This window comes from Schistocerca americana, chromosome 1, assembly GCF_021461395.2.
Source record: "Schistocerca americana isolate TAMUIC-IGC-003095 chromosome 1, iqSchAmer2.1, whole genome shotgun sequence".
Taxonomy (NCBI): domain Eukaryota; kingdom Metazoa; phylum Arthropoda; class Insecta; order Orthoptera; family Acrididae; genus Schistocerca; species Schistocerca americana.
The window spans coordinates 275,853,067-276,855,212 of record NC_060119.1 but is presented as its reverse complement, the minus strand read 5'-3'; the positions used below and the strand labels follow the sequence as shown (position 1 = coordinate 276,855,212).

Below are 1,002,146 nucleotides of genomic sequence, written 5' to 3'. Positions count from 1 at the left end.
ATGTGGTGACAATAATAAGCATGTACTACAACAGTCATTAGACTCATTGCCCCCTTTTTTAAGTTTCAGGAATAGTCAGAGTTAAGTATTTCTGTGTTTGTTGTAAGAGTATAGCACAGTTGGCATTATAATATACTGTTATATGCTGCTGTAAGAGTCTGCTTGATCCCAAATCCTATTTTTCATGATTCATTGAATAACTCAAATACAACCATCTAAATGTCAAAACTGTTTACACTTGCTCGTGACTCATTTCATATGCTGTAAGTAAACAGTGCACTCATCATAATAAGATATGTAATGATATGAAATACTTACCTTCTTTTAGAAGAAGAAGATAATCAGAATCAATTAAAAAAGCAAGCAAAATGGAAACACAGTGAGGTTGGTGATATGGGCTTCGCTACATTATGCTTAAAAACTGTAAGTGAGGTGTGGAACATAAAACGGAAGTTCTCAAAAATCACCCAGTTTATTCATATTCCCTCCAAAGTCAGGCACAATATTAATGCAGTTGATAAACTAGTCTTCCTTATAGATCAGTCAGAAGATATTTATCATAATTTTTGTTGGCCAGTTCTACTTTACTCTTGACAAATGTTCAAGAAGTTCCTCACTGGCCTCTAGACACACATTTCTTGTCCGATTATGAATTGTCAGATGCCCCTGGAAGTTGTCAAATAATTTACTAGACTTCCATGTGACACTGATGACTTTTGCATACACTAGGAGTGTCTTCTGCACTAAGCAATTACTTTAAGTGGCTCCACATATTGTAACCCGAAGGATTAGTGTTAAGAGTTATATGCAGTCCATGGAACTGATTCCCCCCTACCTATCAATCTGTCTTGATAGATGTCACCCAGTGCATCTCAAACAACATGACTGAAATGAACTGTAGTCGCAGCTTGGAAAACAGCCAGTGGACAAAATATGGAAACACCAGAAGCATAACACATTACCATGTGTAATATTGCGTAGCAAACATGTTCACATTCAAAATGGCTTGTAGCCATCATGGAATAGATAAATACAGATCGTGTTTGGTTTTCAGTGGTATCTTATACCATTCTGCCTCCAATATAGTGGCAAGTTCAGATAATGATGGTGAAGGTGGACAATGGTAACACACTGTTCTCACCAATGCATAGTGCAAGACTCAATAATATTGAGCTCTGATGACTGTCAGATGGTCAAGGCAGATGCGATAATTCACCCATGTTCTCACGAAACCAGTTCTGGACGATGTGAGCTGTGTGAACAGGGGCCTTGCCGTTTTGGAACACAGAATCGCCAATGGGGAACACACATTGTACCGTAGGAAGGACCTGATCAGCCACAATGGTCGTATAATCCTCAGCAGTAATGCTACCTTGCAGAGTAGCCATAGAGCACATGGAACATATGGCTTCCAAATCATCACCAAACCTCTGTCATATTTCACTCTTGGAATGTAAATTAGACCAGAAATTGGAAACAGTGTGCAACAAGACTCATCTGACCAAATGACTTCCTTCTATTACTCCACAGCGCAGGTTTCTTGGCTTAGGCACCACGTTTTCCTGTTATGGGCATTTGTATCGCTGGCGAATAGTTTTGAAATTCCAGCTATCACTGAAATTCCTAGCTAATGGAGCTTCCTTTGTGTTGTATTGGTGCTTACAAGTCCGCAGGTGCGGCTTCCAGTTGTTGCCCTGTATGTAATATCAATCACAGATACAATGTCTCTTGAAACCCCAAAAAACTTCGCCTACCTGGGTTATGGACACACTCACCATACGAGGACCAACAACTCGCCCACGTCGAGTTCACTTTGTTCTGACATAATGAACTTGCAGTTACAAAGCACCGTGTTCTCACCATGACTGACATTTGCAACGTTTTGAGGACATTCCGCAGGTGTCGTTCGTGGTCCAATACAACAGCCCAACCTGAAGGATTGGCTAGCATTTGCATTTATGTTCAAAGATGGATTTGTTGTAATGTTACATTTTTGTTCAACCCCTGTATGCGCTGCAAACTACAAGTGACTAACACTCTTTTTTCCCACAGTATTTATTGGCCATCAAACTTTAATATAACTTAAACCACTGGCACCTGAATAATTTGAAGTCCACGAGAAATTAATCAACGTAGAGCAAGTCGAAACTTGAGGTTCGAGACGCTCAGTGTCTATCACAGAGGTAATCAGTGACACTTCATAATAAAATAAGCAAGTTCGAGGTTTACCACACGACCTAGGTTCAAGTACGCTGAGGAAATGTTTCAGAGTCTAAAACCTGTAACGAGACCTGCCAACGAAAGTGGCAGTACATCCGGGCGAGACCACGAATTCGGCGAGTCTGATGGAGTGGAGCTATATCATAGACAGTGTCCAACGGCAGTGTCCATGAGACGCCCGTGACGTAGCGTAGTGTTGCTGGCGACGACTAGCTACACGGTCAGTGGCCAGTTATATTGCCATCTCCTTTCCCCATGCGACCGGGTTGTGTGGCCTACTATTACGGACACGTGGCGTAGCTACAGATAACGCTTGTGACGAAGCCGGTAAACCAGTGTGTCTGTCATTGACACGTCTTTGTCCACTGATGACAAAGATATAAGAATATGCTTCCTTTTTGGTGGGATATCTCCTGTAGAAAATCTTGAGAAATGTCCTTAGCAATATTGTTGAGAGAACCTGAAATACATGGTGTGAAAACACATTTATCAGTCAGACGTACGAGAGTTGTAGTTTTAATAGTAGCAGCTATTTACTTACAACTTATACAAAATAGATACATGTTTCAAAGTTTGTCACAAGACCTGAAGTCCCGAGAGTGTTGTGGGTGGTACAGTACTTTCGAACACCATGGATCGAACAAATCAATCGCAGCTTGCGCCATATGTGCCCGAGCTTTTTCCTGCAAAATGATAGTCGTGTCCTGTAAGAAGTTTCGCTGCTTCCTTCTCTAAAATATTCATTTTTAGAACACAACCTGCGACTAGGCTAGAGGAAGAAGCGGCGACGCTTTCTGCTGGACGTGCCCATCATTTTGCGGGACAGTCCTCGGGTGTCTGTCGCAAGTTGCGACACATTTGTTTGATCGGTGAGGCTGGGAAATACTGTACCACCCACCAAACTCCCTAATCTTAAACCCTTGTGACTTCAAATTGATTCCTAAATTGAAAGAAGCACTTCATGTCATCTCTTCACAGCTGTTCCAGAGATTCGTCGGGCAGTACACGGCTCCACTCTAACTACCAACACAACTGGCGCTGCTAAAGGTATCCTACGACTTCCACATCGCTGGTAACCAGCTATACAATGCTGATGACTTCTTCAAAGTATAATTTAATTTTGAAACATGACTCTCTTTTTTAAATAAATAGTTGCTCCCTTGACCAGACGAAACGACTTTCGTTCGGCCGTAACTGTGGGTTCTTTGAGTGCTCTGGGAGAAGGCTCATCAAACTTGAAGATATGAAATATTAGTTCACTTCATTGCATAAATGAATAACAGATTTACTCAGCTTCAACGCACTTCTTTGCCACAGGAGTACTGAATAATTTACAACTGCCATTGACTATGAAAGCATCACTTGATGCACTAAGTAAGAAACTGTTACCAGGAGGTACACTGTTCGATATTTACAACAGTACAAGCTCATCTGAAACTTTAACAACTCGTTGGTCTTGCTATATGATGCTGACAGCTGCACAGGGCACGGTTCTTGCATGCTCTACGCCTTTGGTGTGAGGCTGCCACTGTGCTGATAGGGAAGCCGTGGTCTTCACGAGCGCCGACCACACATCACTGTGAGACCTCGTCTCCGGTTGTATAAATTCGCGTTGCCGATTTTGGTGTAGCCGCAATTAAAGTTCCAACATAATTCTAGCCTACATAATTTTAAATTAATTGTGGTATATAGCTTGCATTGTATCATGTTTTCATCTACCTACAAAACTGGTTATGAAAATTTACCATTCCATTCCTTGTAAGTAAAACTTCACGTGCAATCAAGACTGAAGACACGACCAACAAATTGGCAGTTTCCGAAAAATATCGTGCATAAAATTTCTCTGGTCGTTGATCGGCGAGTTAAAGTTTCTGCCCGCGCATGTCAAAGGTGATACATGTACATGAGCTGTCTGTGAAATGTCTTCCATGCGGCGAATGGGCTGTTACCAAATGTTCGCAGCTACATGTGGTGTGCTGATGCCTGTATCTTCAACAGCCTGCAGAATACGTTCTTCCTGATGCCATTTTGTCCAAAACTGACATGGTGAGACCGTGGCTGTGTACAATTAGTGTAGGTTAATTCTTACAAAGAAGCCACTATTAATACTGCTATTTATTTAGGTAAATAGCGCCGTAACCGGTTTCGAACTGGTAAGTTCATCATCAGACGGCTGTTCACATGATTTGCAAGATACACTTTACATAATCGTCAGTGGAAGAAAGAAATCGAAAACTGACGATTATTGCAAGATTTGCAAATCATGTGAACAGCCGTCTGATGATGAACTTGCCAGTTCGAAACCGGTTACGGCGCTATTTACCAAAATAAATAGCAGTATTAATAGTGGTTGGTTGCTGTCTTCTTCTTTGTAAGAACTAACCTACATTATCGTTCTTCCTGGATCCTGTGTCAGTAGCACGATGATAAAGACCAGTCAAGTTTGGATGACTCCGCTGTCTTCTCTAGAAGCACGGTTCCATTACCATTACCATTCCCATGGTTGTACCTATAAAGTATAGCTGACTGTTCATGAAACGAATGTTGTGCAATGGTTGAACCAAAATACTTACCGAGTAACTTACTACTGCTGCTACTACTACTATTACTACTACTACTACTACACAAACGATATATTCAAGACAGAGTAACCTCAGATCTGCATAAATGTCAAAAGTAAGCATATCTTCTCAAGAATCGAGGATACAGTGGTCACTTCAGCACTCACTTATATCGATATCATACAGTTATCTGAAAATAAATGAATTATTGGTTACAAACTTAATATGTCGGAATGTAACTCTAGAATCGTTATACTTTAACTAACAAAATGAAGTTTAACTTGAATTTATCAACATTGTACGGAATTTGTTGTGGTCTGCAAACGTGTTACACAGTTATCAATCACTTTTATTTCCCACTATTTACTAGCACGATGATTTTGCCAGCATGCTGGCATCATCAGGTGCTTCTCAGTTACATGTACATCAATTTCTATTTATGGAGTCCTTTGGAGAGAGATGAGATCTATTTGCTGGGTGTGCCAGTGGGGTTGAGTATTAAATTTGCCCCCATCCAAATATTTATTTTAATGTACAACTTTATCCATATTGCTTGCTTAAATAATCAAAGTGATGTAGGTCCTTTCTTTTCTGCTAAATATATACTTATCTGGTACATAGAGCGAAACAACAAACACAACACAATCACTTCACACTTTCATATACCGCTGTTTTATAAATAAAAAATGATTTTTTCCTCACATATTTATGTGGACATCTTTTCACCTTCGTGAAAGTCTTTCTGGCAGTCTCTATGCACCCGTTGGTACAATCAACGTCTGAAAGTAGATGTAGTTCGAGTATTATGGAATACCGTTTGCTCCTGTACTTGTATCACCAAATTGAACTCAAGTTTAACTCTCAAACACACTTTATCATAAAATTAAAAAGTTCCGCAATAAGCATTTGCATTCACTGTAATAAATTTAAAAAAAAAGAGCACAACAAAATTTCTAAAAAAAAAAAAAAAAAAAAAGTGCACTTAGAGGCTAATACGGAATGTGCAGAAAATATGGAACAGGATTGTAAAAATGCAGGTAATCGTGTAAACCTCGGAAAAAACATTACATGTACACAAAATGCAAGTGAGATTGCTCTTTTAATTTAAATTCTTAAAATAATTATTTATTTGTGTAGTAGAGGTCATTGGTTATGCATTCATATATTTACGGAAGTCTCAAAATCTAATCTTCGTTCTAAGCACCTGCACAGTCTAGTACCAAGTTTTCCATATGTCATCTAAGAGTTCACAACACAACCAACCTACATGCATAGTACAAAACCGAGCAACACACAATCATCTACATAATTGAGAAGTTTTAATCATTAGTTTACATTTTCAATAATTATTGCAAATTTTAAAAAACTTGTCTCTAAAGGTGTCGAACTGCGAAAACAATTTTTCCGTGCCGTAACTCTCACGATATCTGGAGACGAACTGGACTTGCTACAGAGCATCGTAGAAACATTTTGAAGTAGATCATGCGTCTCCTGCTCGGGAGCACCACTCGACGGATGACAAATCCCAGTATTCCATACTGCACCATATTCCATAATAACCGAAATTGATATACCCAATAAAAAGAAATATGTAGGAAAACATCGTACAGTAATTTTTTTTCGGTGGATTGTAGCTTATACTGTCTTTCTCCAATTGCTTTGGAAAAACAACAAACACTATGAACGACGAATAACAGAGGACTCCTTTTTAACCTATAACTTCCCATTTGCAACGAAGTTATCATATCCGGAACACTGGTTAAGACTTGGGAAAGAGCGGCTGCATTTTGCTTTGTTTTGGGTCCATTCAAGCATTCACTTCAGGCACTTTAATGAAACCACAGAAAATTGGAGCGAAGGTTGTCAAAATTGGTCCATTAATAACGATTTACACTCAAATGTTCCACATGAGTTCTTTGCCCGTCTTTACATACACTACACTATATTTTCTTCATCATAAGAATAAACCTGATGTAAACAAATGCAAACCCGATGATTGGTCAAAAGCTGTCGCAGACGTAGATTGATGTTACGATCTTGGAAGTAGGTCCTACTTATGTATTAGATATATTATTACTAAGTTACTTTAAATGAAACTTTAAGATATTCTAATGTATCAACTGCCATCAACGTTTTGCTTAGTCACTCTTTAGCTATGTATTTATTTCAAACATTGTGTCACAGTCTCTGTACTGTTTTGCTCTGATTGTTGCGCTGTTAATACGCAGTATGAAAATGACTGAGGCTGCTTCTTGTATCGTAGTGGAACAGGGTTAAGAAGTGCCGAGGAATAGGTTGTACTTAATGTTTTCATAAATTTAGAGAAAAAAACAGTTTTGAAGTTTTCCGAGGGACTGTATTTGTTACAGTTGAGATACAAATATATATTGAATATATAGCGGACTCGGTAGTGCAGTAGCTTGACACTTTAGGTTGCCTAATTGAAATGTGTTTCTCGGCTTCTGGTAAGGAACGAGCTAAGAGATTACCAGAGGACTAACTGTAATTAATACCGTCAGTGGCTCCAGCATTCAACAGTATAGTGAAATCCCTGAAGTACGGTATGCTTTTGTGTCACGCATAGCTCGCTCGGAAAAATTACCCTGTGTTTAAGTTAGGAATTTTCATCACTCTTGGTTGTAATAAGAATTCTATGTTAGGTGAGAGAGAGAGCATTTTATGCTTTCCATCTGCTCATCTAAGAAGCGCGCAGTAGTGCCGGACTTTTGCCGAATATTATGTCATTCTCTTTAACCTTCACGCGCTCGCGCGGGGGGTGAAGTGACCGCCTATTTGAAATTTCGCGCCATACTTACTCCACAAAGGTAACGAGGCGGCGGGAGGGACATGTATTCTCTAGTTGCACCTTTTTCCGACAGATGCTGCTCAAAGTTGGTCCAAGTCGCACCTCTCTGCCTCTCAGGACAAGTTCAAATAGGTCCGAACACGTTCGGCGGTCAGTTTACCGGCTCGCGAGCGCTTACGGCACTTAACAAACACGGCCAGTTTACAGCCTTGCAAGCGCTACTCGTCTACTTCGGAATGTAAGTATTTCTTTTTGTAATTTCCCTATAATTCCTCAATTTCATAGACTCTTCCAATTCTCTAGTGAATGTGCATTACTTTCTATAAATTTTGCCATTCACAAATACTGTTTTTCTGTCTACTTTCGCACTTCGTCATTCTAAGAATTTTCTGTTGGCAAAAGTAACAATTATTTTTATTTTTTAAAGGGAACGACGAAACCTTACGTCTGATGACACACATAGAATCTTAGCTGAATTGGAGAGAGAGGAAGCAGAGGGGAAAGGCCGTGAGGAATCCCTAGAAGATGACGTTTCCGATGACCCACATTATGAACAAGAAGGGATTGAAGATGATATACTTCAAGGTGAATCGGAAATTGATTTGGAAAACGGGGGAGAAAATGACATAGATCAACAGGAGCTACCAACAAATGGCATCAGAATTTATATAGGTAAGGACATGGAAACTATTTGGGCTAGTAGTGCCAATATTACCAGCACAAAATCAAAGTAAAAAAATATAATCAAAACTCTACCACGTCCTAGAGGTCAAGTCAGACAATGTGAAACTCGACTGGAAAGTTTTCAGTGTATAATAACTCCCGAAGTGGTAGAAGGATTCGTAGTGTGCACGAATATTTATATTGAAAGGAAAAAATTGGCACGTCAAGCACTGGCAGAAGGAAGCAGTAACTCTGAAGTACGTGGGAGGGACTGTAAGCCGACAACGACGGCTGAAATGCTAGCATTGTTTGGTGCTCTTTTTTTTATTTCCGTGAAAAGAGGAAACCATGCAAATTTCTCTGAATATTTCAATAGCAATGGAACAGGTCTGACAATTATGCGAGCCAATTTCATCTTAAATAGATTTAGATTTTTTCTACGAGCTATAAGATTTGATGACCTAAACACGAGATTGGAACGTCAAGCAACGTACAAACTTGCTCCTATACGAGAAATTTTGTCTTCTTTCATTGCTAACAGCCAAAACTCATTCAGTTTAGAGGAATTTGTCACTGTTGATGAGATGTTGGTTGCGTTTAGAAGACGATGTCCATTCATCCAGTACATGTCTCAAAAACCAGCCAAATACGGGTTAAAAATGTATGCATTGTGTGATGCATGCACTTTTTATACATATAATTTAGAAGTGTACTGCGGAAAACAAGTGCCAGGCCCTAACGTACTCTCCAACAAACCATACGACTTGGTCGCTAGATTGGTTGAATGCATAGAAGGAACAAATAGAAATGTAACAACTGATAATTATTTTTCAAGTTACCCGTTGGCTGAATACCTCCTTAGCTAAGGCCTCACTTTTTTAGGTACAATGAGAAAAAATAAAAAAGAAATTCCCCCAAAATTTGTGACAGTAAATGGAAATGCAGTGGCAGGAGACTACATGTTCAGTTGTCAAGATGACAAAACTTTGGTTTCTATGATTACAAAAAAAGGAAAGAAAAACCTGTACTAATCACAGACTAAAATTCATTCAAAGGTGGAGTTGACACTGTAGACCTCATGTGCTCCAGGATTTCAACATCAAGAAGAACACAAAGGTGGCCTGCATGTATATTTTTCCGCTTACTTGACTTGGCAGGAATAAATTCGTTACGCATTTTTCAATTCAACACAGGTAATATGAAAGAAAAAAACGAGAAGACAATTCTTACATGCGTTATCTTTGGAACTGATGAGCGAAAACCTGAAAGAAAGAGCTACATTGAAGCATTTACCAAAAGATTTGTTAGTATTTTTGGAAAATTACCGAGAGAGTGACGTAGTTTATCCAGCTGTATCAAACCCTACAAGGAGAGGAATATGTTATTTGTGTGGCTCAAAAAAGAATATAAAAACAAAGCGAGAATGCGGTGAATGTGGAAGAAACGTCTGTCTAAGACATTCACCCACGACAGTTACGTGCAGTAATTGTTGTCAGCCTCAAAACGAAAATGAAATGGATACAGACTGATCAGCATTTTTCATCTGACAGAAATGTTTGTGACCGACCGTCCGCGCCAGCACTCACGTGACTATTTCCAGCGCGAGCGCATGAAGGTTAAAATTAAATGACATTCGAAGCTATACTTCTGAACTGCAACTGCTCATATAATTAAGGTTAGTGGGACCAGCTGGCTGGCTAGTGCTGTCCAAGTTTAATGCACCGGTAAAGCTGTTATCCCGCATCATCGCTCATCTATGTGCGTGCAACACGGCACAAAACATATCCTTATGAATTACTGCACAAAGATTGGGTTCCGCTCCACGTGAAACATAATCCAATGAGATTCAAGTAAACGCGTAAGAATACATGGCGTAATGTTTACATCAGGTTTATTCTTACGATGAACAGAGTATAGAACAGGGTTGCTGAAACTTTTCAGGCGTTAGATCGGCTACATGCAGTTTAGTCCATTTAGAAATCTACGGACGGAAAAATTTATAAAGGTTTAAACAAAACACAATACCTCAGCCAAAACTAACTGTATTAATTACACAAAATACATAAGTGGTAATTTTCTCTCCATCAAAAGTCGATGATTTACTACTCAGTTTTCCTAGATATTACACATATGGAAAAAATTAAAATATACACATTGTAAATGTCGAAAAAATTTCGTTAGAAACTTAATTTGCATATCATTCACAAGTTTATTATAATCTGGTGAATAATTTGTCAGATCCAACCTTACAGAGTCTGAAAAATGAGGATCAGTCAGTTCATGTCTACACTTAGATACCACTACGTTCATCGTCGAAAACACTGCTTCACGCTGATAGGGTGAACCAATAAACGATAAAATAGTCGATGCTACTTTTACAATGTTATGTTAATGTAGGTTTTTATACTAACTAATAACCAAAATTTATCTTCGTTGTATTCTTACTTCAGGGAAATTTCATTCTGAAATCGAATTCAGTCTCACTACAAGAGAACGAGTGCTGACTTTATTTGTAACGTTTTCCACGTTTACTTTTTGGAAAGGTTGTCTATGGCAGCTAGAACAGGTTCCATTGCCTTGAAATCTGTAAATCAGTTTACAAACTCTTGTCTTCCTTTTCAGTTTATTGACTTTTCAGCCCATTTAGCTATCGCAACAGTAATGTCAATTGCGGCGATACAGCAGACACAATACCCAGTCCGCAAGCGAAGAAAGCCACCCGGTCCGGCCGTTTGACCGAGCAGCTACTGTGGAGGACCAGACTCTGTCTTCTGTGGTGTCACGGTTGCCGTATACTTCTTTACATCATCTTGATCCAGTGATGTTTGTTAATCTGACAGTTCTAACTGTAGTTGAGGAAAGTATTTCACATTTCATTTCTGTAACCGTGCTATCCAATGGCCAATTTTTTTCGCGAAGCACTTTATAGAAGTCATTAGCGATATGACTGTTTGCTTTTTCCCTTGAAGTTCTTTAACTCACCTAGTTTAACCATCATATCAGATACAAATGTCAGATACACCAACCAGCCCAAACCTTACAGTTGTGAGTAATCTCGCGCTCTTTTCACACACAAAGGATTTCATCACTGGCAGAAGTTCTCTAAATCATTCAGAACCATACCTGAACTCAGCGATCGAATGTCCGTATGCAATTGCAGGTCTCTTTACTGGCTACCCAATTCTTCTAATAGTACTCCAAACTTTCTGCTCTGTACTGACTATCAGCGAACTGAATTCCCAGTTTTTGTGGGAAGACTCATAATGTGTCGAAATACGTCCACAAAGCATTTGCTGATGCAAGATACAATGAAGTTTAAAAAAAGGGCGGGAAAGATTCGTCGCTCGCACAAAAGGTAGCAAATCCAGTGCGTCTGCCTACAATGCAAGGCGCTCCATCAGTAATAATGGATACAAGTCTCTGAATTGGCAATTCATGTTCAGAAATGGATGTTCTGAATGTATTGTAAATTTCTTCTCCTCGTGTAGTGTCTTTCAAGGCAATAATTATAACCAAGTCGTCTTCCACGCTGAAATCCGAAAATACCAATCTTGCAAAAATCATACCTTGAGGAGAATTGACTCCATATATTGATTGGTCTAATAGCTGTGAGAAATACAAGCTGGACTGCAATTTTGTTATCAGTCGCCCTTTTACATTTTCCGTCATTAACTGACTTTTCTTGTTATAGCAGGTCTTGACAGAGTTGTATCTCTGATGGCTGATATTATTTGTGACTTGATTTTAAATGTGGAAAACAAGGACTCACTAGCTGAAAGAAAGCACACTTTAACAACTGCGCCATCGTCAAATGGTTTTGCACGTTTCGTCATTAGTTGCGTTACACGAAATGCTGTGTTTCACAAAAGACTTTTTTGTACGGGCCTTACTAACAACGACAGGTGTTTTTTGTCTTGTTCTAAGGCGCAAAAGCAACTAGTGTCATACGCGCCCATGTCAGAACTATAGAACACGGAGGCAAAGAGAGGAGTTAAAATCGACTATACGTTAATCCCAAACGACGGAGGAGAAGACAGCTAAAAACAGAAACGTGGAGAAAGAGCTGTAAAATACTCCATAGAGAAACGGAGATTCTCAACTAAAGGTTAGATTCATTTGCCATACTACTGCGCCGGATACAAAATAAAACGTGGTCGACACCCCGCAACGTCTTTCGTTAAAGCGGCCGATAACTCAGTCGGCAAACACAAATAAGAAAGTACGTGGTTAAAAAACGGGCATTCCGTCGGAAAATGGCTAACCGTCAAAGGTTGAGCGTAGAGAGAACAATGTAGTGAGGGAGCACCGCCTAACAAATGGCGATGGCTAAAAAGACAGTCCCCGATGCGCAACCTACCTCAAATCATCTCCTAGTGGCAAATGGGTCGAGAGGAGGTCGTCCAAACCACTGTGAGAGGTTTAATAACCCGCAGCTTCTTCCCGTGAAGGAAGGACCAGTGGTGATGCCAAAGTGACACCACCTGGTGACAGACGGCAACACAGAGATCATCGGAGGGAATGTAAGAACTAACAGACTGAGATACGAGAACTGCAGCCTTGGCAGCAGCCTCATTTCCTGTCAGACCGACGTGATCAGGAACCCACATAAACATTACAGTGGCTCCATCAAGAGTGAGCAAGTGACAGCTTTCCTGGACCCTTTGCACTAAGGGATGGACCGTGAACAGTACACAGAGGCTTTGAAGGGCACTGAGAAAGTCGGAGCAGATGATGCAATTGAAAAGGCTGTGTTGCCGGATGTACTGCGTGGCTTGATACCGGGCGAAAAGCTCTGCTGTAAATACTGGACAGTGTTCTGGAACCCAATACCGAAAAAAGTAGATACCAATGACGAAGGCACGCCCAACACCACAGTCAGTCCGAGAGCCATCAGAGTACACTATGGTACTGTCGTGAAACTGAAGGCGACAGAGCGAGGCTGGAGTAGTGTCCTTAGAAAGAAAATGAAGGCCAAGGCGAACATGAAACCAAAGTGATGAAGGGTTCACACCCATCGGAAAAGTTGCAGGTAGCGCGAAACTGAGCTACCAGAACAAGAGCCAAAAGTGAACTCCAGAATGTAACAGAAAAGAGGGATGCGCCCCACACTGGTGATGAAAGAAGTTCAAATGGCTCTGAGCACTATGGGACTTAACACCTGAGGTCATCAGTCCCTTAGAACTCAGAACTACTTAAACCTAACGAACCTAAGAACATCCCACACATCCATGCCCGAGGCAGGATTCGAACCTCCGACAGTAGCGGTCGCGTGGTTCTAGACTGTAGCGCCTAGAACCCCGCGGACACTCCAGCCGGCATGAAAGGAGTCATCGAAGAAGGAGGCATAGGTGGCTATGCATGGCAGACAAACGCATGCATATCTGTTGAGGAGAAATGAAAAGCGGTAGGACAATGGTAGTTCAGCAGCTTCTGTATACAGATATTCAACCAGGCTAGTGTAAAAGGCGTCAGTAGCTAAACGGATGCCACGATGGCGGATAGTATTAAGACGGCGTAAGAGGGACGGACGTGCAGATGAGTAAACGAAACATCCATAGTCTAGTTTCGAATGGACAAGAGACTGGTGCAAACGGAGGAGGGTGGTGCAGTTTTCTCTGCAAGAAGTACCTCTGAGGACACGTAGGACATTGAGGCACTGTTTACGGTAGGCTCACATGTAAGACACGTGGGAGGACCAACGAAGTTTCCTATCGAGCATGAGCCCGAGGAATTTCGTAATTTCAACAAACAGAAGAGCAACAGGCTCAAGATGTAAAGACGGTGGAAGAAACCAACTGCGCCGCCAAAAAGTCATAAAAACGTTTTTGTCAGTGTAAATCGAAAGCCATTGTCGATGCTCCATGAACAAAGGCAATCGAGACATCGCTGAAGACGCCAATCAATGAGACAAGTTCTTGGTGAACTGCAATAGACCGCAAAATCGTCAACGAAAAGGGAGCCAGCGAGGCCCCTACGGGAGACAGGCCATGATAGGGTTAATGGCAATAACACAGAGGACGACGTTCAGGACAGAACCCTGAGGCACACGTTTTTCCTTGATAAAGGTGGGCGACAAGGCAGAACCCACATGGGTCTTGAAAACTCGATCTTTTAAAAATTCCTGAAGGGAATGGGGCAGGCGGCCACAGAAACTTCATGGGTAGAGATTACAGAGGATACCAGTCCTCCAGCTGGTGTCATTGGCTTTCTCCAAATCGAAGAACACAGACACATATTGGATTTCCGCAGAAAACCATTCATGACATGGGTGGATAAAATGACGAGATGACCAACCGCAGAACGTCGCGCTCGAAATCCAAACTGTGCAGTGGATAATAAATAGTGAGACTTGAGCGACCAATCAGCTGGGCATGAATCATACGTTCAATCACCTTGCAAACACAGCTGGTGAGAGAAATGGTGCGGTAGGTAGAAGGAAGATGTTTGTCCTTACCGAGCTTAGGTATGGATATGACAGCTGCTTCACGCCAGCGTCTGGGAAACGTGCCCTCAGGCCAGATGCAGTTGTACATATGAAGCAACAAGTACATGCCCGCCAGATAAATGTGCTGCAACATCTGAACGTGAACATCGTCTGGCCGTGGGGCAGAGGATTGGGATGAAATGGGAGTGTGATCTATCTCCCTCATAGTAAAGGCAGCATTGTAGCACTCACAATTCTGAAAAGAGAATCAGAAGGAGGAAGGCAGGGTGATAGTGTGAGGAGCTCAAAATATCAGCAAAATGGAGGCTCAAGGTCTTTTGAGATAGCAATAGTGTCCTCTATGACATTGTCTGCTACTGTCAGGCCGGAAATTGGGGAATGGATTTTGGTCCCAGAGAGCCAATGGAGGTTGGCCAACATGACAGAAGAGGGAGTGGAACTGCTAATAGAACCAGTGAATGAAATCCAGATAGCTGTTTTGCTATCGTGAAGAATGCGACGACACTGTCCACACAACTGTTCATAATGAATGCAGTTTCCTGTCGTAGGATGACGGTTAAAAGCGCGAAGAGCACGTCTCCACTCGCAAATTGCGTTGCTGCATGCCTCAGTCCACCAAGGGAACAGGGTTTGGTATGGTAAAGAAGATGTGCGAGGAATGGAACATACTGCGGTAGTAAGGATTATGATGAGAAATAAATATGTAGACATGACGAATAAAGCTCTAAAATGTTAATTCCGTTTATTACTCTTATATGTATTTAAATAAAACATTCACAGTAATATACGACTCAAAAAAAGTTTTGCATCACCCCAGTTCCCAGAACCGAAGATAGACGTTGACTGTGGATATTGTATCACAGACACAGTCCCTTTGACTGTTCAGAGATGTCACTAAAACCGCCCACAGATGTAAACAACCACCTACAGATGTAAACAATCATGCATGAGCAGCGCCTATTAGACAGAGCGGGTCCGAGAGCCGATCAGTTCCAGTCATTCCACCAGGAAGAAGGTACACGGCTCGTGTTGTCTGTAGTTCAACAATGCCTAGATGGTCAATACCGCGGTACGATCGCGTCAACATTGTTACTTTGTGCCAGGAAGGTCTTTCAACAAGGGGAGTTGTCGGCGTCTCAGAATGAACCAAAGCGCTTTTGTTCGGACATGGAGGAGATACAGAGAGACATGAACTGTCGATGACATGCCTCGCTCAGGCCGCCCAAGGGATGACCGTTACCTATGGATTACATCTCGGAGGAACCCTAACAGCAACGCCGCCATGTTGAATAATGCTTTTCGTACAGCTACAGGACGTCGTGTTATGGCTCAAACTGTGCGCAATAGACTGCATGATGCGCAACTTCAGTCCCGACGTCCATGCTGGTGTCCATCTTTGCAGCCACGACACCATGTAGCGCGGTACAGATGGGCCCAACATGCCAAATGGACCACTCAGGTTTGGCATCATGTTCTCTTCACAGATGAGTGTCGCATATGCCTTCAGCCAGACAATCGTCGGAGACATGTTTGGAGGCAATCTAGTCAGGCTGAATGGCTTAGACACACTGTCCAGCGAGTGCAGCAAGGTGGAGGTTCCCTGCCGTTTTGGGGTGGCATTATGTGGGGCCGACGTACGCCACTGGTGGTCATGGAAGGCGTCATAACAGCTGTACGATCACGTGAATGCCATCCTTCGACCGATAGTGCAACCATACCGGCAGCATAATGGCGAGGCATTAGTCTTCATGGATGACAATTCGCAGGATAACGACATGGCTCGACTAGAGTGGCCAGCATGTTCTCCAGACATGAACCGTATCGAACGTGCCTGGAATAGATTGAAAAGGGCTGTTTATGGACGATGTAACCAACCAACTGCTCTGAGGGATCTACACGTTACATTTAATGGCATTATATTTCGGATCATCTACAGCTTTGAGGATCTCTGCCTCCAGCATTGGCAGACATGCTTCTAGAAACCTGACTGCATATCGATACCCCCGCACCCCAGCCAGATTCTCAGTTCTAGTGAACGATATATGCCCCTCAAAGGCCCTAGCAACAGTCAAGTATTTTAGAGGGGTCATGACGCTGCTAATCTGATGCCCTTTATTATCAGAACAGCAGAGTGCAGTACTGTTAGCCACAGGTTCATTATCATTAACACTACAACTAGGAGACAACTGCATCCACCTGGTGGATGATAGTGTTGGGGAGGAAGCGCCTTCAGGGGGGAGCGATATGCACTGAGACAAACATACCTTTCGCTGCCAGTGAGGGCTAACAGCCGGAGCTGGAGTAGGAGGAGGTGGTGGCGGTGAGCTCCTGTTGGAGCAACCAGACTGTGGAGAGGGCGCTTGTTGACGCTGCTGCATATTGGAACCTTCACCATCGCCAGCCTGTGGGGTGGGAGATCGTTGTTCTGTCTGAACCACCCACGGATACCAGAGGGTGTGCAATGGTGCGGGGGGCCTGCACAGCAATAGCTGCAGTTGCTTCCACCACCCCTCGCACGGAAACGAGCTGTGCTTTACATGGCAGTGTGCATTGCTCACGTGCATGTTTGATACCTGCCCCCACACCCACCATGCTAGGTGCACGTGCCACAGTAAGCTCTTGTGGTGTTGGTGTTGGTAGCACCTCTGCAACATACAAATAATGGAAAAGAAATTAAGTAGAATGCTCAAGATTTTTTTTAAATATATGCTGTAAGCAAATCCCAATGAAGTACAGCAGCATTCCAGTATAATAATTATATGCTGTAATGATGACAGTCGCACTGTAATCAACTTCTACACTGAGCAGTTCAGTGGATCTTCTGCTAGCTCCCCCACCAAATCAAATATTTCCTCCTTGTCATTCAAAAGGACGAGATGACACTGATTTCAGCAGCCACCATCTCATGCTCTCACCCCAGATTTCACCCTTGCCAGAATTGTTGTTGTGGAGCCATTAATCCATCTCGTGGAAGTCGTTTACAACAAGATATTGATTACAAGAAACAACAACGAAAATCTGTACTGAATTTGCCGACACTGAGATACTGCTTATACATAGCTACGAAGAAAAAAATAAAAAGTTCATACCAGATGGAAGTGATGACTCCATGTCATCATTCTCGATGCATCCACCTGCTAGATTCTCATCCTCCTCTTGATCCCTAGCAACAGCTACAACAATGAAGGATATATGCCTCACACAAGTGTAAGCAATAAAAAAAAGTCTAACAGCAATATGTTACAAATGTATTTACATTCTTGCTGCATTTAGACCTCCAGCAGCCACTCAGTTTCTGTCAGCTGCTGATCTAATGCTGCAACAGCAAAATTAAAATTTTTTTAAACAGTTGCTACGAGCTGTTTTCTGAACATTTAGACTATCAAACAGAATTTAGAGATATACTTATGGGATGGTAGAACAACCTCTTCAGCTTGCTGACGACTTTCAGCTTCCAGTTGGAGCTTTTCTAATGCTAGAACAACAGTAGAAATGTTATAAGCACATGTAACAATCTTAATATTTTACAAGATATTTTCTGAACAGACCATTACACATCAGGCTATCACACACATAACTTTGAAATGTACTTACATGATAATAGCACAACCTCTTCAGCTTTCTGGCGACTTTCAGCTTCCAGCTGGCATTCTAATTGAGCCAACATTTCGGGAATGAATGCTGAAATAGCAAGAAAAAGAACTTTTATAACCTCTTATTAAGAAAATGTATTAGCCTCGAAAAAGGGGGTGGGGTGAGAGAGTGGGGGGGGGGGGGGAGAAGGGGGCGGGGACCCACGTGCTGGCTGAGGGAAACCCCCCTTACCCTGCTACATACTTCTCGTTTTATTGCTCAATTGGCAATGATTCAATGACAAATAATGCATCCAGTGTTATTTAAAATGAATTGATCATGTAAAACAACAAGGGAACTTTATCTTACAGATTACTGTGGCATGCCAAGAAACTTTTACTGAAAGATGCACAACATGTCAAAGTGACATACATACATGACACTATTTTTCAACATAGTTGCCATACCTCTGTAAATAGTGGTAGGAACTATCTACCAATCGTTCAATTCCTCCACCATAGGAATCCGCTCCTTGCTCAAGTGCCATTCGAGAACCACTGTATGACATCCACATCATCAGAAAATCCCCAATTGCTGTGGATCAGTTCAATTGCCTGATGTTCTCGTCTGTCGACGGCCTTCCTTCCCAATAGCCATCACCCACATCTGTGCAGCCTTGGTCAAACTGTTGGTTCCATTGGCGACGTTGCAGTTGGTCCATATACCGCCACAACTGCACAGTGAGTCGTTGTGGCAATTAGACGTTTTTTTCCACAAGTGTCACATTGTCCCGCATACTTCAGCTTTGGCGTATATTTCCATTTGCCACTCTATTTCACTCCGACAGTGTGTTGTACGTGTTACTGGTGCTGTGGCAGAACTGTTTCTGCAAAAGACCCAGAATATATGCTCGCTTCTGACAATGCGCCATTCTTGTTGCGCTATAGTCTTAGCGTGGGGCGAGGCGTGTAACACTTTTTGAAATCTCTTTGTACGAGGCGCACTCAAGTTCTAAGGCCTCTGATTTTTTTTCTAATTAACTACTCACCCGAAATCGATGAAACTGGCGTTACTTCTCGACGTAGTCGCCCTGCAGTAGTACACATTTTTGACGACGCTGACACCATGATTCCATGGCAGCGGCTAAGGCTTCTTTAGGAGTCTGTTTTGACCACTGGAAAATCGCTGAGGCAATAGCAGCAGGGCTGGTGAATATGCAGCCACGGAGAGTCTCTTTCATTGTTGGAAAAAGCCAAAAGTCACTAGGAGCCAGGTCAGGTGAGTAGGGAGCATGAGGAATCACTTCAAAGTTGTTATCACGAAGAAATTGTTGCGTAACCTTAGCTCGATGTGCGGGTGCGTTGTCTTCGTGAAACATCACACGCGCAGCCCTTCCCGGACGTTTTTGTTGCAGTGCAGGAAGGAATTTGTTCTTCAAAACATTTTCGTAGGATGCACATGTTACCGTAGTGCCCTTTGGAACGCAATGGGTAAGGATTACGCCCTCGCTGTCCCAGAACATGGACACCATCATTTTTTCAGCACTGGCGGTTACCCGAAATTTTTTTGGTGGCGGTGAATCTGTGTGCTTCCATTGAGCTGACTGGCGCTTTGTTTCTGGATTGAAAAATGGCATCCACGTCTCATTCATTGTCACAACCGACGAAAAGAAAGTCTCATTCATGCTGTCGTTGCCCGTCAACATTGCTTGGCAACATGCCACACGGGCAGCCATGTGGTCATCCGTCAGCATTCGTGGCACCCACCTGGATGACACTTTTCGCATTTTCAGGTCATCATGCAGGATTGTGTGCACAGAACCCACAGAAATGCTAACTCTGGAGGCAATCTGTTCAACAGTAATTCGGCGATCCCCCAAAACAATTCTCTCCACTTTCTTGATCATCAGACCGGCTTGTGCGAGCCCGAGGTTGTTTCGGTTTGTTGTCACACGATGTTCTGCCTTCATTAAACTGTCGCACCCACGAAGGCACTTTCGACACATCCATAACTCCATCACCACATGTCTCCATCAACTGTTGATGAATTTCAATTGGTTTCACACCATGCAAATTCAGAAAACGAATGATTGCACGCTGTTCAAGTAAGGAAAACGTCGCCATTTTAAGTATTTAAAACAGTTCTCATTCTCGCCGCTGGCGGTAAAATTCCATCTGCCGTACGGTGCTGCCATCTCTGGGACGTATTGACAACGAACGCGGCCTCATTTTAAAACAATGCGCATGTTTCTATCTCTGGAGAAAAAAAATCGGAGGCCTTAGAACTTGAATGCACCTCGTAGTTGTATGAAAGGCAAATGCTGGACAGATCTTCATTGGAAATACCTTGAGAAAATGTAGTCCAAGCACGAAAAATGTAGCTTACAAAAATCTTCTTTGGTTGATTCTTGAGTATGTTCAGTAGGCTGGGACTCTTATCATGTGGTTTTAATTGAGAAAAATGGAGATTGTCGAAAGAAGAGCACTGTGTTTCACCATTCACTGTGTTTCACCATTTAGCGAACGCCAAATTTTCACACATACTTATTCAACTCCAGTAGTAATGCTAGATGAGCTGTGCCTTACAGAGAGGTTTACTGTTAAAATTCTTGAGACCATGGTACCTAGATGAGCCAACAAACTCATTAGTTTTTCCAGCAGTCAAGTCCCAAAATTCCCGTGGCCATAAAATCAGAGTAATTCAACATCATGCGGAGACATATCAACAGGCTTCTTTCCCAGCACCATTCCCGAATGGAACGAGAAGGGAGATATACCTTAGTACTATGTTACGCCATTTAGCGTTAAGTACACATCGTCTGTCCAAAATGTTCTGCGACTGATTTTATTCCTGGCGTTTATGCGACGTCAGCGCGGGTAACACGAAGGCACCTTGAACTGTAAACAACAGATGTGCGTTCCAATAGTTAGTTTCAGCAGATAGTGTTTACCGTACGTAGCGAACGTGTGACTGTACTGTGTCAACATTGTTGTGCAACAAATCGCAATGGAATATTGAAAGGTGGCTACACTGAGCCACAGCGCCAGAGATTGCGCCAAAGAGTATTATTTCGCCGCCTCCACTGGCAGTTCTTATCGAGAAGTCGTGGTGGAGAGTGCTTGTTGAGATGTTGCAGTAGCGAGTCGTAGTTGAGAAGTTGCGGTAGTGAGTGCTTGTTCAGAATTTGTAGTATTGTTTTGATGGGCTAGACACCAAATGTTATTGGATTGGGGATGCTGTAATGATCAGACTGTGCTTTTCGTCAATATATATGAAGGTAAAAAAATTCCTTTTTTTTATTATTTCAGTGTCTTAAACAATAATGCCTCTTGGTCACAGGTTCAGTCAACAAAGCATCTGGCTCGTGTTCTTGTATTAGACTGTATTTCTGGTTTCTATGTGCAATTATAGTATTTCAGGTTTTTTTTAATTACTTCAGTATAAATGGTGTTTAAAATACCTGGTCTTATTGAGGAAGAACCGTGCCAGATGTGTACGTTGAATCACACTTCCACACACAGAACAGCTACACTTGTGTTTTGTTGTTTCCTAGGATTTATAGTTGTTGGGGACTTAATTAATTGTGTTAACGGAAATTTCGTTTCATTCTTTGTTGTTGTTCTATGCAGTCAGATTGCGTACAAATACTAGTCAGGGCCAACCGTTTACGAGACTTCGTAGCCGGACATTCAGCTACTAAAATTAAAATTATTTGCATAATATTTAATTAAGCCCCCATGCATGTGGCGACCGCTGCTTCGGATCGTCCCTTGGAATTATTGTGATTGTAAAAATAGCAGACTGTAGTATTGTTGTAGTAATTTGTAGTTTAGTAATTGTAGTCTATATTGCATGTGTAGATTTGGTAATTGTCATTCTTCTAATGGTATTTTTTTTGCAGAATTTAATTTTTGTTGTCTTGTATACGCATTTGACAATTTTGTGCAATTATGAAGATTTCAATTGTTCGTTAATCGTGTTTGAGGGAAGCATTTCGTGTGAATGGTATTGTTGGTGATAAAGTGTCATATTGTGTTTATTTTTCGTATAGTGACGAGTTTTGTATGTTTTGTAAATGATTACGCGATCGATGAAAAAGGCAAAAATGATGGATAGTGAGAATGACGAAATTGTTAACATGGCGAACTCGCCAACAGAGGAAAACAGTATCATGAATAATGAAGTAGAAAGCAATTTAATAAGCAGGGAAAATAGTCCAGAACCAGTTCAAAACTTTTCACAATTAAAGAATTTTCAGAATACGAGATTAATGACAGAAGATTCTGGAATAGTATCGAACACTGATAGCTTTACAGCTATGACGAAGGAAGCTGGTTTTGCGGGAAATGTTAGGGGCGAAAGGAATTTCGAACCAGTCAATGTGGAGCAGTTGATGGGTGCAATATTAGATCTGGGATCACAGTTGGGATCTGAATTAAAAGCAGTGGGATCACAGTTACGATCTGAAATTAAAACAGAGATAGGAACAATTAAAACTGATATGGGAACAATGGAAAAACGGTTAGACTCACTGGGATCACAGTTACGATCTGAATTAAAAACAGAGATGGGAACTTTGGCAACACGGTTAGAAACTGATATGGAAACAATGGAAACACGGTTAGACTCACGGATAGGGACTTGTTTCAAAAACATGAAAGATGAATTAAAGAAAGAAATTAGAGAAGAAGTACAACCGATTTTGAATTCTCACAATAATAGATTATTTGCAGTAGAAATCAGACAAAAGGAACAGGATAGAGAACAGGAAGAAAGAGATCGCGTGATAGTACAAAAATTTTCAGAGTTAAATTTACAACGTGCACACGATAAGGAAGAAATATTTGAAAGAATCGAGGAATCCGTACCAAATGACAGAATAAATAACCTAACACAACAGTATGAACAGTTAACTACTAAATGTGTCAAAACTGAAACCCGAGTCGCGACACTTACGGAAGACGTAAATAAACTGAAAGAACAAATAGGTGACTTATCGGAAAGAGTTGAGGAGATTTCAGATAAACTGACAAGTCTTAGTTTAAATGGGGACAGAGATTCAAATGATACAGCTCCATTGCCATTTGCAGAAACCGAAGAGTACCAGAACATTAATAAACATGTTGAAAATCGAGGAAAATTTAATGAACGCGTTAAAAGGGAATTTGAGGCATTACGAAAGCAAGTCAAACAAATTGAAAGCGAAATTGTAGGAAAAGACAGCAGAAGAAATTTGGAATCACAGATAGCAGAGGGGTTTGAAGAAAGTAATTTATTTCATTTACGAGAAGCAACAAGAGAGCGCCGGGCGCGCGAACTTGACAATAATCGACATTGGGACAGGGACAGACGCGGTAGATCTTCGTCGCCACGAGGAGAAAACTTTGACTATAAACACTTCTTAACTGTTCGGAAATTTAAGATATTTCGCAATTCTAAGAACGACATACATCCATGTTCATGGTTAGATCAATTTATGTACGCACTTCCACCAAATTGGCCACTAAGTCACAAACTGGAATTTATGTGTGGATATTTAGAAAACGAACCGGCGACGCGCATGCGTGCACTTATTAGAGATTGTAATAATCTAAATGATTTTTATCATGCATTTCTATCGGCATATTGGTCCGAAAACACTCAAGACAGAGACAAACGTAGTCTTATTATGCAGCGTAATTTTAAACAGTCTGAGTTCCGCACGCCAGCAGTATACTTTGAAGACATGATTCGAAAGAATCAATTCCTGTCCAACCCTTATAGCCCGACTGAATTAATTCGCATTTGTTTAACTAAGCTGGCACAATCAATAAGACAAATTACTATAGCCGGAAGATGTAAAGACGGCATTGAGACTTTTAAGACTTTGCTACAAGAACTTGAGTATGACAACGAGGATGGGACTTCTTGTAATTTTTTCAGTAACGGTAATCACAATAGATTTTCAGAGAGAAGGGATAATGATCGGAACGGACGTTATATGGGTAATTTTGAGAATGACAGACGAAACAGACAGGACAATAGATACCAGCCTTATGACAATAACAGACGGTCTAACAGAAATTACACAGACAGTTATAATAACGGAAATTCCTACCGGAATGATCAATCATACGGAAACAGTAATCGGTGTCATCAAGACAGAAATTATTCATACAATAATAGAAATTCTTACTACAGAAATAACCAGTGTAGTAGATCTAACAGTAATTTCAGAAGTGACAGTCGAAATTACACAAGAAGTAGTTTTGCAGACAGACAGGAAAATAGAAATTTTAATAACAGACATAACCAAGAATTTGTATCCAACAGACAGGAAGGACCTAATTGGCATCCTCCACGTGACAGAACTTCAGAGAGACAAGTGCAAATCGTAGAAATTGATCCGCGAAATGACGCGAATATTCAAAGACGTGACGCAAACAATCGACAATGACTTGTAGCTTCGGCTTCTGGCAGCAATATAGACTGTTCAGAAAGTATTGACACTACGACTATACACTACGTACGCCTGGAAGACATGAGAGACATTTTGCTAGACGAAAAGGAAAATAATGTAGATGCATTTTTACATCCTGTTATTGAAGTATGTGTGGGTAAGAATAAGTTCGCTGCAGTTTTAGATTCTGGGAGCCCATTGAATGTCATTAGTGAATCAGTTTTTCGTATATGTGTAAGAACTATTGCTTGTCCTGTCCTGTGTTACCTGTTTCTAAAACTACAATTCGAGGCGCTATTTCTGGAAAAAGTGTGGAAGTCAAACAACAGACCAACTTAAATTTCATTTGTCAAGGATACGAATTTTCTGCGAATTTTATTATTGTTCCATTACTCAGTACACAAATTATATTAGGTATGGAGTTTCTTAACGCACATAAGGCAATTTTAAACTTTAAAGAAGGAAGTGTGAATTTGACTGTTGCCAGAATGCCGAAATGTTTGAAATTTTTCGAGTGTTTAATAAAATCTGAATGAGACAGAAAATGTTTAAGGTTTCTTACTTCTGATGTTTTCACTGAGTATTATGACGACAATGTGTTCATTCATGACAACGACAATAGATACAGAGACGGGATGGATGATATAATTAATAGCGAAGAATTAATTAATGAAAAGGTTAAGAAAGCTGAAGTGCCAGATGACGTTGCAAGAGAAGAACTGCACCAAATTTTGACTTCACATGCTACAGTATTTAGTCATCACACAGGAACTATACAAGGCTTACAATATTTATTTAAAGTAAAAGAACACACACCATTTCGAGGAAAAACGTGCGCTATTCCTTTGGCTTACAGAGACAAGGTTAAGAGTGAACTTCAATACATGTTAGATCAAGGCATTATTCAGCCAGCAGTCAGTCCTTATACCAGCCCATTACATGTAGTTCTTAAAAAGGATGAGTCAATTCGTTTGGCTCTGCATTCCAGAAAGATAAATAATATCATAATTACTGAAACTGACCGCCCACAAAATTTAGATGAACTTCTTCAACATTTCCCTGGAATTAAAGTTTTATCCACGATTGATATGCGCGCTAGTTTTTGGCAAATTGAACTTCACCCTGATTGTAGAAAATACACTGCCTTTTTTAGACTTTGGTAACTGTTATCAGTTTCGGAAATTACCGTTTGGACTTACTATATCTTCAGCAGCATTCATTCGTAGTTTAAACGAAATTTTACCTGTTTATCTTCGTGACAATATTACTTCATATGATGACGATATTCTTATTGCTAAACGTTCTTGGAGTGAGCACAACAAAATTTTGGATTCATTATTACGTATTTTTGCAAGAGTTGGCATTACAGTGAACTTGGAAAGATCTGAATTTGGTCGTTCTCAGGTGAAATTTCTTGGTCATATTATTTCTACAGAAGGTATTCTTCCTGATCCAGAGAAGCTAGACGCTATTCGTTATTATGCTGTTCCTACTACAAAACGTGATGTTCGTAGTTTCCTTGGTGTCTGTAATTTTCTTAGACGCTTTGTTAGATTGGACAATTTGGGCACACCTCGTTTATGTGAACTATCTGAAAAGAATTCTAATTGGTGTTGGGATGAGGAAGCTCAGTCAGAATTTGAACAACTTCGTGATGCTTTAGTTGCTGCTCCACTTCTTTCACATCCGGATTTATCTAAAGATTTTTGTTTGGCGACGGACTCATCATACAAAGGCCTAGGTGCACGCTTATTTCAAGAGATAGAAGAAAACGGCGTTGTAGTACAGAAGACTATTGCATTTGGAAGTCGTGTTCTCTCTAAATCAGAAATGAATTATTCGATTACGGAACTTGAAGCCTTAGCTGTTGTTTGGGCTTTCACAAAATTTCGTATATTTTTGTATGGCAGACATACTAAGGTTTACACCGATCATCGAGCTCTGGAATTTCTAGTTGTTGTTGTTGTGGTCTTCAGTCCTGAGACTGGTTTGATGCAGCTCTCCATGCTACTCTATCCTGTGCAAGCTTTTTCATCTCCCAGTACCTACTGCAACCTACATCCTTCTGAATCTGCTTAGTGTATTCATCTCTTGGTCTCCCTCTACGATTTTTACCCTCCACGCTGCCCTCCAATACTAAATTGGTGATCCCTTGATGCCTCAGAACATGTCCTACCAACCGATCCCTTCTTCTGGTCAAGTTGTGCCACAAACTTCTCTTCTCCCCAATCCTATTCAATACTTCCTCATTAGTTATGTGATCTACCCATCTAATCTTCAGCATTCTTCTGTAGCACCACATTTCGAAAGCTTCTATTCTCTTCTTGTCCAAACTATTTATCGTCCATGTTTCACTTCCATACATGGCTACACTCCATACGAATACTTTCTGAAATGACTTCCTGACACTTAAATCTATACTGGATGTTAACAAATTTCTCTTCTTCAGAAACGCTTTCCTTGCCATTGCCAGCCTACATTTTATATCCTCTCTACTTCGACCATCATCAGTTATTTTGCTCCCCAAATAGCAAAACGCCTTTACTACTTTAAGTGCCTCATTTCCTAATCTAATTCCCTCAGCATCACCCGACTTAATTAGACTACATTCCATTATCCTTGTTTTGCTTTTGTTGATGTTCATCTTATATCCTCCTTTCAAGACACTGTCCATTCCATTCAACTGCTCTTCCAAGTCCTTTGCTGTCTCCGACAGAATTACAATGTCATCGGCGAACCTCAAAGTTTTTATTTCTTCTCCATGGATTTTAATACCTACTCCGAATTTTTCTTTTGTTTGCTTTACTGCTTGCTCAATATACAGATTGAATAACATCGGGGAGAGGCTACAACCCTGTCTCACTCCTTTCCCAACCACTGCTTCCCTTTCATGCCCCTCGACTCTTATAACTGCCATCTGGTTTCTGTACAAATTGTAAATAGCCTTTCGCTCCCTGTATTTTACCCCTGCCACCTTTATTTCTTATGTCAACAAAATTAACACATGGAAGATTGTCACGATGGGCGCTGTACCTACAGGAATTTGATTTTAGTATTGTTTACATACAGGGTTCTTCAAATATTATTGCTGATGCTTTATCACGTGCACCTATGGGTTTGAAACAAAGTGCTGAAGAGGACTGCAAAGGAAACAATTATTGTTTGATGTATATTCAAGGTGTTGCGTTTGAGAATTTTATTTCGTCTTCGCTCCAGGACATCGCTAAGGAGCAAAACAAGGATCCAATCTGGAAGGACATTAAGGAGAAGTGGAGGAGAAAGGAAAGCGTAGCGATTAGACAGTATTATTTAGTTCGCAATGATGTTCTTTTTAAACGAAAATCGGTCGACAACTCTGTTTGGTTAGTTTGCATTCCTGATGAGTGGGATAATAAATTGATTTGGTATATACATTTCAGTTATGCGCACTTTGGTCCCAGAAAATGCTTTCATAAATTACGAGAAAATTGCTACTTCAGTAATATGGAAAAACGTATTCGATCTGTTCTTGCCAAATGCAAATTATGTCAAAAGGCTAAGCCGCCAACTATTTCTCACAGAGCACCGTTGTTTCCTATCATTCCAGCGAAATTAAAGGAGATGGCTGCAGTCGATTTGTTCGGTCCAGTGGTTCGTTCTACTAATGGTTTTGCGTACATTTTGGTAGCAGTGGAATTGACATCAAAATATGTGTGTTTTACACCTTTATGCAAAGCAAAAGCTCGTTCAGTATCTAACGCTTTCATCAAACATTTTCTTAAAGAAGTGGGTCATGTTGATAAGGTTATATCAGCTAATGGATCACAGTTTCGCTCTAAAATTTGGCTTCGTACTCTACGGCGTCGTAAGATTAAACCAATTTTCATTTCACTTTTTCACCCTCAATCTAACGCTTCAGAAAGATGGATGAAGGAAATCAATAAATTGTGTCGACTTTATTGTCATCAGAATCACAGAACTTGGGATCAGTATCTTCATATTTTTCAAAACATTCTGAATGAACTCCTTAATGATTCAACTTCTTTACCACCTATATTGATATTAAAAAATAAAGCACCGACAAATCGAATTTCTGAAATTGTTCCTTTTCCGCCTACTCGGAAACTGCGGCATTCTGAAGTTGTCAACCTGGCTCTACGAAATATTGCGTCTGTGGCTGCTAGAAGAGAGAAATCAGCTAAACGTCCTGGTCGTTTAAAAACCTTGTCAGTTGGTCAAAAGGTGTTAATTAAGTCTCACCGTTTGTCTCACAAAGGAAAAGGCTTGTGTCGCAAATTTTTTCTGCTTTATAACGGTCCATATAGGGTTCGCAAAATTATTCATGATAACACTGTCGAAGTAGAAACTCTTAAATCTCGGCGCTCTAAGGAAATACATCATATATCAAACGTTAAAATTTTTGTGGAATGACATACTTTTGAGAAACTAACAGTTATACGTAAACACACGGAGAGTACAAGGATACCGCGCCGTGTTCCGGCGGCGGCACATACTCAAAGCAACAGTCAATTCTGCGCGCCGCACAAGGCAGTCGTTGACCGCAAACAATCACTTTCTACGTCACGCGCTTACAGCTGATCGAGCGCTCAGTGCGAATGCACTGACAGCCGTAAACAAATACACAGTCTAATTTCTCCGAATAAATTCAGTATAAAGCTAGAGTGAGTTGATAAATTATGTTATTAACGTTCAGTATTTTTCAGGATACAGATGTATAAAATATTTAAGAACTTCAATTAAATTCTGTGTGTGTCCGACGTTAAGAGGACTTGCTATCGAGAAAATTTCAGGAAGAATGTAATTTCGAAGAAGAAAATAATAAACTAAAAAGGTAACTATTAATTGAGTTTATTTTTCAGGTAACATACTTCCACTTAGGTACGTACTTTAGACGTAATTTGCTGCTCGCGATTACGTGATTTATACTTTGTGCTAAATTTTATGTTCTATGAATTTACTTGTGAAGCGACGTGCTTGCGTACATTAACTGATTTTGACAATGATTGATTAATGAACAGAGTTGTTAATTATGTATATTATGCATCGCTTGGCTGCACTGCTTTTTCACTGATGTAATATTTTTCTATTATGTGCCTGCTGTGCTTATTTATTTAAATTATAATTGTCACCTGATTAATTGTGCTGATGTGGTTATGTATGTAGGTTATACTTTGTGATTTATCTGCTTGCGCCTTCACATTTACTTATTAAGATTACATATGAACATTTATTTGCTTATGCTGATATGATGCTAATGACCTGTTTATTATGTAAGATACATATTTGCTGCTTTGCGTATGGATTTCATATTTACACATTTCTGTTTTGTTGTCATAACTACTCTTTAATTTGGTATATAGAAATGCTAATATACGGTGTACGAACATGAAGTTTGGGTCACACCATGGTATTAATTACAGATTGTTTGCTTGGCAGAGCCTCGTTGTAGGGATTGTGCTTGACATTCTGTTCTCTACTGGTATTATTTACTCGCTATTGCATGTTTTGCTTACGCTCAGTTTGATATTTTAAGATAAGAAAATGAACTGCTATAATTTTACGAACGACATTGGTACAAGAAACTTCATTGAAGTCACATGAGCTGGAGGTTTTATGGAAGCTGTATAAATTTATGCTAATAGAAAGGAAGCTAACGACATGACATACCAACACTAGGTTCAGACCATTGACTGTTATTACACTGCATTCTTCGTGAGCAACTGAAATAGTAAGTGACACTTGACACAAGAAATACTCCACATGTTTGCTTCTGTTTTGCCATGATTCTTGAAGTGGTGTACACACTGTGAAATATTACGATTTATTCATTCAAAGTCTTATGTGATCTTTCATACTACGTACTCGCACCTACTTACTGAAAGTTATTCGAACTAAAGGCTGTTAGAGGTCATGTATGCATTTATTTTATTTTATGATGGACAAAGTAACCAAAATGTATTTTATAATTCATAATGAGTAGAAGATTTGGCTCAAGTGGACTACACAGAGGTTGTGTGTGGACATTGTGTCTTCGGATTGCATGGGATGATAAATTGAAGTTTGCACTAGGATTTTATCTGTACTTGTTCGAGGAGACTGACTAGAGGAAAGAGTTGTTATGGAAGTGAAATGATATTGGTAATAAGGTTTATATGTATCGACGTATTGAAGAGATATTGTTGAGGTATTGAGATTGTGTGAAGTTGATGATTATTGGAGTTTTGGTGGACAAGAGGCAAGGTAAATGATATTGATGATAAGGTTTATATGTATCGACGTAAAAGTATTGAAGTATTGAGATTATGTGCTGCTGATGGTTATTGGAGTTTTGGTGGACAAGAGGTAAAGTAAGTGAGGAGCATATTTTTTTTGTTGGTTTATATGGAACAAGGAGGATGAAGATGGCAGACTAGTACACTCAAGTAGAAGGAAGATTGTCTACACACACACACTTTGTTAAATCACTAAGCAGTATATACTTTTTTTTGGAGAGAGGAAGAATTTGCATATCTTGGCACACCGACAGTTGTTCAGCAACCGTACATTTGATTTGGCTTGGCAAACATTGGTCTTGACATGATGACTATGACGTTGACTAACTGTTATTGACTGTTACACACTGCTGCCATTACTATTTGATACACAAGTTGAACATCAAATTTTGACAGAATTGCATTTACACAGTTAACACTATTCAATTACACAGTAGTACTTAATGTGGATGAAAGATGAGTGAGTGAGTTTGGAGTGTGTTCCTTTCCTATCCCAAATAATTGGTACCGACCTATCTCCTAAATATTATTTTACTTCTTTGTTGTGGCTTGCACTGACACCCATAAATATTATAGGTTTACTGATAATTGTGTATTTGTAGTATTTAAAATGACAATTATCTGATATCATTCGTGTGTTTATTATTATTTGTATGTTTAGTGTAAGAGCATTGATAATTATTTTGTAAAAGCAATTGTGTGTGCCTTCAAACTGTTGTTCGTGCTTGCACTTATACAACATTGCTGGGTGCCACTTGGAAATGTTTAATTTCTGCTGATAAACTCTGATGAACTGTCTGATTAGTGATAGTGAATATTATGGACTGTTTACCTGCACCTGTTCAACATTGCTGGGTGCCACTAATGGAACTGCTTCTACTGAAATGATGTCACTTGTTAGTGCCTGCACCTGCTCAACATTACTGGGTGCCACTGATGGACTGCTTCTGCTGAAATGATGTCACTTGTTGGTGTCTGCACCCGTTCAACATTGCTGGGTGGCACTGATGGACTGCTTCTACTGAAATGATGTCACTTGTTGGTGTCTGCACCTGTTCAACATTACTGGGTGCCACTGATGGACTGCATCTATTGAAATAATGTCACTTGTTGGTGTCTGCACCTGCTCAGCATTGCTGGGTGCCACTGATGGACTGCTTCTACTGAAATGATGTCACTTGTTGGTGTCTGCATCTGCTGGGTGCCACTAATGGAACTGCTTCTAACGAAATGATGTCACTTGTTGGTGTCTGCACCTGTTCAACATTGCTGGGTGCCACTGATGGAACTGCTTCTACTGACATAATGTCACTTGTCGGTGTCTGCTCCTGCTCGCCATTGCTGGGTGCCACTGTTGGAGCTGTTTAATTAATGCTGATGAAATATTATGAGACCGCTATTTGCACCTGTTCAACATTGCTGGGTGCTACTGCTGGAACTGTCAACTACTTGTTTATTGATATATTGACAAGATTTTATGTGAATATTTGTATAAACTGATTTTTTGTGTATTTACTGTTTATGAAATGTTATGAGACTCTTACCTACACCTATTTGTCATTGCTGATGCCGTTGATTGAATGATACTTGTGTAAAGTATTATGTAAATCTCATGTATGCAAGCATTTGTATTCCTTACTGTATTTTATATATTAGGATATGGAACGGTCAGTGCAAAGCCAAAATTTTATCTAGTTATGTGATATTTAATTATTAATATTATCTTTTATTTTTGTCTGTATTTTTTTTGACGAATTTGGTGGTATTTTCACCACCAATGCTGGCAAAAATACCATCAAATTCTGGCCCGTGGAGGAGGGGCATATGAAAGGTGCCTACACTGAGCCACAGCGCCAGAGATTGCGCCAAAGAGTATTATTTCGCCGCCTCCACTGGCAGTTCTTATCGAGAAGTCGTGGTGGAGAGTGCTTGTTGAGATGTTGCAGTAGCGAGTCGTAGTTGATAAGTTGCGGTAGTGAGTGCTTGTTCAGAATTTGTAGTATTGTTTTGATGGGCTAGACACCAGATGTTATTGGATTGGGGATGCTGTAATGATCAGAGTGTGGTTTTCGTCAATATATATGAAGGTAAAAAAATTCCTTTTTTTTATTATTTCAATGTCTTAAACAATAATGCCTCTTGGTCACAGGTTGTCAACAAAGCATCTGTCTCGTGTTCTTGTATTAGACTGTATTTCTGGTTTCTATGTGCAGCTATAGAATTTCAGGTTTTTTTTAATTACTTCAGTATAAATGGTGTTTAAAATATCTGGTCTTATTGAGGAAGAACCGTGCCAGATGTGTACGTTGAATCACACTTCCACACACAGAACAGCTACACTTGTGTTTTGTTGTTTCCTAGGTTTTATAGTTACTGGGGACTTAATTAATTAATTGTGTTAACGGAAATTTCGTTTCATTCTTTGTTGTTGTTCTATGCAGTCAGATTGCGTACAAATACTAGTCAGGGCCAACCGTTTACGAGACTTCGTAGCCGGACATTCAGCTACTAAAATTAAAATTATTTGCATAATATTTAATTAAGCCCCCACGCAATATCTCTAAATCAAATTTTCAAGACATTATCCCGAATGTTTTGAAGAAGAGAGAAGTGTGCGCCAAGTTTATCCCGCACACCTTGGCTCCTGAAGAAAAACAATGACGTGAGGACGCCTGTTATAACTGAAATGGAAAACGCGAACAAATCATTTCTGGAAAAAAAATCATCATGGATGATGGGACTAGGGTTGCCATTATTTCTGTCTGACAAACCTGGACATTTCTCTTAAACTGATGCTAAATGGACGTAATTTGGAAAGCAGAAATGGAGCAAACCGGGACACTTTCCTTTAAGGGGACATTTTATGTCCTATGCCACCAATGTTAAACTATCGAATTTTGTGACCCATTATCTTGGAAACTTTTTAAGACACCAACTTACAATTTTCCATAATTATCGAATGCACCTTTCACACTTAACTAGAATTACTACTAAAATTGTATTGTAGGGCATGTCATCTTATTTTTTCAAACACTCAGTTTTTTGACAGAATTTTGTAAATAAATGAACATGAAAACAAAACAACTCAGGATATTTTAATTAGTCTAGTTCCATATGTGTTGAATCTCACACTTGGCATGCTGTGAAAATTTCATGTCTCTATCATCAGTACTTTTTTAGAAAACAGGTCATTTATAGCAAAAAATGTAGTTCAGGGATATTGAGGTTTAAGACCTTTTTATTACAATTTCCTATACAGACTTACATTTCTGCATCTTTTATGCACTAGAATTGCCCTGGCCCATAGTCTGTGTTTTCTGCAGTGTCACAACAGCCCTGTGCTTGCCTCCTCCTTTTCTTTCTTGCTTCTTTTGTCATTTGCTGAGCAGCTAACTCTGTTTCACATACACGAAGCTCATCCAGTTCCCGCAGTCCTTTAACGGTGTTATGTCCAAATCTTACCCCTAACTTCTGCAGAACCTTAAGTCTTTCATAGTTCCCACCATTAAAAGTTACTACAGCATCAGACACTGCTAAATTTAGAGTCATAAGACAAACAAATACATTTTTAGGCACATGGCACCACACTACATAACTGAAGGAGTCATTCACATTCTAGGTCTTCCCATGTCAACACTGCTTTAGTAGCTCAGCATTTGCCAAATCTCTGTAAATAGGTTTGAATGCCTCCATTACTGCCAAAGTAACAGAATGTTTATGTGTAAATTCATGCAGGGTGCGGGAAAATTCAGCTCCCTATATTTACACAAAGTGTTTGGTGGAGGTGGACACAAAGCTTGACATGGATTTTCATTGGTTGATATTCGATGAAAGAAAGAGCTCCACACAGCTCCTTTCATCTTATCTAAATTGTCACAGTTCTCTCTAATGGCCTTCCCATACTATTCCTGTAATTCACCAATTACTTCGTCCATTAGTCTTCCAGCACATTTTATTGTCTTGCCATCAGACAGTTTTGTGTTACCCAGCTCGGTTTTTAGGTTACGCAGACGTATTTACATCCTTTTCTTGACGTGTTCTACACACTCAAGTTTTTGTATAGGAACATCATATAGCTTACTGTTTTGTACTGCAATGAAAGCCTTGCTGTCTCCATCATGTAAGTAATTCACATATCTGACACCTCACTCCTTCTGCGAAAATGTTAACTGTTCCTTTTACCTCCATTCCTCCACTTGTGCCATCATAATTTTTTATACACTGCTGCTTATGAAGTAATCTGTTCTGCTGGTTCAGTGTATAACCTTGGCAGTACTAACTGAGAACCTCAAAATCCAAAATTTTTCCAGTGTCAATACTTATTGTAGATATAAAACCATTTTTAGAACTAAACCCACGCTTTTGCCAGGATCCATCCACAGCAGTGCTGATGTCTGTGTCACCCTCATTTTGTTCAACAGCTTCTGATGTAGCGGCAACCATTGAATCTTCAGCCACAGCATTTAGAGTCCCCAACTGCTGTTAGATATTTTGTATACCTATAAGGTGGTTTCGCAAATTCAACAGAGTGCAGGGAACATTACCAGCCATTGCACCTTTCCAATGCATCTAAGGCCATAGAACAGTCTCATATTCGTTTCATACAAATCATTACTTGAGCACTTTTTCGTTTTTGCACTTCTGACCTTTGATAATTAATTTAGACACAACGCCTATTCTAGCTCCAATATCCTCATAAAGTTTAACTTCACCACCACAAAGACAGCAAGAGACACTTTTAGAAAGAACTTGTGAAAGGATTTGCAGATCAATAATGACGTTGTCCATATCATTACTTTTACCACTGTCACCCGTTTCTAAAGTTACTTTCCTTTTTGATGCACTAGGGGGCGAGGTCACTTCAGGAACATTATAGTGGTTTCCTTCACAGCGGGCACACATACTTCAGAAGAAAATGGATGTCTCACATATCTGTTACCCGCAAATTTGCTTTTTTTGAAGTTACTTTTACGCTTAGTCATTTTATTTACGTATAAAACGCAATAGAAGTTAGCTTACTACAAAAATAGCAGATAATCACACAACTTTCAACGAAAACTATCAGAAAGAAAGGACTGATTTGTTTATTCGTAACGCCAACTTCTGAGACATGGCAGCAGGCACAAAACAAGGCAATTCACAGCCTTCTAGACTGTGTAGTTCCCAAGATGTGACTGCTCAACTGTGGAAGTATGTGCGTAGCCGCGAAATTTGACTGTCAGACGTCAACATTCAAAATTCAAAATATTATTTGAAGGTCTCACAACTGTCTGATTTTAATGTATTGTATACCAAAATGGTCATGAAAGTCCAAAGTATATTATGGAGTAGAAAACAGAAAATGTCAAATTTCAACGAATTTCACGTTCAATGTACCCTTAAGTTTAAAAAAGCAAATCGCCTATTGCAGTCAGGAGATTGCGAACTGCTGCAGCTAGTTGCTCATGCTAGGAGAGAAGTGGCTCACACGAGTTGGTCCTCTGTCCAGGCACCTCATATTATAACAACTGCCCTTCAGTTAGTGATTCACAGCTGTGTTTGAGGGGGAGAAGTTTCCGCAGTGGCCCAATTAAAAAAAGGAAGAGGAGGAGAAGAAAGTTGTGGAGTCACCACATTACTGTCAAAAGACTTTTTAGGATTTTTTTTTTGGTCGTCAGTCTACTGACTGGTTTGATGCGGCCCGCCACGAATTCCTTTCCTGTGGTAACCTCTTCATCTCACAGTACCACTTGCAACCTACGTCCTCAATTATTTGCTTGATGTATTCCAATCTCTGTCTTCCTCTACAGTTGTTGCCCTCTACAGCTCCCTCTAGTACCATGGAAGTCATTCCCTCATGTCTTAGCAGATGTCCTATCATCCTGTCCCTTCTCCTCATCAGTGTTTTCCACATATTCCTTTCCTCTCCAATTCTGCGTAGAACCTCCTCATTCCTTACCTTATCAGTCCACCTAATTTTCAACATTCGTCTATAGCACCACATCTCAAATGCTTCGATTCTCTTCTGTTCCGGTTTTCCCACAGTCCATGTTTCACTACCATACAATACTGTACTCCAGACGTACATCCTCAGAAATTTCTTCCTCAAATTAAGGCTGGTATTTGATATTAGTAGACTTCTCTTGGCCAGAAATGCCTTTTTTGCCATAGCGAGTCTGCTTTTGATGTCCTCCTTGCTCCATCCATCATTGGTTATTTTACTGCATAGGTAGCAGAATTCCTTAACTTCATTGACTTCGTGACCATCAATCCTGATGTTAAGTTTCTCGCTGTTCTCATTTCTACTACTTCTCATTACCTTCGTCTTTCTCCGATTTACTCTCAAACCATACTGTGTACTCATTAGACTGTTCATTCCGTTCAGCAGATCATTTAATTCTTCTTCACTTTCACTCAGTATAGCAATGTCATTAGCGAATCATATCATTGATATCCTTTTACCTTGTATTTTAATTCCACTCCTGAACCTTTCTTTTATTTCCATCATTGCTTCCTCGATGTACAGATTGAAGAGTAGGGGCGAAAGGCTACAGCCTTGTCTTACACACTTCTTAATACGAGCACTTCGTTCTTGATCGTCCACTCTTATTATTCCCTCTTGGTTGTTGTACATATTGTATATGACCCATCTCTCCCTATAGCTTACCCCTACTTTTTTCAGAATCTCGAACAGCTTGCACCATTTTATATTGTCGAACTCTTTTTCCAGGTCGACAAATCCTATGAAAGTGTCTTGATTTTTCTTTAGCCTTGCTTCCATTATTAGCTGTAACGTCAGAATTGCCTCTCTCGTCCCTTTACTTTTCCTAAAGCCAAACTGATCGTCACCTAGAGCATTCTCAATTTTCTTTTCCATTCTTCTGTATATTATTCTTGTAAGCAGCTTCGATGCATGAGCTGTTAAGCTGATTGTGCGATAATTCTCGCACTTGTCAGCTCTTGCCGTCTTCGGAATTGTGTGGATGATGCTTTTCCGAAAGTCAGATGGTATATCGCCAGACTCATATATTCTACACACCAACGTGAATAGTCGTTTTGTTGCCACTTCCCCCAATGATTTTAGAATTTCTGATGGAATGTTATCTATCCCTTCTGCCTTATTTGACCGTAAGTCCTCCAAAGCTCCTTTAAATTCCGATTCTAATACTGGATCCCCTATCTCTTCTAAATCTACTCCTGTTTCTTCTTCTATCACATCTTGCCTGCACTTCCTATTTATTTCATTCCTCAGCGACTTGTATTTCTGTATTCCCGATTTTCCCGGAACATGTTTGTACTTCCTCCTTTCATCAATCAACTGAAGTATTTCTTCTGTTACCCATGGCTTCTTCGCAGCTACCTTCTTTGTACCTATGTTTTCCTTCCCAACTTCTGTGATGGCCCTTTTTAGAGATGTCCATTCCCCTTCAACTGTATTGCCTACTGCGCTATTCCTTATTGCTGTATCTATAGCGTTAGAGAACTTCAAACGTATCTCGTCATTCCTTAGTACTTCCGTATCCCACGTCTTTGCGTATTGATTCTTCCTGACTAATGTTTTGAACTTCAGCCTACTCTTCATCACTACTATATTGTGATCTGAGTCTATATCTGCTCCTGGGTACGCCTTACAATCCAGTATCTGATTTCGGAATCTCTGTCTGACCATGATGTAATCTAATTGAAATCTTCCCGTATCTCCCGGCCTTTTCCAAGTGTACCTCCTCCTCTTGTGATTCTTGAACAGGGTATTCGCTATTACTAGCTGAAACTTGTTACAGAACTCAATTAGTCTTTCTCCTCTTTCATTCCTTGTCCCAAGCCCATATTCTCCTGTAACCTTTTCTTCTACTCCTTCCCCTACAACTGCATTCCAGTCGCCCATGACTATTAGATTTTCGTCCCCCTTTACATACTGCATTACCCTTTCAATATCCTCATACACTTTCTCTATCTGTTCATCTTCAGCTTGCGACGTCAGCATGTATACCTGAATTATCGTTGTCGGTGTTGGTCTGCTGTCGATTCTGATTAGAACAACCCGGTCACTGAACTGTTCACAGTAAGACACCCTCTGCCCTACCTTCCTATTCATAACGAATCCTACACCTGTTATACCATTTTCTGCTGCTGTTGATATTACCCGATACTCATCTGACCAGAAATCCTTGTCTTCCTTCCACTTCACTTCACTGACCCCAACTATCTCTAGATTGAGCCTTTGCATTTCCCTTTTCAGATTTTATAGTTTCCCTACCACGTTCAAGCTTCTGACATTCCACGCCCCTACTCGTAGGATACAGCTGAATAAAAGACTTAATGGAAATGTAAATTTGCACATTTATTGCTTAGTCTACCAACTGCACTCAGAAGTATTCAAATGCACGGTGCACAAATTTAAATCTATTTGGTGAGCTAGTAGACCGAAAGTGTATTATTTCCACTTTTTTCCAAAAAAACGAAAGTCAGCTATCTAAGCACACAGACGAAAGTTTACAGATTCCAATGTGACTCTCTAGAAGCAGTGCAGTGCAATAGTACGGAATTTAGAGCTGGTTCTTTATTATTATATTTATCGCGCTTCCATACTAGCGATTTCTTATTAGTAGACCGGCTCACACACCAGGTGGTCAACAATGCAACTTGTGGTCAATCGGTTACACACTTCCTGGCAAATTAAAACTGTGTGCCGGACCGAGACTCAAACTCAGGACCATTGCCTTTCGCGGGCAAGTGCTCTACCAACTGAGCTACCCGAGCACGATCCACGACCCGTCCTCACAGCTTTACTTCCGCCAGTACCTCGTCTCCTACATTCCAAACTACACAGAAGCTCTCCTGCGAACCTTGCAGAACTAGTACTCATGGAAGAAAGGATATTGCGGAGCACTTGCCCGCGAAAGGCAAAGGTCCCGAGTTCGAGTCTCGGTTCGGCACACAGTTTTAATCTGCCAGGAAGTTTCATATCAGCACACACTCCACTGCAGAGCGAAAATCTCATTCTGGAAATCGGTTACAAATTCTTTCGCCATATGTAATGCGAGTAGCAGGCGACTGCAGAGCCGAAGCACTGCCTGACTTGGGCACGTCTGAACACTCACATTGGATTCAGTGTATTGAGGATCGCTTCAGTTGACTGCAGCCGGCCCGCATTCTTTCGCCTGAAAGACTCAAAGCAGCATTCAGCTGATCTACTAGAATAAATAACACACGCTTAATACTATGTATAGCTAATTTAATAAAACCAGAGAAAGAGTATTGTAATAAGAATGCATGGAACAACATAATAAATCACGCAGATATTTCTTTTAACATCGTTGCATTATGAGACACAATATTAAATGCTGAAATATACCGAAATGCAGAGTTCTGGTTGTACACAACCAACAAACTTACAATTAAATGCACATTTGGTATTTATCGGATTTTATCAGCTTTAGAGAGAAGATCCTGCCGCTAGAACAGCTCATTTCATAATTAGAAACACATTTCACTGTTCCTCAGCGGTTGATATTCGTAATCTACACTCCTGGAAATTGAAATAAGAACACCGTGAATTCATTGTCCCAGGAAGGGGAAACTTTTTTGACACATTCCTGGGGTCAGATACATCACATGATCACACTGACAGAACCACAGGCACATAGACACAGGCAACAGAGCATGCACAATGTCGGCACTAGTACAGTGTATATCCACCTTTCGCAGCAATGCAGGCTGCTATTCTCCCATGGAGACGATCGTAGAGATGCTGGATGTAGTCCTGTGGAACGGCTTGCCATGCCATTTCCACCTGGCGCCTCAGTTGGACCAGCGTTCGTGCTGGACGTGCAGACCGCGTGAGACGACGCTTCATCCAGTCCCAAACATGCTCAATGGGGGACAGATCCGGAGATCTTGCTGGCCAGGGTAGTTGACTTACACCTTCTAGAGCACGTTGGGTGGCACGGGATACATGCGGATGTGCATTGTCCTGTTGGAACAGCAAGTTCCCTTGCCGGTCTAGGAATGGTAGAACGATGGGTTCGATGACGGTTTGGATGTACCGTGCACTATTCAGTGTCCCCCCGACGATCACCAGTGGTGTATGGCCAGTGTAGGAGATCGCTCCCCACACCATGATGCCGGGTGTTGGCCGTGTGTGCCTCGGTCGTATGCAGTCCTGATTGTGGCGCTCACCTGCACGGCGCCAAACACGCATACGACCATCATTGGCACCAAGGCAGAAGCGACTCTCATCGCTGAAGATGACACGTCTCCATTCGTCCCTCCATTCACGCCTGTCGCGACACTACTGGAGGCGGGCTGCACGATGTTGGGGCGTGAGCGGAAGACGGCCTAACGGTGTGCGGGACCGTAGCCCAGCTTCATGGAGACGGTTGCGAATGGTCCTCGCCGATACCCCAGGAGCAACAGTGTCCCTAATTTGCTGGAAAGTGGCGGTGCGGTCCCCTACGGCACTGCGTAGGATCCTACGGTCTTGGCGTGCATCCGTGCGTCACTGCGGTCCGGTCCCAGGTCGACGGGCACGTGCACCTTCCGCCGACCACTGGCGACAACATCGATGTACTGTGGAGACCTCACGCCCCACGTGTTGAGCAATTCGGCGGTACGTCCACCCGGCCTCCCGCATGCCCACTATACGCCCTCGCTCAAAGTCCGTCAACTGCACATACGGTTCACGTCCACGCTGTCGCGGCATGCTACCAGTGTTAAAGACTGCGATGGAGCTCCGTATGCCACGGCAAACTGGCTGACACTGACGGCGGCGGTGCACAAATGCTGCACAGCTAGCGCCATTCGACGGCCAACACCGCGGTTCCCGGTGTGTCCGCTGTGCCGTGCGTGTGATCATTGCTTGTACAGCCCTCTCGCAGTGTCCGGAGCAAGTATGGTGGGTCTGACACACCGGTGTCAATGTGTTCTTTTTTCCATTTCCAGGAGTCTATTTTCTGATCCACATTCTTCGAAAAAGGAGCTCTTGGAATGGAGAGAACAATAAGAAGGGCCTAATAACAGGAACTGCATACATAATTTACTTTTCAAGTACTTGGTAACGTTTTTGGTAGAATAACTTCTTGTGGTGCACCACTTTAATTACTTAGACATTAAGATGTGATTATACATTTCCCTTATCTGCATTGTTATCTTTAGTGTACTATTTTTTCTGCTTGAGCTATGTCATGTTTAGATATAAGCTGCTGTTTGCCAGGCATAGTGCTACTGAACTTTAATTTGTGTTACTCTGCTAAGCCAGATTTATTTTTTTGTTTGCTGCGCATTGCCTCATATTAGTTGTAATGTTGAATTGCTTGGTAATTTAGATTTACTGTAGCTTGCTTTGCAATTTTCCATTTTTTTTCATTGCTGTTTATATTAATTGTTTTATGTGATGCTGCATTGCCTCGTCCCTTGGTTTAGCATTTGAGCTCAGTAGATTTAAGTTAGCTTAAGAGGCTTAGATAGTACTATTGGGACTAATGATGAACAAAGGGAGATCTCCATGCAAAATACTGCAGTAAAACAAACCCTGTCCTTTCCTTGTATTTTTCCACTATATGTTTGTGTACCCTTGTGTATTTGTTTTCTTCCTGTCTCTGTGTACTGTTTCATAGAACTTTTTTCTCTTCTAATACTAAGTTACATTCACTATGATGAGGAGTACTGTTATCCTCAAATACAATTGGCATTAATAATGTGTTATTTACTTTGTAAAAGTGTTTAGACATTATTTATTCTGTTTTGTGTTAATGCTCATGTGTGAAGTTGGTGTTTCGAAAGTTATTCTGATCTTTTATGTATTTACTTATGTCATAATTCCTGTAACACTGATGTATATGTTAGTTCGATTCTTTTGTAAAGCCTGTACCACGAATGTTATCTGTATTGTTATGTTCTTTAATGATGTATTTTGTACCTTTGTAATTGTATTCTTATGTTATAAAATTGTAATTGACACCAGTTCATCAAATGAGAGTCGCTTCTGCCTTGGTGCCAATGATGGTCGTATGCGTGTTTGGCGCCGTGCAGGTGAGCGCCACAATCAGGACTGCATACGACCGAGACACACAGGGCCAACACCCGGCATCATGGTGTGGGGAGCGATCTCCTACACTGGCCGTACACCACTGGTGATCGTCGAGGGGACACTGAATAGTGCACGGTACATCCAAACCATCATCGAACCCATCGTTCTACCGTTCTAAGACCGGCAAGGGAACTTGCTGTTCCAACAGGACAATGCACGTCCACATGTATCCCGTGCCACCCAACGTGCTCTAGAAGGTGTAAGTCAACTACCCTGGCCAGCAAGATCTCCGGATCTGTCCCCCATTGAGCATGTTTGGGACTGGATGAAGCGTCGTCTCACGCGGTCTGCACGTCCAGTACGAACGCTGGTCCAACTGAGGCGCCAGGTGGAAATGGCATGGCAAGCCGTTCCACAGGACTACATCCAGCATCTCTACGATCGTCTCCATGGGAGAATAGCAGCCTGCATTGCTGCGAAAGGTGGATATACACTGTACTAGTGCCGACATTGTGCATGCTCTGTTGCCTGTGTCTATGTGCCTGTGGTTCTGTCAGTGTGATCATGTGATGTATCTGACCCCAGGAATGTGTCAAAAAAGTTTCCCCTTCCTGGAACAATGAATTCACGGTGTTCTTATTTCAATTTCCAGGAGTGTACTTATTTAATAAATCTGTTGACAGAAAGTGTTCACATTAGCAGATGCATTTAAGTTTATTTTATAAAACCAATGCTGCAACACAGCTGGAAACCAGATATTAAAAAAAATGAGCAATCTCTTAACTACAAAGACAATAGATGTAAAATGTTTCTAATCATTTCATTAGGCATTTTAGTAAATATCATAAATTACGAGCTCCACGGTATGCTTTCAACAAGGAAATGTCAATAGCGAGGACAATGGCCTCCCCTTTCTTTTTTTTTCTACCTGTGCCGCTGAAAGGCTAATGGCTTTTTTTCGGGCGGTTGTCGCCCAGGTGGGTGCCCGCGACGCATTACGTGCAGGTGGTCACTTAACTTTCTTACGGAAATATTTACGACAGCAGTTTCCGCTACAGTGACAGTCTCACATAAAAATATTTCACAGGTCAAGAATTAGCGTTGCAAATCTGTAGAAAGAAAATCCTATAAATATAAGTGTCCAAATAAAATATTCATCAGCATTGTGATACAGTCACGCATTTACGCACATTTCATAACTCTTAAAGTACGATTCTTGGTTTCCAACATACTTCTTATTCCTCATATACGGTAGCATCATCTTATTGATCATAAACATATCTCAACAGCATAGTACACATCGTCGTCGTAATAATAACATCATAACACCTCAGTCAAATCTCAAAATCGTCGTAGCTTCCTCCAATAATTTCAAAACCTAAAAAAAATTCTCTGCTCATTTCAATAGTGTCATCTACCTCAAACGTACTTTAAAATCATGCTCCCTTACCAAATATATCATTCAAAGCTCTCAAAGTATCACAATGGTTCCAAAAAAATATGAACAGTTTACAAAGTACAGACAAAATACAGTTTCATAAGTGTGAAGTTACCCAACTGTGTATTGCGTAAACATGTGACACTGATGTAGTAAAAAAATGTTTATCTCTCAGTTAAATGATCAGATAGCTGTGTAATTTGTGTGTTAGAGAAATATGGTACCGGTGTGTAAAGTTGTATAAGCAAATACCATATTAGCTAGGGTTCCTTGTGGTTGCCACACATATGGTACACAAAGTAAGCGTGTACCCCCCTGAGGATTAATGTAATTATACCCTCAGGTGTTACAGATTACAGCAATGGAATGAAATGTATCATGGAAAAACTTCGTATCATTGTACTTCAAATATCTTTAAAAATAAATGTTTTAAGTACAAAATTAATCACTCAAATGCGTGTCCTGTAGCGCTAAATGTGCGTCTTGCTGTAAGATAATTCTGTGGAAGTGTCGTAATTATCGTCCTCCGAAAGCTAAGTTCTGCAGAAGTCAATGTACTTACCCCATCATAAACGAAAGTGAAATGCTTTGTGTATAGATATCGTAATTATTATGTACATTACTGTGATCAAGAAAATACTATATTGTAAAGTATTGTTGTGCTACGAAAAAGGCCCTCACATTGTAGCTTACTACTAAAACATGTTTTGCTTTCCAGAAGAATTCAGAAAAACTGTGCGGATATAAAACAGATACACCGCAAAAGCAACATTGTAAATTGTCACTCATTAGTAGCGTCGTGATATAATCGTGTATCTGTCAAAGAAACCAAATGTTAAGTCATCATTAATTCCACAGAAAGTACTTTAAATCCAGAATGTATTTTCAAGTAAACCAAAATGTTGCATTAAAATCTCATTAGCAGTACTGGTAAATGTTCTAAGTATGTGAGCCTTATAGTCGTTACGTAATTGTGCAACTAACAAGCAAGAATGTACACACACAATAACACTGTGACGTCTGTTCACTATAACAATGCATTCGTCATTTCTGTTTCAATAAGTTCTCTTGGTTCTTGACTGGATATTTAACTTCAAACATTGCTGCATGTTAACAGATTCTAAGTCTGACAAGCATACTAGTAATGTAAAGTGAAAAGTTTTATGGCAATGACAAAGTTAAAAAGCAGATTATCTTTCAATAAACGGTTTTACATGTGAAATGTGGTGTAAACCTTTACTCTTCCTAGTACGCAGATTTTCAACTTCAACGCAATTATCATGTGGTATACGTCGTTAAACAATACTGGAATTTTTCTTAAGGTTAGCGTCTATGTCATTTTTCTCTGAGCCAGCCGGCGCAAGCGGCTGCCTGCGGTGCGAGTCATTGTCTGTCCCTTTGTTGGCGCGCATCGTTATTGGGATTAGGAGACCTAACTTCTACAAATTCACTGTGACGAGAGGGCCCTGCTCTGTTTGAATCCCGCCAGTTCTGATGCAATTCAGGTCTGTCGTTACGATCATATCGTCTGTCGTCATGTCGGTAGATTCCATAGTTTCTTTCTTGTCGGTCACATGGTGGAGAATTTCTCCCTGAATCATAACTGCGCACTGGTCCGTTGCGTCTATTCTGTCTCCCTTGATAGTATTTATTTTGGTTCCCATATTGTCTGTTTCTCTTATTGTCTCTGTGATAGTCATTACCACGGAGAGGTGATCTTTCCCTGTAGTTATTACTACTCTGCCAACGGTTGTCATACGGGTGTTGTCTGTTTTGGTCACGATTTGTGTTGTGAGAATAGCCTTGTCGTGTCAAGTTATTACTTCTTTCATCGCGGAATTGCGACGGATGTGACCTGTAGTGATTGTTTTCCTGTTTTCGCATCCCGCGACTGTCTGTGTCAATTTCCAGTTCTTGTAACAGTCCCTGAAAAGCCTCAATGTCTTCTTTGCAACGTCCTGCTAAAATAATATGTCGTAAATGTTCAGGCAATTTGAGTAAGCAAATGCGGATGAGTTCTGAGGGGCTGTATGGGTTTGAAAGATACTGATTCTTATGCAACATGTCTTCAAAATATTTCACAAGACTGGAAAATTCAGATTGTTCGAAACGTTTCATCATTATGATGCCATGTTTTACTCGGTCTTGTGTAGCTTGAGACCAATATGCTGAGAGGAAGGCATGGTAAAACTCTCCTTCACTGTGGCAATCGTGAATTACCGATCGCATTCTTACAGCTGGTTCATTCTCCAAGTAGCCACACATAAATTCTAATCTGTGTTCTAACGACCAGTTGGGAGGAAAACAATGCGAGAATTGATGGAGCCATGCTTGTGGATGAATGTCGTTGCCAGAATTCTTAAATGTTTTGAATTTACGTGTTGTAATGAACAGCTTATAGTCAAAATCATCATGTCGGCGAGTCGCATATCGGTCATTGTTAGGTCGTGTCGGCCGTTCCATCTCAAAATTCGGTGCACATTGCCAATTTCTTTCATAACTTCCGAAATGCCCTGTGTTATTATTTTGTGGCTGTTCCGTATTACTGTGTCCCTCTTCCCGTATTGGGGCGCGAGTATCCTCTGAAATAGGTAATTCTTGTATTACCTGTGTCAGCCGATCTTGTACTTCCCGGATTTCTCTTTTGTACTGTGTATTGATTTGATTTTGATTTTGTTTGAATTTTCTAATTTGTTCATACTCTTCTGTGTCAGTGAAGGCTACAGGTCTTGTGTCATTCAGATCATCATCTACCTTTGTAGATAAGTTAGTGACCTTATCCGAAAGTTCGGCTACTTTCTCCGATAGTGAACACATTTCCTCAGTGTGTTTTTCTGAACCAAGTTTCAGAGTGTCCATTTGTGTTGAAATCGAATCTACTGTGTCCTTTAAGTTTTCCTGAGTTTTTGCAAGTTGCGTAACCGAATCGGTAGATGCAACTGAGTCAATTTTAGCCTACAAGGTCTCATGATTTTCATGAACAATGGTTTGCAGTTCTTTTATGGCTGCTTCGTGATTCTGTAATGCATTTTCATGCCGCGAAAAAATAGGTTGAAAATGCTCACAAATTTGTGTTTTTACGTCATTACAGACTTTTTGACATTTCGATTCAATGCTATGTAACTCACTAGTTAAATCTTCATGTGTTTGTTCAAGCGTGGTGTGAAGATTTTGTTCCATTGCGTCTAACTGTTGCTGTGTTTGTCTCTGGTGTTGTTCCATTGTGTCTAACTTTTGAAGCTTTTGCTGTGTTTGTCTCTGATTTTGTTCCATTGTGTCTAACTTTTCAAGCTTTTGTCCTATTTGTTGCATTAATTGTAATAACAATGCACTGGTGTCTGAAACATGTTCCTCAGTGCTTTTCGGCAGTGAATTTGCACCGGCAACATTCACATTTTGACAAGCGGAAAATGTGTCTTGACTCATTTGAGAAAACGGTGAGGACGCAAAACCTGAATCTACAGTATTTGCAAAATTGTGTCCTGTCATTTCGGATTCCTGAGGCGAGCTGTTGCCGACCGATCGATCGATAATGCTTCCCTCTTCACTAATTGTTTCACTGTCCACGCCATTGTTTGCCGCCCGCTCCATTTCCCTATGCACAATTACCAGATTACTACTTTGAACATCAGTTAATTCATTACTCGGTGGCGCTAACACACTGCTTTCATTTTCACTGTCTTTTCTCAGTTTACTTTGGAGCCTAGTATTACGTTTTTCACACGCCATTATTGTCACAGTATTTCACACGACAACACAGAAAAACACAATTTGAAGATCAAAAATAAGAGAACACATTAACATAGCACTGAAAAAATATCTAGTTAATTGCACGTGCTGCTGAGAAATACTTGGTGTAAAACTGCATGCATGCTACAACTGTTTTACTGTACCACAATGAAAGACTGCAACTACAAAGGAGATTCTCTCTACAATTCGCGCTAGCAATAAACAATAGCTACTCTAATTACACAAACTACAAGAAAAAATCAGAAGATTCCAGTGAGGTATCCTCGGCTAAGGGTCGACATATGAAACGTCCCCTTAGAAAAATTTATACAAGACTGTGCTTAACCTAACACACAATATTTTTAGCGCAACGCAATCTGACTTTCAAAAAATCCCTACGAAAGAATGGGCCCTGACTAACAGTAAACTATACCTTTCACAAATCACTTACCTCACAAAAATCTTCGCTACTCAAGCTACTGCAATACAGCGAGCGCCACTACTGCCAGCTAAATAAAAGATTCAAACTACTGAAGGCACTAACTACTGATAGGGATAGTTAGCAAATGAAAGATATTAATAGAGAACAAACAATGTATTTACCTTAATAGTCATCATATATAAATATAGAAGTTCATGACAAATTTCAAAACTCCGCCATCTCTCTCCCCACATCCACCACTGCTGGCGGCTCACCTCCAACTGCGCAACGCTACGCGCTGTTCACATCCAGCTGCCGCTGCCCAACACTACAATGGCGAGTATTACAACAATGCAAAGCAGCCACAGACTGCACACAGCACAGCCAGTGATTTTCATACAGAGGTGGCGTTACCAATAAAAAAACCTAAACAGCCTACTTACAGAGGTTATACTTAACAGCCGAACTAAGTTAATAATTGGCTCCTTCTACCGACCCCCAGACTCAGATGATATAGTTGCGGAACAGTTCAGAGAAAATATGAGTCTCGTAACAAATAAATACCCCACTCATACGGTTATAGTTGGTGGGGGCTTCAACCTTCCCTCGATATGTTGGCAAAAATACTTGTTCAAAACCGGTGGTAGGGAGAAAACATCATCCGAGATTGTCCTAAATGCTTTCTCCGAAAATTATTTCGAGCCGTTAGTCCACGAACCCACGCGAATTGTAAATGGTTGCGAAAACACACTTGACCTCTTAGCCACAAACAATCCAGAGCTGATAGAGACCATGACTGATACAGGGATTAGTGATCACAAGGTCGTTATAGCTAGCCTCAATACCGTTTCTTCCAAATCCACCAGAAACAAACGCAAAATAATTTTATTTAAAAAAGCGGATAAAGTGTCACTAGAAGCCTTCCTAAGAGACAATCTCCATTCCTTCCGAACTGACTATGCAAATGTAGACGAGATGTGGCTCAAATTCAAAGATATAGTAGCAACAGCAATTGAAAGATTCATACCTCATAAATTGGTAAGAGATGGAACTGATCCCCCATGGTACACAAAACAGGTCCGAACGCTGTTGCAGAGGCAACGGAAAAAGCATACGAAGTTCAGAAGAACGCGAAATCCCGAAGATTGGCTAAAATTTACAGACGCGCGAAATTTGGCACGGACTTCAATGCGTGATGCCTTGAATAGGTTCCACAACGAAACATTGTCTCGAAATTTGGTAGAAAATCCGAAGAAATTCTGGTCGTATGTAAAGTACACAAGCGGCAAGACGCAGTCAATACCTTCGCTGCGCAGTGCCGATGGTACTGTTACCGACGACTGTGCCGCTAAAGCGGAGTTATTGAACGCAGTTTTCCGAAATTCCTTCACCAGGGAAGATGAATGGAATATTCCAGAATTTGAAACACGAACAGCTGCTAGCATGAGTTTCTTAGAAGTAGATACCTTAGGGGTTGCGAAGCAACTCAAATCGCTTGATACGGGCAAGTCTTCAGCTCCAGATTGTATACCGATTAGGTTCCTTTCAGATTACGCTGAGACAATAGCTCCCTACTTAGCACTCATATACAACCGCTCGCTCACCGATAGATCTGTACCTACAGATTGGAAAATTGCACAGGTCGCACCAGTGTTTAAGAGGGGTAGTAGGAGTAATCCATCTAACTACAGACCTATATCATTGACGTCGGTTTGCAGTAGGGTTTTGGAGCATATACGGTATTCAAACATTATGAATCACCTCGAAGGGAACGATCTATTGATACGTAATCAGCACGGTTTTAGAAAACATCGTTCTTGTGCAACGCAGCTAGCTCTTTATTCACACGAAGTAGTGGCCGTTATCGACAGGGGATCTCAAGTTGATTCCGTATTTCTAGATTTCCGGAAAGCTTTTGACACCGTTCCTCACAAGCGACTTCTAATCAAGCTGCGGGCCTATGGGGTATCGTCTCAGTTGTGCGTCTGGATTCGTGATTTCCTGCCAGGAAGGTCGCAGTTCGTAGTAATAGACGGCAAATCATCGAGTAAAACTGAAGTGATATCAGGTGTTCCCCAGGGAAGCGTCCTGGGACCTCTGCTGTTCCTGATCTATATAAATGACCTGGGTGACAATCTGAGCAGATCTCTTAGGTTGTTCGCAGATGATGCTGTAATTTGCCGTTTAGTAAGGTCATCCAAAGACCAGTATCAGTTGCAAAGCGATTTAGAAAAGATTACTGTATGGTGTGGCAGGTGGCAGTTGACGCTAAATAACGAAAAGTGTGAGGTGATCAACATGAGTTCCAAAAGAAATCCGTTGGAATTCGATTACTCGATGAACAGTACAATTCTCAAGGCTGTCAATTCAACTAAGTACCTAGGTGTTAAAATTACGAACAACTTCAGTTGGAAAGACCACATAGATAATATTGTGGGGAAGGCGAGCCAAAGGTTGCGTTTCATAGGCAGGACACTTAGAAGATGCAACAAGTCCACTAAAGAGACAGCTTACACTACACTCGTTCGTCCTCTGTTAGAATATTGCTGCGCGGTGTGGGATCCTTACCAGGTGGGATTGACAGAGGACATCGAAAGGGTGCAAAAAGGGCAGCTCGTTTTGTATTATCATGTAGTAGGAGAGAGAGTGTGGCAGATATGATACGCGAATTAAAGCAAAGACGTTTTTCGTCACGGCGAGATCTACTTACGAAATTTCAGTCACCAACTTTCTCTCCCGAATGCGAAAATATTTTGTTGAGCCCAACCTACATAGGTAGGAATGATCATCAAAATAAAATAAGAGAAATCAGAGCTCGAACAGAAAGGTTTAGGTGTTCGTTTTTCCCGCGCGCTGTTCGGGAGTGGAATGGTAGAGAGATAGTATGATTGTGGTTTGACGAACCCTCTGTCAGTTGGAAGTTGCAGGGTAGTCATGTAGATGTACTTCACTTTTCAATTTCTCGAACACATTGTTTGTGCAATCTCATTGTACTGCTCCAAAATTAGTGTTGCCATTGTCACCACAAAACGCTATGCACTTTTATTAATTTTGTTTCTCTCTAAGGCAGTGACGCATATATTAAGGGGAGCCGGAACGATCCATCTCCTCCATGTTAATTTTAGCAAATAGGAGGAACATTTTTTTTCTAAAACCATTAAACATATTGCTCTGAAATTTGGACTACATGTTCAGTGAATATTTCTCTACTAAGTTATATTGCCATGTTAAGAAATATTTATTGGTTTTTGTTTTACAATTTTTTTTAACACATGCTTATTTTTTCTCTAAAATTTTGCACTTTTTCTGCTCTAACTCTTGAATTATACAAGATTTTTTTACAATTTGTTATAAAAATGAAGGAAAAGAAATAAACAATATTGTGTATAAATTTCATTGATATACTGTTAGCACTTTTTGAGAAAATGTTCCTCAAAGATGAAAATTTTAAAGTTACGGGAAATGGCTTCCAAAGCTTTTTAATACATTCCTGTCCCATATGATGGATTATCAGCATCCTCTTCTTTTTCCAGTGTTAGTTTCCTTTTCACTGGTCTTTTCTTCCCTTTTGCTGCATGTTGTCGGCTTTTGTCTCTTTTTCCTGCACCGCTTAGTCTTTCTTCATCAATTGGGCGCATTGTGGAAATGGCGTTATGTCTTGGTTGGAAACCTAAACGTTTCAGCACATCTCATTTAATGTTTCCTTCATTGTACTATGCCACTGCATCATACATTCCCAAATACAATGTTTCCATCTGTACAAACACTCTTTTGGGAATCCTAATCCAAATTAAATTATTTACACTTTCATTTGGATTTAGTGTTTTCCCATGTAAACACTTTTCCAATAAATTTGGCTGTGATAAATCTCTGAATATGGGCTTAATTACATCAATTACAGCATTTGGCAAACTGTTCTGTGGGCATATTCCTTTCCTGATTGGTACTTACACCATGAGTCATCACCTGTGTGGCACAGTGCATGTTGTGAGTACCCATTTGTTGATGCAGTATGAAAAAATAATGCCCATACTGCTCTCCTCATATGGTCAATGCTTCTTGTATTTTGCCTAATTGCACACCCATAATACCTCTGCAATCTATCAACTGCTTCTTCTGTCAATCTTCCTCTTCCTCCAAGCGTCTTACTATCACTAAGCTTCTGGGATCCTAATGTCTGCTTTACTTTACGCAAGCGAGCCGCCATGTGCTTCTGCACATGTCCCCTGCACTCATGTTTTTTTAATGTGTATTTCATTGCCATAAGGTTTGAGTTCATCTACAGCTTTATATCGCTCATAATCACCATCTCCTAGATAGTTAGTGTATCATACATTATACTACTCCTGTGATCTGGAAAAAATTGCTTTCACTCCCTCTACTTCCATCGCTCCACTCGTGCCGTGAAAATTTGCTTCACAACTTTCACTATGTTCTTCTTTGGCATTGCCCTTACATCTACAATGTTTTGAGAGAATAGCAACATCAATTACTTTGCAACTGTCTCCATTAGTAGCTGTCACAACTCCATTTAGAGATTTATGACCTCTACGTTGCCATGATCCATCTAAAGCAACAGCTAAATCTCTACAATTCCCATTATCTGTCACAGCTGCTTTCTTCGTTGTTGATTGAGCAAGATCTTCAGTAGAAGATCCCACCAATTCATTATAAAATCCGAACTTGGTTGGTGCTTTTGGCAAGTTCATAATTCCACATAACATTGTCTGTGCAGCACTGCCCTTGCCAATGCAACACAAGCTGTACACTAGCCTAACATTTATATAATTCACCTTCTTTCCACTATTACTGCTACAAGGAATACTGTTAGAATTAGAAAACGAAACTTCTACTGCACATTTGTTACACTTCAATAACATTTTAGCCTATATGCAAAACCAATGTGTGAAGTTATTTTCAATTCCAGTCCTGTTTCTTTGCAAGCTTGGCATAATACATTATGTTTCAAAATATCAGAGAGCAAAGAAATGTTAATTATTTCATTCACATCATTACTGTCACCTTCATAGCTTTCATATTTTTGTTTGCTGTCACAAAGTTTCTTGCTGGAAGAAGTTCTATCACATTCATTTGGAGTAGTCGGTGAAGCAGTCTGAGCAGCATCTCCCTTCGAAACAACAAAAGATTTTCTTCCACTCATTGTGCCTTTTCTTATACACTCGATTGCTGAAACGGGTCATATTGATATCCACAAACCAAATACGTAAAACAGGTACGAGCAAAATTCGTCAAATACAATTGAACAGCTAAACAACTCAAAGCAAACTCCACAAGTCAACACACACGGTATATCGTTTATGTTTACCGATATGAACAGTCACTTGACACAGGGATGAGGCCATACAACGTTGGAAAACAAAACATTGTCTAATTCCGCAAAGATGCCCTGCTCGCAGCCAGCGGGCGGCGCCGTCAGAGGTGACACACAAGTCTCTACAACTGTTTACGTGGCGCGTCAACTTTGCAGCGATAAAAATACACTTAGAATTCACTTAGAAAGGTGAAACTTGATTTGTTTTCTGAATAAAACTCCAAATAATTTTATAATGAAAAATCTAAAAAAACGTTAATTTTGTCATTTTCATCGTTCTGGCTCCACTTAAAGAGGCAGTTTTATTTGGCAGAGAAGTTAACTTTACCCTAGAACACTAAAGGATGTGAAAATGTACGTTGTTACTAAACCATCGTAAGTTTTACTACTGCATATTTCCTTCAAAAGAAGTCATGCTTTATGCACTAATTGATAATAACTATACGATGTCCAGAGGCATGCCACATACAAAATAAGTACAAACTGTCCTGTTTTAGATCCTATATTAACAATACTAGATTGACGGGAACCGCTAATTGGTATAAAATGCAATCGCAAATTTTACAAGGGTTTAGTAATCTAGCGTTAAGTTATTTAACTCCAATGTCATTTTTCTGTGTACAGTTAATGGAAATATTTTCATGACTCTGTATTACTAGCGTCTGTAGCTATATCAAAATAAGGCACCTGTCAAAGATGATCACATATTTGTATAACAGTGGCAGGCGCTACAACTGATCTTATAGTTGCTGTTCATTTTGTTCCGTACAACGACACATTTTTTGCTGCTTCAGAATCATTAAAAAAGTTCGGAGCTTAGCCCAGAAGTACATTCCACCTATTTCAAAGACCTATGACGTTTAACGGTATCATAGAACGTCGCTAAGTCCGCTACTGTTACTCATTTACCCTATTTAAGTGAATTTGAAGCAAAATAACTGTCCATTTTTAAGTGCTTACAGAGCACACGTTTGATTTTTGCTCTACTTTAGGCAAATGAGCCTTAACACCTATTCTCCCCTAATGTGCAATGGAAACATAACACAAATTGCACATTCAGCTACACAGTCACTTCTTACTCGTATTATGAAAAACCAGTCTTCTGACTAATTTTCTAGGAATGAATGCTTTCTCTTTGGTATCCTGAGTTCACTAGAAACAAAGACTTCAATAATGAAATAACCGCGATACGACTGAGACAGAGAAACAAAGAACCACCTTGCTGCAAAGCTTGAACTGAACTGAGGTAAAGGACAATTATGGAAACTCAGCAGCGTCAGCGCGCAGTTAGTTGAAGTAATGAAAACTTGCGTTATTTAGCTTGACACCTGGATTTAAAACATCCACTCCTGTTCAGAATAAACCGAGCACCTTGAACGACTAGAGATAGGATGTTCATATTCACAGGACATTTACATGTTCTGCAGAGATGATTAGCATTTGAACTATGTCAGCCCGCAGGTTCAAGGTTAACATCGATATCACAGTGCAACACCACCGGCCGATAAATTGTGTCTGCGGCTCTCGTTGTCACTCTAAACCAAAAATAATGGATCATTGTGACTGGAGCATACGCGCAGGATGCCTCACAGGCGTATGGGCGAACCGTACCGTCAAGTCAATGAGTTTGAAAGAGGGCGCATTAGTGGCATGATAGAGTGTGATGCACCCATCCGGAAAACTGCTGCTCGTGTGGGGTGGAGTGTTTCGGCAGTACAACACGTGTATGCAGAATGGTTCACGAAAGGCCTTAGAAAACGACGACATCGGTCAGAGTGCACCATCGAGACAACCCCCCAAGAAGTTCGACATCTCATTGGATTAGCATTGCTGGACAGATCTGCGTCCTCCTCGGCTCTGACGCGGCAGTGGAAAAGTGTAAACGTCGTACATTATCAGGGGTGACGGTCCGTCATCGTTTTACTACGGCATAGGTTACATGCGCGTCACCCACATCTCCGCCTACCTTTGAAGAATGTCAGAAACATGTTAGATGGCAGTAGTGTATGGAACGACATCACTTGGGACAGGAATGTTATCAGATGGTGTTTTCAGACAAATACAGGTTCTGTTTGTTTGAAAATGATAACCGCATTTTCGTTTGCGGCAGACACATGGAGAAGCATCACAGTGACTGCATTCACACAAGATCTACAGCGCCAGCTCAAGGCTTCATGGTGCAGGGTGCCATTGGGTACAACCACGAATCACGACTGGTGCTTGTCCAGGACACTGTGACCAGTGTGTCATATGTGAGTGACATCCAGCGATGGCCGCACGGGGTAGCTGTGCGGTCTTAGGCGCCGTGCCACGGTACGCGCGGCTCCCCCCATCGGAAGTTCGAGTCCTCTCTCAGCCATAGGTGTGTGTTGTCCTTAGCATCAGTTAGATTAAGTAGTGTGTAAGCCCCATATGAACTTACCACAAATTTCCAATTTCCAACATCCTGCGACCCATTACCATACCCTTTCTGCACAACGCCTCAGAAGCCATTTTTTTTAAGCAAGACAATGCGCAGCCACATGCTGCTGCACGAACATGTGCCATCTTGGTGCCACAGAATGTCAGTCTTTTGCTCTGGCCTGCCAGACCACCAGACTTGCCGCCAATCGAAAATGTGTGGGTTATGGTGAAACGACAGGTGCAGTGCTGTGAGCCACTGCCATCCACCACAGATGAACTTTGGAACCAGGTGAATACTGCTTGGATGGCCATATCACAGGACGCCATTCACGCTTTATACGCGTTGATGCCCTCACACATGGAACAAGTTATCAGACCCCATGGTGGAACCTGTGCTGCTAGGCAAGAGGACACCTGCTGAACCGAGTTGATTGAAATGCTAAGAATTTCTGCGAATATGAATGTCCTATGTTTAGTCATCCAAGGTGTTCTGCTTTTACTTATCATGAGCCTATATCCACACAAGAATGTGGAAAAAATGATAGTATGAGAGCATTCCTCTGAAATCCGAAATCTGGAACAAACTTCTATCCAGAAAGTATTTTTTGGGACACCGATTTCTTTAATCTGAACACTGCAATACTGAAACATCTGGGAACCCTAGATGAGACTGTGTTATCTGTTGTGTATCACTGTACACAATGGTAAGGAGAGGTGGGCTACAGAGTGGGCCAGTGGGATGTGCAACTGTCCTCGTAGGAAAGCTGGACAGGAGCAGACATGATTAGCACACAAATTAACACATTAAACAGAGATTTACTTAACTTGTATTTTTCCAAGTGTACGAAGACTCATTAGAAATCATGCAGCAAGAAACAGGGTCCGGCTCTCAATGTCAACAAGGAAGAGGCTCTCTGCAGTAAAGCACGAACGACAGATTCAGAGCTGCGACTAGGTCTGCTTAGTGTGTTGTATTGAACAGACTCCACATATCAGTGGGGTTCAGTGGCTGCTGCCGACCATCCTGTATTGCGGCGGCAGAGGGTGCTTTAGCCTAGAGCTCCTGAAGGAGTGGCTCAGCAGGCAAGCACCATTGGGTCTACCAAATCCCGCACTACCGTTATAAGCACCAAGTGGAAACATGTAATCCTGTTGTCAACTTAAGGGCTTAAGGGCATTGGTATAGAGGTATTGATACATGGTACCACATTATCAACGTGAACATACAGTACAAACAAAAGACAAAGTGCATAAATTTACATGAAGGGTCAACACCTTGACAACATAATCGACAGTCAAGCCAATGCAACTCCAAAGTTGGACGAAATCCAAAAGAAGGGCTTTCTGACAGCTTCACATGGTTGTATGAACTTTTTGTTCATGGTTCTCAAGTGGGGAGAGATTCTGTAGAACATGTGAAGCAGTAAAAACACTATCTAAACGTATCTCTATTTTTTTATTGATCCAGTCTCGAAATTTCTTGGACTGCTATAGTACATCTACACTGCAGACTGGGTAACACCGGAAGGCACTGTGCAAATGGTGGACAAATTTAAATACCTGGGAGAATTTATAACAGGAAGGAACAGGAGCAAGGAGAGAATAACAGAGAGGTTAAGAAGATGAGGTCAGCCTTCTGCATGACGAGAGAGATATACAATAAAAAGAATATATCCACAGAGGCAAAAATAAAACGCTACACTGCTGGACATCAAAACTGCGACATCCCAGAATGGTGCAAAATGATCGTAGGTGAACAGCGATGTTATAGTGTGTGCGCCCGTAAGAATGGAAAACGAAAAACGCCATCGAAACAGAGACGCTCACAAACGAACCATTTCCTCTGATGTAGCGACACTGCGAGGAACTTGTTTGTTGATGTGCAGAGCGGCGCGGTTTGAAGTCCAATCGGCCGCGTTGCGCCTAACCCCTTCACTTGGTTTTGCGAGGCACAGCGCGATGTGGCCGGTGTGGACGCGGCTTAACCGTGAACATTTATTGTTACTCTGTTACTGATGCACAGGGATTTGGTAGATTACAGCATTATCAACTTGTTCTTTCCTGATACTGCAGTGATTTCCTTTCTCAATAGCCACTTAAATGTGACATGAACCAATACTATTGCAGTATTGCTGGTTCTTTCATGCTAGTGGTCTCTGAGACCGCACCTGAGACCTTGTGTTATGGATTCAGTAGCCAATTCTTCATCTGCTGTTTGTGTTAAGGACCCTTACATTGAGAATACTGTTTAAAAATGGTTTGAGGATAGTTCGGGAAGTGATGCCTAATTACATAGTGATGACAAAATGAAAGTGAATATAATTCAGAGTAGGAACACTGAAAATGAAGAACAGTTTGTTTTGCCACCTGTGAAATCCTTTAATGAAGCAAGTGATCAAAGTGATGAAAACAGAATTAGAGAGATTGAATCTTTAGTTAAAGGTTCTGCTAGAAATATATTTAGTTGAAACAAATATCGGTGGTCATCATGACCTCTTCCAACGATGATAAATGGCACTATTTTTTCGTATGTTGGATATAAGTGGAATGAATGGAATTTTCTTTCACACTTCCTACAAAGACGATACTATTTTTTTTAAGAAACTTGCAAACTCGTTGGTGACACCACAGATAAAAAGTGAGTCAACAACTATCACATAGCCCATAAACTTCGGGTATCCATTCACCATGTTTTGGATGTAGCAGAACCAAGAGTAGAAGTCATCGTAGAAAGATTGGAAAAACGCGAAACATGCTCCACCCTTGACCCAAAAAGAAGAGAAAGATATCTTATACGAGGGCAAGTCAATTATTATAAGCAAAGAAATTATAAAATTTTATTGTAATCAAATAGGAAACTTACAAGAACATCATATTTCGACGTAGTCTCCTTGAGTTTCAATGCACTTGATCCATCGTTGTACAAGCTTCCTGATGGCCTCATAAAACAAGGTTCTTGCTTGAGCTGTGAGCCAGGAATGCACTGTTTCTTTCACAGCTTCGTCTGAGACAAATCGACGGCCCTGTAAGGCCTGTTTGAGTGGACCAAACAAGTGATAGTCACAAGGAGCAAGATCGGGACGATATGGAGGATGATCCAGTACTTCAAATTTGAGTTTCTGGAGCGTTTCAGCAATGTGGGCAGCAGTATGCGGATGGGCATTGTCGTCCAACAACACAACACCTTTTCACAACAATCCTCGGCGTTTGCTTCGAATTGTAAGCTTTAGCCAGGCAGTAAGCATCTCACTGTAACGCACACTGTTTATTGTTGTGCCTTTTTCCCCATAATGTTCCAGTACTGGACCTTGTGCGTCCCAAAAAACCGTAAGCATCAGTCTTCCTACAGACGGCTGGGTTTTAAACTCTTTCTTGCATTGCGAATTTCGATGTTTCCGTTCCATACTCCGCCGTTTACTCTCCGGCTCGTAGTGATGGATCCATGTTTCGTCGCCTGTATTGATCCTGTCTAAGAAGTTGTCCCCTTCGTTACCATAGCCATCCAAATGTTTTTTGCAGATGTCCAAGAGTGTTTGTTTATGGAACTGTGTGAGTTGTTTTGGAACCCATCTTGCACAAACTTTATGAAACGCAAGTCTGTTGTGGATGATTTCGTAGGCAGAACCGTGACTAATTTGCAGACAATGTGCCACTTCTTCAATAGTTAATCGTCTGTCTAGGAGAATCATTTCATGTGAACACTCAATGATTTCTTCATTTGTGGCGGTAAAGGGTCGTCCGGCTTCTTTCTTCGTGCGTAACACTTGTGCGACATTTCAGAATTTTTCAATCCATTCACAGACACTCCCTTGTGGCAAAACACTGTTGCTGTACTGCACCAAAAGTCTTTTATGAATTTCGGCCACTGATACGCCTTCCGACCACAAAAAACGGATCACTGAACATTGCTTCTCTTTGATGCATATAGACAGCGGAGCACCCATTTTTAACAGCATGGCGTGATAACGAAACTAATCTAGCAGCTTGAAAACTGCAAAGATATAACAACAAATAAACAAAGCATACGTCAACAACGTAAAAAGACAGTACTACAAAATAAACAAAAATATAACTAAATTGCGGATCATAATTGACTTACCCTCGTATTTATCATTGTTGCAAGAAGCTAATCTAGTTTGGTTTCTCTACAAAAATTTCCACAGAGTGCAAAGAAAACCTGTCACTAGCGTAATTTTCATTTTTTAAAAATGTTTATGAGAATTTCTTGTTTTCGTTATTATATGTATAATAAACAATAAAAATATAGCATAAAGTAAAATTTAGAGTGCAGAGTATTCGAGTTTTCATAACATTAACATTATTATGTAAATTGTAATTTTGTGCAGTTTTTTGTTTAAATGCCTTTTTTCCATAAAATAAACTTTACAGTTTATTTGAATATATTTTTGTGCACTATTAATGTAACCTTTTACATAACAAACTGAACTGCCTCACTGAAAATGCTGAAGTCAATGTTTATGGCTATTTGAACATAGCGGTCTGTCAGACCCCACCTGGGACAAAGTGCGAAAATAAATAAATAAATAAATAAATAACCAGGCAAGCCAGAGTTTAACCCCACTGGGCATCGTGTCAAACTGAGATAGGTTGACATATACTGGTATGTTATTCCACACTACTCAAACTCTGTGCCAGAGTTAATCAATGATAGCGCCAGTCTTTCAATAACCCATGATCAGATGTTTTAAATGGATGATCGATCTGGAAGGCACACTGACTATGGAGACAGCAGAACATACACTATATCAGTGGTTCCCAAAGTTTCTGAGGCCATTACCCCCAAGCACAGCCATATATTAGGTACAATTCCTACCTCTGCCCACTCATCAAAATTAGCGCCTGAGTTTTAGAATGAAAAAGAATTTTCCTTCAACACTTTTATGTTTAGAATGATATAAGACAGATGATATTTAATTTTTGTAAGTACTTTGTTAAACCACAAAATAATGAGTCAATGGACAGACAATGAGACAATTGGTACAGCTTATTTCTAGCAACCTTTTTTTTCTTTATAGAATACATACATACATTAATCCTTATTCCGTAGATCATGAATATGACATTTCATGATGATGTGGAACGCATCACTTTAACGTAAGTTTTCTTTACACAAAATGATTTTTTTTCTTTTTAACAGTTACTACTTTGTATCTAAAAATTCAACTACTGAGTAGGAGTTGTGATTCAGGAATTCTTTTACTTCGCTTTTAAATGTTTGTTGGCTATCTGTCAGACTTTTAATGCTATTTGGCAAATGACCAAAGATTTTTGTGGCAGCATAATTCACCCATTTTTGTGTTCCAGAGTGAGATTTAATACAGAAGAGTGAAGATCATCCTTTCTTCTAGTGTTGTAGCTATGCACTTCACTGTTATTTTTGAATTGGGGTAGGTTATTGACAACAAATTTTGTAAATCAATATATGTATTGCAAAGGTACTGCAAATATCCTGAGTTCATTAAATAAATGTTTGCAAGGTGCTATTATTCTGATTACACACTTCTGTCCAATCAATACTTTCTCTCTTAATGACGAATTGCCCCAAAATATGATGCCATATGAAAGCAGTGAATGAAAATAGGCATAGTAAGCAAATTTACTGATATATTTATCACCAAAATTTGCAATAACATTGATAGCATAAGTAGCCGAAACTAACTGTTTCAGCAGTTCATCAATGGGTTTCTTCCAATTATATTTCTCATCAATGAACACATTCAAAAGTTTTGAATATTCTACCTTAGTAACAGACTGCTGTTCATAATCCATATTTATCAATGGTGCTATGCCACTTACTGTACGGAATTGTATAAACTGGTTTTTCTCAAAATTTAGTGAGATTCCATTTGCAGAGAACCACTTAATAGTTTTCTGAGACATTATTTACAATTGCCTCAGCCGATTTTTGCTTGGTGGGTGTAATTAGTATACTTATATCATGAATTAAAAAAACTAGCTTTGAATCTTCATGAATATATAGTCGAAAGCCGTTAATTTATATTAAGAACAATAAGGAACCTAAGACTGAACCCTGTGGGACACCATTATTGATAGCTCCCCAGTTAAAGGACTCTTCTGATTTTTGCAGACTACCTGTACTGTTCATTTCAAACTTCTGCATTCTTCCAGTTAAATATGAATTAAACCATTTGTGCTCTGTCCCACTCATACCACAATACTTAAGCTTATCTAGGAGAACTTCGCAATTCACACAATCAAAAGCCTTTGAGAGGTCACAAAATCTCCCAATGGGTGATGTTCGGTTATTCAACGCATTTAACATTTGACCAGTGAAAGCTTACATAGCATTTTCTGTTGAAAAGGCTTTCTGAAAAACAAACTGATATTTTGTTAGTACTTCATTTTTGCAAATATGTTATGCTACTTTTGAATACATTACATTTTCAGGAATTGTGGATAAAGCTGTTAGAAGTGAGATTGGGCAGTAGTTGTTAGCATCAGACGTATCCCCCTTTCTTAAGCAATACTTCAACAATACCGTATTTCAGTCTATCTGGAACAATGCGCTGTTTCAGTGAGCTACTATATATGTGGCTGAGAATCCTACTTATGTGTTGGGAACAAACTTTTAGTACTCTGTTGGAAATGTTTCAATCCCATGTGAGCTTTTACTTTTGAGTGAATTTATTATTTTTCTAATTTGAGTAGGAGAGGTGGATTCAACCCCAATTTTACCAAAATGCATAGGTATTGCTTCTTCCATATAACGCCTTGCATTTTCTAATGAATTGTTGGATCCTATTTTCTCTATGACACTTAAAAAATGATTATTAAAATTGTTTTCTACTTCTGACTTCTTGTTAACAAACTTTTCATTGAGTTTGATAGAAATACAGTCTTCCTGTGCTCTCAGTTGCCCTGTTTCCCTATTAACAATACTCCAAATTGTAATTTTATCATCAGATGTGCTAATCTCAGACATAATGCACATACTTCTGGACTTTTTAATAACATTTCTTAATACAGTGAAGTAGTTTTTATGTTTCACTGTTTCGGGATTATTACTCCTCCTAGCTATAAGACTCTTTTCCCTTTTCTGTTTACAAATTATTTTTATCTCTTTAGTAAGCCATGGCTTTTTACATGGTTTCTTACAATTATATTTTACTGTTTTCTTAGGGGAACTGTTTTCAAATATACCCACCAAGGCATCAGGAATAAGTTAAATTTTAAATTAGCATCAGGTTCCCTGTACACCTCATCCCAGTCTAATTGTTGCAAGCTTACCCTAAAATTTTCAATTGTTAAATAATTAATTGAATGCACTACTTTGGACTGTTTTGCCTTACTGTATGGAGCTATATCATATACTGTAAATAGCTGTGCACCATGATCAGACAGACCATTCTTAACAGGGAAGGTTTGTATTTGATTAAATTTATCTTGGTCTATGAAAACATTATCGATCAGTGTGCTGCTTTCCTGTACCACCTGGGTAGGAAAATCAATAGCTGATGTCAAATTGAAAGAACCAAGTAATACTTGAAGGTTAAGCTTTCTATCAGACTCTTTCAGAAAATCTACAATGAAATCACCACAAACAATAATTTGCTTTCCTCTGTCTGACAGATAGCACAACAAAGAATCCAATTTTTTTCAAAAATAGTTGAAAATTTCCCAATGGCTACAATTATAAAAGTGCCTTTATTTAGTTTAAGCTCACGTGCACAAGCTTCTATGTGTTGCTCTACACAAAATTTTTTAGTTTCCAAATTTTTCTCACTGTGACAGATTTTAACATATATGGCATCTCCTCCTCTCTCCATAGCATCTCTACTTACATGTGCTGAAAGCTTATATCCACCTACATTTACCATTTCCATACCTGTGACTATATGATGTTCAGACAGGCATAGTACGTGTATTCCACCCCCATTTGTAAATCTTCTAAACAAACAAGAAGCTCTTCTAGTTTGCTTTTTAATCCCCTGATGTTCTGATGCAATATACCAACATTACTTTTCACTGTCCTTTTGAGAATCTTGTGATATTTTAACATCTCTAGTACCCGCCTGTCTGAACTTTTCGTTAAGCTTAATTTCAATCAGTGTGGATGATTGGACACTGATCTTAGCCTAAAAAAAGAAGTACACCCATGAGTTTCAGTGCCCCCCCCTCCCCCCCCCCCCCCCATTGCAACTGCTACCTACAACTCCACCTCTGAATAGAAATATAACCACATTTAGTTTAGAGACTTGTTACAAAATATGGTTTCTCTGCGCCTTTCCTCTCCCTAGCAACACTTGCTTATCCCGCACTCTGCATCACCATTTGAAATCAACCGAGTTAAGATGTGTACACTATACCAGCACTTAATGTTTCTAAGTCACATGATTGCTCAAATCGTAACTTCTGAAATGGCAGAAATTGGAAGTCTTCAGGCTGCCTGTGCTTTATGCTCACCACTGCCACTAATAATAATAATAACAATAATACTGTTGTTGTTGTTGCTATAATTATAATAAAGTGTAGGCCCTACAGCAGTGTACTAGCCATTAAATAGATGCTGTTGTGTTGTGCTGTTAGCAACTTCGTTCATTGTTGTGAACTGAGTAATGAAGCAATTTCTTGTCTGTTGCTGCAACTACTACAGTTCATTGTCATGAGATATTTTAACATTTTTATGTGATACATATTTTACTGTTTACTGTCAATTTTACTGTCTTACTAAGGAAGATACTCATACATTTGTTTCGCCAGCTGTAACTTTCACCACAGTTTGTAACACATTAATGCCAGTATTTGAAAAAACATAATGATTGATAATTTATGTAATTAGTATTAGTTTTATGAAATACTGACAATACGAGGAGCATTCAATACATATTGTAACACTTTTTTTTTTAAAGTGAAAGTAGGTTTGATTTATTACTCCTCACTGTCTGGTTACAAAACTCTATGTTTCAGCATAATCTGCGTACAGTCGGAGGGCCTTACGCCACCTTACTAGAGGGGCCTGTACACCCGCATGATAACACACTACTAGTCAACGTCAGAGCCATCTTCCTGAATTAATAACCTCCCCATCATCGACGAACTGCTTCCTGCAGAGTGCATCCATCATTGGGCCAGACACATGGAAGTCGGAAGATGCGAGATCTGCATTGTAGGGTAGATGAGGATAAGACAGTCCAATGAAGTTTTGTGAGCTCCTCTTGGATGTACAGACTTCTGTGAGGCCTAGCATTGTCATGGAGAAAGAGAAGCCAGTTTGCAGCATTTTGGTGACAAACACACTGAAATCATTTTTTCATTTTCCTGAGGGCAGCAAAATACACTTCAGGTTGATCATTGTACCATGAGGGAGGACATCAATCAGAATAACCCCTTGAGAGTCCAAGAATACACCACCATAATTTTACCAGCTGAGAGTATGACTCTGAATTTTTTTTGTGGGAGAGGTGGTGTGGCATCACTCCCTGGATTGCCGTTTTGTTTCTGGTTCGAAGTGATGAACCCTTGTTTCATAATCTGTGATGATATGTGACAAAAAATTGTCACAATCAGCTGCATAATGTGCAAACAATTCCACACAGATTGTTCTTTGTTGCTCGTTACGGTCTTCTGTTAGGCTGCGAGAAACCCTGTGGGCACACACCTTTGAATATGCCAACAGTTGGACAAGTTTGCCAGCACTACCAACAGAGACATCCAGTCAAGCAGCGAGGTGTCAATCACTCAAATGAGAGTGTCCACGCCTTCCAACACTTCAGGAATCACAGCTTCGTCAGCCAAACGGCACACAGGATGTCAGTCAGGTTTCTACAACCTTGTAGGATACTGATGGACACCTTGTCCAATGACTCACCTTGCTTTTGTTAAGTGCCAGGTCTCAGTAGATATTCTTAAGTCACCTACAAATAGATGCAATGCTACAGTTTTCTACCGAAATGAACTCAATGCCAACAGCTCTCTGCTTGGAACGTACCACCATTGCAGATGCCATTTTGAAGGCTACAGCTGCAGGAACTTTGGGAAGCTATAGGGGCTGAAGCTTTGGGGAAATATTTCACGATGTCCAACAGCAAAATCCGCATTTTTTCAGTCAAAATTGGCCAAAGAAAAAAATGCATTTCATTACATATTCAACACTACTCATAGTAATGACATTCTCAGAATAATGTAGTTTCATGACTGAAACACAATTGAACTTTTTTTTTACCACTCAGAATAGAGGCAGGTCAGGATAGCATGAGCTACACGCAGTCTTGTGTAATCTTGTCAACAGATGATGTCAGGGTGGCCTCGAAGGTAGAGCACAGCCATTGGTCTTAACATGTGAGAAATGTAGCTACCACTGTCCAAATTACCGGCTATGCAAACCAGAGTTGTTGTTGATGTGTACCCAATTACATTCTCTACCATCACGGTGCGTGCTGAGCCAGTATGACAATGAGGAACGCTATCTGGCAATGTTCATTCCCCACAGAGCTACCTCACACAGATGCATGCATTGTGATACTGTACACAAACTTAAAAGTTGATATAGTGCCACTTATGTGTTTAGTATTATTTTTAGGCACACCACTGTCAGCACATCTCTCTCTTCCGCCAAGCCAAGAAAAGCAACTATGTTCGCTACACTGACAGCCCATGGTGCTTCAGATATCCTGCCACCATCTGTGAGAGTACTTGTCTTTCATCACACAAGACTATTTCCTCACTCAAGTTACATAACATTGCTGTACGATCCTCCATGGCTGAGTGAACATTACGTCTGTCTTCTCAGGCACTAACAGTGTGGAGCTGCTGAGGTCCTGCAACGCGTTAAGTATATCCTGCTGAACCCATCAATTTCATATCTGTATTACAGTCATGGCAATGTCAGTAGCAACATCTTAGTGTAAAAGAATGTTGTCTCGATAGGCCACGATACTGCCACTGATCAATCCTGACACATTCTGGTAGATATTCTTCTTACATGAGACATAACATGATCTACTCACAACCAAGCTAATTTATGGATGAGAAACGCACTGGGTAATCTTTTCTTATATACAGATGTAGAAGGTGCTACATCCACCCGTACTTCGTGTAACTCAGCTGAAATACTAGTCACTTAGTTACCCAGGCACACAGTACACTAAATACCAATTTTACATTTCTTGCATATCATCTTCAATTTAATGGCCAGCAGTGTAGACAGAGACGTTATAAATGTAGACCAAGGGAAAAAATGGCTCAAATGGCTCTGAGCACTATGGGACTCAACTTCTGAGGTCATTAGTCCCCTAGAACTTAGAACTAGTTAAACCTAACTAACCTAAGGACATCACACACATCCATGCCCGAGGCAGGATTTGAACCTGCGACCGTAGTGGTCTCGCGGTTCCAGACTGCAGCGCCTACAACCGCACGGCCACTTCGGCCGGCGACCAAGGAAAGAGAGAGACTGTCAGAGTGTTGCAGGTATGAGAGCAACAGTCACTGGAAATCTGGTGTTTCTGCAAATGAGCTCACATGTTTCTGGCTGGCAGCATAGATATCTGTTAGGGGTGAGTGACTGGTATAATTTGAAGATAGTGGACAGATAACACTGTAAAAATTATGCCTTTCCATTGTGGCATATTTCTACAGCAACCAGTTTCAAAGTATTTCAGAAAAAAGTCCTGGATGTGAAACTGTTTAATATGAATTATATGTTTCAAACTTTTCGGGAATCAACAGTTAATTTGACACAATCTGATAACGCCCCAAAAGGGTGAAATGCTTCATTGATATTAAACAGTTTCACAACCAAGACCGCTTTTGTTCAGAAACAGAAGTGGCTCAAACTGCTGGACAAGTTACTTCCCTTTGACTAGGTGACCTAAGGCCAATCCCCTCAAAGTAATTCCATAATGAGGGAAAAATAGTACTGTCTTACAAAATACTGATAACAATAAAGAATTTTAAAAATAATTTAGTTTCTTGACCAAAACCCAACTGCCCTTCATTGTGTGAGATAGAGAAGTCATCTTTAGATATTCTGGTTTGAATGTTGTCCTGATAGTCATCATTGATGAATGAAGTGACAGTGTCATGTAAACCAGAGCTCTATGGAGACTGGTTATTAAGATATTGGCTACTGTTATGACTGCATCTCAGATTGGATTCCTCTCAATTTATATTGGTCACGGGGCTTGAAGATGGTGTAATGGAACACCAAAACTGCTTGCAGGTGCTTTAATTTTCATGAGTAACAAGGTGTTCAGGCTGCCATTAAAGCATACAGGAAAATAAGAATTCAGAAGCAGTTTGTCTACATGAAATAACACCTCAGCAACCTGGCATCAGCAGAGAAATGGCTGGAGGAATATTCTGGAAGTATACAACTTATCACCAAGGAACAGCGAGCTGTATATCTGCCAAAACAAACAATGAAGAAACAAGGAAATTGGGTTTACATTTTATTCACGATGTTAACTCTTGCTACATGTCAGAGAAAAATTTGAAGAACTAATCTCACAATGAAATTATTGCACTGAAGTTCTGCTAACTAACGCAATGAGAAGTGGAGATAACATCTAAAAACAACAAAAAGTTTTCATCAACAAAATAATGACATTTATTCCAGAGAATTTGGAAAAATATTTAGTAATGTATTGTAACAGACATGACTAACAGCCATTATCAAGGTGAAATCATAGGCGTTAACATTAAAAATTGATAATAACCTGTAAAAATCTATAGGGAGTTCCTACTTTGTATTGGTTACTTCCTTTAAAATATGTCGTTGATGTATTTTCGTGCAACTGCCGGAGTGTTTCTGCATATATGTCTTGCCCCAAGTCATAGCAAATGTGGAATACAAACATTTTGGCAGAATATAACATACCATACTGGAGGGCACACACAAGCTATGACTGGACAGTGATTTATCCTCCTCAAAAATGCGTCTGAACAAATATGGGACCTGTGTCAGACAACACACAGTCTGGAACCTGCCAACTGTTTGCAAATTGCCCAAGTTAGTATGGGACACAGTGCTCAAAAGCATACAACTGAGTTTGAGCGATGAACTGACTTCGAAATTTTATTGTAGTATTAGTGCACAATTTAAGGATAAAATTTCAAATGACCCATAGAAAAACTGGGATGGAATAACAACATTGTGGGAAAGACAGTCTGATACCAACCACATGGATTACGTGTTGGGTGGTAGACAGGTATATTGAAGAAAAAATAAAATGCTAGATATTATTTTCGTCACTGGGCTAGTCAGGTGTACACACACAGACATTGTCATTTTGTGTGTGTGTGTGTGTGTGTGTGTGTGTGTGTGTGTGTGTGTGTGACTTGAAACAGGTTACCTGTCTCTATACAAGTAAATGTTGCACAATGATTATCACAGTTTCTAATATGTGCATTTTATTTTATAGCAACGAAATCTCCTTAACTGTGTGGGAGTGGACAACTTTTTTAAGCCCCTCCACCTCTGAGGAAGAAGTTATACTCTTTCAGCTATAGTTAACTATTCAGCTGCGAACATCTTGATGGTAAGTACACTGCAGAGACGATATTTCATTTATTATTTTTTCTCCTAACAGGTAAATTGTGGTTAAATTCAATAATACAGAAACCATGAATTTCATATAAAAGCTATGCAAACCAGTTTGACAAATAGGTATAACCGCCCACTGGTCAGCATCTGTTGGCTCTGTGAACTCACCTGTGACAGAATCTTTTGCAACACAGAATACTAGTCTGAATTATGTGAGATCCTTCAGGATTTCATAACAAAAACCTCATCACAAACCAAAAATCATGACAGAACAATGGCACAGAGTTCACTACCCGGGGCCTAGTCAATCAGACTGGGTACCAGACCTGATCATAAGATTCTAGTGATAAGGCATATCATGAAGAGAAGAACAGGAGCCTCTCAAAGACCCTCGAGACCAAGAGAATATTTTATACAGGAACAATCAACACAAACACACCACTGAAACTAGATAAACTGAGACAACTCACAAAAAAATGGTGCAAATGGCTCTGAGCACTATGGGACTTAACAGCTGTGGTCATCAGTCCCCTAGAACTTAGAACTACTTAAACCTAACTAACCTAAGGACATCACACACATCCATGCCCGAGGCAGGATTCGAACCTGCGACCGTAGCAGTCGCGCGGTTCCGGACTGCGCGCCTAGAACCGCGAGACCACCGCAGTCGGCAGACAACTGACGAACACTGTGGATAAATTTTGTATCAAAATACTGGCAATACAGGAAACACAATTCTCAGATGAGAGCTGTTTTAATTGGAAAAGATAAAGAATATATGAGGGGAAACAGGCCATAATCATTCCAGGAAGAAATCTGGAACTCTTTGGAACAGGATTTTTAGTGCACAACTCGAAACTGGACTCTGCAACAGATTTCACATCAAAATCAGAAAATATACCCTATACACTATTCAACGTGCAAGCATCACAAATAACTAAAATAAAAGCTCTGCAGATGATAGAAGAATTCTGGGAGGATCTGGAAGAAACCATCAAAAAATCCCCACGAAGCATATACAAATGTTACTAGATTTGAAAGAAAATTCAGACACACAACAGGAAAACACATCACCCAAAAAGGACAAACAAAACTGGGGAGAACCTAATAAACCTCTACAGGAATTTTGTCCTCAAAATCATGTCAACGCAATTCCAGAAGTGTGAAATATTAATACAATTCTTTGACACACTACGTAACTGTGATAAACCAATACAGGTACTACTGTTCAGAAAACCAAAACTTAACCTGAATTCCGAACTCCCACTTGTGAAGAAATTGTGAAGATAATAAAATCATTAAGAAATAACACAGAACCTGGAGAAGATGGGCTGATTTAAAAATTCTGGAAAAAAGAACAAGAAACATTGAGTCCATAATACATAGATTCATCCAAAACATCTGGGGAACAGGAAAAGTACCATATGAATGGAAATCAGCACTAATACATTCCCTTCGCAAGAAAGGAGACAAAGGACATCCTAATAACTATAGAGGAATTTCACTGCTACTTCTCACATATAAAGTTCTACCCAAAGTTGTGTTAAATTTGATAGAGCATCATACATATCCACAGAATATCCACAGATAGGACAATACTGAGGAGGGGTCAGAAGTGAAGATTATGTAGTGAACAAATCTGGTGCTGACAACAATATTAGCAACATGGAAGTCGAGGAGCGCCATGATAATGTTTGTTGACTTCAAGGCTCCATAGATGGAGAAACATGCTTAAACACAATGGAAGAAGTAAAGGGGGATGACAAGACCAAAAAGCTAATCCAGAAAATATTAACAGATACAACATCTGAAGTGAAGTACATGGGAAGAATCTTGAAACAATTCGAAATCAACACAGGAGTGGACACGGAGATGGCCTGTTACCCATTCTATTTAACTTAATATTAGAGAAAAGAATCAAGACAAGGAAAAAAGGAGTCAACAGTGTAAACATGGAGAGACACAAGAATAAAACTCAACATAAAATGTCTGGCATTTGCTGACGATATAGCCAACATGACAAATAACAGAAAAGAAGCCAAAGAAGCTCTAGAGACTTTCACAAAGTCTCAGCCAAAAAAACTACAAATCTCATATGGACCCTTCCAACACCCCTTGGATTAACAAGAAGATCCAGTGAAGTTAGTGGGAACATTGTAGTAGTACAGAGTGGGACAGTGGATGATGTATCCAGTCATTATAATCTAAACTGAAAAACAACAAAGTTTGTAACATGGTACCAGGACCCACACCACGTGACAGACTACTTCACCAGAAAATGTCAAGTTATAGTCACCGACAAGGTCCACAATTACCCATGTTGGGCATTTATGACCATTTAAGGGGTGCACCAGAAGCAATTCCACATGAAATGGGGATGAAAACAAAGAAGCAGCCAGGAAAGAAGATGAAACAAACAAATGGCTGGACAACCAGAGGAGGAGGTTCGGATATCTCATGCATGATATGCATTAAGGCCTAGGAAGTAATCTTAATGCATTACTTTACAAGAGTGCTTTCTTTTTTTGTGTCTAGTATGGTTGGTTGATATTGCTTTACTTAAAAGAGTGTGTTAGTAGTTAGTTATGATTATCTATGGCACGCAGACACATGCTGTTGTGGTTAGCAGGCTTCTGAGAGGAGGGAGGCCAGTGATTGGGGAGGGGTGGGGGGGGGGGGGGGGGGGGTGACAGAGACCTCATGTTGCCGTATTGAGGAGGACCAGACGAGAAGAATGATAGTGTTGCAGTGCTGTAACTCTCTGCTGGAGGTGGAGTGAAGATGCTGCAGGATTATCACCGGGATGTGGGAGTTGTATTGTCCACACATAGTTGGTCGCTCAGCTTAGCGTTTAATGTAAGGGATCTATGGGACAATGTAAGCAGGCTTGAAGAAGTGTTCTCAGGGGTGTAAGAGTTAGCACGTAGTGATGAGATGCTTAGAGAAGTCACCAAGGAGCACAGGAAGTTACTCAGAACATATGCATGTTCGAAACACCAGATGAAAGAAGTGATCAGAGCTGTGCCAGCAGTCGGCACACTGCACATGCATGAAGCCAGAAGGATAAGAAGGGGATGGATGGATGGATGGATGTGGGCAAGAGGGGGGGAGAGGATAGCATACAATACTGAAAAACTTTGTTTGGGATAGCAGACATAAGTGACATGAATAGTTTAAATGAAACTGCAAGAGCTGCAAAAGAGATCGCTGAGGTGAACAGAGCAACACGATGTGTTCAGATAGATAGTAAGCTGTCCTGGAAAGCCCACATTCTGGCTCTTGTTCAAAGACTTAATACCGGCATTTTTACCATTCGAATGGTATCAGAAGTGAGTGATCGTTCGACACGAAAATTAGTCTACTTTGCTTATGTCATATGGTATTATATTTTGGGGTAATTCTTCTCATCCTAAAAGGACATTTTTGACTCAGAAATGGGCATTTCAGGCAGTAAGTGGTGTAAGTTCATGAACCTCTTGTCGACCCCTGTTCACGAGTCTGGGTATTTTGACATTGGCCTCTCAATGTATATATATTCCTAACTGTCATTTCTTGTTAACAATATTAGCTTATTCCCATGAATAAACAGCTTTCACTCAGTTAATACTCGGCAGAAATCAAAGCTGCATTTGGATCGGACTTCCTTAACTCTTGTGCAAAAAGGTGTGCAGAATACTGCTGCATCCATTTTCAATAAGCAACCACTCTAATTCAAAAATCTTAACAGTAAACCAGGTGCTTTCAAATCGAAACTGAAGGGTTTCCTCATGGGTCACTCCTATTCTGTTGAGGAGTTCCTTGAAAAATTAAGCTGATTCTTATTGTATTGTTGATTGCTTTTACTTAAACTTATGGACAGATTTTTTTTTTTTAGTTCATAAACATTTATTTTTATCTGTTCTTATTTTATGTTGTAATTTCATGTACTGACACGTTCCGTAACCTTGGAAGTTTGCTCCTCAATTTGGTCTTATGGAACATGATGTGTAAATACATAAATAAACAACACACAAATGCTCCTGCAGCTTACCAAAGAGGTTATGGAGTACTCTTGGGCCTCAGCTATTATTTTAAATGAAGATTTGGAAACCATACAAGCATGAATACAGGTAATGGATGTGAAGTAATACTGAAAAGATAGTTGCAATCTTTAGGTGACAGCATTTGGGATGCAAGAGTGCAGCCAACAAATTTACAGAAAGCCTTGCCTCAGGCACTTCACACCAGCTGAATCTAGTCTTGTTGCCCCTGACCATTATTTGAGGGCATTGAGGAAGGTTCAGGTAGAGTTAGTGCTGGAACTGCAGCCAGTAGTAGAGGTGAGTAGCCAGAACTCGCTATTTTACTACTGTAGCACAGCTGTGGTCATGACGACAGATAATGCTTTACTGTGTCAGCAAGCAAGCTTTCAGTATTTAAATGTTATGCAGTGTACACCTGTCTGGTGAAATTGGCAGTACTGGGGAAGTGAAGAGGGGGTGTTGCTAGTAGCAAAAGATGGGGATCAACATTTGGTGATGACCAATAGTGAGATTCAGTAGTGATAGAGTGGGTTGTTGTTGTTGTTGTGGTCTTCAGTCCTGAGACTGGTTTGATGCAGCTCTCCATGCTACTCTATCCTGTGGAAGGTTCTTCATCTCCCAGTACCTACTGCAACCTACATCCTTCTGAATCTGTTTAGTGTATTCATCTCTTGGTCTCCCTCTACGATTTTTACCCTCCACGCTCCCCTCCAATACTAAATTGGTGATCCCTTGATGCCTGAGAACATGTCCTACCAATTGATGCCTCCTTCTAGTCAAGTTGTGCCACAAACTTCTCTTCTCCCCAGTCCTATTCAATACCTCCTCATTAGTTACGTGATCTACCCACCTTATCTTCAGCATTCTTCTGTAGCACCACATTTCGAAAGCTTCTATTCTCTTCTTGTCCAAACTGGTTATCGTCCATGTTTCACTTCCATACATGGCTACACTCCATACAAATACTTTCAGAAACGACTTCCTGACACTTAAATCTATACTCGATGTTAACAAATTTCTCTTCTTCAGAAACGATTTCCTTGCCATTGCCAGTCTACATTTTATATCCTCTCTACTTCGAGCACCATCAGTTATTTTACTCCCTAAATAGCAAAACTCCTTTACTACTTTAAGTGTCTCATTTCCTAATCTAATCCCCTCAGCATCACCCGATTTAATTTGACTACATTCCATTATCCTCGTTTTGCTTTTGTTGATGTTCATCTTATATCCTCCTTTCAAGACACTGTCCATTCCGTTCAACTGCTCTTCCAAGTCCTTTGCCGTCTCTGACAGAATTACAATGTCATCGGCGAACCTCAAAGTTTTTATTTCTTCTCCATGGATTTTAATACCTACTCCGAATTTTTCTTTTGTTTCCTTTACTGCTTGCTTAATATACAGATTGAATAACATCGGGGAGAGGCTACAACCCTGTCTCACTCCTTTCCCAACTACTGCTTCCCTTTCATGCCCCTCGACCCTTATAACTGCCATCTGGTTTCTGTACAAATTGTAAATAGCCTTTCGCTCCCTGTATTTTACCCCTGCCACCTTCAGAATTTGAAAGAGAGTATTCCAATTAACGTTGTCAAAAGCTTTCTCTAAGTCTACAAATGCTAGAAACATAGGTTTGCCTTTTCTTAATCTTTCTTCTAAGATAAGTCGTAAGGTTAGTATTGCCTCACGTGTTCCAACATTTCTACGGAATCCAAACTGATCTTCCCCGAGGTCCACTTCTACCCGTTTTTCCATTCGTCTGTAAAGAATTCGTGTTAGTATTTTGCAGCTGTGGCTTATTAAACTGATAGTTCGGTAATTTTCACATCTGTCAACACCTGCTTTCTTTGGGATTGGAATTATTATATTCTTCTTGAAGTCTGAGGGTATTTCGCCTGTCTCATACATCTTGCTCACCAGATGGTAGAGTTTTGTCATGACTGGCTCTCCCAAGGCCATCAGTAGTTCTAATGGAATGTTGTCTACTCCCGGGGCCTTGTTTCGACTCAGGTCTTTCAGTGCTCTGTCAAACTCTTCACACAGTATCTTATCTCCCATTTCATCTTCATCTACATCCTCGTCCATTTCCATAATATTGTCCTCAAGTACATCGCCCTTGTATAAACCCTCTATATACTCCTTCCACCTTTCTGCCTTCCCTTCTTTGCTTAGAACTGGGTTGCCATCTGAGCTCTTGATATTCATACAAGTGGTTCTCTTTTCTCCAAAGGTCTCTTTAATTTTCCTATAGGCAGTATCTATCTTACCCCTAGTGAGATAAGCCTCTACATCCTTACATTTGTCCTCTAGCCATCCCTGCTTAGCCATTTTGCACTTCCTGGCGATCTCATTTTTGAGACGTTTGTATTCCTTTTTGCCTGCTTCATTTACTGCATTTTTATATTTTCTCCTTTCATCAATTAAATTCAATATTTCTTCTGTTACCCAAGGATTTCTATTAGCCCTCGTCTTTTTACCTACTTGATCCTCTGCTGCCTTCACTACTTCATCCCTCAGAGCTACCCATTCTTCTTCCACTGTATTTCTTTCCCCCATTCCTGTCAATTGTTCCCTTATGCTCTCCCTGAAACTCTGTACAACCTCTAGTTCTTTCAGTTTATCCAGGTCCCATCTCCTTAAATTCCCGCCTTTTTGCAGTTTCTTCAGTTTCAATCAGCAGTTCATAACCAATAGATTGTGGTCAGAATCCACATCTGCCCCTGGAAATGTCTTACAATTTAAAACCTGGTTCCTAAATCTCTGTCTTACCATTATGTAATCTATCGGATACCTTTTAGTATCTCCAGGATTCTTCCAGGTATACAACCTTCTTTCATGATTCTTGAACCAAGTGTTAGCTATGATTAAGTTATGTTCTTTGCAAAATTCTACAAGGCGGCTTCCTCTTTCATTTCTTCCCCCCAATCCATATTCACCTACTATAGAGTGGGATGGTTACCATATGCCTGGCACACGAAATCACCACGGGTGAGAGAGCATATGTCATGCATTTATCCAAAGATAGAGCGGAGGGACGTCCGTGTTGGAAAGAGCTGAAACTGTATTTTCAGAGATCAGGTTTACACTGGATATACTCAGTATAAGACAATTTGTAGCAGTAGCCAGTTGCTACGAACAAGGGAGGCTCATGGGAGCAAAATGCTTAGAGTTACAGGGTAGTGGATTGTTGATAAATGGGAGTATGTCAGTTTGTAGCCATGAAGGAAGGGCAATACACAGCAGAACAATTGCTGCAGCATATACATCAGTATTGAAATGGCAGACATCAAATATCCATGACCTTAAAGTGACGCAATTCTAGCACTATAATGAGGCGTACAAAGGTCTGATCCAGAGGCATTTTGAATTACCATAGACTGGATTCTCTGAGCAGGAGACGGAGGGTGGTTTGTTAAGTTCACATAAAATCTTACAATTGTCTAATAAATAGCAACAACTGGACTAGGAATGACTGTATTTGTCTGCAGAATAATGAGTGGAGTTGCCTTAATGGAAGATTGGTCAAAGTAAGACATGAGGGGCCAGGTCTTCTCCATACGGGAGGACAATGTAGTGCTGCTACCCAGTCTCTGGATAAAAAATTTTAATGCTTTTCCCAAAGTAAGGAGAAGTAATCTGGAAGCTGCCACAGAGTATTGTGTTAACAGCCGTGGGACAGTAGCCACCAATGTGGTGACATGTGACTCACAGTAACAGATGTGCCACTGGAATGCGAAGCTAGGATACCAAGCTCAGTGCAAAACAGCACTACACAGCAGTAACCACGTAACAAGTGGAGCAGTTTCACCACACAAGGGCAAGGCTCTTGTTGCGGCAATGTGACAGTGTGCTGGGATTAAGTGAAACAAATGAGCACTGGGTGCATATAAGTAAATCTAAATTTTAAGGCAGGGATCAGTTCACATCACTGAAAACCAGCACCACCATCACGATGCCAGAGCAACACTGGACAGTGAGACAACTCAGCACTGCCAGCAGCAGGGTGCCTGCTGTCTGCACTATATCCTTCATAGGACGTGGTGCCACAGCTCTACCAAATACCTGTCTGTGCCTGCTACCACTAACATTGAGTTCTTAGTGGTACTTGGCACCACAGTACCAGCCAATGTCCAGCTCTCCTGTCTGAAGGCCTGGGTTGAACACCCGCACACCAGACTCCACATACGCCACCACAGTTGCATGCGGAGCCATTTCCTGAATGGAACTCCACCTTGGCAAAACACACAGCTGTGGCCTGCAAAGGCTGCCAGTCCCAGCAGTGAATGGCAGAAGCTGCCGTCGAGGCATCAGTGCCGACCAGGGCCAATGAGGAGAGGCGTGGTTGCTTCACTGTGCCATGCATCGATAAAAGTAATGTGTAACAGTTAGCAGTGTTTGCTCTGGGCCCCACACCCTGTCTCTTCCATTCAATCATTCCCCATCATGCACAGCATGCTTCAGTACAAAGAGAAGTAATAGCCAAGTCAGTGGACTGACTTCGCAGTTCCATGAATATTAACACGTTTTGATCTGTGGCACATCCCAGCCCCTCCATCACAATGTTTTCCCTTGCGAGGTGCCATTTCTGAATATGCCAGTAGAGAAGCTGTGATTAGACACTGAGGTGATGGAAATCAGGGGATACCTCCTAATACTGTGTAAGACCACCTTTTGCCCAGTGTAATGCATGAACTTGACGTGGCATAGACTTAGCAAGTTGTTGGAAGTTCCCAGTGGATATATTACGCCTCATGTTGGGTGATCTGGGTGGCAAAATCATTCGCTCCGACTGTCCAGAATGTTTTTAAAACCAGTCACTAAGAATCGTGTCCCAGTGACATGGCACACTGCCGTCCACACAAATACTATCGTCGTTTGGGAACATGAGGTCTGTGAATGGCGGCAAACGGTCTCCTGGATAGCTAAACATAACCATTCCCAGTCCTTGGTCAGTTCAGTTGGACAAGAGGACCCAGTCCATTCCATCTAAACACAGCACCACATCACTATGGAGGCACCATCAGCTTGCATTGTGCCTTGTTGACAAGCTGGGTCCATGGCTTTCTTGGCTCTGCACCACACTCAAACCCTACCATGAACTCTTACCAACTGAAATTGGGACTCAACTGACCAGGCCACTGTTTTCCAGTCATCTAGGGTCCAACTGATATGGCCACTAGTCCAAAACTGCACTGCAGGCAATGTCGTGCTGTTGGCAAAGGCACTCGCTTGGCCTTCTTCTACCATAGCCCATTAACGCCAAATTTCACAGTGGTGTCCTAGTGGATATGTTCATTTTAAGTCTCTCATTGATTTCTGCAGTTATTTCACGCAGTGTTGCTTGTCTGTTAACACTGGCAACTTTACAAAAACACTACTGCTCTCGGTTGTTAAGTAAAGGCCGCCAGCCACTGCGTTGTCCTTGATGAGAGGTAATGCCTGAAATATGATATCCTTCACACACTCTGGACACTGTGGCTCTCAGAATATTGAATTTCCTAATGATTTCCAAAATGGAATGTCGCATGCATCTAGCTCCAACTACTATTCCGTGATCAAAGTATGTTAATTCCCATCATGCGGCCATAGTCACATCGAAAACATTTTCACATAAATCATCTGGGTGTAAATGACAGCTCCACCGTGCACTGCCCTTTTATACCTAGTGTATGAGATACCACCACCGTCTGTATATGTACATAGCACTAATCCATGACTTTTGTCACCTCAGTGTAATACCTTAAGATATAAAATGAGACAATGGGAACAAAGGTTTGGGTGTAGTCTTGGCGATCCAGGGTCTATGAATTGATCAAGGTGACTGCTTGCAACAAGTTGACATTGATTCAAATCCTGCTCCACCGCAAGTTTTCAACTGAAATGAGAAAGAAACTTTGGAAAAATTTCCACTGACGACACCATGTAAACTCAGCAAAACAACAAATTGTATGAAAATAAGGCTTTCATTATTATATATGTAATAAAGAAAATGTTATTTATCTCTGTGGCAAATTGAAAATATTTTTCCGGTGATGATGTACTGAGGCAAATACGTGTATCACATGGTGTATAGCTGCCCCACATTACTTTTCATACAGTCTGCATGTCCGTAATTGTGAAAATTTGAAGGTGGCAACACCCAAGCTGAGTACTGAGCTATCCTGAAAGCAGACTGCTTTCTATCGTCATTCTCCATGTGCACAAAGTCTCAGTGTGGTACTTGAAAATAAGGAGTTTGTCATCAGCTCTTGGAGATTCCAAAATAACAAACAAACAAAAAATGTTGATGATAACCTTATTCTTTCCATCCAGGGTAAGCTGCAGAAAAACCTGGAAACCCCAGGCCTCACAAGGCATCCAACTGCTTCCATACAATTACAACACCCATCCATGCACCCCATTTTCTACCTACTTCCAAAACACACACACACACACACACACACACACACACATACACACACACACCTGAGCCATCCCATGGCAGCCAGCTTTAAAGACCCATTGACAGTCCTGGTTGATCAGCACCTCCAAGCAATTGCACTGAGCCTCTCACCTTACATAAAAACATCAATCACTTCCGTAAACTCCTTAAATACGTACTCACCTTTCTCTCGCATGGTATCTACATTTACACCTGCACTTCACAAATCACTGTGAAGAGTATGGCAGAGGGTACACTCCATTGTCCCAGTTATATGGGTTTGTTTCAATTCCATTCACTTACGGAGCATGTATGCTGTAATGAATTTACTCTTGTCCTCACGATCCCTATGGAAGAGATAAATAAGGGTTGCAGGATATTCCTAAAGTCTTCGTTTAAAGCTGGTTCTTGAGACTTTGTAAGCAGGCTTTCTCAGGATAGTTTAATTCTATCCTAACGAGTCTGACAGTTCAGTTTTTTCAGTATCTCTGTAACACTCTCCCAAAGCACAAACAAATCTGTGACAATTTGTGCTAGCCTTCTCTGTATACTTTCAATTTTGCTTGTTAGTCCTATTTGGTACACATCCCACTCACTTGAGAAACATTCCGGAATGGTTTGCGTAAGTGATTTGTGAGAAATATCCTTTGTAGACTGCATGTCCTCGGTATTCTACTGATTACATGAAGTCTAACAACTGGTTTACCCATGATTGAGGCCATATGATCTTTCATTTGCTCCTGTCATGTGCTGAAAGTTTCTATATTTCCTCACCGAGATATGACACTACAGTTTTCTTTTAATCTTTCTGCTTGCTTTAGTTGCTCTTTGCACTTTAGTAATCATTGTTGCCATAACTGCCTCATGGTCACTGACACCACTTTTGATGTGGACATCCTCAAAGAGGTCAAGTCTATTTGTTGCCATTAGATCTAATGTATTTCCATCATTAGCTGGGTTTCAAACGAACTATTCTAAGTAGTTTTCAGAGAAGGCACCTAATGATGTTTCACAGGCTATCTTATCACACCCACTACTAACAAAACTTTTATTTTCATAATTGATTGTTAGAAGAGTAAAGTATGATTTGGAAACTTATGTAGAAGTGAACTGAGGTTTTCCCTAATGCTTTCAGTTACATCACGAGGTGAGTACGGTGGGCGATGAAGGATGGAATTACCATTTATGCTCACCTCCAATACTAAGTCTTGCCCAAACAGTCTCGCAAGCAGCTTCAGTTTCTATCTCGGTGGATCTGAGTTTCTTGTCTACTTTGACAAATATACCACTCCATTTCCCTTTAACCTATCCTTTCAATGTGTGCTTAAATTTTCCTCAATAATCTCATTACTTTTTACTTGTGGTTTTAACCAGTTTTCTGTACATAGTATTATGTGAGCAGTGATTTTCAGATGTGTTTCAAACTCTGGCACTTGGCTGAAAATGCTTCTGTGGTGAAACTACTAGGACATTAATACTCTCATCTGTGGAGGGTATTCCTTGGAATCTCACAATAATACTTCTCGGTCTCCTACAGCTGTCGTTATCTGGACTGGAGAGACAGACACCTAATCTAAAAAGACCTGTGTGCACTCCATATACAGTCAACTAGCATACCTCACCCATTTTCAGGAACTTTATAGTTCTCAACCCTGTAGTGCAAATCCAGGAAGTTGCAACCTGGCTTGTAACAGAACCTTTGAAGTCTCTGTTCAGTCTTTCCACTCTACTCTACACCAAGTGGTCTACAATCAGTTCTAGGGACAATGCTGCAAATTACAAATTTGTTGAAACTCCTTGCACAACGCTGGTCTTCTCTACATTCTCTGCCAACCACTGGAATTATCCACGTCTATATGACAGACATTTGTTCCAACGTGCCCTAATATCTGCAATTGGTCGCAGCCTGTTTCCTCAACATCTGCCAGAATAGCCTCTTCAACTTGTTGAATGAAGCCCCCAGGCATAACTCTGAATGCATCTGGTGTTCGTTCCTGTCTCTTGCTGCCATTTTCCTAAGGTGTACCACTATTCGTCACACATTTGAACTGTTAACAGTAAATAGACCCCTACCTTTTTGTGTTTGCATTCTCTGTACATAGAATTCAGCAGCTTTCCAACAGGTAGAATGGGTACCACTGGCTCACTTTCACTTTCAGTGAAAGACAACAAGTCAGACTTGTTGGTTAAGGGGAACTGTATAAGGCCCAAAGTTGTTCCGATTGCTGTCTTCCCTGTACAGCCAAGACGGATCCATAGGAAATGAGAGTAATTGAGGTAGTGTTGCTATTTGTGGTTCACAAATCTGGGGAGCTCTCCAACACACCAATTAACAGCAGCTCCAATTGTCTGAATGTTGTCACGGTGATTTACAATCAGTTATGAACATCAATAAATTCATCCCATGTCTGAGACCCGCATTCCCAGTGGGGTTGCATGGCACTGGTGCAGTGCTTTAGGCCAGTAAACAAGTAACTTGAAACTATGCATGCTGAACTTTCTATCTGCCAAGCTAAAATATTACTAATTGCATTTAAGGACTGAAATAATGAGTGATCAAAACGAGATTTCTATTAAGGCAACAAGAAAACCTACGGTAAAAATTACTAGTTTCCTAAAAACTTGAAAATAGCATTAATTTATGGTAAATATACATAAAATACACTCTCTTGAAAGGGAAAACAAGTTTGATTGTGTGTTTAAAAAATCCACTCACCAAGCGGTGGCAGAACACACACATAAAAGCCATTTGCAATTGGCAAGCTTTAAGAGCACATGGCTCCTCCTTCAGGCAGAAGGATTGAAGGGGAAGGAATAAGGGTGAAGCAAAAGGACTGGAGAGGTCTAGGAAAAGGGGTGGATTTCCAGAGAGAGACCCAGAACCACGGGTCAGGGGAGACTTACCATATGGGATGAGACAGAATTCTCCAATTAAATAATTTTATCAGTTGTCAATAATTGATTGTTTTCATTGCAATATGATAGTTGTAACATGTTCTACAATAATTAGATCATAAATACTGATTTACTACAAAAACTTACGCACACAACATACCTACCAAATATGAGGGTTGGAACTTTAATAGAGGCAACTATTTACTTACAGCTTGTACAAAATAGATACGTGTTTCAAAGTTTAACTGACCTTCAAAGTAGTCACCAGCAATGTGTTTAACCCATTGCCAGCGATGTAGAAGTTGTAGGATACTCTTAGCTGTGCCAGTTGTGTTGACAGTTTGAATGGCGCGGTCTATTGCCCGACGAATTTGTAGGAGTTCTGAAGCGAATGCTGTGAAGTGTTTCCTTCAGTTTAGAAATCGAGCTGAACTCACGACTGCTTAAGTCAGAGGAGTGCAGTAGATGGTATATCACTTAGCAGCCCCATCACTCCAACAAATCAGTAACAGCTAGCACTGCACGTGCTTGAGCGTTCTCCTGCAAAATGATGGTCAGGTCCTACAGAAAGTGTCACCACTTCTGTCTCTAAGCTGGTTGTAGGTTATGTTCCAAAAATGAACAGCATATTTGTTTATTCATGTTGATATGCACTGGAATTTGGGGTGAAGTATTCTTTGACAGTGACTGTAAATCACAAATGCTGATTTGCTGTGAAATAAATTATCCACAACACTAATAAATTACAAAAATATACTTTTGTAAGCCTCTAAAATTTTTAAAAAATACACCTGTTTCACAGATAATTCGACAAAAAAACTAGGGATTGATTCTTTCTGAATGAGGATACTACTGTTGTCAAAAATTTCTAAGAGAGCATAATTTACGTATAGATCTACAACTGCCAATAGATAATAGTACAAGTTTATCATGACACACGCAAATGTTCGACATTTCACAGTACACAATATTCACACGATCAATGAAAGATTATGCAAAAGCGATGTGAACAGTTAAATGTTAGAATCTATAATTTTGAATTGACATACAATTCTGGCACATGCGGTCTCTCGCAGAGGAAAATCCCAGAGTCAGCTAACATAAGTAAATAATACGTAAATTCTCATTGTTATCATCCATGTCGCCTTGCTTTACACAAGCATCCCACATACGAATGATCTGTCATCCCTAGAAAACTCTGAAAGGTTCATAAAAACTCATTTATTGTCGCCCTTGCCACTTTTATCCCTACTCATTGAGGCTTCAGTTTTGAGGGTGAGATATAGAAACAAATCAGAAGGAATTGCTAGGGGAAGCAAGATAACCCCATCCTATGCCAACCTATTCATGGCACACATGGATATAGTGCTCCTCAATACCCAGAAGTTAGCTGTCCGATCTGTTACAGATTTAGTGATGATTTTTTGTATTCTGGAATTCTAATGAAGAAGAACTACTTTTCTTCCTGCAACAATGTAACTTATTTTCCCAACTTAAATTCACATGGTCCTTTTCCAAATCCAAAGCCACCTCCCTAGACATTAATTTATACCTTGCTGAAGCCCACATCTAATCCTTTGTTCACACAAAAGCAAAAATAAGCAAGAACACCTAAACACTGCCAGCTGCCAGCAATTCCACATCAAATGCTCTCTTTCCTACAGCCTAATCATCCATGGCAAACTTATCTGCTCTACCACTGAATATTTCAACACCTACAATGAACCCCCATCCCCAGGCTTTCCTCTCCCCCAACTACTCCACAGATCTTATTCACAAATATATCTCCTGGGCAGTATCCCCTTCTGACCAATGCAGTTCTCACATCCAGAAAACTAAGAAGCAACACCTTACCACCCTGGACTCAAGTGCCTCAGTACACTACTCTGACAAGGAAACATGCCCTCCAACATACCTTCCCATCATTATCTTTGTTAATACATCCTCCCCCCCCCCCCCCCCCCCCCAAATCCCAAAAAATCTTTTTCACTATATATTTTCCTTTCCTCCTCTCTTTCCACTTTTCTGTATCTATTGTAATTGCACTAATTATTTCTTTTCACCCAAATCCATCTTTATTTCTCACTCTACCCTTATTATCTTAGGAATGAAGATGGCACAGTGCTTACCTATTTGTCATCTCTGATGCTTACTCCTTCATGTTTGTCTACCTTCGTTCTCTCTGTAGATTGGTTCCTCTCATCCTGGGATCTGAGTGATCTACTTTTCCTTTTTAGCTTTCCCTACTCTGTCTTTCTCTCCTCTTGGAGACAGTATGTTATCATAGGTTGAGGCTGGGATAATTACGAGAGTGGAAGATGTGTCGAAGAATAACTCCCATCTGCACAGTTCAGAGAAGCTGGTGGTGGGTGGGAGGATCCATGTGGCTTGGGTGGTGAAGCAGCCATGAAATCAAAGGTGTCATGTTCACCCGCATTTTGCACCACGGGATGGTCTACTTTGCTCTTGGCCACAGTTTGGCGGTGGCCGTTCCTTCTGGTAGACAGCTTGTTGGTAGTCGTATCAATATAAAAAGTTGTGCAATGATTGCAGCAAAGCTGGTTAAATTACATGGCTGCTTTCACAGATGGGGTAGGATACAGCTGTGACAGGACTGGAAGTCATCCTAGTTACACTCCATGAGCTACACACACACACACACACACACACACACACACACACACACACACACACACACACGGTCTACGAACTTTTGGGTAGCACCTTGTATGTATTCCTGAATTTCATTTCTTTGCTTATATGTTTGTACCACAGATCTGATGATAGGGGATATCCTGAAATGCGTATTCAAGAGATGTTAACAAATATTACACAGGTGAGAAAGGTGAGTACAATTTAAAAAAAAAACACAAAATGTTAAACAAAAGAGACAAAAATCAACAAAACTTTTAAAACGAAGGAAGGGAACAAGGCAAGGAACACCAAAACAAAAATATGAACTCAACAACAGTAAAAATGAACAAATACTGAATGACAAAATTACAGATGCTGCAAGTAAACAAGCTGATGACCAGAAAGAGGAAGAAAGTGTATGTAAAATAAACTACAGATGAAACAACATGGCTTAATAAATCTTCTGTATTTATTAGTTTGTAAATACCATTTATTCATATTTCTTTGCCTTACTGTGGTATGCAGTCAATGAAGTTATGTATACAGAAATGTATAGCATGATTTCTCCTTGAACAAAATGTGATATCTCCAGGAAACCATACCTTATGTCTGACAGTAAGATTTTACAAAGTACAATGTGAGTGAAAAATATAAAAATATAAATTTCAGCTCCCTGAGTTTGAGAAAACCTTAAACAGTGCAGTTTAAACTTGCAAACAATCAATCACTAACTTCTTTTCTCATAATTCAGTAGCACCATATTTGTCACTATAAAAGCATAATGAAGCTTCAGTTTCCAAGTGATACTTCTAGTTTTGCCTAAACTGATTCTCCTTTCTAGAACTACTGTATCAGAACACACAAGAACAGAGGAACAAGGTTTTCTGACTTTTCTATATGGTTTTCTGGAGATAGTAATAAATTCCAATGTAACATTACAAAAAGGTACTAGTTTTTCCAATTGTGTCATCCTGCACTAAATGCAGTACTATCTTTTTTTTTACCCCTAAATTATATCTACTAGCATGTATGAGTTTAAAAGACAATATTAAAATAATGTACAGATCAGGTATACGAAGGCAATGATTCTTTTCATCCAGGCAGTGTCAGAGGTGAAAACTACTCATGAAATGCTCAGCAATCTGACATACATTACATTCACACCCAGTAAAAAAATGAACACAACAGCCCTATTTACAACTCAACAATAAATTATGTAGACATTTCCTACATCACTGGATACACAGTGAATCTCACTGTAATGATGGTACCAAGTAGTTGCTTTTCTTTACCCCATCAAAACTGAACAACATTATTAACATACCATTTGCACTAATGAAAACCACATTGTATGAGTTCACTAGAAACAAATATTGTGGTAAAAACTGCTCACATGCTATAAACATAGGTAAAATGTGATCTGAGTATTTAATAAGCTTTCATTATGAGTGCAAACTGTTACTTTGGAGTCAATTATTGTCCAAATGGACCAACTGACGTCTTGGTCAGAAAGTCAGCATTGTCGGATTTACATTAACTATAAAATTCTGCAAAGTAACTAGAAGAACACAAATAAAACGCTCATTATTCCCCACAAATTCTCCATGTGTTCTACGGAAATATCTTATCATAATCAGCTAAGACCGTGGAGTTATTTTCCACCGATTCTGTCACAGCTGATGATAATATCTGTGTGACATTACAGTGCTTTGAGTCTCTTTTTCATCATGGTGAGTACATTCCAGTAACCATTACATATTTTTCTTAAATTATCTTCTACTTTCGTCATCACATAAACAGCAGCAAAAGTAGTCACAAAAATATTGTCACCTTTCATTCAAATTTCTTTTGAACTTCTTTTCTAATGGACATAATTAACACCAGCAGGAGGCTATGGAGGCATTTTCTGCACTTGCACTGTGAAATAATGAAAAAAGAGCACTGCAGATGTGGACACTGCTATAACTTGTCAAATGCACAAGATTAACTTCTGTTACATCCAAGATTACTGTTGCCTTTATCAGATAATAACTAACTATACCATATGCCCAGCATTAAATAAAAAATTATCACTTGACACTGATAACTGTAATGTCACAATACAAAATTAAAATAGGTATTTAACTTACAGTTATCTGTGAAAAACAGACCGGAACAGTAATTCCAATACACCAAGGTGAAGTTCTCTGTTTATGTTCAAGTTCACATAATGTCACCTCCGGATAATATCCCGAGTCATATTTTAATTAAAACACACAAAAATGGAATATCCCACAATACATACAACTTTCCATCTGACAAGCATCTACCGCAAACGTAATATTTCTCTTGTAGCAAGTTTACACAGTAAGTGAAAGTCAACATCCAAATGTGCACGCCAGAACTTGCAGCGTCCCCAGATGTTTGCAGGAAAGCATGGACTTGCAATTCCATGGAAGATTCGAGCTACAGAGCGGCCTGTGAATGTGGTGTCTTTGTAGCTACATACAAGATAGCGAGCATCAGCACAGATTTGATCTTCAATTACTGGTATCTCCTAAAAATAAATAATATGAAGTAACAATTATTTTACACATTACATTTGCAATAATTTTGGTGGCAGAATGTTATAATTATCTGCTAAATGAAAACATTGTATTCATTCACCAGTATGCCTCCAGATTAGTAAAAATAAGCATGCTTGCTAAAATTTGTCATATACATGCCTCAGATGTAACTCCACTGCTGGGGACTTGCAATTCTTCTGTAAAGTAATGCCTTATAATTTCCTTCAATTTATTACTATTTTCAAGGTCTGTATCATCTGACATATGACTGTAACTTGGGTATGCCACACTGAAAACAAAATACACATAACCATTAAAATATTAGATTAATAATGAGTAGCAGTGCACAGCCAGACTTAAAAAGTCAAAAAACTGCATTAAGCTTTGAAGTCATTAGTCTTCTTGTATTAGCGCACGCACGCGCGCGCGCGCCCACACACACACACACACACACACACACACACACACACACACACACACACAGAGAGAGAGAGAGAGAGAGAGAGAGAGAGAGAGAGAGAGAGAGAGAGAACATTGCTGTCACAAAATTATTTATTTTTTCTGCTATTTTACCTGCTAAGAGCATCAAAAATTGCTTCTAGCTGCTTGAGTGCTGTCTTCTCCTGTCTACCAACTCTTTCATGCAGTGAGTCTAATGCATCATCAAGTTCTGTTGCACTCAGATTACCAGGAGCAATGACATGGAAACCCAATTCACTGAATTCCACATTCATACCAGTCCGCCTCCATTTTTCATTAACTACAAAGAAAAGAAGATGAATTACTTAAAATCAACCACACTGTACTATCACAAGAAAATAAAACGTTAAAACATCTATGAGATGAATCAAACCTGAAAAATTTCATATTCAATCTTGTTTGATTAATCACTTACATAGTTTAAAGGTGATGGTGCCTTTTCAGAGCCAAAACATCAATAGCAAAATTATTTAATAAAATAGGTTACAGATGAATTTAAGAAATATGGTTCAAGAGGAAAAACGTTTTTGTCATTATGAATAGACTGTTGAAAATGATTTTGTCAAGAGAAACATAACAATTGATAAAACGAAACAATATGAGATGTCAATGTCTTTTAATTGTGCCTGTCTGCAACTTGATGTGTCTTCTTTACGGTACATAGCAACCTGTCTTTTCCTACATTGTTGACATTCCTACCTGGAGTTTCCATTGTTTAATATGAGAAGAAAGAGGTTCTCTTAACCAGTACTGGAAAAAATGTAGGAAAATGTTTATTTTGGAGTGACAAGATATGCTATCCTGATGAAACTTTAGTTCTCTAACTGGTTGTGTACTTTAACTAACATCTCTGGCATATTTTTGCTATTTTTTAAACAACACTAAACCAACTGAGACATCCTAACATGTTTCATAGCACACATTAAAACCTTCAATTTGAAACTGCTACTCTTGTGCTTTATGTTGGTGACTCAGAAGCACAAGGAAAAAAGGAATAAATAATCCACTATGGTTCAAACAGAACAATGATGTATATAATTAAAATACTGGAAGGATAAATTACATTCATTACTCCACATTAATGTTATCATTTAACCACTGATATAAAATGTCAGACCTGCAGCCAAGTAAAATCTGAAAACAAACTGATAAAGTTTCTACTTGGCAGCTCTTATTCTGTAGAATAATTTCTATTATACAGGGTTATTACAAATGACTGAAGCGATTTCACAGCTCTACAATAACTTTATTATTTGAGATATTTTCACAATGCTTTGCACACACATACAAAAACTCAAAAAAGGTTTTTTTAGGCATTCACAAATGTTCGATATGTGCCCCTTTAGTGATTTGGCAGACATCAAGCCGATAATCAAGTTCCTCCCACACTCGGCGCAGCATGTCCCCATCAATGAGTTCGAAAGCATCGTTGATGCGAGCTAGCAGTTCTGGCATGTTTCTTGGTAGAGGAGGTTTAAACACTGAATCTTTCACATAACCCCACAGAAATAAATCGCATGGGGTTAAGTCGGGAGAGCGTGGAGGCCATGACATGAATTGTTGATCATGATCTCCACCACGACCGATCCATCGGTTTTCCAATCTCCTGTTTAAGAAATGCTTCTGCTTTAGCCTTTTCCGTAAGATTTTCCAAACCGTCGGCTGTGGTACATTTAGCTCCCTGCTTGCTTTATTCGTCGACTTCCGCGGGCTACGCATGAAACTTGCCCACACGCGTTCAACCGTTTCTTCGCTCACTGCAGGCCGACCCGTTGATTTCCCCTTACAGAGGCATCCAGAAGCTTTAAACTGCGCATACCATCCGCGAATGGAGTTAGCAGTTGGTGGATCTTCGTTGAACTTCATCCTGAAGTGTCGTTGCACTGTTATGACTGACTGATGTGAGTGCATTTCAAGCACGACATACGCTTTCTCGGCTCCTGTCGCCATTTTGTCTCACCGCGCTCTCGAGCGCTCTGGTGGCAGAAACCTGAAGTGCGGCTTCAGCCAAACAAAACTTTATGAGATTTTCTACGTATCTGTAGTGTGTTGTGACCATATGTCAATGAATGGAGCTACAGTGAATTTATGAAAGCGCTTCAATCATTTGTAATAACCCTGTAGTAATGTAAAAAAGGTAGTGAGTAGGAATTACTAACTCACATCTGTATGTATCTTTCAAAAAACTTAGAAATATTCAGTGTATAATCATACTTCAAATTTATTTGTGATGTGAATGTAAAATGACTTGTTCCACATCATTATCGCTCAAATGATCCATGGAATATGAAACTAACTAACTACCTAACTAACTATAACCAACCGATAATTACTGACCCAGTTTTCTGTTATGATAATTAAAAGCAGTTGATATATTAACATTTCTGTGTGGGTGCAAGTGGTGGCATTCCATCATCAGACAATGTTAAACTTCTGTTTCTTCCTGTAGGTATGTTTCGAACATCTCGTGTAAGGAGTGACAATGGTAATCTACTATACAGGGTGTTACAAAAAGGTACTGCTATACTTTCAGGAAACATTCCTCACACACAAATAAAGAAAAGATGTTATGTGGACATGTGTCCGGAAACGCTTAATTTCAATCTTAGAGCTCATTTTAGTTTCGTCAGTATGTACTGTACTTTCTTGATTCACCGCCAGCTGGCCCAATTGAAGGAAGGTAATGTTGACTTTGGTGCTTGTGTTGACGTGCGACTCATTGCTCTACAGTACTAGCATCAAGCACATCAGTACGTAGCATCAACAGGTTAGTGTTCATCACGAATGTGGTTTTGCAGTCAGTGCAATGTTTACAAATGCGGAGTTGGCAGACGCCCATTTCATGTATGGATTAGCACGGGGCAATAGCCGTGGCGCGGTACGTTAGTATTGAGACAGATTTCCAGAACGAAGGTGTCCTGACAGGAAGACGTTCGAAGCAATCTTAGGGAGCACGGAACATTCCACTCGCGACTGAGGAAGACCGTTAGAGAAGTTGCTGCTGTACAAGGTAACATTGACCACGTCACTGTATGGAGAGTGCTACGGGAGAACCAGTTGTTTCCATACCATGTACAGCGTGTGCAGGCACTATCAGCAGCTGATAGGCCTCCACGGGTACACTTCTGCGAATGGTTCATCCAACAATGTGTCAATCCTCATTTCAGTGCAAATGTTCTCTTTACAGATGGGGCTTCATTCCAACGTGATCAAATTGCAAATTTTCACAATCAACATGTGTGGGCTGACGAGAATCTGCATGCAATTGTGCAATCACGTCATCAACACAGATTTTCTCTGAACATTTGGGCAGGCATTGTTGGTGATGTCTTGATTGGGGCCCATGTTCTTCCACCTACGCTCAATGGAGCACGTTATCATGATTTCATAGGGGATACTCTACCTGTGCTGCTAGAACATGTGCCTTTACAAGTACAACACAACATGTGGTTCATGCACGATGGAGCTCCTGCACATTTCAGTCGAAGTTTTCGTACGCTTCTCAACAACAGATTCGGTGACCTTCATTCATGGGGGCATTTGAAAGCTCTTGTCTACGCAACCCCGGTACCAAATGTAGAGACTCTTCGTGCTCGTATTGTGGACGACTGTGATACAATAAGCCATTCTCCAGGGCTGCATCAGCGCATCAGGGATTTCATGCGATGGAGGGTGGATGCATGTATCCTCTCTAACGGAGGATATTTTGAATATTTCCGGCAACAAAGTGTTTGAAGTCACGCTGGTACGTTCTGTTGCTGTGTGTTTCCATTTCATGATTAATGTGATTTGAAAAGAAGTAATAAAATGAGCTCTAACACGGAAAGTAAGCGTTTCCGGACACATGTCCACATAACATATTTTCTTTCTTTGTGTGTGAGGAATGTTTCCTGAAAGTTTGGCTGTACCTTTTTGTAACACCCTGTATACATAAATCAAACTACAGAAAAATTTGAAGTATGGGCTGCTTCAGCTTGAAAACATCTAGGTGCAAGTGTTTTATGGTTGTATTTGTTGCCACAGTTCACAATCACTTCCACAGCAAACATTCAGAAGAATACTAGTTCGTTAAATTTCAATCACTGTGATTGTGATTAGTTATTATTACTGTATGGTTGGAGTAATTACCAACAAATGTGACAGCACCATTACAAAAACTGGTAGAGGCAAAGGTCTTTAGCATAAGAAGACTCACACTCGATGAGTACTGGACAGCATAGCAGTTACGGGAAAGATCCTTTACTAGGATGTCTATTGTGGTCTTCTCCCAACGTGCTACGAAATGTCATCATCTGAACCACTATGTTGTACAGTTGTGTAACGGCATGTGTATCAGAAAATTTGCACTGTTGGTTGTTGTCGTAGTCTTCAGTGCAAAGACTGGTTCGATGCAGCTCTCCATGCTACTCTACCCTGTAAAAGCCTCTTCATCTCCAAGTAACTACTGCAACCTACACCCTTCTGAATCTGCTTACTGTGTTCATCTTTTCCTCTACGATTTTTACACACCATGCTTCCTTCCAGTACTAAATTGGTACCCTTCATGTCTCTGAACGTGTCCTACCTACCAATCCCTTCTTCTAGTTGGGTTGTACCACAGATTTCTCTTCTCCCCAATTCTATTCAGTACCTACACATTAGTTACATGATCTACCCATCTAATCTTCATCATTCTTCTGTAGCACCATATCTCAAAAGCTTCTATTCTCTTCTTGTCTAAATTGTTTATCGTCCATGTTTCACTTCCATACATGGTTACACTCCATACAAATATTTTCAGAAAGGTTTTCCTGACACTTGAATCTATACCTGACGTTAACAAATTTCTCTTCTTCAGAAATGCTTTTTTTGCCATTGCCAGTCTATATTTTATGTCCTCTCTACTTTGACTATCATCAGTTATTTTGCTTCACAAATAGCAAAACTCATCTACTATTTCAAGTGTCTCATTTCCTAATCTAATTCCCTCAGCATCACCTCATTTAATTCAACTACATTCCATTATCCTTGCTTTGCTTTTGTTGATGATCATCTTATATCCTCCTTTCAAGACATTGTCCATTACGTTCAGCTGCTCTTCCAGGTCCTTTGCTGTCTCTGACAGAATTACAACGTCATCGGTGAACCTCAAAGATTTTATTTCTTCTCCCTGGAGTTTAATTTCTACTCCACATTTTTCTTTTTTTTCCTTTTGTGCTTGCTAAATATACAGATTGAATAACACTGAGGTAGGCTACAACCCCATCTCAGTATCTTCTCAACCACTGCTTCTCTTTCGTGCCCCTCGACTTGTTTAACTGTCACCTGGTTTCTGTACAAATTGAAAATAGCTTTTCGCTCCCTATATTTTACTTCTGCAACCTTTAGAATTTGAAAGAAACTATTCCAGTCATCATTGTCAAAAGCTTTCTCTAAGTCTACAAATGCTATAAATGTGGGTTTATCTTTCCTTAACATACCTTTTATGAGAAGTCCCAGGGTCAGTATTTCCCTGCGTGTTTCTACCTTTCTTGGGAATCCCAAGGTCAGCATCTACCAGTTTTTCTATTCTTCTGTAAATAATTCGTGTTAGCATTGCACTATCCACCCAAGCTGATGAAAATTTATCCTACCACTTAACTCAAACCACCTATTTCCTGATCAGGTGCCATAGCACTAACAAGCATTAGCAAATTCAGCTACTGAGGGCATGTCATTTAAAAACTTTAAAATTCCAACACTGACAAGAAAAAATCTTTGAATCTCAGTTGCTCACTTCCCGTCTCATTCCACATACTACCATAAGCTGCAGTACATGCAATGTGAAGTCTCGTGGTTAGCGTTGCTGGCTGGCATACTGCAGGTCACCAGTTCAATCCCACCACCAGTAATTTTCTGTTATTTTGTATTTATCATTTATGGAAGTTTCTTGAAATATCTTGTGTTTCTAATGTCTGTATATCTGGAATATTTGACATCTGTATAAACACCAGCATTCTGGAATATTCAATGTTTGTACAAATAGCTACAATCTCCAGCCAGGAGGTCAATACTGTTCTGGCTGTTCACAGGTTTTGTTATAAATGTGCTTTCATTTTTAACAGTAGTAGTTCACTGACAACGCTGCTTTTGGATCTGGACTTGAGTGTGGCTACTATGTGAGACTGTTTGGTGGAGGCACTGACTATTTCAAGACATACAGGTCCCTGGGACTCCAGCTATGCAATGTAAAACTGTCACCTACATGGACAGGAACCAGAATATAAGCAGTATGGTCCATATATTCAGGAGACCAGAGCCCAATGGATTCCAAGCAACCATGAAGTCAGCTGCACATCATGCATTTATAAGTGTTCTCCACAGGTGATGGTTATATCTCAACAAAATAGATTAAAGAATTCAATCAAGGCACCAAATACGACAGGAGGGATGGGGTGATGTGTTTAATAGATGTATACTTTTACTTGGTGGCACAGCCCATCATTGGTTCCAGAGCAACAAAGAGACCTCAATAACTGGGACAAATTCCAAGTCAAAGTGAAGAAACTGTCTTGGTTACAATCAATAGCAAGTCCTATTAGCATACAAACAATTGAGGAATAGGGCCTAATGTCATAGCAAAATGACAGTCGTACATGTGGACTGTTTTGACGCTTTGCAACATTGTGAAAGCAAATATGACAGGAGCCAACAAGATCTCACTTATGGCAAAAGGAGACATGGAAGACAGACTACGCTTTTATGGTAAAGGTGGTTGTAACAACAGAATGCATCAAGTGGTACCAGCCCATTGAGGAAATGCAACAGAAAAATTAGACAAAATAAGTGTGAGCGGCTCTCGAATGCAGTCCCTAAGGCAGTTGTCAAAGACTATCATTCCTAACTTCTGTAACATGTTATGTTGTAAGAGAAGACACACAGCATTTTAAGACGACCAGAATTGTCGGACAAGTACACAAGAGATAACGGCCATTAATCTCACCCCATATGTCTAGAATAATAGAGAATGTTAAAGAAGAGATTTATCAATCTGTGGAACCAAACACCATCACCAATAGAAAGTGCCATGGAGATTGCACTTGGCTAACTTGGACTTATGAGCTACCATCAAAAGACAACCCAGCACCTGAACAATACAGATACAACTAACTCCCCAACCAAGTACAAGGAGCATTGAATAAGTCATGCAGCACATTTTTTGGCCAATTTCAATTGAAAAAATGTGGAATTTATTGTGCAACATCATGCTATAATTTCACGAAGTTCCAATAGGTGGAGGGGCTATACGTAGCTTTCAAAATGCCATTAACATCTAAGCAGAGATCTGTCACTGAGTTTCTTTTGGCGGAAAACCAGAACATTACAGATGTTCATAGGCACTTGCGGAATATTTATGGAAACAGTGAACAAAAGCATACTGAGCTGTTGGGCGAGGCATCTGTCATCATCGCAACAAGGTCCTGCAAACCTGTCAACTCTCCTGCTTTTCAACCAACCCCACACAGCTGTGACTCTTGCAATGCTGGAATGTGCGGACAACTCAAGGTGATTGATGGATCATAAACACACAACTCACTGCTCAATTGGACATCTCTGTTGCTACTGCTAACACACTCATCCACCAGTTGGGGTACACATAGGTGTGTGCCCCCAGGGTTTCTCAAAGCTTAACAGAAGGCCATAACAAGCAATGACGGTCCATCTGTGTGGAATTGCTTGCATATTAGGAAGCTGATGGTGACAATTTTTTGTCGCACATTGTCACAGGTGATGAAACATGTTTTCATCACTTCTAACTGGAAACGAAACAGCAATTCATGGAGTGGTTGCACACCACCTCTCCTCTGAAGAATTAGTTCAAAGTCATGCCCTCAGCCAGTAAATTTATGGTGACGGTCTTCTGGCACCTTGAAGATGTTATTCCGTTTGACATCCTCCCTCATAGTGCAATGATCGACTTTGAAGCATATTGTGCTATCCTAAAAAAACTGAAGAAACTACTGCAGCATGTTCATCGTCACAAAAATTCGAACAAACTTCTCCTTCTCCATGACAATGCAAGGCCTCACATCTGAGAGAAGCTTACAAAACTTCATTGGACTGTTTTCCCCCATCCATTCTACAGCCTGGATCTTGCACCTTCTGACTTCCATTTGTTTGGCCCAGGAAACAGTATGTAGATGAGGGGGAGGTTATTGATGCGGCAAGGTGCTGGCTCCGATGTTGACTAGTAAGTAGTACCATGCGGACGTACAGGTCCTCCCAGGAAGGTGGCGGAAGTCAGTCACATCAAATAGAGATGACGTTGAAAAATAGGGTTTTGTACTATGAAAAAAGTGTTGTGTTACTTATTGGATGCCTCTCGTAGAACGCCCCACAAAAAAGCGGTGCTGTCAGAGTTTGTAAGGAAGAAGAGCCTGCTTCATATTAGCTACATAAGTAAGCCACTAAAAAGAGGAGAATAAAACCACAACTAACAAACTTCGACTCATTCCAACAAGATGCCATTTGTCGCCATATGCATGGATATTACAAGAGAAAAGAACATCCAAATATATATAAAAACTGTGTGTTACTCTGCTTGAGTGAGAATTATTCAGTGGCAGCAAGTCTTTGTTAACAGTTGTCATAACTGGAAAAATGTGTGGACAAAAAAGTGTATGGAAAGAGGTGAAATCGCAGCTTAGTGTTGTTGATTTTTAAGAAAAATTGTCAAAGTGCTATTTGAAGACATTGTGGAGTTCAACTAAACATAGATAAATGCTGGTCATTCTGTCAGAAAAGACTGGATAGATTAGAGTAAATGTGGACGTTCTGTTGTTTCCATGGGGAGGGGCAGAAGATTCCTTGTGTTACATGCTGGAATTTCATCTGGTTCCATTTCTCTCTTCTCGTTTACAAATTGAGGAAAGTAAGCAACTACCCTGAAAGGATGAACCAAGATAGTTTACTGAAGTGTTTCAAGGGGAAACTAGGAAAGCTTAAATCAGCCATCTGTTACTATGAGGGATAATGCCCCATGCAAGTTCAGGACAATTTGTGCTAGGCGGAGCTCTCGGAACTAGTGGGGGGGGGGGGGGGGGGGGCGGACTAAAAAACACTGTCTTAGTGTTCTTCAAAAATGTTCAAATGTGTGTGAAATCTTAAGGGACTTAACTGCTAAGGTCATCAGTCCCTAAGCTTACACACTACTCAACCTAAAGTATCCTAAGGACAAACACACACACACCCATGTGCGAGGGAGGACTTGAACCTCTGCCGAGACCACTTAGTGTTCTTATGCTTTCACCTTACCACTACTACTTCAATGCCTTCAAAATGATCTAGGTGCAGTTAAACATGTGTGGCAATAAATAAAAGCTTCACTGTTACAGAAATTCAAAAACTGTTAGAGGTAACAGTGGCACAAATAACGTCGTAGAAGTGGAGTAATGTTATATACCATACAAAACAGTTGTTAAAGAAACATGGAAAACTGAAGTAAGCGTAGAAAGTAATGTCGAAAATATAATTAACACTGAAAATATACTTATATCCCTTGGCTATTCCAGTGCGTGTTCCGCGAACCAGAGCACCGATATAACGATAGTGTTGAGAAAGAAAGTGACTCTGAACTAAGTGGCATTTACCTTTTGCCATCATTCTTCTTTATTTTTATGTTTGTGTTTCATATTTTAGACTGGATGCTGTCTATGACACTTCTACAATAAATCTCATCTTGCTGTTAAGGAATACTCCTTCGCACAAGTATGACGTACTCCATGCACAGTACACTTAAGCAGTTTATATTATTTTAATGCTGTGAGTTACTGTATTTATATGAATGATTCAGATCCATTTCAGCACCTCTTTTATAATGAATACCTCAACTAAATGTGAATCATTCCTATTATTGTTGAGATACAAAAATAATAGGAACACGGTATCATTCGATACACAGGAGTGCATTTCATTACGCAACAGGGATATTATGATCCCGTAAAGCGAACACAATACTGCATTTTGAAAGGCAGCATGAGAAGGCAGTCAGAACAGAACCACATAGCTGTTACTGCTACAGCCATAGCGCACGCATGCAAACTGGTGAACCAACATCACCATCCTCTTCCACACTCAACTGGGCTTTGCTGCCGACCACTTTGATACTCTGATCCAGGTACAACAGTAGCATTGAGTAACTTGAAGCAGTGAATTACTGGTACCACTTGGATGAAAATAAAATTGAAAGTACAATGATATCAGTGGAACAAACAATGTGTACAACGGTATAGTTACCTTTTGTCCATTCCAGTTGCTTCAGGTGGTTCTTAACCATTCCACTGTCCCAGTCAAGAGCAGCTGCAATTTCAACAACAGAAAATTCAAGACGGTTGTTGTTTGCATGAGAAATGCCACGGCGCTGGTCCAATGCTGCAGCCATAGCAAGGACTGGACTCTGTAAGATAATACAAGTTAGTAGTACTAACACCTGGAAATATTAAGTTACATTCATGATTCACACAATATTGTATCAATTTAAATGAATATACAATGTTAGTGTGTGTGACTTTATAGCTATAGTAATTAAGTGCTACACTTACGAAAGCAAAAGCTTGCAGTTCAGTCTCAGAAATTCACATTGCATATGCCTCTGCAGGTAGGTAGCAAATGTGACAGATGGAAATTAGACAATGCTCTGGACTCCACACATGAAAGCTTTTGAAGGCATTTCACCCACAGTCACATGAGAAACAACAAGGTTTAATGTTCCAGCAGGGTCATTAGGGATAAAGCTCATGCTCTGTTAGATAAATATATACGAAAGTCAGCACTAGATTATTCAACAGAACATTTCAAAATGGATTCTAGTAAGTGGACATGAATACTGCATTATCCAAATGTGAGCCCAATGCCTTAACTGCTGGACCACATGTTCAGCAAAAACTTTAGGAGGTGGTATAATTTTCCTCTGTGGCCAATTCCTATGAAACCTCGTCATAGGAATGCGACTGCAGCAGTTCCTTGGTGCATAGAACTGAACCAATTAAATGAACAATAGGAATTTTGTACCTGAGGCTTAGCACTTTCATGCAATGTGAAACTACCATGAAATCCAGAAATATCAATATATTTTCTTTCCAGTTATTGTTTATATGAAATGCTGCTCACATTATGGATGGCAGGCATGCAGTGGAAGAGGCCAGTAGGGAGTCAAATGTATGGGCCTCCACTGAGAACAAGATTTTACCTACAATGAGGCAAGCGAGGGACACCCGTCACTGCAAATGGGCAAAGGGAGAATCAAGAAGGAAATGTAGTAGGCTGAGGAGAGAAAATATGAAGAACAGTTTGGAAACTCTAACAGGCAGGAAGCCGTTGGCAAAAGAATGCAATTAAATTACAGCAGAGAGATTTCAAGCAGATGTGTGAGTACAGAGGTTGGAACAAGATATTGACACTGTCACAGAACTCAACTTAATTACATATCAATTGGTATGAGGGGCAACTATAGCTGTGACAATACATTTCAATTGATAAAATCTGAAACCGCTGCTTCAAAATGATTAATTAATCACGACTTGTTTTGTGACATTATAGTCATGCCTTCAGTTAAACTGTTGACCTAAGATACAATAACCGTAATTAGAAATATTTAAAACAAAGCACCAAACTGACAAAATTCTTACTGATGTGTAAGATATAAGGACCTTCCAATACATAATGCCCATACAATTCTGTAAGGATAAAAAATAGCAGCTTCCAGTACGAAATTAGTGTTGCGAAGTATGCAACCATCACGAATAAAATAACCAGAGAAAGACAAAGACCTAAAAACAACAATATCTGAATAATAACAGCACATTTATAGTGGAAACACACAACCCCCACTCTCAAAACATGCTTACCAGACATACACATCTTGCCAGGCTGCAGACAGCAACACTAGTATCTTGTAGACAGAACAAGCAACTCCCAACCTACAAAGACTGCATAATGGTATAAGTGTGGAAACCAGGAGAATCGACATAGCAAGCCAAGAGTCACCAACTGATGCAAAAAGCAATGACAAAGTGCCCAACTATACCAATTTAAATACGTTAGTACGCATTGGAAGACAGGGAAATGTCTGTACACTGATCAGCCAGAACATTATGACCACCTACCTAACAACCAGTATGTCCACCCTTGGTGCAGATAACAGTGGCGATTCATCATGGCATGGATGCAATGAGGCCTTGAAAGGTAGCTGGAAGGAGCTGGCACCACATCTACACACACAAGTCACCTACCTGCCATAAAAATGGGGAGGGGGGGGGGGGCGGTGAACTCTGATGTCACATTCAGTCACATCCCAGAGTGTTCAATCAGGCTTATATCTAGTAAATTGGGTGGGGTGGGGAGGGGGTGGGGGGGTTGCAACACATCAAGTGGAACTCTCCATCAAGGTTCTCGAACCAGTCCACCACATTCCTGACCTTGTAACGTGGTGCATTACCTTGTTGAAAAATGCCACTGCTGTTGGTTATCATCAGCATTATGAAGGGGTGTTTGTGGTCTGCAACCAGTGTACGATACTCCTAGGCTATCATGGTGCCTTGCACGAGTTCCACTGGACCCATGGATGACCATGTGAGGGTTCCCCAGAGCATAAGGGAGCTGCCACCACCTTGTCTCCTTCCTGCAATACAGGTGTCAAAGAGCTGTTCCCCTCAAAGACAATGGATTTGCACCTTCCCATCGACATGATAAGGAAGGTATTGGGATTCATCAGGCCAAGCAATATTCTGCCACTGTGCCAACAACCAGTACTGCTGACCACATGCCCATTTCAGTCATAATTTTTGATGTCATGGTGTTAACATTGGCACTTTCATGGGTCATCGGCTGCAGAAGCCCATCGTTGGGAGTGTCTAGTGCACTGTGTGTTCAGACACACTTGTACTCTGCCCATCATTCAAACCTGATGTTAAGTTTCGCCACAATTCGCCACCTGTTCACTTTTACCAGGCTGCCCAGCCTACAACAGCCGACATCTGGAATGGCCGCCCAACCTCACGAACATCTGGACGTGGTTACACCTTGGTATCAACCCATGCTGAGGACACACCACAGCACTCCTGGAACACACGACAAGGCATGCAGTTTCTGAATTGCTCATGTGGAGCCTTCAGGTCATCAGAATCTGCTCTCAGTCAAACTCAGATAGATTGCGTGCCTTCCCCATTCTACACATGGACAGCACATTCACTGATACTACTTGCACTGCTCACATGTCTGACTAGCACCCATTTCTCACCAGATGACACTGCGATCACCTGGAGGGGTTTATATATAGGTCAATGGTCACACAGTTCAGACTGATCAGTGTGCAAACCAAAGAACAGGATCGCAGGTGTAAACAACGTTACAAGTACCAAGTTAAAAGTTAAACAAAACAGAAAGAAGATACAAACAGAGCCATGACAGACACAAGCAGATGGTAAACGTACTTGTTATGCCCCCCCCCCCCCCCCCCCAAATCCAGTCGTGTTTTGTGCAGCCAATCGAAATTTCATAAAGGGGAATGATGACATAATTCTACCTGCACATTAGAGATAAACTCAGGAATACTTTTAAGGCATTTCATTATTCCCACCTCTTCTGAAATGTTAAGCAGATAGGCCTTAGACTAATTACGCAAATATTTAGATTTGCGGACATTAGTAATACACTGTCCATTTGCATAGATGTGTAATAGAGCCATTGTTGAGTTGTTCTTATCACAGTGTTCTCTTCAAATCTAAATCTGAAATCTCTCCCCATCTGGCCAACATATTTTATTAGGTAACAGAGGCAAAAAATCTTCCACACACACTTACTACTGAAGAGGCCAGACCCCGATGTCTCACAGAAACACTACGATTCTTGGGTATGAAAGTGGGTATAACATCTATTCACTGCTTTGACTGCTGTATCATTTATGGAGTGCAGAGATGGGTACACACCTCACCCACAATAACAAATTAGTGAATAAAATCAGTTTGATTTTTCTTAAATCAGTTCAAGCTTTACCAAGAAATATATTCAGTCACTGCTTGTTGGTCAGCATTCAACAACGGTAGGGTTTGCACATCAGAACAATTTTATTGTATATATTGAAATTTTTTTAGAAATTTTAGCAGGAAAGCTCAAAACAGAAGGCAGCCATGGGTTGGTGTGTCAATCGGAATGTCAAAAAAGCCTCACCTTCAATGTAAGAGACGCCAGAGGAAGAGGTCAGCATTGGCACACAACCTCAGTGAGGCAGACAGAAATGCATATGTTGCTGTGCTACGTAACAAAGAACTATGAGGTAACACTACATAACTTCAACACCCAAGCACCACTGCAAAAACAAATGCATGCAGAAAGAACCAACCTCAGCGGCTGAGAATAATTACCGAATTACCACAGTGAGGCAAGGAGCACTGACGGGACTGACAGATGGCGGCAAATGTGTTCATACAACAAGAGCCATGGTGTCATAGGTGTGGGCTCGGCCTTTAAATAACAAGGTTTTTGGACTTCAGAGACACATTCAGTGATGCTGTCCACCACTCTGAAAACTCTTATAACTCTGTTCATTTTACATGATAAATAAAAGTTATTGCATTGTGTCACTCATGCCTTCAGGTGTAAACTGGATCACTCACTATCATTCCAAGGTTCAGCTTCCTATTCACAACATGACCCCTGCTCCCCAGGTCGCAACAGTAGCAACATTTTGCACAAAGCTTTCTCATAGTTAAATAATCATACCAAATGTGTATGTCTTCTGAAATTCGTTGGCCACGTGCCCTCAAATAAAATTTTCATTATTGATTGCTCAATGGCATACTTGTGTGTGTGTGGACAGTATCAGTCATCTGACTCGTTTGCTGTGGTCCAACATGAATTCCTTTCCTGTGTCAACACATTCATTTCAGAATAGCATCTGCATCCAAAGCCCTCAATTATTTGCTGGATATATTCCAACCTCAGTCTTACACCACTGTTTTTACTCTTTACAAATTTCTCTGGTAGCTAGGAAGTCATTTCTTGATATCTTAACACGTCTTTACACCCTGTCCCTTCTTCTTGCCAATGTCTTCCATGTTTCTATTCTTCTCCAAGTCTGGAGAACCACCTCATTTTTTATCTAATCAGTCCACCTAATAATCTTCAGCATCCTTCTATACCAACACATCTCAAACTCATCAGTTCTCTTCTTCTCAACTTCACTCAAAGTCCATGATTCACTTCCATAAATTCTATGCTCCAGCCGTACATTCTCAGAAATTTCTTCCTCCTTATAAAGCTTAATTATTTTTTGACAAATTTTTGTTGGCAATAAACTGTTCAAAAGATTTGCATTACATATCCATGTGCTAGATAATTCAATTTATCAAGCTGATTGTAGACTTAACAGTTACTGCACAACATGTACCAAAGTAAAGAAAGCAGCACTATATCATTGGCATTAATGACATACAAGGGACAATTTGAAAAAATTTTCATTATCCTCATGTATTACATTAAGAAACAAAAAAAGTTACAATTAATTTATCTGCCAATATGTGTAGTGTCCCCCTGGTGAAGTTCAGAAAAGCTCAGAACTTTTTTTAATTTTAACTAATCATGTGACACTGCTTCATTTTTCAGTCAATTCCATATGGCAGGATAAAAATAAAATAAAATGAAATAAAAAAAATTAAAAAAAGGAAGAGGAGGAGGAAGGGGGTAACAAAAAGGTTAAGCTCAAAATACATCTACATACAAGCAACCGATGATGCTCAGTGAATATTACTGTTATGGAATATGGCATTTTATACTGAGTAGGGAAAATGACTATATCACTAGGAGCATACTATGTATTTATTGCTAACTGTGTGAGATAAACGTAAACACTTGTCTGTGATCCACATACCTTTCTTATTGCAGCCTTTAATGCATTTGCACCTTTGTAACTTAACAATTTGCATTTTGTGTAGGCTGGTGACAAGAGTTTTATCCACGATTTGGGATGTAATTCCAGGTAACATAACATAGTGGAAATATTTTCTTGTGGTATGTCTAATGCTCTCACAGTTTCATCAACTGAGAATGCGACTTCATGACCAGGACATTTAACACCTGTCTGTTTTTTGGGAACTTCCTGATCAGTACAGCTTTCATGATTTCTAATTTCAGTCTCAGAATCATGAGTTGGATCTTTGAGGTCACTGGCATTTTCAAAGTTTACATTTTCCAACAACTCTGAAAGTCTTGCACATCTGCAGGGAATAAAAACTCTCTGCAACAATTTTCTGATTGTGTGACGGTCAACAGAATCTCCATGAATGTGACGCCGCAGCTCCCGCTTATCACCACCCTGTAACAATTATGACATTAAAAATTCAATTTTAAATAAATAAACTACTTAATAAATACCTCTCAAACAAAAGTAATTTACAGTTTATTAACACAGTTTTACTTAGCATTATAAAAGATTTACAGACAAGCAAATTGTGGTGGTGATGGTCATAGTAGCAGCAGTAGTAGTACTAGTAGTAGTGGGAGGGGGGAAGGGGGGGGGGGGGGGAGTGAGTGAGAGGAGAGAGAGAGGAGAGAGAGAGAGAGAGAGAGAGAGAGAGAGAGAGAGAGAGGGGGGGGGGGGGGATATGTGTCTTTCACTGTAATTTACAATTACAAACTGACACAAAAATTTAATGTTCACTCGTAAAATCCACAAGGACTACAGACAAAATATAGGTATGTTCCATCACACTCTTACATCCACTTCCTATATGCAGGGAAGCATACTTAACATTGTTTCATAGTGCAGAATTTGAAGACAAGTGAAGTCAAAAAAATGTGGTGTATTGTGAAAAGTTGTTGCAATTTATTGCTGAAAGAGAGGTGCAGTTCAGACACAAGATTTGGCGGCATTTATCTGCCTTAGTAAATTTCCAAAACCGCTGCATATATGCATCCCATCAAGTAAGTGCCCATCATAATTACCCTTTTCCTGATCAAAGGGTTGCTACCTCGTGCATAGTATCCTGGCTATCCACTACTGGCCTAATATCACTGAACGAATGAGTAAGATTTTGCAGGAACTGAAACAGTCTTGATCACGAATTCCTTTATTTAATTCAGTTACCAGTTTCATTACGATCATTGTCAGATTAATCTGTCTCAAACTTAGCAAAATAAGCAAATAAAATCATTGCTAAAATTTGTATTTGGTTCTTTTAGTAAGCATTTGAAGACGGAACAATCATTAAAACCAGTAACTGAATTACATAAAAAAATTTGAAATCAAAGATTGTGTTAGTTTCTAGGAATTCCTAAACACTTGTGCACTACACTCTTCAAGAACATAATATGCCAGCCCTCATCAAAATGTGTTCCTACAAATTACTGGGTGATCTGTCACTTGTATGACTGAAGTTACTGATATACAACTACAGCAAAGTGGTGAAACTTAATACACTCTTATGGGCAGTATCTTAGGGAAAATATAATATTCAAAGACTTGAATCTTACTCGATCACCAAATCTATCCGAACCCAACATTTTCCTACAGGATGTGTTAAAAGGATGTGAATAGAATTAACCCTCAGGCAGCCGAACAACTGGAGACTTGCTACAATATTTACCCACGTACAAGCCTATGCCATTTTTTAAGATTCAACTTCAGAGGATTTTATTTTTAAAATATTATGATTAATCAAAATTACAAACTGTTTTACTGATATAAAGTTTCTACTTAAGAAAGTAAACATTACACAATACTAGTTATTATCTACATTTTGTTAATACAAAGGGAAATAAAGTGAACAGAAAGAAATGGTTTACATTAATTTTTATCTTCATTTCCTTTCTTGCTTACTTACTATCTAAGCCAGTCGTCTATGGTATCACATTTTTTATCATGACACCACCACTAACTTCATATCATTATCTTCATGTTTAAGCCTACTGATATTTCTTCCTTTCTGACCCTTCACCCTTGGCATGTCCTCTTCCGAGTCATTCATTGCATTGGATATGCAGCACTTTTTAAAACCTTTCATAACAGATTCACTTGAGATCCTGTGCCAGGCACTAAGGATCCAATAGCCCAGCATGGATATTGAGGGTCTCTTTAACTCCCCTCCTCCCCCCCCCCACCCCCCCCCCCCCTGCCCCTGGAGTGAGAGCACAGTCTCCCTGGAGAAGGCTCACTGAAAATCCACTGCAGACGAGCCTTAAAGTGTCTATCCACAACAACATCCGTTACTTGACGTTGTGAAGTCATATTACCAAGAATTATTAACAAGTCTGTACATTTTTTTGCTATCAGATCCTTAACTTCCTGGGCAAGGTTCCCCCTGAAAGAGTCCAGCACCAACATTTTCCTTCCATTTAGCAGAGAGCCCGGTATTCTGTTCCAAACAACCAATACAACATCAGGTCATTTGCCACCCATCACTTTTGGAATCTAAAGATACATCCTGCAGGCAGTTTTTCCTTTGGTACGGTTTTTCAGCAGAGAATCACATACGGGAGGAGCTTCCTTCCATCTGCTAGTGCACCCAGCATTACTGTTAGTCTGGCCTTTTCACTGTCAGAACCTTGTATAGGAATACTTTTATTCCCTTCAAATCAACAGTAACATTTGATATCAATCTCAATAAACAGGTGAACTAAGTTAAATACAGGAACAGAACACACAAAGAAAACTGAAAGAAATACAAGAAACGAAATAAGGAAGACAGATATAATTGTGTTACTTACTCAGCTTGGAGACAAAAGTACATACAAATTTTTGTTTTATTTACAATTCTTGCAAGTCAGTTACTAGGAAAGGCTCCTAATTTAGGTAAACACAGAATGACTACTCACTTTACTATCAAGAAAAAGATGACAGAAAGCTGGCTGACCATCACGTCCAGCACGACCAACTTCTTGCACGTAACTTTCAAAGCTTTTTGGCATATTGTAGTGAATGACAGCACGAATGTCTCTCTTATTTATTCCCATGCCAAAAGCAACTGTTGCTACAACAATTCTTAGTTTTCCTGAAAAGTAGAATAAAAATTAGGCATATCTAGCTTTCCATAAAATCACCCAAATCTTCCAAAGAGATTATTCAATTCCCTAATTACAATAATATAGCAAATGCAACTATTAAGAGACAACATAAGGAGATACCCTTTTCTAAGTGAGAATACAATGGAAAAAAGAAGGCTAAAGCACAAATCTGAGTGGTATAATCTAAACCCTGTTTCTCTGCACTCTTCTACACAAAATCTGTAGAACAGCACATATAATAGGTCACCATGTAACATATACTAATAAATATGAACCTGTAGTCCACTGCGCAAACATGTGGACATCACATGGGGTCAATGCCATGCCAACTGTAGGTAGAATTATCACTGAGCACCACTTGGACAACATCAGAGAGAAGTCATATGGAAAGATCCAGTGACTTGCCTCGGTGTGAGAGGAATTAACATTCAGAAAAGCAGACCACCTTTTCATATGAGATTCTGTTACTATAAAGAACGATGTAAACAGGTCATGTTGTCTTCTCTGTTTTTCGGTCTATTTTTCATCTGTTATATAGGTTATAGCATCTTTTGCTACTGTAATAGAAGTCTTACTAAGGTATTATGACAATATGCATTTAGCTTTATTTTATAGCCTTTCAGTGGTTACTGTAACAATATCATTTTTCTTGCAGTTCTATTGCTATGACTGTGAACAATTCTCGTGTTTTAAGTTACTACTATAAAGAGTGTTAAATTATCATTGTTATGCTACTAATGTCCTTTTTATGTTCTTCACACACGTGTGATAGATTTTGTACACAGTACTTTCACCGACATGCAATATATTCATGATTTTTTGTTAGGTCCATTGCTAGCTCATCCTTTCGTGTATTTTGTTTTGATATTGTGTGAGGTGGCAATCTTATTTTGCCAGTAGTGTGTGTGTGTGTGTGTGTGTGTGTGTGTGTGTGTGTGTGTGTGAGAGAGAGAGAGAGAGAGAGAGAGAGAGAGAGCGAGCGTGCAATTGTAGACACTCTCACTACCACCAAATCAAAACAGAAAATGATCACATCCCACAATACTGAAATAAAATACACATAATTGAGAGATGGTAGTGGACATCCACAAGAAAGAAATGTCAATGAAGGTACCATGTACAAAAATCTAACACTTATTCAGAAACAACACAGTCCCACTATGAGTAATGATAGAAATACATTAAAGCATGAGACCTGTTCAACAGCCTAGCAAACAGAATTGTAAGAAAATTTGTATTGTTACAGTAAGGCATTGTTATATTAGTTGCAAAACATAGTATAACCTATTATCTTGATTCATGTTATTTTGAATCTGGATGCTCATATCACTGACAGTGTCTGAAACAACCGCTGATACTTCCAACACTTGGCTTAAGGAAACACAACTTGGGCTTTGGTGTTACATCTCAACAGTTGCCATCAAATGAGTCCAAATCAGCTGGTCCGAAAACCAACAAGGACTTGCTAACATCGAGTACTGAGTTTCCGGAAGAAAGGATATTTGACCCCTTATGTTTACAAATTACTACTATTACTACATATCACGGAAGGCAGGATGAGGATCGCTTCTACAGTGCTGAAACGAGTCTCTAACCGGGTTCACACAATGAATGTATATCACACATTAGTAACGGTAATGTGAAATAGTAATCAAAGGTATGATCTGAAAACATGTAAATTAGAATAAAAATGTACATTTCAGAAGTATTTTCTGTTACAACCATAGTAGACTAAAAACAACAGGAACCACAAACTGGCATGTTAAACCCCTATTACACAATGCTGGTAAGATGTAATCCTCTGCAACAGTACCAAAAGCATACACGTTTGGAACTGCAGATCAGTGCACATCGACCGATTACATGATAGACGCGGGATACTCGCAGCACAAATCTGTGTGTGCACTAGGTTGCAATAATGGGCGAAATTGGAGGGAGAATGTCCGAAGTCTTGTAAAGTTGTTCACTCAAATAAAAAATATCTGGGAGGTCAAGGTTCTTATTTATTAAATAAACAATTCTTGTTGTCTTATGAAGCTATCACAGAATTGTGCTATTACTGTTCTTAATTATGGGTTCAACTGTTCCTTTTATATGATGAGACTTGTTTCCACAAGGATATTTGATCTAAATTGATGTTTATATAGAATTTTGTACATGGAAAATGCAGTATTTTCGGAGCTATTGCTCTGACAGTGTCTGTAACTCTTGCAATTAGGGCAGAACGATGAGAAGCAAAAAAGCAGACATTGTTGGATTGGATGCTGGCTGGGAAGAAGGCGAGATGGCCTTAATAAAGGAACTGAGGCCTGAAATTCCAAATGAATTTCTGAAATTTGTGAGAGCGGATGTGGCTTGTTTAGACAAGCTGCTGACGATGATACAGGAAGGAATTCGTTCAAGTGACACAGTAATTTGGGGAGCCATTTCATCTAATCGGAAGTTAGAATCAAACCACTTGTTTATTCATCTTGTGAGCAGACACTCCCACTGACTATAGCCAGTTCTCCTTCCTAGCATGGTGAAATAAAGGAAAAGATGTAGTCAAATCAAACAAAAACTTTCATCAATTAAGGTGCTACATACACAAATTGAAAATCACACACGTAAAGTAACATGCATATTTACTCAGAAATAAATGACTGCTAATGTACCTTATTATGAAACAGTGGGTCGTGAGGATCATACAGGTACTGTAGCGATTTGAGAATTTCTGTGTAAATTGTAGAACCACTCAGCCTTCTACCGTCTTGGACACACGATAGTCTGGATATGAGTGTGGAATGGTAGAATCCTACCTACTGTGCGTCACATGTTTGTGTGCGCAGGTTTAAAATCAGTCGCGCGAAGATAGTAGACGCGGCGGTCGGACGGCACCGACAAGTACCTGGCAGGCAATCCATACACGTTTTAAAAAAAAAGTACTCATGTAGACTCTTAACGCAACCTTGTTAGAGGCAAGACTCATTTTATGATTCACGTTAAGAAAGATCATGATATCCAAGTCAACTTTCTTTCAAGTATAACTCAATTTGTTTCTAATGTCCGACAGTCCGAGAGACTTGCAGGAAGTTACACATTCATGTGGAAAGTGAAATTTTTATTGTGTATGGAGGTCAAATACATTGTTAGTTGACAAAAAGTAAAGTTTGTAGGTCTACTTATTTCATAAGTAGAAAGAATCTAAAAATTCCTGTACCTAGCGTTATTCGACGGAGAAGTTGTCAAGCGGGTTTTCAGCAGCCTGATATTCGGTAAAGAAGAGTGGCTGCAAATTCCAATTAAGTCATCTCGTAAAGAAGTGGAAGGTGGTTTGGGGGAATAGGCAATACAACCCAGAACCACACTCACACTTTAAATCGTCAGAACGTTAAAACGTGGCGACCTGTGTGAAAGGACCGAGAAAACAGGAATTTTAAGTCAAAAACAAGAGAAGAAGTTGGTATGTGTTGTCATAGAAACCAAACATAATAAGACAAGGGAATTATCCAAGACATTGGAAATTGTTCAAGTATCCAATGGAACGAAATTTAAATGGAAAAGCATCGAAGAAATGAAAAATTCAGAACGATAAAAACAGTAAAGAAGATTTCGACATATTTGTCTAAGAAGAAGTACGTATAGAACACTTCAGCTAAGAAGATTCAGTGCAGGGAGTATACAACTTTCACACACATCGCAGGGATGCAGACACGGAAACCAACATACATCCAACGCTGCCGGCACCAGCTGCTGTTCACTCATGCTGACCTGCCTCCACATCCGCTCACCTACGCAACGAGAATTCTACGCCGGGTGAGCGTGAAATAAAACTTGATTACTTTAGTACGAAGTGGTACAAGATACTATTGAGTGAACTGTTATTGTGTAATTATCATATTTAGTTTTAAATGCATAGAAGAGCTAAGGCATATAAAAGTATATGGAAAATATACAACAGGTTGGGGAAACTCAAGACCCAGCAATAGCCATGGAGATTAGCAAGGAAGTGCCTGACGGGGCTGAGTTGATAAATTTAACAGGAGCTCAGAGTCTTAAATTAAACTCATTAAACTCTCAATTAAATGCTCAGAGTTTATCCAAGAAATAGACTTGGTAAATTCTCAATTAAATACTCAAACGACAAATTTAGGTTTATTAAATGCCAAAGTCTACTCTCAAAGCAAGGAATTTAGTAATCTTTGCGGATCCATGGGCGATCTGGAGACTGAATTTGACGCCATAAGTAATTAAGTAGAGAATTTAAAAATAGATTAAAAGAACGAGTTGACACATTCTTTGACCACTCATATAAATCATACGTTTACTGACCTTAGTCAGAAACAGAATGACACTTTTCGCAATTTATCAAAAATGTTAGAACTTGACATTGAGAACAAATGTAATAATGTAGAATCAGAACTTATCGAAAAGTTAGGATCTTTTGAAAACATGTACAATATTAAATATAATTATGTAAGACAGAGAATGAATACTTTGAATGATTGGCATTAATTCATTATGCTTATCTACACTCTCTTTCAATCGCAAATTACAGGTGTCAATACATGGGTAGATAATGTAGAAAGGAATTTCAAAGAGAAAATAGCTAACTCCAATATTATAAATGTAATTAGTTTGGGGGAACAATTTGGAGAAATTATAGATCGAAAGGTTACCGAGAGAATAACACCCGGGAACGTACTGCCTATTCCTTCTTCCGAACTTAATGATACCAGGAAGGGTATGGACGAGAAGGTAGAAAAACAGGTAACTTCACCTAAGATAATGTTAACTAGTGAAGTGGTGACTGATTTGCAAAGGGGAGCTAATTCAGGGTTAACTAGACAATTCCCCAAATTTAAGCCAGACAGAGATGTACATCCGACCCCTTTCTTAAAGATTTAACCAAGCTTTGTCAACAAATTGGGAAGATTCCAAGAAGATCGAATTTGCTGTGGGGTATCTTCTAGGGGAAGCCTCAGAATAGGGAACAGTAAATATTGAGAATTTTTCCTCTTGGGAATACTTTCAAAAGAAATTTGAAAAGAAGGACTCGTCTGCCAGTGCTCAAGAAAAGTTAATATCAAATCTATGAGACCCAAAATATTATAATAATACTTGGGGTACTATAAGGAAATATTTTGATTGGCATTTAACACAAGCAAAAAAAAGGGGGGGGGGGGATACAGTGTTAAGGGTGTAAAATTGTATATCCCCCAGGGACGTTAACATTCTGAGTTAAAGGGCGGAGTAATGACCGTCGGATCCCGAGTTGTTTTCGGTGTTTTTTCCAAATAGTTTCCTGCACTGAATTTCTTTAAAATCTAGAACTATTCTGTAATCTTATTGCTTAGAAAACCGGATATGATTACGAAATAGAGAATAACCTAAGAGAATCACAGAAAAAAGTGATATCTAGACGAAATAAACTGAGTAGAGTATTATATTTGTGGAAAATATAATAAGATGTGACTAGCTGAACACCTGTTATACCGTAATGTACAGATTTTCCATTTTGTATAGAGTATTTTATACCTTTTATGAGATGTGATACAGATGGGTGGGTTTGTATAAATTTTGAAAGCAGTGGGTATTGTAGCTAAAAGCACGATTTACAAGAACAGATAAATCATGACTAACACAAAACACACATCACACCTTTCAAACAAGCCTCACAAAGAAGTGTGCCTGATATTTTATCATTTTCCGTTTTCATATGGTTGCTATGATTTCCTTCGGGGACCTAAAAGTGTGAAGGTGGGACAAGTCCTTTCTGTAGGAGACGATTTAACACCAAACCTCCTCCGGTGTCTCACTCAAGTACCTAAGGGGTAGGAATCCTAGGGAAGGGAGGTGGGAAGGGTTTCCTGTCTTTGGGGCTATCTTCTTTCTCTTCGTTGATCCTACCATCCATATCTATTTTTTCCTTTCTTACTTCTCATTTGAGAACCTGTCTATTTTTTTCCCTCTTTCCATATTCAAAAACTTCTATCGCTGAAGTTCTTCCTTATTTCCATGGTTACTAAAAACCTAAATCTTATCTTTAGATAAGAAGGCTGAAGAATCAGACTATACAAACACACATCCACATATACACAAATATACACTTCTACACAAAAATAAAAACACATAAGAGGAAGCCTATCACAACGTGAGAATCGCCAAGTGTAGCAGGGAAAATGTGTGTACATATGGAAATATGCGCACATATATAAGAAGTTATGACGATTCTACATCAAATATTCGTAACAAGAAGTGCACATACATAACAAACAACTATAAAGTAGTACTGAGTAATGGATAAATAAGATAGGCACGAGCAAATGAAGAAAACGAAAAGTAGGAGTAGAATTAGTCATGTTTATCATTAAGAAACGTCAGCGTAATGAATATTCTGATGAAATGAAGGATAGTGGGACGTAAATAGTATATGTAGACATAGTATCTACTGAAAATATAGAAGTTGATAAGTAGAGGAGGACTCTAGGGAGTAAATGATATATTAAAGAATGAATGCGAAATTTAAGATATAAATCTATCTTTACCAGAAGATACTGAATTAGGGTATACATAGAAATGTATACAAGGGTATTGAACCGTGAGGTCTACTCAGAAAGGATAAGGGGGGCATACCTGGCATTCACTAAGAATAAAGGGCAGGTGTATCTACGTGGAGATATGATAATCTGTGGCCTAAAAAATAGGGATGTTTTGTAAGGGGCATACCTACCAGAATGGAAAGAGGAAGTGCTCTCATAAGGTCAACCACAAGAAAGGAATAGGTGCTGATCTTAGGACAAGGGAACAGTAGCGTGACAAAAGTCACAAATTTTATAGGGATTATTCTGGGTAGTGTGAATTCTATGAACGACTAGCATTATTGTGTTTAGTGGAACTAAATGAGAGTCCAAAGAACACTTTCATTTCGGCCAGAGTTCCTCCAAGCTACAAATAATGAAAATAGTACATACTAGGAAAAATGTAGTACAAAAGATACGAATAGAAAATAGTTTACTCATGCGTCATAAACAACTGAGGTTCACAATTGAAAAAGGAAAAAACAGGAAAAAACAGAAAAAAGGAAATAAAGAAAAGAAGAAGAGTCCTCACGACTCCTAAATATTAGTAAAGCTGACTAAAACCACGAGTAAATGCTTATGTCTTAATAACAAAGTAAAATAAGATAGGAATAGAGAAACAGTAAGCGAAACATTGTTTAAGCGAGAACAGAGAATTGTTATGGAAAGGAAAGATATGTATATAACTATGTGTACGAAATGTATACTGTTAAGATATGAAATGTTATTATGAGTGATATTATTTGCATAATGATTATGTACAAAATATTGAGTGTTTGATCTGAGGGGGGGAGGGGGGGGGGTATGTAGTGATTCGAAAATATCTGTGTAAATTCTAGAACCACTCGGCCTTCTACTGTCTCAAACACACAATATTCTGGATATGAGAGTGGGATGGTAGAATCCTACCTACTGCACATCACATGTTTGTGTGTGCAGGTTTAAAATCAGTCACAGGAAGAAAGTAGACGAGGCGGTCGGACGGCAGCAACAAGTACCTGGCGAGCAATCCATAGATGTTTTATTGAGTGCGTAAGGAAGAACCATGGAGTTTATATGTAGCTCTGTGCTTATTGTGTCATTGAATATTGTTATTAAAACAAGAACAGTTTTAAAAAAAAGTACTCTTGTAGACTCTTGACGCAACCTTGTTAGGGGCAAGACTCATTTTATGATTCTTATTAAGAAAGGTCATGGTATCCAAGCCAACTTTCTTTTAACTGTAACTCAAACTGTTTCTATTGTACAACTGTAAGCGAGACTTGCGGGAAGTTACATATTCAGGTGGAAAGTGAAACTTTTATTGTGTATGGAGGTCAAATACATTAGTTGACAAAAAGTAAAGTTTGTAGGTCTACTTATTTCATAAGTAGAAAGAGTCTAAAATTCCTGTACCTAGCGTTATTCCATGGAGATGAAGTCAAGAGGGTTTTCAGCAGCCTGCTATTCAGTAAAGAAGAGTGGCTGCAAATTCCAAGTAAGTCATCTCGTAAAGAACTGGAAGGTGGTTTGGGGGAATAAGCCGATATAACCCAGATCCACACTCATACCTTAAGTCATCAGAACATTAGAGTACTATTACTTGCTACACACCTGGGCTAGGATGTTGAATGCTTGTTTGGTCCACTCCATTATTAGAATATGAAGCAATCGTACAAAGAATCTATAAAGAAAGTCTGCTGGCAAAAAATATTGCTTTTGTTTAATTACTTCAGTTATGAAAATTTGCTCACTCAAATATATGCAAAAATCTCCCGCACAAAAACCTGAAGATAGGCCACAGATGTCAACTGTTACAATAAAAACAATAACAAGAATAAAGCAATCTCCGAATATCCCCTTCTGTGTATGTCTGCATTACCGTCGCCTAGCGCGTACAGCAGATTCATGGAAGTTTACAACCAGCGTCTATTTCCACAAATGGAAATATCTATTGATTCTCTTAGTTCCACCCTTTCTACATCCAGGTGATCGACATGCTAGACCTGTACTGTTCACTGTAGATCGCTGTTTAATACCACCTCTAAAAAAATATAAATGCAAGGCCCTACACATCACAATGAAGAACTGCAGCAACAAAATATCAACACACAAAATGACAAGGGACTGATCATCACCAAAGCCTCTCATCACTAAGTTAATACTTGCTAAATTATTGATTTATTTGAAGTATCTATGTACTGTATAGCAGTTTTTGAACACTTACCTGCCATGAAAGCTTGCTGAACAGTTTTCCTGCGAAATGCAGTAAGGCCAGCATGGTAGGCCTCAGCATTCCAAGAAACACGGCCTCGCCTCGCATTTGATTCACGTTTGGTGGGATCCTGTAAAATTTAGGTTCATTACAAGTAATTTATTTTCTCTGTGCAGCACTTAGTTATGTTAAACCCAACAGTATATGTTTCTAATGATCTGACTCATTTTAATATTGTGACTAGAAATTACAAACCAAAGTAATTACCTGTAACACGATATACTGATGAAAACAGAGAATAAAAATGGTAAAAACCAAGGTAGCACCAGAAAGTTCAGTGCCTAGAAAGCAAATTACTTTTGTTTGAGTTGTATCTTTGCTCACGTAGTCCCGTACAATTCACATAGAAAGAAGTAACAACAACAACGATGATGATGATGATAAAAGTGTGGAGCAGAATCACTGGTTGGATACGTGATGAAAAAGAATGGAGGTTAAAGTAGCTTCTATTTAAATCATGTATGGCATAAGCAGTGCAATGAACCAAAATATTCTGACATTCTTCAAGTCATCATACCCTGACAGTGCACATGCTCTGTCAAAAAAGGAAAGAAGGAAAACTAAGATTTAACATCCTACCAAGAATGGGCCCAATACAGACAGAGCAAAAGCTCGGTTCAGTCAAGAATGGAGCAGGAAATTTGCTTTTTAGGTTACAGAGAAACCAACTTGCCATTTGCTTTTGGTGATTTATGGAAACTGTGGAAAACGTAAACGTGATTGGTTGATCGGGGACTGTAAATCCACTCTTTCCAAATGTAAGTCCTGTTTCTTATTCACACCCAAACTTTCATCATGCATGAAGGAAACAAACATGATAAAGGATGCTTAAACATTAAAGTGATCTTTTTCTGGAATTTCACAACAAAATTCCTCCTTCACCTAATGGAAGAGGAGGATTAAATTGAAAGTATACTAGCCAAGTGCAGGGCACCACTTGACATAACTATGGAAATCAAGTAGCTGATACAACATTACTGTTGGCTGCTGTGGCACCACTACCCAGAAGATGTTCATCATCAAAAGCAACCTCAGATGAGAGACTCAGAATCTGGCATAAAAACCAGCTCCAAAGGAAACCTCATTCTAAAAACTGACAACAGAAGGATCCAAATGCAACCTGCAGAAATGTGCTTTCACGCAACCATCTCTCACATTTTGGAGTGAAACCTTCTGTCATTGGGTTAACATCAATAAAGGACCAATTTGTGGCCCTCACCCACAAGGAAATGATGTCTAATGTCCTATGTGGTTTCCTAGCAACTTACAGGATCACCCTGATTGATGGCCACAGCCCAGTGGAGCGGCTTCATGGCTGTTCATCATCATCACAGATTCTTTAAACAAGCTGTGCCTGCCACCAGCACATGTCATTGCCTAGCCCACTCCTTTTGGGTGAGCAACCCAGCGCAGGTCCCCAAGCTCAAACACAACCTGATACATGCCTGTGGAAACATCTCTCCATGATTTTTACTGTGGCCTGAAAACATGGACTTTGGTAACACTTCCACAGTCACAGATCTATAGAGGCTCAATAAACTTCCAAGCGGGGTCTCGGCTGCTGTGGTGCCACTAACAAATGAATGCTTGTCATCAAAAGCCCCACAAGTTTCATGTGTAACTCATCTTTAACAAAAGTGATAACAACTCCGGCTCTATGACACGTGCAAATAGAACTTTGAAAATTTTTGTAGTTGGGGAAGTGTTGGTTTTCTAACCATGGAGGAACTACAGTAACTACTAATGCAAATCACACAGTGTTAACAGAATCTAACGATAGCTATATTACAGGCAGTGTAAGCATTACTGAATATACCAGGAACAACTCCAGTGCCACCCATGTTCATGGCTTTCCCACCATTTAATGAACAACATGAGAAATGCAATGCTTAGAACCAACATTCGCAGTTACACTTTTTTGGCTTGCCAAGTCTTCAATACGGAAAGACAAAAGACCAGGCTTCTGTCAGAAATCCCGAACTCCACTATAAAATCTAGAACCATTAACAGATCCAGCAGAACTTTGAGTTGCCTAGAATATTTTCTTTACTCCAAGAATATTTTTCAAAAAAACAGATGGTATTGCAGCCAGGTTAGATGTTCAGCTAGGGAAAAATGGTCCCAATCAATCTTGCAGACTGGACTGACAATCTACATGGATTAAGTAGAAATAGCAATTTCAAATGTATGCATGGGCAGAATTACGTGAACACTCTAATCAGGGACATTATAGTGCATCTTACACCTGACTTGAAAGTGAGGAACTTCTTCTTCTTCTCCTTCTTCTTCCTCTTCTTCTTCTTCTTCTTCTTCTTCTTCTTCCATTGGCACTACAATCCGGGATGGGACTTGGCCTCCTCAATAATAAGTGAAGAACCATGCACTGAGGAAACCGGATCTATCTCTGAAGAGTAATGAGATAAGTTTCGGCCTCTGAATCTATCCACATACTCCAGAGTTTATTTATGATGAAAGAATCACATCACCTCCGGTGGAGCCCCACTTGCTCCAAGGCTCTGGACAACATTGTCAACAATCACACCAGGGGTGACAGTCCGCATCAGAAGCAATACTGTTGCCCGCCTGTAAACTTTGTTTCCTTTGCCATGCACTAAGCGAGTGCCCCCGTAAGTGCCAATCACAACACAGTGCAGCAATAAGAGAAATTCGCAAGAGGTATACTGTAGCAGTTCCAAGACAGAAACCCTCCAACTTATGGAAGTATACCAATTGAGTGATAAATCTGCAAAAGTGCAGACTTCTCATGATGTAATCTAGCTTTGGTTGGGCTACTCTCCATCCAGTCCACATAACGACAGCTGTAAAAGACCCAGAAGTATACACTAAGGTCCAAAAGAATTCCCCCTATAGGCAAGAGTATTATAGACCTAATAGCATTTGCAACAAGTGCTCTTGAAAAGCACAGAAACTCACATAATAGTAGGTACAGAAAGGTGGTTGAAATCTGAAATTGCTTGCAGTGAGATTTTTGGAGAATATTTAAGTATTTGCTGGAAGGTTGGGCTCGTGGCAAACAGAAGTGGTGTATTTGTAGCAGTAGACAAGAAAGTCAAATACACCAAGACAGTAATTGAAGTTGTATGCAAGACTGTTTGGGCAAGACTCAGTATCATAGTTGGGCATCAAATGGTAGCTGGATCCTTCATCGCCCACCAGACTCACCTCCTAATGCTTAAAAACTTTAGAGAAAATCTCAGTGTACGTAAGTCCCCAAATCGTACTGTAATCATTGGTGGAGACTTTAACCACCCACCGATCAACTGGGAAAAAGTGATAAGGTGTCCTGTGGAACATTATTACTTCTCTGAAAACTACTTACAACATGTAGTCCAGATCTCCACTCATGATGGAAATAAGTTAAATCTAATGGCAATAAATAGATCTGACTTCTTTCAGTATGTCCACATCAAAATTAGTATCAGTGACCATGACGCAGTTGTGGCAACAATGATTATCAAAGTGCAAAGGACAATTAAAACAAGCAAAAAAATATATAAGTTCATTGAACTAGATGAAAGAGCAGTCCTGTCATATCTGAATGAGGAACAGAAAACTTACTGCACAGGACAGGAGCATGTAGAGGAACTACGGCACAGGAGAAAGACTAGCTGACCATGCACTGATTAAATATACACCCAGTAGAACATTTCATAATGGGAGGGACCCTCCATGGTCTAGTCACTTTAAAGAAACTGCTAAAGAAACAGCGACTACCACATAATAGGTGTAAAACAAAAAATACGGCTAAAGCTAGAGATACGCTGAATGAAATGCATTTAGTTGTCAATAGAGCAAATTGTGAAGCCTTCAGTGACTACTGCAGCAGATATTTTCGAAATATCTTTCCCAAAACCCGAAGAAATTCTGATAGCATGTAAAGACTTCTCGTGGCACCAAAGTTAGTCCAGCCATCCATGGACATGACAGGAACTGAAATTAGCGAAGCAAAAGCAGAAATGCTTAACTCTATTTTCACATGTTCCTTTACAAAGAAAAACTCCCCAATTTAATTCTCATGCCCCTGAAAATATGGGTGAAATAGTTATCACTGTGAGTGGCATTGACGAACAGCTTAAACTGAACACAGTTCGAGCACCCGATGTAATTACTATCCGATTCTATTCTAAATTTGCAGCTCAGTGAGCCCCAGTAATTGGAAGAAACCACAATTCACACCTGTCTACAAGAAGCGTAAGAAAATTATTCACAAAATTACCGACAAATATCCCTGACATCGACTCGTTGTAGAACCTTAGAACATATAATAAGCTCTAACATAATGAAGCATCTCAAACAGAATGACATCATCCATGCCAACCCGCAAGGATTCCGAAAACATCATTCATGTGAAAACCAACTCACATTTTCCTCACAAGATATACTGAAATCTTTGGATCAAGGCAGTCAGGTAGATGTAGTATTTACTGATTTCTGAAAAGCGTTTGATTCAGAACATCCATGCTTACTGGATGAAGAGTCATCATCAGATGTAGAAGTAACTTTGGGTGTGTCCCAGGGAAATGTGTTGGAACCCTTGCTGTTCATGTTGTATATTAATGGCCTTGCAGACAATATTAATAGTAACCTCAGACTTTTTGCAGAAGACACATTTATCTATAGTGATGTACGAGGTCTGGTCAAAACATTCCGGTACATTCATAATTTCATGCCAGTAGTGTCTTGGAACGAAATGTGGTTGACATCCCTGCACACGCCTGTGTTTAATGTGTAACTGCCGAAAGTTTAATTGTTGTATGTCTATTAGTTAGTTGTATGTCTATTAGCTATTGTTCAGTACTGTACTGAGTAGAACGTTGTGTAGCACAGTTTGCCAATTTTGAGATGGCACGACTAAAGCAGCAACATGCCTGCATTAAATTCAAGAAAACCTTTGCAGAGAGACACAAAATGATGCAGGAATCCTACGGTGATGAGTGTTTCAGCCGTACTCAGTGTTATGAATGGTCCACACGGTTTATAAATGGCCGCACAGAAGTTAAAGATGATCCTCATTCATGACACTCTTTGATGTCTGCCGATGACGCTCATGTCAGGTACTTTAACAAAATTGTGGATGCCAGTCATAGATTGACTGTCTGAGAGATTGCAGAAGAATGTTAACATTTCAGTTGGATCATGTCATGAAATGTTAACACAGCCTCTTGGAATTGAGCGTGTTGCCACCAGGGATGTCCCATGGCTCACAAGTCAAGACCAAAAAGCCCTTCACCTCGCAATCTGTGAAGACCTTTTAGATCACACAAATGAGAACAAGATATGTTCCTTAAGAGAATCATAACTCGTGATGAGATGTGTGTCTACGGTTACAATGTGGAGACCAAGGCTCAATCTCGGCAATGGATCGGGAAAGGTTCTCCAAGATCACAAAAAGTTCATCAGGTTAGATCACATGTCAAAGCCATGATGCTGAGTCTTCTTCGACTTTGAAGGATTCGTTCATCATGAATTCATGCCACACGGATAAACTGTTAACCGATGATACTATCAGAACGTGTTGCGATGCCTGCGAGAAAATGTGACATGGAAACAGCCTGAAATGTGGTGAGACAATTCATGGCCCTTGCATCATGATAAAGCACCCGCACATTCATCCTTGTTGGTGCATGACTACTGCACAAAAAATGAAATCGCTATGCTGCCTCATCCTCCAAACTCTCCAGACCTTATCCTGCAGATTTTTAAATTGAAAACCCCACTGAAAGGACGAAGATTTGCAATGACAGATGAGATAAATGAAAATTCACAGACGGTGCTTTGGGCACTCCAACAAGAGGTGTATTAAGACTGCTTCTGGAAGTGGGAACGCCATTGGAAGCAGTGTATCAATTGTCAAGGGGAGTATTTCGAAGGAGAAGTAAAAGGTAAGCGTGAAAGAATTTTATGGACAAAGCTTCTAAAATTGTTTGAACAGACCTCACACTGTAATTTCTTAGACTTTCCTGGCAATTTTGTGACATCTCACTGAATCGAGTGTATTGCCGGGGGTCTGCGTTTATCTAACACAATATTTCGACGTTGTACCTCGGCGTCTTCATCAGGTGCTTCCTGTAACTGAACGACAGGATGACCATGTCCCGTATTTATGTCTGGACAATGTCTGGCATTCCCTATGCTATCTGCTCCCGCTGCAACCATGTTGGTTGATCGCCAGATGTTCCATCTTCCGTCCGCACCCACTCCCGCTGTTTTCCCTGGTGGGGGCCATTTCAAGGCGTACCCTACTAGGTCCGCACCCACCAGGCGCGTTCCTAGCACTGTCGACAAGCTGTGTTTGCTGTTGGTGATCATTCCGACTTTCTCTAGAGAGACCGTGTCGGTTGGTCGCCAGGTGTTCCATCGTCCGTCCGTTGGTCTGGTCAATGTAAGATAGCCTGACGTTCAGTCACAGGAAGCATCTGATGAAGACGCCGAGGTACGTCGAAATACTGTGTTAGATAAATAAACACAGACCACCGGCAGTACACCCGATTTAACGAGATGTCGGACCTCGTACTGTCTGAAAGAAGTTGCAGAAATATTCAGTCAGATCTTGGTAAAATTTCAAAGTAGTACAAAGATTGCTAACCTGCCTTAAAAGTTCAGAAAGGCAAAATTGTGCACTTCAGGAAACAAAAAAATTTAGTACTTTATGAGTGCAATATGAAAGACACAATTGGAGTCACCCAACTCCTACAAATACCTGGGTGTAAGACTTTGTAGGGATATGAAATGGACTGATAACATAGGCTCAGTTGTGGGGAAACAAGTGACAGACTTCGTTTATTGGTAGAATACTAGGAAACTACAATCAGTCTACAAAGGAGATTGCATACAAATAACTCATGCTATCCATTCTGGAATATGACTCAAGTGTGCAAGCCCCTTACCAAGTAGAATAATGGTAACAGAGCATACTGAACGCATATAGAGGACAGCAGCACAAATGGTCAGAGGGTTGTCTAACCCACAAGAGGGTGTCATAGAGATGCTGAAGAAAGTGGTCTGGCAAATTCCTCAAGCTCTGCTTGTATTTCAAGCGCAAGGCCAGCAGTCCTATCACTTCCGCCAGCCGCCTATATGAACTGAGCAGGGCCTCAGAACTCATGCAACAGGCATCGTTGGTGCCAATGTGAGCCACAAATTGCAGACGACAGCATCCTGCTCACTCGACAGTCACAGGCAAGGCCACCTCCACATCTCTGATGAGGCTCCCCGACAGACACACTGAGTGCACATTGGCCTTCTTTCCAGCCCTGAGCGCTATCTGCTGAAGGGTCTCCATAACACGCCTAACGTTGGAGCTCTTGATAACTAGTAAACCTCTCTCACAGTGTGCCTGCTCGGATCCTGCTGAAGGAGTGGCCACCTGTCCATGTCAATGGATATGGCCAGGTGGCCTGTCTCCGCATTGAACCTCCACGCCGAGTGACACAAATGCATTAGCACTCGCCACTTACCCTGCTATAAGGATGGATCCATCAGAACGGGTGCACTAGAAGGAGCCTCAGAAGCAGAGCCCATGGGCAAAACAAGCGACGCTTGAGGTGTCCCATGCAATGCACAAGATTCTCCACCACCGCTGCACCCCGTGGCTGTATGCTGAAGGTGACTGATGGTAGCCAAAAGTTCATTCAGCTGTTTGTGAACTGCGGCCACCTCCTCCTGCATCCACACACAGCATGCACACATCCTAGCCATCCTAGCAAGACTAAATGAAGAAGAAAACTATAAAAGCAGACAATCCTAGATATGCAATTTGCTACCCTCCCAATGTGTCACCGATGGACCCTTATGCATTAATGAGCTGGCTGTTCAGTGAGCAACTACTGCCCTACAGAATGAATGAATTCATTTACAAAAATACGAGATTAAACCTCTTAAACAGAAAAACAAGCGAAGTTTAATAAACACACAACGAGGAAAGCACAGTTAAAAAGAAAAACACTTAACTTTTCACACTGTAGACATACCAGCCAAGAGCTGTAGTCTGCGTGTAACTTCTTAATTTCATGTTTCAGGAATAAATTCATCCAGAAGGTTATTATAGCAACATAAGGAGAATAATATTTCTTTATTTACTTTAAGCATGAACATTTTCAGCAAACTTTATATCCTTTTCTTGTCTGCTGTTTGTGTTCCTTCACTACTTTCACTTTTAATTTTAAAAAATCTATTTGCACTCATTTTGTGGCTGTATACAACAGTGATGTCACATTAATATTTTTGTAGTCATATCAAAAGGGTGATGAAGGCTTTTACACAATGGGTTGGTCTAGTATGCAATATTAAAATATTTTTAGACTTTTCTGTTAACCTGCAAGTTTCATTATGAAATTAACCTGCTGGGCTTTTTCTTGGAATTCTGTGAAACGATCCTCCTGCTTTACATCACATAACTCTGAAGCCAGGACCCACAGAAGTTAAACGCACTCCCTAATTACTTTCGGCAAGAAATCTGCTTCAGTATTTATGTAGGTGTAAGAGGAAACAGCCTTTTTGTACAAATAAGTGGATGAGAAAGGTATAGTTGTTACTATTTTATTTGATAGTATTGGGAACTCCACCTTTAAGTTTAACTAGAAATTTCTATGTGATAAAAATTTGTAATGTTTTTATAACTTAAAAGTCACTGGAAACCTACAGCAGCTGCTTGCTTCAATTTGAACTTAACGTGGATTTCAAAATTATATTCTCTTCTAAGAGATTGCGGATCCAGTTGTTATTACCAAACAGAGCAGGGAAATACTCTTTGAAAGCTTTTCTAAATCCCTTTATCACATGTTCTTTAACTATGTTCTTGACATTTCCATTTGAAGAAAGATGAATGTTTACTAGAGAATTGTGAAGTCATCAAAGCACTCAATTTCACTGGAATGTTAGACATGTCTCAAACTGTGGTCTTTTTAATGAACATTTTGATACAGTCTTCCGTAGTACAAAAGCTTGGACTTAGTCCCAGAAGTAAAAAATTTTAACTGTTGATTTTTTAACTAGAGGGAAAAAGAAGAACAAGAAGACTGCAAATAAACCACAGTCTGCAGCCAGACATTGACTTGGGAAAGTTGTAGCTAGTGAGAAAAAGATAAACTTCATACAATATGAGAACAATTCTGCCACTAGATAGCCATCTGACTTCTATGTGTGTCAACAAAAATTTAGGAATACTTGTCATTTCCTCTTATAGTATTGCAGCAGAAATTCAATAATTAGTGAGCTGCCATTTAATAAAATTAATTGCTCTCTTTGTATCATGAGGCACAGAATTATTTTGCATGCACGTAACAATACACTGACTAACCAATTTCAAATGAAGAAAATTTAACCCTAGAATAACAAGGTGGGGTAAAAAATTATCCCAGTCCGTATATATTTTTTATCCTATGTTAGTATTACTGGCTTCTCGGGAGGAAGTCACCGTTCACCTTTCCATACAGTATTATTGTTCACACTGAGAGGGCTATAACCTCTCAGGCTTTATTCTCCATCATCCTTTAACAGGAGTACTTCGAAATTTATCTGTCGGGGTAAAAAATAACCCTGCCTTGTTATTTATGTTATATTTTTTTCTTTACAAATTAGGTGGTACTTTCTTTTGTAGACATAGAAAATGTCTTCTGGCACAATATTAAAACTCCAGAGGAAATAATGACAGAATTTGAGCATCAGAGGCTGAAAATGTACCTTACAGCGACTCAGACGAAGATGTAAGAGAACCTGAAGACAGCCGTATCACAGACGACAAGGAGGGTGACGAATTCGATTTAAAACCATTTGAGGTTGATTCAGCAGATAAATGTGGTCGCCAAGTAAGGAAAATTTTATACGGCAGAAATGGGTATTGTTGGAACACACATTCCTTATATAAAAAGCGTTGAGAGTGCCAGTAAAGAATATAGTGGTAGAAGTATCTGGTGCACTACGTGAGGCAACAAATGAAACATCTCCTTTGAAACTATTTGAACTGTTGTTTATTAATAACATTGTTTCACTAATAGTTACATACACAAACCAAAAACTTGTTGATTCGAGGGTAAAATTCATATCACTACAACAGCATATTGGAGATACCGACCAAAACGAAATAAAAGCATTGTTTGGTATACTTTTTATGAGTGGACCTCTAAAAAATGCCCATGTCAGTTGTACTGATGCGTAGTCTGTAGTATACTGGTCCCCATTTTTCCAAGGAGTTATGATGAAAAATCAATTTAATTTTTTAATCAATAATCTAAGATTTGATGACCAACATACTAGACTGCAAAGAAGAGCAGCAGACAAGTTAACCACATTTAGTGATTTATGGCATATGTTTGTCAAGCTGTACAGTCCCTCTGCTCTCCTAAATATTGATGAGACACTCCTCAGCTCCCAACGCAGATGCCCATTCAGTATTTATCTGCCAAGCACGCCGAAAAAATATGGACTAAAGATAATTTCATTATGTGATGCGAAGACATATTACTTTTATGGGGTGCATCCCATACTTGGGAAATGATACTAGAGATACATCTGTTTCAATTCCTACATATTATGTGATGAAATTATGTAAACCTATATATACGAAACAACATTACAATGACAACAGGTTTGCTTCTTTAGCAGTCGACAGAAGGTTGACAATGGTTGGCACATTATGCCAAAACAAACCAGAAATCCCAGGATTCCTGCTTCAAACTGCCATGAATAGGACAGTTTCTTCATTTGTATTCATTTACAGGAGAGAAAAAAATGTGGGAGTCATACATTCCGAAGAAAAATAAAAATCTTATTCTTCTGTCAATGATGCATGAGATAGGTGAAATATATGAGAAGGCAAAGAAATCTAACACAATACTTATCTACAATAACAACAAACGGGGAGTCGACGTATTTGATTTACTACGCAACAACAAGACCACGGCATGAAAAACTAGGTGCTGGCCAATTCGATACTTGATGGGCTTTTAGATGCCTATGGCCTATGGCTTGTATAAGAAGAATGGCGACACAAACACCCGAAACAATTTTCTCAATCATTTGCTTTTGGGGTGGTTGAAGCAGAAATGAAAGACAGACTCACAAGAAAAAATTTACACAAAGAGCTTCTCATAAGCATGGAACAGATTTTGACACATTTTGGGAGCGATATTCCAATCTCAGCAGCACAACCAGAAATGATCTTTTTTTTAAAAAAAGTGGATGATGCTTTCTTTGCAGTCAGAAAGAAGACTGGAAAAGTTCCTTTGAATGCAGCGTGTGTCTGAAACCAGTGTGCAAAGACCATTGGAAAAATATTTGTCAAAGTTGCCATAACACTTTAGTTTGAAAATGTTTGATGTAGTCTAGGAAAAGGGGTAGATTTTGGGAAAGACACCCAGAACCATAGGTCAGGGGAGACTTACCATATGGGATAAGAAGGAAAGACTGATTCACATTCTTATCCTGCATGGTAAGTCCCCCTAACCCATGGGTCTGGATGACTTTTCTAAAATCTACTCCTTTTCCTAGATCTCTCCAGTCCTTTTCCTTAACCCTTTACCATTCTTCTTTCCCCTTCAAAACCTCTGCCTGAAGAACAATCACAACAGTCTTTTATATGTGTGTTCTGCCGCCGCTTAGTGAGTAGATTTTTTATCTGTCCAATTAAATAATAAAATACATTGATATTATAACTGTTAGTTGTTTTGTCATATTGTAAAACATCAACAATACTTTGTAATAAATGTTGCATACTGTTTCATTGCTACTTTATATTATTCCAGAAGCATTTTTTTAACAGAGATAATTTAGAAAAATGTGGGGTAAATTCTTATCCCAGCCTGTTATTTATGTCTTGAGAGTCACACTTTTTTACTATAGGGTTAATGAATCACCTTGTTACCAATGTTAAAGCCATCAACTAATTTAATATATAACTAGAGGTGAAATACTGTATCGGTAAACATTGTGCAAAGTAAAAAACTACTTGCGAACAGGCCAAAGAGATCACGTTTTGCACCCGTTACAGTGTAGTTTCTGGCTGGCACCTGACTTGACAAGCAGACAAGACACATGGGCATCAAGGCGGACATGGACTGTGGCAGAGCACCACAAAGCCCAATGGGTCTCGGTGCGGCTCCGTCAGCTGCCCAGGCAGCCCAAGTCAAAGATCACCCATCACTCACGGCTATGGTCCTAGGCAGGCCACGCAGGCTCAACGCACGCTTCTGCTCCTTGTTTGCGGACACAAGGAGAATTGTCCACTGTCCAGAAACAGCTGGAAACTATGCTGGACCGGCTCAACAGGCTTTCGGCTACTGCTCAAAGCTGGAAAACACTGGGGCACCAGAGGCGAAACCTAATTACCCCACTGTCACTCTGACTTCCAATGTGAATCATCTGACAAGTGTGTTTTCACCTGAAGTGAGTTGTGGACAGTGGCAGATTTGCTTATTTCTGGGCAGAGGGCAAAACTGGGAACTGGCCGCACAGATGGCTCCTTATGCCTCAGCAACAGGTACAAGGTGCTACCCTCTATTGATCACACATATGAACCAGCGTACACTGCCTCTCCTGTTCGGCTAGCGGCCAATTTTCCTGCCCAATTCTGACAAGTGCAGAGGGCGGCTGTGCTAGTCATTGGCAGCTCAACCATTAGGCGGGTAATGGTGCCCCTCAGGGAATCAGCAGGTAGGTCAGAAAAGAATGCCATTGTGCACTCCGTATGTTGCCAGGAAATCTCATCTGAGATTTGGAAGAGGCTCTGCCAGCGGCCATCAAACACACTCGGTGCAACAGGCTGCAAATCATGGCTTGTGTCTCCATGAATGACATCTGTCACTTGTGTTGTAAGGCCATTATTGGTTCCTTTTGGTGGTTGGCTTATTTGGTGAGGGCACCACCTCACAAAGGGTACACGCTAAGCTCACTATCTGTAGCATCGTACCCAAAGTCGATCACAGTCCTCTTACTTGGAGCAGAATGGGATGTCTAAACCAGAGGCTCAGGTGATTCTACGATGGTATCAGATGCAAATCTCTCAACCTCCATTATTGGGTGGAGAACTGGAGGATCCCCCCTCATAGGTTAGGTGTACACTACATGCAGGAAGCAGTTACTTTCTGTACATATTAGAGGAAACTCCCTTGGGATCAGTGACAAACTGCCTGCTAAAATCAAAGACACATCAGCCACATTATTTTCTGAGAGCGTTTGTCCTTGCAAATCAGAAATGGAAAATTACAATATGGTATTAGTAAACTGTAAGTGCATTCAAGGTGAGATACTATAATTACAATTGCTTACTGAAGGTAATAATGTCCAGATAGCACTGGAAACAAAAAATTGGTTGGACCCAAAAGTGAATGGCAACAAAATCCCAAATATACATTGGAATGTGTACTGTACAATTACACATCAATGGTGGTGGCATATTTATTGCAGTGAAGAATTAGAAAATATTAAGTGAAGTTATTACAGATTCAAAATGTGAAATAAATGGGTTGCACTTAAGCATCTAAGATGGATCACACATGGTATGGTAACTGGACGCTTTTATAGTCCGGCTGTGTCAGGAACTGTAATAGCATGGTGCTTCAGGGTAGAATCACAAAATTTCATGAATAAGTTTCCTTATCACAGTAAAGCAGTAGGGGGACGGTTCAATTTGTCAGAAATAGAATGGGAGAGCCATTCCATCAAAGTATTCATGTGACATTATTCTGAATTTCTTCTCTGAAAATTACTTCAAACAAACACTTCTAGCATTAATTTTCCTCAACAGAAGTAGTCAACACCAGAAATATCTTTCAATTCTGAATAGGTTAATTTTATGTCACCTGTTTCTCTAAAACATTTCATATGATTTTGTACACAATGTGTTATATTTCAAGCTAAAATAAAAAAAAAATTACTTAATTTTCTTTATAACAAACAATATGCACCAGCTCTGAATGTACAGCTTAAATTATTTTCTTTTAGAAACATTTGAAACTACGAAATACTGGGCACACTTAAAATTTCTGTTACTAATTACGCAATTTAGTACTGTTCATTATGTTTATCTCTGGATTCTTTTATAAAATAATAATATAAATTAATAGAAAATCATTTGTCAAGAGGATTTGTAAGCCCTTTGGAATATTGTTAGTACCGCAAAGTGAAGGAATAATGGGCATGCCTCCGATGTGGTTAGACATGTTTTGGTAATTTGGAATAACAATGTAATTTCGGCTTTGTTAATGTGAAAATTCAAGACAGTGTGTTACAAAAAAATGTCGGAGAACAAATTATTGTGAAGAAAACAAAAAATTCAGAGCAGGTTTATTTCAAACTTATTATGTCAACTGGCACCATGAGAACCTACAATTTCAAAAATGTTGGCTTCAAGAATCAGCCCCCAGACTTGAAGAACTGGAGCCAACTACGAGAAAGGAAATAAGTAAAGTTTTTTTGTAAATCTCACTCCTCTCGAAGCTTATTAAAAGAAACTTCCTGGCAGATTAAAAATGTATGCTAGATCGAGACTCAAACTCGGGACCTTTGCCTTTCACCAGCAAGTGCTCTACCATCTGAGTTATCCAAGCACAACTCACGACCCGTCCTCACAGCTTTACTTCCACCAGTACCTCATCTCCTACCTTCCAAACTTCACAAAGCTCTCCTGCGAAACCTGCAGAACTAGCACTCCTGGAAAGAAGGATGTTGCAGAGACATAGCTTTGCCACAGCCTGGGGGATGTTTCCAGAATGAAATTTTCACTCTACAGCAGTGTGTGCGCTTATATGAAACTTACTAGCAGATTAAGACTGTGTGCTGGACAGGCCATGAGTCGTACTTAGGTGGCTCAGATGGTAGAGCACTTCCTCACGAAAGGCAAAGGTCCCAAGTTCAGGTCTCAGTCCGGCACACAGTTTTAATCTTCCAGTAAGTTTCATATCAGCGCACACTCAGCTGCAGAGCAAAAATTTCATTCTTATTAAAAGAGTTATTTAACAAATGATGCAAGGGAGAGGTAGATTACAAGTGGTGGTGTCATCCGAGATCAATTGGCTAATAACGAAATTTTGTCTGTTGCAGAAGAAGGGAGAGTGATTTGTGTCGTTTGCAGTTTATGTATGAAATAATTTCCAATCACATGAAGAAAAAAGAATGAGGGCTGCCCAACAAAGAAAACAGTACCAAGAGCGAAGATGTACTACCAACAATTACAGAGCGGTTCAAATGAAAAAGGACTTTACAACTATAACCAGGGACATCTTAAAAGAAACACAAGTACAAACTATTTGTGTCACTCTCAGAATGTTAATTTGTTTGTGGACTCATGTGCTTATAAACAAAACGAACAGAGATAAGAATAGGAGTGAGGTAGAAGTGAAAGCTGTAGGATACAGTCACGACATGTCCAAGCCAAGTGAAATTGTAGTCACTAAAGAAACAATAAAAACTGATATTCTGCAGTTGATTTTGGCAAAGACAGTGGAACTGAAGACAGATAACAATAGTAAATTGGACAGGGTACTAGATCAAATGGACCAACTAAGTAATCTAGTTTCAGAGCTAAAAAACGGGTTGTCAGAGGTTAAAAAGTGTGAATGAAATAGTTGATGTTTTAGAAAATAAATTTATTGTTTTGGAAAATGACTTTATAGTTGAATCAGCAAGACAATCAAAGAATGTTAATAACATCAGTGTTGGACAGAAGGCCGTAGAAAAAAATCATCAGTTTAGACCAAAAAATTTTAAATGTTGAAACAATATGCAAACTAATGTAACTGTTTTAGGTCAAAAAAATTCAGTAGTTCACAACATGTGTGAATGAAAATCTATGTGCAAACAATGGTATTGCATGGTCCAACATTCATATCAAAAGTTTTCCATCAGACAATTTACATCCAGTGTGCCTCCTGCACCACTGTAGAGAGCGTTTTGTGTCAGGTATGAATGACAACCAAAAAATTAAATTTGTTAAATGATGTTTGAAGGCAAAGCTCTATCACGAGTAAATTTAAATTTAAGTCATTGGGAAACATCAAAGTTTAAGAAAAACTTTTTAGATAAATTTTAATCAGAATCTGAACAGGGGAGGATTAAAGATGAATTTTTGAATGGTACTAATTATAGGAATAGGTATGGTATTTCGAAAGACTTTTTTAAGAATCAACTTAAAAAATTAGCAGAGCTTGATGAACTATTTGATGAAATGACCTTTACTGATGCACTTAAAAGGAGATTGCCAGAAAGGTTGCACAGTGGGATTTAGTACACAGGCCTGACAACTGTCTAGAACAATTTTTACGATATGTTGTCAGGCTGGATAGGGCAGTAGAAAGAAGTATGTACCATAATAATTGGAATGATAGAAATCACAATAGGAATAACTACAGAAACAGAGATAATGGTAACTTCTGTCAGGATCAAAGTATCAATAGAGAGAGAAATTTTGAACATCAGCAGGATAGGAATAATGGGGATAACCATGGCCATTTTAATAGAAGAAACAATCATAGAAGTAAACACTCGTGAAACGGCAGTTCGCCTCATTGAAGGACCACAGTTTTGGGGTGACGAAACACAACATGCACAGGATGCCCCAGTTACACTTGCAATTAGACAATAATAACAGTGTTAATGATATGGCACATGTATCTGAAATTGAACAGAAGGAATATCAGATTTCTCATTTATGTTTTGATCAAAAGTTTTGGAATACATTTAATTATGGTGATGAAGGTGCTAATCTCAAACCAGAATGTGAAAGTAGTGAGAATTTTGATGTAGTATGTACTAATGATTTCTTCTCTTGATCAGAAAATAGTGGTATTGATGTATGTAAATCGGAGCTGTGAAATAACTGAGGTTGGTAAGTCTGAGACTGGTGACTTATTGCAAATGAATGTAGGCAAAGTAAGTGACTTTGATTGTGATGAGACTTGTGTTGTTAGTGATGTTGTTGATGAAGTAATTTTTGGGGATGATGATGATGATGATGATCAGGTGTTTGTGGAGTTTAAGAATAATGAAGTTTCAGAGTTACTTGTGAATGAAATTGACAACATTGGTAAGGTAAATGATATGTGTGGTATTGCAAGTGCGAGTCGTAGAATATCAGTCCAGTCACAACAGTTTTTCACTAATGTCAAGTAGAATAATGATCCAAACAGTAAAGGTGAGATATCTGTGAGTCTAGAGAATAAAGGCGAAAACTTCTTAAAGCCTGTTCGAGACCAGATTGATGCTAACATAGATAAATGTGCATTCTGAAATAAGTTAGCTCTGGTTAGTTAGAATTTGTATGCAAATTGGTGGAATGAAGTGAAAGAAAATCTAAGCAGGAATTTTAATTTTGACAGTAATATATTTTGTGTCTCTTCTGTAACAAGTGACATTAGTTGTGGCATTGTTTTCAGTCTTTACCTGATAATATGACTAACCGAAGTAATGCTATGATACCAGTAAAGTTGATAAAACCGTATAAAAACAGTGTGGATGTAGCATTTGATCAAATTGAAGGTGATCTTTTGCATGAAGTGTCTGACAACAGAGAAGATGATTCAGATTTTGGGTGTCCTTACATTAAGATTAAGATTGACCAGTGGGAAGGTAACTGTTTGATTGATACAGGAAGCCCGAATTTGTGGTATATCTGAACAATTTAGAGATAAGATTAGGTATAGGAAGAATTTTGTGGAAAAGATCATTGTAGGTGTAAAGATTAGAGGAGCTACAGGTAAGCAAAGCAAATTGGCAAAATCTCAAGTATTAACATTTAGTATACAAAAAAAGACCTTTGAACATGGATGCATAATGATCCCTAGTCTGGAAGTAAATGTACACTATGTTTGCAGCTTCATACGACTACACAAGTGTTTTTTGTTTGTCAGGAATGTAGTATGTAAGATCATGTGATTTCTTAAGTTCTGTCTTATCTATTGACTGGGTAAGAGGTAAATTTATTGCTCTGTGTTCACTCTGCACCCACTGATGTGAGGACCTGTTGGGAATGACGCAATCTGTCTAACTTTCAAAAAGAAGTGTGTACCCTAAAAGAGATGGCCGGTAATAATGGTTATAACTCCAACATAGTCGATAATATAATTGAGCGCAAAACGAAAAAGACAGTTTCCACGTTAATGAGGTCTGTGGACAACAGGGACGAATGTAAGAGATTTGTAGCTATTCCATTTCTAGGAAACATATCTTATAAAATGTAATGTGTGCTCCATGAACATGATGGTAATGTAGCATTTTCCAACACCAATAGCTTAAAACGGAATTTTGTTTGTTTCAGCAATAACAATTATAATAAGCTATTGCAATCAGGAGTTTATAAACTGAAGTGTAACGTTTGTTCGGCATATTACATAGTGCAAACAGGTAGGTCTATAGCCATAAGATATAAATAATATATGCCATCGAGGATGGGTATGAATAAGAAAGGGTTACCGTTTGCTGAACACATAACTGAAGAAGGACGTATGCCCCAACCTGTTAATGACACCGAACTATTGTGTAATGAAGCAAAGGGTATGAAATTAGATTTATTGGAGGAGGTGCACATATACAAGCACAAAAAGTCTGACAGTAGGAATTTACTAAATGATCAGTGTTATTTGAAAAGTTCCAGCTACCTTGAAGGTTTTCTGCCCGTACTGGGCATAGCAGATAGGCACTAGTGGTTACTCGATTGTGCCACATGATTGTAGGATTACCTTTTGAGATAAACTAGTGTTTTAGGACAGTGCTCCAGTAGGAATTTGTCATAAAGAGTCATGAGCTGCTTTTATGTTAACAGTGGTTCATGTTGAGACAGATATGTTAATGTGTCCTTTGTTATCTTGTATCGTGTTACCGCACTCATGCACTAGGGTGCTAGTCATAGAAATAACGTCAATCATTGGTAGTGTGGCTATGTGCAACGACTACAGTCAGCAGGTAGAATTAGCCCTATAAGTTACTAGAGCGTATAAAGTAAACTGAAGTTTTATTTGCATATGATAGTCTCGTTTTTGAATCATGCATCAAATAGTGATATGACAAACTTTTTTTATATGAAATTATTAATGTTCTACCACTCTAGATATCGTACGCAACAGTATTTCATCAGTTGGACATTTCTATTAATAGTATATGGCCCTTCATTTGCACATATAAGCATGTTGTTAATTTATTGTCGTACATAGTGACTAGTTGCCTGATAAACAGTGCAACATAGCTCAATGTGGTGAGCGCCACCTATGGCGCGAAGGAGTGCAGCACATTTGACAACCGTGCACCCAGCATAACAGAGGTAGTGGCAGAGGACATACAGTGCCATATGTAATTTTACTTACGTTCGAAACAGGCTTATGTCTGTTGAAGTTATTTTATTGGTCTTGATGCAGCCCCTGGGCTAATACATTTTTCATTTATTAGTGTTTATGTAAGTAATACGTTATCACTTACCTAATTTTGAAGTTTATGTGTAGATTGTATCACTGGTCTAGATGTTACTTTGATCATTTTTAGGACTTTTGAAGAAGGCTATATTAATATAGCAGAAACCATGGTCAAGGTTTAAAATAAACATAATTTAGTGCAACTGTGGGCTGTTTTTCATTCGAGACAATTTCGTAATGGTTGCTGTTGTCGCTGCCATGATGAAAATAATAGAGCAGTCTAGTACTCAGTGCCGATTTTTCGTGCGCTGCCTTGCACCACTGAAATAATATTGTAGAAGTTATCATATACTCTTTACAAAATGTGACACCAGACACTCGACTATGGAGTGCGGGCTTCATTCAGTTGTAAGTCAGTGTGCCTTCCATAACAATGAACATGCTCTTTTACCTTGGATCAAAAAAAGAACGAAAATGGCCACTCATAAGTGCCGTACCAACTACCTTTGCATGCGTAATACCCAAAAAAAAAAAAACCTTGCCTTTTTATAAGTATGTCTTCTGCTGTTTATCAAAATAGTAAAGTAAGCTGATATGCCCTTTTGTTACCTGAAAAGATTTATGTATTACATACCATGTAATTTTTACATAATTTACGTAATTATATAACACATTTTAATTACCGGTCGTGGACGCTGAATAGAATACAAAAAGAACTAGAAGTCCAGCGTTCAAATTAGGCTTGGAACAGCTCTATAATGGGCATGCGCTGCGAACGAAACGAGCAACAACTCAATACTGAACTAACTAGGAGCAGTCGGCAGTGGAACTGGGATGAGTGGCCACATGAAGAAGGCTGAGACTGGGACCGGAACTTAGACTGAGTCGGGAATGGGACCGGGAATGCGGCTGGAACAAGATTGATCGTTTCCCGTTCTCAGGAACTATAAGTAGAAAGCCGCGACCAAAGTGAACGACTGTTCCTTAGAATTCTTTCCTCACTCCTTGCGTTCATGTTCGTGAACCATTCGTCTGGACCCGTAAGTTCACGAATGACCGTTCTCTACAATAAGCTGTGGTAGCATCAAAGACTACGGGTATTATAAAGACTGTTAAGAAAGATAGACACATTTTTTTTCCTTGGCAAGAATTACAAGATGCAAATTTCAGAGAATCTGAGTACTCAACTGAATTTAGTGTTGCAGACAAAGATGTGGAGCACAAATGAATAAAATTTAAAAGTGCCATTAATAAACCTCGGATGAGTTTTGTGCCTGGAGTCAAAAATTCCTTGCAGATAGAGTTCAGCACGTCCCTCTTAATAGAAGAAAATCAACAAGTGTAAAGGTAAATTGACAACAGTATGATAGGACCATTACTGTTTACAAATATGTGAACGATCTTGTGGAGAATGTTGGATCCACCATGAAGCTGTTTGCCAATGATGTGGCTGTCTGTAAGAAGGTAGCAATATCAGAAGACTTGCAAACTGCAAGACAACCTCCAAAGGATTAATCACTGGTGTAAAGACAGTTGATCCCGAATGTAAATAAAACGTAACATATTGCACCTACACAGGAGAAGAAATTTATTACTGTACAATTACACTATTGGTGACAAACTGCTGGAAGCAGTAACACCATAAAATGCCTAGCAATAACAATCTGGAGTGACATTATGTGAAACAACCACATAAAATAAACAGTATGAAAAGCATACGGCATACTGAGATACATAAGAACAATCTTTAGGAAATGTAATTTGTCCAAAAAAGATGTGGCTTGCAAAACTCTAGTTTCACTGATTCTTGGGTATTGCTCAAGAGATCAACAAGATCTAACAAAAAGTGGAGCATTTCATCATATCATTTAGTGGCTGTGAGAGCATTATGATGGTGTTCATCAGATGAAACGAGGCTGGCATTGTGCATCATAGAAAGGTTTACTACTGAAATTCCAAGAGAGTACATTCCTGGAAGAATCTGACAGTATATCCCCCCCCCCCCCCCCCACACACACACACACGTTTCCCAGAATGACCACAACAAGTAACTACAATAAATTAGAGCCAGTATGGAGATTTACCAACAATCATTCTTCCCATGCATCATTCCTGAATGGAATAGGGAACGAGGGATCAAAAGTACACTCCGTCACATGCCATCACGTGGCTTGCAGAGTAAAGTTGTATGTGTAGATTGACACCATTGCTGACACTGTATCTAACAGAATGTAAACAGAATATAACAACAGGGCTTGTTGTGGACTAGTTGCTGTGGCAAATTGTGACAAACGAGTTAAATTAGTGAGTAATGTGAAGTGCAAGTGCTACGTGCAAATAGTGAGCAAAGTAATGCAGTCAGTTATGAGCATTATGCAGCTGGTACATCACAAACATATCAGCTGACAAAGAATTTTCAACCAACATTTACAATGGTGCAGAGGAGGGGGTTGGGATGTAGGGGGAAGAGACCAAACTGTGAGGTCATCGATCTCATCAGATTAAGGAAGGACGGGGAAGGAAGTCGGCTGTGCCCTTTCAAAGGAACCATCCTGGCATTTGCCTGGAGTGATTTTGGGAAATCACGGAAAATCAAAATCAGGATGGCCAGATGCAGGATTCAACCGTTGTCCTCCCGAAAGCGAAATGATGCAGAGGACTCAATACCAAGTGGTAACACGACATTACACAACAGTGTAGACTTAGACTAAAGTAACAACCAACAAACATAGTTAGATATAGTATTAACATATACTACAGACATATCACAAACACTAGACGTAAGCCTGTATGTGTCCCTTCCAATACCAAACATGAGAATAATATCAAAGACTTGCCGTCTGGAAATATTAATAACCTGTAGATATAGCTTGTGCAGAAACTGGACAAATACTTCTAAGTTTCAAGAAATTAGTGTCGCAAAGGCATTCCACACTCTGACTGATTAAGTGGCTCTGTCACCCAACCCACCTCCTGTCTATTTTATTTTATGATAAAAAAGTTAGTATATTAACTTGTTTCATCCTCAGTTAGTTTGGCAGAGATAGATAATACCAAACAATGGAAACTCCAGGTAGGAAGATCGACAATATAGGAAAAGTGTTTTTTAATTGTGCCTGTCTGCAACTTGAGCTGTCTTGTTTACGGTAAACAGAGATAGATAATAACATGACAGGGCTAAAGCCACTATTCACAAGAAAAAGAAGAAAAAGGAAAATTAGTGTAATTTTTTGTTACTTCTCCCTTTCTTCTCATCCATCTTTCATATCCAACAACAGCTTTTGTTGCACCAGCTTCTTCAGTTTATTCACAGATGTATTTAGTTTTATGATTTCTGGAGATTTCCTAGGATTTGTATCGTTACTAAGTAAACTGACAGTAACAAATAAAAATATTCAATGTAATACTGCCCACTTTAGGTAACTGCACACTGAGCCTCAAACAAAATATAACAATAAATAAATAAAATAATAATCATCATATAACGCTGAAAATCACCAACGTAAGTTTCAAAACAGCACACAATTCGGGGTAGACTGAAAGATACATTACAGAAACTATACCTTTGGCTGTGGCTAGCTCTTTCCTCCAAAACATGCATGGTATGAAGAGATTCTGTATGTTTAAAACACTGCCCACAAAAGGTAAGGTTCTACGCTCGAGTACTGGTCGCGCACACAGTTTTAACCAACCAGAATTAAGTTTTAATGGTGTAAACTTTTGCTTTAACATGTTCCGCTACACTCTTATACAGTATAATAAAGGTATAACTGCTTGATTCATTTTTTACGTACTGCATCAAGACAACACTGCAAAATGAACCAAAATCTCAAAAGAGTGAAATGTAATAACTGGCATACAGCACAAAATGTACAACCTACCTGCAAGAATGTCCTGAGGAGGGTGGCCAGTCTCTCACATTCCTCTCTTCTTGTGCAGTATATGATAGCAGACTGACAATCCTTAAAATGGGTATTAGTGAGAAGTTTGATTAGTGCTTCATCCTTGTTCTCATCTTTAGAAACTGTCAGTACAAGATTGTTGGGAAGAGGAATGTCCTTGATCACCCCCTTCTCTCCATCTGGAATGTCTAAGTGCTGAACTATACTAGCACACGTCGAGTTTGTTGCAGTAGCAGTCAGTCCCAAGATAGTACGGACTTTGAGTTTCTCTCGTAACACCTGAAATGTAAAATAATAAAACTGAAGGTAACTACATGCAGAAGGAAATTTACTAATGTGATGCGGAGATTAGTGAAAACTGAAGGGATCAATGGAAGCAAGTGCTAACTGACGATGCCATCAGTTAGAACTATCACACATAAGTTGGTTAATTTGGCAACAAGAACATAACAATTTATACAGACATCCCTCTGTACCTGTACAAATTAAACTTCTTGTAATCAGCATGTGGTGCATTCAAAATCACAACACACAGTGTGATCAGACAAATCCGACTACTGAAGGTTAGCTGTTTTCTCCCCACCCCTTCAATTGTTCTAAAACGTTTTTAAAAGTAACATTTTCACTTAAAAGTAAATTACATTAACCCTGCTGTTCTGTTCGGGTCTATATGACCCGAAACGAATATGAACGTTATTTTACATTATGTAAATACCAATATATATTTATGAAACTTTGTGACTTTGTCTGAAAATGGATGAGCAGCATGTGTTTTAAAAGGTTTTAAAAAAGTTTAAGAAGTTTGGGCTTCAACTGTAATAGTTGCATATGTAATGTTCGGGTCATAATGACCCGACACAAATATGTTTAGTGTAACTCGTATTTATTTCTAAAATCTGGAAATGGCGAAAATTATTTTTGTTGTGTTGTGTGGGAATAGTGACTGCATCATTCCAACTTACTCTCAACAATCACCTAAAGCTCCATGCGTTCACAACAATGGGCTTGTTTGTTGCTTTCCCCAGGAAATAATAATTGGCAGTTCTCAATAATTGGAATGCTTTGTTTCTGCCCAGTTTGACTTGTGACACCATGGCGATGAGACCATTGAATGATCGTGAGTTGGAAGAAATAGTAAATGCCTCACCAGATGAAGGATCACTTTCTGAGTTTGAAGATCACATCAGCAATGCATCTGAAAGCGAGTGTTCCGATGACAGTTACGACAGTCCACAGCCCATACAAAATAGTGTAGAGACTTTTCTTTCTAAAAATGGGAATATAGAATGGCAGTTGCATCCACCAGCACAACATGGTCGCCTACCAGCTTCGAACATCATCAAGAGTACCCCAGGAGTTACCAGGTATGCAGTCAGCAGAATATCTGATGTAAAATGTTCATTTGAAGCAGTATTTCACACAGCGCTTCAAAATGAAATAATAGAGATGACAAATATTGAAGGGCAGCGAGTTTATGGTGAACAGTGGACAGATATTGATGGTTCTGTTTTCCATGCATACTTAGGACTCTTACTCCTAGCGGGTGTATATCGATCTCATGGGGAGTCTACAAAAAGTTTGTGGGATAAAGATACTGGGCGAAACATATTTCGAGCAACCATGTCTCATGAAACATTCTGTAAGATATCACGTGTCCTGCGATTTGACAAGAAATCTACTAGAGAGGAAAGACGACGTACTGACAAACTTGCCGCAATTCGTAGTATTTGGGAGAAGTGGGTAGAGGTCCTTCCTAAACTGTATAATCCAGGAGAAAATGTTACTGTTGACGAGCAGTTAGTAGCATTTAGAGGTCGCTGTCCATTCAAGCAGTATATCCCAAGTAAACCGGCAAAATATGGGATCAAAATATGGACCATGTGTGACAGCAAAACTTCATACGTACTGAAAGCCCAAATTTATACAGGAAAGGTGAGTGGAGCGGCACCAGAAAGAAATCAGGGAATGAGGGTGGTATCTGATCTCACTTCTGAGTTACGTGGTCAGAATATCACGTGTGACAACTTTTTTACGTCGTACAATTTGGGGCAGCTGCTTCTGAAAAGGAAATTGACTATGTTGGGAACTATACGGAAAAATAAGCCGGAGCTTCCACACAAAATGACCAACAAGGAGGTACACAGCTCTTCATTTTACTTCACAAATGACACTACTGTGGTTAATTATATTCCTAAGAGACACAAGAATGTTGTACTTATGAGCACTCTCCACCATGATGCGGAAATCAGTGACAGGGCTGATAAGAAGCCAAAAATGATTTTGGACTATAATTCAACCAAAGGTGCTGTAGACACGCTTGATCAGTTATTAGGTACATATACATGCAAACGAAAAAGTAATAGGTGGCCAATGATAGTTTTCTACAATATTCTTGATGTTTCTGCTTATAATGCATACGTTTTGTGGATTTCGGTTGACCCTAATTGGAATGCAAGCAAATTGACTAGAAGGAGAATATTCTTGGAGGAACTTGGAAAGTCACTGATAAAAGAACATATTGCATCAAGAACGCATTTCCCAAGAACAGAAGATTCTTTGAGAATGGTCACAAGCATCCAAAACCCGAATGATGTGGGTGGTGTGTCAGAATCGGTAACAACAAGAAAATCTACAAAACGTGCACGCTGTAAGTTCTGTCCATCAAGTAATGACAATAAAACAAACATGGTGTGTGGAAAATGTAGTAAACATATTTGCAAGAAACATGTAACCTACTTGTGTCCACAGTGCAAGCAGTAAGAAAAGAACTGTAGTATTTTATAAGATGATTGTATTGAAAATTCTGTTGTTTCAAATTTATGTGAATACTTGTGCCTAAACTACAATCAGTAAGAAGAGAGGATTCTAAAGTTGTAGTGCTTTCTATGTTGGAATGTAATAAAAAAACTGTAGTGTGTTCTGTACTGTAGTGTGCTCTAAGATGAATATCTGTAATGACAACTGTCTGTTGTTAGAAAATGTCAATACTTACGTCTAAACTGTCAACAATAAGAATAGAAGTATGGAAAAACTGTAGTGCTTTCTAAGTTGAATGCCTGTAATGGAAACTGTCTGTTGTTTCAAATTTATGTGCATATTTAAATGAAAAATATCCCTCAATAAAGTTGTATGCATTGTTATTATTATTATTATTACCATTATTATTATTATTATTATTATTATTATTATTACTAACAAGGTACTGGAATAGAACAACAATGTCGATAGCTAAAACTGTACCAAAATTTATGTTTCTAAAGCATTTTGATATGTCGGGTCATATTGACCCGAACAGTATATATGTCAAGTAAAAGTGAACAGAACAGCAGGGTTAAATAAAGATTATGAAGTAGTTCTTGTTCATAAATATGAACACACCCTTTATGTAATATATAATAATATATAATAATATATAATATAATATAATATAATATAATATAATATAATATAATATAATAATATATAATATATATAATAATAATATATAATAATATATAATACGACTTGTGGACTTTTCAAAGTAGGGACTGCTCCAAAGATTATCATTTTCAATCAATGTAAAGTACTTGTATAAACATAGTGCGAAAAAGGCAATGAAGAAAGTACTGAAAAGTAAACAACAGCAGAAAACAAAGAGAAACTAGAAAATGGGCGAACGGACTGAATGGACAGCAGCCAGGATATTGTTAGCTGATAGCGTTCTGCAGAACAGCAAATGCTTTAACAAAAGTATTAGATAAAAACATCTCTCCACTCTCAAATAGAGAGACGGAAAAATGACTGTCAATAGACCTCTGCACAAGCCCTAATTTCTCTTATCTTCATGGTCCTTAGACAAAATGTACGTCAGCTGCAGTAGAATTGTTTTGCTATCAGGTTCATATGCCGGTTCTTTAAATTTCCCGCATAACGTTCCACGAAAAGAACATCATCATCTCTCCAGTGATTCCCACTTGAAATCACAAAGCACTTCCATAATACTCACAAGTAGATCAAACCTACCACTCTAGCAGCTTGCCTCTACATTGTTTCAATGTATTCCTTTAATTTGACCTGGTGCTTATACCAAACACTCACAAATGGGTCGTACTAGTGTACTATATGCAGTCTCCTTTACTGATGAACCACCCTCTCCTATATTTCTCCACATAAAATGAAGTCGGCCATTCACTTTTTCTACAACCATGTCCTTATGGACTCCTTCCATTTCATATTGCTACGTAACATTACATGTAGATATTTGATCAATGTGACTGTTTCAGTCCTGCATTTGACCATCACGGAATTGTTTTCCCTACTCATCTGCATTAACTTATATTTTTCTCCATTTGTAACAAGCTGCCATTCATCACACCAACTAGAAATTTTGTCTATGTCATACTGTATACTCCTACAGTCACTCAACGATGATGCCTTCCCGTACAATCATCAAACAGCTGCAAACTGTTGCTCACTCTGTCTGTCAGATCATTTATGTACTTAGAGAATAAGAACGGTCATATCACATTTCCTTTGGCCTCTGCTGACAATATTCTTGTCTCTGATAAACACGCTGCCGAGGACAATGTAGTGGGCTCTACTAGCTAACAGGTCTTTGAGTCACTCACTTAGCTTGCAACCTATTCTGTACGCTTGCACTTTCATTAACAGTCAACAGCTCAATAGTGTAAATGAAGGACTAGTGACTCTTTTGAAAAGTAACCGGTTTTTCTGCATTTTAAGACTCATAACCAGTGTACACATTATTAGTGAACAATCAAGCCTGACATATAAGAGAATAAAAATAGGAACGACACAACATACAGAAGCGCCTATGAACAATAATAATAGCAGTCCAAAATAATTAAATTAAGCATCTTGATAACTGGTATGGTAGGTACTGTAATATAAGGAATCTATTGTGACTGTTACGATGAAACGGATACTGAAACTAATTATTTTTCCAGTCAATTGAAATACATGCAGCTGTGAAAAGTCACTTTGCTTATGATTCTATAACATTTTTCACAGTATATCAACTCTAGTTGTCAAGTGGATTAAACCAGATTAATGTATCAAAACTGTTGATTCTGTGTGCATGGCCCTTTTTGAAAATCTGTATTTTGCAGAGCACAGGCTGCTTTTTAAATTCATGTACACACTACATTCCTCGCTTTTCAGAGTGGTTCATCAGCTTCAGTGCAGAGTTATAGTGTGAATGTTGTTTTAAAGGGATCTCTGATGAGCCCAAACCTATTATGATGGCTAGTGTTGTTATGTTCTGAATCATATGTATCAAGGAACAGTTCCTGTATGATACTGATCAAAACAAGGTCACACAAAAGTCTGAAGAACTGCTCTGTGTTCGCCTTATTACCTGTAGCTAACAGGTTTGTAAGCATACAATGACTTCTTCAAATAATCTGCGGGAATGTGGCAAGGTAAATTTGTCGAACACCAACGATATTTCAGTAGGTGAACCCTGTCATTTGAAAATGAAGACATGCTTCCATATCCAAATATCAGCATGACCTGACAAATTTACTCAGCCACATTCCCACAATTTATTTAAAGAACGTGTACACTGTGAAGAGCTTATGATTCTCATGGAATGCCATTATTTCAAACCCACACATCATAGACAGTTAATTTGTTCATAAGGAAATGAAAGATCCAGAAACTTGCCAACAAAGGATATCAGATTTTTTTATATCCCGTAAAATCCAATTTTCAGCTCAATCTCTAATAAGCTCATTGGCAACAAGCCATTAAAAGCCTTTATCTTCCCTCTTTACTGAAGTTCATCAAATAATTGCTATGTCAGCCTGTCACTTTCTCAGCCATCCATCATTTGCACATGATTTGTCTGTAGGGTACGAACCAACTTGTTGGTTAGCAGCCCCTGATGCCGGCTACAAGCGCTTTTCGCTTGCTGTGTTATGAGATAAGAAATTTGGCCAGTAATTAATTGTTTTTGCTGTATATTCTATAGTATTTACGTGTATTAGTGTCACATAGACTTGATAAATGGAAGGTTTCAGTCTTTATTTGCGCCTGAATAGGAAAAGCAAAGTTTCTGTTTACGACAGTTTCGCTTGTACGCAAACGTTTGTTTACATTCTTAACTGACATTAAATATGCGGAATTATCAATTAATTCAGTCTACAATACTCAGTATTTACATTTATTAGTGTCATTTAGACTCGATACATTGAAGGTAGCAGTTTTTATGTTTTATTACGTCATTTTTCGCATGTGCGTAAATATTTGTTTACATTATAAATACGAGGGTTAATCAGTTTATGTTAGTGTACAATACTCAATATTCAAGATATGAATTAATAGAGGGAAACATTCCACATGGGAAAAATATATCTAAAAACAAAGATGATGTGACTTATCAAACGAAAGCGCTGGCACATCGATAGACACACAAACAAACACAAACATACACACAAAATACTAGCTTTCGCAACCAACGGTTGCTTCGTCAGGAAAGAGGGAAGGAGAGGGAAAGACGAAAGGATTTGGGTTTTAAGGGAGAGGGTAAGGAGTCATTCCAATCCCGGGAGCGGAAAGACTCACCTTAGGGGGAAAAAAAGGACGGGTATACACTCGCGCACACACACACACACATATCCATCCACACATATACAGACACAAGCAGACATATACAGAGGCAAAGAGTTTGGGCAGACATGTCAGTCGAGGCGGAAGTGCAGAGGCAAAGATGTTGTTGAATGACGGGTGAGGTATGAGTAGCGGCAACTTGAAATTAGTGGAGATTGAGGCCTGGTGGATAACAGAAAGAGAGGATATATTGAAGAGCAAGTTCCCATCTCCGGAGTTCAGATAGGTTGGTGTTAGTGGGAAGTATCCAGATAACCCAGACGGTGTAACACTGTGCCAAGACGAGCCACGTGTGAAAGCACCCACGTGATTTACCAACTGACCTGCCTACACTGTGACGCATTCTATGTGGGAATGACCAGCAACAAACTGTCCATTCGCATGAATGGACACAGGCAGACAGTGTTTGTCGGTAATGAGGATCACCCTGTGGCTAAACATGCCTTGGTGCACGGCCAGCGCATCTTGGCACAGTGTTACACCGTCCGGGCTATCTGGATACTTCCCACTAACACCAACCTATCCGAACTCCGGAGATGGGAACTTGCTCTTCAATATATCCTCTCTTCCCGTTATCCACCAGGCCTCAATCTCCGCTAATTTCAAGTTGCCGCTACTCATACCTCACCTGTCATTCAACAACATCTTTGCCTCTGCACTTCCGCCTCGACTGACATCTCTGCCCAAACTCTTTGCCTCTGTATGTGTCTGCTTGTGCCTGTATATGTGTGGATGGATGTGTGTGTGTGTGCGAGTGTATGCCCGTCCTTTTTTCCCCCTAAGGTAAGTCTTTCCGCTCCCGGGATTGGAATGACTCCTTACCCTCTCCCTTAAAACCCAAATCCTTTCGTCTTTCCCTCTCCTTCCCTCTTTCCTGACGAAGCAACCGTTGGTTGCGAAAGCTAGTATTTTGTGTGTATGTTTGCGTGTCTATCGACGTGCCAGCGCTTTCGTTTGGTAAGTCACATCATCTATGTTTTTAGATATACTCAATATTCACGTTTCTTAGTGTCATTTAGACTCATTACATCGAAGGTAGCAGTTTTTATAAGTTTTATTAGGAAAAGTGATACTGACAGTGAATTTCTGACCTCACTTGCATATGTTTTGACTAGCACAACCTGTGAGCACTAACCGTTTTGTTTTCTTGTTTGGGAAAGCAAATAAAAGTGTCATTAAAGAATATCTTCATCGTCACCTCCGAGCATTCACCGCGGGACACAAAGATATTGAGCATCTTTGGTCGGAATTTAAAGGTATTGTCCACTATGTGCTACAGAAGTATGTGCCTAGCAAAAATATAGGGGAGGGAAAGGATCCACCTTGGTATAACAAACATATTAGGACGTTGCTGAGAAAGCAGAGAATTTTGCACAGTCATTTTAAACATAGTCACTGCTCTGCTGACAAACAGAAATTATGCGAAATGAAAGCAGCTGTCAAAAGGTCAATGAGAGATTCTTTTAATGAATTTGAAAGTACTATTTTTTCTGCAGATTCGAAAAATAACCCCAAAAAATTTTGGTCATACATAAAATCTATGAATGGTACAAATAATTCAATACCTTCTCTTCCTGTCAGTATGGGTAATGTAACGGATGATAATAGACAGAAGGCCAAAATTCTAAACCCAGGTTTCAAAAACTGTTTTACGATACAGGACTGCAACACCATTCCCTCCTTTCAATTATCGAACAAACGCAAGGAGGGCTGACATAGTGTTTAGTGTACATGGGGTTGTAAAACCCTTCCTTAGATGCCAGGAAGGCATCTGGCCCAAACGATATCCCCGCAGGATTTTATGTTGACTAAGCTACAAATATAGCACCATTCTTATCCATCATCTATGAGAGATCATTGGAACAGCGGAAAGTTCCACGGGACTGGAAGAAGGCCCAGGTCATAGCAATCTATAAAACGGCAGAAAGTCGGATGCACACCATTACCGGCCAATTTCACTGACATCGATTTGTTGTAGAATCATGGAACATATTTTGTGTTCAGACATAATGACCTTTCTAGACTCTGAGAAGCACATCTCCAGAAACCAGCACAGTAACAGGAAACAGCAGTCATGCGAGAGACAGCTGGCCATCTTTGTACATGATATACAACAGGCTCTAGATACCGGCCCCCAGGTTGATGCCATATTCCTCGACTTCTGAAAGGTGTTTGACTCAGTTCCAAACCGTCGGTTGCTCCAAAAAGTGCGCACTTACGGTCTATCCGATGACATATGCAGATGAATAGAAAAGTTTTCTAACAGACAGTGAAAAGTATGTTGTCCTGAATGGGGAGACTTCAATACAAATAAGCGTAACATCAGGTGTGCCCCAGGGCAACGTAACAGGTCCGCTGATTTTTACGATTTACAGAAACAATCTGGTTGATGGTATTGACAGCGGCATTAGCCTGTTTGCCGAAGATACTGTAATCAACAGGAAAGTAGTATCACATGAATGTTAGGAACAACTCAATGAGGATTTGCAGAAAATAAATGCATGGTGCAATGACTGGCAGTTATCTCTCAACATTAGTAAGTGTAACCTACAGAATATAACCAAGTGAAAATCCCGATTAATGTACAAGTACAAAATAAATGCCCAGTCTTTGGAAGCGGTAACATCTGTCAAGTATCTGGGTGTGACTATTCGAAATCTCAAATGGAACAATCAGATTACACAAGTAACGGGTAAGGCGAACTCTAGATTGTGGTTTATTGGTAGAATCCTGAAGTGATGCAGTCCTTCAACAAAGGAAATAGTTTGCAATACTTTAGTTCACTCAGCCTTACAGTATTGTTCGTCCGTATGTGACCCTTACCAGTTGGGTTGGTTCAAGATATTGAGAAGGTCCAACAAAGAGCGACAGGATTCATGACGTACTTTTAGCCATCGAGAGAGTGTTTCAAATCTCATAGAAAGTTTGAAGTGGGACATGCGCTAAACAGAAGGGGCTGTTCACTAAATTTCAAAATCCGATCTTCGCCGAGTATGTAGAGCATATATTATTACCACCAACTTTCAAATCACGCAATGATCACCATTCAAAGATAAAGATAATTAGAGCTTGTATTGTTCAGACAGTTGCTTTTCCCTCACGTGATCCATGAGTGGAACAGAGGGGGGAAATATGATTTTGGTGCGAATAGTGATCTCCGCCACACACCACTTGGTGACTAGTGGAGTATATATGTAGATGTAGATATGCAGCTATAGAATCTTTCACTTGGGGACAATTGTACCTTCATAAATTAATCACAATTACACCAGGTCCTTCAGGGAACATTCTCAATGTCAAAACTGTCTGACAAATTGTTAAGGCCTTATTATCTAAAGGCATACGAAACTAATGAGCCAAACAGAGGAAGATGCTGCTGGCGATAATACACAAATTAAGACCTGTAAAAATAACAAAATTTCCGAATTTACCGCCCCACAAGAAATTTCTCACACTCAAATGATTCTCAGCTGTCTGAAACCTGAAGTAGAAAGCTCTGAGATATTTAGCTATTCATGGAATGTGTATCGAAAAGACGGATTAGATGCCATTGGAGGGGGAGTCTTCATGACAGTTAACAAAAATACTGTTTGTGTTGAGGTAGAACTTAGTACACCAGTGACATCATGTATAACAGGTCTACGTAAAATCAAGTTATTGTTGGATGTTTTTACCAGCCACCCGATTCCACTGTGACATTATTAAGAGTCATTCAAAGATGGTCTATGGTCACAAGTGAAAAAATACCAGATCACGCAAGACTAGTTGGAAGCGACTTTAGCCTATTGAGTATGACTCAAACATCTAGCGATTCACTGCAGGAGGTACAGACAGTCTTGCAAAGTATTTTTGAGTACACTGAAGTGCCAATGAACTGGTTTAGGCATGTGTACTCAAATACAGAGATATGTAAACAGGCAGATTAAGGCACTGCGGTTGTAAACACCTGGATAATACAAAAAGTGTCTCGCGCAATTATTAGATCTGCTACTGCTGCTACAATGGTAGGTTATCAAGATTTATGTGAGTCTGAACGTGGTATTAATAGCTGGCACAAGAGTGATGGGACATAGCACGTCTGAGGTAGTGATGAAGTGGGGATTTTCCCGTAAGACCATTTCACGAATGTACTGTGAATATTAGGAATCCAGTGAAACATCAAATCTCTGACATTGCTGAGGTCGGAAAAAGATCCTGCAAGAACGGGACCAAAGACAAATGAAGAGAATCATTCAACATGGCAGAAGTGCAACCTTTACACAAATTGCTGCAGATTCCAATGCTGGGCCATCAACAAGTGTCAGTGTGCAAAGCATTCAATGAAACATCATCAATATGGGCTTTTGGAGCCGAAGGCCTACTTGCGTACCCTTGATGGCTGCATGGAAAAAGCTTTACACCTCACCTGGGCTTGTCAACACTGACATTGGACTGTTGATGGGTGGAAACATGTTGGCTGGTCAGATGAGTCTCGTTTCAAATTGTATCGAGCAGATGGATGTGTAGGGGTATGAAGACAACTTCATGACTCTAGGGACCCTGCATGTCAGCAGGGGGCTGTTCAAGCTGGTGGAGGCTCTGTAACGGTGTGGGACACATGCAATTGGAGTGATATGGGATCCCTGATACATATATATACGACTCTGACAGGTGGCATGTACGTAAGCACTCTGTCTGATCACCTGCATTCATTCATGTTCATTGTGTATTCTGACGGACTTGGGCAATTCCAACAGGACAATGAGACACCCCACACGTCCAGAATTGCTACAAAGTGACTCCAGGAGCACTCTTCTGAGTTTAAACACTTCCGCTGGCCACCAAACTCACCAGACATGAACATTATTGAGCATATCTGGGATGCCTTGAACATGCTGTTCAGAAGAGATCTCCCACCCCTCGCACTGTTACAGATTTATGGACAGCCCTGCAGAACTCATGGTGTCAATTCCCTCCAGTACTACTTCAGACATTAGTTAAATCCATGCTGTGTTGTGCTGTCGCACTTCTGCATGCTCGCAGGGGCCCTACATATTAGGTTGGTGTATCAACTTCTTTGGCTCTTCAGTGTATGTTATCTGAAAACTGTCTCATGCAACTAGACGAAGAGCCCATGTGCAATGGAAATATTTTAGACCTTGCAGATACAAACAGGCCTTGCCATATCAATGGCGTCGTACAGATACAGGAATCTGAGCTCATGATGTCAGCACAGTGAAGTTAATAAATCAATCCAGAAGGGTAGGTGAATATTTCTGCTAGACAGAGCACATAGGCAATTGTCAGTATCCCTCTTTGAGAATGAACAGTCATTATTTAGTTCCAGTCATGGACATAGAGGAATTTCGGGCAAAGTCAAAATGGATTACAAACTGTACGATGGAGAAGTATGTGCTGAGTAAGTGAATTAAGGACAGAAAAGACCCACTGTGCTTTAACAAAGAGACTGCAAAATGTTGAGGAAGCAAGACTGTTGCACTCTCAGTTCAAAAGAGAAAGCACAAATGATGATAAGACTAAAGTTAAGGGCAATTTGTCCATCTGTAAAAACATCAATGCGCAAAGCATACAAATATGACAGTCATACCTTAGCAGATCTTGCCGAGAACCCGAGAAAATTATGGTGCTACATAAAATCACTATAAGTGGGCTAAGGCTTCTAGCCAGTCACTTATTTGCCAGTCTAGTGTGGCAACAGAAGATAGCAGAAGAAAAAACAAAGTTTCAGATTTTGCATTTAAGGAATTGTTCGTGGAGGAGAATCGTACAAACATAATGTCACACACCCCTGGCATAGAGAAACAACTGAAAGCACAGTAAATGAATAAGCTGCCAGTCCAGATGGAATCCAAATTTGGTCTTACAAAGAATATTTTACCACTCTGGCTCCTTACTTAGTTAGCGTTAATCGCAACCTCTTGCCCAGTGGAAAATCCCAAGCAACTGGAAAAAAGCATAGATGACTCCTTTATATAAGAAGGGTAAAAGAACGGAAGCGTAAAATTACAGACCAATATCTTAAACATAAGATTTGCTGCAGAATTCTTGAAGATATTCTCAGTTCAATTATAATAAATGGAAAAACTTATGTCCACAAATCAGCACTGTTTCACAAAGCCCCATTTGTGTGAACCTCAGCTTGCCCTTTTATCTGATGCTATCCAGTGAACTACAGATGAAGGGCAAAAGGCAGATTCCACATGCCTAGATTTCTGAGAAGCATTTGACACCATGCCTCACTGCAGACTGTTAATGACGGTATGAGCGAACGGAATATATTCCTAAATATGTGTGCAGCTTGAAGAACCCTGTATGTTGTCCTCAACAGCAAGTGTTCATCAGATACAAGGGTATTGCCAGGAGAGCCACAAGAAGTGTGTTAGGACCACAGTCCTTTCTATATCCATAAATGATTTGGCACAAAGGGTGAGCAGCAATCTGCAGCTCTTTGCTGTGAAGCTATGGTGTTCAAGATGTTGTTGAGAGACTGTAGGTGGATGCAAGATGACTTTACACAAATTTTCTAGTTGGTTTGATGAATGGGAGCTAAACCTAAACGCAAAAACATGTAAACTAATGGGATGAGTGGGAAAAAGAAACCAGTAATGTTCAAATATAGTACTAGTAGTGTAGTGCTTGACAAAATCACGCTGATCAAATACCTTGGCCTAAAGCTGCAAAGCAATACGAAATGAAATGGGCAAGTAAGGATTGTAGTAGGGAAGGCGAATAGTCAGCTTTGGTTTATTGGAAGAATTTTAGGAAAGTGTGGCTCATCTGTAAAGGAGACCGCATATAGGACACTAGTATGACCTATTCTCGAGTACTGCTCGTGCATTTGGGATCCAAACCAGGTCAGATTAAAGGAAGCCATCAAAGCAATTCAGAGGTTGATTGCAAAATTTGTTACTGGCAGGTTTGAACAACACAAAAGTATTACAGAGATACTTCAGGAAGTCAAAATGGGAACCCTCGCAGGGAACACAGTGCTCTTTTCAAGGAACACTATTGAGAAAATTCAGGGAACTGGCATTTGAAGCAGAATGATTCTGCCGCGAACATACATTTCACATAAGGGCCATGAAGATAAAGTGTAAGAGAGGCATATAGACAGTTGTTTTACCCTCACTACATTTGCAAGTGGAACAGGAAAGAACATGATTAGTAGTGGTACAGGGTACATTCCACCAAGCACCACGCTGTGACTTGCAGAGTATATAGACGCAGATGTAAATGTAAACACAGATATGATGGAGCAGATCACACAACATACAAATTCGTTAATCAAGGCATTGTCTCTTTCAGCGGACCTACAGAAGAACCTGCAGAACACAGAACTCCTTGGCTGTATGGATTACTGAAAATCCATAATGATGATGTATCACTAAGACTGATTGGTGTTCCCGGCTCAGTGACATGCTTGGCATCTCTGCTTCAGCCACATGTGGGGAAGACAGGAGCATACGGAAGAGCCTGGCTACGTTTCACTGAGAAGCTGAAGAAACTAAAACTTGTACCAAAAGACATCCTGGTCAGCTATAATGATGTTTCTTTGTTTACAAAAGTGCCATTAAATGATTATCTGGCATATTCATTCCATATTCCCACATGACATTACTAACCTCTTTCATGCACATCTTACCGTGAATGACTTCATATGGAATGGCAATTTAAGCGAACAGCTGGAAGGTGTTGCTATGAGCAGTCTAATTAGTCCAGTGGAGGCCAATTTCTTCATGCAGCATTTCAAAAGACAGGCCCTGGACTCTAAAAGTACAGTACAGGTACATCGATGGCACCTTCATCATGTGGAGCAATGTTGAGGAACAGCTCAGTGATGGTTATGAGGAATGACGATAACCTAGTACACAATGTGTATCAAAAACCCACACGGACTGATACTTGCACAAACTATCAAGTCATCACGAGAGCCAGGAAAGAGAAACGATTAATATGCTCACAACACACAAGACAAATATGTTAGCTGCATCATCTTGGATGCCAGATACAACGCTTTGAATTATTCTGAGAAGTAGCACGTACTCTACCAGTCGCATAAAAGAAGTGTCATTAAATCTAACACTCAGCGAAGTGGTATGTTGCAAGAAGAAATTTCAAATAGTGCCTTTCTGCCAAACATCCACAGGGTGATGGACAGAATTGGCCATATTTTGAGGAAATATAATGTAAAGATTATTTACAAACTGACCAAGAGGATCAAAGAGCGTCTCAGATCCACAAAGGACAAAAGGGACCCACTTGCAACATCAGTAATATGGACACCATTCACGATCCCGCAGCTGTAAATATCCATGACGAAATGAAATAATCACTGATTCGAAATAATTTCAATGTGGAGTCAAAATTTAAGCCAGACTAGAACTTGAACTCACATTTCCCACTTCTCCCACTCAAATCCCCAGCTTGTCGCACACTGAAAAGATATTATGGCCGTCAAGCTGTATATACATTTACACATGTGTGGTGTCTGTTGTTTTCAACATGTTCAAAAGAAGATACCCCAGTCATGATCCTGCAGCCATACATATACATGATGAAAAGAAATCAAATTAAGTGAAATGAAACGAAATAATCTCAGACTCGACTGGTATAAAGCATCAAAGTTGTTTCAATGGTGATGAGTTCGAGTCCCGATACGCCACAAATTTTCACTCGAAACTTTTCGTCACTGAAATTACTTCAGTGCCTAATTGCAGCAGAGTTATAGGTTATTCCATTTCATTTCATGACAAAAATGTGAGGCTGCAGGACCATGAATGGTGACACCTCACTGACGGCCACAATGTCTCTTCAATGTGACTGCACACGCACACATGCTCTCTCTCTCTCTCTCTCTCTCTCTCTCTCTCTCTCTCTCTCTCTCCTGAACTCCTGTGGGACCCCAGCGAATGCAGCCAAGCAATGAGTATGATAGATAGGAGTGCCATGTCAGTAATGTGAAACAAGATGAAAATCTGAGCCAGACAGGAACCATGTCCAGATAGCCAAGGTGGTTGAGGCGACCATTCGCAAGAAGCATGAAATTCAGGTTCGAGTCTCTGTCTGACACAAATTTTCACTTGTCACCACCGAAATTGTTTCAATGCCTAATTGCAGCCGAGTCAGAGATTATTTCATTTCATCCCATAACAACATTCTCTTAACAGGCAAGAGACTAAAATGCTTGGTTACAAACCTAGCAGCATGCTATTTTTTTAATGCAAAAAGATGATGTCTCTCTTAGATCATTTGATCACTCCTCATTTTAACGCTGTAATCCAGGCTCGTCCAAACTGTCCCCCTGGGGCGCTAGTGACCGCCATCGCCCACGGCCAACACCCCGGGCGAATTCGTATGTTGCTGCAGTGGCCGAGCCGCCTGAACGCCAGCTGATAGATATATTTGTTCGCCCATTTTCCCTTCGGGCAGAGGACATCTCACAAGAGCTTCAACTAGAGCTGATTGACCTGCAGTGCCATATCCGCCTGAAGGACCGCTTTCTTATGTGTAAAACTTTGGATGACTTTTACAGCTGTCTTGCACGAGAGAAATATCCTCTATTGCACAAACACGCGGTCAAAGTTCTCTCATGTTTGGTTCCACGTATATTTGTGAGTGCTTTTTCTCCCTTTTAAAGCTTGCTAAAACTAAGAACCGTTCATTCCTTAGCGATAAAAATTTGATCAATTCTTTGAGGTTAGCAGTCTCTCAGAATATTGTACCAAGCCTAGACAACATCGTTTCCTCGAAAAAGAAAAACGTGTAAAATGTTGTCTTCTTTAACAATGTTGACTGTAAGAATTAAGGAGCTTTATAACCTTAATTCTATTTTAATAAGTTTTCAAACTTGGTCAGTTAAAACTATTACGTACAAAACATCAAACTAAGGATCCGATTTCTAAACTCTGAAAAGGGATACAAAAAATTGTAGCACGAAGTATAATAAAAAATACTTACTTGTAACTAACAGTAAGAATGAGACTCTATATCCCTTACATAAAATTAATTCTAAAATAGAATATTTTGTTTACGTTAGATCTGACCGCGGGACAGTCCAGCGCAGAGCAGTGCTGTGTAGTCAGTCTCTCTCTCTCTCTCTCTCTCTCTCTCTCTCTCTCTCTCTCTCTCTCTCTCGCTCCTATGGCGACGCTAGTGACACACGGTTGCGGACGGGGCACTGAACTACACTGTCATGCGCCCGCGGGCACAGGCGCGCCCGCCGGGCGCAATTCTTGGATGAGCCTGCTGTAATCACTCACAATAAGGATCGCAATACTGTGATCTTGAGACTGAATAAATACCCTAAGCAGCAAGCCCCTGTATTTTTTGACCTCTTAAGTACAGGTATTTTAAGAATCTTTTGTATTATCTTTTTCATTTACACACACTTCCTCAGAGTTCAACATCAAAACTAAGGTATTCAGCACATCTTGCCTGTTATTGATTTTAAATGTTCATTTCATGTCACACTGCTTTACAACTTCACATAAATCAGTTTGATTTTCCTCGGAGGCATGCTATTAATGCTTTGATCATGAACCATGTCTCCACAATATCCTTTCTTCCCAGACTGCTAGTCCTGTCAGCTTAGTGGAGGAACTTCTATGAAGCCCGGAAGGTAGGAGATGAGGTACTAATGGAAGCAAAGCTGCGAGGACTGGTCACGAGTTGTGGCTGGGTAATGCAGCTGGTAGTGAAGATTGGAAGCTAGGAGATGAGGTACTGGCGGAAGTAAAGCTGAGAGAACAGGTCATGAGTTGTGCTTGGATAGCTCAGCCAGTAGAGCACCTGCCCACAAAAGGCAAAGGTCGCAGGTTCGAATCCTATTCTGGCACAGTTTTATCAGCCAGAAAGTTTTGTATTAGGCAAGACGTCATTTCTAATCAGATGAAACTGAGCAAGAGCAGGACAAATTTGTACCAGATGTCTGGGAGTAACTGAGGCACTAGCTTTTGTCACTGGACTGTCCTATAGTGGCTTACAGAATGTCTAACAGACTGGTAAAGACCCGTTCCATGATAACTGTTTCTGATTCAATCAACAGCCATTGCAAATCCCAGATGACCTGATGTCAGAGCACTGTGAACATTCTTGGTCAATGATACGGCACTTTCTTGGTTTCCTGGTAATACCTGAGTCGTGAGCATATTTTAGCACAGTTGTCAAGGGCTTACATGCTCCTAAAATGTCTTCGAGAAAACAGTGTCATCAAGATGTAAGAGGTGTTATTTCTATTTGAGATGCCAAGCAAGTTGTCCATCATGCATTTAAAGGTTGCTGTTACATTGCACAGACTGAACAGGACTGCTTTGACAGAGGCCATCAGGAGCTATAAAAGCTCTCTCTTCCCAGTCAGCCTCATCAACCTCAATCGGGCAGTAGTCAGTCTGCATATCTATAGCACTCCCTTCCGACAGTTCAAGGTGTTAGCAATTTGTGTCTATGGGAATACATTCTTTTTCATAATTTTGGCAGATGCTGGTAATTACCATCCAGTGCGTATAGTTTTTTTTTGCCCTGGGTTGTCTGAAATGCCTTTTCTCCACTCTCAAATTGAACATGTTCAGTGCAAAAAAACTCACCGACATCATGCCTCAGTGAAGGTAGAGTTTATTGGAAGATGGGTAGTAGATTCCCTTTGTATGTAATCTGTAACGGTAGCTTAGCATGGTTCTACATTGACAGTCCCTCCTGGACTAGTTTGGCTGTCCCTATGCACATACCCTTATGGATGAGTTAGTAGTTGTCAACAGCAACTGGTGACCGAGGTATCTCCTTGTCCACTTGTGATAATTATGTATTATGGTCGTCACTAGCATATATATTTGCTTTATGAGACTGAATACTTTCTTGCTTTTGATTACAGCTTCATAGTTTAACTGAATGTCCAGACTACAGACCTGAAACAGTCTCACTGGTGATGGTGGAATGTGTGCCTCTTCAACAGCTGGTGAACATCAAGAGCAATTGTTGCACAAGACCTTGCCAGAGTAGCTTCATAATACTGGAGCTTTGACCTATGAGTCTATGACTGCTTGGTATAACATTATGACTGCATTCCGGTAAGACAAAATATTCGAAGAGCGTTGTTCTATCACTGGTAGTTACTCTCAGAACGTTAGTTCCTGCTCCTGGATATACTTTCCATTTGCAACCTTCAGCACAAGAACCTTTGAATCTCAAATGTAATCTTCAGCTGGTGTCAGTGTGTGTCTGACACAATAGAGAAAGGCCCCCGTCCAGAATCGACCAGTATCAGGGTACTCTGCTTGTCAATGGTGACATCGATACAAGTCCCTTACATCTCGGTAACTCTCATCCATGGAGGATTTTCATCCTCCATAGATGACTGCACTTCTTAGTTTTCTGATTTCAGTGGCTGGGCAATGTAGCGGGACTTTGAATTTCGCCGCGCTACACTCGTTCCCTCAGATAAAAAATATCCCGTCGCAGCGGTATGAGCGCTCGACGGCAGAGAAAATACTAAAATTGTAACTCTTTTTTTGTTTTCTATCCGTTTCTTGATTGTCTCTTGATAGCTGAAGCTTAAGGCAGACGTGATCTGATGAAGACGTTAAAAAAACTTATTAGCTAGTCTTGATCTGATTTTAATGTGTAGACACATTGTGGAAGTTGTTAAGAAATTCGGAGGATGGAATTAGCAAAGTAAATTAAATTGCATACAGTATCAAGATGATTTTAATTGGTATAAATTAGTGATTCCTGGACGACTGCAAGATTTCGGAGCAGACTTTTCACACAGAAATGAAGGAGATTTTTGAAGACCTGCACGCCGCGCGAAAGAAGACAAGTTAACCTGGTAAAGGATGAACTCTTATCTACGCCACTTCCCCCTGTCAGTTACATTTTGTTATCCTCTGTTTCTTTTCAATAATTTTTGTAGTGGAAATTGGTTTAACTTTTGCTCAAAAACGCCACAAGGACCACCCCAACAATAGCTTTCCTGAATCACGAAGTCCGATAGCTTTTCTGTAATACGAAGTCCAATCTGCATTCCTCCTTTCTTTTCCTTTTTCTCGGTCATTAACGATTTTAAAAAAAACATTTTCACTTACAATTTCTTCCCACATTTTCAACCTTTTTCTTTTTCTTTTCTTCTCCCTTTTCTTTTTTTATTAACCACTACAACTGGCTCCCGCAACAGGGCGCAATTTTCAGATGTGTCGTTTTTGAGCAAATTTGAAACTTTAATTTGTATTTTTTCCCAACAGAGAATAACCAAAAATCCTGAAGTTTAAAGGGTAACGAAAACACCAACTTTATTGTACCTAAGCAAATGATTATACAACAATATTGTAAAGAATTTTTGTAACTAATTCAATCTGTTTTCTTTTCATGGCATATATTGATGCAAAACTGTTATTTTGAGACCTTTTGGTGATTATCCGATGGAGATGTATTAAGAAAATCCATATTTTGATGAATACCATTTACGCAGAAGTGTTTGACCAGCCGCTGCAGGACAGAAAATTTAATGGCGAGTAACACAACTATGTTTCATTCAAACATTCAATAGCCAACTGCAGAATCCATTTTTCCCTTTCCACGCATCCTGTAGTTTTCTTCTAGATTTTTCCAAAATTATCTATCTCTATTGTAGTTTGTGGTAATTATAGCATTGTTGTAGCATATGAAGATCGTGAATTTGACCGCCAAACAGTCATTTGCTACAAAAAATTTTGTCCGCCCTGCTGCATCTTTCTCAACCATTGTTTGCAATAGAGCAATCATTTACATTGACGAGAAAATATTTCATCCTAAATTTGAGTCAAATCTTTATTAATCTGACTTATATTATTCCCTTTTTGACTTACGATTATACATCCTATTACAATGGAAAGCGGTAAGGTAGAGATAGTTACGAGTTCACAGATCAATGCAATGATTTTGCCTCACACTCGCAACATTTGTGATAATACATAGATGGCGACTTTAAATGACGAAATGTGGAATGGACGCGAGACTATACCATCAGCGCCATTGTTAACATCAATGTCAGAACCGAATATGAGATAAATTCAGCAATGTGACACAAATCGGACACAGGAAACTGACAAACTGGACCGACTATTAGAGTTATTTGCAGTCATGAAATGAGACGTTAGTCAGAAAATTGACATATTAAACCATACTATGACCGAAAATTTTGAACGAACAACAAAACAGATGACAGAATTATATAACATCACTCAACAGCTCAGCCAGCGATTTGAGTCATTGTCCGACCGAGTCACTAAACAGGAAGAAACTTTGGTTACATTCACACATGAAACAAAAAACAATATCACCCGATGTGAAAATCAGTTAACTTAAATAGTTAAAGTGCAGCAGGAAGTGAACACCCGTGTGGAAGAGTTAGCTCAGGCCCACACTTCACCTAGCTCCACCCAAGAAAAGCTGACTGAAGAAGTGGGAAATATTACCCAACAGCTCACAATGGTAGTTCTTGAACAAACCGACCTCAAAGAAAAGATAGAAAAATTAGAAGACAGAGCGGACCTCGTGTCACTAAACAACGACACCAACATGGCCGAAAGAATTGTACATGAATGTAAATTGTGTGACGAGTATCCGGACAAAAAACTTGAAACAATTACACAGGACATACTTTCAAAAACAAAGACACATGTTAAAGACGAGACAAAACACATAGAAGATGAAGTGACAAAATTACAAGACAATGTTGTGCCGTGTTTGGCGATTGGTGCAAACGCATCGTCGGGGAATGACAAAACAGCTAAAACCATGGCTAATGACACAGACAGAACACCTATTGTGGAATCACCTATTTCCAATCAAAATTACAATGTGCCGCTTTCTTTTCCACCAAATGAGCAATGTTACGGTACAACACCTGGTGTAGCAAGTGACACAAACCACGTCAATACCGTTATGCCAACCAGCATGGCCGATGACACGTTTGTAAGGCATTGGTATTTCCAGACATTTTCCAGTGAGGACAAGCACAAAGTCCGCCCTATTGTGTTTATTAGATCATTTGACGGTGTTTTTCCACGTAGTTGGTCAGAAGTTGATAAAATCAGATACGTCACCAATCTCATGAGAGGACGAGCAGCTAAGTGGGGTGCCGCTATGAAGCGGCGGTGCCTTACGTTTAAAAAGTTCGAACAAGCCTTCTTGGACGAATTCTGGTCCGAGAATGAGCAACAGAGTCTAAGGAGAGAAGTGTGCAACCCCGAGGCCTATGACCCTAAAAAAGAGACATTAAGACAATACTTTGAGAGGTACCTAGACAAGACACTGTACTGGTCCAAACCAGCTGACTTGCCAGCGATAATTGACACTTTAAAGAGCCACTTACCCTTTCCATACCGAGACAGATTAATAGGAGTACCGGAGAATGACGTTAAGACTTTCTTAAACTTCTTAGATCAAATGGACGTAGTTTACAGAGGCGATTCACGCCATTCAAATTTTACTCGTATTAGTAACCAAAATCAGCACCCACCCCAAAGGAACCGTAGTGACGATGGTTGGTGGAACCATCCCTCCGCGCCGCGGCGCAGTACGATGCCTGCGCGCGAAACATATTCAAATGGAAACGTGGTGGTGGTGGTTGTTGGGATGTGTAAGGGGGACTAAACAGCGAAGGTCATCAGTCCCCCATTCCAAAATCAGGCGAGCCGAAAATCTACGGAGCAGGTAAAAACCAAAGGGGGAGGAGACGTCCCCCCCAGGCGCGAAAAGAACACAAATGCAGCAACAAACACTACAGACAAGAACAGGACAGAGGAACACCAGACAGAAAGAAACAGAAGAAAGGAGGATGGCCGGAGACTGGTTGACTGACCACGAGAAAAAAAAAAAAAGGGAAAGAGTCAACCATCTGACGGCACACCAGAACAGCAACAGACACAAGGACAAAAGACACAGAAAGGGAAAGGCGCAGGACCTCCCTAAATCGAACCATAAAAAGGACTACTACGGATAAAATGTAAAACATTGTCAGCCATGGAGGCATCGTCGGATAAAACCAAAGCCAAAGTGCCCGGGAGATTAAAAGATTGCCGGAGTGTGCGCAGTCGAGGACACTCCAGCAAAATGTGGCCGACCGTCAGCCGGGACCCACACCGACACAAGGGGGGATCCTCCTGACGCAACAGATGGCCGTGCGTCAGGTATGTATGGCCGATGCGCAGCAGACACAGGACTACCGAGTCCCTGCGAGAAGCCCGCAGGGAGGAACGCCACACATCAGTCGTCCCCTTGACAGCCCGCAGTTTATTCGGGGCTGTCATGCCACGCCACTCAGCAGCCCACATCCCAATCAGCGTACGGCGCAACACCAGCTGCTGGTCGCGAGCCGTAAGGCCGATCTCCAAAGCCGGGGCGTCGATGGCCCCTTTGGCCAGCCTGTCTACACGTTCGTTCCCTGGGATGCCAACATGACCGGGCGTCCAAACCAAGACCACCGAACGACCAGAACGGGCAATGGCGGAAACAGACTCCTGAATGGAAGACACCAGAGGAGAGGAGGGATAGCAGCGGTCGATGGCCTGAAGGCTGCTCAGGGAGTCACTGCAGATCACGATGGACCTACCTGAGCAGAAACACATATGCTCAAGAGCGCGCAAGATGGCCACCAGCTCTGCAGTAAAAATACTGCAGCCAGCCGGCAAGGAGCGCTGCTCAACATGGGCAGCATGAGCAAAAGAGTAGGCAGTGCGACCATCAACCAGGGAACCATCAGTGTAGACAGGCTCGCAGCCCGGAAATGATTCGAGGAGCGCAAGAAAACGGCGACGGAGGGCCACAGGCGGAACCGAGTCCTTAGATCCCTGTGCCAAATCCAGACGAACGGACGGCCGGGACAAACACCACGGAGGCGTAGGTGTACGGACCCGGAAGGGAGGCAGAAGAGGGAATGACCCCAGTTCTGACAGCAGGGACTGGACACGGAGAGCTACGGAAAGCCCAGACCTAGGTCGCCGTTCGGGCAGACGGAGGACCATGGCAGGGAAAAGCAGGCAACGATTGGGATGGCCTGGCGAGCAATGGACGTGGACAGCATAGTCGGCGAGCAGACGATGGCGGCGAATCCGCAGCGGGGGAACCCCGGCCTCCACCAGGAGACTATCCACGGGGCTAGTGCGAAAAGCGCCAGTTGCAAGCCGAACCCCACAGTGGTGTATGGGGTCTAACAACTTCAACACTGAGGGTGACGCAGACCCATAGGCCAGGCTCCCATAATCAAGCCGGGACTGCACAAGGGCTCTGTACAATCGCAGCAGCGTGCAGCGATCTGCACCCCAAGACGTGTGGCTAAGGCAGCGGAGGGCGTTGAGGTGCCGCCAGCATTTTTGCTTCAGCTGAGTAACATGAGGAACCCATGTCAGCCGGGCATCAAACACAAGTCCCAAGAAGCGGCAAGTGTCCACCACCGCAAGCAGGTGGCCGTCGAGGTAAAGTGCAGGATGAGGGTGGACAGTCCGGCGCCTGCAGAAGTGCATAACTCGAGTCTTGGCAGCAGAGAACTGAAAACCATGAGTCAGAGCCCATGATGCTGCCTTGAGAACGGCGACTTGCAGCCTGCGTTCGGCGACTCCCGTAGTCGTGGAGCTAAATGAGATGCAGAAGTCGTCGGCATACAAAGAAGGAGACACTGACGACCCCACTGCTGCAGCCAAACCATTAATGGCCACTAAAAATAAGGAGACGCTCAACACCGAGCCCTGCGGGACCCCATTTTCCTGTATATAAGAGGAACTAGAGGTGGCACCGACTTGCACCCGGAAAGAGCGGCGCAATAAAAAGCTTTGAAGAAAAGCCGGTAGCCGACCACGAAGACCCCACTCATACAACGTGGCGAGGATGTGATGCCTCCATGTGGTGTCATAAGCCTTCCGCAGATCGAAAAATACAGCAACGAGATGCTGACATCGGGCAAAGGCCGTACGGACAGCAGATTCCAGCCGCACCAAATTGTCCACTGCAGACCGGCCCCGACGGAAGCCACCCTGGGATGGAGCGAGGAGACCGCGCGACTCAAGGACCCAACACAAACGCCGCCCCACCATACGTTCGAGCAATTTGCACAAAACGTTGGTGAGGGTAATGGGACGATAGCTGTCCACCGCCAGTGGGTCCGCACCGGGCTTCAAGATGGGGACAATAACACCCTCTCGCCATTGCGACGGGAACACGCCTTCGCTCCAAATGCGATTAAATATCGCGAGAATGTGTCTCTGGCAGTCCCTGGAGAGATGCTTCAGCATCTGCGCGTGGATGCAGTCTGGGCCTGGTGCTGTATCAGGGCAATCGGCGAGGGCAGCGAGGAATTCCCTCTCACTGAAAGGAGCATTGTATTTTTGAGAATGACGCGTGTGGAATGAGAACGGCGTCCGCTCGGCTCGCTCCTTTAGAGAGCGAAAGGCGGGGGGATAGGATGCAGTCGCAGAGCTCTGAGCAAAGTGTGCGGCTAGCCGTTCAGCAATGGCGGCAGCGTCCGTGCAGACAGCGCCGTCCAAGGAGAGCCCAGGGACACCCATAGGGGTCTGGGATCCATAAATCCGCCGGATCCGGGACCACACGAGCGAGGAGGAGACACGGGAGCCCAGGGAGGAGACGTACCTCTCCCAGCACTCCTGCTTACGCCGTGCAATAAGACGACGGGCGAAAGCACGGAGCCTCTTAAAGGCGATGAGGGTCTCCAGAGACGGGTGCCGCCTATGACGCTGGCGAGCCCGCCTACGGTCGCGAATAGCCTCAGCAATCTCCGGCGACCACCAGGGGACAGCCTTCCTCCGAGGGAGGCCAGAAGAACGGGGGATGGCAGCCTCGGCCGCTGAAATGATGGGCGTGGTTAAAACACGGACCACCTCGTCAATGTCTCTCTGTGGGGGAGACTCAATGGTTGCAGCGGAAGTAAAAGCCGGCCAGTCAGCCCTGTGGAGAGCCCAGCGGGGCAGGCGCCCAGAAGTATGGCACTGTGGCAGTGACAAATAGATGGGAAAATGGTCACTACCACACAGGTCAGGATGCACTCGCCAGTGGAGGGATGGGACAAGTCCAGGGCTGCAAATAGAGAGATCGATGGCCGAGAACGAGCCATGGGCCACACTGAAATGCGTGGGAGCACCGCTGTTCAAGAGGCTAAGGTCGAGCTGAGCCAACAAATGCTCCACGGCCCGACCACGGTAATCAGAGACAGTCCCACCCCATAGAGGGTTGTGGGCATTGAAATCGCCCAGCAGCAAAAAAGGTGGCGGCAGTTGGTTTATCAGAGCAGCCAGGACATGCTGCGCAACAGCACCATCAGGTGGAAGGTAAATACTACAGACGGTAATAGCCTGTGGCGTCCACACCCTAACAGCGACAGCCTCTAAAGCCGTTTGTAGAGGTACAAACTCGCTGTGAAAAGAGTTAAGGACATATATGCAGACGCCACCAGACACCCTTTCATAAGCTGCCCGGTTCTTAAAATAACCCCGGAGGGCGGGGGTTCGCATTGCTGGAAACCAAGTTTCCTGCAGAGCAATGCAAAGGAAAGGATGAAGGCTGATAAGTTGGCGGAGCTCAGCTAGATGGTGGAAGAAACCGCTGCAGTTCCACTGGAGGATGGTATTAGCCATGGATGGGAAAGGCGTGGAGGGACTGGGGAGACAGATTACGCCTTTGGGGCCCCTGCTGCTACTGAGTCACCACCTGGACAACAGCTATCTATTGCAGCCGAGGGACTGGCGAGATCCATGTCCTCAGCGGATGCCAGAATCTCCACCTCATCCTCAGACACAGAGCTTGTAGGAAGTGGTGGAATGGGTGCCACCGCAATGTTGGTAGCCTTGGGGAGTTTCTTCTTCTTCTGCTTCTCGCGCTGTGCCTTGGGTGGCGCAGGCTGGGAGGGACAGACGACGACCGTGTGTCCCTACGACCAGGGACCGGCGGTTGTTTAAGCCACTTGCGGCTGTCGGCCGTGGTACCGGACGGAACTTGGGAAGGGAGGTCCCCAAGGGACCCCTTCCTTACGAGAGTAGCCGAAGAAGTCTTACGCTTCTCCGGCTGGGAAGGGGGGACTGATGCCCCCGATAGTTGGGGGGGTGTTGCTCCTGAAGTAGATGGAGCAGGAGCAACCGGAGGTTTAGTGCCCCCCACCATCAAGGGGGCAGGTGTGGGACTACGACTCTGAGAGCTGACGGGAGCGGATGGAATTGTAGAAGGAGTGACAGTTGCGGCATAAGAAGCTGTCATGCGCACTGGATGAAGCCGATCATATTTCCGCTTCGCCTCAGTGTACGTCAGGCGGTCGAGAGTCTTGATTTCCATGATCTTCCGCTCCTTCTGCGAAATCGGACAGTCTGGCGAGCAAGGCGGATGGTGTGCACCACAGTTCACACAGATTGGAGGCGGGGCACAGGGATGATCAGGATAGGATGGGCGACCGCAATCGCGACAGACGAGGTCGGAAGCACAGCGTGAAGACATGTGGCCGAACTTCCAACACTTGAAGCACCGCATCGGGGGAGGGATATACGGCTTGACATCACAACGGTACACCATCACCTTGACCCTCTCAGGTAACGTGTCACCCTCGAAGGCCAAGATGAAGGCACCGGTGGCAACTTGACGATCCCTCGGACCCCGATGGACGCGCCGGACGAAATGGACACCTCGGCGCTCCAAGTTGGCGCGCAGCTCGTCGTCGGACTGTAAAAGGAGATCCCTGTGAAAGATAATGCCCTGGACCATGTTCAGACTTTTATGGGGCGTGATAGAGACGGAGACATCCCCCAGCTTAGTACAAGCGAGCAAGGCCCGCGACTGGGCGGAGGATGCCGTTTTTATCAACACCGATCCGGACCGCATCTTGGACAAGCCCTCCACCTCCCCAAACTTGTCCTCTAAATGCTCTACAAAGAACTGAGGCTTCACGGATAGAAAAGATTCCCCATCAGCTCTGGTACAGACAAGATATCTGGGCGAATACGTCTCACTGTCACGCAATGCCTGTCGTGCCTCCCATGGTGTGGCGAGGGAGGGGAACGATTTGGGGTCATAAACGTTACCTTTAAAATGGGCCCTCGAACGCTTAGAGACTGCTGACGGCTGGCTGCCAGCGAGAGATGATGTACCACGCTTCATTGCGGGTCATCCGCCCCGATGCCACCTACTCCGACCAAGGGCCCTCCCCACGGGCGCCACCCAGCCACAGCAAAGGCCAACTGGCAGGATGGCCATTGCCGGGAGTCCTGATGCCCCAGGGAGATGGGCATCTACTCCTTGGCATACGTGGGGAGTTAACGGCGCAGGCATCAGCAGAGCGATCCCTGTGTTGTCAGGGGGCTACAACCAAGAGGGTACATGGCGGCCCCACCACAACGGACTGGCTACCGTGCTGGATGTTAGGTGACATGTGGTCCATGGGCGTCGCCAGTGCAGAAAATGGCCCTGCACAGTGCTTGGCAGAAAGAGCACGCAGGAGCGCATCCATGCCCAAGCGATGGAGAGCGGGCAGGACTGCAATGCAACGACGAATAAGATGGCGAAAGTTCTCAACACAACATGGACACAATGCACCAAGTAAGGCGCCCTTCCCCAATCGGCTCGCTCTTCGGAAAAATTTGGAGATATGGAGGTCAAACCCGACAGGGGACCATCACATAAGGCCGAAACGTTTGAGACTCCTTTTAGTCGCCTCTTACGACAGGCAGGAATACCGCGGGTCTATTCTTACCCCCGAACCCGCAGGGGGGATGGAAACGTGTATGACGGTAGGAACAACCGCAGAAATTCGTGGAATAATAATAATAATAACAACTTGTAATGAACACTATGTGAAAGTGAATACTGTGCAAGATCGTCATAACACTGCGAATTTGAAACTGCCGCACGCCAAATTCAGCGATACTATTGCGCATGCGCAAAGACTACATGCTGCCAGAGATGCATTGGGAAACCAACGCTGGAAGCGCACAACATTAACTGAGCTGGCGAGCAGCTTGTTCAAACAAACTGTATGTAAATATATATTAATTGTGTAAAAAGAATCAAAACTGTAACAATTGTATGTAGTATATAGATTTAGAAAATAAGTATTGACAAAGATAATCCCCTACAAATGCACATGGCCTTTCCTATGAAAATATGTATAATTGACATTAGTTATATCTATTCTATTGTTTGCTAGCCTGCCACGCTAAATGTTTTAGCGTTACAGTCGAGGGGGCGATGTAGCGGGACTTTGAATTTCGCCGCACTACATTCGTTCCCTCAGATAAAAAATATCCCGTCGCAGCGGTATGAGCGCTCGACGGCAGAGAAAATACTAAAATTGTAACTCTTTTTTTGTTTTCTATCCGTTTCTTGATTGTCTCTTGATAGCCGAAGCTTAAGGCAGACGTGATCTGATGAAGACGTTAAAAAAACTTATTAGCTAGTCTTGATCTGATTTTAATGTGTAGACACATTGTGGAAGTTGTTAAGAAATTCGAAGGATGGAAGTAGCAAAGTAAATTAAATTGCATACAGTATCAAGATGATTTTAATTGGTATAAATTAGTGATTCCTGGACGATTGGAAGATTTCGGAGCAGACTTTTCACGCAGAAAGGAAGGAGATTTTTGAAGACCTGCACGCCGCGCGAAAGAAGACAAGTTAACCTGGTAAAGGATGACCTCTTCTCTATGCCACTTCCCCCTGTCAGTTACATTTTGTTATTCACGGTTTCTTTTCAAAAATTTTTGTAGTGGAAATTGGTTTAACTTTTGCTCAAAAACGCCACAAGGACCACCCCAACAATAGCTTTCCCGAATCACGAAGTCCGATAGCTTTTCTGTAATATGAAGTCCGATCTGCATTCCTTTCTTTCTTTCCCTTTTTTTCACGGTCATCAACGATTTAAAAAAAAAAAAAAAAATTCACTTACGATTTCTTCCCACATTTTCAACCTTTTTCTTTTCTTTTCTTTTCTTCTCTCTTTTCTTTTTTTATTAACCACTACAGCAAGCAGATGGAACCTCTGGACAGCATTGGGGAATGACTGTGTTGTATTCGAGAACAATGTCAATGATGATATGACCACTGGCTTCATCCTATGGATTGGCTGAAGTCACCTGGTATGCACAAAAATGCCACATTGTTTGATGTCTTACAGCATATAGACATCAAATACTGTTCATTTTTTTAAAACACTATATGGCATGGCAAGAGCATTCACAATACAAACATACAGGCTTGTTTTCATCTGTACGTCCACATATCTGTGTGGTGATCAAATTGACAAGGGAGTGGACTGTATCTGTGTCATTAAGAATTGTGTATGTTGTCCAACAGTTGTGGCAGTAGTCTATGGTTTCTGATTATTCCCCCGCATTTGTCTGCCTTGAAAAGATCAGTACCAATTCTTGAGTCAATAATACTACTTCCTCCTGGTTGGATTTTACATTCAATGCTACTACTTCTGCCCATCTAGGTTCAACATTAACAGGTGAAATATACCCTCGTACCTCGTCTATGACTTTGCAAGGTCCTGATGGTCTTCCACGACTGCCATCAGTACAAAATTCATAAATCTGTCCAATGTCTTTCAATATACTCTTTTCTGGTACATTGCCTCATTGTGCTGGCATCACATATTTAAGTCCTCTGCTATGATGACAATCCCTGAGACACATTTCAAAAAGTCCTCAGTATACGTCCTATGCCACTTGTTTCACTGTGTGTGAAATTTTGTTAATTTACATCATATGTGGGATTACTATGTGAGTGCCCCAAAACAGAGTATATATTATCATGTTGCCTCCCTGGTGTTGGGCCCTGTTCTTCACTTCTTCACCTTTGGGGATCCGCTGTTGATTGTCATCAAATGTCTTCTTAATTTTCGAGTGAAATTTGTAACCTGTCCAGGCCATGAATCACTGTACTATTCCAGTAAAAGTACACGTTGGCAAGACATCATGTCATCTCATCTGTAGTATGCAGCACACTTTCAAATTCCTTTGTCCATTCAGTTGGGTCCTGGCCAGTGTCTCCCAAAAGCAATACCAGATGGCTGATGAGCATCTGAATCACCAGTGCCTTTAGTACCTTGACAATGCAGACCATCTGAGGAATGTACTGTTTGTATTAGGGATCCTGGATACAATTGGAATGGCTTTCACACTGCATTAATGGAGCTACAGCAACACTGATGTCCGAGCTATCCAGTGTCTCCAATAAACTATGTCACATGGAACCAAGTACCTGTTATGAAAGTAAACTTGTCCCCAAGAACTAACACTTCACAGTGACGGCATACTTAGTGAGCAAATACGTACAAAGTACATGCCTGCCTCAGCCAAGTGTACTCCTATTTGTACAAATATAGAATGTTCCAGTGAATTACAACATTTTGTAGGTATGGCTAATGCCTGGTGAATGTCATCTGCCAGCATGTGTAGTGCCAACAGTAAAATTCGGAGGTGGTGGTGTTATGGTGTGGACGTGTTTTTCATGGAGGGGGCTTGCAACCCGTGTTGTTTTGCGTGACACTAACACAGCACAGGGCTATACTGATGTTTCAAGCACCTTCTTGCTTCCCACTGTTGAAGAGCAATTCGGGGATGGAGACTGCATCTTTCAACGTGATTGAGCACCTGTTCATAATGCAAGGCCTATGACAGAGTGGTAACACAACAATAACAACCCTGTAATGGACTGGCCTGCACAGAGTCCTGACCTAAAACCTACAGAACACCTCTGGAATGTTTTGGAACGCTGACTTTGTGCCAGGCCTCACCGACCGACATCGATACCACTTCTCAGTGCAGCACTCTGTGAAAAATAGACTGCCATTCCCCAAGAAACCTTCCAGCACCCAACTGAACGTATACCTGTGAGAGTGGAAGGGGTCAGGATAAGGGTGTGCCAACTCCATATTGAATTCCAGTATGACCGAAGGAGGACACCACGAACTTGTAAGTCATTTTCAGCCAGTTGCCGGATACTTTTATCACATGGTGTGTGTGTGTGTGTGTGTGTGTGTGTGTGTGTGTGTGTGTGTGATCTTTCAGATATGTCTGAAAGAACAGACACTGTGTGTGTGTGTGTGTGTGTGTGTGTGTGTGTGTGTGTGTGTGTGTGTGTGTGTGTTTTAAGGTGAGATGGACAACGATCTCTTCAGTGCAGATGCACAACAGGCGTGCCTCTTATGGTAATCGGAGAAATGCCGCAAATAATGAGTATACTGGGCAATAGGCACTACATTAGTAGTGTGTCGATAGATTGAGAATTTGAGTCAGAAGAGAGGCATGCTATGGTAATTTGTACAGTTGCACTGATCACTTGCGTCCAGATGGCTCAGTGGTAACAGCATCTGCCTAGTAAACGTGAGTCCTGAGTTCAGATCCCCGCCCAGCGCAAATTTTCAATCTCCCCCATTGATTTCAACCCCACATCTCTTTCAGCCAATGTCTGTAATTCTGTTGTTGTGTACTAGAAGTACTTGTTATTGGTGTGGTCTTCAGTCCAGAGACTGGTTTGATCCAGCTCTCCATCCTACTCTATCCTGTGCAAGCCTCTTCATCTCCGAATAACTACTGCAACCTACAAACTTCTGAATTTGCTTAGTGTATTCGTCTCTTGGTCTCCATCTACAATTTTACCCTCCACGCTTCCCTCCAATAGTAAATTGGTGATCCCTTGATGTCTCAGAATGTGTCCTACCAACCAATCTCTCCTCCTAGTCCAACAGTGCCACGAATTCCTCAGTACCTCCTCATTAATTACGTGATCTACCCATCAAATCTTCAGCATTCTTCTGTAGCACCACATTCTGAAAGCTTCTATTCTCTCCTTGTCTAATCTATTTATTGTCCCTGTTTCACTTCCATACATGGCTACACTCCACACAAATACTTTCCGAAAAAGACTTCCTGACACTTAAATCTATACTCGATGTTAACAATTTTCTCTCCTTCAGTCTTCAGAAACAGTTTACCTGCCATGGCCAGTATACATTTTACATCCTCTCTACTTCAATCATCATCAGTTATTTTGCTCCCCAAATAGCAAAATTCATCTACTACTTTAAGTGTCTCATTTCCTAATATAATTCCTACAACATCACCTGGTTTAATTTGACTATATTCCTTTATCCTCATTTAGCTTTTGTTCATGTTCATCTTATATTCTTCTTTGAAGACACTATCCATTCCTTTCAACTGCTCTTCCAGGTCCTTTGCTGTGTCTGACGGGATTACAATGTCAACGGCAAACATCAAAGTTTTTATTTCTTCTCTCTGGATTTTAATTCATACTCCAAATTTTTCTTTTGTTTCCTTTACTGCTTGCTCAAGACACAGATTGAATAACATCAGGGATAGGCTACAACCATCTCTCACTCCCTTCTCAACCACTGCTTCCCTTTCATGCCCCTCGACTCTCATAACTGTCATCTGATTTCTGTACAAATTGTAAGTAGCCTTTCGCTCCCTGTATTACAAAGAGAGTATTCCAGTCAACAAACATAGGTTTGCCTTTCCTTCACCTATCTTTGAAGGTAAGTCATAGGGCCAGTGTTGCTTCGCATGTTTCTACATTTCTACGGAATCCAAACTGATCTTCCTGAGGTTGGCTTCTACCAGTTTTTCCATTCGTTTATAAAGAATTCGTGGTATTTTGCAGCTGTGATGTACATGATTATTCGGGAATTTTCACACATGTCAACACCTGCTTTTTTTGGGATTGGAATTATTATATTCTTCTTGAGGTCTGAGGGTATTTCGCCTGTCTCGTACATCTTGCTCACCAGATGGTAGAGTTTTGTCAGGACTGGCTCTCCCAAGGCTATCAGTAGTTCGAATGGAATGTTGTCTACTCCGTTGGCCTTGTTTCGACTCGGGTCTTTCAGTGCTCTGTCAAACTCTTCTCACATTATCATGTACCCCATTTCATCTTCATCTATGTCCTCTTTCATTTCCATAATATTGACCTCAAGTACATCGCTCTTGTATACACCCTATATATACTCCTTCCACCTTTCCGCTTTGCCTTCTTTGTTTAGGACTGGTTTCCCATCTGAACTCTTGATATTCATACAAGTGGCTCTCTTTTCTCCAAAGGTCTCTTTAATTTTCCTGTAGGCAGTATCTATCTTACCCCTAGTGAGATAAGCCTCTACAACCTTACATTTGTCCTCTAGCCATCCCCGCTTAGCGATTTTGCACTTCCTGTCCATCTCATTTTAGAGACGTTTATAGTCCTTTTTGCGCGTTTCATTTACTGCATTTTTATATTTTCTCCTTTCATCAATTAAATTCAATCTCTCTTCTGTTATCCAAGGATTTCTACTAGCCCTCACCTTTTTACCTACTTTATCCTCTGCTGCCTTCACTATTTCATCTCTAAAAGCTACCTATTCTTCTTCTACTGTATTTCTTTCCCCCATATTTGTCAACTGCTCCCTAATACTCTCTCTGAAACTCTCTACAACCTCTGGTTCTTTCAGTTTATCCATGTCCCATTTCATTAAATTCCCATCTTTTTGCAGTTTCTTCAGTTTTAAACTACAGCTCATACCCAATAAATTGAGATCAGAGTCCACATCTGCCCCTGGAAATGTCTTACAATTTAAAACCTGGTTCCTAAATCTCTGTCTTACCATTATGTAATCTATCTAAAACCTTCCAGTGTCTCCAGGTCTCTTCCACATATATAACCTTCTTTTATGATTCTTAAACAAACTGTTAGCTATGATTAAGTTATCCTCTGTGCAAAATTCTACCAGGTGGCCCCCTCTTTTATTTCTTACCCCCAGTCCATATTCACCTACTATTTTTCCTTCTCTTCCTTTTCCTACAGTCGAATTCCAGTCCTTCAAGACTATTAAATTTTCATCTTCTTCCACTATCTGAATAATTTCTTTCATCTCACCATACATTTCTTCAACTTCTTCATCATATGTGAAGATAGATGGCATATAAACTTGTACTACTGTGGTAGGCATGGGCTTCGAGTCTAGCTTGGCTACAGTAATGCGTTCACTATGCTGTTTGTAGTAGATTATTCGCATTTCTATTTTTTTTTATTCATTATTAAACCTACCCTGCATCACCCCTATTTGATTTTGTATTTATAACCCTGTTTTCAACTGACCATAAGGCTGCGTTTACACTGCCAGCCGGGCCGAGCCGAGCCTGGCCGGGCCGCCGCCCGCTTCGATATCAAACACATGGTTTTGAATTGCGGTGTTCACACTAGCGGCTGGGCCGCGCCGACACGGCGTGAGCCTCCCGGAGCCGAGCCGATGACATTCCGAGTGTTTAATACTGCCGGCGCGAGCCCACCGCAGGTGCGAGCCTGTAGAGCAGCACTACAGCTTCTGCAGTACACGCATCACACGTCTCCCTTCTGCTTTCTTCACAAGTGTGACTGCACACGTCTCTTATTTTAAGATGTTACCTCACATTTCACAATCAGTGAGGAAAAATTACGTTTATTATGATGATACATGCGAAATTACTTCTATTTCATTTATTTAATCTACCGTATTTACATGCATTTACAACAATAGCTTGCCAGCAATCGCGGTATTGCCGCCACTGAATAGTGCGCATTTACTTGTAAACGGAGACAGATATGAGTGTCACTGAGGGACGGAAATGTGTCCCTACCAGATGATAATGCATTGTTAAGTCATGCTGTGGCAGTTCCTTATCAGTGGAGATAGAACCACTGAGTCAAAGGGCATTATCTCAAAACTCTTCGCCTATCAATCTGTCTATCTCACAAGGTAATGAAAAGAATTCTGTGACGTCATCAGTGGCTCCACATGATGAACCATCACCACTGCCAAGCGCTGCATCATGAAGAAAAAAGAAGAAAAAAGTTGGAAAATTCTGAAGGAGTATTTCTGCGATTCTTCGTTGAAGGCACAGCAAGACATTACCCAAAATGACGAAGCTAATTACTTCCTAATGATTCTCAGGAGTCCCATAAACTCTCTTCCCCTCAGAGGTTAGCGTTTGTGAAATTTAAAATACAAAAGCATGACTACAATTAACTGGAGGTAGCGAATGCTGTACAAAGTTCTACTGCAAACCAAAAAGTGTGTACTAACGAATCTTACCTTATCGTTATACACAATTTTTCTTCTGCTGTTATACTTCTGCGAAAATTTGTGTTCTGTTTAGAAATTTTGTCTTGAATGTTCTGCAGCACATACTGAAATGTATTATGATTCATTCTGTAATTTGAATAAAATTTTTCAGGATAGTTTTTAAGTTCTTCATATAAAGAAAAAACCTCTCCTAAATGTCTGTCGCTATTCATAGGATGAATCCATAACCTCCTAGTTCTTCTGTACTTCAAAACTCGACGAGTTACTGCAGAGTCAAAACAATACCAATAAAAGAGTGAAGACATTGTTCTACACGACAGCACAGACTAGCTAAAGGCGAGCAACTGTTGACTGCAGCTGCATTTTCTACTGACTTGCTTGTCAGCTGTCGAAGGGTGGAGATCTTTTTAAATTTATTTATTTGGCCTCCAGCCAGCCATTTAGCCAAAGAGTGGCGATTACCTTGACAGTGCAGCGCAGCCCGCCAAGGAAGAAAAAAAAAACAAAACAATGAAGAACATCTGTGCCGATCTACAGTAGTTTCATTAACTCTCCATTATTTTTTCTGTCAAAGTAGACAACGAGACTACAGAATTGCGCTTCAGTTACCTTTTAGTTCGAAATACGACATGTACATCATACTAATTGTAGGATGTTGATGACGAATAATTGTTTGTCTTTTGTGATGCAACGTGTGGCCAATTATAAAAGCATAGCAGATGAATTGTCCAGTAGCTGAGGGAAAAATTCTTATACATTTGGATTTATCTAGAGAATGAGACCATTAAAATAATAAGAGGGACCGGCATTAGGTCTGCGCTGATCACTAGTAATTATTTTTTTTCTGTCCTGCATTATATGACTACACTAAACCGAGCTGTAACCGCGCGAACTCCGTGGCTTGCAGACGCGGCACTGACGCCACTGAATAGCTCGCATTACTTGAGACCAGTGACAGATATCAGTATCATTATCATTTCAAAATCTTTTTGGTACATTTAGCTACATTTCATTCCCAACAATGTATGGTCTAAAACGGATCTAACAGTAAGCTAACCGCTACATAACTTTTTCACTACAAGATTTGTAAATCAAGTGCACAACGTTGACAAATAGCATCATTTCACAATGACTGTTACGAAATATGGAAAGATAAATGATTCAATACGAAGCTAAGCTGTTGCACTACCACGTGTACAAATATCAGATTCTTTAGCCGCATACTTTCTTCAAAATCGGTTGGGAAGCGTTACGAAACTAAGAAATCACGCGAAACGAAAAGTAGACTTTTTCTTTTATCACGACGTAAGTAACGCTTTTAAGGAAAAAATAAGTTCATAAAACGATGTGGCGAAGTCTTATATACCGCTAAGAATTTTTAAAACATGAAAATCGGAGAAGTGGATTTTCCCCCATTTCGCCGTCCCGGCTCAGCGCGGCGCGCAATGTGAATGCACTACTCGTCGGCCTAAGCTGGCTAGGCACGAGCCGAGCCAGTACGTGTCAGCCCAGCTCGGCCCGGCCGGCAGTGTGAACGCAGCCTAAGTCTTGTTCCTCCTACCACCGAACTTCACTAATTCCTACTATATCTAACTTTAACCTATCCATTTCCCTTTTTAAATTTTCTAACCTACCTGCTCAATTAAGGGATATGGCATTCCACGCTCCGATCCATAGAATGTGTTTTGTTCCTCCTGATAAAGACGTCCTCCTGAGTAGTCCCCACCCAGAGATCTGAATGGGGGACTGTTTTACCTCCGGAATATTTTACCCAAGAGGACGTCATCATCATTTAACCATACAGCAAAGCTGCATGCTCTCAGGAAAAATTACAGCTGTAGTTTCCCCTTGCTTTCAGCCATTCGCAGTACCAGCACAGCAAGGCTGTTTGGGTTGATGTTACAAGGCCACATCAGTCAATCATCCAGACTGTCTCTCCTGCACCTACTGAAGAGGCTGCTGTCCTCCTTCAGAAACCACATGTTTGTCTGGTGGCCTCTCAACAGATACCCTTCCATTGTTGTTGCAGCTATGGTACGGCTATCTGTATAGTTGAGGCATGTGAGCCTCCCCATCAGTGGCAAGGTCCACGGTTCATTGGGGGGGGGGGGGGGATTGACTAGAATGTATGTTTTAAAAATGCATGTCTATGTTGGTCACAAAAGTAGCTATGTAACTGATCTCTCGCCAAAATCGAAACATTACTCAGCTAGTGTTTTGAGGTTACCTGGTACTGGGAGTCCTGTTTCACCATTCTTTTGCCACATTTCTACATTACATAAAAACAACGTGTACAGGTTGTGAAATTTTCACCAGATGTTACTACAGCTAGTTAGTGAAGAAGTATTAAATGTGTAATGAAACTGCTCCCATGAATGTACTTCAACAGACAATTCCTTCTATCAGTCTTTCCTGATGTATTCATAACCACAGCGTCATTGCATCACTTGTTTACTCACACATAAATCATGAAGTCTCAACATCATATCATCCTTACACAGTACAATATGCTGTGCAATACACTGAGTGAGTGATAATATTTCTACAGTTCTGCAGTCTCCTAAAATATATTGTACAAAGTGTCAGATACTGCTCTTAGCATTGTGTAATAAATGCTGAGCATGTGAGGGCCCCTTAAAGATAACAACTCAGAATGTAGTTGAGGTAGACAGACACGAGTAAGACTGAAAATGTTGAGCTTTCAGACAATGTCTTCCAGCTGGCTGTAGCAGAAAGCTCCAGTTCTTTTTCAGGGCGTACTACACACTTGCTGGAAAATGGAGCAACATTTTCAGTATTGTTTACGAGGCTATCATCCAATCAGCACCTCAACTTTTTACCTTTTCCACTATTTATAGAGTATCAAGGACTTTCCATTACCATATTTATTTTCAAATTTCATTACTTTAAGTCAATGGAGTAACTGTATGCTGGAACACAACAGCTGAATGAACAACAGGCAGTTTGCAATGACTGATTATCATCTACAGGTGAAGAAATCTTATACTTCTTACCTTACATATTGAAAGATAAGATGGTCTGAAATTGTGCGACCACTGAGACACACAATGAGCTTCATCAATACATGCAAATGCTATTGGAGGTAGAAGTTTCAGAAGGCCACCAAAACCTTTTGATTTTACACATGATGCCACTGCTTCAGGGGAGACTAACAATATTTGCAGTTTTCCTGACTTCACCATATCAGTGACCTTTTCCCTTTGTTTTTCTGTCTGATTGGTATGTAGACACGCTGCTTGTAAACAGGAAGATATTCTCATCACCTGTAAGAAGAGTGAGTGAAAACTATAATTTCATTCCAGCTGACATGATGTCTGAGAACATATTTATAAAATAAAATAATGGTATATTAGGAACAATTTTTCATCAAAACTATTGATTGTAATTTCTTTCACATTATGATGTCAAATTAAAGTGAAGTAGTGTCATTATTTTTACATTGTAAACAATCATCACTAACAAAAATAATTAATTTCCAGAACACACCTGATCTTCCATTAATGAAACTAGTGGAGAGATAACTAATGTTATGCACTTGCTACGCTGAGCAAACATATAAGCTGGTAACTGATAGCACAAGCTTTTTCCCGAACCTGTTGCCAACATTAGTAAAGTTGACTTCCCAGAAAGTATCCTCATTATTGCTTCCTCTTGACCATGACGAAAACTGTCATGTCCAAAAAGTTTTAGGGCTTCATAAACTTCCTCTGGAGTATCTGACAACAGTAAAAATTTGCAGTTTAAGGCAGCTGTAATGATTTCACACATACCAACAAACAGTTTAAATTTCTAATCATAGCACAACATACCATACATTTTTAAGTGGACAGATAAAAAAAATTCTCACCCCAAGTGGCAGCAGTAGAACACAAATATAAAAAGAATTAAAGTTTGTAAGCTTTCAGAGCCAGTAGCACCTTCTTCTGGCAGAAGGGGTGAAGGGGAAGGAAGAGGGTTGTAGAAAGAGGACTGGTAAGCATTAGGAAAAGGGATAGAATTGAGGGAAGTCACCCAGAACCCCCTGCTAAGGGAGACTTACCAGACGAGATGAGGAGGGAAAACTGATTGTTGGCAGTCCCTAACAAATCAGTCTTTCCTTCTCATCCCATCCAGTAAGTCACCTCTGATTTGAGGTTATGGGCAACCTTTTCAGACTCTACCCCGTTTTGTAAACCTCACCAGTTCTGTTCCTTCACCCCTCTTCGTTTCTTTCAAACCTTTTGTCAGAAAACGGTACCACCAATTCTGAAAGCTTGCAAACTGTAATACCTTTTACATGTGTGTTGACCTGCCACGGCTTGTTGAGTGGATTTTTATCTATCCAATTACATTATAGTTTAAAAAATTGATTATTTTCATTGATACACTACATATATCTGGTACATTATGAACATGTGTGAATTCCTAAGGGAGCAAACTGCTGAAGTCATCAGTCTCTTGACTTACATACTACTTAAACTAATTTATGCAAAGAAGGCAACCACACACACACACACACAAACGCACGCCCAAGGGAGGACTCGAACCTCCAGCGGGAGAGGCCGTGCAATCAGTGACATGGCGCTGCCAACTGCGTGGCCACTCTGGGTGGCGTTATATTATCATGAACAGACTATCAAACACAACTGAAACAAAAAGAAATTACTTGCTTCTTTTAGAAGAAGACAATATGTGAATCAATAACGAATAACAGATGCCACAGTTTTGACTTCAGGTAAAGATAATTCAACATAACTTCCTTTACATTATGTTATTTGGTTCTGAATAATTAATATTATTCCTTTTTCTCTAATTTGTAAGTACTTGCCTTATATATTGACCTGGTAAAGTTAAAGCACTTTAAAAAAAGATGTAAAACAAAACTGATAATACTCATTAAAACATTACAGGAAAAATATACAGCAGTTCTCATTCCACATGTTCATAATACTCTTTTTTTTCTTACTGTACACATTTAGCATCATGTTTAGCAGTTCAAACTAAATGGAAAACATGGTGAATAACTACTCCATAATTCCACACAAACTCAAGCTTTATTCAACAACGACATTATTTGTGTTTCCTTCTCTTTCTTAACCATTCTGCACCTACAGGCAAACATGTATGCCCAGCAATTAGAATGTACAGACAGCTACAGACATAGCCAGGAAGGTCTGACAGCTAAGGGCATTCAGGTATGCCCAGGTGTGGGAGCTACAGGTAATCAGTGACTCACTGCTGTCCACGTTTGAACATTTCTGCGAGTGCTGTCATTATATGGCTCTTTTCCATCTGCTACATTGTTTTAGCTCCCTCTACCTTTTTCTTCCTGTGTTGTCCATGTTTTACCGCTGACACCCTGCTTCATCCCATGCTTCGGCGTGGGTGAGCACATATTTTTCAACGATTTTTACCCGTGTTTTATGTTCCGTTTTATATTCCTGTTCTGGGATTTTTCTTGACACCCGTCTCCCTATGTTACTGAACGGGCGCTGAAGACCTTGCTGTCGTGCACCCAAAAAACCCCTCTATTACTACTACTACTACTTCTTGATTATGTCAGAAAGTGGTACTGCTTTTATCTGCTCCTGGGTCCTTTCTGATTATGAGCCTTGTACTGGGCCAGTCTTATTTCCATATTTGGTGAGCCAACAATGTTTGCCTGCATTGCCTTAGCAATGTCGAGACGTAATTTATCAGGACAAGGAAATAATGGAATTCCTCATAAATGGTAGTGATACTTCGGACTTTTTTTCAGATGAAGATTTGGATGTGTCTGGGCGTACTGGTGATTCTTCAACATCACAAGAAACTTCTTCAGAAGATTCTTCTCCTGGAGAGGGAAAAGATGATGAAGCAGTAGGAGCAAATTCGTCATGAAAAAGAATGATAATTGGTCAGAGAATCGTCCTATGATGAAATGCCACTGTTTCGTGAACATATTTAGCATACATGTAAATGTAGGCTTTGAAGATTCAGTAAGTCAATTTTGTACTTTATGTCATTTGAATTTGTTTCTGCCATTTATAAAGAGATAAATAATTATTACATATTTCTTAATGAAAAAAATAAAGACAGCGCCCAGCAGATTCGCATGTTGGAAGCATATAGAGCTTGCAGAATTATATTGCTTCTTGGTACATTCCAGGCTTATGCCAAGAACTAAGAAGCTAGAAGTAAATAAATATTTTCAACAGATTCTTTACTTCAAACACCAATATTTTCTCACATAATGTCCACAGACTGGTAGAAACTGATTTACTGCACTTTAGTAACAATTTGACCACATGTCAAGCTATTTTGGTGAAAATGCAGCTGATTGTACAACATACAAGGAAAACAACCCATAGAAGCCATACCTCTTCAGAAAAATTTTAATAGATGAAAGTTTGTTTCTTTTCAAAGGAAAGCTACAATTTAAGCTGTACGAAATAAAGAAACATAGCCATTTGGTATGAAAATTTTAGTTCTTTGTGATGTGTAAAATAATCACATTTAGATTACAATGAATACACTGATGTCACCATGGAAATAGACTGTGGAAATGCTAATGGGAGATCAGGCACTGTTGTAAGTTTGTTATTGCCATTTCTCAAAGAAGGTCATACCATTTGTTTAGACAATTGGTATTCAAGCCCCGAATTATTCCTATGGCTCCAGGAGAAATGTACAACAACATTGGAACAGTACGGAAAGAAAGGGAAATGTTTTCCACCATTGCCTGGCAAAATGAAAAAAAGTGGAAAAACAATTTAAGTCCTTTGGAACACTGTCGGTACCAAACTGAATGGACAACAAAGAAATGTGGATGGTTTCCACCATAAATAGACCATATTTTGTTGAAACCTCAAAAAAGGAACACGAACCAGGCCAAAATAAATTGAAATACACTTGTGTAGTGAACTATAATAAGTTAGTGGGTGCTGCTGATAAGACAGGCATTATGCAATGCACAGTGCATCTGAAATACAATGAACTGGAAAAGAGGCTATTCTCTCATTTGACTGACTTTTGTGCACTGAGTGCAAAAACAATTTTTAAATAAAAAGGTAACAGAACACACCACCAGCAAAATTCCACTTTGAACTAATCTGCCAGATGCTATATAAATTTAATGGACAAACATGTAAAACTGAGGTTCAATGGATATCAAAACAAGACTCCCTTTTGACTGCAAAATAAAGAAGGGCTTTACTCGAGGTTCCTTAGAGCAATAGACAAAAAACAAGTTCCCCAGAGGCTCTATGTAGTATGTACTGCTTATTCACCATGAAAAAAGAAAGGCAGATAAAGAGCAAAAATTGTCATGTTGCTCTTTTCATGGTGCCATGTTTTGAAAAATATCACACACTAAGGAAATATTAGGATGTTTCAGTGACTGAGTATGCTGCAAGAAAAGGAAAGTAAAAAGAATAAAAAACTGAAAAGAAAAAGTACCAGAAAAGGTTCTTTATTCAGTCAATAGCAGTCTGCGTCAAAAATGAGGATGAGCAACCACAAAACTAAATTTTACAGAATGCAACAAACTGAAAGAGGGAACAGTGAAGAAGGTAGGATCTTATTCTCAAATTTTTTACTATGGAGAATCGAGTTTAGACTTCAATTATAAACAAAGCAATACGCTTATCGCAAAATGGGTTGTACTGAAGTTTCTGATGTTTAATTCAGTGTGAGACACAATATGCTTTTAAAGTTCAATAATTATTCTTTATTTATGATTATAGTAAGAACCGTTGGCCCAAGTTTCGGGCACCTTCACTACAAATTGCTCACTTTAAACATATACATCTTAAAATGTATTCGCCTGGTGTCAATGAAATTTTAATGGGTTACAGACAAATACATTGGTAGTCTAAATAGCAAGTTACAGAATTTTTCAGTAACAAATACAAAAGTTTTTCATTTTTCTAATGTACTTTTTTCTCAGCTCAGGATAAGCTTATACTACAAAGTATGTGTTAGTTTTCAAAGTTCTCTTTCATCGTTCTCAGAAACTGAACCACAGTGACCTTACAGAGTGATACAGATTTTATAAAGAGTACTATCAAAGAATGGTTCTTAGTGTGTTGAACTTGCAATTAGCTGACAATGGCTGTAGCCCGCAGTGCTTGTCAGCTGAGTCAGCCACCGGCTGGTCCGATATGTTTACCCCTGTCAGCCAGACAGGCAAGAAGGACGCTCAACCCTCGCAGCCCCAAAAGGGTTAATCAGCTGAATCCATGTCCCAGTTCATTTCTAATAGTAAGCCATTAATTATGTTTGTTAGTACCGTGAAGCACGTGTGAATAAAATATGCACTCTAAAACTGTGGGGTTACAGAATAATAATACAGAGCACAAGAACTATCAAATGTAAATCATGTTATACAGTCCTATACTTACACCTGTACACAGTAAGTGATGCACAACAAGATTGCATGCCATAGCATTCTAACAAACTTTTTCTTTTTCTAGCACACAAATACCTACATCCTCAGGTCTTTTGAAAACAGAATGTGTAGTGTTAAAAAATCCCTCTGAAGTTAACAACCGTAGTTGTAAATCGGAGCTTGCTCCAACTAAGGTTGACAACCGTCGAAAGTCAAAAACGGAAAGTTCTTTTAGGAAAAAAATTCCACCGTCCTGCTCAAAAAGACAGGAAAAGGCTACATCGGATTCGGTGGGTATTCAACTAGAAGATAGCAACGAATCGGAGTGTTTGCAACCATCCAAATGCACACTAAAATACAAAAAGAAGAGTAAACATGAGCAAATAAATTATATAGCAACACACAACATAAACTCACTACTTCAGACCGGAAAACTCAAGAGGCACACAGATGAACTAAATAAACAAAAAATTTTAGTAACAGGGATCCAAGAAATGAGAAACACCACAGAGGACCCATTCGAATCACAAGGATACAGAATTTATAATGGGAAACCAGGACCGAGGGCAATGAAACAATGTCTCCAGTTTGGAACAGGGTTTTTAGTAAACATAAAAATAATAGATTCAGTAACGGATTTCCAAGCAGCATCACCAAGAACTGCGACTCTAAGCTTTAAAAAATGAATAAAACCTATACAATAATGAATGCTCATGCCCCAACAAATGAAAAAAATTGTCTAACAAAAATAAATTTTGGGACCTTCTACAACAAACTGTGAACAGAGTAAATAAAAAGAATGTAAATATCTTATTGGGAGATTTCAATGCTCACTTGGGAAAAGAAAGGAAATATAAAGATATAATTGGAAAATGGAGTCTACATAAATTTACGAACAAAAACGGTCAAAGACTTGTAGAACTCTGCAGAGAAAACAACCTCATATCTAAATCAACATACTTTAGAGGAAGCCAAGTAAATTTAAAACATGGAAACATCCAGACTGGAGGAAGGGCGAGTGGCAGCTAGACCATGGCTGTATGGACAAAAATTTTCATAAGGAGATCCACAATGTTAAAGTACTGAGAGGAGTAGACACAGGCTCAGACCATTATATGGTTAAAATTAAAATCAAATTCACTCCGTTAAAGAAGAGGACCAGAAAAACTAACAAAATAAAAAGGAGGTTTGACCCACATCAGCTAATTACAAATAATAAGTACCAACAAATAACACAAACCATCAAATTAACAAATGATCTAGAACAACTAGTGCCTAATCTTAAAAAAGAAGCAGAGAATCTAGCTCCCTTGAACCCACGAAGGAAACATGTATGGTGGACATCAGAATGTGACAAATTCCATGAAGATAGACACCAAGCATAGTTAAAGTTTCAAACACATAAAACTGAAGAAAATGCCATCAACCTAAAAAATGAAAGAAAAAAAATCACACAAAATATTAGAAGAATCAAGAGAGGATTTCATAAAGATATTACAAACTCTATAGAAGGTAATTATCATAAAACCAACTCCATGAACTACTATAAAATCTTTGGGAAACAACTACAACAATATGAGGCCCCTACAATAATACTGAAAGATGAAGATGGAAAAATGACACACAGTAACATTGAAAATGCAGAAATCATGGCAAAAGCATTTAACAAACTTCTGAATTGCGAGGAACCCAAAGAATCCTTACAAATCAACATAAATACCCCAATAAAACCAAACCTAACAAACTAGACCCTCCAACTTTCCAAGAAGTAGAAAAAATTCTTCAAGAACAAAAAAATTATAAGGCATGTGGAGAAGATCAGGTTTTTGTGGAAATGTGGAAATATGCAAGTGACACAGTCAAGACCTCCTTACATATGGCTCTAACAAAAATTTGGGTAACAGAACGATTTCCCGAACACTCGACCACAGCTGTCATCCACCCACTATACAAAAAGGGAGATAAGAGCAACCCAGACAACTACAGAGCAATCTCTCTCCTAGATTGCACATACAAAATTCTATCCAAGATCCTATATGAAAGAATCAAGGAGCAATTAGAACAGGAGTTAGGGGAATATCAGGGAGGTTTCAGACCATGGAGAAGCTGTGCAGAACAGATAATTAGTTTAAAATTGATTATGGCATACTACAAGAAATGGAACAAACCTCTGGCAATAACATTTGTAGATTTTAAGAAGGCATATGACTGTCTCCAGAGACCTTCAGTATTAAAAATTTTAAGAAATTTAGGACTCTATCCAAAACTAATTAAAATAATACAACTCACTCTAACCAACACCAAATCAAAAGTGAAGTTTAGAGGAGAAATTTCGGAACCATTCCTCGAAAAAACAGGCTTAAGACAAGGTGACTGCCTATCACCATTACTGTTCAACTGTGCACTGGAATACATAATAAGAGAATGGTACAAGGACAATCCAAAGATGATAAGAATTGGAAGTGCAAAAGATGATATTAGCTTAAACTGCTTGGGATTCGCTGATGGTCTTGTTCTCCTAGCCAACACCGTTCAAGAAGCAAGGCAACAAGTGAAATCACTACAAGAAATAGCAGAGAAAGTAGGCCTTAGAATATCATTTGAAAAAACGGAGATTATGCTAACTGATCCACCACTTGCAAACAAAATTACAATAGGAGAACAGGAAATCAAAACTGTTGATAAATTTAAATATTTAGGCGAAATAATAACACACAATCTAAATGAGAAGCCATCATGGCAGAATAGAATAAAAAAACTGAACTACGCAAATTACATTACCAAAACTACATACAACAAAAAAAGCCCATCTATAGATGCAAAATTACAACACTATAAAACAGTTACACAACCAGAAATTACGTATGCAGCTGAAACTATCTTCAAAACAACTAATACAGCAGAAATTGACAGAATACTAAAAACAGAAAGAAGAATAATTAGGACATGTATAAATAAACAGTATAAAATAAATGGACATTGGAGAATAGCATCAAATGAAACAGTATATAAGAAAATAGACCCAGTCATGAGCACAATCAGGAAGAAACACATCTCATTCTTTGGACATCTGATGAGAACTCCAGAAAACAGAAATAGTAAAAAAATAATACAAAAATTGTGGAATAACAAGAGCGACATTAAATGGATCACAGAAATTAAGGAAGATATAAAAGAACTTCAAATTACAGTAGATGACCTTAAAAACCAGACAGAGAAAACCAGAATACTGCAAGGCCCACAAACCAGACTACAAATGAAAATCAATAAAAGGAGTACAGGAAGAGTGGTCTCAGATGAAGAAAGAAACAAAATATCTGAAAGAATGAAGAAATATTGGGCAGACAGAAGAGCAAAACACCTTTCATACAAGAATAGACTCTAATAATTATATTACCTAAATATCATATTAAGTTATTGTTGAACCAAATTGTATCCCTGTGTAACAACTTGTTTACAACTTTATATTTTTGACTAGAGTGGTCCAATGAAGGCCATAAAACAAATAATAATAAAAATAAATAATAATAAATTCTGTAGTTGTATGGTGTCAACATCTAGTTTTTATAGCAGCACCAAATCTACACACTCAAGTAGAAATTCTCAGTCTGCTGCTTCTACAGATGAATTGGTTAACTTATAGTCTTTGGATTTACATAATACTTTGAGTAACGAGGGTGACTTCTGAGCCTATCAAATTTCATAAATCTTATCATAATTTCCTGGTTCGAGTGTTTCCGCTGTCATCAGGAACATCTTTAAAACAATATTTTAAGTAATTGTTCACTACACATGCAGTGATGCTGCCAACAGGCAAGTAAATAGTTAAAGCTATATTTATGGAGTTCAGTGTTTCTAAATATGTGCGTGACATTTAACTCATAAAGGGAGGCCACAGTGTTTGACACTAGTAATAGTATTTCATACATAATACATTTAAAAGGTAATGTGGCCAAAAGACATGTATTTGCCAGAACTTTTATTGAATTTCCAACATTATCTGGTTGTTTGGTAAATTTATTAACACTACAAATATTATATTTATAATTATTGTCAAGTAAACAATCAAATGTATAACGTTTTCCTCAAAACGTAAGCCTGTCAAGATTTCTGAAATCCCTTACATCTGCACTCCAGTATTGAGAACCACTACACACCTGGATACTTCGACCTGCAGACACAGGCTTCAAGGATGAGGGACAGATTAAGAAAGACCTAGTCAATCACTGGTATACAGAGGTGTAAATAACTTTATTCAATAACACAGTGAATTAAAATAGGCCAGAACATGAGAGTAAATGTCAATTAACCCTCGGATGTGCTTTCAACATTACAATTTGCAGGATAATATTTTTCATATAGATGCGGAAAACAAATTCAAATAGCATCTACTACATCGAATGAATGCAATTTTTCCACACACACACACACACACACACACACACACACACACACACACACACAAACAGAATCTTCAAAGCCTCTAAGAAAAAACAAAGCTCACTGACATTTTGAAAAATTTCTGTTTCTTCTGACAACTTTGAAGCAAACTGTGTGTTATGCAATGTTCTTAAACTTATTGGTGGCTAAAACTGGCAATGCGAAGCAATTTCTCATTCATTGTCAATCAAATATGGACAAAATTGACTGTGCTGTATAAAGTTTCTAACTTTCCTATACAAATAAAAGTTGCATAATATTTGTTGTAATAATTAAAATTAGTAAACAGCAGGATAGCATTGGAAATCAATGAAAGTTCATGCAAATACACATGTCTTTTCATCTTGTTACTTTTCAAATAATCATTTAACCATACAGTAAAGCTGCATGCCCCCAGGAATACCACCTGAAGGTGGCAGATACAAAATACAGGGAGCGAAAGGCTATTTACAATTCGTACAGAAACCATATGGCAGTTAAAAGAGACGAGGGGCATGAAAGGGGAGCAGTGGTTGAAAAGGGAGTGAGACAGGGTTGTAGCCTATGCCCAATGTTATTCAGTCTGTATACTGAGCAAGTAGTAAGAGGGGAAAAAAAAAAGAAAAATCTGGAACAGGAATTAAAATCCACAGAGAAGAAATAAAAACTTTGAGGTTTGCCAATGACATTGTAATTCTGTCAGAGACAGCAAAGGACCTGGAAGAGCAACTCAATGGAATGGACAGCTTCTTGAAAGGAGGATATAAGATGAACATCAACAAAAGCGAAAGGAGGATAATGGAATGTAGTTGAATTAAATCGGGTGATGCTGAGAGAATCAGATTTGGAAATGAGACACTTAAAGTAGTAAACGAGTTTTGCTATTTGGGGAGCAAAATAACTGATGATGGTCGAAGTACAGAGGATATAAATCGAAGTACAGAGGATATAAAATATAGGCTGGCTATGGTAAGGAAAGAGTTTCTGAAGAAGAGAACATCAAGTATAGATTTAAGTGTCAGGATGTCTTTTCTGAAAGTATTTGTTAGGAGTGTAGCCAAGTATGGAAATGAAATATGGACGATAAAATAGTGTGGACAAGAGCAGAACAGCTTTCGAAGGGTGATGCTACAGAAGAATGCTGAATATTAGATGAGTAGATCACGTATCTAATGAGGAGGTACTGAACAGAACTGAGGAGAAGAGGAATTTATAGCACAGCTTGAATAGAAGAAGGGATCCGTTGGTAAGACACGTTCTGAAGCATCAGTGGATCACCAATTTAGTATTGAAGGGAAGTGTGTAGGGTAAAAAACATAGAGGGAGACCAAGAGACGAGTACACTAAGTAGATTCAGAAGGAGGTAGGTTGCAGTAGTTATTCGGAGATGAAGAGGCTTGCACGGGATAGAGTAGCATGGACAGCTGCATCAAACCAGTCTCTGGACTGAAGACCATAAAAACAACTTTTCTAATAAAATATGTACAAAATACGATGACAAGTCTTGAAAAAAATATAAATTAAAAAAAGATGGGCGGGACCCGAGCCAATGATCCATCATTATGGAGTTTGAACACTAACCACATTACTGCTGCCATACTGTGCTCAGAGTCGCGATGCATCAGTACATCACTAACGCATAAAACTTCTCTTGCAATTTCCTCAAAATTGTCTATATAGTATGCCTTAATTCTGACGGATGAAATGGATCGCAAGGGGATTCTCATAACCGGACTTCAAGAAATGAGAAATACTGATCAGGAGCCGATAGAATCACAAGGATATAGGATTTATAAGGGAATACCAGGGAAAAGAGTCATGAAACAGTGTCCACAATTTGGAACAGGATTCGTGGTGAGTCTGAAAATAAGAGAGTCCATAATAGAATGTAAAGCACAATCTCCCAGGCTCTCAACATTAACTCTAAAAGCTGCAAATAAAATGTACACAATAATAAATGCCCATGCCCCGACAAATGATAAAAATAATAAAAAAGAACACAGAGAAGAGGTAGAAAAATTTTGGGAGCTCTTAGATCAAACGACGAATAACATTAATAAAAATCACATCAAAATTTTAATTGGAGACTTCAATGCCCAGTTAGGAAGGGAAAAAGAGATATAGAGACATAATAGGGAAATGGACAGCACAAAGAAGAACAAACAAAAATGGCATAAGACTAGTGGAATTTTGCAGAAACCAAGACATGATCTCAAAGTCGACGTATTTTAAGAGAAGACCAAGTAAACTAAAAACTTGGAAACATCCAGACTGGAAAAAGGAGAATGGCAACTGGACCATGTCTGCATGGATAAGAATTACCACAAGGAAATTTACAATGTGAAAGTACTGAGAGGGACAGATACCGGATCAGATCATTACATGATAAAAATTAAAATTAAATTAACCCCATTAGCAAAGAAAAAATCCCACCAGAAGAAGAAGAGAACCTATGACCCTCATAAACTGATACAAAATGAAGATTATGAAGCACAAACCAGGGATATAAAAATAACAGATGATCTGGAAGAAATAATTCCCAAATTGAAACAAATAGCTGAACAAGTTGCCCCTATAAATCCAAGGAAAAAACACCAGTGGTGGAACGATGAATGTGATGAAGCAATGTTGGATCGACACCAAGCCTGGTTAAGGCATCAAAATGAAAAAACAGAAAAATCATATTTGGAACTCACAAAACAAAGGAAGACAACACAAAAAATAATAAGGAGAGGTAAACGTCAGTACCAAAAAGATATACTTCTAATGATAGAAACAAATAGTGAAAAAACAAACTCAAGAGACTATTACAAAATATTTGGCAGACAATTACAAAGATATGATCCTCCAACATTAATGTTAAAAGATAAAGATAATAACCTAGCCCATAGCAATAGTAAAAATACAGAAATTCTAGCAGAAACATTTAACAAGTTACTAAATTGTGAAGATCCCCCAGAACTTCTTCAGATAAACACAGAAACCCCAATTAAAACACCAGCAGAAAATATAAATCCACCTACAATTAATGAGGTCTACAGAGCTTTGAAAGAACTCAAAAACTACAAAGCAAGTGGAGAAGATCAAACGTTTGCTGAACTTTGGAAATATGCAGCAGAACCAGTAAAGATAGCATTACACCAACGCATAGTAAAAATCTGGAATGAAGAGAAATTACCGGAAAATTGGACTACTGCTATAATACATCCATTACATAAGAAAGGAGAAAAATCAAATCCAGACAACTATAGAGGAATTTCCCTTTTGGACTGCACATATAAGATCATGTCAAGAATACTATACAACAACTGTAAAGATCAATTAGAACTGGAACTGGGAGAATATCAAGGAGGATTTAGATCCTGGAGAAGCTGCCCACAACAGATAATCACCTTGAAGTTAGTTATGGATGTCTACAAAAGAAGGCAAAAACAACTAGTCATAACCTTTGTAGATTTCAAAAAGGCGTATGATTGCATCCATAGATCTTCAAGATGAAAATATTAAGGAATTTTGGACTTCATCCTAAATTAATAAAAATGATACAGTTAACCTTAACAAACACCAAATCCAAAGTAAAATTTAGAGGAGAAATATCTGAACCATTTACGATTAAAACAGGGTTGAGACAGGGAGATTGTTTATCACCATTGCTATTCAATTGTGCTCTTGAATATGTAATGAGAGAATGATACAAGGAAAATCCTATGATATTAAAATTGGAACTAAGAAAGATAAAATAAACCTAAATTGCTTGGGATTTGCTGATGACCTAGCATTACTAGCTAATAATATTCAGGAAGCCACGAAACAAATAACAAGCTTACAAAATATAGCACAAAAATTAGGACTCCAGATATCATTTGAAAAGACTGAAATAATGGTAATGGATCCACTTGTAATAGATCACATCACAGTGAACAATAGGGAAATTAAAATAGTGAAACAATTTAAATACCTGGGTGAAATTATAACACATAAATTGGACGAGAAACCTGCATGGCGAGCAAGAACTAATAAAATGATAAAAGCTCAAAAACTAACATGGTCTACGTACAATAAAAAATGTCTATCAACTAAAACAAAATTAAAACATTACAAGACAGTGGTTCAACCAGAGGTTACATACAGAGGTGAAACTCTTTTTAAAGTCACCCAGAAAAACAGGATTGACAAAATTTTAAAAGTAGAGAGAAGAATTGCTAGAACATGCATAAATAAGAAATATCAAAAAGCTGGGCAATGGCGGATAGTTCCAAATGAAGTGGTATACAGAGAACTGGAGCCCATCACTGATACTATACGAAAGAAAAGGATCTCTTTTTGTGGTCACATTCTGAGGACACCAGAAACCAGATTATCAAGGAAAATTATTGAGAAACTCTGGAATTTGAAACATCAAGGAGGATGGCTCAAGGAAATAAGAGAGGATATGGAAGAACTGGAAATAACTCTGGATGATTTGCAGAACAAAACGCCAAATTTAAAGAAGTTGAGGGACACAGAAATAAGATTTAAACCAAAAATTGACAGACGACATACAATGAAAAGGGTATTTACAGATAAGGAACGACGAAAAGCATCGGAACGAATGACGAGATACTGGGCCACTCGGAAGGGGAAAATACCAAAGAAGAGGACCAGAAATGATTGACTGAAGTGGTCCAATGAGGCCGTAAAAGCAGAAGAAGAAGAAGTATGCCTTATTACTTGCACATTATGTTGTCCTATGGGCTATTAAAAGTGCACAAAATTTGCTGTGAAGCTGTGATCCAAATGTCATGGGAATAAAAACTAATAAGAACTGTCTTAGCTAAAATTCAACCTGCGGTCTGGCCAATTGGGGTGAAAAATATGAGAAACGTCGAATAACAATGGCGACTGAGGAATCAGTAACTGAAATTGAGCGTATATAGATGGAAAGGCATAATACAGAACAGCATGGTGAATCTTACAGCGTGTGTTGCAATCCTGATCACCGCAGAACTGGATATAGTAGAGGTGACCACCACAAGCTAGAGCAGGGCACAAAGTGACACACATGGAGAAGGAAAGTAAATAAGCAGGCTACTAAATCAGTGGGTCGATGCTACAGCCATATAATAGGACAACCACGAAGTATAGTGAAAGGGACTAGCCTGGCTGTTTACAAGAAACTGAGCTTTAAACATAAGCTCAGACAGTATACTATGAAATGATGTAACTAAACCAAAGATGCATAAAATGTAAAAAATATGGTAAGACAAACAGCCCATTTAAGAGTGTGAGTGAGAGTGTGTGTGTGTGTGTGTGTGTGTGTGTGTGTGTGTGTGTGTGTTTTCTGTCAGACATGTCTAACAGGGGAGGTGCCCGAAGCCAGATGTCACACTTTCTGGAAGCAATTGCCTTAACTGCTTTGGCTATCTATGGACACTTTGTGGCCAACCCAAATTCTCAACTTATCGTACACTACTAAGTAGTATCCCTGTTCATTTACCTCATTTGCTCACAGTGTCTCCTGTATTTTTGCAAAACATTCAAACATTGACATATGCACTGCCATATACTATATTCACTGCAATACAGATACAAATGTAACTGGGGTAAGAGACCAAACGAAATGCAATAATTCCATCTGTGCTGATGGATACTGAGGGACCCTTATACCAAAATACAAAGAAAGTATCTCTGATCAATCTGTGAAAGTTTGTTGGTGGAGTTCTGGTTCACACTGTATATCGGTGATTTTTCAGACAGTGAAAGACATGGAGAAGAAGTTCTTTGCTGAAGACACCAACAACATACTGATAAAACACCAGAACCCCTAACAAAGAAAGCAAACAGAACCATTACAGATGTTTACAAGTGGGCAGTACGTAGTAAATTAACAATGAACATAAAAAAAACAAACAGCATACACCTCAGCACAAAGAGGGAAACCAGCTCTGTGGCACTGAGCACAGATGATAAACCTATAGATTATGTAACAAATACAAAGTTTTCGGAGATGAACATTGGTTGTCGATTAACACTGAATGAACACAAAGATACTAGCAGAAAGGATGTCATCAGGATGTTATGTGCTTATGCTTCTTGCAGTCATTCGCAACAGCGAAAGTTTGTGGTGACATAACATTCCTAAAGCCACTGAGTTCTTAGCTATGGGATTGTTCTCTGGGGATGAAAGGTTAGCCTTCTGCCGCCGAGCAGTGTGTCAGCAGTGCACAAGTAGCAGCTTTACTGCATTTACTAGGCAGTCTTGTATTTTAATAACAGTTTAAATTTTGTGTCTAATTGTTTGTGTTCTCTGTAAATTAGTTCAGACGTTCTTTGCACAACAGTATTTAGTATGGATAGGGACTGCGACTGCTGCGTTCGGATGTGGGTTGAGTTGGCATCCCTTCGCTCCTAGCTTCAGGCAGTGTTGGCTTCGGTCCCACAGCTTGAGAATGTTGCCAATGGGCATCACTGTGGAGGTCCAGACGGGGGTTTGTTGGGAATGGCGAGCTCGTCCCACACATCCCCCGATTGGACGACGACTGTGGCTGCCCGGGATACTGCCCGCATTGAGGATGACCTCTCACCCGTGGTAGAGTGGGAGGTTGTCTCGAGGTGTGGCAGGGGGCAAAAGACATTCCGGAGGGCTGAACAGAAGGCCTCTCCAGTTTGTCTGACGAACCAGTTTCAGGCTCTGTCTCTGGCTGATACTGATCTTCGGCCGGACATCGCTGCTTGTCCTGTTCCAGAGGTTGCCCTTCAGTCTGCAAGATCTGGGCGGTTGCAGAGGGTGGGCTTACTGGTAGCTGGGAGCTCCAACATCAGGCGTGTAATGGGGCCCCTTAGGGATATGGCTGCAAGGGAGGTGAAGAAAACCAATGTGCACTCTGTGTGCATACCAAGGGGAGTCATTCCAGATGTAGAAAGGGTCCTTCCGGATGCCATGAAGGGTACACGGTGCACCCATCTGCAGGTTGTCGCTCATGTCAGCACCAATGATGTGTGTCGCTATGGATCAGAGGGAATCCTCTCTGGCTTCCGGCAGCTATCTGATTTGGTGAAGATTGCCAGTCTCGCTAGCGGGATGAAAGCAGAGCTCACCATCTGCAGCATTGTCGACAGGACTGACTGCGGACCTTTGGTTCAGAGCCAAGTGGAGCGTCTGAATCAGAGGCTGAGACGGTTCTGCGACCCTCGTGTGGGCTGCAGATTCCTCAACTTGCGCCATAGGGTGGTGGGGTTTTGGGTTCCGCCGGATAGGTCAGGAGTCCACTGCACACAGCAGGCGGCTACATGGGTAGCAGGGGTTGTGTGGTGTGGACTGGGCCGTTTTTCAGGTTAGATGGCCTCAGGTAAGTACAGAAAGGGCAACAGCCTCAAAGGGACTAAGCAGCAGTCGGTATTGTAATTGTAAACTGTTGAAGCTGCATTGGTAAAGTACCCGAACTTCAAGCGTTGATAGAAAGCACCAAAGCTGAAATCGTTACAGGTACAGAAAGCTGGCTGAAGCCAGAGATAAATTCTGCCAAAATTTTTACAAAGGCACAGACGGTGTTTAGAAAGGATAGACTGCATGCAATGGTGGTGGCGTGTTTGTCGCTGTTAGTAGTAGTTTATCCTGTAGTGAAATAGGGGTGGATAATTCCTATGAATTATTATGGGTGGAGGTTATATTCAACAACCGAGCTAGGTTAATAATTGGCTCCTTTTACCGACCTCCTGACTTAGAAAAATCTGGAATACATTTCACATAAATTTCCTCAGCATGTTATAGTCTTAGGTGGAGATTTCAATTTACCAGATATAGACTGGGGCACTCAGCTGTTTAGGACAGGTGGTAGGGACAGAGCATCGAGTAACCTTGTACTGAGTGCACTATCCGAAAATTACCTCGAGCAATTAAACAGAGAACCGACTCGTGGAGATAACATCTTGGACCTACTGATAACAGACAGACCCGAACTTTTTGAGTCTGTAAGCGCAGAACAGGGAATCAGTGATCATAAGGCCGCTGCAGCATCCCTGAATATGGAAGTAAATAGGAATATAAAAAAAGGGAGGAAGATTTATCTGTTTAGCAAGAGTAACAGAAGGCAGATTTCAGACTACCTAACAGATCAAAACGAAAATTTCTGTTCTAACACTGACAATATTTAGTGTTTATGGAAAAATTTCAAGGCAATTATAAAATGCATTTTAGACAGGTACGTGCCGAGTAAATCTGTGAGGGACGGGAAAAACCCACCATGTTTCAACAACAAAGCTAGGAAACTACTGCGAAAGCAAAGAGAGCTTCACTGCAAATTTAAACGCAGCCAAAACCTCTCAGACAAACAGAAGCTAAACGATGTCAAAGTTAGCGTAAGGAGGGCTATGTGTGAAGTGTTCAGTGAATTCGAAAGTAAAATTCTATGTACCGATTTGACAGAAAATGCTAGGAAGTTCTGCTCTTACGTTAAATCAGTAAGTGGATCGAAACAGCATATCCGGACACTCTGGCATGATAATGGCATTGAAACAGAGGATGACACGTGTAAAGCTGAAATAGTAAACACCTTTTTCCAAAGCTGTTTCACAGATGAAGACCGCACTGCAGTTCCTTCTCTAAATCCTCGCACGAACGAAAAAATGGTTGACTTTGAAATAAGTGTCCACGGAATAGAAGAGCAACTGAAATCACTCAACAGAGGAAAGTCCACTGGACCTGACGGGATACCAATTCAATTCTACACAGAGCGCGCGAAAGAGCGAAAGAACTTGCCCCCCTTCTAACAGCCATGTACCGCAAGTCTCTAGAGGAACAGAAGGTTCCAAATGATTGGAAAAGAGCACAGGTAGTTCCAGTTTTCAACAAGGGTCGTCGAGCAGATGTGCAAAACTATAGGCCTATATCTCTGACATGGATCTGTTGTAGAATTTTAGAACGTATTTTTTGCTCGCGTATCATGTCATTTCCGGAAACCCAGAATCTGCTCTGTAGGAATCAACATGGAATCCAGAAACAGTGATCGTGTGAGACCCAACTTGCTTTATTTGTACATGAGACCCAGAAAATATTAGATACAGGCTCCCAGATAGATGCTATTCTCCTTGACTTCCGGAAGGCGTTCGATACAGTTCCGCACTGTCGTCTGATAAATATAGTAAGAGCCTACAGAATATCAGACCAGCTGTGTGGCTGGATTGAAGAGTTTTTAGCAAACAGAACACAGCATGTTGTTCTCAATGGAGAGACGTCTACAGACGTTAAAGTAACCTCTGGTGTGCCACAGGGGAGTGTTATGGGACCATTGCTTTTCACAGTAAATATAAATGACATAGTAGATAGTGTCGGAAGTTCCATGCGGCTTTTCGCGAATGATGATGTAGTTTACAGAGAGGTTGCAGCATTAGAAAATTGCGGCGAAATGCAGGAAGATCTGCAGCGGACAGGCACTTGGTGGACAGGGAGTGGCAACTGACCCCTAACACAGACAAATGTAATGTATTGCGAATACATAGAAAGAAGGCTCCTTTACTGTATGATTATATGACAGCAGAACAAACACTGGTAGCAGTTACTTCTGTAAAATATCTGGGAGTATGCGTACGGAACGATTTGAAGTGGAATGATCATATAAAATTAATTGTTGGTAAGGTGGGTGCTACGTTGAGATTCATTGGGAGATTCATAAGAAAATGTAGCCCATCAACAAAGGAGGTGGCTTACAAAACACTCATTCGACCTATACTTGAGTATTGTTCATCAGTGTGGGATCCGTACCACGTCAGGTTGACAGAGGAGACAGAGAAGATCCAAAGAAGAGTGGCGCATTTCGTCACAGGGTTATTTGGTAAGCGTGATAGCGCTATGGAGATGTTTAGCAAACTCAAGTGGCAGACTCTGCAAGAGAGGCGCTCTGCATCACGGTGTAGCTAGCTGTCCAGGTTTCGAGAGGGTGCGTTTCTGGATGAGGTATCGAATATATTGCTTCCCCCTACTTACACCTCCCGAGGAGATCACGAATGTAAAATTAGAGAGATTCGAGCGCGCACAGAGGCATTGTGGCAGTTGTTCTTCCCGCGAACCATACGCAACTGGAACAGGAAAGGGAGGTAATGACAGTGGCACATAAAGTGCCCTCCGCTACACACCGTTGGGTGGCTTGCGGAGTATAAATGTAAATGTAGAACATGGGTACAGTTTAGAAACTTAAAGGGCCATAAGAGTAATAATTGAAACTATCAGCAGGGCTCTTTTAAAACAACTGTTTTCAAAACCTAGGTATTCTCACTGCACCAAATGAGTTCTTCACTAATAGTTCTACACATATTCATGAAACAAGAGCCAGTTTCGGCTTGTATTTATCAAAGAAAAACAAACAAAAAACTCAAAAAGGCATTCTATATCAAGGAAAAGAATTGTGTAATAAATTTCCCAAAGAAATGAAAAGTTTACTAAAATGTGTCTACTTAAAACTGGCAGCTAAAATATACTTCGGCAATAACACGGACTACACAACTGGAGGTTATTAGAGGACTCAGAGTAGAGGTTAATGACAAAAGGGGATAACTACAACACCAGTCACATTACTATGTTGTTGTTGTTTTTGTGGTCTTCAGTCCAGATACTTGTTTGATCCACCTCTCCATGCTATCCTTCCTGTGCAAACTGCTTCATCTCCAAGTACCTACTGAAACCTATATCCTTCTGAATCTGCTTAGAGTATTCATCTCTTGGTATCCCTCTACAATTTTTACCCTCCACGCTGCCCTCCAATATTAAATTGGTGATCATTCGATGCCTCAGAATATGTCCTATCACTGATCCCTTCTTCTGGTCAAGTTTGCCACAAATTTCTCTTCTCTCCAATTCTATTCAGTACCAACTCATTAGTTAAGTGATCTACCCATCTAATCTTCAGCATTCTTCTGTAGCACCACATTTTGAAAGCCTCTACTCTCTTCTTGTCCAAACTATTTTATTGTCCACGTTTCACTTCCATATATGGCTACATTCCACAAAAATACTTTCAGAAAAAGGCTTCCTGACACATATATATACTCAATGTTAACAAATTTCTCTTTTTCAGGAACACTTTCCTTGTCATTACCAGTCTACATTTTATATCTTCTCTACTTCGACCATCATCAGTTATTTTGCTCCCCAAATAACAAAATTCATTTGCTACTTCAAGTGTCACATTTCCTAGCTACTTTAAGCGTCACATTATCTAATCTAATTCCCACAGTATCACATGATTTAATTGGACCAAATTCCATTATCCTCGTTTCGCTTTTGATGATGTTCATCTTATATCGTCCTTTCAAGACTCTGTCCATTCCTTTCAACTGCTCTTCCAGGTCCTTTGCTGTGTCTGACAGAATTACAATCACTCCCTTCCCAACCACTGCTTTTCTTTCATGCCCCTCGATACGTACAACTGCCATATGGTTTCTGTACAAATTGTAAATAGTCTTTTGCTCCCTGTATTTCACCCCAGCCACCATAAGAATTTGAAGGAGAGTATTCCAGTCAACATTGTCAAAAGCTTTCTCAAAGTCTACAAATGCTAGAAATGTAGGTTTGCCTTTCCTTAATCTATCTTCTAAGGTAAGTCGTAGGGTCAGTATGCCTCACATGCTCCAACATTTCTACGGAATCCAAACTTATCTTTCCTGAGGTCGGCTTCTACCAGTATTTCCATTCATCTGAAAAGAATTCGTGTTCGTATTTTGCAGCTGTGACTTATTAAACTGATTGTTTAATAATTTTCACACCTGTCTTTAACACCTACTTTCTTTGGGATTGGAATTATTATATTCTTCTTGAAGTCTGAGGGTATTTCTCCTGTCTCATACATCTTGTTCACCAGATGGAAGAGTTTTGTCATGGCTGGCTCTACCAATGCTATCAGTAGCTCTAATGGAATGTTGTCTACTCCCGGGGCCTTATTTCAACTTAGGTCTATCAGTGCTCTGTCAAACTCTTCACGCAGTATCATATCTCCCATTTCATCTTTATCCTCTTCCATTTCTATAATATTGCCCTCAAGTACATTGCCCTTGTATAGACCCTCTATGTACTCCTTCCACCTTTCCACCTTTCCGCTTTCCCCCCTTTGCTTAGAACTGCTTTTCCATCTGAGCTCTTGATATTCATACAGGTGGTTCTCTTTTCTCCAAAGGTCTGTTTAATTTTCCTGTATGCAATATCTATCTTACCCCTAGTGATACATGCTTCTACATCCTTACATTTGTCCTCCAGCCATCCCCACTTACCCATTTTGCACTTCCTGTCAATCTCATTTTTGAGACATTTGTAGTCCTTTTTGCCTGTTTCATTTACTGCATTTTTATGTTCTCCCCTTTCATCAATTAAAATCAATATCACTTCTGTTACCCAAGGCAGGATTTCTACTAGCCCTCGTCTTTTTACCTACTTGATCCTCTGCTGCCTTCACTATTTCATCTCTCAAAGCTACCCATTCTTCTTCTAGTGTATTTCTTTTCCCAATATTTGTCAACTGTTCCCCAATGCTCTCTCTGAAACTCTACAACCTCTGGTTCTTTCAGTTTATCCAGGTCCCATCTCCTCAAATTCCCACTTTTTTGCAGTTTCTTCAGTTTTAATCTACAGCTCGTAACCAACAGATTGTGATCAGAGTCCACATCTGCCCTGGAAATGTCTTACAATTTAAAACCTGGTTCCTAAAGCTCTGTCTTACCATTATGTAATTTATCTGAAAACTCCCAGTGTCTCTAGGCCTCTTCCACGTATATACACAGTCCGGATCAGTCAATCATCCAGACTGTTGCCCCTGCAACTACTGAAAAGGCTACTGCCCCTCTTCAGGAACCACACGTTTGTCTGGCCTATCAACAGATACCCCTCCGTTGTGGTTGCACCTGTGGTACAGCTATCTATATCGCTGAGGCACGCAAGCCTACCCACCAACAGCGAGGTCCATTGTTCATATTACTATATGTGATTAAAATGTACTGCTTTTACAAGCAGATGTGTATGATGGTAATTTCTTGCCATTCTCAAGTTCAATATCTCACTCACCATGAGGATGATGAATACGTTTTCCAGATGGACTGGAGGAAGGACATGGAGTGATGCATGTTCAAGATCCCCGAGTCAGCAGCAACAGCGGAAAGGTCGGGGAAGAAGACCAGTGTTCACTCTGTCTGCTTGCCGGGGGGGTCTCATCCGAGATGTGGAGGTAGCCCTGATGGTGGCAACAGAGAGCACTAGGTGCACCCAACTGCAAATTGTTGATCATGTTGGCACAAATTGTTGCTCGTGTCAGCACCAATGACTCCTGCCGTCTGGGTTCAGAAGCCATCCTCAGTTCATACAGGTGGTTGGCGGAGTTGATGAAAGCAGAAAGCCTCACTTGCAGGGTGGAAACTGAGCTAACTATTTGTAGTGTCGTTCTCAGAAACGATTGCGGTCCTCTGGTTTGGAGCCGAGTGGAAGGCTTAAACCAGAGGCTCAGACAATTCTGCAGAGATCTGGGGTGCAAATTTGTCAACCTCCGCTATCGGGCGGAGAAATGTAGGGTCCCCCTCAATAGGTCAGACGTGCGCTATACGCAGGAAGCCGCTACAAGGGTAGCAGAGTACGTGTGGAGTGCACATGTGGGTTTTTTAGGTTAGGGAATTACCTCCCTGGGCCCGACAAGATGCCTCCTGAGACACGACAAGGTAGCAATAGGCAACACGCAACAGGGAATGACAATATTAATATGGTAACAGTAAACTGCAGGAAAGTCTATAGAGGCAATAGTCACAATGCCCTTATAGCACTGGGGACGGAAAGTTGGCTGAAACCAGATGTAAACAGTAATGAAATTCTAAACTCAGATTGGAATGTTTACTGCAGACACAGGTTGGACAGTGACGGGGGAGGCGTGTTTATAGCGATTAAAAGTGCAATAGTATCATAGGAAATTGACGGAGATTCGAAATGTGAAATAATTTGGGTGAAGGTCACGGTTAAAGCAGACTCAAACATAGTAATTGTATGTCTCTATAGGCCCCCTGGCTCAGCAGCTGTTGTGACTGAACACTTAAAGGGAAATTTGGAAAATATTTCGAGTAGGATTCCCGAACATGTTATAGTTTTCGGTGGAGATTTTAATTTACCAGATATAGACTGGAAGACTAAAAGTTTATAACAGGTGGCACGGACAAAGAAACCAGTGAAATTTTTTTAAGTGCATTATCTGAAAACTACGTTAAGCAGTTAAACAGAGAACCAACTTGTGGCGATAACATATTAGATATTCTGGTGACAAACAGCCCCAAACTATTTGAAACAGTTAACACAGAACAGGGAATCAGAGATCATAAAGCAGTTATAGGATTGGTGATTTCAACCGTAAATAGAAATATTAAACAAGGTAGGAAGATTTTTCTGTTTAGCAAAAGTGACAAAAAGCAGATTTCAGAGTGCTTGACGGCTCAACACAAAAGTTTTATCTCAAGTACAGATAGTGTTGAGGATCAGTGGACAAAGTTCAAAACCATTGTACAATATGCATTAGATGAGTATGTGCCAAGCCAAGATCGTAAGAGATGGAAAAGAGCCACCGTAGTACAACAACCGAGTTAGGAAACTACTATGGAAGCAAAGGGAACTTCACAGCAAACATAAACATAGCCAAAGCCTTGCAGACAAACAAAAATTACACGAAGTGAAATGTAGTGTGAGGAGGGCTATGTGAGAGGCGTTCAACGAATTCGAAAGTTAAGTTCTATGTACTCACTTGGCAGAAAATCCTAAGAAATTTGGTCTTATGTCAAAGCAGTAGGTGAATCAAAACAAAATGTCCAGACACTCTGTGACCAAAATGGTACTGAAACAGTGGATGACAGACTAAAGGCCGAAATACTGAATGTCTTTTTCCAAAGCTGTTTTACAGAAGAAGACTGCACTATAGTTCCTTCTCTAGATTGTCGTACAAATGACAAAATGGTAGATATCGAAATAGATGACAGAGGGATAGAAAAACAATTAAAATCACTCAAAAAAGGAAAGGCAGCTGGACTCGATGGGATACCAGTTCGATTTTACAGAGTACGCAAAGGAACTTGCCCACCTTCTTGCAGCAGTGTACCGTAGGTCTCTAGAGGAGTGTAGAGTTCCAAATGATTGGAAAAAGGCACAGGTCATCCCCATTTTCAAGAAGGTACGTCAAACAGATGTGCAGAACTATAGACCTATATCTGTAACAGCAATCAGTTGTAGAATTTTGGATCACGTATTATGTTCGAGGATAATGACTTTCCTGGAGACCAGAAATCTACTCTGCAGCAATAAGCAAGGGTTTCGAAAAAGACAATCACGTGAAACCCAGCTCGTGCTATTTGTCCACGAGACTCAGAGGGCCTTAGACATGGGTTCCCTGGTAGATGCCGTGTTTCTTGACTTCCGCAAGGCATTTGATACAGTTCCCCATAATTGTTTAATGAACAAAGTAAGAGCATATGGACTACCAGACAAATTGTGTGATTGGAATGAAGAGTTCATAGATAACAAAACACAGCATGTCATTCTCAATGGAGAGAAGTTTCCGCATCATAGTACCATAGCTATTCACAATATATACAAACCTTGTCGGTAACATCGGAAGTTCACTGAGGCGTTTTGCAGATGATGCTGTAGTATATCAAGCGGTCGTAAAAATGGAAAACTGTACTGAAATTCAGGAGGATCTGCAATGAATTGACGCATGGTGCAGGGAATGGCAATTGAATCTCAATGTAGACAAGTGTAATGTGCTGCGAATACATAGAGAGAAAGATCCTTTATCATTTAGCTACAATGTAACTGGTCAGCAACTGGAAGCAGTTAATTCCATAAATTATCTGGGAGTAGGCATTAGGAGTGATTCAAAATGGAATGACCATATAAAATTAATCATCAGTAAAGCAGACCTCAGCCTGAGATTCATTGGAAGACTCCTAAGGAAATGCAGTCCGAAAACAAAGTAAGTAGGTTACAGTACACTTGTTCCCTCACTGCTTGAATACTGCTCACCGGTGTGGGATCAGTACCAGATAGGGTTGATAGAAGAGATAGGGAAGATCCAATGGAGAGCAGCACACTTCGTTACAGGATCATTTAGTAATCGTGAAAACGTTACAGAGATGATAGATAAACTCCAGTGGAAGACTCTGCAAGAGAGACTCTCAGTAGCTCGGTATGGGCTTTTGTTGAAGTTTCGAGACATACCTTCACCAAGGAGTCAAGCAGTATACAGGGTGCTCCATTGACAGTGACCGGGCCAAATATCTCACGAAATAAGCATCAAACGAAAAAACTACAAAGAACGAAACTCGTCTAGCTTGAAGGAGGAAACCAGATGGCGCTATGGTTGGCTGGCTAGATGGCACTGCCATAGGTAAAACGGATATCAACTGTGTTTTTTAAAATAGGAACCCCCATTTTTTATTACATATTCGTGTAGTACGAAAATAAATAAGAATGTTTTAGTTGGACCACATTTTTCGCTTTGTGATAGATGGTGCTGTAATAGTCACAAACATTTGAGTATGTGGTATCACGTAACATTCCGCTAGTGCGGACAGTATTTGCTCTGTGATGCATTACCCGTGCTAAAATGGACCGTTTACCAATTGCAGAAAAGGTCAATATCGTGTTGATGTATGGCTATTGTGATCAAAATGCCCAACAGGCGTGTGCTATGTATGCTGCTCGCTATCCTGGACGACATCATTCAAGTGTCCGGACCGTTCACCAGATAGTTACATTATTTAAGAAAACAGGAAGTGTTCAGTCACATGTGAAATGTCAACCACGACCTGCAACAAATGATGACCAAGTAGGTGTTTTAGCTGCTGTCGCAGCTAATCCGCACATCAGTAGCTGACAAATTGCGCGAAAATCGGAAATCTCAAAAACTTCAGCGTTGAGAATGCTACATGTGTGTGTGTGTGTGTGTGTGTGTGTGTGTGTGTGTGTGTGTGTTTGAGGTTTACGGGCGCTAAACAGCGGGGTCATCAGCACCCAAACGCATAAAAACAGGAACACATGCAGTGAAGGGACTAAGACGAACAGCGAACAAGGGGAACAGCTAAAAGACACAGACCTGACGCAGTTCCAAATCCTCACATACAGAGGCGAAACAAGAGGAGAAAGAGTGCACTAAAAAAGGAAAGGAAACACAAGGAAGGGAGGACAGAAACTGAAGGGAAACAAGGAGGTATTCGTGACTGGCGGAAGTCTTACCTAAAATCTGGGTGAGCCAGTCATCCAGCAGCACATTAAAACCCTCTCCCTAAAATCCGTGGCAACAAATTGGACAGGACACAAAACCGTAAAACCTTAACCACAGACGTCGCGTCGTCTTTCAAAATAGAGGTCAAATCCAGTGGCAAAGAAACCACCGCCCTCTGGTCAGAGAATAAAAGACAGTCAAGTAAAATGTGGCGGACAGTAATCTGGACGCCACAAGCACTGCAGATTGGGGGATCCTCCCACCGGAGTAAAAAACCATGTGTGAAGGGACTGTGCCCGATGCGGAGGCGAGTGAGGAGAACCTCATCCCGCCTGCATGACTGGTAGGACGTTCGTCATGGCCGCATGGTGGCCTTGACCAGACGCAGCTTATTTTCACCGACGGCCAGCCACTCCTCTTCCCATTGACGCATAACGCGAAAACGCAGGAGGGAGGTAACAGCGTGGAGGGGGACGGCACAGTCAACAACGTGAGGGAGGGAACATGCATCTTTGGCAGCCACATCCGCCAGTTGGTTTCCCCTAATACGCACGTGCCCCGGCACCCAGCAGAAGGAAACCTCCTTCCCCTGCCGCTGCAGGTGGAGTAGGGCACCATGGATGTTCTGGACGACCGTATCCGCTGGGTACAAGTGTTGCATGGTCTGAAGGGCACTCAGGGAGTCAGAACAGATGAGGAACTTACGACTGGGAACACATCTCATCTGCTCCAATGCCCACAAGATCGCAAACAATTCGGCATCAAAGACGGTAAACGCCGCAGGAAGCCGTAACTTGACGAGTCGATCAGGGAAACCAACAGTACAACCAACAGAGTCCCCCTGTTTAGAGCCATCCGTAAATACTGGTACATGGTCGGGATGCTGGTTTAAAATATCATAAAATAAGGAGGTAAAAACAAACGCAGGAGTGCAGCTCCTCCGGTACTCCGACAAGCCTAAAAGGACGCTGGGCCTCTGGAGCAACCAGGGAGGCAGGCGAGTAAAACCTTGTCGTTGGGGGGCCACACGCTCCACACCAAGGGACTCAAGCAAATGCTTGGCACGAATCCCAAATGGTCTCGTTGCCCTGGGACGACTGGAAAAGAGACGTTCCATAAGCGGTCGGGCAACGGTAGGGTACGCAGGGGAGGTAGGACAGGCAAGGAATTGACACACACGTCGCACCACGAGGAGTTTCCGCCGGATGGCGAGCGGCGGTTCCCCTGCCTCAGCACACTGGGGATGGGACTGGTACGGAAGGCACCAGTGGCCAGCCTGATACCCTCATGGTGTACTGCATCAAGTATCTTCAGATACGAAGGCCTTGCTGACCCATATACGGTGCAACCATAGTCAAGACGCGATCGCACGAAAGCCCTATAAAACTGCAGCAGACGCGCCCAATCTGCTCCCCAGGACCGATGGCTCAGACACTTCAAAATATTCAGTGCCTTCAGGGCCCGCACCTTGAGGTCTTTAAGGTGAGGCAACCACGACAGTTTGGAATCAAAAGTGAGGCCCAGGAACCGCACAGTGTCGCTAAAAGGAAGAATGGTGTCCCTCAGACGCAATTCAGGGGAGGTAAAAAGACGTCGAGAACGATTAAAATGAACACACACACACACACATTTGTCTGCAGAAAAGGTAAAACCCGTCTTCGCAGTCCATGCCTCTAATCGCTGTATCGTAAGCTGCAACTGCCGACTAGCAGTGACAAGACTGGAGGAAGAACAGAAAACAGCAAAATCGTCCACAAACAAGGAGCATTGGGCAGGACTCCGGATAGTGGACGTGATACTGTTAATGGCGACGGCAAAGAGGGTGACACTTAAAACGCTTCCCTGAGGAACACCATTCTCCTGCACATACAAATCAGATAGCACATTACCAACCCTATATCGAAAGAGGTGGTGGGAAAGAAAGGACCGAATGAAGATGGGGAGACGGCCACGAAAGCCCCACTCATGGAGTTGATTGAGGATATGGCGGCACCAAGTAGTGTCATACGCCTTATGAATGTCAAAGAATAAACCTAGACAATGCTGGTTACGCAGGAAGGCCTGTTGGATGGCCACCTCAAGCAGGGTCAAGTTGTCTATAGTTGAACGACATCTCCGAAAGCCACACTGAGAAGAGCTAAGGAGCTGCCTGGTCTCGAGCAGCCAAACCAGGCGACGGTTGACCATGCGTTCCAACGTCTTCCCGACACAGCTCGTCAAAGCAATACTCCGATAACTACTGGGATGCGTTCGGTCCTTCCCCGGTTTGAGGAGGGGAATCAAAATCGCCTCCCGCCACGAGTCAGGGTACGTGCCGGATAACCATATCATATTAAAACAATTCAGGAGAACTTCCTTGGCAGGCAGTAACAAGTGCTGCAGCATGCTGTACCGGATTTGATCATGACCAGGTGCAGTATCATGAGCCACAGACAGCGCCGAATCCAGTTCCCACATTGTGAAGGGGCAGTTGTAGGGCTCAGAATTTGGAGACCGGAAGTCCAAGGGACCCCTCTCGATGGCAGTGCGGTAGCGGCAGAAATCTGGATCACAGGTAATAGTGGCGGTAGATGCTGCAAAATGCATGGCCAGTGTCTGGGCAATGTCTCTCGGCGCCGTGAGAAGACTTCCCTGATGCAGCAATGCCGTGACAGGTAGTTGGCTGCGTTTCCCGGAATCCTCCTGATGGCTTCCCATACTTTCGTAGAATTAGTGGAGCGGGAGATGGAGTTCAAGAACGAATGCCATGACCGTCGTTTGCTCTCTTTAATCACGCGCCGCGCTTTGGCCCTTGCCACCCGAAAGGCCGCAAGATTGTCAGCTGAGGGACGGCACTTGAAGCGGCGCAGAGCTGCACGGCGGGCTCGGATGGCTGAGCGGCACTCAGTGGTCCACCAAGGGACAGGACGCCTCTTGGGATGACCGGATGACCGTGGGATTGACAATTCAGCAGCATGGGAGATCACGGCTGTAACATGGTCTACCCATTCGTGGACGCTGGCACGGTGTTCCAAAACAGCCAGTTGGCTGAAAAGTGTCCAGTCAGCTCGGCAGAGGTGCCACCGGGGCGGCACTGGTAATGCCATAGCCTCATCCAGGAGGCGAATCCAAAGAGGGAAGTGGTCACTAGAATGGAGGTCAGCAGCAACCTCCCACACAGCAGAATCCGCTAGTGCTGGAGAGCAAAAGGAAAGGTCAATAGCTGTTGATGATTCAGAAGCAGTACAGAAATGAGTGGGAGCACCAGAGTTGAGGAGGCACAGTTCTTCAGACATCATGAGGCTTTCCAGAATGCGACCCCTGTAGCAAGTAGTCGAAGAGCCCCATAAGACATTACGAGAATTGAAGTCCCCCAGAAGAAGAAATGGGCGGGGGAGTTGGCTAATAAGGTCTGCGAGAGCCTCAGAGTCTATCGCATCCTGAGGTGGTAAGTAAAGTGAACAGACTGTGAGCCTCCGACCCACAAGAAGGTCAACTGCAACTGCTTGCAAGTCTGTAACGAGAGGGAGCTTAGATGAGGGGTGCATGTCACGGACAAAAACCGCAACACCACCCTTTGCTCTTTACCCCATCAGATCATCTTTCCGATAGACGGTATAGCCCCGTAAAGAAGGAGCAGCAGTGGCCCGAAAATGTGTCTCTTGGAGACATAAGCACAAAGGGCACTCTCGTACAAGGAGCTGTAATTCGGCCACATGCGTCCTGAACCCATTCAGGTTCCACTGTAATATGGGAGCCAGTGATCAGGGGGGCTGAACTCTCACCCTGCCTCTGTGCTTTGGAGGAGAGCCCGTACTGGCCGGAGATTTATTCCTGGGGCGAGAAGATCGCCCCCGGTCGACGTCAATGTCCATCAGCTCCGATGACGACCCACGGGAGATGTCAGACAGTACGAGGGCCTCGTCATCGGACCAACCCTGATTAGTCTCCGCAGGTGGCAAAACCTTCAGCTTCGGTGTCTTTGTCTTGGGGGGCTTAGAATGCAGAGCCTTGTCAACAGGTGGAGCATTACTGCCTGGGCAGAAGGCCCCATATGGGGAAAGGGAGGAAGTACCCCAATGTCAGCAACCACAGCCTTGTCCGACGTTGCGGGGAGAGCCGCAGGTTGCAAAACAACCGCAGCAGCACAAGTGCACTGGCAAACGCAGGTATTAGTGCTAACACTAGCAACCTCCGTTTGCGTAGCAACAGTGGCCATTTGTACCGGTTTTTTCAGAGCGGAAGCGTAAGATGTAGGAAACACAGGAGGTTGCATGGCCTTAAAGAGCTTCTTGGCCTCACCATAGGGGATGCGCTCAGATGTTTTAATCTCCTGTATCTTCCGTTCGCCGAGATAGATGGGGCAGACCCGGCTCCAGACAGGGTGACTCCCAGAGCAATTCACGCACTTCACAGGCGATGAACAATCAGCTCCTTCATGGGCAGGCTGACCACATTTACCACAAGTGGCTATCCCATTGCACCCCAACGTAGTATACCCAAAGCGCTGACATTTAAAGCAGCGCATTGGGTTGGGGAAATATGGCCTTACTGGCAAACGCAAAAACCCCGCTTTAACATGCTCTGGGAGTCGTGGGCAACTGAACGTGAGAATAAACGAGTCGGATTTGACTAGGTCCCCATCGACTCGTTTCATAATATGCTGCACGTCAACAATACCTTCATCAGCCCATTCAGATTTTAACTCGTCTGTGGGGATATCCACCAAGTCCTTACATGTCACAACACCCTTACTGTAGTTCAGAGTGGAGTGAAGCTCGGTCTCGATAGCGTACTCACCAAGACAGGTTGCTTTCCGAAGAGAAGCGACTTGACGGGAACTAGATGTCTCAACTAACAGAGTCCCATTGCGCAGTCGCTTCACAGATTTAAGTGTTCCTGCAATTCCCTCAAGACCCTTGTGGATGTAAAAGGGAGAAACCCTCTCAAAGCAACCCTCCTTCCGTTTAATAATCAAAAACACATTATGATTATCAGCATGTGCTCTGTTACGACAGTCTGACAAATCTCGATCAACACTAGGCGCTGGAGGACTCGCAGCACGAAGTCGCTTCTTCGATGGGGAGTGTTTTCCTACCAGTGGCCAAGCCACTGGTAGGGGGAAATGTAGAGGTCGAAGGGTCCATTGCGGTCCCACGAGCAGCTAGGGAACTAAAGGTCCGTCCAGACAGAGCCCTGCGTGCCTGAGTAAGCCTGATACAACTGGGGTGCGGCAGGTGCCCCAGAGGTTGCCCGCTTGCAACTGTTCCACCTCAACAGCCATGCATCTCATAGGCGCGGAGCACACCGGAAGATTGAGGGGTTTTTATAGAGGTCGGCCTTCCTCGCAATCCAGGCGATCAAACCAAGATTACCATTCCCCGCAGCACACAACATTCCACCGCCGCGCCATCCGGTGGTTGCTGAAGCATGTCCGCGGGTTACAGTGACAGGAGACTGGCGGCGCCGACCAGTCCCCAGCTCAGGACCCCGGGGTCGCCAAGCCCTTACTCAGCAAATGAATGCTGAGCCCCTGGGGGCGAGAGAATGCTACATCAACATTGATTGCACCCGTACCATATTTCTATACACCAGGAATCGCATGGCGACGACTTTGAGCGTCGTGTACAGTTGTGCCACTGGACACAAGAGAAATTACAAGACGATGACAGATTTTTTCACGTGTTCTATTTAGCGACGAAGCGTCATTCACCAACAGCGATAACGTAAACTGGCATAATATGCATTATTGGCCAACGGAAAATCCATGATGGCTGCGACAAGTGGAACATCAGCAGCCTCGACGGGTTAATGTATGGTGCAGCATTATGGGAGGAAGGATAATTGGCCCCCATTTTATCGATGGCAATCTAAATGTTGCAATGTATGCCGATTTCCTTTGTAATGTCCTACCGATGTCATTACAAGATGTTTCACTGCATGACAGAATGGCGATGGACTTCCAACATGATGGATGTCCGGCACATAGCTCGTGTGCGGTTGAAGCGGTGTTGAATAGCATAATTCATGACAGGTGGATTGGTCGTCAAAGCACTATACCATGGCCCGCACCTTCACTGGATCTGATGTCCCCGGATTTCTTTCGATGGGGAAAGTTTAAGGATATTTGCTTTCGTGATCCACCGACAATGCCTGACAACATGCGTCAGCACATTGTCAATGCATGTGCGAACATTACGGAAGACGAACTACTCACTGTTGAGAGGAATGTCGTTACACTTATAGTCAAATGCAGTGAGGCTGACAGACATCATTTTGAGCATTTATTGCATTAATGTGGTATTTACAGGTAATCACGCTGTAACAGCATGCATTCTCCGAAATGATAAGTTCACAAACGTACATGTATCACATTGGAACAACTGAAATAAAATGTTCAAACATACCTACGTTCTGTATTTTAATTTTAAAAAACCTACCTGTTACCAACTGTTCGTCTAAAATTGTGAGCCATATGTTTGTGACTATTACAGTGCCATCTATCAGAAAGCGAAGAAAGTGGTCCAACTAAAACATTCGTATTACTTTACGTACTACACGAATATGTAATAAAAAATGTGGGTCCCCATTTTAAAAAATGCAGCTGACATCCGTTTGACCTATGGCAGCGCCATTTAGCGGGCCAACCACAGCACCATCTGGTTTCCCCCTTCAAGCTAGACAAGTTTCATTCTTTGCAGTTTTTTCATTTGATGTTTATTTCATGAGATATTTGGCTCGGTCACGATCATTGCTCCCTCCTACGTGTGTTTCGTGAAGAGACCATGAGGATAAAATCAAGAGAGATTACAGCCCACACAGAGGCATACTGACAATCTTTCTTTCCACGAACAATGTGAGACTGGAATAGAAGGGAGAATCGATAGAGGTACTCAAGGTACCCTCCACCACACACCGTCAGGTGGCTTGCGGAGTATGGATGTAGATATAGATGTAGAAGTGTCCAAAGTGTGTGCATTGGTACAGTGCAAAACTATGGTTTTATTTTATTGCATTGGTATAGTGCAAAATTATGTTTTTATTTTAGGATATTTGGTGCAAAACATCATTGACTAAGAGAACACTGTACAGTAGGAACGAACAAAATGAGGACTTTTGTAAACCCTCATCGCCAGTTTTGATAAAGGCCTCATCATTACTGCTGTGGAGGCCGAGTTGCCACTGCTGTTATGGTAGGCTGAGATTGTGAGTTCGTGAAACGGCTTCTGGTGCAGTACACTGCTAAGGTAACTTCTTCCTGCCACTATCACAAACATATGCCCAGGGTCAGGTAACAGGACAGAAGAACAAAGGTTCTACAACGCTTCAACAAATTAGTAGCAAAGTCACATGAGTAAGTTAAAAGGCTTTACTTATCTTTGTGACTAGTTAAATGATTTAGTCTGCAACATTTACATGATCTATAACCAAGTGGGCAGGAGTTGCTCTTCTATCTTCTGAATAGGCTTCTGTCCGTTGTCGTTCGGTCATTAGCAGATTGTACTCAGCCAGCAATTGGTCGAAGAGAAGTCAATATCTTCATCCTCAGTGCCGCCCTTAGCACTCTTGGAGCTTGTGCAAGTGGGGAGTCCATGGCACTGGGGCCAGCTAGCATCTTTGTGGCTGTGGTGCTTATTCCCTGGCCATATCTTGTTCGGACGACACAGCACTGACTTCATATTCAGGAGGAGTGAGTTTACTCTGTCTGGCCACCTTTGTTTTGATTTATTATTTCAGACAAATGTGGTCATGGGAGGCCACCTACTCTATCCACATAAACATATATCCTGTATGTATGTATGTATAGCGGAGCTGTTTATTTTCGTTGTATTATAGTCATAAACCCTGTTTCATTGTGAAACAATTTCTGCATGAATAGTACATAAACGAAATATATAGAAAAGTACACCAAAGAATCTTTTGAAATGTGGTGCTACAGAAAAATGATGAAGATTACATTGGTAGGTCAAGTGCCAAATGAAAATATGTTGAATCAAACTGAAGAGAAAAGAAATTTATGGGACGGCTTCACTAAGAGAAGAAATATGGTGAATGGACACAAAATGAGCATCAAGAAACAGTTCTGTTGGTAATGGAGACATATGGGGTTAAAGTTGTACATAGAGGGTGAGGTTTGAATACAGTAAGCTGATGTGGAGTGGAGTAGCCATACAGATATGAAAAAACTTGCAAAAAAATGTACTAGTGTGGAGAACTGTATCAAACAAGTCTTCAGACTAGCAACATACTATGGTATACAAACAAAACAAATACTTACCAACTACAGTTCCATCTTCTTTCAAATCATACAAAGGAGGCACAGTACATGAATTTACATTATTAAATAAGTTTAGCTCTTCTACAACAGCAGGTGGCAAATTACCAGCTGGATTCCCATCACTTATCTGCCCATCCTGTAAGAGATGAAAGCATAATTAAAATTGAGTATCAAGATACCATTTACTGCAGACCTTTAAGGACAGGAATATGAAAGGCCCACCCTCCTCCAAAGAAAAACACGAAAAACAAAACAAAACAAAAAAAAATTATAAAGAACTAAGAGGTATTTGCTGTATCTCTAGCCTTCAATAGCAAGGTTGATACCCCGCAATGTTCACTGTTAAAAATGCCTCTGGCAGCCTAGTAAGAGCTATCAGTGGACCATCACAAGATGCCTGGCTACTACATCAAGGCAGAAATAAAACTTGGCACCATGTCACTGGAAGACACTTTGAATTGTGATTTGCTAAAATCTCTACCTCACTTACGCCATTCCTGCATGACCTGAATGTTTACTGTATTTCAATTGTAATAACTTTTGGATTGCTGTTCTACGGATTACTGACAGATGTCTTGGCTGTCTGGATTGTCCTCTTGGTGTGTTTGACAATTTACAATGAGCAAGTGGGGACTGGATTTGTGAACTATCGAATGATTTCCGTGTATCCATACTTTCCGTATAATAAAGAGTGTGCTGCGCTGAAGCAGGTGTAATATTGGTGATGAGGACTCAAACTTAAGAGTGTGTGTGAGGACTAGAGACTAAGTTCAGTGATCATGGATACAGAATTCATGGGCTTGTGGCAGCAATGGCTACAAGTTCAAATCTAACACAGGCACGAAAAGAAGAACAACAAACACAACAGCTGCAACTTCAAAAGTAACACCAGGCATGACACGGAGAACAACAGCAACAACAGCTGAAACTTCAAATGTAATATTAGACAAGGTAAGTAGAGCTACAAAAGCAAATTCTGGAACAGCAGCAGCAGCAGCAGCAGCAGCAACAGCAGCAGGAACAACAACAATTACTACTACTACTACTACTACTACTACTACTACCACTACTACAGCTAATCAAGCCAGAACAGCATCCTCCACCACCACCACCACCACCACCACCAATCAAGCCATAGAAAAGACAAAGCCTGAAACTCATGCTACAGACGTTTGTAGCTCCACTTCGCAGTGGGCAGCATAATCAATGTTGCTAAACTGAATGCCCTTCTGCTACTACCCCTCAAATACTATGTCTTCTACAAAAATTATGTCCTCTCAATAAACGTGCGTGTTTATATTTGTCTAAAATCCATAGTTCACTCTCTAAGCCTGTTGGCTGAGGATGACACAGTGTTCCGTTGGTACCACTGGGCTTCCCAAGGCCCTTTCGGATGGAATCACAGTCAGCTAAAGTTTTCTGCAGCATGTCACTACTTAGGAACTAGCCCACTGTTAGTAGGACTGTGAGATGATCTCAAGTCCAAAACAGACCATCTACTGCAACAAGACATCCTCACACCCATCACTTCCAGTCAATGGACAACACCAGGTAGTGCTATGAAAATCGCATGGCTCCCTAAGTGTCTTTAATGATTTTACATGAACTATAAATGAAGACTCAGAAAGTGAGGTCTATCAGATTCCATAAACAGAAGGGCTCATGTCAAGACTATCACCAACAGACAGTACTTCTGCAAAATTGATCTGTATGAAGCATATTTAAAATTAGCACCAATTTATGATTAGCAACACTTTATTTAGATTGTACAGATAAACCACATTGCGTTTTATAATTGCTAGTGCACCAGTGATTTTCCAATAGGTTTTGGAGCAGATAATTCAGTCAGTTATCTAGATGACCTTTTAGTAAGCTGCGCTACAAGATAGCAATAATTAGCGAACTTGCATCTGCTGTTCCATGCACTAAAACAAAATCGATTGAGGTACAATCTATAAAAGTGTGAATTCTTTCAAGATCAAATGAAGTATTTTGGCAACATATTGAGTTGTAAAGAACTACAACTGACTCAGCAACATGTGGAAGCCACAGGAAAAATCCAAGTGCCTACAAATTTAACTCCTCCATTTATTTCCCACCAAAATAAATTACTGAACAAAGTTTATACCAAATGCTGCCCAACAAATCTACTCAAGACTGGTGCAAAATATGAACAGTCACAGCAGTGCCAGGAGGCTTTTCACAAGTTAAAACAGTATCTAGAAGTTTGCTCCTTTTCTGACAACCTAATATCCATCAAAACATCTTACCCTTCTCAGCAAATAATCAACTCACTGTCTGATGACAACACATGCTAATGCCGATGTCCTATCCACACTATCTACGGAACCAGATCTCACATCTGACTCTCGAGAAACACTGTGCTTCCAACAGATATGTAACAAAAATCCCTCCAAGAGTAACCTGCCACTGCACCTGTCATCGTGAAGGAATCAGCTAAGGCTACCCTCAAACAAGCTACAAAACATGTTCACCAAGGTTGGCCAGAATGACTCCTACCCCATTCCTCTCCATAACTCTGCACATACTTTCCCCTACAAATAGTACCCAGACGGTACAGTGAGATGGCTTTTTTTGTGTGTGTGGGGGGGATGACATCAGACAATGACAACTGCCAGGTGGTCACTCTCCTGCCACTGCATCAGTATGTGTCATATAGTTCCTGCATGCTGACCACTGAGGAATGACATGCATGAAGGAACAAGGTGGCATGCCTACTGCCCCACCATCACGCGGGACATTCGATAGGGCATCCACCTCGTGCAACATATGCATTTGACTATCAGCACCTTTGCAATGGCTCAGTGCCTAACCAGCTCAGTAGTGCCCATGGGAACAAGACCATGTGGACTTCATCAACTCCTTCCTCAGGGAGATGTATCTCATCATCATACAGTCATTTTCCAAGCTTTGTTATGTAGTTCAAATGTCAATGGGTAACTGTAAATGCCCTGTATGAACTACTGGCCACTGAAGAGGTTCCAGACACATTACTGAGCGAGGTGGCGCAGTGGTTAGCACAGTGGACTCGCATTTGGGAGGACGACGGTTCAATCCCGCGTCCGGCCATCCTGATTTCCGTGATTTCCCTAAATCGCTCCAGGTAAATGCCGGGATGGTTCCTTTGAAAGGGCACGGCTGACTTCCTTCCCCGTCCTTCCCTAATCCGATGAGACCGATGACCTCGCTGTTTGGTCTCTTCCCCCCCCCCCCTCCCAGACACATTAATTTTGGACAACTGACCTCAATTTTTATCTGGTACATTTCAGCATTTCTGCTGTCAGAAAAGCGTAATGCACCTGACGACAGCACTGTTCCAACCAGCCAAGTGATTTCTCCACACCCTTAAGTTGCAGAAGCTGTCAGTCGCACCCAAGACTGGGATCCTGAGCCAGTTCCTGGCCTCATAATACAGGACTACAGTGATACGGGGGCACACTCCTCACAAAGCAAACCAAGGGGAGACGTAACCATGTGAGGGTCGTCCGCTAACATCTGGTACAAGGAGAGTTGGAGGGCACATTTAGTGCGAAGGACCAAAAGGCAGGAGCAGTCCAGTAAAATATGGATCACTGTGAGAGAGGCCCCACAAAGGGTGGTGCAGCTCATTACAGAGAAAAAAAACCATGGTTCAACCTGCTATGCACAATACGAAGACAGTGCATGATGGCAGATTCCTGTCAGAAGAGGCTGAGGGAAGAACATCACATGGTGGGAGTGCCCTTAATCACACACAGTTTATTAGACAGGGGAGTGCAGCACCCATAAGTTGGCCAACAACTGAGTGAAAAAGAATTTGATGTGAAGCCGGTAATTGACTCCCGGAAGGGTCACAACAGCAAATATGTGGAAGGTAGGAGGTGTACGCTGTCCCCCCCCCCCCCCCCTGCCCCCCCCCCACCACCACCACCACCACACGACCAGAAAGCTCGTTACCCGGATTATCAACGTGGCCAGGAACCCAAAGGAAATCAACTGAACAAATGGCACGGTAAAGATTGATGAGGAGGTCGTGGATGGCAGAGACCAAGGAGTGGCAGAAAAAACACCAAGTAAGAGTCTGAAGGCCACTCATCGAGTCTGTACATAATTAAACACGGGTGAGGGAGGACCATTTGATAAAGCTGAGTGCCTAGTAAATGGCCATCACTTCCTTGGTAAATACCCCACACATGGCAGGCAAGAGATGGTGTTCCACGCCAGCAGAGGATGTGAAGGTATATCCCATGTGATTGGTGGATTTAGAGTCATTGAAGTAGAAAATGAAAGCAGCTTGAAACTCTTGTAAAAGCATGTGGAACAAACAATGGAAAAACATCAGAGCTTGGAGGCTTTCGGACCCTGGTAGAGATCCAGTCAAATCCAGGGCTGAGAAACTAACCACAGGGTAAGAGGGACAGGAAGGGGGATTTGGGAGAGAAGGCAGGGAACAAGGCAAAGAAGGAAGATGCAAATCGCAGTGGAGATATTTAAGGTGGAAAGGGAAAGAGCGGATAGTGATGACATATGAATCCAGGAGCTGGGTGGGACCACCAAACCAAAAGGACGGGGGATCACAGGTCAACGAGAAGACTATCGACAGAGCTAATGTGAAAGGCATTGGTGCCCAAATGGATACTGCAAGGGTGGACTGGGCCCAACAAGCGCAATGTGGAAGGGGCAGATAAGCCATAAACTTGACAGCCCTAGTCCAGACAGGACTGATAAAGGCACAGAAGAGTTGGACAATCCATGCTCCAAGAAGCACAGGCAAGGAAGCAAATGAAATCGAGTTTATAATAATAGCTACTCTTTATAAGGAATATATGGGGCAACCAAGCAACCTTGTTGTCAAAAACGAGACCCAGAAATGGAACTGGGTGACCACAGTCAGACATTGGGCATTGAGGTAGAGCTGTGGGCCGCGATGGACTGTAGTAAAGCAATATAAATGCACCACCTACAATTCAAGGGGGGAGAATTGAAAACCATATGAGAGAATCCAAATGGCATCCTGGAGCTGCTGCTCTGCACAGGCCACCGAGTGGGGGCTAATCCTGTTACAGAACTCAACCAAATACAGAATGGGGTTGACCAACAGCCTGACAGAGGCCACGAGCCCAGTAATAGTGATGAGGGAAAGAATGACACTTAGCAGAGAATCTTGTGGAATGTGGAATATTGTGTCTGCTGAGAGATGACAACAGAGTCAACATGAAGTCAGAACAACCGGTGGGACAGGAACCACCAAACAAAAATTGGGAAGGGGCCACGAAGACTGCACTCAGGGAGTGTAAGTAAGATGTGATGGCACCAAGCAATGTATTAGGGATTACAAAGATCAAAGAAAACTGCAACAAGATGACTTCACTGAGAAAAGGCCTGCTGAATTGTGATTTCCAACCTAAGCAGATGATGCATCAGAGATCATTCCTCCCAAAGGCTTTGATGGCAAGGAGGACCCACCATAGCCAAGTAGCCACTTGCAGAGGACTTGGGTCAGACTGACCGGCCAGTAACTATCAAGGGACGACGGATCTTTACTGGGCTTAAGGACAGGAACCAAAATACTTTCTCTCCATCGAGAGGGCAAAACACCTCAGACCCACATACAGTTGAATATCCACAGGAGATATTGTCATTGTGGAGGACTGAAGTGTTGAAATGATTAATAATGGATGGAATTGGGGTCAGGGGTTGAATCCTGGGAAGAGGAAACAGTTTCCATTCAGTAAAAGGTTCGTTGTAGGATTCCACCCAACAAGGCTAAGACATAAGTGGGAAGTTCCAGGCCACGGATTCCAGAGGAGGCAGGTGACCAGACACCAATGGATCCATACGAAGACCACCTGGGATAACACGGCTTGGAAGGGGAGACAGCAGCCATTAGCAGCCTTGGAAGGTGCACAGTGCAGCCCACACCCATGGTGATGAGATAGATAAATCTAAGGAAGAGATAAAGAGTTCCCAACACACCCACTCACTCCGTTTGATTAAATAACAGGCTTTGGTGTAAAGATGTTTAAAGATAATAAGACCAGCAGAGGACAGGTGCCATATTCTAAGGCTCAACAGCACTCACAGATGGTGATAGCAATGGAGAGAACAGAAAGAGGGGTCGATGGATGTTAATGACCCAGTAGCAGTAGAGAAGTATGTTTGAGTACTCATGTTGAGGATGCACAACTCGTGAGACGTCATGAGGCCCTCCAAAACCCAATCCCAAGGGGAAGTATTGGTAGAGCCCCACCAGACACGATGAGCACTGAAGTCTTCCAGAAGGAGGAATGGTCGTGGGAGTTGTGCGGATCCGTGAAAGCCTCAGAGTCTAGTGCATATTGCGGAGGTAAATACAGTGAGCAAACAATGATCCTTCAACACACATGAATTTGAACTGCAACTGTTTGCAGGTCAGTAGCCAAGGGGAGGGCAGAGGAGTGGTGCACATTAGTGACAAACATTGTGACACCTCCCTTGGTCCTTTCCCCCTATAGGTCATCCTTGTGGTATAGCGTATATCCCTGTAGCACAGGGACATCTATATCTTTAAAATGTGTTTCTTGTAAACAAAAGCATGAGGGGCATGCCTGTGCTAGGAGTTCCAGTTCCTCCACACGAGTCCTGAAACCATTCATGTTCCACTGTAGTATGGAAGCCATGTCATCAGCATGGTTTTAATTTTAATCTTTGCACCAGGGAGGTGAAGCACTTGAAGAGCGAAGGGGACTGGAGGACTCCCTAGATCCAAGGCATCTAACTCCTTGATATCTTCCTCATTAGTCAGACAGGATAGAATGACGTCTAACGGTGCTCGGGACAGATTTTGACCCAAAAGTCGTGAGCCTTTCCCTGCAGCCTGTCCCTTTGAGGATGAGGGGGAAAGTGGTCATTGAGAGGCACTCTGCTTTTCTTGTACCTTCTGGATGCTCGCTGCAGAAATGTTGTTCGTCTTTCCTAGTGCAGCTGCCTGGATTGCTTTGTCCTTACTCTTTTTCCCTTAACATGTACACATGCAAGAACAAGTGCATGTGGTGGATACTGGTACACTAGGTATCGTCTGTGTCGAAGTGTCCGCCTTGAGAATAGGTTTCTGCACCATGGAATATTCTCTTTTGGCTGCGGCATAGGGGTCCACTTGGTCACCTTTATCCCATGTATTTTACGTTATTCAGCAAAAACAGGGCAGTCTCAGCTCCAGCCTGGGTGGTTCCCACAGCAGTTGATGCAGATCTCTGGAGATGGGCAGTCAGTCCCAGTGTCATGAGCAGCTTTTCCACAGTTCCTGCAGACCACTTCACCTCCACAACTCATAGCTGCATGGCCAAAATGCAGGCATTTATAGCAACGCATAGAATTTGGAATGTAAGGTCGAACATTAAGTTGAAGGAACCCCACCGTAAGATGTTCAGGCAGTGTCGAAGGATTGAATGTGACAACAAAAGTGGCAGCTTTTTCAGTTGCTCCATTATTCCTGCACGTTCGTTGCTCCACATTGACTATTCCTTGGGATGCCCATTCTTCGTTCAGTTCTGCTATGTTCATGTCCATGATATCTCGGCATGTGATAACGCCCTTACTGGAGATGAGAAAGGTGTGCATCTCAACAATGATACCATAGTCACCCACTTTCTGTGATTTCTTAAGAAGGTCTACCTGCTTTGACCTGTTAATTTTGACCAACAATGAGCCATTACGCAATTGTTTTATAGATTTTTAATGTTCCAGCAAGGCCTTCCACACCCTTATGGATAAAAAAGGGGAAAACCTTTTTCAAATGTCCCCTCCTTCCTCTTTATAACCAGAAACACATTGTTATTCATGACCACATGAGCACTGTTACTGCAGTCCAAAGTTTTCTTATTATCAGGAGGACTAGCCTCTCTCATTCTTCTGGATGAATACATTGTTATTCATGACCACATGAGCACTATTACTGCAGTTCAAAGTTTTCTTATTATCAGGAGGACTAGCCTCTCTCATTCTTCTGGATGAATGGGTGCGAATACTCTCAGGCGGTACACCCTTCCCGCTGGGAGGAGAAGAAGATAGGGTTCCATCTTGGTCCCACAAGCAGCTAGGTAAATAAGGGTCCACTCAGACAGAGCCCCGCTTGCCTGAGTAAGCCTTATACAACTGTATGTGGTTTTCTGATTTTGAGGTGTTCTGTTTATCCTGTGGAGCATGTGTGTGAAACTGGCATATTTATGCACTGTTGGGTGGCTGGATGAGCTGTGGATAACAGTGCTTGTGGATGTGGGTTTTCTGTAGATGAAGAATTCATGTTGGTGGTTGTTCCTAGTGATTGTGAGATCCAAAACATTTAGTTTCTTGTTTGTTTTTCTTTTTTTTTCCTATTTCCATATGTCATCCACATATCAGTACCAGTAGATTATTTTGTACCCACCTTGTTTAACAATGTTATCGACTATTGTGGTCTCTATATGGTCCAAGAAAATGTTGCCTAAGGTTCCACTGACCAAGGACACAAAACAAAAAGCAACCACACGCAAAACAACCGCTTCCCCATCACACACAGAGACATAAATAGGGCACAGAAGTCATCATAATTTCCGCTCCAGTTTTCATGGCCTTTTCGCAACATGCGATACACCTCTCAAGGCGTGCACAAACAGCAAGATGGCGTAATGTTCTCGGTCATAAGCAAAGTGCGGAAGTTTTGTTTTTCTGTATACAGAATCAGCTAAATGCCATCCATCGAACGTGAGAACACGAATAACTCATTAACAGCCCAATACACTCCAAAACTGGATTCCACAACACTACCGCAACCCCAAGTGAATATTGCTGACATGCTAAGTTCACCTTTTAGTATTTGTTTACTAACAGCCATTCACACAGCTGCAGATGACATGATGTACACTGACAAAAAACGGCAACGGAAAAAAGCATAGAAAATATGCCACAAACAGTGAGAATAATTCTTAAACACATTCCATAACATACAATAAATAAGATAGTATGAAAGTATCCGCAGAAAACTATACGTCAAAAACCGAACAGTAAAAACGTAAAAATTTGTTACTGTGTTTTATATAACCGTGCCATTTTTCTGCATGTTTTAGATTAAAAAAAACTCACTGATGATGGTGATATTTGTCACCAAAACTAGTCCGGGAAAATAAATAAGTAAACAAATAACAAGGTGTTTTGCATCAAGGACGACTCAATTTCTGATACTGCTGGCAAAGAAACACTCTGACAAGTTTTTATTTGCAAAGGAAATCTAAAATATTGTGGGTAGTTCCTACTGAATACACACAGAAATAATAAATAAAATGCTGCATGTACATTTAGATGACATAATTTAAGTCATTGTACTGAAAATCAAAGCAAAAACTGACAAAAATGTCACAATAGGTACTTGCCTCAGTGAAATTGTAAATGTCTGTCCTCCTCCTGTTACTATACTCTGGTTTCTCAGCCATTGCCGCTGCTTCATCAATAGTGGGGAATGGGCTGTCATCATCAGCATCAATATCATCTAATGGCAAAAGCTTGTCTCCTGCAAAATGCCAAGAAATTGGAGTTTTTCAACAATTATTTACAAGTATCTGGAAGCTACTTCTCTAACTTCAAGGTAAAATTATTGTTTGATTCACACAACGGAGCTACAATAAAAAAATTTTCTCAACAGGCTGTGAGAATATGACATTGACAACATTAAACAAACTTAAACTTTAGTCAATATGAAATTCTGAGAAAACAATAATCATCATGAAAACTTTCACCAAAACAAAATGACAATTACAAGAACTTGCTACCAAATAGCAGCAGAGAGAAGCACACGCAAACAGATTACAGGAAACAGATCAAGTTAGAGAAAAATCATGAGTGTCATTAAGGATCCTGGGAAACAAAATGAGAGACAAAACAATGAAAACCCTTCAACAGATTAAAATAAATAAATAATTTAAAAAAAAACGACACAACTCAAAGTTGGAACCTTTTATATGTGGGCACCTGACAACACAGCAAATAAAACGTACTTGACAGGCATGAGAGGGGGGGTGGGGGGTGGGGGGGAAGAAAGAATAAACAAATAGCAAATAAAAAGCACCAAAGACAGGAAAGACAGAAGAATCCACTGGTGTTAACAGGAAACAGTGATGGAAAGGGAAAGCGGAAGAAAACAATGTCCATGTCAATGCAAAGGCACAGAAAGTCAAGCGAGTTCACTGAGCAGACAGTCGGAAATTTAAAGAATGTCAGGAATATAACAGGTGCTGTAGAGAAACTTTACACGTGTGAATTCATTTTCTTCAGATGCTGGAGGAAGAAATGAAATGAGTATACGGCATTGTTGGCCGGGAGGCCCCATCCCGGAAGTTCGGCCACCAAGTGCAAGTCTTACTTCAGTCGATGCCACACTGGGCGACTTGCGTGTCAGTGATGAGGATGAAATGATGATGAGGACAACACAACACCCAGTCCATGAGCTGAGAAAATCTCCAACCCAGCTGGGAATCGAACCCGGGCCCGCTGCATGGGAGGCAAGCAAGTAACCACTCAGGCGGATGTTGGAGGAAGAATTTTAACTGCACAAAAAGCAAAACAATCATCAAGGTTATGGTCAGCATCACAGAACATACTCAGTGGTTCAGTATTGAGATTTAAAAGGACAGGAATACTGTGTATGTCTACAAAACCTGAATAATGGCTTACTTTTCAACACATAAATGTATGAAGTCAAGGTAAAAAATACTCAGCCTGTCTGTGAGACTGGATTTTTAGGCCCAAAATATATTTGCTCTTGAAGTGGTCTTCTTTTATGTCCACAAATTTGCTCATGGTCTTAACAGGGTATGAATTCCATGACAAGTCTTGTTCTAAAATGTGTCTGAAGTAACCAACCGCAGATGTGATAACCTCTTCGTTGTATTCAAGAACAGTTTCCTCGGTCATAACTTTCTTTGTGGAAGTCAGAGGTGTCAAATGTCATGGATAAGAAGGAAGTTCCTCAAGAAACCACTTCAAATGCCTTTGTTTTCCCACTGTCAAAGTACTTCGCTGTCAATAACATGACTTTTTCCATTTTGCAATTTTTCCATCCTTTCACTTAGGATTTTAGGCCAGAAGACTTTCACAGGATTTGCCAGTTGTTGATTTACACTTTGCAAAGTTATAAATGAGAAGAAAGTAAACTATAAGAATCAGCATACTGGAAGATGAATCCTTGCACGATTCACAGATGTTGTTGGTCGTTACTTTTCTGACGTACAAGTACAGAACTGCCATCCTCTTTTGCATATCTGCCCATCAAAGATGAAATAATTACTGAAGAGTATAGAACAGACAAGACCAAAGGGAAAGTATATTATCAGATTTGTTTCCCGTGGTGTTTTACTGGTCCGTGGCAGAGCAACCATACAGAATGGAAATGTCTTTATGAAGGGAGGTGACATCTCTAGTGCCTAGCAATGTGTGAGGTGGAAAAAGAGCAGATATATTTCACATATTATTAGCGAATACTGTTTTCAGCATGTGTTGGCAGCTCTTGAACAACACACTGTCCATGTTGATAAGCCAGAGCTAACAGACATTTTTTCCTCTAACTTTATTTCAAACATAAAACAGAAAGTCAACACTGCCAGGAAAAAAAATTGAAACACCAAGGAGGAGCTGTGTGACATAAATGAAAACTGGTAGGTGTGTTTCTACTATTCAAGTTTTGTATCAGTCGCATGCGAGTGGCCCTATGAGGTTGCAGAGCAGGTTTGCTTAAAATACATGCAGTGACAGTCATGAGTGTTAGTTACCTTTGAGATTGAACTTGGTGAGCTGATCTTAGTCAAGAATGCCTTTAAGATGACAAAGATGCCTTACTGAGTTTGAACGAGACCATGTAATAGGGCTATGAGATGCTGGACATTCCTTCCCATAGGCGATAATGAGGTTTGTGTCCTCAGCTGAGGGCCTCCCTTGGCATTTGTCAGTATTATTGAGGGCATTGGATCCATGAAGCACAGAAGTACATGAACTACACGTTACTAACCATCACCACTTTATGCTAATAATAATGTGCTCACTACGCCAATCCATCATAACTGTGTCTGACGTCTTACCGAGAACAAATGCAAATTTATCAAGAGTCCATTGTGGGGCGTAAAAGACATAAATTCCATCTCGAAATCCCACCCATTGGAAACAGTTCTGCCCAAGCAGGCGCACAACGACGTGACACAGCTACCGAGTGCATGGAGGTGCTCTGTGGCCAGCATATACTGACACCGCAGTTCGTCAACATTCCACGATAACACCAGCTCACATTCGTACTCACATGTGGTGGCTGGGTCCAAGCCTGTGATCCGTACATTCTGTGATATTGCACAGAGACTTTGCAGGAATGTAGCCACTGTTTACGATTGCTTGTAGTGAGAATGTATGGTCACAAGAAGACTGGACTCTGGACGGCCACATGGCATTACTGAGAGGGAAGACCATTCTGTTCAACGTATGGCTTTCGTGCATCGTACTGCATCTGCAACAGCACTCTGAGAAGCAGTTTGCACCACAGTGACACAACAAACTGTTACAAATTGGTTACTTCAAGGACACCTATAAGCCAGACATCCTGAAGCATGCATTTCAAAGACCCCAAACCACAGCCATTTGCGACTTCAGTAGTGTCAAGTGAGAGCTCACTGGAGGACAGTGTGGAGGTCTGTTGTGTTTTGTGATGAAAGCTGGTTCTCTCTCAGTGCCAGTGACGGCCGTGTGTTTGTTAGGAGAAGACCAGTTGAGGGCTTGCAATCAACCTGTCTACATACTAGACAAAGTGGACCCACACATGGAGTTACGGTCTGGGGTGTGATTTCATGTGACACTGTGGTTATCCCGTGCACTGGGACCGCAAATTTGTACATCAATCTGGTGATACGACCTGTTGTGCTGCAATTCATGAACAGCATTCCAGGGGATGTTTTCCAACAGGACAACACTCACCCATATACCACTGTTGTAACACAATATGTTCTACAGAGTGGCTACATGTTGCCTTGGCTTGCTCAATCATCAGATGTCTCCAGTTGAGCGCATATGGGACATCGTTGGATAACAACTCCAGCATCACCCACAAACAGCATTAACTGTATCTGTGTTGACCAACCAAGTGCAACAGCATGAAATCCATCCCACAAACTGACATCCAGCACCTGTGCAACACAAGCAAGCATATCTGCTTGCTTGCATTTAACATTCTAGCAGTAAAACAGGTTATTAATGTAACAGCATTTCACATTTGCAATGGCTTATCTCGCATTTACATTAACCTGTGATCTTTCAGTGTTACTTAAATACATTACCTAGACAAATGTATGCCTAGAATTTCACTACTCTACATTAATCATTTCTTGGTGACGTTATTTTTTTGTGTCAATTTATTTGTCATAGACTTCTGTTAAATTCTAAAAATACGTTATGTACTTAAGAAAATGTGACCAACATACTGATGATAATATATTTTAACATACCTTTACTATTGTTACAGTTCCTTGCAAAATGACCAACGTCTCCACACTTGAAGCAGGTGGAAAGAGATGAACCACTATAATCATTATTACTGGCATTTGCCTTCTTCTTTTTCTTCCATTCCATCTTCTTATACTTCGCAAAATTCATTGTCTTCTTTCCTCGAACATATACTTTTTTCTTTATGTTTATCTTTACAAAGTTTTCATTTCCTTTCCCAGAGACAATTTTATTTTCAAACTTCTCTTTCTTACTGCATGTTTTAGTACCCTTTTTTGATTGTGAAGGGGCACTATCTCTGGCAACAATACTACTAGCAATAGCATCAATATCAATCTCTTTCACATTATTTACTGATTTCCGAGTTTCTGAGTCTGTTCTCTCACTCCCAGTACTTTTAGAACTTTGGTTAGTTTTATGAACATCCACTGAATCTGAAAAATGTTTACTCTGAATGCTCAATTCTATATTTTTTGGCACCCCACAGTCTGAGATTTTCGAGCTCTCCACTTCAGGTTGTATCATATTACCCACATAGTTCCCTTCCTGACATCTATCACGCAGTCCAAAATGAACCTCTGTCCCTGTGAGTTGCGAATCATCTGCATTTGTAACACATGAGGCCAAACTACTGATTTGATTAACCACAGAATTGCAACTGGAAATCAAATCATTCTCCAGCCTCATTTTCTTCACTGCTCTTGATTCAGTAATGGACACATCAACAGCATCTGACCTTTTAATGCTAGATGAAAATTTTCTCTTGGAAATTAGCTTCCTTTTGCGCTTGATACCCGTCTCATCTTCAGATTCACTGTTGTAGACAACATCCTCATCACTGTAAAATGCCTGACTGTGGGCATTTATGGAATTGCTGATACACATTTCTTGGGACTCTGGTGGAGAACAATTTGTTAAACCAACTATCCTAGTATCTTCTGAAGATGAAGAGTTCTCACAATCTTGGGAGCTGAGATTTGACACACCACTATCATAATCAGTATGTCTTTCCACCCAACCTTTGTCAAGTTTCCTTTCGGACACTAACACAGGTTTCATACTGCCTGTTTCCATGAGAGCTTTGTTTATTATGTTTGTGGCTTGGCAATTAATTGGAAGGGTTCCAGTTACTATTCTGTACCTGCATTCTTCAACATTTTGTAAAGCTGGTGTCCTACAGTCAATGCTCAATGAATTTTCATGTACAGGGGTGTCTGGATTCCCTGCAGCCACAACAACAGGTTCCTTATTTTCTTGGTCCTCCATTACTGAGTCTCTTAGCTTGCAAGCTGCAATTGATTTGCGTTGTGAGAGCGATTTTCTAGGATTGCGTTTCGAAAATTTTGAACCAGAAAAAAGTTTCTCTGAGAGTACAAATGAAGAGGAACGTTTTAATGAAGGTTTTGTACTTATCTGTCCAATATTAACGGATTGATTTTGAGATTTATTAAGATGTGCACCCCACACAGTCTCAGTATTGCATACAAAGCCCGTGTCAAAAGAGGCTGAACCACATTTTTCCTCTGACAAAGTTTTCTTTTTCTCCGAATCATCATTTTCATTTTGAATGTCCTTAAGAGCAGGTCTGAATACCTTGTGCTTTTCATCAGAAATAAGAGACTTTACGGAACACTTGGGAATGTCAAACTCCGCTATAGGCAGCGTGGTCTCTAAGCTGCTGTCACATGACACCGACACAGAGTTTTCAATATCATCTGAAAATGATTCTCTTAAAGATTCTTCTAGAGCTAGAGTCTTTAGTTTGTAATATATCTTGTATGCATCTCTTACATGGGTCGGTGCTAATTTGATATCTGCCTGCAACAACAAAATATTGAATTATTAGTTACAAAGTAATAAATGAAATATCTTCATCTACATTAGACATCTCATTTTAACAAGAGTGCATATTCTGTACTGTAACATTAAGTAATAAATAACATTACACTACCTTAGTATGAATTATTCCACAAGAAGAAAAACATGTGGGATCTTGATTGTCTATTTAAGAATACTACCCAGACTAGTGTTCACTGCCTCTAAACTCCCTAGTCCTCAAACAACAGCCACAATATCGTTTTTCAAATGACATCATTTACTTTCAGATTTGATACCGGTGTATACTGAGTGTCCCTCCCTACAAGTCGAGCACATTTTCTCTGATGTTTGGCAGACATTTCCAATTTCGTATTAGCAATGTGTAGCAAAACTCAGCCTAAACAAATATTGGTCATCAAATCTTTTGTGCAACGTCCTTTGTCAATGGGAAGTGTTGGTTTGTTTCCTGTTACTAACAAAATTATTTAACAGGTGCAGTAAAAAATGAAGTGTAACCAATACTCCAACGACGACTCCGCCCTGGCCCACGCTAACTGCTGCAGTGCTGCTTAGTCACAGCTGGAGTGCTGTTTACTCTGTCTTTTACCGTCCTTGTTAATACACATCAATAAAATGAATACCATACTGGACTGAACTGGGTCTGCTCTACTGAATGGATACACAAAATTACATTTTAAAAATCATTTTGTTTGTAGTGGGAAACAAACTGACACTTTCTGTTGACACTGGGTGTCGCATGACAGGTGGATAAGCAGAATTCGTTTAAGCTGATTCCAGCTACACCCTGCAAATACAAAATTGCAAATATCTGCCAAAACACCAGAGAAAATATACCTGACAACCCTTATAAGCAACACCCCCCTGTATATCGTAATAATGCACGCCTTCTGCAGATCCGCCAGCTTACAATTCAGGTACATAATGTGTTCAGGCATTCGTTTCTGTATTAAAGTGTCGTGACATACGGGGTGGAAGTTTCTCTCTCCACAACACTCTCCCCCCCCCCCCCCCCAAAACTCACCAAAATGAGTCAAAGAAAATCTGAGAGGAGTTTTGGAGTTAATGTTCTGTGATGTTCTGACTGTGTACAATCATATAATTTTCGATTAAAAACGTCAAAAGTACAGCTACATTAAAATTATCCTGTGGTTGGGTGAATTGGAGTATGTCTCTTTTGTTTCAATATGATTATTTGCACTAAACTAAAATCTCATGGCTGGCCGGTGTGGCCAAGCAGTTCTAGGTGCTTCAGTCTGGAACCGCGCGACTGCTACGGTTGCAGGTTCGAATCCTGCCTCAGGCATGGATGTGTGTGATGTCCTTAAGTTAGTTAGGTTTAGGTAATTCTAAGTTCTAGGGAACTGATGACCTCAGAAGTTAAGTCCCATAGTGCTCAGAGCCATTTGAACCATTTTAACATCTTATAGAATAACACAATTTGTTCAGAAATTTTGAAACAGGTAATTTTGCCAAGATAATCAGGAGTAGAACAATTAGTATAACTTTGAGAGGCAGTGAAGGTACATGTCATGCAGTGTGTGAACTGCAAATGAGCAAGAACAGAGTTGAAGAATGAGTTACAAATGTGTGGCCCAGTACCTGAGTCAACTTGTTGATAAGATAACAATAATCAGTACTACCCTTGAAAATGTGAACACTGTCTATCTTGGCTTTAACAATCTCTATTAACAAGTATTAACTTATTGGTTTAATTTCTTCATACAACATAGATGGGCCTATAAGAGATTTGCATATGTACAAAATATCACAATTACTTAAACAAAACGTTTTCAATTCCTTTGTGCAGCAACTGCTGCTCATTCACTTTAAAAATTAGCCATAATCATGATAAACATTATGAGGTGTGATCTGCTTTCGCATTAGCATTCACGACTGATTTGATTTATTCATCCAGAAACCATCTAACAATGATACAAGATTTGTCATTGTAATACAATGAAAATAAATAGCTCAAAATACACACACACACACACACACACACACACACACACACACACACACACACACACACAGAGAGAGAGAGAGAGAGAGAGAGAGAGAGAGAGAGAGAGAGAGAGAGAGAGAATACATAAATACGATTTTATGAGAATAGGACAAGTAATCAACTGCGGCCTTCATGAAGGAACCATCCCCGCATTTGCCTGAAATGATTTAGAAAAACCAAGGAAAATCTAAATCAGGATGGCTGGGCAGAGAAAACTTCACTCTCCCAAATGTAAGGTCTGTGTCTTAACAACTGAACAGCCTAATTTGGTTTGTTCTTCTTGCAACATGTTCTTTGATTTGCTCACAGTTTCCACCAGATATATTAGGAAAATATCTATTCATAGATACAAATGAAATTTATGCATGTAAAGGGTGAAGGCAAGGAGGGGCCTGACCATATGGGAGGTTTGATCCATATCTGGATCTGCCAACAAATGCTTGTAGCATTGATTTTAACAATGATTAAGAGTTACACTGGAACCCAGCCATGCCTCTGTTGACAGTTACGAGTGGAAAATGCAAGTATTGCCCATGATGCACACTTTTTTTGTTTCTTCACTAATTTTGTATTGTGTCTCCCTTTGTAGGGTACTGATTGAAACACAGTAGGCCTACCACATGAACATACAAATTTTTATTTGACAAGTAATTTCATTGGATATGCTGACCTAAACATCCACTTCTACACCTACATCCATAGTCTGCAAACTATTGTGAAGAGCATGACATAGGGCACTTTCAATTGTACAATTTATTACGGCTTCTTCCTGTTCCATTCATGTATGGGGCATGTGAAGAATGACTATTTAGATGCCACTATGCACACTGTAATTAATCTAATTTTATCCTCTCAATCCCTACATGAGCATTATGTAGGGGATTGTAGAGTCCTAGAGCATTTGAATCCACTTTTTCATACTCAGTCAGCAGGCTTTCTTAAGACAGTTTGCTTTTATCTTCATTAGTCTACCAGTTCCGTTCTGTCAATATCTCTGCAACATTCTCCCATGGGTCAAACAAACCTGTGACCATTCATGCTGCCTTCTCTGTATATATTCAATATCCTCTGCTAGTTATATTTGGTTTGGTCTCACATTAAAACTCCTCCTGAACAGGCCATGAAGGCCCAACCGCACCGATCGGCCACCATGTCATCCTCAGCCCAGAGGCGTCACCAGACGCAGATATGGAGGGACATATGGTCAGCACACCACTCTCCCTGTCGTACGTCGGTTTCTGAGACTGGAGCCGCTACTTCTCAATCAAGTAGCTCCTCAGTTTGCCTCACAAGGCTGAGTGCACCCCGCTTGCCAACAGCACTCAGCAGACTGGAAGGTGACCCATTTAAATGCTATCCCAGCTCAGCAGCGCTTAACTTTGGCGATCTGACGGGAATTGGTGTTACAACTGCAGCAAGGCCGTTGGCTTTGGGTCCCACATACTTCAGCAATATTCTAGGAAGTGTCATATAAGTGATTTGTAAGCAATCTTCTTTGTTAACTGATTACACTTCCCTATTATTCTAGCACTATCCACATCAGTCACTAACAAATATGGGTACTGGCCTTATGGCCAAGCCAGCACAACAATAACTAACATCTTCAGAGTTACTGTAAACTGCATGTTACGAACTTTTCCTGGTTATTAAAGAACGCAGTTTTCTTTTTTACAATTTTTTTCTAGACTTTGTTAAATTCTACGAGTTGTTCAGTTCCAGTGTGTCTGTTTTGGAAATCTTAACACTGTAGCAATAAGAAGAAGACCTTATGCTGATGGGGAAATGAAACTGGCCTGTTTTTTGTGATAAATGAAAATAAAAGCATAGTGCTTCAAAAACTTCCAGTTTAGACAGAAAGACCTTACAGCATGGTGTAACACCTAATTATAATTCAGAACACGTTTCCTGTAGTGCTCAGAAAAGCCATTGGTCAATTATCTGAAAACGACAGATAATCATTATAGTTGAAGCCCAAAAACTGCTAGTTTGGAGAAGATGACAACATTTGGTAAAAATGATGTCTAATTAGTACAATATAAAACAAGCATCTTACGTCCGGCTGAGAGGTTTCTTTCTACACAAGCAGAATAAGTGTCACTGTGTAAACCCAAATCTACAATCATAAAAAGAGCTATTGCATTCAATGGGCCAACTGTTGTAGAGTTTTTTAAAAATATGAAAGAGCTGTAAACTAGACAAAAACTTAAAAAAAAACTGACTTTAATGAATTTTGAATGTTGACAAAAACGAGGTACCAACAGTGTACGTACCTTGAAAAGCTATTGCTAAAAAGTATTCAGAAGTTACGTTTCGATATAGATGTACCTTGAAAATCTATTGCTAAAAAGTATTCAGAAGTTACTTTTGGATATAGATGTACCTTGGTAACTATTTTTTGTGATATATCTGCCATTGGAACCTCTAATTTTTTTCTATATCTAAGAGTGAGAGTACCTGATCTCACAACCAAAGATCCCACCTTCAGGATGTAGATTTGTTGCATATGCTAGAAGTTGGATGACTGACAAAAATTTTGAACTTTACCGAGGCCAGTTTTGAAGTACACTACATGTTCCAAAGAAAAACCTTAGTTAGTTATGTCAGACACCTGCGATCAACACTTAACTCTCACATAAATACGAAAGTAGCATCATATTTCTGAGTATTTCACCACTTATAAGTCTCTGGATGATGGAGTATTTGGCTCGTTTAAGGTATCTTCAGTCAAGCATATAATGGATAGATACAAAGGGAATCCCAAAAGTGAGGTCTCCTATTTATTTATAAGTACATAGACCTGTTTATTTCTATAACAGTTTAAAACAGTTTACAGCTTGAACATTTAGCTATTTTTCGACATAATCACCATTTCTGTCGATGCATTTTTGTAGACGCTGTGTTAGTTTTTTCTTAACCTAGGGAACAGGTGATAGTCACTGGGTGCCAAGTCAGGACTATAGGGTGGGTGGGTGATTATGTTCCACTGAAACTGTTGCAGGAGAGCAACAGTTTGCCAAACGATGTGTGGGCGAGCGTTGTCATGGAGAATGTGTACATCCTTGCTCAACATTCCTCTTCTCCAGTTCTGAATTGCCCGTTTGAGTTTTTTCTGAGTCTCACAGTACCTGTAAGCATTAACTGTGGTCCCATCGATTCAGCTCCAAACGAGATGAAAAAAGAGGTTCATAACTTTCTGAACAGCATGGCAGCAAGCTGATATGACATGGGCATACAAAAACTGCCACAGCGTCTACTAAAATGCATTGACAGAAATGGTGATTATGTTGAAAAACAGCTAAATGTTCAAGCTGTAAACTGATGTAAACCATTGTAGAAATAAATAGGTCTATGTACTTATAAAAAATAGGACATCTTACTTTTGGGATTACCCTCGTAGTGAGCAATCCTAGCCACCCTAAACAAGTTCAAGACATTTGGAACCAATAGAAAAACTTGTGTCCAATCAATGACAACACAAAACATATTAAATTGAATTTAAAATACTTGAATTTATTCTTTTAAGTCGTCATTATTTACTTATGTAATTGACTGTACAGTTGTGGTAGAAGCCACTGACAGAAGTGACACCTGTAGGCCTACTTCCTCTACACAGATTCTCATGCCTTCTGGCTCACCTTATCAGTCAGCAGAAGGTGTAAGTTTAACTGAATAGACCGTACACCCTTCTGCCTCACACTGGATTTCAGCTGGTACTAGTCCCGTATGTCATACTTCGCCTAGTGAAGGTCTGACATCTTCAATGCCTTCAGTTGTTTTTCTCAAAGATATTAAACCTAGGAGAAAGTTTAGAGACAGAGGAAGAAAACCAGGAAACGCCCAAATTTTGACAGATACCTTCAACACTGAAAAACAAACAGAAGAGGAATTGCAGAAAAGAGCAGAATTACAGGCTTAGGTTTTTTAAATATAAAATGTACAAAGGATGATAGTGACAGTAATTGTACAATTTAATTTTTGTGATTGTGACTGTGACCTAGAAGTATTTGAAAATGAAGTTCAGAACTACAAATGTGACATACGTGTTTTTCTCTCAGTGAAAATTTGGGACAAGCAGTCAAAGGCGCACTATGCAGAAAAAACAGTGGCGCACTAGGCAGAAAGAACACTTGCCAAAGAAGCCAAATAAAATTACAATGAAGTAAATGTTCTGAGACTGAAGGCTACAGGACACATATTTATACCCAGAAAATAAAGGTAAATCCAAAAAATGTTCAAATGTATGTGAATTCCTAAGAGACCAAACTGCTGAGGGCATAGGTCCCTTGACTTACACAGTACTTAAAATAACTTATGCTAAGAACACCACACACACTCATGCCCGAGGGAGGACTTGAACCTCCAGCAGGAGGGGCAGTGCAATCTGTGACATAGCACTTCAAAGCGCTTGGCAACTCCACGGGGCAGAATATATCCATTTCTCCATGCAGAACACTGTATTTAAATTATCTGTCTCAGAGAACACACGATGATAGCAGATGTGATCCACGAAACTACAACTCCATGTCTTTGACAGAGATTTATTGTGGACTCTTAGCAAATTTTCTTTGCTCAAACACAACAAGATTTCTGTAATGGAATAATCCTCTCCATGCCAAACAGCATGGATTCTGAAAACAATGACTATGTGAAACTCAAATTGCACCTTTCTCACAACATGCTGAAAGGCTTGGTTCAAGACAGTCCGGTAGATGCAGTATTTCTCGATTGCAAAAAAGCTTTTGACTCAGTAGCAGCCCTATGCTTAACATCAAAAATATGATCCTATGGGTATCAAGCAAAATTTGTGGAAGGACTGGGGATTTTTTGCTATGGATAACACAGCAATTTGTCTTTGATGGACAATAATCAACAGGTGTGTGTGTGTGTGTGTGTGTGTGTGTGTGTGTGTGTGTGTGTGTGTTGGGTCCCTTGCAACATTAACAATAGTCTCAGACAGATGATGCCATTATCTACAATGAAGTACAGTCCGAAAGAATCAGCACAAATATTCAGTCGGATTCTGATAACATTTCAAAGTGGCACAGATTTGGAAATGTGCTTCAAATGTTCAGAATCAAGTAGAATTGTGCACTTAAAAAATAAATAAATAAAGAAGCATAATTCTGTCACTGCAATACAAGCAAGTCACATGGAATCGGCCAACTCATGCAAATTCCTGGGTGTAGCGCTATGTAGGGACATGAAATGGAAGAATCACATAGCCTCAATCATAGATACACCAGGTAGCAGACTTCAGTTTATTGATAGAACACTAGGGAATTGCAATTAGTCTGCACAGGAGACTGCTTGCCCTATAACATTACCCAAGTGTGTGGGATTTCTAAGAAACGGGAATAACAGGGAAAATTGAACGTATACAGAAAAGGGCAGAACAAATGGTCACACGTTTCTTGACCTGTGGGAGAGTGTCAACTGTATGAATATACTAAAACCCCCTACATAATACTCCCGCAGGGATTGTGAGTACCTGATTAGATTAATTATAGCATGCACAGAGGCATTTAAACTCATTCTTCCCGCGTTCCGTAGGTTAACGGCAAAAAGCCCTAATAACTGATACAATGGGACGTACCATCTGCCACACACTTCACACTGACTTGCGGAGTATGGATGCAGATGTAGATGTATTTAGTGTTAACAGACTACATAAAGGATAGCTCTTAAAACAAACTTTGATTTTTCCCTATTTATGATGTTAAGTAAAAGCAGACAGCAATTCAAGTTAACAACCTGCAGTAAATCTGTAGAAGCGTTAAAATTCGGAAATGCCTTAAATGTAAGCCAATATAAATGTAATTAATAAAAATATAAAGTTAAATCTAGGTGGACAGGTTATTATAAACATTTCACAGCATCACAGTAACTGTCAAAACTACTTTCCACACATTTCTATCACATCACCCAACTTTGTGAAATTCTGCAAAATCTTATTTATTAAAAGTATGATTGGGTCATTCCATATCAAATCACACAACAAAAAAATAAATTTTACACCTACCTCCTCAGATTTTCATGAAATTTGGCTCAAATGGTTCTAATACCATCCTGACAACACCTGCAAATTTTTTTTTGCTGTATCTCTTATAATTTTTTTTAATAGATTTTTAAATTATGTTTTGCGTTTTCCGAACCTTCGGAAATGGTAAATTTAATTTGTATTCAAAACTTTAAAATTGCTTATCTTAAAAACTCTTTTAGGTAACATCATGAATTTTTGCAGCAAGTTTATTTATTATACATATTTGAAGATAAAAATGATACTATTAAAATATATCAATATTTTCTATGAAAAAATATATATCTATTTTTTTCTTTTTTTTAACGGATGTTTTGTTTTATAAGAATTGCAATATCTAGAGTCTCAGACCTGATAGAATGCTCAAATTTGTTTTAATTTACTCTCAAACATACAGGCTACTTGATAAAACAAAAATAATGATGGCTTTTTAACATGTTTATTAATTATAGTAGATTACATTAGAATTATGTACAAAGATAGTGTACTTACGACACTTATGTATAACCCAACTGATTGCTTGAAACATTGAATTTTTTGAGTAATTTTGTCTTTTTAATAAACATTAATGCTGATTCAAACTGTTTTTCCACTTCAAGAGCTTTTAGTTCTTTTGATACAGTCTTTTTGAAGTAATACATTCTTCCAGTGCCGCTTGATTGAGGTGCGTCTGCTACATAGACTGTGTGCTCCAAAGGCACAATGCAAGAATCTTCTCTTTCAGGTCAACAAAAAGATGCAGCTGGTCCTGAAGGATGTAGAAATAGAATTTCTGCATCTTCTGTATCATTGAATATTGTTTTTACTAGTCCAAAGTACCAGTTACCATCATAATTTGCAGCCACATAGCTAAGAAGAATGGAAAGAAAAGACTAAGGAGGGTTTTACACTATCTGTAGTCCTAATTTCAAGGTTGTTTGTTGGAAGTGGTTTGAAGTTATGAAAACTTCTTGTTCCAGGAATGGTTCGGGTTGCTGAAAAAAGTTTTTCTAGTTTTAACCATAGCAAATCATAATCTTTTTTGTCAATAAAGTGAAAATGAATGTTTTCAATATTTTTTTCACAAATCTTGTACACATCGATTGCTGTCATTATTTATTCTTCGTCTGAAAGCTGTAGACTGGCTTTCCTTAAAATTCTTTTAATAGTTCCTCCTAGGCCATCACAAATTGACTTCCCATGACTTGTTGCAAAAAAAAGTGTGTTGGGCCTTCAAATTAAAGTTTCTCAAGTGTTCAGTCAAATTTTTAAAACTGTTTCTATTTTTGTACTGCCCAGCACAACTATCTGTAAAGTAGTGAACTGAGTCAATGTCAGTATGATGTAATGACAGCCACTTTGTAATTTATTTTTGTACAAAGTTAACAAAACCAGTGTCATGTTCTTGGTCATAACTAATAAAACAGTGGTTGGAAACAAAAAAACATTGTATTCCTCATTTCTTAGAAAAACTCCAACTGGGTGTAGAGCACAACCACCTCTATTCCAGTGGTAACTTTGGATCTCATTTTGTATAACAAAGGAATAATTTTCACTGAAATCCATCACAATAATTGCTGTTTTGGGTGGTGGGTCTTCTTTCAATCTTTTAAAGGCTGCTGATTGGGATATTGCTATAAACGAGTGCGGGGTGAGCTTTTCCAATGACCTAACCAATAAAGAAATGTAGTCTTCAACACTGATAGACTGTTTGATCATTTCTGCCCTGTCTGTGTTAACCCACTGACTGATTACAATTTCTTCTTCTAAATCATAATCTTCACTTAGTTTTTCACTTAAGTACTCAGTTAGTGCAGTATTTGCAGGACAGCTGTCGCAATGATGTAGCATGCAGTTTTGGTTTTCCGTGTTGCACACAAGCATCTTAATTAGGTCTTTATAAGATTCTTCAATTTTCACAGCATCCAGTAATAGTTTAACATTCTGGTGGATACTGCATACACATACAGTGTGTGTGCCTGCAGCACCAGCAAGGATACACCATTTAGGTCTCAAGAAACAAAATTTTGAAAATCCTACTTCTACCTCGGGATTCTCCCATTTGAAAGAATAATAGTGTTCTCTCAAATTACACAAAATGAGTCTTTTGCATGTACACATTTTTTTTGAACACTTACTTTGTCTTTTGTTCCAGGTAGCACTCTGGAACTTTCATCCTTTTCATAAAAATCTGTTACAAGTCTTACTGTATTTTCAGAAAGAGTTTTACCTTTTTTTGGACCAGGAGTTTCCAAAATACCCTTTTCAGATTTTAGCTTTCTAGCTTGTTGCACCATGTACTCACTCACCTTAAATTCTTTCATCACTTTATTTCGACTTCAAGAATCTGGAGCCAAGGTCAGAATCTGGATTTTTCTAGACCTCCCAACAGATGAAATCTTCTCTTTCATAAGAGAAATCATTACATCAAAATCCTTTGCTTTCTCAACCACACTTGTATCTTCTTCGTCATCATCAGAACTTGGTGCATCATATTTTAATGCTTTTGAAACCGCCTTTTTTTCAGTCTTTTCAATACTGCTAACCTTCCTTTTAAAATAAGACCCTTTACTTTGTTCTGACAAGCCATGAAGCTTTATCGGTGTTAAACCTAAATTATCAAGAGCAATGTTTGTTTGTACAAGGGATTCATTTCTGGATTCCAATTCAACCATGACTTCATCATCTGTTTCACTTTCATTGACTTCAACTCTTAATTTTTCCTCACAAAAGTTACGGCATGTTGAGCAAAGCTTTTGTCCAGGTTTTATGCTAATATCTTTTGTCAATAATTGTTTATAAAGATCCAAGCCTACACTTCTCAACGATTTTTTGATGGGATTTTTTTGTGTTTTTTTAGTGGGTCTACACATGTTGTTTGATACTTTTCAAAAACATTTAAAAAGTAGTAGCTGTGGTGTGAACATATATTCTTAAATTCACACAGATTAATTCCAGATCGTAAGTGGATCAAATCTTTTTCTTCCTCACTCAATTCAGATACCGGTTGTAACTTATTTGAAGGTGTGTAGGTTGTTTGAAAACAGTCAGATTTTTTAAATAACCCTACACTACAGGTTTGAATATCTGACATACTGATTTCACTTTTGGTCTGACTACTATTCTGGTTACTTTTATAGGAAATCGGAAAAGAATCTCTGTAAACTAAGTAACAGTACTTACTGAAAGTTCGAATAAATTTAATAAAATACTATCCAAGCACTATTTAACACCGTAATAATTTTTTACTTCAAAACACAGGAGTAACAAAACAAAATCCAAGCGTACATTGTTACTCCATGAAGACAAAAACTTATTTTCGGTGTCTAAGTCACTTGGTACTTTTTATTTTTAAAATATAACTAATATTATTTTAAAAATTAGATAACTATTAAACAGGTTAAAAAGCCAACATAATTGTTCTTTTATCTAATAGCCTATACAATTAAGAGTATTTTAAAACAAATTTGAGCTTTCTATCAGGTCTGAGACTCTAGATATTGCAGTTTTTGTAAAACTAAACTAGCTAAAAAAAAAAAAAAAAACTTGTAATTTTTTTCCATTTGGAAGATTTTAATATATCTTTACGGTAATTTTTTTTTAACATTTAGATATAATACACATACTTATTCCAAAATTTCATACTGATATCTTGAGTAGTTTTTAATATACAAATTTTTTTAGTTGTGAGGACACGTTTAAGCTACGATTTCTGACTGCTGAAACAACGCCAAATCTAAAAACTTTAAAAATTTATATAAAAAAAAATAATTATAAGATACAGAGCAAAAAAATTTTACAAGTGCTTTCAGGATGATAAAAGAAGTAATTGTACCAAGTTTCATCAAAATCTGATATGGTTGGTGTCAAGGCCTGGGTGACTTGACATGGAATGACCCGATTACAACAATACCCTTCATCTCAATGTAAAACTGGATTATGATCAGCAGAAAGGCACATTTAGTAATAGATTAAGATATCGGACGAAGTCCTTCCTCAGATGTACACAAACTCACACCCCCCCCCTCCTCCCCCATGTCAATTTTGACTGCACAGATCAAATTAATGTAACAATACCAGATGTCGGTGCCATCCCATGACGTACCGGCAGTGTGGCATGTGACATCAGAACATAAGCATGCAAACACAGAGAGAAAATAACACAATTTTTTTTACATCTATATTATCTGACTACACCACATGGTGATCACTTCTTCTTTCATATCAAAGATAAACAGTGATGTAGGCTTTACAGCACAGCACATCATCTTCCGAAGCCTAACAAAGAACAATAGACTTTTCAAATTGAAACATGTAATGGAGCCTTCCCCCCTCATTATTTTTAATGGAAGGTGCCAATGAATTGTAGTTGACCTTTTCGTTATTTATACACTAGTATGTTGAGGCAGTGAAACAATTAGCATTATATGCTAGTTCAACAAAAAATCATAATTCGAAGTACCAATGTGTCTACTCATTCCAAATAACACATGCTTTGTTGGGATATATATCACTAACTTAGGCTTCACTTTCATAGATTATGCCTGTGTTTGTGTGTGTGGTTTTTATTTTTTTTTTTTTTTTCCTTTTTTAAGTCACATCCTTGCATTACATCTTTTATCATCATGACTAACTACTACACGCATCTATGTAACACGAACACACATAATGAAAAAGTGAATTGCTAATGAAAAATTGAACTGATAAATACAGGTTAGTTTGAACATAATTAAGTGACTGGGTTTGGCTCGAGGGATGCAATACAATCTTCCTCAATAGAAATTATCATCAGTACTCATACAAACCAGTAGGCTGCAAGAAGCAGTGAAATTTTGCTGTAAATCACAATATATTATTGTATATGTTAGAGGAATATCTATCTCCTGCAGTTAAATACTTAGATTTCATATGACAAAGCTATGATACCTAATGTAAAGAAAGCAAAGTAATGAGAAGAATTCTATATCAGAAGCAGCTACCAGGATTTCTCTCTACAACTGATAAGACAACAATTCGTTGGTATCTGTACGGCAGTAACTTCATGTGACACGAGATTATGGCTCTAAACCTCATTGGAAGGCCATCATTGTCATTTACCATCCACCGATGTATTAAAAAGCCACACTGTAATCCAACATTACAATAGGATTAAGTATAAACTGTTAAGATACAAACGTGATAGAGGCTGTTGTATTGCATTCACTCCACTTAAAACTGATGAGGACTCATCTTGAACATCAAATTGCTTTGGGCTAATCAGCACATGTAGCAAAATATTTTCACATAAAATAATGTAAAGAGGGTACACCTACTAACTTAAGAACTAGAGTTATAATTAAATTTTCGCATTTATAGAATCCCCCAATGTTCGTATCTCAATTGCATCTTCACTCAAACCAACACATTTAAATGTCCCACGAGTATTAAAGTCTTCGGCATTTGTACAAAAACCTATACATATTGTATGAAAATGGATTATCAAACCTACAATGACTTGCTTGATAGTTCTGTTTCCTTCTAGAACTGCAACGCTTTTCACTTATAACAAATTAATCAGAACTGAAAACTGACATAACTGCTGGACTAACCTTCGTAGGATTACATCCATTTTTCTTCACAAACTCACTTTCCCAGAGCCTCACTTGCCGCTTTGATTTTTGATATTTAGACTGGAAGCCTGGATCGTCTAACAAACCCATTTTTCTGGCACTAATATGTGTTATTACACAACTAACTTTTCATGTGTACACACTTATTCTATTTACGTTACTTCGCCACTTCCCGCGTTTCACACCACGCCACAGAGGCACAGGTAATCACGCACATCTGACAGCTGTGAAATAATATTAAGAACTCTTAAGAATATGCAGCAGTAGTTGATTGACTTCGTTCCTATTTGCAGAATTGCAACATAAAAAACAATCCAAACCCGTATCTCGCAGGAAGCGAAAGTTTTAAGTTAACTACTTTTGCACAAAATTTGTTAACTTTCGATATATACCGCGTTGATTTGAAAAGTCGACTGTCGCATGCTTATACGAGTCGCGTCGAGGTATCGATTTTCAGTTGTTGTCAGGTAGTGACATCTGGTTTAATACTTCGCGAGATTTCAAGATGGCAAAAGTTGTTACAGGGTGGTGTGTGCAATGAGGGTTTTGTATTGTTTATGAGTGTAGTTGAATGGATTGACCATGGCGGAGTATAATATAGACATATCAAAGCTTCCTGAAGACGTCAGGGACAAACTAGCAGAGCTGGATTTGGAACTATCTGAAGGTAATGTATATTTACATCGTTTTAAATGTTGCAGTGCTATCACAAGTTATCACAAATCGATAGTTTGTATGTTCACGCTGCAAAATTTGCGGTGAAAGTACCTTTTAAAGTAGCGAAAGTCAGGCATCTTTGTCATTTTCGGTTTTAGCGTCGGAATAATTTTATACTTGTAAAAAAATTGGAGGAATGTAATAGCATGTAGCATCTATGAGTCACATAATGTGTGTTTCTGTTTATTTGCTTCTCAAAAATACTCTGTTTGATTATATACAGAGTGTATAGTTTTTGTTGTGTGTGATGATGTGTTGCTTTGGCATGTGGAGCGATTATTCTCCTTAAACTGTGACAGTAATGAAAGCTGTAACATTCGAAAATCATACACAGACGCCGCACCCGCTCACCTACTACATCTTTTCTACAGAACGTCTTACAGGATTTTAGTGTAATTTCTTTGCAATATGTAGTTCTTCGGTGGAGCGTATATCATAAACTTCGTGCCCATATGCCGGCATCTTTTCTCTGTTTATTGGTATGGTCTGTCTGTTAAATCAGTTTTTATATTTATTTTGTATGCTCATTTGCAGTGTACACAAAGTTTCTAAACATGGGATTTACAGCTCTCATTAGCTTATTTACCTCCCCTTCTTTCTCGTGTAACGTACTGTAGATTCGGAAAGATTAGCCGCGGAAAACACGCCGAATGTACTGTTGCTGGAAGCTCACTCTTTTTTGGTTAAACCATGCCGGCGTATTACAAACATTTTCTTGCATCGGCATATGTTGTTAGATTTCCACACTGGCGTTATCCATAACATCTCTCTGTATCTGCGATTGCAACTTTACAAGGCATTCCAGCGAGACTTCGCAACACACACACACACACACACACACACACACACACACACACACACACACCTCGTGGCGTTATCAGGAACGGTTTGTATATCAACGTGTCATATTGCCGCCCACTTGTCAGCCTTCCCCTTGTACGTTGAAGAAGCTTACAGTATCAGTTTAGAAAGCGTTTTGGATCATACTTTCCGAAAGACATGTGGCAAACTATCGTGTTTATGGTAAATTGCAGACCAAATGCACCACAGATAAAACTGTCGTCAGTCATTTTTATTTAGTAACTTCGTGCTGTAGTTTGCTGGTTGTTCCATCGATGATACTGTATCAACTCCAATCATGACTCGGGTTCACAAAGTCGCTCAGTAGATCGAGTACTTTCACATGGAATGTCGATGAAAGACAGTCTTCATCCCCTGCCATTCAACCCTGTAGAGAAACCTCTTGCTTACATCATCTCCTGTTATTTGTGCATGGTCAAAGACGTCGTCTACTGGAGAAAACGTCAGAAATAAAAAAGTGTTTTGAAAAGTATTCTCTGCAGTCGAATTCATAAAATACATTTTTAGGAGTGGTATAGAGATTTGTCATTATAGTGTGCGAGAAACATTTGAAAATGTATTTTATCAGGCACTGGAATATAGTTTGCGTATTCCTTAGATGGTAATCAGACGACATGAGACTGCTTATAAACAAGAAATGCGAAAAGATACAATCCATTGAAATGGAGATATCTTTGCATTGTGATAAATGCGTAGTAATAACTGAAAATTTGTGCCAGACTCGACTTGAACCCATATTTACAGCATATCTTAAGCAATCGCCTTAGCCACTAGACGAACTACGCTTTCGGGCTTGAATCGAGCTTTTCATAGTCACTGATGTTTACGCCTATGCTTTCCAAACATGAATCATAGCGGGCTAAAGTCCCGGTCTCGCATAGATTGAGTGTTCATTAATTTGGAAATTGTACAGCAGTACTGTAAGGAGAACTACGGCACTACTGTCAAATAGCAACAGCACAATAGACAGCACGAAGCAAGTTCTTCCCGCGCCGTGTCCGCAAATGGAAGTGGCATAACAGGTAGTCCGGGTAGTGAGCGGCCCTTGCTGTGGTCCAGAGATTACTTACAGTTATCTGCTGGATTCTTCGGTTTTTTTCTGGACTTTAGACAGGGGAAGCTATTGCATTGTAAATGAAAGTAGGTAGGTTTGTAATTGGGAGGGTATTGGTTTAGTTACTGTAATAAAGTACCTTCATAGTGGTGTGAATGCGGGACATCAGGAAACGAAACATGTTGATTTGTGTTTCGAGCATCCTACATCGTATATGGGAACGGATTCCATTCATTTTCTTTTATTGAACCACCGCATTGTGTTTGTACCTCTTGCACTTAATCCTAGAACTTCATATTTCCTAACAATTACTTTTATGCTTGATATTAACAAATTTCTCCTCTTCGGAAACGCATGTCTTGCCATTGCGTCTACACTTTACATTGTATCTACTTCGGCCATTATCGGTTTCTTGCTGCCCAAATAGCAAAACTCATTTGCGACATTTAATGTCTTATTTCCTAAGCTAATTCCTTCAGCATCACCAGACTTAATTCGACTACTTTCCATGACCCTTGTTTTACTTATGTTGTTTATCTTGCAACCTCTTTTCAACGCATTATCCTTCCATTCAGCTGCTCCTTAAAGTTCTTTGCTGCCCCTGACAGAGTTAAAATTTAATCGGAAAACCCAAAGGTTTTTATTTCTTCTCCCTAAACTTTAATCTCATCTGCAAATTTCTCTTCGGTTTGTTTTACTGCGTGCTCCTTGTATACATTGAATAACGTTGGCAGTAGGCTACAATCCTGTCTCACTCCATTTTCGTCCACTACTTGCTTTTCATGTCCTTCAACTCTTAAAAACTGCATTCTGGTTGCTTTACAAGTAATAAGTAACCGTAAGTCTATAAAAGCTATGAGTGTAACCACCCCTTTTGTCAGTTTACATTCTAAAACAAGTTTTAGGATCAGTATTGTAATATTATATATAAAAGTCTGATTACTTTTAAAACTATAGCCACATACAATAGAAGCATTTGAGATGTGCTACGGAAGAATGTTGAATGTTAGCTGGACTGATACGGTAAGGAATGAGGTGGTTCTGTGCAGAATTGGCGAGGAAAGGAACATCTGGAAAACACTGACAAGAAGGGACATGATGATACGAATAAGTTGCATGGTACTAGAGGGAGCAGTAGAAGGTAAAAACTCGAAAGTAAGACAGATAGAGGGATATATTCAGCAAATAACTGAGTACGTAGGTTGCAAGCGCTACTCTGAGATGAAAAGGTTGGCACAGAAGTGGAATTTGTGGCGGGCCGTACCAAACCAGTCAGAAGACTGATGACTCAAAAGAAAAAGCCGCTTCAAAGTTTTCCAAATTATATTTTCCTTTCTTGTACGCACCCCATATGGATACGAGATACGCAACCAGTACACGCAAATGTTGAGCCTTTTTTTGTTTCGTTAGTATTTCCTGACTCCTTTGGCCTCCAGAAAACAACTTTTATTTGTTGGCAAATTTTGAGAAAAATATGAGAAAAAGTTGAATACCCTCTCCGGAATTGAAACCGTGTTCTTCATTTGGGAGAAAAGGTAGAGTCAGACACAGGAAGAACAGTCGCAAACAGAAAGTAAAAATTTGTTGCCCAATTTCATTTAAGTAAACGAAGTCACAGAAAATCACTCTTTCCTCAGTTAGTAGTTTCACACACTAGTCATCCCTGTCATAAAGACGTATTTTAGGAATTTATATCGGTTCAAATACCAATATTTTTAAACAACTTTTAGCGTTTTTCTGTATAGACTTTTTCCTCTACCTGTCAAGCTTGCTGGCACCACTATGCCGATTTCGTTCCACTCTGAATGTGTAATAATGTAAGGTAATTTTTAAAATGCAAAACATCTGTTACGGGAACACGCTAGCGTGAATTACTTGATAATAATTCTAGTACGTTGGAAGTCCTTGCCAAACAGACCACCAGCCTCCGTAGCCGAGGTCGCTAACACACGCCTGTGGGGTGGCGCTCGGCGTGAAGGTAGGCCGGTTAGAGTCCCGGTGGTGAATGAAATTTCCACTGTCACTTGGTTGTGGCGTGAAGTTTCTTATCACCAGTTTTTGGGCCAATGCCGTGGATTAAATCCAAACCTCTCCACAGTGTCCCATGAAGTGTAGGCATTTGACATTGCTGACGATGATACTTCCGTCGGACGTGGTCGTTAAGCTCGGCGGCCGCTTTGATGCTTTTCGAGAGTAGTAGGCAACGTGCCGCTACCGGCATATGTGTATATCATGTCGCCTAACTTAACAGATACCCATACGCACACAGCTGTCATACTTTGTGAAAGATAAGGAAAACCTTTGCAGTTACATTGATGAACCTGCCCGCCGGGGTCTTTCAGCCATTCGTGTCATACGACTTCACTTTATCAAGTAGACTTTCCAGCGACATTGAATGAAATCAGAGACATCGCCAGAATCGTAACAGATCGGCACAGCCGACACGAAAGTGAAACAGTGATTCCCGGGGAGTTGAAATCGGAGTTTCTGGATGAAATGCGACGTTTTTTGCGTGAACTGAGAATAGTCAAGAACCTTATAGCTGCGACGCAGCAGTAACTTAAAACAGCTGACCCTTAAATTTCTTATGCTGCTGCATGTTAAGGGAAACTCTGATTTATCGCCGAACATCAGCAGCGCTTTCGCCGTATCTAAATAAACCGTGCGAGGAAAGGTTTAATCTACCCTTAGCACTAAGTGGAGTATTTTCTGCCAAATGGAATGGTGCGCAAAGAAAACGTGACGCCTAAATTTCGACACCCCTCTCTCTCTCACTCTCCATGAATTAAGAACTGTAGGCATGGCCATCCTCCGCAGCGAGCACAGAAATATATAATATAAAAAAAACGATTAGCCTTGATTGCGGTAATTAAACCAACCTTTATCTAGGTTTCAGCCCAAATAATTGAGCCTTCTTCAGAAAATACACCTGAATCTATAATTTGTCTAGGAGGGCATGGTCTAGAAATAAAACTAAAACAGTGTGATAGTTTCTTATGTATTAGACTATCACGATTGCTGACTGTGCTGCAATGTTGAAAGTACAAAAACAGAAATATATGTTTGGTGAATAAAAAGCGTACTTTAAGGCATGATGCCTCAAAGTGAAAAAGGCGAAACGCATCTGGGAGAAGTAAAATACAGTTCAGCATGAAAATACGGTTTTTGTTTATAAAACAAATTAGAATTTTCCACACACTGTTCACACCAACACCAGAACAAGTATTGTACAGCAAGCAAACGGGCGTACCATACACGTTTCCTGTGTCAACCGTAGTCACTTCAGTGGCGAGAGAGACGTGGTTCCTGCAATATGTATTTTTCCAGCCTCGATCTGTATCTAATTCAGTACGTGTTCCCATTTACGTCACGTTCATATTTGTTTGTGTGTGGCAAGGTGAGCCACTTCTCTTCAGAGGACTAACAATTCAGTTTTCCCTGTGGCTTTTTTCCTTCGTTGCCTGCCATTTAAGACAATTAACCATTTCCGTGACGCTATAGCGTTGATTGAACACAACAGCCAAGACCAGTAGCTCTCTTCTCCAATCACATGTAGTGCATGGACAGAAAAATGGCTGTACCAAGCGATCTACTTATCAAGTACTTTGCATTTACTATTACTTCAAGTGCAGAGTTCCTTTTCTTTCCAGCAAAAAACCTTTTTCCTTGGCGGCATACTTCGTTGTGCTGATTTGAATGATCAACGGTTGCTGCGGATTTGTTCGATTCTCAAAAGCATACTCGTTTAACAGCAATTATCACGTCAATTTGTTTAGTTTTTGTGTGCACCATTCGTCCTAAGTGAAAGCTAATCAAATGGTTGGTGTTCGTACAGAATACGTCAGCGAGTAACCAACTGGCAGAAGGATGTAATCTTTTTTTTCTCCTTTTTCGGAGACGGAACATCGTCTTCAACAATCGTCCAATTTTTCTTTATATGGATAAATGTTTGCTTTTTCGGTGGGGAGCATCTCATCCTTACTCATCGCTGTGAATCATTTACAGGGTGATTCAAAAAGAATACCACAACTTTAGGAATTTAAAACTCTGCAACGACAAAAGGCAGAGCTAAGCACTATCTGTCGGCGAATTAAGGGAGCTATAAAGTTTCATTTAGTTGTACATTTGTTCGCTTGAGGCGCTGTTGACTAGGCGTCAGCGTCAGTTGATGCTAAGATGGCGACCGCTCAAGAGAAAGCTTTTTGTGTTATTGAGTACGGCAGAAGTGAATCGACGACAGTTGTTCAGCGTGCATTTCGAACGAAGTATGGTGTTAAACCTGCTGATAGGTGGTGTATTAAACGTTGGTATAAACAGTTTACAGAGAATGGGTGTTTGTGCAAAGGGAAAAGTTCTGGACGGCCGAGAACGAGTGATGAAAATGTAGCACGCATCCAGCAAGCATTTGTTCGCAGCCCAGGAAAATCGACTCGCAGAGCTAGCAGAGAGCTGCAAATTCCACAATCAACTGTATGGAGAGTCCTACGAAAAAGGTTAGTTATGAAACTAGTACCTGAACGTCAACTACCCGAGGCGATGGATCGGCCGCCAGGCAGCCCGTGACAGAGCACTTCATCACTGGCCTCCAAGAAGCCCTGATCTTACCCCCCGCGATTTTTTCTTATGGGGGTATGTTAAGGATATGGTGTTTCGGCCACCTCTCCCAGCCACCATTGATGATTTGAAACGAGAAATAACAGCAGCTATCCAAACTGTTACGCCTGATATGCTACAGAGAGTGTGGAACGAGTTGGAGTATCGGGTTGATATTGCTCGAGTGTCTGGAGGGGGCCATATTGAACATCTCTGAACTTGTTTTTGAGTGAAAAAAAACCTTTTTAAATACTCTTTGTAATGATGTACAACAGAAGGTTATATTATGTTTTTTTTTTCTTTAAATACACATTTTTAAAGTTGTGGTATTCTTTTTGAATCACCCTGTAGATCTTCCCTCGATAGCCAGCTGTTCAAACATCTTAAGTCGACATGCAGTTGGTGGCGAGGGTGGTAGAATTTGCCATGGAATAGTTTTCTGCAGCCCATCGCACCTCCGTTGCAAGGGGTTTGGTTTGATGAAGTGACTAGGTTGAGCGGAGCACTGTTTTCACTTACTGCCGGAGTTTAGCTAACCACATGAAGAAATAAACCCAAAATGAAGGTTAGGGAATGGTGTTTCCGCAGGAGGAGGATTCGCGCCGTTTCGATCGTAGTGTCCGACCACGGGAGCGCGGTGTCTTCAAATAGGTGGGCGTAGCTGATTGCCTTCTCTGTTTCCGTCAGGCTGTTCTGACAATTTTCATACAACTATCTTCAGAAGTAGCTTTGTTTATTTGTACTTCAGAGTCCTTAAATATCTTCAGAAATGGTGTGAATAGAATGCCCAAATTCATGATAGTGAATAATGTATAAAAGTGGCTTGATATTTAGTACTCCTAGATGGGGCTACCTGGCCAATAATACCATGCGATCATTTCATTCGGTATTTAGAAGAATATACCCACGCTTATGTTGTGCAAGAATATAAAACTACTACACTACTGGCCATTAAAATTGCTACACCAAGAAGAAATGCAGATGATAAACCGGTATTCACTGGACAAATATATTATACTGGAACTGACATGTGATTACATTTTCACGAAATTTGGGTGCATAGATCCTGAGAAATCAGTACCCAGAATAACCACCTCTGGCAGTAATAACGGCCTTGATACGCCTGGGCATTGAGTCAAACAGACCTTGGATGGCGTGTACAGGTACAGCTGCCCATGCAGCTTCAGCACGATACCACAGTTCATCAAGATTAGTGACTGGCGTATTGCGACGAGCCAGTTGCTCGGCCACCATTGACTAGACGTTTTCAATTGGTAAGAGATCTGGAGAATGTGCTGGCCAGGGCAGCAGTCGAACATTTTCTGTATCCAGGACCTGCAACATGCGGTCGTGCATTATCCTGCTGAAATGTAGGGTTTCGCATGGATCGAGTGAAGGGTAGAGCCACCAGTCGTAACACATCTGAAATATAACGTCCACTGTTCAAAGTGCCGTCAATGCGAACAAGAGGTGACCGAGACGTGTAACCAATGGTACCCCATACCATCACGCCGGGTGATACGCCACTATGGCGATGACGGATACACGCTTCCAGTGTGCGTTCACCGCGATGTAGCCAAACACGGATGCGACCAGCATGATGCTGTAAACAGAACCTAGATTCATCCGAAAAAATGACGTTTTCCCATTCGTGCACCCGAGTTCGTCGTTGAGTACACCATCGCAGGCGCTCCTGTCTGTGATGCAGCGTCAAGGGTAACCGCAGCCATGGTCTCCGAGCTGATATAGTCCATGCTGCTGCAAACGTCGTCCATCTGCTCGTGCAGATGGTTGTCGTCTTGCAAACGTCCCCATCTGTTGACCCAGGGATCGAGAAGTGGCTGCACGATCCGTTACAGCCATGCGATTAAGATGCCTGTCATCTCGACTGCTAGTGATACGAGGCCGTTGGGATCCAGCACGGCGTTCCGTATTAACCTCCTGAACCCACCGATTCCATATTCTGCTAACAGTCATTGGATCTCGACCAACGCGAGCAGCAATGTCGCGATACGATAAATGGCAGTGGCGATAGGCTACAATCCGACCTTTATCAAAGTCGGAAATGTGATGGTACGCATTTCTCCTCCTTACACGAGGCATCACATCAACGTTTCACCAGGCAACGCCGGTCAACTGCTGTTTGTGTATGAGAAATCGGTTGGAAACTTTCCTCATGTCAAGACGTTGTAGGTGTCACCACCGGCACCAACCTTGTGTGAATGCTCTGAACAGCTAATCATTTTCATGTCACAGCATCTTCTTCCTGTCGGTTAAATTTCGCGTCTGTAGCACGTCATCTTCGTGTTGTAGCAATTTTTGTGGCCAGCAGTGTATAATGTTGTGGGAAGCCTGTTGTCCACGATACGAACAGTAATACTGCTAATTTTGACGTGGAAATATACTCTAGTGATAGGCACCAAAACAAATTGGGAACAGTGCAGTATTTTTCTTTTTCTTCCTAATACAAAATTAAAAATGTTATTGGTTCTGAGTAATTTCTGTTAAAAGTAGGTTACTGCCATTAAAATTAAAAAAGGAAGTTTTAGGACCTCCACTCTTCCGGGAAACTGCGACACATCATTCATCTTGCTACATACAATTTTTTTTCCGATTGCGAACGTAACAGTGCTCTCAGAGGAAAAGCTTTCTGTGGTGCACGCAATATATACCGCAGCATAAGGTCCGCCCGCTGTCTTTGCTGAATCGACCTCCTCCTCCGTTTTCTCACCGTCTCGTACGACGCTATCGTAGATCAGGTGTCTCCAAACTTTTTATTCCGCGGGCCACGTTGACTCCTCCACGAAATCATAAGGGCCGAGATCTACCTAGTGGGATTAAAGCACCCTAGCACTCCATGATCACCGTAATGTAAGGCTAAAGGAAAGATGAAATCGCAAAAATCTAAGGTTGTGGGAATAGCTAGCACTGAAACGAACTACGATTTTTATTTAATTACATAATTTTGGTTGGTGGACGTACCTGACCGAATTTCTGGCATATTTTATTCTGCCGAATTTTACCGACAAAAAAGTATATCACTGCACATTCTGTATGTATTTTGCAACGTAATCAAAAGAAAGTGAAACCTCGTTTAAGAAGTATCTTCCATAATGATTGATTACTAAGGCTTGTCGCCGAAGTGGCGTCCATTTGAAAGACTTGCACCAAACTCGTGAGTAGAATAAAACGCAAAGAATTTTTTTTACTTAAAATGTTTTCGCCAAACTAGTCTGTTAACCGTTCTTTTTTTTTCACTATCGCACGGAGAATGGTCTGTCTGTTTATTGTGGATAGCCACAAGTTTAACCATGACCTTCCGCTTTGTAAAGATAGGGCTCCCACAATGTCGCGATAGGCCTCGAAACTCAATTGTTGGCAGTATAGGTACCACCTCAAATATTTGGCCGGCCGGATACCGGGGATGTCCGGTCAGCTAACGCGGGCTGGTTTGCAGGCCCTCGGGGGCCGGTTTCGGCCCGCGGGCCGTAGTTTGGAGACCCCTGTCGTAGATAACTGGAGCAGGCGCAGCGCTCCGTGTCTCTGATCTGTCAGTTAACCGCATCTGCTGGCAGCCTCTAATTTGATAGTGTGCCCAATTGTGCCGAAGTTCGGGGCTTACCACCTGAATACTTCCCGAGAGGCGGAGGTGGTGCTCAGATTTGTACTTCGAACTATCCTGTAAACATTAAAATCTCCGGAGAAGAATGACAGAGTGCTTTCAATTTTACAGTCAATAAATTTTATCAAACCCTCCTAAAGCCTTTCTGTGGGCAGCCACCGTAGCGCTCTGCATCACTAGGCGTCATAAAATCGTTTTAAAATCTCTGTATCGTACAAAAATCTCGCAGACTTTCTGAAATCCATATATAGCATAGATCACCATAGGGTCCCAAAGCATGTCAGAAATCTGTTATTAATTGCGGACATAGTTGTTAATTTTTTTTTAAACTTGCGCCATTTTCCCGTCGAGAAAACAGTATCAAGCTTTCATGTCACATCGCAGAAACTATTGAACCCACTGATTGTTTTAAATAAACTAAATACTTCGCTTGGCAACTGATCTTTCGAAGTTGTGTATGGCACTGCGTTTGCCATACATAAGCGTCGGTAAAGGTACATTTTTTACTTTTGTGTACATTTAATTCGTAACAAAAATGAAATATTGCCTCTATCTCCTAGAAAATCGCGTAAAAATTCTCAAATTCACACAAGGTATAGATAGATACCTGTAACGTCTCAAAGCTTGTCAAAAACCTGTTGTTGACAAGTGCTGAAACAACGTTTGTCCTTTGAAAGAGGTGAAGTTTCCGCACTAATGTTTGCTTACGTGAGAAGAGGAGGCACAACTATTTGCGCAATGGAAACGGCAGTCTTGAGAAAGCCGATGGTGTCAGTCTCTCATTGGTGTGTGGGTAGCGCGAACGGCCCAGCCGGTATTCTCTCAAATGTCGACTATTTTAAATCTAGCCATAAGGAATGGCGAGAGGATTCCTTCGAGTCCATCGCGATTTCTTCCCCGTCTGCAAACAAAACTGCGGGAATGGTGTGATAAGTGTTGGACTCGTGTAGGATGGAGGCGGAAATGCATGAGGCAGAAAATGCGGGCGGAAATTAGCCAAGTGCTGGTCAACGCATGCCCGTTATCAGTCCGGACGAGCGGCAGTTAGTTGATGTATGAGCCTCCGGCGACGATGTTAAAGTGTACCGAGGAGACGTCGCCTGCGCAAAGGCGGAAAGGCGGGAACGGCTGAGCAGCGGTGTTTTGCCGCCAGGAATGACGCTATTTCTCTGTTACATCACGCTAAGCAGTGCGTCCTCTCTGCGAATCCACAACTCTTGTGCTGCATTATCGCGCTTCTAGACTGCTTACTCGAGAGAATGTTGCATGTTCCACTACTTTCATGGGAATTTAGGGAACTAAGTAGAGCTGCTAGCAACCAGAGGGTTAATTGGAACGCTGCAGTCCTTTACGTGGCGCACTGCTGTCAGAAGTTTGTGCCCTTGCCTTCCTCTGGTCTGAGAACCGTCTCATCCAACAAGTCTGCAGGGAATTTACCAGTAGAAATTATATTTTTGTAACCTGTCACATGTGATAATATATTAAACAGCCAAAACATTATGACCATTAGCTTGATAGCGGGTTAGTCCGTCCTTCGAACGCAGTACAGCAGCGAGTCTGCGTGGTATGGATTCTGTAAGTCCGTGGCAGGTTCCCGGCGATATGTGACACCAGATGTCTACGTACGGTTTACGTAATTCCCGTGAAATATGAGCCAGCGGTTTGTGGGCGCGGAGTTAGCTCCCGATAATGTCCCATTGCGTTCAATGCAGACGAATTTGATGCTCAAGACATTAGCATGAGTTCACTATTGTGCTCCTGAAATCACCGCAACACTGTTATGGCCTTTTAACACGGACAGCTGGAAGATGCCATCGCCGTCGAGGAAGACATCAAGGGAGAACGAATGAAAGTGATCCACAATAACGTTAACGTAATCCAAAACCGTCACGGTTCATTCCATTTCTTTCACAAGCCCCATGGAACCCAGATCCACATTTAATTGCTGGAAGCTCGGCCATATGTCTTCCCGCTGTACTTCCAGTGTCACAAGTCGAGATTGTGGACGCCCATCACATCCAAATACTCCATGTGCCCCACCTCCCATCTGTGTCAACTGCGAAGCGCACCATTCGCCAGACTGCAGGATTCTCCAGAAAGAAAGGAAAATCATTGCGTACAAGACCCTGGACCGACTGACCTACAATGAGGCTAAGAGAAAATTTGAACGCCTGCATCCTTTACGTATGACATCTTACGCCGCCACTACAACAGTTCTGGCACCATCAGCTCTGCCAATCCCCGTACCTCTCAGAGCCGGAGTACTAAACCTGCCCCCTTGATGGTGGGGGGCATTTCCTTCCCTGTTGCTCCTGCGCCACCTACGTCGGGAGCAACACCCCCCCCCCCCCCCCCAACCATCGGGGACGTATGTCCTCACTTCTAAGCCGTAGAAGCGCAAGTCTTCTTCGGCTTCTTTCGCTAGGAAGGGGTCCTTTGGGTCACACCCTTCGCAGGTTTCTGCTTGTGAGAAAGATGATATCCACCAGTGTCTCAAGAGCTCAAAAGCAGCTGGTCTTAGGGCTTAATGCTCATCCTCAGTTCCGGAGACTGAGCCAATGAAGTCCTCCCAGCCAGAGGAACCCAAGGAGCAGCGAGAGAAATCCAAAAAGACCTCTGAGACAAAGGAAATTGCGATGGAACCCAAGCTCTGCGTCTGAAGATGGGGTGGAGATTCTGGCGTCCGCTGAGGACTTAGATCTCGCCGGACCCTCAGAAAAATGGATATAGACTGCTCAGGCAATAAGTCGGTGGCAGCAGGTGACCCTGAGGTGTAAACTGCCTCAATGAATGTTCCATGCCTTCCCAGTCTCACGATGACGTCATCCTCCAGTGGAATTGCGGCGGTTTTTTCCACCGCCTGGCTGAGCTACGGCAACTGTTTAGCTTTACACCTGCTATATGCATTGCCCTCCAGGAAACCTGGTTCCCGGCAATGCGGACTCCTGCCCTCCACAGCTATAAGGGATATTACAGGGAAGCGTAGCGAGTGTCAGGTGGAGTCTGCGTTTATGTCCTAAACTCAGTCTGTAGTGACACTGTGCCCCTTCAAACCCTTCTTGAAGCAGTGGCTGTCAGAATGACGACGACGCAGGTAATAACTGTCTGCAATGTATATCTTCCTCCACGTGGTGCAGTACCCTGAATTTAGCTGCACTGATTGAGCAACTCCCTGAACCTTTCCTAATTTTAGAAGATTTTAACGTCCATAACGCCTTGTGCAGTGGCGCCGTGCATACTGGTCGAGACAGAGATGTCGAAACTTTACTTTCTCAGTTTGACCTCTGCCTCTTAAATACTAGGGCCGCCACACATTTCAGTGTGGCTCATGGTAGTTACTCGGCCATTGATATCAATTTGCAGCCCAGGACTTCTCCCATCTGTCCACTGGAGAGCACATGACGACCTGTGTGGTAGCGATCATTTCCCCATCTTCCTGTCACTGCCCCGGCGTCAGGCCCACGGACGCCTGCCCACATGGTCTTTAAACAAGGCGGACTGGGAAACTTTCACCTCTGATGTCACCATTGAATCTCCCCCACACGGTAACATCGATGTGATGGTTGAGCAAGTGACTATCACAATGGTTTCTGCGGCAGAAAACGCGATCCCTCGCTCTTCAGCGTGCCCGAGGCGTAAGGCAGTCCCTTGGTGGTCGCCGAAGTCGCTGAAGCAATTAAGGAGCGTCGGCGAGCTCTACAGCGGCATAAGCGGCACCCTTCTCTGGAGTACCTCTAAGCCTTTAAACGGCTCCGTGCCCGCGTTCGCCTACTTATCAAACGACGGAAGCAGAAGTGTTGGGAGAGATACCTCTCGACCATTGGGTGCCATATGTCACCTTCCCAAGTCTGGACAAAGAGCAAACGTCTTTTCGGGTACCAGACCCCAACAGGTATTCCCAGTCTTACATAAATGGCGTATTATCTACCGACGCAAACGCGATTGTCGAGCAGTGAACCCTATGACGCACCATTTACAGAGTGAGAGCTCATCAGTGCCCTTGCACATTGCCCCGACACAGCTCCTGGGCCTGATCGCATTCACAGCCAGATGATTACACATCTCTCATCTGACTACAAGCGACATATCCTCGTCAGCTTCAACCGGATCTGATGCGATGGCGTCTTTCCATCGCAATGGCGGGAGAGCACCACCATTCTGGTGCTCAAACCCAGTAAAAACCCGCTTGATGTAGATAGCTATCGGCCCATCAGCCTCACCAACGTTGTTTGCAAGCTGCTGGAACGAATGGTATGTCGGCGGTTGGGTTGGGTCCTGGAGTCACATGGCTTGCTGGCTCCCTACCTTCGGTATTGGGCGACAGTGCCTCAGCAGCAGCTTTAGTTTTACGTTTTATCCGTGAGAGTGAGTTTTATTCTTCTATGCAAGTTTTATCAAATGTCCTTAGTCCCTCTGTGTGCTTCACCCTAGTGCTTTTAGGGTGGAAGTTTTAATGTGTTGCAGAGTGGCTGGCTTTTCCTTTTTATTCTCGTGGTCGCCCAGCCACTGTAATCTGCTTTCATGTTTTACTCTCTGTTTCTAGCGTCTCTGTTGTTTTCCTGCCCTCTTTTGTTTCTTTTAGTGTTCGTTGCCTTTCCTTCGTTCTTGTGGTTTTTCCTTTCTTTCCGTTTTGTGTTATATGTCTCGTCTCTTTTATTCTCACACTTGTGGCATTGTTTTATTAGGAACAAGGTACCGATGATCTAGTAGTTTGGTCCCTTCCCCCCTCTTTTAAACCAACCATTCTGCGACGCGACTCTGGATAGAGTAAAAGTGGAACGGTATCATTAAATCTATTCTTCTTCACCTTATTCTTTTACCTTTTCCCATTCTTCCACGAGTCGACATTGTTCAGAGACTGAAGGAGTGCTAGTGGCAGTTGCTGGCCGGATCTCCTTCCTGAAGCCACCACTTCCCCCAGGTGTACCCCATCTGTCTGCGTTTAGAGGAAATTCAAGTTTGAAAACGTATTCTAATTGTAGGCTTAGTATGTATCTGTAGCGGCACCTGGATACCAGCTCGGTATTTACGTACATGAATGTGGGAAACCGCCTGAAAACCACATCCAGGCTGGCTACCTTACCAATCCACGAGGCAGATTCGATTTGGGACTGGCTGACCTCCGCCAAGACGAAAAAATACAGGGTGTTTCAAAAATGGCCGGTATATTTGAAACGGCAATAAAAACTAAACGAGCAGCGATAGAAATACACCGTTTGTTGCAATATGCTTGGGACAACAGTACATTTTCAGGCGGACAAACTTTCGAAATTACAGTAGTTACAATTTTCAACAACAGATGGCGCTGCAAGTGATGTAAAAGATATAGAAGACAACGCAGTCTGTGGGTGCGCCATTCTGTACGTCGTCTTTCTGCTGTAAGCGTGTGCTGTTCACAACGTGCACGTGTGCTGTGGACAACATGGTTTATTCCTTAGAACAGAGGATTTTTCTGGTGTTGGAATTCCATCGCCTAGAACACAGTGTTGTTGCAACAAGACGAAGTTTTCAACGGAGGTTTAATGTAACCAAAGGACCGAAAAGCGATACAATAAAGGATCTGTTTGAAAAATTTCAACAGACTGGGAACGTGACGGATGAACGTGCTGGAAAGGTAGGGCGACCGCGTACGGCAACCACAGAGGGCAACGCGCAGCTAGTGCAGCAGGTGATCCAACAGCGGCCTCGGGTTTCCGTTCGCCGTGTTGCAGCTGCGGTCCAAATGACGCCAACGTCCATGTATCGTCTCATGCGCCAGAGTTTACACCTCTATCCATACAAAATTCAAACGCGGCAACGCCTCAGCGCCGCTACCATTGCTGCACGAGAGACATTCGCTAACGATATAGTGCACAGGATTGATGATGGCGATATGCATGTGGGCATGGGACGAAGCTTATTTTTACTTGGACGGCTTCGTCAATAAACAGAACTGGCGCATATGGGGAACCGAAAAGCCCCATGTTGCAGTCCCATCGTCCCTGCATCCTCAAAAAGTACTGGTCTGGGCCGCCATTTCTTCCAAAGGAATCATTGGCCCATTTTTCAGATCCGAAACGATTACTGCATCACGCTATCTGGACATTCTTCGTGAATTTGTGGCGGTACAAACTGCCTTAGACGACACTGCGAACACCTCGTGGTTTATGCAAGATGGTGCCCGGCCACATCGCACGGCCGACGTCTTTAATTTCCTGAATGAATATTTCGATGATCGTGTGATTGCTTTGGGCTATCCGAAACATACAGGAGGCGGCGTGGATTGGCCTCCCTATTCGCCAGACATGAACCTCTGTGACTTCTTCTGTGGGGACACTTGAAAGACCAGGTGTACCGCCAGAATCCAGAAACAATTGAACAGCTGAAGCAGTACATCTCATCTGCATGTGAAGCCATTCCACCAGACACGTTGTCAAAGGTTTCGGGTAATTTCATTCAGAGACTACGCCATATTATTGCTACGCATGGTGGATATGTGGAAAATATCGTACTATAGAGTTTCCCAGACCGCAGCGCCATCTGTTGTTGAAAATTGCAACTACTGTAATTTTGAAAGTTTGTCTGCGTGAAAATGTACTGTTGTCCCAAGCATATTGCAACAAACGGTGTATTTCTATCGCTGCTCGTTTAGTTTTTATTGCCGTTTCAAATATACCGGTCATTTTTGAAACACCCTGTATGAACGTAACTGTAAATTTTGAAACCAAACAGATTAGTTTACGTCACAGACAAGGGAGGTGTAATATGACTGTGCATTATCTTTTATCCTGATTACACTTCGTAATTCTTGTGCTCAAGAGTATCGCCGAAGGGGTTTCTGATAAAAAAAACGTGAACTTCGCAAGTCGTGGTGGAAAAAATATTTTGAAAGATTATTTACAAACATTTTATACACTGGGGTGACAGGTCATGGGATACCTCACAATACCATGTCAGACCTATTGCCCGGCGTAGTGCAGCAGCTCGACGTTGCATGGACTGAACAAGTCGTGGAAGCGACCTGCAGAAATACTGAGTCATGCTGCCTTTACAGCCGTCCATTATTGCGAAAGTGTTTCCAGTGCAGGATTTTGAGCACGAACCGGCCTTTCGATTGTGTCCCGTAAATGTTTGATGGGATTCGTTTCGGGCGATCCGGGTCGCCAAATCATACAATCGAGCTGTCTCCAACGTTCTTCAAACAAATCGCGAACAGTTGTGGCACGGTGACATGGCATCGTTGTTTGGGAACATAAGGTCCATGAATGACGGCAAATAGTCTCCAGGTAGCTGAACATAACCATTTTCAGTCAATTATCGGTTCATTTGGACCAGAGGACTCAGTCCATTGCGTGTAAACACAGCCCACAACAGTATGTAGCCACCACCAGCTTGCTTAGTGCCTTGTTGACAATCTGTATCCATGGTTTCGTGGTGTCTGCGCCACCCTCGAGCCCTGTCATTAACTCTTACCAACTGAAATTGGAATTCATCTGACGAGGCCACGATTTTCCAGTCAAATAGGGTCCATCGATAGGGTCACGAGCCCAGGCGAGGTACTGCAGGCGATGTTCTGCTTGTAAGCAAAGGCACTCGCGTCGGTCGTCTGGTGTTATAGCCGTTTAACTCCAAATTTCGTGGCCCTGTCGTTATGGACATGTTCGTCTTACGTTCCACATTGATTTCTGCTGTTTCACATAGCGTTGCTTGTCTGTTAGCACTCACTACTCTGCCCAAAAGCCACTGCTCTTGGTCGTTAAGGGAACGCCGTCGGACACTGCGTTGTGCGATGTAAGAGGTAATGCTTGAAATTTGATATTGTCGGCACACTCGTGACACTGTGGATCTCGGAATACTGAGATCTTTAATGATTTCCGAAATGAGTGTCCCATGCATTTAGCTCCAAGTACCATTCCGGGTTGCAGAGTCTGATAATTCCCGTCGTGCTGCTATAATCGCGTCGGAAACCTTTCCACATGGATCACCTGATTACAAATGGCAGCTCTGCCAATGCGGTGCCCTCTCGCACATTGTGTACCGATACTACCGCCATATTTATATGCGCATAACGCTATCCCATGGCTTTTGTCACCTCAGTGTAAATGCGTGTAGTGCTGATTTGAAATTTCTACTGGAGTCATTCGAAAAAAATCCTATCGAGGAGCTGGTGGGCGATTAGCCAGCCACACATGGGTTACTGTTTGAAATTGTCGTAAAGCTTTAGTTTCCTTGTCGGAAATGAATTTTCCTTTGTAATTACTACATCCTTAGCGTATGGGTGGGGCGGTGGGGGGGGGGGGGGGGGGGGGCAGGTGGAAGGTAGAGAGAGCGGAAGGAGAGAGTAATTCAGCAGACTCATGGCTGCTCTGAAAAGGCTTCATGTTATTTAGCGCATTGACATTGATAACACTCTTTAAAATCAGAGTATGCCGTATAGCACTCGTTGTACGTACTTCGTCAAAAATGCTTTCACGCAGAAGTAGGCACCCAGCGATACCGGTGGCAAACATCTCATTTGGTTTAACTCTTGTTCATTGGACGTAAACAATTTAATCATACCATCCCTGTTTCATTCCGAATAATTAAGACAAATAAAAACGTGGTCACAGAAGACGCGCTGATCCCCAATTTAAATCGCGACGCTCGAAGGTTTGTGCCAATGGAGAAAAATACTCGTTGCTGACTAACAAGACCTTGCGCTTCCAACTATGCTGCATTTTCTTGATGGAATAAGGTGTACCGAAATTCGGGACGACTCACTCCCTATAGCGGCGCCAAATCTGCCGTTGCAGCTAGTGTACAAATAGATCGTAATGAAGCAGGTGGGAATTTTCTTTTTTTTTAAAAAAAAAAGAGATCGTTGTATCGTATTTATGTTAATAGAAATTGGAGTTTTGTTTGGAGATACGTATCCATGAAATAATTTTATACTAACAGTGGTGTACCGTAAAGCATCCGAACCCCGATCGATCGAAACAGTTAACGGAAGACACTGCAATCAGCAATTTTAGATTTTAGCGCGTGTCATGTGGAAGTTTCGCTGGTGGGATAAATATCTGGACATCTGGAGGCCAAATAAATACTATATACGAGGTGTCGCTGGAGAACAGGGACGATCATTCGAAGCAAAAATAGTCTAGAAAACATGGATTCTTAAAGGATACATTAAGAGCTATCATCACTTGGTCAGTAGAAGACGTGTTTTACTGTAGCGAAGAGGAACGAGTGTTCATAGCTCTTAAGGTAGGCGCTCTAGAGCCCTTGTTCACTGGACAGTTTTTTCTTCTTTTGGGTCATATACCACCTCTCAGAGTACGGAAAGCACATATCTTGCAGCAGAAGAGTTTCGTTTCATAGAATCGGAGAAGCTCATAGCTAGCTCTCAAGGCAGCGTTTCTCAGCCACTGTGTCACGACAAATTGGAGCGTCGCGAGTCCATGGCAGGTATATTGCGAGATTTTTAATGTCTTACAATCTCCCGCAGGTCGAAGATCTAGAACATTAAAAAGTAATCGCCAGATCATTTCGTGGAGTAATAAATTTGTATATCATAGTCCTTCCATGATGACAGAGGTATGTAATTTGTGTGCTGTTTTGTATTTATGGAAAAAAATCAAGTGTAAGGGTGTTGCGAATGTTTAAAACATACTTTGGTATGCCCCAAAGGAAAAAAAAGGTTGAAAACAGTGTTAAGACCGCATGCGTTTTAGAGCCATGTTTGTTAGACATTTTTACTTCGAATGATCGTTCCTGCCCTATCGCTGAATATTGACCAATTCTCATGGAACAGCATGTATAATTGCAGTCCGCAGCTCGTGGTCTAGTGGCTAGCGTCGCTGCCTCTGGATCACGGGGTCCCGGGTTCAATTCCCGGCCGGGTGGGGATTTTCTCTGCCCGGGGACTGGGTGTTTGTGTTGTGTGGTGTCACCGCCAGACACCACACTTGCTAGGTGGTAGCCTTTAAATCGGCCGCGGTCCGTTAGTATACGTCGGACCCGCGTGTCGCCACTGTCAGTGATAGCAGACCGAGCGCCACTACACGGCAGGTCTAGAGAGACGTACTAGCACTCGCCCCAGTTGTACAGCCGACGTTCATAGCAAAGGTTCACTGACAAATACGCTCTCATTTGCCGAGACGATAGTTAGCATGGCCTTCAGCTACATTTGCTACGACCTAGCAAGGCGCCGTATTCAATTGATAATTTATCTTAAAGCTTGTACAGTAGCGAGAGATGTTCTACAATTGTGGATTAAAGTTAAGTATTATATCAACTACTTATTTTATTTGCAATTCTCAAGATATTGTCCTGTTCCAGACCTCACGCCAGTCAGCGTGTAATTAAACGCGTGCATTTCGGCCTCCTCTAGAAAAACAGTGTTGGCTCTTCTGCCAACACTACATGTTGTACTCATCATTTCATCATCATAATCATCATTTATGACGGTGGCTAGATTGGACTGTGAAAGAAACTGGACTGTGCAAACATTGCGACTTTGTACGGGCGCTGATGACCACGCAGTTGAGCGCCCTACAAACCAAACATCATGTATAATTGCAGAAAATTTCCGCTGTCACTAGACCGGCCAGGCGGCTTTCTACCCCGCCCCCTACCCCACCACCCCACCCTTCCTGTCAACCATCATTGTTATTGTTGTGCCATTCTTATAAGCGACCAAATGTAAACTCGTTGTTCATAGCATTTCCGCTAGTTTTAAAGTAGTACACTGGTTGAAGATAGATACTAGTGAAACCAGTTCGTAAATGTGGAGTTTGAGTATCAGATGTTAAAAAGAGCACCAAATAACGGTCCTCACTTCCTGATGGCACACATGGTCGGCCGTGCCCTGGTGTACGGGATACAGTTTCGGTCACTATAAACTGTCGCCACATTCGAGGAACAACAGAACGATTTACGTTAAGCCATCGGGCTATATGGGTTTCGACTGTTCTGCTTCCGTTCTTCCTTTGCACCTCCACCGTAGGTAGCCTGTTAGGCGTCTTCTCTGTGCCATATTGCACCGTCTGTGACGGCACACAGCGATTGTGGATGTGGGACTGCCCGACAAACATTACTTCGTTTGATAGGTGACCTGATGTCACCATTGGCGTGGTTTTCCGGTGACCGGAACGTCATCTTCCGTGCAGAACACGATCGTACGGACATACGTTGACAGTTTGTATGATTATATAGTGAATTAAACACAGGATGGGGAAAAGCGGTTTGTTGCTTTAGTTTGACACCATTTAACCCAGATAGTCCTGATTTTTTTTTTTTTTTTTTTTTTTTTTTTTTCCAAAATTGATTTATATCTTATCTACGTTCATTCACAAGGTTGTAAGGAAGAAAGTAAAAACAATTTTGAGTATTTATTTTTATTTAGTATTTCCAAAAATGGGCGTCCTTCCAGAAGGACGTCAGGACAATAAGGGAACATGTTTTTAAAGTATATGACATTGCGCAATTAACTTGTTTCGGTTTTTATACTTTCAAATAAACATAAATAAATTTGAATTATAGGCTAAAACAGCTAATAAATACAAAAAACAAAGAAAATAACCTATACACATATTTTATGCACTAGTATGATAAGACAAAAAGCAACAAACATGAAGTGGTTCGTCGCATTTTATGCACATAGTAGTAGTTTTTTTGTGGCAACTTCGACATTTCAGCTGCTGCTTCTTTTTTGTTACCTCATCTGTTGGTAATTCAGCAACATAATGTTCTCTTCCATCAAATCTAGAATCTAGTTTTGCCCTCTTACTAGGACGTCCTCTGCTGGTAGTGACTCTTTTGTGACTTTCAAGAATTGCAGTGACAATTCGACGACGAAATGTCAGATCTATGGGTTCTTCGTTGTGCTTGTAGATCCCAGGCATTTTGCTCTGCAATGTCTATAAAACGTGCAATGATCGGGAAATACCACTTTTTCCCCTCTTATAGAGCATCTATATAGGGATACATTTTGGTCAGCTCGATCTATGCCTCCCATATGAGTACTGTAGGAGTGTAATAAGTTAGGTTGAGGCACGCAATCCTTTTCTTTTGTTCCCTGGAAAATCTTGCTACAGAGCGTAGTGGTTGCACTCTGTCAAAGTTGGTGGCTACAGTAACAACATTGTTATCATTCCAACGTACAATGGATACCCCGGATGCTGAGTCAGAACAAACTTCGTATGATCCTTTATTTTCTTTTATCATTTTTTTTCTACAGGTGATAGAGTACAATTCTTAACTCTGTTTCCTCTTATTGTTCCTGTTGCTTCCACGCCCCTCTCTTTTAGGTCATGTAGTAGTTCAACGCTGGTGAAGAGGTTATCAAAGTATATTCGATATGGAACATGTGGAAGTAAATGGTCAACATAAGTCATTACCACACTGTACCCCATACCTTTCGTTTCATAATCCTTACTACACATGCCAGCCCCTTGGTAGGGTTCGAGCCAAATAATATATCCACCACTTGTGCCTCCACACCAAAATTTGAATCCGTATCGGATTGGTTTCCCTTTTATGAATTGTTTGCACCCGTGACTTCCGATGTATGGGACCATCGATTCATCGACAGAATGATGCCGCACGTGAGGCGCAAATTGTTTGAATCTATCATTCAGCATACACAGTAATGGGCGGATTTTCCCAAAACGGTCTGATTTATCTAAATTGTCATTGTTGCATACATGCAAATTGGAAAAGATGAAGTCAAATCGATCTCTGGACATGGCATTTGTTACAAGGTCGTTGTGACTGTCTTTATCTGATTGCCAGTACATCTTTCTGCGTGACACTGTTACATATCCACTTAGCAGAAGTATTGCAATAAACACTAACATCTCATCTTCTGAACAATCACCTAGTCTATTTCTCTTGGCTGCGTACTGATTTGTGTATGTGACCATCATTAGAAGCACTTCGTTATCAAAAAACTGTTGAAAATATTCAAGCGGTGTTCGCCCTTTCTTCATTCCAACTGTGAACATTAGAGGCCATACAGGTGTTGGATTAACAATTTCACCACTTTCCCAGTTATATTTCTTGAGGTTTAGAACTTTATTCTTCGATAGCCTTGCTGGTTTGTTTGTGGTTGTTGTTGTTATTGTTGCTGTTTTTGTACTGCTGGAGGGTCCTGGAACAACATCAGAGGTGAAGGATTGTTTCCTTGTTGCATTCACAGCATTACCATTGGTAAAAATGGCCAAATCACAAAGCGCAGTAGCATTGAGCTGACTTGCTGGTAATTTATCTACACTTGGATTTTCTTCAGCACCAGAATCTTCATCTGTTACGTCATCAGTTGAATGTAGAGGAGGGTGTAATGTTACATGCACACCAGTATTAGGTATTTCCTCATCTTTTGATTCTGACATGTCCAAAAGTTCCATCAGTGTAGATCGTTTTCTGTGAATACAAAATGACAACATATTACCCTGACGTCCTTCTGGAAGGACGGTTGAAAACATAATTGAATTACAACTGACGAAAACTTTCTATCGTAATATAAACCCATAAATAATATAGGTTAATTCTTTAAGATATTATTTGACAAGTTTCAGAATTATTGACGCAATATGAAAGAAAATATACATACCCATCGATGACAAGGTTAGTCAGTTCGTCCATGGTAAAATCGGCCCTATCTTCAAGACACAGTTTCTCACTCACTATGAACGACACCGTCAAACTGACTGTCGCAGCGCGCAACCGGCTCTGCCTACTTCATATAACAATGCGTCACAGTCCGTTGCAACAATGCGTTATTCGCAAAAATAAATAATTTCAACAGTGAGTGATGTCGTCCTTCCAGAAGGGCGTCAGGGTTATCTGGGTTAATATGTACCGTTTTGTGCTAAATTCCGTGTTTCGTTTCGTATTCCTATTAACGCTGATAAGCAATGTTTTCCGTTAATTGATAGTTTACTCGAAAAATCAGTTATTCCAAATAACCCTCGGCTCCAGTTGTTTCGGATAATCAATCCTCTAGTCTAGCAAAAATGTCAATGAGCTATTGTTCAAAACAAATGCATCGTAAAACAGTTATGTTCGTTGATATTCTGATGGAAAAGACATTCGGCACGACTGTACCCGTGAAGAACTGCTGTTTAGGACGTGGTGGACGCCTCTGTGCTTGTCAGTAAACCTCCATACGGGACGTTGAAATACAGGTTGTAATGTTTCTTTTTTGTGGCTGCCACGTGGTGCAGGCCTATATACATGATAAATGTGCTTATCTTCACATGTTCACTACGATTAACTTTACTGCTTCCTTTCATATACATTCAAATTTGAGGATCACCTTAGAAAGACAAGACAACTGAGTAGGTAGGAAATAGCTTCCGCACGTCTCTCTCTCTCTCTCTCTCCCCCCCTCTCTCTCTCTCTCTCTCTCTCTCTCTCTCTCTCTCTCTCTCTCTCCCCTTCTCCTTTTCTCCTTCTCTCCCTTCCTCCCTCCCTTTTTCGCGCCTGATCCATGCGTTTTTCGAGACCATTGTTTCCTACCCAATGTTGAAACGAATTTGTCAGACTGCTTTGCTTCGGGAGTAACCGACTTTCCCTTGCGACCCAGCATGCCCGTTCCTTTTCTTTACCCTACTTGTTCTTACCGTTAGCGGTCGAATACTTCCCTCAAAGCAAGAGCGAACACTTTCTCGATTGGAAATGGAAGACCGGAAATTGCAGCTTTTTTGAAGCGTAGTTAGTGGCACCTGTACGTCTGTGACATTCAGAGGTGGCTACGATAACCTCTCAGTACTCCATGAATCAAGGTTGCAAGATGATCTCTGATCGTTGTCCTCCGGTGCTTTTGCTGCCACTGTAGATGTGACATGGTATTGTAATCTAAAATTACTATTTTGTGCGTTTTCTGCAAGAGACACCCACTCATGTTACGCCGAGGTGCTCCACATAAAATTGCGTTGCAAAGCCACACTACACAATTATGGGAAGATCATAATTCAGCATCCTGGGCCACCATCATGGTGTGTGATGTGTCGTTGTTTCCCTAAGCTCTCTTAACAGGAAGTGCTCTTTGTGCTAAGCCTTTTTGCCTGCTTGTATCACGTCACAATATCGAGGGAGAGAGAGAGAGAGTTGTGTGTGTGTGGGGGGGGGGGGGGGGGGGGGAGAGAATTAAGGTTTAACATCCCGTCGATGAAGAAGTCATTGGGGACGGATCACAGGATATGATGAAGAATAGAATGGATAAGGACATTGGGCGTATCCTCTCTGAGAGAATCATCCCGACATTCACCATACACAGTTAAAGCAAATCCCATAAATCTAAATCTGGACGCAGATTTGAATCCCCCTACTTCCGAATGCGCATCCCGCTTAGTGGAATTCTCAGTAGATAGAAGCAAAACACTGACGCCCTGACAAAAACCGACTTTTGTCCCGCTGTTTTAACATCACCTCTTGATTATCTGCGTTACGTTGCCCATAAAAACACAGTCCATAAGAAATTCTTTTTGTCTAAATGTCCGTGAAATGTGGGTGTGTGGGTGTGACGTCAGATCTGTTTAGTTTGTGACCTTCGGGTAATGTTTTCGTCACGTAGCGTGCGCGCGGATGCCGATAACCTGATCCGCCTGCCTGTTTCGTTCTTGACACCAGAAGACATTGTTAATTACTTTCATTAGCACCGGACGAAATTCCCTTTTGATGGAATTTGGGATCGACAGGTTCATTTATAAATCAGTTTTCATCGTATTATAATTGTATTGAAACAACAAGAAGAGAAGAAAAATGAGGAAGAAGGAAGAGTTTGGATAAACAATATGATAGTGCAGACTGAGTAAGAGAGGAAGGACAGGACTTAAGGTTGCCACTCTGTTTTCATCGTCATCATTGGAGGGGTAACACACTATCACTGGCCGAAGGATGAGAAGAGAATCGGCAACGCTATACTGACCACCTGGAAAGCATCCAACAGCAGCAGTCACGTTTGTTTGAGTTAGCCGAAGTGACTATTCTTGGCAAAACTGAGCCGTTGCCATAAATTTGAGACTTTATAACTTTATAATAAAATTCATAAACTATTTTCCCAATAGCTTTTTCGTACCTGTTTCCCTATTGACTAATTACGTTTTCTTTACTCATGAAGACAAAACAACAATGGCCCTGGTTTCCTGTTGTCCACACCAAAACTAAGTTGGTTGTGTGGTTTTTTTTTCTCCGTTATCCTAGTAAATCCAGACAATACTCATGAATAGTAGGAGACCCTTTACTTGGTCTTTGTTACACAATCTCTTCACGAATTACTGACCCATATATTTTTTGTCTTTTGGTCTCAATGTTTCACATGGGAAGATTAAATGTGGCGCGGTTTCATTCCCCACACCACATCTCCTGCACTCAACGGTTTCTTTCTCTATACCCGTCATGTGCAGGCGTTTCCTGGAGGCAGTCAGACATACCATGAGTTTAATGTGCATCTTGTTCAAGCCCAGGATTGCAGAACTTCTCCTAAAACCTGCTTTCGGCGTCATTAGCATGGCATGTTTTTGTTTTCGAATCAAAGTCTAATATTCTGTGTGTTGCCTCCTAGTACAGCTACGTCCTTCCTGTGTGACCAGGGGCCCACAGGTGGTTTCCGCTGGTGCCTTCCTCCAGCCTCCCTAGGGATTCATCGTATTCTGAGACGATCTTCGATCTAATTGCAGGGCTGATAGAGACTTCAGAGCGACTTGATTGTCTGAATGAATGTAGATGTCTCGATCCTTGTAGGACTTACGCAGATTCTCTTCAACCTGGAAGACGGTTGACAGCTTTCCTAGAGACATGGCGCTCTCTGGTCTAGGCTGTATCAGGTATACATCGATCCCAACACCTTGATCTCTTTTCGATGAGTCAGTAAACCAGACAGTGTCTCCTGAACTGTATCCTTGTTAACTCTTCCACTCCATCCTACAACCAGTTCTGACACTGAAAGGTTTGCTGAAACTGCTGGAAGTTGTTTAGTCAGCCAGAATTTCCCCGACAATTTTATGTTTACCATATTTATTATATTAGTGTGGGATTGGATTATACTAAAGTTTTCCAGTATTTTCCAGTTTTTAACCCGTATGCTCTGCCGCTGCCTCCGTTATAACCCAACGATTTTATGTGGGCATGTCCTGCATTGCTCCATTCCAGCAGTGGGTGTTCTACTATAGCGCGTTTAAAATTAGTTGCGACTTTCGACGTTTGGCTTAACGGCGGGGACGAGACGCCGTTGCCCAGGTAACACCAATGGCGAGCCAGCTTTCCCTCCCACGCCGTCAGCAGTTCTGTTGGTAAAGCGCCCTTGTTGCCACGCAGTGTGTAAACTGTACGACGTGATGTCACGCATCAGAAGCGCCTGCGTACATGACGTCTCGTTGTAAAGTGGTGTTGAAGTGCTCTGCAGTCGTCAGGTATTGTGAACGAGTGTTTCGTGTTGGCGCTGCATTAATAACAATGCAGTACGTCTGAGAATACAAGATTCACAATTAGAGATGGGCAAACTGAAACACGTAACTGTTTCGAAACAAATGAAACAGTACAATGTAATGTTTCGATACGCTGTTTCGAAACAGTGAAACAGTTTGTGTTTTGTAATCTAATAAACCTACACATTTTATCATCTTGACTGTCTACTGTATAAGTATGTCCACATAAACACAAATGAGGTGCGAGAGCGCTAATCATATCGCAGAAAGTATGAAATTATCACTTAGGCGTCTTGGCAGTTTCGTATTTCTGCAGCAAATGCGCTGCTTTTGTGTCGTGTGACTTTCATATTTTTCAATTGGCTGAGGACAGCCATAGCTGAAGGCAGAAGAGCCACCACGAACGGAACTGGGGGTGGGAGCAAACTGCAGAAACAACGGATATGCTACTGGGATTCCCACATTCCGTTAGTATGGGTGATATACCCATCCTGCTAATTTCCATGCACACAAAGGGAATCATTGAGGGTAATAGGCACAGTGACTATAGACTCACAAATAACGCCAAATAATTCGAATAAATAACAAAATATAACAGAAAAAATGTTGTCTTTCAAGGTGTTTCGAACCGTTACTATAAATTCACCATGCTTCCTAGTCCTTCCCGTTCACCATTACACTATCAGTGATGTGAAACAGATTGCTTGTAATTATACCTACATCAAATTTATGTATATGTCTAATAACTGTCACTCTAAGCCTTTTTTTATTCGAAATGTTGTAGGCTTACTTACGTTTCTTAATATGATTGCTGTACATGAACAGAGAAGTGTATGTTATCAAAAAGTGTAATTTAACTGAATGATTTTCACATATTTATTATTTTGAATGTGAATAGTATGCGTTGTTTTATTGCTTGGTTAGTGTTTATAAAGCAGATGTTACGCCATTTCGGAATATGACGGTCAGCTAGAAACGAAGCTTTATTTTCGGATATCTTAAGCTTCATGCTATTGCTTGTCAAAAAGATTTTGACACTCTTGAAAGTGTTTCATGAAGTGGTATGTTAAATGTGTTTCAGTACCTGTGCCGAGCCCGAATCTCATCCGACACAGAGGGGAATGAAACATCACTGTTTCGATACAATTAATCCGTTCCAAGCACTGGTGGACTGAAACAGCCTTATTCTGAAACAATGATACAGTTTCTGTGTCTGGCTCGAGACCGAATCTGGTCCAGTTATCCGAGACAGGGGTGGAATGAAACAACACTGTTTCGAAACAGTGAACCGTAGCCGTTCCGAAACACTGAAACAGTACCACGTATCGATACACTGTATCGAAACATAGAAACAGTGGCCAAGTCTATTCACATTAAAGTGGACGTTCAGGAACACATTCACTGGCTGTGAAAATAATGTTCTGCAGCAAAATATTCCTACGAATTCGACAATAATTATGGACATTGTGCCGCACCACTCTGGTGCAAATGGTTCAAATGGCTCTGAGCACTATGGGACTCAACTGCTGAGGTCATTAGTCCCCTAGAACTTAGAACTAGTTAAACCTAACTAACCTAAGGACATCACAAACATCCATGCCCGAGGCAGGATTCGAACCTGCGACCGTAGCGGTCGTGCGGTTCCAGACTGCAGCGCCTTTAACTGCACGGCCACTTCGGCCGGCCACTCTGGTGCAGATAAAGCTACAACAATGCACTGGATACAAGCGGATATTGGGCTCTGAGTACAAAGAAATGTTCCACTGGATGAAGTTGAACGTAGCATGTATAAGGCGAAGTTAATGGAACGTGGAGTGCTGTACAAGCCAAAAACCCCACGGTATCAGGTCGACAAACTGGCTGACGCTAAAGGGCTTAGTTTGATCAGCTTTCGTCCGTATTACGCTGATTTAAATCCGACTGAGAATACGCTCAGCGAAGATGAAATGCTGAAAGAAGAAGCCATTGGAAATGTTACACCACAGGACAGGTCTCAAGTTGTCAGCCATACCAAGAAGATAATTGAGGAAACTCTAGAATTTTCCAAATCTATTAAAAACTGTGGTAAAAATTGAGGTAATTAACTATAAAATTTGTTTTTTCTAAACATGAAGTTCAAAATATAACAGTTCATTCGTTTTTTCATAAATTAAATAAATTGTAGAGTTTCACACACCTGTGAGTATGGTATGTATGCTGTGCAAAATTCATCGAAGAATCTCTCTAACTAATGAAGAAAAGTGTGCCTGTAGCAACAAATGCAGCCATTAGTAAGTGAAAAAATGATAAAATTTCGCACGTAAAAAAAAATTATTTTGTTACGTTTTCGAACTTCCACTACAATGGGTGTGAATCGTGAATCCTTCCTGGTGATGCTGACATGGTTTTATGAATTTATTTGTAAAAGTATAGACACTGGAAATTAAAATGTCCTGTGATGCCTCTCCTGCTCCAAGTCGGCCCGTTTGACGTCCTACCCCCGTTAAATATGAGGCGAACGTTCACCTCGTGTTATGCCAGAGATAAGCCGTATTGTCGTTGCCACTTTTATTGACTCGGCCAAGTCTGTCAGTGTCACCTTCCAGCCTAATCTTAGATGACGGGCTACAAGTCAGCTTGTCGCTTCATCCAGGATTTTAGAGGGACCATTGGGGATGTTACACTGTCACTCACTAACTGCGTGCGACAGGCTCTTGGGATGTGGGTGCTGGTGTGTTGGGATGTACCGCCGCAGAGGCATGCGAGCAGAGTCGCGGACCCCCTAGGGTAGCGTTAAGCCGGCCGTGGCCGCGGCGTGCTGACGCGCGACGTAAACAAGAGCCAGAGGACGCCACCCTCGCACTGGCGCCTGCTCGCCTCTCTCTGACGAGTCTCGTTAGATCGATACCGCTCACCCTTCACCCTCGCACTTTTTCAGATAGGTATCCCCGTTTCCGGCGGGGAACCGGCGGCACAGGGGGCCCCGCTGGGCTACCGGTTTCAGAGCATTTGTACTGTTAGACGAACAATGCTATAACTTTCAAGTACTGCAGTCTGCCGGTACGCCCAAGAATGAGAAGCGGTGTTATGGGCCTGGAGGGGGGAGGAGGAGGACTGGAGGAATGGGTGCTCTCTCCCGGAAGAACAGTAGAGCAGACGTACAAAAAACTCGATCAGACCCTGAAGACCACGCGAGTATACTGCAACGTGCGGTGGTTTACGTAGAGTCTTAATAAGCCGGTAGGCTTGCACAGCCATTATCGGTTTGAATGAAGTCATTTCCGGATTTAAACCGACTATATAACGAAACCGACATTTCGACCATCTTTGGGACTATCAGCTTCAGTGAACGTAAGAACTAGCATTTAGTCGAGACGAGGGGACGATGGCAAAAGTACACAAAAGAATCACTAGTCGAGTTCGCTAAATTCACATCATTCGCCAGACAGACAATGACAGATAACTGATCTCCGAATAGACGGCTTCGACATCACCTGTAAAATTCTGAAAGAAATACGTCATCGTATAATACCAGCTTTGTCTCTGCACTCAACGTCTTTTGTTCTTATATCAGCTATGAGTCAGTACTGATACGTGTTTATTGTCCATTTATCGTCGAACGCCTAGGCAATTAATGCTCCTTCCAGGAAATTGTCCCTCTCCCTCTCTCTATCTCCATTGCAGACTCCCAGAAATGAGAGTATTGTTTCCTTTCCTCTCTGCTGACTTAGCGTCTGCAATATTGACAGTCTTGTACAGTGTGTATAATAAATCTCAACTGCAATCATAAAATAAGCTCCTGCACATTTTTGTAGATATCAAACCCAAAAAGGAATGGAACGCTCTCCCATAAGTCGAACAAACCTGTGACCGTTCGCGCTATCCTTCCTTGTATACTTCTAATGTCCCCTGTTAATCCTATTTCGTACGGATCCCACACACGTGAGCAGTATTCTAGGATGGGTCACATAAGTGGTTTATAAGCAGTCTCCTTGGCGACTTAATGCATCTCTCTAGTATTCTACCAATAAACCGAAGTCTGCTACCTGTTTTACCTACGACTGTGACTCTTTTATCGCGATTTAATGTCTCTACGAAGTGTTATACCTAGGAAATTCTATGATTGGACCAGCTCCAGTGCTGATTCACTATTATTATAGTCATAGGAGACTTTTTTTTTTTTTTTGCGTGCACAGTTTCATATTTCTGAGCATTTAAAACTTGGGGTAAAATGTGCACCACTTCTAAATCTCATCAATATCTGACTAAATATTTGCGCAGCTTCATTCGGGCGGTACTTTACTGCAGGTAACTGCATCATATGCGAAAAGCCTGAGGTGACTATTAATATTGTCTGCAGGGTCCTTAATATACAACGTGAACATTGAGGTAGGCAGCACACTTCTCTGGAGCACACCTGAAATACATCTGCTGATGACTCTCCATCTAAGATAACATGACGTCCTCCCCACCGAAAAATCCATTGTCTAGTCACAAGTCTCACTTGCTACCCCATAAGATAATACTTGTGGTAACAAGTATTATCGTGGTCCGGTGTCAAATGTGTTTCCGAAGCCAAGAAACACTACACAATTTGTAGTGCTGGAAGATAATGGCAGCAGTTACGAACAGGCGTTGCTGGGAGTGCCAGAGACTACTGAAATGCATCTACAGAAGATCTAAACATGTCACGCTTACAGTATCGAGTAAGCTAGAAGTACCCACTAAATATTTTATGCACAACTTTGTCCTCAAACTTATAAGTGACACGACAGGCATGTAAAGGAATGTCGACAAATTCTTGTTCTGAATTAGGCGTGCGATTTGCGGTAATCCATTCGCTGCTTAGTCACTGGGCATCACGGCTCGTGAATAAACGTACCAGTTAATGCACGGTGTGCTTCAGAAGGTAAAACAAGTACCCCACTTGACTGTTGACCTGACGAATATTACTTGAACACAAACGGGCAAAGACCACTCATTTCAAGGAGGATAACCTGGTACCCTGACAGGAAATTTCTTCAGATAATGTTCATTCCACGGTAGTGTTGCCGGAACAAAGCAAGTAACACAACGACGGCTTAAAGTCAGTCGCTGTCACGACATTTTCCTTTGCACAGTTATTGTGCGTCTGTATCGTTGCGGCAAGATAACGTAAGTCTTTTCATAAAAAAGCTTCTACGTGTAATCACAGTAAAGCGGTACGTAGGGAGTGAGGTCCACACGTTCTATACATATGTCTTACTTTGTGAGAAAAGATCGCTTTCCGCGGATATAGTTTCCTATTTGCAACATAGATAAGCATCTTACATGTTCATCGAAATTATTCGTCAAGCATGCTAATTCTGTCAAATAATCGCTGAACCTGGCGAATACAGTTCACCTTTTATTACGTGAGGCGTGTTATCATATTTTTTACCTTAGGTGCCCGTTTTTGTAGATGTGCTTAGCTGCGTTGCAGATTTGTCTGTATCACGTGTTAATGTATGTATCATGTTTTACAATGCTTCTAGATATTGTAGAAGCGACTTAGTATATTTTGAAGTAAGTTTGATGATCGTACCACCTTCAGAATTCCCGCTTCACGGTACGCACACAGGGGAGACAATGCCCTCTGACCTATCTGCTCTACAGGAATCCATGCCATGGACTATGTTTGGAATTCTTGTCGTCGACTTCTCTTGTACGTGATGAAGGGCGTCCTCTTCGAAGTCACGTGTGAGGGCGCACTTGCAGCACCAAAGTCAATCCTACTATTAGTAGCAAACCCACCAGTTTCTCGCTGTCGTAACTTATTCTACATCCAACAGATGTATTTCCAGGCGTGGGTTCCTTATCTGAAACATTGTCTACAAATAACAGAAGCCTGTAGTAGGACTTCTAAGACACCTAGTAGAACAAATTTTCCTTATTTAGTTGTAACGTAAATCATTGTAGATTTACTGCGTTGATGTATCGGCGAGTCAGTGCCAAGAAACTTCATCTAACAAGTGTAATGAGATGACAGCTCACTCGGAGGCTATAAATTGCAATTAAGTCTCACAGGCAGATGGCTGCAGTTGTCAGCGTGTTTTTGGTTTTATTTTGCGCACGTACTGTCGGCAAAACAGAACTTCAAAGGGCTATCTTTGTTTCTGCAAGATTCACTTCATTGTCTGCTGCTGCAGGTTTACGACGAAACTAAACTTCGTGGCCAAACGGCTGTAGACAAGAAATGGCCATTAAACGGGACACTAGATGGAGACAGTTGATAGCAATTAATGGAAAGAAGCAAATAGTTTCGAAGAGGGTAAATTCAACAATGGAAATTGAGCCTGTAAATAAAACATTGCGGGGGGACGTCTATGTTCTCCCATTAATTTCGACTTTTTACCGGAAGTGCACATACTTTATTTTACCGTACTGCCCGAAATTTTAATGACGGTGCGATGCGGTGGAGAGGTCACTACACTACACTTGGTTTGGGAAGACTGAATTTATTTCCTGCTTCGGCAGACCTGCTGTGCGTACCTCGCGCGATTTCAAAATTGTGGAATTGAGCCTTTGTAAAGAAACACGTGACTAATGCTCTGTCTGTTGTGAAAGAGGCGACAAGGAAGAAGTGAATGTTGCAGAAATTATTTTGCTAGATCTCTAAGAATCCTTACTTTGGCGTCAAGAACCAGCCAGAGAAATCAGTTTCTTCAGGCACCATTTATGCGAGTATGTCGTTTTGACTGAAAAAAAAGCAACGCATCCATTGTAAAGTTCACAGGGATTAGTCGATCGCATCGAGTGATTGGAAGAACGGTGCGTGTACTTGGAAGTCATGTTGCCCAGAAAGAAACTGAGTCGGTGTTTCCTTTTTTTTTTTGCCCCCAGTATGTTAGGGCACATAAAAGTGTATCGTCCAACTGTGGTTTGCAGCAGGGACGTAGATCTGTGTCCTATTTTTCAGTGTAATCCTCATGACGGGACGGTTTATGCACTTGCGGTAGTCGAACAACTGTCTGTTATCAGGCGATACTACGTCCTGCCCGGTGAACTGATCCGTGACGTTCGATGAAACTTGAATTTCTGACAGTTAAAAAACTAAATAATAGACCAGAAAATGATTACACTAGTTTCCATACATAGTTGAAAACTAAATCTAATGAAGGGCGTAAAAAATTGTCGTTGGTATATCTCCTTCTTAGCACTTTTTATACATTTACAGGTACATTATATAGTCCATCGCTGTAAAGAGGATGGCAGAACGTACGTTTTATTGTATCATTGATTATCTCTTCAGTTCCATTCGTGGATGGAGCTTCGAAATATTGATTGCTTACATACATCTGTGTCAGGTGCTATTAGGCTAATTTATTTTTGTCTTCATGGTCTCTCCTGAATGTACTGTTTGGGGGCTGAAGAGAATTGCCCCATGAAAACGAGTCTGTCTTCCCCAGTCGCGGCTATGATACAAGCCTGACACAGATCGCGTTGCGCGGCATTATACACGCTAGGTGTTCCTGATCACTGTGGATCACACGCACTGAAGCAATATGATAATTTTGATGTACAATTGTTCGCATGATTGTGATATTTGCGGTCCACTGCTCCACACATTTTTTCAATCAAGAACTTGTATCCAGAATGAGATTTTCACTCTGCAGCTGAGTGTGCGCTGATATGAAACTTCCTGGCAGATTAAAACTGTGTGCCCGACCGAGACTCGAACTCGGGACCTTTGCCTTTTGGAAGGTAGGAGACGAGATACTGGCAGAAGTAAAGCTGTGGGGACCGGGCGTGAGTCGTGCTTCGGTAGCTCAGTTGGTAGAGCACTTGCCCGTGAAAGGCAAAGGTCCCGAGTTCGAGTCTCGGTCGGGCGCACAGTTTTAATCTGCCAGGAAATTTCAAGAACTTGTATGTCACGATTGCAGTTGTGACACGTTAACCATGTATTCAGAGGTTACTATTTCATCTTTAACTGTGGTAAAATACAGAAATTTATTTTTATCCATGCTGAGAGAAAGCTTGTACTGTAGATAGATTATTCCTCAAGATGCAGCTGTGCATTACTGGAAATGATATTTCCTGCCAGTTTAAACTGTGTGCTAGCCTTGGAATGGAACGTCAGTCCTTGGTTTTCGCACTCACTATTTTTACTGGCTTAGTTGTCGAAGCAGTATTCACAACTTACTGTTCTATCAGTACGTCTCTGCTACTTTCCAAACATCACGGACGCGTTCCAGTTGCATAATTGTGGTAAGCCACAGCTTATGAACATCATTCTTAACGGAGAGAAATCACAAGATGTAAAAGAAGCTTTGGGCGTAACCCAACAGTGTTTCAGTATCATTATTGTTCAATGTTTATAAAAATAAGAGTGTTCGCACAAGATACTGTTGTCTACAGATAAATTACAATGCTATAAAATTGTAGCAGAGGACAGGAAAATCTGCAGAATATTCACTTTAATGCGGGCATTGGCACTTGATCATCAGCGTAAACAAATGTAATGTATTGTACATAATTAGTTGGCAAGGCCTATCAGTCACCCCTCGTATCAGTATTTTAGTGGGCGTGGAAGCTGAGCAGGTGGTGGTAACGATACTGGTGCAGGAGACCGAACTCGGGAGCTGGTATTGGTGGCTGTCATATGACGTAAGGGGTCACTGAAACAGCACTGCCTTGAAACATATTTATTATTAGTAATTTACAGTACGGATTGTTTTCTCGAGCACGGGGGAAGGCGCGCTGATTCGCACACTCGCATGCGACAAGAAATGTGAACACATAGTGTCGGCTTTTGCCGTCGTGCGGATGAGGGCCGACGGTGGAGATGCCCAGATGGCCGGAACAGAAGACTGTAGGCACAGGGCTAGTGTGGCTCACTGGGAGTTAGTGCGACCCGCCTCAGCATTCTCGAAGGTGGACGTGCTCTTAAGCGGGTGGCAACAGCATGTCTCGGTCAGCGGGCGTTGTGAAGACGAAAGCCCAGGACCTAAATCAGCAACGCTGCGTAAAACCAGGGAGACGGTACTATGCATAGCCAGGGCGGCAGTACTCAGTTGTCTCGCCCAAAGGGCTACAGGCACTAATTTGCAGTCACTTGGTATGGCCCTTTAGCAGGGGAAGGCCCAGTATCGTCCACATCATCTTCAAACACGGTAGCTGCCAAGTAGGAGTGGCAGCTTGCAACGGCTAAGTCCTTCTACAGTCAGCTGGCTGTGGCCTCGTAGGCGAAGTCTTCTATAAGCTGCAGGCGGCACGTCACGATTTGCCAATCAAAGTTACCCTGTAACTGGGGCATACATATGGGATGACCAGACACTGCACCTGAAGCTTTGGAAACGTTCGTATTTAAGCTGGAAATATCATAATACCCGGTGATGCGGTCATTTTCCATCATTATCCGAAGGTGTCAGCGCACTTGGCCCCACAGTGCTGTATCAGTTATTATCAGTTCCCTTTATAAAATGAAATTTTCACTCTGAAGCGGAGTGTGCGCTGATATGAACCTTCCTGACAGATTAAAACTGTGTGCCGGACCGAGACTCTTAATCTCCCAGGAAGTTTCATATGATCGCACACTCCGCTGCAGAGTGAAAATTTCACCCTGGAAGCACCCTCAGGCTGTCGCTAAGCCATGTTTGCGCAATATCCTTTCTCCAGAAGTGCTAGTCTTGGCAAAGTTTGCAGGAGAGCGTCTGTGAAGTTTGGAAGCTAGGAGACGAGGTACTGGCGAAGTAAAGCTGTGAGGACTGGTCGTGAGTCGTACTTCGGTAGCTCGGTTGGTAGAACAGGTGGCCGCGAAAGGCAAAACGTTATCCGGCCGAGTCTCGGTCCGGCACACAGTTTTAATGTGCCAGGAAGTTTGAGTTCCCTTTATGTTTGCCCTTCACATCAGTGCTAGGTTGCCGTGGCTGAGCTCGGTGGTTGCATGTTAAGGCTCCGTGCTGCAAGGCTCTCAGAATGACGTATTTGGTGCTGTCATACTGCGCCGTTTGCCCTTGCTGATAACGGCTGGCTTCGGTGTGGAACGATTTGAACGTTGCAGAACAATCACTGGAAATAGTCACATTCATTACATTGTTATGAGTACGCGTGCAGAGCGATTTAAAGTGGAACAGTTACAAACGACCAGTCGTACGAAGGCAGATGCAGAGTGAGATTCGTTGGAAGAAACCTCATATCTGGTATCCGTGCGAGGTAGGGTTGATACATCAAAAAGAGAAGCACCAAAAGGAGCAGTGCGTTTCGTCTGAAGTACGTTTAATGAGCGCGAAAGCTTCACGGACATGCTCAGCCTACACCAGGTGCCGAGAGCACATATTCATAGAAGAATCAAGCAACATATTCTGCAAGCCATCATAAGGTGTATGACGGACGGAGGGTACCCTGTCCATAGCTAGTCATTCCCTTTTGCAGTTCGACTCGCTAACGGAGCTGGGGGGGGGGGGGTGGGGGGGGGGAGCTGTCTATAATACTTTTGTACAAGTCATAATTTCTCGTATTTTGTCACCACTTTTTCTTACGGAAGATGTATGTTGGTGGCAGTAGGATAGTTCTCTAAACATTTCAAGAGTGTGTCCCGAAAAGAACATCTTATTTCCCACAGTGATTGCTATTTGTGTTAATGTAACATCTCTGTAATAGTCGCGTATTGGTACAACCTGCCGGTAGTAAATCTAGCATCATTCCACTGAGTTTCTTCTATGTCTTTAATTCAGAGGTCAGCAGACGTTTTTCACAGCTAACCGGTCAGCTGACAAAATGACGAGCGCGGGCCGCATCGTCATTCTCGTACGGTACTTGCAATCCAGAACGAAAGCTATGGCGAAAACAGACGAGAAACTGAAGTCATCATTCCGTGTTAATCATGGATGATTGGCATACAATGCATAGAAAGCGACGACAACTAACATATTTATTTACTAAAAAGCTGTCAAAGAAGACGACGTTAGCAAAAAGGTAGATCATATCTAATCTGCAGATATCCAAATCTCACCAATGTAGGAGCAATAAACGTTAGTGAGATTGGTGAAACGAACGTTTGGCTTTCTAGACATCAGTGTTTGGTTCGGTATTTTAGCATCCATTTAAAACGTACATCAGTCAACTCGCTCGATGTGCTGACATACAATCATTTTTTTAAACATTTGCTCACAGTTAAAAGTCGTTCAGAATACAGATGCCACATGAGCAACAAATTTCTTCGGTTTAGAAAACCCAACATCAGGTAAGCATCTGTAAGATTCAACATTTTTTCTCTGTGCTTCCTTTTCAACAAGGCATTTGCTTGCAAATCAGTGCGCTCCAATTGCAGCGTTGCTGATTTAGATCCTGGGCTTCGGCCTTCACAACGCCTGCTGACCGTGACACGCTGTTGCCACCCGCTTAAGAGCACGTCTGGAACAGAACAACGTCATTTTTAGTTCCGCAAAGATCTGAAAATCTTTCGAGAAAATGCTTCAATTCACGATTAATTTTTTTCCGAACATCAAGATTGACGTCTTCGGGGATTCTAGCACGAAGGGCTTTGAAATGAAAACGTTAAAAGTTTTCTCTCTCCAGTTATGCTTCAAACAGTAACAGCTTTCTCCGAAATCCTTCGATGGTCCTGTAGAGCACAGACGAGGTTATCCTTTAGAGAATGCTTTAAATTTAAAGTTCAGTTCATTCAAGTGGCACGTCCTGCCGATTAAAAATCACAACTTTGCCAGCATCTAACAACTGTAGATCAGCTTCGTTTTTCAGTAAGAAAAATATCTATTTCTTTTCGGAGCTTGTAAAAACGAAACCGCAGGACTTTACCTTAGCTGAGCCACCTCGGTGCTGTGTTATAACGCATGTCATAGAAGTCAGAACCAATGTCCTCAAGAAAATCCTTGAGGATTGAGTGCATGTCTCTGAACGAATATCATACTAGACAATAAGGTACCAGAACCAGTGTACACAGTTGTTTGACAGAGGCTATAAGCAACTTGACATAAAGGAACATCCTTAGATTCTTGTGTATAAAGACATCGGGCTCCCTGTGTCGGGATGCAGGCAGCGGGCGAAATTTAGAGATACAATTTCTGACTTGCTGAAATAGGAACGAAAGTTCTCGTGGCAGGTTGCCATGTTATCGCTTTAAAAATTCTGAAAGGAATGTAAGTGGTTCACCTTGAACGAAGCTCCAGTATCGTGTTTAACGGCTGATCGTATTCGTAGTAACACCAGGGGTAGGGTACGTACCTGTCGTGGGCCATACTTCTCATCAAGCAAATTGAAGTCCCGTCGGCTGGCTGGATGAACTGACGTCACCGCGGGCTGTTCTGTGGTGACCCTGTTTTAATCCGACCTGGTGGAGGATCCTAAGCAGTGAAGCAGTACTCACGAATGGGTTACGTTAGTGATCTTACACTTACCTAAATTCTCCCAGTACACCGAAGCCGACGTTCCGCCTAACTTGCTCTTCCCGTTTCGTGTCGCTTTGCAACGCTAGGCCTAGATATTTAATCGACGTGATTTCGTCAAGTAGCACGCCACTAATGCTGTATTAGAACATTACAGGTTTGTTTCTCCAACTTAGATGCATTAACATACATTTTCTGATGTTTAGAGCAAACTGTCATTCATCACACCAAATGTAAATTTATTCAAGTCGTCCTGTATCCTTCTGCAGCCATGAAACGACAGCAGTTTCCTATAATTTCATCAGCAAACAGTCGCAGACTGATGATCACCCAACCTGCCGGAAGTATCACAACAGCGCACGGATCATTGCAGAATGTACGAGGGAAGATCGGAAAGTAACGCACAATAATTTTACCGCCGAAAAGTTTAGTAGGAAACAAAACAAAACAAATCACAAATGAACATACATCTTTTATCTAGTTTTCTACAGTCACCAACGTTCTCAGTACATTCCTCCCATCGTGGTACCAGTTTCAATATGACCTGTTCGTAGAGGTCCGTTTTGTTGGAGTAGAGCCACCGGCGAACTGCTGATTTCAGTTTCGCATCAGTCGCAAAGTTTTGGCCGGCCAGGAATTTCTACATGGGCGAAGCAGAGGAAAGTCGGACGCTGCAAGGTCTGGACTGTATGGTAGTGCTGGAGCACGTCTCACCCAAATTTGGCGATTTTTTCTCGAACAGGAGCAACAGAATGAGAGCAAGACTGTCATGAAGAAATTTGACATCGACAGCATTAATTTTGTGGCGTTTGTCACGAAAGGCACGACGCAAATCAACCAAAGTTTTAATATGTTCTGCAGCATTCACAGTGGTCCCATGTGCAGCAAAGTGTTGCCCTTCTGCGTCGTAGCGCGCAAGTGATCCAAGCTTTTCATCGTTCGCAGACCCTTATGGTTGCCTGTCAGATTCTGAGGCATCCAGCGAGCACTAAGTTTACGAAATTTCAAAGTATCGTGAACAATAGCGTACACTTCATCACAGGAAATGTTTAACTATCTCGACAAGGTTCGCAGTTTCACGGTCATTCATAATTGCTGCCTCAGTCACTTCATTATTCTACGGGGCGTGGCGACTCAATAATATTCACACGGCGCTCTTGGAAGAATGGACACCGCCTGAAGACATTGCTACTGTCCATACCGCCGTCTCCATCCGCGCCACGCATGTCCCTATGAACTGCACTCGGTTTACGCGCTTTGGCCAACAAATATCGAAATACACTTCGCTGCTCTTCACAAGTCAGCGACAGTAACGTGCACGCCATTTTTGTTTGGTAGTTCAGGCTTGCCTCACTAGAGCTGCACATGAGAACAAATTACCCTCTGTAGCGTAAAATTCAAACTATTTTATCGGGAGATTCCAACATTCCAGCTGCAGTAGAGAGAGAGAGAGAAAAAAAATTGTGCGTTACCATCGAATCCGCCAGTGAATGTTAAAAGTGCGCCACTCTTGGCAGACAATCATCATTCATCGCTGGGCGAGGGTGCGCCAGTTGCAAGGTGGTGGTGTGTGCAGCTGTGTGGTGACGCGGTGGCTGTGTTGGTGCGGCGAATGGCAGGGTGCCAGGAACGGCGTGGTGGTATGCGACCTGCCGCACACCTGGCAGGCGCCGGCCCGAGCCCCGCCTAAATCGGGAACAGGTGGCAGCGCGCGGAACCTGTGGCTCCCTAACGTAAACACTCAGCCCAGCCACCCACGTCTGGCGGCATCGCCAAGTTGATCACACACTATTAAACGTCCCTCGATCTGCTGGTATACACATGGTGATTCAGAAGTAACTGTACACATTTTGTGGATGTTACCTAGGCTATGCATCACAGTAAGAGTAAAATGTTAAATAAAGCTTTGTCTAAATTGCTTTTTTCTCAGCTATGAAGCATAATGTCATTTGTGGTAGGCATTACATCATGGGCCAGTACAGACTTCTGGCGTGTGGTGTTCGCCTGCATATCGACTGGTTTTGCTTTGTTCATACCTCTACACTGCTCGGTTCGTTCTGGCCTTTGTTTACTTGACTTGGGTGTGGTCCATTGTACTGTATAGCGCTGTTGTAGTGTAGTGGCACAAGACATACTACATACATTAATTCTGTCGCTAATTCATAGACTGCAGTCGTTGCGTACCGTATGATGGCGTACTCAAACAGTGGACACGCTGGTATGCACCTCTTTTACGGTGCAGGAGAAGGCAATACACGGCAGCAAGACGACGGTGTATGGAAATGTACCAGACCATCAGACTTTCATAGCTATGGATAGGCGTTTAAGGAGATACGGCATTCGTGGTGCCCCACTGTCAGATCGGCCTCAACTGGATGGAGTTGGTGGTAACATCGTGGAAATGGTAGATGAAGATGCGATTATAGCTGCCCTCCGTATAATTGCCATTGTAGGGGTCCCTCAGTGGTCTGTATAGCGCCTGATTCGGAAACAATAATTTTACCCACTTTACCTGCAAAAGGTAGAGGAACTGACACCTGTAGACTATCCTGACGTCAGAATTTCTGTCAGTGGTTATTCGAGCGGCATGATGCTGATTCACAGTTCCGTCATCGGGCACTGTGTACAGATGATACTCTCTGCGGGTATCGTGAACGCTCGTAACCCGAACGTGTGGGCGTATGAGAATCCCCGCGTAATTACAGTAGCAGGACATCAAAATCGCTTTGCAGTGAACACTTGTTGTACTACAGTGGACAGTGAGTTTCTCTGACTGCTTGTTATTCCATAGCACCTGACTGGCAGAGCGTATCGTAAGTTTTTGTAACATGAATTCGGTGGTCTTCTTCATGATGTACCACTCGCTACACGAAGCAACTTAAAGGTTTATGCGCGGCGATGCCCCAGCACATTTCATTCGGGAGGCAAGAGAGAGTCTCAGTGTTTCTCGTCCCAGTAAGTGGACGGGCTGTGCAGGACCAGCTGCTTGGACCGCCAGACCTCCAGATCTTAAGCGTCTGGACCACTAGCTTTGGGGCTATCTCAAGTAGCTCGTGTATGTCGCTGCAACTAAGAATATAATACAACAACAGCAGCGAAGTAAAACTGGCTGGGCAACTGTGCAGAATAAGACGAACGGAGCCTCAAACATTCAGAGAGCGGTAAGACGTCGAGCACATCACCGTCCTCATCTACATGGACACCATTTGGAACATATCCTGGGGTAAACGTACAGTACGTAGTTGTCGGATTTTGGGACCCTTCCCTTCGTTGCTTTCTGAGAATAATTAATTTTGTGTTGTTGGTTTTGCACTTATGATCCCTACTCTACAACAGAACTCGGAAATTAAGCAGTTTTAGAGAAGACTTTATTTAACATTGACACTTATTTTGATGCGTACTGTTTATTTTGAATCACCCTGTATACGACACAAAACCTCTGCTGACAGTCAACAAAGATAGTAAAATAGATCCTAATGTCGCGAAGAAGAAATGTGTGATTCTAAAAGTACTTCACAAATTTTCGACACACACAATATTATTGAAGTGACTTATACAGGTAGTAGAGGTGTCATCTTGTAGCGAAATACTGCAAGTTTCATGCCATACTTACACTTTAACTAATAACAATGTTCATTCGCCGCTAAAAACCGCTTAGTATGCAATGTCTCATCCTCCTCGATTCGTCGTAACATTTCTACACAAAATGCATTGCGTGCCTCCTTATTTGCGTCACTGTGTGATTATGTGGCAATGACAGTCTGTATGGCTTCAGGTGCAGTCTTTTTCGTAACACTCTCCTGATAGTTGACTGAGGAACTCCAAGCTCTCGCGACGAACGATGGGTTGATTTCTTGTGACTGTGAACAAAACCCCTCTCACTCATGCTCGACGACAGCCTCAGAAACTCGTGGGCGACTTAAAGATTTGTTACAACGAATGCTAGAACCAGTTGAACGAAATTCTGATGCCAGAGTAAATTGTATGAAAGCTTGGAAGTTCCTTATGGTACTCGGTACGAAATTTATGTTCATCCCTCGTTGCTAACATTGTTTCTTACATCGAAAACACGCAACGAGCACTTTCAGACCGTGTGAAGGTTTCCATTTTGATTTTCAATTTTCTCTGTTGCTACTGCAGAGGACGATAACAGTTCCTTGGGGAAAGCCAGATAGTTCTTCCTTTTTACTCGATGACTTTCCATCAACTATCTGTTAACATCTCTCACGCATGTTTCATCAGTGGATTTCGTGTCTCCTTAATCGTTGTTTTGATGTTCGTTTTAGTTTCGTGACAAATTTCAGTCGATGCTTGAGGACGTGGATACTTTTTGTTATGACCGTTCTTCCACAAATTATTTAGGGTTTACAATATCTGGACAATATAAAAAAATGAATGCATTCTGGATAAATACGAATGTAAATACAGGGTGACAGTTACTGAACTATATGAAAAAAAACGTAAATTAGCTACAAACTACAACGCGCAGTCACTTCATTCAGCATGCAAACTTCACTACAGATACTTGGATTTTCGGATTTAGGTTTGACATGTTCCAATATGACTGCTACCATTGGCGATGATGTGGCGCGAAATTTTGCATGAGCCGTTGAAGTTTCGGAACATCGATGCTGTCGATGGCTTTTATGAGCTCAGCAATGATTTTGGGGTTATTGCTGTACACCCTGTAATTAATATAGCCCAACAAAAAGGAGTTGCATATGTTATGATCCGGAGAATATGGCGGCCAATCGAGGCACATGCCAGTGGCCACTGGGTACCCCAGAGCCAGATACCGTTCCCCAAAGTGCTGCTCCAGGACATCAAACACTCTACTGTTTTGATAGGGTCGAGCTCCTTGATAGAACCACATCTTGTCGAAATCAGGGTCGCTGGGTATAATGGGGATGAAATCACCTTCCAACTCCTTCACGTTCAGTAGTCACCATGCTATTAAGGAATATTGCACCGATTAATCCGTGACGGGACATAGCACAACACACAGTCACCTGTTGAGGGTGAAGAGACTTCTCTATCGGAAAATGCGGATTCTCAGTCCCCCAAAGGCCCCAACTTTGCTTATTGACGAACCCATCGAAATGAAAATGGGCGTCGTCACTAAGCCAAACCATAATGCGCTTGCTAATTCCCATCATGCCGGCGGCCAACCGTCCAGTTTGAGCGTCTGAACGAAAACCGTTCAGAAAGTATGACGATTTTATTTAATATAGTTCACTAATTGTCACCATGTAGGAGAAACATCGGTCTCTCCGATGTCGATCTGTTGTAGAATTTTGGAGCACGTTTTATGCTCCCATATGATGACATTCCTGGAGACTGAAAACCACCTATGTAGGAATCGACATGTGGTCCGAAAACCACCTATCGCTGTCCATGGAACGAGTTTCCCGGACCAGGAGCTTTCACGCCACTTCTTTGAGAAACTCTGACGTGATAAAGGAAGTGCGGGAAGTTCAAATCGCTGGATCGATCTTGCCGGCCTTGAGTTTTCGTGAGAAGTTTGAACACAAAAATCTTCAGAAATTGCCGTATTTGTGTGTGCTTCAAAGGAAAAAGAGGTGCAGAGAATCAGAATACTCTGTTGTGTACCAAGCAAGAGGTACACAACAAATACCGCGATAGACCGCCACAACAGAACTGCCTCTCCTGGCATCTCTCAGTTCCGTGCAGCTCACAGTGCCAAAACTCTTCTTGCTTCCGCACCGCTTCCTCCAGGGCGTCGTCTATGTCCGCCGACAGTGCTGACAGCCGCCGTAGGAAGTGCTGTCAACCGCGGACTACATGCTTCCGCCTTGTACTGGCGGACCTGGAAATCCATCCGCCTGCAAGCACCAGAAGACGACGCGCCGTGGACACTCGGTTTAGTTCAGCGTCTCTAACTCTCTCAGCGCAGTATTGTGAACACTATCTTCCAACTCGACAGTCCCTATTTATGGAGAACTTGGACTGTACGTAGTGTCTGCAACATTACTATCAGTTGTATGTGATAGGACTGCCAAGAGGTATTAGCTTAAGACGTCAAGCACTACGCATCAAATTAAGTACTGTTTTGTAACGTACGCTAAATACGTGCTATTTGTTATTTCTTATTTTCTCGTCACCTTTTTTTGTTACGAAGTGCCTTGTTAGAGAAGTGTTTGATAATAATGGGGTGCAAGGGCTCCTATTATAGAATAACAACAACGAAACCATTTTTTGCTACTGTGGATGTCGAACTGAATTAATAGTAACCTTCAGTTACGACGTTCACAACATATACTGCTATCTTTTGATGGCATCGGAATAAAACGTCCAAATTCATACCAGCTAATCGATGTTTTATAATTTAAAGTCTCCCACCTCATTTTTATGCCGTTGTGTAAAATGTTAGATCAGAAACTACTGTTGGGGTTATGATACTGTTTGCACTGATAGATACTGTAGATCACATCGTATAAACAAGTCGTCCGGCCATAGATATTGGGCTGGTGCATACGTTCGTAGCGTTTTTCCACGAGTTTATGTTTATTAAACATAAGAGATACCCGTAACAGAGACTTCAGTCACCAATAATATATTCTCTTTCACTATTTACAATAGTCTGCCATCGCTGGGATGACTTTTGCAGTCCGTAACTGGAGAAATCACGTGGTTTTGAGACGACGAACTCGTCGAGCCGTGTTCGGAGCGCACTTTCATCCGGAAAGAGAGTTCCTTTAAGGTTGTTCAATAGAGAGCGGAAAACGTGAAAATCTGAGGGCACAAGATCGGGTCAATAAGGTGGGTGCGGAATGACTTACCAGCTCAACTCTTGTATACAGAGTTTCTTGATAGTCTAGCAGAGTGCGGGCGGGTGTTATGGTGGAGTAGCATCACTTCACGCAGTTTTTCTGGTCGTTGTTCTTAGACTGCGTCTGCAAGACGTCTCAGTTGTTAACAATAAACTTCAGCACTGTTAGCTACACCTAAAGGAAGCAATTCGTAGTACACCACACCGTCGCTTTTCAACCAGATGCTTAGGATTATTTTTCGTGGATGCACACAGGTCTTCGTATGGAGAGCTGCTGCTTGTTTGGCCTCAACCATTCCTTTTTTTCCCCTTAAGTTAGCACACGTCTTGTTAGCAGTAACGGTACAAGATGCACATTTGGCCACCCTCAGATTTTTGTGATTTTGGCTTAGAGCATGCGGTACCAATACACCCGATTTTTGAACCTCCCCCATTGCGTGCAAATGTCGCACGTTGGTGCAATGATCCGGAGAGTCACTAATGTCAAAACGATCCTTATTAAAACGAGAAAACCATTTTCTTTCCGTGCTCTGTACAATAGCATTACAGCCATACACGGCGCAAATGTTACTGGCAGCCTCCGCTGCTGTCACCACTCTATTGAACTCTGACTGAAGATTATATCGGAAATGTTGCGATTTTTCCACTTGGAACTTAATTTTCTAGCGTCCACAGCTCCACTCACTATCTTCAAATGACAAAATGACAGTACGTAAACTCCAATAGCAACAGTGAACTACAGATAAAAAATGACAATCGATGAATAAGCTCATACCAACTGGATCAACAACATGTAAAACAAAAACGGTACGAACTTATGCACCAACCCAATGCTGAGTGTTACCTCTGCAAAGGTGGTGTGGGTCACTAATTGCGTTCAGAACTAGCTTTAGGTTTAGTAGAACATATAATTATAAGTTCTGTTTTCTAAGTGGACGAAACTGTCATATTGGTATGGAAATGGATGAAGATTGCTATTGAATTCTCCACTGTTAAGACAAATCCTTCGCAAATCCTTTACCAAAAAAAAGAGAAGTTGTCGTCCTGAAGGTTGGTTTAGCGCTACAGTGCTTTAGTGTGCATGGTCCTGTCGCCCCTACCTTCCAAATTTGGAACAGTCACCCATTTTAACGTTGTACCCATACCGCTGTGCTACCATTTTTTATATTGAAAGAAGCGTAAAGGAAAAAGAAAATCAGGCTTTGAGCCTGGTCTACTCGAAAATACTTAAGAAGAACACCGTACTAGTGTAACATTTATGACATGTAAACAGGTAATAAAGTAGTGTGGAAGATCAAATCCGTTACCTGTTCGGCGTCTGATTCCCTTGTTAACATTAGCGTGTTTGAGAAATGAGTGAGGTAAAAGGCGAAAAATCGTTGGTCATTTACCCAGCGATGTAAATAATGTAATAAAATCAACTTCAAACACAAATTGGAATCACATCTGCTTGACAATCCTTTTACTCCATAGAAGAATTTCTGTATGTCAAATTGCGACGGACTGGGACTAGAACCCGGATTCCCCGTTTTACGCAAGCTGTCGCCTTAACCGCTTTGGCTATCCGTGCATGATTCATGGCGAGACCCAAACTTCCGTAAGTCCTAGTGGCCACGTCCCATAGTGCTCGTACACAATTCGTATGATTCCCGCACAGTGAGAAACATTGTTCTCGCTCGTCAGATTGCCTTGCTTTGGCAGGAAATGCAATAGGGAAGTGTCTGTATTTTCCAGTGTAAAGTTCGATGCAGTATAAGGAACATTGCATAGAACTATACAGACACTGCCGTAGTGAATATTAATTACCAACGGGTGAGCAGCGGCACGAACTCTGTCCCTCTGTCGTTTGCACATGGGGGAGAGCAAAATTCCAAGCAGAATTTAAGCGAAAACTTGTCCGTATTAATAAGGTCACTTGTTAATTTAATGTGAACTGCTTCCTTAATGGTATTCCAATAACTGGAAGTGCACGCCAGGATCTCTCTGTAGTTATACGCCATAGAATGACCCGTACCAAGGCAGTGTTCTGCGATAGGAGTTTGCTCGGCTGTTGTAAATAGGTGTGACGTTTATGCTCAAGTACATCTCACTCCCACGGTCCTTCTCGTCTGCTCAGCTGTGCAACATTGCCGCAACTGCCATCTACACGGATAATAAGGATATCAAGTTCATCCCTTACAGACTCTAAAAGGCCGTAATGATGGATGGTTGTCGGTAAACACACTTCACACCGTATTTCCACAGAATACGACGAAACCTGTTGGAAATGCTACCTGCGTCAAGCAAAAAAGCCGTAGACTTAGAAGCTACGTCGTTATTTTCATCACTTGTCCGACTACGGTTGGTTGATAGTGCAATGCGCGTCTGGTATGTCTTTCACTGTAATCATTCTAAAAAAAGATGACTTTAAGGTGGGCTAACTCATCTGAAGGACTTTTACAGTCTGAGATGACTTGGGCCCCATGAACCAAGGTACGAAGTACCCCTTCGTGTTGAGCCAGATGGTGACAACAGTCAGCCCCAATATGTTTCTTGGTCGCCGTAGAACCGCCTGTCAAGGTTCAATATCGCCTTGCACAGGGTTCTGTCGTTGCATTAGGGTCTTGAAAATGACTGATCGTCTACCTGTCGAAATATCGGCGTTGCCGAAGACGTCACCCGGTTGCAGTTCCTTAAGTTGTTTGAAAAGGATCCACGAACTGGTGTGGCAAGGAACACTTGTGGCCGTTCTATATATGTGCGGCGTTCCAACGCTAGTCGCTTTGAGGTGCCGCGACGGGCGGAAGCGGTGAATCCCTCACCATGCGTACACCCAGCCCCGTAAACCCCACCTCCTTTTCCACCCTCTGTCCCGTGCCGCGACAAAAGTGCGTCTGCCCACGTTGGTGGCATAAAATGATAGAATTCGCCTCGTGTGGGCGCAGTGTCTACCAGGTGTCCGTATTTTCAAAATGACCGCAGATGATTTGTAAATAAAACCGAAACGAGTCTGGTGTAAAATTACCTCTAACTAAGTGCAGTAAGCTTCAGACAGGGCGTTCAATAAAAATAGGTTTAACAGCCGCTGCGGAAGATGGCCTTGCAAAAAGATATATTAAGTTTCTTCTGTATATTTTTGCCAAATAGAACTGCGTAACTTATTTCCACTATTGGCTAATTTTGATGTTGAACAATTATAAAATACATAGTGTAACGGCGTAAAGAAACACGCATGTAAAAGTGAGAATAATACACATACCAAACGGGATGAGTATATTCGACAATGCCATACAGAAACGAAGCAAAGCTCAGATAGTTTTTATTTGAGTTCCATCCGTCACGTCACTTACACCTGATATCCCCCTATTAGGTGAAAATGTTTTATGGACCCGAAACAAAATGTCCTATCAATATTAGGAAACGAATAAGCCTCAGAAACGTGCACAAAGCGAGCAAAGCACATGAAGTACAGTTACCACTTGGTAGTATATTTGCAAAATAGTGCCGGCCGGTGTGGCCGTGCGGTTCTAGGCGCTTCAGTCTGGAACCGCGTGACCGTTACGGTCGCAGGTTCGAATCCTGCCTCGGGCATGGATGTGTGTGATGTCCTTAGGTTAGTTAGATTTAAGTAGTTCTAAGTTCTAGGGGACTGATGACCATAGATGTTAAGTCCCATAGTGCTCAGAGCCATTTGAACCATTTTTGCAAAATAGTTACTAGGTGGGAAAGACGGAGCTGCCTTGTTCTCCAGCGAACATTTCGATTCCGAAATACTTTTGATAAAGATCAGTATTCTCATCAGTTCTCATTGCTTTAAGACACGTAAAGAAAGCTAGTGAAGATAGTAAAGATATGAGTATTATGAAGTTCACAGTTAGAAGTCCCCCCAGGGGGCTCGCCACTCTGGCGGGTTCGTGCTTGGCTACCACGGGGTCCCAGCCTTGGCAGCATTTTTTCCCTTCCGTGCTGCATGTCTATCCTCTTGGTATTGTTTTTCCCTTGCCTTGGGGAACATGTCTGGGGTGTTATTGGGATGTTCTGCATAGTCTGTCGCTGTCGTAAGAACAGTCTCGCCATTGTTTTTTCACTGCCTTTCCCTTCCTTTGTTTCCCTTCTCCTCTCGTTCCTCCGCTTCGGCGTTTGAGATACCTCTTTATCTTCTTCCTCCCTGTGCGCTCCTGATGGCCGTCTGACGCGTAACAGGTGACTGGGTAACACGTAATTCCCGGTCCTGGGTCGACAGGTGCGGTTCGCACATTCCCCCTGGCACAGGCAAGGCCCATGGGGGGGGGGGGGGGGGGGGGGGTGATTGCCTGAGCTGTAACCTTCGCAAATTGCCAGTTGGTCCCTCTGTCAGGTGTTTCGGAGGCGTGAACGATCACTTAAGGCGGGTGTGCCCCCTTGTGAAGGGGGACTCCCTGTTGGAAGGAGCGCGCCATCAGAGACGCAGGCAGTCGTGGAGGATTTTCTCGCAATGACTCAATCATCTTCACAGTCAACGTCTACAAAACGTAAACTTAATGAGCCTAACGATTCAAAGACGCTTTCCGCTGCACCACGATTCCTAGTGGTCACACGTACTGAAGGCAGTCAGTCTTTTGCCACAGTAAATCCGTTTATTATTCAGAAGCGTTTTGATGTAATTGCCGGCCCTGTGAAATCCTGTTCTCGTTTACGGAATGACACTTCGTTTTTGGAGACTACTTCTGATTCTCAAGCACAACAAATGCTTGCACCTCGCTTCTCCACGGCTACCTTGTTCATGTCGAGGCCAATGGAACTTCGAATTCTCGTGGCGTTATTTACACTAGGCTGCTCGATGGTCTAACAGAGGCCGAAATCCAGTCGTACCCCTCTGATCAGGATGTCATTACCGTCCATCGTATAATGCAAAAATAGATCCCTCCTTAGTGCCCACACACACTCTTTTTTCTCACCTTTAATAGAGTGGTGCTTCTGTCCAAGATTAAAGCAGGCTATGAAATTATCACAATCCAGCCTTATATTCTGAACTCAGTGCACTGCTACCAGTGTGATCGTTTCAGCTGTACTAGAAAGTCTTGCTGACATCCAGTCACATGTGTAACCTGTGGTAGGGATGCAAACGAAGGCGATTGTCTGCCTCCTCCTTCTTCCTCCTCCTCCCCACTGTATCAACTGCAATGGCGGCCATGCCGCCTCCTCTCGGGATTGTCTCGTGTATCTTGACGAGCGGGCTGTCCAAGAGGTGTGGGTAAAGGAAAAAGTGCCTTACTCAGTTGCTCACAAGTTATTGGCTAGTCGCAAACCCCGTGTTCTCCCGTCTGCCACCTATAATTCTGTTCTTGTTACAGCTCGCTCCATGAAGGACATGGCCACACAGACATGCGACCTCCAATTTAGCCCCGACGTTGTGAAATCGCCCAGTGTCAAGGTAGCATCGCCATCCCCCCGTCCAGCTGTGTAACATGCCATCAGACTCTCGCCTCAAGGGGCGACGCCACCAACTAAACAACTGGTAGGCCGAAAGGTCAGAAGGAGTACTCCCGTGAAGGCTTCCTACATCCCTCAAGCCAAACAACTCCCGAGTCTTCCTCTAACCGGAAAGGCTCAAAGAAGTCCACCAAAGGCAAACGGTCTTCTCCTTCACTGACTCAAAGATCCTTTTCGACGGTGTTGCCACATACTACCTTAGCCCGGTCGGCCTCTGTGTCACTAGTGCACACCACCAACCATTTTTCGCTGTGGGACTCCACAGGCTGACTGCACAAGCTAGCCAATGCTTCTGTGGACCCCATGGAGCAGGATCCTCCTGCTTCTGTGCCCTGTAGTAATGACTCTTCATAGGCTGTCACTCGGCAGCTGCTGAGGTGACACCCGAACATCTTTTCCTCATCATGACTCTCCTTCAATGGAACTTTCGCGGCCTTCGGTCCCACAAAGAGGATTAATGGCTGCTTTTAGCATCGCAGCGTCCCCTTGTACTCTGCCTTCAGGAAAAGAAATTGCGCCCTCAGGGCTGCTTTGAGCTTACACATTTCTTACCGGTTTGTTTTGACCTTACCCCAGAGGGCAGCATTCCATCTCATCGGGGCGTCATGCTGCTCATACGGCATAACATTCATAGTCAGCCCATCTCACTGACTGCCCATCTTCAAGCTGTTGCAGTTCGGCTTTTCCTTCCCCACCTGACTTTTTCCCTGTGTACCATTTATGTCCTTCCATCATTCGACGTCTGCAGGGCAGACTTCCTTCAGCTTATTGGGCAGCTACCTCCCCATTTCTGCTACTCGGTGACTAATGCACGTCATCCCCTTTGGGCTTCTCCCAGGACCTGTCAGAGGAGTGCCCTCTTGGCTGACCTTCTTAACCAACTTAACCTCGTCTGCCTTAACACTGGGGTACCCACTTGCCTTTCCGACTTCTCGCACACCTATCCCCGTTTGGACCTATCCTTCTGTACTATCCATGTTGCCCATCATCTTGAGTGATCCTTTCTGTCTGACACCTACTCGAGCGACCATTTCCCGTGTGCAATCAGTTAGCTGACTCTACCCCATCTGTGTGCACACCCAAATGGCAGCTTACTAAGGCTGACGGGCAGCTTTACTCCTTTCTGGCAACCTTCGAAGAACAATATTTCCCCAGTTGTGATAACCAGGTGGAATATCTCACAAACCTTACCATTACTGCTGCAGAATGTTCCATTCCTCATACTTCCTCTTTAGCACGTCGTGTCCCAGCCCTTTGGTGGGCTGTGGCATGCCGCACCACAATTTGCACATGCTCTGCGTTTTTAACAGTCACCCTACGATGGCAAGCTGCATTCATTATTAACAGATGCGTGCAAAGTGTCGTCGCGTTCTTCGGGATAGCAAAAGAGCTAGCTGGATCTCATTCACTAGTTCTTTTAACAGTTCCACCCCTTTCTCTGTCTTGTGGGCCAACCTTCGACGGCTCTCTGGGACCAAGGTCCATTTGCCAATTTCCGGCCTGGCAGTAGCAGACAATGTCGTGAACCCTGTTGCTATCTCCAACACCTTGGGCTGCCATTTTGCGGACATGTCGAGCTCTTCCCGCTATCGCCTTGCCTTTCTCCATCGTAAACGAGCAAAGGAGGCTCGGGCGATACCCTTCTCTTCTCAGAATCGGGAGTGCTACAATACCGCCTTCACTATGAGGGAGCTAGATCATGCTCTCAGTTCATCCCAATCCTCCACCCCAGGGCCAGACGCTGTCCACCTTCAGATGTTGCAGCTCCTCTCTTGTGGGCAAGATCTTTCTGCTTAACACGTACAACCGCATCTAGACAGAGGGCACATTTACCGGATGTTGGCTTGAAGCCACCGTCATACTTATACCTAATGCCGGTAAGGGCAAAAACCTTCCTTCTATCTACCGCGCCATCTCTCTCACCAACTGCGGTCGCAAGGTGATGGAACGTATGACTCATGCCCGGTTCGTATGGTGGCTCGAGTCTCACAACATACTAATGAATGTACAGCGTGGATTTCGAGCACGGCGTTCTGAAGTTGACCAGCTCGTTACTTTGTCCACCCACGTCATGAATGGTTTTCTGCGGAAATCCCAGACTGTTGCCATGTTTTTCATTTGGAGAAGGCTTCAGACACGTGCTGGAGAACTGGTATCATCCGTACTCTTCACACGTGGAGCTTCCATGGGCGCCTGCTCTGTTTCCTTAAGGAATTTTTAAATGATCGGGTTTCAAGATAAGTGTGGGTTCTGCCTTGTCGGACACCTTTTTCCAGGAAAACGGTGTGCCTCAGGGTTCTGTCCTGAGCGTCGTTCTCTTTGCTATCGCCATTAACTCTATAACGGCCTGTTTCCCGCCAGGCACCTCCGGCTCCTATTTTGTTGACGATTTTGGCATCTATTGCAGTTCTCCACGGGCCTGTCTCACTGAGCGGTCTTCAGCGATGTCTTGATCTTCACTACTAGAGCATCGACAATGCCTTTAATTTCTCCGTTGACAAAATCGTTTGTGTGAATTTCTGGCGGCGCAAATGGTTTCTCCCACCATCTTTACATCTTGGCTCGTTGACCTTCCGTTCGTTGAAACTACGAAACTCCTGGGGCTCATGCTCGATAGAAAACTCTCTTGGTTCTCCATGTGTCTTACATGGCAGCCCGCTGTACACGGTTCCTCAATGTCCTACTACGTGTCCTAATAGTACTTCCTGGGGTGCCGATGGAACCACCCTCCTCTGTTTGTACTGGTCCTTTGTCCTTCGAAACTCGACTATGGGTGCTTTGTTTCTGCGTCTGCACGTCCATTCCTCTTAACGCCGTCTCAACACTATCCACCATCGTGGCATTCATTTGGCCATTAGTGCATTTTACACTAGCGCAGGTGACAGTCTGTATCCTAAAGCTGCTGAACTACCACTGTCCTACCGCCGTCACTTTCTCCCCAGCTGGTATGCATGCCGTTTGTCTGCCATGCGTGGCCAACCATCTTACGTCTCCTTCTTCGGTGATTTCTTTGATCGCCAGTATCGGGCGCGTCCCTTATCTCTGTTACCTCCTGGAGTCCGCTTTCGACTCTTATTACGGCGGCTTAAATTCTCACTACCTGCAACTCTCACGGTAGGTGTGAAGCCTTCCCAACTAGGCTTCGTGAAGCGGCCCATGTTAACCCTGACCTTCATTCGCTTCCTAAGGATACTACTCCAGCCGCGGTCTATCGCCTCCAGTTTCACGACCTTCGCATGGAACTTCGCTACAGTACCTTCGTATACACTGATGGCTGTCGGCAGTGCCTTCGTTATTGGCGCCCTTGTGTCTCAGTATCGGCGTCTGGCATACAGCTCAGTATTTACAGCCGAGCTCTTCGCCCTGTATCAGGGCACGGAGTACATCCGGCGACATAGCCTTTTCAATTGTGTCCTCTGCTCATATTCATTTAGCGCCCTTCAAAGTCTATGTGCGCTGTTCACCGCCCACTCCTTAGTGCAGCGGGTTCAGGAAAACTGTCAGTTGCTCACTCTTAATGGAGCCACTGTGATGTTTATGTGGGTTCCTGGTCATGTCGGTCTGCCAGGAAACAAGGCTGTGACGCTGCTGCCAAGGCTGCTGTCTTCGTGCCTCAGCCCGCTAGTTCCTATATTCCTTCCGACGATCTCTCTGTTTCCTCCCGGCTGGAGGAGCTTATTTTAACTAGGCACTGCCATTTTAGCCATCGTCATTTGATAAGTGGCACTACCCCACCACTTTGTACCCATTGCGTACAAGTTTTAACTGTCCGCTACTTCCTGAAGGAATGCCCTTTTTTTAACGGTTTACGTTCCCGCTTGGGTTTACCGTCTGAGTTATCAGCCGTTTTAGCAAATGACGCGCGTGCTGTCGAACGCGTTTTATTTTTTATCCGCCAAAGCAATATGGCGAAGGCCATGTAATTTTTAGTTTTGGACCTCCGTTTATGTACGATGTCCTTTTTTAGCTGTTTCTCCACGTGCCTGCTTTTAACTGTCTTCTCTTACGTCAGTTGAGAGTAACATATAAGTAGTTTTTTAAGTCCTCTCTGTCTTCGTGTTCTATAGTTCTGACTTGGTCGCGTATGACCCCAGTTGTTTTTTGCACTCTAAAGCAAAACAAAACTAAACAGTTATAAGTATTCCTACAAGAAAAATATAAGCAATGGGTACTAGCCGATGATACATATTAATACCATACTTTTTTGAAGTTGTGAAATCGACTGCTTGCTTGCCTCGATGGAGGAATCATCCTCACAGACTGTCTCGTGTCTACAACCTTTATACTACGTTCTTAAGTTAGTATTGTAATAGACCTTAGAAGGATATTAATGTGGATATTAAAGGAAAACGACAGTGATAAATTGAACGTTGATATTGAGACGTCCCATGTGAGGCTGCATCTGTGATTTCGAATTCTCTGTCTTGCCACGAAATAGTGTCACGCATATGCAGAGTTGTTGCACAATGTAGAATTGTGAATAATACCGTTACAAATCATCGTGAGAACTAAATGCCTGCGAATACATGCGCATCTTGTTCGAATATGTTGTTACACCATCAGGCACGAATGTAGTTGGCAGTAATAAAAAGAAAAACACTCCAAATATAACGGACTGTTCTGCTGTTGCAGAGACCCGTGCGAGCGGTTGTGCGTACGGGCCCGAGAGTTGGGTTGTGCATTACAAAGGGGCCGGTTAGGCCCGTTATCCACGGAACGCCTGCTCTACCTGCCGACACTACACTGGTCCGGTGGATCCGCACCCATTGTACAGACTGCCCTGCAACTCTCTGTTCGCTTCGGACCGTTATTTGATTCTTATTGAAAGCGCCGTTTGGTCAGTGTTGTTCGAAGAAAATTTGAGTCTTCCAGAACGGTTATGTACTTGGAAGATGAAGGCGAAATAGTGACAAAGAACTGTGAGAAACAGCCCACGTCACTGTCCTGTGCGACTTGACGTTACTGTATCACCATTGCTACGAGATACCAGGTGGTGCTTCTGTCGTGTTTGGTGTGGTAGCTTACCTATATTAACGGCTAGTTGTAACTGCCCTCTGACGAATACATTGTCGTGGGCGTCAGCGCACTAACTACAGTGGCAGCTTTAACTAACACTGTAAACAACAAATGTACGTTCGACCAGTTGATTGTAAGCTGGCAGTGTCAGGTACTGGACGTGCGACCATTGTTGTGTTACAAATCGCAGTGGAGCAACATTTCTAAATCAATTGTTCAAGAAACCCCCCCAGGATGTTTCGAAGAAGAAAGATGTGTGTGCGAAGTGCGTCCCTCACGCCTTGACCCCGGAACACAAACGACGCATGGACGCCTGCTGCAACTTGATGGAAATGCAAAGCGCGAACAGTTCTGTGCCAGTACTTGTAAGCAATACTTGGTAATCACACAAAGCTGTAAAGTGGTGTAAAAGCCCTCAGACACCTACGCAACTAATACAGTGTCTGGCAGTGTCGGCGTATTGACCAGTATTAAAGCCAAACTGTTCTCAACCTTATGGGTGGTTGGAACACGACCCTGCTTTACTGGTAGTAGCCCCGAAACTTTCTGACAGATTAAAACTGTTTGTAGAACCGGGTCTCGCAAGCCACTATCTTACCGACTGATCTATCCGGGCACGACTCACGACTCGCTTGAACAACTACACTTCTGCTAGTACCTCTCTCCTACTTCTCAAAATTCATAGAAGCTCTCCTCCATGCCTTTGCGCTAGCGCTTCTGGAGTGGAAGAAAGAATACCGCGGAGAATTGGCATAGACACAGCCCAGAGGAAAGTATTCGGGACGAATGCAGCTTTCATTCTGCCAGGAAGTTTCAAATCAGCGCACACTTGGCTGCAGAGCCGTGGTTGGATTGGTGGTGGTATGGCTTGGCCTTCTTCCGAACTGACGTACCCAGCCATTGTTAGAGGGACGTCCAACTTAATGTGAATCCCAGACCATGGTGCAGCTTGATGTTTGACACGTATAAAAATCATTGCGAAAGACAAAAGAAACGACAAGTGACGGAAAGTAAGTTCCAGAATTGACTATACATTGAGCTCTGAAGTTTAGATTTTCAGTCTGACACACACTTAGCCACAGAGCCACATTCTATAATCTGTGTATTGTTGAATTCTCGAAATTTGGAAGTTAAACTACGCGTGACATTATTCGTCCGAAAGTTAGCAAAACATGGTTACTTTGTTCCCACTAGCGGTGAAATGCACTCGTCTATTGGCTATAACGAGACATCGATCTGTCAAGTGAAACCAAAGCAGTACTTCTCGCTTGTTATTTGTTACGTGACTAAAGCGAATATCATTCCAGTGTGGTTATACATTTAAAGTGCAGTGCAATAAGTTTCAATACTGGGTTCATAAAAAATAGAAAAAAGTTTACATCGTTACTTTCGTGCTTCTGGTGTTATACAGTCTACAACGCACGGAACGAAATTGTTAGAAAAGTCTTCTTCCGCGTTACATTGACTTTGAATATCGGTTACGTCGTCAAAGCGTTGACCTTACGCGTCATTTTCTGCACGTTGTCGTTTTGTGACTGATTCGTATTGATAACCCCAAGTATCATCACTCATAGTGTGGAAGTCGAATGTTTCACATTAAAAAATCAGTACCAGAATGGCTCAGAATTTATTTGGAAACTCTTACAGATTTTTAAATAAAACAAACGTTATTAAGATTCTACATCTTTATTCTTCGCATTTCCATATTCGTTTCTCAACGTAGACACCCTGGCGACGAACACATTTTTCGCAACGAGAGATATGTTAGCTGATACCGTCACTGCAGAAAATCTTTGTTGACGGAGCCTCAACCTTACTTCTGCTTGTACCGCTTCATCACAAAGTGAAGTCCTCGGAAGTGTTCTTTTTCGCTCTGGAAACAAGTGAAAATCTGATTGGGCCAAGTCAGGACTGTATGGAAGATGACTGATCAGAGCGAAACCAAGGTGTCGGATTGTTGATGTTACTCTGCCTTGTTACATGCTACAATTCGTAGCCTTCTAACGGCAGGGGGTTGCAGATGTATAGACATTAAGAATAAAGATGTAGGTTTTTAAATAGAACAAACGTTTTCACATAGAAAATGGGAGGCATAAAATGTAACTGACTGAGGACTGAACCCTAGGTCCTTAGACTCGTATTCCAATGTTATGTCACTTAGCCACCAAGACACACAGAAAATGGATTAAATACTTACAGACACTGTGTGTTGTGCCCTAAATGAATAATTTTAATAATGTTTTAGGCCAACTATTAAAATCATTGCCGGCCGCGGTGGTCTCGCGGTTCTAGGCGCGCAGTCCGGAACCGTGCGACTGATACGGTCGCAGGTTCGAATCCTGCCTCGGGCATGGATGTGTGTGATGTCCTTAGGTTAGTTAGGTTTAAGTAGTTCTAAGTTCTAGGGGACTGATGACCACAGCTGTTAAGTCCCATAGTTCTCAGAGCCATTAAGATCATTGTGGGACAACTCTTTGGTAGTGAAAATGTGGTCTTACTATTTGAGCTTGTGCTCGCAACTTTTAAATTCTACACTGCAACACTGAATACCTTGAAACAATAATAGGTACAAAGAATGTTGTTGATTTTTATTTCGTCTTCCCTGATTTTTCAGAAATGTTAGCCACCGTCACCATAATTTTTACACCCAATGGTGGAACAATCTGGAATACTCTTTATTGCCCATTAAAATTACGTACGCCATATATTAGTTACATTCATTAAATCCATCCTCAATCAAAATTCAGTTTACAAAAATTGGTGTGAACGTTTAATGCAACAGCCATCGCTGCAGATTCGACTTAAAAATTATCCTTTTATTGACGTTAAGGAAAATTAACGTGAAATAAATACACGCAAAAGTTCGCCTACATCCGTACTGTATTTCTGTCTGCAAATGATTTAAACTCTTGAACAGGTATTCGGAGTGATAAAATCGTTCTACAGTGGCATCATCACGCTGCTCCAGCCACAGTAGACACAAGACATGTAAAAGCAGGGTGTCCTGAGCTCTTTCTCCCTCTCTCCCTCCCTCCACCCCTTCCCCCCCCCCCTTCCTACACACACACACACACACACACACACACACACACACACACAGTGTTTGCGTGTTAGGCAGAGAGCAGGTTTCAACGCCATGGTTCTATTGCAATGTGTAGGTTATACGATAGGCCACCGTGTAGTAAATCCTCCAGCGGGAAGAACGAGGTGGCGCCGGTGTGCGGCGCCTCCCCCTGCGGCTGAGCGGCTTAGCCAGCTGGTACCATGTGGCGCCCGAGCATCACTTTCACCACGAAACACTTGCTCGGCTGGCCGCAGCTGCACGAGCCAAGAACAGCCCGGCAGTGGGCTTAACAGTTCGACCACCTGGTTTATACCAACGCTCTTAACGGGTAGCGTCGTTAGCATCACATATTATGTACATCTATTTTAGCTCTCCTCACGGAACGGTTTTTCCAGAGGCGGAAGTTTTGCTCCAGTTGAATAGTAAGCGATGATATTTCAAAAAGCTGGCTTCATGGTATTTTTTTACCTTCAGCTAGAAAAGAGCTAACATTGCAATAGTTTATAGCAACTTCAACAACGTGTTCGCTTGCGATGATGTAAAGTATAACAACTGTACTGCTTTCCCGTTCAGAACTGTTTCGTACGAGTTCTTGTTTAGTCTGATATTTTATGTGCGAATATTGTAGTGCTAGATAGAATAGAAACTGCGGGTTGCAAATGAATTCCCTCGACGCTTGCATTGCGTCAGTTTGCGTGTTGACCGACCTGCCGATAACTTGTGCAGGTTCTACAAAGGAGCCGGTTCTTACAGCAAACGCGCTCACGTAGTGTCTTGCGAAATATGTAAATGCGCGGCATGGACACAAGCGTGACACAACCCCTCGTTCTGTATCTGGTTAGCAATTTTTGATGCCTGAAAATATATTGTTAAACAAAAAGTGAAATTATCAACCGACAAAGCGTAATTTTTTCGTCTCTTTCTTTGTATTTCTAATAAACAGGAGCTATCGTGGAATGTTCACAAAAGCTCTCCCCTCGAACATATTGGAGCTATTTTTTAATTTTTTATCGTATTTTTGTTTATAGCCTTTGATTATTAAAAGAGAAGATTTCGAATCCGTTGTGTTGTCACCATTATGGTTTTGTTTTGTTGGCCACAAAGTAACAAAGTACTTTTGGTTTCTTATTCAGTGCTGCTCAACGTTCTTTGCTTCAAGTTTTACGTGGCACCACTACACCGTTCAGTTGCCAATCTCCAACACTAAATATCTCGTTGCTCTTCGGAACGTGAGTGTTTAGTCAGCCTAAAATTACTCGTTAAGCCTCCCTGTTAAAATGTAACGAGAATTGTTTCTTCTTATTTTTATAAAGGTAAACGAGCTATGCTTTCGTTAACACCCGTGACTGGGAGATAAATTCCTTAACATTACGCATTTTTATTTGAAATTTCACAAGTTTTGGATACTCATCCACTAATAATAATCCGCGCTTCGATCAGCCAACGTAATGTGACGTATATGACCTCAAAAATTTGGAACAGACCCGGATAGTTACTACTGTAGTAAACAATTACACAAACATTTGCGCGTGATGTGGTATCTGTCTCGTCTTGATACTACGTTTAAGTCTAATTATTTAAAATTTTCTGCGAAGACTTCGTGGAAACGCAGCATTTCTCCAGTTTGCAGTAGAAGCTACAGTGTGCAGACTAAACTAAAATATACAAAAATACAGTTCCAGAATAAAAAACAATATTTTATTCAGAACGAATGTTTTCACTCTGCAGCGGAGTGTATGCTGTTTTTAAACTTCGGAATTTCGTTTCCGCAAAACTATTCAGCCAAAACGTTACAGCTAACTATTTAGCATGGGAATCAGCGCTCCCATGTTAAAATAGAGGATAGACGATGCAGCGCACAATGTGAATGTTTGGTTGTGGTGGCGAGGCACAGGAAAAAGTACTTGTTCAGTGCCTTTAGTAGAGATTTAGATACGCCGTTGGATATCACAGACAGTAGTTTCTTGTAGACGTTACCAGGAATTCATATAAACCACCACTGCAGGTGAACTACGGAGCACAGATAGCTACACGGACCCGGATATGCTCTCAGAATGGTTTGTATCGTTATCTGGAACGACCTAATTGCTGGGCCGTCGCTATCGGCTCAACTCAACTCCCTACGCTTTGATGTTTCCTGCATATTAGTCGACTAACAAGTTTTACGCAGCTGCTGAGACCCATTTCGTCAATGAATATCACCTATTGCAATCACTGTGAACTGGTTGGATTATTCCTACGACGACTATATGCTTTCATCTTAACTTACAGGGCTTTAGAATTACCCTGCCTTACAAAAAAGAAGTGAGACGCCCAGGAACGGGGAGGGTATGTGATGTTATTTCAGTGATAAAAAAAAGTCTAGTCGAATTACAAATAACTTTGCTGTGTGAGCACAGTTACTGGTAGGAAGCTGCAGCTTCCCCCCCCCCCCCCCCCTCCCCTCTAATCTGGATGCATGAACTCACTCGGTTGGTTGCGGTGTCGTAAAGACGTGGTATTCTCTTACGAGGCAAGGTGGCCCACAGCTGCTGTAAATGGTCCCTGATATCCTGCATAATTGCACTGGGACGGAGTTTCGTTGATTTGGTTCCACACGTTCTATCAAGGACAGATATGGGAATCTTGCTGGTCACGGAAGTACCTCAACATCACGCAAACAGTTCGTAGTTCATGTGTGGACGATCATTGTCCAGCTGAAAAATGGCATCACGATACCGTCACATTAGAGGTAACACACGAGGACGTAGGATGTCCATGACACACCATTGTGACGTCAAGAATCCCACAACTACTACCAGTTGTGAACTGATGTAATACTCGACGGCCCGACACACCATGGCGCCAGAAATAATGCCCGTATTACAGCGCAAAAGATGTTTCTAATCAACTTCTTTAAAATCTTTTTTCATGAAATGAAATGAAGAACTATGCTTCTTGACACAGCGTAGGGGAACGATGCGGGAGACCCGCACTGCCGTACTAGGCAAGGTCCGAATAGAGGTGGTTTGCCGTTGCCTTCCTCCGACCGTAATGGGGATGAATAATAATAATGATGAAGACGACACAACACCCAGTAATTCCCGTCAGGTGAAAATCCCTGACCCCGCCGGGAATCGAACCCGGGACCCCGTGCTCGGGAAGCGAGAACGCTACCGCGAGACCACGAGCGGCGGATTCTTTTTTTCATATTTTTTATAAAAGTTTGAGCGTGGTTCTAGCTACTGTTTGTCAGTCAAAGAAGATTGACAGTATAAAACAGGCCTAACACCGCTCCGAAACATTGTGTATGGACCACTCTGTAGTGGCACCTCTGTAGGGGATAGTACGGGTGTGGTGCTGCAGTGAGTAGTGGGGACAATTCAGCAATTTAGCGATATTATATCTTTAGTTCTACATGGGGCAGGCACGCCTGAGCTCTGGACGGTGCATCTGGCCACGACTGCTCGGACAGCCCCCGGCACCGAGCGAGGTGGCGCAGTGGTTAGCACACTGGACTCGCATTCAGGACGATGACCCGCCAACTCGCGTTCGGACATCCTGATATTTTTCCGTAGTTTCCCTAAATCGCTTGAGGCAAATGCCAAGATGATTCCTTCCAAAGGACACGGCCAATTTCCTTTCCCATCCTTCCCTACCCCGATGAGACCGATGATCTCGCTGTTTGGTCCCCTCCCCAAGTCAACCAACCAACAGCGCCCAGCGATGCTGCGTCAAGACTGCGGCTCGGCGGCGAAGGCAAGGCCACGGCCAGTTGCGACAGCAGCGCTTCCCGACAGTGTGACAGGCCAGGCGGTGGACCCGCTGCTCTTCGCTCTGCCGTGGCGGAGGCAGCTGTGTGCGGGTCATGACCCGCGCCCCTCGGTCAGGCGGCGTGCGGAGGCTGGCGTCGTGACGCTGGATCCCTCCCTGGGCATCAGCGCCGGCGACAGCAGGCACGGACAGCAGGTGTCCTATTCTGTATCGTTCGTACCGATCGGTGCAGTACCTCAGCCTCGGTAGTGACGTCATTTTCGGTTCTTTATCCGAAGTTGCTATTCAGTAAGCTGCTGAGACCTGTTACCGATCGGTCCTCCTGCCTATTTTTTGACAACTCCACACAGGGATTTCGGTATGGCCCTCTAGTTCGGTTCAGTGTGGTTTCTTTACACCTAGAAATTATTTTAAACATATTGAGCGGTTTTAGCTTCGGATTTAGTGTATTGTGTCACTGGAGAATCACCAAAAAAAAAGTGGCTCATAGCACTATGGACTTAACATCTGTGGTCATCAGTCCCCTAGAACTTAGAACTAGTTAAACCTAACTAACCTAAGGACAGCACACACATCCATGCCTGAGGCAGGATTCGAACCTGCGACCGTAGCGGTCACGCGGTTCCAGACTGAAGCACCTAGAACCGCACGGCCACACCGGCCGGCGAACAATCACCAGGACGTGTCCAGGTGGAAAGTGACTTCATAATAGACTATTTTCCTTTGTTAGAAATATGGTTTGTATTGTTGTTACTGTGAATTATTATGACATAAAAACAGTTTCGGTCAATATTTTCGCAAAATACCTGTTATTTTTACGCAATTAAGAGTTTAAAAAATCATTAAATTTCAAAAGGTCAGCTCAGCTTACGTATATCACTAGTGACTTCGCGTTCTCTTTTCCGCAAATGGTTTACGTATTAATCATCGAAATACGTTTAAAACTTTTAAGTAACAATGCAAAGGAATTTTGTGAAGCCTGACAGAGGAAACCTTCCAAAATTTCGTGCATTTACGGCTTGCACCAGCATCATTCGGCAACGAAGTCAGCCTGCGTGTCTCTCGACTGGAATTAATATGACACAAAGTGCGGCACAATGTTGTAGCACAGTGGGTATGGCAACGAACTTCTATGTCATAGGTCGTATGTTTGCGTACCGCCGGATACCAAAATATTTTTTCTCCTCGTGTTTGTAACACATTCTGAGACTTCGTTAATCGTCAAAGTTAAGCATTTTTCTGATATATTCTTTGTTATTTACATGCAAGAGCGCGCTTTCTAAGTAATGAATATCTTCGATTTCGTGACTTCCATATGCTTAAGAAATGAAAGATGAAATTGCTGTGCGTGAAACAACTGAGTGTGACATTTATACTTTTTCTTGTCACAAATAATTCACCGTTTTTTTCTGAATGTATAGTGATTTCCGAGTGTGTGGTCAGACAGGAATCTAAGAGCACAAATTATTGCAAATGAAAGTAGCAGTCTTTATAATTTAGCTTGTCAAAAGTATTTCTGTGATTGAATCCTTAACAACTGTAGACAGAGATGAAAGATTCCCGCCCAAATATTTTTAGACTGTACCACCATGTATGAAACATTTTGATTCATCAGAGGCATGTTCTAAACTACAACGAACTCCTATAGCTGCGCTCGCCACACGCTCTCGAAAAGACGTTTTTTTTTTAAAAAAAAATTTCGTTTTTATGAACCAAAACGGTGGTGTATCATTCAGGGAAGTAGGCTACTTCATCATTTGGATCTCTAGCAACGAGGCACAATCACATTATATGCATGTTTTTATTCTTTGACACTCTCTGAAGGCAGTTTGATGCCTCACAAATAAAAGCGAAACCAGTATGACAGTAAAGAAACTGTCTTCATATTAGTTATATAGACGGAACATACCTCCATGAATTTTGAAGCAACTAAGGAACGACGGAAAACAGAAAAAAATGACATTTTTCCTCATGTTTCGACACATATATTTGTGCAATATGTTACTACACTCCATTCCTAAAGGTTTCAATTGCAGGCAAAGAAAATGAAAGCAGCCTCATGTAACAAAATTCCAAAACCTTCAGTTGGACAGAATGTTAGAAAGTACCGGATGTAGAAAGGGCAAAAATTGATGCAAGATCTATAATAGCAGTAGTGATAAATATTCAGGATGATGAATTTTATCAACTTCGTGACAAAGCTGGTAAACTGAAGTCATGGTACACTAGAAACCAATTTACATTTTGCAAGGAAAATTTTATCAACGTCGAAGAAGTATCAAGAGATGAAATTAGTCAATAGGGAGTGGTTCGCACACAATATTTTGTTGGGGGACAGGGGTTCAACAAGTGCAATTGCTTAAAAAAGTGCTCAACTAACAAATGTTTGTGTAAATCGTCTTCCATATAGTGTAATTCGAAATGCCACGATAGTCAGCCTTGTTATAACAAAAATTAACGTTCAGAAGGTAACATTTTTTACAACATTTTTCACTAACATGGAATATTGCTCATTATAAGCACGTCGGAATGCAAGAATGTTTAAAATGCATAAATTTGAAATAAATACAAACTATTTCAGTAAATTAAGCTGCTCATATTTGGCGTTTTTACATTATGACTTCACGTCTTACAAATATTGCTGTTTCGGAGTAGCAGCAACATATTGATTATCTCTGGAAAACACTTCGTTATTTATACGATTTGCTGTAATAAAATGACTTCGCATCTGAAAGATATGGAATACTTCGTCTTACTTTAATAGAATAATATTCTGTAATATTCGATGTTACGCAAATGTAAGTCTTTAGAGAGAGAGAGAGTTTGTTCGATTTTGTGAACATGTCTAGGAACAAAGGTCAACGATCTGCAAGATTACTTTCTACCTGACTCTATCACAAAACAGCATTTATTTTTTTGTCCATAAAAGGTCTAGATTTTTGGATACGGAATTCAGGATATTTGCGCTTTCTTGTTCAAGCCTTGTGCTTCACAGATCTAAAAATGCTGCTATTGAACAGAAGTACTGATCTAATTGAGTATAAACTTAGGGTTTTACAAAAAAGTGAGTATGATCAAATAGTTGAAGGGTTTCTTACAAAAACAGCGCTTGTCCAAAATTTACAAAAATTGAGATATTTGCAGAATTTATAGAAATAACGATGAGCTACGTACGTTTAGTATTAGTTTTGGCAAAACAAACCCACGCTACGAAATACTTGTGTTCAAATAATTCCATAGTCTACAAAAACAGCCCTTTTACATTCTTTGTCTACAAGAGTGCCCCTTGCCCAGGGCTGTTTTTTTCTTGTGGAAATGTTTGTTATTCTGAAACACAAGAAGACTGCTTCCATTTCAAGAGTTAGTCAGTTCCATTGTTTTGTTACATTATTCTGTTGTGCATTGTATGTGCATACATCCTTTTCAGTATGGATAATGAGGCGAATGGTGCAAGGGACATTTAGAAGCATGCAAAGAAGAAAGTATTAGAGATGCGAAATTAAGGGGACGAAGTCATATTAAGACTGCACTCGTCTCCAGTGGAATGACGTAATAGCAAAATGTCGAAAAAGAAGCCCATTTACATTTGTAAGCGTTGCACAAGAAAATATTTTCAGCATAAAGAAATCTGTAGGTCCTTCGCTTCTGGAAACTCCAAAACCACCTCTTGTGCTGAACGAGCTCAGAATGTACAGGGTTGACAGGCATAATCCATTTGTGGTGGTGCGAGACACTTGTACTGGAACATGGAGGGCATGCATCATACGAAACAAGGAACAGACACCTTCAGAACTTCATTTTCCCTGTCTGTATACAGGACCAGTTCGTATCGGAGGTGCAAAAATGGATGACGCAAAGCCATATCCCATAATGACAGAGAAGGGACGAAATTTTCTATGGACAGATAATAGTAGCAGCGAAGTCCAATGAACTGAAGCCTGGAAGAAAAGTATAGGAAGCAAATTTCGTTGTTTTAGCACTACTCAGTTATGTTTTGTTACTAAAAATTAACACAAAGAAAGCTGTAAGTAAATCATTTATGCTCTACTATTAAAAATTAATACAAATGAAGTACAAAAACAGCCCATATCCTTGCGTAGTAGTTGCGTTTACTGTAGTATATCTTCATCATAATAAATTAAGAATAAATCTATTCACAGGTCAGAATATAGATTTGATAGTCTAATTAGAGTATAATCGGAGATAATTTAACTATATGAAAACTGTGAGTTGCTAGACGGTATTTTTGTATCTCCAGAAAAATTGCTGACAGTGGACAATGGCTGTTTTGTAAAAAAAAAAAATCAGTGTTATGTGGAAGACTGTTGTAAATTCGTGTCGGCGTGTTAAGAGTCAAACGTTTAATAACTGCTGTCTTTGCTGAATGGACATGTGAAACTTATAACGTGTTCATGCATACTGAAGTTTTTATTTATATATACTACAGACAGAACAGCATGATTAGCATATGGACAAGAGTCCGTTTTAATAGAAATGACGTAGGAATTTTACACTCGTCCATTTTTGTAAACAAACTGTGTGAATATTGTCACATGTAGCGGACAGTTGCCGCGAGAGAGCGCTGGATTCTGTCTGAAATCGTGACGTTTCGTCTTTCTGATACTCAAGTTTAATTTTTGTTCATGGTTTAGCGAGATTTATTTACTTCCCCCCCCCCCCCCCCCCCCCCGGACATACACACACTCTCACTTTTGTTGCGTCCGGCAGACTGTATTTTTTCTGTGCACTTACAGGAAGCTCGTTGGGACTGCAGCCTGCGTCTCAAATTGACCGCTGTTTCGCCACTGCTTGCCGGGTGACGTTTCCAGTCCTGCCGCCCGGCTCTGGTGTTTATTTCTGTTTCTCCGCCAGAGTCCGGCGGCCGGCGCAGTGTGACAGGACGCTTCCGGATCGGGCGCGCGTTTGTTTCGCGGCGACGTTAAATGCTACCTTGCGTTCCTGTAACTCGCTGGTATTTCACGCTGCCTACAAAAGGAAGCGTTCACATTGCGGGCGATATTTCCGACTGCCTCCAGTTAAGAGTCTCAAGTGTGCCTCTCTGGAACGACGTTGTTTCCGCCGACGGCTCGTTAAGGCTTGTCAGACACGCGTATACTACAGCGCGCCTCTTTCACGGCGCGGGCGCACTTGCGAGACTTGCAGACGGCCAGATGTCAGCTCTTCCGAAGGCTGCTTCACACAGTGCAATGTAAGCGTATAAGCAGCATCCGGAGGAGATTAACTTATTAACGTGTGTACAACATGAACTCTGCTTCCACTTACTAAAATACTGTTTCCTCTCCTGAGACAATCTACATTTATTTATTTCATTATCACTACAGAGTAATCCACCACCTTGAAATTTAAGGTGGGTCGGATGCTTCTAAATCTAACAGCAGAGACTTCTCATTGTTACAGTCTTCTTGGTATACAGTTGTTAATGCTTTTCTTTAAAGACTGTAAAGAACGTGAAACGTATATAAAGATTTCTCAAAGGTTGCCGCGAACTGAATGCTTAACAATTGTTAAAATGGGTCGTTATAATTTGCTTCTGCCTAGTTGATGATAATATAATTTATATAATGCAAATAAAAAAGAAAATGTCATAGAATGAGTGTGGTGAAAATAATTCGCAGTATGTAGAGGAAAGTGATACACTGTATTTAGATGCGTAAAACAGTCTATGTACTAGCATGTTGGTTGATAATGGCTTATTTCTACTTTTTTCAGGTGAGGTCTCGTTATAACCTCGAGCTGTTATCACCTGAAATGGTTTGTGCTTACGTATGTTTACTGTGTTTATGTGTACTGGCATATAACTGGGAGTGTTGCAAGTCAGGACACTACAGGATATTCAAAAGCTGTTTGTCCGTTCTGTTGTTGGTAGTTGTGGTATATTCTCTGTGATAGCTTAGATACAAACACCTGGTGTTATATAGATTAAATACTGATTAAGCATTTGATACATGGAATACATGAATAGTGAAAATGGATTGTAGTTCATCAGTATTTGAATGCCTTACTCTTTAAATAACTTAGTGCATTACATTTTTAGTTTTATACATACATTATACAGAGAATACATTTGATAAATAAAATTCATTGATTGTAGCTTTGAATAGAGAAGAGAATATACTTCTGTCTACACACAATAAGACGAACAGTACATTACTTCTTATGTACAATATACTTTAAACACTATGCAATGTGTCGTTGGGGAGGAGGAGCCTCGGAATGAAAGTTCTTCGAGCCTTCTCCTCCCGAGCGACGTTACCTTATTACTACAGTAACCTGTCTTACGATATGACAAGAACTTCAAAATTTTACACGTTACAAATATGGACTACAGGTTGACAGTAAGTTAGCAACCAGCCACTATCATTCACTCATTTTTTAGGACGTTTTATCAGTTCTGAACCTCGAGACTATAGCTGCAGTACATGTTTATTAGTCTTCTATTTCCTTAAAATGAATAGAGCAGACTACATATACTTTCACTCAACCATGATTACGTATAGTTTTCGACAAGATAGCATAAACAATAACGCTAGTTGTTTACATCCCCCCCACCTGTATTGTAGAAGAATCTACTGTATATCGTCTTAGAGTCCTGTATTTTACACCCTTGTGGCAAACTATTCTTTCAGTGTTATTTTAGTGATGAGATTTTTTCTTGAGTTGCCGTGGAAATTTTGTCAGAAATTCTACGTTGGGTCGGTATCGAAGATTGCTACATACTGTAATGTGCCCACATTGTAATTATCTTTCAGTTGCCTCCGCCAAACTATTATTCACCATTTTGATCTGTATATGGGAAATTGTCACTGAAATGTAACAAGCACATATTTGCATCATGCCTTTGCTGTTTTCAGTAAAACATACTTTTCGCTGAATGAAGTATTTTATCCTTCCTCAAAAATACAGCTACGTGTAGCTGTCATATTCAGCGTTTGGCCATGGTTCCATCACATCACGATCTGCTGATAATGATACGAACTGCAGACTTCGCCGCATCTTTCTCAAGGTTGCGTTTGTTCAGTGTTTACGTTCCTTAAATATCATTTTGAAGGCGTTGAGGCAGACATATTGTCAAAATCCTTTTGTCATGTAACGAATTTCGCCCATTTGTTTTACAAAACTCTTGGAAAATTTATGCTACAATTAACATCAGAAGTTGCATGTCATATTTGTATTAGTATTTCCGTTGCTATCAGCTATGTGTTTATTTGGGACACGCTATGGCCGAGAAATACACGAAATCTAGCCATATAGTGGAAGTGAGTGCGGCTTCCTGCATTTGCGCTCCACAAGAAAAAAAGTTAGTAAGTAAAAGGGAAATCGATCTTTGTGGATGTGTTCTTTTTTAAGTTAGCTAACTGCTTCCAAAACTTACAATTCATGTACGGATGCTGGATACACGCCTATTCGAGAAAGTTGAGGCACGATTTTGAAAATTTTGCTAAAGCATTGACTCGAAAATTTATAAGAACAATTCCAAGATCAAGGACTGTGTATCAGGTAAGAAGCAGATAGGCGATAGCCCTTCAGATTTTTGGCCACTGGTGATTCGCACTGAAGTTTGATGTACCTATAGGAACCAGATGTTGTAAAGCTTGGAAGGGCTCGAGGAATTCGTTAAGGTAGTATGAAATAAGAATCGAAAAGCAATACTTTGTTTAGGCGGTGCTGGAGAGGTTAGATAAAGGTTAAAAATTGCATCATGTAATATACAACTGTATTTTTATTAAAAGCGACAAGGTCGTAGAACTGACCGTCTTCAGGTCATAAAAAAGGTTTTCAGAAATGCGTTACACAACTGCAATACCCAATGAACCTTAAAATGTTCGGTTCTTAATATTGTTAGCCATGCATAAGTCATTACTAGTAAATATCAAACACGCTTGTAACAGCCCTTGTCTGTGACTGAACCGATTTTGCATACACACATACAAGATGCAGTGGACTACGCTAACTGCCGAATGGATGGCCGCGCGGGATTAGCCGAGCGGTCTAAGGCGCTGCAGTAATGGACTGTGCGGCTGGTCACGTCGGAGGTTCGAGTCCTCCCTCGGGCGTGTGTGTGTGTGTGTGTGTGTGTGTGTGTGTGTGTGTGTGTGTGTGTGTGTGTTTGTTTGTTCTTAGGATAATTTAGGTTAAGTAGTGTGTAAGCTTAGGGACTGATGACCTTAGCAGTTAAGTCCCATAAGATTTCTCACACATTTGAACATTTTATTTGCCGAATGGATGTGTTGTCTCAACTGCTGAATTGGTGGACGTCAAACGAGCCCTTAGCCATGCTCGTTATTGCACTGGCAGCCTCCACGCTATAGACCAGTGTTACACTCGTCACCCATTACTCACGGCTATCCAGGATCTTCTTTCTGATCTCCATCAAACTGGACGACCGGTCATCTTTGTTTGAATCCTGGAAATGTGGGAATCTGAGGAAAAGAGGTTGCTGACCGGTTGGCAAAGGTGTCTAACAGGATGCCGATTTTGGAAAAAGGGGGGGGGGGGGGGTGTTCCAGAAGTGGACTTTTGGTCGACTCTACGCCATCAGTTGTTTGAAGTCTCGCGCTCGTAATGGTCTGCCCTGGATTCCCCAAACAAACTAAAGGCTATAAAAGAGAACAAGACCATGTGGCAACCTTCCCTTCGCCCTTCTTGCAGGCGATCCACCGTCCTTCGTCGGCTACACGTTGGCCACACTTGGTTATGACCACGTTCTCCGATGTGAGTACTTACCTTATGCCGGTGTGGTGCCCGCTTGACAGTGGCCCACGTCCTACTAGACTGCCCAAATTCGACTGCTTTGCGGTGATGCGTTAAACTTCTTCAGACGTTACCCCTGGTGCTCGCGGACGACGCCAAAGCGGCTTACTTGGTTCTACATTTCACCCGGGGTAGGCTGTTTCTACTCGTCTTTGCGTGGGGCACTTCGGCCTCGTTGACCGACTGAGGGGTGCAGGGGCACCCCTAACCTGCTCTTGCCCAGCGCACCAACGGCAGCCTTTGCTCGATGGTCCGACCTGGCTTCTACCCTTTTCATTTTTTTAATTTCATTATTCTTTTATATTTGTTGTTTTTAATGTTTTATCTTCCATAACATTTTATTATCTCGTGTGTGCTGTTCGTTTCCTTGGCGAAATAGAGGGCGACGTAGTGCTGGTCAGATGTAGAGGGAAGGTGGATCTGCCACAGTATACCATCCACCAGAGACCCACTGCATTCTGGACTGAGCGACTCGCCCATCTTAGACCTTACTCCTGTCCTTCTACTTGTTTTTATGTCTTATTGCAGCTTGGTTACAATAGGGCTTCCAAGGATTTGCCTTCTGCATCCTTCCTGTGAAGATTATTCGTTGTTCGATACATATAGAATAAACGAACTGATGACTTCTCAGTCTGGTCCCTTTTACTCCTAAAAACCAACCAGCCAGCCCTTTCTTCTATATTGCCACATGATGGCCGTGACGAAGAGACAGTTGGAAAGTTATTGTCCATGAACACGGAAAGAGGTAAGATGAAGCTTTAGAATAGTTCAATGTCGAGAACGTACACTATGTGATCAAAAGTATCCGGACATCTGGCTGAAAATGACGTACAAGTTCGTGGTGCCTTCCATCGGTAATGCTGGAAATCAGTATGGTGTTGGCCCACCCTTAGCCTTGATGACAGCTTCCACTCTCACAGATATACGTTCGATCAGGTGCTGGAAGGTTTCTTGGGGAATGGCAGCCCATTCTTCACGGAGAGCTGCACTGAGGAGAGGTATCGATGTCGGTCGGAAAAGCCTGACACGAAGTCAGCGTTCCAAAGGTGTTCTATAGGATTCAGGTCAGGACCCTGTGCAGGCCAGTCCATTGCAGGGATGTTATTGTCGTGTAACCACTCCGCCATAGACCGTGCATATGAACCCAGGTCCTCGAACATATTGAAAGATGCAATCGCCATCCGCGAATTGCTCTTCAACAGTGGGAAGCAAGAAGGTGCTTAAAACATCAATGTAGGCCTGTGCTGTGATAGTGCCACGCAAAACAACAAGGGGTGCAAGACCCCTCCATGAAAAACACGACCACACCATAATACCATCGCCTCCGAATTTTAATGTCGGCACTACACACTCTGGCATTCGCCATACCCACACCCTGCCATCGGATCGCCACATTGTGTACTGTAATTCGTCACTCCACACAACGTTTTTCGATTGTTCAATCGTCCAATGTTTACGCTCCTTACACCAAGCGAGGCGTCGTTTGGCGTTTACCGGCGTGGTGTGTGGCTTATGAGCAGCCGCTCGGCCATGAAATCCAAGTTGTCTCACCCCCCGACGAACTGCCATAGTAGTTGCAGTGGATCCTGATGCAGTTTGGTATTCCTGTGTGATGGTGTGAGAGATGTCTGCCTATTACACATTACGACTCTCTTCAACTGTCGGCGGTCTCTGACAGTCACAGACGAGGCCGGCCTGTACGCTTTTGTGCTGTACGTGTCCCTTCACGTTTCCACTTCACTATCACATCGGAAACAGTGGACGTAGGGATGTTGAGGAGTGTGGAAATCTCGCGTACAGACGTGTGACACAAGTGACGCCAATCACCTGACCACATTCAAAGTCCGTGAGTTCCGCGGAGCGCCCCATTCTGGTCTCTCACGATGTCTAATGACTACGGAGGTCGCTGATACGGAATACCTGGTAGTAGATGAAAGCACACTGCACCTAATATGACGAAAGTATGTTTTTGGGTGTGTCTGGATGCTTTCGATCACATAGTGTATGTAGAATAAGATTATAGTTCACTGCAGATCTTCAACGACGGTCGGAGCGAAAATAACCTGTTTGAAAGTCTATGTACAACTTTCTGTGTTCCAGAACTCTGGATGTAAATTGACGAATAACATTTATGAAATTCGTGGCTTTCTTGTTTGCCCTGTTATGTATTCTTGTAGACAACAAACAAATAGAATCCCTTTACGTCCGCGCCCTAAATTTCGAATTACGGCGAATTAATGTTTCACAGTACGTGACTTCGCACTGCGGCGTTGTTGACGTAGGAAACCTGTAGACAAGGACAGTGGTAGATACGGCCTGGCCCTACGACCATACAGAGTAATCTCTACCCTTGTTCACACCACCAGCAGACCTGTGCCACACATAGGTAACTAAATGCAACATCTAGCTTCATCTGTAATATTACCGCCAATACTGTAACATAACCACGTATCGCGGCCACATAGCGGAAGTATTGTTGGCAACACTACTGCGACAACACATCATCGTAAAATTTCGCAGACGTAAACCTATAGTAATACAGGCTTCCATCTTTACGTAGCGTAAACGCCGTCCACGGATCTTGGTGGACCCAACGGCACCGACCGACCGTCACGTCATCCTCCCCCAGTGGCTTCATTGGATGGCAAAAGGGGGGGGGGGGCGGAGTCAGCTCACCACTCTCCCGGACGTCGTCAGTTTTCGTGATCTCGAACCGCTACCATACGGTCAGATAGTTCTCACAAGGCTTAGTGCACACTATTCCAGTCCTTCCCCCTAGAAAAAAAGAGTCCCTGACTGTAACGGGCCTCGAACCCGGGTCCTCCGCATCTCAGTCATCCGCCCAGAGCCCAGACCACTCAACTGCAGAATAGTATTTTCTACGTTGCAGCGTAAATTCCATATCTCTGTCCTTATTTCCGGGTATTTTGTTTTCCTTTCTTTCGTGTGTGTGTGTGTGTGTGTGTGTGTGTGTGTGTGTGTGTGCGTGTGCGCGCGCTACACTTTGACCTTTCATCACACAGAATATTGCTATAATATTTTTTTACTATTTTTCCTTGAATGCAGAACACAGTAGAAATACCAGCTGGTTGTAAGTAACGTCTCGGTCTTGGGTGAATTCGTTTTCAGGTCATAGGAAAGTACTCAAGGCATTATCCTGAAACACATTCGACAGCGGGGCTCATAAATGGTGAAATGTTTCTGTGAACGATGTGAACCAATTGTTATGGCGGCGCGAAACGACTGGCTTGAAGCGCAAATCGGCGGCGATCGCGTGATGGGGCGGACGGGCCGACTGCCACTGTTCGCTTCCGGCGGGCGGAGCTCGTTACCGCCAGCCATTACCACCGCTGCGGAAATGCTGCCGGCGATTGGCGGCGCCGGAATAGCCGCGGCCGCGGGCGCCGCCGGCCCGCTGTACAGCACACAATAGAAAAGAGCCATCACTCATATTCACCGAGTGAGTGTGTTCCAAATGCTTTTCATCAGTCGGCACAGCTTCCGCGAGACTCGTATTTTCTGTTTTAGATACATGGAACTTGCCATACCCTGGACTTCCGTAAGACAGTGTCGGGTTATGATGTTAATCAAAATTTTTAAAATAAGAGCAGGTAAAATACTTTAAAGTCCTCGATGATAAACTGCCCTTATATGTCCAGTAAAGTCCTGGTTTGATGCATCTCTCCATGCTGCTCTTTCCTGTCAAAGCCTCTTCATCTCCGAGTAACTACTGTAACCTACATCCTTCTGAATCCGCTTAATGTATTCATCTCTTGATCTGGCTCTGCGATTTTTATCCTCCATACCTCCCTCCATGACCAAGTTGGTGATCCCTTGATGATGTCACAGAATGTGTCCTATCAACCGATCCCTTCTTCTAGTCAAATTGTGTCACAGACTTCTTCATCTCCAGTTAAGGTCATTACCTCCTCATTAGCTACGTGATCCATCCTTCTATTCTTCAGCATTCTTGTATAGCACCACATTTCAAAAGCATACAAATACGTTCAGATGAGACTTCCTAACACGTACAAACTTACTTGATGTCGATAAGTTTCTCCTCTTCAGAAACGATTTTCTTGCATTGCCAGTCTACATTTTATATCCTCTCTACTTGGGCCATCATCATTTATTCTGCTGTGTGTGTGTGTGTGTGTGTGTTGTCCTTAGCGTAAGTTAGTTTAAATTAGATTATGTAGTGTGTAAGCCTAGGGATCGATGACCTCAACAATTTGGTCCCATAGTCCTTACCACCAGCAAATTTCGCCGCACTGCCCTAAAAGATACGTTCGTCATACGTCCCACATTGATTTCTGGGGTTATTTCGCTTAGTGCGCTTAGTGTTGCTTGGCCGTTAGCACTGACAACTCTACACAATTGCCGCTGCTGTCGGACGTGAAGTGAAGGCCATCGGCTACTATGTTGTCTGTGATAGAGGTAATGCCTGAAATTTTGTATTCTTGGCACAATCTTGACACGGTGGATCTCGGAAAACCGAATTCCTGAACAATTTACGAGATGGAATGTCTCATGTGTCTAGCTCCGTGTAGCATTCCGCAGTCAGATTGTGTTAATTCTCGTCATACAGTCATATTCACGTCGGAAACCTTCTTATAAATCACTTGAATTCAAATGACAGCTCTGCCAATGCACTGCCTTTTTATACCTTGTGCACGTGATATTACCGCCATCCGTATATGTTGATATAGCTATCCTTCGACTTTCGTCACCTCGGTGCATGGCATGACTTCATTTCCTTGACTCTCCGCAAATACTTGAAATTCTCTCCCATCCCCATCCCTATTCCTCTCCGTCTTTCTCTTTACCGTCCTCGTTTCTTCCTTAGTTCGGACAGCGGACACGGACTGTAATTCCACAAGGAAGTGAGTTTGTTACAGGAATGTTTTTATCACTAAAATGTCTACTGCAAACTCTTTTGTGCATGCATCTTTTGGTGGGGATACGTGTAATTCTTCAGTCTGTCGAGATCTCCGACTTGTAAATGCTGCTTCTTTCGTTTTATTCGGACTCCAGTATGCGTTCCTCAGCACTCGATTAAATAAAAAAAAAAACGCATTTTCGACGCTTTTCAATGACAGTCTCACCATTATACATTTTAGATTACAATATTGTGTTACAGCGCCAATATGTTGTTATGCAATGTCCTTCAGACATGCTTTGCAGCTGTGACGATCCACAGCTACAATAAATATTACGCAACTTACTCGCAGGTTGGAGGTTTTGATTAGTCGAGGCTGCGTGCACTGATAGCCGAATTTCTTGTGGAGACCACTCGCGTTAAGGGGAGCCGGAGGTGTCTATGCTGCCCATGTTAAAATCACTAAGTTTGAGGAACATTTATGAATAAACTACCAAATAGAAAAATTTGAATTTTTTTTACATATAGAGTGGTTTAGTATTGCAGTTATGACACAGGGATTTTGGAGTATCTTTTCTAGTTTCCTTCCAATTATTTTTTTATTAATGACCCAAATTTTTTTACAAATAATTGTTTTATAATTGAACTGAAATGAAACTACTGAACATATTGCCAAATGGCTGTGTTACAATGTAAGTTTGACCACTAGGAGTGCTGTATAAAAATTTCATCTCTCTAGCGTGAGTGGATATTGAGAAAATGTTCCTTATATTCGAAAAATTCTAATTTATGGGAAATGGCTATCAAAGTTTCTCAATACATTCCTGCACTATAGGATGGATTATCAGGGTCTTCTTCTTCATCCTCCAAAAGCTTCCTCTTCTGTCTTCTTTTCTGGCCTGTTGTTCCATCATACTTCATATGCCTTTCTCTTCTTTCTGCTCCTCTTATCCTTTCTCTGTCAATATTTCTTAGTGCTCGTACAGTGTTCACCCCAGCTGTAAATCCTAATGCCTTCAGAACTTCACACTTCACACTGTTCCCTTAGTTGTAGGTTGCTATTGCATCATAAATGCCAAAGTGCAGTGTTTTTATGCTTACAAACACCCTTTTAGGAATCACTTTCCAAATCAAATTGTTTACGCTCTCATTAGGATTCTGCGTCTTTCCGTGTAGACATTTGTGTAACAATTCTGGGTGTGCTAAGTCATGAAAAATTGGTTTTATTGCATTTATCACAGCTGCTGGCAAACCATGTTTGTGATCATAGTCCTTTTTTGCATTATATTTGCACTAGGAATCTTTTGGGCACAGGCTGTGTTGAGGGTATTCATTGGAAGAGGCAGTACGAAGGAACAATGCCCACACTGATTTTCGCATGCCACTAACATTACTAGTATTTTGCCTTATAGCATACCCATAGTATCTCTGTAGACGTTCAATCACCTGCTTTTCGCATGTCACTAACATTACTAGTATTTTGCCTTGTAGCATACCCGTAGTATCTCTGTAGACGTTCAATCACCTCATCAGTAAGCTTGCCTGTCCCTCCTATTGTCTTTCCATCACCGAGCTTACTTGAACCCAAAGTTTGTTTGAGCCTTCGAAGCCGTGCACCCATACGCTTTTGCACATGCCCAATGCATTCCAACTTTCCAACTACAAATTTATTTCCATATGGTTTCAGTTCCTCTGTAGTCTTGAAACCTTTGGAGTCACCATCCCCAAGGTAGTATTTGTACCTAACGTTGTATCTGGGAACTGAACGTTCAAAAATTTGTTTCACTCCATCCACTTCCATTGCTCCACTTGATCAACTAAAATTTGCCTCACAGGTTCCACTGTGCTCTCCTTCGATTTTATTTTTGCACCTACAATGTTTTGATAATATTGCAACATCTACCACTTTTGCACTATCACCACAAGTAGCAGTTACAACCCCATTCGGGGATTTATGACCCCTCTTTTGCCAGGAACCATGTAATGCCACTACCAAATCCCTAGAACCACCGTTCATTTCTACAGATTCCTCCACTGCTTCCTTCATGGTTTCCAAAGCCACATCTTCAACAGAGGATCCTACCAGTTCACAGTAGTACCCAAATTTGCTTGGAGGCGATGGCAAGTTCACAATACCACAAAACAGTTTACCAGCAGCAGACCCTTTTCCAATGGATCGAAGACCATATACAAGTCGAACATTCACATCAAACACTCTAGATCGTCCATTTTCACCAAAGAGACTGGCATGTGAATTGTAGAAAGTCACTTGATACTTGCAACATGCACAGATTATCTTCATCTCACAAGCTAAACCAAAGTGCTTCGTTATCTCTAGTCCGACTCCTACACTTGAACACATTTTGCACAGAACACTTTCTTTCAGCACAGAAGATAATAATCCAATATTCAGTACTTCGTTAATACGATCACTGTCACTAACATATTCACGAAATCTGTCACTTCAACCAGTCAGCTTCTTGCTAGAAGATGTCACAGGGCTATGGACGGCCATGTGTTGCTTAGCAGAAGAACGCACTGTTTCAGTAATTGTAGTATCGCAACTTGGTATTAGTGTCAATTTTCTTTTCCCTACGTTCTTCCTCTTCTTATATACACGGTTACTAAAACGTGGCATCGTAACCAGAACAACGCTTTACACAAGAAGTGTAATACTACCAACAGGCGCAACACTGAACTAATTCGAAACGGTAAACAGCAAAGAGACGATGTTCCGCGCTCTTGGCGCTTCATTTGTCACAGAAAACAATGTAGCCAACCCTTGCACACTTACTGTATGCGTAACATAAGGCGCTGTATGCGTAACAGGCCGAGAAAATCCCAAGAAGTTCGCGAGGAAGTCACGAGAGGGTGATAGATGCATTCAGCGGCCGCCCATTACCTCTGCAGGCGTGGGGGAAAATGGGAATAACTCCACTTCTAGGGCGAGTAGAACAATAATTCAAAGTTTACATTAAAGAGGAATGTTCCAATTAATTTTCGGTAGCAAAAAAAATCGTAATTTTTTGGATTTGACCACCTCCGGCTCCCCTTAAGCTGGAAATCCAGGCTCGAGTCCCGTTTTGCAGTGTGCTAATCAGTTTTGTAATGATACCTAGTTTAGTTTTCACCATGACGTACTTAAGCATTTATCAGCGTCTTAGCGCCGCTACTGCAGTGTCCTGTAACGCTGTTATTCTGAAATGTTCTCACTATAACGCTGTAACTATTAATAATCGTGTAGCCATTGTGAAGTGTATAACAACGATTTGCAAGACTCAACATTCTCAATAAGTGTGCGCCATTTGCTTGCGACGAGTTGCTGCAGTCTGTCTTTGACGACCTCGTCGACCCGGAGGTTAAACGTTAATACTGTCCTTTTACCTCTTTTCCTTTCTCAACCGTCTCCACATCTTCACGTGTACAGTCGACTTCTTTGAAGCGATACGGATGACGCAATCATTCCGGAGGTGGGCTAAATCCGTAGCGGCGTGGGGAACAGTGCTCTGCAGGCAGCGGTCGCATTAAGCCCGACGTAGCGAAACCCCCCTCAAAGTTTAATGGCATTCCTGAAATAGAGCGGATTGGAATGACCTGCTTCGATCGGCCGTTGCGCCATGTAGTCAGTCGTCGACCCATATGCGTCAGTTGCACCAGCTACTGCAACCACTGTACAGAAACAGTAATAATTGCTCCTACTTGTATTAGCGCTCTGAGGGTTCCGTACAAGCCTAATTACGTATATAGATAGTTAATCCATCCCGGAAATCGAGAATCCCGATGATTTTTGCCTGTTATCGACTTTGATGCTGGAAAGATATCGGTCTGGAAACTCAAATAATTTAGAGTGTGTTTTAATTTTAAGCCTGAAGTCGGATAAAAAAGAACAAAATAAATTTTTTGTATGTGACATAATTGCAAATTATAAATTTTGTGATACTTTTCTTGTTTCATCAAATCTTGTTTCCGGGCAAATTCCATGATTCTAGGCCAAAGTGAAGTACCCTGTAGGATTTAATGAGTGAGTTTGCGAGTGTCAAAACATATGACATAAATAGTCGCTCTTTTGATTGCGCTGACTTGGAAGTTTCAACTTCTTACACCGCCAAGGACCCATAGATCTCAGTATGTGACACAAATTTCAGAGTGTTACGTGTACTGATTAATTAGAAAAAAAGGTTTGAAAGGGTTGGACAGACAGACGGGCGGTCGACGGACGGACGGACGGACGGACAACAAAGGGATCCTATAATGGTTCCGTTTTTACCGGCTGAGTTACGGAATCCTAAAAATAGGACTACATTTGTAATTTGTAGGACACTGACTTGATGAGGGCGATCACAACGAATTCCCTTTTTGTGCTTTCCGTAGTACACACATAGGGTATTTTTACGTACGTAAGTCATACGTACAGTACATTCTCACGCATTATGAGGACAGAAAACTTGCTGCTGACGATACCTTCAGTCAAATAAATCGATTATAGCCGTCTAAAGATGGCCATAATGGCGCGAAATAACGCTGTTCTAAAAGCATTTGTGGCTGATTTCGGCGCCCTTAACGATCTTTAATTGATCAGCTGCTACGGAATTGGACAAAATCTGTTACGGATTAAACAACACACCTAATTTATGTTAAAGTGATACCCATTGTTGTTTGACTTTTAATTCTGCATAACGTCATACGTCTTATTGTTCTTAAGACAAGATACCACTAATCTACACCACTAAACAGTGTTTCGAGATGGCAATAGCTTGTGGTTTCAGTTATTTTATTTCCACAACTGCTGTAGATCATGACTTCTGGCGTCATGCACATGGTTGTTAACCCTAGAACAATAAAGGAGCGAAAATGTTACATTGATACGAAACCATCGTGAATTTTACTATTGCATAGTTTATTCAAAGGGTGTCACAATTTATAGTTTACGCATGAGTTACAGGTCTCCAATGGTATGTCACATACAAAATGCCCTGTTTTACCACCGAGCGAGGTGGCGCAGTGGTTAGCACACTGGACTCGCATTCGGGAGGACGACGGTTCAATCCCGTCTCCAGCCATCCTGATTTAGGTTTTCCGTGATTGCCCTAAATCGTTTCAGGCAAATGCCGGGATGGTTCCTTTGAAAGGGCACGGCCGATTTCCTTCCCAATCCTTCCCTAACCCGAGCTTGCGCTCCGTCTCTAATGACCACCCTGTTTTACTCCCTGTACCGACAATACCAGTTTGACGGAAACCGCGAATTGGTACCAACTGCAATCGTTAAGTTTGTTGAGGGTTTAGTAGTGTAGGTTTAACTACAGGTCTTTGTCAGAGTTCACTTTGAGTTAGGTAAAACTCATATGCTTCCCGGTAATGGCATCTTGGGAAGGAAGAGTTCTCTGCAATGTAGGGGAAGTAATCAACATTAGAAGACGGCGCCATCACGGCCCTGCTGTCAACACGTGACTAGTCGATACGTATAAGTGGTGCACGAACTAGTCGTAAGAACACCGCATGGCCGAGAAGTGAATTAACTTCATTTCGAGCATAAGCTAGAATTATTTGACATGCTGTATTAGTGTGTGTTATTTCCCATTAACTCTGCCTTACGCTGTGACGACTTCCACCGAGCGATGTGGCGCAATGATTTGCACACTAGACTCGGATTCGGGAGGACGAGAGTTCAAATCCACATCCAGTTTCCTACCCTATCCTTGAAACAACCCAACTTTGTCTGTAATTACTTCGATATCGACGGGACGTTAAATCCTAATCTTCCTTCCTTCTTCCCTTTTTTGCTGCAGTTTACACAGAGTTCAGTGGCACTGAACGGTTCATTTACTACAAACATGTTCTTATCAGCCACGAAATAAGAGGTCTTACAAACGTAAAGAGAGTTTTGGCTGCAAACTTCTGTAAATAAATTCGTACGTCGCACTGGTAGTAATCTACCATCTTCTTTAAAGTAGAATCCATTTGAACCCACGGTGATCTGCAGTTGTTTCTTCCTCTGTTCAGAATATTTCTGTGCATTTCTTCCTTCGCTGCGAAAGATCTCCAGCTGCTTTTTGCCTTTCTCCGGCTCGCAGGAAAAGGTCTGTAGTAAATTATTTGGGCACTGTCACTGAAATAATCGGTTTTGATAAACCCTGCGAAAGCGTAAGGGCACATGTAAAACTTAAACGTGATCTCTCTTTCAATCATCGTATCGTCTGACAGACAATATACTTGTCCCATGGATGATAAGATTGTGCGGATGAAGAAACATATCATAGATTTTTTCAAGATAATTGCCGGAAGTATTAGAAAAGGACTTCCGGGAGTGATAGAGATCTGTCCATTACATCAGTCAAATTCAAAAAGTCCGGGAACACTTTCAGTTATTTATAGCACAAGAATCAGACATTATACAGATACCATACTTACGTCATTTTGAAGGGAGGTCCTGAAATTTTTTCTTTTTTTTTAATGTCTAGCGCCACAACCTAGTTTGGTAATCTGCCGATGTTGTTGTTGTGGTCTTCAGTCCAGAGACTGGTTTGATGTGGTTCTCCATGCTACTCTATCCTGTGAAAGGTTCTTCATCTCCCAGTACCTACTGCAATCTACATCCTTCTGAATCTGTTTAGTGTATTCATCTCTTGGTCTCCCTCTACGATTTTTACCCTAAACGCTGCCCTCCAAAACTAAATTGGTGATCCCTTGATGCCTCGGAACATGTCCTACCAAGCGATCCCTTCTTCTAGTCAAGTTGTGCCACAAACTTCACTTCGCCCCAATTCTATCCAATACCTCTACGTGATCTACCCACCTAATCTCCAGCATTCTTCTATAGCACCACATTTCGAAACCTTCTATTCTCTTCTTGTCCAAACTATTTATCGTCCACGTTTCACTTCCATACAAGGCTACACTCCATACAAATACTTTCAGAAACGACTTCCTGACACTTAAATCTATTCTCGATGTTAACAAATTTCTCTTCTTTAGAAACGCTTTCCTTGCCACAGCCAGTCTACATTTTATATCCTCTCTACTTCGACTCTCATCAGTTATTTTGCTCCCCAAATAGCAAAACTCATTTACTACTTTGTCTCATTTCCTAATCTAATTCCCTCAGCATCACCCGATTTAATTCGACTACATTCCATTATCCTCGTTTTGCTTTTGTTGATGTTCATCATATATCCTCCTTTCAACACACTGTCCATTCCGTTCAGCTGCTCGTGCAGGTAGTCAGGGCTATTCGCAAACATGGCGAGTTCAGGTGCGGAGCGAGCTTTCTGTGTGTTCGACAAAAACAAGTGTACTACAGCTGTTAAACGGGTGTTTAGAACCAAGTACGGTAAGAAGCCACCAAAAAGGAAGGTCATTTACCACTGGCAGAACAAATTCGTTACGACGGGTTGTTTGTGCCCGGCAAAGAGAAGCGGACGTCCGAATTTGAGCGAAGTGTCTGTGGATTCTATGAAACCACTCAAATTGGAGCTAGTGCAGAAGCGCAATGACGACAACAAAGACAAGCGTTTCGAATTTCGTTCGCAGTTGCAACAATTGAATTAGGATGGGGATGGCATTGTTGATCGCTCAATTTTTAGCAACGAAGCCACTTTTCACACTAATTGGAAAGTGAACAGGTATAATTGTCGAATCTAGGGTACAAAGCATGCACACGCATGTACTGAATTTGAACGTGATTCCCCAAAGGTAATTGGTGTTTTTTTTTCACATCGAAAACTGTACGAGCCATTCTTCGTTGCCGAGAGCACTGTTACTGGATATTCCTACTTGCAACAATGGCTGATACCTCAAATGCAATCGGACTCTCCGTTCATCTCTCAGCAGGATGGGGCTCCACCCCATTTTCATCGTGAAGTTCGTGGGTGCCTGAACACGGAGCAGCCGCATCGATGGACGGCCGTGCTACAGAAGGCGACAGCAGTTTCATGAAATGGCCTACCCGATCACCAGATCTCACTACGTGTGACTTTTTTCTGTGGGGATATATTAAAGATCTGATGTATGTACTGCCTCTACTACGTGATGCAGCAGAGCTGCAGGAGAGAATACGGGAAGCGACTGCCACAGTCGACGATGCCGTGCTGGGACGGGTATGGCAAAAATTCGATTACCGTATTGACGTCTGCCGGGTCACTCATGGTTCGCATATCGAATGTTCGAAAACTTTCATCAGAGTTTCTTTTCTAAATGCAATATGTATGACATCTGTACAATGTTCAGTTCTTGTGCAGTGAATAATTGAAAGTGTTCCCGGACATTATGTACACCCTGTATTTCGGCGCCGTGGGAAACTTACTTTTTCAGGTTAACTCTCTTGCCACTGTGTTGGGGTCGCAGCGCCGCTTGTCGCCGCGAGTGCGTCCTTCAGAAGGGGCCGTTAGCCATTAGCGGGCTACAGCTAGTTGCCGGGTCGTGTCGCATCGATATTCGCTGCTCTGCGTGAACCAGCGACGCAGGCTTCTCTCACTGCTGCCTCGCGCTGGCGGCCTTAAGCGCTTCCAGTCAGTCCGGAGGCGGCTGCTGGCTCTTTGCCACAGCTCTTCCCAGGCATTCTTGGGTTCGCCTGACTTCATTTAGATTTCTGCTTCGGACACACTGTTCTTTCAGGAGCGCCGTTCATATCTGGGTTTGTGTAACACCTCCTTTCTACGGCGATCCTGTGTTAAACCATTTCCGTGTTTATTTGATCTTCTTCTGAACACAAAACGCTTTTTGGTGGACATGCATCAAATCGCGAAGGGGATTTGTTTTCCAGATTCTAGTCACGGCACCGTTATTTTTCGCACTGGCAGACGCTGCTCTGATCATAACATTTCGCCATTCGTGCCTACAGCATGGAAGCGGGCTACATAACGACTGGATGAGATAGGAAAACCGACAAACGACAGTCATGCTTGTGTCAGCTTACAGCAAGCGCTGCCATACTGAAGCAGACCGACGAAACTTGTGCAACTTCTTTGGCCGACACCTGCCAGCATAGATGCCTTTGGGACACCTCCCAACTTCGGTGTTGGGCATTGAAGCTTCCACATTACGACCTCGCTGAAATACATTTAAGTGCACAGATTGTGATATCCGACGTAGAGATATCACATGTGCAGTGTTATTATTTCAGATATAAAACCACGCTTTTAGCAAGTCAAAACATCTGAGAATATTTACGTGCCCAGCGCGATTCCTAGTCCTTCCGCATTACGGCACTTTGAGTCAGTGCATTTACGGCCCTCTATTTATGCCTCCTTACAAAAATGGTTTTTATCAGACTTATCTTCAGAAGTATTAAATTCTCATTTTCCAGTAGTGTACGACATTCACAGAGTAAAGTGGTACAGCGTATAGAACAGGTACCCACTTCATCTTGAAGCAGATTCTGCATACAAATTACTCCTGTCAATGTCCAATGTATCTAGACATTGACATTCGGCATTCGAATCGAAATCCTGACACTACGTACCTTAGCCACTTGGCCTGGCATTTTTGGTTTCAGTCTGGTGATGTTGCTAGTATGTAATACGCAGGCGTTCTCGGAAACCTGTTTCTGGGGTCCTCCAGCCTAAGCCGAATTCTGCCATTAGTCATCTGTAGATCTTAGATCCTCGAGAGAATTCGACCTTTATCGGTACTTGTCATTGATTCTTGACGCTTCTGTGCGAAACTGTGCCTCAGTTTGCGGTATATTTGTTCTATGCTCTCGGGGAAGGCAAGGGGAAACTACAGCCGTAATTTTTTCCGAGGGCATGCAGCTTTACTGCATAGTTAAAGGATGATGGCGTCCTCTTGGGTAAAATTTTCCGGAGGTAAAATAGTCCCCAATTCGGATCTCCGGGCGGAGACTACTCAAGAGGACGTCGTTATCAGGAGAAAGAAAACTGGCGTTCTACGGATCGGAGCGTGGAAGGTCAGATCCCTTAATCGGGCAGGTAGGTTAGAAAATTTAAAAAGGGAAATGGATAGGTTAACGTTAGATATAGTGGGAATTAGTGAAGTTCGGTGGCAGGAGGAACAAGACTTTTGGTCAGGTGGATACAGGGTTATAAATACAAAATCAAATAGGGGTAATGCAGGAGTAGGTTTAATAATGAATAAAAAAATTGGAGTGCGGATAAGCTACTACAAACAGCATAGTGAACGCATTATTGTGGCCAAGATAGACACGAAGCCAATGCCTACTACAGTATACAAGTTTATATGCCAACTAGCTCTGCAGATGATGAAGAAATTGATTAAATGAATGATGAGATAAAAGAAATTATTCAGGTAGTGAAGGGAGACGAAAATTTAATAGTCATGGGTGACTGGAATTCGAGAGTAGGAAAAGGGAGAGAAGGAAAGATAGTGGGTGAGTATGGATTGGGGAGAGAAATGAAAGAGGAAGCCGTCTGGTGGAATTTTGCTCAGAGGATAACTTAATCATAGCTAACACTTGGTTCAAGAATCATGAGAGAAGGTTGTATACGTAGAAGAATCCTGGAGATACTAGAAGGTATCAGATAGATTATATAATGGTAAGACAGAGATTTAGGAACCAGGTTTTAAATTGTAAGACATTTCCAGGGGCAGATGTGGACTCTGACCACAATCTATTGGTTGTGAACTGTAGATTAAAACTGAAGAAACTACAAAAAAGTGGGAATTTAAGGAGATGGGACCTGGATAAACTGAAAGAACTAGAGGTTGTACAGAGATTCAGGGAGAGCATAAGGGAGCAATTGACAGGAATGGGGGAAAGAAATACAGTAGAAGAAGAATGGGTAGCTCTGAGGGATGAAGTAGTGAAGGCAGCAGAGGATCAAGTCGGTAAAAAGACGAGGGCTTGTAGAAATCCTTGGGTAACAGAAGAGGTACTGAATTTAATTGGTGAAAGGAGAAAATACAAAAATGCTGTAAGTGAAGCAGGCAAAAGGGAATACAAGCGTCTCAAAAATGAGATCGACAGGAAGTGCAAAATGGCTAAGCAGGGATGGCTAGAGGACAAATGTAAGGATGTAGAGGCTTATCTCACTAGGGGTAAGATAGATACTGCCTACAGGAAAATTAAAGAGACCTTTGGAGAAAAGAGAGCCACTTGTATGAATATCAAGAGCTCAGATGGAAACCTAGTTCTAAGCAAACAAGGGAAAGCAGAAAGGTGGAAGGAGTATATAGAGGGTCTATACAAGGGCGATGTAATTGAAGACAATATTATGGAAATGGAAGAGGATGTAGAAGAAGAGGAAATGGGAGATACCATACTGCATGAAGAGTTTGACAGAGCACTGAAAGACCTGAGTCGAAACAAGGCCCCGGGAGTAGACAACATTCCATTGGAACTACTGACTGTCTTGGGAGAGCCAGTCCCGACAAACTCTACCATCTGGTGAGCAAGATGTATGAGACAGGCGAAATACCCTCAGACTTCAAGAAGAATGTAACAATTCCAATCCCAAAGAAAGCAGGTGTTGACAGATGTGAAAATTACCGAACTATCAGTTTCATAAGTCACAGCTGCAGAATACTAACGCGTATTCTTTATAGACGAATGGGAAAACTGGTAGAAGCCGACCTCGGCGAAGATAAGTTTGGATTCCGCAGAAATGTTGGAACACGTGAGGCAATACTGACCCTACGACTTATCTTAGAAAATAGATTAAGGAAAGGCAAAGCTACATTTCTAGCATTTGTAGACTAGAGAAAGCTTTTGACAATGTTGACTGGAATACGCTCTATACGCTCTTTCAAATTCTGAAGGTGGCAGGGGGTAAAATACAGGGAGCGAAAGGCTATTCACAATTTGTACAGAAACCAGATGGCAGTTATAAGAGTCGAGGGGCATGAAAGGGAAGCAGTGGTTGGGAAAGGAGTGGGACAGGGTTGTAGCCTTTCCCCGAAGTTATTCAATCTGTATATTAAGCAAGCAGTAAAGGAAACAAAAGAAAAATTCGGAGTAGGTATTAAAATTCATGGAGAAGAAATAAAAACTTTGAGGTTCGCCGATGACATTGTAATTCTGCCAGAGACAGCAAAGGACTTGGAAGAGCAGTTGAACGGAATGGACAGTGTCTTGAAAGGAGGATATAAGATGAACATCAACAAAAGCAAAACGAGGATAATGGAATGTAGTCAAATTAAATCGGGTGATGCTGAGGGGATTAGATTAGGAAATGAGACACTTAAAGTAGTAAAGGAGTTTTGCTATTTAGGGAGTAAAATAACTGATGATGCTCGAAATAGAGAGGATATAAAATGTAGACTGGCAATGGCAAGGAAATCGTTTCTGAAGAAGAGAAATTTGTTGACATCGAGTATAGATTTAAGTGTCAGGAAGTCGTTTCTGAAAGTATTTGTATGGAGTGTAGCCATGTATGGAAGTGAAACATGGACGATAACCAGTTTGGACAAGAAGAGAACAGAAGCTTTCAAAATGTGGTGCTACAGAAGAATGCTGAAGATAAGGTGGGTAGATCACGTAACTAATGAGGAGGTATTGAATAGGACTGGGGAGAAGAGAAGTTTGTGGCACAACTTGACTAGAAGAAGGGATCGGTTGGTAGGACATGTTTTGAGGCATCAAGGGATCACAAATTTAGCATTGGAAGGCAGCGTGGAGGGTAAAAATCGTAGAGGGAGACCAAGAGATGAATACACTAAGCAGATTCAGAAGGATGTAGGTTGCAGTAAGTACTGGGAGATGAAGAAGCTTGCACAGGATAGGGTAGCATGGAGAGCTGCATCAAACCAGTCCCAGGACTGAAGACAACAACAACAACAACAACAATGCTCCCGGAGATTTCCCCGGTGGCATGTCTCAATAAAATTCTTGTAGTTTTGACTGTTATCACCGGCATCGTCTTAAAAAGTTAAAACTCGGCTTGAAATCATACATTTGTAGCTGTTGTTCAGTCATGGAAATAAGACAAAAGTTCCTGTGTATGTGTGTATTTCTGATGCTGTGGCAGACGATCGTTCACGAGCAACTGTCGCTTGCTTCACGAAATCCCAGAAAGCGCCGCATGTTGAGACATTTTTCAAATAACCATTCAGACATTGAGATTAGGTTGCCCTTGGTTTTCCCAAAATAGTTTTAGTTGAATGCTGGAATAATTTCTTTGACCAGGACATGGCCGATTACCCTCCCCATACTCATCTCAATGGAGCCGTGATCCGTCTCTAATGATAAGATTTTAAATCCTGATCTTTCCTTTTCGTATTTGAAAGTTGCGGTATGATTGATCTACTGTCATGTACTCTCCTTCTGGTATGTGCCACCTACTGGAACAGTGTGTGGCACGGAGTTGTGACAAATAGTGTTCATTTTTAAGAACATTTTTTTCTCGATTAAACTTCACACATTATAATGTGCGAATGGGTTCGCGGCTATTCAGTAATACTCCAACCAGCACGGAAATCAGTAACAACAGCAAAGCAAGACAAAATACTGCAGGGTTAGATCTGGAAGAAAACAGAAATTAAATACACAGCGGCTTGTCCGTGGCAAGCACCGTTTATACACTGCTTGAAAATTCAAAGGCAGTGACGGCCGACATGAAACGCAGTTCATACGTGATAGATGTTGAGTGGTATATTTACAACGAAAAATGGTTTACATTCCACCACATCAGAAAGCAGCATAACAGACATAAATAACGTTATGTTTGACTCAAATCAAAGTTCTTACACAATGTTAGTTATCGGACTCCCAGTAAGGAGTGTGCCCTCCTCGGGCCCTAACGCACCTGTTATTCATGCTGACTACCAAACTGCTGAGGACTCCTTGGGGGAGATACAGTCCCACTCCTCTCGAGGCAGTTTTCAACACTTGGAACGGTTCGGGGAGGGGATGTTCCTTGAAAAACACGTCTGCCCAGAGCATCCCATGCATACCCTATAGGATTTAAGTCCGGGGAGTACGCAGCCCATTGCATACTTTCCGTATCTTTACTTTCCACCGTGTCCAGTATCTCAGCGGTTCTCTGAGGGTGGGCGTTGTCGTCCTAAAATAGAAAGTCAATCGCCGCGAAATGGTTCTGGCAGACACACGTTTACTGGTAGCGGTTGCAAGATCTGCAAGGATCTGCCTAGGAGGAGTGAGCTGCCTGCTTGTTTCCGTCACTAGGGCTACATAGCGATCGTCTTGCGATGTAGTGGTCCGTCTGCGACGAGCGCATGGTTTCACGTAACAGTTCCATCTTGAGCTACCTTTTTTAATCGCGAGATAACACATTCGGTCACACCTATTACTGTGGCTACAGTAGTGACACTTTGACCAGCTTCGAGCCGGCCAACATCTTTCACGGTCGTAAACATTCAAATTACGTGTTGCAGACATGTTGCCGTACCACACCGAACGTCGCACTAATCGGAACCACCATCACCTACGTCAACCACCGAACTGCGTAAACTGTCGAACGCATGCAGGGCGGTCGTGCGCACACTTCGCTGCAGTTAGCAGGTCCTGCCCTCTACATTAACTGTCATTGGTCGTGTGTTTCTTAGCAAGTTGTAGTTGTTCCTTAGCAACTATCAACCAGTGTAAGCGTGTGTGTGTGTGTGTGTGTGTGTGTGTGTGTGTGTGTGTGTGTGTGTGTGTGTGTGTGTGTGTGTGTGTGTTTCATTAACCATCAGAGCTAGTTAAGGTTCAGTTAGAACTGTTTCTTATGGAATGTGTTCAACACCGGTTGGAATTAGAAAGATGTTAGCGTTTGAATGTGGCTCAAGTTTTTGCACTTCAAGAAATATCTTCGTGTTAAGTTGGTTGGGACAATGAAACACACAATTTTTTGGAATCCATTGTGAATTAACGAAAGAATAATAACCACTTCATTATTCCCCACTTTTCCCCTTCCCCCCATGCAGCTGTATTTATTGATTACAATTTTTTTATGCTGTAAATTTCTGAGCCAAATGCCTTTATCCTTAGGCAGCGTCCAAGGATGGAGAAATCAATCTAAATACACTCTTTATGTCGACTGAAACGTTTTTCACGAATTATCGGAAGCCCAGAGACAGATCAATCACACAATGACCCTTACGACCAGTGTAATTATTGTTGGATGTGGGTAATTGACCTGTCTCTGAGCTTGTGGTGATTCCTGACAAATAGTTCAGACGATATAAATGGCCCGTTTAGATTGATGTCTTTCTACTTGGAGGGTACCTAAGGATGAAACCATTTTCCTCTAAAATCAGTAGCAGGAAGATACAACATATTAAGTAGTAGGTAAAGAAAGTCGAAAAAGTGGGGAACAGAAAACTATTTTTCCTCGTGACTGCTTAACACGTGTTATTACTGGTACCTTGTTCCAGTACTTGGATTGGGGAGAAAGCGGTGTAAATAAGGATTGTGGGAGCGACGCCGCACCTGTGGCGTGAGTAAGAGGCGAGCCGACGCTAGGTGACGTCATGAGCGTGCCGCCGCAAGTGATGTCATTAAGGGCCGTCGGACGTCGCCAGCTTGGACGTGTCTGACGCAGGATTAGCCCGCAGCCACGATTCTGTGCTCCGTCAGCGTGGAGCGCCGCAACCAGTTTGGCAGCCACGCCTTCGTTGACTCACACTTTCAGTGGCTGTCGTCTTTCTCTTTGTGCCTATGTCAGGAGCATTAATTCTGGATGCAAGTTGCTAACCGCGCTTTCCAGCAGAGAGATTCTCTCCTGGGTATCTGTCTAGTAGACTTAAGCGCCTGAGATTTGCTTGTGGAGATCCGACATTACTTTGAGTAGCAGCGCACATAACGGATTGCGTTAGAGATATTTGTCGTCCCTGACAAAGGAGTGCACACGTACGGGAAATGTTCCAAGGCGTAATGTAACTCCTGCAACACGTTAAAACCCTTTTTTTCCCCCAAACGAGGAGGAATGATGTATGTTTCAAAGGAAACAGACGCAAACACACACAGTTTACGGCGTTCGATCAGCATCAGAAGGAACTATATTCGACAGTGCTTTTGAGGTAACTAAACTGATCTGTTAACCATTTCTCAGGTAAAGACATGCTACTTTCAAAGGGCTACGCCTAGCAAATAATGTATTGTGAAATCAACGTTTCGGTTCCCAACTGCTCTTTCCATATGATTATTTGTGTGCAGTACTGCAAGGTTATCATATCTGAAACTGAGTCACAAAGACCAAAATGCTTTAAGTTAGTCAGGAATAGCGAGTGGCAAATGTTTCAACTGCTAATTAGTAAGTAGCCCAGTGATGAGTGGTCAGGAGGGTGAGGGATGGGGAAAAATAGGAAGGGATAGTAGTAAGGTCAGAGATCTCGGGGGAAGGAGGTGGGTGAAGCGAAATATATTGTCTACCCTTCTCATCACAGACGTATCTGTTACGTAATATTTGTGTACCAAGAATGGTAGGCCAATCATATAAAACCATTTTACTTGTTGGTTTTGGAAATATGATGCGGAACACGAGACTGCAAATATAAGGCAAAGAATTCGAATTACGCTGGAAAGACAACTGATGATTCATCTAGCACACAAGGGTAACGTAATGTAAATATTAAGTGGCAGATGGTCCTCTGTATAGACGATGTTTTAGCGAGACAATAGTTTTCTGGGTAACTTCCGCAAGGAATACGAATAAGCAGGGTAATGTGTATGCCGCCATGCTGTTTCCTTCGTATGATTGGTCACTGCGTTAGACGCAGATTCCGTTTTGACGTGCAATTTTAGACACTTTTATTTTGTACATACTTCTGTGAAAGTTCTGGAGGAAGCTGCACCTAGAAAGTAATTAGATGCGCCTGGAGAAAAAAGGGAAAAAAAGCTAGTTGATCGTCACACCAAAGTAAAAGTGTAAGTAACAAAGGTTTTTCCTGTCTGGCATCAGTTTCATTTGTGTTACATTTGCGCTTCAAATGTTTTAAAATGCTCTTTTGTATTGTGTGCACTGCAGTGCATAGTGACAGCAAAGTCTTATCTTCCTAGTACGTTCTGCCACGTGTTACATTTGTTATCTAGACTTACTGGAAATTTGTGGTAAGGACTATGGGACCAAACTGCTGAGGTCATCGGTCCCTAGGCTTACGCACTACTTAATCTACCTTAAACTAACTTACGCTAAGGACAATACGCACAGACACCCATGCCCGAGTGAGGACTCGAACCTCCGACGGGAGGAGCCGCGCGAACCGTGACAAGACGCTTTAGATCACACGGCTACCCCACGCGGCATCTAGACTTAAAACGATTGTTTGTGACACATGGTACTGTTTTGACTTGAGCGCTCTCTTAATTTTTTGATGTGATGTTCTCTGTACGCTGAAACATATTGCTTATTACGTATGTTAAAGATGCTGTGTAGACGGAAATCAGAATAAAGCATACGAATGTGATAGCAAACTCTCGTGTTAAATTTATTACCTTTACTGACAGTTTCTTAAAGCTGTTCACCAGATTTTGACGGCTGATACACAATTAGATTATTGAGTGTTACCAAATAACAAAGTAATTGCATTCTTTAATACAAACTTCTTCCCGTTGATATAAGTGATATTCGACACGCAGTCATCGTTAATCGACAACACTTTCATATTTATAACCTCACGGATTAGACAGAAAATTGTAGTGTTCTACGTCCACACACTAAAAGTATGGCAACATGTATTGTGGCTCTCTTTTGGGTGGCGTTGGCAGCCTGAAAGAAAGGTACCATATCCTTCAAGCGTTCTCATGAATAGATTCATCTCACTGTGAGACAAAACGGCCAGTGCTTTCATGGAAAAATGTTTGCTGCTGCAGAAGAACCATGATTGTATCCAGGCGTGCACCTCTTCTTCCGAAGGAAATTGACGGCCACGAATGTCTTTCTTCAGGGTTCCAAAAGTATAGAAATAGTGTGGAGAGAGATCGGGGCTGTGCGGAGGATGTGTAATGGCTTACCAGCGAAACTCTTGTAGCGTACTCCTAACAACCTTGGCCACATGGGCGCGGGCGTTATCCTCCAACATAATGATGCCGTCCTCCAACGTCCCTGGGCGTTTGGACTTGATGGCGCGCTTCAATTTTTGTAAAATGTCCGCGTATCGCTGTGCGTTAATTTTGGCGCCGTATTCCAGAAAGTCAATGAGCAGTGGGCCTTTTCCCTCAAAGAAAAAGGTCATCTTGACTTTCCCGGAGCTGACGAGGCTTTTGTTTTGCTACGGGGCATAAGTTTCTCTGGGAAGCCCATACACACGCTCCATACAACCCCGATCTCTCCCCATGCGATTTCATTCGTTTTGAAGCCCTGAAGAAAGAGACTGGTGGTCGTCGATTTTCTTCGGAGGAAGATGGGCACGCCTGGGTGCAATCACGGTTTCGTAAGCAACTGCAGACGTTCTTCCATGAAGGTACTAATCGTGTGTGTCACAGCAAGATAAGTATAGTACATTAATAGTTATGGCGTTTACTTTTGCAATAATGAACAGTTTACTTACCTTTTTTCGATCTGTCTCGTCTTCATTTGAGTGCCCCTTATACTTCCTAGGGAGGAGAAAATGTTCACAAGCATACGTGCATTTGAAAATAAGCTAAAGCTCGAAGCTGGTCAGTAGCGCAAAATAAGGTACTGATTTAAACCGAGCAACCTGGTGGAAATTATCAGTCTTTGAACCATAATAGAGGCCATAACAGAAGGATAGCATGATACATTAGTTCAACTTCGCTCCAGCTTCGAAATTTTTTTATAGGAAAAATTACGTGCACGTATTTTCGGTTCCCATAATACCAGGTTAGGTAAATGGTTCGCGATCATTACAGTGCTTTTCAGTTGCGTTTCTGAGTTTCGCGCTACTGGCTGCAAGAAATGTAGTCAGTACATCGACAGTATTTTCTTATTTAATAGTGCTTGGTCCGCAAATATTACAAACCTGAAGGTTATGGCTTCGCTTCTATTTTGTTGCTTGCATTTTTCCTAACAGTCCTTAGTAAAAGTGAATTTGCCTTTTGATCAAGATTATACAGTGAATTGTAGGCACTCTACGAACGTCTGGATGACCCAGTTCACACTTCACTGGAATGACCAAACCACATGAGTATCCCGACAACATCTAGATCGATGGTTCCTTTTTTTATTTAATTATAAATAATGATCAGTGTCGTCAAAGAATCCCCTGAATACACGTGTGTCCCTCACAGCCTTCCGGAATCCCTGATCTGTTATTATGTATGTTGTGTCTAAGCAAGACAGCCTAGACACAATGAGAGGAAGCCGAAAGGCACGCGCTTAAACTCACGCAGGCTGGCGTGAGGTCTGAAACAGGATACGTAATGAATGCTATAAAGAAAAGTACGTAGCTTCTGGAATAACTTTAATCCATAATTGTAGAATATCGCTCTTGATGATACATGCTTCGTATAATAAATATCAATTGAGTACGGCGCCTTGCTAGGTCGTAGCAAATGTAGCTGAAGGCTATGTTAACTATCGTCGGCAAATGAGAGAGTCTTCGTCAGTGTAGCATCGCTAGCAAAGTCGGCTGTACAACTGGGACGAGTGGTAGTACGTCTCTCTAGACCTGCCGTGAGGTGGCGCTCTGTCTGCGATCACTGACAGTGGCGACACGCGGGTCCGGCGTATACTAATGGACCGCGGCCGATTTAAAGGCTACCACCTAGCAAGTGTGGTGTCTGGCGGTGACACCACAATATAGTCAATGGCAGATCTGGTTCCCCTGCCTTCCCAAGTATACCGGTGAATGTTCTTATGTTTAAAAAAGGAGTTTGTGTGTACTAAGCCCATACTGGCACAGAAATCCAAGAGTTGTTTCCTGTTCCTGTTGGCCTCCATATCATCTCCAAATTTACCCATAGCCTTTTCATACCCTTCTGTTCGATTGTTAATGCCAGGATTGGAAATCGAACAGAAGGGTATGAAAAGGTTATGGGTAAATTTGGAGAGGATATGGAGGCCAACAGGAACGGGAAACAACTCTTGGATTTCTGTGCCAGTATGGGCTTAGTAATCACAAACTCCTTTTTTAAACATAAGAAAATTCACCGGTATACTTGGGAAGGCAGGGGAACCAGATCTGTCATTGACTGTATAATAACAGATCAGGAATTCAGGAAGGATGTGAGGGACACACGTGTATTCAGGGGATTCTTTGATGACACTGATCATTATTTAATCTGCAGTGAAATTGGGATTGTGAGGCCGAAAGTGCAGGAGTTCAGGTCCATATGTAGGAGGATAAGAGTGGAGAAACTACAGGATAAGGAAATCAGGTACAAGTACATAACAATGATCTCAGAAAGGTACCAGGTAGTTGAATGTAGTCAATTACAGTCATTGGAAAAGGAATGGACAAGGTACAGGGACACAGTACTAGAAGTGGCTAAAGAATGTCTTGGAACAGTAGTGTGTAAAGGTAGGATGAAGCAAACAGCTTGGTGGAATGACACAGTCAAGGCAGCCTGTAAAAGGAAAAAGAAGGCGTATCAAAAATGGCTACATAATACAACTCAGGTAGACAGAGAAAGTTATGTTGAAGAAAGAAACAAAGCCAAACAGATAATTGCAGCATCCAAGAAGATATCTTGGGAAGACTTTGGAAACAGGTTGGAGACTTTGGGTCAAGCTTCTAGAAAACCATTCTGGAGTGTAATTAGCAATCTTCGAAAGGGAGGTAAGAAGGAAATTACAAGTATTTTGGACAGGTCAGGAAAACTGCTGGTGAATCCTGTGGATTCCTTGGGCAGATGGAGGGAATATTTGGAAGAGTTGCTCAATGTAGGTGAAAATAAGATCAGTAATGTTTCAGATTTCGAGGTAGAATGGGATAGGAAAGATGATGGAAATAGCATCACATTTGAGGAAGTGCAGAAAATGGTCATTAGATTGCAGCGCAATAAAGCAGCTGGGGTGGATGAGATTAAGTCGGAACTCATCAAATACAGTGGAATGTCAGGTCTTAAATGGCTACACAGGGTAATTGAAATGGCCTGGGAGTCGGGACAGGTTCCATCAGACTGGAAGAAAGCAGTAATCACACCAATCTTTAAACATGGAAACAGAAAAGATTGTAACAACTACAGAGGTATCTCTTTAATCAGCGTTGTGGGTAAAATCTTCTCAGGTATTGTTGAAAGGAAAGTGCGAGTATTAGTTGAGGACCAATTGGATGAAAATCAGTGTGGGTTTAGGCCTCTTAGAGGTTGTCAGGACCAGATCTTTAGCTTACGGCAAATAATGGAGAAGTGTTATGAGTGGAACAGGGAATTGTATCTATGCTTTATAGATCTAGAAAAGGCATATGACCGGGTTCCTAGGAGGAAGTTATTGTCTGTTCTACGAGATTATGGAATAGGAGGCAAACTTTTGCAAGTAATTAAAGGTCTTTACATGGATAGTCAGGCAGCAGTTAGAGTTGACGGTAAATTGAGTTCATGGTTCAGAGTAGTTTCAGGGGTAGGACAAGGCTGCAACCTGTCCCCACTGTTGTTCATATTATTTATGGATCATATGTTGAAAACAGTAGACTGGCTGGGTGAGATTAAGATATGTGAACACAAAATAAGCAGTCTTGCATATGCGGATGACTTAGTTGTGATGGCAGATTCGATTGAAAGTTTGCAAAGTAATATTTCAGAGCTAGATCAGAAATGTAAGGACTATGGTATGAAGATTAGCATCTCCAAAACGAAAGTTATGTCAGTGGGAAAGAGATATAAACGGATTGAGTGCCAAATAGGAGGAATAAACTTAGAACAGGTGGACGGTTTCAAGTACTTAGGATGCATATCCTCACAGGATGGCAACATAGTGAAAGAACTGGAAGCGAGGTGTAGCAAAGCTAATGCAGTGAGCGCTCAGCTACGATCTACTCTCTTCTGCAAGAAGGAAGTCAGTACCAAGACTAAGTTATCTGTGCACCGTTCAATCTTTCGACCGACTTTGTTGTATGGGAGCGAAAGCTGGGTGGATTCAGGTTACCTTATCAACAAGGTTGAGGTTACGGATATGAAAGTAGCTAGGATGATTGCAGGTATTAGTAGATGGGAACAATGGCAGGAGGGTGTCCACTATGAGGAAATCAAAGAAAAACTGGGAATGAACTCTATAGATGTAGCAGGCTTAGATGGTGGGGTCATGTTACACGCATGGGAGAAGCAAGGTTACCCAAGAGACTCATGGATTCAGCAGTAGAGGGTAGGAGTCGGGGTAGACCAAGGAGAAGGTACCTGGATTCGGTTAAGAATGATTTTGAAGTAATAGGCTTAACATCAGAAGAGGCACCAATGTTAGCACTGAATAGGGGATCATGGAGGAGTTTTATAAGGGGGCTATGATCCAGACTGAACGCTGAACGGCATAATCAGTCTTAAATGATGATGATGATGATGATGATGATGATGATGACAGGCAGGTCGGGTACAATTTCACTGTGATACGAAACTTGGGAACTGTTTTCGGTGATCTGGCTGATTGAATTTTACTCTGTAAACATCGCATAATCTCTTGTAACTGATGAGGTTTGTCTACATTTGCTTTCAAGAAACTTCAATATTGAACAGCCGTATATGAAGCAGTACTAGTTTGTGTTTGTTAGACTGGTACTGGCTATAAAAGACGAGCAACACTCAAAACCACTACAATGCAAGTCTAATTTATATAGTTCAGTATTTTGTACAAATTTATGTATTTAATCACTTTATCAAGTATAGAACCTTAGCTCATCATCAAGCAACAATTTAAAGTACATTACTATAGTAACAATAAAAGTAATTTCATATAGTATTAAATTTCCCTGTCTTCTTTCCACATCAAACTCCAGACAACGCTTGGGTTAACTGTAGAGTTTTGTAAATCAAATGCGTGACACCGTGACTAAAAGTTTTCCGAGGTCAGAACAAGAAACTGTAGATGTAACGGCGTTGTAGGCCACATCACGCTTCAAGGGGTAATGGCGCGAGCAGATGCACGTGTCTCCTGGAAAGTAGCTCGACTTCCTGCTGGCAGCACGCGGGAGTAAGCGTGGAGTGAGGTCGCCAGCGGCTCGCAGCCCCCCTGCCTTTGTGGCGGTAATGAAGCTGGCGCCAGCGGGGACGGCGGCTGACACACACACACACACACACACACACACACACTCTGCTCGGGCCACCGCATTAGCTTTGCCTGCCTGTGACCCAACAGCGATAAACAGCAACTGGTGTAGTACCCCAGCGCGGTAACCCTGGACTAAACACCTAATCGTCCAGACTTCCTTATCATATACCAATTAGGTGTACTGGGTAAAACCGAAAATTTTGCGACGCTCCGCTCTTAGGAACACGGGAGAGGGAGAGAGAGAGAGAGAGAGAGAGAGAGAGAGAGAGAGAGAGAAAAGTGGAAAGAAACACGACGACACAGGAGCCGCTAATGCTATTGTTATGATAACATGTGTGCTGCATATTCCATTTCGTATTTCTCTGAAGTGATGCACCTATATTTTGCTCGAGAAATCCTAACACGGAAAGTAGGAGAGAGATGGTACTGGGTGTAATGGAACTGTGAGGATGGATCGTGCGTCCTGAACAGCTCTCCCGGTAAGAGCATTGACCGAGAATGGCAAGGTTCCGGCTTTTGAGTGCCCGGTCCATCACACTGTTTTATTCAGCCAGCAAGTTTCAAATTGCCTCACTCTTCGCCGCAGACTGAAACATTCATTCTCCAAATCGTCCACTCTTTATTACTGTCAATTAATTATTCTGTGTAGTTCAAGAGAACGGTAGTGGTCATAAAGACGATACACCACCTATCGCGGATATAATGTTTGTAGTTTAAAATCAGTCGAGTGTTTGTACTTCTGTAAAATTGTCGATGGAAATCCATTTAAATTTACTTTGTTTTACGGTCCTATAGTGTCCCCCCTAAAGAACACAACTATTTAGTGAATTATAACGTACAAATAAATAGATGAAATTAACTAATTTGCACATTATTGTATCTGTGATTGTGTATGGAATATGATATTACCGCATTCCTGCCACGACTCTGCAGGCACACACTCGTTCCATCGATGAAATTTTCCTTAACTTTTCAGCATAGCGTTATTGCACCTCTGGTTTTGAAATGACAAAGGGGATCTCACCGTTGAATTGTGGAAGTGATCGTGGGGTGTTGGCGTACACACGAGATTTCATATACGACCATAGAAAGAAATCGCATGGTGTCAACTAACAAGATCTGGGCTGCCAGTTATTGTCGCCGTTGCAGGAAGTCACTCAGCTAGGGAATTTCTCGTACGAAGTCCATTGTTGCAATCGATGTGACAGGTTGCGCCATCTTGTAGAAAATAAACCTCTTCAGCATTCACACGCCCTAGTTGAGGCCACAAAAACTCTTTCAACATATTGCGGTAGCGTTCGCAGTCCACTGTTAATGCGCCATCTTGGAAAGAATAATGCCCATTTCTGCCCTGAGCCAAAATGCCACACAGAAGGAGTCACTGTGCGAGATCTCTTCCCCCATTATTTCTCAGGGGTTTTCTGTACCCCTAATCCTGCAGTTTTGCTGTTTGCCGTTCAACAGAAAATGCGTCTCGACAGTTAACATCATTTTCTTGATAAAATTGTTGTCCGCTCTTAACTTCCTAAGCACCCAATGGGCAAATGTTGGGCGTTTTTCGTGGTTTTTGGCTCCTATTCAACTGTCAGTTGGATTTCATAGGCCCAGATGTGCAGATGTTTCAGAATTCGTTACTTGATGGTTATGGGAATGTCCAGTTGTAGTGAACGCAGGCGAGTAGCGTTCACCAGAGTTAGAGCAACATTATCACTCACGATGGGGATGTTTTTCCCAGAAGGAATAACACGAATAACCGAATAGGTTTTCTCAAATTTATCAACTAGTCTTTGTACAGTAGAGTTACTAGGAGCATTATGTTGGCCAAACATCTCACGGGGGTTTGCAAACGGTCTGTAAACAACATGCACCACATCCGTAGTAAGTTTTCATCATGACAACAAACTATTCCGTCGTGAAGCGCTCCATTACTAACCTCAAAGAATCTTACAGCGTTCAGTTCTTCCATGTTAATAGAACAGAAATGGCGGGTATAAAAAGAAGTTGCTTCCTTTACGGGGCACTCTTTATAACACAATTATATGAAATTACTCTCACCAGCTGCGACATCGTCGCGTATAACGAACAGTGATCCAATACTGTCAAATGTTGTTTATTATAGTCTTTGATCACAGTATCAATTCTTATGACGATGACCGGTTTCAGTCCGTAATGACCATCCTCGGATTTATTCTACACCATGTCCTTAAGTGATAAGGCCATAATGGCATCGTCAAAATATATAAATATAATCAGCACAGCATCGTCGCATAGATCTAAAATAAGGTGTAGAATAGGTCACATCCACACAGTGATGGTTGCAATAATGACTGTAAACGCAATTGCTTTCAAGCAAGATGATCACATCGATATTATAATAGTAGAGTGCGAATCTTGTAACTCTGTTTACGGGCCGCAAGTTCTTCTAAAGGTAAATGTAATACTGGACAGCAAGACTTAAAGTATAATTCCGTTTTGTTACATCAACGTTACGTTATCTAGTCTGTTTAGTTTTATGGAAAACCATACGCTAAAGAATGTGAACGCCCGTGAAAATAGCTCTGCGTTTAAGAAATCATCAGTAATTAATGGAATTTCATTGATTTTATGTATAATAATGTAGAGGAACAATAGTGTTTGGAGCAATCAAACAGTAAGTCTAAAGTTGTTGGGAATGCCAGACACTTTGACATGAACCAATACGGGTACTGGAGTGCATGCAGAGAGCGGAGGCGACGAAGTAGACATAACGTACGGTGGCTACGTTAACTTCACTGACAGTATCCATTTTATCTGGGTATATGAAGCACTGACATGGTCAAATAGATGGATGTTGTAACGTAAACAAGCATTTTTGGTTACTACTGTTAGATTGCGTCAGAGATTCTCCAGAAGTCGCAGTAGTGCGTGTGTTGTTGCAAAATTAACGTAATTTGCATGCTTGTTTCCTTCCTTCCTTCCTTCCTTCCAGATCAGGCAGTTTTTTTCTGCTGGCAGTTTGTGTTTTGCACCCTACTGAAAATTTATGTCAAAAACATTTCTTTCTGTTTCAGGTAAGCTGAGCACCCGCGTGCTTCCGGCTTGGTGAATGTTGCAAGGTACAGCAGTAGCTTAGCTGGCGAGCAGAGCGATCATGGCCTTCGATCGGAATTGGCGCCGCCCCTTCCCCTGCTCCGGGCTAACAGACACAAACACCTGCCGTTATTGGATTCTCCCCTTGCAGCCAAGTTTCCGGGAGCTTTGTGCCGACGTGACACGCTCCTCCCGTGAAAGGCTCTCAAGCTCATTTAGGGGCATCGCGCGTTTGTATTAGGTGTACCGATTACTAATCTCAGATATTAGATTGTGACTTGGTTTACCGATTTCACTTAGCCGTGGGTGGCCACAGAAAAAAGGGTTTCATAACATGCGGAACATTAATAAGCTTTTTAAATTTTTTTGTATTTTTTATGAGAAACAACTGAGGCAAGGACTTCGTAATTTCGCCTATGCAAAGTGAGAAACTGTCCGCCGCAAGAATTGTTTCCAATATGCTCTCATTAGCATTAAGAATTTGTTGCTCGTCATTACTTCTGTAAGCCATAGTTTAATTGTAAGGTTTTAGATAATGTCCACTATCTAATTATTTCCGTGTGACGTGGGAGAACCTGAGTTGAGCAGAACTCTGAATACTTGCCTTTCACGCGTTTTCTTTAACTACCATTTTGTACTGCCAGAGTTTGGCATTATTGGATTGTCATTGTGGTTTAAGATACGATAATCTATTTAAACGCCATTATCGTTTCCTGCAGACGCGGTAGTGGTTCCAGTGAATGACAGTGTTGTTTAATTACTCATGTGGGCACAGTAACAAAAGGACAGAGTTAAATTTAGACGAGCTGAAAATAACGCTTTGGCTTTCCGGGTATCCTCTTCCCACAAAACAGGCAATAATTTGTCTTCGTTTGCTCTTCCATACACATTTTCCACTTGTGTGTCGTCATCCGCTGCGCGGGATTAGCCGAGCGGTCTAGGCGCTGCAGTCATGGACTGTGCGGCTGGGCCCGGCGGAGGTTCGAGTCCTCCCTCTGGTATGGGTGTGTGTGTGTTTGTCCTTAGGATAATTTAGGTTAAGTAGTGTGTAAGCTTAGGGACTGATGACCTTAGCAGTCAAGTCCCATCAGATTTCACACATATTTGAACATTTTTTGTCGTCATCGTCGTGCGTCTGCCAACTCTATTAAAAAATATTGTGTGCACTCAGTCTTTATGCAGTTAGTATTTCAGACTCTTACTTGACTAGTTTCTTTATATTGTTGATAAGTCCAATGCTTGTATTGAACTCGTTAATTTAGCGAAATGTATTTTTCTAGGCACAGTGTATGGAGTGAAAGTATGTCAACTGCAAGACGACGATGAAACTTCCGTTGATTTTATTATTATTGTACTTTCACTGCAGCTACGAGTATTTAGGGCGTTAGTAGCAAATGAAAATTGGAGCAAATACGACACAGTGGCAAGAATTGTGCGTTAATCTGCACCATTAGTGGGCAACTGGTGGCCCGCGGACCACACTTGGTCAGCGATTGGTTTCATTCTGGCCCACGGAAGAAATCATGGATGAAAAAAAAAGCGTGTTTTGAGGCATAATTCGCTGGTTTGGCTTGTCGGGGAATGGGTTCCATTCATATCGCGTGTTACATCACACAGCATCCACATCAACGTCACGGACATTGCAGTTCCGGTTTTACGCGCGAGGAGCGCTGCTGTCGTGCCGTGTCAAATACGAGGCGGCCCGGCAGCTTAAGTCGGTGTGCGATTCGGGCCCGCGGGTCACCAAAGGTTGCCCCGGTCTGATCTGCCTGATGACTTTTCTGCCCACGAAGTATGACTTTTAGTTCGACAGATGATTAGAGTTCGATGTCCTGTCTCTTAGTGTCGATTTCCTTGTGCGCATGCGAACATACCCTACGGAAAAATCTAAGTTTATAGCAACGTGAATAGCTAGAAATAGACCAAATTTTGTCAATGAGAAACTTTCATAAATACTATCAGAAACATTGTAAATATCGGCACGCAAGTATTTTTGAATAGTTTTATGCCCATGGACTGTTATAGCAACTGATTACATTCTTCTTACGGACCTTCTATTTTCCTGTGATAAAAAGGTACTGACAAGTTACGATCTGAGAAGTGGGAACATCACATGCCGCTCACTTTCCGTCCATGAGCATTACACTTACATGATGAAAGTCTTAAATTGTGGGATACCTCGTAATATCATGTCGCACCTCCTTTTGTCCAGTGTAGTGCAGCAGCTCGGCTTGGCATGGACTAAACAAGTCGTTGAAAGTACCCTACAGAAATATTGAGCCATGCTGCCTCTATGGCCGTCCATAATTGCGAACGTGTTGCTAGTGCAGAATTGTATGCACGAACTGACCTTTCGATTATGTCTCATAAAAGTTCGATGCGATTTATGTCGGGCGATTTGGGTGGCCATATCACTCGCTCGAATTGTCCAGAATGTTCTTTAAATCAATCATGAACAAGTGTGGCCCAGTGACATGGCAAATTGTCATCCATAAAAATTCCGTCGTTGTTTGGGAACATGGAGTCCATGAATGAATGGTATCCGAGTAACCGAACACAACCATTTCCAGTGAATGATTGTTTCAGTTGGACCAGAGGACACAGTCCATTCCATGTAAACATAGTCCACACCATTACGTAGCTGCCACCAGCTTACACCCATGCCTTTTCGACATCTTGGGTCCATGGCTTCGTGGTGTCTGCGCCATACCCGAACCCTACCATCAGCTCTTACCAACTGAAATCGCGACTTACCTGACTAGGCCGCGGTTTTCCAGTCGTCTAGGGTCGAACATACACGGTCACGACCACAGGAGAGGCGCTACGTGTGATGTCGTGCTGTTAGCAAAGGCACTCGCGTCGGCCGTCTGCTGCCATAGCCCCTCAACGATTAATTTCGCCACACTGTCCTAATAGGTTCGTCTTATGTCCCACATTGATTTCTGCGGTTATTTCAGTTAGTGTTGCTTGTCTGTTCACACTGACAACGACCAAGAGCAGGGGCATTTGTGTTGCTTTAAGTGAAGGCCGTCGGCCACTGCGTTGTCTTTGGTGAGAGCTAATGTCTGAAATGTGATATTCTCGGCAAACTCTTGACACCGCGGATCTCTGAATATTGAATTCCCTAACGATTTACGAAATAATCCATGCGTCTAGCTCCAGCCACCATTCTGCTTTCCGAGCCTTAATTCGTCATGCGGCCTTAGTCACGTCGGAAACCTTTCCACGTGAATCACCTCAATACAAACGACAGCTCAGCCAATGCACTGCCCTTTTAAACCTTGCTTACGCGGTACTACCGCCATCTGTATATGTAAATATCACTATCCCATGATTTTTGTCTCCTCAGTGTAGAGCTAAATAACGACTGTGCAAGTCACACTTCATTGTTTACCGAAGGGTTCATTGAACCAATTTCACAACATTTCTCGAACGTTCTGCTCTCGGATAGCACGTGGAAAAATTTCCTCAATACGAGCTGCAATTTCTGTGATTTTATTATGATGCTTATTTCTACGTATGAAGGTGGGAACCACTAAAATATTTTGGCATTTAGAGGAAAAGTGAAATTTCTTAAAAAAGATCTCGCCGCAATGAAAAGCACTTCGGTTTCACCATTACTATCCCAACTCCAGTACCATGTTCGTGACACACTCCCATATTTCGCCCTCCTTTGACCTTTTTGGGTGTCCTCCCTCAATCCTATCGAGTAAAAACCTCTTAATGCGCAGCATTACTGCAAAGGGGAACGCACATACGTCGTATGGTAACTTCTTTAGCAGACTTTTTTTTCAGCTTCTAAATGTTCTGTCGATGAAACTCAGTCATTGGTTCACCTGCACCCAACATTTTATTTGTCATAATTTCAATTTGTTTGCAATCGCAAGGTATTCAGTTGAGTTGAAAACCGTTAAATTTTTGTTATTTATTTGACGGAGTTTCTGTACTCACTTGGAGGACTAACACCACAGGTGCCTTTGGCAATTACTACGAACTGTGATCGTCTGACAGGATATCTCGAATCCAGTCGCACAACTGAGACGATACTCCATAGGCACGAAATTCGATTAGAAGTCGCTTTTGAGGAATGGTGTCAAGTCTTCCGGAAATCGAGAAATGCGGAATGGAGTTGAGTACCGTGACGATAACGGTCATGACTTCGTGCTAGTGAATAGCTATTTGTATTTCACAAGGAAGATATTTTCTGTACATGTTAACATGTGGTTTTCTTCAGGGTGTTTCATAATACTGCAGCACAGTATATGCTCCAAAATCCTACTAAAAACAATGTCAGTGATAAAAGTCCATAATTCACTGAATTATTTATGTTTTCTTTCTTGTAGATTTGTATTACCTGTGCAACTTCCAGGCTTTAGGTACAGATCTTCGATGTAGCGAGCGGTTGTGTACTATTAACAAAAGTGGCTCTATTTAGTCTGCATACTCAGAAAGGAATATGAATGTTTACACGGTCTGGACAGGAAGGGTTGTCGTCGTTAAGTGACATAAGTTGTTTCCCTACACCGAGGGTATCTACTGACAGTTACTGATATTGACAGCTGTTGTTTATTTAGATTCTGGAATTTTTACTGCATGTTCTTGGGTGAAGGTACCTAGGAAAATCGGTAACTATGGTGTCGCGGCGCTGTCGCAAGCAACATTACCATTACCATTGTCATCACGAAGTGAAGTGATTGTGTAAGTCCGCTGGTATATTTTACGTACGACGGGAATCTCTTTGGATTTTCTGCCAAATTTTGAGAGCATTATCGGCATAGTGATATTTGGCTCGGCGTGATTTGCGTTGTGCACAAGCATAGGATGGAAAATGGGGAGGGGGGGGGGGGGGGGCACGACCACATGCTGTCCACGACCACGTTACCATCTGCCGAAGAATCAAACGGCCGATAGCTAGCCAGCGTGGAGTAACTGGTTATCTGATAGGGCGCCCGCATGTTTGAGCAAACACGGGATAAGCGACCGACGTGGCTGCTCACTCAGCCTTCCTGTATCTTGCTAGCTTTGCGGCCCCTTTACAAGTCACCGAGACTGGATAATGTTGGTCTGCGCCACCGTGTCGCTGTCGCCGGAAATCTGCTGCCGGCTTTTGAAATTGAAAACTTTAATTTGTATGGTGTAGGAGATACTGGACAAAAGATTGAGGCACAATGTCAACTGAATCGAGTTTATCTTGTGCTTCTATAGAAGATAATAGAGATCAGTGGTCGTCAGACGTTTTTGCCCAAGAACCAGTAGTGATATTGTGGGATGACACCTCGGGCTGCATATGTTCCGATCTTATTATAAACTAGTACATGCACGGATTTCATTGTAAATTAATGTGTTTTTAACTCCAAATGGACTAACTAAGGGCGAGACTAAGTGTCCACCGGACCCACAAGTAATTACCGGTACAATAATCACCGTAGGAACACTTCACTTCGAATGTTTTCTGTTTCAGATAGCTAGCACGCTGAGAAAGCGCGAAGTTTCTGTGTGAGCGGATGATTAATTGATTAGTAACAGTAATTGTATTCACATTTACATGCAGTAGGAGAACGTTAATTAAATATTTTGACGCTCATTTTTCTTCTAGTAATTGCGTTGTACTACGACAGCCTTAATTAATGTTTCCGGCTACAAATAAGTACCTCACTTAAAGACGAGCGCTTCTGTAATGAGAATTATTGAATTCATGTTACTTTCCTGTCAAAATTTGTACTGTAGCAGCTGTTCGGGACGAGTCGCGCATGCCCATGAGTTGAAGTACTGAAAGACGGTAAAATATTCCCCCCTCTCACATTGTCTTACCCCGTAATGTGTATGTTACTTACCCTTTTGCCCGCGAGGTAAGCGGCCAACTTTACTTTGCTTAACGCCGAAATTGGCCAACGTCGATTAAAATTGAGCACATTTAAAAATGTTACTCTCTCTGTAAGCAATTTTCTTCACACTCTTAAGAAGCTCTTTGCGTTAGTTCACATTTTTCGATTCAGCTGGTAGTTGCTAGAAGCATATTATTATAAAATACGGCTGAGAAGCACGTGCCCCATAAATACTTCAGCCGCGACACATTTGCCCGTAGTGCTGCAATTTGACAACCACTGATATTTAAGTTTAATCAAAAAGTTTCGTTTCGAAGGCCGTACAGTCCAAAATCGGTGTGCCAGTCAGGCAAAATCGCCGTATGCATTGACGCAATCATCGCACCGACGCATCAGACTGAAGGTACCAGTTTGATTAAAAAAAAAAAAAAAAAAAAAAAAAAAAAAAAGTGTCCTGTCCCGTGAAGTAGTCCGTTAACAGCCTGCTGCACGTACCCGACCGACTTGATTCGTTGACCCTCCAAGACCTTTTTAAAGGGACCGAAGGCGTGACAATCGCAAGGAGAGATCAGGATTGTAGGGCGGTTGGTTGAGTATCTTCCACTTCAGCTGACGTAACTTTTGCGTTACAGCATTTTCAATATGGGAACTTGGCGCACCATTCCACAACGGTGATTTTCGAATTTCGACGCATTTGGTAATAATGTCGCCATTGTTTACGTTTCCGCGCGAACGTCGGAAGATGCGAATGCCACACCAATTTCTTACCTACACGTCGGTGCTTACACATTCGCATCGGAGTCGCGCTACGTTGCTTATACGCTGCTGCAACGCCCTCAGATGTAAACTTTATGAACGCCCCTTATAGATAGATAAGTCGGTCAATATTATATTGCTTTGGCTCGTGTCTGTAGCGGATGTCTCTCCTAAGAGTTGTAAGGCATATTTTCTGTAGTGTACCCGCAGATATTTGCAATTCTATTTTCGTAATGAGTAGAATTTGTAAGTCCAAATAACTACTGGCTCGTTATACGCTTCATGCGACGCCCATTCAACGGAAATCGTCAATTTGTTTTCGGCTTCAATATTTTTGGAAGTGTTTTCTTTTTATGTGACCATGCTGTAGAACATTCCTAAATTAGTCTAGTGTGATATTCTTTTTTAACGATATGTTTTAACAGGGATAAAAAACACGAAGAATGACCGTACGTCAGCAACAACTGAGAAGAGAAGCATACATCCAACGAGAAAAATTACGGGACCCGAACGCAGTCTTGAGTACACTTAGAGACTGATACCCTGGCCGGTAACGCTCGCATCGCTGCTCGATGGCTAGTGCTCTACAAGCTCGTGAAACTTCGAAACTCGACTTGGCGAAAACACTTGAGACACCTATCATACTAGAAAACATTTGCTGCATGTATGCATGTGCCATAAGCGCAGAAATTCTGGTATCATAGGGCATTTCGTTGAGAATGTGTCAGTTATCGCACTTTTCTTTATAATCTGTAACATTGGGCGATGGGGAGGCAGTAAAATTTCTAATAATGAGTTACTTAGGCACTCGCAACGTGAGTTTGACGGTCCTTTTGTAGTGATGCAGCTGTTAGGGGAGTCGCCGAAGGAATTGAGACAGCCAGTGCTTTGATTATAAAAGATGGACATAGTCCATTCTAAAATGTAACATAAATTCACATGCTCGAGAAATGTAAATGAAAGTGAATGAACGGAAGACTTCCTCCTGCGTGGAGATCGTAAACTAGAGAAGCAGACCGATTTATAAATTCAGACGCCTTTTTCGTGCTACTACATACTGTTTAATCTCCAAATGCGTTTCGCCTCTCACGTTAAATGCTTCTTCAGATTTTTTTCTGGAAAACGCAGCTTTTTCATATGATACTTCGGTTCTACATTTGTTCTAGGTGGTGTTCCTTGCAGGGTTCGTTCGTTTCTTAAAAGTGTTTAAGAGTACGTGATTTTTATACTGTGCAATAAAAGCCCTTATAAGTGCTTATTTTGTCCATTTTTTATTACAGTCCTTATAAGTCTATATTTTTGTCTTGGAAAATGTATTCAGACTTAAAAATTGATCAACTTGTCGAATTTAGAAAGGTGAAAAAAAGACTACATGTCCAGGTCGAAGGCCAGAGCAGTTACGAGGATCGCTCAGGTTGATGTGTAGGGCGAGAAGGCTAAGGCTATCCCCGCCTGGGTCGTGTAGAATAGAGTGGGGGTAGGATCACCCTCAGGCATGTAGAGTAGAGTGGCAGTGTGGTAATACGCAGTCGTGGCAACTAACACAATTTGCTGTATGTAAATTCACTGTTGCCTTGCCGGTAGTGGGAGATAACTTCTATGGGGGAGCGCAAAATATACAAATTACTAAGCATTGATTGGCGTCTGCATCTTCTGCAAGGAAAAAAAATACATGACTTATCGTGAGGAAAAAAACGAAGTGCAGAAGACCAAGAAACTATCAGAAAGGAAGCACAGATTGCAAGAGGAGTTGGAAGGCTTAAAGCAAAAAAGAATGCTCCTTGATTCTGACATTCCTTCATTGCACAAAGCACTAATGAACTTCCAGAGGTTGCGGAAACGACAGGCCTCATTTCGTATTGCTCACAATTTATTACAATAAGGAAAAAGGCCCATGAAAAGAAACAAGAGGCTCAAGCATTAGAAAGCCAGATTAAGGAAAAGACTGACAAAGTTAAAAAAAATGTTATGTTTTACTGCCTTTCCTGCTATTCCGTGGCTTTTTAATTTATTTTTTAGGGCTTGTAAGTTTCTCTTATTGACAGTTCGTTGTCAATTTCATTAAAATTCACACGTTTGGAATTAGTTTTATGCGTTATTGTATAATAGAAACTGCAGAGAGGACTATAAACTGTGACATACTTACCGCAACTGCTTTAATAAAAAAAACTTTTATCGAAGATCGAGCAGACGTCCAGTGAAGGATATTGTTGATAATTTATTAAAGAATTTGCCTTATTTCTATTAAGACGATTCTGTTGAATTTTATTATAGTGATGCTATATTGCAGTTATCATCTATTTATGCCTCTTTATTTCATTCTTGACCTCACTACAGAATTGAGTGCCACTACTGTCAGTAAAGAAAATGCTTAAAAGTCCTTAATTTAGGTTTTGTAAATTCAGTACGAAACTTACCATGCCTTCCTCAGGTGGTTTAATGTGCGCTCCTTAACCACAGTTTAGTTTGTTGTTTTGTACATTAACAACAAAACTTTATTATTCCAGAAAAAATTACTGAAGATGCGAAGTGCATCTGGAGAGCAAATACTGTAGTGCTGCAAGAAAAGGGCATTTGGAAGAGTAAAGCGAATATTTAAATAGTTACTTTGGGAAATGAACACATTATTTAAATCAGACGCTAGATCTTGTCTGCTGGGTCTGTCTTAGCCGTTTCTTACGAGAAATCTTAGTATAAGAAAATTACAGGCGTATACTGATCTAAAGGCAGTTTGTTCTTACCCCTTTCTAAACTGAAATAAAAACGAAAGTGCATCCCAGTATTACGAAATAATTTGCACCTTTCGCTGTTACGTATATTTCCGATGTATTTAATATTGGTGACACATTGGTCACGAAAAGAAAAATGGTAATTTGTGTCCCAGTGTCACACACTGCTTAGAGTACAGTTCATAAATTAAAGCGTAAACGCGAAGAGTGTTTGTTGTGTATCAACGCTTCGTACGGAAGATACATCTGGTGACTAGCAGGTTGGTGATTGTGATTTTTGTTTTGCACGATATTTCTTCAGGGGATCTAGTGGTCCTTATGCGGTAAACACGTTACAGAGATGGTCGTTGAACTTGACAGATTGCAACCAATATGCAAACTCGAGAAATCTTATCTTCAATCAGTCACACCTAGAAGACGCTATAAATCACTTCAGCCCTTATAGATCTGTTATCACATCGACATAATATTAACATCAGCTTGGTAAAAGAAAGACAGACAACTTGTGGGGGAACCGAGTGTTTTCGTCTCTCGCCTTTCAAGAATACTCTCAGACGTGACTGATAACGAAACTGGGAAATAGGGTTTTGGTTCCGTAGGATATGCTGATGGCACTTAAAGGAGGAAGTGAAGAAATGTTGCGTCAGCCTTATAAATAAGAAGACAATGTAAAACTAACTGAATATTGCTGTAAAAACCAATAAATATTTTGATTCGGGTAAATGAAGACCATGGACAATTAAGTCAAGAAATGAGAACGTAAGAAAATAATGTAGATTTTTCAGTGTAGCCTTCACCTATCAGCGATGTGAGGAGCCAACAGAAGCGACACGTGGTTCGTATTACACTTTAAACTGTAGGTCCCTTTCCCCGGTTGGATAAAGGGGGTAGGCTCGGGACTCGCAAGTCGCTGAAGGGGCGTTCAGTAGAAAGACCTGCACCAGATCAGTGAGCCACGTTATTATTATTATTTATTATTATTATTTATTATTATTAGCTAGTTTGAAATACAGCATTGAAGTATCTGTTGATCCTGTGGTCTGCAAGATAACAAAACAGGGCGTTGCCCAAAGTGAAATCCAAAAGTGTTGCAGTAAGAAATAAAATTGCTGCAGCACAGCAAGAGGGTAAAGTTAAACACTTCTGCAAAGAACAGAGGCCTTCATCGAATAGAAAACAAAGTACTAGATGGGTTGACGACGTGAGATAATACTAAAATGCCCTTGGCTGTAAATTAGGATTCCATCAATTGGTAGATCGTAACTAAATCTGGCAACCTGAAGATGTCCACAGAAACGAAACCTGTCGTAGCGCAATAAATGTGTAAAAATACAGCTAAGGTGGTTTTCGTTGATCATTAACATTTGGATTTGTTTCCTGTCACTTCGCGGCTGTGGCACAGAACCGCACATGTTTATCTTACAAGCGATAAATTGAATACGCCTCGGCCCAAGGCCGCGCGGTCAGCGCAGTGGCTCGGCTTGGCGCTCCCTTGCCGCGAGCGGCCGAGCTGCTCGGCGCCTTGGCGGTCGGTCACCTGTTGCACGCTGTCCCTTAAAGCAGCCAGTCTGAACCGACTTATTACCGCGCAATTAGCCGCCCTTACCGCCGCGTGTGGGGCCGGCGCCGGCCACGTGAGAGTTGCCAGCTCTCTGTTCGGCCTTGCTAAGACGCCGGACTAACATTCGTTTCCGTGATCTCCCTACATCGCATAAGGCAAATGCCGAGATGGTTGCCTTGAAAGCGAGATTGTCGAGTTCTTTCCGTGGTCAGGCTATTGCTCCGTGTCTTTCTAAGCAATAGAACCCAGGACATTGTCTTGGACGGTAAGTTTTCATCATAGACGAGGTTATCGTCAAATGTACTATAGTGTTAAAGGTCATAGGTCCGCGCTTTTCTCTATCCATGGCGTCTCAGGAGGAATGGCCGATATTCGTGAATATGGCAGCAACCCTCATTTGAAGCAAAAGCTTCATGTGGACAGTGCTGTATTCTGAATGGTTTCCGAGATAGATCATGTGTAATGTACATTAGTTTTTGGGCTACTGGTGCTCACGTGTCTTACCTTCCCAGCCTCATTGACGTTTCATTCTAGCCCAACCTACCTCGTTGCTTTCAACCGCTTTGCTCGGGATGGGATGGCTTTCTTCCATTAAACTAGCCCGTTGAATTTGTCCATGGTGTGTTGTGAATGAAGTTTAGCGAAGGACTGACATTGTGTCAGAGAGAAGCATCAATTTTTCTTTTATTTTTCAATGCATGCTTTGGAAAACGCATGTCGTAATGTGTACTAAATGTTGTACATGTATAAACCTGACAATGTACTGAATAATACAGAAAATAAATAACAATGTACATTAGATGTGTTCTACCTCGGAAACCATTCGGAGTACGGTATAGATAAGACTTTGATTCAAGTTACGATTCCTGTCACATCCCTGAATACTGACCAGTCCTTCTGCTACACGCTGTGCAGCTAAACGACCTGACTAATACGGGGATCTCTGCATGTTTGGCGATGAGGTGCAGTCTACGATGAAGTGTTGCCGTTAATTGACTGTAGGATGACACAGAGTGAAGAAACAATTTCTGTTTGTTATGATGAATGGCAGCTTCCAGAATGAGATTTTCACTCCGCAGCGGAGTGTGCGCTGATATGGAACTTCCTAGCAGATTAAAACTGTGTGCCGGACCGAGACTCGAACTCGGGACGTTTGCCTTTCGCGGGCAAGTGCTCTACCATCTGAGCTACTCAAGCACGACTCAGGTCCCGTCCTCACAGCTTTACTTCTGCCAGTACCTCGTCTCCTACCTTCTGAACTTTGCAGAAGCTCTTCTGCAAACCTTGCAAAACTAGCACTCCTGAAAGAAAGGATATTGCGGAGACATGGCTTACCCACAGCCTGGGGCAGGTTTCCAGAATGAGATTTACACTCTGCTGCGGAATGTGCGTTGATATGAAACTTCCTGTCAGATTAAAACTGTGTGCCGGAGGACGGGGCGTGAGTCGTGCTTGGGTAGCTCAGATGGTAGAGCACTTGCCCGGGAAAGGCAAAGGTCCCGAGTTCGAGTCTCGGTCCGGCACACAGTTTTAATCTGCTAGGAAGTTTCAATGGCAGCTTGCTCTAAATCTAGAAATTTAAGTTTATGCAGAGGAGTAGGGAAAACAACCCTATAATGTTTGAATACAGTATTAGTGGTTTGCTGCTTGACACACTCTCATCGATTAGGTATGTAGGCATAACGATGCAAGCGGTATGAAATGGAACGAGCCCGTAAGGTCGGTTGTTGAGAAGGCGAATGGACGGCTTCGATTTATTGCGAGAATTCTAGGAAAGTGTTGCGCATCTAAAAAGGAGACTGCGCATAGAACAGTAATGCGATCGATTCTCGAGTGCTGATAGAATATTTTGGATCTCGACCAGGTCGGATTAAAGGAAGCACCGAAGTAATCTAGAGGCGTGATACTAGATCTGTTAGCGGCAGGTTCGAGCAGTACGTGATTACGCCGGCCGAAATGGCCGTGCGGTTCTAGGCGCTGCAGTCTGGAACCGCGAGACCGCTACGGTCGCAGTCCTGCCTCGGGCATGGATGTGTGTGCTGTCCTTAGGTTAGTTAGGTTTAACTAGTTCTAAGTTTTAGGGGACTAATAACCTCAGAAGTTGAGTCCCATAGTGCTCAGAGCCAGTACGTGATTACTACGGAAATGTTGCACGAAGTCAAAAGGGACTCCTTAGTTGGGAGAAGCATTATTGAGAAAATGCTGAGAACCTGTATTTGCACTTACTGCAGAACGATTAAACTGCCACCAACACACATTTCCGGTAAAGACCGCACAGACAGGATATCAGGGCTTTTACGGAGGCATGTGGACAGTGGTTTTTACCTCGCTTCATTTGCAATTGGGACAGGGAAGGGAGTGATTAGCAGTTGTCCAAGGCAGAGGGTGTGCTACTGTGAACAGTTCAGTGACCGGGTTGTTCTAATCAGAATCGACAGCAGACCAACACCGACAACGATAGTTCAGGTATACATGCCGACGTCGCAAGCTGTAGATGAACAGATAGAGAAAGTGTATGAGGATATTGAAAGGGTAATGCAGTATGTAAAGGGGGACGAAAATCTAATAGTCATGGGCGACTGGAATGCAGTTGTAGGGGAAGGAGTAGAAGAAAAGGTTACAGGAGAATATGGACTTGGAACAAGGAATGAAAGAGGAGAAAGACTAATTGAGTTCTGTAACAAGTTTCAGCCAGTAGTAGCGAATACCCTGTTCAAGAATCACAAGAGGAGGTGGTATACTTGGAAAAGGCCGGGAGATACGGGAAGATTTCAATTAGATTACATCATGGTCAGACAGAGATTCCGAAATCAGATACTGGATTGTAAGGCCTATCCAGGAGCAGATATAGACTCAGATCACAATATAGTAGTGATAAAGAGTAGGCTGAAGTTCAAGACATTAGTCTGGAAGAATCAATACGCAAAGAAGTGGGATACGGAAATACTAAGGAATGACGAGATACGTTTGAAGTTCTCTAACGCTATAGATGCAGCAATAAGGAATAGCGCAGTAGGCAGTACAGTTGAAGAGGAATGGACAGCTCTAAAAAGGGCCATCACAGAAGTTGGGAAGGAAAACAGAGGTACAAAGAAGGTAGCTGCGAAGAAACCATGGGTAACAGAAGAAATACATCAGTTGATTGATGAAAGGAGGAAGTACAAACATGTTCCGGGAAAATCAGGAATACAGAAATACAAGTCGCTGAGGAATGAAATAAATAGAAAGTGCAGGGAAGCTAAGACGAAATGGCTGCAGGAAAAATGTGAAGACATCGAAAAAGATATGATTGTCGGAAGGACAGACTCAGCGTACAGGAAAGTCAAAACAACCTTTGGTGACATTAAAAGCAACGGTGGTAACATTAAGAGTGCAACGGGAATTCCACTGTTAAATGCAGAGGAGAGAGCAGATAGGTGGAAAGAATACATTGAAAGCCTCTATGAGGGTGAAGATTTGTCTGATGTGATAGAAGAAGAAACAGGAGTCGATTTAGAAGAGATAGGGTATCCAGTATTAGAATCGGAATTTAAAAGAGCTTTGGAGGACTTACGGTCAAATAAGGCAGAAGGGATAGATAACATTCCATCAGAATTTCTAAAATCATTGGGGGAAGTGGCAACAAAACGACTACTCACGTTGGTGTGTAGAATATATGAGTCTGGCGATATACCATGTGACTTTCGGAAAAGCATCATCCACACAATTCCTAAGACGGCAAGAGCTGACAAGTGCGAGAATTACCGCACAATCAGCTTAACAGCTCATGCATCGAAGCTGCTTACAAGAATAATATACAGAAGAATGGAAAAGAAAATTGAGAATGCGCTAGGTGACGATCAGTTTGGCTTTAGGAAAAGTAAAGGGACGAGAGAGGCTATTCTAACGTTACGGCTAATAATGGAAGCAAGGCTAAAGAAAAATCAAGACACTTTCATAGGATTTGACGACCTGGAAAAAGCGTTCGACAATATAAAATGGTGCAAGCTGTTCGAGATCTGAAAAAAGTAGGGGTAAGCTATAGGGAGAGACGGGTCATATACAATATGTATAACAACCAAGAGGGAATAATAAGAGTGGACGATCAAGAACTAAGTGCTCGTATTAAGAAGGGTGTAAGACAAGGCTGTAGCCTTTCGCCCCTACTCTTCAATCTGTACATCGAGGAAGCAATGATGGAAATAAAAGAAAGGTTCAGGAGTGGAATTAAAATACAAGGTGAAAGGATATTAGTGATACGATTCGCTGATGACATTGCTATCCTGAGTGAAAGAGAAGAAGAATTAAATGATCTGCTGAACGAAATGAACAGTCTAATGACTACACAGTATGGTTTGAGAGTAAATCGGAGAAAGACGAAGGTAATGAGAAGTAGTAGAAATGAGAACAGCGAGAAACTTAACATCAGGATTGATGGTCACGAAGTCAATGAAGTTAAGGAATTCTGCTACCTAGGCAGTAAAATAAACAATGACGGATGGAGCAAGGTGGACATCAAAAGCAGACTCGCTATGGCAAAAAAGGCATTTCTGGCCAAGAGAAGTCTACTAATATCAAATACCGGCCTTAATTTGAGGAAGAAATTTCTGAGGATGTACGTGTAGAGTACAGTATTGTATGGTAGTGAAACATGGACTGTGGGAAAACCGGAACAGAAGAGAATCGAAGCATTTGAGATGTGGTGCTATAGACGAATGTTGAAAATTAGGTGGACTGATAAGGTAAGGAATGAGGTGGTTCTACGCAGAATCGGAGAGGAAAGGAATATGTGGAAAACACTGATAAGGAGAAGGGACAGGATGATAGGACATCTGCTAAGACATGAGGGAATGACTTCCATGGTACTAGAGGGAGCTGTAGAGGGCAAAAACTGTAGAGGAAGACAGAGATTGGAATACGTCAAGCAAATAATTGAGGACGTAGGTTGCAAGTGCTACTCTGAGATGAAGAGGTTAGCACAGGAAAGGAATTCGTGGCGGGCCGCATCAAACCAGTCAGTAGACTGATGAAAAAAAAAAAAAACAAAAAAAACAAAAAAAGTATCCTTCGCCATGAACCGCACGGTCGCTTGCAGAGTGTGTGTATAAATGTAAATGTAACGACCTCGTTGTCGATGGGACCTTTAACCCTGACCTTCCTTCTCGCTTCCCCTTTGTCAATAAACGTATACAAAACACTTCAGTAACCTTTGTTACTTTTGATGTGGCAGATTATTTGACACGTATCGGAGAGTAAGTTGATAAGCGTGGTAGTTTCTCAATGGAATTATTGTCATTAAAACTTTTGACCGAAAACCCTGGAATTATACTAACTAAATATTTTATGTATATACGAGGCGTGTTTTTTAAGTAAGAACCGTTTTGAAATTAAAAAAAGACTTGCTAAGATTTTTACATGAAAACCTGTACCTTGATCTACGCACTGGCGCCATTACTGTCTGATTCTTCCTTGTCTACTTTGGGTACTGAGTGTTTAAGATGCCGACTGTGAAGTACGGGCTGTTATAAAATTTCTTAGTGCTAAAGGCGTATAAGCGATCGATATTCATCGTGAGATCTGTGCAGTTTACGGAGAAAACATTGAGTGATGGAATGGTAAGAAAGTGGGCGAGAGCATTTAAAGATGGCCGCACAAATGTGCATGATGAACAACGGAGTGGGCGTCCGTCGGTCGTTAATGAAAGTTTGGTGCAGGAAGTTGACATTAAGGTGAGAGAAAACAGACGCTTTACCATTTCCTCTTTGCGGGATGACTTTTCTAATGTTTCTCGTAGTGTTTTGTATGGCATTGTGACCGAACACTTGAATTACCGAAGATTGTGCGCACGTTGGGTACCGAAAATGTTGACGGATGTGCACGAAACCAAACGTTTACACAGTGCATTGACTTTCCTTGAGCGGACCACAACGACGGTGATGATTTCTTAAGCCAAATTGTTACGGGCCATGAAACATGAGTGGCCTACGTCACACCAGAATCAAAGAAACAGTCCATGGAAGTTGAGCAAGGACATCGTTTTGCTGCAGGACAATGCCCGTCCGCATGTGGCGAATCAGACCAAAGATCTCATCACATCTTTTCGATGGGAAACTCTAGATCATCCTCCACACAGCCCCGATCTAGCGCCCAGTGACTACCATCTGTTCTTGCACTTGAAGACGATGACAAAGTCAAAACAGTAGTGATGCAGTGGTTAACAAGTCAGGCGGCAGACTTCTATGAGGAGGGTATTAAAGAACTGGTACAAAGTTATGACAAGTGCCTCAATATTGACGGAAATTATGTAGAAAAGTAGATTAAGGTACGGCCTTTCATGTAAAAATAAAGTTATTGAGATATTTCAGCACGTCTTTTTTTTAATTTCAAAACGGTACTTACTTATAGAACACGCCTTGTATTATATCAAAATAAGAAAGAGACTTTTTTAACTAACGTTAGTGAAGATCTTGCAGGAGTAATGAAACACGTAAAATACTTAGATGAAAATATGAAAGTTACATGTGAAGTGCAGGTGCAGAGTAAATCTAAATGAATACGAACTTTAGCCGGGCATCTTCTCTGCGGCTCATTTCGTCAGATCTGCGCGCATAGCCAACAGACTAGGTTCGATCGGCGTCTGGCGTCGGCCTCGGCTGGGGCGGCGGCGCCGGGCGTCTGGCCCCTTCCGCACGCTGTCTCGTCTTGCCGCCCACCACCCTTCAGTGTGGAGCTCTGTCCCTGCAGTAGCCTACCGCCGCCGATAACGTCCTGCCGGCGTCATCTGGCTTCCCTGTGCGGTGGGAGCTTCAGCGAAGAAAGTCTTACTTTGTGGAGGCCTTTTTATCCTCAAAGTTGACATGAACTGTGGTCGAACTAGATGATGTTAAGTGTCTGAGGAGGCGAGGGGCACAGCAAGTGGGAGCTGTCCTGTGCGAATACACAAAAACGAGTCTAGATGTCGTAACGGCAAACATAAGCCGGCCCATTGTACTACATAATGTCAGATTTTAAACATACGGTTACCGAAGTATAGACAAAAGACTCTTTTTATTGTAACATTTAAAACTGTTTTTGTGCTATCTTAATTACACTTATTTTAATAAAACCCTTGCAGTGTTTCGTATGTGTTATTGTAGACATCAGAAACTACCTGAGATACGGCAGAACAGCTATTGAAATTCTAATAATTTTACATTTGCAGCAGCAGTTGTACCCCGCAGACCACTATACGGTGCATTGCGGAGGGTACCTTGTACCACTATTAGTCTGCAGTATTGACTTACACGAGTGCATGAATAAAATGTTCACCGGCGATGGGTCCCTCTAAGATCCCCAGCCAACACCCTCTGTTCGTGTATAGAGACAACACTTGACCGACGATTAGTAGGCGCCTGTGGGCAGGCAACCACTTTGACACAAGGCAATTGAATGGCGTTACACAGCTGCTCTAGCACTTGCTTGCCAGCATGCATAATGTGAGAGGTGTCGAACGAGTTACCTGCCTGCAGCATCAAGGAATCTGTCAGGGGTTATCTATGTACTGGCAAATTTTCAAAACGCTCAACAAATATGTACGGGTGACATCTTGGGTGATGACGAACTGGTGTGTCTTACAGGGACTCTTCGCCATCTTCTTTATGCACAAGTCAGTGTTACAGACTATTCCACCCTCGCCTCTCCACGATCAGATCACAGAAGGAAACTCCCATCACTGCTTCGGATCACATTCAAATTTCGTCGAATGTTTTTGAACTGTCTCTGGTAGTTCTACTCCGTATACCAAAGTAAAAATTGTAGTTACGCTGCACCCCGAAGGGGTCAGATTACGTTAAATGTGGTTGTTGTCCCAAAATGTCTTCAGAGAAAGATTGAATTGTCCGGGGATGCCAGCAGGCCAGACGTGTCAAGAATGTCGTCGAGTTGCTAATCGCATTGCAGACAGTCGAAATTTGTGTAAATGAGTGTTCCAAGAGAAGGGGTGGTTTCATTGACGTCATTTGTGCCTGGCTCGTTCATTGCAGCCGAGCGATATCTAGCAACGATAAAGGCACCGATCATCTAGTTACACTTTTCCGAAAATAGCATAGGGTTAATGTCGGGATGGTTCCTTTAAAAAATAATACGGCCAATTTCTTCCCCAAACGTAACAGGTGCTCCTCGACGATACTTTAAACTTGATATCATCTTTATTTCGAACCGAAAAGTGCCCGCAACAGTTGAAAATCCACAAGGTCTGCCTTTCTGATCAACTGTGTTGGTGAGTCCAATCCCATATTGTTTGACTGTTCTTATTAACTTTGGTTCAGTTAAACGAAAGACGATCCTGCAGACGGCTGGGTAAACTGCTCCTCTAGTTGGAAGAGTGCGAATGATTTTAACTGTCACTAAGTCGCACGCTGTAATTGTTTTCGAGAGAGTGAAAATGTCTCACCTCATTCCTTACTAACCGTTAATGGGATTTCATCTTTCATTCTATCATGTTGCTCGCAAGATAAAAACATGATAATGGATATCACCACTTCAATATTGTCAGTGAACGCCTAAACAAAAGATACCTTCATCGTTGGATTGAAGGGTTAGGTATTGTCCCATGGGCAGCACGATCCCCGGATGTCACCCATAGATTTTTTTGCAATCGGTTCGAATAAATTTGGTGTAGGAAATCCCAGTAAAAACAAAAGAGGAGTTGGTAGGTGATTACTTAGCTGTTGTCTCACAACTCAACATGAAACACTGATGTTTGTGAGTGTATGGTAAATATTTAATTAAATTCTTCATTAATTCATGCATTCATAGTTTGTGCCTGGGGATTGTTATTTTTAACAGTAGCTCTGTGGTTACGTTGTTGCTGCAGGGTGTAAATTGACGGTATAAATGAAATATAGATGTTAATTTCCGCCTGTCAGTTCATTATTTCACAAGTTCTAATATAATGAAGCTACTGATACCGCTCTTCTCGGCTTTCAACCATGACATAATGATGATGTGTGACGTCAGCCGTGAGGAGACAGAAAACATTCTTTCCTAGCTTTTATCACTTCTTACAGACTCATCGGTGCGATATTAACCATACAGAAAGCATTATTTTAGTACACCCTTCATATTAAGAAATACTTAAATCGTATACGGGGTGATCTGTTTGAGGTATCAGGAAAGTAGACCTGGTACGTTATATTTATCAACTTAATGGATATATCCCTCATCAGTTTTCTGTAATGTACGTGAAAATGATGGGAATTTACAATGAATGACTCCGATGATGATGGAGGCAAGCCAATAGGGCACAGTTCACAGCGCAAACACCGAATGTGAGAAACACACATGGAAGCGGAACCAGTAACCCCTCTCAATATGTCTCGATTGTTAAATGAAAATGGACGTTACGCCACAACAACGCGCGCATTATGTCATACCGTGTCTTAACTGCATCCATTCCATATTCAGCGCACGCAAGCGCTTATAAGTTCGACTCCAATTTACTATGACACTTTGTCAGTGGCAGGAAGTGGAAAATCAGTGGTCAAACTGATCGATGTTCACTAACGAATCCACATTTCATATGAGTGGCGGAGTCAACATGCATAACTGACTATATTATGTGGGGCACGGAGAGTTCATGTTTCTCATGCGACCTCGACATGGTGAATGTGTGGTGCGTAGTAATTCTGGAGAAAGTCTTCGGCCCATTCTTTTTTCGTGGACGAGACTGTTCGCACCGTCAGTTACCTTGAAATGAACGACCGATATGTACCGCTCAGTTACAGGAGGAGCTGCTGGACAACATTATCTATCAGTAGGACGGTACTCCACTCCATTGGGGTCTCATCGTGTGGGAACAATTAAACTGTTGCGGCCATGTGAGATCTATCCCGTGGCCTCCTCCTAATCTCGTCCTAACGCCTTCAGATCGCTTTGGATGGGGCAACGTCAACAGTGAATGCACAAAGATCGCAGAATGTGGTCGACCTACTGAGGCGGGCTACAGCGGCCTTTCAACAAATCGCGCCAGAAAGGGTGCGCGACGCGTGGCGCAACATGGGAGCAAGGTCTGAAAGTTGAGTGCCAATGTGCTGTAATAAAAGCTTCAGACACAAACTCCAGACTACACCATACATCTATGTACGTCAGTAAATTAGCGTAGTTTGTTGTATACAGACTGCTCGGAATTTCCGATAACAAACGTCTAGGACTTGTAGAGGGGAGGGAATACATGATGTTTTGAATATGAACCCATGCCCCGGAACGTACCGCTTTCGTTATACGACAGTTTAAGTTGAGATAAAATTGAATATAAATAGTCGCAGCCGCATGCTTACCTGTTTCGGTCTGTTTTAGACCATCCCACACCATGGTATAGATGGTGGCTGTGAACTGAGCAGGCGATACACCTGTACGAACACTGACTGCTAATGTTAGCAGTTAGCGTTCCTGGAGGTGTGGCGCCTGCTCAGTTCAGTCACCATCTACCATCACGGTGTGGGTCTGAAGATTGTCTAAAACATATCGAAATCGGTAACATTATATAAAAAAAGAAAAAACTAGTTTATTGTGGTTGTGACTGTTTATATTCAATGTTAAATACTTACTAAACCGCTGTATTCCAGAGAGACATGTTCTCAAAAATTACTTTCAGTTCATATGTTTAACTCATCCATTTCTGCTTGAGGAATTGAATTAGGTGTGACACAGTACAGTTATTAGGTAGAAGTTCGAAAAGAAACATAGCGAAACAAACATTTCTCACTGAAGCAAAAATCTTTTCATTACTGCTTAAAGAATTTGTGTTTACTTTATTTTAAAAAAAGACAGGATACTGTACGTACAGAACAGTACTGATGCATTACAACAGCGGCTCGATGTGGCGACCACCAACGTTGTTCAAGACATTGTACCTACGAAGCATGTTCTGGTATACTGTGTCCATTCCACCTGATCTGTCTTTGATTTCTACTGCAGCGGCCAGAACTCGTGCCAGCATATCTTCCTCTGTCTCTACAGTAGTCTCGTAAATAAAACTGGGTGTACGATCCCACGGGAAATAGTCCATAGAAGTTAAATCCGGCGATCGCGGCGGCCACACTGTTGGACCACGTCGGCCTATCCATCTTTCACCATATCGTATGTTTAGATGTCTCCGAACCGCACGTGAGAAGTTAAGGTGGCGCACCATCATGCTGAAACCACATTTCCGGACGTACATTCAATGGCACAGCTTCCAAGAACGGGTCCATTACGTTTCATAGGAATATCAGGGATGCAGGACCAGTTAATGAGTGGATAGAGGTTATGGCCCAACCACGGGACCGTCCAGACTACCTGCTCAGTTAATGCCAAACCGGTGTTGAAGTCCCTGAACACCTGTGGCACGAGGGTATTCCTCTGCCTAGACATGGCTGTTTCGTGAATTCAGAACACAGTCCCTAGTAAACATAAATTCACCTGTAATCGGAAATTAACATGGAAAGAGGGGTGTGTCGATGCAGCGGCGCAGGAACCACGTGCAGTAGGCAGCGCGTGGAAAATCGACTGGACGCTTAACCTGTACCCTTTGTAAGTGGGACGGATGTAATTGTTGTTCAGACAGAACGTTCCAGACAATACTGTGACTAACGCGCACTGCACGCGCAATTGTTCGATTACTCGTTGACGGGTTCTCTTCAACACGATGCAGTACATCGTCTTCAAATTCGAGCGTGCGGCGTTGCTGTGGAACACGACAGCCTCAAGGTGAAATTACCTGTTTCTCGGAGCCCCTGTGTAACTTCGGCAAAAAGTTTGTGTAATGGCGTGCTACGTTGCGGAAAACGTTCGTGATACAACCGACTAGCAGCTCTTCTGTTACTTCGAGCTTCGCCATACACAAGGAGCATGTCTGTGTGTTTCGAAAACTTCGGAAACGCATACCGAATCATGTTAACTGCAGCGGAGGTGCACAAGTTTTGAATAAGTCTCGCAGCAAGGCACACTGATCGTCTGACGTAGTACACGTCATCCTGTCCATCTTACTTTCCCTCGGCAGACGTGGACATGTTAGGCATATGAAATGAAACCGTCGTAGAACGGAAAGTATACGTTTCCGGACATGGGATCCTATTCAAAATGTTATGTGCTTACTCCTATCTACAAGTCCCAGAAGTTTGTATGGGAATTTACGAACACCCTGTGTAGTGTTTCTTTCTTGACATCTCTAACAGATCATCCTATACTTTTATGGCCTACCTGACGTCGCTCAAGCGGAAGTGTTCACTAAAATCTAGAGCTCCAGAATTCTCCACCATCGGAAAAAGGCGAAGACCCAGCAATCTTCAGGCGGCGTGATGCAGGGTGTTTTTTGGGATTGCCGTGGTGTGGTACTAACAGATTATGTTCTTGAAGGACAAGCAATCACAGGAGCATCTCCTGACGCGGGGTACTGCCGAAGGAGGTGCTTTTGTTTCGTATCAAAGCCTCCAGCTCTCACTGCACACGAGGCAGCTACACATGTTGCATCTTCGGGCTATTAAATTTTGCCGCAAATCTCCCAATCTTCGTGACATGCCACCCAATGAGTTACTCCTCTTTCTCTGGACAGAGAAATTATTGCATCGCAGACACTTCCGGAATAACGATGCGGTGGTTTTCAAGATGGAACGTTTCCTCAGTAGCAAGAATGCAGACTTCCAGAAACAAGGTCTCCGCGGAGTCATCTATTGTCGGCAAAAAGACTCACGTTGATAGATTAATGACATACTAGGAGACGGCACGACCGTGGGGTCGGGGATTTGTCCGCAATTTTGTGTGGTGAAAGAGGGCCCCTAACACCTCACGTAGTGAAAATATTAGGACGCACTACTCGGAAAATCCCGAGAAAAATCGATCCAAAGTTTCTTAGGTGCCGTATGAGTATAAAATGTTAGTCCATTGCCGAGCCGCCGTTTGGCCTACATGGTTAGCGTTCGGACCTTTATGCCAGAGGTCTCGGGTTCGATATCCTCCTCCCGCACATTGTTTTTCTTCTGTTGCTTGCAAAATTGCGGCGCATTGTTACGGGAGAATCGTGAAATTAATTCCCGGGAAGATTGTATAAAAATTGATTCTATAATTCACCATCAATTATCGTCACCAATATTACGAGACATTATTCAATATTCCTGGTTTGCCTCAAAATTATCAGAAACTCAGAACATTTTCGTAAATGTTAATGGGGCATGTTTTTGTACAGATTTATTGCAAACGCCCTGTGATTGTAAAAAATCCGCTTTCCTATGTTGCGCAAGATGTCGCAAAAACTACTGCTTTGTTTGTTTTTACGATAATTACCACTGCGGTTCTTGTTTATAATTATAATATGTATAAAAATTGAATGTTTCCCAATCGATTTTGCTGTTCTGATTAAAAACCCAATGTTTCTCTTCATATACTTTAATAATTTTTATTCAATAATGTAACTAATTTGTTAAAGATAGTGTAGGTTTGGGAAACTTTCTGAATAATTGGTGGAATAACAAAAGAAAATGAAACAGAAGAAAAAAAGTGCCGGAGGAGGAATCGAACCCGAGACCTCGGGCGTAAGAGTCCGAGCCCTAAACATCTAGGCCAGACGGCGCCTCGGCAAAGCACTAACATTTTATACTCATACGGCACCTAAGAAACTTTGGATCGATTTTTCCCGGGATTTTCCGGGTAGTGCGTCCTAATATTTTAACCACGTGAGGTGTTAGGGGTCCTCCTTCAGCACACAAAATTTCGGACAAATCCCCGACCCCACCGTCGTGCCGTCTCCTTGTTAGAGATGAAGCAAACAATCGTGAAGTTTCGCGGTCGCAGATTGATTTTTCGAAATGATCATTAAAGCTTTACGGCTGCCGTTCGTGGGTTTCGCGTGTATCCCTTTCGGCCCGTCGTTCAGTAGGCGATCTGGAGACGGCGCGTTGCGCGGGTGGGCGTGTCGGCGCCTGCTGGAGGCTGGGCGCGGTGCCAGCGCGCGTCAGCCGGCGCGTCCCACTGCCGGGCCGTCCCGAAATAGTCGCCCGCCAGCGCCTCCGCCGCGAGCCGTCCGGCCCCCGCTCCAATCCGTGCGTCACGGCCCGCCGCCGCCGCCCGCTATCGACTGCGAATCCAAACAGCTACCGGCTGCCACCCGGAAACAGCTGCGCCGCTTCAATTTCCCGCGGCCCGCAGCTGCGTGATCACGAGCCTGCTGCAAGCATTACCGAACAACGATCGGTTACGCAACGCGAATGGTCGACGTAAATTGAACGTGTTTGTAATGATGATGTGCTGACCTAAAGTCGTTAAATCACACTGAATTAACTTTAGTAAGTTAGTTAAAAGCGAATTCATAGGCAGAAGGATAACATTTAATTTACATATGATTGACGATCAGCAGCTGTGTGAAATGTTAATCCAAATCATTCGCTGAATGCGAATTTCATGACCTCAGTTGCAATGCGTATAAGTGTATTACCAATTGCGACATGTGAAAATTCATGCTAGACTGAGGCTCCAAACCCGGATTTTCCGCGTGTCGCGAGCGGTTCCCTTAACAACTTCCGCCTTCTGTGCAGGCTTCCCGGGCTGACGCAAACCTTCATACGTTACAGTCCACGTCCTTATATCGTAGTCTTACGTGTTCGCACTCAGCGAATAATTTCGGATAATACCGGTTGATCAAAAAGTCAGTATAAATTTGAAAACTGAATAAATCACGGAATAATGTAGATAGAGAGGTACGAATTGACACACATGCTTGGAATGACATGGGGTTTTATTAGAACCGAAAAAATACAAAAGTCCAAAAAATGTCCGACAGATGGCACTTCATCTGATTAGAATAGCAATAATTAGCATAACAAAGTAAGACAAAGCAAAGATGATGCTCAATATTTCCACCATCATTCCTCAACAATAGCTGTAGTCGAGGAATAATGTTGTGAACAGCACTGTAAAGCATATCCGGAGTTATGGTGAGGCATTGGCGTCGGATGTTGTCTTTCAGCATCCCTAGAGATGTCGGTCGATCACGATACACTTGCGACTTCAGGTAAACCCAAAGCCAATAATCGCACGGACTGAGGTCTGGGGACCTGGAGGCCAAGCATGACGAAAGTGGCGACTGAGCACACGATCATCACCAAACGACGAGCGCAAGAGATCTTCCACACGTCTAGCAATATGTGGTGGAGCACCATCCTGCATATACATCGTACGTTCCAGCACGTGTTTATCAGCCAGGCTGGGGATGATGCGATTCTGTGACATATCGGCATACCTCTCACTCGTCACAGTAGCAGTTACAAAACCACAATCACGCATTTCCTCGAAGAAAAAAGGCCCGATCACGGTAGACGTGGTAAATCCAACCCATACCGTGATTTTCTCGTCGTGCAATGGAGTTTCCACGACAGCTCTAGGATTTTCTGTAGCCCAAATTCTGCAGCTGTGGGCGTTGACAGACCCTCGGAGCGTGAAATGAGCTTCGTCGGTCCACAACACGTTACTCAACCAATAGTCATCTTCCGCCATCTTTTGAAACGCCCACACCGAAAATGCCCTCCGCTTCACTAAATCGCCAGGTAACAGTTCATGATGCCGATGGATTTTGTACGGATAGCATCGGAGGGTACGCCTCAGTGCCAAGCAAACAGTAGTGTATGGAATGCCGGTGCGACTACACGAGCGCTGACTTCCCCGTCCATAGACGAACCCGCTACAGTCTCCATTTCGTCCTGAGCTGTCTAGGCAGCATTACGCCTTGTGCTCGGTCGGCCACTACGGGGTCTATCGTCGAAACAGCCCGTGCCTTCGAACTTCGAAATCATTCCCGCCACAGCTGCATTTCTCAACGGACCATTACCCGTTCGAATCCCCTTCCTATGGCGAGAGGATCGTAACGCTGAACTAGCACATTCCCCATTCTGATAATACAATTCACTAAAAGCGCCTTTTCAGGTAACGTCGACATGCTGCGACTGCTGCCGCATCTGATTCTCTCTCTCATTACAGCTCCTTATATACACGATTGTCATGCCCAGTCACTGACGTTTTGCTGTCCAGCGCCATCTGTCGGACATTTTGTGAACTTTGTTTTTTTTTCCCTAATAAAACCCCATGTAATTCCAAGCAAGTGTGTCAATTTTTACCTCTCTATCTACATTATTCCGTGGTTTATTAAATTTTCAAATTTGTACTGACTTTTTGATCACCCGGTATTTCATACAGCTGCAGGTCGTCGAATCATATGTTAAGTTTCGTAAGCCGAGACTGGGCATGCAGCGATAAAAATAGTCTCGATGCCTTGTGGCGGTTTCGTTTTCCCTAAGCGGGAATCGAGTGTTGTCGCGAGGTTAAAGGGAGATATAAATAAGACTACGACATAAGGACGTGGACTATGACAAATGAATGCTCGGGTCGGACAAGGAAGCGTGCACACAGCTGAAGTGGTGAAGGCTACCATGTGGTGTATGCAGCACATCCGGGTCTGACACAAATTTTCGTCTATGATAATTGAGCAATCATCTATACCGAAAGTTGACTTTTACGTTTATCACATTTTCGGACTGTACGAAATATTTCATTGCAAACATTAATGATTGTTTAGAAGGTAGTATTCACATATGATGTCCTTAAATGAAGTCAATCGCCCTACTCACAAAATTCTTATTTAATGACTCTCATATTACTATAGGTTCACTGTCTCGAAATCATTTGATCTATAACAAATTAGCAGCAGGTATGGTAACGTGGAAGAGTTACAACATAAGGCTCGAAGAAACGTTAATGTCTTTTTTTTATAAAACTTTTTTGTGGATAGTCTTACGCTCGTAATACAGCGATACTTAAGAAATGGGTTGCGTTATTTGTGAACTGAAAATTTTAATTCGTACGCGGCTGATACCTAGGTATTTGTTTACTTTCACTTGCACTCATTCAGTCACAAACAATTTCTACCAGACACAAGTTTCAAAACGTGAGCTGCATTAGTTCGCGATTCAGAGAGCTGCTTCTTATTTGTAGATTTTCTTGTTCAAAGGTGATTATCTGAGGACGGACGTCATTAGAACGAGCGAGGTGGTGCATCGGTTAGCACACTGGACTCGCATTCGGGAGGACGACGGTTCAATCCCTCGTCGCGGTCATCCTGATTTAGGTTTTCCGTGTTTTCCCTAAATCGCTGTAGGCGAATGTCGGGATGGTTCCTTTGAAAGGGCATGGCCGACTTCCTTCCCCGCCCTTCCCTAATCCGAAGAGACCGATGACCTAGCAGTTTGGTCTCTTCCCCAAACAACCCAACCCCATGGACGTCATTGCCAGCATTTACGATCATGAGAAACTAAATGGCTTGCATCGTGAGCAGCAAAACTTTACAAGTCACTTTACTTCCACTGAGGGATACGCGTGACCGATTTCGAAATTACCATTTGCAAACGCACGCTACTTCGGTACTGTAGAAAAAAATTTTATGTATGCCAAGAATATTCTTTCCCGTGGCTACACGTACACGTACACTCCCTATCCGGACGAAACATCACTACCTCGTAAACTATCATCCGTAATGTAGTAACATTAACGTATGATATAGAACGTCTGGCCACGTATTTTGCAAGATACTAAACTGAATCAGTCCCCTATTCTTTTGGGATTAGCCACTAAGCCAGTCAGCGGTGCGTGCAAGATAGAGTTGACTAAGTCACGATTCTTGCCTAACCTTCACAATTGGAAGTCGCGTGTTGTAATGGTACGGGACAGCGGTAAGTTAAACTTACCCTCGCAGAACTATCGTCTATATTGTGTATCGTCCGTTAACCTCTCTTGAAGCGCTTACAGAGTACGACGGTGTTTACTGTTTGTAACCTATACCTGTGGGAAGGGCGCGCGGCCGACGGTACCGGGACTGCTGTAGACACTTACAGGCAACGTAGTCCTGCAGTCCAGCCACGTATAGGCAAGGCCATAAACAGTGGTGCGCCACAGGCGGCATACGTATGGTCTGCGCCCCAACAAGCAGCATGCGATGCAGCGAAAGCAGTTTCTTTTGTCGCAAAACAAGCCCATCATATCCCGCCAGCTATCGGTCAATAACCGTGGCATCCGCGACCATCGATCACGCAATTGCCTCAGACGACCTTGACTCTGCTGCACCTGACTGCGCACAGTGTGGCCGGAACTACTACTCATACTGCCGACCGTTGTGGCCGAGCGGTTCTAGCCGCTACAGTCTGGAACCGCGCGACCGCTACGGTCGCAGGTTCGGATCCTGCCTCGGGTCAGTCAGGTTAGTCAGGTTTAAGTAGTTCTAAGTTCTAGGGGACTGATGACCTCATAAGTTAAGTCCCATAGTGCTCAGAGCCATTTGAACTACTAATACTACTCAGGAGCCACTCCTGTCTCGCAATACCGCACGTGAAGGCGTACAGCACAAGTAACTGCCTGTGTGCTTCGAGAGAGACTTCAAGCCTCAATATTTTGCACTAGGGACGCGCGTTACGGAACATGGGTTACACAATCACCGTCGTGTAATTCTTGTGATTATGTGCCTGAAAAAGTCACTTGATGGACGTAGATGGAGTGAAGGACAAAAAGACTACTAGTTGCAATTGTAGTGTCTTTGTTGCCCAGTAGGATAAGCGACACTGTGAAACTTGAGACAGTGACGGAAGCGTCATGTACGAATACTCTTCTGCACGAACGTTTCTTTCTGCGAAGTCTTTTAATCTGTAAAAAACAGCTAACTGTAGAGATATCACAGTTCTAATTAAGAGACTACTGCATAACAAATATCAATCAAAATGCTATCTCTTGTGATTTCTTCGCCTTCAGATTCATTGACCGTCCTCAACGAAGGGAATCTATAAAGTCCGCAATAAATAATTTACGATCACCTTCTCCTGGACAGCTGAAAGAATGTTCCACTTACCGTCTTCGTTTGTGTGTGAAGTGAGAACAATTTCAATATGTTCTGTTTTTTTTTTTTCTCTTTTTTTTTTCTCCATACGTTTGAGATCTGCGGCAGAACGTCATCTGTGTAGAGAATCTTGCTTACGTGCGTACAGCAGACTGTCCCAAGTGGAGAGTAGTTGTACTGGGAAGCATTGAGACGATCTTCCAGCCCAACGCAGTAATTGTTACCCATTAGAATCACAATACAACTTAATGACAATTATCGGTTTCGCCTTTTTGCCGTATTCAGATCATTCCATGTACTGCGACAGCAATGTGTGTTCATACATTGAGCGTGATTCGATCTGTAATAAAAACCGAAACCAATTATAGCAGTTAAAATCCAATAAGTCTGTGTTAAAATGGAAGGAAGGGTGAATATTAGAGTTCAACGTCCGGTCGACTAGTTTATTAGAAATGTACCACAAGCTCGGGTTGGGAAAGGAATTGGAAACAAATCGACAGTGTCTGTTACAGAGGAATCATTCCGGCATTTGCCCAAAGTTGTTTAGGAAAACCACGGAAAATCTAAATCTGGACGGCTGCGTGGGGTTTGAACTGCTGTCCTCTCAATTACAAATTAAGTATCTTAGGACTATCTTCTATATTGTAAAAATTGTCCACATATACGTGGAAACTGACTGATACACTAATATTTATTTCTGGCAACAGTAACTCCAAAAGATACACATAACTACGAGGGTGAGTCAAATGAAAACCTTAATTTTTAAAGAAATATTATTTACTGTTCAGAAGTGGTACAAAGCTGTATCACTTTTCAACATGATCTCCCCCACGCTCAATGCAAGTCCTCCAGCGCTTACAGAGTGCATAAATTCCTTTAGAAATAAATTCTATTGGTAGTCCGCGCAACCACTCATGCACCGCGTGGCATACCTCTTCATCAGAACGGAACTTCTTGCCTCCCATTGCGTCTTTGAGTGGTCCAAACATATGTCAATCACTTGGGGGCAAGGTCTGGTGAGTATGGTGGATGAGGGAGACACTCAAAATGCAGGTCTGTGATTGTTGCAACTGTTGTACGGGCAGTGTGGGGCCTTGCTTTGTCATGTTGCAAAAGGACATCTGCTGACAGTAATCCACGTCGCTTTGATTTGATAGCAGGCCGCAGATGATTTTTTTAGGAGATCTGTGTATGATGCACTGGTGACAGTGGTCCCTCTAGGCTTGTAATGCTCCAAAATGACACCTTTTTAGTCCCGAAAGAGAGTCCGCATAACCTTCCCTGGTGATGGTTCTGTTCGAAACTTCTTTGGTTTTGGTGATGGGGAATGGCGCCATTCCTTGCTCGCTCTCTCCGTTTCCGGTTGGTGGAAGTGCACCCAAGTTTCGCCCCCAGTAATGATTCTTGCAAGGAAGCCATCACCTTCTCGTTCAAAGCGCCGAAGTAGTTCTTCACAAGCATCGACACGTTCTCTCATTTCAGGAGTCAGCTGCCGTGGCACCCATCTTGCAGACACTTTGTGAAACTGGAGCACATTATGCACAGTGTGGTGTGCTGACCCATGACTAATCTGTAAACATGGTGCAATGTCGTTCAGTGTCACTCGGCTGTTTTCCTTCACTATGGCTTCAACTGGTGCAATGTTCTGTGGAGTCACAACTCGTGTTACCTGACCTGGACGAGGAGCATCTTCCACTTAAGTCACACCATTTGCGAACTTCCTACTCCATTCGTAGACTTGCTGCTGTGACAAACATGCATAACCGTACTGAACCTTCATTCGTCGATGAATTTCAATAGGTTTCACACCTTCACTACGCAAAAACCGAATAACAGAACGCTGTTCTTCCCTGGTGCAAGTCGCAAGTGGGACGGCCGTCTTTATACTGATACTGGACGGTATGTGTGCATTTGCATTATGCTGCCACCTACTGGCCATTCTGCCCGCTGTTTGTAGCACGCTTACCAACTTGAAGGATAACGGCGGGAAATTTCGACTTGTTATTACAAATTTAAGGGTTTCATTTGGCTCAGCCTCGTAAATTAATTCCGTACCACCTATATGTTACGTTACTATACAAACGTGATTAGGATTACAGAACAGAAAATACTGTGGCTCAAGATTCGTGTGTGGCGTTCAGTCAGCTTATTTAAACACAGTAGCGTGAAAAGAAAGTTGACGTGGCTTGGTTTTTATAGTATCTCTCTCCGCGGAATTTGTATCGCATCACCAATGGCTGCTGGAGAATCATGACAAACAAATTACAATCCAAACATTGTCACAGCGTTTTCAGTGGACGACATCTCTTTCCAACACATAAGGAGTCCCTCTGCCTCGTATGATCGAACGTTGTCGTGCTGAACTATGGGATGTCGAGTTACCTGAAGGAGAGGTAGTATCTAGTGCGCCAAAATCTTCCGGATTAGGCGGTAGCTCTTCATATGGCCTTCTGTACATAGGACTGTAACACGAATGCTGTATCCGATAGCGCTCTAAATCATTTCACTAGTTGTTCGCTCTCTTTGCCGCTCGGTATTGCAAGCTGCTAATTTGTGATCGCCCAACACTTTAGTATCAAATTCGTTGAGTAAGGATGCTGATAACGTCGCTGTTGAGTCCTCATTTTCACAAGTGATAGCACAAGAGTGACGAAAGTCTAATGCATGCGACAATATGAGATGTGTTGCTGTTTCAAGACAACAAAACCAGATAAAATTGTGTATATCCATCAGTCCATCTTGCAGCCGACTGCGTTGGAACGTTGACACCGATTGGTCCACTCCAGTTGCAGAAGCCCAGCGTCAAACCAAGCTTACACAGTTCGTTCGGGCATGTGTACAAGATGTCGGTCATTCCGTGCGTGCTTCAGCCGCCGCTTACGACACTACTCTGCCCACTGGTTCTACACAATCATGACTGTTGTCGTGGCTTCTTCTATTAGGTTCGAAATGTGTGTGATGACCGCAGTTCACGGAAAAAATTGAGATCATTTGTAAGTCAAACATAGTGAAATTCCACCATGAGTAAAATATCGGATAGAAGAATTTTGAAATTACTAACCTACGACGAAATGAAATAAAGACTCCTGGTATTGTACCATAAAGAAACAGTCCCACAAACATCGTGTGGACCAGTCTGATGAGAACGGTCCCTAATTTTTCGAAAAACTGCTCGTAGGGACGACAGATGCTGAACTAATCTCGCATTGCCTGGACTTCATAGGGCAGCACATACAGCGCTTTGAGAATGCCCGCATTCTCCGAAGCGGTTCTCAGTGCATGGAACTTGGGCGCATATGTCAGAGTTCACAGAAGTCGAATAATTTGCACTTCCTGGAAGTTCTCGTCCGCTAATAGTCTGGGAGCGAGTGTGTTCGAGCACTGCTTTCATTTTGCTCATAACTGTGCCGTTTCAGGAATTCGTCGCTAATTGTACCAAATGCTGGTGCTCACTGCTCCCACGAAATAGGTGCTGCAGTTAACATGCTCAGTTCACATGATTTCAGTTGTTTCTACGTGGGTCCTGCTTACCTGACGATTTAGTGCATGTTCCCTGCAATATATATAGTCTTATTAAAATTACCTGTTCGTTAACGTCTCACTTGGGCCACAGCGTTGCCACATCGGCAGCAATCTGCCCCTCTGTCGTAGGCGACACACAAACACGACTTGTTACATCACAAGTGCTGTTATTTAACACGTGACGTGGAGCGGCCATTGTGAGTATGAGGAATGCGACGTGCTCTGTCGATAGCTGATTTTAATGACCAATGATTGAACTTCGACAGCCGTCGCGTTTTGAAACTCTCCACTCATGTCGTAACGTAAACACAACGTTGTAATGTGCAGTGTATCCGGGAAAAAAACTGGAAGATCGGCAAGTGATGATGGAATGGAGCGCTGTGTCAAAGATCTACCGGTTCGAGTCATTGAATGCTGTCTCCTATTTTGACTGGAGCAGAGGTGGGAATCTTCGTACACGGCAGTCAGGGGACCTGAAAATGGCCCAATATATCGTCGAAACTGGCTATTCAATAAAATAACATTTGGAAATTTAGTACATTTTGTACTGAGCAGCCTGGGTTCCGCAACCGTCTGTAGAAAGATGGACACAATGTGTCCCCGCCCCCCCCCCCCCCTCCGTCACCCTTACGTTTCACGGCCGTGAATGAAGAGTCCAAGTAATTACTGCCTTAAAATAAAAAGCTTACCTGGTCTTTTGTGAGGGTGCGTACCCACCTTTTATTTTTATTTGGAGTCTGGGAAACTGTGGATGACAGCCCCACTCTCGCGCGAGAGCTCTTGTAGCGCAGCAGGTAGAAATACATATACACACACACACACACACACACACACACACACACTCAGGAAATGTACACGCTCTGGTGCGGCTGCAGGCCGGCGCTTTAAATTAGGGACGGACGGCTAGCAGCACCTGTGTCCGCCACATCGCCTCTTTCAATGCCACTTCCTGCAACTCTGAACAGCTGCTCCTAGTACTATATTGTAGGAGCAGCCTCCACGGCGCACCTGTTCAACGCTGAAAATACAGTTACACTTCGTGTACCAAGCGTTCCACAGAAAGAAGCAACAGTTACATTGCTAATAACGTGTACCAAGCGTTCCACGGAAAAAAGCACTATCTGCAGTAATAGAGCGACCCTGCCACAGCAACTGGACTGCTACTCTAAACGTGTCACAGATTTGCACGATAATGCTGAACACAGTGGTTGGGCAGAACAGTTTCCACCGCTTAAACCTTTACCGCGCGGAATTTATCATGTTATTCGATGTATTTCACTAAATCAACACTCGTTAACCGTGTTATTCTCAGTGGCATCGGAAATGTAATGATCAGGAAAAGGAACAATGTATGCGACAGTAAATTAAGATATTACTTGTTTATTTGTACGTTTATATAATTGTACTTTTATCCAGCCTGATCAAATTACAGCCCTCAAGGCCTCCCTTACATCATCCCTTGAGAATGGACGTAAACTATCCAACGAAACAGGACGTAACTAATTTCAAGAAGCAGTATTCAACGACGGATCTAGGAATACACTCCTGGAAATGGAAAAAAGAACACATTGACACCGGTGTGTCAGACCCACCATACTTGCTCCGGACACTGCGAGAGGGCTGTACAAGCAATGATCACACGCACGGCACAGCGGACACACCAGGAACCGCGGTGTTGGCCGTTTGTGCACCGCCGCCGTCAGTGTCAGCCAGTTTGCCGTGGCATACGGAGCTCCATCGCAGTCTTTAACACTGGTAGCATGCCGCGACAGCGTGGACGTGAACCGTATGTGCAGTTGACGGACTTTGAGCGAGGGCGTATAGTGGGCATGCGGGAGGCCGGGTGGACGTACCGCCGAATTGCTCAACACGTGGGGCGTGAGGTCTCCACAGTACATCGATGTTGTCGCCAGTGGTCGGCGGAAGGTGCACGTGCCCGTCGACCTGGGACCGGACCGCAGCGACGCACGGATGCACGCCAAGACCGTAGGATCGTACGCAGTGCCGTAGGGGACCGCACCGCCACTTCCCAGCAAATTAGGGACACTATTGCTCCTGGGGTATCGGCGAGGACCATTCGCAACCGTCTCCATGAAGCTGGGCTACGGTCCCGCACACCGTTAGGCCGTCTTCCGCTCACGCCCCAACATCGTGCAGCCCGCCTCCAGTGGTGTCGCGACAGGCGTGAATGGAGGGACGAATGGAGACGTGTCGTCTTCAGCGATGAGAGTCGCTTCTGCCTTGGTGCCAATGATGGTCGTATGCGTGTTTGGCGCCGTGCAGGTGAGCGCCACAATCAGGACTGCATACGACCGAGGCACACAGGGCCAACACCCGGCATCATGGTGTGGGGAGCGATCTCCTACACTGGCCGTACACCACTGGTGATCGTCGAAGGGGCACTGAATAGTGCACGGTACATCCAAACCGTCATCGAACCCATCGTTCTACCACTCCTAGACCGGCAAGGGAACTTGCTGTTCCAACAGGACAATGCACGTCCGCATGTATCCCGTGCCACCCAACATGCTCTAGAAGGTGTAAGTCAACTACCCTGGCCAGCAAGATCTCCGGATCTGTCCCCCATTGAGCATGTTTGGGACTGGATGAAGCGTCGTCTCACGCGGTCTGCACGTCCAGCACGAACGCTGGTCCAACTGAGGCGCCAGGTGGAAATGGCATGGCAAGCCGTTCCACAGGACTACATCCAGCATCTCTACGATCGTCTCCATGGGAGAATAGCAGCCTGCATTGCTGCGAAAGGTGGATATACACTGTACTAGTGCCGACATTGTGCATGCTCTGTTGCCTGTGTCTATGTGCCTGTGATTCTGTCAGTGTGATCATGTGATGTATCTGACATGTATCTGACCCCAAGAATGTGTCAATAAAGTTTCCCCTTCCTGGGACAATGAATTCACGGTGTTCTTATTTCAATTTCCAGGAGTGTATATTACAAGATCCTATATATTACACAGTGGGCATCGTGAAGACAAGATAATACTAATTACAGCGCGGACAGTGACATTTAAACGATGAGTCTTCCCACGCTCCATACGTGAGTAGAACAGAAAGAACCCCTAATAACTGGTACAGTGGGAAGTACCAACTGCCATGCTCTTTAGTGATTTGTGGAGTATAGGAGAGCGCCGTGCAGTATGGGCCGGCTTAGGTTCTTTGACATAACTGTGTAACTATGGTTGCTAATCGGAATATTACTATACTATTCTCTTACCTCAAGACATGTTCTGTGAAAAGCACATGAAACGATTTTTATAGTACGTAATTTCATCGAAAGTGAAAGAACCACAATTATAAGATTTGTAGAAAGTGTCTTGCAGTGCCGGCCATAGTCTTCTTTGGGATAATACCGGTTGTTAATGATACACTGCACTGATATTCATTCAATAGTAGTAGAACACAAAAGCATGAAAACGGATTGTTACTATGTCAGCTCATTTCACCATTGTTCAGCTCACTATTTTACAGCGATCGAAAATAAAAAAAAAAAATATTATTTCCATCCACATACCCAACATATGCCCAGGCTCTGCACGTGTTACACAGTACCCATTTTTCTTCAGATGACTCCAAACACATTTTCACTTTGTCACTTCTGTTGACCCAGTAAATTCCAATTTTCTTCGCTGATTTGTATTTGTCTCTTCGTGGCAACCCTGTGCCTGCTATTTCATTGCCGGCCGGAGTGGCCGAGCGGTTCTAGGCGCTACAGTCTGGAAGCGCGCGACCGCTACGGTCGCAGGTTCGAATCTTGCCTCGAGCATGGATGTGTGTGATGTCCTTAGGTTAGTTAGGTTTAAGTAGTTCTAAGTTCTAGGGGAGTGATGACCTCAGATGATAAGTCCCATAGTACTCAGAGCCATTTGAACCATTTTGTTTTTTTATTTTGGAACACGCGAGTTAACTTCAGTTTTCTCAGCTCTCTTTGAGACTTCATCTGTCCTGCTTTTATTGTCATCGTGGGCGATTGTTCTTTACTAACTATTGAAAAGGCTTCAGCTGCCTCCCTCGCGGTCATTTTGTTAGACATAAGCTTGCTCACAGCCATTTTGATGCGGTCATCAGTCCATTTTTCTCTTACTTTCTTCTCTTTTCCGCTTTTTTGATCTGAAAATAATTAAGAAGAAGAAAATCTAATTTAAAACTCGATATTACTTCCGATCGATACTGAAGGCAGTCGGTGGCGGGTACTGAACGACAAACATGCAGTAAGGTCTACTCATATTGTACGTTCTTTTATAGAAATTTTAATGAAAAGTTTGTTAGATGTCATTCCTTACATAACATTACGAAACTAACTAAACTCCGTCTGAACAGGCCATTAAGGCCCAACGGTAATGACCGGCCGTCATGTCATCCTCAGCCTACAGGCGTCACTGGATGCGGATATAGAGGGGCATGTGGTCAGCATACCGCTCTCCCGACCGTATGTCAGTTTCCGAGACCGGAGCCACCACTTCTCAATCAATTAGCTCCTCAATTTGCCTTACATAGGCTGAGCGCACAGGCTTGCCAACACCGCTCGGCAGACCGGACGGTCACCCATCCAAGTGCTGGCGCAGTTCGACAGTGCTTAACTTCAGTGATCGGCAGGGTCACTGGCCCTTACATAATACAGATAACCTAAATATAGAAACGAAATTAATCGATTATTTAAAATCAGGTTCCAGAGTCCTCAAAATATCATTTGCTCTCGAGCTCTCACGACAGACGAAACACAGAGATGAAGATACGCGAGTCCGGTCCACGTAAATAAACCAGCTTGCTTCTGCTTACCGTACATTTCTACAGAGAAACGACAGTGGTGACCGGTACCGCACGCCGGCCGATGCCGCATCATTCTCCCCTAGATGTTGATACCGAGAAATCGAATGATTTCACACCTGTAAAACATCCTGCACTAACGGTATTTACTGCTTAATTAATTTATAATAATAACAAAGTTGTATAAAGAAAGAAATACAAAGACTGAGAGAGTAAAGAAAGTAGGAATTCAAATGAAATTTGATAGACATCTGCAATGTTGAAACATATGCAACTCCCCAAGGGGCTCGCCAACCTTTGAGGGTTTCGTGCTTGGCTACCACTGGGCCCCAGCCTTTGCAGCATTTTTTCCATTCCGTGCTGCATGTCTATCCTCCTGCGGTTCTTTTTCCCCTCCCTTTGGGAACATGTCGGTGGTGTTATTGGGAGTGTTCTGCATTGTCTGTGATACCTTAACCTGGCCAGCCTCCGTGACGCCGGTGCGCACAACCAACCGTTTTCAGCGTTGTACTCAACAGACTGACCGCACAAGCAACCGATGCTTCTGTGGACGCCATGGAGCAGGATCCTTCTGTGCCTTGTAGTAGCGACTCTTCACATGCTGTCACTCGGCAGCCGCCGAGGTGACACCCCTACATCGATTCCTCTTCATAACTCTCCTCCAATGGAATGTTTGCGGCTTTCGGTCCCTCAAAGAGGATTTACGGCTGCTTTTAGCATCGCAACGTCCCCTTGTATTCTGCCTTCAGGAAACCAAAATGCGCCATCACGAGCACTTTCAGCTTTCACATTTCTTCCCGGTTCGTTTTTATTTTCTCTCTGAAGTCGTCATCCCATCTCATGGGAGCGTCATGCTGCTCATACGGGATGACATTCAAAGTCAACTCATCTCCCTGATTACCCATCTTCAAGCTGTTGCAGTTCGCCTTTTCCTTCCCCACTTGACTTTTCCCCTCTGTACCATTTATGTCCCTCCGTCATTCACCGAGCGAGGTGGCGCAGTGGTTAGCACACTGGATTCGCATTCGGGAGGACGACGGTTCAATCCCGTCTCCGGCCATCCTGATTTAGGTTTTCCGTGATTTCCCTAAATCGCTTCAGGCAAATGCCGGGATGGTTCCTTTAAAAGGGCACGGCCGATTTCCTTCCCCATCCTTCCCTCACCCGAGCTTGTGCTCCGTCTCTAATGACCTCGTTGTCGACGGGACGTTAAACACTAATCTCCTCCTCCTCCTCCTCCTCCTCCGTCATTCGACATCACCAGGGTAGACGTCGTTCAGCTTATAGGGCAGCTACCTCCCCCATTTCTGCTACTCGGTGACTTTAATGCACGTCATTCTTTTTGGGGTTCTCCCAGAACCTGTCAGACGGGAGCCCTCTAGGCTGACCATCGTAATCAACTCAACCTCTTCAGCCTTAACACAGGAGCACCCACTTTCCTTTCCGACACCTCGCACGCCTATTCCCATTTGGACCTCTCCTCCTGCACTCCCCAGTTTATCCATAGTCTTGAGTGGTCTGTTCTTTCTGACGCCTACTCGAGCGACCATTTCACATGTGCTGTCCTTTTGCTGACTCGTACCCCACCTGCGTGCACGTTCAAATGGCGGCTTATTAAGGCTGACTGGCGGCTTTACTCCTCCCTGGTGACCGTCGAAGCACAAGGTTTCCCCAGTTGTGATGACCAGGTTGAATATCTCACAAACATTATCCTTACTGCTGCGGAACGTTCCATTCCCCTCACTTACTCTTTACCACGCTGTGTCCCAGTCCCTTGGTGGACTGAGGCGCGACGCGACGCAATTCGCGCACGTAGACGTGCTCTCCGCGTTTGTTACCGTCATCCTACGATGGCAAACTGCATTCATTATAAACAGATGAGTGCAAAGTGCCGTCGTGTTCTTCTGGATAACAGAAAATAAGCTGGATTTCATTCACTAGTACTTTTAGCAGTTCCACCCCTACCTCTGTCGTTTGGGCCAACTTCCGACGGCTCTCTGGGGCCAAGATCCATTCGCCAGCTTCCGGCTTGACAGCAGACAATGTCATCGTGGGCCTTACTGCTGTCTCCAACAACTTGGGCCGCCATTTTGCGGACATTTCGAGCTCTTCGCACAATCACCTTGCCTTCCTCCATCGTAAATGAGCAGAGGAGGCTCGGGCGATACCCTTCTCTTCTCAGAATCGGGAGTGCTACAATGCTGCCTTCACTATGAGGGAGCTAGATCATGCTCTCAGTTCATCCCGATCCTCCACCCCAGGGCAGACGTCGTCCACATTCAGATGTTGCAGCACCTTTCGCTTGTGGGCAAGCGCTTTCTGCTTAACACGTACAACCGCATCTGGATAGAGGGCACATTTACCGGATGTTGGCTTGAAGCCACCGTCAAACTTATACCTAATGCCGGTAAGGGTAATAACCTTCCTCCTAACTACCGCGCCATCTCTCTCACCAGCTGCGGTCGCAAGGTGACGAACGTATGACTCATGTGCGGCTCGTATGGTGGCTCGAGTCTCACAATATAGTGACGAATGTACAGTGTGGATTTCGAGCACGTCGTTCTGAAGTTGGCCATCTCGTTACTTTGTCCACCCACGTAATGAATGGTTTTCTACGGAAATCCCAGACTGTTGCCATGTTTTTCATTGGGAGAAGGCGTAAGACACGTGCTGGAGAACTGGTATCATCCGTACTCTTCACACATGGAGCTTCCATGGCAGCCTGCTCTGTTTCCTTCAGGAATTTTTAAAAGATCAGGTTTCAAGATAAGTGTGGGTTCTGCCTTGTCGGACACCTTTATCCAGGAAAACGGTGTGCCTCAGGGTTCTGTCCTGAGCGTCGTTCTCTTTGCTATCGCCATTAACCCTATAACGGCCTCTTTCCCGCCGGGCACCTCCGGCTCCTATTTTGTTGACGATTTTGGCATCTATTGCAGTTCTCCGCGGGCCCGTCTCACTGAGCGGTTTTCAGCGATATCTTGATCGTCTTCACTACTAGAGTATCGACAATGGCTTTAATTTCTCTATTGACAAAACCGTTTGTATGAATTTCTGGCGGCGCAAATGGTTTCTCCCACCATCTTTATATCTTTGCTCGTTGCCCTTCCGTCCGTTGAAACTACGAAATTCCTGGGGCTCATGCTCGATAGGAAAATCTCTTGGTTCTCCCATGTGTCTTACATGGCAGCCCGCTATACACGGTTCGTCAGCGTCTTACTACGTGTCCTAATGGTACATCCTGGGGTGCCGATGGAACCACCCTCCTCTGTTTGTACTGGTCCCTTGTCCTTCGAAACTCGACTATGGGTGCTTTGTTTCTGCGTCTGCATGTCCATTCCTCTTAACGCCGTCTCAACACTATCCACCATCGTGGCATTCATTTGGCCATTAGTGCATTTTACGCTAGCGCAGTTGATAGTCTGTATGCTGAAGCTTCTGAACTACCGCCGTCACTTTCTCCCCAGCTGGTATGCATGCCTTTTGTCTGCCATGGGTGGGCAACCATTTTACGTCTCCTTCTTCGATGATTTCTTTGATCGCCAGTATGGGGCGCGTCCCTCATCTCTGTTACCTCCTGGAGTCAGCTTTCGACACTTATAACGGCGGCTTAACTTCTCACTACCTGTAACTTTCCCGGTGGGTGTGTAGCCTTCCCAACTTGGCTTCGTGAAGCGGCCCATGTTAACCTTGGCCTTCATTCGCTTCCTAAGGACACTACTCCAGCCGCGCTCTATCGCCTCCAGTTTCACGACCTTCGCATGGAACTTCGCTACAGTACCTTCGTATACACTGATGGCTGTCGGGTGTGCCTTCGTCACTGGCGCCCTTGTCTCTCAATATCGCCGTCCGGCACACAACTCAGTATTTACAGCCGAGCTCTTTGCGCTGTATCAGGGCTTGGAGTACATCCGGCGACACAGCCTTTTCAATTGTGTCCTCTGCTCATATTCATTTAGCGCCCTTCAAAGTCTATGTGCGCTGTACAACTCTCATCCCTTAGTGCAGCGGGTCCAGCAGAACTGTCACTTGCTCACTCTTGATGGATCCACTGTGATGTTTATGTGGGTTCCTGGTCATGTCGGTCTGCCAGGAAACAAGGCTGTGACGCTGCTGCCAAGGCTGCTGTCTTCGTACCTCAGCCCGCTAGATCGTATCTTCCTTCCGATGATCTCTCTGTTGCCTCCCGGCTGGAGGAGGTTATTTTAACTAGGCACTGCCATTTTCGCCATCGTCATTTGAGAAGTGCCGCTACCCCACCACTTTGTACCCATTGCGTACAAGTTTTAACTGTCAGCTACTCCCTGAAGGAATGCCTTTTTTTTTTTTAACGGTTTACCTTCCCGCTTGGGTTTGCCGTCTGAGTTATCGGCCGTTTTAGCAAATGACGCGCGTGCTCTAGACCGCGTTTTACTTTTTATCCTCCAAAGCAGTATGGCGAAGGCCATTTAATTTTTAGTTTTGGACCTCCGTTTCTGTATGGTGTCTTTTTTGGCCCTTCCTCCACGTGCCTGTTTTTAGCTGTCTTCTCTTACGTCAGTTGGGAGTGACGTAAAGTTGTTTTTTAACTCCTCTCTGTCTTCGTGTTCTATAGCTCTGACTTGGTCGCGTATGACCCCAGTTGTTTTTTGCGTCCTAAATCAAAAGAAAACAAAATATATGCAGAGGTGACAAAAGGCGCTTCGGGAGACACGCGAAGACCTTCGTGTAAGGCCTCAGTGGGGCTGGAGAAATTAAGATTAAACTGTTTTACGAGAGAAATATATTACAAAATGTCTGAAGAAAAAAGTGTTAGGCTTCGAGATGGGATGAATTTTCCTTTTCACATGGACATTTTCCCTCCTACGACTGTGGAAGATATACCTGACGTTTTAAAATTTTTTTCTACTGTGATAAACTGCAAAAAATAGTAACTTTGGAAATTTCTAACGGTAAAATGTAGTACAGAGAAACAAAATTTCACGGGTATGGGGATAAAGTACGCGAAAGGACTACTGGCAAAGAATGATACAACTCTCTATGGAAAGAGGTTGAAGAACACAGGAAAATGTCGTTCTTGTTTTTAGAAGATTGGTCATTTGTTGTGTTTTTAAGTATGGAGAAATCAAACAGTCATGGTGTATTATAAAGGATTTCAAAATCTGTGTTTCAATTATCCATTTTACTTTACAACACTTGCTCGAAAATGACACCACCATATTCAATGCAAATGCAAGGTAACCTGAAGAAATTGCGATAAAATCACATCAGTTAACTATGCAAGTGGCTTTTAATATGTTAGTGTAGAAAGCAAGAATACGAAGTTAATTTCGAGCGCTGCTTCACCGCTCACCAGGTAATCTAAGGATCCGGCGTCTGCACTGCGAAACGAAGTGGTGGCGGCGGTACGGGCTATTCTCTGCCAGGAGGCTGATGTCAGCGCGGCGCGTGACGAGCATAGACAACCACACCGACAGCAACTGGGCTCCGCCGTATCTACTCCTTTCGCTGAGAAGGCACATTAATAAGGCGCTTGTACTGATTCCCCAGTTCTAATCTCCAGCTGCATTTCTGCTCTTAAAGAGCGTGCTGTAGCCGAGATTTATGCAACGTTTGTTCTTCGCAGAGGAAAGTTTATTATTCGACAACGTTTCCGTTAACCGAGATACTGACGTGTAAACGTGATGTTTTAAGATTACCGTTCCTTCTTAAGGCGACGTGGATGTCATGATCTGTACTTTTTGCTACTGTTCCACAACACAACAAAATTTAATAGATACCTAAACGAAACGTTAACCTAATAACTAGTATATTATGACGTCTACGTGACAAAGATTTGATATTGTGAAATTCGTAACTGAGTGAAAATTTATTTTTATCTCACACACTTAATTATGTGTAATTTTTTATTTTAAGTACATGTGTGGCCAGACTATCCAAAATAAAAGATCAAAACATTTTATTTTTACGGTTATTATTAACTTATTGAAAGAATAAAGTAAGAATAATGGCCAATTTTGTGTTTTGTGTATAAAAAAGAGTATTTTAGAAGTCAATTTTTTCTCCTCATCAATTAAGAAAGTACTATACGCTTCAGCTTAAAATTTGTAATTCATTGTTGAATGACTTGGTCCACAGTGTAGACAAGCAAAACTATTAATATTTATGCAAAATTTTGTTTTCGTAGCTTTAATACTGAGTGAGATAATGGTACGTAAGTATGCCAAAAAGTTGATTATTGGAAATTGAAACTAAAGATGTGCGTTTCATTTTCTCCTCAATAATAATATCTCAAAACCTTCCTTCTCCATAATATTGTTTATTCTGAGTGTCCTTTTCATCTTCCTTAGTTTTTTTTGTATGTGATTCTGGCCTCTTTTGTCACGCTTTCAGCAGCTTTTTTAGCTTCAGCGACACGTTTCCATATTGTCCCCCAATTTTGATGCCTAATCTGCTCATGGTTTTTAATATTCTTGTTACTCTGTTGTTAAAACTTTTCACGGGATCCAACACACCAATCTGAAACGGCGACATGCCAAAAAAACAGTTTATGGCAAGCGCTTCCAAATGCGACTATTGAAACTTTCATTTGGGCCCTGTGTTTTGCCAAGTAAACATTTTTCTAGAGGTTTAGAATCTGAAAGATATCTCTTTGTTGGCTTTAGTTGTGCCACAACAGTTTCTGTCGTGGGATGGACATATGTGTGTTTTGTGTTCGACAGTAGTGACACCTAGGCATTTAAAAAAACACACATCTGCTTTAAAAAGGCGTTTAAACTCGAAAAAGATTGGGTAATACATATAAAGTATACATTTTTATAATCATGAAGGTCACATGTGACTACGTAGGCTTTCCCGGCGTAATAAGTCTTGAAAGTCTTTTCGGGTTTGCTGCCGGATCCTAAAATCAACTTGACTCGATATTTCGGCGATCCAACTGTTCGCCATCTTCAGGAAATGCTGCTTCTGCTGATGAGTCCCGCTGAGAACAGTTCTGCCTACTTAGCTATTCCTTATTGCTGTATCTATAGCCTTAGAGAACGTCAAGCGTATCTCGTCATTCCTTAGTACTTCCGTATCCCACTTCTCTGGATATTGATTCTTCCTGACTGATGTGTTAAACTTCAGCCTACTCTTCATCACTACTATATTGTGATCTGAGTCTATATCTGCTCCTGGGTACGCCGTGAAATCCAGTGTCTGATTTCGGAATCTCTCACTATGATGTAATCTAACTGAAATCTTCCCGTATCACTTGGCTTTTTCCAAGTATATCTCCTCCTCTTGTGATTCTTGAACAGGCTATTCGCGATTACTAGCTGAAACTTGTTACAGAACTAAATTAGTCTTTCTCCTCTGTCAGTCCTTGTCCCAAGCCCATATTCTCCTGTAACATTTTCTTGTACTCCTTCACTTACAACTGCAGTCCACTCTCCCACGACTTTTAGATTTTCATATCCCTTTACATACTGTATTACACTTTCAATATCCTCTGTATCTTCATCTTCAGCTTGCGACGTCGGCATCAATACCTGAACTATCGTTGTCTGTGTTGGTTTGCTGTCGATTCTGATAAGAACAAACCCTATCACTGAACTGCTCATAGTAACAAACTCTCTGCCCTGCCTTTCTATCCATAACGAATCCTACTTCCGTTGTACCGTTTTCTGCTGTTGTTGATATTACCCTATACTCATCTGACCAGGAATACTAGTCTTTTTTCCACTTCACTGACCCCTACTGTATCTAGATTGAGCCTTTTCATTTCCCTTTTCAGGTTTTGTAGTTTCCCTACCACGTTCAAGCTTCTGACATTCCACGCCCCGACTCGTAGAACGCTATCCTTTCGTTGATTATTCAATCTTTTTCTCATCTCTGACGCGCAAGTCGCCCAATGTGGCGTCGAATGCAATAAGTACTTGCCCTCGGCGGCCAAACTTCCATGAATGGGGGACTTCCGGCCCACAATGCCGTAAGCTCATTTCCATTTCACTGGCGGAAGTGAATCTGCCATCCTTGACTCGGCAAGAACTCTCGAAAGGCAGGGTTCCGATCTGCCACACAATTTTAATTTGTTGTTAAGTATCATCAAGTGATAAATAATATTAAATACCGCTACCCTCCTCCGTTCCACCACCCTCAGCTAAGAATATGTTGAAAACTTGAGTTAGTCGCGGACATTCATAACCCTTTTAAAACGCGTAAGTCGCAGGGGACACCAACTTTTATTCGAAATAAGTTTTTACTGTTCACTGTTACTCCGTATATGCAGCTCCGTGTATTGCACTGGGGGAAATAGACATGTGTGCCGTGCTGTGAAAGCATTCAGCATTCAAATCTTCCTCGTCGTTTGGTTCTCTCTTTGTGAAATTTTTAAGCTTTTTGCACTTTCTTCTGACATTGTACGTGCCTCGCCGCGTATTTTCGGCTCGCCGTTATTATGGTGTAGGAAACAGCAATCGATATTGCTGTGGCCTGGATCCGCTCTCATTAAATTATGAGTGGTTCGAAAGTGAATCGAAGGTCTGTGTGACGCAAGTCTGCTTCCTCAGAACGGCTATTCACTATTCAGAGCCCCATACCATAGCCGTAGTTGGAGGCGGGGAAAGCTGACCTCCTATAGCTCCGTCGTTAAGCGTGGACGCGCGCTGCATGTTTCATAACACTAGCCTTACGGGAACAGCCTTACGGAACGATCACTGTGAAGCTCAGGCGCTCACCATCCATTAAAACGGCCGTTAGTGGTACCGTCTCGTACTTAACCTGTGAATGCAGAGACGTCAATAACCGCCAGTTGCCCATTTGCATTAATAGAACCACCTGTGCGGATTGACACACAGTACTATTAACACCTGCTGAAAAGGTACGCTGTTGGTCCTCGTTTTGCGTGAATTACAGCTTTAGTTCGACGAAAGATGGGCAAATACAAATAAAGTACATCACTCAGACGGTTATTTAATCATTCCTCCTACGTGAATGTCGCCAATTCAGTTTGTGTATCTGAAGTAGGAGATTACAGGATACAGATCAGGCCAGTCATACAAGGCGTGTTACTTTGTGTTATTTAAAAAAATACAGCAACCAGCCACTTTTTAATGTATTTTTACTTACTTCAGTTGACATAATACGTATTTCAATCTTCACGTAGTTCGTAGTTAAAAACATAGACTGCAGTTTGTTTGCTGCAGCTGGCCTGTGCAAAATAAGTTTTGATTAGCTACTATATATCGCGAGTTTTATTTTTACGATATATTACTCGTTAGTTGTACTTACTTTCTAGTCTGCTTGTTGCTGTTCAGATTAATATGTTTATAATCGCGGCACAAACATTTTTTTCAATTGCACATAAACAGCGCAGTATCCGCCATGTTGCCAACTGACATGTTGTTTACATCGTAAAATTATGTCTGTGTTTAAAGTTAAATTTTACTTGCTTGTTCCGAAAGTGCCATTTATAGTTTAAATTTCTGTAAGACTAAAAAATTGAAAAAGCGTAGCATGAATCTACTGAGAACTATGCATGGTTATTTAATGTATTTATTAAATTTATTTAATACGTGCAGTAGTGGCTGCTTGGCTAAACTGTGTTGAATATTACAAAAGCAATTAATTTAGAGAATCCATTTCAGTTGTACTAATATTTATTCAAACGACGACCGGTTTAGAGGTATCAAAACCTCATCTTCAGGTGTATGACACAGTATTTGGTAGTACATAAGATGCGGTCGGGCCAGTCAGTGCAAGAGTGCCAATCACTGCGTGTTGGCGAAAACTTTCCGCCGCTGGGCAGCCGCGCCAACCACTGCTGTTACCATCCCTATCAGTTGCGGACGTCCTACGTACCAAATAACTTTCAGATAGAATGATAATAGAATTTTAACAGAGCACAGACAGACCAGAGAAGAAACAAGGTCCAGGAAGTACACAACATTCCATTAGAACTACTGATAGCCTTGGGAGAGCCAGCCCTGCCAAATCTTTCCATATGATGAGCAAGATGTATGAGACAGGCGAAATACACTCAGACTTCAAGAAGAATATAACAACTCTAATCCCAAAGAAAGCAGGTGTCGCCGGCCAGAGTAGCCGAGCGGTTCTAGGCGCTACAGTCTGGAACCTCGCGATTGCTACGGTCGCAGGTTCAAATCCTGCCTCGGGCATGGATGTGTGTGATGTCCTTAGGTTAGTTAGGTTTGAGTAGTTCTAAGCTCTAGGGGACTGATGACCTAAGCAGTTAAATACCATAATGCTCAGAGCCATTTGAAACAAAGCAGGTGTCGACAAATGTGAACATTACCGAACTATCAGTTTAATAAGCCAAGCTGCAAAATACTAACACGAATTCTTTACAGGTGAATGGAAAAACTGGCAGATTCCGACCTCAGGGAAGGTCAGTTTGGATTCCGTAGAAACGTTGGAACACGTGAGGCAATACTGACCCTACGACTTATCTTAAGGAAAGGCAAACCTACGTTTCTAGCTTTTGTATACTTAGAGAACGCTTTTGACAATTTTGACTGGAATACTGTCTTTTAAATTCTGAAGGTGGCATGAGTAAAATACAGGGAGCGAAAGGCTATTTACAATTTGTACAGAAACCAGATGGCAGTTAAGAGTCAAGGGGCATGAATGAAAAGCAGTGGTTGGGAAAGGGAGTGAGACAGGGTTGTAGCCTATCCCCGATGTATATTGAGCAAGCAGTAAGGGAAACGAAAGAAAAATTTGGAGTAGGAATTAAAGTACAGGCAGAAGAAATAACAACTTTGAGGTTTGCTATCTACACTGTAATTCTGTCAGAGACAGGAAATGACTTGGAAGGGCAGTTGAACGGAATGAACAGTGTCTTGAAAGGAAGGTATAAGATGAACATAAACAAAAGCAAAACGAGGATTACGGAATGTAGTCGAATTCAATCATGTGACGCTGTGGGAATTAGATTAGGGAATGAGACACTTAGAGTAGTACTTGAGTTTGCTATTTGGGAAGCAGAATAACTGATGATGGTCGAAGTAGAGAGGATGTAAAATATTGGCTGATTATGGCAAGGAAAGCGTTTCTAAAGAAGAGAAATTTGTTAACATCGAGAGTAGATTTAAGTGTCAGGAAGTCTTTTCTGAAAGTTTTTTTATGGAGTGTAACCATGTATGGAAGTGAAACAAGGACAAATAACAGTTCAGACAAGAAGAGAATGGAAGCTTTCGAAATGTGGTGCTACAGAAGAATGCTGAAGATTAGATTGATAGATCACGTAACTAATTGGGAGGTACTGAATAGAACTGGGGAGAAGGAAATTTGTGGCACAGCTTAACAAGAAGAAGGGATCGGTTGGTAGGGCACATTCTGAGGCATCAAGGGATAGTTAGTGAGTTAGTTGGTTACTTAGTTAGTTATGTGTTCCATTGATCAATAGCACGGAAAAACCGTTATGATGTAGAACGTGTCAAATACACAAGAAATGCGCACAGGAAACAAGTTTTTTGTTTACATTATAATGTTACACCTAAATATTTTTATTATCTATCCCATTCCCTTAAATGACACAAGATGCATATATTATATCTCCAGATTTATTTACTCATATTCAAGAATTCATCATGGTATAGAAGGAGTTGTCAAGGAGGTATGATTTCAATTTGTTTTTGAAAGTATTGCTGCTGTCTGTAGACATTTTATTTCATCTGGTAATGTATCAAAAAGTTTTACAGCAGCATATTTTACCCCTTTCTGTGTCAATGATACGTTAAGTAAAGGATAGTGTAGGTCTTTCTTTTTTCTCATATTGTAATCATGAATGTTGCTGTTGATTTTAAACTGGTCCATGTTGTTGAGAAAAAATTCATTACTGAGTAAATGTACAGTGAAGCAGTTGTAAGAATTCCTAACCTTTCAAACAGAAGCTTACAAGATGAGCAACACTGAACCCCACACATTATTGTAACTACTTCCTTTTGAACAGTGAATACCTTTTGCCTAAGTGTTGAGTTGCCCCAGAATATTATTCCGTATGACATCAGAGAGTGGAAGTATGCAAAGTACGTTAGCTTACTAATTTCTACATCCTCAAAATTAGCAATTATTATGACTGCAAAAGTTGCTGAACCTAGTCGCTTTAGGAGATCCAAAATATGAGTTTTCCAGTTCAGATTCTCATCTATATGTACACCCAAAAACTTTGTATGCTCTACCCTGGCTACTGACTTCTTTTGATGTGTTATGTTTATTGAAGAAATTATACTTTTTGCAGCAGAAAATTGGATGTACTGTGTTTTGTCAAAGTTCAGAGCAAGCCCATTCGCGGAAAACCAATGAATAACTTTTCCACAGACCTTATTTGCATCATTTTCTATCGGACTTTTGTTACGGGATTAATAATTATGCTTGTATCATCAGCAATTTACTATTGGAGGGCAGTGTGGAGGGAAAAAATCGTAGATGGAGACCAAGAGATGAATACACTAAGCAGATTCAGAAAATGTAGGTTGCAGTAGTTATTCGGAGATGAAGAGGCTTGCACAGGATAGAGTAGCGTGGAGAGCTGCATAAAACCAATGTCTGGACTGAAAACCACAACAACCAACATGGTCTATCCTGATCCAGTACTCTACTTGCGCACCTAGCGTACAAATGTTGTTGTAGACTCACGATTGTTGGAAATGTCGTTGATTAAAGCCTCTGGACTTGTTTTTGTGGGATTACGGTTACGAGGTTAGTGGCTCAGTGACACCTTCACCTCGGAAATAGTTGGACCCAGCCCACCACGTGGAATAAAACTGGCCACTGTCTGATTTCTCAGTCATCGAACTTACGAGATTATTTTTGCGCCTCTCCCGCCCTCGGAATTACCAATTGCGCCTCGTGCGTCCACTGCCGGGACCTCTGCCTGACGCCCCTGGATTTTCAGCCCTTTTGTTTCTGCAAGCACCCCCTTGGTTAGTATCTAGACAAAGTTCGTAGCTCCCATGATCTTTCGGCCCCTTTTCCTCTCAGTTCTTGTGCAATATGAGAGTGCTACAGTCGTTCGCGCTGATGGCTCTTCAATCATGAATAGGACGGGAAATCCTTTCACGTCTCCCGCCGGTGACGAACATAATTTATTCCGGGGTATCGACAACCGCCGGCGCGAAGATGAACGCAAGAGTAGGGAAGGCTGTGAGATGACCTCAGCCATTAGTTCGCTGACCCGGATCGCACCACCATAAGAGCAACCTCTACCCGCAGAGAATATAAGCGCCGCCCCTGTCCGCCTCGGCCGGACAGTAGAAGACGGACATTAGGGTTGGGGTTGGGTTATTTGGGGGAGAGACCAACCAGCGAGGTCATCGGTCTCATCGGATTAGGGAAGGACGGGGAACTCACGGAAAACCTAAATCAGGATGGCCGGACATGAGATTGAACCGTCATCCTCCCGAATGCGAGTCCAGTGTGCTAACCACTGCGCCACTTCGCTCGGTGACGGACTCTAGCAGATAGACCTGGAATATTATTGATATCAACGATAGCAGTGACTTATGAGCGGGTGTGAATAACTTGCATCGACATTGTAATTAGCGAAGGACTTTGAATACTCGTATTTTCATGTTCCCCATCGCCTACGACACTTTCTTGTAAACCAAAGTTAACTATTGTCTATCTAATTTATTGAAAGAAAAACCATTAATATGATTTGCTTGAATTGTTGTATAGGTTTCCGAGAAAGCAACATCCTTTAGGCATCCTATAAAAGACGAGTGGACTGGACTCCAATGTTTAATGTTCCTACAGTGGAGCAGATAGCCAATAAGAGACTCCTATGTTTTCTTAAATAGTATCCCTCGACCGCGTTTTTATTTGTAGTGTTTCAAATGGCTCTGAGCACTATGGGACTTACCATCTGAGGTCATCAGTCCCCTATAACTTAGAACTACTTCAACCTAACTAACCTAAGGACATCAGACACATCCATGCCCGAGGCTGGATTCGAACCTGCGACCGTAGCGGTCGCGCGGTTCCAGAGTGAAGCGCCTAGAACCGCTCGGCCACACCGGCCCGCTATTTGTAGTGACTCAGTGAGCAGTCTCCAGGCTATTGACCAATGTTACTCCTGTCTCCTTGAGGTATTTGCTATTCCTGACCTTCCTCACACTACCTGCTCAGTTGCCTTTCCTGGTGCCGCAAGTCATGGGGTATCCCAGGGAATGAATTGGTCAGGCCACAGCACGATTACAAATGAAATAGCTGTTCCATGGAAAACCAATGTAAAGTTTTGAGCCTAATTATTCAATAAAAATTAACATAAAAAATTCATTTTGGAAATATTTGCAGGATCGTCAATACGGTGCTACGTCATATGTTTCCAGTGATCGAAGGTAACCGACTCAACTCAAATTCAGATCCAAAACTTTTTGCAGTACTCATTCTTCCAATCTACACATCTCGTTCACCTGTAGTTTGGACTTCAGCCATATGATCTTAGCTGCAGATACAGACTTCAAGAAGGTGCTGACTAAATCCATATAATACTACAGCTACCCAATAATGTGTACACCAATACTGCACCTCACCATCTCATTCAAACCGACCCTACACAAAAATACCCGCGATTGATTCCTAAGCGACAGTTCAACGTATAAATTGTTCTATCCGTAAGTCTTATAAAAACACCACTAAATAGCAATTAATTTATAGTTACACTCGGATGACATAGTCTCACGGTTCAGACGCTGCAAATGATGCTTTCTCTGTCGCGGTCCTTGAAACTCAGCGTGACTTGTCATTAGTATGCTCGGTTAGTCACAATGAGCGACGTACAGCTTCAGGTTTTGCGCGATTTCTCTAAATCGATTAATGCAAATTTTGGGATTGTACTTTTGAATAAAAATGGTTTGTGTGTGAATGAATGCCTAAGGGACCAAACTGCTGAGGTTATCTGTCCCTAGACTTCGTATTTAACTAACTTACGCTAAGAACACCACACACACCCATGCCCGAGGGAGGATTCGAACCTTCGGCGGGAGGAGCCGCGTTATTCGTGACATGGCGCCTGTAACCGCGTGGTTATTTTGAAAAGATCAAGACCGATTCACTGCTCCATTCTTCCCCAACTAACGCGTGACCCCCGTGTGCACAGTATTGTCCTGGACATAAAACTTTACCTTCCGTTCTCAATTCGTAACTACTAGGTAACCTGCATTTCCACATAAATTAGTTCCAGATGGGTGCCATTAAGAACTTGACGATAAGAGTTACTACTTTACTTGGTCGGCTATGAGTTAATAGCTTAAAATTACTCCTCCTACAGCAGAAAGGTGTGCTGTTTGAGACTGTCCTAACGTAATAACTGGTTGAAAGGTTCATGGTTGTAGCTTCGGATGATATTGTCTAGGCCGGCCGCTGGTGGCCGAGCGGTTCTGGCGCTACAGTCTGGAACCGCGCGACCGCTACGGTCGCAGGTTCGAATCCTGCCTCGGGCATGGATGTGTGTGATGTCCTTAGGTTAGTTAGGTTTAAGTAGTTCTAAGTTCTAGGGGACTTATGACCTCAGCAGTTGAGTCCCATAGTGCTCCGAGCCATTTTTTGTTACTGTCTAGACTGCACAATATTTCAACGAGATATTTCAACCTCGCACCTACAAATGTTTTGATTACAGCAACCGACGCTTAGCCCGTGAAAGTTTCAAACAACAGAGATGTTTCAAAAGAAGCAGCATTTGCGCGGCCGTATAATTTTCCGTTGTTGCTGGATATTCGTTGATATTATACGGCCTCTCCCTACCACGAACGACGTCTCTGACTCAACAATTACTCTCTGAAGACGAAAACAGTTCGTTACGTCGAGCTCGCGCGCTAGCATTTGGTGTTCGACGCGCATTCTTGCGTATGACGGCGCAATCGGCGGGAATGATTATCCGGGCCTGCAGGTAGATGGCGCTGAATACAGGCTTGACGCGCACGTAAGGCTTACGCACCACGCACCTGCAGACGCATCCATTGTGCGACGCCGTAACGAGCGGTCGCATCTGCAGCCGCCGCAACCCCTCCCCTCCCGCATGTGCTGGTGTTCTTAAGAGATCTCTGCGCCTCCTGCAGCAGCCTTAAAGTGGAACGCTCGCCAAACCACACTGAGATAAACTCACAGGGGTGGTGCAGACACCAGTAGACACAGCATGCAGGCCTCGCACTGGGACTGACTTTGAGTCCAACACATTGCCTCCCCTGTGAAGTATCCACCCCCTTCCATTCAGCTTGGGAGGGAGTGTTTGAAGTTCTTTTAATCAGTTAATATGACTCCATTCCACGTCCTTGTTGGGTCTGTCTCTAAATTTCTTTTACTGTTAGCTGGCTTAACATTGGCGAAAATGCTGCACTAACAAACGCAGCAGTGGCGGAAATGAACCCTGTACCACGGATAAGCGATGGTACTAAAAGCTTCAGTAAACTGTGTATAATCTTCGGGAATTCAGTATGGTGTCAAAGCTCCACGCCGCGCGGTTAGACACGCCATGTCACTGACTGCGCGGCTCCTCCCGCCGGAGGTTCGAGCCCTCCCTCGGGTATGTGTGTGTGTGTGTGTGTGTGTGTGTGTGTGTGTGTGTGTGTGTCTTGTTCTTAGCATAAGTTAGTTTAAGTAGTGTGTAAATCTAGGGACCGATAACCTGAACAGTTTGGTCCCTTAGAAATTCACACACAATTGAACATTCGAACATCAAACCTCCATCCGACGTAGTCTCTAAACGTTGTGCATGGAAACTTTAACAGAATGGGTATGTTACCGGCGGATCTCCCGTGTCAGTGTTTGTACGTTGTCCAGTCACATTAACGTGACCACCGCCTATATTTGATGTTAAGGTCCAATACCTTCTCAAAGATCAAAGACCGCAGGTAGCAGCACTAGTAGGGAGTGGGAGGGGGGGAGGGGGGGCGTGGACAGTAGTGCAGCCGTTGTCGAAATGCAGAAAAGGAACGATTTCTCTGACGTCAAAAAGGGCATAATCATTCGCTTTCGGCCAGACGCTGAAGTATATCCGAAACGGCTAAATCTGTAAACTGCTCGCGTGTCGCCGTGATTAAAGTACATCGACCATGGCAAAAAGACGCTATCCAAAACCAGCGCCGACGCAAATGCGCAGCACCACAGACAATAAATCAAAAGGTGAGCGACTGCTGCGGAGATGGGCAAGTGTGAATAGACGTGCGAGTGGTGAGCGGTTGAGCACCTGGCCGCCCAGGTCAGCCAAGAGACTACCAGCAGTCAACGATCGTTAGTGAACGTTGCTGCGTATGGGCTTCCGAAACACGCACCTCGTTTGTGTACGCATGCTGATTGCTGTTCATTGGCGATGAAGGCTGGAACTTGCATGCCACTACCACAACTGGACGTCCACTGAGTGGCGACAGACCGCCATTGCAGATGAATTACGTTTTATGGTCCAGCGCGCAGATGGCCTTTGCCGTGTTGGGTGTGAAACGTCTGAAAGCAGACATTCTGCAACCAGCAGGGAGCTTTGTGAGTTGGAAATGTTTCCGTGGCATTCCTTGGATGATTTCGTCATTGCGGAAGGCGCAACGGATCAACACAAGTATGCAACTGCCCTTGGGGACCATGTCCACTCCTACAAAACGATGGTATCTATCAGCATGACAATGCAACGCGTCATACTGCTCGCGGTGTACGTGCGTGGTTCGAAGAGTCTCAGGATGAATTTACCGTACTGCCCTGACCACCAGACTCCCCGAAGTTAAACCGCATCGAGAGTCGGTGTGACTTCTCGATGGGGCTGTTCGCGCCATGGATCCTCAACCGAGAAACCTAGGGCAGCTGGCCACGGCACTGTAGTCGGCGTGGCTCCACATCCCTGTCGGTACCTCCCAGAACCTCACTGACGCTCTTCCTGCACGTCTGTCAGCGGTCCGCGCTGCAGAAGGTGGTTATTCAGGCTTTTGACAGCGTGTCACATTAATGTGATTGGACAGTGTGTATCTGATAGATGCCAAGTCACTCGGATTTCATTTGTATATCTGTTGGAATCTTCCCATGATATTATTTCCAGTCGATGTGATTATTGCACACAACGTTTTCGTGATATAAATATATAAATATTATTCACTGATCAAGATATAAAGATTATTCACTGTATGAAACTGTACTTAAAAAACGTCAACAAATTCCAAGTAAAACTTATTAGCGTGCCAAAAGGATTGTTCGGAGAAAGGGGAAATTATTGTTAACTGACCATTTTTCACTTTCACGTCGTTTTGAAAGGAATGGCATAGTTGGCGTCTAAGTTATCCCTCCCCCTTGTACAGAACCCGTGCACATTGTCAGTTGAGAATGTTCACGAGAACCTGACGAAGTTTTAAAATTTTACGAATCGAAAGATTTTTTTTACTTGGAAGAACCTTTCCAATGTAAGCGCGGGAGTTCCTACATTTTAGCAGCTTGTGTATTATTTGTCAAGTCGAAGAAATAATTGGAAAATGTAGATAGGTGGTGAGGTGAACCGATATTGAAATAGCACATCTAATTTATAGAAAGGAAGTAATTTGCACTGAAGCAGAATTTCTTCTAATTCGTTTATGAAACTTTGAGACATTTATGGCTGAGTAGGTGATAGGCTTCAAATCCAGAGTTTTGGGATTCAATCCCCAGACACTTACAGGATTTCCCCATTACTTACGTGTGTGATAATACTTCACATATGTACGGAGCGGCAAGCTGCACTATAAATGACCTTACGATTTTTTGTGCCAGTCGGTTAACAGTCCGAAAGATAAGGCGTAGCACATCAAGTGGATAATGACTAGTCTGTCTGTGCGCTATTTCACTTTAAAACTTCATAAATTCCATGAAATACCACCCTGTTACGTTCGGTATCAGACTTCAGATCTAAATCTACAAACTGAAATGAGCTGTAGGCAACTTCTTATCGGATTTACGTGTTTCATTCTCCGTCGTGGATAAATTGTTTTTTTCTCGATTTAACGCCATGTATGCAACACTGGCTGCTGGCCGATACCACTGCAGAATTTTCAGTTTAGCAGAGTCGAACGTGTGACAAACTGCCAGTCGTCGCTGCCACTGGACGAGGAAACAATTACGGATGATGGGAGCAGGTCGCGTGATCTCATTAATCTCGACGTTGTTCATCAGCGAAGTAACGCGGGATGGCGCGTGGGTGCGAAACACAGGCGGCGCATGGGAGTGCTCAGGTTAACAATATCCACCGGGGTCGCAGCTGACGTAGCAGTGTGTCAAGCTGTGCGCTTTTTTTCCCCCTAGACAACGCCCTGTCTCGCCCAAGAGCAGATTCCGGAAATCCCAGTTTCTTTGGATGCCTGTCGAATGTGAGTGTGTAAGTGCGATTATGTCGTAACGTTGTGAAGGCGCACTCTCAAGTGACAGCGATAAAGCTTCAGAATAACTTAGCCTAAAGAAAATAAAGCACTCGAGATTACAGATTGATTCAGAAACTTCAGTATATATGGCATGCATGGGCGGTCGAGAAATAATATATCGATAATAATAGTACAAATGTATACAGGTATTTGTCGTGATTTTTTGCGAGTCCATATCTAGTTAAATTGAAAAGCTAATGATTCTCGCCAAGAAAGCGATTTCCATTAAACCAAATCTTTGTAGGGAAACGGCTTCACGCACGAGAATACCCTTGCAAGGTGAAGTTGGCCGTTAGGAGATACCAGTAACTGGCAAATTAACATCGCAACGCGATCCATCCAGAACTGCCATAGAAGACGCATACTTTCATGGAGCATTTTGAGCAGCAGGCTCTGAACGCTGCAAGGTTGCGTCCGTCTTTGCTTCCACCGATACGTTGTCGCCTCACGGTGAAAATACACTGCAGCAGTTCGTCGATCACTTAAACTGTGTCCGTCCCAACAATGAATTTACCGTCGAGATGGAGAGAAATCAGAAGCTACCGTTCATGCATGTTTAAATTGAGAGGAAGGCTGGAGGCCGGTTTGGTCATTCTGTGTACGGGAAGCCAACAGAAACGTACCGGTACTTGAACGCCAGAAAGCGGTTCCGAACGTGTTCACACACAGGGAAAAGATTATTTCTGACGACGGCCATCTACATTTGCTACAAGTTAGCAACCGAGACAGGTGTTCAGAGAAAATGGTTTCAGCAAGGGAGACATTGCAAACGCCTTCAGGTGCCACCGAGAAGGACTTGTAGTGAATTGGCAGAAGAGGCCAAGCCGACTGCATCCGTGCCACTGATCTGGACTGGGACCTGTGTTCAGGTCCACCTCCAAGAGACGTGGTACGTTATGTCCCGTTAAAGACGACGTACACCATGTGATCAAAAGTATCCGGACCCCCCTAAAAACATATGCTCTTCATATTAGGTGCATTGTGGTGCCACCTACTGCCAGGTACTCCATATCAACGACGTGAATAGTCATTTTACATCGTGAGAGAGCAGAATGGGGCGCTCCGCGGAACTCACGATCTTCGAACGTGGTCAGGTGATTGGGTGTCACTTGTGTCACACGTCTGTATGCGAGATTTCCACACTCCTAAACATCGCTAGGTCCACTATTTCCAATGCGATAGTGAAGTGGAAACGTAAAGGGACACGTACAGCACAAAAGCGTACAGGCCGACCGCGTCAGTTGACTGTCAGAGACCGCTGACAGTCGAAGAGGGTCGTAATGTGTAATAGGCAGACATCTATCCAGACCATCTCACAAGAATCCCAAACTGCATCACGATCCACTGCAAGTACTATGACAGTAGGTGGAAGGTGAGGAAACTTGGATTTCATGGTTGAGCGGCTGCTCATAAGCCACACATCACGCCCATAAATGCCAAACGACGCGTCGCTTGGTGTAAGGAGCGTAAACATTGGACGATTGAACAGTGGAAAAACGTTCTGTGGAGTGACGGATCACGGTACACAATGTGGCGATCCGATGGCAGGGTGAAAGTACGGCGAATGACCGGTGAACATCATCTGCCTGTGTGTGTGTGTGTGTGTGTGTGTGTGTGTGTGTGTGTGTGTGTGTGTGGTGCCAGCAGTAAAATTCGGAGGCGATGGTGTTACGGTGTGTTCGTGTTTTTCATGGAGGGAGCTTGCACCCCGTGTTGTTTTACGTGGCACTATTACAGCACAGGTCTACATTGATATTTTGAGCACCTTCTTGTTTCCCACTGTCGAAGAGCAATTCGAGGATGGCGATTGCATCGAGCACCTGTTCATAATGCAAGGCCTGCGGCGGAGTGCTTACACGACAATATCATCACTGTAACGGACTGGCATGCACAGAGCCCTGACCTGAATCCTATGGAACACCTTTGTTATGTTTTGGAACGCCGACTTCGTGCCAGGCGTCACCGACCGAAATCGATACCTCTCCTCAGCGCAGCACTAAGTGAAGAATGCGCTGCCATTCCCCAAGAAACCTTTCAGCACCTGACTGAACGGTTGCCTGCGAGAGTGGGAGCTGTCGCCAAGGCTAAGGGTGGGCCAACACCATATTAATTCCAGCATTACCGGTGGAGGACGCCACGAATTTGTACGTCATTTTCATCCAGATGTCCGGACACTTTTGATCAGATAGATTCCGTCACAACGAAAAACGCCTTTCTTTTAATGATGTTCATCCCAAATCCTGTATCATTTCAGTGACACACTCTTCCGTATTTTACGATAATAAAAAAGGTACTGTTCTTCTTTGTACTTTTTCGATGTACTCCGTCAGTCCTATCTCATAAGGATCCCACACCGCGCAGCAGTATTCTAAAAGAGGACGGACAAGCGTGGTGTAGGCAGTCTCCTTAGATGATCTGTTAAATTTTCTAAGTGTCATGCCAATAAAACGCAGTCTTCGGTTAGCCTTCCCCACAACATTTTCTGTGTGTACCTTCCAATTTGTTAGTAACTGTAATTCCTAGGTATTTAGTTGAGTTTACGGCCTTTAGATTTGACTGATTTATCGTGTAACCGTAGTTTGACGGATTCCTTTTAGCACTCATTTGGATGACCTCACATTTTTCGTTATTTAGGGTCAACTGCCAATTTTCGCACCATTCATATATCTTTTCTAAATCGTTTTGCAATTTGTTTTGATGTTCTGATAACTTTATTAGTCGATAAACGACAGCGTCATCTGCAAACAACCGAAGACGGCTTCTCAGATTGTCTTCCAAATCGTTTATATAGATAAGGAACAGCAAAGGGCATGTTTTACTCGATGACTTCCCACCAGTTCCTACGAACTGTGACCCCTCTGACAGGAAATCACAAATCCGGTCACATAACTGAGACGATATTCTGTAAGCACGCAAATTCACTACAAGTCACTTGTGTGGTACAGTGTCACAAGCATCTTCAACTTGTTGGCTTGTTTAAAAAACGAAAGGTGAAATTGCTAGAGATAAAATTAATATGCGTGAAACAACCGAAAGTGACATATTTTTTCTTGGCACAAAATTTACACGCTTTCCGAATGCGTAGCGATTTCCTACTGTGTGGGTAGACAGGAATCTAAGAGAACAACATACATTACTGCCAATAAAACTAGCAGCAGTTGTCTTTATACTCTTTCTTATCACAAATGTTTATCTGCGATCGAATCCTTAACAACAATAGACTGAGGTGAAAGATCTCCGTCATTATATTTTCAGACTATAGTATACCACCATATGTATGAAACATTTTGATTCATCAGTGCATATTATAAACCTGGACGAACTTCAGTAGCTGCATTCGCCACACGCTCTCGAAAATGAATTTTGTTAAGTTTTGTTTTTGAGACCCAAGTCGTTGATGTACCATAAAGGGAGGTAGGCTTCATCATCATTTGGATCTCTAGGAGCGAGTTCCAACCACATTGTACGCGTCTTCTTAATCTTTGACACTTTCTTAAACAATTTTCGGGTGTTTTTATAGATATATTTGTACAGTATTGTACTACACACCATCCCTAATTTATTTTCCGAATCGTAAAATACAAAACAAGATGTTAGTGTGACTGAAAATAAAATGACATAATATGGCATTTATGACAGTTTCCAGAACTCATTCAAATACGCTATCGTTATTACGTATGCATGAAAATACGTGGTCAGGAAAACCTGAGCAGTACTACGCAGTCTAAACACACTTTTCGGTAGTGCGAAAAATAGAGTGAATTTGTCAGCTGCTAGCCACTTCAAGTTCTTGACACTGTGAGCGCTGCAATGTGAATTTGAAGATCTGCGGCTGCTTGCTTTTGATTGGCTGATGCGAGGAGAACCAACAACAGCCCCTCAATTCGCTAGAACCGTGTGGCATCGCTTCCTTCATGCTTGCTCAATATCGTGGAGGCTCTCCTTCTGTAAACAGGCAGCTCGGTGCGTTCGCATACCGAGCAGCCAAAATATACAGAATAGGACCCCAGATTGTGATGCGTACGTCACAACATGTGACCGCAAACTTATTTAGCGGGGAGCGAGTAACTAATTCAGACAGATTTAACACTTTCGAGACGAGCGACGTAGCTCCTACGTCGGTCCGCCAGTACCCCAAAAAGACGATCGACGTAGCTCCTACGTCGGCCGATTATCAGCGATGTTAACGACTCCCAGCGCATGACTTTCATATTTTGTAGGTTTAAAAGTACTCTAAAAAGTGTAGATGGCAGCATATGTCACTGTTGGAGGTGGTACAGGAGTATATTTTGAGTCATTTGCTTTGCCGCGCTCACACTCGACTTACAAGAGGCGCGCGGCAGTTCGAAACTTTAGATTGTTGTCGGCTGATAGCTTTGCGCTTTATTTTCGTCATGGCCTTGCGAGATGAAGAAACAGAGTTTTTATTGAACAACAGTGATTCAGAATTAGATGAAGAAATTGCAGATTTTGACATTAGTGATGGTAAGCTATTTTTTGTCCGATTTTTCCGTAAATCTGTGGTTTGATTCCTGGCCAGAAAAAAAGATAATTTTTACGAATTTTCTTATAGATGAATACGATTCCTTGGACGGTGAACCGTCAGGAAGACCTGAAGATGAGGCTGTTGACATCGTCGTCACAACAAACACAACTGGTCATTGCAATTTGCCATATTCTTCTGGCCAGTGGACAGATATTATTGTGAAACCTGTGACGTAGGGCTTTGTTTTCCAAAATGTTTCGAAATATTTCATACAAAAGCAAATGTAACTGTGTGATTATTAATAAAACAAAAGTTCATATTTCAACAGTTATTCATTTAAAACTAACAACTTTAATCCTAGGTCCCTTTAGAGGTTTTAAAACCAAAACAAAATTTTTTTTCACTATGAAAAGAGCATACTGTCAAATTAATATACAACCCTTGTCACTAACGTAAAAGACTATTTCTTTGCAGTACTCTGAAGGGAATGGACGTAGTTTTTAAATGCAAAAGAGTAATCTATTTTCTGTGGTATAGAATCTGCTGTAGAAAATTCAGAAAAACTGTGAAGTCGCTCAGTACCAGCCGGTTGAGTGTCCACACTCGCGCTCAGTCCTCAAAGTGTTAATGATTCTTTACTGTGTGTTTCATTGTAGGCAAGCTCTCGACTGCACAATATAAAGTTAGACTTCAGTGGGCACCTTTTCAAGTACGTATCGACCCTGCACGGAGCTGAGCAATCGCAGAATGTGAGGAACAAGTTGATTAGTGTGACGTCTCAAGTTCGTTACGGGGCCCGTATTTCCCATGAGCGTCAGACCCTGTCTGGAAGGTCCGAGGCGATGCTATAGTGCCTGTTTAAGCGGAACACGGTTCCAGTCCCGACAATCGGCGGTTTTCACTTTTGATGAATGTGTCGGAGACAGCTGTCGAAGCTCCAGTGTTTTATTCGAACTGACGTGACTTCAAAAATGGCTCTGGGCACTATGCGACTTAAGTTCTGAGGTCATCAGTCGCCTAGAACTTAAAACTAATTAAACCTAACTAACCTAAGGACATCACACACATCCATGCCCGAGGGAGGGTTCGAACCTGCGACCTTAACGGTCGCTCGGCTCCAAACTGTAGCGCCTAGAACCGCACGGCCATTCCGGCCGGCGACGTGACTTCAAAGTCGAGATTATTTTATTTAGACGTGCCATCGCGAATGACTCGCGAGTAAACAAGGCAGAAGTTGTTCGTAAGAAGTACTACTAGTCTGTCGACTGCTGTCGTTGGGAACTGAGGCTACAATTAGAAGTCAACATGCATACCTGCTGTGGGTGTCGGTATAGTCAAACTTCTGGCCACATGGACCATGGGTTCGGGCTCCATGCTGTTGCAGTATAACCGACGAAGCCTTTGAAGTTTGAGAAAGCTACAGGTATTCTATGAACAAATCATTTACCCTTTTCAGTCCAAACACTAAGAAAAAAATGTTTTTAAAATTTTTCACAAAATTTATCTTTAATTTTCACAGTAAATAACGAATGCAAGTAGAAATTTGCAAAAAGTCGTTTTAAGAGGTCGTTTCACTATGGTGTGAGAGTTTTTCAACCACCTATAATGTCATGTGATTTGAAAGAAAATACACTTTCTTCAAGACAAAATCCTACATATTTGAACTTCAATGAACTCATAATGCCTCAAACAAATTACAGTCCTAAATAACAAGCGAAAATGGGCCAAAAATTTAATAAATTTATACCAAAATGACATACTGCCGCAGTGGTTTCATTTCGAAACAGTTTATGAAAGCAACAGTGCAAACTGAAATGTACCTTACAATAACTTAGATATACTTAATTTCACTGTCAGTGATCTCCTCAATATGGCCAGTATCTCCTACAGTCACTTTGCACAATCTCCGCGCCGACTGTTGCTTTGAACTCTGTAAGCGACTGTTACAATGCACTGCATTGGTTAGAGTATATCAGTGTACCACTAGATGTATCTCTTGCAACAGCATCGGTAGTTTCATGCTAAGGGCACTGGTACTTTAAAATAATAATAATAATAATAATTAATGGTGGTGTCAGGCAGACAACCGCTGGTTCTCAAAGGGTTAATCACGTTCATGCTTGTTCGTCGCGACAACTTGATTATATCACAATGGTGGCGCAAAAGTATGGCTGCTACCTAACCTCCCAGTCATTTATAGTGTTGCTCAGGTGATGAATTAAGTTCTCCTGCTGCCGTAGCATTATACGACAGAATTTCTCTCTGACTCGCCTTTAGCATTTATTGTATAATTCGGCCATCCAAATATAAGTTTTCGTGTGATGCCAGGGTGATACCCATGAAATAGCACGATTGATTTCCTTCCCGAATCCCGTCTCGTCGTCGACGTGACTCTAATCTTCTTGCAGTGTTGAGATCTCAGCCCGGTCGATCGTGAGTTCGTTTTCCAGTAGTTTCCGATACCGAATTCTCCGACAATTCCTTCATGGCTGATTCACGAGGTTTCTTTCGGTATGACTCGGTCGGAAATTAAAACAAAGAATGTAAGAAAGAGTTCATGTACATACGCTTTAGAATCGTTTACCCACATTTTTTCACAAAATTAAGGTGGGGAGACTTCGTGTTAGTAATACTTTCTGAGACTTCGTTACTCGTGAAAGTTAAATATCTTTCTGCAGTACTCGATATTATTTAAATATAAAACTGCGCTTCCTCCCTAATGAGCATCTGCATCTACATGGATACTCTGCAAATCATATTTAAGTGCCTGGCAGAGGTTTCATAATACCACCTTCACACTTCTCGATTATTTCAACGTCGCGTAGCGCGCGTAAGAAGCGAAGACATATATCTTTATGTGCGGGCTCTGATTTCTCTAATATTATTGTGGTGATCGTTTCTCCATAAGTAAGTCGGCATCAACAATATAGTTTCGCATTGGGAGGAGAACGTTGGCGATTGAAATTTCGTGAGAAGATTTTGCCGCAGCGAAAAACGCCGTTGTTTTTATGATGTCCGCCCCAAATCCTGTATCATTTCATTATCGCCCTCTCCCCTATCCTCGCAATAATAAAGAACGTGCTGCCCTTTCAACTTTCTCAATGTACTACGTCAGTCGTATCTGGTAAGGATCCCACATCGCAAAGAAGTATTTGAAATCAAGGGATGGGTTGATTTGAGACAGAAGATGGGTGGGGGAATTCTCGCTACCGCATCCCTCCTACAAAACGCACAGTGGTTTGGCATAGTAAACGGTTTCAAATAGCTACACGTTGCATTTCCTGTGAAAAGACTTTTACAGGGCAGACTACTGTGGAGAACTGTCGCAAACCGATCTTCGCACGAACAACAACAACAACAAACAACGACATACCAAGTAGTCTCCTCCTTCCCCCCTTGCGTACTGTGACCTTGCTTGAGTACAGCCGAAGAGTGTATGTGGAGGTGGGAAGGGTGTACACGTTCGTATCTGGGTATCAATTATGAAGGGTAAACAACGAGGCAGGAACGGTGCGCTTCGATGTCTGATGGTCGGCTGTCGCTCGCGAGGTGGAGCGCCCGTGCTCAGCTGCAGACCGCTGACTCGCGCCAGCTGTTATCTCAGCTGACGGTGTCGCTCGGCACCCACTATCGTCTGACGGCCGCCGCCGTACTACGCCGTTAATGGCCGGGGCCGACAGCACAGCAGTCCTAGCCTAGCTTGGCTTGGCCTGGCCTGGCCTGGCCTGGCGTGTCTCTTCGCGCCCAAGCGGTCGCGTCTTCACCAAACTGTCCGGTGTAAGTTGCCATTAACAAGCCTCTCTCGACTACACTCTTACAAGTTGCTTACGTGCTGGGTAGTGCTATAAATTTGCATTACGAACCACTAGCACGCGTAGGGGATGCCAGATATATGATCTGAACTGGACTGTTGGCCATACCTCAACTATTTTCATGCAGTGAGAAAAAACGCGTTACGCATTGTTACCTCAATAACAAAGTAGTTGGTTGCTTACAAATGTAGTAATTACCAGAGTTTTCTTTTTTTCCATAGGTCAGGCCCTTATGAGGCACACGGGACCTTAATTGAAAATAAAGTTCTGGCATTTGTCTTGCAATTAACGGAAGCCTTTAGAAAACTTTATTTGGGACCGTTCAGTAAATATCGCGCGTATTGTCAGTGTCATTTCTATACCGTCCCCGATACACGATAGAAAATAATCCCTGTTACTCCGCTGTTTATAGCGTAGTATTTATATTTTCTGTACACCACGGCGTAAAGTTCGATTACACAGTTCGACAAATTTTGAAGTTTTGTACGGCGTTTGCATGAACATAAAAATGTCTTACTAAACCGATCGCGCCGGCCGGGGTGGCCGAGCGGTTCTAGGCGCTTCTGTCTGGAACCGCGCGACCGCTACGGTCGCAGGTTCGAATCCTGCCTCGGGCATGGATGTGTGTGATGTCCTGAGGTTAGTTAGGTTTAAATAGTTCTAGCGAACTGATGACCTCAGAAGTAAAGTCCCATAGTGCTCAGAGCCATTTTAAACTGATCGCGCTGATCACTAATCGGAAGCCTGTTTCTCTACAGCACGTCAGCTTTTAACATCATCATCGAAACCTTTACACTCTGAAACCTGAAAGCAGTTACAGAAGATGTAGGCGAAATGGAACAATAAAATAATAAAAAAAGTGACGTGAGATACGTATGAATTAGAACAATGAAATATGGTGGTTTGAACACCTAGCCGGTGGAGGTATTACTTCTGTTTACATTTGCCCGTGAATGAGAGCTTGACGTCTTTCCTTTTGTGTCACGCTTCTCTTTCACGTGTGATACACAGGCAGTTCTAAGACACAGTGTTTCTTCTCCAGCAACCTTGAAACGATGTTCCAAAATTTTAATTTCGTGCTGGAACATTTCACGAAGTTCGTCCGCTACGTCAGCCAAATTTATCCTGAAAAATGTGGAAGTGGGACATAAGTAAAATACAGGGAGACCTTGCATCCTAGCTGTTTAAAACGCTGTAGCAGATCCTCCTGTGTTTCGTTGTAATCAGGCTACTTTTTATGGCCAACCAAAGGATGCAAAACATTTTTTAAACTTCTCCAAGCTTGCTGTTCAATTTCTTCATCGCACTTAACCAACTGGTCGTCAGACAACAGACATAATTCGATCTAACAAAAATCCCTTCTTTCAGCTTTGCAAGCGATAGACTTGGGAGTAGGCTACACAGGTATTGGAAATAGTTTCTGCTTAGTCCAATGCTTTCACATATTGCTTCACGAGTTCTAATTTGATGTGGAGTTCAGGCAGTAAGGTGTGATCTGGACTAACCAAATGCACATTCAAATTGTTCTTCGATCCCACTACCAATTCTTTCTGTTATACCTCTCTCTCTTACTCCCAATGCTCATAATTGATTGCTGTCCCATTCACACATGTAGCATGCTATCTTGGTCTGCTGTGTTTGCTGACCGAGAGTAATTCCAATCGCATACAAGCCACTGATGTTCTGTATGCTTCACGTTTTGAAGGAGAGCTTTCGTGGTACTATGTCTCTTAAGGGTAATGAATACGCAGTTGGAATTGGTGCTATCCCATTTACAATCTGTAGCGATATACTTTCAAACTACTGTTTTGAAGAACCTATAAATGATCTCCATTGCTTACTATCACGGTATTGAGCTTCCACTTTCGTCACTAATTCAGCGATGTTTTTTGCAGAACACCATTAAACCACTTTTAACCCAAAGTTCCCTAAAGGTTTTATCATGATTTCTGTACGTTTAACATGATGTACCATCTGCAAACAAATTATTTTCATTGAGTTGTCATCTCGTAAGCTGTGCTGCATCTTTTGACAGTCCCGAGTCTTTCTCCAAATTGTTGTGTTTGAGTAAGAGGCTTTGCTTTACTATCGGTACCACACTCGGAGCTCTAAAATACACTGCTTTCTTGACTTACCTTCGGTTCACAGAATTCAAATGTATCCATAGATGATGGGGAAGATTGGATCGGCAGCCCTGGACCATGAGAGACGGGTCATCGCCGAACCGAAGTTCAGATACAAGATTTTTTTCTTTTGTTGCGTCCCACCACTTTCGTCGCATGCAGGTAACAGTCATGGACGTAATTCTTCTGTTCGCGCCTTACCATGAGAGTAACCAGGTCCAGACACTAAAATTACCTCCACTCTACTTCCTTAATCGCTCCCCGCATCGAAGACATGCGATGTGTGGAGCAAATGACTTGTTCTGATGTATAGGGCTTCAAGCCGAAATAAGCAAAATATTATTTCTCCACAAATGCTGTTAATTGTCAACGTCTTGTACTGACCCACATCCGTTCCACATCTGTAATAAAACGTATATGGGCTACTCCTGACGCTTTGAACACGGCTTCGCTGGAATAACACCACGCACTATAACGCGAGTAAACACCTACTCACTCAGCTGTTGAATGCCCCCTCTTTTTCGCCATCCTACAGCCAAGTAGTGTTGCCACATTTATATAATTTATACTACCCAATATAAATTTATAGCAAATAATAAACAGCCGCCGTATGTTGGAAGGAGAGGTAGGTGTGCTGAGAGAACTGAGGGTGATGACCAGAAACTGATATTCTCATGTTCGCAGGTGCCAAATTAGTAAATAACACCACTTCCTTTCTAAACCGCAGAACCCATATCGACATGTGTTATGAGTCGCACATTGCCAGGGAATCTGTTGCGAACGCGCGCCCATCAGATGTCGCAAATATTTTCTATTTGTCAAAAAGGCCTATACCTAGCGGATCGGATGTTTTACTAAGTTGCTCGTTCATATTTTTTTAAGTACAAGAAAAATATATGATGAGGTTATAAAGTTGGATAAAGGTAGAGCATAATAATATTCAAGAAAATGAACCATTGGTTTTAAGAAACATGTAATTCTGAATTCGAAACGGATAAATATGTGCAAATTACTAGTTGATTCGCCCAGAAGACGAGGAATGGCTAAAAACGGAAACCGTACGTCTCAGTTACAATAGAACCACTATCTAACCAGGGCCATAGGCTCGGTTCATCTTAAGAATTTGTGATAGGGGGAACTCAGAATAATCCATTCAGGATGGACAATAACATGGAACTACAGTTTCATCCTCACTGGACGTAGAAACACTATCTTATCACCATTTCTGGAGTGAAGTGTGACTGTGGTTAACATGCTGAGTTCGCATTCGGGAGGAGTGGGACTGATACCTGTCCCACCTCCCACGTTCACATTTTCCTCGGTATGCCAAAATCATTTCAAGCGAATGTCGGGTTGATTCCCTTGAAAATCACACTGCCGATTTGATTCCCCACACCTGCGAATATCTAGTTTTCCGTCTGCAATGACCTCCTCCTCGGCACCATGCTAAACTTTCAGCTGGCCTGTTCTGTACGCATGTCTTGGAAAGTTTCGAAGAGAGTTCCTTGGTGAATAACATGAGTGAAATGAGATAAACATTGAAGCAGAAGTCACATTCACAGACCCACTGGAGCGCATGAAGAAATTCTCGCGAGGACTTCGTCAGTGTGCCTTCTTCTTCTTCTTCTTCTTCTTCTTCTTATTATTATTATTATTATGCCAATATGCAGGAAGCTGTGGGGCGTAAACTTAATTCTTAACCGAACATTATAGAAGAACCCGTTAACAGAGATTCTGCAACCAGGATAGCCATGTGCGGAAGTTGTTGGCTTAGCCCATCTAGGACTAATTCACCGATCTAGCAAGTATCTATTTAGGTACATCAGAACTTAGTACGTTAGTAGTATGGGAAGTTGCCTTGTTATGAAATGAAAACTATTTCGTCCCCTTCTGAGTTGTTGTATGTTAGCTGTTGAACTGTCACGTCAGATCCCAATGTGTGTGCGGAGTTTCTGGAAGTTCTTACATTCGAATATTGTACCTAATAACTTTCCCTGATATTTCACTGTCACTAATAACGATTCATCCTGATAAATCCTCTTTGTGTTCAAAACTAGCCATAAAATTGTCACAAATCGGCTTACTTTCGTGAGACGTTATTTTTGACAGTGTAGTTCGTGATTTTGGAGTTTACTCTCCAAAAGACGAGCATTAATTCTTGAATTTAACGTGCGTGGTGGCAACAGTTCCTTCTTGCCTCATATCATGTGTGTATAATGTCGCTTCCCCGGCGGTCTCCCCTAGTGTGTAACGCAAGTGTCATTTCGTAACTCCTTCGCTCCCCCTAGCGCCTCATAGCAGAGATACGAGAGATTGCAATCAACATAATGCCATCCACCTCGGCTCAGATTTGAAACGCGTGACAGCATAGGCACAGCGACTACACTACGGTGCTTGCGGAGTGTCCTCCTTACGGCGACACGTGAGACTGAACTTCGCGACGTGAATTTCTAGCACAGTGAGTTGTTGTAAATTCCGTTCATTTCTGCAGAAACATTCCAGTCGACGTTAAGGTATAGTTACTTGCGTCTTGCCCACTCGATAAAATTTTTCGACTCTGTCATCACCTTTACGTGGCCCCAGGGAAGTTGAGGAGGACCATCGTTGTCACCGACGTATATCACTAAACGGTACTGGTTGCGATCTCAGACTTCCTGTAGATAATGCACTCGGAAAACTTAGGGTCTAACCACCTCGATCTTCTGCCTGTGCCACCGATATTGGCTTCTCTGTGATCTGTTGGAATCCCTACGGTTCCCGGTACACGAGCTTCGTTTCATTGTATTTTTGCTATCTGTTTTCCCTTTCGATTTGTTTCTTGTCGATTGGCGTTTGTATTTTGAATCTGCAATTTCTACACTCCAGTTTCCATACTCCCAGCAAGTTTTTTTACTAAGTAAGTGCACACCGATCAAAATCAGGAGCATTCGTCTGCGTGTAATCAGTGTTCAGATAATGGAACTTTGCTAGGATTATGAGGTGGATAGAGGCATGATGCCTAAACTGATTCTTTCAAAAGACTGGTAGCAATTCTTTGTGTTGAAGCCTGGAACGTCCTCGTGTACGCTGCTGTATCCCCCGGCGTGCCGCGCGGTTGGAGACTTCGAAATTCCCACTGTGTTGCGAATTATTCCATGTATTATTCTCTTCCCTTCCAGTCTGGTGCTTACGGTGAATGTGGGAATTTCGTGCGATGTGAACTTCACCGCATCTTGCACGGTAGTCAAAGTATTAGAGGAAAGTATAATGTCAATTAGATGAACTCTTCATACGAGAGTGTTACGGAAGTGATGCGTGACCTTAGATGGGATTTCTTAAAGGGAAGACGATGATCTTTTCGCGAAACGCTGTTGAGGAAGTTTAGATAACCATCACTTGCCAGAGACTACAGGACAATTCTACTGATCCAAACGTTGAAACAGGGAGATTGGGTGCGTACAGGCAGTGGCTTTTTCTCTTGTTCCGTTTAATAGTGGCAGAGGAAAGGGGACGACTATCAGTGCACTGTATATTGACTTGGTACGTAGATGTACCCCTGTTCTTCCTTTCTTTTCCATTTCTTCCATAACAATAGTTAACTGCTCTGAACGTGCACTCGTCATTATAGAGGAAAGGATTTAGTTATGTATTTGACAAAGTACAGGGTGTCCCACATAAAAGCAGTACGCCTCATGCCGGAGCTTCAAGTAACAGTTAGCTAACTAAATAAGAACAGATAACAATAACGTTAAAAAACAGGTAGTTGTCTGTTTATAAGGGATTCTGGAAGTGGTGGCCTTTGGCATCGAAGAATCGCTGACTTTGTGTTATGGCGTTACCAGCAACATGCTGTAATTGTGCAGGCGTCTTGTTGGTACTTTCTCCAATAATGTCCCTTATAAGATCGTCTATTGTGCGAGGATTGTCAGCAGATACTTCGCTTTTTAGTGTCCCCACAAATAAAAATCACACGCTTCAAATATTTCTTTACAGAGCCTGTCTTTATGTAACACTCCACAATAGCAATTTGTTGTTCTAATGCAACTTGGCCATTTCTGTAACAAGTCAACAACAACTGACGCACGAATAAACAGCTGCATTCAACTTTCCGACAAAATGCAGTGTAGCCAAATTTCGAAACAGTGTTGCCACTTCATAAGCAGTTCGACTAGAGATGACTGACCGCTACGTGAATCGTACCGGTTTGGGAAGGCAATGGCAGATCATCTTCACCAGCACTATGCAAAAAGCAAAAAGGTGAAGAGGTCTAGTATTGTCATTGAGGTATGTGATTTGTACAGCCATTCTATTACGATTAATAACTCAAGGAGTAAACTGTAGTATATGCATCCTGTCAGTGCCATTTTCGAATACAAGCACATTTTCACATTTACGTTACATTGCCAGAAGTAATAGATGATGGTATGCAGTATCAAACAAGGAATAAGGTTGGGACACTGTGGTATTACGTTCCCCATCTTATTTTGCTGCCAAGGAACAACTACGATGCCTGTGGTCGAGGCCTCTCCCGTCTTCGCTAGGCTGGCGCAATAGAACAGTCCGCGGCCCCTGCCGCACAATCGTCGCCGACTTTCCCAGTGCTTCTGAAAACGCTCTCAGCGACATTTCCTGCTGGGACGGAAATGAGCCAGCATTGCGGTCCTAGGGGGCAGCGGCCTACAGCAGTCTCCTACTCCATTCTGGCAACGACGCCAATTTGCGTTTTCATCAGCTGCAGTGCGTCGTCTCGACATTCGTGGTACTCCAATAGCTTTTTATCCGAGCGGCACTGCAACCTCGACGTACTCAGTTGTTACCGTTGAGAACGGGAATAGATTTCGTTACCAGACGGCAATAATTAGACATTCACTTTATTTCACTATAAACTACGTGACGGATCATAGTTCGTCTGATACTAGACATTCCGTTCACCGTCCGTCCGGGCGAGGTAGCGCAGTGGTGAGCACACTGGAATAGTACTCGGAGGACGATAGTTCGCAACCGCGTCCGGCCATCCAGATTTAGATTTTCTGTGATTTTCTTAAATTGCTCCAGGCTAATGCCGGGATGGTTCCTTTGAAAGGGCCAGCCGATTATATTCCGCCTCTTTGATACATCGCGATCTTATGTTCCATTCTAACGTCCTCGATGTCGACAGAACATTAAACCCGAATCTCCCTTCCTTCGCATAAAGAGTGACGAAGAAACTGCCTTCAGTTCGTTTGCATACTCTCTGTAAACGTCTGTTGTCATCTTGCTACAGTTCGAAGGGTACCCTCCCACTGCAAGTCCTCTGTCCTGACGTCGCAGCGGTCCTCGTGTAAAGCTGTAATTTTTCTTCTTTCGTTGGAGGAGTCTACTAAAGTCTTCCACCAAGTGAAGCTTATACTTCTTCATTCTGCCCTTCAAATGCAAGATTCTCAAATTTTTTCTGGTCTATTTAGTGAGGGTGTGATCTGTGAAAGAATACTCAGTTATTCTTGTTAACCTCTTCATCTGTATCAAATGGTTCAAATGGCTCTGAGCACTATGCGACTTAACTTCTGAAGTCATCAGTCGCCTAGAACTTAGAACTAATTAAACCTAACTAACCGAAGGACATCGCACACGTCCATGCCCGAGGCAGGATTCGAACCTGCGACCGTAGCGGTCTCTCGGTTCCAGAATGTAGCACCTAGAACCGCACGGCCACTCCGGTCGGCTCATCTGTTTCATTTACAACGTTTTTATAATTGACAATTTTCATATTTGTGCATGATAAATAGTACGTCTTGTCATTCCGTAAATATATTTATAGTTAGTTTCTATTTATTTTTTTCACACACGTAGAGCAGTGCATCGTATCGTCTGAAAATTTAGAAAATTTGACCGTGGTCGCTCTGAAGGACTTAATGTAGCGTTCATCTGCATTAATGTAGGGAAACCAGGGAAAACCTATACCACTATGTCGGTTTACGGCATCCGTCTGACTGCCAGTATACAGGTGTGCTAGCTCATCGCCATTAGCAGGGGTACGGTGCCGGCAAACAAAGCATATTTACATCCCAAGTGAAAGGCTATCTGTTCGCACTCTGTACAGAACCAGAAGTTAACACATTCCCTTAATAAATGAGGCCAAGTTACCAGTTCGAAGTGACTATAGAGATAACGAATACCTAATGAGATATTGTCGAGGATGTCCTAACATATGTAACGTCTCAGTAGTTTTTAAAGAATTTCGTGTTGTCATTGAGCTGTTTAATGTGCACAAGACGTGCGATAAATAGGTAAATCGGGAATACAGTGCGATGCAATTAGGCAGACTTAGTTTGAGCTGCCGTTTTGAACTTCAGCTGCATACATTGTATGCTCGTTTATCATAAATAGTTCTTTTTGCTCGCTTCAGCGCAGATATTTTAAAAAAAGTATGTATAGGAGTACAAGACTTTCGTATCTTTTAGAAATTTTAGAAAACATAATAGTTCTAAATTTAAAAATGCGCGAGTACACCACACACACACACACACACACACACACACACACACACACACACACACACACAGAGAGAGAGAGAGAGAGAGAGAGAGAGAGAGAGAGAGAGAGAGAGAGAGAGAGAGAGAGACGGTGACGAAACGTATCACACATGAATAAAACAGATACTAGCTGTGAAAAATCAGTTCTGTGCTCGAAATAATGGTCATTGTCTTGGTAACGACCTGAGTAACCAGTTACAACATAAGCAGAAGTTTTGAGATTACGCAAAGTACACGGAATACAGTTTGCTGAGTACAGCTGTCCAAAACCCGAAGGTTGGTTTTATGGTTGCAGTGCTTTATTGGGCTCTTGGCTTCTCCTGAAATTTGTACTGAGTTATTCCGCCAGTTACAAAGAGAACTATAGTTGAAAGTGGTTGCTGTACCGCGGTGCAGCTTCCCACTTGTCAGAGGTGAGAGAGACAGTAAGGACAAGAAAAATCCTAGGTCCGATGGAGGGTTAAATTGTGATCTTGAGCATTTGAAGCCTGGCACTTACCTGCTTAGTTGCCACGTCATGGAACAAAAAAAGGCAGTATTATTGTGAAGATGCAAAACTCACGAAAGTACAGCGCACGTACGAATGTCATCAGAAACAGAGTTATAGTCGTCAGATGAATTTATGTCAAAATAAAAATTAGTGAACTGTTTCAAATCTGACTGTTGCCTAAACCAAATAGCTGAGTAATATTTCAGAATCCCCCTTGAGCCGCTTTTCATGTAAAGGTGAATTGAGTAAAAATATGTACACTGCAGCAAGTAAAAGTATTTTAATTTACATACAAACGAACGTGCAGTTTCTGCAACAACATTGTCACTTTTCTGGAAGAGACTTTATTTCTGAGTGTGTCTCAAACTTTTCCAAGCAGACAAAATCTGCGTGTCACATGTCAAAAACATAGGGAATCCTCAGATTTCTCGCAACCTCTACCTTGACACGACTGGTTCGCAGTGGCAAACAGAATTGTAATAAGAACAGGTATGAAAAAAATGACTTGCATGCGCGCTTAACTGCACTTACGATATCCTTTCCTGAAAACTTTTCGAAGAAGTCGATGTTCTCTGTTGTGTTGTGTTGTGTTCGTGTAGGCCAGGAACGCTTCCATGATGAAATAGATTTTTCATGGTAACACTAAGTGGAGAATCAACAGTCAATCACAGAAAAGCCATCTCTCGTTCATCGCAGTGCCATTTGGTTTTGATGAAATGTTAGTGAGTTGGACGACATTAAATATTACGGATTCGTAGACGGTTGCCCTGCTTGTGTGTTCTTAAGAGTTACTTTGTGTGATGCAGGCTACTGGAATGGAACGGATGTAGAGTGAGACGGCAGCAGCTCCCCGGGGACATGGGCTCCAGCTGAGAGCGGTGTCGCCGCTGCGCCCCACGGCACATTTATAACCCGGTATGCCGCCGGACAAACCGCCACGTGGCTGCCGGGCAGGCCGATAGGAACACGCGACACCGAAGCTTAGCGCCCGCAAGTCTGGCGTCTGCGCTCCAGCCGACACCGGCGCATTTGTTCAGTTTATCACCTGACAGGCCTAAACATTAACGCCATCGAAAAGACTCGCAGCTGACTGGTTGCGTGAATAAAATAACGTGATTTATGCACGGCCGGTATTGTCTTCACTTAAAACTTCCGGGCTGAAAGGCCGTGGTCGAGGCGGAGAATCATGAGTAACGACCATCAACAGTCGCCCAAGGGCAAAGTTTTTCTTCCTTTCATTAGTAAGGTCACAGATCGCGTTGGGAAAGTTTTAAGTAAGTATGGGGTGGAAACTATTTTCAGATCCATCAGGAAAATAAAAGAATTTTTAAGATCGGCAAAAGATCCACGACACCATTGGCTACACCGGGGGTATATAAAATTCCTTGTAGTGTGGACAGGTTTATATCGGTACCACAAAGAGTAGTGTAAACACTCGTCTTGTTGAACATGAGAGGAATTGCCGCCTGGGTCACACGGATAAATCGGCCGTAGCGGAACATGTTTACCGGGAAGGCGATCATGAAATTAAATTCGGCGAGACGAGCGTCACATCAAAAACCTCGCATTATTATACACGCTTGTATAGAGAGGCTATCGAGATTGATAAACACCGTAATAATTTTAACAGGAAAGGCGACGGTGTTAAATTGGATAAAATTTGGATGCATTACCAGAGACAAACTCACAGCCGACGCCACGTGATCGACAGTGGCGCCCTATATAATCAGCGCTTCCTCGAGTTCTCTTCGAAGTTCGCCCCTGTACCTCCCGAGGATGTCTACCGCAGTCGGAGACGAAACGTCAGGCTAGAGTTTTATACTTCGACCACGGCCTATCAGCCCGGAAGTTTTAAGTGAAGAAAAATAACTGTGATGATTATTTTTGACTCGTAACTGTCCACAAAAGATGCTTCATTTAAACTTCTTTCCGGGTCATTTCCGGGTCCGCCCCTCGTCTGCGGCTACAGTACGTACACAGATCAGCTAAAGCATTATGACGACACGCCACTGCTGGACGGAAAGCAGTTTGGTGGCGTTGCGTTATGGGAAGTACGTAGAGTGATTCGTTCTATACAATCCGCAATGTTATACCTTGCCTCCAGAACCCATGCACGACATTTTCATATGCTCTCGCAAACTTTTACCCCAACAGAAAAAATGAACAGGACCTTTACTGTAGGAAATTTCATGTAGTTTAATTTTGTACTGGAATACTTCTTTCACTGGAGGCCACGTTTTCAAGTTACGGAGGGAAGACGCACAAAGTTACCTTCAAATGCACCTCCACCCGGACAATGACTGCTTACCAGGCAGGATTTCTAATACGCTGTTCGTGGTACATCCTCCCACCACTCTACAAACTTCTCGACTACACGAAATATTCCCGATAGTCGGCCTTTTTTGATCTCTGTTGATTGCACTATTATGCCAACAGCGTAGTTCGCCTATTTCGTTAACATTATTAATTTAAACATTTCCGTGGGGGTACTGAAAGAAAAACGACTTTTGTAAACATTGTAATTACACTGTAACATTGTGATTACATTGATAATTCGATCCAAACTTAACGCTAATAAACATAGTACTTTTATAGTCAGAAAGCCTGACGAATACAACGAAGTACTTGTTTATTTTATGTTGTTAAAATTCACAAAATTGTTACATAAATTTTACACAAATGTCAATTTTTCAGTTTTTAAGCGCTCGACTAGGTTGGTGGCACTAAGGCCAGTCAGTGAAGACGAAAAATGTTCGAATGCAGGAAACAATTTGTACAGTCTGAAATTTTTGTACAATGGATTGCCATGATCAGCATACTCTTTCTAGAAATCCTGACCGGTGGAAACTGAGTGTGGGAGTGGGGGTACGTTTCAGGTTCACTTTTTTATGTTTTTATTGAATAGCTCGAAAACCGAATCTCCAGCGAGTATGTCTCCCAGTACACAGTTTAACTATATTAAATTTCCTACAAAAAAAGGTCCTGTTCTTTATTTATGTAAGATTGAAGTTTACGCATAACGAGCGAGAGAAAATTATAATCTTGTTCGTGTTTTTTGAAGGGTTGCACAAAACTACGGTAAGGACAGTTGAATCATCTTGTATAAGCGGAGCAGAGGACGAATGGGGAACCACTCAAGCGTCGATAAGGGTTTGCAGATCAGCAAATACAATGACATAAGCGATTGTGAAAAAGGACAGGTTGTTACGGCCTGGCACCTGGGAACGAGCATCTTGGGAACGGCGACGCTGGTCGCCTTTTCTCCTGCTTCTGTCAAGAGCTTGTAAAGAACGTGGTTGCAAAGCTGTGAAACCACTAGCTGGCGACAAGGTGTTGGACGTACACGCCTCGTCACACAGAATGTGAAGTTCGGAGGCTTGCTTGTTCTGCAAAGCTCGATAGCCGGCACTCTGTGGTGTATCAGATAACCGAGTACACTGCTGTTGCAGCCATAAGTCTTTCTGAACATTCCGTTCATATTGTTAAACATGGGCTTCGCAGCTGAAGACACCTTCTTGTTTTCGTGTCGACCCAAGGGCGTCATCGAATACGATTGCAGAAGGCATGAGATTATCCAGACTGGACCATAAATGAATGCCAACGCTTCGCCTGCTCGGGTGTATCATGTTTGTTTGTTATACCAGATCGACGGTCGTGTACAGATATGTCGTCATTCCAGCAAGCGGCTGAACGATGCACACGCCGCGTCACGGGCGCAAGCTGTGGGGACAGAAGTATTATGCTGTGGCGGACATTCATCTGGACTTCCATGGGAGCTGTGGTAGTGGTGGACTAAATGAACAAAATTGCGGGCCATCTGCATCCCTCATGCTTGTGTCTTCCCCGACAGCGATGGTACTTTGCAGTAGGATAATTTTCCGTGTGATAGTGAACTCAAGTTGATGTATCGGCCACCAAATTGGCCTGATCTGAACCAAGTGGAACACATCTGGGACGCTATCGGGCTCCAGATCCCAGCCCACCAACCAACGGCCTGTAATTAACAGGAATTTAATGATTCCTGCGTGGACCTTACGCCACATACCTCTCAGAACCTACCAACGAGTTCTCTAATCTATGCCACGCAGAATCATCCCTGTATCGTGTGTCATAGGTGGACCAACAAACACTTGTCAGTGTATAGTCAGTGGGTTTTAGAATATGTCATGTATGTAAAAAGTTGATACAATATTTAAATACATTTTCTTGCACGTTCGTTTTTTTAATTATTATTTTATATGTCTAGTTCCTTAGGACCAAATTGAGGAGCAAATCTCCAAGGTCATGGAACGTGTCAATACATGAAATTACCACATAAAAACAATAATAGATAAAATAAAATGTTTAAAAACTCAAAAAAAGAAAAGCCGTAAGTTAATGTAAACGCAATCAACAATACAACACAGGAATAAGCTTAATTTTTCAAGGAACTCCTCGACAGAATAGGAGTGACTTATGAGGTAACTTTTTAGTTTCGGGAACTTTTAATATTGCAGCGCGTCAGCAATGGTGAATAATTTAGTGATTATAAAGAATCCGCCTCGATTGCAATCGAGGCGGCCTCTTTATAATTATTTTCAGTTTCTGTTTAAAAGCGCGTGGATTACTGCTAAGATTTTTGAATTCTTGTGGTAGTTTATTGAAAATGGATGCAGCAATATACTGCACACCATTCTGTACAAGAGTGGAAATTGCGATCCAAATGCTGATTGGATTTCTGCCTAGTATTAACAGAGTGAAAGCTGCTAATTCTTGGGAATAAGCTGAAGACGTTAACAAGAACAGACAGTAAAGAATCGGCCATTTCTGAGCCAGAAATATGTTTTGGGAATGGGAAGAGTTGCCCCAAAACATAATACTTCGCCTCATAAGCGAATGAAAATAAGCAAAGTAGATTCCCCTGCGGGTCCATGGGTTAGAATAGGCCCAAGGTATCCCTGCCTGTCGTAAGAGGCGACTAAAAGGAGTGTCTCACTTTTGGGCCCTTTCCAAATTGTTCAGAAGTGTCATATGGGGAAGGGCGCCGTACGTGGTGCGTAAGCTATCCATAGTGCCCTTAGATTCGATCTCCTGAACCTCTTCTCATGGCCTTGCTTCTCCACCTGCAATTGAACTATTTGGGTGAGGACACTTCCCGGGGTATGTCCCTGGACTGGTTGACTTACCAAGAAGCTGAACGTAAATTTAAAAGATTACCCCCTGGTCGGTTGACGTCCACATACGCTGCAGCTACATTACATCGCCATAGCAAGTACCAGTCGTACCACACTCTTTGCGGCGAGCAGAGGGGCCCCTGGGCCTCCAGAATACATCTGCCCCTATGGTGGTAGGGAAAAAATCTGCTTCCATTGCTCCCAAAGTACCTACTTAAGAGGCAAACGCCCCCCCCCCCGTCCCAAACGCAGGGGATATCGGTCCCCTCCCCCCAGCCGGAGAAGCAACAGCCTCCTCCAGCTCCTCTGTCCCAAGGTCTCCACTGATACCACGGCGGACACTCGCTAGTGGCTAAAGGAGCCAAAAGCTACTGAACGAAGAGCTTCACTGTCTTCCTCCGTGCCTGAAGCTACTTCAGAGAAGTCCTCCCAGCAAGCCTCTTAAAGAGAAGCGAGAGGGCAAGCAAACAAAGAAGTCTGGTAAGAAAAAGGATCCTCCGGTGGCCCCAACACCATCACTCCCTACCAAATCTGCACCTGCGGATCAGGTGGAGATCTCAGCGTCCCCTGAGGACCTGGATCTCACTGATACCTCATCCACAATAGGAATGAAAACAAATACTCCGTTATTAAAGACAAATGCAGCGATGGTTCTTTCGAGAAGTAGTGAAGTCATTTCCTTTCTTAGAATTCTCCAGCTGTAGTTTGAGGTCCGTTTTCAGTGACATCGATGTACCGTTGAACCCTAACTTTTGTTTCTTCCTAAAGAAGAAATTTTGAATAAAAATAAGATGTCAGTTCTAAACTTTAAAAAGGTCAGCATGTAGCGATTAAAATAAGTTTCATAGATTTCTGTGGAACTACTGTCATTTGACGTATGTACGTTGTCGTATCTTTATTCGAACATGGCCTATTGAAAGGCTATCTACTAACTTTAAAAGGTCACCTCCTATATTGAGAAGGTCAACATTTTGTTCATTCATAGTATACCCGATGAGATTGTAAGCTCCTCGAATATCTAGAGCGCTAAGGAGAAACTGTTCCATTATACAAAGGTCATTCCATAAGTCATGAGAAATGTATTGTGTCTTCTGCATAAGTAACAGCTTGGTAATTTATGTACGTACGCTTGAAACTTCAGTCTCATACAACTGCATGACATCAAGAAGGGTTTTCATTAATAACTAACGCGCTGAATTACGTGCCGTATTCCGAAATGCTTATTAATAAATGTGATGCTGAATTTTGTGATACATTTTCAAGACGTCCATTAGTGGAATATGCTGAAATGTTAATCATGTAGTGCGGTTTCTACGCCGCGTGGATGATTTAATTTGTTGTATTGCTTGTATCTGAGTGCTGAGTGGTTGATTACGGAAATAAAAGTAAGGCAGATAGTTGAATCCTTGGCCTACTATCCTGGAATAGCTGTACCGAAGGGGCGCAGTGGTAAGACAGTGAATTCGCATTTGGAAGAAGTAAGGTTCAATCCTCTTTCGGCTATTCAGATTTACGTTTCCGTGGTTACCCTAAATGGTTCAAACGGAAAGGTCGCAGCCGGTTTCCTTCCCTAATCTAAGCTTGTGCTCCATTTCTAATGATATCATTGTCGACTGGACATTAAATCCCAACTTCACCATCGAGGAACATTGATGCTAGTAACTCAAAGTACACATCGTAAAGATAGACCACCTTCAGGGTACATTCCCTCACTCCGTTCTACTTGGCGGCAAAGTTTGATGGTTATGAAATTTTTATGTAACTCATCTTCTATTCTCTTCGGCCTTTGCTGAAGAGAAAAATATCTTTTACCAACGGAACTTGAGCCAGTTACCACTGCGTCGAGCGCCTTCCCACTATTTGAGAGAGTAAGTAATTTTAGCTAAGGAGTCATGTTTACTCAAGGACAGGGCAAATGAATTTTAGCAGGTGGCGTTGCCGAGTACACACGCTTCCCTCGCAGAAATGCCTATCAGCCTCCTGCCGTTCAGCTAAACTTTGTGTTATTGTTCTTTTCATATGAAAATGCTGCTGGTTGTCTTGAAACCTCCAAACCGTACCAGCTGCTGTTCTGTCGGATAGTGGTAGTCGTGTGTTCAGTTACAGGAAGTTTAAATAGCCGATTGTTGTGTGACGCGTCTCTTGTCCACCGCTTCCGCTAACAAATTTCCCCTGATGAAGGTGATGCCACATCTTGTGCTGACCCTGTAATGCTTGCAGACGCGAAATCAAGCAGTCGCTTTGAATATTGCTAAACGGAAGCTAATCGTGGGATGTAGATGAGCAAGAAGGGCGGTACCATAATCGTAACAGTTCGAGCCCAAATTTGACTCCTTAATTGCGGTATATTCTGCATCAAGATTTAAAAATCTACAGAAAACGAATATTAACAGCTGAGATTTTGAGGAAAGAGTGCGGATGTGCTTGCTATCATGTTCACGTGTTACTAAGCATCAGTGAAATAATAATTAAGAAACTGTAGTCGTATAAGGTTGAGACGAGAAAGAGAGAGAGAGAGAGAGAGAGAGAGAGAGAGAGAGAGAGAGAGAGAGAGAGAGATATGCGAGTAATGATTAGCAACAGTTGAACATCATTTCGCATTACCCAGCCTGTATGGCCTGTATCTCGCCATCATGGTTCGCTGCTGTTCCTACACTGTACGCCGTACCTTACGTACGTGTTGCGATGACGGCAGATAGCGGTTGTCCACTAAGTACTGTGTGATGGACTCGGACAGTACATGGTGACCAGTTCAGGAAATCGACAGAAGTAGCGGTGAGTGCTGGATCTTATTTAAAAAATGGTCCCAGCAAGAAAACAGCGGACTATCAGGGTAAGCACTATTTTCTGTTGCCATCCTAAACGTCCACTTCAGCGAGTTCTGAGCGCGAACTCTTAAGATACTTTCGTTTATTATTACCTGGCCGGTCCTAACCGCCAACTACCTCCCAAGAGTGCGTTCCTGTGCTCCTAGCGTCTTTCTTCAAACCAAGGACCTCTAAAGATTACCGTCGTCTTGGTGACTACAGTTTCAAAGACGTCACCTGAAAATTAACCTGGCCCAAAATCACTCCTAGGTTAAGTAATTTCAGTCTCGCTCTCGTCTCGGGGACACAGAAGAGAGGGATTGCACAACAGAAATTAGGTTTTAAAGTAGTAAATTAGTCGCACGTTCGGATGTTTTCTACTTTGTAATATATTAGCCTCGTGAGCGCCCCCAGTACATGGATTAGCAGTACCGTGGTCGTCGCGGGGCTTACTATGGAGCTTTTTGCAATCTCATCGCGAAAGGCTTGACACCGTATTGTAGCTGATAAACGGGGGAGCAAGTACACGAAAGCGAACCAGAAATCATCCGAATTAGAGATTTCTCAATAGTATTATGGAGACAAAGGAATAGGCATAACGATCTTATCGTTGTCGTATGAGTGTCAAAATGTTCGTGAGAGATACTGCCATTGCCAGTATTACATATCGTTTATATGGCACCGTCTGCACATTGTACTTATAAGTTCCAGCTCTGTAGAATCCACGACCCTTTTTCATACCGCAGCTAGTCTGCAGCTGTTTGATCAACTTTTTTACTACAATACAGGTAAGTGAACCCTTCCTATCATCCCCATCTCGGTCTTCACTGCGATTTTACAATTAAGAATATCTTGATGAAATAGATGGAATATTTCCGAAGGTGAGTCCCGTTTATGAATCACTATTGGGTAATGATTGTACAACACCGTCGCCTTCATTGGGAGGGATATGTGGAAGATAGATGTATTGTTTCCATGGCCCTCGACTGAATATAATGTAAATGTACGTCAATTTGATGTATAATGTAGTTGTTAAATCTGAACGCAATTCGTTTGTCATTAATGGCATGTGCAAGTTGAGGTCGTCTTGTGCAGTTTCGTCAGAAGGTTGAGAGAGTGTAATTACTTGTTCTAAAGCCATTGTATTGTATTCTATGGAATTGGGGGCCTAGAAACGACGGAGAGAGTCCGTCCCCGCCGTAGCCCTCAGTGGTTCACAAGCCCACAGCAGGCTACAGCAGTCCACTCACGATACGGCCGCCCCACGCTGAACCCAGGGTCATTGTGCGGTTCAGCCCCCAGTGGACCCCCGGGAACCTCTCACACCAGACGAGCGTAACCCCAATGTTTGCGTGGTAGAGTAATTATGGTGTACGCGTACGTGGAGATAGTGTTTGAGCAGCAATCGCCGACATAGTGTAACTGAGGCGGAATAAGGGGAACCAGCCCGCATTCGCCGAGGCAGAAGGAAAACCGCCTTACAAACCGTCCACAGACTGGCCGGCACACCGGACCTCGATACTAATCCGCCGGGGACCGGCACGCGTTCCCGCCCGGAAAGGAGTGCGTTAGACGGCACGACTAACCGGGCAGGCTATAATGCCATTAGTTCTCTCCCCCCCCTCTCTCGCCCTCCCTCCCTCTCCCCTTCGCCCCCCCCCTCACCTTTTCAATATTGTGGAAGTGACGTACCACTTGGTACAACATTGTTCATGAGGAAAATGTCAGTCAGTGCCACCCCTCCAAACACGACACTGGATGAGGCGTTTAATATACGATATGTCGTACGATTAAAGAACTCGAAAAAGTAGTAGCTAAGCATTCTTGGATCAAGTCGTCGCGGTAGATTAAAAAGAAAGGTGGCACGTCGAGGTAAGGCACTGGATTCGTATTCAGTAGTAGTCCGGCCCAAATACCCGCCCAGCCATCCAGATCTAGGTTTTGCGTGAGTTCCCCAAATCACTTAATGCAAATATTTGATGGTTCCTTCGAAAAGTATGGCCGATTTCCCTTCCCTGTCCTTCACCAATACGAGCTTGGGCTCCATTTCTAATGACCTCGCTGCCGACAGGATGGGAAACATTAATCGTTCTTCCATTTTTCGCGGTAGCCCATTTGAATGCATTTCACAAAGTGTGCTCTAAGTATGCGTGTGCTCTAAACGGCGAGCTTAAGTCTCTCATAATCCTTTATTCAATAATTGGTTATTGCAGTAGTGGTGAAGGTGCACGAATGCGGCTCATAAAGTAAAGTCAATACTTGACTGACAGCAGATTTGGAATTTAGCAGTTAGATGCGTTAAATACGATACAATTATCTTCCAATTACAAGGCAGTGACGTTCACATGCGAATAATGATGCTAATTGACCCGTGAAAGCAGTATGCCCTCACTTTATGTGGTATACAATGTCTATAGTGTTTCGCCTCCAATTAATGAACTGAAAACAACCTAATAGGCATGTGATAATCGCTGAAATCAAAACTTTGCTGTCTTAATATATATATTTTGCAACCTACATACAACAAATTTCACGTAATTCTAATAAAAGTAAAAGAAGAAACACTATAAAGACAAGCAGAAACTAAAATAACACTCTCTGTTGAAAATGAAATGATCGTGTGGCATTGTTGGCCGGGAGACCCCCCCCCCCCCCCCCCCCCCGTCTCTGAAACTTTGTACGCCGGGTGCAAGTCTTAATTCAATTTACGCCACATTGGGCGATGATGATGATGATGATGATGATGATGATGATACTACTACATCCAGTCAACGGGCTGAGAAAATCTCCAACCCGCCAAGGAATTGAACTCGCACCCGCTGCATGGTAGACAAGATGGTATCAGTTCAACTTCCTCCGAAACAAGATTTCCGTAGAAGACTGAAGGAAAATAGTGGTTAAATGCAAACTGATACCCAGAGTTCCGTCCAACCCCGTGGTGTGTTCCTCGCCCTTGCCTTCGGCTCGACTTGGCACAGGGCTTGAAGGACTCGGTCCCTCCAGAGGCCTTCCGCCGCCGCTTTTCTTCCATCCTGGCCACGTATCAGGGCTCTGGAATTGTTTACACCGACGGTTCGATGGTTGCTGGTCGTGTCGGGTATGCGCTAACTCTAGGGGACCATTCCGAACAACGGTCCTTGGCGGCTGGCTGCAGCGTTTACACTGCTGAGCTGGTCGCCATCTTTCGAGCCCTAGAGTATATCCGCTCCTGCTCAGGTGAGTCCTTCGTTATCTGTAGCGATTCCCTGGGCGGTTTACGAGCTCTCGACCAGTGTTTTCCTCGTTCTCGTCTGGTGATGGCTATTCATGAGTCCCTGCATACTCTTGCGCGTTGCGGCCGCTCTGTGGTCTTTGTGTGGACCCCCGGTCATGTCGGTATCCCGGGCAATGAACATGTTGACCGCCTGGCGAAAGAGGCCATGTGTAAACCATCTCTGGATGTTGGCCTCCCAGAGGCTGATTTGCGGGCAGTCCTCCGCCGAAAAGTTTTTGCGCTTTGGGACGCTGAATGGCGCGATCGGATCACACCCAATAAACTCCGTGCCATTAAGGAGACGACAACTGTGTGGCGGTCATCCATGCGAGCCAACCGCAGGGACTCAGTCGTCCTTTGTCGGCTCCGCATTGGCCACTCCCGGCTAACACACAGTTATTTACTGCGCCGGGAGGGCCCTCCTGTCTGTCGCTGCGGGGCGGCTTTGACAGTGGCCCACATTCTGTTGGCCTGCCCCCTTTTAGCTGTGGTCAGGCAGACATTTGCGCTGCCTGCTACGCTCCCTGCCCTTTTAACAGACGACTCCACTATGGCTGACTTAGTTTTACGTTTTATTCGGGCAGGGGGATTTTATCATTTACTCTGAGTGTTTCTGTTTTATTTTATTGTTTTGTGTTGATTCTGGCCTTTGGCCTATGGTTTTACACTGATTTTTTAGTGTGTTTCTAAGTGGTTGGCTTTTCCTTTTTTCTTTCTATGGTCAGCCAACCACCGTCACACTCTGTGTGGTTTTAGTTCGTTTTGTCTTGTCTTTGTCTCAGTTTCTCTTGTTCTGTATCGTCTGTGATCTCTTCTGTTCCTCGTTTTTATTCTCTGTGGGTGTTATTTGTATTTGGAAAAAGGGACCGATGACCGTAGCAGTCTGGTCCCTTTAATCCCCCAAACCAACCAACTTAACAAAAAGAATAGTACAACTTTGTGTGAGGTTTAAGAAATTAATAGGTCAGATAAAACAAACACTAAAAATATGTTTGAGTTGTCGGAGAAAGTCTTTTCCAGGAAAAATGCTGCCTCGTCGCATTATATGCGGAAGACTGAAAGAACAGCTAATTTAGTTGTGGCGCAACGTAAAAGATGAAGCACCATAGTGCTTCAAGAGGCATAGTCGTATTGGAGGGCATTATGGCCTTGTCTTTCTCCGACTTTGGAACCGATTTACCCACCCAATTACAAGGGGAACTAGAATTTGACGTCGATTCCGTATCACGGTACGACTTCACGTTCTTCATGCTAACAAATCATTGTCAGAGATAAACGAAGCGATAACTGTCAGAAAATTTCTGTGTAATCTTCGCCAGATTAGTCTTCAGTCTTATAATCTGACACTTGCCTACTTAGTCACCGAACTACGGCAGAGCAGGATATGAAAACATATTTATACCTGGATGATAGAAATAAGTGGCACTAATTGTTGAGGATAGCAGATAACCAGAAGAAAAGAGGAAATTGTTAGTGATGTTATAACTGTGGATAAAAAGTTACAGAAGAGGGTATTGGACACATCGGAAGCTTGTTTCGTGTGATAACAGTATTGCGTCAATCCATTTCCTTCAGCGGGTGACGTCAGCAACTGGATGCGACAGTCACGGCAGCTATGACTCACGTAACGCGTGCTCTGAATAAATGTCCTGAGAGATTTACGGATAGCCTGATAAAGGTCTATAATGAGGCACAGGAACCACTACATTGGGCAACTCGTTTATCGACCTCGTAGGCAGACTATGTCCATCCTTCGTTTAGATACTAGTGTTCAAAACGAATCTTACATTTGATGGAACTGCGCGCAACACACTTTTTATTTAACTGAAAGTATACAGGGTGTTACAAAAAGGTACGGCCAAACTTTCAGGAAACATTTCTCACACACAAAGAAAGAAAATATGTTATGTGGACATGTGTCCGGAAACGCTTACTTTCCATGTTAGAGCTCATTTTATTACTTCTCTTCAAATCACATTAATCATGAAGTGGAAACACACAGCAACAGAACGTACCAGCGTGACTTCAAACACTTTGTTACAGGAAATGTTCAAAATGTCCTCCGTCAGCGAGGATACATGCATCCACCCTCCGTCGCATGGAATCCCTGATGCGCTGATGCAGCCCTGGAGAATGGCGTATTGTATCACAGCCGTCCACAATACGAGCACGAAGAGTCTCTACATTTGGTACCGGGGTTGCGTAGACAAGAGCTTTCAAATGCCCCCATAAACGAAAGTCAAGAGGGTTGAGGTCAGGAGGCCATAGAACTGGTCCGCCTCTACCAATCCATCGGTCAACGAATCTATTGTTGAGAAGCGTACGAACACTTCGACTGAAATGTGCAGGAGCCCCATCGTGCATAAACCACATGTTGTGACGTACTTGTAAAGGCACATGTTCTAGCAGCACAGGTAGAGTATCCCGTATGAAATCATGATAACGTGCTCCATTGAGCGTAGGTGGAAGAACATGGGGCCCAATCAAGACATCACCAACAATACCTGCCCAAACGTCCACAGAAAATCTCTGTTGATGACGTGATTGCACAATTGTGTGCGGATTCTCGTCAGCCCACACATGTTGATTGTGAAAATTTACGATTTGATCACGTTGGAATGAAGCCTCATCCGTAAAGAGAACATTTGCACTGAAATGAGGATTGCACATTGTTGGATGAACCATTCGCAGAAGTGTACCCGTGGAGGCCAATCAGCTGCTGATAGTGCCTGCAACGCTGTACATGGTACGGAAACAACTGGTTCTCCCGTAGCACTTTCCGTACAGTGACGTGGTCAACGTTACCTTGTACAGCAGCAACTTCTCTGACGCTGACATTAGGGTTATCGTCAACTGCACGAAGAATTGCCTCGTCCATTGCAGGTGTCCTCGTCGTTCTAGGTCTTCCCCAGTCGCGAGTCATAGGCTGGAATGTTCCGTGCTCCCTAAGACGCCGATCAATTGCTTCGAACGTCTTCCTGTCGGGACACCGTTCTTGAAATCTGTCTCGATACAAAAGTACCGCGCCACGGCTGTTGCCCCGTGCTAATCCATACATCAAATGGGCATCTGCCAACTCCACATTTGTAAACATTGCACTGACTGCAAAACCACGTTCGTGATGAACTCTAACCTGTTGATGCTACGTACTGATGTGCTTGATGCTAGTACTGTAGAGCAATGAGTCGCATGTCAACACAAGCACCGAAGTCAACATTACGTTCCTTCAATTGGGCCAACTGGCGGTGAATGGCGGAAGTACAGTACATATTGAGGAAACTAAAATGAGCTCTAACATGGAAATTAAGCGTTTCCGGACACATGTCCACATAAGATCTTTTCTTTATTTGTGCGTGAGGAATGTTTCCTGAAAGTTTGGCCGTACTTTTTTGTAACACCCTGTGTATGACTACATGACGTGGTATCCAATGGTTGTCATTAAGTAAATAACCTATTGAAAGGGTGGAAGCATGTAATTCTAAACGTTCTGGAGCTATTTTTGTAAATTACAAGTCGTCTTTCAGCGTCCAGTGCGTTTCTCGTGTAACAAGACGAATAGCCCAACATTCTTTCAGTTTTTTGAGACGGTAATTCTTAAATATGTTCTGTAAACGACGGACTCAATACTTGTTTAAGTGAGCACGTATGTTCTTAGCGGGCAGCTTTATTGTGTTAACTCACTCAAACTAAGAATGGTTCCTCAGTTATGTTCTGTATCACGATTTTAATCATGCTATCAACTTTCAGAAACAAATATGCCTCCCCCCCCCCTCTTTCTTGACCATCCCCGCAAGTATTGTCCCTACACCGAGTACGGAAGCGATACATTGAGTCGCTAAGTAACTACTTAAACTTTCAAGCAGTTCAATACCCTATAGAAAATAATAGAGACATAACGTTGTGCAAAAATTTCGGTTTATTGCTTACGTGATAGCACTGCTGCGTTCATAGCTTATGACAGCATTTGTCCAGGGACTTTCCGTAGGGTCTCGACAATGATCCAACATCACCTCCGTTGCACAATCAGCTCATCGCATACGTTGGCCAGCTGTATGTCGCCTGAAAGACGTAGTTTCTCGACAGCTACTAACCAAAGCAGTTTGGAAATTAGTGCGTATCACATTGCTCATTGATTGGCCGCCTCGATAGCTGAGAGGTCAGCGCAATGGAATTCCATACTAAGGGGCCCGGGTTCAACTCCCGGGCGGGTCGGAGATTTTCTCCTCTCAGGGACTGGATGTTGTGTTGTCTTCACCATCAACTCATTCCCATCGACGCGCAAGTCGCCGAAGTGGCGCCGACTAAAAGGACTTGCACCAGGCGACCGGTCTACCCGACTGGAGGTCTTAGCCATGCGACATTTCATTTCACTGCTCATTCATCACACCGCATCGCTTGAAATATTCGTTTACAATCATTGGTTCCTTTTCTTGAAATGTTCGTTTTGGATATTGCACTGTCTGTAATTTAGACCTTAATGTTTATCTAAAGAACAAGAAGAGATTTGCAGCGTGTGTTACCTGGTAAAGCGTGTAACAGACGTGCATCGGCGAATGTGGCAGCTGTTTAAATGTGTAAAAATAAAGTTCTAGCTCTTCTTGTAACTGGAACGTTTCGGCCTGGGAAGAGGAGTAGGTCATTATCTATTTAGGGCACTGGTAGCCTGTATCCCGTTTCTGTGTGGGTATGGATGATTGGTTGAAGAGTTTCAGTTGACATGCATCCTTGTATTCTGGTTCTGTTCGTTGATACGGTATTAGTCGCAAATATTCTGATTCGGTTTGTTCGGAAACCAGAGTATTGACAACCTGAATAATGAAGTCCCACAGTTATTATGTCACAAACTGATTTAATGTAAGGGGTTTGGTTTTTCTTTCTTTGTGGATGACGGTTAAAAGTAAGTCTATGTTTGAAAATAAGTTACTTATTTGATTTGCAAAAGCAGTTTTCTGCACCTGCTAGCATAAATCGGCGGGTTAGATGTAACACATGGCCAGGATAAATAAATCCGTAAATCAAATTAACTAAGATTTTAAAGTTTTTAAATCTATTCTGTATTTCTAATTACTTTTTAATGATCTCTATCACGTGCTATCCGTTAGCGACAGTTTGTTCTTCTGTTGCAGGTACGTTTGTCGCTGTGGGTGCCTCAACGTCGCTGAATGACTGGTATTATCCGCTAGCTGCTCCCCTTTGTTGCCATGAGAAAGAAAGTAAAAACACGCGAAGTTCCGCGAAGACTCTGAACCCGTTAGCTGGCATGAGAGCCATTTCTCGCTTTCTGTGCAGCCCGCTGGGGAAGAGCCGGATGATTCAACGCTTCCACTTGGGCATTGCGCCCAACGCAGCGACCATTAAGCTGTAAACTTAGAGAGGCCTCGCGCCGGATGTGTTCGTGCTTACGTAACGAAATGAGTGTTGCATTCTCTGTTGTTCGGAAACGTGGTTATCTTTCAGGGAAAAGGAACCTGGAGTGATCTCTTACTTCGCTGTTTCAGTTGCCATATTTCTGACGCTTTTCACAAGTAAAACAAATGTTGAAACGTATTCATTCCCTTCGGTATCAAGGGCTTTTTTCTGATTTTGAGTTTAAGGCCGACTTTTTGTCTATAGTTGCTTTCAGATAAATATGTTTTGGAAAAAAATCCTGTCTTGAACAAACACAATTTTCTTCTTTCTACCCCATAAATCTCTCGGTAAACTTATGCACATGAGTTGTTCGTATAGACTAATACTTCGTAAACAGTGATCGCTTGTGTGTTTACGAGTAATGTTTCATAGAGGCATGACAACGTGTGTAATGTTGCTGCATTAATTTGTTCTGAAAGCGGTGCTGATATTCAAGACCATAAAAGTGGGTTAAAAGCTGTGAGCTATCTGAGGAAGTTAACCTTGCATTACTGCGCAACTGTTTCACCACGTATCCAGTCTAGCTTACCAAATTCCCAACCAGACTAACATTAATTATAATCTTTTAGTACTCATCTTACGATAATCGGTGATTTTTATATATATATATATATATATATATATATATATATATATATATATATATATATAATGACAATTTAAATAAAAAGAAATAAATCAGTTTATATTTGGACATTTATTTTAACATTGATCATTGTTCCGTTAAAATTTCAGCATATCAAACGTGATTCATAACTAAACTGGTGCCTTAATTAGGATTGTGAAACTGTGAGTTTGTGATCTTACGGAACACATCAAATAGGGAGCCAAGATTGGGAGACTATATACAACGCTGCACTCATAAAATAACACACGAAGACCGTTGAAACATATCCAAGAGGAAATTAACCACAACCAACCGATTCAATTTTCACCCAAAGAAGTTACGTTCGTAGCGCAGTCCTGTCCGTCATGTAATTACCACACACTGGTATACTAAATTCATACTAACTCTCTGTGAAATCTTCCCGAAAAGAATAGCTGAGGGCTAATTTGATGATTACACCACATGCTTCACGTGGTCAACTTGGTTTACACAAATAGTGTTCAGATGGTTCAGATGGCTCTGAGCACTATGGGACTTAACATCTATGGTCATCAGTCCCCTAGAACTTACAACTACTTAAACCTAACTAACCTAAGGACAGCACACAACACCCAGCCATCACGAGGCAGAGAAAATCCCTGACCCCGCCGGGAATCGAACCCGGGAACCCGGGCGTGGGAAGCGAGAACGCTACCGCACGACCACGAGATGCGGGCACAAATAATGTAACTCCACAATAATTTTGATAATTAAATTAATTACATTGAAACACAATTTACAAAAGAAAAACCTCGAACTGGTTACTATCGTCTTCTATTAACCTGATGGGTCAAACAATTGTATAAGCACGTGGTACTGGTCTCACAAAGTACACCCCACGTGGGTTGAACATAGAGAAAAGTTGCTATATTGTAAAATATTGTCAACACGAGACGTTATAACCTCACGCACATTCTCATTTAAGATTGATGATCTTAGTTAGAGTTACTGATCAACACGTGGTTCCACTCTACTCACAAAGTAGTGACAAAGCAACTACCGGAAGATATTCTGAACTTCACACTCGAATTACACTGCATTGCAATTTAAGATAACATTAGATATTTTAGAGCTAAACCTGAAGTAAAGTAAAATTTTCAGTTATGCTGAACTTAAGAAATCCATTGTGCTACGGACTCGGCAGACACGCACTTAGCCGGAGATCTTACCACTTCAGACGCTCGCTGCGGACAGACTGACCTGAGCCCCTACCGAGCGTGCTTAACTGATACAAACGGAAGTGACCAGAGAGGCAGCTTCCTATACCAACATGACAAGGGACGGACAGGACCATACTAAGAATGTAACCAAACCTCTCTGCTTTTAGAAAGCGTAGCTACCTGTTCTGACGTTGGTCCTACTGTTATCTAGCAGACAGGCTTGTTTGTTACCATCAAGCATGCAACTAGAAATACATTTCCTCATTCATCCTCTCACACAGAAGGGAAAGGGGGATGACAGTATCTTATCATATACAGTATATAAAAGAAAGCGGATGTAGGCTCCGTATGAGACTGTGTGACATGAATTACATATAAACTGTGTTTTAAAGTGTAGTAGTGTGACAGATCGTTCTTGTTTATGTGTAAAAGTAACACGTTCCACTACTCAGTCTCCTCCCAGATAGTCAGAAACACCACAGTAAATTTAGAAGAGGAATTTATGCCGTAAATGACAACATATTTAAGAAATTAACATGAAAGGAATCCAACAGAGACCTTTCACGTGGATACCCCAAAGTTGCAGATGACTAACTGTACAAAAATATAAACTTCACTGCAGACAGCAGACAGCTGTACGAACGTCAGATTGAAACTGCTGGACCGTGACTTGGACCTGGAACCTTTCCTTTCATGGGACTGACTGTTCAAGCACGATTGACGACTCACAACTTCACTTCCTCCAATGGTCCTTTTCCTGCCTCTCAAAGGCAGAGTCCCTGTCGGCCACACGGTTTTAATCTGCTAGGAAGTTTCAAATCAGCACACAGCACGCTGCAGAATGCGAATTCATTCTAGAATCAGTATATGCTATTTATTATGAAAACTAAACCACCGACGTTGCTGGAATTTCACTGAAACATGTGTGGCCGAAAAAGGAGTAATCTTGCTTGGTGAGCTATTTCACAATAGTTATTATTTCGGTTTCATCTTGTAGGAAATGACTGCTGCGGACTCAGTGCGCCACGTACTAATTTACTGTGTGATGTTTGGCTGTGTCACCACAAACTATTGGTGGCATCGTCACGTCCGGTGAAGTGTGTACGTCTCGTCGACATTTGGGAAGTAAGAGCACTCATAGAACAATGGGCTCCGAGAGCAGTTCTCACACGGCTGCGTAATCTTCCGCTGCGAGCCGACGACTATTGTTCCCTGGTCATCAGGGTGATCGCCCCCCATGCAGGAAATGTTTACCGTGCTCTGAGACGCAGCTGTTTACTAGAGTTCTGTCCTGGACAATTTTTGACGTAATGTCACGAGAAGAAAGTGGAACACGTTTGGGCAATTCACTTCAGTAGTTCACTAGGTTCTCTCCATAACGCTCAGACATTCCGCAGAGCACACTAACGAGCTAGAACATTTGGACTGCCGGCTCTGTAGAATGTATACCTTTGGCGAACTTGGGCTCCGTTTCTAAAGGCGACGTCGTCGGCGGGCGATTTCCTGTCCAAGCACAAGGACTTCCCCACGCGGAACTGATCTGCGCACACACACATTCAAACAATTCTGCTCAGACTGTGGACTTCACGCAGTTGTTAAATTTGCCCAAATTCCAGTTACAAATATTTAGTTGAAACATGAATGTACATACTCCTGTTTGCTACTACGGACAATTGAGGCGGTAATTATTGCCGCAATTAATTCTTGCCATTGAGCTAACTTGTGACCGGAGATTAAAAAAAAAATTAGTTTATCTAATTCAACAAATTTACGTAAGAAATTTGATTCTGTTTATATATACAGGGTGGTCCATTGATAGTGACCGGGACAAATATCTCACGAAATAAGCATCAAACGAAAAAACAACAAAGAACGATACTCGTCTACCTTGAAGGGGGGGGGGGGGGGAGAAACCAGATGCCGCTATGGTTGGCCCGCTAGATGGCGCTGCCATAGGTCAAACGGATATCAACTGCGTTTTTTTAAATAGGAAGCCCCATTTTTTATTACATATTCGTGTAGTACGTAAAGAAATATGAATGTTTTAGTTGGACCAATGTTTTCGCTTTGTGATAGATGGCGGTTTAATAGTCACAAACGTATAAGTACGTGGTATCACGTAACATTCCGCCAGTGCGAACGGCATGCTTCGTGATACATTACCCGTGTTAAAATGGACCGTTTACCAATTGCGGAAATGTCGATATCTTGTTGATGTATGGCTATTGTGATCAAAATGCCCAACGGGCGTGTGCTATGTATGCTGCTCGGTATCCTGGACGACATCATCCAAGTGTCCGGACCGTTCGCCGGATAGTTACCTTTTCTTAAGGAAACAGGAAGTGTTCAGCCACATGTGAAACGTCATTCAGGACCTGCAACAAATGATGATGCCCAAGTAGGTGTTTTAGCTGTTGTCGCTGCTAATCCGCACATCAGTAGCAGACAAATTGCGCGAGAATCGGGAATCTGAAAAACGGCGGTGTTGAGAATGCTACATCAACATCGATTGCACCCGTACCATATTTCTATGCACCAGGAATTGCATGGCGACGACTTTGAACGCCGTATACAGTTCTGCCACTGGGCACAAGAGAAATTACGGAACGATGACAGAATGCATGCGTTCTATTCAGCGACGAAGCGTCATTCACCAACAGCGGTAACGTAAACTGGCATAATATGCACTATTGGGCAACGGAAAATTCACGATGGCTGCGACAAGTGGAACATCAGCGACCTTGGCGGATTAATGTATGGTGCGGCATTATGGGAGGAAGGATAATTAGCCCCCATGTTATCGATGGCAATCTGAATGGTGCAATGTATGCTGATTTCCTACGTAATGTTCTACCTATATTACTACAAGATGTTTCACTGCATGACAGATTGGCGATGTACTTCCAACATGATGGATGTCCGGCACATAGCTCGCGTGCGGTTGAAGCGGTATTGAATAGCATATTTCATGACAGGTGGATTAGCCCGCACGTTCACCGTATTTGACTTCCCCGGATTTCTTTCTGTGGGGAAGGTTGAAGGATATTTGCTATCGTGATCCACCGACAACGTCTGAAAACATGCGTCAGCGCATTGTCAATGCATGTGCGGGCATTACGGAAGGCGAACTACTCGCTGTTGAGAGGAATGTCGTTACACGTATTGCCAAATGCATTGAGGTTGACGGACATCATTTTGAGCATTTATTGCATTAATGTGGTATTTACGGGTAATGAGGCTATAACAGCATGCGTTCTCAGAAATGGTAAGTTCGCAAAGGTACATGTATCACATTGGAACAACCGAAATAACATGTTCAAACGTACCTACGTTCTGTATTTTAATTTAAAAAACCTACCTGTTACCAACTGTTCGTCTAAAATTGTGAGCCATATGTTTGTGACTATTACAGAGCCATCTATCACAAAGCGAAAAAAGTGGTCCAACTAAAACATTCATATTTCTTTACGTACTACACGAATATGTAATAAAAATGGGGGTTCCTATTTAAAAAAACGCAGTTGATATCCGTTTGACCTATGGCCATCTAGCGGGCCAACCATAGCGCCATCTGGTTTCCCCCTTCAAGTTTCGTTCTTTGTAGTTTTTTTCGTTTGACGCTTATTTCGTGAGATACTTGGCCCGGTCACGATCAATGGACCACCCTGTATAATCTCTTTATTATTCGAGGCGTAGGGCACTCTTTCCAGTTACCACCGCTTGTTATTCAGTAGAAGTAAAATGTTTCTTGTTAACTTCCTTTACGCTTTTAAAATATCAAATTGCGACAGTGTCTCTCACTTTTCTTCGTGCACCATTTATCGGTACTTTCCTTTTTCTGTTAACAGTGCCTTCCTAGATAGTAACGAATGTGTTTGCTATCGTTGTGTCGTAGGAAAGTGCATGAATAGTTGCACTAACGAAGATATTGTTCAGAATTTTTTAATTACTTCAACCTTTTTATGATCCTTAGTGTTCCCCTTTGACACACAGATTCTTTTTATGTGCACGCGACAGTGAGAATCCGCTGAGGAACGCAGCGTGCACGTTTACGTAGTGGACAGGCGGTGTGTGGTGGTTGCTACGAGAGAAAACGTGCCTCCTCAATTTAGCTATTCAGGCCGGTGCCCTGCCCCCTCCTGGGTGAATAGGGCTTCTGACGAACAGCAGCGCCGAAATGGATCTCGCATCCTAATTGACGCAGTGAGAGAGCGAATGGATGGAACAGAGAGACGTTCCGGAAAGGAGCACTCGGGGCTCGGTGGCCATTTACGAGTCGGCACGCTTGGCTGGTTGCTGCTGGACAGCCCTGGCAGTTGCTGCTACCTGACACTTGTCTTCCGTACGTGCCTGTACAGGTAGCGATTAGATGTTGAAGCTTATGATTTCAGTGCCGTCGTACCAACTACCTGCTGCAAAGGATACGTTTATTGATTGCTTGGAAAATTACGGCAACTTCTGTTAAATTATTTTGTGTCAACGTGCATTTCGTTTATCACTCACCTTCAGTAGGCGTGATACTGCTGTACATGGTGTTTTAGGTATAGATACAAATATTGTGATCATGGCTACTAACAGTTTTCGCGCACACAATTCGCATAATACTGCGGAATGTTTTTTGCTTCGTCGTAACTGTGCCACAAAACACTCTACGCCTTTAGTGTAGACAATCCGTTTTTCGTCCAACCGTCCACGCTTCAGTAGCTGACCTGCTGCCCAGGGGAAAATAAACATTACTGTCTTGCTTTTGCCACATACGCGTGGAACTACTAACGAAGCTAAAAACGTACTACTCGTAATAGGTATAATTATTAGTCTGCAGATGAAGTAAATACGTACGTCGTGTTGTTCAGTACACTGTCCTGTGTCACCTAAAGCACTGTCTGCGCATATCCCTCCCTTACCCAGATGACAGTTACGAGAGTCGAGAGGCACGAAAGGGAAGCACTGGTTAAGAAGGGAGTTAGACAGGGTTGTAGCCTATCCCCGATGTTATTAAATCTGTATATTGAGCAAGCAGTAAAGGAAACAAAATAAATATTCGGAGTAGGAATTAAAATCCATGGAGAAGAAATAAAAACTTTGAGGTTCGCCGATGACATTGTAATTCTGTCAGAGACAGCAAAGGACCTGGAAGTGCAACTGAAGGGAATGGACAATTTCTTGATAGGAGGATATGAGATGAACATCAACAAAAGCAAAACGAGGATAATGGAATGTACTCGAATTAAATCAGGTGATGCTGAGTGAATTAGATCAGCAAATGTGACACTTAAAATAGTAGATGAGTTTTGCAATTTGGGAAGGAAAATGACTGATGATAGTCGAAATAGAGAGAAAGTAAAATGTAGACTGGCTATGGCAAGGAAAACTTTTCGGAAGAAGTGAAATTTGTTAACATCGAGTCTACATTTAAGTGGCAGGGAGTCTTTCCAAAAAGTATTTGTATGGAGTGTAGCCATGTTTGGAAATGTTTAGACGAGAAGAGAATAGAAGCTTTCGAAATGTGGTGCTGCAGAAGAATGCTGAATATTTTATGGCTATATCACGTAACTAATGAGGAGGTACAGTACAGAATTGGGAGAAGAGGAATTTGTGGCACAACTTGACTAGAAGAAGGGATCGGTTGGCAGGACACGTTCTGAGGCATTAGGGTATCACCAATTTAGTATTGGAGGGCAGCGTGGAGGGTAAAATTGGTAGAGGGAGACAAAGAGATGATTACAGTAAGCAGATTCAGAAGGATGTAGGTCGCAGTAGGTACTGGGAGACGAAGAAGCTTGCACAGGATAGAGTAGCGTGGAAAGCTGCATCAAACCAGTCTCTGGACTGAAGACCACAAGAACATACCCTTAACACACTGTGTATTGTATTAATGGATTCTTCCGTTGCTGTTTGATGAACCAGTTCTACATTTTTCTGTTGCTACCAACCTTCCCCAGCTTTCCAAGAGCAGCATATGTATCTACAGCCGGACAACTTGTCTGGTTCATCGGTGATACGTCATATAAAGAAACCTTCCTCGTAAATTAGTCTAGTGGAAACCGTATCAAAGTCCCTGCAGTAATTCCTGAGGTTCACCTTCACATACAGCCAGAAAACACACTGCGGGCCTTTAATTTACAGTATGTGCAGATACAGATATGTATAGATTCTGGTGAAGCTTGGCTGCTCTCTGGAGTTCCGGTGGTTGCTACTCTAGTGCTTTACCCGATGTAAATCGCCGCCTCTGTAGCTATTAGCTCCCATCGTTACCACGCAATGTCACTTCAAACATTTAAATATGGAACAGGTAACAGTACGTACTCTATACACGCATCATTACTATAATTGTTAATTATGTACACAAATTTTCCTCGTGAACCATTCTAAGTGAAAGCCGTATTAGGATGTCTACAACAGCTTCTGAGAATAGCCGAAACCCACAGACAGAAACGACGGGGTGGGAGGACTTTAATGTGTGTACATTATTATTATTATTATTATTATTATTATTATTATTATTATTGTTATTATTATTCTCTATTCATAAATATGCAAATACACAGAATAGAATCAAACCAGGAAATGCAAGAACTCGACTGGAAAACTATAATATCTCTTGTCCGCATTCATAGTACATGTCATCATCAGTAAAGCCTCATTTCATTCATGTATTTTGGATCTTCCCGGTCTAGACTGCAATCTGTTTAGGGACTTGAATACCAACAAGCTTTCATCTTGTTCAGAAACAACAGCCGAGTCCTTTTCAGGGCCACAGCTGACGATATTTATCAATGAAAAATAGAAATTGTAGCAGCCAATCAGATTGCAGTGTTATTAAATTGGCGCAATTTCTCACGAAAAATGTAGCATCTGTAGTTTGTACAAGACTCCAGTTCATGACGTCATGCACCAATTATTGTGTCTTCGTTGAGCTGTGATGTGAAGCGTGTATCTCACAGTGGCAGAAATGTTCCACGTTCTGCGATGACCTAACTCAGTCGACTGTTCCTTCAGACGTCTTGTATGGTTGATAATAGTGGCCTTACCGTACGTCTCCATAAATAGTGTCGATCTGAAAGCGAGTATCGGCTATTGTCGCACTACTGTTGTCTCCTGGGTTTAGACGTGTCCGTGTAGAGAGGAGTGTTGGGCACACCCAGTTTTCGTGGCACTTTGGCTTCGTACATGTAGCAGAGCCGTCTAGACTGCGCAGTGTCGGTACGACATTGAACAAAGGCAGATGTGTGTCGCAGCGGTCGCTAGTGAGCGGGCGGGCTGGCGGCTGTGGCGGTTTCCTGTGGCTAACAAGCGGGGGCGGGAGGGATACGCCCACCGCTCATTGTCGCAGCCTCACACACCTGGCTCCGCCGACCACCGGCCACACCTGCTGCGCGCTGCGTCTGCTGGCTGTCGGACGCAGACACTTGCAGTCGCTTCAGTCTGAGGAAAATGTAGAGAGGAAAGCTAGTAGTGAAGCTGAAACGTGGACACCCGTAAGCCGCCCTCAAACGGGACCGTTCCAAACGCACTGTGCTTAGTGCACCCTCAGAAACGAGCTGGAACATAATACAGAACTATGCGGACCCCATGATTTGCTGCCACACATCATGCTTAAAAAAGTGTACGCCTTAATAGAGCTAACGTAGGAATTTTACGCGCGTCTATTGCCCATATTCTAACCATGTTTTTCCGTCTGTATTATATATAATGAAGGGGTACTAAATAGAATTGAATAGAAAAAAAATTTGCGGCACAACCTGACTATATATAAAGGTCGTTTAGTGTGACACATTCTGAAGATAAGGATCACCAATTCAGTGTTTGAAGGAAGTGTGTGGGGTAAAACATAGAGGGTGACAGAGAGATGAATACAGTAAGTAGATTCACGACGATGTAGGTTGCAGTACTTATTCGGAGATGAAGAGAATTGGACAGGATAGAGTAGGATGAAGAGCTGTATCAAACCAGTCTTCGGACTAAGACCGCTACAGCAACGTAGTATACGTTCGAAGGTCGGAACGTCAATAGTGGCAACTATTTATTTACAACCTACAGAAAAGAGTTACATGTTTCGAAGTTTCAATGTCCGTCAAAGCCATCACCTGCATTGTGGTAGCCGTAAGATAGGCTTATCAGCGCCATTTCTGTTTATAGTTCGTGTGGAGCAGTCTATTGTCCGAAGAATATCTGTAACAGTCCCGAAGCGAATGCCATGAAATTATTACTTCAATTCAGGAATTACGGTGAAGTCGCAAGGGCTTAAGTCCGGGGAGTGTGATGGGTGGTAGGCACTTCCAAGCTCTATCGATCGAATGATCAGTCACAGCTTGCTGGTTGCAGGCTGTGTTCGGAAGATAAACAGCTTAGAGAAAGAAGCGGCGACACTTTCTACAGGACCTGCCGATAATTTTGCACTACAGTGCCTGGGCGCATATGGCACAAATCGTGAATAATTTTTTCGATCGATGGGGATGGGAAGTGCTGTGCTGTTCACCACTCTCCCCGGACTTCGACCATTGTGTCCAACGTGATTCCTAAATTGAAGGAAACACTTACTGGTATTAGGTTCAGTGCTGTTACAGAAATTCGTCCCACAGTAGACCGTTCCACTCGAACTATCAACACAACTGGCAGTGCTAAGTGTGTCCCACGACTTCCACATCGCTGACAAGGGATTATAAAAGTGGTATGGTGATCGATCTGGACCTTGAAACATGTCTGTATTTTGTACAAGTTGAAAATAAATCGTTACCGCTGTTGAAGTTCGAATCCTCGTAAGTAAAAACTTCAACATTCATTATATCACAAGATAAAAAACAAAAGTTCCATGTCCAGTCAGTAAGGACATCAGCTTTGAAATGTTGATTACAAGTATTTTGACACAAGTAAGATAAAAATTGTCACTTCTACGCATAACTGTAAGGGCATCTACTCCGCAGCTAAATTTATAGAATATTTAAAATACAACAGACTTCTAACAAGAAAAGGGGTAATCTCCTGCAGCAAGCAGTTCAAGCTGTCTTGTAGATAAAGTCCAAAAATGGTTTACGTGCTGCAGTATTACTGCTATATTTACGTTACTTCGTTTAGCTGTGTTGTGCGGGCCACCTCTAGTCTAGGAGAGTAACCGGACTTCATTATAAATTTAGAGTTTTTCCTACTGGGAATTCTCACTTCGGTAATTTTGTAGGAGCTCACGTGGCCTGCATGCTGGATGGAAGGCACATTTCAGCATAAAGTTATTTATTCCGGTAAACTGCTGAACATTACCTTCCTGCACCACATCTGACTAGTGGTTAGTCGAAGAAGAATCATGAGCTGGCCGCGGGACGCTATCGGAGTGTGCGTCCGTCGAGAGGCGTTTGTTCTCTCTCGTTCCAGCTATCGGTGAAGTTTGATCTTTCTTCTTTCCTCCTCTGCCCTAAAGATTTTCGGACTCTGTTCCGTCACTGATCGACACGTACTGTCACCAACCGCGTAGAACGCCCATCTGTAATCTGTACTGGACAATATAGTCAAATATTACCTGTTAAAGCTCCTCTTGGGTGCCCACAATTCCTGACAACCATGCAGGTACATGTACAGCGTGTATAGAGACGGGTAGGTGCCGCGCGCTAGTGGACATACTCATAGACAATATTAATAAAGGAACTATGTATCCCACAATGTCCGCCCCAGTAGCTGAGTGGTCAGCGTGACGGATTGCCGTCCTCTGGGCCCGGGTTCGATTCCCGGCTGGGTCGGAGATTTTCTCCGCTCAGGGACTGGGTGTTGTGTTGTGTTCATCATCATTTCATCCCCATCCGGCGTGCAGGTCGCCCAATGTGGCGCCGAATGTAATAAGACCTGCGATATGGCGGCCGGACCTGCCCCGCGAGGGGCCTCCCGGCCAATGACGCCAAACGCTCATTTCCATTCCATCCCACAATCTGGAAATATTTTTGAATAAATAAATAAATGAATAAATACTAAAGTGCCGAGCGAATCAGGCAATAACTCAGACGATGATCTTGCAATGCAGTGGTCCATGTTCTGTGGCACGTTCGCACAATGGAACCAAGTCTTTCCTAAACGGAGTACGTTCCTGTATGTACGTAATATCGAATGTTACTGAACTTCATTATATTAAAACGATAAAAAAGGGACAGGATCTTCTAGAAAACATTAAGGCGCATAAAAAATATACTCCGAAAACAGACATGAACCTGAAAACCCTTCATAACACAGCCCACGTCTCTGTCCACTGCGTTGTAGTCAACACACGGCAGTTTCAGTTATTTACTCGTTCTTCTTTAGACATTATTATGTGTTTAACTGAAATGACAGGTTTTTGGTGATTCTTTAATCCGTGAATGCCTCGAAATGGCATACTCAAGTCGTAATGCTAATACCAACTAAGAGGAAAACGCATCAACAACCAATATGGTGCCGTTTCCTGCAATATTACTAACAGATCGTACCAAAAACGACGCTTTTTCGTTATAGTCAGTGTGACGGTGGTTAGAAACACCATTTATTCATATTTTTATAAAGCTTGATATGGTCAGTAATGTGGAACAGCGATCTTGCATTTTAATATAACCTATATTTGTTCAGATCGTCAGTTTTTAAAATATTACCCCTTTGGATTTTGCTGGCAACCATCTTCATATCAAAAATAGACGTAAAATACTGTTCATAAAGTTCTATTAGTTACAATAAGTGCAATGTCAAAAGAACGGGTAGTGTTAAAGAACTTACCATAAATTATCGTTACAGATTGTAACACGTCACATATTATACGTTCAAGTATGTAATAATAAAACTAATTCGTGTTTCCTGATTAACTGTTTAATATACAGAGAGGCGTACATATGGTAGAGGGCGTCAGCGTGTGTATAATTATGTAATAAAATTTATCATATGAAAACAACGTACATCTGCATCGACCCTCCGCAAGCTCCCGTAAGGTGCGTGGCGGAGGCCACCCTGTAGCACTACTTGTCATTTCCCCTGCTGTTCCACTCGCAAATGGAGCGAGGGCAAAACGACTGTCTGTACGCTTCCCTATGAGCCCTGATTTGTCGTATCTTATCTCCATGGTCCTTACTCGCGATGGAGCAGAATCGTCCGGCAGTCAGGCTGAAATGCAGGTTTATAACTTTTCTCATTAGTGTTGCTCGAAAACAACCTTACCTTCCCTCCAGGGATTCCCATTTGAGATCCAAATGCGTCTCTATAACACTTACGTGTTGTTCGAACGTACCGTTAACTAATCTAGCAGCCCCCTCCCTCAGAATCGCTTCGATGTCTTCCTTCAATCCGACGTGGTACGGATCCCAAACATTCCAGTAGTACTCAAGAATAGGTCGCACCAGCGTCCTATATGTTGTCTCCTTAAAGGTGAACCATGCTTACGTAAAATTCTCCCAATAAACCGATGTCAACAATTTACCTTCCCTATCACAGTTTCCACATGCTCATTGCACCTCATCGCTTTGCAATGTTACGCCCAGATATTTAAACGACTTGACTGTGTGAAACTGAACACTAGCAATGCTGCATCCGTTCATAACAGGTTTGTTCTTCCTAATCATCCGCATTAACTTACATATTTTCACATTTAGGGCTAGCTGCCATTCATCACACAGACTGGAAATTTTGTCTAAGTTGTCTTGTAACTTCCTACAGTCACTCAACTTCGGCACCTTACCGTACACCACGGCATCATCAGCAAACAACCCCACACTGCTAGCCACCCTGTCAGCCAAATCATTTATGTAAATAGCGAACAACGGTGGTTCTATCTCACTTCCCTGGGGCGCTCCTGACGATACCCTTGTCTGTGAAGAAGACTCGCCGTCGAGGACAGCATACCGAGTTCTATTATTTAAAAAGTCTTCTAACGACTCTCATATCTGTGAAATTATTCCAAGCGCTCGTACCTTCGTTGACAGCCTTGGGGCACAGAGTCAAATGTTCTGGAAATCTAGAAGTATGGAATCTGCCTGTTGCCCTTCATCCATAGTTCTCAGTATACCATGTAAGAAAAGGGCAAGCTGAGTTTCGCACAATGTTGTTCTAAAGAAATGCTGATTTGTGGACATAAGCTGCTTAGCCTCAAGAAAGTTTATTGTATTCAAACTGAGAATGTGTTCAAGGATTCTGCAGCAAATAGAAGTTAGGGATATTGGTCTGTCATTTTGGTGGTCCGTTATTTTACCTTTCTTATATATTGGAGTCACCTGCACTTTTTTCCAGTCGCTTGGGGCTCTGTGCTGGGCGAGAATTCACTATACATGGAAGCTGGGTAAGGGGCCAATGCCGTAAAGTACTTTGTAAAATCGAACTGGGATACCACCAGGACCTGGTGATATGTTTTCTTAAATCTTTAAGCTGCTTCTCTACGCCAGGTATACTTATTTGTACTTCGTCCATACGGGAATCTGTCCGATGGTCAAATGATGGAATATTTGTACGGTTCTCCGGCCTGAACGATTTCTTGAAAGTGACATTTAAAACTTCGGCTTTCGTTTTGCTATCTTCAACTGCCACACCAGACTGGTCAGCTGGGGGCTAAGTGGAAGCATTAGACCCGCTTAGCGATTTTGCATACGACCAGGATTTTCTCGGGTTCTCTACCAGATCTTTTACTAAGGTGTGACTGTGGTAGTTGTTCCATGCTTCGTGGATAGATCTTTCCGCAGACACACGAATCTCTACTAACCTTCGCTTGTCGTTGTTTGTGCATCTCCTTCGGACCTAGAGTGCATCAGGCTCTGCTTCGTCAGCAACATACAACTGCTCCAAACACCAAATAAAAGAAGATCGCTCGACGCGTGGAGATAATTTAAATCTCTTAGTAGCAAAGGGTGCTCTCCAGAACAAATTTTAATTGAACAGCGCAAGAGTAACCAGGAGTAGTTTTTGACCTTTCTGAAGAGCTGTTCTGGTGATCTTATACTTTGACGTGGGTTGTTGTAATACAATACAATGACACGCAGAAACGAACAGGTGTGACGCTCACTGCTTCGTGTGAAGGTGGGAAGACGGCCAGACAGCTTCCGCAGCGGTCCTGGTGCACTAGTATACAGTGCAGCGACTGACGGCAAGACGACACAGCGCGCTTGAAAAATGCGATTCCTGATGGCGCAGCGCACCATCTCTGCACTTCTGTATTTTGCATTTTGTTTGTTAAATTATTCCGTAATTTACTGACGTGAAATAAACTTTTTGACGATACAACTTTGGTTTTTTTCTGTCCCTTAAATTTTACTTTTTAAATTTCTAAGCAACATCTTCCATTATTGATTAACGCCTGCTCGTTAGACATAGTCTTTCATCTTCTTATAGTCTCTCCCCACATTTTATTGTTTGCAGTGTTGAATTCATTTACTGTCATAAGTTAACCTGCCAACATTCTTTTCTATATTGTTTAACTTTGTTTTAATATGATAAATATCTATGTAAATGTGCGAACAGTGGTGCCCTGTAGCAAAGGCACTCTGCTTTGTGTCTCAGAGAGTAGGATCAGGAAGCGGACAGTAGTTTTATGACTCAGTACTTCAGTGTACAACACGTGAGGTGTTACACTCTGTAAAGATATGTTGTGGTACGTTCTTTGTCACTAGCTTTCATTTTATATTGTACTCATTGCTAGTAAAAATTTTTTTATCAAAAATACTTTTTTCTGTCTATTTTGGATCTGAAGGCGATTGCTAACGGAATCGAAACCGTCAATATCACTTTATAAACTCCCAATCTAGACAAATACAAGTTGTATTATATATTCAAAAAATAAAAGGTACGTTATAAAAACCATCAAATACAGGCTGCAACTGCAGATAATGTAATCCAATATAACGCCTTCCATGTCCCGCTTGCCTCATTGCCATGTTCCTTTCAACAAGGTGAAGATCTGTCTGCGCTATTCTGCCTTCCACTCTCGTATATGCTACGGAACGTGAAACTGGCTGTTTAGACGTCACGATACTCCAGAAAATTGTCTTCGTTCACTTCCACGCCCCGTATGAGGACGGCGTATGTCCCTGAAAAGGCATTCACACCGCCTGTTTGCGATAAATGGGCCGGGGGGAGCAGTGTTTGCAGAAGTGGGTGGCTATCGCCTCAAGACGGAGAGAGTGACGTGGCAGCCGGTTGGGCATTGTGCGGCAGAACTTGGCGCCAGATTATCCCGGTCCGAGGGAAGAGGGAGGCAGCCACGGGCGCCACACCAACGCTGGTCGAACAGCTCACTGGAGAACAATGCGGGTGAGCCGAGCCAAGGACGATGCCGTTCCGCGGCTGGCGGGCTGGCGGCTGGCTGCGGCGACCGCGCCGTGGCTCGTCCAGCCTTGCACCACCACTCGCACACCTGCTCTCTGCTCCAAGTTAATCGATAATGCTCGGTACAACCGTGGAGAGGGCGCGCGGAATGACTTGTCCCGTACCTGCGCAGACGGCGCGGGACAATGGCGGTAGTGAGAGATCCGTTGTCTGCGACCACCGTTCGATTGTGCAGTCCACAGTCGAATCCTAGGCACAAACACATATATCTGGTAAAGCGTAACCTACATTTAGCGAATTTGCCAAGTATCCCATTAATAGGTTAATACGTCAAAAGAATTCGACAAATATGAACGTTCAAAGTCAGTACTTTGTGCGTAGAGTGCCGAATAAGAAATATTCACTTAACACGCAGTCAACCAAAGGAAAACGAGTCCGACAATATGTAGATGCTATAAAACAAAAAAGAGGTAAAAGGGTAAAATAATGGACAGCGTTCCTTCTTAAGGTACTGACAATCTGTCTAAAATAAACAATAGTTTTCACGTGGAAATTACACTACTGGCCATAAAATTGCTACACCAAGAAGAAATGCCGATCATAAACGGGTATTCATTGAACAAATGTATTATACTAGAACTCACATGTGATTACATTTTCACGCAGTTTGGGTGCATAGATCCTGAGAAAACAGTACCAAGAACAACCACCTCTGGCCGTAATAACGGCCTTAATACGCCTGGGCATTGATTCAAACAGAGCTTGGATGGCGTGTACAGGTACAGCTGCCCATGCAGCTTCAACACGATACCACAGTTCATCAAGAGTAGTGACTGGCGTATTGTGACGAGCCAGTTGCTCGGCCACCATTGACCAGACGTTTTCAATTGGTGAGAGATCTGGAGAATGTGCTGGCCAGGGCAGCAGTCGAACATTTCTGTATCCAGAAAGACCCGTACAGGACCTGCAACATGCGGTCGTGCATTATCCTACTGAAGTGTAGGTTTTCGGAGGGATCGAATGAAGGGTAGAGCCACGGGTCGTAACACATCTGAAATGTAACGTCCAGTGTTCAAAGTGCCGTCAATGCGAACAAGAGGTGACCGAGACGTGTAACCAATGGCACCCCATACCATCACTCCGGGTGATACGCCAGTATGGCGATGATGAATACACGCTTCCAATGTGAGTTCACCGCGATGTCGCCAAACACGGATACGACCATCATGATGCTATAAACAGAACCTGGATTCATCCGAAAAAGTAACGTTTTGCCATTCGTGCACCCAGGTTCGTCGTTGAGTACACCATCGCAGGCGCTCCTGTCTGTGATGCAGCGTCAAGGGTAACCGCAGCCATAGTCTCCGAGCTGATAGTCCAAGCTTGCTGCAAACGTTGTCCAAATGTCCGTGCAGATGGTTGTCGTCTTGCAAACGTCCCCATCTGTTGACTCGGGATCGAGACGTGGCTGCACGGTCCGTTACAGCCATGCGGATGAGATGCCTGTTATCTCGACTGCTAGTGATACGAAGCCGTTGGGATCCAGCACGGCGTTCCGTATTACCCTCCAGAACCCACCGATTCCATATTCTGCTAACAGTCATTGGATCTCGACCAACGCGAGCAGCAATGTCGCGATACGATAAACCGCAATCGCGATAGGCTACAATCCGACCTTTATCAAAGTCGGAAACGTTGATGTTACGCATTTCACCTCCTTACACGAGGCATCACAACAACGTTTCACCAGGCAACGCCGGTCAACTGCTGTTTGTGTATGAGAAATGGTTGGAAACATTCCTCATGTCATCACGATGTAGGTGTCGCTACCGACGCCAACCATGTGTGAATGCTCTGAAAAGCTAATCATTTGCATATCACAGCACCTTCTTTCTGTCGGTTACATTTCGCGTCTGTGACACGTCATCTTCGTGGTGTAGCAATTTTAATGGCCATTAGTGTAGTTTGGTCCCCTGGCAAGCTGTTCGGGAATATTGCCTGAAAGTAAAATTATCTGCCTCCATGCCGTTCTGAAGTAGTGAAGCACTGTAGAGTACTTCTGTCCCCCTTTCTCTTTATTCCCTTACAGTGGAATCGCCGCGCGGTTTGAAGAGCCATGTCACGGATTGCGCGGCCCACTCCACCGGAGGTTCGAGTCCTCCCTCGCGCGCGCGCGTTTGTGTGTGTGTGTGTGTGTGTGTGTGTGTGTGTGTGTGTGTGTGTGTGTTTTTGTCCTTAGTGTAAGTTAGTTTAAGTAGTGTGTAAGTCTAGGAACCGATGACCTCAGCAGTTCGGTCCCTTAGGAAAACACACACATTTTGTGCGATCCGAATAGCTAGCCGGTCCCGTAACCACCTCAGTCATTCTGTTGGGTACCGAGGAGGAGGTGCACAACTAACACTGCGAGAGACCGCCGCTGCACCATCCCAACCACTCACCCGCCAGGTGTGTCTCAAGTACATGCAGCAGCATCACATGGCGCTCACAGACACGGACCTCTTCCCGCTTCCGCGGTGCTTCTTCCAGTGCATAGTGTCCGTCTGCCAATAGTGTGGACAGTCGCCGTACAGAGCGCTGTCAACCGCGGACTACATTTTTTTCCGCTTTGTACTGGCGGACATGGAAACCCTTCCACCGAGAGGCACAAAACACTACGCGTCACGGGCAATCGGACATGTGCGATACGGCAGTACAGTGCCTGCAGTCACCTCTGTGCAGTATTCAGAAGAATGCCTTCCGGCATAGTAGTCGCTGCTTACGGAGAACTAGCACTGTTAAGTGTCTCCAGTATTACCAAGAGGTAGCAAAACTATTTAGATATCATTGTATTAGGTTTTGGACATCAACTGCCACGCATCAAATTGTACCATACACATAATAAATGTTGTTCCATACTTCTGTCATGGAGCCGCCGTGTCTGACAAGTGTTCCATGATCGTAGCGTACGATGGCTTCCTATATGCAACTATAACAAGGAGACTTTTTACAGTTACTGTTGGTGTTCGGGCTGAATATTAATAGTAGCACTCAGCTACTACTTTCACAACACACAGTTGTTCTCCTTCGTTTACCTCTTCTGGTAAAAATGACTTTGCAGATTATGATACGTACCTTACTAGAAGAACTTTCTCTTTACCTACCGTGCCCGAACACTGTTTTGCCGCGCCACGTACTGAAGACATAGCAACGAGAACGCTTGACGTGCGTAAGTCGACAGGTGACACTCAACTGAGGCGGCCACTCCTTCGGACAGCGGGATGCACTCCCCCAGCGCTCACGAGAAAGCATTTCTGCGCAAGTGTGGCGCTATTTTACGCGAACTGGACTTCACTTTTCTATACAAACTCCTTAAACTCATTTATACATGTCACGCACATTGTTATTTTTAATTTAATTACAGTGCGTTGTAACGTATTAAGTAGTATTTGATTTGATTTAACCAGTTACGCAAAACGACAATGGTCTTTGGCCCCTGTTTCCTTCACCGACCGAAACTAAGCTTATTGTCTGGGGTTTCTCCTTACCATTTCAGTAGAGCCGACCAGTACCTTCGACTAGATCTCTCCTGGCCACAGTTTCTTCACAAATTATTGACCCAAATAAGTGTGTCTTTTGGCCTCCAGTGCTTGGCCTCTTTCTCGATTTTCATCCCGTGCAAATAACTAGAATATTAGAATAGGCCATGTATCTGTCTTACCATTGTATTTCCAAATAAACTTTGGGTTAAATAATAATAACGTTACAGTTACAAATAAAGCAGCTACTATTAATACTGCTAATACTACTATCGTCACCGTCGATATTGGTACCACAATTTTTATTTCTAGTACAACTGTTATGGATACTCACATAAAACTGTCCGTCCTGTCGCACTAAAACGATCGCTCTCTCGTGACAGAGTTCTCACAATCATCACTGAGTGGCTCCGCTGTCCCTAGGTGCTCTGCTGGCTCCCTGGGCACAAAAGAGGACGTTGCGAAGGAATCTGAATGCTGTATTAACTCCCGTTCTCTGCACAGCCCACACCTGAGCCCCTGCTTATACTGGGCAGTCACCTGGTTCTAGGGGGAGCTACCGCATCGAGCCCTCGCCGCTGGACTACTCGAGTCACCCCTCATAGTGCTGTGAGCAGTATGAGAGTTGCTGTAGTAGTAAAGTGGTTAGGCTCTGTAGCAAGTGGCACGTCAGTCACAGAATAATAGTACGGTCTATGTAAGTCGAAAAGCTTTCGTTGTGCTTCTCATTGAAGGTAAAACCTGTTACGTTGTTAGACCGCGTCATGTTCCCCTTCAGACTTCTTGTTCTCAATCGACGTTTCGACCCGACCCCTTTGCTGGGTCCTCCTCCGAGGTCGACTGGGGACCTCGGTTAGTTCAACAGTGTCGAAGGTCGTTGTCACGTTCACTTATAATAAAATTATGGTCTTACTGTGTGGTTTGGATATGTGAATCCGCTGCATATCCTCTCATCACTGCAGCGTAATTCAAGACTGATAGAAGCAACGACTTCCAGTCAGATGACGCCGAGAAGTTTCCATAAGTCGATGTTCAGCAGGATAGAGGCACTTGAGGCAACCCAGCGCCTTACCCCGTAGTATCTGTACCTGTTGTCGTAGCTTGAACATAGTGTGACGTCGGCATTGACGGCAATCTGGATACTACTGCCGAAGTTAGCAATCGTCAACAAGAGGATCACTTCTACCCACAGCCCCTTTTGGCATACCTATGAATTTACTTGGAGAGATGACAGGAGGTGTCTTGTGTGAATGATTAACCTAGAGATGAAGTGAAAGACCGAATGAAAGTGTTAACCCCACGAAGTTTAAATTTATCGAGACACACCCAATCCGAAAAGTGTCACGGCACTATCGCCGTTGCCGTGGAACGATGTTTGTTGTGCTGTAGCTAAAGACGGCAGCCCAGTGATGCGCATAAACTGATGCCACCGGGCCGGATCATTCTGCCCAAACTGACAAAGCGGAAGAAAGGCTTTTCCCGTGGCCTCCTAAAGGAGCGACAGCCGCTTACGTCAGCCTCGGTAGTCTGAAAGCGTTTATTTTCGGCTAGTGCGTCATTTATCAGCCGCTGTGACAAGCTTTTCTTAGCCTGTGTTGCGTAAGCTGATTTTTAATTTCTGCTTCTTCATGTACGTAAATCTTACTGTTAAAAATTTCAGAGATGCAACAACATATAATGATTTTAGCAGGCAGTGAATTCTCGAAATAAGTACACAGTAAAAAATAGAAAGTAGCTAATCTGCTGCCTATGCGTGCATAATATGCCTTTATCTCCTTGTAGCCCTCCAAAACGGACAAATTAACGCGAAACACAAGCGTTCTTCAACTTTAGTTTTCATCCTTTAGCACTGACTATTTCAAATGCCCAAAGATTATGATCCCCGATTACCACATGATTTTTGATCAGAGTTTCAAAAATTACAGTCAGTAGGAGAATATTGTTGATTTTTTGATGTATTCGACAACTTATCACTTGTAGGGGAAAGCAGCGAACGATGAACGAACTAAGTTTTCTTTTATTTCCCTATGTCATTTAATACTTTGCAACCGTGACAGTCAAAAATTTTCCAGTCTTTGTTCGATTTCTACGTTTATTAAGGAAAGCAATAGAAATAAAAAAACCAAGATGGGTTATTCCAGAAACCGGTTGTTTTGAGCGGGTTTAACATTCAGGTTAAACTGGCCTGAAAAAAGCGATATAACCGAAAAAAAACCGGTTGTTTCAACTAAACCCGCCTTCCCTAGCCCTCTCACTGCGAAGACAGCGACGCTAACCTTGCGGTTACGGAGGTGGCGTAAGACTCGCTCCTAAAATCATTATCGTCATCGCCATAGACCACACACTATTTGGGATGCTAAGGAAAAGACGGGCATGATCTCCAGCATGAGCACGACCCCCCTTCCCAGGAATAACACAAGCGGCCGTGAAGTCCACAATAATGCGTACCATGATCGCGTGGTAGGGGTGGCGTTATCGCTGAAGCAACCGGTTTCCGATTATATCGGTTTATTTCCACGCCACTTTAAGCTTCTAAAACCGAACAAAATAATCGGTTTTAAAATAACTGATTTTCTGGTTATTGTTTTATCACTTCCTGAAATAATCTTAGAAATCGAAGAGAGACTGAAAATTTTTGACTCAGTTCAAAGATACATACAAACAGATAATTAATAAACGGGCAAGTAAAACAAAACTTATTGCGTCCGCTGTTTGCTGCTTTTCTCGAGAAATGATAAGTGGTGGAATACTACAAAACAACGCAAGAATTCTCCTGTTGATGGTCATTTTTGAAACTCTGCTTAAAAATCCCGTTGTAACTGGGTATGGTGCCACTGTTTGGGCACTACGAGTAGTCAGTACTATAGGGTGAAAACTGAGGTTGAAGAACTGTTTCGTGTTCATTTGTCCGTCCTCAAAGACTACAAGCAGTTAAAGGGATACTATGTAGTCACAAGTAGCAGATAAGCTACCTTATATTTTTATTGTATACTATGAATGAATTCTTGTTAAGTTTGTTTATTTCTGTTACCATAATTTCCTACCTCTTTTATTATTTGATAGAAATGGCAGACAAATGAAGCATTGTACGTCATGGCTTCGTCACTTTGTAGAAATGTTTCCAGACTAGGGTTGGTGCCATTCTGCAGTAGAATGGATGTCTGGCAACGACAGCGAGAAAGTACGGTATAGATCGCGTCAGGACAATCTTGCACTGTGCACGTAAACGCGTACCTTCAGTCGCGACACAACTGGGGCAATATTCTCTCAGCAATACTGTACCAGTTTTTACACCATGTATTTGTTGCTTGTTTCTGTCGGCATTATTATTAAATTAGCGCTTACCACTTTCCGATTTTCTATAATAATGCAATATTTCAAACCAATGCAAATTTTACGAATAAAAATTACTCCATTTTTAAAGAAAGGTTTATTCGAAAACGGCCGGCAGGTGTGGCCGTGCGGTTCTAGGCGCTTCAGTCTGGAACCGCGTCACCGCTACGGTCGCAGGTTCGAATCCTGCCTCGAGCATGGATGTGTATGATGTCCTTAGGTTTTTTTTGTTTTTTGTTTTTTGGTCATCAGTCTACTGACTGGTTTGATGCGGCCCGCCACGAATTCCTTTCCTGTGCTAACCTCTTCATCTCAGAGTAGCACTTGCAACCTACGTCCTCAATTATTTGCTTGACGTATTCCAATCTCTGTCTTCCTCTACAGTTTTTGCCCTCTACAGCTCCCTCTAGTACCTTGGAAGTCATTCCCTCATGTCTTAGCAGATGTCCTATCATCCTGGCTCTGAGCGCTGTGGTCATCATTCCCCTAGAACTTAGAACTATTTAAACCTAACTAACCTAAGGACATCACACACATCCATGCCCGAGGCAGGATTCGAACCTGCGACCGTAGAGGTCACGCGGTTCCAGACTGAAGCGCCTTTAACCGCACGGCCACACCGGCCCTATCATCCTGTCCCTTCTCCTTATCAGTGTTTTCCACATATTCCTTTCCTCTCCGATTCTGCGTAGAACCTCCTCATTCCTAAACCTTAATAGTCCACCTAATTTTCAACATTCGTCTATAGCACCACATCTCAAATGCTTTGCTTCTCTTCTGTTCCGGTTTTCCCGCAGTCCATGTTTCACTACCATACAATGCTGTACTCCAGACGTACATGCTCAGAAATTTCTTCCTCAAATTAAGGCCGGTATTTGATATTAGTAGACTTCTCTTGGCCAGAAATGCCTTTTTTGCCATAGCGAGTCTGCTTTTGATGTCCTCCTTGCTCCGTCCGTCATTGGTTATTATACTGACTAGGTAGCAGAATTCCTCAACTTCATTGACTTTGTGACCATCAATTCTGATGTTAAGTTTCTCGCTGTTCTCATTTCTACTACTTCTCATTACCTTCGTCTTTCTCCGATTTACTCTCAAACCATACTGTGTACTCATTAGACTGTTCATTCCGTTCAGCAGATCATTTAATTCTTCTTCACTTTCACTCAGGATAGCAATGTCATAGGCGAATCGTATCATTGATATCCTTTCACCTTGTATTTTAATTCCACTCCTGAACCTTTCTTTTATTTCCATCATTGCTTCCTCGATTTACAGATTGAAGAGTAGGGGCGAAAGGCTACAGCCTTGTCTTACACCCTTCTTAATACGAGCACTTCGTTCTTGATCGTCCACTCTTATTATTCCCTCTTGGTTGTTGTACATATTGTATATGACCCGTCTCTCCCTATAGCTTACCCCTACTTTTTTCAGAATCTCGAACAGCTTGCACCATTTTATTTTGTCGAACGCTTTTTCCAGGTCGATGAAATTGTCTTGATTTTTCTTTAGCCTTGCTTCCATTATTAGCCGTAACGTCAGAATTGCCTCTCTCGTCCCTTTACTTTTCCTAAAGCCAAACTGATCGTCACCTAGCGCATTCTCAATTTTCTTTTCCATTCTTCTGTATATTATTCTTGTAAGCAGCTTCGATGCATGAGCTGTTAAGCTGACTGTGCGATAATTCTCGCACTTGTCAGCTCTTGCCGTCTTCGGAATTGTGTGGATGATGCTTTTCCGAAAGTCAGATGGTATATCGCCAGACTCACATATTCTACACACATATTCTACACACCAACGTGAATAGTCGTTTTGTTGCCACTTCCCCCAATGATTTTATAAATTCTGATGGAATGTTATCTATCCCTTCTGCCTTATTTGACCGTAAGTCCTCCAAAGCTCTTTTAAATTCTGATTCTAGTACTGGATCCCCTATCTCTTCTAAATTGACTCCTGTTTCTTCTTCTATCACATCAGACAAATCTTCACCCTCATAGAGGCTTTCAGTGTATTCTTTCCACCTATCTGCTCTCTCCTCTGCATTTAACAGTGGAATTCCCGTTGCACTCTTAATGTTACCACCGTTGCTTTTAATGTCACCAAAGGTTGTTTTGACTTTCCTGTATGCTGAGTCTGTTCTTCTGACAATCATATCTTTTCCGATGTCTTCACATTTTACCTGCAGCCATTTCGTCTTAGCTTCCCTGCACTTCCTATTTATTTCATTCCTCAGCGACTTGTATTTCTGTATTCCTGATTTTCCCGGAACATGTTTGTACTTCCTCCTTTCATCAATCAACTGAATTTCTTCTGTTACCCATGGTTTCTTCGCAGCTACCTTCTTTGTACCTATGTTTTCCTTCCCAACTTCCGTGATGGCCCTTTTTAGAGATGTCCATTCCTCTTCAACTGTACTGCCTACTGCGCTATTCCTTATTGCTGTATCTATAGCGTTAGAGAATTTCAAACGTATCTCGTCATTCCTTAGTACTTCCTTAGGTTAGTTAGGTATAATTAGTTCTAAGTTCTAGGCGACTAATGACGTCTGAAGTTAAGTCGCATAGTGTTCAGAGCCATTTGATTTTTATTCGAAAACGAAAAATTTGGGCACTTACGCTACGGCGAATTGTTATTTCTCTCGTTTTTTTACTTGGTTATCAGTAAAAATAAAATACACCTGTTATAACCGAGACCGAACGAATATCGGTTATTCAGAACTAAAATACCGATGTCTGTTTTAACCAGTCGAATTTTTCCACATCACTATTGCGTATGTACGGCCTGGAAAAGTGTTACATAGTATCTACGTGGAATGTCTAATATCTGACGTGATGAAGTAGAGACAGTATCAGTTTCGCGGGCCATACAGGAATGGCGTGAGGTGGGAAGTGGAGGGGGAGCGGTCGGACATGCGTTCCGATACTCCACTTGCCCTCTGCCGCACACCGTACGATCGATTTCTTGACCTGTCGGCTATGCGCTAGATTGGCTTTCCTTTTAGAATACTGTTCCAGATGCTTCGTCTCGTTTACTGGCACGCAGCGAGAATTCTGCGCCAGGGCAGCCAGGTGGGGGCGTCCAGTGCGCGCCGGCCGCGTGGCATTCGTTACGCATCCGCGCCGTACGCGAGCCCGCCGCCAGGAATTGCTAGTATTTGCCTCGCCGCGCCGCAGCGGTCCGCAGATATTGCAGTTTCGCGGACAATGGCTCTGATATTGAATAGCTCTTGCCGTGTCCCGACAGCTGTCAGATAATCGGAACGTCTCTCGGGTGGGGACGGAACGGGGAAGAAGGAGAAAGTCGCTCACGAAATGAAACCGGACGGAAGACCACACTCGCAGTCGCACTCGACAACAGATTGCTGCCGGCTACAGCGCCAGGTGAACGCAAGAAAGAGCCTTGCATGCGGCACAGTCACCAGCTAACCGTGTACGAAGCGGATATATGCTTTTGTCCTCTTCATTTGCCAGCGGGAGACAATGAAAATCCGATGAAATTGGCCTATGAACGAAGATTATTACTTCAGACTATTGTTACTGACGAGAGACAAGAAAGACATATCCGACAGAGCACAAGCTCAAACTTGACTATTAAGTTCACACCCACGACAGAACACGCAGAAGTCCTAGTTAAACTACTAAGATTCCATCAGCTGCGCTGCAACTACTGCAGGTAAGTCAGCGTAAATTTAACAGACCTACTAAGGAGACTGCCTACACTGCGCGGTGTGGGATCCTTACCAGGTAGGACGAGTACATCGAAAAAGTTCAAAGAAAGGCAGCACGTTTTGTATTATCGAGAAATATGCGAGAGTGTCACAGAAATGATCCAGGATTTGGGCTGGAAATCATTAAAAGAAAGGCGTTTTTCGTTGCGACGGAATCTTCTCACGAAATTCCAATCACCAACTTTCTCCTCCGAATGCGAAAATATTTTGTTGTTCATTCTTTCCGCGTGCTATACGAGAGTGGAATAATAGAGAATTGTGAAGGTGGTTCGATGAACCCTCTGCCAGGCACTTATCCATGTAGATGTAGATGTAACCCTGCCTGGCTATTCTCTTCGGCTGCCGCTGCTATACTTCTATCACTTCCTAATCTGACTGCAATCGACCTCTCATAGCGTTGTGCTTCCGAGTTTTATTCAGTTTTCCCCCTTCTCCCTCGTCAGTTCCTGACATGCCATGTTGTCTATGGATCACATCTCATTGGTTGTAATCGTGCACAATTTTTCGGAAGATGAGTGGAGGGAGGGAAGCACCTGTAGTGTCTTAGGCCTGCTATAGGCTCTTCATGACCTATAGCTGCCCCTTCTAAAGGCTCTCCCTTTATCCCTCTCATACTCTCGCTCTGTGTCGGCAGTACCATCACTCTTGTATTTCAGCAGTCCTACTCGTACGGCTGGACAAAATCTTAAGCACTTTCAACTCTGTCGTGGAAGGACCGTGGAGGCAAAGCTAGAAAAACACAAGTTACAAACATTTATTCAACAATAAATTTCCAACAAATAAGTATCTCAATAGTTTACAAAATTTTCAAATGACAGTGGCTTTGGCATGCAACGAATGTCGTAGCCTTCAAATAAACAGCCCTTAACAGTCCTGCTGATGCCCACTTCAGAGCATACAGATGTATGATATAGGCAAAATCTAAACCACGCATACATTAAAAAATAACAAAACCCACACTGGAAAGTAATCATTCAGAATAATTAAAAAGAAACCTGCTTGGCACTTACATAGCCAATGTTGAGGTGAAAATCAAATTAAATTGGGTGAGTTTAAGAACCGGTAATAAAACTTAATATTGGCTACGGAGGTTATGCTCAGGAGTGCCAAACAAAAGAATTTTAACAGAGAATACGCTTTACCTTAGGGGAAATTTTAAACCAAACAATCCTGTTGGCAGAACATCCGCAACTGAGCATTATAGCAGTGGTTGAAAATACCGCTTCAGTTGTAAATTACTTCATTTTCACACGACCGGTTTCGGACTGTGATAAGCCCATCCTCAGGTGTCGTAGGTGTGAAGTGGTCCCCGAGCGCCGCGTGTACCGGGCGCGGTGTGCCGCCTATTTCGACTAGGTAGAATCGACTGACAGAGAGCCACAAGGCATTAAGAACTAGCTGTAATCTTTCGTAGCTTCCTCCAAACCGTGCTAACCATTTAAATTCAAAATAAGTAAAGAAAGTTCAACGGCACTGAAATAAGGAAGCCAACACGATAAGGAAATTCAAAAGGCATTGTCTCAACAAATTCATAATACATTTTAAACGGTTTAATATCTAGTCTTAAAACAAGAAATATTTAAACCAACAAAAGCCTTAGGGCCAGTCAAATTCAGGAACTTAAAAGCCCAGACGCACACCCGAACGTTCAGAGCACAAATGAGCCTGTTGTCCTAACGCCAGTGAAAAACTAATTGCTTGCAAACTTGAATCTCAACATGCACTGAACTTTTGCTTTGTTCTCCATCACCAAACATATTTTGGGAAGCATCCACAGCAGGCGACTAACGTGGGGAGTGGCTGACAACTCCGTATGACGTTTGTGATTGCCGGTGTGCAGTACCTCTATTAGTAGATCCACTGCGGCTACCACTGTTACTCTACTGAAGGGTGCACTACGTCGACCAAGGAACGACACTATGCATCCATCTGTCGGAGCGTCCGCGCACAGCTCCCGCTGGATCTTAGCTCACAACAGACTCGGCGGTGCAGACACTACTCATCCGGCGCCTCTCGGTGTACTTTCCGCGATACTTTTAAAGAGTTTATGAAATTTAATGTAACCGCCCTTGATGGTCTGGCTGTTGTCGCGCACAGGCGACCAGTATCTCTCTTCTCGTAACTTCCCCTTTCTTATGTCTCGAACTAACAAGACTTGGCCGTTTCCTGTGGGTACTACAACTGCACTGATACTAGCTACCAGAGCACACTCAGTGTCTCAGGCAGAAATCACGATAGACCTAATTTCTACACGCGGAGCCACGTGCAGCATCCCAGCAAACCCAGTAAAAGTAAGATTAGGGATTAACGTGGCGTCGACGAAGTTCCTATAGATGGAGCACAATCTCGGAGTGTGGAAAACGACTGTGTCCCTTCAAAGGAACCATTCCGTCATTTTCCTTAAGCGATTTAGGGAAACTGCGTAATTCGTGAATGTGGTGGGTGGACGGGAATTCTAACAGCTGTCCTCCTCCTTACGAGGCCAAAGTACTCGAACAATGAGGGGAAATATTAACGTAGGCTTCCGCGACCATTGTCGCAATCAGTAAAATTTTTCTGAGTTTGTGACCGCATTATCGATATGTAATTCGGTCACTATTGCAAGTGATCTCCTTCAGGGTGTCGGTAGTTTCATATATATTCACTATGCGGTCACAAACCCAGAAATCTTTTTTATTGGTAATGACGGAAAATGTCAGACCCATATGTAGGGTGCTTCAAATAAGGTGTTTTTTCTGTGACTCTCAAAAATGTAACTGAAACTGTATTTATTTACTTGATAATGTGAGAAACGTTACTCGTTCAGCGTAGTTACGAACTTAGTTTATTTAGTTACTTTCCAGAGCTAGAGCACTGAATTATAGTTTTTAAACAAAACGTTACAGCTAATGTATTTAAAACAACTGTGTGCAAATCAGTTTAAATGGAATTTTAATAAATTTTAATTAGAGCGCTAGAAAAGTGACGTCTTGGTGGTGAATGCAGCATGTTGTACACATCTGGCTGTGTTCAGGTGGATGTTCTGGCGTTCATTTAAGTGAGGTGTTGAAATGAGTGACCATTTTTCTAGGTACACAACTCAGTGGGCTTTCTAAAAGAAGTGTGGACGAGATGTAAAGTTTCTCGTACACGGTGCGACAACATTCCTCGACGTGTTATTTGAAGTCACCAGGGGTTTTGTGTGTGTGTGTGTGTGTGTGTGTGTGTGTGTGTGTGTGTGTGTGTGTGTGAAAGAGAGAGAGTGAGTGAGAGAGAGTGACTGAGGGCCGGTCCTACTGGCCGAGCGGTTCTAGGCGCTACAGTCTGGAACCGCGCGGCCGCTACGGTCGCAGGTTCGAATCCTGCCTCGGCATGGATGTGTGTGATGTCATTAGGTTAGTTAGATTTAAGTAGTTCTAAGTTCTAGGGGACTGATGACCTCAGAAGTAAAGTCCCATACTGCTCAGAGCTATTTGACTGACTGACTTGAACTTGTAAATAAATAAAATCTTGATTTATATCATTTAGACTCTCATTGTGATTCTCTGCAATACGAGAGAAAAAATTATATTATCCTGAGAAATCAGATCCCGTAGATTCCCTCTGGCAAGTTATCCACTAGCTGAAATAACTAGTACTAAACTACCTTCGTCTGCACTAGACTGGACGCTTAGACAGGATGAAGTGGAACTGGAAAGGGGACCGAAAGCAGAACGGCTCCCCAACTTCAGTAACACAGGAAGCGCGTCACGGAAACAAGTTTCAAAATGGGGTACTGAGTGCGCTTACAAGCAGTGAACATTACATCCAAAATCCTGTCAATAAAATGGAAAGTTCGCTGTTGCGAAAACAGAATTTCTCGCCTTTAATGATAGAAAAAGTGGAAGAAACTTCGTTCCGCCTCTTGGTTACTGAAAGGAGTTGAACACGTGTTCGCTGTTCCGCCCTCCAAATACGATTGTGTGGTAAGTGGCAGAGTACGCTTCACGCGCTAGGTCTGCAAACAACGGCCACAGGGAAAGCAGCTTTTCTACAACTTCATCTTCTTATCTGCTTAACGACCTCCAGAGTATGCAGGCCGTACTTAGAAATGCTAATGAGGCACTCACACCTGCTTGTATTACTCGATAATGCGTGCGGAAAGGTGAGCGGAAACGCGCGGAATTTCCTGTCCGTCTTGCAGCAATGCTGTCAGTGTGTAGCACTTCCATTGACTGGGATGTAAGTTCTTCCATATTTTGGTTTTACCCACCGTGGGTTTTCCTGTCTGGTTTGAATACATCGAAGAACAAGCAAATAATAATAATAATAATAATAATAATAATAATGATGTCGTGTGACGAGGGCCTCCCGTCGGGTAGACCGCTCGCCTGGTGCAAGTCTTTCGATTTGACACCACTTCGGCAACTTGCGCGTCGATGGGGATGAAATAATGATGATCAGGACAACACCCAGTCCCTGAGCGGAGAAAATCTCCGATCCAGCCGGGAATCGAACCCGGGCACTGGGGACTGACAGTCTGTCGCGCTGACCACTCAGCTACTGGGGGCGGACATAATAACAATAATGAATGATAATAGTATGTGATCAGTTTATACAAACTTTGCGCGCTTGACAATGGCTTTTTGCGTAAAGTCCATTCATTGTAAATTGACCGTGATTTTTGTGAAAAAATCGGACTTCGTAGTTTGAATAATTCCAAAGCTTTCATTCGTACTGGAACTTTGATATAATTTTTAACACGGATCCTTTAGCCTTGTCAAGACGCCGTTTAATTGGAACAATAGCTTGTAACATAAATAAAACACAAAATTAAGAGATAGCATTGTATTCACAAAACATTATACTAAATTAGCCATATAGACACACAAATTCTGTTGCTGTGCGGAACTATGAGTACGCCTAGTGAGAAATGGCGGTGTGCCAATTAATTATCTGAAGCGATGGTAGATGTGTCCGGTCAGGACGACTTCCAGAACAGAAAAGGTGCCGTCTTCTCGGCAAGACAACTGAACCGCATAGTTATTCTAATGTTTCAACGGTTGCACGCCACAATCGATACAACCACTTATACTAATTAATATCTTATTTAATTCTTTATTTATATTTTGAACTTATATCTACGTTTTTACTATAAATTCACGCCCATCCTGCAAATGTGCCTTTAAAGTATGCTTCCGTAGTGACACGACAGCCCGCAAGAGGCGATGAGGAAGCACAAAAGTACTGAAACAAAAGTAGCAACCTCGACTCAAAAAGACTCCCAGTCAGAAGTTGTAAGCTAGTATGAGTGAGGAGGTCCAATTGAAAGCGATAATTTTATTCGGAAAACATAATCGAGACTAACCACCTTCACAGAAATTATTCCACACCGCACCTTAATGGCTTCTGTGTAGGAATGGTAATATCGCCGTAGTTTTTTTTTAACCACACACACACACACACACACACACACACACACACACACACACACGAAACTGTCATGAGTGGCGAATGTAATGAAAGATCTTAAAAAAATCCTCGTAGTCATCTACACTAAACATCACCGCTTACGGCAACATTACAACTCGCATGCGGAAGTTGTCCATTAGCTCCGTATGAAGAAAGTCATTCTGATTTAACCGTCTGACTCCCTGGGGTACTTTTATACGAGTAACTATACAGTCTTTGCTTCCTTTCATTTTACCTCGACGTTGCTCGTGAAAGACTGCTTCTCAAACCATCGAAACCATCTGATTCCTAATTACAGAAAACAACCATAAAGGGCAAATGAAGAGAATAGGATAAATGTAATATCCACGCGAAACAACGATCCACAATTTTACCATCCATTAATGACGATATTAAATAATGTCTTGGTGGTTTGTAAATCTATCAGGCCTTATCTGAAATTAATGGAAAACTTGCAGTCACGAGTGGAGATGAACGGAATCAGTAAATCGAGCAAGTTTGCGCAGATGAAGAAATGCCAGTCAGCCTATTCTGATTAAAGATTTCTCCATTTTTCCAAATTGCTTAAGGAGAAATCGGGTAGTGTTTGACCCTCCGGCTTTACAGTGCTGTGTAATTGTACTTGCCAAGGGAATCTGAAAGTGCCTCACAGTTGTAGAATCCAGGACAAGAACCTAACGTCAGTGATTTGCCGTCGCCGGCCACTTACTTTATGAAGTGTCAAGTGTGTGTGTGTGTGTGTGTGTGTGTGTGTGTGTGTGTGTGTGTGTGTGTGTTTGTGTGTTTTCTGTGGATGATTTTGAAAGTACGCTGTTGAAATTTTATGTTGTAACGTTATAGATGAACATTGGATAGACGGAAGCAACAGCCTGAAACTCAGTGCCGGCACGTATCTCACTGATCCCGTCCTAAAGCGGATGCAGAGATTAAAATTCGTCGTCCAGGGGACGTCATCATTATGTCACATGCTGTTACTCCTTTAGCCACTTTGGGGGCGATTGACGCAAGCCTGGTGGTCAAAAGCGGTACCAAGGCTCCTCTCGCTCTCCTCGGCGACAAAATAAAATGTCTTTCGTCACCAAAACAAATTCCCTTGAGTGGACTGCCACAGTGCTAGCCTGCGATTAACCCCTACAGATACGGTGGCACTTACCGCTACAGCTACAGAGTTATTACATATATACAATAAAAATAACTACCGTATGTTGCTCTTAATAAAACTGTGGCGAAGGACAAGGGGAAATGCAGAATCTTACACGTTAATTGACCATGAGACATACGAGATGAATTCGTAAAACACTCAATGTTTGGAGTGCTAATTGTGAAATTCGCAATTAAACGATGAGTAAATGAACAAGGAAGATAGGGCTCTCTGTCATCCTGTCGACCAAGTCCTCAGACTCGGAGCACTAGCTGTGATGGGAGAGGACAGCAAAGGGAATCGCTCGTGTCCTCCTCAAAAGAATGGGAGCGAAAGCGTCAAGGAAATGCTCACCCAACCCCAGTAGCACACGCTACAAGACAGGCGTTGTGTATCCCGCTTTTGTTTACTGTTAAAAAAGTCCGAGGGCGTACATTCTTAGAAGAGCCGACCGAAGAATTACTTCGTTCTACGCAAATTTCGCGAGACACTGTCAAGGTAAAATTAGAGATTCGAACTCACACGGAGACTTGCCAGTAATCGTTCTTGCCTTGCACTATTTACGACGTTAAAATGACTGATACACAAAGTTGCTTTCGGCAGATAACCGTAAGGTGTCGTATGGAGTTCAGATGCAGATGTCAGCAGCTCCGGCTACGGTGACGTTTAAGTAATTATCTTTATTTAGCAAACGAAGAAAACACATCGCTTCAGTTTGCATACAATAACATTTGCATGCGTTGCCAAAGGAATATTAATCAGTACACCGTGGATGGTTATCCATGTGTAACCTTTCGTATATATTGCAGCTAATATGACCCCAATAAGCTTTTGACAATGTTGACTGGAATACTCTCTTTCAAATTCTGAAGGTGGCAGGGGTAAAATACAGGGAACGAAACGCTATTTACAATTTGTACAGAAACCAGACGGCAATTATAAGGGTTGAGGAGTATGGAAGGGAAGCAGTGGTTGGGAAGGGAGTAAGACAGGGTTGTAGCCTATCCCCGATGTTATTCAATCTGTTTATTGAGCAAGCAGTAAAGGAAACAAAAAAAATCGGAGTTGGAATTAAAATCCATGGAGAAGAAATAAAAACTTTGAGGTTCGCCGATGACATTGTAATTCTGTCAGAGACAGCAAAGGAACTGGAAGAGCAGCTGAACGGAATGGACAGTGTCTTGAAAGGAGGATGTAAGGTGAACTGCAACAAAAGCAAAACGAGGATAATGGAATGTAGTCGAATTAAGTCGGGTGATGCTGAGGGAATTAGATTAGGAAATGAGGCACTTAAAGTAGTAAAGGAGTTTTGCTATTTGGGGAGCAAAATAACTGATGATGGTCGAAGTAGAGAGGATATAAAATGTAGACTGGCAATGGCAAGGAAAGCGTTTCTGAAGAACAGAAATTTGTTAACATCGAGTATAGATTTAAGTGTCAGGAAGTCGTTTCTGAAAGTATTTGTATGGAGTGTAGCCATGTATGGAAGTGAAACATGGACGATAACTAGTTTGGACAAAAAGAGAATAGAAGCTTTCGAAATGTGGCGCTACAGAAGAATGCTGAAAATTAAATTGATAGATAACATAACTAATGAGGAGGTATTGAATAGAATTGGGGAGAAGAGGAGTTTGTGGCACAACTTGACTAGAAGGAGTGATCGGTTGGTAGGGCATATTCTGAGGCATCAAGGGATCACCAATTTAGTATTGGAGGGCAGCGTGGAGGGCAAAAATCGTAGAGGGAGACCAAGAGAGGAATACACTAAACAGATTCAGAAGGATGTAGGCTGCAGTAGGTACTGGGAGGTGAAGAACCTTGCACGTGATAGAGTAGCATGGAGAGCTGCATCAAACCAGTCTCTGGACTGAAGACCACAACAACAACAACAACAACAACAACAACAACGACATGACGCTTGATCAGAAAAGAGAGCAGTACTGCCTAAACAAAAATTGGACACACACCGACATGATGCAGTGCTGGAATTCCTTCTTTCTACAATTTGATAACGGCCTGTGGTTCTGCAGAAAACTGTTATTTTAAATTGATCAACAAATCGTGAAGATTTTGATTCACGCTCTCATAGTGTTCAGCATGCTGTTTCGTCTACGGGATTTTGAAGATCATCAGAGATAGTCAAAACCGGTGATTTGTGAAAATTTGAACTTTTTTTGTATCTTTCAGTAAAAATTTAATACATCGTGCCAGTCACTGACATCGCCAGTTGCATCGTATTGGTTTTTCTGATATCTCACTTCGTTATCAGATATAACAGAAGTATCACGGAAACTATTAGAGTTAAAAGAAATCCAAAGGTCGATTTCCACCATAGTAAGTACTATATACAGTCCCACCATCAGAACAGCTTACAACGTATGACCCCCGGGTTCCCGGGTACGATTCCCGGCGGGGTCAGGGATTTTCAGTGCCTCGTGATGACTGGGTGTTGTGTGCTGTCCTTAGGTTAGTTAGGTTTAAGTAGTTCTAAGTTCTAGGGGACTGATGACCTCAGAAGTTAAGTACCATAGTGCTCAGAGCCATTTGAACCATTTTTGAACATATGACCTCCTGCAAGCCGTTTCTTGTGTGGTGGTGGCTAAGTATACCACCACAGTCATTAACAGCCATCAATACGCAGTATTTCAAAGGCACGTAAATAACGAATGACGAGTCGTAAGCTATTCAGCTGGCACCGTAAAACGTGACTGGAGTGCAGCGTTGATGGGGTGAGAAGAACCTGCACCCGGCTCATGCAGGGAGCCACTAACACGATTGATTGTACGTATTATACCGCTTGTAATCATCCGCGCACATACAATGAGCACTTAAAACCAATAAACAATACCATTCTCGGTCCACAAACAGCCTCTGCAGTCAGTTGTGTGAGACGTAGCGTTACTGCAGGGCACGTAACAGTTCGTGACAGTGTGGATTGCATGTCGTTCGTACAGAGGACTTTGACCATTACGCTCCCTCTGTCTGCTGCTGGAGACTTTACTGTTTGCACCATCTGCTCGGCGTGCATTAAATCTTTATATAAACAAAAGACATAGTCACTTTGGTCCATAAAGATGTCATTCAGGAACACACTTTCCCAATAGCTTAAGAATAACCGTAAATTGTTTAGATATTAACAAACAACAATCCAGGTTGGCTTAATAGAAGTGATGGAGAAGATCCAGAGAAGAGCGGCGCGTCTCGTCACTGGTCCCTTTAGTAAAAGCGAGAACGTTTCGGAGATGGTCATCAGACTTCAGTAGGAGACGTTTACAAGAGATGCGTCATCACGGAGAGGTTTATTGTTGAACATTCGAGAGTGTACATTTCAAGGAGTGACCACGACGAGAAAATAAGGTAAATCACCGCCCATACAGAGGATTAACCGACAGTCGAGTGAAACAGGAAGATCAGTGGTGCCCAGAAAACACTAGGCCACACACTGTATGGTGACCGGCGGAGCGAAGATGTAGACTGAGACCAAGAGAAGCCTAAAGAACTTACTAATAACCACCTGCGTCCCTCCAACGATGCCTTTTTTACTTTTATTGTTCATAATATCATGTAATGGATATTAAGCTATGACACATTCAACTTCCGAAGTATAGTAATATGATCTGCATAATTAGTGATTGTGAATTCGTTTTTATTTGGTGAAATTTCCGTACGATAATCTAAGAATTATTTCGTGCACTTCAGCAACTCAAAATGAGAAGTGACACATTGAGGGTGATGCATTATTGTCTTTGATAAATAATGTTAAACATCCTGTAAAGTATTATATTATTGTGATGTCGTAGTTTGGCGACGCAGAAATATAAAATTTGTTGGCATCAAGTGCCGAAACATAAAATATGTCTGTCATAACATACAACAATAATTTAATATTCCACCCATTGGGATGATTTTCTGGGCATGTTTACTGGCTAACTGTGGAACATGGGAATTCCACACGTCTTGGTAGATTGATTTATGACAACCAAAGCCACTGCGGTGATTGATAATTTCGTCTCTTTTCCTCGCTTGCTCTTACCCTCCCAGAAAATTATGCAAGTTTTGAGAAGGCTTCGGCATTGTCATTGTGAAACAACCACCCCGTTTCCGTAGAGTTTAACATGTACTTATTCAAAACCTCATCGTAACACAGCAGCGTAAAAACTCAACAAGTGGAAGACTATAGACTATTGCCCAAATCAGCTGCGTAAGAATCAGGTTATCCTAACGTAAATTCTTCGTTATAATTTTCGTGTCAAAGACACGACGTTGCAAAATTAGGACGTGGTATGATACAAATACTCAAGTATGCAAACAAAATTTATCAGATATGCTGACAAAAAAATGAAACACACACATTAAACAAACTTATCAGTCTGACCTTGAAGCTTAAGATACTTTTGCGTAAATCCTTTTTTCCTAAGCTGTAATACTAGAGAGTTCGTGAGGCTTCCTGCAGACGAGATAATGATGAACGTCTTGTCTACCAGGAAAAGCAGTCTATATTTATCGTTATTGTCTTATATTATTCGAAGGTAATGAAAGATAATTGCTGACCTAGCGTCTGCACGAGTCGCTTCTCGGGCAGCGGCCCAGTTAGAAAGAAATATTACCAGACCTATGTAAAAAGAGCATCGTTATGTGGCTAGCACATCCTGACAACCGAAACTAAACAACTGAAATAATAATTAGTGCTAATAGCAGTGTAAACAGAGGTTGTCGGAAGACACTGTATGAAAAAAAAAACATTGCCACTGGGTGCAGTTGGTTAATATTTAGAAGGAGACTCTTTGAACCTGACTTCCCATCGCTGGAATTTATCCGCTAACAGTATAAGTAGCATTGACAAGTAGCTCCTGGCAGACAGTCTAAACCACAGGTTAAAGGTTAATGTCAATGCGCTCTATAGTGTTCTGTGAAATGAGAGCTTGTGGTGGTGGTGGTGGTGGTGGTGGTGGTGGTGGTGTCGTTTGTCTGATGGACGTTAAGCTCGATGGCCATATTGCTAATGTTTAACAGAAGTAGGCTATATCTCGGTACAAGGTCTCTATTCCCGCCCGTCCTCCTTTCCTCTCTGATCTTATCGACCTCACACGCATCATAGTGTACTCAAAATATATTTGTTTGTCACCCACTCCACAAAGAAGAGTCGTTTTTGAGCGAAAATTTTGTTTTCTTACCTGACCAGATAAACTAGCTTGCCGCGTGTTATATAATAGGCTAGCGTCGGGACTGTTTTGTTCAGAATATGCACAGTCGTGATCGCTTCATCTCGATGTGCTGCAAGAACATAGCTGTTGCCTGAATTTGCGCCACGTACCAGTGGCGGAAGTAATTGAAGCCACCATCACGTGGTACCTTACGTCAGCGTTACCTTGAGGCACAGTAGTTTGATGTCATCGCGTAATGCGCTGTTACTCTCTCCCCCACGTCACGTTGTTATACAGGGATACCTCCAAGCGTGTGAAAGAGGGGACTATGATCCTCCAGCTGATGCAGAGCTGCTGCAAGAAGCCTGTAGTTTTTCTAAATCTCTGTAATGCTTTGACGAGGGAGATGGGGGGGAGGGGCGCATTTCCTGTCAGAGACTTCACTAATAGCTGTCTTGCGAAAGAATTTTCACTCTGCTGCGGAGTGTGTAGCGACTTGAAACTTACTGGCAGATCGAAACCTTCTGTCGTACCGGAACCCGAACCTGGGACGTATGCCTTTCAAGGGGAAGTGCTGTACCGACGAAGCTGTAAGAGCTCCGGTTCTGGCAAATAGTTTTCATCTGCCAGAAAGTGTCATTACTGTTTCGCGTTTTTGCTTGTTGTGGAAACTTGCTAATTTCTGTTACATTCGTACTTCTTCTCATACTTTTTTACTTGAATTGTAAATGGATTTACTGCATTTTCATGCTTTGGTGTGTGACACAGGAAAGTAATTTAGAAGGTGATACATAAATTTTTTTTAAAGGACGTCTTCAAGAATTACGTAAAGAATTTTACCAGTTGTGCTTGTCTGTGTGTGGAGATTAACTGATAATAAGAGTAAGTGATATGATCATGAGTTTCTAACGCCGAGAAGACGTAGAAAATCACAAGACAAAGGAGTCTCGATATTTCTTTGAGCATTGACGAAAAGCTAAATTTACACGATCTGTAATGCCTATCGACAGAAATGGCGTTCTGACTTAGTGGATCGTTCTTTCAAAAATGCACATTCGTAATAACGAAACTCGTTCGCTGTGAATAAGACTCGGTTCACTAGGCTCCTATTCACGATACTCCCTCGTCCGGTATTTACAAATATTGCCATGTCTGGAAAGCCATACAGCCCGTACTCGGTTGTCTGCGGAAGTAATACTTACTGTACCCAGCATTAGTTTAGTTTAGTCGTGGGTGTACTTGCCTCGGTCTACTTCCTGTATCTCACGTTAGTTCAAGGGAAGGTCATGGTCCTAATGCAACAGTTACGGTACTCCAGCCCTACGGAGCTAGGTGGCGAAGTGGTTAAGATAATGGATTCAAGTCGGGAAGTCTGGGGTTCAGATCCACTTCTGGCTGTTCTGATATAAGTTTTTAGTAGCTACTGTAATTCTCTTAAGGCGAATTACTTCATTTTCCTTACAGGGGCTTTCGTCACCTTAAGTTACTTGTTGACCAGCTTATATCCTACCAGCGTGTTGCCATGCTACAGATTCCGGTAAACCACGTTACCTTTTGCATTATCTTGAATCATGTTGCAGTGAAAGCTCGCATTAAGAAGGGGACAAATTTTGGTACTTCTGCAGTGGCAGTTAACTGTGATTTGCGTAGTTCACAGATCTATGTTAGTACAGCGATCTCTTTTTTTTCCTCTTCAGTACTAATACTGGGCGGCTGTTCGTGGCCCGTCAGATAGAAGATTGTTCCTTGGATGTATCACGTGTGTTTTTGAGAAGCTTATTCTATCTTACTCTGCAAGTGAAATTTTGTAAACGTGTAGCTTAATTACAAGTTAGAATTCACGTATACAAATATAATTTTTAAGTTGCGTTATTGTGTCTTTTATAGCTTAATGTAATTTTGCATCTGAGATATCAGAATTTTATTTCTATAATGCCTTTCATATGGTTCATCTCTATTGGGTTTTGGTAGCTCGCTAACGAACACTAGTACGGTGTCGGTCATCCTGGAAGACGGCTGTTCCAATCATGATAATGAAATATATTTTTGTAATTGGTATTTTGCTAGCGGCTGGAGACGTAGTTTCTCAACGCCAATGTTCTAATTTAAATCCTGAATATTTTCTCGGTGCTCTGTAGAATACAGACATCTGACACTGTTGAGGTTGACCCGTCTGTTATTCTAGCGAGTCCACTTGGGCCTGTGAAAGAGTCACGGCTAGGCAATGTAATTGCACCGGTTGTTAACGTGTCTTTTCCATTGTGTTAATATACACAGCTACATAATCAAAACATTACACTGCCTAAGTTCTGACAAGTTAGTTAAACAATACACATACAAACGTGGCACTTGGTAACAGATCTGAGGAAAACAAGTGCAATACATCCATATTAGAACCCCGTCCAAGACAGCAAGGGAGAGTTCCAACGTTCTTTCCTATTTGCTTACTCGTTAAATGATGGATATGGCAATGACACTGATACATTTTGTACATGTTGTCGCTTTCAGTTCTGTCGACACTGACAGCTTGTGTATCAGTTTTAGCAGTAGCCCTACTTTCGTGAGAATCGTGTTACTCATTCAATTGGTATTTGAATCCGAAATTTGTATTCTACATGGCAGTACTACGTGACGCTATTACAAGTATAAGGGTGAGAATTTTCTTGTTGTTTTTAATTTTTCTTCACTCTCTTTTCCCATCTATACAAAATGAAGCCGAAATCCACCGACAAAATTTCGGGGGTTATTCGAGGATATCTTCTGAGTATTATGATATCAGGGAACTGCTGTTTCAGGTGGTTCCTTACATAGTAATATCACTTCGTTTGATTTATTACCCGCGTTATATTTGTAACTATATTGCATTTAAAATAACTGCACAACAGTGCAGGTGTCGACGATATGTGCTGTATGTCCTCCCTGGAAACTTTCACCATTCACTCAGAGCAACCGAGCGAGGTGGCGCAGTGGTTAGCACACTGGACTCGCATTCGGGAGGACGACGCTTCAAACCCACGTCCGGCCATCCTGATTTAGGTTTTCTGTGATTTCCCTAAATCGCTTCACGCAAATGCCGGGATGTTTCCTGTGAAAGGGTACGGCCGACTTCCTTCACGATCTTTCCGTCATCCGATGGGACCGGTGACCCCGCTGTTTGGTCCTCTCCCCCGAAATCAATCAACCAACCAACCACTCAGAGCAGTTGTTGACGAGAAGAGTAATTCACACTTTCCTCTTCGCAATCTAGTTAGCATTCAGTACTGCTCGGTTCTGTATCGGGTTCGATTACCGGCAGTGTTAGTCGTAAGTTAACAGTGATGAACACCACTTGGCTATGTTCACTGATATGTCGGGCGATATGCAGCTGGTGTATAGGTACTCTGAATGTAATAGAACAGCACAACGCCACTGTGCTAAAATGTTTGCACAAAGACTTAGTGTCGCGCGTTTTTGTAATTGTTGTGAAAGGATTTTTACAGAAACATAGGTAATTAAGATCAAACCGAATAAATCATAATTCCATTACTGCTCGGTAACGGGCACCGGAGACTACGGGTCCCTTGTACCAAAATACTGAGAAAATGGCCCTGAATAATGTTGGTTGACGTATCTTCCTACTGGTGAGTGATCGAAGACACTTCAAAAGAATAACTTTATTAACAGAACAAAACGCAATTATAGTGTGCTCAGATGAACATCCACACAGCTACGCACAGCAGACATTTTTCCGTGTGAGGTCGTCTGTGGTACACCGACACGACGAACCCCAGAGTGGTGGTGCGCGGTGACGTCACTGGACCGGTACTGCCGGCATGTATCGGCTGACGGACTGCTGGTGCAGATCAGGACGAAATGGGCCGGGTCTGCCGGCGTGAAGCGCTGAGACGAAACTGCGGTACCGCCAACTGGTAGCGCCGGAAAAGAATGCCACATATGGGCGGTCGGAGCTGCTGGGACTGCCGACTTGAGGCGTAGGGCGTAACTGACTTCGCACGACGATATAGAAGCAGATGTTGAAACATTTGCATGGTACTAGGCTTGGTTGAAATGGCTCTGAGCACTATGGGACTTAACATCTGAGGTCATCAGGTCCCTAGAACTTAGAACTAGTTAAACTTAACTAACCTAAGGACATCACACACATCCATGCCCGAGGCAGGATTCGAACCTGCGACCGTAGCTGTCGCGCGGTTCCGGACTGAAGCGCCTGGAACCGCTCGACCACCGCGGCCGGCGATACTAGGTTTCCTTGTGAGTTGAAGTTTTAACAAATTGGAAACTATTTCTCCTTCAGTAAGTATTTATTTGAGTGCTTGTCACAGAAATTCGTTTGGTTGTGCCGTTCTTCTCTGCTGGAACAGTATTTCTATATTATTCTTGTTGTGGCCTATTGGCGCAGCATGTCTGGTCAACGTAGTGACACGTGTCAGTGTGGTCTTGTGCCCAGTTCGCCAGTTATTGGGTTCTGCGAGTTCTCGACTTCTCCATAAAATATTCTTGCCGTTTTTGTATACCACTGATGCAGCATTAGGACGGCCACGACGTCGCCCAAGTCATCTATCGGGAAGTTCCAAGATAAATGTATCGCCCCTTTCAGCGCCCTCTTCCGAATTTTTTGTAGGCGCTGTACGATCGGCCGGTGGCTGAAACAGTCGGGAGCGGATAGTTATCCGCGTGGCATTGCGAGAGAACGTGACCTGGCTAGCAAAATAGTGCACCGCCGACAGAGGCGACGTGTAACTCTGTGTCAAACAGCCCAGACCATACGAAGAAAATACCACTTTGTTTGTGAGAGCTGTTTACGTACTTTCTCCTGCCGTGGCGGTTACCCATTCGGCATGCCTGGTGTGCCGGAGAATGGACCACCAGAGGGATACAACACCTTTACTGATTAAAATTGGGGGCGATGAGTTGCACGTCTGTGTTAAATGCTTTCCCGGGGCGCTCATCTGTGTCTGATCTATATCCGTATTTTCAATTGAAAAATTCGAAACATCGCTTAGGACATAGCTGGTGAAAGTTTCCTTTGAGCTCCCAAAACCAATTTTCGCCATATGTATCACAAACATTAACTATGAAAGCAACGTGTGGTTGGTAGGTCTGCTGCATGTCGTATGAGTTCGTTACTGAGTTACGAGTATTCCACGAGACTAAAAGTACTGTTTCGAGACTTCCTCAGATATTTCGCTCTCACGTAATTTTTTTGTGTGCGGGCTGAATCGATAGTTTCCATAATTCCACACAGTCGTTACCTCAGCGGACTCGGAGTAATGGTAGCTTTTCGTTACCTGCCTCTCTCCTTTCCCTTCACGTTCGTCCCGACTAGGAAGTTCTCGTATTCCTTCTATATCTACATCTACATAGATACTCTGCAAATCACATTTAAGTGCCTGGCAAAGGGTTCATCGAACCACCTTCACAATTCTCTATTATTCCAATCTCGTATAGCGCGCGTAAAAGAATGAACATCTATATCTTTCCATACGAGCTCTTATTTTGCTTATTTTGACGTGGTGAGCGCTGCAGTCAGAGCGGCTGGTCCCAGCGGAAGTTCGAGTCCTCCCTCGGGCATGGGTGTGTGTGTGTTTGTCCTTAGGATAATTTAGGTTAAGTAGTGTGTAAACTTAGGGACTGATGACCTTAGCAGTTAAGTCCCATAAGATTTCACACACATTTATCGTGGTGATCGTTCCTCACTTTCGAACAGTGTCAACACAATATTTTCGCATTCGGAGGAGAAAGTTGTTGATTGGAATTTCGTGAGAAGATTCCGTCGCAACGAAAAACGCCTTTCTTTTAACGATTTCCAGCCCAAATCCTGCATCATTTCTGTCACACCCTCTCCCATATTTCGCGATAATACAAAACGTGCTGCCTTTCTTTGAACTTTTTCGATATACTCCGTCAGTCCTATCTGGTATGGATCCCACACCGCGCAGCAGTATTCTAAAAGACGACGGACAAGCGTAGTGTAGGCAGTCTCTTTAGTAGGTCTGTTACATTTTCATGAATCTTATTTTCAGCGCGGAACACAAAACATCTTCTCACTCGCCTGTTATTCGTGTCTGATTAGGGCGAAGTCGGCAGTATTTATAATGCTCTCGTTCATTCCTTTCACACGTTACGGTTTTCACCATATGGCAAGTCACCTGATTTTCTATGGAACGAAAAGCTTTTTTTTATGAGTGTTTTAACAGGCCTGTGGCCGTGCCTTGCAACTTCAGCGGCCGGCCACAGTACGGCAGAACTGCGTGGGGCATTGGCGCGGTGATTCAGACTAGAATTATTTAGATGTAACAACGAGTTCAGTTTTTGCAGCTTTTGTTGTTAACTGTAATGGCGGTATGGCCATGGTGACTGTTCATAAGTATCTGCTGAGGTAAGGAAACGCACTCAAATGGTGTATTTAGCAGCACGATTATACCCATTATTTGCTAGGCTCCCCAAAAATACTTTGGGTGTAGTGACTGTTGTTAACGAAAGTAGCGACTAATGAAAACTTTGTGAAGGGTGCGCTCCAGTGGTGGGGGATGAGAGAAATAAACGAGATCTCTGCAGGCTGTGAGCAGCCGTTTGCGACCGCCGGCCACCTATGCACATAGCACGGCAAGGAGCGCGCCGCCTACCTGGGCAGCACGGAGTGGAAGTCATTTGGCGCGCGCTCTTGTCCGCGCCGGCAGCCCTATGCAAGATGCATGGATAATTAACGAGTTTCACGGCCCGCTGAGATATTCACGGAGATGCGACGGAGCGGGGGCGGCAGAAGCAGCGCGGAGGCCGTAAAGGCGCCGTGAATACTGCAGCAGCAGCAGCACCAGCGCCGCCACCGCCCTGCACACGGACTGCTGCTCGCAGAACTTGTTGCCACTGCCTGGAGAGACCCGGCTCCTCAGACAACCAGCTCCGAAATTTGCCAGTCTGACACAGCACACCTCTCTGGTGCGCCGCGATCCCATACAGCACAATTATCGGTAAGTGAAACATCATAACAGTAAAGGAAACTAATGGGGAAGTTAGAAAAGGATTGAAAGTGCAGGGGAAGAAGTAGGAACTGTAGTGTTTGCCGTGAGATTGTCACAGACGGAAAGGGTTTGGAAGGCAGTTCGACGAATAGGTTAGTGTCTTCAACAGAAGTAATTAGATGAATATCAACAAACGTAAATCAAGGTAATAGTGATGCTGAGGGAACTGTATTAGGAAACGAAACACTAAAAGTACTAGATGGGTTTTTACTATTCGGTCAGCAAAATAAGTGATGGCGGCGGAAGTACAGAAGGAGAATCTGATATACAGACCGGCAGTAGTAAGAAAAGCTTTTCATAAAAACCGAATTTTAATTCAAGTGTTATTAACTCTTTTCTTGAAAGTATTTTTGTGGAGCGTACCGAGAAATGAAAGTGAACGGTGTACTTCAAACGGTAGTGACACAAGAGAATAGAATTTTTTCGAATGTTATGATAAAAGAGTAATAGTGAAGATCAGATGGACTGAACACGTCAGTAATCAAGAGCTGGTATATCCAATAAAGGAGAAAATACATTTATGGCACATTTTAATTAAAATAATGGATAGTTTGTTACGACATGTCTTCAGACAAAAATGAATAGTTAAGTAGGCAATGGAGGGAAGCTGGGGACGGTGTAAAAATTGTAGAAAGAGACGGACTTAAAGACAGCAATCAGGTTCACGTGGATATTGGCTACGATAGTTACGCAGAGACGAAAAGCATGTTTAATATAAGTAACGTGTAGAACTGCATCAAACAACTCACCAGACTAAAGATTGCCCAAAAATAAAATAACTAAGTTTACGAAAATTGCAGCACTAAAAGCCACGTGAAATTGATCACAATCTTTCGTAGAATACTACCCACCCTTACTCTCTTTCATTAAGAAAAAGCTATTCTTCAGAAAACTGCACGGAGAATGCCCCGTGGCTTTCCGCAGTGTCTGAATACCGAAGGACATCGCATCACTCCTGAAGATGATTCCAACAAAGGAGTCGAAACTTTGAGTTTTCTGAACGCAGAAGTAGAAAACGGTGCGCTCTAATCATGCTGCTTTCAGAAAAAGAAGTGAGGCATTACTTACTGAAGGCCCCCTCGTACTTTTACCCACAGTTCCAGCCTTTCTTAACAGTTTGCAGTCATATCATTTGATGTAACTGCGTCCTCTTTTATTCCCCTTCACCCCAATCATTTCTTTACGAAACCTTCTTAAATAATATATTTCAGTCTAAGGACGCATCAGCACTTTCTACTTCATGGTTGAGCGCGTCGAAGTATAACTGAAGTGATTAGGAGAGGTGTCTGTACTGCTCTGCCAAGTTTTCAAATAATCTGATAATGACGCACCAAAAAGTCGAGCCCAGTCATACTATTTGTGTGTGCTGAGGCTTAAATCTAAAATGTAAAAAAAGTCGTTTGCAAGTCACTGTGTTTCGTTAAAAGCGCTGTGGCTAGATTGTTCACTGATTTCGTTTTTGTGAAATTAATTAGTTGTTAAATATATCGCTCAAAAGAAGGCTGATAAGTAAGCAGTCAAAGTTAGAAGAAGACTAAATCCGGTGTATGGCCAAAATATCGTGATTTATTGTTGCCTCATTCTAAATCAGAATTGTGAAATATTGGACCCCTGACATTTACTGTAAACCTAATATTTTGAAACGATTGAATTTTGTAAGAGTATAGCCTGAACTGTTCGGGTATTCTGTGCAAACGGAAAATGGAGAAGTTTCGTAACCTTTTACTGAGATGTTTGAACACCCGTTGGCATTTTTTTGTAGCAAGATCTTATCACTCCGAACATTTCGCCTGACTTGTATACGGAGACTCTCAATCCGCTATGAAACCAGACACAACAAGAGTGTTTGACGCCATTTGCTATCTGCAACTTATTGTTTGTTTTGCGCAACTGACAGTACTGGCCACGCCGTCCCTTTAGCAACACGCTGTACCAATATGTGGTACATTCGAAGTGAACAGGTCGAGAGACCACTGAATTTTTTTACAAGTTAGGGATTCGAATCCTGACCGCTTCTTCCCGCGAGCAGCCTTAACGTAATATGCGTATTCTGGAAGTCCCGACTTCAATTTTCAATGTTTCTTCCTTGTAATTCCTAACATTACAACTAGAGGGTCTCCAGTAGGATATTTGTTTCGCAGATGGGTCAGCATATTGAGCAGATGTCGCTGTTTCTTGTCAGTGAATCCAAGTAAGTCTTCCGCCACATCTTTTAGAGAGCTTTGAGCTGCACGAACTGAAAATAATTGTGGCGTTGAAGGAAGGGTTAGAGTTAAAACGTACAGAAATGTATCACATAGCCTCAGAGGCTAGTCAATAGCTCCATCGTAGCTCGTTTTTGTAATACCCTTGTGCCCATCTTATTTTTTACTCGTTATGATCTTGTAGTGTAAAGAAGTTCCTTAATAAAATTTCATTGTATTACGTTAAATTGGCTGTAAAACAAAGTAGTCAGTAAATAAGCGCTTTGGCAGTTCAGTAGCAATGAAAAATGGTTGTAATTAAGTTTTCTGAAAGAAAAAAACACAGACGGGCATTTTAACAGTGTTAATGAAGCTGATCGAATGCCGTCATTACTAGAACAAGTGCTCGTTTGTCTTTAATGATCGGGCCTCTTTACGAGCCCGTCGTCAATTATTCTTTGCGAAACTATAGCAGTCTCACATAACTGTAAAATTTTACTCCTTTCATAAACGGCAAAGTGGTGATTGTCTTATTAATCACCCTTTTTACAGAATCTCAGGTTGTAGTAAGAAATAGATATAAACAGGCGTAATGCTCGCCCAGTGTAACCAGGCAAAGTAAGGCATCTATAGTCCTTAACTTTTTATGTTTGCCACGTTAATGAATATCTGCGTTACTTTATGCAAACGTCAGAACGTACAGTAATAGTGTTTGTATTCTCTCTCTCTCTCTCTCTCTCTCTCTCTCTCTCTCTCTCTCTCGCACACACACACACACACACACACACACACACACACACACACATATCTATTATACCAGTCGATTATCTACCAAAATGAATTTTACCTATTGGTTGGGGACATAAGTTTCGGATTTTCTCTCGAAAAGTGTAAACTTTCATTAATAAATAAATACACGGACTTTGAGTATATGGATATATGAAAGGGTCGGTGGAAGAAACTGCTAAACAGCAAGAGCGTATTTTTAATTGCTGCGAGTTATATGTTCGGTTAAATTCAAAACCAGAACCTAAATATAATAAGGCAAAACAGATTGTGTATTAAGACAGCTCTTTTGGTGGCACTGATGGATAACTAGATCCAGCTTCTTTTGCATTCGAAAAACATCAGCCGGCCGCGGTGGTCTCGCGGTTCTAGGCGCGCAGTCCGGAACCGCGCGACTGCTACGGTCGCAGGTTCGAATCCTGCCTCGGGCATGGATGTGTGTGATGTCCTTAGGTTAGTTAGGTTTAAGTAGTTCTAAGTTCTAGGGGACTGATGACCACAGCTGTTAAGTCCCATAGTGCTCAGAGCCATTTGAACCATTTGAAAAACATCAATAAATAGTGTGAACAGACTATTCCTCACTAAATTGAGGATCAGCATCTTCTTCCGCTGACCCCTTCACATGGACTATTTTCGTGTTTTAGTGTGAGGAATCCGTCTCAAAGATTTTTGTTCTGACTCGACAAGTGTATGAATAACATGTGTGTCGAACCAGTGTTTGATATGTTTAGAGTGAAGTCGAAAGCCAGAAAACTTCCGCAAAAGGACGTTCGTACGCATCGTGGATCGACTCAAGGTCGTTACTCTACCAGTGTCTGATTGTCGCTTGAGGGCAAGAAGAAAGCGTGTGGTTCTCCACGCGTATGGTTTGGGCCCAGTGTGTGGTATACCAACGATTAATATCCATGTTGAAACGGTCCCACGCTAGAAGCTATGCACCGAAAATGACACGATTACATTGTGTACGACGCATTTTGATCTATGGAGGATCATCGCTGGCGTACTTACCTGGTAAGTCAGATGTCTGAAGCATCCTCCGTGATAGTGAAGTCAGCATTTCTGTCGACATACGTATAGGTCCGGGGATCGATTCCGAGTGCCCTTAAGATTTTCTGATATAAACAGGCTCATTAGAAAAACGAAATGCACTTTGAATAAGTAAGTCGTCGACTTGTTTTGGAATCCATACGTTTTCACTCCGATACTCTGTCAACTTCACTTGATGATGACCGAAAGGACGTACTGTCAACATTCCTGATAATTTGCAGGACCTATACTACTTTTTATTCCCACTAAGTTCTTAGACTCTTTGACCATGCTGCACATACTTCAAACTACAACTATAGAAAATTTGATTAACACGAAAAAGCCAAAAACAAAGAAAATCGCGAGATTCGGAATTGTTAACTGCGACACGTACTCCACAGTTTGCACCGCCCGTATAACGTACTACGCTCTTTCGAAGTAGTCGAGTATATTTCACGGATATTTATCGCTATGGGGAGTGAGTAATATACATAAGATAAAAAGCTGCTGTGACTATTATTCTTTGTCAGTAACCCGACTTCCCATTCGAAAAGCACTGATATTGATGGCCTGTATTGAATTCGTCTCTTTTAACTTCAGTTTTTGATGTTCGTCACATAAACTGGTTGCTTCTTGTTGAGAAATTGTATAGCTTTATTTTGAAAGCCATCTTCTGTAGTGGTTCTTGCAAGGCTAGAAAATGGTTTTCTCTCAATATCTGTAGAAAAAGGCCTCTTTCTTTTTTATTATAGGTGTCTGAAAAACTGATGTAGTTATACCTAAATTTTTATCAGAATTTGCTGCCTAAATAGTCTGATTCATTTAAAAAACGGCGAAAGTTGGCACATTAGTTGAGATGCTGGACATGTTTCTCCTTAGTGCAAGTATCAGATTTCATTTCCATGGTTTTCGTAAATAACGCGATGAAATGAGAAGCTGCTTCCTTGACCTCGATTAACAACTTTTTCTCAGTATTGGAAGACATGTCTTCAATTCTCGTTTTCATTGTTGCGTTGGATAATGGAACTTCTTGTATTTCTTTCGCTGGTTTATCTCCCATGACTGCTGGGGACCATGTCTCTAGCTGCAGCTACTAAGAGGCAGTTACCAATTTTGCGATGTTTTCTTTCCTTCGCAATTCTAAAACTAACCAGGTAAGAAGCAGCTTTCATCAAGTTAATATCAGTGTTCGTAAAAACCGCGACGCGTATACACACATCGTCACATTTGTGCTCAAAATATGTTCTAACATATTCGACAATCGTTGTGTACGTCACTTCTGCGTACACACAATGCGCGCAGGGTAATGTGTCCGCCCCTTCACACCCACACTCGAATGTGACGATTCAAAAAGATCTACTGTCACGTCTGCTTTGGTTCGTATCTAGAAAGAATTCTGCTGAAAATGCAACAAAATTTTGGTGCTAAGTTACACACAAACACACACACACACACACACACACACACACACACACACACACACACACACACACACGGAACTCCGACGGGGGGTGTCGCGCGAACAGTGGCAAGGCGCCTCAGGCTGCGCGGCTACCCCGCGCGGTGTGCAACAAAAGCAGCGATTTATTTTCTCATGGCTTGTTAATCGTATGTAACTTTCAGAGAAGCGTCAGGAGTGGCGAATTTAGAGTAAAATCGGTATTTCTCTTGTCATGTCAAAATTTACTTCTTTGGCCAAAATACCGCGGTGGTTACACATTGTCACCTCACTAACATGTTGTGCAGACAAAATTGCGAGAGAACTCTGAAACCATGGTTTATTAAGTGAGGAACTGAGGAAAAGTAAGTTCAACAGCTTAAGAAAAAGCACATTCTAAGTACAAAAATAAACGTGTAATGTCTTCTCTTAAGCTGTTCCAAAACGCACAGCATTTCTCGTTTTGCCAGCTAACGATAGACCTAAAGAATTAGATTCTTTCATCGAAAAGGTCTGTAGGTAGTGGAACAACACGGTAGATAATGAAGTTTTCCGTGATAACCATATGGGAAGATACTCTCTTCTTTGCGTGCTGTCATTTGCGAAAATCACATTTCGAAATGTCAAACCGCGTACGAAATAGGAGAAATGTAATTATTTCATTGTGGCTTTATCAGTAGCCTGGCGCGATCGCAAATGATTGTGTTACGTCACATCGATTTTCTCTGGATTGGTAACAAATGGAGACATCCGCCCAAGTCTAAAGAAAAATTCAGTACGTTAGTTAAATCTAATACGGGCAACATATTATGTAACATGCGACAAACGCAAAATCATAGCGATCCCTATTTTTCTTTGCAAACTTTCTGGAATTTCGTTCAGTGTCTTAGATACAAATATCTCAGTAACAGTTACCATTAAAGAAATAGACACTTGAACGTGAATCTGACATAAAAAATTTAAGTTGCATAGAAATGATTCCTTTAACCGAATTGTTTCTGTAAAATCGTCAGTAAAACTGCAAGGAGTGCGCCTCGATTCTGTCATTGCAGCGCGTAGCCGACCGACCGAAAGCGGGCAATATCGAAACTCGTCCAGCGCTTTTGACGAAAACTGGGCACTGTGCATCGGCAACCGTACCGTGCGCGCGTTGTAGACGGGTGTGATTTGTGCATTCTACCATCCACTGAAGCAGGTTTTTGTTCGGAGGATCTACGGCATACCGTAGTTTAAATAAGTGCAACACAGTCGCAAATCCTGTGTAAAATAACAAAAACTCTTTGGAAATATAACTTTTAATAATTATTATCTTTCGATTCCCGGCGGGGTCAGGGATTTTTCCTACTGTTGTTGTGTCGTCATCATCGTCATTCATCCCCATTACGGTCGGAGGAAGGCAATGGCAAACCACCTCAACTGGGAGCCTGCCTGGTACAGCGGTGTGGGTCTCCTGCGCTCCATGGAGTATGGAACCCCATCATCATCATTATCTTTCTGACAGGTAACTTGGTACAAGGAGACTAAAGCAATTTTCATATCGTTGGAGATGAGAATGGTGGGTTCCAATAATTGCACCACTACGGAATCAATCGTTTCTGCCGTTCGTGCCTTGACAGTTGGCTTACTGTCTTCCGTTTAGAGGTGCACTACAGCAAACATTCATCCCGTAGAAGCATTCTGGATTAACGGAGACCAATTTACAGAGCAACGGAAGTTTCAAATAGTATGTAATTTCATTTATAGAATCATGTAAACTTGATCAGAGCTACAGTCAAGACTTCGGTATCTCATGGTCGAATAATAAATGCCTTCTACTTGAAACTATCCAGAACAAATAAAACTTGGCGTTCATATGCAACCTAAACTCTATATTAAGACGGTTCTACTGGCAACCGGTAACACTGTGGTTCGGCGACTCTCGCAAGTTTGTAAGTGAATGGTGGTAGATAAATCAGGTGCCAGACGCACCGCAGAAGAGAAAGCAGAACCATACAGAAAGGGTACTTAGGCAAAAGAAATAATACAAGAAGGTACTGTGGTAACGCGGTTTACAGCGAGAATATTGCGGTTGCCTGTGGAAACGCACTGGACAGTTACGTAAATCTGGAAGTGAACTCTATGTCGACTGAAGGTGAAACACTAATCAGCCTTCCTGACCGATAATGCAAGAGTTTTTTTTCTACACTTTCCTTCGCCAAGGAAATTTGTCAGTAGAAGCAGGAATTTCCTAGCTGCTAAAACGTTCTGCTGGCGGACACGCCAATTGGAATGGCAAACGACGAGAGGCGTGTGATGGTAATGAATGCTCGCTCCTCTGTTTGCCTTAAAAATATTGACTTGGAGCATGCTCACACAACCCGAATACAAAACAGACTGGCAGGTGTGAGCTCAACGAGAAAATTTGACTTTCCTGTTTCCATAGAGCCGAATGTTACCAGCGGAAGGTTTCATGAGCATTCGCGTGTTAAATGTGTTCTAAATGTAGGATTTTTAGAAATTTTTCCTGCTTTGGAACATGTGGAAACCTTCGTGTTGTTGCATGTTTTATATAAAATGTGTCTCTCTGCTGTAGTAAGCTGCCCAAGGTTGTTGGGTTTCGTTTGAAGCTGCGCTGGGTTGTTAGGTTTCGTTTGAAGCGAAAGACTTTAAAAATAAGAACCACCATCGTCAACATCTCTAACGTTTGCTTCAGTTACTGTTCGTTTGCTGTACTAATGATAAAGTTGCTATTTTTTAAATTAAGAAAACAGCTAGTGTATTTCAATTGATGTAATATGTTCGAATAGAATTAATTGATTCCATTCGAAATGCTAAGTGTTGGTGAAATGATAAAAGCGTAAAGCACAAATTCAGAAATGCCTAGCAAGAAGTCTTATGCAGTAACACACTTTATCTCCAAGTGTTTCGCTTGCAAGAAGAAGTTGTTTCTGCCAACAGCAAAAGAACCACGTCATTATGTAGAAAGGGGGTATATGAAATAGGTATTTTTTCCCCTTCCCCTTCGAATTAAGTCTCTGATGTAATTATTCGATCTCTGTTCGAAATAGTTTGTTGTTGTTGTTGTCAGTTCGAAGGCTGGATTGATGCATGTGCCCATGCCTGCCTGTTTAGGCAACCTTCTACATCTCTGCCTAACTATCTCTATTTGCACCTATTTACTGTATTCAAGTCTTGATCTCTCTGTATAATTTTTAGCTCTCACACTTAGTTCTGTTACCAGATTCACGATTCGTTGATACCTCAGTATGTATCCTATCAGCAATACCAGCTTTTAGTCAGGTTGTGTCAAATTCGATGTTAACTAATTTCTCATTTTCTTGCTATTCCGAGTCTGCATTTTATATGCTCTCTATTTCGGTCATCAACAATTGCTTTACTGCTCAAGTAGCAACACTCATCGACAACTTTCGTAATCAACTTTTAACACCATCACCTGTTTTTATTCAACTAAATTCTACAACCTTCCAAATAGTTATGAGGATGTAATGAAAACTGTCTCATTTCGTGTTGGAGACTAAACATCTCTCACAAAGATGGGGTTTCTTGCCCTGGCGTTGGTTCTTTATAGCCAACTGCTATTTACCTCTGAAACATTACTCTTTGTTATCGTGTCATTTTGTTGACATGTAATAGGGTCGGCGTTTTTACGTTTCGTACCCACTATACCAAAGGTGCAGCTGTTTTTCCTGCACCTTTTAAATAATTTCACTATGAAATTTAAATACTACCATGTAATCTTAGGTAGGGGAAGGGAAACCTACCGTAATTGACGAGAACAGTATCTGAACTTCCTCGCTGTCTCTTCTGAACGGAATCATTTACGTCCGGGTGACAATGATAAAAATGTCGGGTTCAAATAATTTCGCGGCGAGCAGTAGCTGACGTGAAAGAACACAGGTCACTTGCTGTGGTGATTGATTTATTAACGTTTTCCCCATTTTGGCGTTCACCATCCAGGACCGTCGCGCAAGAGCACGAAAAGTGTTGCAACATTATTGTCGAAGTAAGATCAGTATTTCCATAATCGATTTTAAATTGCATCATATTTTCTAGACGATTCATTTGATGATAATTCTGTAAGCAGTTGTATTCAATAGGACTTATTTCTGTAGCTAGAAGACGTAGATATAAAGAACTAATGAATAATCTCTTGACCAAAGTTGTCTCTTGACCAAAGTTGTCTCTTGACCAGAGTTGTCTCTTGACCAGAGTTGTCTCTTGGCCAGAGTTGTCTCTTGGCCGGAATTGTCTCTTGGCCGGGGTTGCCTCTTGGCCGGAGTTGCCTCTTGGCCGGGGTTGCCTCTTGGCCGGGGTTGCCTCTTGGCCGGGGTTGCCTCTTGGCCGGGGTTGCCTCTTGGCCGGGGTTGCCTCTTGGCCGGGGTTGCCTCTTGGCCGGGGTTGCCTCTTGGCCGGGGTTGTTGTACAAAACTGTCGTGATGGGAAAATATGGAAATAGGAAAGGGTTGTGCAGATTCAGTTACATTCATTTTGCGATCACTTTTAAACTCTCTTGTTGTTGTTGTTGTCTTTAGTCCACAGATTGGTTTAATGTACGTCTCCACGCTATTCTATCTGGTTTAATGTACGTCTCCACGCTATTCTATCCAGTGCAAGCCTCTTCATCTCCAAGTACCTACTGCAACCTACATCCTTCTGACTCTGCTTAATGTATGTCTCTTGGTCTCCTTCTACGATTTTTACCCTCCACGCTGCCATCCAATACTAAATTGGTGACCACTTGATGCCTCAGAACATGTCCTACCAACCGATCCCTTCTTCTAATCAAGTTGTGCCACAAATTCCTTTTCTCCCCAATTCTATTCTGTACCTTCTCATTAGTCACATGCTCTTCCGATCAAATCTTCAGCATTCTTCTGTAGCACCACATTTCGAGAGCCTCTATTCTCTTCTTGTCCAAACTAGTTACCGTCCGTGTTTTACTTCCATACATGGCTACACTCTGTGCAAATACTTTCAGAAAAGACTTGGTGACGCTTGAATCTATACTCGATGTTAACAAATTTCTCTTCTTCGGGAACACTTCCCTTGCCATTGTCCTCTCTACTTCTACCATCACAGTTACTTTGCTCCCAAAATAGCAAAACTCATCTAATACTTTGTCAGATTTCCTAACCTAATTTCTTCAGCATCACCTGATTAATTAATTATGCTGATGAACATCAACGAAAGATTTTAATCTCTACCAGACGGAAAATGTTAAAATGATCTTTACAGTCGTAAGGTGGTGGCAGGTGCAGTCCCTATCCTTGCACGACCACAGTTTCATACTACTACTCGTATCTTGAAGTAATGGTACGAGGTTGTCATAATTACGGTGCGGCTACTCACGGAAGACTGGTGTGGCCTGCAACTATCGTAAGGCAGCAAAACTCGGTAGGTTCGCTGATGCGTTAATGCGGAAGCGATTTATGCTGGAAAAAAATTAGTTCCAATTTTTGCCACCAGGTGCAAATCTGGCGCTTTACATCACCTCGTCGCCGTCTCCTGTGCTAATATTGAACAAACGGTATAAGAGGCGTTTAGTAATAAAATCAACATTATGTGTTTCTTACTTTCAGACCTTTTTCTGCCCACGTTCATTACGGAAACTTTCTGGACGTCTTTCTTGCACTCACAGCGCCGGGTTTCCACCTAGCAGCCAAAATTGGAATTCATTTCCCCCCCCCCCCCCCCCCGAGTAAATCGGTTTCGCGTTAGCGTATTTACCAAGTTCCGCTGCCGTACGATAATCACAGCCCACAGCACACATTTGAGTAGCTACGCTTCAGTTAAAACCATCCGGTAGTAATAGTTCGTGCGGACTGCGGTAGTTCTTTTCTGCCATAACCTTTTAGGGTGGTGATGTGTTTTCAATGATACATTTTTATCATCTTTACGTACCGCAGAGAAATTTAGAACCGCTCCGGCCAATATTCACAACAATTATGGGCAACTTAGCTCAAAGTGTACCGTTCCTAACCTTTCAGGTATTATTTTCAATTTTTCGGTGTTAAGTAGCCCGATTTATAAATACCAGAGGTCCTTACATATATCGTGCCTTATAATTCTGTGAATAATTTAAGTCCTGTTACTGACTACGATGACGCAGACTTTTAAACAGCGCATTCGTATTGAGAAGAACTAGGTTGACTATAGTGATAATGTGACTGCTGGCTTTCTGAAATGTCAGTCGCTCATTCCCGGGCTGGATTCTGCCTCACAGTGTTGGCCAATTCCTTGCGCTGGTTTTCCGCGTGTGGATTACCGCTCCTCCTCCAGCCGTTGTACCCTTAAAGAGAGATGCTGTTAGATTTTAAGTCGCCTTTATAAGTATTTTCAGCACTTTTCAAACAATTTATTTTTATGTTGCAGGTAAATGTCTCGCTGCTCCTGATGAGTGCTGTAAGACCGGGGACTTATGACCACAGCAGTTGAGTCCCATAGTGCTCAGAGCCATTTTTTGTAAGACCGGTAAGATGCTGCACTCTATCTCGACAGATTCAAAAAGTTTTGATTTATCGGCTTCCCCGGTCTGGTTTGAGAATATCAGCCAACTGACAAATAATAATAGATAATGATAATAGTATGCGATCAGATTATGTTAATAAAAACTTTGGGCGCATGACAGTGGCTTTTTGCGTAAGGTCCGTTCATTGTAAGTTTGACCGTGAGTGACTCTCCTGAAAATATTTCTTTATTGGACGTCGTAGATTGAATAACTTCAAAGTTTTGCTTCGTGCTGTACTCATATAATTTGTAACACGGAACCTTCAGCCATGCCAATACGCTGTTTAATTAGAAGAATAGCTTGCAACATAAATGAAACACAAGAATAAGTAATACCACTGTATTCACAAAATATTATACTAAATTAAATTACATAGACATTTAAATCAATTCTGTTGCCGTGTGTAACTATGAGTATGCCTAGTCAGATTGCGTCTCAATAAAATAGAATAATGGCGGCGTGCCAAATAATTATCTGCAGCGACGGCAGATATACGTCCTATCTGGAGCGCTTCAAAAACAAGAAGGTGCCGTCTTCTCGGCAAGACAACTGAACTGTGTATTTATTCTAATGTTTCAGCGATTGCACGCCACAATCGATACAACCGCTCATACTAATTAATATCTTGAGTAATTCTTTAGGTATATTCTGAACTTATACCTACGTTTTTAAATAGATACACGCCCATCCTGAAAATGTGCCTTTAAAAAGTATATTCTTCCACAGAAGGTTGGGTGAAATCAAAATGCGAAAGAGTGATGTATCCAACTTTGTGAAACTGTTTTTGACTGTTTAAAATATAAATGAAAACACAACGCAATCCTTGACAACATTCTCATTTTTCATTTACGGCGCGCTTTGCTTTAGAGGTTTTGCTCCGTCGTTCTGTGCCAGTGCCGGCGCTTAGATGGAGTTCATTTTTCCTGGGTAACGACGATGTCGAGTTATCAGCTGCCCTTCACATTTTCGTTTTCCATGTTTGTCAAGGGACGTAACAAATTCATCCTCTCCAAGATTTTCAGTAAACAGTGAATGAGTTACATGCAGTGCTCCGGGGTGTTTATGAACTTGCTCTTACGACATTCATCACTTTTGCAAGTGCTGTGAAGCTCCTCCCTTAACTTTACAGTTCGCTCGGCTGTAACGCGAGCGAGGTACATCAAACACGGACCGTTCATTTTTCCACTGAGTAGAAAAAGATTGTAAAGGCTTAGAACACTTAGGAGCAGCATGCAGCTCATTGTATGTGTCTTCTAATTAGTGATGATTTGATAATTATGCACTTGCAATGAAGTCACTAGTAGCTTTGAGCTGATCTCCTCCTTTCGGAAGGAGAAAATAAGCAATCAACGCAAAGATTCCCTCTGAACTCCACCTGGCACTATGAAGGAAAGCTAGCGTCTGCCATTTCATTAGAGATAATTTTATTCTCCTTTTGATAGAAATTATACCCCTCACACAATTGAAAGTGAAACGTGAAGCCATCTCTCCATCTTCGGTTTTCATATATCGGTGCCTTTTTGTGACCCAGAACAGCTTCCTTGTAAGTCGTCATGTCCTGCCAAAAATCTTCAATGAATTGGCATTTGACGCTGGGTGACGTGATTTTGCCAGGAACAAGGAATCCATCAAATGCAGTAGAAACAGGTTGAGAATATGATGTTGCCACCCTATAAACTGAGGCCTTTCTAGAGATTTTTGTCTTAACTATCTCTGGAGTCTAGCAACTGTACTATTTTCGTGCCCCATAGTAACTGTGATGGCGTCCGAAATAATCATTTTCACACTGGTGCATGCATTGTCTTCATCCAAGGGGGCTGCAACCTGATAAGGATGCTCTCAGCTGATACGCTTTCACAAACCAAAATTCTGAGATGCAGAGTTGTTAACGAATTCCTGAGACACACCGCCTAACATTCTCAATTGTCAATTCTCTTCCCATGAAAATGCAAGCAGAATTCCTCTTCACCAATAAGTTCATTGAACGGCTTCTTGATTACTGCCCTCTGTATCACTCGACGCCAAACGCCAGACTGAGATGGTGCAGGTATTGGGTGGTTATAATTAAACTTTACCGCTTTTGAAACCTCCCCTTAGAAAAATTGGTGAATTACTGTGCTGAGAAACCTCTTACGTTATTTGATTTTCAAACAGCTGAGCAGAACTGAACGTACTCAGACATTTCTCTCTTTACTTATGCTGATCAACACTAAACTGACACACAATATTTTTAGCGCAACGCAATCTGACTTTTAATAATCCCTACAAAAGAATGGCCCTGACTAACAATAACCTATACCTTTCATGAATCACTTACCTCACAAAAATCTTGTTTACTCGAACTACTGCAATACAGCGAGCGCCAATACTGACAGCTAAATAAAAGGTTCTAACTACTGAAAGCACTAACTACTGATAGGCATAGTTAGCAAATGAAAGATTTTGATAGAGAACAAACAATGTATTTACCTTAATAATGTTCAGAAGTCATAATATATATAACAATTCATGACATCCAGTCTTACAAATTTACTCTTTATGGTGGACACACGTCAAGATCGTCCGCTCTCAAAACTCCGCCATCTCTCTCCTCACATCCACCAATGCTGGCGGCTCACTTCCAACTGCGCAACGCTACGCGCTGTTCACATCCAACTGCCCAACACGACAATAGAGAATACTCCAACAATGCCAACCAGCCACAGACTGCACACAGCACAGTCAGTGATTTTCATACAGAGCGTTACGTGGCGTTACCAACATAAAAACATAAACAGCCTACTTACAATTTAACACGTTATAACGCGGAAACTGAGTACCTAAGAATATCAAACTTGGTAGCTTTAATGTCCAGAGTACGGGGTGCATGATTTCCATGCGTCACAGCGCCACCGGCCAGTTACAACTATGGCCACCAGGTGCCGTGGCCAGTCTGACCAGTCGCGTGCCCTTGTTGACGTGTCAGCATGAGATTGGACAAAAGGAGCAGGGCGTTGTTGGTGAAGCTCTCCATTCAAAGCAACAGAAATTCTGCAGCTGCACTTACAGAATATCACTGGCTGAAAGGATTATGGAAGGGTCCTCTTTCTACACCTGCTGTGCGGAGCATGATGAAGTGGTTTGAATCAGTTGGAGTACTGGGCGTCGCTCCAGGAAGAGGCCGACGACCGGTTGTACCGCAGGTGGGTGATGAAATCTCTGTTTCTGTGGCAGACAACGTTGCGCGCAATTCCCGGTCGTCAGGCAGTGCGCGTGCTGTGTCACGATAATTGAACATCCCGTGGTCCACTGTACGGGAGGTGCTTCGAACCATTCTCAAATGGTATCTCTACAACATCCGTATAGTACAGCAGCTTGCGCCACTGGACACAAAACGACTGATTGGCTTCGCTCGCCACTTTCTCGCAAGGATTGAATTTAACGAGGGCTGGCACTGGGCCATCCTTTGGACAGACGAAGCTCATTTTTCTCTGACGTGTGAGATGAACACACAGAATTGTCAAGTGTGGGGATCTTCATCTCCAGTCACTCACTGTGCATGAAGTTCCTCTGTATGGTGAACGTGTCACTGTATGGTGTGGCTTCGCTGCCACGTTCATTATGGGGCCATTCTTTTTTGAACGGGTTAGCGCTCAAGGACCAAAAACGTACAGCGTGATTGGCCAGCGTTACTGCGATATGCTTCGCCAGCATTTCATACCCGCTCTATGGGGGAGAGACGCATTGACTCAACAGTTCTCGTGCAAAATGGGGCCCCATCGCACATCACTCGTGAAGTTCACCTGCTTCTCCGAAAATTATCAGCTGATCTTTTCCAAGTGCTTGGCCGTCACGATCACCTGATCTCAATCCCTGTGATTGCTGGTTGTGGGGCTGCCTGAAGGACAGGGATAACCAGGGGGCATTCACACATGTGCAGATCTGAAGCGCAGCTTATCAAAAGCGATAGCCAGCATACCTGCGGACATGCTGCTTCTGCTGTGCAGAATACAATCCTGCTCTTCTGGACCGTGATGGGCGCCATATTGAGCCCCTTTTGCAGCAGTTATGGTACTGATGTGAAATGGTATGATGTACCGTAGCAGAACATTAAGAGTCTTTCAATAGTTCAAATGGCTCTGAGCACTATGGGACTTGACTACTGTGGTCATCAGTCCCCTAGAACTTAGAACTACTTAAACCTAACTAACATAAGGACATAACACACATCCATGCCCGAGGCAGGATTCGAACCTGCGACCGTAGCAGTCGCGTGTTTCAATGGAACTGTTTCTGCATTATTTACCTGTCCCATGTCCTTGACATTAATGCTCCCAAGTTCGGTATTCGTACGGTAATTAGTTCCCATTTTATAACGCGTTAGATAGGGAAAGTTTAATAATAACCACCCGCTATATCTATTGTGTCCTCAGCCAAGTTTTGACGAATTTTTGATGCTTTTCTTACTGACAGGGACTTTCGATACCAACTTGGCTCGAGATTTTGTAGGTTGATACTCTAGTTTCGTGGTAGAACAGTTTCTCTTAATATCACTATCCGTGCTGCTGCTGCGACTGCTGCCGCCGCCATTGTCTCCTTCATTACTACTTTCACTAAATTCTTGCATTTGACTTTTTGACTGATATGGTGACCTCCTTCGACGTGGATGGTTGTCATAGTGCTACTTTCTCAGTAGTATATCATATTCGGCAGCCTGTTTCAATTTTTTCCATGAAGTTCCTTGTCTTCACTAGAAAGCGTTTCCACTTGGTTTTGTGATCTCGGAAATATGAGTAAGATTTTTTCAAACACTTAATTATTCCCCGTTCTATAATTTTCGAATACTTCTATGAGTTTGTCGTCCCTTGCATAAATTCGCTGCGTAGTCAGGAAATGGAAGCTCAGCTTTTTCCAAACCTTAAGTAATAAGTTTTGTGATATCTTCTTTATACCGTGAGTTCGTCGTACAACCCCAAAAATCTGCCAACGATCTCAGTGTTGAAAGGCATTTTGCACTGCGTCGTATGATGTCCTTTTTCTTTCCTGGTATGTTGGGACAAAGCTTTGTAATTGTTCTCAAATTTCGCGTCTGTGCCTTTCCAGGTGACTCTAGTGCTGATTTGGATCGTTTGGTTTTAAACGACATTTTTAAGCCTGAAAGTAAAATAAATGCTGTCAGAAGCGATAATTGAGGAAGCACTGCTCCAATCAAATGTGTTATTTTCCTCTAGCACGTAAGTTAAATTAAGTTGGGTGCAGGAAGTGTTTACCTGGCCAGACCAAACAAACAACAAAAAAGTAACATACAGAAAAAAGGTTCGTTGAAAGCGACTTACGGAAAGTTGACTTTTTGAAAAAAGTTATGTCGTAACAGTAGTGCAGTCTTCAGCATAGCTAGTGATACGCGCCCACCGTGAGTAGTGGACTACTGATCAGAAAACCATTCGTCTATACTGGAATTAACGTGTACGACGACAGCGAAAATAAGTTTTCGGAGTTCCGTGTTCGCCTTGTGCGAGTTGTGCCGCCTGTGAGCGAGGACGTGTACCGCAAGAGGAGACGGCTTGGCGCGCCTCGGCGCCGACGCGTCTGATGCGGCGTCGGCGGGCAACCACCTGTGGCGGCGGAAGGCGGGAAGGCGGGCGGCCGGGCCGTGTGTCTGGGTGCGCGATCCGTCCTTCACCTCTGCAGCGCGGCGCGGCCAAGGTGAGCGCGCCAGCAGCCGCCGCGCTGACTCACCTGCCGCGCTGCGGCCGCCCGTCTTCTGATTCACTGCCCTGACCAGCTACTCAGCCGCGCTACTAGCGATCGCTGTTCGACGTGGGAGCACTCCACAAACCAGCATGAGGCTCAGTTGCTCGCGTACCACCGCCATGATTAAACAGCCGCACTGTCTTCAAAGCTCGTTGAATATGATGGCTCGCTACGCACCCCACTACTCGGTCCGCCCGTCGCAGGCGACGATGTCGGCCTGCTTTGTCTCTTAGCGGCGACCGTCGCCGACCGTCTCGAAAACAGAGCCGACAAGGGAACCGTACGAACTTCCCCTAAGCTATTTGATTCATATTGACAGGGTGTGAAGGACCGACTAGGACTGGGAAATGTCTAAACAGGAAGTTCGCAACTCTCAACCGTTTTCGAGAAAATGTAGTTCAAAAATCGTAGGCGTATTTATAACTTCGCATAATATCAATACTAACACGAATCGTTTACAGACGAATGGAAAGCTAGTAGAAGCTGATCTCGAGAAGATCATTTGGAGTGCGTAGAAATGGAACACGCGAGGCAACACTGACCCTACGACTTACCTTAGAAGATAGGTTAAGGAAAGGCAAACTTACGCTTCTAGCATTTGTCGATTTAGATAAAGCTTTCGACAGTGTTGACTGGAATTCTATCTTTCAGATCCTGAAGGTGGCAGGGGTAAAATACAGGGAGCGAAACGCTCTTTACAATTCGTACAGAAACCAGATTGCAGTTAAACGATTCGAGGGGCATGAAAGGGAAGCAGTGGTTGGGAAGGGAGTGAGACAGGGTTGTAGCCTCTCCCCGATGTTATTCAATCTGTATATTGAGCAAGCAGTAAAGGAAACAAAAGAAAAATTTGAAGTAGGAATTAAAATCCTTAGAGCAGAAATAAAAGCTTTGAGGTTTGCCGACGACATTGTAATTCTGTCAGACACAGCAAAGGACATGGAAGAGCAGTTGAACGGAATGGATAGTGTCTTGAACGGAGAATATAAGATCAACATCAACAAAAGCAAAACGTGGATAATGGAATGTAGTCGAATTAAATCTTGTGATGCCGAGGGAATTAGATTAGAAAATGAGACACTTAAAGTAGTAAGTGAGTTTTGCTGCTTTGGGTGCAAAATAACTGATGATGGAAGTAGAGAGGATATAAAATGCAGAATGGCAATGGCAAGGAAAGCGTTTCTGAAGAAGAGAAATTTGTTAACATCCAGTATTGATTTAAGTGTCAGGAAGTTGTTTCTGAAAGTATTTGTATGGAGTGTAGCCATGTATGGAAGTGAAACGTGGGCAACAAACAGTTCAGACAAGAAGAGAATGGAAGCTCTCGAAATGTGGTGCTACAGAAGAATGCTGAAGATAAGATGGGTAGATCACGTAACTAATGAGGAGGTACTGAATAGAATTGAGAAGAAGAGGACTTTGTGGCACAACTTGACTAGAAGAAGGGATCGGTTGGTAGGACACGTTCTGAGGCATCAAGGGATGACCAATTTAGTATTGGAGGGCAGCATGGAGGGTAAAAATCGTAGAGGGAGACCAAGAGATGAAGACACTAAGTAGATTCAGAAGGACGTAGGTTGCAGTAGTTACTCGGAGATGAACAGGCTTGCACAGGATAGAGTAGGGTGGACTGAAGCAGCAGCAATAACAACAACAGTAGCAAATATTTAAGCAGATTGCAACCTAGCGAGTAAGCACATAGTTTCGTAAACGCGAGGTCTCTGGATAGATTCTCGCTGTTGGTACTTTTCTTATTCCCACGTAATTCTTACAACACATTTATTATGACTTTGCAACTTATCATTATTTAATGAGTCACTATCCTGAAAAATTAACAAACCTCTTTCGTAAGGAGATTAGAAATAAAAAAGGATACGCGAGAACTTTGAGTCAAACCCATATAGTTATTTTATTTATATTATTCTGTCTACGTTTGTGACAAATATGTAACCTGTGGAGCACTGCACGAATCAGGATGATACTGGTCTTAGAAACATGGAAAACAACAATTATTGCGAAATACAGCCGAATTTTTGGATGTGCATGATTTTTCAATGTGTCTATTGGTTTGCATTCGTAGATGGGTATTCGGTAATTACACAATTTGGCCGTGTACCACTCATATCGAAGCATTTCACTGAATATTGGTACAGACGACTAACGATGTAAGATTCATTGAATTTTTATGCAGTCTTCTCTGGGTGCTACCTCTCTGTTTTCTTCGACGATGAACGCGCAGTTTTGTAGCCGTTTATGTTATTTGGAGGGATTATTTGAAAACTGCACATTGGGTGAATAACGTGGAATGAAAAAAAGTGACGGTAGGCAGATTCGATCCAAGGACCTCGGACTTAATAAAACTAAACATTTACTCGCACAGCTACGAACTCCGTGAATGCTAACAAGCATGCAAAGTGTATAAGAAAGCCTAAAATTTTAACACTCCATTTTATCGAGTACGATTGAGTTGCGACTTTCTATGTGCGTACGTTTAAGTCCTAGTCGTACGCTACACACGCTGCCAATGTGAATCAAATTGGTGAGGTGATGTTCGCATGATCCCCTTTTCGGACCGATTCCTTCAGGGTCGCTTCGGACTTGATGTTGTTCAGAGATCTACTCATTTAGGGCGAAGCGGTTTCTTGGGCACTTATACATACATATATACTCCTCTATCAGTAGACAAACTCTGCAGACGACTCCAAAATGCGTGGAAGTGGATACTTTCCACTGTACGGTTTAATTCCCTTCCGTTCGTGACTGAAGCACGGGAAGAGTCATCGCGTAAATGCCTCTGCGCGCACTCTAATTAGTCTAATCTTGTCTTTCATTTGCACTACAGTGATACGTAGGAGGTAAAGTGCACTGTCTGATCAAAAGTATTTGGACACCTATTAGCGGACATTAATGTGGGGTTTGTCCATCCTTCCTCTTCATGACGGCTTCAGCTGTCCTGGAGACTCTTTCAGTGGAGTGTCTGAATGTCTGTGCAGGTGTGACAGCCCTTTCTTTCTGAAGATCCTAAAGGGAAGTCGGACGTTTCTGAAGATCCTAAAGGGAAATCGGACGTTCAAAGGCATCCTGAAAGTATTCTGTTGGGTTGGGGTCAGAAGTCTGGGCCGGCGAGTCCATTTTAGGAATGTCACTGTCTACAAAGCGTTGCCTCACAGAGTCTGATTTATGACAGCGTGCATTTTCATGATGATAACAAGCACCGTCCCCGAGCTGTTCCTCTATTATACTCAATACTCAACTCTGTTAAATGTGTGTATATTATTCCGCATTTAGCGTTTTCTTGAGCGCAATGAGAGGAACCCACACGAACCACGAAAAACACTCGTATACTGTAACAGCACCACATTCATATGCCACTGTCAGCACTACACATAATGGCAGGTAATATTTTCCAGGCAGTTGCAAAACTTAAATCCTTCCGTCGGATTGCCGCTGGGTATGGCGCGATTCACTACTCCATATAGCTTGTTCCCAATACGTCATCAATCCAGTTGCGTCGCTTTTTAAATGACTCTGAGCACTATGGGACTTAACATCTGAGGTCATCAGTCCCTTAGAACTTACAACTACTTAAACCTAACCAACCTAAGGACATCACACACATCTATGCCCGAGGCAGGATTCGAACCTACGACCGTAGCGGTCGCGCGGTTCCAGACTGTAGCGCCTAGAACCGCTCGGACACTCCGGCCGGCCGTCCGTCACTTTTTAAATCGCCTCAACACTTAGCGCAGTCTACAGAAATGTGTGGGTCATGAGCGGCTGGTCGACACTTGTACCCCATGCGTATTAGCTCGCTGTTGCGCTACCTGGATTGTTGGTAGCACTTCGGAAGTGACAGGCGATTCCTTCCGCTCATTTCATGCAATGATTTCAAACCAAGCTCCGTAATACTTGACGGTCCCAGTCCCTCAGTACATGACGTCTGCCTGATCTTGGTATAACTGTAGTTGTCGTGTCCACCGTCACGTCACCAACACTGGTCTTGGGCATCTTTAGGATGATTCAAATGCCCCTGACAGATTTGCTACTCAGGTGACATCCAGTGACTGGTACACATTCGAAGTCCTGCCGTCTCCTTACCTGCTTCTCTACTGATAACACGATGCTCTCCGTCTCCTTTTGTACTGGCGAGGCCGCCTCTCGTGACACCTAGTGGTTAACGCCACATTACATAGGAATGTGCGGATAAATTTGATCTGATAGTGTGCCAATGCGTGGGACGTGATGAATGCAGACTTTGGGAAAGTTGTCAACAAGAGAAGTAAGCAAGCTAGCGTATATTGCCCAAACTAGGCGTAAAGACGATTTTCAAACCGACAAGGAAGATCAAAAAGTGTCTTAGATCGGCAAAAGAGAGAAGGGACCAACTTGCAATGTCGGGAATATACCGCATACCATGCATATGCGGAAAAGTTTATGTCGGAATGACTGGACGATCAATCAACACCAGGATCAAAGAACATCAGCGACATTGCAGATTGGGGCAGGTGGAGAAATCGGCCGTGGCAGACCACGCACTGTGTGAGACCGACCACGTAATAAAATTCGCCGACTCGGAAACACTGTGACACCCACTTGTTCAGAGAAGCTGTAGAAGAAGAAAACACGGGAATAGCTTCAACAAGAAAGAAGAAAGCCTTAAGGTAAACGGATCCTGGCTTCCCGTGCGCTGCAGCGAACGACCGTCGTAGGTAGCAAGAGGAGAACCACAGCGGAAATGACCGCGGAGAAGCCCTCGTACTTTGGCGCGCCAGGTACATATAGTGTGCGGCCGCGAGCTCGGCTCCAGTTCCCCACCAGCAATCAGCAATGGAGGGTGAAACTTTGACAATGCCAGCCACTCGTGCTGGCGAAATGTCGGTAAAATCGTCAACCGAATAACCCGAGACAGAAACCAATACGCAGTCTTCGATTGGTTTGTTTTTCAAACAGCGACAGCTAATTAACTTGAGCTACTGATGCCGATCAGTACTACCCTGTGCAGTACCACTTTGGTTAAAGTAACAGCACTTTGTTTGAACGCTCGTCCCCCCCCCCCCCCCCCCCCGTCTCTTCCCACCTGCAGACAGCACGTGTGGTCTGGATAGTTAATGCTCTTGCGGTTGCGTTTTCTGGGGAAACACAGATGAGCGACCTATTTGTTTTGCTTCCTTGCCTACGCAAAACGTTCCGTCCTGTAAGGGCGGCGTCAAGTTCTTGCTCGTAGGGAAAAAGTGGCTAGTGGCCGCAGTGTGGCGCGGTGGACAGAGCCGCGGCGCCTGCGGCTGGCCTCGTCTGCAGCAACCGCCGCTGATATTTTGCCTGCTAGCGCGCTGCCGCACTTTCGCCATCCGTGGCATTCCAAAGCGGCGATCGAGTGCGGTTGAAATTCGTTGCGAAGTTTTCCATATTTGGCAGCCGCTACTCGCTTCGGCGCCATTTGAAAACTTGTGTTCAAGAAAGCACCCCCTGATTTTACAATTAAATAACCTAAAAACGTAGGTAAAAAGAAGATCGCAACAGACGGTGCATTTATTGCGAAATCTCTAAAACATTTTACCAAAATTTCGTAGTAGTAGTAGTTAGAAAAGCTTTAAACAGTTCGGTAGCAGTTCTTATTGCCTATAAATGGTGCTCGGAAGCCCGTAACGATCAATGAAAATTTGTAACAAGGCGAAGATTCGAAGCCGGGTCTCCTGCTCACTACCGAGCGAGGTGGTGCAGTGGTTAGCACACTAGCCTCGCATTCGGGAGGACGACGGTTCAATCCCGCATCCGGCCATCCTGATTTAGGTTTTCAGTGATTTCCGTAATTCGCTCCAGGAAAATGCCGGGATGGTTCCTTTCAAAGGGCACGGCCGACTTCCTTCCCCGTCCTTCCGTAATCCCATGAGACCGATGACCTCGCTGTTTGGTCTCTTCTCCAAAAAACCCAACCCCATCTCTGCTCACTAGACAGATGGGGTAACCACTACGTCACCCTAACGCAGTGGATTTGCACACCTGCACGGACTGTCTGTCCTAACACTCCTCTGTCCTCTCCTCGAATTCCTATTCATGCCACAGCCCACTTGCTATTCCCCTTAAACTTCCTTTCGTCGTTTCGGGCTGCATACAGTGTGACAATTATTGAACTATATGACATAAAATCGTCATAACTTCTGAACTGTTTGCGTTACGACGTTCGAACTGTACAGTTGGTCGCGGGACATGATGGGATTTAGTATGGTTTGGTTTAGCGACGAAGCATTCTTTCATGTGGATGGCTTCGTCAATAAGTTCAAATGGTTCAAATGGCTCTGAGCACTATGCGACTTAACTTCTGAGGTCATCAGTCGGCTAGAACTTAGAACTAATTAAACCTAACTAACCTAAGGACATCACACACATCCATGCCCGAGGCAGGACTCGAACCTGCGACCGTAGCGGTCGCTCGGTTCCAGACTGTAGCTCCCAGAACCGCACGGCCACTCCTCCCGGCATCAATAAGTAACACTGGCGTGTTTGGGGGAGTGAAAATCCGCATTTCGCGATCATCGGGTGACGATGGGTGTGCAATGTCCACTCACGGAATAATCGGTGCACTATTCCTTGATGGCACGGTGTCTACCGAACGGTACGAGAAGGCTTTGGAAGATGATTTCATCCACATTATCGAAAGTGACCCTGATTTCGACAAGATGTCGTTCTTGCAAGACGGAGCTCGACCCCATCGAAGCAGCAGAGTGTTTCATGTCTTGCAGGAGCACTTCGGGGCCGTATTCTGGCGCCGGGGTACCCAGAGGCCACTGGCAAGGGCCTCGATTGGCCGCCATATTCTCCGGATCAGAACACGTGCGATTCTTTTTTGTGGGGCTGTATTAAAGACAAGATGGTCAGCAATAACCCCAAAACCTTTGCTGAGCTGAAAACCGACACTCAGCCGGCCGCGGTGGCCGTGCTGTTATAGGCGCTTCTGCGCTGGAACCGCGCGACTGCTACAGTCGCAGGCTCGAATCCTGCCTCAGGCATGGATGTGTGTGATGTCCTTAGGTTAGTTAGGTTTAAGTAGTTCTGGGTCTAGGGGACTGATGACCTCAGATGGTAAGTCCCATAGTGCTCAGAGCCATTTGAACCGTTTTTGAACCGCCACTCAGGAAGTCATCGACAGCATCGATATTCCGACACTTCAGCGGGTCAATCATAATTTCGCTATTCGTCTGCGCCACATCATCGCCAAAATGTAATAACCTAAATCCGAATATCTGTAGTGACGTTTACATGTTGAATAAAATGTGTGCACGCCATAGTTTGTAATTAATTTACGTTTCTTTTTTTTCATGTAATTCAATAATTGTCACCGTGTATATATATATCGTAGACGTTTGAGGCTTGAAAATGACTCAGTGACCATATAGTTACGTTTGATCCATAATGATAAGTTTCACTGTTGAAACGTGAAAGGAGGGTAGCATACTGAAGGAGTAAGTTGAAATTACGTACCCTATTTCATAACATTTGTTTCCAGTATTGGAATATCACCGATTACGGCAGTAACGGAAGTTTGCAAGAACGATTTCATATTTCCAAAGGTCCTGATGCGAAAAACATTCGCAAGCTCGTGGCCAGATTGGAATAGGTCACCGTGCCTGGTGATATAGTGGAGAACGTTGGCCCCAGACCAACTTTAGTTACTCCTGAAAATGTCGCCACAGTTTCTGGACTTACGCAGCAAAACTCTAGGAAATCCAACCAAAGATTTTCAGGAACAACGGGTTTGAAATGTTACACGTACATGCATTACTGACGAACACTCCAAACGTGGTTCGAAGTCACATCCATAAACGCAGTGTGACAAACGGCTGCGAATCAGATTTATTTCATGATGATTGGCAGTGAAGAATTTGATGTTGACTGTATCTTTCATAGAAGAAACATATTTCCAAGTAAATGGATTCGTAAATAAAGAAAACTATCGAGTTTGCAGTTCCGAAAATGCCCATTTGTGTAAAGCGAAACTACTGCATTCCCCGAAATTTTCTATTTGGGCTGCGGAATGCAAGAGAGGCATTACCGGTCCTTTTTTCTTGTAACAATCGATGACTACAGAGCATTACGTCGCAATTTTGGAACAGTGTGTCGCCACATACACTTTGTGATCAAAAGCATCCGGACACCCCCGAAAACATACCTTTTTCATATTAGGTTCATTGTGCTACTACCTACTGCCACGTACTCCATATCAGCGACCTCAGTTGTCATTAGACATCGTGAAAGAGCAGAATGGGACACTCGGCGGAACTCGCGGACTTCGAACATAGTCAGTTGATTGGGTGTCACTTGTCATGCGTCTGGACGCGAGATTTCCACAGTCCTAAACATCCCTAGGTCCACTGTTTCCGATGTGGTAGTGAAGTGGAAACGTGAAGGGACACGTACAGCACAAAAGCGTACAGACCGACCTCGTCTGACAGAGACTGCCGACAGTTGAAGAGGGTCGTAATGTGTAATAGGCAGACATCTATCCAGACCATCACACAGGAATTGCAAATTGCATCAGGATCCACTGCAAGTACTATGACAGTTAGGCGGGAGGAGAAAATTAAGATTTCATGGTCGAGCGGCTGTTCATAACCCACACATCACGCCGGTAAATGCCAAACGACACTTCGCTTGGTGTAGGGAGCGTAAACAGTGGACAATTGAACAGTGGAAAACGTTGTATGGAGTGACGAATCACGGTACACAATGTGGCGATCCAATGGCAGGGTGTGGGTATGGCGAATGCCAGCGTGTGTAGTGCGAATGCCCGGTGAACGTCATCTGTGTGTGTGTGTGTGTGTGTGTGTGTGTGTGTGTGTGTGTGTGTAGTGCCAGCAGTAAAATTCGGAGGCGGTGGAGTTACTGCGTGTTCGTGTTTTTCATGGAGGGAGCTTGCACCCTTTGTTGTTTTGCGTGGCACTATCACAACACAGGCCTATATTGATGTTTTAAGCACCTTCTTGTTTTCCACTGTTGAAGAGCAATTCGGGGATGCCGATTGCATCTTTCCTCACAATCGAGCATCTGTTCCTAATGCACGACCTTTGGGGGAGTGTTTACACGACAATAACATTCCTGTAATGGACTGGCATGCCCAGAGTCCTGACCTGAATCGTATAGAACATCTTTGTCGTGTTTTGGAACGCCGACTTCGTGCCAGGCCTCACTGACCTACATCGATACCTCTCCTCAGTGCAGCACTGCGCGAAGAATACCAGGAGACCTTCCAGCACGTCATTGAACGTATGCCTGCGAGAGTGGAAGCTGTCATCAAGGCTAATGGTGGGCCAACACCTTATTGAATTGCGGCATTACCGATGGAGGGAGCCACGAACTTGTAAGTCATTTTCAGCCAGGTGTCTGGATACTTTTGATCACATAGTTCAGCAACGGTTGGAGGATTGTTCAGGCACAAAGTGTCTCATGCGAGAAGGGGCCCGACCACATGGCGCAGAACAGGTTTTTCGCTTTCTTGATGAATCCTTCGGGAATACAGCCCTTACTTCGGATTATCCTGAATTTACTGGCGCTGGCATGGATTGGCCACTATATTCACACCATCTGACACCTTGTGAATTCTTTCTGTGGGGCACGTTGAAGGTTTCTGTCTACTGCAACTATCCCAACATGCTAGACGAGTTTGACTCGTCGATCTGTGTGCCAAATGAATCCAGTTCCTGTGATAGGCTACAAGATATGACAGGTTTCTCTGTTCCTTAGCGCCACATCTCTGTTCCTTAGCGCCACATCTCTAACGCGAGCGTGGACACTTCGAATAGATTATAATGAGACTGGAAAGACTGATTGCAGAGGATGAGTTTGTTTATGCATACCGGTACGACCAGTACAACGTCGAGTGCCAGCTGTCAACAGCCTTTTTAACTACTATTTCGAAACTTCTTAAAATCCTAACAACATTCGCAACAAAAATACAGTTCGTTGCGTTGCTCTGTCGATCTTTGTTTTTACAAGTTAGCAAGCAAAGTAGCTCAGTGAAAACTGAAATACAAGCAACGTAAGTTAGTGGCGCTTAAAATAACTAAGAATAGTGTTCCAGAACACTTTTTACTGTGTCTAGTCAATATAACTAAATTGTACTATGACGTCAGTGTCATATCCCATTATTGGACCCATGTGCATGATTTCGCCTCTTTGTGCTGATAAATTCCTGTAGATGTACGGTTTCGGTACTTGGTTGACCGAGATAAACTCAGTGAGAGACCTTAGTTTTCTTCAAATGTTTCATTACTATACGTGAACGATTTCACAGTATTCTCGGCTTCAGTCAGCCTCCGGAACAAATTTAGATTCGTTGACCTGGTTCTACTCTCAGGCGTCAAACACTATGGAGAGGAAGTTAGATCAAACAGATCAGAACCAATAAACACACCCGCAGAAGTCCTGTCCTGAAAAGATTCATCACTGAAAATTCTTCCTACGTACTTCGCTGCTTCCTACGCACCTTTAAATATATGGTCTTTCACTATGAATCTTTAAATGGGGAAGAATAAATACTTAGAAACTCCTTGTTCAAATTCACCGTTATGTAAAGTGGGACGTATAAAGTGGTAGCTAGCTAGTTGTATAGTGTCATGAGACGGAGCATGGTGACCGCACACGTAGTAGTGTGTTGGTCCTCCTTTGTCACATATACAGGATGGCGCCGAGCCGGCGAACACATTTCGTGTCTTTATATATTATGAAATGGAAACATGAAAGTTCAATTGAAATAGTGTAAAAATGCTCTGAAATATGCCATTTATTATCCAAAGCGCTTCCGGAATTTGTCGTACACGTGCCACTATAGGTCTCCGTCAACAGTTTCAGTTTCGTCATCAGTGACGTGTTAGAGTTCTTGAATGTTCACTACACGTTTCCGTAGCACACGGTCTTCCAAAAATACCCATAGCAAAACTTTTGAACAGTAAGATCGAGTGACAGAGGCAAGCAGTGTCTCCAAAACATGAGATAGTACTTCCGAAAATTCCACCAACAACGGCCATGCTGTTCTCTCGCTGGACCATCGTGCTGTAAGTAAGGGGCCTTCGTGTCAATCCCAAGCCGTCGCAAGCAAGGATGAACAATGTTTTTAAGATAGTGATCTATCGTTCTGAATTGACAATCACTGTTCATTCACCTTCGCCACCCCCACCCCCCACCCCCCCCCAAAAAAAAGAAAAAATCTGGGCCACCAATCCGAAAAATATCCAGTCCACACCAAAGCGTCCTTTTCGGGGAATGCAGAGGCTTTTCATGCAACACTTCAGGGTTCACTGCTTACCAGTATCGCTTGTTCCGGACAGGTACAAAAATAAGAAATCAGGATTTCGCTTGTTTATTTATTTAGTAAATCGATCACAGCAGAGCAGAAAGTAAGTCGTGTTATCTCGTGTTACCTTGTCTCTGAGGTTAAGATTCTGGGCAGTTGTCAGTTAGTAAGGATGACATTTGATCTCCTTAAGCATTCGGCATAAACAGCTTCGCCGCTTCCTTAAAATACGAGACTACTGGCGCGCCGTGCATCGAGGTCTACGTTCTAGTTTCCTTCACTCTGCAAGTTTTCGGGTGTACGCATTGCTCTCCGAGCTCCATACTGCACATCAAACACAATATCATTGTCTCCAGACTTCTTCACCCAAGCAAGTACGTTGTTCCGAGACGATACCGAACGATGCTGACCACCATTAAAATGTTGTCGAAGAAAACGTTGCACTTCTGTCGTAGACTTATAATGAAACCTGGCCAAGGGATACACTTCGATTTTGCTCGGCGTTGACTATACTGTAGTGTAGAGTATAGTAAAAGACACATTTTTATACATGTCCGTATTTCTAAATGAATACAGTTGAAACGGTAACATATTAAACAAAAACTTCAAATAAAAGCTCTCTGGTTTTTATGTACTTTACAACAGTGCACCCATATTTGTCGAAGAAGTCTTTTTTCCGAAATACCCTCACCCCCCACTATTTTTCTCATTTAACTAACACCAAAACGCAGAGCATCATTAATACCAAATTCAGTCATATGTGATGAAGTGGTATTCGACAGTTGGATTTGTCAGAAATAAGGTAGAAATACCTCTACATCACTGTAGGCGCACCCAGTATGTGTCCGATTGGGTTAAAGTTGTCATGTTCTGTCGTGTAATAAATCTTGCTCAGGTAAATGTTGTATAGCTCCTTTTAATTTTATAAAATAAAAAATATCTTTTTTCATGTGGTGCATTTGTCAGATTTAATTATGTTATACTTCAAGTTTTTTGTACGTTACTGTTGTAACGTTATTGTAAATGTGTATAATAATGAGGAAGTGCAGAATTGTTTGAGTCGAAAAAATGCTGAATACAATTTTATCATGCTCAGCGAGAACATTGGACGATTGCAGTTTCATGACAGGCGCGGGAAGGAAGAAATGATTCGTCCTCTCTTTCCCTCAGCCGACCAATCTTATCCAAGGGCACAGGCAGCGGAGTAGGAGCAAGTGCTGTGAGGGAAACGCTGCGTGCCATGTTCGTATCACTGCATGTATGGCCAACATACCGAGTGTTGGACGCGCAAAATATTTTATTGTTCGTATAGACAGAGAAGATGTTGCTGAACCCGAAAAATATTTCACATTTATTATGGAAGTAACGATGCTGTAGGCGTTGCTATTAGCCAAATGCCGAAATGAAGGACGAAGGGTATTTCGAAAAAATGACATTGTCGGCAAATCTGGGTGCACTGTTGCAACGTTGATTAAAAACCATAGAACTTGATTTGGAGTTTTTTTATCTATTACAGTTTCAAAGGTGTTTATTCAGAAATATTGAACTTAGTCTTTTTCAAAGGGATGTTTCACCCCCTTAAGTGTCGTACGATGATGATGAAGACCCGTAACAGAGCGTAGGGGACGATGCGGGAGACCCGCACCGCCGTACTAGGCAAGGTCCTAATGGAGGCGGTTTGCCATTGCCTTCCTCCGACCGTAATGGGGATGAATGATGATGACGAAGACGACGCAACAACACCCAGTCATCTCGAGGCAGGTGAAAATCCCTGACCCCATGGGGAATCGAACACGGGACCCCGTGCTCGGGAAGTGAGAACGCTACCGCGAGACCACGAGCTGCGGACGGGCACGTATAAAAATACTGCGCGTCTCTCATTTCCCTCTACGCTACAACATATTGAAAGCCGATGAAAATCGAAGTGTATCCCTTGGGTAGGTAACGAGGAACTGAGGTAACACGATGTTACACGCTCACAAGTTCCATTGCTGTTGGCGTATGTAACTGCATTCTCTCATGCAGCCTTCGCCTCACTCTCGCCCAATACAAGCTGCTACACGTGCGGAACTTTAGCACAGTTGCAACGGGGTAAAACTCTAGAAAAATGCAAGAACGTATGCAGAGCATCAACGCGTGGTGCATCTAAACACTCTTCCGGCCGATTCTGAAGTATTGGTCATCAGGTCATCAGTCTGTGGGCGCTATCGATGTTAAATTAATAGTGAGAGAGAGAGAGAGAGAGAGAGAGAGAGAGAGAGAGAGAGAGAGCATATCCAAAAGAAAAAAAGGGCAGCGCGAGAGCGTCACGGGCATGCTACTCAAACTAAAGTGACAGACGCCACAAGTAAGGCGTTGTGCATCGCGGAGAAGCTTAATATTATTAAAATTCCAAGGGCGAGAGTTCCAAGAAGTCATGCAGCTTCGTACTGCCTCCCACATAATTCTCGAGAAATGACAGTGACCGGAAATTCAGGGAAATTTCGTCTCCTAGGGAGTTAACTAAAGGCGATTTTCCCCCGCACTATTCGCGAAATGTACGTGAAAAGGGGAAACTGCGGTGATACCCAAAGTACCGTCCGCCACACACCGTAAGGGTGGCTACGGGAGATGGGCCATAGGTGATGTAAATAGCATCAGTTGTTTGTACGCAGTAACTGTAGATTTGAGCACATGCTTTATAGACTAAGACATGGCACACGATAAGAACACAGACAACAGCAATGTTCTCAAACTTACCTTCGTAATCTTCTGATCCTTCTAACTCTGCCGGCCGGAGTGGCCGAGCGGTTAAAGGCGCTACAGTCTGGAACCGCACGACCGCTACGGTCGCAGGTTCGAATCCTGCCTCGGGCATGGATGTGTGTGATGTCCTTTGGTTAGTTAGGTCTAAGTAGTTCTAAGTTCTAGGGGACTGATGACCTCAGAAGTTAAGTCCCATAGTGCTCAGAGCCATTTGAACCATTTTTCTTCTAACTCTGCTCTAGCCACAGGGGACGGGAAAGTGTCCTGCCGGAAAACGACATCCTTAGTTGGTGACCTCAGCGATGGAGACTTGCAGTAGTATTTTTGCAATCCACAGTTTTGATGGTGCTTTTTGTATCAGCTACGTTTCCTACAGGACGCCTTAGTGACCTGTGGGTTTTCCGCGGTGCACGTGTCGAGTTCAGCGTTCTCGTTAAAAACGGCGCATCTTCTACGACCACAGAATGTTGTACAGGAATAATGTTTACTTTGAATCATCAGCTCTCGCAAAAGTAAGTGCCACGTTTGTTTTAAGCTGGGCTGCAAGACTTGCAGCCATTAGAGAATCATCTGTACACGAATAATTTGGATGAAAGGAATGGAAAGGAAACGAGGTGGGGAAAGAGATAATGAGGAAACAATACTTAAAAAAGGATTGCGTAATGTAGCGCGAAACAGGTTGCTAAAATAAAATAACAACTGGAAATATAGATGGCTGAAGGTTTTTTCATGCGACATTTATATTGAATAGCCGAGGTCCCACATCCATCTGTATAAAGATAGACTTAAAGAGAAATATTGACTCCCAGGCGCACGGGTCATTGCGCAGTGCAACAGCGAGAGCTGAAAATTGTTCCGGATCGGACTCGAAACCGAATGCCCCTCTTCTCCAGAACGGTTGTCTTAACCGCCACGGCCATATGGACATGCCTTCCGTCAGACCCAAATTCCTAACTTCCCACTCGACTGCTAGACCTAGTCAGTCGTTTCATGTTTCTCTTGGCCTTTCATGCTGTTTCTAGTTTCAATAGAATAATAGTAAACATTCCCAATAGTTACTTCCGGTTCAACCTTGCATGTACAAGTAGCAAGTTACCTTATTATGTGTGGCGTAACCTGGATTAATTCTATCCATTGCTACAGTACCAAATCCACATAAAAAAGATCTCCATCCTCGCTTTGTCCCGCGAGACAGGGTTGCACTGCACAAATCAGAAGTCAGTATTTAAAAGCCCTGTAGCTGTCTAACTGTTTCTAGGAAAGATTCCGAGTTGTGCCACTGGACCGGAAAATGTTCACCGCTAACAACTCATATACCGCCTCCAGCTCGCTCCTAGTAGTCCCCGTGGGTAATCTGCACACAGCAAAACAGCAATATAATCCAGTGTTAGTCAAGGAAAAAAATCTCGCAAAAACACAATACTCAGATCTGCACGGCAACGCATGAAATTTATTGGTATTAATTTTCTTTTATCCAACGCCACTCACAACTAGGTAACGACTCCACGCTCTGCTCTGAGGGCTCGTCTAACCCAACACATCCACGCTCACTAATCCACAAGATTCGCTGAGAAAACGGGAAAGTACCTAAGCAGACCTCGGCGCCCGCGTGCGGGAATGCACTGTTGAATAATTTGTGAGCTTTGCGTAGCGAGAAAGTAATCTCATTGCTCACGGACGTTCACTGATTCTAGAAGTCCGAAATGATAATCACTTTAAAACACACACTCCGCCACAGGGAGCCCACAAGTTGCCACTTCAACTCCACGAGGACTACCGGCCGCCTCGACGATTTCTTCCACTACAAACCGCTCCACGAAGTTATTTAACACGTGTACCTTTGATCCAGTCAGAATGCAGACATTCTCAGTGGCCACTTCCTGCTGCTGCTGTACCGCTTTTGTAACGTTTTGCTTTTTGACAGGACATAAAGTATCCTTTCTGCTACAGACGTTGGAACCACCACCCGTCATGGCGGAATGGAGGAATTCCTGTGCCTATAAACCCGGCACGTACGCTCTGGCCACAACCCATTTAAAAAGATTTGAGAAAAATAAGCCCATCAGGTCTAGCCTGAACGAAAACGCTTTTCCCGGTTGCCGGACATAGGCGAAAGCGTATATGGGCGCCCAGGTAGTAATATATTACACAACCCATCATTTTTCGGCGACACCTCAGAATACCTAACAGAATAATGAAAATATTGGAGCTGAAAAATTCGGGTAACATACAGTGGCCATCTGCGAATTAGAGAGTAGTGATTTTGAGTTACCGTTTCCATGTTGACTTTGAACTGTTGTCCTGTTCGGTGGCTGTGCTAGTTATCACCGGCAATTTTAGTAGCTAGCTGAAGGTGGGTGCATTGGATGGTTAACGGTGAACATATTACAGTTGATGAACGGTCGGACCTCTGAACCTTTCCTGAAAGTAGTTAGACAAGCAGAGGACTTTCGATTATTGCCCTTTGAGTTGTGACATTTAAACTTGTCTCCCGGCTCAAAGCGGGGCTTTCCATTCTTATTTAGAATGATTCGTTAACGTAATAATGCAGACAACTAGAGTCCACCAATAAATGTTTCCCATGAAATGCGCAGAGCAGTGCGTAGTATAATTTCTCTCGCGCCACGAAAGATCCAAGCCACAGACGAAGGGAACGTTTCAAAGGGACACTGGTGTTAATTGTTACGAAGTTTCATAACGATGTTCCGGCTCTCATGGAGTGTCAGAATGTAACGCACTAGAAGGGAGCCAGTGGAAGAATTCAGCATGTTCTGCAATTGAAAATCTAAGAATAAGATTTTCACCACAGAAAGGTCAAACAAATCTTTGCACTTTCTATATTACTAACTGAATGAAACTTATTTACACTTAAATATTATAAATGAAATAATTATTTTATAATCTAGGTAGTCCTACTATTCACTGCTGTTATTCAACCCATTCTGTACCTTCTCTCTCTCTCTCTCTCTCTCTCTCTCTCTCTCTCTCTCTCTCTCTCTCTCTCTCTCTCTGTATGTCTGGTGCCTGGTTCCAGTTTCATAATTTCAATATGTCATCTGGCTGTCCATTGTGCGGGCTACTTCAGTCACTGAATTGTCATACTCTATTGAAACCCGCTGGTTCTCCCCATCTTCATCTCTTTTGGTAATGAGTATTGCACGGTTATCACCAAAAAATCACTCATCTCGGTTTATTTACTATTGGTTTGATATATTTACTTGGCACTCCAGATCATCTACTTTCTCGCGTCATTTTGGTAAAGTCTTAGCGAGAAATATATTGTATGTGTCGTGTCATTATTTACAATCATTCATCGAAGATGTTACTTTGACTTCTACAGTATCAGATCCAAATTTAGGCTATCTGTAGTATGGTGTGTAGCCGTTGCCGGTTTCTTTGCAGACGAAAGCGTCATCACTCCAAGGCTGTCCTGCGGTCTCGCGTGACATCACCGCCGCCTGCTGGCCGAAAAGAAGTACAGGTAGCATCTGGACTAGCATTGCATTACCCTGTGGCCATGCAACGGAAGGCCGACCGAAGCGCTCTCGTGCTATCGTAAACTGCCTGTCGTCGCTCCAATCTAGAAAATAGATCACTGCTTGCTGACAGCCCTCTTTCAGAATGTAAAATGACGACTAAAGCAAGAAAGCTGCAAAACATTTGGACGACGGTATCGCAGAACAGCGAATACAGATAATCTTAGCAAAATATCTTTATTTGCACGCAGAGGAATCCCCGTTGACGACAGAAAAATGTTTATAAAGTCGTGCAAACTGGAGTGATGGGTTTCATATGAACGAGATGTCGCAGGTGTAGATGTACAAAATGTGTGTGTAACTGTGGTGGCACCCGAACCTCCTCCCAACCAAACTTTTACCATCATATCTCATCCGCTGGAACTATGATCTGCAGGAAAGATGATTTTGGCCCCACATGTTCTGTAAACCTCGAACAGAGTCCCTCCATTTCGCTTTCTGCTTCATCTGTCAGTTGCTGCGTCACTAATCGGCGACGTATCTTTCACTTACTTAAATATTTGACAGTATTGACCTTTCTCAGTCGCCGGCCCCTCTGTTGCCGATTGAGCGCCATCTTCTATTGCATTTGTCGGATGATTGTTGTGTGGACTTTCGATCTGAACGTTAGGAATCATCAATAATTTCCATCACAGGGGTATTTGACCCTGTTGGAAACACAGTTTCAGCCAATGGCGTCCGTTCCACAGGTCCGCGTCTACATCGTATGAATCCAGGTCATCATTTTTCACAGTTTGGAACAAGGCTTCATGTTGTTGCTTCGTTCCGTTAAGTGTAACACAAGTCGCCACGCTCAATACTTCACAGCGGTGACAACATATAGGTGTGCTACAACTTAATGAATAAAACGTTGTAGGGCGAGCCCGTGTGATTATTATTATTATTATTATATTATTATTATTTTACGCGGTGGGGAAAGTCGGTGTTAGACGACGAATCCAGAGATTAAGAGTTTAACCTTCAGTTGCTCATAGGATTTTAGCATTTTTATCATCACTTCATATCCCTGGCAATTATTTACGTATGTGAAAACTGCAGCGTTGCACAGTGGTTCAGAATCCGCGTTAAATGGTGGGTCTCCATATAAGTGGCTGGATAAGTCAGTTCAAAGGTCAGAGGCTGGCAGGGGTACGTCACTTCGAACAGGACCATCCCTAGTGAAGCACTGTGGTTTTGTTACAAACATTCGGGGTAAGGACAGCTTTAGTTAATTACTCACACTAAGCAAAAAGCACTAGCTTCGCTTGGTCTTGTTTTTTCGTATTGGAAAAATGTACAACTTTCATGTAATTTGTATAACGTATAACTTACTCTAAGCGTATAAAATGCTGTGCTCTACAGAGGATGATACCTGGTGACTTAAAAAAGTAAGTTACACGTAATTGTGGCAGGCCAAGTAACTTTTATTGAGTGCTGCACTACACTTCAAAGTGTGACAGGTACATAACACTGTTTTCAACATATTCACTAAATCTCTCTAAACATATCGCGCGCTGGATGTCGGTCGCACTGCATTCTAAGGAGCTCCCACAACAATTGCCTCGAAACTACGAACCTATGTACGGGAAATAAAACCGAATGCCTCCTGAAAGCGGTTCAAGTGCCTTAAAACAGTAGAACGGAGCCTTGCCAAAATAGCGTCACTTAATAGATGCAGGGACAGGTCGCATATCGGTCGAGACACCATCCCATGCAAATGGCCTACCGGTTCGCTGCGTCTGCAGATGTACGATACACTCCTATCACGGATAGTGAGCTCGTTTTTTCGCTTCCAGCGAGCTTGCCAAAATTTAGAGGCATATTGCTGTACAAATCTAGGAGTTTAAGTTAAACTGTTAGAGATACCTTCCAAAGAACAGGAGATGCACTCTTTAGTGCTCAGTCTTGTACTTCATTTTGTGTGAGGAAGGGTACTTCGTGTATCATTAGCATTTCGCCTATTTCCTATCCCAGTCACGAATGGTGAGCGCCGGTAAGCCACAACGCATGAGCTCAGATATCTCGTATTTTGCCTTCCAACTCTTGTACAAACATACGCTCTCAGAATTTTAACGGTAAACCTCTCTGTCATGTAAAACCCCTCTCTCGTGGTGTCTGCCTCTGGTGTTTGATGAACCCTCGTGCTTACTAAACGAAATCCAAGACGAGGTGCATAGCAGTGAATATTCATTCATTCATTCATTCATTTCATAAGAAGATCACAGTCGACGCAGGAGATGTAGCGCAGCTAAAGGGTCCTTGCCGCGGTGGACAATCGTCGAACTGTTGGGTCATATATTCGGAGACGTGATAAACTCGTGCCGGACGAAAAATAGACGTCGGCGCTCAACAGATACGCGTCCCCAAACGTAACAAGTAAAAAAGAAAGGAAACACTTTGTAGTTACGCTAAACAGATATGATATAGAATAAACTTGTTCTTTTTTTTATTAGTGTTTATTCCGTCTAGTATGGAGTCAACTTTTCCAAGATTTGGTAAATTTTGTTCATGATTTAATGTTGTCACCGGATGCCATTCCTGACGGCTCAGTCTTGAAGATAATTTTAGGAATGGAAGTCGGTGCTTCGTCTCTCTGTGGATATTGTGAACTTTTTTCTGCGTGTAATGGTGTCTCAGCTGCTTTGATTCCGTGGGGAAGCACTTGGGTCCACCGACTGTGTGTATTTCAAGTATTAAAGGATGCAGCAGCATCATTGCTGTACCCTGTACTACTTGGTGTTTTTTTATTGCGTTCTCTCTGGCGCAACTGGGGGACGAGCCTCAACCAGCGTGGATGACCACCAAACAAGGCTTTCGGTGTATGAGCCCACGGACGTTAATCCGCCACGCAGATTGGATCCGGGTCTAGCTCACCTCCCACTTTCGCAAGCCATCGCGCTGCGGTCTGTGCTAGGAGAGCAGGTCTAAAATAACGTCATTAGGTTAACTATAGATAGTACCATACCTCGTGTAGGCGGCAAAGTCATTTTGTTACCGCACAACTACACCGCGGAAAAGAATCGCAACACCAAAAAATAATTAACTTAGAGTAATGAAATTTCGGAAATAAATTTGTAACATATTTAAGTGAGTAACATCGCAGGATCACAGTTCAATGTAAGTGTGCGATGATGATGTCCCATACTCCGTGACGGAGCGCAGGGGAAGGATACGGGAGACCCGCACCGCCGTACTAGGCAAGGCCCTAGTGGAGGTGGTTTGCCGTTGCCTTCCTCCGGCCGTAATGGGGATGAATGATGATGATGAAGACGACACAACACCCAGTCATTTCGAGGCAGGAAAAATCATTGACCCCGCCGGGAATCGAACCCGAGACCCCGTGCTCGGGAAGCGAGAACGCTACCGCGAGACCACGAGTGTGCGATAAGCTATTGCAAATGTGAAATGTTGGAGCACTAATAACCGGTGTAACCGCCAGAATGTTGAATGCAAGCATGCAAACAGGTATGCATTGTGTTGTACAGTTGCCAGATGTCACTTCGTGGATTGGAGTTCCATGCCTGTTGCGCTCGGTCGGTCAATACATGGACGGTTAATGCTGGCTGTGGATGAGTGCTTACTGATGACACTGGAGTTGTCGTGCGATGACGTCCCGTATGTGCTCGATTCGGAGGCAGAACGTGTGATGGAGCAGGCCAAGGAAACATGTCAACAATCTGTAGAGCGTTGGATTTCAACGGCGATGCGTGGGCGAGCGTTATCCTGTTGGAATACACCCCCGAAATGCAGTTCATTAATGGCAGCACAACAGGTCGAATCACTAGATTGACGTACGGGTCTGCAGTCAAGGTGCGTGGGATACTCCCGCGAGTGCTCCTGCTGTCATACGAAATCGCACCCCAAACTACAACTCCAGGTGTAGGTCCAACGTGTCCAGCACGCACCCACGTTAGGCTAGTCGTAGGCCCTTAACTGGCCGCCTCCTAACCAACACACATCCATCACTGGCACCGAGACAGAATCAGTTTTTTTCGGAAAACACAACAGACTTCCACCCTGCAATCCAGTGAGCTCTCCCTTGACAACATTGAAGTCACAAATGGCGGTGGTTTGGGGACAGTGGAATGAGCGCTGCAGGGCGTTTGGCTCTGATCTGCCCTTGAAGTCACAGTTCCTTGTGACACTGTGGTGCCAACTGCTACACAATGTGCTGCTGCTGATGCAGTACTATGTGAAAGAGCCATACGCCGAAGACAATGGTCTGCCATCTCGGTAGTGCCACACAGCCGTCTGGAGCTCGGTCTTCTTGGGACAGTACATTCTCGTGAGCACCGTTGCCAGCAGTCACGTACATTGGCTACATACCTACTAATTCTTTCTGCAGTATCGCAGAACGAAAATCCAGCTTCTCGTAACTCTTCTACACGATCTCGTTCAAACCTAGTGAGATGTTGATAATGGCGTCTTCGTCGCCTTAAAGGCATTCTTGAATAACGTAAACTCACCAAGTTCAGACCGTTACAGCGCGTGTTTAAAGGAAGCGTGCGCCACTCTTTGTGCGCTTGGCACCAAGCGAAATTTCAGGTCAATTCTAGTGTCCGATTCCACTCGTCGGCATTGAGCAATGACGTCAAACCTAAGGAGAGACGCTACATAAAGGCATTATTTGAAAACAACTGATCATATTCGTAAACAAACGAATGTAGTATATGATAATATTACACACACAGTTAATGTGATTAATGTCCGCCCTCGGTAGCTGGGTGGTCAGGGCGACAGAATGTCAATCATAAGGGCCCGGGTTCGATTCCGGCTGGGTCGGAGATTTTCTCCGCTCAGGGACTGGGTGTTGTGTTGTCCTTTGTTGTTGTGGTCTTCAGTCCTGAGACTGGTTTGATGCAGCTCTCCATGCTACTCCATCCTGTGCAAGCTTTTTCATCTCCCAGTACCTACTGCAGCCTACATCCTTCTGAATCTGCTTAGTGTATTCATCTCTTGGTCTCCCTCTACGATTTTTACCCTCCACGCTGCCCTCCAATACTAAATTGGTGATCCCTTGATGCCTCAGAACATGTCCTACCAACCGATCCCTTCTTCTGGTCAAGTTGTGCCACAAACTTCTCTTCTCCCCAATCCTATTCAATACTTCCTCATTAGTTATGTGATCTACCCATCTGATCTTCAGCATTCTTCTGTAGCACCACATTTCGAAAGCTTCTATTCTCTTCTTGTCCAAACTATTTATCGTCCATGTTTCACTTCCATACATGGCTACACTCCATACAAATACTTTCAGAAATGACTTCCTGACACTTAAATCTATACTCGATGTTAACAAATTTCTCTTCTTCAGAAACGCTTTCCTTGCCATTGCCAGTCTACATTTTATATCCTCTCTACTTCGATCATCATCAGTTATTTTGCTCCCCAAATAGCAAAACTCCTTTACTACTTTAAGTGTCTCATTTCCTAATCTAATTCCCTCAGCATCACCCGACTTAATTCGACTACATTCCATTATCCTCGTTTGCTTTTGTTGATGTTCATCTTATATCCTCCTTTCAAGACACTGTCCATTCCATTCAACTGCTCTTCCAAGTCCTTTGCTGTCTCTGACAGAATTACAATGTCATCGGCGAACCTCAAAGTTTTTATTTCTTCTCCATGGATTTTAATTCCAACTCCGATTTTTTTTGTTTCCTTTACTGCTTGCTCAATAAACAGATTGAATAACATCGGGGATAGGCTACAACCCTGTCTCACTCCCTTCCCAACCACTGCTTCCCTTTCATGCCCCTCGACTCTTATAACTGCCATCTGGTTTCTGTACAAATTGTAAATAGCCTTTCGCTCCCTGTATTTTACCCCTGCCACCTTTAGAATTTGAAAGAGAGTATTCCAGTCAACATTGTCAAAAGCTTTCTCTAAGTCTACAAATGCTAGAAACGTAGGTTTGCCTTTCCTTAATCTTTCTTCTAAGATAAGTCGTAAGGTCAGTATTGCCTCACGTGTTCCAGTGTTTCTACGGAATCCAAACTGATCTTCCCCGAGGTTGGCTTCTACTAGTTTTTCCATTCGTCTGTAAAGAATTCGTGTTAGTATTTTGCAGCTGTGACTTATTAAACTGATAGTTCGGTAATTTTCACATCTGTCAACACCTGCTTTCTTTGGGATTGGAATTGTTATATTCTTCTTGAAGTCTGAGGGTATTTCGCCTGTCTCATACATCTTGCTCACCAGATGGTAGAGTTTTGTCAGGACTGGGTCTCCCAAGGCCGTCAGTAGTTCCAATGGAATGTTGTCTACTCCGGGGGCCTTGTTTCGACTCAGGTCTTTCAGTGCTCTGTCAAACTCTTCACGCAGTATCCTAATCAACATTATTTCATCCCCATCGACGCACAAGTCGCTGAAGTGGCGTCAAATCGAAAGACTTGAACCCGGCGAACGGTCTACCCGGCGGTAGGTCCAAGTCACACGACATTTTATTTTATGTAATTAATTACTTGGCCACAAATTATACTGACAAGAATTTAAGGTAATAAAAATAAATAAGAACAGAAAAAGAGAAGTATACATGTCTGAAAGAAACTGTTATCGTTATTTATGCTAGCAAGAAATCAGAGAACCCTTAAATCCAGTATAGCGCATGGTGGAGTCACAATATTATGAATCTGCGTTAACTTTAATACTGAATGTTAAATCTAACGGGTCGACTACATAAGTAACGAAAATTGACAAAAAGTAGGGTCTAACAAATACTGGAATTGGTACCTGGAATTGACATATATTGGTCAATTCTTGTTACCGTTTCCTACATTTCCACGGTTCGTTATTTAGATCTTTTTAACAATAAGTGTATGCACTGAAGTGTTACAGGTTTTCTACATATGGTATTACTATCTTCATTACTTTTAAAAAGAGAAAAGTTTGGAAGCTGTACCTACAAGATTTATTACTTTTTCATAGTAGTTTTGAGATCAATAAGAAATTCAGAAATCCTACAAAAACATAGTCCACAGATTTACTGCAAAAATGTCCAAAATTATGAACCATCGAAAGGTTGGAATAGGTAACTAGAATTGACCTCCTCATATAGGTCAATTCTAATTGCCGATTACAGCCATTCGATGATTAATTAATTATATCGTTTTTTTTCAGCACATATGTGCACTAAAATGTAGGCTACTATGATTTCTGCATTTGTAATTGCTCACTGAGCTACTGCAAAAGAAGTTACTAATACTGGAATCTGCAACTGGAATTGACAGAAGGTCAGTTCTAGTTACCGATTGCAGTTTTTGTCATACATCGCAGTAGTTTAAGGAAGCAATTACAAATGTAGAAATGGTATTCCGTTTCAGTGCATACAGCTGCAAAAATAAATTACATATGAGTCATGGAGCGGTTGGAATCTGTAATGGAATTTACCTACTTTTTTTTTGGCGTCAGTCTACTGACTGGTTTGATGCGGCCCGCCACAAATTCCTTTCCTGTGCTAACCTCTTCATCTTAGAGTAGCACTTGCAACCTACGTCCTCAATTATTTGCTTGACGTATTCCGATCTCTGTCTTCCTCTAGAGTTTTTGCCCTCTACAGCTCCGTCATTCCCCCATGTCTTAGCAGATGTCCTCAATTATTTGCTTGACGTATTCCAATCTCTGTCTTCCTCTACAGTTTTTGCCCTCTACAGCTGCCGGCCGAAGTGGCCGTGCGGTTAAAGGCGCTGCAGTCTGGAACCGCAAGACCGCAACGGTCGCAGGTTCGAATCCTGCCTCGGGCATGGATGTTTGTGATGTCCTTAGGTTAGTTAGGTTTAACTAGTTCTAAGTTCTAGGGGACTAATGACCTCAGCAGTTGAGTGCCATAGTGCTCAGAGCCATTTGAACCATTTGAACCCTCTACAGCTCCCTCTAGTACCATGTAAGTCATTCCCTTATGTCTTAGCAGATGTCCTATCATCCTGTCCTTTCTCCTTATCAGTGTATTCCACATATTCCTTTCCTCTTCGCCGGCCGGAGTGGCCGTGCGGTTCTAGGCGCTGCAGTCTGGAACCGCGTGACCGCTACGGTCGCAGGTTCGAATCCTGCCTCGGGCATGGATGTGTGTGATGTCCTTAGGTTAGTTAGGTTTAAGTAGTTCTAAGTTCTAGGGGACTGATGACCACAGCTGTTAAGTCCCATAGTGCTCAGAGCCATTTGAACCTTTCCTCTTCGATTCTGCGTAGAACCTCCCCATTCCTTACCTTACCAGTCCACCTACTTTTCAACATTCGTCTATAGCACCACATATCAAATGCTTCGATTCTCTTCTGTTCCGGTTTTCCCACAGTCCATGTTTCACTACCATACAATGCTGTACTCCAGACGTACATCCTCAGAAATTTCTTCCTCAAATTAAGGCCGGTATTTGTTATTAGTAGACTTCTCTTGGCCAGAAATGCCTTTTTTGCCATAGCGAGTCTGCTTTTGATGTCCTCCTTGCTCCGTCCGTCATTGGTTATTTTACTGCCTAGGTAGCAGAATTTTTTAACTTCATTGACTTCGTGACCATCAATCCTGATGTTAAGTTTCTCGCTGTTCTCATTTCTACTACTTCTCATTACCTTCATCTTTCTCCGATTTACTCTCAAACCATACTGTGTACTCACTAGACTGTTCATTCCGTTCAGCAGATCATGTAATTCTTCTTCACTTTCACTCAGGATAGCAATGTCATCAGCGAATCGTATCATTGATATCCTTTCACCTTGTATTTTAATTCCACTCCTGAACCTTTCTTTTATTTCCATCATTGCTTCCTCGATGTACAGATTGAAGAGTAGAGGCGAAAGGCTACAGCCTTGTCTTACACCCTTCTTAATACGAGCACTTCGTTCTTGATCGTCCACGCTTATTATTCCCTCTTGGTTGTTGTACATATTGTATATGACCCGTCTCTCCCTATAGCTTACCCCTACTTTTTTCAGAATCTCGAACAGCTTGCACCATTTTATATTGTGGAACGCTTTTTCGAGGTCGACAAATCCTATGAAAGTGTCTTGATTTTTCTTTAGCCTTGCTTCCATTATTATCCGTAACGTCAGTATTGCCTCTCTCGTCCCTTTGCTTTTCCTAAAGCCAAACTGATCTTCACCTAGCGCATTCTCAATTTTCTTTTCCATCCGTCTGTTTATTATTCTTGTAAGCAGCTTCGATGCATGAGCTGTTAAGCTGATTGTGCGATAATTCTCGCACTTATCAGCTCTTGCCGTCTTCGGAATTGTGTGGATGATGCTTTTCCGAAAGTCAGATGGTATATCGCCAGACTCATATATTCTACACACCAACGTGAATAGTCGTTTTGTTGCCACTTCCCCCAATGATTTTAGAAATTCTGATGGAATGTTATCTATCCCTTCTGCCTTATTTGACCGTAAGTCCTCCAAAGCTCTTTTAAATTCCGATTCTAATACTGGATCCCCTATGTCTTCTAAATCGACTCCTGTTTCTTCTTCTATCAGATCAGACAAGTCTTCACCCTCATAGAGGCCTTCAGTGTATTCTTTCCACCTATCTGCTCTCTCCTCTGCATTTAACAGTGGAATTCCCGTTGCACTCTTAATGTTACCACCGTTGCTTTTAATGTCACCAAAGGTTGTTTTGACTTTCCTGTATGCTGAGTCTGTTCTTTCGACAATCATATCTTTTTCGATGTCATCACATTTTTCCTGCAGCCATTTCGTCTTAGCTTCCCTGCACTTCCTATTTATTTCATTCCTCAGCGACTTGTATTTCTGTATTGCTGATTTTCCCGGAACATGTTTGTACTTCCTCCTTTCATCAATCAACTGAAGTATTTCTTCTGTTACCCATGGTTTCTTCGCAGCTACGTTCTTTGTACCTATGCTTTCCTTCCCAACTTCTGTGATGGCCCTTTTTAGAGATGTCCATTCCTCTTCAACTGTACTGCCTACTGCGCTATTCCTTATTGCTGTATCTATAGCGTTAGAGAACTTCAAACGTATCTCGTCATTCCTTAGTACTTCCGTATCCCACTTCTTTGCGTATTGATTCTTCCTGACTAATGTCTTGAACTTCAGCCTACTCTTCATCACTACTATATTGTGATCTGAGTCTATATCTGCTCCTGGGTACGCCTTACAATCCAGTATCTGATTTCGGAATCTCTGTCTGACCATGATGTAATCTAATTGAAATCTTCCCGTATCTCCCGGCCTTTTCCAAGTATACCTCCTCCTCTTGTGATTCTTGAACGGGGTATTCGCTATAACTAGCTGAAACTTGTTACCTACATAGGTTAATTATAGTTATCGATTCCAATATTGTTTAGTTTCTGTAGATATTCGTCCTTTGTCATCTAGTGGCTTTTCTTTTAGAATTTAGTGTACTGGTTTCCTCACATTTTATGCTACTGTTTCTTATTTGTTGTCATTCTTTTAATTTTCCCATTTTTCTGATACATTTTAGTTTCTCCTCGCCCTAGACTCCCCCACTTTACTGCACGTCTCACGTTAGATTCAATAATTAATACAAAATTAACGCTACTTTATAACAGTGTGACTTCACTATGAGCATTACTGTAATGCAATTTAAAGGTTCTCTCTACTTTTGTACTCTCATAAATTACGAGAATACTTCGTACCAGAAATGAAAATTTCATTTTTAATTCTTGTCCTTACTTATTCTCGTTATCTTCAGTTCGTTTCGATGTAATTCATGACCAAGTAAATAACTGCGTGAATGTGATTGTAATTTTATTGCATGCTATATAAGTATGTTTACGAGTATGATCCGTTGCTTTTATAAATTGCCCATACGTAGCGTCTTTTCCTTCGGTATGACGTCATTGTTCAAAGCCGACGAGTAGAGTCGGACACTAGAATTTATCCGAGATTTCAATTGACATCATCTTTCAGATGTAGAAACACGCCTGCCAACTTTCGTTTATGTTGCACATCTCTTTTTTGATGTTGCGATGTTTTTCATTCAGTGTGTGTATAATTAAAAGCCGTGCCGTTCGTCCGGGAAGAGCCTCTTTCTCCATCATAAGCGCAACTGGCTCTTCGGTTTACAGACTAACGATACATCGATGTGCGAATGTTGGGCGCCAACATACAGCAGTACGGGAGCGGTAGGCTGGTGAATGAATACAGACGCGGCTGCGCAGTTAGCCAGTTAGAGACGTATGTCTTGACGGCCCCTGTGAATCTGAGCTCCGTAGAGCAGTGTTACACAATAAGGCGCACAGTTCGGACGGACGGCGGCGATCGATTTGCGCATTGGGCCGCCATTGTTTATTAGGAAGCGCGTGGGATCCGCTTCCGCGGCGCCTAGCAACGGCGCATCGATCGGTCGGATGCTGCGAGGCGTCTGGAGGCTGACGCTCGAGCTGTCGGCGCCTCCGCCGCGGGCAACGTGTCCGACGCCCCGCGCTGCTGCGCTCTGCTGGTTTTACGGCTTCGCTTTCGTCGCTCTCGGCGGTCGCCAGTACCTGACCGCGGACCCCACCCCTCCGAAGCCACACATTTGGGATATCGCGTTGCCATTGTTTGCGGAGTCAAATTCGTCCCAGTGGCAAGCTCTATTTCGCTTCGTTCTGCATACAGTGTCCAATTAGTTCGGTCGCTCCCAGCGCTGAGGTAATAGTGTCAAATACAGTGCAGTGGTTTCGCTTATACATGACGTCTCGCCAGCAGTACGTTATATCCGGCACTATAAAGTCTCAATGCGGACAGGTAGTATCAGCGATCTCCCAGGGTTCCGTGTTAGGCCCTATACTCTTTTTTATTGTACGTAAATGATATATTATCAGTTTTGTTCTTCTGCAAATATTGCATGTACGCTGATGAAATCCAGTTGTGTGCAGAACCAATAAAGCCTGAAGACAGCTATTGAGAATCTCAGTAGCGAGTTGTGTGCACTATCAAAATGGGCGCTGAATACTGGATTAAAGCTTTTTGTGTTACCATGTTTTTCGTACACATCCAAAACGCGAGCGGTACTAGTTGCTCATTCCAGGCTCATTAGCCCGAAATATCGGGAATCCCTGCCTCTTTTAGCCCTAAATGGGACAAATATCAACTTCCCTTCTTCATCAAAGAGTCTAGGAGTAATAATAGCTGAAAATCTAAATTAGCCTGAGCGCGTAATTGCAATGTGCAAGAAGACATCAGCATGTCTCTATGCCCTAAAAAGAATATAAAAAGCTCTATCTTCTTGACCTGAAAAAGACACTGGTACATACACTTACACTTCCAATCATCGATTACAGCGATTTTACCTGCGAGGCCTATTTATGCAAGCTCGCGGCGCCTGAACTGGTTGTCAACGCTTCTGTTCGTTATAGCTCTGATGTTCGACTCTTTGATCATATTTCATCATCGTTTTCACAGCTAATCTAGTTGCGTGCGGACAAGCGCAGAGATTTCCGTGCGTTCTGTCATCTCTATTACTTTGTTACCAACGTACTCTGTCCCTCATCTCTGTTCTGCAGCTTAACAGCACGCAGAAAACCAGTTCCCATTAGGGCAATATTGTTTCTGTACCACTCCATCTTTCAGCCACTTTCTCCAAGTCATTCTCAATAGCAGGAACCAAACTGCGGAATAACCTCCCTCATTGGATTAGAGAACTGAGTAACATCTCCAGCTTCAAAAGACAGCTAGTGACATATCTACGAGAGCAACTGCAACGATTACCACTGACCCTGTACGTACTCGTTAACCTTGTACATCCTTCTTTCCAACCACATCTCATTTCCCAGTATTCTCAGCTGGTGCAGTCACCTTAAATTTCCTTACCCCAGAACACGCTGTATCATAAAACACATATTTTGTACACGTATAAATTCCTTTTATATCTGCCACTATTATTATTATTATAATTATTATTATTGGCAGCAGCAGAGCAATAGTCGAAGTAATTAATTTAATTAATTCACAGTCAGTGATATTTACTCATATTGCTGCTATAGGACTCCAAATATTTAAATACTATTTGTCGTATTAAAACTGTTATTTTTTTGTAATAATGATATGCAAAGGGTACTGTATGCGTGAAACCCTGGTCCAATGTAACAGAGGACCTGATGGCTTTTGTCAGATTAATTTGAATAAATAAATAGAAATAATTACCCTCGGGGTTTCAGAAGAAAACTACGCGAAAACCAACAGTATCTTTGCTAGTTACCATCCAGTACACGCCGTGGCGTAGTTACAGAGCCTATCGCTAGGTTCAGGAGTGTCTGAACACGGCGTATGATACAGCGATGCCTGCATTTTGTATCCTTGAATTCCGTAATTGTGAGTCAACTGTAACGATTCAGCGACGATTTCGTACCTAATATCAGCTAAAAGCCCCATCAGAAAAAAAGTGCTAGAATGGTACAGCACATTGCATGAGACTCGCTGCTCAAGTGGTGCGAAGACAACATACCGGCCTGGATACACCAGTAGAAAAGGCGGAGCGTGTACAGAAATCACTCTTCACAAGCCCCTAGAAATGACAACACCTGCGAGCAGAGAAGTGCTGATAACACAGTCAACTGTGTTGACACATTCTATGAAAGTCTTTGTGTAAGACCACACCGGCGATAGTTGTCTCATGTGCTGACTACTCGGGACAATGAGCTCGGTCCCGACTTCCGCAGTGACTTTCTTACAGCGGCTACTGTAGGAAGACGGTTTTTCACAGAAGTAGGTTTTCAGTTTGACATTACGTTTCGCGTGTCTTATGGTGTGTTGTCATTATGTGCGTGTGTATAACGAGAAACATCAACAAGAGATTATTGTACATTTTCCAACTATGGTTACCTGCAAAATTTTTCTAGAATCTATGTCACGTACCCTGCCCTGCTCTGATTGTATCACCCTCTCCAACAGACGGGTTAATCCACTCCATGGGATATCAGCCAACAATGCTATACAACATTCACATCCCCCGCCCCCCAATTCACATTGATTTGCAGCGACAAACATTTTATGACGTGGAATACGACACAGTACGTGGAATACGACACAGTAGAGCACCACTAGTGCTTGTGCCAAACGAAAGAGAGCCTCAGAAATGTTCAGACTGACGACACATCCTAATGTAAGCGAACATTCGGTCATAAAACATCACAAGCGAAATCACGTCTCAGCATCATTAGAGACTGTGTGCTTTTAGATATAGAAAATAGAACCAAAGTTGTAATTTGATTCATTGCAGACCAATGTTGACGTTCTAATTCACTGAAACAAAACGTATATAGTAATAAGAAATATGTGTTTCATAATAGTTGCACAGACAGATGTTAGTACTTGTAAAAAGGTTAGGCTGTGTTCACTCGGAAGCTGGACTTGAAGACAGTGGTGCCTTCCTAGGCGGGGTACTGTTGGAAGTTGTATGCCGTCACCATCCTGCGAACGTTGAATTGACGTTCCCAACAAGTTCTAGGAGGACATGCAATTTCACATGGACTCGCCATTTATCATGTTAACAAAGTGTCACTATAAGTGCATGACAGCTGTCCATTTCAGCATGTCTGCTGCATCCTACGTCACCAACACTCTTTCTTACTTTCTCATGTCTTCAACTAGTTTTCAGCAGCGAGTCATTTCCTAACGTTTGCTCATTCTCTCTCTTATGTTCGTTATGTTACTTATTACGAATTTTTTCCTCATTAACTAGTTGCACTACGTCTTACTCAATCAGTCCCTCTTTTCCTCAATAGTCTCCTGTAAGAACAAATTTCACAGGCTTTTAATCGCTTCATTTCTGTTCTTCCCCATCGTCTACGTTTCGCATTCACAGAAGAGAACTACATTTGAAATACAGCATTTTAACGAATCTTTTTATGGTCTCAATGTTAAAGTTTTTTTTATGCTAGCAGTTTTTTTTTTTTTTTTTTTTTTTTTTTTTTTTTTTTTTTTTTTTTTTTTGTTGGGAAGCCGTTTTGCCTTCTGCTGTTCTTGTTACTGTGCCTTCTTTACGCCTTCCTTCTCTGTCTTTTCTACCTCTTCAGTGACACTTCAGTTATCACTCAACCTCTGTAACGTGAAATATTGAGGTGCACCTTAAAGCCAGTAAGATCCAAATAGCGAGCAGCCTTGTAGTTAGCAGTGCGGGCGTGGCTCAGACTCCTGGTGAATCACCGACATTCCTCGGGCAGCTAGCCGGTTCAGAAGTCGTTAGGACGGCCTCGCACCCTGCCCCCCACCCCCCTTATTCAATCCATTCCTTTTTCAAGCGCTGTTATAGCGTGCCCTCTGCCAAGAAGGCTAGGTAGTGGCTAGATTACTGTGAGTGCAGGTTTCCGGTATACAATCGGATTCCACGCATTAAAACGTAGTACAAAAAAATAAAGACAGTTGTCGGCGGTATGGCATCATTCCAAAAAACATAAGCAGCTTCTAGTACTACTAGCTTCTTCCAGAGGCTTCGCGTGGACTGTTACCAATAACAGGGTGGCACCTCACATACCTGCCGCTTCAGAAGGAATATTTGGAGCGAGTTCTATTTGTCTCCGCAGGATCGGCGAGGAGGAGAATATGGGAAAATTATTGACAAGGAGGTGGGACAGAACGATAGGCATGCGTTACATCAGGGAATAATTTCCTTCGTACTGGAGGAAGCTGTAGAGGCTGGAAACTGTGTGAGAAAAAAAGAGGTGGTCACATACATTACCAATATTAGAGGGCACAGGGTGCAAGGGCTATTCTTGAGATAGAGATTGCTACAGCAAAGGAATTCGGGCGAGCCGCATCAACCAGTTGGAAGACTGACGGCACAAATTAAAAAGTTGCAACTAAAATTAAATTGGTACGAGATTTCAGTGTTTCAGCTGGCTGCCATCTTCAGATACTGATCTGCTGAGACGCCACAGCCATTGGTTTTCACATACCATAAGAAGGCCATGCACCAGAAGCCATTAGTGCTGCCCGTTAGCACATTCACAAGCCCCACGGTTGATGAATGCTGGGAGGGATGATTCATCGCAGTCAATACAGTTGTCAATAAATCTGCTGCCGAGTGCGTCACAAGTGTTATGATGCGATTCATGTTACAGCAGGGGCCCAATATTTGCTTAAAGGACGTCCATTGTCTCAGTTAACGAGATAACCACATATTCTAATCTGTAGCTAGTATAGGGGCGACAGCTCCGGCGTCTCAGAGGTTCAGCGTGGTATCTGCTGATAGCGGCCAGTTGGAATGTCGAAATATCTTGTGAACTTTATATAAAGATTCGGCTTCAAACCGGACGGACATACCACGAACTGATCAAGCAGCTCAAGCTTTCACGGCCGGTCTTTCTATCATTGTTGAGTTTCGTGCCATGGGCATTAAGCCAAAGGTGGGCAACTGGCGGCCCGCGGGTCGGATAAGAGCGCATTTGTTTCAATACACGGAAGAAATTCGTGGGAGGGACAGCGTAGACATAATAGAACACAACTATTGAGACTGAAGGTAAATTATAATGAATCAGCTGCAGACAGTTGCTTTGCAGATGTTGATTTTTCCATGACGACGTTTAAATATGCCTGGCAGCCCATCTTCAGATATATACACTTATTTACGTGTTGTGAACATTCTTTCTTTCTTTTTTTTTTTAACTAACGCCGTTGTAGGATTTTGAAACGGAAGTTTTTAAGATAGTTGTTGTAGAACGTCGGAAGTAAAGATACAGTGCTGACAACGCCTAATTAAATTGCTGGCGGGACGTGTCGGGAAATAGGTGCCATTCATATCGCTGTGTTACCGCGGAAACATTACGTCACAGACGCTTTAGTTTTGACTACATGCGCTAGGATGTCACGTGAGGAGACAGCCCGCGGGTAATTAGCCATGTGAATCAGGCCAGTGAGTGAACGAAGGTTGCTCAAGCACGGTCTAAGGCACTGTTTCTCAACCGTCGTGTCAGGTGCATCGCGAGATCTTTATTACCTTTTAATCTTCGCGCAGATTTTTGTATCTCCCTGTTTAAGAGTAATAAGTGTCTTTTATTACATGCTCTAGTTTATGTTCATATGTTGCTATCCAAGAGTTTTATGTGTGATGAGATAACAGAAATTATTCAGGTAGTGAAGGGAGATGAAAATTTAATAGTCATGGGTGACTGGAATTCGAGAGTAGGAAAAGGGAGAGAAGGAAACATAGTGGGTGAATATGGATTGGGTGAGAGAAGTGAAAGAGAAAGCCGTCTGGTAGAATTTTGGACAGAGCATAACTTAATCATAGCTAACACTTGGTTCAAGAATCATAAAAGAAAATTGTATACATGGAAGAATCCTGGAGATACTAGAAGGTATCAAATAGATTATATAATGGTAAGACAGAGATTTAGGAACCAGGTTTCAAATTGTAAGACATTTCCAGGGGCAGATGTGGACTCTGACCACAATCTATTGGTTATGAGATGTAGATTGAAACTGAAGAAACTGCAAAAAGGTGGGAATTTAAGGAGATGGGACCTGGATAAACTCAAAGAACCAGAGGTTTTACAGAGTTTCAGCGAGAGCATAAGGGAACAATTGACAGGAATGGGGGAAGGAAATACAGTAGAAGAAGAATGGGTAACTCTGAGGAATGAAGTAGTGAAGGCAGCAGAGGATCAAGTAGGTAAAAAGACGAGGGCTAGTAGAAATCCTTGGGTAACAGAAGAAATATTGAATTTAATTGATGAAAGGAGAAAATATAAAAACGCGGGAAATGAAGCAGGCAAAAAGGAATACAAACGTCTCAAAAATGAGATTGACAGGAAGTGCAAAATGGCTAAGCAGTGTTGGCTAGAGGACAAATGTAAGGATGTAGAGGGTTATCTCACTAGGGGTAAGATAGATACTGCCTACAGGAAAAGTAAAGAGACCTTTGGAGAAAAGAGAGCCACTTCTATGAATATCAAGAGCTCAGATGGAAAACAAGTTCTAAGCAAAGAAGGGAAAGCAGAAAGGTGGAAGGAGTATATAGAGGGTCTATACAAGGGCGATGTACATGAGGACAATATTATGAAAATGGAAGAGGATGTAGATGAAGATGAAAAGGGAGATATGATTCTGCGTGTAGAGTTTGACGAAGCACTGAAAGACCCGAGTCGAAACAAGGCCCCGGGAGTAGACAACATTCCATTGGAACTACTGACGGCCTTGGGAGAGCCAGTCCTGACAAAACTCTACCATCTGGTGAGCAAGATGCATGAGACAGGCGAAATACCCTCAGACTTCAAGAAGAATATAACAATTCCAATCCCAAAGAAAGCAGGTGTTGACAGATCGGAAATTTACAGAACTATCAGTTTAATAAGTCACAGCTGCAAAATACTAACGCGAATTCTTTACAGACGAATGGGAAAACTGGTAGAAGCCGACGTCGGCGAGGATCAGTTTGGATTCCGCAGAAATGTTGGAACACTGAGGCAATACTGACCCTACGACTTATCTTAGAAAATAGATTAAGGAAAGGCAAACCTGCATTTATAGCATTTGTAGACTTAGAGAAAGCTTTTGACAATGTTGAGTGGAAAACTCTCTTTCAAATTCTAAAGGTGTCAGGGGTAAAATGCAGGGAGCGAAAAGCTATTTACAATTTGTACAGAAACCAGATTGCAGTTATAACAGCTGAGGGGCATGAAAGGGAAGCAGCGGTTGGGAAGGGAGTGAGACAGGGTTGTAACCTATGCCCGATGTTATTTAATCTGTATATTGAGCAAGCAGTAAAGGAAACAAAAGAAAAATTCGGAGTAGGTATTAAAATCCATGGAGAAGAAATAAAAACTTTGAGGTTCGCCGATGACATTGTAATTCTGTCAGAAACAGCAAAGGACTTGAAAGAGCAGTTGAACGGAATGGACAGTGTCTTGAAAGGAGGATATAAGATGAACATCAACAAAAGCAAAACGAGGATAAAGGAATGTAGTCGAATTAAGTCGGGTGATGCTGAGGAAATTAGATTAGGAAATGAGACACTTAAAGTAGTAAAGGAATTTTTCTATTTGGGGAGCAAAATAACTGATGATGGTCGAAGTAGAGAGGATATAAATTGTAGACTGGCAATGGCAAGGAAAGCGTTTCTGAAGAAGAGAAATTTGTTAACATCGAGTATAGATTTAAGTGTCAGGAAGTCGTTTCTGAAAGTATTTGTATGGAGTGTAGCCATGTATGGAAGTGAAACATGGACGATAACTAGTTTGGACAAGAAGAGAATAGAAGCTTTCGAAATGTGGTGCTACAGAAGAATGCTGAAGATTAGATGGGTAGACCACATAACTAATGAGGAGGTATTGAATAGAATTGGGGAGAAGAGAAGTTTGTGGCACAACTTGATAAGAAGAAGGGACCAGTTGGTAGGACATGTTCTGAGGAATCATGGGATCACAAATTTAGCGTTGGAGGGCAGTGTGAAGGGTAAAAACCGTAGAGGGAGACCAAGAGATGAATACACTAAGCAGATTCAGAAGGATGTAGGTTGCAGTAGTTACTGGGAGATGAAGCTTGCACAGGATAGAGTAGCATGGAGAGCTGCATCAAACCAGTCTCAGGACGGAAAACAACAACAACAACAACAACACGTAGTAAAGCTGTAAAATATTACATAGTCATTCCATAATTTTTTTAAAAGTGTTGTATGTTCTTTGAGTTCGCGTTTTTGTTCTAGGAAGGAGATAACATATAGTGGTGTCGGGAAAGTTCGAAACTTATTTTGGTACGCCCCAAAGGAAAAAAAACTCCAGAAAAGCGAGTGTAAGGCATGTTTCTGTGACCAGTATTTCGTTTCCTAATGCTGTAGACATTTTCAGAGGCTGTGACTCATGTATTTATTTATTTATTTACACGTCTAGTTCCGTAGGACCAAATTGAGGAGCAAATCTCAAAGGTCATGGAACGTGTCAGTATATGAAATTACAACATAAAAATAATAACAGATAAAAATAAAATGTTTATGAACCCGAAAAAAGTGAGTCCATAAGTTTAAATAAACCCAACCAACGATATAACATAGGAATCAGCTTAATTTTTCAAGGAACTCCTCGACAGATGAGGAGGAGTGACCCACGAGGAAACTCTTTAAGTTTCGATTTAAAAAGTGTCAATTATTGCTAAGATTTTTCAATTCGAGTGTTAGCTTATTGATTTTGCCCGAGTATTAACTGAGTGAAAGCTGGTTATTCTTGAGAATAAGCTAATATTGTTAACAAGAAATGACAGTAAGGAGAGGCCAATGCCAAAGTACACAGACTCGTGAACAGGGGTCGCCAAGAGAGTCATGAACTTAAACCACTTATTGCCCGAACCGCCCGTTTCTGAGCCAAAAATATCTTTTTAGAATGGGAATAGTTATCCCAAAATATAATGCCATACGAATGAAAGTAAGCAAAGTAGTAGATCAAAACTGAAACAAGCTGAGGAAGCCATAACTATTCATACGTATTCTTGCAACGATAGCGTCGTGAAGTCATCACACAGCCTCCGTACATCGCGGATTCACGCTCACGTGTGTTTCGGATCTTGTAATGCGGAAGAGTCGGCACGTATTGCTGTATTAGCACCGAGTCCTACAACATGTCTAATTTCGATCTTCCTCCTTTTCTTTTATTCCTTTTGTACTTGTGGATTTCTGTGACCGCTCTCTACATAATAGCATAGCAGTATTTGGATCTTGATAAAACTTTAGTATCAGAGAAAGTAATTTGGTTGTTCCTTGGTCACACTGCATGATTTGCTACTGCGGATGTATCTGCCATCCAAGGAAGCGATCTGATGACATTACGACCCAACTGTTGCATGGATAAGTATAAACAGTTCGGGTCAACTACAACCTTTGCTACTGTCCGACTGCTTTGAGCCGTGACTTACTATTGTTGTGGTGGCTGATGTCTTCTATCAGTCAGAGATGAGATGTTATTCTTGGTTGTCTTAATAAAGATCGAAAACGTGATTCCAATTTATATGAGCCTAATGCTTTATGTGAATACGTTTTCGTTTGGAATATAAAATTGTTGCCTGCCGTGCTACTTGCTTGCTGATTGTTTGTGTTGGAATTATGTTAACAAATTAATCATTTGTTTCATTCCGAGGCCACATTTCGTTGATGGCTGCGATTTTTTGAGTTATGTCTGTTGGTGTTTATTTTCTGTTGCTATCGGTTTTTGGATTGATATCGGCGTTTTTGGCTTTCCTATGTAAGTGAAGTGATTTTTCGAGATCTGTTAACAATTGCATGACACCAGCTCTGGAAAAAAATTACAGTTTTGGGGTCTTTTTCAACCCCAAAGTGATGTTAGCAACTTTATGACGATAAAATGTAAATTTCCACAGAAACAATAGTGATTTCTTGACAGATCCATGCACAGTTTTGGAATTACAATTCGATAGTTACTTGTTATGGAAATATGTACTAGCTATCTTTGAAATATGAAAACATAATTCTATAATGTTTAGTTCCAAAAATTATTTTAACACAAAATATTCATATAGCACACACTATGTAACAATATTGTAATTAATTAATGTGATGCGTAATATTGCTTACAAGCAGTAAACTTATACTCGCTCTCCACGTCATATGATGAACAGTCTTTACAGAACACTATTATTTCGGCTCGTTCTTTACAGACAAACTTAGGACACTCATCACATTGTTGACTCAGTTTCCTGACGTTTGATCTTGTGCAGGAATCACACTTTCTCGTTTCACATTTGGAACATTATCTAAGATGAAATAATGCGCAATACGCGCAGTTTCACGTATTACATTCTTTGCAAATGGGTTGTGCACATCAGTCATACGTTGCGTGTTCACAAGCAGATACAAGGAGGACACACCAGTTCCCTGAGTACCGTTATCATGATTTTCACATCCATATTGTCTCCGACATGCATATCTTCCACTATCATATCTACATTACCATCACTCTCATCATTTCCAAAAATTGATTTATTATCGCTATCACTCTTCTGTAAGTCTGGTAAAGCCTGCTTTAGATTTTAGCCCCTTTCAAAGCATATTTCATCAACATGATGAACAAAATACATCACGTCTTACTTCGACAAAAGGCAATTCCTGACCATGAACTGTCATAACAATGTAAGTGTATATATTTTCTCACTAACTTCTCTCGTCGGTTTCGAAGGTGCATTGTTGACAAGTTTTTATTCTAGTAATGGAAATGGAAATGCCGTATGGCTAGGGCCTCCTCTGGAACACTGTTCGCCTGGTGCAAGTCTTTAGAGTTGACGCCACTTCGGCGACTTGGTGTCGATGGGGATGAAATGATGATGGTAAGGACAACACAACACCCAATCCCTGAGCGGAGAAAATCACCGACCCAGTCGGGAATCGAACCTGGGTCGTTAGGTATGACATTCCGTCACGCAGACCACTCAGCTACCAGGGGCGGACATTTTGACAATAAATTTATGAGATTGAAAATAACATAATACACGAGACATTTTCTGACACCGCAAAAATTTCAAATTGTATTTTACTGCGAGTCGTGATATAATTATAAATATTTTACGCAGCTAGAAAAGAAAGTCCACGAAAAGCATATCTGAGTGATGAGAAGACTTAAGTACACCTTAAAACTGTTTCTTTTTAGTTTAGCGAACTTGTTTTAAAATAACCCCTGTTTCGTGTTTCTCTTGTTGTTCCGTTGTGTATATTTTGCTATTACCATGATTTTGTTGTTGTTATTTTCGTTTCTTCCTGCCGAAAAACAGCAATTTTCTGCGGTTGTACCGTTCGGTTCAATATCTGTTGTTAAGAATTTGTCCGATTCTGTATTTGATAGGCATATTTCGACACCATGAAACGTGTAACGCCGATGGTCGCCGTTGAGTAAATGCTGTTTGTCTTGTGCTTCGGGGCTTGCTATGATATTAGTGGTCAAGTCAACTGATGGAACAAGGAAAACTCAGGTTCAGCCAACAGTTGTGCAAAATAGTTCAACTGGCTCTGAGCACTCTGGGACTTAACTTCTGAGGTCATCAGTCCCCTAGAACTTACAAGGGAACGTCCCCATCGCACCCCCCTCAGATTTAGTTATGAGTTGGCACAGTGGATAGGCCTTGACAAACTGAACACAGATCAATCGAGAAAAGAGGAAGAAATTGCGTGGAACTACGAAAAAATAAGCAAAATATACAAACTGAGTCGTCCATGCGCAACATATGCTACATCAAGGATAATCTGAGCTCAAGAGCGCCGTGGTCCCGTGGTTAGCGTGAGGAGCTCCGGAACGAGAGGTCCTAGGTTCAAGTCTTCCCTCGAGTGAAAAGTTTATTTTTTTATTTTCTGGCCATTATTATCTGTCCGTCCGTCCGGTATATTTGCTGGATTCATATTGTCCACGGAATACATCTCACGTATTTAGTGCACTCTCGTCCAAAGTAGCGAACAGTAAACTGCCAGCCAGGGAGCCTCGTTAGCAGAAATACTCTCTCTTCCGTGTGCTGTAATCGACTGACGTGTGTTTCGATGTTTGTTTAGATGTAGCGTCCCCATACTACGGCGCAGTTACCTCGCATCGGACGGACGGACAGACAATAATTGTCTGAAAACAAAAATTAAAATTTTTCAATCGAGCGAAGATTAGAACCAAGGACCTCTCGTTCCGCAGCTGCTCGCGCTAACCTCGGGACCACGGCACTCCTACGCTCAAATTATCATTTATATTGCCTATCTTGCGCATGTACTACTCAGTTTGTATATTTTGTTTATTTTTTTCATAGTTCCACACAACTTCTTCTTGTTTTCTCGATTGATCTGTGTTCAGTTTTTCAAGGCCTATCCACTGTGCGTACTTATAACTAAACCTGAGGGGGGTGCGATGAGGAGGTTCCCTTGTTAGAACTACCTAAACCTAACTAACCTAAGGACATCACATACACCCATGCTAGAGGCAGGATTCGAACCTGCGACCGTAGCGGTCGCGCGGTTCCAGACTGTAGCGCCTAGAACCGCTCGGCCACACCGGCCGGCCCAACAGTTCTGCTTGTTGAGCTTGTTTGTGTTCGACGTTAAACCTGCGGTGATGTCTCTAGCATTATGAAAGGAAACGTTCAGTGCAGAACATGGCTTAGACCACGGTGCAGTTGCCGCGTAACAAAAGCCCGCAGGCATAGCAGGGCAACATGGGTAGGAAATTGTACCCTGTATTTACGACGCCCATGCGGGCGGTGAGTGCGCTGCGCGGAGACAGCTCGGCGGCGGCGGCGCGGTGCCCGCGAGCAGAGCGCAGCGCAGCGCGGGAAGCCGTAAGAGAGGAGGCGCCAATTAGCACGGCCGGCGGCGCGCGCCACTAATGACGCGGCGCTGCGGGGACTCGCACAGCTCAGCGCTGCTGGCGCGTAACTGGCGTTGCGCTCTGCCAGAACTACCGTTCGGAACCTTTGCTACACTACGTAAATGACGTACTCAACGGGAGCATTGGTAGGGAGAGAAACATAAATGAATATGTAAGGGAGAAGCTGGGAGCCAACGATTTCTACATCTAAATCTACGTGATTGCTGTACAATTCACAATTACTTGCCTGATATAGGATTCATCGAACCATTTTGAGATAAGTCTCTATCGTTCCACTCTCCAACAGCGCGTGGCAAAGACGAAGATAAAAATATATTAGAACAAATAAGCCCTCGGTCACAAATATGAAGTCAAAATTGACCAGGCTTCGACGCTACTATGAGCGTCGTCTTCAGAATTAAACTAACTGTTCTAAAACGTAGTAGGTATACAGGGTGTTACAAAAAGGTACGGCCAAACTTTCAGGAAACATTCCTCACACACAATAAAGAAAAGATGTTATGTGGGCATGTGTCCGGAAACGCTTAATTTCCATGTTAGAGCTCATTTAAGTTTCGTCAGTATGTACTGAGCTTCCTCGATTCACCGCCAGTTGGCCCAATTGAAGGAAGGTAATGTTGACTTCGGTGCTTGTGTTGACATGCGACTCATTGCTCTACAGTACTAGCATCAAGCACATCAGTACGTAGCATCAACAGGTTAGAGTTCATCACGAACGTGGTTTTGCAGTCAGTGCAATGTTTACAAATGCGGAGTTGGCAGATGCACATTTGATGTATGGATTAGCACGGGGCAATAGCCGTGGCGCGGAAACGTATCGAGACAGATTTCCAGAACGAAGGTGTCCCGACAGGAAGACGTTCGAAGCAATTGATCGGTGTCTTAGGGAGCACGGAACATTCCAGCCTATGACTCGCAACTGGGGAAGACCTAGAACGACGAGGACACCTGCAATGGACGAGGCAATTCTTCGTGCAGTTGACGATAACCCTAATGTCAGCGTCAGAGAAGTTGCTGCTGTACAAGGTGACGTTGGCCACGTCACTGTATGGAGAGTGCTACGGGAGAACCAGTTGTTTCCGTACCATGTACAGCGTTGCAGGCACTATCAGCAGCTGATTGGCCTCCACGGGTACACTTCTGCGAATGGTTCGTCCAACAATGTGTCAATCCTCATTTCAGTGCAAATGTTCTCTTCACGGATGAGGCTTCATTCCAACGTGATCAAATTGTAAATTTTCACAATCAACATGTGTGGGCTGACGAGAATCCGCACACAATTGTTCAATCACGTCATCAACACAGATTTTCTGTGAACGTTTGGGCAGGCATTGTTGGTGATGTCTTGTTGGGCCCCATGTTCTTCCACCTATGCTCAATGGAGCACGTTATCATGATTTCATACGGGATACTCTACCTGTGCTGCTAGAACATGTGTCTTTACAAGTACGACACAACATGTGGTTCATGCACGATGGAGCTCCTGCACATTTCAGTCGAAGTGTTCGTACGCTTCTCAAAAACAGATTCGGTGACCGATGGATTGGTAGAGGCGGACCAATTCCATGGCCTCCACGCTCTCCTGACCTCAACCCTCTTGACTTTCATTTATGGGGGCATTTGAAAGCTCTTGTCTACGCAACCTCGGTACCAAATGTAGAGACTCTTCGTGCTCCTATTGTGGACGGCTGTGATACAATACGCCATTCTCCAGGGCTGCATCAGCGCATCAGGGATTCCATGCAACGGAGGGTGGATGCATGTATGCTCGCTAACGGAGGACATTTTGAACATTTCCTGTAACAAAGTGTTTGAAGTCATGCTGGTACGTTCTGTTGCTGTGTGTTTCCATTCCGTGATTAATGTGATTTGAAGAGAAGTAATAAAGTGAGCTGTAACACAGAAAGTAAGCGTTTCCAGACACATGTCCACATAACATATTTTCTTTCTTTGTGTGTGAGGAATGTTTCCTGAAAGTTTGGCCGTACCTTTTCGGAACACCCTGTATAACACATTAATAAACTAAAATGTGTACTGACTGGAAAGAGATGCAGTACTTAAAACTCACATTCTAAAAAATCTAAGCCGGAAAGGCGACGTCATGAAATGTTGTAAAAAAGATAAGATGGCGAGCCGCTAAGGGCTGCAACAAAGCTGAGGTGCCCACGTTAGAAAGTGTGGGCAAGTAAACGTGGTGTTGCTACGAGCGCCATCTAGTAGCCGCAGAAACAACTAGGCTACTGTACATTCAAAATTAGACACATGAAATTGCAATGAAGCTGATTCAGGCATAACGTAAGCACTAATAATAATACGATGAAGTTGCATGTTTATCTGCTTTAAACAGAGATAAATTTTGTAACACAAAAAAACGTCAGTTATGACATACAAGAAAACAGCCAGGAAATTTACATTTCGGCAAACTGCTTGAGGATATCTGAATCAAAGATCAAGCAACGGCTTTATACAGTCGAAAAAGTTTTTATTTCGCAGCTGCAGCTGTTCGCTGAGAATGAGGCCATCATGACGAGATAGATGTTAGAAAATTTCCAATTCCTCTAAAACATCTAACCTACGCCCCTTCTTTTCGGTATGCAGAATACTGCTATCGCCAGTGGCTTTAGGCACGTGTCCAGTATTTAAGAGATGATCGGCAAACGATGAATTTAGGGGACTGGTGCCGTTTTTTCTTTATATCTGACGGTGAAAGCACATCCAGTTTGCCCTATTGGTGGTATCACAGATGATCTTATAAACGCCAGAACTTTCTGTAGGGGAGCGAATGGATTTCAAATTATGAATGAAGTTTATCTTCAGATTGTTATTGGCAGGGAATACAACATTGCAGTTTGTTGAAGACAAAAATCTTACGTGCGAGCTCTCACTTCCATTATTTTATTGTGATGAGCATTTCTCCCTCTGTAGGGGCGCACAGAAACAAAACAAAAAAAATCATACTCTGAGGAGAAAGTTGCTGATTAAAATTTCATGAGAAGTCCTGCCACAACTAAAAGCGCCTTTGTTTTAATCACTGCCACTCCAGTTCGTGTATTATATCCGAGGCACTCTCTCCCCTATTTCGCGATAGTACAAAACGAGCTGTCCTTTGAAATTTTTCAGTGTCCTCCGTCAATCCGTTCTGATGAGGATCCCACACTGCAAACATTTTCTAAGTGCTCTGCCAGTAAATCGAAGTCTATGGTTTGCTTTTCCCACAACATTAGCTGTGAGATCATTCTAATTTAAGTTATACGGAATTGTAATCCCAAAGCATTGAGCTGAGTTTACAGCCTTCGAGTTTTTGTGACTTACCTTGTAACTGGAATGTAGCGGGTTCTTTTTAGTGCTCATGTGGGTGACCTCACGCTTTTCATTATTTAGAGTCAAATGCCACATATTGCCCCATACAGATATTTTGCCCGAGTCAGTTTCAATTCGTTTTGATCATTTGAAGACATTACATGATGGTAAATCGTAGCATCGTCTGCAGGCAATGTAACAGAATTGTTCACGTCGTCTCCTAAATCGTTTATGTAGAATACGAACAAAAGAGTCCGTATAACACTTCGTTAGGGAACGCCAGATATCATTTCTGTTTCACTCGGTGTCTTTCCGTAATTACCACAAACTGTGGCCTTTCTGACAGGAAATCACGTATACAGACGCACGACTGAAATGATAGTCCAAAGCCACGCAATTTGATAAGAAGTCGCTTGTCAGGAGCAATATGAAAAACCTTCTGGAAATCTAAAAATATGGAATCAATTTGACATCTTTTGTCGATAGCCCTCATTACTTTGTGAGATTGAAGATCTAGTAGTGTTTCAGAACAACGATATTTTCTCAATCCGTATTTACTATTTGTCGATAAATCGTTTCGTTCGAGGTGATTCAAAGTGTTAGAGCGCAGTGAATGTTCCAGAATCCTACTGCAAATCAATTTTCGTGATATGGATCTTATTCGTATTTCCCTTTTTGGGTACTGGAGTGACTTGTCTAACGTGGCTGTTCTTAGTATGGATCGTTCGTCGAACGAGCGGTTGTACATGACAGTTAAATATGTAGCTGTTACACCTTACGTACTCTGAAAGGAACCTGGCTGGCATAGAGTCTGGACCGGAGGCCTTGCATAAAGTGTTCTAAGCTGCTTCGTTACACCGAGGAAGTGTGCTTCCCACTTACTCATGATCAAAATATTAACTTCGTCTTCTTTTGTGAAGGAATTTCTGAAAACCTTGTTTAGTGGCTCTGAGCGCTATGGGACTTAACATCTATGGCCGTCACTCCCCTAGAACTTAGAACTACTTAAACCTAACTAACCTAAGGACAGCACACAACACCCAGCCATCACGAGGCAGAGAAAATCTCTGACCTCGCCGGGAATCGAACCCGGGCGTGGGAAGCGAGAACGCTACCGCACGACCACGAGATGCGGGCCCTTGTTTAGTAATTCTGCTTTAATGGCCCTATCATAAATGACATGGCCGTTGTTGTCGCGCAGTGAAGGTATTGAATGCAGCTTCCCTCTGGTGTACTTTACATACGACCAGAATCTTTTGCGGTTTTCTGTCAGATTTAGAGACAGAGTTCCTCTGCGGAAACTACTAAACGCATCTCGCATTGGAGTTCGCGTTAAATTCCGAGTTTCTGTAAAACTTAGCCAATTTTAGGAATGTTGCGTTCTTTTAAATGTGGCAAGCTTTTTCCGCCTCTCCTGCAACAGTGATCTGTCATATTTTGTGTACCGTCAGTACTATCTCTTATTAATTTGTTTCATATAAGTATCTCTCAATTCCCATCGATACTATTTCTTCGAATTAACCACATTTGGTATATGCTGACATAATTTGGAAGGACTGGAAACTGCCCCTTAGGAAGGTTTGAAGCGAATTTTTATACGATTGCGTTTATTTTTGGTGTATTTGGTTGTTAAAATACTCAGCCTAACTACAACAGCCTTGTAGTCACTAATCGCTGTATCTGTCGTGATGCTCCCTGTTTGGTTAGGATTATTTGTTGCTAAGATTCAAGTATGTTTTCATAAGATTCATATTTTACATTTCTTTGTTTTGGTTGTTCATTTCGCACATAAGTAGAACAGCTCATCATTCAGTGTTAGTCCATTGTGTATTTTGTGTCATAACAAAATATAAATCGAATTTTGTAAGTAATGAAAATTAGCTGATCGCGTAACTCTTTCGCTTTTATGCAAACAGAGAAATTACTTTCGACGCAAGTACAGTTTGTATGCACAAACAAAAAAAAGTGTGTAATTACTGTTGTTATTTTGTACTCAATAAAACGTTCATCATCATAATAAAAGACAAGAGTTTCCTGTTATTATTGATAAATCAGGAAATTATTTATGAGTAACAGAAACATATTTTATATCAGTTCGATGAAACATTAAAGCCATGTTCGATATATTTTTGTTTTGCGTTTTTTTTGTACGTTTTTGTTGAGGACATTACCTTTTCTCGCTCTGTGTGATAGATCTGTATTATTTTCTTTATTTTTACTACAGCGACCCTCTGTTTCAGGTTACAAATCAAAATTTTTTTGAATAAAACCTGAAGTAAACACTGACAAGATCAATTTTACTATGAATACTGGTTATGTGACTTCTCACTGCTCTGAGGAGACTGATGACTATAAATCAACTGCGTTCCTTCCATATGCCGGGAACGTGTCTTCTAAAAGGGGGAGATTGCTTAGGAAGAATAATATTAATGTCATCTCCCGCCCACCAGCAAAGAGCAGGGCCTTAGTTGGATCTGTTAAAGACGATTTACAAATGAGGAAGGCGGGTGTTCATAAAATTCTCCGAGAGTGTGGCTCTGCATATATAGGTCAGATGACACGACAGGTCCAGGAACGCTGTGTAGAACACGAAAGACACACCCGTCTGCGGCAACCTTTAAAATCAGCAGTGGCAGAACATTGCATTCCCATGGGGCATTCAGTGGAATACAATAATACTAACATTTTAGCACCGGTTTCCAGCTTCTAGGACTCTTTAAGAATCCGTGGAAGATCTGGCTGCAAACCCGAAAATTACTAGAAGAAAAAAAATACTACTAATTTTTAAGTAACGGACGGTAGGATAACTTCCTAGAGCAAAATGTTCCGCAGGTTAAGTGGGCATTTTATACATCCCGACTGAGTTTCTAGACAGCTGGTTCTTAGGGGAATTAGTAAGAAACTGTTTGCATGCGTAAAGAAAGCGATTGTTGTGACGTAACGGCTGATAGATACACAACACACTTGATGCACAGGTAGTGTGGGTATGACCTTAACTGACCAAAGCTGCTAGGAAAACTACCGTAGTGTACGGTTACTTACCATAGTCTACCGTAGCCTACGGTAATTTTACAACTTTACGTCATTTTACAACCTAATGTCATTTCCTGGTGGCGACCGTGTGCTCGACCTGTGAATGTTGTGTACGCCAGGTATCTCAAGATGATCACTTAAAGAAATTTAATACACCCAGTTTCGGTAAGGCAGAAAGGTGGACTTCCAAATTATCATCAAGTATAACTAAAATCCTCCCGATAGGAGAGACGCCACACTGCACCCTTTTCTATTTCCAGTGTCAGAGAACCTCACTTGTAGACATTTTGACGTCCCAGCACCGTTGGTAATCGAAATCCTGATAACCTTTCCACGTAATTGGGAATCAAAACAAATCTTAAACCGGCACAATAGGCGGTGCGTTACACTTCTTGGAAATAAACCTTGAAAACAGCTGCCAAGAAGCATAAATTTGCAGAGTATCACCAGTGGAAGCTGGAAAAGGCAATGCAGTTGTCTGAATTCTGTTCCCTAGGCTGACTGGCAGAAACGCCTGATTGTTTAGACTTCTGTGGGGCCGTTACGGGAGCTCGCGTTATTGAAAGTCTGCCGACATTCCACGTGGGTTGGAGAAGGAAAGTTTTGTACCCTCTGCTGCGGAGTTGGTGTCACTGTGTGTGTTTCAGTAATCGATGGTACTTAGTGATCAGTAAAGTTGTCGTGCTTGTGCGAAGAGCTGCGGAAGAGTAAGAGCTGCGGAAGAGTTCGCGAGTCCGGCCCCTTGCGCGGGCGTGACAAATCGGCTTAGTCGTCTCGGTTTTCGAAGCGAGTGTAGCTGTTCCGTGTGCGATCACGAACTTACAAGGGGAATGCCTCAGACACGGCCAACAGATTCTTCTCATGTTTGGAGAGTCGCTCTGTTACACCGTAAGATGTAAACCTCAACGTCCTCCCCCCCCCCCCCCCCCCCCTGTTTTTGAAAAAAACTGCCCCTAAAGTTTATGATGCACAATCTACACACAATCTACTGCTTGAAGCTGTAGTGGCCGTGGGGATCCAACGGACGTCCAGCACGTCCGAGCCCTGCTATGGGTCCTCGACAGTGGCCAGCCTAGTTAGTGCTCGCACTGAAGTCGACTCCTCACCTGTGGCAGAGTGGGATGTCGTGCTGGGCCGTGGCAGGCGGTGGAAGGTTTCCCAGGGGGTTACACATCAGGTCTCCCCGGTTAGCCTGACAAACAGGTACCAGCTGCTGTCAGTAGCTGACACTGTCGCTGAGCCAGATGCAGTCGCCTGTCCTGTTTCAGAGGAAACCTCTCAGCCTGCAAGATCCGGGCAATCGCAGAGGTGGGATTATTGATAGTTGGGAGCTCCAACGTTAAGCCCGTTAGGGACATGGCTGCCAGGAAAGGGAAGAAAGCCAGTGTGCATTCGTGTGCATACCGGGCGGAGTTATTCCATAGGTGGAACAGGTCCTTCCGGGTGTCATGAAGAGCACCGGGTGCAGCCAACTGCAGGTAGTGGCTCATGTCGGTGCCAATGATGTGTGTCACTTTGGATCGGAAGATTTCATAGTTGTGTTGGGGAAAGTACTAGTGCTCCAAGCGCTAATAGAAAGCAATGATGCTCAAATCGTTATAGGCACTGAGAGCTGGCTAAAGCCGGAGATAAGTGCAGCAGAAATTTTCGCGAAGAACCTAACTGTGTTTCGAAAGGATAGGCCAAACACGGTTGGCGGTGGCGTGTTTGTTGCTGTTACAAGCATTTTATCTTGTCGCGAAATGGAAACAGAATAAAATAATAATTGGATCCTTTTACCGATCTCCATATTCAGATGATACAGTTGCTGAAAGGTTCAAAGAAAAACATGTACCCAACTCACACAACTATAGTTGATGGTGACTTTAATTTACCCTTGCTGAAAATACATGTTTGATTCCGGAGTTATGCATAAAACATCGTCCGAAATTGTTAAACGCATTCTCTGTAAATTATTTCGAGCAGTTAGTTCATGAACCCACGCGAATAGTAGACGGTTGTGATAAACACTTGACCTGTTAGCAACAAATAATCCAGAGTTAATAACGAACATCAAAACAGACACAGGGATTAGTGCACATAGGGCTGTAGTAGCGAGATGGAATATTGTAGCCCCCAAATCCTCCAAAAATAAACGAAAAATATACCTATTCAAAAAAGCAGATAATAATTCACTTGATGCCTTCCTGAAAGACAATCACCATTCCATCAGAATGAACTATATAAGTGTAGATTAGATGTAGCTTGAATTCAGAGAAATAATATCGGCAGCAATTGAGGGATTTATACTAATAAATTAACAAACGACGGAGCTGATACCCCAGTGTATACAAAACGGTTCAGAACACTGTTGCAGAAACAACGAAAAAAAAACATGCCAAATTTAAACAGACGCAAAATCTCCAAGATTGGTGATCTCTTACTGAAGCTCGAAATTTAGCGTGGACTTCAATGCGAAATGCTTGTAATAGTTTCCACAACTCAACTTCGTGTCGAAACCCGGCTGAATATCCAAAGAGATTCTGGTCGTATGTGAAGTATGTTAGCGGCAAGAAACAATCAATGCCTTCTCTGCGCGATAACAATGGAGATTCTATCCAAGACAGTGATGCCAAAGCAGAGCTACTAAACACAGCCTTCCGAAATGCCTTCACAAAAGAAGACGACGTAAATATTCCTGAATTCGAATCAAGAACAACTGCCAACATGAGTAACGCAGAAGTAAATATCCTCGGAGTAGTGGAGCAACTAAAATCATTTAATAAAAGCAAGTCTTCTGGTCCAGACTGTATACCAATTTGGTTCCTTTAAGAGATGCTGATGCAATAGCCCCGCACTTAACAATCATATACAACCGTTCGCTCGACATATGATCCGTACCCAAAGACTGGAAAGTTGCACAGGTCAAGAAGGGTAGTAGGAGTAATCCACGAAATTACAAGCCGTTATCGTTAACGACGAGAAGCAGCAGGATTTTGGAACATAAATTCTGTAAGAACATTATGAATTACCTGGGAAAAAAAACTTTCTTTTGACATACATTCAGCATGGATTTAGAAAACATCGTTCTTGTGAAACACATCTATCTCTTTAATCGCACGATGTGTTGAGTGCTATTGACAAGGGATTTCAAATGGATTCCGTAAGGCTTCTGACACTGTACTGCACAAACGGCTTGTAGTGGAATTGCGTGCTTTTAGAATGTCGACACCCCCGCCCCCCCCTCCCCCCAGGAACCATGGATCTTGCCGTTGGTAGGGAGGCTTGCGGGCCTCAGCGATACAGATGGACAACCGAGCGGTAACTATTGAGACGCCAGATAAACGTGTGGTTCCTGAAGAGGGGCAGCAGTCTTTTCAGTAGTTGCAGGGGCAACAGTCTAGATGATTGGCTGGTTTGGCCTTATACATTAACCAAAAACGGCCTTGCTGTGCTGGTACTGCGAACGGCTAAAAGCAAGGGGAAACTACAGTCGTAATTTTTCCCGAGGGCATGCAGCTTTAATGTATGCTTAAATAATGATGGCGTCCTCTTGGGTATAATATTCCGGAGGTAAAATAGTCCCCCATTCGGATCTCCGGGAGGAGACTACTCAGAAGGACGCCTGTGTCAGGAGAATCAAAACTGGCGTTCTACAGGTCGGAGCGTGGAATGACAGATCCCTTAACCGGGCAGGTAGGTTATAGAATCTGAAAACGGAAATGTGTGGGTTGAAGTTAGATATAGTGGAAATTAGTGAAGTTCAGTGGCAGGAGGAACAAGACTTCTAATCAGGTGAATACAGGGCTATAAATGCAAAATCAAATAGGAGTAATGCAGGAGCAGGTTTAATAAAGAATTTAAAAAACCAAGTTTCTCCTCCGAATGGGAAAGTATTTTGCTGACGCAGACCGACTTAAAAGAAACAAACAACATCATGAAATAAGGGAAATCAGAGCTGACACTGAAAGATATATCTGTTCGTTCTTTCCGCGCTATACGAGATTGGAATAAAGGAGAACCCTGAAGGTGGTTCGATGAACCCTCTTCCAGACACTTAAATGTGATTTGCAGAGTATCCATGTAGATGCAGATGTAGACATTTCAACAGATGACTATTATCAGAACACCAGCACCCAACCCCTTTGTGCTAACTCTTGTATGAACCCTTCCACAATATATTTAAACCAAAACTATAATCAGTTGAACACTCTCAGAATTTGCTTCTTTTCTGTACGAGTTGTAGATAATCTTGTGTGTCTGTGTTTTATCGGATACCTCCAGTTAAACCTTCGGTTAAGATTGTCAAAACCTTTCTCTAAATATACAAATGCTATAAACACAGGTTTCTGTTTCTTCAGTACGTGTACTTAGCTAAGTGGTAGGTTGAGTACTGCGTTGCAGGTTCAGACGTTTCACAGGAATCTAACATTGTGCTCCTGTTAGTTTGTGTAGCCCTTTCCTCCTCTCTTCTCTACATATTACTTCCACCTTCTGGCCTTCCCTTATTTGGTTAGTTCTGACTTGCAAAATGAGTCCCTGACAGTTGCTTCTCGTTTGAGGAAAGTTTTCTTTCTTCTTTCATATTTAAAATCGTCACCTATGTTTCCCAAGTGCAAAATCGCTATTGCGATTTTGGACACACTATTAACGTCATTTTTAAACACCTCTGTTCCACATCGTCTACTTTATTTGCTGCATTACTATATTTTCTCCCGTTGTCAATTAAATTCAACATATCATGCTTTTTATCCAAGGATTTCTACTGGACCTTTTTCCCCTTTTTATATCCTCTGCTGTATTCACCACTTCTTCTCTCAAATATATCCATTCGTATTGTACTGGCCTCCTACCACTGTTTCAGTCAGTAGTTGCCTTAGGGTACATTTGAGATTATAGAGAAACTGTGGGTCTTGACTTAGTCAGGTTCCATCTCCTTAATTTGCTATTTTTAACTGTCTCTTTAGTTGTAAACTGCAGTTCGCAACAAATTATCGTCAGTCAACGTCTACACTGGGAAATGTCTTAAGAATTTGAAATCTGGTTTGGAAAACTGTTCAAATATGTATTATCCTGTCATGATTCTTAAGTAACGTGTTAGCGATGATTACATTATGCTCTGTGCAAAATTCTAGCAGGTGGCTTCCCTTTTCTTCCTTTCCCCTAAGCTTTTTTTCTTAATATTCTCTCTCCCTGTATCACTGTGGTGTGAGTGTTAGCGTTATGTCTACCTTGGTACTGATAATGTTAATGGCAGTTTAGAGATGGATGTGATACTACTTGATTAGTCGTTTCAATAGCTAACTCTCACAGAGTGGTTAAAATACGTTATATTAACGTAGCAAATATTGAGGATCAACTGTCAGACTTTTTCTGTTACGAACAAATGACTATCAGATAATAGGTAAATTACTATCTTTACAGCAAACAGCGTTTAGATACTGCAACTTGCAATATTAACAGCTGTTATGAAAGTAACAGTAAGTTTCTGTTCTGGGCGATCGGTTTTTTTAAATGAAATAGTGAACTCCCATGTACGGTAGTCATCTGTTCATGACGAAATAAGAAAACACAAATAACGAAATATGTGAAAGAGTGCATTGCAAAGAAAATAAAAAGTTGGTATGTCTACACCCAACTTCGTCTTTCCTTCATTTAGGTTCACGGTATAATTAATCAAAGGCACCGGGCGTTTCAGTGGGTCCCGCCCCATACCTCAGTAGCGGTTCGTCATTGTCTACCGCTAACGTCTGCCGCTTCCAGATGGGAACGCCATTTCCGCGAGTCGCCGCGTCAACACGGAAGACGCTTACCGCTGCCGTTGCCGCGCGCTGCGCTGCCGCTGCTGTAGTGGGAATCGGCCTTCAGATGAAAAGTGCTCAGTTTTCAATTATCTATCAGACTCATAAATTTTGAATCGACTGCGTATCATTAACTTTAGGGATGGTTTTCTAAAAACGAAAACGGGGGTGGGGGGTATTGAAGTTAGGATAAAAATACCATATTCCTAAATTTTAGGTTGTGCAAAGCGACCTGTCAGATATGAGCCGAATCGATTGACCTTGTCTGAGGCCTTCACTTGGTTGGTGGGAAGAGGGCGTCCAGCATAGGACCGAGACAACTAGCCAGCGGGAGGTGTTGCTTATTAAGATGGAGGCACTCTTTTTGAGGTCCAATGGTAAACAATAAATTCCATTCCTTCCAGAGGAAATGTATGGTGTTTTCGTACGTGCCCTCCAACATTTTGACTTAAGACTTCTCCTATTTTCTTTATTGGAGAAGATTTTCAGCGGGACTTGATAGATACCAGTTGTAGATACTTTTTGTTCGTCATCATCTTTTTCCTAGCATCATTCCGTTTATCATAGGGTCTGCTTGTTATTCTCGCTCTGGCAATGTTGTTGGTAGAGGGTGGCCAGATGGCCTTCGAGGAGTGTTAACTAGTGTCAAAGTGCGATAACGTTTCCTAAATGTTTGCGAATGATATATCTGAGGTGGGATTGGGTACCACCTACTTGTATGTGGGAAACCACCTAAAAATCAAAAATAAATTAGCTGGCACACAGACCCTCGTCATCAGTCGGCCAGGCTGATTTGATCCGGGGCCGCTGCGTCTCCCAGAATCCTGAAAGTGGTCTGCTAACGAGCCCTTGTATCCGGATGGATCACAACAGACGATATCAATTTTGAGGAGTAAGAGCATTGATAATTTTTGCCGGGTACGTGATATCCGTATTACAGTAGGATACAAAACTTACTATGTGAAATAGCTACACTTAAGTGTGAGTTAAGAACGTCGCTATCCTCTGTGTATTCTAGATATTCGGGAATGCTACCTGGCAGCGTAAGATTTAATTTTACAGACCCCCCCCCCCCCCCCCTCTCTCTCTCTCTCTCTCTCTCTCTCTCTCTCTCTCTCTCTCTGTGTGTGTGTGTGTGTGTGTGTGTGTGTGTGTGTGTGTGTGTGAGGGAGGGCGGGGGGGGGGGGGGGGGGGGGCGCAGCCAGGCAGGGCGAAATTGACCGCATTATTCCGACCAAGCCTGCTTTCTTGCGAGAGAAGATTTTGCGTAAATGAGGGCGTTCACACCGTGGCTAACGACCGTTGCTTCGCCGACCTCATCTGCATGCATTGTTTTGGAAACGCGGTAAGTGACGCATGTGTGGCGACAACCTCCGGAGCCGAAGGCACTCCAACCGTATGCTAATGGAGGAGCTGTTGCCATTAACATGCATAGCGCCGACTAAGACACCCACACGTAACTGGAAAGTTCTGTGCTGTGAGGCTGCAAAAATATCCTGTTGGATACTGCTGCTCTTGAAACGTCTGGTAATGAAAGCAGTGTGTTTTTTGTGTGGTCAGTGTTGCCAAATGACCATGATGGGCTGCAACCGTCCATGAACTACCGGTTTTGAGTGCTACTGATGGGAAGTCTTTCCACCATAACTGTTTCCTTAACATAAGACGAAAATTGACAGAATAATGCCCCTATTTGTTACTTCGTAAAAGCTTTGGCGTTCTGGATGGATTCGTCCTTCCAGTTTTCAGGAAGGCCCTCGACAGTGTACCAGGCTGTCACTTAATAGCCAAGACACGGAGCACAGAAATATCTGGCAAGGTAGGAGAATTTTTGACTGCAGACTTCAACAGTACTTAGACATGAATGACACTGATGGAACGAGGGTTACCGGAGCTGTTCTGTGGAACTTTAGTGGTAACAACCTTTGTGTGCTCTTTCAATGTTCAGATTGAAGAGCGTACTTTCCCAGTAAGATGTATGGTTTAAAGTTGAATCAGAGTCACCATACTGCTTCAGTTCACGTACACGACGTATTGCCAGAGCTAACAGTCAGTCATCTGACTGCAGAAACTTTGACTTTCAGCGAATAATTGAAATACATCATTAACTTGCGTGCGTAATATTCAAAACAGTGATAGGGAGCAAATTAGGTTATTTAACAGCTGCGTTCTATACGTCTGTGGCGTTGGACAATTTGATAATGGTTTACCACCTTAGGGCACACATGTATTAAGTACGTGCAGACGAGCGCAGAAATTTCCTTACGTTTTGTCTCCTCCACCGTCTTATCAATGTGCACTGTCCCTCATATCTGTCCTGGATCGTAACGCTCTAGTGTGAGCAACATAACAGAAAGTCGTTGCCATCAGAGCAAAGTCCTCTCTGTTACACTCCATCACTCAGCCTCTTCCTCGAAGTTATTTTCAGTAGTTGGAACTCGACTCTGGAATGAGTTATGAATATCTGAGACTTGAATATCAGCTTCACCTTCAAAATATACTTTATAACACATCTATTAAAGCAGCAATAATGTCGGGTTCTGTTCTTGTACGCACCCGGTACCCCATAGATCTAAGTATCCTTCTTACCAACCAGGTCTTTGCCATTCCTCGAAGCTCTTAGCTGATACAGTTTAGCTAAAGTTTTCATCCTCAGAGCTCTTTGTCAGATAACTATCATTTTTGTATACCTATAAATGCATTTTGTATTTGCCCCTATCACTTACTTTTATTATTACTATTATTATTATTAGCTGCAGTAGTGGCAGTGGTAGTAGCACGTCATATGTGTGAAACCCTGGTCCGATGTAAAAGAAAGCCGCTCTAATCTGATGAGATTAAATTTAATATATATGCAACGATAAACTTCACGACAGCACTAGAGAACAATACCTTACGCTCTTTGCACTGTGGAATACGTTGCGTATGACTCTACCACCACAAAATCGCTGGAAGTGGTGTCTAAAAGTTGTAGAGAAATCCGCTCAAGATAGCGTATAAACTGCTGAAATATGTATAGGTAAAAAAAGATTATGTATAACATCAGCGGGAAATTTTCTTTAATTTTCACTAACAAGTACGGAAATAAGAGGAGGTGCAATGTGTGATACCGAATTTTCACTTTGGGTTTGCTCATTTCATACAACTGAAGTTGCAGACGGTCAACTAAGATCGTAACGGCCACTTTTGCGGCTTTGACAGATAATAATACTAAGCCTCTTCGTCTTCTCAGAATGTTCTGCGTCGCTACAAGTATCTGCTGCACATGTAACTTTTAATTTAATGTAGTTATCACTGTTATTAAGTTAAACTAACTTTACCTGTGATGAGCATATGATTCATTTCCTCTCCTTAGTAAAAATGTTGTTAATTGTACTAAACTTGTCTTCAGTATATGCGTAGCGTAGACTTCACTGTATTTTTCGCGCTTTTGCGCCTGCACTTGAACAAGCACGCCGTTCAAATACCGCAGGGTTCGCGTCAGCGACCTACGCAATTTTTCGGTGTCGCGCCGCCCAGCGTCTGCTTAGTCTCAGGGCGCGATCCAGAAGACGTATTCGTACCAAGTACAAAAGTACCAAGAATTGAATAGTAAACGGAGTGACCGATATCGTCACACACTGCTACGGTGATCGATGTGTCAGATGGAGCTAGTAAGCTCTGAGCCGTCTTGGTGCTCCTCAAGAGGAATAGACTACTGTGACAGGTCTTCACTACTTTCATTTCTTCCATTCCGATAGGAATCATTAGCACAACCAACTGAAGTACATACTCGCTAGCATTACAATCATCAACACATTACTATCACTGAGAACAGTAGCTTAGGAAATAAACCTCAACTAGGATCCATCCATAAGCGTGTCGTTTGATAGTTTCTTTCTGTTAAGAAGTGACATAACATGCGCCTGCCGAGCACTGGACTCGAGAGGTGAAACGTTTCTTCGTGCTGTGCGTCTCTTCTATCCCCTCCCCGTCCCTGAGACCAGTGACTCTTAACGATGGAGCGATGTGGAAGAGCAGCGACTTACTTCATAAGCTGGCACGATGCTTTTAAGGCTCACTCACGCGTTCGCCGTGGTCCATTTACGCTCCTTACAACACCGGCAGTTATCTTCTCTTCTGTACCGTGCCCTGGAGGGCTTTCTTACGCAAGTATTCTGCGCAAGTATTCTGGGGGAATGGAATTCAACCCCCACCCCTAATCTCTCCCTGCTGTATCTTGCTTTAGATTTTCACTAGTTTCCTTATACACGATGTATCACAACTAACAGCGAAAAACGGACTGGGTGAAAGTAAATGACAACAGAAGCAGAATCATTCCAGCGATCTTGGGTCCGCAAACGAGGCGTCTGCTAGATCTCTCCAGCTGCCTCTCATTACAAATAAGACACTGTCCTGCTCAGTGTAAACGTACTTGAAATGTAAACATTTCGAATAGGTCCCCATCTGATTGAGCTCCAGTTCCTCCCGTAATACATGGTTGGGGAATGTGTTCCGTGCGGGATGGGACACTAGCATTTTCTACTGCTGACGTGAGACATCTAACGCACTAATGTGGCCCATCATGAATAAGTCGAGTGGGCCTTGTACCTTAGCTTTCAAGATCACCAGAGCTCAATCGACTGGATTTTTGTGGCTCACCATTTGCGAGACGATCCGGAGACGTTTGAAAGAATACGTGCAGAGTTTAGTATTGCATCCAACTAAAAGGACGGGCCGTAGCTGAAATTTGACCAATTACATGGCCACTTAATCGAACAGTTTCCATTTCAGACAGATTTGTGCCATCTGGGATAATATTTGTCACTGAAGTCTGTAACGGCTTGTGAGCAGTTACCTCGCAAAGAGCTCGTTTGCAGATCTGCGTTTACTGTTAGTTTCCGCATCTGTGCAAAATGGTTCAAATGGCTCTGAGCACTATGGGACTAAACATCTGAGGTCATCAGTCCCCTAGAACTTAAAACTACTTAAACCTAACTAACCTAGAACCGCTCGGCCACTCCGGCCGGCTCAGCATCTGTAATCGAATGCTTTCGCCCGTCACGATTTGTGTAATTCATGAATTTTATAAAAACTTCAGGCGAATACTGGAATCGTACTGGAATCTTCCTTTTTTAACAAGGCCGCAGTCGATTGCTTTCGTTTGTTCATTTCAGTTTTTAACTAGTCTCTACCAGAATTGTTCGGTGGATTCCGGGGAAGAGATGTAGATGTACACCGTAGGATATTCTGCTTGTAAGTTCCATTCCCGATGCATATTATTGGGCGGGAACGCATTCTAGTATTTCCCTGCAGTTAAATTTGAAGAAAAAAGTACGGAAGTTATATCTATTAATTACTGTACATTAAAGTGTAACCCTTTTACCTACGTAATAAACTTGAGCTTCTCAAAACGATATATTTGATTTTAATGTAATGTTATGATTAGCTAGTGCCTTCCAGTGTTCCATGCCCGAAGAATTAGGCTGTGACAACACCTTCTACAGTACCATTTTCATTCCATTAAGTGTGCCGTATGCAGTAGGTACGTGGACTTACCTGCTCGACTGGCTTCTGCTCGTCTCTTCTTCTTCTTCCTTCTTCTTCAAGTCATCCACAGGCACTTTCCAGCTGTTGTTTTAATTTAGAATTTGTTACATCAAGCACCCTACATTTTATATAGGTACTAAGCTGTTTACCCCATTTTCCTTATTACTTCGCCGTTGGTAAACGAGGACGCTGAAAAAGGCCCATCCGTCAACAGCGAGATAGATGGAGACGGAGCTCGGCTCCTCAAATTTATCGGTGTCTCCATTAACTTTATTGCTAAAGAAACAGTGTTGTTTTAAGCTGTCTCCTGCCTTCATCCATATGACACCGTGTTTTTTTCCGTCAGCTATTTTATTTTCTATCTGTTGCCAAATGACTGGCATCTGAGAAGTGGCTTTTGAAGCACGGTCGAATTTAAATTGTTCCACATAGAACCAAACTTCACAATGCCTACCTCATCTTCTTTAATCCCTGTCTGAACGTTGCGAGTCTTAAGTAACTCCTTCCCGCGTCAATTGCTACGATCTTCACCGAAGCTACAAACTCTTTTATTACTTCCCCAGCGGAACTAAGATTCAGTAAGACTTAAAACGACTGGTGATATTACCTTTAAAACTCACACATAAAACTGACACGTAGAATGATGATGAAGTCCGATGCTTTTAGACAGAGGGCTGGGGAACGACGCGGGAGACTCGCACCGCCGTACTAGGCAAGGTCCTAATGGATGTGGTTTGCCGTTGCCTTCCTCCTACCGTAGTAGGGGTGAATGATGGTGATGAAGATGACATAACACCACCCAGTTATCTCGGGGCAGGTGAAAATCCCTGACCACGCCGGGAATCGAACCGGGGACCCCGTGCACGGGACGCGAGATCGCTACCGCGAGACCACGAGCTGCTGACCCATGTAGAATAAAGGTGAAAATAGCAGTTCAGTGTCCCGTTACAGCGCTGTAGAAAACCAACGTGTATGTTGTATAGCCTGCACTTCATTGTGGAGCGCTTTGTGTGTCTTGGTTTGTTCTGTGTATCGTAGCAAGCTCAGATTTACTTCAGGAGGAGTTGGAGTGCTTACTATAATACACGCAAAATTTTAGTGTAATTTAATAAAACACTTCAATCTCTAATAATTAACTTAGATGCACTGCATGTCCGCTTGAATTACACTGTATATTTGTTACTGTCGCCGGGTACCAGAATACTGATTATAGCTTGAAATAACTAGCAGTACAGCCACATGTCAAAGGATTTTTAACTTCAGACGTTCTAATAATACAGCTCTGCCGGATATACTGTGTTGACGCTGCTCTGCCTGAGTTGACGATCGCAGAATGGGCTGAGTGACGCTGCCCTTCTGACGACAACAAATTGGTGTGACGATATACAAGGCGAATTGTCGACTGTTCCCTCTATTCACCTCTCAGTGTTTTAGTGCCGAGGGGCGATTTCGTGAGACTTGCAAGAAGAGGTTGTTATCGGTTCGTGAGGAAGGTGGCAGTCTTTCAGAGACAACGGCATACTGTATAACTGTTTGGCATTTTTTGCATGATTATGTAGTGGCTATGCTAATGAAATCCTTGTAACTTACCCAATGCAGCTGGAAACTCTTGGTCTCCGTCTGAAGTTTTTCCTGGGGCAACCAACTAAACCTCCATCTTTGCAAGCCATCACCGTATACCACTGAAGCGCCAGTGATTACATCAAAAAATGCAACAAAATATGTACTGGATGCTCAAAATATATCTTAGGTGTTCTGGTCTGCCAGTGTAGTCACTTGATTCAGCGGTAAGGATCTTCAGATATATTGCCTCGTTTTCTGCCACGAGATGTTTCGCAGAGATAACGAATGGCATTGTGGCTTGTAAACGATTGAAAGAGAATCTCCATACGTTCGTCACAAGGCACCTTGCGGCGTGCGGCGGAGGGTACTTGAGGTACCACCATCTCCCCCCCCCCCCCCCCCCCTTTCCCGTGTTACACTAGCGAATAGTACATAGGAACAACATTTGTCTGTAAACCTCCATACGAGACCTAATACCTCGTGTCTCATGGTGGTAATATAACGAGACGTGTTTGGGAGGAAGTAATACGCAGCCGGGACTTCTCGCAACGTACACGTGCGATATTTCAATAGCAAATCTCTCCATGATGCACAAGGCTTCTCATGTAACGCCTGCGACTGAAGTTTGTTGAGTATACCAGTGAAGGTCTCGCAGTGACAGAAGTATCCCGTGACGCAACGTGTCGCTATTCGTTGAATCTCCTCCGTTTCTCTCTCTCTCTCTCTCTCTCTCTCTCTCTCTCTCTCTCTCTCTCTCTCTCTCTCTCCCCCCCCTTCCCTCCCTCCTCCCTAGACTGACACGAAGTACTCAAGGACAAGTGTCTTGTAAGCCAATCCTTTCGTTACGACTTCACATTTCCTTAAGATTCTTCCATTGCATATCGGCCTACTATATATTTTATTTGGTCATTCCACGTTGCGTTGTTCCGCATGTTTACTTCGGAATATTTTATGGCAATTATTGTTAGAATGATCCCTCCCGAATACTGTAAACGAACAGTAGTGGTGTCCTTGCCTGTATATGCGCAATACGTTACCGTCACTTACAAGCAGGTTTAACTGCCGGTCTCTACACTAATTAATGATGCTTTGGTAGTCGTCCTGCTCTTCGCTACAGTGTTCTGATGTTGCCTTTTTCTTGTGTATAACTGCATCACCAGTGGTTAGCTGACGGACTCTCCAACGTTGTCTGCTACATCATCAGTACAATATGTAAGCACTAACGGCCCTGTAACACACCCTTTTCGTACTGCCGAAAATACTAAACCCGCCGATTTTGTTCTGTTAAGAAAGGCATTTTGGTTTCTATGGCTCTACCGGAGGAATGGTAACGGCAGAATACACTTGAGAGACTGGGCTTTCAATTTACATTGAAGGCCGAAGAGCTGCTGGCGGGTCGTTGCAGCCAACTCTCCAGCTTCGTCGTAGAGGGGAAGAATGGTGGTTGTTTGCTACTGTTACCTATATGATAATTGTGTGGTGAACTACGCCACATTGGCCAGAGACGCTAGTGTCTTGCGGAGCTTGCCACGGCACTCTGCTGCTTCATTCCTTCTGGTGAAAAATAGTTTAAAACTTCAATCAGAGTTCTGACACGTTAATGTGTGCCAAGCGGAACCTAGGTGTTAACTTCGTACAGATAATCAATACAACGTGTACTCCAGAAAGAGAGAGAGAGAGAGAGAGAGAGAGAGAGAGAGAGAATTTGTTACTGAGATATGATTTGAGTGGCCCAAAATTTCCCTACATAATTAAAGGTGAACGCTCGAATGGTTCCTTTCGGAGGGTACTGTCTGTTTCCTTCCCCAATCCATGTTTGTGCTCGCATTCCAATGACCTCGTCATCGAAGGACTGTTAAATCCTCATCTCCTGTCTTCCTTGTTGTAATGAAGTCTTCATCTGTTTATTCAAAGCAGCGCAGACTCTGTTCATAAGCTTCAACAGGCCGATGTTCCGGTTCCGGAGTCTGTTGCTAGGGCTTCCATTTTGCAGACACTTCCTGAAACTGGAGCACGTGCACCGCCTGTGGTACACATCCCGGAAGATAGCGGTTCAAGTCGCCATCCGGCCATCCACGTAGAGGTATTCTTGGTTTCTCTAAATCGGTTAAGGCAAACGCCAGGAATGTTCCTTTCAAAACTCACGGTCGATTTCCTTTCCTAATCCGAGCTTGTGCTCCGTCCCTAATGAGCTCGTTGTCGACGGGACCTTTATCTCTAATCATTCTTCCTTAGTTGTAAGAGTTTACAGGTATTGTAATGTCATCCAGTGTCACTCGACCGTTTTCCATATCGATGAGTTCATATGTCATGGAGTGCGGTGTGCCCGAAACCGACGAGGAACATCGTCCACGAAAACGCCTCGCGATTTGCGAACTTCAGAGTCTTTGAAGATGTGATGCCGCGACAACGGTGCATCACAGTACTGGAATTTCACTCTCCAAAGAATTTCGAAAAGTGCCACCTTCACTCCGTGGAAGCCGAACAACAGAATACTTTGTCCCTGGTGCAAGTTGCTAGGAGAACACTTCTCCACTATTCCTATGCCAATAATTGTCCGTAGTTTTTCAATATATAGACGCTTGGGACGTGCCATTTCGGAAATCGTTAGGGAATTAAATATTCCGAGATCCATAGTGTCAAGAATGTGCCGACAATACCAAATCTGAGGGATTACCTCTCACCACGGACAATGCAGTGGCCGGCGGCCTTCGCTTGACGTTTGAGAGCAGCGGCGTTTGCTTAGAGTTGTCGGTGTTCAAATGGTTCAAATGGCTCTGAGCACTATGGGACTTAACTTCTGAGGTCATGAGTCCCCTAAAACTTAGAACTACTTAAACCTAACTAAGCTAAGGACATCACACACATCCATGCCCGAGGCAGGATTCGAACCTGCGACCGTAGCAGTCGCGCGGTTCCAGACTGAAGCGCCTAGAACGGCTGGGCCACTCGTTGTCGGTGTTAACAGACTAGCAATGCTGCGTGAAATAAGGCAGAAATCAATGTGGAACGTACGACGATCGTACTTGTTAGGACAGTGCTGCGAAATGTAGCGTTAATGGGCTATGGCAGCAGACGACCGACGCGAGTTCCTTTGCTAACCACCTGACAATGCCTGCAGCGCTCTCGTGGTCGCAACCGTATCAGCTGGACCCAACACAACTGGAAACCGTAGCCTGGTCAGATGAATCCCAATTTCAGTTGGCAAAAACTGATGTAAGGTTCGCGTGTGGCGCAGAACGTAGCCATGGAATCAGATTGTCAACAAGGCACTGTGCAAACTGGCGGTGGCTCCGTAATGATATGGGCTGTGTTTATGTGGAATCGATTGAGTCCTCGGGCCGGTCATTGAAATGGTTATTGGTCTTGGAGACCATTTGCAGCCTTTCGTGGACTTCATGTCCCCAAACAACGATGGGACTTTATAGATGATAATGCTCCATGTCACCGGACGACAATTGTTAGCGACTGGACAATTTGAGCGAATGATTTGGCCACCCAGATCGCCCGACTTGAATGCCATCCAACATTTATTGGACATACCTGAGAGGTGCACAAAATCCTGCACCGACAGGAGTTTCGCAATTATGACCGGCTATAGGGTCAGCATGGATCAATATTCCTGCAGGGGACTTCGAACGACTTGTCGAGTCCATGCCACGTCGAGTTCCTGCACATTACGCCGTGCAGAAGGATGTCCGACACGATATACGGAGGTATGCCATGACTTCTGTCATCCCAGTGTAACATGAATGACTGCAATCAGCGTTCTTACACTTGCTACGGTTTTTCCAAAATAAACACAAATGGTATATTTCCAGGGAATACGTCGGATGCGGTACATCGACGACACACACACACACACACACACACACACACGCACACAGAGAGAGAGAGAGAGAGAGAGAGAGAGAGAGAGAGTGTGTGTGTGTGTGTGTGTGTGTGTGTGTGTGTGTGTGTGTTAAGTTAATGGCAACATGTACATCCACATTATTATGCACATATGGTCGGTGAAGTGCACATTTATTTATTGTACTGTGCCCTCGCAGAAAATTAATCTGAACTTAATTTATTCCCATACACGATAGTTCAGATGGCATCCGCGGATTCCGATCTACATAGTTCGTAAGTTCGCTACTGCTCGTCTGCACCATACGGTCCAAGTAAGTCTTTCACGTCACTGAACTATAAAGTGGTAAGAGTCCTTTAGCTGTTCAATTCATCCACACAGCTTTGCATTTGCCGCATGCCGTTTAATAGTTTTTATTCTCCATCCTTTTCTTCCTCTTCTGAAAATCTCCACCAAAAATTTAATTTCGCCTCTTCTGCCGTCGACAGGTATATGTCATGGTTTCTGATACGCATTTACAGCCTATGAATATTTCATATACTAGGATGTCTGGCCGAGCGGTTCTAAGCGCTTCAGTCCAGAACCGCGCAGCTGCTGCGGTCGCAGGTTCGAATCCTGCCTCGGGCATGGATGTGTGTGATGTCCTTAAGTTAGTTACGTTTCAGTAGTTCTAAGTCTAGGGGACAGGTGACCTCAGATGTTAAATCCCATAGTGTTCAGAGCCATTTGAACCATTTTGGATTGTCCGCCAGTGCCATTCCGCCGAGACGCCATTAGTCTTGCTCTGACAAAACTCTTCGCTGCGTCTGGTAATCTTCCGAAACTGTTTCAATTTAACTACTTCTTGTAACCATAGCTCTTTATGCTTGTCCTTCATCTTCAAACATCGTGATTCAAACTTACGTAAAAAAATTACTTCTTCTCACGCTACCCAGACTGATCCTTCCTTAACTTAGTCCTTAGAAAATGTAGTCCATCAACAAAGGAGGTGGCTTACAAAACACTCGTTCGACCTATACTTGAGTATTGCTCATCAGTGTGGCATCCGTACCAGGTCGGATTGACAGAGGAGATAGAGAAGATCCAAAGAAGAGCGGCGCGTTTCGTCACAGGGTTATTTGGTAAGCGTGATAGCGTTTCGGAGATGTTTAGCAAACTCAAGTGGCAGACTCTGCAAGAGAGGCGCTCGCATCGCGGTGTAGCTTGCTGTCCAGGTTTCTAGAGGGTGCGTTTCTGGATGAGGTATCGAATATATTGCTTCCCCCTACTTATACCTCCCGAGGAGATCACGAATGTAAAATTAGAGAGATTCGAGCGCGCACGGAGGCTTTCCGGGAGTCGTTCTTGCCGCGAACCATACGTGACTGGAACAGGACAGGGAGGCAATGACAGTGGCACGTAAAGTACCCTCCGCCACACACTGTTGGGCGACTTGCGGAGTATAAATTTAGATGTAGATGAACTTACTTCCGTGACATACATTACCTTATCCCTCTCCTTCAGCTTCAACTGTCTTCGTTTTCGTTTGATGACATAAATGTTCAGTTTTGTTCTACTTTCATTTACGGAAATTAACAGTTTTTATATAACATTATATGAAACGTATAATAAGCTGACCCCCGCCGCACACCTGGCAGTGGCATGCGGGAACAAATGGAGACGTCGTTGAAGGTTGTGCTGGTTTGCTGCGCAGCGTCGGTAGAACGGGAAAGACGGTAAGAAGGAAGATGTAGCAGCCTGTGCTGGCAGAGACGATCCACTTGCCGGAGGGAACGAGTGAGCGGCAGGTGCGTCGCGGGTCAGTGGGTTGCGCTGCGGGAAGCGGCCCCCGCACCCTGCACTGGCCCTCGGCAGCCACGCCTCCGGCACTGAACTGCCTGCCGGCTGTTGATCAGAGGGTGCCAGACAGTGGCGGAACTGCGTGCCCTGACCACCATTTCCGTGGGGGCGCAGTTCCGTGACTGGCGGAAGAAAAGAGGAAGCGGTAGAGCAGGGCTTCCCAACCTTCCCAGCTGGTGGACCCCTTCTTCAGTCGAAAATCCACGGTGGACCCCCTAGTCAGTCAAGAGCACAGTAACTTTAAATTTCAGAGCGAAACTCATGGGGACTGAAAGCTTCTTAATGCAAGTTCCATGTTCCCAGTGACCCCCCCCCTTCCCCCCCCCTCCCCCCCCCCCCCCCCGAAGTATGAATAGTCTTTGGTTTCGAGATGAATGAAAACAACTTGAAGGTCAAAACTCGACTTATGAAATAGGTAGTGCACTGACAAGGCAAGTTTAACATTTAATGATGCCTGGAGCCGCATACGTGCCAGCGAGTGCCGTGATTGGTCGAAAAAGCTCGCTCCGCGCATGCGTAAAAGGTTTCAGCGCATCTACCGCCGTGAGCCGGCGCACAAACGACCCCCGTATTGTTGCGAAACAGTCGATCAGAGAAGCCGCATTCTCAGGCACTAAACTGTGTATGCGTTCTCACTTAGGAACCGCAAAGGCTGCTTGGGAATACGATCTGAAGTAAAAGTACACGTTTTTTTCACACGAAAAAAAATAGTGATGAATTTGATTTTCACTTTTTTATTCAATAATTTTACTCATTATTTTACACGATTTGGTGAAGGGTGCCCGCGGACACCCTAGAAAGGGCCGGCGGACGTTGCGAAGCCCTGCGGTAGAGAGAGAACGAACTAGGAGGGGGAGGAGAGGATGGAGAGGGAATTGTTAGGAGACTGAAAGTCATCGAGTAAAACAGAAGTAATATCTGGCGTTCCCAAGGAAGTATTATAGGCCCTCTATTGTTCCTGATATAAATTAACGACATAGGAGGACAATGTGAGTAGCACTCTCAAATTATTTGCAGATGATGCTGTCATTTACCGTCTTGTAAAGTTATCAGATGATCAAAACAACTTTCAAAGTGATATAGATAAGATATACGTTTGGTGCGAAACGTGGCAATTGACCCTGAATAAAGAAAAGTGTAAGGTTATTCCCATGAGTACTAAAAGAAATCAGCTAAATTTAGATTACGCGATAGTCAAACAAATCTGAAGGCTGTAAATTCAGCTAAATACTTAGGGATTACAATAACAAATAACCTGAATTGGAACGATCACGTAGATAATATGGTGGGTAGGGCAAACCAAAGACTGCGATTCATCGGCAGAACACTTAGAAGGTGCAACAGGTCCACCAAAGAGACTGCTTACACCACGCTTGTCCGCCCTTTTCTGGAGTACTGCTGTGCTGAGTGGGATCCGTATCAGGTGGGACTGACGGATTATATTGAATAAGTTCAAAGGAGGGCGGCTTGTTTTGTGTTGTCGCGAAGTAGGAGAGACAGTGCCACAGACATGATACGTGAATCATTAAAATAAAGGCATTTTTCGTTGCGACGTGATCTTCTCACGAAATTTCAATCACCAGTTTTCTCCTCCGATTGCGAAAACATTCCGTTGCCACCCACTACATAGGGACAAATGATCATCACGATAAAATAAGAAAAATCAGGGCTCGCACAGAAAAATTTAAGTGCTCGTTTTTCCCGCGCGACGTTCGAGAGTGGAACAGTGGAGAGACAGCTTGAAGGTGGTTCATTGAACCCTCTGTCAGACACTTAATTGTGAATAGCAGAGTAATCACATAGTAGAGTAGACGTAGAATCGGACTGTCTTGAGCAACAGTTCCGTAAAATCTACCTTTCCTTGGTACGTTTCTTGTTCTCTGCTATTAGATTGTTTCACTCACATTACAGTACTTGAGCGGATGTATTGTGCATTTAATAACTGAGTTAATTCAGTTAAAACACCCATGGGCGCAGAGAAATGTTTCCTTGCTATGGTTCCCGAAAAGTGACTGTGGTTCAAATGGTTCTGAGCACTATGGGACTCAACTGCTGAGGTCATTAGTCCCCTAGAACTTAGAACTAGTTAAACCTAACTAACCTAAGGACATCACAAACATCCATGCTCGAGGCAGGATTCGAACCTGCGACCGTAGCGGTCTTGCGGTTCCAGACTGCAGCGCCTTTAACCGCACGGCCACTTCGGCCGGCTAAAAGTGACTATGGCATGCTTGCTAATTATCCTCTTGTTTGATAGAGAGGCACTATAACAAAGTCGTGAGAACACAATAAGAAATATCATTTATATTACAAAATAGTTCCTGACTTCGGTACTGTCCTATGCATGACACTAGTTATCCTAAACGTAATACAATGATATCTAAATAACTTTGCTGTCTCTTGACAATCTATAGTTTTTCACTATAACTGAATGTATTATTGGCACTAGGATGTCACCATCACAAAAAGTTCTACCGTCACGTCTGCAGAGGGTTCGTTACTCGAATCGAGGAATTCACAGGATACGGGTATTTGATGATGTCAGTACATACTGGTTGGATTATTCATTAATACAGACTCATCGGGAGATAGTAGTGGACAGAAAGGTACGAAGAAATATCAGCTTAAGGGTAGAAGGGAAAAAGTGCGATGGCAAGCGCCAAAGGAAGAAATCTGCTGACACGCAGAATATTCTTAAGGGCAAGTAGCGGACTTTCTTGCTATCTGCAATAGATCATACATTTTTAGGTTAGTCAGTAGCAGGTATCGTGTTACCCGATACCAGTGTTATAGGCTTCAATTCTCCGTAGAGAGCTCAGCCCGAAACGATGTGGCCGCTATGGAGGACGTCTTCGAGTGTCCGCGGCGCGTTGTGATTTGGTACCTGTCGGAGGGAGGAGTTCACTGTCCGCCAGTACAAGGCGGAAGCGAACTAGTCCGCGACAGCGTTCCCTTTGGCTTTTGCCACCTCTATTGACGAACATGCACTAGACGCCGAAGGAAGTGGTGCAGAAGCAGAAACAGGTCCGGTACTGTGAGTGCCAACTGGAGGCTCGTGCACGGACCAGGAGACATCATGCGAGTGGCTGTGCGTGTGTTGCGGTGGCCTCTCGCAGTGTTTGCTGAATACCTTTTGCTTGTTGTCACAGCGGAGAGTATATTACGCTTGATTTTTTACATTCGTAGGTAATCAAACAATGAAAAAGGAATCGCTTTATTGTTAAGAGCATTTTGGGTTCGGAATATAAGCTGTTCCATGTTTTGAATTGTATGATACACGAAAAAATGCATTGAAATTCACACATTTTACTTAATTATAAAGTTGTGTTTATCCCAGTAAGGGATTAAACAGGTGAAGCACCGAAGAGGATTAAGAAAAAATTGAATGAAGTAGGAAGGAGCGGGTAGGGACGGAGGAGGAGAGCACTAGTTATTCTATTTCCGCAACTGGTGTCGGCCGCAACTGCACCTAGAATACAAACTTGAAGAGTCGAAGTGTCGAACGTTCTTACTGCTACATTTTAACAGCAAGCGTTTTTAGTGTTGTGTTCTCGGTACTCCATTGTATTTCTCTAGACTTGTTCCAAGTACCGAATCACGAGGAAAATGTTTCAAACGTTCATTACTGCACTCAAGCTCATAAATTAAGGATAATGCTGATATATGGTGAACCAACGCTCTGGTGGGCGGTTTGCGGGTTTAAATCACCTCGGGGTATGACCATGCAGTGCATTTGACCTGTGGTCGTCGCACTGTGCCGCTGGGAGCAGTCCACATACGCAGAGATGTGTTGGTGCATGTCAGAGTACGGTGCAGCGAGTAAGTGTGCAGACGTTTTCGGACGTGCTAATGGTGACTGTGTGTTGAAAATGGCGCAAAGAACACACATTGATGACGTCATGAGGGGTAGAATACTAGGGCGACTGGAAGGTGGTCAAACACAGCAGTGTGCCACAAAGTGTGATTTCAAGATTATGGCAGCGATTTTAGCAGACAGGAAACGTGTTCAGGCGTTACAGTACGGGACGTCCACAGTGTACACCACCACAAGAAGACCGATATCTCACCATCAGTGGCCGCGGACGGCCACGGAGTACTGCATGTAGCCTTGGTCGGGACCTTACCGCAGCCACTGGAACAGTTGCGTATGTGTCCTCGGGGTTTGAAGACGTGGAGCGCAGTCTACAAACGGCTGAACAAACATGGTTTATTCGCCCGGAGACCTGCAAGGTGCATTCCAGCATTCCACTGACCTCTGGTCACAGGAGAGCCCGTAAAGCCTGGTGTCAAGAATACAATACGTGGTCATTGGAACAGTGGTCCCAGGTTATGTTCACGGACGAGTCCAGGTATAGTCTGAACAGTGATTCTCGCCGGGTTTTCATCTGGTGTGAACCAGGAACCAGATACCAACCCCTTGATGTCATTGAAAGGGAGCTTTATGGAGGTCGTGGTTTGATGGTGTGAGGTGGGATTATGATTGGTGCATGTACACCCCTGCATGTCTTTGACAGAGGAAATGTAACAGGTCAGGTGTATCGGGACGTCATTTTGGACCAGTATGTCTGCCTTTTCAGGGGTGCAGTGGGTCCCACCTCCCTCCTGATGGATGATAATCCACGGCCCCATCAAGCTGCCATCGTGGAGGAGTACCTTGGAACAGAAGACATCAGGCGAATGGAGTGGCCTGCCCGTTCTTCAGACCTAAACCCCATCGAGCACGTCTGGGATACTCTCGGTCGACGTAGCGCTTCACGTCTTCAAACCCCGAGGACACTTCAGGAGCTCCGACAGGCACTGGTGCAAGAATGGGAGGCTATACCCCAGCAGCTGCTCGACCACCTGATCCAGAGTATGCCAACTCGTTGTTCGGCCTGTGTACGTGTGCATGCTGATCATATCCCATATTGATGTCGGAGTACTTGCGCAGGAAACAGTGGCGTTTTGTAGCACGTGTGTTTCGGGGCGGTTTTCTCAACTTCCCACCAATACCGTGGACTTGACAGACGTGTGTCATGTGCGTTCCCTATGTGCCTATGCTATTAGCGTTTGTTTTGTGTAGTGTCACGTTCTGTGGTACCACATTCTGCAATTATCCGTAATTTATGAGCATGAGTGTAGATTGGCGCTTGGTCTTTGTGCTATCAAGGAGGCCGTACAAACTTCCCTTCGTCGATTTGATTGGTACTGGCGGGATGTGTAGGGTACGACAACGACTTCAACATACGTAAACAGGATGGCGCACCTTTCTACCGTTTTCGAGAAGATCAAGTTTGAACATTTTACGCGTGTTCAAATAATTCGTGTAGACGCTAGTACGCAAGTCCGCGGCCCAGCGCGTGTTGAAGGCGGTTAGTTTCAGGAGCGGGAGGTGCGCGAATCGAATATCCCTGCCTACATTTCTTTTTTTTCTTCTTCCCACGTAATTACCGTGGCTGTGCAAACTGTCGTTATTGAATGATTCATCTTTTATTATTTCCATAATCTGTATCCTGAAAAAAGGAGAAAAAATTTCGTAGTGAGATTGGAAAAAATTGGATACAGCAGAACTTTCAGTTAGATCGGTATAGTCTTTTTATTATTTTCTCTCTATATATGAAGAATATAATGTGTAATCCGTGGAGCACTGTACGAGTGAGGACGGTACTGAAACACGAGAATCAATAATTACTATGACATACAGCACTTGTAATTAACGCCGAGTCTTTGCATGTGCATGAATTTTCAGTGTGACTATTGCAAAACAAACTTGGTTTATATTCGGAGGCGGTTCTCGGTCATCACTCAATTTCGCGGCGTAGAACTCATATCTGTTGTTAGAATTGCGTGCGCAAGAAATTAAAAATTGAGTGTACCAGAAGCGAGATTCGATCAACAAACTTGAGCATATGAAACTAATTGCTTTCTCACTTGGCTGCAGAACCCTTGATTACTAACGAGTGTACGAATTGTGTAAGCACGCTTAAAATGTCCAGCTCGATTTTCTTAAAAATGGTTGATAGTTGCGTTTTGCTATTTACTTATGTCGAAATCCTAGTCGTGCCCTGCGCCGCCTATCAATATGCAACAAATCGACGAGAGGAAGTTCGTCGGTCCGCTTGTTCAAATGTGTGTGAAATCTTATGGGACTTAACTGCTAAGGTCATCAGTCCCTAAGCTTACAAACTACGTAACCTAAATTATCCTAAGGACAAACACACACACCCATGGCCGAGGGAGGACTCGAACCTCCTCCGCGACCAGCCGCACAGTCCATGACTGGGTCCGCTTGTATATAGTGCTTCGCTCTAGAGTTCAAGCGCCATGGCTCAACGTCTCCTTCATTCAAATGATACACAATTTGTGTGGTAAGCAGAGAGCGTGTAAACTTTTGTGTTAATGCGAGGGTGGTTTGAAAAATTCTCGGAACGGAATAGAAAAAAATTACTTACATCACTGAAACTTTTTTTATTTTTCCTTGTAGGCTCCTTGTAGATCAAAGCACTTGGTCCAACGATATTCCAGTGGTTTGATCCCATCTCGAAAATGAGCGAAAATGAATTTCTTCCTGGCCTGCAAAATAGTTGCCAAATCCGGCTATCAATTCTTCGTTTGAAGCGATTCTTCGTCCACCAAGAAAAATTTTTACTTTTGGAAAGAGATGGAAGTCTGACTGAGCGATATCAGGTGAATAAGGAGGGTGTGGCAACAATTCATACCTTAGTTCGTGTAATTTTGCCATGGCGACGGCACATGTGTGCGGACGCAGCGTCAAGAGTTGCGGTACCCATCTTGCAGATAATTTTTTGATTTCTAATTCTTCAGTTAAAATCTTTCAGATGACATCTGACAAGTATGAACAATTTCACGCTCTTTCAATCGGCGATCCTCCATGACCATTTTGTGCACTTTTGCAATTATTTCTGGAGTAGTGACACATTTTGGCCGACCACTGCGAGGATCACCATCTAAGCTCTCCTGACCAAATTTGAATTCATTTGTCCACTTGGCAACAGTTGAATATGAAGGAGCAGAGTCCACCAGTGTATTCTGGAAACCGGCATGAATGTCCTTTGCTTTCATACCTTTTTCTACGAAGTGCTTAATCACTGCTCCCCAATCTCGATTTTTTCCGTCTTCGCAAATCACTAAGCGGGAACAACGACAGAGCCACGTCACCGCCACAGCTCTCTTCCAAGAGCAAGCAGTGACGTGGCACTTATTTGTAGGCAACAGTCCAATGAATATCACTTGAGCAACTCGTTGCGCTAACGCTGACCTCTCGTGATCATTCCGAGAACTTTTAAACAACCCTCGTAAAAACATCCCTGTAATGGAAGGAAGATTCTGCAGTTACAGAGAAACAAAAAAAGGTAAGCAAGATTTTTTCCACAAGGTACAAACAAGATTGTTGAGTCATCGAAAGCTACGAATCCATTCCTTGTAATGCTTACAACTGAATCCCTTGATTTTAAAGACGCTATTGAAACATTGTGCTCAATCCAGGCGTGTGAGATTTCGAAATTCAGTATGATCAAAGTCTCTCTTTCTCATCCATCTCAAATAGCTGTATAAAATTCCGAGTCTGAAATAGAAAAAATGGAAAAAGTCTATACATTCTCAAGAACAGAGTTTTGTAAGAAACAGAAATCAGTAAACGTACTGAGAGATTTTTTCTTTAATTTTGCTAATCTCTTGTAAAAGTTTTTGGAGGTGAGGGAAATTCATTTTGTTGCCTATAGTTCTGTTTGTTAAAACATTACCGCTACTGTGTTTCGCTACTTGTATTATCACAAATAAAACTCAGTGCTCCATTATTAGTGGAATTTTCATATTGCCACATAGGACCAGCTAGTCCCTTGTACGGCACCTAGAATGTTTGGGGTAAATTACTTATGTTATGATTTCTCTAATTTTTTTGGAGTTACGGGGCGAGCAGCGTAATTCTACGCTGTCAGACTAACTTCTGAATTTTTTGGGTACAAGTAAGTTACGTACAAAAAGAGAAAATTGTTTTTTTTGTTTTCCTGACTAATGTGAGATCTGGGATTTAGAATGTTTGGCATTCCACTCTTCACTTGTTTACCATAGGCACTACAGCACTACCATGTGTCAAGTTTGGTAGTACAAGGGATTGTTATCTGTAAAAAATGAAGTTACATAATTAATGCTTCTGTTTGTTTGCAAGTAGGCGCTTGATAAAGTGGACTGTCATGCAGTAAATAGTTTTCGGGAGCAGCGAAAAACTGCATGTGTGTCAAGCCAATCCAGACGGCTAAAGAAGAATCTGGATTGGTCTGACACAGCTGCAACATCGCCGTCACTGCTGAAAACAAATTACCACACATTACTGGACTTTATAAGAGTGCAGCGCCATTCCGTTTTGGCTCCTCTAGCGTCGTGCTGCGGTACTGTGGCGCTGGAATTTCTCTATGTACTAGGACTGCAGTCACATACGTACAAAAAAAAATGTGCAACTTTATTTTTTGTAGATGATAACTAAACTTTGTATCGTCGCACATAGTGTTGCCTATCCGATCGCAGTACAGTGGTAGTTTGTTGTCGTATCTATGAGATAAAGTTTAAACATTAACAGGGGAAAAGAAGGCCATTAAAGGCGTAGTTGTGATTGCTTTTACATGGAGCACTAATAAAGGATAGTAAAGTTACGATTCAAAGCTTTTTTGTGCGCAGAGTAGGAACGACATGAAGCTGTTAGCCCATATGGAAAGTGTTTCACTTGTTCAAGGAGTGATCTCCTATTTCGAGCATTGTACTGGTGTTATAAAATATTGCAGTCGTGCTAGGTCGGCTTGGACGAGAGCAGTTCGTGCAGTTAAATGATACTTACTGAGTCGTATTGTGGGTTTGTAGGAGACTATTTAATTTTTCCGACGAAACGTCCAACACATTCGCTTTCAGAAGTCGCGTTCATATCCTTATTGTTGACAATACTGGCATATAGATCAGGCAGCTCAGCTCGGAGATTAAAGTAGTATTGACTCCCAATGCTAAAACGGTAGTGTCGGCTAAAGCCATCAGCAGTCGTGTGCTGGTAATTAGGTTACGGGTTAAAGCGCCGCACGCTAGGTTTCCTTTCACACATCACCATAAAGCTGACCTTCGACGAGTCAGTGAAAAACTAAGAGGGATGCATGACGTAACGTATTGTTCAGTGATGAGAGCAGGTCCTACCCTGACATTAATATCAGTCGTTTATTATGAATACAGTAACTGCCAGAGTCCGTAGCCGTGTGTGCTTCACAGAAGGCGTCCTGTGTGCTGTATCTCGCGGAGCTGAAGTCTGTTACACTGCTACAACATTCTCGGCGTGATTATGGACTGCGACCAACGGTTTCCATTGAAGTAACAATCAAGGACTGGGACAAGCGGCTTCGATGTCGGACCACCACGCCAATCACGCAGTTTCAGAGGTGTCCGTCCTTCCAGCGGAGTTCTAGTAAGTCAATCCGTGGAGAAAGTAGGTCGTTACATTTATCTCTTTCGACAGTCCGTTCTATAAAAGTTTGTTACTACCGCCGACGTACAAACTGCAGCTTCGTCACAAAATCAAGCCTGAGGACAGGCCACCATGGAACACACTCCCGGGGACAGTTTCTCCAAAAATTAGTAAAAATGAGGCATTCCTGTTTCTCGGCCGAGGGTTATTCCACAATTCCAGCACGGTAAACACCGCATAATTGCCTCATATGGGGAAATGAACACCACACCACACCATCCCGCCCTACCCTACGTAGTGATAGTACAAAGGTGACTGGCCGAAAGCGAATGTGTGGTGTGAATTGTTGAAAGGTGGGGTTATATGCCCAGTCTTCTTCGCGGAGCTTACAGTTGAAGCAACAACGTAGGTAGACATGTTGGAGGCAGTGTACCGCGCCATCACATTTTCGCAGCTCGCTCTTTCAACGGGATGGTGCATCATGCCATTCTGCGAAGTTGTGAGGGATTTATTGGATCATGATTTCACTGGATTATTTGGCTTCCTTGAAGCCCAGACATTACGCCATTTGTTTTGTTTTGTGTGTGTGTGTGTGTGTGTGTGTGTGTGTGTGTGTGTGTGTGTGTGTGGAGGGGGGGGGGGGAGGACGTTAATCAAGATTAAAGTGTTCTACACACCAGCTGGTGATCTACCAGATCTGCACCATCGCATTCGTGCAGCTTTCGGAAATGTTACGCCTGCAGTGCTGAAAAACGCTACAAGAGAAATTTAATACAGATTTGATGTGTGTCGCGCCACTAATGGTGCAATGGTGCGCACATCGAGGTGTGTTAGCTGTGTGTGGAGGGAAAAATGGGTTACCATATTGTAGAATCATACCGTCAATAAATATCTCGGTTACTTCTCAAGTTACTGCATTTTATATTATTATGTGTTTAATCCGGAAACCTTATATTTCCAACTACATTTGGAAGTAGCATACAACATAACACGCCTTCACAACCAAAAGTTCTTTTATCATCTCTGTGCAAAATTGTTCGAGTTTACTCTATCTAAAACAGGTGCTATAGACAACTGAAATTGTAGTCGAACGTAATGGATTCATAGGTGACATTACGCTTTGTACATGGTTATATACACTGGGCCATCTGTATGATATATTAACAGAACGTCACTCATATGGGAACTTTGCCTCGGAGTTTACCCTTTTTAACTAGTGTAGTTAGATGAGAATCGATCATCTGAGTTGCGATTGGTAATACTGTTTGTTTCTGTACGTCACTCCCAGCGAGTGCCGTAATGTTTGTTTCGAAACTGCCGCGATCGCTTCCATCCTGCACCTTTTGCGAAAACTATTAGTACAGAGTCTTTCCTTGCTGTGCACGACGCACTAAATGAGACACGTGCAACGCAACATTCACGTCCTGCAGAGAGAGTACATTGGTGTTTACTGTCGGTGTCTGCTTCGAGCCGCCGGTGGTCACGCAAGCTTGCGCGCGTCAGACACCGTAAAGCGTTCACGGCGATTGGCGAGGCGACTGGGCCGGGTTAAACAAGCCGTGATTGTGCGGCCAATCATCCTATTCCGGCGGCCACAGATACGGGCTCCTACCGTCCGCGCGCGGTGCTTTGACATTGACTGGGCACTTGGAGTTGCCCGCTTTCACGACTGGTGTCACGGGCTTGACTGCCGCCGCCTGTCCATGGTGACGAGACGACAGTCTAGTTGCTTTTACTGCATTCCAAACGGCTGAATTTCCCGTTGGAATGCGCACTGACTGTACTGGGTAATTCAGCTAAACCTTACACCTCAAATATCTCCGGAGCCGTTTACGATATCGTACTTTTGTTTACACGGAGATGGAGTGCGTGGACGTCAGTAATTTGAGGTGTGACACACAGCCACGTAAGAGTCATGCGACCATTTTATTTTTTTATACACATCTGTTATGGTCGCAGGAGAAAAATTTTCGTCACTTGATGTTCAGCAACTCAGCTTCATTGAAGTAAAGTCATTTTCAGAATATCGAGGGAGCTTCTTATACAGTACGGAGTGATGTACAAATGATCAACATCAGCGTACAGCTGACGTTGGTTGCTTTGTGTTGATTACATGTACATGACGCCGTACCGTGTGTATGAAGCTCCCTACCTCTTTCCCCGGCCGGGTGCAGGATTTTCTCTGCCCGGGGACTGGGTGTTTGTGTTGTCCTCATCATTTCATCATCATCATCATCATCATTATTCGTGACAGTGGTTAGATTGGAATGTGAAAAAATTAGACTGTGTCAAAACTGGGACGTTGTATGGACGCTGAAGACCGCGCAGTTGAGCGTCCCACAAACCAATCATTATCATCCCTACCTCCTTCGTGACTCTGAAGATGAGTTTATTCGAAACACGTCGATAAATTTCAGTTGGTAAACGTCAAGTGACTAAAATTGTTCTCCGGAGACCGTAACAGCAGCGCAAAAAAAATTTCCAAGCCCTCACTAAGCGACGTATAGTCTTTTCATCTACCTATATTAATTACAGAGATATTGGTACCAGCTACACACTTTTAAATGGAATAGCAGCAATTTATGCTGCCAGTTCCGTAGTTCTAAAATGCATTAATTCAACGGCGCTTCATTTTTCTAAATCCGTTTCGTAGTTTACAACATTTAAATTTAGGATTGATCTATTCTGAACGCGAAACCGATTTCTGTAATATGCATTGCGTCACATCTGGTCAGGAGGAAACAGAGGTCAGCACCTCCACGGTACTGGTATTAGTGCGGTACAGAGGAAAAGTGGGTGTTGTCGTGTCTGTGTCCGCTACGTGTATCGAGTGCTTGTCAGTTAAAAAAGACAAGTGCAAGTAGGTTCAAATGGTTCTAAGTACTATGGGACTTAACTTCTGAGGTCGTCAGTCACCTATAACTTAGAACCACTTAAACCTAACTAACTTAAAGACACCACACACATCCATGCCCGACGCAGGATTCGAACCTGCGACCGTAGCAGTCTCGCGGTTCCGCTGCGAAGCGTATAGAACCGCTCGGCCACCGCGGCAGGCCAAGTGAAAGTAGGACTCGCGCTGTGACAGTGCCTTACGAAATTATGTTGTTGGGTTGGGTTGTTTTTTGGGGAAGGAGACAAGATAGCGAGGTCATCGGTCTCATCGGATTAGGGAAGGACGGAGAAGGAAGTCGGCCGTGTCCTTTGAAAGGAACCATCCCGGCATTTGCCTGGAACGATTTAGGGAAAACACGGAAAACCTAAATCAGGATGGCCGGACGCGGGATTGAACCGTCGTCCTTCCGAATGCGAAATTATGTGTATAGGTATTAATTTCGTATTAATCATTAGACTGGCGTGTGTCTTTCTATTCGACATCAGTTTGGTGAGTTGCATGTCTCTAACCAACCTCATTTATCCAATCGGGCAAAGGGAACTGTAAGTTTCACGTACAATCCGAACCACATGTTGTTTCTGGAGACTCCTTACCCCGTTGAGAGGTGAAACGAAGGCTGAAGAATCCGTAGTCCGAATGAGAGTCGATCCCGCGACCTCTCGGTTTTCAGGCACGCGTTTTGCCGCTGGAAAGCCAGACCCGCATGTATCGAGAGTTAAGCTAGAGATTTTATTAGTGAGTTTACGAGTATCAAAACTGTGACTTATATGGCCTTATCTTACAATTGCATCGATTTAGTAACTTGAATTTTTCACACCACCGTGGGATCTGTGACGTAAATTTCAACTTGATACATGTACCCGCTCCGGCAGAGTGGTGTGCCGAGCGCATGCCCCTCCATACCGCTTCCAATGATGCCGTTGTCAGAGGATAATATGGCAGTCGGTCGGCCCTATGGACGGGGTCTAGGGCCAGACCGCTGAGGTTTACTTAACTTTCTTCCCGTTTTCAGGATGGGTCCCAGGACAGATGCACATAATTGTATGCCTTTATCGATGACGTCAATCTGCTGTATAACTCTGGGGCATGTTTTATGCTCTGTTTTATCACACATTTTCGGATAACGCGAAACTCAGCTCGCTGTGTTCCTCCATCAGAGCCATAGCGCCCAGATTGATGCTGTGTTCCTTGTACTCAGGAAGGCATTTGAGACGGTTCCGTACTACCGTTTACTGAAAAGAATTTGAGCTTACAGCGCATTGAGCCGGATTTTCGACTGGTTTCAAGACTTCGTTACAGACAGAACTCGACACGTCGCTCTTAACTGAACAAAATCGACAGATGTAAAGGTAACTTCCGGAGTAGTACCCCAGGGGAGTCTGTTAGGACCGGTACTGTTTACAATGCATGTAAATGATTGAGTAGATAGCGTCGGAAGCTCTTCAAGACTTTTCGCATTTGGTGCAGTTGTCTAAAACGAAGTAGCAATGCCCGAAGACAATATGGATTCGCAAAACAACCTGCAGAGGATTGATGAACGGTGCAGACCGTGGCAGTTGACCCTGAGCGTAAATATATGTAACATATTGCGCATACACAGGAAAAGAAATCCACTGCTGTATAACTACAGTATTGATGACAAATTACTGGAAATAATATCTACCGTAAAATATCCAGATGCATGGCGACCTTAAGGGGACCACGCCCTGCCTATCTAACCCATGTTAATTTAGGCAAGTATTTGACCCATTTCTGAAAAAAACTATTTGATGCAGGACCTTAATATTTTTACTGTATGTTACATGCTGCTAATAGAGTCAACTGTTCTAAAATCTACTTTGTTCATTTTATAGTTTTTTAACAAATACTTTTTTAAATTTATTAACAAAAACTATTAAGTTTTTTCTGCAGAATTTTTTTTGTGAGGTTCCTAATGGTGGGAATATTAATGAATGTAGTACCAGAGGTGGCTTTTAATGTTATGCAGAGTCTCTGAAAATTTCATTCATTTGTCTATGACAGTTTCTGATATAATGGGACATATGTACTGAAAATTTTAGTTTGCGGGAAATTGACTTTAAAGAAAAAAACTTTTAAAATTTGTTACTTACAAAACTTCCTGGCAGATTAAAACTGTGTGCCCGACCGAGACTTGAACTCGGGACCTTTGCCTTTCGCGGGCAAGTGCTCTACCACGCTGCAGAGTGAAAATCTCATTCTGGAAACATCCCCTAGGCTGTGGCTAAGCCATGTCTCCGCAATATCCTTTTTTTCAGGAGTGCTAGTTCTGCAGGGTTCGCAGGAGAGCTTCTGTAAAGTTTGGAAGGTAGGAGACGAGGTACTGGCAGAAGTAAAGCTGTGAGTACCGGGCGTGAGTCGTGCTTCGGTAGCTCAGTTGGTAGAGCACTTGCCCGCGAAAGGCAAAGGTCCCGAGTTCGAGTCTCGGTCGGGCACACAGTTTTAATCTGCCAGGAAGTTTCACATCAGCGCACACTCCGCTACAGAGTGAAAATCTCATTCTAGTTACTTACAGTTAATTAAAACTGTCCTACTGCAAATGATGGCTCTTCTTTGGCCTCTAGCAGGTCTTCCAGCTTCTTTTTCGCCTTGCTGGATGTTTGTCTTGCTTTCTTGGCCATATTAGATGCAGACCTGTCTGCATCGGCTATCCTCATAGCTTTTTCAGTGCCCAACGCTTTCCAATATTACCAAATTTTTTTTCAGCAAAATCCTTCTCAGAGTACTTAAATAAAACCTTAATCTATCGAATTATGATGAAAACCGAAAATCGATTTTTTTCGACATGAATCACGGTGTGGTCCCCTTAAGTGGAATGACCACATAAATCAGATAGTTAGAAAACCGGATACAGACCGAGATTCACAGGAAGAATCGTAAGGAAATGCAAGTCACACACACACACACACACACACACACACACACACACACACACACACAGAGAGAGAGAGAGAGAGAGAGAGAGAGAGAGAGAGAGAGAGAGAGAGAGAGAGAGAGAGAGAATCCAACGAAGAGCAGCGCATTTCGCCACGGGATCGTCTAATCGGCGCGAGAACGTTTCAGAGATATCCACCAAACTCCCGTGACGGACACTACAAGAGACTGATGTGCATCACGGAGAGGTGTGCTATTGAAACTTCGAGTCAATACTTTCCGACAAGAGGCGGACAACATATTACTTCCTACCACATACATCTCAGGAAATAACCACGACGAAAAAATCCGAGAAATTAGAGCCAGTACAGAGGCTAACCGACTATCATTCTTCCCACCTGCCATTTGCGAGTGGAATAAGGGAAGTGGGATCAGTTAGTGGCACCATAAGTACACTCCACCACACACCGACAGGTGGCCTGCGGAGAATTGATACAGGTGTAGACGACCGTAATTGAGTCAACGTATGTATGGTGACTTTCAGTGTGCCTCACACAGTTCACTGGGCTCGTCTTAACTGTTGAAGAAAACTGCAAGTTGTTAAGAGATATCATTTCCTGTTGTAATCAACATAATTCTCAGAAGACGTAATGAAATATTTCATCGCGTCTGTAGTCACCCTCTGGCAACAGTATACTGGCTGCGCTGTGCTAGACATGTTTCGTGATTCACGCTTGCCATCGCTTGTATGCAATGGAGTTTGCTGCTGTTTCGATTGCCGGCCGCGGTGGCCGAGCGGTTCTAGGCGCTTCAGCCCGGAAACGCGCGACCGCTACAGTCGCAGGTTCGAATCCTCCTTCGGGCATGGAGATGTGTGATGTCCTTCGGTTAGTTAGGTTTAAGTAGTTCTGAGTTCTAGGGGACTGATGACCTCCGATGTTAAGTCCCATAGTGCTCAGAGCCATTTCAACCACTTTGCTGTTTCGATTGCGGAGCTACTGGCGGGCTCTGAGTACACATGTTCCCCAGCTTTAAACCCAAAAGGATACTTCTGACGTAAAGTACTCGTCGTGTATTTAATGTCATACCGCAAACCAAAAAAATGACATTCCGAACACATCTGCCTCGTAGTTGTGTTGTAGCTGACGAATTACTCGTATGACGCCGACTTCGTTTCTATTTTAAACCGGTACAACATACATTTTTCAGTGGGTTTGGGAAGTGTCTTTGTACAGGACTCCTGCAGCTTAACATGTGTGGAATTTGATCACATAGTAACAAGATGAAAAACGCTGCTGACAATTGTCGCGCCGGGAGGAGAAGAAATTTCACAAGCGTTTGCCTTACTTCATGAAATGAAAGCAAACATGTAACTCTTATATAATTCATGTGTTTATTACCATGCTGGATGTCATATCGAGAATTCAAAATGTTAACCCTGAGTTCTGAGTCGTACTGGAAAACGATCCCAGAAAGATTATAATGCACGCTGAATTCCATATGGACTGAACGCAGCATGTTAATCGTATTTCATGTCTTCAGCTGTCGTCGCTGCAACGTTGTAGAATTTTTATTTTATTTTACCCCATAAAATCGAGCCAGGCGCCCAGGAAACCACAGTATCTGAGTTAGTTGTCTGTTTACATCTGGTACAGCAGGGCACATGTTTGTGGGACGTCATTTTCTGACGGCGGGACGATGGTTTTTACCGCTGTTATCTCGTTACTATTTGACAAAGTTCCTCACCTGTTAACGTTGCTGAAGTCCTCTTAAAAGTCTCTCTCCAGTGCTGCTGCTGCTGCTGCAAACGGTATATACAGTAGTTCCATTTGAAAAAAGAAAAATTAGTGTCGTAATTCCACAACTACAAACTGAAAAGCAGGGCTCGTACGTCAGAACACTGGGGCACGTTGTCCGCTTTAACGTAGAGAAAATCACATCCGGTGCAACTGTACACTCATCTTAATGTGACCACTTGTCGAAAGGCCGAATAACCTAACTTTGCAGCGCGGACCTCTGCGAGACGAGCGGGAAGACAGACAGTAAGATTCTGGAATGTACCGACAGGGAAGTGGAGCCATGCCGACTCCAGTGCTGGGCTACCTGCGATAGGTTTCTCGGTTGAGGATTCGTGGCACGAACAGCCCGGCCGAGGCGGTCCTGCAGATTTTCGATCGGGTTTTAATCCGGTTACCTGTTGCTCACAGGAATACGGTAAACTCACTCTGGCTCTTCGGATCACGCACGTACACTGTGAGCTGTGTGAAGCGCTGGGTTGCGTTGTCCTGCTGGTAGATGCCATCGTGCCGAGGAAAAACAAGCTGCTTGTAGGAGTTGACGTAGTCCCCAAGGATTCAAGCATACTTGTGTTGATCCATTGTGCCTTCCAGAATTATATCACCGAGAGACTGACACGAACATATTTCCCAGACCACAACCCTCCTTCCTGCGACCTGCACCCTTCCGTTGCTTGTTGCAGGGTGTTTGCTTTTAGACATTTCACGCCGTACAAGCCGACGGCGCTGGCATAAAACGTGATCCATCTCAAAAGGCCACCTGTCGCCAATCAGTGGACGTGCGGTTGCCACCGTCGCCGATTAACAGCAGTCAGCATATGTGCATTTACCAGGCCCCTGTTGCAGATGACCACACGCAGCAACGTTCGCTGAACGGTCGGCGAGTAGACACTATTGCTACCCCTCTTGCTTGGCTTCGGAACAGTTCCACGTCTTTTCGCCCGTACACATCTCCGTAACAGTCGTTCAACCGCGTCATCTATAGCCCGTGGTGCACCACAGTTGCTTCGGCGCCGGTTTTGGATAGTGCAGTTTTGCCCCGTGCACTGTGTACTGTAACCACAGCGGCACACGAAAAGTTTACAAACTTAGCTCTTTCAGAAATGCTTCCATCCTTGGCCCGAAAGCCTGCACTCTTTAAATATCGCCACTGCTAGTACTGCCTCTAGCTGTCTGTGAGCGATCGCACGTTAACGTCGAGCGTAGGCGGTGGTCGCATTCATCCAGAGAAGATTCTGCAATCTCTACCTGTCATTTAGGAGATTCAGTCTACATCTATGTCTACATCTACATGGATACTCTGCAAATCACATTTAAGTGCCTGGCGGAGGGTTCATCGAACCACCTTCACAGTTCTCTATTATTCCAACCTCGTTTAGCGTGCGTAAAGAATGAACACCTGTACCTTTCCGTACGAGCTCTGATTTCCCTGATTTTATCGTGGTGATCGTTCGGTGTCAACAACATATTTTCGCATTCGGAGAAGAAAATTGGTGATTGGAATTTTGTGAGAAGATTCCGTCGCAACGAAAAAAGCCTTTCTTTTAATGATGTCCAGCCCAAATCCTGTATCATTTCTGTGACACTCCTTGCCATATTTCGCGATAATACAAAACGTGCTGCCTTTCTTTGAACTTTTTCGATGTACTCTGTCAGTCCTATCTGGTAATGCTCCCACTCCGCGCAGGAGAATTCTAAAAGAGGACGGGCAAGCATAATGTAGGCAGTCTCCTTAGTTGGTCTGTTACATTTTCTAAGTATCCTGCCAATAAAACGCAGTCTTTGGTTAGCCTTCCCCACAACATTTTCTGTGTGTTCCTTCCAATTTAAATTGTTCGTAATTGTAATACCTAGGTATTTAGTTGAATTTACGGCTTTTAGATTAGACTGATTTATTGTGTAACCGAAGTCTGAGTTCCTTTTAGCACTGCCGCGTCTGTGGCAGAGCGGTTCTAGGCGCTTCAGTCAGGAACCGCGCGACTGCTACGGTTACAGGTTCAAATCCTGCCTCGGGCATGGATGTGTGTGATGTCCTTAGGTTAGGTTTAAGTAGTTCTAAGATCTAGGGGACTGATGACCTCAGAAGTTAAGTCCCATAGTGCTCAGAGCCATTTGAACCTTTTAGCACTCATGTGGATGACCTCACACTTTTCGTTATTTAGGGTCAATTGCCACTTTTCGCACCATTCAGATATCTTTTCTAAATCGTTTTGCAGTTTGTTTTGATCTTCTGATGACTTTATTAGTCGATAAACGACAATCTCATCTGCAAACAACCGAAGACGCCTGCTCAGATTGTCACCCAAATCGTTCATGTAGATAAAAAACAGCAAAGGGCCTGTAACACTACCTTGGGGAACGCCTGAAATCACTTCTGTTTTACTCGATGACTTTCCTTCAATTACTACGAACTGTGACCTCTGTGGCAGGAAATCACAAATCCAATCACATAACTGAGATGGTATTCCATAAGCACGCATTTTCACTACGAGCCGCATGTGTGGTACAGTGTCAAAACCCTTCCGGAAATCCAGAAATGCGGAATCGATAATAAGCCCCTTGTCAGTAGCACTCAACACTTCATGTGAATAAAGAGCTAGTTGTGTTTCACAGGAACGATGTTCCCTAAACCCATGTTGGCTGTGTGTCAATAGACAGTTTTCTTCGAGGTAATTCATAATGTTCGAACACAATATACACTCCTGGAAATGGAAAAAAGAACACATTGACACCGGTGTGTCAGACCCACCATACTTGCTCCGGACACTGCGAGAGTGCTGTACAAGCAATGATCACACGCACGGCGCAGCGGACACACCAGGAACCGCGGTGTTGGCCGTCGAATGGCGCTAGCTGCGCAGCATTTGTGCACCCCCGCCGTCAGTGTCAGCCAGTTTGCCGTGGCATACGGAGCTCCATCGCAGTCTTTAACACTGGTAGCATGCCGCGACAGCGTGGACGTGAACCGTATGTGCAGTTGACGGACTTTGAGCGAGGGCGTATAGTGGGCATGCGGGAGGCCGGGTGGACGTACCGCCGAATTGCTCAACACGTGGGGCGTGAGGTCTCCACAGTACATCAATGTTGTCGCCAGTGGTCGGCGGAAGGTGCACGTGCCCGTCGACCTGGGACCGGACCGCAGCGACGCACGGATGCACGCCAAGACCGTAGGATCCTACGCAGTGCCGTAGGGGACCGCACCGCCACTTCCCAGCAAATTAGGGACACTGTTGCTCCTGGGGTATCGGCGAGGACCATTCGCAACCGTCTCCATGAAGCTGGGCTACGGTCCCGCACACCGTTAGGCCGTCTTCCGCTCACGCCCCAACATCGTGCAGCCCGCCTCCAGTGGTGTCGCGACAGGCGTGAATGGAGGGACGAATGGAGACGTGTCGTCTTCAGCGATGAGAGTCGCTTCTGCCTTGGTGCCAATGATGGTCGTATGCGTGTTTGGCGCCGTGCAGGTGAGCGCCACAATCAGGACTGCATACGACCGAGGCACACAGGGCCAACACCCGGCATCATGGTGTGGGGAGCGATCTCCTACACTGGCCGTACACCACTGGTGATCGTCGAGGGGACACTGAATAGTGCACGGTACATCCAAACCGTCATCGAACCCATCGTTCTACCATTCCTAGACCGGCAAGGGAACTTGCTGTTCCAACAGGACAATGCACGTCCGCATGTATCCCGTGTCACCCAACGTGCTCTAGAAGGTGTAAGTCAACTAACCTGCCCAACAAGATCTCCGGATCTGTCCCCCATTGAGCATGTTTGGGACTGGATGAAGCGTCGTCTCACGCGGTCTGCACGTCCAGCACGAACGCTGGTCCAACTGAGGCGCCAGGTGGAAATGGCATGGCAAGCCGTTCCACAGGACTACATCCAGCATCTCTACGATCGTCTCCATGGGAGAATAGCAGTCTGCATTGCTGCGAAAGGTGGATATACACTGTACTAGTGCCGACATTGTGCATGCTCTGTTGCCTGTGTCTATGTGCCTGTGGTTCTGTCAGTGTGATCATGTGATGTATCTGATCCCAGGAATGTGTCAATAAAGTTTCCCCTTCCTGGGACAATGAATTCACGGTGTTCTTATTTCAATTTCCGGGAGTGTATGTTCCAAAATCCTGTTACATATCGAGGTTAACAATATGGGCCTGTAATTAAGTGGATTTACTCCTACTGCCTGTTTTGAGTATTGGTGTGACCTGTGCAACTTTCCAGTCTTTGGGTACGGATCCCGGATCTTTCGTCGAGCGAACGGTTGTAGTATTGTTGAGTATGGAGCTATTGCATCAGCATACTCTGAAAGGAACCTAATTGGTATACAGTCTGGACCAGAAGGCTTGCTTTAATTAAGTGATTTAAGTTGCTTCACTACTCCAAGGATATTTACTTCTATGTTACTCGTGTTGGCCGCTGTTCTCGATTCGAATTCTGGAATATCTACTTCGTCTTCTTTTGTGAAGACGTTTCGGAAGGCTGCGTTCAGTAACTCTGGTTTGGCAGCACTTTCTTCGATAGTATCTCCATTGCTATCGCGCAGAGACGGCATTGATTGTTTCTTGCCGCTAACATACTTCACATACGATCAAAATCTCTTTGGATATTCTGCCGGGTTTCGAAAGCATCTCGTATTGAAGTCTGCGCTAATTTTCGAGCTTCAGTAAAAGACCGCCAATCTTGGAGATTTTGCGTCTGTTTAAATTTGGCATGTTTTTTTCGTTGTTTCTGCAACAGTGTTCTAACTCGTTTTGTGTACCAAGGAAGATCAGCTCCGTCGTTTGTTAATTTATTTGGTATAAATCTCCCAATTGCTGCCGATACTATTTCTTTGAATTTAAGCCACATCTCGTCCACACTTATACACTACAGGCCATTAAAATACCTACACCATGACGATGACGTGCTACAGACGCAAAATTTAACCGACGGGAAGAAGATGCTGTGATATGCATCTGTGTAGCTTTTCAGAGCCTTCACACAAGGTTTGCACCGGTGGCAACACCTACAACGTGCTGACATGAGGAAAGTTTCCAACAGATTTCTCATACACAAACAGCAGTTGACCGGCGTTTCCTGGTGAAACGTTGTTGTGATGTCTCGTGTAAGGAGGAGAAATACGTACCATCACGTTTCCGACTTTGATAAAGGTCGGCTTGTACCCTATAGCGATTGCGGTTTATCGTATCGCGACATTGGTGCTCGCGTTGGTCGAGATCCAAGGACTGTTAGCAGAATATGGAATCGGTGGGTTCAGGAGGGTAATAGGAAACGCCGTGCTGGATCCCAACGGGCTCGTATCGCTAGCAGTTGAGATGACAGGCATCTTATCCGCATGGCTGTAACGGATCGTGCAGCCACGTCTCGATCCCTGAGTCAACAGATGGGGACGTTTGCAAACCAGCAACCATCTGCACGAACAGTTCGACGACGTTTCCAGCAGCATGGACTATCAGCTCGGAGACCATGGCTGCGGTTACCCTTGACGCTGCATCACAGTCAGGAGCGCCTGCGATGGTGTACTCAACGACGAACCTGGGTGCACGAATGGCAAAACGTCATTTTTTCGGATGAATCCAGGTTTTGTTTACAGCTTCGTGATGGTCACATCCGTGTTTGGCGACATCGCGGTGAACGCACATTGGAAGCGTGTTTCCGTCATCGCCATACTGGCGTATCATCCGGCGTGATGGTATGGGGTGCCATTGGTTACACGTCTCGGTCACCTCTTGTTCGCATTGACGGCACTTTGAAGAGTGGACGTTACATTTCAGATGTGTTACGACCCTTGGCTCTACCCTCCATTCGATCCCTGCGAAACCATATATTTCACCAGGATAATGCACGACCGCATGTTGCAAGTCGTATACGGGCCTCTCTGGAGACAGAAAATGTTCGACTACTGCCCTGGCCAGCACATTCTCCAGATCTCTCACCAATTAAAAACGTCTGGTCAATGGTGGCCGAGCAACTGGCTCATCACAATACGCCAGTCACTACTCTTGATGAACTGTGGTATCGTGTTGAAGCTGTATGGGCAGCTGTACCTGTACACCCCATCCAAGCTCCGTTTGACTCAATGCCCAGACGTATCGAGGTCGTTGTTAAGGCCAGAGGTGGTTGTTCTAGGTGGTGATTTCTCAGGATCTATGCACCCTAACTGCGTGAAAATGTAATCACATGTCAGTTTTAGTATAATATATTTGTCCAATGAATATCCGTTTATCATCTGCGTGCCGGCCGCGGTGGTCTAGCGGTCCTAGGCGCGCAGTCCGGAACCGCGCGACTGCTGCGGTCGCAGGTTCGAATCCTGCCTCGGGCTTGGATGTGTTTGATGTCCTTAGGTTAGTTATGTTTAAGTAGTTCTAAGTTCTAGGGGACTGATGACCACAGTAGTTAAGTCCCATAGTGCTCAGAGCCATTTGAACCATATCATCTGCGTTTCTTCTTGGTGTAGCGATTTTAATGGCCAGTAGTGTATTATTGCTTGGGAATGAGTCTGTTGTAAGTTCAGTTAATTTGCCCGTAATTAAGTGGACGTTGTTCACAAGTTAAATAGTTAAGCTGCATAGAGTGAAATGTAAACTGAGTTGAGTGAAAATGCCTATCTGCTCCACCAGTAACCGGTGTCAGCACTTCTCGGCAGGAGACGAACATTTCGGCTTGACTGTGCTTCCAAGCGCCAACATCGACGCTCTCCGCACGAAGTTCTACTGTGTGTGACCGCTGCAGATCTGAACGGAAGGCGGCCGGCCACGTGGCACGCTACATTACCCTCTGCTGCGTCCCGGCAAGAAGCCGGCGCCCGGCGCAGATCTGCAGACCGAAACGGGCCGCGCCGACTTGCCTTTGCGGGACGCGCCGTGATTAATCACCGCCTTCCTGGCGCCCTCCCGCCGGACATGACCACATTTTGTCTCCGTTTCTTGACGGTACAGCGAATTTGTAGCATTTTCTCCTAAATGATGTTTCTCATAACTTTTTGTTTCGACTGGCGGCATTTTGACACTCGGGGTAACGTCTCTGGTCGCTCCAGTTGAGCTGTACGCATGGAACCAATAAAATTATTACTTAGTTACCTGTTATGGAAAGGTGAATTGGAAAATCTCTCTACATTGGTCTTACTTCGTAAAACTGTGCTCTCCTAGACATCTTACTATTGTTGTATTCAATCTGTCCTATGAAAACCTCTTCATCTCTGCCTAAATACTCACACCTACATCCTTTTACTGCATAAAATCCTTGGCAACTCTCTACAGTTTTTCTCTATACACGTCGCTCTATTATCAAATTGACGATTTCTTAATGCCTCATGATGTCTCCTGTCAACTGATCCCTTCTTTTAGTCAAGTTGTGCCACCAAATTTCTATCCTCTCCTATTCAGTTCAGTACCTCCTCTTTACTTAAACAGTCTATCCATTTAATTTTTTACAGTCTTGTGCAGCGCCACATTTCAAAAGCTTCTAATCTCCTCTTGTCTGAACTGCTTAACGACCACGTCTCATTTCCAGGCTACACTCTGTACAAATGCCTTCTGAAAAAGATTTCTTGACAGTTAAATGTATATTCGATGTTAACAGTTTCCTCTTCTTCTGAAATTGCCTTTGCGAGACTGAATTTTGTATCCTCTCCACTGTTGGCCGTCTTCAGTTAGTCTGCTGCACGAGTAGCGAAACTCGGCGACTACTTTCACTTTCTCGTTTGCTAACCTATTTTCATCTGCGTCACTTGATTCTATTTCTTTACAACGCATTGTCCGTGTTTTACTTTCGTTGGTATTAATCTTATCACTTTCAGTACACTATCCATTCCGTGTAACTGCTTTTGCAAATCCTGTGCCATCTCTGGCAGAATTATAGTATCATCAGCAGACTTACAAGTTTTTATTACTTCTCCCTTAATTTCCATATTTCACATCTGTTTCCTTCGCTGTCTGCTCAGTGTACATTTAGAGTAACATTGAACATCGGCTGCAAGCCTCTCTGTTTCGTCTCAGCTACCGCTTCCCTTACATGTCTTTTGACTGTTCTAACTGAAGTCTGGTTTCTGAACCACTTTAAACCTATTATCAGTCTTTGTATTTTATCCTTGCTAGCTTCAGAATTTCAGAATGCGTTCCAGTCAACATTGTAAAAAGCTTTCTCTAAACCCACAGTCGCTATAGATGTAGGTTTGCGATTCCGTAATATTATCTTCTAACAAGGACACCACATTCGAATCGTATTTTCTAATCTTTTCTATTCGTGAAACATATATTTCAGAATTTAAGTATTCAATGCAACTCTCAAAAATACTGTAGCTAATCGATTTTGAAGTTATCCGACATTTTTTAACAGGAGAAACTAAGGTGGTAGTATTTAGACAAGGAGCGTGATTCTGTGGTAGTGTGGTGGCTCGTCTGGCGCATGGGGGGCGTGGGTTCGAATCATGGTGAAATCTAATTTTTATAAACAAAGGTGTATGTTCTGTGAGGATTTACGTGATGAGCAAAACACAAAAGATAGAAAAAAGATAATTTATATTTTTTAAATTTTATGATATTGACTGCCAATCTTGATTTACAATGAAAACTGGATTTATTGTGCAATATATAAAGAAGACGACGTGCATTTTTTGTAAAAATTACAGATAAGTATGTTAATTAACATATATGTGATGAATTTTATTTTTAAGTGACCTAGGTATCCGAACTGAACAAAAAAGAGAGAAAATTTTTACTGAAACAAGTCTCGAGCTAACAATTACCAGTATTGTGCGCTTTATGGAAACGCTCGTACAACGCGAATATTTGTTGAGAAATTTTATTCCTCCTGGAATCTACCCCAGCGGGCACTCTGTAACAAAGTTACACTGCTCGTCGAAAAGTATATATCGTGTTATAAACATGGTGAGCATGGTTAGAAAACTTCAATGCCAAGTTTCTAGAGAATTTTTGAGAACGGGATCAGACTGCTTTGGGAGAGTTATATAGAATTCTGAACTTCACGTACGATAAATACAAAAAATTACAGTCGTCCAGTTGCCATGTGTTTCCCATACAGGTAGCCAGATCATACTGCCACGAGTGTTCCTACATTTCTTCCCTGAGACTGTGAACTGTATGTAGGCATCTAAGAGCTCTTACTATATTAATGTATTCAGTATTTTATTACTTACTGTTCCTGCCTATTTTTTCTTAGGACCGTGGCATTGTGCTGTCTGCACTTTGTTTTTGACACTCGCGGATAATGCAAGAGGCATAACCTCGTGAAGAACGGCACTAAGTGCCCGAAACCGGTAAAGCAATTAAGTTTCTTTTATGCAATTGGTTGCTCATTATTTCGTTATAATATTCCCATCTGTCATCACCTGCCTTCTTTGGAACAGGAATTACTACATACTACTTTAAGTCTGACGGTATTTCGCCAGTCTCATATAACTTGCATACCAAGTGCAATAGATTTGTCATGGCTGGCTCTCCTTAAGATCTTAATAATTCCGAGGGGCGTTGTTACTACGTAGACCTTCCACTTCTCTGCCAAATTCTTCTCGCAGTGTATCATCCATCTCATCTTCATATACTTCCTAATCTCTTTCTAAAATATTGTGTTCGGGTTTTGTTACCCTTACATAGACCCTGTATGTATTTCTTTCGTCTTTCAATCTTCCCTTCTTCACTTAATGCGGGCTTGCCATAGGAGCTATCGGTATTCATAGAACTGCTACTGTTTCCTCCAAATATATGCACTACGGGACTTAACTTCTGTGGTCATCAGTCCTCTGGAACTTAGAACTACTTAAACCTAACAAACCTAAGGACATCACACACATCCATGCCCGAGGCAGGATTCGAACCTGCGACTGTAGCGGTAGCGCCGGCCGAAGTGGCCGTGCGGTTAAAGGCGCTGCAGTCTGGAACCGCAAGACCGCTACGGTCGCAGGTTCGAATCCTGCCTCGGGCATGGATGTTTGTGATGTCCTTAGGTTAGTTAGGTTTAACTAGTTCTAAGTTATAGGGGACTAATGACCTCAGCAGTTGAGTCCCATAGTGCTCAGAGCCATTTGAACCATTTTGTAGCGGTCGCGCGGTTCCAGGCTGTAGCGCGGAGAACCGCTCGGCTACTCCCGCCGGCCATGCTTCTACAGCCTTGCACTTCTTGTTCAGCCGTTCATGCTTTGTCATTTTGCACTTCCTGGCCGTCAAATTTTAGACGTCTGTATTCCCTTCTGCCCGCTTTCTTTTTTACATTTTTGCAATTCCTCCTTTCTTCAAATAAATATTACTGTTAAATCCTCATTCTTTCGCAACCTTTACAATCGTGCTCTACTTTCTCCTCAGTAGTATTTAGCTGTTAATATAACATCGATTTCAAGATAATTAAAGACTTAGCATTAGTTCATATGGGTAGAACGTCGCTAGAAATTATCTTCGCCCTGTTGAGCGAACTTTTGCGTCATTCGCTTCAAATGATTTTGGGAAGGACATAAAATGTAAATTTGTGCCAATGTCGGGGATATTTAACTCTTAAAAATGGTTCAAATGGCTCTGAGCACTATGGGACTTAACATCTGAGGTCATCAGTCCCCTAGAACATAGAACTACTTAAACCTAACTAACCTAAGGACAGCACACAACACCCAGCCATCACGAGGCAGAGAAAATCCCTGACCCCACCGGGAATCGAACCCGGGAACCCGGGCGTGGGAAGCGAGAACGCTACCGCACGACCACGAGATGCGGGCATTTAACTCTTACTTCTCTATTTAACTCCTTCAGACCCGTTGGCTACAATTTTGTACATTTATTTTCACTGTGTCTTAGCTGCAACGGATATATTTTTCCTCACTGGAAATCTCATGTACACTTTTGTGAATGTTCAATATTTCCGTCATTTGCATAGCATCCATCTGTTGTGGTTAGTTATATTCGACTGAATAAGTGAATATTATCGTAGAGGGAGACCAAGAGATGAATACACTAAGCAAATTCAGAAGGATGTAGGTTGCAGTAGGTACTGGGAGATGAAGAAGCTTGCACAGAATAGAGTACCATGGAGAGCTGCATCAAACCAGTCTCAGGACTGAAGACAACAACAACAACAACAACAACATATCTATTTTACATGTCAATTATTGAATGATTATTTATTACAATATTGAATATGTATTAACATCTTTTTGAAAATGCATACTGCATATATTTGGATAAATCTTGCTTCTAAACTAGTTAAAAATCGACTGCAAAACGTCGTTGTCTACCAACGTACAGATGATAGCAAGGAGCTGAACTCTTCCATACGCACATACGAAATGGTATCAGTCTAACGGACTCAAGCGGTTGGTTAAGTTGGTAACAATAACCCTTATTAGCTATTCGAAATAAACATAAATTATCACATGGACTGTGAATCTGCATACCACCTTCCTTGAGGACAGAGCACTTTTAATATTCGCACGGGACAATCTACTGTTCATCGTTTTTGTAATCATAATTGCAAATATTAGCCATTTGCAAACAATAATTAATAAAAATACAAAGGCAGTGTCATAGCATATACACGTTTATTTAAACTTGAATGTAAATAAATGCCAATATGGCATCAAACTTACTTTCAATTTTTATTAAATATAATGTTTGTCGGCTGTTCTACAGGTATCCCTCTGGGAATGCGAGGTCTTACGTTCCGCCGTAACTCCTCAATGATGTTGCCACTGTTGTATCAGAGACCTTCTATTTGCATGACCCTAGTTTAAAGTTGTTCTGTTTGTTGCATGACGTTTTCAACATGCACTTCATGTGAAAAGGGTGCTAATTAAGTCTTGAAACTGAACTACCACTGCTGCTGTTATTTAGCACATTGGACTCGCATTCGGGAGGACGATGGTTCAGTCCCGCGTCCGGCTATCTTGATTTAGGTTTTCCGTGATTTCCCTCAGTCGCTCCAGGCAAATGCCGGGATGGTTCCTTTGAAAGGGCACGGCCGACTTTCAGTGTTTAGTCTCTTCCCCCAAACAACCCAACCCAACCTCCTCTCCCCACACATGATCCTTAGTGGAAAAATTCGTACTTACTTTTCTGTTCTGTTGTTCAGTATACATTTCTCCAATACCTCGTTGTGCCTTCTGTGAGAGGGGAATTAAAGGAGGAAGAAAAATAACCTTCTGTTATGTCGTGGACAACCTCATTAAGCTACTTGGTCGCTCGAATGCTGTTTACTTGTCATCTGCGATAATTTCCGGGTGGCGAAGAAAAACTGCTGTTGAAACGAGAAGTCGCCGCCTTCTTTCTTCACTAACAAGCAAAGACGCTTCTCCAATATCGATGTGATAGGATTCGTCTGGGAAAGTTCTCAGCTTACTTTTGAGAAGAATGACGTCTCCATGCGCGGGCGAGAGTTTTTCTTAGACTCTTCGCGTTACTAAGAAACTGTTTGTCGTTGCTTACTAATTAGCAGCTTATTTATAATGTGAACTCAAGAAGGTCTTTATGGTTCTCTTCATGGAACAGGAGTTACTAACTAGTACTATTACTAAAACTATTATTAACTGCTATTAATTACATGTACTATTTCCTGAATTTTGTGTAATACAACTCTGTTTCATACTAGCTGTTCAGTTAATGGAACCAGTATCAGAAATAAGGATAATGTTCACTAATGTTTAAAGTTACTTACTTTGATCCAGAAAGTTTTCCATTACTCAGAAACATACTTCTTCAATAAGTTACCAGCAGCCACTAAAATTTGAACTACTAATAAAGTTCAGCTTTGAGAAGAACCTAAGGGATTTATTGTTGGTTACTTAGTTCATCTCCAATGACGAAATTCTTTGTAGAACGGATTGATAAGTAGATATTATTAATAATGTCAAATAAAGTGGGTATTCCTGAAGTCTCTTTTGTACGTCTTCGGTGCAGTAATGAGAGCTGTGTAAATAGGTTTTCTAAAATGATTCTCACGGCACGTGGTCACAGTAACCTAAAAATTATGATACACACCTCAGCATGTTGTACATTTATGTGTTTTGTGATAAGTTTGTTATTACCTTTATAATGAAAATATGGTTAAGCTATTTTGGAATTATTGCACATCCACGGAGACCCTTTCAGTTGGGATCTGTGGAAGGTACATTAACATAGCTTCCTTTCTTTATGCTATGTACAGTATTGTGCATTCTTTTATTATGGCTTGCCCGATGTTGAGGACCTGTGGACCAAATTGTACGCTTAATCTAATCTAGTCTTCTTTTCTGTCTTATATATCCCCATTACGATGATGACATGTTTCATCAAAATCGTTCGTCTCTACGACCCATCAGTTTTTGCGCTTGTTGGAAGAAGCCGTGTACGAAACGGAATGCTGGGAACTTTTCGGTACCCTCTTCCTGCACGCATCCCGTACTTACAACACTGTACGATATGACTGCATCTCTTCAGACTTCACACCCTTTAAGTCACAGCTTTCACGTGCATGTGTAGTGTGTGGGTTTTATCAGAACTAATCAACAATGTTCGTTCGCTGCAAGGGTAGGCGTTGGGACTCATTCTAGATCTGAACAGCAGACTTGCCATTCTTGACCACATGTCGTTCGTGCTCGATTCAGACTACAAAGCGGTCTTCGGGCGGAGCATGAACGCCCGTCACATTCCCCGACACCTCTAGTGGTTGACCGCAAACCTCTTGGACGCCGAAAGTGGCGCCTGGCGTTCAATGCATACAAAATGCAAACCCTCATCATCTGACATTGGGACACACCGACCATCGTACAACGCGTCTGTGTTCATGGAAATCCAGTGCAGTGGAGATAACTTGGCGTCACATTTGACACTCGGATAACGTGGTGGTAGCACGTACAGGAGATATGAGGGAATCTATCGTCAACATGGCGAAACATCTCGGCGTCTTCCTTTATAAGTCACTGTTTCGACCGTTCCTAGAGTAGGTCGTCGTAGTATTGGGAAACGCAGCGGATCGACACAGCCACATGAAGCAGCGTCTACAGATTAGACACTAGAAATGAGCACCGTATGTGCACTCCAAACTCTCCAGCGGTTTTTATAACATCATCTCCGCACCCGCTGTCTCCGTATGGCCAGAGACGCGACTCACCCGTGTTTGCCGTTGCCCATTAAACTTGAAACTCATAACTTCAGACCGTTATGCGGGTGTAAGTGGACTTTACCAGCGCAGATAGGAGAACGAATACATGAGTTCGCAAGTATAATCAAGGACTCTTTGCACTGCTGCTGCATACGCAACTTTTCTTCAACGTTTCCAGAATGAGATTTTCACTCTGCAGCGGAGTGTGCGCTGATATGAAACTTCCTGGAAGATTAAAACTGTGTGCCCGACCGCGACTCGAACTCGGGACCCGAGTTCGAGTCTCGGTCGGGCACACATTTTTAATCTGCCAGGAAGTTTCATTTTCTTCAACCTGATTATTGTATCCTTTACAGTGACTGGTAGAGTAGCCTTGAATATTGTTTTATATACAGGGTGAGTCAAGTGCTTCTACTTGTGGGTTTCATGCAACCTGCAGTGCCTTCAGAAACAACACCCGAGGGTATCGTATTATCTCACTCGCTACACGTAAAGTACTAGCCCCACAGAAAAAATGAACAGGACCTTTTCGAAGGAAATTTAATGTTGTCAAACTCTGTATCGGGATACTTTTTTGCTGGATGCCACAATTTTGCAGTTCACCAGGAAAAACTTGTCTGAAGACCACTATTATACATTTTTCTTGATTAACTCTGGGACAGTGGTCTCCAGCGAAAACTTATTCAAGTGTAGAATTTGACTGCAATAAATTTCCTACAAAATGGAGTGTTTATTTTCTGTAGGACTAATAGCTTGCGCGTAGCGATTGAGAACACGATAACCTCGCGCGTGTTTCTTGAAGGTGTTGCGGATTGCATAAAACCCGTAGGTAGAGGCAGTTGAATCACCCAGTGTATGCAGAGGATGTTTGTTTTGACTCGAGACAGTTAAATCTCTCGAAAACGATACATCGTACGAAAAAAAATTCTAGGTGGAAAGTTGATATTAGTAAAGGGGCCATCTGTCTGTGCTGCAACTGGCCACTCCTGACCACTGCTCCTGTGTGGGCGGTGTCAACATTGTATTTTCAAATGAGAACCTCTAATTTTGTTTGCATTTTCGGATTCTACGCCAAAAATTACGTATTGTGTATTCAAACCATTGTTTTCCACTCTTGGTAGAGGGCGCTGTAATCCATAAAAATCAAGTGTGCTTGTTTTTGGAATTAAGAACCGACTCATTTTATTCTACATTCATTTACGATGTAAATGTAAACCTTTGTGTTCTAATGGTTGATACGGTAGATTAGAAATTTACTTTACCGTTGCCAATTTGTTGTACGTTGCAGTATGATCGGCCGTTTTAGTGTCTTCTTAGAAACTATGTTTAGCGTGATCGAGGAACAACGACGTGGATCTAATAGTTTCTTGCTCCCTTAGCGATGCTTAATATCGGTGGGTCACACAGCCTGTCACAATTGCAGTGCTTGATTTCTGTGAGGATGCGGGGCCGGTGCGCCTGTCAGTATCACTTCATGGGCATTTTTCCTTACTACAGTGGTTGTGGTTTGTATTCAGCCGGTAGCCGCGTAAAAGTTTCGACGGTTGGATAGTAACACACAGCGAAATCAGTCAGCTTGATGGCGGGGTTCGAGGGTGGTCATCTAAATCAAGCAATCCGATGGTTAGGGGCTTCACCACAATCAAACCTATAGGGAACACAAAACTACGTTGTCGTACAAGTAGCTTAACTGCCTGAAATTTAAATGTCTAGCTGTATTATTTGTTCTGTACAATTACGTTCAACATCAGTATCAGCTGTTAGAACACAAAGGTTTACATTTACATCGTGCATGAATTGTAGAATCAAAGGAATCGGTTCTTAAATGCAAAAACAGATTTGTCGATTACAGCACCATCTACCACGAATGGAAAACAATGATTTGAGTAACCAGTACATATTTCTTGTCGTAGAATCCGAATATGCATTAAAATGGGGGAGGGGGGGGGGGGGGGAAGGGGTTTCCATTTGAAAATACAACGTTGACTCCGCCCACACAAGAGAGGTGATTAGGAAGTGGCCATTTGTCGCACCGGTATATTTACCCTTAACTAATTTTGACTTTTGATGTAGAACATTTTTTTGTACGATGCTTCGTTTTGATATATTATTGAGTTGTCTCAAGTTAAAACAAACACTCTGTGTATTAACAGGGACAGCAAAACATAAAGAATAATCAGTACTCCAGTGCGAATTAGGCCGTAGCAGAGAGCACGGACCAGGGCAGCACACAAGCCGCTGCGTATTCTTGGGGTTTTACTGTGCATGTTAACACAGATCCATAAAACAAGTTTCGCACTAGTCTAATCTGAGACTATTCTATCGAATGGGCATGTAAAATATGATGTTACTCTTAAGCAACATCAAAACTGCACACTGTCTTTTGCAAAATGTTCGGATTTCGCCCTTGGATGGGTAATGGTGCTTGCAAGATATGTTTCGGCTCTGGTATAAAGCGGTATTCTGTTCTCTGTGGTGTGCAGCCTTAGTGGACATCATGAAAGATTATGTGAGAATAAGTTACCTATGTAGCAGTTAACTTCGATATTGTGGCCCTGTTTTTTATTTTACAACGAAAACTGCTTGTAAGGGGGAAGAGGAAGTCTTGAATGTGAGAGATTATACAAGTGTGTTAGCAAATTCTTACCTGGGGCATAGCAAATTTACTTACTTCTCTGCGAATGGAAGCCTGGCTTTGAGCATTGGATGGACAACAAGACCATAACAACAAAACAGGTACTCCATGCCAGTGAATGATATACGATATGACGCTTTTGGTCACTTGTCAGATTATGGCCCAAGAGGAAAGACATAGACTTTGCTCTGAGGGACAGTCGACTTAAAAAGCGGAAAATGTGAAATTGTTTTATACTTTGCTCCAAAATACAATCGTTTTGAGACATTTCGCATGCAGTAGCGCAAAATGGAACAATATTTTCAGCCACAGGAACAACATTGTAGTACTTTCATCGTAGCACCTAAGTGCCTTTTGTAGGCAGTTACACTTACAGGTAAATACTGAATTTTGGAACAATGTATGTAGAGTTGTTCACATGACTGTACACATCTAATTTAAGTTGCTCAATACTTTTTATTCATCATATTTCTGTATGTGCCAAGTAAAGGATCAAGAGTCATTTTGTCAGTAACGAGAAGTGAACCAATGGTTTCCTTAGAAACTCGACGGAGATCACCCTCTCGTTGTGGAAAAACCTGTGCTGTACGCGCTGTGAAAACGCTTTCGTAGGAATGGCATTTTTTGCCTTAGCGGTGCAGTCCGTTAGTGCTAAGTCTATCGTTTCAGATAACTGGTTTTGATAAATAGCTCGCCGCCTAATGAATTAGGTTCCTATGTGGGTCTTTTTTTCTTACATATAAGGAGAAGTCACAGACAGCCGTGAGCGACCGAGGTTGGTGAAAGGCGGATGCCGACCTTGCGAGCGTGCCTATCCGACGTCTTCTGTTTCCTGCTCAGCCGTACTCCTTAACTTGATCTTGTTCTTTTTGTTACGCCCGGAGGTATTGCGTTGCGTTGTGTGAGATGCTATCCCTCTTCCACTCTCTATGGTACTGGTCCCAAACGCAGCTTAGCGTACTCTCGCCACGTCAACCATTCGCTGCGCTGTTGCGTTGTCAAGTCTAAACCGATGTGAAGTATGCAGAGCGGTAACAAAACGTCGTAATAAACGCGTTACACCTTCCGGGAATACTTGAACTCCTGTAAGGATGTAAGAAATCTGTTCTATTAGGTGAGTCGATTAAATACGACTAAACTCTTTCGTGTGAAGCCATATGTGAAGTACGAACAGTACCGTCATATTCACGTGTCGATTGAATTTCTACGTTATTTACCTCCCTTCGGTATTAATGTTTGAGTGGGAAAACCTCTTCGTTCTGTGACCCAAATTTTGTTGGACTAGAGCGTGAGTCTGGTTGATAACTTGAGCCAGCGATGAATGGTCATCCTTTGAATTGTTTTAAGCGACAGCCCATGGGTTGCAGTAGGTTGTTTCAGGAAAACTTTCCGCACCATCGTTACCTCTGGGAACTTACGTGACACAATCAAATTATAAATGTCAGGACTCGTATCGTATTTCACTATTTTTCGACAAAGAGAACATTACAAAAATTTACTTAGCGGTATGATATATTCTAGAGTAACTGACGTAAAAATCTCCATTTCCCTTCCAAGACGTACCACACTTCAGTTTTGGCTTGGACTTACATTTGCGTTCTACATTTTATTAATTTAGATTGACTGGATGTGTACAGTTCTTTACTTACTTTGGTTATTTGTGTGTTTCATGTAAATGTTGAATTGTAGTAAATGATAAATTATCTAACACTTTTTCGTCGTTAACAACCGAGTCTAAAGAAATGTCTTTATTTCCGGGTAAAGAAAGTCGTACCGTAAGCATAATCAACTTGTAATGTAACACATTCCTCATGCTATAATTACCTGTGTGAAAAAATCGATAGCTTTTTCTGTATTGTAGGTGAGAAGTGGCAGTGAGGCATGATCGAACGTTTCAGTGAAGTTAATAGTAAATTTACGATGAAGTTTCAAGGCTGCCATGAACTGGTCACCACTATGTATGGTCACGTAATAATCATTAGTTCAAGAAATTTCTTAATCGAAGTTTCATTTTTCCTAAGCTTAAAACGTAATAAGAACAGTAGTTATAGAGACAGCTTAGATAGGAAAAATTTATCTTCGATGCTGTATTGGCTGCGCAGCATTCGTTTGCGTAGATGAAGATGGTGCAGCTAATCTTGCAAATGCCTTTGCAGACCGTTAGACACTCAGCTGGCGTGTATGAAAATGACTTTTCGATTTGTAATGCGCTCATTCGTGTATCTGGTATTTTGTTGTTCTCTGATATTGCTACTTTCCATTAAGGTAATACACGTGTATGTAGATGCCACATTTTTACTTTGACGTCGGCCGCAGTGTAGTAGTTGTGGTGATTTAGTTGGAGATCTTATTGGTAAAAGATCACGTACGAGTGGCGGAAGTTTTTACTTGACTGCTACTGAGTGAAAGAAGGACCGTTGTTCGTGCATACTTCTAAGCTCCGAATTCTCAAGGATAGTCTATTGCAGCAGAAGAGTAACTATCCTTCATTTCGCAGAACCATCACAGATTGACGCTAACGGGAAACGTTAGGCATGCGTTGTGACTCATCTCTAGGTCCACTGTGTGTGGCTATTGTCTTCTCCTCGATGACGCACAGACACCGCTGAGTTGAACAGCATACGCGTCAATACGTGGACACAAAATGGACGCCGCTCTTTCCACTGAAGAGTACTAAGCAATCTTAGATTCCCTTCACAGGAACTTGAAACAAGATTATACAAGTAATAAACTAATAACCCATTGTTATGTCAAAAACCGCTTCCAGATGATGATGTGGGCAACGCTTTGAATCCACGTAACCACGTTCTCTCCATGAAGGCATTACGAACTATGTTCCCCTGAATTCACCGAAATACTCCTAAACACACAAAGTAGTTTGTTTATACTTGAGCGAATACATTTACGGCTGGAGTCCATGTCAGTAACATTCTTCTGGGCCTGTGATAGCGACATGATGGTGATTGATTTTTAGGCCATTAAATTCGTCAAGAACACTGACTGGCTTTACGGATACTTTATGCAGTTTTAGTACCAACTTTAATTCCAGATGGCCTGGCTGCTTGGGGGCACTGTTTATATTAATTCTTTGTTTCGTGTGAGTGGTATTTATAAGCACACCGAACAAAAACTTAAATCGTGTTCAAACCTCTCTATTCGTATTTATAGTACTTTATTTTTGTTAGAAACCTCACACATTATGTATTCCCATCTGTTTGCGTGGTACGTCCTGCCACTGAGAACAAAATAAAGCAGAGGTTGAATTGTGCATAAAATAAAGTTTGTGATATAAAATTAATTTAGTAATATTCCTTACTTTAATTTACTGTCATCGTCCGATGTATTTCGACTTCTTTGTTGGCTCAACAATTGGAGGTATATTTCTGCTTGCAGGGGGATATTAAATTATCGATTTAAAATGTGTATGTTGAAATAGTTTGTTGTAGACACTTTATCTTTCATATAAAACAATTCTCTTCGTAATGAGACATCACAATTTCAACATCCAAACGTATCTGAAACTCAAAATACGATATGATGCACACAGTACAATTACTTCTCACCAACGTCTTTTAACTTTTTCCATCCAGCTAACTCAGAAGAGCAAAGATTATGCATGTGTCAAAGAAATTCTTTTACAGAACCAATGAATTGTTTCCCGATAACCTTTTTTTCAAGTAATTTTTTAAAAGTGTGTAATTAGTATTTTTAATAGCATTGACTTCAAGTTGGATTAAAGCGAAGTAAGTTAATTCAGAACTAAATCCAGTATATGAAAAATAATAAACTGTGTTTAAAAAATAATAAAATTAATATCATTTATGTTAGATTAATGTCTGAACACACATTCTCCAAAAGAGTGTACAAATAGTTTTATTGGTGGCATTGAAACTATATGGAATTCGAAATAACAATTTAGAACTTGTTATTATCGTACAGGAAATTTATCGTGTGTGTCGAATAATTTATGTACCAACAAGTATAATATGTAGCAAAAGGCGAATCATGGGTAAGTTCCATTGCAGTGCCACGAAGACATCACGCTAAAATCGTGTAATGTTGCCTCTAGCCACGATAACGATAACGGCTTCAGTTCGTCGAGGAAGAGTGGCCCCAGGTTTCTCGGGTATTTGATATAGAGCTGAAGCGACTCAGTGATGAATAGATCCGACAGAGCTACCGAATTGGGGAGATGTTGGTTGCTATGTTGCGTCGTTTCGAATAGTCCAATACATTTTCCATGCGATTAAGATCGGTTGATGGGATCGGATTCATAAGTGTTCGTCAAATCTGAAACGTACCCGCACAGCCCTGTGAACAAGGTTTTTTTGTCTTGGAAGACGATGGTGTCAACAGAATAGTCATCATGAAGATGTTGAAAAAAGGGCAGTACTTAAAGAAACTGTTGAAGTAAAGAACATGATTCATTTACGCGATAACTAGAATGCGTGGGCGCAAACCATGATACGAAAAACATTCCCAAAGCGCCACAATACCACATCCAACCTGACTTACCCTCCACACACAGAGGATTAAACACCTATTTGGGCCGTCGGAGCAATCGAGTCCTGGTATAATTTGAAAAGAGGAAAAAATTGTGACACCTCGAACCGCACTGTATGCCTACAGTCAGCTAGTGTTCAGTGTCGGTGCTGTCTGGCCCACGGAAGCCTTCCAGCTTTTTGTTATATGCGAGGTGTCTGACTCCAGATGTCACTTGCATGCGGTTCCCTTGGGATTGTTCAGTCGGAAAGTGATTGATAATGGACGGTACTGAGTGACAGAACTAATTTCCTGTTAGATTTGATACCAGTTGTCGTTGACAAGGCGTGACACATCCGGGCCGCCGGCCAGTGTGCGTTACTTTCAGATCGCCGGCCGGAGTGGCCGAGCGGTTCTATACCCTTCAGTCTGGAACAGCGAGACCGCTACGGTCGCAGGTTCGAATCCTGCTTCGGGCATGGATGTGTGTGATGTCCTTGGGTTGGTTAGGTTTAAGTAGTTCTAAGTTCTAGGGGACTGATGACCTCAGATGTTAAGTCCCATAGTACTCAGAGCCATTTTTGGACATCTAGTCCCTGATGGTTAGGATCTTCTTATGTCCACTGTTGTTATTCCATTTTACCTGGCTTCGCTTGGTGGCTACTGTGGACACAATGGGCAGTTGGCGTTGATCCATCGACAGATCTGGTAACTTCATTCACAGTGAGGCCATATCCACGTCCAAACGCGTTAGCTCGTTTCTGCCATTCTTTCACATTACTATGTCGCGTCATCTGTCTACGATGAAATTGAACAAGCTACCGTCCTATTCATACGACTGACGTCCTGTAGTGTGTCACATGACTGCATGGTACCAGTTCTACACCAACGTTTCGAAGTGAATAGTATGCTTCTGTAAGTAGGTGACTGATATTTTTTTTCCAGATGAGCTTATCACAGTGATATGTACCTGATGTTGGCACACACATTAATTGGGCACAACTAATGAAAAATTCAGAATCCTGTAGCATGAGAAAGTAATTCAGATGTAGAATCGTCAATCGAATGGAATGTTTCAGAACGCTGCAGCGCGCTCAGCTTAGTTGGCATAGAATAATGTTGCTCTGCGTTCTGTATGAATTGCGGGCAGTGTTGAGTGTCAATACGTTCGGTCATTGGCTGCGTCGTCTTCGACCTGACTCACAGCGTGCCGTTACGGCACACATCGCTGTTTGCAGATTCTGCGTGCGTAGGCGAGTCCCTTTAGCGGCGGCTGAATGCGGACAATCGCACGTGACGAGTCGGTACACGGACTCAGATTTCATCATCCACTGCTTACAGTCCCTCCTACTCATCTGTGCATCGGTTGCGGGGAAAACTGAACTCGTGATGCAGTACGCATGCTGTCTCCCAGGCGCTTCGACGGTGTCTGAAGTGGCTGATATGAGAGAGACCGTTTGGGAGAATGGACAGAGAGGGAGAGAGAGAGAGAGGGAGAGAGAGGGAGAGGGAGAGAGAGAGAGAGAGAGAGAGAGAGAGAGAGAGAGGGGGGGGGGATGAGAGCATGTTCTTTTAGTGACGACAGAACCATTGTGATACTACGTACATTTTTATTGTACATCTTTTCTTTCAGTGATAGAAAACTGGCGTCTCATCCTGGAAACTAATTAAAAATGATTGTACCCAAGTGTGCACTTCTTCGTGCGAAGCTAATCGACGGCCACCAATGTCTTTCTTCTGGGCTCCAAAACTAAGGAAATCACATGGGGACAGACTGGGACTTCAGGGAGGATGTGTTAGAGCTTCCCAGCTTAGTCCAAACAACCTTGGCAACATGTGGGCCCTCCACGAAGAAATTCATGCACTGTGTCACTTTCACCAGCAAGTACGATTTACAATGTGTCTTGCATAACCCTGTGCAACAACGTACCTGAATATAGGTTGTATAGCCCAAGTGAGATATTCTACGTATAAGCATTGTTTGTTGTTAATGCATTTCACTTCGTATTATCAAAAAGATTACGTAGTTGTTAAGAAGATCTCATAAATGTGCCTAAATTTCAAGATAAGGGAAATACTACAAGGAAGTAATGACAAATAGCTAGCGTGTTATGAAAAAGTAGTTGAACGGAATTACATGCTTGTTAAAATGGTCTCTGACTTACTGGACTGTAGTGCATTGAGGTACAAAACATAGACAAAAGAGCTTCAAACTCAAGATGATTATGGGGTACAAAACTTAAATGACGTTAATGTTTATCGCACTGCGCGAATTGTCCATCGCATATTCGTATTAATAGTTCGTAAACCATCTATATAAGCTAATCTCACTCAAACCTTTCGCGCCGGCTGCTGTGGCCGAGCGGTTCTAGGCGCTTCAGTCCGGAACCGCGCTGCTGCTACGGTCGCAGGTTCGAATCCTGCCTCGGGCATGGATGTGTGTGATGTCCTTAGGTTAGTTAGGTTTAAGTATTCTAAGTTCTAGGGGACTGATGACCTCAGATTCGCACTGTAATAGCACTTCAAATTCAGTGGCAGAACTACTTACGTAAAAGTTTTACTAATCGTAAATTAAATTCAGCTATAATTACACTCTGTTGTTCCGTCAGTTGGACACAGTATTAGACATAAAGTTACAAGCCAGGTCAGCAATGTAATTTGCTACCAATAATGGCTTTGTTTTATTTTGCTTTTGAAGAAAAAATCCAGTTTACTCTACTGGTCTCATTCAGCTAAAATTTTATACTTGTAGATTGAAGAAGTGAGTGAGAATTCGTGCCGAGGCCGGGAATCAAACCCGGCTCTCCTCCTTATTCAGGAGGTGCGTTAGCCACTGAGCCACATTGACACAGTGGTTCACACAACATACACATAAAATCATGTCTGTATGAGACCAGTATGATCTCGGAAATTGTGTCATTTGAATAAGTACCTGCACATGGTTGTCAGGCTGGTTTTCCCATTTAAGTTCGATGCTGAGGTGCTATTCCAGAACACGGAAAGCCTCTCAAATTCTGTTCGTGTATAATGGGGCATTTAAAGTAGACTGGATCGAGGAGGGCGGCGTGCCAAGGTAATCCGTGCAGTTGTGTAAACCACTGTGCCAAGATAGCTTAGTGGTTAACGCACCTGCCCAGTAAGCAGGATAGCGGGATTGGATTCCCGGTCTTGGTACACATTTTCACTCGCGGCGTTAGTCTATATACATAAAATCAATTTTCTCTGTTTTTATAGCTCTACCGTATCAAACTGTTTGTAATATTAATGATATAAATAGAATATTTGAAGCTGTGTTTTATTCAGAATTTCCTTTAACAGTAATTATCAGCCGGCTGGAGTGGCCGAGCGGTTAAAGGCGCTACAGTCTGGAACCGCACGACAGCTACGGTCGCAGGTTCGAATCCTGCCTCGGGCATGAATGTGTGTGATGTCCTTAGGTTAGTTAGGTTTAAGTAGTTCTACGTTCTAGGGGACTTATGACCACAGCAGTTGAGTCCCATAGTGCTCAGAGCCATTTGAACCATTTTGAAGTAATTATCTTTCTCTTTTCGAACTACGAGGGTTCCACAGAAAGTAATGCACTTCATTTTTTTCTTCAGCGATTCTTTATTGAACATAATGAGAATTACACACGGGAAAAATGATGTTCTATCTACACACTCTATTTTTCTACGTAATCTCCATGCCGTTCTATGGCCTTCCTCCAGCGCGCAACAAGGGTGTATATCACCTGTCAGTACCAGTCCTTGTCCTGGTGGCAGAGCCAGTCCTTCACTTGGTGAATCACCTCCTCATCGACGTCAAAATGTCTTCCACGGATGGCATCATTTAATGGCCCAAACAAGTGGAAGTCTGACGGGGCTAGGTTAGGGCTGTCAGGTGTGAGAGCCGTGGATAGTCTCCCCGACCGCTGCAAATCTTGGAGAGCTCCGCCGAATCGCATTCTGATAACCTCACCCTCCGTGCCCAGCGACTAATTGTATACTTCTGTCGACAGCAGATGCTCCATAGACTTTGAACAAGCGTTTGTGAATATTCCCCACAGTTTTTTCTCTGTAGTGAGAAATTCAATGACGGCGCCTTGTTTGTAACATACATCACCTACAGACGCAATTTTAAAACAGTCTTGCAGCTACGCTATCTTTCGGAAGTCACGGAAACATGGCGCGCTCACTCCAGACTTCATGTAATGCATGCGCAACGTTTCGCATTCGTAGCATTGTTTTCGGCTGAAAAAAAAAATGCGGTGTATTACTTTCTGGAAACCAACGTAGATAATGTAATATAATCAAATTCTTTGCGTCAGTATTATCGCAATTACCAATAAATAAATAAATAAATTAATTAATTAATAAAAGTCGTGTGACTAGGGCCTCCCGTCGGGTAGACCGTTCGCCGGGTGCAAGTCTTTCGATTTGACGCCACTTCAGCGACTTGTGCGTCATTGGGGGTTGAATCTTTGCTTCACTTGGTATGTCTTTTCTAGTTGTTATTTTGTTAAGTCTTTTTGGTCTTGCTTTCAAAGTATAGGTCGTAGAAGGGAGATTGTTTGAAATTGTAAGTTGGGAACTAATTTTTCCTTTTTAAATGCTTTGGCTGTTATATTTTTCTTTTATTTCAAAATCAGTACAGCCAAATCGTCGTAGATATAAAGGTGCCAGCAAAAGCTTAAATTCGAACTAACGGACAACACTAATTTTTCAAATAAAACCTAGGTGCCACCACCACTTTAATTCATATAGTTAAAAATTTTCAACAAAGCTCACAACCTCTTCGGGTATTCGTGTCACGCATCCCACGAAAATCCCTAGGTTAAACAGTCATTCGACCACAATTAATAATAAGCAATACCTTAGCTGTACATTTGCCTTTTTACAATGACACAGTCAATATTCGTGGCTTATCTTTAACAATGCCAGGGCAGATCCTTACTTAAGTATGGGCAAATTGTCACTGTAGGAACAAGGCAAACTACCAAATACACATACTAGGATCTGTCACTATATTAAAATGCTGTTCAGTCGCCCCACTCAAGTCCCAAATCAGTAAACAGCCGCAACTCTATCGTCTGAAAGTGTGCCACACAACAAATTAGCCACAACTCATTTCCCTCTGAGTGCGCCCTTCTGTAGAACCACTAGATTTACATTACGGTAGTGTACGGATCCCAGTCCACTGTCATCAAACAAAACTCACAACAACAATTACCAAGTCTTGTTCCTCACAGATTATTAAAATACTGTCCTATCAATGAATAATTGTAAGCCCGGAAAATTAAAACTCGCAATCAAAGAGCATAACATGGACTCTTCAACAAATACTAACTTGTCGACCCGAAACTAGGGAAACAGATCTTATCGAAAGTTATTGTGGCAGAAAAGTCGAAAACAGATACATATCCGGTGGTGTCTTATCCTTATGATTCATCTCACGCATTGTTTCGCTCCCGACCACGAGCGTACCCGAGGCTATTCCTTTCGCGAGACGAACCGACTTCTCGTAACCACTAAGTTTTAGCAAATATACGTCGCCACTATCCCTTTTAACAAGTTAAGTATTGTAAGTGAAGGCTGTCGGCTGCTGTGTCAGCGGCCAGCTACGACCATGGGCTGTAACCTGTCTGGACTGCGGGGGTGGCAGGCTGTAGTGCACCCCAGCGACTCACGAACAAGCAAGTAATGCATCCTGATACTACGACATCTACTACGATACAGCTACAAAACACGTATTTGACAGTTTTGCAAACATTTATTTTAACATCTCCCGTATATTAACGTTGCCAGATGCCGTTTTCAGTTAGAAAATGTGATAAAAATGTACGTTTTCCAACGCGACACATCAGTTATTCATGGCTCTCAAATTGCTCTGAGCACTATGCGACTTAACTTCTGAGGTCATCAGTCGCCTAGAACTTAGAACTAATTAAACGTAACTAACCTAAGGACAACACACACATCCATGCCCGAGGCAGGATTCGAACCTGCGACCGTAGCGGTCACGCGGTTCCAGACTGAAGCGCCTTTAACCGCACGGCCACACCGGCCGGCAGTCATTCAAGGCGATCGATTTGCTTTGGACAAAGATGTGCACGCCTAGGTACAATCGTGGTTCTGTAGGCAACCGCAAACGTTAATCCACTTAACCGACTGTCTTGTACACAGTGGGATAAATGTATTAAGCGTTATAGCAATTACTTTTGAAATAATAAACAATTTACTATTTTCACCATCTGCCACGTTTTCATTTCACTGCCCTTTATATATGTCCAATGGTAGCAAAAGAAAACTAAAAAAATCAGTGTCTGTTTGGCACATCCTGGGGCACTTTAGAATTGTACACAGTACTTAAAATCTTAACAGCGACGTTTTGTCTAATCCTAACTAAGGGATTGAACAGAAAAATAAAGAACACATATATAACGATAGTTTCCAAAGGTATGGTGAGAACATGAATAAGATGAGAAACGGTGATATCAGGTAAAACTTAATATGTTTAATATGAACGAGCGAGAATACGAAAAACACTCCTGTACAAAATGGCAAACCAAGGCAGAAGGAAAGCTCGACAGAAAGTTATTTGCTACAAATCCTGAAGAAAAAAAAGAAAACAACAAGAATGTGGTAGTGGTATAAAGCGTGTCAACGCAGATGGAATGTGAAAGGTTAGAGTGGAATGAGACGAGTCCACTGATTGTCGGTAGGAACTCACAGAAGGGTGAACAGGTAAAACAAATGTACATAATTATTAATTGAAATTTTTCATGTTATCTTGTCGATTTTCTACCACTGTTCGAAGCGTAGAATATGTTTTTTATAATCATTTGCAATTAGACATATGATTTCCGATGCAAAATATGACCGCTGCTAAAATTCATTTCCTGGTCGCTCTCTTAACGACCTTTACGACCTTTACGATACTACAAATAAGAAGCCATTGTATATTTGCTATTCTAGAACTAAATTTCTGCGTGAAAAAGACACATCAAAGAAATTATCATCTCTGCAGCAAAAGTATTGTTTTTAGTGAGATCTGAATTGCATTGATGTTATAATTCCGGTTGTGTATTTCCTCTGGCGAATGTCACAAAGTTAATCACGTTTGATGCAAAATACTGCACCCAGGCGGCCTAGAGAAACGATATTTGTAAGTTCTTGCCGACTTAGTTTGGCAGATACACTAAATATGCAAATAATATCTACGTGCGGTGAAATGCAGGCAGTTCATATGGATAATATACGAAGTAAGAATTGGAAACCACATAACAAAGACAAACATTTGGACAATGTAACTATCAGCTAACAAGATTTCCCACGAAGAACCCTGCCATTAAGAGTGCCAAATGACGCAGTTTTGCTCTATGAGCGTGCACAGTGTAGTAGAAAAAACAGATTATTAAATTTGTAGATGATTTGGGAGTATATAGAGCGATAAATTTAGCACACAGCTGCCACCTCTGGCAGCAACGATCTCTCTATGCGTGCAAGACAACGAGTGGAACCGAGTTTGAGTGATGGATACGAGTCATTCATTCCACGCTGCTTCAACACCATACCAGAGTAAATCGGTCGTAGGGGCTGGCGAGTGGTTGCGTAGCGGTCTGTCGGCAGCCCATGACCACATGTTTTCAATGGGTGAGAGGTGTGGAGATCTTGCTTGCCATACCAGCAGCCCTTTCTCCGTCTTTACTGAGGTAGGTCACGACAGCGTGGGCAACATGGGGATCGGCGTTATCTTGTTGTCTCCACGTCCGTCGTGATGCTGCACACGGAACCGGGACTCGTCTGAAAGGCCGACGTGGTTGCACTCTTATATCCAGTGTTCTTGTTGGGCGCACCATTGTCAGCTATCTCTGGGGCCGTGTCAAGTGTAACTTTAACAGTGGCTTCTGTGTTGGCGGTCTGTGGTGACCCAAACGTCCTCACTATGGCACTTATCTTGCTATAAAATAAGCCTCTTTCCTGACTCAAGGTACGTGGCATAACTGCATGGCCTAGCAAACAGAACGCCCATCGTCTCGGACGCTAGGCGTGTGGGGCTTTCGACGTCGTGCAGTGTGTGGCGTTAGGCATATCTGAACCCATCCATTCCATTTTCACATTACAGCCGTAGAATCCCGACGAACTAGAGCAGCAACATCTGTCAACGATGAACCTTAGTTCGTGTAGGCCACGATATTGCCGCTTGCGAATACGTACACGAGCTTGCAGACGTTTCTTCTTCTTTCACCAGTTATAACACGATCTTCTCTCAACCAACATTCAACTCTGTTTTCTGAATGAGAAAACAGATGCGTAATCTTTCTTTACACACAGAATGTAGAAGGAATTACTTGCATCTGAGTTGTGCGGTTGCGGCGAAATACTAGACATTCGTATGTGCGAGCATGTCGTATGCTTCATGTCTGGAAGACAGTGTGTGCCAGAGCAGAAACTTGTCGCTGCTATGTAACATATGGTCTCTCCTCTGCAGCCTCCGAGCCACTTAAAACACACGCACGTACGCGCGCGTGCGACCTGACTTTCAAGGAACTGCGGTTCAAGGTTTTTAAGGGAGTTGCTCAGCAATTCACGTAATAAATTAAGGAAGTAACGCACTTTGTAACGTTACTGTCGGGTGTGGGGTCTTAGAAAAGAAGATCTTAATTTGTCCGTAATTCTGGATTTCATTCACTTCACGGTACGTTTTATAAGGCGTCGTGGAAATCTTTTCAAATTACTTTGCAATATTTTTGTATCTGCAGATATAATCTGTCGCTTGCCTGCACACCGTTGCAATGACTTCACCCGACGTGTAATACCTGTTATTGTTTCGAGTTTTGATCTTTTCAACGTGACGTGTTAGAGAACTAATTGTCTTGATTTGGAGATTGGCGACGAAAAGAAATAGTTCGCAGTTTGTGTAGCCATATGACATTTGATTGTATCTCAAGCTGGCATTTCCGGGCAGCGAATGCCTCAGATCGTGACTTAACGCGACTAACGCATTGCGGTACAGTATTATTTCTCTGGCCTTTGCAATGCAGAAGTTTAGTAATTGGCACCTTGCGAACATAAAAGTAAAATGCGAAATGTTGGTAACCTAACGGGCTCACGTAGCTGAAGCGAAGCCCGGTCCTTTTGGAACCTCATAAATTACGGAGCATCTTTATGTAGAATCGTAGTCGCCTTAGGAACTATATGGAGTCAATTTACGTGCGTACGCGGAGCAGTTCGTATCCGTTTTCGTTCGGAAAGAGATTAGAGTAAACCGGCCTATTGCTCAAGTGTGTCTTGCAACACGATAGTACGCCATATCTCGTCCATGCAGTGAAAGGTAATGGAAAGTGGTCATACTATTGTTCGTGAGATGTTAATGTACCACTGATAGTGTGAGACTTGCGATTGTTCATGTGGCGGTAGCCGTACTGTGTGAACAGAGTTTATATTACTGCGCTCACAAAAATAACTCATCAGGGGAAACATTTGATCTCTGCTGACAGTAGGCGAAGCAGAAATTTCAAATTTGTTCATCTGGTAGGAAATAACTTTCTTAGCGTCCGTTGAACGAGGCGTGGTGGTTTCTCTGTGGGAAGCCATGTCCTCGCTATCGGATGCAGTGGGCAGAGAGATTTCTCGCAAAGTCAGCACTGAACAGTTACGGCGCACACAGTAATCTCTGTGACGTTGCTGCTAGTGACTAAGAAACCAGTAAGGCGCTGAGTAAGGTGTTGATGAGATTGAAAATCCACTTCAGGTGTAAATCATGTATCTTTTTATTGCACGACTGGTATCGGAGACAAGTAAATCAGTCATCGGGTGCCACACAATGTTTTGTTACGTCTGTGCCTTATGTTGGAGATTGAAATTTTGTGAAAATGTCTCGTCGTGACGAAAAACCGCCGTCTTAAAGATTTCATCTTAAATCACTTAACAAATTCGTGATGATATCTCTCGCATATCACAGTAACCCAAGCCGAGTCGCTCTTTTCTGAACGTTTCTTGTCCTCCCGTCAACCTGTCTAGAAAGGATCCCTCACCGCGCAGCAATACCCTAGAAAAGAACTGGTGAACATAGAGTAGGCAGTGTGTTTAGAAGTGGTAACTGAAATCCCTAAGTATTTAGTGGAATCGACAGCCTTTAGGTTAGTGTGATGCATCGTGTAACTGAACTTTAGGTTTTAGTATTCGTCAGGAAGACCTCGCACTTTTTATTTTTAGGGCCAATTACTACTTCTCGGACCGTTGATATCTTGTGGCAACGGCCTTGACGCAGTGGTTACACCGGCTCCCGTGAGATCACCGAAGTTAAGCGCTGTCGGGCGTGGTCCGCAATTGGATGGATGACCATCGAGGCTGCCATGCGCTGTTGCCATTTTTCGGGGTGTACTCAGCGTCGTGATGCCAGTTGAGGAGCTACTCGACCGATTAGTAGCGGCTTCGGTCAAGAATACCATCATACCGACCGGGAGAGCGGTGTGCTGACCCCACTCCCCTCCTATCCGCAACCTCTACGGGAGGTGACATGGCGGTCGGATGGTCCCGGTAGGCCACTCGTGGCCTGACGACGGAGTGCTTGATATCTTGTACGAATAAGTTTGCAATTCGTTGTTGATCTTCTGAGGGCTTTACTAAACAGTAAATAATAGCGTCATCTGTAAATAATCTAACAAAGCTTTTCATTTTGCCCGCTAAATCGTTCCTCGGGGGAACCCCAGATATCACTTCAGTTACAATTGATCAGTTTCCGTCAGTTACTACGACCTCTGACCTTTCTGTTTTTGGCAGAAAATCAAGAGACCATTCACTCATCTGAGACGGTACTCCATAGGCACGCAATTTTGTTAGAAGTAACTTGAGAGGAACTATGTCAAAAGCCTTCTGTGTATCTAGAAATGTGGAATTAATTTGATATCCCCTTTTGAAATCACTCACTGTGGTGTATGAATAAAGAACGACATTTTCTGAATCGGTCTTGAATCGTTTCCTTATAGGTATTTCTTAACGTTCGAACACAGTAGATGTTCCAAAATCCTTACTGCAAATTGGACAGGATTTGTGACTGGTGCAAAGTATGGCAGCTAACTCTAAATATAGATAAATGTAAATTAATGCAAATGAATAGGAAAAAGAATCCTGTAATGTTTGAATACACCATTAGTAGTGTAGCGCTTGACACAGTCACGTCGATAAAATATTTGGGCGTAACATTGCAGAGCGATATGAAGTGGGACAAGCATGTAAGTCAGTTGTGGGGAAGGCGGACAGTCGTCTTGGGGTCATTGGTAGAATTTTGAGAAGATTTGGTTCATCGGTAAAGGAGACCGCTTATAAAACACTAATACGACCTATTCTTGAGTATTGCTCGAGCGTTTGGGATCCTTGTCAGGTCGGATTGAGGGAGAACATGGAGGCAATTCAGAGGCGGGGTGCTAGATTTGTTACTGATAGGTTTGATCATCACGCGAGTGTTACGGAAATGCTTCAGGAACTCGGGTGGGAGTCTCTAGAGGAAAGGAAGCGTTCTTTTCGTGAATCACTACTGAGGAAATTTAGAGAACCAGCATTTGAGGCTGACTGCAGTACAGTTTTACTGTCGCCAACTTATATTTCGCGGAAAGACCACAAAGATAGGAGATATTAGGGCTCCTATGGGGGCATGAGGGCGGTCATTTTTCCCTCGTTCTGTTTGAGAGTGGAACGGGGAGATAAGATGCTAGTTTTGTGTGAGGTACCCTCCGCCACGCACCGTGTGGTAGATTGTGGAGTGTGTATGTAGATGTAGATGTTATACGACTCTATAATTCAGCGAACTACTTCTGTTTCATTTGTTGTAGACTGGCGTGACCTGTGCAACTTCTCCAGTTTTTATGTACGGATCGCTCGTCAAGAATTCCACATTCTCGGTTATAAATCGTGAAGCGCAAATGAATTTGTCTTCGTTCCGCAGGATCAGCCCCAGAGCAATGGGCGAGGTTCTGCCCTCGCCTTGAGCGCCGTCGCGGGTGCCACTCGATCAGAGGCGGACCAGACGCAGACATAGCGAACGGCGCTGTCAGTCTCCGCGCCGGCCGAGCGTCTGGCGCTGTCAGGGACGCCTCATGCTGACGCCGAGGCGTGACCTTTCTATTGCGGGGTCCTCCGCTCTGCGCTAGGCTCCTTTCCCAAGGCTGGGGCATGACCCGCGCGCCGCAACTGCCGTGCACTCGCCCTGGCCGCCTCGCCCTTTCCAGATGCGACTCCTCGTTTACCACTTAAACCGCCTCGAGGCCGACCCATGGCCCCACTTGAGCTCGTTTACTCCACAGTTTTTTCTCTCCTTTTCGTACCTCTATCTTATAGAGTGTATTTGTTGCACACCTGAAGCGCGTCGTCCTCTTCACTCCAACAGTACACCCACACCTGTGAGGCCTTCGAGGAGCCGGTGAGCAAGCAGTGAAGGAAACAAAAGAAAAATTCGGAGTAGGTATTAAAATCCATGGAGAAGAAATAAAAACTGTGAGGTTCGGCGATGACATTGTAATTCTGTCAGAGACAGCAAAGGACTTGGAAGAGCAGTTGAACGGCATGGACAGTGTCGTGAAAGAAAGATGTAAGATGAACATCAACAAAAGTAAAACGAGGATAATGGAATGTAGTCTAATTAAGTCGGGTGATGCTGAGGGAATTAGATTAGGAAATGAGACACTTAAAGTAGTAGGTGAGTTTTGCTATTTGGGGAGCAAAATAACTGATGATGGTCGAAGTAGAGAGGATATAAAATGTAGACTGGCAATGGCGAGGAAAACGTTTCTGAAGAAGAGAAATTTGTTAACATCAAGTAGAGATTTAAATGCCAGGAAGTCGTTTCTGAAAGTATTTGTATGGAGTGTAGCCATGTATGGAAGTGAAACGTGCACGATAAATAGCTTAGACAAGAAGAGAATAGAAGCTTTCGAAATGTGGTGCTACAGAAGAATGCTGAAGATTAGATGGGTAGATCACATAACTAATGAGGAGGTATTGAATAAAATTGGGGAGTAGAGGAGTTTGTGGCACAACTTGACTAGAAGAAGGGATCGGTTGGTAGGACATGTTCTGAGGCATCAAGGGATCACCAATTTAGTATTGGAGGGCAGCGCGGAGGGTAAAAATCGTAGGGGGAGACTAAGAGATGAATACACTAAGCAGATTCAGAAGGATGTAGGTTGCAGTAGGCACTGGGAGATGAAGAACCCTGCACAGGATAGACTAGCATGGAGAGCTGCATCAAACCAGTCTCAGGATTGAAGACAACAACAACAACAACAACAACAACAACAACAACAGTTCGGACGGGGACTGTATGAAGAGACTTACTCGTTAAGACAAAGTACTCGTATCCATTATTAAGAAATTAGTAATCAATTTTAATAAACATTTTAAAAACAGTGATTAAAATTTTAATTTTTTTGTCTTTAAAATTCAGTATTAATCACACCACGTATGTTACTAGAACATACGTGACCGATTTCGGTGATATCACATGACCATCATCAGACCTGTAATTTAATTTAGAAAGTAATAGAAACCTTACTAGATTTACAATAAAATAAGACAAAATGCTTATAAGGATAAAATGCAATAAGACGTTATACCCATGGCATCCTTCGAAGATGGTAGGTGGAGCACTCTTCTCAGCTGCTGTGATGTCAACTGGTGCCAGCAAGTGACGAGCAAAGTACGAAGATGCTCCGCCTACCTCTTCTCCCTCCATCTCACATCAACCAATCAGTATAAAAATGGGTTGACATAATCGTCAAAACGTAAAAAAAGTACAATAATAACATAAAAATAGTTATGTATAACATCTCTTTACAACCATGGATTTGTATAAAATATCTATTAAAAGCTTTAAAATAACTGTATAGACGATGTATAGTCAATGTGCCCTCTATGGGCTAAGGTGGTACTACCACAATGGTTTCAAAGTCAACAATGTCGTGGAGGTCTTGGGCATTGCGGCATCATATCGATATGTGAGTTGTGACTCGACTGCAAGTATATATCTTTGCTAGATTCAGTCTGTCTGTCTTTTATTAAAATGTCATGAAACTGATTTATTAAAAGTGGAGTCATATTTCGTAATATTTCTATTTGGAAATTTAAAATTGTGATATAAATATTTACATACTGTCCTAAGGTACATTGCTGCCAAGGATACAACTGGGTCATATGATTTTCTGAACAAAAGAGTACATAAGTGTTCATAGAATTTCGTCAAAGAGATCATAAAAATGTTTTCACGGAAATCTAATTACTTTCTAAATTAAATTACAGGTCTGATGATGGTCTTGTGATATGACCGAAACCGGTCACCTATGTTCTTGTAACATAAGTGGTGTAATTAAGACTGAATTTTAAAAACAAAAATTTTTAAGAAATTAGTGTTTAACGTCCCGTCGGCAGCGAGGTCATTAGAGACGGAGCACAAGCTCGGATTAGGGAAGGCTGGAGGAGGAAAGTGGCCGTGCCCTTTAGAAGGAACCATCCTGGCATTTGTCTTAAGCGTTTCAGGAAATCACGGAGAACCCAAATCAGGATGGCTGGACGCAGGTTTGAAGCGTCGTCCTCCTGAATGCGACTTCAGTGTGCTAACCGCTGCACTTCCTCGCTCAGTTCGTATCCGTGAGGAGCAAGGTTCAGATCTCTCTTCAGTTATCCGAAGCTAACCTGCCAATAGGACAAACGATTTGCACTCCCATCAACCCTGTCTGGAAAGGATCCCACACAGCGCAGCAATACCCTAGAAGAGAACTGATGAGCATAGTGTAGGCAGTGTGTTTAGAAGTGGTAACTGAAATCCCTAGGTATTTAGTGGAATCGGCAGCCTTTAGATTAGTGTGTTGCATCGTGTAACCGAACTTTAGGTTTTAGTATTCGTCAGGAAGACCTCGCACTTTTTATTTTTAGGGCCAATTACTACCTTTCGTACCGTTGATATTTTGTGGCAACGGCCTTGACGCATTAGGTACATCGGTTCCCGTGAGATCACCGAAGTTAAGCGCTGTCGGGCGTGGTCGGCAATTGGATGGGTGACCATCGAGGCTGCCATGCGCTGTTGCCATTTTTCGGAGTGCACTCAGCCTCGTGATGCCAATTGAGGAGCTACTCGACCGATTAGTAGCGGCTTCGGTCAAGAATACCATCATACCGACCGGGAGAGCGGTGTGCTGACCCCACGCCCCTCCTATCCGCATCCTCCACGGAGGGTGACATGGCGATCGGATGGTCCCGGTAGGCCACTCGTGGCCTGACGGCGGAGTGCTTGATCGATCCTTGTCTATCTCGATCAGGTCTCCATGACAAACGACTTCGAAGTCGATGATGCAGTCATTTCTTATCATATTTCCTTCCTGTAATTCAAGAATAACTGCTGTACATCACGTAGCTCTGAGATTGTAGATTACAATATTTAATTAAACGTGATTTGTCATGGTAATTCCGTCAATGTTTTCATCTTTATTATAACTTCACTCAGGACTCAGTCATATTTTTTTATGAGGAATGTTTCCGTAATTTAATACCTACTGCTATAGGACTCAAATGGCTCTAAGCACTATGGGACTTAACATCTGAGGTCATCAGTCCCCTAGACTTAGAACTACATAAACCTAACTAACCTAAGGACATCATACACATCCATGCCCGAGCCAGGAGTCGAACCTGCGACCGTAGCAGCAGAGCGGTTCCGGACTGAAGCCCCCTAGAACCGCTCGGCCACTGCGGCCGGCTCCTTTTGCTGTACTGTCGCAGTTTTATTATGTGTGTTTCGCTAGGTGTGAGATTTCATTATCGATGAAATATTTCGTGTATGACTTACCATTAACTCTTTTTTTTATCGGAATGGACTGAGAGACTTGATCGCTAACAGACAGAGAGCATTTGCCTAGTGATCGGTGAAGAAATACGAAATCCAGCTGTAGATATGAAAGAAGGAAAATGCGAGATAGTTAACTCATTCTTAAATTTTTATCATTTTTCATAATAACCGTATGGTAACTGTATAGCTTATAGATGATTGTAGCATTGTCTTCAGACAGTGCAACAGCGTGTGTGTGTGTGTGTGTGTGTGTGTGTGTGTGTGTCACGTCTTGTGCGAAGTGATAGCATACTGAGTGCTCAGCGTAAATTACATCACGTGTAGCGAGATAATTAAATCCAGGCAGCCTGAGTTTATCTCATTAATGCTCCTTCCAGTAAGTTCCCTGAGCAGCTGTGTAGAGCTGGAACTTAACGCGAAGGAAGTCAGATGAGCTCGCGCGTCCATTTCGACGGATTCTACGTCGGATGTATCTTGACATGCTAGTCGATGCAAAGCAGTCCGTTGCAGTAATCCTCGTTACATTAGTCTAAGTGATTCTGATGGATCAAGGACAACCTAAATTCGAGGTGGGCAGTTGTTTTTGGTCGGAGTCCATTTTGTGTAAGCGGAGAGCCGCATGTTTTAAAATGATTGCATTCATTAGTTAACTTTGCGTTTCAGAAAATATGGAAATTGTACCATACAAATCAATAAATATAAATAAATAATGGCCGTTCAAATCAGTTTATTTATTGCTTTTATTTCAAATCATATGTAGCTGCAAGCACATCTCATTTTAGAATTATTTTAAAGAGGCAAATGCATCCTATCTCCACTTTCTACGCTTATTTTTATTTGTTTTCAAATCGGGAATGAGATTGCTTGTTGAGATTCTGATCACAGTTTGCAATTTCGTGTCTGTCAAAGAGCATCTATATTTTGATGTGTGAAGATATTTGCCGGGAAAATGCCAATGCTGTGTAGATGATATCGTATACCAAATCCTTAGTTACTCACTTCTATGGCTAAATCGTGAATGCCAAGCGCCAATTAAATTTAAAGACGAAAAAGCGGATTTTTCTGACCGTCTTGGTGGACCGTTCAGAAACCGTTGTCAGGCCGCATGTTGCCCGCGGGCCGCTATTTGCCCACACCTGACCTAAATCATTATGGCTGTAAGAGGTATAAATCTTGCTCCTCTCAAATGTAAACCCAGTGTCTAAACCAGTGTGCTTACTCACTTGGTAGTGAATCAGGGTTCCAATTCGAACGTGTGCTGCAGGCGTTTCTGACTTAGTCTTGTCTCTTCCACGTATTGTCAATAACTGTAGTATAAGGTCACATCATGTAATACGAGTCGACTTCCTGCGGGCAAGGCGATACGATTTGTACGGAATTGAAGATTGGCTGTGTGACATTGCTTAATTGTGATTAGTGCACTTACAAGGCTGGCTGGCTCTGAGCACTATGGGACTTAACTTCTGAGGTCATCAGTCCCCTAGAACTTAGAACTACTTAAGCCTAACTAACCTAAGGACATCACACACATCCATGCCCGAGGCAGGATTCGAACCTGCGGCCGTAGCAGTCGCGCGGTTCCGGACTGAAGCGCCTAGAACCGTTCGGCCACCGCGGCCGGCGCACTTACAAGATAACAAGGGAAACTCCCCATCACACTCCCCTCAAATTTGGTGGTAAGATCGCCCAGTGGCTAGCCCGCAAAAAATTGAACACAGATCAAGCATGAAAACTGGAAGCATGTGTGCTGAACTGTGGAAAAAGAAGCAAAAGAAAGTCACGGCGTCGTGGTTATGTGGTCACGACTCCCTCGTGCCCCATTTTCTTTTCTTTTCCACAAAATTATTAACTGTCCGTCCGAACGTGTCTGTTCGCTGTATTCAAATTTGTGTCTCTGTAATGGTGTAACGTCTGTTTGCAGCTGCGACGTGTAAGGAAAGGACCTCCAAACGTACATACCTCCGATTTGTTCTGCACAAATACCACGTGGTATGACCGTTGCGTTCCGTTTTGGAGGTATTGACTCCTGAATTATTTTGTTATTACGTAGTTCACATTCCTTTGTTGGAACATAGTTCATACCCGTTTCTTGTTGTTTTCATTTCTATGAGAGGTCAGTGCGGCATCTCGCCTGCTGTCACTGTTCATCACGTTTTCTTGCGACGGTAGTATACTTGTATGGCATAAACTCTGTAATCAGTGTATAGTACGACAGTTGCTAAGACTACAGAAGGAGAATAGACACGTCAATGACTGGACGGACAGTTCATAATTTTGCGAAAAGGGGGGGGGGGGGAGAGGTAGATTTGATCACGAATCTCCCCGTTCGCAATCCAACACCGTGACCACATGACCACGTCGCCATGACTATTAAGATTTGCTCCATGTTGCACAGTTTTAGTGTGGACCATTGAATGTTTCTATTTTGCTTCATTTTTCGCAGCTCAGTACACCTTCTTTGTTTTCATGCTTTATGTGTGTTCAGTTTTTGACAAGCTATCCGCTGGCCCATTTAATCCCTAATGCGATGTGGAGCTTCCCTTGTAAGTGCTACCGTTACTACTGCTATAACTATTACCACTACTTATTGTTGGGAACCAGTAAAAAAGTGTTGCTAAACAACTAAATCATAACTATATATTCTTACGTTTGACGTGTTAGCCTGAGTTTAGTAGCAAGTACGCTTTGGACGATGGAATTTATTACATCAAAAATATTCGTGGCACCGGTCGTAAGCAGTTGACACCAGCTGTGTTTTCTGTGCACCTCATTTCTTAATCTGTGACCCCACAGCCAGCGAATACTCAGTTGTTCGGCTTTGGAATTATGTAATCTGATAGCTCACCGTTGACTCGGGCCACCACACAATTAGCGATGCGATATATTATTTATAAACATGCGTCATCTACTCGTATTTTACCAAACGGCAGATTGGTTCACGGCCCCAGCAGCTTGTGTGTGTATAAGCTTCCAGGGGCCATATAAATATGGTTTTCAATATTTCGTACAATTATTGGCCAAGTGCAAAAAATTAAAATGCTATCATGATCAACTCATTATGAGGTATAGTCTCTCGTTCAAAGCTGAAGGCCAGCCGGTGTGGCCGAGCGGTTCTAGGCGCTTCAGTCTGGAACCGCGCGACGGCAACGGTCGCAGGTTCGAATCCTGCCTCGGGCATGGATGTGTGTGATGTCCTTATGTTACTCAGGTTTAATTAGTTCTAAGTTCTAGGGGACTGATGACCTCAGATGTTAAGTCCCATAGTGCTCAGAGCCATTTGAACCAATTTCAAAGCTGAAAACTGTGTAGAAGTCTTGAGGCATCATACCTCACGGCACGTAAACTACCCACACTGTATTTTTAATAACTTTTCTGATGCCTTGACAGCACATTCAGTTTTTCAACAACGTTTCGCATTTCGACTTTCGTCATTTTCAAAGGCTACAAAATACAACGCAAAACTGATATCATAAGATACGAAAATATGGTACATTACACCATTGATGAGACACATATTATGACGATTAGAATTTGGCTTCCTAGCTCACCAGTGTTACGTCAGCCATATAAAATTGTTCATTAGATACGTTGTAACATGTCAACATTCTCGATCACGAGACAGGTGCAACCTCCCAATGAGGGAAAATTTTGGAAGGCAAGTGGGCTAAACCACTAGGCGGCGCTGGGTACGTAGTAGGCTACACGCTGCAATTTGTTTCTGTTTACAACCGCAATTGTCATGCTTATATCGTATAAAACAATTTCATCTGTAAACATGGAAATCACATTACAGTGTTTTACAAAAAAATGTGTAACAATTTTTTAACTAATACATTGGAAGAAAGGGCTGATTGGCCTGGAGCCAGCTGTCTGTTAACTAATAGATCTTTTTTTCTTTTTATCGATAAAAGTTCGTAAATATTTAATGAAAGAGATTACTGGGCTTTGGAGAGGGAACTGGTTAAAGTTGGTACCCTTACGATAGCGTACATTAGATTATGTGTGATTGTATGACACTTAAAACTGTTTTCCTGTGAATATGGTCCTCCAACCATAGAGGATCTTACGTACATTATCTTAAGCGCCTATTGAGTATTCATAAGCAGCTGCTCAGCGCTTCACGCTGAATTTTACACGTTGAAAACTGTTGACAACAGCGCTACTATAGCTGTTTCAGAACTCTTTCAGTTATTTTGCGTAAGTTGTCATTTTATGAGCATTTGTAGTCACAGTATTACAAACAGCTTTACGGGATCTTTTAATATGTCGGGATTAATACTGTGTACTCCTTTACCCCTCCCCCTTCTCTAGCTCCATCATGCCGAGCTACAATGTTTGTTATTCACATAAATCAGTTTTTTGGCCTTACAACTGCAGATGATACGTACGTTACCTTAAGTGTGCCAACTTTAACCAGTTCCCTTCCAATCCTCCAGTAATCTCCATAATTTTAACTTTCATTAGTGATGATAGTAATTTATGTACTGTAAGCTGTCAAAAATGAAAGAAAAGAAAACAGTGGGCTCCACGCGTTCTTCCAATGTATTCGTTAAGAAAAACCTGTTACTCATCTTTTTCTAAAGTAAGATAAACATAAACAAATTGCAGCGTGTACCAGGTGCCCAGTGCCGCCTAGCGGTTTAGTCCACTTGGTAGCAGTTGGCAGTTGTCTCGTGATCGCGAATGTTGGCGTGATACAATGTATCTAATGAACACTTTTATATGACTGACATAACAAAAATGGTTCAAATGGCTCTGAGCACTATGGGACTTAACTTCTGCGGTCATCAGTCCCCTAGAACTTAGAACTACTTAAACCTAACTAATCTAAGAACATCACACACATCCATGCCCGAGGCAGGATTCGAACCTGCGACCGTAGCGGTCGCGCGGTTCTGCCATAACACTGGAAAGGTAGGAAGCTACTAGTCGTTGTAATACGTCTGTCATCAACTGTGCAATTTTCAAACCTTCTGACACCAGTTTTGTGTTGTATTTTGTAGTCTGCGAAAATGAAGGAAAGTCGAAACGCATAAGGTTGTTGAAAAATAAAAGTGTGGTCAAGACATAAGAAAATTTTCTAAGAGTTCATCCAAAATGGTCGGGTCGCCTCAAAGCATTTTCATGCAAATTTCAGCTGTTCGGACTGTTTTAATCGAGTATTTGACAACGAGAGCACTTCATGACCTACAACAAACTTAACAATCAATTCCAACCTTTTCGAAACTTTTTGTCGGTGACATTCCCCACGAAATCATAAAAGGAATAGTTTATCCCTTACAACAGTCTCACTGTTATGTAGTAAAATCTCAGCCTGAGGCATGGCATTTTAATTCATTACTTTTACCTTTTAGCTCTACTAGCAACTTATTTAGCAGACAGTAACCACATATATCGTGCAATGTATCTGCAAGATTGTATCATTGCACAACGCACTTTAGGTGATTTGACGTCGTAAAAATTGAGAAGCTGGGGGCAGGTGTAAGGTTCTACATATTTAACTTGAGAAATAATCCTTGACAGTTCTTCACTATTCAAACATGACTTTTATTTGATATTAACGTTTAATCACTCGTATAATCCAAATTGTAAGAGCTCCTCATCGGCCTATTTGTTAGGCGGGTTTTATGTGTAAAAAACTTAACAGAGAGAATGTTTTATTGAATACTATTCTCACATTTCAGAATAATAAATATTTTGCAAAGGTTAGTCAGAATGGAACGTAGAATTCACTGTCGTTTGGTAATAGCTGGAAAAAGTAATTGTTTAGGTAGACGCGTCGCACGTTTATCAAGCAACGTATACCTAATTTTTTGTTTCCTCTTGTTTCAGGTAAGCCAACATGGATGACGCCCTGCCGCGCCGACTTAAAGTGAACGAATTCCTGTGCAAATGCGTGGATACCTCGGCTACACCGAATCGCAGTAAGCTTGTTCCAGTCCATAGGTAACTTAAAATAGTGGTTGTTTTATATGGCGTCAAAATTATCGATGTCGTGACTGCAGCATACAAGACCACTTTCTTTGAGGTAGGACGTCAACCGTCCCAACCCATGAACACACACCACTGAGCATCTTATCCAGAATGACAGATGTGTTACTGTGCGATGACATATATCACTGTGTGACAGATCATGGAGTACACTTGTGTGACAAAAAGATCTATCTATGTTAACGCCAACTGAACGGTTAGGGTGTACAAATTAGTGGTACCGCGTTGTTTCAGGGCATTGACAAGGGATATGATGAAAATCTTGAAGATCATATATGGTAACATTTTCAACAGTCCTTGCCAGTATTGCCCATAATGCCTTCGTGGAGTTACCACGCGTGATGAAACCTGATCATTCCCTTTTGATCCTTAGAGAAAAAGAAAGAGGCAGTTGGTGGAATGATGACTTTCAGGATTTCCGCTTCGTAAAACGCCTTCACTTGTTACATCCGGACAGACTGATGTGGATTTTCTTTTAGGATCACAGGGGCCCGATACCAAAAACTGTCTAAAAAAAAAAAAAAAAAAACACCTAATTACCATCGTGAGGAGTATCACGATTGTCTGCTTGCTTGTGTCATGCGCACGATCATGACTTCACTGCAGTAAATGAATTACCTAAGTGATATACTGGGTGCAGTACCAGTTCTTCTCTGTATACAATTTAATGTTATCACGTTTGACCTTTCTCGAAATTCAGAGGATTTTTTTAATTATTTCTAGACCGACCTTTTGCATCAACGCTGCCTGCCGAGCACTCTGTAACTAAAGAACTAACTTCATAGCTAGTTATTTTTACTGTGGTGAGTGTAGATTGCGACTACCCTCCAGATGTAACTTAGGTTCAAATTATAGTTGTGGTCTTCGGTTGTTTTTGCCAAATATAAGTTCAGAGTAGTTGTTTTGCCGAAAAAATTTTAAGCACATGTGTACCGTTATCACTGGCTCCTTATTTTTATTACGTACCTGAATGTTTTACGGTAACTATGGCGGTTGAAAATTAGGCCTAAACGCTTTGTTTGGCAATGAGATATTTTGTGGTTTCTGCCCTCAGTCATTTGTGTGAGAGATTTCGCAGAACGATCATTAAATGTCAAGATACCGTGTCACTTGCAATAATATTCCGTTTAAGAAAGTAGTCGGCGAATTGACAAAAGTCAGTTACATTGTAATTTGTTGCACGATAATTTTCCGTAATGTGCCGTCGATAATCGATAGTATTAGTACTTCGTCTAGCGCGTCTTGTGGACTGTTTTCCATCTGTTGAGATAGTGGTACAGACGTACTCAACTAAATGTGCGGAAGGAAAGGAACAAAGAGGTGTGTTAAGCAAACGCAGGAAGAATCCAATTTTTGTCCTAACACGCCTACCCTTGGAGCATCACAAACCAAAGGATAACGACTTAGAGCTCAGTTTGACTGCAGTTTATTGCACTGCAGTTGACTGCGGCCGCAGATAACACTGAAACACCTACGAAACTGTCTCCTTAAGACAAGTGTGACCTCAAAACTAGAAGTATTGCCTCTTATTGGAACGAAGCTTTCACTACGCGGTTCTCGTTGGCGTTGGTATTGCTTAATGTCGAATGCATTCTTTGGACTAGCGTTGGGTGAGCGGGGGGAGACATGTTATTTTGTGTGGGTGGATGGAGGAACGAACAGCAGCTGCAAGAGGGGGAGGGGGAGTGGGAGTTGGAGGGGAAGGAAAAAGGGTCTTTTAAAGTATATTGGGGGGGAGGGGAGACACGTGGACACACTTCTTTGGCATCAGAATGCGCTTACAAGATAGTTTATCGTACACCCATACTTAAAATACCTTACGGCTTTCGTTACGGCAGTCTGCTCCGCTGCAGTGGCGCCACCGAACGCTGCACTGACGCCACTGATCGGTGCAGCGAGCTGCGAACTGTGCAAGTTACCTTATTTCAGTGTTACATAACAATATATTTTGAGATTTTACACGTATTATAAATAAAACTGCAATTTAAGATCATTCAAAAGATTCTTAATAATGTAATTCAGTATGATAAATTTGAAAAAAAAAGGGTCAACACACACGCACCCACATTACAGTTTTTGCACTCATACTTAGAGTCTCGTCTTCCGTCGTTTGCTCTGCAAACAACACACTTTCTATTTCGCTTTCTTCCTACCGGTTTGTAAACCGAAGGGAAACGTCTTTCTGTTAATCTCAGTGGATGATATTGCCTGTTGGCTGCTAACGTTTTATACTTCGATGATACTTCTCCATTATTTCCCTACTTAGCTGCAATTGAAATTTTGCCTTGGATATCGGTTCTTTCCTCTTGTGTTTATGAAGGCAATAGGCATTCCACACACAAATGTCCAACAAGTGAAAGAAATATTTGCAATACCATTTCAGAGATTTACGTGTTGATTCCACAGTGCTTATCACCATGTCAGCTTCATAAACTGCACCCATTGAATTATTATAACCCAATACGCATACAGGTTTTTGGATAACTTTTTCTCCACCGTGCTTGATTACTGTATCAAATTCATCCGGGTGCATGGTAGAAAGCATATACACTTCATTTCTGTCCATCCACTTTGAATATTGCATTTTTGCATGATCGAGAGGTTGCCTGTCCTCTTTTTAATCGTTCCTCAATTTTAGGCATACCTTTCCTTCTCTTTCTTGCGGTCCCACACGCAATCGTGCCATTATTGTGTGGCATTCTAAATAAAGCTGCACTGGAATACCAATTACCTATGTAAACGGTATGGCCTTTTCCTAAATACGGCTTCATAAGTGCTTCAGTTATTGGTCCGGAATTTCCAATGTCCTTATTTTTGGTATCCACCTGGGTAGATTATCCAGCATAAACAATTAAATCTTGTACAAATCCTGTCTTACAGTCAAAGAGAACAAAAGATTTTATTCCAAATCTTTCTTTTTTACTTGAAAGACAGCCGCCCTTTATATAACAGTGAACTTTCGTCTATGCACAGCTTTTGGAATGGTTGCAATGACTGACTGAAGTTTTCTCGTAATAAATTAATGACGTTCCGATTTTGTACACACGATCATTGGCAGAACCGACATCATGGTTGAAACGTAGCATTCGTAAATATGTCGTTGCGCGTCATTAAAAATGATACGGCAAAAAGCAGTATAGTCCTGCTACTCCTGTTCCTTCTGAATTGTTTATGTTACTATTATCTTTCGGAGACCAATAGTAGCGTAAGTCAGTTTAAGTTAGATTAAGTATTGTGTAAGCCTAAGGATCGATGGCCTCAGCTGTTTGGTTCCGTAGGAACTTAGCACAAATTTCAAAAAAATTACTCATTTGTAAGTAACTCTACTAGATCTTCAGAGACGAATAGCTGAAAGTATTCTAAGATTTTAGCTGATCTAGTTATGTTTACTTTAATCCCTGAATTTTCTGACGCAAACTTACGTATTTTAGGCACGAATATTTTTGACGTCCATATTTCACGGTCACTGTTAATAGGTTCAGTATTCTCCGCTTCTGATTCTGAAGTATTACATGCAGCCCTTTTCTTAGTTTCTGTAGGTTATGTGATCATATGTTGATTGTCTTTATCTCAATAATTTTCTGAATCAGTGAGTCCGTTAGCGAATAGAATTCTTTTTGAACTCTTACGTAGCATTCTCAAAGGGAGGTAAAATATTTTATAAAACTAAACATAGTTACAAATACAATTTTCAAATGAATGTTACGAACCTGGAAAAAAAATTAATAACTGTTTTCCAGTGTCCTGTGATGCTTGAAGAAAAATTTATGGCGACTCCGTCTATATACGTTGTTCGTACACGCACGTCGGCGCGTGGATGCCGGCAAACTACGACGCTCGTAAATACAGGTCAGCGCGTGGATGTCGGCTAGATACGGCGCTCGTAATGAAAGGGTTAATAATAAGTGTTGAATTGTCTTCGTCATGTCCTGCATCCTATCTCTTGCAGCTGAACAAATGTAGGCTTCAACAATTTTCTGCTTAGCTTACGATTGACACTGTTGTCAGTTAGCTTCTTAATCGTACGAGCATATTTGATTCCTGTTCCGGAATTTAGATTTTATGGGACTGCCCTCCGAACCACTTAAATTTGCTTGATATATTCTGTCACATTTCTGTAGGTGTCAATTTTGCATTTTTATGTTGTATGGTACATCAAATAAGTGCGTCAAGGGTGCATCCAATAGCAAATTGAAACTGCGTTCATATTGAGACTAAAAATTTCCCTTGGTTAATAAGAGATAAGACGAGAGATATTCTCAGCGAGGAGTTGTCCACTTTAAGGCGAGAATAATTCAATAGCATCTCTCTCGCAATTGCAATGGGAGCGACTGTTACAGTAATGAGAAGCTTTTAAAGCCGTAAAACGTTTTCCGCTGTAGTGGCATGCAAACCGCTGTGGAAAATTGAATATGCTGAAGATGGTCGCTCGTCCATTAGTGTAAGTGATACTTGTATTTCTTTCCGGAAACAGCTCTGCAGCCTAGGTTAACACTTGCAAAGAAAACCTCCGTGATAGTAACTCACTGTTCCTACCATACTTACTGTCTTAAGATTTCTTGTTGATAGAATGGCCCTCTAACGTCGCGGTTGTTTCATTTTGTGAGCGAAGCAGAGGAACTCTTGTGTGATATTTACCAACTCCGAGTATGCATAGCGTTTCAAATAACTGGACAACCTGAACCCACGTATCAGTGTGACTTTGCCGGCCGAAGTGGCCGTGCGGTTAAAGGCGCTGCAGTCTGGAACCGCAAGACCGCTACGGTCGCAGGTTCGAATCCTGCCTCGGGCATGGATGTTTGTGATGTCCTTAGGTTAGTTAGGTTTAACTAGTTCTAAGTTCTAGGGGACTAATGACCTCAGCAGTTGAGTCCCATAGTGCTCAGAGCCATCAGTGTGACTTTGCTACCCCTTCTGGCCTACATGCGTGCACTAATTTGATTAAGAAGGTTGTCATAAAACTGTTGCATCCTCTTATTAAACCAAAATTAATACGTTGATGTGTTCACTTTCTTGTTTAGGAATCATGTATAAAGCACAGTTAACGTTGCTTGCCTTGCATTCTTAGTCATTTTAATTGATTCAGTTGGTGTTCATAGACAAAACATTATGTATTATATTAACTAAACGAACACTTTTTGGCCGTTATTCAGAAACTGTATTTTAAGGGAGCTGTTACAAGCAAGCAGATAGCCTGGCAATGGGCTTATACCTATCCCCTTGGCAGTACAAATGTTCACGGGCAAGCGGGAGTCTGATTAGCTTAAGAGTGAATTACTAGCAAAACGTGTTGTGTATTGGTAAGGATTTGTCAATGAACGGTCGGTATGGAGTTAAGGGGTTCCACCACTAATTTCCTAGACATCAGTTTAAAGATGGAAAAACATTTCACTTCATGATCCATTTTCTCCTCTCTATTCGCGTGTCTCAAGAAGACCATGACCACGAACTCAATACAATAAAAACAATAGCCACCAATAATGAACCTGAATCCATCATTATCGACAATATATTCCGTAAAAAAACTGAAGAAGCAAGCCAGATCCCAGCTGTAAACAGTGATCATCATAGATAGAAAATAAAATAGCATAGTGCATCTTTTGCATGTAGAATTTCCAAGTAGGATAAGCAACGTTTGAAAGGAGAATGGTTTCTCTTTGTTTTTATGTTTCTCATAGAGATTAGGTAGACGTTTTTTCAGTTCAAAAGATACACAGCAAGCAACAATGAAAAGTGGGATTTATAAGATCACCTGCGAAGAGTGTCAGTCCTGCTATATTGGACAGGCTGGGAGGTAATTTTGTACTAGGCGCAAACACCATAGCAGCTTGAAATTAAAGAAGCCAGATTCATCTTTCGCTGGACATTGTTTAAACGAAAACCACACTTACATAATAGATGGAGAAGTGCAACACACAGAAGAAAAGGGTACAGAACTCACTGATTTATAAATGTTAGAAATTAAGAAACACATACGTTTATCCCCATATTTAATGTTTAATGAGCAAACTCAGTTCAATTATTCATACCTCTATAAAAGAGAAAAGCCTTGGAGCCTCTTCATTTATACACAGGGTGGTCCATTGATCGTGACCGGGCCAAATAAGCGCCAAAACAAAGAACTATAAAGAACGAAACTTCTCTAGTTTGAGGGGGGAAACCAGATGGCGCTATGGTTGACCCGCTAGATGGCTCTGCCATAGGTCAAACGGATATCAACTGCGCTTTTTAAAATAGGAACCTCCCATTTTTTTATTACATATTCGTGTAGTACCTAAAGAAATATGAATGTTTTAGTTGGACCACTTTTTTCGCTTTGTGATAGCTGACGCTGTAATAGTCACAAACATATGGTTCACAATTTTAGACGAACAGTTGGTAACAGGTAGGTTTTTTAAATTAAAATACAGAACGTAGGTACGTTTGAACATTTTATTTCGGTTGTTCCAATGTGATACATGTACCTTTGTGAACTTATCGTTTCTGAGAACGCATGCTGTTACAGCGTGATTACCCGTAAGTACCACATTAATGCAACAAATGCTCAAAATGATGTCCGTCAACCTCAATGCATTTGGAAATTCGTGTAACGATATTCCTCTCAACAGCGAGTAGTTCGCCTTCCGTAATGTTCGAACATGCATTGACAATGCGCTGACGCTTGTTGTCAGGCGTTGTCGGTGGATCACGATAGCAAATATCCTTAAACTTTCCCCACAGAAAGAAATCCGGGGACGTCAGATCCGTTGAACGTGCTTCGACGACCAATCCACCTGCTGTGAAATATGCTATTCAATGCCGCTTCAACCGCACGCAAGCTATGTGCCGGACTTCCATCATGTTGGAAGTACATCGCCATTCTGTCATGCAGTGAAACACCTTGTAGTAACATCGGTAGAACATTACGTAGGAAATCAGCATACATTGCACTATTTAGATTGCCATGGGGGCCAATTATCCTTCCTCCCACAATGCCGCACCATACATTAACCCGCCATGGTCGTTGATGTTCCACTTGTCGCAGCCATCGTGGATTTTCCGTTGCCCAATAGTGCATATTATGCCGGTTTACGGTACCGCTGTTGGTGAATGACGCTTCGTCGCTAAATAGAACGCTTGCAAAAAATCTGTCATCGTCCCATAATTTCTCTTGTGCCCAGTGGCAGAACTGTACACGACGTTCAAAGTCGTCCCCATGCAATTCTTGGTGCATAGAAATATGGTACGGGTCCAATCGATGTTGATGTAGCATTCTCAACACCGACGTTTTTGAGATTCCCGATTCTCGCGCAATTTGTCTGCTACTGATGTGCGGATTAGCTGCGACAGCAGCTAAAACACCTACTTGTGCATCATCATTTGTTGCAGGTCGTGGTTGACATTTCACATGTGGCTGAACACTTCCTCTTTCCTTAAATAACGTAACTATCCGGCGAACGGTCCGGACACTTGGATGATGTCGTCCAGGATACCGAGCAGCATACATAGCACACGCCCGTTGGGCATTTTGATGACAACAGCCACACATCAACACGATATCGACCTTTTCCGCAATTGATAAATGGTCCATTTTAACACCGGTAATGTATCACGAAGCAAATACCGTCCGCACTGGCGGAATGTTACGTGATACCACGTACTTACACTTTGTGACTGTTACAGCGCCGTCTACCACAAAGCGAAAAAAGTGGTCCAACTAAAACATTCATATTTCTTTACGGACTACACGAATATGTAATAAAAATGGGGATTCCTATTTTAAAAAGCGCAGTTGATATCCGTTTGACCTACGGCAGCGCCATCTAGCCGGCCAACCATAGCGCCATCTGGTTTCCCCCTTCAAGCTAGACGAGTTTCGTTCTTTGTAGTTTTTTCTTTTCTTGCTTATTTCGTGAGATATTTGGCCCGGTCACTATCAATGGACCACCCTGTAGATGACACAAATTCCCTTCCCAGTGCACACAGAAGTGTTCCAAATTAATAGTTATTGTAAATGCTGTCCTAATATATTTTGTCGAATACAAGTGTAGCTCTATCAAAATTCTCAACAGGGGTAAGATCCATACTTTAAGCCAGGTATTAATAGACTAAGAAGTGACGAGTTTATCTTTGTTTGTTTCCCATCTTTAGGATCATCTGTGTGCTAGAAAATGAGCTTTTAACGATAAACCTAGATCGTAAAGCAATAATAAAGTTTGTGAAACAAGGCCAAAAAAGTGTTTCGTGTAGTTGATAATCTGGTTTCATGTCGCAGCAGTCGGAGGTGGGCGGTTACATGGGGACGCTACTCAGACACTATGTTCGCTCCGCCATTCAGGTACGGTGGATTACAGGAAACAGATGTAGATACTGCACTGCTCGACAAAAAAAGCGAAGCACCTATAAGACACGGTCAGGTGTAGCTGTAACTTCGTACGTGTAACACACCACCAGCATGTACGTAAATGATTATAGTTAGAATTCTCTCTGACAGAACGGTCACCAGAGAGCATTCGCGTTATTCGTGTTCATTTGTGCTGCCAGACCTGGTAGAGTGGAAAAGGGGCGTGAACAGCGTCAGATATTGATCGAGCACTGAGGAGGAGGTGGAGATGTCGCGTATTCGTGTGAGACAGCCTTTCCAGTTTCTTATAAGAGTTCCGAAGGGTCTTCACTGTGGATCCCCATTTGGTGGGCTGGTTGGATCGTGCAGTATCCAGGTTTTTTGGGGATTTCGGTTGTGACAGTTGCCTGTGGTTTACAAGGGGACGTGAGTGCTGGCGCACGTCAGGGTTTCAGTCGACCACGTCTGACCAGCACAGGGAAGGATCGCTGTAGTGTGCATCGAGCACACCATTAGCCTTCCCCATCTGCGCCTGCCAGTTAGAAACAAGTAATGGACCACTAACTGGGAAATTACCGTCCCATGCGTAGGCTGCCTTTAATACCACAATGCAGACGGCTACGTTTGGAGTGGTTCCGTGACTGGGAGCATAAATGCTGGTAAATGGTGTCGCATTAAGTTCAGCGATGACCTGCGATTCTGCGCTACTAAGCGTCGATGGCCAGTCTGGCACGACGTGGGGAGAGGTCTCATGCTTCCATAGTTTTGAAGGAGGACTGCGGTGTTACTCCAGGCATCATTGTGTGGGGAGTCATCGTGTATGACGACAGGTCACTGGTGGTAGTGATCTAGGGCAGCACGGACATCTTGCGTTCAAGTGTTACCTCTCCATTTGGACTGTGTTGTTCGATACGAGGCACTTGTCGCTATGAACTGTCTGCATGATGTCGAAGTACTTCGGTGGCTCGCGAGCTCACCGGACCAGCCCCCGACGGAAGATGGTTGGGACTAGACTGGACATCAATTTCGTCCCATTGCCAGTATTCAGGATATCAAGGTCCAGTTGCAACAATTATCGACCAGCCTACCTCAGGAGAAAGTGCAATGGTTTCTGACACCCTTCCAAGCGAATCAAAATGGCTCTGAGCACTATAGGACTTAACATCTATGGTCATCAGTCTCCCAATCGAATCAATATACGAGGTGCGACAATAAAGTAATGAGACTGATGTGAAAAAAATGTTGCTTTTCGTTTTAGTCAAGTTTAGTGTTGTCTCCTTCAAATTAGTTCCCTTCTGATTGTGCACACTTTTTCCAGCGCTTCTGCCATTGATGGTAACATTTCTGGAACTCATCTTCTGTAATATCCTCCAAGACCCTCGTCACAGCTTTTTGGACGTCTTGTGTTGTTAGAAAATTGTGTCCCTTGACTGCCGTTTTGACTCTTGGAAATAGAAAAAAGTCGCACAGAGCGATATCTTGTGAATAAGGTGGCCGTGGTATTACTGAAATTTGTTTTGAGGTTAAAAATTGCTGTACTGACAGAGCAATATGGGATGGCGCATCATTGTGACGCAGAATCCAATTATCAGCAATGTTGGCACGGACACGAAGTCTTTCTAAAATTTCTTTGTAGTAATATTGGTTAACTGTTTGTCCAGGAAGCACCCAGTCTTTATGAACAATTCCCTTGGAATCAAAGAAGCACACAAGCATGCATTTCACTTTTGACTTTGACATTCGAGCTTTTGTTGGTCTGGGTGATCCCTTTGAGCACCAATGCGAACTTTGGCGTTTTGTCTCTTGATCCTACTGAAAAAAAAACAACCTCCATCACCAGTGATAACACGGCTCATCAAATCTGGATCGATTTCCGTTTGCTCTAACAGATCGGCTGCCACATTTTTCCGTGTTTCTCGTTGTAGTGTGAGATTTTTGGGGACGATTTTTGCACAAGTCTTTCTCATACCGAGATCTTCAGTTATTATTAGGCAAACCGTTTCTCGATTGATGTTCAGTTCTTCTGCAATCATTTTCACGGATAATCTTTTATCAGATAGTACGAGTTCACGCATCCTGGCCACGTTGACATCTGTCCGTGAGGTTGATGGTCGTCTACTGCGGTCTTCATCTTGAACATTCGTTCTGCCTTCACTAAACATTTTATGCCAACGAAAAACTTGAGCTCTTGACATAACCTCCTCTCCAAAAGCCTTCTGAAGCTTACTGTAAGCTGTCGTCGCGTTTTCACCCAATTTAACGCAAAAAGAAATGGCATACCGTTGCACAATATTGTGCTGTTCCATTTCCGTTACGAGAGACACAAACGCGCTTTTACGTAATACAACACAACTCACGACTGAGGAGTTGCATCGATGTGCCGCTTGGACTAGAAGCAGCTTATAGACCGAGCTCAAAGATATTGTGCCTACGCAAGCATGCAGGGTTGCTTCATCTTGCAAAGAAAATCAGTCTCATTACTTTATTGTCGCACCTCGTATACATCCAGGCCATAGGGAATGCAACGTCACACTGATAAGTAATCTCAAACTGCCAACTTGTTCGTAAATTTAACTCGATTTTGTAATCACCGGAATAGCACATGACATTTCCTGTGGACTCGGGAAGTCGCATTTCGCGCCTCCAACTCTGGCTGCGTGCTTCACTTCTTTTGTCAGGCAGTGTATTTTAGTGTTGTCCTGGACTCCATTTCAGGGTAGCACACAGTTGTTGCAAATGTACTTGGCGCAACTGCCTGGCGGCGGAGTCGTGTCGGTGAAGATGATTGCGCCGCCTCCGGTATAGCGTCGGATGACCCGGCGAGAAGGCAGGAGAGCGTCGCGTGAGAACGTATCAGATAGCGCGCCGGCCGTGGAATGTCGCCGTGCTGGGTGTCGGTACCGGACCAGACGAGGGCAGAGCTTGGCTGAGAGGCGGCGCGGCGGGGCTCAGGTGCTGGCCGCTGATTTGTCGCCGCTTTAAGGCGGCCGCTCCAGACCAGTCCGCGGCCATAGCTCACCGCATTACGGCGGCGGCGAGCGCGTCATCGCCGTTCCCTCTCCTGTGGAGGCCACCCGGCAGCACTGCTGCAGAACCAACGGCGGCCGATTACACTACAGGCCATTAAAATTCCTACACCACGAAGATGACGTGCTAACCGCGACGTTTCACCGACAGGAAGAAGATGCCGTGATATGCAAATGATTAGCTTTTCAGAGCGTTCACACAAGGTTGGCGCCGGTGGCGACACCTGACATGAGGAAAGTTTCCAACCGATTTCTCATACACAAACAGCAGTTGACCGCCGTTGTCTGGTGAAACGTTGTTGTGATGCCTCGTGTAAGGAGGAGAAATGCGAACCATCACGTTTACGACTTTGATAAAGGTCGGTTGGTTGGTTGTTTTGGGGAAGGACACCAGACAGCGAGGTCATCGGTCTCATCGGATTAGTGAAGGACGGGGAAGAAAGTCGGCCGTGCCCTTTGAAAGGAACCATCCCGGCATTTGCCTGGAGCGATTTAGGGAAAACACGGAAAACCTAAATCAGGATGGCCGGACGCGGGATTGAACCGTCGTCCTCCCGAATGCGATAAAGGTCGGATTGTAGCCTATCGCGATTGCAGTTTATCGTATCGCGACATTGCTTCTCGCGTTGGTCGAGATCCAAGGACTGTTAGCAGAATATGGAATCGGTGGGTTCAGGAGGGTAATACGGAACGCCGTGCTGGATCCCAAAGGCTTCGTATCACTAGCAGTCGAGATGGCAGGCATCTTATCAGCATGGCTGTAACGGATCGTGCAACCACGTCTCAATCCCTGAGTCAACAGATGGGGACGTTTGCAAGACAACAACCATCTGCAGGAAACAGTTCGACAACGTTTGCAGCAGCGTGGACTATCAGCTCGGAGACCATGGCTGTGGTTACCCTTGAAGCTGCATCACAGATAGGAGCGCCTGCGATGGTGTACTCAACGACGAACCTGGGTGCACGAATGGCAAAACGTCATTTTTTCGGATGAATCCCGTTCTGTGTACAGCATCATGATGGTCGCAACCGTGTTTGGCGACATCGGGTTGAACGCACATTGGAAGCGTATATTCGTCATCGCCATACTGGCGTATCACCCGGCGTGATGGTATGTGGTGCCATTGGTTACACGTCTCGGTCACCTCTTGTTCGCATTGGCGGCACTTTGAACAGTGGACGTTACATTTCAGATGTGTTACAACCCGTGGCTCTACCCTTCATTCGATCCCTGCGAAATCCTACATTTCAGCAGGATAATGCACGACCTCATGTTGCAAGTCCTGTACGGGCCTTTCTGGATACAGAAAATGTTCGACTGCTGCCCTGGCCAGCACATTCTCCAGATCTCTCATCAATTGAAAACGTCTGGTCGATGGTGTCCGAGCAGCTGGCTCGTCACAATACGCCAGTCACTACTCTTGATGAACTGTGGTATGGTGTTGAAGCTGCATGGGCAGCTGTACTTGTACACACCATCCAAACTCTGTTTGACTCAATGCCCAGGCGTATGGAGGCCGTTACTACTTCCAGAGCTGGTTGTTCTGGGTACTGATTTCCCAGGATCTATGCACCCAAATTGCGTGAAAATGTAATGGCCTGTCAATTCTAGTATAATATATTTGTCCAATGAATACCCGTTTATCATTTATTCTTGGTGTAGCAATTTTAATGGCCCGTTGTGTATTTCCCAGAGTAACCTTGCCTTCAAGTCCATACGGTGGCCCAAAGTCTTAGGGTCAACGTTATGCATTTGCCGCAGGTCCCCGGAAAGAATATAATTGAAGCTTTCCAGATGCGGTGCAGTACATAGGCACTGTAATGATGAGGCTTTTTTTTTTAATATCATCAATCTTCTGACGGGTTTGATGCCACGAATTCTTTTCCTGCGTGAGCCTCTTCATCTCGCAGTAACACTTGCAACCTGCGTCCTGAATTACTTGCTGGATGTATTCCAATCTCTGTCTTCGTGTACAGTTTCTGTCCCTTACAGCCCCCTCTAATACCATGGAAGTCATTCCCTGACGTCTTAACGGATGTCCAACCATCCTGTCCCTTCTTCTTGTCTGTGTTTTCCGTAGATTCCTTTCCTCGGAAATTCTTCGGAGGACCACCTCATTCCTTACCTTACCAGACCGTCTAATTTTCAACATTCTTCTATAGTGGCGAACATCTCAAATGCTTCGATTCTCTTTTTTCCCGGTTTCCCACAGTCCTTGTTTCACTGCCATACAACGCTGTGCTCCAAACGTATATCCTTTTCTCTCAGTTTAGGCCCTTTGTTTGATACTAGCAGATTTTTCTTGGCCCAGAATGCTCTTTTCGTCAGTGTTAGTCTGCTTTTTATGTCCTCGCTTCGTCCGTCATGGGTTGTTTTGCTGCCTAGGTAGCACAATTCCTTAACTTCAGATACTTCGTGAGCACCAATTCTGATGTCAAGTTTCTCACTGTACTCATTTCTTTCTTCCTTCTTCGATTTACTGTCAATCCGTATTTTGTGCTTTCAGATAGTTCTTTCCATTCAGCATATCCTGTAATTCTTCTTCACTTTCATTGAGCATAGTGAAGTCTCAGCGAGTCTTGTCATTTGATATCCTTTCACCTTGAACTTTAATCTCACACTTGATCGTTTCTTTTATTTTCGCCATTGCTTCTTCGATATATTCATCTTCCCCTATAGCTTACCGTAATTTTTCTCAGAATTTCGAACATCTTGGACCATTAAACATTGCCGAACGCTTTTTCCATGTCGACAAATCCTATGAACATGTCTTGATTTTTCTTTACTCTTGCTTCCATTATCTACCACGACCTCAGAACTGCTCCTCTGGTGCCTTTACCTTCCTGATCTTTATCTAGCGCAAGGATGAGGCAAGGAATGACATCAGTCCATACAGAATCGTCAAGACAAGGAACACGTGCAAAACACCGACAGGAAGAAGGGACAGAATTAGGATATGTATTACGACATTAGGGAATAATCAAGTATATCTGCAAAAAAAAAAAAAAAAAAAAAAAAAAAAACGCCGGCCGAAGTGGCCGTGCGGTTAAAAGCGCTGCAGTCTGGAACCGCAAGACCGCTACGGTCGCAGGTTCGAATCCTGCCTCGGGCATGGATGTTAGTGATGTCCTTAGGTTAGTTAGATTTAACTAGTTCTAAGTTCTAGGGGACTGATGACCTCAGCAGTTGAGTCCCATAGTGCTCAGAGCCATCTGCAAAAAAATTTCACTGAAACTAACATATGCAATAAACAGCACAGCTGTATCTAGGATAGATCTTCAGACATATGTTTTTGTAATCAATGAAAGGCTTTACGCTCACGGTGTATATCCAGTAAATAATTATGGACGCTGTATTACTGTTAAGTTGAAGGCGTTGCACAGGGGAGGAAGTTGTGTCGAGTCGCATCAAAGCACAGGACTGAAGGGAAACAATGGATCGTAAAGCTGAATGTTTTGAGGTAAAAAGCGTGTGTTCGGGAAAGTGTGGCTAGTGCACCATGTTAAAAAACGTTATCTGACTTCACAAGAAAATCTTTTCTACATAAATGTAGCCTTCCACAAATGTTCATTGTGTACCCCACCAGGTGTTCGAGAAACATCCAGGCGGTAATCAAACTCTTCGCATACTTTTCAGGAAATATCTGGACTTAACACTTTCATTGCTATTGCTACGCGGCGCCACATCTCACGGAAAGTAGCTGCAAGGAGAGGCACTAGGCAGAGTTTCTCTTAAACGCCCACAAAACAAAGTGGCATCAGGCGACCTTGGACATCAGTGGTACAACGCAGTAGCCTTAAACCTCCTGCGTTGTGAAAGTGCAGTGCCGTACTCTTGGCGAAAATCACGCCTCACAGTTGCAACTGAAAAGCACCTGTGGGAACGGATAAAGTAAAACGCCCTTAGTTACTGTGTTGTCGCCATCTTAACTTGATGTACGTTGGGTAACGAACGAGCAAACTGCACCAAGGAGACACCAGCCGACAACAACATCAACTGACAACTTACACTATGTGGTCAAGAGCATCCGGACACCTTGCTGAAAATGATTTAAAAGTACGTGGCGTCCTCTATTTGTAATGCTGGAATTGAACATTGTGTTGGCCCGCCCGTAGCCTTGATGGCAGCTTCCACTCTCGTAGGCATACGTTCAATGAATTGCTGGAAGGTTTCTTGGGGAATGGCAGCCCATTCTTCACGGAGTGCTGCTCCGAGGAGAGACCTGGCACGAAGTCGGCGTTCCAAAACATGACAAAGGTGTTCTAGAGGGTTCAGGTCAGGACTCTGTGCAGGCCAGTCCATTAGAGGGATGTTATTGTCGTGTAACCACTCCGCCACAGGCCGTGCTTTATGAACAAGTGCTCGATCGTGTTGAAAGATGCAATCGCCATCCCCAAGTTTCTGTTAAACAGTGAGAAGCAAGAAGGTGCTTAAAACATCAATGTAGGCTTGTGCTGTGACAGTGCATGCAAAACAACAAGGGATGAAAGCCCCCTCCATGAAAAACACGACCATACCATAACACCAAAGCCTCCGAATTTTACTATTGGCACTACATACGCTGGCAGATGACGCTTACCCGGCATTCGCCATACCCTCACCATGTCATCGGATCGCCGCATTGTGTACCGTGATTCGTCACTCCACACAACGTTTTTTCACTGTTCAATCGTCCAATGTTTACGCTACTTACACCAAGCGAGGCGTCGTTTGGCATTTACCAGCGTGATGTGTGGCTTGTGAGCAGCCACTCGACCATGAAATCCAAGTTTTCTGTCATAGTACTTGCAGTGGATCCTGATGCAGTTTGGAATTCCTGTGTGATGGTCTGGACAGATGTCTGCCTTTTACACATTACGAACGAACCTCTTCAACTGTCGGCGGTCTCTGTCATGTTTAGTTTGACGTTGATATCATCAGAAAATTTATGATCTGAAGATGGCAGTGGCCGAAACCGGTAATGGTGAAGTGTAAAATTTGTGTGATCAAGACGGACCTGTAAAATGAAGCATAAATTATCTGTTGACTCAGTATTGCACATGCACAGATTTCTACCAATATTTGATACCCAGCTAACAGGTAAAGCTGTAGCATACATTTCTTAGATAATCTTGTCTTGGAGCGCTGTTAGGCAATGTGCTCCACGGTCTGCTCTGACGCTCCGCGTTTACATTGAGAGATATCGACGATGACTCGTCTGTGTACGGTAGATCTATTTCTAGCTTGGACTGTTCGAATCCGGTTCAGGCGGCATCATATCTTTCTGAGTAGATCGATGTTGGTATTTTTGAATCTCTATTTGCCGTCTTTCCTTCCATACAAACTGCAACTGAAAGACTTCACGCTGCTACTGAATATATCTTTCTCACCGAGAGATGCGAGACTTGATGCGAAAGCATGGAGCGGTATCCATTACGTTGTGGGTTGGAAGTACTCCTCGCAGTAAGAGAGCATGAAGCTTGTTCCAGTGACTGATTGTAGCCTGCTATTGCCTCCGGACTGGCGGAGAGGTCTCTGCTACGTGATTGACCCAAGGTGCCTGCGTAAGTTTCAAAGGTGTAGCTACAATGCGTATTGACACATTTAGATGACTGTTTCTGGTGTGCTTGTTACTGAGCCATACTAATGCAGTTCAGTACAGTAAGGATTGTGCCTGTTCCTACCAATTTCCTTATATCGGGTCTTCAATTTTTGCCGAGTTAGCTGCAAGTGTTTTTTGTCAGTTAATCTTCCAGCCTGCAAGTTGAATGAGTATCGTTACTGGTGATATCGTTCGATGGTGGCACAAGGATAATTCTAATCGTGAATCAATTGCTAGTCGACAATATCATTACCGTTGAGGGCGGCATCATGCGTAAGCAGTACGAAATAAGAGGTTCGGCGCTATAATATTGCGCTGGATAATCGATAGACAAACCTCTGCGTTAAAAATTAATTGACCCCTGTTTGCAGATGTCTGTTATAAGGAAGAAATTCCTACTCCATCAATTATCTTCCTACACTCTTCTTCGAACTGTACATTTCACATGCAAGTTGACTGATGCTTATTGATGAATTTTCTCCCACGTGTTCCATCACCACCTCCTTATTCTACTTTGAGGATGTTCTTTGTCGATGACCTTGACGATCTCTGTGTGCTTTGAACGACTCATTTATGCGGAAATTTCTATTTTGTGTGATAAATAGTATTCAGTTGGAATGAAGGCTTTCTGGGCTCTTCAGGCTGCCGCACTATACATTCTTCAACGTAGTACAATAAAACTGATGTAAAAACATAAACAGTTTTCAAACATGTTCCTCGCAGGCATTGACTATTCACGACCTCGTACCACCGGAAATGTTCATTTTGGTTTCTTAAAAGACAATATTTTAAATTTTGTACGTCTGTATAATTTCAACCGTAAAGTTTTTGAGACGCTCCATGCATAGGACGCCTGTGTCGTCCGGGCAGCCTTAGACGAAGTTTTTGCAAAAATTAGCAGCCGCGGTAGCCTCGTCACTGACTGTCAAAATTTCTGTGCAGGGGTGGTCAGATGGCGGGCGGCGCTGCAGGTAGTGTAGGTCGCGTTTTACATCTTTTTCTCCTTTGGGGCACACCAGAGTACGTGTCAAACTTTCGCGAAGCTCTTACATGTGACTTCTTTTCTATATCTAAAACAGCATACACACAACCCCCCAGGGGGTCCACAACTCTTTTGTGGATACGTGCGTAGCGAGCATGGGACCCCGAGTTAATGTGGCCCTCCTTCCTTTCCGGGCTGCATACCCTCCCTTTCCGCATCCTTCCCCATCCCCCATCTTCGCCCCCCCCTCCTCACCTCTGGCGCTTTCCTTCGCTTTCTCCCCTCTGGGAGTATGGTTTGTGCCTACGTCCGGCGACGGATGCTCGAAACTGTTACAAATTCCTTGCTTTCTATACTTGCAAGTCTTCGTCCTTCCTCTGTCCTTCTCTTTTCCTTCCCTCTTCTCTTTGCCCTTTTCTCCGCTGCGGCGTTTGAGACCCCTCTTCTTTCCTTTTCCCTTTCTCTTTTTTCCTCCCTGTGCGTGTCTGAAGGCCGACCCACGCACTTCCATGCGTAGCCGGTGACGGGGTAACGCGTAATTCCCCGCCCCGGGTAGACAGGTAGAACACGTACGTACCCCCTGGTAACGGCCAAGCCCAGGGAGGGGTGATTACCCGAGCTGATACCTTCCGAAAGTGCCGATTGGTCCCTCCGTCCGTTTGTCGGGAGGTGTGACCTGAGGTGTGAACAATCACCTAAGGCGGGTGTGCCCTCGGTGAGGGCCCCCACAAGGGAGGAGCGCGCCATCGGAGTCGCCGGTAATCATTGGGGATTCTTCCGCAATGGTTTCCTCACCTTCCACTATGTCTGCTCACAAGCGTAAGTTCACTGAGTCTCAGCCACAGACAGTTCTTCCATCGTTGCCACAGTTCCTTGTTGTTTCTCGGTCTGACGAAGGTCACGACTTCTCCACGGTCAACCCTTTCATTATTCAGAAAGGTGTCGACGCAATTGCAGGTCCTGTAAAGTCTTGTTCCAGATTACGGAATGGCACCCTGTTGTTAGAAACAGTCAGTGCCCTCCAGGCACAAAAATTGCTGCGTATCTCACTACTACACACCTTCCCTGTCCGGGTGGAACCGCACCGTACTTTAAATTCCTCGCGTGGAGTCGTTTATACACGCTCCCTCGATGGATTGTCTGACGAAGAAATTCAGCACTACCTGTCTGACCAGGGCGTAACGGCTGTTCATAGGGTTATGAAAAGGGTTGACACGAACATCATTCCAACCCGCACTGTCTTCTTGACATTTGACAAAGTTCAACTCCCATCGAAAATCAAAGCAGGCTATGAGATAATTTCCGTTTGCCCTTACGTCCCAAACCCTATGCGTTGCTATCGGTGTCAGCGGTTCAGTCACACCAGCCAGTCCTGTTCCAATCCGGCCAAATGTGTTACGTGTGGCAAGGATGCCTGTGAGGGTGCTTGTCCACCTCCATCCCCTCACTGCATCAACTGAATGGGTGACCACACTGCTTCCTCTCGAGATTGCCCCGTTTTTAAGGACGAAAAGCTCATCCAGGAAATTAGAGTGAAGGAAAAGGTGTCGACCTTTGTTGCTCGAAAATAATTCGCCAGTCGACAGCCCACCGTGCCTCAGACAGGAAAATACAGCACTGTCCTTGCTTCTCCTCGGCCAACAAAGGAGGCGGCCACGCAGATTTGCGACCTTACCTTTAGTGCCACGGTCGTCAGATCGGCCAGCGCAAAGATCGCCCGTTCAACCTCACCACTTTCGCCTGCCCACTCTCTGGCTCACCCTTCGTCGGGTTCTGCTAAATCTCGAGCCCAAAAGTCAGACACCAAGACTTCGAAAAAAGAGCATACTTGTGAAGAGTTTTTACGTACCGCAACTTCCCAACCATCGGTTCCTCCTTCATCTAAACATCATACTTCCAAGAAGGCTACAAAGAAACCCAGTTCCTCTCCTTCTCCTCCAAGGCGTGTCCCATCTACAGCACCACCTGGCGGAAATCGCCCTCGGCCGTCTTCTGTGTCGCCGAGGCGCACTGCTGGCGGCCGATCAACCGGCCGATCGCTGGTGGCAGGAGCTGCTCCTGACCAACCTATGGATCAGGATCTTCTGCCTTCGGCTGAATGCCATTCCATGCTGTCGGTCGCAAGCTCTGAGCAGTCGTTGAGTTGACAGCGACCTTGGTCACATTCCTCCATTTTCTGTTCACCCTATGTCCATTATCCACTGGAATATCCGCGGTATTCGAGCCAATCGGGTAGAATTGTCGATCCTCTTACGCTCCTACTCGCCGGTCATCTTCTGTCTTCAGGAAACAAAGCTGAGTCCCCATGACCGCTTTGTTCTCCCTCATTTTCAGTCCGTCCGATATGATCTCCCCTCTGTTGAAGGCACTCCAGCACATGGAGGACTCATGATTCTTCTCCATGAAACTCTCCATTATCACCCAATCCATTTAAACACTTCCTTCCAAGCTGTCGCCGCCCGTCTTTCCCTTTCCGGATACACGTTCTCTCTTTGTACTGTATACATTCCATCGTCCACACCAATGGCACGAGCTGATCTCCTTCATCTTCTTGGCCAGCTTCCACCCCCCTATTTGCTGGTTGGGGACTTCAATGCCCGCCACCCGCTTTGGGGATCTCCACATCCTTGTCCACGTGGCTCACTATTGCTAGACGTCTTCCACCAAGCGGATCTAGTTTGCCTCAACACTGGGGTCCCTACATTTTTGTCTGCATCCACGACAAATTTATCTCATTTGGACCTTGCGGTCGGTACTGCTCCGCTAGCTCGGTGCTTCGAATGGTTCGCCCTTGATGATACACACTCGAGTGACCACTTTCCATGTGTCCTTAGACTGCAGCCTCAACTGCCATACTTGCGCCCGCGACACTGGAAGTTTGCCCAAGCTGATTGGACACTTTTTTCGTCTCTAGCGACATTCGATGACCGTCACTTTCCCAGTGTCGACGATGAGGTCACACATATTACCGACGTTATTCTTACAGCTGCGGAACATTCAATACCACGCACCTCCGAATTGCCCCGGCGCCCCCCAGTTCCTTGGTGGAACGAGGCATGCCGTGATGCAATACGTGAGCGGCGACGTGCTCTCCGCGTTTTCCGCCACCATCCTACTTTGGCCAACTGTTATCCGCTATAAGCAGTTCCGAGCGCGATGCCGTCGTGTCATCCGCGATAGCAAGAAGGCAAGCTGGAAGTTCTTTATTAGCTCATTTAACACCTTCACTCCCTCCTCGGATGTTTGGAGTCGGCTTCGACGGTTCTCAGGCGCACCTAGTTTCTCCCCGATCTCTGGGCTAACTGTCGCGCATGACACATTAGTGGACTCCGTCGCAATTTCTAACTTGTTGGGTCAGCACTTTGCTGAGATTTCGAGCTCTTCAAATTACCCGCCAGCGTTTCTCCCGAAGAAACGTGCGGCGGAAGTGCGACATCTTGCTTTCTCCTCTCAAAATCATGAAAGCTACAATACTGTTTTCTCCATGCGGGAACTCCAACATGCCTTCTCTTCTTCTCGCTCCTCCGCCCCAGGACCGGATGGTATCCACGTCCCAATGTTGCTGCATTTATCAACCCATAGTCTGCGTTACCTCCTTCGCCTTTATAATCTAATTTGGACCGACAGTACTTTTCCCAGACGATGGCGGGAAGCTATCGTCGTTCCTGTTCCGAAACCTGGAAAGGACAAACATCTCCCCTCTAGCTATTGCCCCATTTCTCTCACGAGTAGTGTATGTAAGGTTTTGGAGCGTATGGTGAATTGCCATTTAGCTTGGTGGTTGGAGTCCCGATGTCTTTTAACACCTGCCCAATGCGGCTTCCGAAAGCATCGTTCTGCAGTTGACCATCTTGTTGCTCTCTCCACTTATATCATGAACAATTTTCTCCGGAAACGCCAAACAGTAGCAATATTTTTTGATCTGGAGAGTGCATACGATACCTGTTGGAGGACAGGCATCCTCCGCGCACTGTTCTCTTGGGGCTTTCGAGGTCGGCTGCCCCTTTTTCTTCGCGAATTTATGGCAGAGCGCACATTTAGGGTGCGGGTGAACACTATTCTCTCCCGTTACTTCTCCCAAGAAAATGGGGTACCCCAGGGCTCCGTGCTGAGTGTTGTACTGTTTGCCATTGCCATCAATCCAATTATGGATTGTCTCCTTCTTGATGTCTCGGGCTCCCTCTTTGTGGACGATTTTGCGATCTACTACAGCTCTCAACGGACCAGCCTTCTTGAACGACGTCTTCAAGGATGTCTCGATCGCCTCCACTCTTGGAGCATCGAAACCGGCTTCCGTTTTTCTCCCAGTAAGACCGTTTGTGTTAATTTTTGGCGACGTAAGGAGTTTCTTCCGCCCTCCTTACATCTAGGTCCTGTCAACCTTCCGTTTTCAAACGTCGCTAAATTCTTGGGTCTTATGTTTGACAGAAAACTGTGCTGGTCCTCCCACGTTTCCTATCTTTCGGCTCGCTGTCTGCGATCCCTCAACACCCTCCGTGTCCTGAATGGTACCTCCTGGGGAGCGGACCGAGTGGTCCTTCTCCGCCTCTATCGCGCCTTAGAGCGCTCAAAATTGGACAATGGAAGCATAGTCTACTCCTCTGCTCGGCCGTCTATTCTTCGGTGTCTCGACTCTATCCACCACCGTGGATTACGTTTAGTGTCTGGAGCTTTTTACACCAGCCCTGTGGAAAGCCTTTATGCTGAGACTGCTGAACCTCCGCTGTCCAATCGGCGAGCAGTCCTTCTGAGTCGTTATGCTAGCCATCTGTCTTCCATGCCTGCTAATCCAGCCCATGACCTTTTTTTCGACGCCTCCTTTGATGTAGGGTATGCAGGCCGCCCCCTCCTCCCTACTATCACCGGGAGTCCGCTTCCGTCAACTGCTCCATTCTCTTTCCTTCCGCTTTCCTAAAACCTTCTTGACAACTTGGGGTACAGCACCGCCTTGGCTCCGTCCCCGGATCTGCCTGCTCCGTGACCTTTGTCGATTTCCCAAGGATGGTACCCCTTCACTTGTTTATCGTCGGGCATTTGCTGCTCTCTGTGCACAAATGACGGACGCCACATTTATTTACACCGACGGCTCGAAAACATCGTTAGGTGTAGGGAGTGCCTATATTGTTGGCGACACCCCAAATCACTTTCGGCTTCCCGACCAGTGTTCGGTTTACACTGCGGAGCTTTACGCTGTTCTCCAGGCTGTCCACTACATCCGCCGCCATCAGCGGATACAGTACGTTATCTGCTCAGATTCTCTCAGCTCTCTCCTCAGTCTCCAAGCTCTTTATCCTGTGCACCCTCTGGTCCACCGGATTCAGGACTGTCTGCGCTTGCTCCACCTGGGGGGCGTCTCGGTGGCGTTCCTCTGGCTCCCGGGACACGTTGGTATCTGTGGAAATGAGGCGGCCGATATTGCAGCCAAGGCTGCAGTCTCTCTTCTTCGGCCAGCTATTCAATCGATTCCCTTCGCCGATCTACGGAGCGTTTTATGTCGTCGTGTTGTTCATTTATGGCACGCGCATTGGTCGACACGTCCCCACTTGCGGGACGTGAAAGCTCTTCCTTGTGCTTGGATCTCTTCCTCCCGAACGCGTCGTCGGGAGGAGGTAATTTTCAGTAGACTCCGGATAGGGCACTGTCTTTTTAGCCATCGACATCTTTTAAGCGGCGATCCTCCCCCACTCTGTCCCCACTGCTCTCAGCTGTTGACGGTAAGACACCTTTTAATTGAGTGCCCCTATTTTAATCCGTTACGCTCCCGTCTACAGCTATCGCCTGATATATCGTCGATTTTAGCAGATGACACGCGCTCAGCCGACCGCGTTCTCAAGTTTATTAGTGCCAGTGAAATGACGTCAGTCATTTGAAGCTTTTTTTGGGGACAACCAACCCCTTTCTGTAGTGCATTTTTAAGCCTTCCTTCTGCTTTTAGTTTCTCCAATTTTATGACTTTCGTTCCCGTTGCTGCTGGTTTTCAATTTCGGGTTTTTACTGTTTCCTAAGTCACGGACCGGGCGCTAATGACCATAGCAGTTTTGCGCCCTAAAACAAAAAAAAAAGCATACACACAAAGTATAAACAATTCTCTTATTATATTTAGGCTTGTAATCACGTATAGTGACGGGCTAGTTTTTGCAAATTGAGTTACTCTAAGAAACGATTTGGCGATATGTATTTCTTGAGGAAGATTAGAATACGGAATATCGGCTACTTAGATTGTGCTCCAGATTCTTACTTAATTTAAATATTTCAGAAAAGCGTGTCAAGGTATCGGCAGTAATCAAGAATTCACACATAATTTATGTGAAATTGAAGTTCCCATGAGTTCCATAGACAAGTTTCAAAGTAAAATTATAAGATGACGTAAATGGATAAGCTTCCAAACAAAACAGAAGCGTAATCAGTGTTATCTTTACCGCATAACCACTGGACGGAGCAAGTTGAAGCCTTTATTGTCACAGGCCTGCCATTCGGGAGGATTGTGTTCAAATCCCTCTTTCAACCATTCAGATACAGGTTTTTCAATAGTTTCTTAAATCACCTAAAGCGAATGCTAGGACGCCTCCTTTGATTAGGCCAATGTTGATTTGTATATGAGGATAGTAACCTTGCAGCTCTCGAAGAATGAAATTACAATGAGATCTAGACCATTAGCTGCTTGCAGGCATTGATAAATATCAACGGGGACAGTTGAAAATGTGTGCCCCGACCGGGACTCGCACCAGGGATCTCTTGCTTAGAGGGCAGACGCTCTATCCGACTGAGCCATCGAGGACACTGAGGATAATGCGATTGCAGGGACATACCTCTGGCACGTTCCCCGTGAGACCCACATTTCCAACTTTCTGTTCACACACTACATTTGCAGTGCACCTGCCCGCTATACTCATTACTCGAGGCAGTCAATCTACCGATTGCCGTAAGAGTTTGAGCAATGTGAGTGCATCCACACTGAAGAAGACCATTGGTCGGTGAGTCTTATCTATATGAATATGGTATCTGTTCTTTCGGAAATGTCCGAAAGAACAGATCCAATTGGTGATCTTGCCTGTAAGTAGCTAATAATAGTCTGGATTTCTTTGTAATTTCATTCTTCGAGAGCTGCAAGATCGCCTATAGTATCTGTTCTTTCGGACATTTCCGAAAGAACAGATTCCATCTTCATATAGGTAAGGCTTACCGACCAATGGTCTTCTTCAGGCGGATGCACTCACTTTGCAGAAACTCTTGGCGCACTTGAATAAACACGACGATCACGAAAAAATGGCTTGTCTGCCATGAACATCTTTATGGTGCCCGATAAAAGGAGCTATCTGTTAATCACAGAGTTTTATGTATCGTTTTGCTATTGCGGCACCAAAGAAAGAGCAGATAAGTTTCCGTGGTGAAACACCGCGTATTAAAAGTGTGCGTGAGGCGACCCTGCGGCGTGTAATTTTTCGCGGACGTATGATCAATGTCCCTGTCCGCCTCGGCAGCGACGACGGGCTCGAGACAAATAGAGCAACAGGTCTCGCCTTCCAGCTGGGGCTTAGTGAATACGTGCGTGGCTGTCACTAGGGTATCCTTAGCGACAGAGATAAATGAGGTCCTAATCTCCGATAGATGAATGGCGACCGGAGGTGCGAGCCCGTCGTAATTGAGTTGCGTGGAGGCAGGAATGATCCTCGAGCGTTGGTAACACGATGGATTGTTTGGCCCTGTTCCATCGGTAGCAATCTCCACTAATAGTCGGAATACATAATTCGCTGGAGCACATAAGGTGTAATTGAAGTTAAATACGCGATTATTTCACATTGTCATGTTGGTAAAGAACTTCTTCGCAGTTTGTCAGCAAACCGCTGAATACATAAAGCATCGTGTTGTAAGCTGGTTCAAAAATGGCTCTGAGCACAATGGGACTTAACTTCTGAGGTCATCAGTCTCCTAGAACTACTTGAACCTAACAAACCTAAGGACATCACACACATCCATGCCCGACGCAGGATTCGAACCTGCGACCGTAGCGGCCGCGCGGTTCCAGACTGTAGGGCCTAGAACCGCTCGGCCACTCCGGCTGGCTTTTGCAAGCTGGACTACTTAAGCACTAGATCAAAGATTTCAGTCGCTTCGCTATAGAACCAAAATTAAAACACTGACAGTCGAGTTAATTATGGTGATCTTACTTGCAAACATCTCGTGCTGCTCTCTTTCGCAATAAGTCTGATGGAATAAGTATTAAGCAGTTGAGGTCAGAAACTGTCTCTGAGAATGCTGATTTATTCATTTGTACCAAATGCCTTTCCTCGTTTTGTATTTTGATTTCTATACTACAAGTATTTTTATAGTGGTAATATACTCTAGGAATTAAATTTGTGCTTGGCGAATGGAGTGAGGTGATGCAGTGATCTGAGCATTACAGCTTTTTCGGATGGCTGGTATATTTTTTGTGCTTAGTTCTAAATACAAGGGGCGTTCAGTAAGTATTGCCGTACATTTTTGTCTCGGCCGGTGTTGGGTGAAAAAATCCGAAATTCGTTGTGAGACATCGTGGAATATTCCCGCTTCAGCCTCTGTAGTTTCATGAGTTTCCGATAGGTGGCGGCCCCTATACGCAGCCTTCCAATTGGCGTCTGTAACAAAGATGTGTTCCAAGCAGATACCTGTCATTGTGTTTCTTTTGGCGGAAAACCTGAGCGTCGCAGACACTCAGGCGCTTGCAGAATGTTTACAGGGACCTGGCAGTGAACAAAAGCACGCCGAGTCGTTGGGGGAGGCGTCTGTCAGGATCGCCTAAAGGTCGCGCAGACCTATCCGACGTCCCATGTGCCGGCCAGCCGCACACAACTCTGACTCTTGCAATATCCCACCCTCAGGAAATCGAAGAATCGATTTCAGCGTGTTCGTCGCCACAAAAATTCAAATGAACTTCTCAATGACAACGTAAGGTGTCGTACAAGTCTGCACACGCGGGAGGAGTTCACAAAACTTCATTGGAATGTTCATCCTCATCCAACGTACAGACCTGACCTCGCACCTTCCGACTTCCATCTGTTTGACCCAGTGGAGAGTGCACTCCGCGGGAAGCAGTACGTGAATGATGGGGAGGTTTGTGATGCAGCAAGACGTTGGATCTGATGTCGACCACTAGAGTGGTACGATGAGGGAACACAGGCCGTCCTGGTAAAGTGCTGTAAGACCGTCAGTTTGAATGAAATTATGGTGAAAAACAGGGTTTTGTAGCCAAAAGAGTATTGGAATCCCGAATAAAAACAACCTGCTTTCAGAAAAACAATGTTTCGTTGCTTGTTGAAGGGTCCTCCCTACTCGATTGTAATAGCATGGAGCATGGTAAATTGTTGTTACTACTATAAGTGGTACCAGCAGCAGCAATAGCAGCAGTAGTAGTAGTAGTAGTAGTAGTACATTTATTAATAACGTTATGTTACTGATCAAGTTTACACACGCTTAATTTTAAAAGGAGAAGTGTATACACTGACGATAATGGAAAATTTACCCATGAAGCAAGTCCGATAATTATCAGTATTAATTACGATATTCATCACATAACGGTTGTTATAGGATTAAACTTTCATTTCATTCGGAACTGCTGCCCATCATGATTTCCACGGCCACGAGCATACACGTACTCCTGCACTCGCTTTTAGATGGAAGAAAACAGTCCGTGAATGTCAGTTTCAGGAAATTTTCCCGCGCCCGATACACGTTACTGTGAAGGCAATTTAAAGACACATACTGTAGATTATTCAAGGCGTTTGCGTTGTGACTGGAGTGTGATGTCAGCTGGAATAATGCCATTTTGTACCCTGATTATGAAGGGCGCAACGAGATTTGCCACTCTCACAGTATAGTGGCTAGTATTCAGCCTCTTTTTCAACAATTACCGCATCAGTCCTGTTGCCTTATCCAGATGCTTCCCATGCGAGTTTTCGAGATTTGGAAAGGTATGGCTATGGAGGATCATTGCGTTCTGTGACACTCGCGACAGATCAGATCGAGACTATTCTGTGACGCTGTTTTGCGATCCCTGCCGCGAAATGTTCCAGTGCCGTCAGACACACGCAAACGCCATGATGCATGCGCACCATTCGTCATTTGTAGGAGTGGCTTTTTCTCAACTGAAAATCAGCACGCATAAGGATGATTTCCAAAAGGATTTTGACACTGTACCACACAAGCGGCTTGTAGTGAAATTACGTGCTTATGGAATCTCGTGATGTTACGTGACTGGATTCATCGTTTTATGTCAGTGAGGTAACAGTTGGTAGTAACTGACGGAAAGTCATCGAGTAAAATAGAATTGATATCTGGCGTTCCCCAAGGTAGTGTTATAGGCCTTCGGCTGTTCCTTATCTATATAAACAATTTAGGAGACTATCTGAGCTACTGGCTTAGGTTGTCTGTAGATGATGCTATCGTTTATCGACTAGTAAAGTCATCGTAAGATCAAAACAAATTGCAAAACGATTTAGAAACAATGTCTGAATGGGGCAGAAATGAGCAATTGCACCTAAATAACGAAATGCGTGAGGCCATCCACATGAGTGCTAAAATGAATCCGTTTAACTTCGATTATACGATAAATCAGTCACATGTAAAGGCCATAAAGTCAACTAAATATCTAAGAATTACAATTAAGAACAACTTAAATTGGAAATAGCACATAGGAAATGTTGTGACGAAGGCTAACCAAAGACTGCGTTTTATTGGCAGGACACTTAGAAAATGTAATAGCTCCATTAATGAGATTGCCTACACCACACTCGTTCGTCCTCTTTTAGAATGCTGCTGCGTGGTGTGGGATCCTTACCAGATAGGATTGACGAAGTATATCGAAAAAGTTCAAAGAAGGGCAGCATGTTTTGTAGTATCGCGAAATGTGGGAGAGAGTGTAACTGAAATAATAAAGGATATTGGATGGACATCATTAAAAGAAAGAAGTGTTTCGTTGCGACGGAATCTTCTCACGAAACTCCAATCACTAACTTTCTCGTCCAAATGCGAAAATATTTTCTTGACGCCGACGTACATAGGGAGAAACGATCACCATGATGAAATACGGGAAATCAGAGTTCGTACGGGAAGATACACGTGTTTGTTCTTTCGGCGCGCTATAAGGGATTGGAATAGTAGAGAATTGTGAAGGTGATTCGATGAAACCTCTGCCAGGCACTTAAATGTGATTTTTCAGTGTATCGATGTAGATGTAATGCAGAAGTGTTACCCTCATTCCCATAGATGTGGAAGTATTGGAGCATGGCTTTGAGAGCTTTGGTCGAATTGTTCATTGTGCGACACTTCACATTTCCATTAGTGTACAACCTCATGGTTTAGACTATGCTGGCAGGTAAATTCAAATTAATATGAATATGTAATTACACGTTTACTATGAATTTAAGAATGAGTGTGTACTGATCTGATCACGTAATGAAACTTGTGCAAAAATGTGGTTCCATTGAACAAGATTTGTGGGACTGCAACATTAATTCGGATAATCCTGTCGTCTGACTCTTAGGATATTAATACTCACATGCAATCATGTCGCACGCGTCTAGAAGCGTGTAGTTCCTAATGTGATCCTGATGGCTCCGACACTTCGTGGCATGAACTCCACCGAACGAGTTGGGCAGCCATGCTGATAGGTTACTGCTGAAACCACCGCCCAAAAATCAAGGGCATTTTTCGGAACTAGGTGCATGTAGGATGTATCTCACTCATTGGCGTTCCCGATGAGGTCAATAGAATTGGGTTCAGTTAATCTCGAGGAAAGACGACCATTGTGCCCGGTGAATGTTCTCCAAACCATTTCGACGCAGTTCGGGAGCGATGCTTCTTGAGTAATTTTTCTGAAGGTACACCACTCCTACAAAATACCTTACGCACACAGACGGATGCACATTGACGTATAATAGGTTCGTCTATCGCTGTCCAGTGAAAGGCGGCGGCAGATCAACCGGGATCCCCATTTCGTCGCTAACAAATATCCCCCACTTGCGATTAGCTCCCCCACCAGCCTGAAGTGTGCTTTTTTAAACATTTTTATTATTTCATTTTATTTCATAGCGTTCCGACCCGTGGGTCCTTGCACCTAACTATGTAACATTTCGCATATCGAGCAGTACGTGACAGTAATGGGGCAAAATAGTCGCCGTAGAGGCAATAAACATCCCACAATATGACATAATGAGGATGAGTATAGAACGTCGATTCAAGGACTAAGTTACCACTAACTAGATAATGGAAGATTTACAAAGAGACTCATACGTAACTATTCGACAACATAGAGTGTGAAGTAAGAGAACAAAACGTTATTTACAGTGCACAATATTAGAATAACAACATTTCAATTTATAATATTAAGAACAGTATTTACAATGGGGCCTGCCGGTGTGGCCGAGCGGTTCTAGGCGCTACGGTCGCAGGTTCGAATCCTGCCTCGGGCATGGATGTGTGATGTCCTTAGGTTAGTTAGGTTTAAGTAGTTCTATGTTCTAGGGGACTGATGACCCCAGATGTTAAGTCCCATAGTGCTCAGAGCCATTTGAACCATTTACAATGGTGTGTGACCGGCACATTGAGAAATACGTGAATGGTTAAGCCATTGCATGCCGAATGTCAACCTCAGGTTGGATTACCTACGCGGTAATGGCACCAGTTAAGTCCTTCTATGCTTTTGCTGGCTATTGAGTTTATACGAGGGTAATTGACGAATTAGTGTGCCAGTGGGGGAAGTTTGGTATTAAAGCTTTCAGGTATGGATCGGATCTCTTCTGAAATACTCTGTATTTGTAAGTCATTGTCAATCATAGTATTCCTAACGAACCATGGATCATTTAATATGATGGCAATGTGTTGTTCTGAAAAACCCGCAGTTTGTGGAGATGTGAAATTGAATGGCTCTGAGCACTACGCGACTTAACTTCTGAGGTCATCAGTCGCGCAGAACTTAGAACTGATCAAACCTATCTAACCTAAGGACATCACACACATCCATGCCCGAGGCAGGATTCGAACCTGCGACCGTAGCGGTCGCTCGGCTCCAGACTGTAGCGCCTAGAACCGCACGGTCACTCAGACCGGCTGGAGATGTGAAGACGCGGCATGTCCCCATATGAGGTAGGCATACAACGTGCCTGGTCGTATTGCCGGCTGATAAAGTAGGAGACTGTTTTTCCGTGTAGAGAAAACCAGTTTATTTATGGATACAAGCCAGCTAAAAAACTGTGTGGTTTGTTCGCTACGTCGGTTATGTGTTTCTTAAAGGAAATGCGTTTATCGAGGTGGATTCGAAGATATTTGACTGAGTCAATCCAAGGAATACCTTCTGAAGTACTATTGCCTCTTGGTAATCGGGCTACATCGTATCACGCGGTTTTCGAAGTACTCGTGCCATCTCATCTACGTGTACCATCCTGTGTTACAACTCATTGGTCCAGTCGACCTCTTTCGTACTTGGAGCGTACAAGTGGCGCTGTTTCTGGAATAGCAGTAATGTCTGTTAAGTGACGTGGCTTCAGAATCCCATACAGTCGGTTTGTTGTCTGGCGTTGAATAATCCAGTGGTTGGCTCCGCTGTGGCCGGTGAATCCGCTGTTAGAATGTGGGATAGTCGACGGCGACCCCAATTAGCGACGAGCTGTTGCACACTGGTAGTTGAGTGGCAGACGGCACTTGAAAATCCCAGCGTCTGACCGCTCTCGAGCCCTGGCACTCTCGACCTGGTCGTGATCACACGCCCTGACAGGCACCGCGCTTGTTGCTCAGACCGTGAGCGACTGTCAGGCACTCCGGCGACGTCACAGTCACGTAGACACAGGAGTTATAGTTATTCGGGCATCACTGTAAGGACAAGCAGTGGTCACAGTCTATTCCTGATGTTCATCTCAGTATTTAATGGTTGTCAGATGTGAATATTCAGTGCAAGTGTGTGCTGTTGTGCGAAATGTACCGCAATCTTCAAATAATACAGTCACTTAACAAGGCAGTAGGACGTACGACTGTGTAATATTAAAGTAGACATTGGTCGTTTTCTGTTTATTTGTGCCCATACTCCTGCGCAATATTTGAGCAAGGACAGCATTTTCCGCCTCGACTGTTTTTAAATGTATGTTTTCACCGCGAACGCGATCCCTTCCTATTACGCAATTTTCAAGTGATAACTCACTATGAAGTGCATAAGTGCTTCGTTCCTTTTAAGAGGACATTGTCGTCGTGCCGATCAAGTTTATATATTCCATGTGCATAATTAAGGATTAATATCCCTACACAGATTAAGCTAGGTTAAGGAAGGGCAAACCTACGTTTCTAGCATTTGTAGACTTAGAGAAAGCTTTTGACAATGTTGACTGGAATACTCTCTTTCAAATTCTGAAGGTGGCAGGGGTAAAATACAGGGAGCGAAAGGCTATTTACAATTTGTACAGAAACCAGATGGCTGTTACAAGAGTTGAGGGGCATGAAAGGGAAGCAGTGGTCGGGAAGGGAGTGATACGGGGTTGTAGCTTATCCCCGATGTTATTCAGTCTGTATATTGAGGAAGCAGTAAAGGAAAACAAAAGAAAAATTCGCAGTAGGTATTAAAATCCATGGAGAAGAAATAAAAACTTTGAGGTTCGCCCAAGACATTGTAATTCTGTCAGAGACAGCAAAGGACTTGGAAGAGCAGTTGAACGGCATGGACAGTGTCGTGAAAGAAAGATGTAAGATGAACATCAACAAAAGCAAAACGAGGATAATGGAATGTAGTCGAATTAAGTCGGGTGATGCTGAGGGAATTAGATTAGGAAATGAGACACTTAAAGTAGTAAAGGAGTTTTGCTATTTGGAGAGCAAAATAACTGATGATGATCAAAGTAGAGAGGATATAAAATGTAGACTGGCAATGGCAAGGAAAGCGTTTCTGAAGAAGAGAAATTTGTTAACATCGAGTATAGATTTAAGTGTCAGGAAGTCATTTCTGAAAGTATTTGTATGGAGTGTAGCCATGTATGTAAGTGAAACATGGACGATAAATAGTTTGGACATGAAAAGAATAGAAGCTTTTGAAATGTGGTGCTACAGAAGATTGCTGAAGATTAGATGCGTAGATCACATAACTAATGAGGAAGTATTGAATAGGATTGGGGAGAAGAGAAGTTTGTGGCACAACTTGACTAGAAGAAGGGATCGGTTGGTAGGACATGTTCTGAGGCATAAAGGGATCACCAATTTAGTATTGGAGGGCAGCGTGGAGGGTAAAAATCGTAGAGGGAGACCAAGAGATGAATACACTAAGCAGATTCAGAAGGATGTAGGTTGCGGTAGGTACTGGGAGATGAAGAAGCTTGCACGGGATGGAGTAGCATGGAGAGCTGCACCAAACCAGTCTGAGGACTGAAGACCACAACAACAACATGTGCATAATAAGACAGGAGACTTCGTCATTTACACATCCTTTCTAAAGTAGGCATTTCCATTTTGGTAGAGCTGAAATGAAATTCCTGACCTGATGTCCATACGTAATTTTACGTAGGTTCTGATCATCACTGCAGGCGAATACGGGATGGTTCCTGTAAACAGACCTCCACCGATATTTCTTCAAATCTAATAAAGATAACTTCTGAATGGTGATTGCACCATGTAAAAACATGATACTACTGGCTAGTTTCGGCTTGTGGTCATTTTCAAAAGTATTGCGTCGGCAATGCGTGCACCGTATTTGAAACCGTGTGACACACAGTGACGCAATACATTTGAAAATGGCCACAGGCCGAAACTGGCCAGGAAGGCCTAATACTTAAATGGTGTAGTAACACATCTCACGTAATACAAATGACAGCCTACGGTAGCTTTTTAAAAATGGCTTCATCATTCAGAAATTATGTCGAAGCTGTGGATTGGCGCATGCAGAAATTAATAAAGATGAGATTGGACACAAACGATAAAGTCCCATGTTTCTGGGTCTTGAATGTTCCTAGTCTGATGGGCCATGTAATTCATGTGCTTCGGCACAGCACGGACTGAGTTCATGAAGTCCAGGTAATTTGTCGAACTTAAATCACTGAGATAAATAGTTGCCTTGTTGTTACTATATGTACAGTATCTTTACTAACGAGGAGAGGTCCCCAGCAGTGCGATCGACTTTTTGAAACAATTTTTACGGTAATGTAGGTTAAGTCCCACGTATTCCACGCTGAAGCCATTCACCCTGGTAGTCCCTCATTTGGAATTAATTGGCTAAAAAAATTCGTAATTTTATGTGATACTCTATGGCATTAAAAAGTTGTGTTATATAGCATGGTTGCGTGGCGCAATGTGTGGGATAACAGCTTCACATACAGGAGGTTGTGGTTCGAATCTCGTCAGCTACAGTCGGTTTCCTTTTATTTTTAAATCTTTCTCGAATTGCCTTTATTCATCACTTTTATTCAGTTAATTGATTTAAATGTAATTTTTTAATTCCATTGCTTTGTCACATAATTTTAGTCACAATATCAGTTTCTTCATTTGTTCTCAATTTTTCCACTCTGTCTTCCTCCTCGTAATATCTTTATTCATATGTTTTAATTAATTTTGATTATTAATTTCGATTTAATTTCTTTTGTTTTATGACCCTATTTTTTCGTCCACATTATTGCGCTCATTAATTCTATTTCCAGTTTTGCTTGAGTATTATTTCACTTTGAGATCCGTCTTTCATTTAAACATTCATGCGCGTTATTTTGTCCACAGTGCAATAGGTATTTAGCTTATGTTTTAAATGTTTTTATGATGATTACCGTACAAAAAAATTGCACGCCTGCTAACAAAAATACGTATTTATCACCGTTGCACAGATGTAAATCGATTGTTCCCTCTTTTGTTTTTTAACTGATACATCGGAATTTGCAGATAATTGAATATTACAATAGGTAAATATAAGTATATTCATATTCACAAAAATTCCGATTAGAAATTAATGATGTAAAGGAAAAAAATTAAACAAATGGATAACTTCATACGGTGATTAAAATTATGTGGCAAAGGATTGGAATTAAAAATTAGATTTAAAGCAAATAACTCAATGATGATCAAAGTTATTTCGAGAAAGACTTAAATTAAAACAAGCGTACTGCATCTGACGAGATTGAAACCCACAATATCCCGCATCTAAAGCTGTTACCCTGTCCATTACACCGCGTAACCAGAACATGTAGCACATCTTTCTTTTAACGTAACTAAGTATCACACAAAATTCCTAATTTTTTTTTGTCAGTTACTTGCAAACGACAGCCCACCAGTGTGAATGGCTGTAGCGTGTAATGGCAGTGATATTAACCGTACAGATAGTTTCAAAAAGTCGGTCGTTCCGGTGGGGACCTCTCCTTGTAGGTTGACGAAGGAGCCGTGGGTGTAAGTTGGTTCAGCTGTGGCGGAAATTACAGCTAAAGTTGTCCGAGAAACTATCTGTACTCAGCTAGCCACGCACACGAAGCATAATCCGATCCGCGCTTCTCTCCGTTATTTGGCCTTCAATCTTTAGAAGGCTATTTACAACAGTTCCTATTTTTCGTAGATAAGTTTTATTTCGTAAGGCAACAACAAAGAGCGTTAAAAACGATGGGTGCCGATCGAAATTAGAGATGATTTAGTTAATAAAAGAATTGATTTGGTCATCACTGAAAGAATATACTCGTACTTACGTGCGAGCAAGAAATTAGTAGAAAATACGATGTAATAAGTAGCACGCGTTATATACGCAGTTCTTTGTGTACAGATTATATGCACACATAAAGATGTGATTAGGAGATGCGGAGAAATTTAAAAAAACCATATCCAGACGGTAGAAGCAGTGCTGTTACAAAAAGGAAAATATACGTTACCTTTAGAGCGTAGAAATGTCGTCTTGCTTTCCTTTCAGTAGCATTCTGCCCAGTGTCGCTCGTGAAGACAGGCTACAAAAGTTTCTTCTTCTTCTTATTATTATTATTACAAAAATGCATGTTTTAATTATAATGTTTGTGTACTACTTTTTCAACAGTGTCGTGCATTACTTTGATGTTGGCTTTGAAGAAAGAAAAGACAGATTTGTATGTGGAGATTACAGCAATTCGTCCTCCACCCGAGGTCACGTGAGCACTACTTTGTAGGCCACGGTTATTGACAGGAAGCATACATCCGGCGGTCGGCCTCAGTTGGCGCAAAAGCGCTACGAACACAGTCATTAAATGTGATAACCTGTCCACAAGCTTGTAAACTTCGCGTAATTTCGTCGAAGGCAGATTTCTTTTCGTGAAGGACAGTTAGGACAGGTTTAAACGTTCAGCTTTGTGCTTCTCTCTCTCTCTCTCTCTCTCTCTCTCTCTCTCTCTCTCTCTCTTATATATTATATATATATAGCCGGCCGGGGTGGCCGAGCGGTTCTAGGCGCTACAGTCTGGAACCGCGCGACCGCTACGGTCGCAGGTTCCAATCCTGCCTCGGGCATGGGTGTGTGTGATGTCCTTAGGTTAGTTAGGTTTAAGTAGTTCTAAGTTCTAGGGGACTGATGACCTCAGAAGTTAAGTCCCATGGTGCTCAGAGCCATTTGAGCCATATTATATATATATATATATATATATATATATATATTATTTGCCAGCTGCTGTGTCCGAGCGGTTCTAGGCGCTTCATTCCGGAACCGCGCTGCGGCGACAGGTTCGAATCCGGCCTCGAGCATGGATGTGTGTGATGTCCTTACGTTAGTTAGGTTTAAGTAGTTCTAAGTCTGGGGGACTGATGACCTCAGATGTTAAGTCTCATAGTGCTGAGCGCCATTTGAAACATTTTATATATGGTTGACGAATGTATATCAGCTGTTAAGTAGTTTCAACAGATTAGGACAGCACGGATATTAAGTCTCCATCGCGACAGTTCTTTTCCTCAACCGTACAGTAGTGATACCTGGCAATGGCATACATTGCAGAATCCTAAGAGTGTGTCCCGAAGGAATCAAATTTAGCAGCTGTGCATGTCAGTGAATCAGCAGTCATTACCAGTCATTTGGCATAAACCTCTGGATGAATGCCTTCCCATTACATGTCCATTCATTACAGTTTTCAGTCACATTCACCTACATTGCTCCCTCCTGTTTTGTAATATCGCGTACCCACTTGCCCTCAGATAGTCGCCTCGGTCTTCCTCTATCTCTTGGAATCCACCCGACAACTTGAGCCGTTCATCTGCTACATGTTCGCCCACGTCCAAATCATTCATAATAGTCATAAATATGTGCACCACTCCTTTGCTTCCTGATGTATTTGTATCTTTTTCTGTATCCATTAGTAATTCCTAAAATACATCTCTCCTCGTTCATCTACATTTACCCTTCACAAGCCACCTTGCATTGTGTGGCGGAAGTTTCTTCGTGTACTACTGTCACTCCCCCCTCCCCCTCCCTTTCTTGTTCTAATTGCGAATAGTTCGCGGAAAGAAGGATTGTTGTTAAGCCTCCGCATGGTATCGAAGCTTTTTAATTTTACCTTCATGGTAATGTCGCGACATATATGTAGGAGGAAGCAATATTTTGGTTGACTGTTTTATACGAGCGGACGTTCTTGGAGATTAAAGAGTTAACAATACCTTGATGAAGGACACCTCTCTTGCGACGTGTGCCACTGGCGTAGTCTGAGCGTCTCCTTGACGCTTTCACGTTTACTGACCAGACCTGTGACGAAACGTGCTGTTATTCTTTGAACCTCCTCTGTTTCCTCTTATCAATCCTATCTGGTACAGTTTCCATACTGACGAACAGTATTCAAGTATTGGTCGAACGAGAGTTTTTTTTTTTAATTAGGTTGTTTTGAAAATCCCCTTATCCAAATAGAAAGCGACAGTTTCTACCAGAAACTCACAATAGAGGAGAACTACCAGGTACAAAAAGCAATAATACAAGGAAAGAGAGCCCTGAATGAAAATGCAACACTGTGCAACGAAACACAATCTGGAACATTCAACGACCCATGCAAAGGCACCTCCCCACATAGCACTTACCAATCTAACTGAAAAAAAAAAAAAACACCTATGAGTACGGAGTCAGAAGTGTCTGCTCAGACCATGTTTCGCTACATTTTGTGAAAGTGCATAGGAGGTGAACTTGTGAACGAAAATCTAGTGAAAAACTGTGTGGAAACAGTGTACTGAACGGCAATTGATCGAGATACCAACCATAAACACGAAACAGGACGGAAAAGCTTAAGTACAGAAACGCACTTAACGTCTATCCACGAAACAGTTATTCACAAATACACAATAATTTTGTTCATGGCTCGTTTGCATATGACACGCTGCCAAAAAAAGACGAAAAAGAGCACAAAAACCCGTTGTATAATAATGCAGTTCATTGAGCAATGTAATTTTAAGGTGAGCGTCTAAACAAAACAAAGCAAATTGCATATATTGTAATTCTTAGGCCAACAACAGTTAAATTATTATAAATTTATTGTTGTATTTTTACAGTTATAAAAATTTGACCTACAGAAGATGACACATAGGTGTCGAAACATGTCTGGGTAAATATATAAACAAGAAAAAATGTGTTTGCGTAAGGTGGATTTTCAAAACAACTCTATTTTTAAATCATAACACGGAAGAACATCAAATTTTCTCTAAGCACTATGAGACTCAACTTCTGAGGTCATCAGTCCCCTAGACTTAGAAGTATTTAAACCTAGCTAACCTAAGGACATTACACACATCCATGCCCGAGGCAGGATTCGAACCTGCGACCGTAGCAGCAGCGCGGTTCCGGACTAAAGCGCCTAGAACCGCTCGGTCACAAAGGCCGGCGGGAGAACATCAAGAGGAGCTTAAAATCTTAGTAAAATAAGAGTTTTTTTAAGCTACTTCCTCTGTTGATGAGCTAAATTTCCAGAAGATTCTTTCAATGAATTTCTGTGTGGCATCTGCCTTATCCGCAATCAATTTTTATGTAGTCGTTCCGTTTCGATTCGCTCCATATGCGTGCTCCTAGATATATTATGGAAGCAACTGCATCCAGTGATAGTTCTGCAATCGTGTAATCATATTATAACGGGTATTTCTGTCTGTGTGTTCGCAATAGCCCGCATCTCGTGGTCGTGCGGTAGCGTTCTCGCTTCCCACGCCCGGGTTCCCGGGTTCGATTCCCGGCGGGGTCAGGGATTTTCTCTGCCATGGCTGGGTGTTGTGTGCTGTCCTTAGGTTAGTTAGGTTTAAGTAGTTCTAAGTTCTAGGGGACTGACGACCTTAGATGGTAAGTTCCATAGTGCTCAGAGCCATTTGAACCATTTGTCATAATACGCGAGCATAAAAATTTTCGAAAATTCTACAACTGACCGATGTCAGAAATATTGTACTATAGTTTCGTACGTATGATTGTCAACCCTTCTTGAATATGGTAATGCCCTGTGCTTTTTTCCAATCGTTGGTAAAACTTCACTTCTCCAGAGACCTACGGTACACTGCTGCTAGAAGACTGGCAAATTCTTCCGCATGTTATATGTAGAATCGTTTGGTATCGCGTCAGGTCCATTGACCTTCAGTCTGTTGAGCGATTTCAGGTGTTTTTCTATCCCTTGGTCACTTGCTTAAATTTTACCCATGTTGCATATTGTCCTTCATGCGACGATTTAAAGTAGGCATTACATGCGATTTTCCTCTGCAGATTGATTTTGGAAAAGGACGTTCAGTATTTCGGCTCTTTCGTGTTTAAATGGTTCACGCATTTAAATCACATGTATGATTGCCATAAATAAAAACTGGTAACACACACTGATTTAACTGAATAGCAAATCATTAAAATTCCTTAGAAATTGCATACATATACTGCGAGGATCGTTGTCTGCTGTATTACGGGAACGTCAGTGTTGCGCTAAGATAAGTCATTGAAAGGCCGTCAGATGAAATGGAAAGGGGAAGGACCTGCCTGAACTTCAAAGTTGATAGACATATCTGTTGGTATTTGTCTAGTTCTTCCTCTGCTGCCCTCCAGAATTGCTTTTTCTTTTCTTTCTTTCCTTTTTTTCAATTTATCGGCTTTCGGGCCATGCCTTATTCAGCCATCTCAATAGCAATGTTAATTAAGATGATACGGAAGTAAACACAACACCCAGTCCCCAAGCGGAGGAATTCTCCGGGGAATTCTCCAGGCGGGAATCGAGCCTCCGCCCCTTTGCTTTGCAGTCTGCCGCGCTGATAGCACAGCTGCTGAGGCGGACCCCTCGCATAGTTGCCCATTCGTCTTATACTGTGCACCTTTCTGCTGTTCCAGTGACCGAGCGAGGTGGCTCAGTGGTGAGTCACTGGACTCGTATTCGAAAGGACAAGGGGCCAAATCCCCATCTGGCCATCTAGTTACAGGTTTCCCGTTATTTCCTTAAATCGGTTAAACCTCACTAGCACACTCCCGAGCAGCCGTGCTTGTTAAAACACCGGCCCCTAATCGAATCGGCCCAATAAAGTAACGATGCGAATTTCGTTAGTAACTATCCCGACCACGCGACGATGCGGGACAAAGGAAAAAAAGTAGTTCTGTCTTGAATTTAGATTTTATGCGGTAGTGCAGTAGTGATGAAAGACATGAGACAATGAAACCCAGTACCGACACACATCCTACGCCTCTCAAATAGCATCAAGGGGCTGCCGAGCTTTAACGTCCGACGGACGGGTAACTATCGACATTGTCACATGCCCTCACTTGATGAGCACCGGGGCAAAGACTGGTGATTAAGAACAAGCTACCACCAATATAGGACAGGTGCAAAGACTCTTCAAAAATTGCTCTAAGGGCTATGGGACTTAACATCTGAGGTCACCAGTCCCCTAGAACTTAGAACTACGTAAACCTAACTAACCTAAGGACATCACACACATCCATGCCCGAGGCAGGATTCGAACCTGCGACCGTAGCAATAGCGCGGTTCCGGACTGAAGCGCCTAGAACCGCTCGGCCACAGCAGCCGGCAGCGCAAAGACTGTGATTAGGAACTTGAAGCCACCCCCACTTCTATCCAAGTCGGTCATATACTGGCAGTGAAAATTTCATCCACCGCCAGGATTCGAACCGGCCAACGCCCTAGTCGAGCGCGACCGCAGAGGACTGCGTTAGCATCCTCGGCTACGGAGGCGGGTATGTTGGTAGTCAGTTCATTGTTCTGGCACAAATTAAATAAACATACTACACTTAAAAATTGGTGTAATTCACCAAAATTGTACGTCATGTTCAAAGTGAATAGTACTTACGATACAAAATAACTGAAATACTTGTGGTATTGAGGAAATTAAATATTAAACACCTAAAAATTACGAAAACAATGCGACTAGAATTTGAAACTACAGTTCTTCGCTTGATATAGTCGCACCGATACATCGAAAACAATACAGGGTACGTCATAATAGCGTAATTGCATATACAACACAGTATCGATACTAGAAGCGAAAATTTCCAGTAGATATGGGCTCTAAAATGCACAATTTAACAGCTTTGAACTTTTGTACACCAGAAGAAACTAGTTTCAAAGTAGCGATGATTATACGCGTCTGCATAATTGGAATATTGTCATGGTATGCCCGATAGTCCCAAGAAATATTCACGGGAAAAAAAGTAATTGTAATTGTAAATTTTAATCAGGTATTATTTATAGTTACTCTTGTAAATAGAAAGTATCTTTGAATGACACCTCCTGTAATTGCGAATGATGCTCTTAATGGGTAATACATAATGGAAGTGTGCAACAACGTAATACGTGTCATGTAGGGTGTGCATTATAGAGCCCATGTTTACTAGACTTCTTTGCATCCAGTGCCGTATACTTTCAACTGTTAGTGTTTATGCTATTATCGCTCTATCGTTGTGATGAAAAAATATATGCTATAAGGTGCATTCAAAAAGAAACGCAGCGCGGGGTAGCCGCGCTGCCTGGGGCGCCTTGTCACGGTCCGCGCGGCTCCCCCCCGTCGGAGGTACGAGTCCTCCCTCGGGCATGGGTGTGTGTTGTCCTTACCGTAAGTTAGTTTAAATTAGATTTAGTAGTTCGTAAGCTTAGGGACCGATGACCTCAGCAGTTTGGTCCCATAGGACCTTACTGCAAATTTCCAAAAAGAAACTAGCCGGAGACGGTAAAATAAAAACATCTGGAAGGGTCGTGATGTCTTTGCCTGCAGAAGAAGCTGCGGTCCCCATATGGTGCTGAGGTCGCCTACTCGTCGTTAGAGGGATACGGGCGCCCTTACACGTGATGACAGAGCGAGCACGTGCTCGGGTCGACCGCCCACTGTAGCAAGTCGTTCTGAGGCTTCAAAAAGACCAAAAAGGTGTACTGCGTTTCCTGAAACCTGAAGGAGTGCGTGGAATTCATCGACGAATGACAAAAGGACACACATTCATCGTAAGAGTCAAGGCGTGGCCTAAGCAATTCAGGGAGAGGTCAGATGTCGTTAACTGACGATACACGGTGTGAAACATCACACCACATTACAATCGCCATTACCTTGCTGGTGGATGTCCTCAATATTAAAGACCGGCCAGTAACGGTAGGACTGAGGACAGTTAGAAATTTCGTAAAGTATCCATCGGTTGGGTGCCTTACAAACTTCAGTCAGTACGGGAAGTATGTGTAATGGGACTCATTCTTGAACAAATGCAGCCATGTGCCAAGAAAGGAGATGAGTTGCTGTCACGAGTGGTCGCTGCAGACGAAGCATGGTGTCATCACTTCGAAACAGTGTGTCCAGTGGAAGCATGCAGAGTTGCTGCCACCTACAGCATACTACACGCATTGGCTCTCCTTTTGAAGCATCCATTTCACCGTTACGACCACGGCTGATTGCTGTGGACGTTTGACAAGTGCATGCGCTCATTCTGCCGTCAAGTGGGTATGGGCCCGTGTGTCTCTAGCGGCTGACTTGGGGACCTCACCTCTCTTACAGGAACCTCGGCTTCTTCTGTCTGCAGTTACACTTCGATCCCTTCGGCGGTTTTTCATTTCACGGATTGTGCCTCATTTCTTTTCGAACGGTCTTTATACAAAAGTATAAGGTGGTTAAAGTCAGTGGTGGTACGGTTCCTATGACAGGGTGCGGCCGATTTCCTTCTCCATCCTCCCACAATCCGAGTTCCATCTCTAAAGACTTTGTCGTTGACTGTATAATAAACATTAATTTTCATTTTTTACCCTTTTTAGTCAATAGTTGCCTAAAGCTCCCTTTGAAATTCTAATCCACTCCTGGTGCTGCAAATTATTCGGGTCCCAAATCCTAAATTCCCTTTCTTAGAATTCTTCATTTTTAACTGCGGTTCGTCACTAGCAAATTGTGGCCAGAGTCCACGTATGTCAGGGGAGATATTTTGGAATCCAAAATCTGGTTTCGAAATCTCTCTCTTATCACTATGCACACTACTGGCCATTAAAATTGCTACACCAAGAATAAATACAGATGATAAACGGGTATTCATTGGACAAATATATTATACTACAACTGACATGTGATTACATTTTCACGCAATTTGGTTGCATAGATCCTGAGAAATCAGTACCCAGAACAACCACCTCTGGCCGTAATGACGGCCTTGATACGCTTGGGTATTGAGTCAAACAGAGCTTGGATGGCGTGTACAGGTACAGCTGCCCATGCAGCTACAACACGACACCACAGTTCATCAAGAGTAGTGACTGGCGTATTGTGACGAGCCAGTTGCTCGGCCACCATTGACCAGACGTTTCCAATTGGTGAGAGATCTGGAGAATGTGCTGGCCAGGGCAGCAGTCGAACATTTCCTGTATCCAGAAAGGCCTGTGCATGACCTGCAACATGCGGTCGTGCATTATCCTGCCGAAAAGTAGGGTTTCGCAGGGATCGAATGAAGGGTAGAGCCACGGGTCGTAACACATCTGAAATGTAACGTCCACTGTTCAAAGTGCCGTCAATGCAAACAAGAGGTGACCGAGACGAGTAACTAATGGCACCCCATACCATACCCCATACGCCGGGTGATACGCAAGTATGGCGATGACGAATACACGCTTCCAATGAGCGTTCACCGCTATGTCGCCAAACACGGATGCGACCATCATGATGCTGTAAACAGAAACTGGATTCATCCGAAAAAATGACATTTTGCCATTCGTGCGCCCAGGTTCGTCGTTGCGTACACCATCGCAGGCGCTCCTGTCTGTGATGCAGCTTCAAGGGTAACCGCAGCCATGGTCTCCGAGCTGATAGACCATGCTGCTGCAAACGTTGTCGAACTGTTTCCTGCAGATGGTTGTTGTCTTGCAAACGTCCCCATCTGTTGACTCAGGGATCGAGACGTGGCTGCACGATCCGTTACAGCCATGCCGATAAGATGCCTGTCATCTCGACTGCTAGTGATACGAGGCCGTTGGGATCCAGCACGGCGTTCCGTATTACCCTCCTGTACCCACCGATTCCATATTCTGCTAACAGTCATTGGATCTAGACCGACGCGAGCAGCAATGTGGCGATACGATAAACTGCAATCGCGATAGGCTACAATCCGACCTTTATCAGAGTCGGAAACGTGATGGTACGCATTTCTCCTCCTTACACGAGGCATCGCAACACTGTTTCACCAGGCAACGCCGGTCAGCTGCTGTTTGTGTATGAGAAATCGGTTGGAAACTTTCCTCATGTCAGCACGTTGTAGGTGTCGCCACCGGCGCCAACCTTGTGTGAATGCTCTGAAAAGCTAACAATTTGCATATCACAGCATCTTCTTCCTGTCGGTTAAATTTTCGCGTCTGTAGCACGTCATCTTCGTGGTGTAGCAATTTTAATGGCCAGTAGTGTATTTGAAAGTAAGTGCCGTTTCTTCCTCTCAGAAAGGTGGTTACACGGACATTTTGCCGCGCGCAGAAACCATGTAAGGTCGTCCAGTTGTTGGCGCCAGACACGGCGCCGCGTCACTGCCGTTTCCCCTGAGACGCCCTGCCGCCGACAGCTGGACCCGTGGGAGCAGACAGCGGCGACAGGTCCGCGCCGTGTAGCGTGAGCGCGGCGCGCCGCCGGGCCGTGTTCGTTAATTTGCGTCCGCGGGGTCGCGCCGCTATCGACCGCCGATCACGCGCCGCGCCGCACCGCGCAGCTCGCGTCGCCCACTCGCCAGGTGCATCTCTCCCTGTATGTCTGCGCTGGGTGAGCGCGATGTCTCTTCCCGGGAGCCACGCCACGATTCTTTAGTAATGCTAAATCTGCTAATCTGATTCATGCTTTCTGCAGGCAGGTCTTTATATAAAGCTCTGCGCATTCGTAACGCATACCCAGATCCTTTATATTTTACCAGCGCCAAGCAGCGACTAGGATATCCCACCAGCGGGCAGCGATATGGAGGAGGAAACGATTAGTCGCCTCGTAGAATGCGCAGCATGGACAAGCCACATGCTCGCTATATTTGTTCATGAGACCCAGAAAATATTAGATACAGGCTCCCACGTAGATGCCATTTTCCTTGACTTCCGGAAGGCGTTCGATACAGTTCCGCACTGTCGCCTGATAAGCAAAGTAAGAGCCTACGGAATATCAGATTAGCTGTGTTGCTGGATTGGAGAGATTTTAGCAAACAGAACACAGCATGTTGTTCTCAATGGAGAGACGTCTACAGTAACCTCTGGCTTGCCACAGGGGAGTGTTACGGGACCATTGCTTTTCACAACATACATAAATGACCTAGTAGATAGTGTCGAAAGTTCCATACGGCTTTACGCGTATGATGCTGTAGTATACAGAGAAGTTGCAGCATTAGAAAATTACAGCGAAATGCAGGAAGATCTGCAACGGATAGGCACTTGGTGCAGGGAGTGGCAACTGACCCTTAACATAGACAAATATAATGTATTGCGAATACATAGAAAGAACGATCCTTTATTGTATGATTATATGATAGCGGAACAAACACTGGTAGCAGTTACTTCTGTAAAATATTTGGGAGTATGCGTGCGGAACGACCTGAAGTGGAATGATCATATAAAATTAATTGTTGGTAAGGCGGGCACCAGATTGAGATTCATTGGGAGAGTCCTTAGAAAATGTAGTCCATCAACAAAGGAGGTGGCTTACAAAACACTCGTTCGACCTATATTTGAGTATTGCTCATCAGTGTGGGATCCGTACCAGGTCGGGTTGACAGAGGAGATAGAGATCCAAAGAAGAGCGGCACGTTTCGTCACAGGGTTATTTGGTAAGTGTGATAGCGTTACGGAGATGTTTAGCAAACTGAAGTGGCAGACTCTGCAAGAGAGGCGCTCTGCATCGCGGTGTAGCTTGCTCGCCAGGTTTCAAGAGGGTGCGTTTGTGGATGAGGTATCGAATATATTGCTTCCTCCTACTTATACCTCCCGAGGTGATCACGAATGTAAAATTAGAGAGATTCGAGTGCGCACGGAGGCTTTCTGGCAGTCGTTCTTCCCGCGAACCATACGCGACTGGAACAGAAAAGGGAGGTAATGACAGTGGTACGTAAAGTGCCCTCCGCCACACACCGTTGGGTGGCTTGCGGAGTATAAATGTAGATGTAGATGTAGATCTCCAGGAGACGCTTCTTGGATGGGAGAACCTCTGCTGCATTAAATAAACACGCACCGCTACCGGGAAGTCAGTTCACATGTCACACTGAAGAGCCAAGATATCGTGTAGTGCCCCCGCGAGCACGCAGAAGTGCGGCAACACGACTTGGCAAGGACTCGACTAACGTCTGAAGTAGTGCAGGATGGAATTGCCACCATGAATCCTGCAGGGCTGTCCATAAATCTGTAAGAGAATGAGGTGGTGAAGATCTCTTCCGAATAGCAAGTTGCAAGGCATCCCACATACGTTCAATAATCTTCACGTCTGGGAAATTTGGTGGCCAGCGAAAGTGTTTAAAGTAGGAAGAGTGTTCCTGGAGCCACTCTGTAGCAATTCTGGGTGTCGCATTGTCCTGCTGGAATTGCCAAAGTCCGTCGGAATGCACAATGGACATGAATGGATGCAGGTGATCAGACAGGATGCTTACATACGTGTCACCTCTCAGAGTCGTATCTAGATGTATCAGGGGTTCCATATCGCTCCACCTGCCGCACACCGTTATAAAATCTCCAGCTGCTTGAACAGTCCCCTGCTGACAAAAAAAAAATCTTTAAAATGGCTCTGAGGACTATGAGACTTAACATCTGAGGTCAGTTTTAATCTCGAGGATTTAACCACAAAGCGGGAGAGAGGCGCTGGCGGACCATTAATTATCACCTCACGAGCGCCAGTGCTGTATGTGATTTTCTAGACTTCTTTACTACTTTGTCTTAAAGAGTGATGGCGGTTCAAATGGCTCTGAGCAATATGGGCCTTAACATCTGAGGTCATCAGTCCCCTAGAACTTAGAACTACTTAAACGTAACTAACCTAAGGACAGCACACACCTCCATGCCCGAGGCAGGATGCGAACCTGCGACAGTAGCGGTCGCGCGGTTCCAGACTGAAGGGCCTAGAACCGCTCGGCCACACCGGCAGGCCCCCTGCTGACAAGCAGAATCCATGGGTTCGTGAGGTTGTTTCCGTACCCATACACAACCATCCGCTCGATGCAATTTGAAACGAGACTCGTCCGAACAGGCAACATGTTTCCTGTCTTCAACAGTCCAATGTCGGTGTTAACGGGCCCAGGCGAGGCGTAAAGCTTTGTGTCGTGCAATCATCAAGGCTACACAAGTGGGTCATTGGCTCCGAAAGCCCATATCGATGATGTTTCGTTGAATGGTTCGCACGCTGACACTTGTTGATGGCCCAGTATTGAAATCTGCAGCAAATTTACGGAAGGATTGCTCTACTGTCACGTTGAAGGTTTCACTTCGGTCGCCGTTGGTCCCGTTCTGACGGGATCTTTTTCCGGCTGCAGCGATGTCGGACGTTTGATGTTTGTCGGATTCCTAATATTCACAGTACACTTGTGAAATGGTCGTTGGGAAGAATCCCAACGTCATCGCTACCTTGGAGATACTGTGTCCCATCGCTCGTGCGCCGACTATAACACCACGAGACTCAAGTAAATCTTGATAATATGCCATTCTCGCAGGAGTAACCGATCTAACTGCACCAGACACTTGTTGCCCTATATAGGCATTGCCGACCGCAGCGCCGTATTCTGCCTGTTGACATATATCTGTATTTGAATACGTATGTCTGTAACAGTTTTTTTGACACTTCAGTGCATGTGCTTGAAGCACTTCATTACGTGCCATCATAGTGCTATGTTGATTACACCCTGTGGACTTGAATTTCCATTTGGATGACAGCTGTGACTATTGGTATACCGCTTACGATAGATTTAGGACCCGTTCTGAAATGTATGGTCTCACAGTTGCCAGAATGATGTCGCGCATCGCAGTCTCCCGACTAGTACCCTCGGAGAACGTCTTCCCCAACAGTTTGAGCTTTACTCCCAGCACCGCGTAGCGGAATTCGCCATCGTTATCTTGAAGAACAATTTGTGTTAGTAACCAGCTTGGTGCAGCACCACCTTATCAAGAGTCCCATCCGCAATTCTTTGATTCTCATCAGCGGATATTTAAGTTTTATCAAACACTTTAACTCCTTCAGTACGCCGCAGTTGTGACTGTAAGCTTCCACATGACCTGAACTTTTCTTCACGAACCCCGCATTCGGCTTTCAAGTTTTGCTGTGACTCAATAACCGAATACATTACTCTGACAGCCCTGTCAGATTTACACTAGTTTCTTTCTGTATCTGGCACTGGCACGAAACATATATGTTCTTCATGTACGGGCTGGTTATAATTAAAGTGCAGCTACTCACGGACGTCCAAGGTGGGTTTGTAATTACGGTACGGCAGCGAAACCTGGTAGATATGCTAATCCGGAACCAATTTATACTGGAGGAAATGAGTTCCAGTCCTGATCACCAGATGCAAATTTGGCGCCCTACAGCATCTTGTCGACGTCTCCGGTGCTCATGTTGAGCAAACTGTGTAAGCGACAGTTAATAATAAAATCAACATTATGCTTTTCTCACTTACTTGACCTTCTCTGCCCATGTCCGGTTCCTAATCGATTAGACTTAGGAACATTTCCGTAAGTCTTCCTAGCACTGACAGCGCGAACAGCCCACACTGAACCTCTGCCGTGAGCTGCACCTTAATTATAGCCAAAGGGTATGCTTAAAGCATTTTGCTGAGAAGAAATTTCGTGTCCGAGTTTTGAAAAGGGACGAACGGAACTCGTAATTTAAATTTTGTGCAATAACAACGAGGACGCCAATCACATTTTGGTACCATATAGTCTGCCACATTCTCAACAGTGCCTGTAAATGCTGAAGTATTATCGAAATTACTGAAACGTATTTTGTGAAATTTTCCGGGGACCATTTCCATGACATTGGCTAGCCAATGAACATGAAGGTGAGGTACCTTTATATCTACACGATCACTATGCAGTTCAGATATAAGTGCTTGCAGGGTCTTCTTAGAACCACTGTCAGACTACTACTCGACCATTCGACCCTCGAATAACAAGTGAAAAAAAAAGAAAAAAAGAAGGAACATTTCAGTCTTTCCGTGCTCGTTCTGAATTCTGTGACACTATTTCTCTTATAATGATCATTTCTACGTAAATAAGTGGAGGTAGACAATATATTTTGGCATTCGAAAGAGAGAGTTTGTGACTATAATTTGGTAAAAATATCTCGCCGCAACGAAAAAGTCTTCATTTTAATTATGTCCACCCCAGCTCTCTTAACATATCAGCTACTATTTCCTACTTAGCGAAAACACAAAACGAGCTGCCCGTATTTGAATCTTGGGTACTTACTTCACGAGTCCCCTGGTAAGGATCCTGTACCATGCAGTAATACTGCAGAAGAGGATGAACAAGCACAGTGGAAGCATTTGTTGTAGTAGTTTTGTTGCATATCCCAGGTGCTCAGCAAATAAAACGTAGTCTTCGATTCCCACATGTTGCCACACGTTGCATATTCTTAAATAATTGTGGCTTTGTCCAGTTATCGTATGTACGTAAATCACTACAATGCTAAACACATAAATGAGTTACACTTATCACAGTAACGACCATTCTTTCAAACATTCGTTTTTATTGATGATACATAACATAATTTGACGAAAATTGTATGATAATATTGATACTGTCCTCCCAACATTTGACCGCTATGTAGTTGTTGGTGTGCATACTCGCTGAAATCGGCATTCTCGCAGGTTTTTATCGTCATACTGCTACCGCTGATACTGCACCGGTCAGGACCTGTGCAAATAGACTAATGACAGAGTATTCTACAAGCTGCGCCTGACTTCCCCTGTTCACATACAAATATGTGGGCGAACTGTTTCGTGGATCAAGTAAAGTAAATCTGTTCAGCACCCCTAAACACTTCCAGTGAACAATTTCCACCTGTTTACACCCATATAAATATTCCGCAATCCATTGTACAGCGAGTGACTAGAGTGTAGGCCTACTTCGTAAAACTGGCTCCGATTTTGTGCCCTTTTCCGCTCGAGTAGCGAGCCGTGGAAAAGTGACAGTTTGTATGCCTCAGCACAGCCGTAAACTATGTACCTTATTCTAATCATCCCTACCCTAGAAATACGATAGTGGTAGCAGAATTATCACATACTCTTACTTGAGTATCGATTCTCAATATCCAGTAGGATTTCGCGAAAACATCGCCTTTCTTCCTTATATTCGCGTTTATGTTATCCCAGCATCCCTGTTCCAGTTTTATATGGGCCGTACCTACCTCATCCGATCCTGGCAGCGCATCTCCAAACATATTCTACGTTTTCTGTATGTCTGTTTGGCAAGGATTCAAACCCCGTAGAAGGACTTTAGAATTGATGGTAATAGTGTCTGGTATGAGATTTAATTTGCAAATGCCGTGCTCTTTCCCAGCAGTGTCAAAAGCCAGTTATAGCTTTTACTTGTTCGTCCCCCTTGGTATCGCTTTTTTGTATAAAAAAAATCTTCCATCAAGTCGTAGGTTGGTTTGAACGTTACGTTGCTCATGCTATTATTGGATGTGCTGTATCGCTTCATTCCTTTTTAGCTTTGAAAATGACATACTCGCTCGGTTATAGGGTGACCAACGGATCAACGTGAATTCCGAACCACGTTGCAAGTCGACATTATTCACAGTAACAGAAAATGAGAGAGCTGAAAGAAGTGATACGTAGATAGGACTCACCGGGGACGGAAACCGAGATCTTCGGAGTCGTAGTCTGCCTGCCACTTTACTACTGAGATGCTCAGATGTACTTCAAATATTACACCTAAAGAGCTAAAAGTTCTGTTGATTGGTTCCTAAGCAGAGAGATGAGTTATATCGAATATTCCTTCTGTGTTGACAACTATTGGTCTCGAACATTGGCAAATGCCATGCTAGATCCTCGTCTCCCCCTCGGAAACAAACATACTAGCACTTACACTGAGATGACAAAAGTCATGAAATAGCTACGTGCACATATACAGACAGCGTCAGAATCGCGTACACAAGGTATAAAAAAGGCAGTGCATTGGCAGAGCTGTCATTTGTATTCACGTGAATTACGTGAAAAGGTTTCGGACATGTTTATTGAAGCAAGACGGGAATTAACAGACTGTAAACGTGGAATGGTGGTTGGAGCTAGACGCATGGGAGATTCCATTTCGGAAATCGTTAGTGAATTCAATATACCGAGATCCGCAGTGTCAAGATCGTGCCGAGAATACCAAATTTCAGGCATTCCCTCTCACTACGGACAAGGCAGTGGCCGACGGCCTACACTCAACTGAGAGCAGTGGTGTTTGCGTAGGGTTGTCAGTGCTAACAAACAATCAACACTGCGCGAAATAACTACAGAAATAAATATGGGACGTGCGGCGAACGTACCCGTTTCAGCAGTACGGCTAAATTTGTGGTTAGCGGGCTGTGGCAGCAGATGACCGAGGCAAGTGCCTTTGCTAACAGCACGAAGTCTCCTGCAGCTCCTCTTCTCGGCTCGCGGATGGTTAGATGAGTCCCAATTTCAGTTGATAAGAGCTGAGATAAAGAGGTTGGCACAGGAGAGGAGTTCGTGGCGGGCCGCATGAAACCAGTCAAAAGACTGACGACAAAGCTCAAGGTAGTGTTTTAGTGTGGCATAGATCCCACGAAGCCATGCACCCACGTTATCAAATAGTTCAAATGGCTCTGAGCACTATGGGACTTAACTTCTGAGGTCATCAGTCCCCTAGAACTTAGAACTACTTAAACCTAACTAACCTAAGGACATAACACACATCCATGCCCGAGGCAGGATTCGAACTGTAGCGGTCGCGCGGTTCCAGACTGTAGCGCCTAGAACCGCTTGGCTACAGCGGTCGGCTCCTACGTTATCAACAATGTACTGTAAGGTGGTTGTGGCTCCATAATGCTGTGGGCTGTGTTTACATGGAATGGACTTGGGTCCTTTGGTTCAACTGAACCGATCATTGACTGGAATTGGTTACTTTCGGCTACTTGGAGACCATTTGCAGCCATTCATGGACTTCATATCACCAAACAACGATGGAATTTTTATGGATCACAATGCGCCATGTCGTCGGGCCACAGTTGTTCGCGATTGGTCTGAACAACATTCTGGGCAATTAGAGCGAATGATCTGGCCCCGAAGATAGCCCATTCATCATTTATGGGACAGAATCCAGAGGTCATAATTGAATTGCATTTGTTTCTTTGGCGCATAGGTTGTACACCATTATCTTTCCTTTTACGACAAGTTTTTGTCGCTTCCAACAATACAATGCAGTATTCTTTCTGTAATTGGAATTAACTTTAAGTCAATAGTAAATTTATCATTATACTTGTTTCTTAGTTCTCATTTTGTTAGAGTATCTAATGTAATGAGATGTATGTTCTGAAAGATACAGTACCAAAGCGTAAAAAAAAATTTTTTTTTTCGTCACAAACGTACGTTCTCGTGCCGGTTCGCATCTCATCTCTGTGACAGATACTACGTCATTGCATAAAACGTTTAGTTTTGACAATTCGATAATATCGCAACTAACTAACTAACTTAACAACTTGCTAACTAATTTCGCTATGAGGCCTTCAGGGCCGCGCTATGTTAAGTTCATCCTTCGAGAGCAGCGTCATTTGGATGCATTATGGGGGGACATGCGGTCAGCACACCTATGTCACAGCCGTTTTCATCTTTTCCGCCTTATTTCTCCTTTAAGTGCTTCAAAGTTGTTCTCACTTGACACCACGTTCCAATCCTTCCCTCAAGGGGAAACTACATGGTGGAACCGCAAACGAACCGTAGTTCTGTGCATGGCTGACAACTCAGTTTCATAGATGGACTAACGAAGAACTTAAGCTGCAGAATTAAATAAGGATATTGTATGTATGAGTTACAGCTAATCAAAAACAAATGCCAATAATAGTCGACAACGCTGTTTTCGCAACGGAAACGTTTGGATATGCAATATTTTGGAATGAGACACTGTCAAATCAAATGAAGTCTGACTCCACATGAACGTCTATCCATTTTTACGTTCTTTGTAACTACCTGAAAAAACTGTTAGCGCACATATTATTGATAATGAAGTAGGGTGTACGTCGCATCAGCATGTTCTCGTAAAGAATATCGCACTTCAGACTTCCTCTTTAGTCGCAGCTAGATAGTTTGTGAGGTCAGGCGAAGAAAGCACATTAATAATTCCTATACAGACACGCTTTATGATGGCAGGCATACAGTTTACTAGCCACTGACTTTGTTTGGTTCGTCCTGTTGCTGAAAATGTGCTGAAAACTTTTTTTCCCCCACCCCATGACAAGTTTCGAGTTCGGTACAGAGCGTTGCGTACAGTGACTCACGTGCCTCGCGCAGTTGAGTTCCTTCTACATCCAGTCGACAGGAAAGCTTTTCTGGAAAACATGCGATTCTTAAGATCAGTAGTGATCTGGAAATTTCAAAAACAAAGAAACAACTAGAACGATCCTTTCACTGGTTAGTGGTATGTGCTCAGTTTCGAATCTTGCAGGCAGTTTATAAACGGTGTCCTGGACAGGGATTCAAACCGGAAACTCAAAATGGTTCAAATGGCTCTGAGCACTATGGGACTTAAATTCTGAGGTCATCAGTCCCCTAGAACTTAGAACTACTTAAACCTAACTAACCTAAGGACATCACACACATCCATGCCCGATGCAGGATTCGAACCTGCGACCGCAGCGATCGCGCGGATCCAGACCGCAGCGCCCAGAACCGCTCGGCCACCATGACCGGCCCGGAAACTCTCCTTCTGTGGGGAGTGCTCTTACCGACCGAGGTAGGCAGGCGCGTGGCTGGATAGGTCAGTCGATAAGGGCACTCCTCGCAAAAGGTAAAGTACTGGTTCAAGTCCTCGTCCAGCATGTTGTTGTTGTTGTTGTTGTTGTTGTTGTTGTTGTTTTGGTCTTCAGTCCTGAGACTGGTTTGATGCAGCTCTCCATGCTACTCTATCCTGTGCAAGCTTCTTCATCTCCCAGTACTTACTGCAACCTACATCCTTCTCAATCTGCTTAGTCTATTCATCTCTTGGTCTCCCTCTACGATTTTTACCCTCCACGCTGCCCTCCAATGCTAAATTTGTGATTCCCTGATGCCTCAGAAAATGTCCTTCCAACTGGTCCCTTCTTCTTGTCACGTTGTGCCACAACTCCTGTTCTCCCCAATGCTGTTCAATACCTCCTCGTTAGTTATGTGATCTACCCATCTAATCTTCAGCATTCTTCTGTAGCACCACATTTCAAGAGCTTCTATTCTCTTCTTGTCCAAACTATTTATCGTCCATGTTTCACTTCCATACATGACTACACTCCATACAAATACTTTCAGAAATGACTTCCTGACACATCTATACTCGATGTTAACAAATTTCTCTTCTTCGGAAACGCTTTCCTTGCCATTGCCAGTCTACATTTTATATCCTCTCTACTTCGACCATAATCAGTTATTTTTCTCCCCAAATAGCAAAAATCATTTACTACTTTAAGCGTTTCATTTCCTAATCTAATTACCTCAGGATCACTCGATTTAATTCGACTACATTCCATTATCCTCGTTTTGCTTTTGGTGATGTTCATCACATATACTCCTTTCAAGACACTATCCATTCCGGTCAGCTGCTCTTCCAGTTCCTTTGCTGTCTCTGTCAGAATTACAATGTCATCGGCGAACCTGAAAGTTTTTATTTCTTCTCCATGGATTTTAATACCTATTCCGAACTTCTCTTTTGTTTCCTGTACTGCTTGCTCAATGTATAGACTGAATAACATCGGGGATAGGCTACAACCCTGTCTCACTCCCTTCTCAACGACTGCTTCCCTTTCATGTCCCTCGACTCTTATAACTGCCATCTTGTTTCTGTCCAAATTGTAAATAGCCTATCGCTCCCTGTATTTTACCCCTGCCACCTTTAGAATTTGAAAGAGAGTATTCCAGGCAACATTGTCAAAAGCTTTCTCTAAGTCTACAAATGCTAGAAACGTAGGTTTGCCTTTCCTTAATCTTTCTTCTAAGATAAGTCGTAGGGTCCGTATTGCCTCACATGTTCCAACATTTTTACGGAATGCAAACTGATCTTCCCCGAGGTTGGCTTCTACCAGTTTTTCCATTCGTCTGTAAAGAATTTGCGTTAATATTTTGCAGCTGTGACTTATTAAACTGATAGTTCGGTAATTTTCACATCTGCCAACACCTGCTTTCTTTGGGATTGGAATTATTATATTCTTCTTTAAGTCTGAGGGGATTTCGCCTGTCTCATACATCTTGCTCACTAGATGGTAGTCCAGCATACTGTTTTTAAAATGTCTGCAAGTTCTAAAGTACTGTACAACTAATAAAATAACACACTATTTCAAAAAACTCTGCCGGCCGCGTGGTCTAGCGGTTCAGGCGCTCAGTCCGGAACCGCGGGACCGCTACGGTCGCAGGTTCGAATTCTGCCTCGGGCATGGATGTGTGTGTTGTCCTTAGGTTAGTTAGGTTTAAGTAGTTCTAAGTTCTAGGGGACTGATGACCACAGATGTTAAGTCCCATAGTGCTCAGAGCCATTCGAACCATTTTTCAAAAAACTCTAGTACAAATATTATTTAAAATAAATAAATAAAATAACGTAAAAACAAATTGGGTTGAACATCGCCTATGTGAGGATATGGATATTATGCCGCTGGCCCAGCACAGTTCGTTCCGTTCCAAACCGAAACTCTAATTCCACATCCGCGTGTTGTAATACAACACTTAGAGGAGCAAGCATGCTGGTAAGGCGTACAGCTTCGCCCTTGTTTGCTTCCTGCGCAGTGCTAATTTCTCTGGCGGCGATTCCGAGGCACCGCGTCTTTATCGCTGTGGAGGCACACCACTGACGCCAAACACAGGCGAACACTGGAGTACGCAGCTGCTACGTGGGGAGCAGGCACATTTTTACTGTACTCGGCGACTACAGTGCCCGTCCCAGTGCTAGAAGTTAGTCAAATAGATCCAGGTACCAGTTTTATTCTCGAGGATTTAACCATAAAAGCGGGAGAGAGACGCTGGCGTACCATTAGTTATCACCTCATTGAGCACTAGCACTGTATGTGAATTTCAAGACTTCTTTGCTCCTTTGTCGTAAAGATTGGTCCTTCCCTCGGGTGGAGACTTATTTTTTGCGACGCCCGGTGGTGGTGGTGGTGGTGGTGGTGTGTGTGTGTTTGTGCTGACACCTGATTTCATTGTCACCCATTTCCGTTCTGTGCCAACAGCTACACGCGCCAATATACAGCTATAAGCGTACTCCGATACCTAGCATAAGGAGTGTGGCCATACTATACCACTATCCTTCCCCCTTTCGTTTCTGTTCTATTCGCAGATGGTACGGGAAAGTAAGATAGCCAGCGATCCTCTGCGTACTCCGGAATTGAAACAATTTTACCATCGTGGCGATTATGCGAGGTGTATGCTGGAGGAAGTTACTGGTTTTCTTCAGTTTTTCCAGAACTTTGGTTACCGGAATTGTCTAAGGCAGTCCTCGCGCGGTACACATCATTATTGTAACATAACTCCTTATATTTTGATATTCCTGCCGTACTCACACGCTAACTAAACGAGTCCGTTATGAGGCGCGCAACACTTTATTTGGATCTTGTCTGTCTTACTAAGAGTCCCAATTGTAGGACAATAATTTGGTAATGTAACTGACCACATTCGCGCAAATTACACCCCCATAAGCCGTTGTCACATGGGCCGTGGCATTCAACGAGCAATGCTCTGTCTTGATCACCGTGCAGCTAAGTACTCAGAAACGCCCTACTTACGCATATGGCACGTGTGCTTCGACGTCTTATACCTGACCGCAGTTGTCGGTTGTATGTACATCGCAAATCACACTCTTCGTTTAAGAAATGGACAGGTTTAAAATTCCTACGTTAGCTCTGTTAAAACACTTGTCGTTCTGTGTGTTGTACACATAAATGAGAACATCAGTGTCCATGAACGTGTTGTAACGCAAAAAGGAAAGTTCGATAATCGGACAGTAAGGACATCCGCTTATAGGAGTTGCTTTACAAAAATCGTGTTACAAATTTACAATCGTCTTGAAGTAAATTAAAAATTATTTCATCATTCTCATTTTTTAGTTGAAACCTGCAGTCAGTCTTACTTGATCACCGTTTCTACCCATACCCAGTAGCAGGATCTTCTAAACCAATGAAATGAAAGGCTTGAAACAAGGAAGTTCAAAATATCTCACTGCATGTAGTGCAAACTGTTTTGTAGGTAAAGCCAATTGAGAGAGAGAGAGAGAGAGAGAGAGAGAGAGAGAGAGAGAGATAGACGACACTTCAATTTGGATAATATCGAATATTATAGAACATCCTTCTATTAAACTGATAAATAAGTTGCAGAACCCTTTAGAAAACACGAAAGTGTATAAACAATTCGGATTTACCAAGGCTTGAACCAGAACCAACTAACATCGCTTTGTAACCTGACATCTCCACTCATTAGCCACGCTGATCTTCCATAACATCATAACATATGATCATATCCTGAGTCTTACCATATCCTGAAGCCTTTAAGTGCTGGTATGTTATTAATTGAATGAAGTGTGTTTGATCTTCAATGTGGCGATAACTTGAAACGGCATTCTTCCATAATACCCAAGATAGAATACGTTAACTCTTAAACCACCAATATGACTACCAATAAGGACACATTTTCGAGAGATCTTCAGTGTGATGGTGGTTTCAAACGTAGTATATTCATAGGATATAATTTATAACATGAAACTCACCAAATACGGGCTTCAACTGAAATACAGTATGGCGTCTCCCATCTGTGTACTGAATAGAGAGAGACAGCCCACATGTAAGTGCCGTTCTTCCATCTCATTGCTCTACGTTCAGAGATGCATTCAGAACTTCTGACATGCTTGATAATGCTCTGCGCGTTCGGGAAGTCTCAGTATCACGCTTTTTCCACGCCATGACGTCAGAAACGCAGCTTAACTCAGCACCCTCAGTGTTGACTTTCGAAGGCACGATCTGTGTGATGACGGCTTTAGGATTCTCCCGACCAGCCTGATTTATTTAGCCGTTCCAGCTTAACTTCATGTGGTCAAATACTGCTGAATATTTCGCGGTTGTGTGGCTCGGAGATTGATAGCTATATACCAGACTAAAAACCCAGAAGTTCAGCGCCCATTCCGCAGTAGCTTCTCTCACCTCTGGCAATGGTTTCTCAATGTGACATATGTCCAGTTCTATCAAAATTAATAATCAACGTTAAACTGTGAGTCGTTCTCCAACTGGCTGAATCATTTACTACAAATGCGTGAGAAAAACAAGGACATACCACCTCCAATAGTAAAATACTGCTGTAACAGCTGTCGGGTTGTGGATAGCTTTCCCTGCTTGACAGCCGTGACCAATTACAGTGAGTCATCGCCAATCACATTCTTAAATGATATCCAGTCAGTTTGTTTATTTGCCCAATTTCCATTGCAGCTATTTATCCCAGTGATCAGTTATCAGTCCTTGCATATCGCAACAGTTTCTCAATAATGTCACTTTCTTATACACATTTACGTGTTTGTGAACAGCTTCGTAGGGAATCTACAGATGCGTAAACTGTAAGTGGGAAAACCGTTCAAAAACTGGGGGTTGCTCAACGAGCATATTGGAAATTACCGGAAGAGGTAGAGAATCAATCAATGGATGAGGAATGGGTTAGAGTGGAACCTTAATGAAATTGAACTGAATGCGGGCGCAACATGGTACCAGGGAATTGTTGGAAGGAAGAAAGAAGGAAGATTGGGTTTAAATGTCCCGTCGACATAGAGGAATCGTTAAATGTGCTAAGCAATATCTATAGTGTACTGAGAGAGATAAGAAGAATACACCCAGAAGAAAGAGCTCGATCATAGTTTGGGGAAAAGTCTAGAGGTGGTCTTCATTCAGAAACACATGTCAAATGTCTGACGACGACGACGACGACGACGACGACGACGACCATGATGGTGGCTCGAGTATTTTTGTGCTTTGTGCTGAATGACGGTGTCTGTTTCTTCTCCATGTAAGCGTGTATCTGTAATACAAGTTACAGGGTGGAACAGAGGACAAGCATGTTTTTTAAAGCGCAAGAACACGGAGGCGAGTGGAGGTATTGACCTTGAGCGACCGTTGGCAAACAGGTCGGACAATTCATTTCCAGTTGCTATGGAGCATAGAGCATCGTGTTTTCGCGGTCGAGCAGTTCGTTAGAAATGATGATTCTGTGCTCACGGTTAAACGTCTTTTCCATCGAAAGTTTAATGTCGGACGTTGATATGCAGTCCCAGATCGAAACACTACACATTGATGGGTTGCAGCGTTCAGAAATATTGGATCTGTGATGAAAAAGAAACGGCTTGGCCTCGCCATTCAGTTCGAACTCCAGAAAACGTAGAGTCAGAACGGGAGTTCTCGCTAGTCGGAAACGATCCACTACTAAGTGACAGGCTGTATCGCTGGGTATGTCATGTCCTTCGCTTCATCGTATCTTGAATAAAGATCTCAAATTTCTCCCGTACAAAATGTTGATTTTGGAGCAGCGCAGTGAAACGAATTTGTGTGGCAGTGGACACTGTTCTCATGGAAGTTGCGTATTTCCTTGCGTTCATGAGTGCCGAAGTCCATTTTCATCTGGATGAGTATGGTAGTGTACGGAACAGTCGGTATTGGGCGTCGGAGAACCTACATGAACAGCACCAAAATCCTCTCCACAATAACAGTGTTGGTGCGGTATCTCCAAAATATGGATTGTCGGACGTTACTTTTTGAAAAGGGAGGAAACGCAGTTACTGTGGCAACAGCGAGCCACGTCGAAATGCTAAACGACTTTCTTCATCCAGAACTTCAGAGGCGTCGAGTAAACATGAGAAAATTCGGTTCCAGCAGGATAGTGACACAGCGGGAACATTCTTCGAGGTGGTTCGACAAGTAGTCCCAGGACATGTTATTTCACGATATAGTGATGTTACTCGACCTCCACACTCACGTTATCTACCATCTCAACGACATTATTTTCCAAACCTAGTAGAGGTATGTAAATTTCAAAAATTGCAATGAAAATACTGTTACTGAATGCAAGATTTTAAAAATAAAACCAGGCTTCAGTTATTCGGTAGTGTAAAACGTGGGTTTCCTGCGCTCCCCCGTGTAGTAAGCGGATGTGCGCGCACGGTGCAGTTGTCGCGACGGGCCGAACTGCAGCCAAGTGGCGGGGCGTCATCTGAGACGGCACGGCGCGCCGCCGACAATGGCCGTCAATTAGCACTGGCGATTGGCCAGGCGGGCAGGGGGGCCAGGCGTACTCCCTGCCCGGGATGGCTCGGCAGGGCGAGCCGCGCGCTTTCCCACCAACAAGGGGCTCACCAAAGGCGTCCTCACACGGGAAGACGCGTGACGTGGTTTCCATCGAGGTTTCTGCACGCTTGGACACGAGCTGGTACATCCGACTGACGTGTTCATCATAATTTGTGACCGCAGCGGTCTTCAGCGGTTGCTGGCAGCTATATCTGGCGCACGCAGCACACAGTGAAACTGCTGCGTTGCGCTATTAAAATACGTTTCCTCACTTCTCCATATGCCATGCACTTTTTTCTGGATTAAAAATCTACACTACTGGCCATTAAAATTGCTACACCACGAAGATGACGTGCTACTGTCGCGAAATTTAATCGACAGGAAGAAGAAGCTGTGATATGCAAATAATTAGCTTTTCAGAGCATTCACAAAAGATTGGCACCGGTGGCGACACCTACAACGTGCTGACATGAGGAAAGTTTCCAACCGATTTCTCATACACAAACAACAGTTGACCGGCGTTGCCCGGTGAAACGTTGTGATGCCTCGTGTAAGGAGGAGAAATGCGTACCATCACGTTTCCGACTCTGATAAAGGTCGGATTGTAGCCTATCGCGATTGCAGTTTATCGTATCGCCACATTGCTGCTCGCGTCGGTCTAGATCCAATGACTGTTAGCAGAATATGGAATCGGTGGGTACAGGAGGGTAATACGGAACGCCGTGCTGGATCCCAACGGCCTCGTATCACTAGCAGTCGAGATGACAGGCATCTTATCGGCATGGCTGTAACGGATCGTGCAGCCACGTCTCGATCCCTGAGTCAACAGATGGGGACGTTTGCAAGACAACAACCATCTGCAGGAAACAGTTCGACAACGTTTGCAGCAGCATGGTCTATCAGCTCGGAGACCATGGCTGCGGTTACCCTTGAAGCTGCATCACAGACAGGAGCGCCTGCGATGGTGTACGCAACGACGAACCTGGGCGCACGAATGGCAAAATGTCATTTTTTCGGATGAATCCAGTTTCTGTTTACAGCATCATGATGGTCGCATCCGTGTTTGGCGACATAGCGGTGAACGCTCATTGGAAGCGTGTATTCGTCATCGCCATACTTGCGTATCACCCGGCGTATGGGGTATGGTATGGGGTGCCATTAGTTACTCGTCTCGGTCACCTCTTGTTTGCATTGACGGCACTTTGAACAGTGGACGTTACATTTCAGATGTGTTACGACCCGTGGCTCTACCCTTCATTCGATCCCTGCGAAACCCTACTTTTCAGCAGGATAATGCACGACCGCATGTTGCAGGTCATGCACAGGCCTTTCTGGATACAGGAAATGTTCGACTGCTGCCCTGGCCAGCACATTCTCCAGATCTCTCACCAATTGGAAACGTCTGGTCAATGGTGGCCGAGCAACTGGCTCGTCACAATACGCCAGTCACTACTCTTGATGAACTGTGGTATCATGTTGAAGCTGCGTGGGCAGCTGTACCTGTACACGCCATCCAAGCTCTGTTGGATTCAATGCCCAGGCGTATCAAGGTCGTTATTACGGCCAGAGGTGGTTGTTCTGGGTACTGATTTCCCAGGATCTATGGCACCCAAATTGCGTGAAAATGTAATCACGTGTCAGTTCTAGTGTAATATATTTGTCCAATGAATACCCGTTTATCATCTGCATTTCTTATTGGTGTAGCAATTTTAACGGCCAGTAGTGTATATGAGTGATAAATGTTCGTTTATTCAAAATCGTTTATCTCCAGAACGTCTTGACCGATTGCTTTGAAATTTTGACACAGCGCTGGAATCTAATACGGGCGTCTTTTTAGGTTCTTAATTGTTAAATATTTCTATATTTTTAGACATACAATATATAAATGTATAAAGTGATCAGCCAGAACCTTACGACGATCAACCTAACAGCCGGTATGTGCACCTTTGGCACGGATAACGGCGGCGACGCATCGTGGCACTAAGCAATAGGCCTTAGTAGGTCGCTGGATGGAATTGGTACCCCCCCTGCCCCCCCTTCCCCACACACACACGTCACCTAATTCCCGTAAAATCCGGGAGGGTGGGAGGGCAGGGATCAGCTCTGACGTCACGTTCAATGACATGTCCGATGTGTTTGATGGGATTCAGATCTAGCGAGGTGGGGCACACTCCTGGCCTTGTAATATGGCGCATTATCTTGTTGAAAAAATGCCACTGATCGTCATGATGGGTTGTACGTGATCGGCAACCAGTGTACGATAGATTCTCCTTGGCCGTCATGGTACTTGCACGAGCTCCTCGGGTCCCGATCTGGATGCCCACGAAAGTGTTTCCCAGAGCGTAATGGAGCCGCCGCCAGCATGTGTTCATCCCCGCAGTGCAGGTGTCCAGCAGCTTCTCCCCTGCAAGACGGCGGATTCGCGCCTTCCCTTCAGCATGCTGATGAAGGTATCGAGATTCATCAGACTATGCAGCGCTCTGCCAAGGTGCCAACGTCCAGTGCCTATGGTCGCATGCTTATTACAGTCGTAGTTGCCGATGTCATGATGTTGACATTGTCAAATGTTCAAATGTGTGTGAAATCTTATGGGACTTAACTGCTAAGGTCATCAGTCCCTAAGCTTACACACTACTTAACCTAAATTATCCTAAGGACAGACACACACCCATGCCCGAGGGAGGACTCGAACCTCCGCCGGTACCAGCCGCACAGCCCCTGACTGCAGCTCCTTAGATCGCTCGGCTAATCCCGCGCGGCTTGGCATTGTCACATGCTTGGGTTATCGGTTGTGGACGCCAATCGTTGGCAGTGTTCGGTGTACTTTCATCTACATCCTCATGGATCCTCTGCAAATCACATTTAAGTGCCTGGCAGAGGGTTCATCGAACCACCTTCACAATTTTCTATTACTCCAATCCCGTATAGCGCGCGGAAAGAATGAACATCTATATCTTTCCGTACGAGCTCTGATTTCCCTTATTTTATCGTGTTGGTCGTTCCTCCCTATGTAGATCGTGTCAACAAAATATTTTCACATTCGGAGGAGAAAGTTGGTGATTGGAATTTCGCGAGAAGATTCCGTCACAACGTAGAACGCCTTTCTTTTAATGATTTCCAGCCCAAATCCTGTATCATTTCTGTGACACTCTCTCCCATGTTTCGCGATAATACAAAACGTGCTGCCTTTCTTTGAACTTTTTCGATGTACTCCGTCAGTCCTATCTGGTGAGAATCCCGCACCGCGCAGCAGTATTCTAAAAGAGGACGGACAAGCGTAGTGTAGACAGTCTCCTTAGTAGGTGTGTTCAGACGCCCTTGAACTCCTCCCAGCGATGAAGTCTGATATTAGTTCCACCACAGTTCGCCGCCTGCCCTGTTTCACCAGTCTGCCCAGCCTACGACGCCCTACATCTCTAATGAGAGCTGGCCGCCAACCCGACGATGTCTGGACGTGTTTCAATTTGGTTTCGCCACGTGTTGAAGACACTCACCACAGCACTTTTCGACACCCGACAAGTTATGCAGTTTCCGAACGGCTCGTGCCGAGCCTCTGGGCAATCGCAATCTATGCTCGGTCGAACTCCCCATACGAATGTCGTGTGACTTTAAAAATGTTGCGAACTGTCCGACTTGTTCCATAAAACTTTAGGGCGATTTTTAAAAAAGTGTTACTGGGGTGGTTGGCTCATCTTTGTTGTTTGTAAGTGCTCGGCCAGACGTGCATTGCTGTGAATGTATTTTAGTTTTGCTCTTGTTTCCCTTACTTTACTTAACAGTTTTAGAACATCGGAACACTTCAACGTTATGTTCCATGATGTAAGCTTGTGTTATGGTGCAGGTGATCATCGGTGAGATTGGGTGGGACTGAATGCGATTTTTATCACGCATTATCTCCGTTTTAACCACATTCATTGTACTAAATCCGAACTTCGTCTTTGAGAGCCCCTAACCCCCTCCTCCGCCCCCCCTCCCCCACTACACACACACACACACACACACACACACACACACACTCTCGCATTAAAAATAATGCGATACAAGTCCTCAACAATTATTTTGACAATCGTAGTTTTCCGTAAAATGCTGAGGTCATTCATATTAGACCACTGCTTATTCATTAACACAATTCCCAGAACGTGTGAAATACAAGAGACTTCAAATAGGCTGCAACATCCCCGACTACAAGTTGCGCATGATCTCTTGTAGATTCTTCCCTTGCACGTCCTGACAATTGAACAAACTGACTCCTGAACGGAGAGCGGTCTTACATAGACAGAATTCGAATAGTAGAGAAACATCGTGCTGGTAAATTCGAAAGAAAGCCCCAGAAGCTTTTCTAAAACATGAAGGTGAACAGTAAAATTCGCGGACAGCAAGACGCGTATTTGTAATTATCTAAACTCCACAGCTTGAACCTCTATTCACTACACTGCAGTGAACATACGGTAGTTTGAGTCTATGTCATTTGTTTCATCATGTCTGCAAGGCTTTAACTACTGCTTTGTCATTAACCGACCATGAGTTTAATTCTAACAAATCGTAGCAAAAGTTTTCGAAAGATTCTCAATGTGCCGGGACCTATAAAGAGCACAGTCATAAAATGTAAAGTGTAATATAAAAATGACGAAATAGGAGCCTTTCAACTGTAAACGACATAATCCGGTAAGTGGCCTCTTTAAGTTCTACTTTTGACGTAAATGACGTTTTTTTTATTTCGTTGGCCACCTTCCTCTCCTCGAGACAAAAATCTGACGAGTCTTCTTTGATCTTTCACGCTTTGGAATGCTGTGGGACGTGAAATTCCACGTTTTGACGTCACATAACTCGACACCACGCCGTCCTTGAAAGCTTAGGCGTAAGAACGCGGAGCACTTGGCGTGGCAAGTCACCGCTTATGCCCGGATCACAATAAAGTAGGGCCGGCCGGAGTGGCCGAGCGGTTCTAGGCACTTCAGTCTGGAACTGTGCGACCGCTACGGTCGCAGGTTCGAATCCTGCCTCGGGCATGGATGTGTGTGATGTCCTTAGGTAAGTTCTAGGGGACTGATGACCTCAGGCTTTGGGGTGCCGTGTCACGGATTGCGCGGCGTTTGGTCCCTGAGGAATTCACACACATTTGAACATTTGCTAAAACTAATCGCCTGTTAAATTTTGTCGTATTAAAGTTAATTTTCTAGCCTATTTTCCAACTAGCTTTATTAAATCCTTCAGCTCGTTTTCGAACACTATCTGCGTGCAAGCAACAGTACAGCGTATTCATCAAGACGACATTGGCGATCCAAGTTCAATTTCAGAGAATTTCCTTGTACTGCCGTCGGGCACCAGACTACCTTCCTTAATGTGCTGTGCGAATCATATAATTTCCTCATCCCTCACGCAAAAGACAATTTTCGCAACCTTTCCTTGATTTACAGTTCTTTTTACAACTTCCATTGTGTTATTATTTTATTAATTGTACTATAAGGTTAAAACTTTGTGCCGGACCGGAACGCGAAACTTAATCCTTGCTTTCCTGGATAATGCTAGACCGACAGAACTGGCCAGTTGCGTGCTCGGAGGAATTTGAAATAAAACAAAGGAAACAGGCGGTACAATAAAAATCAGTGATCCGCACGGGAAGTAAACAGTTGTCCGTAGTACACATTGCATCTTCATTTAGTCTTCTGGAGACTGTCCACGAGGGCTTCTGTCATTGTTAACGTCGGGATCTTCGTGAGGCAGTGTTTTGTGTTGAAAAGTACACAAAAGTATCGACAGTTGACGCAGGGGCTGGTAATTTGTGATCGGTGCAAATAAATACTCGGAAAGGTCGATTACTCTTCGATTACACTATTGGCGGTATATTACTGGAAACATTAACAGACGGAAAGTAGCTAGAAGTAACCGTCCGGAGCGAGCTAGCAGCGAAAGATCATGTGAAAGTGAAAGGAACTAACGCTATACTAAGATTCGTCAGAAGGAAATGTAGTTCGCCCAGCAAGAGGGTAGCTTACAAAACCCTATTTCAAACGATTTGTTGAGTAATGGTCGTGAGTTTGGGACCTTCATCAAGTAATATTGTTATTAGAACCGAAGATCATCCAAACAAAAACGGCGTACGAGTATTTTGTTGCAGTTCACTTCGTAAACACAAGATTCTCACTCAGGTGCTCGTCCAACTGTAATGGTAGACACTGCAGGAGGGCTGTTGTGGATAATGGGGAGTTTTAATGTTTTGGACTGAAGGGCATACACTTTTCAGTTCTGCGATCTACACGCTCTTGTACCTGTTTATTATAGTCAAGCCTTGGCTTCTCAACAATTAGCCCTGTAAGAAATTACAAAGGTTACTACTATCAATCTAATTTTTTATTTTTTTTAATTTTTTATTTTATTTTTAGACAAATAGTGTCGTAAATTACTTCTGTCTCCAATTCTGGTCTTTAACTCGTCATTAGTTATTCAACATTCTTCTTTAGCTCAACATTTCATACTTAGGAAAGTGTAGGCATCAGAAGACAATCAAATCTTGTATGGGTCGGAGGGTGATATGTTAGAAGAAATACGGAAATGAAGAAAAATTTCAGAAACTAGATCAAATATGCCAACGAAATAGAACAGCAACTGCCGGAAGGAATGCAACTAGCTTTCTAGCAGCGGCCGGCCGCGGTGGTCTAGCGGTTCTAGGCGCTCAGTCCGGAACCGCGCGACTGCTACGTTCGCAGGTTCGAATCCTGCCTCGGGCATGGATGTGTGTGATGTCTTAGGTTGGTTAGGTTTAAGTAGTTCTAAGTCCTTGGGGACTGATGACCACAGATGTTAAGTCCCATAGTGCTCAGAGCCATTTTAACCATTTGAATCTAGCAGCGGTAACACACAATCCTCGCCACTGCGAGGTTGTTTGAATGTGCGAGTGATAACAGCTGGAGAAATGTTGTGAGAATATTATACTCAAACGCGTTTCATCCTTCCTACATTTAGCTCCATCAACAGCTTCACACAAATGACTTTCAGGATCGCTTACAGCTCTCCGAATGCTGTCTAGGAAAAGTGATGAAGCGTTTCAATGCAAGATTTTACTTTCAAATGACTCCTCCATTAAAAACCACAGGTAAACCAGTCTTCACAGTATGACGAGGGACTTCAGAAAGAACGTTACGTATTATCACGGAATATCAAGTAACTTCCGTTCAATGCTGGACCACACTTCAAAATGGCAAAGATTCAGGACATTAATTTTTCGACGTAGTTTATGTAAACAGCGTTCGGAACGATCTACCGATTATTCAGATGGGACGCAACAGAATCACAGACGTATAAGCGGCTTTGATCAAATTGTGGGTACCATTTCACAACGGCTGGATACGACATTGCATTTGGTCCATATTCCGCCAGAATTTTCGCGATGAACCTCTGTGCAATTTAGGAGTTTTGCCCACAAGACTCGTACTGTCCCGCGTACTTCAACTTTGGAGTATGTTCCCAGTTGCTGTGCCATTTCACTCGCACACTGCAATGTCTCGTTGTCCGTACCTCTGCAAAACTGTCTGCAGGACATCAAGAACGCGTGCTGTCTTCTGACAGTGATACTCTGTGTACTTTCTGAAGTCCATACAGGTCAGTCTAAAATCCCCACTGGATGAAGAAAGTGGTCCGAGAAATGTGGTGCAGGTTTTTCATGAATAGCATCATTGACCCCTTACAATTGATGCGACTCTAAATAGCCACAAGGATCTGCCGTTCCTAATACTGTAGACGTGCTGCCGCAGTTACTGGAAAACACTTCGCTGATTATTAGACTGTCTGTGTGGTACAAAAACGACGGATGTCCCGCAATGCTACACAGGTAATCACAGGCCTTTTGAACTGAAAATTTAGTGATTGTTGGATCTGCCGTTCGGAAAACACAAAATGACGTACGTGTACGGTTACCAGACTTCACACTTCAAGTGTTCTGTTTGTGAGCAAATGTAAAACAATAAACCTACAGGCAAACACCGACATATCCGGAGGGCGTCAAATAACTTATCTGTAGCATTGGCCTGTGGTGCAGTTAGCACAGATGTGTTGCAACGTCCGGTGTTGCATGTTGTGAATCGGTGTATAGCGTGCACCAGTTTTCAGGGTCAACATTTTTAACTCTTAGTGTGGTAGTCACAACGATAAAAACACGAACCGTACTTGAGCTATGTGTGAGTTTACATATGCTACAGCAGAGCAGATATTTGTGGAACGTCTTCTTCTGAGAACGGCACAGTGGTTTTGCGGCGCTGTTATCTTGTTACACTATTTGATCACGTTCCACTTATATTATGTCATTTAAATCCACCACGATGCTTTCTCCCATGCCGTATAAAAAAAATTTAATAGTTCCAGCAAAAAGTGAATTGAACACCATAATCCGACAGCTGAGAACGTTAAAAGTTACTTGCATACGTCAGAAAATCCGTTTCAGTATCTGCTATAAGTTTGCGAAAACCACACTGATAAATTTACTCGTTCTAGATATATGGTGAATGGCCTCGCCCTGTAACAGCATGTTTCTGACTTTTTAACGCACAAACAAAAGGGAGCGAGTAGAAGACAGTGAAACCAACAAGTAATGCTAGTAAACATAGGTACGGAAACCAATACACTAGGAGGCATTGCCTCTGAGCACATAAACTCCGCCGGCCGCAGTGGCAGAGCGGTCCTAGGCGCTTCAGTCCGGAACCGTGCGACTGCTACGCTCGCAGGTTCGAACCCTGCCTCGGGCATGGATGTGTGTGATGTCCTTAGGTTAGTTAGGTTCAAGTAGTTCTAAGTTATAGGGGACTTACGACCTCAGATGTTAACTCCCATAGTGCTCAGAGCCATTTGAAGATAAACTGCTTAACAACAGTGTCTCCGAGCATGGAGACTGGAGATGCGCACTTGGGGACAAACATATTACAGCATGTGTTACAAATGGCCACCGTTCATGTGAAGACATCCTGCAGCACGCTTCCTCATCGATGCAGGCACACGTTGAAAAATCCCTGGCGTGTTCCGAATCCAGTGACAACCATCCACAGTGCGTCCCAGGAAGTTACCAACACCGTCAACAGCGCTGGATCACACTGAACGTTTTTAATAAGACAACACCAAAAAAAAATCCTTCGCATTCAAATCGATGGAGGTACGACATCATAGTATTGGCAAGACACGGCCCATGGACTTGTCGAAGATTCGAGCTGCTTATTCCGGAAACCCACTTGCACTTGCCGGTGCACCGTCATTTAGACGTAAGGATCAGAATGCTAAACATACTGTAAGACATCAGCAGTGTTTTAACATTGGCATCACTGCGCTTATGTATACGTCGTATCGGGGAAACCTTTGATTTCAGAACCTATGTAATTACGATTTTTTTGCTTCTTCAATTTTTTCTCTTTGCCTATTTCTTTTTTTCGTATAATTGTCTAACTCACGCAGTCTATTTTACTAGCGGAATTATAAGTCTCGCTACTGTACATGGTACGCACGACACGAAGTCGTACTCTGAAGTGAGATTCAAGTAAATCAGTGTTTTACACAATTACGGTCTTGTTCAGCTGCTATCCGTGTTGTGAGAGCTGTACTCGGAACGACGTCAGGTGTCTGGAAGGGCTGAGCCGGCCCCCGCTGCCGCCCAACAGGTACGGACAGCCCCTGTGACATGCAGATGCCTGGCGTTAATACGGTGCCCACCTGCAGCCCCAAGCCGCCGGCCAAGAATAGAATGGCGCCTCCCGAGGGAACGCCGCGGACATCAAAGTTTCACAGGCAGCCTCCTCGCCCACGGCCGCCAACTTGCTAAGCGCCGGCCGGCGCTGATAACGTGGCGCTCGCCCAGCCGTGAACACACCGCCGCCTGCTGACAGACCCTTTCCTCACCACGACGCCGCTCACATACACGTCCAGGCACGGCTCCACGTATTCTGCGTTAAATAATAACTAGACATATATCTTCAGTACGCGTAATTATACTGTGTTTTAATCATGACGGGGAGCAAGCGGGCTTCAGAAATACGTACAGCAGCATGGACAGTTTGCAGGTTGTAAACGAAATTGTAGTTCTGAGCAGTGGTTATCAAGCCTGGGATACATAAATTATGACTTATATATGAAGACAGTAACTGTTCTCGAAAGAACAGATACTGTTGATGACCGTGCAGCTTTTCCTTGGAATAAATGATGACTAACTGAAACCCTCAGCTGCCGACAGGTGTTGTTGATATACCTCGCTGTGGACAGCTGAAAATGTGTGCCCCGACCGGGACTCGAACCCGGTATCTCCTGCTTACATGGCAGACGATCTATGCATCTGAGCCACCGAGGACACAGATGAATAAGTCCCTGCAGTCGCGCTATTCATCTGTGTCTTCGGTGGCTCAGATGGATAGAGCGTCTGCCACGTAAGCAGGACATCCCGGGTTCAAGTCCCGGTCGGGGCACACATTTTCAGCTGTCCACGGCGAGGTATATTAACAACACCTGTGGGCAGCTGAGGGTTTAAGTTAGTCGCCATTTATTGTGACAAAAACTGGACCTAACAGCCCACGACAACCGTACCATTGATTAAAGCTCTTATTAGTATACCAAATAAGATACACGTCAATGCAACAGCCTAATTAGTTTCGAAGGCTATTTCCAGCTAATGTTCAGTATTTTCTGAAATACTTAACGCGCCGTTTTCTTATGTGTCCTCCATTATAAATACCTGTTTCGATTAATATATGTCTGCACAGAATTTGTACACAGAAAATTCAGAAATTCACAGAGTACAAATAGTAAACTTTTATGGTATTCGAGGTGCGACAATAAAGTAATGAGATTGATGTGAAAAAAAATGTTGCTTACCGTTTTAGTCAAGTTTAGTGTTGTCTCCTTCAAAGTAGTTCCTTTCTGATTGCACTCCTCTTCTGTAATATCCTCAAAGACCCTCGTTGCAGCTTTTTGGACATCTTGTATTGTTTGAAAATGGTGTCCCTTGACCGCCGTTTTGACTCTTGGAAATACAAAAATGTCGCACGGAGCGATATCTGGCGAATAAGGTGGCTGTGGTATTACTGAAATTTGTTTTGAGGTTAAAAATTGCTGTACTGACAGAGGAGTATGGGATGGCGCATTATCGTGATGCAATTATTAGCAATGTTGGCACGGACATGAACTCTTTTACAAAGTCTTTCTAAAATTTCTGTGTAGTAATATTGGTGAACTGTTAGTCCAGGAGGCACCTACTCTTTATGAAAAATTCGCTTTGAATCAAAAAAGCACACAAGCATGCATTACACTTTTGACTTTGATATGCGAGCTTTTTTGGTCTGGGTGATCCCTTTGAGCACCGTTGCGAACTTAGGTGTTTTGTCTCTGGCTCGTACTGAAAAAAAGAACTTTCATCACCAGTGACAACAAGGCTCAACAATTGTGGATCGATTTCCGTTTGGTGTAACAGATAGGCTGCCACATTCTTCCGTGTGTCTCGCTGTTGTGGTGTGAGATTTTTGGGGACCATTTTTGCACAAATCTTTCTCAAACCAAGATATTCAGTTATTATTAGGCGAACCGTTTCTCGATTGATGTTCAGTTCTTCTGCAATCATTTTCACGGATAATCTACGTACTAGTTCACGCACCCTGGCGAAGTTGACATCCGTCTGTGAGGTTGATGGTCGTCCACTGCCGTCTTCATCTTCAACATTTGTTCTGCCTTCACTAAACATTTTATGCTAACGAAAAACTTGAGCTATTGACACAACCTCCTCTCCAAAAGCCTTCCGAAGCTTACCGTAAGTTGTCGTCGCGTTTTCACCCAATTTAACGCAAAAAGAAATGGCATACCATTGCGCAATATTATGCGGTCCCATTTCCGTGGCGAGAGACACAAACACATGTTAACTTATTACAGCGCAACTCACGACTGAGCAGTTGCATCGATGTGCTGCTTGGACTAGAAGCAGCTTATAGACCAAAGCCAAAGATATTGTGCCTACGCAAGCTTGCAGGGTTGCCACATCTTGCAAAGAAAATAAATCTCATTAATTTATTGTCGTACCTCGTATATTCATCGTATTTTTGTGTTTACAATCAATGTTTTATTAACTTTAAAGACTGACTGCATGAAGTAGCACTAGCTATATCTTTGTTTAGGTTTATTGTTCATTACACAAATACGTGTCGTTGCCCCTTTGATTTGTTTAAAATTAGTTAACCGTAAGATAAATGTAAATGTAAATGTAGTGTGACTGGGGCCTCCCATCGGGTATAACTGTGCTTTTACGTCTGACGCACCACCTCTTGAGAAAAAGTTACCACTTGTTTCTTTCCATGCTCAGTATTTCAAATTGGGTTGCAGTAATAACGTTGCCTATCTTAAGACATGACGTAATAACTAAATAATATATCAAGTATTTGTAAGTATTACACCTCTCGTATAATTGATAGTACTCTATGCATTTCTGATTCTTTCATATTTTATTATTGTATGTAGATACCATAATGATGGTTATTAACCGAAACAGGTAGTCATAGTGAGGCATATAAAGACAGCAGCGTGTCATGCATTTCATAAAATGCGACGTTTTTCAATTAAACATCATCAACAGAAAAATAAATGTAGAATTTAAAACAGGAGTGGCGAATCCGTAAGAAACAAGTTATTCTCAGCAGCGCCAGAGGAGTTTAAGAGATCCTTCAACTGAGGAAAGGTAAGGGGAATACACATTAATGGAACATACCTCGATCACGCTCGTTTCTGTTTGCTTACCAGTGTTCATAATTTCAACAAAGAATAACAGAACTTAATAGAGTAAGACTGACAGTAGGTTCGAAAATTGGTAAAGGTGTGCAGCCAACACGTCGAAACTAAAATTTTACAAATTAACAATACAATCATAGAAACAATAGACGAGTCTTCTTCTTTTCAGGGATATTTGAGACAAGTGGATGGGCAGCAAAAGAAACAAGCAGTGTCCACATTTGTTCTAAGACGCAAGATCAGAATCGGGGTGTGTTATCAGTTTCGATACGTGACTATGAGACAAGGGCTTTCAATAGGAAAACCACTCGATTGCAGACAGTGAAGACGCCTGTGTTACGTTTTACTAGAGAAAACAAGAAAAGAAATGGTGAGCTGGGAACAGAGTGGAGCGGTAGACGTAATTATGATTGCAACGAAAGCGAAATGGAGTTCGGCTGGAACGTGTAGGCAGGTAACTTACCCTCGATCGACCAAGGAAGTTGACTGCACAGTTCCTTGAGAGAAGAATGTGGAACAATCGCCTACGAGAATGAAGACAGATGGCGTTAGGAGCAATATGGATACATTTCGGTGTAGATCTAATGCATGGATAAATCGAGGAATGTTTTATCCGGCTGGGTCTGTTAAATGCCAGCAGCAGATTATAATGATTGCAACGATTTATCTATCGTTTGTAGTTTAGTTATAACTTTCCCATTTTCTACGCGTTTAGGCCTATTCATTTTTTATTCAAAATAATGAAGTAGTGCTATAGAATCACCTGAGTGACACATCGCGATTTCCTGAGCTTTTCAGACTGTCGGAACGCACGAACAAAATGTATTGTTGCTTATAAATTTTCCATTTCGTCTCCAGACGATAGTGATCACAATTTCTTACCTAAATTATTCTTACTTTCTTGCTCTTGTAAACTATCGTTGACAGAAGTGTCTTCATGAACTACACTCTCACGATACTGACAGCACTTACTTAATTTCGAAACTATTCCACCCTTCGCGACGTCGCCAGTTCGTGGTGTTGCATAATCCAGTTTGTAAATTTATGTTCTGAGTGACCGTATCGCCGAATTATGGCTTCTCCAGTGTCGCTGACGCTTTCAGTTCGAAAAAAAAAATCGTATTCACTGATTGTTCATTTCCTGTATGTGATAACATCATTTTCGAGCATGATGCCAATGTGGCTGGTTATTTGAAAACGTCTCATTTTTAAATAAACAGAATAAATCCCCAGAAAAGCATGTTCTGAAAAACAAGTAGATCGTATTGGAGTATCTAAAAAAAGTGGTCGAAGTTAGTGATATAGACACACACACACACACACACACACACACATAATATATATATATATATATACTCCTGGAAATTGAAATAAGAACACCGTGAATTTATTGTCCCAGGAAGGGGAAACTTTATTGACACATTCCTGGGGTCAGATACATCACATGATCACACTGACAGAACCACAGGCACATAGACACAGGCAACAGAGCATGCACAATGTCGGCACTAGTACAGTGTATATCCACCTTTCGCAGCAATGCAGGCTGCTATTCTCCCATGGAGACGATCGTAGAGATGCTGGATGTAGTCCTGTGGAACGGCTTGCCATGCCATTTCCACCTGGCGCCTCAGTTGGACCAGCGTTCGTGCTGGACGTGCAGACCGCGTGAGACGACGCTTCATCCAGTCCCAAACATGCTCAATGGGGGACAGATCCGGAGATCTTGCTGGCCAGGGTAGTTGACTTACACCTTCTAGAGCACGTTGGGTGGCACGGGATACATGCGGACGTGCATTGTCCTGTTGGAACAGCAAGTTCTCTTGCCGGTCTAGGAATGGTAGAACGATGGGTTCGATGACGGTTTGGATGTACCGTGCACTATTCAGTGTCCCCTCGACGATGACCAGTGGTGTACGGCCAGTGTAGGAGATCGCTCCCCACACCATGATGCCGGGTGTTGGTCCTGTGTGCCTCGGTCGTATGCAGTCCTGATTGTGGCGCTCACCTGCACGGCGCCAAACACGCATACGACCATCATTGGCACCAAGGCAGAGGCGACTCTCATCGCTGAAGACGACACGTCTCCATTCGTCCCTCCATTCACGCCTGTCGCGACACCACTGGAGGCGGGCTGCACGATGTTGGGGCGTGAGCGGAAGACGGCCTAACGGTGTGCGGGACCGTAGCCCAGCTTCATGGAGACGGTTGCGAATGGTCCTCGCCGATAACCCAGGAGCAACAGTGTCCCTAACCTGCTGGGAAGTGGCGGTGCGGTCCCCTACGGCACTGCGTAGGATCCTACGGTCTTGGCGTACATCCGTGCGTCGCTGCGGTCCGGTCCCAGGTCGACGGGCACGTGCACCTTCCGCCGACCACTGGCGACAACATCGGTGTACTGTGGAGATCTCACGCCCCACGTGTTGAGCAATTCGGCGGTACGTCACCCGGCCTCCTGCATGCCCACTATACGCCCTCGCTCAAAGTCCGTCAACTGCACATACGGTTCACGTCCACTCTGTCGCGGCATGCTACCAGTGTTAAAGACTGCGATGGAGCTCCGTATGCCACGGCAAACTGGCTGACACTGACGGCGGCGGTGCACAAATGCTGCGCAGCTAGCGCCATTCGACGGGCAACACCGCGGTTCCTGGTGTGTCCGCTGTGCCGTGCGTGTGATCATTGCTTGTACAGCCCTCTCGCAGTGTCCGGAGCAAGTATGGTGGGTCTGACACATCGGTGTCAATGTGTTCTTTTTTCCATTTCCAGGAGTATATATATATAGGGCGAGGCAGCTAAGTCATAACACCCCTTGTATCTCCCCAACCGTCATAGATACAAAGAGATATGTGGCCATCTTTGGTTTTTTAAATGGAACCCTGTGTTAAATTTTAGCGTAATATGATGGGCTTAAAAAGATGGTTTCAAATATGTGTATATCATAATATTTAGGCAAATAGTTTTTGAGACACAGATATGTTCTCGTATCGTGTTCGTCCTTCGGAGCAGCGTTGTCCAATGCAAAGTTTCCTGTTGACCACTGAGGAACTTAACAGGGAAGGCATTGCTTTCCTACTTCTCGATAACGCCGCAAGGTGACGCACGAGGTAGCTGGAGGGAAGAGTATAAATGTGCTGCTGGGGTAATGAGACATTGAATTTGCGTCGCAGTTTCGTGGAAGAGCTATATAAAGCTGCACCTTTTCAGCCGAGCAAATAACACAGAACCTGGACGATATGCGTACTGTGATCGGACGAGTCGCGGTTTTGCCTCTGTTCAAACGACGCAAGGTGTCCAGTGCAACGGCGGCCAAAGAGGCATTTAAGCCGAAGTGTGTAATGGTTTTATTTTAATCCGGAGGTGATTATGTGGTGTTTTGGAAGTGTCCTTCATACCACGATTTGTGCCCACTCGTTCAGGTTGCCGTGAACATGAATTAAGATCTAAGATGTTCTTTAAAATGGTCGGTGACGATGTGTTGCGCTCACTTTTACATCTTCATCGTGACCATTGAGTCGACACTGCCGTTTTTCAAGACGACAACATCTGTGTTCACAGGGCTGCACGGTTGTTGTTGAACACCCAGACATCCTACTGTACCTCGATTAGCTAGCAAAATCATCGGAGCTTAATCCCATAGCAAATGTCTGGGAATACGCAGAACAGGAGTTAAAACGTAAAAATCAACATCCGCGTTGTTTGGTAGCTTTGTGGGACCTTCTTATCATTGAGTGGCTGCTACTGATTTGGCATAGCTGAAGAAAATTTTGGACCCACTTCCTTCCCAAATTGAGTTCCATTGTTGACTCGAATCGATTAGCAGTTCTAAGGGCTGTGATAAGTATTACCGGGATGTCGACTTGAGCTGACTAATTTTTATGTTTGGTGTTGATATTAATAGAGTGGTTCACCACCGGTTCGCTGGAGAATACTATTACCCGAATGTCTTCGGAAAGATACCTGGCGGAATACCTCGTAGTGTCGGGGTGAAGCAGATTTTTAAGTGCTTGAAAATAAGAGGTGTAAATGACGTTAAATAAATAAAGCTGCGGTAGGTTGACACAAAGCAAATTGTCGTACACAGCAAACTCTTAAAACAGCGTAACGGAAGTGGCAATTCACGTGATTTGGGAATGGCTACACTTCTTTCTATAGCCCGATTAACACTGAAGTGATGTTTTGGTCTATGGAAGTGCTACCTAATACCAAGTCATCAAAATGAAGTCATTGCTTTCACGTGATTCAGAAGAAGAGAGCAAAAAGTAATAAGTTTTCCGCCTTTGTCTTTAAATAAAAAAATATGAGTAGTTTACGTTCTAGAATTCACAGTGGATACACTAAGTGACTGACAGTGGACGTTGGAAACGACTTGTAAACAGTAATGGAATACTATCTTACGAAGGGTATTAACATCGCGAAGCAAATATGATGTTAAAAGTGTCATTTGGGTGTGTGGAGGAAAGACTGTTGTAGTGCGTTGTTTAAAGTATTGACATAATGGAACAGATGGGAACACGTGTAGTAGACAATTCGAAGTAAAACGTGACGAGTCTCGGAGCACACAGAGTGTGTAATTTATTTCTCTACGTTTTACAGTAAGTCACCCCTCCGACGTTTAGGCATGCTTCACATTCGTTTACACTAGTTTACCATTCCCATAGGCAGCGACGATAACCGGACGGACGTTTATACGGCAGTTCTTCCCTTTTGTAAAAAATCGATGTGATCCATTTTAACGAGACAGTTGCGAAAGGAACACAGTGAACAGAACAAAAAGGGAAGTTGCACTCGGAATGGAAACGCGGAGTGGAACCCCGTCGATGTCTGCGTGACAGCTACATGCCGAGCTGTGAGCCTACGCACCTGTGTATTGGCAGCCGATGCCGGGTTGAATGGTCGAGAAGAAGGCCGACCGGCCCGCTGGAGCGCTAATGCGGATTTCCTGCCGCAGCGGAGAGCGGCGAGTGGGGTGGGGGACGTCGCTGCACTGCTGTACACTAAACACTGTGCACTGCTGACGCGCCCTGAAGCCACTGTGCACGCTGCTGCACTCTCGCCGCCGTCACGTTTCACCGCTTTCGCCTTACTTCAGCTCATCTAAACACGTTCTTCTTACAGTTCGGCTTCTGCTCACTCACACGTACAACCGGGGCACTCGTGCTGAAACTCTCACAGTTTGTAGATCTGCTCACTACGTATTCTACATATTATTGTCGTTTTATGCAGTCTGATGACATATGATGCAGCTTCCCATGCTGATATATTCGGTGCAAGTCTCTTCATCTCTGTTTAACCATTGCAATCTGCATCCACTTACTGTATTCAAGCCTCGATCTTTTTAATCCCTCATCTACTCACCTGCTCTCAATTTCCAAATGGACGATTACTTCTTGCCCCGTGACGCTTCCTGTCAAACGATTCCTTCGTCTACTTAAGTTGTCCCTTACATTTCTTGTTTCTTCATTTTACTTCAGTACCACGTCATCAGTTATTCGGTGTACCCATCAACTCTATACCTTCTCCCGTAGCACCACGTCTCACAAACTGCTTGTATTTCTTTGAAGTGCTTATCGTCCACGTTTCGCTTGTGTGTAAGCCTACGATCCAAATACCTCCTGAAAAGGCTTCCTAAAGTTTAATTTGATAATATTTAAAAATTTCTCGTTTCCAGAAGTGCTTCTCCAGTTGTTCCGAGGTAGCTCAGCGTTTTATATTCTCTCTACTGTGGTCATCGTCACTGACTTTGATGTCCAGCTGGAACAAGTCATTTACTACGATATTTACAGCGTTGCATATTCCAATTTAATTCCTTCCACGTCGCCTGATGTATTTCAACTACGTTTCATTACCGTTGTTTCACTTGCCCTGAAATACATCTTGTAACCTTTTTTTTTTAATTTTTGAATACACGCAGTCGGCAATGGCCTTATTGTTTTGGGGCTTCAGTGTAAGGTAGTTCTCTTGTATCGTGACCACCGCCGCCAGCGGTCACCCCCAGTGAGAAACAAGTGACAAGGTTCGTCGTCGACTATCGCGATGTAAAAGCAGATAGACGACCAGAGTGGAGGTAAGTAGTCGGCAGTTCAGTGCTGAAAAACAAAAAGCAGTACTGAGAAGCTATTAAAGTCAGAATCCCCAAGTTGCTAAAGGCACAGTAACCATTGCCCCGTACGTGTGTAAGAGGACGATCGAAAAGTTTCCGTTCGAAGGCCGCACAGTCTAGAAACTGTATGCTAATCAGGCAAAATCGCAATGAGTATTGAGGCAATTATCCCTCTTTGTAAAATACCGGAATTGCCTCCTGTACATCCTCGTTTGACAGGAATCGACCCTTCGAGGCCCTTTTAAGGGACCGAAGGGGTCATATACGCATGAGAAGAGATCATGACCATTTGGCGGAACTTTTGCGCTACATGTGGCAGAACATACAACAAGGACAAAACAGATGTTAAGAATTACCAAGGGCTATTTTTCCGCCGGTAATGTATACAATCCTGTCAGAAGCTCTGCAAAATAAATAAAATCAAATGCTGGAACTGTTAGGAGATTACCAAGAGAGGGTTCAGGATATGAAGGTCACGTGTCGAACAGCTATTAAATGTAGAGCTCTTAATCAGATATAAGAATCTTCAGGCCCAAAAACTTTCTGTATCCTTCGTTGGTTTTTTTTTTTGTTTTTTTTTCAAAAACCTTACGATTCCGTCGACAGAGATACGCTACTCAGCGTCCTAGAAGAATTTGGAGCTGAAAGTAAAACAATGGCAATCATTAAACAAACTGCGACTAATACATCTACATCTACATTCTACATTTACACTCCGCAAGCCACCCAACGGTGTGTGGCGGAGGGCACTTTACGTGTCACTGTCATTACCTCCCTTTTCTGTTCCAGTCGCGTATGGTTCGCGGGAAGAACGACTGTCTGAAAGCCTCCGTGCGCGCTCGAATCTCTCTAATTTTACATTCGTGATCTCCTCGGGAGGTATAAGTAGGGGGAAGCAATATATTCGATACTTCATCCAGAAACGCACCCTCTCGAAACCTGGCGAGCAAGCTACACCGCGATGCACAGCGCCTCTCTTACAGAGTGTGCCACTTCAGTTTGCTAAACATCTCCGTAACGCTATCACGGTTACCAAATAACCCTGTGACGAAACGCGCCGCTCTTCTTTGGATCTTCTCTATCTCCTCCGTCAACCCGATCTGGTACGGATCCCACACTGATGAGCAGTACTCAAGTATAGGTCGAACGAGTGTTTTGTAAGCCACCTCCTTTGTTGATGGACTACATTTTCTAAGGACTCTCCCGATGAATCTCAACCTGGAGGCCGCCTTACCAACAATTAATTTTATATGATCATTCCACTTCAAATCGTTCCGCACGCATACTCCCACATATTTTACAGAAGTAACTGGTATCATATAATCACACAATAAATGATCCTTCTTTCTGTGTATTTCCAATACATTACTTTTGTCTGTGTTAAGTGTCACTTGTCACTCCCTGCACCAAGTGCCTATCCGCTGCAGATCTTCTGGAATTCGCTGCAATTTTCTAATGCTGCAACTTCTCTGTATACTACAGCATCATCCGCGAAAAGCCGCATGGAACTTCCAACACTATCTACTAGGTCATTTATATATATTGTGAAAAGCAGTGGTCCCGTAACACTCCCCTGTGGCACGCCAGAGGTTACTTTAACGCCTGTAGACGTCTCTCCATTGATAAGAACATGCTGTGTTCTGTTTGCTAAAAACTCTTCAATCCAGCCACACAGCTGGTCTGATATTCCGTAGGCTCTTACTTTGTTTGTCAGGCGACAGTGCGGAACTGTATCGAACGCCTTCCGGAAGTCAAGGAAAATAGCATCTACCTGGGAGCCTGTATCTAATATTTTCTGGGTCTCATGAACAGATAAAGCGAGTTGGGTCTTACACGATCGCTGTTTCCGGAATCCATGTTGATTCCTACATAGTAGGTTCTGGGTTTCCAAAAACGACATGATACTCGAGCAAAAAACATGTTCTAAAATTCTACAACAGATCGACGTCGGAGATATAGGTCTATAGTTTTGCGCATCTGCTCGACGACCTTTCTTGAAGACTGGGACTACCTGTGCTCTTTTCCAATCATTTGGAACCTTCCGTTCCTCTAGAGACTTGCGGTACACGGCTGTTAGAAGGGGGGCAAGTTCTTTCGCGTACTCTGTGTAGAATCGAATTGGTATCCCGTCAGGTCCAGTGGACTTTCCTCTGTTGAGTGATTCCAGTTGCTTTTCTGTTCCTTGGACACTTATTTCGATGTCAGCCATTTTTTCGTTTGTGCGAGGATTTAGAGAAGGAACTGCAGTGCGGTCTTCCTCTGTGAAACAGGTTTGGAAAAAGGTGTTTAGTATTTCAGCTTTACGCGTGTCATCCTCTGTTTCAATTCCATCATCATCCCGGAGTGTCTGGATATGCTGTTTCGATCCACTTACTGATTTAACGTAAGAGCGGAACTCCCTAGGATTTTCTGTCAAGTCGGTACATAGAATTTTACTTTCGAATTCACTGAACGCTTCACGCATAGCCCTCCGTACGCTAACTTTGACATCGTTTAGCTTCTGTTTGTCTGAGAGGTTTTGGCTGCGTTTAAACTTGGAGTGAAGCTCTCTTTGCTTTCGCGGTAGTTTCCTAACTTTGTTGTTGTACCACGGTGGGTTTTTCCCGTCCCTCACAGTTTTACTCGGCACGTACCTGTCTAAAACGCATTTTACGATTGCCTTGAACTTTTTCCATAAACACTCAACATTGTCAGTGTCGGAACAGAAATTTTCGTTTTGATCTGTTAGGTAATCTGAAATCTGCCTTCTATTACTCTTGCTAAACAGATAAATCTTCCTCCGTTTTTTTATATTCCTATTAACTTCCATATTCAGGGATGCTGCAACAGCCTTATGATCACTGATTCCCTGTTCTGCGCTTACGGAGTCGAAAAGTTAAAATTGTAGGCGAAATATCAAAACCTTTTGAAATTAAAACAGGCGTGAAACACGGTGAGGGACTGTCTCCATTATTATTCAGTTGCCTTTTGGAGTAAATGGTACTAGAATGTAGTAGTAGTAGTAGTAGTAGAAGGAGGAGGAATAAATAAAGTGAAACTTGAGAGAAAAGAGAGAACCTTGAAAGTGGCTGCTTAGCTTTTGCTGCTGCTTTAGCAGTATTAGCAGAGAACCTACAAGATAGAATGAAACAAATAAATATTCTCAAAGAGGTAACAGAAAAAACTGTGTATTTGACCAACGTTAAAGGTGCACCAAAGTGTGTAGAATCAAAATATAACACAAAGTGTATCAGTATTGGATACTTAGAAGAAATAATTGATCCAAATGCTTTGGACGAAGGAGTTTATATGATAAAGCCATAAAAATGGAAGTGTCGCTCCACTTAACAAAGAACAGGTGCAGCAAAAAATTCGTATCCATTAATACCGCAATGAGACGTTACAATATGGCGGTTAAAATCAGTTGTCTTACGCCTCGGAATGCTTTGCCCGAAACAAAACGAAACAACTAAATAATTTGGAGAAGAAAGAAAGAATAATAATTCCAAAAATTTTGGCTCCGGTGTATGACAAATGAATTAGGAAACTGAGAAGCTACAAGAAGGTGGACAGAAAATGAGAATATCGTAGATATAATGAGAAAGCGGAGGATGCGTTTTTTGCTCACTTCAAAAGGATGGGTAACAAGAAGCTCACAAAAGAAATGTTAGGCTTCTTTCACAAAAATTTGAAAACACAAATTTCGTGCCTTATAGAAGTTAACAAATACCTGTGGAAGTTGGGAATGACGGACAGAGACATATAAAACAGACATGCGTTCAAGTAAAAGTTACAAAAAGTCAAGGATTTCCAGAAGAAGACTCAAAAGAGGTGGGCAGAGACATGGAAAGAAGAAGGAAAATAAATGAATGTTGTAAATCAGTTGTTTCAAGTGGATCTGATTGGCCAAGTTCGAATAATTATAAAGACGAATCAAAACTGCCTTACTCATTGGCATAAATGAATAAAGAGCTTTGTCTCCAGTAACAGCTGCTCCACGTGAGCTTTGTTATTGCCAGTCTCTCGTTAAACCATCCATATGCGCGTTGACCATCTCTTACGTAGATCAGTTAGGGAATTTCCGGGTCGGTTCCAATGAAGAAGGCACGAACCATTCCCTGAGCAAATTTAAGTGTTCGTTTATTTCGGGTTCTCCGTTGACGAGTAGCTGAAATCTGCTTTTCCTGTGCGATTTTGTTAGTGATAGCTAGACTTTAGGAGCAAAGGAACTTCGTGTGTGGCTGTTATCTCCTTTAACCACTGAGAGCGCATCATCTCTACAGTGTAAGGGTGACGGCTCGCAGCACATGGACGAGTGTTAGAAAGGACAAACGGAAGACACATCCATTATATTATCCATTGTTCACAAATGCGCTGTCGCTAGCTTGATGAGGTTGGGCGTTACGAAAGGACGCCTTGTGGAGGCTTGCACTAAAGTGTTGTCGTAGGATTCTCTCTCCCTCTCTCTCTCTCTCTCTCTCTCTCACTCTCTGCATGCTGTACAATGTATCTTGAAATACCGTGTATCGCGAGGTGTTTGAGGAATCTGTAGACCGAATATACAAGCTGGTGCTAATGCACTCGAGAAAGCAGAGTCACTATTTGCGAATCGCTTGGATGTTGAACTGTACTTTCTTTGGATGTATTTTTTAAGATACTGTGAGATTGCACTCTTGCAGGCCATTAGCAGTAAGAGATTCGTGGGCTCTCTGATCGAAAACTATATCCTCCAGTTTTCTTTCCAGTTCTTGATGCTTGTTCATCAGTTTTTGAAGGTACACGTAGGGAACAACTGTCTACTTTCCAGTGTGGTCATAAAAAGCACATATACCTCCATGAATACCTGCGCAATAGAAAGCTACTATTAATCAATCGTACACAAGTATGATGTTCAATTAAAATAGGGTTTCTGCTGAGCTTTTTATATTCTGTTGATTTATTAACATACAGCTTACGAAATTGTTATGAAAGCTGTGTTACAATCCGAAATGTCCATTAAGAATTAGACTTTTTAGAGGTTAGCTCTAATCACTTCAGGTGAATGCCAGGAGCGTTCCTTCATCGATCGACTTCAATCGCCATTCTTTCGTATTAGGCTAGAACTCAGTCTGAAATTTCCCATTGCCTGTGGGGCTTTGAACTATCCCCATAGAAGTTTGGTCTTAAGTTAACATCGCATAGCATAATTATTTGTAGTCAGTATAGAGTAGCAGAAAATAACCAGTGCATCTTTCTCTGTTCGCGTATTGTACCAAGATGTGAACGCGAAGAGAGTCAGTCCAGACTTCCAGATGGATGATTTCACGTGAAGCGCAATGAGAAGGCCTTTGATTCTTTCTCAGATTGTCTAGTTCGTCATGCTATTTCTACCTTAATTCTGTCCCCTAGTGACCATTGGCGGCCGACAACCTATCGTCTAAATCATCGACCAGTTTGATTTTTGTTTCTACGCTGCTTTTTCGCATATATTTATCCGTCATTCCTCATTGCCCCGTCAAGTTCAGAAAGCAGAAACAGTTTTCTAGAGACCAAAATCTGTAGAATGTGCTGTCTACGTTATACTGATAAGTGTCACGCGTCACTGTCTTCAGGTAAATATTTTAGTTTGAGGGGAGAACAGTCGTGCACACAAACCATGCAGAGACTGTGACGAACAAGTTCATTAGCAAAAGACAAATGTCCTTGATTAATTGAGAAAGTTGTAGGTAAATAGGAGGGACGCGAGCAGTAATTACGGTTTTTCATAGATCTCTGGATGTACTTAAAGCCTAAAAAAGAACTAACGCACCAAATGTTGTCAAATATCACAGTACAGTTGAGCCGTGGAAAACGGAGCATCAGGTCAGTTTTGAATCCGACATCTCGCGCAATTTAGCCCTAAATTTTAGCCGCATTTCAACACTTTGATCCACTACACTGCGAAACCACATTATCGTTCGCAAATCGCATGAGTATTTACTAAATTGCCAAAGATGATAATTTAATAAAATCGGTATTTGTGTCAACTTCGTTATATCATTGTATTAAAGAGAAAAGTGTACGCTTGCATGTCGCTAAATTGTTTTAGAAGTAGTGTTCCGGATGTTCACTTGTAACTTTGTTTCTACGAGAAACAAACACTGTGTATTGTTCCGGATGTTCACTTGTAACTTTGTTTCTACGAGAAACAAACACTGTGTGTTAAAACTGTATTGTGCTTTGTTGTGCAGTAATTTTCTCCCGTGCAAGTGATACTAACTCTGCCATTTTCTTGATTCTTCAGATTTTCTCGGCGAAATAGGTGGTTTATAAGTTTTTCAGTTTGGAACCTAGTTATCATTTTCTCTTTACACGCTATTTCCACAGTTTCTTAAATCTTCTTCTTCAAGTGTCAAGCACAGATTTCGTTGCTCGTTGCTTGGACTCCTCAGTTGTCTTTATTGTTGTAAGTATTTTGGAATCAACGACGAGTTTCGTTTCTTCGTAAATATACCGTGATCCATTTATGCGTGACAGCTGTTGACACACAAAACGTCATACTGTGGATGGGTGGCATTATGGGATGGATGGGAGAGTCTTGCAGGAGTTATCGCTAGACCCTGCGTTATCTGACTTACAGATGCATTATATCTCTGTGGTGACTCACGTTTGATGCTTCGTGCAGTTTCAAGGCTATCGGCATTGTGCAAGACTGCTTAAGCGTGCCTCGGCGTGGCACGTTGTGTTGTTATGAAAATTCTGCCTTAGTCTGTCACTGGTGGCTGTGGTAGCTGTTGTATAAATCTGCTGAACTATATTATTATTATTATTATTATTATTATTATTATTATTATTGATATCTTGTATTCAGTAGCATGATTGAAATTTAGCGCTGATCTATTAAAGCATCAAAATAGACCTAAATGCTCTAGCAGCACGGCATTATCTCCGTATTTTTCTGCGACCTAAGTGTATTTATGTGCATTTTTCCCTAGGTGCTGTAAACGTAAGGAATAAAGATTATTTACTAACTTAACATTTCTGTGCAGAATCTCTAGGAAAATTGACACTCACAGGAAAAGCCAAACATGTACCGACTATGTTGTCTTGTCCAAAAGCGTACGGAACAGGTGCTTCACTAAACGACGTTGCGAGTGGTAGGTCGTGTTCCATCTATTCTTAGTCACAGCCCCTATTTTTCTCTTTGACGCGCCCAGCTCTGTAACCAATGGCACGATAATACGGCCCGTTGCTGGGCCAAGTGAACACAACAATCTTTGGGAAATAGTACGTGACCATGCCAAAGCTATAAAAAAAAAAACAGCAGTACCTACAAGGGACTTGAAAACCATTTCAAACGGGCTCCATCAGATACAGTATTTTCGTGTCACGATAAACAAATCCGCCACAGTTGTAAAATACTTTAGTGACTGAAGTCTTTCACGACAGAAGTCGCTATACACTAACACGGTATCAGGGTCTTAGCTGCGTCATCATGTGTGTCTGAAATCAAGCAGTAGTAGCACGTCGTTTCCATGATCTAGCAACTGATAGGCAAACATCTACCGTAGGTAGACCGTAAAGTAGCATCCCAAATTGTGGCTGAGAGAACTGGAACTTTGTCACAGCCTGGGAAAATTCTTCTTGTGACAAAATTGCCATCGGGAATACACACATTAAAACGCTGATACAGCGCACCTATGTGACCCGAGCTGCAAGCGGACTGTTTCCAGTATTTAATCGAGACTGGCGCTAACGAATCCTGCTTCGTAGTTATTGTTGTTGTTGTTGTCTCTAGTCTGAAGACTTGCCTGATGCAGTTCTTCGTGCGACCCTATCCTGTGCAAGCCTCTTCATTTTTCAACTACTACAACACAGATCAGTTTGAATCTGCGTACTGCATTCCTGCCTAGGTCTCCATCTACAGTTCGTAGTCTCCGCACTTCGCTCCATTGCTAAAATCACAATGCCTTGATGCCTCAGGATACGCCTTATCAACCAATCCCTTCTGTTAGTCAACTTGTGCCATAATTTTTTCCCCCCAATTCTATTTAGTACTTCGTCGTTTCTTATTCGATCCATCCTTTTAATCTTCAGCATTCTTCTGTAGCACCAGATTTCAAGAACTTCTGTTTCTTCTTCTCTTAACTTCTTATATCGTCCATATTTCACTTCCGTACAAAGCTACATTCCAAATAAATAACTTCAAAGAGACTTACTTACACTTAAATTTATGTTAGATCTTACTAAATTCTTCACTTTCAGAAATGCTTTTCATTCTATAGTCATTCTGTATTTTTTATCCTCCCTGCTTCTGCCACCATAAATTACTCGTAGTTTTCTGCCCAAACAGCAAAACTCAGCTATACTTTTAATGCCTCATTTCCACATAAATTCCCTCGTTACCTCCTTATTTAATGCGACTGCTTTCCGATACGCTTGTTTCACTTTTGTTCAAAAATGGTTCAAATGGCTCTGAGCACTATGGGACTTAACATCTGAGGTCATCAGTCCCCCTAGACTTAGAACTAATTAAACCTAACTAACCTAAGGACATCACACACATCCGTGCCCGAGGCAGGATTTGAACCTCCGACCGTAGCAGCAGCGCGGTTCCGGACTGAAGCGCCCAGAACCGCTCGACCAAAGCGGCCGGCTCATGTTCATCTTATAATCTCTCTTCAGACACTACCCATTCTGTTCAGTTGCTCTTAAGAGACGTTTTCCGTCTCTGACAGCATTCCGGTGTCATCGTCAAACGTCTTAACTCACTTTCCTAAGTTGTCCGTGGTCTCTTGGACTGCTTGCTCAGTTTATTTATTGTCTGAAAAACCCACACACGCAGTTTTATCATTGCAAACCAGTATGAGCGATGACGCTTCCGGGAATAGTGATGAAAATCTCCTCTAGTACTCCGCTTGTAATGGTACCGTCGCAGTTGAGTTGTTCGTTTCTAACAAAGTGGAGTTGGCAGGAGCTACACTATCCTGTTCCTCTATCTGTGGCCCTCATATGCATTTGAAACGCGTGTCTCAGGTATGGGAAACTTCCCAGCTTCGAGATTATTTTCAGATTAGAGGGCCGGAGAGCAGTCTGAGACAGACGTACTGTCACCGTTAGCTGTGCTCCAGAAAGCAGTATACATCACAGGAGCCACTCTTTCCTTTCTGCTCCATTCCTGCACTTGGATAGCCTCCAAATTCTCCGGCGGTAAACACAAAAGAGATAAAACATTTATCTTCTGTTTCCCTGGAGGCGTTTAACACCATTTTTCATTCGGCTCACGTGAAGCTCGTGCAGTTTAGAGCTCGTGGAGTTTAGAGCATTTTTAGGAAGAAAACCAGTACTTTCCGCGACAGAATCGGCACATGTCGCTAAGGCGTACAGCGTCTGCCTCAAAATGAACTAGAAGGATGTTGCAAATTTATATTCTTCTCAAATCTGGTCAATTAGTGGTGAACCAATTTGTCTCCACACAAGTCAGTCATCTCTCTTGCCTTTGCCCAAAAAATTTATTCTTGTGGTTTCTCGTGAGGCTACGCAGGAACTCCGCCATAACAAAATAGCCACCTCCTAGCGCAAACTTAGTACAGTGGTTGCGCAGAAAGTAATGCCCCGCATTTTTTTTTTCCAACAGTTTTGTATTGAACATAATGAGAATTACACACACGAAAGATTAGTGTTTTATCTACACACCCTGTTTTTGCACGTTATCTCCATCCCGTTCTATGTATGGCCTTCCTCCAGCGCGAAACAGGGGCGTGTATGCCCTGACGGTACGAATCGCTGTCCTGGTGGCGGAGCCAGTGCTTCACTGTGTGAATCACGTCCTCATTGTCCTTAAAATATCTTCCACGAATAGCATCCTTTAATGACGAATGACACCATCTCGCTGCAACAGGTCAAGTGTGAGAGCCGGGGATGGTCTCCCAGACCGCTGCAAATAGTGGAGCTCCGCCGAACCGCCTTGTGGTGACCTCACCCTTCATGCACAGCGACTAACTGTGCTTCTGTCGACGGCAGATGCTCCATAGACTTAGCAAAAGCGTTTGTGAATAATCCGCACAGTTTCTGTCTCTGTAGTGAGAAATTAAGTGAGGGCACTTTGCTTGTAACATACATCACCTACAGACGGCATTTTGAAACTGTCCTGCAGCTACGGTATCTGTCGGAAGTGATGGGAACTTGGCGCACTCACTCAGAAGACTTGAGATAATACATACGCAACGTTTCGCATTCGTAGCATTGGTTTCGGCTGAGAACAAAATGCGGTGCACTACTTTCTGGCTAACTCTCGTATTTACAATTAGAAATAAAACTGCTAAGTGCCAAATAGGTGACGAAGATGGATACTGAAGGGCATGATACATTCACTAGCTAAATATGTTTTCGTTGACACATCGTTGTGGACGGATGAATTGTTGTTTCATACATTCCGTCACAACCATTGATTTTTACAGCCGTTCGTACAACTTCAAATATTCATTCTAATGGTTTTGCAGAATTGCTTGGCCAACAAGCACCCATTCTAATGTAATGATTTCTTTGAATATAGAAAAAAAAATATTGCGGTTCTTTGACCATCGAACGATTCGTACGTCGTAGTTTCGCTCGCGTTTTGCATTGCGTGAACTGCTGCGTGATTTCTGGATGGTATATAAAAATCCACATTTCATCAACTCTAATAATGTAAATGACACTCTTTAAAAACTGGACCTGTTACAAAAGACCACCCATCATTTTTCATTGGTCATGAACTTTTTCGCGGCGACATCCATGTATAGGACATCACTGCACTAATAAAGCTTTGAGACCATACGCAAGTCCGTTGTCGCCTATTAAATTGAACAGGAACTTGTTGCTAACTTGCTGTTCGCTTTTTAGGTTATTGTACTGGGGCATCGCAAGAACTCAGCTCGGATAATCTGCTCGTCACCACGGGGTTGAGCGATGAAGCTGAAAATTGTACCGGCGTAACGACAGTGATCAAGATAGAAAAACGGCGAGGCGCTAACGTGACACGGCATATTGTCCCTTGGTAAAGCAAGCACTGTAGTTGATTTTACATCAGTACGTCAAAAATTGTCTGAATTAAAATACTGAAAAAAGGCGCAACAAAAGGGAAAACTGAACTGTCATTACACACGTCTAAAGGTCTACAAGTTGGTAATGAATCGATCACGACATAAAACGTTAAAAGAAAATAAAGGCATAACCGTTCGTGTCACAGTACGTTCTCAAGATTTGCTGCAATAGATAAAGTTATGAGAATGAGAAGATCATTAACGTCGTAATGAAACTATTTTAATAAGCCAAAACATTTTGACCACACTCCACGGCGAGGCTGAATGGCGTGTGTTGGTGTCGCAGTCAATGAGTACTGTAAATTGAACAGAGACGAATGAGGAATCATTTTAGCGACGGAATGTGCCGCAAATGGCGACATCCGCTGACATAAGCTACTTCGGCAAACGCCGGATTTTTGCGCCATTGCGATTGTGCACGACCATCTCGGAAACGGCGAAGCTGGTCGGCCGTTACTTTGCTGAGGTCGTGATCGTCTATGGAAAGCGGTTGGAGGACGATGAAACAACAAATATTTTATGTACAGTCAATGGCGAACGTGAAAGGTGTAGGTGCGCCTCGCAAAACCAAGAAAAGAGGTTCGGTGCGGCGCGTCACGTCACGTCCAATGAGGACGTCAAAACGCGCAGCTCTGCCTCACTCGGGCAACAACTAACAAGCTCCGCGTGATGCCGGTACGTCTCTATCTCGTAAGATCTGGTGTACACGCTTGAAGCCCTGTCTGACAGGAAGGAAACGTTATATGGAAACACCACTTTTTTGTTTAATAAAATAAAATGTACTTTTGCGAGAGTCCTGTGTCTGTGTTTTGAAAGTAAATGTAGGTATATGTGTGAGGCTGAATCAAATTAGGAGCCGCCTTTTAATTAAAGCCTCTTTTCCGAACACGGGAAAATAATGATATACATGTCACTTGTCATTCGGTGGCAATTTATCAGAAGCAGTGTAAGAGGGAGCGTGATTTCCCTGAAGACTCGGCGTGGAAGTCTTGCAGACGATTTCGCCAGGGTGTAAGCTTGCGACTGAACAAATGTGCTAGCCGTGATTAAATCTGCTTCTTTCAAGTAACCATTGAGAAGTTTCATATGATATTTGTCAGGCTACTAAACAGAACATTTCAAGGAAAATGAACTGTTGCTTTTAGCAGACTCGGATCGCGGTAGTGGGAGGGAAAAGGGGGGTCATGAATGTCATGAGTAGTGCCACCCATTTTTATATAATTACATATTGTTCCCATTCCGTATGATCACTAATTTCCCTAATCTTGTCTTTTCGGTGCTCAATTGGTGGCAGACGGGTCATTCTGCTGTCCTTCGCAAATACGGGTTCTCTAAACTTCTTCAGTTGTTTTTCCCGAAAAATAGCGTTGCCTTCCTTCCAGAATTTCCCATGTGAATTCACGGAGCATTTCCATAATACTCGCGTGTTAATCGAACCGATGGTAGTCTAGCAGCAACGTCTGAATTTTTTCTGTTCGTTGTGCTTCAGACTGAAAGGTAAGGTCAGGAATCGTAGTAACTTTAGTAAACAGAGGTGAAAGAAAACTATTTCATTAGCTCTGTATAGGCTTCCGAAATAAAAAAGAAACCTGAAATGTACCTTCTTAAAGTAATTTTAGTGTTTCTGACACGTCGAAGTCTGTATTAAGGTAATACAGTAATCTATTGCGTAAATCATAAGTTGCTTACAGTTGAAATTATTGTTTTATGTTAGATATTTAAAAGTACCTTCGCGGTTTTATTCATTTTCTGAGATATTTCCGCCATTTTCATTACATAAATAATTATGTAGTTTATTTTACGTGTTGTTGTTATATTAAAATTAGGACTCTAGTCATGACACAGTTTGCCCAAATCATTTATGTTTTTTACATAAACCAATTTCCAATTTTTTTCAGCCAACTTTCGGCGTTTGATAAACTAGCAACAACTCTGTGGGCCTTAAAAAAGTCTGTATACAGGCGGAAACTGGTGGAAGGAACAGCACTTCGCACTACTTACACGATCGCGCAGCATTAGTCTGCAGAAATCACAATCGTGGTGTTAATTGAAGTGCTGATAATGCTGAGTGCACACTTTGATTTTACATCGTTTACATTATGATAATGAGAGTGGACGGCCAAGAACGAAGTGCTCTGATTAAAAACTGCGCAAGACAGGGATGTAGTCTTTCGCATCTACTGTTCGATCTGTACATAGGAGAAGCAGTGATGGAAATAAAAGAAAGATTCAGGAGTAGAATTAAAATTCAAGGTGAAAGGATATCAGTGATACGATTCGCTGATGACATTGTTATCCGGAATGAAAGTGGAGAACAGTTACATGATGTGTTGAATGGAATGAACAGTGCCGGCCTGTGTGGTAGAGCGGTTCTAGGCGCTTCAGTCTGGAACCGCGCGACTGCTACGGTCGCAGGTTCGCATCCTGCCTCGGGCATGGATGTGTGTAATGTCCTTAGGTTAGTTAGGTTTAAGTAGTTCTAAGTTCTAGGGGACTGATGACCTCAGGTATTAAGTCCCATAGTGCTCAGTGCCATTTGAACCATTTTTTTGAATAAATAGTCTAATTAGTACAGAATATGGATTGAGAGTAAATCGAAGAAAGGCGAAAGTAATGAGAAGTAGCAGAAATGAGAAGAGCGAGAAACTTAACATTAGGATTGATGGTCATGAAGTAGATGAAGTTAGGGAATTCTGATACCTAGGCAGCAAAATGACTAATGACGGACGCAGCAAGGAGGACATCAGAAGCAGACTAGCACTGGCAAAAAGGGCATTCCTGGCCAAGAAAAGTCTACTGATATCAAACATTAATTTGAGGGAGAAATTTCTGAGAATGTACATTTGGAGCATAGCATTGTATGGTAGTAAAACATGGACTGTGAAAAATCAGAATAGAAGAGAATCGAAGCATTTGAGATGTGGTGCTACAGGCAAATGTTGAAAATTAGCTGGAGTGATAAGGAAAGGAATAAGGAGGTTCTGCGCAGAATCGGAGAGGATAGCAACATGTGGAAAACACTGAGAAGGAGCAGGGACAGGATGATAGGACATCTGTTAAGACATCAGGGAATTACTTCCATGGTATCAGAGGGTAAAAACTGTGGAGGAAGGCGGAGATTCCCGAGAGGAATTCTTGGCGAGCCGCATCAAACCAGTCAGAATACTGACGACTAAAAAAAGAAAAAAATAAATAAAAATGAGGTCCAAGTTATGGCAGGTCGTTGCCATTATGGGCCCCAAACCAGTTGTGTGGCACATGTAAATTTCGATTTGTCGGATGTTATTTCAGAGTGACGTACTAAGCTGTGAAACGAACAAATTATTATCACTATTATTATCGGTCCATGCACTGTCGTGCACAGTACCAGTATATTCCAAAAAGCCGCACGCGAAAATCCTATTTTTCAGGGGGTCATATCGCGAGTTCTATTCGTCACACAGATAAGGGGTCGCCTAGCAGCAGTTTGTGTACCTATCGATAGAGCGGCATACAGTAGCCATCCTACAGCACAGGATGAAAATTTGAGCATTACACACTTCCTCCAGATTGGGCAAATCGAGCAGATCGCTTGGTTCTTTTGTGTTGTGTGTGGTCTGCGGTGGACTTGGGCGGCTTGTAAAAGCACTGTTTGTTCATGGCGTATCCTAAGAAAACGCAGAAAACCATGATTTTTGGGTACGAAAAGTAGCAATTGTGGGGTTGTCCACTTCTGAAATTTCTATTGATGGCAGACGTTGAATTTTTAACATATATTTTTAAGACAATATTTTCGGAGAATTCGAAAAATTTTTCGTTATAATTATCCTTTAGCGAGAGCCAGAGGTTCAAGTATGCATGTAAAATATGCATGTAATATCCGGTTGAGGCGTAAATGATGTTGTAACGGACGTAGTGAACACATGACAAGGGTTCTAGGATCGTTGCAAGGGTTCTGAGGTCACCGTACTAGGCTTTTTCCCCAGTAGAACTTCATGACGCGCTATCTCTGAATAATGGACACTTCATGGCTACACAAATATGCCGAAAGTGCTACTGCAGTGACAAAAATGGGGTAAAAAGAGTATAAACACGCCTGAAAAGATATTAAAATGAACGCTACAAATTATGTTGAACTGGTAGGACTGCAAAATCATTAAAATATTTCTTACAACATTTTCACTTTTTTAAGATACGGATCATAAGCCGGGGGTTTTCGATAAATTGCGATCGATGAGCAAAGTATCCAGAAAACCTTATATTATGCTACTAGTATGTTGTTTATACGCGTCGAAGTACATAAGTGTTAAGGTATATAAATAAACGGTCAAAACTTTACTGACTTATATAACTCGTTGTGTATAAACATTGGAACCGGCGGTAGCGGGGAAAAGAAGGAAACTTGCGGAAAAATACTCCTGTCGTAGCCCAGAAAATTCCAATATCTTCCGTTTTTATACACGCTGGCAGAAAAGTGGTGATACAGCTGCCTCACTCCACATCCCGTCTTTCTCACCAAAAATTTTGGAGTATTAATACATTCGCTCCTTTTTGTGGTGAAAGAGAGTAGGAGAGAGATAGTGACGGTGGAAGAGAGAGGAGACAGTACCAGTGAGAGAGAAAGAGAGATGAGACAGAGGTAATGGGGGAGAGAGAATGTGTCAGCGAAATAGTGTGATTAAGATAATAGCAGTGGGAGCCAAAGGTCGAATAGATATTGGTCAGGGAGGGACAGTGGCAGTAAAAGAGAAAAGAGAGATGGATGCAGATAGAAGCAGTGGAAGAACATTTGAAAGGAGATCGTGGAATGAAAAATACACATGTCGTACGTAGGCTTGAGGGATCTGGACCTTCCCAGACCAGCAAATTTTCACAAGTAGCTATAGTGGAGGACGCATTTTGGACCAAAATTTTAAACACGTTTGTAATTTGTGAGCTGCCGAGGTATGATGGAGACAACAGCAGTGGGAAAGAAAAACAAAAGGAGACAGTGTAAGTGAGAGAGGAGGCAGTGGCAATGGGATATACTTGAAATCAAGGGGAGAAAAAGGAGACAGTGGGAGTGACACATTTAGAGACAGTGGCTGTGAGAGGGAGATGATAATTGAGAGTACAAAGGCTTTACTAAGGGAGGCTAGGTAAAAAGATCCAGAATATGTGTGTTAAAAGAACGCGAATAGGTTTGCATGCCAAAATTTTTGTAGAGGAAGGCGGAATGTGGATTGAGGCAGCGGGTTCCTCACTTTTCTGTCGTCTTTTTAGAGGAACATATTCGCCTTTTTTGTTATGTTATTAAAATTAGCAGTATTAAAAGCGAGGGTGACGGTAAGTTGTACTGGTTGGGGAGAGGGAGGGGGAGGAGGAGGAGGAGGAGGAGAATTAGAGCCAGTAACGAACTAAGACTCCTGTCCTAGAAACTAAAACTGGATCCGTGCTTGACTAGCAGTTCGTCGTGAGATGGCAGAAATGTATTAAGGCCTGAAGTGATCACCTTTAGTGGCACAACTGCACTTAACAGGTCAGATCTCAACGACTGTAAGCAGAAAGAAATAGACAGATTATCACGCGTTGGTGACTTTTTATAAGGCCTTTGATTTGACGTCTCGTCAGAAACTTAAATATCAGCAATGCCTCACACTTAACAGATTTCAGTGAAAACCACTTCGCTCTTGTGGGCTCGTGGAATGCCTTATTCGAACATACGACAGATGTTTTATTTTATTACTGAGAATAGATGCGGTGTTGGAGAAATCCCGGTAACAGATATCGACCAATGTTTATTTATCTTCATCTTTTTTTTTAAAACCTGTATCCAGGAATAAACACTTTCTGGACAAAACACGTGTAGTTCCTTCCTTAATTATGTAATTCTGACTCAATTTTGGCTGTATGTGTTCAGCATTACCAAAAGGAAAAAATCTATGTCAAAGCAGTTGTACAGAAAAAAATGCGACACGTTGAACGCTTGTGGAGCGTGAATTCTTTCTTAAAGTCATAAGCTGCAGTCGTAGGTGCGAAAGATGTTAATCTTCTTGCAAATAACTAATATGACTATATGGAGTTGGTTATATACTTTTAAATTGCCAGTTGATAATAACTTTTTTGTGTTTCTCTGCATTCTTACTTCACTTCTGTCGAACAGAGGTGTTCATGTTGCCAGTGTTGTTGCCACTTCGGTAGCAGTAAGGCAAAAATATTGCTTGGAATTAATTCTGTTGGACACAACATTTTTCTGTTAACCGTGTTTGCTACTGTGGGAGTAGTGGTATTCTCGCTGTGTTTTTACAGAGGCCTCGGAGAAACTTATTTATCAGAACTGTTGTCACGAAACGATTGAGCTTTTTACATTTGCGTTTCTCCTTGTTGCAATGTATTTCTTAGTTGGCTTCTCAAAATTGAATGTAAACAATAGTATGGTATGCTTGTTTCTCTTGTTCTGTTACTTTCTGCTATCACAGATTTGAACTGACACGACCTTTTGGAACTGCAAAATATAAAGGTCGTGGCAGTGTGTTAGTGACAGTTTTGAGGTCAACAGTTCGTGACTACGGAAAGACGGCACAAATAACGAACAGCAGCAGTGGGAGATTGATCAAATAATCCCTGAATGTAACGACATTAAATATGTTAGGCTTATGAAGTGCAAACTAACGATAACGTAAGAGTCCAATGGCATTGTAAGTTTGTACATCCACAAAGTTTACGTTCTTAAACATCTGCATGTAATCCGCGTTCACAGCCTCGAAATATTTGTAAGAGCAGTCTGAATCATTGACTTGGTTGACTGCAAAGTTTTCACATTGGGTGTGTTTATTTGTTGTTGAATGGCTGTTTTTGAGTCTCACATGCAAATCATAAAGTCTTGAGGGCCATATTTTCAGGAACAATATTGTTTATTTTCATACTCACTCTGACCAGTAGGACATGGCGCGGAAGGCTCTGCAACAGTATCTCACATTACACACACTTCGGTAATTCATACGTTTATCCGCAGGTAATTTACTGTGCATTGTGCTAAGTACGTTTCTCGCAGTACAGTGTCTTAAAACTATTTGGAAATAACACGTGCATAGTTAGTACAGATGTGTATTGCAGGCACGTCGCTACTGGTCATCGTAATATCCACCAGCAGCTCTAGCATTAAAGTTTCATTTCGACTGAACGGTTAACTTAGGTCTTACTTCAAGAAACAGCTACCTGTGACGTTGCACCTAATTACGTCATGTCAAGGCTGGATCTTGCGCTGCATTCGATGTAGGGAAAGGATTTTGCTTCGTGTACTTCTTTTCCAGAACACTTTGTTTTATACCGCGTTGTCTCTAGGGCTGGCATACGAACTTAGATCACTGTTCTAAGGTGAAATTACGCAGTATTAATTTTTATACTGCCTACATCGACCGTAGTTAATTATACTTTGCAGCAATTACTGTACGTGTAGTGACGCTGGAAACCTAAGGAAACTATATAAACAGTTTACCGTAAGGCGTTAAGTATTATTATGTTACTAATTAGATTTTCTTTTCTCTTACAGGTGAGTAACGGCTATGGCGGCTTTAAACCTCATATGAACGTCGTTACATGTTGGACCCTATCACGATTGCAGGTAGGAAAGTTCTTGACGAGAACCGGAAAACCTTCGTTAGCTAAAACTTACTTGTAATACAAGCGAACAATATATACGTACATAAAAGGATACACCTTTAGGCAATCACAGTGTCACACGTAAGACTGTTTTCATTTTTCTCTATGTTATCGAATATGCTTACGCACTTCTCTTTATTCATAAAATTCGTTTCCCATTAACTGCTGTGTTCTTGATTTCGAAGTCGTCGAGTACTTAGTCAGAAGCACAATTGTCATATTAGATATGACATGCTGATAATCAGCACAGTGACGCCCCTATGCCTCTGTACAGATGAAGTTGGTCGCTACAGTAGCAAATCAGAAATGATTAGACACTGTGCCCAGAAGACGTACCTGAACGCATGGGTAGGTCTTTAATGTTGTATTTCGCATGGTCCTATTGGAAGTGGTAAGCCCCACCTTTTTTCAGTCTATGAAGTGAGTTACTCATCCAGTTGTAGGTGACCTGTAGTTGAACAAGGACGCCGAAACCTGGTGCAACTTCGCATTTTTCACGTAATTATACAATCATTAACGGGCACGATAGGAGAGAGAAATGACTGAAAAACTCCTTGGGCGCACTGGGGATGAACACTGAATCCTTGTATTTGCAGCGTGACACCCACTTGGTAACCAAGCCGCGCTTTGTGCAAAACACAACATTTTATTAATTAATTATGTTTGTCAACGTTGTGCGGTAACATATTTTCCGAAGGTACCCTGTTCAGATACAGTACTTCAGTGCCATCTGTGAAGTGAAATTGAATTAACGTTCCATAGTAACTAGCATGTAATCTGCCCCTTCGTTGTTTTGTTTCTATGTTTTAATGTATTTTTTAACTGTGCCCTCCCGTTTGACGTTTTTCTTTTTTCTTTGCCGTCAGCGTTTCTCTTTTTGAGATTGTTGAAACCCAAGTAGAAGCGGATCTTAATGTTATGATCTTCATTGGATTCGGAGTTCCTCGTGGTAGCATCCAAAACAAAATTTTCTTGATGATGTAACCGCGTCAAGTCGGAATTAAAACTCGAGCTTTCGAAAATATTAACTATCTTCCACTTCAAGAGCTGGCTGACTGCCGGGATCGGTGTGTCTTACGTAATAGCGGTCCGATTTAGTATTAGTGGAGTGGCATCATGCACTCTTCACTTGCACATCTAGCAATTTTATACACTTGCTCCTTTGTGTCTAATGTTTGCGTATTGGAATGAAAAACTACACTGTTTAGTAAATGTTACTGGATTGGGCACAGTTGGAGTAGGTGTGCTGTCCGCGCATCACACGCCCGCTTTGCCAGCTGTAGTTGTATAGCAGATCTTCTAAGAAGTGGTTGTGCAAGTGATTCGTGTAACATGCAGTGTGGTGAAACTTTCTGGCAGATTAAAACTGTGTGCCGGACCGAGACTCGAACTCGGGACCTTTGCTTTTCTCGGGCAAGTGCTTTACCATCTGAGCTACCCAAGCACGACTCATGCCCCGTCCTCACAGCCTTACTTCTGCCAGGACATCCTCTCCTGGATGCAGTGTGGTGGTAAACCTGTTCGAGAGGGGTGTGGTGGTCGGTGCGCGACAATAGGAATTTCGATCGCAGCCGTGATGCAGGAACTCGGCTTCACACGTTCAACCGTGTCCAAGGTGTATCGTCAGTGGTTGATTGAGGGTGTCATAGTCTATAACAGACAAACTACTGGCCGTCCAGACACCCTCGATTACCATGACCGACGGCGTCTGATAAGGATTGTCAGTAGTGACAGAAGGGCAACAGTGCAACAGATCTCGGCTCGTTTCAACACAGAACGTGCTAGACACGTCTGTCAGTGGATAATCCGTTGGAACATGGGTTTCATGGTGTATGAGAGCCGGCGCCACAAACGGATGCCACTGTTAACCCAACGTTATCGGGAAAAACGGCTTGCATTTGTCGCCAATCACCGTGGATGGACACTGAAACAATGGCGTAACGTGATATGGTCGGACGAATCACTATTTCAACTGCAACATGCAAATGGGATGCACCGTGTGTCGCGCGTACCACATGAATCGATGGATCCCACCTGCCAAGAAGCCGTTCAAAATGGTTCAAATGGCTCTGAGCACTATGCGACTTAACTTCTGAGGTCATCAGTCGCCTAGAACTTAGAACTAATTAAACGTAACTAACCTAAGGACATCACACACATCCATGCCCCAGGCAGGATTCGATCCTGCGACCGTAGCGGTAACGCGGCTCCAGACTGAAACACCTAGAACCGCACGGGCACTCCGGCCGGCCGAGAAGCCGTGATCTAAGGCCGTGGTGTCTCCGTTATGATCTGGGGGTGCATTTTCGTGGTATAGAATGGGCCCCCTAGATGTTCTGAGGGGGATTTCGAATGGTCCGCTGTATGTTTAACTGCTCGGGGAACATCTGCACCTATTTTTTGGCCTGCTAACACCCTATTGGTTCTGCGATGTTTCAGAATGATTATACGCCACAACTTCGCTTTCACGTCGCCCGAGAGTGTTTCTAGGAACAAGCAGGAGATGTGCAAAGACTGAGATGGCCACCGTGGAGCCTACATTTGAACCTCATCTAACATGTCTGTGACGCCATGGGAAGGCGGCTGCGTGCTGAGGATCCTGCATCCACAAACAGACCAGAATTGGCTGCCACTTGGGAGACGATTTGGTGTCGACTGCTTCCAGAGGAATACCAGGCACTTGTTGACTACTCCCATGGCATCTCTCTGCAGTCAGTAGAGCCAGTGGAGGCCCTATGCGATATTAGGTGCCTGTCCCATGTCATTTGCTAAGTCAGTGTAGTCCGCTATTGGCTGCTGTCGTGTAACTCATTGTGGAGTCGGAAGAACTGAGCATTACCCAGTATAGTCCCAAGAAGTGTTACGGACATGTAATGAGAAAAGCACTGGTAAACAATTGCCAGATGTCGAAGACACATAAGACGCGATTTCGTCATCACGGATGCGTCAACTTGTAGAGCAGAACGCGTATGCCCAATCTTTCCTGTCGTGAAATGTACTTCGGGTTGCTCGTTTTTTGTTGGTAGTCCGAACGAACGTACGTGTGTGTGTGTGTGTGTGTGTGTGTGTGTACACGTACGTTCGGCAGTCGATGGATTAGTTGGGATAATCCCGCCACACAGCATGCCAGACTACCCGATCTGGAATCACGGAGTATATTCTAGGCGGAAACTAAAACACGTGCGTTCTGTGTGACGAGCCATATTTCAGAGCCTCGTCAGGGCGACGCCCCGCGCCTCTGCAGCGACCTACTTGGCACCGTCTCGCATCGCAGTTGTGATTAATAGGCGCAGTGCGCTCTGCGACGCGGCCGCCGCGCCGTCTCCAGCCGCAGTATTCGTGTTTATTCTCGTGCGCGCGCGATGGATATAGCTCGTTATGGACAGCACTGGGCGCAGTTTTTCTACTCGCGTGTCAAGTCTTATCACCGCACTTACAAGATAGAGCACCAAGAACAGACGCCGTGGTACGCTGAAGCACACGTCGAGCCAGTCATCGACTGTGTCCCGTAAAACACACACACACACACACACACACACACACACACCACTGAAATGTGCATTCTTATAGGACAACTATCCAAGGAGTTCCACCCAATAATATCCAAACAGCAGACTCTATACGCAATTTATTAAATTACCAATACTAAACTCCTTTAAATAACAACAAATTCATATAACTTATAAAACTTAACAAATGGTTAAAGAGTGAATTTTAAAAAACCACAACGGCAGCTTGCCACCATAAAATCAGGAACCTTTTACAATAGTGCTTTTAGAGTTCTTCCAAAAGACAAAATCCAATAATAAGTTAACTTGGCATTACAATTTAAAATGATTTATATAAAAAACTTTACGATAATGGCGCTTGGCACCATAAAATGAAAGAAGCGCAACACACAACCAATAAATATAATAACAAAATAATTTGATACAACCAGAGGGCGCGGTCAACTCCCAACGCAATCACAGACGAGCGAGCTCTCAACACTTCGGAGGCTTCCCACTAGAAATGGTCCCCGGAATAAACCGCTCAGAGCTCCCCGACATGCCTCCCACAACTGCCCATCACTTACGCACCTTGGTTAGGTTCTGTAACATACGACAGATAATCTCAACACAAGATAAAATTCAAAAATACAGTATAACATCCCGACAGCACAATGATAACCACAGCGCCGTTATCTCGGGCGCTCTTAACAAGTGCCGGAAGCCAACACACACAAATCTCAAACAATTCTCGCTTCCTAAAACGAAACAATAAAAGCCAATCGCACATGAATAGTCAAACCACAGTCTTAGAAGTGCCTTAACGACACCAAACGCGACTATTCCACCAAGTTAATAATAACACAGTAAAAAAAATACAGAACATACCACTAAATGCTGTTACATAACCAAATTTACTAGATCGTGTTGTTCAGGTCCCAGAAGACCACATAGACCAAGCAGCAGTAATTCACTATGTATATATTGTACAAAACCGCCCTTCTTAGGCAGACTTTACCTAACACATCGACTGCCAAATGTACCATACATGAACGCAACTCTGGGCAGGATTCCAGTTGAGCAAATAAATTAGTACCAACAAATATCGTAACGAGCCACACACACACACAGCAAAAAGCTCCAACAACACCGTCCCACATCAGAAAAGTTCAGAAACCGCTGCTGGAGCTTCCAGGGGAAAATCTGAAGAGCCAACCGAGCCTAACCTGGCAGACGACTCCAAAATTCAGCAACTAGTTGTCTTCGGGCCAGAATATCACAGGACCCCACCGGACCTCCACATCAGACAGGCAGAAAGAACAAGTACGCCGACTCCAATTAATCACCATCGCACGGCCAGCACAGCGGCGAGTCGCCTCCGCCCCAGACCACTCTGCTCATATTGCGAGGCACAACCACCTTAGCGCTAGTCACTAGCAGGAGAGGCAGAGCGAACTTCACGTTCCGTCCAGTCCCCGGAAAACCAATTACCCTCTCGCTTTCCGCCAGCCACCGCAAACACACGCCAGCGACGTCATAGCAAATCGCCACCGGAGCGCCACCCGCACCAGGACAGCGAACTACGAGGGCGGTTCAGAAAGTAACCTCCGATTGGTCACAGTGCGGGTTGTGGGGGGGAGTAGCGACGCCATCTGTGCGTTCACGCACTCAACAGGTCAGTCGGCATCAAGCCGTGGTCGAGTGAACGTTGTACCTGTGCTAGTTTAGTTTTTGTGGCAGTTTGAAATGTGTGCTGCAATAGAAAACCCCGCCAAATGTGAAGTGCGTGCTGTCATAAGGTTTTTTTACAGCCAAAGGATATTCTGCAGCAGCTATTCATTGTGAGCTTTGTGCCGTGTACGGACCAAGAGTTATGAGTGAAGGAGTTGTCCGTGAATGGGTACGTTTATTTAAAAGTGGACGAGAAAACTTTCATGATGAAGAGAGGAGTGGTAGACCATCATTGGTGAGTGACGAACTCGTTCAGACAGTTGATGCAAAAGTTCGTGAAAATCGACGTTTCTCAATGTCGGAGTTGTCTACTGGTTTTCCACAGATTTCTAAGACTCTCTTGTACGAGATAGTGACAGCAAGATTGGGTTACCGTAAGTTCTGTGCACGATGGGTGCCCAAAATTCTTACCGACCACCACAAAACTCAAAGAATGGCCTCTGCATTAGACTTTCTGTCACGTTATGAGGACGAAGGAGAAACATTGTTAAACAGAATCGTGACCGGTGACGAAACCTGGATTAAGTACGTGAACCCTGAGACAAAAGAACAATCAAAGATGTGGGCACCTTCAAATTCGCCTACCAAACCAAGAAAAGCCTCGCAAGATTTTTCTGCCAGAAAACTGATGGCAACGGTGTTTTGGGATGCCAAAGGGGTGTTGTTGGTTGAATTCATGGAACGTGGTACGACCATTAATCAAGACGTGTACTGTGAAACAATAAAAAAGTTACGACGGGCTATACAGAACAAACGCCGTGGTATGCTGACTTCCGGTATCGTTTTTTTGTACGATAACGCCTGTCCTCACTCTGCTCGCAGAACAACGGCCCTTCTTGAGTCCTTCAAGTGGGACGTTATCAACCATCCACCTTACAGCCCAGACCTGGCGCCAAGTGATTATCACCTCTTCATGCATTTGAAGAAATGGCTCGGGTCACAGCGGTTTGATGACGACAAAGAGCTCAAAGATGCGGTCACAGGCTGGCTCCAGGCACAAGCGGGTGATTTTTATGCAGAAGGAATTTCAAAGCTTGTGAAGAGATACGATAAGTGCCTCAATCGCTATGGAGACTATGTAGAAAAATAGTGCAAAGATGTAGTTGTAAGATGTATATATTAAAATATTTTTATTTAACTTGGTGTATTTTTTTAAATCAACCGGAGGTTACTTTCTGAACGGACCTCGTATAATCGATCACAGTGCGCGCTCTGAACAAGATCACAGGTTAGCGGCGCGCGCCATATCAACCAAATCTTCGTATTTTAATCTGAGATGTACCACCCCATAAATGAAGAAGAAACAAATTCCATTCCGTCGGTTCCGACAAAGATTTCCAACGTTTCAGGGACGTTTTCTCGGTCTCAAACCAAATGTTATAACTGATACATTGTTCCCAAATATTCGCAATCCGGGGCCCTTCCGATCATACACTAAAGACTTTCACTACCGGTTGTACTAAGGGTTCTAGGAAAGTTTTGCAATTCAGCTTTATTTATTTAATGTTTTTGAGTTAATTTCCGCCACATTGAATACAACTCTCCATCCCCCGAAACCAATCCCTAAACCAATTTTCCCAAGTTTCTGTAGGGAGTAAGACACCCTCGTTGTCCCAAGCCCTCATCAGGTCCTCATCACTTGAAAATTGCACTTTTCAGCTTTTCACATGCGGGAACAGTGCAGAGTCATAAGGAGCAAGGTCTGGATTGTAAGGAAGATGTTCAAGACGTTTCAGCCCTGTAACCCGCAAGTATTCGGTGCATGCGTTTGGCGTGGTGAGCTGGAGCGTTGTGATGGGGGAACCAAGTGTCCTTTCTTGACTTCGTTCGCAGGTCCTTCAAAGATTGGATGACTTTCAGCAGGCGCTGCTCATTGTACCACTTAGCTGTGACTGTCTTCTGTGTGTACAAAACAACACGCTCCACAATTCCACTCGATTTGAAGAAGAAAAAGAAGCTACTTTTTTCTTCTTTACTGACCGAGACGGTGTCGTCACCTTCAAAGACCCAAACTTTGTTTTGAGTCTTATTCGGCACATCATAATAGTGCAGCCAACTCTTGTCACGATGTTATTTACACACTGAGATTACCACTTGGAAAAATTATTTAACATCTCCCGGCACCAAGTCACACGTCGTGTCATCTGTTCTTCCATCAATCTATGCAGCATCCAGTGACAACAAAGTATCTTTACTTGCAAATGATCTTGCAGAATCTAAGAAGGTAACCTTTATCTGCTTTTGTGTCACCCGCCTGTCTTCGCCTAGCATTTTCCTCATAGCACCAATGTTTCCTTCAATAACTGACGATCGTGGCCTTCCCGTCCTTTCAGCGTCCTCCAGAGTGAAATTTCCTCTTTGGAATTCTCTGTACCACCTGAATGTAGCTGTACGATGTGGACAAACATCACGGAGTGCAAGAGTCATTTCTTAAAAGCACTGGTGTATGTTTTCCGAGCACCAGTTTGTACCGCAAAACTGCCCGAATCTCAATTCGTGATCACGATGCCATAATGCAGCTAGTGAACGATAACGCCCACAGACTGGGCACAGCGGCTACAATGGAATTACGAAGTATTCTTAGAACACAGCAACAATCAGCCCCCTGCGTCTTATTGTTGCGTCGTATTGCAAAACTTTCCTACTACCCTTTGTATTAGTTGTTACTGAGTGCTCGTTCCTGACGTTTCGTCCAAACCCAGTTTTAGGTAACTCACAGTTTTTACACCTTTCTTGTAGAGTATGAAATTCATGGAGATTAATTTTAATGCTGCAGTTACTTGGTTGACTGGTTCATTTGGGAGAAGGGGAGCAAACATCGGATTAGGGTAGGATGGGGAAGGAAGTCGGCTGTCCTCTTTTAAAGGAACCAACCTGACATTTGCCTCAAGCGATTTAGTGAAATCGCGCAAAACCTTAGTCAGGACGGCCAGGCGCGGGTTTGAAGCGTCGTCCTCCCAAATGCAAGTCTGGTGTGCTAACCATTGCACCACCTCGCTCGGTACTCCAGTTAGTAAACCAAAGTCTAATGCCTTATAATTTTGTCCCCTTTGTAAGTTATCGTGTCTCAGAGATCAGGGTCAGTAGAGCTTTATTCGACATGAATTGTTACAATAGTGACCGTTGTTTGTAGAAGGATTCGCGAGCACTCGCTCGGAGGAATTGGTAGACACCACGGAAAACTAAAATCACATTAAAGGATGGAGTTCTGGACCACTCCTTACAGGTTCTCGTAAATATTACAACAATATAACAGTTAGGTCGCTGAAATTTTTCTACTTACGTGCGTATTCTAATGTAATATACAACTTTGTTAAATCAGTAACCGACAAGTTATGCTTGAAATGGCTCTAAACACTATGGGACTTAAAACCTGGAGTCACCAGTCTCCTAGTCTTAGAACTACTTAAACCTAAATAACCTAAGGACATCACACACATCCATGCCTGAGGCAGGATTCGAACCTGCGACCGCAGCAGCAGCGCGGTTCCGGACTGAAGCGCCTAGAACCGCTCGGCCACAGCGGCCGGACCGACAAATTGGACCAAGCAATTACATACAGCGATTTTCAGTCTGAAAGCGACGAAAATAAAAAAAGAGAAAGCATGTATGATAGAAATAAAACTACCAGCACAAAATAATTTCAGCATCATGTAAAGTATGTGAGCAACTATATAACTTATAACGTTTTCATGACGAAAAATTCTCTGAAGAATAATCAGAATGCAGAAATACCTATGCAAAAACTGAATAAATAAATTGAGAATATGAAGTCCAACGTAAGATTTTACTTGTAATTAGCACTCTGTCGTGTATGTAAGGATATTGAAGCCAAAATTCATGTCTCCTGTAAAAATCAGTATAATGAAATGCCACAGTGAGCACAGCACAGAAAGTGCTAAATATGTTTGGGTAAAAAAAATTTAATAACTGTTTTTTTTTCCATAAAACGGAATTTCTCTCCAATGTTTCATAGCAACCACTGAAAGTGAAAAGAGCTACAAATGCAGAAGATAAGTAGAAAAGACGTAATGTTGCCATGTTGTGACCGGAAAGTCGAATCATTTCATTCGCCGTGGTGACAGGAGCGGTCTCTGTCACCAACATTGTCATCTTGAGGGACAGCATGTCTAAATTAATTTCTCGTGAGGGCGACATTCATTGAATTGTATAATAATAGCACGAGAAACATTTATATTGTAAATATGCGCAGTCTAAGCGGTTGCACCTGTTTGAAAAGCCGCCTTCTTGGTCTGAAATCGTAGCTAGCGCAGCGTCTTAATTGTGCGAGAGAGCAATTAGGGGCGTACGAAAATTAACCTAAATCGGTTGCTTGTTTGCCGCAGCAGTTTAGCGCCCCTAGTTGAGGCCAGGGGTCGCTAAACAAAGAATCCAGGGCTATTTACGCGCCTGGCGTTTTTATGTTCCTAGTAACTGACTGAGTGCAGTCGCTTACTGCATCACTTTTGTCCTGGTTTTTCGTGAAAATGTGATGAGGAAAAAGCGTTTTTTTATGTTCCGAAAGATTAAAGGTGTGAAATATTTCATCATGCGAAAAGTCGTTTATTTGTCTACAGACGGACGTGCGAATGGGCCGAATGTGGAGATGCTGAAAGTGAAATTGTGAAGTTATACCTTACAATCTTTTCCAATAACCGCGCAGTATGTGCTTACTGTACTAACATACTGCCATTCACTTGATGATGCCTGTTATGATTTATTCGAGTTGGCCATTCTGACGTATCCAGTTTCTTCAAAACAATTCCAAATTTTTATATTTCCATTAAAAAAATAGCTGCTGTGGTTGATTTACTTGGCCAGATAACACAAAAAACCATTACCACAAGCCAGCAACGATATGAAGGATGAGCAGGCTCTGGGCTCGTATTTTGTAATAACTCGACACATTGTTAATGCAAGTTTTTATTTTTTGCACTGCAAAGCTACAAATATCGTCACACAGTGCCAAGCAATACTCACACTCCTATTCGCATATCGATTGCCGGAACTACTGCTGCAGCGGTCTCCGCCACTTACCTCTTTATGAAGTAGTAACAGTCAGTTTATTACGACAGATTGTTATTTAGATTGCTCGCTGTTGCTTTTGCTACTTTACACCAGTTTTATATCAACTACTACCTCGTTAAATATTCGGCTTTTTGTTCTTTCTTAACAATGTTTTCTCGCGACAAAACTGTGTTCACACTACTGAATTTTAAATTCATGACGTCGCTTTCCATTCTCTCTGTTACCATGAACTATATCGTGTATATTAGGCTTTAACAGTGACCCACATGCTTTAAATTGTTTCACAGTGGTTTAACATTGTTTTGATTTTTTTTATAAAGTTGAAATTTACTTAACACGAAGACGAGGCAGGCCGCTGCACCCTGATTTTTTATCTGATATAGTATTTCACCCAGTTACTTTACTCGCATTCAAAAGCGAACATTTTTGGTTTGACTTTACGATGGCATTCGTTGGTATCGAATGAAACAAGCAGTTTGCTATTACAACGCGTTCCAGAGAATTAAACCACGAAACGCGTGTGCGAAGTAAATGAATGGACTGGTAACAATAAACTACTTGTTTCATTCTACGCTGCATTGAAGCTTTTCATGACGAAAAATTCTCTGAAGAATAATCAGAATGCAGAAATACCTATGCAAAAACTGAATAAATAAATTGAGAATATGAAGTGCACCTTTGTATCGGTTGTATGTTAATACTGTGTATCGTGTTGTACAATAATACTTTATATTGGCAGTTGCATTACTACACTCGTGACAAATCTTGTGTTCGGATTTCGTGTTACTTCTAAATAGCAGAGCATGATATTTTTCTTTCCCATGTCTACGAATCTGTATTGGTCGTGTAGCGAGACCACAGGAGCGTGTTTCAAGTAATTTTCTACGATTAAAACAGGAACTCGTAATTTCCGTATTGCGCACCCGTGTTACGAAATCTCTAACAGTGTTTTGGAGCTTCGAGTAAGGCAGAAAGCTATCAATATTTCAATAGTTTTGCCCTTTACTTCAGCCTTCTGGACGCAGTACCTAACGGGATGGTGTAGTGGTAAATTATTGGACTCATATTCGTTATTAGGGGGAGGGGGGAATCTTTTAGACAGGAGTCCGGCCATACAGACATACGTTTTTGTGACTTCTCTAAATAGCAGCAGGCGAATGCCGGGATGACTCCTTTGATTGGGCACTACGGATTTCGTTACCGACCCTTCACTGATGCGAACTAAAGTTCCGTCTCTAATGACCTCGTCATCGAATATTCCTTCTTTCCTGCACGGAGCAGATACTGGAAGAATTACAGTGCTGGAATTCTACGTTAATGTAACAGACGAGTCTTCTTCTCAGGAAAAATTCACCGTTATCGCAGTTGCCTCCACAACTCAGTTGCCTCCACAACTCGCTAGACTGCAGAATAACATCCACGTAGAAGTTTAGTCGTAGTGACGACAAGGATACTGTGCTTGCTTTGATTTGCTGATCTTAAAATTATGGTATGTCTAGTCCTCACAACAACGTTTAAAGTATCATTGTTCAGCTGTTAGGACACTTTCAAGCTTATACTTCAGATGAACAGAATATAATTCCATTCAGAGGTCAAGCACAATGCTAGGACGTGTTGCGGACATATCTCAGTCGAATTCAATGACTGTACGCACGGCCGGTTTAGACTCATTGATATAGTCAGATGTGGCAACTATGAGTTTGAAATTTCCCAACTATATGCCTCCAGGGTCACCTGCAAATTTAGTCATTTATTCTTCCTGCTATACTGTATTCGTATACATGCTGTAAGTAAAGTATGGTATCCTTCCTGGTGTCGAACAGCCAACATGGATTGAGAAAATATCTTACCTGTGAAACACAGCTATCTCTTTATTCTTACGAAATAGTAAGTGCTGTTGACAGGGGATGTCAAATTGTCATCATATTTTTAGATTTACAGAAGGCTTTTGACACCGTACCTCAGAATTGACTTCTAATCAAATTGTGGACCTATGAACTGTCGTCTTAGTTGTGCGTTTGGATTCGTGATTTCCTGTCAGAAAGGCTCCCCGAGGAAGTGTTGTAACCCTCTGCTGTTCCTGATCTACATTAACGACTTACATGAGACAATCCGGGTAGCATTCTCAGATTGCTTTCATACGTCCTTTATCGTCTTGTAAAGTCATGAGATGATAAAAATAGATTGCAAAAGCATTTACTCAAGATATCTGTATGGTGCGAAAAGTGGCAATTGACTCTAAATGATGAAAACTGTGAAGTCATCCACATGAGTACCAAAAGAAATCCGTTAAATTTCAGTTACTTCACAAATCACACAAATCTAAAGCCTGTGAGTTAAACTAAATACTTACGGATTACAGTTACGAATAACTTAAGTTGGAAAGATCACATAGATAATTTTGTGGATAAAGCAAATCAAAGGCTACAATTTATTGGCAGGACACTGGGAAAATGCAACAGGACTACTAACGACACTGTCAGCACTACGCTTGTAGGTCTTCTTGGAGTATTACTGTACGGTTTGGGATCCGCATCAGATAGGATCGACGAAGGACATGGATATGATACGTGAAGTGGGTGGCAGTCATTAAAACGAAGGCGTTTTTCTTTGCGACAGGATCTTCTCGTGAAATTTCAATAACCAACTTTCTCATCTAGATGCGTAAATACGCTATTGGCGCCCACCTACATAGGAGGAATAATCTTCATAATAAAATAAATTGGAGCCCACACAGAAAGATTTAGGTGTTCTTTTTTTTTTGCGCGCTGTTAGTGTCTGGAACGATAGAGAAATAGCTTGAAGGGTCCTATGCCAGGCATTTAATTGTGAATTACAGGGCAGTCACGTAGATGGAGATGCAGATATAAATCTTGGTTTACAGTGTACTCTCGACACCACTGCACTTGCGCGGTTCTCGTAAATTTATTGTTAATGACTGGCGTGTCAGCTTTGGAGAACACACAGTTGCTGCACTGCGCGAACAGGTGACAAAAGGAATTTCGAACTGCTGATTCATGAAGTGGACCGGAGGAAAGCGATACTGTGCGACATCGATTGCTATTCGGTAGACGTAAAGGAATAAATTTACTAATTTTTATACTTGCCCAGCCTTCATTATTTTCACACTTTATAGCATGCGATAATGATGTGTGATGATAATCAGTGCACGACCGTTCCTGTCTCAATACAACAAACCAGAATAGTGTAATGTTTCATATTGTCACATTTCCCTGCGTGCTAACTTTCCCCTTTGTCTGGTAAGATGCATCGGAAAGGCCTTTATGGCAATGTTTCGTCAATCCATTTACATTGACAAATTGCCTCTCGGCGTTGTTTTTAATTTGTATGAAGTGTTTAATCATTGGAAGTGTTCTGTATTCATTCGGATCGGCCCACCCGCATTGCATCGCTTATAGCGTCGTTCGGCGCGTGATGCAGGCGAAGGCTCCAATGTTTTCAGCGTCGTATTGCCTTCAAGGCAATTGGTGGAGGGGTTTCATTGATTGTAATTCTGACGCATCTCTCTCTCCTCTGCAGCTGCTAGATTTTAACAGTGTTCCGTATTTTATACCTCACACTGATATTACAAAGCTGCTCGTGTTGATTGCTCGTTGGGTTTAGCAGGAATATATATTTTTAGCGTTTTCATTTTACCATGGGCTTTTATCTTCTAAAGTGCTTTACAAAATCCCGTTGTTAACTCATACGTTTAGTTACTTTGGTGCGGTACGGTAGCTTCTCACCTGCTTCGTTGATTGCTATTTGCCCTTCTTGCTGAAACTGTGTAATACACAGAGTTCGGGAAACTACAAACATTGCCGCACTATTGCCGAAGATAAGGAGTCAAAGAAAATCGCGGAATTGTCCATGTCATTCGTCCGTGAAGTGCAGAGTATATTTCTCTTGTCCGTGGACCTCTAATATGGAGCCATTTACAGTCTGAGAACTTACCCTTATTTATGTACCAGACCAATAAATATAAATTAACTCTGGCGTAACAGTAATAGGATCTCCCGAGATTCTGGAAATTTCTTCGTACTGAAAACACTGATGCGTGGCTGCCATCTGTTCTGGATTGTCCGTAATTGATACCGACATATCACCTTGGTTAAGGAGTTAAGGGTTAGTTTCTAAAAATTAAGCAAATAAATATTTTACTGTTTGATGTTTTTAAAAAATCGGAAAAGGCATTTTGACAATCATAAGCTACCAAAATGTTTCCAAAGTACGCAGTAAAGCTGTCTTCGAATGATTTCGTCTCCATAGTTTACCAAGATAGGGTATGCTGAGTGATGACAAAAATTTTTCTTTCTGCTCATGTTAGCATAAAGGATAGGAATAAAACTTCTTTCGGACAAGGTGACGTCACAAGGTTCGAGGCATTCATCTGTAAGCTGTTACGTTTTTTCTAAACAGATGACTTCGCAAGATGCGCAGAACTATTTATCCCTAAACTGTTACAATAATGGCGATCTCCTTGATTTTTTTTAAAGTTGTGCCTGGATAAATCATTATAGGCCGATGAAATTACGGTAATTTTGAGACATTATTTGGGTTCGGTGGTTTTATTTGTCTTTTTAGAATCCAAAAACACTGTATATACAGTGTTAACTGCTAAGGACGTTTTTAGTTGTTTTTTTTTTTCAAAAATTCAAGGAATTACAGTATTTGTCCGTTCGGCAGCTGTTAAGTCACCGTAAAGACCAGTCTGAAACGAATGAAACTGTGGAATTAAACATTGCAAAGAATATGTGGAGTGAAAATGAAAAACTAAATGTAAGAGAAAAATGATTCCAATGAAAAATAAATGCTGTAAATGTAAGAGAGGTCACAATTCGTAGTAACTGACAAAGTCGGAGAGTAAAACAGAAGTAACATCTGGCATTCCCCTTGAAAGTGCAACAGCTCTCGGCTGTTCTTAATATATATATAAATGATTTAGGACAGAACCTGAACATCCCTCTTAGATTGGCTGCAGATGATGCTGTCATTTACAGTTTTATGAAGTCAGTAGATGATCAAAACAAATTGTAACACAATTCAGACAAGATATTTGTATGGTGCGAAAAGTACCAATTGACCCCAAATAATGAAAAGCGTAAAGTCATCCGCGTGAGTTCTAAAAGGAATCCGTTAAACTGCGGTTACACGACAAAGCATACAAATCTAAAGGCTGTCAAAAAATACCTAGATATTACAGTTACGAACAACGTAGATTGGAACGATGACACAGATAATGCCGTGAGAAAGACGAACCAAAGACTTACGGGGAACCAACAGGTCCACTAAAGCGACTGTCTGCGCTACACATGTCCGTCCACTTTTGGAGTATTGCTGCGTGGCAGGGAATCCTTACCGGATAGGACTGACGAAGGACATTGGAAAATTTCAAAGAAGGGCAGCTTGCTTTATATTATCGCGAAGTAGTTGAGGAGAGTGTCGCGGATATAAGTCAGTTGGTGTCGCAAACGTTAAAAGAATGGCGTTACTCGTTGGGGCGATATGATTTCACGATATTTCAGTCAAGAACTTTGTTCCCCGAATCCGAAAATATTTTGTTGGCGCCTACCTATTTAGGGAGAAATGATCACCGTAATAAAACAAATGAGATTTAAATGTTAATTTGCCCCGCGCGCTGATCGATAGTGAAAGGGTTCAGAAATAATGTGATAGTGGTTCGATAAACACTCAACCAGGCACATCAGTGTGAGATGCAGAATAGTCATGTAGATCTGGTTGTTCTAGCATTCTAGCATTTATTGGTTCTTGTAGTTACTTTTCTGGTAAAAGAATAGTGTTAACTAAGAGTTCTTCGAACCAACTCTTGATTTATAGCGTAGGGTATTCTACACGAAGAATACTTCCCCTCGATCCCATTATACTCAAGACTAGAAAGCGTAAAAACAGAGAACCGCGAGGACCCACGGTTTCTTTCTCCAATCGGAGCTTGCGTGGTGTCTCTAACGACATCATCGTCGATTATTCCTTTTACTCTAATCTTACCTTCTCCCACATTATACTTACTTGCACAGCAATCACAACAAGGTATTTTGAAGTGGCAGCAGTCTTTGTAACTACTCGTCACTCTCGTTTATGTTACATTTCTACTTCGAATGTATTTCCTTATTTTTCGGACACGTCCGAAAGAACAGACACCATATCTATATAAGTATATAGTTCTGGCAATACCGACCATGACCTTCCTCTCCTGTGCGGATGCACACATGTTACCCGAACTCTTACGGGACTTGGTAAGAATGTCTTGCACGGGAAATCATCCGGCCGGTATGGCCGAGCGGTTATAGGCGCTTCAGTATGGAACCGCGCAACCGCTACGGTCGCAGGTTCGAATCTTGCCTCGGGCATGGATGTGTGTGATGTCCTTAAGTTAGTTAGGTTTAAGTAGTTGTAAGTTCTAGGGGACTGATGACCTCAGAAGTTGAATCTCATAGTGCTCAGACCATTTGAACCATTTGTGATGTCCTTAGGTTAGTTAGGTGTATGTAGTTCTAAGTTCTAGGGGACCAATGACCTCAGATGTTAAGTCCCATAGTGCTCAGAGCCATTTGAACCATTTTTTTGAACGGGTAATGACTTTGTTGGGTAGGGACACTACGAATGTGGTTTGTGGACATATAAGGTGAGAATGTGGGTGTCGGAGAGGCGTGCGCGAGATAGTCCCTGCAGTCGCACTATCCTCTGTGCCCTCAGTGGATCAGATGGATAGAGCGTCTGCCATGTAAGCAGGAGATCCCGGGTTCGAGTCCTGGTCGGAGCACACGTTTTCACCAGTCCCCGTTGACGTATATCAACGCCTGACAGCAGCTGAAGGTATTAATATATGATTCCAATTTCGTTCTTCCACGACAGTAAGAACTGTTAAACGAATCCAAACAGCTATCACAACAGGGTATTTTGAAGTGGCAGCAGTCTTTGTAACTACTCGTCACTCTCGTTTGTTACATTTCTACGAGGGCGGTTCAGAAAGTAACCTCCGATTGGTCACAGTGCGGGTTGTGGGGGGAGTAGCGACGCCATCTGTGCGTTCACGCACTCAACAGGTCAGTCGGCATCAAGCCGTGGTCGAGTGAACGTCGTACCTGCGCTAGTTTAGTTTTTGTGGCAGTTTGAAATGTGTGCTGCAATAGAAAACCCCGCCAAATGTGAAGTGCGTGCTGTCATAAGGTTTTTTACAGCCAAAGGATATTCTGCAGCAGCTATTCATAGTGAGCTTTGTGCCGTGTACGGACCAAGAGTTATGAGTGAAGGAGTTGTCCGTGCTGTCATAAGGTTTTTTACAGCCAAAGGATATTCTGCAGCAGCTATTCATAGTGAGCTTTGTGCCGTGTACGGACCAAGAGTTATGAGTGAAGGAGTTGTCCGTGAATGGGTACGTTTATTTAAAAGTGGACGAGAAAACGTTCATGATGAAGAGAGGAGTGGTAGACCATCATTGGTGAGTGACGAACTCGTTCAGACAGTTGATGCAAAAGTTCGTGAAAATCGACGTTTCTCAATGTCGGAGTTGTCTACTGGTTTTCCACAGATTTCTAAGACTCTCTTGTACGAGATAGTGACAGCAAGATTGGGTTACCGTAAGTTCTGTGCACGATGGGTGCCCAAAATTCTTACCGACCACCACAAAACTCAAAGAATGGCCTCTGCATTAGACTTTCTGTCACGTTATGAGGACGAAGGAGAACCATTGTTAAACAGAATCGTGACCGGTGACGAAACCTGGATTAAGTACGTGAACCCTGAGACAAAAGAACAATCAAAGATGTGGGCACATTCAAATTCGCCTACCAAACCAAGAAAAGCCTCGCAAGATTTTTCTGCCAGAAAACTGATGGCAACGGTGTTTTGGGATGCCAAAGGGGTGTTGTTGGTTGAATTCATGGAACGTGGTACGACCATTAATCAAGACGTGTACTGTGAAACAATAAAAAAGTTACGACGGGCTATACAGAACAAACGCCGTGGTATGCTGACTTCCGGTATCGTTTCTTTGCACGATAACGCCCGTCCTCACTCTGCTCGCAGAACAACGGCCCTTCTTGAGTCCTTCAAGTGGGACGTTATCAACCATCCACCTTACAGCCCAGACCTGGCGCCAAGTGATTATCACCTCTTCATGCATTTGAAGAAATGGCTCGGGTCACAGCGGTTTGATGACGACAAAGAGCTCAAAGATGCGGTCACAGGCTGGCTCCAGGCACAAGCGGGTGATTTTTATGCAGAAGGAATTTCAAAGCTTGTGAAGAGATACGATAAGTGCCTCAATCGCTATGGAGACTATGTAGAAAAATAGTGCAAAGATGTAGTTGTAAGATGTATATATTAAAATATTTTTATTTAACTTGGTGTATTTTTTTAAATCAACCGGATGTTACTTTCTGAACGCCCCTCGTACTTCGAATGTATTTCCTTATTTTCCATTTGTGTGCTTTCCAAACACATGACTTGCACTTACAAATTAACTCCCAGCGTGCGAGCTTGCGAGAGTGGGAGATACCCCAGAGCTGGATCGAAACTGCTCGGCGGATTACCGGCCGTTGGTCTGGTACATAGTCCAGCCTGAGTACGGTTTTAGGCGGTTTAATATCCTCATCTAAGCAAATGTTGGGTTGGTTCTCAATCTCAACCTCAGAATATATAGCGTATACACACAGCGTAAATTAGGCAACAATACAGAGCAAAAATTACATGGTTCACTTATAAATGGCTCTCGCGACTTCCCTTCCTTATGTTAACTGACGACTGTAGCGACGGGAAGGGCTCGAAGCTAAATTAAATTATTTTGGCAGATAATGAAAGAATACCGGACCCCGTACGAGGGTATAAACGCTAACAAATAGAGTACTCTCTCTCTCTCTCTCTCTCTCTCTCTCTCCCTCCCCTCCCCCCCTTTTCCCCCCTTTTCCTTCTTTCTCTGTATCCCCCTCTGACAACGCACATTTCTGTATTTTATTCTGCTTTACAATAGGAGGAGGAACTATACGCCCACACATTGAAAATATTGCGCTCTAGTGTGTTACTTTATATTATTAAATTTTGAAAAAATAGCTTTTGTTTTTAAGTAATTCTTCTACCAGAGTCCATAAATGTTCTAAATTTTTCTGTTGCACTTCACTCAAAAATTTAAGTCTCAGTAGTACATATTATTTTATGCAGTGAACGCCATAGTCAATATTTTCAGGTTCAGAACCGTACTTGCACACCAACCTCTCTTTAAATTAAAGTATGCTGTGAGTAAAAGTCAAGAACAGTTACTGAGATTTGACTGCCTCCCAGCTTGTTAGTACATGTTCTTAAAAATACGTTGATATTGCTCAGTGTGTGCCACAGGTTATTTTCAGGATATGCACCCTACTTATACACCAGTGCCTCTTTAAAAAGTGTATAGTTAATATGTCAACATTTAACGAATTTTGTTTTTTTTTTTTTTTTTTTTTTTTTAGGGTGGGCATAAAGTGCTCCTCACCGCCCTTAGTAATGTGCGTTATGAAAAATGCGTTGCTATTGTTGATTTAATGTAACTCAGCATCGGAATCCTATAGTTAGCACCGCGTCGGACTGTGGCCCGTAGAAACCCGCACAAGATGACTGACCAGACCTGCCAGCTGCCGAACTCCGAGCCCAGTTACCCCTAAAATACCTCGAGAAATTAGCCATCGGACCGACGAATAGCCGCGCGAGATTCGCTGAGAGGTCTCAGGCGCTGCAGCCATCGACTGTGCGGCTGGTCTTGGCGGAGGTTCGAGTCCTCCCTCGGGCGTGTGTGTGTGTGTGTGTGTGTGTGTGTGTGTGTGTGTGTGTGTGTGTGTCCTTAGGATAATTTAGGTTAAGTAGTGTGTAAGCTTAGGGACTGATGACCTTAGCAGTTAAGTCCCATATGATTCCACACACATTTGAACATTTTTTTGAACCGACGAATATACGAGGAAAGATCTGAAAGTTCAAAAATGGTTCAAATGGCTCTGAGCACTATGGGACTCAACTGCTGTGATCATCAGTTCCCTAGAGCTTAGAACTACTTAAACCTACCTAACCTAAGGACATCACACACACCCAAGCCCGAGGCAGGAATCGAACCTGCGACCGTAGCGGTCGCGCGGTTCCAGACTGTAGCGCCTAGAACCGCTCGGCCACTCCGGCCGGCGATCTGAAAGTAACGCACAATAATTCGACTACCAAAAAGTTTAATAGCTAACTAAACAATAACCACAGATGAACTTACCCCTTTTATCTGCCTTTCTACAGAGTCACAATGGTTTTCAGCACATTTTTCCCATCGTGCTGCCACTTTCAATATGCCCTGTTCATATAAGTCTGTTTCGTTGGAGTATAGCTATCTGCGGCTACTGATTTCACTTCCGCATCTGTCACAAAGTGTTGGCCGGTCAGGAATGTCTTCATGGGTCCAAACGGATCCAGGAACGCTGTCACAGCACTTTGCCAACAGACTGAATCACGTTGAATTCTTTTCGTACTGGGGAACCAGCATGTTTACACTCCATAATGGTGTGTGTGATTCAGGCGTGTAGTGGTGCGCCCACGAATCAACAACATTGACGATTCCTTTCAGAAAGTGATGCCCTTCTGCGGCGAAACGCGTTAAGTGATCCAAGCTTTTCACCACTCGCTAGCCCTTGTGGTTGCCTGTCAGGTTCATGGGCACTCAGCGACGACTAACTTTGCGAAATTTCAACGTGTCATGAACAGTATCGTACACTACACCATAGGAAATGTTTAACTCCTGCGACAACGTTCGCAGTGGCTCTAACAACCTGCGGGATTGCAGCTGATACCAGCCGCCCGGGGCGTGGAGCATCACTAAGGTTCGCACAGCCATGTTGAGAGAATGGACGTCACCTGGAGGCTTTGGTGCGGTCCATACAGTCGTCCCTACATACGCTACGCATGTCCCTTTGAAATTCATTCGGTTTATGCCCTTTGACCCACAAATATCGAGCTACACTTCTCTGCTCTTCACAAGTTGACGACAGTGACATGCAGGCTGTGTTTATTTTGTTAATTCAGGCTTCTCTCACCAGAGCTGCACATGAAAACGCTTCAAACTATATCACTGTGAAATTTTAACATTTTAAACATTTTGATTGGCTATGATCCAGCAACCGTACGCTTTTTTTACAAGACGTATATACAGCCACTAAGGTTGCACAATATTTTGTCAGTTGACCATAGTTTCGATTGCACTAGGGCAATCTTCATCAGAATAAAAAAGTACATGGTATGCATGTATTCACACCATCGTTAAAAACGTCTAACCAGAAGTCTGATGGTAGCGGCTGTGTTGTGCCGCTCTTGGCCCTAAACGACCTTGCGCTTGTCATTATATCCCATGGGGTATTTTATCTGGTTGACAGTTTTGTCATACTTTTAATTTAGTTTTTTATTCCTATGACATTTCTTTTTGACGAGAGCACTTCTCCTCAGACGTTTTTAACCATGAGGGGATTACATTTATTCCATGTAATTTTTATTCTGATGAAGATTGTCCTAGTGCAATCGAAACCGGGGGCTATTGATAAAATTTTGTGCAGCCGAAGTGGCCATATATACGTCCTGTAATTAAATTTTAACGTTCCAAGTGAAATACTAGGTGCGAAAAACGTTGTTGTGCTTTACTTTTCGATACCCCCTCGTGTTACTGCTAGTGTTAATGTGACTTCTCTCACCGCGTGGAGGACGCTTATGTGCTACCTCTTCCGCACATCTAGCCGGAAGCTGAGCTGGGCAGCAAACAGCCGAACGTGTGTCGGAGCTGGACGAGTGTGACCAGTGGCCAGGTAGACGCCTGTAGGGGCCAGGCCGCGCCCAGCTGCGGCTGGCGACTGCCCACAAATTGGCCGGCCTTATCGCTTATCGCAGTCGCGCTGCTGCCCAACGCCCCTATCGATCTGACCAGCCGTTCCTATCAGCGCCTGCCAGCTCTAGTTGCTGTGCAGCGGCGACACCCTTATTATTTGCGCGGTCCACGTACGTTACTCGTAGTCTTTCCTGCACTATTGTCAAGAGTGCAGTCCAGTTACGGAACGGCAGTGTACATCCCCAACAGGATGTCCGAGGGGTTACGGGAAGAAATAAAGCTTTTTCAGTAGACATTTTGCCTACCACAGTGTCCACATCAACGATAAGAATTATATACTTAACTATACCCGAGAACTCCTATCCACTCTAGGACAGATTTATGTTAAAAATCGTTAACAAAAAGATAGAAAAGTACTTGACCGATTTATTTCAGACTTTTATGAGATTCTCTAACAAGGAACCTTTTCATTGCGAAGTCGCCCTACATACAGTCTACTGTGCAGTCACAATATTAGCTGCTAGTGCCAACAGGGGGGCGGGACTGAGGTGACCGATGGTGAGCACAGCATGAGGCTATGCAGAGTAGTTGAACTGCTTAGTCCACGAGTAACTCACAACAATGTTATACTGCTAGTGGTGTTGATACAAAGAAGAGCAGTGGCAAGCACTGCATTATATCTACAACAGTTTCTGAATTTGACATATCGTCAGAAAGGAACCAAAGGAATTTCGCAGAGTGAGAAAGAAGTGGCAGATCTAATATTAGCGTTTCTGAAAGATGAGCCAGTGAATGTGTGGTGTCGTATACGCTCGACTATGCGGACAGTGTACAAGAGGACTATAATGATGACGACGACGATACGTGCTTAACAAATGAAAGTGATGTTGAAACAAGTGTCAGGCCATGTGGTTCATCATTCTTGTCGGACAGGGAGTTCACAAATCCCGTCTCCAGTCAAACGTAGTGGTGAACAATCGTTGTCCAAGAACATTTTTACGTACATAGAATACCATACGTAACATAGTAAAAAAACGATTATGAACACTTTCGACTAACTTCGCAGCTAAATGAGCGTGTAGTGCATAAGGAAAACTACTCATGGTCAAGGGAGGACAAGGTGCACTTGTTACAAAAACTGGTGTCTGCGCGTTTGAGGATGCTCGATACAGTTTACAGGATGTGCTACGCACATCAAACTGACGTAGATAGCAGTAATTTCAAGGCAAGCAGTGAATAGTTGCATAATTTCAAACAGTGCTACAGCATTGGAAGACGTAAGAGAACGAAATTTCAAACAAAGCGCCAACTTGAAGATGCACAGCAAACAGCAGAATCGTCCCGAAAATTTGTAGATGAGACAAACAAACTTATTCCATCGTTCAGTAAGGAGTTTTTCAACCCCGACCAATCGGTATTTAAAGAGGGAATGCGTATGAAAGGAACGCTGAGAATTAGAGGTACCCAGGGAGTTGTATCAAGATCAACTAACATCAATGCTTTAACGCGTTCCTATAAAATTATGCCAACTGTTTATCTGGATGGTAAATTGGCTGGAAAGTTATTTACTATGTTGCGAGGAGATGGAGGTGCTCTGTCCCCAAGATTCTTTCACGCCTGCGCGATCTTGCTAGGTCAGTAGTGAATTTTCACGTCACAGCAAGCAAGAGTGGGAAAATGGGCGTAAGAGAGCTAGAACTATGATATGAGCACTGCTTTCGGCCAATAGCTGGTCAAAATAACTTGCTTTAGCTTGATTCTTGGTGTGCGTAAAATGTCATACTCCTTCAGAGCAACCTGTCCCTCCTGAAAAGTGTGTGACGTTGCAGTTCACACCACCTTGAACCAACGGATGTTTGTTTTTCCGTGCCTATAAAATATGCTATCGCAGTATCTGCAGCTACGACTTAAAGGATAGCCATTTTCACGATAAGCCCCACAGCAGACTGTTTTGCATTCGATTGCTTGCACATTCCATCAATCTTCGTCATCTCGTTGCACCTGTATGGTTCTATATTCTTTCTTTAAGAGTGGATGCCTAGCTGGACGTCCTGCACGGTGTGTAACTCCCAAGGAGTTTGCATCGCTGTTGATGGTGCGAACGTTTGTGATTACTTGTGGCACGCCATTTCTCATTCCGAGTTCGTGGTGCAAGTTAATGGTTTGTTTTGAACTTTTCTTGAGTGTCGACGATGTCCATTTTGTGAAATGTAATGCATACATCCCATAGAAGGTTGATCTCTGCACCTCCCGGACACTCATTTTCTGTCGCCCTCCTGATACACACGATGAGTCATTAGCAGGTGATATTTCCCCTGTCATAATTGTTACCTCTGTGCCTAGTACAAGAGTAATGAAGATACCTCCTCAATTGCCATAATTTTAAATTTTTGAAACTGTAAAGAGAACTTACGGACACCAATTTGTATTGCAAGCAGACTTGCGTCGCAAATCATTTAGTACCTACAGTAAATTACCGTGGGGTGAAGACATGCTAATGTTGGGACTGGAAGATGATGACTTACACGCATAACTGTGAAATACTTGTTACGATTTCAACAAAGCATATTGTGGTTGTCTTCAGTCCTGAGACTGGTTTGATGCAGCTCTCCGTGCTACTCTATCCTGTGCAAGCTTCTTCATCTCCCAGTACTTACTGCAACCTACATCCTTCTGAATTTGTATTCATCTCTTGGTCTCCCTCTACGATTTTTACCCTCCACGCTGCCCTCCAATGCTAAATTTGTGATCGCTTGATGCCTCAGAACATGTCCTACCAACCGGTCCCTTCTTTATGGCAAGTTGTGCCACAAACTCCTCTTCTCAACAATTCTATTCAATAACTTCACATTAGTTATGTGATCTACCCATCTAATCTTCAGCATTCTTCTGTAGCACCACATTTCGAAAGCTTCTATTCTCTTCTTGTCTAAACTATTTATCGTCCATGTTTCACTTCCATACATGGCTACACTCCATACAAATACTTTCAGAAATGACTTCCTGAGAGTTAAATCTATACTCGATGTTAACAAATTTCTCATCTTCAGAAATGCTTTCCTTGCCATTGCCAGTCTACATTTTATATCTTCTCTACTTCGACCATCATCAGTTACTTTGCTCCCCAAATAGCAAAACTCCTTAACTACTTTAAGTTTCTCATTTCCTAATCTAATTCCCTCAGCATCACCCGACTTATTTCGACTACATTCCATTATCCTCGTTTTGCTTTTGTTGATGTTCATCTTATACCCTCCTTTCAAGACACAGTCCATTCCGTTCAACTGCTCTTCCAAGTCCTTTGCTGTCTCTGACAGAATTACAATGTCATCGGCGAACCTCAACGTTTTTATTTCTTTTCCATGGACCTTAACACCTACACCGATTTTTTTTTTTGTTTCCTTTACTGCTTGCTCAACATACAGATTAAATAACATCGGGCATAGGCTACAACCCTGTCTCACTCCCTTCCCAACCTCTGCTTCCCTTTCATGCCCCTCGACTCATATAACTGCCATCTGGTTTCTGTACAAAATTGTAAATAGCCTTTCGCTCTCGGTATTTGACCCCTGCAACCTTTAGAATTTGAAAGAGAGTATTCCAGTCAACATTGTCAAAAGCTTTCTCTAAGTCTACAAATGCTAGAAATGTAGGTTTGCCTTTCCTTAATCTATTTTCTAAGATAAGTCGTAGGGTCAGTATTGCCTCACGTGTTCCAACATTTCTGCAGAATCCAAACTGATCTTCGACGAGGTCGGCTTCTACCAGTTTTTCCATTCGTCTGTAAAGAATTCGCGTTAGTATTTTGCAGCCGTGACTTATTAAACTGATAGTTCGGTAATTTTCACATCTGTCAACACCTGCTTTCTTTGGGATTGGAATTATTATATTCTTCTTGAAGTCTGAGGGTACTTCGCCCGTCTCATACATCTTGCTCACCAGATGGTAGAGTTTTGTCAGGACTGGCTCTCCCAAGACCGTCAGTAGTTCCAATGGAATGTTGTCTACTCCTGGGGCCTTGTTTCGACTCAGGTCTTTCAGTGCTCTGTCAAACTCTTCACGCAGTATCGTATCTCCCATTTCATCTTCATCTACATCCTCTTCCATTTCCATAATATTGTCCTCAAGTACATCGCCCTTGTATAGACCCTCTATATACTCCTTCCACCTTTCTGCTTTCCCTTCTTTGCTTAGAACTGGGTTTCCATCTGAGCTCTTGATATTCATACAAGTGGCTGTCTTTTCTCCAAAGGTCTCTTTAATTTTCCTGTAGGCAGTATCTATCTTACCCCCTAGTGAGATAAGCTTCTACATCCTTACATTTGTCCTCTAGCCATCCCTGCTTAGCCATTTTGCACTTCCTGTCGATCTTTTTTTTGGAGACGTTTGTATTCCTTTTTGCCTGCTTCATTTACTGCGTTTTTATATTTTCTCCTTTCATCAATTAAATTCAATATTTCTTCTGTTACCCAAGGATTTCTACTAGCCCTCGTCTTTTTACCTACTTGATCCTCTGCTGCCTTCACTACTTCATCCCTCAGAGGTACCCATTCTTCTTCTACTGTATTTCTTTCCCCCATTCCTGTCAATTCTTTCCTTATGCTCTCCCTGAAACTCTGTACAACCTCTGGTTCTTTCAGTTTATCCAGGTCTCATCTCCTTAAATTCCCACCTTTTTGCAGTTTCTTCAGTTTTAATCTACAGTTCATAACCACTAGATTGTGGTCAGAGTCCACGTCTGCCCCAGGAAATGTCTTACAATTTTAAACCTGGTTCCTAAATCTCTGTCGCACCATTATATAATCTATCTGATACCGTCTAGTATCTCCAGGATTCTTTCATGTATACAACGTTCTTTTATGATTCTTGAACCACGTGTTAGCTATGATTAAGTTATGCTCCGTGCAAAATTCTACCACACGGCTTCCTCTTTCATTTCTCTCCCCCAATCCATATTCACTCACTATGTTTCCTTCTCTCCCTTTTCCTACTCTCGAATTCCAGTCACCCATGACTATTAAATTTTCGTCTCCCTTCACTACCTGAATAATTTCTTTTATGTCATCATACATTTCATCAATTTCTTCATCATCTGCAGAGCTAGTTGGCATATAAACTTGTACTACTGTAGTAGGCATGGGCTTCGTGTCTATCTTGGCCACAATAATGCGTTCACTATGCTGTTTGTAGTAGCTTACCCGCACTCCAATTTTTTTATTCATTATGAAACCTACTCCTGCATTACCCCTATTTGATTTTGTATTTATAACCCTGTATTCACCTGACGAAAAGTCTTGTTCCTACTGCCACTGAACTTCACTAATTCCCACTATATCTAACTTCAACCTATCCATTTACCTTTTTAAATTTTCTAACCTACCTGCCCGATTAAGGGATCTGACATTCCACGCTCCGATCCGTAGAACGCCAGTTTTCTTTCTCCTGACAACGACATCCTCTTGAGTAGTCCCCGCCCGGAGATCCGAATGGGGGACTATTTTACCTCCGGAATATTTTACCCAAGAGGACACCATCATCATTTAACCATACAGTGAAGCTGCATGCCCTCGGGAAAAATTACGGCTGTAGTTTCCCCTTGCTTTCAGCCGTTCGCAGTACCAGCACAGCAAGGCCGTTTTGGTTAGTGTTACAAGGCCAGATCAGTCAATCATCCAGATTGTTGCCCCTGCAACTACTGAAAAGGCTGCTGCCCCTCTTCAGGAACCACACGTTTGTCTGGCCTCTCAACAGATACCCCTCCGTTGTGGTTGCACCTACGGTACGGCCATCTGTATCGCTGAGGCGCGCAAGCCTCCCCACCGACGGCAAGGTCCATGGTTCATGGGGGTAGGAACAAAGCATAGTGCATATATAATTTACTAAGTATTGACTGCGACGTAAAATACGTTCCGCGTTCTTAGGAGTACCGAAAAGGTGGATGGCGAGAGGGGGGAGGGGGGCGGTTACGACGAGACGATGTGAAGGAAGTGCCGCACAGCAATAATCAACAATAATCAATAGCTAAGCTGCTTAAAAATGTATGCTACTCTCACGACTTCCAATCGTTTTTGAGCACACTACGGTAGAGCGTGCTCTCTCTCTCTCTCCAATCGTGAACAGTCTATCAACATGCATTGAACGGTCATTTCAAGCTCGTACGGTGCACACTCTGTCATTTGACCGTAAGGGGCCGGCCGGAGTGGCTGTGCGGCTCTAGGCGCTACAGTCTGGAACCGAGCAACCGCTACGGTCGCAGGTTCGAATCCTGCCTCGGGCGTGGATGTGTGTGATGTCCTTAGGTAGTTAGGTTTAAGTAGTTCTAAGTCTACGGGACTGATGACCTCAGATGTTAAGTCCCATAGTGCTTATAGCCAATTTTTTGACCGTAAGGAGATTTGTCAACATGAGATACTGTCAGCCAAATTCGCGTACAGCCACATGACTTCATTCGAACATACAAATGCTAGGTGACATGCAGAGTACACAGTACACAAGATATGCCTAGTAGTGTCGTACATATACAAGGTGTGTCGGGAGGAAAGGTACAGACTTCGACGGGCCATAGTATTAATGATTCTGAACCAAAAACTTCATATGGACATATGCCCTATTCCGAATTGTTTCCGAGATAGAGCACGTTTGATATCACTTTTGCACGTTTTTCTCGAGTAACTCAAAAAACGCACCCTCCAGAGAAAATGTGCCCCAGTCAAAAACTGCACTACACTAAATTTCCTACAAAAAAGTACTATTCTTTTTTCTCTATGACTAATAGTTTGCGCGAAGAGAGCGCGGGAATATAGAAAATCTCGCACGCCGCGCATGCGCCGTAGCTTAGGTAGTTCTTGTAGGCCAATTCGAGGTAGTTCTCCAACTTGATAGACCATATGCGTCGTGTATCAAACTGTTAGTCTCAGCGTCCTTTATACTACTGTGGCTCATTGTAAACAATGACAATGTTTGAAATATACAGAAAATAAACAGGAACGTAAATTAATGTTTTCTATCTCGGAAACCACTCGAAACGGGACATACGCTCATATGGAGTTTTTTGTTCGGAATCACTAACACCATCCACTCTCAAAGCATGTACCTTTCCTTCTGGCTCACCCTGTATCATTTCCCTACACCTGATCTTAATCCGTGTGACTTAGGGCTGTGAGGTTATCTGAAAGTTGTGTGTTTTAACTCTAAAAGATTTTTGTGCTGCATCATGTGTTAAATATAGTCATCAGCTGTTTAGGAAAGCTGATCCAGTTGCTGTAGAGACCTTTGTAAACCTCATCAAGGAACAAGAGTGGCAAGATGTTTATAGCGCTGATACAGTAGATGATAAATGTAATGCTTTTCTCAAGACTTTTCTCATGCTCTTTGAAAGTTGCCGTTAGAACGTTCAAAACAGGGTACTAGCACAAACAGGCAGCCTGGGTGGCTGACTAGAGGGATAAGAATATCTTGTAGAACAAAGTGGCAATTATATCAAAACGTTAGGAACAGTCAAAATCTAAATGCAGCAGTCCATTACGAACAGTATTGTAAGGTGCTTAAAAATGTTATTAGGAAGGCAAAAAGTATGTGGTATGCAGATATAATAGCTAAGTCTCAGGATAAAATTAAAACCATATGGTCAGTCGTAAAGGAAGTTGCTGGTCTGCAGAGACAGGTCGAGGATGTAGAATCAGTGCGTAGTGGGAATGTCTGTGTTACTGATAAGTCGCATATATGTACAGTATTTAATAATCACTTTCTGAATATAGCAGGTGAACTAAATAGAAACCTAGTCCCAACAGGGAATCATATAGCGCTCTTAGAAAAAAGTGTTCCGAGACTGTTACCTGAAATGCTCCTCCATGATACTGACAAGAGGGAGAGTGAGTTAATAATTAAATCACAAAAGACCAAGAACTCTCATGGATATGACGGGGTATCTAGCAGAATACTGAAGTATTGTTCTATGTATGTTAGCCCAGTGCTTAGCCATATCTGTAACTTTTCCTTTAGGAGTGGTCGGTTTCCTGACCGATTAAAGTACTCGGTAGTGAAGCCACTTTATAAAAAGGGAGACTTTGATAATTTTGACAATTTTAGACCTGTTTCTATGGCATCGGTGTTTGCTAAAGTTATCGAGAGGGTTGTATATACAAGGTTACTGCAGCATTTAAATTCACATAATTTGCTGTCAAATGTCCAGTTTGGTTTTAGAAATGGTTTAACAACTGAAAATGCTATATTCTCTTTTCTCTGTGAGGTTTTGGACGGATTAAATAAAAAGGTTGCGAACGCTAGGTGTTTTCTTCGATTTAATGAAGGCTTTTGACTGTGTTGACCACAAAATATTACTGCAGAAGTTGGACCATTATGGAGTAAGGGGAGTAGCTTACAATTGGTTCGCCTCTTACTTTAAGAACAGAAAGCAGAAGGTAATTCTCCGCAATATTGAGAGTGGTGGTGATGTTCAGTCCCAATGGGGCACTGTTAAGTGGGACGTTCCCCAAGGATCGGTTCAAATGGCTCTGAGCACTATGGGACTCAACTTCTGAGGTCATCAGTCCCCTAGACTTAGAACTACTTAAACCTAACTATCCTAAGGACATCACACACATCCATGCCCGAGGCAGGATTCGAACCTGCGACCGTAGCGGTCGCGCAGTTCCAGAATGTAGCGCCTAGAACCGCTCGGCCACTCCGGCCGGCTCCCAAGGGTCGGTGCTGGGGCCACTGCTGTTTCTTATTTATATAAATGATATGCCTTCTAGTATTACAGGTGACTCAAAAATATTTCTGTTTGCTGATGACACCAGCTTGATAGTGAAGGATCTTGTGTGTAATATTGAAACAGCATCAAATAATGTAGTTCATGAAATAAGTTCGTGGCTTGTGGAAAATAATTTGATGCTAAATCACAGTAAGACTCAGTTTTTACAGTTTCTAACTCACAATTCAACAAGAACCGATATTTCGATCAGACAGAATGGGCATATTATAAGCGAGACGTAACAGTTCAAGTTCCTAGGCGTTCGGATAGATAAGCTGTTGTGGAAAGCCCATGTCCAGGATCTTGTTCAGAAAATAAATTCTGCTTTATTTACCATTAGAACAGTATCTGAAATAAGTGACACTTCAACACGAAAAGTAGTCTACTTCGCACATTTTCATACGCTTATGTCGTATGGTATTATTTTTTGGGGTAATTCTTCTGATTCAAAAAGGGTATTTTTGGCTCAAAAACGGGCTGTTCGAGCTATATGTGGTGTAAGTTCGAGAACCTCTTGTTGACCCCTATTCAATAGTCTGGGAATTCTGACATTGCCCTCACAGTATATATTTTCTTTAATGTCGTTTGTTGTTAGCAATATTAGCCTATTCCCAAAAGTTAGCAGCTTTCACTCAGTTAATACTAGGCAGAAATCCAATCTGCATGTGGAATGCACTTCCTTGACTCTTGTGCAGAAAGGAGTGCAGTATTCTGCTGCATCCATTTTCAATAAGCTGCCACAACAACTCAAAAATCTTAGCAGTAGCCCAAACTCTTTTAAGTCTAAACTGAAGAGTTTCCTCATGGCTAACTCCTTCTATTCTGTCGAGGAGCTCGTGGAAGCTAAAAAATTAAGCAAATTCCAGTGTTACATTGTTGATTTTCTTTATTTAAACTTACGACTTGTCACCTGAATGTTTTTTTATATTTCATTTTATCTGTTTCTAATATCGTGTTATAATTTCATGTATTGACTCGTTCCATGACCATGGAGACTTCTCCTTAATTTGGTCCCACGGAACAATAAGTAAATAAATAAATAAATAAATAAATAAATAAAGTGCTCCAATTACGAACGTAGCTGAATTGAAGGCACACATTGCGCAAACCATTCTGAATGCGACCACCGAGACATTTCGATCTGTTGTGGAACATGCTGTTTCTCGATTTCAACGTCGGGCAGAAAACGATGGACAGCATATTGAACATGTCTTGCGCCAGACTCACTAAAATCAGAAACTGATACCGTTTTGCTTCTTATGCGGTTTTTTACACCCGTGGCATTAAAAAACCGATGTCAGCTCCCTTTTTAGCGGCTTTTGGCCTCGGGACAATTAATAATAGATTTTTCCCATCCGTCGTGCTACGATCTTGCTTGGTGGACAGACTTACCTAGCTAACAGTGTCATAACTGTTAACTGCCGAACTAGTGCAGTCATGCTGAATGTGACCATACGTCCCGCTTTGGGCGGGACATTACCGCTTTCGGGTTGTCGTTCCCGTTGCCCCCAGCCAGAGCAAAAATGTCCCGGTTTTGCAAACAGACCAAACGATAAGTGGATAGGACGTAACCCCTACCTGCCTATATGCGTAACATTCAGAACGCACGGGCGACGGCGGCAGCGCCAGCGGTGTGGAGAAGAGAGAGCGAGTAATATGCGAGAGTGAGACAGATTCTGCCGTCAACTCGGCCAACAATTACGTTGCGCGAGTGCGTGCTTCACACGCGGCAACATTGGCTCTCAGCACTATGGGACTTAACATCTGAGGTCATCAGTCCCCTAGAATTCAGAACTACTTAAACCTAACTAACCTAAGGGCATCACACACATCCATACCCGAGGCAGGATTCGAACCTGCGACCGTAGCGGTCGCGCGGTTCCAGACTGAAGCGCCTAGAACCGCTCGGTCACTCGGGCCGGCCCATGCGGCAACATTGTTCAGTTTTAGTTTGTATTGGATTGTTCGGCCGCACGTGCACAGTCAAACAACTCATTCAACGTTTTCCTGTTTGTGTTTGTAACATTAAAAAAATGAATAAACACAAGTGTATCTTTAATTTTACTTTGCAAAGTAAGTATCCATTTGTAAAACAATTGGTGCATCAAATGTCAGGTGTGAAAAGTTTCGTACTGGTTTTAATGTTGGTCATGGTGGTGCCAGCAATATTGAGAAACATTTAAAATCGGGAAAACACGGGCTTTCCGATCAAGCTGCTGCTCCCAGCCCGTTTTTTAGGTGCATGAGGGTATCACACGGCTCAAGAAAACCACAGCTTTCGCCTAAATGACCGTGCCTCTGATTCAGTTCAAACATGTTTTGAGAAAAAATTTAGATGTGCTCGTACAAAAACCCAGGCTATTGTTGTAAATGTGCTGGCACCTATGATGATGGATGAATTGAAATAGAATCTTCGTGAAGCCAACTGCATATCTTTATTAGTGGATGCTTCAAAACAGGACTCAGTGAAATTATTCCCTATTTTTATTCGATATTTTTTACCTTATGAAGGTGTGAAATTCAGTATTTGAGTTTCGAGAGCTGCCTGGTGAAACATCGGATATTGTCTATTATTTGAAGAAAGTATTATTGTGCAATGGTTTAAATAAGAAAATTGTGGCATTTTATGGAAATAATACTAACTGCAGTTTTGAAGGAAAGAATAGAAAGGGAGTAACAATATTTACACAAAATTGAACCTATCACTCGGAAGGTAAATCATTGGAATTGGATGTGGAACCCATATAGTTCACAACACGATCAGAACAGCCTGTGGACATCGAATGTATCATTGTGAAAATTTACTCTTTTTTTTTTTACATGTACAGCATCCGAGTGGAAGCTCCCAAAAGTTCTGCGATTCCAATGACACAGAGTATCTGAAACTACTGGGCTACAGCAAAACTAGGTGGCTGGCGTTAATGCCGGCGCTTGAAAGAATTTTGGAAATATTCTGAGCGTCAATAAATGCCCAAATATTTTAAAAACATTTTTCAAAAATCCTACCTCTGAATTATCTGAATTACGGTTATTCATTTTGCATGCATAGGCAGCGACTTTCCATCAAACAGTGTTAAAGATTGAAGCACAGTCCGTTTCTGCTGTAGAATCTACAAAGGAAATTAAGCGTCTCCGAGGTAACTTGGCATGTAAGGAGAGTTCGCTTTTTCTTCCTCGCACCGTCCGTAATCTAATAATAAAATTTAAAAAAATTGACCCTGTTGTTCAGGGTATAGGAACTGCGACTGCTGAATTTTATAGGACTAGCAAAGAATACTTGGACCAGTGGTGTTAGTTCAATGCAGATGTAGAAGTGTTTGAATGAGCAACTTTGACAAGAGTACCTGCGTGGGAAGAAACGCAGAATGTGATGGATTTGCCGATTGTACAAGTTATTTCTCAGCAGCGACGAAGACAGGGACGCATTCGATGAGTTTCCGCATTTCCAACTACGTCACAGATGAAAAAATGTCAAGCTGGAACGTTATAAATGTTGGCACTGAAGACCGTTGGGTGGAGTTGTTCACGCATTTCCGCGACAACAATCTGAACTGTACGAAATTTCGTCTATTTATTGAATACGTTTCATGTTTGCCTGGAAGTAACGCCCGAGTCTAAAGAGTTGACACGGACAAATGACAAAATACAGTTAAGTGTCGCAGTTTTTAAAGCCATTTTGACTATCAAGACTAACATCAACAAATCATGTGATTAGCTCCACTCCTACTTGAAAACTAGATCCAACATTTTGAAACTGATTTCCTCCACTGAAAAGTGTCTGCAACTGCAATCTAATGTTACATGTAATTAATACGTTGTTATCACGTCCTTGTTTTTAAATAAATTATAAATATCAAAATAAGTTTTTTTACCTAAATTGTGCAAACGACCCGCTCTGACAAAAATGTGGTCATGTTAGACATGCACAATGACGGATGGCGTAATGTGTAACTCAAACCATAGCTGTCGTATTGCGATTCTCTCATTTGTAGCCGACCGCATTCACCGTAAGATGCTTACAGAGCCACCTGCTGTTAAATTTTTGTTTTTGTTTTTTATTATGTGGCGTTTCCCTCTTCGTCGATAATACCTGTTCAAATTTGACGTCATTCTGAGCAATAGGTCTTTTTCTACAGCGTTTTGAAACTGAAATTTCAGTTATTGACACCCGATAGGATGCCCAAAACAATCGACAAGCTTTAGGAACACTTACTTACACCAAAACAAGAAAAACATGTCTAGTAAACGTGGCCTCTAAAATGCGTACCTTGACAGCTATGAGCACTTGTTCATTAAAACAGATGTTTCACACTCAAGAAAGCGAACAAGTGCTCATAGCTCTTAATGTATACATTTTAGACCCCATGTTTACTGAACATTTTTTTTCATTGTTTCGTCCATACTATCCCCACCCAAAATAGGGAAAGCAAAGTCCTTGCAGTAGAACAGCTCTGTTTCATTGTATCGAAGACGAAAAAGTACTCAGAGCTCTTAAGATAAACATTTAGCCCGTGTTTACTAGATTTTTTTCTTGTTTTGATGTAAGGAACCTGTCCCTAAAGCCTGTCGGTGAGACACATCATAGCGTTTATTAGCAATGGAACTCTTAAGAGTAGACTAACGAAAATGTTCATCATTTAACAGAGTATTACATTAAACTCTGTTAGGCACCTCACCAAATCATCGCGGTTCGAACATCCTTCTCTATCATTTCGCCAAGTCCTAAGTACTCTCCGTTATTGATAACTGACGAGACGAGAAATCTGTCTGTCTGATATTGCGGTAGCGTTTCTAGTAATGTAAATAATAAGCCATATCTACTGTGAAGCTGATGAGTCACTACAGGAATGTGCACCTACCGTATGTTCTTCCAATATTTAGAGATGTTTAGCAGCTGACGTCACTGGTCTTGTAGGCACTTACCTTGCAATTACTTGAAAGTCGATTATCGATGAAATGCAAATTTAAATATTTACAAAAGCGAAAATACAAATTTAGGCATGGGGAAAGATGCTGATGTGTGTTCCTAAAGTTAGCAGCAGGTCTGTGATCCGTATGAGTTGTTAAGAGTATGCATTAACTGTGCTCTCTTCGGTCAACCAGTCACCAAATTTTATAACTGTCTTACATTTATTTCACTTTGCGCCGTTCATCATTAGCGTAGCTTACTGTCTCGAATAATATTATAGCATTTTTGTGTTTTCAAATGATCAAATGTGTGGGATTTCCTAAGGAACCAAACTGCTGAGGTCATCGGTCCCTAGACTTACACAGTACTTTAACTTAATGTAACTTATGCTATGCTAAGCACACACACACACACACACGCACGCTCGAGGGAGGACTCGATTCTTGTGTGAACGCTAAAGATATGCATTGATTAAAAACGCGAAGTGTACGTAAAAGTAAAAATATATGCAATGATAAGCAGAAATCATTTTAATCGCCTCCGGCAGAGCCGCCGATGTTTAATTTCGCGGACTATAGCGCAAGTAACGGCTTTTAATGTACAGGTGCTCTGTATTTTTGGTAAGCTGCTCAGATACCACAAAATTGTTCAAACATACGAAAAATTAGTCGGAGAACAGTTTATCCAAGAGGAAGTTTTCGTTTGAATTACTGAAGTCAAATGTGCAGTAGCAGTGTGCATTCCGTTGGATCGACAGCCGTTAGGCTGCAACTGTTGCCGCCAACCTGGTGCACAGTTCCACCGCTTGGGGCGCCACGGGTCAGACGACGAGGAAGGCAAAGTTCGCCATGGTGGCGATAGAGGGCAGTTGCGTGCACCGGCGCGGCATGGCAACACGCGGCATCGGGCAGGCCGGCGGCTATTGACTTCACGCTCGCCGCGTGTACCTTGCCTCAATGTAAACATTGGACGAGAGGCACCTGCAGAACTCAAATTGTTCGTTCTATTTGATTTCCTTATTTTTTCCGTTTAACTGTACTAAAACCACTTACAATAGTTTTGTTGTTTTGACTATGTATTCCGTACACATATTGCGTTAAGGGAACACCGACAGTCTTGTAAATGAAGTTTTCTCTCGTACACTGACAAGTTGCTATGCAGTAATATATTGAGATGTGTATAATACTGGCTAGAAGTGGGTGTGATTTTGTAGTGAAATTTACTGATTTATTGCTATTACACTTTCCCTTTCATGGGAAGTCAATCATCCGATGACGACGTGCAATGTGTGACCCGATCATGAAATTCGTAATAAAAACAAAAACTGCATTGCATTCCATTAGCTTATACTCCGTTGCCTATGTGTTTGATGTCAGTATCCCATTACGATTAATGTGACAAAACTTATTCCTTTCTCCGTCGTCGATCAACGTGACTTATGGTTCGTTTTACGTTCCTGAAGCTGACTGCAATACACTCCTTGAAATTCTGAAGGTAGCAAGGGTAAGATACAGGGATGGAAAGGCTATACGAGACTTGCACAGAAGCCAGAAGGCAATTATAAGAGTGGAAAGGCATGAAAGAGAGCAGCAGTTGAGAAGGGAGTGAAACAGCCTGTCTCCATCGCTACTCGATCTGTAAATTGAGCAAGCAGACGAAGAGAAATTTGGAAATGGAATTCAACTTGAGGCAGAAAAAGTAAAAATGTTGAGGTTCTCCGATGAAATAGTAATTCCGTCAGATTCAGCAAAGGATCTGGTGCACAAAATGCACAGTGAGTTCGTTTATAAATAACTTTTCTGCCACCAGTAATTAGTTTCTAGTATTAAAGTACTACACGACGCGTTTCGGGGAATGATTTCTATTTTCAAATGTGTGGTCTCTCTGTACTACGCCATTGTACGTAATGTTTTCGATGTATGAGGTTCTGCTTTGTTTTGTCGACTGCACTGCAATATACAAGAAATGCGCAATTTTTACTTAGCTATCCATTTTTGTGTGTAGTTAGTGGCGAAATCGTTAACTAACAAAAAATTGCGCGTTTCTTATATAGTCGAGTAAAGTCAACAAAACGAAGCAGAATCTCACACATCGAAAACATTACGTAAAATTGTGTAGTAAAAAGAGAAAACACTTTAAAATAGGGATGATTTCCCGAAACGCGTCGTGTAAAACATGAAGAAAAGGAAGTCTTTACTTAGGAGAAATGCTATTTGTTTATAAATACATTGTTTTCACAGTAGCAGGATTTCATCAAACCGTTTCAGATGGACAAAATCAAATACGGACAGTGTCTTAAAAAGAGGATATTAGATGAACATAAAAGAATAACACAGTGGTAAAGGAATACCGTATGGTCGAATTAAATGTGACAATAGATTAGGAAAGTAGAAAATGGGTTTTATGGAAGAAGATAATCCAAGATAGCCAATGCATCCATTTCGGATGCCGAATTGCTACTGTGATTTTAATTGACGGTTTATGTACATTTGATAAGCAACCAATCACGTTTCGAGTTTGGTGTGATTTATCGTGCCATTAACTAGTTTTCGAGCCACTGCAGCCTCATTATCAGATGGAGGCGTTATTTCTACATGACTGCTCTGCAATTTACTTTTAAGTGCTTGGAAGAGCACTCTCTGTCGATCCATTCTCCAATAACACAATAACACGGGGGAAAATGAACACTTAGACTCACAGGAACATTGTATCTCGGATCAACCGCAGCTAGACGCTGGCTCAAACAAGTGAATTCAAGGATAGCCGCTTGCGCGCGCGCGCGCGCACACACACACACACACACACACACACACACACACACACACACAGTATGTGCGTGCTTGTATGTGTGTGGGACGATGACCCTGTAACATCTCCATCTGATATCGAGCCTTCGGTGGCTTGAAAACTGTCAAAGGTACAAAAACTAGTATGAAATTAAAAAAGCGCGTTCATGAAACCTCAGGTTTAAATGGATGTAGATTGCGGTAATTGCGCAGAGGCAGAGAAGCTTGCGCAGGACAGATCACTGCAGAGAGGTGCATCAAATCAGTTTCCTCACTGAAGACCGCAACAGCACCAAGGGACTGACGTTCATTCTACTTAAAGGCCCTCGCATTTTATGTGATAATTTATTTCCCAGTTCAGTGTCCGTGGACAAAAATTTTTGAGTTTCCGTGTTATTAAATACAATACATTTCCTTTGGCAATGCAGTTTCTGTATTCCCACTGACCAGCATTTCCATTCTATTTGTGCTAGCAGTGGCTTCAGATATACTCCTGTAGCATCATTGATTCCCTTTAGTTCGCGTATAATCTAATGCTGACATGAATACAGTAACAATTCTTATGAGATCACAATGTTTCTCAGAAGCGAGGGTGGCGGCCCAGGGGGACGTATCCATAGACAGTGGGTTCAGATACCGACCGGACATTTTGATTAACATTTCGTTGTTTATTCATGTAAACGCAGGCAGTGAATGTCTGGATGGTTCCTTCAACAGGCCAACTTTATGCTTCGGTAACTCTTGCTTAAACTGGTTGTCAGTCTGCAATAATATCGATAACGACAGTACGTTAAATATTGTTGATTCATTTTTCGTTTCTTAAAAGTCAGTCGAAAATAGGCTGTATATTAATCAACACGTACCTCGGCGAAAAATATATTTTTTATATTTTTTAACCCCCAGACTTCAAGAAGAATATAATAATTCCAATCCCAAAGAAAGCAGATGTTGACAGATGTGGAAATTACCGAATTATCAGTTTAATAAGTCACAGTTGCAAAATGCTAACGTGAATTCTTCACAGATAAATGCAAAAACTGGTAGAAGCCGACCTCGGGGAAGATCAGTTTGGATTCCATAGAAATATTGGAACACGTGAGGCAATACTGACCCTACGACTTATCTCAGAAGCTAGATTAAGAAAAGGCAGACCTTCGTTTGTAGCATTTGTAGACTTAGAGAAAGCTTTTGACAATGTTGTGTGGAATACTCTGTTTCAAATTCTAAAGGTGGTAGGGGTAAAATACAGGGCGCGAAAGGCTATTTATAATTTGTACAGAAACCAGATGGCAGTTACAAGAGTCGAGGGGCATGAAAAGGAAGCAGTGGTTGGGAAGGGAGTGAGACAGGGTTGTAGCCTCTCCCCGATGCTGTTCAATCTGTATATTGAGCAAGCAGTAAAGGAAACAAAAGAAAAGTTCGGAATAGGTATTAAAATCCATGGAGAAGAAATAAAAACTTTGAGGTTCGCCGATGACATTGTAATTCTGTCAGAGACAGCAAAGGTCTTGGAAGAGCAGTTGAACGGAATAGACAGTGTCTTGAAAGGAGGGTATAAGATGAACATCAACAAAAGCAAAACAAGGAATATGGATTGTAGTCGAATTAAGTCGGGTGATGCTGAGGGAATAAGATTAGGAAATGACACACTTAAAGTAGTAAAGGAGTTTCGCTATTTGGGGAGCAAAAAACTGATGATGGTCGAAGTAGAGAGGATATAAAATGTAGACTGGCAATGGAAAGGAAAGTTTTTGTTGAAAGTATTTGTATGGAGTGTAGCGATGTATGGAAGTGAAACGTGGACGATAAATAGTTTAGAGAAGAAGAGAATAGAAGCTTTCGAAATGTGGTGCAACAGAAGAATGCTGAAGATGAGATGGGTAGATCACATAACTAATGAGGAGGTATTTAATTGAATTGGGGAGAAGAGGAGTTTGTGGCACAACTTGACTAGAAGAAGGGATCGGTTGGTAGGACATGTTCTTAGGCATCAAAGGATCATCAATTTAGTATTGGAGGGCAGTGTGGACGGTAAAAATCGTAGAGGGAGACCAAGAGATGGATACAGTAAGCAGATTCAGAAGGATGTAGGTTGCAGTAGGTACTGGGAGATGAAGAAGCTTGCACAGGATAGAGTAGCGTGGAGAGCTGCATCAAACCAGTCTCAGGACTGAAGACCACAACAACAACAATCGTTTGCTTGAAGAATTGCGTAATCATTAAGAAAATTTCAGTCATTCGATTTCATGTTTTGGTGCTCTACAGCTTTAGGTCCACAGTTCAGGTGACTAAGATGAGAACTGTTCAGCACAACTGATAATTTTCAAATGTAACCAGTAGTTTTTCCTTTCCAAACACAGTTCAAAGATAAGGGAACCGACTATCTGTGCCTAAATAACCTGAACTATTGAGTAGAAAATGTAAATGAAATCTCTTTTTACTATCGTGTAAGCCAACGTATTCTTTGGCAAGACCACATTAGCATATAAGCGGAGTAAGGCGGCCCCGTGGTCATGACAGTGGACTAGCAGGCAGGAGGATTTGCGGTCAGATCACTGTCCGTCCTTCAAGACACAGATTTTACACGGTTTCCTTAAAGCGATTAAGGCAAGAGGCGGGATGGATCTCATTCCCTTCCCCACCCTTGTTCTTAACCACATTTTCAAAATGGTTTGGTTCAAATGGCTGTGAGCACTATGGGACTTAACTGCTGAGGTCATCAGTCCCGTAGACTTAGAACTACTTAAACCTAACTAACCTAGGGACATCACACACATCCATGCCCGAGGCAGGATTCGAACCTGCGACCGTAGCGGGCACGCGGTTCCAGACTGCAGCGCCTAGAACCGCACCCACCTTTTCATCTGCATCGTTATGACATACTCACCCCAGTATGATGCCACAATTATCGGGGGTGGCGAACTCTGGATTACGGTGATTTCAGCATATCCAGCCTTTGAGGCTATCAAAGATATTTTAATACTAAAGATTTATTATTAAATATAATTTATTTGTTGTTTTATGTGTGTTTCGAGGGCGGACGAGGGAAACTAAACAGACAGTGATCATGCGTTTGTTTAGGAGTGTTGTCCATAAATTTTGCCGTTTGTGATTGGCGTCAGTTCAGAAGTTAGGAGTTTTTAGCAAGATGGCGTTTTGCACGTAGTTTGCACGTTCTTTCGTGCAGGGATACACCATCCGAGTGTCAGAAAAGAGATCCTAACCATCAGAGAAAGGCAGTGCAGCAATCCTAAGTTAACTTTGTAGCTTCTCCACAATAGTGCGAGTGAGCACTATTAAGTTGGCTGCGAAAAGTGGATGGTTCCACGCAATATGCCGTTTTCTCCGGAACTCGAAGTGTTAAATAACCCTCACAGCAATAACTGCGCATGATTCAGACTCGAATTCTGCGGTGTAGACTCGTTTCCGTGGATAGTACAGTCATGACCACATGTTGCTGCCGTTCAGGTGCCATGTGGAGATAGTTAAACTGAGTGCTACTGGCACCAGGATGTCGATCCAGTACCACCGGTTAGTCGGAGAATCAGTACAGGGTCTTGTTCTACACTGGCTGCGGCAGTCTGACCAATCAGCAATTACGATGGACACTCGCAATTACCATCGCAGCCAGACCACTGGCATCTCCGTTCCGCCGTTAAAGTAATCTACCTCGCTATACTGCCGTTTGGCGTCGTTAGACCGTATCACTCTCGCTCAGTCTTAGTCGAGTGTGTTACCTCTTCTCTTTGTGGGTCTTCTCTAATAATAAATATGTGCAGTTCTTCTTAACTGACTGAAGCGTTGTCTCCCTGTCGTGTAGTAAATATTTTGTATGCAGGCGCTTCTCTCACCGATTTACGTGGTTCACTACCTTGTATGGGTTTCGTTATTGATGTAATGGTGGTATTTTCTTTTTAATTTATACATGTTTAAAATAGTCTGTCGTCGACTGTTACTTCAGTAGAGTTGTGCTGCTGCTTCTCTCCTGTTGTGACACCGGCTGTACTCCCCTGTGATCATGTACAGAATGACGAACCATTCCAGTAGTAAGAAAAGAAACATATTTTTCAGACTTGCTCAAAGCAGGGGGTAGGGTAGCGTGTGCGCGTTTGCAGCCACGCTCCTGGAAACAGGGTGTTAAATCCTGATCATACGGGGTGTTCAAAAAGTCTCTCCGCAGTGCCGTATGATAGCCGCGCGTGCAGTATGCTGCAGTGAATATACCGAAATGAAACTAGGTGAAATAAAACTTATTAATTTATACAATATACATTTTTACTTAAAAATTTTCTCATTAAATGTTGAAAGTGTCCCCCCTTTTGTCGAATACCCAGTTCTGTTCGTCTAATCATGTTTCGAAACACAAGCTGTAACATTTCTTCTGTAACAGAAGCAGTGAAAGTGGATATTGCAGTTTTCAATTCATCGATGGATTTTGGACGGTTTTTATAGACAGTTGCTCTCGCTGCACCCCAGAAGAAAAAGTCAAGTGGTGTTAGGTCAGGCGGTCGTGGAGGCCAAAGTCCCTGTGAAATTATGCGATCACCAACATCAGCAAGCAGTGACATTGAAACGCGAGCTGTATGCGCGGTTACACCATCTTGTTGAAAATAACCGTTCAGTATTTCACTTAACACGAGTTCTCCTATGAATGGGTACAGAGCATCACTGCAGTATCGTTGTGCGTTTATTGTTTCGTTGAAAAATATGGGACCCACAATCCGACGTCAAGAAATTGCAACCGAAACTCCTATTGTCACAGAATGAAGTGGTTCCTCATTAATACGCAATGGATTTGCAGTACTCCACGTACTAGAATTTTGCGAGTTCATGTACCCGGATAAATGAAACCACGCCTCATCAATGAAAAACGTTTCATTTTTAGTATTCCTTCCATTTTGTTGGACGAAATTTTTGAACCATTGACAATAATGCAGTCTCTTGGCACGATCAATATTTTTCAGTTGTTGCACGACTGTCACTTTGTATGGGAAAAGTTCTAATTTTTTCCCTTACAGCTGTGTGGGCCGTTTCTACCCTAACATCGATTTCCTGGTTGAGTTTTCTTACTGACTTGTTCGGACTCAAGGACATTTTATCGGAAATATCGAGTAGTTTATCCTCAGAAAAAACGCTAGGACGACCACTTCTCGGTGCATCTGTCACTGAACCCGTACTTCGAAATTTGTTAATCAAATCTCGCACAGTGTCGCGTTGTGGGAGTGTCTCCGGGAAAACTGAATTAAATGTTTGACGAACTGAAATTGAGTATTTCCACTAGCTTTGAACACTTGTTCGACTAAAAACACACGTTCTTCAATGGTTAGCATTTTAAAAGCGACGAAAACGAAACAAACGAACAAAGGAGCAAAACTTAAACGTTCACGTCAACACGTAACGACACACACCAACGATACTACTGACGCTGGCTGAGATAAACAGTGGAACGTTGGGAGAGACCACTTGAAGGGAAGTAACCCAGGCAGGCGAACAATCATACGGCACGCGCGGCTAACAATCATACGGCACTGCGGAGAGACTTTTTGAACACCGCGTATTTCCTTTCGTTCTTGAACAAACTTTTTATACAGATGCATTTGTGCCAAGACGCTTTTGCGCATTCAAGTTACTATCTACAAGTTGCCAAATGGAAGGCGGCTGCAGCGTTGAAAATGAAGTTTAAGAAGTCACAAATGTATTACGCGAATTGAAGACAGGTGAAAACCTGAAACGCTTCTTGGCATAAATAAAACTGTATTGTCTGGAACTGCATTACTTCCACTAAATTATTTCACAGCCACAGAGGTCAACCACCATTACGATGGATAAATTACTTCCTTTCGTTTAATGAACGTTAATTTCACGTGGTCTCCCACAGACAAACAGTATCAGAGTAAAAGACTGAGAAAGAAGGCCAACGGCATTCCTGCAAGACATTTCATCGGCTTCTGCGATTCAGTGAATGATTTTGTATGACGCTCTCGCACACACAGCGTTGGAATGTGCCGCGGAAACTGACGAATCATTGTGTGCTAAAAGCTGCACGTAGAAGCCGCATTAATTTATTTATAAATTCCCACGTGGGTGCTATTCAGTTGTTCATACAAGGTATACTATGTAACATTGATGTCCAGTGTTGCACAAGCGGTTAACTTTAGAGAGACCAGGTTTTCGGCAACTGACAGGACGGAAAATAATAGCTGGTATTTTGGAATATCATTACTTATTTCAGCTGACATCATAGTCATTCCAGCCATTCCGATTTTCAAAAAAACATTGTCAGTCACGCGCGTATTGCACCCCTATTTTCAAAGCATTGACACTGTCTATTATTCCCTATTATCTGTGCTGTACTGGAACTGTTTTATGTCTAGTTATCCACTCCAGCAGTCACTTGTGTAAACATACGATAAACTTTCAGGGTTACAGCTTCACGTCTCGCTATTTCGTACGGAATGACACTCTTGTGGGAGTTAGTGACACGTGGCGTTATATAACAAACAATTTCACACTCGTTTTTTGTATTATAACGCCACGTGTCAAATTGCTACTGAAACGGCCAATTGGAGTGCATAATGAAACGAGAAACAGATACAACAAAGCACACATGTAATACGAAAAAGGGGAAAATCAGTTCGCAAGAAGTTTCAGAAACATATGTTAAAGAATGTGTGTGACTTCGTTTACTGAGCCGCAAGGGAGTAGTTTGTATGTGAAGAAAAATCGCAGTTTATTTTCTAACCATAACTTTTTCTTCGGCCGCGATATTAAAGCAACGCTTGTTCCCCAAATGAGACAGCGTGTTTTATTGGCAGCCATTGTTACCACTTGCAAAGAGGCAATATTCGTAGTAACAGAATGCCTGTTACTGTTCCAGTTTTTAAGAATTACATAAATAGCCCGGTAGTGTCCCAAATACTAGGCCGTAATTTTCCAGCAGTAGGTGGATTCGCTTCGCTTGTGCTGTATACGAGATACAGTCGTGTGCAAAACATAAGGACGAAAGTAACTTTCGCGTGATGTGTTAGCGCCAAGGAAAAGAGCTCGATGAAACTTGGACCATGCATAGAAACAAGTTCTACAGTAAAGTGTAGAAACTGAAGTAAATACGCAGTCGGGCGAACAGAAATGTCACTTTTATTGAACGACAATAGTTAGACTGAAGTCACCGCGATTTAAGATGGTCTCTTGGACATAATAGGTGCCACAATAAAGTCATGAGACTGATGAGAAAAAAATGTTGCTTGGTCTCTTGGACATAATAGGTGCCACAATAAAGTCATGAGACTGATGAGAAAAAAATGTTGCTTACCGTTTTCGTCAAGTTTAGTGTTGTTTCCTTCGAAGTAGTTCCCTTGTGATTGCACACACTTTATCCAGCGCTTCTGCCATTGATGGTAACATTTTTGGAACTCATCTTCTATAATATCCTCCAAGACCCTCGTCCCAGCTTTTTGGACATCTTGTGTTGTTTGATAATGGTGTCCCTTGACCGTCATTTTGACTCTTGGAGATAGAAAAAAGTCGCACAGAGCGATATTTGGTGAATAAGGTGGCTGTGGTAGAACTGAAATTTGTTTTGAGGCTAAAAATTGCTGTACTGACAGAGTAGTATGGGATGGCGCATCATCGTGATGCAATTATCAGCAATGTTGGCACGGACATGAAGAACTCTTTTATGAAATCTTTCTAAAATTTCTTTGTAGCAATATTGGTTAACTGTTTGTCCAGGAGGCACCCAGTCTTTATGAACAGTTCCCTGGGAATCAAAGAAGCACACAAGCATGCATTTCACTTTTGACTTTGACATTCGAGCTTTTGTTGGTCTGGGTGATCCCTTTGAGCACCATTGCGAACATTGGCGTTTTGTCTCTGGATCGTACTGAAAAAACCAACTATCATCACCAGTGATAACACGGCTCAACAATTCTGGATTGATTTCCGCTTGCTCTAACAGATCGGCTGCCACATTTTTCATTGTTTCTCGCCGTTGTGGTGCGAGATTTTTGGGGACGATTTTTGCACAGATCTTTCTCATACCAAGATCTTCAGTTCTTCTGCAATCATTTTCACGGATAATCTTCGATCGTATCGTACAAATTCACGCACCCTGGCCAAGTTGACATCCGTCCGTGAGGTTGATAGTCGTCCACTGCGGTCTTCATCTTCAACATTCGTTCTGCCTTCACTAAACATTTTATGCCAACGATAAACTTGGAACTCCTGACGTAAGCTGCTCTCCAAAAGCATTCTGAAGCTTAGCGTAAATTGTCGTCGCGTTTTCACCCAATGTAACGCAAAAAGAAATGGCATACCGTTGCGCAATATTACGTGGTTCCATTTCCGTGACGAGAGACACAAACACGTGTTAACTTATTACACCATAACTCACTACGGAGCAGTTGCATCGATGTGCCGCTTGGACTAGAAGCAGCTTATAGACCAAGGTCAAAGATATTGTGCCTATGCAAGCCTGCAGGGTTGCCACATCTTACAAAGAAAATCAGTCTTATTACTTTATTGTCGCACCTCGTTCAAGAGGCGGCACATGTTTCTTACTGCGGTGTGTCATCACCATGGACGTCAGTGCTTGCTCTGCAACATGCTCCCATACTGCGAACAACGTTTGTAAGGAGTTCTTGCGGTAGGGAGTCCCATTCCTCCACCAGCGTGTATGACAACTGCAGGCCAGTCCATTCACCAAATATCCTCTCGTTCTAAGAGCTCCACCTGCGCTGTTCGAAGAGGTCGTGCGTCGTGCTCAGGACCAAATGCACCTCTGAAAATACGCACGCAGGTAATGAGCACAGTGACACAACAACGTTGACAGCTGTTTTGTGTTGAAAGCTTCTGAGGTCAGTGAGCCGTGCTGACACCGGCTTATGCGTTGCTTTAAAACTTGGCTGTTCCTCTGCGTTTGATTTCCCACAGTTACTGCGGTTGTGCCGTGGTTCCTCCTCTTTCTACAAGGGCAGTTCAATAAGTAATGCAACACATTTTTTTCTGAAACAGGGGTTGTTTTATTCAGCATTGAAATACACCAGGTTATTCCCCAATCTTTTAGCTACACAACACTATTTTTCAACGTAATCTCCATTCAATGCTACGGCCTTATGCCACCTTGAAATGAGGGCCTGTATGCCTGCACAGTATCATTCCACTGGTCGATGTCGGAGCCAACGTCGTACTGCATCAATAACTTCTTCATCATCCGCGTAGTGCCTCCCACGGATTGCGTCCTTCATTGGGCCAAACATATGGAAATCCGACGGTGCGAGATCGGGGCTGTAGTGTGCATGAGGAAGAACAGTCCACTGAAGTTTTGTGAGCTCCTCTCGGGTGCGAAGACTTGTGTGAGGTCTTGCGTTGTCATGAAGAAGGAGAAGTTCGTTCAGATTTTTGTGCCTACGAACACACTGAAGTCGTTTCTTCAATTTCTGAAGAGTAGCACAATACACTTCAGAGTTGATCGTTTGACCATGGGGAAGGACATCGAACAGAATAACCCCTTCAGCGTCCCAGAAGACTGTAACCATGACTTTACCGGCTGAGGGTATGGCTTTAAACTTTTTCTTGGTAGGGGAGTGGGTGTGGCGCCACTCCATTGATTGCCGTTTTGTTTCAGGTTCGAAGTGATGAACCCATGTTCCATCGCCTGTATCAATCTTTGACAAGAAATTGTCACCCTCAGCCACATGACGAGCAAGCAATTCCGCACAGATGGTTCTTCTTTGCTCTTTATGGTGTTCGGTTAGACAACGAGGGACCCAGCGGGAACAAACCTTTGAATATCCCAACTGGTGAACAATTGTGACAGCACTACCAACAGAGATGTCAAGTTGAGCGCTGAGTTGTTTGATGGTGATCCGTCGATCATCTCGAACGAGTGTGTTCGCACGCTCCGCCATTGCAGGAGTCACAGCTGTGCACGGCCGGCCCGCACGCGGGAGATCAGACAGTCTTGCTTGGCCTTGCGGCGATGATGACACACGCTTTGCCCAACGACTCGCCGTGCTTTTGTCCACTGGCAGATCACCGTAGACATTCTGCAAGCGCCTATGAGTATCTGAGATGCCCTGGTTTTCCGCCAAAAGAAACTCGATCACTGCCCGTTGTTTGCAACGCACATCCGTTACAGACGCCATTTTAACAGCTCCGTACAGCGCTGCCACCTGTCGGAAGTCAATGAAACTATACGAGACGAAGCAGGAATGTTTGAAAATATTCCACAAGAAATTTCCGGTTTTTTCAACCAAAATTGGCCGAGCAAAAAAATGTGTTGCATTACTTATTGAACTGCCCTCGTACGTGTGGCAGCAGCGGTCTGTATCGGTATTTGCACCGTATACCATCTTTGGTCTGGTGCTTATAGTTGCGGCTGGGCAGTGTGCAGCCAGTTGGTCGCTTGAAGCGGATCAGCAAGCAAGTCTCCGTGCAGCGCAGTCGGCCGGGCCTGCTGGCAGTCTCTACGTAGTGTCGGAGCATGTGGGAGCTGTTCAAAGTGCTGCGAGGTTCGTGGTTCACCGACCCAGGACATGAAAGTTGAGTGGTGATTTAATTGCCGAAGCCACGTCTGTTGACGTTGTTCCGTTGGTTGGTGGTTCGATGTTGGTGGTATTCCTGGGAGCAACAGGGAGTGTTCGAGTTGGTGAAGATTTATCCCCCGTGTGGTGGAATTAATTGTCGATTTGAAATTCAAGTGCACCAACGGATTTTTCTGCCTTGTGGCCGTTAGTGTTCCGGTTACCTGCCCTGGTTGCTGACATAAATTCAGGCAGTGTCCAACATGGTGTGTAGTTATTGACAGCTTAATGTATATTTCGTTGTGAGCGGCTGTGTCTATAACGTTTTGGCTTTGGATCCTCATATACTGGTCGGTGGTTAGAAGGTCGTCCTGTCGGTGGGTCCCTGACTGTCTGTTGGTTGTGCTGCCAGCGGATCGATTATAGTTGGGCCGAGTTCTTGTCTCACCTAAGCGAACGGTAAGATTTCAAGGCCAGACCAACTCCCCTGGAAACTTCTGAGCACCGTTGCCTATACTGCCTTTCTTATTGTCGTTTAATTGTGTGTTTTCAATGGCTCATAGCCGATGGTTTGAATTTCTATGCTTGTAATTGTGTTTTTAAAATCAAAGGCTTTCTGCCTGTTGAAAATTTATTCTAGTGTATTGTTTTTAAAAGCATCGACATTTAGCCGCTTTAAGTTTTAAGGATCTTACTTATCAAGTATTACGTTCTTTCAAGATAATCTTTAGGCCTTCTGCATGATGAAAATTTATTGTAGTTGTCTTGATTTTGAAATGATGGGGACTTAAGCCGCTTTAAAATTTTGGATTCTTACTTATCAAGTCTTACATCACTTGGGCTTAAATACTATTTAAGGTTAAAAGCTTTGGGCCTTCTACCTTGGAAAATTGGTTGCAGTTTTTTCCCAAACAAAGGCCTTCAGCCGTTTTGAAGTAAGATTTCTTATTGGTCATAAAGCTTGGGTCTTCTGCCTGTTGAAAAGCTATTGTAGTTATGTTGTTTTAAATTTATGGCCCTTCAGCCGCTTTTAAAAACTTAATCTATCTGAAGAGTCAAGTCTTATATCGATTGGGCTTAAATACTATGTTGGTTAAAGCCTAGAGCCTGCTGCCTCTAACAAAAAAACAAAAAAAAACAAAAAAATAAAAAAATCAATGCAGTTGCATTTAATTCATGGGCCTTCAGCCGTTTTAGAATTAGACGTTTTCAGTCGATAGTCCAGCCTAGAAGTTAAGCTGTAATGTTTGGACAAGTAAATAAAGTGTTATGTTTGAAGTGCATCTGACAGCCGCTCATTCTGCCCCCCTTCCACAATTCCTACTACTTGTCCTGTCCTGCAGGTTTAGCAGGACGCATCAGTCAGTACACCCAGGCAACATTATACCTCTCCACATCCTAACAGGAGGCCTACCAAAACGACCATGTTCGACAGTTTTCCTGGGTGCATTACCTGTTGCCACAGTTGGCCATATGAGGGTGCGTGCAGCGTCATTACTCACATCGAGTCAGCTCTCACCCGAGCACCGCTTCTCGTTAGCCCAGTCGCCATTGTCTTCGCACCATCGCAAGCGGTGACGCCGATGTGCAGTTGTCGACGGAACACAACGTACTTGTCATCGTGCAGTGAGGCCAGCCCCGTGCAACTGTGGAGCGCGAGACTGCATGCCTTGGAGTCCTCTTAAATGTGGTTACAACTGCAGCCGTTGTTGGATGTGGGTCCGTTCTTGCCTGTCGTACGAAGTAGCGGACATCTGCTGCTGTAGCTGACCGTCGTCGACCACCTCCTGTTCTTCGGACAGCAATTCCTGTCATTCGGAACGTTTCTCATGCACGTGAAACAATGCTGTGAGCAATACCAAACTCCTGGGCTACACTCAGACTTCGTCCTCCTTCCCGTTTCCCAATAATGCTTCCCCGTGAAAAGTCTTCCAGGTGTTCTGTCTGGTCCATGTCGTAATGAAGACCACTACAGTGCACCGTAACTGCTCGCCGATAGGCAGAAACGGTTTTTTCTCTTTGCTTTTACTGTCTCGTGTTGCGGTGGCGGCGTCATCTGGCGCTAAAGTCAGGCTTTACCTCACGCCATGCGACATCCAGATATTGGGAGATATCTGGCAACGCGCTCCCATGCCCTCCAGCGAGTAGTTAATGTGGTAATTCACTTCACCTAGCGTGTCTTTCATGTACATCTACGTGATTACTCTGCTATTCACAATAAAGTGCCTTGCAAAGGGTTCAATGAACCACCTCCAAGCTGTCTCTCTACTGTTCCACTCTCGAACGGCACGCGGAAAAAACGAGCTCTTAAATTTTTCTGTGCGAGCCCGGATTTCTCTTATTTTACTGCGATGATCATTTCTCCCTATGTGGGTGGGTGCCAACAGAATGTTTTCGCAGTCGGAGGAGAAAAATGGTGATTGAAATTTCATGAGAAGATCCCGTCGCAACGAAAAACGCCTTTGTTTTAATGATTGCCACTCCAATTCACGTATCATGTCTGTGGCGCTATCTCCCCTATTTCGCGATAATACAAAACGAGCTCCCTTCTTTGTACTTTTTCGATGTCATCCGTCAGTCCCACTTGATGTGGATCCCACACCGCAAAGCAATACTTCAGAATAGGGCGGACAAGCGTGATGTGAGCAGTCTCTTTAGCAGACCTGTTGCACCTTCAAAGTGTTCTGCCAATGAATCGCAGCCTTTGGTTTGCTCTACCCACAATATTATGTATGTGATCGTTCCAATTTAGGCTTTTTGTAATTGTAATCCCTAAGTATTTAGTTGAATTTACAGCCTTCAGATTTGTTTGACTTATCGCGTAATCGAAATTTGGCTGATTTCTTTTAGTACTCATGTGAAGAACTTCACACTTTTCTTTATTCAGGGTCAATTGCCACTTTTCACACCATATAGATATCTTATCTAAATCATTTTGCAAGTCGCTCTGATCATCTGACGACTTTACAAGACGGTAAATGACAGCATCATCTGCAAACAATCTAAGACGGCCACTCATATTCTCTCTTACGTCGTTAATATAGATCAGGATCAATAGAGGGCCTATAACACTTCCTTGGGGAACGCCGGATATTACTTTAGTTACGCAGAGCATTGTGCAACGAGGCTGAAACTGCACCTTGTTGGGAAACCTCTGCATCATGCTTTGCGTACAGCGGCGTATAGATAGTCCTTTTTCCCCTCACAAGGTACGCAAATACAGGGTGTTACAAAAAGGTACGGCCAAACTTTCAGGAAACATTCCTCACACACAAACACACAAATAAAGAAAAGATGTTATGTGGACATGTGTCCGGAAACGCTTAATTTCCATGTTAGAGCTCATTTTAGTTTCGTCAGTATGTACTGTACTTCCTCGATTCACCGCCAGTTGGCCCAATTTGAGGAAGGTAATGTTGACTTTGGTGCTTGGGTTGACATGCGACCCATTGCTCTACAGTACTAGCATCAAGCACATCAGTATGTAGCATCAACAGGTTAGTGTTCATCACGAACGTGGTTTTGCAGTCAGTGCAATGTTTACAAATGCGGAGCTGGCAGATGCCCATTTGATGTATGGATTAGCACGGGGCAATAGCCGTGGCGCGGTACGTTTGTATCGAGACGGATTTCCAGAACGAAGGTGTCCCGACAGGAAGACGTTCGAAGCAATTGATCGGCGTCTTAGGGAGCACGGAACATTCCAGCCTATGACTCGAGACTGGGGAAGACCTAGAACGACGAGGACACCTGCAATGGACGAGGCAATTCTTCGTGCAGTTGACGATAACCCTAACGTCAGCGTCAGAGAAAAGTTGCTGCTGTACAAGGTAACGTTGACCACGTCACTGTATGGAGAGTGCTACGGGAGAACCAGTTGTTTCTGTACCATGTACAGCGTTGCAGGCACTATCAGCAGCTGATTGGCCTCCGCGGATACACTTCTGCGAATGGTTCATCCAACAGTGTGTCAATCCTCATTTCAGTGCAAATGTTCTCTTTACGGATGAGGCTTCATCCCAACGTGATCAAATTGTAAATTTTCACAATCAACATGTGTGGGCTGACGAGAATCCGCACGCAGTTGTGCAATCACGTCATCAACACAGATTTTCTGTGAACGTTTGGGCAGGCATTGTTGGTGATGTCTTGATTGGGCCCCATGTTCTTCCACCTACGCTCAATGGAGCACGTTATCATGATTTCATACGGGATACTCTACCTGTGCTGCTACAACATGTGCCTTTACAAGTACGACACAACATGTGCTTCATGCACGATGGAGCTCCTGCGCATTTGTCGAAGTGTTCGTACGCTTCTCAACAACAGATTCGGTGACTGATGGATTGGTGGAGGCGGACCAATTCGATGGCCTCCACGCTCTCCTGACCTCAACCTTCTTGACTTTCATTTATGGGGGCATTTGAAAGCTCTTGTCTACGCAACCCCGATACCAAATGTAGAGACTCTTCGTGCTCGTATTGTGGACGGCTGTGATACGCCATTCTCCAGGGCTGCATCAGCGCATCAGGGATTCCATGCGACGGAGGGCGGATGCATGTATCCTCGCTAACGGAGGACATTTTGAACATTTCCTGTAACAAAGTGTTTGAAGTCACGCTGGTAGGTTCTGTTGCTGTGTGTTTCCATTCCATGATTAATGTGATTTGAAAAGAAGTAATAAAATGAGCTCTAACATGGAAAGTAAGCGTTTCCGGACACATGTCCACATAACATATTTTCTTTCTTTGTGTGTGAGGAATGTTTCCTGAAAGTTTGGCCGTACCTTTTTGTAACACCCTGTAGAACAGAAAGAAGATTGACGATACTGTTACGGTGTAGTTTGTGCAATGCACTGTGCTCTTGTTTGCGGAGTACATACGTAGATCTAGATTCGCTCTTTCCTCCAACGTTACAGTTTCGAAATCAGTGAGTTTTCCACTAGGCTGGTTCAGCAGATTCTGCGACGACGGTGCGGAACCTTGTGAGCAGGTGCGGTTCGATGCTAGGGTACGGGGAACGGCTCCCTAATGAGAGCGACGCTGAAGAAACGCCGCAGGAGCGCAAGCGACTGCAGCAGATTCGTTCTCACCGCCGCGCCGCGGGCTTGTGGAGACGGACTAGCGACGTCCCGCGAGATGAAGTTAGCGGCGCCGGTGTACAGGTGGCAGCACGGTGCGGCGCGGGACTCTAAATGAATTATCCGCCGGGGGCAGAGCAGAACAAACAGAGCCCCGGCGCTGCCGTGCCCTGCGACACAGAATCCGTTTAGCGGCAGCGCCCGCGGCGACAGGGATTTCACGGATCTCCTGCGTTATGCACAACCTTCCGCGCAGCCGTAGGCCGACAGCTTTGCAGCCTAACGCCCCGGGTAGCGTGGAATGAAAGGGAGGCTCCTACCCGCCACAGACTTGGATTTCTACAGTTGTAGGGCCACTGAATGAGCGTCCGGGAGGTGGGGCAAAAGCAGCTCTTGCGCCTGAACCATCATTTAGGGCGGTTCACAAACAACAACTCAAGTACACATGTTATTCCAAAACGTTATCATGCAAGTAGGGGCCAGGAGGTGCTGGTGAAATAACACACAGTGCTAAAGATACCTTTTTATTTTAAAGACTTTCTCAATAATACATTTTTAAGTCTGGCATAAAAAAAAAATTCAAAACAATTTCCAATAGCTGACAAATTTTCTTTCTGAAAAGGAGATTGAAAGGTATGACGTTAACAACTTCCCAATAATATTTTAAACTTATCATATATATATATATATATATATATATATATATATATATATATATTCCTTAAAATAAGTAGTTTCTACTAAAGTTAAAATAGTTGTCTCTTGCCAATTAAATAACTTATATTACACCACCTGACAGTTGTTACAAGATAGATGTGAATAAGCTAGCACACAAACCGTCACATTAAAGGCAGTTCCCAAAAAAATTTTCCTTAGCTCGGTGTGGGAGTGACACGTCTAAAGGGGCCCAGATCACAACAGTCGGAATAGTTACTGGTGGTATACATGGCCACAGCAGATCAGTCCCAAAACTTGTATTACAAGCCACCATCTCCCCGAGTTACCCAAAACCAGAAGATGTATTGAGGGCGGTGCCTGTAGAGACTCTGAACCACAGAGACACACGACACCGACCATAAATCACCCAATCACGGGTGTGAAAGAAATGGACCGACCAAGAAGCAATTCCCACATTACCGCGGACAGGCAAACGAAAACTGTGGTGGGAAGTCCCCAACAAACCAGTAGTGAAGAAACTTATACACTTCGCTCGAACTTGAAAAATGCACCACAGCGCCAGGAACACGTTGCACTTCCTTATGCTCGTCAGGGCCAACCGCTGCCGGTGGTTTCAACGGCCGATAAGAAAACCTACGGTCCCAAGCGCTGATCTTCTGCACCACGGCTTCTAAGCTTCATAAGCCACGTACATGTGGGTAAGGTAGACTTAGCCCCTGACAGCCAAGAGGTCTGCCAAAGCACGTAGCGAGCAGTTGACGGCCCCAAACAGCAGCTCCCCGCTCGCGCCACCACCTCCCTCGGTCACCGCCCAGTACGTACTTCCCGATCGTCACGCGACCGTACACTTGCTCCACCTCCCGCCAGAGGGCGGTAGCGATCCAAACAGCGCGCCAAACCGAAAGCGCCACCGCAAACACTAGACGCGAAGCGAAAGCACTACGCCTGGCGCGCTTTTCGAAGAGCCGGACACAACTACGGCTCAGCGCCCTCCAACCCCTCCCGCCTCCCTTCCACCAACATTTTCCCTATGATCCGGAGTATACATTTCATTCATTTCAATTGGTTTGTTGCACAAGTTCGTTGGGGTTTTCCATAAGTTTACTAAACGCAACAGATAAACATAGCAGATACTTTGATGATGATGATGTCTCATACTCCGAGACTTTGGTCATCAGTAATTTATTCCCCTTCATTATTTGCAACAGTCTGCCAACGTTGGGGTAACGGGTCGATTCTGCGACTGTAGAAACCAAGGGGTTTTAAGGCGAAGAACTCTTCGAGCCCATGTTGGAAGTGCGTTTTCATCCGGACAGGAAGTGCCTCGAAGGTTGTTCGATACTGAGCGGATGAGTGGAAAATCTTACGGCGCAGGGTAGGTGAATAAGATGGGTGCAGAACGACTTCCCAACCCAACTCTTTGTGTACTGTTTTTTGCCAATCTAGCAGAATGCGGGCAGGAGGTATCGTAGAGTAGCATCAGTTCACGCAGTTCGTTGTTCTTCTCTTGGATCTCACTTGTTGACCATAAATGTCAGCAGTGATGATTAACCTCGGGGTAGCAATTCGTAGTACACCACACCGCCGTTTTTCCACTAGATGGTTAAGATTATCGTTTGTGGGTGCTCACAGCCCTTTGTACAGGCAGTTGCTTTGTCTCGACTCAACCATTCCTTTCTTTTCCGTAGGTTAGCATAAAGACGTCATTTCTCGTCACCAGCAACTATACTTCATAGGAGGAGGAGGAGATTAGTGTTTAACGTCCTGTCGACAACTAGATCATTAGAGACTCGGATTAGGGAAGGATGGGGAAGGAAATCGGCCGTGCATTTTCAAAGCAACCATCCCGGCATTTGCCTTACACAGGATAGGAGTGGTCCGTGTTGTTCATGAGCCAATTGATGACGAGCAAGCAGAGGTACACAAATGGCCACCAGCTGATTTTTGTGATTTTGGTGTAGAGCATGTAGTACCCACACACCCGATTTTTGAATCTTCCCTATTGCATGAAAATGTCGCACGATGGTGGAATGTTCAAAGCTCATCACATTTGCCAGTTCTCCAGTACACTCTCGTGGATCATTGTGGATTAATGCGTTTAAACGATTCCTCCAAACCCCTCAGGTTTTCCTGAATGTGAAGAGCTACTAATGTCAAAACGATCTTCCTTAAAACGACAAAACCATTTTCTTTGCCGTGATCTGTCCAATAGCATTACCCCATACTCGGTGCAAATGTTTCTGGCTACCTCTAATACTGTCACTCCTCAACTGAACTCAAACTGAAGTATATGTTAAAAATGTTCTGATTTCTCCACTGGGCACTCCATTTTCTAACGTCACAGATCCACTCACTATTTGCAAATTACAAAATGACTATGTGTAAACGTAAATAGCAACAGTGGTCTACAAACAAAAATGATAAGCGACATATAAAATCCTAGCAGCTGCAATACCAGCATGCAAAATAAAAACGCTGCGAACTCGTGAACCAGTCTAGTAGAAATGATTCCGATAAATTGCAACTTTTGCCAGATTCATTCATAACGTCGATGACTAATATTGACCCAAACATCGTCAGTTACAACGTAGTGGACTTAGGGTTAATCGAGGTTGGACCGTGTAAACGTGTCACCTAGTCGATGGTCGTGTTCAGACAGGCTGTCAGGGGAACGACTGCCAAAACTTGCACCGCACCGCGGACTTAGGCTGGTGGTGGCCGTATTATTCCACGAGGGACATGCGCCTGAGCGTCCATGGGACCTGAGGTAGTAACCGGGGGCACCATGACAGGAGTGTACTACGTGAACATAATTGCGGACTACCTTCATTCCTTTGTATTTGAAAGGATCTTTCAACAGGATAAGTGTCCGTGTAACAAGGCCAAAATCGTTCTGCAGTGGTTTGTGGAGCATGATCGTGAACTCAGTTTGGTGTCTTGGTCACCAAACCCAATGGAAACACTCTGCCACATATCTCCTGCTACCTACCAAGGACTTGTCGAATCCATGCCAAGCTGAGTCGCTGCTGTTTTACATTGCGCGGATATTCTAGTGGGCTGTTAAGCAGGTGGATTCTTTTGGGTAACGAGAGTTGTCCGATTATCATGCTGTTCGTGGGAGACTAAGCGGTTTCTCTCGGAGTACTGCGTTTTCATTCTGATTAAGCGCAAGGCAGATGTCAACCTTTGCTGAACAGTGATGGAACAAAGCCCCCAATCTTATTTTTCTGCCTATGCCCCTTACCCGCTGTTTTGCACAGGCCCTGCTTGAGCAGATAATACAGACTTCATGGTAGCTATTGTGGCTAGTTTCAGCAAAACCCAGGCAGTGAATTAAACGTAAAACGCTATAATAAAAATCCCTCTGTAATTTTTAGCAGCTCTTTATGTCCACGTTCATTTCTAAGTTACGACTTCAGTTTTTATATAAGGACTTTAATTGCGCGTCAGCGACGCGTATCCGTGAATTTTGTTAATTTTATTTGAATGTCATTCCACAATGCAGTAGCTCGCACAAGTTGTGTACACTGTTGTGTCAACATAGACACTAGTCATTCCGCCTCGTGATGCGTCTTGAAGTGCTACTTGAAGTGAAGTGGCTGGTCTGGAGAGCTGACGACCAGGCCGCATTCGAAAGACGCCAACGGCAGGCGATGACAAGGACGTCGGTCGGCATCCTCAGAGCAGGAACTCGGAATATGTAAATGTGAAATTATCCAGTGATTATGGAACCGTAATTGTATGTAAATCTAATGCTGTTAAGACCAATTTTATACGCATTTATTGATATTTTAAAAACATCCTGCCTTTCACGTCACGTCAGTAAATGATAGACGAATCAATTAAAAGTGCTAAGTTCTTGAGGCACGGGTTAGCACAGAAGTATGTCCTCGTCGACATATTATCATCATCGGACACAGACTGTTGACGTCATAGAACATTTACAGAGTTCATAAAAATTGAACCTGATGGCCAAGCTTAAAAATATTCTGAATCGAAAATTCTTGTCAGTATACAAAAGTTAACGAAATAGTAGTTCGTAAAAATATCCATATTAGTAAACAGCTAGCCCTGTTCATGGGCCACGGTCCACGTTGCATGTAACGGCTTCCAGGGCCAACAAAAATTTGATTTGCAGTATTTCGCTTAATTATTGACCGAATTTAAAAACTGAAAATGCTATAATAATCTAATCGTTAAGAGGCATAATCTATGTTAAAGGCGAAATGCAGTAAGGTAAGTATTACAGTTAGACACTGTGTATGTTGTGAGGCAGTGTAACTCAGGTCGCGTAAATTACCCACACCACACTCATCCAATATTTGAGAATGAGATATGGGGACTTCGAACCTGTTCTAAACTTTTTCTCGCTTACCTAACTTCAAATATTTGTCTCATTAACTCATTTGTAAAGTAATCAGAAGTTTGAAGCTGTTTTACTCATGGGCGTTGGATTCTTTAAAGTATCGAGGGTTTACAGGGACTAAAACTAATACATGTGCATTTAGATACGAATAACTAACATTCTCTGCGTAAAACGTAGCAGAAGTATGCTGGCTACATCAGTACCACCTTGAGATTTGAAGAGAGATTCGTCTTACCGGGCCAGAGGCCACGGCAAGATCATCTTCCAAACTAGAAGTACTTAGGACCGTACTGAGTCCGACACTCAACCAGCGCTCTACGGTCTCCCCGCCTCAGTTTACACGTATTGTTCTCATGAAAGCTAACGAAGCTAACATACACATGTATGGGCAGCCCGTGTTGTCGCACTTTATGTTCTGGGATACCCATTCCATCAAAACTGAAACGAAGCACAAAGTATTACATCTGGCGACTCATTCATTCACGGTCGTGACTAGCGTTCTAGGCACCTCATATTTTTCCCCGTGCAGCTGGAAAGTTCGAACCATGGGTGTACTATACCCTATACCAACATAAAGCTCCGCAAACAGCTCGAACTGAGATTAAATCTGTTCACAAAAAACAAATTCGCTGAACTATGTTTCCACACAATAACCACCTGCCGCCTAATGACTACGAGCGTGTCTCAGTACAGCGCAGGCCATTTTGCAAAGAAATTTGTATCCATTCAGCAAGTTTTCTCCTCTTCCTCCTCCTCCTCCTCCTCCTCCTCCTCATCATCATCATCCATTTTCCGTTTTAGACCATTTACTATTTGTTATGTTCCTCAGTTTGCCAACATCTCTCTCTCCTCCCCCTTTAAGCTTGAAAACTTTCAAACATTATTGGCATTCTCCATTAAATCTCGGGCATGCAGCCGCGCATGCCCGAAATTTAATGGACTAGAAGTAGAGAAGTTGAAAATGAACATCATTGACATTCTTTCTGGACCCTTTGTTCTAGCAAATATTCAAAGCATACTCTGTCTTTTCTTATGGACTGTCTACCTGAAGCTGGCTGGAGTGGCCGAGCGGTTCCAGGCGCTACAGTCTGGAACCGCGCGACTGCTACGGTAGCAGGTTCGAATCCTGCCTCGGGCATGGATGTGTGTGATGTCCTTAGGTTGGTTAGGTTTAAGTAGTTCTATGTTGTAGGGGACTGATGACCTCAGAAGTTAAGTCCCATAGTGCTCAGAGCCATTTGCGCCATTTGAACCAAAATTATGCGGACACCTTGCGAATACTCGACATTTTGTTGCACCGACGCATTCTGAAAACTTTTATCTGGACATGGAGATATGATTTAGAAAATAAAACTAAATATTGCAAATGCAACATATCGAACCACTTAGAAAAAAAAGACCCAAGACAGACTGTCACGGACTTCCATGAATTACAAGTTCAGTCATCGTAGTGTCGGTAGACAAAGGGCAAAATTAGCTCACCGTAGAAAGTATGTCACCCACTTAAAACAGCACAGTGATCGCTCTGGAGCGCTGTACTTGGTGTAGAACTGGTACCAGGCTTTTTATGTGACACTCGTCAACTCAACTAAGACAAGACAGTGCAGTGGTGTGTGACAGACACTCGTTTATATGGCATCAGCGATTTGAGATGGATAGATATGGACCTGCGACACAATGGGAGAAAGGAGTTACCGTATTAACCCATGCCTATAATCATACAGTGAATGACGTTGTATACTTTGAAATCTTATCAAGATTTGACTCAAAATTTGTGGAGCTTTGTTCAGACTCTACTTCACTGTAGGTAACCGTATCATCTGCGAAGAGTCTGAGTTTACTATTAATACTGTCCGCCACGTCTTTCATAAACAACGTGAACAGTACGGGACCCATCACACCTCCCTCTGGCACACCCGAAGTTACGTCTATTTCTCTCAATGATTCATCCATTCACGAATATCACTTGGTATCCACGCCATGTAGTTGTGGTACCTGGTCAAACGGTTTTCAGAAATCGAGAAATACCCCACCTACCTGACTGCCTCGATCCATGGCTTTCAGGAAGTCACGTGAGAAAGCTGCGAGCTGGGTTTCACATGATCAGTGTTTTCAAAACCCGTGCTGGCTGGCATCCTCGCCATACGGTAACTATATGAGATTTGGATGTGGCGTACCTTGGCGTATCAGGGTTAGAGGCGGTGTTAGAAGGAATTAGAGAGATGTCTGGTGGGGAGCGATTCATTTCTTGTACGGTGTTTCGGAGAGGTTAGTGCAGCCTGAACGTTCAAGTTCGAACGGTAACAATGACTTACCCAAAACAGTTATTGAAAGACTGTGACCCGCCCGGCGGTTTGACGAGAGTTGGTGTGCCGGCCAGGCTGGTTACGATTTTTACCGAGCTGGTACACATGGGCCCACCTCGGTCAGACGATTCACAAACATCTGGAAAACGTTCTCACACTTTGAGACGAGTAACACTAGACGTAGACACATGGGGGACACAAATTCCGTCCCAGGGGTAAGGAGGGTGGGAGGGAATGGGTGGCGGTAGGAAGGCCACCGTCTACCACTAACACATGAAACACCACTGTTTAAATTCCTTTACTGGATTTTGTGTAATTTATTGAAGCCGCCAAACAGTTAATTATTATGGTTATATGACCCTGTGCTAAATGCATGAAAGGCTATCGGTTTTTCTGCTGTGGTTTCGGGGGTATTTCAATCGAGTGCGGCTGTTCTGAGACTGAATAGTGGAATGATTGAAAGTTTGTCTATTATTAAAGACCACAAAGGTTGTGATGTACAAACTGTATATTTTCTACTAATTCTCAACTTCTGAGGCAGTTGCAACCTTCGCCTTACACATTTAATTACGGTTATGTCTATTATTAATTATTGATTTTAGGTACTTCGTCACACGCGATGATGATGATGATGATGATGATGATGATGATGATGATGATGATGATGATGGTCAACACTCACAACAATCCTCACTGCAATCCGTGGTTGTTGCTGGCCGACGCGGTTGACGCGAAACACGTAATTCGGCACTTGTCACTTTTGGTTTCATATCATTCCAGAATCGGCATCGATGAGGGTCCACCCCACGACGATCAGCGGGGCGCGCTCACTCGTCATACTCCGGTGAATTTACTCGACCACCATTCTTGCCCGTCTCTCCAGCACTACTTCTCACTCGACACTCTCCAGTACTACTGCGCACTCAACACTAGACTCACTGCCTCCTGCAGTGCTCGACAATCGACCCCTGTCTACTATCGACCTTGGCGTCGGATACCAGCATCTATACTTGTGGGATCACGGATCCCTTACACACACTGTGGTGACGAAAGTCATGACATGGCAGTATCGCGTACACAAGGTATAAAAGGGCTGGCGGAACTGTAATTTATAGTCGTGCGACCCATATGAAAAGGTGTCCGGCGTTATCATCGCCGCACGACGAGAATTGACATACTTTGACTACGGGATGGTACTTGAGACGCATGGGAAATTCCATTTCGAGAGTGTGCCGGGAATGCCAAATTTCGGGCATCACCTCTCACCATGGACAACGCAGTGGTCGACAGCCTTCACTAACGACCAAGAGCAAAGGCGTTTACTTAGAGTTGTCAGTGCTACAGACAAGCAGCACTGCGTGAAATAGCCTCAGAGGTTAGTATGGGACGTGCGACGAAAGGACAGTGAGGCGAAATTTTGCGTTAATGGGCTATAGCAGCCGACGACCGACGCGAGAGCCTTTGATTACACCACGACATCGCCTGTAGCTCCTTTCCTGGGCCCGTGGCCACATCGGTGGAAGTCAAGACGACTGGAAAACCATGACATGGTCACATGACTCCCGATTTCAGTTGGTAAGAGCGGATGGTAGGATTCAAGTGTGTCGCAGACCGCACGTTCGCAGATCCAAGTTGTCAACATACACTGTGAAAGCTGGAGGTGTCACTATAATGGTGAGAGCTATATTCACATGGAATGGAGTGGGTGCACTGGCCCAAATGATCTCACAATTACCTATTTCCAACCATTCACTGACTTCATATTGCCAAACAATGGCGGAATTTTTATGGATGACAATGCGCCATGTCACAGGGGCCACAATGGTTCGCGACTGCCTTCAAGAACATTCTGGATACATTGAGAGACATGAATTCCAACGAACTTTTATGGGACATAATCGAGAGCTCATTTCATGCAGAAAATCCTGCACCGGCAACACTTTCGGAATTGTGGACGGCTATAGAGACAGGAAAGTTCCAACGACTTGTTGACTCCACGCCAAGTCGAGTTGCTACAATACGTCGAGTAAAAGGAGGTCCGATGCGATATTAAGAGGTTTCCCCATGACTGTTGTACCTTCACCGTGTTGCCAAATCCAGAATAAAATGCCGATCACGTGCACGCAGGGGACGAAGCCAGGAAAAAGAAGCTATGCAACGGTTGTACATCCCATATCGTCGCAGGAGTCATTAAATAACATCGCAAGGCCCGGCTCACGTTGTCAGAAGAGACAAAGGAGAGGTAGTGTAAACTCGTAACAAGGCGCCGCGAACTGCCTCTAGCCGGCGGCACACGCCTTGAGGCGAACTCACGGTCTCGCACCTCGGAGAGGCGCCCTCAGAGTTTCCGCCGACGGCGGCGCTCCAGGAGATGAGAGTGCGTGTAGACGTTAATTGCGACGCACACGTACGTGGCACAGGCGGCGGTTCACGCATGGCTGGCCGCGAGAGCGCCGTGTCAGGAATAATTACGCAGCCCGCAGCACGCGCAGAGCACCCTCCGCCGTCTCTCGTCTGGCTCTCGAGGCCCGCAGACGGCACGTGGACCGGCTGGTACAGAAGATGCTCGAAGGGACAGCAACAGACGAACGGCAGCAGTGATGGCATTGCTCACACTGGCTGCTACGGTATCAAACCTACTGCAAAGAGGTGGATACAATCACCGGCTACGAGATCAATGAAATGCAGTAAAATCGTAAGTTATCGGAGAGATCTCTTAAGGTTCGAACTCTTATCTCCTTGTAAGAGCACCGTCACGCGGCTAGCCGCATTACACACTGCTATCGTGCTCCATCTCGTAGCGCTCATGTGTTTTGTGGAAGGCAGCAGTTACGGTCCTGAGTAGCTCGCGACCATTTGTTTTACCGGTCAGTTCGCCATGAACAATTACTCGGCTTCGAAAAGTTCGCAGTCATTCTAGAGAACGTCATATCACGATGTCGGATACTCACTAATGTGTTAAAGACCTCTGACCACTTCATTAATAGCTCGTTTGTTCACCTTTGGAATGCAATACAATAGCAGTTCCGCGTGGCACGGATTCTAAAATTCCTTGGTAGAATATACCGACGTATGTGGTACCAGATGTTTACGCACAGGTAGCGCAATTCCCGGAAAATACGGACCCGTGGTTTGTGGATGCAGAGGTGGCGGCCGATAGCATCACCGATGTGTCCGTGATGTGTTCCGATAAGACGAATTTGTAGGCCGATACTTCTATGTCAGCTCACTATCATGCACCTCAAACCTCCATAGCACGATTCTAATCTAGTTATGCTGCTAGAAGATGTACGTTAATCCACATTTTATCGAAATAAACCACCACCCGCTTGAATTTTGGTGCTTCACTTTTTCGTAAAAACCTAATTTAATGTACCTATCTAAAATCATGTCTCCCGTTTGCACACGGTAACTGGTTGACTGTCGGAATTTTTCTGAACAGAATCAGTGAGAGCAAAGTTTGTCAGAGTTTCCTGGCTAGGCTTGGTGTCCATCTGCGTGCGACAAAAATTGGCTTAAATGCATAATTAGTTGTCAGATGCCTTTTTTTTTAAATGAACGTTGACAGATTCGTGAGCGATCATGTGAGGCCGTCGAGTCAGTGTCATTCACCAGTTTCGCTTCACCTAGAAGTAGCAGGTTCAAAATGTGCTGGTGGAACAGGAACAAAGGGTTCAAATGGCTCTGAGCACTATGGGACGTAACTTCTGAGGTCATCAGCCCCCTAGAACTTAGAACTACTTAAACCTGACTAACCTGAAGACATCACACACATCGATGCCCGAGGCAGGATTCGAACCTGCGACCGTAGCGGTCGCGCGTTCCAGACTGTAGCACCTAGAACCGCTCGGCCACCCCGGCCGGCGAACAGGAACAAACTGTCCACATAATTTAATTATCACCTCGGAAAAGAGCAGTTAGGTAATGGCTTTTTTGTTTTATTTTTGTTTTGCTTGCAGGTACGTATCTGCAGTGCTGGTACACACTGAAATCAGCGCGCCACAGCACTCCACGACGACGCTAAGGGGGCCCAGACAACGTGGCCTAGTGGTAAAAGGCCGGTAATGTTGATGCGGAAATGTTGCAGCTGCGTCAGTCCCATGAAGGCATCTGAAGAAGTAATCTGTATTGACCCGACACAGCTGTAACATTTTCGCTGTTTATTAATAAAGGAAATACAGTTTCTAAACGAGTGTGCTATTGTAGCTATTTTCTGAATGAAGCCTTTCAGATCGCTCAACACATTTATTTACTAGCCGACGAAGCCGGTTTTGCCTCTCTTCATTTTGCGAACTTTCTATTAGAAACGGAAATAAAAAAGTCTACTGTGCCTACAGTGTAATATCGAAAAAAATTCATTTCTATGTATTCGGGAAAATACCTTCGAAATGGTATGCTTCATAATTATAACAGGGAGTGACGACGGCGCCCTCTTATAACCAACCTGATGTTCCTACGGAGAAAGCGATCCGATATTCAAACTTATTTTTCATCCAAACGGTACATTTTCGGGCATGGGTTCCTGATGCGAAGATCCTGTACTATTACTAGGCCCTTGTAATGGATATTGTGAAACACCCTCCGCATTAAGAGATCTAGACAGCTTTATTCAGAAAATTTTCGCTGCTGCTGAAAACGAATCACCGCACCATACTCCACTTTATCAGTGGCCTACGCCATTTTGTTTAGGCTCCACTGGCGGCGTGCTAGGGTGCAGTGACGCACTGTTTTCTGTGAGTATCACAAATTCAAATATCTACCGACAAACAAACAAAAAAAAATCTATTTAACTTCATTTTCTCGAGACGATATTTAAAACTTTGTGTGTACCCCTCGTAAGCCCCAAACCTCTGCGCAATATCTCACTGAGTGAGGACAACAGACGCTGTTGCTTGCGGTCCGTCCATCGAAAAGGGGCCTTAAGTTCGGCAGCCTCATTGGCGCTATTCCAGAACAGTGAGCCGTTGTGTTGGCAGTCGCACACGCAGCACTACACATTGTGGAGGAAAGAGGGAACCTAACTCTGTTTTCAGTATATCCCAAAAGCAACCGTAACACTGAAGCACGACCGACACCCGACACGAGCAAGTGCCTGTGTCCAGCCAGTGCCGCCCAGAGCCCTGTAAGTACCCTGGAACCAGGAACTGAGCCGCGCCGTTGGCCAACCGCAGCCGTAGAGCCGCGTGATTCGTGCCTTGGCCGGCGGTTCGGGGCCTAATCAGGCGTCCAGAGCGGCGGCGCGCCCACAGCAAACAGCGACGCCTCATTGCGAATTCCGGCCTGGCTGGGCCCGCGCTATCCCGGTCGGGATTCATCAGACTGCAGTCCTCTCTGCCGCCGCCCCCCCCCCCCTCCCGCCGGCCTAATTGTAATCAACTCGGCCTCTGCTAACGCAATTATCGCCCGTCACAAATCGCCACGTGTCCGCTACGCGCTGTCACGCCCTCGCGGAGACTTGTCGCAAAAAATTGTGCGCGGCTAAAGGCATACATTTATACACTGCCCCGCAGAAGCTGTTTTCGATGTCCGACAATACGAAAATCGCAACAAGCACGGCGTGATAGGGATTATCTCAACCTTCTATAGTTTGCCATCTTCAACAAGACGATGTTATTGAAAGGTTAGTTGCCGAGCTTGTTGCAGCAACACACACAGGCACGCGTACACACACAGTCTCAGACTTCGAGTAACTCACGGAGGCCTTTTTCATCTTCACTGGAATCTAGAATGATAGGCGATATTTGTAGATTATAAAACAGCTCAGGTATTGCATTTTACGTAAGTAAATGGTAACGTACAGTTACTGGAACTTTTGGCTGGCATCTGCGTTTCCTCTCATCTGGTCATATGCTGGCGGTCGAATTATAACTTCACTTACGAAACGTAAGTACATTTTCATGTTACGAACTTTTTTCTTCACAATTTTCATGTTCGTTGTGCTAATTGCTGTGAACCGTTATTAGTTTTTGACACTAGTTATATACATTTTATTGAAAACTGCTTAGTTTGTTTACGTACATGTTGTCAACCTAACTACGCATAGGCTGAAAACAGAGAGGGGAAGAGTTTATATATCTATGCAATGTGTGTGTGTGTGTGTGTGTGTGTGTGTGTGTGTGTGTGCGTGCGTGCGTGCGTAAGGAATAGTGTGTGCATATGTATGATTTTTATGGGTGTGGCGATGGTTACTCAGGGCGACTTGTAGGAAGCTGAATATGAAAGTAACAGTTGTCAGAGCGCAGTTGAAAGTTTTGATGTTGAGCTGATCTGAGTTTGAGTTTTGGTTGTTGCTCTGTGTTTCGTTCCCTGTTCATGTTCATAGCAAACAGATAAAATATAACACACACACACACACACACACACACACACACACACACACACACACACACACACACAGAGAGAGAGAGAGAGAGAGAGAGAGAGAGAGAGAGAGAGAGAGAGAGAGAGAGAGCGAATGTGAAACGGGAAATAGTGTAAAAGTAACTTCAGAATTAAATTTTTTTTGGTCTAATTTTTGTTCCAATAGCTGTTACTTAAAACAACTGATATCCCTTAATAAAAGTACTTACTAAGTATTGCAGAGGAACAGCATGCGTTTACAAGACAGAAAGGTACAAGAGATACAACGGGACTGCCGATAATTATAGTGAGAGATACACTGAAAGAGGAAGAGAAGTTTATACTGGAGACTGCTTTTGATAGAGTGCAGTGGACTAAATCAGTGGGCATTCTAAGGAAGAACGATGTCGACTGGTGGGATAGAAGGCTGATTAAAAACATATACCCATGACAGGAAATAACAGTCCATATTGCGAACGAGGCGACAGAAAAAAGCGCAATTGGAAGGGGAGTGAGGCAAAGCTGTTGCCTTTCCCCAATACTGTTTAACACATACTCAAGGCATATTATTCATAAATGTTTGAAACAAAATAAAGGAGTGTATGTTGGTGGTAGGAGGTTAGAATGCATTCGATTTGCGGGTGATACGGAGTTAGAGAGCGAAAGAACTATGACTGGAATGTTAAAAGAATTAAACAAGACGTGTGAGGAATTAGGAATGAGAAATAAAATGAAAAAGTCAAAATGTATGGCGATAAGTGCAAGAAAAGTAAGACAACTATCAAGTTAGAAGAAGAAGATGGAGAACAAGTCAGCGTTTTCAAACATTTGGGAAGCATTATTACGGACAACACGAGATGTAATAAGAAAGTGAAAGCACGTATAGCAATCGCCAAGACGGCATTTAAGAAGAATAAGGAGGTTTCTATATAGGTGCGTGGACAGTGGCCTGAAGAAGAGACTGGCGAAGTGCTTTTTACGAAACGTGGTGCTGTGGCATGGGCACTAGGTAAAGAGTAAGAAAGAAGAATAGAAGCATTTGACATGTGGATTTCGAGGAGGATGGAACGGATAAAATGGGTAGACGAAGTAAGAAATGAGATAGTGGTGTGAGGCGTGGGGGAAGGAAGATAAACTTTAAAGGTAATCAGGAAGAGACACTGGATGAGAAGAGACTGTTTACTGTTGGATGCTGTAGAAGGAACGGTGAATGGAAGAAGAAGAAGCAGACGCACAAAATATCCGATGGTGGGCAGTGTAAGGTGGGAAACAACTACGAGAAAACGAAGAGGGTAGCAAATGATAGGACTGCATGGGGAGCTTCATGTGAAGACCAGCCCTAGGGCAGAGCCCTGATGACTGGTGGTGGCGCTAAGGTACTCAAATACACTCCTGGAAATTGAAATAAGAACACCGTGAATTCATTGTCCCAGGAAGGGGAAACTTTATTGACACATTCCTGGGATCAGATACATCACATGATCACACTGACAGAACCACAGGCACATAGACACAGGCAACAGAGCATGCAAAATGTCGGCACTAGTACAGTGTATATCCACCTTTCGCAGCAATGCAGGCTGCTATTCTCCCATGGAGACGATCGTAGAGATGCTGGATGTAGTCCTGTGGAACGGCTTGCCATGCCATTTCCACCTGGCGCCTCAGTTGGACCAGCGTTCGTGCTGGACGTGCAGACCGCGTGAGACGACGCTTCATCCAGTCCCAAACATGCTCAATGGGGGACAGATCCGGAGACCTTGCTGGCCAGGGTAGTTGACTTACACCTTCTAGAGCACGTTGGGTGGCACGGGATACATGCGGACGTGCATTGTCCTGTTGGAACAGCAAGTTCCCTTGCCGGTCTAGGAATGGTAGAACGATGGGTTCGATGACGGTTTGGATGTACCGTGCACTATTCAGTGTCCCCTCGACGATCACCAGTGGTGTACGGCGAGTGTAGGAGATCGCTCCCCACACCATGATGCCGGGTGTTGGCCCTGTGTGCCTCGGTCGTATGCAGTCCTGATTGTGGCGCTCACCTGCACGGCGCCAAACACGCATACGACCATCGTTGGCACCAAGGCAGAAGCGACTCTCATCGCTGAAGACGACACGTCTCCATTCGTCCCTCCATTCACGCCTGTCGCGACACCACTGGAGGCGGGCTGCACGATGTTGGGGCGTGAGCGGAAGACGGCCTAACGGTGTGCGGGACCGTAGCCTAGCTTCATGGAGACGGTTGCGAATGGTCCTCGCCGATACCCCAGGAGCAACAGTGTCCCTAATTTGCTGGGAAGTGGCGGTGCGGTCCCCTACGGCACAACGTAGGATCCTACGATCTTGGCGTGCATCCGTACGTCGCTGCGGTCCGGTCCCAGGTCGACGGGCACGTGCACCTTCCGCCGACCACTGGCGACAACATCGATGTACTGTGGAGACCTCACGCCCCACGTGTTGAGCAATTCGGCGGTACGTCCACCCGGCCTCCCGCATGCCCACTATACGCCCTCGCTCAAAGTCCGTCAACTGCACATACGGTTCACGTCCACGCTGTCGCGGCATGCTACCAGTGTTAAAGACTGCGATGGAGCTCCGTATGCCACGGCAAACTGGCTGACACTGACGGCGGTGGTGCACAAATGCTGCGCAGCTAGCGCCATTCGACGGCCAACACCGCGGTTCCTGGTGTGTCCGCTGTGCCGTGCGTGTGATCATTGCTTGTACAGCCCTCTCGCAGTGTCCGGAGCAAGTATGGTGGGTCTGACACACCGGTGTCAATGTGTTCTTTTTTCCATTTCCAGGAGTGTATATTTCGGCATAAAAAAGAGTAATGCCTGTTTGTATAATAGGCGCACCTAAACTCCCATCATTTAACATGCGAACAACGCCATTGATAGAGCTTCAAAACGACAGGATGGGATGCCTCTTATTATGATTCGAAACAGACATCGAAGCCCAGACTCCATTCCGTGTATGAAAGTGCTCGCATTGCGAGGTTGTCATTGCCCTTCAACATAGTGACACTCAAAAACGTGTACGTAATTCACATAACATAATTTCGTATCATTAGGAAACTAGACGTAGAAATTGTTGATGTTGTTCATCTAAATTAAGATTGCGCAGTAGATCATTGCCACAGAGACTTGTTCTCCGTCATTAAGACAGCAATTGGTCATGCTCAGGGCGAAAACTTTCCCCAACTTGAAATGTAACTGGTGTTTCGGATCTTATCCATCGCATGTTGAAAGCTTTTTCAGACGTCAGTGGGTTTCCCCATGACGGTGGTGCAAACGTTTCTGGGCTTTGTGATATAAATAATACTAATGAAGGTAATGAGTGGAAGAGGAGGCAACACTGACAGGAATACTTTATTGTGACGACAAAAGCAATGATACTATTTATTTATTATCCAGAGGAAACTACCGAAGGATATAAAAACAGCTACAGAATCAGAAGTTTGGGCATTAGGAAGGAATTTCAGGTAGACAAAAATGGTGCAAATAGCTATGTGCACTACGGGACTTACCTTCTGAGGTCATCAGTCCCCTAGAACTTAGAACTACTTAAACCTAACAACCTAAGGACATCACACACATCTGTGTCCGAGACAGGATTCGAACCTGCGACCGTAGCGGTTGCGCGGTTCCAGACTGTAGCGCCTAGAACCGCTCGGCATAATTTTGAGCTCCGCGAAATGTCACAGTTAATATCTAGAAGAGATCTTGTTACACTTCCAATTCCTGTTTTATATTCGCTTTACTTGCCATGTCTCTATAGTGCAAAACACGTGGCAATTCTCAATAATTTCGTTTCAGCTGTCGTAATTTTTTTCTTTCCTCGAAAGTACAGTAGCGCTATTTTCTCTAGATTCCCATTTCAGTGTTGCGTATCCGTTGCGCACGCATTTTTAAATCTAGAAGTTTATTTCTATTAGTATGAAACACTGTGCAAGAGATTTCGTGCAAGATAATTATTTAAATACAGTGCCTGTTGCAAAATTTCACCGTTTGTCTCCCTCCAAATTCTCACAGGGTATTATCTGGTGAAGGTCATTACCGCTTTTGTTTAATTTTTTTGTGCAGATAGTTTCGAGGGTTCAGTCCTCGGACTGTCCACCTCATTTTTCTCTCTTAAACTATACTTCTTTTCCATGTTTCAGTGCTCTGCAGATTTAAAAATTTCCAATTTCACGTTCATCTTTATATCACTCTATGTCAGACTGGTTTAAGCCGATTTTAAGTTCAAATGAAGGCAAGATAAGAGGGCGATCCTAGGAAAGCACTGTGGTTCTAACTAAATACCGGATTGATGTATTTTTATGTTTATTACTAATTAATGCGCTTACGGAACTTTTTTCAGAAAGAGTTGTTCCTTTTGTGGGGCGTCATCTGTCTGTGTAGAATCACATTATCTCCTCAGATAAAATACTAATTAAACTGTGTTATAATGATTTTGTTCCGTTTTGTTAGATCACTAAAATATGGCTTAAGTGGCGTTGGGGAAGAGAGAGCAGCCACGACTCGCATATTATTCTTCATAACTAGTGTGGTAAGCTCTGTACAGTTTTTACACACTCCCGCTCGAAGTCTTTGGACGATAAGGGACATCTGCAGTCCGTCATCTCCTGTATCTCAGGTCAGATTGTCACTGAGTTGCGGAATATGTGTAGTGCAAACTCGTCGCAGCAGTCGTTGTGCATCCATGAGAGTTTATATCTAAAAACAGCCTGTATTAGTTGAAACTAGTTCTACAGAATTTAATAAAAATTGTGATGTAGACTGTGTTATCCGGGCATTTAGTGTTATTGAGTATTTTGACAATAGTGAGAATGGCCACAAATGTAGGCAAATAATTTTTAACATCCACGTTGCTCTGTGTTTAAAGAAGATGAAGAAGAAGAAGAAGAAGAAGAAGAAGAAGAAAACAAGACGCTGGTCCAGGGAATGGCTTCAGACTACGTGTAACACACACATGAAAACCTGCTAAAGAAAATGTTAGAACGTATGATTACGTCAGTGTCTACGGATAGAGAGTGAAACTTTTAATAGCTTGTTTAGAGTTACTTCGCCCTTACATTGGAAAAGAAAACGTGGAGTAAGTGAAAATTTATTTTCTTCTGCTTGGTCATCTAATGATAGTTCATTAAAATACCGTAACTTGGGAGCATAGAGCCAACATCGTCCGTGGAAGAACCGGAGACCTTAGAGTCTTTTTAATTTCATTACATTCCTCTTGTATGTTATGAGTAGAATATTGATTTCGTTCATTACCTCTTCCTGCGTAATATATGGATGAGAAAGATGACACCTTTATCATTTAGGTAATTGCCGAAGCTCTTTCGTTTTTATCCTTGAGCGTAGGTTCCATAGTTGCGGAAAGTCGTGATACAGGTGGTGTATTATAATAAATAAATAAATAAATAAATAATCTCAAATCTAAGATGAAACCATAATGAAAATTGTACTCAGAAGAGTCATGTCATACATGACATATTAGATAAGACTCAGTGTTCAAAGTTGGTCCGATGCAATAAATTATCCGCAAAAGAACGCAAATATCCTGTTTTTCACTTGCGTACACTTTTGCACCTGAAGATACAGCTATAACTGCTGAGAAACCAGTAGTGCCCAAGAATAAAAGTATTTTACAGATGAAGCAGTTTTACTTCTCAACATGGTGAATTGTGGCTGTGGCAGCTCCGACGATAAAGTTTTTTGCAAGCATGGCGATATACCACCAGACTTTCGGAAAAACATCATCCACCCATTTCCCGAAGATAGCAAGATCCGACAAATGCGGGAATTATCGCACAGTCAGCTTAACAGCTCATGCTTCAAAGTCAGTGACGAGAATAATACACTGAAAAATGGAAAAAAATTGAGGATGTGTTAGATAACGACCTTGCTATCGTGCGCCCAAAAACTCCTCCACTACTACTAAGAAAAGGTAAAGGCAACAGAGAGGCAGTTACAACGTTGCAATTGATAATGGAAGCGAGAGTAAAGAAAAATCAAGACGCAGTCATAGGTTTTGAAATGGTACAAGATGTTCGAAATTCTGAGAAAAATAACTGTAGGGAATGACGGGTAATACACATTATGTACGAGAACCTTCAGGGAACAATAAGAGTGGAAGGCCGAGAACATAGTGCTTGGATCAAGAAAGGTATATGACAGGGATGTAGAACTGTTGTTGAATGTATACACCGAAGAAGCAATGGCGGAAATAAAGGGACAGTTCAAGAGTGGAATTAATATTCAAGATGAAAGGATATCAGCCGGCCGCCGCGGCCGAACGGTTCTAGGCGCTTCAGTCCGGAACGGCGCGACTGCTACGGTCGCAGGTTCGAATCCTGCCTCGGGCATGGATGTGTGTGATGTCCTTAGGTTAGTTAGGTTTACGTAGTTCTAAGTTCTAGGGGACTTATGACCTGAGATGTCAAGTCCCATAGTGCTCAGAGACATTTGATCATTTGGAAGGATATCACTGATGAGACTCGCCGACGACATTGCTATTCTCAGTGAAAATGAAGAAGTAGTAAAGGATCTGCTGAATGGAATGAACAGTCAAATGAGTACAGAATATGGGTCGAGAGTAAATCGAAGAAAGACGAAAACGGTGAGAAGTAGCAGAAATGAGAACAGCGAGAAACTTAACATCAGGACTGGTGATGACAAAGTAGACGAAGTAAAGGACATCAGGGAATAACTTCCAAGGTACTAGAGGGAGGTGTAGAGGGCAAAAACTGTAATGTAAAACAGAGATTGGAATACATCCAGCAAATATTTGAAGACGTAGGCTGCAGGTGCTACGATGAGATGAAGTGGTATGGACAGGAGAGGAATTCGTGGCGACCCGGATCAAACCAGTCAGAGGATTGATGATCCAAAAAAAAGAAAAAAAAGTAGTTAGACGATTTATTTGATCGCGTACGTGGTCCTTAAGAAGAGAACACGGCCACTTTGGAGAAGGCTTGGCGTTGCAGGTAGAGCGCCGAGTGCGGCCGCGGGCCGTGCCTTTGTTGAGAGGAGCAGCGCCGTGGGCGTCGCCGGCTGCTGGTGGCTGCAGCGGCTGGCTGGCTGGCTGCTGCTGCTGCGCCTGCGGACGGCGACCCACCCGGACGCTGGCCTTGAGCCTTTGTCTCTGGCGCGCCACGGCCTGGACGCAGTCGCCGCCGCAGCCACCTCGCAGCGCGACGGCTCATCCCGGCCTGCGCTCTGCCTCCTTGCTCAAACACGGTAGCCTCCATCTGTACTTCGCTTCCGTACTACTGCTTCATTGAAAGCCGCCTCCCACCACGTCTTCGTACATTTAGGAAACATGGTGGCAGGGGTAAAATACAGGGAGCGAAAAACTATTTACAATTTGTACAGAAACCAGATGGCAGTTACAAGAGTCGAGGGACATCAAAGAGAAGCAGTGGTTGGGAAGGGAGTGAGACAAGGTTGTAGCCTCGCCTCGATGTTATTCAATCTGTATATTGAGCAAGCAATAAAGGAAACAAAAGAAAATTTCGGAGTAGGTATTAAAATCCATGGAGAAGAAATAAAAACTTTGAGGTTCGCCGATGACATTGTAATTCTGTCAGACACACCAAAGGACTTGGAAGAGCAGTTGAATGGAATGGATAGTGTCTTGAAAGGAGGATATAAGATGAACATCAACAAAAGCAAAACGAGGATAATAGAATGTAGTCGAATTAAGTCGGATGATGCTGAGGCAATTAGATTAGGAAATGAGACACTTAAAGTAGTAAAGGAGTTTAGCTATTTGGGGAGCAAAATAACTAATGATGGTCGAAGTAGAGAGGATATAAAATGTAGACTGGCTATCGCAAGGAAAGCATTTCTGAAGAAGAGAAATTTGTTAACATCGAGTATAGATTTAAGTGTCAGGAAGTCGTTTCTGAAAGTATTTGTATGGAGTGTAGCCATGTATGGGAGTGAAACATGGACGATAAATAGTTTGGACAAGAAGAGAATAGAAGCTTTCGAGATGTGGTGCTACAGAAGAATGCTGAAGATTAGATGGGTAGACCACATAACTAATGAGGAGGTATTGAATAGAAATGGGGAGAAGAGAAGTTTGTGGCACAACTTGACAAGAAGAAGGGACCGGTTGGTAGGACACGTTCTGAGGCATCAAGGGGGGGGATCACAAATTTAGCGTGGAGGGTAAAAATCGTAGAGGGAGACCAAAAGATGAATACACTAAGCAGATTCAGAAGGATGTAGGTTGCAGTAGTTACTGGGAAATGAATAAGATTGCACAGGATAGGGTAACATGGACAGCTGCATCAACCCAGTCTCAGGACTGAAGACCACAGCAGCAGCAGCAGCAACAACAACATCCTCTCTCTGTCCGTATTTCTGTACCAGTGGAACTTTCCTTTACTACGTTCCTCGGAGCTTTCGTAGCGAGCACAGAGTACCACTTGCTTCTGCAGCCTTAAGTCAAGCGTGCCTGGGTCGTCCTGATACGGGACGTGTTCTTCATCGCGAATCACGCCAGTCCGTCGTGAGTTTGGAACGAATCAGAGGGACCCCGTTAGCTGCTCTGTTGTTTTTCCATCATCGTGTCCGCAAGGTGCGACTGCCTCCAGACTTAACTGTCTTCGATGCGGAATTACGTACAATCTTGCTGGCACTGGAGCAGATGAGACGTGATCAGAGTATTAAATTCCTTGTCTGCTCCGATTCTCTGAGTGCCCTTCACTCTCCACAACGCTCGTACCCAGCCGATAAAGTTGTCCAGACACCCTCCACACTGCTGGAGAGGAAATTTCTGTCTGTTGCATGCCAGGGCACTTAGGTGTTTTGGGGAACGAAACAGCCGGTGTAGCAGCCAAGTAGACGTGTCGCGATGCTCAGCTGGTTCGGTGTACCATCCCTCTGCATGCTATCCTCTCGCTATTGCATCCATGGGCGGATGAGTGGCTGGAAGTGACAGATAATAAGCTCTGTCTACTGAAAGTCACACTGCAGCCGTGGCGTAGATCATTCCAGCCACGTCGACGGGACGAGGCCTTCCTTACTCGTCTTCGCATAGACCGCAGCCCGATGACGCACGGCTTCTTCCTCCAGCCTGAGGACCTTCCAGTGCTTGGTGCTTGTGGCGTACAGATCACTGTGCACCACATGTTACTGGAGAGTGTTTTATTTTCAGACCAGAGGATAGCGGCAGACTTACCAGCAAATCTGCCCTCTATACTAAGTGACTTTCCAACAAATCTAGTTAGTCTTAAGGTTCTCTGGTTTGTCCACCAACTTATTTCATAAAATTTTAGATAAATGATGTTATTCAACTCACCTATGTTTTCTATAAGTGGTCAGCCAGTCACATTTCCCTGTGGCTTTCTTTTAGTTCTTCTGTGGTTTTACATCTCTCTTAACCCCAGATACAGCACCTTTCACCCTTCCCCGTTGTATTAAGGCATGTGAGATTCTGTGGGTGAACCCGAGTTAGGTGTGAGTGAGTGAATGACTGTCCTTTTCTAGGTTTCTTCCTCACTACCTGACTACAATTTTAGTCTTTTTATCCAAATTTGTTTCTTTTAATGAGCGCAAGGGGGGCTGATAACCTCGCCGTTGAGCGCCCAAACGCACAGACGCACACGCACACGCGCCCCTTGAGCTCCTCGTCCACGTGCGTTTTCACGTTCCAAGGAGGCTTAGCATCGCCAACACCTTCTGATGCCATCTGTTAGAAAGTGCCTGCAAAGCCCTGCGCGGGAGACAAATCGCTCGAAGCCCTGCTACGCGGATTTAATCGGAAACTTTATTGGCGGACCCGGCTAAATACTCAGTCTTGCTACGCTATGAAATCAATATAGCTAAGGGTCGGTAGCCTCGCTTTGATCCGCAGAACAGGGTTAAACTTCTCGTTACTCTAATGCCATTAAGAGGGGGCGTATGCGAAGCTGCAATACTTTGGAGAAAACCGCTTGTGAAAACCAAAGTTTACAAGGCAGTGTAACTAAATTTGGCGCAGTTGTTAAGCAACGTTATGTGGAAACACATACGTTTTCATGCGTGTTGTAGTTACCTGTCTTTAATTATAATCGATTTTTTCAACAAGGTTAGTACAAAAGTTCGTTTCTTGAAGACTCTGTCACCACGAAATCATTGTATTTTTGCCCAAAATTTGATATACCATTACTACAAATATCTGTGGAACAGATATTGATATCTTCTTTCGCTAGAGTTTTGCACCTCTCCAAATCTCTGTGGGGGGAAAAACCAAAACTTAGACTTTTTCTCTAACATAAATGCCTTACTATTGTAGTAACTGAAAATTACTTCCACAGAATGTTTCACTATAATATTGACTAATTGCAGGTCAGACTGAAGTACTATAATGTCAGTAGTTTGTGAGGAAAAGGTACGTGAAACTACCAAAAGTATGTTACGGGATCCCCGAATCAAAGATGTACTTCGTTTATAGTACACCTTACCTTATGTCGGTGAGGTAGTGCAAACCACATAATTCTCCTCTTCATTCTCAAGTACTCTTTGCTTTGCTTGTCATCTCAGGCTAACCTGATTTTCAAATTGAATAACAATAATGTCCGCTGCATAAGTTCTCCTGCTATCGATTTCCTTTAATATCGGCAGTGTGAAAGCTCCTGGATGAAATCCTAGCCGCTGTAGAGTCCGTAGTCTGCCAAGACTAGCACAATTAAAAACTAGACAAGCATCGTACGCTGCAACTATATCAGCAGTTGTGAGAACAAATATTGCCTTTGGGTGTGGTTTTCCTGTCAGGGAATTGTAACTTCCATTAGGATTTTGAGTTCTTGCACGCACACACTTTTTTAGAAGTTCTTGATCTGCTAAACACCGAAATATCCCTGACGTGGTGACTGCATGAAGCTGAAATAAAACACTGCAGGAATAAATAATACGAGGAAACGCAGAAAAAAAATGGGCCTAGCTCCATTCAAGTTTCTGGAAATCTGTGGTAAGATCTTATGGGACCAAACTGCTGAGGTCACCGGTCCCTAAACTTAGACACTACTTAATCTAACTTAAAGACAACACACACACACACACACACATCCATGCCCCAGGGAGGACTAGAACCCCCGACGAGGGGAGCCGCGCTAACCGTGAAGGACGCCTGAGACCGCGCGGCTACTCTGCGCGTCAAGTTTTTGTTAATCATTCTTTTTAGCCTACTTACGATTGAAATTGGAACATAATATTCAGGAATTGAAAATTCAATACCCTTGTAGTAAATGAAGATACAATAAAAAAATTCAGAATGTTGGTCACTTCGGCATACCTGCCCCCTTAATTAAAAGCTCTTTAGCTGCCTGCCTGCTTTCAAACAAGATTCCGAGATTCGACCACCGGACTGTAGTACGGTAACCGTTGAAGTTCAGTACCCCGCCTTCATGTGGCTATTAACAACTCCCGCCGCTAATTACCGTAGCAACTAAACGGGAGTGCAGCGCAAAGTCGATAGGTAAAACATCACTTCGAAATTTCCTGCTCGGCAGGAGTTACGAAAAGAGCCTGATTTTGGTAACACAAGTCCCGTAGATCTTGATCTCTATCACTCTAAGGCGAATAGGAGATGTAGATCAAGTGATCTCGGACGACCATTTTGTCTCTCGAAGTGGTGTAGCCACACGAGAAGCTGTACTCGGCTTACGATTATTTCTTGAGAAAAGATTGAAGAAGGGATAAGATACATATATTGCCTTCATCGACTTAGAAAAACCATATGAGAGGGTAGACTGGCGACTGGTTTTTAAAATGCTGAGAGAGAGAGCGGCGTATAGTGGAAGGATAGAAGAGTAATTCAGAGACTGTATAGAGAAGAGGTGGCTGTGATAAGGCGTTAAGGCGTGGAGAACGTCAAGGAGAAGCTACGGTTAACCTGTAGGAGGAATTAAAAGTGATGCTGGCTCAAATGGAAACGACCCTTGGCTCTTTCTGTAATATGAAAATTAATAACAGTAAAATAAAAATGTTAGTAGTAAACAGCGAAAACAGTGAGCGACTGGAGACCGTCGAATACTTTGTCTACCTAGACAGTAAAATTAGTTAAGACGGAACGTCAAGGAACGATATTGCAAACCGAATTCACAAGGAAAAGCTGCTTTTAATCAGAGAAGAAACCTTTTCACTTCCAGCAGCATAGACAGACATCTCAGAAAAAAAACCTTGTAAAGACGTTTATTTGGAATGCGGTACTTTACTGACATGGAACATGAGACACTCGGAGAAGCAGAAAAACATAAAATATCAGCCTCCGAAATGTGGTGGTGCCGCAGAAAGCTCAAAATTTCCTGGGTAAACAAGATACCAAACAAAGAGATTCTCCAAAGAGTGGAAGAAGAGAAGCCTTGTCTCCTGAAAGCAGACGAGGGATTCGACGGTCTCCAGGACCTGTTTCGACCTTCTACTGAGGCATTATGATATCGTTAAAAATACCACTGAAGGGACAGTAGAAGGGAAAAAATACAAGAGGCAGACGGAGATTAGAATACTTCAACCATATCATGGACGATACCAGCTGCACTACCTGTATTGCTCTCAAGAGGAAGCCCGAAGGTAGAAATATATGGCAAAATGCTGCTAACCAACCTAATGGTTGAAGACCTAAGAAGAAGGCTTTAAAAGTCTCGTCACTTTATATAGTCGGACCGTGCCTCCGAGTCTGCCACCTAAACATTGAAGGCATAAGTAGGAGCAAATGTGAATTTCTCCAGAGAGTTCTCACTCAGAACAAAATCGACGTAGTCGCGATACAAGAGACTCATGCGGAAAACATAGATCAGCTGGCCTCTAGAGGAAAAATCCCTGGATTCGAGATACTGGGAGCCACCTATCACCGTAATTACGGCGTGGCAACCTACATACGAAATAAGATAGAAAATGCTTCCCTGTGTAAGATATCTACAGACAACAACATACATGAAGTTGCTGTCAAAATTGGCGAGACCATTATAGTTAACATCTATAAGCCTCCCGGCTGTCCATGGCCTCCAGAAGTACTCCAAGAATATCCCCACCCTGCTGTCTACGTAGGAGACTTTAATAGTCACCATGAGAACTGGAAGTACGCACGAAACGACCAGAACGGTGAATCCCTGATGAGCTGGAGTGAGGAGACTAACACCCACCTGATTTTCGACGCCAAGGACCGCGGAACATTTCGATCAGCAGCATGGAGACGAGATTATAACCCTGATTTATGTTTTGTCACTAAAAACAAAAACAACCAACCGCTAGCCGCAACTCGTGAAGTCCTGTCTGATTTCCCACATAGCCAGCATCGCCCTGTTATCTTAAAAGTCGGAATTAACATCCCAATCATAAAATCCTTTCCTCGCCCACGATGGAATTTCCAGAAGGCAGACTGGGCCACCTTTGCAGAAAACCTTGACAAGTGTCTAGGTTGGATACCCCCGACTAGGGACAACTATGACAGATTTGTGGGAGCAGTCATCGCCACGGCTAAGAGGAATGTACCCAGAGGCTACCGGAAAGAGTACATCCCTGGCTGGAATGAGAGATGCGAAGACCTGTACCAGGAATTTACCAAAACCAACAACCAAGAAATCGCGGACGAACTGTTGCACAGCTTAGACGCAGCTCGACGGGAAAAATGGATGGACACCGTGGAGAATCTAGATTTCACTAAATCCAGTAGGCAAGCATGGACCCTACTCCGTAACCTGGGAGGCAGTAAACGTAAAATAAAAGACACCCACCCGATAACCCCTAACAAAGTGGCCACACATATAGTTAGAACCTCAAGAGCACCAAGGGACAGAACACACACCACGACCGTCAAACGTGAATTAAGATCCTTAAAACAAAGGGCATCGCCTACCTCCGAATTTTCACAGCCTATCACAGCGGAAGAAGTTGCAGCAGCCTTGTCAAAAATCAAAAGTGGCAAGGCTCCCGGCTTCGATGGCATCCACCCGGAATTCCTACTTCACTGTGGAAAATATACTAGAACATGGCTCGCAAACTTCTTAACAGATATTTTAGAATTGGGTAATATCCCACACCAGCTTAAACGAGCAAAGATTATAGCGATACTAAAGCCAGGCAAACCTAATGACATGCCCCAAAACTACCGCCCTATCGCTCTGCTGAACTGTGTCTATAAGCTGTTGGAACGTATCATCTACAACAGAATAAGCGGAAAAATTCTTGAAGTGGTACCGATTGAACAGGCAGGTTTTCGACCCAACCGCAGTTGCACCGACCAGATCCTCTCCCTAGCAACTCATATAGAGGCGAGCTTTCAGAAAAAACTCAAAACATCAGTAGCCTTTATTGACCTATCAGCCGCTTATGATACCGTTTGGCGACAAGGCCTGATATTTAAGTTGCTGCGGGTCATACCATGTAATAAGCTGGCCAACCTCATTGATAACATGCTCACAGATAGAAGTTTCAGAGTCATAATGGGCGACTTAAAAAGTGACCAAATGAAGCTCAACAATGGTTTACCACAAGGCTCCGTTCTGGCGCCATTGATGTTTAACCTCTACATATCTGACTTACCTGAAACCACTTCTCAAAAATTCGGATATGCCGACGACTGGGCAATAGCTGCAAGAGGCAGATCAATGGAGGCAACGGAAAACACATTAACTGCGGATCTAACAAAGCTGGGAGATTACTTCCGAAGGTGGAGATTACGGCCAAACGCAACAAAAACGGAGGTGACATGCTTTCACCTCGACAATGCCCAAGCAAAAAGAAAGCTCAACGTTCATTTCGAAAACAGGCAGCTAAACCATAACAATTACCCCAGATATCTAGGCGTCACCTTTGACAGAACCCTAACATTCAAGGAACACCTACGTAATACAGCCGCAAAACTTAAAACTCGAAATAATATCATACAGAAGCTATGTGGGACCACGTGGGGCTCTTCCGCGGCTGTGCTGAGATCTTCGGCTCTGGGACTTGTCTACACAACAGCAGAATATGCCGCACCGGTATGGCTAAACAGTAAACACACAGGCTTGATCGATGCTCAACTAAACTACACAATGAGGATGATATCAGGAACAATAAAGCCAACGCCTTTACACTGGCTACCTATACTGAGCAACATTCCCCCACCGGACCTGCGCAGAGAGAACGCTCTCCTACGTGAGTATGGAAAAGTGCTGAACAACGAGAAACTGCCAATCCATCAGGATGTTCTTGCCCTGGAGATGAACAGATTGCGCTCAAGACACCCCTCTTTAAAAAAGGCAAAAAATACGCATCCTCTCAACCCGGATTATGGCAACCTCTGGAAAATGCGGTGGAGAGAATCTGTGCCCCAAAACCTGCAGAATATGCCATGCATCAATGTCCAACCACCAGGATTCAATTTGCCAAGGAAAACTTGGACGACCCTGAATCGAATTCGGACAAACAACGGCAGATGTGCAGACAGCCTCCACAGGTGGGGTAAAATCACCACCCCGAGATGTGACTGCGGTGCGGACCTGCAGACGATTCGTCACATCGTGGAAGATTGCCCTCTGAGACGTTTTGCAGGAGACCCCAATGAGTTTCTGACCGCAACTGAAAGTGCAATAGATTATGTCACAAATCTGGATGTTTGTTTGTGAACTTTTGTTTGTTATATACACTATTTTTAAACACTTTTATATCTACAACTATATGTTACACACTGTGACTACTCTTTATTTCTGTGTCTTATGATTTTTATGTCTTTTCTATATGATGTGTTATATGCCATAAGCTAAATAAATAAATAAAAATAAAATAGTCACAAATAACATGGAGTTGAATTTATGCACTTAGGTCCTGTCTTTGACTTTGATACAAGGGCGTGCTGAAAAGCGATGCCTCCGAATTTCATATGTGCAAACTCTTCAGACTTCTTAAATAAATCACTCATTATGAACATTCTCCATCTTTACTCTTCATGTCTAAATATTTCCTGCCCACTGCCGCTAGGGGACTCCGAATTGTAACGTGTGATATGGCGCTGTGTAACGGAACTATGTTGATGTATGAGGAACAGGGTGCTATAATCAACTTTCCAATTCGAATAGTTTGTCCACACATGGAGCACCCTCTTCTTTATCATGACAATGGCAGACCACTCACGAGCTCTGCGACACCTGCAACAATCCGACGCCATGGGTTCACTAGCATCGATCGCCTTCCATAAAGTTCCGACGTGGCGCCATACGATTTTCATCTGTTCCCGTAACTTTAAGAACACCTTCGAGAACGTCACTTTGATACTGATGAAGCGGCACAAGCAGAAGTTGGTTGTGGCTTCATCAATATAGTTAAACATTTTACGAGGATGGTGTCAACAAATTGGTCTCTTGTTGAGAGAAATGTAATATTCTTCAGGGGACTTTGTTGAGATAGAGATACCTAGAGACGAAGAATAAAGATGTAGATTGTTAATATCGTTTGTTTTATTTACAAAGCTGTAAGAGTTTCCGCATGAAAAATTTGGAGGTACTATTTTTGAGAATGCCCTCGTAGTTAATAAATATCTCAGTCCACAGAGGACAGTAAACAACCTTTATAATCTCAAAGCAGAGCAGACTGAAATGGAAAGTGCCCTGAAGAGGGCAGAGCTCTGCCGGCGTTTGTTGAACCCTGCGGGGCAAGTGGGTGCGACGCGAGCCGTGGGCGACCCGTCCCTTCCAGCCGCAACCCTGCGTAGGCGTCCGGGACACGATCTCCCCCTCCCACTTCCATCCCGGAGCAGCTAGCTTCTAAAGAGAGCAAGGTTAGAGCATAAACGTTCCGCCAGCATCGACAGCGAAGCACTCAGACACAGGTGCAAAAATGAATCAGGTCTGGTTGAAGACAGCTTTCCTACGGTCTCCTGAGATGATATACATCATCATCATCATCATCATCATCATCATCATCATCATCATCATCATTTAAGACTGATTATGCCTTTCAGCGTTCAGTCTGGATCATAGCCCCCTTATAAAATTCCTCCATGATCCCCTATTCAGTGCTAACATTGGTGCCTCTTCTGATGTTAAACCTATTACTTCAAAATCATTCTTAACCGAATCCAGGTACCTTCTCCTTGGTCTGCCCCGACTCCTCCTACCCTCTACTGCTGAACCCATGAGTCTCTTGGGTAACCTTGCTTCTCCCATGCGTGTAACATGACCCCACCATCTAAGCCTGTTCGCCCTGACTGCTACGTCTATAGAGTTCATTCCCAGTTTTTCTTTGATTTCCTCATTGTGGACACCGTCCTGCCATTGTTCCCATCTACTAGTACCTGCAATCCTAGCTACTTTCATATTCGTAACGTCAACCTTGTTGATAAGGTAACCTGAATCCACCCAGCTTTCGCTCCCATACAACAAAGTTGGTCGAAAGGTTGAACGGTGCACAGATAACTTAGTCTTGGTACTGACTTCCTTCTTGCAGAAGAGAGTAGATCGTAGCTGAGCGCTCACTGCATTAGCTTTGCTACACCTCGCTTCCAGTTATTTCACTATGTTGCCATCCTGTGACAATATGCATCTTAAGTACTTGAAACCGTCCACCTGTTCTAACTTTGTTCCTCCTATTTGGCCCTCAATCCGTTTATATTTCTTTCCCACTGACATTACTTTCGTTTTGGAGATGCTAATCTTCATACCATAGTCCTTACATTTCTGATCTAGCTCTGAAATATTACTTTGCAAACTTTCAATCGAATCGCCATCACAACTAAGTCATCCGCATATGCAAGACTGCTTATTTAGTGTTCACATATCTTAATCTCACCCCGCCAGTCTATTGTTTTCAACAGGTTGCAGCCTTGTCTTACCCCTGAAACTACTCTGAACCATGAACTCAATTTACCGTCAACTCTAACTGCTGCCTGACTATCCATGCAAAGACCTTTAATTGCTTGCAAAAGTTTGCCTCTTATTCCATAATCTCGTAGAACAGACAATAACTTCCTCCTAGGAACCCGGTCATATGCCTTTTCTAGATCTATAAAGCATAGATACAATTCCCTGTTCCACTCATAACACTTCTCCATTATTTGCCGTAAGCTAAAGATCTGGTCCTGACAACCTCTAAGAGGCCTAAACCCACACTGATTTTCATCCAATTGGTCCTCAACTAATACTCGCACTTTCCTTTCAACAATACCTGAGAAGATTTTACCCACAACGCTGATTAAAGAGATACCTCTGTAGTTGTTACAATCTTTTCTGTTTCCATGTTTAAAGATTGGTGTGATTACTGCTTTCTTTCAGTCTGATGGAACCTATCCCGACTCCCAGGCCATTTCAATTACCCTGTGTAGCCATTTAAGACCTGACATTCCACTGTATTTGATGAGTTCCGACTTAATCTCATCCACCCCAGCTGCTTTATTGCACTGCAATCTACTGACCATTTTCTCCACTTCCTCAAATGTGATCCTATTACCATCATCATTCCTATCCCATTGTACCTCGAAATCTGAAACATTACTGATCGTATTTTCACCTACATTGAACAACTCTTCCAAATATTCCCTCCATCTGCCCAAGGCATCCACAGGATTCACCAGCAGTTTTCCTGACTTGTCTAAAATACTAGTCATTTCCTTCTTACCTCCCTTTCGAAGACTGCTAATTACACTCCAGAATGGTTTTCCAGCAGCTTGACCCATAGTCTCCAACCTGTTTCCAAAGTCTTCCCAAGATTTCTTCTTGGATGCTACAATTATCTGTTTGGCTTTGTTTCTTTCTTCAACATAACTTTCTCTGTCTACCTGATTTGTAGTATGTAGCCATTTTTGGTACGCGTTCTTTTTCCTTTTACAGGCTGCCTTGACTGTGTCATTCCACCAAGCTGTTTGCTTCATCCTACTTTTACACACTACTGTTCCAAGACATTCTTTAGCCACTTCTAGTACTGTGTCCCTGTACCTTGTCCATTCCTTTTCCAATGACTGTAATTGACTACATTCATCTAACTGGTACCTTTCTGAGATCGCTGTTATGTACTTGTGCCTGATTTCCTTATCCTGAAGTTTCTCCACTCTTACCCTCCTACATATGGACCGGATCTCCTGCACTTTCGGCCTCACAATCCCAATTTCACTGCAGATTAAATAATGATCAGTGTCATCAAAGAATCCCCTGAATACACTTGTGTCCCTCACAGCCTTCCTGAATTCCTGATCTGCTATTGTATAGTCAATGACAGATCTGGTTCCCCTGCCTTCCCAAGTATACCGGTGAATGTTCTTATGTTTAAAAAAGGAGTTTGCGGTTACTAAGCCCATACTGCCACAGAAATCCAAGAGTTGTTTCCGGTTCTTGTTGGCCTCCATATCCTCTCCAAATTTACCCATAACCTTTTCATACCCTTCTGTTCGATTTCCAATCCTGGCGTTAAAATCACCCATGAGCAGAACACTGTCCTTGTCCTTTACCCTAACAACTACATCTTATATTGATCTTTCCCTTCACAATGCGAATATACTGACGCAATCCTAATTTTCTTGCTAGACACTGTCAAATCTATCCACATCAGTCGTTCGTTTACGTACCTTATTGCAACTACGCTGGGTTCCATTTATTTCCTGATGTAAAGCCCTACACCCCATTGTACTATTCCTGCTTTGACTCCTGACAGGTAGACCTTGTATTCTCCCACTTCCTCTTCTTTCTCACCCCTTACCCGAATGTCACTAACAGCTAAAATGTCCAGCCCCATCTTACTTGCAGCCTCTGCCAGCCCTGCCTTCTTCCCAGAGTAGCCCCCATTGATATTACTAGCTCCCCATCTCATTACCATTTGTTTACGAAGTCGTATCTTAGGAGTCCCTGGTTTGTCAGTTAGAGGTGGGACTCCGTCACCTCCAAAGGTCCGAGGCATTTTGCTCTGATTGTTGCCAGCATCATATTTAAAGTACCACGGAAGCAGGTTGCTAGCCTTACTTGCCCCGAGTCCCATTGGGTTTTACCCCTAACGGTTGAGGGACTAACCGGTGGATTTGGTAGTCTTTGCCGTATGAGCACAAAGGTGACCACGACTCAGAATATGTCCGAGATGCCCAGACTTATTCCAAAGTAACTGGTATCCCGACTGTCGGGACCACTTAGTTGGCCACTCATACGTTGCCCGTGGTTCATGAACTAGGACATGACTACAGGAACCCGCACCATGAACCAATGATCTAAAAAAAAAAAAAATGTAAAACCTAACTCGAATATAAATACGTAGCGTTCCGCTGCCGATGTCAATCTCATTAAAGTGCTAAAATATATATACTAAAAATACTTAAAAGTATACTAAAATAACCGGCATTTCAGACATATTGGGGCGGCCTTCCTTATCACATGGACTAATTAGCTGAGAAGTGGTCGCTTCAATATATTGCATTTAGGGCCAATGAAATTCTAAGAGATGTGACGTCGGCGGCCTTAGTACACCGTTACCGAAATTTTTTTCTTTTATTTTTAAGGTGAGGCGACTGTCACTCAGAAGAATTTTAACGAAACGTAGGTCAGATTCACTGGGGTTGGTTTTCAGTCACAGCCTTTCCAAGAGATCGCGCGGTGTAGTGATTGCGCGGCCCTCCTGTTGGATTTTAGAGTCCTCCCTCGGGCATGGATGTGTGTGTTGGTCGTAGCATAAGTTTAAGTAGTGTGTAAGTCCAGGGACCGATGATCTCAGCTGCCTGGTCTTTTAGGAATTCTTACGTTTTTGAACATTTTTTTATTTTTCTTTTAATTTTTCTTTTGTTTTTTTCTTTCCAAGAGCTGGTCTAGTTGAAAGGTTTAACAGTATCTTATCAGTTGTGCCAATCGCTTGATGAAACATTTCATCATGTCTTCCTTAACATCCTCTGTTGACATCAGAGAAGTACATTTTCTTCAACGATCCATACAACTAACGTTTAGCAACAACTCTCGAGTATCGAAACCATTATCCACCTCAACAAAGGAATACTCAGAGGAACTCGGTGTAGAAGACTTTTAAGTACTTAACCAAGGAGAGAGAGCTCCAAAGTATAGAATATGGACGTGACGGGAGTTTCTAACATCGTTTTGTCTGAATACTAAAAGCATATTGCGGTGTTCTCCGGAACGGGAATTTCTCGTATGCTCTGTTCATTTTCTTAATAGTGTCGTTAAAACTCAGCTCCCGACTTCTCAGCCTACATGGAATGATTCTCAGTGTACTGTCCTGAGCAGTGGACCAACAAGATTGCACTGGAACCGATGAGCTCTCAAAATGGTGTGTAGTTCCTTATTTGATCTGACGCCCTAACTGCTTTATAGACAAACCAACACATTAACCTAGAAGGTAAATTATCTCGTACGATGTGGACCCTTTCGTTTTCCTAAAGATGCTAGAAGAGGAGGTGATATTCTGGTGGGTACGTGGACACTAGGGGAGCAAGGTATATGTAATTATACAGGTCCCACATTTTTAATGACCTCACAGTTAGTCGCCTAAAGGACGAAAGATCGCAGCCAGCCCTTTTTCTCGCGGTCAGATCCCTAGTAACAGTGGAGCTGACGTTAATCTGACATCACAGTGCTTTACATGTCTTCTTTTCCCTCTTCGACCATCTGTTCTTCCTAGCATTACAGTTTTTGTAGTGTGTCTTACGCTCTCATGATATGTCGAAACTACTTTCGTTACATCTTACCAGTTTACACGCTCTGTATATGAGAGAACATTCAGCTCGACACTTAATCAGGCACTTAGCGTGCATTGAAATTTTTCACAAACACTAAGTTTGACCTGTTATGTAATTTCCGTAAGCTTGCTGAATAGCATGCAAAGGATGAGTAAGAGCACGATTGTAGCATCCGATCAGTAGAATTACAAGATTGTGTGCGCCATATACTTGGAATCAAATCTGGTCGACGTGTGATAATTTCCGAACAAGTCATGATTTTTAAACCTGTGTTTTTTTTACAGCTATTTGTTGCAGATAGTAAATTCGTAAGTCCATCCTTCTGTATCTGCGTACGATGAAACCGAGCATTCATGGCCGCTCAGCCGCTTGTAATCTGTACGGTACCCAGAATAAAATAAGTAGAGCGTCTACTGTATGAGTGAAAGTGAAGAAGCGTTATAGGACGTGTCGAATAGAATGAACAGTCCAATGAATAGAGAATATGGATTGAGAGTGAAACGAAGAAAGACGAAAGTAATGAGAAGTAGCTGAAACGTAACGTCATAATTCGCGCTCACGAAGTAAAGAAATTCTTGTATCTTGGAAGCGAAATAATATGTGGCGGGCGAAGCGAGAATGGCATTAAATCAGACTAGCACAGGCAAAGAGGTCATTCCTGAATAATAGAAGTCTGCTAGTATCAAACATCCGCGTTAATATGAGGAAGAAATTTCTGACAATGTACGTTTGGGGCACAGTATCGTATGATAGTGAGTCATGCACTGTGTGGGGGACTAGAAAAGAAGAGAATCGAAGAGATTGAGCTGTGGTGCTGTAGAAGATGTTGAAAATAACGTGGACTCATAAGATAGGGAGTGAGATGGTTCTGGCGAAGAAAGGAACACACGGGAAACACTGACAAGGAGGAGGGAAAAGAGAATAGGACGTGTGTTAAGATACACTAGAGGGAGAAGAACAGGAACTGTAGGGAAAGACGAAGACGGAATTCATCCAAGAAATAATTGAGGATGTAGCATGCAAAAGCTACTGTGAGACGAAGAGACAGGCACTACAAAAAAAAAATTCTTTTCGGGCCGCACCAAACCAGTGAAAGAACTGGCAACTCCAAGAAAGCGTAGTTGTATGAGGATGTAGCATGCAAAAGCTACTGTGAGACGAAGAGACAGGCACTACAAAAAAAAATTCTTTTCGGGCCGCACCAAACCAGTGAAAGAACTGGCAACTCAAAGAAAGCGTAGTTGTAAGTCAGTGTATACTGGCTGATTCTTTACACCACCTCTCCTTTCATGAAGAATATTCAATTTGCATCAGGACACGTCATCAGACAGTAACTGTGAAAAGATTGTTGCGACGCATAACACATTTTTAAAGCGTTTGTGATCCCTTTAATAAAGGGACCCTCTTCCCTGCACTTAACCGTGGTTTGCAGAGTATAGATGCAGATGCAGATGCCCTACTCGGAGTGCTTAATTGGTAAATTCTTGCTCAAGGTAATATCTAATCTGGATAAAATTTTAATTTGTCAGAAAGTTTCGCTACAGGTTACGTTAAAGATTAAAGTGTTGTAGCACTAAAGCGAAAATTTCAAACTTCATCAGTGTGCTATAAACAGTTGTTACGTTTTAGATTTATAGACTGTCACCCTCATGCTAAAATTGTTGTATTGATCTGTGCCTTGAAAACAGCAGATAGTGAGCACTGGAGGAAACGGGCATCGACTGTGATTTTCGTAGTTAGACTCATTAGAGGAAAATTGAAGAAGAAATGGGGATAACCGAGGTGCGCAGAAGGTAATACTCGGGCGGCGTCTACCGGAGGGCGGCTGTGGCAACGGCAGGGTAGGGCGGGCTTCCGGCTGGCGGGTAGCCGCCTCCTCGTCCTTCCGCTGGATGCGACGTCTGCGGCGGGGCCGTGGGCGGCAGGAGGGGGAGTTTATCTCATTTCCAGTCGTTTGCCACACAATCTTCGTTTCCGTTCACGTAGCACAGAAATGCGGCGTCAGGCCTCAGTTCGGATCGGGTGCTTACGAGCTCGCCGCATCCCTTCCCTGCAACTGCCGCGGCGACGCCAGTTGCTGACTTCGGGTGCAGGGGCGAACGGGACGATGAAGTTTGTCCCTCTTCACGCTCAAGTGGTGTTGTTTACGATTTCAGTAGTTCTACCTGTGTAGCTTTCAAAAATGTAATATTCTTCAGTGAGAGAGAGCCGTGCCGAGGTGATAAGCGATCCTACGTCCTCGGCAGAACTTCCGTAGCTCCAGACACCAGCACCCTTCCCTCTGGTAAAACAACCTTTCAGAAATTCTTTTCTACGCATATTTAGTAAATTTTCGAACTTAGGTTTAATAAAAATCAAACTTTATTGAAAAATACTACGTCAATCAACTATCTTGATGAAAAATGTTGCTCACAACAAATTAAATGTACAATAGGCAGTCAAATGAAAGCGAGACAGATTAAATAAAAGTAAGTTTATTATTTCAAAGCTAACTGCTGTAACTGGTTGACACATTCATCCTTTACACATCCTTACACTATCGGTTTCAGTCAGCGATCACCAGCTTCAGATATGCAGCAAAACATGGCAAACGAACAACTGGCGGACACTATAATCTTAAATCGATAAAATACAGCATTATGAAAAATACAACTTTCATATATGAGGAAAACACGCACTTTGTATGCGAGGCACATCTATGTTAAAACATTTTCCAATATAGTGAAACCATATTGCCACCGTTAGGAAATACACACAAAATCAGCTTAGCATCGCCGCGCGTATTTGAAATATGGTGTGAACTAGGCCACCGTGCCGGCGGTCGCACTGTTAGTAGCGCTACTGTTTGTGATAGACTGTGCAAGGTGGCCACAAAAAATGTGTGTTGTAAGAAGCTCGTTAGATATCGATACTGTAAGTCCATACATATTCGTCAATTATAATATTGTACAGAATGCAATAAAATGGAGAATAGTGAAATCTGTACAAGTTATTGCAGTGATAAAATATAATAAATTAAAAATACAAATTAAGTTAAATTCAAAATTAAGAAGGAATTAAGTGATAATTTGTGACTGTCAGATGCTTTTATCTTTAGATCAGAATATAACATATGCAAGAACAGAACCACATATTCTCACTTACCCATTTCCTTTTCAACAATTTTAAATTTGTCTGTATTCGCGTGTTTAATTTCTCATATTTTATCACTGTAATAACCTACATGCGTGATAAGCCCACTATAGACTTCACCAAATCTTCATTCTATTCTGTTCTGCGCAGTTTTATAATAGACGACTACGTGTAAACTTAGAGCAGCGACATCTAACGAGCTTACAACACACACACACACGCACACACACACACTTTTTTGTGGCTACTGTATTGCAGTTTATCAGAGCAGTAGCGCTACTAATAGTATGACCGCCGGCACTGTGGTCTGGCTTAGCCATATTTCAAATATGTGCGGCGATGTCGCAACTTGGAATTGTGTAAATGGTCCTCTAAGTCAATCAGTTGAATGAGGATCATAATTCTTTCTCCACAGGCGATTACGCTCGAATGCATCTACGTCAGTTTGGAACATAAGTCCGCTATCTGCTTACAATAAGGTTACAGATCGGCCGAGCCGCCATACGCAAATATCAGGAGGTAAATGCATGTAATATTACTTGTACCAACACGTGACAAATCACAAGAAATGATGCTCAAATAACTACGTAGAATATTCCGTTTTTACGTTTAACTTTCTGTAACAAAAGTTTGAATTTGAAAGAATTATTAGTTGCAGGTGATACACTGTACAGTTTACCTCTTAATTTTCGAAGTATTATTCGAGAGTATTCTTACTTACTTACTCTCAGGAAAGCAATCGACAGGCACCCAAACCCAACATAGGCATTTATTAAGTATTTATCAGACAACAATAATGACTCTGCAAATCACTGTCTCACTAGTAGACCCCCCTGCGGGTTCGGGGGTTAGAATAGGCCCGCGGTAGTCCTGCCTGTCGTAAGATGCGACTAAAAGGAGTCTCAAACGTTTCGGCCTTATGTGATGGTCCCCTCTCGGGTTTGACCTCCATCTATCTAAATTATTCCGAAGAGCGAGCCAATTGGGGAAGGGCACCTTACATGGTGCACTGTATCCTTCGTGCAATTAGACCTATAGCCGTCTTTCTCGTCGTTGCAATGGTGTCCCGCTCGTTTTCGATCTCTTGGGCGATTACCACGCTGCCCTCTGCAGTGTTTCTTTTAACTGTGACGACGACCTTGGCCCTTTTTGCACCTAAGATCCAGCACGGTAGCGAGTCCGTTGTGGTGGGGTCGCCATGTACCCTCTTGGTTGTAGCCCCCTGACAACACAGGGATCACTCTACTGATGCCTGCGCCGTTCACTCCCCACGTATGCCAAGGAGTAGATGCCCATCTCCCTGGGGCATCAGGACTCCCGGCAATGGCCATCCTGCCAGGTGGCCTTTGCTGTGGCTGGGTGGCGCCCGTGGGGAGGGCCCTTGGTCGGAGTAGGTGGCATCAGGGCGGATGACCCGCAATGAAGCGTGGTACATCATCTGTCGCTGGCGGCCAGCCGTCAGCAGTCTCTAAGCGTTCGAGAGCCCATTTTAAAGGTAACGTTTATGACCCCAAATCGTTCCCCTCCCTCGCCACACCATGGGAGGAACGACAGGCGTTGCGTGACACTGAGACGTATTCGCCCAGATATCTTGTCTGTACCAGAGCTGATGGGGAATCTTTTCTATCCGTGAAGCCTCAGTTCTTTGTAGAGCATTTAGAGGACAAGTTTGGGGAGGTGGAGGGCTTGTCCAAGATGCGGTCCGGATCGATGTTGATCAAAACGGCATCCTCCGCCCAGTCGCGGGCCTTGCTCGCTTGTACTAAGCTGGGGGATGTCTCTGTCACTATCACGCCCCATAAGAGTCTGAACATGGTCCAGGGCATTATCTTTCACAGGGATCTCCTTTTACAGTCCGACGACGAGCTGCGCGCCAACATGGAGCGCCGAGGTGTCCATTTCGTCCGGCGCGTCCACCGGGGTCCGAGGGATCGTCAAGTTGCCACCGGTGCCTTCATCTTGGCCTTCGAGGGTGACACGTTACCTGAGAAGGTCAAGGTGATGGTGTACCGTTGTGATGTCAAGCCGTATATCCCTCCCCCGATGCGGTGCTTCAAGTGTTGGAAGTTCGGCCACATGTCTTCACGCTGTGCGTCCGACCTCGTCTGTCGCCATTGCGGTCGACTTTCCCATCCAGATCATCCCTGTGCGCCGCCTCCTATCTGTGTGAACTGTGGTGCGCACCATCCGCCTTGCTCGCCAGACTGTCCGATTTTGCAGAAGGAGCGGAAGATCATGGAAATAAAGACTCTCGACCGCCTGACGTACACTGAGGCGAAGCGGAAATATGATCGGCTTCATCCGGTGCGCATGACAGCTTCATATGCCGCAACTGTCACTCCTTCTACAATTCCATCCGCACCAGTCAGCTCTCAGAGTCGAAGTCCCACACCTGCCCCCTTGATGGTGGGGGGCACTAAACCTCCTGTTGCTCCTGCTCCATCTACTTCAGGAGCAACACCCCCCCAACCATCGGGGACATCAGTCCCCCCTTCCCAGCTGGAGAAGCGTAAGACTTCTTCGGCTACTCTCGTAAGGAAGGGGTCCCTTGGGGACCTTCCTTCGCACGCTCCGACCGGTTCCAAAGCCGACGGCCGCAAGTGGCTCAAACAACCGCCAGTCCCTGGTCGTCGGGACACACGGTCATCGTCTGTCCCTGAGACTGACCCGGTGACGCCCTCCCAGCCTGAACCCCCCAAGGCGCAGCGCGAGAAGCAGAAGAAGAAGAAACTCCCCAAGGCTACCGACATTGCGGTGGCACCCATTCCACCGCTTCCTACAAGCTCTGCGTCTGAGGATGAGGTGGAGATTCTGGCGTCCGCTGAGGACATGGATCTCGCCGGTCCCTCGGATGCAGTAGATGGCTGTTGTCCAGGTGGTGACTCCGTAGCAGCAGGGGCCCCGGAGGCGTAAACTGCCTCCCCAATCCCTTCACGCCTTTCCCATCCATGGCTAATACCATCCTCCAGTGGAACTGCAGCGGTTTTTTCCACCATCTAGCTGAGCTCCGCCAACTTATCAGCCGTCATCCTTTCCTTTGCATTGCTCTGCAGGAAACTTGGTTTCCAGCAATGCGAACTCCCGCCCTCCGTGGCTATCGGGGTTATTTTAAGAACCGGGCAGCTTATGCAAGGGTGTCTGGTGGCGTCTGCATATATGTTCTGAACTCTCTTCACAGCGAGTTTGTACCTCTACGAACAGCTTTAGAGGCTGTCGCTGTTCGGGTGTGGATGCCACAGGCTATCACCGTCTGCAGTATTTACCTTCCACCTGATGGTACTGTCGCACAGCATGTCCTGGCTGCTCTGATAGCACAACTGCCGCCACCTTTTCTGCTGCTGGGCGATTTCAATGCCCACAACCCTCTATGGGGTGGGACTGTCTCCGATGATCGTGGTCGGGCCGTGGAGCATGTGTTGGCTCAGCTCGACCTTAGCCTCTTGAACACCGGTGCTCCCACGCATTTCAGTGTGGCCCATGGCTCGTTCTCCGCCATCGATCTCTCTATTTGCAGCCCTGGACTTGTCCCATCCCTCCACTGGAGGGTGCATCCTGACCTGTGTGGTAGTGACCATTTTCCCATCTATTTGTCACTGCCACAGTGTCATTCTTCTGGGCGCTTGCCCCGCTGGGCTCTCCACAGGGCTGACTGGCCAGCTTTTACTTCCGCTGTAACCATTGCGTCTCCCCCACAGGGTGACATTGACGAGGTGGTCCGTGTTTTCACCACGTCCATCATTTCAGCGGCCGAGGTTGCCATCCCCCGTTCCTCTGGCCTCCCTCGGCGGAAGGCTGTCCCCTGGTGGTCGCCGGAGATTGCTGAGGCTATTCGCGACCGAAGGCGGGCTCTCCAGCGTCATAGGCGGCACCCGTCTCTGGAGACCCTCATCGCCTTTAAGAGGCTCCGTGCCTTCGCCCGTCGTCTTATTGCACGGCGTAAGCAGGAGTGCTGGGAGAGGTACGTCTCCTCCCTGGGCTCCCGTGTCTCGTCCTCGCACGTGTGGTCCCGGATCCGGCGGATTTATGGCTCCCAGACCCCTATGGGTGTCCGTGGGCTCTCCTTGGACGGCGCTGTCTGCACGGACGCTGCCGCCATTGCTGAACGGCTAGCCGCGCACTTTGCTCAGAGCTCTGCGACTGCATCCTATCCCCCCGCCTTTCGCTCTCTAAAGGAGCGAGCCGAGCGGACGCCGTTCTCATTCCACACGCGTCATTATGAAACATACAATGCCCCTTTCAGCGAGAGGGAACTCCTCGCTGCTCTCGCCGATTGCCCTGATACAGCACCAGGACCGGACTGCATCCACGCGCAAATGCTGAAGCATCTCTCCAGGGACTGCCAGAGACACATCCTCACCATCTTTAACCGCATTTGGAGCGAGGGCGTGTTCCCGTCGCAATGGCGAGAGGGTCTTATTGTCCCCATCGTGAAGCCCGGTGCGGACCCACTGGCGGTGGACAGCTATCGTCCCATTACCCTCACCAACGTTTTGTGCAAATTGCTCGAACGTATGGTGGGGCGGCGTTTGTGTTGGGTCCTTGAGTCGCGCGGTCTCCTCGCTCCATCCCAGGGTGGCTTCCGTCGGGGCCGGTCTGCAGTGGACAATTTGGTGCGGCTGGAATCTGCTGTCCGTACAGCTTTTGCCCGACGTCAGCATCTTGTTGCTGTATTTTTCGATCTGCGGAAGGCGTATGACACCACATGGAGGCATCACATCCTCGCCACGTTGCGTGGGTGGGGTCTTCGTGGTCGGCTCCCGGCTTTTCTTCAAAGCTTTTTATTGCGCCGCTCTTTCCGGGTGCAAGTCGGTGCCACCTCTAGTTCCTCTTACATACAGGAAAATGGGGTCCCGCAGGGCTCGGTGTTGAGCGTCTCCTTATTTTTAGTGGTCATTAATGGTCTGGCTGCAGCAGTGGGGTCGTCGGTGTCTCCTTCTTTGTATGCCGACGACTTCTGCATCTCATTTAGCTCCACGACTACGGGAGTCGCCGAACGCAGGCTGCAAGTCGCCGTTCGCAAGGCAGCATCATGGGCTCTGGCTCATGGTTTTCAGTTCTCTGCTGCCAAGACTCGGGTTATGCACTTCTGCAGGCGTCGGACGGTCCACCCTCATCCTGCACTTTACCTCGATGGCCACCTGCTTGAAGTGGTGGACACTTGCCGTTTCTTGGGACTCGTGTTTGATGCCCGGCTCACATGGGTTCCTCATGTTACTCAGCTGAAGCAAAAATGCTGGCGGCACCTCAACGCCCTCCGCTGCCTTAGCCACACATCTTGGGGTGCGGATCGCTGCACGCTGCTGCGATTGTACAGAGCCCTTGTGCAGTCCCGGCTTGATTATGGGAGCCTGGCCTATGGGTCTGCGTCACCCTCAGTGTTGAAGTTGTTAGACCCCATACACCACTGTGGGGTTCGGCTTGCAACTGGCGCTTTTCGCACTAGTCCCGTGGATAGTCTACTGGTGGAGGCCGGGGTACCCCCGCTGCGGATTCGCCGCCATCGTCTGCTCGCCGACTATGCTGTCCACGTCCATTGCTCGCCAGGCCATCCCAATCGTCGCCTGCTTTTCCCTGCCATGGTCCTCCATCTGCCCGAACGGCGACCTAGGTCTGGGCTTTCCGTAGCTGTCCGTGTCCAGTCCCTGCTGTCAGAACTGGGGTCATTCCCTCTTCTGCCTCCCTTCCGGGTCCGTACACCTACGCCTCCCTGGTGTTTGTCCCGGCCGTCTGTCCGTCTGGATTTGGCACAGGGCCCTAAGGACTCGGTTCCGCCTGTGGCCCTCCGTCGCCGTTTTCTTGCGCTCCTCGACTCATTTCCGGGCTGTGAGCCTGTCTACACTGATGGTTCCCTGGTTGATGGTCGCACTGCCTACGCTTTTGCTCACGCTGCCCATGTTGAGCAACGCTCCTTGCCGGCTGGCTGCAGTATTTTTACTGCAGAGCTGGTGGCCATCTTGCGAGCTCTTGAGCATATGCGTTCCTGCTCAGATGCGTCCGTCGTCATCTGCAGTGACTCCCTGAGCAGCCTCCAGGCCATCGACCGCTGCTATCCCTCTTCTCCTCTGGTGTCCTCTATTCGGGAGTCTGTTTCCACCATTACCCACTCTGGTCGTTCGGTGGTTTTTGTTTGGACGCCAGGTCACGTTGGCATCCCAGGGAACGAACGTGTTGACAGGCTGGCCAAAGGGGCGATAGACGCCCCAGCTTTGGAGATCGGCCTTACGGCTCGCGACCAGCAGCTGGTGTTGCGCCGTAAGGTACTTGGGATGTGGGCTGCTGAGTGGCGTGGCGTGACAGCCCCGAATAAACTACGGGCTGTCAAGGGGACGACCGATGTGTGGCGTTCCTCCCTGCGAGCTTCTCGCAGGGACTCGGTAGTCCTGTGTCGGTTGCGCATCGGCCATACCTACCTGACGCACGGCCATCTGTTACGTCAGGAGGATCCCCCCTTGTGTCAGTGTGGGTCCCGGCTGACGGTCGGCCACATTTTGCTGGAGTGTCCTCGACTGCGCACACTCCGGCAATCTTTTAATCTCCCGGGCACTTTGGCTTTGGTTTTATCAGACGATGCCTCCATGGCTGATACCGTTTTAAATTTTATCCGTGGTAGTCCGTTTTATGGTTCGATTTAGGGAGGTCCTGCGTCTTTCCCTTTCTGTGTCTATTGTCCTTGTGTCTGTTGCTGTTCTGGTGTGCCGTGAGATGGTTGACTCTTTCCCATTTTTGTTCTCGTGGTCAGTCAACCAGTCTCCGGCCATCTTCCTTTCTTCTGTTTCTTTCTGTCTGGTGTTCCTCTGTCCTGTTCTTGTCTGTAGTGTTTGTTGCTGCATTTGTGTTCTTTTAGCGCCTGGGGGGACGTCTCCTCCCCCTTTGGTTTTTCCCTGCTCCGTAGATTTTCGGCTCGCCTGATTTTGGAATGGGGGACTGATGACCTTCGCTGTTTAGTCCCCCTTAAACTTCCCAACAACCACCACAACCACCACTTCACTAGTAGAACTAAACGCATGCAATCAAAAAACAAAATTTTAAATTGTAAAAATGTACAAAGACCGCACTCGAGTGACAGGTAAACGACGAGTTGATGGTGATCGTTACACAGCATTTAGATTAATGTGATTCATCGTGTGACCGAAATTTAGCGGATTCCATTTGGAACTCATGTGGATGATTTCACACTTTTCATTAATTACAGCCAATTGCCACTTTTCACACTATACTGATTCCTTGTCTAAATCATTTTTCAATTGCTTTTGAGAATTTGGTGACTTTACAGGATCCCGAATGACAGCATCATCTGCTACGGCTCGGATTCTCTCCAATAGCTTTTTTATAGATTAGGTATAGCGGAAGATCAGTAACACTTCCTTGTGGTCGCCAGATAGTACTTCTGTTTTATTCGATGACTTGCCATCAGTAACTACAAACTGTGATTGACAGAATGTCACGAATCCAGTCGCACAACTGAGACGATACCGCGTAGGCATGAAATTTGCTTCTCAGGAACGGTATCAAAAGCCTTTTGGTATTCTAAAAATATGGAGTCAGTTTGACATCCCCCGTCGACAGCACTCGTTGCTTCCTGAGAATAAAGAGCTATTTGTATTTCACAAGAACAAGCTACCTTCGTTGAAAGCCACAGAAAATTCTCACTTTTGTAAGTGATACGTAATACAACGGCTAGTGTGTTCTAGAGTAACCCCTATTACCACAGTATCGAAGGATAATTCCATTGCTCGAATAGGGAGTATTGTTACACATTCATATGTAATGTTTTGTGGTGTACGATTTTTCCGTAAATAATTGTTTGTGGTGCAGTGTACGTGGTGTCATGTCTCTCTGAAGGTTCTTTTGAGCATAACTGTGCTTTACTAGTTACGGACATATTACCCTCTTCCGACTTTTGAATTGCTTTACCCAACAGTTAGGGGAAACTTACAGTTTAACGTTGACTGAGACTACGGTGTAACTACATGTTATTCAGTGCGCTAGACTCATTTTACCGCATTCCTCTTCGTTTCCTGCATTTCCTGTGGGGAGAAATGTTGCAAATACGTACTGTAACATCTTTACTTCTCTAGTATCACCATCGCGGTCATTACACGAATATAAGTTGGTGGTTGTTACATGTTTCTAGGCTCATAATGTGATTTAGCGTCTCGGAATTTTATGAGTAAGCCTCTTCGCAATACACAGCACTTCCCATGCAGAGTTTGTTGAGAATAAAAGTGAGTTTGTAGCACTGGTTAAACAAAACCGCGCAGCTCTTCTTTAAGTCCTTCATCTCTCTCGCTAATCCAGACTGGCAAGGGTTGCACGCCAATGAAGAACGCTCAAGGACTGGTTTGTCGAATTAAGTTTTGTAGATGGCCTGCATCGTGGCTGAATTCCGTTAGGATTCACCGAATAAATGGGAATCAAGCATACACCTTCTCCACAGCTAAATTTCTGTGGCCGTTCCACCTCAAAATTTTCTGGCAGTCTCTAATGTACGTGACGATTGCGACCGATTCCAACGAGTGTAATGCATTTCATAATCTGTGCATATTAGCCCAACAGAACAAACCTTCCTGCCATGAATAACAATTTTCTAACTGAGCTTCCTATATTGGTGTGTTTGTTTTCCCGGAAAGAGTTTTATTTATTTGTATGCATATATGTTATCCCCTACGAGTTAATCGCCATTAGATATTACACTCTTACGCTAGCACCTGGTACTCGATCTTCGGGAAGGTTTTTAGGGCTCTCAGCGATGCGTTTTTGTCTCATCCATGCTTGTAATACGGCGGCTTTTCTCCGTTTTTGGGAACAGAAAAAAAATCACCTCAGCTATGTCTGACGAATATGGAGTCTGAGGTATCATTGCTGTATTGCTCGGAGTCAAACAGTAACAAGAAAGCACCGTAGTGTGAGTAGACGCGTTATCTTGGTGGAAAAGCCATGAAGTTTCATCCCAAATCTGGACGTTTTATTTAGATTGCTTCATGCAAATGTCTTTGAACTAGTTAAAAAGTGCCCTTTATTGACCGTTCGACCTTGTGGCAAGAATTCGTGGTGCAGTATAGCGTTAAAATCGAAGAGTACAGAGATCGTAACCTCATTTTTTTTCTTTTTTTCGCACTTTGCCATTCACAGTGCTTCCACCGGCACGAATGAACCTTGGTTTAAACATCATATCCGTAGACCCATCTTCATCACCTGTTATGGAACTTTTCAGTAATTCTCCATCGTTGTTGACTTCATCTAGCGACTCCCGAATAGCTGACGTTAACCGCTGTTTTTCTTCGAAGTACAAAAAAGTTCCACAAGAGCCAGTAGAATTACGAACAACATCAGCGACTTTTGTGATTGTCATTCGTCGATCGTACACAATCATTTCTTTTACTTTTTCTTAGAGTTCATCTGTTGATGTTGGGGCGTAGAGGACGCTCGCTTCACCGTCTTCAATACGCTTTAACCATTCGTAAACCCTTGTGTTACTGAAAGCAGACCCCCCAGAAAAACAGTATTTAATAATTTCTAAGAAAGTTCTTCCTTTTTATTCCGTTTTTATAGAAAAACTCTGTGATTCGTTTGTTACAGAAAATAAATAATTGCCAATACTGCCAAAATCCATGTGGCCTCATTGACAGCCGATAACAGACCGAATGTCCGATATGGTGAACATTGTGCACACATTTTTCAGACATGTTTACTAATGGAACAACGAAAAATAGTGCGAATTGGACTAATACAACGCTTGAAATAAAACTCCAATTACTTTTTGAACACTTCGTATATCCCTGCATCGTTTTCGTATATCCCTGCATCGTTTTTGTACATCTCTGCATCATTTTCAAGCAGCCTCGCAGAGCCGAGAAGCTGTATTTTTCTTCTTATTTTCTTGTGCATTTATATTATCTCGAGTAAATATGGCTCTTGTGTGTGTATTGCGCTAGCTTCTTTTGCGCTCGCTATTCGTGTCTACTTGAGCCCCAGAAACTGCTCTGTGTGGGATACTGGGCAGGACGAAACACTCAGGATGCGGGTGGGTACGAGTAGAGCCGCACTGCTGCAGAGACAGCCGAGCATTTAGATTCGAGTGAAGTTTGCGCAGGGAAACTTGGCAGCGTAAATCACATTGTAGTTGGTGGCCTCGCGCCACGCCACGCTGCGGCACTAGTTTCGAGTTGCAGCGCGCCGGGCTGCTCCTGCTGGTGGCGACGTTCCGCGGCGGCAACTTCAAGCACTCGCACTTGTTCAGCGCCGCCGCCGTCGCTGCCGTCAGACAGCGTCGAGTAGAAGGGGCTTCCCCGTCGCAGCCGCGTTTCACTGCCGGCTACAGCAGCGCGAGAAGGAAGTTTGCAGCCGCGAGCGGATGTCCCGAGCCACGTGAACGCTTCTGACAATCTCGGAATCCTGCATCACTTTATCGTCAGAAGTTGCGTGGAGGTGGTCTGTCGTTACCTTGACAGCGAATGGCAATAATCATCTTTCCTGGAATGTGCAAAGTTTTTGCCGAAGAGGTTTTTATGTTCCTTATTGACCAACTGGAATCACGTTCCAGCTCTAATTCGTATGCTTTCTTCCTTTCTGCACATCGAGTATTAATTTGTCGTTATTTTTGTGGCCAGGCGAAACTACTTTCCTCGGGCCACAATTGTGGGTTCTTTGATTGCTCTGCGCTAAGGTTCATCATACTACAACCCATATGAAATATTGTTGTTGTTGTGGTCTTCAGTCTAGAGACTGGTTTGATGCAGCTCTCCATGCTACTCTATCCTGTGAAAGTACCTACTGCAATCTACATCCTTCTGAATCTGTTTAGTGTATTCATCTCTTGGTCTCCCTCTACGATTTTTACCCTCCACGCTGCCCTCCAATACTAAATTGGTGATCCCTTGATGCCTCAGAATATGCCCTACCTACCGATCCCTTCTTCTGGTCAAGTTGTGCCACAAATTTCTCTTCTCTCCAGTTCTATTCAGTACCTCCTCATTAGTTATGTGATCTACCCATCTAATCTTCAGCATTCTTCTGTAGCACCACATTTCGGAAGCTTCTATTCTCTTCTTGTCTAAACTATTTATCGTCCACGTTTCACTGCCGTACATGGCTACACTCCATACAAATACTTTCAGAAATGTCTGCCTGACACTTAAATCTATACTCGATGTTAACAAATTTCTATTCTTCATCAACGCTTTCCTTGCCATTGCCAGTCTACCTTTTATATCCTCTCTACTTCGACTACCATAAATATTAGTTCACTTTATTACAGAAATGAATAAAAGATTTTCTTAACTTTGACAAACTTCTTTTCCACACGAGCTACAGATAGTTTAAAACTGTCATTGACTTGCAAAGCATCACTTGATGCACAGATTAACAAACAATTCTCTTTCAGTACAGTGTTCGACATTTACATGAACAGGTTCATTCTCATTGGCCCTATACTATGATGATGACGACTCCTACACATGAGGTGACGAACTTCACGGGGGTCGGGGGGGGGGGGGGGGGGTAGGACAGGTTTTGCTAGCTAGACACTATATTGACCTCAGCGTGAGGGCGCTGCTGTGTCGAGAGGTGAGGCGTGCTCTTCAGTAGCGGATTGCAGCTCGGCCGACTAGAGATTGCAGCGAGCCCTCGCTTATGTTCGTCGTATCGATTCACGTTGCCAACCTTGGTGTCTCAACACGATCTCTGTATTGTACCACGGTTATCTTTATTCAGTTCTTATCGGTTCTCATTTCTTATGTCCTACAGATACATCCTTTCAAATTTAACATTTTATTCATAAAACGAGTTAAGTCTGTCATTTTGATTCCCGAAGATCATTCTTTCTCAGATCGTTCTTTTTTTTAGCTTTGTGTTTTCATTCATTAGGCTAAGCTGTCCATGGAAAGACAAAGCTTTCCTCTATATTAACCTCCGTTATTTGATATACAGTTTGGTAAAGTGTTATTACTTTTCGTTTTCTAGCAATATTATGGCAGACTTTATCAGATAGTTAAAGTGCTTCGATGAGACAGTGGGTGTTGTTAGTCTGGGGGAAAAAAGACGCAACTTATTAGTGAAGTCCTTATCATTCTGTCTTGTAGCATTGTTTGCAGTACTATGAATTACAAATCTTAACTGCAGACTTGACAACACAATTGGCTCCTTGGAACATCCTCAGCAATACCACCACAGAAAAAAAGTATGATTTCGAGTAGAGACGGCGAGTTATAGCTGTTAGATATTCCTGGGAAGTTAAGATTTGGTGCAATAGCTGCAGGTCGGATCTTCACTGATACACGCGGACAATTTCGGTCAGTACCAGAGACCACCCTCAGGCTTTTGGAACAACCTTATTTACAGGTCATGGGTTCCTACTTGATAATTAGTTTCGAATTCGTGGTTGTGTGGTTGATGTGCGCCTGAGAATAGTATGTTGTCGTTTAAGCGAAACGAGCAGTGTTTCAGTAAATAAGTGACGTACCGCTAGTGTGCCAAATGCTTGTTTTTGAAAAAAAAAATAGTCTCGATATAACAGTTCAGAGTTTACGAAGGTCAGAAAGTCTTATCAGAATCAAGCACTTCTATTTCGCCGGTACTCTTTTTCCCAGTCTTTGGAACTCGCAATGCCCAGTTTATCGACCGGTATCCTCTCTAGCTAACTTTAAGCTCCTCATCTGATACAAAACTGTCGCCCAATAACTCCAGCTTACGCTAAACCCGCTGTATTCGAGTTCGAAAGCAGCAGCCGCTGATCCGCTATTCCTGCTGTCGCCAAATCACGTACGCCTGCAATAGAATGATAAAGCCCCTGTACGCAGTCCGAACCTGTCGTAGCCCCTCCGCATCGGCGCCTCGATGTTCCTAATCCACTTCCCTTGACAAACGCCCCGACCAGACACACGATGTTCGCGACTTCAGAGCAACTCGCACAGTTTCTCATCCATTTACGCTTCATAGCCAGTTAGCGCTGTAATTCTGGAAATAATCGCTTGTTTCTCGCTCACGGCCGTTTCCATTTGCCCAGTCTCCTCTGCAGCTAATAGTGACACCATTTTCGGAGCTAAATTTGGGTAACTCTGGATTAGAAAAGTTCCCATGATACCAAAAAGAATATTTTACGTATGACTGTCACGATGCCACACTACGCTCGGATTTGGGAGAAATCACTTTTTTTGATTTCCTATGGGCTGTCAACAGCTGCCATGCTGTTGAACGTCAGCTGAAAATCCCACCGTATGTCGGCTCTTGTCCCATCGATATTTCGCACGTATTTACTGCGCGTAAAATTACTCTCCGAATGAAGCCCTGCTGGAATAATTACTAGTCCTAGAACAATCGCTTTGGAAAAAATGCGATACGTCTTCCACAGGTACGTACTAATAATGGTAGCAGAAGAACAAGCACGTAGAACAACCTACGTGAAAACCCGAGAAAACTGTCTTACAAAATGAAAGAACAACTGGATTGAAGGAATTCACACATCTCTACCGACAAATACGTAACTTATTCTTCTTCTACTAGTAAAAAGAAAATGAAAATAAAATAAAAAAATATAAATAACAACAATAAAATCACAAAGTTGGCGAACCTCACTGTACGAGGAGTAATTCAACGTAAGGAAAATGACCTCCCCGCGTCTTTAAAGCTGGCGTAGTATTCAGTCAAGAGACCATGTTGGGAGCAGGTCGTGTGTGTGTGTGTGTGTGTGTGTGTGTGTGTGTGTGTGTGCTGTGTGTCGCTATCGTCGAGTACCAATCGCGCGGCAGCCGCATGACGCAAAGTCTGAGTAACGGCGTGACAACCTCCCCCCCCCCCCCCCCTCCTTCTCCACCTCCTCCTCTTTGCAGGCCACTTTCTCCGCGGTCTCCTTGTTCGCTACACTCAACTCCGGCCGGTCGTTCACACTGGCTACCGACGCGACCTGAGCCTCTGTTCGCCCTTTGATGCAATCTCACTGTGTTGTCGTTGATTTCTGTGACCGTATGTAAATCGGTGAAAAGGCTTACCATCAACTTCATTACTAATTCCATGAACTGGTTGTTGCTAGATTGTATTGTTCTATTTACTGTTGCCCTACAGTCACCGAAAACCATGTCTATAAACACATATTTCTTAGATCACATGGCTTCCCTAAACACAACAGCCTCTTTGTTTTCCATTCCCATGCGTGTCTTAAGATGTGGTTGGTTCAAATGGCTCTGAGCACTATGGGACTTAACTTCGGAGGTCATCAGTCCCCTAGAACTTAGAACTAGTTAAACCTAACTAACCTAAGGACATCACACACATCCGTGCCCGAGGCAGGATTCGAACCTGCGACCGTAGCGGTCGCGCGGTTTCAGACTGAAGCGCCTAGAACCTTTCGGCCACAATGGCCTGCTGAGATGTGGTAATGGAGGCTATCAAATACATCGAGTACCAGACAGAGTGCACAAAACACAGAATTTGGCGAACATCGACAACATCCTGTTGGCGCACACACTTCGTATTTCATGACAGTGAAAATACGGCGGACAGAAATTTTATTTTTAACCGCATCTCCATTGCAGATATCTTTACAAAATCTTGATTCAGTGAAATATGCTTTAGCAGTTTGTACAACAAGACGCCAGGGGTAAGTCTTTGATTCATATCGTCTGCTGTTCCCGCTGAATTTTTCTGCTAAGTGCCAAAATTCGTTTGCTCTGTTTACCTTAGTTTGTTACTCCTTTTCCAAATCAGACTATCAACCGGAGATGAAACTAGGCACTCAGATGTCTCCGTAACTTGGAACTGACATTTCTCCAACATATACGAACTACCGTTACAAACAGGGTACCCCCATCCTATACTATTTGTCTAGCTTTTCTCAATCGCTGTACTGTACGCCGTGGCTGTGAATCTGCCAGCCAGACAATTGTAAGAGTACGCACATTGGGTGTACCACTGTGGTAGTTATATTGTAGTGAACTTCGTGCCGATTTGTTTGTTGCGAAACAAGTGATCAACCAATTCCAAGTGCGTATCGGGTGCTGCTTGCGACGCCTCAGTGACAGAGGGTGCAGTACGCTGTAATACGAGAGGGGCGTTCACTAAGTAGTGCAACACATTTTTTCTGACATAATGTTGGTTTTATTCTGGATTCCCATACGCCACATTGTTTCCCCTTCTTGTGGCTTCAAAACCGCATTTTTCAACATAATCTCTGTTCGTTACGATGGACTTCGCCATCTTACTTCGAGGGCCTGTATATCCGCGTGGTACCACTCTATTGGTCGACGTCGGAGGCAAGATGGTGTTTAATCACTAACTTCCCCATCACCCACGTACTGCTTCCCGCGGAGTGCGTCCTGCGTTGGGCCAGACAAGTGAAAGTCGGAAGGTGCGAGATCCGGACTGTAGGGTGGATTAGGAAGAACAGTTCGTTGAAGTTCAGTGAGCTCTTCTCGGGTGTGCCGGTGTGAGGCCTTGCGTGGTCATGGAGATAGAGATGTTCGTTTGCATTTTTGTGGTGCGGAAGCCAGAGGGCACACACCTTTCAGTACCACAATTGGTGGACGATTTTGTCAGCACTACTAACGGAGACATCCAGTTGAGCAGCGAATTGTGTATGATCGGTCTATGACTTCGGATGAGGGTGTCCGACACTGCAGGAATCACAGCTGTGTTCGCTGTGTGCAGGAGATCGGACGGGTTTGCGTGACCTTGCTGCGATGATGACATACGCCTCGCCCAACGACTCAGTGTGCTTTTGTTCACTGCCATATCTACGTACATACACCGCAAGCCACCGTACGGTGCGTGGCTGGGGTACCCTGTACCACAAGTAGTCGTTTCCTTTCCTGCTCCATTTGCAGATAGAGTGAGTGAGAAACGACTCTCTATATGCCTCCGTATGAGCTCTGATTTTTCGTATCTTATCTTCGTGTTCTATATATTGGCGGCAGTAGGATCGTTACGCAATCAGCTTCAAATGCCGATTCTGTAAACTTTCTCAGTAGTGTCATTCGAAATAAATGTCCTCTTTCTTCCAGGGAGTCCCACTTGAGCTCCTGAAGCATATCCCATACCACTTGAACGCTGGTCAAAACTACCAGTAACAAATCTAGCAGCTCGGCTCTGAATTGCTTCGATGGCTTCCTTTAATCCGACCTGGTGCAGATCCCAAACAGTCGAGCAATCCTCAAGAATGGGTCGCACTAGCGTTCTATGTGCGGTCACCTTTACAAATTAACCACACTAAAATCCTGCCATTAAACCGAAGTCGACCATTTGCCTTCCCTCCACAATCCTCACATTCTGCAATCACCTATGAATATCTGCGATCCTCTGATTTTACGCCAAAAGAAACTCACTGATAACTCGTTGCGTGGAACGCAACTCTATTACAGACGCCATTTTGAAGACTACGTATAGCGCCACCTCCTATCGGAACTAGACGAAACTGTAAAGGTTGAAGCGGGAATATTCCACGATGTCGCGCAACATATTCCGCATTTTTTTAAACCGAAACTGACTGAGAAAAAAAAAGTGTTAAATTGCTTATTGAACGCCCCTCGTAGGTGTGTCACTACAACTTTGCTAGATGGTCGACGAGAACCCAGAGCACGTGTGTTTTACCAGTAATGCGCGACAACAGCAGCAGCGCTTGCGCTTAACACTCCCTCTCCGAGCTTAAGTTTCCTCTCCGCTTACCAATGCGTTGTCCGACTCTGTAGCTGCAGGGTCAGACTCTTATCGGAAGTGTTCGATTCCCAGCCAGCTCGGCGTTTTCTCCGCTCGGGGACTGGTTGTCCCTGTTGCCTTTATCTTCGTTCCAGCGGCACTGCACGCAAGCCGCCTAAATGGCGTCGCGTATGTAACTTCGTGCCGAGGTACTACCTCGAATGACCTATCTTCTGAATTCTCACACCATACATTGTAGTATAGTCTTTCCTGCATTGAAATAGGTATATGGACACATACCGAAACCAAATGAAATACGTGTACGTTCCGCACGCAATCTTTTTAGCGATCTGGAAAAGTACACAAATGGTACTCTAATCAGCAACAGCAATATTTTTTGTTGTAAATTCCTCAGAAATAACAAAAAAGTTGATAACATGAAATAATAATTGCTGATATGAAACTTCCTGGCAGGTTAAAACTGTGTGCCGGACCGAGACTCGAACTCGGGACCTTTGCTTTTCGCGGGCAAGTGCTCTACCAACTGAGCTATCCAAGCGTATGGTTGATTTTCTTTCATACATTGCTCTGTATGAAATGTTGATAAGGTATCGAAATTTTATTTAAAATTGAAAACAGAACGACATATAATTCCGTTCTAGAGTTCTAGAGTTAGTGATATTTATATCCGGCGGAAATGGTTCAAGATACCGAGACGAGGCCTTACGCAAATGATAGCACGCAAAGAGATAGATACGTTATATGACAGAAACTCGAAACGTTATTATTCACTGAGATATGGAAGTAACTCGTCTGCAACAGTGAGAGGGTCAGCGAGATGGGACGTGTAAACACACCAATAGCGCTAAAGTCATCTAAAGATTTTCGCGTAGAGTTTTAGGGACTTTCGAGCAGCGGTTCGTGTACGAGAGTCATAGTAGTGCTCAAGTGTACGGATTGACAATTAGCTGGGTTGGTTTCAGTGCCTTTTGCTACTAATGTCTTTTTCTTCTTTTTCTAAAAATTCCTTTCAGTGTTAAACGATTAATTATAAAATTTAAATAGTCGTAAAAAGTTGAATTTGTGTTAGTAAAATTAATGTATTCAGTTTTATTATGACTGCGATCTTAGTAAGTCAAATGGCTATAGTCACCACATGGTAGCACATGAGCCGCCACTGGATCTCAACGAGTAGTTTTAACTGGATATGGCATACTTGAAGATACGCGTGGACTATATTAAGACACTGGACATTCTACAGCATTATCATGATGCCTCTCGACGGGAGGCGGGCTAATTTCTTTGTTTGGTGTGCTTATTTCGTTTCTCTTGTAACGTTAAGATTTCATTGAATTTAGTGTTAAATTTGTGTATACGGCAGCATTAATAATGTCGGTGACAGCATTTCGAGAGGCCTTCTACCATCATTAGAACATGGGCGGTAACAAGGTGGGACAAAACAGCAATACGCTGCGCAAGGTGAGGGAGGCACGAGCGCCATAGCAGCGGACGCGCCCTGTGCTGCTGAACACATGCCGGAACTGCAGAACAACGCCCTGGCTATTTCTTTCCGCCCCTGGCCTTTACTTACCGGCTTAGCGGCTCGTCTGCAAGCTGCAGACGCCATGAATATGTATGTTGGCAGCAGCGTAATTGGACACCGCACCGTGTGCCCCGTTAAACCGGGCGTTCAGCCCGCCGCCAGCAAGCTATCTTATCTGGGCACACGTTTTGCGAAGCATGTAAGCTTTCTTTAGACATTGTATTTTTCGAAACACAGCCGGTAATTTCATGTTCCCGGTTATCACTACTGACTTACACGTGGCCTACCTTTCTTGCTGAAGTCACTGTTTTTTTTTTCTGGCACGCAACGAAACGATCATCAATGTACAACAACTGTACAGCAATCAATTTCGAAGTGATGACATCTTCGGTATTAAATGACGTAGACCGTTAAAACTGCTTGACCATTTTTATGTTTCTTTCCACTCCTTGCCGGCCGCGGTGGTCTAGCGGTTCTGGCGCTGCAGTCCGGAACCGCGGGACTGCTACGGTCGCAGGTTCGAATCCTGCCTCGGGCATGGGTGTGTGTGATGTCCTTAGGTTAGTTAGGTTTAAGTAGTTCTAAGTTCTAGGGGACTGATGACCTAAGATGTTAAGCCCCATAGTGCTCAGAGCCATTTGAACCATTTTTTCCACTCCTTATTCCTTGTCAAAAAGTACACGACGGGTTATTGGTGTTGTCGCGTATGGTTACTCGTAGGAGGCCAATCCAAATAAGGTCTTCAGCGGTCTGTCGCTCAGACGCAGCTAGCTGTAACACCTCTGCTGCTGTCGAAAACGATTTACCGCATGATACTTCAGAAAAGGCTGCAACATTCTATTTGTGGCTCGTCTCGCTACGAGTCCGTGGTAGTTTCGACGCTAATGATTTTCAGCGACGTTATTCAGACAGCTGTGTGATTAATATTGTTAAAGAGATTTTGTCTGAGTGCTATAGATTTCCTTGTTTTTGTGTGTGTGTGGGGGGGGGGGGGGGGGGAAGAGACACATTTAGACCCCCCTACAGAAGATCTTTGCTAGCAACCATCCTTCATGAAACCCATTGTAATCGTGCATTAATCCAAACGGACTAATATTCAGCAACATTTTCACAACGATATTCATCACACGGCAATTCGAATAATGTTTCTGAACATCACTAACGTCAAATGTTCGTGGATCCTTGGAGGGTAAACGGTACATCAGTGACATCCTTGTCACAAAAAAGTTTCTTTTTCTCTCTCATAACCACTCTGAAATATTGTATACGTAGTTTTTGTTAACAAGTTTTGAAGCTGTACGCATAGAGGCGGTAGTGTGGTGCGCTTGAGTGCGTATGTGGCAGCCGTGGTATGGCACTTCGTCAGTGTCACGTCGCAAGCGACAGTTTAGTAAATTCACTGTAAGCAAAACTACAGTTGTTGTTATGACGGTGATGTGACTGCTCACGTCGGAACTTGAGTATGTCGCAGTTGGAGAATGGGATAGACATCAATCAAATTAGGCAAAGGCGCTACCGGAACGTCTCAAATGACGCAGCAACTTTATGGTGAGAACGCATTCAGTCGCAGTGTTCTCATTACGAGGCAACGCAGATTTTGCAAGAAGGGAGACACGGTTTGGACTTCAGAGGATGATGTACTAACAAGCGTCGGGCTGCAGCCTGGAGTTGTTATGTGAGGCGCACTCGGACACCACAAAGTACTGCCCAGTACTGCGCGGCAATGCAAACATTAAAGGCACTTCAACGACTTGTGTTGGTCGTAAAAACTTTTCTGTAGGAAGTATCTTGAAAAGGTATAGGGAATTTCGTAATTCCGCGTGTTGTGTTAGTCCAATCCGCCCAAATTTCAGTTGTTGTGTTGGTAAATAATCCAAAAAATATGAGTGTAGTGTTAGCCGTATCGGATTTTTAGTCTGTCGTCAGCTGTTTTGCTAGTGCTGACGATTACTTATTTTCTGTTAAAAAAAAGGTAATTTCTATTAAATTTGCCACAAGAACGGAATACATTGCAGCAAAGTTTAAAAAAAGTTAAGTATTCCTCCTGGTGAGTCTGCCATGAGTAGAACAAGGGCTTGCGAGTGGTGTAAGCGTTCAGGAGGAGGCCGTGAATACGTTGAACGACCCAACAGATCATCCATCGATGAAATCGTGGTAGAAGTGAAAGAATTTGTTATGAACGATTGGCGAATTACAATCGGCGATGTCCATGTGATGTGTCCATTTAATGTGTCGTATGTGACGGCAAAATTTGTTCGAAAATCGTTGAATTTCGAACAGAATCCAAGTTGCTCAAGCGTCGGTATCCAAAGTTAATAAGCAGAATAACTAAAACGTGGCACAAGACGTGATGAAACATGGGTTTACGGGCACGACGTGAAACTAAGGCTCAGTCGTCACATTGGAAGCTTTGTGGATCGCAAACACTGAAGAAAGCTCGACAGGTGCTGTCAGATGTGAAGGTTTTGCTAACTTTGGTCTTAGGTTTTAACGGTATAATAAGTACACCATGAGCTCTTGACGTGGGGTCGAACGATCAGTGAGGGTTACTATTTACAAGTTCAACGCCGTTTGCATGAAACAAGGTTTCTACATCACGATAACGCGCGTGCTCAGACTTCATGGGCTGTTGCTAAATGTTAGGCCGAAAACAACAGTGTTACGATGCCCCAGCTTCAATGCTTGTCAGACCTGGCTCCCGTGAAACGTTTTTCTGTTCCCAAAAATAAAGCAAACCATAAAAAGAACCGTCTTATTATGAGCATAAATGAGATTAAAGACCCAGTGCATCCCAATGACCGTGTTTCGGTGATAGAAGAAAGCCCTGCCATAAGTGTACAGTGTCAAAGGGGGACTATTTTGAAGGAGATAATTTTGATTTCAAAAAAACAAAAATTTCCCTTATTTTTTAACACAACTTTTGCCTATGATACAGAGACATGATTTGTCCCTCTCAGTGCATATTTGGTTTTCGCACGTAAGCTGCCTCTCTTGAGCAGGACGACTTCCTTCGACGGGTGCGATATCTTGGCAGACTTCCATCCTTCTCTCAACACCTGAAGTACATGTTTTGTAGAGAATATATGATTCACTGACAACAACGATGAAGTTTCCGATTAGTGCGCTCTGTCCGGTTATCTCCGGTAGGGGGTAGTATAGCGGTAGGGGGCGAAGAGCAAGTTTGTGGCCGTTCAGGGGAGACGTAGGATGCGGTTAACCGACCGAAATAGAACAAGCTAGCGGATGCAGAGTTATCGCCTTGTGCGTTCCGAACAGGTATTCCTAGTACTGTCGTAGAGCTTTCACAGTGCTACTTCCAGGGTACAGAGTGGCCCAAAGCGATTAATCTCGGTTCACAAAACTATGTACTCTGCAGGTATGAAGACAGAAACTAGCGATACATTTTAACTAGGGCATCAGAGGTAAAGATTTACTAGTTCACTCATTTATCTTATTTTTTCCATAATTTCGTGAACACGCCGAAAAATTCCATTTTTCCACTAGGCTGAGCACCGCCGCAACATAATGTGTATGTAAGAGGATTTCTGAGGCGCTAGCTACGTCAACGGCCGGCCGCGGTTCAAGTGGCTCTGAGCACTATGGGACTTAACTTCTGAGGTCATCAGTCCCCTAGAACTAAGAAGTATTTAAACCTAACTAACCTAAGGACATCGCACACATCCATGCCCGAGGCAGAATTCGAACCTGCGACCGTAGCGGTTGCGCGGTTCCAGACTGTAGCGGCTAGAACCGCTCGGCCACTCCGGCCGGCCCGGCCGCGGTTGCCGATCGGTTCTAGGCGCTTCAGTCTCGAACCGCGCGACTGCTACGGTCCCAGGTTCGAATCCTGCCTCGAGCATGGATGTGTGTGATGTCCTTAGGTTAGTTAGGTTTAAGTAGTTCTAAGTTGTAGGGGACTGATGACCTCAGAAGTTAAGTCCCATAGTGCTCAGAGCCATTTGAAGTACGTCAACGATGGGTAGACCGTAATGGTCGCACGGCTCCGGCATCGCACCATAGTCGTCCAAAGTTGCCTCATCTCACGTATGTTTCATTACAGGGAAGGGACTGTCAAAGCCTCAGTCTATGTGTCTGCTCTTCCAACTGCCTGGCAGCATCAGTGAATACATTAACTCGAGACAGGCTCTCGGAAGTATGCGACGAGTTTGATATATCGTCTGGATGTTTGCCCTTCGTCTGACGGAGGGTACATTGAATGTCTGTTAAGGTAAATCAAAACCTTCATCCCAAACGTAACTATAAAGGGTCCACAAGTTTGTTTGTGCATGAATGCAAAAGATGTTGGCTTGGAAAATCGGATGTTTCTTTTGAAAATAAAATCTTTGAACACTACTGCGTAAGACACAGACTACCCTCAGTTTGTATCTTTATTCATGACGTGTGAAATCGCACTACTTTTTTTGAGATACGCTAATCCAGATAAAGTAGCGTTTTCTCTGAGAATTCTGTTGCAAAATGTAATAAGATATGTAGAAACGAGAACTTTTTGTAAAAAATGAGAAGCGTTTTTTTTGAAAGGTTGTTAAGATTACTTAAGAGTTCCTTCGATTTTAATGACAATATAATTGTTAACATTTTTGCTGAGAGTCAGTAGTCATGGTTCGACAAAAAGAAGAGAGGCTCTCAGAAGATAATGTCGGATGTCAGTGTTACTTCGTATACGTAGAAACATCGGTGGGTGTGTAAATGACTAGAGTTGCAATTCTCGGCTACAGGTAGAGCGGCCACTAGAGTGCAGTGGTGTTTTACGTGTTTAGCGTTGTTAGCAGGGCCGTTAGGGCATATAAGGGGCCATGAACAGCATCAGATACTCAGTGATCATCGTGAAGGGTGCGAGAAATTGCTCGTACTCTCGTGAGACAGTGTCATCAGCACCTGACGGAATTTGAGAGGATCCCATTCTGGGTCTCGATTTGGCTATCAGGTCGAATTGCGCAGTATCCAGATTTGGAAGGCTTTCGGGGAGAACAGTGGCCCGATATGTGACAGCGTGGGAAACTGACGGCAGGCATTCTCGTCATCAAGGCTCTGGTCGACCATGTTTGACTACCACAAGGTAGGATCGGCGTAATGTGCGTCAAGCATTTCGTAAATAGTTCACATCTACGCCTGCCATCCAAGAACAAGTAATGGACTCCCTGCAATATTGAGTCGTCCCGCCGGTTGGTCGGAGGCTAGCAGCGGCCTAATAGGTAGGGAATTACCGTTCCATGCGTCGGCTGCTGTTAACATAAAAATACAAACGACTGTGCTGTAGTGACCGCCAAGTACCGACTGCTGACGATGAATGGCGTAGCATTATGCTCAACTCCCATTCGTGGTTCTGCACTACCCCAGATGACCATCGTCGACTCGGCAGCGGCCTTGGGAGAGATTTCATTCCTCCAGTGTTTTGGAGAAGCACAGCGGTATTACCTCAGGCGTCATGGGGTGGAAAGCCATCGGATATGTCGTAAGGTCACGGCTGATAGTAATTGAGTGAACTTTAACGTTACAACGGTACATCAGGGACATCGTGTGTCCTCATGCAACAGCATTGTGGCGCCATTTTTCAACTGTACAATGCTTACCAACAAGTGGCAAGTGGCAATATGAACTGCGCCTGATTACACATACGTCAGCGTCTATACAGCTGCTGGAAACTGACAATGAGGGGTTCACTTGGAATCGATCGAGAGGTTGATTTCAGACTTCTAACGATGTTGATCGAAGTGTGACACAGACAGCTGCGCAAGTGGCCGTACTTGTCACCCTACTCGGACACTAGTCGGTTACACCCGTCAGTGAAATCTGTACTCGTTTCTACTCTCCAGTCAGCGTGTGCGACTCTCGGGAAAAGATCTTACACTTGCGATTGATGACTTTCACGTGGTCTTTACTAAACTCCAGTGCCCGCTATATCAATCTCGGAAGAAGTCGTCAATTTTGTACCTATATGAATTGCACGCCCTCTTGCGTGTTGTAAGTGCCTGTGCTTTTTATGTAATTGCCCTTTACTTAAAGGCGCGGGGTTAGGGGCTTTCTATGCTTACTGGTATGCGTAGCGCAGTGTAAATAAAGTGCATGGGCCTGTATGGTTCAACATGTGGAGAAAGTCTTCTGAAAACCCTTCATCGTTGTAGTTGACCTGCGCGTCCTCTCAGAATTCATCCACACTGCTTCCGTATAGCACTTGCACTGTCATTACGCTGCACTGCACTGGGGATGGCGTACTAAATAACATTCCAGAAGTTGCGAGGACACTTCCAATTATTTTGAAAGTGTTTCATCAGGTTACGCATTTACACTTTACACTATTCCATATGCATTGATTTACTAGTGGCCAGGACGTGTTATGGACAGACCTGGAGCTACCCCGTATCTTCTACGGTAATTATAAAAGGTTGTAACACAACGATCCCAGCTAGGGCTAGCCACGTGTCGGATCGCTTCATGTGCATTTGTGAGAGGTCACTGACAAAGAAAATCTGAATAATCAGTATGTATCGCTGTAGATTCCGGAAGCATTCTTTAATGATCGACGTGCTGATGAACTTACCAATCATCACGTTACGATGCATATTAACCGCTCATTAAAATTTCAGCGTTAATAGAGACTGTAATAGACATTTTCTCGCCAAGCAGAGGAACAGTGTTACTGAATGTGAACTGAATGCAAGAGGAGTTAATTATCAGCTCAAGATGGCAGTAACCGTTAAATTAAAATAATAATTCAAACGGCTCTTCTTCCTCGAGGAGGCGTTGTGGTAAGATGTCAGTATTTCGACATTGAAGGAAAGACAAAATCTGAAAATACTGTCCAAAGAAGACGCTTTCATTTCTGTAAGTCCCAGCAGATACCAACTGTTTCTCCCAGCAGTTGATAAACGCCCAGTTTTTTGAGGTCAGAAGCTGACCTGAACGCTGTCGTTGGGAGGTCGTAAAACCTAAGAGCACAGCTGAACCAACCCCCATTTCCCAGTGTATGTTCACACCAGCTGTAGCAGCGAGACGACTCCGATGTAAACTCTAATTCCCATAAAACAAATAGCAGCAGTAAGCATATCTGCTTACTCAAGCTATCTGAAGCAGCATATCTGCCTTTAGTGGGCTATATGCTCTCGCTGAGCAATCGACGTTGAAGTTATCACTTACATCAAGAGATTTAGCAAGTTGTGAAAGCAGGAGTGTGGTGTGCAGTTACGGTAACATCTCTTTCCAAAAAACCCCAACCTCTGTTGGTGTGTGACCAATAGGCGGCAACGTTTTTTCCCAGTACTAACAAGGATAGTTCGTAGCATCAAGAACATTTCATAATACTGTCATCGACGAATTGGCCTGTTTACTCTTGCTTCGTCCTGCGGGAAATAACCGTAGCCCTTTCAATTACTTGGTCCTCTGAAAAAAAAGTTGCAGTATATTTTGCGCATAAGTATAACTGATGAATAAACTGAGTCAACAGAAAACCTTTTCTTGCAGAATTTCCAGGATATCTTGGAACTAAAACAACAAAAAATGACAACAATAACACATAATCCTCTTCCTGCATAAATCTTGTTCTTCTTGGAATGTAACGACTATGGTATTCCGTAACTTAATTTTTTTTTAAATTATGTATTGAACATTCCACTCTGTATGTTTACCTTATGTATAACTGTTAATCCAAATTAAAAATTTTATTGCCAGTATAAAGACTCTCCTGCAGCTAGCAACATTTACTGAAATGTAAAATCTGTATTAGTAATATTTGTCCCATAATAAAATGTCTCTATTACCAAAGACCGTTAAGCAGTAACGTGTAATACGCATCATATCCGCATTCTTTGTAAAAACACCAAGTGTTTAGATTCTGTAAATCAGTGTAAAACTAAGTGTCGCCAAGCACTGTGTGTATTTGTGTACGTAACTTAATAATGTATATTGTTGATAACACAAGCCATTGCACTGTAAGTACCTAAAACATAAAAAACTTTCGGCTTCGTAAAAGGTTCGTCTCCTATTACGAAATTTCCGTTAGTAGCACCAGCACTGCATCTAGCTACACTTGGTGCACAACACAGTGTTCAACACCTCCATCTGGTGATGAGCCTGCAGTGGCTCGAAAACATGTTCGTGGTTGAATAAACCGTAAAAAAAGTGACTAGTTTCATATTTATTCCCACATAAATCGCCAATAACTTAATGGTTTGGTGCAAGCAGATCGGTCCAGTAATTCGTTACGCACTAATCGAACACCACACTACCGTATTCACACCATGTAGAGGCTCTTTCTGTACCTGGTGTAGACCTCCCGAACCCCAACCCCAACATTGATTATTCCGCGAGATCGTGTACCACGTTAAATGCAGCCGTGCTTCCTCAGAAAATATAGCATTTCAGGATCATCGTCTCCACTTGCACAGACTGCAACAGATAGTTGCAATGCTGACGCGGAAAAACATTTGTGACTGCTTTACTCGATGGGGTACCGTTACCTCGTAAGTTCTCAGTTCCGGTGTGTGCACAGCTCCTTCAACAGATTCTACTGGCACACCAGTCTGAAGTGCTGAATGGCGCAGTTATTTTCCCGGACTTCTTTCGAAGACCACTTCTAATTCGTCCAGATAGGCTGCTAAAACCGTAGCCCAGCGGTTTAAGGCGCTGCAGTCATGAACTGTGCGGCTGGTCCCGGTGGAGGTTAGAGTCCTCCCTCGGGCATGGGTGTGTGTGTTTGTGCTTAGGATAATTTACGTTAAGTAGTGTGTAAGCTTAGGGACTGATGACCTTAGCAGTTAAGTCCCATAAGATTTCACACACATTTGAACTTTTTTTTTTTCTACAACCGTTACGCCACGTGCCAGAGTCCGAATAACGATCGTATGCGGCGATCGGAGACTACCTCACTGCAATCCCTCGTCGTATATCAAACACCTTGTGTGTTCTGAATAAAATAATTTTGAGTGTTAGGCTGTATCATTATGAAACACTAAAGCAACTAATTGCAGACATTTCACCTTTGTAATGGTTCCTCTTCAGGGCGATTAACTGTTGGATACTGGTTCAGATCTTCCCCTATACTGTGTTCCGGTTATATGTTGAGCCCATATTTCGGATGCCTTGGACAATTTTAATAGAGGCTGTCTGCCGTACTCTGGTAGGTGGTTGCTAGGCAGTTAGTTAGTACTCCTGGGTAGCAGTTTCCTGGGGCGAAGCGTTGAAGCCGCACTGCAAATGTCGCGTGGCCGCTGTTTGTGGTGGTCAACCCCGGTCAAGTGGTGGTGCTGCTGGAGATCACAGGCGGTCCGCTGAGCTGGAATCGCTAGCAGCTAGCCCGTAGGCAGCTTGTAGCCATCGCTCCCTGCTCTAGCCGATAAGGCGCTTAATCATTTCGGTAGCCTTTCTCACTTGCTGCTGCTGCGTCCACGACAGCAGAGCAGTAACGCGAGCCTCCTGACAACTGACGGACGGCCACATTCCGCCGGCCGTGGTGGCCGAGAGGTTCTAGGCGCTTCAGTCCGGAACCGCGCGACTGCTACGGTCGCAGGTTCGACTCCTGCTCCGGGCATGGATGTGTGTGATGTCCTTAGGTTAGTTAGGTGTAAGTAGTTCTAAGTTCTAGGGGACTGATGACCTCAGATGTTAAGTCCCATAGTGCTCAGAACCATTTGAACCATTTTTTTGCCTCATTCCTGATTGTGTTCAGCTATAGCTGACTTGTCCTTCTGCCCCAGTCGTACGCAACTCTGCTCTGACACGCGAGTGCTAACGGATCTCCCGGTTTCGCCAACATAGACTTTGCCACGTTCACATCGATTTTCGTAGATTCCTGCACTGTAGAGAGCATCGGCGGGATCCTTCGTGGGTCTCAACAGGTCTCGGTCTTCGTGGCCACTCTGGAATATCGGTTTCATTCCCCCGCGACACAGAACCTTGCTTACACGGTCGCTGACGCCTCTCACGCACGGTAAGCGTGCAGCAGCAAGACTTCCTCGTGTTCCTTTGACAGACAGTATATAGAGGAAAAATATTCACCACGCACTAGAGTACAACTGGTTTGCCAATTCGCCATTACTTACTAGTCACCTACTACAATTGCTTCTCAATCACATAGCAGAGAGACACAGATAATACCCCACAGTACAGCCTACTCCCTCCATATCAACCTCTCTTCAAATTACAAATGTTTTCAATACGCTGCGACTTGTAGCTCTGAAATATTGCAAAAAAGATATTTTCGAACACCAAAGCTGGTATTTATTTCGTGAGTGACTAGCTACGAGCTCTCCCCATTTCCACAAGCCACCTTTTTCAGAGAGCAAAATTAGTTATAAGTGTACGTGTCGAATTTGGTTAATAAAGGTATCACTTATAATATGGATCATGCGGTGAGTACTTATGTATTTTGTATGTAGTATATATATTTGGTGTGGACACTTATGTTCACGTCATCGCACCTAAAGTACCTCAGGTCTGCGCTAAAGGATGCCTCGATTGTAGTTACACTTAAATGTATTATGTTAACGTATGTTCGTAATACATATTTTTGTTAATTGTGGTACCTTCATTATCCAGCATGATGTGACTGACCCATGTGACACACAATGTAATCCAAATTGGAACAAATTACCCATTATACGTAAAAATATCGTTATCACGTAGATCACATAATACTGGATACATTTAGGTGTGATGATACAAACAGAACTGTCCACTGAAAATATATCCTACGTACAAAATACGTAAGTAGTTACATATGATCCATACTATCAAGGATACCTTTATTATCCACATTCGACACGTACGCTCATAACAAATTTTGTTCTCTGTAATAGGTAGCTTGTGAAAATGATCAAAGCCTGAAACTAGTCATCCAGGAAATAAATAGCAGCTTTGGTGTTAAAAATGTCTCATCTCCTCTTCAAATTGGCCAATGACATCCCAGATACGTGACGTCCGTAAGCCGTCGGATAATCGAAACAGATAGTATACGAGATAATACATTCACCAGTATTCAGCAGATAATCGCCCTAAAGAGAAAAGCTGCAAAGTCGGTCGAAATATCGACAGTTAATTGCGTCAATGTTTTATAATGACGCGACAAATATCTAAAGTTAATTTATTCAAAGTGACACTGGCCGTGGAAGCTCACGAACACGTACCCTCTACATTGGTCTCCCACACTCCAGGCACTGGATCGATGCTCTGACCTGATTTAATTGGTACCTCTTTGCATTCTTTTAGTACGATGGTACACGCCGTTAATTCGTCTTGTCGACCTCTGCTTCCTCTCTTCATCTGTCAGCCCTTTCTCTCGTCCGTGCATCCAATTTAACTCGTGTAGGCGCTCTTTACAGTATTGGCCTGCAAGAGTAGATACGCAAGAGAGCTTCACTGGCTTCCGTTGGGGTGATCAGCTCTCAGGTAACGGGCTTTCAGTGCCTGTGAACTCTAAATCCTCTCACGGTGAACGGGTCTACCGAGTTAAGCCGCTTTATAACCTTAGCTGAGTCTCACCATTTGCAAAGGCTCACTACGATGTCTCTAGCGAGTGCTTAACGAATTAAGTAATGCTTTTTTCCCCCCTTACGAAGCCTTCCAAACAGTTCCGCAGGCCAGTGATATGTAGGCAGTTCAGAAGAAAATGGAAAACAAATACAGCACTAGGTAAAATTTTGTTCTTTAACAACACGACCGATTTCAGCCAACAGGGCCGTTTTCCTGCGGCTGTTTGTAGCGTGCGTCCATTGCACCTAGTCACACGAGTTACCTTTCCGCAAAGTCTAAAATTCTGTGATATCTTGTTATTTGCCTGTTGCATGAAATGTTACTGTGGTGTCACCGCCAGACACCACACTTGCTAGGTGGTAGCCTTTAAATCGGCCGCGGTCCGTTAGTATACGTCGGACCCGCGTGTCGCCACTGTCAGTGATTGCAGACCGAGCGCCGCCACACGGCAGGTCTAGAGAGGCTTCCTAGCACTCGCCCCAGTTTTACAGCCGACTTTGCTAGCGATGGTTCACTGACAAATTACGCTCTCATTTGCCGAGACGATAGTTCGCATAGCCTTCAGCTACGTCATTTGCTACGACCTAGCAAGGCGCCATTATCAATTGCTATTTATCTTGTGATGCATGTCCCGTCAGACCGATGTTCACCAATTATGGATTAAAGTTAAGTATTCCAGCAGCTACGTACTTTATTTGCTAGTCTCAATTACTTTACCTGTTCCAGACGTCACGCCAGCCTGCGTGAGCTTAAACGCGTGCCTTTCGGCTACCTCCTAGTGGCTTGGCTGTCTTGCCAAGTCACAACAGTTACCATCCACCTCTGCTATTGGTAATACGGTAGTAGGAGAGTTGCAGGCTTTGTGGAAAGTGTATTCGTCTGACGGGCTCAGTAGATGCAAGCTAAAGATGAAATGAAAATGGTCGTGGTGGCTGAAACCACTCCACAAAATAAAAAGTAAAGTTGCAGCAGGTGCTGTAATTTGTTTCCAGTTACATACTAGAGTTGCGGGTACCCTCAACCAATATTATCAACATATTGGACAAAATAAATAAATCGGGTCAGAAAAGAAATTCAATGTACTTACCGGTACTGGTACTAATCAAGAGACTTTTACTCGGTATAGTAGCAACAGGACTTACACGAACTTCGATTTATCACGTACCAACTGTGCCCTAACACATGTTTGGAGTTAAATGAAATGAGGTGGCTGATGGCTTGATTTTGACTCTTAATTACAGTTATTGCCGCTTGATGTAAACGTGACGCATCAACAGTTTCCTTCCAGACAAATACATTTAAACCAGTCTAGAACATTAGTTCGGCTCTTTGCTTCTGTTCTGTACTCTTACATCGACATCGCACGTTTCTCCGTCGCCGTTTCTCGCCGTCTGGGAATCAATGCTGGCGCATGGCCCCATTGCAGACTGGCCTAAGTTTTCGCACTGAGTACATTCCACTGGCTGCTAATCTGCTTTAGTTCATATTCTTCCAGGAAATTTCCTTACATCTACATCTACATTGATACTCCGCAAGCCACCCAACGGTGTGTGGCTCATGTTTATGGGCAGCTTAGTTACATAGGTTCGTAGTTAGGTATTGATCCATTCCTACAACGTTTTGGACATAACAGTTAGATTATGATACAAGACAAAAAAAGGGATTACAGACATTGGCAGTGAGTGGAAATTTATTGAAATCAGTGGGGAAAGTTGAAAATTTGTGCCGGGCCGGGATTCCAGCCAGGGTTCACTACTTACTAGGCAGATACTCTGACCACTGCGCAATCTGGACACAGTGGTCAGTGCAACCGCACGGGCTACCCTAGCACGCCTCCCGTGAGACCCAAATTCTCAACTTATCCACACGCTAACATAGTGCCCCTTGCTCATTATCTTCATTCCTCGCGGCATTTCGCCGATTCCCGGAAGAGTTCGAGCCTGGTGCGCATCTGCACTGAAGAGATAGTTGGTCTCCTCGGTATAATTATATTTATAGTATGAGTGCTTACCTTACTCGTGCACCGCGTGCGGAAGCGCTGTGGCCAGGATAGCAGACAACTCTTCGTTCTGGCATTTAGTGATTTGTCTGAATGACTTCAGCCAGCTGGCGGGGTAATACATTCGACAGCTCACATTCTACCTTGCTCTCTCCTTTTCCACCGAAGGTAGCTATCCTTATGTAGTGTTCTAAGTGTCAACGCTACTTTAAACGCTTAGTATAAAGCAACCGCGTGGGAAGTTAGTCTAACGAGAGAGGCGAAAGAAGACGCCTTGGGCGTTAGTTTTAGTAACGTGAAAAAATGCTCACCCTTCGGCCTCGAGTGAAATTTCATTTCTGCGGCAGCGGACCGGACGCCGCTTTATTAAAAATGGCGCTAACGCAGTGTTGGCGAGTTTATATTAGGGAAGTTTTTAGCGGCGGAAGCTTAGCGACCATAAAATTCTCATTTGCACGGCCGGCTGGCTGTGTGACGGTGCGGGAGCCGAGCGACCCCACGCCCCGCTCGTTTTCCCGGCACGCCATGTCGCTTAGTCGACACGCGGGGGCGGCACGGTTGGGGGCGGGCAGTAGCTCGACTGACAAGCAACATGCCCTCCAGATGATAGGGAGTGAGTTTTGGGGGCCGCAGTCTCTCGTGGTGACGCAGTGTCATCTTCTGTCGCGTATAAGCTTCTGCTAACGTGGATTAATTTGTGACGAGCACGTTCAAGACACGTTTTTACAGGGGTACTTTGTTGTCCATGTGCTTCTCGTTGAATCGAATCTTGCCATGGGGTTAGCGTCTGCAGTCTTTCTTTTTTAAGGAACAAAATATCATCGGTATTACCTGGTCAGTAACAAGTAATACACCGAGGTGACAAAAGTCATGGGATATCTGTACCTCCTAATATCGTGTCAGTCCTCCTCGTCCCTGGCATAATGTAGCAACGCCACGTAACATGAACTCAACAAATCATTGGAAGTCCTCTGCAGAAATACTGCACCGTTCTGCCTCTATACTCTATAGCCGTCCATAATTGCGAAACTGTTGCTGATGCAGGTTTTTGTGCACGAAGTGACCTCTCGATTGTATCTCACAAATATTCGAAGGAATTGATGTTGGACGATCTGGGTGACCAAACCACACTTTCGCATTGTCCACAATGTTCTTCAACAAGCCACGAACAGTTGTGGGCCAGTGACATGAAATCGTTGTTTGGGAGCACAAAGTCCATGAATGATTGCTAGTGCCTTAGCGGAGCAGAACACAGCCATTTCCAGTCAGCGATCGGTCAAGTCGGACCAGAGGATCCAGTCCGTTCTATCTTAACACAGCCCACACCATTATCGAGCCACCAGCAGTTTGCACAATGCCTTTTTGACAGTTCGTGTGGGTCTTCGCCACACTCCAACTCTACCATCAGCTTTTACCAACTGAAATCGGAACTCATCTGACCATACCATGGTTTTCCAGTCATCTAGGATCCAACCGATATGGTCACGAGCCCAGGAGAAGTGCTGGAGGGCATAACGTGCTTTTAGTATAGGCACTCACGTTGGTCATCTGCTTCTGTAGCCCACCAATGCCAGATTTCACCGCACTGTCATAACGGATACCTTTATCGTACTTCCCACATTGACTTCTGAGGCTATTTCACGCAGGGCTGCTTGTCTGTTTAGCAACAACTGTACACAAATGCCGCTGCTCTCGGTCGTTAAGTGAAGGCCGTCGGCCACTCCGTGGTGATAAGTAATGCCTGAAATTTGGTATTGTCGGCACTCACTTCACACCGTAGATCTCGGAATATCGAATTCCCTAACGGATTCCGAAATACAGTGTCCCATGCCTCTAGCTCCAACTACCATTCCGCGTTCAAAGTCTTTTAATTACCGTCGTGCGGCCATAATCACATTGGACACCTTTTCATGTGAATCAGCTGAGTAAAAATGTCAGTTCCGTCAATGAACTGCCCTTTTATACCCTATTCAAGGTGCGACAGTGGGTTGGGTCATCGGCAGGAACCCCCGCAACGAAAGGGGCTGCCTGCTCGAACATGCGCAGTTTGATTTTGGGTCGCGACAGTGACGAGTGCTGAGACGGAAGCCGTGCAAGTGATCTAGTGTTGCCGCATGATGTCTACCCAAAGAAAACCACAACGAGGCACTCACAGAAAGTAATACTCAGCATCAGTATCTTTAGATTCAAATCACCACAATTACAGGAGCGCTTTGGTCCAACACTATCACAGTTGGAAAACTGCTTGTTACAAACGTTTTTCTGTTCAAGGAACTGGAATTAAAGAGAGGAAGTTTTTAGACAAATGCGGAAAGTACTTCTTCCAGAATTCTGCTGACGTATTCTGTAGAGATTCGAAAGGAAAATCCTAGAGATGGGGAAGATTCTCCTGTTTCTAAAAACTTGAAAAGGGGATAATGAAACTAGTACGCTTTTATTGTTAGTAAATGAGCCTATACTTCATGGCATTTGAGTGATATTTTCACGAACATGTGGAAAAACATTAGGGACTCGTTTTGGAGAAACAGAAGAGAAAGAATGTTGGGAACAGGATAAAATGTCTCGATAAAACCAAAGAAATGTGTCCTATGTGGTCGGTAAGTTTTCCTAGATCCACGTACACACGGAAGACAAAAAGTAAATTTATTGGTTTTAGGCATACTACTTTACTCTGCCAGTGCTTTCCGCTTCTTTGCCTTTGGAAAAAATAAATTTGGGCTGTAAAAGCGCTTGCAGGAAATTTAAGGACAGGCCTAAATTTCGTTGAATCTGCACGTATCCATATTATCAGACATCTTAATTACGGGTTTTCAGTTATATTTCAGTGTTAGCTCTAATGATGTTTTGTAAACAGATCTAAGAAAATCATTTTTTTTTCGGACTGAAATGTTTTTTCTCGAATACCACTACATCTGCGAAATTTTCACTGCTGTTTTATCAGAGCATAGAATCACACAAATACTAACTACTCATTTCGTTGCCTCTCAAACAAAATTTTCCCACAATAAATTGGGTGGGACAGTCAGTTTTATCCCTCGATAATTCCCGATTGGCAACGGCTACACCCATTTTGCCTGCTTATCCACCACAGACAAGACATTAGAGAAAACAAATGCGTAGTCAGTATTCGTCCAAGTGTTACAGATATCGTGAAACGAAACTGACCAATTTTGGCACCGAATTAATTTTACTTTTTATCAATTTTGGTTGGAGAACACCGCAGCTTCTTTTCATTAATTACACTATAGGAAATACTGCAACCAATCACAAGTTTTCTTGAAATATTATTATTATACCATTACCAGTTTCGGGCCTGAGCCCATCATCAGGTGGTTGCGTTGACTTTTTACATTTGTGTCATCTTGGAATGTCCTCCTTTACATATTATAGGTGAGTTTTTCAGGATGACACACACATGTAAAAGAAGTCAACGCTACCGGCCGGAGTGGCCAAGCGGTTCTAGGCGCTACAGTCTGGAACCGCGCGACCGCTACAGTCGCAGGTTCGAATGCTGCCTCGGACATGGATGTGTGTGATGTCCTTAGGTTAGTTAGGTTTAATTAGTTCTAAGTCCTAGGCGACTGATGACATCAAAAGTTAAGTCGCATAGTGCTCAGAGCCATTTGAGCCATTATTTAAGAAAGGTTATCTTTGGATCGTGATGTATTTCCTTTTAAAATAAAATTAAAATGTTGTTTAATTTTCTACTACCTTTTGTAAGTTTCTTAAAAGAAGCTTGCCATTTTAATGAATATAGTTTATATTAATTCCTCTCTCTCTTCCTTGCTGTAAACATGCCGATGGTGGTAGAGTAAATAAGGACTTTCACAGTGATTCAGCACTATGCGGAAGTTATTACCTGAACGACATGCAATAGTGTTCATAAATAGCTGTCTTCCAAATGTTTCACTGTTTTCACCTTAGATGAGAAATATTACACCATGTATCAGGAAAGGGTGCAATTACCATCCGAAAACATTCGTTCTTAATAATAAATGTGGAATTACGTAGCGGTCCATGATTTATCAAAACATTACTAGATGTTAAACTATTAGAATTTACAAAAAATATTTTAATAATTTTAGCTAAAAATTGCGTATTACCGAAGAAAATAAGCGTCACTGCGAGTTTTTCAGGTGAACTAATGGGTTTCTTGAACAGGTTGCAATTTTTTTTCTGTACAGTGTAAAATATGGGCAAACTAACCTAAATTAAAATCTGAATTTGGCGTCGTCATTTAAAGGTGCCTGTTAATCAAAACGTTGTAACAAACTTCATTGTCATGTGCTGCAAAAATACCATTTATCTTCCCCATCATCATGGTGAGTAGCCACGACAATATTACCGCGTAATTTTCGTCTTGTAGTAAAATATCTAATTAGTTCAAAGTCAGATTCAATTTTGCCGCGCTTCTCTCCATCCCGTTGCCGCTGGTGCCGCAGCTGCGCCTGAGCGGCTCTGTGGGAAACTGCGGCGACTGGGGAAGAAACAGTGTCGCGTCGCCGTATACCTGAGCGAGCAGGAAGCCCATTTCGCCGCGGGGGGTCTGCCGCTGCCGCATCGTGGACAACGCATCTAATACAAGCCCGTTTTACAGGGGGCGTCCGACACCAACAAGAAAGTCATCTACTACAGTGCTACACGCGACAGACGGCACAACTACAAAAAAGCGTTTACTAGGTACACACCTGTCTAGTCGTCTCCTCTGCGAGTCTGCGGGTTTTGTTGTCAACTTCCAGCAAGTGAACTTAAATTTACTTTTCGTGACTTTTGTAGTGTTTACTATATTTCATTGTATTTTAAACGGGCACTGTGACGCTGTATTTAGTTCTCGTGTGTCACCCACGTAACAAAGAACCAAACACTGTACAGATATCATACATATGTCATTCTGAAGAGAAACCCTGGAAGTTAGTTACGACGTGTTGCTTACATGTGAGTGAAGTGAATGTGGAGCGCATACGAGAGACATCCATAAGAATTCCAAAGAAATCCGCCGTGCATCCCGCAAACTCGAAATGGCAAACTAAAATGAATTTGACTCTCCCGCGCAGGATGGGGCTCCACCCCATTTTCATCGTGTAGTTCGTGGATGCCTGAACTGAACACCGAGCTGCCGCATCGATGGATCGGCCGTGCTGCAGAAGGGGACAGCTGTTTCATGAAATGGCCTCCCCGATCACCAGATCTCACTCCGTGTCACTTTTTTTTTGTGGGACACATTAAAGACCGGGTGTATGTATTGCCTTTACTAAGTTATGCAGCTGAGCTCCGGGAGAGAATACGGGAAGCGACTACCACAGTCGACGATTCCATACTGGGACGGGTATAGCAGGAATTGGATTACCGTATTGACGTCTGCTGGTTCGCGTATCGAATGTTTGTAAAAAAAATAAAAAAAAACTTCAAGAGTTTCTCTTCAAAATGCAATATGTATGACATCTGTACAATGTTTATTACTTGTGCAATAAATAATTGACAGTGTTCTCGGACTTTATATACACCCTGTATATACCGATATAAAAAGAAAGCCGGCCGCGGTGGTCTCGCGGTTCTAGGCGCGCAGTCCGGAACCGTGCGACTGCTACGGTCGCAGGTTTGAATCCTGCCTCGGGCATGGATGTGTGTGATGTCCTTAGGTTAGTTAGGTTTAACTAGTTCTATGTTCTAGGGGATTGATGACCACAGATGTTAAGTCCCATAGTGCTCAGAGCCTTAGTGTCTCCATTTTGCACAGTAAATGGTTTCCCGCACGAGGATACCAGTTTAAAATTACAACTGATCTCTTCTTTGAATTTAACTACGTCTGAAATAAACTTATTAAAATTCAATTATACATAATTGTTATATGCTGAGTAATTTGCTTTGCCAATTTCGTGTACTCTTCTCGAATGCCACTCAGTGTCATGACCATCGCTTTAGCTGCACTTGTCTCCGACGTTGGTGAACTAATTTCAAGATTCATGTGCTTTTCACCCATCTAATATCTCAGTCCCTTCAGATAAATGTTTTTCATACGTGCAGCCAGTGAAACGACGTCGTCGCCAGCCATCATTTTGAATTATGGCAGTCATGAGTATAACGGCAGTGGCTGACAAGAGTACGAAGTGTTTGCTTATCCGGATGAACTGTAGTATGGAAAATACTTTGTTAGTGGTGTGCTATGCGCAGTGGACTCGGGCAGCGAGGAACGTCTTTTCCTATCGCTTTCACGGTTTGCAGTCCCGCTTGCGTCATCATGCGGTGACTGGGAAATCCCCTAGCACAGGCACTTGGAAGGCAGTCGGACGCAGCAATGCGGATTTCCTTCTGGTGGTTGTTCAAGAAGGAACATTCCCAAGAGTAACATACTGACCGTAGATCATAGATTTGTACATTTTAGGTCATGCACTAAAGTTTTAAAAGGAGATGCTTCCTGGAATGTTTCCAGAAAGTGGAACTTGAAATGAATTTAGAATTGCAAATATTACTGAATGCGCATCACGTGCTCTGAAAAGCGACTATAAGAAACCCAGTGTGGTTAACATATAACATGCAATAAATTTCTGGGCATATTTAAGTTCAACAAATCATGACGGTAAAATATTAACCTGAATCATCTACAGAGCGACGGGAAACAGGTTAAAGCTGACGTGGAGAAGATAATTTTATATATCGTAGAAATATGGGAACAAACGAAACAGTACTGGTCCCACGACCTACCTTAGCAAAAAAGCTGAAGAACGACAGAGCCACATTTATAGCGTTTGTAGACACGGAGAAAACAGTTGGTATGATTCACAGGAATACAATCTTTGAAAGGCTCAGTGCATCAGGGACAAATATATGAAGCGAAAGATTCCTTGCAACTTCCATAGAAACTAGTCTGCAGTTAAGAGGCGAAGGACATGAAATTGAAGCAGCAGTTGAGAAGGGGGTGAGACCGGGTTGAAGTCTATCCCCGATGCTATTAAGCCTGTTTATTGAGAAAACGACGGCGAAATTTGGAGAGGGATTACAGTTGAGGGAGAAGACATAAAATCTTGGCGGTTTAGTAATTGTACATTTACATACACTGCAAACCACTCTCAAGTGCGTTGGAGAGGGTACTCAGCACGATAGCATAAGTTTCGGCTTCTTACCATTGCAATCGCGTATGGGAGCGTAGGAAGGATGACTAATGAAATGTTTGTGTGAGTGTTGTGATTAGTCTAATTTTGTCTTACGGTAGCGATAAGTAGTGAAGAATATCTCTAGATTCTGTACGTAGCACTGATTCTTGACGTTTTGTAAGAAGGCTTTCGTGAACTAAACTGCTAACTCAAGTTTTTCAGCGTATCTGTGATGGAAACAACCTGTCGCTATTCCTGTCTCCCTTCTTTGTATACTTTCAGTATCCCCTGTATCATTCTTGGTGTGAGTGCTACAAGCTCCAACAACATTCTAACGAGGACGCAGTACTGATTGACGTACATAAGCAGTCTAATTTTATACTGAATGCCTTTTCCCAGTATCCTGTCAGTGAATCGAAGTCTCCCGTGAGCCTGACCTACGACTGAGCCTGTGTGACAACCATTTCATCTCCCTGTCAAAATAAGCACATATTTTAAAGAGTTCACTGATTCCAAGTGTGGGTCATTTTAAATGTAGTCATAGATTACTTTCTCCGTTTTGTGAAGTGCGCAGTTTTACATTTCAGTAAATCTAAAGCAAGTTGCCACCTTTTCACTACTGTCAGAGACGGCAAAGAACTTGAAATATAAGTTGAACGGAATGGATAGTGTTTTAGTAAGATGAACAGAGCAGCATAAGTAAAAGAAGAATAATTGTAGGTAGTCATATTAAACCGGATGACTTGGAAAAAATTAAATTAATAAAAGAGATGCTCAAATTAGGAGACAGGTTTCATCATTTGGGCAACCAAAGTGGAGAAGATGTAAAACTTAGACTGGCAATTGTAAAAAAATTGATTCTCAAATAGAGAAGTTAGTTGACATCTACTGCAAATTTTAGTGCCAGGAAGTCGTTCCCGAAATAATTCCATAAGCCCGTCTCACACGGAGCAAGGTTCGCCGCAAGTTGGCGAGATGGCGTGCATGCCTGCCGGCTTGCAGGGAAGGAGCCGGCTATCTTCCATGCCGAAGCTCTCCCACGGTGCAAGGTTGGCAGCTATTTGTGTTGTGATCGGCTGCATGTTGTATCGAACGAAGATGGCTGCTACAGGTATAGATGTTCAGAGCAAACTGGCGTTATTAGCTGTTTTGGTGCTAAGCGATGCAGAAATGCATGCTACTGAGTGAAGAAGAAAGAAAGAATGGACGAAAAACTGGATTAAGAGGCGAAACGCTGGAAAAGGTGTGCTCTCCATGCTTCATAAAGAGTTGAGGTTAGTTCGCATAATACCTACTTTTGTTTAAAAAGAATCACCATTTCATTACTGTTTGACTTCATAAATATACCAGTAATGACTATTATATACGACTTTATTTTATAGGATAGAAGATCGTACATCCTTTGCAAATTTTATACGACTGGATGTATTGGTATTTGAAGAACTGCTTTTCGATGATTTTACTTTGGCGTACTCTACTTTAAATTGAGTACGTAAATTATGCATTTTCCTATAGCACTCCTTACTGGTCGTATATGGCCGAACAAGACACACGGCACTTGCAACTCTTTCGAGTGCTTCTGCACGCAAGTGTTTATTTAATAGTTTGCGCCTTTCACGACGTACAGACACTGTTCTTCCCTATAAGTACATATCAGTGCTTCAATTGCTGCCTTGGATCACTGCGGTGCCATTATTTAATAATTATAAAAACTTCCTACCGCACCTCACAACAGCAGAAAAGCGACTATCAACAAAGAATACTTCCCGCCCAAGCTTTCCGCGTCTGACGTCACAAACGAAACGTCTCATGATTGGCCAACGCAGGTAGCACCCAGGGAACCTTACAAGAAAAATAGCACCGGACCTATGCTGGAAATCTTACAAGGTTCCTAGCAAGGTAGTCCGCTAGCAGACGATGGAGCCCGCAAGGTAGCCGTCGCGCGAGCCAGCAAGGAAACTTACAGCGAATCTTGCTCCGTGTGAGCCGGGCTTTAGGAGCGTAGCCGTTTGTAGAAACGAAATGGGAACGATGAAGACAACAGACAAGAATTCTCTAGAAGCGTTTAAAACATGGTGCTACAAGACAATGTTGCAGATCAAGAACTTAAGAAGAACCGAGAAAACAGCTTTATGGCCCTTATGAGGAAGAAGGGTAGGTTGATAGACAACATCCAGACACATCAAGGGATATTTAATCTGGCGATGAAAGGTAGTGCGGGCAGTAAGAACAGGAGAGCTAGTCTAAGGCTTGAATATAACAAGCAAGTTTATCGGGATGTAGTTTACACATTATTTATTAGCATGGACAGCTATATCAATCTAGTCTTATACTCGTAATTAAAACAAGTGTGTAAGAAAAGACAGCGTAGGGAAATCATTCACGTTTCTTGTGACAACCCTATAAACATTCCTAGTTCGGTGTGCATACCAGTAGGTGGATCGCATATTGGCTGGTGTGGTTTGATCAGTTTCTAGCAACAGCAAAGGTGAGAGCAGAGTCACGGAACTAGAATAGGAGGAGGGGGGGGGGGGGGGGGGAGTGCGGAGGCGGGCAGTTGGTAGAAGAAGTTGCGTATTTGGTTCGGACGAGACTGGTAGTTCCTGCGAAACTTTCGGGACAAGCTATAATTAAATATATTGAACCGGTTGCCGCTCGACGGCTAGGGACAGAGTTGCTGCTCTGGTTTCAGAGAGAGAAAAGGAGAAACTGTCCACTAAGTATACTGAGGGAGAAGTGGAGAGTCCACGAAAAAACGGCGACAGCGACAAAACTAACGCGTCCGCGAGACGAAAAGAACGAGGAAGAAACATCGCACCGTGCGTGATGTAGCAGAAAATGCGTCACTACCAAAGTTACTTTGGTCCACACTTGAAACAGATAGGGAAGCTAAGGCCTATTTGCCATCTGACTCCTCCTCCTCCGTCAACATTATTTAATACAAACAGTGCGGAATTAAAAACTTCTGCAAACATTTCCCCACCGGCTGCACAGTTTTTTTCCCAAAATAGTCGAGAGCTATAAAACGGTTCGGTCAGTTGTCTTATTAGAGAACATGGTGGTAAACAACAATAATATTGATGATTTAAAGGACAGCATCATGGAACAAATGCTATGACGAATAGTTAGTTACTGACAAGCAGTTCCATTCAAGCGACCATCTTCAAGTTACCGATTAACAGTACATCTAGTTCAGACTGTCAGATACGTAAATTGTTTTCCATTGGAACATCTGTCACACATACAACACTATTTTATATATGCAACAGAAAACATTTAAACTGATCAACCAGAACTTTATGATCACCCAAGTAATAGGCTTTGGCACGGATAACGGCAGCCACGCGTCCTGGCATGGGAGCAAAGAGGAGGCCTTGGTAGGTTGCTGGAAGGGACTGATACGACATCTGCGCACACAAATCACCTAAATTCCGGGGATGGAGGCGATGAGCTCTGACGCTAAGTTCACTCACATCCCAGATATGTTTGATCAGGTTCAGGTTTGGCGAGTTTGGCGGGGGGGGGGGGGGGGGGGGCAGCATATCAGTTGGAACTCGCCACTGTTTTCCTCGAACCACTCCATCATACTCCTGACCTTTTGACATGGCGCAGTATCTTGTTGAAAAATGCCGCTGCCGTCGGGAAACATGATCGTCACGGAGGGGTTTACGTGGTCTGCAACCGGTGTAAGATACTTCTTGGCCGTCATGGAGTCTTGCACGAGCTCCAGCGGACTCAAGGATGACCGAGCGAGGTGGCGCAATGGTTAGACACTGGACTCGCATTAGGGAGGACGACGGTTCAATCCCGCGTCCGGCCATCCTGATTTAGGTTTTCTGTGATTTCCCTAAATCGCTGCAGGCAAAAGCCGGGATGGTTCCTTTGAAAGGGGACGGCCGACTTCCTTCCCCATCCTTCCCTAATCCTATGAGACCGATGACCTCGCTGTCTGGTCTCCTTCCCCAAAACATCCCAACCCAACCAACCCAACTCAAGGATGCCCACTTGAATGTTCCCAGTAGCGTAACGGAGCCTCCGCCAGCTTGTATCTGTTCCGCAGTGCAGATGTCAAGGCGGTGTTCCCCTGGAACTCGACGGATTCGCGCCCTTCCATCGTCATGACGACGACGATATTGGCATTCATCAGACCATGCAACAATCTGCCACTGCGCCAACGTCCAGTGCCGATGGTCACGTGCCCATTTCAGTTGCAGATGCCGATGCCGTGGTGTTAATATTGACATATGCATGAGTCGTCGGTTGCGGAGGCGCATCGTCAGGAGTGTTCGGTGCACTTTGTGTTCAGACACATTTGTACTCTGTCCAGCAGTGAAGTCTGGTAGTTCCACCACAGTTCGCCAAGTATCCATTTTTACGTCTGCCCAGCCTACGAAGTCCGACAACCGTAATGAGGGGTGGCCGCCCGATCCGACGACGCCTGGACGTGTTTCAACTTGGTTTCGCCACGTTGACGTCACCTACGGCAGCTCTTCCCGAAACCCGGCAAGTCGTGCAGTTTCCGAAATGCTCGTGCCGAGACTCCTGGCCATCACAATTTGCACTCGATCGAAGTCAGATAGATCGCGCTCCTTCCTATTCTACACACGGACAGGACGCTCACTACTGTGACATGCATCTTGCGTGTGTCTGAGTAGCAGTGGGTCCTCACCAGGAGACGCCGCTATCGCCTGGACGGGTTTATATTGGTAGTAGGTCGGTGGTCATAATTTTCTGGCTGATCAATGTATATATTTGCCGCCAAGAAAAATTCCTTTTACTTGATTCACCAGTCATCCGTGACTCGAAAATGGTTAGTTCACCGAAATTGACCGTCTATAAAAAAATTACATTAAAGCAGCTTCTACTGATTTCATCCCTTTCTTTAAATACGGTTAAGCTTGACAGAGCAGTTCGCAGAATATAATAATAATCATTGACATACTCACTACTGTCAACTTCGTGTACAGTAATGATGCAATGGTACCTAGTTCTGTTAAGAATGCCGCTCCCCCTTGTATGGGAAGTGAAAGTGTTATAGAATTGAATAGCACAGGTTTTTAACACAAGGCTCTCACAAGATAATAAGTTTCCATTATAACGACTAGAGAATTAGCAGGCACTGTTTTGTTTGCGTCATACTCGTGGAAAGCGTGGTGAGAGTCGGTGAATAATGCAGAAACAAGCCCACACGAGATGCTGATGTGAGACGAGATGGTCCTTAATCTGAACTACGACTAACTCATCCCACTTGATATTCTCTTCGCTTCCGTGTTTTCATATTTAATTACCTCGCTGGATTAGATTTCATTACTGTTGTTTTGTAGAATCACAGTGAAAGTGAAAGGTATCTGAAAAGTCAAATGCGTTACGCTTGTCTACAAAAGAGGTAATGTAGTATAATTCCCTCCACAGCTTCGAAGTGAGAGGAACCGCAAAGGAACGAAAAAGTTAAAAATTCATATCTTTTCTTTACTAATCTAAAAGCTTACTACAAAGATTCAAATGTATTCATATTAATGTGCAAAATATCGTTCCAAGGCTATTCTAGGGCAGCATAATCTGGAATTAACTGCAATGTCTGCTTTACTGCAAGCAAGCGTGCTGTGCCGAAGTCTGTAAGCATTCATATAAGCAGCAGTGGAGTAGCAGTTCGCCAGGAGATGACTCCTTTAGATTCGTGTTAAATTAACTTCATTAATAGCCAAACGCCGGCCGCGGTGGCCGAGCGGTTCTGGGCACTTCGGTCCGGAACCGCGCGGCTGCTGCGGTCACGGGTTCGAGTCCTGCCTCGGGCGCGGATGGGTGTGGTGTCCTTGGGCTGGTTGGGTTTCAGTGCTTCTAAGTTCTAGGGGACTGATGACCTCTGATGTTAAGTCCCATAGTGTTCAGAGCCATTTGAACCATTTAATAGCCAAACTTTGTTAGCTATTGAAAATCATCCATTCTTACCCATAGTAACTGACTTTATGAATTTATTAATTATACTATGAATGAAGCTATTGATTTGAAACTAAATCACAGTTGTGAAGGTAATTTCTGGAGAACATGAATAATCTAGTAGATAACATCGAAAGCTTCGTGAAGCTACACGTTACCCACGCTGTTACCTCTAGCGAGGATGCAAGCTAGAAGACGGTAGCGAAAAGCAGGAAGATCTGTGGAGGATAGGGATTTAGTACGTGTGTTACTCCTTCACGCTGAAATGGCTCAAAGGATTTGACGAAATTTGGATTCAAGATAGATTATACCATGAATTAACACACAGGCTACTTTATACATACATATATACATACATACATACCCATCAAAAAGGTTGCAGGTGGGGATGAAAAAAAAAAAGTTAAGCCCACCACGCGCGAATGCCCATACTTTACTCATCCAATATTTGAGAAAGAATGCACTTAGCGACTTGCGGCAATCTTTACACATAATATCAAACCTTCATAAAACTTTTTCTCGCTGATAACCCCCACAAAATGATGAAATGAAAAAAGTTTATCTCCTACTACATTTTTGCTGTCCATGCAATAACAGTGCCGCATGAAGCATCATGTTTCAATTTATTACTTATTTACTATTAACTGTATTCGACACACATTTTGCAGATAGTATTCAAGTATGCCATTGAATGTACAGACTGACAATTATTGAGCTACATGAAATAATATCGTCATAACTTCTGAAAGGTTTGCGTTAGGTCGTTCGAACTGCACAGTTGGCCGCGGGGCATGATGGGAATTAGTATGGTTTGGTTTTGCGACGAAGCATTCTTTCATTTTGTTGGTTTCGTCAGTAAGCAAACTCGGCGCATTTGGGGGACTGAGAATTCGCATTTCGCGATTGAGAAGTCTCTCTACCATCAACGGGTGACTGTGTGGTGTTCAGTTTCCAAATGGCTCTGATCACTATGGGACTCAACTGCTGAGGTCATTAGTCCCCTAGAACTTAGAACTAGTTAAACCTAACTAACCTAAGGACATCACAAACATCCATGCCCGAGGCAGGATTCGAACCTGCGACCGTAGCGGTCTTGCGGTTCCAGACTGCAGCGCCTTTAACCGCACGGCCACTTCGGCCGGCCTGTTCAGTTTCCAGTCACAGAATAATCGATGCGATATTCCATGATGGCACGGTGACTACCGAACGATACGTGAAGTTTTTGGAAGATGATTTCATCCCCATTATCCAAAGTGACCCTGATTTTGACAAGATGTGATTCATGCAAGATGGAGCTCGACCCCATCGAAGCATTTGGGGACTGCATTCTGGCTCTGGGATACCCAGAGGCCACCTCTATTGGTCGCCATAGTCTCCGGATCTGAACAAGTGCGTCTCCTTTTTGTGGGACTATATTAAAGACAAGGTGTACAGAAATAAACCCAAAATCATTGCTGAGCTGAAAACAGCCTGAATGATTATCGACAGCATCGATGTTCCGACACTTCAACGGGTCATCCAGAATGTCGCTGTTCGTTTGCGTCATATCTTCACCAATGATGGCAGGCATATCGAACATGTCATAACCTAACTCTGAATATCTGTAGTGACGTTTGCATGTTGATTAAAGTGTGTGCACGCCGTAGTTTGTGACTAATTTGCATATTTGTCATAAAGTTTAAAAGTGTCACCCTGTACTAGCAAATGTATCTCATTGTACGACACACAGTTCAGAAAAGAAGACGTCGTAAACATGGAGCTGTGTAAAAATGAAACTTTAGGGCGAAATTCGCCTGAGATACAGGGAAATACGAGTACAAGTACTTGTGAAATGTGTAAAATACATTTTACATGTGCGTACGCGACCAAAGCCACTGGTAAAAATCTCATCCTAAACCCCCGGAACGGTTTCAACCAAATTTGGTACACACCAGCACCCTGTATTGGTGGAGGGATTGATAACGTCGAGCGAGAAGGCGTGAGGAGGAGATGGATCGGTATAGGGTGGAGGAGGAAATGGAACGACAAAGGGGGAGAGGACGAGGTAGACAGGGAGAGGGGTGGAGGAGATGAATAGGGAGAGTGGTAGGAGGAGACGGTTTAATAGAATATTGGAACAAAAACGTACCCGGGCTTTTTTGTGTAAGTTACTGTCGAACTGCTGGTGACACCGCGGTGCGGATCTAATTCTAACCTATTGCGCATAAAAAGGCGAAGAAATCCTTTACTGTTTGATCACTCTTTTGATGAAAACGGCTACAACTGTAAAATATATAGGAGCGACCATATAAAACTAATAGTAGGAAAAGCCGATGCCAGACAGATTTGTTGGAAGAGTGTCAACAAAACGTACTTTATCCTCTAAAGAAGTGGCTTACAAGGCGCTTGTTCGACAGGTTATTGAGCGTTGTCCGTATATCCGGGTTCACCACAGGGCAGGACCGATAGAAGAGACGAGAGGAGATCTGACGAAGAGCGGAGCGTTTCCTCGCGGAATCGCTTGTATGGATATAAAGAGCTCAGATGGAAACCCAGTCCTAACCAAAGAAGGGAAAGCAGAAAGGTGGAAGGAGTATATATAGGGTCTGTACAAGGGCGATGTACTTGAGGACAATATTATAGAAATGAAAGAGAATGTAGATGAAGATGAAATGGGAGATACGATACTGCTTGAAGAGTTTCACAGAGCACTGAAAGACCTGAGCCGAAACAAGGCCCCGGGAGTAGACAACATTCCATTAGAACTACTGACACCCTTGGGAGAGCCAGTCCTGAGAAAACTCTACCATCTGGTGAGCAAGATGTTTGAGGCAGGCGAAGTACCCTCAGACTTCAAGAAGAATATAATAATTCCAATCCCAAAGAAAGTAGGTGTTGACAGATGTGAAAATTACCTATCTATCAGTTTAATAAGCCACAGCTGCAAAATACTAACGCAAATTCTTTACAAACGAATGGAAAAACTGATAGAGGCCGACCTCGGGGAAGATCAGTTTGGATTCCGTAGAAATGTTGGAACACATGAGGCAATACTGACCTTACGACTTATCTTAGTAGAAAGATTAAGGAAAGGCAAACCTACGTTTCTAGCATTTGTAGACTTAGAGAAAGCTTTTGACAATGTTGACTGGAATACTCTCTTTCAAATTCTAAAGGTGGCAGGGGAAAATACCGGGAGCGAAAGGCTATTTACAATTTGTACAGAAACCAGATGGCAGTTATAAGAGTCGAGGGGCATGAAAGGGAAGCAGTGGTTTGGAAGGGAGTGAGACAGGGTTGTAGCCTCTCCCCAATGTTACTCAGTCTGTATATTGAGCAAGCAGTAAACGAAACAAAAGAAAAATTCGGAGAAGGTATTAAAATCCATGGAGAAGAAATAAAAACTTTAAGGTTCGCCGATGACATTGTAATTCTGTCAGAGACAGCAAAGGACTTGGAAGAGCAGTTGAACGGAATGGACAGTGTCTTGAAAGGAGGATATAAGATGAACATCAACAAAAGCAAAACGAGGATAATGGAATGTTGTCGAATTAAGTTGGGTGATGCTGAGGGAATTAGATTAGGAAATGAGACACTTAAAGTAGTAGGTGAGTTTTGCTATTTGGGGAGCAAAATAACTGATGATGGTCGAAGTAGAGAGGATATAAAATGTAGACTGGCAATGGCAAGGAAAGTGTTTCTGAAGAAGAGAAATTTGTCAACATCGAGTGTAGATTTAAGTGTCAGGAAGTCGTTTCTGAAAGTATTTGTATTGAGTGTAGCCATGTATGGAAGTGAAACATGGACAATAAATAGTTTGGACAGGAAGAGAATAGAATCATTTGTAATGTAGTGCTACAGAAGAATGCTGAAGATTAGATGGGTAGATCACGTAACTAATGAGGAGGTATTGAATATAATTGGGGAGAAGAGGAGATTGTGGCACAACTTGATGAGAAGAAGGGACCGGTTGGTAGGACATGGTCTGAGACATCAAGGGATCATCAATTTAGTACTGGAGGTCAGCGTGGAGGGTAAAAATCGTAGAGGGAGACCAAGAGATGAATACACTAAGCAGATTCAGAAGGATGTAGGTTGCAGTAGGTATTGGGAGATGAAGAAACTTGCACAGGATAGAGTAGCATGGAGAGCTGCATCAAACCAGTCTCAGGACTGAAGACCACAACAACAACAACAACAACAACAACAACAACAACATCGCTTAGTAGGTGCAGTAGCGTTTCGGAGATGTCCAACACAGTCCTACAAGAGTCGTTGTGCATCACGGAGAAGATCCCTGTTGAAATTTCGAAAGAATGCGTTCCGTGAAGATTCGCGAAACATAGTACTTCCTCCAGCTTAAGTCCCGTGGAATGACCATAAGTAGAAAATCAGAGAGCAAATGCGGAGATTTACCAACAGTGTTCTTCCCTCACGCCATTTGCGAATGGAAAAGGGAGGCTGGAAAATGAGATTTTTGCAGATGGGTGGTAGTGTCCGCTACACACCGTAAGATGGCTTGCGGAGTATAGATGTAGATGCAAAAAGAGAGATGTATGTTCATATGAAAGATTTCGTTAAGTAATGCCGGTAGTGAGCAGCATTAATGGCAACCTATGATAAAACGATAAAAGCGGTTTTGAATCCAGGTATGGAGTAAGAAACGAAAAGAGAGATGCCAGAAATTAGTAAAAGAAACTGCGCATATCGAAATTCAGTGCTTCCTATTGAATATATATATATATATATATATATATATATATATATATATATATATATATGGACATACGTTCATCCTAGTACCAGCATCCAGCCATTCCGATTCAAATGTCCATCCAGCCATCCAGATTTAAATTTTCTATGGTTCCCTAAATCACTTGCTGAGCGCGCTGCGATGATTTATTCTGTGAAGCTAGGGTCTAAATCATTGGCTACACTTGCTCAGCTGAACTATTGCTCGGTGTATAATCGATCAATGTGGAACAGAATATTAAACTCCCTGCTGCCACCTGGTGCCATTAATTATCATATCTGTTAGCGTGAAACAAGATTTTTTTCGCTTATAATTTTGTAACAGGTAGATAAACTTCGACAGGGCGGCCAAAAATAAACTCCGACCGTTTTCGGCATTGCGTGAAAATTTAATACAAACCCAACAGATATCATTAGAAATTTATCTAGGACGAGTCCATCACGAGAAAACAATGCGTGATTTATAATAATAACCTTCAGAAAAGTCCAAAAAAGTAGCAACGCCGGTTAGCTATGCAAGTGGAAATTTAAAAAAAGATGAAAAATCACATGCATCTCTATCATTGCACGTTTTAAAACATGCGTGTGAAATGTTGTTTTTGCAGTTTTTACGTGATGTGGTATAGGAACAGTTGCCTTTGCAAGTTCAGATGAAGGATGGATCATCGTGTCGCAGTATATGGATCAACAGAACACGTCATTGTGCGTTAGAAAATCCATTCGAGTACCCTGAACAACCATTGCAAAGTAATATGATTGGTTTTTAAACGTCGTCACTTGTTGGTGTACATGTATTACGAGGTGCATTCAAGTTCTAAGGCCTCCGATTTTTTTCTAATTAACTACTCACCCGAAATCAATGAAACTGGCGTTACTTCTCGACGTAATCGCCCTGCAGACGTACACATTTTTCACAACGCTGACTCCATGATTCCATGGCAGCGGCGAAAGCTTCTTTAGGAGTCTGTTTTGACAACTGGAAAATCACTGAGGCAATAGCAACACGGCTGGTGATTGTGCGGCCACGGAGAGTGTCTTTCATTGTTGGAAAAAGCCAAAAGTCACTAGGAGCCAGGTCAGGTGAGTAGGGAGCATGAGGAATCACTTCAAAGTTGTTATCACGAAGAAATTGTTGCGTAACGTTAGCTCGATGTGCGGGTGCGTTGTCTTGGGGAAACAGCACACGCGCAGCCCTTCCCAGACGTTTTTGTTGCAGTGCAGGAAGGAATTTGTTCTTCAAAACATTTTCATAGGATGCACCTGTTATCGTAGTGCCCTTTGGAACGCAATGGGTAAGGATTACGCCCTCGCTGTCCCAGAACATGGACACCATCATTTTTTCAGCACTGGCGGTTACCCGAAATTTTTTTGGTGGCGGTGAATCTGTGTGCTTCCATTGAGCTGACTGGCGCTTTGTTTCTGGATTGAAAAATTTCATCCACGTCTCATCCATTGTCACAACCGACGAAAAGAAAGTCCCATTCATGCTGTCGTTGCGCGTCAACATTGCTTGGCAACATGCCACACGGGTAGCCATGTGGTCGTCCGTCAACATTCGTGGCACCCACCTAGATGACACTTTTCGCATTTTCAGGTCGTCATGCAGGATTGTGTGCACAGAACCCACAGAAATGCCAACTCTGGAGGCGATCTGTTCAACAGTCAATCGGCGATCCCCCAAAACAATTCTCTCCACTTTCTCGATCATGTCGTCACACCGGCTTGTGCGAACCCGAGGTTGTTTCGGTTTGTTGCCACACGATGTTCTGCCTTCATTAGACTGTCGCACCCACGAACGCACTTTCGACACATCCATAACTCCATCACCACATGTCTCCTTCAACTGTCGATGAATTTCAATTGGTTTCACACCACGCAAATTCAGAAAACGAATGATTGCACGCTGTTCAAGTAAGGAAAACGTCGCCATTTTAAGTATTTAAAACAGTTCTCATTCACGCCGCTGGCGGTAAAATTCCATCTGCCGTACGGTGCTGCCATCTCTGGGACGGATTGACAATGAATGCTGCCTCATTTTAAAACAATGCGCATGTTTCTATCTCTTTCCAGTCCGGAGAAAAAAAAATCGGAGGCCTTAGAACTTGAATGTACCTCGTATGAAATATCGTATTACAGCATCAGTTGTCGTCGTCGTCGTCATCGTCGTCATCATCGTCATCGTCGTCGTTGTTGTTGTTTTCAGTCAGAAGATCGGTTTGATGTAGGTCTCCACACTGGTCTACTCAGTGCAGCTCTAGTAATGTTCCAGTGTCTACTCCAACCTACATCCACTTGAATTTGCGTACCATATTCATCCCTTTGTCCCCCTCTCCAATTTTTACCCCTCACACTTCCTTTTGTTACCTGAGAATATGTACTATCAACCTATACCTCCCTTTAATAAGTTGTACACAAATTTCTTTCTTCTTCAGTTCCATTCTGTATCTCTTCATTGCCGTTCAGAATTTTGGGTCCTCTCTACTTTAAAAGTCGTCAGTTATTTTGCTCCCCAAATTACAAATTTCTTCGACGATTTGTTGGTGTCTTTCCTAATCTAATTCCTACATCGTCGCCTGATTTAATTCAAATCCATTCCTTTAACCTTGTTTTACTTTCGTTGATATTCATATTATTACCTCTTTTTTTAGACATTGTCAATTCTGTTGAACTGCTCTTCCATGTCTTTTGACATTTCTGAGAGAATTGCGATGTCATCGGCAAACGTTAAAGCTTTTATTCTTTCGCTTGAAACTTCAATTCTCCCTCCATATATCTTCTTTGTTTCCTTAAAAGTTTGTTCAGTGTATAGATAGTCAAATGCTATGATAATCGTGTATTATTACAACAAGTTTCGATTTTCACAAATGATGCCCAGGTACAGTCGCAGTACTCGTCTTGATACAAAGTACTGTGATTAGTGTTAATCGAAACTCGTAGCACTAATACAGGTTGTTGTTGGGTTTGCTGTTTTTTAGTCATCAGTCTTCTGAGTGGTTTGATACGGAATCCCGGAATTCCTATGTAGGACTATGACATAATGTGGTTATAATAATTGCAGTTGGTTGGTGCCTAGGTTTATAGACGGCCACAGTCAAGGCCAGATTTCCAACTGTCGAACTGTATGCCGTTCCCCTTTACCTTCTCCTTGTTTGTTTTCGACTTCAGTGACTTTCTGAGCTACTTTCTTTGTCACCGGCTGTGTGCTTCGTACCTACACCAACAACATAGTCGCGTCCGCTCTTAACTCTACCACATCTGTAGCCGCGCAACTCATCACTCTCAACACTTCCATTATACAATGCTAAAATTTCTCACTGACTGTCATTGGCACTGCTACCGATCACGCTTAAAAAAATGTTCTTCATATTTTGGTCCACTTCGCAACTTCACGCCATTCGCCTTCCTATTAAAGAAATGAATAACGCTAACATATGCGATGACAACTGACAGCCCAAGCAGTGTGAACTTGTACCCGAACGTATGCGAAAAAACTTCACTGCATTTGCGACCAGCGAAATTACCAATCGCTATCCAGCTGAACTGAACAAACACCTAAATGTTACGCCAGGGCCAGAACAGCAGTTATGTCTTACATATTTTTTCATTACATACATAGTTTTTTGCAAAGGGTTTATAAAATACAAACTCTAGCCTCCTTTCCTTTCGGCGCCCTAGACTTGAGTCTTCTTTGGTTATGCGTAAATTCAGCCCAGATCGTGAAGCACCGGCGCAAATTTTGAGTGATGTGTGAAGAAATCACGAAGTAGTATTGGGCGAACTATTCAGTGTCGTGGGGGTAAATAATGGTATCTCTGAATAGATTCCCTCGAGATATCTAATTAAATAAAATTGCTGAAATTTGTGTGTTAGAGAGTAGAGTCAAGATTGGCTAAACGATGACGCCGATCATAGAGAGGTGCGCGGGATATCACGTATCTCTCCATGCTTCTTCGAATGTTCTATGCAACCTGTCACCTCGTAGACAGTTACGGAGTAATGTAGGACCATGTGGAGCAATACTAGTGACTCTACTTACCCTGACGATTGGCTGAAGATTCAACTTATATTTATAGTATTTGTTGGTTTAGAGAGAGCTTTTGGACATGTTGATTGGACTACAGTCTTCCAGATACCGAAGGTAGCAGGGATGCAAGGATAATCAAACATTTATCTACAACTTATACAGAAACCAGACGGCACTTGCAAGAGCCGAAGAACCTGAAAGAGAAGCCATAGTTAAAGTGAGTGAGACAGGGTTGTAGCCTATTTTGGTTGTTGCTCAGTCTGTACGTTGAGTACGCTGTAAAGGAAACCAGAGCGTAATCTGGAGCCGGCTGTGGTGGCAGACGGTTCTAGGCGCTTCAGTCCGGAACCGCGCGACTGCTCCGGTCGCAGTTTCGAATGCTGTCTCGGGCATGGATGTGTGTGATGTCCTGAGGTTAGTTAGGTTTAAGTAGTTCTAAGTTGTAGGGGACTGGTGCTCAGAGCCATTTGAACCATTTTTGTAATCTGGAAAGGGAATTTAAGTTTAGGGAGAAGAAAGAAAAACATAGCATTTGTCGATGACAGTGTAATTGTCAGACTTGGAAGAGCAACTGAACGAAATGGATAGTGTCGTGTAACAAGATAAGTAGAACATTAATAAAGGTAAGACAAGGGTAAAGTAATTTAATCGAAGGAAATCAGACGATGCTGAGGAAATTAGAATATAACACATGACAGTAAAAATACCGATGAGCTTTGCTAGTTGGTCAACAAAGTAACTGTTCTTGGCCGCAGTACGGAGGATATAAAATGTAGACTGACAACGGCAGGAGAAGAGTTTCTGAAGTAGAGGAATTTCTTAACATCTAATATAAATATAAGTGCTTAGAAATCTTTGTCGAAGACTTTTGTGTAGAGTGTAACCGTGTACGAAAGTTGGATGTTGGCGATAAGCATTTCAGAGTAGAGAGAGAAGTCTTTTGAAATGTGGTGCTACATAAGAATGCTAAAGATTATATGGGTAGATTGCGTAAATATAAGGACGCACTGAATATAATTGGGGAGAAAAGACATTCTTGGCATAAGTTGAGCAAAAGAAGGAATGGGTTGGCAGGAGACGTGGTGAAACATAAAGGAATAATCGTGCTTCGTCATTGATGGTAACAGAAGGAAGGGTACGTTTACAAACCGTAAAGGCAGACCAAGGGATCAACGCAGTCAGCAAGTTCAAAACGCTGTAGGTTGCAGTAGTTACTGGGAGTTGCACAGAATCGGCTAGCTCGGAGAGGTGCAGCAAACCAGTGTACGAACTGAGCAATAACAAGGAGAAGGAAAAGAGAAAGAAGAAGGAAACAACAATCAGTGATACGAGTACTACTCACAATACTTTCACGCCCGAAAAAAGTTTCCTTGGGATACAGAATGCACACTTTTAGTGATGATCTGTGCAACCCACGCTTCAAAGAGTTGTATAAAGGAAGCTGTGAGAACGGAAGCACGCTCCGCGTCTCCAGTATTTCTTGTACAGAGACCTAATAGGACGTCACAGTGATCGCGGGAACGCCGAGCTGCGACCCGGTTTATAAGAGACGGTTCCGCAACGCGCCACCGGTGGACGCAGTTCGCCAGTGTTTCATTGTTTCGCGGCGCCGGTGGGACGTGCGTGTTACGCCGTTGCCTTTTTACACCAGCCACTGGAAATAAATGTCCGTGTCGTGTCTGTGTCTGCAGCCGGCGGGAGGGAGGTTGGGGCGGCAACGCGGAGCGCGCCAGGCATCCTCGCGCCACCAACTGGGTCAATGCGGCCACGTGTTCGCGCTGCAGCACCCGCACGTGCGCGCCGCCGCGATCGGCATCTGCGTCACGTATGCCCGGGCTCTGCATAGTTCCGGATTGCTGGATGCCTGACTGCGCACCGAGCTGTAGCGCACACTGGTCTTGCTACTCGTGGCGCCGAATTACATCTCCCTGCTCTAAAAATACGACACACCAGATATCTGAACCAACTAAAAAATTGTGTGGTCGTTTTGACGTTCGCTAACGAAACTACACTACTGGTCATTAAAATTGCTGCACCAAGAACAAATACAGATGAGAAACGGGTATTCATTGGACAAATATTTTATACTAGAACTGATGAGTGATTACATTTTCACGCAATTTGGGTGCATAGATCCTGAGAAATCAGTACCCAGAACAACCACCTCTGTCCGTAATAACGGCCTTGATACGCCTGGGCATTGAGTCAAACAGGTCTTGGATGGCGTGTACAGGTACAGCTGCCCATGCAGCTTCAACACGATACCACAGTTCATTAAGAGTAGTGAGTGGCGTATTGTGACGAGCCAGTTGCTCGGCCACCATTGACCAGACGTTTTCAATTGGTGAGAGATCTGGAGAATGTGCTGGCCAGGGCAGCAGTCGAACTTTTTCTGTATTCAGAAAGGCCCGTAAAGAACCTGCAACATGCTGTCGTGCATTATCCTGCTGAAATGTAGGGTTTCGCAGGGATCGAATGAAGGGTAGAGCCACGGGTCGTAACACATCTGAAATGTAGCGTCCACTGTTGAAAGTGCCGTCAATGCGAACATGAGGTGACCGAGACGCGTAACCAATGGCACCCCATACCATCACGCCGCGTGACACGCCAGTATGGCGATGACGAATACACGCTTCGAATGTGCGTTCACTGCGATGTCGCCAAACACGGATGCGAATATCACGATGCTGTAAACAGAACCTGGAATCATCCGAAAAAAAAGGCCTTTGCCATTCGTGCACCCAGGTTCGTCGTTGAGTACACCATCGCAGGCGCTCCTTTCTGTGATGCAGCGTCATGGGTAACCGCAGCCATAGTCTCCGAGCAGACAGTCCATGCTGCTGTAAACGTCGTCGAACTGTTCGTGCAGATGGTTGTTGTCTTGCAAACGTCCCCATCTGTTGACTCAGGGATCGAGACGTGGCTGCACGATCCGTTATAGCCATGCGGCTAAGATGCATGTCATCTCGACTGCTAATGATACGAGGCCGCCGGCCGAAGTGGCCGTGCGGTTCTAGGCGCTGCAGTCTGGAACCGCGAGACTGCTGAGGTCGCAGGTTCGAATCCTGCCTCGGGCATGGATGTGTGTGATGTCCTTAGATTAGTTTAACTAGTTCTAAGTTCTAGGCGACTGATGACCTCAGAAGTTGAGTAATATAGTGCTCAGAGCCATTTGAACCATTTTTGATACGAGGCCGTTGGGACCCAGCACGGCGTTCCGTATTACCCTCCTGAACCCACCGATTGCAGTCATTGGATCTCGACCAACGCGAGCAGCAATGTCGCGATACGATAAACCGCAATCGCGATAGGCTACAATCCCACCTTTATCAAAGTCGGAAACGTGATGGTACGCGTTTCTCCTCCTTACACGAGGCATCACATCAACGTTTCACCAAGCAACTGCTGTTTGTGTATAAATAATCGGTTGGAAACTTTCCTCATGTCAGCACGTTGTAGGTGTCGCCACCGGCGCCAACCTTGTGTGAATGCTCTGAAAAGCTTATCATTTGCATCTTCTTCCTGTCGATTAAATTTCGCGTCTGTAGCACGTCATCTTCGTGGTGTAGCAATTTTAATGGCCAGTAGTGTAGTATTAAGGGGACCCGAACGTTAGCGAATTTCTTACGGTTGACCGTAGTGACGTTGGTACACTTTTCTCAAAAACAATTTGTTCATGTCAAACCAATCCTGAAATATACACAAGTTGTCGTGTTTTCTTCAAAGTGGGTCACTAATAGGACAGTAGCATTGTTATCTCTGTAGAAATGCCGAAAAATGTGTGTGGCCTAAAAGATGGGCATTAAAAAATCCAAATTTTGTCAGACCTTTTAATTACCATAATTGTAGTACATTTTAATGGTAGTGATGTTATTAACGTCTGTAACAAATTTCATTGAAATAGATGTATAAGTTTCAGTGAGGATTGTTCCTGAAGCTAAAAATTTCATACTTTCGGGAAAAATGCATGTAAAGTTTTTCAACTTATGTGCCAACTTGAAACTTGCAAGGTCAAAACAGTTGACGTCGAGGTTTTCTGTATCCTCCAGCTCACGATTGGAGACCAGCTTTTGAATACTGACCTCTTTTGTCATTTCTGGGACATTTTTCTCAGCCTCCCGCACCCTCAACTGGTTAATTGACAGAAACGCATCCTTCACGTTCACCCCTGGTTCTATGCCCATATCACTGAAAGCTTTGAGCCCACTGGCTCCCCCGTCATTGAAACACGAGACAGTAAGCATGACACCAGTTTCTAGGCATTTGAGACACACAAATACTGTTATGCAAGTGTTCCCACTCCAGATATTGAAACTTTTAGCGTTTTCCGTTCCAATCGGGTAATTCCTTCATGGTGCATCTATTTTTTGTCTTAAAATGTATGGGGACATGAAGAATAAAGATTTAGAAGGTTAATAACGTTTTTTTTAGTGAAAAAATTCGGGGATACTACTTACCAGAAACTTCGTAGTAGCTTTCGTGGGGTCATGTTCTGAACCCGTGGAAGTACTTAGGGGTAACCCTGTACATCTGTTCAGGAAATGAGACCAGTTGCATAAAAAATGCAAGCATCCACACGGACGTTTCGCATCCACACGGACGTTTCAACGACGTGGAGACGGTGTTGCCAACTCTAAAAAACCCGAGTCGCTAGATTCAATAGCAAAAGTCGCTAGAAAGTCGCTAAAACTGATTTTACTAGGGGTGTACTGAAAATTTCGTGCTATGAATGGTGCAATAAGCCAGTGGGGGGAGGGGGGGGGGGTTTGTAATAAAATATTAATGAAAATTGTCTCATACGTAATTGCTATATTGTCTTCATTAAATGACGCATCGCTTGCAACAACATACATATAAAATACGCAAACGTTTAATTAAACATGTTATCATAATTGACCCAACACATAAATTGTTGTTTCAATCACAGTAGTCATATATACTAGAAATATACAACTATATTTGTAACAAAAGAAAGCAAGAACTCAAATTAGGTTACAAAGTATATACGTACCGGTATGTGAGCTATTCATCTTCGTCATTCAGAAGATCGAATGACTTCTGTTTAATGCTCTGACAGAACTGTAGTTGATGCAGAGGGCTGAACGTTGCTCAAAAGATGATGCAGTTCGACTGGTTTTGTCGCAAAAGTGTAACTTTTGTTCGTTCCAATAAGCTCCAATACGTCTGACGGTATGTCAAAAGATGCACAATCTTTATTTTGTTTCTTCAGCTGGTCTCTCAATATGATCAAAGCATTAATTGTCTTTAACGATAATTGTTAAGTTGTTTAGTTTTTATAATGTTCATAGAACTGAATATTCTTTCCACTTCTGCATTTGAATGCGGTAGGCATAGAACAGTCATTGCTAGCTGTGAAATCAAAGAAAAAGGATTCTCCCCTGCGGCGTTTTTATACTGCAAAACCTCACTCCAAAATCGAACAGTGTTAGTAGTGTTATTCCACCTAATGAAGTTAATATTGTGCCATTCTTGCAGCATACCGTCTATGAAATCGCCACTAAAACACAATTCTTTGGCTACATCCGCTACAGCATTATTTTTATTCACTTTTAGTGTTTCTTCAACATTCAGCATTGACATTTTTTTCAGGATCTTAACGTTACTTGGCAGTCTTTGTTGAATTTCTTTTATGAGTTTCAGACTAAACTGAATGCATCTCTTCTTCAAATAAACTTTATTTTCTTCAGATAAACTTGACTCAGACAATTTCTGTTCAAACATAAAGCCAAGGTTCGGATTTGCGTACATACATTCGCTTGGAACTGGTGTTGTCAACCATTCAACAGTTGGAAAAACTAGTTTTGTCCGAGTGACTGCATGAGAAATACAAGTGTATCTAGTAATTTAGTGGGGTCATTGTCTTCTCCTTCAAAATCTTTTATTGCTATTTGTACGTCTTTTAAAGCATGTTTAAGGTAAATCATGTAAAGATGATTTGAGTCGTCACAATACATCTAGTACAAAAGATCGGCAGTGTAACAATTGTCTTGAATGGCAGTGTAACAATTGTCTTGAACCATGGTAAGTGAAAAATATAGCTTTAGTTCTTCCCACTGCTGCAGAATTCTTCGTATTGCTGGTTCAATTGAAAGCCAACGTGTTGCACAGACCTTCAAAATTTTTAGTGGCTATTTTTCACAATTTATTACCTCATAAACCTTTTTATATTCCTATTGTCTTTCGGGTGAAATGGAGAACCAATTGTAGGTTTCCCGTACAAGAACCTCTATGTTTCTTGGTATGGTATTCACTGAGGCGTGCGAAACTGCAAGCTGAAGAGAGTGACAAATGCAACAGATCAATACCAAATGCTCCAAACCATATTTCAAGTTGTTCGAAAAGCCCATTGTTTATTCCAACCATTGCAGAAGCATTATCTGTGCCAATTCCTACCATATTAGCGATTGGAAGTTTGAGATCTTTCAAAGAATTCACAAGAACAGCAGCCAGATTTCTTGCATCTGCAGTTTCTACTACAGCGAGTTTGAGAAATGCTGATCTAATGGTTTGGTTGTTTACACTATAGTACCTTATAACGATACCTAGCATTTTAGATATTGATACATCTGTGGATTCATCTATTAGTAGAACACTGTATTTTTGGTTACCTATATCTTCAACCAATGATTGCGTAAAATATGGGGCCAAAACTTGAGTTATAATGTTAGTGCACTTTGTAACTTGCTATTCTAACTGTAGTTTTCGGAACAATTTTCACAGGTAAGGTGGTTTGTGTTTTATTAAATCAATTTTTTGTTTATGCTTAATACACTCCCGGAAATGGAAAAAAGAACACATTGACACCGGTGTGTCAGACCCACCATACTTGCTCCGGACACTGCGAGAGGGCTGTACAAGCAATGATCACACGCACGGCACAGCGGACACACCAGGAACCGCGGTGTTGGCCGTCGAATGGCGCTAGCTGCGCAGCATTTGTGCACCGCCGCCGTCAGTGTCAGCCAGTTTTCCGTGGCATACGGAGCTCCATCGCAGTCTTTAACACTGGTAGCATGCCGCGACAGCGTGGACGTGAACCGTATGTGCAGTTGACGGACTTTGAGCGAGGGCGTATAGTGGGCATGCGGGAGGCCGGGTGGACGTACCGCCGAATTGCTCAACACGTGGGGCGTGAGGTCTCCACAGTACATCGATGTTGTCGCCAGTGGTCGGCGGAAGGTGCACGTGCCCGTCGACCTGGGACCGGACCGCAGCGACGCACGGATGCACGCCAAGACCGTAGGATCCTACGCAGTGCCGTAGGGGACCGCACCGCCACTTCCCAGCAAATTAGGGACACTGTTGCTCCTGGGGTATCGGCGAGGACCATTCGCAACCGTCTCCATGAAGCTGGGCTACGGTCCCGCACACCGTTAGGCCGTCTTCCACTCACGCCCCAACATCGTGCAGCCCGCCTCCAGTGGTGTCGCGACAGACGTGTCGTCCTCAGCGATGAGAGTCGCTTCTGCCTTGGTGCCAATGATGGTCGTATGCTTGTTTGGCGCCGTGCAGGTGAGCGCCACAATCAGGACTGCATACGACCGAGACACACAGGGCCAACACCCGGCATCATGGTGTGGGGAGCGATCTCCTACACTGGCCGTACACCACTGGTGATCGTCGAGGGGACACTGAATAGTGCACGGTACATCCAAACCGTCATCGAACCCATCGTTCTACCATTCCTAGACCGGCAAGGGAACTTGCTGTTCCAACAGGACAATGCACGTCCGCATGTATCCCGTGCCACTCAACGTGTTCAACTACCCTGGCCAGCAAGATCTCCGGATCCGTCCCCCATTGAGCATGTTTGGGACTGGATGAAGCGTCGTCTCACGCGGTCTGCACGTCCAGCACGAACGCTGGTCCAACTGAGGCGCCAGGTGGAAATGGCATGGCAAGCCGTTCCACAGGACTACATCCAGCATCTCTACGATCGTCTCCATGGGAGAATAGCAGCCTGCATTGCTGCGAAAGGTGGATATACACTGTACTAGTGCCGACATTGTGCATGCTCTGTTGCCTGTGTCTATGTGCCTGTGGTTCTGTCAGTGTGATCATGCGATGTATCTGACCCCAGGAATGTGTCAATAAAGTTTCCCCTTCTTGGGACAATGAATTCACGGTGTTCTTATTTCAATTTCCAGGAGTGTAGTTTTCGAATGCTTTCTAATATCACACAGTTTAGCATAAAACTCTGTTGCACATACTTGACATCTTGCCTTGGATATGTCTCCAACGACTGGTTTCAGCCACCCATTGAATTCAGGTTCTGCTTCCCACGCATCCCGGTATTTTTGAACGTATTGCTTCTTCTGCGGTAAATCCATTATGTAAGCCACCACAACATAAGTTTCACCAATTTATAATCACTGAAAATACATTAAAACTCAGGCGAACTAGAGGTCATGAAACAATCTACTCGGTCGGTAACTCGATATCAGTCCTATTGTTCATTGTTTAAAACATAATAATGTCTGAGATACCCCCCATCGAATTGTTCTTGCGTTACCACTGTGCATGTGGTAGTAATTTCACCGCGAGTTAACATTTCGAAAAATTAGAGGCTGCCGGACAGAAATGTATTTTATTATACTTAATATTACGTATGTTTTTTGCCAATTCGAAGAATAAAGGGAGTTCAGAAGTTGAAGAATTATAGATCGATACGCTATCGACGATAACAGGCTAGTGGATAATGAATAATGAATTGTTCTATAGTCAAGGTTTCTTACTCTGTAGGCAATTCCCACATTCAGGTTTACTAAATGCTGAACAATGCTACATGATCTGCTAAGAACTTAATTTAATTTAGTAAATCTGGAACAAAGTCAGTGTAGTACCCATTCTATAGTTAAAATCATAGTTTTGTTAATGAAAATACTGGCCCAAGATAGTTTTGATTTGTACTTCAAAAGTCGTCAGTACTCCAAAAGTCGCCAGATAAGTGACTAAATAATTTTTGTCGCTAAAAAGGTTTTTTGTCGCTAAGACGAAGGCAAAAGTCGCCATTTCTAGCGACAAAGTCGCTATATTGGCAACACTGCGTGGAGAACAACGCTAACTCATAGCATTGCGATCATTGTTGTGGCTGCGCTTGTTGCGGCAGCAGAGAGAGGCAGGCTGATAATAATACGCCCAACGGCAACAGTAGGGACGAGAGTCTTTACGAAACGATGCTGATGTGCTTGTACAGGATGTTCCAAATCTTTAGGGTAAAAATTATACAGAGCCTGACTACTTTGAGATAAGTAAACCTCCAAATGAATACTTTTATGCAGCGAACTTAACGCTGATAACAACACTGACGGCCGCCAGTGTCAGTACATGTATTACGATCCTATTCATTAATGTAACTAACTCAGAGTTTAAGAGAATTTGGCTCCAAGACTGACACATGTTTATGATCGGAGTTTACTGACACTCCCAACAGTTCTCTCCACTATCTGTTATTCGAGGAGTGTAGTGCACGGGCGTCGTAGTTGCTAATACTATTATTCCAACAATGCTACGCCTGATGTCACCTTCTTGCCCTACCTGTAACGGAGCCAACGAACGAAACCTGGAATTTCATTCTCTCCTTCAGTATTAATCGCAGACTTTTCTGTACTAAATAAAAAAGGATAAATACTCGTTATCACTTAAGGCTGTATGCTGAACCGGTGCTCGAACCGGGAACCTTTCGTTTCGCTATAATCTGGCAAGGAGTTTCGAAGCAGCACACAGTTCGCTGCAGTGTAGGAGCTTCAGCTTGTAAATTGTAGTTATAATTTTTGTTCGTTGTGCCTAACTCATCAGAATCAAACACAAATTCCACTCTGTACACACTGTGTAGCCAAGCACACAGCAGTGCCAGTCTGGCGGCCTTTCTTTAGTGCAATGAGAGCCAGTTTCTATCGTTAAAATTTCAGAGGTTGTATGGGGTTATTTTCTGCATGTTTTGGCGTAAAGTATCCATAGTCTCCTGTAGTGTAGTTGCATTCGGCTGTGTCCCGTGTTTATTTTTCCAGGTATGTTAGGCGTACTTTAACACAGTATCGTGGATAAGCTCAAGGAAGATGAGTGTCCGGCATGCGCCTCATGTATGTGTTCACTGAATGCCACGGAAGAGTGACACCCGACGCTATGCTGAGCTGTTCCCGCAGCGACGGCAAACACATAACAGTGAAACTTCCTGACAGATTAAAACTGTGTGCCGGACCGAGACTCGAACTGTGAAGTTTGGAAGGTAGGAGACGAGGTACTGGCAAAATTGAAGCTGTGAGGACGGGTCGTGAGTCGTGCTTGGGTAGCTCAGATCGTAGAGCACTTGCCCGCGAAAGGCAAAGGTCCCGATTTCGAGTCTCGGCCCGTCACACAGTTTTAATCTGCCAGGAAGTTTCATATCAGCGCACACTCCGCTGCAGGGTGAAAATCTCATTCTGGAAACATCAGTGTTTTGCATTCAGGGGTTTTGCGTTACTCTGTGTTTTGTGATTGAATATTACTGGCTATTTAAGTGCTGTGAATGTATTTTCACTTCGGTAAGAAAACGGAATTAATCTTTTTACTCTGTTACGAGCCACCGTAGACCTCGAGTTCCTCATACCAAAACCTCTTCCAGCACAAACTCTGTAATTTTGTCAGTGTACTTCTGATACTTCTCCACCATTCCAGCTCGCTGTTGTGTAGGCGCGCATGCCTGCGAGCGAGTGCATTTCCGCGGCTGCTGGCTCTGCTCGAGAGCTCCCTACCCCTGGCGTCGCGACGCGACCTATGACAAACGCGACGCCCGCGCTCTAAATAAATTACACCGCCAGACACGCTGCGCCCTGCGCCGGTGGCAATTTCGACTTGTCAGGAGGCGGACGCACACCTACACCTGTTGGCGAGGGGGCCGCTTTGCATACAGATGCCGCTCGAGACCTGATCCCAGAGGCAAACACACACACACATGTGTGTGGTCTCTGTCGCCACACCTCGCGCTGAACCCAACTGAAATGATGTAGACTGGTAGTCAGAAATTAGAAGTTAAGTCACAGAATTCATAATTGAAGACTTGAAGTCTGAGTGCGCTGTGACCACATTTAATATAGAGAAATCCTGTCCACGCCCAAGTATCTATAGCGTCACGTGTTACCACTGCCAAAACGGCAGACAGGTAGAATGTTTAAAACGCATTTCAAAGGACACACGTGGGCAAATAGTCTACCCTGACGAGACAAAGAGTTAGACCACTGTCCACCGCGAGACAGAATGCTCCCTGTTGGCCTTGGGGGAACATGACAGGACAAGGGACCTATACAGGGTTTTCCAAAACTATATTCGTTCAAATTAATAGAGGAGGTACAGGGTACCGTAACAAATATGTTTATATTAAGGAACATACTTCCTCTGAAGTCAACTTGTAATGTCAGAGAGCAATTTGTTAGTAGTGCTGACGTAAGCTGTTATCGGTGTTGTTAACGGAATGTGTACTAACATTCAAAAACTGTGTTTATGGATGGTTGGCTCTGCGGTCTGGTTAGAAACAAAGCGATTCATTCGCTAGCATCAACGACTTGTGACAACTGTGGTGACTTCCTTGTGAACGCACTTATTCGGTCTGAGTCATTACCGCATTGTTAAAAAAAAAAAAAAAAAAAAAAAAAAAAAAAAAAAAAAAAAAAAAAAAAAACGAAACTGGAGCGGTTTACATATGCTAAATTGGCTGACATGCTTCTAGTATACGGGTCAAAAAATGTGTGTGAAATCTTACGGAACTTACCTGCTAAGGTCATCAATCCCTAAGCTTACACACTACTTAACCTAAATTATCCTAGGACAAACACGCACACCCATGCCCGAGGGAGGACTCGAACCTCCGCCGGGAGCAGCCGCACAATCCATGATTGCAGCGCCTCAGACCGCTCGGCTAATCGCGCGCGGCTATACGGGTCTGTGAATCGAAATGGACGAGCTGCAGTGAGAGATTATCGACCGCGCTTTGCGAACCGACGGGTTCCACAACACCAAACATTTGGACGTGTGCATCGCCTTCTACGTGAAACAGGTCCTTTCAGTGAAAGTATACGTGATACAGGTCGGAATCGAACAGTGCGAACACACGAAGACTAGATTCCGTCACATGTTGAAGGCACTGTGTTTGCTAGTACACGATGTATTGCACACTTTCTTGGCGTTACACATAGCCTTGTGTTCAAATGTGTGTGAATTTCTAAGGGATCAGAGGTCATCAGTTCCTAGACTTACACACTACTTAAACTAACTTACGCTAAGAACAACACACACACACACACACACACACACACACACACACACACACACACACACACACACGCCAAAGCCCGAGGGAGGACTCTAACCTCCTGCGGGAGGCGCCGCGCAATCCGAGACACGGCGCCTCAAACCGCGCGGCCACTCCGCGCGCGTAACTTTGTGTGAAATGTATTACGTGAACAGCAGCAGCATCCTTTCCATCTTCAGCGCGTGGCAGTACTGGAACCTGAAGATTTTCCCCAATGCGTGCAGTTCGCACAATGGTTTCTACAGCAGACACCCCTGCATCCCGCATTTCCGGCCTAGGTCCTGTACATCGACGAGATTTTGTTTACTCCTGAAGGATGGCTTCAAAAAATGGCTCTGAGCACTATGGGACTTAACATCTGTGCTCATCAGTCCCCTAGAACTTAGAACTACTTAAACCTAACTAACCTAATGACATCACACACATCCATGCCCGAGGCAGGATTCGAACCTGCGACCATAGTAGTCCTGAAGGATGTTTCAGCATTCACAATTCACATGTTACTAACACTTGAACCGACGAGTTGCCCGATCAGCACCAGCTTTCTCGGTGAAGGGGTGACTGGTCGATACGTTCTTCCACTCTCGTCTCAACCGAGGGAGATGTCGCATCTTCGTGGTGCGAGAATTGCTGGAGGATGTACCTCTGGGTGTTACGATATTGCGCTGCCTGTGTTATTCCGAATTACGATGCAGTGTTCCTTTGGACATGCGTGCATACCTGTCGGAAGGAACAGGCGCCGCGGCGATTACAAACATTATGAAATACATGACATGTATTCGCTGTTGCGAATAGAAAATTTGTGTCTTACCGGACTCGGACCCGGATTTCCCGCTTATATCGACCGGTCGCCTTGCCATTTGGCTATCTGAACACGACTCACGGCCAGACCCAAACTTCCATCTGTCGTCAACCATACGTCTGCAGCCTCTACTCGTACTGTGTTAGATAAAGGATGTGTCCCAAATACGATGTGGCGGCAGACCATTTCACCATTGCTGAGAGGAATCATCTGAGAGCCACTAAGGGGAGTAGATAGATCGGCCGAGGTGGCCCTGTGATTTGGCGACTTGGCCACCCAGGTCACCTGACGTCACATGACTGGATTTCTTCCTCGGGGCCGGCCGGAGTGGCCGAGCGGTTCTAGGCGCAACGGTGTGGAACCACGCGACCGCTACGGTCGCAGGTTCGAATCCTGCCTCGGGCATGGATTTGTGTGATGTCCTTAGGTTAGTTAGGTTTAAGTAGTTCTAAGTTCTAGGGGACTGATGACCATAGCAGTTAAGTCCCATAGTGCTCAGAGCCATGTGAACCATCCTTCTTCTGAGGACATATGAAGCAGCTGGTGTATGAAACCGTTATGACATTAAAACACGACCTCGCCGCTAGAATTGCCACAGCTGTTGGTACCATTACGGACATTGCAGGAATCATCGAACAGACACGAAAGCCAATGACCTGACGATGTACAGCGTGCAAATAGGCCAATGGTCGCGAGCAGCTCCTGGGAAAGCCATTTTTTCAGTTACGATCCTAAACTACCGTCCATGTAACTCGTCCATACCATCAGAAATTTGCCTCAGGGACCATAATTGTATACTATAAATATGTTCTGATGTTCTCTACCTCTTGTATTAATTTGAACGAGGAACATGCTGTATACGCGGAGTAGAGAAGAATGGGGAAGGGAGTGTCATTCTGGCGACGATACGGGCCGGAAATGGGGAAAACTACTGATACACGACTTCGGAGATCATATTATGGTCCGCCGTGTGGAAACGAGCAACTTGGAAATTAGGTAGACGTGCGGCGTTTCCCGAGCAACTGTCGGGAACACCTGTGGTAAGTGATTGAAGAACGCTGGAACTACGAGTAGGCGAGATTTTTTTCGGCATCATCGTCTCATAACAGAAAGTAGAAGTCAGAAGCTTGCACGCTCTGCAATGGAGGATTGGCAGCCATATGTGGCATATGACGAAATAGTACAATGCTGGTGGAGACGCAGTTGTTTCGGAGCACACCGTACTGTGCACATGGTCGAGCATGGGACTCCGCAGCACACGACCTCTACGTATTCTCATATTGACCGAACATTGTGATTTAAGATTGCAGTGGGCACGAGATCGTCGAGAGTGGACAGTGCATTAATGGAAACGTGTCGCCTGATGTGGATTCTTGTTGCACCAGATTGATGGTCGCGTACGAATACGCCATCATCGCGGTGAGCAGCTGCTCAAAACATGCACTGAGCCATGGACGGAGACGGTGGGAGCAGTGTTATGCTATGGGGGACATTTCCCTGTTCTTCCATTGGGCCAATGACAGTAATGGAAGGCAGGTGAGGACTGCGTGAACGTTACTGGCGACCATCTGCATCCTTTCATGCTTGCGGTCTTTCCCTGCCACGATGCATCTTACAGAGGGATAACTCACTGTGTCACAAGGCCAGAACGATCCTACGGTGCTTCCTATTATAATGAACCTAAATTAATTTTTTTGCTATTAAATTCGTGTAATGTCAACTCGACGCGATGCTATTGGGAATCATCTCGGTGCCCACAAACCACCTGCATATAATTTACGGGAACTGCGTGGTCTGTCCGTAAACATGTGGTATTACATTCTATTACATTCCTTCAGAAGGCTGGAAAATACTTGTGGAATCCAGGCATCGCTGAATCCTTTCTTTATTGCGATCCGATGGTGAAGCTCGTAAAGTTTTCGTGCATTAGTGTAGAGCCGCACTAGGCACCACCCATATGGCGACATCAACCATACAGTTTTGAATATGGATACAAGCATGTAGATTTTTCACAAAGCCAACAGGGGGCGTTATCCAGATGTGGCGGAGGATCTTGAAACACAGTATGTTTGTAAATGAATATTGGGGTTTTAACGCTTAATAATATTTACTACATTAAACTTACAGTTATAAACGATATGTCAAATGAAAGAGCAACTCAAACAGTTTTTCCAAGAACCGTATAAATGTTCAGTGTGAGCACACATCAAGTCTGTAGCCGAGTTCTTCCCAAACGTTGATAAGTGTGTCTTCAGGGATTGTAGCAACAGCTGCTTCAATCCGGGTTCTTAATTCAGGGAGGTCTGCTGGTTGCGGAGGCACGTACACACGATCCTTGATGAAGCCCCAAAGGAAAAAAATCGCATGGCGTTAGGTAGGTTGAACGTGGAGGCCATGCAAAGCAAGCCCTGTCATCAGGCCTCTTGCGGCCTATCCTGCGCTTGGGCTATAGACTTGCCATGTGACAAACGGTGCTCACATTCAACATTTATATGGTCCTTGGTAATACTGTTTGAATTGCTCTTTCATTTGACATACCATTTATAACTGTAAGTTTAATGTAACTAATATTATAAAGCTTTAAAACCCCAATATTCATTTATAAACACCCTGTATATTGCGCGAAAAGAACAGGATCGGACACTATTTTGGATTGCCAGAACTAGTTTTCACGCATCGCCTGTTTCAACATATGCGATGACGTGCTTTGATAAATCTAGAAGACGTGGTGTCTTCGTGATTCCGTAATCGCCAGTGTGCGCATTTCTTGTGCTCTGGGTGCCCGCTGGCCGCAGGGTGCTCGCTATAAACACACACCAGTGCCACGCTCGACGTTCAGTGTGATGTGTATCGGGTCCTCTAGGCACTATCTCCATTTATTTTTTAGTAAAAATATTCATTTTTAAGTTTTTGGGTAATGTTTAATTCCTGTATTCTTAAACTTGTACTTTAAAATTTTAACTTTTACTATTATGGCTTTTACTATATGAGGGTGCGGAAGTATGTTGCTAGCCACGCGACAATGTGGATAACTTCCTGATAATTGAGTCAGCACAACTTCTGTAGTTCTAACTAAAGCCTCAGGCGAACTACCGTTAGCAGTAATCCGGTATGAACTGCTTTGATGATGAAGTTCTAGTTGTAGGCACTCGTATTTTCATATAACACCACTGTGAGCGTTGCACTATCCTATCGCTTTCTCCTCTTTTCATTAGATTTGACCGAGCGAGGTGGCGCAGTGGCTAGCACACTGGACTCGCATTCGGGAGGACCACGGTTCAATCCCGCGTCCGGTCATCCTGATTTAGGTTTTCCACGATTTCCCTAAACCGCTCCAGGCAAATGCCGGGATGATTCCTTTGAAAGGGCACGGCCGACTTCCTTCCCCGTCCTTCCCTAATCCGATGAGACCGATGACCTCGATATCGGGTCTCCTCCCCCAAACAAACCAACCAAACCATTAGATTTGAAACTGAGGATGACTTGCCAGAGGTGAAACCGGTTATCCGCATAAACATAAAAAGTGGCCCAGTGATGTTTGTCGTTTCCACTATAAAGTCCCAATCAGGCAGCCCTTAAAGTAAACAGCACACAAATCCCAAACCCGCCACGTTCTCAAGACCATAATGCTGTACTAAACAGTGTGTGTGGTTGGGGGGGGGGGGGGGGGTTCAAAGGTTCAAAAGAAAAAGTGCGAAACAACACTGAGGGTGGGATTGAAGTCTTTATTCAAAAGTAATGGTCAGAGACCTGATCACAACTATCCCACTGTTTCTCGAGCCGAAGGACTTTCTGTTCCCAGAAATCCTGTAGCTGTGACAGGAGCGTCCTCCAATGTCCAACGTGTGCTTAAAGTTGTCGTCCGACTTTTACAAGTCGGATTCCGTACCTAAGGTTGGACATTCCTATCAGTGTCTACGAACAACCGAGGAACCAACATTATACCATCTGGCCGCCTTCAAGTTCTGTTTGATCTTCTGTTGATCACTCAGCGGTACTTGTAAAAGCTTTTTATTATTTTTTAATTTTAATTTATTATTATTTTTCATTTTAGCGTACCAAACACTTGGCAGTCACAGGGCGACAAGCCCGGGCTTTGAGACGGATGCTCAAGCTGCTCCCACTTAGACTTGGTCGTGTGTGACCATGCAGCAATACCAATCCCTCCGGGACGGTCCGGCCGTTTGGTCTCGACGGACTTGCACAGGCTACAGTGTGTTAATGGTTGCCCTGTGATCGAGTACTGCGATGGGCATCGGGAATCACCTTATCTGCTGAGGTACTTTGTAGGGGGAGGTGACGACACTACATTCGCGTCTCTATATGTCTCACTACGTTCCCCCAAAGCAGCATAAGCAAATTTGAACCGGTTTGGCTGTTACAACGTTTCGTACTTTCCTATTTGAACAGTCCTTACACAAGAGATCGTTAGAATTCATGTCACTTGTAAAAGATTTCCACATGCCGTCTGCTCTTGCTAGAATGGGCCCGTGTTACTCAGCTTTCTTTCCTGACCGTGCCCCAGGAGTCAGCTTCCTCTCGTAACTGCAGGCATAATTAAACTTCACCTTTTGCCTAAGCATTGTTAATTATGTACTAGCCCTTCAACTGACAAACTGAGGACAGGTGGAGATTATAAAGCTACATACTTAAGAGTCACGTGTTGACTCAATGAAACAGATATAAGTTACTGAATAAAATCGTCCGATACAGATACAAGAAGCTCTCTTATACATTTGTTGTGGTAGCACTGAAATGAGTGCTTAAACTGTTCATCTTCTGTGGGTTATTGGATTGACAGTCGCTGCTCGGTCAACAGGAGAAAATCACACACATTAAATGCTGAAATACGCGAAAAAATAAAGGCGAACTAGAGACATACTCGAGCCAGTTGTTGCTATGGCAGCAGTAGAGGTTTTTAATGTTACCAGAGCGGCAACTTGGATGACTGTGAAGTTGTATATTGCGATCGTGCTTTAGAGTTAGCATCGTAACATGTGTCATATTATTGCAACGAGAGCGCCACAACATACGTAAACAGTTTTCCCGTTGAAAACCAGCAGCCTTCCCTATAAACTGCTGAGGCTTCAGCATTGAGATACACTGCTACAACACGGCACATAAACTCTCCGCGCACGTCATCTGGAGGCTGAATATTAGTATCACAGATCGGCGTGTGACTACCTCAGGGCGGTCCAAGAAATGAGAGCCATTGCTCACTATGGGTGCTAGCTCGCCTTCCAAAGAAGAAAATCGACAGGCCACAGTGATCCTGCTTATTTATAGCCAACCTGTGTCTGAGAGCTTAGAGCTTAGCAGACGTAGAAGTGATAACTGTAACAACATTGTTTCATATATTAAAGGTAGATTACCTTTCTTTTATTAGACGTGCAACACTAATTAATCTCGGCAACAAGATCTTATTGGAAATCTACCGCCTTTCTCACATTACTGTATTAACAGTTTTTTTTCTCCACGCTTCTGTCCCCAGTCATCACACATCGATTAACAGATGTCATGGTTCCTCTGGGACTGACTTATTTGAATATAACGTTTTATTAATCACTCTTGGCCATTTTCTACTGACATTTCGTTATCAAGTGTCCTACTTGTGTTTGTGGAGTACTTAAGGTAATTTACGATAGCCATTCGGTTTAAATTGTCCAACAATGCCGAATGAAGCATTTTAATTAAATAACAGATAGCCTTAGATAAACCGTGAAGTCTTAGCTATTATTACTGTACTCTTACAATGAGTGTATACAGTTGGAATAGCCGTATTGATCGAATGGTTCCCGAGCATCACTTTGAGCAACAGTACCGCTGATTGATTAGCAGGAGAGCAAACCGAACTTGAAGCAACCAGATGGTATAATGTTGGCTCTTCCGTTGTTCGTAGACACTGATAGAAATGTCCAACCTTAGGTACGGACTCCAGATGGATCATGCAAAGGAAGGAAAAGCTCTGTGATACAGACCAGAGAACAACAATTATAACATAACTGCGGCTCTCTCGCAAGTATAATCTTCACTTGGTACCTGGGAATGTTAAAAAAAAAAGATTAGTATTACGTTGTGCTATTCCTAGAGCGGCGTTTCCACACTGTTTGTAGCTGTATCTTCAAGACGCTTTGTGAAATCCGCGTATTTTAATGCCACATTATTTTCATACAGTAAAAAGCTAAAATTCTGTGATTCGTTTGACACTAAAGTTCTCTATGTAGTTGTATTGAGGTGGTGTGGTTCAAATGGCTCTAAGCACTGTGGGACTTAATATCTGAGGTCATCAGTCCCCTAGAGTAAGAACTTCTTAAACCTAACTAACCTGAGGACATCACACACATCCGTGCCCGATGCAGGATTCGAACCTGCGACCGTAGTAGCAGAGCGGTTCCAGACTGAAGCGCCCAGAACCGCTCCGTCACAGCGGCCGCCTGTGGTGGTATGCCCGTGCCTTCTTGCGACCACTGGACTGTCTTACGCAGCTAGTGATAGGGTGGACTACGAACGACGATGCAAAGGGGAGTTTCTTCACACATACAAACCAATTACAGGGGCGAAAGAAGCGATAAGAGAGAGAAAACTTGTAGGACCGACTGAGGATTTGCAGATAACCACTTAGCCACCGAGGCACCCGTCCATTAATAATGAGAGCGTCGTTAACCAGATGAAAAGGTTTGCTTGGAACACGACAAAAGACGAACAACACTTCGTGCATCTACCTACTAACAGCTTGTGATGTAGCCATTAGACTCAGAGATACAACTACGAAGGTAAGAAAAAAGTATTGTATTCTGTGAAGCAACAATGAGAGAACGATGTATCTGCTATTTCTAACAACAGAGGTTGTAAGGAATGTGCATATACAATATACTACATTTCCGTTAAGAAAACCCAGTGTTTTACCTTGCGCACGATGAAGTTGATATACATGTGTTTATGTGACTTTGCGTTAAAACACTTTGTAACTATTCATATAAAGCAGATACTACAGATATATTTTTACTGTTAACACTCATGAAAAAAAATTCCAAGTGTTTTGAGACGACTAGGGGAAGGCAAAACAGTGTCGCGCGAAAGATAAAATTTAATTTGTGCTTTTCCTGCGTAGTCTGTTTCATTTTTAAAGCTTTTATAGCCATCATTTGTGTTGGGCTGTAAACTGCCAGTTGGACAAGAAGCCTATATAGATACATACTGGCATGAAGAACGAGGGAACGTTGTACAATAAAATATCACAGCATACACAGTACATTCAACGAGACCTGACATAGCAATAGTGTTTCATCAAAGCGTCAAAAATGCCACGGGTGTTGGCCACGGTCCGTCGCAGCGTTACACTGCGGATGGATACCGCCGTTGATGCACTGAGAACCGTGAAACCGGCGGGCAATGCTGATTGGTTTTGTGATGGGATTTCCCTGTATTTTCCCACCGCAGGCAGACAAGCAAAAAGCTCTTTGCTCTGCTGCTACGCGTTGACTCAGCAGTGTGCACTCTGCCTGTCTCTCTCCTTTTGTGTCCGTATTCCTTCTCCCTCCCCACACCACGCCACCACCACAGTTGGGAGCCACACTGAAACATAACCTTTATCAACATAAATCATCCTTTTCGCAGTTGGTGGCTGTGAAGCGTTATCACATTACGTCAGATTTCGGTAATCTGTTGACTGACGTTGTGAGAACTTGTTAAGAATATTCAGTAACCACAGGTCCCGTATGTTCCAGTCTCAGAGCCAAATGAAAATCTAACATTCAAGGGGAGAACTTTTCGAGAGTAAACGTGTCTATGAGATAGTGGCTAGTATGTAGGCCTACTTTACGTTGTACAGTGCCACATTTTAGATACTGCTACCTCGTGGTAGATATATTGTGTAAACAAGCCCTATCAGCACTGCAGTACGTAGGTCGAAAGCAACTAGGACAATGTGACGCACCCTCTTAATAATACAATAAGTTGTACTGACAAGACCTTTCCTACATCAACTACGTAGTCTGTGTGTCTTGAAGTAATCGGCTGTACTATCACAACGACATCACGTGAGATTTGATATTCAGCTTTTCACGCTATACATCACACTGCAGCTCGCTAGGATGTCACTATGCAGAAAGAGATGGACAGAATAATACTTTCCGCATACAATGGGATCAGTGGTAGCTATCTGGACATTAATTACAACAACGCATCTGACTATCGGGGTTCATTAGGTTTGAAAGGTAAACTACTACCAAAGCTAGTATCAATCACCAGAAAAATACTAAATGCGGGAGTCTACGGGGAGAATGAATGATATATTTACTTTATCAATAACAACAACCTATAGCGAAGATTACTTTGTGTGCTCTGACAACACAACCAAACACTTTCTCAACAACGTGGGTACCCTGAAAGACAGCTTACGTATGTCACATAGATCCACGTAGACCCGTTGCCTCTTGTAGTTGCTCCTCTTTTAAAGCTTCAACGAATAATCGTACCTAAAAACAATCAGTGTGAACGTTATAAATTTTTACGTAAATTGGAGAGTGTGTTCACAAGGCAAAGATATAATCTGATTTGTATCTTACATTGTCAGTCATAGAGTATCTCTGGAGTGAGCATTGCGTTCTGCGCATGTTGTCAACATTAAACCAGGATTGTCATGTGATCTCGGGACTTCGCTGTGCCTGTGTGCTTTCTGCAGCGTTTGAAGTTTATAATACCAAGAGTTTTTGTTGTGTTTCACCGTTTGTTGATAGTGTAATAGCGATGGTGAATTACGTTGTTGCTACGGATGGAAAGAAAAATATGTGAAAGGAGGGATAGTAACTTTTCATGGGTACATTCCATATAGCTCTAATTATAGTTTTCATTTTAGTAAGAGACACTGTATACGATTAAAAATTTCGAGACGCATTATAATTAAGACTTGATTCTGTAGACCTATTTTTCTACAATTTTATGACTATATAATAGATATTACGGCTCGTACAAAAGCTTACAAACAATCGCTTCCTCTCGTAAGTTTACTAGTGGAACAGGAAAGGGAAAGGTTAGTTGTTTCAGTAAATACTATCCTCCATGCATTTATCAGTGACTTGTCAATTATGTATATAGATTACTCCGTGTACTATTTATTTAATGAACTGGGAGCAAGTACTTAAAATGCGTTAAATAAATACCTCAAAGTTCCACCAGTAAGAAAAATTGTGCTTTAGGTCGCAAAAACGTGAAAATAAATACGCAGAAATACAAGAAAAAAGGACGAATTAGCAGGGATATAATCGCTAATGTGTGGTAAATTCGGTGTTTTTCGGACACTTGCGAAAGTACTAACGTACTGTCAAGTCGTTTTGCAGGACTATCACTGCAAAAATGTATTTCAGGCTCTGTAATACTATAAAGTGCGGTATCATACCAAAAACTACCAAAAATCGAGTGCATCTGAACTATGACACCTATCGAAAAGAAGCTGAATGTAATATCACTTGCCCTTAAAAGTTACGTAGCTGGTTTATTCCCTGTATCAAATGGATACTGTTAAAATGTCTTCGCAACATATATAAATAATCCACGACACGTACGAAAAGAATCCGTCTGTACTAGGGATGTAGTGACATTCTAAATACACAGGGCACTATACGAACAAACACACGACGTCCCGAGATCACGTGACCAGGCCGGCAATGTATGTTGACAACACAAAATCTGTTCTGCGCATGTGAGTGCTCACTCCAGAGATATTTACTCTATGTTGTCAGTTAACGATAACCTCAATAAGTAGTGCCTTGCTTCAACAATATCCTTGACCGTATTTGAATTTGATCGTAATAAACCACTTCGTCAATCTCAACCTTTCAGAATTAAATGGAATAACTTTTCATTTATAATTACGTTTCTGTAAAACGTAAACTTGCTTTCGCTCTCTAAATACAGATTAATTATCTTTCTTTTCCTTGCAAGTTATTAACTGAAAAAGACTATTCCTTCTCTTTAGGGTTTTAATTTCGTTGAACTTTGCTTTTACCTATATGCTAGTCTTTTACTTTATTGGCCTTTAAATTTACTTTGATACAAAAAGATATATTCGAGATATTAGTCTGCTTTGAAATAAACTTGTATATTGCTTGTATAGGGCTTCTTTCTTGGAACTCGAGCTTTCTAGCCGGCTCGATGGAACATCATCCAGACAGTCTTTGGTTGAACTTGTTTCCCATAAAGCTCATGTATTTGTGCAGCAATCTCTAATGAACTTATTATAGGTGATTTCTTAATAATCCTTACAACGTTCCTCTCTTCTCTTTCTGAAACGTGACGTGGTCTTCCAACACGATGCCCATTTATCAATGTTTTTTTTTAATTGTTAACATTATTGTACACTCCATAACGGCTTCTCTTAACGAAATTTGCTATTTCGGTATATGCTTTCCCTCTTCATGCAACGTTACCATTATCTTTCGCTTCTGTAGTTGTTTCCTTCCCTTTTCTACCCATGTTGTTGTCACTGGCGTATTTGCGTGTTCGGCACGGTGACCTTGCTGCTGTCTTCACTCAGCGACATCCAACGTGGAGCTGTGGCGATGTGTTTGCATTGTACCGCTGGTGTGTGAATTCTTTTGTCTGCGTCAACTACGACACCTATCAGGGTTTCGGTCCCTGGCTTTCAACCAGTGCTTTGGATTTAAATAAATTTGTGTGTACGCAAACATTTGGGGCTCATGGCGTGAATAATGGATATTACAACATCGACAGTTCATCACCTACATTATAAAGGCAGGATCTACTACAAACAAGACTGTGTGTGAATACTTCTGTCCACCTGTGTACATTCTGGGCCTACAGCACAGATAAACCTGACTCACTATAAGATAACAAATGTCAGAAGCATGAATAAATGCTTCTGTGGTCCTCAGCGCCTCAATTGATCTCCTCTTTTACTCAACTCGTGCCATCAATTTGTTTGTTCCCGTATTAGATTCAGTATTTCATCAATAGGTATCCGTTCTACCCATCTAATCTTCAACCGTCGTCTGTAGTCATTTCTTCTTTTCTTATGTTCACTTTTTGTCGTCCACGGTGCCGGCCGCTGTGGCCAAGCGGTTCTACGCGCTTAATTCTGGAACCACGCGACCGCTACGGTCGCAGGTTCGAATCCTGCCTCGGGCGTGGATGTGTGTGATGTCCTTAGGTTAGTTACGTTTAAGTAGTTCTAGGTCCAGGGGACTGATGACCTCAGCAGTTAAGTCCCATAGTGCTCAGAGCCATTTGAACCATTTTCCATAACGTGTCTTCGGTTTCTTTTCGTGCAGGCTCGTCAATGGAACACTTTGTACGCGATTTAACTTTCTGTTCCGAGATTACGTACACGGGAATATCTCGTGAGGATTGACTGCTGTCTTAAGAATTACCTCTAATACTAGGAATCCTCCGATTGCCGTTCGGCGTCTTGGGCGTGTGCGACAGATCAGTGTGAGCTTTGGATGTTCAGAACTAGTGTATCCACGCAGTGAGAACGGGGAGGGGCAGCAAGGCCGCGGTGTTTCCATTGGTTGGTCGCTTAGCCGGGGGCAGCCGCGGCGCCGTGTACACGGCCCGTAATTACCGCGCGTACCGCCAGTGTGCACTGGCCTGGCCTGACCTGTGCGCAGCGCCTGTGCAAGCACGGCGGCCCTGCTTGCCTTGCGCACACCTAACAATCGACGACGTGGACGCGTTCCGCCGGACCAGCCACTCTAGGCCATCTTGGAAGCTAGGGCAGTCTTCTCGTGCCAAATTCACGCAGTCCTGTAAATGGAACTAATGCATCACCACGAATTTGGTATCGGGCCATGTCCCTGGTTCACTTCCGAAACTGTATATAAACTTTGTCCGTAGTTTCGATAGTTCACCTTGCGAGACTTCCACTAAATTGGCCCTATGTGCGACAGTACTTGGAACAACCTGACTGCGCGACTTGTAAAAGTTCTGCAGTTCACGTGGGGTATCGCACACGGACATACGAACGTGTAACACAGGTCGCGAAATTCTAATTTCCAGAAATTTACAATCTTCGTACGACGTCCCTTGTCAGAGTAGGCAGCTCATGGCTGCCAGTAGCTCGTTGACCACGTGCCTTCGCCATTAAGTTTGTCGCGACGAAGAAATATGCTAGATGGCAATTACAAATGATTTTTTTTCTTCGTCGGTTTAGGATGCCAATATATTCTTTAATTACTCTGATCAGCCGGCCGGAGTGGCCGTGCGGTTCTAGGCGCTACAGTCTGGAACCGAGCGACCGCTACGGTCGCAGGTTCGAATCCTGCCTCGGGCATGGATGTGTGTGATGTCCTTAGGTTAGTTAGGTTTAATTAGTTCTAAGTTCTAGGCGACTGATGACCTCAGAAGTTTAGTCACATAGTGCTCAGAGCCATTTTTGAGCCAATTACACTGATAAAATGAATGAAACCATTGAAAGTAGAAATCACGAAATATTATACATGAGTAATTGTCCAGTTCACAAGATGATATGGAGTCTAGGTACACGAAGTAAGAACACGCTTTTGTACATTGATCAGTGTTATTCACAAGTGTGAGACCGCGCCCGAAACTTCCACAACTAGTAACAGTCAAACATTCTGTGCGCTTTGTATACCGTCCTCGACCAGATCCGACTTTTACGAGGTAATGTTACGTGTGTTGCTGTGGTCGAAATTATTTTTATCCACCACTGATAGACATGAAAACTCGTTATCTTTTAAAGTTCGACAGTTTTTAACAATTACTGCCAGTTTACTCCGTCTTCCAAACAGCATCCCATACAAGCAGACGAGTTTTATACCTGCAGTTACTCGTACTTGAGGTACTTGGGCTATGCACGATTCAGTTTAAAAAGAATAACTCGATGTTCAAATGGCTCTGAGCACTATGGGACTTAACATCTGAGGTCATCAGCCCCCTAGAACCTACAACTACTTAAACCTAACTAACCTAAGGACATCACACACATCCATGCCCGAGGCAGGATTCGAACCTGCGATCGTAGCAGTCGCGCGGTTCCGGACTGAAGCGCCTAGAACCGCTCCGCCACTGCAGCCGGCTAACTTGGTGTAGTCATGCGTCAAACCGCGCATGTTTGCTTTAATTCTCTGCAGCTGATTCGCTGCAGGTAATAACCTGTAGCTGCGATCATAAATGAAGAATGTTTGTTGTTTGGTTTATGGGGCGCTCAACTGCGCGGTCATCAGCATCCGTGCAAAGTTCCAGTTGTTACACAGTCCTGTCTAGCCACTGCCACAAATAATAATGACGATCATGATGATGATGATGATGATAACAGCACAAACACCCAGTCCACGGGCAGAGGAAATCCCCAACCTGGCCGTGAATCGAACACTGGCCGCTAGACCACGAGCTGCGGACTACAAATGGTTCAAATGGCTCTGAGCACTATGGGACTCAACTGCTGAGGTCATTAGTCCCCTAGAACTTAAAACTAGTTAAACCTAACTAACCTAAGGACATCACAAACATCCATGCCCGAGGCAGGATTCGAACCTGCGACCGTAGCGGTCGTGCGGTTCCAGACTGCAGCGCCTTTAACCGCACGGCCACTTCGGCCGGCTGCGGACTGCAGTAAAGTAGTGTATTCATTGGCTGCGACTGCAAGTTAACAAAATACACAGAAATAAATGTAAAAGGTAAACGAATAATTTATTCTAACACCTGCACTATTCTAACGTCTGCAGTTGATGTAAACAACAGATTATTATGTTAATAATGTTTGTTCAAGAAAGGACATCTCATGTAAACAGAAAATGGTCCTACGATATTAAATTAAAGTAGAGTCAGAAAACACCATTACCAAGTGCATTAAACTTACATTGGGAGCGTTACGAGAATTATAACAAAGATGAGCGAAAACTAAGTCCATTTCATAATCACAATACAAGAAATATCCATCAGCTCCAAACAGTTCAGAGTTAACATGATGGTTTACAAGTTAACGCATGCAATACAAAGAATAGTAACTCATACTCGACTGTTTTCAATTCCGTAATACAAATGGAAAAAGTTGGCGAGTCCTGCTGTAGGGCATTTTCAGAGTTCTCAAAGTATAAAGCCCCTTCAAAAGTAAAAGCTATTTGTCTAAATACTGTTAGAATGTGAGCAGTTCATATGGGGAACAATAGACAAAACTCTGTCCTTATGGACCGTCTGACAGCAACTGAATAAAACACAATTTTAGTGCCATACGCATTTCGCTTTTATTTTCTGCAAGGCATCATCAGTGGCCTGGAATATGTACATATGTTTGGCAATAACGTTCGATCTTTGGCAAAAACATTTGACAGTCGGCAACAGAAACCAAAACATTGCATTGAAAGAAGATTTCAGTTCATACTGCTGTGGAATGTAAGAAAGAAACCGCAAATTGGCATTCATAAGAAGAAGAATAACACCAAAAATGCAACAGGAGCGTAATATGTAAGAAATTGTCCACGCAACCTGTAAGTACAGTTCAAAGCATTACTGCTTAATAGGAAATACCAACCATCAGAACTGTTTATAACCTATAGGCACAGTGACAAAAATGTAAATTAAATAGTTAACATATGTACATATTTCAGGCCACTGATGATGCCTTGCAGAAAATAAAGGCGAAACGCGTATGGCACTAAAATTAGATTTTATTCAGTTGCTGTCAGACGGTCCATACGTAAAAATTATCAATATACCGTAATATTACGCGCAACTGAGGAAGGCAGGACTGCAAAAGTTGATGTCAAAACTCTGCCCGTTTTTCATTTTCCTTATAAAACACGGTGATACAGGGTGACATAGAATAAAGGAAATATTTGAAATGAGTAGTGGCAGCCATGGGCAGATGGCAACACTGTGTGTGGGTTCGTGGCAGTTACCGAGTAAACAGTCCGCCAGATCAGTGGAAAGTATGATAGCGTGCGTTGGCCTTCAAATGTTTTATAAAAACAATGATAGTTAGGTAGCGGCGCAGAGTGAGTTTCGACGTTTTTATAATTTAGGACCTCATGATGCCGTTCCGTCAAACACTCGATAAAATGTTGGATTGACAACTTGAAGAGCCTGGATCTGCCCTCAAGAAGAAACCAACAAGACGACCAATAAGTGTGCGTTCTCCAGCGAGTCTTACGGAGCCCACGGCGTTCAGTCCGCAAGTAGCAGTAGTTGGAATGTCCCGGGAGAAAGTTCGCGGGATTCTTCATCTCGATTTAAAATTTCATCCGTACAAACTACAGATGGTGCGACAATCGAAGGACAACGATTACAGATTACGATTAGGATTCTGTCAACAAATGATAACAAAAATAAATAGTGACGATGAATTTCTGAACAAGTTGTGGATGTTAGATGAGGCACATTTTCATCTCACAGGTTATGTAATAAAAAGAACTACCGTTACTGGGCAAACAAAAATACTAATCACGTTCATGAGCGCCCTTTACACGATAGTAAAGTGACAGTAGGGTGTGGTGTTTCATCACATGCGATTATCGGATCGTATTTTTTTCGAAAATGAATAGCGAAGCACAATAACTGTCAACGCCGATCGTTACGTGGAGATGTTACGAACTTTCTATACATCTGCAGTGAACAACTTTCCAAACGTTCAAGAAGCCTGGTTTCAACAGGACGGAGCAGCTTCACGCACTGCACAGCAATCAATGGCATATGTGCGAGAATTGTTTGGCAATCGTGTGATCTCACGATTCGGTAATATTCCCTGGCCCCCTAGATCGCCAGATTTATCCTTTTGTGATTTTTTTCTTGTGGGGCTACCTCAAGAGCAAAGTCTACACTACTCGACCAAGAACCCCGCATGAGTTTAAACAGAGAATTCGGGATGCAATTTACAGTATCCCAACTGAGATGTTGCAGCGGTCAATGAGGAACCTCAGCAGCAGATTTCACGAATGAATTCGTACAGGCGGAGGCCTTCTAAAGGAAGTAGTTTTTAAAAAGTAATAAATGTCATCAATGTTTCGTAAATGGCAAAGTTGTAAGGTTTCAGTTAGTATGAATACAATTTATTTCCTTTATCTCTTCTAGTTTTATTGTATTGTGGAAATGTTCCCGTTTTGTTGTGTCACCCTGTGTTTATAGGACTGATAACCAAGAGGACCAGTGCTTGAAGCTCTGAGCAGCCAGGCTCACAAGTAGGAAGCGATTTCACTGGACTGTAGTGGGTGCTTCCTGGAATGATTCATTCGATGTAAACAGTTGCAGTCCTTCGTTCTACATGTGTATTTACACAACGCTAAACTCTGTAAAGTACATGGCAGAGGGTACCAGTTATTATGGCTTCGTCCCATTCATTTCACATATGGAGGGGGAAAGAATGATTGCCTTCGTGTGTGCTGTAATTAGTCTAATCTGGTCTCTGGCTTTTGCGGGGTAGTCTGGGTTTATATTCAGGTGTATTACAGTTTAATTTTTGTAGAATTTCCATGACGCCTTCCATCCATCAAACAAACCTGTGGGTATCTGTGTTGCCCTTCTGTACACGTTGAGTATTTCCCGTTATTCGTGTTCGGTGTGGGTCGCTCGTACTTGATTAATATTCAAGGATGGGTGACACCAGTGTTTTGTAAGCCGTCTCCTTTGTAGAAAGATTGCATTTGTATACTGTTCTACCAATAAAGCGAAATCTGCCGCTTACTTTACCTATGACTGACCCTATGCGTTCATCCCGGTTTTAATCCTCAAACCGTTACATCCATGTATTTCTATGAATTCCAGTTATTACTCATTGAATTGTAGGCATGGCATACCATGTTTTTTCATTTTGTAAAGTGAACAATTTTACGCTTTTGAGCATTTAAAGTGAGTTGCCGACCTTCGCGCCACTTTGAAATGTTAGCGAGATCTGACCGAATATTTGTTTTGCTTTTTTTTTTTGGGGGGGGGGATATATTGATAACTGCATCATCTGCAGAGAGTTTGGGGGTCTTTGTAATTTCGTTAATACACTACATGAGAAAGTCTGGTCCCAACACATTTTGCTGGGGTGCTCCTGAATTTATAGAATGTCGGTGACTCTCCATGAAAGATAATATACCACCAGGAAATTCTCAATCCAGTCACAAATCTCGCTTATTATCCGATATCATCATACTTTGAATAGTAAGCGAATGTGTCCTGTTAAGTCAACTGCCTTTCGGAATGCAAGAACACTGTATCTACCTGACTGGCGTGATCCATAGCTTTCAGGACGCCATACGAGAAAAGCGCGAGTTGGGTTTGACATGATCGATGTTTTCCGAATCCACACTGGTTATGTCAAGGATACTGGAGGATTGTTTTGTGTATCACGTCTGCCACAATTTTTTGATCAAGGGATCTTCCGTATATAGGTTACAAAAAAAGGGGTAACTCAGGCGCAAATTCGGTATAGAAAATTCGGTATAGAATCTGATACAGAGTCCATCAAATTCTGTAGTTTTGTTCAATTTTAACGATTTCAGCTGATTATCAGTACCACAGACACTAATATCTATTTCACTCATGTTTTCAGTGCTACGAGAAATAAATGGGTGCAAGCCTTCTTACAAACTCAGATCTTATAAAGCTGTTGAACAGGTTCTTGAATATTGCAATAAGAAAATGAGCAGATATCAATATCTACCTGTAGATCTGGCGAGTTCCTTGTTGAAGCACCTTCTCAAACTTAGTTTCCCTGCATAAATCGTACTTACCGTACACCATCGTGAGATATTATTACTTACGAGGTTGTGCAGGTGAAATGCTTTCCGCACTGAGCGCTATTAATGTATGATTAGGACAGAGTACATTCCAGGAAATGATAATAAGATTTACTTTCAGTGGAGCTGGACACTGAAGACGCGTTAACACTAAGCTGCTAATTGAAGTCTCTTCCTGGTCTGGAAGACACACTGTGTACCAGCAGATCCTCATTTGAGCTGTGTTTCGCAAGCATCGAATAATGCGACGAACATATCTGCGGTTGTTAACAGTAAATTCAGTGTGCGTCCATTAAGGCGCTAATCGACTGGTAATACGCTCGTTGCGGATGAGACTTAAAAGTGTAACTAAACAAAAAAGTAGTAGTGAGATGGGGAAATAAACGAAAAACTAGTTTCAAAAACCAGTTTTCAGCGATGAACGCGTGACTTCGTGAAGTGGTAGTTGCATCCAATATAATACGCCTAACTGCTCCGTGCGGTTCTGGCATCATGTGGTAATAGGGTAATATTTTGCGTAGGCGCACGGAGCTCTACACCGAGAAAGAAATTGCAGTTGCTATCTAATAGGAAATTGCGTCAGTTATCTTTTATGACGAAAGAACGCACCCGACAAAGTATAAAAGGTAAAGTAAAAGGAAACAACTTACTGCGTCTATCGTCATGCAGAGAAAACTGAAATTATTGAGAAAGATGAATGTAGGTAGTATTGTATCCGAAACAAACGTGAAGTATTAGAATAAGTTTTCCGAAGAAGCAGGGGAAAACTAAGGTGATGTGAAATCGCTGGAAAAGATGGCAATAGGCTTGTTTAAAATCTCAAGGGAACGGTAAAAAAGGAGCTAGTGTGGAGTTGAATGTTTCGTCGACATAGAGAGCAGTAGAGTTGGAGCAGTGATTCGATTGTCTGTGGTACTGGAACAAACTTTGCATTCGCCTGTATTTGATTACTGTCATTGCAGAAATACCAAATCTGAATGATGGCAAAGGGATCTCAGCCCTGCTCTACGTGAATGCGTGTACAGTCTACTACAAATTGTGGCTGTTGCACATGCTCTTGCTATTCTTCCAGTCTGAAAGAAAATCGTACGTAATAATTGTCATTCATTCTGAAACTCAAAACGGAGAAATAAAGTATATGTTTAGGAATCAGATCTCTTTAGAATAGATACTAGATTTTTCTGCTGCAGTTAGAATGTAACTGCAGATATTAATACGCAATGCAGATGGCATTTTATTGTATACAGATTCTATCAGTTTTGAAAGCTTGGTTTTAATCGGCCAGTTGCACTTGAAATGAACCTGTAATACTGCTAGAAACTATAAATGGCACTTGTTAAATGAAATGAACTAATTTTCTGTTTCGATTGTTTTGTTGCAGGTAAGAAACATTTCACCAGCTGCGACATAGAAACATTTGGCTTCGTCGTTTCGTGAAGTAAGTATTAATACAGAGCGAGCGCAATATTTAGTTTTGAATGAGAGCAAAAAAGTTTTATGTGAGATCATATCGTACTCTACTTGATGTGTACTCGCTATGCTATCTTAGTCTTCCGTCTTTATCTAAATCTGAGGAACATTAAGAAAAATTTACATAATTAACTGGAACTTCATGTTTAAGTTTCATGATACACCAAAAAATAGTGTTAATTTAAGTGACACTTACTCCTGTTTGTACTAATTGGTCATAGTTTATTTCGGCAGCTTCAAACTACTAACAACATTTCTCTCGTTACTTAATGGATTGAAATCTTACTTCGTCCCAATGACTGCTAACTTTCAGTCCTGATTGATAATGCGGAACGAAACACACTACTTCAGTTTCATTTCTAAATTCGGGCGCTTTCTGAAATGCAGGCCTCACCACTTACCTAGTGCCGTTGCAAGGGATGCGGCAGTATTCTTTCAGAATTCTTTTCGGTAGTCTTTTAAGCACGCCTTAAAAAGGCATTAGGAACGGGAAGAAGCAATTCATCCGAGTGAATAGGAAGGTAGGACAGAGAGTGTGTTACTGTGAACAGTTCAGTGATAAGGTTGTTCTTAACAGAATCGACATCAAACCAACACCAGAAACGATAGTTCGGGTGTGCATGCCGACGTCGCAAGCTGAAGATGAGGAGATAGAGAAAGTGTATGAGGATATTGAAAGGGTAATACAGTATGTACAGCGATATCAAAATCTTATTGTCATGGGAGACAGGAATGCAGTTGTAAGTGAAGGAGTAGAAGAAAAGGCTACAGGAGAATATGGGCTTGGGACAAGGAATGAGAGAGGAGAAAGGCTAATTGAGTTCTGTAATAAATTTCAGCTAGCAATAGCGAATACACTGTTCAAGAATCACAAGAGAGGGAGGTATACTTGGAAAGGGCCGGGTCAGACAGAGATTCCAAAATCAGATAATGAATTGTAAGGAGTACCCAGGAGCAGATATAGACTCGCATCAAAATATAGTAGTGATGAAGTCCAAGACATTAGTGAGGAAAAATCAGTGCGCAAAGAAGTGGGATACGGAAGACTAAGGAATGACGAGATACGGTTGAAGTTATCTAAGGCTATAGATACAGCAATAAGGAATAGCTTAGTAGACAGTACAGTTGAAGAGGGATGGACATTTCTAAAAAGGGCCATCACAGAAGTTGGGAAGGAAAACATAGGTACAAGGAAGGTAACTGCGAAGAAACCATGGGTAACAGAAGAAATACTTCAGTTGATTGATGAAAGGAGGAAATACAAACATGTTCCGGGAAAATCAGGAATACAGAAATAAAAGTCACTGAGGAATGAAATAAATAGGAAGTGCGGGGAAGCTAAGACGAAATGGCTGCAGGAAAAATGTGAAGACATCGAAAAATATATGATTGTCCGAAGGACAGACTCAGCATACAGGAAAGTCAAAACAACCTTCGGTGACGTTAAAAGCAGGGGTGGTAACATTAAGAGTGCAACGGGAATTCCACTGTTAAATGCAGAGGATAGAGCGGATAGGTGGAAAGAATACATTGAAAGCCTCTGTAAGGGGGAAGATTTGTCTGGTATGATAGAAGAAATAGGAGTCGATTTACAAGAGATGGGGGATCCAGTATTAGAATCGGAATTTAAAAGAGGTTTGGACGACTTACGGTCAAATAAGGCAGAAGGGATAGATAACATTCCATCAGAATTTCTAAAATTTTTGTGGGAAATGGCAACAAAACGACTATTCACGTTGGTGTGTGGAATGTATGATTGTGGCGACATACAACTGACTTTCGGAAAAGCATCACCCACACAAAGCCGAAGACGGCAAGAGCTGACAAGTGCGAGAATTACCGCACAAACAGCCTAACAGCTCATGCATCGAAGCTGCTTACAAGAATAATATACAGAAGAATGGAAAAGAAAATTGAGAATGCGCTAGGTGACGATCAGTTTGGCTTTAGGAAAGGTAAAGGCACGAGAGTGGCAATTCTGGCGTTGCAATTAATAATGGAAGCAAGACAAGAAAAATCAACACACGTTCATAGGATTTGTCAACGTGGAAAAAGTATTCCACAAAGTAAAATTCTGAGAAAAGCAGGGGTAAGCTATAGGGAGAGGCGGATCATATACAATATGTACAACAGCCAAGAGCGAATAATAAGAGTGGACGACTGAGAGCGAAGTGCTCATATTAAAAAATGTGTAAAACAAGGATGTAGCCTTTCGCCCCTACTGTTCAGTCGGTACATCGAGGAACCAATGATGGAAATAAAAGAAAGGTTCAGGAAAGGAATTAAAATACAGGGTGAAAGGATATCAATGATGAGATTCACTGATGACGTTACTATCCTGAGTGAAAGTGAAGAAGAATTAAATGATCTGCTGAACGGAATGAACAGTCTAATGAGTACACAGTATGGTTTGAGAGTTAATTGAAGAAAGACGAAGGCAATGAGAAGTAGTAGAAATGAGAACAGCGAGAAACTTAACTTCATCTACTTCGTGACCATTAATCCTGATGTTAAGGAATTCTGCTACCTAGGCAGTAAAATAACCAATGACGGACGGAGCAAGGAGGACATCAAAAGCAGACTAGCTATGGCAAAAAAGGCATTCCTGGCTAAGAGAAGTCTACTAATATCAAATATCGGCCTTAATTTGAGGAAGAAATTTCTGAGAATGTAAGTCTGGAGTACAGCATTGTATGGCTGTGAAACATGGACGGTGGGAAAACCGGGACAGAAGAGAATCGAAGCATTTGAGATGTGGTGCTACAGACGAATGTTGAAAATTAAGTGGACTGATAAGGTAAGGAATGAGGAGGTTCTACGTAGAATCGGAGAGGAAAGGAATGTGTGGAAAACACTGAGAAGGAGAAGGAACAGCATGATAGGACATCTGCTAAGACATGAGGGAGTGACTTCCATGGTACTAGAGGGAGGTGTAGAGGGCAAAAACTGTAGAGGAAGACAGAGATTGGAATACGTCAAGCAAATAATTGAGGACGTAGGTTGCAAGTGCTACTCTGGGGTGAAGAGGTTAGCAAAGGAGAGGAATTCGTGGCAGGCCGCAACAAACCAGTCATAGGACTGATGACAAAAAAAAAATCATTCGTTTACCTTCCTTAACGAATTCATAATGATTGCCCGTGGCACACAGAGAAAGTGATTAAAATAAAAAAAATATTGCACCAGTTAAGTTTTTTTTCTCGTAGCACGATCCGTTTCAGGAATCCTTTCCTTTTTTCAAGCTCGGCAAGCGTTATTATTAATATTGTATGTGACGTCTATAGTTGTTTTTCTACTCTTTTAGTGCAGTCGAGAAGGGGAAATATTAATATTGAAATCCTATATATGGATTCTTCCGTTACTTCTTGGTAGGACAACTTCATATTTATGGTGGAATAACAATTACACTCTTTTTATGCCGTTGATTTGTGTGTATCTCCCTGCATATGGCCTAATAAGCCGAAAAATAGATTGAAATAAACAAATATCAGTACAACAATAACAATATAATTGTTATTCTACGTTTAATAAATCTTGAAATTTTAAAATTCTTACGTTAGAAATTTTTTTTTTTTCACGTAGGTACAATAGCTACAAGTAAATTCACAAAACGTAGTATTTTCTGACTTTCAATATTTATTTTTTACGATTCCAGTAAAAGCATACAATGACGACTGCAGGTGCGCGCTCGCTCGCTCGCACGCACGCACGCACACACACACACACACACACACACACACACACACACACACACACACACAAATACTAACAGCACTTGAAATCGGAATAAATTCTAAAACGCTTTAGCGGTACGCATGAAAAAACTTACCCGGTGCAGTGTCTTTTTAATTAAATAATTTGTGACACACTTGCAACCAGTTGATAAAAATAGTTTATGATAAACGAAATTAAGAAACATACATGTTTTAAGAATAGAATTGGAGAGAAGAGAAATTTGTGGCACAACTTGACTAGAAGAAGGGATCGATTGGTAGGGCATGTCTGAGGCATCAAGGGATCACCAATTTAGTGTTGGAGGGCAGCGTGGAGGGTAAAAATCGTAGAGGGAGACAAAGAGATGAATGCACTAAACAGATTCACAAGGATGTTGCTACGCAAGAATGCTGACGAACGGGTACGTTTATAGACGTAGCCGCTACAGTGAGATAACTGATGTCATAGCGAGTACGCACAACTGTTGTTCAGGTGATGGTAACCATCACTGCGACGTACCCTTGGCGCCACTGCCCGCGTTCCTTCGTTGTAAAACGAGATGGCGCAGTGGTTAGCACACTATGCTCGCATTCAGGAGAACGACGGTCGAAGCCCACTTCCGGCAATCCTGATTTAGGTTTTCCGAGATTTCTCTACATCGCTTGAGGCAAATTCCAGGATGGTTCCTTTGAAAGTGTACGGCTGACTTCCTTCTGAACAGATGGGACGGATAACGTCACTGTTTGGTCCTCTCCCCCGAAGCAGCCAACCAATCTTCGGTTATTGTTGCAAAAGATTTTTTGCTGATTAACGTTGACCCTTAATCATCCAGATTACGACGGTCAGTTGGAAATACGGAAAACGGTATACTGATCGGAAAAAACTTTTTTTTTCTGACAGATCTCTTTTAACTGTCATTATAACGAGCATAGAATCAGTGCCGTGGCTGGCGCTGTGCACGGCCTACTTTTTAGCTCGATGACGGCTCTCTCTCTCTCTCTCTCTCTCTCTCTCTCTCTCTCTCTTTCTCCCTCCCTCTCTCTCAGCATTACTGGAAAACGCTCATTCCAAACATAAGTATGACAGGCGTGTTGAGGAGTTGTGTATTTTATGTCTTGCTGAAACGGTGATGTCGAATTCTGCGTTTTCGCAACATGTTTACGACTGCGTCGCAACTATCTGCTTTGGCTATGTACCTACAGTAAATTTTGCGATGTCACGGACTGCGCGGCCCCTCCAGCCGGGGGTTCGAGCGACACTAAATTTTGCGAGTCAGGTCGTTTAAATTTCTAGGTGTAAGGTTGCAAAGCAATTTGAAATGGAACGACAAGCGGAAAGATTGTAGTAGGGAAGGCGAATGGTCGACTTCATTCGGAGAACTTTAGGGAAGTCTTGAGTACTGCTCAATAGTTTGGGATCCTCAATAGGTTGGATTAAAGGAAGATGTCGAATACGTAGGTTCGATCAACACGCAATTATTACTGACATGCTCCAGGAACTCAAATGGGAATCCCTGGGGGAAGGCGACGTTCTTTTCGACGAACACTATTGAGAAAAACTGGCACTTGAAGCTGACTGCCAAAGATTCTGCTGCCGCGAAGAGAAATTGGGGCTCGTACAGAGGCATATAGACCCTCTGTTTCTACATCTACATTTATACTCTGCAAGCCACCCAACGGTGCGTGGCGGAGGGCACTTTACGTGCCACTGTCATTACCTCCTTTTCCTGTTCCAGTCGCGTATGGTTTGCGGAGAGAACGACTGCCGGAAAGCCTCCCTGCGCGCTCGAATCTCTCTAAGTTTACATTCGTGATCTCCTCGGGAGGTATAAGTAGGGGGAAGCAATATATTCGATACCTCATCCAGAAACGCACCCTCTCGAAACCTGGACAGCAAGCTACACCGCGATGCAGAGCGCCTCTCTCGCAGAGTCTGCCACTCTAGTTTGCTAAACATCTCCGTAACGCTATCACGCTTACCAAATAACCCTGTGACGAAACGCGCCGCTCTTCTTTGGATCATCTCTACCTCCTCTGTCAACCCGATCTGGTACGGATCCCACACTGATGAGCAATACTCAAGTATAGGTCGAAAGAGTGTTTTGTAAGCCACCTCCTTTGTTGATGGACTACATTTTCTAAGGACTCTCCCAATGAATCTCAACCTGGCACCCGCCTTACCAACAATTAATTTTATATGATCATTGCACTTCAAATCGTTCCGTACGCATACTCCCAGATATTTTACAGAAGTAACTGCTACCAGTGTTTGTTCCGCTATCATATAATCATACAATAAAGGATCCTCCTTTCTATGTATTCTGTTTGCGAGTAGAACAGGAAAGGAAATGACTAGTAATGGTACGGGGTACCCTCCACCACGCACCGTATGTTTCTTGCGAGTGTGTATGTATATGTAGAAATGGCTCTGAGCACTATGGGACTTAACATCTGTGGTCATCAGTCCCCCTAACTAACCTAAGGACATCACACACATCCATGCCCGAGGCAGGATTCGAACCTGCGACCGTAGCAGTCGCGCGGTTCGGGACTGCGCGCCTAGAACCGCTAGACCACCGCGGCCGGCTATGTATATGCAGACTCCCCCCTGCAGCAGAAAACTGGCTGGGGCGACTTCACTCATGGATGGCCAGGAAATGATAGGTTCCACTTTGACACTTCAAATCTTGTATTTGAGCATGACAGCTCCTAATTTCTAGGAAACCAGAAAGTGAAAAGATTTTTCCACGCGCAGCAAACAGTTTTCTTTTCCCTTTTTCAGTTTGTCAGTGAAGCATGTGCCCAGCAGAAACGTGTGGCAGCAGACACGGGAATGAACTGTGGACTAGCAGCGGGAAAGTGCGACTGATAATGCCTTACAAACAACCAAAATCGGACGCCTTGCTGCAACTCCTTCAAGTGGCGTTGCTGTCGTAGCTAGCAGTAACGTAGGGTTGATAGTCTCAAACTTTAATCGCATTTTGGTATAACTTTTGGTCATGTGTGGAAGAAATTGCATAGTTTTCTGATAACCTCGTGGCACTGTAATTTGCACGTATTTGGCTGTCGTGAAGTGCGCAGAGGCTTTCAAGTGAGCTTTCCCGCGACGAGCCTCCTTTCCCACAGACACGGAAGCCGGCCGGTGGAGATTTATGTGACATTGATGTGCCACGTGATGCTCACCAGTGGGCGGCCCACGACACAGCGTTCGTTTTGCGCCTGCTCCAGGGACGGCCAGCCCATTGTCAGTTGCCGGGGCCACTCGTCGCTGTTCTGCAACGTGTTAGCGACTAGCAACGAGATTAGCAACACACATTGTCTTATAATGATGAAACTACGAGCCGTGATACATCAGTACGGCACGAATGTGAAAATTGTATCGTGTAATTAACGTTCTAATAGCCCACATTTCTACTAGTACCCCCTCCCCCCATCGTTATCCAATGGCTTTTGGTACTTCTCACAAATTTTCATGAATAATCTGCATAAAGTTCCATTACATGCTATTTTAATGTGTACAGAACTGTGGTACTGGGGAGTTGTGGTAGCGGGGCGCCGCCGTTTTAAAATGTGTGAAGGCCGCAGTATCTTTAGTTATTCTTTCAGGAGTTCTTGATTTATGTGTTTCGCGACCTTTTACCTCGTCCTCGGAAATCGTAAGTAATTTCGCAGCTGACGTTTTGTTAAAGTATGGCAGAAAAGCATTGTAAGTTGGGACTTCACGTTGCCTGTATGGCAGTTTACATGTCTTGACTCATTAGTAAGAAATTTGGCATTCAAAACTTGGGCAGGTTGAAACAGATGTTCAGAATAGTTACTTATTACTTTTATTAGATTTCAAAATGGTTCAAATGGCTCTGAGCACTATGGGACTTAACATCTATGGTCATCAGTCCCCTAGAACTTAGAACTACTTAAACCTAACTAACCTAATGACAGCACACAACACCCAGCCATCATATTAGATTTATAACACCATATGTCGTCATTAATTAATACAGTAATTACTGTGATGCTATTTTTGTTCTAATAAAATGCATGAATGTGCCCGTATATTTTTTCACTACAACGCATTCATTGTTACGTAGTTACGCAGAAGAGGAAAGAAAACACCCATCCATATACAAAGTGGTTCGTCTCAAAACATTCTTGCCATGGTACCAGTTCTCTAATGTCCAATATATAGAACTGGTAGAAAAGGGCCAAAGCTTCAGTGAACGGTGGGGAAGAAGCGTACTTCTGTCATCGTAATGCAGAGTGTGGGCCGTGAAACGGGTTTCGTGGATTCCGTACTGAACGAACGGGACGGGAGGTGGGGGGACCAGAGATGGTATTCCCTCAGTTCTGACGTTATCCGAGCGGCTAATACACTTTCAAATTATGATTAGCACCAGCGACACGCCCAAGTGAGCATAGCGCGATTAGCGCCGTTGATTTTAATTGGATAAGTTCGTTGTTTCCTAAGCGATAGAATGCGATTAAACGAATTGTAATTACGGATTTAAACGTATCACCGCTTTTTATCGAAAGGTCTTCTGCGAACGTCGGCTATGAAATGGAGCTATATTTCTCCTTTTGATCGAAACGTTAGTCCACATGTAATAATTTGTCTCCTCCACAGTCTCACCGTAAGTTGTTCTATAGTTTGATTCTATCGATATGGAATAATGGCGCGTCCTAAGATACGAAACAGCGTTTGTGGTGAGTTATGGAGAAAATAAAGTTGAGAACTTAAATATTACGACGCATTTCGACAGCACTTACGGTAGCTTGTTCACAAACTATAGTAATATCTCGTACCGTTGTTATATTAGTATTCGCATCCGCTGGATGCTTTCTGACACTAAATAGGCCACGCTAATTACGGGGAATTCAGGCTCACAGTGTAATATCAGTTATCGCAATTCTATGCCTATTCTCAAAACAGAACACCAAAATTACATTTGTTTTTTATTTTGCATTATGAATTTTTAAAGTTCTTCTTGAAGAACTGAGAATCGTCTCTGTTTGCAATACACGCTTACACCTACTTTCGTTTTTAGGTCCCAAAATATTTCAGTGCAATAGCGCAATCCTCAGTGATACATCATTTTTTAATGTTCTGAAATTTTGTTCGCAAACAGTTAGCGACACGCGGACTGAAATATTGTGACATCAACGAAACGCCATTTTTACATATTTATTAATTTTATTAGCATTTATAATGTCCTTTGATTTTTTTGTTTTGAAAGGGAAGCGTATCTTATCGAAATAAACAGCTTTAAGGATAAAATCTCGCCTTACATTTTATTTCACCTTTCGTAATAGAAATTTTACGTAATTAAAAACGACGAAGTCTTACTTACTAGTTCTTTGATGACTCTTTCGATAAGAAAGAACTAATTTTTGGACTAATGTACAATCCGTTCGTTTCATGTGTTCTTTGGCTCCCCGTAAAAGAGTAAGTACTACTATAACACTTAAAAACAGCAATGTTTTTATGTTGAATGGCGGCAAAGAAAGTTTTGGTAGTATTTGTGCCTGTTACATTGCTTGTTCTCTTTTCAGTTAGAAATTAGAATACTTAGATAATGAGCACACAATGACGTTGCTGCCACTGTGTTGAAACATATTTGGGACATAAAACAAAAGTAGAAACAGCAGTTGTGAACATTCAATAATATATTTTTATGTCACATGCACGGAATCGACACAAGATGGTCAGTAATGATAAATAAGGTTTTGATTGTGAAACATCGTTCGTTGATCGTTTTCCACAGCTTTTATACATTGTAGAATAACATCATTTAGTACCTTAAGCCGCTGTTCAATTTATTCTTTAGTGTGTGATCGTTTCGGGCAAAATCAATTATCCAGCACAGATGTTCTTTAGCAGCTAGAGGTACATACCTATATACGTCAAAAATTGTCAAAATATGCATATACCTCTGCATGATAGAACATTATTTATGTATATTATGTTTTTGACGTGATATTTTTTGTGTATTTGTGCTGCTAGTAACAATCGTTGCTGGATAATGAACTTCGACTGAAACTGGTCGCACAGTAAATAATAAATTTGACAGCTGCTTACGATGTTACATGGTGTCATTTTTACAATTATTATTGTGATATTCGATATGAACATCACGATGATAAGTGATTCAGCACCACAATTCAGCGTTACAGCCCTACATATTTTTCCGGCACATAAAAACTGTTTCATTTTCGTTTTCAATTTATTTTATTTAGGTGTTTCCACTGCGGGATCTAGAGCGTTAGCGACAGCCGTGAGTTATGCATATAAATAAACATAAACTGACGGATGATAGATTTCAAGAGTTCTGTACGGTAAAGGAACGAACAATAAAATGATTTGAGTACCACATAAACGTAGCCGTTGGTAACATATCCGCAAACAGTCTTCCCGTATCATAGAACCATAGTTATCTCAAAAACCTAATGCCTTGCTTTCGGTTATCTTTGAATCATGTGTCTATCAGAAACAAGGAATATTCCTTGTCTATACAAATAGCAGCATTACAGTGTATAGAGAAAGGTGAGCAATCGTTATAAACGAATGTTTGCTCACGTTTTGTCTCATTTACGACTAATTTCTGACAACCAGTGTATATGAATATGTGTAGAATGAAGAATTATTTTCTACGATCTAAGAAACGGGAAAAGTGTCTTTTGATATCCCATTCGCCACTCCGAAAAGAAGGAACGTAATATCTCATTATTCCACAATAATATTGCGGGCGGCCACCCTAGGTTATTTGCGTGGGAAGTACGTACTTAGAGAAAGCTAGTACCATATGAATTCTAGAGATTTTATAACTCTTTACTAATCTGGAAGGCATAGCAGAAAGTATGTTACATTAGAACCGGTGGAGATTATATACGTCAGACGTCGCTCAGCATCTCGGACAAAACTGTTGATATCACATTCAAAACAAAGGAGAAAGAAATTGCAAGAGCGGTACTGTTTCTGCGTCTTGATGCAGGGTGTAATTCCCAGCCAGAAATACAATCTGAACCAGTAATAGAACGTCAGGGTTGCACACAACATTACAGCAAATTTCTTACGACCGGTAACCTCAGTTGCATTTCCCTGTAACGCACTTCGGTTTCGACGCGGTATATATGGAAAGACAGACACCGATTTCTTAAGAGAACATGTCGTCTTACGTCTACAAAATGCAGTTTTATGCCTCTTGGCTACGTTTCCTTTCTGGTATTCTCCACAACGTTCCTTCTCCGATGACCTCAATGCCGAGGGGGACGTTAAAGTCTAATCTTCCTCCTACCTTTCTTCTGACGCCGCCACTGTTCTTTTAGTGGAATTCAGTTTGAAATTCTCGTAGTTTGTTCTATGAGTTTACATCGTGAGTGATTCCCGTGCCCTGTACGTTTTTAATCGCGCGCGGTTCTTTTGCTACACTGCTGTTTTCCAGGTACTTGGTTTCTCTACCAATCTCCCTGTACTGGCTGCCGTTAATCACGCCGCACGCTTGCTTGTGACACTAACGGCGTGCTGGCAGAGCTGTCCGCATTGACGGTACGGTATTATTGCCATTTACAGATCAGTCGATACCCGCCTGTACACAGTGCAGTGTACATTGCGCGCATTCCCATGTAATGGCTTCGCTGTTCCTGAGCACGATACCAGCCGTGTTTGGAATCGTTTAAAGTCTGGTGTTATGAAGCAACAGTTCAAAATTGGTGCATCGTGTTTAATGGCTGGCAAACAAAACGAATAACTGTGATCACGAGCGATCAGATCAACCTTCGGATGTGACTAACGAACTCGAGTCAAGGACTGAGGGAAAAAGTCAACAGTATAGACGTTTCACTACTGATGGACGAAGACTGTACTTTCGTACAATTTCACGGTCAGGTTTTTTTTCCTATTCAAACTGTTAATGCTCATTTGAGATGTAGAAAAATAAGTGCCAGGTTGATTCCTCGACTTTCGACAGGCGAACAAAAAGGAAAAAAGAACAGTGATTGGGAACTGCACTCATTATTCTCCTTCGGTGCGACAAGGATGGCGAGGGAAGAAAGCCATCTCCACTTTGAAAGCGAGCAACTAACTTTCTGTAAATGGGAATAAAATGTAGAAATCGTCACTGAACGAAGTCGGATGCTGAGAGCCATAACAAACATAAATTATTTGTAGGACTAATTTCTTGACTAATGATTAACGTGAACATCGATCATAATGTTGTCGTTGTGGTCTTCAGTCCGAAGACTGGTTTGATGCAGGTGTCCATACTTCTCTATCCTGTGCAACGCTCTTCATCTCGGAGTGACTACTGCAACCAACATCCTTCTGAACCTGCTTACTGTATGCGTTTCTTGTGTCCCTCTATGGTTTTTACCATCCATGGTTCCCTCCAATACGAAGTTGGTGATCCCTTGATGTCTCAGAATGTGTCCTAGCAACTGATCCCTTCTTCTAGTCAGGTTGTGCCAAAAATTTCTTTTCTCCCAATTCTGTTCAGTCGTAAGTTAGGCGGCCTACCCATCTAAATCTTCAACATTCTTCTGCAGCACCTCATTTCGAAAACTTCTGTTCTCTTCTTGTCTAAACTGTCTATCGTCCATGTTTCAGTTGCATACATAGCTACAACCCATACAAATACTTTCAGAAAAGACTTCCTGACAATTAAATCTATACTCGATGTTAACAAATTTCTCATCTTCATAAAAGCTTTCCTTGCCATTGCCAGTCTACATTTTATATCTTCTCTGCTTCGACCATCATCACTTATTTTGCTACCCAAATAGCAAAACTCATGTACTATTTTAAGTGTCTCATTTCCTAATCTAATTCCCTCATCACCATCTGATGATCTCTTGTGTTACCCAAGGATTTATACTAGGCCTTGTCGTTTATCTATTTGATCCTCTGCTGTCTTCACTATTTCATCTCTTAAAGCTGCCTATTCGTCTTCTTCTATATTACTTCCCCTGTTGTAGTCAACTGTTCCGTAGTGCTTCTCTGAAACTCTCTACAGCCTCTGGTTCTGTCAGTTTATCCAGGCCCCATCTCCTTAAATACCTACCTTTTTGCTGTTTTTTCAGTTTTAATCAGCTGTTCATAACCAGTAAATTGTGGTCAGCGTCCACATATGCCCCTGAACATGACTTACAATCTAAGATCCGGTTCTGTAATACATTTCTTCACTCTCTTCATCATGTGCGGAGCTAGTTGGGGTATAAACGTGCGCTACTTTGGTCTGTGTGGGCTTCGTGTCTACCTTAGCTACAATAATTCGTTCACTGTGCTGTTCATAGCAGCTTATCAGCGTTGCTATTTTTTCATTCGTTTCCACTAACTCCCATTGTATCTCATTTTAACATCTCCATTTCCCTTTTTAAATTGTCTAACCTAACGGCCCAGTTGAGGGATCTGGCATTCCACGCTCCGATCCGTAGAACACCAGTTTTGTTTCTCGTGTGTACAGGGCTGCAGGGATTCATTCCTCATCTGCCGGATACTCAGGCGCCCTATAGCACACCTATTTGACTCGCTTAATCATTCGATCTAAATCCCATACAGAATGTCTCGAACTGGAACGGCGGGTGAAACGCAGCCGTCGACATCCCTTTTACTCTATCGCTTCCTTGCATTTCAGGCTTTTGCAGAATGACGAGATGGCGATTTTCGTTGTTGGCCGTTTCCTGAAAAGCGAAAGTTCCGGTTTCTACAACCAACGTCTCTGTCAAGTTATCCATCGTTGCGGAAAATTTGTCGTATTGTAGGATGAATACTTAGAGAGCGGCTAACACAGTCAACATGGACACAGCTTCATTTTCTCGAGGTTTGGTCAAAACTGTGTGATTACCCCGCGAAAAATATGTTCTAAAAATCAGTACGTGAAAGTTAAACTGACAGAACCAAAGGCATTTTGCACAGAATCAGTCGATCGCTTGGAGGAGTCCATTAATTTTGAGCTCAAAATAGAAGGGGGGGAGTCACTCGCAAAATCTCACAAAATCTTATTAAAAAAGAGGCGGCAGTGGAAATCTCACATCAGTTTTTTTAATTCAGAACCTTTGTTTTTATGTAATTAATCCCGAGCTTAGAGAATATCGAAGTGTTCACCAATCGTTACAGCCTCTCCGAACTGAAATGAACGCTTTACACGTGTCCATACCCAAGATTCCCCTATCTGAAACAAGTGCCTCCGAAGTATTAGATTTCATTTAGGGAACGGTCGAAATCACGCATGTCATTGTGTCATTCGGGGTAATCTGCAATGCATACAAAGCTGTTACCGTGTCCGTCACGAATCTATAACAAAATTTTTAGATTGCGTATGTCAAATGGCTACTGACTAGTCGAAGCACGCATGCGAGCAAGAAGTTAAACGTCTCTGGAAGGAAGCTAAGCTGAAGTTCACTGACGAAAATTCTCTTAGCGCTCATGTTAATCAAGAGATTGAAAAGATGCGGTTCGAAGGAAGGTACAGAAAATGTTGTCTTTTATATACAGAGTAATATACAAGTTCAGTGACATTAGTTTGCATAATATACCGATTAAATTTCAGTTTTTAGAGATCTGTCAAAATACTTTATACAATGCCTATGAAGCTCCTTTTTTTCCATCTGCCCCTGTTCTGTCGATCTGAATACTACTGAAGGTTGGGGTTTTTAAAATGAGGTATTGTTAATGAAGTGCTGAAAACACTGTTTAATTCACTGTACAAATCAGTATGGTTTTATTAAAGTGTTTTAATCAATCCATCATCATCATCATCATTTAAGACTGATTATGCCTTTAAGCATTCAGTCTGGAGCGTAGTCCCCCTTATAAAATTCCTCCATGATCCCCTATTCAGTGCTAACATTGGTGCCTCTTCTGATGTTAAGCCTATTACTTCAAAATCATTCTTAACCGAATCCAGGTACCTTCTCCTTGGTCTACCCCGACTCCTCCTACCCTCTACTGCTGAACCCATGAGTCTCTTGGGTAACCTTGCTTCTCCCATGCGTGTAACATGACCCCACCATCTAAGCCTGTTCGCCCTGACTGCTACATCTATAGAGTTCATTCCCATGTATAAAATAATTTTAAAAATTCATTTTTGCGTGTTTTATCCGACTACAGGGTAAACCTCACATTGGGGAGGGGCGGAGAGTAGGGGGTGGTCCGACCACATCTCATAGAATCCTCTCAAAAGCGGGTGGGGGAAGGGGTCCAAATTTTAAAGAGGAGTCTCACGGAATTAGTGAATGCGCCCTTGCTATCGACGTTTGAATGTTGTAAGCAGTGAGTGTTGGCGTTTGCTTAAGAAGTTGCAGTACTTGGATAGAAGGTGTGAGTGCAGAGGCTTGCATCGAGACGCGGCCGCTCGGGAAGTGCAGTGGCGACGACGACGCCGGCGCGGAGCGGCGTGGCGTGCCTTGCCTTCGCGAGGCGTGTCCTCCTGACGCGGCCATTGTTCCAGCTGCCCGCCGCCCGCTGGCGACAATAGCCGGCAATTGTCTGGCTGGATGTCTGACTGGCTGTGGACCAAGGGCCTAGCGTGCGTGGCTCGCCAGTGCGTTTTGCTGCTTTTGCCGCAGTTAAGTTTTACTGAACACCCAATTTACGTCGCTGCTGTAAACTTAGCACTGCGCCAGTACACTCCTTGTTGAAGTGTATGTGAGCAGGAAATGGGGCAAATGGTTGTTAGATTCTGCTTACGGCGACAATGTACAGGAGGTCGAGCGGTCAGGACTTGTAATTGGGAATCCAGGGCTGCCGTTAAATGACTGAACAGAAAATTAGGTAAAAATAAAAACAATATATTTCAATGTGGAAAGGACGCGCCTACTACTACTACATGATCAGACCCAGTGGACCGTACGCATCTACAAGTTTCCTCCTCCACTGTATTCTGTCCGTTGCTGCTATCCGCCATCCGTTCACATCTATTGACACTTGGTTTAAATCTTCTTGAAGTCCATTCCTCCAACGCTTCTTGGGTCTCCCTGGCGGTCTCTTTCCTGTAGGTGTGAAATCCAGGAGCTTCCTAGGCCATTTGTGATCCTCCATCCGGGCCACATGACCGTCCCACTGCATTCGTTTGGCTTTGACAGTTCCTGCTATGTTGAGCTGCTGGTATAGTTCCTCAAACTGTTGGTTGTATCTGATCCTCCATTCCCCTGTATCTGCACCCAGAACCGGACCGAAGATCTTCCGAAGCACTTTTCTCTCAAAAACAAGGAGCTTATGGAAATCCTGTTTCCGGATATTCCATGTCTCACAGCCATATAGAACAACAGGCTGGATCAGGGTTTTGTACAGTCGAATCTTGAACTGCCTGGAGAGATATTTTGACCGGAGCAGTTACGCTAGGCTGTGGTAAGATCGGTTTCCTGCTTGTATTCTGGCATTGATCTCTGCTTCACATGATGAATTCTCATTGAAAAGTGCCCTTAGGTATTTGAATTCTTGCACTCTCCTGTAGGAATGGTCCTCAACCTGCAGTGATTGTAGATGATCAGCAGTCATGACCACGCGTCATAACGAGGTACTCTGTCTTGGCTTCGTTTATGTTTAGCCCAAATTTGCTGGCAGCCTCCTTTAGTGCTTTGGTCATTTGTTCCAACTCCTCTTCCGACCTAGAGAGTAAACAGATGTCGTCTGCGTAGACTAAGTATGCCAGTCTCTTTCCTTCGATTTCGATCCCTTCGTTCTCTTGGAAGGTCTCGCGTACAATCTTATCAAGGCCAAAGTTGAACAGGATAGGGGACAACCTATCTCTTTGCCTGAGTCCTGTCGCAATTTCAAACTCCTCAGTTACGCGATTTCCCATCTTCACCTTTGCACGTGTTTCGTTCAGGCAGATGTTTATCAGATTGATGAGTTTCTCTGCTATGCCAAAGTCCCTTAAACAGTTGAGCAGGCTCTTGCGATGTATACAATCATAGGCCTTATTAAAATCAACGAATAACATATGCAAACCTTTACCATATTCACCCAGTTTCTCAGTGAGCTGTCGGAGACTGAAGATGTGATCTACTGTTGACCGTCCTGGCCGGAAACCTCCCGGGTACTCCCCAATCACGATTCTGCCACTGTCTGAATTATATTTATGAGGCAGTTGGACAGGATCTTATAGCAGACGTTAAGCAGGGCGATTCCTCGATAGTTGTCACATTTCAGTTTGTCGCCCTTTTATGTATTGGACAAATCAGAGCTGTTTTCAATTCTCCTGGTAGTTCTTCTTTGGTCCATATTGCCTGTATCAGTCGGTGTATTTTTTCTGCAAGTTTCTCTCCTCCTGCCAGGATCATTTCAGCCTGTATTCCATCTTCACCAGGACTCTTATTCTGTTTAAGGTGTCTGATTCTGGTTTTTATCTCATCCAGGGTAGGTGGGGGATAGTCTGCATCGGCTGTAATTGGGCGCGCCCAGGGTCGGAAATTTAGGCCAGTCCAGGACGAACTACTAAACAAGTGGGCAACGGATGGGGAGGCGTTTCATGTTAATTGATATCGGTGGTCGGTCATGGAACACAGAGCCAGAGGCTCTGCATTCTAAAAAGACGTCTATTGTGCTCCGGGTCTGGATCACAAGAGAGCGAAGCAACTGTTTTCTGCTCTGCAGAACGCTCCAGCGTCCACACTCAAGACCTGTATCCCACGCTCGCTATTGGCTAAAACCAATAGCGTGAATTCGCTAGCTGTTTCAGTAGATGGTTGAGGGCAGCTTTAACTGGACAAAACTGCCTCGGTTGCGAAAGCAGGCAACTTGCGTCACGTAGGCACAGCGGAAGTTGCCCTTGGAGAAAATAAACAAACGTTTTTTTAAACAAATTCCCTAAAATATTCCTTCACTGACTGCCACTATGTGACCATAGAATCCGATGCAGGTAGCGCGAGAAACGCGTTGAAATAATTGTGGAAGGAGTCATCTCAGTATCAGGGTTGTTTTTCGTGAAATCAGTCTCACTTTGCTTAAATAACCATTATCTGTGGCTGTAACAAGTTTCTTGTATTGTACAGTCCTCTTGGGAGAGGTTATAAAAATGCTGACTGCAGTTGCATGTTTGTTGGTGAAAAGAGCGTGTAAGGAGAAGTGTACCAACACATGTCTGAATTCTACAGGGCGTAATCGTGGTACGTCGAGACTGTTTTTTTTTTTTTATCCTTCCGTGATACCGCTGCTCGCCTTGGTCGCGATATGGAATCCATGATTTCACGAAAGCCGTATCAACGCCATGCAGGATCTCAATGCTCCCAGGCATCTAGCGTCCAAGAGGACAGGTATATTGTTCGCTCGTCCGTGCATGATAATACAGTCACGTCACGTTCCTTGCTTCAGGAAGTGAACTTGTTTGCAAAAAGATGAATATGCGCACTGACATTGCGACGATATCTGGAGCATCGCGGACTCTCAGCGAGGCAGCAGGGAGGCACGCCGATAGTGGTGAGCCAAGCGACAACACTCGCCACACGAGTGCTATCACGTCATGGTTTCATAAGACTCCAGGTTCACCATATATCACGATGGACATATCCGTACGTGGAGGCTCATTCGAGAAAGAACGTTGTTAAATTGCATCGTGAAATGGGTCCAACACCTGGTGTGGTCGTGTGGGGCCCCTTTGGGGGACAACAGTTATCACAGCTGGTTCACATAACAAGTAATTTGGGCAACAGACACCACATTCCTTACGGGGGCCTGTGTCTCATCGTAGAGATCTCAGAGCAGTTTATATTTCAACAACAAAAAACAAGTCCGCATGTTACCGGTACTGCCCTGGCCTACATCGATATGGAGGATGGCCAACTCTCGCCCTGGCCAACACGTTCTCCATATGTCTGATCCTTTGGAAACACCTCGTCATGCGTCTCAGAGAGGCTGGAATAGTACTACTAATTGGCTGCTAAGATTGATGAACTCTGTGCGGAGTTTCAGGAGTGTGGAACGACATACTCGCATCTGTCGTCCAAGCTCAGTTAGAATCCGTGACCAGTGTGGTTGTCGCGGCGAGAAGTGGCAGCGCTGTGTGCTAAATTTCGCTGTAGGCTCCCTTATGAGCTAAATATTTAATCATCTGGTCTTTCTATTCTATTATTCTGTGTATGCACAATAAGTAAAACTTCGTAGTATGTTGTGTTCAAGGGAAAGCAATCATAAGTTGCATTATAGTAATTAGCTTGATCTTTTTACGAATTTAAATTGTTACTATTGTTAAGAAACACAAAACAGGTTTACATATTCATCCATAGGAATCCAAGTGCTTCGCGTTCATTGTATTATAATTTTTTACGTAGTTTTTGTTTTTCTATATTTTTTTACTTTCTAGTTGCTCTGTGCTTTATCAGTCTCTTAGAACTCTTACATCTCTGAAGTCTACAGCAGGGGACGAAAGTGCTTCATATACGGGGTGTCCCAGGTGGGACGATCGTATTTGGGGATATGAGTAGAACAGTCAGTGGGAGCCAAAACGTCTAGTAAATGTGGGTGCTAAAATGCTTTCTTTAATTGATATGGGTCCGCAGCTCGTGGTTTTGCGGTAGCGTTCCTCGCTTCTCGCGCACGGGGTCCCGGGTTCGATTCCCTGCGGGGTCAGGGATTTTTCCTGCCTCATGATGACTGGGTGTTGTTGTCATCTTCATCATTCTTCCCCATTACCGTCGGAGGAAAGCAATGGCAAAACACCTCCACTAGGACTACGCCTAGTACAGCGGTGCGGGTCTCCCGCATCGTCCCCTACGGTCCACGGAGTATGGGACATCATCATCATCATCATAAGTGATATGGGAACATGTTCAAAGGAAGACATGTTTTACTGTCACGAAATTGAGGAACTGTTCGTAGCTTTTTAGAGCCCATGCTCACTAGACTTTTTGCTTCCAGTAATCGTTCCTGACATATCGTTGATTATTTACCATTCCTTCTGAGACATTCTGTATACTACGCAAGCCATAGTACGACGTTGGACGGAGATAGATTTTCCCCCCTTCCTATTCCGTTCACCAAGAAGAAATATGTTGCCTCTCCATGTAAAACCGAGTTTACAGTACTGGTCATTATTCGAGGTATGTTTTAAAGGAAATAATACGTTTGTAAGACCTGTTTTTAAAACTATGGGGTCTCGGAAGTTTGATTTATGACTAACTCACCGCGACACTGACGCTTTAATTTGTTGAGCATCTACATACGAGGGTAATCCCAAAAGTAAGGTCCCCTATTTTTTTATAAGTACATAGACCTGTTTATTTTTACAATGGCTTACATCAGTTTACGGCTTGAACATTTAGCTATTTTTAGACGTAATCGCCATTTCTGTCGATGTGTTTTTGTATACGCTGTGGCAGTTTTGGTATGCCCATGTCATACCAGCTCGCCGCCACGCTGTTCAGAAAGTTATGAACCTCTTCTTTCACCTCATCGTCGGACCTGAATCGCTGGGACCACAATTAACGGAGGAGGATATTAGCGTTTAACGTCCCGTCGACAACGAGGTCATTAGAGACGGAGCGCAAGCTCGGGTGAGGGAAGGATGGGGAAGGAAATCGGCCGTGCCCTTTCAAAGGAACCATCCCGGCATTTGCCTGAAGCGATTTAGGGAAATCACGGAAAACCTAAATCAGGATGGCCGGAGACGGGATTGAACCGTCGTCCTCCCGAATGCGAGTCCAGTGTGCTAACACAATTAACGCTGACAGGTACTGTGAGACTCTGAAGAAACTCAAACGGGCAATTCAGAACCGGAGAAGAGGAATGTTGAACAAGGGAGTACACATTCTCCATGACAACTCTCGCCCACCTTTGCTCTCCTGCAACCATTTCAGTGGAACATAATCACCCACCCACCCTATAGTCCTGACTTGGCGCACAGTGACCATCACCTGTTCCCTAGGTTAAAAGAACATTTGGCCGGAAAGCGATTCAGCTCCGACGACGAGGTGAAACAAGAGGTCCATAACGTTCTGAACAGCATGGCAGTGAGGTGGTATGACATGGGCATACAAAACCTGCCACAGCGTCTACAAAAATGCGTCGACAGAAATAGTGATTAGGACGAAAAATAGCTAAAGGTTCAAGCTGTAAACTGATGTAAACCATTGTAGAAATAAACAGGTCTACGTACTTATAAAAAAATGGGAGACCTTACTTTTGGGATTACCCTCGTACATGAATCAATGACGAAGCACAGTTTCTTTTGCACTCTGCTCCACCTTTTGCAATAATCCACCTCGTCGAACAAACCACACCTACGAACAGTATTCAAGAATTAGTTGAATCAAGATTTTGTAAGCGCAGCTTTCGTGAGTGAAATTTATCGTTAAGTTTCTTTCAATAATATCGCATCTGGCATCTTACTTGCCCATAGGTACAGTTATGTGGCCGTTGCCCCTTCTGTTGCTCCGGACACATCCTACGATTGGCGTCCAGTAATCAATGCAACACATTTTTTTCTGAAAGCAGGTTCGTTTCATCCAGGATTCCAATACACCATACTTTTCCCCGCTCTGTTTAATACGATAGCCTTGCACCACTATACGTGGTCGACATCGGAGCCGCCGCGCTGGATTAGCCGAGCGGTCTGGGGCTCTGCAGTCACGGACTGTGCGGCTGGTCCCGGCGGAGTTTCGAGTCCTCCCTCGGGCATGGGTGTGTATATTTGTCCTTAGGATAATTTAGGTTAAATAGTGTGTAAGCTTAGGGACTGATGACCTTAGCACTTAAGTCCCTTAAGATTTCACACACATTTGAACATTTGACATCGGAGCCAACGTCTTGCTGCGTCAATAAACTCATCAGCGAGTACTGCTTCCTGCGGAGTGCAACCGTCATTAGGCCAAACATACAGTAGCTGGAAGATCCAGGCTGTAGGGTGGACGTGGAAGAACAGTCCGATAATTTTTTTGAGCTGCTCTCAGGTGAGCAGACTTGAGCAAGGCTTGCGTTATGATGGAGAAGCTGTTTCTATTTTTGTGGCTACGAGCAAGGCGAATTCATTTCTTCGATGTCCTGATGGTGGCGTAATACTCTTTAGAGTTGATCCATGAGGGAGGTCATGAAACAGAATAACGCCTTCAGAGTCCCAGAAGACCGCCATGACGACTTTACCGGCTGCGGCTTTGAACTTTTATTCGGAGGAGAGGTGGTGGGTATGACGCCACTCCATGGATGGCCGTTTTGTTTCCGGTTCGAAGTGATGAACTCTTGTTACATCGTCTGTGACGATGTTCGACAAAAACTGGTCGCGGTTAGCCTCGTAATGCGCAAGCAATTCCACACACACTAGCCTTTATTGCTCAAAGGTGTTCTGTCAGGCGCCGAGGAATCCAACGGGCACACGTCTTCGAGTGCCACAACTGGCGGGCGAGTGTGGCAGCACTACCTACAGAGTCGTCCATTTGAGCAACGAGGTGTTCGGTTGTGATCCATCGATCACCTCGAACGAGAGGGTCCGTACGTTCCAACATTGGAGGAGTCCCAGCCGTATGCCGCCGGCCGGCACGCGTGAGATCGGACAGGTTTCCGCGACCGTATTGCGAAGATAACAGACGGCTCGCCCAACAACTCATCGTGCTTTTGTTCACTGCCAGGTCTCGATAGACATTTTACAAGCGCCTAAGAATATCTGCAATGCTTCGTGCTTTAAAGGCACCTCCGTAACATGCGCCATTTTGAAAGCTATATGTAGCACCGCCACTTATCGGAACTTAACAAAACTATAGCGGCTGAAGCGGGAATATTCCAATTGTCCCACAACAAATTCCGCATCTTTTCAACCGAAATGGGTGAGAAGAAATCTGTTGCACTACTTACTGATCGCCTCCCGTACAACCCTGACAGTTGTGATTGATTCCACTTACTGGTTACCAATCGCGCGGTCAGCTGATGTTTGGTACCTTCTTGTCTATTTATGTACATTATATCGCACTATATTTCTTTGTATTGAGGTTCAGCTGACAGTCTTTGAACCAGGTACTGCCCATTTGTACTTCACTAGACATTCAGTAAAGATGTCACCTCTTCTATACACAACTAATGGTCTGAGAACAGCCTCGCTGTTTTTCCGACCTTAACTGTCAAGTCTATATACAGGGTGTTACAAAAAGGTACGGCCAAACTTTCAGGAAACATTCCTCACACACAAAGAAAGAAAATACGTTATGTGGACATGTATCCGGAAACGCTTACTTTCCATGTTAGAGCTCATTTTATTACTTCTCTTCAAATCACATTAATCATGGAATGGAAACACACAGCAACAGAACCTACCAGCGTGACTTCAAACACTTCGTTACAGGAAATGTTCAAAATGTCCTCCGTTAGCGAGGATACATGCATCCACCCTCCGTCGCCTGGAACCCCTGATGCGCTGATGCAGCCCTGGAGAATGGCGTATTGTATCACAGCCGTCCACAATACGAGCACGAAGAGTCTCTACATTTGGTACCGGAGTTACGTAGACAAGAGCTTTCAAATGCCCCCATAAATGAAAGTCAAGAGGGTGGAGGTCAGGAGAGCGTGGAGGCCATGGAATTGGTCCGCCTCTACCAATCCATCGGTCACCGAATCTGTTGTTGAGAAGCATACGAACACTTCGACTGAAATGTGCAGGAGCTCCATCGTGCATGAACCACAGTTGTGTCGTACTTGTAAAGGCACATGTTCTAGCAGCAGAGGTAGAGTATCCCGTATGAAATCATGGCGGTGAATCGAGGAAGTACAGTACATACTGACGAAACTAAAATGAGCTCTAACATGGAAATTAAGCGTTTCCGGACACTTGTCCACATAACATCTTTACTTTATTTGTGTGTGAGGAATGTTTCCTGAAAGTTTGACCGTACCTTTTTGTAACACCCTGTATATAATTCTGTTTCGTGGAGGGCTGTCATGATCACAAGTTTTCTGACTGGTTGTCTACATAGGTATTGGACGAATAGATTATCATGATTACGTACATTAAACTGCAGCTAACGCAGCATATACACGTGGCACCACCCTCCAATACTATACTTCGATATCGATACTAAGGAAATAACAAAGCGTCCCAAATTGTAACAGCATTTACATTTACTTATATGAGTTGCTAAATAGGTAGACTAAGTTAATTAGATAATATTGTTAGGCAGATTTCTTTGTGAGAATGATCAAAGAAATACGGGAGCAGCAGATTTCACAGGATACTTTCGGAAGCGCCCCTCACACGGGAAGTTTATACTGCTGTAACGAACATAAAATACACAGAGTGCAGACTGCCGTGGGCTTTGACGCTCGCACATGGACAGTGCCACGATCATTTGTTCTCAACGGGCTGCAGTAATTCCGATAATTTTTGATTGGCTCCAATGGCAGCAATTCAGGAAGCCGTCAGAAGGGAACTATTACAGTACTGCTGCCGTTTATCGCTCTTCCGGCCTGCAGCGGTGCGCAGTTAACGGCGAATTTACTGCTCCCTACCCCAGGTGCGGGGACATGGACGAAGCAGTAACCTGCACGCTTCACGTGATCCTGTATTTTCGCTACCGTGTCTTCAGTCCTAACAGTGAGAACCTTCTCGTAGTCTAATTATCTTTTCTGTCATCAGCGTTCACTTAACCTCAAATGACGTAATCAGTGTAATAGTTGTACCAGCTCCCTCTCCGAACACCCGTTCAGGTATTGGCCTTTTTCTGTTTGCGACATGGAAAAAACGCCAGAAAACCTGGTTTTTCGATCATATACTGACTCTCTCTCTCTCTCTCTCTCTCTCTCTCTCTCTCTCTCTCTCTCTCTGTGTGTGTGTGTGTGTGTGTGTGTGTGTGTGTGTGTGTGTGTGTGTGCGCGCGCGCCTGATATCCAGTTTACTATATCATTTTCCAGAAAAAAAAAACACTGTAGAGACATCAGAATGTTGACTTCACACAGTTTTGTGTTACTCTTTTTTCGAGCCAGAGTAATTGCAAATAACAGGGCACTAACTTTTGAAGTGCGAGGCCCGACTCGACAGCCATGCACAACACGGCTGAGCTTCGCTTGCCGCTCCGTAACGAACGCTCCGGCCAGTATGCGATGAACGATCGACATCGAAGCGCTGGCTCCCCGGTCCTTTGCTCGTCCGCTCCGCAGACCGTTTGGCCTTTGCAACGTAATTAACGGCCTCGGTAGCTATGGCATGTCTCTGTGACTACCGTTATAGTTTTAACCATATAGCTGACGCGTATGAGCCTCGTGATCGACGAAATCATCACGTTATTCCAGCTTTCCGCGGAATTCTGTTTCGTGGAGGGCTGTCATGATCACAAGTTTTCTGACTGGTTGTCTCCATTGGTATTGGACGAATAGATAATCATGATTACGTACATTAAACTGCAGCTAACGCAGTGCATACACGTGGCACCAACCTCCAATACCATACTTCGTTATCGATACTACGGAAATAAAAATGCTCAGAATCTCACGAAATCAAGTGCCTTCCTACACTGACGGACGGAAAGCAGAGGACGATATCACTTAAGTTTTGTCATTTTCGTGGGTATCCTTATGCAAATATTGTTCTTTTATATTTCACTGTCTCTTCTCTACGTCAATGTATATTTTCGGTTTAATGTAAATGTCGTGTGACTAGGGCCTTCTGTCGGGTTGACAGTTCACTGGGTGCAAGGCTTCCGATTTGACGCCACTTCGGTGACTTGAGTGTCTATGGGAATGAAATGACGATGATTAGGACAAAAATTGTGAGCCATATGTTTGTGACTACTACAGCGACATCTATCACAAAGCGAAAAAGGTGGTCCAACTAAAACATTCATATTTCTTTACGTACTACACGAATATGTAATGAAAAATGGGGGTTCCTATTTAAAAAAACGCAGTTGATATCCGTTTGACCTATGGCAGCGCCATCTAGCAGGCCGACCGTAGCGCCATCTGGTTCCCCTTTCAAGCGAGACGGGTTTCATTCTTTGTAGTTTTTTCGTTTGACGCTTATTTCGTGTGATATTTGACCCGGTCACTATCAGTGGACCACGCTGTATAACGGCACGTCATGAAAGAAGAGGAGAAAATGTTTCGGTTGGGTCGTTCCGTGGATACTGTTGTTGATCGACTCATAATGAACGTAGCATATGAAATTTCCAGTACTGAAATGTTTTCCTCGATTCCGGATATGGAAGGAGCTCGGAGATAACCAAACGAATAACTGTATGTAGTACCTTCAGTGGCTTCAATATTTAACTATTTGGTGAAATCCGTTCTATATGCTCTTAATCCACACGTAGCCCTGTGTTTAAATTAGGTATTTTTATCACCCTTGTTTTCAATTACGGTATCGTGTTAGCCAAGAAACGTGCGGCATTGCTGGAGTTTCGCTGAATTCTGCAAAAAATTAAATGTCGTTATTATTTCTCTGCTCCTCTCTTTTTACGTCGTAACTGCTAATGCTCACATCACTGCAGCTTAGTTGGACCACCTGGCTAGCATGTGCTTTCGAAGTGCGCCGGCAAAGCTGTTCCGCTCAGTGAAGTGCATGTAGCGCACAGCCTGAAATGAAATGTATTCCTAGTATCTTATTTGACTGCATTAGAGCTAACTTGGCTTCGGATCCAGGTAAAACGAAATCCAGTGAGATTCCAGCAAGCGCGGAAGAGAACATGGTGTAATGTTTACATCAAGTTTATTCTTATGAAGAAAACATTATAGTCATCGGATGAGACTTATTCTAAATTTAAGATTTCCGATAAATGGGTAAAGAGAATATTTACGGTCGTTGGCCACAGGTTCCTTGACTTTACTTCTTTAGGTGTATGCCTATGCAGATGGTTGAAAGATTTTTGTCTGGAGTGCATTCTGTTGGCTGTTATCCCTGTAACCAATAAACATTGGTTGCCTGTTAGGTGTAATGATATATTCGAATCTCTTAAACATTGTGCTTTCGTTCTGAGAGACTTTGTCTGTGTCCAGTATATAGCTACAAGAGTGCGTGTTAGCAGAAAATCAAACTGTTGTACTACGATAAAATTTGTGGGGATTGAAAATATATTTTTTGTATGCGTTTTTTAACACGACAGTCTTTCAGTAAGAAAGAAATATTTGTCCCTCTCAGTTTCGTGTTAAACTTTTTCACGGTCAGCCCAGAATTTCAGATCTAGATTAATAAAGATAGAAATAGTTGAGATTGTGGTTTTTAATGCTTCTAGTGTTCAGCATAATCAGCTCTCATATGAGCTCAACGCACCCAAGGTTCGTACGCTACTGTGAAACTGTCAGAAAGACTTTTCTTTCGTATGTTATTCAACTCGGGTGTCGCATTGGCTTCAGTGTGTATTACGTCGTCTAAGCGTTGACTCTTCTAGTGAATTTCTGCAAGATTCGAGTTTGATAACACCAAGTTTCGTCATCTGTAATTATTTTTTACAGAGCAAGAATTGTCCGCGTTTTGCATTTCAATTAAATCGCGGAATACGTTTTTGTTCGGAAGTCAAGGTGTATGAGACAGATTTTGCACTCACTTTTCTCTTCTTGAAACCCTTCTGGGGAATGAGTTAATCAGCTGGCTGCTCCATTGTTATTTGTGCAACAACAATGACGACTGAAAACTACTGAACCCTGCTTGCTCACAACTGACTGGTTGATGCATATCTTCATAACTGGCGGAGTGGCTTAGGAGCCGTGACCATTTCGTTATAATAAACACACACACACACACGCATCTGGATCACGACTTTTTATTTACCGACAGCCGATTGCAATCTTCGCAGCCGATCGTCTTCAGGTCTAGTTTGGAGCAAAAAGGCAATAACAATAATGATTTTGCAGAAGTTTGATATTTTGAACACTTGTCTCATGGATAGTAAAAATCAGAGCAAACTACTATCAACTACGCATACCTGGCTCCGCTAAGGGCAGTTTGTCAGTGTTACGTGACATAAAAATGACAATTAAGGATTTGGTGGAGAGAAAAAGGTTTCGTATAGTCACGTGATATGTGCGTAAACCGTAGATGAATACATTAAAACAGTATAACATTATTTTTCTGTCTATAATTAAGTAGAAATTTAGACGTAAAGTACAGCTTAACATTATACATTTCAGTATGAATGTTGGTATAAACATACTGACGGCAACTGCGCATGCTATATTTTCGTCCTCGATTACAAATTTTAGAAAACAGTTCATAATTGCAGAACACATCTGAGACTTCATTTAAATGAGAAAGAATATAAATACACTGAGGACCCATACTGTAAGGAGAAAAGGGGGGAGGCGGAAGAAAAGGAGTCTAGTTGCGAAATAACAGTAACGGCAATTATGTTGCAAGTATCAGCGTGTATGATGCGTTACACAGTAAGGGGAAAACCAAGTCTTCAAAACACACTGAGTATCGTACGTGTACGATGCACAGCGCCGTGTCAGTGCTTTTGTAACATTTGCTTTTTATTCGTTATTGTGTAACACATCATTCGTGCTGAAATATACTACATTAACGTGTTTCTTAAGTCTACATTTTTATTATTTTTTAATTTAATTGTATATGGAAAAATAGTTACACTTTTTTAATGTACTCACGACTTAATCATATTTCACGTGACTATTCGAAACATTCTTTCCCCATCACATCCTTGGTTTCATGTTAGTTTCGCACAACGTTGACAAACTGCACTTTGCGGCGCCATGTACATGTGAAATATTTTGTTGTTATTACTACTACTATGTTCGTAATTTCACGCTTCGGTAAAATCATTATCGTTACTGTCTTTTTCTTCCAACCTAGCCCTGAAGATAATCTTCATCGCAGATGCAGCCGGTTGTCTGTAAATAAAACGTCGTGATCCAGTTGCGTTTGTTTATTTGTTACACTACTGGCCATTAAAATTACTATACCAAGAACAAATGCAGATTTTAAACGGGTATTCATTGAACAAATATATTATACTAGAACTGACATGTGACTACATTTTCACACAATTTGGGTGTATAGATATCGAGAAATCAGTACCCAGAACAACCACCTCTGGCCGTAATAACGGCCTTGATACGCCTGGGCATTGAGTCAAACAAAGTTTGGATGGCGTGTACAGGTACAGCTGCCCATGCAGCTACAACACGACACCACAGTTCATCAAGAGTAGTGACTGGCGTATTGTGACGAGCCAGTTGCTCGGCCACCATTAACCAGACGTTTTCAATTGGTCAGAGATCTGGAGAATGTGCTGGCCAGGGCAGCAGTCGAACATTTTCTGTATCCAGAAAGGTCCGTAAAGGACCTGCAACATGCGGTCGTGCATTATCCTGCTGAAATGTAGGGTTTCGCAGGAATCGAATGGAGGGTAGAGCCACGGATCGTAACACATCTGAAATGTAACGTGGACTGTTCAAAGTGCGGTCAGTGCGAACAAGAGGTGACGAAGACGTGTAACAAATGGCACCCCACACAATCACGCAGGGTGATACGCCAGTATGACGATGACGAGTACACGCTTCCAGTGTGCGTCCACCGCGGTGTCGCCAAACACGGATGCGAGCAAGATGATGCTGTAAACAGAACGTGGATTCATCCGAAAAAATGACTTTTTGCCATTCGTGCACCTAGGATCGTCGTTCAGCACACCATCGCAGGCGCTCCTGTATGTGATGCAGCGTCAAGGGTAACCGCAGCCATGGTCTCCGAACTGACAGTCCATGCTGCTGCAAACGTCGTCGAACTGTTCGTGCAGATAGTTGTCTTGCAAACGTCCCCATATGTTGACTCAGGGATCGAGACGTGGCTGCACGATCCGTTAAAGCCATGCGGATAAGATGCCTTTCATCTCGACTGCTAGTGATACGAGGCCGTTGGGATCCAGCAAGGCGTTCCGTATTACCTTCCTACCACCGATTCCATATTCTGCTAACAGTCATTGGATCTCGACCGACACGAGCAGCAATGTGGCGATACGATAAACTGCAATCGCGATAGGCTACAATCCGACCTATATCAAAGTCGGAAACGTGATGTTACGCATTTCACCTCCTTACACGAGGCATCACAACAACGTTTCACCAGGTAACGCCGGTCAACTGCTGTTTGTGTATGAGAAATCAGTAGGAAGCTTTCGTCATGGCAGCACGTTGTAGGTGTCGCCACCGGCGCCAACCTTTTGTGAATGCTCTGAAAAGCTAATCATTTACATATCACAATATCTTGTTCCTGTCGGTTAAATTTCGCGTCTGTAGCACGTCATCTTCGTGGTGTAGCAATTTTAATGGCCAGTAGTGTATATGAATAGTTCAAATGGCTCTGAGCACCATGCGACTTAACTTCTGAGGTCATCAGTCGCCTAGAACTTAGAACTAATTAAACCTAACTAACCTAAGGACATCATACACATCCATGCCCGAGGCAGGATGTATATGAATGCATGTTTGTTGTTTACAATTGTTAGTTAAGCTACCGCCGTAGCTACTGCTCTGAAATTGCTTCTGACCCCGGAGTAAAATCAATCTCAAAACATTTTGTATGGATAGTGTATGTGGCCACACTCCAATTGAAGCATTTTGCAAATCTCTTCTTTGGACGAATTCCTAGTGATCTCGATCTGAGACGAGAGGTTAGTAGCACGTGCTGGCATGCGAGAACCGTCTGCTGTGATAGCATACTGGGTAAGGTGACGACGCGGTGTAGCAGAGAGGTATTGGAGGTGTTACCAGCGGTGCTCCTTCACCTTGAATTAAGTCGCGACCGCGGCCGCAGCCCATTACCATGTAATGCGGGCCGACAGGGGGCAGGGCGGTCGTGCGGGCACGCTGCCAGCAGAGGCTAAGCGCGGCACAGCCGCTTGTTGGGGCTGGTGGCCCGGGAGCTAAAAGGCAATGCTGCCATGAGTCTCAAGATTGGTTTGAATACCGTAGAGTGCTTCACTAGCCGTGGTTATGTTGAAAGCCGCATGTTCTTGTTTCCCTTCTACTTTCGAATTGTCTTACTCACACAGTTACAGGGCGACATATGGTTTTACGTGGACTCCTAACCACAGTGTAACGCTGCATTTTCACTTCAACTAACACTGCCAGAGATGAAAAAAGCGATATCTCATAACATAAAATTTCTAGGACTGACTGGGAATCGAGGCCGAGGCGTTCGGATCCATAGTCTGACACTTCACCCCTGAGCTACCGACTCTCACCTACCACATCTTTTACCAAAAAAAAAAAATTGTTGTTGTTGTTGTTCATTTGTGATAGGCTTTAGTAAAGCAAACAGGTGCAAAGAACAAAAATCATTATCGAACAAATGTTCCCGCTGTGGAATAGAACACCGCGAAAACAGTAGCGGCATTAAGACAAATTTTTCAGCCTGTAGGTTGGGGAGTTTTTCCCCCTTCGTGTATTAGCATTTGAGATCTAATCAGATTTACAAGAAATCAAAGTTTAAATGTTACCTCTTGTTTTTATTATTACTAATAGCTGACATTGCCCGGGTCCCTATTTATTCCAGTCTTGTATTAGTCCATCTCCTCCTTCACCCCATTGGGTGAATGGTGTCCATATCCTCATGCCCCACTGCCAGTCCATCTCCTCCTTGCCTCTCCTTGTCAACCTGCTCTTCCAACCTTTGTCCACCTGCTCCTTCCCCTTCTGTATCCCCTCCTCTCCCTTCTAATTCCATCACCTACTCCCCCTCTCTCTAACCGTCTCCTCCTCCTCCTCCCCCTCCCCCTCCTCTTCCCCCCCTCTCTCTTCCCATCTCCTCCTTCCCCCTCACTGTTTCACTGTTTCTCCGTCTCCACCTCTCCCCTTCTCTGTCAACGTTATCATGCTCACCCCAATAGGAGGCTGGTGGTTCTTACCACCACAGTATTTGTTACAGATTATAACTGTGCACCAGATGTAGTTGAACTCTTTCCAGGGTTTTACAGTGACATTTATTCCTATGGCTTTAACGGAGTACGTGCGTGTCACATATATTTAACATATTCCACACCTATTTGTACAGATATTTTATCTCTATCTCTACCGAACTTGTTCCTGAAGTTTCGTTTTACGCAGCTCAATTTCATGACGTCATATCCCCTGAATTAAGTGCTGTACGATAACATAGACTCGCTGGTACATTCACTAGAATATTTGGCTACTATCGGTGAAGAGTGTTGCGAATAGAGTAAATAGCAACGAAATAATAAATTTAAAGGTCTTGTGTGATGTGACACTTTTCCACGAAGCTCACTGTTCATGACATCATGTATGCTGAAATATATGCCGTAAAATGATATAATTTTTTGGCACATCCGGTGGTATACGTCAATAATGTTTGCAAAACATGTCGCGAATATAGTTAGTAGTAAAGAAGTAATAAATTAAAACTTGATCCTTCATACGGCAGTTCTGGTGCATGAATAGCGAAAATTTAGTAAGCGATTAACTTTTTTCGTTTCGACATTTTAGGGGGGGTCGTCAGCGAGTAAAAGTTTCGTAAAGGTTTGAAATTATGTGTAAGGTTTGTTGCAAGTCTCTTAAGTACTCCCATTCTAAAATGCTGAGTGAATAAAATATGAGTATTCGCGCGTCGTGGACTTCATTGTTTTTTCACCCCAGCCCCAACCGCTTGAACAGGCAGGTGTTTCTTACCCCACAACGATGATTTCCAGTCAGTAAGTGTTTTGTGTACTAAGTTTTGTTGAAACCGGTCCTACGGTTTAGGAGAAGGCATTTTTGTAGTATGTACTCATTAGTATCCCATTTTTCCCTGCACCAAGCAATCACTGTTTCTTGCTTCAAATTGTATAACTCACTACTCTCTAAGACTGAGGGGAAGGAAGAGTAGAGATTCTATGTTTTGACGTTTTTGGGGTTGCTAGAGATGTACCAAAGGTATTTGTTGCACAACTCGACTAAATGAAGCGATAATTTGATGGGACACGTCTTCCGACGTCAAGAAATCGTCAGTATGGTAATGGAGGGAAGAGTGCAGTTAAAATTGGGAGAGGGAGACCATGCAGAATCAGCTGGATGCAAGTTGCAGTAGTAATGCACAGGTCAAGAGGCTTGCGTAGGGCAGACTAGCGTGGAAAGTCGTCTGACCTCAAAAGTTCAATTACACAAGGATTTAGGAATAGCATAATTTTCTGGTTAACCAAGGTCGTTGGAGTATGCATGCAGGAACCATCATTTGGTTCCAACGGTTGAGCCGTGAGACTTTACATTATAAAGAAAATTTGGCAATCATTACTCGGACAAACACAAGCTTTATTTTCCGTTTACACATACAGCTGTAGTAGGTAACCAGTAGTAAGAATGACTCAGATCTCTCGTGGAACACGCCCCAACGTTGGCAGTTGGTACGAGGCACGAGAGAGAACAGTTGAAGCATGTAGCATATGACTGTGTAGGGGGAAGTGTGGTGGAAGGCACGCACTCCCTACGTTTGATACAAAAGTTGTTGCTGGACCGTATGGAGGAGAGGATGAAGCTGTGACTGAACAGACGCTCCAGAACAAGTGCGACGAACAACTGTCGAGCGATGTTACCGTACCTAAAGTGTTCGGCATCTAGCGGATGAAAAAATTAGCTGTACAGTATAGTAAGCTGTAGGAGTAGATATCGCGCTATAATAAAGCACATTGTGCTCCGCGAAGTCTGTTAGAGGTGGATATACATCGTTTGAGCCATAATCAAAGGTGCTGAAAGGGAATAGAAAAGTGAAGGAAAAAATAAGCTGATGTATTTATCCCACGGCCTTCCGTCATGTGCTTTCGTGGTGCTAAATACAGTAGTCGTACATCGATCTAGTAGATTTGCAGATGTTGTTTCTGATGAGTGAGCGTCTATGGGCCCATCACTTCATTCTCCAATGAAAATTCGTGATTGTGGAGTTCCTCCGGACTTATACCTTACAAGGGTCAAAAATTTAGCTATCAGCTATTAACAACATGTGTACTGTCCTAACACAAAAGAAAATGTGCTGTGTGTTCTCTACATTACCTGAAAAAAAAGGCTAGTGATGAATATTTATTTCTCGTAGCGGACGATTATTTACCTTTCTTAGCGTCTATAAAATGTTTAGTTACCTGCTCAGAAAAAGCTAGGCAGAAAATGTAGACACTGATCTTCTCTGGTTCCAGGACCATCTCTTTAGCTGTGAAGTAATTATTCGGTGATGTTTTGTGAATAAAAGCGCTTTATCATTCTGTTTTAATTATGATCTCAAATGCACGGTATGTCTCCTTGACGAGGCTAGTTCCTTCTGCTCAGAATATCCTCTTGATGGTACGACATGTCGAGTCACTGCTTGATCATTAAAACGCGACAAGCAAATTTGTGATAACTGCAAAGTCATATTTGCAACGCTTTTGTTCTGTAGCCACTGTGGTCTTTTCTAACGCTATGTTTAGACAGCAAGTTTTATTTTTCCAGTAATAAAGTCATTGGCAGTTTTGGGCGTGCCAAATTACGGATAGAGATTTCAACGTAGCTTGTAGGTACGGGTTTGCCGCTGGTTGCACCATAGTGTATTATCAGGTATTTCGTCATTGCTCCTGTAACGAACAAGAAAACTGATACACTACTTCGTTACTGACCAGGTTCACAACGGAAAAAAAATCACAGCACCAAGAACGAAAGTTGGTAGGCGTGTTTCTACTTTTGAAAGATGATGTCTGTCCAACTATTGCGCCAGTTGCTTAGGAGTGGTGCTGTAACGGTCGTGAGTGTTAGTTACCTTTGATTGGGTCTAGTGAGTTCATGTTAGTCAAGAATGTCTTTAAGGCGAGCAAGACGCCATTATCAACACGTCGCCGAGATTGAATGGAGTCTTATAATACGGCTGCAAGTAGTTGGATGTTTCTTCTGCGATATGGCAGAAAAACTTGGCAGGAATGTAGCCACTGTACATGATTGCTGGAAGCATTGGTCACCAGAACGTACGGTCCTAAGAAGGCCAGGCTCCGGATGGCTACATTGCACTACCTAGAGGGAGTGTTCGGTATAAAGGTGTGGTGCATCGTACTGCATCTGAGGCAGCAATTTGAGTAGCAGTTGGTGTCACAGTGACACAACGAACTGTTAAAAATAGGTTGCTTCATGGATAGCTACATGGCGGACGCCCTGTAGCGTGCGTTCCACTGACCGCAAACCACCGCCATTTTGTTTTTTGTTTTTGATCAAACAAGAGCTCATTGAAGGGCAAGGTGGGGATCTGTTGGGTTTTCTGGTTCTATTTCGGAGCCAGTGATGGCCGTGGCGTTGGTTAGGAGGTGGTCAGCTGGGGGCCTGCAACCAACATGTGTGCGTGATAAGACACACTGGACCTACATGTGGAGTTATGGTCTAAGGTGCGATTTCGTACGGCAGCAAAAACACTCTCGCAGTTATCCCATGCATCCTGACTACAAATTTATACGTCAGCCTGGTGATTCGAACTGTTGTGCCCCCATTCGTGAACAGCATTCAAGATGGTGTATTCCAACAGAATAACACTCGCCCATATACCGGTGTTTAAACCAACATGCTCTACAGAGTGTCGACATGTTACCTTGGTCTGCTCGATCATCAGATCTGTCTAGAATCGAACACGTATGGGGCATCATTGGACAACTTCAACCAGCATTAACTGCGTGTGTATTGACGGACCAAGTGAAACGACGTCCGGCACCTGTCCAACACAATGCATCCGCTTGGCATGCTTGCTTTCAACATTCTGACTGTTGCACCGATTATTAATGTATCAGCATGTCACATTTGAAATGGCTTATCTCAAGCTTGCATTAACCTGTGATCTTGTAACGTTAATCACTTAAATATTTTACCTAGGCAAATGCATTCCCAAAATTTCATTACTCTACGTTAGTTATTTTTCGGTGTTGTCATGTTTTCCCACCACTGTATGTTCCGCATAAGGCCAGCCATTATACTGAGAGAATCGTCATGAAATAGGCCTCATTTGAAGAAACGTTCTACACAGGCCAGAATGCACCTGCCCTTAGTCGATCCCGACTAGCAGAACGGATAGAAGTGCTCAGCTAATTGTCCACAATGAACCGATGATCCCTCTCTTCTTTTGATACGACAAGCTGCTGGAACAGGTGGCTGATGTAGTGGTCGGGTTGTTATAGCCTTAGAAAAGTAGCAGGGATATTTTTTTTTTCGTTAACTGCTTACTATTTCTCGGGTAGCTGCTGCCATCATTGATTATTTTTTGTTTGTTTACGGGTTGGTGATAATTCTGCCCTGGTATCTGAGCACAAACCACGAAAACAGGCAGCGTATATTTGATACTATTTTTAAGTTCATACTGTTTACCTGTAGGTGTCCATGTTGAACGTCGCTCGCTCTATGCCTGTTTCTTTCGGTTGCTAGAGCTGCGAAGCTCACAGACATACGATACCTATAACTGTGTTGGTGGTACTCCGGAATTCTGATTTGCAATAGTGGCGTCTTTGGTTGAGTGTAAGTGGGCTAATTATGATAGTAACTGTTCGTATTTTTATGGGTTTAATAATATTATTAGTTCGTACACCATCCTTTTCTTCTTTTGTGAGAACAGTCCCGCCGCCACTCGAAGGTTACATCTATCACTGGCTACGTTTCTTGCCGCTTGTCTGGCACATATCCACGATGATCCCTATTTTGAGGGATCGAGAACGAACTTAGTGATGGTGTGTGTATAGTCGGCTTCTTTTGAACCAGATTTTAACAACTTAGCGAGGCTAATTTTTCCTCGGCCTTTGCTAAGGTATCGGTGCTCCGTGGTTGACGAAACGCGGGCTCGAAAGGTGTAACAGCTAAGTTCAAATGCGTGTGAAACCTTATGGGACTTAACTGCTAAGGTCATCAGTCCCTAAGCATTCACACTACTTAACCTAAATTATCCTAAGGACAAACACGCACACCCCTGCTGTAACGTCTAGTAAGAAACAAAAACAACATATTATGTAGTAACGAGAAAATTATATGTATCATATTGTGTTATTGTATAAAATTATGTTTTTTTTTATTATTTATTTTTGAGAATATCTGCGTCGGCGAGTAATGAAACCGCCACAGACGATAAATGTCGAACAAAGATTAAAATAAGGAACTAGTATATAATACGTGTTGAATATGAATGTCTTTGTCGTCTTAATTTGGAAGTTGTGCGAGTAAGATCTCCTGTTGTTGTCGTAGAGAACGCCAATGTAGCATTCTTTTGTCGAGACTAAGCAATGTACGCCATTACGTGTGAATTCACAAAGGTCTGTAATCACTGAGATATTTAAAGGTTTTAATAGAGTTGTTTAAATGAAAACTTGTATTATTTATTGTTAAGCTTGCTTGCGTATTATCCCATCCTGTTGAGACATTTTTCAGTTATATAAATATTATCTGTGGTGCTGAGCTGCGTGGAGAACGAAGAGCCGCTGCCGCGGCGTATTTAAACGACTTACAATATAGTCGAGCATACCGCAAGGAAGCGGTAAAATAATAGTAAAATAATATTATTTCTTTTAGCTCCCAGACTGGCAGTGAAGATCAGCAGATTTTATGATGTGTTGCAGATTGACGCGGGCTGCTGATAGGATATAATTTACAGTGCAAATAATTTAATGTACCTTCAGAATCTGATAGGAATCTTGCTGTGCTCCGTTCTGATCTGGCAAACTTTATAGTGACAACGTATTTTTTAATGAGAGTCTCATGTTCTTGGGCTAGTCGTGGTATGAAATAGCATTTTAACGAGAAATAAAATCCACTGCGAACTTGTGTTTTTGAACGATCACACGGACTGTAACATCAGTGCTCATAACAAAGTAATTTCAACTTTTAATCACTATGAAGTAGGGAAGATATATTGATTCTTAGCATGAGTTGCAGTTACGAAAAATCGTTCCTTAAATTGTAGGCCAGATACAGAACAATAAGACTTCCATATATACATTTTATTCCGCTAAAGGGTAATGATGATAAAGAAAAGCAAAGCACAGCATTGCTAAAAGTATTTCACGTAACTCTTTTCGTAAATGTGTTGTTACAAAGAGAATAAATAAACCAAAGAGCAACAATTTTACAATCCGCGAGAGAGTTGTACGTGAAAATGCCCGAGGGTGGACTCGAACCTCCGCCGGGAGCAGCCGCACAGTCATGACTGCAGCGCCCAAGACCGCTCGGTTACTCCCGCGCGGCGTAACAGCTAAGTACTTTCCAAGCTGTTACTGCCTATTTCCATAGGGTTTTCAACTCTTCTGTCCCAATTGTTTGTCTTGAGCTTTTTTCTTGTGCTTCATTATTACCATTTCGGTTTTTGTCACGTTTGGCTACATCATCATTGTTTTCACATACCATCCTCGATTGTTTTGTGCTCACTTTTGTGTTTAACGCTGCAGAGCAGCAATACACTTTGTTGTCACCAGTGTGAAGAGATTAGTAGCTCAGCGCTGTAGTCATAGGGTAATTACAAGATTTAAAGAGCCGCAGAGCTGAAGACGACTCGCAAAATTACCACGAAGGAATATCTTCAGGACTTATTACATTAAAATAGCTTTAGACTTACACGTATTTAGTCTTAGGCACAAGTTTGCGCCCATCTGCACACTGAGAGGTTGTCCTCGTAACATCGGCACTAAAATTAGTTAAACGTTTTCTTTGTTCAGAGACTCAGTTTCAGAGATAGACGACATGTGAAAGATGTTTATGTAATCACTGTAATACTTTCGTTCCTCCTTCAATTTCTATACCTTCTTCTTTGGTTGACATCTGAGTGAACTGGGAGGATTCTGCTATTTCTCTATCAGTGTGTTTAATTGTACAAGAATCTAATCAGAATCGCTATATGGTTAGGTCGGGAGTAAAGGCAGTAACGTAAAGGAACTGATTGTATAACACACTACATTCCGAGAAGAAAGGTAAAAGACCAAGGTGAAACATCATTCTGTGTAACTGGATAGATAATACCTAAATGCATTCACTATTTTGTATCCGATTTGACTGTTCAAGATTACATTATATGTCTTTTTTTTGTGGCTGTCCGCCACCTAACAAAGAAGTGGTCATCCAGACAGGTACGTTCTTACGAAACATGCAGCTTCGCCAAGTCACATTTTTTATTTTTATAATTCGAGAGAGCCTAATATGCAGTCTTCGGTGAAGCTAATATTTATTCTGAGAATTAAATTATTTATTTAATTATACACTCTTCGCAACTTAACGTGACGTTATACGATAAAAATATCATCATATAATTAATGTTTTATTAACATAGAAGTGTTTCATATCAGAGAACAGGTTTCATATCAGCGCACACTCCGCTGCAGAGGGAAAATCTCATTCTGGAAACATCCCCCAGGCTGTGGCTAAACCATGTCTCCGCAATATCGTTTCTTCCAGGAGTGCTAGTGCTGCAAGGTTCGCACGAGAGCTTCTGTGAAGTTTGGGAAGGAGGAGATGAGGTACTGGCGGAAATAAAGCTGTGAGGACGGGGCGTGAGTCTTGCTTGGGTAGCTCAGTTGGTAGAGCACTTGCCCGCGAAAGGCAAAGGTCCCGAGTTCAAGTCTCGGTTCGGCACACAGTTTTAATCAGCCAGGAAGTTTCAGATCAGCGCACACTACGCTGCCGAGTGAAAATCTCATTCCGGAAACTTTTATCTTGTTCACTTACGCGGACACTATATGATTCATGTGGACGATGGCAGCACAGAAATCTCGAGATTTAGCACCTGCGTAAAGATCATCATTATCTAGCAGGGAGAACAGCTGTAGGGCAGTGTAGAACCCTGTGTCACACCAAAGCGAACCTGCTTCGAGGACGACTTTCCAATCCGTCGGACAAGACGCGTTTGTCTGTTTCTCAGATATTTTTCAAACCACACCAGTGCACTATCCGAAAATTTTAGCACACACATTTTTGTCAGCAGTTTGTTCAAGTTGATGGTGTAAGTTGTTTTTACTGTAACGTAGTAATGCCAACATTGGGGCTTTGTGATTGTCTAGGGAATATTTCAGGCGCTATTTTGTTTATGAAAACTAGGCTGATACATGTCGCAGAAGTTACTCCCCCCTGTAACCTACCCCTACTGAATGGGAAAAGATACTTTGTAAGAATCATTACCGTACCGTACCCGCTAAAATGCTCCTTTTAACGTTCTCGAAGACGCCTTTGCGCCGTACAAAACGCCACACGCGTCCGTGGGTGGAATCCGCACGCTCCTGGCCATGATTCGGCGCACGAGGCCTCTTGCATGACGTACTGATAGGGCAGTTAACTAGGAGACGTTTACAGACAGTCCCGTATCAACTATAGTCACTACCACACAACTCAAACAGGCTGTCGATCGTATTTAATTTACACAGTTTTACTATTGAATCATAACAACATACGTTCGATTCCCCCTAGAATAACTACTGCCCGCTTCCAAAATATAATCTTTCACGTAACGAAGCGCAGCCAGGTTTATTTCCATGAGAACACGATCACAGTCAAAATTTAAAATTCCCCTCGAAGGAGTAACATTACTGGGGATTTGCTCACTGGTACTGATGTAAACTGGGTGTACAACGGTTGCCACATTCTCTAGAGCATTCAGCCTTCCTTCAATAGTAATCAAACGAGTTCTGTTGTCGTGTGTATTAGCTCCGCATATACGATTATTGGAGTCAAGCAGGTCGCCTAAAAAGACGCTGGAGCTGATCTGACAGTCACAAGCAGAAGAGTGAGTGACTGCTGAACACGACAGAATATCATAGCTAACTCATGGAAATCGTCATTGCCAGCAGTAAACGGCGCATGGCTACTCCATATTTCAACCTAGTTTCCTGGACGTTTAATTGTGACTATCTGTGTGTAACCACCGCTCGGATTCATCCGTTACCATCCTTCCATTCGTCAGAGGCAGTCGAACAGTTCTACCGTTTTGTCGTGGTACAGTCCTTCTGGAAGGACGTGCAATTCCTCTTCTTGCCACACTGTTGCCCTGCGTCCATCACATCCCCGCTCATTGTGCGGTCTCTGCACAACAGCCAAGTGTCTGTGCGTTTTCTTGGTATTGATCTCCCATATCCCGCATAACAATGATTAGGTGTCTCCCAAAATCCGAAAACTGATGCAAACGTCCTCTAGGACGTTGTGTCGCGATCTCCACCTGAAAAGTTCCAGTGACATTAGACATCTTGCCCAAGGGCCATTCTGTTAGGAACGGTGTTCTTCTGTACTGAAAATACACTCGCACAACTACGAAATTTCAGTCCACGTATCTTCTCACAGGCAAATGTCGTATCTCTTTGGATAAAACGTTTGTGATTTAATAAATATATATTATTTTAAATTTAAAGTCCTTTGACGATATTAGTATGACCGTGACTGTTGAAGTAAAGAGGTATGAGAACAGTTTGTGCCGGCCTGAGTGGTCGAGCGGTTCTAGGCGTTTCAGTCTGCAACCCTGGAACCGCGCGACCGCTAAGGTCGCAGGTTCGAATCCTGCCTCAAGCATGGATGTGTGTGATGTCCTTAGGTTCGTTAGGTTTAAGGGGTTCTAAGTTCTACGGGATTGCTGACCTCAGATGTTAAGTCCCATGGTGCTCAGAGCCATTTGAAACTTTTTTTTTTTTTTGAACAGTTTGTTTTTTCCTTAACCTCGTTATGTCCGCCAGCCTTATCTGCGAACTTGGATATTTGAGGAGGTTAGTAGCGACAGTTATATGAGAGAAAGCTTCCTTATTTTTCTTTTTAGGACTATGAATTGGCGAATGCCAACATGCACTGATATATGCTATTTTTATGCGCCAAATAGGTTAGAAGCCGCAGTAGTAATTAATCATATTATGTTTCCACAAAATGGCGGCTTAGCTTATTACAAAAAGTGCGAATCTGCTACGATTGATTATCCAGAACTTCTCTCTGATACATCATAGATGTTTGGGACTTGAAAAGGCCTCTGGAACAAGGTAGTTTCATTTGATTAAAGCGTCTGTGGTTGGGTTTCAGGCAGGATGCCCCGTTTCCTTTGATGCTGAGGTACTATCCCTAAACAGATGGAGGACCTGTGCAGTGCTGTTTGAGTGGGCTGAGGCGTGGACAGGAATTTGGATTGGGATGCTAGGGTAGTCCGTGCAATTGTGCCAGGGTGGCGTAGTTGCTTATCTGCCTGGTGAGCGGCATATGTTCAAATTTTCATGCGTATATACGGTACGTCACAGATAACAGGGACTTGCGAAAAGTTCTTCGGAACCATATAGATTCAATTGATATTTTGATAATGTCGGCGCCTTCGCGGAGAGAAAGACAGTTGCTCGAGAAAGTGTACATTGCTGTCTTGCTAGGAATCGCAGATAGCAGGGTATTAAAATACATTGCAATAAAATGATTTTTCGTACCGTGCATTTTTTTAAATAAAGCTAAGGACGGTTCCGTATACAGGGGGATATTGGGATATGGGTTTGGTAGCCTTCGGCCGATGGAACAGTGTCCGGTTTTGTCGATGTGCGATTGCATTGCCGCGCTACTAGGGCGACGCGGGAGACAAAGGGACTGCGGCCAGCGCCCAGCGCGTGTGTGTGTATGTGTGCAGAGAGAGAAAGCGCGACGACAATGGCAGTGCACGCCCCCGGCCTGCTGGCCTGCCGCCACGCCTCGGCCTGATGGAACGGCGTGCCCACGCCCTGCCTTTACGTAACCGCTGCACGCCGCGCCCGCGCCCCTGCTTCGCGAGCGTCCGGCGTCGCTGGAATGCGTCTGCACTGAACCTTTTGTAGCCTCTCTGTCTCTCTCTCTCTCTCTCTCTCTCCCTCTCCCTCCCCCCCTCCCTCCCTCCCTCCCTCCCTCCCTCCCTCCCTCCCCCCTTTCCCTCTTCCTCTCTCTCTCACTCACACACACTCTCGTTCTGCCGCTAGAGGATGAGTCGCGTGGCGTTGTTGACCGAGAGCCTCCGAGGAGATGTTCAGCCAGAAAGGACTGCTACCTTCATCCATACGCGCACAGTGACTCCCTTTCGTCGCGCTGTATGGGAGGTCTGTCTTAGGTGTATCTGATGAGTTAGATGACTTTGTTGGATGTGTGTTCAGTGAAGTGTAATGACGTCTGTCGTGATGATCAGAGAAGGAACATGGGGAAACTCGGTCTTCGTCCATAGTCTACAGCTCTCGAATAGTACCAAAGGGTCAGCATCAACATCACATGCCCTCACTGCAATATAAAGGGTGTCTCACAAAGCGGCATACACTTTTCGAATTTAAATAACTAAGGCGATAATAAATATAACCTAACCCAGTTGTGACTGTATGGTGCTCTCGTAATTTGTGTCTCTAGACATACGTTTTTCTTTTGTTTATTTTTAGCAGCCAGTAACTACACTTAAAAAAAAAGGCTGGAAACTTGTCCTTGGATTTTAAAGTGTTACTGGAACTTTGAAAACGTGATCGGAGTGCAGACACAATGGTAGGCGTTACCGTCACGTGCAACAATAACGAAATCACGCGACGAAGTTGGGAGGCAAGGAAATGTGCACGATCTGAAGAAGGGACGGTGTGGCAGGAAGAAATCAGTAACGGGCGAAAGAGGGGTGGTCACGTTGGTGCAAGCTTTTACACCGTCCCCAAAGAAGTTCGAAACTGGGCACTATGGGACTTAACTGCTGTGGTCATCAGTCGCCTAGAACTTAGAACTACTTAAACCTAACTAACCTAAGGACATCACACACATCCATGCCCGAGGCAGGATTCGAACCTGCGACTGTAGCGCTCGTGTGGTTCCAGACTGAAGCACCTAGAACCGCTCTGGCACAGCGGCCGGCCCCAAAGAAGTCCTTACGGCATGCTGCGCGAGGTGTAAGCGAATAAAGTGTTCGCCGCATTTTAAAGCAAGAAAACTGGAAAACCTACATTCCCAGGTAGATTCACGCGATGAATGATACGATCCGGATAGGCACCTCGAATTTTGTGAATGAATTGCCGTAATCCACAGTTGACTGATATTGTTTGGTCCGATGAGGCGGCATGTAAATTGAATGAAGCCATCAGTGGTCATAACCGTGTACTGGGCGAGAGATAATCCACATGTTAACGTATGAACGAGGTGTTAATCTTCCTGGTTTATCAGCGTGGTGTGGTATGCCTGTCAAAAGACTTGTTGGACCATTCTTTCTTGAAGGAACAGTGGGAGGTGTAAAGTACCTTACCATGTTACAGGAACGAATTGCACCAGTCTGTTCAGCAAGAGAAGATGAATTTTTTTTTTTTTTTTAGCAAGATGGTGCACCGCGTAAGTACCATCGTGACGTGCGGCAATAGGTGGATGAAACATCTGTTGGGAGATGGATTGGCCGACGACTAAGTGTTGCGTTCCCATCATCTCCCAACCTGTCATCGTCAGGCCCCTTTCTAAGGGGAAATCTAAAACACTCCATCTATGCGACAAAGCCACGTATGCTAGACGACATGAGAGAGGCGAATGTGACTGCCTATGAATCCATTTCCATAGCAACCGTAACACGTGTGTCGCCCTGTTCCGCACGTTTTAGACTCTGTATTCCTGCCGACGGAGGACAACAGCAAAACATCCATCATCAGTAATGTCGTGACTATGTCCGCGACTGGAAAATTCATAGTTTTATTATTTTTGTTCTAGGTATTAAATTAAAACAGTGTAAATCCTTTGTGGGACAGCCTGTACACTCAAGAGTGGCTTGGAGTTTAGTCCAAGGCACTGCCGCCAAGCCCGGTATTCAAGAACATTACGCCGCCATCTCTTTCCAATATCTACATATAAGGTACAGTTAAGTGAAAACGAGGCAGATCCCACTGTGAGTCCAGACGTTCAATGTCTTCATGGAAAACTACTTGCAGTTGTCTACGGAACCACGATTGTACCCAAGCGTTTACGTCTTCTTCCGAAGCAAATCGGCGGCCACAAACGTCTTTTTCGTTAGGGCTCTAAAAATTGGGAATCGTACGGGGTGACATCGGGACTGTATGGAGGTTGTGTAGGGGCTTCTGCGGCATAGTCGAAACAACAGAGACGCTAGCTCCGGGAAAGTCATGATGATATTGTTCTTTGACTGCCAGACCCCGCTGTTCATATACTTTCTGGAATACGGGGCCACTGTCCATGTTGATGGACAGTGTTGCAAGATAATGCTTCCCATCCCCAACTCCCCACCCACATACTTCTAATGTTGTTTCGACTACGCCCTAGCATATGGAAGTTTCACAGGGAAGCCCTTAAAGATCATCCACACAATCCCGATGACGCCCCAAGCGATTTCCATATTTTAGGAGCCTTGAAGAAAGACAATCGTGGACGCTGATTTCCTCCATATGTACACTCCTGGAAATGGAAAAAAGAACACATTGACACCGGTGTGTCAGACCCACCATACTTGCTCCGGACACTGCGAGAGGGCTGTACAAGCAATGATCACACGCACGGCACAGCGGACACACCAGGAACCGCGATGTTGGCCGTCGAATGGCGCTAGCTGCGCAGCATTTGTGCACCGCCGCCGTCAGTGTCAGCCAGTTTGCCGTGGCATACGGAGCTCCATCGCAGTCTTTAACACTGGTAGCATGCCGCGACAGCGTGGACGTGAACCGTATGTGCAGTTGACGGACTTTGAGCGAGGGCGTATAGTGGGCATGCGGGAGGCCGGGTGGACGTACCGCCGAATTGCTCAACACGTGGGGCGTGAGGTCTCCACAGTACATCGATGTTGTCGCCAGTGGTCGGCGGAAGGTGCACGTGCCCGTCGACCTGGGACCGGACCGCAGCGACGCACGGATGCACGCCAAAACCGTAGGATCCTACGCAGTGCCGTAGGGGACCGCACCGCCACTTCCCAGCAAATTAGGGACACTGTTGCTTCTGGGGTATCGGCGAGGACCATTCGCAACCGTCTCCATGAAGCTGGGCTACGGTCCCGCACACCGTTAGGCCGTCTTCCGCTCACGCCCCAACATCGTGCAGCCTGCCTCCAGTGGTGTCGCGACAGGCGTGAATGGAGGGACGAATGGAGACGTGTCGTCTTCAGCGATGGGAGTCGCTTCTGCCTTGGTGCCAATGATGGTCGTATGCGTGTTTGGCGCCGTGCAGGTGAGCGCCACAATCAGGACTACATACGACCGAGGCACACAGGGCCAACACCCGGCATCATGATGTGGGGAGCGATCTCCTACACTGGCCGTACACCACTGATGATCGTCGAGGGGACACTGAATAGTGCACGGTAGATCCAAACCGTCATCGAACCCAACGTTCTACCATTCCTAGACCGGCAAGGGAACTTGCTGTTCCAACAGGACAATGCACGTCCGCATGTATCCCGTGCCACCCAACGTGCTCTAGAAGGTGTAAGTCAACTACCCTGGCCAGCAAGATCTCCGGATCTGTCCCCCATTGAGCATGTTTGCGACTGGATGAAGCGTCGTCTCACGCGGTCTGCACGTCCAGCACGAACGCTGGTCCAACTGAGGCGCCAGGTGGAAATGGCATGGCAAGCCGTTCCACAGGACTACATCCAGCATCTCTACGATCGTCTCCATGGGAGAATAGCAGCCTGCATTGCTGCGAAAGGTGGATATACACTGTACTAGTGCCGACATTGTGCATGCTCTGTTGCCTGTGTCTATGTGCCTGTGGTTCTGTAAGTGTGATCATGTGATGTATCTGACCCCAGGAATGTGTCAATAAAGTTTCCCCTTCCTGGGACAATGAATTCACGGTGTTCTTATTTCAATTTCCAGGAGTGTAGATATGCGCACCTGGGTACATCATGGTTCTGCGGGCAACGGTAAACATTTTTCCTTGAAGGCATTGACTGTATAGTCTCACAGTGAGGTAAGTGGGTTAACAGTTGCAGGTATCACTTCGGAAATAATAAACAGTTTACTTACTTTTCTCCATCTGCCTCGTTTTTCATTAACTGTCTATTGTACGTAATCCGCAAGCCATCGTATGGTGCATGGCGGGGAATACCTTGTACCACTGCTGGTCATTTCCTTTCGTGTTTCACGAACGAGGGGAAGCGACTATCTGTGTGCTTAAGTTCGAGCTCTAATTTCTCATACCTTATCTTCGTGATCCTCACGCAAAATGTACGTTAGCAGCAGCACAATCTTTCAGCAGTCTACCGGTTCTCTAAATTTTCTCAATAGTGTTTTGCAAAAAAGATTTCGTCATCCCTCCAGGGATCCCCCAGTATTTCTGTAATAGTCGCGAGTTGATCGCACCTACCGATGACATAGTGCTCGCCTTTAAACTGCTTCAATGCCTTCCTTTAACCCGACCCGGTTGTGATCATAAATACTCCAGCAGTTTTCAAAAATTGGACACGCAAGTGTTCTATACGTGGTCTTCCTAAAATTCTCCTACTAAACCGAAGTCGACCATTCGCCACCCTCCTACCTTCCTTACGCGCTCGTTCCTTTTCATATCGCCTTGCAAAGTTACGACATGTGGGACAGATATCGGTGGTGAAAATTTATCCACTGCCAAGATTCGAATCGGCTACCTCCGAGAGGAGTGCTGCCAGTCAGGCTTACGTTTAGCGACCTCGGCTTGAGAAGCGGGTTTTTGAAAGCAAAAATTGTAGGGAAGACAGTGGTTGGAATAAATGTAGGAAATAATTGAGGACCTTGGATGATAGCGCCACTCTGCGATAAAGAGATTAGCACTGTGGAGCGCTGCACCAGACCAGGGATAAAAAAGGGAGCACGTTTTTGGCGACCTTCACGTGGGCGAACAGATCTTGAGTTTTTGGTTTCGAACGAACGGAGAGTGGCGCAACAAAAGTGAGTGCTAGCAAATGCATGTCGCATGGGAGTATGAGCGGCTTGGTGGGATAGGAATCTGCCCAGGATGGAATGAGCACCTACAAGCCCCAGCGCGCTACAAGAGGTCCAATTTCCAGATTTGCACTTGGCGCCAGAAGAAAGGGTGTCTCAACGCCCCATCGACACCAAGGTCATTAAAGACCCCTCTGTGAACGAGGGATGAACGATTGTCAGTAAGATTCCGAACCAGCCATAATTTTTCGAGTTTTTTCGTCTTTATCATTTCGGAAAATGTATATGAGCGAAAGCAATATTTAGGTTTCCTATTGTTGGAACTTTCACTGATGGCCTTACAACAGGAAACGTCCCCTTGACGCACAACGGGTGTCATGTAACATTTGCCACCGACTGACTCGTGCTCACCAAATGAATTTATGACGAGACGTGCCTTTCTTCTTTGGATCTGCTCTCTCAAACATATTCCGAAAAGGTCCCACGCTGAGGAGCAATATTCAGGCCCCTGTCCAACGACGGTTTTATAAGCTGTTTCCTTGGTAGTTGAACTCAATGTTATTATTCTTTGAAAAGATCTCATTTCGGCATCTGCCGTTTCTACAAGTACTTTTAAGTGGTCTTTCCACGTTGAGTTGCTGCGAGCACATGCTGCTGGATTTGTTTTCATTGACTGTTTGCTAAAGGTATAATAGAACAGTGATTGATCTTCTTATCTATTTATGGGCTATAGGTGACGTTAGTGTGTGCAAAGGATCATCAGGGAGTCGTTGCATGATCTGTAGTCTGTAGGTCTTCTCGCATTATGATACGCTAATCTGACATTGCGAGATTTCTGTACGGGGTATCCCAAGAGAAATGGTCAGTATTCTGGGATACGATAGGAACGCCCAATGGATGCAAAAAACTTCATATAGACTTTGCCCTATACCGAATGTTTCCGAAATAGAACTCATTTAATGTACGTTTGTTTTTGGGCTAGTGGCGCGCACCTCTTTGACGTCGTATTCTAGCTCAATCCACCTCGTTCTACGTCTTTGCTCTGGGTGTCTTCCTCACGCTTTTAAACTATCCCATCGAACGCGCGTTTGTCCATGGTGCGTTGTGAGTGAAATAGTTCGAGGAATTGAGAGTGTACCAAAGAGAAGCATTGATTAACTCTGTACACACACTAGTTAAAATTCCACACACCTAAACCAATGAAGGACGTGCATATATTGTGTATGTTTACGACTTCTGTGATGGTAGAGCTCCTGCTGCTGACGGAGAATGCCGTCGACACTTTCAGAGACGTCGAATTCCTGATCTAGGGTGTAAAGACTAACGACTGACGCAGTTTATTCGGTGTCTGCTGCAGAACAGACGATTTTTTGTCACTCGAAAAGACAAAAAACGATGTTGAATGCAGAGCAATGGCCTTTCCTAGGGGTGTGCGCTGTCTCCCATGTACTGTATTTCGGAAACCATTTTGAATAGGGCCTTACATCCATGTACAGTTTTTTTTGTGTCAAATGATCGTTCCTGTCACATTCCTGAAACTGACCATTCCTCCCGGTACACCATGTGCACAGCAGCGTCTTTCGTGAACAGTCTTAAGCAGAATATTAATGAAATGTGATTCATCGACGAAAGAATATTTTAATCACCAAGCGTTTGCAGCCCAATTTAAAGGTAGCAGAAAGCGAACCCCCTACCACAGCAATCAGTTGCTGTGTTGAGGTGGCATGTTAGAATCTGGCCACAGGGCAGAGTATAACTACAACAAAAATAAAGTTGGTAACACAAAGGGAAACATATAACTATCATTTATTAAAATTATGTACTCAACAAATACTCAGTTTGGGTTTGATGAGAGGGCGTGGCGCTGAAATAAAAGTTCTGAACGTTGTTATAACCTAACTCAGCGAACGATGCCTGAACAAATCTAACAGTTGTTCTGTATGAACTGTCGTAGGTGACAGTTTCCAAGTTCGGATTGCGACAGTCAGCGATGACGGTCCGATGATTGCTGACAGTAACTTTTGCCGGTGATAACTGCTGAATAACTGAAATTGTAAATGTATCTGTCCGAGTGACAGTGTGCGGCCCTTAAAATCTGAGACGGCAAAAGATTTTTCATCTGTGTATCATTTGGCGGATGAAGGAATTAGTTCCTGCTGTCGGCGTTATCTGTGGCATAAGGGCTAACTATCGTCGTATGGAGGGGACTATTAGTAAGTCGTGTGGCGGAAACATAAGATTTCTGTTACGTGCACCGTATATGTGACGGCTGGTCATAACCGTGTGGCGCCACGCTGGAGACTGCCTGGAGTGTGGTGGTCTCTGTGGGTATGGGTGTGTACCGTATCTAACGGTGAACACAAGACAAAACATATCTGGAAATCTTGTGAGATTGGATTAATACGATAGAAGAGATCAAACAAAGAACGGCACGTTTCGTCACGGAAACATTTAGTAATCGTTATGCAAATGCTCAACAAATTCCAGTGAACGGACGCTAAAAGAATGGCCTTGTATACCGCAGAGAGGTTTTATGTGAATTGTACGGCTTCCAGCGTTTTGCGAATTGTCCGACATGTTTCCCAAAATTTTACGGCGACGTTTTTATTGTAATACCGGTGAGGTTGGCTCATTCGTGGTTGTTTTTTGTAAATGTTCAGCAAGGCACACATTCCTGTGAATGGCTTTTAATTTTCCTCTTTCATACTTCCATTTTCCTAAGTTTTGAAACATCCAAACAATTACGACGTTGTCTGCCATGATGTAGTATGACTGTGCGTGCGGATGGTCATGGGCGAGATTAGGGGGGAATGCGAGTTCATCTCTGGTTGCTTTTTACCTTTTTTCCTCGCATTTTGTCAGTTTTAACGAAATCTGTTTCACTGAGTAAGGTCGTATTGTGATTCTTTCTCTAAATCGATGCACGTGCCTCAAAATGAGATATATCGGAATAAGTGGCCACGGAATAGAAAATACACAGAAATCACTTAACAGAGGTAATGCCACCGTATATAACGTGAAACTAATTCGATACTAGCCAGAGTATGCGAAGAAATTCCCCCTCTTCTAGAAGCAGCGTACCGTAGGCCACTGGAGGAGCGAAGTGTATCTAGCGATTGGAAATAAGCACAAGTCTTTGCCGTTCTCTAGAAGGGTCCTCGAACGGACGCACAAAACTATTGACTACTATCTCTGACGTGGGTCTGTTGTAGAATTTTGGAACATGTTGTATGCTCACGTATTATGACGTTTCTGGTGACCGAAAGTATCTTTTGTAGGAATCAACATGGATTTCGCAAACAATGGTTTTGTCCACGAGACACAGAAAGAAGTAGGTTACTAGCGTTCACGTTTATGCAGTATTCGCTGATTTTCGGAAAACGTTCGGCAAACTTTCGCACTCCCGTCGAATGTACAAAACACGAGCGTGCGTGTATTGAAGAGGCCCTAACAAACACGACACTCCATGCCGTTCTAACGGAAAGAAACCTTCACACGCAAAAGGGTTTCGGACGTATCCCAAGGGAGTGATATAGGAACGTTTCTTTTCTTACTATATATAAGTAACGTAGAAGATAACGTCGGAAATTCTACGAGGCCTTTCCCGGATGCTGCTATTGTATACACAGAAGTCGCAACGCTAGAAAATTGTAACTAAATGGAGGAAGACCTGCAAGGGATCGACGCTTATTGCAGGGTCTGGCCGTCGAGCCTCAACATAAACAAATGTAACGTATTGTATATAAATAGGCCGAAAGACCCACTGCTGTATGATTACTCAATTGTAGAACACTAACGAGGAAGCAGTCACATCGATTAAACATTTAGGAGTATGCGTACGGGACGGCTTAAAGCGGAAAGGCTACAAGAAGTTAATCGTGGTAAGGCAGATGCCAGATTGATACTCCTTGGAAGAATCCTGAACAAGTGCGTTCCACCTACAAAGGAGGTCGCTTACAGGATGCTCGTTGGAGTAATATTTTAATATCATTAGGTAGTTCGAAGTTAGAAATAGACATTATTGTTGGAAGAAATAAAGTACATACAAAGAATAAAACGCGGACTGCGTCGTGAAGACACGTGGCCAAATTGTATACCGATATTAGGGCAACCCTTGGTCTCGCGGGAGATCTGCCCACCGTCCTCGCAGATACCGATACCAGTGTTAACAGAGTGGTGAAATTTTGTGAACTATCAGGCCTCATCCATAAACTGGTGGGGAAGAGCAGCAGACTTTAGTACGCTATAAACTGCTCTGCATGTGGGGACAGCCTTCGTCCCCACCCATGAGATTTCATGTTGACTTTTCGTCAGGGCGCTGATGACCGTGCTGTCGAGCGCCCCCTCAAACCAACTCATCATCATGATCATCATCACCACGTGGCCAACTAAAATAGTGGACGAAACAAGAGAGGCGTTCTGTATCATGGCGTTCTTTGAGGAGTCACTGTACACATTGCTTATTCCTAGATCATGAAGGTAACATTAGAGAGATTCGAACAAGGACTTAGCAGCGTTCGCGACGTCAACAGCAAAGGAGAAAGGTATGACAGAGATGCACAAGAGAAGCTTTTGCCCACACCATAAAGTAGATTCCGGAATATACATGTAGAGACAGGAATGTATTTCCTTTAGAAGGCACCGCTGTGATACTGAAGCGTACACTTTTCGAAAGGGTGGGGGAGGAGCAGTTGCGCTTCAAAACACATTGTAAGAACTTAGTAAATTTAATTATGATTGGTTGTTTTTGTACTATTGTTTCTATATCTTCAGTGTACAAGGGTTGGAACTTAAATAGTGGCAACTATTTATTTACAGCTCGTACAAAACAGATGCGTGTTTCAAAGTTTTACTGGCCTTCAGAGTAGTCACTAGTATTGTGTATAACCCGTTGCCAGCGATGTGGAAGACATAGCAGTGCCAGTTGTGTTGACAGTTTGAGCGGCGCGGTCTATTGCCCGACGAATTTGTAGGAGTTCTGAAGCGAATGCCGTGAAGTGTTTCCTTCAGTTTAGAAACGGAGCTGAACTTACGAGGACTTAAGTCAGGGGAGTGCAGTAGGTGGTATAGCACTTAACAGCCCCAGTCAAACAAATCACTAACAGCTTGCATTGTACGTGCTTGAGCATTGTACTGCAAAATGATGGTCAGGTCCTGCAGAAAGTGTCATCACTTCTGTCTCTAAGCTGTCAGTAGGTTGTGTTCCAAAAATGAACAGCATAGACACAGAAGTGATGACACTTTCTGCAGGACCTGACCATTTTGCTGGACAATGCTCAAGCAAGTACAGTGGAAGCTGTTACTGATTTGTTTGACTGATAGGGCTGCTAAGTGCTATACCACCTGCTGCACTCCCCTGACTTAAGCCCTGGTGAGTTCAACTCGATTTCTAAACTGAAGGAAACACTTCACGGCATTCGGTTCAGAACTGCTACAAATTCGTCTGGCAATAGACCGCAGCGCTCGAACTGTCAACAAAACTGGCGCTGCTGCTAAGAGTATCCTACGACTTCCACATCGCTGGCAAGGGGTTATACACAATGCTGGTGACTACTTTGAAGGTCAGTAAAAGTTTGAAACACGTATCTATTTTGTACGAGCTGTAAATAAATAGTTGCCACTATTTAAGTGCCAACCCTCGCATAATAAAGGTCACACCTGCCTGACTTGAACCGGCAGTTACGTTATTATATTTCCATAGTCGCCCCACGGGCTACCGGGATGTTGGTGAAATACCGGTTCCTGCTGCCGAAGTTCTCCGGGCAGCTGACAAGTGATACGCGGTTAAGGTGGCTGTAAACGACGGTTTCACCGGCGACCGGTTCCCCGGCAGTGTGGAGAAAGTGAAGCGCCAGCCTGAAGCGCGAGCGCGGGCAGAGGCCGCGGCCGGCGTGTCGCGTGTCGCCGCACGGCCCCTGCATGGCGGCGGCCGCCCGCCGACTGGTTCCAGGGCCACTGGAATGCGAGCCACTACCTGTTTTTCTGGTCGCTTCGGCTGCCCGAGCCGCGTCGCGAGGCCCGGTCTGTCCACTAGTCCGCTCATGCGACTGCTCCGTACTAATCCTAAAGTCGTCGTCACACGGGCCGTTCATTCGAACGCCAGCGTTGAGCGTGCTGTTTCTGACGTCATAACATGCTTCGGAGTGTTTCCGAGCTTGCACAGCAATATCAGGCATGTCAGATATTCTGAACACGCTTTTGAACGTAGACCGTATAGATGGAGGAACACCACCTACTGATCACATACTTTTACTTGGCTCCTCAGCTGAGGGTGCTGGAATTGAACGCCTGCAATCGGCTCGTATCACATTGGCTGCTGAGACAAGCGCCTCCTCCTTTTCCCAGAGCAGCAAGCTTATAGCGTTTAAAAGCGACGAACGTGTAATGGATTAGCTCATCGTAGAAGTGACACGGAAGTTTATGGTCAGCCGCAAGAAGGAACAGTTACAGCCTCTTCACTCATGTCTGTAAACGATACGAACAGTCACAACACACACGGATCAACACTATATCTACAATCGCTGCTTAATGTTACGTGCGAAATACTTTTTTTGTAGCTAAGATTGGCAACGAGTGTAAATTTTCCGGAGCAGTACGAAGTCAGCCGACTTCCAGCGGTCGTTGGGAAACGCCATTTCGATTTCAGTTAGACCCCACATTTTGTGGTTTTTTGTCCTGTGATTATACTCCCATTCCAAATTTCCAGCACATTCTGGATCTCTCGAATATGCGCAGTTGTTGTTAGAATTTGTTGTAGTGAAAGACCGGAAATGTCATATTGATGGTTGAAGATTTTTCGTATTGTGACTTGAACGTTACGAATGTACGCCTTTTCAAGACCCGGCACATTGAATATTGATGACAAACTCTTTGTCCTTGGTTCGATATGCTGTAATTGAATGCCACTGAGTAACATACCGGCGATTAAAGCCTTCAGGCGATTGTAACATACAAGATATGGAGATCTGTTTAGAAAGTAATCTGATGGGGACAAGAGGCGATGGAGAAGCCAAAAAGATGGACTGGCTCAAGAAATGCGGTCTGCCCCCCCCCCAACCCCCCCCCCCCCATCCTCCTTTTAACCAATGTACTAACACCTAATCATACTACGCATTTCTTATAAGTAGATGACAACAATCACAGCTCAGGGCAGGACTTTCGAGGATGTAGAGCAGAAGCTGCAGAAAGCACTTGGAGACTTCTCGGCATATTATAAAAATAACTTCTTTAAACCGAATGCTTCGAGGACTCAAATAAATGTTATCCACCTTCGATCTCGACAAGCAAAGCGAAAGCTCAGTATTTCCTGGAATGATACCATATTGGAACACCAATCGTTCCGTGTGAAGTTGGATAGATCTCTGGCATACAGTCACCACTGTAAAAAGTTCGGCAGAAAATATCCTCCAGAAATATTATTGTATGAAAACTCATAAATAGAAAATGAGGAGCAAAATCTAATAGCCTGAGAACCACCGCATAAGCACTAGCTGTCTCTCTGCCCGGTTTGGACCATATCAACACAGGTGAAAAAAAGTCGACAAAAGCTGTAATGAAACATGTTGAACAGCAACATATTGTATGAATCCCCCACAACCAAAGCTGTACAGGCCTCCGGTCTTGAGAGTCCAGATCTCGAAATTCATCTCATGAATTCACATAGAGGCTCAGAAGAACCATCGATTATCGACATCCTCTCTTTGGTCCTTTGTACGAGCCCGGACGACCAAGATCCTGTTAAAGGTTCTTAAACCCCGCCATTAAAGAACCACCATCTTACTATCCACCAGAACAGGTACTGCCTGGCGACTCCAAAACAAAGTACAATATATGGAGGACCCTGAACCGCATAAGAATAGGCGCGGTCCCAGTGAAAAGAAACATGATCAGGTGGAGTCGGGATAAAGTGGATGAGGAAAACTGCGACTGTGGTGCTATGCAAGACATGGAACACATCCTGGGCTGTCCACACGCTCCCTACAGATGTAAGCAACCTCGACTCTCTGTGACTGTACAAGAAAGAATCTCTGTACGTGGCCTAATACTGGGTTGAATGGCTGTGATTTGATTTCAGGACACGAAAAAGCAAAGTTGAGAGTTGCGAAAGTTCAGCAACGCGCAATGAGTAGAGCCACTGGGCTACAAAACGATATGTAGTTGGTTCTGCTTTGCGTCCTGCTAAATCCAAAAGAAAAAAGATTATTCATCTTCTCATTTCCGAAAAGGTGCTTTCTCTCTCTCTCTCTCTCTCTCTCTCTCTCTCTCTCTCTCTCTTAGTTCGGTTGGCTTTGTCTACAAGAGAGCTTACAGTACTTGCTGTAAGACTTTCCCGTTTTCTTACGTTTCTTATGACCTAAAGATTGGGTTACTGAATTTAAACAATGCTGAAGTAAGAACGACGTTAGGGTTTCATTAAAAAGTGAGAATGATGAAATAATTTTTATCTTATGTGGAAGACTAATTTAAACTTGTTTCACACAATGCGTAATCCTTATTCACTCGACATGGAACTTCCCTTTTTGCTTTATAACATGGTCATGGATACTGAAGCTTCTGTTTATATGTACTACAAACAAAACAAGAAAGACAAACTTTTGAATTCAATAAACTTTACCAACAGCCGTACACTTTAAGATATTTTATTTTATTTCGAGCGCAACCAGTTTCGGCAATTCATTTTGCCATCTGCCATCTGCAGGCCCCTGCATAATTAGAGAGTAAACATGTAGTAATAGAACGGTTTACAAATCAAGTTTACAAATATTTTTACCGCTTAAACGTAAACATAAACATGATGCTTCCTTATAATGCCAGTTGCGTTTTGGATCCAAACTGACATATTCACCAATTCACTTGCGGGAATTCGGTGTGTCTTGACTACACCTGATGAGTATGATTAGGATCCGGTTAGTTTATCAGCGTGTCAGCGTCTCCATACAGTTTAGGGAGTATGTTATGAAGTTCTTACTGGAGATGTATTTTGGTATTCATGGAGATACATGATGGTACTCGCTTTATGAGCTTCAACTTCGACAATATAGTGGTCTTCGCACACTCCTTTACCTTTAATTTTTTTCCATACCCATGTTCCCTGACGCGACACAACTTGCTACGTCTTACTATTTAGATAGTTTGGCATCTATAGATAGCTCGTGTTACGTGTTGTCTTATACTCCCAGTGAAATTGTATGAAGTTGTCGGCTGTGAACTTAGGCGGTTCGCTTTGCTTAAGTAGGACTTGACTTATTTGTTGATTTGTTTCACTGTTAAGTGATATAAAGGAAACCAATCATACCTTTTATTCCGATGTACTGTACAACCTAGGCCACAACATAGTTGTGAATATTCTTAGTGTTCGCTATGCATGCTATTTTCTCTTAATATGTCGATTGCCGTTGGGTATTGCGTCAAGCTATTTTTGATGATTTGATAACTACTTGTCGTACCATCCGTGATGTTGCCTAGGCTGCCAATACGCATACTATTGTAATTCACAGCTTACTGTATGACATTTTACTTTAAATGAAGATTGGTACTCATATATATCGGGCGGTTCCTCATCTAAAAGAATTTTATAGCATTTTATTATTTTAAAAAAAGACTAGCGTTGTTTCTATGGAGCTCTTGGATTGTATGCTGTCTAGTGCTGATCTTTTTAATGAATCTATATGTTCCCTAGTAAATGTGTGATGTTAAATAGTTTTAAGACTAACAAATATGTACACATGTCTGCGTCTATTATGCTGGATACACATAGAGGTTCGGTTTAATGCAACTAACAAATATATACACATGGCTTAGTCTATTATGCTGGATGTACACATACTTCAAGTTCAAGCGGTATTATGATTACCTGTTACTTGTAAACTTGATTTGTACACCTTTATATTACTACATGTATAATCTTTTATTATGCAGGGGCCTGAAGATGGCAAAATGAGTTGTCTAAACTGGTTGCGTTTGAAAAAAAATATTTTAAAGTGTATAATCATAGCTAACACTTGGTTTAAGAATCATGAAAGAAGGTTGTATACATGGAAGAACCCTGGAGATATTAAAAGGTATCAGATAGATTATATAATGGTAACACAGAGATTTAGGAACCAGATTTTAAATTGTAAGACATTTCCAGGGGCAGATGTGGACTCTGACCACAATCTATTGGTTATGACCTGTAGATTAAAACTGAAGAAACTGCAAAAAGGTGGGAATTTAAGGAGATGGGATCTGGATAAACTGAAAGAACCAGAGGTTGTACAGAGTTTCAGGGAGAGCATAAGAGAACAATTGACAGGAATGGGGGAAAGAAATACAGTAGAAGAAGAATGGGTAGCTTTGAGGCATGATGTAGCGAAGGCAGCAGAGGATCAAGTAGGTAAAAAGACGAGGGCTAGTAGAAATCCTTGGGTAACAGAAGAAATATTGAATTTAATTGATGAAAGGAGAAAATATAGAAATGCAGTAAATGAAGCAGGCAAAAAGGAATACAAACGTCTCAAAAATGAGATTGACAGGAAGTGCAAAATGGCTAAGCAGGGATGGCAAGAGGACAAATGTAAGGATGTAGAGGCCTATCTCACTAGGGGTAAGATAGATACTGCCTACAGGGAAATTAGAGAGACCTTTGGAGATAGGAGAGCCATTTGTATGAATATCAAGAGCTCAGATGGAAACCCAGTTCTAAGCAAAGAAGGGAAAGCGGAAAGGTGGAAGGAGTATATAGAGGGTCTATACAAGGGCTATGTACTTGAGGACAATATTATGGAAATGGCAGAGGATGTAGATGAAGATGAAATGGGAGATACGATACTGCGTGAAGAGTTTGACAGAGCACTGAAAGACCTGAGTCGAAACAAGGCCCCCGGAGTAGACAATATTCCATTGGAACTACTGACGGCCGTGGGAGAGCCAGTCCTGACAAAACTCTACCATCTGGTGGGCAAGATGTATGAAACAGGCGAAATACCCTCAGACTTCAAGAAGAATATAATAATTCCAATCCCAAAGAAAGCAGGTGTTGACAGATGTGAAAATTACCGAACTATCAGCTTAATAAGTCACAGCTGCAAAATACTAACACGAATTCTTTACAGACGAATGGAAAAACTGGTAGAGGCCAACCTCGGGGAAGATCAGTTTGGATTCCGTAGAAACACTGGAACACGTGAGGCAATACTGACCTTACGACTTATCTTAGAAGAAAGATTAAGGAAAGGCAAACCTACGTTTCTAGCATTTGTAGACTTAGAGAAAGCTTTTGGCAATGTTGACTGGAATACTCTCTTTCAAATTCTAAAGGTGGCAGGAGTAAAATACAGGGAGCGAAAGGCTATTTACAATTTGTACAGAAACCAGATGGCAAATATAAGAGCTGAGGGACATGAAAGAGAAGGAGTGGTTGGGAGGGGAGTGAGACAGGGGTGTAGCCTTTCCCCGATGTTATTCAATCTGTATATTGAGCAAGCAGTAAAGGAAACAAAAGAAAAATTCGGAGTAGGTATTAAAATCCATGGAGAAGAAATAAAAACTTTGAGGTTCGCCGATGACATTGTAATTCTGTCAGAGACAGCAAAGGACTTGGAAGAGCAGTTGAATGGAATGGACAGTGTCTTGAAAGGAGGATATAAGATGAGCATCAACAAAAGCAAAACAAGGATAATGGAATGTAATCTAATTAAGTCGGGTGATGCTGAGGGAATTAGATTAGGAAATGAGACACTTAAAGTAGTAAAGGAGTTTTGCTATTTGGGGAGCAAAATAACTGATGATGATCGAAGTAGAGAGGATATAAAATGTAGACTGGCAATGGCAAGGAAAGCGTTTCTGAAGAAGAGAAATTTGTTAACATCGAGTATAGATTTAAGTATCAGGAAGTCATTTCTGAAAGTATTTGTATGGAGTGTAGCCATGTATGGAAGTGAAACATGGACGATAAATAGTTTGGGCAAGAAGAGAATAGAAGCTTTCGAAATGTGGTGCTACAGAAGAATGCTGAAGATTAGATGGGTAGATCACATAACTAATGAGGAAGTATTGAATAGGATTGGGGAGAAGAGAAGTTTGTGGCACAACTTGACCAGAAGAAGGGATCGGTTGGTAGGACATGTTCTGAGGCATCAAGGGATCACCAATTTAGTATTGGAGGGCAGCGTGGAGGGTAAAAATTGTAGAGGGAGACCAAGAGATGAATACACTAAGCAGATTCAGAAGGATGTGGGTTGCAGTAGGTACTGGGAGATGAAGAGGCTTGCACAGGATAGAGTAGCATGGAGAGCTGCATCAAACCAGTCTCAGGACTGAAGACCACAACAACAACATGGCTGTTGGTAAAGTTTATTGAATTGAAAAGAACGTACAAGTCGTTGTCCCCTGGCCATAATGGACCGGCAGAGATTGAAAGACAAAATGTGCGAATTGCGAGAAAGATATAGCCGATAACTATGCTGGAGTGTGCTGCAGTCGCAAATCTCTAAGGTACATGGACAAACCTCGTTGACCAGCACGCGCAGTGTGACGCGGTCGCTGTGTTTCGTGTTGGTTTTAGCATGCGCTTCCACGTTGACGTCGGCTGTCTTGTCACGTGTGAGGACGGCTTAAAGATGCCGCAAGTAATTTACGCTTGTCCATTCCAAGAAGTCGCGTACACTGAGCAGTTCGCGCGCGTATCACCTGTAGCTGCGAACTGCCGCTGGAGCGCGCTACGGTCGCGTGTAGGGCGTTGAGGCACAGGTACCGTACGCACAAGTCCGAGCGTTCTACAGCACAGTGGAGATAGTCAGCACATCACGTGTTCAGTTCCACGGCCAGTGTGGCGACGGCTTCACAGACCTACTGCCGCCGTCAAGTGTTTGTTCTCTCGTGATGGATACGTCAGAATTCTGCGGTTACAGTAATGGCGGCAGCAACGCACTGATTCACAGCGTCATTCAGTCTCCACACCCACTACTGTATAGATGTGTCCGCAAGACGTTTCCATGCGTTAAGTTGGCTTCACAGGAGACGTGGCATGGAACATGCAACGCTCTGACCTAGTCTCCTCTCCGTCATGTTACTGAACTCTCAGAAGCGATCCGGCGTCTTCACAGGGTACATGTACCGCGTCGTGATCGTATGCGACCGCAGCGCCCTCCAGCGCGGCAACTGGCAGCTAAAACGACATCTGCCAACCACGTACGAATTCTCGTAACGTAAACTACATTGTGACTGTAGTAAATTGTCTGAATTCGTTTTGATGTCCGATGTTGAGCCTACTTGACAAAGTCCCCAAACAGTACAGCTGTATTCAACAATAGATCACCCTGATACATTGTGTGCGGTTTTCTTAAAAAAGTGCACTGCACTTTACTGCAATCCTGCCAACAAATACTTCTTCCACCTGCCTGCCTTACTACTGATACTGAGTTGTCTCATATCTCCCTGTAGTTTTACGCTTCGAAAGATGTGGAGATTTCCAGAAGTGTGTTGCCTGTATTGTAAACTCACAGTATAGCCTTTTATGCGCATGTGCTCTGGAATGGCGCCAGGGCACGTTACAGTTATACGTTTGCTGTAACCATTACAGTTTGGAGAGTCTCTGAACGGTATCTCTTGTGTTTAAGGCACAGAGTTACTCTTGATGTGAACGCACGTCCCTCCAACGCACAGCGCGTACTTGAAGCCGCTAAGATGTGTCTGGATGTTTGGACGATGTGTGGCTAATGTGGCGTTCGGGTATTGGACGGCAATAGCCGATTCTCTAACCCTACATTCCCATCCGCATGGTCTGGAATTGTTGCAGTCTCTGGCACGTTGTCATTCACACTGCTGTGATTATGCTGTTCTGTATGTGTGGTGGGAGGGATTTTTCAGGGGTCTTATCGTGGCGTATTTGTGTTTGTCATTTGGGGGGGGGGGTGTAAGACGTTAGTGAGGCTATTGCCGTTCACCATTCGTGTCATTATGAAACTTGCTGAACCAGATATATTGTTCAGCTTTTGTACCGCTGGTTACAACAGTTGTAGAATGCAGGTTTAGCCCTTCTATATTACGTTGATCACAGGTCTATCAACACAAACTAAATAATGTTCTCTGAACTGAAGTCAGAATGAAACTAATCTCTCGTCTTGATATAACTCGTACAATATTATTTCAGTGATACAGGGTGGCGCACGAATAATCGGCCCCGAGTACTAAACTGTTCTGTTCATTGTCGCTCGCGTCGCTCGCCAATCGTCATCTATTGTTTCGAAGTAGTTGTTTGCATTGTCTTATTTGTTATTTCTTCAGTGCCTAATTATTACATGTTTATCTATGCTGCTCGTAGCGATCAACAAATTATGCGTAACTGGCGAGCAGTCTGTACTCGGGGCCGGTTTTTCGTGCGCTACTTCATATTGTTTCATTGCGATCAGCCACATAATGCTACAGTTGGCTAAACGAGAGGTTTTGCAGAATCGCGAAAATTACTTCACGTGTGTGAGAATTCTATAATGAACAAAAGCTCTCTACTACAGGGACGAGGCAAAAAAAAAAAAAAAGGTTCAAATGGCTTTGAGCACTATGGGACTTAACTTCTGAGGTCATCAGTCCCCTAGAACTTAGAACTACTTAAACCTAACTAACCTAAGGACATCACACACATCCAAGCCCGAGGAAGGATTCGAATTTGCGACCGTAGCTGTCGCACGGTTCCAGACTGAAGCGCCTAGGACGAGGCAAAAACCCCCCTCTTGGCGCCTTCCATCTTCAGTCACCTATGTTGCTAATTTTCAATTTTTCATAAGAAACATGTACCATTCACAAATGAATGGCGAAGGAGTAAAAATGAACGGTTCCCCCCCCCCCCCCCCCCCAAAAAAAAAAAGAGCGATCACCAGTGAACTAGGTCCCAAGGATGAACGACTTTTCCCATCTCTACCAACAATCCACGACAAGCCGAAAAACTTCTTGCATAAGAACCAAGGATGGACCAACTCGTTGTTCAATTGCTCAGTTTTTCTGAAATTGTAGTTATTTGTTTCTCTGTGCATGTTCATTACGTCTTTCGATTTGCGTCCCATTCTGATAATTACTTCGCGCTGCATCGTTATTGTTATTATCCCTATCATTTTTTGTCTTACAATGTATATAACGTTACGCAATATTAACGAAATAATTGAATATAGATGCCACTCTAAGAAAGTAGCTTCTAGTCGGGGCCTTCAAATGTAATGTGCTCTGCCGTCAGTGTTGGATTGTCACGACCATATTCTGCCGAAGGTCTTTGACTTTCCGATTGAGCTATACCTGGTGTATGGCCCATGGCCAGCGAGGAAATGAATTATAAACTGAAATAAGGTGTTTTACTTGCGACAAAGGAATAAATCCTTCCCCGACTACTTGATTCAGTCCATTGTTCATACTACATTGTGCCAGTCTTTTCTTTGATTTCGTTTACAGATGTTCTCCCATAGTCGTTTGTACAGCGTAGATTCTGTTTCTTTAACCAACAAATTCCTTGATAGTAAATCGAGAGGACAGAGTGTCATTGTTACCAGTAGGATAGCAGTGCAACAGCCGAGAGGGAACATTATTTTGTTAGTCTCTTATAAAGCCAAGGTAGCGGTCTAATCGCTTCATCATCAACAGGTCACTGAACCGGAAGGTAGAAGACGACTGTGTGCTCTCGGTCGTCGTGTTTGACGGTGTCATTAACGATTCGCAGATGATTGAACAAAAGTAGGTATTCAGATGGTTGCAGCTGTGTGGAACCGACGTTGCGGAACAATTCGGAGAGATAATGTTACATTGCACTAACAGACAGTATAAAGTCCTCAAAAGGGAAACTACGACATGCAGATGTGGTCGTAAAGTCTGTATGTTCCCGGTGCCAAGTACATTATCGCCTTTATTGCGTGCCCCTTTGTGGCTGCACCTGTTTGAGATGCAGCTGGGAGCGGCGACACGAGCAACTTGACAGTGCCGCCGTACACGCCGTTTTCGTTTTGCTGTAATCTCGCGAAAGAATGGGCAAGGCCGCGCACCTTTGTGCGCCGGCGGTGCACGTCGCCCTGTTTTTCAGCAGCCGTGCATTCTCCGCGAAGGTCAGCCCGTGAATATTATGCGGGCGCTCCTTTTTATTGCCTGGGACCGCGAAGCTCCGCGGGGACGATAAGGTGAGATTGGCTATCGCGCCATGTCCCGCGATTGCCGCCGTGGCGACCTTCGTTTTTGCTGGCGAGCGCCCCCATTCAGTCCGGCCGCGACGACAATGGGCGGTGTACGTGCTGGCCAGCAAGAGTAAATAAGAGGCTGCTCGCTGTGTCCGTCAGATACTGGAGTACCAGCGCCCAGCCCATGTCCTCGTACAAGGGGTACGGTTTTAATTACCATCCTGAATAAAATAAAGTTAACACCTTGAAACTTGGTAATGGTGGTAGTCTTCCTCTACATATTCACCCTGCAGTGCGATACATATAGGGTGTTAGGGTATAAGTGCAGATATTGTAATCATTGGTACTGCCAGAAAATCGAACACCTGGAAAAAGATGTCGATTTTGAGCCGATGACGGCACATGTGACTTGGGGGATAGTGAATATACTGATCATGCTTTCAACGTCGTCTGTCAACCAGATGGCATAGTGGCGTAGCTATCAGATCGCCATCTGTGTCTACACTTTAAAAGGGAATTCTCATAGCCAGAAGGCTCAGTCTGTTGCAAACAGACGCACTCGTGCCTCCTGTGGCCTTTCCGAGTGATGGGATTGTCCTTTAGTCACACCAGTTGACATGCCGCGTCAGTTGTGCATTGACGCCAGTATCAGCGGTAACGTGAACATTCTGCATGTCCACGCAGCACAGACGCCTACCAAGATCGCCGTGTTTTGAGGTATTGAGAACCCAGATGAATCAACACGAACTGCTGTGAACCGGTTATTAGCAGTGGGACTACGGGTATGCACACCTGCAGCCTGTCATCCACTCACGCCACAGCGTCAAGGTGCATAGCTCGACTGCTGCCGTCCGAGTATCACTCGGAAGATGGAATGGTGCGCCATGGTCGGGAAACTGACGCGAAGATCGATCGTAATTATCTAATTAATCGTGAATACTGGGTGTAATTACACAACTATATGCAGAGCGCTACACAAGGACGGCATAAAATCGCAATACAGCTCAAAAACTGACAATACCATACAACTGGTTTTATCCTGTAGGGAAAAAAATTCACAACACCACTCGAAACTAGCGACACACACACACACTCAAACGTTACCATTCACCTACAAGCTGGTGGGAGAAAGGCAGGGGTGCAAGGAACTAACTTTATTCCTTGTGGTGGGGACTATGTTCAACTGATGAGATGCTGGTGTTGGACGGAGAGGAGTTTAAAAAGTGTATTATCTGTGAGCATACAGTATCTATCGTTGTTTGACGTCAGAGTTCACAAAGGCCTGCTGAAAAACCACCGACAATCCAGGTAACCGAAGCCAATACGCACTACCACAACTGATAGAAAAAATGCAGCACAGTTCTAATTATATTTCGAAATTGTGATGGAAAAAACCAGCACTCGTAATGAACAGGTCACAATGCAGCACAAGTACCGGGGAAGATCGTTGTCCTAAGAGACTGTAAAGAGGGAGTTCTCCTTGATGTAGACTCACAAACTGCCGAAAATAGAGGCTTTCTCTCCTCCCTCCCCCTTCACACATGCTTCTTCAGATGGCCAGCTGCACCCCCGCTGCGGCCGCTGGCCGCACTTGGCCCTCTGTGGTCACTTGTGATACGCAGCATGCCTTGAGGCAGCACCCCTTAAGACAAAAGGGAAATTTACCAGCACCCCCCCCCCCCCCCCCCACCGAAGAACGCTTCAGATGGCTTTTTCAAAAGTTGGCTGCTTGCGAAACAGGAAGCCCCTTCCGCCTAAAGCGACCGCAGCTTCACATCGCAGTGCCTTCGGTGCGATGCGCGACGCCGGTATCCCTTGAAAATAGTGATAAATGATTACTATCCCGACTGGGGGTTGTTTGTCTGAAGGAAGAGCCGTGGTCTCTTTCGAAACTCGCCCACATGCTGGTCTGGGCACTGGACTATCTTACATCAATGCGAATCCTATAATAAAGCAGCTATTCTAAAAGGAAAACACGATCGCGACGATAATAAATATCCTCTTTCCACGAAAATGGACAAAGTCCATTTTCTTTTAGTTTTATAAGCAAAATCGGTATAGTTTTTACGTTCGACTGCAGGATACAATTCGCATCTCGTTATTGTGTGATGTCCAACTACGTGCGCATCCACCGATCTCAAATGATCAGCAAAGATATCTTTACCATGAATAAAATCGGGAAAAAAGTCGACTATTTTGCTGTCGATCACAGCGGAATGTTTTCGTTATCTCGAAACAGTCAGCGGAGTAAAGAAAAAGCGAGAATATAAACTCCAAAGAAAAAAAGTCTATATTAAGCAATTTCTTCCAGCTGTTGGAGCAATTCACGACCTGAGAGCGTCTCTCGCATTCAGTGTCTGTAAATAAACTGTCATGCGCGTGTGTATTACAAACATTTCAGACAATCTTTCACGCCATTGCCTCAGATATCGAAAAAAAAAAAAACACATTCATTTTACATTCGACGACAACAATCTATAATTCAAGAGAACGTAGATGTTTTGTACACTATGACAGGTCTGCTTTTACCATTACAATGCTGTATCAAACTAGCAAAATGGTTCAAATGGCTCTGAGCAATATGGGACTTAACATCTGAGGTCATCAGTCCCCTAGAACTTAGAACTACTTAAACCTAAGGACATCACACACATCCATGCCCGAGGCAGGATTCGAACCTGCGACCGTAGCGGTCGCGCGTTTCCAGACTGAAGCGCCTAGAACCGCTCGGCTACACCGGCCGGCTATCATACTAGCATTTACGAAACAAATCGTGAGAGCCTGTGTCGCCCATTGTAGATGGGAGATTGCAATTTCGTTAAAAGATATCACTGCAGTGAAAAAAAAAAAGCCTGTCAAAAATCATTCCATAGTGTCCTAGCCATCTCCTTCGCTCACCAGGTGGCACGTCATTGATATCAATTTGATTGGCTAAGTAAATTCATCATGAGAGTTAGTTTGCATGGAGAGAATTTTGTTTGAGTAGTCAGATTACACTCACCAGGTAGGTCGTATGGGAATCCGTGATGGCATGACGATGTTCTTTTGAAGGAACACTATTGAGAGCCGGCATTTGAAGCTGACCACAGAGGGATTCTATAGCCCACACCATACATTTTGCGTAAGAACTGCGCTATTAAAAACATAATAGTAGCGCAATTTTTTTTTCGTAGTCCTTCTGCATCTTGGTAGTGACCAAAGTTGCTTCTACAGACCAGTGTAAAATTTCATCGCCTGTACTGTGGATGACCATATCCAACAGACTATCAATCACGTGAGAGGGTTCCTGTACTGTTCCTTCATAAGCAGTTTAATACATTGTTTTTTCGGTTTTAGCAAACCCAATCAGTGTACACTGCCATACACTTTGTTTTTTCTACCATGACTTAGAGACCCATGTCAGCTGTTGCTAAACCGACATTAACATGTTTCAATCCTCTTTATCTCACAGAAAGCTGAACGTTGCACGGTGTGGAAGACATCGCAACTTATGGACACTGGAAGAGTTTGCAGTATTGTAGAGCGCCTTCAACAGCTATTCGAAGATGAAGCCCTGTACAGTTCATCTCATCTTCCCCATTGACAGGGTAGCGGATGTTTCGGTGTTACATTTCTAAAAGCATTGTTCCTTCATTTTGCAGTCATCTACATGATTATGTTCCGTTGTTGACCATCTCCGGAAGGTGCTGTTCATAACACGTATTGGATAGTACAAATAAAAAGAGCTGCTGTCACATTATTGGTGAAAAAAGTAATAAGAACATGTGGAGGGCATCGCAGCATATCGAAATAGGACTAGTCTGTAGCTGCTCCACAGCGACAAGTATCAGATATCTAGTGTTCTGTCAGGGCTCCCTCCATCTCAACCGAGTGGTGTCAGTCAATCATTATGCGGTAATCCACAGCGTACCCAGTGGACGGCCGGGAAGGGAAAGACATCATTGATATGTACTGTAATATACACTGCAGTTTTAGCAATTTTACCCAGGAATCGGAGAGAGCAATATCTACCACATTCTGCAACCTGCGTAGAAACAGAGTGAGCTAAGTTAATGCTGTAGGAGCGTGTTTTGACCACTCGGTGGAAGTGGGAACATGTTGTCGTTGCTCCGCCATCCGTGTACGATGTGTAAGGTCAGCGCCAAATGAAGCCTGCTGCTGCAACATTACGTAGTATAAAAGACAGTACGAACAGTTACAGTGGTGTTTCTTATTGGGAAAATTAGGAAGACTCAACATCATACGGGTACTGCTGTCCGAAGGAGATCCGCGTCCCTCAGGGTCCACTCACTTCTATCACCTAAACAGTCTGTCATCGTTATTCTGTACAATCCAACAGAGAAAAATTACAAACTATAAAAGCTCCGCTAACTTCATCCGATAGATTCTTACTGCATCTCTCTCTTCGAATATAAATCGAAAACAAATACTGTCTATCCTATTAAATATACAGGTATTGATCGATTGGGGCTGGTGACCAGCGATCGAAATTGCTTGCACAGACTGGTGTAAAGTTTCATCGCCTATACTGTACGAGAACCATCTCCCACAGATTATGTCGCAGGAGAGGGTCCCTGTCTCGTTGTTTGATGCATTGCTTTTTATGCTGTAACAAGGTTCGAACACTGTCATACATTTTGTTTTTTTCTGCCACGACTTTGTGTGTCAGGACATAAACGCGTTTTGGTACATTGACTCCCCCAAAAAACTAGACATCGGATGATGTAAATCATGTTGGTGCTGGTGATCCCACAACACACACACACACACACACACACACACACAGGGTGATTGAAATAAAAGACTGTTGTTTGTGTTGTCCTTATCATTTTATCATTATCTTCATCATTTGTGACAGTGACTAGATCTGATCCCGAAAAAAATGGGCTCTGTAAAAACTTGGACTTTGTCTGGACGCTGATGCCCGAGCAGGTGAGTTCCCCACAAACAGACATCACCACCATACATTTCTAATTGAATTTGACCTGTTGAAACGGACAACGTTAAACAGTAAACTTTTAGTTTCGATGCTTGAACAAAACCTCAATTTTGTCTTCGTTGATGTAGAAGATACAATTTTATGAAATTGGATGAAACTTTCTGAAATACTCTTATTTATCTACATTTCTGCAACACTGTAGTGTTGAGTTACAAAGAGTTGAAATGTTGATAGTCATTTCCTCGCTAAAAAACATCATGCGCAGGTGCAGTCAATGGGAACATAGTCCTGAAACGTGGTTGCGCGTTTAGTTCTGCCTCTCAGTCCCAGTGAGACTGTAAGTATCTGCAAAGTCAGCCAGCTGCTGAGCTGCAAGAAAGGCAAACTGACAGTCGAGTTGCACTTCCTAGCTAACCGCGCACTCACGTTTCCTGCTGCAGTCAGGCAGCTGTAGCTCCGTAAGAAAATTTACGTTTTAAGATAACTTAAAAAACACGAGACGTCGCCGCACATCCAACCCTGAGGACCAATTTTCAGCAATTTAACTGGATGAATTACTAAGGCGCCGATAGGTTTAAGTTGCTGAACCACAGACAGTGTGAAGTCTTATATTTAAAAGTACTCGGAAGCCATTGAATAATTTGTAGTACAAAAATATTTGCTCTGATCTGGAAGTGTTTATGGTGGAGGGGGGAGGGGAGTATCTAGACACACATTTGACCAGCCTCTGATCGGTGACATATCATCACGTGTGTTCTCGCCGTGATCGACTAAGCATACATATACAGTGAAGTTGTTGATCCCATTTCATATACAGTATCTCTACGACAGACACTGTCGCCTGCTCCAGGTGCTGCGAGCTCTGTTTTTATGTGCACTCGCTGACTGCACTCCAGCCGGAGTGTGAAATGTTGGTGGTGTCGCGTCGCGTCGCTCTTTATAGCTGAGTTAGTCTCCCCGCGCAGCTACATTTGATGCTCATCTGGTTTTTAGAACTCAGACTGGGTTTCCGTGTAACGTACTCTCTCTCATTTTTCCAGCTATGTTGGATTTAATGGCTGGTGAGATCTTAACAAACTGAGTGCCGGACCCCAAGACTTGTATTATGTCTTCCGATATTTTTATTTCTATAGACTCTGTACCATAACCTTGATGTCTGCATCACGATACTGGCCCCGCCACAATGTATTTCATGATTATATTCTTGTCAGTGCTCGACGGCATGTGGCTTCGTTGGTAGTTTTGATCATGTGTGTCATTCATGTCCCTTGCATTTCTCCTCCACTGTGCAAATATTCTATTCGACGTAAGACGTGCTATTTCGCATGAATTACGGTACACCCTGGCTTTTGAAAACATATATCATCTTCAACATTACGCAGAAGATTTTTTTATATTTGCTAGCGAAGCGAAATGCTCCGGATGCCATGTTTCCATGTGTACCGATTTTTTCCCAAATAATGCCAGCTTAAAGCAGATAAACGTATCTTGGTCCTTCTTTTTCTTTATCATCCCAACAATATTTCAGGTAGCATTGAGATTTTATTTGAATCTCGCTCCTGAGCCTCTCTTCTATATCCAGCCTTACTTAAATGTACAGCCTGATTAGTAAAGGGGGGAAGCCTGCATCCCGGTCTTACTCCCTTTTTGATCCGAACACGTCTCTTGGTATTTCTTTTTTATAGCTAATGTTTGGTTCTTACGAATATTTTACGTTACTCGCCTTTCCGTATCTACGTTTCCATGTATACTTCGCGAGCCTACATACGATATGTGGCTGTCTTTCCATCCTTCCATGTTCAATTCGCGAATGGTTCTCGATAAACTCTAATTTCTCGAATTTTCGTATCGTAGATATTGCACGAGACGTGTGGAAGGAAGTAGTATGGTGCCCGCTCTTCTAACGTGCGCTACCGGAATTTTAACAGTAAACCTCACTGTGATGTGGTGTGTGCCACTAGAATCTGTTGAGCACCTACGTATCCCTCTCGCGACGAATTAAACGATTCTGTGACGAAACGCGTCGCCCTTCGTAGGACTGATGAGCAATGCTTCATAATGGATCGAACACGTGTTTTGTAAGTCACTACTTTCGTGTACATTTCGCTAAGAATCTTCTATTAATCTGAGCCTCGCTTCTGCTTTTCGTACAGTTTGTTACATGTATTCATTGCATTTTTAGCCGCCCCATAAGGCTGCATAAAGGTATTTTCCAATACTAATCCTTGTAAGTAGGCTGTTTAGGTTTTTATGTTCGTAACGTCACCTAGCGCTCTGTATGAAAATCACTGGCTGTGCTGTGTGCAGTCTGTGGCTGGTTGGCATTGTTGTAATATTCGATATTGTAGTGTTGGGCAGTTTGATGTGAACAGCGCGTAGCGTTGCGCAGTTGGAGGTGAGCCGCCAGCAGTGGTGGATGTGGGGAGAGAAACGGCAGAATTTTGAGAGCGGTCGATCTGGACGTGTGTCCATCAGAAAGAATAAATTTGTAATATCGGGTATCATGAACTGATATATATATGATGACTTTGGAACATTATTAACGTAAATATACTGTTTATTCTCCATCAAAATCTTTCATTTGCTAACTATGCCTATCAGTAGCTAGTGCCTTCAGTAGTTAGAATACTTTATTTAGCTGCCAGTATTGGCGCTCGCTGTATTGCAGTAGTTGGAGTAACGAAGATTTTTGTGAGGTAAGTGATTCATGAAAGGTATAGGTTATTGTTAGTCAGGGCCATCCTTTTGTAGGGATTTTTGAAAGTCAGATTGCGTTGCGCCAAAAATATTGTGTGTCATTTTAGTGTTGATCAGAATAAGCAAAGAGAGAAATGTCTGAGTATGTTCAGTTCTGCACAGCTGTTTGAAAATCAAATAACGTAAGAGGTTTATTAGCACAGTAATTCACTAATTTTTCCAAGGGGACGTTTCATCCTCAGTGGTTGTCGCAAATTGTGTGATAGTACAGTAGTGGATTTCTTCTTCTATATACATGAACAATAATTATGCTGCATTTATTTACGTTCAGAATTAATTGTTCGTCACTGCACCAGTTGTCGATCCTCTGCAGGTCTTCCTCTAAATCTCTACAGTGTTCTGACATTCCTGTGGTCTTATAAACAACTACGTCAATTGCGAACAGCCTTGTGGAATTTCTGACTGTGTTTACTAGAACACACAAAAATTCTAGGCAGCGACGGTCGTATCAGATTTACTTAGCGCACTCCTGAAATTGCCTTTATAACTGCCGATATTTTCCTTTAAGATTGAATACTGTTTGCTAGAAACCCCTGAATCCAGTTACAAATCTGACCCGAAACTCGTAAAGCCTGCATTTTGCTCACTAGAAGGCAGTTGCGAACTGTACTCAACGCCTTCCACAAGTTACGGAACACGGGATCAACCTCGGAGCCAATTTCTGCTGCGCTCTGTATCGTATGGACGAAAAGAGAGCTGTACGTCGCTGGATCTCTTTGTGTGGACACACCCCCCCACACACACACCTTTTTTTTTTTTTAAACAAGCTTTTCGTTCTCCAAAACCGTCATAATATGAGAGCGTAAAACACGTTGTACAACTCTTCAACAGACTGACGTCAGCGATGTAAGAGTATAACTATGTACATTAAATTGCGTTGCCCTTCCACTGTTAAACGGCCATTTCGGCGTTCGCACGACGACTGAAAGGACGGGGTCGCATTACAGTCTCCTGCAGTGAAACAGTTTCCGAAGACCGAATTCAGAATTTCGGTCTTCTCTCTGTCATCTCAATATGGTCACTGAGTTGCTGAATTGCTGACCGATTTTATGTAAGTCAAAAACGTTTTCGGGTTTTTAGTCATATCGGTTTGCAATATGTTGCGTTCAAAACCATTGAACACTTCTCGCATTGCTCTTCATACGCGCATTTTAGATTCGATCAGCTTTTATTTATCAGCCACACTCTGACTTCACTTAAATCTGTAATGAAGCTCTCATTGTTGTAACTTTCCAACATCTTATTTATGTGCCCCAAATTTGACCGTGAACGGTTGGTCTTTCTGAAGACATTGCTGAGTATGGGCTACCATCTTCCTCAATCAGCTTCTTCTCTTTTGTGTACTAAAGACGTTCGTCTATATAAAGTGATAGTTAACTTCATCAACAGTACTGGTCACAATCTGTAGGTTTTAATGGTGTACGTAAATTATAAATATGCCTTGCTGATGAAGATATTTCAGAATTGGTGTGAATTGTACGCCAAGGCACTTATAATTATTTTCCAATTCAATTCAATTTTAAAAACATTATGTACAAACCTGTAAGAGTTAAGCTTTTTATTCTTGTAAATATGCATTTCTGTATTTGTTTATTCAATTATGTGTACATTGTCACTATGTGTTGCCAATGGCTAAATTGAGTACACACTTAAAGGCCAAATAAATAAATAAAAAACACGGCTTTTGAATCACGACAGGTCTTTCCCAGCACTTCTAATCTTCATCGGCACATTACTGCTCTAAGGCTTATTAAACAATGCTTCTGAATTTCATCCATTTGTGCTCCACGTCTTTACCCTCAGAACGGAATATGTTGACTACTCACGTGCTGTGTAATTTGTATCCTGTCATTCATGCTAAGAAAAAATGTTTTCCTGCCTTTCTCGACATTTCCTTATATCTGCTGTATCAGCGGTCATTGATGGTAAGGATATTATTCGCGCTAGCATTTGTACGCAGAGTTCTTCCTCTCCTTCCTTCTTTGACATCGGCTTTTCCCTTTAGTCGGGATCGTCTTCCCTAATCATGAGCGCCATCTATCCCGCTGGTACATGTCATCTTGTCGAAGCCTTAGCATCTTCATGTCACTTTGGATATCCGTCATACAGCTGGCTTAAGGTCTTCACCATCCTCTCCTCTTCACAGTCATGGAAAATCCACTTTTTCCCAACTCAGTCATCGTGGCTTTGTGTTATGTGACAGTACAATCTCAACCTGGAGTCTGAGAGTTTTATCATTTACGGGGAGGGTTTTAAAACTACGTGTTATGAATTCATTGAGTAACTGTCCTTTAGTGTTATTCATTTCGCTCACCGTAACATGAAAATTTCTGTTCGTTTGTGTATATGTATATATATAACACCACCCTTCATTGCCACACAATAAAGCTGTTCTTACACTCGTTTTATAAATTTTGCCTTTCGTTTTTATGGGCATTTGTGCACAGATTAGAACTCTTGAGTGCATTCGCCACTTGTTTCAACCAGTTGTTATTGTTTGGATTATGTCGGCTTCATCTGATTCCCATCTCTCGTTATTGTTGAGCCCCAATATTTAAAATTTGAAGCTCTTGTAAATGTGCCAATATCAAATTTGATGTCTGTGTTTTGTGTGGGATCGCAGATGAAGCTGAACGTCATAAAGAAAGTCTTGCTTTTGCTGATGCGCAAGACATTTGTGTCTAGTACCTTTCTCCACTATTCAAGGTTTTCTTAAAATTCCTTGATGTTATTAGGTATAATGGCTAAATCGTCAGCATACAAAAGATTCCACGGTGTAAGTTTCTGTATGTTTGCGGTTCGGTAATTTGTTATTGAATTGAACAGTAACGGGTATTGCCCCCCAGGGGCGCACATGGGGCCCGAGCTATTGCAGCCAGTTCTTCCTTCCCTGGTTGCATTTCCTTCACCGTGCCCTCTCTCCCTATCCTTGCTCCTTCCCCATTGCCAAATCCTTCCCCTCTCTCTGTGTTCTGAGTTGTGTCTACATAGCTGCCCACCTGGTTTCTGGTACTGGTTATAATTTTGTTCCGTATGCCTGTTCTTTCATTCTTTCTGGCGTTTAGGTCCACACTTGAGGTTATACCTCCACTTCAAAATTTCCTGTTTCTAGTGTGAGCCATATGGGGGAAGAACTCTCTCCCTAGCATCTATGATGTGGATTCCTCTCTCCCCTTCCTTCCCCTCTCCCTTCCCCGCTGTAGCCCCCTTCCATCCTTCTAGGTCACCAGCACATGTAGCCAGTTCGTGTGGTGGGGCTGTTATGTACCCATATGGCTGAGCCCCTGAAAACACAGGGATCACACTACTGATACCTGAGCTGTTCCCTCTCCGTTTATGCCAAGGAGTGGTTGCTTATCGTTTTGGAGCATCAGAACTCTTGGCAGTGGCCGCCATGCCAGACGGCCCTTGCTGTGGCTGGGTGGCGCCCATGGGGAGAGCCCCTGGTCGGAGTGGGTGATACGATGGCGGTAGCTTGGCGCATGAAGCGTATCAAGCTGCAAAAATCTGGCCGTTCTCAAACGGCCGTCTCTTCGAATTGTCCCCCTCTTGGCATGAAACCCTTTCCCTGTTGCTTCGTCTTCACTAGGACAGATAGGGACACATTCACCGCCACAAAGCCGTTGTTTTTCGTGGAAAATATAGAGGACAAGTCTCCTGAAGTGGGATCTCTTACTAAGATGCGGTTGGGTTCCCTGTTGATCAAAGTTTCTTCTGCCACCCAGTCCACAGCTCTTTGTGCCTGTGATCGTCTTGGCAATGTCCCAGTGTCAATCACTCGTTGCCAACCTCTGAATATGCTCCAGGAAGTTGTTTTTCATAGGGACTTCATCTTGCAAACTGATGAACTCCAGACTAATTTGGAGCTGCATGGCTTTCATTTTGTTCGACGTGTACAGAAGGGTCGCAAAGACAACCGCACCAATACTGGCGCCTTCATTCTGGCTTTCGAGAGGGCTATCTTCCCAGAGAAGGTCAAGGTTATGTGCAACAGATGTGACGTGAAGCTGTGTGTCCCTCCCCCTACGCCGTGCTTTCGGTGCTTGCGGTTTGGGAATATGTCTTCCCGCTGTACAGCGGACATTTTGTTGACCGTGGCCACCCACTCCATGAGAGAAACCCCTGTGTTCCGCCGCCTGTGTGTGTCAATTGTGCTGACCACCACTCCCCTCGCTCACCGGATTGGCCAGCTTACAAGAGAGAAAAGATGATTCAAGAATACAAGTCCCTAGATTACCTGTCTTATGCTGAGGCTCGCCAAAAATATGAGAGACTCCATCTCTGTTACTTCATTTCCTCCTCTCCCCTCGTCCTTATCCCATCCCCATCCCCATCCCTCTTTCCCGTCCCCCTCCCCTGCCGTTCCCACAACCTCCCGTCAGGGAGCTGCTCCCCCTCCCAGGCCGAAGAAGTGTCCCCCCCCCCCCCCCCCCCCCGTTCTTCGGCGTCTGCCTTCTTCGGTATCAACCACATTTGGTTCATGGATACTTCCCCGTCACAGTGATGAGACAGTATGGCTATCCTCGTCCTTAAGACCGGAAAAAACCCAACCTCTAGACATCTACTGCCCAATTATCCTGACGAATGTACTTTGTAAACTGCTGGAAAGGATGGTCAGCTTCAGATTATGTTCGGTATTCAAATCTTGGGGCGTTTTGTCCTCGTATCAGTGTGGTTTCCAGGCAGGGCGATCTCCAACTGACCATTTACTCCGATTGGAATCAGCTATCCAACAGGCTTTTACTCACCACTGGCACCTTGTCGCCGTCTTCTTTGACCTACATAAGGCATACGACATGGCTTGTTGCCATCACATTTTAGTTACCCTCCATGATTGGGGCTTCCGTGGTCCCCTTCCGATTTTTATCCGCAAGTTTTGTCTTATCGGCTCTTCCGGGTTTGAGTTGGCACTTCACTCAGCACCCCTCAGATTCAGGAGAATGGTATCCCACAGTGATGTATGCTAAGTGCCACACTCTTCCTCATTGCCATCAATGGGCTTGTGGCCTCTGTTGGGCCTCTGGCTACCCCGGCATTGTATGTCGACGATTTTTGCATCTGGTGCAGCTCCCACTCAGTAGGGACTGGGTGTTTGTGTTGCCATCATCATTCATGACTATGGCCCAATTGCATTGTGTAAAAATTGGTCTGTGTAAAAATCGGGACTTTGTATGGGCGCTGATGGCCGCGCAGCTGGGCGCCCCACAAACAAAACATAATCATCCCATCAGTAACATTTGGTGAGTGCCTGGCCGTGCGGTTGTAGGCGCTACAGTCCGGAACCACGGGACTGCTACGGTGGCAGGTTCGAATCCTGCGTCGGGCATGGATATGTGTGATGTCCTTAGGTTAGTTGGGTTTGAGTAGTTCTAAGTTCTAGGGGACTGATGACCTCAGATGTTAAGTCCCATAGTGCTCCGAGCTATTTGAACCATTTTTTTCCAAGGCGCCATCCAACAGGCTACTGCCGATGGCTTCCAGATTTCTCTCTCCAAAATGCCGTTTGTCGCGTCCCACTGATGAATCCTGAGAGGGAGTAGGAAGGACTGCAGAAATGCGCGTCATGGAACTCACCGACAAGGTACATCGAGAACGACGTCTGCTAGTGGGTCAACTGCTCTTCACTTGTTTGGCTGAAAAGTAGGCTATTGAGTGGGTTAGAGTACAGAACTCAGCAGGAAAGTCGGGGATCCGAGGAAGATATCATAAAGTGGGAGATAAGATTACTATTACTGGAAGCATCCCCTGGCACATTCCCTATGTACAAGTCTATCTACAAAGTGTCTTCATTTGGTTTTAAGACTTTCTATTCTTCCCTGAGCCTAAGTATTGTGGCGCAGAGGTCGAGCATGCCGGCCTAAGTGTCGACTACATCAGATTCTTCCTAGTCCAGCCACTGTCACACAGTGACAATAGCCAACCTCCTCTGGACGACTATACAACAACGACCCTTCCAGTAGGGTGGGTAGTCCTTTTATAGACATCTTAGCGCATGTCATCATCCTTCTGGAAGGTTCTACCCTTATGTATAGGGGCGGGGCTGATCACGCGGGAGCGCATTACACTCGCATGGCGTACAGGCGTGATATTTCCACACTGTGTTCAGAGCCACTTTTCCTCGCTTACTCCGAGCCTCGTGATGCTATAGAGTCCTCCCTTGTTGGCAGAATAAGTAGTAAATAGTGGTTGCGTCCGGTCACGTACGCTTCTCTGCTGCTATGGCTAAGAATTTATGTTCTACTATACTGCTGAATTTAGTGTGTTTCTCTGCTACTCGCGACAGAGTCACGCATTTTTGCCTTCGACCCACAGTACACCCTGATCCAGAACTTTATTTAGGCAACCAGCTCCTCTATGTTGTAGCACAGTCATGTCTATGGGCCTTACTTTTGATAGCAAGCTGACATGGCTGCCCCACATTCAACACCTCAAGACTACATGTGTCTGGAAGCTTAATGCTCTCCGCCTCCTGGCCCACACATCTTGGGGTGAAGACCGTTCCACTCTTCTCCATCTTTACTGTGCTCTGATCTTGTCCAGAATAGATTATGGTAGACAGATTTATAACTCAGCAGCTCCTTCAGTTCCTTCCAATTTGAAACTCCTTGACCCTATCCATCATTGTGGGGTGCGTCTGGCTATTGGTGTCTTTTGCACTAGTCCTGTTGATAGTCTCCTCACAGAAGTGGGCCGATGGAGCCAACTCCTTGTTTCTTACGCAATCGCCATTCGCCAATTCCCTGACCATCCAGTGTACCCTTCGCCCATGGGTGGGATTGCCAGTTGGTATGCGTCTCACTTCCCTCTGTTGGGATCTCCAGTCACTGGACTTTCCTCCCAGACCCCCCCCCCCCCCCCTTGGATGTTGCCTAGACTACAGATTAGGACCAATCTGTTCCAGGGTCTCTATCGCTCTTATGGTTTACCGACGCCATGTTTGTGCCATCGTTACCGAGTTCCAGAGTGCCTCGTTCTAAGACAATGAATAAGGTGGGGTACACTTTCATATTTCCTACTGGCTTCGAACACCATTTATTGCCGGGAACATGTAGTGTGTTCACAGCAGAGCTTCTATCCATTCACAGGGCCCTCCATTTTGTTTCTCAGGCCTCAATCCACAGTGTTCTAATTTGTTCAGACTCCATGAGCAGCCTGCAGGCTATCGACCGATGCTACTCTCGTCACCCTTTGGTTTGTGCTATCCATGACCTCTCTGCCTTTGAGCGTGCCGCCTGTTCAGTCGTCTTTCTCTGGGTCGCAAGTCTTGTGGGCATTCCAGGGAATGAACTGGCTGACCGTTTGGCAAGAAACGCAGAAAGTTACCCCCATTTCCTTTCTTGATTCCAGCTGTGGGTATGCGGATCTACGTCAAATCTCTTTTTGCCCAAAAGTGGAATGCCATCTGGAGCACTACTGCTCATAGTAATAAACTCCGCACAATCTAGGGTCTACTGCAGCTTGGCGCTCTTCCTTCCGTTCCTCTCGGAAGGAGTGCACTGTTTTATGCCGTTTACGTGTTGGTCATAATCGGCTCACCCATTGGTTCCTCCTACGTAAGGACCCACCCCACAATTTGCTTGTGGAGCCAGACTGACGAGATCTCACATACTAGTGTAACGTCCCCTTCTTTCGGCCCTAAGTGTTAAGTGTAGTCTTCCCGATTCCATAAATTTAACAGTATCAGACGAGCCACTGATGATTGATCAGGTCCTCAGTTTCCTCTGTGAAAGTGGTTTTTATTTCCAGATATAAGGTTCTACTTCAGTCTTGGAGCACGGGCAGGTTGGTTGTGGTTGGAACTTCTTTTACAGTCTTCCCGGTCTGTGACCGCAAGACCGTCCCCCCCCCCCCCCCCCCTTTTCCAGTTTTTAGATTTGGTCGCATCTTTTACGTTCTTGTTGTGTGTATTTAATGATCCCCGATTAAACCCGTCTACTTTTAGCAGACCCTCTTTCTTCTGTGACTCACTTCGGAATCGCGGGACTGATGACCTCGCTGTTTGGTCCCATACTCCCTTTCAATCAATCAATCAATCGCGGATATTGGGTGCTTCCAATAGGACACCTACATTAAAAATTAATTACGTGATGCGCATGTAAAGCTTGCCATATTATTGTTCTTGGAACTTGGTCTAATTTTTCTGGATCTGTAAAGATCAAACAAAAATTTTGGCCATTATGTCGAGATCTTTGCATCCTCACAGGCAAGTACGTCTGCTTTCTTGCAGTAGAAAGGAATAAGCGCACGGCTTTGAAGCGTTCGCCGCGTTCTCGCGTTTGAGCGTGGAGTTGAAGAAGCAGTGCTCCGAAGACCGGAGGACGGGCGGGCAGCGACGCCGGCGGCGCGGCTGCAAGCGGCCCTCCGTGGACGCAGGCGCAGCGCCGTGCAGAGCCGGCAGTCCAGAGCCGGGGCATCGACCGCGTTCTGCGCCCGGGGCCGGCTTCGGCTCCGGTCCCGTTAGCCAGGCTCAGCGCGCCGACTCTGCCGGCTCCGCTCAGCTCCCAATATCCACACTCCTCTCCTTCCGGCCGTCTCTGATTCGACGCAGCTGCCGACACCCACTAAATACAGCGTCGGGTACCTCAAAACAGTCCCAGTACTCCTAACAGTCGGTGCATACTATTAAGACAAAACATGACCACCTTTTCCCACAGCAAAAGTGAATTAGCCTGGTGTCATTGCGGCTTCGTGACAAGGTAAAAGAAGCATATATCTGGAGAAAAAGGCGAATAGGGAATCAATCCAGCGACGATACGGGCTACAAATGGGCAAATTCGCTGACAGACTCGACCCTGACAAATGGTGAATTGTTACGACCCGGCACCTTGGAAAGAGCATACCGGAAATGGCGGGCCTTTACGGTTGGTCGCATTCTGCTGTCCTAAGAATGTATAGAAACTGAATTCAAAACGTGGAGGTCGAAGGCTTGATCGCCACGAAAAACAGAATTAGCGACGATCTGCACAGTGCAGAGTACAATCATGGAAGAGTCACAATTGTTTCAGAGCACACATTATTGAACAGGGGGCTCCGCTGCGGAAGACCTCCTACTTTCTCCCATGTTAGACCCAACGACATCGTCACTTGAGATTGCGTTGTATACGGGGTCATCGAGATTGCACCGTGGATAAATGGACACGTGTCACTTGCTCGAATGAACCGCGTTTCTGATCAAACTACGGCAATGGTGTTGCCCGGATACCCCCTCCTCCACAGGCTAACAGCTGCTCGAAACATACACCACGCCACGGACGCAGGCTGGTAAGGGCTTTACTGTGCTATGGTGGACGCTCTCCTGGGCTTCCATGGGACCTGTGCTAATGTCTGTGTATCAAATCGTATGGGACTTAACTGCTAAGTTCATCAGTCCCTAACCTTACACACTTGTTAACCTAAATCATCCTAAGGACAAAGACCACCCATACCCGAGGGAGGACTCGAACCTCCGCCGGGACCAGCCGCACAGTCAAAGACTGCAGCGCCTCGGACCGCGCGGCTAATCCCGCGTGGCCCTGTGCTAGTAATCAAAGGCATCATGAGAACTGTAGACTACGTGAATATTATAGCGAACCACTTGCATCGCTTCGAGCTTGATGTTTTCGCCGACCGTGAAGGTATTTTCCAGTCCTTGTCGCAAGGCCACGATCGGGCCTACTGTCTCATTTCCTCATCTAATTTCCTCGTCATCGCCAGATTCGACTACGCGCTGTTATGCTTGCTATTACTAATTGTTGTTTTCCTTGTAATCTCTTCTCTAGACACCATTTCTTTCGTTTGAGTGCTCGTTTGTTTGTGACGTAGTTACAATGTCACCTTAGCTTTTATTTTTTCTTCTCGAACTTCATCTCCCTTTCCAAATAAGTATTAGTTACTACCTACTCAGTGTACAGATTGAATTATCGTGGCGCGGTGACAGTGTAAGTCAGTGAAATGTTCTTGCAAATGCTTTGTAACAGGACATTTGCCGTGCCAGTAAAGGCAAAACAAATCCGATGATGCAACACAGACACGAACAACAGTCGCGACAAAATATGAGTCGAACTCAAAATATCTAAAAGCCACAGAAGAAGTGCGCCTGGTAATTGTGTCCTGAGTACTGTGGGGAAGATAGAGATCATCAAAAATGGTTCAAATGACTTAACATCTGAGGTCCTCAGTCCCCTAGAACTACTTAAACCTAACTAACCTAAGGCCATCACACACATCCATGCCCGAAGCAGGATTCGAACCTGCGATCGTAGCAGCCGCGCGGTTCCAGACTGAAGCGCCACAGCGGCCGGCTTGAGGACATCAATCATATAGCCTTTCGGTGCCACAGACATAGAAAGGAATGACTGGCTGTTGTTAAAAGTTGAACAGTAACTTCTCTAGAATGTGATAATATTGACGACAGAAAATATAAACATTTATAAATTGCTCATGGAATTCTTACTAAAACTGGAGATTAAAATATGGTTGATTAGTTTGCTTGTGTGTGTGTGTGTGTGTGTGTGTGTGTGTGTGTGTGTGTTTTCCCTTTTTGCAAATTGTTGATTAAGCTAAGAACTCGTTCATTCTATTTATTCGTTATCATTAATGGCAATGAAGTTTGTGTTTTAAATTATGTAGCTGTTTGCAGAAAGCCAGCCCCGTAATTTTGAACTTGGTTTACTTGTATATATCGCGCGAGGTGGCACAGTGATCAGAACACTGGACTCGCATTCTGGAGGGCGATGGTTCAAATCTCATTCTGGCCATCCAAATTTGGATTTCCGCAATATCACTTACGGTAAATCTCGGGTTGGTTTCTTTGAAAAGGGCACAGAGGACTTTCTTTCCTAATCCAAGCGTGTACCGTATCTCTAATGATCTCGTCGTCGAAGGGATGTTAAACTTTAATATTCTTTCGTTCTAGTGTGCATAGAAGCCACAAAATAAAACCAATTTCTCAACGTCAAAATCCGAACGGGGAGGGAATCAGAATATTTTTTCATACGTAGCTGAGTTCAGTGACTGAATCCTTAAGTGCAAGCCTACAGATCCAAAGGCCTAAGGTTAGATCGCTAGTGCGTCCTAGAATTGTTTATTTGTTACTACTGCTTTGCCTTCTGACAATATGAAAAATTTCGAGCCACAAAGACAGTCAGTTCGAAGGTCGGCGGAAGGCAGGTTGGTTGGTTAGTTCGTTACATGTTTCATAGATCTTTTGAACGATTCTTTTATCGAATGATGATGAACGAGTCGGTTTACAGGACATGTGTACGTGATTAGTTTAACAGTAATAAACGCATTGTCATTTTATCCCCAGTGACACAACTACGCTTAAAAACAAGTGTTTTTTACTGGCTACCAGTTTTTAAGTAGGAATTCTCAGTGGAGCCGGAGTTGTCCAGGAGAAATGATTTTAAATTAGGTTTAAAACTTGTTTATATACCTGTCAGGCAATTTGATATTGGAAAAATGGTAGGAAAGAAATTTTTCCCGCATATTGAACTCCTCTCTGAGCCAGAACGCCTCCAATAGTACCTCGCCTACTAAGGCACTTGTATCTTCAAACCAACTTGCGGATGGAGGACTGCTGTAGTGTGTGTGAGTTAAATTTGAATGGAGTGTTACAGGTTGCTGAAGATGCGTGAGAAATACACTACTGGCCATTAAAATTGCTACACCACGAAGATGACGTGCTACAGACGCGAAATTTAACCGACAAGAAGAAGATGCTGTGATATGCAAATGATTAGCTTTTCAGAGCATTCAAACAACGTTGGCGCCGGTGACAACACCTACAACGTGCTGACATGAGGAAAGTTTCCAACCGATTTCTCATACACAAACAGGAGTTGACCGGCGTTGCCTGGTGAAACGTTGTTTTTCAAAAATGGTTCAAATGGCTCTGAGCACTATGGGACTCAACTTCTGAGGTCATTAGTCCCCTAGAACTTAGAACTACTTAAACGTAACTAACCTAAGGACATCACACACATCCATGCCCGGGCAGGATTAGAACCTGCGACCGTAGCGGTCGCGCGGTTCCAGACTGTAGCGCCCAGAGCCGCACGGCCACTTCGGCCGGCCAAACGTTGTTGTGATGCCTCGTGTAAGGAGGAGAAATGTGTAACATCACGTTTTCGACTTTGATAAAGGTCGAATTGTAGCCTATTGCGATTGCGGTTTATCGTATCGCGACATTGCTGCTCACGTTGGTCGAGATCCAATGACTGTTAGCAGAATATGGAATCGGTGGGTTCAGGAGGGTAATAACGGAACACCGTGCTGGATCCCAACGGCCACGTATCACTAGCAGTCGAGATGACAGGCATCTTAACCGCATGGCTGTAACGGATCGTGCAGCCACGTCTCGATCCCTGAGTCAACAGATGGGGACGTTTGCAAGACAACAACCATCTGCACGAACAGTTCGACGACGTTTGCAGCAGCATGGACTATCAGCTCGGAGACCATGGCTGCGGTTACCCTTGACGCTGCATCACAGACAGGAGCGCCTGCGATGGTGTACTCAGCAACGAACCTGGGTGCACGAATGGCGAAACGTAATTTTTTTCGGATGAATCCAGGTTATGTTTACAGCATGATGATGGTCTCATCCGTGTTTGGCGACATCGCGGTGAACGCTCATTGGAAGCGTGTATTCGTCATCGCCATAGTGGCTTATCAGCCGGCGTGATGGTATCGGGTGCCATTGGTTACACGTCTCTGTCACCTCTTGTTCGCAATGTCGGCACTTTGAACAGTGGACGTTACATTTCAGATGTGTTACGACCCGTTGCTCTACCCTTCATTCGATCCCTGCGAAACCCTACATTTCAACAGGATAATTCACGACCGCATGTTCGACTGCTGCCCTGGCAAGCACATTCTCCAAATCTCTCACCAATTGAAAACCTCTGGTGAATGGTGGCCGAGCAACTCGCTCGTCACAATACGCGAGTCACTACTCTTGATGAACCGTGGTATCGTGTTAAAGCTTCATGGGCAGCTGTACCTGTACACTCCATCCAAGCTCTGTTTGACTTAATGCTCAGGCGTATGAAGGCCGTTATTACGGCCAGAGGTGGTTGTTCTGGCCACTGATTTCTCAGGATATATGCACCCAAATTGTAATCACATGTCAGTTCTAGTATATATGTCCAATGAATACCCGTTTATCATCTGCATTTCTTCTTGGTGTAGCAATTTTAATGGCCAGTAGTGTAAATGTAGCGAAAGGCGTACGACTAACTTGATTTCAGGGAGGACGGAACTGGCTGCAGCAATGTACTCGTAGTAACGTTAGGGTGCCAGCTGTGTATGCGACGCGCCGTGAATGCTGCGGCAGTATCGCGTGTGATCTTGGCCGTGGTCGGCGCGCGAATCTGGTTACCGCTTCGTGTGGCCGAGGTCAGAGGGAAGACTCGCCACGGTTCGCCGCCGCCGCCTCATCGCTGTGAAAGCACCGCCTGAAAAATTTACCCCGCGCGCTCTTAGTGGCTCATAAATATGTAAAAGTGCCGCGACTCTCGGCAGAGTCGCCCTGTCCACCGCGACCTAATTTATGGCGCGACCCGCGTAACAGACGACGCGGCCGGAGCGGAATTGCTGGCGGAAAATCACGCAATGCCGGGATTACTGAGCCGCGGCCAGCCCCGTATCGCGCGCGCGCGCCGTTTTTACGGCCGGGATTTGCAAATGCCGGCGCCGGCGTCGGCGTGCTGGCGTCTTCGCGAGACTTTCCTCGCGTGTGATAAAGCGTTATCGAGAACGCGAGGTGTGTCACCGTGGGGGAGGAGGCTGGGCGTTTTTAACGCTCCAGCCGCTCTCCTTGTCCGAGGTCACTAAATGTCGAGGACACTCGCCGCGGCAGCAGCTCGTTCCAATCCTGATGGAAGAGCGAGTTATCCCATTCTGACTGCGACCAGAAGGGCGAAGAGAGGATAGAGACGGTCGATCGTTTGTTAATATTTACCAGTTACGCGTTGGACGTCGTGGGTTAACTTCTTTGTACCCGTTTATGAGGCTGGGCCGTAAGATATAATTAAAGTCTCGACAAATTTGGTAGAAATCAAGTGAGTCATTGTTCCTTTGTTAACTTCACTAACTAGACAGCGAGGTGGCGCAGTGGTTAGACACTGGACTCGCATTCGGGAGGACGACGGTTCAATCCCGCGTGCGGCCATCCTGATTTAGGTTTTCCGTGATTTCCCTAAATCGCTCCAGGCAAATGCCAGGATGGTTCCTTTTAAAGGGCACGGCCGATTTCCTTCCCCATCCTTCCCTAATCTGATAAGACCAATGACCTCGCTGTCTGGTCTCCTTCCCCCAAACAACCCAACCCCCAACTAACTAGACAGAAGTCGTCACGTCGTACTCTGTCATCAGATTTCGACCACAATAGCCATTTTCAAGTGGTCGTTATGTGCATATGTACAAGGAATACGCGCGTAATGTCCTGTCTCCATAGTATCTAAACGCAGATAAACAAAGATTAAAATTGAGGAATTGTCTTAGAACTGTGAATCTTATACAGGATGTTACAAAAAGGTGCGGCCAAAGTTTCAGGAAACATTCCTCACACACAAATAAAGAAAAGATGTTATGTGGACATGTGTCCGGAAACGCTTAATTTCCATGTTAGAGCTCATTTTAGTTTCGTCCACCTTCGCTCAATGGAGCACGTTATCATGATTTCATGCGGGATACTCTACCTGTGCTGCTAGAACATGTGCCTTTACAAGTACGTCACAACATGTGGTTCATGCACGATGGAGCTCCTGCACATTTCAGTCGAAGTGTTCGTACGCTTCTTAACAACAGATTCGGTGACCGATAGATTGGCAGAGGGGGGCCAATTCCATGGCCTCCACGCTCTCCTGACCTCAACCCTCTTGACTTTCATTTATGGGGGCATTTGAAAGCTTTTGTCTATGCAACCCCGGTACCACATGTAGAGACTCTTCGTGCTCGTATTGTGGACGGCTGTGATACAATACGACATTCACCAGGGCTGCATCAGCGCATCAGGGACTCCATGCGACGGAGGGTGGATGCATGTATCCTCGCTAACGGAGCACATTTCGAACATTTCCTGTAACAAAGTGTTTGAAGTCACGCTGGTGCGTTCTGTTGCTGTGTGTTTCCATTCCATGATTAATGTGATTTGAAGAGAAGTAATAAAATGAGCTCTAACATGGAAAGTAAGCGTTTCCGGACACATGTCCACGTAACATATTTTCTTTCTTTGTGTGTGAGGAATGTTTCCTGAAAGTTTGGCCGTACCTTTTTGTAACACCCTGTAATTCTTTAACATGTGCTGGGTAAAATACGAGATATCGGAGGAATGGAAAATAGCAAAGCTCATGTCAGTATATGTTTTTATAGTGGTCTTCAGTCCGAAGACTGGTTTGATGGAGCTATCCATGACAATCTAACTTGTGCCAGTCTCTTCATCTCCGAACAACTACTGCAACTTACATCTTTCTGAGTTTGCTTAATGTACTCTTGGTCTCCCTCTACGATTTTTACCATCCACACTTCCCTCCAGTGCTAAATTGGTGATCCCTTAATGTCTCAGAGCGTGTCATATCAGCCGATCCTTTCTTTTAGTCAAGTTTTGCCACAAATTCCTAGTCATTCTTGTCAGAACCACTTCATTAGTTACGTGATCTACTCATTCAGTAGGTAAGACATGCGAAACATATCTGATTACAGGGGCATACTTCAGTATTCTGAATATTGCTTACAAACCCTACGGCAAAATAATAAATGAAAGGCTGTGAAATATTTTGGAGGTAATTTTAATGAAGGAACAAGCATTTTTCCTACAGGGAAGATCATACCTCGACCATATTTTTGCACTGAAGCAGATAATCCAAGGGAGAAAAGAATTTAATCTGGAAACTCATCCACCTTTTGTAGATTAGAAAAAGCACGTGACAAAATTCACAAAGACAAGCTATGGGAAATAACGGAAGAAAGAGGAATCTGCCCCAAGTAGCAGAAAGCTTACATATGAACACCAGAGTTAGAATTGACACTGATAAACAGATAACACCTGAGATGCAAACAAATCAAGGAGTAAAACAAGGGTGTAGTTTGTTACGAAGATCATTCAATATTTGTGTAGATGACATGGTCAGAGAATTGATAAGAGAAACAACACCTTCAGGCATAAGTACTGGGAGGAATAAATGGCCGCGCGGGATTAGCCGAGCGGTCTAAGGCTCTGTAGTCATGGACTGTGCGGCTGGTGCCGGCGGAGTTTCGAGTCCTCCTTCGGGAATGGGTGTGTGTGTGTTTGTCCGTAGGATAATTTAGGTTAAGTAGTGTGTAAGCTTAGGGACTGATGACCTTAGCAGTTAAGTCCCATAAGATTTCACACACATTTGAACATTTTGACGAATAAATGTATTAATACTGTATTATTCAAAAATGGTTCAAATGGCTCTGAGCACTATGGGACTTAACATCTATGGTCACCAGTCCCCTAGAACTTAGAACTACTTGAACCTAACTAACCTAAGGACAGCACACACAACACCCAGTCATCACGAGGCAGGGAAAATCCCTGGCCCCGCCGGGAATCGAACCCAGGAACCCGGGCGCGGGAAGCGAGAACGCTACCGCACGACCACAAGCTGCGGACTGTATTATTCGTGGATGATCAAGTTGTCGTACAAGATAGCGAAAGCAAATTACAAATACCATTACATAAACTAAATGAGATAAATGCAAGCTACAATCAGACTGCCGCGCGGTCCTGGGCGCCTTATCACGGTTCGCGAGGCTCCTCCCGTCGGAGGTTAGAGTCCTCCCTCGGGCATGGGTGTGTATGTTGTCCTTGGCGCAAGTTAGTTTTACCTTAGGGACCGATGACCTCAGCAGTTTGGTCCCATAGGATCTTATGACAAATTTAAAAAAAAAAATCAGACTATATCTGTAAGTAAAACTAAAGCCGTGGCCTTTTTAGGTACTCACTCAGTAGGAACAAAAATAGTCCTCAATAATAAACCAATAGAACAGGTAGCCCAGTTCAAGTACTCGGGATGTGACATACCATGTGATCAAGATATCGTTACACACAAAAACACTAATACTTACCTCCGTATATTTAGCACAATGAGAAGAACACTTAGGGGTAAAACAAGGAGAGAGAGAACTGAAATTTTATAAAGTCATTGCAGTTGCTACTTAATTATATGGGGCAGAAAGATGGAGACTGCGAAATAAAAATTTACAGCAACTAAAAGCGTCAAAAATAAGCTCCTAAGATCTGTGAAAGGCTGCACGAGAGAAGACAAAATCAGAGATGAAGTTATAAGGGAGTAACAGTAATCCAACCAGTAACTCACAGGGCAGTCCAATACCAGGAAAAATGGAGAGAACATGGACTTCGTATGTCACCACAGAGGCTTCCTAAACTAGGAATGGATTATGGGCTGTGCTGCAAGAGAAGTGTGGGAAGACGGAGGATGAGATGGTGAGAGCGGAGCAGCCCCTAGGCCTAACCATGGGGTGACAGAAGAAGAAGGAAGACGGTGATGCAACAAATCCAGGCCGCCACAAAATACACCCAGAACGGACACGTACAGGAAGGTCCCGTGATGATGTTACGGATGATGCAGAAGGGTATCAATTTGAGGTATGGGACGCAGATCTGGAAACGATCGAGTTGAAAGTTATGAGCGATGCTCGTTCTGATACCCCTTAACAGTGGAATACATGTACCGGTACTGTTACTAAGATTGCACTCTAGACAACTTTCAGAGGTGGTAATATGGATCGAAATATGAACAAAATGTGTAGTAAATAAGCGTCCAAAATGGATACGTTGTGAGCTATGTGCACTCGTTTAGTAGAAGAGACGTTTTCCACAGTATAGATAAAAAAGTGCTCATTGATCTTAAGGTATGCTGATTAAAGCCCATCTTTACTAGACATTTTTTTCTTATTTTATCCATACTGCCACCTTTGAAAGGTGTGTATCTAACAGTCTGAGCAACAGTACCGGTACGTCTGTTCCACTGCCAGAGGTACCAAAGTGATTTTCACTTATGACTTTCGACTGTTACGCAGACTTCATTCACTCGCTGTTCGAGGATGAGAGCACTTACCAGCATCCAATAAACTTTACAGGTAAATTTGGAAATTTGTGGTGAGATCTTATGAGACCAAACTGCTGAGGTCATCGGTCCCTAAGCTTACACACTACTTAATCTAACAAAACTAACTAACGCTAAGGACAACTCATACTGCCGTGCCCGAGGGAGGGCTCGAACCTCGACGAAGGGAGCCGTACGGCTTTACAGGTAGTTTCAAACGTTTTCGAAATGTTTCATTGCTGGCACTCGACACAAAATAATGAAAGGAAACAGTTTATCGCTTAGTAATATCCGTTTTTCATAGGATAAAAGTTCAGCATAAAAATGTTATCAGTCTACTGACTGGTTTGATGCGGCCCGCCACGAATTCCTTTCTTGTGCTAACCTCTTCATCTCAGAGTAGCACTTGCAACCTACGTCCTCAATTATTTGCTTGGCGTATTCCAATCTCTGTCTTCCTCTACAGTTTTTGCCCTCTACAGCTCCCTCTAGTACCATGGAAGTCATTCCCTCATGTCTTACCAGATGTCCTATCATCCTGTCCCTTCTCCTTATTCGTGTTTTCCACATATTCCTTTCCTCTCCGATTCTGCATAGAACCTCCTCATTCCTTACCTTATCAGTCCACCTAATTTTCAACATTCGTCTATAGCACCACATCTCAAATGCTTCGATTCTCTTCTGTTCCGGTTTTCCCACAATCCATGTTTCACTACCATACAATGCTGTACTCCAGACGTACATCCTCAGAAATTTCTTCCTCAAATTAAGGCCGGTATTTGATATTAGTAGACTTCTCTTGACCAGAAATGCCTTTTTTGCCATAGCGAGTCTACTTTTGATGTCCACCTTGCTCCGTCCGTCATTGGTTATTTTACTGCCTAGGTAGCAGAATTTTTTAACTTCATTGACTTCGTGACCATCAATCCTGATGTTCAGTTTCTCGCTGTTCTCATTTCTACTACTTCTCATTACCTTCGTCTTTCTCCGATTTACTCTCAAACCATACTGTGTACTCATTAGACTGTTCATTCCGTTCAGCAGATCATTAATTCTTCTTCACTTTCACTTAGGATAGCAATGTCATCAGCGAATCGTATCACTGATATCCTTTCACCTTGTATTTTAATTCCACTCCTGAACCTTTCTTTTATTTCCATCATTGCTTCTTCGATGTACAGATTGAAGAGTAGGGGCGAAAGGCTACAGCCTTGTCTTCCACCCTTCTTAATGCGAGCACTTCGTTCTTGATCGTCCACCCTTATTATTCCCTCTTGGCTGTTGTACATATTGTATATGACCCGTCTCTCCCTATAGCTTACCCCTACTTTTTTCAGAATCTCGAACAGCTTGCACCATTTTATATTGTCGAACGCTTTTTCCAGGTCGACAAATCCTATGAAAGTGTCTTGATTTTTCTTTAGCCTTGCTTCCATTATTAACCGTAACGTCAGAATTGCCTCTCTCGTCCCTTTACTTTTCCTAAAGCCAAACTGATCGTCACCTAGCGCATTCTCAGTTTTCTTTTCCATTCTTCTGTATATTATGCTTGTAAGCAGCTTCGATGCATGAGCTGTTAAGCTGATTGTGCGATAATTCTCGCACTTGTCAGCTCTTGCCGTCTTCGGAATTGTGTGGATGATGCTTTTCCGAAAGTCAGATGGTATATCGCCAGACTCATATATTCTACACACCAACGTGAATAGTCGTTTTGTTGCCACTTCCACCAATGATTTTAGAAATTCTGATGGAATGTTATCTATCCCTTCTGCCTTATTTGACCGTAAGTCGTCCAAAGCTCTTTTAAATTCCGATTCTAATACTGGATCCCCTATCTCTTCTAAATCGACTCCTGTTTCTTCTTCTATCACATCAGACAAATCTTCACCCCCCCCCCCCCCCCATAGAGGCTTTCAATGTATTCTTTCCACCTATCTGTTCTCTCCTCTGCATTTAACAGTGGAATTCCCGTTGCACTCTTAATGTTACCACCGTTGCTTTTAATGTCACCAAAGGTTGTTTTGACTTTCCTGTATGCTGAGTCTGTCCTTCCGACAATCATATCTTTTTCGATGTCTTCACATTTTTCCTGCAGCCATTTCGTCTTAGCTTCCCTGCACTTCCTATTTATTTCATTCCGCAGCGACTTGTATTTCTGTATTCCTGATTTTCCCGGAACATGTTTGTACTTCCTCCTTTCATCAATCAACTGAAGTATTTCTTCTGTTACCCATTGTTTCTTCGCAGCTACCTTCTTTGTACCTATGCTTTCCTTCCCAACTTCTGTGATGGCCCTTTTTAGAGATGTCCATTCCTCTTCAACTGTACTGCCTACTGCGCTATTCCTTATTGCTGTGTCTATAGCGTTAGAGAACTTCAAACGAATCTCGTCATTCCTTAGTACTTCCGTATCCCACTTCTTTGCGTATTGATTCTTCGTGACTAATGTCTTGAACTTCAGCCTACTCTTCATCACTACTATATTGTGATCTGAGTCTATATCTGCTCCTGGGTACGCCTTACAATCCAGTATCTGATTTCGGAATCTCTGTCTAACCATGATGTAATCTAACTGAAATCTTCCCGTATCTCCCGGCCTTTTCCCAATTTACCTCCTCCTCCTGTGATTCTTGAACAGGGTATTCGCTATTACTAGCTGAAACTTGTTACAGAACTCAATTAGTCTTTCTCCTCTTTCATTCCTTGTCCCAAGCCCATATTCTCCTATAACCTTTTCTTCTACTCCTTCCCCTACAACTGCATTCCAGTCGCCCATGACTATTAGATTTTCGTCCCCCTTTACATACTGCATTACCCTCATACACTTTCTCTATCTGTTCATCTTCAGCTTGCGACGTCGGCATGTATACCTGAACTATCGTTGTCGGTGTTGGTCTGCTGTCGATTCTGATTAGAACAACCCGGTCACTGAACTGTTCACAGTAACACACCCTCTGCCCTACCTTCCTATTCATAACGAATCCTACACCTGTTATACCATTTTCTGCTGCTGTTGATATTACCCGATACTCATCTGACCCGAAATCCTTGTCTTCCTTCCACTTCACTTCACTGACCCCTACTACACTCCTGGAAATTGAAATAAGAACACCGTGAATTCATTGTCCCAGGAAGGGGAAACTTTATTGACACATTCCTGGGGTCAGATACATCACATGATCACACTGACAGAACCACAGGCACATAGACACAGGCAACAGAGCATGCACAATGTCGGCACTAGTACAGTGTATATCCACCTTTCGCAGCAATGCAGGCTGCTATTCTCCCATGGAGACGATCGTAGTAGTCCTGTGGAACGGCTTGCCATGCCATTTCCACCTGGCGCCTCAGTTGGACCAGCGTTCGTGCTGGACGTGCAGACCGCGTGAGACGACGCTTCATCCAGTCCCAAACATGCTCAGTGGGGGACAGATCCGGAGATCTTGCTGGCCAGGGTAGTTGACTTACACCTTCTAGAGCACGTTGGGTGGCACGGGATACATGCGGACGTGCATTGTCCTGTTGGAACAGCAAGTTCCCTTGCCGGTCTAGGAATGGTAGAACGATGGGTTCCATGACGGTTTGGATGTACCGTGCACTATTCAGTGTCCCCTCGACGATCACCAGTGGTGTACGGCCAGTGTAGGAGATCGCTCCCGACACCATGATGCCGGGTGTTGGCCCTGTGTGCCTCGGTCGTATGCAGTCCTGATTGTGGCGCTCACCTGCACGGCGCCAAACACGCATACGACCATCATTGGCACCAAGGCAGAAGCGACTCTCTTCGCTGAAGACGACACGTCTCCATTCGTCCCTCCATTCACGCCTGTCGCGACACCACTGGAGGCGGGCTGCACGATGTTGGGGCGTGAGCGGAAGACGGCCTAACGGTGTGCGGGACCGTAGCCCAGCTTCATGGAGACGGTTGCGAATGGTCCTCGCCGATACCCCAGGAGCAACAGTGTCCCTAACTTGCTGGGAAGTGGCGGTGCGGTCCCCTACGGCACTGCGTAGGATCCTACGGTCTTGGCGTGCATCCGTGCGTCGCTGCGGTCCGGTCCCAGGTCGACGGGCACGTGCACCTTCCGCCGACCACTGGCGACAACATCGATGTACTGTGGAGACCTCACGCCGCACGTGTTGAGCAATTCGGCGGTACGTCCACCCGGCCTCCCGCATGCCCACTATACGCCCTCGCTCAAGCTCCGTCAACTGCACATACGGTTCACGTCCACGCTGTCGCGGCATGCTACCAGTGTTAAAGACTGCGATGGAGCTCCGTATGCCACGGCAAACTGGCTGACACTGACGGCGGCGGTGCACAAATGCTGCGCAGCTAGCGCCATTCGACGGCCAACACCGCGGTTCCTGGTGTGTCCGCTGTGCCGTGCGTGTGATCATTGCTTGTACAGCCCTCTCGCAGTGTCCGGAGCAAGTATGGTGGGTCTGACACACCGGTGTCAATGTGTTCTTTTTTCCATTTCCAGGAGTGTATATCTAGATTGAGCCTTTGCATTTCCCTATTCAGATTTTCTAGTTTCCCTACCACGTTCAAGCTTCTGACATTCCACGCCCCGACTCGTAGAACGTTATCCTTTCGTTGATTACTTAAGCTTTTTCTCATGGCAATCTCCCCGTTGGCAGTCCCCTCCCGGAGATCCGAATGGGGGACTATTCCGGAATATTTTGCCAATGGAGACATCATCATGACACTTCTTCAATTACAGGCCACATGTCCTGTGGATACACGTTACGTGTCTTTAATGCAGTGATTTCCATTGCCTTCTGCATCCTCATGTCGTTGATCATTGCTGATTCTTCCGCCTTTAGGGGCAATTTCCCACCCCTAGGAAAAGAGAGTGCCCTGAACCTCTATTCGCTCCTCCGCCCTCTTTGACAAGGTCGTTGGCAGAATGAGGCTGACTTCTTATGCCGGAAGTCTTCGGCCGCCAATGCTGATTATTTATCAAAATTTAGGCAGTGGCGGGATCGAACCCGGGACCGAAGACGTTTTGATTATGAATCAAAGACGCTACCCCTAGAGCACGGGTACCGTGCTTACGAATATGTAAACCTCCAGTTTAAATCACAGTAGCATTTCCACGTAAAAAATTCTCATATTGTTTTTATACTCTTTTCTGTGGCGTTGTAAAGAGCCTTCGTAAAGCACTTGGATACGCAGCATATTTGGAAATTGATCAAGCAGTAACAAAGGTAACTGCGCCGCAACCTTGCCCGGTGTCAGGGGTAGAGCTGCGAAAATCATCTGCCCTACTATACCGAATCTAAGTAAACTCGTAACTGAAATTCGTTTCATGCCATTATCACTATGAGTGTCTTATCCAAGTTTTCACTTTAAGCGTCAATACAGGCTGTAAAGGGACTCCAGGCGCACAATACTGCTCAATGAAATGCCCATGTTTCGGGCATTTTCTTCTTTCTTGTTCAAACCAAGCTTCGTCTGCTTTTATTATGAACTCCCTATTGAGGGAACCTTAATCACTGATCTTGCAGCCTTTTTTAACTGTGAAGTTTAGTCTCCCTGAAAATATAAAACATTTTAAAATTAGAACCGCTGTGATGGATTTGGGACGGAGGATATCACTCAGCGCTTAGTACACATTGTTGTGTTTCCTAATTATCCTCTCCAGATCTTTTGTATAATGAACATTAACAAACAATAAATTGAGTTGATATGTAGTGAATAGGGCCGGCCGCGATGGGCGAGCGGTTCTAGGCGCTCCAATCCGGAACCGCGCAGCTGCTACGGTCGCATGTTCGATTCCTGCCTCGGGCATGGATGTGTGTGATGTCCTTAGGTTAGTTGGGTTTAAGTAGTTCTAAGTCTAGGAGACTGATCTGATGACCTCAGATTTTAAGTCCCATAGTGCTCAGAGCCTTTTTGTTTTTATTTTTTTTTAAGTAAATATGACTACTTGATTATTGTGTTAAGATGAGATTCCTAAAGTAACATGATACATGTGCGATTTACCAGCTGTGGCATCACATTTCCTAGTTTCGCGTAAATGTGCTCCAATTGATTACGGTACGTAGTGTTAGTGATAGTATGACCTGATTGTCGTAGTCTGCTACTAAATATACGGGAACGCTTAATACAAGTGGTTGTTTATTGTGCTTTGGTTTTGTCGCATCGAGCAGGAAGATTGTTCGCTCCTCATCAAGAAATGCTGTGGTAGATTTCGTTATTTCCACCGGTGAGGACGATAACTTATCGCGAAGTATCGTGAAAAACAAGCACATCTAAACAGGTTTCTGGCAAAAGCGTACAAGAAAATCCGTGTGTACGGTTTTGTCAAATTGTAACACCGTGAATTGATTTTACACATATACCACATTCAGTAATTTTGCATTCTGACACAGTTGCTGCGGAATCATTTCTGAACTGGTATTCTTATCCTTCTCCGAAATATGATCGTGTTCGTATCTTTGTCGGATTCTGCTGCACGAAAATTGCTTCCACTTCAGCTGTATCGGTCACGAGATTCGGTTGCGCCGGCCGATGTGGCCGAGCGGTTCTAGGCGCTTCAGTCTGGAATCGCACGACCGCTAAGATCGCAAGTTCGAATCCTGCCTCGAACATGGATGTGTGTGCTGTCCTTAGATTTGTTAGGTTTAAGTAGTTCTAGGGGACTGATGACCTCAGATGTTGAGTCCCATAGTACACGGAGCCATTTTTTTAGATTCGGTTGCCGCATGCAAGCAGTTTCATTCCCCATTTCCCGCTCGGTTTCATAACAGTCCCACAGTCCGGCGGCGTCCTGACAGGACTTTCCAAAAGTTTATTTCCACCGTGTGCTGGGAAACTCGTGGCATCCTCAGGGAAATAACTTGATTTTGAGTTGGCTTCGTTGGCCTTCTCCGCACCAATTCTCCATCCCCTGTACATCGGAAACAGTCTGTGACTTACCCTCCACCCAGTGGATTGGGGCGCGCGCGCGCGCGCATGCCGACACACACACACACACACACACACACACACACACACACACACAATCCAGTGAATAGAGGGTAAGTCACAGACTGTTTCCCATGTACAGGGGATGGAGAATTGGTGCGGAGAAGGCGCGGCAGGAAATGACATTTTACAATTATCCTTGTACGACGTAATGCCAAATAATCATCATTCTTTCCATCGGAATACCATTTTGGGCCAATTTTACGTCTAGCAACATGCTTGGCAAAGGTCCGTGTGGTCTAGAGAAAAGGACGTACAGATGTCCCAAAGTGGATGCGAGCCAGCCCCGTACTGAGAGTTTCATCCCGTAGAGCCTGAGCAGCAGAATGGATGCACCAGAGGTTCGTCGAGTCGAGCAGGACAGAACAGGGCGCAGCGCAGACGAGACGAGACGAGACGAGACGAGACGAGATGAATGGCAGCACTGGCGGCGCAGCGCGCGCCGGGACCAGACCAGACGAGGCGAGGGCGGGCGGGTGATGGATCGCGCGGCCGCTCGCATTTCCCATTCATGGCACGGCTCCGGTTGCTTGCGCGGGAATTGCCACCGATATGGGTTTCCGATAGAGCGGCCGGAATGGTTGCGCGGCCGTTTTATAGAATGTGATCTTGGCGCCACTCGCGGCTGTGGAGGCGTCTACGGGTTCCGCTGTTCGTCCATGCAGCACTCTGTCGCCACCCCGCTGTAGATGCCTTCACCGCGCATCGTCGCACGGCACTGAAAGTTCTCGCTGCAGCTCTGGTGCAATGGCGCGTTTCCTTGAGTGTGTCATCGGTAGTGTTCTCTCATTTTCCCCTCCTTGGGGAAAACGGGTACTCGTGAAGCGAGGAGCGGACATCATCTGCATCTACATCTGTACTCCACAAACCACAGTGTAGTGCATGGCAGAGGGTTCTTCCCATTGTACCAGTTACTAGGGCTATTTTTTTTTTTTTCTTACCTAAAGCCCGCATCTCGTGGTCGTGCGGTAGCGTTCTCGCTTCCCACGCCCGGGTTCCCGGGTTCGATTCCCGGCGGAGTCAGGGATTTTTCTCTGCCTCGTGATGGCTGGG

General features: G+C 43.1%; 2 protein-coding genes and 1 non-coding gene across 4 annotated transcripts; 2 read left to right on the top strand and 1 right to left on the bottom strand.

The window, feature by feature from the left end:
- Positions 1-87,396: 87,396 nt before the first annotated feature.
- LOC124593772 (ATP-dependent DNA helicase Q4) lies at positions 87,397-243,106 on the bottom strand. The gene is made up of 14 exons (XM_047132124.1): positions 242,788-243,106; positions 227,342-229,157; positions 223,238-223,374; positions 213,852-213,987; positions 179,108-179,337; positions 178,615-178,884; positions 139,897-140,196; positions 116,613-116,730; positions 107,658-107,833; positions 104,716-105,159; positions 99,087-99,246; positions 88,926-89,112; positions 88,512-88,641; positions 87,397-88,342 (listed from the first exon to the last, which is right to left on the bottom strand). The coding sequence occupies exons 1-14, from the start codon at positions 242,896-242,898 to the stop codon at positions 88,112-88,114; spliced, it is 4,446 nt and encodes a 1,481-aa protein (XP_046988080.1). The 5' UTR covers positions 242,899-243,106; the 3' UTR covers positions 87,397-88,111.
- A 206-nt stretch (positions 243,107-243,312) lies between these two features.
- LOC124622103 lies at positions 243,313-792,245 on the top strand. Of its 2 annotated transcripts, none has more exons than XR_006980597.1 (2): positions 243,313-243,475; positions 792,012-792,245. XR_006980597.1 is itself a non-coding variant. In XM_047147709.1 (2 exons), the coding sequence occupies exons 1-2, from the start codon at positions 243,391-243,393 to the stop codon at positions 438,553-438,555; spliced, it is 324 nt and encodes a 107-aa protein (XP_047003665.1). In that variant the 5' UTR covers positions 243,313-243,390; the 3' UTR covers positions 438,556-438,557. The 2 variants fall into 2 exon arrangements, 1 of the variants encoding a protein (XP_047003665.1); XM_047147709.1 differs by lacking the exon at positions 792,012-792,245 and adding an exon at positions 438,317-438,557.
- Trnas-uga lies at positions 278,798-278,872 on the top strand. Its single transcript has one exon. It is a non-coding gene; the product is annotated as a tRNA-Ser (tRNA).
- Positions 792,246-1,002,146: the final 209,901 nt, after the last annotated feature.

Coding starts and splice junctions, on each gene's coding strand:
- LOC124593772 (XM_047132124.1), bottom strand. CDS start 242,898: ATGGGTTTGTTAGACGATCCAGGCTTCCAGTCTAAATATCAAAAATCA. Junction 105,160..107,657: donor ATCTTTTTCTTGATAGTAAA/GTGAGTAGTCAT, acceptor TAATTGTTACAG/GGTGGTGATAAGCGGGAGCT. Junction 89,113..99,086: donor GCAACTGGAATGGACAAAAG/GTAACTATACCG, acceptor TTTTCTTTGTAG/TTAATGAAAAATGGAGGCGG.
- LOC124622103 (XM_047147709.1), top strand. CDS start 243,391: ATGGCGGAGTATAATATAGACATATCAAAGCTTCCTGAAGACGTCAGG. Junction 243,476..438,316: donor GGATTTGGAACTATCTGAAG/GTAATGTATATT, acceptor CTTCTGTTGCAG/GTACGTTTGTCGCTGTGGGT.